Raw genomic sequence first — 1,153,433 nt, forward strand, 5'->3', positions numbered from 1 at the left:
ATGTCAGAGAGATGTAAACACCAATGGGAGAAATAAATTATGTACGTGGACACAGGGCACTATAGCTAAAGTAATGAGCTGAAACGTAAGAAAGTTCCATTAACCAGAAAAAGAAATCCTTATATTCAGAGGAATTCCACTTCAAAGAGATATCTCCTTTGTGAAGTAGATGCCCCATTACCTGAGAAATTTAAAATGCACTGGACAAAACAACACTGAGGAATGTTAAAGAACAATCCTTTGTTGTGACTACAATAGTCTTTTCCACCTCTAGTCCTGTCAACCTTCCACTTTTTCTTATCTTTTAATATGGTCATGAATATTTTATTTGATTGTTGACCTACAAAAGAAGAAGTTTGAAGAACAACATTTTAATGCAGGACTACCAGAATTGTTTTAAAATTAGTTCCCATTCTCCCCAACTTACTTATATCACTGTATCTGTTACATCTAAACACAGACCAAGTGATTTTTCAAAAACAAAAGACCAAGAAAGCAACATCGTGGGTGAAGTACTCAGTGCTCGATATTTAGGAACTTCTATGTAAAAACTGACAATCTTTAGTACTAAAGTGTCTCAGCATCCCATTGACCACGGTGGGGAAGGTCGGGGCGTGAAGGAGAACTTAGAGCCTTAGAACAAGATCCACAAAAATCTAAGCTAGGTGGTAGGAGCATGATGAGAATGGAGTTGTACACTGAATTCTCAATCACTTTGGTGATTACTCCTTTAAGAAGAGGTTTTCCTGAAGGTTTTAGGTGCTTATTTCTCTTTCAAAAGCTAAGGGAACAAGTATAGCTAGAATACTCCTATCTCTGCTCTATATTTTGGTGATTAAAGAGGTGCTCCATGATAATGAAGACACAGCAACAATTACTTTTTTGCCTTTAGGGAATCTCCTATCTGTGGACTATTCTAGGGAAACAGAAAAGAAGGGAGGTGCTCTATCCCCTTCTTCTTCTGAGCCTCTTACAGTTTTTGTAGACTGAAGGCTTGGTTTGCCTTCAGACAGATTAAGCAGGAGCCTCTGTTCTGATTAAAGGTCTATCACTGGGAGCAGCACATCCCAAGTGTTTCACTGTGTTTCTGGATTTATGGATATAAAACACATGAATGCTCCACAATATAGACACACAAAGCTGCCTTTTGTCCTTCCCAACTAAGTGTCATAACCATGAGGTTATAGACTAATTCCCTCTCTCTGATCTAATGCATTTTTAATTCTTTCAGAGTACAAAGTGGAGGAGCTTCATCAGAAGGGACAGACTGTTTTCTTCCCTTCCATGTCCCTCTGGAGTCTGGTCTGTTTACCTGACAAGAAAAGATGTGAAGTCTTCATCGCACAAAGAAAAACAAACCAGGTCCCTCAACTTGAGAATGTTTTTGTCACCAAGATTTTTATATTAAAATGAAGAATAACCAAGCCTTTGAGGTAAAACTATCAGTTATACCCGAGTTTGTGTGGAGGTTGACTTCACAAATGTGCTCCAAGATCTAGTGTGGGGTATCCCTGCCCATGGCAGGGAACTAGATGATCCTTGTGGTCCCTTCACCCTAACTGATACTATGATACTATGATCTGAGGGGTTTTGGCACAAGAGAAGCAAGTTACATGAAACCTGAGATGCCTTTTGGCAAATTAATCTTCCGGGAATCTTAAGCACAAAAACCTTAGCATCTATGGAGGTTAGTCACATCCAAGGTCAGTTGTAACTGAGTGGTGTGAGGAAGCATGGCTTCAGTTCTGGTACCTAAATTCCACATCAATCCCACCTTTGCCACCTTAGCCCTGTCTAGGGCCTTTGGGGGCTGGGTGGGCTTTCAGTACTTTGGGTGCAGAGGAACCTCTTGGAAATACCAAGTAACATATGGTAAGAAAAAACTCCTAAAGGCGTGTTTGGACGCCGGACCAGAGCCTCGCGGGGCCGGCAGCTGCCTCCCACCGGGCACAGCCCTGTCCTGTGTACAGGCAGGCTCCGATCGGATACATGGTCACCGGCCGGAACATCCTGGGGCGGGGGGCGGCCGCGGGCGGGCAGCTCTCCGCGGTGAGGCCAGCAATTACCCCAGGAGGTGCCCACTGGGAGCGTAACCGGCGTCCCAGCGCGGCTTGTCTGCTGCACCCCCTCTCCTGGGGCTGGCGGGGTGCTCAGGCAGGCAGCGAGCTCCCCTCGCACCCGCCGCCCCGCGGGCAGGGCTCTCTGCCACCGGCGACTCTGGCGGACACACCGCGGCGCCGACGGAAGAGAGAGCCCGCAAACGGAGACAGTGAGGGAGAGAGAGAGCGGCGGCGGCGGCGCCGCCCTCTGGAGAGAGTGCCAGGGAGAGGCTGGTGTGAAGAGCCGCATTTCAATGAGGGCCGGGCTAATGCAAATCACTGCAATCGGCAGCAGCAGAAGAAAGGCGAAGCAGCTGCAGCCCGGGCTCCCCAGCAGCGGGCTCCAGCCAGGGGAGGCGTAACAAAGGCAGCGGAGCCGCTTTCTGCGGCAACTACTGCGATTAAAACCGGGTGGTCGCCGGGGGGGGAGGGGGGAAGCCGTTAACTCTTTGGCCGATTCCCATTTCGAACCGCTGCCTTCCCTCTACGCTCGCAGGCAGGTCGGAGGGAGAAGGTGCTCGCCAGGCTGCGGAGAGCAGGTAAGCATCCACACCCAGAACCATCCCTCCCTGACTCTTGCGCGAGGGCTGCAGCGCTTTTGAGGCGCGGCCGTCGGGGCGCGGCCGCTGGGTGCTCGGCTCGGCTCGGCTCGGCGCGGTGCACCTGTGCCCATTGTGTGGGGCGGAGGCCTCCGCCGAGCGCCGCAACGCCTTCTCCGGGAGGCTCTGCCGTCCTCAGGCGGCGTGTGCCGGTGCCCGTGCCCGTGCCCGTGCCCGGCTGCTGCGGGGCGCCGCCGCCTGTCCCTGCTGCCCCCGAGGAGCAGCTGGCCGTTCCCGGGCAGCCCCGGGGAGCGCGGTAGGTGCTTCCGCCCTGCTGCCGGAGGCGAGCGCATCTCGCTGCCAGCCCGCAGCGGTGCTCAGGTGCTGGATGCCACTTCCAGCATGTGGTTCTATTTCAAGCACGTTTCTTCCACCTCAGCGGAATAAACCTTTTTTTCCCCTGAAGCTGCTGCTGCATGTATTCACGTTTCCCCCCAGTTAATGACTTAGTAGTCAGACTGCTGCTTAGTGGCTGAATGATCATCGCTGGGTCCCAGTCACATCACTGCGTGATGGTTTTTTAAATCAGAATACATGGTTGTTTTATGTAATTGCTCACCCACACCTGCATTATAAGTAATTCTTTCAGCAAATGTGTAGGGTATGAAGTGCTGGGCATGGTGGTTTTCCAGGGGTGTGTCCTTTCATTTTTCTGGTATCTGTGGGTATATGAGCATGTATTTATATGTGCAAAGGCGCACAGAAACATATCATCAGATCAGATTGTTTAGGATTTCTTTGTCTGCTCTGACCTTGTAGATTGAACAGGTTTTCCTGTAAACATCAGGACTGTGGTGTTCAAAGGGAGCTCTGTTCTAAGGGGCGTAATTGGGAATTACAGCCATTATCGATTAAAGCATAAGTGTGCGGAAGAAAGGGCAGTGACTCACTTCTTTCTGCCCCAACCAAAATTGCAAAAGATGAAAGTCTCTTTAAAAATGTATCTTCAGGCAAAGTTATATATATATATTTTTTTTGCATGTATTCGGGATGGTTTGAGCAGACGAAACAGCAGACTGAAAGGAAAAAAATCATTCTCTTGGCACAGGCATTGCTTTTGAGATGGTTTCTGAATTGTGAGTTCTGAGAGTGTTTAAATCTGAATAGCATGTTCTCATTGAAAGTAAAAATGAAGTGAAACCACTGACATAATTATATTCTTTTTCAGCAGGGAAACATTGGTAGTGTAATCTTGAAGCTAAACTGTGGCCATTAAGTGATATTTTGCATTTAACCAGTAGAAATTTCACAGCAAATGTTATTCTCACTGGAGTATAGGTGTGGATGTATATTGAGGAGGAAAAAAAAATGTAGATTAGCTTTTTTCTTTTATGTGTGTATACACACACACATTATATACTGCATTATATATGTATGTTAGATAGCTTTAAGGTATTTGCAAAAATAAATCTTGCACGCACACACATATAAATACATGATCCTGTGCCAATGTGACAAAATAAGTTGTAAGCTGTAAAAAATGCAAGGTAACTAATTTCCACCAAGGCCCCAGACTTGCAGTTGTTAGCCCTTAGGTGCACGTTCTACTGCATGAACCACTCTGGGAAGTTGTTGAGCGCATCCCTCTGTAGATTTGCAGCACTGGGGTCCAGCTGTGTAATCATTGGTTTAATCCAGACTTCTGTAAGCTAAAGAGCACCAGTAAGTCTTTCTGTATTTCTTGCTACTATTGTACAGTTGGTCTGAATATGGTTGGTGTTGTTTGGTTTGGATTTCCCCTTAAGGGTCACACAGTTAGGAGTAGTTGAAAAAAAAGTTTGTGCTTTTGTTTGTTTGTTTTTATTGGAAATCAGCGAAAGGGATCGCTTCTAAATTAGGTCTGTGTATAAACTTACTGTGCTTTACTCTTCCATAGACAACTGCAAATCTAGGTGGCTTCTAAATAAAAAAAAAATACCCTTTGAACCTAATGATATTTTGATTATTCTGTATTTTTGTTTCTTTGTGAAGTATGTGGCATTTTGTCTTGTGTCGAACAGCTGGGATCATTTTGATTAGAGCTGATGGATTTTTACTGCTGTCAAACACAGGAGATACAAATTGCAAATTTACTGCTGTCAAACACAGGAGATACAAATTGCAAATTTGCCCATAGATGCTGAATTTATCACTCATTCGGTGATAGTTTTGTAGGCAAAAGAAGCTGCCAGCCTTAATAATTTTGAATATTAGACCTAGGATGTTAATAATTCATCTCACAAATTTCACAGAGTGCTAAAGTAGCTTGCTCCTTGAAAAGATACTAGTTTCCTGTCTCCCTCTAATCTTTTTTTAATTTCATGACATTTGAGCACTTTGTTTAGAGTATGCAAAGGATTTGCACAGGGATGACTGAAGTAATTCAGTACAAAGCTTAGGATGTAGGAAAACCAATAAATGGAATACACAAAGAGACTTTTGAACGGTGAGGCTTGAACAACTAAGTGATAATCCTGATTCTCAATGCTAACCTGCAACATCTGTTCCTCTGAAAAGTTCTTAATTGCTTACTTGTTGATGACTAGTTGCCTTTCTGAAATGGCACCTCTTGAGATCACAGGTGGAACAAACAGTATAGTGGAACGAAGGGTCTAGAAGGTTGATTGGACTCAAATAGCACCTGAATATAACATGAGAAAAAGTAGAAAGTTGATGCATTTGTTCTTTTTTTCCAGTAGCTCAACTTTGTCACCTCATTTTCAGAGTTCTTACTGAATTTAAACAGATGCTTGTTAATGTTTGTATATGGATAGCATTTGGTTTCATGAGTGGCATTTCTGTGGTGTGTAAAAGTCTAACTCATAAACTAGGTTTTATGGCATGGCAGGAGGGTTAGCTGTGAAATAAATGAGAGAATGTTTCCAGGTTTTCTCATCCTGGAAAGCAATGCCTTTGTAAGTGGCATGTATAGAATGTGGAGACTCATGGTTAGCTCCCTTAAAATGTGTAAGTTTCTTAAACTTTTTCTTTTGTGTGTCCCATAGGTTGAACTTCAAGATGTCTTTTGGGAGAGATATGGAGCTGGAGCATTTTGACGAGCGTGATAAAGCGCAGCGATATGGCAGAGGGTCCCGGGTGAATGGTTTGCCCAGCCCTACTCACAGTGCCCACTGCAGCTTTTACCGAACCCGTACCCTACAGACCCTGAGTTCTGAGAAAAAAGCCAAGAAAGTTCGGTTTTATCGTAATGGAGACCGGTATTTCAAAGGGATTGTATATGCCATCTCTCCTGACCGGTTTAGATCCTTTGAAGCTCTCCTGGCTGATCTGACCCGAACTCTGTCTGACAATGTGAATCTGCCCCAGGGAGTGAGAACAATCTACACGATTGATGGCTCCAAGAAGATTTCCTCCTTGGACCAGCTAGTAGAAGGTCAGCAGTAAGATTTGAAGGTGTAAAGTTATGTTTGAGTCATTGTTCGTCTAATCTGTTAAGCTTTCTGCAAATTTGTAATGGTGGTGGTGTTATTGATAAAGAAAGAATCTTCAGTGTATAGCTAGAATTGTGAATGTCTTAAATTGTCTCATGAAATACTTGTACTTTGCTCCTTATTTCTCACTTGTTGAAAGTCTGACCTTTCCCTTTCTGTTCACCTAATGTTGATAGTCCTAGATCTTGAAGATCACATCTGCTGCTTCTTTTGGACTTGCATAATTAACATGCCAATGAGAGCTTAGTCATTTAAACTTGACAAGTTCCATGGTGCTGATGAAACCTACAAGAAATTCAGTTCTCCATGGATGTTTTTTGATGTTTGTTTGGTTTCTTTTAAAGTCTGTTTATATTTAGTGAGGAGCTCTAAGTCTTCCCTGCAAGTGAATGTCTTCAGTAAATACTCACCTCTCATGGACTTGTGTAAATGCAGGCAACCTGTCAAAAGAGCAATGTTGTAGCTATGGTTCAGCAGGGGCATATTGTAGAATCTTTTTCCCCAGTACATTGGCTTGTACCTGCAGTATAAAGCATTAGTCATGTTTTGGTCAGAATTGATGGGTCTTGGTCACTATCAGACATCAGAGATGCCAGTTACTAATTTGTCCATTGGCACTGAATTTATCACTCCTTCAGTAATAGTTTTGTTGGCAAAAAAACTGACACTCTTGACCAGTTTGAATATTGGGCTAGGGTATTAATAACACTCTTAACAATTTTACAAATTGCTAAAGCAGCTTTTCCAGCATAGAGTGGTTCTGGCTTGCAGTGGATTTCTTTTTATGTGTGAAAAAATAGCTCCTAGTATAAATTGTCAGAATGCATATGATATGAAAGCATTAACTAGCACATGTCCATAAATGAGGTGGGTTTTTTTTCATCTCTAAAGTCTAAATGCAGGTTCTTGACTATGTTCACGGAAAATAAAGGTGGAACAATGTCTTTTCATCATTGCTTCTGTCATGCCTCTGGCCACAATGTGCAATAGGCAAACCTGTAAAGCTTGGATCTGTAACCACTGGACAGAATTTAGAGTTCTAACAGAGCCTGTCCTTTTTTAATGATTTTCATTTTGAGCACTGAGGGAGAGAACTTGCAGTATCAGGATGTAATGAGAGGATCAGAAGGTGGCTAATGTGGGGAGAGACAAAGTAAAGGGTAATGGCAAATAAGGTTCTTGAAAGAGGAGCATATCTTTGCATAGCAGGTGTTCGGCCACCATCAAGTTGGCTACTTAGGTATCCTAGCAGAGGAAACTTTTTAAGCAGAAGTTTTGAGAATAAGATACTCTTGATAATCTCCTTTTTATGCAAGGATGATTAGGAGATAACATGAAAATGCTTAAGAAAGAAAACTGAAGTGGTGGGTTTGTCCATCTAAGTAAGGGTTTTGAGGGTTAGGACCATAGATTTAGTGAAATGGAAAGGAAGCTGATCTTAAGATCAATGTAATGAATTCCAGGACAGTGAACTGTGTTTGTCAGGACAGTATTTAATTGGTGGAGAAAATCAATTTCTGGGAGGAAATACCAATATTAATCAACATCTGTTTAGCAAAGTGTTTGTGTATTTGGTTCTCAGTAGTGGTATAAATAGTTGCGCTTATTTGACTGCTATGTTCATCACAAAGTGAGTGTCACTGATGTTAATGTTGATTTTCACAGTCTTTTGTTGCCAGTCAGAATCTGCTTTTAAAAGAAAGAAGTAAATTCAGCCACCTATACAATTGGTTTATTTTGGCATCCCATAGAAGAATAATATCAGTTATAAATCAGTCAAAATAAATGACAGTACAAGAGCATAGGTTTATTTTAAAGAAGGGCTTTGTGGTTTCTTTCAGTTCTTTGGGACTTTATTGCTTACCTTTTCAATGAACAGATCATCCTTTCCTATGTGTACTTCAAGTTGGACAGTGTTATTTTTGTGTGCCCTTAATGCTGTGGGATTTACAGAAGTCAGTCTGTGTGTGCAAGTAGAGAGCTACATCCTTGTTCCATCTGAAAGGGGGCTTCTGTCTATTTGTATAAAACTTCAAGGTGGTTATTTTTGTTCTGTTTCCCTTGTAGAGCTTCACTGTAGAGTACAGGTTCATATATTATTGGCTCAGTGGTTTTTATGTAGGCTCCTTCCACTCTTTACTGGACAAATTTATTAGACTTTGGCTGGTCTGGTACAACATTAATTAGCTTGGAGCTGTGCTTTGTGTTTAAATAGCTGGAAAATCACTTGATTTTTGCCTCTTGCCAAATGACATTTGTGCTCAAACCATTGAAATACAAAGCACTGCTTTCTTTGTGGTGAGACTGTTCCCTTACTGTATAAATTAATTTAATTAGACTCTTATGCATTTAGATATTTGGGGGGGGGGGGGGGGGGGGGGGAGGGAAGACATTGATCGTAGTGATTTTGTTGAAAGTAAATGATTGAAGCCTTGATTTGGTGTTGGGTTTTCTGCTTGTCGTTATGAGGGAGTTACTGTACTCTTAGCTTCTTATATGGTATATGAGGATGGAGAAGCAAGACAGCAGCCACTGTCTTTCATCCCAGAGCTAAATGCATAGAGCTGCATGTAAGATAGTCCCAAAAGAAAGAGATTTAGTTCTGTGCTGCATATAATTAATATCTGGTGTGGCTGTATGCTGGTGCTGTGGGTTATTTTGAGGTGCATGAATACATCTTCCCTTCATTTGAAACTAATGCCATCCCTAGTTTGGTGTTGGCTTTTTTGTCTTTGGGGTTTGGTTTTTTTTGGGGGGTTGGTTTGTTTGGGGGGTTGGTTTGTTTGGGTTTGGTTTTTTTTGTTCTGTAAGACTTATGGTATGTGAAATTTGTTGGAATTTGATAACAAAGGATATGTAATGTAAAAAGTTTCACACACTCTGTAACTTCTGTCACTTTAGATGAAGGAAATTATGCAGTAGACTCAGGTTACCGTCTTTTTGTCAAGAACTGATGTTCAGGACCTTCTTGCCTTTAGGGAACAGTTTCCAAGTGGGACATTATTCCCTAGGTATTACATGTAATCGAAGCATGTATTAAAAATAAAGGTGAAGTTGCTCTTAAGGCTAAGCTATCTGTAAACAAGGTCTCAGGAAAGGACTAAATGCTTTTTGCTTTTCCAAAAATGTACCATCTTTAAAGCTGAAGGCAGAGGTGAACTAATGATCCTTTCCCCCAAAGTCATCATTGAATGGCATAACAAGACCAGTAATAGACTGGAAGAGCAGGATAACTCTGAAACAAAGGGTATTATTTACAGTTTTTACTCTTGGGGTCCTGCTATGTAGAACAAAGACCACAGAATCAATTCATAGCTAGTTCTTCATCCCTTTCTCATTAATTTTTATTATATTATTACCTCAGAGTCCTGGGTATGAAGCAGAATCAATTGTTTTAGGTTTCCACAATACCTACCACAAAAGAAGAGCCCTGCAGCAGAGAACCAGCAATGAGAAACCCAAAATCCCAAACCACAAGACTGCTGGGAAACAATATTGTCATGTTATCAATATTGGGTGCACTACCAAACTGTTGTAAAGACCTGTATGAGTGTGTACACATTTTGTGTAGGCAGGATGGCAATAATAGTGCTAAGGAATAACCTGAAATTCAAATTAAAATTAATGCCTGTCAACTATTATCTTGGAGGTGCAATCCTCATTGAAGGAGCAGTTGGAAAGAACACAGATATACTGTCTGTTTAAAAACCTGGTAATGGATGTAACCAGCTAGTAACTTTTGGGAGCTGTGAACCTTATTGCAGTGGCAGAGGAGATGATGAGTCACGTAAGGACTGAGGGTTTTTGTATGTGGAGGCCCTCAGTTTGAGTTTGTTATAGCAGAGAAGCTGCCTGTCAGTGGTGGGTTGGAAAGGCAGTGCCTCCTGTCTTGAAGTGGTGGAGCATGACAGAGTTCCTGACTTTTTTTTGTATGTGGGTCGTCCAACTCCCACTGTCACCTCATTCCACATCTCTTCCCTCTCCTGCCAGCTTCTACTGCTGTCTCCTTATCTCACCACCTGCTCCAGTGATGCTGGTGGGAAGTTCATCTAGACTAGACTGTAGGAACAGATTGATATGGTCTTTGAAACACTTTGGATCCAGTGCTCTTCTAAGTTATGCCTAACAGAGCAGCCGGGAATTGATAGGCTAGAAAGGTTCATACGCATATGTAATATGCTATCAAAATAATAGTAAAGTATCAGTTTAAATGTTTGTAGAGCTGAATTTATGTGGACATTTGTTTATGGGATTGAATTTACACTGGATGTTTACTATGGACTTGATCCAGGGCTATCAGTTAGTGAAACTTGGACTGGATCCTGTGGCAGAAATGCCTACAATCCTTATATTGTTTAATAAACAAGCAGCTGAATAATTGTGTTGCATAAAACGGTAGAGGGTTGATCTGGCACAGTTTGATTATTTTATGAATTTGAGAGGATTTTATCCATTAGCCAGTTGATTCACATTGTGTCCTCCCTAACAACTTCTCAGAAGGTCCCATAGTTTCTTATTTTAGGTGCTTTCCAGTGGTGTGGTGGAGTGTTTTGCTTTGTTGTTGTTGGTTTTTGTTGTTGTTGTTTTTAAAGTATGTACAATTCCAGTCTTGCTTGTGGTGACGCTGGAAATTTGCAGGGAGGGAGAGGGGCAGGCAGTATGTCTTTTGATGAGGAAAGAAAGATATTTTTTTTGTCTGAGCTGAGCAGAAATAATGGTATGTAAAAAGTCCTTTAAAAGGTCTGAGAAGATCTGATTTGAAGTTTCTGAAGCATTTGATTCCTAGGTGAACCTGGGTGGGTCAGGTTATTTCCTATAGATGCTCCATCTCTTTGGCATTGTTGCATTTTTTCACACACTGCAAAAAGTCAAGGCAGCATTAATGTAGTTTAAGTAGGTTATTGCTCTATTAAAGAACACATTTGGGAACTATCAGGTAGTAACTTATCTGGTTCAGGTCATCTGTCTTTTGCAATCTGCTCTGTTTGAGGGAGTGTTAGAATTCCTTGTCCTTTGCCCTGAGAGACTGCTCTTCTGCCTTTTAATGTACAATATGAAAGGATGGAAATGAAGAAGGGCAGGTGTGCCTGCTGCACAGAGTGCTGGGGATGCCAATCCCTTCCCTATTTTTCTTATGTGTTTCTTGTCCTCTCGGGAAATGGACTACAGTGGCTACACTGAACACCCACCCCACCAAAGTGTGCAAGTACTGTGGTCTTGTACGTGCTCTGCTACAAGGAATCAACAGTATTTTTAATAGATTTGCAGTCATGCTGTCCCCACAAAGAGGGGTTGGTTGTTCCCTCTCTGCTTGCAGGAGTCAAGCAGATTCTATGTTCTCAAACATTCTCTATTCCTTCTCTAGGGTTTTCACCTAAGACCAGCTGGCTTCCTTATGAAGTCATTTTAGGCCAAGTCGCCTTTAGCACAGAAAAGCAATGCAAATAATCCTTTTTAAGAGATAATGCCTTGATCATTCTTGTAGTGGGAACATCAGCAAGCTGAAGGAAATAAACTAACTGCTAATACCAGTATGCCAAAGAAGGAATCAACGCTTGCATCAGGAGAGTGCCAGTACTTACAGGCAGTGATTGAATGTTTTCTTGGCAGGCCATTTGTACACAGATATTTTTTAAATTGCATTTTTAATACATAAAGCATGTAATGAAATTTTGTCATGACCTGTAAGAACTACCCTTCAGTGTTACATGGCTCTAGTAGTTCAACTGCAATGAACTTGAGCAGGTGTGTAACTGCAGGTAGTAGGGTGTTTGGTGGGGTTTTGTTTGTTTTTCCCCTAAAGCATAAACCCTGTTCTGTCCTACATGATTAGCTTCTCAAGGCTAAGATTTGTTTTAATTGTTCCACATGGAATTTTCTGGGCACTTGCACAACCTAAATTGTAGGATTACTGGTTTAAAACTGTCAAACAAGAATTGTGTATCTTAATCTTTCTTTTTTTTTTTTTTTTAAAAGATTAAAGTTGTGTGTGCTTCATTTGCACTGTTGCTGTGAAAAGATAGGAGGGCTGTCAGGAAAGGGATACATTCTACATTTAGTAATGAATTTTTTCCTAGATGTCAGATATTTCCAAACAGCTGAATGTCCCCCTTTTCTTTTTCTGCTGACTATTGATACTGTAATCAAGAGTCAAAGTTTCATTGTAATCAGTAGTCAAAATTTCATTGGTGACTGCTGTCTGCATGGTGAAATGCTACGTCCTCTCCCTTGGGGAGCTGCAATCAAATAAACATTTTAATTGGGCTACCTTTTCCATGCTTTTGTTTAATCCAGTATCTCCAAAGCTTCCTTCAACATCCATTCTATTGCAAATCTAGTGTATGGAAAATGTTACCTTCTTTCTTCTGCTGCCATTTAGTCACAGGTGATGTTTGTGGGCTATGTTTGTACTTAGGCCTGACTCTGAATAAGTGCTGATGGTGCTTAGTGGTTTCACCCTGTGGAGGTGTATTTTCCTGGTACTTTGGAGCTGGGAGAACAAACTTGCTGCAGGTATTGCCTGCCTACAGATCACAGCTTCTGTGTCCCTTCAGGTACAAGTCATGGATGTTAGGCTGGTGTCTGGAAGGCAGTTGTAGCCAGAGGTTACCAAACAACCAAAAGGAGATGGTGTCATTACCTAATAGTTTTGGTGAGGAAACGATAGTTAAGGCAGAAGGTGAGTCATGCCCCTATTAAAACTTCTTTGAAGTCTTTTCTCCTTAACTGTAAAAAAGAAGAGATGAAAATCTAAGGGAAGGCTTTTTGTCCTTTTCTTTGACATTTGCTCTGCGTACAAACACTGCGCATATTAAAGAGGATTAGGCTAGACATTGACATTTGTAGGTACTGTCAGGGAATCTAAGCTTCTATTTGAGTGTTTCTAGTGGTCTGAGTACTTTGCTGGATGTTATCTAATCTTAAGATCAGTAGGTCCTGTTTTATGATATAAGGTACTTTTAGGACATAGTTTTGTCCATTTAGGTTTTTTCCTTACAGACCTGCCCTTGTGAATAAGAACTGCAGTTCATGGCTAACATCCCTGAAGGTTTACAAGCCCCAGCACTTTGCTTAAAGTATAAGCAATCTTAAATAACAGTGTTATGGGAGGGGTATCTGTTTTGCTAAATAAAATAGCTCTTACTAAAGACATTTGGTCTTGGAAGGCCTCCAATGCCTTACCTCCAAGTTATTCTGCAGTTAAATATGAGCCTCTTTAAAGGACAAAAAAAATAATGGTGCAAATACTTCATTGATGTAATATAGTACTGTTGGAAATGAAGAAAGGGGAAAAAGTCTGATGTTAAAACAATAGATAATCTCAGTATGTTGGTATTTTTTTAATGGTCATTTACACAAAATTATTTTCATAATTGTGGTGGGTTGAGATTTCCCCCCCAGCATTAACTTTGCCAAACCAACTCAGTTAGAAGCAAGTGGAAGCTGTACTCACAGGCAAGAGCTACACTCTACAATGGAATGCAATGAATATCTACAAAACATACAGTATTTACAATATTATACAGATATTTACAATTAGCAAACAACATGAAAATCCCCCTGGTCAGAGACCAGGGAAGCTGTTCCACTGCCCTGCTCTATCCCTGTCCCAAGAGAGAAGAGGAGCAGAGAGAAAGCAGTGTGTTAGACTTAACTAAACAATGCAGCCAAGCCAAGGCCAGCCAAAAAAAAGCAGGTTAATCTCTCCAGAGTGAAGCAAACAGAGAAGAGATCAGAAAAGAGAAGCAATTGTTTTGGTACAGCTTGTTTTATGACAGGTATCCCTCCAACTAATTTGTTCAGAATAATCTTTAGTTTTCCTTTTTACACCCAACGGTGATTTATTTATATTTTTCTACTTCTCTGCTCAAAATCTGTACCTAAATTTTAAAGGCATAGCCTAAAACCACCCCAATAATGAAGAATTGATGTGCTGTTTAAAGATACAAGGGGCTTAGCCGACCTAGCTGATAGTGGAATGCTATCCTTCCCAGGGGAATCAGAAGAATTCTTAATAAACTAAATTGTAAATCTTCTGGATACAATGTGTGTGTGGCCATTTGTTTCTGCACCTACATTTTGAGAAGTGAGTTTTAATATGGAGACTTTAAAAATAAATATTTCATGCAATTAAACTGAACAATTTCTCTGATAGCACTGAACATGAAAATAGGATTTTTATTCCCTCGCTTTTTCTACCCATCCCCCCTTACCCCACCTGATGGGTTTTAAGTCTTACAGCAAACACAAGTGGAGAAAATAATACATTAAAAAAAAACTGTAGAAGAGACTTTTGCTAAACATTTTACAGAAAATATATTTATTGTATTGTGTGAAGTCCTATTCACAACAGGATTTTTTTCCCCCCTATAAAATGCTATAAAGGTGTTTAAAAATACATTAATTCTATGGATGTGATGTTGAGGGTGCATTCTGACCTTGTAGCAATTGAGTATCTAGTGCCAAAAATATGGGAAAGGGAATGGATAAAAGAGAGTATGTGCTTTTTGGTCACTCTTGGATCATTACTGTTGCTAAGCCTTTCTGTTCTTATGTTACCATATATATATTTCTCATATATTTACAGTGGATAAAAGGAAGAGCTTACTTTTAAGGTTGTGCAAACACTCCGTCTTAGTCTTTTCTTAATTTGCACTTTACAGTAACATCTTAATTTGAATTGGGATGATGACTAGCAAGCATTGGAATGCCTTAGTTCATTTCCCACTGTGTATTTTGTTCTGCTTTAAAAGAACACTGCCTTTCCTTTTTTTCCTCTCTCTTTTTTTTTTTTTTTTTTTTTTTTAATGGTTTTACAGCATAAGATTATGCTGTCATTGCCTTTATCTTTTCTCCTCGCTAGTTTATCGTCACATGTTGCTCTGACTTCATTGTCTTCTTTTGGAGTCTTTCCATGGCCTTTCCGATAATCACTGTACAAAGCGTTACTGTCTCATCTTTGGAGCATCATGCCGATGGATTTGAACCCCTGTTGCATCTGGGGCCTCATGTCCCAGTGAATCCTAACTGCCCTCACTTCTAAATGCAATAAGACTGTGTATCTGCTGGCATTTCATGTGTGCTGGGATTGGGTTGGATGCACTGAATCCTTAAAATTTGTGCCCAGAAATAAAATTTAAATACTTCTTTTTCTTTAAGTAATTGAACTGTGAGTCCCATTTCCTTAGGATAGGGATCATTAGGAAAATCTGATTATGTGCTTTTTGGCATAGGAGGTAGATCATTGAATTTTGTTCTTTTACTTTAATAACTTGGGCTAGACTGATAATGTGAAGCCTTGTGCGCTATTAGAATACACTGAACTGCTGAACCCAGAATTAAAATGTCTTGGATGCTTTTGTACTATTGTTCAGGATAGGACTTTGCATTGTTTCTAATGGAGTTTAACTGCATTTGCCAGAAGGTGTGGTCTTACTGGATCTAGTATTGGGTGGTTTGTTTGTTTGTTTCATCCAGAGGATGAACTGGATCAGGTTGTTGCTGCAAAATTAGTATTATCTTTGTTGTGTCCAGTCAGATGACTGAGCTGATCAAACTCACCCAGTCACTCAGTCAATCTGAAGGGAATGATTTGGAGCACCCAAGCACTTTCCTTTTTCACAGCAGCCTGTATTTGGTCTGGATTAAGATGCTTTCTGGCTATCTTCTAGCTCCCCAGAAATTGTGTGGTTGTAAAAATGTTTTATTGTAGATAGTGTTGTCATAGAAATATAAGCTACAATCCATTTTTTCCCCTTTAAAGTATGGTAAATTTTGTTGTGAGAAACCTAATTGCAACTAATTTCCTTCCTTTCCTCCCATACTATATATTACATCAGTAGAATAATACAGTAAGATTTCTTGCCTATATATATCCTGGGTTTATGCTGGTTAAAGCTTTAAATAATAAAATGTTAACAAATCTCTTATGACATTTTAATCCACTTTTAATAGAAAGTAATTTGTAACCTGTATTTTTTGATAATGCTTTATATTATCTCATCTGAAGTGTTGAAGGCCTGCTGTTTTGATAGGAGCAGGCTATGTAAGCATGAAGACTGGGGGACTACTGTGATAATGTGCTGGGTCCAAGCAGCTGATGAGATATGAACACTACTTACTGACAGCAGTCATCCCCTTGCAGATGGCATCTTCTGAAAAGAAAACAGTTGCATTCAAGGATTTTCTAACAGCCTTTTCTCAATGGTTAGCTGATGAGTGACCTTTAATAGGCATTTTATATTCTATAGCATTCTGGGAGGGAAGAGATCAGTGTGTTAAGCACTGTAGATAGAGAGTGATAAGAATAATGTTTAACAATTTGAGAAGGATTTGATTTGGTATTTTTCTGGGATTTTCCTGTTTGTGTGTGTGTGTGGTTTTATGGTTGTTTTTGTTTTTCCCCTCTCCTCTGATCTGACATGCAGGTCTGGTACTTTTGTTTCTGCAGGGGAAAGCTATGTATGTGGTTCCATAGAACCCTTCAAGAAACTGGAGTACACAAAGAATGTAAACCCAAACTGGTCAGTGAATGTCAAGACAACTTCTACTTCTCGTTCAGTACCTTCTCTTGCCACTGCTAAAGGAGGTACTCCAGACACAAAAGAGAATAAGGATTTCATTAGGCCTAAACTAGTCACTATCATCAGGAGCGGAGTGAAACCACGGAAAGCAGTCCGGATTCTGCTCAACAAGAAGACAGCACATTCATTTGAACAAGTTCTTACTGATATAACTGATGCCATCAAGCTGGATTCAGGGGTGGTTAAACGATTATACACATTAGATGGAAAACAGGTAAGAGTTTTCATGATGATTAGTCTCAGCATGAAGAAAATACAATTGTCCAAAAGGAAAATATGTTAATAAAGTATGTTTAAAAAATTATGTTAATAAAAAAAATTACTTTTTCTTTAGAACAGAGAACTAGGCTTTCCACTGTTTATAGTGTTAAGCAGTTCAGGAACACATCATGAAGCATTACTTGGCTTCAGTGATGGGCTTGTCATTTAAGATAAATAATAGCTCTAAATCTGTCAGTCGAAAGTGTGATGTGGTTTTGGCACTGTATGCCGGAAATGTAAGATGAAGGTTGTAATTTTGAAGCAGCTCATTCTGTTAACTTGTTTCAGCTTTTTCTTGCAGCAGTTCTATGACTCGTTGTCCTTGCCTTTCCGTAAACTGTAAGGACAGCAGTGAGGACACATTCCACCATGATAAGTGCAGGCCTACTGCTGTCCAGAGTGACCAAACGATGAAACTTACTGCAGGTAGAATGGACTATGAAGAAGGTGCAAGCTTAGAAAATGAGTGAGCTTTTCCCCTTTTGCAGGACAGCAGGTAGGGTTGTGTGATGACCACATTTGTTGAGGAAAATCTTGTAGGTTACGTATTCTATTAAATACCTTAACTCAGTGTCTCTTTTTTTTCCCCCCCTATGACTTACTAAATTGCAGTTGAGTGGGTTGTTTAACAGACTTCTTACTGAACTTGGGGATGGAGAGACAAGAAAAAATATATCACAGAATAACCCTACTTCTTTCTTTTTTTTTGGCTTTCATTTATTTGTAATTCATCTACGGACATGTATTAATTATAGCAAAACTGAAGAAGCTGTTAACCTGGTGAAGGACAAGACTAATTTCAGCTTGACCTGAATTGATTTAGAGCAATGGTGACTCTAGAGAAATAAAGCAGATACTTGCATTTACAGATGTAACTTATTAAACTGAAGAAATGAGCAAGCAGTATCCCTGAGAAGCTAGAAGCTACTAGAGACCAAGATACTTCTGCTATAACATAACTGTGTTTTACAGATTCTATGTTTGGTGATTCATAGATATACAGCTAACAGTGTAGCTACCAGGAGAGCTGCAAAATATTCTTGATACTGGTAAATCTAGTCAGTTAGATGGAGTGGTGATCCTAACATATCTGCCACTATTGGAGCTAATATGCAGGCATAGCTCTGGAAACGTCTTCATCAATACCTTCTGATCTCGGAGGGCTGGTTAATGGACAGTCTGCTTATTTGGAGCTCTGGTTCAAATCAAGGCCATTCTGTCTTGACCAGAAGTTGCTTCCATCTGCTACTTGTATCAACCTCTGACACCAGTTACAGGCAATAGTTCAGTTCTTGAAGGCTGCATACATGCCTGTAATGATTCTGTTACTGTGGCTTTGATGGAAACTTTGACCCAGAGCAAAAATGTGGATGTGAAATTCTTTTTGCCTGCAGCAAAGGTAAAATGTGTGTCTGGGGAAGCTCTCAACTCCTGTCCTTCTTACATTGCCTCATGCTCCAGGGAGCACTAAGGTTAGTAAATCTGAAGAACAAGTTGGGATTTTAAAGCTGCAGAGATCAGCGGTGGTCTCTGCTGTGACCTTGGCAGAAGATGTTGACTATTCCAGTTCCTGCAAACTCTCTCAATAAAAAGGGATGCATGTCTGGTTTGTATTGTATATGTAAATAAACTTGTGGTTTGGCTACGAAGAAGTGCAACCTGGAAAGATGCCAGTGTGGCTGTTTGTCTCCTGGATAATGCTCAGGTGTTTTGTTGATTTTGTTGTTTTTCTTTTAATATTCCAAACTCCTCTTTAATGGTTGTGCTTAAAATGAAAAATAGACCTTTGCAGCTGTTTTAAAGCTCTAATTACTGGAAGTAAATAGTACTACACTACTCCCGGGGGAAAAGAGAAGACCAGCTTCTCTTGGCCATGATGTTGTCAAGTCCTGGGATCTGAGATGAGCTGATATCAGTATTGTACTGAGATATTTGTTGTCTACCTTGTAGCCTGAAACCTAAAGGCTTTCCCAGGAGACTGGTATCTCCACAGTCCTTCCCTCTTTGATTATACAGTTGAAATTGTGTAGCTCACTGCCTAATCCTACTGGTAAGGGCAGGATCTGGGGGGTAGTGTGCGTGTCCTGCCAGTGTAATGGAGACTTTGCTCACTGCATGTACAAAGCAGATTTGCTGTCAGGAAGGGAAATGAATGATCCTGCACTCAGCAGGAGCAGCCTGTTGCTCACTCGTGCTGGGGGAAGTCATTGATTTCCTGTGCTGCTAGGCAATTGCTGCTCCATTTTTCTCTGCCAAAAGCCTGATCGCCCAGATGGCGTTGGGGGCACGATGATGGATTTCTTTATTGCTAATTCAAGCTGTGAATGATTACTGGGAGGAAATCCATGGTAAATCCAAAATTTTGCCAGTTGGGAACTTCTCCTGTGACTCCTGCTGGAGCTTCAAAGGTTCTGGAGAAGCCTGTGTTCAGTGGCTAAATCTAACAAATCTGTGATTAAATCTTTCATCACTAACTTAAAAAGCAATAAAATCTTAAAGCTCTGAGCCAAGAAAAGTAATTTTCTGAGAATAAAGCTCTCCTAGGATTATTTTTTGTGAATGTAGCTGTTCTCTACAGTCATCTCTTGTCTATTATTTTATGAGGCCGAGACTGCAATTGCCCATCCATGGCAAAAATTGACATGAGCCCCATAAATAGTTAGTGCAGTTGGACAATGAACTATAGATACCATTTGTTGAGTGCTATCATTAGATGCCTCAGGCTAAAAAAAAGAAAAAGATAGTAGTAGAAGTCAAGAGTCCTAACTGGGCATCTGCATTAGGTGGTTGTTCCCTGCTGACACTACGCATTGAAGAATTGAACTTTTAATGTTCTCTCTCCAACAGCTTGGTTAGTTCTGATGTCTTGATTTGTACTTCTAAAATACATGATTACATATTGTATTCAGTTAAAAGGAATTTAAATTGTGGTCTATAAAAGTTGATGGCAATGTAAAGATCTTACTTTGATGATAGAGGTTGTGATGGATGATAGAGGTAGTGCTTGGACTTAAGTACTTAAGGAAAGTTATGATTGCTAGGAAGAAAACTCTTCCATGACATCCATTTGCTTCCTCAATCCCCAGAACTCCTTCCTAGTTTTGAAAACATCAGGGTTTTTTAGGTGCACATGGTTCTTTGTGGGCCTTCCTTAGAACTCCAGGGAAAATCCCTACGAATTAAACCTGCAAAAGAACCTGGGAAAACAACCCCTGATAAAAGAGACCCTGACAAACCAGCATTTCAGGGACTGAAACTTGCTTCCTCCCCCCATCATTGGATAGGCATTTACTTTGGATTTCATGCATTTAATTCAGTTTTGTTAAAATGTGTTTCTCCTTACAGACAGAGTGACTTTGCATTTTCTTAGAACTCTTCAGAATCTCTGTTTTGACTTCAACATTTCTGCAAATTTAGAATATAATTAAAATTGCACAGTATACAATTGCAATTGTTGGCTTGCATTTAATATGCTTTACACAACTCAATTATTGATAACTTCTCAAAGCCAGACAGGTTTCTTATCATATATGGAATAGTATATGTATGTTTTTATGGATATACTCATTTATTTTTCCTCCTGGTACAAGGAAGTGGTGCTGTTTGTACTCTAGAGGAAGAGAAGCAATCACTTCCCTGTAAGATGCTGATGGATTTGAAGAAGATAGTGGGACTCTCAGAAGTGTTAAACTGTTTTATGAGCTCAGGCCAAAATGAAAATCTTTCCAGGAGGAGGTCTTGCAATGATTTCCTTGCCAACTTTGCTGTGTAAGAAAAATAAAAATAGATGAGTAGGTGTCATGGCTATGTGTAGGAATACAGATCATGAGGGCATGCTCTTACTGTGAGTATTAATAATGTTTTTCCAGATTAAAATCTTAAGTATATGAAAAGGTATTGTTAGTGTGGACCCTTAATATTGTCATGCATTTGTGCAGAGGAGGAGCACTTTCTCATAGCTTGCTTTCTCATGTCTTGCTTTATTGTAGCTGCACCATTGCAGTTTGGCTTTTAAACGTCTCTTAACCAAAGGTGTCATTTTTTAGTTTGTGTGCTACAGTCTGGTTTTGTAAAGGCAGTGTGTGGACACAATGCAAACATCAAGGATACCATCTGCTTGAGGAGATAAGGCCTGATTTGTTGTGTTGCAAGCTCAGTTCTCTGGTTTCTGTTTAATTGGTTCACTTGGCTAAAATGGAAGAAAACTAATGAAGGTCACACATAGCGGCAAAATTATGAAACGGTGCTATTTTTAGAAGTGTTGTGATGTGTGTATTTGTTCAGCATATTTACAGTTTGCATGTTTAGATAAAGACTAAATTTTGGGCAAAAGTGCTTTCTTACCTTGTAAAGTCCTCCATTTGCATTTTGTAGAGCAAATGTGGTTTATAATGGGACCTACTTATTTGAACAGGTGGTTTGTTTAGCTTAACAAGATTCAATAATGCAAATTATTTGTCAGTTTATGCATGATATCGTCCATTTGGCTCCAGACAGGTAACTTTCCAGTGGCAATGATACCAGAATAAAAGTGAATGATTTTTTTATGTTTAATATGAATATTATTAACATTAAACATAATATTAATATAATATTAACATTAATATTATAATATTTATTAATTTAAATAATATTATTAGAGTAATAATATATTAATATTATATTACTGTTAAACATAATATTAATATTATGTTTAATATTAATATTTACCTCTACAAATTTCAATAGAATAAACCAGGTTGGAAGAGACCTTCAAGATTATTGCATCCAACCCATCATCCAATACCACCTAATCAACTAAACCATGCAACCAAGCACCCTATCAAGTCTCCTCCTAAACCCCTCCAATGATGGTGACTCCACCACCTCCCCGGGCAGCACATTCCACTGGGCAATCACTCTTTCTGTGAAGAATTTCTTCCTAACATCCAGTCTGAACCTCCCCTGGTGCAGTTTGAGACTGTGTCCTCTTGTTCTGGTGCTGGTTGCCTGGTTGAAATACAGATACTCTTACTTAAAACCATAAGTAGAGGATGTCCCTCAATAACTTTGCTTTAAGCTATTAAAATAGTTATTTAAAAATTGTGCCTTCAAGGAAAGAGAACATCACAGTTCTGGAAAGTTTCAAACTTCTTCACTAAGTGCAATGTTGTTTTGTTTTGGTTTTTTTTTATTGGAAACTTGCTCTTAAGGTGGTATCCTAGGATACAAAATCAATTAAAAATTCCTGTGGACTTCTCTTTGTGAAGGCAGCTAATGTCTTAGTTTTTAATATGGAATTACTGTTGCTGTTTTAGGCAGGTAGTCTCCAAGAAAAAGAAAGCAACTGAGGAAGTGGGGTTTTTTTGGGGGTTTGTTTTTAACAAGTGGGAAACATTTCATAATGCAGTAAATTCTTGGCCAAATCTACCCTTTCACAGGATGGATTAAAAATATCAAGTGTCTTTTTTCTAGACCTGGATTGTCCTTGGTACAGAAAAGCCTACATAAAGCAAGGTAAGTATCAGTCACAAAGAAAGACATTCTCAACTTGGTATTTGTGTAACATATGTTATACTACTACCTTGACAAAGTTAATGCTAAACAAAGAAAACTGATGTGCAGCAAATGACTTTTTTTTAATTCACATCAGTGTTTGTAATTGGTTCCATTCTTAACATAGGCAGCACATTTAATTTTAAGGGTTGACTGACTTCATGTTCTATTTATTTGTTCCTCAGTTGTACTTACAATTCACTTGAGATGCACACAACTTAAAATCATTACTAGTCTGAAAAATGTGGACAATAAGTGCTATTTTATCTTCTGTAGGACCTCTCTTGAGTGCAGTAACTTTAGCTTCTGTCTCTTCTTGATGACTTTGAAGCTCCCTGCCATTCACAGGCATGCAGTTAGTGTTAATTGAGCAGAGAACCATGGTTAATTCTCTGACATGTAGCTGCACAGATACTGACCAACTGTGAGCAGGCATTAAATAAAACGGTTTCTGCAGCTCACGCAAGCATTTTAGCATGGAAGGAACAACTCAAGAAACTTGTGCTTGTGTTTTTGAGGTGGTACTTCAATATTTCACTACCACCTGGGGACCTGAAAACCATTTTGCTTACACTGTATGAGCTGGTTCTTCCTAAAGGACTTCTAAAGGCAGCCATACCTCTCAGAAAACACTTGTGCTGCTCAGGTTTAGGCATGAAGTTTAGGGCCGTAGCTGGGAAATGCTGGCAGATTACCATGTTATATAACTATGAGACACACTCTCCAAGAAAAGAGAGTGTCTCTCCAGCCTTTCATGTGCCTCACTTTCCCTCCTTCCTGCCTGCAGTATATTTTATCAAAAACTCTCTTCTTTCTCTAGAAAATGCATAATTTCTGGCAAATTTTGCAGAATTTCAAAGATGGGGATTTTTTCTCAATACTGGAGAAAAGGTCCCTTCCTGAAGACATGGCAGAATAAAAAACCACCACCCCTCCCCAAACAAACAAAACCCCTCACAAACAGACAAACAGCCCCCCCACCAAAGAATAAATAACCCCACTCCAAAAAAAACAACCAAACCCAAACAAACAAAAAGCCCCCATAAAAGTGACTTGCAGGTGGTGATGGGCTCTGGAGATTTTGGAAGGTTCTTATGATTCCTATTGAGATAAGTGGACTTCTGTTATTAAATTCTGTACTTTCAGTAAAAAGAAGGCATAAAAACCTGATTCAAAGACATGCTAGAGTAGACAGTTTGCTGGCAGTTGGCATTATTCTGGTGTTAGAGGAGAGCTGTGATAGATCCTTGAACTCTTGTGACTCTGAGTAGGCTGTTTTGATGTCATGTTATGACATTGACTAACAATTTTAATTGTTACTCAAATAAAGGCTTCTGTAAAGGAGGGAACAGAAGCCCATTCCTAATTGAAAACAGTGTGTTAATGCATTTGTCTAGGGTCGGTTCCTATTAAGCTGAGACTGACAACTGTGTAGCTCTGTCTCCATAAGCTCTCACACAATAAGAGTTTCCAGGGTTGCCAAGTGGCATCCCTTAGGAGCTGTAGGCTGACTGAAAATTACGAAGAGAAGATGCCTTCTTCTGTGACCTTTAGATTGGCATTCATGCTGTGCAAAAGAAAAGCTGTTATTAATTTAATATGGCTGAAAACCTGCAGATCTGCTTCAGTATACTTTAAATATAGTGTAGGTTCATCTTACTGTCTTATAAGAATGTTCAGCTACTCATTAAAGAGTTTATGTGCAGTCAGAGGCTTTTTATTTGTTTTTAAATTGAGGAATGATTTCCAGCTCCTCAAAGGTTTTGAGGATTGTGTGAGTCTGAGGAAGGTTGTCTTGGTGGAAAAGGAGATGGTGTGGTCATTCAGAACTATCAGTTACTAGAATAAGTGCCCTTTTCCTCTATACCTGAGCCTTGCTTCATGAGCAATAAGAAGCGTTCCTCACCATGATAAGATCTGATTTATGTATTGCTGGCTAGGGTGCAGAGGAAAAGAAAATGGAAGCAACTTCAACTGTATGGTTATGTTGGGAGTGAATGTGTGTGGTTTTTTGGCTTATTTCATCAAAAAGGACTTTGAAAAGTACTTGCAGATGCTGTGTGACTATTTGGTGGAGACAGGCATGAGGTTACTTGTAATAATTGGAAAGTTTCTTCTGCGCGATACCACACAGTTCTCAGGTTCTCTGTCAACAGAGGAATGTTTCTGTGATGCTTTCAAGTACTGGTCACCCTAAACTTCCTCTGTTCTTCTCCCCTGTTCTGTTAAGGTACTGTATTTCTTGACTTTCACTGAACAAGATGAGCTCTATAGTCTGAAGTCTTTACAGTGTGTATTGTCAAACTGTCCTGTTCACTGGGACAATATTTAGTTTTGCCCTCTGAAGTTGTTAGTTTGTAATATTTTGGACTTGATGATCTTTGAGGTCTCTTCCAACTTTGGTGATTCTGTGATTTTTTTCACTGGCATAAATAAGTGTAATATATTTCCTTACTCTGAAGTGATGTGATGTCATAAGACTGTAAAAAAGCATAATGAATCTTGGATTGCTGGATTGTTTCTGTTTCTTCTAAACCCAGTTGTTAGAAGAGGATTAAAACTTTCCAGCTATTTAGCAGAATTCTAAGCATTATTAGAAGAAAATACAAATGTTTTCCTCTTTTATTGGTAGCACATGTTCCTTTCCCAAGAAATTAAATCATACTGTTAATAGAAAAATTTCTTAATACTGTATGCAGCTCGTTGGAATTTCAATATTTGCTTTTTAAAGAAACATTTTAGTCTAATTCTCCCCATGGATCGTTGGGCCTTGAAATCTTGCACAAACACTTAGAAAATCTTGGCAATCTCTCTTTTGAAAGAGTTGAGTTAATAAACTAAAGGGTGATAGCTTTTAAATCAAACTCAAGTTTGAGCAGTTATCAAGGACATATGCTGTCTCAGGTTACTTATTCATTTGTTTCTTCCCACTTACTTTTCCCTTCAGCACCTTTTTCCAAGCTGTTGTGTAGAAGAAAATAATTCTGTGACTGATGACTATCAAGAAGGCAAACTACTAAAATATTCTGGAACTAGCCATGGTTTTCTGTGAAACCTGATCTTTCCTTTTTTTCTTTTCTGTTCATGTGAACCAAGATCTTTAAAACATCACAAAATGTATTTGATACTGGCACAATAATCCTAAAATTACTGATGGTTGGGGAAATCATAATGACAACCCAATTTTGACCTTGTTTTTTCTGATTAAGCTTTTATGAACCCAGTTTCTTTTCTGAAAATGTGGTCAACTGAGAAGCATCTTAACTTACTTTCAATGCTTTTCAGTTTCTTAAGCCAGGCACTTTGCTCTCTTTTGTAGTGAGTAGCTAAAGCCACAAATGTCTTTGGATATTCTACCTATTTGGTCTGGAATTACCTCTTGTGATTCTTTTTCTTTAGAAATTGAGCCTAGAACAATGATATACTTCTCAGGTGCTCTTAAGATTAGTCAAGATGAATCCAGGTCTCTACCTTCAGAAGGCTTTCTTCTTAAATGAACCTTGCTGTGTGTTGGAGATACAATTGTTTTACTTCATTCAACTCTGTGTGTGTGAGCATTTCAGCTGTGGATTCCAGTAGAAGTAAAACTGAGACAGAGGTTCTTCAGGGACACCAATATTAAGAACTATTAAATCTGTGATGTACAGTGCATTCTTTCCCCCCTCTATTCCACTTTAAGCTTGAAACTAGTTTGCTCAATCCTGTAGGAAGTCTTGACTTAATCTCTTCTGAATCTTTGTCCCCACTACTGTGTGCCAGTTCATAGGGGCAGAATGCCCAGACTCAATCAGATTTAGGAACTAATACAATTACCAGTAGGTTAAAATATTTCCATTATGCTGAATGAAGACAGTGGTGCTCTGAAAGCAGCTTAGATTGTTATGAAGAAATAAATTCTTTTAAGACTGTTTTCCTGATGTTCCTGGTCAATGGTATGTGACAAGACATATATCACATATGGTTTATTTTTGAAATTTCATTAAGTACTTTGTTTTTCCTCCCAACAAATTTTGGAAGTAGGTCAGACCACCTGCTACAAGGATATTTTGGCTTGAGAAGGCTGCTGAGGAGAGAATCAAGCTTCATTCTTGAGGTCAGAGACAGAAGTGCAATGAAGTCTTTGAGGACTTGAGGCATGCGGGACAGGGTATGTTACTTCACAAATAGATAAAAATGAACACAGATGGTGTTAAATTATCAGAGATAACTGAATTTTGGTTCAGAAAGCAAGACAGAAGACTGTAGTATGCTCCCACTGGAACTGGCAAAGCATTGTTGAGTTTTGAATTCAGAGTTGGGTGTTACTGAAAGTAAAACTCATGTTAAGTAGTTAAGGCTGACTGCCTCTCCCAAATCAGTTTGTTCTGGTGGATTTGGTTTTCCATTAAATGTTGGATTTCTGAAACTTCTTTTAAATAAAACGTCTCTGAGCTTTAATAGCTTAAAACGGTAGGAGATATTTATTCATCAAAGTGAACAGAGAGTGAAATCTTAGTTTGAACTGCTTTAATTATCGTTTTGGCTTGGTTTAAGCAATGTTTTTTCTCAAAGCTGCCAGGCAGTAGGGGAAGATTTGGAGCATCTTGTGGAATAGCCACCAGGGTAGAATGCCTTTGATTAAATATGAGGCAAGACAAACGTTGCCTGAAGTGCACATGCTGACTTTTTAAATAGAAGAATGTTTGCTATTTAAAATACCTTCGCCTGCCTTTCTTTACAGCCAGGTTATATGTCTATTTTGCATGAGTTTGAATTGCAGACTGCAGCTGCTGCTATATAGCATGCATCCAAAAGCTAAACCTTTGACACTTTCTTTATTCTATCTGTCCCTGAAATATCCATCCTACTGTCTAGTGTTCCCTTCCTTGACATCTTATATGTCTCTAGTCCTGGTTTAAGGCTGGAGAGATCCTCTGTTGCCCCTGAAAGGGGCAAAAGAATGACACACAAATGGATTGGAAAGTAACGGAAAGTTTAAATGGGGAAAAAAAGAAAATCGGTGTTCTACAGAAACTGCAAACAGTAGTGGCAAAGATATCCCAAAGCATATGGAGCCTCTTACAGCACATCCAAAGGCCTCCCAACACTTCCCCTCTCCCCACCTGAGGGTGTATCCAAAACCCCCAGGACTCTTTCTCCGCGCCCCCCCCACCCCCCCCCAGCTAGGCTGGTCTCAGGCTGGCCAGGTTTGAGACTGCCCCCTCCCTTCGCCTCCTGGCATTAAGGAGGCCTTGAGATACTCCCCCCACCGTTACCCCGTAGGGAGCATCTCCCATGGGAGGAGAGAGGGAAGAAAGAGGAAGAGAAAGAGGAAGAAAGATTTTGCAGATGGATTTCTAGAGTGCAGGATTTATGGGTATGAAATACGCTGTTTCCTGCGTCCACCTTACTGGGCTGGGCACTCAAGACACCCAGGGTGTAACTGATGCCATGGTTTAGTTGTTTAGATGGGTTGGATTGGTTGATGGGTTGGACGCGATGATCTTGAAGGTCTCTTCCAACCTGGTTTATTCTATGATGTGGCAGGAACAGGAGGCACCCAGCCTAAGCTGCCACACCTCTGAATTGTTTGTATGTTTCTGGAGGTTTTATAGGAGATTCCTTCATCTTTTGTAGTTTTAACTACTCATTTCAATATGGCCTCCTTTTTTGATTTCTAGTCACAACTCCTGTTCATTCCAAAATCTAGCAAATTCTGACAAACGGCACTTTCTGTGGAGTTTGTCCTGCCTGAAATGGTCTCCTAAGCACAACATCTAGATTCTGTAGTCCACTCTTTTGTTCTGTCTGTAAATCTTTGTATGCTTATAATCAAGATTTCTTTACCCTTCTGCTGTTTCTCCATCTACGGAATCTGTGTTTGCTTCTTACACCCACACAAAATCTGAGTTAAAGCTAATGCAATGTACAGAGTGTTTAAGTGGCACACTTACATGCTCCTTGGAGAGGAAATAACTTTGAGAAGGAGGTGAGTGTAACACGCATGTGTTGTGGGAAATGATCCTGGCTCAGTAGACACTGCTAATGAGAAACCCTGTACTCTCATGAGAATAAATTAATACATGCTGTAATTCTGTCTTGGCGCTGAAGATTAAGAAGGTTAAAAATGTAGAAGCTCGTGATCATTAAAACATCCATACATGATGTTGTCAGTGCTGATACAGAATAGCTTATTTTCTGTCCAATTCTTTACTATAGCTGCACAACCATGAACAGAGTCCATGTCCCTGTGTGGATACAATGGTGGTAGCAGAGTTCACACCTAACAAGTTGAGTTTAGGGCAGAAGCAATTGGAATATAGAAAGCCACTCTTGCTTTCTGTTATCTGAGTAGTCTGTGTGGCTACCTGAAATGCTATTGTACATCTATTATGTTATCCTTTCTACTTCAAAGTCCCTCCTGTGCTTCAGCAGTCAGTTTTCTAAGTGGTTGTGAAAAATAAGGCAGCTTCAAGGCCTTACAGAAACAACTTGATACCCGGATGTTTCCATTTCTAAACCAGATCACATCTCTTCTGGGGCAGAATGAAGAGCATTGCCAATACTCTGGAGGAATCTGTTTAAATAGAGTGTGATCTTGATGAATTTGGAACAAGAACTGTAATCAGTGTAAAATTTAATAAGGCAAATATGAAGCAGTTAATATGGGAAAGAATAATCAAATGGCCTTTCAAAACTAGAGGAACAGAAACCAGATGAGAGTGCAGTAAGCATGACATGAAGGCTTTTAACACAAGAACTGTAGAACACTTCTCTTATTCAGTATTTCAGTATTCCTAAGGTTGGAAGGGACCTCAGAGATCATCGAGTCCAACCTGTCACCGCAGACCTCATGACTAGAGTAGGGAGGACACTACTGCCCACTGCAGGTTACTATGAGATGGTGTAAAGACATGTATGTAGGAGACTGGGGTTATAGAAGCAAGAAGTATTTATTGTTTGTGCAGTTGATTAGGATCTTTGTGAAAGCAGATGTGGGCATCTTTTCCATCAAGGACATTAAAATTTCTTCACTTTATGTAAACACAACTGGACTAACACTAGGATTGGTCATCTTTGGTGTGGTGAGCAAAAGTTGAGAGACACATAGCATCTAAAGGGATGAACCAGGACTATCAGGGCTATTCTAACTAGGTGAGAACCAGGAACATTGGTACTTGGAATTTTGGTTAAATGTAGCAACAAATAAACTTGAGAGAAATATTTAGTGTTTGTAATATGGACATTCCAAGCAACTAGGTAAAGGCTGTCTGGGGCTCCATTTCTATCATTTGAGATTGAAACTAAATAAAACCTTTCTATTGTCTTGTGTAAGTTTCCCAGTACTTAATGTCTGACATTTTCAGTTAAAGTATTTGCTACAATAAATACACTTACCCAATGTAACAATCAAATGACAAAAAGCTATTCAGTTGAATGCCTTTTTTGTTTTCCCCCCTTGTTTTGTAACCCAGGGAATTTCATTAAGATATGAGAAGAAATAATGCCATGAAGCTAAAATGATTTTAAAGTATTTAGTGAATTTTAAATGCAGGATCAAAGGAGCAGAAGGGTAAAGATGTATAGCAGTCATTATATATTAGTAGTATTTGTTAGGAGTGCATCTTCCTGAAAAATTACATTACATGTTTATTTAACTTTTGTTTAAGTAGCTGTATTTAAATGTGAGGTCCTGGTATATGGCCTGGTGTGTTTTATACTTTGGTTGTCTGTGAGAGGAGGGAGGTGATGAGAATGAAAGGATGTGACTTTCTTTACTTTGGCAGGTCTTCAATAACACTGTAGGAGGAGTAGCTTTAAAATGTGGCATCCCTGTAAAAACTCTTCTATCTGCAGATGGAGGAGGGCTGTCCTAGAAAAGAAAATAAATCTCTGGGTTCTCTTGTGCTGAGTCCAAGTGAATGACAGTTATCTTTCACAGCATACAGTAGGAACTGCTCTCAAATGTTTCAGAAAGAGGGGGAGAGGAACAACTGAATGTCACATTGTACTTGTGTAGGAAGAGGAAAGCTTTAGCAGTGCTGCTTCTCTTATTGGCAAATAATCAGAAGGACTGATGAAATGAGGCAGATGCTCTGGAAAATGACCTATATTGTGGCTATACTGATTGAAGCTCCTCACCACTGCCTCCAGTTCAGTTCCAGTATTCCTGCAGAGGAGGGACCTTCCTTGCCTTTTGTTTCAAACTGCAGCATTTTGTCCTGCGGTACCATTGAAACAGGAACTTCATGGTATTATACAGTCAAGTTTAGCTGTTGATTTTTTTTCTTTCTCCTTTTTAAACAGCCTGTCACGACTTAACATAATTCTGAAATCCTGAAATGACAGGCAGCCTTACAGCTCCAAATTTCTCTCCTTAGAACAACCTAGGTAGAGTGTGTGGGAAGTTTTTGTACTCCAAATCAATGGTAGTCTGTCTGTACAATAAGTGTTTCCGTTCTTTGGGAACAAAGCCTCACTAAAGACGTGTACCAACTTTCCTTATAATTTTTTTCCTGTATTATTTTAGATTACTCCCTGGAAATGAGTATTTAAACTTAGTGCAAAAAACTCCAAGCAGATTAAGAAAGGTGACAAGTCATTTTCAGCTTGTCAAGTGGAGCTGGGAGAGTTTTGCAAGGTGCAGTGGGTGTGTGATGCATTAGAAAGAACAAAGAGCACTTTTGCCTGTAGTACTAGTCAAGGTTAGGCTGAAAATCCTGGATAATAGTTAAATGGGAGGCTTATGCAAAATAAGACTGAGCCTTTAAGGTGTACATAATTAATTTTTAATTTAATACTTTATCTCAGTCACTTAAAGATGTAGAGAAGGTGAGGTTAATTGTTTAATAGTGAGCATGGAAGATGAGGATGAGGCTGGATAATCTGCACTTTGTTGGAGGAGATACAGACAAAAATTGAGAGGACAATATAAACTTGTCGTGGATGATGCTAGTAGACTGGAATGGTGACAAAGGGAACAGCCAGGACAGAAGAGTTTGTGGGAAGAGTACAGAGCTACTGGGGACACAAAAAGGTCACTCGTTTTTTACATAGAAGCCTGTTACATATAGGTCAGGAAAAGGAACTGATTTGTAATCCCATGAAACTCTTGTGGGAGCACTGTGAGTAAAAGAGATGTTCTAGGTATTGCAGAAGCGGCAGGTATTTCATGGCAAATCCCAGGTAATGTGTCCTCTCTTCCTTCTTTTGGCCTTTTAGACACAGAAGGGTAGCTGCTCCTCCATTTTCAATAGTAACACCAGTAATTTAGAGCTTCTGCCATCTACATAAGCTGCAATATATCCAGGTATTTGTTAGACCTTGAGCAAGCCTGAAAAACAATTAATTGCAAACATATCTCAAGAGTTCATTTGGTGAAGCTGTGAGTGAAGCCAAGAAAGGATATTTTGAATGAAAAACTCTAGCAGACAGAAGACTTAATAGCCGTAGTAGCCTCACTTTGTTTTATCTTGTTAGTGAAAACATAATTTGGATTTTTCTTCCCTTTGGACAGCTCTTTTCTGTATATCTTTAAAATTTTCTGTAGGCTTCATGTTCTTGAGCTTCCTTTCTCAGAAGAGACTGAAGTGTCATGTGTGAATAATACCATCATGAGTCAACTGGCTAATTCTAACAGGCTTCAAGTATTGTGACACATCCCGCAATACAGTATTGAACTAAATTAACCAGGGCGTTTTGGTACTCCTCTCATTCATAAAATTTCATACCTTCTGAGAACTCTCTTCAGACATGTCATTTACTTGCTTCAAAATTGTTGTATGGAGAGGCAAGACCATCTGCAAAACAGCTGGGCAAACTGGAGTCTTCCTAGATTTTTCCTCTCGTATACGGAGATGGTGTGTAGGAAGGGGCAAGGTGGCAAAGCGGAAGGTGGGTGGGTGCTGCTTTATCATTCCCCCAATAAAGTTATTTTCTGAACAAGGATACAATTAATCTACATTTGTTGTTTGTGGATTTCCACCCCCCCACCCCCTTTCTTTTATGACCCTGTGTAATTCAGGTTCCATTTCTTCAGACACATCTGCATAAATCTCTGCTAGTCAGTCTGCCTGCCTGAGAAGGGCAGATTGGAACTCTTGTGTGCTTATGTACACATACATCCACAATCCAGTGCTCACATTCTCGTCTTAATAACAAATAAGGAGTTAAATATGTTTATTTTCTTTTTAATTCTGCCTTTTTGGGGGGGTGACTTGGTTGGTTGGGTTGTGTGTTATGTCTGTCTTTCCACCTGTCTTTCTGTCTTCCAGTCAACATTGTAAACAAAACCCTTGCAGTCCCAGTTGTGGTGTTGTGTTTTGGTGGGGTTGTTTTGATTTTTGTGTGCGTGTGTGCTTGGTTATGTTTGGTTTTGTTTTGTTTTTCTGGTGTATTTTCACCACTTCATCTTCTTCCTGACCCTTATTAGTATGGCTCAGATTTGTGAAGTTTGGTTCTGCTAAGAACAGGCAGTGAACAGAGCCTGTCTGTACTGGTCTTTAACCAGGCAGCTGTCTTTATAAGGGAAGTTTTCATTTATGGGATAGCACATACAGCTGTCTTTGCAGAGGAAAATGTTACTAGAAAGTTTGGGGTGCTTCTTCCTGATCTTGCTCTGTCATACATAAATGCAAATAAACTGCCACTTAGTTCAAAATGTTTGTTAAAATATTTTCAGGTATGAGAATAATTATCATCAATAGAGTCATTATTTTCACACTGGTACTGATTTTTAGAGTTACTGAAGTGTGTTGCTTTCATGTGAAAATGTAGAAGTTGTTACTTTCAGAGGTACTGGGCAAATGTTTGCTATTGCTTTGAGAATAGTTTAGATTGTAAAGGACCTTTAAGATTATCAAGTCCAACCATAAAGCTAACACTGCTAAACCCACCACTAAACCATGTCACCAAGCAATATGTCTGTATTTCTTTTAAATACATCTGGAGATGGTGACTCCTCCACTTCCCTGGGCAGCCTGTTCCAATGTTTGACACCTTTTTTGGTGAAACTTTTTTTTCCTAATATACAATCTAAAACTCCTTTGATACATCTTGAGGTGATGTCTTCTTGTTCACTGGTTGCTTGAGATAATAGACCAATAGTCACTCTGTAGGAGCACCATAGTGTAGAGAGCTTCACATACTTGATACACCAACCCTTCAAGCTAGATTAACTTTTAACCTCTACTTACTTTCAAAAAAACTCCAGAGAAGCTATATGCAGTAATTTTGTCAGGTTGTTTGAGTGAGCTTGTTTGTGGTGGAAAATAGGCTGTTGGTGCCTAATGTAATATACTGGAGAAACCTGTTAGGAGCACCCCGTATCTGAGAAATAATATCACTATTAGGTTAAAATTAATGTTATCTGTGCCTAATTTCTTTCTTAATTTACATAACACGCAAGGTGTTGTGATGGGGCAGCTTGGGCAAGTATTCAGCTGGGATGCCCTTCTCCTGCCCCCCAACTGATTGATGTGCAGCATTTCTCCAGAGCACACACCTGTCAATCTCAGTGACAATCACCAGTGAGAATACTGGTTTTCACAATTCATTGAATAGCTGAGAATGAGTACAGTTGTATGACTGATTTCTTTGATTTGCTGAAAGCGTCAAGAGGATGTGTTTTCTTTTAAACCTGCTGATGTCTTCAGTTCTGGTTTAGTTGTCCATGGAAATAAAGTGTATGGACTATGGACTATTTATTTCAGTACTTTCCTAATAGATTTTGAATTTATGGTCTGCCTAAATCAAACTTGAAAGGGCAATAGCAATTTTGAAGCAGTTCCAGTGACTTCATGGAATTGTATTGGGTGAGTAAACCAGGCTCTGTTCAGTGCTGCAAGCAGACTTTTCCCCTTGCGGAGGTGAGGCAGCCAGGATTCTTGTCACTGATACCATGTTTGTCAATAGCTAGATGGTCAGTAAATGGTTACTGCCTATCTAACTCTGTGTATGTGTCATGGCAAATTGCAGAGTGTTGAAGCTAAGATGGTAGGAGGAGAATGTATGCTGTGCACATAGGTAGGAATATCTCACTTTCTCTTGAATGTATCATGCTGAGATTGGTTTCCTTTCTTTGGAAATGCAGTATGTGGTGGGCTTCCCCCCCATCCTGTTCACTGGTGAAAAGGTATGCCTTAAGCATGCCCTCCACACATGTACATACGCAAAATGTAAATGGGGTTAAAGTGTATTCAGGAGATGGCTGTCTCTGGCATCTTTCTAAGTATTAAAGGCAAAGCATTTTCTGCCAATAAATATTTGTTAAGAGAAAGCTTGAATATACAGTCTTAAGCTTATGTGAGCTATGATATACACAATTGTTCTACCTTTTCACTATGTGAACCCTTGCCTTATCCAGAAGACCCCTCAACAGTTCTGTGCCTTTTTCCCTTAGCCCTTCTCTTTCTGAAAAGATAAATTGTGGGAAGTGTTCCTCTCCATCTGCAGTATACATCTTCAGATGTATTTGCCAACTTGAACCAAAGGGAAAAAGGAGCTGCTTGCTGCTGATGCAGTGAAACATTTGCTCTATGTAAACAAAATTTTGCAGAACTAATGAAGAATTATGCCTAGTAATTGAGTATTTTCATTTATTATTTTTTGAACTGTGGGAATGCTCTAGGGAGTAATACAGAATATACTCTCCCTAGTTAGGGTTGCTTTTACACTTGCCTTGTTTCAGAGTTTTTATAAATTAGTCTTTCCTGTTTCTGTGGCAACAGAATTGTCTGCATCGGTTGCCAAGGAACAGCTTCTGCTGCACAAAGGACAGGGACACTGCTACAGAGTGATTTCATTCTTGGCACTTACAGGCAGTGGAAGCAAAAGCTTGATATTTGCTGAAGTATGGACTCCATATTGACTGTTAGGTGGAACAGGCTGGGGGTTTTTAGGTGTAATTGAGATATTGGCTTCTCTGTAATTCACCCATCAGAACTGTCTTTTTATGTGCAGGTACTGGACTCCTGTGGAAGGGTGTAATAGTTGCATGGACATAAAGAACTGGGAAAATGCATGTTTTCAGAACAGTTAAACTAACCATACAATAAATTGTGTCATTCTTTGGTTAAAAAAGGAACTATTTTTATAATGCAAGATAAGTCCCAGTTCTGTGGTTTGCAGAGAGCAATCAACTATTCTCTTTCCACATATCCCAGCGACAACAGGATTAAAAATGAGCACTGCTAGGATAACTCTCGGCCACATGGTTCTCTAGGCTCCCTGGAACTCCAAAAGTATTTTCCTTTTTTGACCTCTGGTAAAACTACAATCTGGATTCCCATCTGAGTGCAAACTGGCACCTGTCATCAGTTCATCAGTTTTCTAAAATGAATGCAGATAGAAGGAGCATATTGTGAGTCATGATTCTGTTAGTGTAGAATTTTATTTCTGAGGCTGCCTTGCAGCCGTCAATTCTACAGCTGTGAATTTCGGAGTGCACGGTCTCAAAGTAGCTCAGGAATGAATTTGGACTTTGTAACAAAATAATGCACATATTTTCAAAGGAGGACATTCATTTGCTTTTTAGTTTTGTAAGTGGTAATCGGGGCAAAATACTGTACTTTGCATGTAGAGACTAATAAATAGTTCTGTGAGACTGAAAGAGTGAGAGAATTGGACTTTTCTAAGAGGCTGATGTAGACATAAATAGGGGTTTTTGACCTTATTGTAGAATCTGTAGCTCTAATTTAGTCCAATGAAGTGCTGTTACTATAGTGTTACGTGAATGCTGGTCACCAGTGGTTTTTGCAATCACTTAGTATTAGTAATAGATGCAAGGAGGGTGAAATGAGTATTGTGTAGTATGGAGTAGTTAGTTATATGCAGAAATGTAGATATTCCTGTGAAAGAGAGAAACTATTGCATAGTATTGTCTGCCCACAGGTGTGCAGGAAAAGAAGCCAGGAATAGTTCTTTTCTCCTGTAGTTAAAATTCCAGGAGGATTGTGCAATCACAATGTGTCTCACAGAGAACAAGGAGAAGCCAAGTGAGTAGAAGTTTGATAGCATCTCTAGTTCTATGGCTTAAGTGAAATGCTACATTACCTGCAGCCACTTTGCTTTTGTAGGTACTCAGCAGGACATAGCCTCCTATAGTAAGTGCAGCCAAAAAAGCACTTCTAATACTTTTTAGATTTTTGACAGTTTTTAAAGTCCTTTGTCACCCAGTACTAGCCCTGCTTATATGAACTGGCATACCTGCAGGCTGACTCTCAGCAGTTCTTTTGGGCATGATTTACCTTAGCTTAGAAAATGTTTGGCTGTGGAAAGCTGAAGTTCACTGAAGCAAGTTGGTGTCTTTATATGGTATTCCCAGCTTGATGGATTGCTGAGTGAAATGCAGTTTTATCTCTGACTATTGTTATCACCTTTGTTACTGAATTTATTATTTTTGTATTTCTAATAGAAGTGCTCAAATATTTCCTGTGATGTAATAAAAAAAATAAGGCTGTTTTTGTAGTGAGGAAAGCTATAGGGCAGTCATCACAGCTACTGGAAATCAGAGTGATAATCACTTGACTTAGATGAATGTTTGTACAGCTACACACCCAGTTTCAAATACTGTATTACACTTGGAGCAAACCATCTACATTTTGCAAGTTAGGAGTAATGTAGTGGGTATAGAGGTGATATGTCATAGTGCAGAACAGAGAAGAGCCCTCAACCCCTAAAAAGAGGTTAGCTGTAATCTGAAAGATTTGAGTAGAGAAGACAGAGTACACTGGAAAATAAAGGAGCAAGTTACAAGTTACTTATCTTTTAATGAACGCCATAAATAGCAACCTATCCTTTGTACTTGCTCTTCTTTCAGATACTGTATTCCATGACACAAGCCCTACAATGTTCTTTAAAGAAAACATTTGGGGTTATTAAATGGGGAACATTGAATTCTCTTTCTGTGTAATTCACTTCTAATAATTTGCAGTTGCCCAAATAACTTTACAAGTCACTCCAGGCATGATTTACTTAAACTTGTATGAATAAATTGGATACTAAAGCATAACATAAAAGTTACAGCACAGACTGATAAAAGCCAGCCAACTAGATTGTCTGACCTGAACTTGTCCTTTTGAACCAGGGCAGCACTTGGGCTGCTGTTTGAGTGTAGATACTCTGAACTGTACTTATGTTATAATCTCTGACCAGATAGATTGATTGGAGAGCCAGTTCACTGTTAAAATAAATGACATTATTTAATAAATATTAAAAATAAATATAATTTACAAGGGAGAAAATGACATTTCAATGCAATTGAGCATTACTTCCTGAGTTATATTTATTTAAATGAGATCAGTCATCCAGATTGTATAGAACTTGGCCAAACTAGGGATTTTTTTTTTTCCCTCCTCTTATATAACAGACTTCAAAATCCTGATTTGATACAGAAAATCCACACAAATGTTTTATGTAAAGTGCACGTCCTATATTCATCTCTCTATATTGCCTATCCTGCCAAAATTAAATAAACCAAATACACATATTCATATCAAGTTCTAAAAAAGACCTTATTTTTGGTTAGCTCTATAATGGATGAAAAGAATGTAGTTTAGAAGAGGGATTGAAAGTTGAAACTCTGTAGTCCCAGGCTGGTGCAACTTTGAGGTAGAGTTGCTTTATAACTGGCTTATTTAGCCTGGTGTGCTTACACTGGCAGGACTTGCTTCCTAGCCTGGCCATGGGTCTGTGCCTGTCAGCACAAAAGCTTCATCCAGCAGCTCTCTCCTGCATACTCCTCCCAGCTTTTGGTACTATCAAAGTTTGTTTGGGTTGTTTTTTGTGTTATCTTTTTTTTTTTTTTTCCTCTGATACTGAGAGTATTTGCTTGTGTTTAATAGTCCAGAGGCTGAGGGAGCTGGGATTGTTTAGCCTGGAGAAGAGGAGGCTCAGGGGTGACCTCATTGCCCTCTACAACTACCTGAAAGGTGGTTGTAGCCAGGAAGGGGTTGGCCTCTTCTCCCAGACAACCAGCACCAGAACAAGGGGACACAGTCTCAAGCTGCGCCAGGGGAGGTTTAGGCTCGAGGTGAGGAGGAAGTTCTTCACTGAGCGAGTCATTCATCATTGGAACGGGTTGCCCAGGGAGGTGGTTGAGTCATCGACCCTGGAGGCGTTCAAGAGGAGATGGGACATGACACTTGGTGCCATGGTCTAGTCATGGGGTCTGTGTTGATAGGTTGGACTTGATGATCCTCGAGGTCCTTTCCAACCTAAGTGATACTGTGATACTGTAATAATTCATTCTCATAGGTTGGAACCAAATGATGGGTTTAAGGTGTTTGTGCTACCTAACATAGCTTACAGTCATCCCAGTCTGAGTTCAAAAAACAGTGTCTTTTTACACTGCCTCCAATGTATCTGGAAAGAGAAAGGGACGCTAATTTTAACCATGACTATTTCACAGCATGTCTTAAAATTCACAAAACTAAAGCTTAGCTGCAGTTTGTGCCATGTGTTGTAACTGGGCTGTGAGAAAATTCTGTAAGCATGCTAATATTGCCTCAAGAAAGGAGTTCATCTGAACAAAAGATCAGCTTCCTAGAAATCTCTTTGGGTAGATTTCCTTCTAAGGCTAGTTCAGAAGAATGTTATCAGAGATTGATTTTTCCTTCTGAAATATCACTAAAAGCCATTAGGTGATGGGATTTTCCATTTATTAAGTTGTCAGTACTTGCTGGGAGTATGTTGCTCTTATACTATATTGCTGTCAGTTTAATGAAGATGTACACCAGCTGTGTGGTACAGGAGACTGTACATCAGAGATGTTGAAGAACCCTTTTTAGCCTTGAATGATTAATACCATCAAGCCTTGTCCTAGGGGATGTTAAGGACTATTTGGTTTGCGTATAAATACACAAAATGGCACCAGAAGAAGTCCTGTTTTATCTGTTCCTGAAAAGGCACTCTCAGCTTGAGGTTCTATGCCTCTTTAGTCTGTGTGTCTTCACAGCTGCTCTGTTGGTTTTTTTTTTAGCAACTGTTTTGTCTGTTTCTGTTGTTTTTTCTCACACTACCCCTCCAAAAAGCAGAGTGCATGGCTTCTGTGTTTCTGCATCAGTTGCTGGAAGTCTGATGATCCATCCTTAGATTACTTGGTTTTGAAGTATTTTTAACTTGTGAGGGTCTGTTCTGTGTACTATGTTACTTCAAGCTATGCAAAAAGCACTGAACTTCTTTAGGTGTTCTATATAGAAGGATATATATAAGGAGCTTTTATGTATATGCTATATATATATATAAGCTCCTTAAACCTAACCTGCCAAATGAATGCCTGTAGGTAAGTGTTAGTCTTGCTGTTTTTAAGTGTCACATAGTGACATTGATCTTCCTTTAAAATGGCAGGAAAATGAGTAATACATAAACAGTATCTGAATATTTGGTTGCATTAAGCTAGGTCTTTTATTCTGATTGACAGAGACAATTCATAGTAAATTGAGATACCCTCAACAAGAGAAGGGGACAACATAAATCCTTACTATAAACTTGTGCAGTTTCTGCTTTTGGGTCTTTTTTTGTTTTATATTCTGAGGCCTTAATTGCTTTGGCTTATCAGTCACACAAGCTTCAGCTAATGTTAGTAACGTTTGAAATACGCACACAAAGAGAATACACTTCCCAGGGTTCAGACATGGCTTGGGGGGATTAAGTCTTGTCTAGTTCAATTTCCAGGATTTATTAAAGCATAAGTATGGGGAAAATCTCCAGGGCAGGGTATCATACTGCTGTGCTTAATCAGCCAAGCTGGACTTTCTAAGTTGTCTACAAACCTGCTATAGCTGGTAAAGCAACAGATGTGAGAGGCCTTGAACACAAGCTCTATGAGGAGAGGCTGAGGGAGCTGGGTTTGTTTAGCCTGGAGAAGAGGAGGCTCAGGGGTGACCTCATTGCCCTCTACAACTACCTGAAAGGTGATTGTACCCGGGAAGGGGTTGGTCTCTTCTCCCAGGCAACCAGCACCAGAACAAGGAGACACAGTCTCAAGCTGCGCCAGGGGAGGTTTAGACTCGAGGTGAGGAGGAAGTTCTTCACCGAGCGAGTCATTCGTCATTGGAACGGGTTGCCCAGGGAGGTGGTTGAGTCATCGACCCTGGAGGCGTTCAAGAGGAGACTGGACGTGGCACTTGGTGCCATGGTCTAGTCATGGGGTCTGTGTTGATAGGTTGGACTCGATGATCCTCGAGGTCCTTTCCAACCTAAGTGATACTGTGATGATATTGGCAGTTTTCTTGCCCTCCTTGAAAGGGATCAGAGAAGGGTTAGAGTAATTGTGAGACTTCAGAAACGCTTTCTTTCTTCTGACCATGCACAGTCTGGGGTATATTTTCATTGCAGTAGCAGGAGCCCATTCTGTGATTTGAAAGGGACATTTTATTTATTCTTCACAATGGTTTTCAAGGGGAAGTCTTGCAAGAAATGCACATTTCAGGCAAAATGTTTCTTCTTATTATTCACTTTTTTTCTTAAATTGATGTGGTTTTTAGTAATTGTGGTTTTAAATTGTGGAGGAAACTAGCTTGATGCACTGTGGCTCATTTTGCTAAAGCTTAACAACAGCAGGATGGTTCCAGGGGCTATTTTGAGCAACCTTGATAGGTGTGGTTGCTTGCTGCATCTTAAGAAGTGCAGCTGAAAGTGCTGAAGCCAGCTGCAGGGACTTCTGGGGTGGGATGAGAATAGAATAGAATAAACCATGTTGGAAGAGACCTTCAAGATCATCGCGTCCAACCTATCATCCAACACCACCTAATCAACTAACCCATGTAACCAAGCACCCTGTCAAGTCTCCTCCTGAACACCTCCAGTGACGGCAACTCCACCACCTCCCCGGGCAGTCCATTCCAATGGGCAATCACTCTCTCTGTGTAAAACTTCCTCCTGACCTCCAGCCTGAACTTCCCCTGGCGCAGCCTGAGACTGTGTCCTCTTGTTCTGGTGCTGGCTGCCTGGGAGAAGAGACCAACCTCTGCCTGTTTACAACCCCCCTTCAGGTAGTTGTAGAGAGCAATAAGGTCACCCCTGAGTCTCCTCCTCTCCAGGCTAAGCAGCCCCAGCTTCCTCAGTCTCTCCTCATAGGGCTTGTGTTCCAAGCCCCTCACTAACTTCGTTGCCCTTCTCTGGACTCGTTCCAGCAAGTCAACATCCTTCCTAAACTGAGGGGCCCAGAACTGGACACAGTACTCGAGGTGTGGCCTAACCAGTGCAGTGTACAGGGGCAGAATGACCTCCCTGCTCCTGCTGGCCACACTGTTCCTGATGCAGGCCAGGATGCCATTGGCCCTCTTGGCTGCCTGGGCACACTGCAGGCTCATGTTCATCCTACCATCAACCAGCACCCCCAGGTCCCTCTCTGCCTGGCTGCTCTCCAGCCACTCTGACCCCAGCCTGTAGCACTGCATGGGGTTGTTGTGGCCAATGTGCAGAACCCGGCACTTGGATGTGTTAAATCTCATGCCATTGGAGTTTCTGATTCTATTCATCATGAGTAAATGGCAGCTTTGGAAGGGTGATGTTGGCTGAGGCCGAGAAGCCCAGTATCAGAATGGTGAATGGCAAGATGTTCTGAGCAAGCTGAATCTTCCTTATGACGGTGTCTGCAATGGCCTCTGGTGACCGATGTAGTCACCCTTAGGATTTGTTTTTAATATATTTTGTGTGGAGTTGACTTACATGGGTTATGTCTGTATCTTTAGAGCTGAGGTTGGATTTCTTTTATTTAGATGGTTTATAGCTTCTTGTTTGCTGATACTAGAAAGGATGAGCATTTTGATCTGTCACTTTGTTTATGGAACATTATTCACATGTTCCTGCATTAAATCAATCAGTTCAGCCTTGATTTGCCTTTGATCTATGCAGCAAACCATAATGCTTCTCTTCATTACTTTTTCATGTCTGGTTACAGTATTCTGAGAATTCTTCTGTTGTGAATCATTATTTGGCAGGTACATGGAAAACTGCAAGATATAGCTGAAAACTGACAACTGCTGATCTTGGCTACGTTGCAGAACAGTGGTGGCCTCCTGTACTTAGGACTTTTGAGTGTTCTGTTGTATCTTAGACAACAACTTCGTTTTGGGCTTATAGTCAGAAAATAAATACTTGGATTGAATAAAGTCTGTTGGACTTGATGATCTCTGAGGTCTTTTCCTGGTTGATTCTGTAATTACCTGTGAGAAGAGATCCGCACCAGCCTCTCTACAATGTCCTTTCAGGTAGTTGTAGAGAGCAATGAGGTCTCCCCTCAGTCTCCTCTTTTCCAAACTAAACTGCCCCAGCTCCTTCAGTTGCTCTTCATAAGATTTATTCTCCAGTCAGACAGTGTTTGCAAGCAGATTTGATGGCAAATACACAATACTTCAAATCTTCTAGTTAGTGGCCCATAAGCTAAAGATTAGATTTATCTGCTGAGAGGCAGTGTGGAATTTGTAAGACTCCTGCAGCTAGTTTTCAGAAACATATCTACAATCTTGGCAAGATTTTTGAAGGTATTTATATGTACCCATCTGACTGCAGCTAGCATTCATCTGGAAACCTTGTTAGATACTTAACTGTATCATTAGCCACTTAAATACCTTTTAAACTGTTAGTCCTTGCCAGAAGCAGCACAAAGTTTACTGAGCTCTAATGCTCATTTTTCTCAGTGCATGCCAAGACAAGTAATGTCAGATAGAAGGAATATATAAGTGAAAGCAGACACAGTTTTGAGAACTGGATGTTTGATTACTTTTAGGATGTACTTCACAGAGAAACTTAGGCAAGTATGGTGATGCACAAGTCCCAAAGGAAAAACAGTTGTTTCAGTGAGCCATATAAAGGCTCTCCTTCAGAGAAGCAAGTAAAAAAACCTAGTAGGAAAACAGGATGGCCTTGGAGTTCCAGTTCCTAGTTCTGATTCAAGCATTCTAATGAACAATGGTATGCCCATCTCTGTTTCTGTAGTAGGGTGAGGGGCTGTCTCTAACCCTCTGCTTTAACATTCTTACTGTAGCAAGTGATTCCTAATCTTAGCAGCAACCTAGTATAATAGAAATAAGGGGGTGGGGGGGGGGTGGGGGTGTTGTGTTGTTTGTTTTTTTGTTGTTGGTTTGTTTTTTTTTAAACAAAACAAACCCAACCCTTAGGGCTGAGCATCAGAAGCTACTTAATGCAAAGGGATGAAGTACAGAGACTTGACTTTGTGATGGCTTACTGTTGGTTTCTACCTAGCAATTCCTGAAATATCTGAAAAGTCTTCTTTCCTATAGTTCAGCTTCTTAGCTCTGCTGCTTACTTTCCCATCTTTCTTCCACAGCTTCAATTCAAGCATTGTGCATGGGCATTGCTGACTGTACTAGACAAAGTACCTCAGCATTTAAGGGAGTATGTAGGTTGACCAAAGCAATGAATTGCCTTTTCTTTTTTGGTCTTTTTTTGCCACCCTCCTCCTCCATTAAGATTCATAACCTATCCCTAACCATGACTATGTAACAAAGCAGCATTTGCAGAGAGCTTTGCTGGAGAAACTGTTCTTAATTTAGGACATGAGGGATAACAAGAAAGAATCCTACAAGTATGGTAGTTGCAAGAGAGAGTTCAGGGGAAATGGGGTGTTTTTTAAGGATGGAGGAAGGCAGCCTGGTGAAGGTAATGCACAAAAGGATGAACCACTCTTCTATTCCTCATCATTTTTTGTAGGCAAAACTTTTTTCCTAGCAAAATTATTTGGGAGGGAGAGGAGCAGGCAGTAGTTGGGGAGCAAGAGTGTAAGTAGTTGGAAGTGCCTAAACTGATGACCCTGCAGTGCTTTTCAAAGGCTACAAAAAAAGCAGTGTGAATAGAGTATCAAGGGGAATGGCTTATTTAGCAAGTTCAGATGGGCACTAGGAAAAGCATTTTCACAAGGAGGGTAGTGTAGCACTAGAGCAGTTTGCTCAAAGTTTGTGTAATATTCATCTCTAGAAATTTTTAGAGCTTGAGTAGGTGGAAGTCATCAGGAAGGAATAGGAGTCAACACTAAAAATCCAAAGAGGTAATTTCCAACTGTGGTTCTGTGAATACTTTCTAGTTGTTTGTTTTGCTGCATCTGTGTGGTGGGTTTGAGAGAAAGGCTCAGCCTTCTCCCCCCACAAAGAGAAAAAAAGAAACCACAGCTAGCCAACCGGAGGAGCAAAAGGGAAATGCTATATTTACAAGCAATTTTTAGGGAATGCAGGATATATACACAATTTACAGTATTTACAATATATACACAGAAATATACAGCAAAGCAAAAAGAAAAACAATAATACAGGAACGAAATTCCCTCCTCAGGAGGAGGGTTCCCCCCCTGTACCCCCTTCTCTTCCCTTTTTCCCCAAAGAGGGTTAGAAAGAGAGAAAAAGAGCAATTATTAATAAAGCAGAGTATGTTAGTAGGCCTTCTCTGTCCAAGGTCAGTCTGGCAGGGAGCCCAGAGGTGGACGAGCTGGAAAGGGAGAAGGGAAGGAGCGAACTGAGGAAAGTCTCAGCTGCACCTAAGCTTAAAACTGCCTTTTTACCAATCCACCAATGAAATTAGTTTACAATATCTGGTTGTTTTTGTCAACATTCCAAAACATTCAGCCATAGTGTCCCAGTACTGTCCTTTTCTTAAAGGCACAGCCTCAAACGGTCACACATCTGTTTATTTTTATTGACCTATTTGGAGAGGCCAGCATTCCAGCTTCTGGTATGAGCTGGTGGTGCATGGCAGCTGCCACTTTGTAGCCCACAATCAATATGGCAGACCATATTCCGCAGGAAGGAGGGTGCCTTAGAATATTAGATACGTGGCAACTACTAATCTTGACTCCTGTGCACTAGCCATGTAATAGCTTATTGATGTAGAGATTTGACAGTCATCAGATTTCATTCCCCTGTATGCTTTATCAATCACAACTGTTGATACTTGCTGTTAGGCTTGGGACCAGTTTTCTTACTGGGATTGGTATCCCTCAAGAGACTTCAGTGATATGCCTTATTGATCTGTTTGGTCATGGATGAACTTGAGCAAAGATTCAAGATTTGTGGAGGTGTGTGGTACAGCACTCTGTAGCACTGGTGTTCTGTGATGCATGGATGCTTAGATTATTTTGTTAGAGGTTATAATAAAAAAAAAAATCTTGCCATATTTTTGAGAACTTTTTATCTTAGAAAGAAACAACAACCCTCTGACTCAAAATCATAAAGATAACTACTTCATATTTAATGCAAATTTGACTTCCAGATACATGAATTTCTGGTATTTGTTATTTGTCAAATATGTGTAAAATTAGCCTTTCTTTTAAGACGAACTCTTGGCATAGTATGTATCTTGTATAGAACACTTCATATGTTAAGAAGTTTATTTGAAGTAGATAAATAGGCATGAGCTTCTGCACTGATACCCATTTTTGGTGTATTGTATTGTATGTGAAGGGTGGTTGTAGCCAGGAAGGGGTTGGTCTCTTCTCCCAGGCAACCAGCATCAGAACAAGAGGACACAGTCTCAACCTGTGCCAGGGGAAGTTTAGGCTTGAGGTGAGGAGAAAGTTCTTCACTGAGAAAGTCATTAGCCATTGGAATGGGCTGCCCAGGGAGGTGGTGGAGTCACCATCCCTGGAGGTGTTCAAGAGGGGATTGGACATGGCACTTGGTGCCATGGTTTAGTCATGAGGTCTGTGGTGACAGATTGGACTTGATGATCTTTGAGGTCTCTTCCAACCTTGGTGATTCTGTGATTCCATGAACATTGTTATTTTTATTTCTGTTTAAAAAGGTATATAAATATACATAATTCCTAGGAAATATCATAAACAGATGTTAGTCTACTTCCATTTCTTTTTCACATCTTTCTATAACTTTAACTACTTTCAGTCCTCTGCAAAAACTGTTTCAGACAAGACTCTTCAACTAACAGTATGTTGGTTAATACTGTGTCAGCTGCTATATCTGGAGCACAAAATGGTTATTGCATCAATCCCTTCCTGTTATCCTTGTAGCTCTTTCATATATTCTTCTTTTTGTGCCTAACATTAATTAGGTGTTTTCCTCTTTTACTCTATCTCTGGGAAACTGTGGGAGACATTACAAATGTAATACAGATTTTTGTGGTTTTGTAACTCAGGATGATGCTAATGTTCAGTGTCTTAGAGAGATGGGAGGCTTTTGTTACCAGCTCAAGCGAGCATGGTATAATTAATGTATTTCATCTAGAGGAGATGTCAGAGCTTTTCTGTTGACGCAGAGCAGCATCCTAGAGAGCTGTTTCCTGTTTGGCTGAAGTTTTGTTAGCCATTCTGCCAGAAGATGCACTTGTGTCCCCTTGGTAGTGCCAGAACTTGGACATTACTGACCTTGAGCTCCAAAGCATTAATCCCAGTACAGACTGGAGGATGAGGAGAAAGTGCTACAGCTGGCCAGAGGTGGAAGGGTAGGGTTTGACTAGCCACATGACAGCGGCATGAATGTGGGCTGGCAGCAGTTGATGGTGGTGAAACCACATGCTAGCAAATAGCTGCTGCATATGTTTGAGGTTTGTTCATTTCAGAAGCCTGTAATTTGGTGAAATCCAAGAGGGTTTTCACAAAAATGTCAAAAGTCATGAACTTGGCTGTAGCTTCTTAAGCAAATGGTGTGTCTGTATTCCAGTCTGATTCCAGTATTCCAGGACTTCTTATTGAAATGTGTGTTCAAAGATTTTTAATACGAAGAAATCTCTTCATGCCAGAGCTGTAGTTAATGAGGCTTCCCAGATCAGGGTGCCATGAGACTACCACATGGCTTGGAATTTTTTACTCCAGATACATCATACCTTGCCAAATTTTTGAGAACATAATTTACATTTTTAGAAGTGGGTCAATATCTTTCCATATAGAAAGGGGAAGCAAAGAGGCAGGAGGAAGCACAGTGGTTTGGTCAGAATATTGTATTAATTGATCTCTTAGCCTTAAGGGTGCATTACATTCTTCTATTGATCTCATCTCTTTGAATGGAGAGTAAGTAGACTTTACCTGCTGGGGAAGGGATATACCTCCAACTCCATTCCCTTCAACTGCAACTTCTGAGGAGGGAGTTCCCATGTGGCTGGTAATGCACAGCATATGCTTAAGTCATGTGAGGTTTGCCTTTTTATAACAAGCCTACTTGGTTTCTTTTCATCAGTCTTCAAAAACTGTCAGCTTATTCATCTATTTGCCACTTTGTGCCTCAGGGGAGAGGACTTTATTTTAAAGATACTGCTTACATGGCCAAGATAAAGGTTATTCAGCAACCTCTGTTTGCTATCTGAGTGCCCTTTTCAGCTTCTGAAATGAAGATGTTGTGTGAGGTTAAACGTACTGGAGTAGCCAATAACATTATTTTTAGAACATGATAAAAGGGGGTATGTAACTTCTTAGGCTGGGTAATAGCCCTGTGAGAGGAGATGCAATACTGGACCTGATGGTCCCCAATGCAAGTGAACTAATCAGAGATGTGAAGATTAGAGGCAGTCTGGGCTGCAGTGATTATGCAGTGGTGGAGTTCAGTACTAGGGGATATGGATCAGGTGAGGAGTAGTCAGAACCCTGAATTTCAGGAAAGCAAACTTCTGTCTCTTCAAGGAATTAATCAATAGGACCCCCTGGGATACTGCTGTCAGGGACAAGGGAGCAGAACAGAGCTGGCAGATCTTCATGGATGCTTACCATAGAACCTATAATGCTTTCCAATATTTTTGAAAGGGAGCCTTCAAGAAAGATAGGGAGAGTGTTTTCAGCATGGCCTGTTGTGATAGGATAAGGGGTAATGGTTTTAAACTGAAAGAAGGTAGATTTAGAATAGATGTAAGGAAGAGATCTTTTACAAGGAGAGTGGTGAAAACACTGAAACAGGTTGCCCAAAGAGGTGGTAGAAACCCCATCCCTTGAAATATCCAAGGTCAGGTTGGATGGGTCTCAGAGCAACCTGATGCAGTTGATGATGTCCATGGCCTCTGCTGACAGTTTGGATGAGATGACCTTTAAAAGTCCTTTCCAACCCCAAACATTCTATGCTTCTATGATGTTTTGCTGGCAGGAAAGTTACATGAAGCTGATCATAGCTGTGATCTCGTTTCTAGGTAAAGCAGTGTTTAACTGAAGAATGAGCAGGAAATGCCTTCTATGGCTTCACAGAAATCCCTTGTGGAAAATTCTTAGTTCATGTGCATTTAATGGTGCTTAAATCTCGGGGAGTTTGCAGCTCATTAGAATAACTTTCTGCTTAGACAGGGAGGCAAGTGCCTGCCTTGTGCCATACAGCTGACTGATGGCATGATCAGCATGGTGTGCATCAAGTCAGAGGTGTAACTATAGACATACAGTGTCAGAGAGTTTCACATGAATAGTTACTTTAATTATTTTCATCCCACTTGATCACCTCTGGCTGTTACTGCAACACTGGGATTTTAAGGACATATAAAATTCGTTTATCTGTTTCTAGGGCAAAATGCACCCCATGTGGCCTTTTTGGGTAGAGCCATCTTGATCCAATGTAATAACAAGGGTTAAATACAAAATACTTAAAAAGATGTAGCCTTTTCTTCCCTAAAGAGTAAGTTAATATCTGCTAGCATCATTTAACTCTAGATGTTTTGGCTTTTCCAGGGACCAAAAAAAATTATCTGTTTGGTTCTTTTATTTTGTTTTAAACCTTAAGATGTTCTACAGAGCTGAGTTTCCTGGCTCTGCAGGGTGTTTAGCTTTGAAGTTAGGAGCAATGGTTGTTTTTTCTGATTGTTTTAAAGATGGAGAATAATGAAAGTCACAGAGTCCTTAGTTTTCAGTTTTATGAAAACAAATGTTTAAAGTAAATTTTGCTTTATACTATTTTGGAAGTAAGAAAAGACAAAGTAAAAGGGAAAGCTAGCTTTCTGTGGTTGATAAACTGGGAGTGTAACAAAATAGCTGTTGAAGGCTTTGGTTGTCTGTAACCTGTCTTGGCATAAAGGCCTTGCTGATAAATGGCACTGAGCTCCTGTGCATCCTGCCTCTCCTAATAGTAGTTTTTGTATCTTTCTTCATAGTATCATACAATTAAGAGATATGTTAACTAGCTCAGACCTCTGATTCTCTGTCAACTTTGACTGAAGCTAATGCTTTTAAATACCTTGGAGATAAAAGTATGTGGTTTGCAGTACACAGTGTGTTTGCATAAAGCCTGTTTCCTTACAAGATTAGATTGCTAAGAATTTTTTCCTTTAATTGTTTTGTTTTATTAATTTATTCAAACCCCTCCATATTCAAGAGCATTCAGTGTAAGGTTGTACTTAGACCCAACTTTGTATTGGAAATAGTACAAATGATGTATTAGAATCTGGGGTTTGGCTGTGCTGACATGTTATAACTGGATGTATAGTTTAGTGTTCTGGCACTGCTCTCTAAAACTAAAATAGCTGTGGACATGCTGCTGTTGTTTTCAAAAAAGAATAGAGGGAATTGCATGGTGCCAAGAATGAGTTCACCACATTTCCTTTCTGTCTTCAGATTATTTCTGCTCATGACCCAAAAGTTGCTCTATCAGGTATTCTGGTGTCTTTGAAGTTCAAACCACAAAAGTAAACATTTTCCTGCATGAGTGAGTAACTGGCTAACACAGAACTGGAGAATGGAATGGCTGGAGTGCCTCTAGGAATCTCATTGGCCAGTATTAAAGTACACTACAAATGACTGCATGTGTCTACAGATACCATGTATGATAATCAGAAAATGTTCTTAAAAGACAGGACCTCTAACTACTACTTTTTTGTTCCATCCAGTTTTCAACAGTGTAAGGAGATCAATAAAAGCTACTGTGTTAGGGCCTCAGTTATAGGTCCCTAATTAGCTGTTATGTTTTTCTGCCTTTTAGAAATTTGTATCTCCCTCTAGAGTACGTTGAACTGAGAAATTGTATTTTAGGACTGTGGGTACTCCATGACTCCCTCCAAACTGGAGTGTCAATGAGGTACAGTCAAGAGAGCATGATGATGGTTTTTATTGTTGTTTGTTGGATGATGGTGTTTTCTGGACAAAGATCTCATTTGGTTTCAGGTAATAACAGTATTTGAAAAGAGAAATTAATCAAATGAGAATCATCAGTTACTTAAATGTGTAACAGAGTTGAACAAGTCTTCAGCTAATTTGGGTGAACTGCTACTTTGTTAATGTTTTGTGCTGATCTGCTGTTGTGGAAAAACTATTCTCTGGAGCAGAAACTCTGGGGTAAAGGGCAGTGGCACAGTGACAGACCAGTTCAGATAGGAGTGGCACTCTCAGGGTATCTGCTCTTCATCAGAACCAGCTGGCAGAAGGTTGCTGCATCTGCTTACCCTATTAGCAGCTGCACTTTGGGGTCAGGAGCTTTTTAGTGCAGAGCTCCAATGACTGCAGTCTTTGTGGGGAGTTACCTGAGCTGGCAAACCATACGGGTTTCTGCTTCTTGCTGTTTGTATATATGGTACTGCAACAGAAAGGGGAAGCTGGAACTGGATCCCAGTCTTCTGATTTTTAGATAGGACATGCCATTCCTACTAACACAGAGTGATTTTGCTGTTTCAGCTTAATTGGATTTCTGTATCACTGAGGCATAGCCCTTAGCAAATTGCTAGGGATGTTGTAAGGTGGCTGAACAGTAATACCACCAGTTTGTACTCCAAAACCTCAGCAGTACTACCTGAAGTGTCTGCAAAAATGTAGGAAATGTGTCTGTTGAAGGGAAGTGATCTTTATACAGCCGTAAAAGTGAAGGCATTGGGAGTGGGATACTTTGGTATTTAATGGATGTGTTTTTAGTAAAGCCTCACACCTAGCTATAGGAAATTAAAACAGAAAGGACTGTTCAGAGCAGGAATTAACCAAGGTGCTTTCATATTTCTGACTCTTGGGATAGGATTTTATTTTGATATTGAAATTTTCTAAATCAGAAAGGGGAAAATTAAAGTGGTAATGAATAGTATTTTCTGCTGTGTCAGAGGGTAGAGAGAAAGGATCTTCTGAATTAGAACAGGAAAAGAGCTTATGCATAAAGCAAATGCTACAGCGAAAGAGGGTATTTGTGATTTTGAGAAACATATGAGAGAAAAGAATCAGTTAGTGATGAAACAATGAAGGTCAGAAATAGTGAAACAATAGAGAAGTTGAGAGGAACATTCTGAAATATTGATACCAGTGCATGAAAGGAGGTTGAAAAGTTACTGCCGTGTGTGATGGTTTGGCTGAGACAAGAAAAAAGTGAAAAGGAGCAGAAGGTAGGATCTGGATAGTGTTGGTAGGTCAAGTAGGGTACAGGTGGTCAGGTAAGGGTACAGAGCTGGGTCAAGTCCAGTATCTGTTGTATGACTGTCTTTATAAGAATGCTGGAGAACACAGTGCAACTTTCTTAGAGCAGGGTTTCTTTTTTTGCTGATACTTGACAGTATCCTGCTGGCTGGAAGCACCCACCTTCACCCAGGAAAGGAGTAGTTCTATTTTGATTGAAGGTAATTTTCTCCTCTCATGCCTAGACTTATCTTTTTCTATTGCAAAGATGGCCCAAGTTTGTCATGCTATCAGGAATATGCTATCTCTGGTAAGAACTCTCTTTGAAGAGGGTTAGTTCCCACACTGTCTTGCCACGTACCTTAGCAACAATCATTGGAGCCATTTCATAGCTCTTTCAAAAGCATCCTTCATAGGAAAAGGTTGTTGAAAAGTCCTGTACTTCTTGGATTCCACTTCTTTCTTAATTCTCTTACAATGTTCTGCATATTGTCAGATTTTTACCGTGATTTAATAATTTCTAAAGTACTCAAAGGCATGAGATTTTGGCTAAATACTGTTGATGTACAAGCAGCAAAACCCCAGGTAAGATTCTGAAGTTATTCTTCTCTGTGGGATTTGACTTTGTTTGCTTATTAAGGTGAAGTTACTGAGTTGGGAGAGAACATGACAGTGATAGTAGGGGTTAGCAAGTTAATTAACTCAAATTTCTGTTTAATTTGCTTTTTCTAAACAGGAAACTATTTAGTTCTGCTGTGCATATCCCTATGTTTTCATACTTTTGCACTTGGTTCTTCAAATTGATTAAGAACTTGAAATTTTTTTTGAAGCCACATATATATTCATTCAGCAAAGAGATCATCAGAATGTAAGTTCAGCTCCCTGCATCTGTGGGCTGAGGACCAACATATGCTGGAGGCCTAAGGAGAACATAAGCAGAAGCTAAGGCAGCTGAACTGTGAATGAGAAGAAGAGGCGGCATGCACAACCAAGAGCCTGCTTCTTTACATTTGCCTCTGTTCAGATACTTGCTCCTTAGCCTCCTCTGTTGAAGCTAATTGTCTAGACTACTGTAATATCCAGAGAAAAGACATAAGCATGGCTCACGATGTTCTGTAAGATGAGATGAACTGAGCCTACAAGAGAGGATTATTTCTTTGTGAAATGGCACTTGAGGTAACCAGAGTACATGTAGATGTTTGCATCATGGGAAGCCACAGCTAGGGCAGAACATCACTGCAGTGCTGGAGAATGTGCCTGGTACTGGATACTGCTTGACACAAAATGAAGAGAAAGGGGCTGGGACTCTTTGCTACCTGGTAATCCACCCCTCAAACAATAGCATAATAGTGCTCTTTGAGGAGCATAGCCTATCTGAGAAACTGCTGGTTTCCAGTTTTGAGAGTGGTTTGGTTTTTTATTTTAATCCCACTTGGGAGCAAGGGAATTATATAACAACCATATCAGCACACCCACAGCAGCAGAGTGGTGACACACTTACAGGGTGAGAGGAGCAAGCCAAGGATATGGTTTGCCCAGGAATTTTAAACAAAATGGGCTGTTCAGAGCTGCAGTGTTAGCAGCTCTAATTTTTCTGTCCTTAATTTTGTGGTAGTCTTTGTCTGTCTTGAAAATGACAGAACTCTTCAGTTCTCTTCAGAGCTCTTGCAGTTTGGTGTGAGAAGTTGCATTGCATTTTTCTTCTAAGCTGACAGATATTATTCTAGAAATGTAATTTACAGCATTTTATCCACATGCTGTTTTTATTTAACCATTGAAGATCTTTCATTTGCTTTTTACCTTAGGAAGTGTGAGGCTGCCTTTGTGGATTTTGGGCATGTTGATTTGACAGTGTTGTAAGAACTTTTTTATTTAATTACTTAAGAAAAAGTAGTCTAAATAATTTTTTTGTTTGGTTGTGGGGCTTTTTTTGGTGTGTTTTTTGTTAGGTATGAAGTATCTTTTTTTACATGCTTTTAAGCAGGCTACTCAAAACCAGCTGTAACAGAAGAGAGTACAAACTCTGCATGGCTGGCTTTGTTTTGCTACCATTAAAAAATGCTGGAAAAGTTTCATCTTTCAGTGGAAAAACAATGGGTAGTGAAGTGAAGGTGTAGGTTGTTTCAGGTTTTTATTCACTGACTGTATGTGTCTCAAAAGAGGAACTGACAACCAGAGAATTAGATTATCTGGTAGTTTTTCTGGCCTGTGAACATCTAATTACATTTGTTAACCTGCAGTAAAAAACAATTGTCAGAAGACAGGACATGTTGATATAATTATTTTCACTGTTTATCTTGTGCTAGGAGAATGCACACAGACTGAGCAATATACCAACCCCTATGAAATGATTCTGCTGTGTAGGATTTGGGGAATAATGCTAATGCAAATGTTTTTCTGAAACTGTCTGCCTAATAGTTTCACAAGTTTCTCGCTTTATTGTATGAGCAAGCTAAATCTGCTGAGAGGTAAACTGTGCTCAGTTTTTGCATGGTGAGTATCAGAGAAAGTAGTCTGGTAACCCAGCCCTTCTGGAGAAAGTTTTTTGAAAGCTTTCCTTCAAACAATTCTGAATGTCCATCTGCTCTTGGATATTCCAGAGAGTAAAAGTGTCATGGAACTGGTAATTATTGCCTTACTGTTTATTAGGGAGTGATGTTCATAGGCCACAAAATTGTCTGTTCTTTGTCCGCCTGAAACGCTGTTGGCTGTTTATTGAAATTTCATTCCTAATGATTCCTGACACTTTATTTCTTATTTTAGCTGCTTGCTGAGCAGGGGGCTGATATTTTCATGCAACTGTACATCATGACTACCAAGTTCTCACTTCTAGCAGGGGCAGCTCAGAATTTTCTTTCTGAAGTTAAGATTCTTTCCCAGGCTCATAATTTGTGATTTAGTTACATTGAATGTAATGTGCCATTCTATTGTTTGCTCAGTCATTTTTCTTCAAGTGTTTGTTTCCTTTACTTTGCCTTTACATTTGTTACCTTGAATAGCCTTTGGTGGGTGTCATCAGTGTACTCCTCATCTCTCTATCTGGTGTGGGAAGGCTGTATGTCCTATATGTTTCAGGTGTCTCCAGAACTGCACTGGTGACAGCAATTGCAAACATGAGTAGGAGTAAGTGATCAATCTTTCAATCAAGTTTTCACCCATGCAAGAAGGACCTTTACTATTTTGCATACTTAGCATCCTTAAAAGTTTTAATTAAGGTCTTTGTGGAAAATCCTTTGAAACTTGAAGGAGAGGAAACGGATTATCATTCTCCACCAGCTTGTGGATAGAACTCCAGCAGGCTTCTAAGTCAGGACATCACATTACAAAAGCCAGCTAGATCATATTTATCTGGATATCTCTGAATTCCACTCTTCATTGCAGTCTCTATTAGTATATGCAACACAGATCTTAGTCTTAAGATCTTGCCTGCAGTTTCTTGTAAGTCTGTCACCTTTGCCACTACACAGTTCTTCACTACCAAGCTACTTTTAATTGAGAGATGACATGCTGTTGTGTTAGTAATTCACTGATTTCATGCCTGAGTTCCTTGAGGATTCCTGGCTTGAGTGCCATCTGGTCCTGGTGAGTTGTTAGCGTTTGTTTTGTTGGTTCCTGTCGTATCTGCTTGATACAGTCACTGCAATATCCAACACATCCTTGGTGTCCCCTGCAAAGAGGGGTCCTGGTAGGAGAATCTTGAGAAATAGTATTGCAATATCATAGCAATAATGTGGTGAAAATCAGTGAGACTTCATAGAAGGGAAAAGTGATTTTATTTTAATACTAAATTGATTTCATTCCTTGCTCTCACAACAATGTACTTAAAAGCAGCAATATACTTGTGTTCCTGCGATTTAGCATTCAGGCACCAAGATACATGTACCCATGTTGCTGGTCCAGGATTCTGTGCAGTCATGTGGAACACAAGGGGCTCCAGCTGTTGCCTTCTCATCACGACTTCTGGATCCCTAGTTTGGCAGGCATGTGTTTAGTCTCCATCTGGTTAGTGGCTAGTCTTTCCAGCTTTTCTCACCTCTCCATCATTATGAATTAATTACAGTCTTTCATTTCAGGTTTCTTCTCCTGATTTGAATATCCTGAAACCCTGCATGTAAATGTGCTACAGTCTTCCGGGCCTGTTAATCTAGGTGCCATTAACAAATGCCATTATTGTTTTCCTTCTTCTGCTATTTTTCCTGGCGCTCCTCTGCTCAAACAGTTATTCTCCATTCATACCAGAGTTAATATTTCTATCACAGTTCTTTACAGAGACTTCTCAATACTTTGTGCTGTTACCATCATTGCAGGGAATCTGTCTGATGTATTTTCTGCAATGCCTTTATCTTTTGAGAATAAACTTTATTAGAATAAACCAAACCAGGTTGGAAGAGACCTTCAAGATCATCGTGTCCAACCCATCAACCAATCCAACCCACCCAAACAGCTAACCCATGGCACCAAGCACCCCATCAAGTCTCCTTCTGAACACCCTCAACGATGGCGACTCCACCACCTCCCCAGGCAACCCATTCCAATGGGCAATCACTCTTTCTGTATAGAACTTCTTCCTCACATCCAACCTGAACCTCCCCTGGCGCAGCCTGAGACTGTGTCCTCTTGTTCTGGTACTGGGTGCCTGGGAGAAGAGACCATCATCAGCCTGTCTACAACCTCCCTTCAGGTAGTTGTAGAGAGTGATAAGGTCACCCCTGAGTCTCCTCTTCTCCAGGCTGAGCAACCCCAGCTCCCTCAGCCTCTACTCATAGGGCTTGTGCTCCTTTACTATTCTTGAGTTGCCACCTGGAGTTTCTGTCAGGCTTCCTGTTCCTGATGTGCTTGAAAACAGATTTATCATTAGTCTCTGCCAGTTTTTTGTTTGTTTTACCTGCCTTGCTGTACTTTTAATTTGCCAGAGTTTATGACCTATTGAGCTACTATTTTATTTGTGCTTGACTTCAGCTTTTTTGAGGATAACCTCAAAAAGGCACAAACCTTTCTTGTTTCCTTTCTTCCTTTCTAAGGTCTTTACTTAATATGAAATATATACCTGCCTTGTCTATTTGGTGTTACTACCATTCGTAATCTCCACAGTGCTTGCAAAGATTGAAGTTATTTATCTGACACTTTTGGGTTCTCTTAATGAGCTTGCTTCATTTTTGTGCTTGCTTTCTCTGAACCTGAGTGCAACTGTAGGTTTATTTTTGCCTCTATGGCTCCTGTTGGGAAACAGGATTTTTCAAATCTTGTAGCTGAAGAGTCAGTCTATATTTAGGACCAAATCAAGGGTGGCATTTTCTTTTGCGGACTTCCTATCCAGCTGCTCTGTGAAACAATCACTGATTTAATGCAAAAAAAAGTCACATCCTGATATGATGGGATGTTCGTGATCTACATTGAGAGGAAGTTACAATACTTTCATCACATTAAGTGCTGCTAGTCTGATTAGGTAGTAGCAAGGACCAGATATCTTGCTGTTCCAGCCTGGAATCTAGTCCATGAGGATACTGTTTTAATAGTGGAAATAATAGGTTTATATATTTGAAATAAGGGGAACTGAACATGCTTGTAAATCAAAGTTGTACTTTATTTCGCATAATCATAGAATGGTTTGGGTTGGAAGGGACCTTTTAAAGAACATCTGAACATTCCTCTGAATCTTGAGGAAGGGAGATTGACTAGATATTGGGAAGTAAAAATAAATTATTTGTAGTAAGGACAGTGAGATGCTGGAACAGGCTGCCCAGGGAGGTCATGGATGCCCTCTCCTTGGAGGCTTTCAAGGCCAGGATGAATGAGACCTTGAGCAACCCAGTCTAGTGGAAAGGGTGCCTGCCAATGCCAGGGGAGTTGAAACTAGATGATCTTTAAGGTGCTTTCCAACCCAAAATATCCTATGAATATAAAGCAACCTCCCTGCTATGGACAGGGATGTCTTGAACATGATCAGGTTGCTCAGAACCTTGTCCAACCTGATCTTGAATGCTTCCAGGGATGGAACACACACAACTTCCTTGAGCAGCCTGTTCGAGTGTCTTACCGTCCTCACTGGTAGGATGGAGGAAGGAGGAAGTTTTTTACAGTCTAAACTTACCCTCTTCTGGTTTAAAGATGTTGCCCCTTGCCTTGTCACTACAGACTCTAGTGAGTGCCCCCATCTTTCCTCTAGGCCCTCTTTAAGTACTGAAAGGCCCCAATAAAGTTTCCCTGGAGCTTTCTTTTCTCTAGGCTGAACAACTTCAACTCTTCCAGTCTTTTTTTCATATGAGAAGTGCTCTAACCCTCTGATCATTTTTATGGCCCTCATCTGGACCCGCTCTTAACAGAGCTTTTCTTGTGCTCAGCACCCCAGAGCTGGAGACAGTACTCCAGATAAGGTCTTGCCGGAGCAGGGTAGAAGGGCAGAATCACCTCCCTTGACCTTTTGTCCACTCAAGTTAAATAAATGGAGTAATTTTTGTGACTGAAGGGCTGAATAAGTAGTTAAGGGAAAACAAGGACTGGTAAGAGAAGAAATTCTTCCTCCTTGTGTTATAGATGCCTTTACTTAATCCACTAGACAGTGCTGAAAACCTCTAAAAGTACAATGAAGGAAAACAAAAAAGTGAGTCTTGCTCTCTTTTCATCCCTGAAGGAGGCTAATTCTTATTCATCTGTGTTCCCATATACAGGGTATACTATTCAGAGAACTCTGACAACTTCTAGAAGATAGTATTGTAACATGCAGTCTAACAAAATTTCAGCTCTTCTTTTGATGAACAGTGCTGAAAGCAACTCATAGTGAATGTCTTCTGTATTTGCTTATGACTAAGAGGAAGGTCTTAGTGGTGAAGTGGATGAAAGTGGCTATTAGGCAATGGCCTGGAAAACATACTTCAGAAAATCAAAGAATTTTTTGAAGTTTGAGGACAGAAGATTCAGTGGCTTCTTAAAGATGTGCTGTAAGGGCACAAGTACAAGCTGTTTCTCTGGGAAGAATAGATAGCCATAATTGCTGCTGCCTAATTACAATTTATTCATTAGTCTGAAACTGAAGGAGCCATGCAAAAAGGGGGTACTAGGTCAGCTTTTGAACATGTCTTGCAAAAAGAACAGTACTTGTATGTGGAGACATTAAGAGGACTTGGTACAAAACAAGACAGAGCTGGCAAAGCTTCAGCAAGAAAACATTCTGTAAATATATTAGTAGGAAGAGAAATCACTAAAGAAAGAGCTTGTCTGTTAGGCAGAAAAGCTAGATTCTAGTTACTGATGCATATTGCTGAAGAGGGTGCAAGCACCATTTTTGCTTTACTGATCGGGATTAACTGAGCTGACAAGCACAAGGGCTAAGATGTCAGAACACAGCATGGGGTCCTTTCCTAAACACTATTAGGGCAGATGGAAAGTTTAGGCAAATGGCTAAAATGGGTTGATGCTTTTAGGGACCTTATTTGAGCATGAACAGAAGACAACTGATAATCTGGAAATACAAAAAGACCAACGTGTTGCCTATGTCTAAAGGGAACGGGGAGTGGAAATATGTAAGAGAACTGCAGACCAGGCAGATTAGTTCCTGGAAAAATACTGAAACAAACAATTTGGAAGAAAGCGAGGTGGTAAGCAGCAATCAACATGGATTTGTCAAATACAAGTCATTTGGAATCAGTTTATTTTCTTTCTGTGACAGAGCAACATGCCTGCTGGATATGGGAGAAGTAGGATTAGATATATCTTGACTGTAGGAAAGCTTTCTACATAGCACTCCTATGAACAGTGTGAAAATGCTGTCTAGTTGAAGCTTTGAACAAAGCAGACATAGAACCAAGTTTAGTATATGGTTGTGCTTGTTTGATTTCAACTGCAGAGAAATTCCCAGTTTTGCAGTAACCTTTCCCAAGCATGCTACTAATTAATATTAATGCTGTGAACAACAAGAAATTGTAATTAAGATCTGTCCTGTGAATCATATCAGAGATGTAAGCTATGTAAGCAAATAGATTTGAAATTGAGGGTTTGGTTTTTTTTGACACTCTAAAAGCTTAAGTGTGAAATTGGGAAGAATAATCAAATACCACATGGGAATTATTTACTAGCTAAGAATAAAAGACTTTTGAGATTGTATTTGATTCCAGCCGAACACTAACTAGGAATGACATCTTGTTGGAAAACATTGCCATTGGCTGTGTAAACACAGTGCTTATATGCAGCACTGGTCTGGCTCAGAAGATACTAAGTAAGGGGTGAAATGAAATGTGCCCTGCATTGAGCTTCAGGCTGCAGAGAAGATATTTGACTGGTTGGAGACAGGCTAAATGCAAGAGCACCAAGTGTGAGCAAAGATCTAGAGAACTTCCGTGACATGGCCCATGGCTATGGTAGTCTGTGTCTGCAGTTCTTGTTCACGTTACTGAAAGCCCTGTGCTACTGTTGAGTCTGAGTTAGAATTAATCTTCTGTACAATCATATTTTTTAAATTTTTTTTCTAAGTGAAATGCACTGACTGAAAAGCTCAGGAGTGACATCAGTCACAACCGTGGATGTATTCTCTCCAATATTTCTCCCTAAGCTTCTGGGTGTTACACTAATGAAAGGTCCTGGCGTGTCTGCAATGCAGTCTGGAGTGTTACTGCAGCTTCCCATGCATAGTGAGCTAGTTTTAAGCCATAGTAAGATAGTGTTAAACCTGGTGGACTCTGTTCTCTAGCCACAACAGAACAGGTTTTTACTACTTTTTGTAGCAGGCTGGTTTTCTTCCTTTCCAATAAACAGCTTTTGGTGAAGGGGGCTGGAGACAGTGAACAGAAGTTTGGAGCCCCTCTTAACAATGGGAATGGAATGAGCACACAATGGTGAAACTCTCTGTTAAAAAGAATTAGAAATTGTTGTATATTAAACAGCTTCTATTCATTCCTTTGCTCGCTAAACTTGTCTCTCCAGAAACAGGCTTAGAGTTTCTAATAGTTAAATACTAAGCTTTACTGATTCATGCAGATTGTACATGAAGGCATTTTAATGAGCCTGTAAGCTGAGTGGCCTCTGAGAAAAAGGAACTGTGGCTGTTCTTGTAGCTTCATAGGTTGTCCTACAACAACCGAACAGAAGAGAATAGCATTTGAGTCAATTATGTTACTTTGTCAGCTGGCATATGGTATTTGTAGACCTTCAATTGGTTTAAAACATAGATCTCCTGCTGTGCTGATAGCTAAATCTGATTATTCAATGATCTGGCTTTTCCTGTAAGATACCAGAATTAAACAAGGTAGCATATTTATTACAACATGCATCAGGACTGCATCAGTGCATCCTTTAATGAGAATTTGTGAAACTGGCTTTGCAGGATTAGAGTACCAGAGGTGAGGTCTGACTGCTCCAGTGTGCCTGGTATTTATGAGGTGGTAATAAAAGGTACCTAATGTGCTACCCTAGATTTTATTATAGGTTCACTCTGAAGAAGTAGCAAATATTTGCTTACCAGCTATTGTAGAACAATTTAGTAACCCTCACTGAAATGTTAGACTTGAAATGTTGTGCTGCAATATTTGACTTCACTGCAGTATTTGTAAAGAAAATGATGACTGAGTTCAGTTCTGATCACAGAAAAATTTGCAGGCAGATATGGAAAACAAAGCATATTTGCAATTTAAAACTTGCTTCAGACTTTTTTCCCCTCCACATTATGTTATATTTCTCCAGTTATAAATTTATTGAAACTGTGTTAATCATTTCTGTCTTTTTCTTATGTATGGTAGATAATTAGATGGCACCCATCAGCATCCACACCTTTTTAGAGTAGAGGAACATAACAGGAATTTAGCTGCATAGATCAAAAATCTACAATGAATGGTGCAGTCTTGAGATGCTGAGCAGTCTCAACACATTCAAGAGAAATATGTGGCATTCACTGGAGTTGGCTCCCTCGGGAAGTGGTCGAATCACCATGCGTAGAGGTCTTTAAAAAACATATGGTCCATGGTTCAGCACCAGACTTGGCAGAGTTAGATAATGGTTGGACTTGATCTTAAAGGTCTTTTCTAATGAAAACTATGCTGTGATTCCTTCCACTCAGCAAACCCAGTGCATACCCACAGTGGTTTTGGAGACATTGGTCTTACAAGACTTGACAGCGCGTGTGTATTGCACTTACAGGGAAGAAAGGTTAGTTCCTGCTTGAATTGGATTAACTGCTCATTCACAGCACTGTCATTCTGTGTATGACAGCTGCCATATTGCTGGGGAGCAGTGCAGATGTAGGTACCCAGTGATGTGATAGATTTGAGGGATTTCGAGAAGGATCCAGATTAAGCTGCTGCAGCAGCTGCCAGGACAGCGAATCTAGCCTTTGCCCTGAAGACCCTTCTCTTAACTTGCAAATTGCTCTGAGGAAGTTAAGCTGTCTGTAAGCATAGCTAAATTGAATTCTCCTGAGGGCCCAGATCCAGCCTCTGTACTGCAGGCTGAAAAGAATAAAATCCATGTGATTGTTTTGGTCCATTTTTTTATAATGTCTAAAGCTTGTAGGGCTGTGAGCAGAAAGATTTGCAAATACTATTTGCACAGAATTATACAAGAGATAGAAGAAGCTGCCAGTGATGTTGGTAAAGTATCTGTGTGTGCTCCTTGTGCCTGATAACTTCTGACTGTTTTTGCTGATACATGTGAATTTTTTTCAGAGTTGGCCTTGGTTTGTGGCCATCAGCACTGGACCTGGACTGTATTAGTTATGTGGTCAGGCTGAAACATTATGGCATTTGTTCCTTGCAGTGTTTCTAGCTTGTTTAGAAATTAATCCAGGAGCATCTGCTTCTTCTGCAAGGTTTGTACTATGCTTCTGTGTGTGCTAGTACCAAGAAGTTATGACTATATCTCTTCTCGTGACTTTGTAGTTCAAAAACCAAAGTTCTATTTCTTCAGTGTACAAATAATTGCAAGCTAATTCTTAATTGTATTAAAGGGGTCTGAAAGGTGCAGCTGATGCTGATTGAAGCTATTTTTCTTATCAGATACTTCAAAACATTGATTTCCTCCTGCTAATATGAAGACAATGTTTTACACAGTTGGCCATACCAGTTAGGGAACTTGCCCACTACTGGACTTGAAGAAGAAAAGGAGGAGGAGATGGTGTCTCAAATAACTTTTATCCCAAATTTAGTTCCTCAAACCCTGAAAATACTCTGCTTGCCATATGGATGAAACTTACCCTTTTGTAGTTCTGGAGAGAAGTCAAGGAGAAAATCCAGTAATACAGTGGTTGGGACATTTGCTAGTGGTGGATGTTTTTCAAGGCTGTGGCTGACTGACACCAGTAATGGCTGTATCATGTCCCTGTTAGAGGCTCGCCCTAGGGTACTTGTTTTCTCTGTTGAAACCTTCCTGCTGTGTTGCTCAGATCCTAACTCCAAGTGCCTCACCTCAGCAAAGAACCTCTTCACTGAATAAGCAAATGCTTCACCCAGGAGGTGCAGATGTGTTGTGTCCAAGCCCAGTGGGCAGCCTGAATTAATAAGTGCTGCTGGATTGCTGCTGACTCTGCTGTGAAGCATAGTCTGCAGAGATGAATAAAACTGAAAAGCAAGACTGCAAAAATACATTGAGAGTCTTGGCAAAGGATTTTGTAGTCTAACATGGTATCTATTAACTGAAACTTCAGTTTTAAATGAACAGGAAAAATCAATGATTGCCAAGGCTCCTTTCCAGGTTGGGAGTTTGTTAGCATGCCAATTGTTACTGTAGGGAACCAAAACAAGATCCAAGTGGGTACTTCTCACTTACATCCAGCTGTGATTCCTGTACTATTTGGCCAATGAATGTAACCTTTTACTACAAAGTGCTTGATAGCTCTTAAAATAATGGGGGGGCGAGGGAGTGAGGTTACCAAAGACTGTGTGCCTTCAAAATGAATCCAAGTGAAGAGCTGTGAACTTGATGACCTCTAATTTGCAAAACTGTTCCATAACTTCCCATGGTTGTTTCTGTGTCTCTGAAAATGTTTCATTGCAGGAACTGGATATACTAGTCTGGAAATGGTCATTACAGTCTTGAAAACATATAAAGACTTTCTGGCGCTCACAAGTGAAAACAAAAGGAGAAATTTTAATGACAAAAGGAGACTTGCTCATAGAAGGAATAGCGTGTATCCTTGTGCTGTGACTACAAAGAAGAAAACAAATGTATGTTACTTTAAGTCAGCCTAGAAGCCAAACACCATCTATTCCCATTTTATAGGCTGTTTATCAGCTGCAATACATCCAAATGCCTATAGTCCCACTGCTTCTGTTTATCATTTGGTAGAAATAACATACAGTTTTCAAAGGACAAATGTTTCATGAAAATCAGCAAAAAGATACTAGTTACTGTCATCTGTTCAAGTTATCTGCAGTTTGTAACACACAAGTTTTTCACAGTGCAGTGGTACACCTTATATTGAGGATTTGTGGCTGTTCACTGGGACAGCACTCTAACAATGTAATGCATTTGTAGTTCTGAGTGCAGTGTCGTGCTCTGCAAGGCTGGCATTTGTCACACAGTGGTGATGTTACAAACAATCAACCAAGCTAAATAAAAAGGCTAAATTAGGGTTTGTTTTTTCAATTGAGATCTTGTGTAGAAGTTCTTATTGCTATAAAAATACAAATGTTTCTATGCTGAAGTTTACTTTCAATGGTTCAGACATGGACACATTTTTTCTGAGAATAGCCTGTAGTTCCATATCACTTTCTCACCCTTCTGACTGACATATTTCAGTTAAATTTTTCACATGGACTTTCCACTTGTGGGAAGGAGGGCATGATGTCCCCAGCCTGTGATTACTGTTCCCCTCTGGCCCTGATTATTGAGCATATGCAACATTTTATTGATTTAAGGAAACTGAGAACCTCAGAAGAACAAGGTCTGTGTGTCTGCCTGGGAACACTAGGGCTGACATCTGCAACAAGGCTTTTGTGGTCTGGGGAAAAAAAATCAGTTGAGGAGAAAGATGAGCAGAATTAATGGGATTCAATATGTAATCCTCTCTCAGAAGAATCTTTGCAGACTGGGGGGTTATTGGAGGAGGTTATAGACGTTCACTTTTCTTTGTGGAAAAAAGACTGATGGTCAGCCCCTGGTGCTGCAGAGTTGCTGTTTCTGCTTCATAGGCATTTCTCAACTTTTCTGAGCCTTCTGGAATTTCACAGGTGCTTACCATGTGAAACAACTCAGACCAAACCCAGCTTCTCAAAGTTGTCTTTTGAAACTCTTGATGGGTAAGTGTTGGACAAAGTTCTGCCAGAGCCCCCTGTTCCCTTATAAAATATGCCAGAAGGAGATCCTGTAGGGAGCTAGGGCTCTTGTGTGGGTGCCTAGAGTAGGGCATTTTGTGTGGCTTGCTCACATTGGGATGACAGGAGTAGGAGCGTCAGGCTTTTTTTACCAGGCACCATGATACATCCTCTCAGCAGTTGTTCATACTAATTTAGTCTTCCTCTGCAGACAGGTATTTTGCTTTGATTGCTTGAGCCTTTACAGAAACAAAACCTAAAATACCCAGGGTATCTTCATTTACTCTGCAAGACTTCTGTTGTAGTTCATCCTTTCCACATTTATCTAAACTACAGTAAACTCACACTTGAAGTATTCCAGTTGTTGAGAGGGACTTCCTGCTTTCTTTTCATAACACTGCATTGAGTACTTGTTCTTTGTGTTTGCTCTTAGGGGTGCTAACAAACTCATTTTCAGGATTGTCTGAGTTGACAGAGTTGTCCTTTTATTCCCTAGAGCAGTGTGTTAAATATTTAGATTTTCAGATTTCTTTGAATACGTTTGTGCCTCCAGTTGTATCAGTTCTGATATCATTAGGCAGGTCCAGATGCCTGAACTGATGTTAAAATTGAGAGTCCAAAGGGTGAAACCAGTTTTCAGAGTATGGATTTAGAATCATAGAATCAGCAGTGGAAACAACTTTCAAGATCAAGTCCAGCCATTATCTAACTCTAACAAGTGTGGTGTTAAACCACATCCCTTAGCACCGCATCTCTTTTTCTTTTAAATGCTTCCAGGGATAGTGATTCAACCAGCTCCATGGGGAACCTATTTCAGTGTTTGATAACCCTTTCAGTGAAAAAAGTTTCTTCTAATTTCCAGTCTAAACCTCCTATGGTGCAACTCTGAGGCCTTTTCCTCTCATCATGTTACTTGTTACTAGGGAGATGAGACCAATACCGATCTTGCTACAACCTCCTTTCATGAAGTTGTAGAGAGTGAAAAGATCTTCCCTCAGTCTCCTTTCCTCTGGATTAAACAACTCCTGTTCCCTCAGCTGCTCTCTAGACCTATTCTCCAGACCCCTCACCAACTTCACTGCCCTCTCTGGACCTGCCTCACCACCTCAATATCTTTCTTGTAGTAAGTGCCCTAAACTGAACCCAGCTATCTGTTGAGCAAAACCCCCTGGTCTTTCTCTACTTGGTGTCTTTCCAGCCACTCTTCCCCAAACCAGTAGGGTTGCATGGAGTTAGTGTGACTGAAGTGCAGGATCCAGCACTTCACCTTGTCGAGTCTCATACAGTTTGTCTCAACCCATCAATCCAGCCTGACCAGGTCCTTCTGTAGAGCCTTCCTTCCCTGAAGCAGATCAGCACTCCCTCCTAATTGCTTATTTGAATTATCCATCAGCTAAGATTTAATACTGGGAGGACCTGGCTTGTAAATTGTGGACTTGTTGTTTGACTTCAGGTACTGAGTCTAAAATGTTTACACATCATTCAGTCCTTGGTTTCCTCAGTATCTGAGTTAGTTCTGAAAATGTGCATTAGCAGACACTGGTATTATTACCTCTGGTCTTTATTTCCTAGTTACTGTTTGCACTGCTACTCATATAAAAATCAGTATAGTAATGAAAAATAAATTTGATAGTGCCTGTGTGGTTTTATCCACAAGAAGTTCACATTATGTAATAGTACCACTAATTTTGTAATACATGTTTTTACTTGCTATGTGTCTGTAATTTACTGTTGACAAACTTTTTTTTTTCTGTTTACTGATGAGGAAGAAACTTCAGGTGTGGAAAAAAAAGAGATTGTTTACAGGATTCATAAAGCTTGAGTTGCTACCCCCGTTTCATAACTTGGCTTTGTATGTGTTAGCCAGGAAGGGTGAGTTCTGCCCTGGTAGTGTAACACAACAGTATTCAGGGTTGTCAGGTTCTGCCCTCTTAGACGATCCTAATTAGCTTGAGATACAATTGAGTAACAATAGCATACTGATAGGTTTATCTTCTTTCCTTGCTGAAACAACTTCATCAGGAGTTACCAGTTTTGCCTTGGAAATCAGTGCCTTTTGTCTAGGAAAGCAGAAGCCTCGTCTAATGTCAGCTTCAGGAGCAGATTTTAGCAAACCATGTTTGGTTTTTCCAAGCTGCAAATCTGCAAGTCCTTCCCACGCCCAGATCTGCACACACAGACATGTGAAAATCAAAGGGCATAATCTGGTAGAAATTCTGCTGTCATTATAACATATACAAGACGATGACAGTTTTGGCTGAATTGTGTTTTTCTAACAGGCAGCATCTGGCTATAGGTCTTAAAAGTAAGCCTGTGAATAAAATTCAGGCTATTCACAATGTGTTACCATAAGACTGTTATTCAGCAACATTTGTCTTTTAGATACTGGCTGGAGTGTTTCATTGCTAATGATAAACATTTTGCCTTATTTGCCAAATCCATTGTTTTAACTGTAGAAATGATTCAATGAGAACAGAGCTTTCTATTTACAGTTTGCCCAGCTCAGGTTAATGAGCCAAACCAAAAATATACAGGGTGTTGTTTGGTTTGAACAGAAAGCGCTCTTCTCAGAAGCAAAATGTTGTTAAAGCTGATCAGATAATTATTTTTTTTAAATTGCTTTTTTTTAAAGACCTGTCTCCAAATGAGGTACATACTAACTGAGGAATGAAATGAAAATTAGGCATATGAGCTATGCATTTTGGAGGACAGCGTCTGCTACATAATTCTGTTCTTCTTTGCCTCAGTTGAAAAAGCAACACCCACGAGCCAAAAAAATGAAAAAAGGAAAAAAGAAAGAGTCTTCTGTAACATAAAATAAGTTACTGTTGTTCTTTTGCTTCTCAATGCTGCTGTATTTAAGAAGAAAGAGGACAACTGTATCTTTCCTTAGGTTAAAATTCTGAGCTTCTTTACCCTGACCTCCAAAACACATTGCCTAAGTTTGGGGTTTTTCTTGTGTGTGTATGTGGTATTTGAACTTGCAAGGTGCTTCACCAGTCAGTTGCGAAGTACCATGTTTCATTACTCACAACTGACTTTGGATTTTCCCACCACTGGAAGCGGTCAAGGTCAGGAAAGAGCAGCCTTATCTAATGAAAGATATCCCTGCCCATGGAAGAGGTGGTTCGACTAGATATTTTTAAAGGTCACATACAAGTAAACCCTTCTACCATTCTCTGATTTATTTGAAATATATAGCTCCTATCAATTTGTGGCAGTTTGTGTATCAGAGTATAACTAAGGTTGGAAGAGACCTCAAGGATCATCGAGTCCAACCTATCAACACAGACCTCGTGACTAGACCATGGCACCAAGTGCCATGTCCAATCTCCTCTTGAACACCTCCAGGGACGGTGATTCCACCACCTCCCTGGGCAGCCCATTCCAATGACGAACGACTCACTAGGTGAAGAACTTTCTCCTCACCTCGAGTCTAAACTTCTCCTGGCGCAGCTTGAGACTGTGTCCCCTTGTTCTGGTGCTGGTTGCCTGGGAGAAGAGACCAACCCCTTCCTGGCTACAACCACCTTTCAGGTAGTTGTAGAGGGCAATGAGGTCACCCCTGAGCCTCCTCTTTTCCAGGCTAAACAATCCCAGCACCCTCAGCCTCTCCTCCTAGGGCTTGTGTTCAAGGCCTCTCCCCAGCCTTGTTGCCCTTCTCTGGACACGTTCAAGTGTTTCAATGTCCTTCTTAAACTGAGGGGCCCAGAACTGGTGTGAACCGCGTATCTTGGTGTAATATTTAGTACTGCTGTAATGAATTTTCAAAGTGATCTTAGGTTGACCTTTTTTATGGGATGTTACAGACCACGTGATGGTTTAGCACAAGGTCTACCCTGCCTGCTCCCCCAACACAAAAGTGAGGGGAAGAGTAACACACAAAACTGAGGGTTGAAATAGAGACGTAGGAGTTTAATATAACATGAGATATCATAAGCACAATGCGTAATTACCTTAGCTAATAATCTAATTAATCTAATAATATATAATACAATGTGTGTCTAATAATCTAATAATGCATGATTACCTTAGTTTAGCCTATTTGCAGAAGAAGCAGAGTGAAATACAGAAAAGACCCAGCATGAAACAGCCAAAACCAGCAGCTACTTAACTCCCACGTGCGTTTGTCAGAACTTTCACTTGTAGGTATGGATGAAACGTTTTAACAGTAGCTGCTGTCTCAACATTGGTACCTCTGCTCAAAGGGTGTTAGCCATAGCTTTGTGCTCTCACTAGGGCTGCATTTCTCATGGGATTAGGCAGCTGAAACTGAAAGTGACTAAGAAAATGCATGTAGAATAATTTTGTGCACCACAAATAAATGCAGTATCAGCAACTGTGAGTATTTAACCTTCATCTTGATCTGAGCTAGTTTATACATATATACCTTGTTTTTCATATAGCTATTACCACAGTGATGAGCTAGTCTCTGCTGGAGACAGCACTGCGAAATTGGGGAGAGGAGGAGAAATAGAAAGAGATGTTTTTAGGGGGGTACTGTTAAATTTCTGGGTTATGTATGTTTCTATACCTAAATACCAGTGATTAGATTACATGAAAATATGGAGGAAAAAGAGTTTGTGTCAGTACCTCAAAAAAGTTCATTGGAGTTTTGCAGTAAGCTATATTACCTTTCGATTAGTAAGACTGGAAAGAGTTATTCACTTTTTCCTCATTCATCTCTTTTAGACTTCTGCCAGGAAGTGAAGTGCTAACAGGATTTTCTCTATGCCAGCAATTTTTAAAATAGCTGCCTTTTCCATCCTCTTTTGATTTTAAAATAAATCAGTCTTTGAGATGTCTTAGATACATTTTATTTTTTTTTTTCTCTTTAAATTCAGCATTATAATTAGTACTGCAGTATGAGTATGGAATCTGCCTTCTATCAGCTTACAATAAAGCAAAACTGGTCATGGATGCCAGATGTGGCAGACTTAATGCAAAGGGGTGGGCACTTCCAGGTGATTTGTTAGCAGCCCTTTATAATTACAAAAGAGTTTTTAACTGAAGGTTAATTTCAAGGACTGCTTAACAGAGTTACAGGAAAATGAAGAGATTAAGGTGTCCCATGGGGTCCTCACAAGTAAGCTTGTGGGTGTGAGCTGTGTGGTGAATCAGAGGCAGAGGACTGCAAGGGCAACGGAACTTCTGGGATAATTGTACCATGTAATTACATAACATGACCTATGGTGATGCTGCTTTTCTCTTTGTGGTTTTATGGATGAGTCATCAGTTGGCAAGTTTGGAAATCAGATACTTGCCTCAAAATCTAGGGACAGTTGAAGGGAAAAAAAAAAAAGGTATCTGACCTTCAGTCTATCATGGATGATTTTAATTTCTGTGCATGACCACAATGCTAGAGGCTTACCAAAATAAATTAATAACAAAATATGACATGGTTACAGTAACTGACATTTAGGTTTTCCTTGCTCTTGAGTACACTATTATCTGGGCTAGAAAATTGTGGTGGTTGGTGTTAGCAGCTGGCTTTCCAAGCTAATAATGATCTGTGTTGTGCTTTGCAAAGTGAACCAACTTCATTATGGGTTTAAGTGCTTTTGCTCAGAACAGTTTGACCTGTTGGTTAGAGCAATTCCCTGAGTAAAGGGAAAAGAGTTCCTTTAACTGTTAGAATATTTCTTGTCTACTGTCTTTGAAGATTAAATAGAAGCACTTTTATTTCTTTTTCCTTATGGAAAGGCTTTAGCTTATGGATAAATGTGCAGAGTGAAGCATTTAAGATTGGCAAAGGTGGTATTTGAAGTACAGCCTTCCTTCCCCCTAGTTCTTTACATTTTCTGTTAACTGACCATATCACTGAGTGTATTTCAGATCCCATTTCTGAGAGATTGCATGAAGTACTGTAAAGACATCATCCAGAAACTTCTACTTCTTCTACTCTGGAAGATAAATTCCTTATTAACCTTGGCCAAGGTTATGCTTTTCTTGAATACACTTGAGGTTACTTCTGTACTCATGGTTTTTGCCTGCCTACCAGGAGCTGCCTTCTTGCATGGAGTTTCCATTCCCTTTGCCACATCAGTTTTTTGTTGTTTTTTTCCTTTCCGCCCCCTCTCCCCTTCTTCCCCTCCCCCACCATTGTCCCCAAAAGTGTAATCACCAGAAAAATTCACTGAAGTAAAACTTGGCTGATTCTGAGATACTGGAAGCCCTGCACTGGTCTTGGTAATACTGTGAGAATAGTGTATCTGTACATTGACCATGAAGTTGTTACATGTCCAGTCATTAAGTGTTCATAGTTCTTACTTTCCAGTTCAATTTCTGGGAAAAAAAAAATTATTGCAACTTGGCAGTGTACACTTGGGAGTATATCCCTGCTCAGAAAAGTTTACAATATGTTTGCTACATTATAATTGCACTGTTACAGATCTTGATCTCCTCCATGACAATTTTCAGGAAGGATTTGTACTGGAAGTATTCGAGTTGTTATGATCATCTCTAAGTGGACAGAGATCCAATATATTGCTCTGGCTTTCCATTTAAAGAAGATGTGGCATTATGACAAATGAACACCATGGAGGTGTTAGATTTTCATTGTTCCTCTGAGTCGTGCCTAACTTTTATTTGGCGCGTACTTTTGTATACTGTGCGGCATGGAAATAATATATTTTGGGGTTTAGATTTTGTGTTAAATTATGTCACATAATAATAAAAGGAAAAAAATGAAGTTGGAGGTAATTAACTGCCATTTATATTTGTGATCTTAACACTTCTGTTCCTGCAGCGTTCAGTGGTTTATTTTCTCTTGTGGAAACTCATACCATGTGATGAAAGTAGAAGCTGGAAACCTGTTCTCAGACACTGAGTATGTCCCATGAATTCATCCAGTACCATCTATCCAACTCTATATAGGTACACAAGTGTTGGATCAATCTTTTCTTCCCCAGGAAAAAGCGTGCTGTCTATCCCCAGTTCAGTACTGCTCAGTACTTCTGCAATTTGAAGCTCTTTGAGCCTGGGGGAGCCTGCCATAAGCTCCATTCTTTCCCATCCCAGACATGCTGTGCAGAAGAATAACAGAAGATACCTATCTTCTCTTCAAGCTTGCAATCAAAAACAAAAAAGAGGGGGCACATCCACTTATATTCCAAAGTCCCTAATTATTTCCCTTTATTGCCTGTGTCTCAATTCTGCTTTTCTGCTATGGAGTTAGAAGTGGTGAAGGTGGTTTTTCAGTCAGAGGGAGGTTTTCACTGCCAAGAACATGAATCCTGGTTTTGCTCTGGAGTTTCTTGGATCACTAAGGGACTAGCTGCACCAGGACCTGAAATGACAGCACCTGTAAGAGACTGCAACACTGCTCATTGCTGTGCATTTACATGAACTCTGAAGATGTTGCCTGGAAACATACTGCTGTATTATTCTATGGTCATACTGTAAAAGGCATCTTGTTTCTCTCTTTCCATCCAAGACTATGCTGTGGAAATACAGCAGTTCTTGCAACAGTGGGTTATTTGAAACTGCTAACTACTGTTATCCCCCTGAACCTTGAGAAAGAGTGAGCACTGTGGGATCCTAGGGTATAAGCTGCTGCCTAGCCAGACTGCTCCTGCTTATGGGGTGGCATCAAGTAAAACCTTTTGAAGTGTTTCTAATGCCAGCCGCTGTCAGGAGTGGTGCAAACCCATAATACTCACCACACAGTTGTTAGTCCACTTGAATGATTGGCTAGCAATTGTGCCATAACATGTACCCTGTTGGTTGTAATATTGCATGCTGTCTACTTAAACATAGGTTGCATAGTCTGCACTTCCTAAACAAACCCCTTTGCTATTGCCTGTAAAATGTATGAGTAGATTGGACTCTCCCTGTATTTCTGTTTCTGAGCTTAAACAGTCCAACAAGCTATTTTTCCCATCCTGAATTTCTTACCAAGTGAGTGTATTTTAAAATGCATCCCCCATCTTGTAACCTTTCTTTCTGTGTCATTGGAAACACTTCTTTTTTCCAAAGCCCAGGTCCATTAGTCAGTCTGCCTAGCAGGCCATGAACAGCTATTATTACTATAAACTTCACTGGCTTTTCACTGAGAACTCAGATGACAGTGTCAGTACTGTCCTTTATTTTGGCCCAAGATTAGACAGGAATGCAAATTCACTGCGACACTTAGCAAAGGCGTAAGAAAAGGTTTCAGCGTCTATCAAAGCAAGAAGTAAAGCCCCTAGGAACTTGCTCAATGACATTGTTGTCTCCTGAACTGAAGAGCTGTAACTTCCTGTGTGTGAACTTTTTTAATACACAAAAGGCAGATGTGGCTATAAGAGAAGAGTAAGATGTTTTAAAATACTGTGGTCAAAATCTACTAGACAGACAAGTTAGGGTAACAGAGTTCTTTCTCAATTGATGTTTGACTTTTAGTCTGTGTTTATTGGTAGATACATATTAATAAAAATGCAGCAAAGAATTTATTAAATAAGCAGATCTGACTGTAGATAGGTAATTTTTTCTGTGTTTGTTGAAAATAGATGTTTTCCTAAGAAAACAATAGCATAGAATGAAGCTTTGCTTGTCTTAGTTACCTACTGTGCCTCATTTGAAAAAGCCTGTGCGTAGCATAGCATTACCAACTAACAGTCTTGGGGTTCTTTTTATTGTTTGTTTGGGGTTGTTTGTTTTGGATTGTGGGTTGTTTGCTTTTTTTTGGGTTTGTTTTTGTTTTTTTTTCTAATTTGTAATGTTTGGAGGTAGAGGAGAACACCTGTAAACTAATAGTCTGGGAATGTATGAACAACTCGTTTACCTGGGTTTTCTGTTTTGAGAGGATTGTTTTATAAAAACTAGCTATATCTGTATCCTCCTGGTTCTCTATAGGCCAGTGACTCCTAGGGATTAATACAAAGGAACTTGAGTACAAGAGTGTCAGCCCTATAGCTAAAAAGAGGGAGCATTTCCCTTATGTTCCTGCAGGCAAATGAACGTACAGAGGTAGAAGAGAATAAAGGCAGGCATGATGCATCTCACCTAGCACTAAGTGCTTAAAGTTCAGAGTCTAATCTAAGCTAATTGTTTAGAGATAAGTAGATATTTCCACAGGGCAATTCAGTTCCTCTTGAAATAAGCTGATACAGCTGATGCAATGAATTACCCTTTCAGGCCTGCTGTCCTCTGTTAATCATGCGCTATCTTCAAACAAAATGCTGAAACCTTTCTTAACTTACATGATAAATTTGTTTGTAAAGTTATAGGGTAGTCTTTTAACTTAAAATAGTTTCATTCTGTAAAAACAACCGTATTCCATCCCTCCCCCCTGGACCTCAAAATACCCTGCCCCATCTTCTGCAAGGTCTTATAAGTAGTGAAAAACAGTAGAATGTTAGAGGTTGGAAGGGACCTCCAGAGATTGAGTCCAACCCCCTTGCCAAAAGTAGGATCACTTTAGGGTAGTCCACACAGGAATGCATTCAAGCAGGTTTTGAAATTCTCCAGAGAAGGAGACTCCACAACCCCTCTGGGCAGCGTGTTCTAGTGCTCCATCAACCTCATCATAAAGAAATTTCTCCTCATGTTGAGGTGAAACCTATGTCCAAGTTTGTATCTATTGTTCTTTGTCTTATTACTGGACACCACTGAAAAGAGATTGGCCTCATCCACTTGACACCCACCCCTCAGATATTTATAGACATTGATGAGATCCTCTCTGTCTTCTCAAAACTGAACAGCCCTAGGTCTTTCTGTCTCTCTTCATAGGGGAGATGCTTAAGTCCCCTAATCATTCTTGTGGCTCTCCATTGGACTCTCTCTAGCAGATCCCTCTCTCTTGAATTGGGGAGCTCAAAACTGTGCACAGTATTCCAGGTGTGGTCTCACCAGGGCAGAGTAGAGGGGAAGAAGAACCTCCCTAGACCTGCTGGATACACTTTTCTTGATGCACCCCAGGATAGCCTTGGCCCTCTTGGCCACAAGGGCACATTGCTGTCCCATGGAGAACTTGCTGTCCACCAAGCCTCCAAGGTCTTTCTCTGTGGAGCTGCTTTCCAGCAGGGCATCCCCTAACCTGTACTTAAAATCTGTGGTTGTGTTGTTGTTTAAGCACTGTAGAAATTGGATGCTTGAAAGGGGATATCGGTACTCTAATGGTGAGTAGTGTAAGTGTCATTTCTCTCTTTCTATTTGATGGCAGGCTTGGTTCTTTGTTTAGGGGCAGTAGGAGAGATGGGGAGGGAGAGAGCAAGACATCTCCCCAGGCAGAGGTGCAAATATAGTGCTGGCTTACTGCATGTTGGGTCATTTAGTCATATTCTTTAGCTTCATTCAGAAATCTTAGTCTTATTTCTGAAGGAAAGAGATGAGTTTTCAACCTATATCATGATAAACTGGGAAACTGGCACAAAGACTTGAAGACCCTGTGCAGTTTACCTGTTGTGCCAATACTTTCCCCTTCTGTCTTATGCTACAGAGAGAAATTCCATAATTATCACCAAAGCAAGCTCATGCATTAGTTGTCTACAAAATAGTATTTGGCGTGGACAAGGGTTTTCAGAAGCCACTAAGACTATTATCTGACCATCCCATCTCCTTTGCTTTGTAGAGTGCAAGTCTTCAAGAATCTATAGCTGCCATACCAGATTGCTTGAATCTGCATCACCCTACATGAAACAATGCAGTTACTTGCTAAGATGACCTCATATAGCAATGTCTCCAATGCCAGCAACTTTTGGAAAAGGTCTCATCCGTACTGTGCATGCAGTAAAGATGGCAGATTATGGGTTGCTCAAACAAGTTTCTTGCTTGTGGCAAAAGACTGTCTGAAGGTTAATGCAAGGGTACTAGGAAATTACTCCTTAAAGCTTGTCAGCTCAGTATGAATAATTGCATGGAAAGCTTTGGGTAGAAAGATCTGGCAGCAAATTTGCTCTGATGCTGCTGTGTCCCTTGTGGTATAGCTTGCAGCTGAGCTTGAGGCCAGTAAAGATAAAAGGAATCTCATACAGACTCAATTATCATGATCTAGTCAAGTCGTATGCACATACTTTTCTCATCATTCTACGTCTTCATCACAGATCAGGCTCTTGTCACTGATAAGATCTGAAAGTACTTAAAGACAAAGAAAATAAAGGAAAAATATCCTGGAGAATTTATTATTAGTTGTGACAATAGTGTGTATTGTCTGGCTGATTTTACTGAGGTAAGGGGACTGTGTGGAACACAGTAGGAAATAAATAGTGGATTAAATTATAAAAATATTTTCAACTGAGTATTTCTAAGAGTAGTTCACGGGGAGGAATGAGGAATGGGGAGGATTAAGGCAAAGGGCCCTGCTGGATGTCAGGGACATCCTGGGTCATCTAAGCCATAAGAAAGGGGATGAGCTGGAAGCAAGCTCCAAGCATTATGTGCTTAACCTTTTTTCCTCTGCATTTGAGCGCTTTGGAGGAGAATGAACAATATTGATTTGGAAGGAAGCTGCCATTTTGAACTGCTCGATCGGTCACTGGGAGCAACTAAGCAAGTCTTGCAGTTAGGCCAGTCATAGATTCCCCCCAAGAACTGTACAAGTTCAAGGAGGAACTTAGAAAGAAGTAAAGGCAGAATAAATTGTGTTTGATTAACAAATTGGTAACACCACTCATACCAGAAGTACAGCATCTAAACTAGAGAGTTGCACACACATAATCCCTGGCAGCAATAAGCAAAAGAACGTGGGTGTGTATTTTCTGTGTACTGTGATGATGCTCACGCTGGCACTGATGGTATCACAGTGTGTGGGTTAATTTCTCTTAAGGTCAAATTTGATTCTCTCCCCTGCCCTGCCAGTAGGGCTACAAGATGTATTTGGTTTTTCAGTGAAAAAAATGTCTTCTAACAAAGATGATCTGGAACACTTTTGATTCTCTTGCGTGCTAATGTAGGATTCTGCATCCCTTATTCAAAACTTAGGTGTGTTTGATGTATTATGGGTAATTTGAAATATATAATACTGCAAGGATTTTACATCAGTCCGAGGAATGGCTCTTCCCAAGTTCGTCCTACATACCAGTGCTTGTATGTATCATGCTGTCTCCACACTGTAATAAGCCACAATAGTATTACAAATATGACTTCTTTGCCAGTATGGTACATTTTGAACAGTCACCTGAATTCATATTTAATCTTTATTGTTGAAAATTGTACAATTCCTATAGTTGAATGAGACCATGAACCTGCCAAGTAAACTTTTTTTTTAGCTTTTATCTCTTTTTTTCCTGCATGCACAAATCTGAAAGTTGTTTCCCATCAGCAGCGGTTATTCAGTTCATTTGTGTGTGTGCATCTTGAATGACAGTTGGCAACAATGAAATGTTTTAAGTGAAGACTCTGGTTGCACCTTGCATGAATGGGGAATGTGAAAACAATCATTGTATGTTTTTACTTCCTTCCAGATATCACCGTTCTGAATGACTAGCTTTAAACAGGGCTGTGGGAGTTCTCTCTTAAATCTTTCTAAACCCTCTCTACCAAAACAAAAACAAACCACAAAACCCCAAACCCCACCCTGAAACCTTATAAATGCACAAATAGTGGAAGCCACCTTACTGGGAGGAATCTTCTTGTGCATGAAGGAAACATCTCTTGATAGAATTACTTAGCAGCAGGTCCTGTAATACTGTAGGGATTGACAAGTGGTGTAGCTGTTAACGATGGGAACAATTCTGAAGCTGTTGGCTAATGCGTCTTCTGTCCTTATTACATTTTGAGCAGTTTAGTTTCCAAGGCAACTGCTCCTGTCAGCATATAGATGTGCTTAAAGCTACGGGAAGACATTTCCCAACAAATCCTTAATTTAGTGACAAAACATAAAGGACTAACTTCCATCCTTTTTTCAGTGTCTGCAGAGAAGTCATTATTTCCTGGGAGCCAGCAGCATGTCACATTAATACAGTGATTTATCACAGAGGAGTGATTGGGATTAAGTATCTAATTGAGGCACGTATTTACTGATGAAACAAAAAAATATGCTTTTGATTAGATCTCTTTACTGGGAGAACTGGAAAGTGGGTAATGAAGAGATTGTAACCATTGTTGTGTGCTTGTTGTGAAGAGGTTTTGTCTTGATTTTGGTTTTGTCTTCCTGATGGAAGACCACTGGATTATTGTGAAGCAGCACATTGTGAACACAGCACACAATGTCATGGAAGGTGCAGTACTTGCTAATGGTGCTTGTGGTGGACCTATATTTCTCAGTCAAGTAGGTCGCTTTCTGAACTAACTGGGGCTACTTTCTTGAGGGATTAGAATAAACATTCTGTGATCCTGTGAAAGCAAGGCAGCTTCCTAAAATTGTTGAGATGATGAGCCATTACCATAATGGCTTTAATTCAAAAATGCAACGAAGGAAAAATAAGTACTATTTTCAGTGCTTTGTGAACCAAGAGGAGGACTTTGTCTGTAGCAGAGCACAGTGGTTATCTATTAAAGAAAAAAATGAGGGGAAATTATCCATGGCTGCAGACATTAAAAGATCAGAACAGTCTGTTGTGGTCACCTACCCTGATCTTCCACATAAAGCAGAACAAAGGGGTTTACTATTCTACTTTTAGCTCCCAGGCTTTTATCTATATTTGAATAGCATCCACTGTATCATAAATGTTGATAGTTAAGATGTTCCCAGTGATTTAAAAATTCACCATAGCAGTTACTATAAGTGGCTTAATATTTTCCATGTTGAGAAACATGATATACATTGTCATCTGAATTTATCCAGCTCAAATTTCCAGTAATTTGTCTTGATGAGGTCTTGTCCATCTAGACAGAAATTCTTAAATAATTAAGTTTCTCTTTGTTGTGTAGTGGCTTAGTCTGTAGTCTTTTTTTATTTGCTCTTTGATAGGATGAAAGGATAGGTCTCTCTGCATGTTGTAGTTCTAATCCCCCAGTTTTCCACTGGCCCTTCTCTGAACTGTCCAGCTTAATGCCACTGTTCTACAGTGAACAATGTTCCAAGAATATCTGTTTTGTTCCTCCAGACTCACTGTTTCCTTTTTTTGGTCTTAATGTTAGAGCAGGCACTAATGTTCACCCATCAGAAGTAGCATAGCTCAATTAAAGGAATCATTTTCACATTCACAAAACACCAATTTAGTTCAACAAGACCCATTTTCCATAATTCTGTCCCAGTTGTCATTCATTATGTTTCCTTCTTTTAATTACTGGAACTCTGCATCAGCTACCACTTTATTTTCTGAGAACCCAGTGTCATAGTGACATGAGGTTTTAATTGTCCAGATAACCCTGTTTGGTTTCCTCAATTGTTAAGCTGGACCTGTTTCCAACCCTGTTTTGACTTTTATTGCCTCAGAACTCTGCATTCAGCTTCTTTAACACATCTTAAATACAGTGTATCCCAAATTTTACTGTTGCGCAGCTGTTGTTTAGCATTCTTTGATGATAATGGTAGGGGTATTATTAATCCTTTTATGATGAAATATTTCAGACTATATCCTGGGGATGCAAAGGAGTCTTAAAGAAATTAACTTTCCTCTTCTTATGTTTCCATGCTGCAGCAAGCTACTACGTAGTAAATTGACTAATTTCTTATGAATGGTGCTGCAGTGCTTCTAATTTGTAAACCTGCTTGTCAGAAAAATCTTCTGTGTTTTTTGTAATGCTATTTCTCATCCTTGCAAACATTAGTTGTCCTCTAATGTATGGCTACCACTCAGTATTTCTTTTTCATTACTGACCAGTGACACACTGAGCATAGAAGAGGAAGGAAAGCCTTCAACTCTGTCTTCAAAAAAACTGTTTTCTGCTCCCCAGTTCTGGATATCACTCCACAATATTATTAACAAAGATTTGTTGCTCTCTCCACTCCTCTGTTCAAGCTAAAAAGGATGAACAATAAGCAGCTATTCAGTTGTGGAGCATAGTGACCAGTAGTCAGGAGTACAGAATCTCAGGGATGGTTCTGTTTGTCGCATTGTGCCAAACGTATATTTGAAACAAACAACTGCTGAAGAGCTGTTGCTCAGGGATATATTTTTCCAGTTAACTAGAGGTATGGATAAACAAAATAGGAGCACTGTCCTTTTCTGAGTGGCTTAAGTTCTACAAGAATTTCTGTAGATGTGGGATGATCATACTGTTTTCTCTTTGCATTTAAGCTCTTCCTGAATGTGCATAGGAATATGGGATAAAAATCTTTCTGTATCAGTTTTTTACACAAATGTTTGCTAATGGAATGAAAAGTGAATTTCACAAGGGGCAGGAATATTAGCCTGTAATCAGCTGTACCAACAGCATCATTTTACACTTGCAAGATCTATTATTTATAGAATTATTTGTTCTATTGAGGAGCTCATTGGGAAAAACAAAGGGCATTGATTATGACTGGATGTTTGCTTCCAAGAGGGACAGTCATACTGTCTTTCCTCATAATATGTGCATATTGTGCTTGATGAAAGGTAAATTAAAACCTAATTCCTAACCTTGGAAGAATTGTATGTTGATTAAGATTAAATCCCGCAAGAAATCCCCAAAGTTTGCATAATTGAAGAGGAAGTGCTCAGAATATTAAGAGCAAGTGGATTGTGTTCAAGGCCTCTCACCAGCCTTGTTGCCCTTCTCTGGACACGTTCAAGTGTTTCAATGTCCTTCTTAAACTGAGGGGAAGAAGGACATCGAAATACTTGAACGTGTCTAGAGAAGGGCAACAAGGCTGGTGAGAGGCCTTGAACGCAAGCCCTAGGAGGAGAGGCTGAGGGAGCTGGGATTGTTTAGCCTGGAGAAGAGGAGGCTCAGGGGTGACCTCATTGCCCTCTGCAACTACCTGAGGGGTGGTTGTGGCCGGGAAGGGGTTGGTCTCTTCTCCCAGGCAACCAGCACCAGAACAAGGGGACACAGTCTCAAGCTGTGCCAGGGGAGGTTTAGACTTGAGGTGAGGAGAAAGTTCTTCACCAAGTGAGTCATTCATCATTGGAACGGGTTGCCCAGGGAGGTGGTGGAGTCACCATCCCTGGAGGCGTTCAAGAGGAGACTGGACGTGGCACTTGGTGCCATGGTCTAGTCATGAGGTCTGTGTTGATAGGTTGGACTCGATGATCCTCGAGGTCCTTTCCAACCTAAGTTATACTGTGATACTGTGATTCTTGAAGAAGGGTAATGGAACTACATACCCCACCTCTCTCCTAGTCCTACTGATACTGAAAACAGTGATAGATTCAAGCTGTAAACGAAAGTAGGGAAAAAGCTCCCTGAAATTACAGGTTGAGATTATTTGACATGATTAGAAAGTGACGAATTCCGGAGTGTTTCACTATTCTTTGCTTCTGGTGAAGACTGCATGGCTGTGTCAGTTAACCTCTTGTCCCTGATCATCCCCTCAGCTGCTGTAAGCTAGTGATTAAGGGTTGTTCAGTTGTGTCATTGGAACAATCCTGTTTACATATGTACAGAACTGTCACTTCTTTTAAAAATACATGCTTTTGTGGATTTTCTTGAAAGAAATGTTAGTTTTGCTGCAAATGTGATATGGACAATTTTAATTTCAAGGAGTAATAAAGATGCTGTTGAAGAAGCAGAGAGTTTTAAGTTATTTTAAGGTATTTTCATACGTGTGGACAATTTTTCTGCTAAAGGTACAAGTACTCTTTGAAATGGATTATGACAACGCCTTGCAGACTCAAGCTTCAAGCCTGTAACTATTCACAGGGATTTTTCATTCTGTGGGAGATTCTGAGATGTCAGTGTTTTGTGCCTAATTGGGACAAAATATCAATCTCATTTGAGGATGGAGCACTTCAAAAACATTGTTGCTGGTTTTGTTTAAAATATTGATGAAATGCCTATGTTCCCACAAAATGTTTTAATTAAACCAAATTCTCATTTCCCAATGAGAAAAAAAGACAATGTTTTTTTCAGCCTGTTTTATAAGAGAACACAAAACACTGAGTTAAAAATCTACTTGTTACAGTAGGAATTAATTTTTATATGCATGACAGGATTGGATTTTGGATACATAATGAGAATCTCTTTATCATGCATAAAAAATAAACCACTCTCTTACAAAGTGGTTTGCTTACAAAACTAATATGGCCAGGTTACTAATTTGCTGTCTGTTTTGCACCTCTATCTTCAGTCCTTTATCAATTCAAGTAAGAAAGAGCCTCTTTAGTTAGGAATCTCACACTAATATAATAAAATGAAAACAGACATCAGTGTATTTTATCAGGTCTTAAATAAGTGACACCTAAAAAGCAGATCAGCAAATCTCTGTTTGGAGCTGTTTGGTAAGCAGAGGAGTAGGACAGCTGCTATTACATTTTTGATGCAGCAGGGATAAGAAGAGAGAAATACAATCACTTGGTGCTGCTTTTGGAGTGTTTTTTGCTTGAAGGAACAGCTTCAACAGGCATCCTCAGTGGTATTCAGAGTTGTGCCTGCTATGTTGACTGACTAGAAATATAATCTTTCTTTTCTTCTGGCTGTTAAAATTCAGAACAGGACCCACCCATCCTTGTGAGCCGGGAGAATTTTGGTGAGTGTGGCACATCTACACACCTGCTGTCTGTGCTGTCCCCTGAAGCCCATGGGCTTGCCTGCTTCTGATGGGGCTCATCCAGCCTGTTGTAGGTGGGCATTTGGCTTCATGTTTGCTCCAGGATTGCTGGTTTGCATTCTAGGTGTAGGATCTCTTTGCTATCAAAGCAAGAGCCAGAAGTACTTTAGGTTGATCTATATTTACAAGGCAACAGTCACAAATGGTTTTCTGTTTTTTAAGGGGAGCTGTTCTGGAAGATTAAGGCAGCTTTAGGCTTCAGTTTTAACTATTCTGACACAAATTAAATGGAATAACTAGGATTTTCTAACACAAATCCAAACCCATACTACCATTCTACTTTGGAATGTAGCTGTTATAGCTAACCCTGTCTAGTCATTTGGTCCAGTATAACTAAATCCATGCCAGAATAGCTTCCTGAAAAGCTTTTGCCAGGGAGCGGTTTCAATTCCAGGATCATGTTATTTATCCTAGTTTGAGAGTTGCTCAAGTGGCAGAAGCCTCTGCTTCTCTTTGCAGAAGCCATCTCTGAATTTCTTATTGCTTTGTAGATGTTTTTGCTTGCATATGTTTACCACATCTGTTGGGAAAACCCTGATATCACTGAGCATCAAACAGCTACTCCTTGTGCTCTTCTCCACACCACAGAAGGAGCAAAAGTATGGAACTGGAGCTGAAAATTGCCTGTGGATAGGGACAGTCTCCAAGAGTGATTTGTCATTAAATGCAGATCAAGTGACTTTACTATAATTAAACACTGCTCTTGAAGACTTCTGGTATACTTCAAACCTCCTTTACCAGTGTAGTTGTGGTGGGTTTGAGAGGGACCATATGGTGACTTGATTCCTTTGTAATTATGAAGACTTCATGATTTGTTTTTCATGATACATCTTGACACTTCAGTTTTGTAAGATAAAAAAAAAAAATCCCCAACAAAAAAAAAAAAAAAAAAAAACCTTTAAAAATGAAGGACAGAGCACACTGAAATAATTTTTAGTTAGACTGAGTTACATAGATCCACTCAGAAACACAAATATATCTTCTGATTACAAACCAATAATTTTGTGACATATTATTATTTTTTTTTCATACCATTAAATACTTCTATTTGCATGCTGATTTTGCCATGTAATAATGAGATCCACCTCTGCTACCTGCATGTATCAAAGATTGGGCTATTCCTACACCAGCTTTGCATTGTTTCATTGGAATTTCCCACCCCCCCCCCCCCCCCGGCTATGCTCTTTGATGGGTTATTTTTTGTTATTATTTTATATAAATATATATAAATAGGGGTGGTAATCCAATATTTGTAATTTTTTAATGATGCTCCACTTAAATCTTAGAAATAGTGTATCAAATAGCAAGGTTTGGCTTTTTGGAGTGTTGGAAAGAAGACAAGACTGTTGGGCATTTTTTTAAAGGAAGGCATATAGAGTGATGGTGAAAAGTGCTATAAAAGAGTGTATTCTTTCAGACTTGTATGCCAAGTAGCTGCTACCACTGATTTATTAATGTCATTGCTGTGGTTCAGTGCTGTCTTTTTGGAAACCAAACTGTGGTTTTGGGGTGCTTTTATTGATCCTCTCAGTTTAGGTTGTCAAAGTGTATGAGGCAGTTTTCTCTCAAAACCAAAACCAGTTGCCACTTTTCTTTGAAGACTTTTGAAGGGACTAGTGTTCTGGGTTAAGACCAAAATGAAAAAGGTTTCCTCAGACAGGATTTCTGGAGATGTAAGGGACTGGAAATGGTATCCAAATTGGATATGTAGTTGTCCTTCAACCATACAAATGGCAATGCTTTGGACTGAGTCAAAATGCAGACAGGATCATGAAATCATGGAACCATTTTGGTTGAAAGAGACCTTTAAGATCCTCAAGTCCAACTGTTAACCCATCACTGCCATGTCACCACTGACTCATGTCCTTCAGCACCACATCCCCACAACTTTTAAATCCTTTCACTGATGGTGATGACACCAGTTCTCCAGGCTGCATGTTCCAGTGCTTGACAACCTTTTCAGAGCAGAAATTTTTCCTAGTGTCCAATCTAAACATTCCCTGGCACAACTTAAGGCTAGAGAATGATCATAATTAGAAGCTCTTTGGAAGATAACTGCAGCTTTGTTTTTATTCTAGCTGCTTCTGAATGTTCTTGTCAACCACAATGAAGACAATTGTAGATTAGCCCTGCTTTCTGCACTGGCAGCACCTGCTTTTCAAGCTGATGTTGAGTCTTGACTTGGTAAACCAAGTGTAAATCAATTGTGTATACAGCGCTTAGAGAGATATTAAGAAGGACCAGTTTATGAAAGTCTTACAAATCTGACCTTTGATGGTCTAGTTTAATATGTAGCCACCCAGCATAGCTCAACACCAAGGGTGAGGATTTGTGGATAACGATGTTACCTAAGATGCACAGTAGTTGTTAGTCTAATATCCTTAGTATATAAGGCCACTGCATTTAATTTTCTGGTTGTTTTGTTGCTTTGGGTTTTTTGTTTGTTTGCTTTTTTAAAAGAAACCCCCCCAAACAAACCCAACCTCAAAAAACCAAAACAACCAGACAAAACCTAACAAAACCTGTCCCCAAACAGAAGACTCCTGAACTATCACATTTTTGTCATTGTTTTAGAAACTGTGTAGATTAAGTTATTCTAGATACTATTTCTGGCATGTAGGTCTTTTCAGATGTCAGAACTGCTGCAGTTGCAGCTGTAATAGTGATGGGTATGGTGGCACCCTAAGTGACTGAGTGGGTTGCAGTAGTTGATCACAAGCTGCCCTTGTGCCTCCATTTTGAGACAGTGCTGCGCTTTAGAGCATGAGTCTTCGACGTCATCCATAGTCTCTTTTTCTAACTGTGGACAGTAGAAATAGAAAAGTCCTGGTAGATTCTTACTTGTTCATATGTGTGAAAGATGTGGGGTCTGAGAAAATGCCTTTTTATTTTTACCTTGCCACATGATATCTGTTTGTATTGAAGGCCACAGCTGGATAAAATGTAATTTGAGACCACCGGAAATAACAGTATTTTTCAAGTACCCCCAAGCTGGAGCTAACTAGTATACTTAACAGCATTTTATTTAAGACTTCTTCCTGAGAGCTAAGCATTATGAAGTTCTTTTGAAAGGTGCTGTTTAGCGGGTAATTTCTAGTGGAAGTTCCAAGTAAAATTGAAATTTTAGTTGTTCAGGCTTCTTGCAGGAAGCAAATCTGTGGAGGAGGCATGGTTATATTGGTAGCTAATACTTTTTTGAAAGACCATATGAAAACAAATAAAATGCTTTGCAAAGTTGCCTAGGGTGCATTTTGTAGCATTTGAAAAAAGCATAGACCGTATATGCCAACACTTTGTTTAAATGTAAGTTTCAATTTTAATCCTGATGATGCAGGGATTCTTACAAAATGACAGTGGAAAATAGCACAGTGTTAATTAGAGAGAACTATAAATAGGCTGTGGAACTCAGGATGGCAAATTCTAAAAGGAATCTTGCTTTAAAACATTCCCAAAATGCTGGAAATGAGTGGCTGAGAGGGTCATTCAAGTAGCATCCCGTGGATAAGAAACACATAATGAGAGATGAAAGGAAGAAGAAAGCTTGCAGGAGATAACAGAAAAGGAAGGATTCTGAACAGATATGCTGACAAGTTTTAGGTGGAAGTGAGCAGGTAACAGGGGAGTAAGGGAACTCTAAGACAACCTTTAATATGGATTTTGCTTTGAGTAATCCAAGCTGAAGACCTTCACCTCTGTGATATTTCTGTGTGCAGAGGATTTGTCTCTGAGGTGGCAAGTTCTTAAGGAATGGATGTAGGGCTAATGAAGGCTAACACAGTTTAGTTTGGATTCCAGAAGTCAAAAGTTCAGACTGGGCCAAGGTTAAATTAAAGCTAAGCCTGGGGTATGTATGGTTTCAAGATTGTAAAGATTTTTAGATTATACGAGTTGGGGTTACTAAGAGGAGGTTTTATACCAACAACTATTTTGAGAAAGTAGATTATTTTGACTGCCAGGTTTTTTCACTACCATCACAGTAAAGAATGGTAACAGGCAATGAAAAGGATAACTTTTCAAAATTAAATCACTGCCATATGCATGTCATCCTTAAGATCTTTGTGAGTCATGATGCTTTTGCATCATTGCTTTGTTTGGTTTTGTTTTTATTTTTTAATGTAGAATAAGATTCCAGGAAGGGATGACCCACACATTCTTGGTGCTGTTAGCCTAATAAAAAGAATTTTTATTTATTTTCTAAGATGTTTCAGAAGTTATGTATCTTATTGAAGCCTGTCTGCTCTGGCTACTTTCTTTATGAGACAGACCTTTATATTAATATTCCTGAGTCTATGCGTGTGAAGAGGAGGCTCAGGGGTGACCTCATTGCCCTCTACAACTACCTGAAAGGTGGTTATAGCCAGGAAGGGGTTGGTCTCTTCTCCCAGGCAACCAGCACCAGAACACGGGGACACAGTCTCAAGCTGCAGCAGGGGAAGTTTAGACTCGAGGTGAGGAGAAAGTTCTTCATTGAGCGAGTCGTTCGTCATTGGAATGGACTGCCCAGGGAGGTAGTGGAGTCACCGTCCCTGGAGGTGTTCAAGAGGAGATTGGACATGGCACTTAGTGCCATGGTTTAGTCACGAGGTCTGTGGTGATAGGTTGGACTCGATGATCCTTGAGGTCTCTTCCAACCTTAGTTATACTGTGATACTGTGTGCTTGGATTGGTTTTGAGATATGTGAAACCTTAGGTCATTTCATGTGCTCTGTGCCACATCCCGATGTTCATTCCAGAAATTTGTGAAGTATATTTACTAAGCTATTGACGATTTCATTGCACTGCTTCAGGCAGTATTTGTTTGTATTCTATGGAATATTGATGAAAAGTCCGTCCACGACAAAGTGAGAACAGCTTCCTGGTTTAATGAAAAATAGCAGTATGAGTGTGGATCTTGTTTTCAGTTTTTCTCCTGCTGTACAAGATCAAGACATTTCCTGTAGAAACTGCCTGACTCCAGAAAGTATTGTTGTAGATAAAGCACTGGATTGGGCAAAATATGGGAAACTTCTTGGCATATGTTTCCTTAGCATATCAATTCATCTGTCTTTCTGTTTCCTAAGTGACATACTATGTAGACAAAAGGTGAGCTTTACAGACCAGGGGCTGTCCTATGTATCTTTATGGGAATTTAAAATACTGTCATAATATGAAAATAACATTTCTGATTCGGTGCAGCTCAAGGTTTGGGCTTGTTTTGCCCTTTCTTCTGTATGAACTTGTTGCCCTGAACTGACCTGTGAAATAGATGTAAATTCTTCTCAAGTAATATTTAGGAATGTTGTTCCCTGACCAGATTTCATTTTTGTAAAGCATAATGTAGGTAGATTATCTAGGACTCCTTTTTATTGTGCTCCTCTTAGCTCTTTACTGAAATGCAAGAACTTTTTTCAGAGCTGTCCAGAGTGACAGAACATATTAGGGCTTCTGCCCACCACATACCTTCTTCCCTGTGCAACTTCCTGTGGAACAAACCAGGCTCTTTGTTTAGCCCAGGAGGGATCTCCATCACTGTGTCCCTCTCAGTCTGGGTCAGGGGCTGCAGTGTTGCCCATGGAAATCTTCTTTAACAAGATTTGTAAACTAAAACCGAAGTTATAATACAACAAAAACCTATTGTGAAGTGTATGTAATTCCTGACTAAAAGCCCTGGTTTTCTTTGGTTAGTTTGATGGGTTGGACGCGATGATCTTGAAGGTCTCTTCCAACCTGGTCTGGTCTGGTTGTCTGTTCTAGTCTAGTCTGTTCTAGTCTAGTCTGTTCTAGTCTAGTCTGTTCTAGTCTAGTCTAGTGCTGTTCTTGTATGTGGCTCTAAAATGTGTTGGGTATTAACAAGGCTTTCTTCATAGTTTGAATCGTAAGGAGTTGATGGCACTATTTCTGCTAAAATTCTACATTTGCAGTTTATTATCAAAGGTTGTGCAAATGTTGTGGTAAGTTTTCAAGGTCTCAGTTTTGTAGGATTTTCTTAAGGCTGTCTGTTAAAGCTACGCTTTCCTATTGTCCTAATAAGGTCCGCTAACTTAATTGCGATTTTCTTTGGTTTCAGAAAGAATGAAGGTAAACATTTTCTAAAATTTAAGAGTAGGCAGCTGATGATATGACCTCTAGAGTTAAAAAATTCTCTGAAACTTTTCCTAGTATGTAAAAATCCAGAGTAAGGCATGCACTGGGATGTCACTGCAGCAGCTGACACATGCCTTAGGTCAGTCTCTTCACTCGGGTCACTTGATGACACTAGTGCTGTCACCAGTGCCAGTGTTCATAGGCTCTTTTGCTTGAAGCTCTAATGAGATCAGCTGTCATGCTCAAATACATGGAGTATATAAATTGAAATATTAATGGAAGTATTCAGAAATTTTGTGAGCCCATCAAAAGACTGCTGTGTTCTTCTTTTGGTGTTACTGGCTCTAGCTGAGTTTATCCTGCCTCGTTCAGCTCAGTGAAGACAATCCAGATGAAATGTCATTCCTGCTTCCTATGACTTTTCTTTCCTTGGAACTAAAACAAATGCTGCAGTATAATGTTTTGCAGTTATGTAAACACTGCTCTCCATCTGATTAATTTTACCTCCTTTCCCAGCTTCCTGCTGATCTCTGTCACCAGTGCCTGTCTCCAGGTAGAAGTATTTGTGACCTCCATTTTTTAACCGTGAGGTAGTTAATTATGGCCTAGCATTGTAGAAGCAGGCCTGCAGCTAGAATAATTGCTTGTTGACATCGTTGCGGAAAGGTCTTGGAATGTGTGCCAGCCTAATTTAAATGCTTTGCAAATAGGTTCTGTGTGCGATGTTGCAGATACACAATTACTTAGCATACAGCAGCAGTGTAGTGATATCATGTTGGAGCTTGGCTTAATTTCAACTGGTGCATTATATAATCCTGGATCATGCTGATATGCCAATTGCTTTGCGTTCCAAGTGACAGCAGCTGAATGCTTTTGAAATACAAGGATGATGTTCTAATGCACAAGGATTTTTTTTTTTCTGAGTAATTCCAGCACAGAGTTATTAGTAACTTGTAGATGTCGATGAGCTGAGGAGAGATGCACATTTAATTTCAGATTGTTTTTTGTTTAAAACAAAATTAGGTCTACTTTTCATGTAAATTCCCTTAGGATCATACAGTGCTTTTCAGCAGAGGGACTTTAGGTAATTTAAGGTCAGGGTTCAGCACTGCTTCTCTGAGTTCTCATGGGGTATAAAATGGGTGTCAAGTGCCCCACTATTCATAAACATACCATTTCATACCTAGCCATGTCTTTTAGCTGAGATGCAGGTGTGACATATATCAATAGGTATTTAAGAAAAAGGAATTTACATTTCAAGAAGCAAACAGATATTATGCAGCAGAGTGACCATGCGAAGGATGGTGGCTACTTGCTCCATCTGTGAGCTTCAGAAGGGTCAGTCTGAATTTGGCATATTGTATACACTGTGGCGTCTTGCAGGATGCCACAGTGCTTGTGATGACTCAAAGGCTAATCTCACTAGCAATGAAATAATCTTTATTTATTTTATTTTAAATTTTTCTTACTGTATTTGAATTTTATTTGTAGTTGCAGAACTTTATGAATAATGTGCTATTTTATTTTTTTGATTTTAACTGGTAATGTGCTGCATTTTGAAAATCATTGTTGTAATAAAATGGCAGGTTAGAGGAAAGATAACAAAATAATAAATAGTAATTTGAAAGTTAAAGGAACTTTTTAATGATTTGTTAATCCATTGGATTGATCCATCTTAATGGCAGCAATTTCAACTAGAATTAGGATGGTGGTAATAGAATGTAGAAAAGAATTTCCATTAATAAGATGCAGGAGGCAAAGCTGCATTCCTTCCACCCTGAAAATGTAACAGTTTACAAGATCTTGCAGGTGTGTTTTACAGATAGAAAGGCTGATAGATTTTAGACACTTTAAGTTGCCATAGGAGTGAAAAAAAGCTGGGAGAATCTGTTAATCCTCTTTCTGTGTTTAGGACCACCTGCCTTTCTGAAATGACATACCTACTTCTGTTTTGGTTTTGAGATGTGAAGTGTTCCTGAGTTTGAGACACATAAGAAGATAATCAGGCACATAGCAATGAGCACATGGATCATAGACAAGGGAGATGGAAATTGCCAACAAGTGGAGACAATACCAGCAGTATCACATGGAATTTTACTGTCAGCATTGGTATAAGCCACAGGCAGAATGCTATCGATTAAAGTAGGAGAAGCATACTGTAGTATAAGTGAGTTTGTATTCTTAGAGTGTTTCCCCTGTATGAGCAGTGATGGGAAGACATAGTCATTGGATGCTGCTTGAGTAAATAATAACACCAGATTTTGATTCATACAGGAGAAAGATTTGCTTGCATTAATGGGCTGTGTTTCACCAGTTTGTTTGTTTGTTTGTTTTGGGGTTTTTTGTTTGTTTTTTTTTACCAGTAAGATTTTCATGTTAAATTTTACAGCTGAATGAAGACTTTTCAGTAGGTAGTTGCTATTTCAGGTAGGAAGAAATAGTCCTGGATGCTCAATTTCTGTCAGAGAAACAGTTAATATACTTCAGAATACACTTGGCAGAGTGTATTACTAATGACTTAATTTTGTTTACACTTATGTATCAGCTCTTGTAATGACAGTGATGCAAGTTGATAAACATGTATTTCTTTATGCAGCTTGCAGCTTTTAAAGCTGTAGATGTTGTAAAGTTCATCACAGAACTGACCCAAGCATCTCTGAAAGAAGACTGTATAGTAAGGGTGATGGTTTCCCATGAGAAGCACAGCTCATACTGAGAGGCATGTGCAAAGCAGGTTTTTCAGCAAGTAGTGGCCCGCAGAAGACATCAGTCTAGTAAGATTGGATGGCACTACCTTACCCTGTAACAGAGACTTTGAAGACTTGTGCTGTAAGAAGTACATATTAAGGCCATCAAGTATCCAAAGCCTTGGTAGGTCAGCTAGTTACTGGGAGAGAAGCTCTCCAGTGCTTCAAACTGTGGTGGTAATTGGGTACTGCAGGGACAGGCATGGCATAAGTTGGCATTAAGCTTTAGAAGTGGTGAAGCCTGGTGGGAAGCTTCCTTGTCACTCTGATGGTGATGCCTAGGACACTTAATACAACTCCCTTTTCCTCTTTTACTGTTAAATGTTCCTTTTCTGCTGCTACTATTTGAATGGTTAATGAGCTTCATTGTCATATGAGGTCTGTAGCCTTTATTTTCCAAGCAAAATGAGAACAATTCAATCCCTATTCCTGGAGAAATCATCTCCACAAAACTTCAGCTAAATGTGAAATGTGAGTTTCCTGTTGGCTGCAGATATTTTGTTTTATGCTAGGCTCATGCAACTTCTTTCCAGCCTTGCCTTGCAAGAAGACTCACTGCCTTCATTTGCACTAGCATATATACCCTTGACTAAGTTAAAATGCCATTGTGTTGTTTCCTGACAGAAAATCTGGATACCTGGTATTATTTAAATAAGCTTTATAAATAAAAATACTATCATGGTGTAGAATTTTTTTTTTTAATGAACCACTGAGGTACTTTTAAGGTTTTCTGTCTGGTTTCGTTTGTTTACAAAAAGGGTCACAAAATACTAATCCATTTTTGTGTCTTCTACAGCCTATTTTACAAACACTTTGAAATGGTGTTTACAATGATTACACTACTGCTCCTTGACGCAACAGATTGCTAAGAGGACACAGTGATGTGCAGGTAGGGACAAGGAAGAGATAATTTGAGATTTTGGCAAGAGTAGTATCAGTGGACATCACAAGACAAGTGGAATAGGCATGCAGATGGGGATCATAAATCCAAGACTCAACACAGTGAGCAAATACTTCCTCCCTGTGATCTTGGAGAAGGGCAGAAAATGGAGCAGTAGTTTCAGAGCCAAGAGAAACCAGGATATCTGATTTTATCTTCTTTCTCTTCACAATCTTTATGTTGCTTTCTGTCTGAAGCCCCGCCTTTGACAGTGCTCCTTCTGGAGGCCTTTCCATCTCAGAACCACCTGCCCTGGGAGCAGGCAGTAGTTGCTGGTCATATGCATTTTCCTGTTTCTGCCTTCTCCAATAGACCTCTTCCAGCCTCTTCACTCTTCTGTTAAACAAGCAGTTTGAGAACTTTATCTGTTTAACTTTTATCCTGGGTATTTTTCACTCAGAAAAGAGGTATTCATTTGACTTTTGTATATTGGCCAATATATCTGTGACTGTATCCATCCTTTCTGATTGTCCTGATTCAACTTTGTATCCACTATCAATCTTGATCTCTTTTGGTGTTGCTCAGCTTCTTCATACTTTGTAGTCATTCAATACTGTTGACTCTGCTGCTTTGCATTTTCCTTTCATTGATTGTCCTGTAAGGGCAATTTGTTTAATCTTTTTCCCATTTAAAACTTCCTTGTTCAGTATTAACTAAAAAGTAATGTAGCACTCCAAGTCATGTGGCAGGCCTTGTGCTGGCTCTAGATTAAATTCTGTGAATCTTTGTTATTTAGTAGGTCTGAGTTATCTTTTTAATCCAAAATAGTGGTAAAGCATACAACCATCAAAAGATACTGTTACAAATGGAAAACGAGGGATCTTGCAGAGCTGTAAACATTTATTGATAAAGCACCAGCAAAACATCTTTCCAAATGTCTTTACAAATAGACTGCAATTCTGTTTTTTGAACTTCCAAGATGAGTATAATTAAAGTGGCTATGCATAAGTGAACAGCTAGATATGAAGAACAAAAAAAGTCTTTTTTTGTGTAGGGTGAAAAAGAAGCATGGTTTTGTTTGTTTTATTTTAAGACGGGGTTTGGGGATTTCTTTTTATTTATTTTTTTGTCACATGGGAAATACAAGAAAATTATAGCTTGAAATGCTATTTCAGGAGTTGCATTTATTTTTCTGAACAGTGAATATACTCTGCCAGAATTGAATTTTTCAGTGATAGTAACTGAAATATACCGTTACTCAGGCACATGCCTTGTGCCGACTGTATTACTTGTAAGCAATAAATCAGCTTATCTTCAAGCAAATTAAATCTGACAGCTAGCCTTTCATCACTGACTATCAAGTGAACATGTAAGACTGTTCAACTCATTAACCTCACGCTTAAGTCAGAATCCAGTCTGGTTTTCATATGAAGTGAGGTCATGGTCATCTTTTATCATCTGTTCTTTAACAAAGTTCTCTAGGGTTCTCATTCTAGGAAGAAAGATTTGAAATCCTCTTCCCACTCAACTCAGATCCTTTAACCCCCTGGAGAAATTTCTGGGGTTGTCAGAATACTTTGGTGGTAGTGACAATGGGGAAAATCAAACCAGTGGCTTTGGAAGGGTATGTGTGTATCTTGTTGCCCAGACAGGTGACTGTAGTACAGTGATGAATGCTATTTAAATAAAAGTTGAAAAAAAATTATTTTGGAATGCAACCTCTAATTGCCGAATACAGAACAACTTAGGCTGAGGTGCTTCATGCTGCAGTACCTGCTACCTACACACTAGGTAATAGCATATGGATCAGTTGCGCCCTTTCTGTGGGCATATGTGGGTGGATGTTAGGGTACATGGATATAACGTCTGTAGATGTGAAGAGAAAGCAAAGAGCACAAAGAAAAGTATTTCTAAGGAATGCTCTAAAGAGTATCAGCTGAACTGTGCTGAGTATGAGTCAAGCAGTATTGACTTTACTGTGTGTTTTTGAACAATACACAGTACAGTCTTTAACTTTGTGCAGCCTTTTTTGATCGTTTTGCTTTCTCTTGGCTCAGCCTTCGTCACAGGCATGAAATCTAAAGTGTGAGAAGATGTCTGAGAGGTCTACAGGTGGATCTGGGGACTAAGTATACATAGAATTTTAGCAGGCAAAGAGTAGACGTGAATGCAATTAACCACCACTTTTACTGCTGCAGAAGCCCTGAGGTAGCACAAGTAAACAAAACTTCATTGGTCCAAAAATAGATGTAAGCATGAGTTGAAAATAAAACAGCTAACAAAACCAACAAAACTCTGCAATTATTTGACCTCTGGAAAGATTGGTTCCATATCCATTGTTTTAAAAAAGTCTTAAGTTAGTTGGAATTCATAGCTTGTAAATAATCAGGCTTAAGTTATTTCATTTTGGTTATGGCTGTGCCATTTCTTGAACATGAAATACCCAATACGAATTGCCCGTAAGTTTTCTTACCTTCTCCGAGTTCAGATTTCTTTTCAATGTTCCTTTTTGTGGAACTCTGTATGTCAGCCAGGAAACAATGATCTGAGTTACATTCAGAAGGTTGGAGTAATAGTGGGCTATGTGAGGGAGTATTATGGAAAAAAGGGAAAAAAAAAGGACTTCTTAGCCTGTAATGAATGAAAAACTGAGAACAGATGGTGGGAGTAAGATCAGATTCATAATGAAGTCCCAGAAGGTTTTGTGCTAAGACTTGTCCTGTTCATCATCCTCATACATATCCAGAAAGAGGGATTGGTGTTGGGTTAATGTTATTTGAAAATTCAGTGCTAAAACTTGTGGCAAAGTCTTACACAGATATTTTGTGATGTTAAACAACTGGCCAGGAAGAAAGCACAAATGTAACTTCTTGTCAGCAGATGAAAAGTGATGCACCTAGCTAGGAATTCAGTCATTTCTAAATCAGATGTTTCTTTTATGGAAGAAGATTCTGAAGCTGAAACTGATTCTGTTTTGAAAAGCTCAGCTTCAATATGCAGCAGTGGTCAAGGACACAAAGAAGTGGTTAGAAACATTAGAAGTGGTTTGGAGACAAAACAGCAGATGCTGATGATGCCCACAGCACTGTAGTGGCATGCCATTTCTCAAGTTGTCCATGCAGTCCTACTGAAGCATGGATTTTGTCTGTTGTACAGGGAGGAATAGAGGATATGGAAAAAAGACCAGAAGTTTCTTCCAAGACTAAAACTTTTTAGCATGGAGAGGAAAGCCAGCAAACCCTAACCTTAACCCTAAGGGGAAATGGAGTTGAGGACCATACAAGCAGGATGTGGGAAAGTTAAATAGGGAATTACTGTTTGCTGTTTCTTATCACATGAGCAATAGGAAACAGTTTTTATATTTAATTCTGAAGTCTAATGCCATTTCTCACAGAAAAATGTAAACCATTTAAAATGTTTCTAAACTCTGTACTGTTAATGCAGTGAGTTTGACTTAACGAGTAGGCAGATAACTTTAATTCTGAGCTAATACAACTGATTATGCTTTTTAGTTCCTTCATATTTCCCACCTCAACTTTAAAATAAAATGCTTATGACTGTAATTTACAGGTCTTATGTGGTGCCTTTTATTTAAGCCAGGGGAATACTCAAAAACTCCTGAAAGTTGCAGTTGTGTATGTAAGCAACTGGCAGATGTGGTGTCTGTTAAAATTACATTTTCTATTTATAGATGAAGCCAGAAATTTTGTTTGAATCTAAAGCTACTTTATCTCAGAGACTGGACTTTGGACTTAGTGCTACAAGTTTCAGAGTTAGCAAAATAAAACAGGTTTAGATTGGTTCTTCAGTGACTATACTCAGTGTCTCAGAGAGGTTTGTATCTGCTATTAGCTACACATGGCACTAGGAATGTGATTTTTAATTTAAGTTGGGTGATCTGAGGGAAAAAGAACAGTTCCTGCTCTTCTTACTTTTGTTAAACTCATGCTAGTTTAGGAGATGCTGCTTTTGTTTACATACTCTGTGTGACACACAATCCATTTTTCTTTTAAAGATGGATTGTAAAAGAGTACCATGCAGGGGTATTTGACATATCCAGGGAAGAAAATCCAATCACAGAAAAAGAATCTGGCTTTACAAATTCTTCAAATATATCATGTTTGTAGTAGTCTTTTTTAAGAGATGCAATAAATACTTTCTAAAACTTCATGTTCTAAATCTGTGTTTTACTAGGATGAAACATCTTGTTGTGTACAAGGAAGAACTTGTTGCATCCTGTCCTCTTTACACCCAAAAAGTCTGTATTGTCATGAAGAATAAGAATCTAAAACCAATTTAGTTTTGACACTCATGACATAATAATTGTTAATGTCCTTTTTATGGATGAAGTAACCAAAAAACCCACAATAGACTGATTTGGATGTAGACTTTTCTCTGCACAACAAAACTCAAACTATCTAGAGATTTTATCTAATGACTCAGAAATGTGCTGAAGTTTTCAAACTATTTGTGTCAGTACAAGAAGATGCTCAAGCAAAACTGTCAGGTTTCCACGTAGGCTTTGGTTTTCTCTAACTTTCTGGATGTTATTATCTGTGCTAATGCAAAGATATGCCATAAATACATTGGGGTTTGGCAGCAAATGGAGAAAAATATTTGTTTTCACAGAAGTGGGGAGAAAAATATTTGACAGGGCTCCAAATGGGTCAATGGTCTGTTGAGTCAACCTCCCTTTACTGAGGCAGGAACAATTCTTGGAGTATGATTGTCTAAATCTTCAACTGCCAGAGATTCTGCAACTTCTCTGTGAAATCTTTTCCAGTATTTTATTGTGCTTGCTGTCAAAAAGTTTTTTCCTAAAGATTAACCGAATCTTCCTTGCTTATAATTACATTTATTTTGTCTTAGCCAACATACCCTCTTCCAATGCAGTAGTCCTTTCTATATATAAATGCCTATGACCTGGTAATTTTTTTTCCCATCCAGATTAAAAAACTTCAGTTTGCTCCTTCCCACCCCCATATGCCAAGTTTTCTACATTTTTCTGTGTTCTTTGTCTTTCTTGGGCTCTACGACATCTCCTGTCACTGGAAATGTTGTCCATAGCAATAAATCTTTTGAAGGTTACCTGGAATGCTTTTTAGTCTGAGCTAACTAGCATGCTCTCACTTTAGGGAAATGTTTCATTTACTTCTATAAATGTCATCTGAGGGTCCATAGCAGCACTTCAGAATGATAAGAAATCTATAAAACATGTTTTGCAAAGCATTTCTTACATATTGTGCCAATTCCTGTGCCTCCTACAAATCTCATCAGTAATCAGTTGCTGACTGAAAAAAATTATTGTTAAGCATCATCATGCCCAGTGCCAACCCCAGTGGATCTCTGCTGGAAAGGCAGCCTTTTCAAGGTGATTTCCCAGTTGCAGCTACCATATGAGAACCATTATTCAGCCACATGAATAACAGCTGAACACCATTCAGCAGTATGATATTTAATACTGCTATTATTGAATCAGTGTGTCATGCAGTACCAACTCATGCGTATCATCTAAGTTTGTTGCACCTATGTAGTAACTTTCATCAACCCAATTATTTCAATGGCTGATAAACCCAGGTTTGTTTGACAAAACAAAATTTTCCACAAAATTGTACTGACCAGCACAATTTCTGGTTTTGCCTTCTAATTATTTGTTTCCCAAATGCATTGCATTTTTCAGGGCTGGTGTCAGGCTAAACAGAATAGATCTGCCAGTGCTACCTGAAGTGACATTTCAGTTTTTATTGATACCCTTCCAGGCTTTAAAAGATTCTGTAGCAGCCAAAGAATTATATATAGAATCATAGAATTGTTTGTTGGAAAAGGCCTCTCAGATCATCGAGTTCAACCATTTGACCATGGCCATTAAACCATGTCCTGAAGTGGACATATTATATCGATACAATATAAGACTATTTTTCAGCTCATCTCTTCTAGACTTCTGGATGATATTTTACCAGCTTTTCTCATTTTGAAAGTTCCTGTGTGGGTGTTTTGCAGTAGATACTTTCTCATACTCTCTTCAGCTATCAAGAGACTAGAATGCTCTCTATCATGACTTGATGCAGTAACTTTCTGCCATTTCTGAAATGCAGGATAGACAAACCTTTTGTGCATCTTTATTAACAAAATTAGTCCATAGAGAACCTATACTACTACTTTTCTTCTTCATTTGCTTGAATAGTTTCAGTATCCTCAGTGCTTGGTGATGAGAATTTTCCTTTGTCCTATTTACTATTTCTCTCTTCTTTTACAGCTTTTAACATGCTAGTATTTATTCCTCTCTTTTCTGCTTGTGTAATTTGAGAAAATTACCTTAAAGTGCTTTTGTTTAGCCATAAAACCATGAAAGGCTTTTAGCCTGTGTTGTTCTGAACACACAAGAAAAAATAGCTGCAATATTTTTTGCAGTTAGTTATGCCCATAGTCATGGAAGCCGTTGGTAGCCATTAAAACTTGAGGAGCAAGTGTGTGCTTATTCATTCACCTCAGGCTTGTTTCTGTTCACCAGTAATTTGCAGATTGTGCAAATTACTTCAGAGGTAAGATGCTTATTTTGTCATTTTGCTGTTCTTTACCCAGAAGTACAGTATGAAATTATGTATTTACTTTTTTATTTTACTGGAAAAATTAGTATATGGAATGTTTTAAACACTGACGCAGTGAAATGCTTCTTTTGGTTTCATGAAAAGTCAGACATAAGTTTCCTATCTTGAATTGCTTGAACGTGAAAGCTCGGTCACTGTGAAGTGAAGGACAACATTATTGTTCGTTCTACTGGAAGGGAAAAAGAAGCAAATGGCATTTGAGATAAAGTCTAACTGTGTACTGATCTCTGGAGAATAAGTGTTTGGGTGGCTGGCAAGGCAGACGGGCAAATGAAGCTGAGCTGCAGTGAAATGTCAGAAGTACCTGGAAAGATCTTGAATTACAGTGGCACTTTTTGGCATTTTAACTGCTCTTCTAGAAGAAATGTTGCAGAGGAGAAAAAAAGTAGGATGAGTATGCTTTGCCACAGTGCTTTGTTGCCTGCAATTATGTTTTTATCATGTTGCTCATTTTTTGGGGTCTTCCTTTCTATATTTAAAGAAATAATTTCCAAAGTGTTGATTAGAACCTAGAATTAGGAATGCAATTAGATTACTTATTTACATGGAACTTCTAGCTTCCTTCTGCTTGGAAATGGTTTTTGCTTTAGAACAGAGCATAGACCTAAGAACTGGGATGTATCACAAAGGCAGTGACGAATCACAGAAACACAGAATATAGATGCTTGTAAGAGACCTTGAAGATTATCCAGTCCAACCTTTGACCCAGCATTAAAGGGTCAACACTAAATCCTGTCCTTAAGTGCAAGGTCCACCCACTGCTTGAATGCCCCCAGGAATGGTGACTTCACTGCTGCCCTGGGCAGACCGTTCCAATGTTTGATAACCCTTTTAGTGAAGAAGTATTTTCTGATATCCAGCCTGAACCCCCATGGTGCAGCCTGTAACCATTTCCTCTAGTCCTGTCACTTGACACCAGGGAGAAGAGGGTGGCCCTTTCCTTGCTCCATTCTCCTTTCAGGTAGTTGTAGAGACACCATGTCGTCTACCCTCAGCTTTCTCTTCTCCAGACTGAACAGCTCCAGCTTCCTCACACACTCCTCATTAAGACATGTTCCAGGCCCTGCATGAGCCCTTCTAAGAAAAGTACAAAGAAAGTTGGCCAAATCTGTCATAAGGTGTAGATGACTGAGGCCTTCACAACAGACTTCAGCTTCTTAAAGTATCACAGATACATAGGAAGTTCCTGTTGTGAGTGCATAAAATAGGCTTCTTGTATGTGACAGTAATTAGGCATGTAACATGTACGTGTCTCCTTACCAAGACATTTATTGTCAGGCTGAAAGTGTGGAAACTCAGGACTCTTGTTTTCCTTGAGATGCTTGAATGAAATTGTTGCCTTGGAAAGTGAGAATTTTATGGCACTGTTTCAAAAGTCAACCACTTGAAAACTAGCAGATGAGCTCCTTAGGCCTGTGAAGCTGAAGAAGGAAGAAGTAGTCCATTTGGGAGCTGGAAGAAACAATACAGCATTCTGCTGCAGAGTCCCTGTGCCATGTGCCAATCCTGCTGCTTCTTGTCTATTTCCATGTGAACTGTAATGGAGCATGTTTGTCCTTCACAGGCACCAATTCAGGACCTTTTAGGAATTGTGGAAGGGCAGAGAATTACCACATGTAATGAGTTTAGCCAAACAATGTGTATTCTGCTGTTGCCTCACTAGAGAGGTACTGAAAATTCACAGGAGTTTTCTGCCTCTTTCAGACACATGTTAGTCATTGGAGAGACTCAAGTTAGCAAGTTTAGATGTTTTGAATTTATTGTTTCCCATGCAAATAATGATGTGTTGCAGAGCTCATCTGACTTTGGCCTCTGTATCATGCTTTATTAACAGCATTGTGGTCAATAGAGTTTAAAAGCCAGCTATCAGCAAAATACATTGAAGTGCAGCTGTTTTCACCCTCATTCACACTTTTACCAGTGCATGAAAATTAAAATTGACATAAGGATTCCATTTTACTGATGTTTCTTCTAAAGGTTACCTTTTGGAAAAGGCTATTTTGCAATTCATATGAGTGCCTCACTATTTGTCTGCACCACTGTCACAAGAGCACACAGTATAGATTTCCACACTGGTATTAAATTAGCAAAATAGTATTGGAAATGGTGTCTCTGCATCAGCAGAAGACCCAGTACAGTTCACTGTACCTTCCCAGGCAGTCACTGTTCTTGCAGGGAAGGTACATCCCCACTTGGCACTGCAGACAGACATCTGTCATTTTGTCTGCCACTGACTCTTAGCAATTCCTTTTCACCTTATTGTGGTATCATATTTTACAGAGTTGGATAAGGAAATTCTTTTAAAGCAAAAGCGTGAGCATACAGAAATCAAAACAGCCCTAAGTTCAGGGTCAATTGGTTAAGATCCAAATCTTATGCTTAACTCTGTCAAAATAATGTCACACTTCTCTATCAATATATCAGGAAGTAGCTGGAAGCCTTACTGATAATGAAGCTGAAATGCATAAGAAATACCTACTGTATGTGCTTTATTTTGTTCTGGATTGTCTCTCTAGCTATTTTAAACCTCATTATAACTGGTAAATTACCTTGCATAACAGCAGGCACTGCAAGAACTGAAAGGGTTTGTGAATAGAAAATGGCAGTCAAGTTCCATTGCAATCAGCAGTACTGTTTTTAAGGCAGCTGAGTACTACTTCTCAAAGGTTTTCTATGGGTAAAGTATGATTGCTGGCAGTGTGATGGCAGAAGCTTTGAGAAGGGAGTGAAATTTCTTCTAGTATTGCTTGAAACAGGCTTAAAAGGGTCCTGCTGAACTATGCTGGGATTCTGATCAGAATTTCATGTCAGGTGTTTAAACTCTATCCAAGTTTAACTTAGTGAAATGGTCTCTTCTTTCACCATGGCTTTTTAAGAGAAGCAAAGTCTTCACAAGAAACAGAACTGTTGCTCCTGATATCCCTGTCTTTGGGAAGCGTTGGAATTTGATAATGTTCCTAATACTCCTCTCTTTAGGAAGCACTGGGGTTTGCTAATGAACGTAGAGGCAGTATTTCTTGAATAACTATCCCTTTTGTAGGATATGAGCAACACTCTAGATGCTTCCCAGGCCTGAAGATCTTCTGAGGCACCTACACAGTCTTAGAACTGTAACATTTTCCTACAACACAGAGGAAACTGCAGCCGCTGTGCTTCTCTCTTGAAGCCTCCAGCTGCCACGCTCAGTCAAGCAGTAACTATGTTTGGAAAGGAAAACTGGGAGGCTTGTTTTATAATCCATCAATGCAGGGAAAATAGAGACACTGTCAGAAGACCAAGACCCCAGAGAGGGCTAAGTGACATTCGCTTACAGGGCTGGATTTCAGTAGATGCTTGGCAATTAATCTCTCTGGTTTCCAGTGTGGAAGGGGAACCAAGACTGGAGCTGTGTAGAAGTGATAGCATCTGTTATTAAAGCACTGTTTTTTTTCAGATGATTGCACCCCATGGTAAGGAAATATTCCTTGAAAATGAACTTCTGACACATGCAATCCTATGGTAATGATAGGTTCCTCAGCTAGCAGCTGCATTTCTCATTTCCAAAGATGGTCATTCCAGTGTGGTCATTACTACAAAACTAAACTCTCATTTATGGTATAGGAACCTTTTTGTGGGAAGGTAAATTGAACTTCAAATATGATTCCTCTATCTCTTTCTCTTTTTAAGAGACTCTATATTGATGATTTTTTGGGGTGGGGACTTGATGCATTGAGTGATTCCTGCACAGTTCTTGACAGATGCAGTGCTCTGTACATAGCAACATCTCTTCACCTCCTCTAAAAATCTTCTGGGTGAACTAGATGAAGGTTGCCCCTATCTCTCAGTGCCTATCCTCTTAATCCCATGTCCCCACCTGTAGGGAAGGAGCATTACAGCTGGTGTCTTCTGCTCTTTACAGTCAATATTACTCACATGAGACTCCTGTGTTCTCAGCTGCTTCTCTCTTTCAGCTGCTATCCAGCTTCTGTCCAAGAAAAAATGTGACCAAGCCTGTGGTATCAAATTTGCTTTTCCAGTATAGAGGGATTGTGTCCTATACTAGAGAAACTGCTTCTGCCTTTGAGACCATTTGCTAGTTTGTTTGACAGGACTTAAAACATTCACTAGTTTGGCCTCGCTAAACAAAAAGCAGACATTTACAGTTCCTTCCTATAGTTTCTACTTTGTCATGGTGGGTGCACCTATTTTACTACCAGGCCAAAAAAATATGGTGCTTTGCTTTTGATTGCTCAGGTTTCATTTCCAGCTGTGATTGTTACTGGTGGCTTGATTCCTCTCACTGTCCTGTCTTTGTGGTCTTGGAAATTTGGGATTGGTAGAATTGCATAAGGACCAATGTCCTAGCTACACTTATGCAGTGAAGAAGCTAATGTTTTTTTCCACAGGGCAAAGTGTTAAAACAGTTCAAGTTTTGAAGCCACTGAAAAGCTCTAGGCTAGGGTTTCATTTGGGCAAAACAAGATATTTTGTGCTGTGTGTATGTTTTCAGTAAATAGTGAATTATTGCCATAATAAAATATATTATTATATATTTAATAAGAGACTAAATTATATTAACATTTTATTAGGATAGTCAATTAAAAGATTAAGCAATAATGCAAACTCAACCCTTGATGAAAGTAATTGTGGTAATAGAGAGGAAATATTAAGATGCAGCTGCTGAACACACATTTATGTTATGGTTCCATCACTGTGCTTTTGTCTATGTAAACTCACCGTGGTTTACATCAGAAAAATAGTCTGCAAAACTTAATTAAGAAAGTAGGTTAGAAGTGTCCTGTTGCTTAAAATTATATGTAATATTCAAGACAAAATGATAAAACCTTTCCTTTCTTGGTCAATCACAAATCCAAAAGCCAGTCCTGACAGTAAGATCCAGGGGAGTAATCACTGGAAAAAAACACCAGATCTGAAGTCCTCATCCAGAAGATCTTTTGTTCTTTTTAATAGTGACCTTTCACCCTTTTTTCCTTTATGTGCCATTCCTTGACCTTCTTGCACCTATTCTTTACCCAGTCCCGCTTCTGCACCCCTAAGTGCTGTGCTCTAGGCAGTTGTGCAGACAAAAACAATTCCTAATATGTGCTTAGGTCAGTGATGCCATTTTAGCAAAATCCCTTTATGAATCTGGCTCAAAGTTCTGCAAAAGCTTTGACAGTGCAGGCCAGTTGCTGGAAGGCAGCAAGCAGTAGGACAACAGCTCTGTTTTGAGCTTGTAGATGGACTGTGGGTCTAGAAAGGAGCTGAGAATCAGGTGGGTGGTTGGGATAAGGACTTATTTTTGATGAAGAAAAAATGCTATCTAAAGAAAATGAAACTTTAGGAAAGGAACTGCAGATTCTGCATGTAGAGCTTAAATGTTTGATCCTGATTGCTTATCAGGACATTGCAATCCTAAGATTTAAAAAATAAAAACAATAGAAGGAAAAGCATAATTTCTCTCTCTCATGGGTATGACTATCTTCAATTCAGTGATAATGTGACTTCACTTTGAATAAAGTTAAACTGCTAATTCCCCTCTCTGCCTTTCTTCTTTCCTACCCTGCAGCAGTAGGGATCAGTCTCCTAGACAGTAACTGTTTTCATGCTGAGCTGCCCTAGTATGAGCATTAATGGGCTGCAATAAAAAAAACAAAAACCAGGCCTGATCATAGAGTAAGGAAGAGTTGGAGGGGTTTTAGTTACCCCATCTCTGCACAATTCAAGCCCTCCAGCTGACAGTGCACAGACAGCAGGGTTTTTTTATATCAGCTGGGGAAGGAGTTAATGCAAAGATTACCAGGCATTCACGGGATCACCAGATCCCAGGATGTTAGGGGGTGGCTGGAAGGGACCTCTGGAGATCATTGAGTCCAACCCCCTTGCCAGAGCAGGACCATAGAATCTAGCACAGGTTGCACAGGAATGCAGATGGGTCTTGAAAGCCTCCATAGAAGGAGACTCCGCAACCTCTCTGGGGAAGCCTGTTCCAGTGCTCTGGGAGCCTCACAGTGAAGAAGTTCCTCCTGATGTTGAGACGGAACCTCCTGTGCTGTAGTTTATATCCATTACCCCTTCTACTATCACAGGATGTGACTGAGAAGAGCCTGTTCCCTGAGCCCTCAGGTATTTCTAAACATTTATTAAATCCCCTCTCAGTCTTCTCCAGACTAAAAAAACCCAGATCTCTCAGCCTCTCCTCATAGGGCACATGCTCCAGTCCCTTAATCATCTTTGTAGCCCTCCTTTGGACCCTCTCTCAAGTAGATCCCTGTCCCTCTTGAACTGGGGAGCCCAAAACTAGACACAATACTCCAGGTGAGGTCTTGCCAGGGCAGAGTAGAGGGGGAGGAGAATCTTCCTCAATCTGCTGGTTACACTCCTCTTAATGCACCCCATTCATTGAAGCTGCAATGGAATGGGGAAAACAACTGCAAATAGCAGAAGGCTTACATGTTAAATCTAGGCTTCCAGTGTAATTGAGATATGTGTCTGAAATATTTACTGTGGGCTTTGCACTCATTCCTATTCTCTACATCCCATCTTCGTTCTTATTATCTGACCATCCATGAGATGCCATAGCCATCATTCTCCTCACATGAGACAATCAGAGCTCGTTTCATTACAGTAAGGGAGCAGTGGCCTTGGTATGCTGGTGTCCTTACAGGGGTCCTACTGGAGAGCCTCTCCTTAACCTTGGTTTCTGAATTTTCCTCTCAATGTGTCTGGAAGAAGACTGGAGTTTATTGTGCTGCTGCATTTTAGGTATGTAAACCTGTCAAAGGTCTTTAGAATATGTTAGATAGGTATCCTTCTGGAGTTTTATACAAGTATCCAGCTTTTTAAAGAAAAAATTACCTGAAATAAATAGTGGATTTTTTTTTCCTTCTCTACAGGGTGTGCAATGCTAAATCCTACAGCTAGTAATAGTTCCTGTATAAATGTTTGAGAGTGTTAGAACCATTGTTTGTTCAATACTTATAAAGTCACTTCAGAGATGTCGGCAGGCATTATGCCCATTTTTATGGAAGAAACAGAGACATGGAGAGATGAAATACAGTGCCTTGAATATTCTCTGATTCTGGATAGCTAGAATGCTGTCTGTACCCAGGCTCCCAGCTATGCAGCCCTTTTCAATGCTTTCTCTAACAGCCTCATTGTGTCCAGCAGCCTCAGCAGCAATACCCTCCTTTTCCCCTGCAATCTCATTTTGTTCAATACATACCTGCTAACTTTTCTGGCAAATAAAGAAGAGTCCTGCAGGTGACAGCTTTTGTCATTATCCTCTTCCGAAGGACACCTGCTCAGGGGATGGGGTTGTGTATGATCATGTAATTAAAAACTGTATAACGTCCATTCCCCAGCAGGGGAGTATGAGGAGCGATGCAGCCATAGCCCCGGCTCCCTTTCTAATGCCGCAGTAGCATCTGGTGGTTGCAGCAGCAATTGCACATGCAAGAATGGGGATATTCAGCTTGTTCTATAGAGCTAGGAGGGGCACATCCTCCCTAATGCTGCTTTGCACCTTCATGGGCTAGAAAGTGCCCTAGAGGGGCAGTGTTAGAAAAAGAGATGATGTGATTCTGTTACACATGTACAGGGTGTACATTTGAATAATGCATACCCACCTTAAAATCTGAGTAAACTGGAGTATTCACAGGGAGAGAAATGAGGCTTTTCTTTGACCTTGGTGCAGGATGGAAGAGCTAAATCTTCTGTATAAAGTGCTCTAGTTGTTTGAGTTTTATCCTAGCTGGTAACAGGGAAATGTCTGAATGGCTGCTGCTGAAGATTTCCCTGCTGTTTTCTGGGACTGACACTGGTATGAAAAATGTCAAATGGTTTAAGAACTCATCATGATCTCCAGAGATGATGATCTATAATAGTATCTATACATAGTGCAGCCAGCTCTACACATTGCATAAATTCTCCCTTCTGCAGAGAAGAAATTAGGAAAAAGCAGGTTTCATGAGACAAAAATAAGATCTCTTTCAGAAGAGAAGTAGCAATTTAAAATCAAAGCTAGTCTTCCTTGCAGTGGTGACACAGTGGTGCTTTTTCCTTTATGATTATAGTTCATCATCAAGCAGGTTGGAAACTGCAAAGATATATATATATGTTCTGAAAATGCCTGGTGAGCTCCTTAGCCATGAAACTTTGACTTCAAAGTTGAAAAAAAGCCATGGTCATAAAGCTGTGTGCTTGGCCCCACTTATGCTTGGTGAACAGGAACTGTGTGAGTGAGGGCTTGTGATTGCACTCACAGGAGTCTCGCAGACTCTGAGCTTCTCTCCCCTAGCTCACCATGAGATGTCAGAAGGGCTTCAAGTGTGGTCCTTTGAGGGGCTTCAGCACCAGCAGTACCATACATAGCCCCAACCTTTCCATCTTATTGCAGTTTCTTCCACAATGTTATTTGTTTGAGAGGTCCTTGAGTTCTTTATCTGCTAGCAGGTTGTGGCAGGTCACCTGGAGTGCTCAACACAGGATGGCAAGCAGGAAAGTAGGTAAACTTCGCTAATGTGGTCACTAGATAGAAATACTGGGGAAGAAATGCCGCAGTGTGACTTTTCTCCTGTTTTTGTAAGTTGGTAACCACAGTGATTTTTCTGCTGTAGGACCATGTATGCTGTCTCATGCCATCTGCCTGCAGAGTCACTTCTCCATATCTAGTTGGAGAAGGTAAAAGCAGTAGCAGGTAGGCACATGGTGACAAGTTTATGTAACTGCATGAGAGAGCAAAGAGAAGATACTGTTTAAACAAGTATTTGCAAACATAACAGTTAATATCCTCACACTGTCTTTCAGAAGATTCAATGTATTTTTCAGTGGGTTCCCAGCAGTCATTTTAGCTCCAGTAAATATCACTAAAACTCTAAGTCTTTTGCATGTTTACCTTAGAAAGTTACAAAGAAGTACTCCATAACATTGTACTTGAAACACCTTGTTCCATCCTTGGGTTTTCTTGTTTTTCTTCTCAAGGGAAAAGTGAACATGTTTTACTCTATCAGCCATCTACTTTGATGCAGGAATCCTGACTGCTGTGGTGAAAGGGTTCCATAGCTTTGTCTATTTGCCTGTTGCTCTTATTTCCTCACAAAGTTACATTTTGTGCTTTTGAGTGAGACCACACTGTCATGGTTGTTATGGATTTGTGCTCAGAGGCAAATGAAGAGCATGATGAAGAGAGAGCATTTCCCATTTCTTGCCAAATAAAAGAAGAGTTAGGTTTGAGAGAAAAATCTATTTCTTGACAGCCTGTGTCCCAAATGTCTCACTTCACACCTTAGGCAGATCCAGACTTTAACTGTTGTGAATTGCAATAATGGGCAGATTCAAATGCAGCTTCTATTTTGAGTTCAGAGTGGAAAAGCTCCCTAAACGAAATGTGGTGGGTCAAATCCTCAGAGGCTGCTAAGGCTGGACAGTGGTTTTTGCTTCCCCCCTCTGTCTCATCCCTATCTGCAACAAAAAATTGACCCTAGCAAGTTTGTGTTTCTACAGAGAAAGTCATTTAGCAGAGGAGGCAGCCTGCACAGACTGTCTGTATTTCTTGACATGAGTAGGAGTTGGCCTTTATTGCTTGCTTGATCTCATCCCAATGTTATGCTTGGATAAAGCTTCATCTGTAAGATATGGAGAGACTTTATGGAGATGGCTGTATGGTGGAGCATGTGGTAATTCCTGCTTCATGGTAATCTGAGAAAGTTGGTAAAATAATAGTAGTGTGAGAATGGCATGTAGCACTAGTGGAAAAAAGTAGCTACTGCTTACCGTCCCCTATTCATGTAACAAAGTAAATGTCTTTTCATCATTTCTTGTTACCCTTCAACCTCTTATCACACTAGTATTAAGTCTATAATGGGAATGAAATATGTTCTGTAAACTCAGGTCAGTTTTTAATGGACAATAATTCAAATGATGGGACAGGTAATTGGTTATAACATACTCTAATTGACATGCTTTTCCCAGGATAACTCAAGACAGCAGGAGCATGGATGTTATTAACCAGGGCAAGTGTGAAGGACGTCCCACTTTTATATGCCCTGTTTTGTTTCCCTGGATCAGATGCACGATAATTTTCATCCAGATGAAATGTCTTTCAGGTCATGTACATCTAAATACCTTCAACCGCAGAATCAGCCAGAGAATTTCTGCCTGCCTTAATTATATTACATTTGAATGCTGTTACAGGCAATGAGCAGGAAGTAAAAGTTACATGATACTGCAATGCTTGTCTGCTGCATCTTTCAAGCATCGGGCACAGACTCCTTCCTTCCAAGGAGGCTAGTCTTAGGTCAGCATTCAGGAAATAGTGTTATATATTCTTCAAATTACCAGAAATATGAAGCCCTCATGTGAAAGGGCAGAAGACAGAAAAAGGTGCTACATGTAGTAATAACAATGCATTGCATTTTTTCTCCTTCTAGCCCAGCACTTAGGACTAAAATAATGTTTTCAGATGATGGACTGCAGTGATATTAATACTATTAGCCATCTTAAAATTATACTGCTTTTATTTAAATATAGAAAAATACATATTTCTCTGAGTGGAGCAGACAAAAGTAGAGATTTATTCCTGCAGAGTGGAAAGCTCTCATGAGCTTTAAAGTCCCTCTTAAAAAATAACTGCAGCAACTGTAAAAGTTTTTATTAAGGAAAGACTGAAAGTATTTTCTTCTTCTATTTCTTACACTCCTTCACAGCTGCCAAAGACTACAGTCATCTGTCATCTGCCAATGAGAAAAGAAAGGCATTCTCTTAATGAGAATCAGATACTGGTTTCATACAGTCAAAAAACCACACAAAAATATATACTCCTATTAAACTATTAAATATTTATGTTTTTTTTAATAATTTGTGCCTGCTCCTGAGTTTCTGAAAGCATTTAGTATTATTCTTACAGTGTCAAAACTTTGAATGTTGTCTACTGTTTTTTTCCTCTTGACAGTCCCCTGCCTACCTGAGTATTTATGTCTTAATTCCCATGCTTTGTGTAAACATGGTGTCGTAGTTTGGGCTGGGCGCTCTCTGCTACGGGGGGTGTTTCCTGTGTCCAGAAGTCCAGCCCAGTGGGTGGACAAAGGAAATTAGATTATTTCCTACCATGATCCCTTGCACCACTATAAGTTTTAAGGCAGGGTCTGGCACTTCCTCTTTCCTTCCTCTTCGCCACCTGGTAACTGGGGGAGAGATCTCCCGGCTATGGGCATGGTTAGGCCCAAGGCCACGGGGGGATGGGCAGTCTCAGATCTGGCCATCTGAGACTAGCCTAGCAGTGGGGGGTGGAGGAGGAGCCCTGGGGGTTTTTGGGTGCACCCTCAGGTGGGGATGGGATCTTTCTAGGTCTGTTTTGGGGTTCTTCTTGTCACTGTGTTTCTAGCTCTCTGCACGCACTCATTGTTTTCTATTTAAACTCTCCATCACTTTTGCAATCTGTTTGTCTGAGTTGATATTTCTGTGCATGGTGGGGAGGGGGTCTGCCCCAACCCATTACACATGGTATTAATTGAGGGGAAAATTTTCCTGGGCCTTGAAGGCAGCTTCTAGGATCATTATTGTAATCACAGGGAGTTTGTTTGTTGTTTTGTTGTGATGGTTTTCTTTATTTATTTTAAATTTTATATGGTGACAAATGCACTTCCTTTTTGGACTGCATGCACAGATTTTAATCTGCTGTAATGCTCTGAGTTTCAGCCATTTCCTTACTGCAAATAAATAATGAATAGGCTGTGGTTTAAAACCTAATGGTTGAAGATGAAATCAGAAGCTCATTGCAACATGGATGATATTCATTTGTCATCTCCATGGAAACATGTATTTATCAAGACACTGCAGCTAAGACTGCAACAAGAAAGTGAGCAATTGTTGGAATGCAGGGCTTTTGCTGAGAAGCAGTTTTAGCAGACAAATTGTAGGATAGCCCAAGAATGCAGCATTATTTTTGGACTGAATTGCTTTTTAAGAATGCGTAAATCTTTCACCCTGAAGGATATGAACTTTGTTTTGTTATGAAACATTAAAAAATACCACAGGATCACAGAATTGCTTCAGTTGGAAAAGACATAACAACCTTTACAATCATGAGGTCAAACTGTAATCTAATCCTATCTGATGCTAAATCATGTCCCTTAGCACCACATCTGTGGGTCTTTTAAACACCTCTATGAATGGTGATTCAACCACCTCCCTGGAGAGCCTATTCCAGTATTTGATAACCCTTTTACTGATGAAGCTCCTCCTGACATCTGATCCAAACCTTCCCTGGTGCAACTTGAGGCCCTTTCTTCTTGTCCTGTCACTTGTTATTGGGGAGAAGAGACCAACCCCCACCTCACTGCAGCCTTCTTTCTGGTAGTTTTAGAGAGTGTGAAGGTCTCCCTTCACACTCCTTTTCTCCAGACTAAACAAGCCCAGCATACTCAGCTGCTCCTCATAAGACCTTTTCTCTAGAGCATTCACCAACTTCACTGCTCTTCTCTGGACCCACTCGAGCAACTCAATGTCTTTCTAGTAGTAAGGATCCCAAAAGTGAAGCCAGTACTCAAGATGTGGCCTCACCAGTGTTAGCAAGGGTATAATCATATCACTAGTCCTTGTTGTTATACTGTTCCTGATACTGACCAGAATGCTTTCAGCCTTCTTGGCCATCTGGACAGGCTGCTGGCTCATGCCCAGATGTCTGTCCATAAACACCCTCAGGTCATTCCCTACTGGGCAGCTTTTCAGTCACTCTTCCTCAAGCCTGTAGCATTGCATGGGGTTGTTGTGACTGAAGTGCAGGACCTGGCACTTGGCCTTGTCAAATCTCACACACTTTTTTTTTGTTGTTTTTTAAAGAAAATTAGCTGTTTGGGAGCTCATACCTCCTTCTAAACCTATATAACATCTGCTTACTAGCCTTTACAATTAGTTTCATAAGTGAGTTTACAAAAAATAATTAAAAATCAGAAATTGTTTTGCAAAATACTTAACCATGTATGGAAAATGTTTCAGTAGGACCGGAACAAGAGGACACAGTCTCAAGCTGTGCCAGGGGAGGTTTAGGCTGAATGTTAGGAAGAAGTTCTTCATAGAAAGAGTGATTTGCCATTGGAATGGGCTGCCCAGGGAGGGGATGGAGTCGTCATCACTGGAGGTGTTTAGGAAGAGACTGGATGGGGTGCTTGGTGCCATGGTTTAGTTGATTAGATAGTGTTGGATGATAGATTTGACTCAATGATCTCAAAGTTCTTTTCCAACCTGGTCTGGTCTATTCTATTCTATTCTATTCTATTCTATTCTATTCTATTCTATTCTATTCTATTCTATTCTATTCTATTCTATTCTATTCTATTCTATTCTATTCTATTCTATTCTATTCTATTCTATTCTATTCTATTCTATATCTTTATCTCCAGTTGTCAAACATGTAGCCTCTCCTGTTACTTCCCAAGGGCTGAGAATGAAATGCAGGAGATGAAGTAAGCAGAGAGATAACAGGCAATGGAGGCAGTGGCTACTGACTGAAAAAAGAGTGAGAGCGTAGCAGTGATGGCAGGAGAAGGTGGGCCAAAAATAAAATAAATAAATAAAAATAAAAAATAAAATCACAGAATGGCTGGGGCTAGAAGGGAGCCATCTGGAGGTCATCTGATCCAACCACCCTGCTTAAAGCAGGGTCACCTAAAGCAAGTTGCCCAGAATCATGTCCAGATGGTTTCTGAGTATCTCTGAGGGTGGAGATTCCACGGCCATCCTGGGAAACCTTGTGTCAGTGCTCAGTCACCCTCACATTAAAATCTGTTTCCGAATGCTCAGAAAGAATGGGAGAAAGTGTGAAAAAGAAATGTCACGCTATGAGCACTAGCTGGGGTGATTGCTCATAGCAAAGCATAGCTTTGAGCAAAGCTAATTTCACGCATCTGAAGTGTCGGAATGGGAGAAAATCTTTTCCTGGGTAGATTTCTCACCTTTGAAAAAAAGAAAAATAAAGGCAAAACAACAGAAGTCCTTCGTTTTGAAATTCTGCAAGTAAAGCTTCCTTGAGCATGTAGGAGAGTTCCTTTACAATCCTTTTATTTCTCCATTTATGTGCTGCATTTTTTTTTTTCCCCTCCCCTCTAACCTGTCTGGATATAAAGATGCCGAATATGAAGCTGTTAGTCTTTGCTAAATTGTCAGAAAAAAACCCTCAAGCAAAGGCTACGTGCGCTGGGCTCTGCCGGCAACGGGCGCTGGCGGTGACCACTGGCGTGGCGTGGGACAGCGCCGGCGCTGCGCGGTGCTGCAGCTCCCCCGTGTGTGCAACTGCGGGGAGGCAGCGGCGCCGGGGCCCCGCTGAAGGCTGGGGCTTCCGTTCTGAAGCGAGCCAGCCCTTCCCTGTGCAGTGCCTCTAGGCTCCTGCATTTTTTTTTGTGCTTCTACATTTTCTGTGCTCCTGCATTTTCTGAGCACGCTAACAGCAGGCAGTAAATGTCCGAACTCAGTAGCGTCAACTTGCAGTGTTAAACTTACATTGAAAGCATTATAAAGCAAGCAAGTTTGTTTTAAATTGCTATGCTTGAGTATGCAGAAGAGGGCTTGGAGTCTGCACTAGGTAATTGAAACTGAATGAAGACCTCTGGAGCCAGTTCAGATGGACAAGGAACTATTTAGCATCATTTGGAAACAGCATTCATTTCTCTGAATGTTTATGGATGGCTGTGAGGAAAGGCAAGGCTGCTGTCTGCCCTTAGGATGACGTTTGTTTTTCAAGACTGAATTTATTCTGAAGTAGCCACTAATGAACTCAGTAAGGTAGACAGTAATCTTTGCACATAAAATATTATTAAAGATGCTCTTTGTAAGGTTACTGTCCAGTGATAGTAACTTGGATCTTTGTGTTATTCTGAGCCATAAAGCTGTTTGAGTCATTGTGCCATTCCAAATGGTGGGTGAGTTTTCCCCTCACAGGGAGGGGATTTCAGAATCGCAGAATGTTGGAAAGGTGATTCAAACACTTTTAAGATTTGCTCCTGCTCTGAACCACCTTTTCTAAAACCTCTTTCCATCGAAGAACTTCCTGATTGTGTCGTTAACTTTTGTGAATATATTGCCTATGTGTATAATAGTAGGGAAAAAATAAAACCCAAAACATTTACTAAGCTTAGGGAATTCATTTAAAAGGATATTGACACCTACACTGTGCCTGGATCATATATTGTCTGTAAAACACATTTCTGAGTCCTAACACTGCCCTTAAACAGATGTGGTGCTACATGCTTTTGGTTCTGCTGAGAGCTTATTCTGGGTCCTTGTTGGTTATTACTATACTAAGTTACTGCTCTGAAGTGGGCTGAATTTTGTATGCTTTCAGGTTAATCTTTACCATAAGAAGGAAAAACTTGCTCCCAAGTCTCTTGGCTTCTGCAAAGAAGGGTTATACTAAAGGCCAGTCATCTTGAACAAAAGGCAAAGTTCCTCTATGAAATGGAAAGGAATGAAAATAAGTATCTTTGGGGACTGAAAGAGCAAATGTGATTTGAAATGATGGGGAAAGATCAAGTAAGGGTGAATGTTTGAGGTATTTTTGGCCAACTTTACTGCCTGCTACGAATTTGCTGTAAAATTGTAATTAGGTTATTAGTACAAACCAAATGCATTTCATAAACATTGCTGCCTAACATACATTGAGAAAAGTCACTATGCAGAGTGCCCTTGAACAGTCATGCACTTGGCAGCACTCTGGAAGTGTGGTTGTGAAACATTGACATCTCTGGGTTCATAATGCCCCTTTTTCAGGTTTCCATTTAAGCAACAAAATCACTTAAAGTTTGAATTCCAGTATCAGGTTGTTACTGCAGCATCTTTTAAAAATGAAAAATATCTCATTTTTGTCTGAAGCATTACGTGGCCTGGCTGAAAGTAATTAGCAACACTTCCAAACTAATGAAGCCAGTCAGAGTAATTGGAGCCTTGCCACTAGTATAAGTGAGAGTGCTTATCCCTTCTCACGTGCCTAGTGTTTGTGAATATCATTCAAGGACTCCTTGAAGAGTACCAGAACTAAGACTGGCTCATAATTACTTCCATATCCAGCAGAGTATGTCACCATCTGTGGGCTGTATAGCTGGTTCCTTTCTTGCTGCTTTTGTCTGACTTGGTAATTTTATTTTATTTTTAATCTTCACAAACTCACTAAATTCTCCTACCTTTTCTAGCCTTCTTTAGTGTTTCTTTAATACATTGTTCCCTAAAAGATGTAGGATCTCAGAAGTGAAGGATTTTTAGCTGATGGCTGTAGGAGTTCACAATAGGATGTGGAATCAGAGCATGAGGAATACAAGCTGAAAGATAGCAAAGTTGTGTAAGGAACAGCCAAAGTGCTGATTGCATCACTGGACTTCTTGCCCAGCAGTTCAAGAAGTTATTTGGAGCTGCTTTCATTTGAGTTTTGAGTCAGTTCTTCAAATGTGTATTAAATTGCATATAATTTCCAAGCGCATCTGGCAAATATTTTTAGTAGGACTATTGCATGTAAGCGATGCTGCAGTGCTAGCAGAGATGTGCATCTGCATCAGGGTGTCAGTTTGATGTATCTTGTTATGTCCAAAGGAATCAAAACACTTTGAAATTCCTTTTTACACTTACTATGTCTCCACATGTTTCTTCTAAGCTATGCTACAGCTTAAAATAAGTCACCCTAAAGGTGCACAGATGAGAATGAACTTTCTAATAATTAAGCACGAATGCAATGTTCTTTGCTTGTGGAATCTATAAATACACAGCTGTCAGGTCAGTGATGAATGCAAAAGGCTTGGTTGTATGGTAGCCATAAACTTTATACTTAGGCAAGAAGTATCTTTTAACTATATTCTAATAATTTTAATCTTAAAATTAATAAAAGTACCTCCTTTCACATTTTACAGATGAGATTAAGATTGCAGTTTAAATATTTTTTTAAATCCTAGCAAAATAGAAAGGATTTTGAAGGATTTTTTTTTTCCCTACCTCTTGCCAGCATTCTCTTTAATTCTCAAGTCTTTAGTAGTCAGTTGTGAGTCTATAACTGCTTTTAAAATCCTTTTTCCAAGTGTCAGTTGGAGGTTTTTGCTTACTTTCTTGGATGCTACTTCAAATCCTGATGATTCATCTCATATTCATGGATGTGTACCCTTCTGCTGATTTTCTACTTGCTAGATTCACTAATGTCCCAAAACTTGCTGTACCAAGAGACTCACAACTTACTGGAACACGGACATTTACATGAGAAAGCAACCTCCACATTCAACACACTTCAGAAATCCTGAAGGTTGTAACCAGCCTGCCTGAGTAATGCAGATGCTGTTCTGAACAAGGTGTCTCTACCACAGAGCCAGGCTTAAAATTCCAGATTTTTGTAATTATTCCTTGTGTCTGCTCTTACTTCATCCTTAACCTTTTGAACTCTTTCACATTATAAATTTTTATGTTAGATTCTCTCTTCACCTTTCCTACCTTTACTGCACCCTTCTAAGGAGCTAAACCCAGTGAGAGTGGCTTTCCAGTTTCAAAAATCACCAGAGTCCAGTTACAGGTTACACAAGTAGATCATATTTATTTTACTTAGTAATTTGTCTGAAGGACAGCCTTTGCTCATGAAATACTTTGAATTTATAGCAGTTACTTGCAAGACAAATTCTCTGATTAATTTTCCAAGAAAAGTTCTTGGGGAAGTCTGTAATTTGAATAGGAGCTTTGCTAGATAGATCCTTATATATTAATATTAATGTTTATTTAACATGCTCTCTATCCATCTTGTTAACATCTGTTGTAATAATGGGAACTATTGCCAAATACTTTCAAGAGTGATGGTGATGAGATTGCGTGCATCTGAATGTCTGTTTGGGTTGGAGTTTAGATTTATTGTCCATATTTTGCACTTAGAAGAGAGGGAATATCTCAATGCTCACTTTTCTTGAGCATAAAGAGCTTTAATGGTTGGATCATTTGATCTGGTTATTGAAAAGGTTACTATTACTGTGCAGGCCAACTGACTCTCTGGAATTTGAGGAAGGTGTTTAGCTGTTCAAGGTTTTGCATTTTCTGCTATTTTATTACCCTTATTGTTACATGAAATGCTACATTATCAGCATACTTGTGTTGGTTTTGTACGGGTTCCAGCTGCAGTATGCAATGACTTGTTGAAACCCTGACATCTGTTTTCCTTTTTCCTCATTTTTTTTTCGAAGTCAACCATGTCACTTTTTTCCAGTGTTGCATGCTGAGACTTAACATAGCATGTGTATCTAGCAACAGGCATCATACATCTCAGTTCCAGACAGTGTATGTCCTGCATGTCTTTTATAAATTATGATGCCTGAAAGAAGTGCAGATTACAGCTTTATCACCAGAGTCCCCCATTAGTCAGTAAACTAACATTAGACTATTCTGTTGTGGGCATTAAGATGATGCCTGCATTGTAGCCCTGGGATTTTGGAATTAAAATGTTTTCAAAGAATTAAAAATAAACCTTCCCATCTATAAATGTATTTGGGTAGCTATATGTTATTTCACAGTCCATCTGCTGTTTGAATCACTTATTGCAACTGTTCTGTTGCAGCACACGGCGTGATAGATTCAGTTCACATATTCCATGTTTTTACTTGTTTTTGCAATGTATACTCTCCCACATTTAACAAAGACATGGTGAGGTAGGTTGCTCTGAGTCTTGAGACCTGTTCAAATAGAATGGGTTGCCCAGAGAGATGGTGTATGCCCCATTCCTGAAAATATTCCAGGTCAGGTTGGATGGGGCTCTGAGCAACATGATCTAGTTGAATATGACCCTGAAATAGGTTTAGACTAGATGACTTTTAAAGGTTCCTTCCAACCCAAAGCATTCTATGATTTTGTGAAAGGAAATCTTTATTTCTAAGTGGCTTTTCAGGAACTGCCTCCTTGGATGCCAAGTCAACCTGGTGACTTGTTAGTCCCTAACTTGTATGCTTTCATAATGATGTGTAGCCTATAACTTTCAACTTTTCATGTGTCAGTCAGCAATATATAATACAATTTCTCTTATAGAGGGATTTGCATTATCTGAAGCAGAATTACAAATGGAAGATTTCCATGTGGATTTGGATCTAGACAGCTAGTAAATTTTATTCAGACCAATTCCCAGATAAGTGGGGTCTCCTGCAGTCTCCAAGGGAAGACTGTTTGATCTCCCAGAGTCTCAAAAAAGTGATTACAGCTTGCTGCCACAATTCCCAGCAGGGAAGGTAGAGAGTGGGATCTGGCCAGCCAAGCTGAGCAGAGCCCAGCCCAGCTTATAGCTTCCTGCTGAGCAGAACTCTGCTAAAATAAACAGTCCTCTAGAAAAATACATAGTGGACCATGGTGCAAAATTAATTGGGTGCTTCTGCTCTAAGTATTAATTCAAGGACTCATACTTGCCTAGTAGTATATGACTTACAGCCTATAAGACTCTGCCTTAGTCAAGGAGAACTGGGTTAGAGATCATTTAGACAAGCTGAACACCCACAAATCCATGGACCCCAATGGGATGCACTGATGAGTGCTGTTGGAGCTAGCTAAGGTTACTGATAAGCCACTCCATCATTTTTGAAAGGTGATGGAAGACAGGAGACATGCCTGAGGACTGGAAGAGCCAACGCCACTCCAGTCTTCAATAATGGCAAGCAGGACCCAGGAAGTCACAGGCTGATTAGCCTCATCTCCATCCCTGAAAAGGTGATGGGACATCTCATTCTGGCAGTCATCTCAAAGCACATGGAGGTAAAGAAGATTATCAGGAGTAGTCAGCATGAATTCATGAAGGGGAAATCATGCTTGACCAATCTGATGGTCTTCTTTGACTAGCTGGGTAGATGAAGCAAGAGCAGTGGATGTTGTCTGCCTTGACATCAGCAAGCCTTTTGACACTGTCTCCCATAACATCTTCATAGGTAATCTTAGGAAGTGTGGGTTAGGTGAGTGGATAGTGAGGTGGATTGAGAACTAGCTAAACGAGAGAGCTCAGAGAGTTGTGATCAGTGATGCAGAATCTAGTTTGAGGCCTGTACTTAAATATCTGAAGGGTGGGTGTCAAGAGGTTGGAGCTGGACTCTTTCAGTTGTACACAGTGATAGGACAAAGGGCGAACTAGAATGTAGGAAGTTCTACCTGAACATAAGGAAATCATTATGTACTTTTAGGGTACATAAGGAAATCATTATGTACTTTTAGGGTGACAGAGTACTCAGGCTGCTCAGAGAGGTTATGGAATCTCAACTTTGAAACAGCAGATTTTGAGGAAAACTGATCAAGCATACCTTATCTTCCACTTTTCTGAATTAAAAGTTTGTAAGATGTGGGAGAAAATACATTAAAACTACTTTAGAAATGGCAGACCCACTAATTGCCCTGAGGAAGTAGGCAAATATAACACATTTATTAAACATAGTCAGCATAACTGAATACAGTGTTTAATTTCATCTAGCACTAGCTCACAATGAGAAATATTTTTATCTGTACTTTAAAAAGACATTTCCTTCTTTCCCCAAACCTGTAATTATAATTTCCATAAACTGGCACCTGACTACATTTTTCTTTTGAATGAATTAATTTCATCCAGTTGGTCTCTGCTGCCTTGTTTATCTGCTCTAGGAAACTAGAAGGATAGGATTCAATCATCAGCTAAATTTGTCTTGAAATGTGAACAATGAAAATTCATGATTGATTTTTCTTGCATATTTTAGAACCTGTACACACAGATATGTGAATCTAGTGCAGAGCTCTGCTGTTGATTGCGGGTATAACAAAGCTGTGGATTTTATTTTTAAAATGTATCTGGCATGGCATTCTAAAAAGTAATATTATCCCAACCAATTAAAAACTAGCATTTTCACTTGTAACTTGATTGATGATCGAAAAGCCGTTTGGGTTTTCTACTATGTGGTCTTCAAATGGTATGTTTTCCATTCATAAGAGGTTTTGTTATGGAAAGGCCTTCTTCAGCCAATTAGCTGTCACCACTCTTTGAGGAACACACTGACAAGTGCTTAAGGTAGGTTAACGAGACTGCTCTGAAACCAGTGTCTTTTGTTCAAGTCCAGTTACAAAGGTACAATGTATTACATGGCAAGTAAGTACAATAAAGACCATTTTGAGACAGAGGATATTAGCCATGCTAGTTGAGTGGGTGGATCAGCTTCCTTAGAATTCATAGAATTGTAGAGAATCTTTTTGGTTGGGAAAGATCATCAAGTCAAACTCTTAACTCTACCAAATGTGGTGCTAAACCCATGTTCCTTACAATCTCTGGTGCTTGAACAGGGAGCCTATTCCAGTATTCAACAATTCTTTCAGTGAAGAAAGTTTATTCTAATGTCCAATCTAAATCTCCCCTGGTACAACTTCCTCTTGTCTTACCACTTGTTACTTAGAGACTCACATGTTAGATGATGAACAACATGCTCTGTGCTTAATTTTTCTATTCCAAACTATTTAATGGTAGAATTCAGTACTAATCATCAAATAAACAACTGTCAGGGGCATAGTCCTGCATTTGTCTTTTTTCAGCAAAAAGAGGAATTAAACAGCTCCATAATTTTGTTTCCCTTCTACATACACATTCTGAAATTCAGATACATTTCAACAGAAGCTCAGAGCTGTGTAAAATAGTATCATGTTGGTTTTTTTTTTCCTGGTAGCATCTTACACATATTTCCCTATATTTGAAACTGATTTAGTACCTCTGATAAGACTTTACGGAAGTGCCTAAATTCAGACTGATTGCTTAGCAATCAGAAATTAGGGTAAGATTGATTTCCTAGTTGTTAACGATTATGTGAGTACACTATTTACTCTTAAAATAGTTGTCAGTTGTTTGGACGAAAATATGGGAAGGCTGTTGAGATCTGCACTTTGTGTGTCTGGCCACTAAATGGTGGTAATGTATTGCAGCTGAAAAAGGAAAAGACATAAATATGGCAGAGAAAAAAAAAGAAAATCCAGGTGTACTTGAATTTTTCCATCGAAGTCTCAGCTGTTTTCGTTTGTCCCATTAATTACATCTTCTGCTAATTCAACCATTTGCTCAGTGTTTGATTGTTCTGAAAACCCCATCCTCAGTTTAACAATAATTTATTTTAAATTATCTGTCCCTTTATGGGCTTTGTTGTGCTGTTGAATTGCCCATCACAAGCAGATTGACCTGTTGTGCAGTTGCCATGGGATAAGCAGTATTCTATGGTGACTAGCAGGTTTCAGTTTCCTTCAATACAAAAGAAGACTCTAGTTGATGTGGCCAAGTGATTAATTATTTAGGAGAAATGTTTAGCTGGCATATGTACTTGACTTTTATGAGCAAGATTGTCTGGGCTCAGGAGCTGCAAAGTTATCTCCCTTTTAATGGTGGTGTAGGAATATGCACTGCCTATTTGACAGGGATAAAGAATGCTAGGGTATGTGCTTGTGACAGATGGACATCCTGCTTCTTCCTCCAGCTGGACTTCTGAACCTGGAGGTTCACTTTCTTGTTTCTGTGCCAAGAAATTGCTGCAGTTCTTGAGTTACTCATGTCTTCCTGCTTGCTTGCCTGAATAAGCTATCCAGTAATTCAACTTTATAGTTTGTATTTTTAATTTAAAAATAATACTGATTTAATTTAATATTAAACATAATGGTAAATAATATTGTGAATAATAATACAATTATTTTTGCAATAATACCTGTGACTGTACCTGGATGTGGGAGTAGTTCTCACTTATGCTACAACATATAGATACCCAGCCAGATGCTGCTTCAAGTAGGTGTTACTGAGCAGAGCTGCTGGGGAAGAGAGCTTCCATCTATCCTTCCTCAGTGCAAATATAAGAGACAATAGTAATGCCTGATCCCACTTTGTGTCACCCTGACCAGCAGAGGACGCACAATTGCTTTTTCCTTGCTTTATGCTTTAGCAGTTTCTTGTCTGCCAAGAAAATGCTGTGGGCCATCTGTTGGACCACAGGACAGTAGCTTCAGCTCAGAACTTGGAGCAAATGTCTCTCTTTTTGTCTGTGATTTTTTAGGCACTTCACTTTACTGTAGTTTATGGAGTAGCCAACAACACAAGGTATTTCCAGTCAAAGATATACCTGGCTGGAAATGCAGATTCTCATTGTAGAAATGCCAAATAATCAAAATCATGAAGCACCACAGGAAGCAGTAAAACTTACTATTCAGAATTTTAGACTATTTTTAGTCCTGGGGTATTGAAACCTTGAGTATCCATATAAAGAAATACCAGTGTGATGTTCTTGCAGCAATTCTTTCCTTCTATAGTTCATCTCATGTAATCTATTTGGCTAGCAAGATCTCTACAGCACATAAAACCTTGGATTCTGACTAAATAATAGCATCTGTCAATAACTTGGGAAGTGAAGTGCCAAAAAAGGAAGATGAGTCAGTTTGTGGATAAGTTAAGATCTTTGTTGAATCCATATTGGCAATCGATTAAACCCCAAATATCACAGAATCATGGAATGGACCTCAAAAGATCTAGTCCACCCCTCCTGACAGAGTAGGATCACCTATACCAGATCACACAGGAACTCATCCAGGTGGGTCTTGAATATTTCCAGAGAGGGAGACTCCACAACCCCACTGGGCAGCCTGTTCCAGTGTTATGTCACCCTCACAGTGAAAAAAATTTTCTTCATGCATAAAACACAATTATAAACTACTGCTTGCTACGTAAACTATACAGATCCATGTTTCCCTGATCTAAGTTGTGTGTGACAATTACTCTGAAATAGAGCAGAAATAAAAGTTTTGCAAGGTCAAAAGCATGCTTCATTGGTCTTCAACCATTAGAGGATTGGGTGAAGCTAGTAAAGGTGTTTGTTCACCCACACATATGATAACTGCAAGCTTTTAAATACTCTTCTGTAATGCCTACTCTTGTTTGTCTTGGATTGACTGGAATGCTACAGGGCAATAGCTGGATAGTTAAAGCAAAAAAGGTATATTGAGTTAAGGCTTCAATAATAGTAGCAAACTATTTGATATCCCTTTTATATAGGGAGTTCTAGGATCAAAGTAGGATCCTGAACCTAGGATGTAAAGAAAAGGAGGTACACACTAATGTCATGGGCTTGGGAAGCCAATAAAATTTTACAGCTTCTTGTTGTTGACTCTGAAGTTGGAAATATAGAAGGTGCAGAGATTCATGATGACTGTAATCAAGGACATAGTATAAGTAAGATGAAGGAGCCAAAGACTAAGCCTCTCAAGAAAGGAAAGAGTGGTTTGAAACTGCAAAGAAATGCACTCATTGTGGTCTTTGCAAGCAGGAGAATAGCTAAATGTGGTACCATGAAAACTAGAAGGGAGATTTCCACAGTAATTATGTGGCTCTGATAAATTTGAGTTAAATTGAGAATGAGGGAAAAGCATTTCAGAAAGAGGCTGCAGTTGAACTTGCAAATACTATCCTTAGTGGATTGATGGAAAGGTTGTAAAGAACCACAACTTAATGCCTGTGGTGCTCTTTAGAGGGTGCTGAAGAGGATGTGGGAGGAGAATTGTGTTGCCAAAGTGTTATAGCCAGAATACAGAGTGAATGGAAAGAGTGTGCTTGGAGAATTCATATGCAGGGGAGAAAATGGATTCTGCTAGAAGAAGGAGGGAATGCTGTCTTAGGCAAAGCTGTACAGTAGCGTGTGATGTGGAGAGCTGAGTTCAGAAGAGAGAACTGAAGTGAAAGGGTAACAGTCATGTAGTTGTTTGCAAGAACAGGCATCAGTGCTGGAGACATTCACAAGAGTTACATGGGAAATGAAATTTCAGTACACTGAGGGTTTTGAATTGCAGAGAGAGGGGACTAAAGAAGCAATGAGCTGGTTAGAAAATTGAAGGGCTGAAAGTTTTTATTTGGCACAGGAGATGCAAAATAGATGAACGGAGGAGATACCTACTATAGGCCTACTCTACATTTTCCCTCATTCTCATGTGAACGTTTGTCACCTGTCTCCATACTAGCTACGCAGATCACTTGTGTTGGTGCAGCTGTCAAAGTAAGGTAACGTTTGAGAAGGAGTAATTTTTGGGTATGTGTAGGAGCCATGTTCTCACTGCTCTTATCCTGCCTACCATGAAGCAATTTTCGACAGGAGGAGTTTGAACTGGCTGTGTTAGTGGTTCCCACAAGCAAACCTTTCATGAAATTGAGTATTAGTGCTTCTCAGCATTGCATTCATGCATAAGCCCATGGGTTGGGAAATATCCCCTGGTCCCCTCAAATAGTGTAACAAAGAAGCTTGTTTACTAAATTAATTTTAAATTAAATTGAATTAAATAAAATTGAAGTTGTTCAGGTCTTGCCTAACATTTCAGGCTAAGAAATGGTCGTTTCAGTGTATTAGGACTGACAAGTTTCTATTATCTTGATTTGAAATTGAAAGTACTAATGTGAAACTTTTAAAATAGATCTGTCACAAATTAAAATTCCTTTCCTTAAGAAGGTGATGGTACAATTGCAAAAGCTGGGATCTTAATTTAGATTGATTTTCTTTTAAGCATGTCATCATTTAGTACAACACAGGAAAAAAACCCACAGAGGACATTAAGAGTAGTATATAAAGCATAGTGTGAAAAGTTTCTCTTGTGCTTTTGAAAAGCCCACACTGACCATGATAGAACTAAATATAACTGATAAAAACAGATACTTCATTCCTAGTGATTTATTTGCCACGTCTTAGCTGGATAAAGGTGATAAAAACTGAGGTATGTGTAGCACAGAATGGATGTTCATGAACTAGAGAAGTAGACTGATACTGCAGCTTCAACAATATAGAGCAACCTCTGTATTAGTGACAGAGGGAACAAAATGAAAGCATTCAGTCCTCAACCAGTGCTCATTAACAAGCAGCTGAGGCAGAAGGTGTGTGTGGGGTAAAAACACAACTCCCCTTGCCCTGAGGATGGTGTTTTGCTTTCCATCCACTCCAGCAGCAGGAGAGCAAGCTATTTCTGCTGAGTTTGAGTATGAAAATTCATGTTTCTAACCATGATGATGTCTTGTGCTCTAATTTGAGGACACACACACAATTTCAGAGGCATTAATCTGCAATGTAGCCTCACGAGCCAATTGGTAAAGATTAGTTTCAGTCAGTTTGAAGCTGTACAGTACCTTCTCATGGTTTACAGGAACCCCTGCAGTAACGTCTCTTCTTCATTTACAGAGGGCACTCTTGTAATGAAAATCTCATGATAAAACGCTCTTATTCACTGAAAAGCTCTCACAGCTTGATGATGCGGTTGTCACCGTGGAGATTTCACTCCAACAGAAAGGAACAAATTTGGTGCTGTTTAACTTTGGAAATGTGTAGCAGCTTCCTCCCAATGCCTTCAGCTAAGCTACCACCTGAGGAGAGAACTTGGATCAGAAGCTGGGAGAGGAAGTACATATATGCTGATGATAAATTGTATTTTTGGTAGATGACCGGATCTCAAGAAGTGGCATGTGTATAATGACAGATAAATGTGAAAGGGTGTGAATAAAAAGCCTCAGAGCCTGAGCCAACAGGAAGGGAAATACTCTTGCCTTAAACTTGAAGGAAATAGTCAAATGTGATGTTCTGTGAATTCCTGTTGAGGTCTAATTCCTTTCCCTCCGAAAAAGGTATTTCTTGCTATTGTCCCACAGTCCACACAGGATGGGGCCAGCTGAAAATCCTAAAAAAAAAGAAAAAAAAAAAGGGGGAGAGGGAGAGAGAAAGGAAAAAAAAAATAAAAAAGGCTTGATACAATTTATTTATTTAGAAATTTATTTTGAGAAGGGCCACAAGGATGATCAGAGGGCTGGAGGGAAGGAGTTGGGGCTGTTCAGTCTGCAGAAGAGAAGGCTCCGAGGTGACCTAATTGTGGCCTTCCAGTATCTGAAAGGGGCCTACAGGAAGGCTGGGGAAGGGCTTCTCAGGATATCAGGTAGTGATAGGACTAGGGGGAATGGAATGAAGCTGGAGGTGGGGAGATTCAGGCTAGATGTGAGGAGGAGGTTCTTCACCATGAGAGTGGTGAAACCCTGGAATGTGTTGTCCAGGGAGGTGGTCGAGGCCCCGTCCCTGGGGGTGTTTAAGCCCAGGCTGGATGAGGCTCTGTCCAGCCTGATGTAGTGTGGGGTGTCCCTGCCCATGGCAGGGGGGTTGGAACTAGATGATCCTTGTGCTCCCTTCCAACCCTGAATGAAACTATGAAACTATGAAACAATGAATACTTTTCTGTCCTCTTCCTGAAAGCCTTCTTGATATGTTTGGATTTCTCATCTCACAGCAAAGACTTAAGGAGCAATTACATCATTATGAAATGATTAATTTCTTATTTTCCTGAAGCCATGAAATCCTGCTGAATGAGTAACAGTTGTTTCACTGGTCTTTCTGCTAAGGGAGGTTCTACACATTAATTAATATATTACAAAATATATTACAAAACTGAGCGAAGCAGTGGAAAAGCTAGTATGGGAAGCAGCCCAGTACTGGCTGGGAGATAAATACAGTAATGTAGGTGGTCTCTTCTGTTCTAGTAATTCTGCTAGGATTATAAAGTTGAACAAAACTATATTAATACTTCTTCAGACAACTTGTGCAGGACTTGGTGGAACTGGTGGAGAAAAAGCTGAACATGAGCCAGCAACAACTTGTGCAGGACTTGGTGGAACTGGTGGAGAAAAAGCTGAACATGAGCCAGCAATGTGTGCTCACGCTTGCAGCCCAGAAAGCATGTCGTATCCTGGGCTGCATCCAAAGAAGTGTGTCCAGCAGGTGAAGGGAAGTGATTCTGTCCCTCTTCAGCACTCTGGTGAGGTCACATCTGGAGTATCAGTTTTGGGCCCCTCAGTTGAAGAAAGATGTTGATTTGCTCAAATGTATCCAGAGAAGGGCAACAAAGCTGGTGAGGGGTTTTGAGTGCAAGCCCTGTGAGGAGTGGCTGAAGGAGCTGGGGTTGTTTAGCCTGGAGAACCACCTGAAGGGGGGTTGTAGCCAGGTGGGAGTTGGTCTCTTCTAGGCAAGCAGCAACAGAACAAGAGGAGGACACAGTCTCAAGCTGCACCAGGGGAGGTTTAGGCTGGATGTTAGGAAGAAATTCTTCACAGAAAGAGTCATTTGCCATTGGGATGTGCTGCCTAGGGAGGTGGTGGAGTCACCATCCCTGGAAGTGTTAAAAAGGAGACTGGATGAGGCACTTAGTGCCATGGTTTAGTTGATAAGATGGTGTTGGGTGATAGGTTGGACTTGATGATCTTGAAGGTCTTTTCCAACCTGGTTGATTCTGTAGTACCTGATCCAGAGTACCAGAAGGTCATGGACCTATTGGAACAGGTCCAGAGAGGGGCCACAAAAACAATCAGAGAGATGGAACACCTCTGAAGAAAATCTGAGAGAGTTGTGGCTGTTCAGCCTAGAGGAGAGAAGGCTCCAGGGAGGCCTTATTGTCGTATTTAAAAGGGGCTTACAATAAAGATGAGGAAGAACTGTTTGACAGGTCCTGTTACAACAGGACAGTGGGTAATGGTCTTACAGTAAAAGAGGGTAGATTTACATTAGATCTAAGGAAGACATTTTTTTAAATGATGGTAGCAAAACACTAGAACAGGTTGCCCAGAGAGATGGTAGAAGCCCCATCCCTGGAAACAGTCACAGTCACGTTGGACACGGCTCTGAGCAACCTGATTTGGTTGAAGAAGTCCCCGCTTGTTGCAGAGGAGATGGTGGGGTGAGTGACTAGATAAACCTGTAAAGGTCCCTTCCAATCCAAATTAATCTATGATTCTATAGCTGATTTGTAAGATCTCAGGAAAATCTGTAGCTGTCAGTGGCAGACAGCAGTGATATCAGTGTAGGATCTAAACTGAGATATTTTTCCATAAAGCAATAGATAAATAGTAGGGAAAAGGAATAAAATAAGCACTGCAGGGGTAAATCTTATTGGAAAATACAGTACAACTAAATAGGAAAATAGAGAGAAAACATCCAAAAAAATTGGATTGGAGGGGTTTTGTTTTACTGAAAATATCAGAAGAAAAAATAAGAAAGATAAAGGTAGAGTGAGCTCCCTTGACACAAGATGAATTAAAGATATCTGCATGGGAATTAAACATTGAGACTGAGTGAACCAGAAGGGAAATGACAAAGAGTTACGTAATAAGACTCATAAAACTTGATTCAAAATTGATGACTCAGAGTCCTAAAATCATGAGTCATGTCAACACTGAGGGTTTTTTTTCCAAGGATAAAGGGTTTTTTCAGTTTCTTTTTCACCATCAGGGAATTGGTAATCAAACTCAATATAAGTTTGTTTCAGGTTTGAGAAGACTAATTTAAAAGAGCTGTAAAACTTTCCAGCTGCCTGGCTGTGGGTGAGATCTGGAAGGCACCTTCCACTGTGTCTCTGCTTGCCCCTCCTTTGGACTGCTTTTCCCCCAGTAGCGTTAATTGCGTCTCTGTTGCCCTGGATGTCTACTCCTGCCTTACATCCTGTGTCTCGTCATTTCTTTATGCCCCATGTTTTCCTTTTTGCCATCATTCATTTATCTTTTTATTTTCAGAAAACCACTGTACTCGCTTGCCATGTGAGTTCTCCTTATATCCTTCCGCATCCTTTTTTGGTCTGGTACCTCATTCTTTGTCCTCACTATTCTTAGCAGCCCTCCAACAGCCCTGATGCCTGAAGGCACTCCAGCTTGACGTTTTTTTACTGGTCATCCAAAATAGCTGTCAACTTTGAGTCTAATTGAGTTGTTGTGTTTAAAAAGAAGACACACAGAATAATCTCCTTATTCTTTTCCATCCAAGTACTCAGTGTTATGAGAATTATAATAAAACCTTGCAACATAGTTGTCCTGGTAGTGGTGGTGTACTGTGTTGGTGCTATGAGCTACTCCTGAATGCAGAGGAAAATTTGAGGGTTTGTTGTTTGTTTGTTTTTTAATTTAGTTTAAAAATTCAGAGTCAGTATGAACTTGATATGAGGTTAACTTGAAAACAGTAAGAAAAGTATTTGATTTGCTGTGACTGACGTCCGCAAAGAATTTGTTCTGGGATTTTTTTGTGCATGTGTTTGTTTTAAAACATGAATTCAAAAGGGTCCCTGATGCTACTATGGAGTGACAGCAATTAAAAAAGGTGATTTCATCTGTAGCTTTCATGTCATGCTTTCAGATAAGGGATTGATTCCATCCCTCCCTCTTCTTACCTCCCTCTTCTCCCTCTCTACCTCTCGCCTTTTCCTGTCTTTTCCCTCTTTCTGCTCTCCCTCCCTCTGCACCTCTTCCACACCACTGCTGACAGCATTTTCTCACTTCTGGTGAGAGAATAAAATCAGGCAATGGCTCTGCAAGCTGCTGTTCTTATTCTATGGTCATCTGTTCTCCAAAACATAAAGCATAATTTCTTGCATCTTTTGTAGCTGTAGGAAACAGGATGTCCATAACAAAGTTACCAACTTCAAAGGGGTGACTCTTACGAACTCAGGTGATTTAGGCTAGTCAAGGAGGAGCAAAAAGCTCCACAATAGGAGATCTCCCATTGATTCCAGATACTCACCTGTTTAAAAAAAAAAAAGAGAAAGAAAAATGAGGGTGATTTGTAAGGTGCCCATAGTGTCTGTGCTATGGCACAGAGCCAGGCCTGAAGGCTGGTCTGGAAGCCAAGTTTGTTGCTCTGCTCACTGTTGCGCTTCTGGGACAGTTCATCTGACCTGCTTCATGCACCCACTGTGTCTTGTGAGTGCCTGGCACAGCTGGGTCCCTGTATATCCCCTCTTGGCTTCTAGCAAAAGCACCATGGCAACTGCTGAATTCCAGAATAATTGAGGGTTCTTCCTAAGCTGACATAGATATTTCCCACTGGAAAGGCATGTGGGATTCCTAAGTTGTTTACTAGGACAAGGATTTGTGGGGGCTTCAGCCTATATAACTTGCTTAGGTGAGCCTAGGCACAACAAATTCTTGGTTCTCTCTTCTGTTTTCCCTTGGATGCATACATGTCAGCTGGTCTTCTTTGTGACTTATGTATAGCCCAATGCCTATGACTGATATTCTTTGCTGCTGTTTGTGGTCTTTTTCACCAGTATAGAGGACTGCAATGTCTGAGACTGTCCCTGGCACTGGTACTGTTACTGTTAGTTATTCATTCACCTGCAGAGTGTAAGAGAGGCACCATTAACTTGAAATATCACCTCTTTGTCAGAAAGTGTTTTGTTTACAAGTGTCACTGTATGTTCAGTACTAGGTGCATGGTAGAAAACATACTTAAGGTGTCTGTTTGGCTGCATCTGAGTAGACTTCATTTTCCCCACTGTGAGAAATGCTCTGATGGAATATGGAAGGTAAAAATCTATGAAAAAGAAGAAGGGTTTTGTGCCTTGAAAACAACAAAATTGTTCCATGAGGCTTCTGTAATTCACTGTCTTAAAAACTATCTAATTTTAAAGCTGATCACATGCAGCAGAGCACACTGGTCTCTGAAGAACTGACACAGTCCAGTCTGAGTGATACAAATCCTTGATCTTCTAAACCATAACTTTAGAGAAGCTGTGTTCTCCAGAAGTGAAAATGGCTAATAAAAAACAGGTTCTGTTGGTTAGCTGATAACTGAGTGTGAATAGAAAGTGCTTGCAGATTTCTCTCTGTAAAAATAAGCCTGGAAAGGAGTTCTGTGTATTTGTTAGATGCCTTCTGGAAGGGCTCTTTGGTGTAACCTCTCAGGATAGTGAGCTGGAGAGAAGAGCAAGCCAGGAATGCTGAGATATAAAGCATGGAAATTGCAGACAATGAAGGGCATCTCAAAGATTTTTATAAATAATAGGGAAAAGTACTGGAAGCCTGAAGATAAATTAGTCCAAAGGTGGATGGGTTTGTCTTGCTATGAGCTTTCTAGGAGCAAGACCAAGAATTATAATTCCCAAATTAATAAAATCTCAGGAGGCCAGAAAAACTTAGAAGCATGTGTAGTTTTACAGACAGAGTAGAAAACTAAGAGCATGGAGGAAAGGCACAAGCATATGAACACTTCAAATCATAATTTTGAAGTTTAATAAAACCCAAGGACATGTAAATACTAATTATGTTTCTATTGTGCTAATCATATTTGCTTTCTTATTTGCATATAAATTGCACTGATTGAACTGTAGATGCTTTAAGTATTGGTGTAGTTGAGCCTGGTTAGATGTGGCAACTTCCATTTTAATGTCTTGTTTAGGCTTGAATGAAACCCCCTTAACTAGGCAGAGCCAAGAATTTTTGAGTTTTATTAAATCCATACAATTTTTTCATTCAGACATGAACTTAATTTTCATTCATGCTTGTTGTCAAAGTAGCTCAACTTCATGGCCAGGGCTGTTTATTATTTGTTCAATTCTAATGTTCAGTAAAGTATTAGATCTAGTATAAACACAAATGTAAAGGTTATCATTCCCCAGAAGTGTGTAAAACTTAGGAGGCAAACAGGAAATCACAGATTTTTTAATGTCATTCTGCAAATTAGTAGTTTTGTACATGCTATGGGAGAGGTAGCAATTTCAGAGGAGCTTGACTGAAGGGAAGAGATGTTTGAAGCTGGGTGGGAGTATGGGGTGGGAAGATAGGCAGGATGTGTCTTGTGGACAAAAAAAAAAATAGATGGGAAGTGAGTTTATATTAAGGTTGCTGAGTCTGATACATTGATAGAACATAAACTGAGTAGGAACATGGTAAAATGCTCCATCATATATTTTTATTTTTGATGTTAGTGTTCATGTGCTCTGTGGTGTTAAGATTACAATGATGATAGAAATAGGATTGTGGTGGACCTGAACTTAAAATTATGTGCATTGACTAAGAGGGGGATAAATCGGGGCATACTTTTGTGTCTTTTAAGGTCTATATTTCCTTTAGTTCTTCTCCTAATTTTCTATTTGCTTTTAATTTGCTATTGCTCTACATTTAAAATAGTTTTAATGACAAGTTTTACTTTGCAAGCAAGTCATGATGTGTACCATTATTTTCAGTACTTTTGGTTGTTTTTTTTTTGGTTCAAGAAAGATGTTGAGTTGCTGGAATGTGTCCAGAGAAGGGCAACAAAGTTGGTGAGGGGTCTGGAGCACAAGCCCTATGAGGAGAGGCTGAGGGAGCTGGGCTTGCTTAGCCTGGAGAAGAGGAGGCTCAGGGGAGACCTTCTTTCTGTCTACAACTACCTGAAGGGAGGTTGTAGACAGGGGGGGGCTGGTCTCTTCTCCCGGGCAACCAGCACCAGAACAAGAGGACACCGACTAAAGCTGCGCTGGGGGGGGTTTAGACTGGATGTTAGAAGAAATTATTCATAGAGAGAGTGATTGCCCATTGGACTGTGCTGCCCAGGGAGGTGGTGGAGTCACCATCATTGGAGTTGTTTAGGAAGAAACAAGATGGCGCACTCGGTGCCATGGGTTAGTTGATTACATGGGTGATGGTTTGGACACAATGATCTTGAAGGTCTCTTCCAACCTGGTTTATTCTATTCTATTCTATTCTATTCTATTCTATTCTATTCTATTCTATTCTATAGATTTTTCTAGCATGGAGGCTCATGACTGTTGCAGATACTGGAGCCTTTAGGCATGTTTGTATGAAGCATGATCCAAACTTTGTAACCCCTAGACACCAGTCACTGTGGGTTGTGGGGGTTCTTGTTTTAATGCCAAACTCTGGCAAAATCTCATTGGCTTATTCTTTTATTTGTATTTTTGTGGGCTTAAAATTCTGACTTCCCTCCTTGCTTCAGCTGCATTGTTCTAAAATATTTTGCCAATTTTTAGATATTCTTTATGTGTTACTGTCCTGTTTGTGGACCTGAAATTCTGTTTGTGAAATTATCCTGTTCAAACATTAGGGCCCTATTTATTACAAATGTTACATTAAAAAAAAAAGCGAGCATAGCCTTTTAACATCTTCTTGTGAATATGAAGCAGGAACAGAGTTTACAAATTGTCTCTGCAGGGTGTTTTTTTAAGTGGTCAGATATCTAATTTGTTTTTTACAAGTTGTAAAAATTGGGTTAGTCCAAAGTCAGGTTTTGGGAAAGCTACAGAAATAGTCATAGGAATAGAAAAATAGTAAAAATAGTTGTAGGAATAGAAACATTAAAATGAAGTAGTACCCTCTAAATAAAACTATTGTAAGGAAATCATAGGATAGTGTGGCTTGGAAAGGACCTTTAAAGGTACTGTAGTCCATCTCCCTTGCACTGAGCTGGGACCTCTTTAGGTAGGTGTCTCATCTGACCTTGAATGATTCCAGGGTTGGGGAATCTACTACCTTTCTGGGTGACCTATTCCACTGTTTCACCATCCTCACTGTAATTTTCCCCTCCTTTTATCTAGAATAGAATAGAACAAACCAGGTTGGAGGAGACCTTCAAGATCATCGTGTCCAACCCATCAACCAATCCAACCCACCTAAACAACTAAACCATGGCACCAAGCACCCCATAAAGTCTCCTCCTGAACACCTCCAATGATGGTGACTTCACCACCCCCCCGGGCAGCCCATTCCAATGGGCAATCATTCTCTCTGTATAGAACTTCTTCCTAACATCCAACCTGAACCTCCCCTGGTGCAGCCTGAGACTGTGTCCTCTTGTTCTGGTACTGGGTGCCTGGGAGAAGAGACCAAGTTCCGCCTGTCTACAACTTCCCTGCAGGTAGTTGTAGAGAGTGATAAGGTCACCCCTGAGTCTCCTCTCCAGGCTAAGCAACCCCAGCTCCCTCAGCTGAATCTAGTCTGAATCTATCCTCATTTGCTTTAAAACTATGAACTCTTGTCCTGGTGCAATTTACCTCGATAAAAAAAGATGGTCCCCATCTTTTTTATAAGCTCCCTTTACCTATTGAAAGGCTGCAATAAGATCTCTCTGGAAATCCCATGTATGGATATAACACTACACCAATGTCATTGTGTTTATTCAGATTTATGAGTAGAAAGGGATTATCCTTTTAGTTGGTACTGGAAGAATCATTCCCCAGCTCCCCTGATTGTTCAGCTTGGTGCCTTCAAAGAGACTTCACATTGACTCTGCTGGTGAAGAGGAAGAGTATGTGATAGATATTCAGTTCACCCATACACGTTTCATTCCCATTCAGGGAGTTTTTATTGAAATAACTACATTTCATTCTGCACACGGGTTACAAAGCTGTAATCCCATTTCATTGCAGCCCAAGGATAGAGATGTAGGCTCAAAAGCAAATTAATTATCCTCTAACTACTGAATGGGACCTTGTGCATAAACAAAAGGCATTTACCTCATACCCCATTGACACATCACGTAATAAATGCAGCAACTATGGATTTTTGTCTTATCTTTCTCTTCCTGCAGCCTCCATAAAAGTGTTTCTCACTTGTAACAGATGGTCAGAGCACTGCTTTGAAAAATATCTGGAGATGAAGCCTTGTTGATTCCATTAAAAGTGAGGAGTTTTCATGCAGATGGAAACGAGGGATTTATGGTTCTTACAATTTTGGTGATGAAATATTTCATACAGTGCCTTTCTTTTCCCTTTTGCTCGCAGGTGATGTGCCTTCAGGATTTCTTCGGTGATGATGACATTTTTATTGCATGTGGACCAGAAAAGTTCCGTTACCAGGATGATTTCTTACTGGATGAAAGTGGTAAGAAGATGTATTTTAAAAATGTTTGCAACCAAAGCAGAGGGCAGGTTTCCATATCATGCTAACTAAGCCAAAACTATATTGCCTAAGTTGATTTCAAAAAGAGCATAAATATTTTTGTTCTTTAAATTCTGAGCACTGAAAATAAGAGGTAACTGAAAGCCAGAGTAATGCTGGCAAGGGGAATGTTTCTGGCTGCGCAACGTAAGACTTCAGTCCAATTTTTATATACTGTACAAAGTAGTCATGTATTTGGTAGAACTCCTTTTTTTTTGCATTCTTTTAGCATTTTGTCTTTATTTTCTTTTTGACTTTAGTTTGTTTCTTTATCACAGTCTTTCAACTTCACAGTTCTTACACATAATGCTGCACCCGTAATATGATAAAGGAGGACAGATACAATTATGTACAAAAGATAAATATAATCAACAAATGCAGACAAAGTCATCTGAGAATGACAGGGAGTTCTCTGTTTTCCCAGAGACTAATACAATAATGTAATCAATGTACCTAATCCTCTAGGAAAATACGTGTTTGGTTTTCAAATACCTTTATTGTTACAGAGAATATTCCTGACTTAGGAACTACAGTAGTAAGAAAAAAATCTATAGGACTTAGGCATTTTAAAAGAAAAAGAGCTGCCACTTAAGTAGCATTTATTTTTGTGTAGAGCAGGACCCAGCAAAGGTTTTATTGCTCCTGCACTACCTTTCAGTCCAGGGTGTGTTTTTAATCCATTGGTATCAACTCTCATATGTTTTTTGAAATATTAAATCTCTCAAAGGACAGCTGACTGGAAAATCCAAGTTTTTTACAGTAACTGCTTCATAGTCATCATGTGTGTCCTTGTTTAACTTCACATTTCATCACCCTGTTTCTTTGCAAATATGCATTTAAATTAAAGATTCTGTGACTGTATTTCCCTGACTAACCTGTGAAGCTGGAAGGCTTCTTGGTTTACCTGGATCCATACAAATGCTTTATGACCTTGTGGAGGAGCAGAAGCAGCTTACATTGTGAGCTGAAGGATGAGTCTGAAAGAGGAGGGTATCGTTGCTACTGAGCAAGGAGTGACATTTTTTATAAGACAATGACAGCCACAAGCACACATTCCTTTTCTTCTAGAGGACCTTATAATATTGAAAGAAAAATAGTGCACAGTATTTGCTCTTTGGAATAATAAAATTGCTGTAATTGCCTCTAAGGTAAAATGTACTAATCGTGAAGAAGTAGTATTAGTCATGACCTGTATCAGGATTAGTGTGGCCAGGAGGAGCAGGGAGGTCATTCTGCCCCTGTACTCAGCACTGCTTAGGCCACACCTTGAGTACTGTGTCCAGTTCTGAGCCCCTCAGTTTAGGAAAGATTGGATTCTATTCTATCTTTAGGACAGGAATTAGAAAGGTAAGGGGAGCATATTTAGGCATCAGGGGAGTTTCCCAGGTGGACATGCAGCCATATGGTTTTCCTTGCTTTTAGTGAGAGGAGAGATAGGTAGTTGACTGCACAATCTCTATCCATTTGTGTCTGTTATCTGAAAGATGACACTGGTAGCTGCTTGGTGTCTCCTCACAGAATCATGCATCACTTTTTCCAATGCTGACTCAGGGAGAAGTGCTGACAACAGATTCATCTAAATCCTCTTTGAAGTGCATAGCTGTTTTTTGAAGGTCTCGTGTCAAAGTACAGACATAACCTGACTGCCTAGTCTTTGTGTGACATCATCATCTCTTTGAGTAGGCACTATCATTCTCTGAAACATTGGTGCTTAAAACCATCTAATGCTAAGCTTAAAAAAAACCCAAACAAACAAACAAAAACCCCAAACAAAACAAAATCAAGCAAACTATAACCTCCTTAACATTTAGGCTGAAAACAAAACTTTAGCAATTTGTTGTGGTGTTTTATTTTTCTGCTAGTCAAATATTCAGTGAATGTTGACTGTTTTGACTACAGGAGTGAAGAAATAGCAGAGAATCAGAGTCCAGACTATATCTAATTCCTTTGCAAAACATACTTTGCTCTCTATTTTTGAGCACGTTTGGTGTCACAAAACTTGTTTAGGTTGCTTGCTGTTAATAATTGATGTACCAACTGATATGGATCTAGTCAGCCTTCTCTGAGGTAGGAGCAAGATTTGGAGAGAAAACTAAAAAATAACTGACCTCATTTTGCTTGGCAAATGAAGTTTGTGTGATCACACCGTGTGCCTGTGTTTCTCATAGTTAATTAAAGAACATAAAAATTATTAGTAAGTGATGTCCAACTGTGCAAGGCTTGGAAAGCCTGTCTCTGTTTTCTTGAAAAGCAGCTTGAAAGCAGCTCTCTGCTAGTCTCTGCGTTACTACATCACTCCAGTGTTTCCCATTTTCAGCCAGATGATGAGAATAGCAGTTAATGTGTTGCAGTTTAAGGAGTAAAGAAAAGCAAAATTTGAAGGTGGGAAAGAAGAGTAGAGAGAATAAATACACAATCAGGGCTCTGGGCTTTTGGGAATTACTTATCAGGGAGAAAGAATGTTCTTTTTCTGTGATCTGGGTTCAGAGCTCCTGATACTAGAGATGAGTAAAAGACAGAAGTTTCTAGGACTGGAAAACCAATTAATACACAAGCATTCATTTCTCGATAATAGTAGCTATCAAGAAAGTAGGTACCTGCAACTGAGCCACTCCCAGTAAGTTTCTTTCCCAGTAAATAAAAATTAGACCTATTGACAGGGTAGATGGTAGATGTGTGGTTGACTCAGTTGAAGGTGGATGTTCAGAAGAGTTCCTGTGAATTATGCTCCAGAAATAACTGATTCACTTTTGTAAAGGGATCTGTCTCTATGTCTGATTTAGCTGTTCTTATCTACATAGTATTGCTTTAAAGTTGGTGTAAAAACTTTTAGGATGAGATTAATTCCACTCTAAAGACTCATCAGTTTGCATTATTTTTGCCATCTTTATCTATCCCACTCTCATGGCTTGCTTCTGCTACAGGATGACATCTACTAAAAGCCACAGAATCAGAAATTTAGAAAAACAAATCTAGAAGTCAGTGAATCAATCTCACTGTCTGTGTGTGGGATTAACATTCCCCATTGCATTTCTGACACGCTTGTCTAACATGACTTCTTTACCTCCTCTGATGAGGAGAAACCTGTAGCCTCCTGAGAGTTTCTGTGCCACTAGTGATCTTGCCCCACTGTTTTTCAGCTATCTTAGCCCAGATTCCGTTGATCTAGATTAAGCCCAGTGCTACTTACCTTCTGTGAACATGAGAAACAGATTATTCCTTTTTCTTTGAAAAAGTCTGTGGGTGCCCATAAACCTTATACATTTTCTGTTCTTTGGGTTGAACTAATTGTTTGGTTTTCACTTTGAACTCAAACCAGTCCTGGAAGGAGGGAGTGTGTTCTTTCTTTGTATCATCTCCCTTTTCTGATTTCTGTCTTCTTTCAGGAAGAGGCATTGCATATCCCCTTGATAATCAGTTAAGACAAGTTGGTGTCCAGTTCTGGGCCCCTCAGTTTAAGAAAGATATTGACTTGGTGGAACATGTCCAGAGAAGGGCAACAAAGTTGGTGAGGGATTTGGAGCACAAGCCCTATGAGGAGAGACTGAGGGAGCTGGGATTGCTTAGCCTGGAGAAGAGGAGACTCAGGGGTGACCTTATCACTCTCTACAACTACCTGAAGGGAGGTTGTAGACAGGTGGAGGTTGGTCTCTTCTCCCAAGCAACCAGCACCAGAACAAGAGGACACCAACTCAAGCTGCACCAGGAGAGGTTTAGGATGGAGGTTAGGAAGAAGTTCTATACAGAGAGAGTGATTGCCCATTGGAATGGTCTGCCTGGGGAGGTGGTGGAGTCACCATCATTGGAGGTGTTCAGGAGGAGACTTGATAGGCTGCTTGTTTGCATGGTTTAGTTGATTACGTGGTGTTGGATGATAGGTTGGATGCAATGATCTTGAAGGTCTCTTCCAACCTGGTTTATTCTATTCTATTAGGGATCCACTGAAGAGAGAAACAAACTGTTTTCACTATACACTGCATTTTCTTCTTTCTTCTTTGCTGTACAGATGTTTTTTATATTACACACACTGTTCATTGCATGGAATACAGAACAAATATGCTCCACTCCCATAATAATTTCTATCAATCATCTCCATATCTGACCTGATTGATAGATACAACAGCTACACACACTTCCATCATGAGAACTGCAGATGGAACATGGGAGTGACCATAAAATTAAATAAGTAAATACTTCTTGTTTGTCAAGTGTCAGTGGCAATGCTCTTTGTATTGAAAAATTTGGGGGAAATGTAAGCACAAAAGTATTATATTAATGAAACGCCTATCAGCTAGCATGTAAGAAGAAAAATCCTCATTGTACAGTATGGCAGTGTCTGCCTCAGGCATTGTTACTTGCAGTTCTGGAAACTTTCCCAGAAATCCCAGGTTTTTCTTTAACTGGTGGTGGTTCCATTTTCATAGAAGAGAAGAATTCAGAGGATGTTTTTCTATAGCTCTGCAGCTGCATGTTGGCAGAGATTAGGGTTTAAGGGCCATGCTCACAAAAAAATATTTGCAATCAGCTATAATTTAGGCACCTAAATAGAATTTGGCAACGTAAATAACTCATGGGATTCACCCTAAATGAGAACATCTCCTTGGCTTATACAGATACTTCTTTCTTAGCACTTTAAAATATGAGATACATATTTTTTTTTTTAGGCTGGCGCTATCAAACTTAAATGTTTTTAAATTAAATTATTTTTTATGTTTAGTTCATGTTGGCTGAGTACTCAACCTTAAGTATAGCAGATTTCATCACGTACTGAGATGCATCATGCAAAAAGGCTGCAGTCTTGGCTGACCAAAGCCAGTGTCTGCCTCCAAGCCGAGCGTAACCAACTAGAATGTCTGCACGTGAAAACAACTGCGTGTCGCTTGTCAAGAGCACGTATTACGGTTATGGAAACAATGAGGAGAATGACTCTCTTCTAGGGGAAAATTAAGACTGGAATCTTCGAAACCTAATTTCGCTTTGACTTTATTGGCCTGTTGTAGCCCTCAGCTCAGCATCTCTGTGCCAGCAATATTACTACTCCATCTTGCCAGCAGCAGATGACTTGTCGCCAGGAAAATCTGAGTACTGTGGTGTCCACACACATGCTTGTGCATGTGGAGGCGTGCACACACATCTGATTCAGGAACTTCAGTTAAGGTCAGGAGTATCATGTTTATCCCTGTTAATAATTGTCAGGTTTCTGTAACTTCCATTACTCTGTCCTTCCTAAAAGAGGGAGGAATGGGAAATTGGTTATAGTCCTTGTCTACCCTGATTTATAGGACAGAGAGTGATGGCTGGACTTTAGAAGTGGAGAGCATGCTGGCTGACTTACTCTGCCCTCATCAAGAACTCGTGCTTTGGCAATTGGAAAGTAATGGTGGGTTCTGGGGACTTTGAGATATAACTTTGCTTTCAACAGAGGAATAGAGTTCCAATGCAGTGTGATATTTTCAAATGTCAGCAACTCCTGGGCCTTGGAGACAGATACTCTGTGTACAAGGCAGAAACAAACAAAGGCATGAGGGACCAGTCCTCTGGCTGCACGTACTGTTTAGAATAATAGTTTAGAAAGAGCAGAAGGAAAGAAGCGGTTTTCACTGTGGATTTGCATCCTGTGCCCCTTTAATTTTTCTACTCTGAGACTTCCAGCTTCATCTCCAGCCACACATCATGCCTTAGACACTTGCACAGTATGCTTAGCTCTCTCCCATTTGGCATGCTGCTGCTTGTCCTCATTCCCTTCCTCACAGTAAGGACATTAGTGGGATCTCTTTTCTTATCCAACGGGCTTGACTCTGGCTGCATGGACATACTCAGCTGTATGGTAGCATGCAAGTGGTAGCTTGTTTCTGTTTTGTTGAACTCTTAAAATGAAATGCTGATCTGCAATTAAATACCAAGAGCAGGCTGTTAGCATGGTCATCAGGTGGCTGTTAATATCATGTGGCATTCATTAAAACCTGTAATAATGCTTGAGTTAAGTGAGCTGTTCACAGGAAAAATGCTTTCACAGAACTCTAATTTTTGCTTGCAGAAGATTTCTCTTTTAATAGTTAGGTTTTTTATAGATGTGTTCTTCATTATGTAAGCCTATTTCTTTATCTGTTGTCTGCAAGCTACTTGCTTTGGATATTCTCTACTCTGTCTCACAGGTCTACTTATTTCAAATGTTGCTTCTCACCTCTCTGCCTAAGCATCTTTAGCAGTGAAAGTTTGGTCACTCAAGTGGTGACTCTTTGCTCTCCCTGGCTGGCAGATTTATAGACTTGAATAAGGATATTAGAGCTTTTGAGAAGGTTATACCTGTTCTTTCCAGCCCAGATTTACACTGAACTGCCTCTCACTTTCCCCTTTCTCCTTCCCCCAACTCCTCACCATGCATACACGTGTACTTGCATAGTTATCACTTTTCATCAATGTTGCTATGAAGTTTCCTGTATGCATAACCAGGAATAATCATGATCACTTAAAACTGTCATTGAAACTAGCCAAATTATAAGGCTGTAGTTGATGCTAATTCACTTTGCCTATTAAACCAAATATTCATCAGTTTTTCTGCAGTTTTTGCTTTCTCTGATGTCTGTTAAAAAATATCATGAATGAAATGCCATCCAATAAATTAGAGCTGGTGCAAATTCCCATTTCATTTGCATAAGGAATTTTGAGTGGGCATATTCCTTCAATATTTTTTCATGGTAAAGCTGATTTTTGGATATGAAAATACTAGAAACTTTGGTTCAAAAAAACAAAAAAAATCAAGCTTTTTTCCATAAGATGTGCATATCAATTATTTTGCATTTTTATTGGAACTTTATAATAAAAAGTGTGAGCTTGTTTTACATAAAAGAAAAATAGGTATTAAACATCATCAGTATTATTATCTTAATGTACAGGAGGTTTTGCTCATAACAGGTAGTGCTATTATGCAGTTAATAACAGAGTAGACAGAATGTGTTTGTTTGGTTTGTATAGCTTGATATATTTACTCTTTCATTTTATTTTTGTGTTGTAATTTCTTGAACTAAATATTACCAGAGGAATATTTAGATTAATTAGATTGGTTCAGGAGAAAAGGTTTTTCTTACGACACAATTTAAGCTGATTTCCCGAACTGTGAACACCTCAGTTTTGTATCCAAACACAGAGGAGTGCAATTCCAATTTTTATGGCCAAGCTTTCATTTCTGGAGAAGTAATTTGGAAATTTGGTAGACCTAACAGGGTAGATCTCGACATTTGAGTTCTTAATTTGACTGTCTCGTATCTTCTCTTTCGTGGAAGTAGCTTTATGTTGCAAACTTTGAGTCTAGTTCACTGTTTGTATAATACTCTGTTCTAGACCACAGGTTAAGTTCTGAGCTTGTATTCAGCCTGTATCCTCACAAGATGGCAGGTTCCAAAATATTGTCTTCCTTTGAGTGCTTTTTAGGAGAGACTCTGTCTTTTAGTTTTCCAGTTCCAGTGATGATGGAAGCAGCTGTGTGTTATGAGCCCCTCCACTGAGTCTTCTATGTAGTTTGTTGAGAAGTGTAAAGGAATCTAACAAAGATGTTTAGAAATCACCTTTCTCCTGTACTTTGTACTTTTCCTCAGTATTTTTTTTAATTATCTTGATAAAAAGGAGTGTACAGATTTGTCCAGTAGATTTGTATTTTTCACTGTTTGCAAATCCTTTTCAGTGCTGGGAGCTGTTAGAATCTGATCTGTTTCTGAAAAGATGTACCCCATAGTCCTATTGCAGGAGATCCTTTTGATTGAGCAACATAGTTCCTTTTTCTCCAGTTATTATGAATTTGTGTGGGATAGCTTTGTTCTTGAAGTGTCAATGCTTCATTATTCTGTTTGAGAACCTGAACGGAATGTGCTGTCTGCTAAACTGTGTTAGGATGCGCCCTGGAGACTGCCTGTTTGTTGGGTAGTACGATACGGTAGTATTAGAGAGATTTTGTATTGAGATTAGACTCTACTCATCATCAATAAAATTGGGCTGACTTGTTAAATTGACCATAATTCTCTGCTTCTAACACTAGACACAGGCTCCATACCTGGAGTTTTGTCATGCTGCAAGGAAGTGTGCGCACACATTTTTACTGCCAGAGCCATCTATAGATTCTGTTATACTGGCAAAGTCTTTTGAAATTAAAATGATTGTTCAAAGTCCAGAGTTCATTAGCTTTTAGAAAGCAGAAACTTTCTGAAGGCATATGAGGAAAATGTATTCATCTTTTAATATTCATTAAAAGCCTTTAAAAAAATACTCTTATCAAACACAAAGTGTGGTACAGCAGCTGAGAGAGAATGAAAACCAACCTGGAAATATTTCAAAGTGGTAAAATCAGAAACTGAGTACATCAGTGATAGGTATTCATATTTATATATTCATACATATTTAGTGAGATGCTGTGCATACAGACAAAAACACATCAATTATAAAGGGGTATACTGTCCTGCAAAGACAGCCAGTAGACGATCTCTGTACAATGACTGTGTTGGACTGCACGATGGAACTGATAGCTCACAATACTTCCTGCAGTAGTGGTTCAGGGCTGTTATTTTCAAAATGCCACTGACAGAAATTTACCATTGAAAAATTCAAGTGTTACCTGACAGTTCAGGTTTCTTCTGTGAGCAGTCATCTCCAACTAAACTTTTTTCATTGCATAGCTTCCTGCAGGAGGACTGGATGCTAATATTATGCATAAAGTAATCTAAGGCTGAGTAATCATTAGGAAGTTGCCATGGAATTGAACACCCGTAGGTGGTAGGTCATGGAGCGACGATTTGAGTTCTCTTATTCTTCAGTCAGACCTTTTTAAACATTTTCTTCTATAGGAATTGCAACACTTATTTTATTTTTTTTTTTTTCTTTTGGGAGAAAATCATTTAGGGATGTAAAATTTATTGAAGGAAAAAAAGCTATCCTTGTAACTGAAGGACCCAAATAAAAGTTTTTGGAAGATTGTGAATTAATAGAGTGGAGGGTGGTTAAAAGACAAATTAAAATCACTTTGTTTTTCTTGTTATTATGGAATAGGAAAGAGAAATTTTTCCCAATTACTTAGGAATGTTAGGATTGTCTAGCAAAAATGGGGAGACAACTTACAGAGCAAGGCAGTTTCTGATGCAGACACCATATTTAGGAAGAAAAAAATATTCCACAGGAGAGCAAATTTGATGAAGCTTTATAAAAATTATTCTGTTTTTAACTTCATATGTTCTTTAAGTTTTGCAAGCATTTCTACTAAACAGGTGTCTTAAGGAAATGGAATAGGCTGCTTTTTGCATAGCAGTTGCTGTATTGTGGGGCTGGAAGATACGATATATTGTTTCCTGTTTAAAAAAAAAGTAAATTAATTGGGTGTAATGGGTTGGGGCAAACCCCCTCCCCACCACGCACAGAAGTAACAACTCAGACAAAGGGATTGCAAAAGTGATGAAAAGTTTAAATAGAACAGTGAGTGCGTGCAGAGAACTAGAAACACAGTGACAAGAGAGAGACCCAAAACAGACCCAGAGAAATCCCATTCCCACCTGAGGGTGCACCCAAACCCCCAGGGCTCCTCCTTCCCCCCCCCACTGCTAGGCTAGTCTCAGCTGGCCAGATCTGAGACTGCCCATCCCCCGTGGCCTTGGGCCTAACCAGGCCCATGGATGGCCGGGAGATCTCTCCCCCAGTTACCGGGTGTCGGGGAGGAAGGAAAGAGGAAGTGCCAGACCCCCCCATGAGACTTATAGTGGTGCAAGGGATCATGGTAGGAAATAACCTAATTTCCTGTGTCCACCCACTGGGCTGGACTTCTGGACACAGGAAACACCCCTGTAGCAGAGGACACCCAGCCCAAACTACGACATTGGGGAACCATGGGGAAATACACACCAGGGGGCCTAACTTTCAGATCAAATAAATACCCTGAAATTGTCTTTAAAAATCACAGGATCATGGGATCACAGGGTGTTAGGAGATTACCAAGCCCAAACCCCCTGCCAGAACAGGACCATAGAATCTGTCACAGGTCACACAGGAATGCATCTAGATGGGGCTTGCAAGTCTCCAGAGAAGGAGACTCCACAACCTCCCTGAGGAGCTTGTTCCAGTGCCCTGTGAAATACAGTTCTTAAATTCATCCGTAAGCATCTCATAGTAAGAACAAACCTACATAAATAAAACAGTATTGATTTTTTAAAAATCACTTCGGGGAGGACCATTCTCAAGAGATTCTGCTGGGAGTCTACTGGGATCACAGCGTCTACTGGGATCACAGCCCTTACTGCTGCAGACAAACAGCTGTGTAGTTCCAGCAGGAGAAATATTAACATATTATGAGAAGTTTTAAACTTATCAGATGCAGATTAGAGACAAAGTGATGCTAATGCTAACTAGAAATATTTATTCCAATTTAAGGCTGTTAACAATAATGATATTATAAAAGCAGTGTCTTTTAAAGAATATTAGATACTTTAATAATTTGTTGATTTTTGTGTGTGTGTGTTGAACAGAAGATTGCAGAAAACCACACCAGTTCTGCAGTTAAGTTGTTTAACTTTGGGGACCTGAACATTGGAAAATATTTGCAATTTCAAACAGAAAGCAACTGAAAAACTGTCTTAGGTTTGCATCTGTCCTAAATATATTAGTAAGAATGCAGAGTCAAGTGGTGGTAAACGCAAAACTTAAAAACAATTGGTCAGTAAACAACTCTTCACCAAAGCCTAGACATGACAATGCTCACATAGTCACATTTTCCAAAATTATGCTGATTTTGACCTTGCAAAAGAAATTAGATGAAGGTTTTAGCCAAAGAAGGACTTTAGCCAAAGTTTTAAAAGCCCAATAACAAAAACAACAGCATCAAAACCAAAATAAACCCAATCAAACAAACAAAAAACCCAACAAAACAAAAAGCCACCAAAGAAAGTAGTAATGTAGTAGTAGTAATAGCAGATCTACTATTCCAATATTTTAGCATCTGTATTCAGAAACAAAAAGAAATACATAATGGGATAAAAGCACTCTGCCTATTTAGAAATCTTTGGAGAAATGAAAATTGCCATCCTAGGGAAGAGTGCAGAAATTAAGTCAGTAGCAAAATACGTTGTGTTGTACAAGTAAGATGTATCACGGTTGAGGAAAAAACAACTTCATATATGCTATTAGATAGTAACAAAGAAAATTATATTATTAAAGGTCATCTGCCATTTCTTTACTGATCTGATTTCCTGTACTCAGTAAAAATAGGGTCCTTGAATTTTCAGATAGGACATCAGCCTTTTGAACAACCTTATCTATTGTGTCCACCCCTACGACATCTATAAATATTGAAACTGCGATACACAGGCTATTTCCAGACTAACTTGCATTTTCAATCTGCAATTAATTAAACTTTCTCAGAAGGGAAATATAAAAGTCCTTGGGACTTGACACACCTCAGTAAGTGTTGTGGTGTTAGCAGATGTTCTTAGTAAAGCCATGTTTTCCAGATACGACACTGTTAGCCTATTGCCAGGATGACTCAGGCTGTTTACTTTATCTAAATAATTGTAACAAAATTTAATTGCCTGAACCAGATAGCATTCAAGGAGAACCCATTAATATTAGAGTAAAAAGCTGCCTAGGGATTTTTAAATTAGAGCCAATCCTGGAATCTTTGGTATTTTTTAATTTAGGAAGTTAATTTCTTGATTTTCTGTTGATAGTTAAAGCAATGCTGCATGAAATCCACTGCAGCCGAAGGTAGTTCTGTTTAACATCTTTATTGATGTTCTTGATGAATACATAGAGTGTGTCATCAGTAAGTTTGCAGATGACACCAAGTTAGGAGGGAGTATTGATCTGCATGAGGGTAGCGAGGCTCTACAGAGGGATTTGGATAGATTGGATCAATGGACCAACGTTAATGGGAAGTGCTTCAACAAGGCCAAATGCCAGGTCCTGCACTTGGGTCACAACTACCCCAAGCAATGCTGCAGTCTTGGGGAAGTGTGGCTGGAAAGCTGTCTGGTAGAAACGAACCTTGGGGTTCTAATCAACAAGCAACTGAATATGAGCAAGCAGTGTGCTCAGGTGGCCAAGAAAGCCAGTGGCATCCTGGCTTTTATTAGAAATGCTATGTAGGGAAGGGATTGTCCCCTTGTTCTCAGCTCTGGTGAGGCCACATCTCGAGTATTGTGTCCAGTTTTGGGCACCTCAATACAAGAGAGATGTGGAGGTGCTGGAGCAAGTGCAGAGGAGGGCAACAAAGGGCTTGGAGAATAAATCTTGTGAAGAGTGACTGAAGGAGCTGGGGCTGTTTAGTACGGAAAAGAGGAGGCTGAGGTGAGAGGAAAACCTGTAAAATAAACATGCCAGTAGTTTCATAGTAAGCATTGTGGCTACATAGCTAGGTAGCACAGAGTTCCAAGATACCTGTTATTCTTGTCATGGGCAAGACTATAATTAGCCTAAAACCCTACAGATTTATTGTGCTATACTGGGTACTAAAACAAATTACTTCCTGGTAGACTAAAATAGTCTGGCTCTTACTGGCAGTGGTCCACATTTTCCTCCTCCAGAACAAGTGTCTTGATGTCTTGCATGCAGGAATATGAGAGTCATGAAACCAAAGAGGTAGGAAGCAAGAAGGAACATGTGTCTACAGTCTAGTAAGTTAGAACATACATCAGGAAGAAAAAGGACTTCCACTCTGCTTCTTCTTTCGCAGGGTAGTTTGTGGTATCGGTATTCACCATTGTTTATAAGCAAAAATTCATAAACATTAAACCTTAATTGTCATCTGTCTTCTAACTGCCAGGTAATGAAAGGAGGTACTGCTGTGGGTGCTTTTGGGTGTGCATGCTATCCCCATTGCCTGGCATGACCATGCCGTATATGACTTTGTCACCCAGGTGAATTCCACTTGTGAACCTGCTTTAACAGGGTGAAGGAACCTTAATTAAACTTTGAAAATGATAAGCCAGCCCCAGAAGGCCTCATCCTTTCTCCAGCCACATCCATAAACTAGAACACAATAGGCATATCTACTTAACCACCCCAGTACTTTCAATTTTGTATTTATACATAACTTTGTTCATATTCTCAATGTAATTCAACATAACCATTTCACATACATTAAGTAAGCAGTAATCTTCAGTTAGTACAATGCCTGACTAAGTGACAAACAGAATTTAGGGTTACTTTTACTTCTAAAACCAATTAAACAAACCCTTGTGGTATGGTAAACAAATGTTTTTCTTGAAGTTCTTAAATTGTGCCTAGAATTTCAAGGTCTAACTGTATTTCTTGTTTTGCTGTGTATCAGACTGTGTTGTTCACAGCCCTTTGTAAGCTTGTATCCAATTTTAAATAATTTCTATTACCAAAATTTAAAACAAAGTCAGTGAAGAACTGTCATTTATAAATTATTTAAGAGTCACCATGTTTCACATTAAATAATTGCATCTTGTCCAACAAGGACATCCCTGCAGAAGTTACTTAACTGTTCTTACAAGTCCCTGGGACATTAACATCACAAACTCAGATTTCCTTATGAAGCATCATATCATTGTACAGAGAATTAAAAAATCTGTTACAGGTAATTTGAAGAAACTTGTGCCCAAGCATTGAAAAAGGAATCTAAAAAAAGAATCCAAACCTAAAACAAATAGTGCACTCTTATTCCTTTCCTATCTCACAGTATTTAAATAGATACCTTATTCTTCATCTCCCCATTTATGCCTACAGTTCCTAGAGTCCAGGTCAGGTTGAAAAATGTAGTTGAAAGATGCAGCTTGCATTTAAATTTCAGAACCTTTGGGCTCTGCTAGTATATTGCCTTACTAAAAGATACACAAATTCTTGCTGTGTTGCACTTGTATTTGGTAACTGGTCTGAAGAATCAAGTACCTTTGGAAGGAGCAAAGTCTTTTTAAGTAAACTGGGAGGAATAACAGGGAAAGAGAGAATCCCCTAGGGCAAAATGGCACTCAACCAAGGGGAAGAGACTTAAAATCATAGAATCAGTCAGGGTTGGAAGAGACCACAAGGATCTTCTAGTTCCAACCCCCCTGCCATGGGCAGGGACACCTCACACTAGATCAGGCTGGCCAGAGCCTCATCCAGCCTGGATGACAAGAACTGTTGACAAGAACTGTTCAGCCAAGGAGGCAATAAATGGATTACTCATGGAGATTTCTACTTCAAGTAGGGGGGTGCTGTGGCTGTATTAGCCATTGAGGCTTTTTGGTCTCATGTGCCAAGCATGGCCGGTTGCTGGCAGGAAAGCCATGCAGTCTTTGATGGCTGGTCTGGCTCCGGCAGGTGGTACGACGCGTTCAACATGAAGGGCACTTTCCTGGGTTAACTGAGGCATGGCAAAAATTCTAGTTGCAAGGGGAAGTGAGACTTGGATCCTAAGGCTCATGGCTTCTCTAGCTTGCAGTGAGTAGGCTCATGGCTTCTATCCCAAGTTTTGGACCAGGCAACTCGAGGTAAGGCAAATTAAAGCAAGGCAGGTAGTAGGAACTGCTTGTAGTAGAGAGGTACAGCAGAACTTCTTTGAGTTGTTTACAAGTAACTGGAGTATATTGGAACAGTGCAAAATGGGAGTCTTTGTGAGCTCAAGTGGGATATTCTTAAACATTCTTTATTGTCTTGTCTTTTTAAAGAGCACAAATGCTTCTAACCTGAGACTGTATCAGGTTAATTCTTTCAAGAACTGATACATGAAATTGCAAGGTATGAAAGACCACAGAGTGGCTTTGCAGATTATTTTGCTTGTCACAGCCTTTTTCACACCATTCATTAAGAATGAACTCTGAGTGAATTAATTATGCTATCAATGAATAGATCTTACTGAAATGGGAGACCTGAACAAGGACATTCAATGGTTTTTATCAGGAAAAGAGAAGCCAGATATATTGTCTGGAGTGGACACTGCTTCAGGGTATGTTTAACAGCTTGTAAGCACCTCTGTTTCGGAGATGAAAGCTCCATCAATAGTTGTTCAAGTGACAAGAGGTAACAGCCACAAAATTCAGCATAGCAAGTTACATCTAAACATGAGGAGGAACTTTGAGGATGATTGAGCACCCTCCTGTGCAACCTCTTCTAGGTCAACCTGCTCTCACAGGAGGTTGGACTGGTGGTGGAGTCACCATCACTGGAGGTGTTTAGGAGGAGACTTGATGGGGTGCTCGGTGCCATTGTTTAGTTGATTAGATGGTGTTGGATGATGGGTTGGACACGATCTCGAAGGTCTCTTCCAACCTGTTCTGTTCTGTTCTGTTCTGTTCTGTTCTGTTCTATTCTATTCTATTCTATTCTATTCTATTCTATTCTATTCTATTCCAGAGGTTCCTTCCAACCCATATCACTCTGTGATTTTGTGAAGTTTCCTTTTATAAAGCACTATAGTCTCTATTAAACTACAGGTGTTTTGTTAACCTTCAGGAGTTTTTGCACTTTGGGGAGGGATTTGCCTTCATAGTGGGGGACAGCAGAGTTATTTTTTCCAGCAAAACATTCATCTGGAGGGTTTCAAAAAATGTTCATGTTCTCATAACTCACTGTGACAGTTTCAGTTTAAACTGAAACTGACAGTTTCAGTTTAAACCATCACACTCACGTTTCAAGTTATCATTTCTTTATACTGAAGGGAACGTGTATGGTTCTTGTTGTTTGTCATACCTGTGGGGTGCTTGTTTTCCTTTATCATTTGAACATATAAGTAGGATGGACCTTCTCCAAACTCTCAGATGGATGGCAGCAGGCCAGCTTTTTGTGATGTATAGTAAATTGCAATAGCTATATCTGGATTTTTTAATATTTTTTTTCCACATAAGCTGTCCATATAGTCTTTATATGTTCAAATAGAACAAAGTATCTCACTTTGCAATAGTACATCAAGTTGTTCAAGGAAGAATGGAATAGAATAGTTCAATTGGAGAGATGTTAACATTCCTACTTTCCTAAGAGACCAAGCTTCTGAAATGTGTTTTCTGCTTATATGGCAGATTTAGAAAAGTCACTTGGGGACATAATTTGATGAAGAATGCCCATGATGAATATGTTAGCTGTGTCAGAGTTTCCAGATGAGCAGTTTCTCTCCTCAACAGATAACAGGGAAAACTTCTAAACATGTTTACTTTGTAATCACAGAGTGGATGCTTTCTGAATGAGATTAGAACATAGTTCTCTCTTAAATGACCCAAAAGTCCCTGAAGAGTGCCTGCCTTTCTTCTGAACAGCTCATAATGATACCTGTTCTTCCACAAGTATTCCTAGCTTTGGTGGCCAATTCTCCCACATGTTTTCCAGAACTGTCTTCTCCTCTCCTCCTCCACACATATGAAATAGACTCCTTGGACTCTATTTCAGATCTTTCTTCACTGCTATTGCCTACCTTTCTTCTAGTGAACCTCATGAAGCATTTAGGTGGATGGACAACTAAATAAATTTGTTGCTTGATGTGAGGAGCAGATCTTTTTCTCCTCTTTTCTAAATCTACTTGAATATTTCTCAGAACTATTGAAAACTGCTTCCATGTCTTTATCTTACTTTTAGGAAATATTTAATGATACTCCATCAAGTTCACTGTGTCCTTTTTATGACAATGATACTTCAAAATAACACTATTCATCAATATTTGTAATGCACATGGCTGTTCCTATTTCAGGGCTCTCTATAAATTCAGGTGAATATGAGTATTTGAATTACATAGAGGATTTTTCATGTCTGTGAGAAGGCTGACATTGAACTGGAATCATAGAATGTTTTGAGCTGGAAGGGACCTTTAAATATCAGCTAGTCCAAACCTCCTACAGCGAGCAGAGACATCTTCAAATAGAGGTCAGGTTGCTCAGACTCCTGTCCAGCCAGATGTTAAGTGTTACACAGATGGGACATCCACCAGCACTGTGGGAAACCTGTGGCAATGTTTCTCCACCCTCATCATAAAAAAATTTCTTCCTTATATCTAGTCTGAATCTTTTATTTCAGATCATTCACCCAACAGGCTCTACTAAAAAGACTGTTCCCATCTTTCCTATAAGGTCTCTTTAACTAATGAAAAACTGCAATAAGGTTTCCTCAAAGCCCAGGATATAGTTGGCTTTCTAGGCTGTGAGCACACATTGCCGGCTCATGTCCTGCTTTTCACCCACCAGTACCCCTATGTCCTTCTCCATGGGATTGCTCTTAATTCCTTCAATCCCCAGCCTGTACTGATATTAGATATTGACCTGATCCATGTACAGGACCTTGTACTCGTCCTTGTTGAACTTGGGGCCATTTCTTGAGCTTGTCCAAGTCCCCCTGAATTGGTCTTTTCCAATGTACCCTTTAAAGCTGTGGCTCCTTTCCATTACACTTCAGCAAGAACCACAGAACAGAATTTGTCATGTGGGACACAATAAAAAATACAGGATATTAAGTTCAGTGGCTTTATGAACTTTCACAGATTACTGATGCCATTGAAAATTCACATAACAAACAGCTCTAGCTCATTTCCAGACTCACAGTTTAGATAACTGTTCCCAGAAGGACAGCAGAGATTCACTAAGTCTTGAGTAATTATTTCCTAAAATCACTTCCTGGAAGATGATTTGAGTGTTCTGTTCAAAGGTCATGCATCATATTCATCCCGTGGGCTAGTCCTTTACTTCAAGTCTGGGGAGAGGATGATTTAGGTAATACACATAGGACATCTGAACATATTTCTGTATGATTGTTAAGCCATCTTAATACTTCCCTTACTAACAAGTTCTTCAGGACAAAGATTGCATATTTTTGTGAGCATTTTGTGGGAACGACTTCAGTGGGCTTGTAAACACCTGGATATGCTTAACATTTTTCTTGGGTGTACCATGATGAGATCTGACGACAACTGTGCATGTCCTGAGAAAGGAAGGAGTGAGAGGCAAAAAGGTCTTCATCCTGAAACACAGTTTTTAAAAGTTTGAGTGCATTCTTTCTGCTGCAGCATACACTTGCTGTGTGTTTATCATTTGAAGTAGCATTGCTGTCAGGCCTCCCACTCAGAAGGGGTTTAGATGCCACATCTTGTGCATATTAGAAGTGCCTGACTAGGCAAAATGTGTGACTGCCACCATTGCTGCTGTAGTTGAAACTGGCTTAATTTTCTTTAAAGCTGCCTGTGATCTGCAAGCCCAGTGACGAGGAAGAGGAGGTGAAAAAGAAACTAAATGAAACAATAATGTGTAGCTCCCAGGCATTCAAAGATACAGAACACTAATTAATAACTCAGACTTAAATATCTGATCTGTAGGAGTGTAAAACAGTGCATAGGTTACCTAGAAACTGTAAATTCAGAGATAAGCAGTGGCAAAATAAAAACATAATTATCTGAGGCCAGTTATCTTTGGTTTTAATAGAATTTTGTTGGAATAGGTGTTGGTTTATACATCTGAAATTAGGAGTTTATTTTTCTGTCATTTGCATATATTATCTGTGGTGTTAGACACTTGAGTTGTAAAATGCAAAAAGATTGAGTACAACAATTGCAGGTGTGCTTTGTCTGCAGTGATCAAGCTGGGCTTTCTTAGAATACACAAGGAAGGCATCCCATCTTTGCTAGCTCATCACAGGGAAAAGTCTAATTCATATTGTGTACAAAGGCTAGTGAGAAGCCATTAGAGACTGATGCTCAAGAAAGTTCATGCTAATACATTTTAGCCTATCTTCTTTACCTTCAAAGAATCTCCAAATGAATCAATTAGCGCACTTGTTTTCCTCTACTCTCATGTTGTAACCAGATGAATGGTAATGTGTGGTCTGTGGTAGAGAAGGGCAGAAATAGCACTGATGTGTGGAAATAGCTAAAATTGGACTATAATACCAGCTGATACACTTTAAGGAAACAACTAAAAATACCTCTGGGCAGACGTATGTGTGTGCTTACAGAAATAGGAACAAAACCTTAATGGGCAGTATATAGATTTTGTTGCTTAGATTTTTTTTATTCCTTTATTTATTTTCACTTCCTCTTCTCAGGATTTTTTTTTTTTTTTAAGTTTGGATTTGGTTGTTGATTTCTTTTTTTAATATGAGAATTTATTTCATAGAATTATTTCAATGGGAAAAGACCTTTAAGATGCTCTTAATATATGATCATTGTCTGACCATTATCTAACTCTACCAAGTCTGCTGCTAAACTATGTCCTTTAGCACCATATCTATGTGTCTTTAAAACACCTCCAGCGACTGAGATCAAACCACAGTCCTGGGGAGCCTACTCCAGTGTTTGATAACCCTTGAAGAAGCTCCTTCTAATATCAAATGTAAATCTCCTGAGTGCATTGAGGCCATTTCTTCTTGTCCTATTATTTGTTACTAGAGAGAGGAGTCCTCAACTACAACCTGCTTTTGGTTGCTTGTTAGAGATTGGTATGGTCTCCCCTCAGCCTCCTCTTCAGGCTGAACAATCTCAGTTCCCTCCACCACTCCTCATAAGACTTGTTCTGCAGACCCTTTACCAGCTTCATTGCTTTTCTCTGGACCTCAGTGTCTTTCTTGTGGTGTGGGCCCCAAAACTGACCACAGTACTCAAGGTGTGGCCTCATTAGTGCTAAGAGGAGGGGGACAATCACATCCTTAGTTCTGCTTGTCACACTATTCCTGATACAGCCAGGGTGTTGTTGGCCTTTTTGGACACCTGAGCACATTGCTGGCTCATGTTCATCTGGCTGTCAGCCAGCACCTGCAGGTCCTGTTCTGCTGGGCAGCTTTCCAGCCTCTCTTCCCCAAGCCTGTAGAATTGTATGGGGTTGTTATGATAGAAGTACAGGATCTGACACTTGCCCTTGTTGAATCACATACATTGGCCTCTGCTCTTTTAATTCTTTACTATTTATTATTTGGTAAAAATATACTATTTTAAAAAGGTGTAATTTCTTTAAGCAAATTTAGGAGTCTAAATAAGTGCTTCAATAAAATGAAACTAGAAAATAAAAAGGTGATTAAAAAAAATGAAAAAGGAAAACCCTCTCCAAATTCAAAGCACTGTGTAATAATACTGTTCAAATATTAAGCAAATCTTGCTCACAAATGTTAGGGAATCACAAGTTATGATTGCCTAGCAAGTATGTTTTATTTCATCATTATTGGGTTCCCTCAGTGCTTCAGCATGGCTGTTTCCTTCTTCCTATGCCATCCCTTACCAGATAGCATGGGAAGTATGAAACCGAGTCTCCAACTCTGCTTTCCACATCTAGAATAGCTGTAACCTGTGGATATCAGAAAGGGAAACTGGAAAGAAAGTCCTGATTCTCCCCTGATAGCTACAAGTGGGAGATGCTCAGAGATGACTGCACAATGTGACACACCTAACTGCGTGGTCAGTGGGCAGAAGCTGTAGAGGAGACGTGTCCTCCGTTATGCAGGGAAGATCTTCAGAAAAATCTTTCTGTAAGGTCTGAAAACTTCTAAAGAACTCTTTTAGTTATATGCCAACAGTTCTGGAAGTTCTGCTTTTTTTCCAAGCCTTTGCTTTTCTGTGTAGCTGTGTAAATCTCAGAAAAACTAAGCATCATCAAAAGTTTCATGGAATCAGGTGAGTTTGTGTTTATACAGTCCTGCTTCATTTAATTTCTTTCCCCTGACAAATAATAAACTTTCTCCAAAACATCTCTAAGTTTTGGGATCAACTGAGGACTTGTAAGTGAAGTAAATCAGACTGAGGACAGGCAGCAATCATGGAAGATTTCAATCCAGAGTTAAAATTTCTGTAACATTTTATAAGCAACTGGTAAACAATGATTTATAATAGGAGGTATCAAGCAGCTTCAACTGTAACACTGAATAGAATGCTCAGCTGAAGTGAACTGTAATGTTCCACTTAATGTAATCTCAATAATGTGTTTTGCAGTAGAAAGGAGAGCTCATGATGTGGTCTAGGCAGCATTATACACGTGAGCTGTGAAGAAACAGAAATGCTTGGCACCAAATATCTTACCTTTTAAATGTGGCAATGTGCTAAATATGAGTCACAGAATGGAATAATTTAGTGTTTCATTGTGCATTTCTTGACACACACTTCAGCAGGAGTACAGTTATTTTTTTTTAATTGCTATCTCATTTTTAAAATTTAATTTAAATAGTGCTACTAATTACAGCAGCAATAAAACCATTGTGTGTTTTACATCAAGATATCTGGTGAGTACAGTGTCTGGAGAATGATGCATCTGTGCTGTCTAGGACTTTTGATACAACTATTACCCTGGAGGTGCTCGGAGAGTTCTGAGCACACAAATCATCAAATCAAAATTTTTAAATATCAGTCAAATAATTTTACAAAAATGTTCAAGATTTTTCAGTGTGTTAAGATCTAGGAGTATGAGCTGATTTGGGTAAAAATAAAAAAAATACCTATATTATTGAAATATATTATCTTTTATGACCTTACGGAGGAAAAGGTCAGTTTTAAGTAGCTTGATGTTCAAGGATAGGTCATTTTAGAAGGAAGTTACATTGAACTAAAAGTCTTTCAAAGGCATAGAAATAAAAAGGTAAGTTAGAGATATGTAGATTATGTTATTAGATCTGAGGCTTGAAAGAGAAGGCAGCCTTGATGCTTGGTTATAAGCCTATCTTTGGAGTGAAAAAATTAACATCTATCCCTCCTGCTGGACTTCTGTCACAGAATTACAGAATGTTAGGGGCTGGAAGGGACCTCTAAAGATGATCTAGTCCAACTCTCCTGTCCGAACAGGATCACCTATACCAGATCACACTGGAATGCATCCAGGCAGGTTTTGAATATCTCCAGAGAAGGAGACCACAATACCCCCAGGCAGCCTGTTCCAGTGTTCTGTCACCCTCAGAGTGAAAAAAATTTGCCCCATGTTTACACAGAACTTCCTGTGCTTCAACTTGCACCCATTGCCCCTTGTCCTGTCATTGGGCACCACTGAGAAGAGCCTTGCTCCATTCTCTGGGCACTCACCTTTTACATATTTATAAACATTAATGAGGTCACCCCTTAGTCTCTTCTTCTCCAAACTGAAGAGACCCAGCTCCCTCCATCTCTCTTCCTAAGGAAGACGTTCCATAATGCTGATGTTTATATTGCAACATGGCATGCATTTGAACAAAACCACAAAAATTAGCTCCATGATGAAACTGTTTTCTAACACAATGTGACTGCTAATCATGGACTTCAGTGAATACCTGTGGCAACCCAGCAAATTCAGAATAGCGCCAAAAAGCTGTCAAAAAATGCTGTAATAACAAGAACAGCAGCAGAAAACTTGGCACATCCAGTCGTCTTAACTTGTATTCAGAAATGTACTCTCTTACACTGCAACTCCTTTGCCAGGGTACCACTGTTCTTACAGCTGACATGGGTAGTCTGAAAGATCTTTTCCAACGAAAATGATTCTCTGATTCTTCCTCTTGCAATATTTTCAGATTCTATGTGATCATTTCCTCATTCTCCATCTGCAGCCTCAGTGTTGCTTGTGGTATTTCCAGCCCATCAGATGTGGTTTCCCAGGAGTTCCCAATTGTCCATTCCTGGCTATGTCACAAAGCCTCTGCTGCATCCTTCTATTCTTTGACCTTTTTCAGATTCCACACTGTTGATCACACTTTCTGCAGTAACATCTTCTCTGTTAACTCCTTATTTTCCTCTCCCAGTTTCTCTTCCTACTCCCTCACTGCTTCAGTATATCATAAAAACAGACAAAACCTCCACCTACTCCTATGGAAGAAGGGAGACAGGTGATAAATAGAGTAAGTTACGTGATGTGATGAGGTGCTGGTAGACAATATTTTTGTTTCTGGATGAGCAATGTAGTTAAAGATGTTCTTTAAAATTGTTACTGAGTCAAAGCTTTTCTGTCCTGAAAATTTATCAGGAATGCTATTTCTTAGATCCACTTCACGTTCCCCTACATTACACAGTTTCAAGGTCCAGGTTAATAGGGTGCTGGGCCACCTCATTTAAACTGTGTTCTTACCCTGTGTCCTGAATGGTCAAACCCCAAAACATGCCCTAGCCCAGGCAATAGGATGAGCACCTGTGAACCTGCTAACCTGGGCAGTTCTTGGGGTTCGGATGGTCAAGGCAAATGTATAGCACATGTGTGATTAACATTGTAAGCAACTGTGAATGTGCAAACCTGGACACTTCCTGGGGTCCAGATAAACATATACCACTTGTAATTAACTTTGTAACACAACTGTGAACTGTGTTTGCCCCTGGCCATGTTTGGATATGCCCCATCCTGTAGGTCCAGTTATCAGGGTTCTGTGTTACCAAAGGGCATCAATTGTCTTGGGACAGTATTTAAACCAGCCAAGAAGTCAGGCAACTTACCTTGTTCTCACCCAGCAAGCAATAAGAACCCAATGTTGCTGGAGTAGCAGCTGAAGAACCTGCTCTAGCTGACCAACAGTTTCACCCAGGCCTCGTGCCTTGACCAAGGCAAAAAGTGGAAAAGTTCCAAGAGAACTGAATCGCTGAAGAGGTTACAGCCCAGCAATGGAGCACACAAGAGAGAGGCCCTTTAGCCCTCTCTGAGCCAAGGGCAAGCTCCAGACTGTGAACTGGGCACCACAAGAGAGAGGCCACTTAGCCCTCTCTGAGCCAAGGACTGCTCAAATTATAGCCACAGCATCTGGTCAGATACCAGACAGGGGAGCAAGTTGTGAGTACCCGGCTAATCTGCCACAGAATCCCATTTGTGTGAAAACCACAGATCACAGTACCTGTATTTCCAATTTGAATTGCTATATTGGAAATGTTAGATCTGTGCTTAAATCATTTAACTGTCTTTATATGTGCAGTGTAAAACCCACAACCAAATGATTGAACCTGTGAATACATTTTGTAAATAAGTTGTGGTGGTGTTTGAAAATGCCACCACCCAAGATATTAAGTAGTAAATATATGAAAACCATACATTTTATTACACCCTGGACTTGATGATCCTTGAGGTCCCTTCCAACCTGCTGTTCTATGAATCTTAAAATACTACTGACCTTTGAAACAAAAGTATCCCATGCCTCATCATACTGACAAAACCTAATTGTTAGAAATGTGAAAATGGAACGATGGAAATAAATATTTCTGTTAATGGGAGAAACCATTATGTGAAAGTCTTTCAGTGTTTTCTTTTTATCTTCTTGTAACTCTTAAATTACATTTATTATATTTATTATGTTTTGGGCTTTGACATTGGTGGGTTTAGGTGTTTAGCATGACCACTATGATTACCTGTTTATGCTGATGGTACTGTTTGTGGTAGAAGCAAATCCACTGCCAAAAAAACCCCAGAAACTAGATTAGATGTTCAGAATATTTGATGAAGGTGGATATTTAGGCATTCATTCATAGCCTTTAAATAAGATTTATTTTCAATTTTCATTTTTCCTGTCCTGTTCAGAGTTAAAAAAAAAAAAGAAATAACCAAACCCACACAATTAAAAGCAACCCTAAAATATCATTGCAGAAATATGTCTAGGGATTTATGTAAGAAAAGATCATCAGCTCTTATATATTGTCATATTGTCACAGTCTCTTGAAGGTAACTCAGTTATAATGAAGATGTACAAGCTGAGAGTGTGCACTGAAGTGTGCATGTTAAACATCTGCTGTTTAAAGAAAAATATCTAAAAATATTTGGAGAGAAAACAGAAATCAGATTTTTTAGTTTAGACCTCTATACCATATATGTAAAGTTGAGATTATATCAAGGTCATTTAATTATGGAAACCACAAAACCATATGTGGTATTAAAATAAGGCTATCTGTTAAACCAATTCTGTCACTTTCTTTCGGGTACTCAATGTGAAGCACAGATAGAAAGTTATAGAGATACCAAAGAAATTAGGTGAATAGTTTTATAAATATAATTGAAAAAACAATTGGTGGGACTGGATTGCTTCTCAGTTTTATTTTTAGTGTGCTTTGGGCATACATTTTATTTACTAATTCATATACTGAAAGAATTTCTTGCTGCAGCCTCTCTGCATTTGCTTCCCAGAATTTGAGGATGAAATACATAGCTCTATTTTTTCATATAGACTTGTTTTAATGAAGGTGCATAGTTGCTAAGGCTTTATTTTTGCAGAAAAATGACCCAGTTTAGGGGTGCTCAAGCTTCACTGGCATGAGTTCAGGAGTTCTCTTTACTGTGTGCAGCGTGGCTCTTCCTCAGGTCATGTTGCTGATAGTTTTTGAGGTGAGTGTGAATCTGTGTCCTGTATCTTATGACAGCTTAAACCAATTGGCTAGTATTCTTTCCATGTAAGTTGAAAAAGAGGGAAGCAGATAAGACTGTCCTTTGTCATCTTTGTTGCTTAGTGGATTGTAGAATAAATCCACATAAGTGAAGCATAAGGCTTGTGCTTTATGTAGGTGTTCTCTGCTTCTATAGTATCAATACAGTAAAATCAGCACATATTTTTCCACCCCCTACGTACATAAAGAAAAAATAGCTTGTGCCTGAGATGTAAAATTAATCTTGTGCAGATCAGCAGCACGCTGCTATGTTCAAATTCTATTGCTTCCATAGAGATGCATTTTCCATTACAAATTGCTAGGGGAGCCATAAAATATTTAGATACCTACGTATGTAGAAATCTTTTGTTGGATAGAGTTGTGCCCAGATATAGAAGATCTGCAGTTAACTTTGAGGACTGGATCTATGCAGATTTTAAAAAACAAACAAATGACAAACACCAAAACAAAACCCCAAAACACAAACCCAACCACAAACCAGTGTTAACATCTGAAATCAATGCTGTAGAACTTTCCATATTCTTTAAACTGACCTTCAGATTAACATTGAATTACTTGCTTATTTGCTATAGTAATAAAATGCAATGTGTTCTGTTAAACCAAGGATCGTTACAGAGCTCTGTTGATCTAAAAAGCTTCCAGACCAAGCTGAACTGGTAAAACAATGCACATCTCTTTGTAGATCTTCTCTAGGTTTTATTAGCTCCTTTGTTCTCTCCATGGTGTAATTTAGCAAAAGAAAATGTAGAAAGCACTGTCTTGAGACACTTTAACATGTGGAAAGCTGTGCAGAGATAGACAAAGATAGCAGATCAGACCAAATTCTTTGGAGTCTTCTTTGACTTCTGCAAGACTTCTTTGATTTCTGCAAGGCACACTGCCTTGCAGAAATTCTCCCATGGCAAGGAAGTTTCTCAGGTTCATTCCTACCTGTTTAGGTGATTATTTATATTTTTTTGCCTTCTCCCTCCAGTATAAGAGGTACAGAAGAGCCCCAGATTGCTGTGACAGTTAGCTGCTACATACTTCACCAAGACTTTCACACATTCTAGTGATACATTTAAATTCCTGTCTTCAAGAATCACAGTTCTCCATTTGAATCCTTGGCTTTTTCCTGTTCTGGCTCCCATGCACTAGCCTCTCCTGTCTTAAGAGAGGTTTCCTGTGAATTTTCTTCGAACAAAGAGTCCATTATTTAATCCAGTGCACCCAGATGTTCCAGTTGGACTCTGGGAGGAGGTGGAGAGTGAAGAGGAAGCGAGAATCAGAAGCAGTAAAACTTTCATAAATGGCTATTCTCTTGTTATATCTTTTGAAAATGGAGTACGCGCCTGCCATGTTCCATAAACACGTGCATTGCATTAGGTATAAGCCAATGCATTTCACTCAAGCACAGCTAAATATTAGAGGAAAAATAACAATGAGTTATGGTTGCAGGGGAAAATTGGAGGGAAGAAGAGTTTGCCTCATTCAGTGAGCAATAACCTGATTGGTAGACACTTAGAGGATCTGAAGAAGATGTGAAGCAACTGGTATAAAAGTACGTTGAACTGCTCTTTATAATGAAGAATGGGGAGCACAGTGTCTGGTTTACACAAGGTTTCTCTCAATTTACAGTGTGAAATAGTTGTGCCAGTGTAAAGCTGGGAATTACCTTGGTGTTTGCCTTTGGTAGACTGCACAGAAGTCCTGAGCAGATGTTTGTAATAGTTTGTCATTAGTAGATGTATAACCATTTCTCATGACATTATTATATTATCCTTACCCACAAAGGATTCAAATAAAATGTATCAGTCAGTGTATGCATGCGTGCTACCATATTAATAACAATTCACAGGATGGCATCGATTGTTTCAGCTGCCTAATTCAATATGGAAAGTCAGTGAGATCGTAAATCATGGAACAAATTATCTTTTCTCTTAAAAGAGAGTGAAAACACTGCTGTTAGATTTATTTGAATGGACATATGCTCCTGTACCTAGCAGCTCTGAAAGCAAATTAGTGAAACAGTTTTCAGATCAATAGCTACAACAGCATTTATGCTTTTTAGGGGTCCTTCTTCTTTTTTTTTTTTTTGTCATTGTGTGACTCATGAGATAAATAAATTATCTAAAACCCCTTAAGATCAAAAAAAAAGGGTTCTAAATTATTTGTGTGCCTGGTAGACTTACACAAGATGTAAGTCTACACAAGATGTAATTGCACATCAGCGCAGCTGTAGCAGTTGTCTGTGTGCACATGATTTAATTTTGTTCTATTGTAGGCTCAGCTAAGCTGTGTTGTATTAACTCACTTTTACTGTGCATATATGTAGACAATTGCTGTGACTTAGCTGATGTTCAGTAACACTGTAAGCAGCAGTAAAAAACATAAAATGTACAGTTTTAAAAAGCATACCTCATGAAATTGGTCATTTCTTTTGCTTTTTAAAAACATGGATGGATCCATTTTTTTTGTGTGTGCTTGCATCAGATAGGTTCTGCATGTTAACTTGGAGCCAAAAAAGTGAAAAGGGTTACAAAGACCTGTGTCCACAGCTGCAGCTCATACTGCTGTGAAAAGAGAAGTCAAAACTCCACTCTATGAGAGACACGGGGAGCGAGAGCACTCATCAATGAGCTCAGCACAGACAAGCACTTTGGAGCCACAAAACAATCTCCTGCCCACATGGGAGTCTGCAGGAAAGGGTGGGAGTTTGACGGCTTTTTGGATCTGTCCCCATTTCATCTTAATCTGCTCTGGCTCCTGATCTTTTCAAAGTCTCCCCATTGTGCATGTGATTTCTGCTAAACACGCAGAGAAATTTTTAAGATCAAGACCATATGATATAGCAAGATTAATCTACCCTTTGGCCTTCACCTCTCCCTCCCACTGGGGGAGAGGTTTGGTTCTGCTAATTTGTCATGTTACTTTTTTATTTTTTTTCTCCTGCCATTGGGTTTTTTCCTCTTCATGGTTCACCTAAATTGGGGATTTTGGCCCAAACACTCTCAGCATATAATGAAGATAAATAGAATTCTTCGTGTCCACTGCATGAATTTTGCAGACATCATTGTTTATTTCATCCAGTTTTAATGTGAAGAATTTGTAACTCATTTGTAGAATATAAGTGCTTTTTTCATTTTTATTATATATATATATATAGTGGCTGAGTGAATCCCTGTAGGTCTGTGAAGCAGATGTGTTAGTACAGCCTGTAAAACAGCTTCATTCCTTCCCTCATCTTCTGCAATGCAGTCAAGTTTTGAATTGTTATGATATGCAGTAATTAAATATGAATAAATAAAATATCACCGGATAATGAAGCTGCAGTCCCCCCTGTCATGTTAAATCATTGATGAGGTGCCTGTGAGTAAGATCTGTTGCTGATGATGTCTAACGCCTTGAAGTCTCTGATTAGTTTTGGGAGCATTTGTGTAAATTTTTCTGTTGTCCTTGCATCAATAGCCAGAAGAAAAATAATATTTTACCTCAGTAAAATATATATGGGTCATTATATCCTCCAGCCTCATCAATCCATTCCTTCATGTTTTGCAGATAACAATGATGTAATTCAACTGTGTTACCTTGTAAGGTGCCAGTCTGTAATTTGAAAGATTGTTAGAATAAAGAATTAGAGGTTTTGTGAATAGATGCAGGGTACCTTGATTACTTATTTGTGTTTGTAAAATCATGTTTACCCCATAAAAATGTTTATCTCCGTGGAAGAATGGTAGAAACAATTAACAAGATCAAAATCTTTGTTTGCATTTGTCTGTTTCAAAGTGGCCCAGATGTTAATCCAGGTATTTTAGATCCTTCAAATCCTACTCTGTCAGAACTAAGGTATGAATTCAGTATACATGCTCTTCTGAAAAGTCCTCTGGTCCCCATAATGGCTTTCAACCCATCTAAAACAATACTTCTTGATATATATCTATTATTTTTATGCCTATAAGTATCTCAGATGTAAAACTCCAGAGACTTAATTTCAAACTCTACTGTTTGCACTCTACTTCTCTCACCCATAAGAATATCTAGTTTACAAGTTACAAGAAAGCTTTCAACTGGTTTCATCACATGTGAATATCAGGGGAGGGAGCTCCTCTTTGATCAGGGAAGCAATTTGTGCATAAGGTTGGTTACTTCAAAAGGTGCTTCTTGTTTGAAACAGTTCAGAAAGCTGGAATTCTATTGGTCTTCTGCAGCTATTTCAGTTGGACACTTAAGACGTATAGCTCAGACTATCCAGCATTCCTTGGTGCTTGCTTTTAGACCATAACTGGTGTGGAAACACCATTATTCAGTTGAAGTCTTACAGTGTTAGGTTGAGACTGGACAATCAAAGTACTTGATGGTTTTGTTTGACAAGTTCTCATGACATCATGACATTTCTTGTTGCATTTGCACTGTTTTCTTTCTTTGTAATGCTTTTATCTCTCCCCCCTACCCCCCACCCAATATTTCTTTATTGTTAGAATTATGTTACTTAATGTAGTGTGTCTGTGGTGCTCTGCTTTTATATAGTCAATGAGCTACACCTTCTGTCACATGGAATATAATAAGTAGGAAAGAAATTGGAATGGGAGTGATTATTTTTATCCAGCATCATCATAGAATTCCTAGAGATTCCCAAATGTGATTTAAATAAACCCTCTCATATAAGCAATATACTGCAGTAGCACAGAAGATAACATTGGCCAGCCCAAGCTCCATTTTCCTATAACTAGTTTGCTACCAGTACCTAAATTAAATCTAGGATGGTACCTCCAGATCTCTACATTGCAGTCAAAAAGTAAGCATACCTCGTTAAAAAACTCCCATTTGTTCATAGCATTATTCTTTCAGTGTAGGGGAACACACCTAATGCACATAACAGAGTTCTGGCATTTGGAATTGCCTTTTATCTCCACAGGTTTGCATGCAGGCACATGTAAATGTGGAGGAAGCAAACAAAGCCCAGCTTGTGGCACCTAAATAGAACCACATGCTGCAAACCTCAGCCAGCAATGCAGCTGCCAGCAAAGCTTCAGCGTCCACACATCCCAGGAGCAATGTCAGCAGCTGCAAGCCCAACAACATTTCTGGCAGTGATATTTTCCAGTTTAGGCCTGGCCATGCTTTACATCTCTTGCCCATCTGTTTGTTTTGCATTGCGTTACATCATCCCGATTGCAGTATTTAAACTATAAAGTTGTTGAGGGATCATACAGAGGGGGAAGCAGCCTTGTGCACGTTGCCTCAGGGAGAGGTTTCTGTTCAAAGAAGCTGGTGTCAGAGAAAGTGCAGGGGCTTTTCTGTGGGAGGAACAGACATATGGGAAGGTAGGACTGACGCTGACAAAACCACGGAGAGGTTAGAAACAAATTGGAAAGTTAAGCCAAGGATATTTTGTCGTCAGTATTTCTACATTGCAATTGCAAAGGGGGTTTATGATGTTCTTGAAGACCACCTTGGGGTCCAGATACTGGTAGAATAGAAATTAGGAATTCCAGGAACTATGTTTTATCATCAGAGGTGTTGCCTAATTCAGTAATTTGTGATTCTGAATAACATTGTGTTCTATGTGCTTGTGTTTGTGAGAAAGAAGTCACATTTTTTCTTAGAGCATCTGGAGGAATATAAGAAGAATATTACCCTGTTAATAAATCTGGTTCTTAAGTTAACTTTTGGGTTCATCTTTGTTTAGAATTCTTGGTATTTATCTTTTGAAAATACTCTTGTAAAAACTATTTTGGAATGACCTTTCAAAGGAAGTTGTCTTCTTGAGAATACTTACAGGGAGTAAGTTAACATTGGCTTTGCACCAAGTTGTTACTGGTAGTTGTTCCTTATCTGTTCAGAACAAGCTTCTGAGTGTTGGATTCCTTTGAAGATTAGGAATACTCTTAATCCCAAACTTCTAAGTGTATGTTTTAGACAAGTAGGGCTTGTCTGTAAAAAAAATATACTTCTCAAACATATCTGAGAAAATTGTGGGTGACTCACAAAGAATAATGTGGCAAAATTTGTTAATTATTTTTTCATCTTTCAGAGTTGCTACATCACTTAAATTCAAAAGCAGCCCAGTGTTTTGTCAAATCATGTGATAACTCTCTTCAAACACCTAGTAGAATTTCATTTTTATTTAAAGAATCAGCAAAGGATATGGTTCCACATTTGAATTTCTTTAAAATTAATGGAAGAGATACAGGGCTATGGATGTCCTGGACTGCATCAAAATGCATGGCCAGCAGGTCAAGGAAGGTAATTCTACCACTCTGCTCCACTCACCTGGAGTACTGTGAGCAACTCTGCAGTCCTTAGCACAATCACATTAATCTGGTGGAGCAGGTCCAGAAAAGGGCCACAAAAAAGACCCAAGTGGTGGAGCATCTCTCCCATGAGGACAGAGAGAGATCTGAGGTTGTCCAACTTGGAGAAGAGAAGGCTCTGGGGAAACCTTATCTGTGGCCTTTCAGTCCTGAAAGGGGTCTATATGACAGAACAGGACAATCTTTTTATCAAGGCCTCTTGTGACAGGACAGGGGGTAATGGTTTTAAAATAAAGGAGGGTAGATTTAGACTAGACATAAGGAAGAGTTATTTTTTATGCAATGAGGGTAGTGAAACACTGGAACAGGTTGCCCAGAGAGACGTTAGAAGTCCCAACCCTGGAAACATTCACAGTACAGGGCTCTGAGCAACCTGATCTAGTTAAAGATGCCACTGCATACTGAAGGAGGAGGATGGGAAGGGGGGCAGGGGTGAAACTGGATTAAATTACTTTTAAAGGTCCTTTCCAACCTATAGCATCCTGTTATTCTATGTTTCTTGGACACCACATTACAGAAAAAAATATTACATGGGTTCAAAGAATTTAAAGAAAGAGACACCCTTACAAAACATTCTTGTCTAGAGCACTGTTAGGTGTGGCATACTTTGTCAGTCATAGTAAGGGCTTTCATTTCAGCTCAGACTAATGTCGGTTAAGTTTGTGAAATAATTTTGCAAACTAGTTTCTGAAACCAGTGATCTACTGAAATGTTAGATACTATAATAAATGATACATGTAATTTTATAAGGTGGGGTGTAAAGCATTGGTTCCAACAATAAAATAACTGAATGTGTATAAATACAGAGTTATCGATGCACAGTAAGCGCTGCTTCTGTGTCCCTCTTTGCCTACCCGCTGCTTGTTGGTTACCATCAACTGCATATTAAGCTGGGATCCATCCTTCAAATGTTTACAGTGCAGACTGCTTCTTGCCCTGGTGTGGGCTAACATGTTTTCAGCATGTTGTAGTTTATGTTATTTCCTTGTGATAGCTTTTCTTGAACTGGGTAGCACGTGCATGTTACCGCTTTGGCGTGACTTTGTTGGGTTTTGGTTTGGAGGCTTTGGTTTGGTTTTGTGTGGTTGGTTTGTGTGTGTGTGTGTTTTCGGGTTTTTTTTAATATGTTCATGCCTATATATGGACTTAAGAATGAAAGATGTGTTTTTAAAGCAGCTTGAGTTGTGGAAGATATAGATAGAGCCATGCCTCCTCAAGCAACTATAGCATCACAAAATCAGTTTAGATGTGTTCAGTGGGTGTAAAAAACAACCTGATCCAGGAAATTGTTAAGAAATGTCATCTCTCAGTATTAAGTTCCATCATATAGCTAGTTTGGAATGAATGTACATACGTCTTAATGGTTATGAGAGAATATTAGCCAACAAGATTCTGAACTGTCTATGAAGTAGAAATCTACAGTTTTGGGGAAATACCAATTTTGCTAATACCCTGCTGAGAGAAATTCTTAAAGCTAATCAGTCTGACTTTTGAAGACAAATAAAAGATTTATATCTCAATATTCACCCCACTCAGGAAATTATAATGATTTAAATTTATCCATTAAGTAAGCACTTTTTCCTTGCTAAAATGTTCTTGGACTTTCAGTCAGTTTTACATTAGAATGCTTATCTTCATTTTACTATCCTTCATGACAGATGTGCTGACAATGAATAAGTTTTTGAGTACCTTCTGTGAGTCATACTAGGAGGAGTTAATCAAAAGCATCATAGAAAGGATCTAAGAGGTCCCATGGGAGGACCTGCTATATCTAAATTGACTTTACAGGTTTCTAGCTAGCATATCTATGTGAAGTGATAGTTAGGGAAGTTCAGTAAGTTCTCCACCTGATCCATGGCAGTCCTTCTTTATTGTTGCAGTTAAAAACATATTTCTTCATGTCTGAGTTAATCTATTTGTTAGAAACTTAAGATCATTTGTCCTATTTGTGATACAAGTAATAGGATTTTTTTTTCTTCTTTCTGAGAGTGTATTAAGTATTGAAACCTTCTATTTTGGCTCATCACTTCCCATTTATATTGGTTATCCTGATAATTTACATAATTTAGATATCATTTATATATATAATATATTATACTATATTATATATATTATTTATATTATATATATATATATTTATATATATCTCATTTGTATTGGTTATCCTGATCATGTTTCCCAGAGTTGTGATCATAGTTTCTCTCTCAGCTCTCTGAAGGTGAAAGCTTTGTTTCTAAATGGGGAACACAAAAGTGTATTTGTTGCTTTAGCGAATAGTGCAGTAACCCTAAGGAAACCAAAGTCGTTCAGATGTCACAGAATCATAGAATCGTTTTAATTGGAGAACACCTCTAAAGTCATCAAGTCCAGCGATAAACCTAACACCACCATGGTCATTAAACCGTATCCCAAAGTGCCATGTCTACATGTTTTTAATACTCTCAAGGATGATGATGCTGCCACCTCTCTGGGCAGCCTATTCTAATGCCTGACCACCGTTTCAGTAAAGATTTTTTTCCTAATATTCTATCTAAACAGCCCTTGGCACAATTTCAGGCCAAATCCTCCTGTTCTATCATTTGATACTAGGGAGAAGAGACCAACACTCACCTCACTACAGTCTCATTTCAGGGAGTTTGTAGAGAGTGAGGAGGTCTCCTCTCAGTGTCCTTTTCTCCACAGTAAACAATCCCAGTTTCTTCTGCTGCTTCTTATAAGACTTGTTCTTTAGACCCTTCATCAACTTCCTTGCCCTCTTCTGGACATGCTCCAGCAACTCAATGTCCTTCTTGTAGTGAGGGGCCCAAAACCGAACACAGTATTTGAGATGCTGCCTCACCAGTGCCAAGTACAGGGACACAATCACTTCCCTACTCTTCCTGATGCAGACTAGGATGCTGTTGGCCTTCTTGGCCACATGAGCACACTGCTGGCTCACGTTCAGCACTTCTCCAGTTTTCAGGATTCTTCAAAATACCTGTTATGTTCTAGAATGCTTACAGCCTTACCCTATGGTAGTGTCATCTCTGGATTAAAAATTCATATTCAGTTTATTCATAAAAATATTAACTAGTACCAGGCTCAGAAACAAAATCCTGGAGAGCTTCTCTGCTCTTTCTTTCCCAGTTTGACAGTAATTCCTTTGAGAACTACTCTGGTTTGGTTTTCCAATACCCATTTTAAAAACAGTTTCTGCAGATGTTGTTTTCCAAAGCTATGGGTTTAAATATCCCCATTAGAAAAGTTTACCATCACTACCACCCCCCGTTATTCTGTTATAAGACTACTTTGACAGTTCATTCTTGACAAAACTCTTTAGACTGTTGGCATGCAATTTTAATACCTTCTAAGCTTTTATTGTTTTATATTATTAAAGAATGGTTGAGGTTGGCAGGGACCTCTAGAGGTCATCTGGTCCAGCCTCCCTGCTCAAGCCACCAGGAGCCAAGATCATGTCTAGACAGCTTTTGAATATCCCCAAGGCTGGAAAATCCACCACATACCTGTGAACGGGTGTGACAGTGCTGTTACCCTCAGACTGAAAAAGTGTTTCCTGATATTCAGAGGGAATCTCCTATGTTTCAGCTGTGCCCACTGCCTCATTTCTTGCCACATCTAGAAGGAAAGAACCATGACTCTGTCTTCTTTATACCCTTCCTTTGGATATTTTTTTTCCCCTCATCTCAAGTTAGACTGACTGTTCTGCAACTCCTAGTTTTCTCATTTGTCCCAGTTTTAAAGACTGGCACTTGCTTTGATTTTGTTTTTTTCTTTCTCATCTCTTGGAACTTTACTTGTCCTTCATAATTCTCAAAAATAGTGTCTTGTAACTCATAGATTGTCTCTGGTATGCCTCTAAATATTCTTCACATCTGCTAATATGAAAATGTTGCATAAGGACTCTGTCTGACCCGTTCTCAGTATGTCTTGTCTTCTAGTCTTGCTGTTGCTAAAGTTACATTATCTGTTTGGGTGCAGAAAATATTTTTAATGAAAACTGAAGCAAAAAAAAAAATGAAACAGTTTGCTTCTCATATTCATGCTTTTTAAAATGGTAGTTTATATATATATATATATTCCCCTTTTGTGCAAGACTCCTTGCTAATCTAACTAATTAGCTGTGTAAGTGCTATGGGATTTTGTTTTGTGCTTAACTGTTGTGACTATTATCTTTATCCCATTATAGTGTATGGTGTTACTTTGAAGAAAAAAGAAAAAAAGAGAGAGCTTTCAATGCTTAATACTGCACAATACAGTTGTGAGACTGATGAGTGCATCATAAATATGCAGATTTGCTTGAGAAAAAGCATCAAAGCAGAAATAAATAGGACATTCGGTTTAAATACATATTTTCTGCCTCATCACAAATCAGTTACTTGGAAAAATCTGTAACTTCAGGAGACTCAGTTGAAATGTGCTAGAATTTAACTGTTTAAAATGTTTGTTTCTCAGTAATGCCTTTATTTGATACTTTCCATGTGAAGCACATTTTCTGAAAATTAGGATTTCTATTTTTCTAACTGTGGGAAGGACTTGATCTTGTAAACTTCCAAAAGGGTCATCTGAATTGGAAGATGGTTGAAAATAAGTGATACTCTTCAGATAGCAAGTAGTAGTACCAAAACCTCAGAATTTGTTGGACTGCAACGTTGTCATTTATCTTAGATTGGAATGAAAAAAAATGATGGAATGCCTGTATTCTTGATTCTTAGGATGATGTTAATATCAACCATATGGATCAGATAGGAGGTCTGTTTATTCTCAAAGTAAAGAACAAGGTGATTTTTAATAGGTAATATGACAAACATTCAACAAGTCCAAGTGCCGAGTGCTGCACTTTGGCTACGGCAATCCCATGCAGAGCTACAGGCTGGGGTTGGAGTGGCTGGAGAGCTCCCAAACAGAGAGGGACCTGGGGGTGCTGATCTACAGCCACCTGAATATGAGCCAACAGTGTGCCCAGGTGGCCAGGAGGGCCAATAGCATCCTGGCCTGCATTAGGAATAGTGTGGCCAGCAGGAGCAGGGAGGTCATAGTGCCCCTGTACTCTGCTTTGGTTAGGCTGCACCTTGAATACTGTGTCCAGTTCTGGGCCCCTCAGTTTAAAAAAGACATCGAAACACTTGAACATGCCCAGAGAAGGGCAACAAGGCTGGTGAGAGGCCTTGAGCACAAGCCCTATGAGGAGAGGCTGAGGGAGCTGGGATTATTTAGCCTGGAGAAGAGGAGGTTCAGGGGTGACCTCATTGCCCTCTACAACTACCTGAAAGGTGGTTGTAGCCAGGAAGGGGTTGGCCTCTTCTCCCAGGCAACCAGCACCAGAACAAGGGGACACAGTCTCAAGCTGTGCCAGGGGAGGTTTAGACTCGAGGTGAGGAGGAAGTTCTTCACCGAGCGAGTCATTTGGCATTGGAACGGGTTGCCCAGGGAGGTGGTTGAGTCATCGACCCTGGAGGCGTTCAAGGGGAGATTGAACGTGGCACTTGGTGCCATGGTCTAGGCATGGGGTCTGTGTTGATAGGTTGGACTCGATGATCCTTGAGGTCCTTTCCAACCTAAGCGATACTGTGATACTGTAAATGCTACCTCTTCATGCTGAACAAGAAAATAAACAATTGCTCTTGCTGAACAGAAAAGTTACAAACAGTATCGTCCTCTCATTCCTTCTCCATTCTATGAATAAAACTATGCCAAGAAAAACACCATCCAAATTGTGCACATAAAGTAAGGTACTTCAGTGATGAATTTTTTCAGGGGTAATTGAAGGATATATACTCTTAGTATATATGTCCTGTAAACAAAAGCCATAAGCAAAAGCAGGACACATCTTAACCATTTCCGGTTTAAAGTAGCATCTGGATACTTTGATCAGTGCAACTGCTGTGATAGCCTAATGAAGTAGAACATGGTTCTGAATATAGGGGCAAACTATTGAAGCATTGGAACAAATTGGGGGAATTATATTGAATGGTGATAATAAAAATCCTGGAAGTGGAAGGGAATATGTAACAGGACAAACAAGACATGCACGTTAAAGATTACATGTGTTCTAGTGGTGTGTTTTAGCCAAAATATTAACATGGAAGTTTGTATGAGATAATTCCAGCAAAAAGTATAGCACTTGGAGAAGACAGGAAGATGAAATATACTCATTCACAGTAAGTTCATGAAATACAGCTGAAATCTGACTACTGTTTGTATTATGAGCCCATCCAAAAGAGGGATTGGTGAGGCATTGGAACATGCTGCCCAGGGAGATGGTGGAGTCACCGTCCCTGGAGGTGTTAAAGAAGTGTGTAGGTAGGGTGCTTCAGGATGTAATTTAGTGGTCATGGTAGTTGGATTACAGTTGGAATCAATGATCTTAAAGGTTTTTTCCAACTTTAATGGTTTTATGAGCCTATGAAAGATAGTCTATTTAAGGTATGTTCACTAGTACTCAAAATCTGTAATTTATACCTGATCATTCATGCATAAGCTTCATCTTCTCTAACTTACATCTACTAAGATTGGTTATAGAAATGAACATGTTCTACTGACTGTAGAAAGACCTTCTATATGTATGTGTCATATTTTCTAGATATATAGTACTAGATGAGTTCAGTCCTCCCAACAGTGTCTTTAAGTTAAGCGTATTTGTAGGTAAAGTAGGCAATACTTAAAGTAATGTTTTGATTGTAAATACAATCCATTTGTCCTTTTAGAAAAACTTTGTGGGAGACTTCACTGAATTTAGAAACAGCAATGCTGAAAGTTATACATTAGAGCAGAATGAGATAGTAGAGATAATTCAGGAACCCACAAATACCTTCTTTCTAACTTACAAGGCATTTTTTGAGTAATACATACATCTGAAAGCATTCATAGGTTGGATGAAGCTATTTGCGTCCCTAAGAGCCTGCAAGATCTCTGTTTTATTGATGTGCAGCAAGACATAGATGGCTTTAGCTGTTAACATTTTATTTTCTGTAGCTTTAGCCTTGTGAGTGAATACTTAGTTTCAGAATTGTAGAACGATTTTTCACATGAAAGAAAATCTAGCTTTTTCTGTATTTCATATCCCAGTAAAAGCATGTTTCACTGTAGGTATTTACTAGCAGGGATATTCAGCACAGAGTTGAAAGAGGCAGTATTCCTAATCTTTATCATGAGCTGGTTACTGGTAAGGAGTCAAATCAGAAGATAAGATTTCTCAAAAGCACATCCATTTACAGTGACAGATAGCTTAGTGCATGGGATAAAACTTTAGGAGTTTTTTATTCTATGCTTACATCACTGTCCATCTGCATCAGGAACATACTGAACAGGAAGACATGCAGAACAAAACTGAAGTAGGCACAACCATGACGATAGAAGATTTGAAATTACTTAAAACCTCTGTGAAACAACCTATATCCCTTTCATTTCTGGAAACTGTATGATAGTTACCCTTTTGAAGATGTTGTAATTACAAGTCATAGCTGCCACTGATTCACCAGTGGGGTTGGATGAATTGCAATGTATGTCAATGCCACTAGACAGGATGGTACCGTTTCCCCTTTGCTGAAGGGAGTGAAACTTCTGCAAACAGCAGATTACTGGTTTTAACTGAAGGCATGAATGCAACTGAAAAGTAAAATCTTATTAGCTGCATTAAGAATTAGCAACATGGAACAAATTATTCTTAACATTAAAAATTAAATTCAGTACTGCATTTGGGATAATGATCTACTGATTGGCCTGAGGACACTGCTAGTGAGGCTAATGTCTTTTAAGTAGTGGTAAAAGGTACCAGCCTAAGGCTCATAGTAAAATGGCTTACCAACAGTCACAAACACCCATGATCCTCCCTCCTTGCTTATCTGTGGGATACAGCTGTTGCTGAAACCAAGTTAAATGTTTCATCTTGGAGAAACAAATTGTCAGGGATATGGAAAAATAAATATCTATCCCTTACACACAGACCTCAAATACAAAAAGGCGAAATATAGCAGAGAGCAATATTTTAGCCCAGAGAGAGCTTGTGAAGGCCATACAGTCAGCTTCTGAGTAGCTGACAAGCAAGCCTTTTTGATCTCCTGGTAATTTAGTTAGCTTTTCACAGTCTTCTCTAGAAACATATTAAATTTGTTCATTTTATGACACATTTATTGCAGATTAGTTACTCTCTGCTGTTTTCTTGGCATTGTAAAATCTAATGAACATAGAAGATAATGAAACATTTTGGAAATGAAAAATCACAGAGCTGGAGACCAGAGGTGTTATGATTCTGTGTGTTAGCATCCCTTAATTACTTCAGGCTTACATTTTACCCATTTGACAACCAGAAGAATCAAGAGTTCAGAAATAAATATATTACCGGTCCTCCTAGTTGCACCAGTTCCTACCACTCATTGGCACCACGGTGCAATCTCAGGAACCTTGTGTTCCTTATATTGTCCCAACAGCGTCTCAGTGGTGTCAGATCATAGCCTCAGCCTTATTGCTAATGTCCATTAAATATCTCAGACCTCTGTCATAATATTCCATGCTATAAAGTGACTGCAGTGTTACATTGTTAGATAATCTCTACTTCTGTCCTACTTTGTAGTTCTTTCAGTGGTTATACAACAGAACATCTTATTGCCAGATATTTCAGTTTAAAAACATTTTTATTTATCTAGTATTCTGAGTTGGAAAGCAATAAAGGCTGTGATTGGATCGTAAAGCTAACCTGCTTTTGCTTCACGTTACCATGGGTATCATAATTTTTTTTCCTTTTATTATAGTCAGTCAATGGTGAGAGGAAGAGCTGGGGCTTGCGATATATTTCTTTCCTCACTGAACAACTACAGAAACACCTGGTATTTCTTCTTGGTTGAGCTTGCCCAAATGAGTGAGAAAGCCAGTATAACTCTCTTGTGTCAGGAGTTCAGATCTATTTCTGATAAAGTTTTGGCATGAAAAGAGAATGAGGGGGGAAATGCTCTTCTGTTTCATGGCTTACCAAGGACCTGTTTTATAGTCATTGGAATACTGATGATGAGGAGATGTGTATTTATTTCCTTACCACTATAGATTCTGTGTAGCAAATGCAGTTTCAAAACCCACTTGTTTTCCCTTCCTATTTATGTACATACAGTTCTACAGCAACAAGCAGATTATGGTAATGTCTTAGAGGAGATGATCAGTGATTGTGTGGTTAATGAGTGGGATCTTTGCTTGCAGTAAAATTTCATTTTCCAAAATAAATGTGACCACAGAAATGCACACGTAAACTGTTCACAGGAGCTGAGAAGTGTTTACAACAAGCAGCATGGTTACATTATACCCCTAACTGGAATTGCTTTTAGGCACTGTAATTAGTCTTGCTACAGTCTGTGAAAACATGAGTTGCCTCACTCTGGTGTGTGCAGCACTGAAAGCTTGTCCATGTGGCTCTCTGCAGGCCATACCATAGCCCATGTCATTTACGAACAAACTTGAAAGCCCATAAGAAACAGGGCACTATTAAAGTTTACCTGAGAGTTCATAGTGGTGTTTGAGCAGAGAGAATATATCCTCACTTGGATTACAATCTTTTAAAACTTTGCTACTTGTGAGTTATTTTTGAGAGGAAAAATAAAATTCTACCAAAGAAATGAACAAGTTCAAAAGTGTTTGTACAAATAGAAAAAGTAGGGAAGGAGACAAAGTGTCTATGACAGACTAGAAAGAGAGCATTGCCCTGAGAGCAAAGAATGCTTGCAGCATCTAGGGCTGTATGAACAGGAGCAGACTCGGTAAAGACAGGGAAGTAATTGGTCTCCTCTACTCAGCACACGTGAGGTCAGCACTAAATTTGAGGCACTTAGAGAGCCATTATAATGGTGGGGAGGTAGAGCACTTGCCCCCTGGCAGAAACTGATGGAGCTGGACTTGTTCAGCCTGGAAAAGGGGGACTTGCCAGCAGTCCTCAGTGCCAATGGGACAGCATCTCTTCTTCAAGATGGTGGTGTCAGAGTCCTCATAGTGATGCATGGTAAGAGGATGAAAGATGATTGAAGCAAGAGGTGACAGCAGTCAGGCAGTGGAATGGATTTGCCCAGGGCTGTGCAGTGCCCATCCTTGGGGATTTTCCAGGAACAGCTGGACAAAGCCCTGATAATCACAGAACCTCAGAATGATTGAGGTTGGATAGGACCTCTGGACCTCAGCTGATACAACTTCCTGCTCAAGCAGTGTCACTAAGAGCTGGTTGCCCAGGACCGTGTCTCCAAAGATGGAGATTTCACACCACCACTGGGCAGCTAGTTCTAGTGTTTACCCCAACAGAAAAAAAGTTGTATACCATCCTAGACATACCATCCTATTTCACTTACGCCTTTCTGGGATGGTGACTTTACCACCTTTGGGTGGTAAAGTTTCAATGTCTTCATGGACTCTGAATTTTTTCTACTAAGCAAATGACCATATTCTAATGATTTTGATGTGATTGGGTCATTCTACTTAAGACTTGTTGTTTGCTGACTATTAGAATATTGAGTTCCCTTCCTGTGACTGATTCCTGTGAATGGGGCCCACACTGAGTTTACTTAGAGTTTTACAAGATTAAACAAGTTGGCTATTAGGTTTTTGGACATTTTAAATCTTTGTTTACAAGAAAGGTAAAGAACTTGTTTATGTTCAACATGTATAGACAGTTTCTGGAGCAGCTGTTTATGCCAGTATTACAATGTAAGGTTCCTGCTGTAATTACCTGGTGGAATCTAATTGAAAGCTTTCATCTGACTCCTTCTGTTTTCAGCTGATAATTTCCTGTTACAACAGAGGAAATGTTTTTCTCCATTTACACTCATTGTTTAGTATAAAGTAAGAGTAGTCATCAATGAATCACATAAAATGTCAACAGAAATCTAATTGCTACTATTGGTCATTAGGAAAGTGGGAGTTTGCAAGGAAAAGGTTTTTTTGGAAGGCTGGAGCATTTCTCTGGTCCTCTCAGCTGTGCTGGATATTCCCTCGGTAACACATCAGTTCTTGCTTCTATTTTCTTCAACAACTTGATGAAAGGCAAACAGTTAGGGCAGCCAAGAGAAATAGATTTCATGACATCATGCTCTGGTGGATATGTTTAAGTTAATTAGTTATGCTCAGTTTTATTTCTTTGTTCTCTAATCTGTCTAAACTGTGTTACAAGCTTTGCTGATCATCTGTGAAGACTAAATAATGTGCAGGCTTGTGCAATGTATTTTCTTACTAGAAAGAAAAAAAATCTTGGTTATTTCTCTTGACCTATGTGGAGGAACATTAACTATGGGAAGATAATGGGCAACATGTCATACTGAACTAAATATTTACTGATGTATTTTTAACAAATTAAGTATACTGACATCATCAGTGAAGACAGTATAAACATTACTGCAGACTTCTAATTGTATATTGGCTAAGAAGTTGAAATCTCTTCTTTCTCCAGCTGTATAACATGTCTGGTGATTAATTTGGTATCCATTATGAGTGCAAGACATCAGCGTTGTGCACACTAAATTCTTTCATCCTCAGGCCACAAACCATTTTGCAGGTGTAATGCAAGAATGCCTACAGAGCTGTGTGGGTGTATATAAACTCTAACCTGAACATCTTGCAGTGTTCTCAAGTGGGAGAGCAATTTCGCCTCTTCATTGATTTCACTAATGTCTCTTATGAGCAAGTAGTGCCATTTCCCTCAACCTGTGATGAATTGTGTGTGCTATACAATGTGGGCTGTTGCTCACCAGAGGATTAAGCAGGAGCAACAAACCTGCTTCTCTTTCTTCAAACCTTTCATGAGTGACAGACACCTGCATCACCTTGCACAGTCTTAACGTTTTGATGTATAAAAGCAGCCTTCTGGCTCTTCCAGAGGAGACTGCCTAAGATGACAGAAATGATTACATTGCATTTGGATTGTTTACAAAAATACTCACTACATTACTTGTGCTGAAATTTCAAAAGCAAATGCATTTTTTATATGTAGTCTCAGCATTGTTAAATTAAGCTATCCTAAATACCTGCAGTAACCATGGTATCTAAAAGTCTGGATTACTGCAGCAGTTCTTTGTCTGGGATGTGGTACATACTGTACTTGGATTTTAATGGAGCCACTTATACACGTTTTGTATTTTCCCATAAAACTTCTCAAGTTGAATGAAAACAAACGTGGGCTAAATGTTTGTGCTTTTCAGTGCTCTTTCTGTTACAGAGCCTTGCTGGCTTTCTTAATTGCTAACTTATGCAGTTTCTTTGTCTTCTAGAATGTCGGGTGGTGAAATCCACTTCCTATACCAAAATAGCTTCGACTTCACGTAGGAGCACCACCAAGAGCCCGGGCCCATCCCGACGCAGCAAGTCTCCTGCTTCTACTAGCTCAGGTAAAGCACACAAGAAGTCTTTCTTAACAACAGCAACCAATCTATTTCAACACAATTGTCAATGTGCTTAAAATTCCACATCTTTGTGGAAAAACATTGTGTGCATGAAACAGTTGTTGGTACACCTTCACTTGTTTTCTCAGTTGTATCTGAGATTGTTTGCCCAATATAAAATAATTCTTCATTGTTTTATAGATCATATTCTGGTTTTACCACAGTTCAATTTGGTTTTTATGCATGGTTTTGCTGACAATACCTAGAGCGACAAGAAAAGATATGTGTACTAGGAGCTGAATAAACACAGTGCAGAAAGTAGGTCAAGCTATTTTGTTTCCAAGGGAGTTAAGACGCAGTAGTGAGAAAAGACCAGCTTAAAGAAAATGACAGTGTTGAAGAAAGGGGGGCATGGCAGAGAAAGAATCCAACTACAGATGTGAACATGAGGTGTAGAAATAGGTGAGGGAGAAATAAGTCAGAGCAGCCAGTGGTGCAGGCTGGAGAAGGCACAGCAAAAAAGGTTTAAAGAAATTCTTTCTGAAGTGCCTTGCTTTGGCTGCCATTGCAGCTGCTCTCACTAATTAGTCTATGACTAGTTCCCCCCTGCAGCTTTTTACCAAGCAAAACAAACAAGGTTTTTTTTTTAAAGTGCACTAGCTAATTTGCCAGTATTGGTGCCTGAAAGTACAAATAATACTTGGTGTGGGCCAGTTGAGTAGACCCGGTCCAGCATTTGGAGCATTGCTTGTGAATATGGATTTCACAAGAGGCAAAACCTAGAGTGTGTGAAAGCCACTTTGCTCTTTCTTCTGCAAGTCTTCTGCCAACATCATACTAGGACTTGCACCATAAGGTCCTTATGAGGATGTGGTGAGCAGAATGGCCCAGGTTCACCTCTTCAGTTTCAATTAAGGGAGACATAGACCAGCTGGAACTATAGTTTTCACAAGAAGAGTAAGCTGAGATAAAGATCATTCTTGCTCAGGGAAGGAGGAAAGTGGGAGAGAGACAATGAGAGGCAGAGGTGTAGATGTTGGTAGCAGGGCTAGGAGGCAATGTGCCTCCTACATATCCTAAGAACAGCTGAAATAGAGAAACCTGGAAAGAGGTAATGGAAAGAAGTATCGATTCTGAGGAACAAGCTCAGAGCAGCTCTTTCTTAAACATACATTAATTAGCTTTCTTTGTAGCTAGGTAGAACAAAGTGAAATTAAACTTTAGCAAGGGAGGTATTTTTTGTATGTGAATGTTACAGGCTCTTTCTGTTTTTTTGCCTAATGAATATTCATTTGGAAGTATAGGTAATAGACACTGAACTGTACATGTTCATTTCTATGTGGAATAATTGTCCTGTTATGCATAACAAATGTTTTTGTCATGGGATTAGCAATATTTTTGCCATGTTGACTATGTGATACCTCGTTTGTTCTGGTCCTGAGAGAGTGTTGGTTTTACTTAAACACAAAGGAGATGTGTAGATGTAGATGAATAAATCGTAATTTCCTGCAGTTCAGTTTTACAAGAGTCTGACCAGGATACTATTACATGTCCAATCACTGAAAAAGATCAGGAGATTATTTTACAGGTTGTGGAAAGACAAAGAATGCTTTCAGTTTTGCCACAATAATAATTAATATACCATTAAATTTATAAGAAGAAAAGGAACAATGTAGTGGAGATAGACTTTGTCTATTCGATATAATCATATGGGCAATTGAATGTATTGAGGAAAACATTGAGCAAAGCCCTACAGGAGTGTGTAAGACATTGCCAGAACAGTCAGTCAAGCAGTAAAGAACTGAGGAAGGACTGGCCCAGAGTGTTATAGTGAATAGGGCTACATCTGGCTGGTTACTGGTCAACAGTGGTGTTCCTCAGGGCTTAATTCTGGGGGCAGTTCTGATCATAATTTTTATCAGTGATCTGGATGCAGGAGTTGAATGTACCAGTAGCAAGTGTGATGATGATACCAAACTGGGAGATGTCATTAAACTCTCTTGATGGGCAAGAAGCCTTGCAGATGGGTCTGGATAGATTGGAGCACAATGCAAAATACAAATATAAACTGAGCAAGCAGTGACTGGAACGCAGCCCTTCAGAAAGGGATCTAGGGATGTTGGTCATCGGCAGGCTCAACATGAGTTAGTAGTATGTTCTGGCAGGCAGGAGGGCAAAACACATCCTGGGGTGCATGAAGCAGCATAACTCATTAGTCAGAAGGGGTGATTATTCTGCTGTATTGAGAATTGGTGCAGCCTCCCTTTGAACACTGTGTGCCCCACAATGTAAGAAGTGTATGAAGAAGAGGGCAACAAAGCTGGTGACAGGGCTGTGAGGTATGTTCTGTGAGTGGCTAAGGACTTTGGACTTGTCTGGTTTGGAGAAAAGGAGGCTGAGAGGTGACCACATTGCTCTCCATGGCTTCCTATGGAGAGGAAGTGGAGAGGGACGTTCTGATCTCTTCTGTCTGGGATGCAGTGACAGGATGTGTGAGAATGGTTCAAAGCTACATCATGGGATGTTTAATTGGACATTAGGAAACATTTTTTTACCAGAAAGGAGGTAAAAAGCTGTGATGGGTTGACCCTGGCTGGACGCTAGGTGCCCACCAAAACCATTCTGTCATGACCCTCCTCAGCAGGACAAGGGAGAGAAAATACAACTAAAAGCTCATGGCATGGGTCAAGATTAGAATAGAATAGAATAGAATAGAATAGAATAGAATAGAATAGAATAGAATAGAATAGAATAGAATAGAATAGAATAGACCAGGTTGGAAGAGACCTTCAAGATCATCGCGTCCAACCTATCATCCAACACCACCTTATCAACTAACCCATCTAACCAAGCACTCTGTCAAGTCTCCTCCTGAACACCTCCAGTGACGGCGACTCCACCACCTCCCCGGGCAGTCCATTCCACTCTCTCTGTGTAAAACTTCCTCCTGACCTCCAGCCTGAACTTCCCCTGGTGCAGCCTGAGACTGTGTCCTCTTGTTCTGGTGCTGGCTGCCTGGGAGAAGAGACCAACCTCTGCCTGTTTACAACCCCCCTTCAGGTAGTTGTAGAGAGCAATAAGGTCACCCCTGAGTCTCCTCCTTTCCAGGCTAAGCAGCCCCAGCTCCCTCAGTCTCTCCTCATAGGGCTTGTGTTCCAAGCCCCTCACCAACTTCGTTGCCCTTCTCTGGACTCGTTCCAGCAAGTCAACATCCTTCCTAAACTGAGGGGCCCAGAACTGGACACAGTACTTGAGGTGTGGCCTAACCAGTGCAGTGTACAGGGGCAGAATGACCTCCCTGCTCCTGCTGGCCACATTGTTCTTAATGCAGGCCAGGATGCCATTGGCCCTCCTGGCCACCTGGGCACACTGCAGGCTCATGTTCAGCCTACCATCAACCAGCACCCCCAGGTCCCTCTCTGCCTGGCTGCTCTCCAGCCACTCTGACCCCAGCCTGTAGCACTGCATGGGGTTGTTGTGGCCAGTGTGCAGAACCTGGCACTTGGATGCGTTAAATCTCTTGCCGTTGGACTCTGTCCATCTGTCCAGCCTGTCGAGGTCTCTCTGCAGAGTCTTTCTACCCTCTAACTGACTAACATTTGCTCCTAACTTGGTGTCATCTGCAAACTTGCTGATGACTGACTCAACCCTCTCATCCAGATCATCAATGAAGATGTTAAAGAGGATGGGGCCCAGCACTGATCCCTGGCGGACTCCACTACTCACTGGCCGCCAGCTGGATGTGACACCATTCACCACCACTCTCTGGGTTCAGCCATCCAGCCAGTTCCTAACCCAGCTCAGAGTGCTGCTGTCCAAGCCATGGGCTGACAGCTTGGCCAGGAGGACAGGGAGATCACTCACTAATTCCCATCATGGGCAAAACAAGCTTAGCTTGGGGAAAATTAATTTCATTTATTGCAAATCAAATCACAATATTGTGATAAAGTAATAAAGTAATTGAAAACAAAAAACATGAACCAATCAAACAAACAAACAAAAAACCAAAAACAAAAACCCAAACCCCCAAACCCTTCCCCTTCCCTTCCTTCCTCCCAGGCTCAACTTTACTCTCAATTTTCTCTACCTCCCCCATCCCAGTATGGCAGGGGAATGGGGGTTTTGGTCAGTTCATCAGATGTTATTTTTGGTTGCTCCTTCTTCCTCAGGTGTAAGACTCTTCATACTCTTCCTCTGCTCCAGCATGGGGGCACTCCCATGGGAAGCAGTTCTGCACAAACTTCTCCAATCTGATTCCTTCCCACAAGCTACAGTTCTTCATGAGCTGCTTGAGTGTGGATCTGTTCCATGGGGTGCAGTCTTTCAAAAAAAGGCTGCTCCAGTGAGGATACCCCAGAGGTTCCCAAGTCCTTCTATCAAACTGGCTCCAGTGTAGGCTCCTCTCTCCATGTGTCCACATGTTGTGCAGGTTGGGTTTTATCCTCATTATTAAATAAGTTATCGCAGACATCATACCACCGTTGTTTCTGTGCCTGTCCTTGGCCAGCAGCAGGTCTGTCTTGGAGCCAGCTGGCATTGTCTCTATTGAACACAGGGGAAGTTTCCAGCAGCTTCTTGCAAACCTCTCTCCCCATAGTCCCCACCCACTACCAAAACCTTGCTACACAAATCCAATACACCCTGGAACAGGCTTCCTAGAGCGCTAATCAATGCCCCAAGCCCATCAATGTTAAATAAGCATTTAGACAATGTGCTTAAAACCAGACTTCAACTTTTAGTCAGCCCTGAATTGGTCAGGCAGCTGCACTAGATGATTATTACAGTATTCTTTCTATTCTATTCTATTCTAGTCTAGTCTAGTCTATTCTAGTCTAGTCTATTCTATTCCATTTACCAGTTACAGCTTAAAAGTTATAAACAATTCCAGATGTTTCTATAGAAATTGATTTAAATGGGAACAGTGGATCTGTACCTCTTGTGTTTGCTTTCTGCAAGTAGTGAAGTCAAATTGTGTGAATGTTACAGAAAGCCTGTTTCTAACCTAACATTCATATTTACATCAATATTACTGTCATAAAAGGAAGAAATATTGTACTAAGTGAACATTTGACTTCAAGAATTGTGTTTAGGTCATGTAAAATTACAAACAATCCATGAATAGATTTTTTTAAATGTGCAATTTGACATTATACACTGCAATGAAAAACAACACTGAAAAGAAGAAGAAATGCTAACTCTTGGATGTCGTTAGGCAAAACACAAAATTCTCCCCTGACATGCAAACAATATGTAGAGATTTCACTATTCTGCTACCCTGTATGCCTGAAAATGCTGCCTATTTGTTTGAATTATGTACCTTTGACAGTAGCAGAATAGAGAAATTACCATCTAATGCACATATAAGCAGATAATTTTTCCCCTTGTTGTCATGTTCATACTGCTAAGTGTATTTTTTTTTATTCTATGCTTTTAAACTGCTTTCAGTTTGTCTTTAAACTAATGTTAGGGATTTTTATTTCATTAGGGATCAACATAAAAAAAATCCTCCTGAAAAACAGTAGATTCTTTGTTCAGATCAAAGACAATACATGAAATGAAAAGATGCCTCATTTTGAGAAGAGTTGTATCATAAAAGAAAGCTCAGGAAAGTAGGGGTAAATGTCAGGCAGAAAGCATCACAGATAGTGTACCCTTGAGAAAAAGCTAAGCAAACTGTATGGAGAGGAGTGTGCTGCTAATTGGAAAGGCTCTGATTCTTGCTGCATTTTGAAAAGTCCACACATTCTTGCTACGCAAAAGGACCAGACTCCTGTCTTGGTCATCAGTTTGTGTCCATAGCAAGATTATATATATGGATAGCTACACAGGCCAAAAAGGAAAGTTTCAGGAAGAAAGACTGTGTGGAAAAAAAAGAAAGAAAGAAAGAAAAAAAGTAGTAAAAATCTCAGTTGTATCTTAAAAGTGATAAAATCCTAAACTGAAGGGATATCCTTTGGTTACCCTTAATTCTCTTTTGTATATTTCTATAGCATGGTGTCATCTTAAACGTAACCCTCTACAACTACCTCAGAGGAGGTTGGAGTGTGGTGGGGGGTGGTCTTTTTTCACACACAAGTGACAGGCCAAGAGGAAATGGTCTCAAGTTGTGCCAAGGGAGCTTCAGGCTGGATATTAGGAAAAAATGCTTTACAGAGGGGGTTATTAGGCATTGGAATGGGCTACCCAGGAAGGTGGTGGAGTCACCATCCCTGGAGGTATTTAAAAGACCCATAATGATAGTAGTTCAGCAGTAGTAGTTGGATTGTGAGCTCTAGATGAGCAGTTGGACTTGGTGATCTCCAAGGTTTCTTCCAACCTCAGCAGTTTTCTGATTCTATGAACTTTCTTCTCCAGCTCTACAGCGTAAGATAGCTGATCAGGATTCATCACTTTTAGGGTTATTGAAAGCACAATCCTTGGGTGATTTCCCCAGTTTGTGAGATATGGATGTGTAAATGAGTCTTGGACATGTAGACAATCTACTTTAGTTTAGGCACTTAAATACCACTCTCACGAACTGTTTCCCTTTGACACAGATTTTAAGTGGTAAGTGAACTAAGCTAAACTTTGGCTTGAACTACATGTTTATAAATGCAATGATGCCCATGAGTCCCTAGTTCTGAGCAAATAGTGTTATGAGGTGATGACCTTTCTTAAATTCATCCCAATAGCTTCTGAAATTGGTTGCATTCAAAAAGGTTATTCTGGGGGTCTTAATTGGTTTGCTGATTTTCTCTAATGTCTTTGTCTCATTTTTGCATATCTCAAGTTTCAGGCTGGTGCTTTGGAGATAAATTCATTAATGTTAACAAATTATTTTATAGAGAATACTTCTTGAAGGCCTCACCCCTAATGTGTTTTATTGTCACCTTGTTGTGGTGGCCTCTGACTGTGGGCAGGAACAGGCAAAGGGCCCTGAGTGTCCCCTCTCCTTGGCACGCCCCCAGCCACTGCTCCAGAGAAGCATTTCCGTCATCATCTCATCTGCTACTGGGGACAAAGGACTCTTAGACAAGTGCCTTCCTTACCTCTGTTACCTGTAAAGATGACATCCTTGATGACCCCGAAAGCCCCATAAAGCCCCATACAGAACCTCCCATAACTGCCAGGCTTTGCAGTTACATGGCTATGGGAGTAACAGTATGGGAACAGAATGAAAAAACACTGTCCTACGGGCTCTGGGATGCACTGTGGTGGCAATGTCAGAGAAAGGGTGGAGCTGCAAGTGGAAAGCAGGCTGCAGGGTTGCACAGAAAGACCCCGAGTGTTACCAGAGGATACTCTAGTGCTGAAGTACTATGCAGGTTCAAATCTGTCCTCATATTGACTGAGGGCAAGGAAATATATGTCAGCCTGTAAGAGAACGGGGGAGACACACTCCTCACCCTTTTTTGAGCTATACAATCTAGAGAGCAAAAGAGCTGCATCTGCTTTTACACCATTTCTTGACATATCTGAGAGGAATATATGCCTTTCCATAGGTGATGTTCATCTTTCTCCCATTCTTATTTTTCCCTTTTTCTTCTTAACAGACAAAATGCTTAATCTGCTTGTATTTCTTGATAGCCTCCCTTACTCCTGGGACCAGATGCCTCCTATTTTTATATAAAAAGACTGTTGTATTTGGTGGCATTTTTTTCCCTAAGAGTATATGCAAGCTAGGAATATCTGTGTAAGAGATGACTTCTCCATTATTATATGTTTTGTTCTGTTTTTTATTTACGTCTGACAAGGTTTCAAAACAGTAAAGCAAGACAGAAATCTCACTGTAGGAGAAACACTTTATTTTTTTTAGCAAATGCATTTGAGGTATTGTCTATTTCAAAATACTTCAGTCTAAATAGAGAAGTGAAGCAGAGAACAAGGCAATGAGAAGCAGAGGCAGGTAGTGTGACCTCCAAGGTGGGCACAAGGCTGAAGTCTGATTCCAAGTGCAATAGGTAATCCTGCCTCTATTCAATTTTCCTGATGTCTTCTTAAAGCCTGCAAAACACTTTGATGTCTTTTTGTTAGTATCAAATATTCAGGAAAGGACGTAAGAAAAGAGACATTGAATTTCAGTAAGACTGGGTATCAGCCCATTGCTGCTGACTGAAAATTAGGTGTTTGGTGGATATTCAGTACCTGTCAGCTTCTGTCCAGCTACTTATTTACACCATTGGTGGAAGCCTCAAAGCAGGTAAAGAGGTAGCAGATTCAAAGAAAGCAAGACTTACTTCTTCATGATTATTATTTCTGAACAAATCCAGAGAAGCATGAGACAGCTAGAATTGTTGTACCCTTGGTCCATTAAATTAAGGAACCATATTGCATTCAGAAACTCTGTTTTAGCCTCTGAAATCCCAACTCTAATTTTCAGGACATGCTCTCATCAAAAGGAGATGCCTTCTTTTTTTCAGTTTGAGCAGCTCCTTTAAAATAATTTCCTTCTCATTTCTCCTCCCCTCTGAGCTATCTCCTGTTCTCTTCAAACTATCACTCAAAGTATTTTGGATGCTTGAAATCTTATTTGTAACAACAGTTTAAGTTTGGTTTTACTAAGAAGAGTTATTTATGAGTTTCAGTTATTTCATGTGACAAGTATGTATTTCACAAGTTACTGGGTTGATCCACATACCTGTTCCAAATGACAGGAGGAAAACAGGTGAAGAATGGATAAATTGTATTAGCAAGGGATTGTCCTGAAGGGACAAAAGCCTCAAAAATGCTCTGAATCAGACAATGGGGCAGGAGCCAGCAGGTCTGTTTTTTCAGGAAATTGCCCACATTGCCCAGGCTTGTTTGAACATATCCTGGGGGGCAAGTGGGCCAGGTGTGTGGGCCTTTGGCCACATTTGAAGAAAACTCAGGTTTTTATCTCTTAATATTTGTTATCATTAGCTATCATTGTCTTGGGAAATCTATAAATACCAGTTTAAAGAGCCAGTGCCTTGCTTTGCAATTGTCCAAGCCCTGGGAGAAATCACAAGCCTTGCTTGGAATCTGAGCTGTGCTTCAGTTTACCCAGACAGGCTGCAAGACCCCTTGCTGTAAGCATTATAAAGCCCAAGATCAGACAGAGTGTCTTGCCGGGCTGAGAGATGAACCCCAGGCGGAGCCGAGAGTCCCTGGGACAGTTTTGTTTTACTGGAAGATGCAACAAGCACCGCTGCGAAGATTGCAGCTGAAGAACCCCTCCAAATAGGCAAAACTACAAAGCCAGCAAACCCTGCAAGCTCTTTTCTACAAAGCTTTCAGCTACAAAGCCTTCAGTTATAAACCCTGTATGTGCTACAGCAACAAGCTGCAGAAGCCAACAGAAAGTGAAACTGTATTCCTGCAGCTTTCATGTGGTTACTGCCATTTTGGTTTTGTTTAAATCTCCACATGTGCCACGTGGTACCAGGATCAGTGAGTAATTATGAAACCTGATTATTATAAGCATCTGTTAAAGGTCTGTTGCCCTAGAGAATTCTAGAGTTCCCCCACCACCTTTTGGGCAATCTCCAGCTGTGTTGCCAATGTTCCCTTTTTTCTTTACAGTTTAAATTACTGTTTGTTGTTTCTGGATTTTTGCTCATATTGTTTAAATTGTTACATGTTCCTGCTGGTGAGGTATCTGTTCCACAACTGAGTATGTCAAACCAGTAAATAGGTTTTATTAATATTTTCTGCAGGATTTATTAGATTATTAATATTTTATTAATTGTTCTGACTATTGAATATTAATAACATCCTTATATTAATAACCTACTTACACTCATAAGGATGAGTGCTGGAGTTTCCTAAATTGCAGCAGGGCGAAGAAATTGTGAAACTACTTGTCACCCTAAAGGCTGATCAAAACTGCTGTTTAGGATAGGGAAATTGGATCTTACAGGAGGCTTCTCTAGAGCAGATGCTTGTTCTTTCCTCCGAAAAAAAAAATAGGCAGATGTGTTCCTCTGCAGGATAATGCTTTCATTTAGTTTGATAATTCATCCCTAAGCCATTATTCAGAAACAGCCCTTCTTCAGCCACCTGACTGAAGAAGGTCTTTTGGATCCCAGAGGAAGGAACACAACTATCACTTTGTCTTTGGTGAGGTCACATATTTTTAGTCACACTGTTACAGGTACTCAGCTGACAGATTTTGTAATAAATGTGCTTAAGTGAAACTTTCCTGAAGCCAAGAGTACAAACCCATGGGAGTGAAGGAGTTATCCTGTAGACCCAAGGATTTCCAGATTATTTTTACTTTGATCCTGACTTCCTTTTAGATATTTTATTTATGGAGTTTGTATTTTGTACTAATCATTCCAAATTTAACTTTTATCATTTTATAGCCTGTAACAATAATTAAGAGTTAGTAAGAGAAACAGGTTAGGTTAGATTGAATAGTCTAACCCTCTTAAAGGATTAAATAGTTAAATGCCAAATGAAGAACATCCTCAGAGTTTGTACTCTGGTCACACAAATTGATGTGGGAATTCTAGTCTTTCCAATTAGGCAAAACAGTTCAAGAGAAGGATTTTCATTAAATCTTACGTACATGCAGATGCTCTCTTGATTAGGTACTACATGAAATTAACAACTGAGATCATAGATATCAGCTGTACTCCTGATGAAGTACTGAAAGAAAAACAAGAGGCACTTACCCACTTTCTGAGGCTCCACAGAAAACCCTCCTGGATTCCAGGGAACTGTATTTTCAAGGAAAGTTCCTGTCTTCCTAGATTTCAGGTGTGCGCAATGTCTGTGTGTCTGCAGCACTTCTCTGCTTGGTAGTGTAGATATAGCTGACTTCAGGTTGAGGTAGAGTTGCTATCATAATGGCCACTCCATGAAGATCAGTGTGAGACGAGCATGTGTGGGGTTTACAGTCCCTACTAAGCTCTGCACTGGTTGGGTTACCACAGGTACCAGTGACTTACAGAACTCAGGTACTGGTGGCTGCTGGGATATGAATGTAAACCTGACTTGAAGGCGATCCTTTCTGCTGATATTTCTGATGTGTTGATATGCTGATAAGGTAAAAACTCTGAATGGGTCTGTCAAGCCTTGTCTTCAGTGGCAGAGAGAAGTTCTTTCTGTATCTCCATTATTTCTTTCCATAATCTCTATAAAAGATTGAACATAAAATATTTAGCACCAGTTAAAACTGGAGTACTAGTTGTTTGGGATTTTTCTCAACCAGATGCTAGCTAAGGTTAATCTACAAAGCCTTGACTTTACTGGGGAGTGATATTGAGGGCATTGCTTAATGTGATGTTCTGGACAAACTGTCTTCTGGAATGAAAGCAAAAATTGTGAAATATATACAGGCAGAGCACAAAAGCAAAGGGAATGAATAGGCAAGCTGTAGTTTGTTCCCTAACTGCTTTGTTACTGCATAATCTCGTTGAGACAAGAATATTGTTTTGGAAAGTACAGCAACAAATTGCAGGAGTAATTGAGATGAAGGTCAAGCAATGATCTCACATCCCCATTTTCTAGCTGATATTGCAGATGATGATCTACACCTGTTGTGACTTTAAATAATTTTTCAGTTTATCCTGTTCCGGTCACGCGTAAATTGTGGCTATGAAAAAGCCTGCATGATTCCTTTTCCTGAGACTCCTCTTTCCTCTTCATACACTTCTGTTTGGCAAACCACTTCTGTAAACACACAGAGTCATCTCTACGTGTTTTATAGAGCATAAGATGCTAACATATCAACAAGCAGTTTTATAGGAGAATATGATTTCAGTACTGTGCAGTGGCATTGGCAGCTTCTCAGACTGGCATTTGATACCTTAATTCAGATGTTCACACTTTTAGGTTTTATTATGTAATAAAATGTTTATGATTATTTATGATTTATTAATTACCCAATAAAATATTCATGATAATAAAATTTCATTTATTGGAATATCATCAAAGTACTTTCTATTTACAGCATTTTTACTAGTTTATAAACATAACCATATGAAAATCTATTTTGCATTTATCTCAGTAGGTTATGGTATCCAGATTTAATGCTCAATTTTATAAGGTTTTTACCTTCATGTGGGTGCCAGGTGCTGGAAAAACAAATACGGGTTCTTGCTTTGTTATGCATCTTCAGCAAGAGAGGACAGGAAGGAAAGGTACTCATAGCTAAAGAGTTGCATAAATCTGCTCATAGCAGCCACAATAATTTTATTACTGTTTTGGCATTTTAATACATATTTCACCTGTGAAATTTTGAACAAATAAATCTTTTTCATGAGATGGTGGGAGGGCTCTGTGTGTGAAGTCTGACCTCTGCCATTTTATGGATAAAAAGTGACAAGAAACCTCTTGCCTCACTCAGTGACATGATGAATCACAACAGTGATTTACCAATTTCCTATTTCTTTATCTACATCAGGGTTCCCTGTGGAAACATGTGCTGTGTCAGTCAGTGAGAAATGCAGTGCAGATACTGGACTGGAAGGCAGTTTTCCAGCAGAATGTATTCTTCCTAGAAATGGAGTTTAAGACAGTTTAGGCTATATTCCTGTACTTACCAGGAATCTAGTAGTTGGTGAGGGGTTTGGAACGCAAGCCCTATGAGGAAAGACTGAGGGAGCTGGGATTGCTTAGCCTGGAGAAGAGGAGACTCAGGGGTGACCTTATTGCTCTCTACAACTACCTGAAGGGAGGTTGTAGACAGGCTGAAGTTGGTCTCTTCTCCCAGGCAGCCAGTACCAGAACAAGAGGACACAGTCTCAGGCTGCGCCAGGGGAGGTTTAGGTTGGATGTTAGGAAGAAGTTCTATACAGAGAGAGTGATTGCCCATTGGAATGGGCTGCCTGGGGAGGTGGTGGAGTGGCCATCATTGGAGGTTTTCAGGAGACTTGATGGAGTGCTTGGTGCCATGGTTTAGTTGTTTAGGTGGGTTGGATTGGTTGATGGGTTGGACGCGATGATCTTGAAGGTCTCTTCCAACTTGGTCTATTCTATTCTATTTCTATTCTATTCTATTTAGTACTATATATTTCATTCATGTATTTGTTGCTGTGTTATCTGGTCATGAGCAGCATAACATTGTGATTCTAAATGGAGTTCAGGAAAGGGGTCAGAATACGTCCATTCTCTTTCTGCTACACAGCACCTAATATCAGCTATTTTCAAATTCAGTATAATGACTCACAAGGAGCTAGAGTCAGAGGTGGAATGGCCAGCAGTCATTAATAAGATAAAAAAGAAGGAACCCTGAACTGAACTGAAGAATTATTCTTCCCTATCTTAATCATAATATTGATAATATCAGCCATAATGTGTATCTCCAGGTATGTAGAGCATCCAGAAGACAAACAATATAATGCGCCAGGACTTAAAGCTTAAGTGGATAGATGGTAGAGATGACATGACTTATCAGATGGTGTGCAGATGGGTGGCAAGTAATTTTTAAGGGTTTACAGTGCTTTTGGTTTTAATCTCAAATGGATACTCATTGACATGGTACATGTCACATACACCTCTGCATCTATTTGTCTGGTTCCACCTGGTAGCCTTAAGTGTTTGTCTTCAGGACAGGGTAATTGCCATAGTAATGCTACAAAAAACTGAAGAAGGAGTCAACCTATAAGGAGCAGGAACTGGTGACTAATGCTACGAAGTTTATTGTATTATCTCTTTTCTTAGATTTCTTAGAGTTATTATCTCTTTTCTTAGATTTTCTCATCATAATAAGACCTAAGAATATTTGCTTGGTCTAAAGAAAAGGCAGAGCACTAGTCAGTACTTAGCAGTCTTGAGGACTGGCCTCATGTGAGTAATAGTAGTAGTTTAGTACTTATTTCTAAATAATATAATTTTTGTTTATAAGAAGCCTGTTGAAACTGTAGAAGTTTGAGATTCCAAAAAGCTCATCTGTAATACCTTCATCTTGCCTTTTTCATAAATTGTTACAGAAGTATTGCTAATAAATTTAGTTTTAGCCATTACTGGCCACATCTACAGGGTATTTTGCTGAATACTGCATGATCTTTGGTGAATGTGTCCGTATGCGAGTACACACTTAGTTCAACACTTGAATGGGTGTTGATAAGTGTAAATTGTTGGCCTCTATACAAAGACAATTTGAAGCCTGGATGAGTGGAATGGTTTATTAGAAAAGCAGCCTATTTAAATCCAGTTACTGTATCTTCTTGTTCCAATGGTTATACAAATACACTACACTTCTACCTTAAACAGTGCCTTGCACTATTAAGGGGTTGTTATTTACCATGCAATGTTGCATGTTTTATTGATGTGTGTGGTGCAGCAGATTTACATGTTTATTCCTTATGAGGTGCGGGCCCAGTATTAGCCAGAGAGAACAATGTGTTATGTACAAAGTAAGAAAAAAAAACTATTAAAAATGCCTACTGTATTATCCAAAAGCATTACCATTTGCTAGATTGCAAGTCAGCCAAGGTTTTACAAGAGTTATTGTCATTTTGATTTTCAAATGAGTCATTTGGTATATTGCCCCCCTAAGGCACCTCATTATGATTCAGTGCACAGCATATAAAATTCCTTAGGCTTTCAGGGCTCCGTGGAAAGTGAGTGGGGGTTGCGGTGGCTCAGCGTTGTGAAGCAGCAGCATTATGCTTAATTGACACCTTTGATGTAGCCCTAAGACAGCACCTGCACCTCCCACTGCTGCTCCGAAGACGTCAGCCTTACGCAGAAAAGGCTTCTGCTTATGAATCCTGCATCGCGTTCAGCTCACTCTGTGAGCAGCCCCAGCTATCCTTAACTAATCCCATTGCTTCTCAGTTTGGCTACAGCTTGGCTTAGTACAGACAGAGCAGGAATTTTGCTGCTTGCTATTCTCAGGTTAAACAGTAAGATTTTGTCCATGTTAGAACTCATAGAAGGTAAGTCAAATCCCTCGTTGATATCCTAGTATGTAAATATTCTCCTAAGATTCAGAATCTGGGAATCTGATTGTTGATTCTGTTTTTAGCTGGTGCTGAGAAATTGCTGAGAAATATGGACTGTGATGTAGTTAGTAGCTGCTTGCTTAAGTATATTTACATATATATGTGATACACACTTTGTAGTGTTTCTTTCAGTGTTTCAATGTGAGCAGTATTGGTAGCCTCTTGTGTGATTACTTTGTAGTAGAATTCTGTCCTCTGCTGGTTTTGTCTTGTTAATTAAATGAATAATGTCATGTGCATGCAAAAGATGCCTCTAAAATGATAGGCACTGGCATATATGAAGGAACTTACTTATCTGAGAAAGTGATGCTTTGCTGTAAGTCAGACTTGAGCTGTTATGTTCAATTTATTTGCCTCTAGAAAAACCCTCTGTGTTAAGTCTGAGGTGATGTTTGGGTCAGGTAGTATTACAAAAATCTCTTCAAACGAGTGAGCAAGGAACAGCAAGCAGATGGTTTGTTCCTGCAAGCAATGCTGCCTTTTATTTTTGGTGGGTAGCATTTCAAGTCATAACTAAATGGGATGAAAAGATTTACATTTAGCAAGCGTCTGATCAGGTTAACAAAGCACCTTGCTCCCCATCACTTTCAAGCACCGGAGGAGTACACGTGATCATGTTCTCTGCCATTGACTAAGCAGTCTTTTCAGATTTCTTGATTATTTTCTTGCACTCCATGTAAAAATTGGCTTAATGAGCCAAAACTCTGAGGAAGCACTTCTTTTCTGAATTACCTTATTTAATGTTTAAAACATTATGGTAAAGCAAATTAGTCTGTTCAACAAATAATTGAAAGAAATATATTGCTGTGACTATTTCTTTGCTCTTAATAATGCCTTGTATTCTTTTTATTATTTTTTTTTTTTAATTTCTTGTCCTTTTAGTGAATGGAACCCCTGGTAGCCAGCTTTCTACTCCCCGCTCTGGGAAGTCTCCAAGCCCATCTCCCACCAGCCCAGGAAGCCTACGGAAACAGAGGGTAAGGAAATAAGGAAACTGATTTCTGAGCATGGCTGGGGAGTCTGCCGTAGCCATTATCCACTAGCCTTCTCCCCACTGATTCTTTGTCTGTAAAGGCATAGCGTGGAAGAGCCTGGCTACAGTCCTTGTTGTGTTTGTACAACACTGTGAAGTGGAATACAACTGTTCTGTGTCTGTCAAAATGCTAAGTGTGCTGGGAATGTTTTATCCTTAAGGGAAAAATCGGGCTATCTTTCTCATTTCTAACTAAACTTTTTTTGTGTTGTTTTAGTGTATTTTCCCAAAGGTTTCACAACTGGAAGGAAATGCTCATGTTGTCAAAGTGTTGGTTGGGGTTTTTTTGTCCTTAATTTGACATGGGCATTATGTTATTTGCAAAATGTACAAATAGCTTTGATTTTGAAACAAGGTGAAAGAATATGCTGTGGAATTTAGCTGTGGATTATCTGTGATATCATAGCCTTGTTCAGTCAAGATGGTATCAGTATCAAGGCTGCTTGAGATTTGTCATGTCACTTTGCTGGGCCATAGTTATTAGTAGCTGTAGGTTCACCCTAGTTATCATACACAGAGTAACCTAAAGTTTACCTAAGCATCCAGAATTAAGGTAATAGCCTATGTTACTGCTGTAACCCTCTGACAAAATACTACTTATTCAACCCCAAAAGCTCCACATGATCATTTAATTAATTGTATCTACTCAAAACCAATGGGAGAGATGTCTGTATATCTTCTCTTCTGCTATTTCCTGATCTGTGATCAGTCATCAATCAGGGCTTCCCTAAGGCAGTACTCTGTATCTGAGTCTTGTTTATAAACATAGTTTGAACACATGTTTTTCCTGCCTTTTTAGTTTTTTAAATAAAGACATAATTTGTGTCTCTCAAAGTAAGGGGATTATGTATAAAATTGGCAGTGCTTGACTTTAGAAGCTGGTGCAGACCTGATTCCCCAGATCAGGGAAAAGCTGTGGCATGGCACAACTCCCATCTAGCCTGCCTTCCCTTCTTCATGTCCAGTGTATACCAGGAAGCTGAGGAATTGTGCATTCCCAAGTCTTACCTCAGGCTGGGATATAGCCATGAGTTTCTGATGTGACTTGCTTATAGATATGAAAGCTGACTGTGATCTTGCAGAACAGAGATAGCCAGTGAGCAGGAGCTTGAAATCACAGGGTAGTGTCACAGTTTTCATCATCTGGTACACAGAGACAAAAGACTAAAGAGTTTCATTATGGTAAGCTAGTACTAAAATCTTGAATGCAGTGCCTTCCACACCTGTTTGTTCTTACTCTCAAAGCATATTAATGAATCATGATTAAGTCATTGAAGAGGGAACAAACAGTTTTCCTAATGAATGATACATTGGTGATGTAAGGATATCCATTTAGATGGATGATACCAGCATACAGTGGATTTCCATTTGCTGTAAGGCTGTCTCTTCATTGGTAACTTTCCTAATCTTCCTTCCCCACCACTGATGCTTCTCTCCCACAGTGAAGGAGTGTTTTTCTGTTAGCATTTGTGGATGGATGAGTGGGAACCGTGTGGTCAGCAGCACTAGACACAAGGAGTTTTTGACCACAAAGATTCTGACTTTCAAATGTGAAGAGGAGAGGAGATGGGCTTTTTCTTATCTGGGTTCCCTATGTGGAAGTGTAACAGGATCACAAGCATCAGTATTATGGATGCAAAGCACTGTGTAGTGGTAACATAATCACATTGCTAACTCTATAGAAAATAAATATTAAAGTAAACTACAGGAGAAGTAAGACATTGTTAAAGACATGAATTCTCCTCTGAAATACTCAAATCCAGTCCAGGTGACCTTGGTAAGGGGCCTTTAATGCTTGTCTGGATCATTTTAAACAGACTTATATTTTTTTAACCTAGCAGAACATGGAATCCATTAGTGTAAAAATAGATCACAATCATGTAAAAATGCATTGCAATAGTATTATTTAGTTTACAAAATCAAATTCTCAGAAGTTCAGGGATGGAAACTTTACACTTCAGGAATTTATTTCAGCTCTTCTCATGTTTAACTTGTGATATGAATGAGCTAGAAGTTCTGTGTAAAACACACAATTGTGTTATTAAAGGTCATAATCTGTATTCCAATGACTAAATTAGTTCTATGAACAGCCATTAAACAGTGCTTGCAAATATTAATTTTCTTGTTTGCAGTATAAATGGTGTTCTGTTTTGGTTTAGTACCATCTTTTGTGTGTTGTCATTTAAATTTTATTTAGAGGACAAGTTATTTTATGTACCACATTGTCAAAAGCCAAATTTGAACCCAAAGGATTTTGCTTTGTCTTCAGTGGCTTCACCTACAGGGCTGATAAGGCACCTGCAGGAGGATTATTCCTTAGTAGGTTAGGAAGTGTTGGTATCATGTGATAAACCTACAAGAGAGGAGGAGACTAGTTTCAGCTCTTACCTTGTCTTCAGTGTTGAGAAGTGCGATATTCCTGCCCTAAAAGAAAACTGTTGGCTGCTAGAAGTCTGGGCTTGTAGCTGATGACTTGGTTTCTGACATGTCTGAGTTCCTCTTTTTATATGGAGTTTGAGGGAGCTACTACTTTAGAACTGAACTAAAATGCTGGGTCCTGGCAATGCCAGCTCAGCCATGTTCTCTCATGCCACTAAGTGAATGGGATGCTGGTGGTATGTACTCAGTCTGGAAGGTGAAAGGGAACATTGACTCTAGTGTAGCCGGATTCCCTTTGATGTAACTAATCAATCAACTCTTCAGCATCCATGTCTGAGTGCTATGAGGAAGTTGTAGGCTTGGTACCTGAAAGTGCTGAGGGTTCTGGGCAGGCTGACAGCATTTTTCCTGGGAAGTACAGGTGAGAGTAAGTCATGCAAGGTACTTCTACAAGCTGAGAGATTGTTCCCTATGACTACTAAAGACCTGCAAAAGTAGTAAGGATGATAGAATTTTCCAAAGAAAACATTCCTTCTAATTATGGAGTGCATTAGGCAACTTCAAAGAGGGATCAAATCATCTTAATTACTGACATTCCATCACTCAACTTTTTTGAAAAATAAATCCTGGCCTATAATGGAAAGATTTCCACTGGTGTAAATAAAGCCCAAAATGCTACTTTGGTACACATTAATGAAAACAGTGCTCTTGTAATCCTACAGATAAAATTTCATACCCTCAAAAGACAGAATGTAACAAGAAAGTTTTATCCTTTTTCACTTGCATATGTATGTGGCTGAGTTGTTTCCAGAAAATCAGTGTAAGTTACATTTTTATAATCTTGGGTGAAATTCAATCTATATTGGAGGAAAGTAGGATTTGAAGGACTAATTCCATGAGTAATACAAGGACTTGAAAGTGAACTGAGAACCATTTATCAGCTGTCTGAACTAACAACCAATTATCAGCTCTGAATATATCAGCTTGCAGACTCTGTACTGTAGTTACGCTTTCTTGTAGTTTAATTATTTCTTTGTAGTTATCTTTAAATAGGAAATTAAGATTCTTTGGTTTAAATTTTTTATGCACTTAATTGTCTGTGTCCACAGAGGATTAAAACATCTGAAATTCAGGTTTATAGCAATTGAAGAAGTAGAAAGTTACTGTATTGCTCATGCACATAGAGAGTGTGGTTAATGACACAGAGTCAGAAAAGGTGACATGGCAATCATAACAAGTATACATAATAGCAACCCCCACATTGTATTTAACTAGCCTTTATAATAGTCTATGTGCTTATTTTCCCACCATCTTGTAACCAGAGTCAATACTTCAATTAAAGTGGACACATTCTATATTTTATACCATATTTTCTGTTGCCTGTCATTGTTTGAAATGTTTCTGTTACTTCCCTAGAGATTCCAATCTATAGAATAATAAAAAGCTAAATTTAAGGTACCTTTTTACTAAACAGACAAATTAGTTGAATTCTGTGTATATAAAGTTTTTTGACTTGTAGATGGCCAAGTCTTTATTCAGCAAGTTTTGTGATTTTATCAATCTATGCAAAAAAACACCCAGATTCTCTTTTGTATTTTTTTCAGAAATACAGCTCTTTGGCTAATCATAGGCAAGAAAAATTCTTTCAGAAAGGTAAAACCTTTCTAAAGTTTCAGGTAGTTAAATATATGTGAACTACACAGAGAATATGATTCTGTGCATTATTTTGATTCTAGCCTTATAGTTACTAAAATAAACAAAAATATGCTCCCTAAATATTAAATGTCAGTGTTCACAAATGTCTTCTTTTCAAGTCTTCAATGCATATTTTAAAAGCAATCACCTGGAAGACACTACTCAAAAGTTTGGAATGTTACACTCCCTAGCAGACGAAAAGATTAACTTTTTTCTCTACTATATATATCACAAATTTCCAAACTGTATATGCCCAAATAAATTTTTATAATTAATTAAGTAGTTACTATTCAGAATAAGATGGTCTTGTCTGTCTAAATTTTTTTGGTTTTACTAGATATTCATCAAAAAACAAATAGTAATGTGTTTAAGATCTAATTTTCATTCTGCTGTTCTAACAGATCTGCTACAACACGCTCTGTGGCAGCATACATGCAGAATAATCATTCTAGGGAATGAAAAATCTTTTTAAGAGACTTAAACCTCCTTTATATCATAGCAAGGAAAGCATAAACCTGTACAAATTATTGAGATCCTTGTGAACTCAGAATTTGTAAGCATTCATTTTAGGTAGTCCTTGGATTATAGTACAGATTTTATTTGGTTTGGGTTTTTTTTTTTCCCAATTATTTTTTAACTATTTTCTTTCATTAATAAAAAAACAAAGGAAAAATCCCAACACACCAAACAAGGTCAGCCCTAGAGCTGGCTCCATCGGCCATCCCATTCTCATCTGTTCTTATGTTTTGTCTTGTAGTTGTTTTGTTCTATTTCATAAATATGTCTTAAAGGATCCCCCCAAACACCTTAAAGGTGTAAGAGGTTGGCTATGAGTTGTGCCGGGTACCTGTCTACTCAATGTCCCTCTGAACCATCACTTATGTTTAAATCACCTTAAAAAAGATAGTACTGTGTCTGCTGCTGCTTCTCTCTGCTGAACTTTTGTTTGGTTCTGTTGTGTATCTTGGCAAGGGTTGTTGTGCTGTGTAGGTTGCACAGGGCAGTGTATCATCCCGTAACACCTCTGGCATTTGAGGATTATCTGATTCGTCAGAGGATGCTCCAAGTGGGTGTTGAAAAAAAACGACGTGAATCCGTACACTCAGACTCTCCCTCCCTGTCATGAGCTGGTTGCTTGGCTACCATCAGGAAGAGCCAGTGACAGGGAGATTTTACATGCTTTCTTCTTACACATATAGACAGCAGAACTGTGGTGAAGAGATACCATTGTCAGTACAATATAGATAATGGCAATATTCAGTGTCAGCATTCTGAGGCTCAAGTGTTGCTGGATCCATGCTTTATCACCAATGGGTGGCAAGTTTTGATTACCTTATGTAAGGTAAGCACTTATATACAATCTCTTGCTGTTTATGAAACAGCACAAAAGGGAAATATATTCTCTTTAAAATTAAATTCTTATTGCCAAGTTTCCAAACTATTAGGAGACTTTCCAGCCTAGATAAATACTGTTTTAATAGTGTTTAATAAGAAAGAACGAGGGGGAAAAAAATGCATCTTACAATGTTTTGCATTGAAACTCCAGCTTTATTTAGTAACCATCAATTTGTTGATTAAAAATAACTTTATGACATTAAGCAAAAAATGAGTGTATAGCATATGTGTATTTTATGTTTGAAAAGTATCTTCTGATCCGCAGTAACAAAAATATGAGAGTTGCAGTGCAACAAATCAAGCACAATAAACAAATCTATACTGCACTTCATCTTACAGGACCTGTATCGCCCACTCTCTTCGGATGATATGGATTCAGTAGGAGACTCAGTGTAAAACAGAAAATGGAACAATGTTTATGGTTTGTGATATGGTGAAGGTTTAACATTTTTAAAGAGAATAGCTGCTAATTTACAGTTATAGTGAATCGCACAAAAGAGTTTTGCATATTTCGTATTAAAAAGATGGGGCCAAATTAATTCAAGTGGTGGGGGGGGGGGTGTTTGTCTTTACCACTGCATTTTAATGCAAGAATTTTCAATGAATGAGCCATTGAATATGTCTATCAAGTACAAAACAGCATTGTGCACACTTTAAGGAACGAAGATTGGATAAGGTGACTATAACGCACAAATCCATAGTGGGCACATTTATGAATAGCACTCTTTTTACCGTCTAAGGTGCTGATTATATGTTCTATTTTTACCATAGGTATCTTTATTCATTTTGGTATGAACAGTTAATGAATACTTTGCTTTTACCAATGAATAGGTAAAATGCAGAAAGAAAAAACCTGCCATATTAAACTGCCTGCACCATGCAGTCTGATCCTGATACGCACACTCTAAGTTTAGTCATTTGGAACACTCTAAGTTTAGTCATTTTATCTAAATGAAAAGAAAGTTAAGAAATCCCATGTGGTCACAGGACAAAAAGTAAATGTTTTCAAAGTGGTGTTTGAGTTCTTTTCACTGCATTACCATCCGATGACTTTAAACAGAACAATGGTCACAGGCAGTGTGAGTGTTTTACCTGGCAAGAGCTGTTAATAGTGATCATCTGTGTGTTGCAAGTAAATATGGACAGATTTCTAATCGAGGAAATATGGGGGCCTGCTGGCTAGCAGCATCATCTGACACACATATGATGACACCTTTTGGAAAAACACATTTTGCCTGAGAAACTGGCGATTATTTTCGCTTGTTAAGGACAGGAACATCAATTTTTATTTGCTGCAGTATGACATTTCATGCATTTTTAAATCAAAGCTTACAGAAATGGTGGTACTGTAAATCATCCTCCTATTGACCTAATTTCTCTGTTTTTGCAATTTGTTGAGATCGTCATTTGTACAGCATGAATATGCAAAACTCCTTTAGTGTTAAAGTAGGTCACGCATTATAATCAGTTGCTTAACAAATATCTACTAATACTATTTGTTTTCTGCTGCTTTATTGTGAGAATCTTAGCCTACTATTTCCCATCTTATGCTGCATATTGCTTTAAACTGTATCTGTTGTATTTAAGCCCATACTGTAGCCATCATACACTTTTCCTGTCTTACACCTTTTCTTTTAATATTTCAATCCTTAATGATTTTAGAAATAGAAATCAGTGTGATCCTAATCCTCAACAAAAATCTATAGAGATTATATTTTTGAGCTACTTAGTGATGATTTAATATATTTTGAAATCAGGAAATTTACTTAAGAGCAGCAAATATTTAGCTGCTACATGCCAACTTTTAAATGTAGCTAAATAATTTCTTTACACTGATTTGTCCAGAATAAGATTCAGCATCTGGAAAATATTGGCATGTGATGTTATGGCTTCACTCTATCAATATTATTTTCTTTATGGAGGATATTTGGGGGAGGGAAAAATAAAAGAAAAAAGAAAGGGGGGAAAAAAAAAAAAGGGAAGTAAAAGGGCAGCAGAACACAAAGCTTACCTTTTCTGTTTTCAATACTTGGTTCCAGTATCACCTGAAGAGAAAGTCATTGATCTGGTGGGTTTACTGAAGCAGTTAGGTCATTCCCTTTTGAAATGCATGTTTTGTCATTCCTGCTTCAGACTTCAGATCTAAAACTGTTCCCAGCAATAAGAACAGAGGAACAGTCCCACCCCATATCCCAATCCTTAGGCTGTCCTGTTCTACTGAAAAAGTTCTCCGCTGTGAAGTTAGTTGCATTTTTGCCTGTTCTGGGGGAACATCTGTGTAAAATGTATTATTTAATCCCAAGAAATGCATATTATGCAAAGGTGCGTTGAGATCATTTTCCAAGAAAGCAGACTGCTCCAGCAGTCTGAACAAAAACTCGCATTTTAATAATTGTTTTTTTCCTGTAGAGAACATAAATTCCAGGAATGTTATTTTCCCTCCCTTCTACCATACAGGCTACTGCTGCTTAAGGCAGTTTATTAAGAATGTTTGTTCTGTGCAGGGAGCACAGATTGCCAGCAAACCTGAATCCCACAGCTTTGCTTAGCTGTGCAAAAGAAAAATGGACCTTAGATCGGTAATTGTTATCACAGCAAGTTCTCTGTCAAGACTGGTTTAGAGAATATGCTAGTCCATAACATTTAATCATTAAAACATATGACTTGTATTAAGGGGCTATTCAAGGGCAATATGTATCATTAATACTTCATTTAAGGAATGAAAGTCCCTTAGAGATTGAAAAGGTACACAGTTTATAGACTCTGAGGTCCCTTTTTGTGTGGAATGTAATTTCCATTATACAAGAGCAGAAATTAAGCGTTTCTTTTGAGCAAGACCAGAAGGTTTAAGTTTATGGGTGAAACTGAAATTGTGTTTCTTGATGCTGTAGTCCTGCTAGCAAGAGCACAGGTTTTAGTTTGTTCCTAGATTTCATCAGCTTCATTAAATAACAGAATAGCTTCAGCGCTTTATAGTGTTTGAACCTCTTAGAGTTCTCTGTATGCTGCATTATTTGTGCCTACTCTAAGGTTATTATGATGTAGCTAAAGAGTCTTATATAGATTTTGAATGCTTTGCTTTCCTTGAGCTTTATGAATACTTGTGAGTATTTCCCTAATGCTTTCTACAACTTTCTGGGTTGTTTTTTTTTTTTTCTTTAATCTCTTTTCTTCTTTTATGCAACAAACAGTTCACATGTGAAGCACAGAATGTGTATGTTTATATTTACACACATGTAACACACACGTACACGTGCACACACACACATAGATTAACAGCTTTGAAACACATGCAGTTATGTCACATTTGTGGCTTCAAACAAATATGTGGGGAGAATGTATTAATGGAAGGATATTCATCCGTGGGTTTCACTACAGCTCTGTTCAAGTCAGTGACGCTGCACCGACCTATACTTGTGAGCAGCTTCCCCAAGGAAGTCTGTACGATTTTAAGAGATCTCACATATCAACAAGGGCTATATTCCACTCAGTTTGAAATTAGTGGCAAAACCAGGTGTGAAGGAAAGGACCTTATCCACAAATACATATACATAGACAAAACATTAATCATAAACTTGAAATGGTATGATTTTGACATGTTCAGACTTGTGTCTCCTCTTGAACTGCACTGCTCTGCGATATATTAAGTCATGCAGTGCTTAAAGTTCTTTTTTTGAAATCAGTAAAGTCTTTACCATTCATTATCCTAAGGGAAAATTGCTTTTGAATTTCTAAAATAATTAAGTGGCAGCACACCATATTTAGTTATTTTTCTCTTTAAACCATTTTCACAGGGTGTATATGGCTGTAAAATGGAAAAACAAAATAGAGCATTAATATTGTAACCATAAATGCATGTTATAAGGACACATAATGTTAAACAGCCTTGAAGAACACCTGAGTTAAGATTATGTGGCCTAACAATCAAAATAAATAATAGCCTCTGCTTTTACAGTTTCATACTTCACACTGCCATGTGAACATTCTTTATTGCAGCTCATTACAAAAAAAGGTCTCTGATTCTATACGTTAAGGTGAATTAACAGTTATATAGAAAAGAACCTCAGATCAACACAAATTTACTGTTTTGTCAAAAACAGTACAGGAATGAACAAACAAATCTTTATGGTGCTAAATTACTTCATGACTTGATTACTACTTTGATTAATGTTGTCTGTGTGCTTTCTTGTATCCAGTTAATGGCATACAACCGAACACAAGAGTGTTCTTTATTTAATCTTCACTTTCAATTTATCCATTAGTGATGGGATGAGAACTTGTAACTATGAGTGATCTATAGAAAAATAACCTTGTGTCATGCAGCCAGCTGTAGTTTTATGTGCAGAGCAAAGCAAGCAAGTGGCTGTCACACTCTTTGGAGATGGGTGTGCTACCCACCAGGAAACCCCTCCATTCGGAATGCAGGGCTTGCCAAGCAGAAGAGGCTGTTCTGAGCTCCATTTGCTGTTGTAACACCTTTCAGCTGGCTCACTTTGCCTCTTTCACCTTGCACCAGATCTGAGACTGGCCGAGCACCCTAATTCCCTGTGGAACGCAATGGGTATGTAGATACATGTGTTGTGTATGCACATGTTAGCGAAGGATTAAAAACACACGGTGCACACGTACATATTCGTATACATTTTAGTGTCTGTATTTGCGCATGTTGATTATATTCAAATTTGCTTAAATTAACCCTCAGCAGTGAAGTATGAAAAAAAGCTGTATTGTATTCAGTGTGTACTTGTTGTCTGATGTTATATGAGGTAATTAGTTTGTGGTTTGCCCTGCAATACAGTGTTTTGGAATTGGGACGCTAGTGAAAGAGGAGCTAACGATGTTTGTGCTAAGGCCTCTTCATTTTGTTAGTTGCACTATGATATTGTAAATATTGGCACATTTACAGCATAAGTTTTAAGATTTTTAAAAGTTATGCATACGATTATTTTTTTTAAAGAAAAGTGCTTGGATATTTGCTTTTTAAAAGACACCATTTTTGTATTAATGTGACACAGGAAACCAAAACCAAAACTGTTGATTTATCAACAAAAAAAATGTAAAACTTGCAAAAAAAAAAAAAAAAAGCCGATGAATGTTTTGTTTCATATAATCAGCTGAAGAAAAATCACCTTCATTTTTGTGCCATTGTTTCACCATACTGTGTTGTACTTGTGTTTCATATTTGACCACGTCATCCTGGTTGTAATTTGTTGTTTTGCTAGATTTAACATTGCTGTAGATTATTGTAGGTGATGTAATAAATATATTTAAAAAATACCCGCTGTTCAGTGAGTTTATTTCAAAAACATGACTAACAGACTTAAAAAGAAGCAAAAACAAACTCTTGTGGTTGGTATTGCTCGTTCATTTTGGATCAACATTGTCCATTTAACAGTTCGCTTAGTTAAGCATATGGGATTCGTGCATCCTAGTGGGTTCCTTTTAAATAGTAGACGTGTTCAGTGCCCATTTAAATCATAAACTCTGAAACCTCATGTGTAGATGTAAAAGATCCTTCACAGAAGAGCTTGATTTCTAATGGGTCTTTTGGAGACAGTAAATATACCTGCCTTGAATTGCCTGTGTGTGAGTTTGCGTGTATACAATGACAGAGGTTTGAAGTATGAAGTGGGAAATTAATAGATTATTCAAAGGAAGGCTTGAGCTCCCTGCTGACAACTCAGAAACAGCAGCACTCCTCTTAAGACAAGTATTAAGAAAATATGCCTGTGAAAAACTAGAAGTGCTGAAACATACCCACAGTGTCTTAAAATAACTACCTTGTTTTCTTGAGATATCTTTCCACTCTAAAAATAATATGTTTCAATAGTCTCATTTTATTTTTTGTTTGGCAGGGACGGGGGAAGAGAGATGTTACAATTTCTGAGATGTCATCTGCCGGTCTGATGCTTCCGCTGATGCTCAGGCACTCTCCTCCTAGAGGCATCTTTGGGCCTGGGGCCTGATAGAAGTTCTTGTTTTGAAACCTTTTTGGTTGGTAATAAACAGGTCTTAAAGAAAAGTATAGAAACATAGTAAGGAAACAGTACAATACCAATTAGGTGGAGTAGAAACAAATTAATTGAGATTTCTATCTCTGCCAAGTAGCAGTTAAGATTAAAAATAAAAGTGGTACTCGTGCAATTCCCCTAAATAGGTAAAAGACATAAGAACTTCCTTTGATGGCCTTTCAATTTCTATTCTGTAATTCAGTGGATATTTTTGCCTGTAAATAACTTCAGAAAATGACAAAGGAAACCTTCACATTGCATCACTTGTACATGTAACTTTTTATGTTTAACCGCAGTACGGCTACAGTAATGACAGGGCAACTTCCGCTACCATGAAACTGATACTTATTTCTTTTTACATCATCAATCTTTTCTGGAGGATGTCAAAGGTTGAACGAGCCTGCAGCCTGAATTATGGCTCAGCTTTGGAGGCAGCTGTTAGGAGCTAGTGGAGTTTTAAGTTTACTGATTTAAGAGATTTACATTTACTGTTAAATGTCATAGAGGAAACTAGGTTAGTCTTTCAGGATTGCCTCGTTACACAAATCAAATGAGTGTACAAGAGTTGATGCTGCAGCTTAATAAGAGGATCCTAATTTTTTAAAAAGTGCTTCAGCTTGAAAATTTAACCTCAGTCTGTCAGCTCCATTTCCTTGCAGTCTCTCTCATTTGCCCTCCAATCACTCAATAACGAAAACCAACACAAATTTTGAGCAACAAACACAGGATTATAGCCTGTGTCATTTGAACTTATTTCTTCTTCAAAGTGTGTAAATTCTGAATTGCGTAACTGAAGCAAAACAGAATTTCCCTGTGTAGGGTCTCTGTTAAGTGTTTAATAAAACAGGACCTTTCTTTCTGGATTAAACGGTTTATAAATAAATTTGAATCTTATGTGCCAGTTTAGCGCAGTGTCCAGATTTGAAAAGAATTGCATCATTTCTCTTTCTATATTTTGAATTCCACAGCCTTCCATTCTTTCAGCATCAGGCCTATGGTTTTTTCATGAAGTAGTTTTTTTGCCAGCTCTGTACTGTTTATGTGAAAATGTTTTTTGCCATCTCAGCTGTCTGGGCCAAAAAATGTAAACAATTAAAAAAAAAGAAAATCAAAACCATTTTTCACTGAATAGAGTTGGGAGAGGGAGTTGCAGTATAACCCTTTGCTTCTTTCTAAACTAAATAATAGAAGAAACAAGTTTGTCATCTTTTGTTCTCTAGAGATGTGCCATTGTGTTTTTTTGACTCACTTATTTCATACTTAACACTAACGTATTACAGAAATTTTCTCAGCCTTTTGAAGACAGTACCTGCAGGAGGCAGTCGTCTTATTTTGCCATTAACGGTGATAATCTTTAGGCTAAGGAACTGACTGAGGAATTCATGACAGCTACCTTGCAAAGATTATTTATTATCATACTTAACACTAGTACAGGCTCCAAAAGACATGAGCATTGTTGCTTAACTGTTTAGTTTGGGGTTTGACGCTATTTATCTGTGCTGAGTTGAGCTCTTTCCTTACACATATTACTGACGTGCAGAGCTTTTTGTGTGTTGTTTTGTTGGATTTTTTACATTCTGTACAATTGTATGTATTAGGAAAGGTCTTAGGAAACATCATTTCAAGCTATAAATAATTCCCTTATCCTGAGCCTCCACCCTGAATTTACACTTTGCTAATTTTAATCTTCATTTCATTAAGCCCATTTCTGAAGGAGCAGAACTCTGCATGAGATCCAAACTTAGCATTACACCTGTGTGCATTTCTGTTGCTCACATTTCATCCAGATGCTTCCTTCGTGCTAGGAAAATACAAAGGAATCTATTGTTTAGAGACTTTGTAGACTCCATATGCACTACTAAAGGTTTGGAGAGGTTGGGAAAATACAATGCAGTGTTTAGGGTTTAAGATTCAGGAATCTGAATTGCATTAACAAACTTCCAAGTCCGACTTGTTTAAGTTTCTTTTCATAACTACTGATACTGGTAGCCCACAAGAATAATTCCTGCTGTTTAGTTGGAATGGGATTTTAAGATTAATTTAGGACAAAGCTGAGTATGAGGGGAGAAATTACAGTAATATTTTACTGCCTTTTTTTCCCACAGATTTAGCACAATTTCCACTGAGATACAAACTATTTACAAAGCAGTTGCTAAATAAATCTCCCAGTGAGACACAAACGAAACTCTATAGTGCTAATGTTTCCATTCACATCATTGAGATGTGTGGTGTGCTGGCCATCTGTTATATAAACCTGAATAGGATCTGAAATCCTTACACTAAAGACTTGGAGTTTTTAATGCCATCACTTTTTATGGAGGTGTGCCATAAAAATGGCCATGTGCTGGCAACCTGTGTAACTGGACCCCTTTAAATCTGTGTAAAAGTGATGACATTTCAAGTACCTCAGCATCTCTTAAAATTAAAACAGCTAATTGCATTAAGGTCTGTGTATTGAAGAGATTATATGCTTCCTTAGAGTTTGGGTTTCCCACTCCCCATCTGCAATGTCCCTGATGGGGTCCACAGCTGTGAGAGCAACAGCGTGCACGGCAGACTGCCTCACGATTGGCAAGCCAACTGGAAGGAACACCGAGACCCACAAGGATTGCTGGACCCAGAGGACTTTCAGCTTGTGAGAACAACGAGCTAATTAAAGTCTAAATAAATGGAATGTCCTTCTAGCTGAAGTAAAGATAAATAAATGCTTGCATTTTGTTCCAGTGAATTGAATAAAACCAAAAATATTTGTGTCATGTTTACCTAGTAACATCTCTTTAATGGTGAAAGGGAGTCTATCAGCAGACTTGGTAAATATATGCAAATGTGAAGTTCTTGACTTCTTTATAATGTTATTTTAATAGGAGAGGTTTAGCAAAGGCAATGAGAAGTTTGGGGGCCTTTCTTCCTATGTTTCAATTGATAGTAAAATCTTGGAAGATTAAAGTTTTTGAAGCCTCAGTATGCATTTTTTAGTCAATATATTCTTAGCAACTGCTTTCTTTTCACTGTTGAGTTCTGCTTCTGCTTGCACACTGGTGCTTCTCACACACATCTCATTGAAGGAGCTGTATGCTTTATTTGCAGACCTCTGGTATAGTATATACTGCTAATGCATCAATTTAGTTCTTCCAGTTCTTATGTAGTGTCAATAAGAATAGTTAGGGGCACTTAAATATCTGATGGATGTTTTCTTTCTTTTCCATTTTTTATGGACCACTTTTTTTTCAAGTTTCTTTTACTAAATCTAGGCTTAATATATATTTAGGGAGCTGTACCTAAGACATATTTAGGAATGAATTTCAGATGTGTGGAGGCCAGTAAGACTATTTGTATTTAAAGTGAAGCACTTGCTGAAGTGTTTTGCTGAAATGGCCCCTCAAAAGAGTCTAAATTTGGAAGGACTGAGCAGTCATAGTTCACAGCTAAGCCTCATCTTGAGGGTCTTTGAGAAGTTAGGTTCCCAATTAGAAATTTGAGTCTCTCTAGGCACCTATTTTGAGATGTGGCCACTGAGCTGAGTCTTGAAGTTCACATCTCACATTATCTCAAATGAGAACAATGGGTATGAGACTCCATAAAGAGACCATCAGGCTGCTAAAGGAAGCTGCAATGGTGTATAGTCAACAGTCTTGACCTAACATCTGCTGAATAGTATAAAAGGCAAAAAGCTGAATAGAATAGTTGTTTGATAATCTATTGAAAATCTAGCACTAACTTTTTTGTATTGTACTCCTTAGCATGTTGTAAAGATTCATTCCTGATTGTGTATGTAGCAAATATTAAAGATACTGTAATTACTTTAAAAAAATACTCTGGGGCACAAAAAGAAGAAATTGGATGCCTGTTAGGAAAACAAATAGATGCAGCAGAATGAGTAGAGAAAACATGTTTTTTTTCTGCTTAATTTACAAGCAGGAGTGTAATGGAAACAATTCTCTCATTACACGTTTATAAAAATAGATTTTGAGAGTGACTTCTCCAGGCATGAGAACTCCTAGCATTGTCCTGTTACCTTGGTCCTCACCTGCTCATTTATTCAAAAATGAGCCAGAGGTAAGTTTTTACTGAGACATCCCACAGAGTTTAGCACAGCAATGGCACATACATAAACACATCCTAATCACAAAATGAGGGCAGCAATATCTTAGAGAATGGCGTAAAATCAGTCAGTGCTCACTTCTGTTTGCTAAGAGGCAGCAAAAGTAGTCCAAAAACTGATGAATGCAATTTTGAATTCTGATCAAAGCTCAGAATAAATGCTGGGATGGATGAAAAGAATGAGCTGGAGTTGATTAAAAGAAAAAAAGGGACAAAAAAGTCTCTTGATAGAAGGGTTGTGCAAGCTCTCAGGATTATTTAGTGAAAAATAGGCCAAGTACAGCCTTTGTCTAAATCAGCTGACCTTAATCTAGTATGGGAGAAATTAGAAGTTAGTCTATTCAAATGAACTCAGCACACTGGCCAGCCTTTAACTCTGCTGTTTGCCTCCTCCCTGGCTCTGTACCTTGCAAGCAAAGGTCCCAACTGCTGCATCATGAGTTATTCTTGCTCCAGCTGTTGGCTGTGCTTTGTCGTGGTAGAAGAGAGAAATCATCCCAAAGAAGCTGTATTAAATATATAAAGTGGCTTGGCACCTTGGCTGTGGACATCTAGATACTTTGCAAACACAGATAAGAAACTAATAGTTTCATACAGTACAGCCTGAAATGTATGTAATATATAGTATAGATTGAAGAAAGTAATTAAATACTGCATCACTTTATAATCTCTTAGCATGTGAACTATGTGAGCCTAAGAAAGATTTTTGGAAATCCTCTGAGTACTTCTCTCTTATGGTGCAACACAGGGGCAGGAGAAAATGCTCAGTTTTGCTGTAAATTGAAAAGGCCACTGTTAAAGTTGTAGCTTTTCCTGGTTTCCCTTGAAGATGGGTAAACCTTGAAGATATATGTATACAGTTGTTGTACAGCACAGAATTAAAGTGAAATCCAGTCCATCTCATGTCTGTGTAGTTTCACCCTTCTAGATGTGTGATGGAGCAGTCTTCCTGAAGTGCATACCTAGAGCCCATACTTTACTGATAAACATTGATAGGTGCTTTGGAAGGCTTTCCTTGTGAGATCCTGCCTGCTATACTTCTGACATCCAAGCTGAGTGGCTGCAAAGCTTCTAGAGACGACAGAGTTACTGTCCTCCCCACCTTAACTGTATGGACAACCACAGACACTGTACATGAATTTAAACCCAGGGTATGCATTCATACCTCATGTGAGCTGTACCCACTCAAATGCTTTTACAAAAATGCCAGTTATTCGCTATGACATTTTGTTTTCACCATGCATTGCCATAATTCTTTCTCCCTTCTAGAACACAACTGGGGAGGATTTCCCCTGAAGGAGGTTTCTAAAAGTGAGGAATTCTGCCCATAACAAAGCCAGCTTCAGCCAATACAGACATTTGTGCTTCTAGTGCCTGCCGCGTTAATGGTGTCGGTGAGGAAGCGGTCTCCTGCCTGCAGAGGGCATACAGCTCCACGGTTTTCTCTGGCAAAATGTGTATGGAATAGGGAGAAGCTAATGGACCATATGTAAAAGTGTTGCAGCACATTGCTGCACATGATGGATCAGGGTTATCTCCATGTACACAGGGGTTACAAATGTGTAATTTCAGTGGAAAAAAACGGAATCTTCCAAAGTATCCACATATCCCTCCACCAAAGTAAATTGGTACTTTGCACCGGCAACACTGAAGCCTCTCTGGGACATATGTCCAGCAGGAACGTGCTCATTAAAAATCATCTGTTTTCATTTGTGTCTCTCCATTTCCAGAGCTCCCAACACAGTGGCTCCTCTACCTCATTAGCATCCACCAAAGTTTGCAGCTCTATGGATGAAAATGATGGACCTGCAGAAGGTAACGTTTGAAGGCTGACATTTCAAAGCAGTCAATGTGGTGATAACAGCAGCTGTGTCGGAAATGAGTCATTCTTCTTGCTGGGAGTGTTGAGGGCTGGGTGACTTTGTGTGAGAAGACTCATCAGTATTAGCAAACCAATTAGGTTCACTCAGGATCATATTTGATCTGGACATTGCTATTCAGAGGTGCTTTGGTTACTGGATGCTGGAGACACTGGTTCTGCAGGTGACTCAGTGCTGACTGGATTATTTCAGTAATTTTTGGTCTGATCTGTCAAGATAGTGAAAAGTATGCTGCAGTCCTAGGTCTTTACTCAAGAATTATTAGTCTCACCCTGTACAAGCAAGTTGGCTGAGGGATAGTGTCTGCTCAAATACTGCCTGTTCACACGCACACATACGTAAGTGTGTGTATATGTTCCTGTCTGACAGTAACTCCTCATGCTGTCTGTGAATTCAGGCAAACCCCAGCCTCCTTGTATCATAACATTCACTTCTAATACTAAACTGGAACAAAGGACAGATAAGCTATGCTTAAAAGCACTGTCTTAAAGTGCAAATTCAAGTCACATACTCAGAGGCTTTTTATTTTTTTTTTACTTTATGGTATTTATATAGCAGTTTGTATCAGCTGCAGATTACAAGTCAGCTTTTAGAGGCATGTTAGGTATTTGTAATATGCTATTTCAAATACATTTAAAAATAATGGCACATGTATGAGCACTAAAGTACATGAAACTGCTTTTCTTATGCTCAGATACTGTGTAATGCAATTTTTACCTAAACATCTGGTGCCCAGGTTGCATGCAAGGTAGTATTATTGAGAACATTTGTTTAAAAACTAAATATTTAATATTGGGGGAGGGGGAGAACTAGCACTTAGCACATGAGGAGTTTTATGGATGTCTCAGTTTACAGGATGTAATAAAATAAGAGCTTGAGTGTTGGACTTCTTTGGTACATATATTTAATCATGCTGTGTCAAGGAGTTCCAGCCCTTTTTGGAGGCTGGTCTGCGCTTGTGCAGATCACAGAGGCCTTTTCATAATTAAAAAAATACAATTTTGGTTTTGTCCTGGGGGCATATTGCAGTGGGAATGGTAAACTATGTAACACTCGAGTGGTGGTATGTTTGAGCCCCCAGAAGTCTTATTTTTCATTATTGTATCTGTGTGAAACCTGTTGAGTATATACAATGTCAGCAGCATGGTTTCACTGTACAGTAAGTGAGATACTGACTCTGAATGGTTTCCAGGCTCCTCAAACCATAGACTTAAAATGCATGTTATGTGCAACATCTGTGTTTCCTTCACTAACAATAAAAATGTACTAATGATTCTTTCAGAAGTGTTGGAGGAAGGTTTCCAGGTTCCAGCATCAATAGCAGAACGATATAAAGTTGGAAGAACTATAGGGGATGGAAATTTTGCTATTGTGAAGGAGTGTATAGAAAGGTGAGAAGGATAATGTGCTCATTACTGTAAAGATGATCATAAATGTAATGCTTTTTTCTAGAGCATGTCTTTATTTGTAGAATACAGGACATGTAATAAGGCAATGTCTCGGTGCCAGATGGAAAAAACAGACTAACGGCCTCTCATGAAGTGAAGGAGAGAGTGTCCAAGGGACAATCTATGAATTTAATTATCTATGTGTTTAATATGTGGGTTTTTTCCTGCTTCAGACCACATGATTTTACCAATTCTTTTTCTGAAATCTTTCTTGTTACACTAAAATGCCTTTTCTTGTGCTATATTCTTGCAACTCTCCTTTTACATTAGACCAATGAAACAATTCACATGTAGGAGATGTCAGGAAGTTTTGTACGAGCAGTGTAGTGGTGGTGGTCAGCAGAAAGGACTGACTTTGGATCCATCTTTTCTGCCATCTGACACTGAGAAGTAACCTCTTCCATGGTTATCTTTAATTATATAGGCATCCATTTCCTGCTTGCCTACTCTATGCCATTATAGGATCTCCATCCAACCTTAGGAGGCTGCACTGCAGACGTCAAAATCTAGCTTCTTAGGTGTCCTTTACTGAAGGGCAGTTGAGGCGAGAGCAGAAACACTGTAAGACCAGTTTTAGACATCCACTTCAGATTAGAGAAGTCACCTCAAACATTGATGTTGCTGAAAGCATCCATGTTGTCTAGCTCAGGTGCCAGTTTCCAAATCTGGTCAAGCAGGTCATGAGCCAGGTTTGAACTGAATGTACCAACACTAAGAGTGTGAAAAATAGGGAACAAATACAGAAGTGTTCTAAGCAGAACTTCAGGTGCCCTCTGGTAGTATTGTTAAAAAAAGGAGAACACAGTGTAAAAAAGACAAAAGGTACTTGTATGTGAAATGGTTATAAGGTTGCCCATGTTAGATAGTAACAGTGTAGATAACTGCGAGATATAGTGATGCTGAAAAGAAGGAACAAAAGAGATGTCAAGGTCTGATAACAAAATTCCAGAACCAAAGTTTTATGTCCCCTATTACCATGTCCTAGAGATGAGACTCTTAAAGAAGACTGCAACCTCACCTTTGGGCTCAAAGAAATTTTTTTTGCTCTTTAGCCTGTAAGAGTCTGATAAAAATCCTAGAGAGCTAGTCAAGATTAGATTCCATGGCAGCTGATGATAAATTAGCATGGCTGGTTTTAAACTAGAATCCCTCTGGAAGAAGTCAGGTCCCACTCTGCATTTGAAAGAGTCTGGCAAGGCAGAAGACAGCTGTTGGGGAAAGAAGGAAGACTGGATTTTGTATCAACTGACAGAGTGCTTGCAGGACTTGGCCAAAGCTCAGTAAGAGTGAGTTCATGGTGGAGCTGGTCATTTGGAAGGTGATAGCTGTTTAGATCGAACCCCAAGGTCTGAACACTAAACTAGGGGATATGGATACCTAGAGGAAGGAAAGCAACACAATATGAATACAAGGTGGCACTGCAAAATGGGTGTAGAAGGCATGACTGATAAAAAACACAGGCACAAACATATATGTGTTAAAAAAGAGAACAAGACAAGCAGAAAGTAAGTAGTGACTGAGAGAAACAGCTTACAAGTCAAAATTAAAAAAGGTTGAGGTTTTAATATGCTGTCGCTCAGCTGAAAATACCGATGGTGCTACAAGACAGGCAAATGTCCTAGAGTGCGCTTTACAACTCTTTCTCAAGCTGAGAGAAAGGACATGAAAAAATTAAGCATAGGTCCCACCACACCTAGAAATAATGCTGATTACAACAGTTTTGAGAGTTCAAATGAAAACCATTTCCTGTCCTCTTGTCTGTCCCACTAGTCCCAGAAAGATCCAATAATACAATGAATCCAGTGAAAATGCGCTCAAATGGCATGCTCACTCAGGTTTTCCTAGATACATACTCTTACGGCCTCTGAGCTATACCATTTCATAGATCCCATTTATATCAGAGAATTAGTGCTTTGAGAGAGTTTGAAAATTAAAATAGAATTATATCTGTTAGTTTCCACTTTTAAAGTGGTGTACCATTGCCATCACAAGTGTGGAATCAGAAATTAATGGCTCAGAGGGTAAATTTAAGCCAGTATGTGGAAAAGCCCTTCAAAAACATTCTTTATAGTCCTAAGCAACAAACACCTCACTTCAAAGTCTGATATGTCCATCATTTTCAGAGTCAGAATTAATGGGGTGATACCTGGGATGGAGGACTTTCCCACTTTCTTCTGACACACAAATCCTGTGTGCATTAGACTTCAAAGGAATAGCACCATGAGGTGTTAAGCAAGTAGGAATTGGCTCTTACACATCTTTGCTGATCACATGGATACTTTTCCATAGCTGTGAAGACCAGCGCATGTGTACTGATGCTTTAAGTGCATTCACAGGTGTTTTCCTCTGACAATGTACAGTCCAAGTAGAATACAAAAACTACCTTCAGAATTTTCATGTGAAGACTTTTAAATCCCATTCTGTGCATCTGTGATCACCCAGGGACACAGACGCATGCACACATATACATTTTAATGCACACATAAAAAATAATAAAGATAGAGGCAATGAAAATCTCCAGTGCAATGAAAATCTCAGTGAACTTTGCAGAAGGTTAAAACAGCCAGAGGACGTGTCATGGAGCCCTGGTATGAACCAGAGGTCTAGCTCTGCCCTGCAGTAGTGCCACAGGTCCAGACTTTTATCCAGTTATAACATGTTTCCTACTTTGTGTGGCACCTTTTATTGTTTGGGTTGAGTGCGAGGTGATGTGCTGGTTTCACTGTGTGTTTCTGGCATGGCTGTGTGTATTTTTTGGCGGGCATGTAAGTTGCAGTGCTGCTGACAGCCTGCGGTTCTGCAGCTTTTTAGGGAAAGGGATTTGCATTTTCTTACCTTTAATTTTCTTTTTATCAAAACAGAGAGCAGTCAGAGTTGTCATCTGCTCGTTACATATCTGCTCCATTGTATACGTAATTTGTCCTGTGGTGGTTTTATATGTGTTCATTTTTAACTTTCAGATACTTCCAATTCTGACATTTCCTCACTAGCTCAGATTTCCCAGTGTTTCAGAGTATATGTAGTCTCCCATGGCCAACAAAAACCATCAATTTCCTTTCTCATGACAGAAAGGAAGCATTCCTAGGGAAACTAAACATCTTGAAAAAGACTCCTATTGATAGAAGGCATTTTATGTCTCAGTTTGAACCCCAGATATCTTAATTTCTAGTGTTCCTTCTCCTACGTCCTCCTTCAATTTCACTAAAATAGTGTCCATATCTCTGCCTGTCCCCTCACTGATCTGGGACTGTAGGCACCAAACAGCAGTACTGAGAAGGGGCACCCCAAGTGGAGTGTGACTCATTTCTGGAGTCTGCAGTATTAAAATAGATATGAGAAGTTTTTAATTCGCTTGAAGTCTTGAACAGCTAGGCTGCACTTTTTTCCAAGTCATAAACACCATCATCCAGTCTGATTTCTTTGATGTCTCAAAGCAGCTTGGTTTTGCTCCCCGCTGACTTGGGAACTCAAACCAAACTAACTCTTTTTTTTCTTTTTTGTGAAGTCCCCATTTTCCTTTAAATTAATACCTAGTGGGACGTCATTGCCAGAGGAGTTCTCCATGCTTAAATACGCCAATGAAAATGCCCAGTCATTTTCCTGATGAAAAGCTTTCAGTTTATGACTCACTTTGCATGTTCTGTTTGACAGACTGTGCACACATTTAGGCACGTTCATTTCTCTGTTTAACTTACTCTATATCAATGTAATGTATCGGCTTAACTATGTTTTGCTAAACCAGGAATGAACAAAAGATCACCCCATATGCTGGAGAGGTTACGTTTGTCTATATTTTTTAACCAAACATATGCCTAAGGACAATGTAATAGACCTTTTTGAACTGTTTAGATACTTACTACAAAATGAAAGTATTTCAGTAAGAGCTTTTTATGTATTATCTACTCTCTGTTTAACCTTACAGTGAAAGTAGAGCTTGTGAGAAGAGCTCCTTGATGTCATCCTTAGAGCCATGTTTTTGGTTTTGTAACTTAATTAAGAAATGGAAGTTGATACTGTTACTTGGCTACATTCTTATTCTTCTGTGTTAGCGTTCTATATGATATAGATATATATGGTAGAAATAAATATTATATGGTTTAAAAAAAATACTTCAAAGGAAATGTGTGTTCATCCTGAACTTACTTTCTATAGTTTTATGCTGCATCCGCATCCTTTCATATTCTGTTCTATAAGCATCACCTCTAGCACTGATAAATATCATATATATGCTGAATGCATAAAACATTATTCCAAAGTCTGAGTTCCATTTTTTGTCATAGCAGTTGTGAGTGTAGATGTGCAAAAAAATGTCTTTTCATTTTAGTTACCCAAAAAAAGTCTTTTCCTTAACTTGTATTTTAATAACAGAAAACAAAAATTTCTTTTTGAAAAGCTTTGTGTCTGTAAATACTATATAACACTATTACAGAAAACCACAATTACCACTACAAAATTCAAGGAGGGAAAAAAGTTTATGTTGGGTTTCGTTTAAACATTGAAATGTCTTCATTTACCGAAAAAAATGCTTAATGCTTTTTTCTCAGGCACGGGTATTCAATAAATTTGACCCAAGTTCACAATTTCAGTCAAATCCAAGCTTCATTTCTTGACGAAACAAACTCTTGAATAGAATTCATGCCTAGACCTACTGTGCTCAAGTGATATATAAAAACTTGACTGACAAAAGTGGTCAATGTGATTGAAGAGACAATTTTTTCTTTTCTTTTCCTTCAGATCAACTGGTAGAGAATATGCGCTGAAAATAATCAAAAAAAGTAAATGCAGAGGGAAAGTAAGTATAAAATTCACATGAGATCAAAAGGTTGAGGTTTTTTTTTTATTTCCACACCCCCACCCCCCAAAAAAGATCAGTTTTCAAAATAGATCAGTTTTGGAAGCTATTGGTATTTATCTTCTTCTTGGCAAGTGACAGAATCTTTTGGGTGGACGCCTTTGCCTGCCTTCTGGAGGCTCTTGAAATACGAACGTAAAAGGATGCGTGTGTCTTTCTAGATGCATGTGGTGATTCTCCAGTTGGTTGGTTTTGGGTGGGCAATCCTGCAATTACGTCCTCTAATTCCAGATGTTACTGGAAATCGGAAAAATAGTGCTAGTAATTGTAACACTGATAATGACGCTACTAATGCTACTAATAGTCAGTTTTATACCAAGTGACTGTTAGCTTTTGATATCTACAATGAAAGATTCTCTGAAATGCTATCCTATTTTGAAAACTAAAGATTCTGCATTGGATTTTTTTTTTAAAAAAAAAAAAAAAAAAAGAAGAAGCTTCCATATTTAACTTTTCTATGCATCAGGAACATGTCTTTCCCTCCATTTCTTTCTTTCTGTTCTACTCTCTGTTCTTTTAGTTATCACACCAATGTTGTTTCTAGACATGTTCCTTCCATACTGGTGGAGGCAACACGTGTTGACTTTAAAAAAAAAAAAACCCTGAAAAATCCATGCAGGTTCCAATTCTGTCTGCCTTTTTATTGTCAATTTCTTTTTCCCACCAACCCATAGTCATTGAAATTTTATTTTGTGTGATAGGAACACATGATCCAGAATGAAGTATCTATTTTAAGACGAGTTAAGCACCCCAATATTGTACTTCTGATAGAGGAGATGGACATGCCAACTGAGTTGTACCTTGTCATGGAACTTGTAAAGGTGGGTATTTTGGAGACAAGCTGCTTATAAAGAATTGTTTCAACCATAGTGGGAAATCTCATTTGTACTAAATCCTACTGAAAATCATGGAACCACAGAGCAATTTAGAATGGAGGTAGTTTCTGAAGGTAATCTAGCACCCTACTGAAATATGTGTAACCCACTGTCAGATTGGGTTTTATAACTTTCAGATATTTCCATTATTTGTCTAACTTTCTGAAGGTCACAATCAGAAGTGGTCTGTGGACAGTACTCTGGAGATCACCACTTTTATTTGCTCCCCCAAGAGAAGTCTCTTTAAAAAAATATATATCTTAAGGGAAAGAATCTGCCTTGAGATGAATTGAAAATAAACTCAGTCCAAATAGCCATAAATACCAGCCTTCAAAATTCAATATTCTTTGACAGAATAGAATTTTATTGAATTGTATGAACTGATATTCAATTTAAACAATATTACCTGTCTGTTTTTTTTTTTTCCACTGATTTGTATTAACACATTGCCAGGCCTCCCTGCTCAAAAATAATTTACATTTAAGATGGAGGAAGAGGGGAGGGGAGTGGAAGGAATAAGCCTGCTATTCAAAGCATGGGTCTGCTCTGAAAAGTAACTTTGCAAATGCAGTGTTTTATATTTGGGACCCTATTTATTTCATTATAATAACTTCCAGATTGTATGTGTTTATTTCACTCACTGATGGAATTGCTTATTCAAACTGGATTATAAATTCAGACCAGTTCATCTCTTGCCCCCATACTGTCAACAGCACAGTGCAAGAAGCATGAATGTAGCTCTCGGCTCTGGTACTAAAACACAAGTATGTCACTGTGCATAAAAGGTGATAAAAGTACATTTGAGTAAATTGTACAAATTGGGACATAAAACCACTGAGGACATCATGTCATCTATGCTTACTTTAACAGAATACACCTGTTTTTCCCATTCACTAATGGGATTATCAATTCTCCTTCCTTCCTCAGTTATTCTGTGGGAAGATCTTTCCAGCAGCCATCTCCATTTCTGTATCTTCATCAGCAGGTTCTCCTGGGGTAGCCTATCATGTCTACACCTGGGAATTCCACAGTTTTGAATGTTTAAAGACAAAGATTACAATGAAGCTGTGTAGCAGCATTTGTGTGCAGGCCTGTTATATGTGCATGCTCAACACTTGTGAGTAAATCAGGAACTCGGAACCCTCGCAGTCACATCAGTTCCACTTACCTTAAGCTAAAAGCGTGGTCACCTTCAGCAGACATTCTTTGCATCAGTAATTAGAAACAGGCACCACCAGAGGTCCTGAATGAAAACAATTTTGGCAAGTAGGATTGCTATCTGCTTTGCTTTGGTTGTAGGTGGAGATTAGGGGATGCTCTTATGTAGGTGCATCATTGAGATCTTCAACAGGGTGATCCCAAGTCCAAGTGTTTCTTAAAGAACTTCTCAATATCTGAGGTGGAATATGAAAGTGAGAAGAATGACAGACTTTCTGGTTTGCTCCATTATTCCCCTGTGGTGGTGACACAAGCTGTGTTCTCGCTGCTGTGTGAAATAGCAGATGCCTTTAGCCATCTAAATCTATTTTTTAATCATAATTACTGCTCTTTTATGTGACTTTGTGTTCTATGCTATTGTAGGTTTTTCCCAGCATCCGTGAGAGTTCATTCAAAGGTACCTCAATACTCTTGCACAACATCGTAATGTAATGTAGCTACAGCTTCAGCCTGCATTGACAAATGCTTCATCTTGGCCCCATGAGGTGTGCTAAGAAGTAAAAGCTGTGCCTTGTCTAACATGCCAAGACATAAGCACATAGTTGGTTTTATGGGTGCAACCTGCTGTGTTATTCATGCTTGAAAAATGTTAAAACTGTAGTCTCTGGTGGATTTTAATCAAAGTCCTACTCAGCTGAATAAGAGAGTGGGGAACCAACAAGCCCTAACAAAATAACTAGCCTGTGAAAACCATCCATTATATTTGCCTTCTGGAAAGATCTGTTTTCTTACACTCTTTCTTAACTCTTCAGACTTGCTGCACATACTAAGATACTTATGTTTTTAGTTATGCTATAAAAGGGCTCTATAGACATCTGTGTAGTCCAGATAGCCTAGTGAGCACTGCTTTAATGTTCTTTATTGTTATGTAGAATAATAGATGACATTTAGAAGGAATATCCTGATCCTGGGAAGTCATCTTTGTTTCTTTGAGGCAAACATCTATTCTTTAATATTTAATTGGGATAAAAAGCCTTGCTATACTCTAAGGGCACCAGGGAAGGTATTTCTGGAAAGACATTAATTGTTAATTCACCAGTTGCTTGCTGACTGTTACCATTTCATAGTGTTCACTGTTAAAATTGATTAACCATCTGTTATTGACTGACTTTTGAAGACCTGACTTTCAATCAAGCTGACAGACAGGAAAGAAATTCAAGGAGAAAAGGCTTGATACCGCAGAGCACGGTTTCAGTTAATACCACCCTGAATTAATTGGCAGTAACATGTTTGACATAAGTGGCTGCAGCAAATACTGCCCTCACCTTGTGGCGGAAAGGCCATTCATTGCTTTGTAAAGTGTAAGAAAAAGCACTTCATAAATACAAATATAAACACATTGCAAGTGGTGCTTGTAAAAGGAAGCAAGGACCTGATTTCTGGCATGTTGCCTTTTTACACAGCGAAACAAAATTGTTAGTCAAACCTAACAGAGGTTTGGCCAATTTAAGAAGCAAGATTTATGGCAGAGTTTCCTTTACTGCTCCAGGATATGATTTCACTTTTGCAGAAGAAAAGAGAGTTTATATCATTTACATAACAAGGTAATAAATAAATAATTGGTTACTCTACTTCCAAGTATACTTCCTCATGTGTGCAGATGATAAAAACTGCATTCAGATGTTGCCATTTCACTCCAGAACAGGGGATTTAAGACTGAAATGTCATCCTGAACTCACCCCTTGTGCCTGAATAAATGATAGTGACCTGCTGTGTGGATCAGCTAAGCAGAACCTTGCAGGTTAAAGTGCTCTTCAGGGGAAAGGGAAGTCTGAAAACAATTCTGCCTGATACAGCTTTCAGCTCTTTTAACTCTTTCCAGGGTATCACCTCTCTTTTAAATGCAAAGAATGCCAGAGTCTAAATATATGTTCTATTTTCTTAGCTGGTAAGAAACTACCTGGTAAGAAACTTTGCTAAGTCAAGTTTAAATGGAGAAAACTATTCTGCTTCAGATTGGCTTGACCATCTGTTAATGTGCTCTGCAAGCTCTATCTTTTCCTGACTTTAGGTTTCTCTTGCACGTAACATTTGTTCTTTTCATTCTGACTTTAGGCCAAAATGTTCCCTTCTCTTTTTAAGGTTCAGCTTCTTTCCTTCTTGCTCCTCATATCTCATTTTAGACTTCTTTCTTTTTTTGGAGGCAGATCATTTGCTGATGTTATTGACACTTCTCTGGAGCATCTGGAACATATTAGATAAGACCAAAGATTTTTCTAATCTACTACCTCATGTTAAAAAAGCAGCTGGTACAGGGGCTTTGTGGGAAGGATCTTAGGGAAGATAGATTATTCATCCCACATATTTTGCTGCATGCGGATATCTAATACTTAGGGATCAGATACTGCCATGAAGTACATGGGATTGTACTTTTGCCAAATATTTGGTTTTTCTCTCTAATCCTCTCTCTGGTTTAATCTGGCCTTGTATTCTTCCTTTGCCATGACACTTGTGTATCTGGATGTATCTTGATCAGTCACCAGCCAGAGCAAGAGGTTTTCATGTGGTCCAGATTTGACAAGGCTTGTCTGCAAGCAGTTGCCAAAGCTGAGGTTTTACATCTACAGTGGAAATAAACCTGCCCTGGAAGACTTCAGCTGCACCTCAACAATTCAAAGATTTTAATAGTTTGGATTTTTAAAACAATTAATATCTGTCTTCTCATATTTGAGTGTTTGGTGCTTGTCTTCTTCTCCCTTTGGTGGTTGTCTTTTCCTACTTTTCCTGGAAAAGTTCCTTTTTTGTTTCTTGCCCCTCCTCCTTTGTCTTAGTGAAAACAATATTTACTGTGGAACATAGCCCTAAGAAGAAACCCCGACAAATAACTTGAGTCTGTTGATAAGATCATGAGAGTTGCCAAAGCAGGGACTCCTTTGTGACCTCCAGAAAATACCTACTTTTTCTTTAAAATACAATCTATTGTGCTTTTTTTCCTTAATGTTTTGACTGCAGCAGAGATATTTTGCTTTGTTTTTTGCAGAATTATCCTTTTCCTCCTCTCTTTTTTTTTTTTTTTTGTTGGTGTGTGTTTTCTTCATGGTATTTCTTTGCTAAAAGAACCAATACCTTTGAATAGTATCTTTCAGAAGATGTTTGTTTTTAATTCCACTCTGTCAAGCTTCCTCCTAAATCTGTTCTTTAAACTCTGTGTGTGTGTGTGTGTCTTTCTCCAAGCATTTGCATGTTCTTCTTCCACTTGCCAGCTCAGCTCTGGGAATACAGTCCAAATGTCATAGCTGCCTCAGATCTTAGTGAAGATCATTTCAGCTTTGAGGACTTACACTTTATTATCCTTCTTTTCTTCTTCTTGGTTTTGTTTTTTTTTTCTCTTTATCTGATTTTTCTTTCACTGAAAGTAGCTTTTAGATGAATTAGCACAATTTGCCATCTGTATTTGTAGCTGTGGTGAAATCCTAATGTTAATTCTTAAGTGTCTTCCAGTATAATTGTCTGATATATATTATGGAAAGTTCTTCAGTATTAGCTACAAGAAGCATCAAACTACCTAAAACATCATATTGGGTGTAGAGAATGCGGTTACTAAACTCCACCTTTTCAAAGTTTTATGAGATGGAAACGGACTTTTAAAAGATGCTAGCAGTGATGACAGGTAGCCAGTTTGAATTTTCCTCAAAGTTCCTTTATCTTTATGAGGCTTTGGGCAAAAATTTTATTTCAGCCTGTTTGTGGTTATAAAGAGTGACAAGGGTTAGTACATGGCATCATGACAGACAAGTATGTAGACAAGCCAGAAATTTGCAGCAGGGCCTCTGAACACACAGGTTGACAAGCGCTGGATGTGTTACAAAAGCAGCAGCAAGTGGGAACAGTTTGCAGTAGAGACTCTGGCCTCTTGGCTAGCCATATAAGCCATGACAAATGGTTCTGAGTTACTGATATGTTCAGTTGCCATTGTGGAGGATGTCATCATAATAGCCATAGTTTATAGCTGCAAGAAAACTGTGCTGCTGCTCCCTCCTTCTCCTCTGTAAATGATGCTTCTTGATCTTCCCTAAATTTTTCAGTCATTTCACAAGCAATGTTGCTCATATGCCATGGTGGTTTTTCTCCAGGGAGGAGATCTTTTTGATGCTATCACTTCCACCAACAAATACACAGAGCGGGATGCCAGTGGGATGCTTTACAATCTGGCTAGCGCCATCAAGTATCTTCACAGCCTGAACATTGTCCACAGAGATATCAAGCCAGAGAATCTACTGGTAAGTGAAGATTCAGCTTTCTCTATTGTTGAATACTTGAAAATGTATGAGAGAAGGTCTGTGCTTCTTCCTCCTTCTATACATGCTCTAAGGTGATTTCAGTCTTTTAAGTCATTAGTCTTTTAATTTTAAACTTAGCATTCTAAAGGTCTCCTAAGAATAACAGCTATTACAAGAAGAACAGTAATATAAGCTGATATGTCTAGACTGTTCCCCAGGACACAGCGTCAGAGTTGTCCCAGTGATCGCTAGAAGTGACCTTTAGTAAGCAGCAGTATAATTTCAAGCTTCTCATAAATACAAAGCTGTTCTGCCCTCAGTAGACTATTCTGAACTTCTGCAGCAACTTAAGTAATTAGCAGCAGCTCAGTTTTACAAATGTGGTGAGTGTAAATGTTTTGCCCTAATCACATAGGACATCAGAGCACACCCAGCGAGAGATTTCATTGTCCCTCCTTTCCCTGTTGCTTCTTCTATATAATTCTATAGCAGATATTTATTAAGCTGCTTTCCCAAACTCACAACCTAAATTTTCCTTTCCCTGACTGAATCTGTATGAACTCTATCCCCTGAAGACAATGAAAGACATATCCTGGCAATTAGTCCTTCCAAGAATTTCACACTCTTGAGTGCAGCAATTGTGTTCTCCAATTTTCTTCTGAGGAATTAAATTCTGAGAATTGACACATATTTTCTGATCATTTCAATGCTCCCTGAGTTTTCTCAAATTTTCTGGCATGTGCCAGTACCAGGCATCAAAAACTGTTTAAGATACCTATATCAGTTCTCTCAAGTTGTGTGCTCTCTGCCATGACTTAACGTTGAAGAGGTTTTATGGGAAAGTTGACTCAAGTAGGTCTTATTAAACTTCTGAGGAGTGGGATTTTTATGGTTGAGATTCCTCTAGTGGCAGACGGTGTGGAAGTAGCCTACCCTCATTTTCCAGAAACTGCTAAAAACAGCTTTTGCCCTGGTCAAACATGTCCCAACACTAAGAGCTCCATCAGCAGGGGAAAAAAAGAGGATGAGTAGGGCCTGACAAAAACTATAAAGTTGCTACAGGAATAATATGGAGACTGAAGGGGAGCATACTACTCTGGAGAGGGCACCCAGAAGCAGATGGTCATCTGGAGCCTCCTCATTGCATCTCTTTCCAGCTCCTAGGAGAGCTTTACTTTCCCCTCCTTTGTTTTCTTTGCTTTTTCCTTTGCCCCAAATTAATTTTCATGCATAGACCTGATGCATACCATCAGCTGTAGACCCTGCTGATGAATCTTTGCATGTACGAACCTGTCTCAACATCCCATGTGCAACATCAGTTATTTCTGGAAGTGCTTAAATATTCCTTATTACCCTCAAGGCATGCAATGCCCACCTAACCATCAGCTGTCCAGGAGTTCAGGGTATGCTGAATACTTGTGATTTTCTGCCATCTATTTGTTCTCTAGAGGTTGTCCTCCATGCTTTAATTGGAACATTTTTCATAATTGCTGCTATTTAGCACGTTTATTTTGTCAAGTCATGGGATGTCTTTATAGCCATATAATAAACCCTGGAGAACAACTTCTCTGACTGTTACCATCTGCACTGATCACAAGAGCAGCTTAGAAAATACTGACAGTCTTTATAGTAATGGGATACATATGGTGGCACACAATTATGTGTGGCTGCATTCAATTAGTGTTGTACAATTACGCAGTTTTATTGCTTAGTTAAAACAGTGAAAGCACTACATAGCGGATAATTTTCACTAATCCCCACTTCTTTAATTGCCCCATGGTATTTAAATGCAGTGGAACATATATATAGTGTTTCTTCTGAATAACATGAGTATTTTAATGGTATTTAAATGCAGTGGAACATATATATAGTGTTTCTTCTGAATAACATGAGCATTAAATTATCTTCCACATTCCTTGACTGGCAAGTAACATACCACAGCTTCATATTTGGCTCATTTTTATATGGAGTTATAACAGGGTGAGGAAAAGTTACTTTCTTACAGTTTTACAAGTCAATTGAAGTAGTTTTCTAGGGAAGGTAATTCCTGGAAACACATGGGGCAAAATACTAGAAATTGCACAGTCCCAAGCCCTCCTCGTTGGTAAACACTGCAAACAAGCTTCTTCCATAATTACATTCTAGGGCATATGAGTCACACAGGGTACAGTCTGTTCAAGGAAGGAACTTAGGAACATTTTCCAGGTTAACACAGCTCAGAGAGGGCTTTGTAAAAGATAACCGCATGAAATAGAATATGGGATGCTAATTAGGCTGGATTCAGCTCTTGGTGTCTGAATGCACACTCTACATTTTTCAGCAAGTGAATATTTAAAGCCCTAGTTTCTAGCCTTTAATTAAAACTGTTGTTGAAATTAGATTTATTACTGCCATTTCAGAGAGCACTTTCTTTAGTTTCAGGAACCAGATGTATTTAACAATCTGTGTTTTTAATAAAAGCATAATTGCTTTTTTTCCACTGCTTTTCTATAAGCTTATCTTATTTTTTTTCTGGTGTATTAGCAGAGAAATGTGAATCCATATCAAATTGCTGGTCCTCTTAAAGATCCAATTGTATTATTATAAATAACATAAGAGAAGGAGAAGAATTTTGTGTTCTGAATGTCTGCTTGAGGCTGTATCACCTGGTGGTAAGGATTCAGGGCAGAGAGGTTTCTTTCTAAACATGACTCAATTTAACAAAGGAAAAACTAGAGTGAGGCTGTATAATATAACTAATTATTATAAACTGAGGGACTTCAAGATTTCACTTTTGCACCAAGTTAACTATTCAAGTTTCCCTTGTATCACAGAATCAAAGAATAGTAGGGGTTGGAAGGGACCTCTGGAGATCATCAAGTCCAACCTCCCTGCTAGAAGAGCTGGCTGGGCTCATTGAAAGAGCCCATTGAAGGGAGAAAGGGAAAAATCTAAGTTCTCTGGAGATAAGCCTGAGGGAACTGCACCAACATTTGAGGGGTGGTGTGCTTGCAAGGCCCTTTGGTCTGTAGTCTTGATGGAGGTAGGACAGAGACCTCCATGTAGCAGCAAAGACACAGGGTTATTAATGTGTTGCAAAAACGAACATGAGCTAGTAGTGTTCTCAGGTGGCCAAGAAGGCCAGCAGCATCCTGGCCTGCATCAGGAATAATGTAACCAGCAGGACCACAGAAGTGATCGTGTTGCTGTGCTCGGCACTGGTGTGGCCACACCTCAAATACTGGGTTCTGTTTTGGGCCCCTCACTCCAAGAAGGACATTGAGGGGCTGGAGCATGTCCAGAAGAGGGCAACAAAGCCAGTGAAGGGTCTAGAGAACAGGTCTGGTGAGGAGCAGCTGGGGGAAGTGGGGCCTGGGGGAGGCTGAGGGGAGACCTCATTGCTTTCCACAGCTCTGCAAAATTTGTTGTATTCTTTTGAGGAAAAAAATAATAATCTAGGATTTTCCTGTGCAAGCAGTTGTAGATAAATGTATTTTATGATGCATGAGCAGCTGGTCACGATGGTTATTAAGGGATATTTTGGGTTTGATTGTGAAGTGCGAAATCTTCTATTTTTGTGCAGTGTTACTGCTAATCATCAGGATATCACTATCTGGTGAGCCAGACTGCAAGGAGCTTTGATTTGGGTTGCAAAATAATTAAGTGGTGCATATACTTTAAGAAGGCCTCCTGCAGACTGTTCCCATGTTTTAAGTTGGTGTTGTAGTAAACAGCATTAAATTGCAACGTAAACAATTTAAAAATGAGAAGCAAGAACCCAAAGAAGCAACTGGATTAAACAAGCACTCACAGTCTAGCATTTAGAGACCTTTTAGGTTTTGGGTGGCTTGTTGTTTTTTTTTTAACATATTTTTGGGGAAGAATTCAGGTTTGAGGTTCTTCTTTTGCACTGAGCCAGCTTTTAAAATAGTGTATTTTTTTTTATCAATGTTTCTATCTTTTTTCTTGTGACTATATCTTAATCTCCCTTTGCACCCATAAAAAAAATCTATGAAAGATCATGCTACTGCTGCAAAGACGATGTTTTAAGGCAGTATTTCCCTGTGTACTCATGAACAGCTCTACCTATATCCACTGATGATGACTGTGACATACCATTAAGACACTGGTGCTTAGTCATCCAAGAGGACAGTGTTTCTAGGTGAAATAGTCCACCCAGGTTTGCATCCTCAATACACAAAGAGTCTGTTTATGCTATCAGTGCAGTCAGTGTTATATTATCTAAAAGCTGTAATTACTGTGCAAGTCTTTGTTCTGTGCAAGCAAAATGAATAAACTCAAACTTCCTACACTGAGAACTGGCTGTCAGTAGAGTTAACAGAAGAATGTCACCACTTGAAGATCAGACCTTTACTTCTGGGGTAAAGCTAAAGCTTCTAGCAAGTAATATGTCTTTTGTTAGCCTGAAAGCAAGATAAGTCTTTCCCAAACACCTCGAATGCATTCAAAGGAAGTTGTCCAAGTTGTCTCTGAATTTATGTTGTAGGTGAGCAGAAGAAAAAAAGACTACATTAGAAGGAATGTTTCAGGCAGTTATTAAATTATAGACTAATTACCTTGTTGTTATTGTGTTAAACCCCTGATTTTTCCTCCTGATTTAGGTGTATGAACACCAAGATGGAAGCAAGTCCCTGAAGCTAGGAGACTTTGGCCTAGCAACAATTGTGGATGGACCTCTGTATACTGTCTGTGGGACCCCAACATATGTAGCTCCAGAAATCATTGCTGAAACTGGGTAAATCACTTCTAGCGATGATTCATTGATGTATACACAGTCCTCAGGAGCATGTTCTCACCAGTATACCACACAGGAATTCTTGAAATGATGATTTTATTATCCCTGTGCTTGGGTATGACACAAAATCAGGGGTCATAGAGCAATTTAGTTGAAAGGCACCTCTGGATACTATCTTGTCAAAAAAGGTCAGAGAAGGAACAACTTTGGAGTTATATCAGGCCTTAAACTTGTCAGCTTCACAGTGATTTACATTTGCAGATACAGTAAAATTCTTAAGCTATCCAGAGGCTACTGACTGCTGTTCATTTGATTTTATTTTGTTAGCACACACTGTTCTCTTCTTCTGATTTGTTCCACACTGGATTGAGCAGCCTGTGTTGCTTTTGCAGGCTTCATATTGGTGGGCATCAATATTTGAGTAAAGAATAAAGCACAATGTCTTCTGTGTATTCCTACATTCTGATCTTATGTAGTTTTAAGACATAAGTGTAGAAAAGATTGAAGTTCAAATTAGGATAGGTAGATAGGACATAGAAAGTTCTGATGAAAATATATAAGAAGTTATTAATATTTTTGAAAGTGTTTCCTCTGCTCTACAGTAGCTCATAGAAATCAGATGTCTCAAACCATGTCTCTCACACTTCTAGATATGGCTTGAAGGTGGACATCTGGGCAGCGGGTGTGATTACTTACATCCTGCTCTGTGGTTTTCCTCCGTTCCGTGGGTATGGACTGATCTAATCAACCATCCTTGTTCTGTGAATTGGTGCCTGTGCTGCTTTTTCATTAAGCGCAGATATTCCTACTGGAAAAAGTTCTCTGCTTGTGTCTATGATTTTACTGTAAAACTTCTGTCTCACATTTGTTTATTTTAGTTTAAACTTCCTTGCATTACAAAACAAGAGCTTCCATTATGGGTTCTGGGTGCGTTTGCCTGATGTTTAAAATACACAGTGAAATAATCATCTTCTATCATGGACCAAATACAACATATTTTGTGGTCAGTAAAAGGTAATTAAAATGTAAGCCCCTTGTTTAGGACATGTCAGATCTTTCCTCCCTCTCAAGGCAATTGCAAAGTTGTGGAGGGTCCCAAAGATAAGCAGGTTACCTCAGAAAGAATGTACCAAATGAATTGTGTTTTGTAATCTCACCATTCACACCCATGGTTGCATGCTTGTGGGGAATCAACAGCTTCCAAAAGCATTCTAAGGGATCACCAACTAAAAGCCGTTTCCAGAAGCCTATAGAAACCAGCTCTGGAAATAACATTTTGTGTGGTCTTTGTTTGTTTGGTTTTGTTTGGTCTTTACTTTGCAGAAGTGGAGATGATCAAGAAGTGCTTTTTGATCAGATTTTGATGGGACAGGTGGATTTTCCGTCTCCATACTGGGACAATGTCTCTGACTCCGCAAAGGTGGGTTTTATAGTTAACTATATTATCTTTTCCTGTATTATTCCAAGTACTGGTGTCTAATGCATGTTGTTCTCTCACAGAGCTTTATTTAATACATCTCATACATCTCCTGCTACACTTATAAATTATTCTGGGTCACCAAATATCTTGTTGTTTGACCACTGTCTGTCTGTTAGACTTCAGGTGTTTCTGAAACAGACCCTATCTCTCATAACAGAGATACCACCAGCCCTCACCGATGAAGAAAAAATTGAAGTAATGTTTCTTGACCGACACTTCTTATCTTGGAAGCTCTCTGGGACTGAGCTTTATGTGTGCTTATGATGTGGACCAGGTACCAACCTGGAGCATTGAAATATTATATAATAACATCATAGAGAAGCTGCTTTCTCCTGAATAGAATAGAATAGAATAGAATAGAATAGAATAGAATAGAATAGAATAGAATAGAATAGAATAGACCAGACCAAACCAGACCAGACCAGACCAGACCAGACCAGGTTGGAAGAGACCTCCAAGATCATCGCGTCCAGCCTATCATCCAACCCACCTAATCAACTAAACCATTCAACCAAGCACTTGATGATATGTCCCTTGCTTCCCTCTGCCAAAGAACCAGGCCTGGCATTGCCAGTAAGTCCTAATTGTTGTCAGTGTGGTATGAAGTACAGACTAGTTCTGGCCACCAATTCACAGGCCATAGGTTCACGGCACATGACACAAAGGAAGAAGAGCTTGAGGTGTGCTAAACCAGATACAGTCTTTTTCAGATGCAGATCCTGACAGAATTCATTATACTTGCAGGGCAGATTTAAGTTTTTAACTCTCATTAGTGCACTGGATTAACAGTTTAACTCACAGATTTTCTGGGGTTCTTGCATGTACTATAGTCATGTGTATAAGAATATATATAGAGAAATAATACATATGTGTATGTAAAACAGAACACACACACACACAAAAAGCCAAAAACATAAAATTGTTCATGTGGTCATCCTGTAGATAAGTGCTTACTTTCTACCCCTTTACTTCTGTAGCCTGTAAGGCAAATCCAGGCAATACTGTCTTCCTGTTTATTTCAGTGTGAAAGTAATATTTCATTAATAAAAAAAGAAGTACAAAATTTGGAGGTGGATGTAGGTAATGAAAGTAGCGTTCTAGATCCTAAATCTCCATTCTTTGGAGAATTACCTCCTACTTTTACAGATATGTGGAGGGTGATAAGGATTTTTAGTTTCTTAACTAATGAGGTTAACTAATAAGGTTAACAGCCACAGAGTTGGAAGAACTCCTCTAAATCATATCATTGTGTTGTGGCAGGCTTTATTTCGTAGCCTCATTAATGAGCTCTGCAAGTCCTTTGCCAGTGATGCTCACCTTTGAAACTCCTTCTAAGTAATTTTGTGTAAAATTTTGAGGTTTTAGCATAAACCTATTCATTTAACTTATTCTTGTGGTTAAGAATTATTAACTTTGTTCTTTGGTGTTACCCCTTTATTTGCTGCCATGCTACCGTCCTGTTTTCTGTGCAGTCCGCTCACTAGTGAAATTAGATATATGTTTATTTACATGCCAGTTGAACACTAGGTAAAAGCAGAGGAAATCAGATTATGAAAATGTTTTAAGTATTTTTTTTAACATCTTCTATGTTACTTATACAACAGTTAAAGTAAAATTCTGTATTTACTGGCTTTTTTCCTACAGAGGGATTGACTTTTTCTTAATGGGAAGCTAACCTAATTTCATGCAACCATCTGTTTTGTACATTATGTTTAAAAGCTTTTCTCTTAAACAGTGGCAACAGAGCCTCTGTAACTCAGAGCTGTCTACTAACTTTCCAAGGTACTGTTAGATATTGATTTAAATGTTCAGCTCAAAGCTCAACATTTCATTATTGTTCTTTTCTTTTACTAATCTTAATATATTTCTGCAATTGGTAGTTCACTGTCTCTTTGAGCACTCTTACATAATCAGTTGGCGTGCGCTTTAGCAAATTAAATTCGATCTGTTCTCTTAAAATGTTCTTTAAATTTGACCCAGTATTCCATTTCTCAGGAGCTTATCACAATGATGCTTCAAGTAGATGTAGATCTGCGATTCTCAGCATTGCAAGTTCTTGAGCATCCATGGGTTAATGTAAGTATTTTTTCAGGCTTGTAGATGCTGCTTGTAGTGTGGCACTTTGATCTCTCTTCTGTAAAGTCCTTTCTATGCCCTTTTGGAGCCAGCACATTCTTAAAATGACACAGATTTAACTGGAAATAAACTGGTTTACATGCTGGTTTAGTATATCACCCGTACGTTGGAGTATGCATGCTCAACTACTTTCTCTCTGAAATATTTTGAGCCAGGTTTTCAACAAATCTCAACCACACTTGACAAATTTTTATCTCTAAAAATCTGTGTGTGTATGTGTTTGTGTTCAGTGACACATTTTGCTCTCCTAAAATTAGATGATTCTAAAATCTGACAGTCACATTTAAGAGCTATTGAAATACATTCCACAGTTTTAATCTTAGTTGATGCAGCATGAAACAAGGAAACCTTTAGAATCATATTTAGCTTCTGACATTAAAATGTAGATATATCAATGTGCAGCCATATCCATTAAATCTGAGTTACCATAAAATAGTTATTTATGTGTCCTGGCTTCTCTCTAAGCAACTGGACATTTGTCATAAAAGTGGTAATCAGTGAGGTAGCATACAGGTAAATCTAGCAGAGAATGAAGTGATTTCTCCTTAATTAATGTTGAGACAAGGAACACCGCTTAACATATCTAAATTGTTTCAGTATATTGCATATGTCTTGAAATATTTGGATTACAAGAAAGAAAAATTGGAGAAAATTCAGATTCAAACTCAGAAGAGAAGGTCAAGAAAAGAAATACAATAAGGATGAGCAGAAAAAAAAATACTAAAAGGAGGAAGAAATAATGTTTCGTTTGTTGCAAGTTTCTCTGTGCAGTCGTTCTTGGAATAGTGTTTCATCCCTCAACTGCTGTATCCAAAATCTTTTTCTCACTAAAGCAACTATTCTAAAAATTCAAAGACACAGTAACCTCAAAAGGTGTTGGTTTGGTTTTGTTTTGTTTTGATTTGTTTTGGTTTGTTTAAAATGGAAGTGCCTTCCATATCCCAGAATAGTGGTGATCAATTGTTTTCCAAGCACAGTTTTAGTCTTGCAGGCTCCCTTATTGTTCAAACACTATTTTATTTTATTTTTTTTAATGTAAATATTATTATTGTGCAAAGTACTTCTGCAATCTTTAAGGAGTGCAAGGATACAGAAAAATGTCTGATGAAAATCTTTTCATTTTTAAGAGGACATTCAAGCAGCTGAATTACTAATTTTCTTTGGTGCCAGGTGCTGTCCTTGGACACTGTTCTGTCACAGTTTATAATGATTTTTGGTGACTGAAATGTCTCTCTATCTCCCTGGGAGGAGGACAGGTTGGGATTTCTGGCATGCTGCTGAGGAAGATGTGGAAGTGACTGATCAGAAGCCTCAGAGAGGCCAGGTCACCCACTGTGTCAGTCTGCACTGCATTTGAACTGCTGTTGAAGTTGCTGAAATGTCACTTGTTTACGCCACATAAGGATGTGGTCACTAATCTTCCTCCTGTACTGAAAAATACATTGGAATTGTTAATGATACCCCTCCACACCTTTTTGGGGTGGGTTTTTGGTTGGTTTTTTTTGGTGCATGCATGTTGGGTTTTTTCCCTTCAGTTACCATAGTGTGTTTTAGAAAACCATTTTAGCAAGATGTATTAAGAAGAGGTACAGGGTTTTTTGTTAGTAATGTGATGGTGTACAGGTGACATGAAGGCATGAGGGTCTGCTTCCTGCCCTCACTAGTGCCTGTTGATGGGGAAGGATGGGGAAAGGGGCCAAGGGCTAATGTCTTTTAACATTCCAGATCTCCATGAACCAAACTTGAGCTCTGGTTACTGAAGCGCAATGGCACATTCATGGGGCTTTACGCAATAAGTTAAAATGTGAAGGTCCTTCTTAGAGGATGCCGTAAAGGCCAAGTATAAACAAATTCAAAAGGGAGCTTGATACATTTTTGGAGGATGAGCCCATTGGCGTCTGTTAAATATAAGGGTCTGGATACAACTCTTGGCTCACTAAGTTCTTAAGTATTTGGTTGGCAGAAACTGGAGGATATACCAAGGACAGTTCAAGACCTACTTGAACTTAAATGTCTTTATTAAATATATTATTTCATAAATAGTGTCCATCACGCACTGTTGGAAACAAGACACCATGTTCAATTCGCCTTTGGTCTAGCTCTGCTGTACTTTTAGTTTTATGCTGACTATAACCCTTTGTAATCAAGGCTCGTACCAGTTCTGTCCATAGATAAGTGAAACAAATATTCTATGACAGTTCTGCAATTTCTTCTTTTGTGTTCAGTTGCTGCTTTTAGTAGCTGAGATGAATCAATATTTCATCTTCAGCAATACACTAATGATAGTTCTTTTGAATTCTCTTATGGATCCTCCAGATATTTTTTTCTGGAAGGAGAAAGGCCTGCACTGGGATTGGTTCAGGGAACTGCTTGATTGTATTCCAAACATTGCTCCTATTTCAAGGCATCACACATGGAAATACTTAATATTAGACATAAAATTAACTAAATGGCACTATAATCCTAGTTAATTTCAGGAGAAATAAGAACATGTCTGAGCTGAAGCAGGTGCTTAGATGCTTTCATGATAAAGAACACTTCCCTGCAGTGAGTCGGGAAGTATGCAGTAGACAGCCTAGCAGAGACATCTTGCTTGTGTACAGAGGCAGAATGCTACACTGGTGTCAAAGCTGACCTCACATCCCCATACCATCATTTGCTTGACCACCTGCAAATCTGTCACAAAGTCTCCCTTTACCTCTACCTCAGGACAGGGAATAAATGCACACATCGCTGTTTACAAGAGGTTGCATGATCGATGTGTTGTAATTACTCGAGCAATTATCTGCAACTTCCAGTAAAATACTGTCTTTTTGAGAAGAAATGGCACATGCAGTTTTCACCTAACACTCCATTTTCCCAAATAACCTGTTTAAATATTTGTCTGTGGCAATGAATGGTAGACTTCACTTTCCCTTTTCTTACTCTGGTTTTGAACCTATTTGTAGAGTGGTAAACTTGCAGCTGAAACTCTGGCTAGGACAGCTGGCTCGAAAGATAGGCACGTGTTTTCTTCAACAGTTTAAAAAATTTCTTCTCTCTTTGATCGAACCTTTGATAGAAGTGTTGTAACTGCTTACACTATATAAAACCATTTTGTAGATTGTAAATAACCATTCTACTTTATAGCTGCTTACTATGTGATTACTTGGTAAATTGCTGAGATTCCTGGAACGTGCTTTGACAGTTTCAGTAGGAGCCAACCCTCATTTCAGTTTCAGTTTTTGCTATAAAAATAGCTGGAATCTTCTTGGAAACTGCAAAACCTGTTATGGTCAGAGTCAGACCAGTAAAGCAGTTCCTATGTCAATAACGTCCCAGCTGTTTTCAATTCAAAAAACAGAATCTGAAAAGATGTTGGCTACATGCCACTACCACAAATGGAGTTCTTGAATTCTAAATTAAATTCAGCAGCAGTTCCTTGCCCCCTCCATTTAGTTTATTTGGATTTGTCTGTCCTATGCGGTACACTTAGACCTGGAAAAAAATCCATCAGTTTATACTTCCCCTACAGGAACCCCTATTCTTTCTTTTACCTGCCCAAATTCTTTGCAAAATCAGAGAATTTATAGAAGAGGCTGGAAAATCGAGGCTTAACATTTTAAACATTGATGTTATGGATAGCCTGAATTATACTAAGCAAGTTACAGGACAAACATGCCTTCTTTTTATTGTAAAAGTAGTAAATATTTCCTGATACACCACTGAGCAATGAATGCTGAAAGGGATGCATTGCATTCTATAAATCCTTCTCTGTTAAAATAATCAATATAAAATCTGGTGGACGAGGATTGTTGCTGGAGGAAGATGGCATAAACCAACCAGCCTAAAAAGAATCAGGGAAACTGGAGCTTTTGCATATTTTCTCAAGCATGTCTTCCTTGGAAATCTGTGTGCAAAATAAATTAATAACCAAGCAGTAAATAATAATAAACTGAGCATTGGTAAGGAAGTTAATTAAAAAGGACCATTTCTTACTTGGCAGCTGCCCTTCTTTTGGTTACATCCTAGGACACTGCCCAAAGGAAAATTTCCATGTAATCCTTAAAGGAAACAGAGTCCAAAAGCTTTTCCAGCAGTTCTATTTGCTCTAATTTCCTGCTGTTATTTATATAATGACCTATTCATCTGATTCTTTTAGACCTGGAAAGTAAAGCTTTTGTGACTGGCTTGTGAAATGGATCTGAGTACTTTAGGGCAGTAGGAGTCTGAGAATCCTGAACTTTGTTCCATGTTTTTAACACTTCTTTTGCCTTGAGCAGCAATGTCTCCTGAGAATAACGCAAACATGAAAACAATGTTTATTAATTACTCAACTGATGCTAAGACCTTCTGCCTCTTGTCCTTTATTGTTTTGGAGTTTTTTTTATTTCTTGCAAATAGACCATGAAAGATACTTTGTGGAGGTATGTTAAGATTCCAAGCAGTTTACATTATCCAGGAAAAAAATCAAATTCTGGAACAAAGTTTTCAGACTACTCAGTTTCTGAGACAGGCTCTGAAAAGCACTTGTTTCAGAGCATTAGCAGTCAATATTTTCTGAAGCTCTTGACCCTTTAAAGTTCCCAGAGTTGAACACCAAAAGCACTAGTCATCTTTAAAAGATATTCTTCTGGCTGCGAAAGCTGAGATGAAATTCTGTTGATTCTAACTTGCCTCAAAAAGTAGTTTCTATAGCAAAAAGTTACGAGAGAAAGGAACAGTTAACCTTTTTGGTGACTGACATCCTTCCCTTTGCAACAACCTGATGAAATTCTTGTCAGCGATGTTTAGCCTGTTCTACAGGTCTATAACTTCACCTGCTGATTCTGGTGAATCTGATGCATTGTTTTTTTCACTCCTTGCCTGGTTAAACTGCAGAGCAGCCTGCTTTCTAGGTAGCTAAACAGCTGTCATCTCTTACCATCACTATCGATCTATTTTATTGTTGGCTGAAGTGATTTCAGGAGCTGACTAGTATATATTAGCTTGTTAATAAAGCACATTGGACTTAAAAAAAAGAAAAAAGATAACTACTAAACACAAGAACATAGTAAGAAATTTTAATAAAGATAGAGTAATTCCCATATAGCCCTATGCTGCATCTTGAATTGAGCTGGAAGATATTTCATATGAACACTGGAGCCCAAACTATGTGTCTCTGGAGCATTGCCACTGGAATTGTGGGTGTGGTGCTTCACCAATAAAATACTACCACAGTCTTGGTAACTATTGTCCTCTCCGCAATTTAGTCTTTTGTCAAAATGACATGAACATTTGGCAGGCTTTCATGTCAAGAAAGCCAAGAGAATGATTCCCCACCACCACCCCCCTAGTGAAGAAGAGTTCATTTTACAGGCTTGCTTTCTTCTGGGAAAGGCAAGGTCAGCAGAAAGCAGGTTATTTTTAGGGGTCATATACCACCGAGCCAAGACTCCCTGGTGCTAGACAATAATCAGCTACTGGGCTGTATTGTTTTGTTTTGTGTTTTGCAGCTGTGTGCACTTGACCATATATTGCCAGCTGAGACATTTTGTTGAGGGGTGAGTGAGGGATCTCTAAACACAAACTCCCCAAGCTAAATAAATAACAAACCCCAACCAACCTCCCTAAAATTCCCATATGCTCACTGAACTCATGATTTACCGCAGCCACTGTAACTCTTTTAAGTGCACTCAGAATTGGTGCAAAGCCGGGGTGGGGGGGGAAAGGTCTGTCATCCCTCTCGGTATTCTGAGCTTGTCTCTTATTTCTTATTTGCCTGTATTCTGCTAAGACTTCACTTAAGTGGAATTTAAGAACTTTTTCAACTGTTGATAGCAATATGCAGTATGTAGTACCAGTGTGAGATGACTATTCCAGATGGCCTGCGACCTGCTATCCAGCTTGTTCTGCCTCTTCTGCAGTTTGTTGCCTATTCTGCATATTGTTGCCTGTATTCTACTAGTGGGAAAGTCCCATTGAGCAGTGGCTTTTGGCGCTTTTTGTTCAGGCACAAGGATCTTGCTTCAATTTCTAAAAATTATCCTTTCTTCCCTTGGGCTTGAATTTCACCCACTGACTTGTGCAAAACTGCAAATTCCTTTCTTTCTAATAGGTTTTTGCTTCAGCGTTGAGGGTGCCTGGGCCAAGGTGCGGATAGACAGGTTTGCTCTGCAAAGCAGAATATGTCAGCTGGAAAGAGGCAGCTCCCAGCCCAGCTGCATAGCTTCTGGTCTGGAGCTTGGGCACAGCTGGTTTGCTTGGTGTGCACGACAGCAGAACGTGTGTCTGTGTCTGCTTGGCCATGCAGTTATGTGCCTACTTTTACCTCAGGTTAGCACAAGCTGAGAACATGTGTTTTTCAGCAGAGAAGAAGAGGCCACCCACAACCAGCTCCAGCCCCTCTCTGATTTCCCAGGCAGTCTGTACCTCTGTCTGCTCTTTCCCCACAGCGTCCAAGGCTTGTGTGCCTTGGGACTGAGGGAAGAAATTGCAGTCCCTTGCTATCAGTCAGTCAGAGATTTGCTTTGCAGAAGTGGCTTTGTTTAAATATGATTTTAGCATGGTTCAGTCACAGTCTGCAAGGAACATCACAGAAAGTTGTGAGTTGGCACCTAAACTGGCCTGCAGTCACATGCAGTGATGCATCCTGGTGTTGGTGAGGTCTCGAGCTCAGCTGTCCTGAGGGTCTCAGGCAGGTCATATCTTATCTCTCTTGCCCACAGTCCCCAAGCTTGTAAACTTCACTATGAGACAAGGACCTTACTGGTGTCTCTCAGGGCTTTTGGAGAATACATCTGGTTACTGTAATCTCTTGAGTGCTTCCTACTGTTGAGGTCATTATCTTCAAGTCTATGAAATGAGTAAACAGAATCATCAACAGATCTGAGTTTATCAAGCTTTGAAATATTAATGGACCTCAAAATAACTGGGCAGTGGTAGTTAAGACATGGTAGAAAGAATAATAAATTTTTTAATAATTATCATTAATTAACATTACCTAGAGTTTGAGAGGAAGATATTGAGTAAACAAGGGAGAAGCTGCTTCATGATATGACTTTCATCTTACAAATACCTAACCCATATTGACTGGAGACAACGACTGCCCCATATTTCATTACAAACTGCTTGTAAACTTTTCCATATTGATAGGTGCTATCAGAATCACCTTATAATTCCTTTATTTCACATTTTCTCTCTGAAGTTTTATTTTGCTTTATTTCTCTGCAGGATGATGGCCTTCCAGAGAATGAGCATCAGCTGTCAGTAGCTGGGAAGATAAAGAAGCATTTCAACACAGGCCCTAAACCAAACAGCACAGCGGCTGGAGTTTCTGTCATAGCAGTAAGCATCTGAAATACACAGCTGAAACATTTTAATTTGTGTACTCACAAGACAGTGTGAATTTTGGACATGCTACCATAAGAAACCATAGAGGGCTAATCTTTAGACAATTCTAACATTTAATTAATATAAACATAGTTAGACTGGTATTCTGCACAACTTCTCCATTGATTCTCCTTGTGAGTCACATTGTTGTTTACAACCTTAGGATACATCCCTACAAATACTTCCACATTTTACCAGAAGATCAGTGGATCTAAGTCCAATGTAGTTCCAACAGTTTGAACTACAGGATCATTCCATTTCACTTGGCAGCAGAATCAGTGGATTGAGGCCACACAGAGTTTGTAGCAGAAGAACAGCAGCATTTAAAAATAGAACTTACTGTAAAGTTGTAACAGAAAAATCTATCTGGCAGCCTAAGGTTTGCTTCTCTGAAGACACTGGAGAAAGCTGTGGTGCATCACTGCTACCTTACTTGTTGATACAAGTCTAGCCACTTCACATTTAGCTGAGCAGCAGCATTTTACTGTACTATCACATGCAAGCTGCTTCCCATTAGGTAGAAGAACTTAGCTGAGCTCCTTTCTGCCTTCTGTCATGTTGCAGTTTCAGTCTCAGCATTCCAGGTTAGAATGTGTTGGATCTTCTGAAACCAAACTTTTCACCAAGTTTTACTGAGTTTTCAATGGCATACTCAGTGTAGTATACATCACATACACTTGTATTTTGCCCCAGAGATGAGCATGTGCATTAGATATACACACACAGAAAATATATTCAATGTACTATGAGATTATCCATGCTAATGCCATTGAATAGTAACATGCACATCCTTCGCATTTTGGCTACATCTGCCTGTGTTTGTAAGCTTCTCTTTATTACTCATGGTAATGTTAATGCTCCAAATAGTCACTAAAAATAATTGACACATTAAACATAACCATTCCCATATCAGATTACTCAGTGTTCATTCCTAGCTTCCATAAATTGCAGGTGGTGTGACTGCACATGTACACTTTCTTGTACTGTTTCCGCTTTCATGTTTCTCAGCTCAGCCCCTCCAGTGCTGAGTTAAATCAGCATGAAGTAAACTCAGCCCAGCACATGCAATCTGGCTCACAGGTGTGAACTGTTTGTGCAGCAAAACTGATACTCTCTCAAAGTTATTTGGTATAAGTACTTAAAATTTCAAGCTGTGCCTCTCTCATATTTTTTCTTTACTCTTTCCAACCCTGAATGTCCTCAACATGGAAGCAAGTTGTTCCTCATGCTTTTCCTAGATTTTCTCAGTCATCAGCTAACATAGTCAGCATTTATTTATTTTCATTTTTTAAGCAATAATACTGCAACAACTCTCCACAACTAAAACATCACATACCCATTGCTCATCCAAAATGCAGGTATGTTCTGTACAGACTAGCTGAAATCGTGTTCCTTTTGAATGGACTGCCAGCACGCTTGTCCATGAGAATTACTGCTTAGATCCTCCATGCTAATGAATTCAAAGCTTGAAAGCAAGAAATTACGCCTCTGTCCTCATCCATCCCTCACCTTCTTTTTAATTTCCCCACCCTCCTCTGTTTTATTTTTTGCCCCGGTTGCTCTGCCAAGGAATTCTTTACAGCAGATTGACACTTGAGTAATGAAAAAGGCACCATAGTGAATCTTTCTACTGCAAAACATTATACATTGGGGTGGGAGGAAAGTATATGTTTAATTATATCCTTAATGGCTTTTATTTAGTTTTTAGTGTTTTGACATTTAACAGATTCCTTTTAGTGATCATGTCTATGGGTGAACATCATACTCTGGCACAGTTAATCCTGCAACTTGGCCTGTAAAGTAGAAATGTTTAGAGTATTTTCAAAGAATTCAGAAAGTTATTTGATTAGCTTGTGTCAATTGTTCTCTAAAAAACTGGAAGATGTGAGGAAGTATAGACCTCTTTAGTGTTATGATAATATTCCATAAGCTAGATAATTTTGATTTTAAGAATAAATTACATTTATTTCCTACAAAGCTAATTTAATAAATAAAATAAAGCCCAAACCAAAACAATAAAACCTTTAATTGTTGTTTCTGCATTTGAAAGCATACTTAGTATACATTTGATGTGCATGTCATCAGAGTTTTATGTTTGAGAATCTTCCTCTAACTGCAGTCTCAAATATCACAGAAGTAAATCTTGTTACCAAAGAATGTTCTACATTTAGGATTTTCAAAGTATGTGCAGATGCTGTAACATATTGTTCAGCACTAAAGATGCACACTAAGTACATTTTCCTCAAAAACACTGTTTTACTGTGCCTGCTTGTATGTTTACTGTTAACTTTTTGAGAGAGTGCTTGTGTATATAATATATAGGGATGCCTTCTATATATTATATGACACATCTGTGCTTGTGTGTGTGTTTGTGAAAAGGTGTTAATATGTGTGTATAATTATATAGCTTACTTAGTAGTGTGAAAGGTTAATATTTTGAGTTTCATAACTCCTTTTTTGTACAGAGATAGCTAATCTGTAGAACTTAGTTCTTAATTTGTCTTCACACTGGTATGACATTATATGCCTGTTTTCTTCAGTTGTGAGCAGTAACACACCTCAAAGATCTCAAGCAGTATTTATCATATGCACCAATTAAAACTAATCAATATGAAAACTAAGTTCCTAAAGATACGTTTATGGTCAGCTTGACTGGAAGGAAGTGTGAAGCCACATCTATTTTACATATGTTTACTGTGGCTACTGCTTCCTTCAGAGATGTGCGATTACATTGTGTTGACTCCTTTGGTTCAGATGCACATCTGCTATGTTGATGTGATAATCCCCAGTAAAAAATTGTTTCTGACCTTTCAGGGCAGAGACATCCTAGGAGTTCTCATGCAAGTGTCCAGACTTGAAGTTTGTCCACATTTGAAGGGGTCTGTCAGTTTGGACAAACCACCATAATGAACATGTGTGTGTGCCTAGCAAAGTAGTTCCTTTGCTGATGTAGAAAAAGAAAAAAAAAAATTCCTCAAGCAAAATTAACTGTACAGGCAAAGAGACTTTTCTGCTAATACATGAATACATCATTAAAAGTTCTGCCAGCATAACTATGTCAGTTGGGAAAAAATTCCCTTAAACCAACATCTCCTTGCCAGCAAGATTTTAATTGGAGGCCTAGCTTTTGAAACAGCAAGAGAACTAACAAGTCTCTAAAAACACTGCTTCCTGATGGGAGACTAGGTAGGAAAAAGATCATTTTACTTGCCCTGTTCTTAAAATTTTAGGCACTGATTCCTGATCTCTGTAGGAGACAATAGCAGGGCTAGTGCCCCTCCACTCTGTGTCAGAATATCAGAATAGCTGCCTTACTGTTAAGCTTGTGCCAAAATATTTGCAGGATCAGGTTTCTCATTCTGTGATAGAGTTTATAAAAGATACTTCAGTAAAAACGTAAACCCAGACCCTTACTAAGTAGTCTTTTTTTTAAATTAGAGGATAGATATTTTTCTGCAATTCTTCAAGGATATTTTTTTTTCCTTCTTTTTTTCTTTTTTTTTTTCTTTTTTTCTTTTTCCCCGCCTCTGTGACCGTGCAGCAATATCCCCTGGCTGTATGCTCTGGCCTTTAGTGACAATGGCTAAAGTGATCAACAGGCATCACAAGTTTTTCAGAATTATTCTGCTACCCAGAGGTGTGCTGTAATTCCTTCTACAGACTGAGCATCACTGAATTTGTGTTCTTGTCTGAAGTCCTACGTTGTCACTTTTGTGCTTGTATTTTCGCCATTGTTAAGACAGAGGAAGAGACTAACAAGAATCTTCTCTGAAGGCTGTATGAGGTCTCTGTCTTGACAGTGGGAGTAAATTCCAGCTGGAGGCTCAGAGGAATCAAGCTGGACAGCAAAAGAGAAAAGCTGCGCAGAAAGTTGGTGCAGCTGGCTGCCTCTTGTGCTATCCTCTCTGTGCTGGGAACAGTGGTGTGAAGCAGTGGGTGGGACCTTGCCCTGCCTTCTGCCGATTTTAGAGTAGAAGTAGGAAATCCAAGTGGCGTTTTTAATGGAGGGGTTTCCCGGGTGATGAAAAAGAGAAGCCGAGTTTAGTCTGTGAGTTTTATTTGGCTTAAAGCTGAACCTGTGCCTCAGCTATCATTTCCCACCTATTATCTGGGTTGTCCTGGGTTCATCGTCCACAGCCAGATTCTCATGGCAGGATCTGCACATCAATGAAATTGTTTCAAATCGCCTCGGGAAGAGACTTTCCTGATTTTCTCCGTATTAGTTTTTAGCTATTCTGTTTTAGGGCAATATTTTTGATCGGCCTTTTAATCCAACACCTCGTTTGTGTATTTTGTGTGCAGCGCACAGGGCAGCCAGTAGATGGCAATAGCAGACCGATGTAGCGAAGACAACAGCGCGTTAACTCTTAGGCGCAAGGTTCTTCTGGTTTTAAACCGGAAACGTCCTTTAAATAATTCTAAATGAGATGAAAGCGACCTTGTTTTAACCAAATGGAATAAATTATTAAATTCTACACTTGCAGGGGAGTCATCAAGAAAAATTTAAATGTGCAGTTAGCTCCTTGCCACCCTTGAAGTGGTTGGTAACTGGAAATACGTGGAACTGCTTTACTGAATTTAGAGTAAGAAACTGTCATCATTATTGGAAATACATGCCACGTTCTTATTGAAGCACAAAATGGCCTTTTCTCTTCATAAGGCAAAATGTAAAAAATTTCACAACTAACAATTTTGAAGCAGGCAGTGTCTCCCTACACATATTTCCCCTTAAAATTTAATTTAAATCAGCTAAATGGTGTCTCCACCATCTCTTAGTGCAGCACAGAACAGTTAGAGAAAGCAACACATTTTCTTTGTTCCTGTGCACATGATTCTGCTAATGATAAACTAAACTTAAAAGGTCTGTATTCCTTAAGTAACATGATGAGCACACTTTCCTGGACACAGTGTTAACTTCATTTCCATTTTGACTTTAATTGGTGCAATTTTAAACCACGTAGTTTTGTACTGTTATCTTTTTGAGCATGAGGTGTAAGCTGAAATGATAAACAATGTTATTCATGACTCTGAGGAGTCCTACTCTCCAAGGTTAACGCATTTTTAGAAATGAATTACCATGATTGATGGGGTATCAAAACCTAATTCTTTTCATCTTTACACATTCTGTGATTATGAAGCAGTCTAATTTAAGCCTTGTGTAGCCTGTCTAGCCTGCTCCTTGTGATGGTTGCAGTGCTTTATTTTATTTTTCTTTTTCTATTATTTTTCTTTTTTAAATTAAACCTCAGTTTAATTGCAAAAGATAATTTTCCATTTCTGGTATGTGCAACTTAAAAGGGCACTTCAGCCTTTGGAAGTAACAAGATATTTATCGGACTTTTAAATGAACGCATTATGCATTAGGTAACCTATTTCACAAACTCCATTTTAGTTCAATTAAATTGACTTCTAATTTAGCAACCCCAAATCTAGAGTTAGTATCCTTCTCTTTTATTTCTTTACTTCGTTTTGTTGGGTTTGTTTTTTTTTTTTTCTTTTTAGTCTCTGATACATAGCTTTAGGATGTTAGATAAGTGCCTTCTGAAAGTGAAAACAGTAAATATGCACTAAATAAGGAACAGCTTGCTCTGGAGTCTGAATTCTGTAGCCTAATGTCGATCCACTGAGTTGCCCCGTTTCTCTCTGCTCAGCTGGACCACGGGTTTACCATCAAGAGATCAGGGTCTTTGGACTACTACCAGCAACCAGGAATGTATTGGATAAGGTATGAGATGGTGCAGCGCCAACAGTCAGTGTTTCCATGGCAACGTGCTGGCAGTCTCCATTAACCAGTTCCTTCAGTGGATAAACATGCTTTTTGATTTGTTATCCGGTCCATATGCTGCTTTATCAGTTTTGTTTTAATCTTGATTGAGATGCCACACCCCCTCATTCCCTTTCTTCACCCATCCCTCACACCCACATTACCAGCTTTCTCTTCATTGCACATGCTCAGTATCAGTTCCCCTATAGTTAAAAGGACAGTGTATACAGACAATCTACTAGATATGCTGAAGTACGCACCCTCCCCCTCCCTATTGCTTGTTAAGGCATCTGCTTCCCCCATGCTCCTGTTCTGAAACACACGGAGCAGCAACAGGCTCTCAGCATATATTTTCCTCTTTTCCCATGAGAGATGTGGAACTATATACTGTCATTTTAAACCCACTAAACACAATCCTTACCTTAGATTGCACAATGCATTTACATAACGCGGGCCATAGAAACTCTCCCAAGTTCAATGAAATACAATGCATTGTATGTGCGGGTAAGCTTGTGTTTCTAACAATGCATTCTTTCTCTTTTCTTTTAAAATCCCTTCTGATATCTATTTATTTTGATTTTTTTTTCTTTTTTAATATTGCATGAGTCTTTTTGGATATTTATTTCTTCATTGTGTAACTGTGCCAGGGTTGTCGTTAGCTGGGTTAACCTGTATGATAAAACGGGGCTCTGGGTGGGATGGGCTTTGTTCTGGAGTGGGGCCAAGGAGGGATCCAGATCTGATAGCCCACTCGAAGGCCACGTTCCTCCTCAATCAATCCAGAACCCTGAGTGTTTATTTGCTGGCTTTTTTCCTTCTTACTGCTCGTGACACTCACAAGACCTGCATTTTGATAGCTGGAGAAATTTGTCAGGAGTTTCTCACCAGACCTGCGCTTTCTAACACTGCACTGATTGAAGCCTTCAAAAACTCATCTGTGAGGTATTTGGAAAAAAATCAGCAAATTAACTGCCTTAGCCAAACAGCAGAGATGGTCACTGCAAGTGTTTCCAGTAAAGTGAAACTCCCACCCTGGATCATTTCACTGAGTGCATGGATCAGGCTAGAGCACAGTTTCCATAAAGCCCAGTAGTTCCCTGAGCACACACCGAGGGTTAAGCAAATTCTGATATGGATGTTCTGGGGAAACAATAAACAAATATAATCCTATTTTTCAAGCAAAGAAGTAGAAAAGTAGTTCCCATCCGTCAGTGTTGGAGAAACACTTTCACTCCAAGTGCTCACGTGTGCAGCAGTACCTATAATTCCACCCGTGTTGGTGGCTATAAGTCTGTCGTGACCTGAGAGGACACAGAAAAATCTGCTCGTTCTATCTTGTCACTTGGCATCATGCTTCGCAGGTTCCAGCCCTGTAACACAGATGAGAGGCGGCAGCACAACATCTGTGCTTTTTTGGTTTTGAAGAAGGGGGGAATGAATGCCCAGCTTTAGCTGAGTGTGAGTTTGCCAGTATTGGAGAACTTGTTCTTTTTTGCTTACAAAGGAAAGACGGCATTTCATGTCAAGCAGAACTTTGTCAAAATAGTTGCAAATTCAGTGCCTCCTCTGTCAAATGGGGAAAAGCTCACAGGATCTTTATTTATCTTCCTGGATTTTCAGTGCTCTGTGATCAGTTTACACTCATTTTATTTTACAAAGACAAACAAACAAAACCCACACAAACGAACAGACAAAAATTAAAATTAAGAAGGAAAAGGAAAAAAATAAAAATAGAATCTGTCTTCGCTACACATGATGTTTGGATCTTTGAATACCCCAGCTTCAGGAGGAGCAGACCACCAGAAACAGGAGCCTCTGATAAATCCGGGCATCTCTCCTTTCAGATTGGCCTTGACTCAGTTTAACTGCATAGCTCAGATTTTGAAACAAACAATATTGAGGAGATAGGTGGGGCGAAAGGTGCTAATTCTTCAATTTGGTTAGTAAATAAATAAATGCTGTTTAAAAAAAAAGAAATAATAAAAAAGAGGCTATTTGACTAAAACACTAGTAATGGCTGCCATCAGCATACAAAATGACACATCCCTGAATAATGGGCTGGAGCAGATGGGCGATAATCTCTCTTATTCATACATAAACTGCTCTGTTTTCCAGCTGGGGGCAGTAACAACAGTGTTTATAATTAGTGCTTTCTAAACAGGGCACCTAGTGCGGAAAGGCAGATTGGGAGAGCAGGGCTCCTAGGTGTAGATGCTTAATTAGGAAATGCTCTAAATAGGGGGTACCTCTGAACAAGCACTGCCGTGTGTTTGGTTCTCTTTAATCTCCGAGAAACAAGCAAGTGCTGTACTGGCCAGCATTTTTCTCTAAAGAAAATAATTTCATTGTAGCAACTGTTTGCTTTTTAGTAGAGCAAATGCAAAGAATATGAAGAGGTTTGTCAATTCCCGTGTACAAAATAGTTAATTTCTCATTGGTCCGTGAAAATTAACCTGAATTCAGATGTACAGAAAAAAAAAATGAAAGTCCCAAGGAAAATGTAATGCTCCCTTTGTTAGTGTTCCTTAGTTCGGTTCCTTTGATCGCTTTCATCCCTGTTTTCTAGCAGTCTTCTAAAATATCTTTTTTAATGGCACTATTTCCTCTTTCAGTCAACCAGAAAACCTTTTCCTTTCTCTGCCTAAAAGATTTTCCTGTTCGAAGTGCCTCAAAGTCTTAATTTTCTGAGCACTCATTCTGCATCCTGTTCTATTCCCTCTCAGTAGGATAACATGTGCTGAAGTGACATGAAGATTTGAGATACTGAAATACAACAAACTTTATGTACAATACTAGTTGTTGTGGCAGGTATGACATATAATGCCTGGGAAATCTTACATTGTTCCCTGAATACAAGGAACAGAAGAAATACAGGGGCCAAATCAGTACATTAATTTGGATTCTAGACTGATACATATTTTAAAAACAGCCCTATAATGCTGTCAGGAGTCAGCCCTGCCAGATGTGCAGCAAAGGCCAAAATCCCAGAGGTTCCAGTTAAAACCCCACAGTCTGCGCTGCCCCATGGCTGGTGAAACATTTTTGTTCTTGGTAGCCAAGGAAGCCAGACTTGGTGCAGGTGGGTAATGGCTGTGGTGCAGACACATCTCAATTCACCCAGGATTACCAGTCTCAACTCAAGTGGAAGATAGCAGAGATGACCTGTCTCTGAGTAGAGATACTGTGCTTGAGTTTTCTTTTCTTTCCCCTCCCCTCCCCCCCAAAGACAACCCATTCACTGATAGGTCTCTTTGTGAAAAAAACTAAAGCAAATGCAATCACCTTTCATAATTTCACTCTGTTGGAACTTAGCAAGAGTGATCACAATAAAAAAATTCAAGTGGCACTTGCATTGTCCTTCAGAATTAGCATAATTGATAGATTTGCTTTTTTGTGAGGAACAAGATATACTTAACTGAGGCTTTTAACTGTTTGTGTGATTCCATTTTTTGGCTTTCTTGTAACTAAGCCACACTATTAAAAGTGGGAATATTTCAAGCCTTCTTTTTAGACCCAAGCATTGCAACGTCCAGTCTTTAGCCTTCTTCAGCTGCTTTAACTGTTCTGCACAATGGCAGCACATTTTGAAGGAACTACTTTACATGACTTACCAATGTTTTCCTTGACCCTGAATTTCCTTACTGGTGCTGGTTTATATCTGAATCCTAATATTATTTTGATCTGCTGCTGACAGAATGTCCTGAATTTTCTGCCATTTCTAGGCTGATCCAGAGTATTAAGGGAGCACCAGAGTGGTTGTATCTAATGTAAACTATTAGTAGAAAATACTAGAATATGTAGTATTATATTTAAGAGTAGTATAAATTGTTATTATGTTATTTTCTATATAACCACAGACACTACATAAAGCTAAAGGAGCAACATAAAACCCAGGAAATGTATGGGAAATTCATTAATAATCTTATTTATTTAATGACAGTAGCAAGGAGATGAGTTACATTGGATACTTAACGAAATCATCCATCTAGCCAATATTGAATTAATAAAATACTGGAATTTTAAAAAAAAACAGTTCTCACTGTCAGAGTTAAACATCTGAATAGCTCATCTCAAAATCCAGAGTTCCATCCTCTGTGTTTCATTCCTAGTTCCCATTACTTTGCATCTGTTGCTTACACCTGCCGCAAGCAGACACAATACACTTTCAAGTCAAAAGTTACAGCCAGACTTCCTGACAGTGGGACAAGGAAGTAGGGAATCAGACTCGCTGTCTGTGAAGTGCCTTTTTTGTACTGTAAACCCTGCTGTGAACTGAATATTGGAAAAAATAGGAAGATATCTAAACTAATTTTAAATCTCTTCTCCTACTCTTTGACTAAGAAAACCACGACTGATTTACAAACTATAAATAAAATTCATCCATGCAAACAACTTGGCGCTCAGGCTCTTCCATGTGTAATTGAAACCAGCTGAGGAATTGTGTCTCTAAAAATGGGGGATGTCAAAGAGTAAACACAAACTTAAATATAGCAATATGAATTCAGCAGTTGTTCATGTAGAATACTCCTCTTTGTATTCATTCACCAATACAGTACGATGCATACATGAAATTGATTTGGTTTTCTTTCTTTCTTTCTGTCTTTTCCTTTCATTTTATCTAAATTTCATGTCTGAAGTTACATGGTGTGCTAAAGCACTGGCCTATTGTATTTGGAGGTCTAGGTTCAAATCCACTCGATTAATTTGTTGCCTCGATGTGGTCATTTGCACGTCTCCAAATCACCGTGTAACTTGACTTAGTTACAGCTTGTGCCTGAGGGGCTAAAAATAACATTTGTCTGTCACTCCTGTACTGAGGTGCATTGCTAAGTTTGAAGTACTCTCCAGAAAGTGTTTTGACTCATGAATCACACACACACATATATATATATATATATCTTTACATATATATATATATATATATGTATGTATATAGGTATATTTAACCTCAGATACCCATGGAAAAAAAATTTGAAAGATCAGACTGAAGGGCTGCCTGGCTCATGCCACAAGCATTATTTAATGATCATTTTTGTAGTCAGAAAACCTGCCGTTGCATATCTCAGTGTATCGAGGTCACTAGCCAGAAGCTGAAGGAAATAAGATTAAATTATCTAGGTGTGAACATTTGAATACGTGCATACACATATGTGTCCATAAAAGAATGAACTGGAAGGAAAATACCAGGGTTTCGATATATATGTGCATGTAATTTCACACACTAAGTAGTGCATCACAAAAATTCCAAACAAATTGTAAATATGCTCCTGTGGAATGAAAACGAGTGAAGGGTTTCTTAGATTAATGCGTGAACAGCTGCATCCCCAGTTCAGTCTCCTGGCTGGCATGAATAATGGATAGGCTAAGAGGCAAAATGTGCAATAATGTTCATTTATTAATGAAATGAATATATATCTATATTTGGTGGCCAGCAGTAGATTGAGACAAGTGAAAAGAGAAACAGTACTACTCGCGTTCATAAAATGTAGTTACTTCAATCCAATAATTACTGACCTGACAGAAAATATCACCACCCAGCTAAAATAAGGCACTTCCTATTGCAAATCCAATACAGGTATCAAAGCAGTTGGAGTTTTTGAGTGTCTGTTCACAAACACAGAGTTCAATGTTTTTCTAGATAATGAACAAATTTTTATGGCTCAGGAGTCCTGCAATGTCAAGAGGTAGAAACTGAGATAAAGACACACCCTGTGGTAAAATCTAGGGAAAATGCTAGCTGCACCTTAGTATATAGGTGACAGAAACAATGATTTTAAAATAATGACCCGTTACTTCAAATTAAATGCGTTTCCAAAAATGGTTTGTTAACCATTTGGTAGTGAGTGTCAGGATTACTAAATGTTGATGCAAAATACATTAGTGCTTAATGAAGTGCTTCAGACTCATCAGCACCGAACTATTAGAGGCAATCCACTTATCTGCTGCTGGATAAGAAGCTCTACATGTCCTCACATGGATTGTAGGAGGACAGCTACATATCTTAAGCAAAAATGTTTTCCTTACATTTTAGTTACCATTGCTATCATATAGTGCTCGAGACTCTTACTCTCTCACCTCAAGCTGGGAAAAAAAAATGTCAAAATGTGATAATGAAAATCTGGGATTTGCAGCCCTGTGAAGCATAAGTGCACTTCAGATCCTCTTATTATTTATTGAAAGAGTAGCTTAAAGTAGAAATGCCTGGAAATCCATAATGGACTAGTTCACGCACCAGCGAACCACCCAGCTGAATAGTACATGAAATAATACATCTATTAAACCAAGGCAATGTGTCTAAGAGGCCTTTGTTGCAAAAACAGTAATAATAATGAAAAGCTGATTTTTGGCATATGCCCACGTGCACTAGAGGATACAGCAGGTGAAAATTGTGCTTGTGAAACATATGTAGTCAACACTCTAAATGTATCTTGCCCTCTCTCCTGCCTTCCAAAGCATTAATCTATCATGTTTTGAAATTCTGTAGAGGTAAAATATAACTGTGGCCTCATTAAATGAAAAATAGCATTTGTGCAGAATGCAGAGTGGCAACACCATCCAGCTGCATATGAGACCCTTGCAGTCTGAAATGTCATTGCAACATTGGGCAGAATAAGCCCAATGGTCTTGTAAGTTCTGTAGGGCTTGTGAGTGCCCTATCTGTGGCCAGAAGTGACCCATTTTGTGGTTCTGACATGTTAAACACATTAGAGTATGACCTGTGTTTTTTGCTTTCACTATAAAAATACTCCTTTCTTTGGGTCTCTGTAACTTTATACATTTTTCTCTGATAAGCTCTTTGGGTGAGAAAGGCTCTGAATGTCTCTCAGCCCAGGACAGTAACCACGTTAATGCCCCTGGATCCACAAATGTGTCTTTACGAAGACCAATTAAATCAAATTAAGGGGAGACTTTGGATAAAAATGTAAAGAAAAACATAGCCTCAAAATATCCTAGGAAGTTTCTGAAGTGTTAAGAAGCCAGAAATATTTGGTTCTACAAACTACAGGAAAAGGTGCTGGATTAGGTGAGATCATAGGAGACTTTTTCTTATTTATTTACTTATTTTTACAGAGACAGGAAGTGCTTTCATGTATATTTAAACAAATAAATACGTTTAAATGAAAGCCCCCCAGAGCTTCTTCAACAGTAGTAGAAATATAATATCTTTGGGCTTATTTTATGAAGACATCTTTAAAGATGTCCAAGCACTTAATTATCTAGTTTTGCAATTTTAGAATTACATCTTTAAAAAATTCCAACAGTGTCCTAGGCTCAACTTTAAAATTAAGCTTTTATTCAGGTGCATTTCCTTCTGTGTAACTGATCTAATTTTAAATATCTTCCCCTTTTTTTTTTTGTTTACCTACACACTTACCATTCTCATGTAGCAGGTTTAAAATCTAATTTTTGTATTTAATATGAATATTCTTATTTACTCAACCAGGAATATTTCACTTTCTGAGTTGAGATTATCTCTTACCACAGGACAACGCGATACGGTTTAAACCTTAAATGTCTGCTTATTTCCTCTAAGCATAAAAATTCTTTTAAATGGAAATCTGTATTTTATAGAATGGTAATATGTGCCATTCTTTTCAATTTTCACACAGAATTACATACTGTATGGAGTGTATTCACTCTGTGTAAAAGATCTAGGTATTCTTCTGTTCCACATTAAAAAATAATCAAAAACTGAATTGGTTCAAGGCTAAGAAATGTAGACGGCATTGAAAATACTAATTAGATCGCTTAACCAAAAGATTAGCAGTAAACAAAGAAATTCTCACCAGATGGGAAGTGCTGTATTTTATAGCAACTATTATTTAAAATATGGGGATGAAATTATAGAACTTAATTGTTTTACTCCTTTAAAGTAGTGCTATGTGGGTTCAAAACACAAAAATAATAGCTCAGCAATTTAACCTAAGTTATTTTGCTATAGTAAGTCTGTGCTCTTGTCCATCTTTCTATCCGTTACATCCCTATTGAATGCTGATTGCATTATTTTAGAGCATGGATTGCTGTAATGGTACTCTGCATCAGTATGATGGATTTAGTTTTCATTTTGTTCTCAAAAACATGTTGACTATAAATACATCTCTGCTCTCCTTTGAGGCTCACACTGTAACTGCTAAATTTTCTAGTGAAATCAGTCATGTGTCTCTCAAGAGAAAAGAGTAAATCTTTGAAGCAGAATAACCTTTTGGCTAGTTTCTTTTAAAAGGATATTTTCGTACTAGGGACAAATTTTACAAGTGCTAGCAGTTAAACCAATTCATTTCTCAACGTTATCTTTGCCTCCAGAGCCATGATCAGATATTTGCATTTTGTATGTCATCTTACAAGCCACCTGCCTTTTCCTGTTTTGCTTTAAAAAAAAAAGAATAAAAAATATCACAGGCCATACTTTAAGAAGGCAGCCCTGCTTTAGAAGGCAGTTAACTATATGTCAAAGTGCTTTTGCTGAATCAAGGCCATCCTGTTGAACTTGCAATTTTACAGCGATTTCAGGGACTAAAGCCTAATACCCCGTAATCAAGAAAAACAGTGAAACCCAGTCTTATCCTTGGGATCATTAGTCAGTCTTGAGCTTCTTTTACCTGGATTGCAGTTTCACCTTGTACATGTGCCAGGAAAGCAGAAGAAAGGATGTGGCTAGAAATTACAGCTATTTTATTAAGACTTGTATTCTCCATAGTGGCAGAAACTGATCAGAAAATAAAGCCCGTGAAGTAAACATTTTTCTTCCCCATTCCTTTGTATTCTAGATAGACCTAGATAAAATTAGCAGCATATTTAATTCAATAGACCCTGGTTAACAGGAGGAGACAGGGTGGTCAGGCTAAACGGGTCTTTCCGTCAGAGCTCTTCAGTGTTCTCCCTAAGAACATCCATTCTGCAGCATGAGGAGGTGTCAAAGAGCTGGGCTAGCTCCCTTCAGTGTTTGTTTTTCTCCCTTGTCTGACAACTTCATCACAATCCATCTTTGTAAGCCAATTGCACTAAGTTGAACATGGGTGAGTGTGTATCAGCCTTCATTAGGTCAAATCAAAGACAAGTGTGCATCTCTGCCTTGCCTGTAGAAACAGATTTATACTTTGAGGGGGTAGGGGGTGGAGGGGAAGGTCAGTTGGTATTTGGCTTGAAATTTGAATCTATTAAGGGATGAAATTAATATCATCCAGAAGTAGAACATATGGCATCCATATATATGGTACTGTATCTGCTTGGTGATGTCATGCTGCCTCTTAAGGTTTGGGAAATGCACTTTTTAAAGCATTTAGCTGTGTTGTGGGCTCAACTTTTCAGACTTGACTGACACAGAACGGGTTTAATTTGGTCTGAACATTTATTATCCCTGGTATTTGCAGGCCACATAAAAACTCGTGGTTTTCATTAGATTGCATTTCACACACAGCCTAATTTCATTTATTCTTATTTTATGCCCCTGCCAGACCACCGCTCTTGATAAGGAGAGGCAGGTTTTCCGACGAAGACGCAACCAGGATGTGAGGGGACGTTATAAGGCACAGCAAGCTCCACCTGAACTCAACTCCGAATCGGAAGACTATTCACCAAGTTCATCCGAGACTGTTCGCTCACCTAATTCACCCTTTTAATAAAACACTTTTATTCAAAAGTCTTGGCTTTAACCCTTTGAGACCCTGAAAATCCTTCAGACCTGTGTGAAGTAATTACAGCTGATCTATCCAGCAGTAAATGCTGGGATGGTGGAACACAAAAGGGTGCTCACAGAATCTTTGTAAGAATAATTTCCTAATTGATTGAAATACTTGCTCTCTGTTTAGATTGTAACTTGCTGCTAATTTGATCCTCAAAGGGTTAAGGCTATTTTGCTTTTTTTATTTAAAGATAGAAGCAGTGAATGTTTTCATCAGTGAAGCTAGGAACTGCAGTATGTAATTTTAGCACATGTTAACCCTCTGAGTAAACGATCAGCTTAAATCTTGACAACCCACATTAGGGCTTTATTCTGGCTACGTTGCTTTTATACGCACATATCTTTTATAGTACCCTAAAGTTCCTTGCCTGTTTCTGGCCGAAACAATATGAAACGCACTATTGCTTAGGGGTTACAAATATGAGCTTTAAAAGTTAAAATAAAATTAAGCAAACAGTATGTTCTACAGCAGCTCTTTCTAAACCTGCATTATACTTCCACAGGAAGTAGCTGCTGTGGGAGGATATTATGCAGGCTAAATGGGAAATTCAGTTTAGGGCAACCTCATAGTTTACAGAAGATGACATGATGATGGCCACAAAAGGTTGCTTCCATATCATTTGCTGCTAATAACAATGCAGAGTCTTGGGAAATGGCTTGAGGACATGTTCTGTCATGTAATGGTAGTAATGATCTAGTTGAGAAGTTACTGGTTCCTTTGTCTCACGTTCAGAAATGTACAGCATCCTGTCATGTACAGGCAACCAATCATAACCTGGTTATTCCAAGAGAGTTGCTTTCAAAGATTAACATGGTTGAGAATTACCTTTACAATAACTAGAGTACTTTTAAATCGGGGAAATACGAGTCATTTAATATATATGTAAAACCTAAACTGAATTAGCAAAAGTATTGTCTTAGAGTGGAGAAACTAAAAATGATTCACCAGTTCCATTTGTAATATTTAATAAAATGGGCATTTACACAGAGTATACATATTTCTGCTTTATTAGAACTTCAACACAGCATTATAGCATTTTATTCAACCATCATCCTAAAGTTAGCTTTCACAGAAACATTACACTTTGTAGATTTCTGCTTCAGCTGTGGTAATTTGGAAGAAAACTATTATAAAACCACTCAGAATTTCCATTAAATAAAAAATGACAACTTCCAAAATCTATTCTAATATTAAAAGAAAATAAAAAATTATGAAATTTATACTTTCCTCTTATTGCTCATGTAAAATGGAAGTTTTCTTCTCTAAAGTTAAAATTTTCTCACAGTGTTTTTAAAAAGTCCTATAAACATGTTGCTCCTCTCTCCTCATCTTTTTTATTTCTCCCCTTTCCTTCCATATCATGCCACTAGAAACATCAATATACTGCCTGAAAAGATATGCAAAATCTTCTGATCTTGCTGCAAAGTACAACTGAATTTTGGAGGAACAGGGCAAGTAGCCCACAATGCCATTTCCGTTCTGTGTTGTGTTTTGTCATGGAACCATCCCTGCGAGCAGCTGTGCCAGTGAATGTGTACCTACAACTTGCTGGAGCTAGTGTAATGCTCCTTTGCAGTTCTAGTTGGAATTCTCAGTTGAAATGTACTTCAAGAAACATTGACATTCTTTTGTTCCTCCACCCTTTAAAGTATATCTTCATTGCTTCACTCATGAAAATTTATATACTAAATGCTCTGAAGATTTCCTCTACAGAACGTTAATCTCGTGAATCTTCACACAAGTGGTACAAGTATTTCCTTCAGAATGCTTTTAAATTCATCCAATGGTAATAATCTGCAAGGGCAATATTTATTTGAAACTAGGTTTCCAGACCAGATAAGCATTTCCAGGTTTGATTCATTTCACCTGTCATGGGCACATGTTTTAGGCAGGACTCATACTTTGATTCAGCTATTGCTCTCACTCTGTTGACTATAGAAAGAACTGCTGATGGAAGTTTACATCAGACACCAAACATCAAATTATAGTTTAGATCAATGAATGTCACCCCAAGTCATTAGAACATTCTGACCTCTAAATGTATGTCCAAGGGCAAAAGGTCTGTGCATGGCTTCAGTTTCTCTGTCTGAAAACCGAGTAGCAGCAGCTTGTCCTAAGTAAAGCAAATTGGTGTCTTCAAGAGCTCCAAAGGGGCAAGAGGTGAAGGGATAAAGGAGCTGCCATTGGAAAGATGTCTGCTTTTAGGTTTTGGGAAATGGTTGTGTCTGTGGGAGATCCTTGACTGTGCCTATCAAACCATACAGTTATTGTGGACAGAAGACCTTGGTAGACAGCCACTTCTGTTCTGATGTTAATGGTTGCAGTTTGAGAACATCTGGATAGGACAGGGATTGTTTTTACTACAGGATCAAAACTTCAGCCAAAGTAAAACCTCCCTTGGCACTTAGGTACATCAGTTTACAGTGGGTTAGGTTTTGGCACATTGTTCTTCCCACATTATATCACAATCTTCCATTTAGAAGAGATACAACTCATCCATGTAAATGCATGACATACATTTGGTAATAAAAAATATATCCATTCATAGCACACACTTCTCAACTATTGAGAAAATTTGTCAATGTTAAGGCAAAGAGCAATGTTCATTCTTCTTAATCAGAGAGAGAAGTCAGGAGAAAAAATAAAAATGCTTCACCTTATGCGTGATAAATATTACTGATAAAACCCCAAAGCATTCAGGACTTCCCTATCACCTTTGGTTTACCTTGATTTGGAACGTTTGGCTCCTTCATCTTGCACCATCTTGTACTACTTAAAATGTACATTAAAATAGCACTACATCCTGAAAACCTTACTCATCCTCAAAGTCTTACAAGTTTGTGATCTTTGATTCATGTTTTATGAACATAACTACAATTTAATACCTTTTTTAAGTTATTTTTAGGTCCATGAGAGATTAGGTTTCAAATTGCTGATAGCCTCTTTCAAGGCCTCTACAAAAGGTATCTGAATGTTTAAGCTGTTTTAAAAAAGTTTGCAATGACAGTTTTAAATATATCCATACATATATTTAAATATAACCATATAAATGTATGTGTGTATATATATGTATGACTTCATTTAAATAATAGTTGTTCAGGCTTGTTTGGCAGTGACTACCCTTTTTTCTTGTCTAACCTCTGAATTCCTGGGGGTAAGTGAAGACAGAATATGTGTCCCCACCAGTGAAAAAACCCAAATCAAAGATTACAGAGTATTTCTAATATCATAATCTGGGAGAGCACATAGCACACTCTGGTCATTTGTAATATGTACCAGTCCTCCTGACTTCTTCCTTCATTTTCCTTTTGAGTCACTGCATTGTACTGGTACTACACATGACAATGACAGGTTTTTAATGCTTGTTATGCATACAAGGCAAACTTCCTCCCACCAAGCCTGTATAGTTAGATGAGATGGATGGCAGTTGTGGTAGGCACAGTCTATCACCAAGGAGATGAAGAGGAGCACTTCTGAAGGGTGATCCAGGTCATCTAATATTTGGTCTCTGGAGATGCCTGTCAGTCTAATCTTAGTAATAACAGGAAAGCAGAAACAGGGTCACTTCCAGCTTAATTCCTCTCAATTAAATGTAAGTGGGAGTAATGTGGACTCCAACTTGAGTGCAATATTCTAGAAAGCTTACTTGCAGTAAGCAAACTTTGATGTGAAAATGTAGTTCTGATAGATGATAGCATAGGATTAGTTAAGTGATACTGGGCTGGGTGTAGCTTATCTAGATGTCTCCATCTAAGAGTTAAGCATATAATCAAAGGCAATTGTCTAAACCTTCCCTATAGTTGCTAGAGACTGGCTTCTCTAGTGGATAAATGAAATTCTAGGATGGCTGAAATTGCTTCCTAGAAGCGGTGCCTAGTCCAAATATATTTAGAACATGATCTATTACTTCATGACATACAAATTAATATTTCTGTATTTTACAATTTTCATAGTGTTAATGTACAAAAAATCCAGAATACTATGGTTCTACTCAGAGGGTTAACAGAAAAGCACTAGGCATGCTGATTACATTGGTGTATCCAAACTGCTTTGCTTTTTTAGCCAGTGTTTGCTGATTTTTTTTCAAAAAAAGAACAAAAAAAAAAAGAAATCTTGAAAATTTTCAAGTTTGAAATAATTTCAGTGTTGTTGTTTAAGGAATTTCTATAACCAAATTTATCTTATTTTTAGCTTAACTTATCACAGGAATATGTATCATTGATGCAGTGTAAGTCCATAGTTATCAATTTTATTAATTCCACAAGTGATTCCAGAAATCTCTCTTTTTTTTAAGTACTTACTATAGGTCATACAATGGTGGCATAGGTGACTGAGACTGTCTTTCTTATTGGTAAACAAACAATATTGTAATTTCCAGAAAGTCCTAAGAATCAGCTTTTCAGTTTGGTAGTGTACTAGTTAGGGGAAAGCTATCTCATGACATGCATTGTGTAAATCATCTTTGTAGATGAAGATTGTTCATATTAATGAACACATTCTTTTTTCCTTGACATTGTAGCAGAAACTGTTTACTTGTTAATGAACAACCAATACATTAATTTGCTTCAGACTGTTAGAGGGGAAAGTGAGATTCCAGTCATTGACAATGTTATTGCTTTACAGTAGCCCTCATCTAATTTAAATGTGGTGCATACTACAATAAGCAAAGCCAAACCTGTGAATAAACTCCTGAAAAAGCCTGGTGGGTCTTTATTCAGTTGGGTGCTTGCATACAGTAGCATGTGACAGCAGGAGTGCTTTCAAGAATTGTCAAAACAAAAGCGATATATCCACGAATAAGAGCTAAGCTGCAATCCTTTCCCTATGGGGCATATATGTTCAAAAAAAAAACAAAAAAAAAAAGGAAAAAAAAAGATAAAAGAAAAGAAAAATTGGCACAGAGGTTTGCAGTGCTACTATATTACCACAGGGCAAGTACATTAAATCATTGTTATTTGCTAGCCTGGGGTACATGTTAGAAAATGGCATCTTTTTTATTTAGTTTAGATTGTGGTCAGGGAGAGCTTTCTTAATATTATTGCAGTGCCTGCTGGTGCTGCCATGGTTAAGGCTGTGTTAGTATTTCCATTATAAACTCTTAGTCTCAAAGGTTTTTAATTTGATCGTAAAAATTTGCTTCAGGCCAGAAACTTGACATACAATTTTTCAGCTCAGAGTGATTCTTTTCCTGAAATATGAAGGAAATCAGCTTGACCTCTTTGACATGTATTTTCTAAGTGTACACAAACACTCTCACACACACAGACACAGACACAGACACAAAGGCTGTTTCTATGCAGCTCATTTCAGATGTGTTACATTTTCAAGCGTATCTTGGAGGTCTTAACTACAAAGGTGACAGCTCAGAACTTTTGGGCATTTTGAAAACCAGAGGGCAAGCTCAGTGATTAAGAGGAAAATACTCCACATATGGGAGAGTTTTATTTCAATGTGACAAGCATGTAAAGTTTGCACAGTAATGGGTATATGTATGTGCCCTGCTGAGTGTTCGTGTTAATTCCTAAAACCATTAGTTTAAGTCATTCTACATAGCACATGCTAAATGTGAATATGCTGAATTTCTGTTTAAGACTGAGAGAAGTGCTTTCATCCTGTAGTTTAGAGTAGCACCATGGACAAAGCTGATGTGACACCAGCCAGAAAGGTCTACAAAGAGAAGAATCAAAGGAACACATTTGCTCTTGAAAGGAAAAAAATGGTTTGACTGAGACAGAGTTGAAAGCTCAAACCAAATGAGAGAGGTATAAAAAGCAGTTTAAAAAAAGCATAAGTATGTAATCATTTGAAAACTATAAAAGTGCAAGGGAGCCACACAGTGTAATGAATCCATATGCAGAGCCAATCAGCTACTAATCTGGAGCAAATTTACAGCTACAAACAGGCATAATTAATATACAACTCAAACACACCCAGTGGCAGATGGAAGTGAAATCCTAGTTCTTTTAGCAAACATAATGCAGACCTCTTCCTCATATATTCACTAAATGAGACCGTGTGTAGCTGTTTGAACTAGTGTTACACACAGGCTAGTGGGGAAATTAGGTGTTTAAAAATGACTGTATTTATTATTTTTTTTTTTTAAATACCAATTCTGCAGTATGGTTCTACCTTAATAGGTCCTTTTGGGAAATGACAGCTTTTATAAAGTGTTGTCTATGCATTTTATAATTGTCTGAATATATACTTGGATAGCCCATGCCAAATAGCTTCAGTAAGAACTGAAGTGCTATGTTGAAGCTTCATATTACCTGCAGTTTTCTGCAGCAGAGGCCAGAGAAAGGAACAAAGCATCCTTCATGAATCTTCATAGGAAGAGTTCAGAGAATGACCCACCCATAATGGAGATGTCCTCCTAATCCTTCATAGTGATTTACTTCAGTGATGAGCCACAATGTCCTGTCTTTTCCCAAAGTATTCACTCCGCCTAAATGGATGAGAATGTGGCACAGGACAGAGCTCTGCTGTTTTCTTGGCATCCATCTGCAGTGCTGCACATTTTGCAAAGCCACGAGTAAACAGCGGATTAAGAAAGGACCCTTTTATGCTAAATGACAAAGGTAGAAAAAAGCATAGAGGTAAAGATTAGCCATGGCAGATGTAGAATGGTGTTTTAAAGATGGTTTCAGGCCAACTGATAAAACAGATATTTGAGAGTTTTTTTCAGCAGAACCATTGGAGCCAAGAAACTTCAACTGATTTTCAGTTGAAACTTTATCTATTGATGAGACTTCCTTCTTGAGGTGTTTCTTGTATGTCCTCATACGCATTTCCTCTTGTAGGAAGACATCTAATTTTAAGAGCCTGGAAGAGAAAAAAAAAATAACAAAAAAGAGGCCTAGCTTTACTTGTCTAAAGTTACTCTCAAAAAGAGCTGACATTACTACTATAACTTGCTGCTGCTGCTACTATACTACTACCACCATCATTGTTGCTTGGAGTTAATTCCTTTTTCAAACCGCACATCTCCATTAGGTGCCTGCAATGCTTCAACATCTCCTAATAAGACCAGATTTGTCTTATATGAATGACAGCACCTATGCATTTATTTTCTTTTCAAACAGGATGCTCATAGTTCTTGAAGCTGAGGTCTATAATATGGTGAGTTTGAAAGCTAGTAATTGGTACACTGAGAGAAGGATTAATTTTAAGGTATAAATGCAATGGGTCGTGTTCAGGGGAATTCCTGGTGCTCTGTCTTGCAAAGGAGAGTGAGAGATTGTTTGTTGTGATGGTTTGTTTTTTTTTCTTTTCAGAAAATCCAGGCACATAGGAAAAGACAAATAAGCATTTAAGATAACAAACTTCTGACAATTTGGCATTCATCATGAATCTTAACTAGGAATAGTCTTTTGTGAGATTATTTCAGTGTAATAGGGAATCAAAATTTAAAGGTGAGTAACATCAAGACCTTGACAACTTTTGCCACTGATAGTTAAGGGGTGGGGGGAATCAAATTGGCTGACCAATCCTAAAACCAGAAGTAGCTCAGGAGAGGCATTTCCAGATGTGTAAAAAGGGAGGAGGAAGAATCCTGAGTAATTTCCAGAGGCCAATTTATCGCTTGCTATTTGTGCTGATCTTCGGTGCCTTTTCTGAAAGAAGAAAAAAATTACTCAGATTGATCCAGGGTTAAAGAAATACCCACTATACCTTATTTTATTTTATTAAGGACTTAGGAATAACCTTTGTATTCTGCCTGAAAGAAAATTGTTAAAGGATTAGTTGAGTGTGAAATTAAATAGCACTTTCCTCATGCATGCTAAAAAACTAAGGAAATGGTAGCCTTTAAACAAGTTCATAAATTACTTCAGTTTAGAAAACAAAAAAAAGGTGTTTCTTTTAAAAAATAAGAAACTGATATGTGGTTTGAATGCATATATAAATCTTTACTTTTCAAGGTACTAATTAAATACTTTCTACATAATACATATTCCTGCAAAAGAAGGAGGGAAGAAAATAGCATTTTTTCAAATCCTGCCATTTATGCTAATAAACTTAAATGAACAGAAATAAAACCTGATATTATCACCTTAATTTATGAGCAAATTTTTTAAGCTGTTGCTTACTTTTATGTAAAATATTCACTCAAAAACGGTAATAAGAGTAGAAAGAGACAAATCACTTAATACTTCAGTTCTGGTCTCAACTTCCAGCAAGCTCACGCGTCTTGAGCAGAGAAGCATTACAATATATTTCAATTCAGTCATCACAAGCAAGCCACTAAGGAGTTAGATCCAGCTGCATTCCTGAGAAGCTGTGCACAGGCTTTAAAAATTAGTCATGCAGCCACATCTTAGTATTCCCACATAAACCTCTGCACCAAAGTGAGTCTTGATGAACGTAATTATGAAAAGAAAAAAAAACAACCAAAAAACAGAAGCAACTATTCAAAAAGAAATTCACCCTTCAGGAGGTGAGTTTGGATGTGCTTATGGAAATCAAATATAGTTGTGGACCAAGAGCCTTTGTGTTTGGTGCTCTTCAGCACTGCACATACCAAGTCTAGCAGGACACGTGAATACTATTTTACAGCGGAAGCCTGCTAAATCTCACTAATGACTGGAAGTCTCATTGTAAATGGCTGGATTTGGGGAATTAGCAGGTGAATGAAGAAATACAATAAAAGACCAGAGGATAATGCATTACATAGTGTAATTTTCATTTGTTCTGACAATTGATTTAATTTTAATTTCATACTTCATACATTATCAGCAAGTGTACTGGAGTATAAAAGCTACAAATAAGGAGTCTGAGTAACATGAGATCACACCAGGGCTCTCTGATTATTTTTGCTGAAAGGCAGAAAAAGTGCTTTTTTTATCTATGTTGATAAAAGCCTGTATTTTATCCTACTCTCATTTACAAGTTAATAGTTGCTATTCAACAGCTGTTTCATGGAATGATTCTCGATACAGGAGATAGCTGCAAAAATAAAGAGTCTGTCAGAAGATGTCTCTTTGTCTGTCTGTAAGATACATTTTTATGTTCATGAAGATTATAAACTGACAACAGGGTTATAGGCATGTGGTACTGTCCCTCTGGGACATTGTCTTCCCAAAGGGTTTGTCCTCCATCTTACTGTCAGCACGAGTTTTGGAATGTGAATACCGTTAAACCTTCATGAACCTTCACTGTCTTCACATAAAACAACCCCCTTCTTCTCCACTCACTTTCATAGAATCATAGAATTATTAGGGTTGGAAGGGACCTCAAGGATCATCTGGTTCCAACTCCCCTGCCATGGGCAGGGACAGCTCACACTACAGCAGGTTGCTCACAGCCACATCCAGCCTGGCTTTAAAAATCTCCAGGTATGGGGCTTCTACCACCTCCCTGGGCAACCTGTTCCAGTGTCTCACCACCCTCATGGTAAAGAACTTCTTCCTAACATCCAATCTGAATCTACCCATTTCTGGTTTTTTTTTCCATTCCCCCTAGTCCTGACACCCTAAAAAGTCCCTTGCCAGCTTTCTTCTAGGCGCCCTTCAGATACTGGAAAGCCACAATTAGGTCTCCTCAGGGTCTTCTCTTCTCCAGACTGAACAGCCCCAGCTCCCTCAGTTTGTCCTCATAGGAGAGGTGCTCCAGCCCTCTAATCATCCTCTTGGCCCTTCTCTGGACACGCTCCAGCACATCCTGATCCTCCCTGTAATAGGGGCTCCAGAACTGGACACAGTACTCCAGGTGGGGTCTCACCAGAGCAGAGTAGAGGAAGAGAATCACCTCCCTTGACCTGCTGACTATGCTTCTCTGGATGCAGCCCAGGATACACATACATCCTGCCTCACCAAGCCATTTGCTTCTTTCTCCTTATTACACACCTCTCCTCTTGCATGGTGCAAATGTTGTGCATCCATATGGTAAAACCGATTAGAGAAACTGCTCCAGAGTCATCAAAAAGTTTTGCCCTGCATTAATTACCTGGTTCTGTTCATTGCTCCAATACAGCAACATGCAAGGAAAAAGGGAACATAAAAAAAGACTGTTGCAATGGGACAATGGGACTTCTTTCAAGAGTAGTGGTGGCTTAAATTGTGAATTAAATTAAGGAGTAAGGTCTAAAAAAAACATATGTTGTCCCTGTGAGGAGCAAGATCTACACAGTTGTTCTTTATATATGGATCTTTCAAAGAATTTTTATTTTTGAATAAACTGAAAATGTGAGGTGGTTTTTAAAAATGCTACCATAACAAAAGAAGAAAGACTTGGAGGAAACTGGGACATGATCCTTCATATTTAAATGTTACATACACTCGGAAAACTGGGAGTGCATGGAGAGGATGCATCAAGTGTTACCTTCAGATGCTGTATGCTTTAGGTTTTTCCAATGCTTTCTAAAGGACAATGATGGAAGACAGACACATGCTCTGTCTTGCAGTCACTTGCCTCAAGGTGATACATTTTATACAGCTTTATTATTTCCTGCCACTTAACCTTCAAGATGGGTAAAGGCAGTTGCTGCAAAACTTAAGCCTACATGCTGTCCCACTGCAGTGAGCTGTGCTGGCTTAGAGTGCTTTCTACTTCCCATGGTGTAGGTAGAAAACTAAACCATGGCCCAGCAGGCAGGCTTTGCACTGCTGAAATCTGATAGAAAAAAGCTAGCAGTCATGCACTGTATGGGGTCCTGGGCTCATCTAAGATAGGATTAAGTTTGCAAATGAGGGTTTCTTGGTATGTTTTCCTTCACAAGAAGGTGGGAGGGGCCAGAGCCAGGATAGGCAGCTGCACCAACTAATGGAGTACTTGATACCACACCGGTGTCATGCTTGCTTTATAACAGAAGGGCTGGGCAGGCTGGGGTGCTTTCAGCAGGTAGCTGTGATGTGGATCAGACAGATGGGGCCATGCTACGCCACTCTGTTCCATTGTGGTCAGTGCTATGTTTTATATCACTTGCTCTGTATATTATTTCATTAATATTCTTGTTCTTCCTGGTTGTTGTTATCTCTTTGTGCTGTTATGTTAAGCTCTCCTTATCTCAACTCATATGATTTTGCTTTCTTCTCTGGATTTTCCCTCCCACCCCACTCTGAGGTGAGGGAAGCAGTTGTGAGCAGCTGTGTGGGGCTCAGCTGCTGTATGAGCCTGAATCACAACAGTGGTCATCAGCAGCTTCCAGCACTTAAAGACTGATAATGCCTTAAATACCATTTGGTGGTTTTTTTGAAACATTTGAACTAATGATAATGATTCCCTCTGTACTCAGTACTGGTGAGGCCACACCTGAGTATTGGGTTCAGTTTTGGGACCCTCACTACAAGAATGATGTTGATGTGCTAAAGCAGGTCCAGAGAAGGGTAACAAAACTGGTGAAGGGTGTGGAGAACAAGTCTTATGAGTACCAGCTGAGGGAACTGGGGTTGTTTAGTCTAGAGAAAAAGAGGCTGAAGGAAGACCTTCTTGCTCTTTACAAGTACTTGAAAGGAGGTAGTAGTGAGGTGGGTGTTGGTCTCTTCTTCCTAGAAACAAGTGATAGGACAACAGGAAATGGCCTCAAGTTGTACCAGAGGAGGTTTAGATTGGATATTAGAAGAAACTTCTTCTCTGAATGGGTTTTTAGACGCTGGAAGATGTTCCATGGGCAGGTGGTTGAATTGCCATCCCTGGAGGTGTTTAAAAGATGCATGGATGTGGTGCTAAGACTTGGTAAAGGCAAATAATGCTTGGACTCAATGATCTTAAAGGTCTTTTCCAGCTGAAACAAATCTATGATTCTATAATCATAAAAGATATACTTCTGAAAAGAGACCAAAAAATGCAGCCACTGCAGTGCTGGTTTATTGCCTCTGTGCTTACTGTGAGGATGTGCCAGGCATCAGGCAGCAAATGAGGAGCCTGTGGGCAGGTTGTAAATCAATAGTAAGTGGCTATAACCAAGTCTTCCCTGGAAAGCAGATGGATTTGGTTTTGGGGTTATGCTTTCATTTTTCTAAGCAGGCAACTTGTTCAAAATTCAGACTTACCTATTGCTATTTCCTTCTGCTATGTTCAGGGAAATGGGGCTCTAGAGATGTCAAAAAACCAACAACCAAAACAATTAACAGCATTACATCAAAGAACTATCCTAAGGTTACTGTGATTCTTCTATTTGCGCAACAGGCAGATAAGGAAGTTAGGACCTAGATTAAATCCAGCTGCTCATTCTGAAGTGCAGACATTGTATTCCAGGAAGAGAAATTACCTGAATGGAAACCTTGGTCCCTTCAAGTGACTTGGAGCTTGGTGGTGCTAGTTTGTATGCAGTTGCCACTTAGTCAAGTCTATCTTAGACAACATTACAGGATGTCCCTCAAATTGATATCTTTTTATACTGGTTTATGTAGGAGAAGCAAAACACAGAGGTAGCAAACTTAATGAATGACATTACAATTAGAAAGTGAAACTTTCATCACTGAGAGAGTTGCCAATTATCAGAGGTTGCTGGATTTTGGATCAAAACCATGAATTTACCTGTGTTTAAGATACTGAACTTCAAAATGTAGCAACTTTAATTATGCAATATTGGGAGGGAGGGGGTGAAACAAACAAAAAAACACCCCAACAACACACCAACTGAAAACACCTTTCTTGTCCAAGGCTTCTCAAATCACCTGCATAGAGAGAAATTAATTTTGTCTTTTCTGTTAAATGTCTGAAAAGATAAATCCACTGACCCTGAAAATAGATATTTTTATTCTTAGCCACATCTATATGCCTCCTTTCTTAATAACTGAAAAGAAATTCCTAATTAATATGCCACTAGAGAGTTTTCATCATTTCTTCAGAATTACCTCTTCATTTACTAGATTAGCCTGATTAAGTAATGAATTTGTCAGTTCCAGTTTTTCCTTAAGAATATGAAATACCTCATTTTTGACCAGGCAGTGCTGAATGAAACTGCAACAGATGAAGACATTTTGGCCTAGATTTCTTTTTAATTTTTTTTTATATGATTTTATTAATGCACATCTAATTACTGACAGCTGTAGAGCCACACGAGCCCTCTCTACCTGTAGACTTAGTAGCCACATAGCTGGAAGCAAAGCACAGCAACGCAGAAAGTGCTTCCCCCTGCACTGGAAGCCATGACACAAAGGGAAGAATGGTGTTGTAGATCACAATGCTGCTGCTATGGCACAGCAGTTTGGTTGCTTAATGAAGGGCTGAATTGAAGCGCCACTAACGATGTGCAGTCGCTCTCCTGCAGAAGTGGTCCCCTCCATTGGCTGGAGGAAGCGAAAATCCTGATATTTATTTTTTCTTTTTGCCCTAATATAGATCCACTTTTCTGGGCATTAGTGAGGAACATCATCCTCCCTTTAACATCATATAGCAGAAAAATTTTACGTCGTTTCCATATTCTTTTACAGATCTGTGGATTTTTCCTTTGTTTTTGTAATTAATTATAATATTTTCTTTGATTTTTGAGTCTACTTGTGGATCAGAAGGTATCATCCTTTGCTCTTTACATGTCAGGATAAACTTGTCCTCATTTCCTGCAGCCTTTCCCATTTCACCCAAACAGATTGGTGAAGTAGCTAATTTATTGACTGTGTATATTAATGTGCTCAGTAGCCTAATTTGTATAAAATATGCAGTGGTTGCTGTTAAAATGTCAACCTTTACCCCTTTATAGCAGCTATATTTGGAAGGGATATTTGTAGGTTTCTGCCTGAAACTCAAGGTTTATGGTGGAAATTTTCTGATGCCATTGGAAAGGTTTCATGACCAGCTGTGTGCCTGTATAGAGGAATACAGACTGGCTGAAACTGGCTTGTTCTGCCCTGAGGCCACTGGTAAAACCCTGAGAGAGGCTGAGAACTCAGTCAGTCTTAGGAGCTGGAATGGGATGGAGATTGATGTGGGTGTGGATGTATGATAGATGGAGAAATCCAAACCGCAAATAACCATGTGGTACTGAAATTCCTAGAGACCAACAGCTCACAAATCAAGAGAACGTACTCGGTGAAGAGTGATGAGCTGAAAAGGAGAGCACAAAAACCTGACACATTGTGAACCAAGCCAAAGTTTCCAGTCTGCAGGATTTCAGTGACTCACAGTCTAAAAGGTTTGGTGGCTCAGAAGCCAATGAGGGACAGCCAGCTGCTCTGGCTGCACAGCATTTCACGCTGCATGAGCATGCAAATGATGTAGTAATGTTGAAGTGCAATGCTATAAAGGGAGAAGCAGTCAGCTGGCTCATATGGAACATGCCAATACGAGGGCAGGAGCTGGCTCTCCCAGCTCTTTACTTTGAAGGAGCAGACAACGTTTTTCACTCAATTTTCAAACCTATGGATTTTTCTTTCAGGCCATACGAAGAGTTGACTGCTGCTTTTGTTTTAACTTCCTGCCTGTGGCACTGATGCTGCATTTGCTTTCTGTGGGTGACTTGGAGGAAGCTCTGAAGCACACAAAGCAAATAAATATTTCTAGAAGTAAAGGTCTAATGACCAATCCCTGGTGAGGATGTGCAGCTATTGGTGTCCAGAAACTTTTCAACTTTCCCAAATCACAGGAGGAGCATGTGGCCTTTCTTTGACCCCAGCATCAGCTTAGTGGCTAATTTTACATCATTGAATCAGAACACAGAGGTCTTCAAGAAACAAGGGAGAATGAGCTGTCAGTTTGAAAAGCCAAGGCCTTTGTGATGGCCAAGGTCTTGTTTCCTTCTCAATTTTTAGGTGTTCTTAATTTTGAGGTGCTTATTAGAGAGGTGGTGGTCTATGTGGAGAGGTGGCAGTCAGCTCCTCTGAGTAATGTGCAGACGGATTTGTTAAGCTGTGGAGCCTGCAGAAACAAAGAAACCACTGGAAAAAGTAAGCAACAGAGATGAGGTTGAGCTGAGCTTGAGGTGATGGAACAAAATGGGATTGTAACAACCAAAAAACTCTGGAGTTGGGTGAAGTGAAAGCTAAGAAAAAGGATCTGTCTTCAAGGATGCAATAAGAAAGGGTAACTGTGCTGTGGTAGTTTCAGGCTATGCCTTTAAAATTTTCCATGTATCTTGAATGGAAAGTGGTAAAATGTAAATAAACCACTATTGGGTGTAAAAAGGAAAATAATGATAGTCCTAAACAATCCCATTGGAGAGGTAAGGGACTTAAACTAGTTGTACATAAAAAATTTATCTCTCTTTTTGCTTCTTTGGCTCTGGCTGATGCTTCTCCTGGCTTCACTGACCTCAGCTGCATCACTTTTGTTGTAACTAGTATTAACAATAACAACTTCTCTGCTCTGTCTCTTGTCCTTTTTGTGTATGGGGGGGTAGGGAGAGGAGCAGAGCAGAGGGTATTTGTAAATACTGTATATTTTGTACATACTCATTGCATGTCATTATAGATTGTAGTTTTGCTTGTAAATACAGCTTTCATTTGCCTCCAACTAGGCTGGTCTGACAAATCTAATGTGGGAAGGAATTTTCTACCCACCACATGTGCTAATAAATCCTTTTTATTTCTATTCCTGTTTTGTCCAGCATAGTCACTCTGAGCTTAACACAAGTTGGCTGACCAAGCTTATGTTTGAATACAGCTTCTCTGAGAGGGTTAAGGGCTCTTTTTGGAGCCACTTCCTGAATAGAGTAAGTTTTGGTGGAGCCAGATCAACTCTGCCCTAGTGAGGCTGCACCGGGCCAGGGAACTGCTTGAAAGCGTCCAACACAGGGCCACAAAGATAATTAAAGGAGTGGAACATCTTCTTTATGAGGAAAGCTATAGAAGCTCGATCTCTTTATCTTGGGGGAGACTGAGAGGTGACCTCATTAATATTCATAAATATGTGAAGGGCAAGTGTCAGGAGGATGGTGCCAGGCTCTTCTCAGTGACATCCAATGATAGGGCAAGGGGCAGTGGGTACAAGCTGGAGCATTGGAAGTTCTGCATGAACATATGGAAAAGCGCTTTCATTGTGAGGGTGACAGAACACTGAGATAGGCTGCCTAGAGAGGTTGTTGCATCTCCTTCTCTGGAGATATTCAAAACCTGCCTGGACATATCCATTTCTAGGTGATCCTGGTCTGGTGGGGGGGTTGGACTAGATGACCTTTCGAGGTCCCTTCCAGTGCCTAAAATTCTGTGATTCTGTGCCTTGCGCCAGTGATGATCAGGGAGACCTTGGCCCTTTTTAAAAAGTTTGCTTGTTTTCAAGCCCTTGTAGACTGTCACTTCTCTGCCATCCCAGCACTGCCACTATCCAGTTCAGGGAGAGGAGCAGGAAAGTGTTTCATTGCTATCCCACTTCTGAAATTAAAATGGGCATCAGATGAAGGCAAAGCTTTCAATGCCTGTTTAGCCCAGGTGGTTTCTGCTACATCAAAGAACAAGGGTCAGAGGGGTGTTGCATGTAGGCTCCAGTGCAAAGAAGGTAAGTTCAAAGTATTTTTTCAGAAAGTAGTACAGTTCCAGAAGAGCTAATGAGGAAAAAGGTTTCAGAGACAAGTAATATGGAAAAAAAGAAAGGGAAATGTGCCCATGAGAATTTAGAGGCAAACTGGCCATACATTTCAATGTAAATGCACAAGTTCCAAGCTGCCTGCTCTGCCACACTTCATCACCCAGCAGTTTCCATTGGACACCAGGGCTGTGCACCCACCCTTTGTGATTTTAGTTACACTGGCAACAGAAATTTGGCCTAGTGAGAACATTGAATGGGATAGTCAGAAATCAAGAGTGAAGTTCACACTTTACTACTTACTTGAAGTGCAAATTTGGAAGAAAAACCTCCCATGGGCCTTTCATCCAGTTTCACATGTGCTGTCTTTCATGTGGATCTTAAATTACATTCAGATATGGTTCCAGTGCCCAGAGAACTGTCAATGCACCAACATTTGCCTGCATCCACGGAGAAATTGATTAGTTTGGTTTTCAGAATACTGTTACTTAAAATGTTACCTCTTTTCCTCTCTGCGTCCTGCTGTAATTGGTGCACTCCTTGCCCAGTCTCCCTTTCACAACTTCTCAGTCTATTGGCTGATTTCAACTAATTTGGAGAAAAGAAACAGAATTTTCAAAAACACTTAAGGATGTACAAGTATTGTGAAAATCAGCAGCTCAGTAGCTGAGAGAAGGCTAAGATAGTCATTGAGCCTTGTGTCAGAGAGAGGCAAGTGTGAGTCAGCAGTACGCCTGCTCAAAGGGGCAGCATAGTGATTTTACCTGTCTGCCTCTTTGAAAGGGATGTTGGACTATTGTGGTAGTGGCTGAAGGGACAGGCAGAGAGCTGACTTGATGCTGCTTTGCATTGCGGACAGTACAATTGACTTTCAGGACGCAGCTCTATTGTCCCCTATTCCCACTTGCAGCTGGAAGACTTGATTTCTGTGCCCTGCAACATAAATGAATGGCAGGAAAGCCCTGAGAGGAAGTAACATGTCCCTTATCTTCTTTCCCTCTTCTTCACAAATCTTTTAAGTGAGAGATGAAGCAGGAGTGCTATTATAATTCCTCTTTTTCTGCAGGAGAGCAGTGCTATTTTGGCTTCTCTCTCTTCTTTTTCTTTTTTTTTTTTTTTAAATCAGTCTTGATGCACTGAAACTAGAGGTGAAAATGGCTGCAGCTAGGCTTCCTATCCCAGGTAGAATTGTGTCATTTTGACCTTTCCAGAATAAATTATGCTTTTGTGAAATGTTGTGACCATGAATCATAGAATCATCTTGTTGGAAAATACTTCCAAGATCATTGAGTCTAGCTGTCAAATGTAGCTCTTGTCGAAACAGACCTCTTCAATATTTTAGTCCTGTGAATACTTTTTGGAAAACAGCATTGCTTTATTTAATAATTCTATTTTTCTTCTCAGAATAAGCATTGATTTTCTTGCTAGCTTTCTATAGAAGTTATTTTTCAGCCTTACCTAAAAAGTAAAAAGATTGCAGGTGAAGGGGCAGGGAAGGGAGGCAGAACTCACAAAATCAGACTCCTGAATATTTTCCCATTATTTTAACATTATTCTTCTAAAAAATCCACAGGGACTGACTATGCAAGCGGTACTGCCTTGCAAGTCTATGTGAACAGTTCCTTGGCTAATGCTCATCAATCTGAGGAAGGGAACCAGGCAGCATACTGTGAAATTGTGACCCTGCTGCTTGTCTCCATGCCATATGGCAGCAGAAGCTGGCATTGTTTTTTGGCACTTAGACCAGAAAGCTCTTTTACCCCAGCCCATGGCTGTTTACAGAAATAGTGCTTCAGCCGTGACCATTAATGATGTGCATGTTAGATGACAATGCTGTAAACTGCAATAACCTTGTAAACCTGAGGCACAGCACAAACACTCTGAGGAAAATTACAGTGCAGCTTTTAACTAAAAAAACAAAATAAGTTTGATGTGGTTTAATTTACTGGAAATGAGTAAAAGGAATTCCATCTTGTTTTTATAGGAGAAATTTGGCTGGAAAGAATCACAGCTCTGTCTAGGGGCCGCTGGCTTTATCAGGGTGAATCCATCCCACATATAAATGTTATAAGCCTCTCAGTGCTCTTTGGTCCCAGTGTTAAATTCTTTGATAATTATATCTTGAACTCTTTCCTTTGGCAGCCTGATCTTTAACCCAATAACCTTTTTAGTTGGACTCTTTTTCCTGTCATCCAGTTTAAATCTGGTCTTCCTTATATTTAAGTTTGTCTGTTTCTCTCGTCTCTGCTTTTCCTGCTGAGCCCTCAGGTCTATAGACCAAGTCACTCCTACTTGAGGTTTCTTCCCATTATTTTCTTTGTTTGTTCTGCTAACTTAATCTATACGTTTCTCTTTTGTTCATGTACAAGAACTTAATTTAAGAAACCCTTATCCTCACCATTCTTTTTCCCACTTCATCACCTGTCTGACCTGTCATGTATTTCAATCCTCCTCAGCTGGTTTTATACAGAAAAACTGTATATGGAATGTGAATGGTTCAGAGCACCAAAAGCAAGTTCTTGAATATCAATGACTCTGCTTTCTTATATCCAGGATGCTGGACTGACAATATCCACATGTCTGAAATCCTTCCTTCCACTATGGTACTGTCCACTTCAGCTTGGTATTAATTTTGTTAGTTTTATGTCTTTTAGTTTAAATGTTGTTACTTGTTTGCATAGTGGATCTTTCCTCTCTCTTCCCCTTCTTCCTTTGTATTTGCTTACCCTTTTGATCAGTGGGTGAATTAATTAGACAATTTTCCCCCTGACTTTCAGCAAATCTTTCTTTATAGAAGCATGATCCAACAGGTACATAACAAAGACTTGGGAGCATATTTTGGTCCCTAATCCAGTCTGAGCAAAGGATTTCTTTCACTCACTATTTCCTTTAACAGAAATAGGCCTGTAATCTTGCTGTGCAACAGGTCAGAGCACCCATGTTCATCTTATAATTAAATGAGTGTGTCTAAGAAACATGTCTTTGTTGCAAAGGGAAGAAAATAACTAATTCAAAGCTTTCTGCTCAAAAGCTGACTAATAACCAATGAAACAATTTTTTCTTTTGTCTAAATCCATGAGCACAGGCAAAGACTGGAATATTGAGATTCATTTCCCAATTCTCATCCTCCTTTCTCAGATCCATGCACAGTATGTGCCTCACTTATCTATAGACATTCAGCACCTCAGTCATACAAGACCCTTTGCTGCCTCAATATGATCAATTGTTGTGTTCTCTTGGCAAATACTGGTAGTGAAGTATATACAGGCAGGGGGCTACAAACACATACATTTCTAAGTAAAAGATTATATAGAATGCGTTCTCACTGAACTGCACCAACAAGTTACTGAAAGGAGGAGATAGGAAATTCATACCCAGTTTAGCCACAGTGCTTCACTTGCCAGTTAAGTATAGCAGGTGACTCCTAACCTAGTATTCTTTAAAACACTGTTAAATTCTTAATAGAACTACTAATATGCTACAGCTCATCCAGTAAATTACTAGTAAAACAAAACAGCAGGCTGAAGTTACTGCAACCTTGCTGTACTTGGGAAGCAACCTTTATTTCACTCATGAGGATGAATAACCTGTCTCCTACTTCAGGAACTACGAGATACACTTAGGGGTGAAAGATGAAGCCGGTTTTAACCCTTTAGGATGTTTCAAAGGGCCTGTGGACTATAAAAGGTGAACTACTCATTCAAAAAGGAAGTGTGGGCAAAGGCAGAAACTGTCATCTTACCAGGAGGTAAACAGCAAATCCACTGAATAATGGAATGAGGGAACTTTTTCATGTTACCTCAGTATAAACACATTAAGCATATTTTTGCTTTTATTCTTTTCTGCCTACATCTTTTATAAACATTTGTGACTGTGTTGTCTGCTTTGAATATTATGAATAAATGTGTGTTTATGTTTTTGTTTAGCCTGAGGTGACGGAAGTGTAGCTGGCTCACACCTATGTTTCAGGTTATCCACTGACAGCAGCAAGGCATTTTGTTCCTGGCCCTTAACAAATGATCCATCTCTCTGGCACTTTGTCCATTGAATTCAAGGTATTCAACAGATACCATCTGAATCCCATGGGGAGCTAATATAGGGGTCAGAAAAGGCAGAAATAACTTTTGGCTATCTTAGCAGTTAAGCAGAAACTCTCTGCTAATCTGGAAAGTGTCAACAACATCCTTCTGGTCCAGGCATCATCATGGCTGAGGGCATTGCACTGGGAAATGAGAGAAATTGAGTCTTTCTCTACCATGACAATGAACTGATTAAAAGGCAAAAATGATACCCACACTTTGATGCTATTCTCCATGTGAGCGTAGCAACCTCACTAAGAGAGAGAAAAGACCAATGGGTCTAGCAAGCTCAGCCCTAGCAGGGGAACTGGGCTAGATGATCTACAGAGGTTCCTTTTAACCTCTCGTATTTTGTGTAACAGGAGGAAGGGCACAAGAGATAAATGCACAGTCCAGGCTTGCACCAAGCTGTGCTGACTCGCCATAGGGAGGCCAGACTTGTACAGGCTGAACAGATACTGACCAGTAGCAGCTGTTGCTAAATAAATTGATGCTCCACAGATTTAACAAGGGGACTCTGCAGGCAGAAGTATGCAAAAGTCCTTGGGAAGGCTCTGACCTGGCAGTGAGGCAGGATTGCCTGCTTCATGGGACAAATTCACAGAGAAACACCGATTGGCAGCGAAAGAGGTGTCATATCTGTCTACACTGGAGCCTATCACTCCAATATGCATTTGTAGTCAATGCAGAGAAACAGAAACTTATGAGAATGACTCTTCTTGTCCTAAGGTCACATGAAATACACTAAATGAATCATTAGCATGCACATCCGTAAGGCTAGCATTACTTGAGAGCAATCCTCTCACTTTTGTGCCTTTGGTCCACTCTACTGTTTATCTCCCAAATTCCATCATGTTCTTGTGACATTTTCCTAGTGGCAGAATTCCTTGGTGTCAGTCATTGTGGGCTCATTGAACAGTCAGATGGAGCCTGGTTGAACCACAACTAGCAGAAAGCTTTATTTAAAAATGTAAACAATTTTGCACCTTCAGATGTGATATATGTGCAAATAACTAATTGTTCTGGTTTAATACAGCCCACTCTCATGAGCAAGACACACACACACAGACAGGAGGGAAAGTAGTACAAAAAGCCCTGGGCTGAGAAAAGGAGCTTAATGAGACAGTATGATGTACAATTACCTTACCTATTTCACAGAAAAGCACAGGGAAAACAGAAGCAGCAGCAGAAGCCAGTGGTAAAACTCCTCCACCCCCCAAGCCCACAGCCAGCCTGGTAGAAACACCCCAAAACCAGAAACAAGAAATAGCAGCCAGAAGCAGGAAGCCTCTCATGTTACAGTCCAAACTACAAGCCCCACGATACTTTGCTCCAGCCAGCACTTTCATTTTAAAGCTGGCGTGACACCATCATGGTGTCAAACACTCACCCGCAGGTTCAACAGAACCCATGAAACTAATATTGTTCAATGCCTGTTGCTGACAGGATTTCCTAAGCAGTTAGACAGTATTTTGACAGCATGACGTGAGAAAATTGTATGGCTCAACCAAGAACCTCCAGAGCAAAGGACATTTGCCAAAAGTGGGGGCACTCATTTGCTCAACTGCTTTCACTATGCCTTGACTCTCAGTATTGCCTTTCTAGTTTATTCTAGGAGACCTAAAAATCCCCAAAATTAAAAGCCTAAACAAGAAGATGCCTCAATTCTGAAGCATTTCATTTGAGAGTTCTACCAAGGGAGCACTGGAGGAGCAGCTAGGACTTGATGGTGGCCTTAGCTTGGGAATGCATGTTACAGTGCAATGAGGCAGGGAGATAGCTGTGGGCACCTAAATAGATTTTCATACCTTAAATCACAGTAAATTGTGTCCTCCCAGGAAAGAAGTGTGGAAAAAAGCTGCTTTGGGAACAGACACAGCACACAATGTAGAAGACTAATATGAAGAAGAATGAGGGGAAAAGCAGGTAGGACTATTGCTTTACCTAATGTCTCTGAAACATGGCAAAAACAAACCCAGAGAGAGATACAGGAAGCAGAAAAGCTGTTTTGGGATCAAGGGAAAATACAATGTCTAGAAGACAAGAAAAGCAATTGGAAAGATGTGCAATCATGATGGTTGAGTTGATAAAAATGCATTCTTCTGTAAAAAATTGCAGTTATGCCTGGCTCTCATAGCACTGCTCCTGAAGTATGGAGATATTTCCCATACCTTTATGGATATTTCCATTCTTTTTAAAACATTTTCCTGTGTAAGCTTGTTTCTCTCATAAGAGGTCATGACACATTTTATACCCTGGCAGCATAAAAAGCTATAATAGTAAAATGATAGAAGTGGCAGTTATTTCTACAATAAAATCAAGAAACAAAATTGTTAAATGAGAGCACTGAAAAGAGACATAGTTGACATTATCTAAGGTATACTTGTGGAAGTTTTATTGTGCTGCCACAAGCATATAAGGGAAAGGGAATTACTACTACAGTCATCATAGTGGCATAAATGCTACAGCTTCAGGGACAATGAGTCAGGAAAAGGCATTCAAAAAAGATCAAAGCATTTGACCAACATTGCCGCTTTCACATCTCTAAAATCTGGGCCACCCAGGGTATTGAGAACTTCAGTTTCAGCCCTAACCTTCCATTAGGGTTTGAGTTAATGGTTGTGGTCCATAGGCCAACAAAGCCTAGGACTCCAGGGACACAGTGTCTGAAAATGACATGACAAGAGCAGCATGTTAGAATGGTGAGAAGAGGGCAGTACTGCTGCAGTGCCATGCTCACCTCAGCATGGATTTTCCAGCCTCATTGTCCCTGGAACTGTAGGATTGTGGCTTCCTGAACCCTAACTCTAGCTGTACCACTTTCTCCAATGACAACTTGAGGTACAGCTCAAGGTTTCCATACCATGGATTTCCCAGTTTAGAACATTGTGGATGCATTCTCCATGGTGTTGCAGTGCTGTGCTCCCCTTGGCCTGCAGTTATAGCCCCAGTGCCCCTGATGCTGTAGGCATTGTACCACTCTGAACCCTAATTGTAAAGCTAATTCCTTCTTGAGTCTGAGGTCCCCTGCACTGTGATTCACTCAGATTAGAAAGGTAGCTATATTATTGCAGTGCCTTGCTCCTTTTTCCATTCCCAATAGGGATTCCTTTTCCATCCCCAGTGTCCTTGAAAATGTAGGCTTTGTGGATCTCTGAACCTTTACCTAAACCTGATGGCTGATATTCATTGAAGATGACATTCTTTAGCACCACAGATGACCCACATTAGGAAGGTATGAAGACAGCAACCCCTCGTATTAGGTACCTCAGCCAAAGTCCTTACCTGCCATCAGGATGAAAGTGAGTGTTAATTTTCAGAAAGCCATTATATGTGAATCTCTTTTGACATTGACTTTTCACATCTCTATCTTGAGAAGTGCCTTTTTGTGGAGGACTGTCTGAGTCTAGATCCTTGATGGACTCTTTTTTTAAACTTTCTGAATATTTTTTTGTGTACCCATTAAAAAACTTTTGCTTGAGAATTTGCATCTAGCCAATTTTAGGGATACATGTAGAAATAACTGTAATACTCTGTCTTAAAAGTCTTGATTGGTTTTATCTTCTGCTGTATTGCATAGTAAACTTGTATTGAATAGTGTTTCTTTCCAAGAAATAGTAATTAAAGCTAAGACATGGAAAGACTAATTCTTTAGGGAGGGGTGTTTATATGTCACCTACTTCTGTGGATCTGCCCAAGTTGCCAGTGATTGTACAGGGAGTTGGAAGAAATAGCATGATAACCAAGTACGGTAAAGTGCTTTACTTGCCTCACAACTCGATAACAGTGTGGAGTCATGGATAATGATTAGTTAGCTAATGATATTTTGTCAGAACTTTTTTATTAGTGAATGCCTCTGAGAGGCTGAAAAGCCTTTGAATGATGAAGAGTGGGGGTTTGTTCACTTCTGTGCTAGAGTAATTGACTGCCTTCTCAAATAATAAAACTCCCAGGGAAAGGATTGGATAAAGACAAATAGCAAAGATGCATGGGTAACTTGTCCTGAAGTATTTTCTTCACAATGTGTTTTCAGTCATCCCAGGAACTTTCTTGGTTTTTGCCAGCCCTGCCCAGTGAATTCCGATTCCTAGGAAAGCTCATCTTGTCATGTTGGAGGTCAAACTCTGTCACAGTATTTTGTCTTCATGATGAAAGACAAGCAGACTCACCTCCTGGTTGTGGCTTCCCTAGTGACACCTGAAACTTCAAGATGCCAGTCTGTAGTCGTGACAATTTCTGCCGGGTATCACCTGGCTCAGACTCCTTACAGAAGTATCAAGGAGTTGTGGACAAGAGCTCAAGTTCTGTCTGTCACACAAGGTAGCAGCACTTTTATGGTATAATTTTAACTATTTAAAGAAAAGTAAAGAAATCATATTTTGTAGTCATCCATTTCATGCTTAGTTTTTATAATATCTTATTTTTGAGGGCAGAGACTATGAATGATCTAAACTTGTGTAAAGCTGAGGATTCTGAAGGCATTTTCCTCATGACAACTTCCTTTTGTTTTTCCTGCTATATGAATTTTTTTCAGAGCGTATTTCCTTTGTATCTCCAAACATAAAGGAGAAGACTGAGTTTTCTAGTCCTTCCTAGAACTGTAAGAGATTTGGAAAAGTGTAGATAAATGGTTTTGGGGGGATCAAACCCCAGATAAATCTCAAGGAAAACAAAGTTTCAACAGCTTCTGGTGAACATGGGTTCAATTCTGTGCAAAATTCTGTTTTTTACGATGTCACAATTTACTCCTAGATCAACCATGATGGTTTTAGCCAAGTTTAATTTGGTTTCTGGTTTGTTCAGTTCTGAAGCACTATGAAAACAAAACACTGTAAGGGGCACAACCTTTGTAGAAAGGAAAACACAACAATCTCTTGCACAAATGGCTGCAAAATACTACTGCTGAGTTCAGTGTTGGTTTAACAAATTCCCTAAGCTTTCCCAGTCCTCCTTTATTAAAAACAAAAAGCAAGGGAAAAAGGATAATTCTTCTGTTCATTGCACCTGTTGCTACTTTGCAAGTAATGGATAAATGCACTTCTATGTTTATATGTATTTATACACCAACATATATGTGCACACACACAAATATGTGTATATTATTTTATATGTATGTATGTATAATATGCTTGTCTTCTTACTTGAGTAGAATGACAAAGCTCTGATTAAAATGTAAAGATTGTCCTTAGAAGTTTGTGTTAGCTATTGATGATCCAGCCCACATAGAACCAATGTCTAAGAGAAGTACCTGTAGCACAGGGGTGGGGACTGGAAAAGAAAACGGTTTGTGTGTTTAATATCTCTTAAGTGCCATGATACTTTAACTAAATTCAAGTTTGAACTACTGAGCAGTTGTCTAGTTACATTTTTCAGCCATTACTTCAGCTACTTATGGATGAATGTTGCAAACATACACAGAAAATAGAAGTGCTATTATTTGTTCAAACTTCTCAAGTTTTTTGATGGCTTCCTCTCAAATATACCTTGCACTGTTATGACTCTGGGTTGATGCTGACTTTTCATGAAAACTAGCTCTCTTGATTCTAATTGAACTCTTTCCCAGAGGAGGTTTTCAGTGGATATGTACCAAGAAGTATGTGATTTCAGACAGCTTATATTAGGTCTATTCTGCTCATGATATATATATGTACACTTCACTAAGACACTGGAGCCTACTAAAAGGTAAAATTGAGCTTAGCGGTAGCGTCCATGTATCGTATAGTAAACTGTAATGTTGCCTGTGTTGGCTCAAATATCTTCTGAAATGAGAAGCTTTTGCTATTGCACAGAGGCACCAACTGCAAAGCAGGACATCATTGTAGTAGATATAATATAAGAGAATAAAATACTCGTGCCTGAGTTCTGAAAAAGTCAAAGATAACTGTAACATTAACATTTTCTAGTATATTTAAGTAGAGGTCTTGGACCAGAAGACAGTAGCTAAGAAGGACTTGTGATACCAGCTTATTATGCAATTATTTGCTTATCACTTTTTCTTGCATACAACTTCTTCCACCCATCCTTTTCCTGCCCCATCCTTACATTTGTCAAGACAGAGTTCTAGATTTAGCAGATATGAACTTGAATCTCTTAATAGTTTCCTTTTTGTCTCATTTTGCTGATGTAGTGCTCTTTCGGGGGCAGAAAGACAAGTAATATTTAAGTTAGTCATTGATTTCATATATATGGGTAGAGATTAAGTGAGGTTGGAAAGGTAAAAATAGCAGAAAGCTTCACTGCATCAGTGTATAAGGAGTGGAAAAATATAGCAGTTCATGGAAAAAAAAAAAAACAGGAAAATCACTAGGCTGCTGGGGAAAAAAGACCTGCTGTAAATAAGGACTGGGGAAACAATTTTCAAAAGGAAAAATTATGTGTGTGCATGTCAAGTCATCCTTTTGGGATGGGTACTTGAACTTTTACTTCTGAACCTTGTTTTTGTTCCCAAAAAATTTAAAGACCTTCTTTATTATTTTTATGGGGACTGCAACATATATTATGTTGAAGTGATGCCATAGAGGAATAGAATAGAATAGACCAGGTTGGAAGAGACCTCAGAGATCATTGTGTCCAACCTATCATCCAACACTATCTAATCAACTAAACCATGGCACTAAGCACCCCATTCAGTCTCTTCCTAAAGACCACCAGTGATGGCAACTCCACCACCTCCCTGGGCAGCCCATTCCAATGGCCAATCACTCTCTCTATCAAGAGCTTCTTCCTAACATCCAGCCTAAACCCCCCCTGGCACAGCTTGAGACAGTGTCCTCTTGTTCTGGTGTTGGTAAAAGAGACTGTGCAAAGGCTGCCTCAGTTTTCCTTATATTTGCTGCTTGACTTTGCAAGTTTGCTCTGATTAATTTAATACAGCTTTTACTTTGTTTTATCTAGCTTGAATCTTTTTAAATGCATGATAAAAACAAAGTGTTATGGTGCCCAGCCTATCTCTGTATTCCGTTTCAGTCAGTAAGTTAAACAACAGTTCCAGTCTCTTCTAGGTAATATCAGAAAAGGCAGTCATGTTTTAGGAAACTTGGGAATTGAATGAAGAATTTTCTCTTGCCAAAACACCTGGCTTTGATGGAGTCCCAACAGGCTTTTGTAAAGATTTTCTCACTTGCTTTTCCATCTGATAGGGAATAAGTTCAGTAACTCTAGAGAAAGTGGCTGTTTGCCATGCAAGAATTTAGCATTTAAGCTAAATCTAATAAATGCCCAGAATGTGATGCATATTTCCTGATTTCACTAAGTAATGTAGATGTAAAGATTTTTATCAAGACTACTGGCCACTAGTCTTCAAGATAGCATCAGAAAATCAATTCGCCAAGATGAGATTGGTTATGTTCAACCCAGACATGTGTTCTGTAATGTCAGACACTTAATTAATATACCCCAGGTCTCCTGTAGATTTAATCTCCTCTCCGTCTGCATCTCATCTCCACTGATGCTGAAGAAATATTTGACAGAGAATTTCTATTTATAACTTTATACTACTTTCCACTTCCAGAGCCACATTTTGTTACCTGTAGAGTTTGTCGTCTTCTGAGTCTATAAGCAAGAATCAGGTGATTGTATCCAAGATCAGGCTGGCTTTACATAACCACATTTAATAATCTCTTTCCTGGTAAAATTTGCCTCAGCAGTTAAAATAACTAACATTAGATCATTAGACTGAGGGTTATGGCTGCTTCTTCTTCCCTCCCACCCCCCCTTTTTTAAAAAAACATTAAGAAAAAGGTTATCTATTGCTCATTCTGCATACTCAAATGTCTAAGATAGAGAAGGATATACAATTAAAACTTTTAATTGCTTATCAGACAATAGAGGCATGGAGCAGCTGACATACCCCACAGATCATTTTCCTATATGTTTAAAAATGTCACAAAGTCATTTAGGCACAGCCCTCAAGAGTATCTGGTTCTTAAATGAAGTTTTAATTAGTCATATGCCTTGTGAATTCTAAATTAACTCAGAAAAGGCACCTGGGTACTATTATAGGAATATAATTATAACTTCTACTCAATGTGCAAAGCCAGTAAAAAAACACCAAAAAACCCAAATTCAGCAGTATTTTAGAAAAAGGACAATGATAATGCTGGAGGCACTATAAATCATCTACATAAATCATTAGGTATTTCAAAACAAAAATAATATGTTTAATTCCAGTTATTTCATCAGGAAAGGATGCATTCATGACAAGCAGTCAGAAAAAGGAAAGTGGTTTAAAATCTACTGAGAAATAACTGATAAACAGAGGGTGAACAAGCCCTATTATTACACACTTAGAATGCAAAAATAAGACTATGTTCAATGAAATTGGAAGATAGTACATATCAAATGGATATGGAAAAGTATGTCCTTTTGCAGTATAAGCTGCAAGGTGAGAACTAATTAGAAAATTTGCAACAACTTTGTAAACAGAGTTTACAAATCCATTAAAAAATGTCTGAAATTCTCTAGGGAATAATTTTAATAAAGGTTTAAAGGCACAACATTTCTGTATGCTTCAAGGCATGAACCAGCTTTCAAATAGTGGTAGGTAGAAATAAATATCACCACTAAAATAGGCCATGACTGATTCCCAAAATGTTTCTCTTTTCTTTCTTGACTGGGATAGCCCTACTCTTGATAAAATCTGTAGATTATTTTCCTTATAATCTGTATAAGAACAATCTGTCATGAGAAAACAATGGAATCTCAGTGAGTTAAAGAATTTGTTACAATCCTAGTCACATAATTGATTCAAGTGATAGAGAATTTATTAGGATTCTAATGAGCTGACCATAAGGAATCTAAGTACTATACATACTGTGGAAGAATTTACTATAAATAATATCTGAGACTGTAGAAAAAAACATTCTAAATATCTTAGGTAGTGTTATCAAAAATGTTTTCATTATATATTATCTTTACACAGTTTGTTCTTTCAGAACCTCACAAAAGTACTCTGATTCTTTCCACATTGCTGTCAGACAATGACAGTTGAGTATTACTTAGTTCTGAAATATTTTGTTCAGAGGGTACCTTTTGTACACCATTTATTTGATCCTGTTTTCACTTACTTGAAAGGAAAGATTGCAAACTGATTAAGCCATTTGGTACATAATGATTAGAGAAAAGAGTTCACTGCTGTTGGATCTGCTGTAGCTATAAAACAAGTACAGAATATTGCTGCGTATTGGTTGGAATTCCTTGCAGGAAGTACTCTACACTTGTTCTCTGTAGCATTTAATCGTTCCCAAATTCTTTATAGCAGTATTATAAGGAATTGTGTTTGATGCTGTAAGCCCCTTGGAAACCAACAGTTCTAATTCTTCTGGAGAATGTTTTTCTACCTGTCTGTAGTTGTAACTCATTTTGCATGAGAAGTGACTGTTAGTGCATAAGAGTTTCTGAGAAGGATTCTTTGATCTTAGACTTTTATCCCATCTTTTAATCCCATTGTGTCTTAGTTTGTTTATTTTATTGGCCTGACAGCATAATTTGCAACCCTCTTCATATTCTCCTGAGTTGGTGAGATTTAAATAACCTCACTGGTTCTGTTTGAACAAGCAGCACCCATACATGACATTCAAACCCAGACTATTGTCTCAACGGAAGCCATTGTTTTGTCAGACACTTACTAAACTGGCAGCATAATTAGTGCATCACCACATTGTCCTTTGCAGAGTGGCAGATTAGAGCAGTTTACTGAGAGCATAAGTAACTAATCGTTTGATAACTCATTTTAGGGTCTTTGAAAAAGGAAGAGATTCGTCATGTAATTGCAGGGGTTAATTGATGTGAGGAATGTAGAAGGTTCAACTTGTTTCTAATCAATGAAAATTCTTCCAGTGAAACATGATGGCTGTGAACACAAAGGAAAATGGGTAAAAATGAGGAAAGTATTTCTTAGAATTCATAGTCATTCTTTGTCTAAAACACTCTACCCTCAGAAATGTTTGGGATAAACACTATAAAGAAACTTTGAGACTATAAAGAGACTTTGTGTCATGTAAGTATATGAAAAATTTGCCTAAAATATAAAAATATTTCCAACACAAAAAATTCAGGTGTACCTTTTTGTGTTTAGAAACCTAAGGTGACTGTACACTACTAGGACTGAGGAGTCAGCTGGGAAGAAGGCTTGGCTAAGAGCAGAGTCTAGAAATTTCCTGCATCTGTGTTCTCAGTAGAAGGTGCTATTCAGAGGGCATTTCCTATGGGGAATCAGATGCTGGCCTTAAGAGACATTTCAGTCTCTCAAGAGGAAGTTATGAAGCAACTCAAGAAAGACAAATGCAGTGGATTACCAGGAGCAGATGGTATTAATCTGAGGAGTCTGAAAGAAATAAACTGTGAAATAGCAGAGACACTAACGAGGCCCTTCCATGTACAGTCATTGTTACTGGGAGCCTCAAAGCAATTTGATGCAATTAATTTTAATTTTTAATTTTTCCTCAGCAGAGGAGGGTTTGTTCCAAGATCTACTGCATGGATGGGCTTCCTTGTGGTCTCTGGGCTGAGAGGAAGTGAGGAAGGTTAATTCACTTGGCCTAGTCCGGTATGGCTACTTCAGAGGAAAACCTTCAGTGCTTAAACTTACAGGCAGACAAAGGAAACAGCGAAAAACTGATTCCCAAGTTAAGTCATGGGAAAAGATTTTCAGCAAATGGTTGTTTGCTAGTGTCAAGATGTCAGTAGTGAGTAGGGAGTCAAATAAATCTGTAGAAGATATGTAATTGTGGGAACTAAAAATTGTAAAGAAATGGGAAATATGCTAGGCAGATTTGCATACATATATGTGGGCTGAGAAACAAGATGTCAGATAAGGTAAAATCAAATAAGTACAGCTTAAGAAATAGATCCAATAAAAATAGCATATCCTTATAGAGCAATAGATGGTGAAGTCACAAAATACTCTGAGCCGGAAAATATGGAAAATGTCAAGGAACACTAAAAAATGTATCTGTGGATAAGAAACTTGAATTGCAGCAACTTCTTGTGTGGAACACATTAGGTGAACAGCACGCTAAGTTGGGAGCGAAGGATCTGCAGAGCGTCCCAAACAGGCTGGATAGATGGGCCAAGGCCAACTATTTGAGATTCAAAAAGTGCTGGGTCCTACACTTCTGTCCCAACAATCTCATGCAATGCTCCAGGCTTGGGGAAGAGTGTCTGGAAAGATGCCCAGCAGAGAGAGACCTGGGGGTGTTGACCTATAGCTGGTTGAACATGAGCTAGCAGTGTGCTCAGGTGGCCAAGAAGGTCAAGAGCATCCTGGCATCTATCAGAAATAGTGTGACCATCAGGACTAGGGAAGTGATTGTTCCTGTGGACTCAATACTGGTGAGGTCACATCTTGAGCAATGTATTCAATTTTGGGTTACTCACTACAAAAAGGGCACTAAGATATCGGAGCAGGCCCACAGAAGGGCAGCAAAGCTGTTGAACGGTCTGGAGGATAGGCTTTATGAGGAGAGGCTGAGGGAACTGGTGTTTAGTCTGGAGACAGGAGATTGTGGTGAGATGGATGTCAGTCTCTTCTCCTTAGTAACAAGTCATAGGATGAGAAGAAAAGGTCTCCAGCTGCACCATAAGTGTGGTGCTGAGGGACATGGCTTAGCACCAGACTTGGAACGTGTTTGGATTTGATGATCATGAAGGTCTTTTCCAATCCAAATGTTTCTATGATTATGACAGCTATTCATATAGGTGTTTCCTGTAAGCAAGAAAACTGTAGAAGTGAAAAGTCTCAGAATGCTTCTTGTATTGCTGCCATTTTCTGTATTTGACTTAAGATTATATATGTTTAATGAGATACCATCCAGAAAATAGGAAATGAGATTAAGTATCTGAAAGAGTCTAAGAAATTATTTGTGGGGTTTTCTTTTCTACTTTAAGAACAGACATGCACTAAGAAGAGAAAGGGATGTGACTACTGTGACAAAAGTGGAGTGGATCTGGAGGCTGGGGGCGTGGAATCAGAAATCACATTCTTTTAAATTCGGCTCCTAATATGCATTTTCTAGGCAAAAGGTGTTCCAGATGTAAATGAAGGAGGTGCTAGGAGAGTGGACTTTCAAACAAGAAGATGTAGAAGTGTACAGAATGACAGCTGCATGTGTCAAAACATGGTTGTAAGGAGAAGACAGCTTGCTTAGCAAAGAGAAATAAAATTAACAGATGCAAATGAGAGGGACAACCAGACAAAAGAATGATGATAAAGGAAAAAGGGAAACCAATCACAGCAGAGCAGGAACTAAAGACAGCCTCTCTAGTCTGAGACTGGAGTGTAAAGAAGAATGTAGATACTGTTCAGGTAGTTGTGACACCAAGACAGATGATGAGACAGATTGATCTGAGGACAGACAAAAAAAAAATAGAGAAAGCCAGCAAGTTTGCTTGAACATAGGGAATAAAGGTTTTATTAATAAAATGACAGCTCATTACTGTGAGGTGTTAGGCCTACACAAAATATATGCAAAGAACCTAAAGGGTATGCTGTGGATGCATATGAAGCTAGTAAGTATTCTGAAAGAAAATCTGTGGGTCAGGCTTCAAATGAAGGCAGCTGGTACTCCCAAAGTCTCACTGAAATAGATGAAAGATTATTACCTGAGTTGGCAAAGTTACGCAAAGAAATGGAAACTCCATTGATCCTCTGAAGAATCCTCCTGTTTGATAGGACAGCAGAGAGAAAGTTTGACAAAGTTATGAAGACAGTATCCAGTTTGAATTTTTAGGGATGCTTTGTGACATTGACCATTCAGAACAATTCATAAAAGGAAAATATGTTATATTTCTCTGGGCCTCCCTTAAAAATAAGCAGATTTTAGACTTCTGGGACTCAGGCTAGCACAGCTGGTAGAAAGATCTCTAACCTTGGAAACAGAAAAGCAAAGTCAGCAGACACTTTTATATTCTCCATGCTTGGATTTAATAGACATATTTATGAAAATTCAGCAAGAGGGGAAAAAAAGGTCCAGTAAGATCTTCTGGCCTCACAAGTACAAGATGATTTTGGAGGGGTTAGAGAAACATGTTAGAATAGCCACATTGCCTAGGTCAGCTGTCGAGGAATGCATATTACAGATGTAAAATTGAAGTATATGACGATAGGATAGATAATAACAACACAACAAATTATCATGGACAGACTTTGAGTCAAAATTATGTCAGTTAAATATATCATCAAAAAGGGTGGGTTTTTTTTTTTTGGGGTGCTACTAAGACTTTTGTGGTCATCCCATCAGTGGTCCCACAGTCTTCACTGCTTTTGATCAAAGAAGACAAAAATGTCACAAGACCTTTTTGTTCCCTTTAGTTTGCCTTCCCATTCCTCTTTGCTCCTAGAGTACTTTTCTCCTGGCTTTATTGAGAAGTTTTTTGCTGGTTACTCCTTTGAGACCATTAGATATCCTATTGGCCATAATGGTTTTGCTTTTTGGTGGGGTCCCTTGGCTGTGCATTTGCCAGATCAGTTTCTTACTTCACTCTGTGAGCTTTTCAGAGCAGTCCTGTTTGTATGCCACCCAGTGAAGCAAAATGCTGCTCTGTGACTTTTAGGCATGAGAATCTCTGGGCTGTCCAGAAATGCTTGTGACTTACATGAGGTCATAAACAAAATCCTATACTGGGAATTTCTGGACTCTGTTCTTGTGTGCAGTCCAACAGCATACCACAAATCTGAGAGGGAAAGTCACGCAAAGTGATGATAGGTACTTCCTTGTGGCTCCAGTGATGATGTGCAACCAACAGTGTGAACAGCTTGATTTTGTGAGTTCTTAAAACCTTTATCACAAAACTAGAGATGGTAAAACATTTGAAATGCTGAATCCTGTTTCTTTTAATAAGACTTTATAAATCATTTTGGGTCATGTCCATGTTATGGAGACTTTCCTTCTTGAAATTCTATAACTGTTCACATACTTGATCTGACTGATTTATTTGTTTTGTTCTATTTTAGCTTAATTGTCCAAATAGCTATAAACTCACATTTCTATGATGTCAGCATCTTCTGCAAGAAATTAATAAATTTCATCAGATTGAGTTTTGCTATAAATTTTTGCTTGATTAGTGGATTTAAAGCATCCTTTGACCCAACAGCTGTGAGGTTAGAGAAAGGAGGAAATAGAGCTATACTTCTCTTGCTCCAAGGGGACTGTAGAGATAGCTTGCCCAATCAGGGAGCAGAATGCTCAGTACTTTACCTAATCCACTTTTCTTGTAGTCCCACCCTCAAGGTGCACCACTGTTCTCCATATATATTCTGTGTCTGCAGGAAAAGAGAGGCCTAGTTATTGCTAGGAGAAACCTCTGCAATCAGGGTATTTATTCTCCAGTGCAAACTCAGTTGCTCTTAATTTCTGTGTTTGCGCTCTGCCTGTGGGGGAGCACCAGCCCAACAGGCAATCATCTCTTGGTTCCTTGGTTAACTATAAGCTATTTTCAGATTAGTCAAGGAAGTTTCTGAACGTATTTTGTGGAAAATGGCTGATATTTTTTTAGGAATGGTAAAATTTTAATCTGATCTATAATATCTGAAACATCTAGATTTTTAGATTAATCTGTGTGTCTCTCTCCATTATCTGGACATTTTAATGAAAAAGAGGAGGCTGAGGGGGGACCTCATTGCTGTCTACTTGAAAGGATGTTGTGGAGAGGCTGGTGCTGGTCTCTTCTCACAGGTAATGAGTGATGGAACAAGAGGGAACAGCCTCAAGCTGCAACTGGATAGGTTTAGACTGGACATTAACACAAATTTTTTCATGGAAAGAGTGGTCAGGCATTGGAATGTGCTGCCCAGGGAGGTGGTTGAGTCACCAACCCTGGATGTGTTTAAAGGTCATTTGGATATGGCGCTTGGGGATATAGTTTAGGGGTGAACCTTGTAGAGAGCAGGGTTATCAGTTGGACTTGTGATGCAGGTCTTTTCCAACCTGAATGTTTCTGTGATTCTGTAAACTCTGAAAACAAATATTAGGCTGGGCTGCCTTTAGCCTGGTAATCATCAGGAAGTTAAGATAAAATGCAGTGGTCTGTTAGGGATGTGAAACACATCTCCTGCCATGAATGGGGGTATTTTCAGAAAAGAGGCTTGTTGGTTTTTTTTTTAAAGTTAAAGCTGCCTCTTTTACACCCAGCTCAGACAGAAATAATCAGTTTAATGTGAGCATATACTGTCATGTGGTCAAGCTTTAGGTGAGAGCAGATTTACAGAGAGAAATCAAAAGGAAATGGCAGGAGCTGTCGCTTGCTGGATTCTGTGACACTAAGTGGCCACACAATGGAGAGCTGCCTGCTTTAATCTCTAATCTTTTCTCCTTTCTCAGAAAGCACTTTTTTTACTTTATAGAATACTAGTTTCCAAGGTACCCTTCTACATCTGTTAAATATTTTTGCCTATATTACAAGAGACGTATGTAAAAAAAGAACCCAAATTCTGAGGAACTCAAATGCATCACAAAATTCTATTTAGTATAAAGATTCAGAACACTAAGTATTATACATTAGAATGCAATCATACATTAGACTACGTTGTTAGAAAACAAGGTATTTGGGTGGTTAAGATGAATCAATCTCTCAAAGCTGTAAATGCTTAAGATATATATGTGAGGAAAACCAGGGAGGTGTTCTTTAGGTATATCAGTAAAAGCATAAAGGGGAAAAGAACAGAGTGGAAAACTGTGCCTGCTGAAAAAAGCTGAGACAGGGTATTTGGCTGAGAAGTAATCTCCTCAGGGAATGGTCCTCTGAACAAAAAATCCCAGGCAGACAAAGGACTAGAAAAGTTCAAAATTATATGCTGAGATATAATGGCTGTAATTGCATTGGTTTTCTTGTTTATTTTTCTTTCTTGCAGCTCTTGGAGTGTGTTTTCCTAGGGAGCACAAGTTGATTCTGTCAGAGGCAAGGATTCAGCATTGTCACCTGCATGTCACTGTCAGTACTACTCAGCAGCACAAAGGCAGCATGAGGACAGGAGGCCTGTGGTAGGATTCTTCCTCCCTGCAGCCAGATAGAGCTTCACGATCCTGCCTGCAAGCAATGCAGATGAAAAAACAGCATTGAGAAGGAAGTTGTGGGAGTGGGGATACTCACAGGACCCTATGCTAGCTGCAGAGGTATGTCCTGGGAACCTGTTGGCAGCTCATTTAAATGCTTTCTGGCCAAAATTTGAGAAGCCTCTATCCTGCTCCTGATAGGAGTACCCAGAGGTTTCCTGGCAGCCACAAGGAGTGGTGGTGGGGAAAGCAAGCTGTTCCAGAGCCTTGCTTTCCTTGTGGCAGGGCTCTGTTTTCAATCTGTATCAGAGGCAGCTACAGCCCCTGCCAGCAACCCAGTACAGCATGGCTAGCAGCCATTCTCAGCAAATCAGCCCTTGCCAGCTGTTTGTTGCAGCTCGTTTTGTGTCTGCCTTCCCCAACCTGTCTCCAGCCAGTAGAGTGTGACAAAGATGGGGAGCTGGCAGAGAGTGGCTGTGAGCAGTGGGCATATCCTATGCTGGGCAGAAACGGGAGTGTGGTTGGTGGAGCACCAGGATCAACTTGTTCAGAGTCTGTGCAGAAAGAATGGCAAAATTGATAGAAAAACACAGGGCAAGAAGAGTAGTGGTAGTATTACAAAAGATATTTTTGGTTTGTCTTTTAATTGCTTGTGTGTAAAAATGTTTTAGCTGTTTGTAGGCAAGAGTTGCAGATCTATAAAATACAGCTCTCTACAGAGGAGTCTGTGGATAGGGCTAATGTGGAGAGGGAGGTGTCTTCTGCTGCAGTGTGTCATGCACAGTAGAAATGGCAATAGGTTATGTCTTCTGAAAATAATTTTGGAGAAGGAGATCTAATTTATCCATTTGGGTACTTGGATGAAATGGTGCTTGGTGTGGTATCTGAGTGCATTTTGGATGCCTTCAGCTTCTGGGACTCAGACATTCACAAATAAAGTGAGACAAGTGGAAGTTGGGGAGGGTTTCCTAGGGAAGACTCGCCAAAATTAGATTCTTTCCCGGCCTCACATCACACCCCACCCCCACACATTTTTGTAGGATTTTCGCTCTAAATCCAAACATGCACCAGAGAAAAGAAGCAATGAGATCTCAGGGTCAAGGGTGAACTCTGCTTGTAGCAACATCTGTTCTTGCTTACACAAGGAAGTTACATGGGTGTAAGGAAGAGAAATCAAAAGAAGTACTTAAAAAATGATCATGAAATGCTGGAGAAAATAATTTCTTGTTCCTGTCAACTCTCCTCTTCCCCCGGCCCTGCCATTTTGGAAATCCTTAGTCACATTTTTGACTGAAGAATAAGGAGTGGATTTGGGAAGTCTGTGACTAAACACAAATTGGCAAAGGAGGGGAAAATGGATTTTAGCAAAAGAAGAGTTCCTATTTTAAAGAGAAGCTAGTCAAGCTTTCCTCTTCAGAAGACTTTGTCAGTGCATCAAACTAAGGCAATGACATGTTGTTTATATAATGAGTTGCCCATTTATTAATATGGAAAGCATTTATTAATATGGAAAGTGTGGCCTGACGCCACACACTTTGAATTACATGATCAGTCTGTACCTTGCCACCTGACACTGCCCAGGTGCTGGACTGTCCTAACAAGGAAACCTTTGATACTAATATCACTGGCTCGTCCACTGACTACTGATTTTTCAGAGTCCTTTTTAGCATGAAATAGTGAATACTACAGCAAAGGCAGAGCTGGTATATGAGGCTGGTCTAAAAATCTGAGACCTTGTCTCTAGGAAAGCTAGGATTAACAAAGAGAGCAATTCAGCGCAGTAGCCAGTGATTAGATGGTAAAATAGAGAGTTGTCTGCAATGTAATTGCCAGGAGAAACTCCAGCAAATGACTGCCTGACCAGACAGTCACTGTCAGGTGTCTTGACATCAAATACTTGCCTCTATAGGGCTGATTAAAGGGCAGGATATAGCTCCACACTTCTTGTTTATATGAGGAGATGCAAAATAAGATGGCTTTACCTCACTTTCAGACGTTAAAAGGCTGTGTCCTTCACCCAGAACTGTTTTACCTACTTAAATTTGTATTGTGTTTTCACTTTCAGTCACAGCTTCCTATGTCACCATTGACTTCACCAGGAGCAGACCAATATGTTTAGAGGTTTGTTTGCAATACCAAGTTTCTGCTTTACCTTTCATGCATATGATCTTCACATGCAGACATGCAAGAGCCTTATCCTAAGTACTTTGTCAAATCAGCCACTCTTCACATTGACCCTGTGGTTTCTATTTTATTTTCTTTTTTACAACTTTAAGGGTTTTTTTTATTTTTCTCAGTGGATGTGATTTTTTTTTTTAAATGGTATTTTTTTCTCCATCTTAAGAAACTCTCTGTCTCTAGGTCAATGTTGTTTTCATTCCTGCACTGCCAAAGTATGCTCCATTTCAGAATAGATCACCATAAAACTTAGATTTAAAACATATTGACAAAAGTAAGAAAGAGTTGGAATATTTGAAGAGTCAAATAAACCTAACAATCTTTTATGTTTTCTTTTGGAGAAGAATAGGCTACTGCATAATCCCACAGGATAGTCTTCTCTTTGCTCGATCTGTTCATCTCTGCATCTATTGCTCTATTACAATCTCATGTGTGGAGAGAGTTTGAGATGTGAAGAGAGATAATATATTTCATGGTTCATTGCCACTCTTCAAATTATTTCTATAACTTATATTGTGGTGAGACTGTCCTCCTGTTACCTTCCCTTTTCACATCCCCTTGTGCCTGTGGTTATCCAAGTTGCACAGTGGCTGAAGTATATGACAAAGAAAAATATATGACTGTCAGTGTCTTAATTAATGCATGGTGAAATAGAATGGAGAGGTGGCTGCTTGGAATAAGGAGTTGATATTTGCAGTCTCATTCACTTAGAATGTTTCTATAATGTAAAACAGATACAGGAAATGTAAGTTTTGGTATAGTATCTTTACCGGTTTATCCCTCTTTGTGAAGTGAGCCTAGTTTACTTTTCAATTCACAAAATTAATCTTGGAGTAACATTTTAGATTGGGAAGACCAATGTTTGAAACTTCAAAGTGCTTTCCTGTGAAAGTGGCTAAAGATTGGGTTTGCTACTGCTATGTGTATTCAGTTGTTTAATATGGCTGTTCAATATTGACCAAGCGTGGGCATACAACAATGCAGGGCTGTGAGTTTCTTGGGCCTTGAGGGCTTTCTCCCAAGGAGCGCTACCAAAAAAGTGTCCTGGTCTGCTGCTAAATAGAAAATCTGGATGAGTGGGCTTTTTAATATTGATTTCATTTTGATTTTAGGAAAGTGTTAATTCAGCACAGGAATATTTCATGTGCAGAAAACAAAGTTGGAAAATTTTGTCAGCTATGCATCAGCAGGATCTTCAGTATTTTCCAGCTACTTTTTAAACTAGTGAACTTCCATCTTGTGTGACCTTTTCCTGTGACTAGCAAGGAAAGGTAAATTGGTAATGTGAAACAAAAGGACAGAAAGGTAGTTGACATGTGTTAGAGTCTAAGACACAGGATTAAAGAAGGTGTGATAGGTAAGTATTTAAACAGTGGCTTTTGTATTAAAGTAGCAGCAGAAGGTAGAATCCATGTATCACACCTTGAAGTGACACACAGAGGAGTAAATGCACAGCCTGAGCTCTGCAGGCTGCTTGCAAGCCTTGGAGCCAGAGCTGGCCTGAAGCTGACGGCTGGCACTATTGCAGTAACAGCTGAGTGAACTCCAGCTGGAATTCAGGTGACAACTGCACAGCAAGCGGCACTGAGAAATGCACTGAAACAACTGCTTTAATACCATTCTTCTAGACACAATCAGGCCTAATGCACTGATGTCACAAGAAATATCCTTCTGGTGAACTCCCTGAAGCACCTGTGGGTGCTGTAAGTAGAAGTCAAGAACCTCTTCAGGTACAGTTTGAGATCTGGGTTCCTCTGAGAACCACATGAGAAAAATGTACTGCCACAGGACTTGCATGTTGGTTTGTGTGGTCTGAAGTTCATGTGAACTGTCATTTGTTCAGCCTGTAGTTTTGTCAGTTTCCCTTTAATCCCCTTCATCACACCCTATGCGCTCCCCACTGGTTCTCCTGGGCACAGTTTTTGCTGAAGTATGTTTGTCTTCTCTCTCCAATACCGCTGCTGTAAGTCATCATTTTATTTCTATAGGAAAACCTCAACAAATTAGTTCCCACTTATTCTGTGCACCAGATTCCCTATGCCCCCCCCTACTTGTTCCTTTTAGGCATTTTAACTTACTTTAGTTCTCAGAGGATGGCATACATTAAAGTAGCCTCTATGTGTCTCCAGTTTCAAGACTTAAGTAGCACCTCAAAGATTTGTCTTTTTTTCTAGGGTGGCAACAAGAAAACAATCAGCCCCATTTTCCATGAGCTTTCTATAGCCAGTGTAATCAGACAGGAGCTGTCTCAGCTCAGGCCCAAAGGACAGCCACCTACTGCCAGCCCTCCGCAGTGTCTGCTCACAGATGCTGGTTATGGTTCTCATGTTGGCTGATCTGACAAGTATACTCTAATTTTGTCAAAACCTTGTTGATGCTGCTTGATTCCCTGCTGAACAACTGTACAGCTTTTAGTACTTGTTCTTATTAACAAAATGACATTGCCATAGATTCAGATGCTGTTTTCCAGCTTGTGCTGCAGCTGAGTGAGCCAAAGGCACAGCATCCTCTGGGACTGACAGTTGCATGTAGCTCTGATCTTCTGCTAATATATTTTGGGCTCTATGTTTTGGACTCTTGGTTCTTCAATATTACTGGTTATAAAGTATATATGCTGCATCATTGCTACACTGTTTCATCATTCCTGGTGTTGAATGGGTCAGCTAAGCAAAGTTGCTGCAATTTGAACCAAACTCATGTCTCCTGGCATTTTGGGGGTAGAGGCTTTATTCATAAGTACAGTTTCTATTAATAGCAGCTATCCTTGTTTGTGCAGGATAACACATCACTGGAGCCACTTTAGCAGTATTTGTAATGAACAATTTTGTCCTTCAAATATTAGATCCTTGAAGGCTTTATTCTGAAGTGATGCTCTTCCCTCAGTGAAAGGTATAGCTCATCTCTTTGCCTGGTCATAGCGGGGAGCAATATATGTGAGGTAGGAAAAGGGGGAACATATTCTTCAACTCTACCTGATTAGAGATGTACCTGTGATACAAGTGATCTTTTAGGAGGAAAGAGATGAACTCTTAAATCACTTGTGCCTTCAGATTTCAGAATCAGTGAACAGAAGGTCTGTGACCTATCAAATTGTTTGCACTACAGCAATGTCCCTAGCCCATGCCTGTACTACAGTCCCATCTTCTGAGAATGCTGATGGGCAAGCACTTGCACTAATTCTGTCTGGAGAAGTTCAGTCTGGATGGGATTCCTGACCAAATTCTGACATCCACAATGAAGACCTTATTTTTCTCCTCTTCCTAAATGAATGCTAAAGTAATTAAATCCAGGTGAAGCCTGCCTGGTCACTCTCATTTGCACAGTGGTTCTGCTATGATAGGGTCCTTCAGGATGAATATGAGGCAGTTATAATATGCAGAGGCATGAATACTATATGTTCTACATTGTATACAGACATACTGTGAAATTTGCTGATTACCAAATAGCATCAAGTCCTAAAATGTAGTTAAAGCTTGGAAGCTTATATGAAACCATATTTCTCTAGTAGTATATGTTCATAATGATGATTCAGAGACCAATTGTTCACTTACATAACCCTGTACTTGGGAATAACTAAATTTTCTTAAAGTAGAAACTAGCATCTCAGTGAAAGGCAGGTATTTATAGAAATCTGATTACATGTAGTCCTAACAGAGGCTGCCTGCTCTAAATATTCATCTTCTTGAAGGCATTAAGTCACAACAGAAATCCAGGTAAAGAATTCATATTTAGTCTTTGTAGAAATGGAGAAATGACTTTGCTTTAGGAAGTTACCATCTTAGGTTTTGATAACATACTTGAAGGTTTCACTGGAGGTCTGGTAGATGGCAAAGGGGGAAATAGAGATGAAAGGTCCTGATTTTCAGAAGAAATCTTGCCTGAAACTTGGTGTATCAATGTAACTCCTACTATGTTCTGAAAGATAATGCATGGAGGATCAATATACCAGTGCCTGTAGCTCACTAAGTAATCTAGTGTAAAAGAGCTTTCAGAGCTTTTTGTTCAATGGAGAACATATTTTGTTCTGTATCCATCCATATATAATATCCTTAGCAAACTGGATTGTTCATAACGCATCACAGAAACATTTAGGCTGGAAAATGATCATTGAGTCCAACCATAAACCTAAAGCTGCCAAGTCCACCTCTAAACACCTCTTTAAAGTACCTCCTGGGATAGTGATTCCACCACTTCCCTAGGCAACCTCTTCAATGTTAGACCACACTTACTGATGTAACTTGATGCCATTTACTCTCATACTATTGTCTGTTACGTGGAAGAGACTGACCCCCACCTTACTACAAGCTCTGCTTTCAGGTGGTTGCAGACAGTGATAAGGTCACTCCTTATCCTCTTTACAGAGCCTCCTTTTCTCCATGCTAAATAACCCCAAGTTCACAGAATCACAGAACCACAGGGGTTGGAAGGGACCTCTGGAGATCACCAAATCTAATCTCCCTGACAAAGCAGGTACAGCTTGATCAAGTTGCACAGGAACAAGCCCAAGTGAGTTTTGAAAGTTTCCAGAGGAGACTCCACAGTGTCTCTAGGAAGCTTGTTGCAGTGCCCTATCACTCTCGAAGTAAAGTAGTTTTTCCTTAAGTTCAAGTGAAACGTCCTGTGTTCTAGTATGTACCCATTGCCCTTTGACCTATCACTAGGCACTACTGAAAAGAGCCCAGCCCCTTTAGATATTTATTTTGGGTATTTATAAGCACTGATGAGAACCTGTCTCGGTCTTCTCTTTTACAGGTTAAAGAGCCCCAGGTCTTAGTTTGTCCTTGTAAGAGAGATGCTCCAGCCCCCTTATCATATTTGTGGCCCTCCATTGCACTCTCTCCAGTAGTTCCCTGACCCTTTTGAACTGGAGAGCCCAGAACTGGACCTCACCAGGATAGAGGGGGAGAAGAACCTCCCCTGACCTCCTGGCCACACTCTTAATGCACCCCAGAATGCTGATGGCTTTCTTGGTCGTGAGGGCACATTGCTGGTTCATGGTGAACCTGTTTACCAGCACTCCCAGGTCCTTCTCCATAGAACTACATTCTTTCATAAAACTTGTTCTTTAGACCCTTCACCAGCTTTGTGGCTCAAGAAATGTTGTTTGTTCTACTTGTCTGGCATCGTTTCTGTTTGGGGAGCTTCTAGATTCATACAGCAACTTCCCTATGTAGTCTGTGAGGTTTCCACAGCATCCTCATCACAAGGCATGGAACTGCCACCTCTCACTCTTGGTAAGTTAGAAACTTCACTTTTGCAAATCAGAAGCAGTACAGAATTTGCTTTGAGAGTTGTACTGATGGTCTTCTAACTAGGTATGTTGAAAGCATGAAGCCTCAGATGATAAAACAGTAAGTCTGAGGATTTTCCTGGGCTTCTGCTACATGTAATGGAAAGGATCCCCATTTGCTTAAGAAATTTTCCTATGCAGAAAAAGATATTTTTTATCCCTATGCAGAAAAAGATATTTTTTAGCAATCTTTAAGAAGGATATTGAAACACTTGAGCGTGTCCAGAGAACGGCAACAAGGCTGGGGAGAGGCCTTGAACACAAGCCCTGTGAGGAGAGGCTGAGGGAGCTGGGATTGTTTAGCCTGGAGAAGAGGAGGCTCAGGGGTGACCTCATTGCCCTCTACAACTACCTGAAATGTGGTTGTAGCCAGGAGGGGGTTGGTCTCTTCTCCCAGGCAACCAGCACCAGAACAAGGGGACACAGTCTCAAGCTGCGCCAGGGGAGGTTTAGACTCAAGGTGAGGAGAAAGTTCTTCACCCAGCGAGTCATTCATCATTGGAATGTGCTGCCCAGGGAGGTGGTGGAGTCATCGTCCCTGGAGGCGTTCAAGAGGAGATTGGACGTGGCACTTGGTGCCATGGTCTAGTCATGGGGTCTGTGTTTATAAGTCGGACTCGATGATCTTCGAGGTCTCTTCCAACCTTAGTTATACTGTGATACTGTGATCTTTTAATTGTATGTGTTGGAAATGGTTCACATCTATTATATTACTTCTGTCATGTAGTGATTAGGTCTGTGGCTGGGTCTATGACCAAATATTGAGATATAAAGAACAACGTAATGTGGAAAATATTTTTGACCCTTAAATAAAAGAGAGAACTAGATCTCACAGTGTTAAGTCTGGTCTCTGTGTTTGCCTAGAGCAAACAAGCTGGAAAGGGAAAGCAGTCATGTGGAATGTGGATGAAAATAATTCAACAGGGATGACTGTAAATACTGTAGAAAAACATTGGTGGAAGCAGATTAAATTCCTATTACAAGCAGTTCCCAAGTGCTAGAACACTAAGGAGTAAAATATAGAGAAGAAACAAAGTAGTTTAGTTTAATAGCCTTATGTATATACTAAGGAAAGATGTCTTTCTACTCTCATAGTACCTTAAACAGTTTTCAGAGTAAATACAGAAGCTTCTTTCAGGGATGGCAAAAATTACTTGTAAATTAATCTATGCAGGTTCTTTCCAGCACAAATGTATACATTGTTTTTCCACATAAGGCAGGTATCTGGCCTTTTTTCAAGTTCCACAAAACCATTGTACTGGATTTTAATATTTCCTTTTATAATGCATATGTATAAAGAATGATAGATATGCAATATTACCAATTATCAAGGGGAAGAAGCCAATATTAAAGAAATTATGCCTGCTTTATTCTTCACAGTTTAACAAAAACTGCATAAAGTCTCTTTTGACTGCACAGAATTGCCTTTAATTTCAATTTTTGTGGGAACCATTTAGTTCATTGCAGTACCTTAATTATTTCATGAACACAAAGGAATTAGCTTACAGTGTAATGTGTGCTTTTGGTGGGGAAGTAATAGAATTAACTATAATTACCAGATTTCTTCTTTGAAGGCTTACAGATGCTGCTTGCTATATAGGACTGGAGATATCCTTTATTTTCAAGAGAAAGGAAATTTTTATGACCAGAGTACTTCATTTTGGAAGCATCACAGCTGCATTTTGGTAGCGTTCTTTGGGTACCTGCAACTTACAGCCAACAAACTGTGAAAATCCATCTAGCTGATACAAAATGAAATACAGAATATTTTCAAAGGATATGCAACTGCTACTTAGTAAGATGTATGCTTTGTATCACAGGCCACTGGTATGAGATAGCCAGCCATAGCTGACCACAGCATCTGCTACAAGAGAGCAAAATGTGGCAGGCATCAAATCTTGTTTGTAATTTTATTTTCTTAATCTTGATAACAGTGAACTCTCCTCTGTACATTTTTTCCTCTGTGCTTCCTTTCTCTGCATTCATCTGTATGTAATTGTAAAGTGAAAACATATGACTTACAGTCTAACTCCATCCATTTACTCAGCTGTACTTATTTAATCAATTTAAATTGGAAGGAGAGTTTACCAACTTTCAAAAATAAATCCAGGGCCAGTGCAGTGTGTTGTATAAACACAGGTCTGATTTAATTTTTACTTCTCTTTAAAAAAGTGCATGAGGACAAAATTTTTTAGATTACCTTTCTCATAAAAACAAAACAAGACCAAACAAACCTCAAAATAACAAACAAAGACAGCAAATGAAAACAAACAAACAAAGTGAATAAGAAACATAGTGGTTCTTTATTCGGATTCCTCCTCTTTCAAGACCACAATAAAATCAACAAGCCCTGAAACAACACTGAGAGCTTAAATTAATGGCTTATGGCAAACTGTCAACTGATATTAACTTTATCATTCAACACTATGTCAGTTTGAAAAGCTTCAGGATAGGGCATTTGAATGTTAGAATCCTGATTAACAGATTAAATGAATTCCACTTCATCTTTCAGCCTAGTACTGTGGAGCAGGACACCTGACTTACTAATCTTCTCTGACTTTTGGGTAAGTATCACTGACTGCAGCTTGGAGTCAGACCATCATAAGACAGATGAAGACAGCATGGCAGATAGCTTAGCTGCTGTTTTCTAGCAACTATTTTGTTATGTTGACTGGCCAGTTCAGATCTCATTAATGCTAATACCGGAATGGGCTCATGACACACAATCCTGATCTATGTTTCATGTGGCCTGAATTTTCTTGGAAGCAGAAGTTGTTAAATATTTATATTATGCTGGCATTTAGTGTCACTAAGCTCTGTGGACCTGTCTTGCTACGTTCTGCAAAAATATTTAGTTCATGCAATCCTTCTCCTAAGGTGCTGCTGCACTTTATCAATGGCAGAAAGCAGTATGCTTTCCATGCCAATAACTTGCTTGTTACTATATGCTCATTCCCATTTCTAAATCTGAAAATTCTATAGTTTGCCAGCAGATACCAGCAAGCTTTGTTTATGCCATTGTTAAGCATGCATTGCTTCATACCTAGCATTTCAATGAGATTTGCAATTTTCCCAGGGATTTGGGTTTGCTTAAACAATAGCCACTTGCAAATTTGAGCTCCTGTAGGATTTCAGATGCACTTAGAATTCAGATGCACAGTTAAATTTGCATATGCAGGTGTACAAATAACAGCACAAAAGCAACCCCTAAAGGCCGCTTTCACAATCAGTTTTGGTGAGTGCTTGAAACAGGAACATGAAAATAATAACACATGGAAATGATTAAAAACATTCTGAGGCCCAAACACCTTTGTTTGCAAAACACCATTCTCAAGTTTCCTTTCTTTTGGTAGACAGCAATGTTTCCAACAGCTTGATTTCTGTAAGGAATTACCATATCGCAGAGACATGTATCATTGTGGCAGGACAATTGGAAGAGGAAATTAATCTTGGATGAACCTTGAAATGGGATTCCTCATACCTCCTTAAGCTGTCTCTGTTAGAGTTAGTCATCCTGAACCCTCTTCATAGACAAAAAATAGAAATAATTGGGTTTTGTTAAATCTCTCTTTTAAGTGTTTGCTTCAGAGTGAGAGGATTTGTATTCTTGGAACTCTTGCTTATCTCCTTTGTCATTAAAGGGCACTGTGCACAATTAGCTCTGCTGTGGGTGTCTGCAGTGCATATGAATTGTGCAAACTGAGCCACACTTGAGCACCTTCCCCTTCTTGTTCCACTGTCTATTCCCAAGTACATGCCGAGTAGGTCCCAGTACATTCTTCCCATTCACCTCCTCATTCTTGAATGATTTGTTGCCAAAAGCAACAGAAGCTTGAAGTTGTTGAACAGAGATTTCCCACTATTCAGATTTGTCTCTTGCATGTCTGGTAAATGAGATCTCCATTTGCACCAGTGACTAACTTGCTGATTTTGTGGTTTGTTGTAGAGCTTCTCTTTCAGGAATATGGGGCTGAAATGTTGTTCCTTTTTAATGCTATTTTTTCTTTCCCTTTCCAAGTACATGCTGGTGAGGCCATGACAGTTGATTATCTCCAGCTATCAGGATGCTTTTTTTATTCCAGTTAAGTCTTGCAGATGTGTGATTCCAGCTTAACACATCACTTTGAAAGGAGTTGCATTGTGCTCTTTTGACCTTTTGACCATTCTTCATTAAAAATTCATTGTTATGCTTCCCCCAAGAAATGTATATTTCTCTTCAACCATGTTTCAGCCCTGTAAAATTGTAGGATGCCTTTTAAACCCTTTTTTTTGCCTATGCAGAAAAGCATTGTGAAATAGTGCTTCTGTACCACATCCCACTTGAGAATGCCAGAATTCTTCACAGGCATAAACACTAAAGAAAGGGAAATATCACACTCAAAAAATGGGCAATGCAAGAAAAGGTTTCATGAATTGTCACAGCTCACACAGCAGCACCATGATGGTATATACCACCTTCTGCATGCTCTTTTTTGACATCCACTCCTTTACCTTATCCACCAGCAGCTCATAGGAGCACATTCTCTCTCTTTTCTAGAATTAATTTATCACCATAAGGATGGTTTATTATGCAGCCTCATGCTGTAAATTTTTCCTACCCTAATGGCTGATAGAAGTCTGGCACTGCTATGAGTTCCTGCTCATTTACTCTCTGGATATCGGGTAGGCTGCTGATGTGAGAATGAGCTTCCTGGGAAGTCTCTCTTAACATAGAAATGTGAGAATCAAAGAATTTGATTCTATTGGATTTTTTTTTCCCATTAACCAGGGATCTGAATGGTTTCACAACCCTTTGTTTCCTTCATCTTCACTTTTATTGCATCCCAAGTTTTACAGGGAAGCATTTATTTTTATATATATAAGAAAAAAGAGCCAAGCAATAGTAGTGAATTACTGCCTCAGTAGGACTGTTTGTTCAACACAGTCACACAGAGCCAGTCTGCTTTAAAAATGTGTGTAGCTTCAATTCTATTAAATATAATTTGTCTAAATGCAGACAATAATCAACAGTGCATGCACCTGTGAGGAAAGGAGGAGGGCTGAGAAGGCAAGGGATCCCCCACATCCTTTGAGATGATTTCTGTAGTCTGATTAATTTATTTAGGGGCTTGGAAAGACTATTTATTTCACTACAGGAATTGCTTGCCAGTGCAAGCAAGGCTAAATCCATAAGCACTCTGGTGGTGTAGAGTGCTTTACAGTCCTTGCATCGAAAGTGTCCCTGTAGTATTGTCAGCATGGAGAAGTGACACAGTAATGTGAAGGATGACTCTTGGAGGCTATATCTGACTGGAAGTCATAAAGCTGCAGCTCATGTAAGTATGCTTTAGCTAGCTGCAAATAGACTGTTTTGGGTAAGGCTGGCCTCATGTCCACCCCAGTCTGAAAGCTGAGTGAGCACCAAGGAAAATGGCAATGGCTTTTCCCCCTCCACACTTTGAAAGGGCATCTGTGTAAAAAAAAATAAATCAACCAACCAAAACCAAAGCACACACAAAAAAAACCCAAACCAAACAAAAAAAAAAAACCACCCCAGACCACCACAGAAACAAACAAAATGAAACAAAAGAGGAAAAGTCAATGGCTAAAGTTCAGCCATTGCTAGTATATAAAGATTATCTCTTTTTAAAGATCTGTATTATGGGACAGTTGTTCTCAGTGGATTTCTTTTAAATCATTCCAATACAACTTGTTACCAAGTAGCAGCAGTCTATGTCTGGTTTTGAGTGGCCCAGTGCTAAGCCCACACTTGGGTGCAGCGATATGTGCATTTTAATCTTTGCAATTAGGTCTATGAAGAGTGAAAGTGTCACCCTGATAAAAGATCCAAGAGGTCCAATTACAGCAGGTTTTCCACTGAGTAATGTGTTAATGTGAACATGCCACTTCTGGGCTCAGTTTTCTGTTCTCTTTTTTCCCCTCTTACCTTTCTCTCACAGCAGCTGCCTTCTCTGGCAACAATCAAACTGGCAATGAGCTTGCTGGGGTAGCCCCTGGGCAGTGAGCTGGGAGGCAGTCCTGTTCCCACTGCAACTGGGATGGGACTTTGGAAAATTTCCTGTATATTATGATGGACTCTGTTGTTCAGAAGGAAAATGTGTGGTTCTTGATGTTCCAAATGGCATCCTTTCTATTCTATTCTATTCTATTCTATTCTATTCTATTCTATTCTATTCTATTCTATTCTATTCTATTCTATTCTATTCTATTCTATTCTATCCTATCCTATCCTATCCTATCCTATCCTATCCTATCCTATCCTATCCTATCCTATCCTATTCTATTCTATTCTATTCTATTCTATTCTATTCTATTCTATTCTATTCTATTCTATTCTATTCTTTCTTCTATTCTCTGTTAGAGTTGTACTTAATCAAGTAAGGTCCATAGTAGAATGGAAGGATTTGCAATGTGTTGCTATAGAGAAGGCAGCCCCTCCTGCACCCATTCCTTTTACAAAGGGAAAAGGGAACTCCCCTTCCACTGGCAGATCTTTTACAGATGCTGAGTTGTTTTTTTCTGAACACTTATCTCAAATAGCTGCCTTTTCCCTGCTTCAGCTGAGATCAGTGTGGTTTCCACTTTGCTCCTGCCTCAGCCCAGACATACTGAACATCTTGATCACATTAGGTTGCCCTGTAAAACAGGGGAAGGACTGAGTGTTGGGGGATAGCAGCTCCGGGTTGAGAAGCGGTTAGGAAGAGGAAAATTCTAGGGAGGCAGGCTCCCAAGTGGAAAGCTGAAGCCTTGGGAATGGTCAAAGTACTCCTGGGGCAGGGTTTGAGATGGATTTTCTAATGAGGGCTGCAAAAGAAATGTATGAAACCTATGTGGAAATCTGAGATCTTCATGTGTTCATGTGGAAATCCAAGATCTTCATGTGTTCATGTAGAATTTGTCTTTATGCCTTCTGCACATACCTTCTTTTTTTTTTTTTTTTGGTGGATGTCAGTTTTGAAAACAGGAGTAACTATCTCTGGACACCTCTCTAGGGCTTTTTAATCAGGTATATCCTTGTGGGTGTGGTATAAACAGCAACACCTCTCTGTCTTCTTTTAAGTCTTTGCTTCCATTTTGTGTCAGACTCACAGCAGTTCTCTGGTATGCTTCCCAGACACAAAGCCTGCAATACCTTCCCTAATGTTGAATTTTAGCCTCCATTGCTCTAGTTTGGAGAAACTGGTAGGATTTCAGGTAGCTTAATCCCTTTACCCCAAGGCTTGCCTCTTCTGTGTCACGTTCTAGTTGAAGTAAGTAACTGCGAATTTCACTCAAGGAGCTCTGAAGCATCTCTGAGTTTCTTCAGACATCACAGCAGGTAACACAGAGAGAGAGGAAGGCAGGGCACACCTAGGTTTCCACTCCAAACTGTCAAGGGTTTGGATCATTTCCATTCAAAATTACTGGTCCACTCTAAACATTATTTCTCCTGGCAAGAGCTTTCCAAGCGCAGGAGCTGTTTTAAAAGTAATTTTAGTTTTGACAGTCACTTTGGACTGAAAAGGGACTTCAGATCCTCTACATCAGCATTTTGGGGTTTATAAAATATTTTACCAGCATCTCCAGCTCTTTTCTTCTCTCTTTGGTTTTCATGCATGAAGAAAGCCACCTCCTGGATCATTTGAGTTCATGCAATTGGCCTTATGGACGGCAAGTACGCATTGCTGACTCAGTGTCCAGCATTTTGTTCACCAGTACCCCCAAGTCCTGTTCTGCAGGGCTAGTCTCTACCACATCATCCCCCTGTCTGTATTGATAATAAGGATTGTCCTAACCCAGACGCAGGATCTTGCATTTGGTCTTGTTGAACCTCATAAAGTTTACCTGGGCCCACTTTTCCAGCATATCGACTACATCTCTCATGTGGATGTCATCTGCAAACTTGCTGATGGTGCCCTCAATCCAATTGTCTGTATCACTGATGAAGATATTAAACAGCATTGATCCCAGTATGGACCCCTGACAGATGCCACTTGTCACCCATCTCCATCTGAACATTGGTGCAGCCAATTCCTTATCCACCAAACAGTCTGCCCATCAAATTAATTTCTCCCCAACTTAGAGAGATAGATGTTGTGGGGTGCCATGTTAGAGGCCTTATGGAAGTCCAGGCAGATGACATCCATTGTCTTTCCCTTGTCCACTGATGTCACTCCATTGCAGAAAGCCACTATGTTGGTTAGGCAGGTCTTGCCCTTGGTGAAGCTATGCTGGCTGTCTTGAATCACCTCTCTGTCCTCCATGTGCCTTATCAGAGCTTCTGGCAGAATCTGTTCCATGGTCTCCCCAAACACAGAGGTGAGGCTGAAAGGTTGGTGTACACTTTTTGAAATGGGTGTAATGTTTCCCTTTTTCCAGTCACCAGGCACTTCACCTGACTGCCAGGACTTTTCAAATATCATGGGGAGTGGCTTGACAACTACATGAGCCAGTCCCCTCAGGATTCTGTGATGCATCTCATCAGGTCCCACAGACTTGTGTGTGTTCAGGTTTCTCAAGTCATGAACCTTGTCTTCACTTACAGTGGGAGGGACTTTATTCCCCTGGTCCCCATCTTCTGGTCCTTCAACTTGGGAGGTGTGAGGAAAGAGGCTGTCAGTGAACACCAAGGCAAAAATGTTGTTGAGAACTTCAGCCTTCTGCTTGTATGTTCTTACCAGTTTGTCATTTTTGCTCATCATGGGGAATATCAGAATCATCCTTTAGTTCAAAATAGTTCCTCTGTGTTTGCCATCCTGGTCTGCTTACAATCTATCAGATTTGGCAGCTCTCCTCTGTGCCTACTGTATTTTGAATTGATTTCTCCTGAGAATGGTTGACCAGGATGAAATCTCACTGCGTTATGTTTTCTAATAGCAGCAGCAGTGCCTCACTCTGCTGGAAGCAGCTCACATAGGAGGTGAACTTGCAATTGTATTTATCTCTTTTGCAGATACACAGCTTTGCATGATAACAGGAAGATTATGGCAGCTGTGACTTGTTGGAGTAAAAATTTTATGTGCCTTGGCTACCTTGCCTGGAATTCCCAATCCTATATGGTCCCTTAATCAGGCATGACAGGCTGGGACCCTGCACCAGGCATAATGTCACAGTCATATGGCTGGTAAGCAAGGGGTGTATATGAATATGTTTCATCCACTTGTCCTCGCTATTGAGATAGACCTTTTTCTGCATAGTTTGTGCATCAAATAGGATTTAGAATGAAATGAAGTGTTGTGAACCTTATCGCTGCTAGGGCAGAGGGACTCTTTCATGTGTACAACCACAGAAGTGTAAGCACCAGGAATGTTTCAAGCAGTGGAAACCCAGATACTAGGCAAGAACTGGTAGCTAGAGGTTTGAGAATGGCAGTGGTGTGTACAACTGTAAATACCCACGGTTTGCTTTAAGTGTAGTATAAGCACCACAGCATAGATCCCAAGTCTACTCATAACTGCTTTTATGCGTATTTGAAGTATGGCTTCTCATACAATGGCTTTTGAACAAGCCTTCTGATGTACAAGCCCCACTTCTTTCTACTGGAATCACTTGAGCTCCACTGCCTGTGGAAAGTAATAGCAATATGCTGTGCTTTTCCAGCTGTGAGCAACAGACTTTTTGTACTGCACAATTTGCCTGCATAACAGTTTTGGGGTTTTGTTAAGAAGTTAGGGACATTCACACATTTAAGTTTGCCTTCACATGAAACAATAACATTCAGAAATCTAAAGCCCACTGACTTTTAGAGAAGTCATCTTGCTTAAAAAAAAGGAAAATCAAGTTATTTTTGGTTCATATTTAAATGTAGAATAGTACAAGGATTTACTATGGTTTACTAATTTCCCCTTAAGTTTATCATTACTTCATGAACCATCCAGTCACAGCATGAAAGAATGAACAGCTACAGTGGAGATTACTTCCTGAAGAAAGCCACGTGTGTTTGTGTGACAGTCACAAAGTTACAGGCATTCATTTCCAGTATTTAATTTGTGTGAGCTTCATTACTTGATGTAGCTCATGGAGATGACACTTTCTTTAAAGGCATATTAGGAGCTGATTTAATTTTCTTCATCAATTTAGACAAACTTGTTTGTCACCATCACTGCTGGGAACGTGCACACTTCCTAATGTTTGGCTTTTCTATGTACAATCATATGAATAGCATGAAAATGATAAACATAAAGAACAAAACTCAGCAAGAGCAGGTAAATTTTGCCTATTTTTTAGTGTTCCATCCAATTGCTCATTCAACATTTTTGTCCTTTCTCCCTGGTCTCCCTCCCCTTCTCTGTTAGATGTGTATGTTGTATATGCTCTGAAAGTTGCTAACTCCTGACCATTTGAAGGCAGACAGAGGGGGCATCTGTTGTACATTGCAGCTTTTCTTTTACTTTGGTTTTTTTTTTTTTGTTCTTTCATGCCTGGTGATAATGTTGATACAGATACTTTGATCTTTGAGTGGTTTGACTTCATGGAAGAGATTTTGACTCTGTGGTTGTCTAAGTAACTTCCATCAGCTCATAAATCCAAAAAATTCTTAAACTCTGCTACTGGTTTTATTATCTCCTGAATTATATAGTCTCAAGTATTTTTCAACTGTTCCACATTTCTGGCCAAGTCTTTGGAGATGGTAAAAGCTGAGCCTTTAGTGTCCTGTTTCAATGACAGGAAGAGCAAAGGAAGCATTTGTAGGCCTGGGCAGATGAAGATGGTTTTCACCTGGTTTGTTCTTGAGCAGATGTTTGTCATGCTTAGCATCCATTCTCCTTTTATGTCTTTATTAAAAACCTCCCCTCCACACAGAATAAATTTTGAAAGCTACTTGAGCTCTCATTGATGTTGCAAAAGTCTTTCCATGGTAGATTTGAATAAAGGACAGGTATTTTCACATTTTTTTAGTAATAACTCCTGTGATTTGGGAGACATTTTTCATTACTGCTGAAACACAGTAAAAGCCTCTTTTGAATGCTTTTGACAAAGGGTGAACTCTTTCCATGCCTGCATGTGTGCAGGGGTGTGTGAGCAGTATCCACCAAGGAGTCAGTCTCTACTCAGTCTTCCTCACACCGGTCTTGATATTTGAAAACTACTTTGAGTTAAGGACTCCCTCACATCTCAGATCAGCACCTTACAGGCACCGCTATGGGCTTCCTTTCTTTGATAAAATCTCTATTTGAAAAGTTGCTTCCTCCAAACTTCTCAAATTCCTGGAAAAGTATGATTTTTAGAAGACATTCCACTTTGACAGTAATGTTCTGATTAAGCTGAGGAGGAAGAGGAGGAGAAAGAGAAGGAGGACCTTCACATTGACATCCTCCTCTTCAGAGCTCTGTGTCCTTCGGGTCTCATTCAGACCAAATATGAATCTTGGGCAGACCTTTTCTGAGGAATGACTCCAGGTAGGGCTGTTTCATTGTATTGTATATCAGCAGGTTAAAATTGCTGAGGCACTTCAGAGCACAGTAACTATCACTGCTGTCATCTTATCCAAATCCTGCATGGCCAGCAATGGCACTTTGCAGCCAGAGGGAAACAAAGAGCCATTACTTGCAGTGTCTGCTCCTGATCAGGATATATATTGATAGTTTGTGCTAGGAAGAAGGGTTTATGAGTGCCTCTGGCAACTGGTGGTGTGAGCTGTGGACCTATAAATTCTAAGTTGGCAATATCAAACAAAAAATATTCTCTGGCTGTAGCCTGAGGTAACAGGGAGTGGGTAAAGCCAAGCTACACTACTAATCCATAACCACAGAAATGACCTCCACTCCAAAACAAACACTATATAAATTATTTTTAGGCTGGCCAGCCCAATGTATGTAATAAAATGTCAGTAGCATAACTCAAACCAACCATAGAAATTGTGATATATTGCATTTGGTCATTTATACACTTGTGTATCAGCATTAGCTCAGAACAAAGGTTGACAACCATTCAGGAGATCATACTTCCCAATGAATATTATCACCAAACCATTCTGCGTTGATGGTAATACTTTCTAAGTAACAGCCAGCATCTACAAAATAACACAAATATACTAACTGTAGAGAATTTAGATTGCTTTAAAATATCAGTGAAAAATCTTGTCAGTTTCAATCCAGGTATTGTGGATTTTGCAATACTATAGCTGAGAGAAGACTCTAGCCTTAGAGATTTGGCAGCAGTTTCATCTGAGAAGTGATAAACCCATGATATGTTTCCCATGATATGTTTAGTAGGTATCCCCCATTTGTTAACAAAATAAAATTACAGAAAATGTTGGACTAAAATCAAATGGTTTTAATAATTAGTTTTCTCCCCCCCTCCCCCCCCCCCCCCCAATAACATAAATTCAGTATAACAAATACAAGGTGAAATACACAGAACTTTACACAAGACAGTTTTTACAGTTTCATGGAAGGTTTTGGCATTTTTTTTCTGTGGAGCTTCTCCAGGTATTTCAGGCAGGTGTTTGTGTTATATGTAAGGCCCTCTTGCTGCAATTAATTTTGCTTTGTGGGAACCTTAATTACTCATCCTGATTAGTGAAATTATTGAACTGAGTAATTCTGCTTTGTTTCTATTTGCTGCATCTGTGTTTCATAGCTGAGGAGCAGAAAATGGGCTAGTGTTAGAGCTGTATGTTGTGTTAGCCAATCAAATTTAAAATGCAAATACAAAATACAGAAACTAGATGCTATTTTCTGACTTCTCACGAGGGTATGATGTTGCAAGTTTAACTTTTGTCTTTTGATATGCCTCCCCTCTTTAGATTAGAGACCTGTTGGAGCATCTGATGTTTTTCTCCTCCTTTATATTTCCCTTCCCCTGACCAGAAGATCACAGTATCACCAAGGTTGGAAGAGACCTCAAAGATCATCGAGTCCAACCTGTCACCACAGACCTCATGACTAGACCATGGCACCAAGTGCTACATCCAATCCCCTCTTGAACACCTCGACAGATGGTGACTCCACCACCTCCCTGGGTAGCCCATTCCAATGACAAATGACTCTCTTGGTGGAGAACTTTCTCCTCACCTCGAGCCTAAACTTCCCCTGGTGCAGCTTGAGACTGTGTCCCCTTGTTCTGGTGCTGGTTGCTGAGTCTGACTGCAAAGTCCTGCTGGCAACATAGCAATTCCCAGTCTGTTGATAAAGACATTCCCTTAGATGAATGTTTTGAATTGTAGGAAATGGCACAAACTAAGGACATATCTCTCGGTGTAAGTATGTTCCTCCAATGCAACTAGAAACACTGGGGAATTTTTCTGACTGTTACTGGTATCTGGGAGACTCTTCTTCACCCAATCCCCAGGTCTTAGTCTGGCTTGTAGAGATGTGCTGAGCTATTCTTTGAATACCTTCAAGCAGGGCTTTGGTGATTTTGGCACTTACTCCTTGTGGCAGTTACACCTTGTGGTTTAGATTTGCAGTATCCTGTGTAAGTGTGGTGGTTTTAGTCTATGCCATTAAAATTTAGTTACAGATTCCAAGCAGAAAAATAGAGAAATATAAATAAATTGCTATTGGCTGTAAACAAAAGCTTATTCTAAACAAATTATTTGGGTAAATATCTAGAATAAGACAAGCTGTACCGTAACAATTCTTCCCTTCTCTCTTCTCTTCTAATTTCTGGCTGTTCTTGCTTCACTCAGGAGAGATAATGTGCTTTTGGTTGGCCTTGGCTAAGTCTAACTTCCCTGCTTCTTTCTCTTGTCCCTTTTGTACAGGGGGGTAAAGGGGTGTAAGAAGGGAGAAGCTAGTAGCTTCCCCTGGTCATTGGCCAGGGGGATGCTTGTGCTGTTTATTAATTGTAAATATCTGTAAATATTGTAAATCCTGATTATTTTGTACATATTCATTGTGTTCCATTGTAGAGTGTAGATTTTGCTTGTAAATACAGCTTCATTTGCTTCTAACTGAGTTGGTCTGGCAAAGTTAATGTTGGGGGAAAACTTCAACCCACCACAGTAAGGAACTTTTTGTTGTAAGCAGGTTGCATCAAGTCATCAAATCAGGATATAGTAAACTGCAAATCCATTTATTTACAACATGCTAACAGAAATCACAGTTACAGGCAATTATAAAGAAACACATGCTTAAAGTACTACCACCAAGATCCAGCCAGGTAAGCTCTTCTCCTTGTATTTGCCTAATTTGCAGTAGATGCTTCCATGTTATATTTCTTCACACACAAGCTATGCCTCAGGCTGTGCTCCCTAGGGACAACCTGCTCTCAGCAGAGCATGTCAGGTTTTATAGCTCATCCCTCTCCTGAGGTCTTTTATCTTCTTCCTCCCTTCCACCTCCCACCTCTCTACACATTATCTTCTTCAGCCTTATTCCAGAGATACTTGTAAGATGACTCAGAGAGGGGTGCTTGAATAGAATAGCAAAGCTTTAATCCATCCAATGAGCTGATCCAGCCAAGAATGAAGCCAGTGGGGAATAAAAAAAAAGAGAAAGAATGTATCTCCAATACAATTTGCTTCATGACCCACTTTAGCTCGCAGATGGGAGAAGAAGCCATATCTACAGAGCAGAGAGGGTCCAGGTTTGTCTGGACTGAATGGAAAGGAGGGGCTGGGTGGCCAGCACCAGTCTGAAATGCCTTAATATGTATAGATGTGAGGTATTTACATCTGAGTGAGTGACATCAAGGTGTGTTTGTTTCCAGTGGGGAGAAATATGTATTACAACAGGAAGATTTCTTTCATTAGGTATCTTAGATACCTAAACCAGGTATCCCATTAATTCAAAGGACTCTCCCTCCACAAGTGCCTATTTGCATTTTTCCACTGACAATACAGGTGTCCTGGGGTTGCATGTATGGATTTGGATACATGATCTTGGACAGCTGAAGCACTGGGTGAAACAAATCCTGAGTTTAGTGTGTGCATTTCTATGCTCAGCATGTCCCAAACAATGGACTTGAAACCCAGCTGTGTATTGGTAAATGGATAAATGACACAGACATATGTACAGGCCCCTTAGCTGACTTGCCTCTATGGAATCAGTTCATTTGGGGACATACTAGACTGGAATTGGTAAGCTTCGAGTCTCAGTCTTCAGGAGACGTTTTTACAAGATATTACATTTCAAATGCTAAATGAATCATATATTTAATTCAGGGGATCACAACAGACTTTTGTTAGAAATTTAGACTTCAGACTAGTTCTTGTCTCTACTGGAAGACACAGAGAAAACTATGATAAATTAAGTGTCAAGTGTGATATACAGATAAATGTTGCTATGCAGTGTGTTTCTCTGGAATTTAACCAGACCTGTAAGCCAGTGTATCACTGTAACTTAGGTTTAGTACTGGTAAAGCCAATTAAAAATGTTTTCCTTCTGTATCTGAATGCCTATCAGTCGTCTTTTGAGTGAGATCTCTGTGATTATGATTTTTTGAAACATGTGAAACAATTTTAAAGTTTCAAAAACCATTTCCTCACAACTTGTCTACAAGTGTAGTTTCCTACTGTAAATAGCACTCAGCTTGAGTGTCTTGTGTAGTAAGTGTCTCAAGTCCCTTTAGCCTCCACATTCTCAATTACACATTGATTTTTCTTGTAGTGGCTAGATAAGGAAAAGTGAACTTGTTAGTGAAATCAAGGAATGCATCTAGTCTTTCCTTAATTCAGATATGGACTTTCTGAGAAGCATTTAGCTTAACATTACCAAGTGTCACTTTCTACTTATCAGCTGTAACCAGCATGAAGGTGGCCTCTCCAGCTCCACTTTGCACTTACAGTGACTGGTTTCTGAAGATAGAGAGTTCACTCAGGTGAACAGCATTATGACTGTTGTATTCTTATTTTCTTCCTTGATTCCACAGCAGTCTCCCTGGATAAGGCTTTGAAAGACAGAGATAATAGGGTGTTTGTCAGCAATATGGCTTTACTGGTTAAGAAGATGGGGGCACTTGTGTAACCCAGATAATGGAGGTGCTACTCCCAGTTTCATTCATCTGGATGTTTCTACTTTAGTGAACGTCTTGAATGTTTTGTATGATTCCTACAGGACAGCTTGATTACCCTGCTTTGAAAATAGCATACTCCGGTGCTCTTAGCAAAGCTTTGGAAAGCTGTTCCAGGGAGTGTGTTGTGTGAGTTATCTCACGGGAAAATGGGGTTGTTGAAACACCTAGCTGTGTGATTCCTGTTCCCTGTGTTTGTTTTCTTTCTGATATGACTTAGAGCTGCTCACGCCCAGGTTCCCTGGACAAATCTAGCTTTCTAGGGAAATATCTTTTGGAAATCAGAGCTAAACAAACTATCTGTCTGCTGTCTGCCTGACAGTTCTTGCTGAGTAGCTTTTTGATAAAGATGCTCCTCTTTCTTGCCCAGTCCATCACTTGTGCGAAAAAGCTCTATGAAAATTTTGCAGTATTTGATCATCTTTGTGCTTTCACAATAAAACTAGTGAGATTGCATTCTCTGGACAACTGCCAATCATGAAGGTAGACTTTCTGATCTTACAACATTTGAGTGATCTTGGCTCAAAAAAATAATCATTACACCGAGTATATTAAAAGTAGAGACCATGACCTGAAATATTCTCAGTAGTATGTGTGGCTTGTCAAATCTAGACAACTTTCTGAACTAGAAATATGCTTTTAGTTGGTTATAATTTTGTTTCTGGAGTTTGAGTTACACCTCTTAGGTACAATTAGATATAATCTGTCTGGTAATAGGTATTGTAACCAATAATAACCTCAAGATGTGGTATAACTTTGTTTCTGTTTTGCTGTATTATGTAATAAGATTGCACAAAATGTGAATAGAAAGAAAGGCAGAACTTAAATAAGCTTGAGGTAAAAACTCACTTCAGCAAAAACATGGATTTGAGCTAAAATTGGCTTTTGAATTTGCTTGAACGCTATTGGGAAATACAGAACAGTGAGGATCCTCTGTTTGCCATACTTGGCACATCTAAACATAGTTTGCACAAACATACCTAGGCCTAAGCCCATGAATAAATGATAAATGGCAAAAATCAGTTGTTAATAAGCTGTGTATTTTTTCTGTTTTCACTTCAGTCCTTATTTAGCTGTTGTCTTTACATGAATAGTATTTCTCTAAAATCCCTCTTAAGTTCCATAGACTCTTCTCTGAAGAAACTTTCTATGTAAAAATATATTTTACATTTTTTATGTCATGCTAATAGGAGACCTACTTTCTTACAGAAAAAGTTTACTACATTTATTGCCACAATAAGCTGATCTCACTATTTAACATCATATTAGGTGTACTTCAAAACCCATGTTCTGTATAAAGCCTCTTGCCTCCAAACATCACAAAACACTGAGATCAAATTCAGACTGAAAAACTAAAGGTGAACTATTCTCAAATTCACTGAGAAGAAAGTGTTAGACAGGGGATATCAGAGTGCTTCCTGAACCAGTGTAAATGAGTACTTCAGGCTGCAAAGGGATCATATACATTTGCTTATTATAATAGGCTGGTTACCAATGATACGTTACTGAGGACAATCTCAAAACATATGCAAAAGATCTCCAATCAGTATGCATCATCACTAGCACTTAGGACACTTGTCAAATTGGAAGATGTCTTCTTTTTTTTGAAGCAAAGATTGTTCTGTCTGAAATGTTGCTGTATATTCATCGGCAGTGACATTTATAAAATTACCTATTATATCCTCATGGTTTTCAACCCAGTCATTTATTTTTCAGTCAGCCTCTAAGTATGTTCCTGTGAGTCCTTTATTTTTAAGACCTGCCTGTAAAGCCCTGAAAACTGCCTTTTACTGTTTATTGTCATGTGTGGTTGAAAGGCTAGCCTGTACCGTAATGTCCATAACTCCTTTAGTCCAACAAGGGAGAGAGAGCCAGCTCCAAAAATAAGAATTAAGTGGGAGTGTAGGTGTTGTTCTACACAAACCCCTGACAACCCTGATGCACAAGGAACACACCTTTTAATATGAAATTTCCTTATCATGTGCTCAAAATTACAGTTCTGTTCCTGCCTTGACTGGGCATAAGGCTCCCTTGGTCAAGGATTCTAAAGCCCCAGCTCCTCTTCCTCTACTCTCTCAGGCTGTTGAGTTGAAACAGCTTCCGGATTAATAATCACATGGAAATGAAGGAGCAGAGAAGGTGTCAGCAAAGTAATTTGCTTGAGCTCAGGTGTTTTGGCTCCAAACCTTATTGCTGCAGTCACCACACAGGAGAGCTGCTGATGCTGCACCTCATCGGGGAGCAGCTGATGCCTCTCACACGTCATCAACATAATCATGTAATGAGTTCAGGCAGCGACAGCGCCCAGCCCTATCACTGCACGGGGATTACACCCCTATCACCACCACTCTAATCTGCAGCCCTGGGGAGCACAGGTGTAACTGAGCACTTAATTTGGCCCTGCAGCACTATTGGCAGTGTGAAAGGTGGTTTGACCTGATGTATGAGTTGCAGAGCTTGAGACTGAGTCAGTAACCAGAATCCTCCTTGCTTCAGCCTGGAAACTGTGTCTGGAACACAAATGTGAAATCAGTCCTTGTAAGATGTTTGTCAATGTTTTCTCAACTTCCAGCCTGTCTGATATAAATCATTGCCTCCTTTCACCCAGTATTTGTGTACTTTTGCCTTTGGTTTAATAAAACAACCATTTGGCTCTGCAGGTAATCCAGCCCCAGATTGTTTTTAAAAATCCCCTTCATCTCACTGTCACAAATGAGGAATACCTCAGAGAGCTGGGTCGTGTTTGCTAGCAGAAGGTAACTGCTCTGGATGTCTCTACACTGTAGATTGACAGGAATTGGTGTATTCAGTCACTAACTCTGAGGAGGAGAAAGAGCTTTGGTTTGTTTTTAGCAACCCTTGTTTTCCATGTTGTATTAATAAAGCCCAGAGAAACAAAACAAATGATGTCAGAAAACAGAGAAGGCACCGTGCAGCTACATTGTCCCCCCAAAATATTAAGACATTTGGTATTGTCTTGATTGTTGTCTCCACCCCTTTTTGTAAGAACAGGTTTCTTTCCAAGATTCTTTCAACCCCTCCCTAACCCCACCTACTTTAGTTTAGGAAACATGGTGAAAAGCTTAATTGTAATGAAGTTTTCTCTAAGGAAGTGTGATGGTTTGGGCGGGGGAAGGGCTAATTTTCTTCTTGGTGACTAGAGTTTGTATTTATGTGAAAACCAGTGTTGATACTGCTTTCCTGGAGATTGCTGAACACCTGTCAGCTGATGGGAAGTGCTGAAATAATTCCTTGGTTTGCCTTGCTTGTGTGCACTTCTTTTGCTTTACCTATTAAAATGTTTATCTCAGCCCATAAGTTTTCTCACTTTTAAAATTCTTTCTCCTATTCAACCAGGGGAGGGAGAGTGATCAACTAGGCTATGTGGGTCTTAGTTGCCAGCTAGGTTTAAACCACATCGGGGAGAAAACTTTCTCAGCTATTACTCTGTTCTGATGAGAACATGTCTGGAGTATTGTGTCCAGTTCTGGGCTCTATAGTTCAAGAAGAACAGGGGTATATTAGAGAGCATCCAATGGAGGGCTATGAGCATGATTAAGGGACTAGGACACCTGTTTTATGAGAGACCTGGGGCTGTTCAGTCTGGAAAAGACTGAGAGGTATATCATTAATGTTTATAAATATCTGAAGGATGGGTGTAAAGAAGAAGAGGCCAGTATCTTTTCAGTGGTGTCCTGTGATAGGACAAGAAGCAATGGATACAAACTAGAACACAGAAAGTTGCACCTCAACATGAGGAAAAACTTTACTGCAAGGATAAGGGAGCACTGGAACAGTCTGTCCAGAGCTGTGGAATCTCCTTCTTTAGCCACTTTCAAGGCCTATCTGGATTAATTTCTGCATGACCTGCCCTAGGTGATCCTGCTTTGGCATGGAGGTTAGACTCTATTATCTTCAGGGGTGCCTTCCACATCTTACCATTCTATGATTTTATGATTCTGTTACGTGCAGGACTGTACAGCTGGCACTGAATTGTCCTCGGACTTCTTAAAAATAATACTTTTCTTTTTGACACTACAAGCAGTTACCTGTCTCTCAGTGAAAACTATGAATTAAATAATAAGGACTATTTGATTTCCACTTGCACAAGATTAAACATTACGCTAATATAAGATGTCTCAAGGTAGTGTACTCTGCAACTTACCTCGAAGAGTTTAAAGAGTCTGGATGAGGTGTCTTTTGAATTATTGAATTTTGCTTTGGGTTTTCTTTATGAACTGATTAAAAAACAAAATTCTTGCCAATGTATTAAAAAGAAAAATTAATCAAATTAAGGCAGGCCTTTCATCTTTACAGGATCTCATGGAAAACAGGAGTTAATAAGGAGTTTAGTGCTGAGTTATGAGGTAATTTGATATCAAAATAAATTGTGGAGAATAGACTTGATACAGTTTTGGTGAGATTACATATGTGTTAAAAGGAACAACAATGGTTTAATGAAAGGCATTTGACTAGTATTGCATAGTATTTTGATGAAGAAACAACAGGCACATCCACATCACTGTCTCAAAACCCAGATTCTGCTGGGATTCTGCAGAGAAAGATTTCTATTAGAAACCTCTTTCAAAAGGCTAAACCCAATGAAGAATATAGCAAAAGGACATTGATTGTCCCACATTTTCCCAAGGCAGAATCCCCAAAATGGATTTGTTTCTGAGTTCATTAATTTCTCATTGATTTGGGGTTTCAAGTGCTTTCATTTGGAAAAGCCTTGAAGCAATGGGACTTTTACACAGTTGCATTAAATGCTCACTTTGATTTTTATCTTCTGAAACATGCATAGTTTGTATTTGAGTGTTAATTTTTATGGAGAAAAATTTTATGTGTTGGGGAGAACAAACAGTACTAAGGAGGATTTTTACTGAAAATCTACTTAAAAGAAATTACTGAAAACATTAATGTCTGGAAAGGAAAACAGTCTTCAGGGACTGCAGGTTTTATGCACTTATAAGTACATTCACATTAAATGCCTAGAAATGGACATCTCCAGAAGTTGCAGTCCTGTAATTTGATTGTCTGCAGATCAGATATAGATAGATATTAGATTCTTAAAACAAGATTTGAGTGTAATTTAAGTAGTGGCAATATAAATATAAGTGTTTACCCTTCAGACCCTGGTTTGTGAATGGCTGTATTATTCCTATGCATGTCTGCAGACTATTCTAGACTGTCAGTGAAGATGCTGTATTTATTTTTGCCTTAGATATAAAAAAATCTACTTGAGTGTTGACTCCGAATTTTGCCCTGAGCCCAGGTCCTACTAGATGCCCTGACTAGAATTTTTATTGCTCCCTTTCTTCTCCTTGGTACCATATAACCTTGTGATTTAATGATTTCTTTGTTTTGCTGTGGTTTTTGCTAGAATGTTCCTTAAGTAGCAAAAAGACAGAATCACAGAATTAACCAGGTTGGAAAAGACCTTCAAAATTATCAAGTCCAACCTGTCACCCAACATCATCTAATCAACTAAACCATGGCACTGAGTGCCTCATCCAGTCTTATTTTAAATGCTTCCAGGGACAGTGACTTCACCACCTCCCTGGGCAGCCCATTGCAATGGTCAATCACTCTTTTTGTGAGGAATTTCTTCATAACATCCAGCCTAAACTGCAAAATTGTTTTAGAATCATAGAATTCTTGGGGCTGGAAGGGACCTCAAGAATCAACCAGTTCCAACCCCCCTGCCATGGGCAGGGACACCTCACACTAGATCAGGCTGCCCAGAGCCACACCCAGCCTGCCCTAAAAAACTCCCAGAGATGGGGCTTCTACCACCTCCCTGGGCAACCTGTTCCAGTGTCTCACCACCCTCATGGTGAAGAACTTCTTCCTAACATCCAATCTGAATCTACCCATTTCTACTTTTTTCCCCATTTTCTGATACCCTAAAAGACCCTCACCCACCCCCCTTTCCCCCTTTTTCTCTTCAAATCCCAGAGCACCTGGGCTCTGTTGGAATCTCCTCCCACCCCAGGTGTGGCCACTTGGTCCTCCCCACCCACTCCCCTTTTTAATCCACCCAGGAAAGGCAGAAGCTCTAAGCTAAGCCCATTGGGGCTGAGGGATCCTCCTCTCATCACTGGTGAGTGCCCGTGGTGCACACTGGGTGATGGTGGTGGTGACAACAAAGGCCGGGGGGCCTGGTGGCCCCCCGGTTAGGTAGGAAGAGAGTTGATGGCTATTCCAATATCATCCATGGGTCCTGGCTGAGCCTCCTTACTGGGGCTGAGTTTCTCTGTGTGGTGTCTTGGCTGGTGAGGGTCTTGCCCCTAGGTCTGGGATGGGTGAAAAAATGGTGGTGGTGGAGCAGGAGCTGTTTAGTCATATGATACTATGCTAATTATGCTGGTTTTATCTGGAGGCCCCTTGAGTCTGCTCTCATCATTCAATAAATCTCTGCTTTTGTGTCTCATTTACAGGCAGACCATTTCTTCCCCCTCACTGCTTCTTTTCAGAAATAAGGAAGGAAAGGAGGGGGGAAAAAGCAATAAAGTATATCTGGAAAATGCATTCACTTATCTATCAACTCTGAACTAGAAGCCTTCAGGAAGAGGGGCAGGTTGGAAAGGGAGAGTCACTTCTTAAGAATCACAAGGCAAATTTCATAAAGAACAGGCAGGAAAACAGACAAAACCGTAAGTGAGCTGCCTTGCACACATACCTGCATTCATGCATACTTGGGCTCTGATTGCATAGAATAGAATAAACCAGGTTGGAAGAGACCTTCAAGATCATTGTGTCCAACCTATCAACCAATCCAACCCACCTAATCAACTAAACCATGGCATCAAGCATCCTATCAAGTCTCCTCCTGAACACCTCCAATGATGGTGACTCCACCACCTCCCCGGGCAGCCCATTCCAATGGGCAATCACTCTCTCTGTGTAGAGCTTCCTCCTCTCCCTCTCCATGGCAAATCGATGGTAACAAAAGGTATGAAACAGAAAGAGACTTGAGAGAAAGGGGCTGAGCAGTGGGTTGAAAATATTCCTGTAGGCAACTCATCTTGAACAAAAAACTGCAGGCAAGCAATCTTTTTTTTTTTTTTTTTTTCTCACCCTCCAGATTTTTATCCTTATGTACAATTCAAAACTTATCCTTCTAGTCCTCTATGAATTTACAGATTGCACTTTGCAGAAAACTGTAAACTTTGGTCTTCATAGTTGTGTACATATAGCCTCATCACATTCATTATGGACTGGTGTGGAACTTGGAAGGTATTCCTGGCTAGTGTGCCAGCCAGATCATGCATCAATGAAGAAGGATCTGCACCCCTTGGGACACTAATCCAGCCTACACAGAATGAGGTGCACATGAGTATGCTATCTGTATGCCAGCTTCTGCACATATTAATTCATTACATGTCCAGAGTTTTATGTTCCAGGTTAATCCTTCCCACTTGACATTTCTAAATGCTGCAGTAGGTGTCTGGCTGACAGGTTTATCTCCCACAAGATAACTTCTTACTATTGAGTGACTTATCAAGTTGGGGCATAGGCCTCTGCAATGAGGCTCTGACAACAGAGGAAGCTATAGCAATGGTGATGGTAGCTTCATGGAGTAATGGCCGAGGAGGAACCCTGACCACAAGGCTCTTGAGAGCTATAGGGTGAGCAGAAGCTCTTTTCAGTCAATTTTGATTTTTCCCTCATGTAAAGATATACATAAGGCAGCATGAGCCTGAGAACATCACAAAGCACTACAGTCTTAACAAGATGAGTGCCTTTCATCTAACATTACAATAGGTGCACTCTGTGATCCAAAAGCTGTAGTCTTACCGTGTAGTGCTCAAACAGGATAGTCTTGTGCCTAAACTTGTGCTTTGGAGTTGTTATTGAGTCCTAAGACCCATCTGTCATGACTGTGCAATGTGATTGATATGCCAATGATAATGGAGCTGAAGGGACTCTATACAGGTGCCTTGGCTACATCCAGCAACTTGGACAATAAAACGTGGAGGCTTGGGCAGTGTGCTTTGCTCATCTGTATGGCGTAACTGACGTACTTGTAATTTATCACCCTCTAAACAAGTCTCTGCAGTGTGCATGGGCTAGGATAGGTTAAAGGCTGGTCCCAGGGAGTCTGGCAGCATGGCTAGAGGCTGTCATGTCGCTTGCTCTCAGGTCAGAGAAGGGCCCTGACCTGTGTTAATTGCTAGGAGAATAATACTCCCACATGACTGCTGGTTCTGCTCGAATAGACAGCTGAAAGATAAGATACCCTTTTCTTTTCAGATTTTTTCCTCCTGCAACTCATACTGGGACAGTAAGGAGCTGTTGAAGAGATTTGTGTGGGCCTTCTGGAGCTTCACATGTGTGCTTTATGCTGAATTTGCTTTAGTCCTCCTTGGCAATAAGGGGGAATGAGGGCACGTGTTAGATAACAGGAAGGACATGGTTGCAGGAGAGAGAAAACTCAACTTACAGCCTGCTCTTCATGGCATGTTAAAACAAGGGGGTTGGAAGGGTTTAGTAAAGGAAAGAGAGAGGGAAATAACACTGCAGAAATGGACCTGGGATGATCTGTTTGGGCCTATTTGGAAGAAGTGGGCTAGGTGGCTTATTGCAGAGGAAATCAGTCCTGGTAACTTTTCCCTAAGCTCCTGGCCCCTTTCCAGAGTCCTGCTGCCTTCCTACTGAAACAGTTTATTTTTTCTGTTACTAGCCACTGGTCACCAGGCACTATTTTATTTTGCATTTGATAGTTCTGTGCAGTCTAACTGAACAGCCATGGGCACTGGATTTATATGCATAGCTGTACAGCATGACCGGAAGACCACTTTCAATTATTATGCTTCATTTTCTGGCAATCACTAGTTCTGGTACACACTAAGTGCATCATTCTTAAATTTGCACAGCTGTGATACTAGGATTAGCTTTGCCACAGGGCTTGGTCACTGCAGCATCCTGCCAAGAGTAAGTCTCTTCAAAGTATAAACAGATGAAACTTTTAAGCCAAATCCACTAGTGCTGATAGCTTTTAGCTGTCTGTAATCTTTTGGCACCAGAGGAGTTGGGTTTTTTTTTTCTCCCCCTGTCTGGTTTTATACATAAAAGCATATTCTCTGCTTCATGTTAGGAATTCTAGGATGAAGGTAGTTTGGCACTATGGCACCTTTAAGCACGCATAGTCAATCCTTTCATGAATAAAAGAAGCACTCCAGGCTCCAAATTTTGCACATAGGTTGCCCTGTTCATCACCCAGGTCCTTGTTTGTGCAAATGGGGTGCAATTGAGAGAGAACTTCCAACTAATGATGCAAAGCTGTAATGCTGTTTAGGCATGATGTCACCATAAAGGGCCCCATAAACTGAGTCAGCTGTTTGGCAGATTTTGGTCTACAGAAATCCCTCTGTAAACTAATTATCTGGCCACAGCTTATAAATTTTACATGAAAGCAATCTTCAGACATTTCTTGTCAGTTGCAGATCTTGAAAGTTAACTGTAGAAGTTGCAAAGCTAATCTCTGAGGTTAGAGAGTCCACAAACTTCACTGCATTGCAAAGATACACACATTTCCAGTACCTTCTTCCTTCTTTAAGGTGCAGCAAAAGTTTTAGTGCATTCATTTTTAGTGTTTGCAAGTAACACACACATAAAAGCCTAAATAAAGCCAGTCCACAATTAAACCTTTGGAAAATGTGAGTACAAACTCCGTCTAGGAGTCTTCAAATTAAATATTTATATGTACTAGACATCTGCTAGGTGGTTCTCTTTCTGTTATCAAAAGTCAGCCTTTCACTCCCTGTGTCTGCTTCAAACACTTTTATTCCTGGCAGCACAAGGCTTGCTTCAAACATCCTGCTTTCTTGTCAGCAGGGTTGATGTACTGTATTATAACAAGCATTCACCACAACTGTTGTTCACGGGCAGCGTTTTTAGCTCTACAAGCACAACCCATGAAATTCTTTATCAACTCAATCATTTTTTTTTAAATGCAGTAAATTGAACCTAACTAGATTTTCCTTAAGGTAAGATGCTGTACTCTTTCTTTTATTGTTGCTCTTGTAGAGAAAGCAGCATCCTCCTCAACAGTGGAAATAGCTATTGCCTCATCCTCCTAATAGCTGTTGCATCATCCTCCTGATATGGCATTGTCTTATAGTACACTTCTTAACCTAGGACTCACTGGGAGGAACACAGCCAATAACTGTGCATTATTTTCCTTGTAGGCATATTTTGGTTGCACAGCTGTATCATTAGTGCTGCATATCCCTTAGTTAAGAAATTGATCACATTTAACTGGCTTGGTCAAAGCTGCTACATTTTCCACAGGCAGTTTTCAGAGACTGCTCAGATGGGTCTATAGTAATGTAAAAAACACAAACCAACAAAGCTACAACAGTGACAAAGGAATTTAAATATCCTGGCAATCATAACTCTCTTTTGGCTTTTTCCCTTAAAAAGTAGAAATCAAATACAGAGTAAAAGGCAACAGTGGTGTTTCACCACAAAAACTCCTTTAAGATGGTCTGTGTGACTGTCAATATATTCTCTTTGTCCTGTGTCATTCTGGTAACTCTGTTTTTATAACTTAAAGTGTAATGGGGATGGCATATTATCATTATTATTATTACAACTACTACTACTATTATTATTATGAGTCTGACTTGTTTGGTACCTCTTTCTATGAGTGCAATACAGAAGGATTGTTTTTTTCTTCTTGTAACTCGTGGCCCATTTTGCATTCAAAAGTTTTCCTGTGTGCAAAACCCTATATTTTGTGACTAAATTGTACTTCACATAATGCAGAGAGACTTCATGTACTCAATAGTAATTAGCATTTTGTTCTGCTGTAGAGGGAGTGTAGATATCTAACTTTTAATGCCCCAAAAAAAGATGAAATTAATTCAGTCTTATCAGATATTGAGAGATACCCAAAATGGCTCCCATCAGATCTTTTACTTTATGTGAGGTCTATTAAACAAGATTATTGCCTGTTTACAAGGATCCTAAATATCCCTTAAAGGCTTTGATTTTACAGTTTTTCTGATCAAAGCATCTTTAGCAGCTTTTCTTCATGTACTGGAATTCAAGACTTGCAAAACACAGCCTGCAACCTCTGTTTTATTTCCTGAGACCCCAGCAAATAAAACCACCCAGGCATGCATAATTTTTGGCATATACATAGGACACAAGAGAGAACTTCTTAAAATAACTGTCAGTTCCCAATGATAATGTGAATGTTTGGGTGGAAAGTTCATTGAAATTAAAAGCAATCAATGAATTCTTTGCATATTTTATTTTTCTTTTTGATTTCCAACTCACACACATCTGGCATATTTTACATCTTTGCAATAAAACATGGTTACAATAGCTTAAGGAATTTATATATCCAAAATATTTCACCATGATCTCAAGATGAAATGAACTTGTCTTCCAGATGTTCAATAGTCTCCCAATTCTAAGCTACAAACTCAAGATATTGCTTACAGACGGGTGATGAATAACTTAATCATTACACTGATCCCCGATGATTTCCAAATCTTATAAATACAAACAACAATGGAGAGGGAAATTCAGTGCTAAACTTACTAATACAAGGTGGATAACAAATAAGTAATCACATCAATAAATAATGATATGTTCCTGGTGCAAAGTGCCAATACAAAGAATCCATTATCTTTTTAAATAAATGACTGCAAGTGAGTGTAAATTCTGAGAAAAATTACATTCCTGTTACATGCCTCATAGCCCTACCGACACAATATGTACATCTATGACAATACAGTCACCAAATATACAAAGAAGAAACATGAATTAAAGTGTATATACCCCTGGGTGTGTAATTTGATCAGTACAATGTGCAGAAAATTATTCCGATAGTTATCATTACAGTATTGTAAAACATGAAGTGCCTTGGTCTGTGTGGCTTCAGGTGAGATTTTCAGGAGAACCAAAAAGAATAACCTCAGTCACCTCGATAATGAAGCTAAGGCTGTCAAATAAACCAAGCTGCTCAGAGTAAAAACAAGGGGGGAAAAAAATCGCTGGGGGCTCTTTTGCCCATGATTTGTACGCCAAATGTTGATAAATCCAGAAGTATAGCACTTTGTCTGTATTGGGAGTCATTAAGCATTGCAAAGCATTAAACTGAACTTCTCTCTTTGCTCCCTTTCTCTCTAGTCTTTGAATTCAAAAGGGAGGGACTTAATTTCTATTGTATAAAGTGTAAATATGGCAAATGATGGCTTTTAATCCAAATGCTTCATGAGCAGAACTCCACATAAGAGGGGTAAAGTTGAGATTCAAAAAAGTGAAAAACGTGTGTTGGTGGAAATGTCAAAATTACTGTTTGCGCCCAAATTCACCCCTTCGACACAAGCTGTACCCTTAGGAGATCTCCAGTTTGACTCGTGAGAATGCACCTGTTCCTTCAAGACATCAGGTTTAAAGTACATGCAAGTTGTAGCTCCACAATAAAATTAAGAAACAGTTTTGTTCTTTATACAAGGTTTTACTTTTACAAAAGTATCCCTTTAAAGTTAAGATGTGCATTTGATGTACAAAGTATCAAACGTATTTATTATTATTATTTTTTTTTCTTAAATCTCAGCTTGAAAAGAGGCTGGAGATGGGATGCATGTTAGGTTCAAAGCCTAAACATTGAAATAACTGGACACAAGGTTCCCCAGAATTTTCAAAAGTCTCTTGTGGCACATCCTACTACCTTTTCTCGATAAACAAAGATATATGAAATAATTACCAAAACATCTCCTAATTCATATAATTTACATGATACAAGCTTGCTTTTCAGCAGCTGGTGTTCAGTTGTGAAAAAACACACAAAGTAAAATGGTTGCTGACTACAATGTACAGCTATTGCTGGGTGTAATGGAATGTACAACGGAGGTCAATGCAGACGTGGTTTTCCACCAGAGACTACACCTTTCATTGCAGCACTTGTGCTCTCAGCTTTACCTGGGCTTTCAGTTCTTCATTCTGTTTCAGTATCTGTTCTGATGTTCATAATGCCACCGGTTAAAATCTATATTAAAAGCTACGATGCTGCCAGAAGCCATGCCAGTAATCAGAGTTCTGAAAAAGATAGAAAAGATGGCCAGGTTAATCCTGGTTTACCTTCTCAAGCAATGGTTTACCATAAACAGTTAAAAAAGCTCAAACAATGAGGCTCTTTTTGCAACACTTTCTAAAGATTAAGCTCATAGGGGGCAGTTTGCGATGGAGATACGCTCTTGCGTATCCTGTCTTGCCTTCAGCTGCCTCTCCAGAAGTGTGTGGGTCTCCACTAGGTCCTTTGTCATATATGCCACCCCAGACCTCTGAGGCATATCAAACAGTATTAACTGGTTATGTGTAGGCAACCAAATTAGGCCCTAATCAGTAGTGCCATTTCTGCTGCCTGAGGCCAACTCTCTACATGTCACTTGGCATGTACTTTAGGGTGAGCTTAATTGTCTTCAAGACTCCACAGGCATATAAATCACCATTATTTTTACAGAAGCTTATTCTGGCAGCTCATGTGAAGATGCCTATGCCAAAAAAACCCCTTTGACCAGGTATTTCAGAACCCAGCTGACTAATTTTAGTCACCTCATGACACTGGATGTGCATCAGGATGGTTGACATGTTTGGGACAGCTGGCTGGTAGCTGGGACACAGGGCTTATGAAGTCCACTTGGGGCTGCAGCTGGAATTAGCTAGATATCCTAGGGCCTTCTAGACAGACTAAGATGCCTCTATGAAGACAATGGACCTCATCCCTTGTGATAAGTTGATAGCACCTTGGTATTTCTAAAAAGTTTCATACTGAAATGTAGGCCCATATTTACAGTGTTTCAGCGACAATAGCTGAGGTGATTTCTGAGTTATCACATATCCTCTAACTCTTGTAGATGAGTTTTAAACTTAATTAGATATCTGCCACTACTTCTGTCAAACCATTTCAGTGTCATTGAAGGGACTGCATAAATCTAGGTCTGTACATTTCCACTGCTCAAAAAGGTCACAGGAAAGGACCACAGTCACTCTTGGTAGATAGGTTCACTGATAAAATCACACATTGTAGTCTAGATGCAGCCCCAGGAAGTTCTCAGTGTACCAGAAACTTCTGTAATTGGTTTTAAGTCATATTGGTTAATAGGAACTACCACACTCTGATCCTGGCTGACTATTCCTGTGTTAAGTTAATGCAATTTTACTCATATTTGGCTGAGGCTCTGTCTTACTAACTGCAATGGTGTAAGACCCACCATGAAGTTAAGTGCTTGCACTATGTGACTCATGGATGCAAAAAATGCTGAGTCAGATAAATCCACATGGTAACAATCACAGACATTAAGGTTGGAGAAGACCTCTAAGATCATCAAGCCCAACCACCAACCCAACACCATCATGCCCACAAAATCATGAAGTGCCATGTCTACATGTCTTTTTCAACACCTGCAGTGATGGTGACTCCATTACCTCCCTAGGCAGCCTGTTCCAGTGCTTGACCACTCTTTCAGTAAAGAATTTTTTCCTAATATCTAATCTAAACCTCCCCTGGTGCAATTTGAGGCTGTTTCTTGTCATCGTATTGCTAGTTAGCGGAAGAAATTGACCCCCACCTCATTACAACCGCCTTTCAGGTAGTTGTAGAATTACTGGGGTAAGAATTTTATAGAATAATAGAATAAACCAGGTTGGAAGAGACCTTCAAGATCACCGCATCCAACCCATCAACCAATCCAACCCACCTAAACAACTAAACCATGGTACTAAGCACTCCATCAAGTCTCCTCCTGAACACCTCCAATGGTGGTGACTCCACCACCTCCCCGGGCAGCCCATTCCAATGGGCAATCACTCTCTCTGTATAGAACTTCTTCCTGACATCCAGCCTAAACCTCCCCTGGCACAGGCTGAGACTGTGTCCTCTTGTTCTGGTACAGGCTGCCTGGGAGAAGAGACCAAGATCTGCCTGTCTACAACCTCCCTTCAGGTAGTTGTAGAGAACAATAAGGTCACCCCTGAGTCTCCTCCAGGCTAAGCAAGCCCAGCTCCCTATGCCTCTCCTCACAGGGCTTGTGTTCCAAACCCCTCACCAACTTCGTTGTCCTTCTCTGGACTCGTTCCAGCAAGTCAACATCCTTCCTAAACTGAGGGACCCAGAACTGGACACAGTACTTGAGGTGCGGCCTAACCAGTGCAGTGTACAGGGGCAGAATGACCTCCTGTTAACAACTGCATACCATGAATCCATGGTGATGCATAGTTTGTGCAGTTTTACCATTTACACACAAATATTGATGACAAATTCACCTCTGATCATGAGACAGATCCATAGCTCTTATGCCAGCGTCACAGCCAGGGTAAATATAGAGCTGCTTGAAGTCACAGGCCTGCCATACTTCCACTACACCATTGTCTCCCCCTGTCACCAGGTTCTGCCCATCACTGCTCAGGAGAATGGCCTTTGGGAGAAAAAGTACAAATCCAAGCATACAGTTAGTTTTTATGGGAATGGGTCAATTGCACAAAAAACTAATCACCAGACAAGCATTTTATTTTGCTCCACACATTTAAATTTGAAGCAAAAGGCTCCTGCTCCTCTTTCTTTCCAATCAAATGATAAACCAACAGATTTTGAATCTCCAAATTTTAAATACAACAATTGCATGATTTAAAACATGATGAATAACCAAAAAGCTCTTTAGCTGAATTTACCACAACTTGAGTTCAGCACATAACATTTCACTGTTTGTCCTACAATACTCAGTGCCATCACTAACACTTAAAGCAGAGCAGTGATCTGCATTCCTAATGCTGCTTCAAGTGCTAGTGACAGAGCAGAGCCCTGAAGGCAGGAATTCATGTCTTTGCTAATAAAAGGAGAATGGACTCTTTTCCGAGCATCTTGTTTTAAAGACATGCTTCCCACTGAAATTTAATTCCAAACAGATACTCCAGGAATCATGTGGGATCATAGACAATTCTTATTTATTGCAGAAAAGCTCAAGTGTAGTTTTGAATTTGGAGACCGAGGACCTGTGTTTGAATATGCCTTAAGCAGGAGGTGGCAATCTTACATTTGTGATTTCCTTTAAACCACGCTGCAAATACATTAAACTGATTTTCATAGATAAAGGTGAGACACAACAAATGTTTGTTTGCATTTAGATTTACCCTGGTTGAATCATTGATCTCCATCTGAGCTAAGAGTTTGCCATTAATGCTGAAATTGCTGAACCGTCCTCGTTCATAGTAGATGATGCAGTGACCCTCACTAGATACTGAAATTAAGCGAGGATACAAGCAGTTTTCTGTTCCTTCCAGGGCTCTCAGCAAATCTCCAGTAATTGTGTGTACCAGACAAGGACCTTCTGTATATGAAAACATAAGACATCATAGATTTGCTTCTTATACAAACTATATACTCTGTGCATGGAAGCAATGCATAACACACATTTATATCACATTACTTCTGCATAGCTACAAGAAGGTGCAATATTTGCTTGAACAGTTTAAAATATGCAATAGAAAAGAATATACAAGAGCTAGCATATTGAGAGAATAGATACAACATACCTTAAGGTGGTAGTTTATTATCTACTTAAACTGGTAGGAGTTTCCACTAATCTATCTTCTAAAATACTCTTTCCTCTTTCCAAGCATTCAGAACTCTGTCTTACTGCTTTCCTCCAACAACATGAACTCTCTTTGGCCTGCCCATTCACATTAAACAGATGGGGCCCTATCAGTGACTAGTAGGAACAACTCCCAGAGGGCATATAATTGTATCACTGCATATTTCTCCAATAGACAATGGCAGTTGCTGTAGGTCCTCTCCCCCTGTGATTATGTTAAATGCATAGATTTCAGTCCTGAACAGTTTTAATGATGGGAGTCATCTGACAACCTACAGTTACTATGATAGCTGGACTATAAGAGCTTTTAGGAGACCATGCTCTAACTGTGTTTGCTCCAGACAGACTTTAAAATGAGATTTTACTGTCTTTGTATAACTGCTGATGAAAGAAGAAACCAGCTATGAAGCCTGCAATGCACATTTTAAGATGCAAAGTTAGGCTATTGCCATTTCATGATCTAGAGTAAAGCTCTTTTGAAAGAGATCTGCACTCCTGCTATGAAAAAATGTCTCTTCTGTGATAAACGTAATGAGTCATAGTAAATACTAAATGTTTTCTTTTATGAATCACAGGATACTCCTGGACAGCACAGTAATCTCTTTCTTATACAACTGGCTCATGACTCTGAAAGCACATTCATATTGGCAGGCCCATCCACCTCATGTTAAGCCCTTCAAACTTCTCCAAAAGTTCACACAGCATATGGGTTTGCCCAGGCAGAATGAATCATGGCATCAATGCACTCATCTGCAAACCCTCTGCTACAGGTTTGTATCTGAGTTTGCATAAAACCTTAAGCACTGAGACCTCAGGCCTGACTGGGTCCATGGAATATGAATGCAATGGAATTAAAACCTGACTTAGGATGCTACTGTAAATGTGTATAGACCGATGGCTCTTTTTGGGTGGTTTACTAGATAAGAATGTGAAAACATTAACTTGATAAACAGGATTTTTTCCAAGAGGAGTCCTGAATATGGTGTCTCCCTGCCTCAGCAGGTTCTCAACAGTTGTGTGCCTTATTGAAGTGCCACAGTCAGTTTCAGAGGCACAAGGTCCCCACAAAGGAGCAGGGGCAGTGTGCAGCCAGGACAGCAGAGCAATAGAGTCCTGCCAACAAAATGCAGCTAAGAGACTGCAAGGGGACTGGCAAGAATAGAAACTGAGGAAGCAGCTTTAAAAGAGGCATCTGATGGAGACTAGCAATAAAAAAGTGATTTTCTCTTTGAATTTACATATGAAAGAGAAAGATTATTTATACATTGAAGAGAAAGAACATTAAAAGAGTAACTCGAGGGACAGACTGAGCTTCCATTTCTCTTGATCAATTACAAACTTCTGGATTTGATGTAAAAGTCTTTGGTCCTCCAGCAAAATTTACCTCTAAAAATATATGTTACCAAAGCATAATATAATTAACAAAGCAGAAGATAAGTGAGTATAGATTCCATGTATTTTAGTAAGAGGAAATTTACAGTAGAGATACTTGGAAAGCATACACCACTACAGCACTAAGAGTGTATAAAGCTGCCTTAAAAGCTAAGAAACAGCAGTACTGCAAGAAAAAACCTTTAGGTTCAGCATCAATGTACATTTTTTTCCTCAATGTCTTGACTTCACCTATGACTGTTATGTAGTATGTCATTACAAGAGCTAATGACCCATTAGGATTTCCTGCCTTTACCCAGAAGTTTCACACTCATCTTAAAATAAATAAATGTTGAGCTTTGGGAAGTATAAAAGACAGTAACACAGGAGGAACTGTGAGGGAAAGTGGGCAGAACAAGAATCACATCCTTTTTACCCTCCTCAGCAGCAAACTTTAAAGAGTACAAGGATATCCATGGGGATTAATAAAACAGTATTTGCCATAGACAGAAAGCAAGTAGCTGGATACGGATGTAGGAGTGGAGTGAAAATGAGATAGGAAGATATATAAGGAAGAACATTAGGGAATTACAAGGGTAATGTAAAGAAATGAGGAAGAGATAATGTAGCACAAAAGAAAGTAAGGAGGGGGAGGCAAATAGGAAAGGAAAAGAGAAAAAACATAGTTTGTCAAATTAAGAAAAGAAGCTGAATGAAAGTGCAGTGAGTGAAGAAAAGTATGCATGGAATTCAGGGAAAAGAAAGTGGACAAAAGAAGAAAAAGGGAACAAATGAAGAAACAGGATGAGGAAAGATGAAGCAAGCACTCAGTGAGGTGAGTGCTTTATTTATGTTGATTACCAATTATACTGGAGGCTGATGCAGGTTTGGAAAGGTGTTTTGAACATTTATATTAGCAGTGGTTGAAAACTCAAATCCATGGATAAGTAACAGGGAGAAACTGTGAACAGATGGTTCAAAATGTTTAACAAAAGACAGAAATCTGCAAGCTTCTCATTATTTGGAATCCACTACAAAAAACCCATACTGGATTAAATATTGTTCATGGATCCAAACCCAAGCAAAGTGAGCTTTTTTTGCTTGCCTACAAACTGCCATATAGTTAAGATTAGGGTGAAGAACTTGGGAGCTGGCCCTTCTCCCAGTACAGGTCTCTCTCAACAGTTTCCTTCAAAATCAGTGGATATTGTTTATGAATTATTGCATAAATTGTATAATCTTTATCAACTACTCTTCCAAATCTGGGAGAAATAGTAGCACAGGCTGAAGGGTGTAAGGAATGATCAACTTAATTTGTGTTTAAACCTCTTAAATCCAGGTATTATTAATGTTCAGAATAAGATGCTGCAGATTCCTTCAGAATTACAGCACATCTTACTAAAGCAGACTTTAGATAATGAAAGTATATGTGGCTTGAGGAAAGACTGAGAAGTACCACTAAAAAAGCCTCTAAAAGTGCTAAGACTTAATTAATAAAATAAGTTCTGACCTTTAGCACCACTGATAACAAGTCCCAGCTCTGCACAGACCGACACACAGACAACTTCATGGTCGTGACCAGTTAGAACAGCACGAGGAGCTGGATAATCACCTGATGAAAAAAGAACACAGGAAGAAAAATTTTTTGAAAAGGAAGTAACAGAGGAATGCCAAACCAGACCTGCTCTATCAACAAAAGAACTTTGCTGTAAATTGCCCTTAAATCAGTAGGCATCAAAGAGAGATGTAGTATGCGTAAAGATCTTACACTTAAGTTTCTGGACAAAATACATTCAGAGACAATAAAGTTTCAAAGGACAGGTTCTCGATGAATTAGTTCATACATTAACAAAATGAAAGCTTCTTTTGTTAAAAATGATGGACTACGTGCTGTTTACAATACACAAATCATAACAATATATCACTGTTTTATGACCTGATAATATATGTGTCAAATAAAGAACACAGAATGTGGTGGATTAAAAGCAGCTGTAATATCATAGAATTGTATCATAGAATCATTCAGGTTGGAAAAGACCCCCATGGATCATCAAGTCCAACCACTGACCCTGCTCTACAAAGTTCACCCCTAAACTATATCCCCAGGCGCCACAAAGCATATAAAGGTCTGTATTGGAAAGACATGCCTCTAGACTTCTGCTAAGAACCTAAAGAGCAGCATGAGTTGAGTATGTTTGTATGTTAGTAACCACAATTTGTTTCATGAAACTGGAGGTACAAAGAGAGGAACAACAGCACTGTACAAGAAAGACACTACTGTTGCACAGACATTGTTTCAGAGACACATTGAATGCTTATAGATTAAAATTATACCTAAAAATGGATATGAGTATACATCACTTTATATGTCTCTCTATGGATACACATGCCATTTATATCACATTTAATTTGTTAAAGAGTAGGATAGATTACTCCTTGAATATTTGATTTTTATATTCAGGAGTGAAATGTACTTTATTTTAGGTTCAAACAAGTGGGCATTTATGGAGTCTTAATGAAAAAATAGCAATATTTCTGCTTTTTTTTTTCCTTCTAATAATAGCAGATGTTAACATCTTACCAGTGATTGCAGTAAGCAGCCGCTCAGTATTTGATACTGCTTTGCCAGGCAAAGAAGGTTAATTGGTAACATAAAATTAGCAGCTTGCTAGATAGCACAGATTTCATCTGGTTGCATTTGCTTTGTGCATTATGAAATACAGAAAATCAGGAAATTCCAAAGGGCTAGAGTACTGCCAGTGTAGTACAAATACTTTAAAAGGATAAAAGAAATGACCTAGGGAACTACGGATGAGTTACTGTAACAATACTCCTACGCAAAATAACAAAATGGTTAATTCACAGTTCCTGTCAACAAGGAATTGGAAGGAGAAGACTCAGTAATGCCAGTCACCATGCTGTACTGGAATGGGAGCCTTGTCAAGCAAGCTTCTTATCTGTTTTTGACAGGATGACAGGTATAGCTGATAAAGACAGCTATGTTAAAATGGTCTCCATGTATTTTTTTTTCCCCCCAAATATTTGTTTTAGTAGCGTAACATTTTGATGTAAATCTCCTTTATATGGAACTGACTGTGGACAATGTGGATGGCACAGAAGCTGGTTTAGCAATGGACCTTAATATTTCTTGTCCATAGAAAAGTATTTACTATGAGCTACATACTGAGGTATTGGAAATTAGGGTGTCCAGTTAGGAGCTGGGAAATAATTCTTGACTGAATGCTAACCAGTAATGTTATCTACAGGGTGAAATAAAATCTTTGCTGGTAAGATACAGTTGTATACAAAAGTGATACAATGATTCATTGGTAACTGCATAAAGAAGAGAGGAAAAATCACTGTTATAACATTCTCCACATTGTCTAGTTAAATAAAAAGGTAGCAAAATGCATTTATTTATTTATTTTATTGATTTCTTTATTTTGAATGCAGCCAGGTAGAATACTGACTCTCCCAGACAAGCACAAGTTCTGCTCACCAGGCAGGAGATTGTGTTTCTGAAAGACAGTGAGACAGAGAAGGATTTATGCGGCCACAAAGGAAAACCCCCTCAGTATTAACTTTCACTGCAATACCCAAGAATAGCAAATAGGAGTTGAGAAGTATTTTGCCACTGTAGGCCAGAAAGATTAAAGTCTTGTACCCATATTTACAGAAATTAGCTTAAAGGAGAGCCACACAACTGATTGAAAAAAAGAAGACAGGAGGTTGTTGCACAGTGTTTAAAGTATTTTCTATCTTCAATGCATGGGCAGCAAAGCAGTGACTTGATCACTGTAGCTGGGAGTCACAGGAATAAAAGATGTCCAGTGGCCCAGAAATTTATCTTAGAGCTAATGGAACAGTGAGCTCCAATGAATGAGTGGCTACACACATTTCAATCCTGCAATAAAATGCAGTTTCCTAACTAAAAAACAGTTAAACACTAAAAGAAATTAAAAAGGGAGCTGATTGTACAGCTATGCAATATTGTATGGGTTTCTAAAAGATATGCATTAGGAATGGAGGTTTGAATAGAATTCTGTGGGTCAATCAATATAGTCTTTTTTATTGTGGACATGCACATGAAATAAATCTGTTAATACTTTAATGAATAGGTTATCTGAGCATGTGATTTGGAAGGATGTTCTAGCTTTCCTATTCTAAAGGAGTGAAGTATTCTGGTTTTTAGTCTGAAGTAGAATAGAATAGAATAGAATAGAATAGACCAGACCAGACCAGACCAGACCATGTTGGAAGAGACCTTTGAGATCACTGTGTCCAACCCATCATCCAACACCATCTAATCAACTAAACCATGGCACCAAGCACCCCATCCAGTCTCCTCCTAAACACCTCCAGTAATGGCGACTCCACCCTCTCCCCAGGCAGCCCATTCCAATGGGCAATCACTTTCTCTATGAAGAATTTCTTCCAAACATCCCATCTAAACCTCCCCTGGCACAGATTGAGACTGTGTCCTCTTGTTCTGGTGCTGGTTGCCTGGGAGAAGAGACCAAACCCCACCTGTCTACAACCTCCCTTCAGGTAGTTGTAGAGAGCAATAAGGTCTCCCCTGAGCCTCCTCTTCTCCAGGCTAAGCAACCCCATCTCCCTCAGCCTCTCCTCATAGGGCTTGTGCTCCAAACCCCTCACCAGCTTTGTTGCCCTTCTCTGGACACGTTCCACCAAGTCAATATTTTTCCTAAACTGAGGAGCCCAGAACTGGCTTAAGCTTTTCTCCTTCTCTTGTGTTTTCCTCACTTAGACAATAAATCAGCCCCCTTGGTCTTTCCTTTAGACTCTATTAAAATCAAACTCTTACAAAAGCCTTCGCAGTGATGGGCTTTCCATGTTTTAGTAACTGTAGCAACCCATTTCTGTGCCTGTGTAGATCCAAGTTCTTAAAATTAGGCTAGTCAGAACTGCATATAAGAACAAAATTAGCATGAATCTATAGTATTACTTGCCAAATTCTATCATCTCCTGACATCAGAATTTTAATAGCAATTGCATGCATTTTACTGTCTTTCTGAACCAGCTGAGATCTAACAACCATGGATTTCTGGACTTCAGTTCTGGACCCAATAATACGAGGTGAGTCAATCACAGAATCTCAGAATCACAGAATGGTAGGGGTTGGAAAAGAACTCTGCAGATCATATAGTCCAATCTGCTTAGTCTTATCATGTCATTGCCCAGACACATTAACACTTTCTTATCTGTAATGGACTCAGGTACCCCAATAAAATCCAGTTTCTTTAATCTACTTGAAAGAAAAGAATCCTTCTGGTCTGGAAAGTGAAAATGGGAAACGAAAACAGGGCTTACTATTAGGGAAGGCTTACTACTAGGGAAGGATAGATTTTGGAAGAAAGGAAAAAATAAAGATGCTTGATAGATTTTGGAAGAAACAAACAAACCAAAGATGCTTTGCATTTCTCATTCACAACTACCTATATTTTGAGATTTTGAGTTTGGTAATTTCCCCATCAATGTCGTTGCTGAGAAACCTATCTCCTTTTGTGATTTTCTTTTCTCCAAGTACATAACACAAAAGTGAAAAACAAAATACAATTCAACTAAATTCAGAATTTTCCACTTTTTTTCTTCTGTGTGTCCTTATGAAAAAAGAAAAAAAAGAGAGAAAAAAATAAAAAGAGGAATTTTGCTCATGGATCATCTTTGTTTAAGCTCTGACTGAGAGGTGTACACAGTGGCATCATCAGACTGCAAGGGTTAAAGTCTGAAATTATTAGCTGGTTAGAATTTTAAGGGAAAAGAAACAATAAATTTTTTCAGAAAGACATTTTCCTCAGTGTTTCCTAGGAAAACACCACAATATCATGAAACTATAAAATATCAGAATATGAAAAATGACTACATTTAATTGACTGTTTGATTTATGAAGGAAAATGCTTCTAAGAAACAATTGCCCCAAAACATAGATCTCTGAGTCCTGTTTTTCAGTAAATACAAATTAACAGCAGAATATCAGTATTAAAACTAAGAGTCTGAAGGTAATTGAAAATGGGATTTTTCCCATTAGGGCTCAGAGAAAAAAAAATATTTAGTAATACTTTCTACAGGACAATCTGTGGCATGGGGAAGAGAACATCAATCTTCTTACATTTTATTGCGAAGGACAGAAGTTGTGAACTCCAAGAATGATTCAAAATCTAGCAAAATATTCTGTCACTGTCGCATCACCAAGGATAGATGCAGCCAGAGGTCAAAGGCTGAAGCTCTGAGGGAATTGCAGGTGAAAATATTCTACCTGTGAACTGAGATACCATCACTGTAAACTCCCTGTAATTTCCCCAAAGGAGCACCTTTGAACTGAATTACTACAGGGCAGAAGGGGGGGAGGGGGTGGTGTGTGTGTGGAAATCAGCATTGTATTTCCAAACAAGTAAGCTTTTCTACAAAGGTTAAAATAAAATACACCTTTCCTTCTCTCTGAAAAATATAATGCTTAATACTGTTGTAAGATTCTTCTGGAACAAATGGTGTTCTTTCATGGTAAGATAAAAACAAAACAAAACATAAAATAAACCAAAACAGGCAGTGTTACTATTACTCTCATATTGCCCTTTCCCAGGAGTTATATGCAGACTGCTATGGAGTCTTCTGTATAAAGCATGAGAGCACAAAGCAAATTCCAGCTTCTATTTTACCTCTGACTTTGATGGAATCAAATCCGAGGCTATACCTGAATTATTTGTTGAAAATAACTTATTTTACCATAAACACTTTTGAGGGGATACTCATCAGAAAAAAATCTCAGAAAATACTATGTCCTCCATGGAAATGAAAATGCAACAACCTTTTTGGATTTTTATTGTCAGAAAATAACATCCTGGAGTTTGATGAAAAGATAAGGCTATGACCACTCAATGGGAATATTCCAAATCAGGAAATAGCCAGTAACAATATCCACCAACATAAGGATGCAATGGATGTTAAAGAAAGACTGCTAACAGGAAAATATTAATATATTTAAAATGTTCTCACCTCTGTCAGAACTGGTCTAATTGCTGAGGGATGTAAGCAGCATTGTAGCTACCTACAAACAACCCAGGTGGGTGGACTTTCAGGTACCTTGTACCTATCCAGTGGAGAAACAGTGGAGAAGAGTAAGGATTTGCAGCTCCTCTTTCTGTTTCTTCCATTAAATTGCTCTGGGAACTTTAGCAAGTTGCTGACTCTCTCTCCCATGGGATATTGCAACAAAGCATGGGCACAAACATTGCTTGATAAAATGCCAGTTATAATTGCATTACTGTGGATATATCATTGACTCATTCACCTTTGCATAGAAGTCTTAGAAGAGAGATCTCTGACTACCAGAGCAGAGATGCTCCAGTATATATTACACAGTAGTTTTCACAGAGCTGCCAGAACAGTGCTAAGACACCCTATTTTAAAAGTTAATATTTAATGTGTACAAACATACAAGTACCTTGATACTCTTTAAACATGCAAAACAGACTGCATGTGTGACAATGCACTTGTGCAGGACCTTTAGATGGCCATTCAGTCCACTTGATGAGGTGGCTATTTTTTAACTGCTTCCCTTTCAAGGTTAACTAGGCCATGTTATATGGCATTAAAATGTGGAGGGATACAAAAGAAGTGAGTTCAGAATACCTATTCTTTCAAGAGACAAACTCACTAAACAGTGATATTCACAATTTTAAACTGTTACAAAAATATACTATGTAAAAGGACCACATAAAGGTATACTTCATGACAGGAAAAAAAAAAGTACAGGTTAACTTGAGAAAGATCCTTTATGGTAGCACTTACACTGCCTTTCAGGTATGTACAGAATACACTCACTGGGATAGGATGAATTGGTAGCGCCTCTAAGGATTACGTTACAATGTTAAACAAACCCATCTTAGGGATGATAGACACAATATTTTCTAAGGACCAGCACAGCTCCTGTTAGAAAAAGGAGGGTTAACTCTCACACCTCTTGTGGCCTTCCTCTTGAAAGCCACAATAGGTAATGAGAAATGTCAAGTCCCAAGATCAATGAAATTTCAGGCTCTGGGGACAAAGCTGGAATAGCATTGATCCCTTTAAAGAACACCAGGCAGAGGGCGAATGTAATATATTGCACAGAGAGGCTCAAGAGGATAAGCGGCCAAGTCCAACATACTTACCTGACAAAAAATTCAATCAGCTTTTAGCACAAGCTGCCTACCCTTCCTTTCTTTCATGCAGGAGTCTGATTCCAATTAAAGTGTGCAAATTAATTTTTATCACTTCCAAATTAGTTTCTGAATTTGTGTCTGTTTCAGATGAAAGCATCTGTCCCTCACTTTTCTGCAATTCTATCATCCACTTTGGTATCTGCTCAAAGATTCAGAGAAAATTCTCATTTCCAAAGTAATTTGTTTGAAGGAGATAGTCAATAAAGCAATCATAAAATATAAAAATAAAGCAACTATAATGATACATGTTGAACTCTACTTTCTTTGCTCCTTTTTGTGGTGACTGATACAGTCACCATGTGAGAAGAAATTTGTATACAAATTAACACTCAGCTAAAACAAATCCCTACAGATCCTGAGAAAAAAAATCAAACCAGGGATTTTAAAACTCCACCACAATAGTTTTTTTATTGAATTTATTAGGATTGCAAAGATTAACATTTGCCAGATCATTTCAAAGACTTAAAATAAGCAAACTCTGTCCTTTGCATGTGTCATGTCTTTCTAAGAGAAAACAGATTCTTTTCACTGTTCTCTGAAGTACAGAGGATTATTATGATGTGGTCATCAACTTAATAAGGTGCAGATTCAGATTACCTATTTCAGATGGGCAATTTTGGCTTAGAAGGTAGGTATCTGACCCTGCAAGCTGACTAAGCTTCATTCAGTTCAGCGTTTTTCCCAAAGGTAGTACTTACGTAAGAATAAAGAAATAAGGGGAGGCTCAAACATCTGCATTCAACCACAATTCCTAAAGGAATATATGCTGCATCTCCCATCTTTCCAGAGGCATCCCCAGGCACCAGACTCTAGTCTAGGCTGGAAAAAGACATGTTCTATTACTGCTATTGGAGCTTAGCCATTGAATAGGGATGAAACTGATTTTTGTTGGACTGGAGAAAGTACAATGCAGAAGATTTGCCCTACATATTGCTGTTGATGTTGCTGATTTATTGGGTTTTTTTTTTAAATGTATTGATTTCTCTATTTCTATTTGATTGCCAAGTCACATAAGATCCACAAACAACAGCACACAGAAAGAACTTTGCTCTACACCAAAGCTGGAGGTTCACAGAGGGCCCCTTCCACATTAGTTTATAGACTGATAGTCAGCATATGCTTCTGAATATGGGACTGTGGGTTTGCCTTTGTCTGTGGAGACCAGGAGCGTCCTTTCTCACCTCCTGGACAAATTTTCTAAGCAGAAGGTTTTTTACAAGCTACTTTTGAAAGCTACTCCACGGAAAACACTGTATTTAAAATCTACTGAAACTTCAGCCTTCTCACAGCAGTTGAGAGAAGTATCAAGGAATTGTGACATGCGCAAACTGAACCAGAACCTCCTTTTTGATACTTAGTGTAGAATAGAAGTGACAACTTAGAAAATGCAGTGATGGGAAAATTTGTTTTAAAACTATAAAAGTGAGGCTGGCCATGCTCTCACAGGCAAGTTTTCATTTACTGAGCTGAAGCAGCCACCTGCAAGAGTTTTACCCAAGACACCATTTTCCTACATTCTCCTCTTCAAAACACCGCTGATTCTGTATTCCCCACAGACACAGCTGAGGTCACCCTCTGAGCACATGTTCACACAGGTATTTCTGCAGAAGTCTCAAGGTTAGGTTATTGGCATATGTGTTGTCTGGCAGATTTTATCTTACTTATGGATTAAAAAATTAAGTAATTTTAGTAGAGTTGGTAAGGAGTTTGTTCTAATGATCTGTTGCCCCAGAGTATTTCACAATAAATGACTGTGGTTGCTATGTTTTCTTTTGAAATGCTATCTACCTTTTTTCTACACAACTGTTAAATTACACAAACTGTTTAGGACTGTGGCCTTGCTTTCCCCTCCTTAACACTTTCTGAAACAACTACAGTTCCTTTTGGTAATTGGGTGCATTGAAGCTGAAATTGATAATTAACTGTCTTTCAGCTTAAAAGATCATTATAAAGTCAAGCATATAACCTAGATAATTACTGTATCTGACATTTTTCTTTGAAATTTTCACCTTCTTACACTCTGTGGCATAACATACCTTATCTGTGTCTCCAGATGACAGCTTTTGAAAAACTAACCCCCCTTTTTTCTCCTGGAAATATCATCTACATCTTTCTGGAAACTCATTCTAAAGATGTTAACTAATTGGATTTGACCTACAGTGAACATCTCACTTTCATTTTTACTACAAGGTAAACACTAATCTTCTACTAGTAAGAATAGAAGAGCAGATTGGGAAATATTTTATACTGCTTTGGTGGGCTATACCTATGTAAAACTTCACTCATATTTTCATAAGGATTGTTTAGAATGCTTCACTCCTGAAAATTACTGTATGGGGAGTCAGTCATACAATAACTGTTATGCCTGATCATGGTAGGGAACAGAATCTTGTAGCCTTTAGCTGAATGATTTTGCAATAGTAGAAGTTCCGATAGGCAGAAGGTCCTTCAGGCATTTAATCACTCATGTGTATGTTCATGAAAAGTCAGAGCAGTTGTTATTTAGGATACGTTTACATCATATGAAGTTCTGATTATGGAACAGTGCTATTACATAATTAGCAAATTCATGATAATTTTAATTCAATGAGTAGAGATAGCAATAATGAGTGATGACATCACTGTTTCTCAACATGAATCTTCAACATGTCTTCCACATGAATACTAAGAAATCTGACCAATATATTTTGAAGCTACCACAGTGGTAGCTGAGTCCTGCTACCTGTGCCTGCAAGTTACATTTTTCTGGGCATGATCTCCTCCAACACAGTCTCCTATTTATCTGATCATAATGGCTTGTCTTCAGCAAAACAATGCCTTATCCATAGAGAGGCAGAGACAGAGAGTAAATCATAGAATTATTTTTTTTTCACTGATTTCTGCCATATGATAGATGAACTTCTTTTTTTTTTTTTAATAAAAAAATAAAGATCTCTAAGTCAGACAGTTCCAAAGTAACACACCTAAGATATTAAACCTGAGATTCCAAAAAAGTACCTCTTCTTGTATTCAACTATGTTCATAATGACAAAGAAGTTATGGGAACTAAAATAAATCTATCTGTAAAAGAATTGAAGAAGATTATATCAGTCAGTAAGGACGTACTAGAAGCAATGCTGTCCAAGCCCTATATAATCAAATAAAGTAAGGGAAAAATCTTACATTTTTCTCTTTAAATGAAAGGAGCAAGCTCTTTTTGTTTTTCCTGAGTCAAAGCACAGAAATTATGAATACTTGATAGGAATCATACAGGCATTCAAAGAAGCAAAATGAGGTCAAGCTAAAGTGTCCTTTTCAAAGAGAATTTCTCCCTATCTGGGAATGTGCTTTAAAAGCCCTGTAATGCCCACAAAAATTAGATGCATTTATCATAGGAACACAATTTTACCACCACCACCCCCACCACCACCCCCCCCCCCCTTTTCTCTCCCTATTACAAAAGCAAGAGAAAGTCAGGTGAGAAAGTGAGACTTTTCCTTTGTGATACTGTGATATTTTAGGTTTCCCCTTTGCTCTGCATACAGATAAATAAATAGAAGAAAATTAGAATAAAAAGTGCTGCTGCAAAATTAACAAAATATTTACTTTGCAACAAATAAAAAACTTTTCTACCAGACAGTCCATTGATGAAATGTTTTCACTTCACATCTGCTTCACTGTACTCAATAGGTCTTACAACTGCCTCCAGTCAGTACTTGAACAGGAGATCAAGATTGATAGAGATAGATTCTTCCATGTTTATCTAAAGAAGCAATATCCTTGTGCTGAAAGTAATCATTAGAATTAAAAAACTGCTTAGAATGAAATGCATTTAGTGTTGTTGTAGCCAGGAGGGGGTTGGTCTCTTCTCCCAGGCAACCAGCACTAAAACAAGAGGACACAGTCTTAAGCTGCACCAGGGGAAGTTTAGGCTCAAGGTGAGGAGAAAGTTCTTCACTGAGAGAGTCATTTGCCATTGGAATGGACTGCCCAGGGAGGTGGTGGAGTCACCATCCCTGGAGGTGTTCAATAGGGGATTGGATGTGGCACATGGTGCCATGGTTTAGTCATGAGGTCTGTGGTGACAGGTTGGACTTGATGAGCTTTGAGGTCTCTTCCAACCTTGGTGATTCTGTGATTCTGTTGTACAAAACTAGTATATGGATAAAGTTCCTCTTGTCTTTAGCTATGGTCACATTTCTGTCTTGGGTGAGGGGACCTTGTAAATTCACAGTGTGCTTTAAGTGCCTTCTTCCATAAATTAATGTTTTTATTATTGTGTCCCCATCACTTTACACAACACTGATAGTTAGCCCTCTTGAAATGATATGTAAACTATACCTGACATTTCATCTTGTCCTATTTTTAGTCAGTCACATTGCTTCTCCAAAGGTTTGCTTGCTATAGACCCTACTCAGAGAGACTCATTTAATTCCATGGCATGTGAGACATTCCCTTTTGAAAAGGGAAGCAGCTGATATAGCATGCTGTAGCACAAAAGGAGTAAGTTTAAATGCCAAAAAATATTTCTGGGGAAAGGAAAGTCAAAATATAGTGATGTACATCCTGTCACTTAAAGGCCAGAACAATCTTGTTCTAGTTTATGATGACATGATGCTGTAAGTACAAAGAGAATTATGAATGTAAGAATTACTCCCCTACTATTATCTGCTACCACGCACAGACTGTTTAAACACTTTTTTGGCTAGCACTCAATGAACTGCTTAGCGTGTGGTGCTCTTCTTATACCAACTTTCAACCCATAATTGATATATTTGGTAGTACCTTCCAAAGCCGACAGAAGCTATGCTAAAAATTAATAGGTATGACAGAGGACCTCTCTGGAAGGTGTTTTTTAAAGGATACTTACTGCTGTTTGGATTGTCACCTATAATATGATGCCGACCACTCCAGTACCAAAGCAGCAATGTAGCATCACGAGACCCAGACACGATGTAGCAGTCGCCACCAATATAGGACTCCGATCTGGCAAGGCAAGTCACGACATCCCAGTGGCCAAACACAATCTGAGTTAATTTTCCTGATGGGAGTACAAAGTGATAGACATTTAGGAGTTTTAAACTACTTGCAGCATTTAGAAATTGTTAACTAAACCTTTAACAAATATTACTTCAAATGTAATTTCCCCCTCATGTCCCTTTATTAGAATTCACAATATGCTACAACAAAATTAAAAAGTCACAAATGTAAAACTTCTTTATTTTCCCTCGTGTTCCTGTTGAGGGCTCTGCTCTGTGTCAATCCACAGCCTAACCCTTATCACTGAAAATCAAGACAGTGCTGCAGTCACTGAATATTAAGTGGAGCTACTGCTCCATCAGTATTTAAGCAATGGTGTTAAAATATTTGTGAATTTCATGAATGATATGAGTAAGGCAGCACATGAACTTTTCCATATTGCTGCTGCATTATTATAATTAAAAAGTAGTATTTCTTCTATGTTAATGTCAAACTAAGGTTTACTTCCTGTCATTGCAATCGGGTTTTAGCAATACGGTGAATGATTTTAGGCTATACAATCAGACAGGGAAACAAAATATTTGCTCCTGGTCGCAGGCTATGCAACCAACTTCCTTATTACATGAAATAGAGCTAGAAAGAATACAGCCATGAAAATGTGGTGACAATTATTTTGATAGCATTAATTTCTTGAATACAGTTATGCTTTTCAAAAGTTGCCACTAACAAAATTGAATGTCTTTCCATTTAATTTTATATCCTTTATCTTCAAAAAAAAAAAAGCATCCTAAAGCTATTATCATCAAACAATAATGCAGGATTTTTGTCCTTTGTTATTTATTGAGGGGCAAGAACAGTCATTATACATGGTATTATTAAGACAACTGCACACTTTGTGACCTAAGAAGAAACAAGTAGCTGTATTTAGGGTCACCTGTTTCTGTAGAATAAACCCTAAAGCTCTTGTCCCAGAAACCACAGATGAGAATGTAGCGATTATCTGCTGTGACCACGAAGCAATGTGCATTGATCTGGATGCTCTGATCCACAAGGTCTGTGATCTGCCGCTTGTTCACACCAGAGTTATTGGCTGTAACGAAATGCAAAACACATTTTACAAGTAAGCCATTCCAACACCTTCCTGTCATCCCCTTACAGGAGAAAATGAATACATTTAACTTTCAATGAACTGTGAATTTGTTGTTGAGTAAGCATTTTGAATATGAACATTTAGAGCCGTCTATATGGGTGTCAGAAGTACAAAATTATCCTTAGATTTCTGTTTTCCCTTTGAATAAGACAAAAGATTTTACAGGAGATGACAATTTCTTATAAATGGTCTGATGTGCTGCATAATATGTAGTAATATTTTAACTGCTCTGCTGAAGTACTCTCCAAAACCAAACTCAGCTAGGGGAAAGTGATGGAAGTAATAAACACCAGCTCAGTGCTAACAATACTGTAGAAAGTCACCTCTTCCTGGTTGCTATCTCTCCTACAAAAGATATTCCATCTTGTATTGTGTGACCCTGACATTCCCCATACCTGTAGACACTTAACTGGACAAAATCAAAAGGACTCAACCAATGAAGTTGTTAAAATCTAATGTGCTTTTTCAACACTATTCCTCAAACACGGAGCCAGGCCACAGGCAGAGGGAGTGCCACCTGGGAACTCCCCCGGACAGAGGGAAAAGGAATGGTCCATGCAGAATTCCAGCACCTCAACTGTCAGACTTGCTAGGAGACCCCATTACTCTCTACAACTACCCAAAAGGACATTATTCAGAGGCTGGTTCTGGTCTCTTCTCATAGTGATAGAGCAAGAGGGAATGGCCTCAAGCTGCAACTGGGTAGGTTTAGACTGGACATTAGGAAACATGTTTTCAGGGCAAGAGTGGTCAGGCATTGAAATGGGCTGCCCAGGGAGGTCACAGGATGTCAGGATCACAGGACGTTAGGGGTTGGAAGGGACCTCAGGAGATCATCAAGTCCAGCCCCCACAAAGTGGTTGAGGTGGTTGGATGTGGTGATTGGGGATATGGTTTAGGGGTGAACCTAGTAAGAGTAGCAGGGTTCTTGGTTGGACTTGGTGATCCTGAGGGTCTTTTCCAACCTGAATGTTTCTGTGATTCTGTGATTCTGTGACTGAGCGTAACTAGCTTGTGTGCTCATTACTTCCCCTGACACAATAGACAGGATTTGGCAATAAGATAAAAGGTGTGATCCTTCTCAGCTAATATTAACTTTGTAAAAGCTCAGTATAATATCTAAGTTAATTATCTGTACTCCTCTATACTCCCTGGAGAGAGAGGGAGATTGCTTCACATTCAAGTCATCTCATGTTCTAATAGCTGTCCAAGTGCTAGACGACTCCAGTTTCTCTTTATACAGCAGCATTGGAGGGAATCTTGACAACTAACTTCAGCTAACAGAAGTTATGTGAGATAAAACTCACTCTGAAAGACATTTCTTCTATATGATTTAATGTAGATAATATTCTGAAAAACGTTTTTGTCCTTGTTTGTCATTATTCTACTTGAATTGTTCAAGATTGGTTGAAATAGGAGACTCAATCGAAAAAGACCAGATTTTAAATTTGCTTGTAGAAGTTAATGCTATGTTTATATACATTCCCAGTCCACATAAATTACCACACCTTCTATGTCATCCACTGAATGACAATGAATAGCAAATTATTCAAATTTCCAGAACAGGTGGACACAAGTTTTGCACCCTATCTATTGAGAAGAAATTCTGAAGAGAAAACCATTGCTGTCATATCAGCAAATGAAGCATGCAAAAGGAGAAAGCTAATTCTGCTGAGGTAGTTTTATATAAATCTTTGAACTGCAAACAGTGGCACAGACAAAAAAGGAACTTTTCATCTGGAGATGTTTAAAAATGCATTTTTTTTTCCTCACCAATACTGCAAAGTTGTCACTAAGAACCTTCCCTATCCCTATTTTTTGTCTCAGAGATATGCCTACTGCAAAAAAAAAAAAACCAAACCAGAACAATAAAACAAACCAAAATACCAAATCCCCACAAAGCAAATAGTTGCAATTAAAGAGAAACAATGAACATTAGAAATATAAGCCCTATAATCTAACAGTTCTAGTAGACACTGATTCTCAAAATACTTCACTTTCCCATTTACAAAATGCAGTCATGCACCAATCTTAAATCCAGTCTTTCCTTTATTAATTTAGTAATGCTGACTAAAGCAATCCTAATCTTAAACTGAATAAAAAGGAATGGATCTGCACCTGTACTGATGCAGTCTTGGCTGCATGAAATGAAAATATGTGAACTCTACCAGGTTCTCACATTTTATTTTACTAATGTGACCTGATCTTAGGATAGAATTATAGATATGGGCTGACAATGTAACTCACTTAACTGGTTGTTTCTTAAAAAGCAATTGCTGGTGATGTTAATAACAAATAGCACTCCTGTAATTCATTCAGCATCAATAGCTAACGCTCTTAGGCCTACAGAATAAATATTTTTCCATCTTCTGTGTTAAATGAAGCATAATATACGAATATAGCCTAATCCATAATGATTGAAAATGCCATTTTCAAATATATTGCTACATTTTCATCTTGACATACCAATCAATGGATCCATTTCGATTGGAAGATGATGGGCTTGATCCAAAGAATATCCTGGGGCTCCCCGTAAGCCTACATACGAAAGGAAGAATAATGCACATAGGAACCTCATTGTTTAATTGTTCATATTGTTCTTCCAGTTTTAAAACTGCATTATTTGATTGTTATACATATAAAAAAGTAACTTCTTACTATTACTTCCTCTGTGAATCTTTTAAGATTCCTTTGTCTATGCTACACAAAGGCACATTTGTTAATTCTTCAGTTATGCAATAGTAGTTATAAAACATGAAAGCGTTAATTTCATCACCACCTCTGCCATCACGAACATTCCTTAAATAACTCCTTTAAAATAGTGTAACAGATGAACAGAAGAAAGAAAAATAATTGGATTAAACATTGTGATGAGTTTCTTACATATGTAAACCTGTAAGTGACGGTAACTTAGACCTTCTCATGGATCTATCTAGAAATTTTACCTGGAAAATTGTAGGCTACGGTAAATTTGCCACAATTATTCCTATTAGCTCTATCCTAAGCAGTCCTTAAGCTGATGAAATGTGCAACAGTGGCTGTGTGCTTAGTGTTATCTGCTCTTGTGCACAGATAGCACTGCTTTGGCTCTTCTGAGTACCTTCCCCATTGTATAAATCACAGTGGTCACTACTGAGCTGCCACATTGCACATGAATATCCTCCATAAGAGGAGATACAGAGGTTTGGAGAATAAGTTCTATCTTCTACTACTGCAACAGACAACTGGAGGAGGTGTAAGAAAACAGTCTACAGCTGGCCTCTGTCATCTTCTGAAAAACAGGGCTCTGAGGTCTGGGAGAGACTGAGGAAACCTCTTTAGAACAGTTCAGCCACTGGCTGCTTAGGCTCACATAAGGTCCCACAGTATCTAATGGTGACCCAGGGGAAGGCTTATGACAAGCTTCTGAACAGACCTGAAATCTCTCTCAGGCAGCAGACAGTGATGTGTGCTGTCTAGCATACTAGCCAGTATGTATTCCTGAAACCTGGGACATATTAATATCCACTGTGTCAAGAACAGCAGCACTCTCCTGAAAAGCATTATATCAAAGGCTGATCCTGATGTAATCACAAATCGATTGTCTGCCGTGGTGATGTGCTGCTGTTGGGGAGAGTGTTTCTAGGAATGGCATCAGAGAAAACACAAGCTTTGATTATTTGATGTAAAGCAGGTAAAAAAGGAGATTTTTTGTGCACAGGCAAAAGTGAGTGAGATTAACCCACTTCTAGCTAAATGGCACTTGAAATTAAAGCTGTATAGTGTCAAGGTCTTAAATTTGAATGAACGGTGCCCATGAGAACATACCTACTGTGTTGTGCCACCGATTGACTGCAAACAACCTGCTGCAAGTGACTGTCACCACGGCGGGTATAGTCAGATGGGGCAGCGTGTTGGCTGCCACGTGTGTGACGGGGGAATTTGATGGGAACTTCAGCACCATGATGACATCCTGCTGCATCTGATCTTTAAACATGAGGGGGCTCTGTGGAAGGAAACACTGTTGAGTAGAAAGGAGAAGAGAGCAGAAGAAAACAGAAGGGATAACACAATTAGTGAGGAGGTCTGAGGGAAAAACGAGGTTAAAAAAGAGCAGGCAAGCATGTGCACATACAGGGAAAACAACACTACCTGTGCATCTACACTAGTAATGGAAGAAAGCAAAACCAGAAGCTGTTATCGGATCATTACATGAGGACAAGCAGAGAGTAGGTATGGTAAGGGTTATCATGGTGGGGTGCAAAATGACCAAAAATTAGCACTTATATTAATATACAGTGAAACAGAAAATTATACAGCAGTTAGTATTCATAGAGTCATATACGAGGTAATCAATTAATGCATCACAAATATAAATGCTGTAACTACAACAATTGAAAGAAGAAATTCTAGGAGGGACACGAAAACTCACAGATATTTAATTTTTCTTAATGAACTCTTTCTATGAAATGCAGCACTTCTAAACACAGACAATTTAATTCTGTTATAAGAAATAGTGTCATTTCTAGTAGTTGAAATAATCTTTTCTCCTTATGATTTTAAATTATGATTAAAAATATATTATCCATACCTTAGGAATATAAAATAAACATCATGGGTATTTGACATCCATGCATTACTTAAAGTAACATAGCTAACACTTACAAATCAATTCTCATTTTCACCTTGTACAACTAGCGAGTGATTTCCTTGTAGATAGATAAAATGATTGAAACCACTGCACATATTACTGTCTATTTACAAAGCTTAAACTGTCTAGTTCTAAACATTTAATCAAATTCACTGAAGGGCACAGAGATCTGTCTCATTCAGTCTAGCTATTTCATGTAACACTTTGCAAGAAGCACAGAGAAAAATGCATTAGGAATTAATTTTGGAGTTGAATTAAAATTCAAAATATACATTGTATTCTCCCAGGGGAACAGTCAGGAGGATTCCAACATGATTTGAACTGTAATACTTCATTTTTTTTCAAGCAGCCATTGTTCAGAAATCAGACCCTAACAATGCATCTTTTAAAACCAAACAAAACAATGTGATCACTCTAAGAAAAGTCTGTAGTCATTCCCACTACTTGCAGACATAAGAATACAAATGTCTGTTTATCCAGTGTAAATTTTATGAAGAAAGGGCCTTTTTATACAACATTAGACAGGAAAATCCAAGACTATAGGGAGCTAAAGCTATTCAAACCTCCACCTTGTTCTGCTAGAGAACTGTGAGCCACTGCTGCCAGGAGAAAGGGCGGCTGTATGGGCAGCGGAGGGCATTAAAAGTGTTGCCTAATGGATACTTTACGACCTACAAAGGATCCTCAGGTTGAAAGGGAATGCATTCCCAGCCGGCAGTTATGTCTCACCAGGTGCATGGCAGAGCTCCGAGGTGGATGGGGCTCAATGAGCAACTGCGATGGCGTCTGTCCAAAGTTCTGTATCTGCGCCTCCATGGCCTGTGGGCAAAGGAGAGGGACTGTCATGAGCAATATGCATCAAGGAGAGAGGTCAACACACTGTGTGACAATGCAGGCATATCCCAAGTCAGCCATGAAAAAAGTCCAGAAAATTCACCCGGTGCTCTCCTCCCAGGCTGCAGACTCATCCAAGTGTTAGTATTTTGTAGACAAGCTTTGCTTCTCCTTTCAAGCATGCTTCAGTTAACCAACTAACCATTCTCATTTCCAGTAACTGGCATTACATGTGAAAATGTTAACCTGCGAGGACATGCAGCTCAGATCTTGAGAGAGGTGTTTTGTTTTGTTTTTTTTCAGACTAAGAAGAACATATATACCTTAATAAAATCCTTTGTAAGAAGGAAAGAATGAGGATCTCTAATAAAATAAGCTTCTGGAATCTTAAATGAGGGAAAAGAAAAGCAAACTGAGAAACAAAATTCATATATAAAATATAATAAAACCAAAATAATTATTATTTCCACAACATTAGGAAATTAAAGCACAAAAAAAGAATCAAAAATAAATCTTGCCAGACAGAGTCTTTCCAAGCTGTGTACATTCATTTCATGTCCTGATTTCATGCTTAATTTTATTGTGGGCTTTTTTTATCATGGGCTTTCAGACATCACAGGTTTGAAATTAAAACTTAGCATTTCCAATGTATTTTTCAAGACTTAAATCTAATTTCAGACTAAATCTGGAGTCATTCAATAGGGTGTAGAATATATCAGAGTGCTGAGATGCTTCCGCTACTCAAACTAAAATATATTTAAGATAAACTCTCAAAGATTTTGGCAAAAGATTGCTGCTTGTAAAAGCAATACTGTTAAAGAACACTCCTTATTTTTCAGACTGATACTATTTTATTTGACTTCATAAAATTGAGAATAAAGTGTTCACGGAAAGCTAAACGGGCAGATTTTGAAACACATTGTGCATTATGTAGCTATATAGGTACGGTACCTTGCACTACTGACCCTGAATATTTTTCTTGCAAGCTTTAAGAATTTTTCACTCACTACCACACAAGAAACATGAAAGAACACCAAATACATGACTATCTTGGTAAATTCTGTTATTTCTTTCAGACAAAAAATGGTAAGAAGCACAACAAACACTTCATGATGCAGAAGAATCCACATACTGTGTAATGCCTGCAAGCCAATCTCTGTTTTCCTCCTCTTCACAGCATAGATGCAAGCACAGATGTTAGAGAGAGATTTACTCACAGGTCACTAATGTCTACCCCTCTTGATGCCCTAGATTGACAGGCATATAATGGAATACCAGAAACAAACAGCTGATGAAAAGGAAAGTTAAGGCAAAGTCCAGTCAAACAGCTGAAGGACTTTCAGTGGATTGCAGCCCTAGCCCATTTGATGCTGAACTACCCCAACAGAAATGATTTCTTGTTTATTGACTAATTCAGATCAAACTTCAGTCTCCAAGGCACAGGTGTGTTTTGTGGAAACTGGTGAGCATTTCAGGTTTTAGTAATATCATTTAATGATGAATTAATTTTAAATCATAGAATAAATTAATACAAAACTAATGCACTTTTGTGACCATATGCATGTATATATATAGCAGCTACCTATGTGTACCATACATCTCTTTACACACCGGGTAGCTACCTTCACTCGTAAAGACATCTTATGGACAGGAACATAAACTTCACTTCAGGTAAATCCAAGTATTATCTATCACATTTAGCATTCTAGAACTGATTTGCCTGGTGGAGTGGAGGGAAGGGAATGATACTTGTTTGTGAATTTCGTTTTCAAAATCACAACGGCTAATATTAACGCGATAAGGCACTGCGTGATAGATGCTTCTATGCAGATCTGTCAATAACCTTTTCACAAAAGCAATTTCCATTCTTGTTTCTTCAAATAATTATCAAGGTTAATTCCATTTTAATGTTTGAAAGAATTCTGCGTTGAAATAAGAGTGTGAATTGTATTTGGCAGCAACGCTGAACAAAGCCCAGATCTTCCTCTCCCACACTCATAATGATCACTTAAATAGCATTTCTGTTCTCTCACAGGCACATCAAAATGAACTATCAAATCCTTTTTCAGTGCAGCCAAATTCCAATTTATACATTTACTTTCATGGTGTTTAGTTTTGGCAAATTCTGATTGTTTAGCTGTAAATTCTGCACACATAAACTTTGTTGGCTTTGCCTCCCAGTTCAGGTAGATTTATGATAGTAACAGAAGAAAAGAGAAGCAGAATGTGATAATAAATCAGCATGATTTTTTCAGATTATGAGGAATGGATAATCTAAACATGCCCATCAAAAGCAATTGTTGTTTTACAGCTGAAGATGTCCTGGTAAATACTCTCTTATATAATTTACATTTTAAAACATTTAAGTTAATGTCAAGTCCTTCTGCAACCAGAACAAATGCATAACCAAGACCCAGATATTAAGGGGATATTGAGCATTTTTGCTAGCTTGCACTTACAAGACAACCACCTCTCCCCACACTTTGTGGATAGTAATGTTTCAAAGCACCTTTCAAAACACCTTTTGTAAACTTGCCAGTTCTTAGAACCATTAAAAAGACCTGAAAGATGTTTCTCAAAAAATAGTATTTAACTACTGCATTGAGACTATAGTCTGCATAACACCACAGCTGTGCACAGCTACAACTATTATTCCTCTCTGAAGCACACAACACTTTAAAAGGACAGAAAAACCTTGTCAAAACTTAAAGCAGAAGATAAACATAAGCATACAGAGATAAAGTGTCTGGCCCATGGGTATTTCTAATGCTGCCTCCTATCAGATCACTTGACACAAAATGAAAAGCAGGTACAGAACAGATCTGTGAATAGTAATGTATTACATTGATTTGTTTACAAAAAGAGAACTCTGGCTGTATCTGAAATTAAACTGAAAACTGGCATGTGTACACCACACTTTTCCCTGAACTGTAATTCTTCAAACTTTAGATTTATTTAATGTCCTAAAGCGTTTAATTCTAATTAATCAATTCCTTTTCTCCCTCAACAGATCTTCAGTATGGTGTGCAAAGTACTATACCACTTCCTGAGACACACATTTTGTGAATTTAATACAAATGTTAATAAAATAAAGTTTATTCTCATTTCACCTTCAAATGTCCTTCACACAGAAACAATAAAAGCTTGGAATTCAGCAGCTACTAGATTTAATGCTTTTGGAACAGCAAAATGGGAATTATATTCGTTTTCACTTTCTTAATAAGGTGTTGCAGAAAAGCTATTTAGTGAGCTGATTTGAGATTCCCTACTGTTTTTAATACACACAAAATGAGATTTGTACTCTAGACACTTCAGGGAGTATCTGTTAGGATATGATCATGTATTGCAGAAAGATAAAATGGGTCTTAGCCCATTATCTGATATTCACGGGTCAGAATGAGGAAAGAAAGAAATACCTGCAAACTTACTGGTAATTCCAAGTTTAGAATTAGCTATGCCACACTTCCCAATTTATGCAATCCCTCAAAACACAACTTCATAGCACTTAATATTGGCCATTTAATAATAAGAGAGAGAGAGTAACGTTATATGCTTTAAAAAAAATATATTTTGCTCAAAGAAAATGAATTACTGAGTGACAATTTTTATGCTTCAAGGCAGACTATACATTCACAAAGACACTGGGATGCTCTCTGCAACCTGGAGGAGTGTGATCCAGCTTCCTGTGGAATGAAGAGTTCAGTCCATTTAGTTTGCTTATTACGCAACCTACTGAAACAGTTGGTGTTTACCTCATAGTTCTAGTTGCAAGAAATACAAATTGCCATTAAATAATTTAAAAAAAAATCTCTTTATTTAGGTGTAAGATCTGCTTTTAGTGTTCAAAGGCAGTGGCTCTAACATCAAGAAGTTTAATTCATCAGAAGCAGAGCAAAAGAGTTGGTCTTGGAATAGAAAAGGGAATTTTTTTTCAATTGGAATGGATCTACAATGATCACCTAGTCCAATCACTTGACTGCTGACCAAAAGATAAAGCACGTTGTTAAGGCCACTGTCCAACTGCCTCTTAAACCTTGACAGGCTTGGGGCAAACCCCCACGTCTCTAGGATGCCTAGCTCAGTGCTTGACCAACCTATTAGTAAAGAAATGCTTCCTAATGTCAAGTCTAAACCTCCTCTGCTTCAGCTTTGAACCATTTCCATGTGTCTTGTCACTGGACACCAGGGAGAAGAGCTCAGCACCGCCTTCCTCATGAGGAACCCATGCTGAAGCCAGGCCCACTGCAGGCTTTCCCCAACACCTGGTTCCAGCATGGGCTCCAGACCCCCAACAGTGGCTGAGCTTTGCTAGCTGCAACCCCGGAACACAGAGTTCACACACTCCACAACTTCTCTGCAGTGTGAATGAAAGCATAACAAATAGGGATGATTGGCAGATTCATTTCACAAGCACAGTCCTAATCTAAAAGACGTTAGAACTGACTCTTCCACAGAAGTGAAGGCTTTGTTAACACACCTTTACAGAAATGGGTAAGCCATGAAGCAGTTTATTTTTAACGTACTTTTTGCCAAAGAAAGTTGTTTATAAATGCACCAAGGAAGGTGGTCAATCTCATTTGCAAACCCCCCTTTTCTGAGAGAGATGTCTGGTGACTATGTAACAAACTAAATATAAAAGCATGAACACTTTTGTTTTGAATCATGGAGGGAAGAAAGAAATTCCTAAAACCAGTCTGCACTGCAGATACTAAGACAATGGGTTTACTCTTATGTGGCTCTGTTTCATTCATCTTCACCAATTACTACCATAAAATGTTAAACTTTCTAAAATATGTATTATCTGAGTCCCTCTCTTTTTATTACATCTTTTTATTTTATTTTTTTTAGTTTAAACTTTAGTCAATATCCCATAATCCTGATGTGTTCTGCTCCTCCTGTGTATCCCATTCAAGTATTTCTACAATCTAGTTTCCCTTGTGCTTGGGGGCGGACTCCAGTAAAGAGAAAATATGCGTACACATTCGAGAAATCCACACCGTAGCAGTAGTCATCCAGAAAGTTTATTTCCCTTTTGCATATAAGTGAACACAGGAATCCCTATATGCTCTCCCCCCCATGCAGCCAGCATGCTCAACAGCCCCCAAGAATTGTTTTCTTCACAGCAAACATGATTGACAGCTCTTTGGTGGGTAACATAAGCAGTTTGAAATGTTATTGTTTCATAGGAGTGGTGTGAGGTACTGCATTTTTATTTGCATCTATAGCAGTTAAGCAGCATCAATGTCTTCAGGAATTTTGATAAGTTAGGTTAAGAGTATTGATTTCCATTTTATTACTGTATGTTTAGAGGAAAGAAATGCTGTGGTTTAAACACAAGCAATGACTCAACTAGTCTGGAGGCTTCAGTACAGTTGGTTATTTAATCAGGATGCTCAAGGGACTGAAAGATGGGCACAGAAATGGATTTTCTCCACAGGTCACTACTTTATTAATTTAACAATGGAGAAGGGGCAAGCTTAAGCTCCTTCCCCTCACAGGAGGTATCTCATTGGATCCAGTGTGCAATTAAATGGCTTCTCAGCAGAAGACCAATAGCTCAGTGCTGACCTTCAGCCTCCCAGAGCCAGTGCACCTCAGAACTTCTTCCTTATTCCCCTGTGAAAGGAAATAGTACTATAAAAGGAATAAGAATGTGAAAGGTAAGATCTCTCATTCTCTTCACACGCATAAGCCATATCAGTGACCTTATTTGTCTCAGGGAGTGCTGCCTCTTAGCTTTGACATTTGCCTCATTAAGCTACTAATTGTGATATCTAGTCCTTCCCTTTCTCATCTTTAGAATTCTCCCATTCTTGCTCCTGGTAGTCCAACACGCCTCTTATGACCTAAAAATATTTTAAACACTCTGCCATCTTAAGCAAAAAAATGGTTAATACACTGAGTGTGGGAAATAAATTCAATAAAGACAGCTACCCTGCAGCCAGGGCAGGTTTAGCTGAGAGTGTACCCTACTCTTTCAGGCATACTCTCATGTGCAAGGTTCCCATGTGCCTGAACACAAATACTTCCTTTTCCTCTCCAGCAGCCCATTCCCCTGAAAATCATAGAAATCTTGCTGACACTGAAAAGGGCTGATGCCAAAGGGTGAAATGCTCTCCTCCCTTCCTTACTATACCAGAGGGAACCCCCCTCTTTTCTACAGTTTTTCCTGTATCCTTCAAACTCTGCCTGGAACAAAGGAATTTACCACTGGTATAATGAAATTCTCTCATGAAATTACCCTAAAAACTGCAGCGAATTCTATTGTGCTCTAAAGCATAAGTTCTATTACGCTCTTCAACTTCCAGGTCCTCTGATATAGGCTAGAATGATGTTATAGGGGCTCCTCAGGCCCCCTCATTTTCTTTTTATAGTTGCAATAATTTTTAAAACTGTGGGTTTTGCTCCCAGGCCATGACAATTCTGCTGCCTTTTCTTCCCTGCTGTTTGTCTGTATACAAGGCAGAGAGGGAACATCCCCTTACTTGTAGAGTCAGCTCTGTGCAAAACTCTAAACATAGTCTGGAACTGAAGAAAGTCAAATGTTTATTTATAATTTTGTTTACAATGGCATTACATTTATTTTCTAGAATAGAACAGAATATTTCAGTTGGAAGGGATGTACAACAATCATCTAGCCTAACTGCCTGACCAGTTCAGGGCTGACCAAAAGTTAGATCCTGCTGTTAAAGCGATTGTCCAGATGCCTCTTAAACATTGACAGGTATGGGGCATCAACCACTTCTCTAGGAAGGCTGTTTCAATGTTTAACCACCCTCTCAGGAAACAAATGCTTCCTAATACCCAGTTTAAACCACCTCTGGGACAGCTTTGAACCATTCCCATGTGTCCTGTCACTGGATACCAGGAAGAAGAGATCAGCACCTCCCTCTCCACTTCCCATGCTCAGGAAGCTATAGAGAGCAATGAGATTGCCCTCCATACATACATACATTTTATTCTTCTTATTTCATGCCATGATTTTCTTCAGTTGAAGTATTGTATTTCTTATGCTCATGTTTGTAATAATTCCTGTCCCATACAGATTGGTAACATTTACCGAAACTCTTGCGTGTTCATTGATGTCATGCCAAATGAAATCATTGCTCTGTCATCATTCTCCCAAATCTGTATTAAGTTTATAAAACAAGATGTTGCTTTCTTTGATCACTAAGTTACTCAGTACAACACATTAAAAAAAGATTATACTGCTAAGTTAGTTTTGTGAGAAATGTAATAGCATGATACAATAATTCATTAAATATGTAACTTCGATGCCATAAATAGCAATCAGGACATTTTATTTTCAGATGATTGATGATTTCCCTGAAATAATTTCCTATTGTTACATAACGGACAGCCTCAGAAACAAGGATTCCTCTCACAGTGACGAGCAGTTCTGCCTTTTCTGAAGACATTTCCTCATTTTTTCACAGAAGACTTTTTGGGTTTGCTTTTGGATAACAAACACTTAAGGTGACTGACTGAAATACTTTCTCATCACCTGAAGTCTACCAACACAAGGAAATGCTTCCGTATCCTTTTTTTGTTATTCAGACACCGACACTTATGGTTACATTCAAAAGGCTACGTGGAGAAAACCTCTGTGTGATTTGTTGGGTGAGAGGCCAGTCTAGATGATCTTTCCCATCTGGTGCTTAGGTCTATGGAACAAGCTTGTCTTTGACATCTTGATTCTGCAATGCAAATTACTAAAATGTACACCTGCAGCATAGAATTTCCCTGCTGATATTACTCCTTTCTATTACTCCTTTACGTGATGGTAATCAAAGCATCACAACATGCAGAACTGCAGATGTGTCCTATCTAGAATTTGAAAACCAAACCAGTTCTGTTGCCTCTGCATGCCTCCTGTTGTATAACTCCTGTTACTGAGAGACCTCGGTCTTAGCAAGATCTTACTCAGAACGGCATCTTCTGTTGTGACCAAACCGTTCTTTTCTTCCTGAGTTTGTGCCGCCAGTTTCAAGAAATGTAATTGCTATTCTTAAAACTCCTCTTGAAGCTTTCTTTGCCTGCATCTTACCATTTTCTTTAAAAAATAAAAAAATTAAAATCTACTATTAAAGTTGTAGGTCTGTCATATTTCTTATTTATTGACACTCCTGCTCTGGTGTTTTTGCTTTTAAGCCAAGAGTTTCCTTTCCTCTCCCTTATGTTACCATTTAACAAATTTATTTTTATATTTTGCATGTGAAATACAATCGAGGATGGTGAATTCTTAATTTATGTTTTCAGATCTTTGAGAGGGATTTTGTTTTTAGATTATTTTTTTCTGAAACAGAGTAAAATTATGACAAAAACAGTTTTTTTCCCAAGTGTGTTATCTCCAATAATAATAATAATCTCCAATAATAATCTCCAATAGTTATCTCCAATAATAATAATAACAACCCTGCTTTTCTAAAGCAGGGATAAATTTTGTTACATTTCCTTGTGTATGACATAACAAACCCTTAGAATTTTAAAATGTAGCTTCTCTTGTGAGTGGAGGCACTACAGATTTCCAAAGTCTACAAAAAAAAAGAAGGAAGTGAAGAATAATATGAACAAAATAATATGAAAACTGTCATTATCATCCCTGAGTTGGGAGTCACTAAAATTTACAGGCATTTAAAAAAGAATTGCTGCTGTCTGGGAGGCTACAATTGTTTCCACATGTGAAAAGTAGTGAGTAACAGGCAGAAAGACTGAAATTCCAGTTGTGCTGGCAAAAAATTGCCAGTAGTATTTCTCAAAACACCACCAACTGCATTGAGAAACCTGCTAAATTTTACAAGTCAAAAGCACTTAGTCTTTTTTTTTGTTGTTGTTGTTTAGAAATGCCTAACTTGATTATATTATACAATACCTCAATGAATTCACTAATGAATAAAGAAGTCCCAAAGGTCAAGACTAAAAAAATCTCATAAACTCTGGGAATGTTGCAAACATCATTTCTCTGCACTAATAACCACACTAAGAGCTCCCTGATCTACAGTAATTCCTTCAGCTCCCAAGGACTTTGTAGCTACCCCTTTCCCTTCCTCCTCTGCATCAAGAGCTCCAAATGTCCCTTCTGTCCTTTTCCCCACTTTGTTGTTCAGCTGCCTTCTCATGCTCCCATTGCACCTTGGTTCCTCTCTCTCTCTCAAGAAGACAGGAGTTGTGTAAATGACCATTGTCCCATGCAATTCTATTTCCTCTCCTTCATCCCTCATTGTTATTTATTTGCTTCAGACATGAAGAGAAGCTTATCAGTCTAACCTGTTCAGATAAACACTACAGTACACACTGGGCTTTATCCTGGGCAAAACCTGAAAGTATTTTTGGTTTCCTCATAATTTACAAATAATTTAAAAAAATATTCAAATTCACATGTCTCTGATCCACCACCATTTATACTAACCAGAATGCTGAGCTGACAGCAGAAGCTAGCTAGTCTGTGGAAATGAAGACAGTGGCATTATGTATTCCTATAATTGTATTGTATATTTGTATTCCTATAATAATAAAAATCCAAATATTGTCCCAGTGAAAAAAATGCTACAAATCAGAGAAGGTACTTGTGAAAAAGCCTGTTACTTTTCCTCTTCATTGAGGCAGAAAAAAGAATAAACTTTTACTGTTCATGAAGTTCTATGGAAAGAGACATGGAGCAATCTCTAGTTTGGACAAAGCAGCAGACTGATCATCTCTGTCCTTATTCCGGAGCCTAGCCCGGAAAGCAGACACAGACTAATGTAGTTACTGGCAAAGTAGTTATGTTCAAGTTATGCCTATAGCTATCATCATAACAGAACACAGCAGAATAAAAGACATAGATGAAAAAATCCTTATTTTTCTGTTTGCTCATAGTGTACATCCTTCCTAACAATGCATTTTTACAGTGCTTGCCCACTCTACTTTGAAATTACCTACTTAATGATGCTTCCACAGTTTCTCCTACAAGATTTGTGTAGTCAAATTACAGTTTATAGGCTTTAGGAAACTTCTGCCATTAAGCCTGAACTTTCCTGTCTGAATTTGATCCTGTAACTGCTAGTTAATATGACATCAGACTACGTAATATCCCTATCTTAGCTGGCAAGAGCAACCATCCAAATTCCTGCCCTTTTGCTACACATCCTTTTCACTCTGTTATTTTCTGTAGAGCCCTTGAAATCCTCATATAGCATATTTGTCTATCCTCTCATCACTAAGATACACTGATCTCCTCAAATCACCCTGGTAAACCTTTATAGAGAGTAACACACCATGCTCATGAGGATTTTCAACCAAAACATTAGAGAAAAGGGAGTCTATTAGTGGTAGTTTGTACCTGATGGCAATTTGGCCAGTAGTTGACAAGAATTCAGATGATTATAAGCAGGTAGTCTTTTGAGCTATGGAGACTGACATCTTTTGATGTCAGGTCTGAAGGTATAGGATCAAGTCTAGAGAATATCAGCATCATGAAAAATAAATGTTATTAATAGCTCAAATAGTGGGTAATCTTTATTGCCAAAAGGAAAATTTGCACAGGTTTCAGAAATCCACTATGCAGAATATAGACATCTTATTTATTTCTACTTATTTTACAATTAAGAACATTCCCTGTAGGAAAATGCAGAAGAAAATGAGAAAAACAGGGAAGCAAACAAGAGAACAGGCCTTCTGAAAACGTGCATTAATAAGAGAGGAAGTGGTACTTAATCGTTAAAGAATGCATTTTAGTTGTGACTTTTTTTCTTCTTGTTTATTTTTTAAATAAAACATGATCACTGAAGACATTTTTAATGCTGGAAAAGCATAACAGACTCAGTAAACCAAAGTGTCTAGCTCGTGTGATTTGTTCTCATAAGACTACACAAAATTAAAAGTGTGACTTCGTGTTCCATTTCTGCTCTGTTAAAAAAACCAAACACCTAAGTTCATCAGTAAAACATTTCCTAGTTCATAAAATCAAATGTGGTAATATAACATGAGGGGTTTTCTTTTTTATCTGAATAGAAAGTAAATGCTTGCTGACTTCTTTGCTCTCAGCTTAATTATAAAAAATTGAAGCAGTTGAGCTAATTTTCAAATAGATGCCATGTGGAGATGGCATTCTTCAGATTATCCTCATTAGTAGAATAGAATAGAATAGAATAGAACAGAATAGCATAGAATAGCATAGAATAGAATAGAATAGAATAGAATAGAATAGAATAGAATAGAATAGAATAGACCAGACCAGACCAGACCAGACCAGGTTGGAAGAGACCTTCAAGATCATTACATCCAACCTATCATCCAACACCACCTAATCAACTAAACCATGCAACCAAGCACCCTATCAAGTCTCCTCCTGAACACCTCCAATGATGGTGACTCCACCACCTCCCCGGGCAGCCCATTCCAATGGGCAATCACTCTCTGTGTAGAACTTCTTCCTAAGCTCCAGCCTAAACCTCCCCTGGTGCAGCTTGAGACTGTGTCCTCTTGCTCTGGTGCTGGTTCATCTTTCTATCACAAATCATTTACCCTATGAAGGTGTTCTGAGATTTGCAAATCACATACTCTTGACAACAAAGTGTGGTTATGATGAAGGTCCAACCATCTGCCAGCCTTCAGTTCATCCACTGCAGGACACAGAAACTATCTCAGAGAACAGGAAGGCCTTCAAAATTAACAGCTGAAAAAGGACTGACAGGGAAAGTAGGCAAAACATGCATACTGAAAAGCATCACATAGAATATTCAAGAAGATTCAGTGTATATTAGAAGTTCAGTATGGGAAACAGGTTAAACTCTTATATTTAAAATAAATGTTCTCAGTTATTTTCAGGGTTTACCTTATAAAGACATAATTCTATCTGGATTATTTCCCAGAACACATTCTTCAAAACTTCACTTTATTCTTGACATAAATTGAAAACAATAATATAGATATACTGTACACAGTTACAAGCATTACAAGCATTAAAGAGGCACATTATCAATATGTTTAAAACATTTAGAAAGCTCAGCTTTGCATATTTCTATGTGAATGACTAGATACTTAGACTGAGTAATATCTGTTTCAATAAAGTGCTGCATGTGAAATGTTTTGAATAATAGTTAATTTATGCTGAGGTAATGGCAGCATAATATAACTGAAATCTGTGCTAATAGGAAAAAAGAAGCCCCTTCCAGCTATTTCTGTTACAATCAGCTGCAGCAATTTTCACCCTATTTCTCCCTCTGTCTCTCCCACATAAAATATTACTTTAAGTGTATGTTAAAATGCTTGTTGCTAATTTTAAAAATCAATAATTGGTGCATGTCATCCATATGCAGAAAAATAAAATAACCAGAAGAAAATTTTCATGTACCAGACCTGTATTTTGTATATTTCTGCAAAAAAAAAGGAGAGCAACTGCAGTTAAGGTTTTTTATGTTGGCAAAACATTAAACTTGGCTTGGGTAAGACTCCAGGATGTTTTGACAAAAATGCATATGAAATTTCTAATGCAGATGAGAACTGGCCAAACAATTTATTCCAAATAATACTCAAAGCAGATTGAGATCTTTTTCTGGGCTATGAGTTATTTAGAAACTCTCCCTAGTGTTACTTCAATGAATGAATGAAATATTTATCAAATATTTGAGGTCTCCTCAGCTAAGTAAGTTACCAGCAGTACTTGAGTTTGAATGCTCAATGTGTGATTGGTGATGTATATTGAATGGCAGTGCTTACCTCTGTCTGGATGCTGAGTTTTTTATCACAAGTACAATCAATAGCAACCAAATCCCGAACCTTCTTATATGCCATTATGGAAAAAACAAACAAACATCTGTATGCTACAATTTGTTTTACTTCCTGGAACTGTTTCTTGACTATGAAAAGATTCTGAATTTCCATAAACATGTAACAGCATAATCCAACATAAACATATAACAGTGTAACAACAGGTCATGAATTCTTATCAGCACACATTCACTAAAAACACTGACTACTAGATTATTGGTAACACGTTCATTAACTGGAGCTAGCTCGATCAATCATTAACCCAACTGCAGATAATTGTAGGAGAATGGCTTTAATTTGGAATCCTATGGATCAGATTACAACTTCTGACTCCTTGTCATAAATGGCTTGTGTTACTTAAAGTAGGTGCTCCCTGAAAGTTATTTCACAGTAAAACTGGATGCATAGCTAAAATGTTTCCATTATTCTGCAGTAAATACCTTCTGAAAGTCCCTTCTCTTGAATGCGAAACAAGTAACAGAGCACATACTAATTGCAAAATAAAAGTCTACACATTAGGCAATTACGGTGCAGTAACTGGCCTGATGCAATTTATGCTAATTCCTTATTACATATTCTGCGTTAAGATGTCTCCACCCACATTCATTGTCACCTGCAGGATTCTCTACCTCCAGAAATAAATATCTTACCCTCAGAAAATTGCTGTGCTTTTCTTCTTGATCTACAGAGAGTTATCATAAAAAAGGGACAGCAAGTAAAAACTCTTCCTCTAGTATTTAGAGGATATGAGATCTGAAACTCGCTAGAAAGACATAATAATTATTATATCCATAGATGCTCCCAGAGAGAAACATAAAATCCATTTAGTTCTCTGTTCATAATCTTAATGCATGCAAAACAGACACACAGGGCAAAACCACTGTAAGATAATCTAGGAAGCAAAGTATTTGAGAGTAAAGGAGATGTAGACTTCTCAACAAAAATCAACAGGATGCAACTACACATTTGTTAGGGAAGAACAGTACCCTTAGCATATAAGAAAATTAATTCTACTTTAATGATAGGTTTTATTTGAATAACTATTCTCACTATACAGAGTCCTGCAATTCTACTTTAATCACAGGATTTATTTGAATAACTACTCTTACTACACAGATTCCTTCAATCAACTTGGAAAAAAGTGGATATTGATACTATGTGCAGCTTCCTACTTTTTTCACCACTATCCATATTCATGCATAAGTAGGACTGTTCCTAGAAAGGAAGCAAAGACTATCCCTTGTATGGAGGCAATTAAGCACAACTGAACATGTAAATCGCTAATGCTGTGGGTACAGTTCAATCAAGCAGATCCATAGGGGTGGTTTTGATATTCTTGTCACATCAAAGAAATGGTAACCAGAAAAAAAAAGATCTAACAAGTTAAAAACAAAGTCAGAATGAATAGGAGTAACATCAAGCCAAAGCAAGAATAAGCACCTTGTTGCAAGGGCTGGTGCTACTTTGAAAGCATTATGTAGTGCTATTACAAGAGAGTCTTAATTTTTTCTTCATAAATTTGCCAGGTTCAGCCACCAGGGAAAGGCTAGCATTCCAGCTTCCTTTGTTAAAGATATATCTATCTTGCTGAGTCTTGACAGCCCTATCATGTCAGCCCTCTGTAGTAGCAAAGAGTGTTTCAGCAAGGAGAGAGGGGGGGTGGGGGTGGGGGCTGGGAGAAAGGAAAGAGAGAAAAAAAAGAAAAAAAAAAGAAGTGAAAACTGATGTGATCTACTCTGCTTCCTGTGGGCATATTTCACTATAGCAGATCCAGAGGGCTGCTTTGTTATTCCTGTCAGATCAAAGAAAGAGATAACAGAAGAAAATATAAGAGGAAAAATAAAATCCAGAAATGAGGATAACTGAAAGGCACCGCAAGACTACCACATCATTATGACTTTTCAAATTATTTAAATATGCTAAATATCAAGTCACCAGCAAAGAAATAAATATTGCATAGGCCATATGCTCTGTTAGCTGGCAGCAAAACTGTCCTAGTAGGATTAGTTTACAGGCACAGCAACTGCCTGTCAAACACTAGCAATTTTAATCATTTTTCAATTTGCTGTGTGAGTTGCGAGTATGCTCAGGTATTTTGACAGGTGGCTGCTCAGAAGAAGTATCTGAGCACAGTAACTTCACACTGCTGTGCTTTCCTATATGCTTGCAATTCCTGTCTGATACAGGGATGCAAGTGTTTGGTGAAGACAGAGGAGGCACAAGAAAGTCACTGTACTGTGCTGCTAAGACGTATTTGCAACTCACAGAACACAGGGATGACACAAAGTTAGCCTAAAGTCTAGCACAAACCTATAGCTGTGTAACACAACATTTCACCTGATTTTTTTCGAAACATTTGAAATCACAAAAAAGCTGAATCTCTAAAAGAAAAGAAATCAAGGTCTGGCTGTAGTTTTAAACATAAATCCCATAATAGTATTTTTCTGCATACTAGGTGTGCTTTCATTACTACATGTGATTAATTTATTATGCACTAATTGCCCACTTGATTGTTTCATGTTTAATCTACAGGGTAGTACCGAAAATAGCTTTACTTCTTATGTTGCATTTTCTAATGACCAGTGTAACTGTGCTGTTCCCTTTCAGCCTTTGTGTCACACATAAGCAAGTTCCTAACTTGAAAAAAAAAGCACAACTCTTACTAAGCTCCCAGGTCTTTGGGGAAAATAAGGCTCTTAAAATCTGTAAGCATTCTGGGAGAAATCAGGTTCGCTTCTGTATTTTCCTAAAGAAGTAAGCCAATAACATCTAAGTGCAATAAATAAACTGCACTTCAGATATTGCTCTTTATGCATTAGCATTCCCAGCACCAGCCTCCTCAAGTCAGCCAAAGCTGTCCAGTGGAAAGGATTTGAATTATGATGTAAACTAACAGTAAAGACAATTCCAAATAACATCTAATGTCCAACATAACTACTGTTTACATATTAAAAAGAGATACAGGCTTTGTACTTGGGATGTTCTGTCATGTTTCTCCACAGGAGAAGACTGTCATGGTAAAGTTCATTATCAATTACTGCTTTACAAGTACAAGATGAGTTAAGCTGTCATAATTTTCTCCACCAGAGATCCTGTGCTGTCAAAGAATGTCAATTTTTAATCTGACAAAAGGAAGAAAACTATCTGTTATTCTGACCTCTAATTTCTTGACATTTTAATGCCGTAATTGCTGTGGTTAGTGCTGCAACAATGATTTCACCTGTCAAGTAAGAATGAATCAATATCCTTAAGCTGTTCATCAAGTTTTAGCTTTCACTTCACTGCTCTCAGTTAAAAAAAAAAAAAAAAAAATTTACAAATAGCATATGAAAGGCTGCAATAAAAAAAATAATTATTTGGGGCCTCCTAATTTGGGCAAAATGTTTGGGTTTTTTTCTCCTCATTACAATATGAAAACGATCTTGCAATGTGCAGATTAAGGAAGAACAACAGACAGGATAGAACTGAAGAAATTCCACATTTTGTAATCATAAATGTTATAAAGAACAAAATTCATCATACACTCTGTGGAGTGTTTTAGCCAGTAACTTCATCTTGCCTTCATCACTACTTGAAATTAATTACAGTGATCAAATATTTTTTGTGGTATCAGAAAAATTACAAAGTTGTTTGAAAAAATCACAATCAGAATGTTTAAGTGAATTCAATATATTTTACACATCCAGTGCAGATCTAAAGCTGCCAAAGACTTATTACAGGGCCAGACACATATGATTTCATACACTTTAGCAGCATAAAACTTAATGGTACCCCAGCATTCCTGTTTCATTCCTTGTGAAATAGAAAATGAAGAAAAGAAGCCAGATGGAGAGTCCTCTACTAAACAGAGTCAAATAGAACAAAAGCCCAAGATGGCACACAGAATCACACAGTATCACACAGTATAACTAAGGTTGGAAGAGACCTCGAGGATCATCGAGTCCAACCTATCAACACAGACCCCATGACTAGACCGTGGCACCAAGTGCCACATCCAATCTCCTCTTGAACACCTCCAGGGATGATGACTCCACCACCTCCCTGGGCAGCCCACTCTAATGACAAACGACTCGCATGGTGAAGAACTTTCTCCTCACCTCCAGTCTAAACCTCCCCTGGCACAGCTTGAGACTGTATCCTCTTGTTCTGGTGCTGCTTGCCTGGGAGAAGAGACCAACCCCTTTCCTGCTACAACCACCTTTCAGGTAGTTGTAGAGGGCAATGAGGTCACCCCTGAGCCTTCTCTTCTCCAGGCTGAACAATCCCAGCTCCCTCAACCTCTCCTCATAGGGCTTGTGTTCAAGGCCTCTCACCAGCCTTGTTGCCCTTCTCTGGACACGTTCAAGTGTTTCAATGTCCTTCTTAAACTGAGGGGCCCAGAACTGGACACAGGACTCAAGGTGCAGCCTAACCAAAGCAGAGTACAGGGGCACAATGACTTCCCTGCTCCTGCTGGCCACACTATTCCTAATGCAGGCCAGGATGCCATTGGCCGTCTTGGCCACCTGGGCACACTGCTGGCTCATATTCATGGCAATTTTTCCAGTGTTAACAGAGAGTTCCTAGAGGGCTCCCCTATACATGTGAGATGTAAAGAATGGCATGGATGAGTTATCCATGAGTTTTGCTCCAGCCTGATGGCTGCTGAAGTGACTCTCTGCAGTTCTTCACAGAAAGCTAACAACATATACTGTGGTGGATAAGTGAGGTTCCATGGAATGGAATGGAATGGAATGGAATGGAATGGAATGGAATGGAATGGAGTAGAGTAGAATAGAATAGAATAGAATAGAATAGAATAGAATAGAATAGAATAGAATAGAATAGATCAGGTTGGAAAAGACCTTCAAGATCATTGCATCCAACCCATCAACCAGTCCAACCCACCTAAACAACTAAACCAGGCAAAGGGTCAAAGTGGAAAGGCCAATGTATAGCATCAACAAGTCATGGGAAACTGCATTTTTAAATTATGTCTTTCAATCAGCTCAGACCTAAATGGAAGTGTTTCTTATTTGCAGACTTATTTCACTGCACAGGTTCTGCTTGGAATCAACTCAATATGAATTTAGTTGTGGCTGCAGTTTGAGGAGGCTACTGTCATATTTGAGGCCCTTGGTCTGTTAATGGCTGCTGCCAGTAAGGTTGGCTTATTTTACAGTTGTTTATTTTATAAAATTCACCATTCTATTTATTTATTTCTATTATTTATTTATTTATTTCTATTATCTATTTATTTCTATTTATTTAGAAAATAGACATCAAGAGCATTTGGATACTGAGAGATTAATTTTCCTGGATAACTGTAAATCTCAATTAATTTTGAATTGCAGTGCTTCTAAGATTGCCAGACACTGCCACTGTAAAACATACTAAACCACTGTTATCACTATTTTAATAGGTGCTAGTGTTCCTATCCTCGTGTTTCTGTCTTTATAAGTGCTCTTCAGAGGCTTTTAAAAGATTTTGTTTTCTTTTAATTTATTTTCTGCAATATCTTGTAAAAGCCAGAATAAAGAAAAGGCAAAGAAAAAAAGAGCCAACAAAACTGTATATAGAACATATACTTGTAAGAGAAACATGACATCCAAACACCTGATCTACTGGATCATCAAGATGTCAAGTGTTTTATTATTGGCCACGTTTCGAAAGTATTGCTGGTTTCAAAAATATAGCTGAAGGAAACAGGTGAAGGCCCTAAATCTGTCTATACTTATCTATGGATTGCAATTTCTGATTAAAAATGAATAAAAAGCACTTTAAAACTTCTTATGTCAAACCACAAATCACCAACGTGTAGGAGCTCTTGGAGAAGAAAGCATGCTATTTTTAAATGCGTGCATATAACTTGATGTAGCTATATATATATATATGAAAAGGAAATTTGGACTCATTTTTTCAAGAGGTGCTGCCTTCCCTTTCTTACAAGGAATCTTATTTGTTAATCTAACTTATGGTGATGAATAAAAAGTTGTGGGTTGTAGAAGTTTACATGGTTTATATGCTATTGATTGACAGGGCCTGCGCTAGATGTACAAGCGAGTGAACAAAAAGATCTCCATGAATTTCTTGAAATTTCTGATGACAAGTTATGCATGTAAGTAGAGCCACAGGAGAGCTGAAGAGTCTCATCATGTCATAATATGTTAAATAAGGCGCACAGACAGACAGATAGACCTCGATCCTGCAAGCTGCCCTGTGGGAGTAGACCCTTAAAGCCAAGACATAGGAATCTGTCCATGCAAATCAGGACCTTAAGCCATGCAAATCCCTTGTATTCATGGTGCTTGACATACGTTTTATGCTTTAAACAGTATTGCTCCTTCATATCTCCAGGTTTGTACCCTACTGACTCTTCTTGTGCTCAAAGTTTTAAATCCAGAAAAGCATTATGCAGATGTGAACATTATATGTTTGAGGCAGTGGGTTCAAAACAGGCCTAGCCATTCTTCAAACTAAGCAAATACTGTTTACAAAATACAAGCTTTGCAATGCATGGTGTATAAATCCAGCTCTAGGAAGCTAGGGGTCTGAATCTTTCCTAGTTCTCCTCCTCAAAAACCACCAAATGTAACAAGATGCAACAATGCACTACTAAAAACCAATATGCCAAACCCCATATGTAGCTGAATGTGAATGCTTCCAGGGATCTGTTTCTTTCTGAAATTTGTGGATTTCTTTCTCCAAGATTGGAAAACAAACAAATGAACAAACAAACAGCCATTGCCTGGCAATGTATAAATTATTACTGTTTTGCATACAGCAGATGGCAGCTATCTAGGGGAATGGAAGATTGTGTGTACAGCTTCATCACAGCGGTACTCATCTAGCAGCTGTTGCTTCTTCACACTTTTCACCAAATTTCAATTGTTTTATCCAACAAATGGGTGATATTAGAAAATGATCATTCAAATTAATAGTCATTCAAACCAAATACAGTCACTGAAAGGAAATGTATCAAGATAGCCATTACAATTGCTTTTAAATTTGCTGACGTATTTAAAAAGCTTACTTGTACATATGTGCACATAAATGTATTTTTTTCACACATACATATATACAAGCATAAACATTTGCACAAGAAATAGCAAACATTTTCCATTTTGGTAATGCTTTGATTATAATTTATGTGATTAATGCAAAAGTAATTGGAATAATTGCTAGTCTCATTATAGTAAATATATTCATATACATAGTGTCACCAATATTATCTGACTGAAAAGGTTGGATTTTTTTTCCCCATGACTATGATGGATTTTTTTTTCCTTCCATCATTTCTACTAAGTGAACTTAGTAAAAAGTAAATTATAGAAAGTAGCAGAATATCTATTACACAATACATTACACATAATTTCCCATATTATAACTGACACTAAATATATTATTATAGAATCAGTTCACACACAAGAATTTCCGCCACCAGTGAAAGATGGGAAAGTGCCATTTCTTGTGAGATGACATCAAGTTTTAGAATAAAATGGCAGTAAACACCTACCTCCCTGAGGACAGGATCAGTGATACTGTCCAGGTTCACAGAGCCTTCATATGTTAAGTAGTGGAAAACATTGAGTGCACGCACTGCTTCTGGTCCTCGTTGCTTGTAGCCAAATATAAGGTCAATCCACTGATGAAGTTGACATGATACAAACTCACTTTCCAGTGCCTGCAAGTGAAATTCGGAGTTAGGAAGTAAATTCTGTCTTGCAAATTGCATGCTACTTTTTCCTATTAACTAAGGAAACATACTAAGAATCATTAGGTTTACTGTTCAGGCTTATTTGATATATTTGAAATCCTTCAAAAATTAGAAATCAGAACTAATTGTATTGAGAGCAACACTAAAAAGACATTTTTCTTTACTTCATCTTTTTACAATCCTATTTTTTTATTGGCTACCCCTAGCTGCAAGGGGTTTAATTATTAATTGGGGGAGGCTTTGTCAAATGTCCTGGTTTAACACAGCCTGCTCTCACAAGCAAGCCTCCCACCAACACAGATCAGGAGGTAAAGTACTGCAAAAAGCCCTGGGTTGAAGCAAGGAGTTTAAGGAGATGAGATGATGTACAATTACCTTAGCCAATTTCACAGGAAAGCACAACAAAATCAGAAGCAGCATCAGAAGCCAGCAATAAAATGATGCCCTCACCTCCCACACCTACAGCCAGCCCAGCAGAAAAGACCAGCAATACAAAATGGAAAACAGAAGCAGCAATCAGAAACAGAATGCCTCTCATGTTACAATCCGAGTCACAAGCCCTATGATACTTTGCTCTAGCCAGCACTTCCATTTTAAAGTTGACATGATGTCTGCATGGTGTTGAATACTCATCAGCAGACTCAACTGGCTAAACCCATGACATCAGATATGTAATTTTATATAATAATTCTGATTAAAATCAGAAAACCATTTCCAAAACACATTTTCCAACTAGTTCTAATAAGCCTTAAACCTAAAATGGAAACTTGAAGATTAAAAAGCTGTATAGGCTAAATGAGGTTTTGAACTCCATGTGTAAATTGTGAGCAGTTTCTCGTGGGAGAAAAGAAATTATTACACTCATTTTTGACATTAGTTTGGTTAACCAGGGGAAACACAGTTTAAACATGTGTTCAAGGATTGCTATTCCTTTGCTCAGCATATGGAAAAAGATAATTCTAGCTAGAGGAAATGATGATAGTATTACCACTGAGCCTGATCTAGGCAGATAAACTTTTTTTAAAAAGAAATGTGTTTTCATTCATTCACACAAAAAAAAGGAGGTTCCTTCTGAAATAATCACTGCACTCTGAAGTACCATGCCATTCACTGCCCAATGGCAGCAGCCCCCTGCCCACCTCCTCACATGCAGGAATCACTGCAGATAGGGAAAGCCACATGAGTCTAGTGAGCTCTCACAATTGTTCCTCAGATGTTTCCCTGTAATGCTCCACGTGGAAAAGAAACTCTTTGTGCTTTGGTGGAAAGTTTTCTTTGTGCTTTGGTGAACCTGTCAAAACCCATGACTGTTATTTCGCAGGAAAATGAATGGGAAGGCTCAGGTTTAATGGCTGACATATATCTCAGTCTTCAAGGGCTTCTGCAAATCATAAGAAGCTACATAGATGTGTCCCAGAGAGCCATATAAAAATCTGTTGTATTCTTTTCAGAATCAGAGGCCATCACATGCAAATTGCAATTAATACAATTTAAATAGCATTAATACTACTTAATACTAAATGCTATTAAACTAATGCTATTTGGTTCCAAAGCATGTCTCCTAATAAATAATTCTAAAATGCCAGATCCTTAATTATATTGCATTGCGTGCACGTGACATGATAATGTCAGCAACCACATCACCCCATATAATCTTTTCCATAGCAGGCTTGATGTTAGCATATAGGGATAAAAATTAAGTATGACACAGCAACCATAAATAAAACATTTCCTGACTTTTAAATGCTCAGTTTTTAATGGTACTTTGTATGTAATAAAACTTAAAATAGTATTTAACACCTATTGTCTTTCCAGCTTCTATCCCTGGTCAATGTACAGTGAGCAGCCTCTTTTCTTCCTCCTCCAAACTCTGCATATTCATAAGTTTCTTTCGCATCTGTATATTTTATTTATTTATTAGAATGCAATTAACAACAACAACAAAATAATTGCTTAGCAGTTGTCCACTATGTAGTCATTCCATTGCAGAAGCTCAGGCAGGACTAACCCTCAGTGAAACCATATTGACTTGTCTGAAATCACCTCCCTGTCCTCTGTGTACCTTAGCATAGCTTCCATGATCTTCCCAGAGGTGAGGCTGACAGGTTGGTAGTTCCTGGAGTCCTCCTTTCTACTCTTTTTAAAAATGGGTGCAATATTTCCCTTTTTCCGGTAATCACTGATAGCAAAAAGTCACTGACTGCCATGACTTTTCAGGCATCATGAACAGTGGCTCAGCAACTACATTAGCCAGTTCCTTCAGGACTCTCATCATGCATCTCCTCAGGACCCATGGATGCATGCATATCCATGTTCCTCAGGTGGTCATGAATCTGATCTCTGACAGTGGTAGAAGCTTTGCTCCTCCAGACCCTGCATTGTGGTCCATCCACTTGAGAGGTGTGAGAAGAAAGACTGACACTGAAAACTGTGACAAAACTTTGGTGAGTACCTCAGCCTTCTCCTTGCCTGTTGTTACCAGTTTGTCCGTTGTATTCATCCAGGGGTAATACACTTTCCGTGACCTTCATAGTTGGGAGAGTTAGGAGAGCTGAATGCCTAGGTTATGTTTCCCTGAGGCAGTTTCTACTTGCATGACCATCCCTTACTCAGCAGCTTGTCATTCCAGAGAAGGTCTTACTGACCCTGGCAGGTTTGGAGAACTATTTCACATGGATGAATGGTTCTTTAATAACTGTCATGGGCCGAGTTGAATCTGCTGATATTCAATACCATGCTGCCATTCATTATTAAATAAATGAGCGACTTTTTAACAGCCGCATGTCATGTCTTTGTCTCCAATGCTTTAAGTAGTTTTATTGTGCTATGTTTGCAGGTCTAGTGGTTCCTTAAAGAACCTTGAAGTCTTTAGTTCCTTGGGAAAAAAAACACAAACAACCAACAAAAAACCCCATAAAGTTTCTTGCAGAAACTTTGGGGAAATTGGTAAGGAGTAAATGTAATTATTTTGAACTATAAATTTCAGAACTCCACAATATATTGGCAGTTGGAAGAACTGCTGTCAGTGGGACTGTGAGGATGCTGGTGGTAGCAAGGGGATTATCACTGTGGCACTGTGTGATGGAAGGCCAGTGTGGTAGAGGATTTGGAATAGAGGCCAGAGTGGAAGGTGAATAAAGGTGCCAGAGATGTGAAAGAGAATGGCTCTGCATGGGCTTCAGCACAGCCTCCAGCTGTGGGCTGCAATGTGTCTGCTGTGTGATGTTTGTGTCCTCACCATCATGTGCTTTATAACATGAACTTGTTTTAGTCAGAAGAAAGTTTCTGGTGGTCTGACGTGTTTTGCTGGTGTTTCTCCCAAGTACTTCTGCAATGCTACTTGTGTGATACTTGTAGAATCCTCTCCCTGATTTGCTCTAATGCACAGGCTGCTCCTCCTCCATGCTAGTGCCTCCTGAAAATTTATGAGCTGTTCACTGTGAACAGTACATCATTTGTTTTTTACAAAACATGCAATACTCAGTAGGGAATAAGGTGACAGAATTTTCTGTGTAAAGAATAATTTGTAGGTAGAGCAGCAACAACATACAGAAAAAGGTAACAATATTATCCTTAAAGAACAGTATGCGTCAAGAAAATTTTGGCTTTAAAACATTTGAGGGAAGTTTATTTTTCCTGAGCATATTTTCAATATGAAATATGAGGCAACAATTTTACTTTAAAACCAATAATAATAAATTATATAATATTATTCATGGGGTTTAAGTTTCTTACTGTTAAGCATAAATGGTTTAATATCCACCTTGCCTCTGAGTACAATTGAAATGTACAGAAAATAGTTTTATTTGGGCACTCTTGAACTGATCTTGTTTGAACTACTGCCATTATGGATTCATTTTCAAATAGCAGCATTCCAAATAGTTGGTTTTTTTCATGTGGTTTCTTTTGAGGAGAGAGTCACTTGTGCTACTGTTTTCAATGCAGTAGCTTCTATTGCTAAGAGGTTAATCACAAGCATTATTATACATCTAGTGTACACATATTTTGTAGTAGTACTATGAGTTTTGTGTGTTTGCAGCAAGTGTGTGCACACATTCCACAAGCTGAAAATACGACCAGTAGCTGTTGTAAAATGTAAACAGTTATTAGTAAGCTTATGTTTATGTGTAAACAAAATGAAGGTATTGCTTAGTGGTATCAATCACTATAGCCCTTTTCAGACTTTCGTGCAGTAGTGAACACTGCACACTTCCTTCTCAGCTCATCTCAAAATTATCTTTTACAGAGATTCTAATAGGAAGCATTGGTTTTATTCTAATGCACACTATGTGCTGTGTAAAGTATCGGAGTTGCGGATACATAAAATATGCTATTCAAATCTCTTTCTACCTCAATGTTTTGTGTTACCTGGGTGTTTTCTGTCACAAGAGAAGAGGAAAGATCTGATGCTGCCCCTTGTCTGTACCACAGCTGTACATGCCCCTCCTGTTTCTGCAGTTTCTCCCTTGCTTCTCTCCCCTTTGCAGTTACACGTTCTGTCTCTCCAAGAACTCCTACCACAGTGTATTGCTGTTAAGTTATATTCAGTACATTTTAAAATATTTTCTTAAAACCATTCCAAGACACTTTGGTTTTGTAGATCTCCTCAGAAATTGTTTCAGCATGAGCTGGCTTTTTCTTCTCTCCCCTCACATTCATGCTCTTCTTCCATTGAATAGAGACACTCTCTCCTCAATATTTCTCTGCCTCATTTACTGTTTCCTGTGCTGATTATCAGAGTAAAATCTTTATGTCTCTTGCCAAATATAAATTGGGCAATACTAATATTCATTGTTTAAAAGTATTGTTTTAATGGAAGTGACACAGAAAGTGCATTATACATCAGATTTAGGTTATTCAGGAATGTCTGCACAAGAATGGATCCTTTATGTGAGCAGCTTCAAGGTGTAAATAAGATTCTTCAGCAATACAGACAGATTTTAGAAGAATCACTGCCACTTCCAATTAGATTGAAACCTGTTAGCTGCATGAGTTTTAATTGCATTGAGAACAAACCTTCACAATATACAAAATAAAATCAAAGTTACTACTGAGGAAGTAATATCAAATCTTATCTACAGATTATCTGGTAAAAAAGAATGTCAACTACTGGTGAATGATGAAGAGAAAAGATAAATCATCTAGATCCTTATATCACATGGATTTCATAGTAGATGTTTCTAATGACTATTCAAAACACTTTTTAATTATGAAATACTATGGATGCTTCTGAATAGCTAAGGAACTGTATAAAAATGTAATTGGCAGGCAGCAGAAGAGCACAAATGAATCATTTCACAAACAGAAAGAAAATTCAATCTTAGTAACACTGATGTAATAGAAACAAAATATGTGTAACAAAACCAGGACACCATTCAGTCTCTCAAAAATACAATTTATAGTGAATGCATTTTACTCAATGCTGTAATTTGTAATTTAATATATGCATAAGCCATAATGAAAATATCATTATAATTAACTTTGAATTACATAATCCTGCATCTTTTGTTTCAAAACTAAAGCATGCTTATTACAAAAGCTCTGCTTTGGAGTTTCACAGTGGTGTTCCCTGCCTTGATTTAACATGCTTGACTTACTGACTGAATCTGTTCTATTTCTGGCTCTCAGGACTACTCTAAGTCTGTGGGGACTGAGAGGCTGAGTAGGACTACAGATGCACATCTGTGGAAGGTTTTATGCGAGGGTTTTTTTTCCCTGGTAAACTGGGAGATTATGATTGATGAGCCCAGCATTAGGGTAATGTTATCAGGGACACTTTCTGCCTCCGTCCTTTGTGCCATCGCTGAGGTCAGACCATAATCATGTTAGCATAGAACATAGTGCTTTATTAATGTTTCATGAGTAACTCCATAGTAATCAGTCTAGCTTCGTATGGATAAATAAAACTGCTACAACAATCCCTGATGAATACGCTGAGTGCCTTAGAAGCTACTGTAATAGGTCTTGCAAGTAACTGGACTGAATGTCTTTTCTGGTCTTTATATTAGGTCTAATTTTCAAAAGTTTAAAGGAATCTCCTTTGATGGAAAATCATTTCCACTTCCATTTCTGTGTTTAGTTGAAAGTGTAAAACACTCAGCCAAATAATCAAATAAAAAACCACTAAAATCATGCCTGCCATTTATTAATCTGCACAGAATTTCAGTAAGGCTTGTTAACCAATTGGTAAAATTACATTGATTTATGTCATTGTACCACTGTGATGTTTTCTAGGATGTTCTCTACTTTGGTAAGTCTCAGGGTGCAATGCTGAAATTCTTGCTTGTTATTTAAAGAAAACGGTGACGTTCATAAATGTGCAAGTAGGTTGTATATGGGGATTTGTATTTACTCCTGTGCAAAATTACACATCACACATATGCCTGCCACAACAACAACAAAAATGAACAGAGGGAAATATTGTCATCTAGGAAAAAACAAGATCCCACTGTATGTTAGGTAGTACCACACAAGATCCTTTCCTTTCCACTGAAATGAAATTACTACTGCTGGTTTCATTAGACAAGGGATCAGGAGAAAACTTACTTGAAATAGTCATCAGTTTTCTGTGGTTTCCCTGCAAACATGTTCTCTACTTGCTTTGCTGTGTTGCTGTAGAAATTCCAGGCTCCCACAAGCTTGCTGTGTTTTACACGTCAGCACCACACCCAGGTCATTTTTTTCCTTCTCAAGATAGATTCTTGTGTAACAGCCAAAGCTTGGCCTAGAGATGACCTAACTGAACAATACATCTGCTGGCTGGTTCAAAACATGGAGTCAGACATGAGGTAGGGAATGTAAAACTTTCTGATCCCTTGACATTTTTTTTTCTTACTTTGACCAGTCTAGTTTCAGTGGCCAATGATACAGCATACTGATAGTTTACTGTGTGTGCTAATAAAACCCTACATGAGGAAGTTTATCTGAAAAACAATCATCACATATTCAAGTTGCTACACTTTCAAAATGTATTTCCATTACTTCTTACTATGCATATTATGTGCATTTTTGAGAAAGGGATTATCCTTCTTTAGCTTCCTGCTACCTTAGAATAAGCTTTATAAAAAACTACACATATAACATGCTCTTTAAACATCCCCCAGTTGTTCACTTTGTTTCTGCCTTCTGAATTCCATCCAAATGTGAATACTCCTTCTGTCATCCAGTCACCCTGAAGTGAGTCTAATATTCCAGGTGCAGTCTCAAAAGGACCACAGACAGGTATGACTGTTTACATCCCTTGTGATGCAATGATTCTCCATAGATGGCACCAAAATACATTTATTTTTGGTGTACATAGAATTGCAGAGTTTTGTCTAATCTAATTACTGCTCATTGTCACCATTCCCGTGATCCTGCTTTATTTTATTACTACTTTTGTTTCCAGACTTCAGCTTCCTATTGAATATCTTTAATTCTTTCCTCCCAAGGTGATTTTCAGTGTATTTTCTGTATCTAATTCAAATAAATCTATGCCTCTTTCTCCTGTTTCCTTCACAATTCCCAACTCTGTGAACTTTAGACTGTTCACTTGAAGACAGCACATATCTGTGTAGAAATGAATTTTAACTACTGATCATGCTCTTGCTAAAAGTAGATGCTGAGATGAATAAAGGGCATGCAGAAATTGCCTCCAGGCAAAGCTGTATAATAGCAGCATGATGCTCACATCTGTGAGGAGGGGAAGGCAGTATAGGAAGGGTATGATACCTAAGTGAAATCATTCCTGACTTCAGAAATTTGTGAAGTACTCAGTTACTTGAAGCCTGTAATACTAATACTGCTCTAAACTTAACATTGGCTGGTCTATCTCCTGGTAGCCTGAGCATACTTACACATATGGAAGCAGTTCTTAGTGCTGCTACAGCTAATACTGCAAAGGAATTTGCAGCTTTTCACCATCACCCTTTCTTGAAAGCATTTTCCTGAAGGGCTATAAATGTTATCTCTAAATTCATGCATGCAGCTGTTTTCCTGAACAGCACAAAACTTTTATGCAGAGATTTCCTATGCTATTTTCTTAAAAAAAAAAAACACAACAAAAAAAGGCAGAAATTGCATCAGAGACATTGTGCAATTTAGCAAAAAAGATACATTCTTTATGTGATTTCTTATCACACAGTGACATTTATCCTCCTAGTTATCATTCCATCTTTGTGGAAAGGTAAAATGGAGAAAACACAGTTTAAGATACAAGAAGAAACATTCTTTATAAAATTTCCTGAAGGGAATCCATATGCAACTCACAATATATTCCCCAATAGGTGGCACTTTAGCCTCTTTCTGGGTATCACGTTTCTGTTGTTACAGATGTCAAAACTAAATCTCTTGGTCAACTTCAGTGCGTTTACTCCTGGGCCCAGTTTGGGTTTAGCCACAACACAATCACAATCCAAAAAAAAAAAGTCTTTGTGCAGTGACATGGACACTCTGGAGACAGGTATCTGTGACTGCACATCTCACACTTGAGAATGTTAATGGAGTGTAATGATCCTTTGAGGCCATCTCCTTCTTTACTAGTAAAATCGCGCTTGAATTTATTGCACCCATCTGTGACAATTACTTGGTTTTAGAAAGAATGTTACAATATATGCAGCTATAAGAGGAATCAGATAAGAAAAGGAAGGAAAATGTTCTACTTCTTCCTGACAACAAAGGACTACTCTGTGGAACACATTTCTTCTGATTTGTGTAGTGCATGTTATACGTCTCAAGTGATGAGGTCCACCGCTTCCTTAGGAGACTGCTGTACATATGTCAAATCATTTACTTTTCTAAATGGAGGACACTTATAAATAATATCCATGCAGGAATAGGTTTGTTTTTACAATATTCTCCTATTCTTTTGAACTTCATTACAACTATTTTTACTATCAGCTCCCAAAGAACAATTTTCTTTAAATGGAGAGTTCTTGAAATCAAATTGCCAAACTGATCAGAAAATACCCAACAGTGCTAGACTTAAAATGCTACCACAAAGCACTACAGGCAATAATGCACAAGCTGAACAGTTCTGCAACTGTATGGAAACCCATAGGTTATTGAATGTATAGTCCTGACTTTATAAGCAAGATTCTATAGGACATTTTAAGGAAGATCAGTTTCCAGAACAGAACCATAAACTGAACTACTGCTGGCCAAAACATTAGAATATACCTTGATTCTCCTAAAAATTACTAGAACCATATATATGTATTAACTCTTATTAATAGGATCATTACCAATCAAATTAAAGTAAGAAAGATATAACATAGATCAATGTATTCTAGGCTTAAGTTCTGAAGTCTTCATGGTGATTTACACCAGAGAAGTTCTTTTGCAAAATTTCCTCAGAGACTGTAGTTTTTGGCTTATGTTCATATTTCTGTACTTCCAGTTCATCTCTGATGAACAGGAAATATATAGCTTCAGTCAAGGAAGGAATACATCTTTCAAGGTATCAGCATTTTTAATTTTTTTTTTTTTTTTAATGTAGAAAGTGGTGAGGAGGAGCAGACTTAAAAACTTTTCAGGCTATCTTTCATTGTCCACTTTCTGTCCATCTGATGCTTTATCATAAGAGAGTGAATTTAATTTCCCATAATATCAGCACATGGAAAGAAAGTCCATTGTAAAATAAAGGGTTCTGTCAAGCAGGACAGAATGCAAATTCTCCTTCACTTTCTATTTTCTTTCTCCAAACCTAGTTCTAAAGAGATGAAAACCAGCGTGTTAAAACTGGTGATAAAATTACAGTGCAGCTTACCATCCTGTTGATACGGACAAAGTCTTCAGGCTTCTTGGCCCATGGTGGCAGGTCAACATCATTCACAACAACTTCATCTTCCCTGATTCCTAGATTATAGCCATTACTGTTGACAAACATCTCTGGTAGGTAGTAAAACTCTGGAATTAATTCCTAGAAAGGAAGAAAGACACAATGAGGCATTTATACAAAGATGACAAATGGTGTTGCCAGAATCAGGCTCTGCTGTAGTACGTATTAAAGCATCCCTGCTTTTGCTTATGTTTCTGTGCATTTTAAAAAGAAATTTTACAATCTGTTTTCTTGGACTTGCAGTCAAATGTATTTTTCATAATGGAATATTCAATCTTTGTTTTTCCCATAACTGTTTGAATGAAAAGCCTTACTTGAGAAAGAAGTTCAAATCAATAAAGGAGATTTTTTCAGAATAACAGGTAACGGGTAATAACGTGTCTAGAGAAGGGCAACGAGGCTCATGAAGGGTCTGGACATGACCTACAAGGAGCAGCTGAGGGAGCTGCAGTTCAGTCTGGTGGAGACTGAGGGGCGACCTCATTGTTCTCTATAACTACCTGAAGAGAGGTTGGAGTGAGGAGGGGGCCAGTGTCTTCTCCTTGATAAGAAGCAACAAGACTAGAGGAAATGGTTTCAAGCTGTGCCAGAGGAGGTTAGGCTGGCTATTAGGAAACACTTCACTCGAAAGGGTTATCAAACATTGGAATGGCCTGCCCAGGGCAGTGGTGGAGTCACCATCCTTGGAGGAGTTCAAGTGGTGTGCGGACGTGGAGGTTAGGGACATAGTTTAGTATTGACCCTCCAGTACTGGGTTGAAGGTTGGACCACAGGATCTTTGAGGTCTCTTCCAACCAGATATATTTTATGATTTTGAGATTCTGTGATAGAAGAAAGTGTATGCCAAGCCTTTGATACTATAAATATGTTAGATTTTAATCACTATTCAAATAAACTACTTAAAGGTGGGGGGGAAGTTGGTGATATAACACTGTCCTGATTTTACTTTCTCTATTTTCTTTGATTGCACAAGAAAAGGTGGGAATTCAGTTACCTATATAGAGGGAAAGAATTCAGTGTAAACTACTTGGAGGGTAGAGAGGCTTTGCAGAGGGACCTTGACAGGCTGGACAGATGGGCAGAATCCAATGGCATGAGATTTAACACATCCAAGTGCCAGGTTCTGCACATTGGCTCTATTCTATTCTATTCTATTCTATTCTATTCTATTCTATTCTATTCTATTCTATTCTATTCTATTCTATGAAAAATGTAAAAATAAATGGAGAAAAAAATAACAGTACAACAAAAATCCTTAAAATACATGATGTTTAAACTTAAAGATCAGTAACTGAGTAGTGAAGAACATCTACAGTGTATTAATACCTTATAGAGAAGTTAGGCTGTGAAGATTTTCCATTTCCAGGATAGCTAAATAGAATTTAGCTAAATAGAATTTAGCTATAGATTTTGACATAATAAAAGTCAACATTCGGTGCTGTCCTTTATTTTAGCAGTAATTACTGAACTGCAATAACGAAAAAGCTTTAAAGCTCTCTACTTCTTTTCTAATATCTAGATATGGGTTAAATTCACTAAATTGTTAAAAGCATTATGGCATTCAGTTGTGTAACATGATCAAAACTGATGACACAGCACCTGAAACCTAAGTTTCTTTCAAGGCAGAGAAGTGAAGCATAAAAAAAAAAAATCACTGCAGACAAAAACTTATGTAATTAAATCTGATGTGCAGCTCCATAGAGAGTAGAACAGTCAAAGCATAGAAGGTGCTTTCAAATGTATTCATTGCAGAATAAAAAAAAAAAGAAGGAAAAGATAATATTTATGTTACAAAGTTAAATGTTTAAGAAGACAATTTACTTACTTCTTTACATCATATTTAATATACTATAAACAGTCTGCACTCAGATTAGACTAAACTGCAATGCCAATCAATATCTAACCAGTGCAAAACACTAACCAAGTCTGACATGCCTGAGCTTGAACAGTTCATTATGGAATGAGTTGTAATTTCATAAAAACCTACCCCCCAAAAAAAAATTTAGAACTATTACAGGCAGTAAATAATAACACAGCAGCTGGAGCAAAACCAAACTAAAAGCAATGCTGAATATCCTATAAGGTTAAAAGAAAAAATATTATTTTACTGACAGTCTTAAATTATATGATGTTAAATTATATGATGTTACCTGTAATATTTCTAAAAGCAAAATTCTGCCTGTCCCCTAAACCGGATTCACTCTCAGGTTCCCCAGGAAGTATTTTGGTTTTCTCTAACAGACCCCAAAGAAGAATGAAGGATCATCACCGTTGGAAGAAACTAGACATCAATCTTTCTAGATCTCAAGAAACTACTAGCAACTGGGGACTAAGAGCTGGACACAGCTCAGTATGTGCTACCGTACAAATCAGTGATAAACTAAGAGTATTGTCTTTAAAAACCAAAAAATTCATAAGAATATCAGAATGCTGAAATAGAACTCAGTCTAAATCAAATTAAAAGTCAACAATCAAATGAAACAATTCAAATGAAACTAAAGAAAAAATCACACAAAGTTTATTTCTGTTTTATATGGCAGTCTTGAAACACATACCACTGCTTTTAATTATCACATTTTATGCACTATGGTGGTGTACTAACCTGCAAAATCAAATAGCAAGCACATTTCTGATTCTGTCAAATATACATTAATTGTTAAATTTCCTTTTTCAACTTTAAATGTCCTAAGATTCGGTTGTGAGCCTTTACATCTGACGTGTCTGAAAGAGACGTGCTATCCAGAGACAGAAGAACAAAGAATACTACTAATCTTATGGCTTCAGGGCAACCTTGAAACAACAGGATTTAAGTCACTGAATATTTTAATGGTATTTCCATTTAGTAATTTTATCTTTGTTACTATTTGCTTTCAGTGTAATTTAACGCTCCCTTGTCTGATATAGCAGAAAGCATAAACAGATATAGAATAAATAGAAAGCATGTGATTAACTTTCTTCATAAGATTTATTGTGTTGTATATGTTTAGTTTGACCTGTCTTATTCTTGTGCTCTGGAAAATAACCAGTGCCAGACTTCTAAATCCTCTTCAAATAACACTCTCTCTAGAACCCTAATAATTTCTGTTACACATCTGGTATTTATTTAGTTTTTAGTCAAAGTAACAAAGCTATACATAATATTTAAAAGTAAATAAATAAAAATTAATAAACCCACTGTGTTACAGTCTCAGCATTATCTTTAATGCTAATTTTAGTGCAGCTTACAAATGTCTTTGCTTATTTGACATAATTATTTAGGATGAATGGAACCTCTTCTTGAGATATGAATAATGTTGCATGCTATCCATCCCAGATACTTGCATACTTCCCATAGTTTGCATTAACCATTTATTTTTCTTTGGTAGCATTTGATATTCCTTTTCCAATTTTGCTGTCTTCACCATTGACTAGACTAAGAAACCACAACACTTCAACCCAGTTTAGATAAATCCATCCCCTTCTCATTTCTAGACAATGCATACATACTAAAGCACAGACTCACTATGAAAACTTTTGTCACCCAGTGAGTATGAATTCGCTAATATTTGGAAAAAATCTTCAAAAATTAATATTTAGCCACTAAGATGCATAGAAACCATAACTAATCTGGAAAACCACAGTAGAAAGCTTTGGGTTGGTGTTCATTGTTTATTCTGTCGTGAATAAGTGAAGAAGCCATCTCTTCTACCTCATGCCATAGGCAAGCACCTGGCAAGGATGTGAAGGTGAGTACTACCTTACCCAGAGCCCCTGAGCGTACTTCACTAGGGGAAGTAACAAGCTGGGAGAAGCAGAGAGAGGAACAATTAGCAAGGACAGAGCAGGCAGCAAAGACAAGACAGAGCCTGAGAGGTTGCTGGGAAAAAGAAGCTGCAGACAGGAGCGAATCTCAGTGGAGACGGCAAGATGACAACTGGGGCCCAGAGAATTGTTTTAATTGAGAAGCCACTGAAAGCTGCAAGAATAAACACACAAATGAAAGGAAGGATAACATTAGGAAGGGCTAGAGTTACTTCCAAAACCTATTTGTAGTTTTCTTAGCCAAAGATAGAGTTTATTTTGTAAGTGGATTTGTGCCAGTCCATATTTTAATAAAGATTATGGCTAAAGGGAGATAGCTGTTTTGGTGCATTTCCTGTAAGGACAGAGAATAGATACCTCAAATACCTAACTGTTCCATTGTCACATTTGGAAAGGTGACCTTGCCCATTCTTTCATTCCAGAAGCATTTCAGCTGTACTAACTTTTCCTGCCAGATAACTGTCTTCCCGTTGTCCTAGAGTTTGCATGACAGCAACTTTACAAAATCTGACTTCAGTACTCTTCTTCTGAGGAAGTTTTATCTAACACCTGGCCTGAATTTTTCATTACACAATCTAAGCTGATTTTTCTTGTCCTAGCTATCTATCCCACATACAGAAAACAAATTATTGTTTTCTCTTTGCATATTTACATTTGGAAAGCATTATCCTACCTACAGCTTTTCAGCTCCTAAAAGCCCAAATGAAGGGCAATGGTTTTACCTTCTCCATTGTCACCTTGCTTAAGTCTTAGTTACAGATGTATGAAACAGTCTTTTAAACTCCCCAAATTAACTAGTAGAATTATTCCTAAAGAGTGCATAACGTACTTTATTCCTACATACACTTTGGCCTTCTTATAGTGTGTCACATGCTCAAAACACAGAAGCCAAAACAAATGTTTTGATCAACCTCTGTGGCCTTTAGATCAGAGATTAAGAATGCCTAATTTTCTGACATCTGCTATTTTTCATTCATTTTTATGTGATTTGCTTCATCCAAGCCATCACCAGCTTTGTGCTTTAGAAGCATCATTGTTAAATTCACCCTGAAGACAGAGACAAGGAGAACCAGAAATCAACAGGGTGAAAAGGTATCTCAGGGATGATATTTACACAAGGGGATGGGACACTACCTTCTGTCTTCCAATCTGCTTTTCACTTAACAGATAGAATAGTATTGCACCTGCACTAGTGGTAAAAGGTCAATGAAAAGCCAAGTCTATGCAAAGGAATGTTTGAAACTACCATGATATTGAGAAGTTTGTCTTTCAAGCTACAAATGTTCGTAAAAGACAAATCTCAAAATATTTTCTTCCTACTGTACAAATATTGAGTCAGTCAGTGCAAACCAAGACATGAAGGAACAAATCAAAAATAAAACACAAAAAAGCTTCCCCAGGAGTTACATCAGTTCATAGGCATAAAATAAAGGAATGAAGGGGGGAAAAAAAAGTAACTGAAGATGAATATATTTTAAAAACCTGATGCTTTAAAAATATTAACAGACAAGTTAAGCATTTTAAGTGCATATTGCTATTATATGCCATTCAGCTGATATATAATTTTGTATTAACTGATACGATTCAGTAAATTTTATTGGTTTCTTTGCTTTTGCCAAAACATTTCAAAGGTTATGAATAAATCTTTCCAACTACATATCCTGTCAGGGGTAATTTCTTACCACAATAAATACCTAGAGTTCAAAGAGTTAATAAAAATAGGTATTCTAGTGATCTAAATCTATTTGCAGTAATTTCTGTCTAGTTGTCCTTGACATTTCACACACTGGTAACCTCTTCTGCTCCCCTTTCCTACACACTTCTAATAAGACAGGTTAGCTTTCTATCATTTAATAGCCAGCTACCTTTCAAACTGCCTGCGACACTTGGCTCTTCTCAGATGACGAACAATGCACTAAAGCTACTGAGGGGTGTAAAAAACAGGTGAAATGAATATTATAACAGACATTTCTTGTCTGTAAACATGATCTCTAGTTTATTTTAATAGCTATACAAAAACCCCAAGGTATAGTTAACAGTATTATATGCCTCGTGTCCTTATATAAGAAAACATCCCCAAATGTGTTTTCTAATTTACAAGCCTGTGACAAATCCAAGCTGCTGAGAAATTAAACTTTTAAAAATATGTCTTGAGGTGATAGAGGACCACTATTAACACTATCATAGCTGTACACCACTAGCATCAAATCTGACGTTTCTGTTTAATATGTTTTGCTAAGGGTATACCATTTTACGGCCTCCCAGTGAAATCAAATCCAACCCAGACGTTTTCACTTTCCTAATATAATTCACTTCAAGGTTTTAAAGCTGCCATTTCTTTTTCTTTCTTTTCCTCCCAAAAGGTTGATCCCCTGGCATCCACTAATTCCATGAGAGCATAGTACTGGGTCAATGAGTCAGCCATGAGTACTTCCATTAAATGCGTTAATTCACACTAAGACATCTTAATGACATTTTGTCAGAGCTACCTTTCTAACTTCTAACCACACTACTCAAAAAGTAATATAACAAGTTTGAGAGGCATTAGGAAAGATTAGTTCCTGAACAGGAGGTTCTGGGTAAGTCAATGCTACCAAAAACTGGAGCAGGGAGGGGGAGGTAGAAAGTTAAAGATTGGAAAGCTGACTGGCCAAGTTATGGTCATTTCTGGGTGACTTGCTTCCTCAAAGGTCACTTTGTGAATGCTCACTCCTCCTCCAGCTTGCACTGATTATCTCAAGAAAAGGTGGATGTTGATAAAGGGAGACACAATAAAATAAACTCTGTTATCCAGGTTGTCCCTTGTGTACTACCACTCTAACATAGCACATACCATATTAATTGTGTTTCATCCACTGTAGCCAAACAGGTCTCTTTGAAAATGAACCAAATCAGCCCAAATGTAAGGAACAAAATTGTCTAAGTAGATCTTTAATCATCCATTGAACAATAAGCTATCATACACTACATTTTCCAAAGTTTCTTTACCTTTTGACACAATTCAGGATGTAGCAATTACAAACTTTTTTTTTTTTTCCCCTCATATTGATCAAACTACTGCCACAGCTCTATTTTCATTAGCTCACTATGAAACCATTTAGTTCTGGAGGAGACAGCACATACACAGAGAAAAAGAAAAGGAGGGAGGGGAATGGGAGAAGGAGAAATAGAGAGGGAAAATGCCAGAGAGGACACACGTGCCTGAAAAAAAGGGAAACTAACCCACAGAATTGCAGCTTCCTAACAAGATACACATTCTTTTGCAAATGTCAGGTATTTGGTTTTTAAAGTTTAATGCAGAAAATTTCCTAAAAGTGGTTTGGATGTTTCCTCTAAAACTACATTGAGGCTGCAAAAGAACAATCGTGGGACGTGTCCACCTTGCTTAAAATCTCAAATTACTAGTTTACACTGACCTACTTCACAAACACTTAAGAATCAAGCCCCCCCCAACACCTTCTTTGTAAACAATAACTGAAGAAAAGAAACTATAATTTTGTTATCCTTAAAGAAAACCAAACAACTTTAAAAGGATTTTTTTTCCATTGGATGTTGTTAATAGAGACCTACAGCAACTCATACTATTAGTCAATACAGTAGTTGAACGCAAAAATTGTGACCATGTTACAACATACAAGACTGAAAGGTGTCAGATTAATTCATTACACAGGCTGTTTTTAAATTATTTCACAACCTGTGCCACAGTAATTAACAAGATTAGTAAGATCAGAGATTAAATGTACTTAAAGCAGCTCAGATGAATTTCAAATGCATGATAAGCAGTACATGAATAACGAACACTTGCTATTCGTAACAGTTTTCAAAGGTTGGTTCTTTGACGTATTCCACGCACCAAATATTGATAAAAAGACTCAAAAAAAAATCTTTAGGGTGGGAAAACAATTTACAGCGTGCACATCATGTGGGAATCCACATGACTCCCATGTATTTACAGCATGCGCAGCCAGAAAAAACTATACAAATATACAGAACACTTTGACACAGAACATGCTTTAGGGTTTTGTGCTCACACACAACCTCTACACATCTCTTGAGCACAGTATTTATGTTGTTGCAGGACTGCTAGATAAATATTAGAAGTTGCCAGACAGCTGAATGTGAATTTTGGATGTTTCACAGTTGTAGAGCTGAAGGCATTTTGTAGTGCAAGATAGTGGTTGCTCTTAGGAAAGTGGACAAAATGGGAAGAGATTTTTGAGGGGATTTTTTGGTAGTTCCCTAAACCAGACAGATTTTCCAGTTTTGGCAAAATGCTTGAATTAAAATGCATAAAAAGCTTGTAAGATGTTCCAAACACTAGCACAACTAATCTGAAGAAAGAAAGGGGAAAAAAAAAAAAAAAGAGGTATTTCTAGTATTGATAATAGTTAAGTTTTCCATCCTTTTGCAGGATGAACTCCAAGGCCTCAGGGAAAAGTTGGCCTTGATGTCATGGCATTGAGAAATGCAGTTCATTAAGATCTTCAGCAACAAGCAAGAGCAACAATTAGCTACTCTACTCATTCTTGATTTATCGCTAAAAAACACAGACTCTACAAATGGAAAAGGCCTGAAGGGTCAACTAGCATATCCTCTTGCCAATTCATGATTGTCCCTGATGCTTTTCCAGTGTTTTGTCTGTCTACATTTCTAAGAAGATTGAGAAATACGGGGTTTACTACATTTCCTTTTAAGGATATTCCAATTCAGAGAATACTTAGTTTTACTTAAACTTTATTGGTTAAGTAAGCATTTTACAAATCTGATCCCTTTCCTCTACAGTTCAGCTCCTTGTTCCCTGACAATTCTCTTCCCTTTCATATGTCTGCATATTTCATAGCATTTATGTTACCTCTTTTAGACTTAATTACCTCACATATACAAACATTTTTCATCCTGTATCCAACTATTTCTGTGTATTTTCTGCTTTTCCTATGGCTCCCTCTAGTTTGGATGTATACATCTTTTTGGATATTTACTTCCACTAGTTAGGCCTAGAAAAGAAAGTACTAAGAATTTGCTTTATCCAGCATGAGTAGAAACTGAATGAGGAAAAGGCAAAAACTTGTGTTCTGAACGAAAATAAGAGCTTTGGGGAAATGACTGACTAACCAGACTGTTTCACATGGAATTTAGATGCCATAAGGTATTCTTGCTGTTTAACATAAGGACATAGCTTCAGTCTCACTATAAGCTTTCTGCCATCCTGCTGATCTTTAAGTTTCCTTGTTGCAGTGACACACAGTGCTTAGGCTACCACAATGTATTTCGGTAGACTTATTTCAGTAGTGGCTTTGTACTAATATGCAATAAATTTATGATGATGACTTTGAATGCTGGTGTTAAATACATTTTAAAATCTCTTCTCATTTCTACCTTTCTGTGACTTTGTTCATAATTGTTGCTTTTTATTTAGATAGCCTATGAAATTTTCTATTTCCTTTTACACCCTTTTAAGATTCTGTTTATTATTTAATCTGCTTCTACTTATCTAATTTTATAGATAACATATTTCTATATGTTAATATTTCTACATAAATATAATTCTATATATATTTATATTAATCACTATAATATATATTCAATATATAAATATTTATTTATAGTATGTATATTATATATAAAATATAAAAATACATATAAAATATAAAATATATTTATATATAATTTTATATATATTTAAATTGAATTTATGTATATTTGATATATTTTATATTTTAATATTTTTATATAGATAAAATAGTTTTCTATTTAGCTGTATCAATTTATAATAAATCAATTCAAGGTTAATTTCTAAACCCACCTTCTCTGCATCTTCATTAATTAACAAACCCATATTTTAAATAGCATCTTTAATCCCTAAAGTATCCCTGAACAGACAGATGAGGGATTATCTGGAGAAAACATTGGCTAACATACCTCATCTGTGTCTCCCATATTAGATTTTCTGTCATGACTTAGCTCCAAGTAGCATTTCTGTTTCTACTGGCATAACAGAAATGTGTATATATCTAAATCTGTCTTTGGAACTCTATGTGAGACTCACAAATGTATTCTAGGATACAGTATTTTACAGTGTTTCCACCAGTATAACTCTTACTATTTTATCCAAGTTATCCCAAACTCACTTTTCCAAACTGAATGACAATCAAGTACATAGCTACCCCACATCTTCATCTTTTGGCTTCCTATTCTGAAGGTGAGAATCTAATTTTGAGTATCTTTTTTTTTTTAATAGTCGCTTTATTTTATTAACTTGTGCTTTTTAAATACAAATACATTTTATAATGCATTATCCCTCCATAATTCCTGCATCCTTGCACTAGCTGGCAGCAGCACTTTAATTTATCCCACTTAGTTCACAGGATGCCTTGTATTTTCATACAAACGTTTCGGTTCTTTGTTTTAACTCATTCAGCCTCTAGTTCGGGAGCAATCCTTTCACTAATTATATAACCTAGTCGACTACCATCCCTTCCTCTGTCCACAGATATCCCTTTATCTTCTGAAATGCCTTCATGTACTTAGCTGCCCTCCTCCCGTGTACTAAAGCCAGACAAGAAGATTACAGTCACTTCCAACTGTCTTCCCTTATTCCTCACTGTAAGGCTCTTATCTTTTGTTTCAGCCCCACTCCTAGGAAGCCATTTCCCCAGATACTCTGGTGGAATTCCAGGAAAACTGTATTTCAGCAAAAGGGAAAAATCAAAATGTCAGCACTTTTAATTTGAAGAAATAGCTGCATTTCAAATGTATTAACTCAAAGTCCTTCGAAGTTCTGACATTTCCTTACAAAGGTGACAGGGACAGTATTTAAAATACTATTGACTTCCAGAGAAGCATAAATAAACATGAAATGGGTTGTAAACAGTTTTAAATTCTTTTATTTAAAAAGCATTTTCTCCCATATGTTAAGAGGGCCATGCAATTTGGGATTAGCTATTCCAACCATAATATATGATAATATATAGCCATAATAATATATAATAATATATAACTATAATCTCATGCTCTAATGGAATGTTTAAGCAAACAGGAGCTCTGGAATAAAAATAAATCAACAAATGTACATCTTTTGACAAATTAAGTAAAAAATATAATGATAATGAGATGTTGACTTTACTATTTCCTAGTATGAGTCACAGTATCAAAACAGAAGAGAGAAATATTCACTTTAAAATAAAGGTGTGTTTTTTTTAAAGTGCCATTATTGGTATACTGCAAAGATAGCCTTTGCCTACCTAATGACTAGAAAATTGGAATCAAGAAAGACCACATTATCAACCACACAGTTAGATTTTGGTTTCTTCCTGGTAAGGTCTCGTGTATATGAACAATATCCCTTTGTATTTAACAATAGGTAAGGAATAACAACAGTAAAATCACCCTGCTCTCCGGCTGTTTCTGTATATCGTGCAGAAGTTGTTTTAATCTAATGCGTATTGTTGCATAATATCCCCAGGCACACTCAAGTAAAAGCTAAAGCTGTACAGAAAAGCCAACATTTTAAATGGGTCTTGTCATTAATGCTTTATTAATTGCCCTAGGCAATGCAAAGCCAGAGCTAGGCAAGCTATAACAATATGACACTTTAAGGTCAAATCCAATTCCTGCTGTGTTTTATGGAGTGGGCCAAATATTGAGTTAACAGCAGGAAAGAACAATTTATTGGGCTTTTCTCCATCTCCTGATTATCTGATCTAAATTAGATCAGTTAGGCTGTTTTTCTCTAAAAACAAAACACCTTTTGTCTACTCAACTTCAAAGAATCTTTGATTGCTTATGTTAGAAAAATAAACTGTAGTAACATCTATCTTTTATTTAAACTATGCCTAGCATACAGAATATAAAAATATTAAATATAAATCCCTCTGTCCCCACATAAATCAAAATACCTTAAATGAAAACATACATTTATCAGTTTATTTAATGCTTATGTTACCTTCACATCTGAGGTATCTCTTTGGCTGTTCCTCCAAGATCTGGCTACTGAAGAGAAGGTTCGATCTGGGTGGTCAAACTTGCTATCATTTGCATTTAGAAAGAATGTTGTAAAGGGTTCCTGTAATCAATGAAATGAAGATGGATTAAGAAAACCACAGAAGGAATCATGCAGCAGCTCCTAACAAAATCCAAATTACTTTTGCAGATCAAAATACTTCATAAATGCAGAATTAAAGAAAAATATGGCACCTCATAATTATATCTATACCTATACAGAGTATCTCAGTACTTTATTGGCACTAACACATTTTGCACACACAAATCCCAACTTTTGGCAGCAAAGGTTATTTTGTATATTTATTCTTTCATAAAACTAATTACCCATCAGTGGCAGACCTATGTAGCTCAGCTCCAGTTCACAATGGCTGTTCACCTCATTGCAACCATCATAAACACCTTCACTGTTATTTATATTACCCTCTTTTGTTTATCCCTTGTAAGACGGTATTCCAAAGTAAAATTTTAAGTAATCCTCCTCCTGAATTTTCTTTATGTTTTCATTAAACTTAAAAAACCTCAGTAGGTTCCACTTTGCCTCATGTTAGGCAGAATGGCTCTATAGTCATTACAAGGCAGACTATGGCTACAGGATATGTAACCTTATCATTACCTTAGGGCAGAAATAGAGATGAAATATTTACAGTTTTTTAATTTTGATAATTCTATGTGAAACCACTTATAAAATGGAAACAGCTATTAACTCTTGGGCAGAAAGAGATCAAGTCTTAGTGAAGAACCTAACAGGATCAAATCCTTTATTTGACAGCAGAACCTATGCACCCAGATCTTTCCCACGCCTTGGTTATTGAACACCATTCCATTAGCTCTCTGATTCAACTAATAATTGGCAGTATGTCCACATGGATGGAAACTATTTCTTCCTCTGTGACGAGTCTGATGGGGAATGTTTTAAAAAGTGTTGTTTCAGTTAAATTCACAGCCAAATTTATTTCCTTGAATGTCCTGATCATTTGGAAATGTTAATGTAAGCATTTTGTAATCAGCAGATCATAATTCTTATTACAGTATTGCCCACACACTATTTGAAATTTATTCTACATGTCCTCTTATTTCCTTGTCTGAAACTTCTGACTGAAGCAGGGAATTCCTTTATTAATATGGAAGTTTTGAGGAAATTACATCACATTATACACACTGTGTTTTAATTACCCAAGATTAGAGAGGAATGAAGTAAATACTTTTCTATATCATTTAAGTGCAATTGGGATATATTTATATATATGGAACTCATGGATGCAATGGTAGTGAAGGAATCCAAAAAGAGGAAGATAATGGAAAAGGAAATTCAGATTTCCAGAGATTTTCCATTGTTTCTCCAGTCTTTACTCCACCTGTCTTCCCAATTAATCTTTTCTATCACACGCAACAGCCAACAGAGGCAATTTTCTTTAAAAGAAGAGAAAATCTCGAACTTTATCTCTCTAAATGAGAAGGAATGGGATTTCTCTCTTACTGTCATCAAGGTGTGACAGAACTTTTTAAGTAGCTCAAGAAGATGGCTTATATTTGAATAATTATTACATTCTTTTTGATTTTTTTTTCTCTCTAGGGACAGCATCTTAACTTTCAGTTTTCTGTCAGTGAAAATATGGAATAATTTCATGATAAGAATGCAGGATATTCTACTTTTAATAGAATGGTGGTTTTTTTTTTTTCATTTTTTCTTTCCTCTTAAAACATTGGTGATTTATTTTAAAAAGATACATTCAAAACAATAGGTAACAATCTAAGAAATATACTTTCACCACGACATTTATTCCCATCAAGGAATCCTAATACGTGTTCAATAATTAATTCAATTAAAATACAAAACCAACACAACACAGTTTCTTGTTGGAGGACCCCAACTCCCATTGCACAATAATTTTGCGCTCATTAATATTAGAAGAGTGCGTGGCAAGTGAGGAAGAGGTTTATGTTTTGAACAGAATATTAAAATTTAACATTAGCTCAATGTGATGAGCAGTATAAAAGTATCACAATGAACTGAAATATTGAAAGAAATTAAGTTTTAATGTGTCTAGATTTTACAGTGCTCCATATAGTGAAAATGTAAAATATGAATAAAGAAGTGTATGATTCAGCCTGAGAGGCTGCAAACAGAAAACAATGTACACAGGAACTGGATTATATTAATTTATCCGAAAATTATATTAATATTATATTGTTAACATTAGATTTACATAAATTCTTTTAACACTGGAATTATTTTTAACTGAATTCCTTTCCCCAAATCTCTGAATACCTTTTCAATATTAATCTTTGCAAATTATGCTGCTTTTCTGGCTTACTCAGACTGAAAAACTTTACATGTTGTTGATTTGAGCACAAAAAAAAAATCTGTCTTCTACCAATCCCTATCTATCTTTTTTTATTTTCTTTATAAGATACATGTAATTTGTTATGAATATCATTGTGGAGCAGACTGTGGGTCACTTCTGAAATAAGAAGCAGCTGATGGATTAAAAAAAGAAAGAAACCAGAAAAATGATATAATTACATTAAATTATGTAAAAATATTAATCCAAAATTCCATGACAACATTATTTTAAGCATCTGAGACAAACATACAAAAGCAATAAAATTCATAATCAAGGATTACACTTTTAATAGCTGAGCACTACAGGGTGCCCTATTATGTTCTCCTGCTATGACCTGTTGTGCCTATCTTTTTGGAGTTTTTAATCCTTAGCAGAAATTCAGAGCTTTCACTTGCTTTATCTCAGACCTCCCACATAAATTTAAGATAATTTTTATTCTCTGCAAAGTCAAGTGCTTATGTTATATAAATACAATTCATATCTGTATTCACTATACTCATTTAAATACTGTTATTCTATGATACCGATTACTGTCATTTCATGTAAAGGTTTTGTTGCTGTGAAAGCTATAAAGCTGCACAACGTTTTCATTGTAACCCCATCTCACTCATTCCTAATATTTTGAATAAAATTCATGCCTTATTCGCTGCCAACAAGATGAGAAATTTGTGCGGTACTTGATTACAATGAATACAAGCTTGAGCTGTGGGAACAAGAAATTTTTTCCATTCAACAGCAGTTCTCCCCCACCATTCCCTTCTATATCACTTAGTCCCATTTGAATCACTTACGGTGGGAGCAGGGGAGAAAGGAGGGAGTGATGTGTCATTCTAAGACACCTTATGTCAAACAAAAATGTCTTTCCAGTCATTTGTAAGAGGAGAAAAAGAGTATTTCAGGTTTTGTCAGATTGATGTAAACCTTTTGTCTGATATATCTGTGACTGTCGTGGTCAGACCAACCGAAAAAGAAGACTCAGATTCACTTCCGTTTACAAGAGGATTTTCACCTTTGAATCACACTAAAAAGTCATTTCAGCTGAATCATGCCTGACTCATAATAAATTCAGAAATTCTTCTACCTTGTACAAGCATTCAGTCATTGCAACAAAGGCTGGAAACCAATTATTCTCTACAAAGTCTTTGCGGGTGTATTAGAGAACTATGCTCCCTAATACTGGTATCTGTTTCAATGAAGATGTAACTGATTCACATAAACACAGCTTTTTCAACAGCAGCTACTGAGAGCATCCAGTTGCACCACAACTGTAGCCTCTTTCACCTAAAATCTGAATTCAAGTCAGAATTCATTATTGTTTCTCCTTTTCTGTTTTCTTCTGTCTATATTTCAAGCTGACATTCAAGTCACTGTAATATATGGCATTTTGATGTAGCATTCATGGTTTAAAATATGCTGTCCTCTGCAACTTAAATATTCACTGGTCCGGACAAAGCACGCAAAAAAAGATTACTCTTGAACCAGGTGATAAGGTCACCTAGCCATAAACTATGAATATTTAATTTAGTTTATGCAAAAATGGAACTAACTCAACAGAACAGTGAATCCCTTTCCAGAAAACCTTTCATTCTGCTTGCCGGAGCAAACCTGTTGGTAATGTTGGCTCCTATGGAGCAAGAAGAATTTCTTGGGTTCAGATTTAAAGATGTGTAATGTACAAAACTGCTTAACTGTGGTTTGATTTCAGTAACACCTCAAAAGAGGGAAAGGTAATATTATATAAATCATGATGTTCTCTGGTAGTTTTATCAGCATTACTAACCTGACTGAACAATAAATAAGGTTGACTTTCAGATATGTCTCTGTAAAGTAGTTATCTGATCTTATCTGAAGCTTTGAAAACACATTAGCATCTCAGAGCTTTTGTTACAGATTATACTCCTGTGAAGCACAATGAAAGGCAAAAGAACAAAAAAATAATATTATTATTTTTGACTTAGAAATATTATACTGCAATCAGTGTTCTGAAGAGAATGACAGGAACCAGACTGCACCTGTCAAAGTAAAAAATTCAAAAATATTTTAAGGTTTTGTGGCATATACACAGCTCAATACATACCCACTTCAGGGTGGCTGAAATTTCCTTACCTACTGCAAGTACTGTTTCCTCCAAAACAAAGGTCTAGGCATGGAGGTTCTCCCCTGGACCCCTCTTGCTCTGTACTCTTTTGTTCTGCTTCTGTGTTGGCTATCTCATTCCCAGTATGTTTTTTGTAATAGCTTTTTGTTTGTTTGCTTGCTTGTTTGTTTCCCTCTTTATTTCCCTCTTTTTTCTTTCTCTTTTCTCTTAGTCTTTGGTCACAGAATCACCAAGGTTGGAAGAGACCTCAGAGATTATCAAGTCAAACCTGTCACCACAGACCTCGTGACTAAACCATGGTCTGCACACTCTTCTCCCATGATTTTACTTTCCATTCTTCTCTTTCAGTCTCATTTTGTGATACTACCAAAAGCTCTGCTGTAATACATCCCTTCGCATGAATCTTCTCCAAACTCTTAAAATATTGCTTTTTGCCCTGAATCTCTGCATCTCAGACTGCACCTTCTCTTCCTGAACTAGGCTGCAATTTACCTTTTATAAAATGTTCTTACACAGTCTTCTTCACAAACTCACACACTAGCTCAAGAACTTCATGAGCAAGAAGTTCTACTTTAGCTTCCAGAAATCTAACTTAGCCTTATTTATTAATTTCACTGGCATAATCTTCTCCCTTAGGATTTTAACCCTTTATTTTGTAGCCAAAAATACTTCTCTAAGTCACTATGACTCTATAATCCCCATAGCTATAATCTTTTCCAGTCTCTATACACACTTATTTTCAAAGTTTTATTTTGGGTTTCCATATGCAAGCTTAGTCTCATCACCTTATCTCCTTTTTCCTTTCTCCGAGCTTTAATCTTCCCCTATGTCTGTCTCCCTCTTACTTTTGTTGTCTCCTTCTGCTAATGATTGCTTTTCTTCACTGGTGACTCTTATTTAAAGAATTTTTTTTAATGCCTATCTAGGTGTGTCCTCATGTTTTCACCTTCTAGCCATAAGCAATCTCTTCCCTGGTAAGTACTGCTCTTCCTTTTCTTCTTCTTCTTCTTCTCATATATATTTTCTGCTCCAACAAACATAATTTGTCACATCTACACTGCAAGGCCATCAAGGCAGAACCTTTGTCCTCTCACTACTTTAGGGCTGAATAGAAAAAGAGCAAGAACATCTACAGTATTACATGAACAACAGTAGTAAAAATGACACAGAATTAGCTTAATACAGGAAATGAACAGTCCTTAGTGTGTTGTACATTTAGTCTATAAGCAGACTTTCAGACCTAGGCATTCGCCAACTAGCAAGAGAGAATCTATTGTTGAAGAGCAGCCAAAATTAATAGAAAAACATGCAAATAAACCCACTGATTTTAATACACTTTAAGGCAATGAAGAAGAACATGTGAACCATAAAATGTAGTCACAGTACATGAATAATTTAGCAACTTTTAAAAGGAGAACAGTGATCACCCCATATAGGAGTGTAATCAACATTTAGTTTCCCATTGGTTAACAAGAATTATATCCTGAACTCATAGACACGTGAACTCTTCCCTTCCAAGCAGAAAAACAGGACACATCTAAGAGAAGCTGAGATGAGTGAAAACTCAGATGTCAAGCTTTTCTGCAGCTCTGCTTTGCTTCATTATGAGCAAAACATGCTTAGGATGCACCTTAAGAGACAGATTTTTGTTGGAAGGGTGTAGTTTAAGGCCAGTAATTATATAGTGACTATTTTTCATTAATCCATGTTTCTGTGTGAAACCTTAAGTCTCTTGTGATCACTGCATTTTTTTTTTAAATCATTGTGTTAACATGTAAACTAAATTCAGATTCATCTATTCTTTGAAGTTTGTCCCACTTCTCTACATCTGATTTTAAGTTTAGGATTTACGCAAGAGGTTTGCAGAACCGAAATAGCACTTTGAAATTAGAATCTATGATTTCTGAAACGTTATTAATTCATTGACAAGCCTATTTCATTTGCATAAAATATTACTCTATCCTGCTTCAACATAAAACTAGTCCTGTAATTCCCCTCTCAATCTGTCAGAGTTTCATCTGCTTTTTCTGGAAAGGTTTTTCTTTAATATTGTATATATCTGTCTCTAGCTGAAAATAACAAATGAATATATAAGTAACAGCAACTTTCTGTCTAGAGACTTTTTTTAAGATGGATTTAGTTTTAGATGGATTTTCTTTATCATATGTGTTCTCACAGCACCACAATTTTGCTTCTAAATATATCTCAGATTATTTGGGTTGAAAGGACTACTCATCACTGCAAATGTGTATATGCAGCATACCTAGAGAATTTCTGAGGTTTTACGGCAGGGATGAACAATGAGATTGTGTTAGAAAGGTATTTTCATTTTAAGAAGTGGTGGTAAGTGACAGAAGAGATTCTGTAGATAGATATACTACTGAAAACCAGGATGCAGGAATACTTACAATACGAACAAGCCAAGCCAGTGTAGAAGTAGATGTAGAGTAGTGGGTGTTGTAATGATAAGGTGGAGTCTGATCATCTTCCCATGTCTCATACCGTTCTGCATAGAAGACTGCTCTCTTTGGGTTCAAAGCACCAATAGGCTGCAAAGGCATAAGAGGTCAAATACAACATCAGCTGAAGAGCAGCATGCCGGACATGTCGTAGGTTAATTCTGCATTAAGTACATAGGAGAGCCTGCAACCAAACACATTCTGGGCTGTTAGTAATCCCTTCAGATTTTTTGCAATCTTAGAATTTCTTTTCAAAGGTTTTGTGTGCTGAAGGTCTTATGAGACTCCTTATTTTACCTGACAAATATAATTGATCCACATCTGCAAACTTTCAAGACCTTCTTGAAGTATGAGTTGTTTCCCTATTAATTCAGTAACATTGTTCTGGAAATAGACTTCTAAAACTGCATTTAAAATGCATTGAGGCCAAACTAATATTTCTGTTGCTGTCATTCACCATAATCACACAGCTAATGAAAACTGACTTTTGCTCACACAGGATACTTTATAATGCACAGTTCATGATGAAAAGATTTCACGTGGAACTGCTGATGGTGTCTGGTGATCCTAAGCAGAAATACTGGAGGACTGGATGTACTTGTGATTGAACAAAACAAACAAGCTTTGTAATTTAAACCAATAGAATTTGGAAATTATTCATGAATTCAAAGTCCATTCTAAGCATACTTAACAGACAATCTATACAGATTAGGTGGAAAACAAAAGAAACTTCAAGACAGTAGTAGGAACTGTTGGCTTTGACATATCTAATTAGGGTATACATGCTTTTCTGTGGTGTTTGGGGTTTTTTTTTGACACAGTCTATCATGGGAGTTTTTATGGTAAAATGTGTTTGTTATCATGTCATACAAAAGTCACTGGGATAACAAAAATAGAACATAAAGTAACTAAAATGTTGTAGTAAGTATACATGATCTTACATCTGCTTTTCTAGTTGAGATAGTAGAGAGTATTTATTAACTATCTGCAAAGAATCCTCAGATTTTATCTTCCATAGTAAAATTAACCAAACGCACATAGTTTAATAGTTAGAGGAGAGCACAATTTATTCCCCACACCAAATAACTGTCAAACTGACTATAATTTTAAATGATTACTTGATTTGTATTAAACAAAAATTAAGAGTTAGAATTGATGTTACTAAGAGAATTACAACAGGAAAACATATTCTTAAGGACTTTGACCCTTCTGAAAACGCTAACAGGTATTCTCGCATTTCATTCCACTGCATAGCTTTTCTACTGAGTTAAAATCCAAAGTCATCTGCTATGGAAATTCCCACACAAAGTCAAATCAGTGTATTTCACAACACTGTGTGTGTAACTGAACCATTTTTAAGCTCCAAGTATTTCATTCCTTCAGCAGTACTACGTTTTTTGAGACGGCTGTTACAAGACTGACATAGGACAATATGTTTTCCATTTTTACATATTAGAACTTGATTTACATAGCAGTCTTTGATGAACACATATTTTAAAACATTATGATTTCAGTAGTTTTTCACATGAAACACTATGGATGCTTCATACTTTGCTGTGCCTTGGTAATGTTTATAGCTTTCTCATAGGTGTAAAATGTGTGAGTAATCCCCATGGACCAGTGTTATCTGGTACAGACTGCATTGCAAGACCTCACAAGAAATTCTTGAAAATGAAGTATGAGCTTTCCAGCCTTGTTTTTCAAGTACTAAGAAAAGAAAGAAATATGCGTTTGCATTTTTGTTATACTCAGTTTCATTACACATCCTGCCACTGTAAGGAAACACGCTGGCATTATTATACCCTGTAACTTGCCAATATATAAAAATCATTGTTCAGCCACTTCTGTGAAAAAGTAATTCATTAAAAGACATTCTTTCTCTATTAGACTGATAAACTGTGCAGATGTATGCTCACTTTGCTAAACCATATCAGGACTCTGGGTTGCTTTGAGGACTGCATGGGACCTGCTGATACTGCCCTCACTAAGGTACTGTGCATCTACTTCTCTGGCAGAGTAAATTCCAGTCTTCAACTGCACATTTCAAAAGCTAAAGCAATAATTCCCTCTGAGAAGGAAACACAAAATGGCAGACAAATCAGTGAGAAAGTATTTTGTAATGGAAAAACACCCTAGGATTATCTCTTCTGTCCACTGTCAAGGTTCGTTTTACCTGATGTTACAGTGAATTCGGAGGCTATGAAAGACAGAGGTGTCATCTGTCACAATATGATTGCACATATATGTTTGAAGGCACAGTACAGAAGAGATACAGTGATTAATGCAAGACTGAAAAACAGAATTCCAGGCTCTTCAAAATATATTTGAAATTGCTCAGATGTCTTTCATCAAATAAGCTTTGTGTTTCCATTCTTCATTGTAAATTGATTATGGTAGTAACAACTGTGATGCTCAAAGATAATAACAAGGCATTTTATTTTATAGACTAGAAAATATTAATGATAGTCTAACCCATACTTTTAAATAACTTCTAAAAAACTTTCGTTTATATATATATGTATGTATTTAATAAAAAAGGTACTTTCTCTCAAGAACTTGACAAAAATTTTCTGAAGTCACATAAACCAGTAATGCAAGCACACCATCATTTTCTAGCTTCTTCAGAGAGAAGTGTTATTTCAATTTAAAAGATAAAGATATAATGTTGTAAAATGCTACATCCCCATTTTCATGTAAAAATGCCAGCACAAGTAGCTAAAATAATCTACTTTCAGAAGACACATGTTCAGTTTATTAAATGATAAACCCAAAAAGCTGGATTCTGAAGATTAACTTCATCCCCATCAATATTCTTTTCAGAGTCAGAATCCATTTTTCTTTCAATTACTTTAGGATTCATTTGAAGAAAAATGCTGAAATGCACAAAATATTTGCTGAATAAAATGGACTCTTAGTGAAATACCATGAGAGTCATCTTTCTTCTTCCATAGTATGGAAATAATCATATGAAAATCTCTGGGAAGAATCTTTGCTGGGAATTACCCTTCCTTGCCCCAGAGAAAAGGGATGACAGAAATGAAGAGGTGAGGTAGAGCTTGTCTTCAGCTAAAAAGTCTCACACTGATATCTTGGGACAGATCCTGGATTGGATGAAATAGTGATCTGGATGGTAGCCTGTAATTCAGGAGATATGGGTTCATTTCTGTCATTCCACAAAGATTTGTAGTGTTGCCAGGTAAACTGGACTGGAATGATTGAATTTGGATTTAAATGCATAAGGAGCAAGATATGCTACAGCACGTGTGCCTCTGCTATGGTGGCAGGCCTTTCAGAGGTTTTGGCACCACCGAGTCAGACCCAGCTAGCTGTTAGAATGGTAGGCCTCCAGACTAAGGAAAATTTTGTATGTGCTTCACATCTCTTACACCGCTGATGTTTCATTTTCATTGCCAGGACAATCGAATTTGATTAGTTAAGTATGGCTTGGTTGAATAAGAAGGTTATAGAAAGATAGATGTCAGTCTCTTCATCCAAGGAACAAGAGAAAACAGCCTCAAGTTGTGCCAGGGCAGGTTCAGACTGGATATTACAAAATATTTCCTCACTGAAAGGGTTGTCAAGCAATGGAAAAGGCTGCCCAGGGAGCTGGTTGAGTCATCATTCCTGGAGGTATGCAAAATGCGTAGACATGGCACTGAGCGATAAGGTTGTGGTGGACTTGGCAGTGCTAAGGTTTACAGCTGGACTCAATCTTAAATGTCTTTTCCAGCCTAAATGATTCTATGAAACTGCTTAGGTATGACTATAGCTTGCAACACAATGCTGGGCTAGAAATCCCTGAGCTAGCTCTAGAGGAGTTGGCATGCAAACATGGCACCATTTACGCAGAGATGACAACTGGAATCTCAGAAGTAGTGCAGCTGTCTCAATGCAGCACTTCACAGAGAGAAGAGCTGGGAGCTGCCCATGCTCATACAACTCTGCAGCTTCTGATTCAGTGTCAACTCAATTTTCTCTGGCCTGTGGCAAAGAAATACAAGGAATATCTGATCCCTTTTTTCTCCTCTTCTGTGCAGTAATAGAGAACCCTATGTGAACCCCTTCTCTTCACATTAATAGCTAGAACTTAAGTCTCCCCTTATGTAGGAAACCATACACATTAAATTGCACACAGGAAGTACTCTAATCTCTCTTTTTTGTTGTTGTATAATTAAAAAACTTGTTTAACTGCAAGTAGATAAGCTTTTGTGTACCAAAGAAGCAGGCATTTTCTGAAAATGAAAATTTCTGTAAATAAAACAGCAGGGAGTAAATTCAGAGAGCTCTGCCCTGAGCTCCTTGGTAGTTTTTGAATGTCTGTGTGGTAGAATGCTGTTATCCAAAGAAATGGTAACATGAATCCTTTGGTAAAGACATACATTTTCTGTAAAGCCTTTCTGTACAAGCTAGTAATGAACCTAGTTTTACTCTCATGAGGCATATGTTCTGTTAGACAGCAAGTTCTCTCGTATTTCACAAGAAGTATGAGTATATAGAGTTTTGGTCACTTTTCTATAGCGTTACAGTGCTGTTCTCAGTCCAGAAATTCAACTACTAAGCTTTTAATCTGAGACCATGTCTATAAACTGGAGATAAATTTTATTTACAGATCAGTCTCTCTATCTTCACATAATGGAAAAAAATTACTTTATTTCCACTTGAGTGAAATTCTACTGCTGTGTAAACTAGCTAAAATGACTTGAGCAAACAATAAAAAAGAAAAGCTCAATCTATGTACTATGTCTCAGTCCAGTACCTTAACCATAAGAGCAGTACAGAAATTGAATTTGAGTCAAACAAATTGTTCTGAGCATTAAATAAAAAGTTACGTTGATGGTTTATAAAATGCTTTTCCCAAACACTCAGTTTGTCTATCTATTAAAAAAGCCCTCTGTAAGGACATATATCAAATAATATTAACTTTCCTTAAAATGGTTTTATAATATATTCTTCACTCCAACCAAGCACAACAACTCACCGTATGACAATGCCTATTCAGACATTTCACTGCTGATGTACTAAAAGCTGCTGTTTAGATTTATTTTATGCTTCTTTTTCCATTGAAAAATAATGTAAGTATTTACTTTCACACTGAAAATATACTGCTATTCATGCCATTCTTCTTTATCTGGCTAATCTCTTTAGACATCTGGCCTTTGAACCTGTGTATTGTCAATACATCTCGTGTTTATATCCACTGGACATGTTATGTTAGCTCATGTAATATTTACTGGTTTGCCAGCTATCTCAATAAAACTACATTCTCTCATGAGGGCAAAACTGAATGTAACATCCTATTTATGCAGCCACTGAAATACTCTGTTTATCTTGACTCTAATTGATGCAGCAGCTACCTTATCTGTTTATTTTTTTTTTCCCCCTTTTTTTCTTTCCTTTTTTATTATTTTGGTGGGTTTTTTTTTTTACTCTGGGTGAATATAGCCTGAGATTATTCTGTCTGCTTGCTTTTTTATTTTAAATCCCACTGAACAATAACATTTAAGTAGGACATTTTAGGATGGTACTTTAAGGTTTCAACTAAACTCTGGTTTTATTCAAATTCAACAGTTTTCTGCAGTATATCATTATCAACATTATCAAATATAACAGTTCTGGCAGACTGAAAGTACCAGAGTCAAATGAACTTCTTATTTGAGGCAAGAAAATATTTAGTTGTGCAGTTTAAACCAAGCAAGAATCAAACTAATCTTTCTTCTGATGGTAGAGTTGTGCGTGGAAAACAGAGAAGTTTAAGGTATTCTCCAGTGAAACTGGTTCTTCATAAGCCCATAAACTCCATTCCACAACTCACATTTTTTGGAAGTATTAAGTGTGGTTTGCCTTGAAATATTCACACTTTGATGCATTCATTTGCATTATTACATTTAGAAGCCTTGGGGCTTTATCACTTCCTTTTCTTGAAATGGCACAGTAATAAGGAAAAGTGGTTATGCTTATCACCACCCATCAGTCAAACACCTTCTATATTAACAAAATATAATTTTTTTCACTCAATGAATGGGTGTGTGATGTCTCATACATATGTCAATATTAGTATTACTTTGCCTGGTGGAGAAATAATTTTATTTAACAGTATGCAGGACTGAAAGTAAACGAGGAGAAGTTCCCATTTACACGTTGATGAGCAGGGACAATGCAGCATGTCAAACACATGCATTTTCTGTAATTTAGGAGTAAAAGTCATATAATTTGGCACAAACAAACCATAACACATTTTAAGTGTAATGAAACCCAAAATCCCTCAGTGCACAGTACAGGCTGAATACACGTTTCCTGTACTAATGTTTAATACCATTCTTCCAAAGGAAATCTCAATAAAGAAGAAAATAAGCAGATCACCTAGTGGTTTGATAGTGAAAAGATAATCTACGTATCTATGACAGCCTCTTTCATTAGCTTTTCATCCTGTCAAACAATAAATATAACCTTTAACCTCGTATATGTAATGAATAAAACTTGAGCCTACACTGTCTAATCAAATGAGAGACCCAATATTTCCTACTGTTGCAGTACCTTCCATGCCCATAGGCCCTGGCTTTAAATCTTATGTAAAAGAAAACAAAGAAAGCCTTAACAGAGGAATTTCCAAACACTTCAAAGAAAAAAGGGCAGAAGAATTTTTAGACTAATATTTAAATATAATTGATCTGAGAGAACAACCAACAACTGAATGTAGAAGTAATACGATAGGGAACACTACATGGAGCCAGAATTAAATGGAACGTAAAGAAAGGGCAAGTTACATGTTCAAGATGGCTCTGCAGAAATGTAAGTAATTAAGTCTGAGGTAAATGCAAAAAGCATATATTTCATGCTTTGACTGACAACATAAGCAAGCCAAATATATCTAATTTCATTTACACATTGCATTTGTTGTATATGCACTTAGGACTTGTGATATTGCAAAAGTGATGTACCACTTTTGAGCATAGGAATCAAAGTTTAAAAAAAATTCATAATTATCATAACTGACTCCAGAGCTTTGTATGAACCTTGTGCAATAATGCATAAAGTAATTTAAAAAAAAAAAAAAATAGAATTTACATATAGCAGCTACATTTAACTACCAAAACTATTTAAAATCATTGATGGCTTCTCTATTCAGTTAATTGCTTTTGTGGGCTTTTACCATATATGTAAATGCCATTACAGTTCTAAGTAGTTTCAAAAGACTGAGTGGTATTAATTGCTAAATATTAAAGAGAGAGGTGTTGTGAAACCCAAGAAGGGGAAACTTGCAGGAAGATAGAGGGTCAGGAAGTGACAAGGGAGATTTTAGTCATCAAGAGCTTAGCCGGAGGTTCTGATTTGCCATCCAATCTGCAGGAACATTTCTCCATTGCAGGGTGAAATCTGACAGAAGGAAGTGGCTCCTCATGGAAAGGATACAGTGTGTGTCTGCCCCAGAGGTCTGGCTGAGGCTTGATAGCACACCCTGGTTCATTAATGTGAACAATAAATCACTAACTCCTGCTTTTAAGCACTAGGCTCAAGATTCACCTCCCTAACAAGGAAAGAAGGGGCTGGCTTACAGATACAGGACAATATAAAAAATGAAAACAGAATTGTCACGGAAATATTTCAGATACATTCTGATTTTGAAGACTTTTACTGGTAATGTAGAAATTGAAACAGGATGCAAGTAATGCATAACAGCCCAAATTCACAAAGTAATGTATTTCATATTAACTGCCTTTTACAAAAAAAAGATAAAATCATAAATCTATTTTTCATTTTAAAATAATTGTGAAATCTATCAGATGTTATTATAATAAACATTGGGAAAAAAATTTACAATTATATCCTTTTTATTCTGAGGGATCCCACAACACTTTACAGATCCCAGATGTGTTTTCCCACACATCCATTTATAAACGCATCCCAGATATTGCCAGAAAGGAAAGGCCATTTGCCTTAACTAGTTCTGTGTAGGTTTTTTTACTAGAGGTCAAAAACCTAGCTTTTCCAGAAGAAACCGCTGGTAGCTTTTGAGTAAGTTACCAAATTGGGCAAGAAAAGGTCTTCAGACAAAATACTGCTGTGCACATTGCATGGATTCTTGAAGAAACATAAATAACCAGGGACTTGATTTTACATTTCCTTTCAAGGGAGAGCACTACTAGGAGCAAAGTGCAGTGATACTTAATAAGCTCTACAAGCGCTAATTCCATAATGAGTCTTAACTAACTCATGAGGAAAACCTATCTATTCAACTATCACAGTACTTCCTGTAGCAATTACACACTTTAATAGGCTACCATAAAAATTTGGATTCAACCAAAGCTAAGTATCTAATGAAGGACTCGAGACACACTGCCTAATCTTGTTGCACTTCACCACACGCAGTGCTATTAATGCCAGAAATAAATGAGTTTAAAAGATTTTGAAAAGTGTAAGCATCTTAATGAAAGGTTTATCACTATAAACAACTCTAAAGCAGAAATATTTTTATACATGCTATGGAATGAGACAGGGCAAGATGATCATTGTTCTTTATTTAATTACTGTCTGTGGATTCTCTTGTATTGTTCCTGGCACAGATTACAGTGGTGTTACAGAACTGAAAAACACATTGTGAAACATACCTATTAGATTGTGAAAGTTTTACATGAGGTAAACAGAATCTCAACCAACTTGTTTGCTTTTGTTTTCATTTACATATTTATTTATCTAAGGAAAAAAAGGAAGAGGAAAGATAGGTGTCTCTATCTGATATTACGCAATCAAGTCCTGCTCAAATTATTTTGGAAGTCTCACAAAAGTAGGCTTCCAGGAATGATGAAAATGCATCTGGGGGTACTGCAAGCATACTTTTTCCAACAGGGTTATGAGACTGTGATATACCCAGGGTGAGATCTCTCCATTGCTACCCAGTATGTGTACTTTGAAGGAAGAGGAGGAAAGAATAACAGGCATTCAGAGATTCCAGGAATTCTCATCCCTGACCAGCAGCAGAAGGGGTGCAGAAAAGGCCTCGGGAATAATTTTCTCCTCTCCAGCCTCATTGTTTAAGCCAGCAAATTACAACCTCCTGTAATTTTGAGCCTCACACCACTAGTGCAAGTAAATTCTCTCTCCTGGCAGAAGAACTGCAGCAAAAATGCAAGAAAGTTGTCACGTCCAGACAACAGAAACCTCATGCTGCAGATGTTGCAAGGCTACCCACCTTTGCTGGTAAGAAAGTTGATGCACTTTCGTAGTTAATAGGAGCCAGGAAAGATACTTCCCATAAGTTTCAAACTCTGGTTTTTGTCTTCATTCCAGTTGGCCAAAAGTAGAGCCCCTCAATATGTTTGTGCTATGCTTGGCTGGGACACACTTGCCAGCCTGTTGACACCTTCCAAGTACCAGAGTTGGGTATAGATGGCAGTCTGATGTCATTAAGAGAAACAAATACTGGGGACTGTGTTATTACAATGCATTAACTGCCTGAGAATGGTTGGAGGATAAAAAAAAAAATCCACAAATAATGATAGGGACTAGATACTCCAGGGTATAAAATACAAAATGCTTCTTTACTGAAAAATTATTAAACCAAAATGCTGCTCATCTAGTCACTGCAAAACAGAGTGAAAAACTAGTCCAAGTTTTTTGTTTCCAAAGGATCAGCTTTCACAAACCAACTGAGATAATTAGTGAGATGAAGTGGTCTGATGCACTTGTGATTCGTAAGAAGGAACAGAAGAGGTGAAGGTTTTGAACCAGATCAGTCAGTGACATGGAAGCAGCATACTGTAAAGATTCAGTATAAAGTGATTGTAAAATAGAAAAGTCTATTTCAGACTTTTCTGACTTTACAATAAAGACCTAAGTAACTGGACTATACATATAAAACAAAATCTCTTCTTAAATGGGCTGGCTGAGTCTCTTTAACAGAATTGAAGCATACCTTTGAAAGATCTCTGAAGTTGCCTGGAAGAGTCAGGTCTAACTCCTCAGATTCATAGTTTGTTAGTACCCATGGAAATACAGGGTATTGGTTCAGATCATTGTATGTTCGTCCTATTAAGAAAGAAAATGTTATAAGAATTAGTAAATAATGTCCACTTCTCCCGCTGAAAAACAACCTGGTGGTTACTTTTTTTTGCATCATGTTCCAAATTTCTACCACTGGACAGGTATAAAACTTTCAGACAAAAGTAGTTGTTTGATGCACGTATCTTGAATCAGAAGGCAGCACAGAAATCAGCATAATATAAAGATCACAGGATCTTTCAAGATCAACTACAATGCACCATATGCTACCATACTTCCATGAAGCTATGTTCATACCATGAATGTTGAAATTTAAACCCACTACACTATTATCTTCCTTGAAGCTGTACATGGCATCATTAGCTGGCAAAGATTAAACGAAACTCCAAACAGCAAGGAGCTAAATTTGAAGTTTGCAAATCTAGGTCTATCTTTGATAAACCATATTAATCCATCATTCCCCATAGCTCTTCTTCACTAAAGAAGCACTGATATTTCACTGCAATAGTGGCATCAAAGTGGAAAAAGTAATGCTTGCTTTAATACTATTTTGTAACCACATTGAAAATTAAAAGACATTTTCTCCCCACTAAAAAACAGAACTGAGTGCTCAGGCCACTCCCTCCAAACATAATGAAAAAACATTGATTTCATCCCAGCAGCTCAAATATGCAAAAGCCATCTTTAGGTACATTTTCAGAAGAATAACTGCAGCTGAAGTGAACTGAAGATTATGAATTCATCACCAAAAAAAAAAAAAAAGTGTGTTCAGGAAAGGCTATTATTTCTGTGTCAGCTGGTATTTAGTATTATCTAACATTTCATTGATAAGACAAATGAAGTTGCCTAATACAGAACCATCCACCATATTGATTTACTGAGAACCACACAATATGCAACATAAGTCTTAAAAAACAAAATCAGGTCATAAATATATGTGTGTGTGTATTTATATAATATAATTAGCAGACTGAAATAACCCAGGTTAACAATTCCCAGTCCTGTGGCAGATTTACAGCCCTGTCTCACTAACTGCTTCCTTCCAGATTCTGGACAGATTCCTGAGGTACAAAACCCGGCACAGGAAAACACAGGCTTCCTTGTTCTGAATAGCATTTGCAGTTCTCCACAAAAATCAGTTCTGCTTTAATGAAATGTGAAACTTTCACTGCTCTACAAACACCTTATTTTTTCAACATAAATTGAGGAACAAGAAGCATGTTTCTATTTTGTACATAGTTTCACTGAAAACAGGAAAAGTGCACATTGTTAGCAACTGTGTCCTCAGTTTTACATTTTGAACACACAGATGTTCACAAGAATATAAAAAAAAAATAATTGAGGTGCAAGTACAATTTTGTTTAAAAAGCAATTCTTTGCATCACACAAAGATGGATAGAAACATAACCACTTCATTAATATTAACAAGGAACAAATGTAAAACCATTCTTGGACAGAATGAGTATGTATCAAACAATTAAACCAAGAAATTCAACAGAATTTATCCATGTGAAGGAAGCAAAGGAAAGATGCCCTCTGGCAGAACATTAACTGGTGGTGGGTTTTCTTTGAGGGGGCTCTATACATCTTGAAGTACAACAACTCTGCCACATTTTCCGCCTCCATCAAAAAAGAATACTCTTCCCCTCTTTGGCAAAGGATTACTTACATACAAATTGCAAAGTTTCTTGAGACTGCCAAATTTAAGGTTATGTAAAATAGGGCCCTTATAAAACTACACCTTTATATAACAATAGTTTTTTTTCTTACCAACAGAATCCTTAATTAAATTACCAGAAGAGTGTGCAAAAGCTTCCACAAAAGAAATTTGTATTTATATAGACAACAGACTGGGGAAAAAAAAATGAGATTCAGGAAGACAATGACTGAGATGACTGTGGACCATTATAAAGTATAAGCAAACGATGATTCATCAGAATCAGAAGTTTTCTGAAAAGAGTTCACAGTGATAAAGACCTTCAATTGAAAATTGAATTATAGAAAAATTTGGAAAGGAGAAAACATCCTTTTGCAAAATTTTGAAAGGAAATTTAGGGTCATCCCAAATTACTTTTTATTTTAAACTGTTGTTTTCCATATTCAGATCTTTATTTAACATTGATAGCAATTTTATTCATTTCACTTCAGTGTCAGTACTCAGTCAACAAGATTCTGACTTTTTGTTCTCATTCCACATAGGAAAGTCATAAATACGTAAATAGCACAAGACGAAAAAAAACATCCTGAGCCTAGCTGCTGTATGGTTTTGATACTTATAGTATGAATAGACGAACAAATTATCACACTGAATTTGCTCCATGTCAGAACACTGCAATAAGTGCATTTTTCTACCCCACAATGAGAAATAATTTGAAGGAGCTTCACTCTGAGCTTTCAAGTTACAAACAACGGAGCCTTTGTGATTATGTATTTGATAAATGTAACCATACTCTGGTGGAAAAATAAAATATTTACTTATCTATTCCAATATGTATCAAATGAATTTTATTTATTGAGGGATTAACTATTAACTATTATTTGGTAAATAAAAAAGTCAGTGATTTTTTTTCTCAATTGAATCTTTTTCTTTTTAGTATCAACACAATAAAATTACTTGAGGAGATGAACCATAATTTAAACTGTGAAGAGGCCAAACCTACACCATGAGATAAGATGCCACATCTATGCTTATCTGAGTGGATGATAGTAATCTGAGTTTATAATGGGATTATAAATCCCTATTTCTAAACATGCATAAATATTAGTTGTTTAACTTGGTTAGCAATGCTTTCTTGATCAGTTCTGGCTTCACAATGGTTAGTTTCAGAATAAAGTCAGGAGATTAATATATTTAGGTATCTCAACAATTGTCTGATCCTTCCAGCAAGTATTATTTGGTTCTTTATTTAGCTATTTATTTGCCATGGGTTAGCTGTTTGGGTGGGTTGGATTGGTTGATGGGTTGGACACGATGATCTTGAAGGTCTCTTCCAACCTGGTTTGGTTTATTCTAATAATAAAGGTTTATTCTAAATATATATAAAAATTAAAGTTGTACCACTGTTGGTAGTCCCTATACCTTTCCAGAAGCTGCAGCTTTTCCCCCAAGTAGGCTTACAGAGATTAATATTAAAGGCTGAATATTAAATATTGCAAGACTGTGACACTAATCTACTTGAACAATAAAACTGAGGCATAGTAAATGAGATCTCAGGAATACTGGATATGTTTCTTCATTAAAAAAAACTTTTTAATTAAACCATCCAATTTAATGTTTTTATATGGCACTTTAGTTTTGAAGGTAAAGTGAGCTAGAGACAGCTGACAAAGAAATTATAACTGCAATTCCTTGGTGAAAATGTTAATGACAGCAAAATATTGTTTAATTAGATGATTGCAGCATCTGGATTAACACTCTTTAAGAGCGATGTTCCTGTGCTTGTCTGCTTCTTCACACTTTACAGACATTTTGTCATCTCTAGGTCATTAGGAAAGAATTTTTAATGATTTTTCTAGAAGGAAGTAGTTCGAGTTACATCTAATTAGATGACAATAATAAGCCCAACGCATGCAGTAGCTAAATATATACATAATTAACCAGTGAGTGCTTGTACATCACAGAGTAAAAAAAGTGGAAAATGCTAAACAGGAAAAAAAAAAAAGGAGAGGGAGGGAGGTAAAGAAGTTTTACTGAATTTATTAACTGACTGAAGATGTCATTTTTTCACAAACCATTAAAAGTAATCCCTTTCCACTACAAGAAATTACTTAGAAAAATTATGGATATAATTATTCTCCACTTCTTTTAAAGGCTGTGGCAGGTAGGATTTAAAAGAATTTAAATTCCAATAAATACAAATGCAAACACTCATTTAATATACTGCAATCTGAAAAGGAAATGTCATCAGAAATCAGTTAAATAATGAGAAATAGATTTCCAAACAGTGAGTAATGCAACCACATGACAAAACAACGTCCTGTTCCCACTACTCTTGCCCCTTTGGCAGTGGTGGGAATACTTTAAAGTACTTCTTTCAATAATCTTGTAACTGAGAATAGTAAAAATTACTTGTTCCCTGTATCACCTAGAGGGTTCAGTTGACATACATGCTGTTCATATGCAATATGGCCTTTTCCTATGTGCTTGAAGAAATGACAATTAGTACAATCATGGCTACTTCCAAGCATTCAAAAATAACGGATCCCTGAGACAACAATAGTTAGGAGGAGAGGGAAGGTTTATGTCTACACAACCAGGATAAAAACCAGGGGCACAGAGACTATAACACCAAGACTGATTGATAAGCAGCAGAATGCACTGTTTACCTTTGGGAGAAAAACTCAGAGCTGTAAACATGATGGAATATACTCGTCAGAAAAGAGGGCAAGAAAGAGGTGAAGACCTTGGAAACAGAATAGGGAGGCAAAAAAAATATTGGCTAGAGGGCCAGAGAAACAGGTTGAAACAAGCCATAAGAGTTTTGAAAACAGAGAGTGATTTTGAATTGAAATTGAAGAGTCATCAGGCCAGGGCTACTGATGGCAATCATACGTCATTGGATAGGAAATTATCTAGAAAGAGAGAACTATGATAGCTGAAGTAGAAAGTTACTATGGCACGAGTACAGATCACAGCTGAAACAGCTAAACTAAAAATGAAGCCAGGCAATGTTTCTGAGGTGGTAACAGGGTGATGTAACATATTTTTTTAAAACAATCATAGAAAGATGGATTTCTTCCAAGGGGACACTTCAAGATGCTTGCCAGGACAGACATATTGGCAAACCAGGGAGAGATTTGTACATTTATTTCAGTGTTCAGTTCTACAGAAACCAACTGGTTGATGTAATTAACAGTATCAACAAGCAGGTAAAGGGAGTCTTGTGGGAAAGGACCCAGTTGCATGTCACAAATGAAATAAACATGTTGGTGCCTGAAGCCTTACTTCTGAAGGTCTCTCTTCCACAGCTGCTAATTAAGCACCATTGTAAGAAAAAAGGAAGCTAGAAAGAAATGCAAAAAGTGTACTAAACCACTTTATTAGTGGACCTCTATTTATATGGAAGAGAAAAACAAACAAAAACCAAACAAACAGACCTATGTTTGACTTATCAGAACAAAATTTACATTTCTCAAGTTCCAAACCTCCACTTATTCAGCTCAGACATGCTGTATAAGCCAGTAGGAGGTAAATGGCACAATAAATTAAAAAACTTTGGTGAATATATTTCTCAACAGCGACAACCAATAATAGTGCTAAAAAAGAACATGCTGCATAAATAAACACTTACAGTACAAAATTAGGCCATCACTGTCTACATGAACAATTACTAGCAAAGAAGTTTTATCTTTTAAGGAAGTATTTCCAAAGAAGAAAGAAAAGAAAATACACATCTTGTTTGTACTTGACAAAGGTGTTCATGAATATATTTAGTACTCTGTGTGCAAAATAGGAAAACCTGCATTTCCTTCTGACTGCTAAGGGTCTTGTCTACAGTGCATATAAAAATTTGCTTCTGTTTTAGCGCTGGTGTATCTAGACAGTTACCAGTTCGGTGTTATCAAAATGAGGGCAACATGAAGCTGAGGTACCTTGCTTCCAGCACTGTATTTCCGGTAGAGATAATAACATTTCTTCCACAGACTCAAATTCACCTCCCTGTCTTTCAGGGAATATGATCTTTACCTAAATTTGAATTTGATCATGCACTGCTGAAAGACTTCATAAGATGGTAGGTAATGCTGTGAAAATGAACAAGTGAGCTTATACAATTACCAACAATGAGATTACATGAACAAATGAGATTTACCAGTAAGAGACTTATACCAAAAAACCTGCCAGAAATTAAGTGCTTTGAGTCAGAGAGACCCTACTAGTGTACTGACCAAGCTTCTGCAAGCTTTTCCAAACAGAATACAAGCGCTCTCGCTCTCTCTCTCTCTCTCTCTCTCACACACACACACAAATAGAGCCAGTAATCCTCCAAACCTTCAATATAACAGGTAATACCTGAGATGTAAATGTCAAGTCATCCTGTTGTAGGGCATGTGAATGATGCTAGATGATGTTAAGAGAAACATGCCTAATGCAACCATGCAGGTGTCTGGTGTAAAGCCTGCCTATCAATACTAGTATAAAACAACAGTCAAAAAACATTTTTCTTGAGACCTCTGAGATACTCTGAAGGAATGTCTTCAGGCTGAAGTTTGTTTACTGATGGATATTTTAGTCTAAGTGTCTCTACAATTCCTAATTGATTTCAGACTTAATGATGTCTTCCAGGTTTGGATGCTTCCATGATGTACCTAAAAATAAATGACCTTGGAGTTTTAAACTGATTAAAAATGAAAACTAATTTCTCAAAAATGATCTCTGCTCTTGTCTACTCTCATTTAAAGAGTTTAGACACAGCTAACAGAAAAAATGAATACATAAAATGGAAATTACAAGTGAAGGACAGGTCTGTCAATAATGTATTGGACAAGGACTGAGGGGATCCAGACTACATTCCTAGCTCTCCAGTAAACACTTCACATTCAAGTGAGGTGGTCAGGGAGCCTGCAAGGCTCTGCCTGCATTTTCCTCATCACCATAAGGGCAGCGGATGTGCAAGAGACACAACAGGGCTGGAGGCAGGCCAGTGTCCAGAAGCAGGATAGAGGCATTCTTCTGGCACAGTGCCAGACATAATAAACGCTCAGCAGGGCTCTTTCCTTCAACAGAGATCTGCAAGACTGTGGCTATAATGCTCAGGAACCAAGCTGGTGAGCCTGCACTGGACTGCACCATATGGACATCCCAGCCCAGGTCTCTGGGAGCTTCAGGGACTCTGTTTTGTGCTCAAATATACAAGGTAAACATGCCCCCAGATTTCCAGCTGTTCAGTGGTAGTACTTCTGTATCACACTGGGATAATTTGATGACACATTTATTAACATCCCTAAGACTGGATGCACAGAAGATGACTAATATATAAACACAAAGGCAAAAGCCTAAAGATTTAAAGCAAGTGATTTTGACAGCTCCTGAATTCTGTCAGTGCCCTGCTGAGAAGGACACAGTGACTGTCCTCCACCTGGTCAGCATAATGGGTGCTACCTTTGAGCCTTACAATTATATTTGTCTTTTATCTGGCCAGAGAATAACCTTAAGAATAAAAGTTAGGACCAAATAAAGATCAGAGGTATAACACTAGAGTACAGAGTGATAGCTGGTGGAGTTTAATTTGGGTTTCAAATTAAAGCTCACTGGACTGAAATGTCTGGGGAGGGCTCTCCACAGGCAGATTCATAAGCAGCATGTATGCTGCAGACAGGAATCATAATAGTAGATAACTCCCTGGAAATCTTTGTATATGGCACAGAAAACTGCTGCTTTTTACACTTAAAATTACTGCAGGAGTTAACACACAGAAAAGGGAAAGGTGAAAGGAATAATGCCACTCTGAATGTTTAATTAGCAACAATTGCCAGAAAAGCTCGTCCTTTGCCAATAACGAATGGATGTCTATGGCAGTTATTTTTCATTTTAAATACCTAATCTGATATTATATTTCAGCTCAAAGAACTAAATGAGAAAAGATGCTGTAATCTAATCATACCATAATCCAGGTGACATCTGTACTAGGCAGAATACTGTTGTTATTCTGCTGTCTGGTTGCTGTTGCTGAGAATGATGAAGTAGCGAAATTACATTTTCCATTATTATTTCCAGACACTCTCTGGCAATGGTTTGTTGACTCTAATAAAGCTTCAGACAAAGCTGTCAGCAGAGGAAATGGCAGAAGGGGAGCAAGAAACAGGCTCCAAAACAATACATGAATTGAAAGTCTCAGTGATATGTTGTACATTTTCTGATAAAATTTAATGTGTGTGTTTCAAAACCTATCAAAAAGCTGCAGCTGAATTCTAGAGGGATAAATGTATTACATCAAGACATAGTGCTTAAGACTTTGACAAACCTAAACATATTATGAAGGATTAAAGAGTCAGGAACCTTACCTGCTATAGTGTTGAGGAACATCAAGTATTCAAAGTTTGATATCTCCCGTCTCTGCCAGCGCTGAGTCATGTTGGAGGATTTATAAAGCTGTCGGGGAGTGGCCAGAGAGATTCTCCTAGGAAATACATTTTAAAAATGAGGGTTTTTAAGAGCCTCATTAAATGTTAAGATGTAGGACAATGTTATTAGTGTGATTAATTTCAGATTCTCTCAGAGGCTTTTTTATTTCCTTTAATGAAGTCAAGAAGACACTATTATCTTTATTTGAGAAATTACTAAAATTAAGATCTGTATTTTATTTTGCCAGTAATACAGCATTGTAATAATTCAGAATAATATATTTTAGTTTATTCTGAATCTGGTTAAAAGACTGGAAATAAAAGGAACTGCAGACCTCCTGGTGCCTGGCTTGTCCAGCAGGAATAAAAGAGGAATATCATTTCCCTTTTTCAAAAGGATAAACTGAGATAAGTTCATTAAGATGAGTGAGTGATAAAGTGCCACACATTTCCAGCACATGGGTTTAAGATATTTATTCCATAATTTGTGCATCTCCTCCACATTTATCCTTCTTATATGCCAGTAAGCTTTGAGATTTCTATTTTAGCCTGATTTCTGCAAAAAAAAACCCCACAATGTTTATTCAGTTAGCTGCTCACACATACATCTGCCTGTCTCTCTGTAATAACTTCTGAGATGCATTTCATTTGAATTTGGAAGAGGAGTAGAAGCTTCCCAGATACTCACTTTACATACATTGTCTGAAACTTACATGACTGGGTAAGGGGAAAAGAACAAAGCTATTGTACCAGGGAAGAGAAACCCAGAAACTTTGGCTCTTCTACATTCAATTTGACAACATCACAATAACAAATACAGTGCTCAAAGTTCTAAATTATCTGTAGTATATACTGTCCCTAGTTGGTAAAACATATGAGACTAGGTTCAGTCTAGACTAATGCATTAGAGGAAAAAAATCTGCAATATACTGAAGTAGTCTCACTCTGCTCACGACTCATTTCTAAAGAAAACAGTCCTCACTGAAAAAAAGACATGGGAAATCTTTGGAAGGACAAAAAAAAATTACTTCCTCAAACACTTTAAAAAAAAACAACCCAACAAAAAACCTCCACAAATTAAAATCTTAGAAACAGGTCAAAACAGAGAAAATGTTTACACCTGTTTTAAAAAAAAAAAGAGAGAGAGAGAGAAGAAGACAGTATTTCTAATGTGCAGCTTATGAATGAAATTAAAGAATGTATTTTGTATTTATATAGCTGGACTAAATAGGGACACTTGATGCTTCAGCTTTCTGTTGTACACTCACTAAGTGAGTGTACTCTAGAGTGTACTCTATTTCTAGACTTTGAATGCTGAGTATTTTCTTAAAATAAAGTAACACACAGTGTCAAACTCAGCAGTGATTACAACAATTCAGAACATCTAAAGATGTATGTACTTACTATTGCTACACATGCACTAAACTCTGTTGCTGGAGAAAGGATGAGTAGTATGTGATTAGAGTATATAGTATCACTATTATCGGTCAAAATTGTCAATGTGTAGCCTGTCACTGTTTGCTATGCTTAGGTTTACAAATAGGGCATACAAAAAACATAGTCATAAAATGGTCCAGGCTCAAAGGGACCTCCAAAGGTCATCCAGTCCAACCACCCCACAGTCAGCAGGGACATCCCCAACTAGACCAGGCTGCCAGGGGCCTCGTTGAGCCGCACCTTGAAAATCTCCAGGGAAGGGGCCTCAACCATCTCCCTGGGCAACCTGTTCCAGTGTTCCACCTCACAGTAAAGAACTTGTTCCTGATATCCAATCTAAATCTGCCCTTCCCTAGTTTGAAGCCGTTGCCCCTTGTCCTGTCGCTGCAGGTCTTCATAAACAGTCTCTCTCTTTTCTTCCAGTAGATCTCCTTCAGGTACTGGAAGGCTGCTATTAGGTCTCCCTGGAGCCTCCTCTTCTCCAGGCTGAACAACCCCAACTCCCTCAACCTGTCCAAATATAGGTGCACCTTATTTGTGGCTGCTATTAGGTCTCCCTGAAGCCTCCTCTTCTCCAGGCTGAACAACCCCAACTCCCTCAACCTGTCCAAGTATAGGTGCACCTTATTTGTTTGGGTTTTTTTTTCTAAAGATGTTTGTATTTACTCAAAATAGCAGCACATAGGGTCATGTCAGCTTGTCAGTTTGGCTAGGTTTTCTTTTGCAGTAGACTCTAAGACACCCATAGTAACTACATTTTACTAATACATAGAAGACATTACAAAGATTTTAAAAGTTGTTTCTCTTACAATTCTGAACAATTTACCTAAAGAATTATCTGAATGTAGTCATACTTTATATTGCACTTTACAGGATAACAATTACTTTTACAGTAAACTATGACTACTGCTACAATCAAATTAGTAAAACAAAAGAAAAACACTAAAGAGATCATTACATTTACAAAGCATTTCTGTCACAGACTCTCTGTTCCTCCCCTGACAAAACAATGTTTATGAATCAGTACAGCTTAGTAGCTGCTTTTAGACTTTACTCACAGTCTCCCAGGGTGTCTCAACACATCTATAAACTGTCAAGTGCTGCACTTTGTATTTGAATGCCTGGTTTAAGAGAATTCTGCAGAAAAATGAAAATATACTAAAAAAGCTCTTTGTATCTAAGGTGTTTGAAAGATTCACAGTTATTTCAGCAACGACTGGAAAAAATTATGCACAATAAATTGGTTCCACATCTGCCTGTTTGAGTTAACACAGGAAGACCCACTGTTTTGCATTTTGCTAAATCCACCCAACTTTGATAAAATCATTTCTCCCTTTTGATATGCCACCACCAATATGAAGATGCACGAATGAATATGCTTACTTTGCTTCTGGAGAATCATGAAATACCTACTCAAAATGGAAAGTCATGAAGAATCTCCAATGTACAAGGGATAGTCCAATTTTGAAAGTTTTATATGCTTTAAATGTGACATTTTGGTGAGGGAAGGGATATCCCATACATGGAGAATGACTCAGTCCCTTCCACAATTACTTTTAACTAAGTTAGCTACAATCCATTTTCATACAAGGAATCCTTAAGTATCTTGTCCAAAATGTAGCACCTGCATAATATTTTGTGTTGTGTTGCTCCTGTTCAGAAAAACACAAAAGGCTTTGGAAAGTCACTGGCTTCCAACTTTTAATCAAAGCTCTATGTGGGGGTTTATGTTTTGATGACATCAAACCTTAGTTTTACCACCCTTCTAGTTTTCGCATGTCTGACCTCCGCAACCAGATATACTGAGATCTGGAAACTGATCATCAAGTTATTGTAGTTTGTGGCAGAGCTGAGCTGACACATGCATGTTTTCTTTCAGTAAAAACTTCATCATTTGTATTTCTTTGTTTTAACAACTGAATTTCTGCAAAAGGTGCTAGCACATGTTTAGTGTTGAGGGATGTTTCTATATCTTTTACCAATTCTTTGATCTCTATACACTTACAAAACAGGAAGCTCACAGTTGGTTTCTAAGCTATGATGTTACCCTCAATAAAAATTCATCAGTAAATTACATCTAAGGTTTTAGAACCCTAAAAAGTGATCTGCTAATAGTGTTGCAAAAACATGGGTATTACTGTACCTATGTAGAATCATACAGAGATGTTAGAAAGGAGTTAATTAAAAGGCACAGTACTGTCTGTCCAGTTGTATCATATGGCAAGCTTCAATCAATGCAACATGTTTCAGGAACAGTGAAAATGCATTTATCAAAGCCAGATGAATGTGATTACTAAATTATACTGAACTCTTCAACATTTTACTAATTTTAATGATGTAATTACTTCTTTGTAACATTAAGCAGAGACTTCAATGCTTTAAAAGCATTAGACAGGCTGTTGGGAAAAGTAGCAAAGACCTAAATGAGACATGCTCAGAACAGCAGGTCTGTAGCAGTCTAGGGACGAGGTATCAGTTTGCATGTTTCTAATCCTTTGTACTATTAGAAGACCATAAATACTGCTTTTTCTTTTATTTTCTTCCATCTCTCTTAATAAATTTCTCCATAAAACCAGAAAAGATTTCTCCATGAAAACAGAAATGCATTTAAAGTGCACATACTGTACTAAAAGTAACATACTCCTGAATGCAATTCTTCATGGTAACGTAAATAACTTTACATGAAACCTTTATCAGAGTAGCATCAGAGAGGAACTATTACTTAACAAAAATAAAACTAAGGACTTGAGCAAAACAACCAGAAATACTTGCTTTTGTTAAAATATTTTAAAGTACAGATTAATCCTGAAAATTGCTCTTTAAAAAGGGTAACATTTTACTCAGTGCAGCAGTTTCTTTTGGTTACTCAGCATAATCTCTCCTTATGTTAGTTACACAATTAAGCATGATTTTAAAAATTAGCGTTCTTGAGCCAACACATTCAGAGGAAATTCTAACATTAACAAAATATTAACTACAAAGCTAGAGAGACAGATTTTCCCTCACTCTGCTGCAAGCCTATTGAAGACAATAAGGGCATGTAGACAGGAAAACAAAAAGAAAAGCCATGACTGCAGAGTCTTTATCGTACATAAATCGTATCATGATTACTCAAGAAAAGAAAAACAACTTCACTACCATGTGCCAGATTTATTCTGAAGGCTAGCAAGCCTATTTATGATTCAAATTGAACTTTAATCAAAAAGGTATGGAAATAACTGCATATCATATTAAAGATGATTTTTTTCTAAATAATTATATATCAACAAACTTTTTCAATTATTCACTGAATAATGCACAAAGGATATGAATTTCAAACATAAAAAATGTCACTGCAGATGTGAAATTCTGATTGAGAAATTTGCATTTTGTTTGTTCTAGACCATGTGGCCATTTCTGTTTCAGAAAAGAATAATATTACTTTTCATTTAGAGACAGCAATTCCTTTAATTTGAGTATTTGGAAGAGCAATGCAAATATTAATAAGATGCACCTTCCAAAGAAATGCCCCAACTTTCCCTTGATCTCAGTGAAAACTTGAGAAATTTGGCAGTTTGCCTAAGAACTTCAGCACATTCAAGAGATCAAGCCTTAGGCATCATGAGACTCTTGAGCTCATGACAGGGAATGATGTTCAGCTGGGAACAAAATAGTTCTCCAATCCAGCAAACGCTTTGACAGTTCAGAGTATTTCCACATTCTACACTGGGATAAAACTAGAACAATCTGAAATTTTAGTTTGCATTGTATTAGTTAGAGAAAGGCACATCCAAGACATTACACTTAATTACACTGGCAAGTCAAGCCAGATGGAGATAGGAACCAAAGCACCACATTTTGTTAAGTTTCTGCTGTTTCTTCACTCCATTATATTTATTTAATTTGGACCAGAAATTATTCCTGAACCTAAACATCTTTCACCAAACTTCTGATGATAGAACCTTAAAATCAATTTTGGTTTGAATGGACCTTTCTAAATCACCAATGAAAAAACAGTGGGGACAGGAAATTTTCTCCCAACTCAGCTAACTATACATAAAGATCATCTTATTCATCACTGAACTATAAACACTATTATACTATAGGATATGACAAATCCAGCCCTATTTCTGACCATAGGCCTATCTGATACTAACATTGATGAGGTAACAAAAACTGTACTTGTTCATAGGATGGGATAGGATAGGATAGGATAGGATAGGATAGGATAGGATAGGATAGGATAGGATAGGATAGGATAGGATAGGATAGGATAGGATAGGATGGGATGGGATGGGATGGGATGGGATGGGATGGGATGGGATGGGATGGGATGGGATGGAATAGAATAGAATAGAATAGAATAGAATAGAATAGAATAGAATAGAATAGAATAGAATAGACCAGACCAGGTTGGACAAGACCTTTGAGATTATTAAGTCCAACCTATCACCCAACACTATCTAGTCAACTAAACCATGGCACCAAGCACCCCATCCAGTCTCTTCCTAAACACCTCCAGTGATGGTGACTCCACCACTTCCCTGGGCAGCCCATTCCAATGGCAAATCACTCTTTCTGTGAAGAACTTCCTAATATCCAGGTTAAACTGAACCTTAGACTTAGAACTTCTTTTTCAAAACATATATTGTCCTTAATTTTAGAGACAAAAGACAAATAATGCATTGTATTAATGAAAGTAAGAAAGCTGAAAGTTCAAAATAGCCACTCCCTGATGATCAATGAAGTTAATTAAACCCACACATGTTCATAGAAAAGGCAAGTGCGAAGGTATGTATAAAAAATTATTTCCATTCAGCAAACACATAACCTAGTTTGGTTCCATGTTCTGTGCTCTTACAATATCTGAAGGGGGCCTACAAGAAAGCTTGTGAGGGACTTTTTAGGGTGTCAGGTACTGATACAACTAGGGGAAATCTATTCAAGCTAGAGGATTAGATTTTAGGAAGAAGTTCCTCACCCTAAAAGTGGTGAGGCATTGGAACAGGTTGCCCAGGGAGGTGGTGGGAGCCCCATCCCTGAATGCCTTTACAGCCAGGCTGGATTTGTCTTCAGGCAACCTGATCTAGTGTGCCCATGGCAGGGGGGTTGGAACTAGATGATCCTTGGGATCCCTTCCAACCCTGACAATTCTGTGATTCTGCATAACAGTCATAACAAGGATGAACCTTTGTCTATACAGTTATATAACCTGAGTGAAAAGCAGACTTTGAAGATGTAAGTGATATGTGGTTCTCTGGTCCTTCACTGGAAGGTACTTATTTCCTGTAATGATTTTTTTAAAAAATAAATCTCATTTGCAATACTTTTACTTCTATTTCATAACAACAAGCCATATAATAGATAAAGCATGTTGTTTCTCAAACTAACCTTAAGAAAGAGAAAATCTAGAGTTTCATGACAGGAATGTGAATAAAACAATAAACGCAAAATATACAAAACTAATTACCTGGCTTGTGGCAACCCATAGCTGGTTCCCACTCCAACACGTGGTAAGCTGTACACAACTTTCTTCACTGTTGCTTGGTCAGGAAAATTAAACATAACAGAAGCTAAATAAAGAAGAGAAAGTGAAAACTAGTAAGCCATACGCAGACACCTGTTTCTCCACCTACACATATTTTTAAAATGCTCTTTATTTTTATTTGGGAAGAGAAATCACTTCCATTTTCATCCTAGGGATGTTACTACAGAAACTCCTGGCATATCTATGTATCATCAGCTGGTTAATATTCTGCATTAACATAATTTTGTAGAAGACTCAAGTGAAGTATACATCAAAAGAATCATTACCATTAATCCATAAAAGCTTATCAGGCTGAGGAAGCTATTCAGCAGCTGGCTTGGCATTCAGTCCTCTAACTGATGCATTAAGACACATAGGACCAGAAACTGCTTAATTCCCTCTTCATTCGAAATGAAAACTTGCATCAGAGCTCCTCAGGGCAAAAGACTACTGACACACCTCACCAACCATTCAACTCTGATTCAGAGTAACACATACTGAAAACTGAGTGGACCAATTTCTTGAACTGATCCTTTTTACTTGAACTCAGTTTGTAGCTATTAAAGGAAATATCCTTTTAGATACTTCAGTAAAACATTTACAGAAAATGGAGGAGAGAGGTAAGATCTTAGGGAAAGCGAATCTCCTATCAAACATTTGTAGAATTTACCAATTGCAGTGACTTTTTTTTTCAATAAATAAATCTGTTGCACAGAAAGCAGTGAGATTTATTTATGTGATTGATTTAAACACAAAATAAATAAATACATGCAAGAATAAGCAGTACTGAATTCAGACATAAGCACTTTGTCAGAGGAAGCACAGAGTTTAAATTCTAAGGCCAATAAATAACACACAGAACAACTACTAGCACACATCTATGCAACAAAATAAACAAAGGCATACTTCTGTTTGCCATAAACACTTCCAAAGCTGTGTTCTGGAGAAGGTAACGTCTTGAAAAAACAGCCCGAATCTCACTGAACATCCATTTTCCATGAAGGCCTTCTGTATAGGCAAGGACCTTTAAAGAAAGTCAAAGTGGCAATTGTTACCTATTAGTCACCAATTTTTCACTAAAATATTGCATGAGAATATAGTAAATTTTACCCATACAGTAAATACAGTATGCCCATATAGAAATACAGTAAATTGTATCTCTTTAAAACTTGAAACCCATGAGTTAAAACATGAAGTTGCATCATTTATTAAAAAATGCAGTGAAGTTTAGCTGTTAGAAGATCATTAAGTACTGCAACCTGAATCTCCTAAGGTCTATTTCTCATGAGTCACGTCAACTTATTTTTCTCAAAAAAAAAAACCCCAAAACTCTACAAGCAAGCACAAGGTAATGGACATAGTTGCAATTATGCTTAGCTTTATTTTCTTCCAACAGTGAGCATTACACAATTGTCAGTTATGCATCAGATCAACCGATTCACTTCTGAAGTTAAGTTGGGTAAGTACAACCAAAATGATATAACTTTCTATTCACATCCATTTCAGGGTCACCAATTGGAACTCACTCAACTCCATTAATAAAACCAGAAATTAGTTGGAACTGTATGTTAACACAGTATTTTTCCTAAGCTTAAGTACACCCAATATTCAAATCCATGAACAAAACATAATTATTTGTAATTTTAACATTGATGAAAAACTATTTTTAAATACAACCATTTAAAACAAGTACTGCTTTCCCAATTTGTCAGTTTCTCAGCTGTCAGTGTTCATCTAAAACTATACGTTAATGGCTAAATAATCTTTTTCACTCTTCTTTCACTCTTCTGGATGTTCAGGTAAACAGACAGAAAAGGACACAGTTTAATTAGGTATCTGCTTTATTAACTTATCAGTGAACTATCATTCCAACAGTATGTAGAACAAGTCTTTTCCAGTCCTTTTTTCCTGTTGGAAAGCTGCCTTCAGCCCTCTATCTCTGCTCAGGTGGGTTCTGCCCTTAGCTGAGACCCCAACAATTCATCCTATGAGAGATCAGTTGTTTGGGATGGGGAACTATCCCCATGCCATACCCAACTGCATTTCCCAGGCTCTGTAGACTGTACCTTCTCCTAGGCTGCAGTTCCTTGGAGAGTTGCAGCCTCAAAGAAACACAATGAACACCTTCACTAAAGGGAAATGCAAAAAGAAGCTTTCAGGCTACAGAGACTGAATTTCTCTGTTCTCCATTAGGTACATAGAAACTGTTGGCATATCAGCAGTTGGGGTCTTTGATTTCTGTATTCATGACCTCCCCCAACTTCTGTATAGGGCAATGTTAGGGGGACCATATGTTGCTGCTGTCAATGATCCTTCATGCTTGAGGTAATGGAAATTGTATTCCTTCTTTATTTTTCTCTGATGCAGTTAGTAACACATTCTTATATATGAAAAAGCTAATTTAAGTTTGTATATTAGGTGTTAAAAGAGCTTCTTGGATGTTTGTTTGTTTGTTTTCCATAACTTTTTTTTATAACCATGGTGAGTCTACTTCAGAGATGAAGTTACATAAGAAACAATACAAATATGCTTCAGCACACTTTGTAGCATTCAAATGCCATATTCAAATGTCCTTGCTAGAATCAGGGACACACTGATCCCTGTGTAATGTCTAGATGAGAAGTTAAATAGAAAACTTAGAGCAGCACTGCTGATGGTGCTGTTTCCTTCACCTCAGCTTTCCGCACTAACTAAATGCAGCCTTGAAGAAGGGAAGGGGTTTGATTTCTTTGGATACCTCCCAGACACACAGAAGGGTCTGTATGCTTCCTCTATTCAGTCACAGGCCAGCTGTGGAATTACTATATCATGTGCTAAATTCTTGCAATGGTTAAAAATCTGTACCTTATTTTTACTTTGAACTCTGGTGACTTCAGCTTCTAGCCACCAGATCTCATGGCACCTTTGTCTGTGAGATTAGAGTCTTCTAGTATCATATAACTTTTCCTTGTGTCAGTAATTACAGACTGTGATTCAGTTACTGCTTAGCTTTCTCTTTGATGAGCTAAATAAACCAAATTTCCCTTCAGTCTTTCATTGAGATCAGATGCTAGGATACAGCTGGTATCGCGTATGTGAAATTCAGATGGATAAGAACAATAACTGAAGATTTCAGCACCCTCCATCTTTGAATGTATTTTGCTGCTATCTGATACACAATTTTTATACATACACAAGTTCTCAAGATACAGAGAGGAAGCAGGGAGGGAAAAAACCTCTAGTTTAAAAAGCTAAATGATGAGAGCAGTCTCCCAGAGAGAGGATTTTGAAATGTATATAGTACAAGATCTACAGCAGACAGCACATTAGCCAAAGAATTAGTTTCTGGAACTCACATTTTGTTTCAGGAATTCACATTTTGTTTCAAAAATGTTCCTAGTTGTCCTATTTTTTTTTTTTCTCCAAAGAAAAATGTTTAATAGTGACTATATATGATGTATTAACATTTTAGATGATTCACAATAATACATTTATGAAGTCTTGGTACATACCACAGCTCAGTTATGAGAGAGCAACACTAAAAGCACATTGTATATCAACTATACACTGGCTGCCACTTTCTTCCTACTCTCCTGAATCAAGTATAAAGCAATTATAACTTCATAGAGGTACATTCACCCACTATGAAATGAATGACTTAAAATAGCACTCCAGTGAAATCAGAGGAAAGGAAAGAGTCTATAATTCAATTACTGTCCTCAATTACGCTCTTCTTAACTGTCTATTAGTCCTAGAAATATCCGATTATCATGTTGATATCAAATCATCTCAATTATTTCAGTATTTCTGCTGTATTGTTTTCCTGTCCAAGATGTACTACCCATGTTTGCCATCCTCCTTAACATTCATCTAACACTATTTTCAAGCAATGTATTAAACCCTCCATTATTAGGCATCTACAGCTCACACAAAAAATTACTGACATTGTTGCAGGATTCTTTCTTCTTGTTGCTACAAGAGCCAAAACAAAGCAAGTCATTTTTTCTGAATTTGAATGCTTTGAAAGATTTAATTTTTTTTTAAACTTCAAGGATTACTTTCAACATTTCACTTTCTCATATCATATAAATGAAAGACTGACTATTTTAATTTTTTTTTACAGAGTTCATGTATTATTGTCAAGGGTATGGGCTGGGCCAGCCTCTAAATGACTGATGGACACTTTCTACCAGCCTCTCTTCCTTCTCGAAAGGGAATAAGGGAGACAGGCTTATGAAGTGGAAAAGAAAACTAAAACTACTCAAATGAAAATAATAATAGTAAAATGAAATGTATATAAACATGCACAAATTAATACCAAACCCAATCCCCCGACGGTAATTAGTCATTGTCAAGACTGATGCTGTGGCAGAAGTCCCAGACTGGACTCAGCAGCACACAGGAACCAGATTTAAGAGCTGGATTCTGGAACTGAGTTCAGGAACTCAAGGATGAATGAAGAGACATCCTCTTCAGATGCTGAACACTGAAGACTAGAAAGAGAAAAGCTTGACCCTTATGTTCCCTCACCTTTATAGTGAGTATTACATATGTGAAATGGAATACCTCACTGGCCAGTTTAGGGTAACCTGACCTCTCTACTTCTCCCCGCAGCTATGGCCTTTACTCCCAATGCAGTACACAAGATTTAGCAGTGACCTTGGTCTACACACCAAGCCTTGGTAATAACTAGAAACATTGACTGTTATTGCTACCAGAAGCAGACACTGCAAAAACCTGCTGCTCATTTCAGCAAGTGCACTTAGAAGAACCTGAGCTGAAAAGCAAAATCACTGACCAGAATTAGTTCTAACTCAAACCAGGACAATTGCATATATAATTATTAAAAAGAAAACATGGAAATACCACTCCATTCACCAAAACACACTGAAATTATGTTACCTAGTCATCTGAAGCCAAAATTACCATGTACTCCATTCCATATTTTGTTGTTTTTATTTAGTCTGTGTGCATTATTTTGATAGCTTTATGAGTTTTTCTCCTACAAATACTCGTGAAGACTTCTTGTTATATGTATGTCTTAATGTTTGAAACATCATGACTAATCACAGAATACTATATATATGTCCTTAAATGGTCTTAATAAAATAAAATCCAAGCAGCCAAGCAACAATATCTAAATGTGAACTGAGCATACTTTTTTAACATCAGCTGAAATCGTTTGGTTTAAAGCTCACTTCTCCTTGTAAAACCCTTTCATTTACCCCAAAATACAGGTATGTTTTAAAGACAGCAATGTTTTAAAGACAGCAATGACAGCAAAGCCAGACAATAGAGCAAGAATAAAAATTTGCTAGGATTGCTGTAAAATGAAGATGTCACCCTAATAATGGAATAAGAAGTCTTTAAATCTCAGAGTTCTGTAATATGAAAAATCAATTAATGGTAACACTTAGATTAGATTAGTAAAGTAGCTTGGGTTGCTCAGACAGAAAGCTCTGCAGAAAAGAAACAGAGCCATTATTGAAAGGCTTTCCTGCTGGCACAAATATGAAGGCTCCACTTATTTTCTTTTTCTTTCCTTCATTGAAGAGTCAATCCATTTTAATCATAAACCTACATCAGTAATTATTCAATTATTGATAATTAATTAATCATTAATTAATGGCTGGAATTTTGAAGTATTACATTAACCAAAGGACCAGAAATACTAATTTCCATTCTCCTAGAATCCCTGATAGATTATTTCCACTGGAGAAACACTTCAGTATTGAGGTTTATGCTCACTGTTTTATACCATTATTTGTATCTCACAGCATGCACAAGACACAGCATAGGAAACAATCATAGAATTATTGAGGCTGGAAAAGACCTCTGGAGATCATCAAGTCCAGCCTATGACCTAACACCAGAGCATCAGCTAAGCCATGCCACCAAGTGCCACATCCAACCTTTTTTTAAAGACCTCCAGTGATGGCAACTCCACCACCTCTCTGGGCAGTTCATTCCAGTGCCTAATCAGCCTTTCTGTGAGGAAGTGCTTCCTAATATCTAACCTAAACCTCCCCTAGTACAGCTTCATACCATGCCCTCTTGCCTGTCACTAGTTGCCTGGGAGAAGAGCCTGACCCCCACCTGACTAAAACTTCCTTTTAGGTAGTTGTAGAGAGTGATAAGGTTCCCTCTAAGTGTCCTCTTCTCCAGGCTGAAGAACCCGAGCTCTCTCAACCTTTCTTCATATGACTTTCCCTCCAGCCCCCTCAACAATCTTGTCGCTCTCCTCTGGACCCACTCCTCAATATCCTTCCTGAAGTGAGGACCTCAGAACTGCACACATTACTTGAGGTGAGGGCTCACCAGCGCTGATTGCAGGGGCAGAATTGCACCACTAGTCCTGCTGGCCACACTATTCCTGATACAGGCCAAGATGCCATTGGCCTTCTGTGCCAGCTGGGCACACTGCTGGCTCATGTTCAGATGCTGTCAACCAGCACTCCCAGGTCCCTCTTGCACAGGCTGCTCTCCAGCCACTCATCCTCCAGTCTATAGCACCGCATGGGGTTACTGTGGTCAATGTGCAGAACCCGGCACTTGGCCTTGTTGAATCTCTTAACATTGGTCTCAGGCCACTGATTCAGCCTGTCCAGGTTCCTCTACAATAATCTGGTCCTTTTGATTATTGTTCTGGAATTGAAATAATCTCAAAATTTAGAAGAGAGGAGAGGAGAGGAGAGGAGACTCGAGGAGAGGAGACTCGAGGAGAGGAGAGGAGAGGAGAGGAGACTCGAGGAGAGGAGAGGAGACTCGAGGAGAGGAGAGGAGACTCGAGGAGACTCGAGGAGAGGAGACTCGAGGAGACTCGAGGAGACTCGAGGAGACTCGAGGAGAGGAGAGGAGAGGAGAGGAGAGGAGAGGAGAGGAGAGGAGAGGAGAGGAGAGGAGAGGAGAGGAGAGGGGAGGGGAGGGGAGGGGAGGGGAAGGGGAGGGGAGGGGAGGGGAGAGGAGAGGAGAGGAGAGGAGAGGAGAGGAGAGGAGAGGAGACTCGAGGAGAGGAGAGGAGAGGAGAGGAGAGGAGAGGAGAGGAGACTCGAGGAGACTCGAGGAGAGGAGAGGAGAGGAGAGGAGAGGAGAGGAGAGGAGAGGAGAGGAGAGGAGAGGGGAGGGGAGGGGAGGGGAGGGGAGGGGAGGGGAGGGGAAGGGGAGGGGAGGGGAGAGGAGAGGAGAGGAGAGGAGAGGAGAGGAGAGGAGAGGAGAGGAGAGGAGAGGAGAGGAGAGGAGAGGAGAGGGGAGGGGAGGGGAGGGGAGGGGAGGGGAGGGGAGGGGAAGGGGAGGGGAGGGGAGGGGAGAGGAGAGGAGAGGAGAGGAGAGGAGAGGAGAGGAGAGGAGAGGAGAGGAGAGGAGAGGAGAGGAGAGGAGAGGAGAGGGGAGGGGAGGGGAGGGGAGGGGAGGGGAGGGGAGGGGAGGGGGAGGAGAGACCTTCGAGATCATCATGTCCGACCCATCATCCAACACTATCTAATCAACCAAACCATGGCACCAAGCACCCCATCAAGTCTCCTCCTAAACACCTCCAGTGATGGCAACTCCATGACCTCCCTGGGCAGCCCATTCCAATGGGCAATCACTCTCTCTATGAAGAATTTCTTCCAAACACCCAGTCTAAACCTCCCCTGGTGCAGCTTGAGACTGTGTCCTCTTGTTCTGGTGCTGGTTGTTTGGGAGAAGAGACCAGCCTCTGCCTGTCTACAACCTCCCTTCAGGTAGTTGTAGAGAGCAACGAGGTCTCCCCTGAGCCTCTGACAAAGAAATGGCGGAAAGCAGCCTGCAGAAGTTCCATCAATTCTGTTGCTAACTTTACAGTAAGAATGGTCACTTCTTCAGCCTGTTGCAAAGAATTGTTGCTTATGTCTCAACATTTCCTTTTTTTTAAAGCAGTCCATTGGGACAATTCATTAATGTCTATGTATATGAATTTAATCTATTTTGTTTTTCAATGGGAATTCATTATTTGTCTTTTGGAATGAGATTTCTGGTTCAGGGTATTTTAATTCCAATCTGCTTTGTTTATATGTAGTGCAAAATGCATATATCCATTAACATGCAATATAAGTTTCTGTTTGGGTTTTGTGGTGGGTTTGGGGTTTTTTAAATTTTATTTTCTAAGTACTTATTCACTAATTTCCTTCATCCATCTTTATCTTTTGTACTACCAATGCCAAACAAGATCAGCAAGGGACAATGTTGCCTTGCGCTTAGGTCTAGTAGAACTGCTTTGGGTTTTGCTGCATTTCCACAGATACAATCCAAAATTCCTATACATAATTTTTTTCAAAGTCTGAAAATCATTTTCAGGGTCATGTTTTCTGAATCAAATGGGCATTTCTTGAAAGTAAATATTTGGATGCTTTTTTTTCTGCTCTTGCCAATGAACACAAGGGCTTCTGAGGATACTGTAATTTTGATACTGTAAATATTTTGCCATTCCACAAAACCATTTTCATCCACTGCTTAAGTGTAGCTTAAGCTTATGTTGAACCTGGACATCATTATTTTAGTTAGAACATTTAAGAAAGAACTCTGGTATGTCCTTACTTTAGACATCAAAATTCCATCTATCTGTTAGACAGCTCTGTTACCCAGCAACACAGGGTATTGTCTTTGCCACGTGGTACTTACTTCATTTTATTTTTCCTCTAGGGATGCAAGAAACTTCTATGAATTTACCCTTTTATCTCCTTCTAAGTTTAACCCTCTTACTTATTCAACTTTAATATTTCACATTTCAAAAGTATTGGTTTTGCATTTGAACAGGTTTGTCTTGATGAGTAAGGTCTAGTGGGATGCTGTTGTGTCCGGGTAGTCCAACCCAAAACAAACCTTTTCACTTGAATTGAGAGTTCTGGAAGCATATGATTAAAAGCACTGTATTGTGTACTCACCATCTGTCCCTCCAGCAGTTCAATAACCCTAATAATTTTGAAAAGTTTTTCTGTTTTCCAGTGTTTTAAATGTTCTGAATTGTATGTCCAGCATTTCCTTCTCCGCCCTGGCAATTATAGATGCAAGTATTTTATTTGTGCATTAACTACATGCGGTACCTTTTTCATTATTTTTCTAATTAAGTTTTCTAAGTTGTCCTTCTTCCACTACAAAATGACCATATACAGTGGTCCTTCAGTTTGAATAGAATTTTTGTTCTTCATACAACTTCACCAACTTTGGTAAGACAGATAACCAGCAAGAGCCAACCGAATCTATTTTGTGCGTGACAACCTTAAATAGAAGACAGGAAGAAGAAATCTGGGTTCATTTCAGTTACATTGCAGGCCCTACACCTACACTGGTTAGGCCACACCTCGAGTACTGTGTCCAGTTCTGGGCCCCTCAGTTTAGGAAGGATGTTGACTTGCTGGAACGAGTCCAGAGAAGAGCAACAAAGTTGGTGAGGGGTTTGGAACACAAGCCCTACGAGGAAAGACTGAGGGAGCTGGGGTTGCTCAGCCTGGAGAAGAGGAGACTCAGGGGTGACCTTATCACTCTCTACAGCTACCTGAAGGGAGGTTGTAGACAGGTGGATGATGGTCTCTTCTCCCAGGCAGCCAGTACCAGAACAAGAGGACACAGTCTCAGGATGCGCCAGGGGAGGTTCAGGTTGGATGTCAGGAAGAGGTTCTATACAGAAAGAGTGATTGCACTATGGAATGGGCTGCCCGGGGAGGTGGTGGAGTCGCCGTCATTGAAGGTGTTCAGGAGGAGACTTGATGGGGTGCTTGGTGCCATGGGTTAGCTGTTTGGGTGGGTTGGATTGGTTGATGGGTTGGACGCGATGATCTTGAAGGTCTCTTCCAACCTGGTTTGGTTTATTCTAATAAAGGTTTATTCTAATAAAGGATACTATTATCAAAATAAACAAAAGTAAAACAGCCCTGGTGTTCCAGATTTCCAGGTCAGGAGCTTCTTGTGACAGACTTTTCTGTGAAGGCAGTAGCCAAAGAGAGAAGAAAAATTCTGAAGCTCTCTTGTCCATCCTTGTCAAATGAATATTTAATATTCCCTAAGGCTGAGTGGTTTTTTTTACAATGAAATTTGGTTGTAAACTTAAAAAAAAAAAAAAAAAAGAAAAAAGTAATTTTGTTATTCTGATGCTACCCTCCTGAAAAATATTTGTGATAGCCATGGACTATCCAAAAGGGTCTTTGGCCTCCCCATTGTCTGCTGAAAACTGCATCTCTTGCTTTCTTTATAAAGTGAGATAAGAGGGCAATAATGAAAAAAAAAGATAAAATCTCAATTTGTGGTCACCTTATCTTTTTTGCACATGAATAAGCAAGGAAGCAAGAAAAAAAATAAAAGAAAAAAAACCAAAGATGCCAAGGAAGGAAAGAAAAAAGAAATTATAATTGTGGGAAAAGCTGCTACTCTCTATGGTTGTGTTTGAAATAGCAAGGTATAGCATGCTTCAGGCACAAGGCAACAGCTGATTTCATATTAACCATTTCCTAAGAACCCAGGAACCATAAAATTCATGGAACTTATCTAGTACATGCCCTATATTAGTGTCTTACAGGATGTTTCCAAGCTTACAACCTCAGCACCTAAAAGAAAATGCCTGCCAATAGAACATGAAGTACTTTCCAAAAGCAGAGAGGTGTGTAGACCCAGCTACACAAGTGTGCTTATGCACTTGTCATAGTATCATAGTGTCATAGTATCATAGTATCAGTCAGGGTTGGAAGGGACCACAAGGATCATCTAGTTCCAACAGATAAAATAGTTTAGTATCATTGTATGCTTTTAGAGGTTAAAACCATTAAAACAATTACTGAAAATCGTTCCCTCCTGTCAAGGATTTGCATGTCCTTTTTAAAAGTGTTTGCTGGTATTGCCATTTGCTTCAAGGACAATGTGAAATTCTGAATACAGATCTTCACAGATTGAAAACAAATGGCTTCTGTACACATACAGTAAACTTCCTTCTTCAGAGCCATCTAATAATACAGAGCTCACTACAAGTACATGGCAGATTGCATGATTACTTTATGTATTCTAAATATAGACTGAAATGACAGGCATTAATGGCATGGAACCGCACCCTGAGAGTTTATTAAATACTGTATTGAGTAAGCTTTACATAATTTCAAAATGTTTGATGAAGTACTGGATTCAGAACAAGAGGACACAGTCTCAAGCTGCGCCAGGGGAAGTTTAGGCTCAAGGTGAGGAGAAAGTTCTTCACCGAGAGAATCATTAGCCATTGGAATGGGCTGCCGGGGGAGGTGGTTGAGTCACCATCCCTCGAGGTGTTCAAGAGGAGATTGGACGTGGCACTTGGTGCTGTTGTCTAGCCATGAGGTCTGTGATTACAGGTTGGACTCAATGACCCTCAAGGTCTCTTCCAACCTTGGTGATACTGTGATATTGTGATATGATCAACTTGCAGATTTAGCAGGTGTATTAGGTTTGGCTGAAATGGAGTTAGTTCTTCCCATAGCATCTTTTATAGTGCTGTGTTTTGTAGTGGTAGCTGGAAGGGTGTTGATAACACATCAGTGTTTTGGCTACTGCTGATCGGTGTTTGCACAGCACCAAGGCTGTGCTTTTTCAACACTCCCCTCCTTCAACAGCAGGCTGAGGAGTGGGTAAGAACTTGGGGAGGAGACACAATTGGGCGAGCTCACCCAGACTGACCAAACAGTTATTCCACACTGTATGATGTCAACTCAGATATAAAAGCTATGGGAAAGAAGGAAGTCTAGGGGCATTCAGTGATTGTGTTTGTCTTCCGGAGCAACTGCTACCTATATTGAAGCCCTGCCTTCCCAGGGAGCAGCTGGACATCATCTGCTGATGGGAAGTAGCAAATAACATCTTTGTTTACTCTTGTATCTGCGCACAGCTTTTGCTTTTGCTTTTCCCCCATTAAACTCCTTATGTCCTGACCCATGGGCCTCTTGTTCTATTTTCTTCTCCCTTGTCCATCTAAGAAGGATAGTGATAGAGTGGCTTTGGCAAGCATGTGGCCCCCAGCCAGGGCCAAACCACTAGAACAGGAAAAGTATGTATGCAGTGTAACAAGGGATATATCACGTCAGGGTATATAAATATAACAAGAAAACATATTTATTAAGAAATTTCAAATTTGGGTAAGTTCAAGTAATTAAACACCTTGTATTTTGCATTTCTGAGATGGTAAATTGAGAATGTAAATACAAAGAAAGGACAGTTCAAATTAGTTTAATATCCCAGTGTTTCATTGATGACTTATTATTTTATTTTTATTATTTTATTTTCTTTTCTGTGCAAAATGTTTCTTTAATGTAAGGCCTAAACACTTTCCCCACAAAGCTCTTGTGATCCTAGGCTCTGCAGGTTCAGCTGAGTATTGTGTCCCATTATAACTTCTCAATTTGCATCAGTTTTAAAAAACTTTTTTAGAGCTTTTTTAAAAAATAGATATTGGCACTCCTGATTCATTTTTTCTCCTCTTCAGGGATCTAAAAAATGCAGATATTATTTTTGTGGTTTTGGACTTTACTTCCTTGCCAATTTTTCTTAGCTTATACTTCTACTTCCAATGTTTTTTTAAGCTTTCAAGAGGCCCCTTTTCTTGAAATGGAACATAAGTTTCTGTTCACCCCAACCTTTTCTCAATTTGGTTTCTCTGGTGAGCATACCCCTTCAGTATCCATTAAAACAATGCCCACTCAAGAAACTGACACTCTTATTCCCACATTCATTTTTAGTAATCTGAAAAATTATTTGAATTTGGCCCATTTTCAGGCCATTTTCCTCTTTTCCTTGGTAAAATGGTTTTGCATGTTATGATTTTCTGTTTGAGGAAAGTAATGGAAAGGGCATGGGGATTTCTTGAGGAGCAGCTGCAGTAAAGTTATTAGAAAAAAAGATATCCTGCCTCTAGATATGGAAACATTGCTGCTAAATATTAATATCCAGATTAAAAAAAAACAAACACCAAAGATAATATTTTACATATTCTAAATGCATTATTTCTAACTCTGCTTTTCTGAACTATCAGTGCATAATTTTAAATAGGATAAGTACTACTCAAATTGGAAAATAACACCTTTGTGAAAAGTGAATTCTGTGTAAGAATTATTTTTATTACCATTTTATGGGTGTTATTTATGTGCAAACAGATTCATTGTAGGCAACTCTTGAAATGAGCAATAGATTGAAATTCTTGGGAAGAATAGCATCAAAGAGAGGTAGCAGATTTAGATATTACTATCTTAGAAAAGTTTGGAAAAGCCCTTTTCTAGGCTCTACTTCCAAACTAAATTCTAACAATTGCTGTTTTAAGCAGAAGTTTCAGCTCATTTAAGGATTCTGAAAGTGAGAATAAAGCTGATGGTGTCTAGTGGGGCAAAAGTGCATGCAGAGAAGCCAAATATAAATACATTCTAGTGCCACAGAATGCCATATTAGAGCACAGTCCAACTCATAACATAGACACGAAGGAAACAAACAGTGGAGCAAAATCCAAAGTTGAGAAGCTTAATTAGTTCTAGTTAGTGACAGAATTGACACAGATTGTGTCTGTTACCTCACAAGGTCTAAAATGATCTTTTGTTGACTTTGGCACTAATGGGATGTCATATTCAAATCTAGTGAGTATCTTAACAGAACTGCAGTTTCCATTCTCACTCAACATCTCATATTTAGAGATTAATCCAAAAAGGTGCATGTGCACGGTGATCTCAGTCCTCAAACTGATCTGAGCAGCTCTGTCCCAGCACAACATTCAGTGAAATTTAATTTTATTTTTTTTTTAAATAATTTATTTAGAACTGCACAAATTAGTTTGGCTTTTTTTTCCTAGTGGATGGGCCCAAAAAGACAACAAATTGATATGATCTGAGCAAAAACATGACTTTTTTTTTTTTTTTCCCCAGGACTAAAAATTAAGAGCTTGTTTTTCTGTCAACTGGTTCATTATACTCAGTAAAGTAAAGCAATGAAAAGGATGGACATGTAATATTCAGAAATCCAGGGAGAAGACAGTGTTGATAAATGCTTGTAATGTGAAACTAAAGCTGGACATTAGTTCATTAAATTAGTTACTTGACAGAAAACTGCAGTTTTATTAAATATTGATAAATTGATAGAATTTGTGAGAGTTTTAGCTGAGAAAAACCGTGGGACTGGAGTCAAAAACCAGCATGAAAACAAACAAGTTCTCTTTTGCCTGAGGCTAGAAGTTGGAATAGATGGATGTAGTTCCCTTCTATCTCAAAGGCATGTGAAACAAAACAACACCCCTTCCCCAACAGTGGTGTCTGCTCCACCTCTCTGCTGTGTTCTCAGTGAGCAGCTCACATCTGGGTGAGTACTCCTCAACGGTACAGGATGGACAGTGCATCAGTGAGCTGCATCATCTGCCTCAGCTGTGTGCTGCCCCGAGGAAAGTCAGCAGCAAGCAGCTCCTGGCAAGCTCCTGCACACTTTCAACTGATTAAGCAATTGAAAGAAACTCCCTGACTCCTGCCACGTTTCTGAAAGCATTGCAAAGCAAGCATAATAATTTGCCAACATATAAGGCAAACTGCTCCCTTCAAATAGGAAACAAAACACCTTGGTTTCCAGATGAACATGTTGGCCACCCAGTTATCAGAAAGGACTAGATGAAATTCATGTTCTTCTACATTCTAAAATTGTGTCCTCAGGTACTAAATTTGTCCTCATATGTATAAGGTTTTCCCTTGCACTCAAGCTCTAGGACACAGCAAAAGCACATAATGTAGGGGGAAAAAAAGAACATATGGTATCCACAAGTATGCTGTGTATTCTTTCTCAAGAAGAAAGTCATCAAATCCTCAGGGTCTTTTTGGTTTTTTTTGTTTATAATATGAGAACTTGCCTACCAATATACTTATTCAAAAGAGCAGTGCAATAAAAGCTGTCTGAAGACTCAAATGTACCATAATGCAAATCCTAAATGTTACAGTAACTGAAGGCACTACAATTGGCCTGAAGAAAAGTGTATATACTGAGTTTTGTTAAACATTACCCATTCCCTATCAAATGACAGGTAGAAAGATAGGTTTATGCCTCTGCTTTTATAGACGTGAACTCAATGTCACAGAGAAGATATATGCAAGCATCTTGGATTTTAACAGTTTCATATTTGATTTATTCAGAGCAGAATGCATATGAACCAAGATCCATAAAAAGGAATTAGAATGTAACATTTTTTCTATTACATAGCATATTTTTTGTCAGTTCTGTTGCTAATATTTCTTCCTATGTAATATTGATCATAAACCAGTAATACTTTGGTGTTAACTTCACATGCAAAAACTCTTTTATACTGCCAATATTTGGCAATATAATTGGAGTAATATCTAGGGCTAAAATTTTAGCAAAAAAAACTATTTTTATAAACAAAAAATAATTATATGCATTTATGAAGTGATCAGTATTATACAACTACAAAACCCTCACCATCCCCAAACTTTCTTTATTATGGTTTGCAATTGAGCATAATCCTCAAGAAATTCAAAAACCTATAGCTGTCATACACTCAGCAGCGCCTAAAAGCGTTGGGTCTAGAGTACTAATGACTCCTGGAATTTAGAGCAGATTCAAGCCTACTCTACACTGTGTCACTTCCTAATATCCCTAAAGAACAATTATACTCCTTATGAATTGTGGTGAACACACATCAAAACATCTTCATACCAACTGACGGCCACTTAAGATGAGCTTAAGAGTTTCTTTTCAACTGCTGGAGAAGACAAGGAATTATAGCACTGGGGAAAACTTAACAGGTCCAACAGAAATCAAAATTCTGCTATACTTTTTTAGTGTTATATAACATCTCATACTACTAAGTGTGCAAGGAAAGAACAGCAAAATTTTTGTCTGAGAATTTTAACTTGGAGTTCCTGCAAACTGCCTTCTGCTAATAATTAATAATTTAATTAGTTTGCATTTCATTACAGCTATTTTGCTTCAAGATTAAACAAAATGCACCTATGCATTGTATATGTGCTTTAACATTTTTTTTTTCTTTAAATCAGATGCAGTAATGAAGCACTGAAAAATAAATCTGCAGAAAATATTAAAATTGCAGAAATCGTATCAAAGGTAAACAGCATATGGAAACTTCATAAGTTATTTTTGTATTTCTTGCAATAACAGCAGCCACATTTACATAATATTTTTAGTATGTGCATTCTGTTTATCCTAGGTGTACTTCCACCTAGTAAACTATCATCTTTTTTTTTTAATTTGAACAATGTAAAGGGTGGTCTAATCCTGTACAAACAATGCTCTTGAAAACTAGAAGGAATATTAAGTCTACTCATTTGACTATCGGAAATGGTTTCTGGCGCAGTGTCTTGTGATGTCTGTAAGAGCTAGAGGAAGAAGTGTTCTAGCAGATTTAATATACAGTTCCTTCCTCTTTGGATTCTTAGCCAGCTGGAATGCAAACCTGAACGTCTTGAATTTGGGCATACTCGCAGGCTTTCCTGTGGTGAACTCTAGGTTCCCAGTATGAAATTACTGCAACACCTGTCAGCATGTAGAGATACTTTGTGTGAAAGTGCCTGTGATTTTATCCAGTATAAACTGCTCCACCATAGAAGGTATTTAGATTTTATGGACATTTGGGTACTGTGCAACTATGAAAAACTGCCATTCCCAGTCAAAAAGGGGTTCCTCAAATAATTTATTATTAACATTTTTTCAATTAAAAAAAAAAATACCTCAAGCTTTACAAAGAGATTTGATATTTCCATTTTTCAAATATATTACAATAGCTAGCTATTAAAATTGTCCTATTAATCTAGAATCTTACCTTTCTTTTATGCAGAGTACAAGCTAATTGCTTTAGTACACAATAAACCCTATTAACTTGTATAGACAGATTATTCCCCACACTGTGATTGCTTCCATTTCTAATGCAATTAAGGTTAGATTTGATGCATACCACATTCCTTCTAAAGAAATAAAGCATCCCATGTAGTAGTGGAGCTCTGATAGACTCAATTTTGCAAGATGAAACTTTTATTTGCAGCTGAGAATCTCAACTCCTACCATTTAGAGAAGAAGCTGAGTACAGAGCATCCAGAAAGAGAGCTCAGCATCTTGCATATTTCTTTTCATTCACTGAAAGCCAAAAAAGTCAGCTATAAAGAGAGGAAATAATAAAATATGAAGGAAGAATGAAAGAATGAAATAAGGAAGGAAGGAAAGGAAGGGAGGGAAGGGAGGGAGGGAGGAAGGGAGGAAGGAATTCAGAAGAAAGGAATTCAGAAGAAAGGAATTCAGAAGGAATTCAGAAGGAAGGAAGGAATTCAGAAGGAATTTGGAAGGAATTCAGATGGAATTCAGAAGGAAGGAAGGGATTCAGAAGGAATTCAGAAGGAAGGAAGGAATTCAGAAGGAATTTGGAAGGAAGGAATTCGAAAGGAATTTGTAAGGAAGGAAGGAACTAGGAAGGAAAGAAGGTACTCAGAAGGAAGGAACTCGGAAGGAAGGAACTCAGAAGGAAGGAAGGGAGGGAAACTAAAGGCCAGGAAAATTAATCATGTCAAAATGTGTGTTAGCTCTCTAAAATGCAATGCTGCCCAATGTATATTGGAATATTAGAAGACGCACAGTGATTCTCATGTTTTATATTCATTATTATGGAAGTTTTTCATTTTAGTAGGGTTTTTTTTTTTTTTGTGAGAGAAAAATGGAATAGTACAAAAGGATCATATAGTTTAAATGAAGCAGTCATGAGAGATTTTAATTCAACAGTTCAAAAGTTTACAGTCACCTTCTGATCTTGTCACTATATAAAACCAGAGAGTCTGCTAATTGTTACCATAATTGTTATGTGACTATTTTTTGTTATCCCAGCAGCCAGCAGACAGGCAGCTATAGAAAGAACCTAGTTTTGTTAAAAGAGTCTACAATGAGATTATTTGCTGGTTTTCATTTACATAAAATAGGGAATTAATTGTGAAACCAAGGTAAATTCAGTTCCCACTCAACTTTTTAGCACAAGGACAGGCTACTTTTAGAGCAGTCTTAGAAAATCCAACACATGCCAATTAATCCTCACTTTGCTTCTATTTCTTTCTATGAACTGCAATGCAAGGTCCAATAGACAGCCTGATGTGTCTCTGGTCCAGTACATGCTTTTCAAACTTAATCAAGGCAATATAGAAATGTATATAAAAAGATGAAAGTGTCTTTGCCTTTATATGTACAGGGAGGGAAAAAAAAAAAAAAAAGCTGGGGGAAAAAAAGTGAGATGTTTCATAGGGGAAGGTTAAGTCTGATGCTAATGCTTATTTAAAATGGTGACAGTCTGGAGTAGTGAAGCCTTGCTGGGCTGCTTTAATTTCTCCCTGGAATAGCTCTCTCCCAACCTTCGGCAGCACATCAAAGTCTCTGGAGCTCAATTAAAATTGGATTATATTGAAATGCTCTATCTATGGAACTGTGTGCTCACTAACACTTTTCTTTCAGTAATACTCCAGATGACAGTTGCCCATCCCAATTTAAACAGTTGTCATAGAGACCATGAACTAAAGCAGCAGTAACTAACAATACAAAGGAAAGGTAAGTGGCAGGATTTCTGTGAATGAAGGGCTTGGTTTTCAGCTGCAGTGCTCACATTGCAAGCAGCTAAACGCTGAAAACAAGAAAATGCTGTAACACTCTCTATGCTCCTAAGCAGCAGGGCAAAGTAAGCAAAATAGTAAACATCTTCCTTTTTTCCCCTGTACCTAGAGAAGTGTTTTACACACCAGCATATTGTAGCTATGTAAAATGTGTGGAATCAAGTGACACTCCTGAGAAAAACAGCAGGTAACCTCAAACTATAGTCACCAGTCTGCACATTAAAGGAGTCAGTAGGTACCATACAACTGCAATAGAAAAATTAAAGTATTAAGTGTTTTTTGTAATAGTAAAAAATATTTTATGGACAATTCTTTAATTATAGACAATGTAAAAATTGTGTGTTTTTGTAATAAAAATAAAAATTTTACAGATTTGATACAAATCTGTAAAATACTCATAGAGTCTAAATAAATTTACTTAGTGTTGTGACACTAAATGTGCCTAATGCTTTCAAACTGTTTTATTACTGATTTGGATTGTTTTATCATCTACAACCATGCAGATTTTTGATGTATTGCACCAGAGTTTGATGATACCACCAGAAAACTGGCAGTCTCCAAAGAAAACAAAATACAGCTTACATTTCTGGCAGCATCAGACACCAGTGTATTTAACAGCATACATTGCTAGTAATGATACTATTTTCTCATGTAGATGGCATGTTTCTGGCACTATAAAACTCTTAACCTTTCTTGTAATTGGCTTCTGGAGAGTCCCAAGGTTGTTTTTTTGTGCCACTGGGCTGATCACCATGGAAATGAACACTTATTGCTGTTTCACTGTAGTGCTCTATTTTTCTTTTAAGCCCTCTGCAAGCATCCTCCTTGCTCTCTCGGGAAGACAGTGTTAGGATTTTGAAGCAGCAACAAGGCAGAGTGCAAAGAGTGCAGGCCAAAGGGGAAGAAAACAAAAATGTGTCAGAAAATGTAAAAACCACATAGATCAGAATTTGTCAAAACAAGGCTTTGGTTTAAACCAACAAGAAGGGCCCCTACAGCTTGGGCCCTGACAAAGTGTGGCTTTTTTTTTTTTCTTTTCCCTTAACTTTATTTTTTTGTTGTTGTTGTTATTATTTTTAGCCCAGCTGTAGAAAACACCATCTAATGAACCTGTCTGGGGCTGCTGTCCCCATCCTGTCAGGCATGTCAGGAGATGACAAGCACTGGGGACAGGCCGCCGCCAGTCACAGACAGGCCTGCCAGCTGGAGAGTTCAGCCCCAATCTAATCACACCACCAGAAAATAACTTCCACGCTTTCAGCCTGACAGGATGGGCTCAAGGAAAAAAGGATTTTTAAAAATATAATAATAATAATAATAATAATAATAATAATAATAATAATAATAATAATAATAATAATAATAATAATAATAATAATAATATATTAGGACAATCAAAACAATTATTTTATTTCAATTATATACTTTTTTTTTTAAAGGGGGAGGAAAACAAACACATTTTGAAAAGCTACTAGCACTTCATGCTGGTTTTCATTAGTGGAATTGTTTGTGTCTTTTCTTTAGCAAAAAGAAGACCAATAAAAACATTAATGTCAGTAGTTAGAGAAGAAGGAAAAATGAGAGAGCATTTGCAGTACCTGGCTATGATTTTCCTGTGTTTATTACTATGTATACACATTCTTTTCCAAAATATGTACAGATATAAAGATATCTGGAGAGCTATACTTACAAAAATTTACCACTAATGGTATGTGGTTTTAATCTTTCAAAGAAGCTGTGGTCACTGATTATTGTATCTCTTTGTAACTATCACATGCTAAGGTTTGTGTTATCATTTGGGGAAAATCTGCCAAAACGGGGATGGTTTTGCCTTTAAAGGGAAATTAATATTCATAGTAAGGAACAATAATTTATTTAAAAAGTATTGGAGTCCACAGCCTCAACATAGTTTATTTCTTTCCTAGTTATACACAGACTATGAATAATCGAAGAAGAAATTCTTGAGCAAGTATCTTCAAAGGAGCTTAATGAAAAGGAAGTAGTATACTGGTAGGCATACTGTCTTTCTCATTCAAAAATTGTCAACAGAGATTTTGACTCCATAAAGTCAATAATCAGAAATCGCTAACACAGATCTCTGCTGCAAAAGTCAAATATTATTAAATCCACAGAAAGGGAGGCTGAAATTTCTTATTTAAAAGAAGCCAAAGAAATGGTTCTCCCAAAAAGCATTAAACAAAATTATTTGGTCTATACACAAACAAAATTATTTAAAAATACAGATTTAGTTAAAATGAAATTGCAAAATGCTAAATAAATGTATCCTGTCATCTACTCCTAAATGTAAACCAAAGTATATTCTAGTGTATGTTTCTTAACAAGTACATCGTAGTCAGTAATTTGTGTTACTTGGAACGTAACAGGGATGAAAAATGACTGGTTGACATAGTACTTAGTAATTATTTTAGGAAGGAATTATGAATGAGAGTAGGTCCATCTAATCCTGATAAAATAATGAAAAATGAAGATTTGTTATTGCATTCTGCCATTCATTCACTCTCTGATGACATTATAGATGTCAGAAAGTCTGTTTAAAAGCTTGCCATCTCTGTTCTTCTTTATTTCTGGCATGAAATAGAGACTAAAATAATCTTGTCAAACCCACATTTAGACACTAATTCATGACCCTCTGCTACAATTTAGAGAAGATTCATACATAACTCTTTTAAAACAAACTATGACCCCAGATGGAAGGGTAATAGCTAGATTCTGCTGCCAGATATACACCGACTAAAGCCACAGCCACCCTAACGTTTCTGTATGGATGAGATGGTCCAAAGCATTATTCTTTTTATTAAACTCAAGACCAATCAGAATTATTTCCCCCATTTTTAGATACTAGGCATGCAAATAGGCACCACTTTACTTTCCTGGGAAGAGATGAGAAATCGTCTCTTTCATAATTTAAAGACTACAGCTAGAATTGTGAAAAATAAAAGGGAAGTTGAGACTGGATGCAGCCCTCACTGCCAATGCCAGTGAGAAGTGGTGACCCTTGACTTTCCAAAAAAAGCCTAAAACTCCCCAGCCTGAAAAACTCATGCAAGAAGATACATAATGGAGCTGACTATTACTCAAAACCTATTTGTAGACCTGAGAGCAAAAATTGAAATGGAAGTGGATTATTGCATGCATACAAACAGAAATCCCTTCTGTGAGCAGTCTACACACAAATGTACTTCCACAAGGAATCTAGATACACAAATATACTTCAATTTTCAACCCCCAACCATCTTTGAAATCTGAAAAATGAAAGACTAGAAGCAAGTGCTGCCACAAAATCTGTTATGTTAATATTTTGATACACCTAGATTATGAAAAACCTTTAGAGAGCAGGAAATTTTAAAAAATTGGTTGTGTTTCATTGTTGGGGTTTGTTGATTTGTGGTTGGGGTGTTTTTTTTGCTTTGTTTGGTTGTTGGGTTTTTTTTGTGGTTGGTTGGGTTTTTAGAAAATTTTAATTAATTTGACAAAGATAATGGGGAAAAATATTCATGTTATTGGGGAAACAAAAGTATGTCATAGCGTCATGATGACAGTAAACTATCTACCCAGCTCTCCCTGCCAAAGGCAAAGGTTGACATGATGAAGGGCAATGATACTAATGGATTTCTTAACTCCTGTATTTGGTATTTTTATATGACTAGTTACAGATTGATGTACTCTCTTAAATTTATTCACACGTACAAGGATTACTACACAGTGACCAAAGAGAGTCAACTCTTGTTGATTTAAGATGGGGAAATATCGGCTCACATCACACATCAGCTGGATCAAGAACTGGTACAGAATAGTGCACCCATCTGAAATGCCATAAATTTCTGCTAGACTGAATGTAATTTTTATTAAATTATTTTTTTTTCCTGAACATCAGCATTAGTGTCTTTATTAAAAAAGGTACTGCATACATTTAACAGCCTCAAACTAAAACAAAAACCCCACACATTTTTAAAACAATGATAAAAATACAATTTTTAAACCCCAAAATCACTGTTTTGAGAGAGCATTTCTACAGATTCTTTTTCTTAGAGACAGCATCTTTCTCAAAACCAGCATGTACTATTTTATCATTAGCTTATACACTGATGCTTTATGGTGGCATTATTTAATTTATTTCATTCCTCTTGAAGCAGAGAGCTCTGGCCTCCTGACCCCAATTTTCACTTAAAGAAACAAATTTCTTTTTTGCAAACTAACTCAATTTTTCTCCTGTCAACCTTTAGCCTCACTTTAAAATATTAACCTTTTTCCTATCATGATAAGCATCCAACATTCTTTTATCCAAATTTAATGGTAATCACCTTATCTTATGATAATGCTCTATTCACTTTTAGCTACCTCTGTCAAGCACACAAAATTTAAATCTATACATCCTCTTGGAATGCAGTAGCAATTGAGCATTAAAAAAAAAGGCATCATTTATTTTTGAGTATTTGCATTTATTCTTTTTTTTTGTACTCTAAAATGTTAGCTAGAAGATGTGTTTCTGTTTTGAATGTAGAACACTTCCAAAACACAGAGCAATGCAAAATTACCATAATTGCTTCCCTGCCTTCTCTGCCACAAATCATTAAGCAAAATGAAGATACAGCAAAATTAGGCAGAGTAAGCCTGAACTGGAGTAAAACTTTTCCTACATTTATTTTGATGCTATCCCAGTGAATTAATTGAATGAGATGTATCAGTGTTGCTGACTGAAGAATCATTTTTATATGAATTAGTATAAATAATTTAAATCTTTATCACCACAGTAAATAAATAAGAGAAAAATTTACATCATTGCTCTAGAAGCAGCATTTAAATAAGATACATTAGCTATTATAAATATCAATGCTGAGTTTGGACTTGTTTGGTAAAAAATGTTCAGTACCCTGAACATCTGTTACTTTTGGAAGTTTGATGTAGAAACTGGAAGTACTTTAAAGCGTCCCAGTCTGGGTTTACATACTGTTGCTCACTGTCAGAAACCTATAAAGTGACCTTACTTGCTTTTCCCATACAACAGTGTCTCACCTGTGTATAAGGAACTGATATGAAGAAAAACCTATTTGCTTCAGGAGGAAGACTAGGTATGTACATTTTCCCTTCCTGGTATTAACCACTCATTCTTAAGAGCCCATGGCATCATTCATGTAAATGATTGAATAACATAAAAAAAACAAGGCCATAATAAGTTGTGGAAAACCTCAGTGAATGAATACAGTGACCCTTTCATTGACCATTTCAATCCTCTAATGCAATGTCCGATACTGGCATGAGTTTCCTGCACCATTAAGTTGAGCATGTTTACCATGAAGAATGAGGTAGTCAGGCTATGTGTAAAAATAAATAAATAGATCCAGTGAGAGCATTATTCTTGGAAGAGATTTTTAAAAATCAGTTGGTTGCTGTTGAAGCAGCTCTCTCTCTGAGCACAAAAACTTAGGGTATTTTGAATATTTATGAAAAAAAGAAGATAAAAAGTTTGCAATGCATAAATTTCAACTAGTTCTGTAAAAAGCCCAAACAATTGAAATACTTTTTGTCATTTTATTTTGGAAGCAATCAACAAACATGACTTTTCAAACTTCTCATTAAAAAATTAGAATATGGGAGGATTCAGTCTGATTCTGCTGTGATCTAAGCCAAATATTCCTATGAACATTCCATTTTTTTATAAGCTTACACCAAATAACTCCAGGAAGCAACATTTTCCTGCCTTGGTACAGACAAACTAAATAGATCCCAACCAAAGAGTAAAACAACCCAAGACCTGTTTCACATAGAATCACCAAAAGAAGAAAACCACTTATGAGTAATTGCTGCCTCAGATGTGTTTGGGCTCTAACAATAATGAGCTTCTTCGTCCACTAGAGGGCAAGGAGGTGGAAATTAAAATATGGAACGGAGACACCACATATTTCAACAAACATTTAAAGTCCTGATAGTATTAACTAACATAACAGGAACACAAAGTTAGCTAGAACTTGCATTCATTAATGGAGTTTTCCTCCACGATAAATGATTCGGTTCAGACAAAGATGGCAGTACTTTTAAACCTCTGGAACCTACTAATGCCTAAGGATTTTCATGGACATTAAACTGCAAAAGGTTTAATCAAAATTGAAGAGCTTCTTGATTTTAGAACTGGGATTTATTCAAAACCCACTGAAATAATTCCAGTTCTTTCCAATGATTTCAGTAATTTTGGATCAAAAGGAATTCTGATTAGAGAAACATTAAAAAGTGGAGGAGGAAGCACAACAAAGCAGAGAGAAAGTGAATGCATCGCTTTGTTTAAACTATTAGGTGATAAAGACAGGGGGCATTGGATAGACAAAGCACAACAATAACATCCTGATCTTTCACAGTATCCCTGCATTCTGTAAATATGCCCTGAAACATGATGATACCATACAACGAAGTTGTCACTATGTCTTGTCAGGATGTCCCACTGGTTCCCTGGGTGAAAATTACTCTTCAGTTTAATATGAACACATCAGTTCAGATACTTGTCCAAAACTTTTTCTAAAGCCAGTTTTGCAGTCAGTGTGTTCCACCCTGCTTAATTCAGGCCATGTATGAATAGTTTGGGTGTAACAGAATGAGATTTCTTTTATAATGATGAGTCAAGAAAACTCATCTGAGAATTATATTGTCAAGCTGGATTCTTTCCTAGTTGAACATAATCACCAGTAACTATAAGCCACCTGAGGCATATGCCACATGTTGACATTGCAAAATTGAGGCACACAGAATTTTCAGTAGACTGCTAGGTCAACCAGTAGAGAGGAAAATGCAAACTTGCTTTTGTTTGCATTCTACCCACAAAAATAAATAAATTTATTGGTGCTTAGGTTAGAGAGACTCACGAAAAATTCCACTGTGCAGTTTTAAGCATTGCAAGTCATAGTCAAATAAAATCTCTCAAGATAAAATGTTTTCTTCTCTACCTTCTTCCCTTTTCACAGGCTCAATCAGGTCAAACAAACATTAGACTGAGCAGTGATGGGACAAAGGGAATAAAATTAAGATTCCCACTTTCTCCATGATTATTGGGCAGGTCTGCAGGGGTTTATTTTAAGACATTACACTACTGAACACTGGAACAGAATAGGTCAATCTAAGAGAAAAGTAGGGCGAATGGACCAAATGAATTCTCTCTCTCAGGACAAGAGAGATGGGATGTTAGAACAAAAATCTTCCCATCCTCACATAGTGACAAAAGTTTACCACGTGCTATGGGAGAAGATTTTGCTGGTATCAAGTAGCCTAATCACTCACAGCTTGGTCAAATCACCACAACACAATATAATTTTAAATTTAAAGTATATGATAGAGGACTGATATGAATCACCAGTCTGTTATCTTGTACAATCTGAATTTGCCTTAGCAACAATTGCTTTGAATATAAAAAGCAAAATCCACAAGGGTTATCCAACCACTGCCATTATCTACTGATAACTGATCGGAAGTGATTTTAGATTTCTAAGGACAACAATTGTACTACATACTATGAACAAATAAAATCCACAAAAAGGAGCATGATCTGAACTATTAAACACAGAAATGCACTCTGACAGTAGGATGACCCAGTTTCTTAGTTGCACTGTGCAAGCAGGTTACTGTGAGAAATATAAATCTAAGCATGAGATTCTGTAGATTACTAAGAAAGACCTTTGTAATGAACCTAAACAGAGTCCTCTAGTCCTGTTAAACTTCTCACATCATTTTACTCCTGGGCAGCATAGCTTTGCTGAAACAACCTTCTCCCATATTCTTGTGCTAATATATCAAAGCATAACACTGAAGAAAATTGCTCTTGATTCTTTTCACACAGTGATGGATAAACCTGATGCCCCCTCCCAACCTAACCCAGCTTCCAACTCCCTTCTGTCTTCCAGTACTCCTCTCTGTTTATCTTGATATTATGCATGAGGTGGCAACAAAAATCCTTCTCCCCCAGTGACTCGGTTTCAAACTCTGCCAGTGAGTGAGTTTGTGCTGCTGACCTTGGCTATTCTTTCTGAAATCCTGTATACGCCCTTTGTCATATGTGAGCAGTTCCATTTAAGAAATACACAACTTAGTGAAATCAACCCAAATTTTCATTACTAGAAACAACAATCAATTGAGGCATAGTCTCCATTTTTTTTTCTTACCAAACTGCAGATTTTCCTCATTCTCCCCTACAGTACTAAAATAACCAAAAAAAACAGGTTTTTATTCCCTACACAAAGCAGCTGAGAAACTAATTTCCTTCTCTCTCAATCTCAGTGTAAAAACTTTGGAATAATTTCTATCAATTAAGGCAAAAAAACCCCATCCCCTCTGTCTAGTTCATCAAAATCACTCTTCATATGAAATAAACATAGGGGGGGAGGGGGGAAAAGGAAGTTGAATACTTTTTTTCCCCCTAAATCTATAAAGGTTTACAATTCCAAATCCATTCTCTGTGTATGAATAGCAGTATGTTCTTAACTATCCAGGCCCTTAGCATTGTTTTTGAAATTGAATTGTATAAAGAGAAAATAACATTATTATCTGAAAACTCTGTATCTATGCAACATTTAATTAATTCTTAAGGACTGCCTTACATACCAAGATTTTTAAAAGAAAATGGAATGCTTTTAAAATTATATTCTGCAGTAAAATCAGCTGCTGCTTTGAGAACACAGAGAAAACAAGGATAGTAATTGAAATTATTGACCCTGTGATAACTCTCTGAGTAAGCAAAACTTGACTTTGACAGGAATTATACTTGAGTTAACACTTCAAGATTGGTCTGCACAATTGCCAAATGACTTCCTGTTTCTTCATCTTGTCTATTAAAACCTAGTAAAACCCTGATACCTTGACATAATTTTATGTTGTTACTAATGTTACAGGACACTCCAGCTTGCCTTTGTGTTCAGAAGAAGCCCTTCTGCTGACATCTATTATGTACAGTCTGCTTGCATTTGCAGCCCTCCAATGCAAACAATGCGCAGGGAGCAACCTGCTCAGTTCCACACCATCAAGAGACAAAACTACCGGGTTTGGAAGCACAATTAAAAACAGTAGCTGTGATTTAAGAAAAAATAAAAAATAAAACATCCCATAGTTTGCTGGTCTGACCACAGGAAGACTTCAGGAGTATAGCTGTTGTATGTTTATAGAAACAGGGAGGTGACTAAAAAGTGCCCTGTCAGTTTTCAGCTCTGCCTTGCCAGCTGCATTAAAATGCAGCCCTGAGCAATTTTTTATTTTATTTTTTGTGTCTGGAATTTCAGGAGCAGAGAGTACAAAAGAGCTGATGAGCAATGAATGCTTCACCCTTCCTCAATTAATCTTGTCTCTCTACCTTTGCTTTTGCTTTCCCTCTACATGAAGGTAGTAATGACACCCTCATCCATTATCCTTTTATCCCTGTTATTCTCGTGAAATTGCTTAATAATATGTTACAGATTCGTCTTCACTCACATAATTCTTCCTGTCATTTGCAGTATATCATCCTGCAAACATACAGCCCACTTTCACTGGCCGTTCTTTGAAGATTATTGTCAGTGACATCTTCAGGATGCGTTTGGAATCTGGAGCATCATTTCCGTTGTGATGGGGAATTACACTGACTTATCTGTCATTGCCAAAAGCACAACAAGCAATTCAGTGTTAATGCAAAGGTAACACAGGTTTTTATCATGCCGCCAGAACAAGAGCTCTTGTAAATTTATGCTAATATGGCCCTTTTATAGTTTAATAACCTCCTCCCCTACTGGAAAAAGGGGCACATGCACACGCACGAGCACACACATACACACACACCCACACACGCTGGTGGTTTAATAATCTGTGTCACAGTGTGGTAGGTAATTTGTAGCTGATCCTCTTGTAATTATTTATTTTAAATCTTTTTATGAATGCTAATCTTATATAGTACAGCGGATCTCCAGTTTTGTTAGGTACATAGAATTTGCAAAAGGCAAGTGAACAGCCCCTATTTCTAACAGCAGGTATCAACCATAAATAGTCCCCACAACATAAATTCTCTAATTCTCAACAAAATAATAACAGATTAAGTTTGGGTTGTTTGTTTGGGTTGTTTTGTTTTGTTCCTTTCTTTTCTTTTCTTTTCTGTAGGGCTATGGCTGCTTATTCTGTTTGCTTTCCTCATCAAGAAACCCACAGTACTACAAACGAGTCCTTCTCCCTGATCCAGGGTGGCATTCCAGAGGGACCCTGGCGATCCTGCCTGCATGCCAAATCTGACAACACATGACAAGCCGGTCGGCGTGCAGTAATTTGACTAATTATACCGGATTAGAGCATATTAATGCAAGCTGTTTTCTCCAGAGTTAATGACCTGCTGACTGGGTTCTGTAAGGCCCCACTAGGTCTACAGACAGCTAAAAAACAAAACCCTGCTTTCTAAGCCCTCGTCATTTCACATCAGCAAATGAGTATATCAAACTACTGAGCAGCAAAATTCAAGCGACATTTTGTGTGCTACAAACCCATGCAGCTTTCCCTAACTTTCCACCTCAAGGGTTTCTTTGATATAAAATTAAAATCTACTTTTTCTTTTTCTTTTTTTTTCTTTTCCTTTTTGTTATTTATTTCCTTCCTGCATTGCACAGCCCAGAAACTGAGGATGATTTTTTTTGTTTTTCTAGATTTCCCCCAACTGAAGGAGAGAAAAATAATTTATGGCCACCTCAGCTGCAGTGATTTCATCATCGTGTTAAGATCCTACACTTTTTCTCAAATAATTCAGTGCCACAAACAACTTTATGAAGTGGTGTTCTCACATTAAGGATATATTTCAGGAGACAATTGTTTTGAGATGGACTCTTTTGTCTATTTTGTCTAGATGAATAACTTTTTCATAAAGCGATTGGCTGTAGTTTTCAATGTCTTAAGTGAATCAAAAGTATTTTTTAAATTTTAACTGTATTATTTAGAAATCATTTCATTTTAACCTTTGTTTTGGTTTCAATAGAGGCTGTTAGGAACACAATCATTTTGACAAATATGAATCAATTGGGCTGAAATTAAAGGGTTTTTCTCCCAGGAGCCAAGGATAACCTTTAGCAACATGATGAGCGCTTTGCATGCAGCTGTGTGTATACACTCTAGCTCCCATATTCAGAAACACAGAAACAAGTTTTTCATGTAATGATTTTAATGTAGACATAACTGAATTATCTTACTATTCTAACACTTAAATCATCCATTAAGGATTCTAAAGTATATTAACATGGGGAGCTTTTCATATGCAGAGGCTTGTGTATTCTTATTTAGAGCATGGAATATTTCAATACTTCACTGAATACTGAAAATATGCCCATTTGGCACAAGACAACAGTTCCTTCTTCTCCTTCTTTCTTTTTAATGTCTTTTTTTTTAAACACATGTATGTGTTACTTTCTGGAATAACTAAAAATATAAAATCAAACACCTGGTACATTTTTCTTGAAATACACATGAAAGTGGGCAACTGAATTGCAGCTCAGATGCACTGAGCACATATTTCCAATATAAATATATTGCTTCTGCAAAATACCATAAATAAATCTGTTGCAGGGAATAAGTTAGAGTTTCTGTTAGGAGTATACTATTTGATCTATTATAATTCTTCTTGTACCTTTGTATTATGTTTCATAAAGGACTAATTATATACATCTAGAACATAAGTTACACACAGGGTGTCACGTACTGTGGTTATACTCACATGTGTATCTAGCCTAACTCAAATGGAATTTAAATTTATTTTACCACAAATGAGATCAGAAACCTACTCAATTAGCCCATATGGTCTCTGAATCAAATTAAACTTGGTACAATCCACTATCAAATTAGTTATGCTTTGCATTTTGTAAGCCAAAAGAAAATTGGGCTATTTGTGACTTGTGCTTGCAGAAAACATTCTTTCTTTCCAGTGAATAAAAGAGTGTCTGAGGAACGTTCATAGTGCCATAAAACTTCAAGAGGACTATCTCAATTAGGGAATTGGTAATGGACTGGAGGACATGACTCAAATTTACCAGACTATCTACAAAAATTGAACCAAATCCTGGTCTTGCCTTTAATTACCTTAAAGCCTCTGCTTTGACATTATCCCAAAGAGCTGAATAGTTATCACTCTCAAGGCTGCTATTCAATAATCTATGGAAAAATGAGATATCCACTGTGACCTGACAGGCAGTTATCAAACATTCACAGCAAAAAGGCACCACCACCCTGGCATTCTTGTTGGCACTCTCAGCAGAGGACTGAAGGAGTGAATGGGTATGAAGGCTACTGAGCTGTCACCTCTAAGGGGGATCCTTCAGGTCATGGGTGAAGCATATCAGGAAGGCAGTGTGGGAAAGGCAGAATTGTTGCTGCTCATGCATAAATAAAGGATTTTGCTCTTCAGGGCTGTCAGCCTAGCATCTTTCAAGAGAACTAAATTCACTATACACAAAAAGTGTAGATAGCCCTTCTAAAAGAAATAAAGCTGGCACCTGATCCTCCTCTGGATAACTATGCAATCAATTTTATACTGAAGTTGCTTTGACAGTAAAACTAGGTTTAGTAAATGGCTTTGCACGTTAGAAAAAAACAAACAAACAAGAAGACAAAACAAATAAGGTATATGGTAAGTTTGTTACACTAAAAATCCAAATAACTTCATATTTTAATACAGATAGAACATTATGTTTTACATCAACACACAGAGAGAAGAAAATACAAATTCTGAAATAGGGGAAACTGTACAAAATTAACAGTAGTGAAAATATATGCACTGATACAGGAAATTTCAGAGTTTAGATTAGCAACCTTTTTAGATTAGCAGCCTTTAAAGCTTCATTGCTTTGAAGAATTTATGTTGTACAGACTTACTGCAATTAAGAAGAAATGTTTAATTCTTGATGCTATGAAAGGTCTGTTTATCTAAAATTCCAACCTTGGTAGAAGACAGGATTTTCCAGGCTTTACTGGACCAGCCTGTTTACCATTCACTACTTCAGATATCTGTGACACTGGCACAAAATGGTGACTGGGTGATCTTCCAGAAACTTAAATGGATGCATAAATCATGTTGTCATAATTCCTCTTATGGCTATATAAATTCTGGTAGAGTGGGCAGAAGCTTTGTGACACTAAGATCCACTCTGATAACTTACCAAGAGCTCAATATTTTTATCTAATTTGCATACAAATGTCTACATGTATATCCGTAAAACACCCTACTGAAATAAAAAAAAATGAAAATATTTTTCTATTGCTGTATTTCATGGTAGATAAATAAGAACTAATGACTGGTAAACTTCATCAACTGCAAGCCCACTTTTCCTCCAACCTGTGAATTCTGGCATTGCAGCTGTAAAATACATTCTTTTTTTCTTGCAGACCACCTACACCCCCAAAAAAGTGAAAAAAAACCTAACAAGCCTATAATAAAAGGATCTAGCAGAAAGGCAAAAGGGACTTTTAGTCAGCACAGGAAGGTGTTCACAAGCTTCATTTTGAAGAAATACTAACGTACTTTTCAGCTTATCACACAATATCAGACTACAAAATATATCTTATGATAGGCAAGTTTTTTCATAATGACTATGATTCTTCATTTCAGTTTGTTACAGTCTTGTGAAGGGTATCTCTCCAGGGTTGCAGGTGTGAACATTCTAAAAAGAAATACCTTTTCTGAAGGTACATGGCTTAAAAAATAAATAAATAAACTGGCATTTGTTGGATATATACATGTAATGGTCGGTCAGGAAGAGAGCATACTCCAAATTAGTGGTGGAAACTTTCTTCAGTATCAAAGTATCTGTTGATACCCTGTGTTACAGAACCATGGCAAACAGTACCTGGAATAAATGCTTCTATAGTCAAGTGACTGGGTTCTCAATGGTCTAAAGAAACCCCGTAATACAGAATTAAAATGTATGGCATTTAGGATCTTGTAGTATTCTGATCCTCTTAGATATCTAGAGCTCAGAACAGACTGAATATCTTCAAACAGGCTTATATAATACACATTACTGTCATTTAATGAATTTGTGATACTCATTTATGCAAAATCCTTAAAATTGGGGTAAGTAAGGAAACAGACCAAACCAAAGCAAAATACACCCCTCCACATAATTTGTTAGTATGAGGAAGTGTTCTTGAGGAAAACAAAACAAAACAAAACCAAACCAAATACAGGAGACATATGTTATGAAAAGAACTTGATAGTAAAGACTTTTGTTTCACCAGTCACGCTGCAAACCAAACAGAAAATACATTCCCGTTTTGATAAAGAATTTGGCAGAACAACTTTTAAATTATTGCTTGTTACTGCCATCAGACACAACATATTAATATTTCACTGAGAACTGAGCATTTAAAACATGTTATTATTTATGGGAGTCCAAAGCCCTAAAGCCAGCTATTCCTGTCTAAATGTAAACAAAGATCTGACTGACTACAGACACAGACTACATTAAACTCAGCCACCATTTATTATGCACAGTTTACTGTTGAAGCTAATTCTCATCAAATGAGATTCAAGAGATAGGTCAAAACTTTTTCCCTTTTTTTTTTTTTTAACTATGGTTTAAGTGGTATTTCCTAAAATTTAAATTCAATGAACAATAATATATGTAGAGTTTTTGATATGGCTTAAGTATTATCTAATAATGATGGTACTAAATAAAACTCACTAGAAAGCTATAGCATCTGCAAGACAACAAAAAAGGCTTACAGCAGAGACTCCATGAAACATTTAGCTGGTATTTTCCACACACTGATCTAGTGAAAAAGGGTAAGCTGTAAAAATGTGCTTCTGAGAGTTTCAAACCATATTGTACAGAAGTCACATCAAATTAATACTGAGGACCATTTAGAGCTTTTATTCTGAAAAGCTTTTGAAAAGGGATTAAACTATGAAAACTCACATGATACTAAAGTACCTATTAATGGGTTTAGGGGGGGAGGAACAATGAAAGTGTTATTTTTAGATAAATCGTTACTTTGTATGTAGGAGCACAAAGCATTTGCTAAAGAGACACTGCAACAGTTCTCCAGCAATATCCCACACATCTAACCACTGATTAGCAGGAGAATTTTTCTTGTCATTAAGAACACTCTTACACAGAAAGAGGGTCTTATGGTTTTCTCTTTAATTTTCAACAATTGCCATAAATAATTCATTAGGAAAATGTAGTCATAGTCAAAAAACTGCATAAGAAAAGCCAGCATCACTTCGACGTTGCATGTTATTGTAGAAAATAAGACTGCATGCTTGTAGTTGTCCGTACACGCATCTGATTATCAAAAGCTTGCTAACAAACTACTTGTATGAAAAGAAAGTTTGCACTGTACAATACACTTAGCATGCAGAAAAATTATCTTTTCAAAAAATAACAGGAAACAGCATGAGCAGTGAGAACAAGGAACTGGGGTAGTTGTCATCTCATCAAAAATAATGAATGCTCAAGAGATTTCTAACTTCATCTCTTCCCAGTCATTTGTCCAATAACAATAGGCTACCAGGAGAGAAAAGACTAAGCGCAGAGCATGGTCTTCCTTGGCTCTAGCTAGCACCTGTAACCTCCAAACAACTATGTACCAGCTGAAATCCACATGACGACAGCCCCAAAAGACAACTAGAAATGTTGTTCCTAGCCTGCTGTGCCTCCATTGAGCGACGGGATGCACCACATGGTGGATGACAGCTTTGTGTCTGCCCATCTTGCAGTCTCCCCTCCTCCCTCGACACACAGTCGTGCACACACAAAACAGTCTTATGGCTAATGATGCAAACATGAAGTGTAAAGTCTCCTTAATTTGACCCTTGTTAAACTCCTAATTGGATTGAGGCGGTCTCAGAGTGGAAAGCAACCCTGGATTATTCAAGAAAGCTTTTACAAAATGAAGACCAAATTACAAAAGGCTTCCACTCTGGCTGCAGGACACCACAAAGAACAGGCAATGAATTGCAGCTGTCTGTTAAGTTAAAAATCTAATCAATTGCCTTTTTTTTAAACAGGTAACTTTCTGAACAGTTTCTTCATTGTGATACTCTTCAGAGTGCGCTTGACCCAAATTTAATAAGCTGCTATTAAAGCAGAAGAGCAGCTGTAGAGCAAACACTGTAGAATGATACCGTGCATTCAGGCTCTTAATGATTTTAAAATGACTACAACCATTGCTTCATTCAAGAGGAACAAAGCTCAGGGCTCTTTGCTCAACAATGTCTTAACACAAACTGTCTGAACAGACAGCATTCATTTGTCCTTCATGAACCCAAAAGGTCAGCTGCATTGCTGAGAACATCTCAACAGTTTAATTGTGTTTCTCCTGTAGGAAGACTGAGAGGAGAAATTTGGGGATTCCTTGTATATGAAAACTAGCCTTTCTATTTTTATTTTTTTTCCCCCTTTTCCTTCCAAGGAAATATACAGCTTAAGTACAGAGACAAGGGATGCATGATATGCAGACAGGTGTAAAACATGAAGTAATTATAGAAGCTCAAATTAGTTCCTAGGCCTGAGGCAAAAAAGAGAACAGTGCCTTGACAAAAGGGAATAGCAAATAAGGATAGCAAACAAAAAAATGGCTTGAATGTGTAAATTAGCAAGAAAAATGAGACAGAAAAGCAGCTTTACTCTACTATTATTCACCACATGAGAACAGAGCAGCTGAACATGATCAAGAGAGCTTTGGAGGAAGAGAGGCAGGCATCAACACCAAAACGAAGCCAAAGAGTGGCAGCTCCGCACTTTCTAGTCAGTCACTCATTATGTGGTGAAGTGCTCTTGAGAAGTGCCTCTTATACTTGACCTATCATATTACTTCTTCTGTAAACACATAATCCCTGCTTGTTAGGTGGTGTCAACACTAGCATTCATTCACTGTGGTAGTCCTTTTGTGTATAGACACTTTAGAAGTGCTGCCAAAACCAAAGAATTGACACCATAATAAAACAATTTGAATTTCAACCAGGTAAACAGATCCTATGTGTTTCTGTAAAATGTACTGTGCTGAGCATTACATCCAGTGTCCCTTATTTCACACAAAGCTGCTTCCTTATCACAAAACTGTTTTCTTTGTGTGTCCTTTTATCCAGATTAATAACCACCTAATGATTAACATTAATAAATGAACAAGGCTTAGTAACAGGATTTATGGTCCCTGCAACTTATTTGCTTCGTAAATAAAAATAAGATTATTTTAAAAAGAAAAAAAAAAAGGTTGCATATTTTGTGCTACCAGTCAACTAAGCAGAAGACCCCAAGCAAAACTGACCACTTCCTAAACACGACATATTATTACCATAACAGTGACTCAAAAGCCATAAAAGATGTCAGCTCTTATGCCAGGATTTTGTCCACCTGTACAAATATTTTATACTTGAGTTTTTGCAGGGAGTTATTTCCACTTCTTAGCACATAATCTCTGATTCTGCAGGTTGCAAGGGACCTGAAAAGGTTATCTAGGCCAACCGCCCCTGCCACAGCAGCACCACCTAGTGTAGGTCACCCAGGAATGAGTCTAGGCGGGTTTTTGAATGTCTCCATAGAAAGTGACTCCACAACCTCTCTGGGCAGCCTGTTCCAGTGTTCTGTCACCCTCACAGTGAAAAAGTTTTTCCTTATGTTCACATGGAACCGCCTTTGCTCCAGCTTGCACCTATTGCCCCTTGTCCTATCATTATCAAAGATGATACTTTTTGCTGTTAAAACCAAAAATTCATACTTAAGAACATTTTTTTTTAACTAATACAAGATGTTTAAGTAACAGAAGTATTCTAGACAGGGTATCAGCCTAGTGTTTATAAAATGCTCTGAACACTGTTGCAGACTGTGTGACTAAAAAGATGAATCATTCTTTCCTTCCTTCAATGCCCGACAAAATACAAGTGAACTTGATGGTGTATCACTAAATATCAATGAAACACAATACTAGAGTGGTGGTGTTTTGAGAAAATGGAAAGTTTTACAAATGAGTCCAGAAAGATACAGAAACAGAAGATTCAGATATGTAGCATCTCACTTCTCAAAGCTGAAGAACCGGATTAGTATTGGGTACATCAAAAGCTGCCCGAAGACTTTAGAAAAAAGAAAGTCACTCCGGTCTTCAAAAAGGACAATAAGGAGGACTCAGGAAGCTACCAGCCAGCCTCAACTCCCATGCAACCTGCTCTAGTTGAACCTGCTTTAGAGTGGGGGTGGACTAGTTGATCTCCAGACATTCCTTTCAACCCCTACCCCTGTGATTCTCTGATTACAGGCCCAATATTGCAACAAGGTGACTACAGTCTCACGTCTGAAAAATATTATCATGTTACACCAATGTCATCGTTCTGCTGACCAAGACTGCCAAGAATCTTTTGTTGGGTTTTCTTGGGAACTTGAGCTTGTGCTCCTATGCACATGTAAACTTAGCAGCTGAATGTTTTGTGTTCATGCACTGAACTGTGCATTTCTGGGAAACCCCAACAAGACTAGTGTTTGGCTCAGGCAGGAACAGGAAGCTTGCCTACCATTTGGTCTTCAACTCATCCACCTGGGAGGAGGGACAGTAAAATATTCCCACCTGCTCTAGCCATTGCATCTTGTTCAAACATCTCTGAATTAACAAACTCACATCAAAATCATCATCTGCCTTTGCCTTTCAACTGTTGTTTATCCCAGCCCTAACCCTTAAACAGGACTTCTTCTCTACATCATTGTCCTTTCGGATATTCCATTTCATACTGGCTTAAAAACAAAGATAAATACAAGATTCCTACATAATACAGAAGCAACCATTTTTAATACAATCTTTTAATCCTTACCATTACCTCTTCCTCCTTTTTTTAATTTTTTTTGGTCTCACAATTTCTTGCATCTGACAAAATTAAACTGTAAAATGAGGCCAGAGTCACACCATTTTTATTTATTCCCTAAGGCAACATGGAAATGTTTGTTACCTTAGAAAGATTAAACAAGACCAATAACAAATAACATAGGGTTGTGAATGAAGTTCTCATAAGTCCTGTTTCTAGCAACACTAATGTAAGAAAATGCAGTGCCATGCAATATAAGCAAGTTCAGCAGTTTGTGCATCCAAGAAGGTCTCATTCTGTCCTACTCATTAAGTCTTAACCTACAAGGTAAAAAAAGTACCAGCCAAGGTGTCAATATAACTATCTTGGCTTTTAAAGATGTTCCATGACCTTCATTATATGCATTCCCTCTCAACTTCTTCAACCTCTCTGTTGTTTCCCTCTTCTCAAACATATTCTGTTTCCCATTCTAATAAAGCTTTCCTTTACAGTACAGATTGCATAAGCCTGTGGACAGGTTAACCTCTAGAGCAGTGGAAGATGATGAAAAGGTGCTGTTGTCACCGTCTAGAGCTTTGGAGAACAGCTCCTGAAGAACTACTTTATTTGTATCATAGTATCATTCAGGGTTGGAAGGGACCACAAGGATCATCTAGTTCCAACCCCCCTGCCATGGGCAGGGACACCCCACACTAGATCAGGCTGGACAGAGCCTCATCCAGCCTGGTCTTAAACACCTCCAGGGATGGGGCCTCGACCACCTCCCTGGACAACCCATTCCAGGGTTTCACCACTCTCATGGTGAAGAACCTCCTCCTCACATCCAGCCTGCTTTACAAAGCAATGACTTCTTCCCAGAAAAGCAGCAACTACATTGAGTTTAGATCTGTTAAAGCACAGCCAAGAGTATGCCTGGAAATGCTGATACTTTCCATCACGATTCACATCAGACTCACCATGTGAGCCAACTGTGCTTAGGTGCACTGGTAGAGATTCCTTCAAACTGATTTCTGTTTAGTATCACACTTATCTTTATATGGAAAAAACTCTATGTGAGTCTACTTTAATTCAAACTTCTTTAAGCAAATAATTACTCTTCCTTCGTTATTTGCCCTCTGATTTCCCCTTTTGGTTCTTTTTATCTTTTTTTTTATTTTTATTTTTTTGAGTCCCATCATTTCAAATAAACAAATATTACTAGAAGTTTTCAAATTATTTTTTCCTGGAAAGTTTTCATGTCTTCCATTTCTAATTCATCCTCCTAGATCTTTTTCCTGTGATCATCAGCCTATCCAGTTTATAGTTTGTTGGGTTTTTTTTTTCCTAACCTAAACACAACATATTTTTTGGTTGTCTTCTTGTTTGTGATTTAATTCTCCCATTCTGTGAAACCATATAAACACAACTCAATGGATACAAAAATTGAATCACTATCATTTTGCCTGCATAACTGATAGTGCAAACAGGAACACAGGGTCACTGTGAGGTTGGAGTTCAAATTCCTTCTGCACTCACTAAACTCAAACATGCCAGCACTTGCTTTACAAGCAGTCCAACATATCACAGAATCACAGAATGCTAGAGGTTGGAAGGGACCTCCAGATATTGAGTCCAAACCACTTGCCAAAACCAGGATCACCTGGGGTAGTCTGCACAGGAATGCATCCAGCTGGGTCTTGAAAGTCTCCAGAGAAGGAGACTTCACAACCACCCTGGACAGTCCTGTTCCAGTGCTTCATCACCCTCACTGTAAAGTTTCTCCTCATGTTGAAGTGAAACCTTCTATGTTCAAGTTTGTACCCACTGTTCCTTGTCTTATTACTGTGCACCACCAAAAAGAGATTGCCCCCCTCCACTTGACACCCACCCCTCAGATATTTATAGACATTGATGAGATACCCTCTCAGTCTTCTCAAGACTAAACAGCCTCATGTCTCTCAGTCTCTGTTCATAGGGGAGATGCTCAAGACCCCTAATCATCCACTGTGTGACTGATCAGCACATATGAAATATGGCAAGCACTCTTCCATCAATCTTTTTTCACAATTTCTAGAAAACAGACGGTCCAAATAGGCAGCTTGGCCCCACCAATCTGGGAGGCTACCAGGAAAAATGCAAGGGCGTGGCTTACCAGCAGGGAGGAAAGTCGCCTGCTAACACCAGTGAGCTTTGCAAGTAAGAAATTACCATCCAAAAAGCAACTCTGATTCTTGGTTCAGTTTCTGCTAAATGGTAATCATTGTAAGCACTAATAAGCACTACTGTACTACCATTTTCTAAATATTAATATGAAAAATTATCTTCACCTACGCATAACTGATAAGCATATCATATGTACTACCCTTATCACCACACAGCATAAATTTCTAGGTTCAAGGTGACATAAACAGCCACTTCTGTCACCACATTCCTGTAAAGTAGCAAAGGAATGGAAATTAATAAAAATTAATACAGCTTGCAGAAGAAAAGAAAGTAGAGCAGAGGATGAAACTACAGCTGCAGTTCCCAGATTTAAGAAGGTCACATTCTACTCCGATGCAATGATGCCTCTTGTAGAAGCCAACTAAAATGAGATGTTGTTCATGCAACAAAAGTTTGGTCAGCGCAGAAGAGTGACATGTAAGCTTCACTGACCTGACTACATCTGACACAATTAGTGTCATCGTTCTGGCTAGTGCTTGATTTAGACCATTAGTCTTAAATATTTTAGGATATGTTTAAAATTATATACAACAGATGTACTCTGACTAAACATGATTACTCAGCAAAGAAAACTACACCTGACAACTACAGTATTTTAATAGCACAAGAACATAATTCCAGATAACTATGCTTCAAATGCGTGACAGTCTTTCTCCAAGGAAAACAAATTCTCGTTTTCTGGCGTTTTCCAATATACCACTTATTGCAGTTTGTCATGGTTCTTTAACACAAAACAAACAAAAACCCAGAAAAACATCACAAAATGTGCCAAATTCTGGTTTCCATCTGTGAGCTGTATGCTATCTAAGGGTTTCAGTTATGTTTTCTCAATTTAGCAAACTTCTTGCAATAATGTGGTTTGGTAAAATGGTTAATACATGAATTTTCCCAAAAGTCAAAACCTATCACAATTGCATTGTCAGTGAACCCATACCCAAGTCAGATGGCATATTGCCCTAAATCATTGTGCAAACACTGTCCTCAGAACACGTGTTTATATATGGAGGAAACACAGAACACAGCATGAAGCTAAACATCCTTACTACCCGAGTTCAAGCTCAAATTCTGTTTATTTGAAACAATTTAAGAATAACTGCTACATTGTGATAAAATTGTCCTCAGTGAACAAGTCAGTTTGCACACACACATTATACACAGGTATATTCATACTCTGTATATACACAAAAAATTGGCTCTAACACTCTTACTGATGGTTATCATCTGTGGTATGCAACACTGCAGACCCCTACTAGGAGAACATGCTCCATGCAAATACAAGAGCAAGAATGAAATCAACTGACAGACTTTCATGATTCTGAAGATAAAAATTATGTTGAGATTTTGGTTTATCTCCTTTTCTTTCCCAGTGGAAGTACTGATTTTGAAAAATGCTTTTGATACTATAAACTTCTTCACGGGGACAGGTTAGGAAACAGGTAAATTTCAAGTCTGCTGGTGACCACATTTTCTTGCTTAATGTACTAGCTAAGGAACGCCATTTTATACAATTCACTTCTGAGAACTAGTGCTATCTTCTCACTCATCATGCTGGTAATGTTGTCTTAAACCAATCCCAGGTTGTTTGCACAAAACCAGATGAAAAACAATAATTCATTCTCAGTAAAGCTGCTGTTCAACTCACACAGCTAATAGGAAGGATACTACAAAATTACAGAATTAACCAGGTTGGAAAAGACCTTTGAGCTCATCGAGTCCAACCTACCGCCCAGCACACTTGTTTCCTAGCCTTATAAAATGCTTTTTATGAAATGTGCTCAATTTCTACATGCACTATTATAATTTTTAACTTCTTTTTTTTTCCTGTGAAGGAAAATTTTGTTTAAACACTTAAAAAAAAAAAAGAAGATGCAGAAGTCATTCAAATCTGGATACAGAATTAGAGAGTGTGAAGATGGGAGAAGGTAATATAACTGAAGACAGATATAATTGAAGGCTGTTATTACTGAACACTGATGCTGAGATACTTGTAAAAACATCCAGCCAGCTTGGACATTTGAGAAACTGGTAGATGAAGAGCCAAGCCCTGCAGCTTCTGTACACCCCATTGCTTCATGACTTCAGAGGTATGTTAGCATCTTGGGGGAAAAAAAATTTTAGAAACCACCCTGACAAACAAATGCATGAGTACTTCTTGTACAAAGGATGAGTCTCACTAACATCAGTGGATTTACTTGCCTGAGAGACTGGTAAGTCAAGATAAATTAGGGTGAGAATGGTATATCTAAGGTTAAATAAAGGTTGACAACCAGGCTTCAGTAGTGGGTTGTGGTTTTTTTTTTTGTCATTGCTGCTTTCTGAAACCTGCAAAGATACAAGGTATTTCCTTCCCAACTTTTAAATCCCTTTTTCCACAATATATCATCAGTTATCAGAAATCAAACTGCATAATAAAGTCTGCTTTGCTTAAAGGTATAAAGGGAACCTAATTTCAATTTACGAGGTTCAGAGGAGCTCTGAGCCATTTAACAGCACTACATCTAAGTCAGTCAGTTACTGCAAGTCTGGGAAGAGTAAATGACTAAACAAGATCTGGATTGAAGTCAATATCCCTAAAGTTACAGATACCATTTATAATATCAGCTCATCCCTACAGTTTTAAACAAATGTACGCAGCCAATATCTTTGTAATTAGTCTGTGGTACACTGAATGGCAAATTTTCTCAGATGGACTCAATACCACATGCTCCCATACACATCCACAGTGGAAGGCACAATATAACCATTTTACAGAACTCTCAGGAATCAGACAGGAGCAGAATAAATCACTCTGCGAACAAGCTGTGTACCAGGCTTCATTAGTTATAATTACCCCCAAAATATGCTCAGCAGAATGCACACGTGTCATCTGGGAGTGACACACAATAGAGTGGGCAACTTATAAACTCCTCCAAGCACAGAAAGAGTCCATAAAACAACTGGCCTGTGCATTTGGATTCATGTGATAACACCTCCTATTGCATAAGCCACCAGATGACACAGATGGGGCAAATCCAAACAAGGAACATTTCTTTTGTATAGGCATTGGACTTCATTTGATGCCTATTCAACCAACAAGCTGAGAAAGCTGAGTATGAAACACTAGATCTTTGTCTTTTTTATTTCCCAGATTGTGCTACACTTGCTCAAAATAAAGAAACATGTATAGTTTTAAATACTTTGAACATAATGACTTAAAGAAAGAAAAACCAAACAAAACCCAAAACAAACAAGCAAAAAACTACAGAAAGCAAAATGTGATGTTAAATTAAACTTATGCACAGACAAACACAGACACTCTTCCCACTTCCCCAAACTTTAAAAGGAAACATTTCTAAAATATTATTAACTACCATCTCTCTTTTAAAAGTATTGCCAAAAGTGGCAAGTACTGACTGAAGCTTGTTGAGAATGCACGTTCCAGCAATTAGATCTATTATTTACTGGAGAAAATAATATTAATTAGCATTAAGTTCATGGATCACATTTCCTTTCCTTTAGTGATTACTACAAATCCAAGCACGTTGCAATTATTGCAACACTGATCTCATCTTAACTTTGTTCTGCAAACTTGCTCTTTTTTTTTTTTCTATCTCCTGTACTTCCTGCCAGTCATAACTATTTTCGGTTTGGGACATTCCAGTCTCATTTTTAACCCCCTCTTATTCTTGTTAATTTATTTCTTTGCACCCATGCACCATAGTAATCATAGTCTTCTCTTCAAGCACCCTTCCACATCTTTTCTGTAGTTTTCTATTATTGCCCACTGCTATGGATCATCTGAAAATATCGGAGGCAAGCACTTGTTTACTGTAATAAAACTACACCTTGCCCAGAAGGAAACTAATATTCACATACCATCCACTGTACAGGCTGATTTAATGGCAAATATAATGTTCAAGTTAAACATGCTCATATATGTCAGTATTTTAATACAAATACAGAAATGTATGTTGTTTGGATGATGCATGTGCAGGCCAAAGCATGTATACATGTACTAATATGAACATCCATGTGTCTATTTACTTCTATATTCAACTGTTTAAACACACATAAATATGCAGGTACACGTGTACATGTTTAAAAATCACCCTACACCTTTAGGTGGCACATACAATGCTTACATTGTATTGTTTCTGATGTGCTGTTAGGAAACTATGCAATATCCTCTCATCTGTTAGCTCCTTCCAAGAAAACCTAGAAAATAACTCCAAAACTCTGATTGAAAAACATATTGAAATTAGTAAGTTTACATTAACCACATGACACTGAGTTCTGTAAAGCCACTCATACCCATGAAATAACAACCCTGTTATTTTGGTACAGTGGATTCTAACTGAGTTTCTTAGACTTTGAGTGGTAACATGACCTGTCATGGAGCGAGCTGAGTATACCCACAATATGTAAGATCAATTAAGGTCTATTATAAATAGCATCAGTTAACCTGTGATCTGTCAGATCTGTGCATCAGTAACACTGCATGGATGTAAGCAAGGACAGAGTTTGGCCCACTTGGCCTCATTTCCGTGTAGTGCAATCGAGAGGTCAGCTTCAGTATTCATGCATTCAGCGCCAGCAAACTCCACACAGTGCTCACAGGCACAGTGGCAGCAATTTCCTATTTTTAAAACATCAGAAAAGCATAAACATTTTGTGAATATGAGCTGCTATGGTATTTGAAGTTGCTGGTGCCTTCTTTCTTTTATTTTCTTTTTCTTTCCTTTTTAAAGAAACAGATATTGAAAGTATTCCAGCTAATAATTTCATTCTGACACATGAGTTTAAAAGGTTAAGTTACTATCTGAAGAAAGGTAATCTGGCTGCCTTTCATAGCAGCCTGCAAGCTCTGCAATCTGCATAGAGAGGGGCATTTGTCATCATTAGCTGAGCAGTGACAGCTGGCACCTAGGGTGTCCCAGATTCAAGGAGTAGCAAAGGCACTCTTACTTTAAGTTGCCATCAAGTATAGCATGCTTCATAAGGAGCAATATTTTCTTTTTTGTTATACACTATGAAATAACAGCAGTAAATGCATCTGTATTTTCTTCAGCATAGGGAACAGGCTGATACATAATTAGCAGTCGCCTTTAGACTACAAGACACCAGGTTTATTATATGAGCAAACAGCCAAGTCGTGTCACTTGAAAATAGCTACAATTGGTTCAAAATTAGAGCAGTATATTTTCCTTCAAGGATATTTCAGATTGATTAATTTGTAAATTTTATTTATGGACATGATAAATTGTGAATAAAACACAGTTTTAAACAGAGGTATAGTACTGTCACTTCAAGCAAGGAATGCCTAATTATTTAAACCAGACAGGTTATTAGATGGGAGGAAAAAAAAAAGTTCTACAATGGCATACAAAGTAATGCAGTACATTAATATTTTGAAAGAATAGCTGATGGAACACTATTTTCATAGTAGCATTAGAAACCTAAAGAATACCCTTATATATATATATATATATATATATATACACACTTATAGTGTATTTATCAGATAAGTTTGCTGCATTATTTTTTTCAAACCAGTTCCATGAAATTTTGCAAATGTATTCATATTTAAGACTGAGTTTAATAAATGGAGTGTGTAAAAATCTATGAAGGAAGTCATACCATCAATTATTTAATCTACGAAAGACTGAAGAAAGGGTTTTACAAACATTAAAAGACCCTGATTTGATTATAGAAATAAAATACAAAGCTAAGAACGTTATAAAAATCAAATTAAAAAACACCCACCACCAAAACCCAATAACAAACAGAAAGTATTAAAACAAAACAAAACAAAACAAAACAAAAACCCGCACACGCACACCACCAACCAACCAACCCAAACCACCTCATTTATCCAGTCTCTCACTTTTGGAAATATAATCCATAATGCTATATTTTGCATTATTATGTAAACTAGTTTTTCACAAATAAAACTAATTTTTGTGTTAATGTAAAATCTATGCAAATACATGCAGTCATTTATCAGGGAAGCTGACAAGCATTCCATATTGGAGAGGGAAAATGAAACTGCCTCAAGAATAGAGGCAATTAATTATTTCTGTATTTTCTCTTCCTCTGTCTTGAGGCACAAAAGTTATCCATCCAGTTAAAACAGCAAATGAAATAAAGAGATTTTTTTTTTATTTAAACACATATGGCTTTTGCCTGCAATACTGATCACCACAAGGTCTACAGATGCCCGTGGCTAAATTGTACACTGGCAGATGCACACAAGGGAAAACCGTGTTAATGCAGCATGGTGAACAAAACAAATGAAGAACTCAGTTTTGGGGGCAGTGAGGGAGAGAGGACCATGAGTGGATTAGGTTAGTTGTAAATTCAGCCTTAAAAGTTTTTCCTCATCTTCCATGTCAAAACTCTGAAGAGCGTGTGTAGAGGAAAACACTGACACAGATCCACACAATTTTGTAAGGCACGGATTATAAATAATGGGCTTGCCAAGATAAATGGTTATATTATTTCATCTTTACAATTAAGGACTAATAATACATAATGAATGTACTCACAGATTATAATGAGAAAACTGTTGTCCAACATACTTGCTGTCATTTTTTACCTACTAAAAGAAGCAACCGCTTGAAGTATAGCTGAAAATTTCCATCCTTATGGTACAACGTAGCATATGTCATATATTCTTCTATGCTACAGAGGGCTACTAAGCTGTCTGCACTTGTTAATTGTTCCTTTTGATAAGGTTATTTTAAAAATTGAACCCAAAATCTGCCAGTTCATTCCTGGAAGCAATTTGAGGAAGAAAGCAAGAAATAGAAACGGTAGAACATTTGGTGGAAATAAGACAGAATGATGTCGATCACAGCAACCTCTCTCTCAGTAGTGAACAAAGAAAAAAGTCATAAAGAATATATTTATGGTCCAATTTTGACCAAGTAAATCCACCCCATTAAAACCAATGTTGACCAAAAAAAAAATTCTGAAGGTTTCCTTTAACTTTAGAAAATAAATGCTCAGAATTGGGGATCAACTGAAACTATAAATAAAGAAGAATAAAAAACGCAAAATAACAAATGTATCTCCTTTGCCTCATCTAAAACAAAGGATACTTAAGTGGAAACATTGTCACTACCCTAACAGATACCACCTAACCTAATTTTTTTTTCTTCTTTCTACTGTCATTAACTTACTACAAAAGTAAGATATATTTCTGCTATTAAGAAAAATCAATATGATAACCAGATATTTCTATAACAGAAAGTTAGTTAGTATTTCTCTTTCAACAGTTGTATTGGAGATTTAGGAAGTTACAAGCAAACATGTTATTTCTGTATTCTTTCTCATTTCAATGACACTGGCACTATGCTGCAAAGGAGCCAGTGCTGTATATTCTGTATAAGAAGGATAGTAGGTAATCTAGGTTGAATTTTCAAGCCTAAGTAAGAGGAGAACTAGTGATTTGCTCCTCTTAATAAGAGACTCAGCTCTCCCCTAGATAATATATTACTCTCCACAATGATAATGTTCCACCAGTCAGAAGTAAAAAAGATCAGAGTGGCGGTGGGAAAATCAATACATTTAAGAGGCCAAAAGATCTAAGTGCCAAGTTTTTCCTGAACAGATCTCTCCCCTTCTTCCTTAAATAATAAGTTGTTTGACCTATTTATATTATAGTGATAGTTAGGAAATTTTCAGGAACAATGAATAAATTATTTTAGCAAGTTGGTTGCTTATATTTAAGATTGTTAAAAGATTCTGTACCTTTCAGGACTTATAGAAATAGTCCTCAATATGTGTAAGTGCATAAAAAAGCATAATTTTAATAGGGAATTTAAAAACATAACACTTCACTCAGTCCTCTGAATAACTCCACCCTCCTTGTAAAGCTTTAAAGCAGGCTAGGGAAAGCATTTCTGTGGGAACATCTTGTTAAAATACAGACAGAACAGAACCGTCCTTTCTCAAGGAGCTAATTCAACATTAGCGCTAAACCAGTAGAATTAACAGGAAAGTTCTATATGACAGAAGAGTAAACTCTATGGCCAAAATCATATCTCCTCACCAATGCATGCATTTGATGCATTAGATATTGTAAAGGCATACCATATTTCATCCTATTCAAATGTAAACCTCCGAGAGTTTTCTCGCTTTGGTGCTGATCCTGCATATAACCACCCTTGTGCGTAAGTGTGAGCCTAAAGAAGCCTGTGACCTCACCAGAACCAGCTGAATGTTTCACTAACCAGGGCCTTCATAGGGTTCAATGAAACATATTAATCACTCACAACGAACTCACTCAACTCCTGCCTTCACCATTATTTGGAAAGAAAATATCAGAGAGCTATATACTACATTAAAAAATAGAGGTCTGCATTGAAATATGCTAGGCATGTCTTTTTATAGATAAAGTGAGTTACACAGGTAATTTACCATACCCATGCTATTGTAAGGGGAGGGGACAAGCTTCATTTTGATTGAGGGGGATTTGACATGCCTTAAGTATTGGCAGCATGAAAATAAACAATAAACACAATATGACAAAATGTAGTGAAAAGGTGGCACTTACTAAGCTTTACTTCTAGCTTACTTCTAGCTTACTTCTAGCTGGTGTTCAAAGACATTAAGCAACCTGCTTTCTGCTGATGTCAAGAGTTTTAGTTGCTACCTACAAGAGGATGTAGTTTAGTGTATTAATTGGTATGAAACCATTTTACAAAAAAGCACCAGTCATAAAAATAAGTGTGCTCAAGACATACCATCCTTCCATCTCAACTGGGCTAGTAAGATGTTGTATTACTCATAAAACACAGCATGAACAAGCTGAGTGATGTCATAATTTATATAATGATGCATTTGAAATGTTCCCATGCTTCATTTTTGACTTCCACTTTCTAATGCTCTAGACCTCTATCAGACATGGGCTAGAAGCTACCAAGGGGAAAGGTTAGTTTGGACATGGAGTCTTTGGAAGCTGTTCATCCAACTCATACAGCCTTATTTCCAAGGTCAGCGTTGAATATTTTCAGTCATTTAATCATATACAGCATGAGAGAGTAATGAGAGCTCTGCAGTGTTGGATGACCCACTACAGATGTAGCAGATTAAAAGATGCTAATCCCCACTGATTCCACACTCCTTTTTCAGTTCAGCAGAAAAGAGCATTCTCCAAGCAGGAGATCTTTTTTTTTTTTTTTCTAAAACAAAACACCAAAACCAACAAAACAAAACAGTGTTGGATTGCTTAAATAAAATGCTGTGCTTCAAGGAATGTCTGGCTGATGGAGAAGTGAACCAAATGAATAATTCAATGCATTTTTCCCTGCTTGAATGTTTCTGCAGTTCTAACTAAAGTTACAGTTGTGCAAGCTCTGTGTTGACTTTTGAAATGTAACATTTTAAAGAAAACAACTCAATTATTGTGTTTGTTGGGTTTTTTCCTTTAACAGACTGCAGATTAAAGGAATTTAAGGCATTAACAGTTCATCCCTAAGACCTAGGATGAGGAAGTCTAATGCAAACTCTTCTCAGGTTTTTATTTTGAATAGGGGGGGAATACACACATGTGATGAGTTTACCACTAAGAAATTCAAACTATGTGCTGCGAAAAGGAGCTATATCACTTTAAAAAAAAATTAAAAGGTTAAAAAAATATAGAAACCTGTAGCTAATGGAATAAAAATGTTTGCAATCCTAATAATCCAGAATCTTACATACAAAAATCTAAGCAATGAAATGTACGTCACTAAAACAAAGCTTTTGCGAATGCTATGGCAACTTACGTGTAAACTCAACTTTTTGAGTGTTCCAGAGTTTGTAAATGCAGTCCAAAGGTAAACTACAAATAACAATACAGAGATTGCAGATACCATCAACTACTATCAGGGGGAAAAAAAAAAAAAAAAAGACAAAAAAAAGAAGTCTGCCTATTTTATATGATCTGACACTTAGAGCAAACGTGGCAAAATATCTTTCTTTAGTTTTCCTACTTCGGGGGAGGAAAAGAAAGGAAGCAAATTTATTGTTGATGCAAGGATGAATTGAGGGGGGAGGGGAAAAAGAGAAGTCAGAGAAGAAGAAATCAGATACATTCAATGAGCCTTCAAACTCACTTCAGCAATAGGGATAAATAATTTAATCAACTCAGCTTCACTCTTTTCTTCCTATCTCCCCAGTGCAATAGGCAGATATTAAAAAATAAAACTTTAAAATTCATGAGCAGTTATGTGTGTGTTAGAACTATCACTATACAATAAGAGATATAAAGTAATACCAACACAAGCTCTTCTTGTGTGTATGCATCTGCATGTGCAAATGCACACTTACTCACTCACACTTTTCACCATATGAACAAGAATTCTTTGTGAAATTTATGTATAAGGAATTTATTTTTTTTTCCAAATTACCTTTTTTGGGAGTGTGGTCAAGTACCACCAGTCAAGGACTTTCAACATCATTTGGCTTTTTGGATAACATGGGCAATATGTGACAGGGCACCGTACTTTGAAAGATTTGAAATAAGTAAGAGTTCAACAAATGCTGCTATAGTACCCCCTAATTAGGGGAAAATACCTAGAAAACAGTAATTTGGTAAAAGCCACAAATACCATATGGTACCATTATCATGACAAATGATCAATCATCATTTTAATGAGGTGGTTTTAATCTCAATTTTCCAGAACAACTCAATACATATAGAAATAAAACTCAGTGATGAAAAGGTGTTCTTTTCTTTTGTAATTTATGAAGGGCATATTAATAACTACAGAGAAAACCTAACTGCAGTAAGTGCTCAGAAGCCTCAAAAATATTAATATTTTCTATAATATGTAGTCAGATAATAATTTTTGGAATCTAAATCAAACCGTTGATTTTTTTTTTCATGTTAAAGAATCCGGTCCGTTTACCAGTTACATTCCAGTAGTTGACTCATGTCAACAATGCCTAAAACCAGAAATGGTCAAACTATCAAACGTTCATTGTCTATGCATGGAACGAAATTCTGTAGTGAAGCTAATAGTAACCTTTATTGCTGAACATCACCCAGCCAAGGCTAAGGCTAGTACTTCCCACACCCATCATGAGACAATAAATACGTATAACCTGGATTACATTATATCATAGGTTAATCTCAGCATTTTATATTGAAAGCTCTGATTTAGGATGTAAGATGTGGGGTTTACTTCACTTCATTTTGCCACATTGTGAAAATTAAGACTTCTGACAGCTTCGAGGTACAACCTTTTCCATCAGCAACTGCATTTATTAAGCTAAAAGCCATGGGGCAAAAATAACCAAAGCCTCGTCCGAAACTCTTCCATCGTTAGCTCTGCTGCTGCTGCAGCGATGAGAAGTTGAGCGGGGTCGGTGTGCCCCCCACCGCAGGAAAGGGCTGTCCCTCAGGCAGAGATTGCAGAAAGGGACAACCTTTTGTCCGCCCGCCCCAACTTTCGTTTTGACACGGCGCTGGAATGTAACCTCGCGGGGAAAGAGCTCTTTCTTATTTAAATCCCAAAGAAGCCGCTCCCGACTAGGCAGGGCCGTGGGTTTCGTGCCGGCCGGCTCCAGGACTGAGCAACCGCCGGTGGGCACGTCGCGACCGCGCCGGGGCGGAGACCAGAGCCCGGGCCAGCAGGGCCGCGGGCTTTCCCCCGCCCCAGGCGGTCCCGGGACCCGCCCGCCGGAGCTGGACGCAACTTCACCGCTTTGCTTTCCTGCATACAGCCGTGCCTGCTCTGGCCAACACCGCGTCCCGTGTCTGAGGGCAGGGCGCGACCAGCATCGCCCCAGGGCCCGAGGGGCGGACAGGACGGGGGCGGTGGGGGTCGTCCCGGGTCCCATCCACGGGGGCAAAGGGGTGGGATGTACTGGGCCGGAGAAATGCCTCCCCCTCCCCGCCCGCTGACGGGGCCCGCGGCGGTGTCTCCAAGCCGGCTGCTCGGTACGCCTGCAGCCCGCGAAAAAGGGTAGAGGGACAGCCCTCGCCGCCGAAGGTTCTTCACGCACTCCGAGGAAGCCGTCGGTAATAGCAGCGGGGCACGGCGGCGTGGAGGCGCTCGCCTGCCCCCTCGGACCTAGCCAAGACCCCTGTAAGTGCCTTCTTGGGGGAAGCGGGGGCAGCCGGCCTCCAGCAGCCTACTGCCGAACAGTCGTGCACGCCACCGCCCCGGGGAACAAGGGAGGCAGCAGTCTCGGACCCTGTGTGGGGACGGCGGCAGCGGTCGGCAGCTGCTCATCGCGGGAGGCGCCGGGACCAGACGCGCTGTGCCGCTGTGGCACCCGCTGCGGCCGGGGGGAGCCAAGCGTGTCCCGCCCGGCGCCCGCCGCCTAACCGACAAATTAGCCGAAGGAAGGAAAAAAGGCTGGGAGGAAACTCGTTCCTCTTCGGTTGAAACAGCCAGAAAGCGGCCGCCCCTCCGCCGCCGGCCAGGGGGCTGCGGCCTAGAGGCGGAAAAGCTTTTTCGGGACGAGCTGTCACCTGTGTTTTTTTCAGCGAAGCGCCCCGAGACAGCCCTAGTGCTGCTGTACTAGTAGGCAGAAAATGATTCCCACATCAGCTTCCTCCGACGGGGAGCGCCCGTATAAACGCTGTGTGCAATAAAGTTGGTCGCATTAACACGCTGAATAAATGTCCTGACGTTCCTTGCGGGACGGTTTCTCCTTATCGATGGATATGCCTGTGGCAGCAACTTTTAAGAATTAGTAATCGGGCAGAAAAGATTCCAAGCGATTAAAAGATTTGCTGATGTAGGTTGGGTTTTTTTCGGGGGGGGGGAGATAAAAAATGGGTTCTCCTTAAGTGAAGCACAGTAAGTGCTACAAAGCAGAGGAGTCTGCCACTCCATCTTATTTGCAAATGAAGGTCCCGATTACTAACACTTAAAGTACTGAAGGAGAAATTTGCTAATTACATATCACACACATGAAACCCCGAACTGTCAGATGCCAGCATGTTTGCAGTCGATATCATCCCTCCAGTGCGCACATTTACTAAACACAGCTTGCTAGCAGAGCTCGCTATACGATAAATCGTCCAGGTTTGAAATTAACAGATACTTCTAGCGCATCTCAAAAAGCAGCCGAATATCCACTCTTCACGACATATTGGTGCGCTAGGCGGAATAAAAAACCGAAGCTAAGTATTGGCAGCTGAGATTTACCGTTCATGGATATGAACGACTTGATTTCTGGAGGGAACGTGTAAAAGACCTGACAGGTACGTTTAGCGATTGATTCTCCCTTCATAAGGTACAAACCCAAAAAGCAAGGCAGAGACAATGCCGAAAAGTATTAAAGCTCAAAATCGATTAGAGCCCGTCAGAGGACCTTTTAAAACAATACAAATCGCGGAGTTCTGCGTAATATTTTATTCCATAGGACAGTAAATTTGCCGTGAATGAGCTGCCTTGTTCACTGGCCGGTTCATGAGAGAAGGAAAAAAAAACAAACCAACAAAACCAAACAAAAAACCCCCAAGCAACAACTTCTTGCTTGCAGTTACAGACAACTATCGGGAGGAAAGGACAGCGGGATGTGACGCCAAGTGTGAGTTAATGAATTTACGCCTCTGCTCCTGGAGGAGCGAGCCCGGTCTGTATCTCCCTAGTTGATGGATGCCCATTAATACACCTGCATTCACGTCTCGGCCGTGGGTAGGCACGCAGGGGTTCAGTGCGGCGCAGCACAGTTTTGCCAAGTCCTTTCCAAACGTCAATACCCTTCAAGTCACACCCAAAGGAGAGCGATTTTTCTGGATTTCCGAGCGTACCGATGACCGAGGCGGTTTTTCTGCCAGGAACCTTCTACCTTTCTGTATGTGCCTGCGTGTGTGTGTGTGTGTCTGTGTATACATATCTATCTCCTAGAGAGGGATTAATTAACCGGGTTTGAGCTGAAAGAGGCTGCAGTGACGAGCCCAGTGGCGATTGGCCGCCCGCCTGCCTGGCCCTGCCTTTATAATTTCCACACGAGTGCATCTGGGCTCTTATACAAACCAACAGCCAGCTTCTTCTGACATACACACACACACACGGCACTTTTTTCCACCATCTGATTAACCACCCAGCATACACACAGTGATTACTACGGGAAAACATAAATAAATACGAAGAGGTTTTATTATTTTGACTACTGGAAGCCTCACTGTGTCTCAGTGCAACTTTTGTTTTTCTTGCTTCTGGGGAAGGTGCAGCTCTCAATGCTTTCCTCTCACTCACGGACCCTTTAAAAAAAGGGGGAGGAAAAATATCGCCCCCTCCAGTCCCCCACCCGCTCACCCCCCCCCGCCCCCCCCCCCCCCTCCTCTCGCCACACACACTTCAAGACGGCTGATCTAAAAAAGCAGGAAGAGAGCATCTGAGGAGCAGCAGCCCCAGCACATTTTGAAAAACATTTGTTACATTTCAGAGTGCGGCAGCCTGTTTCTCCTCTGAAGTTGGCTCCAGCCTTAGCAGCCGCATTGGATCCCACAGCCTATTGCGAGACTCCGGTATACAATCCGGATCTCTGCCCCAACATGATCGCGGCCCAGGCCAAGCTGGTGTATCATCTGAATAAATACTACAACGAGAAATGTCAAGCCAGGAAAGCTGCCATCGCCAAAACAATCCGAGAAGTCTGCAAAGTGGTGTCGGACGTGCTGAAGGAGGTGGAGGTGCAGGAGCCTCGCTTCATCAGTTCCTTGAATGAGATGGACAATCGCTACGAGGGGTTGGAAGTCATCTCCCCCACGGAGTTTGAAGTCGTGCTGTATCTGAACCAGATGGGGGTTTTCAACTTCGTGGACGACGGCTCCTTGCCGGGCTGTGCTGTGTTAAAGTTAAGCGACGGGCGCAAGAGGAGTATGTCCCTCTGGGTGGAGTTCATCACGGCGTCTGGCTACCTCTCCGCTCGCAAAATCCGGTCCAGATTTCAGACTCTGGTGGCTCAAGCCGTGGATAAGTGCAGTTACAGAGACGTGGTAAAGATGGTGGCGGACACTAGCGAAGTGAAGCTGAGAATCAGGGATAGATATGTCGTGCAGATCACTCCGGCGTTCAAATGCACCGGGATCTGGCCGCGGAGTGCTGCCCACTGGCCGCTTCCCCACATCCCCTGGCCAGGACCCAACAGGGTAGCGGAGGTCAAGGCGGAAGGCTTCAACCTCTTATCCAAGGAGTGCCACTCTCTGGCCGGCAAGCAGAGCTCGGCCGAGAGCGATGCCTGGGTGCTGCAGTTCGCAGAAGCCGAGAATAGACTGCAGATGGGCGGCTGCAGGAAGAAATGCCTCTCTATCCTCAAAACCTTGCGGGACCGGCACCTGGAGCTGCCGGGCCAGCCCCTGAATAATTATCACATGAAGACTCTGGTTTCATACGAATGCGAAAAGCACCCCCGCGAGTCGGACTGGGACGAGTCGTGCCTGGGGGACCGGCTCAACGGGATTTTACTCCAGCTCATCTCCTGCCTCCAGTGCAGGAGGTGCCCGCACTATTTCTTGCCCAACTTAGACCTCTTTCAGGGCAAACCTCACTCGGCTCTGGAAAACGCGGCCAAACAAACGTGGCGACTGGCTAGGGAAATACTTACCAACCCGAAAAGTTTGGAGAAACTTTAGAGGGTAACTATAACAACAGCCTGACCGAAGTCTGCTTATTTCCCGATAAAGTTTAAGAAGCCTGTTCGAAAAGTCAAATATTTCCACTCGACAATGCAAATAATATTATATCTCCCTCTCTCTCTTTTTTTTTCCCTTTTTTTTTCTTTTTTTTTTTCTTTTTCTTTTTAAAGGAATATAGCTGAGGTTCTTCACGAAAAAAAAACAAAGGCAAAGAAGAAAAAAGAATATCGTTTGCCACAGTTTTGTTCTTCCCCTTGGAAGAAAAAAAAAAAAAGAGAGAGAGAGAGAAAGAAACAAGAAGGAAAATTTGCCGTAATTTAACACGATTGTGACCATTCTGCCTAGAAATGCTACCAATGGATTATAACAAACCCGGTATTTTTACGTAAGCCCTCTGTGAGTAAAAGCTGTTTGGATATGCCACCTGAACAAATCCTAATGTACCTTTTAATTTGTATCAAATATTGTGAGCTCACATTGTCTTTGAAATTGTGGATGTTGGTGTTTTGTGATTTGGTGAACAGAAGTTGAATTTCCATTTTGGATACTTCAAGGACATTTTCTGCTAAAGAGAAGATACCATTAAAAAAAGGTAGATTTTATCACGGTACTTTTGCTAATTGTTGTTTGAAGTGTCTAAACTTAACAAGTTTACATTTTTCGTTTCATATATATTGCTTGTTCTATTTCTAACATTCCATAAATATACTTGAAATGTTATTTAAATATATTCAAAAGAAATTTGGATTCTGCTTATATAATAACGCTTGAATATTGGAATTATATATTTGAAAATGCACTTGAAATACACTGGATAATTACCTTTTGTGATTTAGATTTTAATTCCTGTTGCTGATTTATTTAATTACAAGCTAATAAATGAAGTAAAATGCATATGGGTAAGTGTTTCAATATCAGATCAAGTTTTCTACTTGAAATAACAGAGGCAGATATGGTTTGTGAATTTTGCATTTCTGTGGATAGCTGCTTGAGCCCTGTAAAGCATAAAAGTTAAGGGCAGCAGCCTGATTTTGTATTTTGAATAGTTTTGAACAACAGGGAAATATTAGTGGTACAAATCCGTTAGAATTGAGCTCCAGATGACCATCAACAACTGCCAGGAACACATTTTCAGCTATCAGAAAAGCAGTCCACTTTCAAAAGGGTTACTACATGGCACTGATGTGTTTCTGCTTGGGTTTGGACAAAGATGAGGAAACACAACACATCTCTGAAACGGTCAGTGTACTGATAAAACTATCATTTTGGTGAAAGCAGTAAAAAAAAAAAATCAACAACAACAACAACAAAAAAAAAAAACAGAAAAGAAAATTGATAGGTGAAAAGTTCATGCCAGCACCAATAAAGTGAACAACAATATTACTTCTGACCTACAAATCCGTTTTGAATGTGATAAGATTGCCAGTTGCACTCCCAGAAATCAAGCCCCTGTGCTCCCAGGGCATTCGGAGGGAATAACATGTGCGCGCCTACAAAACTGCAAGTGATCCAAAATTGTTTACTGGTGCTGCAACTCCTGGCCCATTTCAACGTGCAGTTCTTTAAAGCAGCTTTAAAATCCAAATGTGTAACAACGACGCAGATTTTGCTTAGAACCCTAACAATCAACAAGTGCTGAAAGAGGTCGATTGCCCTTGCAACACTCACTAGCAACTCTTGCCAGTGGGTGCACTTTAACGAAACCGTTATACCCAGCGATTCTGACATACGATCTTTTTATTCTTTTTCTTAATTTTTTTTTTTTTCCCAGCACTGTGAAGTTGGAGAAATTATTCATCAAAGAGAAATCACCTTACTAAAAACACATTCAAACGAGGTTGCTAGCATTTTCTTGGAAATTATTTATGATATTTTTTTCGGAATAAAAAAGAAAAAGTCCCAATGACTTAGAAAAATACCTCCCCTATTTTCCGTCTTCCAACGTTTTCCATCGCAATAACAAAATAAATAAATAAATAAAGCAACAGTGAAAAAAGCGATGCCCGGTGACATACGTCCCTTCCGTACATCCCCTCCTCCCCCCGTAGCAGCCCCCTGCTCCGTTCCTGCGGGGAGGAAGCCACGCAAAGGTTTCTGCTCGAGTCACGCACCCGTGCTCTGTTGCGGCTGGGCTGGAGGATTTAGCGGAGGGGAGGGGAGGAAGGGGGGCGGCGCTGGGGAATTGGTAGTAGTAAATGACTTCAGAAAAAACCCCAGAGCTTTCCCAGGAATCAGCTCTTGGGTGCATGCCTATTTCCCCTTTCTTTTAATTTATTATTATTATTTTCTCCAGGAAAATAAGCATTAACTTGCATTTCCGCAGTGTTTACTCAAATGCACCGTGTTTTCTTCCAAAGAAACGGACGTTTGCGAAATAACGGGATTCTCCGTTATCCTCGTAAAGGGAAACCCTCTCTGCTGTGTCTCGGGAAGGCAGCGGGCTGGGACTGCTGCTCCCCCCCTGGGATTTCAGAGCAATTGGCTTAACTACTAAATCTGACGACGTTCATACAAAGGCACTGAGCGAAAGGCTGCCGGAAAACGCTCACGCCGCCGTAAGAAAGGAGGGTTTAACATCGTTAATACATTGTGATGTGTGTGTGTGTCGGGGTTTGTTTGTTTGTTTGTTTGTTTGTTTGTTTGTTTGTTTAATAAAACGCAGCGAGAGGAGACTGACGGGCGCGGAGTTTGGAGGGAGGGGGCGGCCCCAGCGCAAGTGTGCCAGAGACGCCCGCCGCACTCACCTTGGGGTCAATCTTCTTGAAAGCCGGGTCATCTTCGTCCACTTCGAAGTAGATTTCTGTGGTGGTGATGGAGAGCGTCCCCTTGGCCACCACCACGGGGGCGATGAGCTGTGCCGGCGTGCTGAGGACCACGGGGCCTGCAAGGCAAGGGCAACGGAGTCAGGTTGGAAGCTCCAGGCCGGCCTATCCCCGGTGGCCCTTCCCCTTCCCTCAGCCGAGCGAGCGCCCGGCGAGCCCCCTAATAAACTCTGTTTGTAAACTGCCGTGTTTATTCCCCTGCTGCCCGCGGTCAGCGCTTTGAACTCCGCAGTCAGGACAGAAGCGAGTTTGTGAGCTCCGGGGTTGCGAGATAAATCAGCCATCAGCGAAATGAAGAGCGGTTAGAGTGAAAAATAGCTGCCTCTTAGAAGTAGGTCCCTTCTCTTTTCATGCCCTTTTGATCCTCGTTAACACTATCGCTGTTTATGTGCGATAGCGGCGACTCATTTACACACAGCTTCGACCTGGCAGCGGAGGGTCTCTGGGCCGGCAGAGCAGCTCGCAGCCTCCGCCCGCCACACCGACCCTGAGAAGCCTGGGGACACAATTTTTAACTCTGGGTCCAGACCTCAGCTCCAAAAGTATCGTGAAAGATTAGAGATTGTTTTCGGTTTTGGTTTTGTTGTTTTCCCACCCCCTATTCCCCCTACTTCTATATCACACGCACACAAAGGCTAGCATTGTTAAATATATTTACAGCAAGACAGTTTTTATTTCACCTTGCTATCACTTAATCCTTTTATAATTACTGTAACAATGTTTCGCTTAAGTATATTCCTTATCGAGATGCTTGCACGGGCACTGAAAAGATGGGATGGAGAAAACCTACTGTAAAAGGCAGCCTTCTCCGCACAAATCGTTAGTGTTTAATTCAAGGAGGAAAACCCCAAACTTCTGTAATGCCAAAGACAACAGGGGATCACTTTTTCACCATCTTATCTTCACTGTGAATGCAGTCTACCGCTAAAGCTGACAGTATGTGTGTGTAGGAAGCTCACTTGCTGTAATTAAATGAAAATATTAAATAAAAAAAAAATCTTATAGATTCAGCTGCTGAAGTGCATAACGTAATTTCTATACATACGTGTAAACACACACATCCACATGCGTGCACAAATACACATCTGGCATACAATAATAAAGCATCAGTACTGAGAAACCAGGTGCAGCATCCATCCAGTGCCCCTCTCTGAAACTGGCAAACTGATCATCTCAGCAAACGCTTAAAAAGGAGGTTGGTTGTTTCATATAGCTAAAATCTCCCCTGCAATAAGGAAAATCCTACTCAGATGGCAGAGCGTCTGCTTGCGCTTCCAGCTGCCGTCCCTGGGCATTCATCTCTCTGGGGACCAAGACAGCAGCACAGGGAACAGCAGGGCCTTGGAGCGGCCAGGGAGAGCCCTGGGCTGCAGTTTGCAGCAAGGCTTATACGCATGGATGCAGACTCTCCTCTCCTCTCCTCTCTCAGTACTACATACACACTTTACTACCAGATCTTGAAAGAAACACTTCAAATTATTCACTTAGCCCGAATTAGCCCTGTATCGGTGCATCTAACTGTCATGTTGTTAATGTTTTACTTCACTGTAACACCCAATTTGAGACTGTGTTGCACAATGTTTTGTCATTCGCTCTGCAAAATAAATAAAGAGGAAGGCATGGATTGCTGTGTGCACAAGGGGAAGCTAAACCGCACAGTTTCAGTGACAGCTTTCAGCAGCCCAGCGTGGCAGGCTGGATAATATTGATACAAACTCTATTTTCTTTCATTTTATTGTTTTCCATCTCCTAATAAACCGGGGTAGCCTCTTGACCCTAGTCAGCTGATCGGAATCACATGCGCTGGGTTTGCTTTGCTGCTCTCCTTGTCTCGCCTCCATCTTCCCTTCCTCTATTCGCGGTGAGAAAAGAGCCGAGCAGAGCCGAGCCGAGCCAGGGAAGCCCGGCTGCAGGCTCCAAAGGGCAGGGAGATCGATCCGAAACGCCGCTTTAAAGCCTCATCAATCTTCATCTAGGTTGCTCAAGTAATTACGCCCGATTCTCTTGTACGATTACAAGTGGATTTGGGTTTCTATTCCCCAGGCCCCCTTTCTTTGTGTTTACAGAAGGGGGGCCTGGGCAGACAGCGGCTCCCTGCCCTGCAGAACCACTTGCCCTCTCAAGCAAAGCGTCCCAGCCCTCCCTTTGCCCTTCCCGTCAGCGCGGCCGGCAGTCACCGCCTGGCCCGGCGCACGGTAATGGGCTCACGGGCCTTTGTGCGGGAAGAAAAGCGCTTTAGGAAGATACGTCCTGGAAACGACTTGATATTCTATCATTTTAAGGAGGCGTTTGTGGGCTTTGCTGAATCCCAGAAGGAAAACCATCAATTTAATCCAATTACCTCCTTTCCCTAGTGTTATGTGGCTAAAATAAAAATAAAGCCACTCCAATTTTAATGGTCAAAAGGCCAAAACCTTTAATATGACATCCAGGAGAAGACAATAGGTGCACCACGGCTAGCGGGTCTGCTGGCGAAATGCACTCCTGTACTGGAGGAGGGGGCTGAGCTGCAAAAGCAGGGGTAGATATAGAGGAAAAAGGGACATTCATTTCTTAGCTCGTTACTGAATGCAGGGGAAATACAGGATTTCTGGCTTCCTCTTTCTCCTCCTGAGAAAAAGCTCCGAGCTCCCAAACCGGTACCTTGGCATCTGCCCTGTGTTCTGCTCAAATGACACCCTCGATTTGTTGCAATGTAAACATGTCAGAGGTATTAAAGTGAGACAAGGAATAAGCGTTATTATACTCTCCAGATAAGAAAACTTTTTTTTTTTTTTTTTTTTTTTTTTTTTTAAAGTATTCTTTTGGTAGAAAAGAAGCAGAAAGCTTAATAAACAGTGCTCAAATTACAGGCTTTCGGGGGACAGGTTGTTCAAACTAAGTTAAAAAAATTCAGAGGTTGGATTCTGTTCTTTTTTTCTTTTAATTTTTTTCCTTCTGAAAGCACAGAATGATACCCCAAAAAAGAAAAAAAAAAAGGTATTAACAGTGTGTGATTTTTACACTTGTCCTTTGGAAATCTCCAATTACAACTTCCAATTCCATAGCATGTTTAAAGAGCACTGAGTCTTTTTGTTGTAGCCTTCAGGGAGCAAGCCAGCCGCTGAGAGAATACGAAATTAATCCACTACAGCTATATATATAGAGGATTATATTTTAATCCCCTTTGGGATAGTCTCTGGATTTTTAAGGATCCGATATTAAAATGTTTACATAGAGCACAATCAAAATACTGCAGATTTTCCGTATGGCACCGAGCTACCGGGAAGCTCTGGGTCCCCTTTCCAAACACAATTGATAATCCAGTGCAACAAAAGCCGGGCACACCTGAGCCAAGAGCCGCGGGACGGGCTCATTCGCATGCGGCAAAGATAACAAGCTCCGGCTACCAGCCTCACCCCGGCCCCTGCGCGGCGGTGGCGAGATGCGCTTTTGCAGGGGCTGTAAATATTCATCCTTAGCCTGGCTGCAGCCGCCGAAAAGCGAAGCGCAGTGGTCCCTGCCCGACATCGGCACCGGGTGATACTGCCGGGCGTTCCCAGCCCAGATTTAGCAGCCGCCGGCGGCAATGGGGCCCGCCCTTCCTATCTCCCAGGTAATGCCAACCTGTGGCTGCTCTACTTCGCCAAACAGCCTGTGGTTCTTGGGGAGGACACGCGCCCAGAACGCTTGTCACTTGTTGGGGCTCTAAGCCTGAGTATCTCTTTTTAAGAATCGTTTCATTGCCCCTTCCCAACCTTTCTGAAGCGGTCGGGGTGACGCACGGCAGAGAGGCAGCGACCTAACAAAGAAGTTCTGGCTTTAAAACCAGACCAGAAATCACTTCAGATCCAAGGTCGTGATCTGTTTAAATGGAGCATTTTCCCCTTTGCCTGATCCCTGTGGTTCGCACATGTGATTTACATTTCTAAAATAAACGCTACTGCAAATATACATTTAAAAATAATATTTTCTTTCCAAAAGTAAATGATTACGGGGTTGGATGGTCCCAGTGAATAAAAGCCCTCCTCCTCTCCATGAATTTTTGTTAAACTGAGGCTTCAATCCCTGCATTTAGTTGCTGTATCTCAGCTCTTGTATCTTTCAAGTTCAAGTGGAGAAACTCAATGCAAGGGAGAAGGTCTGTCAGTTGAAAGACTTTGCTATCTGCTACAGCAGTACAAGTAAAATTACATTTCTTAAGGAAAGGTATTTTGGACTTATTTAAAACATTTTCAGTTTCATAAACTGTCATTTTTCACTCTAAGAGCTAAAGGTGTGTTGCATTTATGAGCCTGAAGGTGTATTTGCTAAGATGATTTGGAGTAATTACTCCTAAGTAGGATAGCTTTTATATGCTGAATTACGAAAACAAGCAATTTACCTGCTATAGCCTTAAAAGTCAAGAGCTTCAAAATTTGATATTTTGGTGATTACTTGTAGATGAAAAAAAATATTGTCTGGAAAAAAAATACTTTGAAAACATATCCAATCAATTATACCAATTCAAATTTACAGTCTAATGGTAGCTACTCTGAAAAAAATAAAAAGGAAAAAAAACAGTAGTGAATATTGTCATGTTTAATTTTTAGCTGACATTGTTTTTTAAAGAAAAAAAATACATATTTGTTCAGATATTGTTTAACACGGGAAATACAAAATTGATTAGCTGAAAATAATAACTTTAATATGTAAAAAAATTCGCATGAGCTACAATTCGTAATTTGATATGATTCTGGAACAGGAATTTTGCACACTAAGAATAATTATTAAAAATCACTCAGAAGGCAACTGAAATTCCTTCAGCACTCTAACTGTAAAGTCCAGTGTATCTCACACCAACTTACATTCAAAATTACTACAAATCCCTATACTTGAAACAATTTATATGTAACACACACACACACACACACACAAACTTCAGTTTCTTGTAACATAAATCACATAGCATATAAGCAGAAATAAGTATAGGCACCAGAAGCCTTTGGGAAAAGCTCTGCAGCCAGAAAATATTTCATGCAATTAACATCATTAATAGAATGCATGCACTGCCATGTATTAGAACAAAAAGTAATGTAAGAATCTTTAAAAATTGTGCAGAATTTAGTCTTTTTTTTGTGTTCCTATTGTCATAAATCTGATCCAAGCCACCCTTTAGAAAGATTTCTGCAGTAAATATATTGAACTTACATGAGGATGGTTGCCCCCAATTTGTTCTCTACTACAGCTGATACAAGGAGTAACTCCTCTATGCAAGCCAAGGCTTTTATAGGAGCGGATATATACAGGTCCCTTTACATATCACTCTCAACAATTTCAATAAAGATAATGATTTGCACAACTTTTTGGTTGCAAAACCCAGAATCAAAGCCTAAACAGGGCTATTATCCTGTTTTTACTGTCCACCACGAAATAACAACCTCAGTTCCTTCCCCCTGTTGTCAGAGGTATCCAAGCTTACTTTGTCGGCTTTTTACTCTTGCACAATCATATGTTTCATATTGTGAAGGGAGGGATTGATTTTTATTGTTTTGGGTTTTCCTCTTTTTCTTTTTTTTTTTTATATATGTCAGTGCAGTGTGGATAGGCCTTACTATCCCAAATTTTCCCCACTTTTCCCCCCTTTCCTGCGTAAAGCATGTAACATTACTACTAACATCAAAGATCAACTTCAATGGTCTTTTTCCAACAACAATAACTAAACAATTACAGCAACTCGATTCCCTTAAGTGGTGCCATAACGGCAAACAAATGTGGTTGATTAAAAAGCAAATGTAAATAAAAATAATATTATATATTACATCTGTGAATAAAATAATAAGAAATAAATACATATTTTCTGGTGAGACTGAAAATAGTTAAAGGTAGCATTGCATAAGGGAAAATAAAAATGGAATTTTCTCTCAAATATATACATACTTTCTATACATTCAAATTAAGTGACATATGCACCTCCACAGGTAAATTCTTACTTGGATTTCATACCTTTCTGGTCACATTGAAAGAAAAATATAAAACAGTGCTTATTCCTGAAGGAAAATGTGTTTCAGAATACAGAATAAGAATCTCTTTATGTCATTCAAAGTGTGCTACAAAGCAACCACTCAATACAATGGTTACAGAATATGCAGAGGCAAGCTCAATACCATACCAAAGTCAATCTTATTAGGTGTCTTCTCACTGAGGACCTGATGTAACAATTAGCTGTGTGTCTAATGGCCTAAAGAAAATCAGAAAATCAACTCTTCCCCCCTTTCACAGGTAAAATCTGATTTTCTCTGTGGCATACAAGAAAACCTTGGAGCTGTGCTCAAGTTTTGAGTGGCTTATGTGAGTTTAGTGTTGTTCCAGGACGTGTTCAAGCTCCAACCTGCCAGACCAAGTATTAATAATAATCAAGACTCCCCTTAATGGTTCACAGATGGCCATAAAATTAAATGTTTGGGATAGGGACCTCACTACTGCAATGCATACATTTGCCTCTTCACAATTAGATTCATACAGTGAGCTCTGCCTGAAGCTATACCTTGGAAGGACTGCGTAATTTAAGATGGTTTAGAAACTAACAAGTTGATTATTAAGCAGTACATCCAGATGTGAGTATACTACACTAATGCACTATGACCTGCACTAGCTCCTTCCCCATTTTCAGGTAAAATTTAAGGTAGTCCTTTTCAAGCTAGGCAACCTTAAGTGATGATGAACATGCCCACATAAATGAGTTTTTGTCTCTGAAGGAGTGACTATATCTGTATTTAATCAAAAGGTAACAGAAAAACACACCTTAGAAAAGCATATTTAATACTGGAAAAAGAAAGGAGAAAGCAGAGAGAACACCCTGCTGTAGCGGTACACCACCAAAACAGGAGCTCATTGTAATGATTAGGAACGCAAGGGATCAAATCCCACTTGCCAGTCTGCATGAACCAGACTTGACAGGTATATTATACAGTCCAGCCTGTGTACCTTGTCATGCCAATAAAGCTCAGTTGATTAGAAATGAAATGAAAGATGCAAGCCCTCTGCTTTCATTTCTTTCAGTTTCTACTCTGGAAAAGCTCTTCAGGATAACTGTAAGCCTTGTACTCCTTGAGACCATAGTGATGTATTATGTTCACATAGCTTGTGATACTGAAAAGTCACTTATTTGGTTAGCTAATCCTGTATGTGTGTAGGAAGAAAGAAGTATGTTGCTGAATCAGCACATAGCTTGCTGGAAGAATCATCTAAGATGCAATAGTAGTAACTTCAAAATTTTCTGAAAATATGAGTATCTCCAAACACCACCAGAAACAGCAGATAAAGTCTTCTAGTCTAACTGTGTCTACTGGTTGATTGCATGTTTCACTTTCTCACAGTCAGGGAACTTCTGATGATTCTCACTCAAGAGATTCTCTGGTACCTGATAAAAGGAGAACCAGTGTGGCAAGCTTTGTCATCCAGGTTTAGGCTTTTTTCCTTAACAACCTGATTTCACTGCAGGAAGTTTATTGCTTCTGAAATCCTTGCTCCTGTGCTAAAGTTTGTTCAAAACAGCTTCCAGGTTCAGAAATTACAAAGATAGAGACTGACAGAGGATGCTCATGTAAACCTTGTTTCTTTAGAAACCAAGTTAAAAGCAGTTGTATACAGGCTACTGGCAAGGACTGCCCAAGCGCACTGGATGAGGCTGCCTCTTGTACAATTTCTGGCTAATGAAACCAAGACTAAACAAACTGTCTTCTTGATTGATTTTTAAACTTGCTTCTATAACACTAGGAAGGAAAAAAAAAATTCAAAACCCAAACCAAAACAAAGCCAATAACAAAAAACAACCAAAAAAAGAAAGGGGGGGGGGGGGGGGAGGGAAGGGCAGAAAAATCAGAAGTCCTATCCATAGGTCAATGAAAGTGCTTAGGTAAATGGTAAATATAGGTACTATTAATACAGTTCTGGATACACCTCTACTACTAATCTATGTGGGTCTGTCACTGGGTGTTCTTAGGAAATTACAGGGATTTTTACATTGGAACTAAATGTATAGTGATGACGAAATGAGGTACAGAATGGTGGTGTCTGGTTCCTTATGTCTAGGACTATACTTCTGCAATCTCTTTTCTATGTATCAGGTAGCTGACGTAGGACATTTTACCTCAGGGCAAGGAAGAAGCTACAAACATGCACTAAGTATGTCTGTAGTCTTTAGCTTTGCCATAGTTTAATTTTGCATCTTTAGAAATTTCAGATAAAAAACATTTTGAAAGCTATAGGAAAAATAAAATAATTAGAATGGTACGAGTGGACAATAAGAGCACATAAAGCACTCTCAGAGCATTCAGAACTACAAAACAACAAAGTTGGAATGTACTTAATTTTGAAGCTTGGAAGGTAGGAAATCTGTCTGCCATTTTAGAAGTTGAAGATGCTCAGGCTTAGAGTGGAGTTTAATAAGGTACAAACAGAAGAACTCTTCAAAGCTGTGCTTAGAAGCACTATCATATGTAACTGACAACCACCTTATTAAATATTAAGGTATTTTGGATAGTTACGTGGAATAATGATTACAATAAACACTGAGATGTCTAAAAATAGCATGTTACTGTGAAATAGTAGGAAACTGAGAGGGGGTTATTTTTCTTTCCAATGTGAAAGCCAACTATGTATCAAAAATGTAACTGCTTTCAGTTTATGCCTGGATCTATACTCCAAATTAAACTCATACAAATATGTTTTTCTTTTTTATACTTAGACTTGAGGATCAAAATCTGAATATATAATGAGCATAAACTATGGAAATGTGTCTGAATTAAATTTCCATGTTTGGAAGTATGAGACTTGTGTGGTTACATGTCTACCATAAAAAGGGAAAAAGAATCACTCTCCTTCCACATTCCTGTCCTTTCCCCAAACAAGCCACTCCCTCTGCCCTAAATGAAATTCCTATTTGTAATGCTAAGTTGCAAGAAAATGGAATTGAAGGGGAGAAAACTACTCAAGTTGTGCATGCTGAATACTTTCTATTGATAAACTTGAAAAACTAGGAGTTTTTGAAAAACTTGGGTGTTTTCTAATGAAGCTTTGTTATTTAACTGATATGTTTGCTCGTGCACATATACAAACATACTCTCTTAAAGTGAAAAACAAACAAACAAACAAAACATGAAAAAGAAAGAGAGTAACTACTACCTCTGACTCTGGAAGACTTAGAGGTGGTATCATTGTCTACTTGTTACTGTCCTTCCCAGGCTTCCCCTGTGGCTTCTGCTTTCTGCCCCCTGGGACCCCTATCTGATGTACGGATGGCAACTGCAGCAGTAGAAAGTGAGCACATGATGGGCAGTGCAGGGCTCTTCCAACCTTGAAGGACAGGACATGCCAGGGAGGAAGGAGAAGGGTTGGCGAGGGAAGATGAGAATACTTTTGGAACCACTGTCATACTTTGCTCTCCAGGATTTGAGAGGGATAATCATTCCTGTCTTCTAAAACTTCCTGGTTAGGCTGTGGTCACTGCTATTTCATCCTTTCTTTCAATTTATTACTCTGACACTACATAATGCAACAAAACTTTCCTTGGTTGGTCACAAACAAATGATGCTTTTTGTTTTTTTTGCCTGCATCATCTAATACCTTGAAAACCTGCCTTCTCAGCAAAGGCTCAAGTTATTGTTCTTTGCTTTAATTTAGGAGATCTACTGTTTCTCTTACATACCTTAAAATCATTTTCAGATGGCAACAGAAGAAAGAAACCAACCAAACAAAGAAAATATGCCCCTCTACCACTTCTTCAGAACAGGTAAGAAAAAGCGGCAAACAGCTTTGCTTACCAGAGATTGTCAACACCAGTCAACTCTTCTGAAGAAAATTTGGTGTCATATTTTGGCCATAAGAAATGTTATTAAAACTAAATATGTAGATGTAAAAATATGTAAATCTATAATCTATATTAATATATGTGTAAATCTTTTATATTGTATGTCTAAAGCTGAGTCAATCTTATGTCAGCTTTCCATCCCAAAAACTTTTGTGAGCTTTTTGTGGCTTTAGATGCAGTTCCTCGGTGTGTCAGTGTTTTCTGTTACTTCATCTACGCAAGGCTTCAAAATAATTTCATAAATGCAAATGAGTCCTTTGTTAAAACGTGGAATAGAAGATTTCATTAATGGCTACGCTATTTATTTCCTTTTTTCCCCTTTTTTTAACATACTGCTATGCAATTTTGACTGTAACTGTGTAGTAGAACTTTTGGAGCTATTCCAATTTCCTCTAATGACAGCACCAAATATTTCTTTAGTTGGAAACTGCTCAAAATCATGACGCTTTCTATTAGTGTGGCTGAAACGAGACAAAAGACTTATTTTGCATAGGCCACAAAACAGATGTTGATAATGTTTGGTTACAACCAGACTTGTCTGGACTTCAAACACATGACCTGGAAGTGAAAGGTCTTATATCTCATTAATAATAATACAAGCTGTCAAATCCTTATGACCTGGTGTGTTCCTTAGCACTGGCCAGTAAGTAAATACACAGCACACTGCCAAGAAGTCTGGACAGAGAGCTTATCACATTTAGTCCTTAAGCCAGTATAGACTCAGGCTGGCTTAGATGGAAGATCAGTTCTTGTTTAGCAGTAGTCATACGGTTTTCTATAAATATTTCTACACTGAAGCTCAGAGTTGCTAAAAGTTAGGGCAGTGCTGGGATGCTGTGTCTTACTCAAACCTTCCTGGCACATTTGCAAATGGGGTGGGGGATGGGGGTTTACTTCCACCTAGAGACAGATGTCTAAGGAGAATGGAAGATTCTGTAATGAAGGTTAAAATACATTAAGACTAAGATGCTTTAAAGGCTGTTAGTGTCTTTCCTTGGGTTTATTTGGATGAGTTGCTCAACCTCATATAATGGAACAAATAATATGTATTTATTCTCGCAAGATGACTTGTGAGGCTGTAATTCACCATGGTTCAGAGTCTGAATTGATTTAGCCCATGCAACTAACCAGACAGATGCCTGCATAAGCCTTTTGTCTTCCTAAAATAACCTAAAGCCTCATATCCTCCTATCTTTATTTCCTTTTCTTTTCCCTTTCTAGAAACTATTCTTTAGAGAGCAGCAGAAGATCTTGTCAGGGATAGTTTGGCTATTTGCTGTTGCCACTAGCCATATAACAAAACAGATGAAATATGCTCCAGTTGCAGAACTTGCATCTTTCAAGAACGCGATTAAGAATACATTCTGCTTTTGGATGCACACAAACAATTCTCAGCAAGTCAACTGCAACTTCATTACAAAGAGAAGAGAATTTATTTCTAAAAGGTAGAATTCATAAAAATCTGTGCGGTTCAACATTTATTCAAATTTTTCTTAACGACCTAACAGTGCAAGAGCAGTGCTTAAAAAAAAAATCTTTTGGGAAAGAATATTATTTATCTACTAAAACATATGCCCCTTTGAGAATGCCAGTTTACAATATCAACATATTTTTCATTTTGAAAAAAAATCAGCAACTAAGCAGAAGACAAACTGTTAGCAAATTTGCATTCTCAGTTTTAACAAAAAAAGGTATTTAAGAGTCCTATTTTCAGCATTAGACGAGGAAAAGCATTAGAAGAAGGAAAAGACAAAGAGATGAGTTAGTAATATCAACTCACTACAGTAGATTTGATTGTATTGCCCACAGATGTACAATGTATTAGAAAACTGTTAAAATTGACTGGACTATCTCAGTCATTAGTTCTAACAGAGATGTGACTTGCCTCTTGAAGTGAACAGTCTGGGAAGAAAAGGAGCTAAAACTGAAACAGAAAAATGTAAAATATTTTAATATGGAAATTCTAACACGAGAACAACTTTTTTTTATAACTCATACTGTAAGACAGTTGAAGTACTGCTTTAGTTAAAAATCTCCACACAAACTTAGAAGTCATGATTCAAAGGCCATAGTAACAGGGAATTTGATTGTTATATTTTATCAAAACGCTACTTAATATAATGAAATCTGACTAACTGCCATTGCAACATGTGGAATGCTAAGATTATATAATAAAAATATTCAGATGATAATTATTTAAAAATTCCCCATCCCATATGTAATTTATCAAAGTTAACTTTACACTGATTTGTGCCACATGGTTGATGAAAAACTATAAAGAGTCTCTGGAACAAAAGGTATGTACAGATAACTTTGTACAAACAGTCTCAATCTGTTTCAAACTTTCCTTTTTTTTTTTTTTTTCTTTTAAGTCTAACTTCACAAATCAAAATATTGTAATATTTATATTCTTTTACTTATGTTCTTTTAGTTAAAAGTTTTCTAAACCCCAAAGTCTCTTCTTTTAAAAAGGTGCTTTTGTTTAATGGAATAAGCAATGTTAAATTGTTTTAGTTAAAAGTGGACAATCTTAAATCAATTTAAACCTGGTTTATAATGATTTAGTTTAATTCCTATCCCTTACTGAGACAATCCAAATAGCTGTAAACTAGGTTTAAATAGATTTAAGCTTTAAAGTCAAATTGGAGGCGTATCTGAAGATAGAAATTCCTATGTGTCATTCCACTCTGAACAGTAACAAGGTATAAATGATGCCATGACATACTGTAACCTGATATATCTTAAAGATTTCCAGATCACATACAGCAAATCTACATAACTCTTCAGAATTAGACAGGAACAGACAGTGTGGCTTTATTGAGACCTGTTCTTTGGAGCTGTCTGCTTCTTAGGCATAAACTCCACCTTCCTTGCCTACTGCTTTTCTTGATTTCAATTGCTGGACTCAAGTCACATTGTATATACTGAGAACTGTGGAAACCACTGACATGATTAGATGCAAAGTCATGCAGTGAAACAGCGGATATGGAGGGATTCAGTGTTTTTCTCTGATGGGTAAAATTTGCAGAAGACACATATGATATCATGTGTGGCCATTAACTCTCAAAAGCATTTCAGCTCAAAAAATGAGCAAGAATTGAGTATCAAAGGTTGCAGTTAATCTAATAGGAAAAACGTGGTAATGGAATGTGGGTTCCTTTTGAGATCTTCACAGCTTTTGGTACACAAATAGCCATTATCACATTACCTCACCACATTTGGATCTGCCTTGCTTGCCCTGTTAGTGTTGAAAGGGAACAAAAAAAGACTAATTTCTGCCAGTGGTAGGACAGATGTCCTGTCAATATTTGAAAGTTAATTTGTTTCAATTTCTATTATTATTTTTTTTAATACTGACAATACCTCCCAGCTTCTACAAACTGTAAAAGCAAAGGACTAGAATTACCATGCCATATCCTGAAGGAGCAGAGAATGTAATACATGTAGTTACCTCCGGTAAAAGGGTGCTTTGCACATTAATACTTATGGACACATTGAAATGCCTTTTCTTTTTTCTTCTTTTTCTTCTTTTTCCCCAGAGGGATGTAACTAGGGATTTTATTGCATCTGTGTGTTTGAACAACATGGCAGTATTGGGGTCTATATAAGAACTTCATAGATGACTGTGAGATCTTCCAGACTGGGAAAGAATTTTTCATGTCCACTTTGCAGTTCTAATCAATATTTCAATGTAAATGCATATTAAAGCCTTTAAACGATAGGTGCTATATGCATATTTAGTTGGAATCCCTGTTCACAGATACGAGAAACTAGCATTTAGCAAAAACAGTACTGAGTTTTACTTCTAAAGGAGAAGGGGATATTGTTAAAATTATCCCACTAATGGTCCCACTAGACAGACTATTTTATTGACCCAAAATGACAGTGTCTCAATAATGGTTAGCTGCAGATTGAGAAAGCAAGCAGTTTGACATATTAACTGTGGTAATCATATACTGAATGTTGCTCCCAAATAAAAGCATTTATTTTTGCCCTCTGCTCTGTTCTAGTTTCAAAGTCTGAGACTAACTTCTATGTAGGATTTTTTTTTTCATCTTAATGTTTTTTGTTTGTTTGTTTGATCATCCATTTATGATACTGCCTTTGCTATAACTTTCCCTTATTGCATTAGGAGCAAAGATAGCTATTTTAGAAATTCAATATGCAGAGAAAATCTGGAGACATCACAAAACTTTCCCTTAGTGGAACAGTTTAATAAAGGTATTCCAAAGTGAATTAACCTAAAAAAAAAAATAAAATCACACTGCATTTCACAGTTCTCACATTTTTATCTCATCTGAGACGAGAGTGCCTTTTCAACTTTCAACATGCCCTTCTTTCCAGACTACTTCCCCAGGAAATGTAGTATTGCCTCGAGACAGAGCTGTAACAAAAAACGACTAGAGGTTGGATAAAACTGAAACCTCACTGCATACCTCCACCCAGGGAGAAAGGACCAGAAGGCTCTCTCATGTATATCTTTACAGAGGATTCATTCCCAGCTCATATGCTAACAAAGTTCACTGCTTGGTAACAGTTTCATTCCTTCTTAGTCACTGGTTACAACAGACAACTTTTTCCCTCCCTGTGACATATGGGTTGACATACTGAAGATCCCTCTTATTCCATCACTGAAAGAAGTGGGTACCAGTAGGAGTGCAGGTGTCTACTCACAAGATACACGGCACTAGGGATCAGTTCATGTATATACACAACTGCACTCTGACTTACAAAACCCTGAGTTGTGGAATTAGTCTGCATTTCCATTTTAACCAAAAAGAAAAAAATACGTTTCACAGTGATTTTACAAAATTTTCAGTAAGAAGTCGCAGGCAGCAATAAAAACATTTGAGGTATTGCTATTTCCCACATCTCTGCTGAAAGGCCCTGTGCTTTGTAATCAGTTCTCCTGGTTCATGGAAGGTGAACATCATGTATTTGTACTGTAATTGTGTGCTTAGCTGTCAATATTAAGACACTAACCATAAGGGTTAAGAATTAATACATTTAAAAGAGGCTTTTGGCTCATATCTTAGTTATAATGAAAAGTTATAATTACCTGCAAGGTTGTCAATCTCTTTCTCTTGGAGCAGGCTAACAGCATCATCATCTCCTTCCAGCATAAGCTCTGTTTCTGCATTCTGATTTACCACAGCTTGACTTCGGAAAGTTTTCTTTGACTTCACTACATCCTCTTCAGTGCCTAAAAAAGTTACAAATGTTGGGAATTTAGAAGAATAATATCTTAAATATAAAACAACCACAGTCAAGTAGTAAAAAAATACAGTCTAAATAACGTTTATTGAAAAAGGGAAGGAACCTTTTCTAAGACTTTATCGAGCAGTCTTATTTTTCCTTTCAAAATATACCTTGAACAAAATACAGACTGTTTCACAAAGACTCTCCTGCTTTTAATAATTCCTATTTACTTTATGTTTGATGGTCTCATTAGTTTTCCACCTTGAAGAAATTCAACAGGAGTTTCTCTTAGGTTCCTGGTGTCCTGACTCTGACCGGCCTTTCAGAGCTCAAATCTTTAAAGAAAGAAGTTGCTTTCATGAATTCAAAATGTATGATGACTTTCATCTTAGAATTGAGAGGGACGTTATGGTGGAGATGGGTTATCTCAATATACAGCAACCACAAGGTAAGCTATGCAGAGGGTCAGTAAACAAGACAAGCATGGTGAGAGAACTTTGGTGTGCATCTGTGTATGTGTTTTTGAGGAGCATAATAAAAATGATGGTGTATGGAAGTGTGCCAGTTGCCACAAAGAGCTTCACAAGTAAGTCTTACCCTTTCTTTTTGCCCACAGCTGAAACCCTTGCATATTCACCTTGGACCACACAAGATCTGGGCATCTCCCTTTTTGCCAACCAAGAAATAAAACTCAAACATAATCCTCCCTTTCTGTGTAATTTGGAAATTTGCTTCCTACCTAAGGTACAGAATGATGGGTGAAATCTGAGAGACACCAGGCATGTGTGGATTTTGTCTTTCACGAACTTTAACATGAAGAATACTATTAAAGCAGATGTAAAATGGAGAGACAAAGCCCAGTAAGACTCAGGGCCTCATGTTAATGAAGAGGGATATAGTAAGTAGATAGGTTAGTGAAGAAGCATGGAATGGAACAAGATGCGTGGCAGTTTTGTTATTACAAACAGTGGGGGAGGTGTTATGATTTTATCTCCTACTCCAATATGAGTCATTTAATTAGTTTGTGCACAGGAGAGTAACACCATAAAAACAGAAGATGCTGGAAGCATATTTTTCTGTGGCAGTGTTTATCCTGTTTAAAGATCACTGTTAGCACACCACTTGATATTGGACTCCACCACAGGCTGAGACAACCTCACATTTTACATTGCTTGATTTGATACTTTTCTACACTACTGCCATTATCCAGAAATCTGAAACTACAGATCAGGTAAACACAAACAAGAAGGCAAACCCCCAACTTTTTCAGCAAGCCTCAAACAAAACACAGCATCTCTAGTCTCCCTGTTTGTTGCTCTCTTTGTCAGGACCATACTGATACTGACAGCGATTTAGACAATACTGATGCCAATGTACACTAATGAACTAAGTTGTGCTGTCTTCAGCTATTAGGCAGTGATCATTACCTCACCTTCATATGTTACAACTTAGTATAACTAACTATAATGATTCACCCAATTAAAAACTGAATAAAGTAAACAATGCTTGGAAAAGTTTTCAGTCCAGTTTTATGTCCATTTTTTTCAGTATTATTGTGGTTGTTTTGGTTTGTGTTTTTGTTTGTTTGGACTTCTGTTTGATTTTGGTTTGTGTATTTGTTGTTGTTTTTTTCACAAAAAAGGAGCAAGAATTGTAGCAGCTTAGAAACACACAAAGGAGTAATGTGCTGTAACAGACCTTCAATTTACTACATCAGGATTGTTCTGAGTATTTAATTGCTGGATCAGGAACTTATTACACTTCTGTTTACTGCAAGGGAGTTTAGCATCATTTGATGCAAGTAATAGCTCCTGCTGTGAAGCATTTGATACTAAAGGAGCCCAGGCCTGAATTGAGCTAATGCAGTGGAAAAGGAAGCATGAGAATACTGTTCTCCTTTTTGTAGTTCTAGTGAATGTTACAAAAGTGAAAATCTTCAAATTAATTACTCCAAATGTACTAATCTGAAGTATTCATAGAGTCAATGAAGATAACACTATTAAAATAAAGAGGTAAATAGTTCCAAGCCCTAAATTATTACTAACACTTAAATCAGAACAACTGGAATTTTAGAGTATATTAAATCCTTTGTGATAGGAGTTCCAGTTACAAGATTACAGAAATATTGCCAGACACCAGTGTATGAAATGTGGTAGAGTAGAAGGCATTAGAGTAGTTTGGCAAATTTGGAGCTTAGCAACAAGACAAATGTTTCTAAAATCCATTCTGGTTGATAATATTAAACATACATTTATCTAATAGAATTATAGTAAATGGTGCTTCTTTGGCTTGATAGAAAAAAAATCTCTGGTTTGACTGTTGTTTAAATTTATCACTTTGTTGAGTGCACCTCAGTTTTGCTGTACTGTACCAAACATTTATCTAAATGAGAGTGTACAAGACCCAGAGCTGCCCTTCAATCACTATATCCTTTATGAATTAGAGTTCCATTTATCAAAATTACAGCAAGAAGAGTAAGGTCTCACAGGGCTGTCTCATTACAAGGCTTGTAAACACTGTCCTTACAAAGAAATGGTTTAACACCTAACAAATCAAAAACTGATTTGGAATAGAATTTATTTGAGATCATCTATCTTCAGAAGACGTGCTGTACTGAGTGCACTTCATGGCCTTTCTACCCATTCATCAAGAAATTAACAAGCGAATACCACAGACCACCAGATCTCCTTGGATCCTGAAATGTGAAATACGTTCAAAACAGATCTGTCACAGATGTTCTATTTTTATATTTCAAGATGACTTCAAAAAGGTTTTAAAATATGAGGACCTCTCCAAATAAGAGTAAAAAGCAAAACAACTTGTCTCTTTAAAATCAGACAACAAACTGAATAAAAAATTATATGACACAAAACTATGTCGAGTATTGTTAACAGTGATATAAAAAGGAGAGAGGAATAAATGAATGCTTGATATTTCAGCATGTTTGAAGAAAAAAAAATCAAACCTCAAATTCTTTTTCAAAGGCCCAGCAAAATTACTATGAAATGAATTTCCAGATATTTCCCTTAAAACTCTTATTAGGACACGAAGAGTTTGTATTTTAAAGACACAATACAGAATCGTATTAATGTAAGTTCCGAAGTCTAATTAGGAAATGTTTCAAATGCATTAAAACAGGGGAAAACATAAATCTGAAAACTAGATATCATTTCAAGAGAGCAACATTTTGCCATTGGGGTGCACAGAACTTGAACTGGCAGATGCTATCAGTCCTTGCCCTTATCAAAGCTCCCTCTTAAGGGATATTTTTATAGACTGGGATTTGGAAAGAAGCCTTGAAATAAGCATCTCAATATTTCTTTAGACTACATTTTGCATAAAAGTTCAAGGAAATAAGTCACTCAGTTCTCACTGAAGTCCATCTGAAGTTAGTGCCTTAATTTCTGAACCTTGAGGTCTCTGTCTTAAAGATATTTCAAGACAACACACATACAAGATGAGATAAGGTATAAAAAAAAATAAATAATCCATCTTTTGGGACACCTGCTATTATGCTGGCAGTTTTTCTACTGTGTATGATAAAAACTGTCTTCCTACAGTCGCTTCCGAATAACCGAAAGAGAGCTCATCTTTGAAAGAAATTAAAGAAACCAACTACTGCTCCTCCACATATCCTCAGCTTCCATGAACAAGGGAGTGTATTTTACATGTCTGAAAGGTTATGTGGGCTGCACAGTAAACTTGTACAGTATTGCCAAGAATTTACTAATCTTTCTTCCAGTAGCATTACATTTCTTTAAACAGAAATTAAGCAGACAGAAAAAGCCCACACCAAAGCCTCACAAAATCCTAGTGATTTCCTAAGAACAGAAGAATTCCATGTTATTTTGCAGCTACAGCCTCAAGAAGTACTTAAGATAGGCAATATTTAAACAATTGAGGGGGAAGGCTATTGTTGTTACAACATCTGTATTTCTGCCCCTCTCTTTTCAATTAAATCAATAAATTCCCTGTTGCGTTTTGTAGGTCACAACAGGTTCCATGGATACAATCTAAGTTTCAAAGACATTGTAGGTGTCCAGATTCAGAAAAATGGTTCCCACACAGTATTTTAAAATTAGCAGTACAAAGATAACATATTGTTGATTATATTTATGCTTACATACACTTTTACATACATTTACATACACTTTTACATACACTATTAAGACATTACACTAATTACTGTAACTGAACACAGGAAAGGAGATTTTAACAATTAATTGTATTTTAAAATGCAGTGTTTTAATTTTTTTTCTTGCTCTGCTTAGTACAAAATGGGGTTAAAAATAAGGTTAATTTAAAGAAAAGTCTGCTTGGTAATACTGTAACCAACAAAAGGAGACTACTGCTTCTTATAAAGTTGTTTCCATAGTTTACTTCAACGAATTACCGATAAGGCAATTTATGCAGTGAGTGCTCTTTGATCTTTGAAGAGAGATGGCAGAATGGAAAGTTAACCTCATTTTAATGTTACCTAAATATACTGACAGGAAATTCTAATGTTTCCAAACATCTGGAAATCTGCTTCATGGGACGGTGTTCTTCTTTTCTATAAGAACCTTTTTCATATATTGTCTTTTACAGTTTTATGTGGCTTCTAAAGGAGCTTTTGACATAAGTAAAGTCTGTTCTCTTTACAGTAAAATGCTGCATTTAATTAAAACCTCTCTTTTATAGCAGCTAAGTACAGTTTTTCTGAAGCTTAGGTCTCCTCAGAAACTTTCAAGGATAAAGCTGCTTTTTCCTCCTTCCAGATCACCGGTATGTACTGCTCTGCAGAACACTGCTTTTGTTGCCAAATTTCAGATGCGTAGGGTAGCTTTTAATATTGTATTAAATACAGGAATTCAGAATCAGTTCCTTAAAAAAGGAACTCCTTACAGGTCATGATGTGAACTATGAAATTATATCACGGGTGAAATATAATTCATTAATAAGGTTTGAAGGAACTAAGCTTTATTTTGGGAGAGATTGTTTATTTTACAAACTAAATTTTACAGGAAGAGTCAAGCTTATGCGTACACAGAACTGAAAAGCAACACTATTATCTACCTTTTCTGTCCATTCAACATTCTAAGTATTGAAAATACTTAGTAATTGAAAAGGTTTTGCTTTATATATTCTTCCTGCTTTATATATTCTAGCAGTTTAAAGCCTTGCTTTCATTGTAACCTTTGCTAACTTGATAAGGCACTGGGACCCTTGCAGCAGTCCCAGCTATGGAGAGCAGCTGCTAGGGAGTCTGCAAACTGACCTCTACAAAAGCTACTAAGATTAAATCATTGATACTGTGACCACTCCATCCCAGCGTAATATCTTTCTGTGTGGCTACAGAGCCAGCCCTCCTAGGACTGCTTTCACTCCACGAGAAATGTGCACCAGGTATCCCTGGATCTGCTCAAGAGACTGGCCTTCTGACTTTGAGTAGCAAACCAGTGCTGGCATATCATGATGAACTGTCCCCACCTGTGTCTGCTAGAGTTGTTATTTAAATTACAATGTGTTTCTGGAACTGGTGGCTTTGACTGGCATATAATTTAGTTTCCCCCCAGAAAATCAGAGAAGTGACTGTTATTAAAGGAAGGCTGGTTTTAATAGATTTAATAAACACCAGATATATCTAAATCATATTTGAATTTTAAGGATCTCTGAAAACACAAGGGAGAAAAAGTATGAATATTGCATAGAAATTAAAAATTGCATATAGTTGTATTGGAAGTTACTTCCACCAAAAGTCAAACCAAATCACATTTTTGTTTTCTGTGGAAGATAAATATATGAAAATTTAAACATAAACCTTCCATATATTTTTTTCTTCTCATTTTTATCCCTAACACCTGACCAAATTATCTTATTTGAGTCATTTGTAAATAAATATTTTACCGTTGCATATGCTTTCTTCTTTAAAATCTTCAGATGTTTTACACTGCTTAAATGAGACTGACACAAACTGGAGTGTGCCAATGTGCTAATGTGAACTCCAAGAATATAGGCAAGACCAAAATGAGTATTCTTCTCAGATGAGATTAAAGGCTTGTATAATAATAAGCACTTGTAGTTAAAGTCAGAATATTATATGTTAATATAAGAGGTCCTACATAAAAATACAGATGAAGTTACCATGTTGGGTACTTGTTAGTTTTTAGTTTACAGATAGGAAAACTAAGATTGATAGAGATTATGAAGCAAATCTTTAGAACTTATCGATATTACTAATTTATATAATAATTGAGATTTCAAGTGTTCTGAGTATACAAGAAAGGGTCGTGCACTGATTCAGCACTGACCATAAACAGCCACTGAGTGAGAGAGATTTGGATATGCCCAAGTCCAGCAAATGTTCCAAGGCATTCAGGCTCCTGAAGGGCAGTCTTCATTCTTAGTGCAACCAGAAGTCCTTCTGACAGGAACTTAAAAGAATTAAATGTTTGTATTTTGATTAAGATGTAGTTTGCCACCATAACTTGCACACACAAGAATAGGTTCATATTTCATGACTGATGACCTTTACAAAGCCCTGTCGGTTTGAAATGCAACCACTTGGTATATACTGTACTTTGATAAATTGCAGAAAGAAACCAAATTCTCTGATATGCTGTGGATCACTTAAACAGACAAAGATGATACACAAGAGAAATAATGAAGAACAATAAAATTTTCCTAACTGTGTTTCCAGCCATTTTACAGAAGTACAGTAATAGCTGAGAGGAAAATAACTACATCACACCAACAGTTATTGCTCAGTGGAAAGGACATCAAGGACACTTGCAAGTAAGAGAATTGGATCAATATTAACGTGATTTTCATTTCATGCTTCCCCAACTCCAGTAAGCTGACAATATACTCTGATTATGTGAACTGCCTCTGAGTAACACAGAAAAGGTTATTAGAGCAAGAGGTGGAAATAGAATGCACTTTTTATATTGACAGGTCTGCTAATAGAGTGTACTGATTTTCAAAGCCATGCAATGCATTTTCACAATTTGGTTTTGACAGCAAAAAGGAATTTCATTTATCCTTAATTCAAAATATTCACATGTAAGCAAAGGTTTCTCAAGACAGGCCACTGAAGAGGGTAATCAAACTATTTCAACAGAAAAATGTAATTAATAACGTAAGAAGAAAAAGCTGATTGAATTTAAATATGTAAGACATGATAATGAAGCAATAAAATGAATCTGCTAAACAAGGCATTCTATGCGTTTGAAATAGCATCTGATAAGATGTATTTAAGATAACAGGTAAGTGAAACACATCTTAACATTTATGTCTGGAAAGTTTTAGACTAGTTCTAACCCAAGTGCATATTCTGCAGGAAAAGCCATGTTCTGACTCTATCTTCTTGTGAAAGATCAAAGTATTTGGACTTCTGAAGAGGGATATTGAGGAATTGCATCCACATATGCTAGCTTCAGTTTTGCTTCCTGCTCACAAAAAAATCTAATTGAAAAGGCTAATCATGATAAAGTCTTAGGAAGAAATGAAATGCTCTTTAGAAATACAAAAACTTGATGTATGCTAGCACTAGGAGCCCCATGGTAATACAGCGGCAGGTGAGAAATGTGATCCTACTTCCTGTACTGGGGTATCATACATCAACATATTTAACCCTTAACTTAGAGCCTTCACTCCATGAGACTGGTCCAAACCCCAATACTTTTAAAAGAAAGATATATCTGTGGTATTATTGTTTGTCTTTTAATTATTGAATTCTCTCTCTCTGTGGACAACACATGGACTAGAAGGCAACTCTGCCCCTCAGCTCTTAAGCTTCTGCTATCAGGTACAAACAAGACCAGCTCTTTGGAAACAGATATAATAGGATGGCAAAAAACCCAAACAAAAATCATTCTGTAGTGCAGAGAATGAAGGTATATGAAGTAAGTTTTAAATTATTTTATAGTAGCTATCCTAATTTCAGTAGTTAACTATTTTAATTTCTACCATGATTACTCACTTGCAGAAGAAAGACTCAACAGGTCATGATCAGTGCTTCAAACAACCTATTTGTTAGTAAGTCTGAAATGTTTCTTCTTTCTGGAATGGTAATGTTTTCAAACTAAATTCTGCTCTTTTGAGACATATTCAGAAGGAACATCTCATGCAGTCTTTACACAGGGAAAACCTCTATGAGAATAGAATAGAATAGAATAGAATAGAATAGAATAGAATAGAATAGAATAGAATAGAATAGAATAGAATAGAATAGAATAGAATAGAACAGAACAGAATCAGCCAGGTTGGAAAAGACCTTTGAGATCATCGAGTCAAACCTATCATCCAACACTATCTAATCAACTAAACCATGGCACCAAGCGCCCCATCCAGTCTCTTCCTAAACACCTCCAGTGATGGTGACTCCACCACCTCCCCCCAGCCCATTCCAATGGCCAATCACTCTTTCTATGAAGAACTTCTTCCTAACATCCATCCTAAACCTCCCCTGGCACAGCTTGAGACTGTGTCCTCTTGTTCTGGTGCTGGCCACCTGGGACAAGAGACCAACCTCCACCTGGCTACAACCTCCCTTCAGGTAGTTGTAGGGAGCAATAAGGTCTCCCCTGAGCCTCCTCTTTTCCAGGCTAAGCAACCCTAGCTCCCTCAGCCTCTCCTCATAGGGCTTGTGCTCCAAACCCCTCATCAGCTTTGCTGCCCTTATACATGACAAAGTCCTGTTTCTTACAAAGATTGTCCCCGTCATATATAAATAAAATTGTCAATATAATAATGTTACAGGAACATCTTGATTTACTTTCCATTGCATTGTCTATGTGCAATTCCAAATGGTTCAGTGTGCTGCACGATGCTATTTTCTTTTTTCTGTACAGATTTCATATCATCCTCACATAGACTACCACAGCTCTAGACCTGGCATACATAATTCTCACTTCAGCAGCAACCCACCAACCTACTGGTGGGAGGAACCATTTCTGTTTCTGTATAAATCAATGCCTGTAGCAATTCCAGACAAAGGATATACAGAATACCCACAGGATATACACATTTGTGAGGCAGCAGTGTGGTACTAACATTGGAATATTTGTTTTTAACTTGAAGTGCTACTAAGAGACCAAGCTCTAGTAGCAACAGACAGCAATTCCGTTTGGTCCAGGTTGCTGTAAATATACAATTTCCTTCTAAATAGCAATTATCTATCAAATCAAAGCCTTTCAATTTGCTTCATTTGGGGTAGAATTCTACACTGTTTTTTGTGGTTTGTTGGTTTCTGGGGTTTTTGTTTGTTTGTTGTTTTGTTTTAACAAAAATAGCTGCATTTAGAAAATGTCTGTGTTTTACGCAGCGTAGCAGATGAAAAGCAAAACAGTAAGGGTACGCACAGTATCATTGAGAAAGCAGATTCGGAGAGTCAGTTATTACAACAGCTCAGTAAGATAACCAACAAGGTTTTCATTACTTTGCTTCTGAAACAGGTGAACAGGGTGGGGGGATTAAGGAGAGCTAACTCACAAAAATCTTCGCAGCAGTCAGCAGTATTTTCTTTCACTTTCCATTAAGCTGTCACATGTGGTCTGGAATGTCTTTCATTCTGCTTTGCAAGGATTGCAAGAGAGTGCAAACCTTCAACACAACTTGCACAATTTCTAGGTTTATGTTAATTTTTCAACCACTAGAACACTATTTTCCATCCAGACTGGAGCTGAGATGCTATTTAGACAGCATGATCAGCTATTTTAAGGGCTGAGGATTGTATGACTTGTGCTATATGGCAAAAGTGACACCAATAAAACACTCTTCAAGCATTATGCATAGTTCTTTCAGCTGGGAAAGTATAACTATTGCAAATAAATATGCTGTGAGATACATTCTTTAGGCATGCAATAAGGTTAAGAAAAAAGTCATCTCATGATGTAGCATACATGATATGAAAACCAAATTAAATACATCACTGGAAACATGCATAATATACTGGCTGACAGAGTTCTTAACAAGGTGTCTTCCTTGTCATGCTGGTTAGTGCATATTTGAGAATTTATCCATGAAATGTATTTGACTTTTAATACAGGGCTTTCACTAGAAGTTTCTTCATCCCTGCCTATACTTTGCACAATACTGAAACTTATAAAATCTTCCAGGTTTATCACTACACTGGTACTTTCTGTGTATATTTCAAAGCTAGCACTATGAAATGAGAAACACAAAGTAAGTGGTATTGAAGAACAAACTATACTTGTAGGGATAGGGAGTAGCCAGTGCATGTACACAATAATTCTTTGTTTCATGCGTAAAAATCTTACTATTTATGTAAAATTCTTACAAGAATTTTAATATGATACAATAGATTTTCTGTGATAAATTTAGTGTCACGTTAAGAAAAAGTAAAAATATTTATATTTAGGTATATTAAAATATATACTCTCTTTGAAAATTAATTCCTTCATTTATTTCCTTTGCACATGCTCATTCCTTTTGCTTTGTGAAAGACAATAAATCATTTATATTGAACAGATTCCTGCAATCTGCCTCTGTCCATTTAACCTATCTTTACTTTACAGTAACTCAGAAGCTTGCTTAAAGCTGAACTCCTTGCCTGAATGCCTGTCATGCCTCCTACTGACTGTGAGAAAGAGTGGGAGAGTAAAATCTTAAAATCTGCACTATAGTCTCTTAATTGTAGGTTGCAATGGTTGCAGCACTGCTGAAATAATAGCCCTCCATTCCAACCATGAGTTTGGCAGGCTGTCCTAGCCAGATCTTCAGAAAACACCTTTCTTGGTACAGGCAGAAATGGAACTTCATCTTGCACGTTTAGACCTGTTTGGTCTAGATTTGGCTTCTTTACTCAGTTATTGGTGATATTAAACAACATTTTCCTTTTACAAATGACATATGTTTCCACTTACTCATATACAAAGCGGAGAACATAATTCTGCAGTCAAAAAAAGACATCAAGAATAAGAAAGAGTAGAGAACAATTAAAACTGGAATATTTTGAGCCAAAGAAGTATAGCGATACTAAGGAGAAGACTCCTTAATATGGAGTCTAGAAGCATAGAAAATAGGAGGTAAGAAAAGCACAAGGTAAAACCTGAGTCCCAAGAGATACATTCACTCAACTGTAAAAGCTGTCCTGAAGAACTATTATTAGACTTCCACTGACAGAATGTTCTCCCAAAATATTTCTGTGAGATGCACTGCATATAAATGGGTCAACAATTTCTATTTCTTCATCAGTTAGCAATGGAAGCAATACATCCTTGACATGGTTTTAAAAACTTTTCATATCATAGTAATTTACTGTTTTGGTAAGTAAGTGACTCTCATTTTTCAGAACAGACAGTGTATTCTTTTCACACGAAGATATAATGGTTGAACAGAGAAAAATGTAGTTAGAATTCTAAGAATGGCAATGATTGCGAGGTTTAGGTCTTAGGAATGGTTTTGCAGGGCAATTTGATCACTTCGAGAACATTCCGGAGTCATAAGCTTTCAGATGAAGAAGTGAGAAACACAACTACTTATGTTAACTGCTGGTAAAAAGCCAGAAAGTTAAGAGCAGCTAAAATCCAAGTCATTAAAATCCAACTCATGCCAGATAACATGAAAATTTCAGAGTGAAGGCATTTGAAACCCAACACAGAAATTTTTGGGAGGGGAGGGATGACACCCAAAGTTTTCACATCCAAAACTTTGAGTAAGAATCCAGACAGAGATTCTGATATTCCAGGCTTGAGGAAATAATTAGGAAAAAAAAATATAAAAAAGGCTGTTTGATAAAAATATATTTAAAACATTATAAAGCTGCTACAAAAATTCCTGTGCTACAAATAGCATATAACAGAGAACAGATATTTAGAGACTGCAAAGACCTGTTAGGATGCAATTGCAACTCTCTTCTATCACCTACAGTCAGGCAGGAGAAGCTCAGTTCAAGTCTGTGTAACAGTGTGCAGCAGTCTATCTAAGCAAACTCCATTACAGTATACACCTTGAAGGCATCTTTTATTACATTGCAGTGGGTATAGGAATAAGTATCAACATAATAGTAGATATATTTAATGATAATATACGTATGATGGGAAGGGGGGAAGAAGTATCAGAAAGAAGAGAAAGGAGAGCAAGTTAAATCTAGTATTTTGGATTCAATGATTCTTACAATTAGGATTTTACTTTACAGATCTTTCCAGCAATACCTAATATAAGCTCTTATTCCGGGATTTACTTTAAACAAATTTAATTTTAATCTGTATCTGACTATTACCATGCAAAATAGTCAGTGGAAACCCTGTGAGGATTAAATATTAGGAAGTTTATTTGGAGAAGCAGTGGATGGCACTGTTGGGCTACAATTATAAGGCTGTAGATGCAAATCCTAAATCTTAAAAAAAAAATGACAGATTTTTGCAAGTCCTTCAGGCACACAAGTCAGATGTCGACTCACTCAGAGTACATGGAAAATTTCACAATGTGGAAGTTAGTTCATGTACTGAAAGCTGTGTAATAGGAGTATTATTTCAGGTGTTCCAAGTGAAGCAGAATGATTCACACGCTTGTCTCACATTTCAGCATAATCACATTTAGACTAAAGAACAAAGAGGACTTACTTGATGACACATGTAAGCATTGTTAGGGATTAATGACTTATGCTCACCAATGAACATTAAAACTGCTAAACCATATGTCTTAGCACCACTTCTACGCATCTTTTAAACACCTCCAAGGGTGGGGATACAACCGCATGCCTGAGGAACCTATTGCTGCAATGTGCCCCTGTTGCAAAAGTCAATGTTTTCCTGGGCTGTATTAGGCTAAGTACTGTCAGCAGGTGGAGAGAAGTGATCCTTCCCCTCTACTCAGCATTGGTGGGCCACACCTGGAGTGCTATGACCAGTTCTCATCTCCCCATTATTACAAGAGGGATGGACATCCTGCAGACAGTCTAATGAAGGGCCACAAAGATGATTAAGGGACTGAAGCATCTAAAGTTCTTGGGACATTTTGATGTCTTATCACCTGAAAATGTCAAAGTAAGCTTGTTTGTAAAACACTGACTTAGCTTTCTAGAACAACATTTGGCACATGACAAGTGTTTGTTTGAAGTCTCCTCCATCTATCTTGTTCTAACACTGACTGCAGAAGGCAGGGAGTCCAGCAGTTCCAAAGATGAAAGTCTGAAGGTGAGGGAATCAACTGCTCCGGACTTCTCAGCACTAATGGGTTTCTCTAGAGGTACAGTTACTGAAATTTCATCTTGGTACATTTTTCTTTAACATTAAGGACCTTCACAAATCAGTATTTCTCTTTAGGGTCCATAGAACACATAGAATCCCTGTTCTGAAGACAGTTCCTGGTTTTAGTACAAGTTCCCATGGATTTCAGACACAATTTTATAGCAAGACTCCACAGTCTTTCTTTTAAGGCAGCACTTGCTTGAAGCTAAATGTTCTGGGAATGCAGTTCCTTCAGCAGGCTGAAGGAATCCTGACCACAATTAGTTGAAAGTCTATCAAAATCCATCTGCTTTCATGAAAGCAGATTTCATATTCAAACACTTCAGATTTCAAAACCTGATGCTTTTTCAATTGTTTATATAAGGAAACCATATTTCTGATGAAGAGCACACAGAGCATTTACTGAAACTTAGAGGACTAACAAGTCCCAGAAGCAGCCATATACAGTCTGCCTCAACTACAACCACTCTTGAAAGAAGGTTGCTAATCAAATGTCCAAATGCCTAACGGAATGAGTCACTTCAAGTAGGAAAATTCAAAAGCAGTTTTCATACTGCACATATAAATCACATCTGTAGCTTTTTTTTTCAAACCCCAAAGTATTGCATAGTAATTTTTTTTTTTCATTTTAATTTTTATTCTAAGCATTCAGGATCTGTCATGACAATCACCTTAACAGGCCAAATATTCTTGAGCACAGACCCTAGAAGTATTTGACCAGCTTATATATATATGTTTAGAACATGGACACAAAATTATTCATGACAGTTTCTTCCAGTGCAGACTAGAAAGTGTGTCCTTTCTCGGCCCCCCTCTATGCAAATGGTTTGTGGACCACAATCTTGAAAGACTGAAGGAGCAAAGCTATCTGTTTTGCTCTTAACATGACCTTTGTGGACCTGCATTCTGTCTCATTCACAGGGTGGTACAGTAGTGTCTCATCTATACTAATCTCCAATGACTGTAAACTGTTAAGGTGATTAACCAGAAGAGACAGCTCTTTCACCACATGTACAGAATCACTGTGAATTGGGTCATATCTGCATATTTCATGCATTTACTGGTAGAAAAATTTGGAAAAGGGAAGAAGAGTTTATAATAGTTTATACAACCTTCTTTTTCTTTCTTACTTTCTTTTTGGTCTACAATTTAGTCGTTTAGATTGAAACTCAGTCTAAACTTAGGAACTGTTTAAAATCTGTTGACATTATAAAATTAAAACTCTACTAGAAGTTTCCAGGTACTTCAAAATTCCATTCTAGCTTGCTCTTTGATACTGCAGTAAGCGTCCCTTCAGCTTTACAAAAGGAAAAAATAAATCTTTATTTCTATTCAAGTAAGAATTTAAAACAAAAGAGCACAGCAGAGTCAATGATGAACTAATTATGCTTGAATTTTAAATCTAGGTATGAAAATAATTTTAAGAGATGACAAACAAATCCTATGCCTAATACCTAAATCTTAGAAATGGAGACTAAGCCAAAGTGAAAAATTCTCCAATCCACCTCCTGTAAATGCTGTTGTGACCCCAACATACTCAGTCTCAAAGGACAGCTAAGTGTATAGTCACAGAAATAAACTATAATTTTTCACACAGTTGTATATAGTCATAGAAATAAATTGTAATTTCTTACTGTATTTTTTTTTTAGCTTTTCGAGGTAGAATTTAACATTTGTTGTTATTTCTCTAAAAAAAATATAGATCACAGACACAGCTTTCACTTCCAAGACACTTCTACTCCTTGATGACTGCATTATATAATTACAGTATCCAACATCAACCCTGATTCAATACTAGAGTAGCTGTAGAGCACTTTTTTATTTATCAAGGTCATATCTTGATGGCTGCAAAAGCTTAGATAAATCAGCTGTTAAGCAGGCACATCTCCAAGGAATCTGGAAATTCTCTCATCTGCAATCCTCAGCGTATCTTATTATTTACTGCCAAAGAAATGACTGATTAATTTTGTCATCTTTGCTCTGCAATTTTTGCTCAGCTGAAACTGCCTGCCCTCTTCTGCAATGCCTGATCAGACCTATTTAAGTTGATGCCTTTGATCGTAGACACTGAGGAGCTTGCTGACTTAGGCTTTGACTAAACATTCCTCCGCTGCAATATTCATGAACAAAATCCTAAATGATAACTGACAGTCAATGTAGATAACAAAAACTTGTAAGATATTTCCACTATTTTATTGATGCTCAGAATAGCTTTACTTGTACTAGAGGTATCAGTCAAGATGAAAACTCTCTATTAATATGACAAAAGCCCAACAAATTTTCCTTTGATGAATAGTTTATTTCTCACAAACAAAGTATCTGAGGTCAGGGGGAAAAAAAAAATCTGTTACTGGAAAGCTATGCAATATGATTTTCTAAAAAATGCTTTGAATTCTTTCTGAAGTGTGATATCATACTTAGTTTTGGAAGCTAGGGGCATTGTAGTATCAAACTGTTTCAAACAAAATTATCCAAATAAAGCTAATTAAAAAAAAAAAACACCACACCCAAAACCTACCAAAACAACTCCAAACAACAACACAATGAAAGTTAAGCCCTATGAAAAAAAAAAATCTGACTTCAGCTCTTTATTAATCTCTATTAATCACATTCCAACACCAGAGGCTAAAAGTACATCAAACTGCACCAAATCCTTTTCACATGACAACCTCATAAATTATTCAACTCATTAGTAACACCAAAAGGCATAAAAATAGCATCAGTGTTAAGGATGTTTTCTTACAGAGAAAGGTCAGCTAAAAGTTTTAGTATTAAAATCCAAAGGCTCTGAAAAGTACATGTAGATAAGACCATGAATTATAACTTTAATGCACACTGCTTTAAAAATCCATATGTTAATTCACTATGTCTGCAAAATTAGTATAATTTATTTGAATTCTGCAAACAAGACAACTTCAGTCTGTTGTAATTTTTATGCAGCCATCAAGTTTGATGTGTACCTCCTCTAACCACACCTGAAATTATACAGAAATTATCCAGTATGAAACTATAACTATTCATGTCTTTCTGTCTCTTTTGGTTGTAGCTTTATCTTGCAGGGTAGCTTTACTACCTAGCACCTGTCACCTGCACTAAACACCGAAACTACATAAATGGAACAGTTACATATGCTGAATCAGTTTAAGTGCAACTTGTATCATATTTCTCCTTAAAAAATCCCAAACAAAACTATTTCCAGAATTCTCCCAGTACAGTCTTCTCCCAAAGATACAACATTTCTGCTATAAAGGCATGAAGCAAAGCCCAAGTAAACAGAAAGCTCCTGCTATTAAAAAACCCCCAAAACCAAAATAGGGTAACATCAAGGCTTAAAACTTTCACAGAATCACCAAGGTTGGAAGAGACCTCAAAGATCATCAAGTCCAACCCGTCACCCCAGACCTCATGACTAACCCATGGCTTTGTAATAGGTCTTCCTGTTTTAATGCTAGTTCAAGATCCCAAATGAAAACTATAAATTAGAACATTCAAAAGGGTTTTTATACCTTTATAACACATAAAGCCCATGGTTTCGAAGACCATCTCCTTTACAGATGCAATAGTTTAATCAGCATGGTTTTGCCCTGCCTTTTATCTCTATTTTGATGGTTTGGAAGAATGTGGAGAAAATAACCCTTTGTCAAATATGCAGTATTATACACTACTGGGGAAAATGTCTTCCTTAACCCAATTAGGAACAGTTTCTGACCTTAAGTCCTTCATATAATAGCTTTCATGATTAAGTAAGTATTAACATATACTAGCTGGTATAACTGCACACACAGATTTTAATTTATATGTCTAACACTTGAATCCCTTCTATCTGCCCCAACAACTTGTGAAGTTCATGAAATGCATAGGTCATGCAATGTTAGTTTTGTATTTATCATATTGAGAACTTCTGGCAACATTAGCCTTTGGCTACACATCAGCTGAAAGGTTCAACTCCCTTTGTGTATAGTTACTTCCATTTTTAACTTCTTTAGGATTTGTTTCCAATGTTGCAGGTTGCCTTTTTTTTTTTTTTTAACAACAAAAGGACAGAAAAAACATCTTAGTATTCTTTTAAAGAGTCTTGTCTAATAAATGAGAGACATACCCCACTTTAAATATGAGAAATAAATTTACTTTAGTCCTTTGGAGTGCTCAGGTTCATGTTGTATATGTTTAGTACTAGAAGTCATTAAACATATACAAATTTTAGATGATATAAGGGAATTTTTAAGCCTGTTCCTCCTTTCTCTTTTATATGCTATCTACCTCTCCAAGAAAATCATACTTCATCTAATCCTTCCGTTCCTAGACTGAAGCTCCTACATAGTCAGTTAACCACTCAAATCACAAACTTTGTAATAGTTTATAAATCAGATTTCTTCCTGCTTTAATGCTAGTTCAATATAAAAAAAGTATAAAATACTCATCAATAAGAATTTTAAAGGGTTCTTATGCTGGTATAACCCATGCTTTTGCTTAAATTACTACAAACAAGTTCTTATGCATGTAATGATTTGCAGAAAAAAAAAAAATTGGCTTAGATTATGGATGCCAGAGTTAAAGATTTTCAAAACCAGTTAATTCCTCATTCATGGCAAGTCTCCAATAGAACTATTACAACAGATTAGTTTGATGGCCTAGCAGTTTCATTCTGTCACTCTGGAAAGACAAGTTTAGTTTCTTTTACCAGTGACTCAAAATTAGTGTTTGGGAATGCTAAAGAGGTACAATGTGAATCCCTTGGGAATGAGAAAAAATAACAGCCCACAAGCTCAAATCTTCTGGTTTACTGAAGTGTGAGAATTGAAAAAGTTCCTAAAAATATATCTTGCTAGGAATTCTTAATGCTGTCCTTAGAAAAAAAGGGACACAATCCTCACGGATTCATGGACATCAAGAAAACAGCATAAGGTATATTTTAAAGTAGGAGTTAGTACTGACCATATTCCACAGCAGCTTTTAGAAGAGCATCAGAATGAGTAGACCCAAAAGCATTGCGAACAAATCGCCTCCGTCGGCGCAAGTCGTCCTCCCAGTAATCCAAGCGCCAGAAGTCATGCAGTTGGCTATGAAATAAAGAACACACACATCAGCACCTACCACAGCTTGAACTGTATTTACAAACATTATAGTATAATTTCACTGATCCTTTTTTCTTTTATTTCAGGCATGGCCTTGTAAAAACATATATTACTAAAACTCACAATATTCTAATGTTTCTTAACATGTATTTATATATTGTAAGCCTCAGCACTGCCTGTCTCAAAATGTTCTGCCTGCTGCTAAAAACATTAATCACACTGAGCCCATTAACAAATGCAGCATCAAATTACAAGTATTAATGGCACAGCTTGCTTTCTTTTACAGTGTTTTTAACAAGGCTTGTAAATCATAGAATGGACCTCAGTGCAAATAGTTTGCAATTTAATGACTATGGTCCCTTAGCAGACTGAACTTAGAAGTATAAAATATTGCCCACTTGAATTTTGTGGAACTATGATTAAACTAATGTGCTGAAATATTCATTGAAATAATTCCCCACTGCCCCTAGCAACCTGAGAAAATTGCAATTTTATTCATTATTAATAACACTGAATTAGAGCTGCAAAAAAATTCCACCATGTGGTAATTGTCTTGGTAAATTATTATTCCAGCACTAACAGAGTACTAGGATGATTTTATAGCTTCCAGCTAATACAAGCCATTAACAACCATGTCCATCTCTGCATTACATTGCCTTTTGACATTCCAAAGCAATATTAAAGTTCTGTAGAATGATACAAACCATTGTTAATCTGTTTTCAAGTCAAAACATACACACATGTAATAATCTGGTACTCAATATCAGTTCTACAAGAAATAACTAGGTCCACTTTCAGACAACTTCTTGACCTGATCAATACAAACATCTCCCACATCAATTTTACAAGTCTGCTGCAAGACATTTTGCCAAAGCTGTATTTTAAGCCAACATTTAAAAAAAATGTTTGGTTCACTATCCAAATGGAAAAATAACAAATACCCAAAATGTTTGTGGATGCCTATTATCATCCAACTCATGAACACATTATGCACTTAAAGTGATTCTGCAGATCATGACCTTGCAGACTAGAACTAGGGAATTACTGCCTTCAGCCAGTCATTTTCAATTTATCTGCAGAACCCTGGCTGTGTAGGGTCAAAAGGCAGATGAAATAAAAGAGAAAAGTTTTCCACTCACAAGTATGGACTACATCTTTGCTGGATTTTTCTAGGGGTTACTTAAGCTACTGTTTTCTATAGTGCCTTCATTTTGCCAAGCTATATGCCTGTAGCCATTTCCAGAGGAAGTGCAAGAATATGCTAACATTGAACTGACCTTTACAGTTTTTACACTTAACCACTTTTTTTTTTTTTCACTTTTTAAAGATTGCATGAGTTCTTATCCAACTTTACTACTGGCTGTCATGAGACCTGAATCAGTTCTGCAGGGTACAGCACCAAGGGCAGTGGATGCAGCGGCATACCTTCTAGCCACTTACACATTTTCAGAAGCAGCCCACCATCATTTTTAGTGTTGCATTTATTTTTTTGTTCATCCTGAATGACATTTTCACTATATGTTTCTTGAGTCTGTGTGGAGGTGCTACTTCATTGCTGTCTTGCAGTACAGGCATTTTACTTATGTACAAGTAGTGAGAAATCATCTTAGGAGTTTAGTGGGAGCTGCTTCTTCACTGGGAGCAATTCAGAGCATCTTGTGTAAAGCTGAGACAGTGACTCTGAGCTTGATGGTGGGAAAACGCAGCAGTAATGGCCTGGCCTACATGCTATGAGACAGAAGTATTTTGCTACTGTGAGTGCCAATTATCTTTTGATAAGTAAAAGAGCTTACTTTAGGTTTGTATTCTGATACAGTTTTTAGATCACAGATGTCGTGTTAGCCTGAAGTATCAGTCCGTCATTTATCCTCCTACAGTGAGCACTGAATAATTTTATTGCAACTGCTAAATCGCCTCGACCCTTATATGAAACGAATGCAAAATGGGCCGACCACTGTCCCATGGTTTAAAAGACAAAGTTTAAAGACTCCTTGTGCACTCCAAGTTTATCTTTTGAACTGAAAATATCAAAGATAATCCTAAAGGTTTTCTGTCACAGTGTTTTTTTTTGTTTTGTTTTGTTTTAAAGGCAAGAAATTTTTCCTTTTCATCTAAGAGTAGGTCATGATGGGACAGGAGCAAAGATACTCATTGAAAACTCATTTAAAGACAGGAGTTCTCTGACATGGTATTTGTCTCAATAACAACAGTAATAATAATAGTACTGTTAGATTGGTAAGAATGACACAACCATGTAAGAAATAAAAACTTCTAAGGAAATTTTTAGGTCATGATGGGACAGAAGCAAAGATACTCAATGAAAACTCATTTAAAGACAGGAGTTCTCTGAAATGGTATTTGGCTCAATAACAACAATAATAACAGTACTGTTAGATTGGTAAGAATGACACAACCATGTAAGAATTAAAAACTTTTAAGGAAATCAAGAAAAACTCAGAGACTTTAAAAATTACATTTCTAATTTATGTGTTTCATCTAGAAATTCAATAATTTCATTCCTCAGTCTGAAGAATACTGTATATTCTTAACAGAAAATAAAATGGGTTTTAAAGTCACTATTTTAATGAAGTGCTAAGTAAAGATGTGATGAAATTGTCAGAGGATAAAGTCTGTTTTGGGGATTCAAAAGAGGTCATGAGTTCACCAGGGATCAAAGTCTGAAATGCATACTAATGGTGCAAAATACAAAAATTGAAATAATAGACTGCGAACCTTATTCCTAACCACAAATTATATAGCTTTTGAAGACACAACTGAAACTTCTTCCTAGACTTTTCTACAGGAGTCTATCCCATCATGTTAGTGCATACTTCTGGATACTGGGAGATGGTATCTGAACCATAAAAAAAAGGCTTTCTAAATCTTAGTCAGTTATTCTCATATTTACCCTTGACAGTTCAAGCGACATCTTTAACAAAAAGACTAGATACTTTCTCCTACGCTACTCTTAGCAAGAAAATAGACACTTGAAAAGCTGATGGCTGTATTTAGAGTTTTGAATGGTTGAGTTTCATCACTTGCATTATAGACAGAAAAATGAGTGGGATTTTCCTAAACAGTTGTATTACTGCATCTTTGGATTAGATTAAAAATAGTAGCACATAGTAGTCTGTGGCCACAAGCTCAAGCCTGAAATTAAGTTTAACCTGCTTTAAAAGCCCAGAACTGTGGACAGAATCAGTATTAAATTGTCTAGCTCTTAGATTAGATTACTTTAGAAATACTTATATTATAATCCTGTGCATATTATTCAGTCTTTACTTTTGTCTAGGAACTCAGACAGCTGTTAGGTAGTTCCAAATGATAGCTGCATATCAAACAGAACTACACTTCCTATTGCTTCCACAAGTCAGTCCTAGAAAACAGCATGTCTGCAAATTGTCCATATCTATTTCTGCTACAGCCCACTTTTCCTAGAAGCGACTTGGTTAAATTGAGTCACACCTGTAATTTATTTCTGTGAGAAGTATATCTCAAAAAGCTCTACTTTTTGTAATCATGTAAATTATTAATAATCCTTATTTCCACAGCCAACTAGATTGTATGTAATTTCTCATTCCCCCATATGTTATACTAGTTAAGTGACATTTTTGAATCAAGGTTGTTTGAGTAAGTGCATATTAAACATGCTATAATGATTTTTTTTTTAATAACTAAAAGTTTATAGCATCATTCATGAGCTACTTCTACAGACTTAAAAAAGAGAAATACTTCTCTTTAACTGAACAGTTATTTAAAATGCACCTTAAAACACATGACCCAAAGAAGTCTGCACTGTGAGTTTAATTGTCAAGATAATTTCTATACAAACAGTAATATAATCTAATATAAACATTTCTCTTTCTTATAATAAAGGCCAGCATGAAACCAGTGATATCACAAGACTAATAATGATGAAAAACTCTCTTTGGAGTGGTGCATATGTTCCAAAATTCATCCTTGACTTCAGATGTGCTGTATTTCATATAGTTAATACTAAATGCTTAAGTCCTACTTTACTTCAATTATTAAAGGGTTACAAAATCTGTTTCACTACCACTGTCATCACTGGTGTCCACTTAGGAGCTTGCTGTGTACACCCTCCTACTTCAAACAGCATTTTATCTTCTTAAAGGCCAGCATTGGATGGAAAGGCAAAATGGTGTTATGCTACTCCAGACAGCCAGGGGAGACTTAGAGAAAACACCTTTGCAATCTCCCAAGAGCAAAAGTTTGAACTGCCCAGAATTCTGTATATGAATCTGTTACCATACCACACACCACCCTTCCATATATTTGGGGACAAATATTGTTGGGGACTAAAGGATAGTCCAAACTATTACCCTCTCAGAGGTGAAATTGTGTAGCACTCTGTCACTAAAACAATTAGATCAATATCAAGCCAGCTTGCACAGCGATGTTCTCTCTGCCTTTTCATATCAAGCCAGCTTGCACAGTGAAGTTCTCTCTGCCTTTTCACAACGCCTATAGAGCTTGGCATTTTTTAAAGACAACTTTTGATTCTAAGTGTATGGGAACATATTTTTTCTTTTATTTATGAATATTAGCTGTCCTAAACAGCAAGCCTTTGTCCATCTTGTGGGCAGTCGGCATCGGAGACAGCAGCTCCATGGCTGTGAAAACCAGTCTGTGTTCATGTACAAATGCAGTTTGTTCTGTGTCACCTACAGATACAGCAACTAGATGCAAATACAAACAGTGGCAAGTAGCAGTACACATGTCCATAAAAGATCCTCAGACTGCAGACCAAAGGATGGGCTGCCAGATGGAAGAGATTAAGTTTGAATATGTTAATGAAGAGGAACAAGCCTGCAGGCATGGGGGAAGGGGAAAAAGTTGTTTGGAAAAAAAGAGGTTGGTCAAAGGACTGGAAGGATGTCAGAGAATCCATATTTTTTTGTAATACTGGGAAACTGCATAGAAAAGACAAGGAAAATATGGTCTATAATTTCAAGAATTAGTTCTGGTCATTTTTGCATAACATATTTTAAAAAGGACAAACAATTCCACAATGTGAAATTATTACTCCGTTTTGAAGAATAAGAAAAAAAGTTTATTGGAAAAGTGTTAAGTATTTCCATAAAGTAATATGAAGAAGAAAAAAATTGTAGCACTAAAAAAAACCCAAACCACTAAGAAAACTTACAAATAATTACAAATTATTACTTTTGCAGTATTTTTTACAGTTAAAAAATACAAGCCAAGATATAAACCTATATGCTAGAAGATCTAAGTAGTAAATGCCTTCTGTAGCAACAAAGGAGCAAACATTATTCAGAAATGGTATAGCAACAGAGACAACACCTGTATTAAAGTTTTTCTGACCGTTCTTGAAACAGAAACAGCTGGTTCAGTGAAGATGATGAGACAGGTAGGTAAAAATCACTTCCCTCATAGAATCAATAAGGCTGGAAAAGACCTCAAAGATCATCAAGTCCAACCTGTCACCCAAGACCTCATGACTACTAAACCATGGCACCAAGTGCCACGTCCAATCCCCTCTTGAACACCTCCAGGGATGGTGACTCCACCACCTCCCTGGGCAGCCCATTCCAATGGCTAACAAGTTTCTCCTCACTGATGAAAAGACAACAAAGCTTTGTTGTACATGAACAGTGTGGTGGGTTAACGCCCTTTTCTGAAAACAAAAAAAACAAAGCAGGGTGGAGGGCTTGAGGATACTTTACCCTCCCTGCAGGGTGTTTCCCCCTGGGAAAGCTGAGTCTGTTCCACTCCCCACTCCCTGCCCAGCCAGGGTATAAAAAGCAGGACATCATAGCTGTTGGATCTCCTTTTGGCTCCTGCCTCTGCTGGATGAGAGCTACTGCAGCTGCCCTCCTGCTCCTCAGCCACGTGGCCAGACATGATCCTTTTCCCTGCTGCCTCCGTGCCTCCTCAGAGAAAGACTGGTTTTGTATTGTTCTTTTCTGTCCCATTCCCATCCACTCTTGTTCCTTGCCCCTGTGAACTTTTCCTGTTATTGTCATATATATATATATAGTTTAAAGAAAAAATTATTTGCCTCTCTACTTCCAAGCCGACTCCAGATTGCTGTTTAGTGGATATGCTCCTTACCCCTTTTTTTTCTTTCCCTCTCTGTTTGGAGGGAGGAGGTGGGGGGGGGAGTGGGGAAGAGATTGTCAGCCTTTTCCCATTTGGGCTTTTAACTCCCAGTTAAGGCTCAAACCACTACAAACAGAAACAAATATCAGAAGCCTTAGCTAATGTAACTGCTACAGTTATCCCACACAATAAAGAAAGGATTTTTTTTTGTGACAAAAATTGCTAATCTCCATTATATTTTTCCAAAGACAACACTAGGGAATCCCAGAAATAAAACTAGGAATATTGAAGATTAAGAAAAATGCTAAGCAAGAAATACCAATAATAATAAATACTGGAACTAGTAAGACCGAGAATAAACATGTTGATGAACCTGAGAGACATCTAATACATTGAAAATTGATAGTTAAAAAAAATCTTTAAGCATTCTTAGAGACTTTTTTATTTTCTCTTAATTATGCATAATTATTACTGTTTTAAACATCAGAGTATTTGTCAGTCTCAGCATAGAAAGAAGTCTCAGAGATTGTAATTTAAATAGATGCTAAAAGAGAAATATAGGTAATATTTCATATTTTTAAAGTTTTCTTTTTTTCTTTTTTTTATTTTAAGAATGTGATATTGAGTGATTAAATCTTTGTGTGAGAAGTTCCCTACTTTTGAAAGAAGCTGGGTGGACATGCCCTAGGGAAGTCACGGGGATGAATACAGATTACTGGAAATGGGGCTACAAGATGTAGGGTATCAGTACAACACACAGCAGTTATTATGCCCACAAACTAGTGAAGCAGGAAGACAAGAGCAGGAAGAGAAGCCATGAAGAAGACTATAAACTGGTGGATGGTGATTACACCAGAGAGCAAACAAGGGATACCTAGGCTGCTGGTTAGAGGTAGCATTTCCTAAGGCATGGCTCTACATTTATCTTGTATTTCTAACTAGTGCAGCAAACTACCATGGGCAGAAATGAGAGAGCTCCCTGTGAATTTGGTTAAGCATTTAGAGTTCTGAACACTGACAGCTGGAGGAAATGGTGTGGCAAGCACATTAGTCCAGCTAGATGACTTACATTCCAGCGGCACAGCTAGACAGCACAGTGTCACAAGAGATGAGAAGTACTTTTGTACCTGCTATGAAGGGCTGCCAAAGTGTAAAAAATTAAAGTGAGAAGAGACATGAGACAGGAATGATTGGTGAAATTTCAGGAGAAATGCAGATAAAGTCAGAGCCTTAAAAATCAAAATGGACTTGATAGAAAAGTAATAGGATCTAACCAACAGATAATATTCATTAGAATAATTTTACTGGAACAGGGGTGAAGGACTGATTAAAATACTTCTTCTAGCAATATATTCCATAATACTGTGAAATGAGAAACTACTAAGACAACAGGTAGGGAGGAAAAGAAATTGAAAAGCATAGTTGAAAGGTTTGAAATATAATTATTGATTGGTGAACAAAAAGGAACACTGAGCTGTAAAAAATGGAGAAGTGGCAAGTTTGTTAGAAAAAGATGTGAGAATAAATGAATGATTATGGAAACCAGTGGAAGAGAATTAACTGCGAAAGAGAATGGGAGGAGAACAAAATCCATGTGAAAACCCATAGATGCATAAATGGATGAATACTGGGTTATCAAGAACATATGTTAGATATCTATTACATTTTGAGGCATTAATTTGAGCTACTTTTATTTAATGCAGTGAACTCCAAAAACCTGTGAAGTTTAGGGCCAATCTTTGTGTTCTTCGATTACTGTATGAAGAGAAAAAGGGGGAGAATGGTTCACTTTAACATGACAATATATGCAGCACAAGTTAGCAGCAGACTAGTTTTCCCTGTGGAGATGGGAAAATGGTAACAGTTTTTAAAATATGAAAGGAAAAGTTTTGAGGTAATTTGCACTTGTGAAGGATGAATACAATTCATAAACTTGCAAACTTCTGCAGAGATCAGTACTTGTGTGTTGTAGCTTTGCAAGGTCTGGGTGGAAGGGAAGGGTTTTCATGTGGACTTGGAAATAAGGGTGAAATAAGAGCATGAAGGAACTCAAAATAACTGATGATACTATCACTAATCAGCAGAACTAGAGCAGAGGTGTCACCTCTGGAAAGCAAAACGAAAACTGCCAACTCAGTTTCTCCCCTATTATCATGTTACTAATGGTCTTGCATTAATAATGAAGGACAAGCTGAGAGGAACAGAGAATTGGTTACAAATGAAGAGAGAGCAAAAATCCTGTGATTAAATAGCCACCAAACTCCTGGAGAAGAATTTTCTAATACCTGTGTTAAAGTGCAGCATCCTTGTCAGAAATGGGGGAGTGATTTATGTGGCTTTTATCCTCTTCTTAAGGTACTAGATAAAGGTATATTTAATAAATCGTCTCAAGGAAACCCTCCAAGTACTGAAACTTTTATGACTTAATTTTGGTGAAAAAATTGAGGACATTGAAGTTTGAAAGATGAAAAATAGAAAAGGGAAGCTGAAAACAGAAATCTCTCCAGAGGTATTAATCTTCAGTTAGATGAGACATCAGAGAGAAGAGTAATGTCAGTAGAAGTGAAAGAGAGGCTGTGCCAATAGAGATGTTCCTTTTAGCTATAGCAGTACCTGAAATACAAAATTCTGTGGCAGTTAAGTGCCAGAATTTATTGTATAGTCTGAGAAAATTTTTATAGAAGGCAGGCAATTTGTATAAGGATTGAGGATTCTAATGTATTGCATAGGGTCTGAAGGAACAAACTGATAATGAACACACAAAGAACAACTAATTGTCCTGACCATCTAGATTTTTTAAAATGAAGCTCAGCTTTCCAGAATGAGATGTTCATTCTGGGATGGCTGCCATAGTACTAAAAAGTAGTAAACATATACCAAGAAGCAGCAGTTTGAGGGAAATAAAACTGTCTGCATAAAACTACATGAGGAAAAAGCATAAGAAAAAGGCCATGTAACTCTTGGAAAAAAAGAGAAAAAGGTAAAAAAGAAGAAAAAGATAACTCAAATGTCTATAAAGTAAAACCAAAGGTAAATGGAATTTTTAAAGTCATTTGATTGATTTAACATTAAACATAAACTAATGTAACATTGCTTTGGCAAATCTGTCCAGATACTATGACAGAATCAGAATCACCTGGCTGAAAAAGAACTTAACATCAGAGTCCAATCATAACCTGTACGCAACTGTAAAATGATGTCCCTAAGCTCCTCATCCACATGTCTTTTAAACACCTCCAGGGATGGTGATTCTATCACTTCCCTTGACAGACTGTTCCAATGTTTGACAACCCTCTCAGTGAAAAAAATATTCCTAATATCCAATCTAAATCTTCCCTGGTGCAACTTCAGGCCACTTCCTCTTGTCATATCACTTGTTACCTGGGAGAAGAGGCTGGCACCCACCTCACCCCAACCTCCTTTCAGGAATGTTGTAGAGAATAATAAGGTGTCCCCTCAGCCTCCTCTTCTCCAGGCTGAGCAACCAACACCCCTCACTAGCCTTGTTGCTGTTCTCAGGACATGGTCCAGTACCTCCATGTCCTTCCTGTAGTGAGCGGCCCAAAACTGAACACAGTACTCATGAGGTGCAGCATCATCTGTGCCAAGGTGAGGGGCACTTCCTTGGTCCTGTTGGCCACACTATCCTTGACACAAGTCAGGATGCCGCTGACCTTGTTGGCCACCTGAGCATACTCGTGGCTTGTATTCAGTTGGCTGTCAACCAGTACCGCCAGATCCCTCTCTGCCAAGCAACATTCAAGCCACTCTTCTCAAGCCTGTAGCATTGCATGGAGTTTTTGTGACCGAGGCGTGGGACCCCACACTTGGCCTTGTTGAACACAATGTTGAATGCCACCTACTATGTGTGACAGTATAACACTACATGTAGTACAGCTAAATAAAGCAACACAATTTCCTGAAGTTTCATACCCAGTTCCTTTTAGTTAATCCAACAACACTAAATGAAAAACTGAAGCAAAATAAAAAGCCATCAACGTTTGACTCATCAGAATCATAATGGGTCTATTTAGTAACAAAATATCAATAATAACAGAATGCAAGTGAACCCAATTCTAGAAATAATAAACTGTATCCCTACAAACACTAAAATGCACTAATTTTTTAAGGTTACTAAAATGAAGACATCTGTTTATCTTATACTTAAAAAAAAAGGAAAAGAAAGTGGTTGGAACACTAGTCTGTGGTTTAACTAAGATTTCTAGTTTGGAATCTCTATTTCAGAATATGTTGTCATCCCTCCAAACGAAGAAGAAACAATTCCCCCTAAGCCTCCAAAGGATTCGAACCTCCTTTTAAAAGCTTCAGATAAAAGAAACTTTAGGTAAAATTAATTTTGGAAAACATGTTGAAAGAATATACAGTAGTTTAGGACATTTTGAATGCTTTTTTACTGCCATGATGTCCCACTGTAACGAACTCCAAGACGGAATAAAAGCTGCATTGAGGTTGCCTCTCTCTTGACAGCAAAAAGAGTCAGAGAGAATGGCTTAGACAAGAAGCAGAACTGTAGATGGCTAAAGTTAAGCAAAAACTATTCCATGCTAAGTGTGCAGGTTTTCTTATTCAAAATGTAGAAATATCTCAAAGTTCAAGTGACACAAAACTGTTCTAGCATATGATCTTCCATTTTCTGAAAAAAATATTACTTATTTGACATTTTAAGTATTATATTTATTATGATATCGACTTACATAGTCCTGGTGTGAAGAAATAGAATATGAAAACAGAATAAAGTAAAATTTTGAAGTAAATTTTTTTGAAGGCTTCTATTATTTTAGAAAATGAAAGGGAAAAAAAATCAGATACTTTCATAGCAGCTTATGCCATTATATTTTTTCACCCAAAGACTTAACCAAAATACTGGTTTTTGATTAAAAAAGGTTTGAAAACAAAATTTCCATTCAACTCTTCTTCAGTTTATACAAGTATACCACCTGCTGGTAGCAATATTATTTTGCTTCTGAAGCATCTTATTTGTCAGATTAAAAGAACAAAAGTGGGTGACCTCTGAACACAACGAACAGGAGTCCTCACACAACTTTTTGTCAAAATCAGCAAGGACTGTGCCTTGTGCCACTTTACAGCTATAACCCGTAAGGAATCAGAAAAACATCTCAGAAAATAACTTGTTTGTCTTGATTTTTAAAATGTTGAATGCTGATTTAAACTAAATTGAAAATGTCCTAGGATAAGTAATTAGCTTTGCCATAAAGATTCTGGTTTTTGAGCAAGGTCAAACTTCTGTTCAGTTTTTCAGACAAGAACATTTGAGTCAGAAGCACAGTGACTCAATTCTGTCTGTGGAAGGTGAACAGGTTGTTGCAGAAACCCCAAATAAACTGGTGTTATGACCACTGGGAAGTAAGAGAACTCCCTCTTCACAGTATCACAGTATCACCAAGGTTGGAAGAGACCTCAAAGATCATCAAGTCCAACCTGTCACCACAGACCTCATGACTAGACCATGGCACCAAGTGCCACATCCAATACCCTCTTAGACACCTCCAGTGATGGTGACTCCACCACCTCCCTGGGCAGCCCATTTCAATGATGAACAACTCTCTCAGTGAAAAACTTTCTCCTCACTTCGAGCCTAAGCTTCCCCTGGTGCAGCTTGAGACTGTGTCCCCTTGTTCTGGTGCTGGTTGCTAGAGAGAAGAGACTGACCCCTTCCTGGCTACAACCACCTTTCAGGTAGTTGTAGAGAGCAATGAGGTCTCCCCTGAGCCTCCTCTTCTCCAGGCTAAACTCTTGTAGCTATTCTTTGCCTCTAGCATATCATCTTATTGTCTGACTTCCTTTTCCCACAGAAATCCACTTAAACCCCAAAACCCTTGTCCATCTAACTGTTCTGGGGTTTTCTTTCAGTATTATTTGCTTGGCTCAGATGTTGTACTGAAAAAGGAAGACAGTAAGAGCAATTTATTCAAATCTCACAGAGGCACTCTCCTCCTTTGCCTCCTGCATGAGGGTTATTTTCTCTATTTATTTAAATGATATGATATTATGCTTCTGAATAAAATGAACACAGCCAGATTCTTTAGATAGCTTTTTCTACCTTTATTGGGGAAAAAAAATCAAAACTATTTTCCCTTCAATTCTGAATAGCAATAATTCCACTGCATTAAGAAACTTCAGTAAGAAAAGCTGGAGGTTGGGGTCCCATCGCAGCTTATTGTTTCATAGTTTCATAGTTTCATTCAGGGTTGGAAGGGACCACAAGGATCATCTAGTTCCAACCCCCCTGCCATGGGCTGGGACACCCCACACTAGATCAGGCTGGACAGAGCCTCATCCAGCCTGCTCTTAAACACCCCCAGGGACAGGGCCTCGACCACCTCCCTGGACAACACATTCCAGGGTTTCACCACTCTCATGGTGAAGAACCTCCTCCTCACATCTAGCCTGAATCTCCCCACCTCCAGCTTCATTCCATTCCCCCTAGTCCTATCACTACCTGATATCCTGAGAAGTCCTTCCCCAGCCTTCCTGTAGGCCCCTTTCAGATACTGGAAGGCCACAATTAGGTCACCTCGGAGCCTTCTCTTCTGCAGACTGAACAGCCCCAACTCCTTCAGTCTGCCCTCATAGGAGAGGTGCTCCAGCCCTCTGATCATCCTTGTGGCCCTTCTCTGGACACGTTCCAGCACCTCCACATCCCTCTTGTAATAGGGGCTCCAGAACTGGACACAGTACTCCAGGTGGGGTCTCACCAGGGCTGAGTAGAGGGGGAGGATCACCTCCCTCGACCTGCTAGCCACACTTCTCCTGATGCAGCCCAGGATCTGATTGGCTTTGCGGGCTGCAAGTGCACATTGAGAGCTCATGTTGAGCTTTTTGTCCACCAGCACCCCCAAGTCTCTCTCTTCAGGGCTACTTTCCAGCCAGTCACTGCCCACATCACTCCCATACTGTCCACATCAGCACAATGCAGAAGTTACAAGGTTTTGCAGGTGTTCTGATGAAGCAGGTGCTTTTAACAGGAAAGACAATTTAGTCTATATTTCAAGAATGTTACCCATCATAATAAACATATAATTAGGGACATAGTTTCTAGGAAAAAAATGGTCTTTCGTGACTTATGTGCAATCACCGAAGAGTTAAGCACCAGCTAAAAGTTGCTATAGTTAGAGTTAATATGCTTCAACAACTGAAAAAATAGTCCCAGGTTTTCAAAGTGGGTATCCAAAGTAAGAACACTTGTGGAAGCTCTTGAAAACCTTGGTGCCTCACTGGCTTATTTAAATATCAAACTCAAACCTTTAAGTAGGGATAGTATATGCGTGATTGCTGATGAAGATGCTGCCCCAACTGTTTACTCCATTCCAGATGGATTTCTCGTGAAAGAACATTTGAAGAAGCTACTGAGCACACAAATTACAGTCCCATTTCAAGGGAAACCCACAAAGAGTCATCACCATGTTAGTGACTCCTGTTTGTCAAAGGCAGGAACAGAAAATTTTTATCTCAAAGCCTTGAATTAAAAAAAAAAAAAAAAGAAAGTTTTATCTAAATATTTTTGAAGTGTTACTCTAAAATCAAGACCCACTGCTTTTTATTATTTTTTAAAATACTGTTTCTAAAAAACCCCTAATGAATTACTGTTTCAAACCTTTATACATTATTCGAGTTGCAACTGTTGAAAGAGAGCTAGCTTATAAACCTACCATTGAGATGAAATAATTAGCTTTCTGGAGGCCTATCATAGAATCACAGAATTGTTAGGGTTGGAAGGGACCTCAAGGATCATCTAGTTCCAACCCCCCTGCCATGGGCAGGGACACCTCACACTACAGCAGGTTGCTCAGAGTCACATCCAGCCTGGCCTTAAAAACCTTCAGGGATGGGGCCTCCACCACCTCCCTGGGCAACCTGTTCCAGTGTCTCACCACCCTCATGGTAGAGAACTTCTTCCTAACATCCAATCTGAATCTACCCATTTCTAATGTTTTTCTATTCCCCCTAGATCTATCACTACCTTAAACCCTAAAAAGTCCCTCCCCTGCTTTCTCGTAGGCCTCCTTAAGATACTGGTAGGCCACAATAAGGTCTTTTCGGAGCCTTCTCTTCTCCAAACTGAATAGCCCCAAATCCCTCAGTCTGTCCTCATAGGAGAGATGCTCCAGCAACAGTAATCAAAATCCAATAAACAAATAATTAAGTTTTACCTAGGCAATTTTTTTTTATTTCTATCATGCAGAGCTGTTTATTAAAATGCAAGTCTAATAATTCACTATTTTAACAGAATGAGACTTTTGCAAAATGCTGTTTCAAGCTTGGGAATTGGAAATCTTTAAATTAAAAATTTATACAGGTCTGAAATTTTACACTTTTTTTGCAAGACTTTAGGGACAGATTTATTTTTCTCTTAAGTGTCACCTGCAAGTACAGCATAAGTTAAGACAAAACACATATCTAACTTTAAACCTAATATTGTTCTTAAGAATTGAGAAAAAGACATGCTGGCCCACTTAGTGGATATGTCTTGAGTGGTATATAAACAGTTATCCCTACCCACAAGTGCAACTTGTATTGATGAAATAAACATTTGCCAAGTGGAATAGCCAGGAGTGCTATAGAATTTTAAATAGAGACTATGTTTACAATCAAATAAATGCTGAAGTAATCTTAACTTTGATCTTTTTTGTTCCTGGGAATGTTTTTGGTAAGAGCTAAGAAATCAGCTTGGCAAGTGAATCAAAACTGTTCTATTTATAGTTTATTTCTGACAGTCAGGTTCTTTAGAAGTATAGAAACAGTCTTCTATAAAATATCCCAAAATATATCAGCATGACCTAATGATTTATTTTTGGCTCTGCAAAAGTCATGGGAGAAGAAGCAGAAATGCCATAAAAGACAGAAAGAAAGGCAGATAGGAAAAAAGGAAGAAAGAGACACAGGGTTTTTTTCTCTCTCTCAAAAAAAACCAACCCCATATTTTCTTGATTTTGAAAAGCAGTCAGGATAAGCTTTAAATAATATTTTGAATACAAAGTATTTGACAATCCATTATTCCGGATATACTTTTTAACATTTTCCTTCCTTTCAGCTGCTCAATCTGTTAGGCAATTTTGTGTGACAGTTATGGGACACAGCTGATTTTTCCCATGTTTGACCCACAAATCTGTGACATGATCACATATTTCTTCTGCACTTTCCATGTACTTTGATAGTTCAGCTAACATTGATATTGCATAGTATGATTTCCTATAGGGATGTGCTTTACTAATATATCATGTATATTTGCCTATATTTGGCTGTATGTTCTTAACTTAAATGAACAACTGGCTTGAGAGCATCACTGTGGAGAGGGACCAGGGAGCCTTGGTGGACAGAAGGCTCAACATTAGTGAACATTGTGCTGCAGTGGCAAAGAAAGCTAACAGGATGCTGAGCTGCATTAATAGTATCACAAGCAGGGATAAAGATGTCATGCTCCCACTCTACTCAGTGCTGGTCAGGCTGCACCTTGAGCACTGTGTACCGTTTTGGTCCTTGCTATACAAGAAGGATGCAGACAGGGTGGAAAGTGTCCAGAGAAGGCCCACAAGAATGATCAGAGGACTGGAAGACCTGTCATATGAAGGGAGGCTAAGAGCACTGGGTTTGCTCAGCCTATAGAAGAGAAGGCTTAGGGGAGACCTCATAACCATGTGCAAGTACACAAAGGGTGGCTCTCATGAGGAGGGAGACTCCCTTTTTACACAGTCACATGGTAAAGAAAAGGGGTAATGGGGGCAAGTTGCTACTGGGGAGATTCAGACTGGATAACAGAAATCTTTTTTTTTACCACTCAAACTACTAGACATTGGAATAAACTCCCAAGAGAGGCAGTGGATTCCCCTACCTTAGACAGTTTCAAGGCCCAGCTTGGAAGGGTGCCGGGCCATCTCATTTAAACTATATCCTGAGAGGTTGGACTAGATGATCCTTGAGGTCCTTATGGGTTAGTTGTTTAGGTGGGTTGGATTGGTTGAAGGGTTGGACATGATGATCTTGAAGGTCTCTTCCAACCTGGTTTATTCTATATTCTATGAATACTACAGTTAAAGAAAAATCAGTAGGAGCAGTTTAATAACTGTTAAAATCACCATGAAGAACCGCAATCCTCAACTTTGCCAATTAAGCTGATTTCGACCTTTACATGTTCATTGCTGATTGTTGTTTTTCTTAAGGTTTTCTTGCCACAGTCTGCATGGAAGATGAGAAATGAGGAGTTTAAACCTTCCGGCTCTTTTCTAGTGACTTTCAAGGCCTATCTGGATTTGTTCCTATGTGGCCTGCCCTAGGTGATCCTGCTTTGGCAGGAAGTTGGACTCCATGATCTCCAGATGTCCCCTCCAAGCCGTATCAGTTTATGATTATGTGAAACCCACCTATTATTACACCAGAAAGGAAAGCTTACTGACTGATCAGTACTGAGGTAGGGAACTGATGAGGGAAAGATTGGTACATCTAGGTACAGAAGCATCTGTTGTTCTCCCTTCAGACCATGGGTAGCTAAATTTCCTGATCTGAGAAAGAAAAATCAAAACTTTCAGGTCTCTGAAATACAAGCTATGAGTTTAGAAGTCATCATCATTGTAGAAGAAGTTCAAAAGAGGAAGACAGTGAGACAAAATGGAGCTGGACTCAGTCTGCACCTGAGTTTAAAGGCAATTTGGTGATGGTGTCTTTTCTGTTTACTTTAAGCTGTGAATCTGGACCATGCAGGATATTTTCTGAAGAATCTTTTTGTGGTACATGCACTGGGAAAGAATTGATCTTGAAGTGCTGAAAAACCACATGTGGCTTAGGAGCCATGGAGAAGGTCATGCCAGCCTTAGAGGTTCTCCAGTTTCTAATTATCAGCTTGGGGGAAATACAGTTTGCTCTCTCCCTTCTTCACCAACAGTAATTTACTGGAAGATTAAGGTTGTCAAATTATGCCAAATGATAGCTCAGTTGAGTTTCTTTTATCTCACTTAAGATCTCAACACTATTGACATTTACTAATCAACCCACATCCATTTCATAGGTGATGGAAAGAACTAGTTGCACCTTGGGAAAAGTTGGGCAATAGGAAACCTACTGCTCTTGTCTCAAGTAACAAAGGTCTCAACAGTAAAGAAAGTAAAAACACAGGTTTCTCACAAAAGAATCTGGCATCTAAGACTTGTGTTGAATCGTCAAGGGAAGGATCAGGTCAGAGAAATCACATAAGTAAGTGAAATCCAAGAGGCAGGATAGAGAAAATGAGAATTATAGGCTATATGGATCCCGTTAAATGAGAGAATTGGAGAAAGTGGCCGATTGACTTGTCCTGGGTTTATATTGTTATAAGTAAAAGTTACACAGAGGTGTCACCTGATTGACCTTCTAAAGCAAATGCTAAATAAATAATAGATAAGTATCACAGAAAACATCTCCTCTATTGAAATAAAAATTAAAAAGTCTAAATTCCTCTCTTAAAGAATGGGCTTATGATTTTATTGATAAAAATCAACAGAGAATCAGAGGGTCAGCATTCAAAATCCTCAGACTGTAAATGCCTTACTTGGAAACAAAACTCTTTTGAACTAATACAAAATACTGGACATAAAAATATATACATTCAGGAAGTCAAACCTATAGAAATTCAAGCAATGGGAAAAAAAAAAGCCTACACTCTCAAAAATCTGACTATGTTACTAAAGGAATCGAGAAAGCTTAATAATTAAATACTTAAAACCAGAATACTCTTTATTATGCACAATACAGTGGTAAGAAAGCAGCAGCACTATTTTGGAGAGTCTCAATCTGTGGTGTAGCATATACATAGTTTTCAAGAGAAAATATAATTTAGGCCAGATTGTTAAAATAAATATGAGTTTAAATATAAGCCTTTCAGAACTCCCATTAAGGTCAACAATGTATTTAAAATGAGACATGGTTCTGGACATATGTTAGGGGCTTAATACCACCAATATTTGAGAAAATGCCTTAAGCTACTGGTAGAATATCAATGTATTTTTCCATACTACAGATTGAATATTGGTAGGCAAAGATACCTTAGACTTTATAATGTACAGATAAGAATTCTGTTGAGGTTATTTTGTTAACATTTTCCCTGCTTTCTCAAACAGCTCTGATTTTAAGGAGCAAACAACCAAACAAAAAAGGCAAACTTGTGAAGTTTCCAACATGCCTAGTAAGAAATGGGTTAAATTGACACCAGAGTGAAAAGCTAAGTCACTCTGAAAGAGCATTAATCTTTTATATGGAAAATTTAAGTAGATTCTGTATTTATTTCATGGCTTATAGGATTTTTCACAAAATATAACTCCAATACATTTCTAAAATAGCTTTTGTCTACTATCTCATGCTTTATTTAAGCAACAAAAGCAACATGGGACTAGATTATACACAACAGGTCTGTACTCTGTATTGCTCAACAGCTGTGTTATTTTTTTCTGATGTTTTACTGAACAAGTATAAGGCTCCTTGTCCTATCACCAGTAGTTAAGTTCTTTCCTCAGTATTGCTTTACTGATGGATAAGAGAGACTAAAATGTTCCATGAGACTTTCTTTTCCCAAACTTATCTAAATCAAGTTGCTGTAGGCATATTATCATTGACCCAAAGCATCCTTATCCTTCTGCAGATGTTCTGTAATCTCTGCAGCTAGTGAGGTGGTTCTAAACTGCAGGTACAAACCAAGCACAATATATAACAATTGTACTATTTTTCAATAGCATTATCCTGCCATAGAGTAGAAAAGCTAAATTATGGACTAGTTTATCACTGAATCTTATGAAAGTTTATTGTGTGGTTTTGGGAAAAAAATTTCTCAGAAAATTTTGTTCTTGCTCAATAAATATAAATATCTGCTTCAGTTTGTCTTATCACCTAAAAAAAAATGTAATATTTCCATTATTTAGCTTCAGGAAGAACTTGGGAAAATGATACTATATCATAATACCTACACACCATGCTAAGAAAATATCTTTGCTCCACCACACTCACAATATTGTGTTAAGAACTGATTCCCAGTACCAGCAACATTATCTTCCAAACAGGCAGTATAAATCAATGGATTAATAAGAAAACCAACCAACCAAAACCCAACCCAAACCAAACACCAACACCAAACCAACCAAACAAAAACCACAACCAACCAAACCATCATTAATGACACTTGCAGTGTGTTTATGATTGTAGTGATTTGGTGACCACTGACAAGGCAGTATGGTTTGGAACTTACTCCCTAGTAGTATTTGTTCTATTTCTGTTCCCTAGGCCATTTGTGGCATACCAAAAGAACAAAATAAAATGAGCCTAATACAGAATCACAGAATATATTTGGCTGGAAGAGACTTCGAAGATCATCCAGTCCAACCCTTGACCCTGAAGGGTCAACACTAAACCACGTACCTAAGTACCAGGTCCACTTGTGTTTCAGTGAAGAAGTATTTCCTAAACCTTCCCTGGTGCAGCTTGTAACCATTTGTTCTAGTCCTGTCACTTGTCATCGAGGAGAAGAGGCTGGCCCCCTCCTCGCTCCAACCTCCCTTCAGGTTATTGCAGAGAGAAATATGATCTCACCTCAGCATCCTCTTCTCTAGACTGAACAGCCCTAGCTCCCTCAGACTCTCCTTGTAGGTCATGTGCTCCAAGCCCTTCATAAGCCTCGTTGCCCTTCTCTGGATACACTACAGCACCTCAATACTCTTCCTATAGTGAGGGGCCCAGAACTGAATATAACTCAAGGTGTGGACTCACCAGTGCCGAGTACAGGGGGATGATCATCTCCCTGTTCCTGCTGCCCACAGTGTTTCTAATACAAACCAGGATGCCAGCAGCTTTCTGGGCCACCTGGGTACACTGCTGACTCATATTCAGTAGAACATTAATCAATACCCCCAGGTCCTTCTCCAAGTTGCAGCTTTCCAACCACACATCCTCAAGTCTGTAGCTTACCATGGTGTTGTTGTGACCCAGGTGCAGGACCTGGCACTTGGCCTTGTTGGACTTCATACAACCAGTCTAATCTGTCCAGATCCCATTGTAAAGCTTCCCTATCCTCTAGCAGATTGACACACCCACTCAGCTTGTTGTCATCTGCAAATCTACTGAGAGTACACTCAATCCCCTCATACAGATCGTTAATAAAGATATTAAAGAGGACAGGCAGAACCCTGGGGGACACTAGTGACTGGGCGCCAGTCAGATTTAACTCCATTCACCACCATTTTTTGGAGCTGGCCATCCAGACAGGTTTTTATCCAGTGCAGAGTGCACTTTTCCAAGCCTTGTGCCATGAATTTCTGAAGGAGATGCTATGGGAGACAGCTTTACTACAGTCCAGGTAGACAACATCCATGGCCCTTTCCTTACACATTAGGTGGGTCGCCTTATCATAGAAGATCAGATTAGTCATTAACCCATGCTGACTGAGCCTGATCATGCAGTACTCAAGGTGTACGTACTTACTCTTGCTATCATTTTAAAGTTAAATCTGCAAGCAAAGTGGTTTACATTTGTACATTGCATATCAAACCCCAGAGAAATTGCTATCCAGAACTGTGAAATACACATATGTTCTAACTTCACCAACATCCAAAGGCAACCAGAATGCAATTCACTATATAGTATCATGCCTGCAATCTTCCAGAGATGCTCAGATAGCCTAAACTTTTCTTTTCTCCCCCCCCCCCCCCCCAATCTTTGCCAGTGAAGTAATTCTGTCACAAACATACACACCAACAAATAATTTGTGCCTAGACTTTTACAGCTGATTCTATCTGAAAGTAAATACAATTACATAAGAAATGCTATAGTGGACACAGCACGCTTCCCTCATGAATCATCAGAGTTTTGTGGAATGGAACACTGTCTCATTTTACACTAGCAGAACACTGATTGGAGTGGGGAATTAAAGCATTAGAATCATATGGATCATCTCTTACCACATTGCTCTAATTCAGAATCCAAATTGCTACTATTTTTTCCCTTTTGAAAGTACTGATTCAGGGGATCTAGTTGAGGAATCTTAAATCATTCCTAGTTAGCTTCCTAATGGCAATAAAGCTACAACCTGGCATACTGTAGATGGGGGAGGGTGGATAGGGAATGAGAGAGATGTAAGTACATATGTATGTCATTCTTCTCTCTCTGGCTATTACACAAAGTAAAATAGCTCCAGCTGGAAGGATTAACAGAGACGTGCTCCAGAATAAGCTACAGCTTGCTAAGGGAGACGCCAAAAAGGTGGACAAGACCATTTCAGACCTCCTCAGCGAAAGAACAGAGCCATAACTGAGAGGGGTGTGATAACAATCTTTCATATTCTGGATGGCATCAGGATGGTGAAATGGCAACAAGGACTCACTATTTCTCCTGAGAAAAGACCTAGGGAGAACACAGATCTCAAGGAACAAGCTCAAGACAAATGAAAGTGCACTTTGTGTGAATTTCTCACATAACAAGCTCAAGGCATGGAGCTCAATGCTCTGCCATATTGTTGACAGCACAAATTTACACAAATTCTTAAAGGGATTAGACATTTCCTTCCATAGAGGGGAAAAAACCCACCCCACAATTTATTAAACTCAAGGATATCACCTCTAGCTCAGGAAGTCCCTGAGCTACAATTTGCTGAAAGCTGGGAGGATATGCTGGGGGAGTATCATGCTAAAGTCACCTAGGGAAATACTACCCTCTTCCCTAGGCCTCCTCAGCTGGCAGCCAACAGATATTGGAGTAGCAGACTTGTAACCTGATTCTTGTAGGTCTCTGTTATATCGTTTTCCACTGTTATTTTGGTTTGATTCCCCAATGCCATCAAAATAGTCCCATGTCAACTAAGTTGCAGTCAATTAACTTTATTCCCTAGGTTAACAGCAGTACTAAGTAACTCATGCCATTGCTCAGCTAATGAGCACAGAGCAGCATGTTCCCAGCAGGAGGACTAAAGCTCTCTAAGTACTCTTTTGAAGAATGCAGATTTGGCCCAAACCTTTGAAGGTGTTCACACAAAGACTAAGACACACTTACATATGCTGTGAAATTCAGTGGTCCTGAAATACCAACTAGTTTCTAATATAAAACATGAGCTTACATTCACTTCTGGGTCACAAATAGTATTCTGCAACATCTGAATAAGATGATTAAGTTATAATCTTAACTTCCATTCTTTTGGAGTAAGAGAGCCTCACCAATATTATGGTATTTTGACAATATAAATGAGAAAGCATCCTGGTTGCACTGATGAAATAGAGCTTTCACAATTTCTTTTAGATATTTGATCAACAATGTATTTTTGTTGCCATTTTAAATTGAAGAGATTAATAAAATCAAAAAGCATCCGTGTAAGACAGTATGGTTACAGAAAGAATGTCTTTAACAACTGAATTGCATAGGGTTAGAGTGTGATGAAACTATTATAAACGAAATATTTTCAAAATGTGAAACAAAGTGACTTTTTTCAGACTTGAACTGAAAACTGTGAACCAAAAGAAACATGAAGTTAAACAAAAGAAAAAAAAACACAAATCAGTATGCTTAGAGCAGCAGTTGATCCATTTAAAAACACCACTTTATCTGTTCTCTTTTCCTTTGCAAAATCCAATAAACTGCCATTATATTCCTTTTAAATGGTTCCATTACAAGGATTCTATAACAACAGACTAATCTCTTGATAATTATAATAAATGCCTGTAATCAAAGCAGGAACCATTTAAAGTAAGGAGAAAGGCTGTTTTCCATCAAACTCATTGTAGTTCCGTGACCTTTGGGGCATTAAGCTACATCATATGCTGCCACCTCTAACTGCAACATGGCTTTCCTACCAATCTTGCTCAAATAAAAAGAAAAAGCATGAGAGATCAATGGCAATGTGGATTGGCACATGTTAAGAGTTCTTACTTTCCAGCTCTGAGCCTTGTAGAACATAAAAACCTCAATTTGCAAGATTCCAAAGACTCAAAGCTGGCAGGATTCAGCCAGCAGCTCTTTGACGGGCTTTGATACATCGCGCTTCCCTTCAGGAGGGAACGGGGGAAAGAGCAGACTGGTATTTTAAAAAGTCCTGCTATGGCAATGTGAGCTATATATCACTACTAGCATTTAGGAAAGTATTACTTTTCAGAAAGACAGGACATTTTATCACAAAATTCGATATTGTATTCACATGAACAAACAATGATTTCCAGAGATCATTTAAGAAACTGAAGGCTGATAAAATTACGGGAAATGACTATATATGATCAGAATGGCTTTCATCTGCATTTCGTTAGACCCAGCATTGATTTCACTTTTCAGCTGTGAACAGCAAGAGGCCAGCTGTGGCCAAGGGAGAGAGCAAGCAATGAACCAGGGTCACAATAGAGGCTGAGCTGTCAGAAAATTTAACACTTTTAATGACTAAATCTCGGCAAAAAATCTTCAAGTTACAACCATTTGAAAATTATATCCAGTGGGTCCCACAGACTGTCAGAGAATAGAAGATTTAATTTATGGCAAAGTAAAACCTTTGAACTCTAGTTATGTGAATAAACAGTATTATAAGGGGAAAACAAACAAAGCAAGGAAAATATAAAATACATTGCCTTCAAGGCAGAAACAACTACATTTTACTTCATATTCCCAGATGTGTTAAAGGGAAATTTATGACAGCATACTGAAAAGCAAGATTCCCATTGTGAAACCCTTCACATTTATTTAACTAAGCACAATCATTGAAAATGACCTTTATCCAAACCCTTCACAGCTGTCTTAAAATGATCTAAAACTATTGCCAGATTTTCTTTAACTAGCATTACTTAACAGAAAGTCATTACCCCGGGGCCATATTATACTACTGGCAAGTAAACACAAATCCATTTTCAACAACATGCTACGAAGTTTTAATGAAATATCAGTAACAAATTGAAAACTCGCCATTAAAAAGGTGCCAAACAATACAAATCATCATCATCATTTTCTATTCTAGCAGTAAATACAATTTCCTTATTTCTGATAACATATTTGTCACCTGTTAGACATACATGTGAACAGAAAAATGGCTAAGACTCGTAACAAAAAAAATCTTACATTTAAACCTGTTATTAAATGAGGTGTCAAAATTATTATAAATGAAGCTGTTCTAGCAGCATATTGTGAAAAGATATCCTCATCTGTTCTCAAAAGACAGCCCATCCACTGTGTGTATTGCTCTTATAAAATTAAAGGGCTGCTGACAATAAATTCCTGTGGCAGTTTTCCTTGCAGTACACTAATAATTTACCGGTGTGTTAATAACATTTGATTCCAAGATTTAAAAAGCAGCGCGTCAAAACGACAAACACCTTTATCTTTCCACTTTTTCCACATAAACATTAAACATAAACTTCCCTCCTGGTGATCTAAGTCCACTGACAGGGAATTGGGGAGAAAATAATTCTAAAAAATCATACTTTTGGACTCAGAACAGAAGCGTTTCGTTTTCAAAATAATAGTACAGAGCCACAATTAAAGTGGGTGCAGACTATGGGAAGGGGGAAAAAGGACTTTATTAAGGGGCTGGTTAGTTCAGTAAATCATGGCTTTCAGATAAAGATGATGATGGTGTTTCTTTGGCATGAGAGGGAGAAAGATACAGGAGGTTCATTTCACCACCAAGTAATTATGCTGACCCAGGGTGTTACCATTTATCATGCCTGAAAGATGACACTCACTGTTAGCCAAGGGAAACTGCTAGTCAAATGCTTCCATCTAGATCAATACACACCACATTTTTCTACAGTCAAAAGTAATTATAGAAGAGCAAACTTCACAATCAATACTCTCTCCAGCTAACTTATATTCTGCTGTACAGACATGAAGGTATGGCACTGTCAGTTGTCACTGAAAACCACATTTGACCCAGATTAAAGGGCTTCCCCCCACCTTAATAAAGGACTTTGCTATTTATTTTCTGGTACACGCATTCTCTTTTTTTTCTATCATTAAAAGCAACGAGTAACCACGCAGGTTTTTAGGACATGTTGCAACCTGCAGCTGAAACTGATGTTCTTGTTATAATTTCATAAGGTCTCACTTAACACAAAATAAAAAAGAAAATCAGTCAATTAAAGAAAAATCAATCTTCCTAACTACTGAAAGCTAAAGTAGGTTCTGGAGCATTACTTTCTAAAACCTTCAGTTGAAGACCTGACCTTTGTGAACTCCAGAGATTAGCAAAGAGAGAAACATATATACATTAAGTATTAAATCAATGTAATTTTCAGTATTGTACATATATTCCTGCTTGTTTACACAGATGTGCACACACAGAATTACCAGCAAGACAGACAAAATTAGGCTTTGAGCATTTCAGTTTTGTTTCAAAATATATCTAAATGTCAATTTTGACAACTGCTTTCAAAAAGGCAGAGCTTAGTCTTATAAACCAATCTAACACATCAAGAAAGGTTAGAGGGCAGAAAAAAATCACTACTTCAGTATAAAAAAAAAAAAAAATTGACATCCAATTTTCAAGCTGATTTATCAGTGGAAAGCTAAAATTGATAGTTTGCCATTACTGGGTAGCAGGCTGTCTAAGAAAGCTGTTACAAAGCCTTTCATTTTGATTTAGCCACATGGATCAATACAAACTTATACTGTTTCAATTTTACAAATATTGATTTTCTGATATAACCTCTGTGGGAGAACATTCATCACCTGCCATGCTAAAAAATATTGAAATTTATTTTGTAAAATTTGATTCGTAACAAAATATAGTGTTCTACTGAGTAAAGCGAAATCTGTTTTTCCAGATAACAGCTAATCAGTGTTAGAGTGACTTTGCCTTTTCATTTCTGAGTCTGACTTAGACTGTTAATCCTGTAACTGCATTCATGCCAAGGAAGATCATAAAAGTTTTCTTTGCTTTTTTTCCCATTAAGGATCTTGAGATTATTTTCTGGTTTTACTAAATAGGAGTATAAACTGGAACTTCAAGTTAAAATAGTCAGTTACGGTGAATGTTAAGTTCTCAGACTGAGAGACTTATGTTTGCTTCACAAACATTGAATCAGTTAATGCTTCAAGAAGGAGAATTTTTTGCCATGTATCAAAGGAAAAGCATATTTTTAAAGTAGAAACAGCTATTTTATGAAACAATAACCTTTGTCCTACATTTACATGACAATATTATTTAGACAAGCACATTGGGGTTTATGCACCTTAGGCTTTTCTAGCCTGATTTTGGTGACATCCAAGAGCTCTGTTGTTCCTCAACATTCAAAGCACACTACATTTTTAGAAGTTCCTTTGCTCATATATTCTTCTTTTGTAGTTATCAAACCCATTCAAATTGATATCAATACTAAGTTCATTATAAAACTGTGTGATTTTGTAAGACAACTTTAATTATGTATTTTTTCTTGTTTGGAATAATTTCATCAACCCCAAGTATCTTATTCAGCCTATATAAAACTTAAAAGTAATTTACAAGTTTGAACCAATTATTTTATTTCCTATTCCCCAAAAGCCCTTTTATGAGCTGTCTAAACAGGACCACAAACATTTCTGAGTGTCACGTTGCTGCTGGTATGTACAGACAGATTATCCAGCCAGGGCATCAATACAGATAGACACTGAACAGGTTTTAGGAGGAAATACACCCTGTATAAAAATGTAGAAGAGTTTTCTCAGCAGCTTAAGGGAAATAAATGAGTAAAATCATAATCCTATGTTGGCAGGACGTAGGCTAGAGACGAGATTCAAGCAACACCCAAGAGGGTTTAGATTAGTAAACACTCACTCAGACCATGTGCTGGTAACACAGTGCATCCAGATTAGTGATAACTGAACAGGACTGTGAAAAATCCTAAATAATTGCTAAATAAGAGAAATTCCTGAAATAAAAGCACTGGTTTCACAGTGGAGAGAATATAATAAATTCTGAACTTTCTCACACAATTTCTTTGTAGACTTAGGGCTCAATATGGACATTCTATTTATAGAACACACACAATGTTATTTCTAGCATTTGTATGCTAAGTTAATCTTCCTATGTTTACCTGATATCAAATAATCAAATCAAAGTACTTGAATTTGAAAAGTATTTAGGATATTTGTGTTGCAAACATTCTGTAAGATAGAGAGGTGGGAAAGAAAACATGGACAAGAAACACAACTGGCCTGAAGATAAGAATAAAGACTTTATAGTCAAATCAGATGTGCCTTTTTATCCTGTTACAAAAATTGCAGAAACAGACCTTAAGTGCAGTGGCAATGGCTCCATGCAGCTATATAAGCCATCACACAACTCACCCTTTTATTATTCAGATGCTGATGATTTTAACCATCAAATCACCAAACTGAGTCTGAAGCACAGCAAAACCTCATTAATGAAGTTCATAGTATCATAGTATCATTCAGGGTTGGAAGGGACCACAAGGATCATCTAGTTCCAACCCCCCTGCCATGGGCAGGGACACCCCACACTAGATCAGGCTGGCCAGAGCCATGACTAAAGCATGTTTACAACTAAAGCAAGGCAGCACTAAATATTTAAACATTTTCTCTTAAAATAAGATATTAAGATAAGATATTAATTAAACACTATTTTTAGGACTTTTTTTTACATCAGCAGATCTCAAATCACTCTGTTAACTATGTGCCATAATTCACATATTAAAGATGGGGAAAAGCAGGAGGATAGATAAAGATTGAAATGATTTATTCAGTGTTGAGGTGTCACCTCACTGGCACCATCAAGACTATAACTTCATTATTTAGGGCATGAAGTGCCTGCTTTCATAGCTGAATAAAAAAAATCTTGCTTTCCCATACAAACTGTGCTGCAAATTCTGTAGGGGAGAGCAAATGGAATGGTTGGTATGTCTTCCTTGGAATTACGATGAATTGCTGCTCTGATTTGTTAATGGCACTTATTAAATCCACTAATCCCATAAACATTCCTAAATATTTTCAAGATAGAGTCTAAAACTGCAGGAAATTTTAATAAATATCTTAAAATCTCTCTACACAATTCAGTTTAAAAAAAATTTAAAAATATATGTTTATTGCATAACATAACAAAAAAATTATCCTGGTGAACAATAATGCTAATTAATTTCTGAAAAATCTTTTCTCTCCTTTCATTTTTTTTAGTGAAAAGAACAAGTCTTTCATGGTCTCTATTTTATTGGGTTATTTTTAGCTTTGCTTTTTATTTAATGAAGAAAGAAAAACACAAAGGCAACATATCTTGTTGACACTTGAGCTGCTATGATATAAACATAGCAGTAAATAACTGAAAAAGACAGCATTTGTAGCAAATATTTTTAAGATCCTTTCTCCTATTAAGGCTTTTCTGTATCTAACTATGTTATGAACAAGAAGAGAGTGACCTTGTAAAATGTAATGATGGCCATTATCCATATAATGGTTGTAGCATGCAAATATACAGCAGCCATGTAAAGGAACAAAATCAGGCAGCAACTTCACAGTGCTTAAGGGCTTCATATTTTACAGCACCAGCATTAATGGAAAAGTTAATGTAGCATTGAATAACAGTGAGTTGCTCAGCTGCTGCTGCAGAACATTTAGATCATGGAAATAACACATAATTTTTTCACTCCTATAGCTTTCTTGACCCACAGGAAAAACAACTCTCATTCACCCCTGAACTCACATGCAAAATTATCGCTATGCTACTCTGTATCTCAAGAAATATGGCCAGGTATATAATTTGTAAAACAATTAAATAATTAAATCTCAAAACTCAAAATAATTAATCAACAGAGCTGGAGAAAATCTCAAAAACTATACTCTGTGACTTAACTCATTCTAGGGTACAAAAGCATGCATGAGCAAAATCATTTAATGCACTACACAAACAAACCAGCATTTTTATAGTACCTCTTAATTCCTGATCTCAGTACAGGAAACATCCAGATAAATTATGCATGCTAAATTCTCTTGTTTCCCATATACTAGAGAGTAAAAACCACTGAGTGCACTTCAGTATAGTGTCATTTAAAAACATTTAATTGATCTCAGTCTACAGGAAAGTTATGGAAGGTAGGTAACACCAAGATACTGTAAATGAAGGCATCTAATTGGTTTGAAATTGAATTGCAATGACAATTGTATTTAGGGAGAAATCTGAGGAAGGGGCCACAGACCCCATGACAATAAATCCTGTAAATCATGTTCCACCTTCATTATTGCTGTCTGGTTTAGAAAACAAAAAGAAAGGAAATTGTTATGAGTAAATGCTGGTATATACCAGCAATCTTTCTCTCCTTCATAAATTCAGGTAACAACCCCATGAGTCTTGCTCCTTCTTGATGCAAACTGTAAAATGGGAAGACATATCAGAATTTAGAGTTTTCATTAAGAAAAATAGTACCTCCTGGAATTCTTGAAAAATATTCCAACTCATAAAGGACTTCAAATTTTAGTCTTTCTGCACAGATGTTGGACTACTCAAACTTCTTCATTTTGTTGCTAATTGCCTTTTTTCTTTACCATCAGAAGCAGAATAAAGGGAGGAACAGTGAGCATGGTTATGGGTTATGGAAAAGGAGAAGATTCACCCTTGTTGTTTCCCTCCCCTGCTCTCAAATAATCAAAAAGGTGCTACTGATTTGAAATTCATGCTGCTCAAAAAGAAACACAAATGCTTGACTGATGCTTTGTAGTTTCACTGTTGATGCCAGACATAAGAATAAAAACTGGGTAGTAAGGATCATTGGTTCCCAATCCTTCCAGATTTGGTTGTCTGTCAAGTCTCAACTCAAAGGTTTTATAAAATGACTCTTCAGTCACACCTATAGCTCTTTCTCAGTCAGATAGTATTCGTCAGGTAGTATGACTATTTTCCTCTCTGTAAGTTAATTCATCTGCTCTTGGTATCCAACTGCAATTTCTGCAACCAAAATCATAATCATTCTGTTATATGTATGCTAATTATACCATTCACTGACCTTTATGCTTCTCTATTGTCTGTAATTATATCAGCTATGAATTTCTAATAGGGTTGAAATAGTACCAGCAGAAGCTCTGCCTTTACAACTGATAACACCAGCGGGTATGGGGAGAAAAGTATTTGAGTGATAGAATTAATGGAGACTCTGAGAAACCAGCACATAGAAACCATTTATTAACTAAAAACTACCACAGAACTTGCTTGTGATTCAACCTATCATATATGTTTTGGAAATTATGAATAACAATAGGAATTGGTAGAAGTTGTCCTGTAAGAGAATATGCATTTTGGCCTTATCATTTTAACAGCAGGGATTTTTCCTATGGAATGTATGTCTTCAGAAAACACCAGCATCACAACTTTACTGTGGGGACTGTGAAAGGAGAAATTCAACACAAGAAGGGAAAAGGTAAATGTATTTTCTAGATCCTACTACTAAAGAACAAGCATTTAGAAGTACATTCTTTATTTTTTTTGGTTTGTTTTAGCATACACAAATTGAGAATTTGTTGATTACTTTTAAAGAAGTGGAATTGTCTAAATAAATATTGCACCGAGAGAGCTGCCCTTGGCAATTTGTCACTGTGTCACTGCATAATAAAGGAGCTATTCTTGTGCTTTCAGAACAGGACATTGCCAAGAAAAGGTCTTTGTTTAAAATGTAGTGGTGTCCAGCAGAACTTTTTGAACTTCCTGTGGGGTTGGCAATAACACCCCTTCAGAGCTCAGCTAAAATTATCAATGATCCAGATATACAAGGGACAGCCTAGCCAGAACCCAACATATGTCCTGTGGATTCTGCTTCTGCAACACACATTAGAAAAATTTATGTACCTGGCCTCCACTGGAAGAGAATATATTCATCATAAAATGAAAGCAGCAACATATGCAGTATCCTCAGTCCAAAAAGAAGTTGAAGGCTAAGCCCCAGTATATCTGGTACACTAAAGGAACATTTTTCTTACGGAAAAAACATAATTTATATGTAAAAAGTTATATCCTTGTTTTTCAAGACAATTGGTAATGCTCTTCTGACACTACTGAAGTGTACATAAATTCCAATCCATCTTTTATACTAATTTTAGTACTTTGGTTTTATTCCACCTTTTTGTCAAAATTTAACCGACAATGTAATTTTCATTGAGGCCATTATGAGAAAAATTGGTGGCCATTCCCACAAGTTTCCAATCACAGTTTTTTAAGGCCAAGCCTGTTAAAAATTAAAAGGGAAAAAAATTTATAGTTTGTCTGTCTGGGTCCTCTAAAAGTATACAGAGTTTCATTAGCTCTTCATGATGATCTCAAATCTCTATTACAAAAGAACAGCATGGTGAAACTTTTTTTTTCCATATTCAACCTCGTCTGGCTTTTAGCCAAATAATGTAGGGTGTCTTTTTTATTGCCTATCATGCTTCTCAGTGATACTCAGCTGAGATTAAATCAAAAAGGACAGCAGATCCCATTTTGTTCTAGTGGAAACCTACAACACCTTTCTCATGGCTGCTCTTTTTGGCTGGCAGGTTTCACCCAATTAATTTTCATAGATTTTTAGCTCAACAGTTCAGTATGAAACTCTACCACTGAAAATACTGGTCACTAAATAAATTTCCTCTACTATTAAGCTGTCATCAACTTTGAAAACATTGCTTTTTATTCAGGAAAACACAAGAGGCTGGAGTATTAAAGAGTGTAAAAGATCATCTACCTGAAAATAATGCATTGTTAGCTAACAGGAATTGGAAACTGGGATACCTATACATTGGGAAAAAAGAATAATTTTTTAATAGTTCCAAACCAACAATTCCACTCACCATGAGGCAAATACATCATGCTTTACTTTTCCCCATGTTTTCACATAGAACAAGATATATTATGCAAAAAAATAAAATAGAGCCCTCTTATAGCAAAGTATCCCAAAGGCCCCAGTACTATTTCTAAATTGGGCCTAAGAGACATGAAATTTAGCTTCCTCTTTATGTACATTTTTATTGCTTCCTACCATAAGTGCAAATGTAACTTCTAATATATCATCAAAAGAAATTTCTTACACATGAATCTTTCCTAGATTTTGGATTGTGACTGTGAAGAAACTAAAAAACACTCCTACCCAATGAATATTTCCTATCAGGAGAGAAGGGAAAAAATAATGTGAATCTGAAAAATAAGTACACTTAAATTATAAGAAGTAATTTTAAATTGTAGTCTGTTTGCATTGTGTATACAGAATGTTATTCAAAACAACGGTTAGCATTCTCAAATTGAACAGTAGAAGTGTATGTACCTTAAACATTTTTTGGTGGCTTTTCTAATAATCTCAACAATTGGATATTTTGCTATATTATTGAGCTTCAAATGGTTCAGTGCTATTGAATGCTTCACACATACTTATGGCATAAGGCAGTATATTCCTGAAGCTGAAACAATCATTAGACTCTGATGTTCATCTATTTTATTGAACTACCCACAGGGAGCTTTATGGACATACTATCATGTCAAGGTCACAGGATTAAGTGAGCAATGATGACAGTAAACAAGCCTTTTCTGTATATTCTAAAGTGTCTTACTGAGTTACTTAAAATGCCATAAACATAAATAGTCTCCTATCTCTACAACACAGTCATGACAGATGACTTCAAAATATAACACTCTTGAGCAATGGAGTTTACAAGCAAACCAAAAGCCTGTACTATTGACAACAGATATCAATATACTGAGGAGCACAAATATTGGGAGAAGCCTGCAATCTGTTATTGTCAGATATTTTATGTCTGTAAAGGGTACAAGGAATATATCTGTGCAGTGCTTGGGAGCAGCAGTTGCACACACACTTGCCTATCACTCCCCTGTAGCAATACAGCAAGATAAGACCTCAAGAAGATTAGAAATTACTGCAGAGTGAGAGGAGATAAAGTGAAATAGGCACAAGCATGAAGTATTTCTTCTTGATGGTAAGGGTATGGATAGATGAAAGCTGAAAATAATGACAGAATAGATACTGCTGAGAGGAGATTTTTGATTTCCTCAAACATTGAACTATGAACTGAAAGAAAACCCTGTCATGCAGAGATAAAATGTTTTCTTTTTACCATCAGATGACCTGTATAATTGACAAATTGATTTAGGAAAGCTCTAAACTAGTTTGAAGCAGGATGATGTACCATAGAGTAGCAAAAATAGTGAAAAATAAAAATCAAAATCTCCAAGTTCTAACAGTTTGTTCCCCTCCCTGGGGGAAGAGGATGAAGAGTTAAAAAACCAAGAAGACAAGAAAAAAATAATCATCTTATTACATATCTTAGCTGCTTACACATTGGAATAAGGAAAATGAGCAATACAGAACTAAAAAGTCTTAATATCCTAAAGATGAAACTTAGTCTGGCATCACAAAAGCTTGCCAAGACAAATCAGTGATTGTTTCTGTGAAAAACAAGAAAGAAGTACTTTTTGTTTAGCACATAATAGTTTACTTCCTCTGAAGTTCAGAAACAGGCATGAAACATTTATTGAAAGTCTGGGCAATGTTAAACGGAAAAAAAAAGGTAGTACTGTGCTTTGATATGTAACAGAAAAATCTTTATCACACCCTCTGAAAAAGGAGGGAGCCATGAGATATTTAATTTCATATTTTTTAAACAACTAAAAGGAAAAAAGGCCAAATTCAGGTGATAGAAGGATAATTTATTAAAATAATAGATCTTAAAAAAATTAATTCTGTGCAAAGCATGTGATAGGGATGTACTAGAATATGCCTGCCTCAGTGTCTGAGGCTGATTTAACCACAGAACCACAGAATGTTGGGGTTTGGAAAGGACCTTGAAAGATCATCTAAGTCCAACCACCCTGCCAGAGAAGGATCACCTCGAATAGGTCATACGGGAACGTATCCAGGTGGGCTTTGAATGTCTCCAGAGAAGACTCCACAATTTCATTGGGCAGCCTGTTCCTTCATATGCAGTTCCTTTACAGATTTCTGAATACCTTAAATCATCTATGAACATATGACTGGGCATAAATATGTATTAAATAAAAAAAGACAAGACATATCAAGGTTTTGAGAAGAGAGGAATCAAAATGGCTGCATGGGTTTTTCACTTCTGGTTAAATTTTGCATTTATGGTATTTCCCACAAAAACATTTGAAAGGTATGTCAAAATAGTACAGACATTTCACTTAGAAAAAAAAACCAACACAACCACATAACATTTTCTCCAGCTTTGCACTGATTTCTTGTAATATACTTGAATCATCACATGGGAAAGAATCCTGGACTGTATAGGTACTACGACAGCTTACTATGACTTAAAAATACAATGTTTCGCAGCCATTTGTGTCACCAAATAGAGGAAAAATTGAAAGAAATTTAATTCTTGATTAAAAAAAGAAAAGACCTTCATAAAGAAAGAAAACTTCTAATCTGTGGCCTTTATTCCTTTTTAATTCTTTATTTTCTGTTCTTACATATGGGGAAGATGGGAAACCCACTGCTATATTGCACAGGTATTAGTAGATAGACACAGGACGAAAACTGAGAATCATGTGAGGGAAGTGTTACCTGCCTAATGAGAAATTCTTTCTTCATGGTTTCTACCTAGTGTCATACCTCTATTGAAATGGGTGGCAGGGAAAGAAAGAGCATAGGTGCTAGGAATATTGTCCAATACAGCAACTGCCAGTCCATTTTACTGATACAGACTTCAGAGGCTATTTCCACTGCAGGAACTAGGAGGAAAACATTAAGAAAGGCAGTTGGACTTTGAGCCCTGCTGAGGTGTTGAAACTTCCTAACTGATATTGTTTGAGATTCCTCAGAAAATCCTGAGCTGAAAATTCAAGGAGTCTGAATATTAGATCTATTGTGTCTACTTATCCTATCTTCCTGTTTTGTAAGTGTTCATTTACAATTGAAGATAGGTTACAGGGCTCCTCTGAACCATTATGGTTCTTGCTGTGACCAGTGTCCTGGAAGCTGAATGTCTGCATGTGCACATGCTTGCTGTATGGATCGACTTAAGGAGTAGAAGTCCCTCTCAGTTTGTTAAAATTATCCTTCCTCTAAATAAATAGCTCTTATTGTGGGGGGGAAAAAAATCCATCATGAACAACATCATCGTTTAAAACAACAGAATAATCTTGCTCAAGTAGTGAACTGAATGCACCTCACATAAGCAAACCATGCCCATCTCTGGTTACACAATGCTCCTTTCTTGGCAGGTATCTCTGTGCTGCAAATAGCATCCTAGATCTAACATCCTGTTATCAGAAAAGCATATAGAATTCTTCTACCCTCTTTTTCCCATTGTGCTCATCAAGTGCCAAGGCACCACTAGCAACAACTCCTTTGAATAGTCTCTGCCTTTCACCACAGCCGTAAGCAATCAAGCAGTAAGGAAGGAAGAGGGTACCTAATGGGCAGAGGATGTAACAGAATAGGTGCAGAGCAGCAGGTGCAGTACAAAAGCTGAAAGCAAAGCAAGACAAGTAAGCAGGTGATTGAAATAATAAACTACTATAAAAGATCAATAAGGTTAGAAAAATTGACAAACTCACATTCATGTTTAATTGCCTCTACACAAGGGTGACTAACATTGGACCTAAAAAGTGAATAATGCTGACACATTTGCTGATCTCAAGGTATCTTAAGTAGTACAGTTAAACACTGCAAATTTGGACAATAAAAGAAAAACATTTTCTTAATGTTTTGTCATAACAACATTTGGAACTTGTAATCAGGGTAGCTAATGAATTAGCTGAAAATTTCCACCAGATCCATCTGTGGGGATTTATTCAGCAAAGAAAAACTGATTCTGCCAATTCCAGAAATAGAGAAAAATCACAATTTTTGCAGAGTAGGTACAATAGACCCTCTAACAGCACACATGTCAAGCACACTTCTGAATCTAGTAGACAGGGTCTGGTCCTACTCTTTTCCACTGTTCTAAAGCTCCCTTTTTAATTTTTGACTAGCAGTTAAAATCAGTCAGAAATGAATGAATAACTAAAACAGATGAAGCTCATTTGCAGTGAGGGACAGGATAGGTTCTGTATCTCTCTGAACTTCCTAAGGCAGCAGTTAGTATAGCAATAGAGTCAGGGTATCACAAAGGCTGGTTGTAATGGAAACTCCTCCCTACTATATTCCTGCATTGTGGTCTTCCTCACTATAAACTACAGCATCCTACCATCAACTTAACTGCCTAACCCCACAGGCTAAAAATAGCGGAGTTCTCTTTCCACTCTCTTCCCCTGGCCCCCAGCAGAACTCACTCCCTGTAGAAGCACATGCTGCCATGAGAGGCAAAACTAGCTGTCTAGCAAGAAACTTTTTATTTCCAGCCTGTTTCCCAGACGAATTTGGTCTTCACCACAGAATGAGTTTGACAGCTCTGCCCTCCACCATGAATGATTAATTTGTTATGGGTGTCTAGTTTAACCTGAGATGGATTTGAACAGAAAAAGCCCTTGTATACTTGCTTTTTTGGTAAAGCTGCTTTAATGCAGGTGGAATCTCCTTCACTGAGCAAAGTCTCATTTTAAAATGCCATTTTTCTTATTATAGCAAACCTTCTGTGTATATCGAAACTGATCATGTGAAAATATCTACAACAAATATTTCATAATTAGATTTAGAAAACTGGAACTCAGAACTCTTTGTATTGTCCTAGATTAGCTTTAACCTACAGAAACTGTAAGGCAGACACATACATACAGTATTATCGAATACAAGTTTTTGAAAAGTTGAGCTATCTGATCAAACCAAGAAGCTGAAATAATAAAATACTCCAAATAAGCATGGTTGTGGATGATGGCCTAAAACACAGGCATGCAAATAGTTTATCAGGAATTCAAACAGTGGTACAGACAGGTTTTGCTAAACTTTTAAAGAAAGATATGTATGGCGAGAGAAGCAGATGGGGAGGAAGAGAAGCACCATATGAAGCTGACAGAGAAGACAGAAGGAAGCATATGCTGTGACATGAAGACTATAACCCTCAAAAAATGTTAAGGGTAAGTGTTGGCTTAAAGGAGCTTTGAATGCTAAGCTATGAAACACCCTTGATTCTTCCTGAGTTCAAGGAAATAGGATGTTGAATATTCACTATGAATAAGTGGCAGTGCATCAAAGAAAGAACCAACTACTTGACTTCTCATCTGAACGGGGAAAACATGCAGAATTCTAATTTTGGTAAATGCTGAAATTAAAAAAAAAAGGGGGAAAAGAGTATATTTAGGGTAAGATACTATGAAGATATCTGAAAGTGTCAAATTGTCTAAATGAGGAAAACAGAAGTAGTTTGCTTTAAAGGCACAAACATGACCTATCACAAAGAAACAAGATTTTGAAATCCATTATTCTTTATCTGTGATATGTAGCAGAAAATAAAATAATTTCCTTTTGTTGTAGAAAAGTTCATGCTCACATCTGCAAGAAATCACACAAAAGAACTTAGGTTTTCGCTTTAATAGGTGAAGTGGGAAAGAAGTTAACAGGGAGAAGCAACACAAAATAATGTTTTGTTTTGCTTTAAAATTGTTATTTGCCTTTTTTTAGAGAGAAGCAGATGTAAGAGTAAATAGGTTCTCAGACCGACTCAAGCTGTACTGATTGATTAATGTATAGACAGTGATAGGCTGTACAGTGCTACTGTGTTTGTAGGCATTTATTCATGTGATGAAGCACTTGCAAATAATTAATTTCTTCTTCATACATTAATAGCTACTTAAGAAGGTAATTTAAATGCAAGTCACCTACGATTTTATGTTACTTTCAATTTAACTATCTTTATGTAACTATAATCTAACTTTGAAAGTTTTATATGGTGTTTTGTTGACTCACAATATTTAACTTCATTCTTGTTTCTGCAGACATTTTGAGAAGAGTTTATGATGACATATTTAAAATTCATCATTTCCCAATAATACAGAGTTTCTACATTTGACCTTTTCTTTTAACCCCCAGGGCTAAATTTTGATATTTACTAACAGTCTCTTCGTGAGAACAAAAACTTTGTGACACTTACAGATTAAACACAGTAAATGCTGGTTGCTGCTTTCTGCAGAAGCAATACATACAGTCACACATGCTGGAGAGGCTTACATGCTCATTGTGTTGAAATAGAAGTGCAAGGGAAAATTTTCTCTACAGCTATGTTAAAGAACATAGCACCTATGTTAAAGAACTTAAAAATTGTTATTTACCTTGAAGAAAGATAAACAAAAATGCATATATATGTACTACATGCTACAATTATTAGTAAACCAGTAGCTGCAGATTGTGTATGTGGATAGAGAACTGACACTTTTAACAACTGCACTCATTCTCTCCCAAATAGTTTTTTACTTATTTTGTCCATTCTGGACAAGAAAAGGCACTGCTATTGCCCAAGTATTTATCACACAGAAGAGGTTGCTCATTTCTTCCCCTGCCCTTTCTTGGTGTCCTGAAGGGATAAAAAGCCTCAAAAATGCCCTGAATCAGACAATGGAGCAGGAGTCAGCAGGTGTGGTTTTTCAGGAAATTGCCCACGTTGCCCAGGCTTGTCTGAACACGCTCTGGAGTCCAAGCGGGCCAGCTGTGTGTGCCTTTGGCCAAGTTTGGAGAAAACTCATTCTATAGGTTAAGGTGTCAGGTTTTTATCTCTAAATCTTTGTTATCATTGGCCATGATTGTCTTAGGAAATCTATAAATAACAGCCCAAAGAGCCAGTGCCTTGCCTTGCAATTGTCCAAACTCTGGGAGAAGTCACAAGACTTGCTTGGAATCCCAGATGTGCTTCAGTTTACCCAGAGAGACTGCAAGACCCCTCGCTGTAAGCATTATAAAGCCCGGAAGCAGACAGTGTCTTGCTGGGCCGAGAGTCCCCGAGACAGTTTTGTTTTACTGGAAGAAGCAACAAGCACCGCTGTGAAGACTGCAGCTGAAGAACCTCTCCAAATAGGTAAAGCTACAAAGCCACCAAGCCCTGCAAGCCTCGGCAGCAACCTCTTTTCTGCAAAGCTTTCAGCTACAAAGCCTTCAGTGATAAACCCTGTATGTGCTACAGCAACAAGCTGCAGAAGCCAACAGAAAGTGAAACTGTGTTCCTGCAGCTTTCATGTGGTTGATGCCATCTTTTTTTTTTTTAAATCCCCACATGTGCTGCACGGTACCAGAATTAGTGACACCTATTAAATATTAATAACCTCCATACAATCATAACACTTGGTCTCACAGAATCAACCAGATTGGAAATGACCTCAGAGATTATCAAGTCCAACCTATTACCTAATACCTCATGACTAACTTGGCTCCCCATGGCTCCAAGTGCCACATCCAATTTTCTTTTGAACACCTCCAGGGACAGTGACTCCACCACCTCCCTGGGCAGCAATGGCCAATTACTCTTTCTGGGAATAACTTTCTCCTCACCTTGAGCCTAAACTTCCCCTGGCGCAGCTTGAGACTGTGTCCTCTTGTTCTGGTGCTGGTTGCCTGGGAGAAGAGACCAACTCCCACCTGTCTACAACCTCCTTTCAGGCAGTTGTAGAGAGCAATAAGGTCTTCTCTGAGCTTCCTCTTCTCCAGGCTAAAGAACCCCATCTCCCTCAGCCTCTCCTCATAGGGCTTGTGCTTGAGACTTCTCACCAGCTTTGTTGCCCGTCTTTGGACACGTTCAGGTATCTCACTGTCCTTCTTCAATTGAGTAGCCCAGAACTGGGCACAGTACTCAAGGCGTGGCCTAACCAGTGCTGAGTACAGAGGCAGAATGGTCAGAGAATGATCTCTCTAATTCACAGTTTCAATGAATGGTCTCCAGCTCATGAGGTGGACAGCAGACAAGCAATGTGCCTTCAAAACTGTGAACACTCTTTCCAACAGAAATGGTGGAGTCACTACAAAGGTCTACAGGTCTGGAGTGTCAACCTTTTAGTATTACATTTCTTTTTAAGTAACTCTGTATTCCATTCAGGCTGTATCTTCTGTAGCACAGAGAAGCATCAGTTTATAAAGAGACTGCTAAAGTGGTAACTATTTGTCAGGAATTAAAAATAGAAACTTGAGGCCTGTTGTGTGTTCTGCCAGCCAAGATCAGAGGTATATATAATTTTAGAACCCATTTTCCTTTCCATCATTTCACAAGTGTTGGAGGAGCTACCTAATTAACAACAGGTTTTGCCTTCTGCGCCTAAGCAGTTTAATTACACTACTCTCTACTTTCTATGCTTGAAGCCTTTTAAATCTGCCCACTGATAACCAGTGACCTTGCTCCTTAACAAGGCTTGGAGGCTGTCCTAGAGGGCATGTCCCCCTACCTGCTGCCACCCTAGGCTTTTCCATTGACAGTCCATTAGGTCTTATAACAGAAGGTGCACTTATATGGTGAATTACTCAGCTACATGGTGAAACCTGCAGTACAAGGCCACTTGCTACCCAATTGGCTTCAGCAAATGGAGAACTCCACTTGGACACCTGTGCTGTCATAATGTCCTTCATTCTTCAGGTTAAGTAGTAGCCTACAGCTAAAATACAACCAAGCCAACAGCTAAAATACAACCAAGCCAACAGCTGTACCTAACACAGCAAGTGCCTAAATGTGAAAGCAGTACTGCAAATAACTGAGAAGCAGACACACTGGAAAGTGGCATGACAGGAATAAAAGGAAAGTTTCTTTTGCTTGATGTAGAAAATAGGATAGGTTTGTCACAGGTGTCAAGCTGCTTCATGGCCCATCAAAAACTATCATGGACTGAAGAGCAAAAAGAGATGCAACAGAGGTCTGTTCCTATTTAGGATGCCATCAACAATCCAGTAGCAGAAAGTTATTGGGCCCAAAGAAGAGATGGTCTTCTGAAAATGTTAATGACCAAGAACAGACTTAAGCTTGCAAACTATCCACTGTCGTTCACTTGTTGCATAAGTTTACAACATTATTCAAAAATTCAAAGACAATGAAAGGACTGAAAATTGCACTTATTTTCCTTAAGTTCAAATCTCTGGATACACAGCTTTAAGCCTCAACTAGAGATAACACAAGTGTCCGTTATGGACTAAGGCTATTTCGAATTAAACACATCTCAATCTTCATTTGTCATTTTTGTAGTTTCCACCAGCACATCTGTGGAATTAGACTACAGAGGTTCTGTAACAATTTCCACAGTTACTACCATCTTAAAAAGTAAATAGACTTCTATCATCATCCAGAAAATAGTGATTTCTTTGGAAGGTATAAAGATGAGGAACACACAAAAATTTATGGTTTTAAAACACCATATAACTGTAGCAACCAACTATACAGAATTGTCAAAAAAAAAAAGGGAACAGTATATGCATAATTTATTAAACATTATTACTATTTATTAAACATTGTTGTTATGACAAATTTATTACTTGGCAACTTTTCTGACAGGTTTAAGCACTACGTATCTGTTCAAGCCAAATCACAATAGATTTTTTTGAAAGAAAATATCTAGAGCAAAGTGTTTGTGTTTGTCTTAGTCTGTCAGGCTCAATTACATTTTACTGGAAGGGTTTTTTAGAGCTAAAATGGAACTTTCTGTTCTGCTCTGTCTGTTTTAGGTAGATAATCAAACTGTAAAAATCTGGGTATTTGGAAGCAGACCTTCCTTGATTTCTTGTTTGAGCTGATCTACCCTCAAAAAATAATAAAATATTAGTGGCTAGAATGCAAAACAAGAGAGATTTGGCAGTGTCTAGGCAAGGCACTCACGTGGCATATCCAGGTTCAAGACCTTGCTCTGAATGAAGGAAGAGAGCAATTTCAGCTCACTTCTTCCACATGAGGGTCAGCACCTTAGCCACTGGCTATTTTTGTGATTCAGAAGAGCAAGAAAAATGTTTAATTTCACCTCTGTGTTTAATAGAACAAACTTTCAAAACCAGTACTCAATATAGCTTTGATTAAAACCTCAAATACTATGAAATCACTTAGATACTGTAGAGATGACATATTTTCATGATGGTTTCTTTATTAATTTTTTTTTTTGAAAAAGAGTATTGGCAGAATTGAGCTGCACTTTGGTTTGGTTCAGTTTTGCTACAGTTAAGTAAAATATAAGTTTTGCTTTAGGCATAAATAGTTTGTGCCTGGCTGGCACTGACTACTGTTTTGTTGTAGGCAAGTGAAGACTAATCTTACTAGTGAATCTTACCAGTCTGAAACTAGTTGACCTTTAAGGTCCCTTCCAACCTTCCATGAAAAGACTTAGAGAAAGTTTGTTTTATCATTACTAGCTCCTCTTAGATGTTGAAAGAAACATTTAAAAACTACACATTTTAGGTTTGCAGCTTACCTGTGTGAAACAGCTCCCCAGGCACCATGCTTATTTGTCAGTATGTTGAGTATCTTCTGTTTCAATTGATTGGCTGTAACGTGATCACGATGCTTTGCAGCACTGATAAGATGATCACACATCTTCTCCTCCTCTCTTCTGTCAGCAGCATACTGAGCACACTGTGACTAGGAATGAAAGTACATCAACTTCACAAAAGACAGGCTATCTAGAATCATCTTAGAGTGATAATTAACACCCTTTAAATATGATGATAATTAATTAAAGTACTTTAAAGAGAAAAAGGACACACCAATGAAATGGTTCTAGTACTATGTGTTATCCCTGAAAAATCACTGTCAGAACATGCAGAAATTGAAAACTTGGGATCAAAAGCCATAGAAATGTAATTAAAACCATTTAGCTATACATCTCTGTGTGCATATGTATGTCCATGGATATGCCTTAAAAGTTGCTCATTATTTATTAAGCTTCCTGTGCTGTCTGGTATAAAATACAGGTATAGCATACAGCATAATATACAGAAAAAAGATCGGGGGGGGGGGGGGGGGAAAATGGTTTGTTGGGATTTCTTTTGCGGTTTTTGTTTGTTTTTGTTTATTCTTATTTTTTAATGGCAACAAACCCTCAATTAAAAAAAACATTTGTTAATTTGGTTATTATGAATGCTGAAGAGAAACTCTTTTAACTATGAAATTAAGGATATTTTCTATTTCATATCACAACATGAAAACTTTTCATGATATGCTGCCACTTCTAAAAAACACTAATGGTTAAAAAGACATGGCTCATCCCCTAAACTTGAAAGAATTTAGTATTTTCATCAAATTTTCTCTAAAGTAATGCCATGGCTATTGACATTCATGCAAAGTAATTGCTAAAAGTGTATTTTAATTCTGATAAAGCCTTTCATTATATATAGTAAGCGGTGTACAAATTTCCATTTCCATTGATGTGAAGTTCAAATTCAGTTTTAACTCCTAGTAAATATACTTTCAAAATGTTTGAAGAAAGCACGTGTAGCCATAGTGCTTAAAATAAATCCAACTGGAGCATAATTTTCTAGGTATAAATTGAAAAGGCAAGATTATTTCCAAAATAACTAATTTTAAAATCATCTGTTTAGAGACATTTTTTCATGCACAATTATTGTGCACTATTTTGGAGCATTTAACCAACATTCAGTGCTGTGACACAATGCTGAATAGAATCCTGTTTTTTAGTATTCAAGAGTAATTAAAATACTAAATTGTACTTCATTATTCATATTTCTGCACATTGCCATTTTAGTATAGATCCCATTAGCATCCAGTAAAATTTTAACAGTGGCCTCTCCTTTGTGTTACAGCTATTTTTTCAAGTAATCCACCTAGGAAAGAACAATTGTTACACTAATTCATAAAGGGTTAATTCATCTTTCAATTTATCTTCTTGTACAGGGAAGCACCAATTAGTACAATGATCTGCCTTAGTAATGAGGTTAATACTTCACCAGCTCATTGGACAGTAAAATTAAATTTTCATTTTTCTTCCTGAACAATTGCAAAGGTTAACAAAATGGAAGTTAACTGTGAAGTACCCATTCTGGGAGGAACTTCCCTGGTCCTGACTGCAACTGGAGCCACAGGATAAAATTCAGATGCTGGTCTAGGGCCTCCTTGCTACACAGGTAACACAGTAACTTTGTGCAGCTTGGGCCAAAAAATTTCACCCATAATGATTCAATTAAAGTTTAAAAGGTAGAAATAAAATAGCCACTCACTTCTCTGGCTGAGAGCAATGATTAACATGTACTAAACTCCAGAACATATACCAATACAGCTTATTAAAACAAAATGACAGATTTACAATTATGCAACAGAGAACTACCAGAAATCTCTTTGTCCCTACTACTTTCAAGTAGGATGACAAATAATAAAATGTTCAGTTATATACCCACCATTATTAAAGACAATATATAAAACAATCTTTCAGGCTTTAACCATCACCTTATTTAAGTACACCTGAGTTTCATATTTAACACAGGCTACATTTCATAATTTTCTTTTATGACTTGCAGATTTTATCTTACTCATCTAAAATGTGTAGCTGAGGTTTTTTATATGACAAATATAATGAAAATTTTCATATATGAAAAATGTGTTGGTTTCCTTACCAGACAATAAGACTGACTTAAGGTTATTCCTTTAGGGAATTTAGTTATTATTCTAAATCCTATTTGCTAACAGAAGCTGGAAGTTAATTGAATATTCTCATTTTGTCTAGAGTTCTGACAGATCTTATACCTCAATGTATTCTTCAAAGAGCAGATAACTCAATCTTCTATTGTCATCTTAGGTTACTGCATGATGCCCTGATAAATATCAAATGTTATTTATTGTTGAGGCAATATAAAACTTCACTCTGCCACACACTTAATTGTAAATGTGATTTTATCTAAGTTCAAAATATCCAGTATATGCTTGGTAATAAAGTTGTTGCAATCCCATATGACAAGTGTCTTCTGGCTGCTCTGACAAAATGAAGTAAAGGTTACGTGTATACAAAATGACAACAGATATCTCTGTGTCACACTTCTCATCTAGGACAAGGAGCACAAGAAATAGCACATCAAAGTGCACATTTAAGAAAGCTGTTTCAAGGAGATAAAAACCTCATCAAAACTGGATCCAGTTTCTAGCCACCAGGTGCTTGTTGACATTTTCCGACAGATGAGTAACTTGATATAGCTTTTTAATTATTATCAATTCTAAGTTAATTCTAATTTTAGATCACTTGAACATTAAAATGTGGAAATGTGTGTTTGGGAATATATACTCACACATACACAAATGAATGCAAGCACAGACAGGTTTGGAAATAACAAACCATGCTGAGATGTTGTATGAAACATCATAAAAATGCAAAGCCATATCTGATAAAGTCATATCAAAAATGAAATGATGACTTTGCTCCATCCCTTTTGCATAAGACTTTTTTGAATAGGAGCAAAATAAAGCTGAAGAAATAATCAAAAACCTGTTAAACTGAACAAGTTTTTTAAAAATAGCTTTTTTGTGTATTTGTATCATTTTCAAGTAATATAATTTAAATTGTATATGCCAATGCTTCTTGATGAAAAAAGCTAATAAATGTTGACTCCTCTTAGGAGTGAGAAATACAGACATTAAAGAGACATCCTTCTTCCCATGCTTAAGGAGAATAGAGATTTCAAATGCTATCTTATTGTCAATAGTTAATGATCCCTAACTAGCAAGAAAGATATGTAATATTATATTTCAACACATACATTGTAGCAAATAAAGTTCTAAGGTGGCCCAAAATGTTCTAACAAAATTACCTTAAAATACTAACTCTAATAAACATTTCTATTTACTCTTTTTTCTTTTTTTTCATGAAGTGTCTCAGGCATATCAATTGCTTTTCCTTCTTATTGAAATCGCATATATTGCTGATAAAATCCAAGAAAGATAATTACTAATGTGATTTTCCTTACTATTTACAATAAATCAAAAAAGTTCTTTGTGAGGAAATGTTTTTAGACATTCTGATTAAGGGATCTCTTCAAGCTGTAAATGTTTTCATTAATTTCAATGAGGAGATGAGAAATTAAACCCATTTCTTGTGCTTGACATTTACCAAAGCTTTTAAAAACTAGTTTTGAAATGCCTGCAATGTAAATTTCTTTCTAGGTGACAACTGAGTGAAAACAGAGAAGCAGAAATGCAGCGACTCTCAGGCTTACCTCAAACTCGGCGTGCTTGTGCACATCTTCAGCTCTTTGTCTGTTTAAAATAAACTCTGCTTCATTTGCAACACGCACTATATGGTCTTTCATTGCATGACATAATAATCTAAAATAAGAAAAATAAAAATCAACCTTTGTGTCTGATGTACTTAAGCAGATTTAGTTAAAATGGTTAAAAAATGTAATGAAACTATTTTCATGCAATTGCCAAATGAGTTGGCACAGAAAATACAATTTTATCCAAACTTTACTGCATTCGTGAAAGTGTGAACAAATTATATGTAAAAAGCTTGCTATTTATTATTGAAGGGAAAAGTTCTTTATAGAAGTGTATTTCAGGCATGATTTTAACAGCCATCTCAATACGGACACTAGACTATCACTAAAAAGTCTAGATTTAAACTCAGATTGATCCCATTCTATCATTAAATACAGATATTTCAAAGCCTTAGAAAAATAAGGAGATTACCAAAGATTTGAAATTCTATTAAAATTCCAAAAGAATATTAATATCCTTTATATGTTTTTCAAACACTGGAATGAAAAGTGCATCATGTTTCCAAGTCTTCACGACATCAGAACTTAGACAAGTCTTACTGAATAGGAAGGAAAAATAGATTAAGACTGGACTGAGACTGAAGATGTCAATCAGATACCTAGATTAAGATCACCAAATACCATGAAATGTATAATGAAATTGCAGCTTAAATAACACGGTTTTAAATATTGCTGATATCCTATTGGGCAGGATGAATAGAAGCAACTCCTTCTTGTCCCTGCAGTCCACACTGAAGGTTGCCTGCTTCATTAAAAATCGCTTTGGTCTTTTTATCAGAATGAAGGAAATATATGTCAGGATGCAAAGACCTGACAGGTCTGTTTAGAATCAGGAAGAACTGTTTCTCTTTGTGTCAGACTGGCACACAATCTGGGATTCTCTTTCTTGCAACACCAGGGAAACAATTTCAGAGATTCTTATATTAGGAATGTGACATTTCTAGACATTTCACCCTCAGGTTAGTGTCTGGCGCCTTAAAGCACTGCAATGGAAGTCGTGACTATTAGAGGTGAAAACAGTGATTATTAAACCTTACACCTATAAGATCTGAATTCTGTTCTCACCTCCTTTGGTGTGTTCTACCATTTGTGAAAGAAGGAAATAACTTACCCTGAGCTACTGTTTAATATGGGTGTGTGGCGTGGGAAGACAAAAATACTGGGGCCTCTGTTTAGAGATAAAGACAAACAAGTTTGGATCAAGGCTTCACAGTGGGTATTCATACTTTAATAAGCTACTTTGTATTCTTGAAAGCAAAAAATGTTTTGGCAAACTATCATCTGAAAGACATTAAGTTGCCCCTATTGTACTCTTTAAAATTGATCTTTACATTAAAATCCACTCTGATGAAAGATATACTTTAGTATTTTATTACTGATAAGTGTTCAGATTTCTATTGTTTAGATGTAAGTGTAGAGCTTCCCTCAGATATGGATTAGGAGTGAACATTCATGATTTTAACAAGCTCCTTTAAAATGAGAAAATACTAGAAGTGTTTAACATCTGAAATCAAATTTGGCATCACAGGTCTTCCTGAACCTTTCTGTCTTATATTAACTACCTGGAAGAAATTAGCTAGGATTTAAAAACCGAACACAGAGATTTCAAGTGTTTACTAGCTGTAGATAGCTTTTTGAATGAATAAACTACTGAATAAATGGAGCACAGTACAAATTCAGTATCTTTGAGCCATTTGTGGGCCAGGCAGGATTTCTAATTCCAAACGGCTTGAGGTGAAATCAATAGGTTTCTCAGGCACTCCTTGCCACCAAGATTTTGGTGAGAAAAGATTGAGACTAACTTCTATCCACTGGGTTTATTATTTGGGACAGCTGGACATAGTTTTTATACCTCAAAAAAAACCCAAAGCCAAAACAAAAACTAAACTTCCTCTGTTCATGAGTGATGGTAAATGCATGCTATCTTCATCTTAGTTATATTTGTCTGTAGTAAGAAGCATTCCCATTCTCTGTGCCCATTTACACACTAAAACCACCTACAAGGGGCTTCAAATGGATTCCCAGAGAGTGCTAATTCAAGCTATAAACAAATATCTTGCAAATACACAGAGAAAAGATATTAAAGAACTCAACACAAGTCTCTGGTTGCTTTACAGAAAATGGAAACTTTGAAAGACATGCAGCAGATGATTCAAATCATCTGGCTGAAACTGCTGGTGACCCCAGATGTACTTCCCACCCCTCTAATGGACCTTTCTACTCCAAAGACTGAGAGAATTGATGCCGTTGGGAACAACATCAGACTTGCTGTATCTTTTGGATGGCACATTATGCAAAATGATCCAAATTTCAGATAACCTGGCAATGCTGCAGGTCTTCAGGGTCCAAAATCAAGATGTCAAATAAGAAGTGACCAGGGAACATGCCTGAACACTGGGGCTTGACTGTCTACAGCACTCAAATCCTTAGCTTGGCTACCAGTAATTTTTTGGCTCACTCTAACTGCCATGCAGCAAATGTACAGGCATGGTCTGAGGTACAGTTAACTGAAGGTACATCAATGAGTCTGGATCAACTTGAACTCTCTCCAATGTTACCCAAGAAATTTCTGCAGGTGCTCTCGTGCCATATGCCAGCATACATAGAACACACCATTATAGTGGGTAGTCCTCACATTATTCAGTTAGTCTGAACTAAACAGACAAAATCATAATGATCTCTTAAGATGAAACAGGAACTGCACAGGCTTCAGGGAAGACCTGGACTAAGTGCTACGTAGGATGAATGAGGACATTCTGCTCTAGGAGGTGCTAACCTTAAGCAGTATGAGCATAGGCCAGTCTGGGCTACTTGAACTACAGACGCACCTGCTCTCTTCCTTTATTGTTTGTTATGTTATCTATGGAATATCTCAATATTATTTCAACTGTGTCTAGCCTGCTGTTTCATGCACTCTCACATCTCTACCACTGCTTGTGATTTATTCAAGAAAAAGACAAAAAGTTGTTTGCATGGTGGCCAATACATTTGGATTAGGACAAAAGTGAGACCACAGCCTATCAACACTATGTAATCATTAAATAATATTGTATCAATGTGTGCTAATAATAGTTATGGTGATTCGTTTACCTTAGGTATGTCTATGCACCTAAGACAAAACTTCAAAGACTAGGTAGACTATGCTTTTGCATCTAGAAGACCATTAAGAATTACATTAGTCTTAATTTGCTAGAAAGCCAAACTTTTGAAAAAGAGTTAAAATCAAGGCCATAATTTAGAAATCTTGCATACCTCCAGAAGCCTTGGCCTGGATGTTTTGATTTGCAAGTGCAAGAAAGTAAAGCAGAAAACAGAAGTATAATAAGTAAAAGCAGTTACATGTGTCAGCTTTAAAAGAAAAGGCAAGGTCTACTACAAGGTCGTGGAAGCAATGCCTTAGAAAGGTTTTGGCAAAGGAACTTGCTTATGTTCAAGGAAATTTGTTACTTTTTGAAACATAAACCACTATTTAAAAATAATATTTTTTTTGGCATGAGATAAAATGGTTGTAACTATCATTTCAATTCTCATAGAAAAAAAATATATAAATTATTCAGAAAGGATGCCAAACTAGGTAAAATCTCACACTAAGTGGCATCAAAGGCTGCCAATGCATCAAAAAATCTCCCTTGCACTGCAAATAACTGAAAGGAACAAGGACATCTGGGTCAGCAAATTCACTCTTTCACTGCAACACACAGCTAAGTCACACAAACTCTTTTATACACTATCTTTAGATTTAGAAGTAGAGCTCAAGGAAATATTTTTCATAAACTATCTTTAGTATTTTCATGAACTCTAATTCACAAAAAGTGTCTTCAGTTAAGGGAAATGTGATTGAGTTGCTTGCCTACAGCACAACCTTAGAAGGTCCTCTGATGGTTAAAACCCTTTCACTCTCCAATCCAAATGTATTCTTCAGCAGTCTTTAGTGTTTCATTTTATGCAAATTTTGCCCTTAGGTTTACAGAATCCTATTTTCTGCTGACCTTCTGATATTCCATTTATCCTTGTCTTACTGGGCTAAGTAAAACAGTTAGCAAAAGAGATTGCCTTTTCTTTTTAGCTGTTGTTGGGTTTTGGTTGGTTGGTTGGGGTTTTGTTTGTTTGTTTTTCTAATTTCCTATACTGATTTTACCTTTTCTGCAAGTGCATGGCCAAAACTCTCAGCAGCATTCTAGACAAGTTTTGATCACTGCTTACATAAAAACATTGATGCCATCTTATTCAATGGAAATACTTTTTCTGATACAATTTTAGATTTGTGTTTTCCTTTTTCTTAGCCCCATAGCCTGTAATTTTGCTTAAAAACATGTCAGTGACAGACTGGTCTTTTACCTCCTCAGCCTTTTTGAAAAGATGCACCAACAGTCTCTAACATATACTCCTAAGAACATTAACTTCATGTACAGTTATATTATAAAGTATTTATGTAACTTATTATAATGTATAATCTTTGTATTACTGCAGATTTGAAACCCACTCAATATATCCTGACTGATATTTCAGTCATCTGCTCAAGTATGTTTCTCATCCACAGGTTTTCCCTTTGGGGGGAAAAAAATCTGTTCTGTGCATCTTTACTGAACCATCATCCTATATTGGAGTGGCCAAGTAAGAAGGAGATTGAGGTACAAAATGAGTATGTACAGAGGGAAGATTTGAAACCTGAGAAAAGTACTATTTTTATGGTCCTTTGTAAACATGTTCTTGAGTGAGATCTTATCACTGACAACTGAACATTAGCAGTGACAGAATTATACCCACTGTCTTTTTCATCCTTGTAAATCCTCATCCTGCCTCAGAAAGCACCACCCTCAAAAGACTAGTAAATGGATTGATGTTAAGACAGTGATCAATCAGACCTTCTAGTCATACTCATCAATCTCTAGACAAGTAGTCCTCCCAAAGGGCTGAAGAGTTGTATGAAAAGTGTCACCACAGGCTTGCTCTATTTTTTATACCATTTCCCCATAATTCATGATATATAAAGACAAAAAAGACACTGATCTGAAATAACGTTTGGCTTTGTCCTGCGCATCCACTTCTTCAGTTGTATCACTGAATCTCCTACCAGAATTGAAGACAAGCGTGCTGCTGTGTCTTTCCCCAGATCAGCTAATATCAACCAGGAACTGATGACCAGCAAAAATGATATCCTTTCTGAGTGGCAAGTTTTGATGCATAAGGTAGAAATTAAACACTGACTTGCTACCTTATGGTTTCTCTTTACCAAGACAAGCTTGATTTCTATTGATGGCCGCAAATTAATGAACCACAGTTGAAGGTCCCTCACTAGGAAATGGGTTTGATTTGGTTTTAGACTGAACCAAAAAATCTTTCACTAAGGAATTCACCAACAAAGTCATGACTTAAATGACTGCAGACTGGGCAAAAGTACATCACAGAACATGGCAGTTCACAAATATGAGTTATTTCAAAATGTTTAGGAGAAGATAAGAAGTCATTTTAAATCCATGTGGCTTGCTTTCCTGCATTCTGTCCTCAGCAAGGTTACTTGTGAAGTCTAAAGTGCTTACAGGTTAAAGGAAGATGTTAAAAAGTATGTAATCAGTCAGAATCCCCTGTTTTTCAGACGCTGAGGTTTAAAAGGCTGGATTGTGGAGTTCCACATTCCAGGAAGTCATTCAGGTAAAATGCCAGAACCTGGAAGAATTTAAAAGCTTTTAAAGAACATTTTTATTGTTTTGAAATAGAGGCAGTGATAAGACTATACCCAAACTGTCTTCAAGCCATGTAAAAACCATAAAATGTTTTCAATGCACTTAGATGTGGATTGGGACAGGTTATTGGTACACCTATCAGGAGGGAAGGATGAAAGTTTGCACCTCACTAACTATTCTAAACTTGCTATCCTGTAGTCAGTTCTTCCTAGTAATAACCTCACCCAGAGAGAGCTTATAGCTGTTACACTGCTAGATAAAACAATTGTGTTTATGCTACCCAATCTCTCTTTCATTTGAGATAAACTAAAAACCCCAAATCATTCCCAAACAGCACTTTTCAAAACAGACTACAGAATGAACATTTGTTATAATTTAGCTAGGGTCTTGCATCCTCTACTCACTCCTGAAGTTCTGCCAGCTCACATGTCCAGGGAAACAGATGTTTCTCTGACTTACTTTCATCAGATGCCCATAGATTACTTTTTTCCAAGAAGCAGCCTGGAAATATGCCACTTTTTCACCAACACTGTTGTTTTGACAATTATTGCTCTTAATGGCACTCAAGAGAAATTAAATATATTGTTGCACTTAGTCTCTTTAATAATGTAGATAAACTGGTCTAACTTTAAGAGTTCTACAAGATGCAGTACTGCTGTAAATACTTTGAAAGTAAATTCCTATCAACTTTAGAAGGTAATGTGTAATTTAAGCAAAAGGGTAGTGATGAAGAATTTACTAGAAAAAAGGTTGAAATTATAGCATGCAAAGACCAGCTACTGGACAAGATAAACACTTGACAAGATAAACACTGTGAAAGGTAACTCTCAATGTTTCAGAACCATCACAGAAGCTATAACAGACTTAGTGAAACTCAGAGTTGTCTAAAATGAATCTATCCCACTCCTTGTAAAGATTTTCTGCTTTGCATAACAATTTTCTAAATGAAGAGGAATATGTCTTTTTGAAATGGTGAACATCCAAGACCAGCAGCTACAACTTAGATAGTCTGCATCTCAGCTTCTCCTTTCAGATATGACTGAATCAAGAAAGGCTAGAAGGTGAGAGGATGCATTGAAACCTCTAAAGACCTAAAAACTCCAGCTATACTGACCCCAAAAGTATGCAGATGGATACTGTAACAGTGTATGCTTTGTCTAATACAAAGTGACTTAGTCTAGAGAGAGGGCAAGGACAGCTATAGTAAAGAACATGAGATTATAAAAACCCACATTTAACAGGGAGCTCAACCTCATGCCTCAGCTGGAAGCAATACAGACATTCAGTGACCAGTTTTATAGAAGTATTTATGATAGGAATCCTCTACCAATGGAATATTACATTAATGATAAATTTCCATAAAACAGCAACTTATTGTTGATAAAGGATTACTTCAAACAAAAGTTACAGCAACAGAATTTGGTTACATCTGTCAAATATAGAATAATCAAACACCTTTCACAGAATCACAGAATGTTAGGGGTTGGAAGGGACCTTGAAAGATCACCTAGTCCAACCCCCCTACCAGAGCAGGATCACCTATATGAGATCACACAGGAACGCATCCAGAGAGGTTTTGAGTATCTCCAGAGAATGAGACTCCACAACTCCCCTGGGCAGCCTGTTCCAGTGTTCCATCACCCCCACAGTGAAAAAATTTCCCTCATGTTTACATGGAATTTCCTATGCCTCAACTTCCACCCATTGCCCCTTGTCCTGTCATTGGGCATCACTGAGAAGAGCCTGGATGCATCTTCTTGGCACTCACGCTTTATGTATTTATAAACATTAATGAAGTCACCTCTCAGTCTCCTTCAAGCTAAAGATACTCAGCTCCCTCAGCCTCTCTTCATAAGGAAAATGTTCCATTCCCTTAATAACTTTTGTGGCTCTGTGCTGGACTCTTTCAAGCAGTCCTTCTTGAATTGAGTGGCCCAGAAATGGACAAAACATTCTAGATGCGACCTCACTAGGGCAGAGTAGAGGGAGAGGAGAACCTCTCTTGCCCTACTAACCACAACCCTTCTAATACACCCCAGAATGGCATTGGCCTTCTTGGCCACAAGAGCACATTGCTGGTTCATGGTCAACCTTCCATCTACTAGGACCTCTAGGTCCTTTTCCTCTTCACTGCTCTCCAACAGGTCAGTTCCCAACCTATACTGATCCATGGGGTTGTTCTTTCCCAGGTGCAAGACTCTACACTTGCCCTTGTTGAATTTCATTAAATTTCTTCCTGCCCAGCTCTCCAGCCTAAGTCTTGATGAATAGCAGCACAACCTTCCAGTGTGTCAGCCACTCCATCCAGTTTTGTGACATCAGCAAACTTGCTGACAGTGCTCTCTGTTCCCTTATCCAGGTCGTTGATAAATATATTGAATAGTACTGGTCCCACTACTGACCCCTGAGGGATTCCACTAGATACAAGCCTCCAGCCAGACTCTGTCCCATTAACCACAACTGACTTCTTTCCTTCAACCACTTCACAATCCACTTCGCTACCCAATCATCCAGACAACACTTCCTCAGTTTAGCGGCAAGGATGCTATGGGAGACAGTACCAAATGTTTTACTGAAATCAAGATAAATCACATCCACTGCTCTACTGTCATCTATCCACCTGGTTATATCTTCATTAAAGGCTATCAGGTTGGTCAGACATGACTTGCCCTGGGTAAAACCATGCTGACTGCTCCTAATGACCCCCTAGTCCCTGATATGCCTAAGCACTGAGGATAAGTTGCTCCATAACCTTTCTGGGGATGGAGGTGAAGCCGGTCACTCTGTAGTTACCTGGGTCCTCCTTCTTACCCTTATGAAGACTGGAATGATGTTTGCCTTCCTCCAGTCCCCAGGCACCTCGTCTGCCATGACTTACCAAAGATGATGAGGTCTGGTGATGACCTGCTCCAGCTCCCTCAGCACCCATGGGTGCATCCCATCAGCACCCATGGATGTCCAGATTACTTAACTGTGCCTTAAGCCAGCCCTCATCAACCCAGTCCTCACCAACCAAGGAAAACTACTCCTCTGTCATGTCTTCCTGTGGGGCCTCAGGGTTCTGGAGCTCCTGAGGACAGTCTCCAGCAGTATAGATGGAGACAAAGATGGCATTTAAGAACAAAGTCTTCTTTGTACCCTCTGACACCAGGGCACCCACCTCATTCAGCAGTGGGCCTACATTGCCTCTAGTGTTAGCTTTTCCTGCAATGTAATTAAAGAAGCCCTTTTTGTTGTCCTTGACCTCCCTTCCAAGGTTGAATTCCAAGGAGGCATTAGCTTTCCTAGTTGCCTCCCTAATCCTCTAACAGTCTTATACTCCTCCCTCTTCTTATCTACTCCTCCTTCCATGATCTGTAGACTCTCTTCTTCCACTTTGCTCAGCAGTTCCCTACTTAACCATGTGGGTCTACTGGGCCCCTTTCTCAGTTTCCTGCTTGTTGGAATGCTCTGATCTGGAGCTTGGAAGAAGTGGTCCTTGAATATTAAAAAAAATCATAGGTCCCTTTGCCTCCTAGTACCCTGTCCCATGAGATTTCCCCTATCAATTGATTGGATGCTTCTACCCCTTTCCATATCATGGCTGGGTACTAGAAGTAGGGAAGAGAAAATAACTTGTGCCCCAGACTTGTTCACCACCCATCCCAAAGCCTTGAAATCTCTTTTCATTCCACTCACACTACAGGATGTAGCTTCTTCCCCACCTGTTTGGAAGATCAGTAATGGATAACAGTCTGCTGACCACACCATGTTGGGGAGTTCTCTAGAGATACCCCTGATTTGGGCTCCAGGAAGACTGCAGGCTTCCCTATGATGAAGGTCAACCCTACATATTGGGCCCTTTGTTCCTGCCAGGGGAACTGAGGGCCCATTTATATACTGTATGTGAGTGCTACTGCTTCCCCAGACTGAAACACTTTGCTCTCAGATGCAAAATATTCATGATGTCTGAAGGCCAAGTATCTCACATTCCTAGATGATTCTGGTGAACTCCCCATTCTAACCTCAGAGTTCCTGAGATCAAGATCCTTGTCAAGATAGAAACAATGAAGAGTGTCCTTTCTCCTCCCTTCTTGGACCCAACTACTAAATGAGTTCCTCAAGCAGTGTCTGGGGACCCAACTGCAAACGGACATCATAAATCAAATATGGCAAATGGCACCACAGATATACCTTTTAACACAGGGCCTGAGCATTTAAATATTTGAGACAGTGAATAATGACTGTGAGCTCATTTAACACAAACCAAACTTATCAGATCTGCCAAACTCCAACAGAGGATGTCCAAAGGACAATTTGCTGCAGTTACCCAACAATCCTAGTTGAGGTAACATGGAAAGAATGTAAGTCTTTATTAGTCTCCTTTCAGGACTTAATCAGTAATTCATCTACATTTAAACAAACACAATTTTCCAGTCTATTTAAACATTCTACTACTCTTTCCAGAAAATTAGTGAAGCTTCTCAACAAAACAAAGTTTAAAAGGAAAAGGTCTCCTGTGAAGTTTAATTATGTTTGGAGGTCCAGGTATCTGGATATGCAGAAGTATGTTTTTCATGGCTAAAGGCAGAAAGCAGACATAAGTACAAAGATGAAATTATAGAAGCAAAGCTTGAAATTTAAAATCTGAGATGAAACATGGTCTCATGTTTCCTCAAATTTATATTATGGTTAGATTACTCTTGCTATTTGAAATGAGGAAATTCTGTTAAAAAATAAAGGAAATTATTTTAAAGTACAAGGTCATCTCTTTAATGAGGCGAGTATTGTGAAAACATTAAGAGGGGAGGAAATGGAAGGTGAGAATAATAATCAAATTCTGAAAAACTAATAGATAATGATCTGTAACATACATCTCTTAGGCAGGATAGACCCCTGAGATACTCCACTTGTCAAAGGTGTCAAAGTAGGCTATAAAAAAAATTAACCACAAGCCTTGGAAACAGTTTTCTATGTGGTCAGTTGTGCATGCATTCAGATGTAGCATTCTAACTCTGATACATGAATATTGTGGGACACAGTGTACAAAACCTGCCAGCATCCTCTTTGAACCCTTTCATTAAAGACAGAGGCTTGAGAAACTTTGGTGGAGACTGAGGCAAGTAAGTCATTGAACATCTCAGTCTTATCTGTCATTAAATCATCCAATCCATTAAGCAACAGGCCACATTTTCCTTGGTCAAACTTCTACTACCAATGATGCAGCAGAAGTTCTTGTTGCCCTTGATATCTCTTCCAATTCTCATTTCCAGCTGAGCTCTGGCCTTCCTGACAACTTTCTTTACATGTTTAAGCAATCTCCAGACATCTGAGCTGCTCCTTCCAGAAAAGGCAACATCTTCTTCTTGCTTTTGCTGCCTATCTTTCTCAAGGAACTTGTACCTGCCCATCACATAATTTCTGTCATGCAATGCAGGTGATCCCACCAAATCTTGTTCATTCCAGTGATGTTACTGTTTTGTGGCTACATGTGGAGTCATTTCTACTTCTGGTTTCCTAAACTGTACATATTAGTATACATATTTACTTGAGGGGGGATGCTCCTATCTCTGGTTCTTGTGACCCTGCACGCTTTGTTTTTGGACCTCATCCATCATAACAACTTAAACTTCCTCCCACATCATGCCTAGAGTACTCTTTTCATGTCTTCTTTTACAGCCAACATTGCAGATGCATCCAGCTTTTAAATTAAGAAGCCTACTTACATGTATAAACTAATGTAAATTTGAAATTGGAACTAAGCTGCTACCAGTGAAGCTCTTGACATGTATGTTACCTTCAACATCACAAATTCTTAGCATGAGACTGCTTAAACAGCATGAAGTTCAAGATCATAAGTGGGATGTCTCTAAATCTTTCAGGTATATTACAGAGTGGTGTTCTACATTTCCAACTTAAGTATCATAGCATATGTTTTCCTTGGAAGTATTAATTTAAATCTGTAGTCAAATACTCTTGCCATATGAAAAAAAAACCTGTTATAACAGTTCCTATATTTAGAAAACTCTACTGGAATGTTTGTAAGATGAATTCTACAAATGTGTGCTTCAGACCTTCCTAACCAAACATTATCTAAACTGAGAAAAAAAAAGAAATTAATACAGTAAATCATGTGATTGAAAAGGCAATTGATTAAAGTGACAAGAATAGATTTATAACCACAACTAAACCAAAATATTTTATTTCAGAATATTTCTAATCAAGTTAAAGATCAATAAAACACTTGAATGATTTCAATCAGAAACAAAAAAAGCTACTCAGACAGAAATCTCCTTATTGCATCCATATGTTAAAACAGACAGACATCTAATTGAAGAGCCTCCACACTACATTTAAACATTTTCCCTCATGTTCAAAACAAAAAGTTTCCTCAAAGCTGTTGATTTATTACCCAGGTCTCTCAGAATCTTACCCAGAAAGTCCTTCAAAATATTCTTAGTCTTCATTTTGCTTTTAATAATTTGAAATTCAATCATTATTGCACAGCGATTATATGCAATTTTACATCCCATTAACCCTGCTTTGTTTTAATTATAAAGATCCTTTGTTAGATTCCTTTAAATGATCCTGTTTATAATTTCAGGTTATCCTAGGGAGCACTTTAATTCAGCTGCACATTCATCAACTGTTTATGTCCTGTTAATTGTTGACAACTGCACAATTGCATTCTCTAGCTATGATTGATGAATTGCATTCACAATTTTAGCTATTAAGCAGAATAAATATTTATAACAATTTCCAGTTAAAGGATTGTTATCTTTATACCCAAAAGGGTAAATTAAAAACAAATGAGCTGATTGCAAAGGAAATTCACACACACTTGTTCTAAAACATCTTTCTGACAAAAGTGTACGTAGGAACATGCGTCAAGGGCAGTTGGATTAGACATTCCTTTGACTGGATTTAAGCAGCAGTTCTTAAGCACTACTTTGTTTCCTAAAGCTATTGTTAGAGGGGAGCGGAGGTTCAACTCATATCTTATTACCTGACTGCTAAAAATGTGTAGATGTAGCATTTGTTTGGAATGCGCATTTTACTGATAGTGAGCATGCAAGTAATATCTGGACTCAATAGCCTCAATAGCCAAGAAAATAAAGAAGGTCAAAATGGGATTGCATATTCCTATCCAAGAACATCATCTTTGTATAATTAGTCTATTACACTATGCACTATTTACTGTATAATGTGCAGTACATGACCCAGTCAGGAGAGCCCTTCTCTGGTGTAAACTCATACTGCTATTTCACAGCAAGAAGAATTTCCAATGAAAAGACTACATTTCTGACTGCTGTATTGCAGTATAACTTCAGTGTTCACAGGGAATCTAAAAGAATTTTCACCAAATAAAATGTGGATAATAAGGCACATGCTCTTGATTTCCAGATACTATATTCCTGCACTCTCATCTTTTCTAAACTTCATTTTAATTGAATACATGATTTAACTACTGATATATCAGTTAGACAAAAAATATCCTACAATAAAGAGAAAATTTGATATTTTATGTTGGTAATGACATACTGTTGAGGAAAACAAGAAACCACAAATAAAACAACAGTATCTCTCCCACAGGCATTTTGCTGGTTTTGGGATGTTTGTTGTTTGTCTGTTTATTTTTTGTAGGGAGTGTGCATTTTGTTTTGGTGTTTTTATTATTTCGTTTTTCAGCTGCAATTATCAAGATATCTCTGGATTCAAACAGATTTAATGTACTGGCCAATATGAGTCACACACAAGTGGTTCCTCTTGCCTTTGGCATTCCACTATCAGGAAGGCCAAAGAGTCTCTCTTTGCGGCTCAGCTTGCTGGCTGGAAGTGCTGACAAACACTGCACAGAGCAGAAGATAGATACAGCATTAAAATGACTTCAGGATTCATAATAAAGCATCAAATTGGACCAGAAATGCTAGATAAAATAATTCCTCATGAAATGGTAGTATAGAGAAGTGCATTTGAACAAGGAATGCTGTGCTCCTAAAACAGATGGAGCAGCAGATGGGTTTACAGATTGGGCTCCCTAGACTGAGTAAAACACCCTTGCTGCTCTGGAAAATGGTGGTTCAATTCTCAAATAAACTCAAAGCTATACACAGTTCATGGGAGTTCTATTTCCTTCTGTCAATAAACAAAATCTTCAGAATTTACACATTTCCACATTAAATATTTACTGTATAAGGTATCTATACAATAAATCTCTTAATTAAAATGGCCTTTTCACAATCTTTCTGGAACAGATGGTGAGAAAGTATTATCACCCAATGGAATAAATGCAAAATGACTACTTGTTCAAAAGCTTTAAAATTAATTACCTTCCTTCATTGATGAGCTCAATAAATGCAAGTCCTGCATTCTTCTGAATAGAATTTTGCCATTCCTAAGAAGACAAAATATAACATGATCAAAAACCAAGGATTTCAAACCACATCTCTGAAGTTGACCCTGATGAATTCCTAAGGAGCTTGAATCTATGCTGAAGGCTGAACTTCTTGATGTAATGCCTCTTTTTAATTTATGTTTTATTTTTTGTTAAAAGAAGAATGACTTGGTCCTTTTGAAACTGCAATTAATTCTGTAATTCATTTCAGGTGGTCATGATTTTTATTTCACCTTTAAGCAAGCTTTAGTTTCCTTATATAAAGAATATGCAAATACATCTTGTTTCTCCCATTTATACAGTTGCCCAAACTTATTTAGTGCAACAAACTATGGCAGCAATAATTTCTTCACATTCAATCCTTGTTTCTTCCCCATTATAACTGAAAACAAAAACAGTCACTGATAACAAACTGAGCTTCATAATTCCTTTGCTATTAACATGGTTAACAAATTTTCAACAGAGAATTAAAACACCTAATAGAGATTAAAAGATAACAACTTTTACCTCATATATCACCAAGTCACAGAGAAAATTCTCAACACACAATAAACTGGCTTGCTGCCACCATCACACTTCTGATACACAACATGAAACAAAAAGTTGAATTATCTCTTTGTCAAGTAAAGATTATTTTCTTTTGGGATAGCTCATTAAACCTTTGCATTAAAAGCAATAAGCATTTCTTTTTCATCACACAGGAAAAAAAAAATCAAAATACCTTAGCTGGATTATGGTTCAGAGATATATTTCTAGTCTAAAACTCCATGTTATAAACAAAAAAAGGTAGAAAGAGTTACAGCTACAGAACTATTCTGGTTTACGTTTCATTTTTTCCAGTACTAAAAGTTCAAGCAGAAAATCCCAATGCTTCTGTCCTGATATGGGGGTGGGGGAAGATAGCTTTCCACAGATAAAGTTTCTCAAAGAATACTTATGAAAACTTTTTACTAATCAACAAGGCTCTTCATACTGATTCTGTGAAAATTCACAGATTTAACCAAGTCAGACATCTTAAAACCCCTAACAACAATAATCTTGCACTCATTATTGGTTTTATATGAAACAAGCTATTAAAATAGCCAATGGACAAACACACCCTTAAGTCATTACCGAGCCAGGTGTGTCCTGATTAGGGAAGATGTAGTATCAACACTCAAGCTTCTAGTTTGTAGACTACAAAACCACTCTAACAAGTCTTTTCTTCAGTGCTGCCTATTTTGATATTTTTCAAATCTAGTAACTGAAGCAAGCCTAATTATCTAATTTTTGGAAGCAATTAAATCACCTTGGTAGTGTACTAAGTCACTTTCAAAAACTAAGAAGGAAAAGGATCCAATTACCTAAACACAGACACCTAGTGACATTTCAAGAAACAATAGTCTGGGTTAGAGATAGTATTTCAGGCAGAGCATTATTATAATTTCTAATTAGAGCCTTTTACTGTATATTGTAAAAACCTCCATTAGCACTTTCTTTTGAGATAGTTTTATGCACCACTGCTGTAGGCAAGAAAGCAGTACAGCTGTGGCTACGTTTCAGGAAAGAAGTCAAAAAGAGAAAAGAAGAAATTAAAAAAAAATATATGAAAGAAGGCTCCCTACAAAAAAGCATGCTAATTAATTTTTTTAAAGAGAGACAGAATTTCTACCTCTGTCTGTAAGAGAAAGTCTTTTGTCAGATCTTCCTGCTCAATGCAAATGTCTCAGATACTGCAGGACATCCAAAATGGCTAACTGGATTTTAGGTGAGATATACTAAAGTACCTGATGAATTATTAGATAGCTATGTGGAACCAAACGAATCTCATCTTATGCCTCCATGAATGGAAAATCTCATCAATTTATCCAAAGTAATTATTAATGATAAAATTGTGTGAAATCTGCCAAAATCCAGTGGAAAATGTAATGATGCAGGACTATAAAGAAACCAGGACCAATGATTCATGCATTGCTTCACTACAAACATGACACTACAAATCTCACAACAAACTCCTAACCCTTCATTAATCCACAAATAAGGAAACAATTATTATTACTACAATTTCCTCTCAGTTTTGTAGTTTTAAAGTAACACATTTAGGATGGTGAGAAGTGAACTCTACTTGTGAAGAGGCAGTTTCATTTTAAAAGACCAAACAATAAACCAAAATACTTAGAAATGCCAGCATGACAACTGCCTTTGCAATAGCTGTCCAGATCACTGCATGTAGTTTAAGAACTAGATTAAGATGCTCAAAGAATGGACATTTTCTCTCAACCTCAAGAAGCATGAAGCAGAAAGATAAACACCAAATATAATGGATGCAGTGATGGTGATTGGAAATTTTATGCTATCATCAAACAGAAACATATTGCAGACACTTGGCTATTAGCAGGTAAGCGAGCACACTGCATCTTAGTCAGCTTTGGTGTAGTTCATATTCTGAATCTTCCGAGACTTAAAACCACAGCTGAGGAGACTTTTCTGTGCCTCAAAAATGCTGATGGCATGCTGAAGTAATGGAAGACTTGAACAAAATCATATCCCAGAGAATTTCTTCTGCAGAAGAGGAACGTATTGATGTTTCCTCCCTTGGCACTCCTGCTTGAAAGGGCAGGGGAGATGACTACTGCTGCAAGTAGCGCACCCCTCAGAACAAGGCAGGTCATGGAACACTTGGAGAGAGAGGCACATTTAGAGACTAACACAGTGTTCAAGAATGGTGGCATAGCACTTCTTTGTACTAAAACCAGAATGAAGATATCAAATTTCACTTTTAGCTTTATTCTTGTCAAAACAAATTAAATATAGTAACTTCAGACATTCCGTTCAATTCCTGTCAGTAGGGCCACGTGCTAAATGTATTATGCAAACTTCAATCAAAAGACATCAAAAATGTCTAAATCATTAGGATATTGGCAATTGCTGTCTGCTGCCCCCACCTTATTTGTCATCCTCCTCTATTCTGTCACTGACTGAAAAGCATCACTGCATCCAAAACCCATCAGTGCACGTTCCCTGACAGAAGGTTCAGACTGAATCTGGTTATGAAACTGTCCATAAAGAGGAGGACAGGAGATGAATGAAACAGGAATAAAAGATTAAAAATTCTAAATAATGAACCATAACACACCACAGATATTACTTGCAATTTTGGGGGGTGTTTTTATTGTCTTTTATTTATTTTTCCTTTCAAATCACGGGGGACATCATCTTAATCTCTGATATTCTTAGATTTAGAGTGTAGTTCTCTAGTTATATTTCTTCAAATCATTTAAAACAATAATTTCTTTAAATAATTTAAAATAATAGCAGCTAAGGAACAAACAGGAACAATTAGGCTTGGCATGCTAGGAATATTATATTTTCAAAATCAATTCTTGTTTACTCTCTCTCTCTATATATATATATTAATGCATGATGCTTCAAAAATTTCTTTAAGAAGATGTGATAATACCCTGGGATAATATTAACAATCAAATAACAAATTTGACAAAATACTAAAAAAAAAAAGAAAGGAATAGTGATTCTCAGAGTTTTCATAATTTACAGGACAGCTTTTATCCTTTCCACTTCGTGCAAGGAAGTCTGAAATTGTGTCACAAATTGCAAGTTTCTCAGCCAACTACAGTTACTGAACGGACAGATACCAGGTGTAGCTATTGCCCCACTATTCCCTTTCCAATACAGGTGCCACTGTCGTGGTCAATTGTATCTTTGGACTTCTCTGCTCTCCATGTTTTAAACTAATCTCAGGGTTTTTTCTTTGTTTGTTTGTTTCTGTCATATTGAACATTTATTGAATTTTTTAGTCTAAGATACTAACACCTCAGTTGATACCTTAGTTCTTCAATCAGGGTATTTTCATAATAAGAACTGAGCCAGATGAAATTCTATTATATGGAATCTCTTCTTTCCAGACCCTTGAATACGTATGGAGAGAAGTCTTGGACTGAGATGAACAGGTGCTACCTTCTATCAGGGGAAGGAATAGGAAATGTTGTAAAAATGCCCTTGCAAATCACAACATGCATGCAATTAGCTTGGGTTTGAACTCCATAGTGTGAAGTTAATTACCTTCTAAAATCACCAACAACTTGCTTCACTTAAGAGGAAAAAAAAAACAAAACACAGGAAGTGTTTTGTAATGGCAGAAAACCATGTCCATTATAAGTAGGAAAAAACAGAAAAACTAAGATGTGGCCTTATAAATTCTTGAGCAGAATCTTGAGAAGATTACACAGTTTTTAAGATCATAGGACTGCCCTTAACATTTGTAGAAGAACTGATCAAAAGATATTGAAATCTTAAAATCTTCCATTAGTGTTTGAAATGAGAACCAGATTTAAGAAGTCCAGTTTTACTACCTTTACCCTTCCCCCACATTCACATACATACTGCTGTTGGTTGATAAACAAAATGTAATTTTTGGCTGTATTTGGTTTGGCTGAGCTGGAGTTAATTGTCCCCAGACCATCGTTCATAGTGCTGTGCTTTTCAGTGAGGTAGGTGGGTGTTGATAGCGTACCAGTGTTTTTGCTACTGCTGAGCAATGCTTGCACAGCACCAAGGCTGTGCCTTTTCAACATTTCCACCTCAACAGCACAGTGAGGGATAGGCAAGATCTTGGCAGTGGACACAGCCAGGCCAGTTGACCCAAACTGACCAAAGGGGTATTCCATGCCACATGTTGTCAGCTCAGATGCAAAAGCTAAGTGAAAGAACGAAGTGTGGGGATGTTTGCTGATGGCATCTGTCCTCTGGAACAAGCCCTGCTTCCTAGGAGTGACAGAATATCATCTTCTGAATGGAAGTAGAGAAAACATATTTGTTTGCTTTTGCTTCTGTGCATGGCCTTTGCTTTTGCTTTTCACCCTACTCAATTGCTTCTATCTTGACTCATGGGCCTTTGGTTATATTTTCCCTCTGTCCTGTCCATCTAAAAAGGGGACTGATAGAGCAGCTTTGGTGAGCATCGGGCCACCAGCCAGGGCCAAACCATCACACTGACCTAATTTTTCAAGTAACTTTCATATTAGTTTTAAGATTTTATGACTGATCATTCATTTTAAAAGCAACTATTTCCCACAATAAGGAAGTTGGAGAATGACTGATGACATCTTCCTGGATGGCAAATCTGCAAGCATTTGAATACACCAGGCTTCTTGCCAAATCACAGAAAGGAAAGGAATGTGAAACTTCTATTACGCTATGTGAATATGACTTTAACAATGCAGCAAATTTAGTCTGAAGCGTTAGATTACACTTTCACATGACTAAAGCCTATTTTTCCTCCTCTATTTTGTTGACTTGGTATAGTATGTTAATTTTCACTTTCTTGGTAATACACAAACCCACTGCCCTTCATATCACTTGTGGCAATTGCCCAATTTATGTTGCAAATTAAGGCAAATATTCCCAGAGGAACATTTCATTGGTATCTTAGAAGAAGAGACACCCCACAAATAACATTGACATTATCTAAGCAACAACAACTATCTTCCAATATAGACTGAAGATAGAAGATGCATGCACCACCACAGTTTTTCATTTAAGAGACACAACAATTATTGTAAACAACATGTGTTGCCATGTATGGCTATTAATCCTGAAAGCCAATCCACTTATTACTCAACTTCGATGTTAGAGGTGGATACCTGATTTGAAGTCTTCCAAAAAGCAGCACTAAAGAGAAGACTTCTGATGTACGGAAAACTACTCCTCACATTGTCACCACTATATATATATAGTGAAAACCCTCAAAACTGTGTTTATTAATAGCTAGAGCAAAAATATCAATTCAAAAGTTTTCTTCTTCCCCTGTAGCTGGTACTGCAGTTCAACTGTTGCTGGCAATTGTATGTAACAACCTACTTGAGTACAGAACATGTTCTGGATTGTGAAGGAATCCATATGAACATCAGAACACAAATACACATTTAAGTTGTACCACATTTGCTAAAGGAAAAAGTAGAACTGTTGTTTCTTTCTTGCTAGACCTTTATATAGTAAAACTAGGGTGACAATATTAGAGAAAGCACTTCAGCTACAAAGATTTTATTTGCTGAACTTAAACTTGACCCTGTGGTCAATGTGAAGTTACAAAGCCTCAGTTTGGAGCTACATGACTGACATTTTCATACACCTTTCTAATGCTTTGTGCTGTGTACGACCACCTGTGGGAATTTGTTTTGGTTTTAATTTATTTTTGTCCCATCAAATGTAAAAATTTCCTTTTTCTTGACTGCCACAGAGGTAACCCTTCTTCCTTAGAGCCCCAGCCATCCTTCCTGCCACCTGCTATGACCTCTTGCTTTCATTGCCACTCTGAAAATACAATTAATAAAAAAAAATATTATTTTGTCCACAGTTACTTTTAGTTATGATGTTACTGTTTCCATCATTATATGTATTGGTGGAAGGGAGCAAGCAGGAATATGGAACTAGGCATGGAGATGTTACAATACATCGGTCAGTCTGATTTGGGACAGAGAGAAGCTTAAGCTGCTAGATGAAACTGCTGCTTAAGACTATGATTTCATTAGATGCAGAGATCTGGATTTCAGCTTGCTGCCAGGAAAGCAGGAGTGGCATTTTCTCACTTCTCTGTGCTCCCAGATCTGCAGTTTTGAATCCCTCTCTGAGGGATTCAAAAAGCTCTGTGGCTTTTGAACTAGGGTCTCAGCTAGCTTAATGCACTAAACCAGGAAACAAACATTTAAACAGTTTTCAGATGTGTTTGTGAATCAGCCTTTCCAATATCAGCACTGGTACAAAAGTGGGTTTAGTAGAGAAGAAGTTGCGGGAAAAAAGCATATCAGATCCACAACTTTGTTAGAATAAATGTTTTCATGATATGCTGGAAAAACACATTATTGAAACAGTAAGTTTCTGTATGTGTGTTTCTGTGAGTCCTTACATTCTACATCAAATTTTAATTCAGTTCAGACTTTTGCAGTGATATGATACGCAGCATTGTCTCCTAGTTGCACTGATACACATACAGAGATAGTGGATAATCCCACAGGACAAATGGGAAAACACAGCGAGATGCAAAACATCCAAACTGTTTCATGATTAGGAGAAAGGAAGATTAAAAAAATGGTATCTCCACAGGATTTTGCATAACCCACCTTAATTTTACCACCAAAGTTTTAACAGACTTAATTTCATAAAGAGACTAGGTCTCAGGTTGATTTTTCTCTAGATTTGAGAAGCAGTCATTATTTAACTTGTCTTCAGCCTTCATAATGCAGTTGGTGTCAAAAAGACAAATAGCAAACACTTCTGCTAGTGTGCTGCTCTCACAGTTGCTCAGAAAGAGCTATCACTTATGAAACAAAAATTGAAGACTATGAGAGCTCTAGGAGTACCTTTGGAGGGAATAAATAAGGACCAACAAGCACAGTGCAAGCTGAATCTGATGCTGGCAACAAGATTAAACAGATACAGAATTATTATAAATAAAGCTATAATGAAAACAAAAATGTTTATAATAATGTCTAAAATGAAAATGTAAAATAGACATACAAATAGAATAGTAAAGGAATAAAGCTGTCTTAAGATGGAGCCTGGTCAGATATCTGTGAGGATGGTAATCATTAGGAAGCTACTGTAACAGCAGAGCTGGAGAATTCCTACTTAAAGTTTTCTAGAAAGCCTTGAATAGAGTATGTTTAGTATCAAGAAGCATGCTTTGTGTTTCCATTATATGAATCCCATATTTGTGGGCTTCTTTAGGTTAGCTGTAGGGACCAGAAAAAACCCAAAAACTTATTTTGCACATCTTCTATGTTGGGCAGGAGCTCAAGAGTTATCCCATACTTTGAGGCAGAAATTAACTTTAGATGTGCTAGTGGGTACTAGAAATCTCTCCAGTCCCTGGTTGATGGATCTTCCTATATACTGAAAGGAAAACTTATTACAAAATTTGCTCCATGAGAATTTCCTTCAAATTTGCACTGACAAGGCACATCTTTTGAGGTGGACTGCTATCGTATATATAGCAGTATATAACCAGTATGTTCTACATGTGTCAAACTGCTGGAAAGTGTTTTCTGGGCTGTGCTGCATAGGGGAAGATCCTTCACAGACCTTTATTCATTTAGTATATAGTGAGTGGCTGCCTGTGACATGGAAAGACAGACTGGATTCAGCCCATAATGTTTCAAAGTTTCCAAGTTAATAGGTAAGACAATAGGGACAGACACAATGCATTATGAGGCTCACACTGTCAACCAACATTTAAAAGGCTTAGTTGAAGTTCAGTTTACATATCAATTACATACTGGACTTTAATTATGAAAGTTATAGATATACTCTTCATATAGCTTGTGGTGTTTACAGCTCAATTATAAAAGGAACTCTGTGATATCATTTATTTGAGAACCCCCCTAGAAAATTTTATTTGTAGTTTGTTTCTTGTTTCTGCTTATGTATACCCTTTTCTTCACTCCTCATACAGTTTTTCTAGTAAGACTACTTAAGGGCTAGCACGTAAAAGAAATCTTTTCTGTCAGCACAATGATTCAGAAGAGGATTGTTTTCACTATAGTTTTGATACTTCCTTTGGAATCTCCTCAATTACAACTTTGGTCAAACTTTGTTCACGGGGCAGGGAAGAAAAGAATGAATGAGCTACTGAAAACTACAAAATCCTGAAACATGTCAGAGATTCTACAATCACAAATGACATGGATGTTTTTTACTAAAGAAACTGTTTATCTATTACAACACTCCTATTTTTAAACAGGCCAGTAGCCTGTTTAAAATACTGTCTTAAATACTAAGGCAGTATTTTCTGTTTAAGAACATCACCCCTGTTAATAGGTAATATACAGAAAAATACAAGTGGCAGGAGATAAGACTCCTTTGGGATAACATCATTCAGTTTCTGTAGAAGCTGTATCCCAAAGAGAAAAATTTGAAAAATATATGCAATTGATTAGAAACCATTGTAGTGTTTTGGCTAAAAGAAAAAGGACAGAGAAGAAATAAGTAATTGAAATCTCTATCTGATGTAAGGAACTACACTGTAAAAATTAATGCATTAGAAAACGCATTCTGTAGTTTATTGAAGAAATTTACCACTCCAACAGCAACAGAGCTGTGACATACTCAACTACACTAAGGGAACAAAGACTAGCTAATCAAGCACAGATCTTGTCAAACATAACACATCTTCATTCATTTCATGTTAAAATAGACTAAGACCAAATGAAAATGCCTATTCCACGGAAAGTGAAAAGCATTGCATGTTTATCACTTATTTAGCAAAATAAATAATATTAAATATCCAAAGTACACAGACATATGCTTTTGTTTTATATAATACAGAAAATAAAGTCTTCAAATTAACTTAGATTTCAGTCTAGTTAAGTAGGTCATGCTAGGAAAAAATAAAATGAGTACAGGGAAGCAAGTTATAGTACAAGAGAGGTTTTGAAAATACAAAGAGTAAAACTTCTTTCTTCTTCCCCAATCGACAAATGATGCACTATCTCTACAGGAGTTCCTTTAAAACTTAAAATATATTTTTCACAGAAACTCAGAATTCCACTGGGGGAAAAGCTTGATTGCATATCCTTCAGAGTCTAAAAGGCTGCCCATATGAACTGAATTATCCATGACATGTACCTTCAGACATTTGTAATGTGATATTTCATGTAAATTTAGACCATACCTTGGATGTGAGCCACTGGCAATGTTGATTTTATTCAGGAGCTCAGATAAGAAAAAAAATTCTGACATCCTTGCTAATCTGTAGTTGTTAACATGGAATTTCCAACATAAAGAGCATAAAAGCATCTAATTTGCTGTAGCAAATGAAAGGAAAACAAACTTTGCATTTCCTTTTCCTACTCAACCTCTAAAGTTACTCTGTTCTGTGCAAAATTGTACTTTTCAAAGGCTTTTGAGATCATCATCTATCTTTTGAGTGATATATTTCAAACTTCTCCACATATATTTCAAACTCCCCCACATAATCTGCAAAATGTCATTAAATTTGAGTATGGAGGATTTACCCAAGTTAGGAAGAAAAGCCCAAGTTACAACAGGATTACTGAAAAACTGCAGTACTTTGAATAGTCTTTCTAGCTCATATGTCTCAATTTATCACATGGAAAAGCTCAGGGAGCACTACCTTTTTTTCCCTTTTTTCTTCTTTTTTTTTTCTATAGAGATGTGTTAACCTAATTTGTGGCAGAAAACATCCCCTAGAACCCTAATTCCATCTTCTGTTAGCTATAAGCAGCATGATGGTATTTTATTTATTAGTACTTTTACAGACTTTACTTTGTGTTTTCTTTAAGGAAAAAAAGAATAAGTCTTTTCCTCTCCCCCCCCGCAGATGATTACAACTACAGACCTGTTTAGTACACCTGTAAGATTAAGCACAGTGCTCTGTAGAGTTGCAGTTTACAAAAGCAGTACTTTTGGAGTTAGGAAGGTGAAGGGAGAATGCAATTTGCATCACTACAGCCCCCTGTTGACCAATTCCTGTAGAAACATTTAACATCACTATCAACAATTCCAGCACCAGATTCTGAAGTACTTAGTAATAAATGGCCACCAAGAAACAAAATCTTCCATATTTCGATGTTGAAGAAACAACCTTGAAGTATCAGACGGGGTATGAACACTAAAAACTTGGAATTTCTCAAGCAAACACAGAAAAAATTAATAACTGTTCAAAATTTTTAAAGAGTTAGGTTCTACACAGTATTTAATGTATAAACTGGCTCTTGTTTTCAAAATAGACAAATATTTTTGAAATAATGAATAATATGTACAACAGTACTAAAAATAACAAATTGATTTTAGCTGCATTTGTTACATTACTTTACTTGGATGTCTAAGGAAAAAGCATTGCAGAAAGAGCTTAAATTTCTCTCTCTTCCTTTCAATCAATATTTGAGGCAAAGTTTCATCTCTAGGGCCCTTAATGGCAGGAATTCCTGGAGCCAGCAAATGAGTAATGTTAAACCTATGATTAGATGATGAGGCCATCAAAGACGCTAGACCCTAATGCTACATTCCACTTTATTCCTGAGAACTGCAGTAAAACCAAAGGCTAGTGAAGAAAGGAGTGTAAGTAATTCTTTCCCTCAAGAAAATGTTTCAAAAGCTGCTAAAAAGGGGGGAAAAAAAAAAAAAGTTGCATGGCATGAATGCAGAGCTCAACCACCTTAATGGATCTTTTGGAATTTTCTTGGAACTCAGGACTTCACCATTAAGTAACAAATTTTTCAAGTGCCCTGTTGGAGAAGGTTTGAAGTTCAAACCCCACTGAGGATTCCTGCCAGGGATATATTTTTCTTTTCTTTTCCCTAACCAATATCCACCCTGGCTAAAAGAGGAAGGGGAAAAAAAAAAAGAAGAATATGGGAAGAGTTGGCGAAAAAAAGGGAAAACAAGATTTAATGATTTCCTTATGACACAAGGTTGAAGAAGAGCAACTTACAGACTAGCAAACAGCAGGTAAGTTGGAACCCTCTCCTCCCAAATCAGTTGTGAATCTTGATTATTTTCAGATAGATTCCTCAAATGTAGATTTTATTTTCAATTACCTCTAGAAACTAATTTGCTTTCAGTACATTCTTGGTGCATGCTCTCAATGTGCAGCAGTGAATGTTCAAGTAAAGCTCCAAAAGAGTAATTTTCCTTGGTAATAATGTAACAAGTTAATATGGGCATTTTATGTACTAACTTGGTTTAACAGGTACTAAAATATCTGTGGGGGTACTTGGTAAATGAAACACTGCTAATAAGTCTTTATACAAGTGTAAAAACTTCTGAAATTATTTGGATCTGTAAGGTCATCGCATTTTCATTGCACAAAATGAGCAAAATTCTGAAGTGTTTGTTGATAATTTATTACTCTCAGCCTGAAGCAAAAGGCTGTCTCTCTGAAATTAGCCAATAACACCTCTGTCAAAAACATAAAACTAAAACTGAGACATAAACAACAGAAACAGTATGAAGAATTATTTTACTTTTGAATAATTTTAGTTTTGAGTATTTCACTCGTGAAAGCTATTCAAAATGTTAATTGATTCAGACTTCTGAGAAAACTATTACTGCTATGCTAGCCCCCTCCCTGTAATTAGCTGCATTTTTCAATCAGAAATACCTCTGCCAGTCCTTGAGGACTAAGCCACTCTGCTTTTTATATATTGACAGCTACATAAAGTGTCCAATAAGTTATGCCATGTATATCGAAAGTAATAAAGCCACCACAAAGTAGGTTTTAAACAAAATTACTAATTCATAGACTGATTTCAGCATAAAACTTCGACAACAGTCTCTTTCTGAATAAGTTCTGGTTGAAAAACAGGTCATATAAAAAAATGTGCATAATGTGCATCCATGCACTTTAACAAAACAAACATTAAGTTGCATAGTCTTGTGAATAGGGAGAAGCTGTGGACCATATATATAAAAAATGCACTCTACAATTAACAGGCTACCAGAAGAGATTAATTCATATTGTCTTATACTGAAATGGAAGAATGCAACAAACACCAAGCTATAATTCTTAGCCTGGCAGTAATCCAGCTCTTTGCAAATAAACTAATACAATTAAAACCAGAGAATGTCTTACCTGTGAACAAAGCAGCATGACAAGTTCAACCACCGAGGTACTTGACTTCATACAAACCAGACCTGCAATTGAGAGTCAAAGAGTAAATTGAAAAGGTTGGTGATATGCAGCTATTATAGCTCGATGGTTTCTGAAATTCTATAAAATATCTGAGTGGTATTAATCACTCAAATTCACTGAAAAAAATTTCAAGCACAAACATCTGAGAGCTTCATTCAAACATATTAAAATGTTCAGAAAGCATCAGAGAATCATCTGGAATAATATATACCAGCTTCAGGAAAGAATGTTCTAAAATTGGTCGCTATTTAGGTAAATAAATAAATAAATAGATAGACAGACATAGAGACAGACATAGATACATAGGTAGATAGAGATGTACTTAGATAAATACCTATCTATATAATCCAAAGCGATTCAATATATAATAAACACGAGAAAACAACCTTTGAATCTTAAATAATGCAAATTCTCAACAATAAACTGACCACACATTAATAAGTAGAAGTTATTTTCATCTGGTAATGAATTAATGAAATAGGCATTACTATGAAATCCTATTTTTGTTAAAATTATAAACCATCATTTGTAGGCCATGTTGCTTAGAACAAATATTGAATTATGCAGTGTTACTGTTACACTTTTTTTCCCCCCCACTTAATTTAATTAATCAATACCAAATACAATTTCCAGTATTGTAAATACCTAAGTATTTAAAAAATGCATTGTAAAGAGATCAGAAGGAAATTACACTTGTGTTAATTTTGTATATGGTTGCTTCTGTTACCTAAAACCATACAGACAATGATATGATGACTTAGGGCATCTTCTAACACACTTTGGTTGTGTTATAAGAACAATAAATTCACAAATACAAGCCTTATAAGTAAGAACTAAATAGGAAGCTGAACAGCAAACTGATGTGCTTTAAGTAGGTTTCTACAAACAGCGATTAGAGACAAAAGCACTCCTACACAATAGCACATATATTTATTGCGGGTAGTGGATAAATACCCTTTTGTGCCTATTTTGCTAACAACCCCATCCGTATTGTATAGTAACACAGAACAAGCTGTAAGAAGCCACCAGGATTCCATTCTATCAGATATATAGGCAGACAGTTAACTAATGAAATAAGAGGCAGATGTGCAAAGCTCATTTAGGGAGACAATTGCTGTAATTGATCAGCTATTCTCATGCTCAAGTACTAGAGGATCAGAAAGATTAATGGGATACTTATCACCTGCAAGCTACCTCCACTGTTTGAAAGCTGACAAAGAAAAATCTAAACAGGAGACTGAACTCTATAGTTAAGCCAATGCAGGTAGCACAGATATATCAAATATTTTATCATTGAACGTTCTCTGGTTTACTATCAATTCACCTCATGTTCTGTAAAACTAAAGAGATATCTTTCTGGTTACACATTCACTTATTTTTCAAAATCATTGAAACGTAAAATACTTTGGATCACTGTGGGTACCTCAGGTGTCTTAAACCAGGATCAAACTAAAATAATACTCCCAGAAACATATTCCCATATTACAGGCTTCAATATTTGTAAACGTCTTCATCTTCTGATTTTACACCAAAAGAACAAATATATTCATAATGAGCATCAGACACAGTTCTGAAAACTAGAACAAGTGTTTATGCATCAGCAGTAATTTCTTTGTATCTTCACCAGGTTTACAAAAAGAAAACTTGGTGTAAGATAAACACTTTGAAGAGAAACACATTGTGAGTATTTCCTGATTTAATTCATTAAGTTAGAAATTCTTAATTTCCAAAGAGTTGGTGACACTTATGGCACTTGTGTGGCTTCAAATAATATGAACAAATATAATGTTTGGAGCATGAATGAAAAAAAAAACAAACATGCCTAAAACTGCACAAAGTTAGGGTAAGTACTCATTATTATGAACGTAATATTTTCTATATAAGTTCTTTATATACTAAGTCTAACTTTTTATATAGCCTGATGGTTCAATGGGCTTGAGTAAAGTGGTTGTCTGACATAGAATTGATGCCTTTTCTTCATACATCACTTGATCGTTTTTGCATATCACGTTTAATCAACTGCAAGCTTGGATGTTGCATTCTAGCACCAGAAAAGAGAACCAAACTGATTTTGGTGAACTTCAGAAACAGAAAGAGAAGGATACATCAGCACACCTTTTAGTTGTACCCAGCTCTGTTACTGCCTGTTGATCACGAAACCCATTGATAATAGCCATTAAGACCTCCTATAACCAACAGTATTCAAATCCTGACATTCTCAGAGGTTGTTTTTCATGTAAAAAATAAACAAATAACTACCTTAGAGATGATAGTTTATGGTGTCAAAGATGAAGGGGAGATCTTATTGCTCTTATAACTACCTGAAAGGAGGCTGTAGTGAGCCACTGTTGGTCTCTCCTCCCAAGTAATTAGTGGTAGCATAATTGGAAACGGGCTAAGTTGTGCTAGGGGAGGTTTAAACTGGATATTAGGAAAAATTTCTTCACTAAATGAGTGGTGAAGTGTTGGAATAGGCTGCCTATGCAGCTGGTGGAATCACCATCCCTGGAGGTGTTTAAGAAGTGTGTAGATATAGTAGTTGGGTTACAGTTGGACTTGATGATCTTAAAGGTATTTTCCAATCTTAATGGTTCTACAATTCTACGATGGATGCAAGGAGCAACCTTTGACAGAAAGCTCAGTCTACAGCAGAAATTAAGTGTGCAGCACTGAAATTGTAAATAAAAAAAAATAGGAGTAGCTATGACAGCAGATAGCGAATCCCATGCATATTCATGGGTCGGAAAAAGGAAATAGAAACATATGACACTTTCTATTCACCTTTAACTATTCATACCATGTATTCCTTGAAGTAAAAATATAATAAATACAGAAATGTGAAAGATTCATAGCAGGGCCATCATTTCACATTATAAGTTTCATGCTTATCAGCCTCTTACTCCCACTTCAGGGACTCTTTCCACTCAAATCATAGGAGGGAAAGTGTGTGCCTTCCATTATATGCTCCGTTTCCTTCTTAACTGCAAAGTGCTCTGGTTTTGTGTCCTTTGTGCTTCTTCCCACTTTTGCTCATTCCTGATTTGAAATAAATAAAGATTTTTTTTTCCTATTATGCAAAACAGAGCTCATCTTCAGAGTTTACTGTCAGAGCTGTTGTGCAGGCAATACTAGAGAATGATTAGATCTAATAAAGGACACATCCATTTCTGCTTGTTAGGAAAAACTGTCAGAATGCAATCTCTGCTTGATGAAGATTCCACATAATCAAAAGCTGAAGGAGTAAGTCAAGGAAGAATCCCTGTCCTGTTCAACTTAGCCTACACAGACCAGGAAAAAAAAGATAATTTTAACGCAGTTCTGGGTTTTAAGTCTGCATGATCCTCTCTTCTACAAAGTCCAACTTGTATGAACTGCTTTTGGCTTGGTACAGACACTAAAATAATTTCCTGCAGCAGATGGTATATATTCTAACAGAAATTATAGGGGAAAAAAAAAGAAAGAAAGAAAAAGAAAGAAAAGGGGAAAAAAGGGGTGAAACAAGGAAAAAAAGGGGAAAAGGAAAATAAAAAAGCAGAAGAAAATGTTCTACTCCCATTTTACAGACAGAAGAGATGGCACAAACTGGCTGAGGTATCTTCATAAAAATCCAAAATAGAATTTGCAGCACAAATCAGAATAAAGATCGATTTCTTCAGTCCAAAAGGCACGAGCAACTGCCTTTATTCTTCCTCTTCACCATTTTTCAGGATTTGACAGAGATTTTTAGCATTCAAAATGCTATGTTTTAACTTAGAAACAAAAATGATAACAAGGTTTGAGAAATAATGGCTTCTCTGACTGAGAACACACAAATCTATTTTCAGTTATATTCCACCCTCCCCACCCCCTCTTTACTCCAATGAGAAAATGTATTTGCAATTCCAGCTAAAACTGTTGCATGCATTCTTTAGCTGCAGATAAGTTCTTCTTATACCATCTGTATCAAATGCCATTAAGGAAGCTAATGTAATTACTAAAATACAAGTGGATATTTCCTGCATACAGGAAGGTTAAAAAGGTCACTGTTTAACTGAATGGAGTACGTGCTCTTTATGTGTGCTGTTCTTAGTACTTTTCTTCATGGTCTATTCTCAGTCCATTAAACATAGCCAACGAAATTCAGCAATTTGATGGCAACAATGACCACATATATATAGATGCAAAAACTGGGAGCATCAAGTGCGTGACCTTAGCTAATCTGGAATAAATGATGTATGCCTGGCAATTATCATGAAGTGCTCTGGTTTACTTGACTTCTTTTTTCAGCGTTCTTCTGTTGGCCCAAAGATATGCTAATTATTCCTTTTCACTATGACTTATTAATGTCTAAAAAAAGATTAATTTCAACTGTACTATTTTAGTCATGCCTGTGGCATTAGTGAAGTCATGGGTTCAAAACCTCTAAGTCACCATGCTGAACTAGTCAGTGTGAATTTCTATTTTGAAGAAATAGGATGTAGGCTGATAAAATCAATTGCAAGAAAAAATCCTTATGAAATAAGATCATGGTTTTGAACTTCTTTTTATTATTATTAATACAATGTGTGTATGAGTCTAACTGAATACCACCACAATTTCATCTGGTCTTTATCAAGGTTTGCCTGCATTTTCTTTCAATGATTTTACTTTGTGTCAACGTAAACCCTTATTGGAACTGGAATCAATTGTAATATCAGTAAAACCAAAAGTTAAATGTTTTTATATCTTATGCTCAACTCAGGAAAAAAAAGATGCAATTAATTACATTTTAGACCCTGCAGAAATCTTTCACTCAATTATAGCTCCTACTTAGCTGAAAGTCTCAGGTATGGCCAAATATAAATCTTGAGAAAGTTTAATCTGTATAAATCAGCTTGCAGAGAAAACTTGGCTCTTTATTACTCCTGTACAGCATGCCATTTAAACTGGAGCATATTGTACAGAAAAATATTGCTTATGACATGCTATTATAAGCATTATTTTATTGACATATGAGAAATGCATAAAACGTAGTTAGAAAAGAGTATAAGGTCCTATAACTGGACATGGAAAAAAAAAAGAGAAATACTAGAATTTTTCTTTTTAATTTGTATTTTTGTGAAATCAGCTATTTTTTTTCCTCCTACTTTTCCTCTTCCATGTACTTTAAACAGAACTGTATTATTTCAAAATTCTCACTGTACTTACTCACACCACAGTATCTCTTCCCATAACTCTCACTGACTTCTGCAACAAGAGACAGAGTAGGAATTTTCTGCTGGGAACTACTGCTCACAAATTGTGTCTTCATCTTGGATAGACTCTTCCCTTACACTCTGTTCAACATTTGTTAGGAATGGTATAACAAAGCTTTGAGGACAGTTCATGCCAGTGACAGAAAGTAAAGCCTGTTTTGGCTGTGACAGTACTACGGAAAAAAAAGTGACGGTGACATTTTGGTTGGAAATGCAGCTGTTCCTTCCGGTGTATTTGTTCTGGCAAAATGTATTTCTTCTGCCAGAAAAATCTTATGGCAAATATTTTCTTGAAATATTCTTGAAATATTCCAATTTAGAATCAAAGAAATACATTTAGGATTTCTTTTTTGACCGTTAACTAAAATTGTGTGGGTAGTTTAAATCTGTATTATTTCCTCTCTACCGTGTGTTGTCATTCAGAGAAACCGTTGTGAAACTGTGTGAAGCCTAGATTCAAACGGATATTTTCAATCAATTATCACATTGCTGGTGAGTTCACTACAGATCTGAAAACAAACAGTATAAAGGGAAAATATAAAGATAGGTGATATGTTTGAAAGTATAACCTAAGTATGTAAAACTACTAACTGAAATGCTAGATGCTCTTATTCCAGAGTAATCATTATGGGAAAACAAAACCAAACGCCCCGTCCACCACCACCCCCAAAAAAAAGCAACAAACAAAAAAATTGCATTAAATGATGCAATGTTTTGCAAAATCACACTCAAAATTGCGTTTAGAAACATACATGTGTCGCATACTTTGTAGACATTTAAATTACACTAATGATCTTAACACATGAAAAGTGAAGGCTGGCAAATATTCACGAATTGCAGAAAGTCTGCAGATGGAAATCATAGCCGTGTTGCAAAATAATTACAACTTCACTTTTACTAGATGAAAGGGAAACACTACTCCAATGAACATAACTCACTAAAATAACAAAGTCAAGGTCATGAATTTAACAATTCCATTCAGCAACCTTGTCTGGCAGAACACAACATTACCATCCACTCTAGGGACCATGAAGGATGGCTGTATTACTACTCCAGAAGATCCTTTTCACGGTTAGATCTCCTTTACAGAGCTGAGAAGTGACATAGAAAAATGAGATGAACACAAATTTGACTCGGTGCTTTTTTCAGTTGTTCAAGAAATTTATACTTTTTGCAGGACTTTTTGTAACAGTGAAAGGCACTGCACAATACACATAATGTTCTTTATATCCGGTACCTGAAAATTTAGGAAAGGTATCATCCAGGTTATGAAATACCTTTAAAATATTACCAGAAATCTTTAAAACTCGTAAGATTACACTTCAAATAAACACTGACAGATAAACATAAAAAGCAGGTTTTAGTCTGTTCAAATCCAACGCAAACAGTTCAGCCTTTTTTGCCACCTTTGTAAAACAAAGTACATCATAATACTAGGACACTATTTAAAATAAGATGAACGTTATGTAACAATTTCTTAAGTGATTTTATTGAAGTGAGAAAGCCTATACTTCTCCACTGCAGTTATTCAAAGGGAATCTAAATGAGGAATATGAAATATCCAGATGGAACCACAGAATGGCAAAAACCCTTGAGAGCATACCCACAGAGAGGGGATTTACTACAATGTGGACGTGATTAACTTTTTTAAAATTACTGATTTTCCGACTATGATCCCATGAGCTGTAATGATATTGACAAAACTGATGCTGGTGCCACATTACTCTGTAGAGTCTAGCCTTATACCAGTGCATGAAATTTCTGTCAGTTTTCCATTAGTGTTAATGGGATGCACAAATTCACATTCTTTGGTTGAAAGGGAGATCACTTAATCTATTAAATAAAACCCACTACTGAAAAAAAAAAACTGAACCCACTGTTCAGTTTAGTATCTCACTGAACATTGTCAAAACTGATCCAGTTTTCCATGTAGCACCTGTAATAATTTTTCCCTTGGGCAATGGTCCTTTGGGATTTACTGAATATACACATTTGTGTTTCTCTTTCTCTTAATACAGTATCTCTTTGGATGGATCTCTGTTCCAAAGTCTGTTGTGACATAGTGAACTAATATGCTTATCTAATTGCTATACAGATCTAAAATTCATAGCAATCTATCATGTATCAATAGAGAAATTGTTCTAATTAGCACTGATAACACAAAAATTATCCTTTTAATAGAAAATGATATACAACAAATGTTAATTATTATAAAATAATACTCTGATAAATTTAAATAAGGCAGAATATTTCAGAATAATATGATACTCATTATATACTAGAATTGCATTTGGAAAATAAATGTTGCCTGTTCCTCTGAAGTCCCTTTAGAGACAATAAGTCAAAAAAATCAAACCAGTGACCACACTGCATTGCAGCTGATGAAATTAAAACAGCTCTAATCTTGAATATATCTATAAAATTGAATGATTACTTCTCTGTTGAATTCTATTTCAGTTTCAGGTACTTGAGTAAATTATAATTGTTTTATCATAGTATCAGTCAGGGTTGGAAGGGACCACAAGGATCGTGTGGTTCCAATCCCCCTGCCATGGGCAGGGACACCCCGCACTACATCAGGCTGGCCAGAGCCTCATCCAGCCTGGGCTTAAACACCTCCAGGGACAGGGCCTCAACCACTTTCCTGGACAACCCATTCCAGGGCTTTTACTTCAGTGGAAGCCTGGAATAACTGAAAAGTAAAGAATGCTTACACAGAGGCTCTGGAAAGTCCAAATCATGTATTTATCTAGAAAGAATCTTCATGAATAACATTCTCATTTTATTTTTTTTTCCCAAACACTTAATAGTCCACTGTGAAAAGTAAAATACGATCCTGAAAGTCTCCTGATTTCCTCTTTTATTCTATGATATAACTCAAATAAGCAGCTCAGAGTTGTGGCTTAAATTTCTGCCACGGCTGCTTCCCTGGAAATTTTATTTCAATGAATGGACTAAGAAAAGAAAAAAAGTAATTTAGAATTTAATTTAACATGTGCAAAGTTGTAAGAATTTTCAAGTTTTGTCATGTGATAATTTCTCAGGATGCTATTCCTCTCCTGACCAAGCTGCCATTTTTGTGATTGCATTTGTAGAAAAACTGTCAAATATAAACAGCCAATACCAAAGAAGTTGCAGCATATTCTGGGAAAAAAACACCAATGGATATTCTGAGATTTTTTATGTTCCACTGGTCCCTCCCAATTTTCTTATTTAAATGAAGAAATATCTACCCCTCTTTTCTCTTTGTTCCTCAGTCCTTCACCTCCTCTCAAATCAGGAAACACAGCTTGGAAAAATTACCTGAACAGTGAACTATTTTCTAAGTATGCAAACAGAAATCAGAGCACCACTTTCACTCAATAACCATAAATAAGGGTTTACACCTTAACTACAACTATGATGCTTTCTCTCAATCTCAAGAAACTTCTGCAAGTTTTTCTAAAGCTGTCAAAAGTGACATTCTGGACAAGATGAATCATAAGTATGATGCCAAACGACAGGTTCTAGAATATCATACTTTCCTTGAAAATGCACTACTCAATGCTATGTTTTACTTAGGAATGAGGTTTTATTTTTCTCCTGAAATTTATCAACTTTTCCTTAGCTTCCTTGTGTAACTTACTCCTATTTGATGCTCTGTTTTATATGTTTTTGGTTTTTAGTTTTATTTTTGTCTTTTTTTCCCCCCACATAGGAATTGTCTTTTGTTTCTTTCTTTCTACTACTACCTTCTAGTTCTTTGTTAGATTCTTTACTATTGTTACAGGAAATATTATTGTCATGGCATGACACAATTGAATGAAAAAAACAACCAAACAAACAAAAAAAAAAACCCAAACACAAAAACAGGCAAGCAAAGGATAAGCTGCACAGCAGTAAAAACACTCTGTACTCCTTACTTCCTTATATTTATTCTCTTTGACAACCTTGGGGCCACGCTGAAAGATCCGTGAGCGAAGCAGTGCGGCTTTACATAGGAAGTATAACAAAACCTTCTAAAACTCATGCAGCTTCCTAAATTTCTAAGGCCAAGATGACCATCATTTACAGGTCCAAACATCTAGGTGGGATCTCCTGAGCAGCATAAGCCATCAGGTAATTTTTGTATCTATCTGAGCAAACTGCTGGTGAACGGTCACTTTTTTCAGAAGGTAATTTTTTTCTGAGATTTTCACAGCAAGGCAGAAGAATAAATCTACACTTCCATGCTGAACTTTGTTGACCTTAGTTGGCAGCCATCAGATATTGCTTCCATCCTGAAGCCCTCCTGACAAATGGTAATCATTCTAAAACAGTGTCTCTCAAAGCACAGAACCATGTCATACAGTCACAGCTCTCTTGAAATAACTTGTATTTCTTGTGTTTCAGTTTTCTTTATTTACTTGACAGTAACACTGTTATGAGCTCTCCCTAGACCTGCTTTGACATCACTTTGCCATCTTAATTTGACATATCACAACTGTCTCTGTTGTCTGACAAGTTCTTTCAGCATGAAGGTTTTGCAGTGCAAGAAAATCTCCACAGACAATGTCATTATTAGTATAAAAAGATTGGATCATAAAATTCCATATACCAACAGACAAAAATAAGACATGATACAAGACTATATATATTTAGCAGGTTCTTTTTCTTTTTTGTGGGGAGTTTAATTTTAACATAAAGTTGCATTAAACACAGCAAAGATATATTCTCTTAGTCCTTGCAAAATTAATCCCAGGTCTGTAGGGAGTCTAAGATTTACATAAATCAGGCCTGACAGTTTGTTAATGTTTATGCTATCTTTCATTTTTTTCCCCTATCAAAACCAAAGGACTCTATTAATAGGTGTGGGTTTAAGGCTCAAATGTAGTAGTGTCTCAATTAATTGATCCAATAGTTTTTGTGGAATATTCTTTGTTTATTCTTTGAAGGCAAGAAACAGGCATATGCACATCCAATAAGATGAATTGTAGAAGTAAAGGAGTTTTGTAAACTTTGTCCGTGATTAAAAGGTTTCAGTCTGGGTCATAAGAGCAGGTGGTAAGTAGACACAAAGTTAAGGAACACAGAGGGAGAATCTGTGACCAGCTCTAGTATGACTAGTTGTGTAAAGAACCTGGACATAGAGCTCAGGCTATATGGAAAGGGATTATTAGACTGTGCCTCATGAGAAACACATCTTTCAGGGCAAAAATCTGATACAGAGATGTTATTCGCACCCCATAGTATACCAAAGTTAGATAGTTCTCTGGAAAATACTGCAAGGATAATAAAGTAGATTGATTAAATTTTTGAAAAGCCTTTAGAGGACAAAGGGTGGGGCAAATACCAGCCTAACAGTTTCAAGTCCAAAATCAGGCAGAGTCCCCTGCTGAGTTCTGAATGATGAATTAAGTGGAATAAGAACCAGAGAACCTCTGCCTGTGGGGAGCTTCACTCACAGCATGAACATCCTGTAGATACTAAATACCTTTTTGGCATACCACCTCGTTTTTCTTTGGACCTGGACAGTAGTGGAGAAAATACTATGGGGGGAAAAGGTGGCTGTTTTAAAAAATAAATTGTACAACTTGGTCCAGGGTTACCATGCAGTAGTACTGCTGTATAACTGATATGATGAGTCCACCTACAGGCTATGCTACAGTAGTGCCTGTATGTGTTCAGAACTTTCTCAAGAATCCTTAAAATACTAATTTCCTTGAAATAACATTAAATCAATCTCTTGCTACTCTTTTTGCAGTAGAGGGTAAACTTACTTCAAACAAACAAAAAAAATCCCCAAGCAAACAAATGAAAAAACCCACAGCCATCTGACCTGGGTGATATTAGGAAAAAGGAGTATGAAGTCATCAGGGAGGGAATTTCTTCTAGAGTTTTAAGGCAAAAATAAAAAGCCAGCCTGGAATACAGGCTACTAACTTCAAAAACAAACTTGTGAGGAACTGCCCAACACTGATGGACCACAAAAAAACTCCTTTAGTCACTCTTTTAAAAGCTCCACTCTTCTGTGTATGTCTTTGCATGCTTTAAAAGAACAGCAATAGATATTGGGTTTCTAGAAGCATAATGTTTATAGTAGCATTTTCTCAGTAATTTAGTAGCTTTAAACTTTTGGTGGCTTCTGCCTTTTCAAGGATAACTTTCAGAGTTTCTCCTCAACTCCACTATTTTACATTTTACTGAGGGCATGTATTTATTTCTTTTAATGCATTTTCACTGCACTCTTTTAACCCCTTCTTTTGAATACATATTGTTGATTCTAAACTTTGTAATTACTCTCACATTTTCAGTCTTTTTTCCTCCATTGGCAAAGCAACAGAACCACCTCAATCCAGGACATATAACCCAAGTGCCAACAACAATTTCTACCCTTAAGTTACAGTGGGACCACACAAGCCAAAAACAAAGGAGAGGGCATGAGCAGTTAACCTCTGCTACATAGCCTAATACATCTTAGTAAGTGTCCAATTCATTAGACAGGGATATGTGTAATTAATTATTAGCAGGTTTACTTTCAAAAAGGTGCCAGATGCTATGCATTTCATAGTTGCTATCTGATCTCTGATCTATAATGTTTCCTGCTATGTTAAACATCTGTTCAGAACACACTTCTGCACACAGGAACTTCAGTAGTTCAAGAGTTAAACCTTGAAAATCAAATTAATGTGCATTCTGTTTACTTTCTGGGGTTTGTAATGATATCCCTTTAAAGGAATCATAAAGCAATATTATATGAAAGGAGAAAAAAGTTATGTAATTGGTGGTGGTGTCATTCTAGTTTGAAGATAAGAGACTACTTCTGTGGCACCTGCTCTTCTGCTCCTCCTCTGAGCCAGTATTGGAATCTGTCTTGCCACTAGGAGTGTATTCCACAAAACTGTGTAGAAGTTGAGCAGCTTTGAGCCTTGACTCTGATGGAGTACATATACATAAATAGACAGATTTGAACAACTATGTCATCACTTCTTTGTTCCTACCATACAGACTTGGGGAAAATAGGTGTTATTTTCTGCCTCCATGTGTATCTGACTCATAAAGGTTTTACAGAAAGAAACACTTTCAGTCCAGAAGTGTTTGCAGAACTATGAACGTACTGTGCAGTCATTCAGTAGGACACCAAGACCTAATCATAGGTAGATAATTTCTTACAAGCCTAAAATTAGAAGTTCTAAATTCATTACCTTTTTTTTTTTTTCCCCCCTGCTTATGAAGGCATTACAACATGTGCAGGCAGGATTTCTAACATCAGCAACATTTTACATTTTATCCACTGGAGGATTTCAAGGATTTCCATGCCCTGTTTCAAAATTGCCTATTGTTTTCTTCAGGGTAAATTGCAAATTACTTGCAGAAATTAATATAGTGAAAAAAGGAAAACACTTTAAAAACCATCTTCACAGTGCAAATCAACACTGAAAGATTATAGCAACACAAAGTTTTTCAGTGTATTGTTTTTAAACATACTGAAGAAAAGCATTATCTGCAACTCATTATTTTTCCAAACTCATTTATACAGGGCTTGTTTCTGGATAGCAGTGTGATTTCACTGGGATCTTTTTGCAGGTGTTTACAGTGAAAGATAGAAAAGAAATCCATGAAGAGGAATTCTACAACCACAAATCAAGGAAAGTGATCTTCCAGATCACTGGCTTGAACTTCACTGAGCTAAGCCTGAAGCATCAACTCTTACTAGACATTGAGGAATGCATACTGAGGCACCTAGGGCATACAGAAAGAAAGGAGCGGGAAATGGCACAGCAGAGAAGAAATATATTATGAACTCCTCAACCTTTAAATCAGTTCAGAGTTCCTGCCCCAATACAAACCAAACAATCCATAAGATTCCTGACCCTAACTGACCAGAGTGATCAAGTTCAGTGAGACACACACAGAGCAAATGACACTACCCTGATCTCCCCACAGAAGCATTTTTAACATTCACCTTGATTTCTAACATGAATTCTGTGATATCTAATAGGGTTGAGTTCCTACTACTCTCTCTTCTCTGTTTTATCAAATTGCTTTTGTGTTCCTTATGCTGCAATATGCACAGTATTGTACCAACACAGTATATCTATATCTACATGCAGTATACAGCACAGCTGCAAAAGAACCAGGTTAAATTTTCTTTGAGTTACTTTTAAGTTTTCCTTTTTTTCACTACACAATGATGGCATAGCCTAAATGACAATGAAGAACAAATAATTGAAGTTGATTAAGAAACTAGTGCCTCAGTCAAGATATTGTAGGGTATCTTTTCTTTACAGGGATACCTATACTTATGAATGCTGTATAAAAATAGTATATTTTACACATCCTCTGTTAAACTGGCCAATGCATTGAAAAGCTATCAAGGGAGTAAAATGCTGAACCTCCTCACCCAATGTGAACACATAAGTCCCATACCCTCATGAAATCACATTTAAGTATATGTATAGTTATGCATTCACACACTTGCAAGAGCTCTCTGAAATCTGGGACCAAATTACATTTATTATGAGCCTTTTATGAGGCGTGTCTGAATCAACAAACTTCATTATGTAGAAAGAGCAAAAAAAGTCTCATACTAAATGAGCTTTGAGCTGGTGACTAAAGAACTTATTTTCTTAAAAAAATAAATAAATTTTATATATCCACACACAAACACATTAAAAAAAATCAGAAAAATAAAAGGAGTTTATTTCATGCAGTGACTTGAAAACTGGCCATATTTCATGCCTCAGGGGAAGATGATATATTCTCAACTGCATCTGCAGTTGAGGTGCAGTCAGCTGCAGAACAAAAAAAAAACAACATGCTTTTTCACTGATCCCTGCAAGTGGCTAGCTGACACTGAAGTACATCCATCTATGACCATGAGATCAAATGCAGCCACGGCAATGTTAGAGCAATTTAAGGTTAACGCATAGTATCATTCCTTGCAAGATATGGCACCGAGGAAATGGGGATTGATGGGCTCCAAAGACACAAAGAAAGCTCCCAAACCATTCAGTAAATATGTTATTGTTTTTTCCTCCTGAGAAGCTGGATTGAAGACTATATTTAGAAAGAACATTTAAAACAGTCACAAAGACTCCAAGTACCGTGTTCTCAAATGTTATTTACCCTGATTAGGCATTCTCTTGGTAGAAAGGTTAAGACATCCGGTAGTATCCAACTTCTTTTTATCTATTCTCTTCGGTACATCAAACAAATCAATTTCCTTGCATTCTACTTCATGGAGTTTATCTTCCATTCACCAATCACTCTTGTGCCCTGGTCTTTTGTTCCCTCTGCAGTGTGTGTGTATCATTCTTGAAGTGCTGACTATAGAACCAGATGACAGGAGTTTTACTGAAATTGTGCACAGAAAGGAAATCACCTCCTTGTATATTCTTCTTAGGCACCTAGGTACAGAACAAGTCTTTGTGCCTCAGCACTGAGCTAAGAGAACCCAGAATATGAAAATTATTATTATAGTCCCTAGATTTTTTGAGTGGCTTCATCCCTCACCTCCTACACCTTAGGTATAGTTTATATTATTGCTTCCTAGAGCCTGGACTCAGCACTCGGCTGTGTCGAAATCCAGTTTTTTCTTGAGTTTCAGTTATTCCATAAAATGATTTAATGTACCCCTCCAGCAGAATGTTTTTTGCTTTCCTAGTTTGTGTATCTCTGTCTATGCAGTAAGCTTTCTCCAGAACAATTCTGCACCGTAATCAAGACTGTTAATAAAAATACCAAAGTAGGATCAAAAAGTGGCGTATTGGAATTTCGGCACTATGAACAGCTTCAGGTTTTACTTATGTAATGCTAATTTCAGGTAATTTGCTTTGAAAATCATAACATTATAAATTTTTTTAATTTTCTTTCTCTCTTACTTGCTTATACTTAGTAATTAATCTATTTTGTTCAACATGTTGGCTACATGCTGAAAAGGTTCTGCAAGATTTCTAAGAGCAAGCCAAGGGTCACGTTAAGCACCAAAAAGTATTTTTATTTTTCCAAAAGGTCTAAGGGATTTCTACCATATCCCAGCAAAATAGTTACAATGTTCTTCCTCATTATCACAGTATAACTAAGGTTGGAAGAGACCTCGAGGATCATCGAGTCCAACTTATCAACACAGACCCCATCACTAGACCATGGCACCAAGTGCCATGTCCAATCTCCTCTTGAATGCCTCCAGGGACAGTGACTCCACCACCTCCCTGGGCAGCCCATTCCAATGATGAACGACTCACTCGGTGAAGAACTTTCTCCTCACCTCAAGTCTAAACCTCCCCTGGCGCAGCTTGAGACCGTGTCCCCTTGTTCTGGTGCTGGTTGCCTGGGAGAAGAGACCAACCCCTTCCCGGCTACAACCACCTTTCAGGTAGTTGTAGAGGGCATTGCTCAGAAATACATTGTGCCAGCATTGGTAGATATGATGCCACCATTGTGATGCCACACTTGTGGTCCTTGAGAGCTTTTAAGCAGTGTCATTTAGCACTCAAGTTCTATCTGTGGTTACCAAATGAATGTTTTCAGCAATTTTTGAATTGGTTCAAGAAGCTTCCTGTCAAACACCATACAAAACTAGTCCATCACCACTTCTCCTGAATATTTTCATAGGGCCATGTGGTGAGTTAACGAGGAGAAACAGATTCTGCTCATATTGGCATGAAAATGTTTTCTTTTTAATCTGATTTGAATTGTGCATGTATCAAATGTATGCCAAAAATATTCCTAAGAGCTCTTATGGAGAAAGGCTACTTGGCTGACCTTCTACCCAGGTAACTGACACTGAAAGACGAAAAGCATTGGTAATGTTTGTTTGGTATCCCCCTAAAAAGAAGGGAAAGCATTTTTTCTCGCTATGTTTCTATCTTGGACCTATTGTGACAGCTCAGGACACTCCAAGAAGAGCTGTAGTGAAAATACTTTTATCCATCTGTGCTTAGCAAAAAGAGGATATAGCTGTTCTTTCAGATAGCGATCAGATTACACTTGCCTGTAACATTTTCACCTAAAAGCTAGAATGTTGTAATGCTCTTCTCATGTGAGGGAATTTGCAGACCATATGGAAACTAGAGTTAGTGAAAACATATCTGTGCAAGTGTTAAATGGAACTCCACAATGAGCGCTGCCAAGCTTAAATATGTGACCTACACATATTGCATGTTTGTTTCCAATTAGATTCTATATGGACAATTTTAACCTTTGCAACTTCTGTTCTCTGTGGCATTGAAAGAATCTCACTTGATGAACCACAGTAGTGATGGGCTGGTTTTGGTATACACTGAAATTACTTCCATTAGATTGCAAATCAGTCCTTTTCACCCTATCAGAGGACACTAATTCTGGGAAGTCGTAATATCCCGACTGTAGTAAGATACCTTTGAAGAAAGAACTGGTGGTGGAAAAGGGGGCAAAAATGAGCACTACTGCAGAAAGTAAACAGACTAAGAGTTTTACCAAGAGCTATGCTCTGCATTGTCAGGTTTCCACACCACAGAGCTCCTCTGCTACTAGGCACACTTGGAATTTTCAAGAACAAATGTGGAAAATAAACAATTTTGAGTAGACCAAGTGTTTGGTCTAGGCTGACAAGATGATTGCAGCAGGTTCAACACCATTCCAGAATTAAGAAGTCACTGCTGAGTTGTTAAATTCAATTTCCTCAAAGAATAAATCAGCCAGTCCTCCATGGGACAGACTGATGGTACAAGCTAAAGCCATTAAATTAAGTAGCATGGCATGATGGCAAGATTTTTCACCATAAGTTCAAGACAGCTCAACTACTAGAAAAAGCTGAAATCCTAAGTTGTATATGCATTTTCAGGCATCACAGAATCACTGAATGGTTTGGGTTGGAAGGGACCTTAAAGATATCTAGTTCCAATCCCCCTTCTACCAGACCATGCTGCTCATGGCCCCACACAACCTGGGTTTGAACACTTCCAGGCTTGGAGCCTCCACAATTTCTCTGGGCAACCTGTGTCAGTGCCTCACCACTTTCATAGTGAGGAATTTCTTCCTAATGTCTAATAGAAAACTAGCTTCTTCCAGTTTGAAAGCATTACCCCTAGTCCTATCATTATATGCCTTTGTAATAAAAGTCCCTCTCCAACTATCCTGTAGGCCCTCTTCAAACGCTGGAAGGGTCTACCTGGAGCCTTCTCTTGTCTATGCTGAAAAACCTCAACTCTCTCACCCTATCTTCATAGGAGAGCTGTTCCATCCCTCTTATCATCTTTGAGGTCCTCCTCTGAATCTGCTCTAGCAGACACTGCTAGAGTCCCCAGTCTTGACCTGGGGACTCTAAAGCTGGACACAGTACTCCAGGTGAAGTCTCACCAGAGTGAGGAGCATAGAGGGGGAGATTTGCCTTTGCACAAGTGCAGGTGGACAACATTCATTGCTCTTCCCTTGTCCATCAACACTGTTACCCCTTCATAAAAGGCCACCATGCTTGTCAAGCACAATTTGCCTCTGGTGACACCATGCTGGCTACGAGCACTCACCTTCTCATTTTTCATGTCTTAGCAGAGTTCCCAGGAGGATCTGCTCCATGATCTTGCTGAGCACATAGGTGAGATTCTCTGGCCTATAATTCCCTGGATCTTCCTTTTTTCTCTGTCTGAAAATGGTGTTACATTTCATCTTTTCCAGTCAGTGAGAACTCCACCAGACTACCATGACTTCTCAAATATGATGGATAATGGCTCAGCAACTTTATCTGCCAGCTCCCTCAGGACCCGCAGATGGATCCTATCAGGTCCCATGACTTGTGATTCCCCAGGTGGTCCTGAGTTTGATCTTCACTTATAGTGTTTCTTCACTTTTCCAGTTCTTGCTTTTACCTTCTGTAACTTGGATGGTATGATTAGAGCCCTTTCTGGTGAAGACTGAAGCAATAAAGTCATTGAGTACTTCTGCTACTACTTCTACCCAGTGACCAGATCTTCTGTTTCCTTGCAGAAAGGATCCATTTCTTCTCTAGTCTTTCTTTTGTCATTGACACAAATAGCTTTTCTTGTTGCCCTTGAAGCCCCTGGCCAGGTTTTTTTCTTTATGTGCTACTCGGACAACTTCTCTGTACTCCTCCTAGGATATCTGTCCTTGCTTTCACTCTCTGTAGGGCTCCTTCTTATGTCAAAGAGTGTCCAGCAGTGCCTTGTTCATCTGTGTAGGCCACCTGGCATCTTTGTCTACCCTCCTCTTTGCTGGGACACATTGCTCTTGGGCTTGGAAGAGGTAATCCTTGAATTACTGACCAGCTTTCTTGGGCCCTTCACAGTATCACAGTATCACAGTATCACTTAGGTTGGAAAGGACCTCGAGGATCATCGAGTCCAACCTATCAACACAGACCCCATGACTAGACCACGGCACCAAGTGCCACGTCCAATCTCCCCTTGAACGCCTCCAGGGTCGATGACTCAACCACCTCCCTGGGCAACTGGTTCCAATGCCGAATGACTCGCTCGGTGAAGAATTTCCTCCTCACCTCGAGTCTCACCTTCTTCCCTCCAGGGCTTCATCCCATGGTACTCTCCCCAGCAGATCTCTGAATGTATCAAAATCTGCTGTTTTGAAGTCAAGGGTAGTGAGCTTGCTGCTGCATTGCTTGTGCACTGCTGTGCTTTCCCTCCAATAGATATTGGGGTGGCTGAAGACTCCCATGAAGACCAAGGCATGTGAACATGAGGTACTCCTATCTGTTTATAGAGGGCCTCATTCTCTGTTCTTGGTAAGGTGGCAGTGGGAGCAGACTCCCACTATAGCATCACCTGTCCTTGCCTTAAATTCTGACCCACAAGCTCTCAGTCATCCGCCCCAGGGCAACACCCTCTCCTCATCAGAGGAGCTGTCAGAGACTGTTTACTTCCTTAATAGGAATTAACAACACGTATCCCAAAACATCAGATCCTATGGAAATTTTGCAGAAATAACATGTTTTACATGTATTAAACTTATTCTTTTTCTGTTCCTTTTTCCTGTGTGCTCTCTCTTCAGCACACAAAACCTCAGCTACAGTGGATAATCTTTACCAAATCTGAAATTATTTAGTAATTTGTACACACGTACATACACAAGAGCACTAGAGAGAGCTTCAGAAAAAGAGGGACAGGCCATCAAGGCTGACCTGAAGGAAAGTATTCAGATTTTAACAAAATATGATAGGGGAAACACTTCATATCATATGGAGGTTTTGAAAGAGGAGGGAAGGTATTTTTGTTTCAAACTTGAGTAATCAGAAAACAGAGGACATGCTTTAGAGCATGCAACTGGTACTGCTGTGGTAATCAATTTCAAAAACAGACAGCACCTTCAGGTTTGATTACATAAAGTTTATTTGCTCCTTTTAAATTGTTTTAATGAAAACCTTTACACATAAAGCAACAGATTATACTATTTCCTATAAAACTGTCAAGATAATTACTGCTTGCCAGTAAAAATAAAATTTAAATTATCCAAGCCCTACAGGAATTCTGTGTACTCATATAACTTGAATCATGCCACTAAACCCTCTGCTTGGCAAAGTCACTACATGAAGAGTCCTTTCAAGAACTTCGAGGTCCAGTAAACTATGACAAGAAATTTATCAAAGTAAATCAGGTATTGGTCTATAAGAGAAGTTAGAATTCCCTTTTAAAGGCAACAGAAGCAGGCAACAATTCAGTTAAGTTGAGATCAAGGGTCTCATACAGTCAATGAAGAAAGAAAAGTAGTACACAATGACTATAAAAGCTGCTGAGTTTTCTGCAAAAACAAAACAAAAGAAAACAACCACATAAAAAAACACCAGCTATTTTAGAGGGAACAGACATTCAGGTCTTCAGGCATGTAGTGTAAAAAATCTAAACCATGTTTGGATTTGTTCTTTACAGATTGCCATTCTAGTATATTGGGCAGCAAGGACTAGTTTTTAGAAATCAGGAAAGAAACAGCTGTTGAAGAGAAAGGAAAAGTGATGGGAAGGACAGTACTTGTTTTGGTTAGTAAACAGTGACTCCTGAGTCACAGATGGGACAAAATTTGGAACAGCATTTGCAGTGGGTATCAGCAGAACGCTACAGCAAACAAAACCATGTCTCTGTCTGGTCAGACATTGAGATACACACATATTGCCAGGTAGTTGTGAGGTTCCTGTGGCCTCTAGATTTTTCAATCTTTATGATATAGTGGGAACTGTTGGAGCATTGTTCACACCATGAATCTGACCCAAAGAACAAAGTCAGAACAGTATCGGTGAACAATTATTGTATGTATAAAAGAGCTCTGGTGAAACAAATACAATTTTATTGGTATTCCATAAACGCTACAGTGCAATTAATACATTTTCAAATGGAAAATGATAACACCACTACAAATTTTGCAGTCAGCCTCACTGAAAGAAGAATGGAATCCACTAAATATCTTACAGCCATCTCAATGAGAATGTAGGACCACTGAGAACTGCAATTTACTCACAGCTCTAAAATAAGCAGTATAAAACCCTTAAGGCTTCTGAGAATTACTAAACTACTATAGCATTCCTTGGTATTATTAAATACTAACATAATTAAACAATAATTAGACAAAAAAAAAGAAAGGACTAGAAGATTTCAGTTACAAGGTGCAACTATTTCTAGCATGAATAATAAAAGAGGGCTAGTGTTGTCAGGAATAGTAACTGAAAACACAGAAAAACTGTACACAAATACTTGGATAAAACATATGTATAAATAAAGTAGTAAAGGCAACACATGAACCCCCTAAAAATCCTTGAAAGTATTCAAGGATGCTTAAAAAAAAAAAAAAGAATATATCACTTTTTATTCCTATCTAGGGGCAACTCCTTATCTGCCTGTCTGAACCCAGCTGACCCACCTGAGCAAATAGTCTCCTACCAAATGTAGATGCATGTATCAATAATGATGGAATACAGACTTCAATTTACAATTTTCCATAGGAATCAATTACCTTATTAATTATGCTTTTCATTTCTTTTTCAAAGTCAGGCTAAAAGATTTATATAATTATTCTGAGGAGGACAAAGCAAATTATAGAGAAGTTTTTGCATTCCAGGATGGCAAAACATTATCACAGGATGTTAGGGGTTGGAAGGGACCACTGGATATCATCGAGTCTGACCCCTCTGTCAGAGTAGGACCATAGAATCTAACACACAGGTTATACAGAAACACATACAGATGGGTTCTGAAAGTCTCCAGAGAAGGAGAATCCACAGCCTTTCTGGGAAGCCTGTTCCAGTGTTCCGTGACCCTCACAGTGAAGAAGTTCCTCCTCATGTTGAGGTGGAACCTCCTGTGTTGTAGTTTATATCCATTTCCCCTTGTCCTATCACAGGGTGTAATCGAGAAGAGGCTGTCCCTTCCCACTTGACACCCAGCCCTCAGGTATTTATAAACATTTATTAAATCCCCTCTCAGTCTTCTCCAGACTAAAAAGCCCCAGGTCTCTCAGCCTCTCCTCACAGGGCGTGTGCTCCAGTCCCTTAATCATCCTGGTAGCTCTCTGTTGGACTCTGCTGAGTTGATCCCTGTCCCTCTTATCCCTGTACTTCTTATATTGACACAACATCTCACATATGGAAAAAAAGAAGTACAAAAACTGTATTTTTTTCAATTCTTTAAATGATGTTAAATGTCAGGAAGTAATATCACAACACATTAACAACTGATTCAGTCATTTATCAAAACCAATTATATAAAGTCTTCTGAAAATGAAAGATTATTCATACCACAACTAATAGCTAAAATAGCACAACTTTATAACAGACACAGTACCTTCAATCAACAGCTCTTGTCCATGACTGCCCAACAATGTTCGGGATAGGAAAGGGGCAAAGTCGACAAAAATTTCTCGTAAGAGAGGGGCCACCTTTTCTAAAGCTCTTTCAAGCTTTGCAGTGATACTGAGGAAAAAAAAGAGACCGTGTTTAGAAGGATATTGAACAGTAAAAGCTAAATGATGTCAAATCATTCCTGTTTTTTGAAGTTGCTGTTAGCTTCTTTAGACAAGAGGATGATCATAATTTGATTAAACTTTACAGTGTTTAAATGGCGTTAAGTAAATGCAAATGTCATGTCAGAGTCAGCAGCACATCAGCCTCAAATTCTACAGCATTTACAGAGTACACAAGAACAAGCAAAACTTTTGTTCCCATTTTCAAACATGGCAAGAGTGTCAAATATTTAAGCATAAGTCTATTTCAGCTGTCTCAGTTTATAGGCATCTCATTGTTTTATACACATTTGAAAGCCTGACAAGAGAAGTTTTTATTCTCTCAAAGCAATCATAAGTAAGTTCCTTTTTCATTCAAGCATTCAAATAACATCTGGCATTGCAATGCTAGATGAGGGAGTATAGGAGGAAGTGGACTAGCACAGTTATCCAAAAAATCAGTTGTGAGGTTTGTTTTTTTCTTTTTCTTTTTTTTTCAACTTTGAGGGAACATAACTAGTTAAATTAGTATTAGTCATAATCATAGAATGGTCCAGGCAAGAAGGGACCTCCAAAGGTCATCTAGTCCGACATCCCTGCAGCCAGCGGGGACATCCCCAACTAGACCAGGCTGCCCATAGCCTTGTTGAGCCTCATCTTGAATATCTTCAGAGAAGGGGACTCAACCACCTCCCTGGGCAGCTTGTTCCAGTGTTCCACTACCATCATTGTTCCTGATATCCAGCCTACATCTGCTCTTCTCTAGTTTGAAGTCCTGTCACTGCAGGCCTTTGTAAACAGACTCTCCCCATCCTTCTTGTAGGCCCCCTTCAGGTACTGGAAGGCTGCTATTAGGTCTCCCTGGAGCCTCCTCTTCTCCAGGCTGAAGCCCAGCTCCCTCAGCCTGCCCTCGTAGCAGAGGTGCTCCAACCCCTTGATCACTCTCGTGGCCCTGCTCTGAACCTGCTCCATCAGGTTCATGTCATTCCTATATTGAGGAGGGCAAACGTGCCCCCCCCCTACCCAGTTTGCCTTTGCATTATTACCTCACTCCAGGTAAGGTCTCACCAGAGAAAAGTGTCAGAATCACCTTTCTGGATCTGTTGGCCACACATCTTTTGATGCAGCACAGGATGTGATTTGCCTTCTGGGCTGCAAGTGCACACTGCCTGCTCATATCCAGATTCTCATCTGTCATCACCTCCAAGTCCTCAGTGTTGCTTTCTATCACCTCATCCCCCAGTCTGTATTGATAGCAAGGGTTGTTCCAGCCCAGGTGCAGAACCCTGCACTTGCTCTTATTGAACCTCATGAGGTTCACCTGGCCCACCTATCCAGTTTGCCTTTGCATTATTACCTCTCTGCCTACTGAGGTTCCTGGAAGCTTGGAGTGTTCCTTAATTTTCACTTCTACAATGAAAAGAAGTGTGATTTCTGTTTGGTTCTTAAACATCAGAAATAATATTTCTGATACAAACTTAGCAATAGTATGCAAACATCAGCAATGTGCCAAGGATTGTACTCCTTGGAGCATAACTCCTGTGCCCTCTGAAACTCTTACGCCAACATTAAAAAAAACCTGCCACGTTATCTCAGACAAATGAACTATTACTTAAAAACAAAACTGAAATTACATACATATTTTGGTCTACCAAGAATTTTTGCTGTTCCTTTTCAGACTGCTGATGGCTGAAGAGGTTTTTGTTGTGTTTGAATTACGTCACCAAAATATTGGCAATTAAAGGTGTGGTTATAGGACAAAGTTACGTTTGCTGACAGAATCTAAGAGAGTGAACGCTGGCATTTAAATTTTATACTGAATCTATTATCTATAAACAATACATGAATGTGGTCTTTTAAATTCATAGTACACAAAGATCCCTTTTATTATTTATTTATTTATTTATTATAAATAAATTGGAAGCTTTCCTTCATCAGCTTAAAATTACTGAATTCCTATAGCTTATTTTCTTTCAGGGTCCTGCTTTCCCATTTCAAATTCAGATACTGATTTTCTGATATCCTAAAGGATGGATTCATATCACTAGCCTTTCTCTTAGATGATTAATTGAAGTGAATTTCACTATGGTAAGGCCTCTATTGACTATATACTTGAAATGCAGGCAGTCACCCACATTTCTTAGAATTTCACCTGCATAGCTTAGAGTTTTAAATTTGCAATATGCATCTAGCCCAAGCTTTTGGTGCTAGAGATAAAAGGACTACTTGATTAACCTAGACTTCTCTGAACCACGTTTTTAAAAATGCTTTCACCATAAATTTGTTCAGAAAGCCTGATTATAGAGTGCCATTTACATCTGAAACTTTATGTATAATAGAAAAAAAAAGCAAGTTTTGAAACTTTTTAGATTAAAATAAATTTTGATTTAAGAAACAAGTGAAATGGATAGCTGATGGATGGATAGTCTGTGAAAATGTGAGAAAACAGTTTAGCACTGTTTAAAAAGGCAGATCAAAGGGCAGAAATTAATATTTCTATCAAAAAGAAAGAACAAAAAGGTTCCTCCTTTCTTCATGCAAATCCCTGGTGCATTAACATTTTGAAAACTGACTGAAGTTCTGGTCCTCAAAAAGAACAAACAGAATTGAGAAAAAAACCATACGTACAGAACCCCCCAAAAATGCCTGTAGGGAAGCAGGTAGCACATCTGCAGCCTTTCCTGTCCACACACATGCACACAGAGCAGCAAATGAGAGACTGATCTGATTCTACAGCTGTTTCTAACATCTATTATACCTTGTAATGCATCTTGCAATCATTAGGGGACTCCCTGTGGAGATTAATGTAAGCAGTTTCCATGACTGAACTAAGGGGGTTTTTTGTTTGGTTGGTTTGGTTTTTTGCTGTTTGTTGTTTTTTTTCTTAATGAAAACACAGTAATTTATAATCTCATAAAGGCTGAAGCACAACGAATTCAAAGTGAGAAGACAGAAAGTCATCTTTTATAAAGTTTTAATTATTTCTTGGGAGGGGGCAGAAAAAGGTAAAAAGACCAAAAGACATTTCTTAAGATAACTATCTACCTTTCTGCGCTCAACATAGGGTTTTTCAGTTGCTAATTTCAGGTGCTATTCAGATTACAACTACTTCTGAGTTCAAATTCTGAATTCAAAATTTGTAACTGAAGTTTTTATTTGACTCCAGGACAGAAAAAAAATCTCAAAATATTTGGGAAAAAATAGGAATATTGCATTGGTTAAAATAGCTGAAAAACACTGATTTGTGATTCAGTTTCATTTTAGCATGCTTTAATACCTGAATTTCAAAAAAATATTTCATCCTTATCAAAGCACTATCCCAACACATGAAAAAGACAAGAAGCAAAAGAAGTGGTTTAATTGCATCACACGTTCTCTCTTTGACCACTTGCACCTTTTAGGAGTGCAGCCAGCAGCCCTCACACTCTCAGCCTAGGCTTGCAGAGTATTAAATCACTGAAGCACCAATACTTTATTATTTTTTTTTACAGGTTATATAGGGCCCTTGATTTAAGTTTATTTACCACCTAGTTCATTTCAGGGAATGAAATTCTCTTGTTCATGAGCTTGGTTGCTATTTCCACTCCCATTTTCTTAAAACCATACCTTGATGTGTTATGCCAACTACAGGATACTTCAAAACTGCTTAGTATACAGCGTGTCCCCATTTTAGGGCAGACAGGTATGACCTTGAAAAGGTCAAAAAATTGTCTCTGAAGTGTGCTGTGGCACAGCTGTATGCTTTTATAAAATAATAACCTATTACACAAAGATATTTAACTGCAGTTTCAGAGGGCACTTTCCCGGTTGTCAGTCAGTATGAGGGCAGTATAGGTATCCCATGGCATGAGACTCCTGCGACACCAACTCAGGTCTGGTGCACAAATACACGTCTGGCTTTGTTCTCTCCAGCTGAAATAGGGTTTGTTTGCTCAAAAGAGGTTGTGCCTCTCTTTCAACTTGCTATTGCTCCATTGCTAAGTTTTGCTTACATTCCAATTCTTATTGTCATTATTAAATGATGCAAAAGGTTGATCAACTCAAAAATTACTTTTAATTAAGTTTTAGTATTTGATACAGTTTGAATACTTTTCAGTGAAGTGTTATTTTAGTATATACATTCTTAGTACTAAAAAATTAACAAACATACACAGTATTATAAGAGTAACTACAACAATGCTCATTAAAGGAAGTAAAATACGTTTTAAAAAGTATTTTTTCACTACTTTGAATGTATGAAGTTGTCACATGAGGAAATATATCATAATTAGTATTAAAACCCAGAACTTGTGTACCTCATGTTTTCAGCTGAATCCTCTGGCATTGGAGCAACAGTTTGGACAGCTGGGAGATTTTTGCTGGTAGCACCATTCACAAAGCTGGATGACGAAGAGGAAGAAGAAGATCCTGAGTCTACTGCACCTGTCCCCCAAAAAATACAGGTCTAAATTCAGTCTGAAGAAACATAACTTTTAGAGACTTTTAATACAATCCTTGTCTTGTTCTTCTAATTTTAAATAAGGAAATAATGTTATTACAAAACAATTAAAACCATTCCATATGATTATCACAGAAATTAGGACTTTATTTTGCTAGTATAACAATAAAAAGTTTAAAAAGCTATTGAAAGTCAGGCAAAACAAATCCTTACCTCGTTTTCATCATTCTCAAACTACATTCCAAAGCTGAAAACATTTTTACATCATCCTTTAAAGCAAGATCTTTCTAAAACAAAGGTGTATTTAAGATGAGCTTGAGTTGAAACCAGAAGTTTAAGTTATATTTTAAAACATACCTATATACTCGGCTGCCCAGTTAGAACTATGGGCAGAAAATAAAATATGAACTAAAAAATGTCATGAGAAGATAAAAAAGGCATATTCTTTCATGAAGCAGTAAGGGAAACAAGTATGTGAGGAGTATAAAGACTCAAATTATAGTTTTTCTGTTTTCTTCCTTGAGTCAAGAAGAATTTTAAGGTCTTGAACCAGGGAGGGCAGTGGGGGTATCATTTCAATAGGTTGTGAACAGCTACCCAGAAAACAGATGCAGACAGAACATACATTTATACTTTAAGTGGTCTGGGTCAAAGCTAAGGGCTAAACTTAGACTCTAAATGCCAATCTATCATGTTTGCTGAAACGACACTGGGAGTTCAGCCTCGCTGATGCAAACCAGCAAAGGCTCAGAATGGCCATGATCAGTTGTGAGAGCACCTTGATAAATGCCCTCCCTGTTCCACTGCACAGTCCTTGTGCAATGCATCACTGCATGAGAGGTAGAAACAAATGGCCTGGTAGTCAGGAGTTCAAAGCCTGAGGGACTGCAATGCTACCAGAGGTGAAGACAATAGGCAAGGGTTATCCAAGTTAGAAAGGAGGGTTGGAGAACCTCCTTTTAGAGATCAATGACATTACTCTAGTAATTGTTTTTAAAATGATAACTGGAAAGTCCTTATTGCTGGCCAGTTTTAGCACTTGATATATCACTGCCCTTTACATTGCATAATTAAAGATTATTTTTCAGTTTCCTGAGAAGCTGTACAAAGCATTGATAGTTTCATAACTGTTTAAGCAGAGGGCTGACAGTGAAGGCTAAATGCTGGTTAAGGGGAGAAATTCTCTGGCATCAGTGATGATTATTATTTATTTATTATGATTTTTTAAAAAATAATTTTTACTGATTATAAAAAAAATCAGGTAAAGATCAGAAATCTGACTCTCTCTCCTTAAAGCCAGTATATCTACATGCAGAAGGATTTGCTGAACTTGTTGGCACTAGAGTAACTATTGAGGTTCTGGATTTAGACTACAAACTGACTTAACCTCCTGTTTTAATAACATGAGTGGGAGGTGGCTTACACTGTGGGTTCTGACTGGGACTAAATGCAAATTGCAAATGTACCCAAACATGCTGAGAAGAAAACACAAAAATATCAGGTGGGCTATCTCTCCTAGCCTAGGAATCACAATAACTGGCTGGGAATAAGGTAGTTTAAAAAATATTAAGGCCTTATACATATGTGTATACATGTGTGTGCATGTATTAATATTATTTACATATTTATAGTCACGTATACATAGATAATAATTTTTTATTGCTTCTTCCCTTTTCCTTCCAAAGTCAAATTTTCTTAATTAGAGTTGTCTAAAAATGCTGTTGCAAAGTTGTTTAACCATCTAGGCTCCCAGAAGAGAAGGTGAAACAGACCTAAAACTACTGGATTAACATAGAAGTGAGAATCAGGATAAGAATGACAGAAATCCAATCTAAAACCTATAAAACCAGTTTCTTACAAAAAAAAGATGAAGGAAGAAAACCTATCTCCCAAAAGATACATTCAAAGCACTGAAAGGACTTCAGTAACATACATCTCATTACACTGTGACAGTGACATTAACTACGACAACAATGGCAGATGGAATGTAAACATTGACAGCAATCCACAAATAACTGAAAAAAAAAAACATCCTCTCACAAAAGCTGAGCACAGAATATATCTCAATGATAAAGCTGTATTTCTAGAGTATCTGTAAAAACAATGTAAATAGGTTTGGGGAGACATCTAGTGTTCCTAAAAAAATGTAGACTGTATACTGTTTCTGTTTTATCATATTAAAAAAAAAAACAATGCTGTTCAATCAAATTCCATACACTACTCTAAAATGAATATGAAGATCAATAATTTCACAGACTACAAGCATATAAACCAGAAAGTATCTGGATACTTTCTGCTATATCTCAAAATCTGAGATAGATCATCAGTGTTTTAACTAGGATAGCTTAATTAAAAATGGCAAAATGATCATTTTAATTAAAAATTTACATGTTTTCAGTGCGCTATTACTTCTTTTTTTTCCTGTCAGGAATGTGTTTAGCATTTCTAAAATGTTGATATAAAATTCAAATATTAAAAAAGGTTGGAGGGGAAGGCATTTTCAAACGATTTCTTCTGAGAATTCCTCACTAAAGCTCATTCAGATGAATTCAAGCATAAAAGGCTTTACTTAAGAAGTTCAGTAGATCACTAGCTCTAATTAAATCTGATATTTGCTGAAATCCAATTGAATGAATATTCTTCTTTTAATCAAGCTGATCCATAAACTAGGAGACAAAAACAGCTCTATTGAAGGGGAAACAAAAAATGGAGTTATAAGATCCACCACCAAAAAACAGCCTTTAAACCGCAGTGAATGGACCATGGCATGTTGCAATAGTGTCCTGTACTAAGAACAGTATCTGGAATTTACTGATTTTTAAATGCAATTACTTACAAAGAAGGCCTAATATATTCCAGACAAAACAGTTCAGATCTTTAATCAGTGAGAAAACTGAAAAGCTTACATTATTCAGTATCTCTTGGAAAACAAGGTTTCCAATGAAGGATATTTTTTGTATGACATAAGAGTACCTAAAATGAAATCCATTCAGGATTAACAGAAGTGGCTAGGCAAATGGAACTGTTCATAGGAGTGGTAGCATTATTCAAAGCATTCATTCCTCCAATCTGCCTCAGGAGAATTGGAATTTAAGATTTTTATTTTTTTTTTTAATCCTTAGAAAAAATCAAAATTCAATTACCAGGTATTAATTGTAATCTGCAAAAGGAAAGAAAAAACAGTGAGTGTGCCTTCACATTATTCCATGAAGTAGAATGATGCCAAAAGTTTCCCCCTCCATTTTATGCAATCCCAGGGATATTTTAACTTTCTCAACCCTTGACTGAAGTTGTGATATCCTTGAAAAGAGCTCTTCTCTCAAGTGCTTTTGCTTGTTTTACAAAGAAAAGCCTGTAGCCAGACATTTCAAAGGAGTTTAAGTAAACATCAGTTGCTCTTGGTAGGGATTCATTTCTGAATGAAAAACCACAGTCTCCATGGTCAACTGGCTCCTTCATGATAGATCATCTCATCACTATATGATAAAAAACCTCCACAAAGGTCTTGTGCTCCTTCTAGAGGTAGTCCTGTTAAGACAGGACTACAGTTAAATTATGTAGGTTCTTTGGGAAAAAAATCTTACAAAAAAGGCACAGCATAATTTTTATTGACAAATAGTAATTGCCCAAAATATTAATTCTCCACAATCTACAGTATATTTATTAAGTAGTTTGTTGTCTTTACTTTCTCTGATACATAATTGGTATATATCATAAAAACATCCTCTACTGCAGAGCACTGGAGAAGTTTGCTCATTTCAATCTAAACTACACTTAGAAAACAATATTAAGGATATTTATTCACTTACTTAAGGCTTTGCAAGTCCAATGTGCACTATCAATGATTATAAAATTACACCAAGAGAGAACATTGGCTCTGACAAAGGCCATGATTTAATCTTTCCAGATTTTTACTTTAGAAGTACAAAAAAACATAACAAAAAAAAGATGATTAAAAACCAAAATGCCACTAAAAGTGACAAAACAAAAAACAAACAAGAAATAATGAGTGCCACAAAAATATTTAAGGACAATACCTGTTGTATTAATCATACTTTTTGGTGTTGCTCCTGTTGCTGCAAATATATTAGGCGTACTACCCGGCGGCAGTCCGCTCCCAGCTGTCGCAGCTCCCACTGTGGTAACAGCCAGACTACCTGGAGGGGGCTTCTTTACTGGTACAACCACACTCCTGTGGAAAAAGAAACAGCAGTTTACTGGAACTGCACAATGGAGTCAGTGAGAATTTTTGTTTATGATGAGATTATGTTGTGTTACAACAGCACTGCTGAGGAACACATAGAGGCGTCGGTTTTCTTAGTCGCTCTGAAATAGGGTATATGAATGGATGCAATACTACTATCTTTTGACTGTAGCCTCACATGACTCTCAGATATTTAATTTGTCTTTCAGTGCCCACATAGTGAAAGGCCCTATCACTTCAGTGATATTTTGTGAACACCACTCCCACCTGTGCTTTAGATTTGCAAATAAAATGCTGTGTTGGAAATGACAGCAGCATACTGGCAGTCTATATGCATGCAGTCTTACTGAGTATGTTAACCTGTTGATTTTACTGGTTATCCAAGATGACAATTATTTTGCCAGTCATCTGAATATAGTAGTTGATTCTTCAGCACCATGCACATACTAGTCTTCCAGCCATAGCTGACTAGCAAACATAATTTTGCACTCAGGCTTCTAGAAGACTTTCATACACATTTAAATAAACAACACGTCATTTAAATTGAAGACCTAAAATGCAACACAGTATTGCTTTCACAATACTGCTATAACATCCATTTAAAAACAAGGTTTAAATAGCAGTCTTGAGAATTTGAAGCTTCTAAGAAGAGAACAGGCCTTTCATACAAAGAAAATCTGACATACCATTGTCTACATATAGATAACACTGTCTTCAAACAAACCTATTTCTATCTAAACTTAAAACACTTAAAAAACCCTTGAAACTAAAAGACTTGCTCTGCATGTGAAGAAGAAGAGAAAATATTATACAGACATTTCATTAAAACTTTTTTCAACACTGGACAGCTCTCATAGTGTGGACTATTCACATTTTTCCACTTAATATTTCCATTTTTCTGTAAAAATCTGCTCCTAACAAGTCTATTTCAGTAGAAAACTTCTGTGGAAAAATAAGAAAAACAAACTTGAAAAAAATGTTTTTAATGTTGAGATACAGATTTTCATCACCCTACATATATTTCCCCATTAAGCAGATGCATTTTTCTTTAAAATTAATTGTTGTGATCAAATAAAAACCATGAAAATGCAACTCTTTAGGGGCATAAGGCCACATTTTGCTCTAGAAGTTCCTTTATCAATTATTTTGTTATATTTCTGTGTAAGTAAGAAGGAGCAAAAGATGCAGAACTTTTTTTTTACAGTAATGTAGTTTCTTCATCTATGTCTAAATCCCCAGTCTCCCTAGACTGTATAGACTGGTGATGCAAATTGTATTGGTGAAACCACTGTGAGAATGATACAAAGTGTTAGCTTTTGTGATGTCCTCTTATATGATGAAACTGCTCAAAAGAATCTGTAAGCAATTATTTTTCTCACTCTTTTAAGAGGGTTACCAGTGCCAGATCATGTCTCTGCATTCTGAACAATAGTTTTGCCACCACCCTGAAGCATGTACTGTTAGAAAGGTAATTTGAGGCATATTGACGGTTTTCTGTCTCCTTCCATTTACATTAGGAGAAGATGAGTTTGCACAATGCAATAGCAATTGATTAAGATTTGTGACCCTAAAATAACTGCTTTTGTCTGTAGTTAATATCTTACAATTGTTGCTGATATGAAGTGTTTACATAGGAGCAGCTACAGGTGAATAAAGCCAGGTCTACATGGGTTAGATTAATCTGCTCCATTGCAACATGTAATTTCCTAAAATTAGCTCTTACCCACACACGAAGACCTCTAGGGTCTATTAATACTTCAATCAAACACTTGAGATATGTTTTTACAGGATCACTGAATAAGTACACAAGAGTGATGTCCCTCTAGTGCCATAGAAACACAAGAAGAAATTAGGACTTGTACCTAAAGTGGAAACATCTCCCAATTACATTACTATCATTACCTACAGCATCTTTGCAGAGAACTGCAATAGGAGGGCATTATGATCAGGTTATAAAGGCTACAGATATGGTGCAGCTTCACAAGATAACCACACCTTGGAGGCAAAAGCAGCGAACTCTCAGAGATTCACAGAAGTGGGAAAGGACAGAAAGACTATTGGCAGCTCCATAAGAATAAAAAAAAGGCATATGCAAAACCTAAAAACCCTTGCCAGCCCATGAAGAACCTAGGAAATGTGAGGAAGGCTTGACAGGTGGCATCCCATGCTCTCCATGCAATTGCAGCAGATCCTAGTTTTAGTTTGGGTTTTAAGTAAAATATTTTCTTCCTTCCTATAAAGTGTGGTACTGGTATCTGCTGAATTGCTGATAAAGCTGCTGCAGAAGTATCTGCTATCTTCCTGATACTTTTCCAAAGATGATGCTAAATTCAAGGTTTCCTTCCTTACTTTCAGACACTCAGTATTCTTTCAGAGTATTCAAAAGATTACTACTTAATTTACCATAACAAAGACTACATATGTCAATCATAGAACAGTTTGGTTTGAAAGGGATCTTTAAAGGTCTTTTAATCCAACACCTAAATGTACTACCGCCCTATAAAAGCAAAGAGTCTTTTCTTAAGAGTGTAGTTTAAGACTGAAATTCAGCTCCTGTAGCAAGAAAGGACAATCCTGCCTAGATCCCACAAGTATATACGTGGGATATTCTACATATGATTGATATTCTTCTGCAGGTCTAAATAAGGATATTATTTATCCTTCTAAATAAATTGTTGCTGAATTACAAATTATAAAGAAACATCATGAGTGTCACAGGTTGAGTTTTAATCCGCTGCTATTCATACCATCCTCCCTCTTTCTACCATAAGAATAGGCAAAATCGGCGAGACATTATCATCCCAGACTGAGAGAAATGGCAGTTTTATGACATGTCATACATGGTGACCTTGTCAAAATGTCTCATTCCTACTGATAAAACAAAATACAGCAAGTGAATAGAGAATGACACCCAGATGAAGGAGACTGAAAAACTGTAAGAACACCGCAATAGAATGGTCAAAAATGTGCAAAACAATCAGAGGAACAGCAGAACAAGAAAGGTGAAAGAAAATGCCTGACTGCTTTCAAGTGAAAAAAACCCTCAACCAATCAAACCACTCTAACAGCACACACATTGAAAATAAGGAAATCAAACCAAATCAGATTCATGAAAGAAATCTATTTACCTGAGCACAATATGAATGGAGGACATGTACCTGCCAGGAATCACGTATTTCTTTCTAAGAATCAGGTATTTCTTTCCATCATTTCAGTTTAGGCCTCATTTTATACAGTGTATTTCAAAATGTTCCAAACTGGTCCACATCTTTCTGAATCACATCGTATTGGTCTGACATGATTCCTGATGATAGAGTCAGCAAAAGCTTAGCAGCAATTTGCCGCAGCAACTGATTTTATTTCTCTGTTCATTGGGTAGCTTACAATTCTAAAGAGAATTGTGACTACCAATTACTATTCTGTTACTCCAAGTGTCCTTTCCAAATTATAAACCTAGGACTTAAGTGCTAGGAATTCCTATCATGCTTAAGATGAATGTTGTTGGTTGAGCCCCCATACTATTTATATATTGTTGGTTCATTAATTACCTTCAGCAAATAGCTACAGGATTCTGCTGGGCTTTAAAAATTAGCATTAAGTAACTAGATAGAAAATAATACCATCAGCATGTTGAACCACAAAAAGAGAATGATGGTGAGGGAAAAAAGAAAAAAAAAAAAAGAAAAAAAGAAGAAAAAAAAAAAGAAGTTTCTCAACTTAAGTTTCCTTAAAATTTAGCTACCTAGAGCTGGTGACAGGCAAATCAGGTTAAGCAGCACAGAATCATTGTGGTTGGAAAAGACTGTTAAGATCATGGAGTCTAACCACATTGTGTATCTCTTATCTGTTTTAAAATTTAAAGGCCTTCCAACCTCATCAGTCTGATCAATCAAGAGGTCAGAGTTACATCTCCAATACTGGATGTCTTTTCCTACCTATCTGAGCAGCGGCAATTAAATTAGAATCACTTTACCCTCTTCTAGGATATGTGACACCTCTTAAGGCTCTTGCTCCTCCTTTCCTCACCACATAGCAGCAGAAAGCTTGAGGATTTTCAAGAAGTGCTCTTCCAAAAAGCAGTACGGACTTCAGGCAAATTTTTCACAGAAGCACTCTGTATCAAGCAGCAATATCTGCCAGACATTTCTGAAGAAATCACAGTAGAAAATTGGGAGCAATCGATCTGCTGTGTTGGATGTTGCATTATTCCCATAATTAGATTAATTTAACCTCTGAAAAGAAAGCCTATAATTTCTTCTCTGAAAGTTATTAATATGTACGTGTCCAGTCCTTTGTAAAACATGTCTGTTGCTGATTATCCAGTGCCCATTCACAAGTCCACAAACTACTGATACTCAGAGTAATGGGGGACGAAATGACGAAGTACAGACAGCACCTGTTAACTGTCTCTTCTTGGTTCATGAGAAAGGTGCTGTTTTCTTTATCTCCAAATACTTTCCATTAAGAACTTTACAAAGTAGTATTTTCCGTTGGGAGAAGACTAAAACATTTATTCATAAGTCAGTTTTATGAAGTTTTCAGGAAAATCAAATCTATTTTTCAGCAATTATATTTTGGAGAATTTAATGCTTCTGACAGGAACATAATCTCCTAATTTAACTATTTTATTTCAATGACTATTTCAATGCATAAACTAGTGCATAAAAATGATCTCCCAAATGGTGGGCAATAATACAATAGATTGATATTAAGTCTCTCAAGTCTTCTCTCACAATTAGTTTCTTTTTCCCATTCTGTCAGTCAGTATTAAAAAAAAAAAGGTAATAGTTAATTCTATTAAAACTCTAAGTAGTCCTCCTAAATAGAGACTATATAGAGAAAAGATACTAAGCTTACTTTCTGAAGAACTTCTTTCACTGTACTGACATGTAGCATTTCTGAATTTCACAAGATATCCAACTTTTCTAGCACATGAATACCTTTAAACTTGGCTCCAAGAACCTTCTATGGGAGAAAATCCCAGTACAAAACCAAGACTACGGTACTTCGGAAGTGTATACTTCAAAACATTGAAAACATGACTGTAAAGATTTCAGTGAGCATGCAAACTATGCAAGCCCATAGTGTTCCAATTCATGAAGTGCTAATGGATAAAAAGGGAGTAAGATATTTAATAGCAGAAAAAAATAACTGATCTCACTTCCAAGAGCTCTAGATTTTCTGCTTGTGCAAGAATGCACATTGAAATAATTCTGCTATGTAATGAAAACGAATGTAAATAGCTTCACTTTGAAAAAAAAGATAAATGAGAGACAAACCCACAAGCACTCTCAATTTTTATAATTGCAACCCTCTAAATATTCTGTACTAGAAAAAAAGTAGACTGGAACAAATGTAAGCTTCACAATGCAGTACCTGGTAGAATCACAAATAAATTCACAACCGTTAATGGTCTGGGTTGCATTTAGTGGGACAAATGCAAATTGACAAAACAAAAACAAAAACAGAGAGAAGAAATCCCCAAACCCTAAAAATCAATAGCAGGGACTGATTTTTGTCAGACAAAAGACGAGAAGGCAAAAAGGAATTACTGGAGAGTTATGCTCCATTAGTTGCATATCTAGGTGAAATAACCCTTAGTGTTTTCTTCTAAAAATGTCATCCTGGATGCCATTTTCAAAGAATTCAGTCTGATGTTAAAAGACATGTCATAACTTTGAGGATCCAGGCTCCAGTGTCCCAGAAATCTGTTTATATAGCTCATAATGTAATTACAGCTACCTTAAGACAGATGAGGCAGAAGGCAGCAATATATTGAAAACTAATTGAAAAATGCAGTTGTCCAGAAGCACTTGTGGGGAAGAGGTCTCTGAAAAGCTGCTCAAAGCTTCAGAGTTTGAAGTGAAATTTTTGATGTTGTCACTCTCAATCTATTGAAGAGCTGACAGACAATCAAACCCGTCTGGCTGGCTGGCAGCTCATTTTGCTGGCAGGTGGCAAACAATTAGACACACCAATTTGTGCCTCCTGATGACATTAAAGCATGAAACTAAGTTGTATGCAGGGCCTAGTGATTTGTGTGAAAGCATTTCAAAAATAATACTCTTTGCCGTGGCAACTCATTTCAGACTGCCACCTCCCATTACGGCTTTGAGCGGTGAAGACGACAGACTTGAGTTACGTGCGGTGCAAGGCCGCTTCTGTTCAATCCGTCATCAGCGCCCCTCGAGACCTCAATCCCCTCCTTTCATCAATATCACCTCATCATTTACATTCGATAGTACTTGAACTGCTGCATACATTAACTACACACAAGTCCTGTTTGATAAAACATGTTGGACACGTTTTCTGCTTTTATATTTCATTTATAACTGCACAAATTCTATGGAGGAACACACTGTAGCTTATCGCACAATAACTCTTATGATTGTATTAGCAATGTACAATAAAAAGAACGTGCAGAGCAAAACACATCATGTTAAATGATAAAACAGAATTCTTAACATCAGCAGAAGCTTTGCTGTATATGGTGTTTACCTGCATCCTGCATCCAAGATCAATGATTATAGTTCAAGAAATAGCCTTGAAACAACAAAGACACTGTTGTTTTTCTACTAATTACTTATTAGGTCAACTCTTCATTTACAAGGCATTCAGCCATCCAAAAGCAAAAACAAAATAAAAAAGTCCAGCCTTACAAAGACTAAGTATCTTTTGAGTGAAGTGAAAAATACATTTCCTTGACCTTGATTTGCTTATAAATATGTGATCACTGTGTATATTGTATAAAAAAATGAAACAAACAAAACCTGACAAAACATTACACTCCATTGCTCATGAATCTCCCTAGAGAATAAATATGACCAACAGCCACATTGCTCAGTGCAGTACCAAAAGCTGAATACACTATATCAACAGAAGATCCTAAAGGTATAGTGGTAGCTTTTTAAAAAGATGCAATGTATACTATTTAACTCTTATTTTATATTTTTAAATGCAATTATATTTATATGAGCAAGTATGGAAAAACAATCCGGCTCTCATTTTTTTCCCCCCAGTTTTTCAGTGGTGATAACTGGGATACACAAAATGTTCATAAACTCCCATAAACTAAAATTGCTGCTGCTGTATCAATTATTATTTTAATTAATTCTAGAACTATTTCAATATATTATTCAAGGTCCTTTCCCCCTAACACTTGTTTCATCTGCTATTAGAAGTTATAGCGTCAGGTTCTCAATCTGCTCCTTCTCTGTAATTGGAAAAAGAAAAGTGACAATACCACCCATTTTCGGCCTCCAAGGATTGCCACAATAGTCAGTTAAGTGCTTTGAAAATATGTAGCCATCTGGGCTAAGAATAGTAATATTTTTATGAAGATGCCCACTGTTTAATAACATACATTTTGTTGGAGGGAAGAATAGAATACTTCTTGACCTGCTGGGGTCTGCCTGAACCTGTTAACTCATAGTTGTCAGTTACATTGAAAAGCATGACCTACCTCACATCAAAATCAGATAGCAAAATCATCTATGTAAGAGAAACAAAATATCCCAATAAAATTGATGTAGATGGACCTTTTGTTGCCCAATATTATCCATTACCACTTTTTTAGCTGAAGTAGTAAATACTGCCAAGAGTTGACATGGTACAACATATACTATCAAGATACAAATGCAGCTGTACACTTTGTACTGGAAATCACGGCATGACCACCTGGTCAGCAGGGTTAACAGAACAGAAAAAAAGCAAACCACTAAACTCTCTAGCTCTTAACCAAACTTGTTATTAACTGAACATATTAACTAACCTCTACACATGAAACATCTCTCAAATAATTACAAAATTCTGTCTTAGCAACTACTAACAATGATGTTTGAAATGCACAAGCAGTCACACTGCTGCAAGAATAATCTAGTGGAGGTGCTCACACTAAATACAGGTTATGGCCAACTTACTGCAGCCCTTTCGTTTCAGTGCTTTTTTAAAGCTATAGTTTAGAAATACAGGATAAAATGGATGTCTTTTATCACCTCGATGCTAATTTCCCTCTAACAATGACTAACACATCTCATGAGGTGATAATTTAATTGTCTAGCATTTTGTAAATTAACAACAATGAATGAAGTATTTTTCTTGACTGATCCAGGCAGAAATTTAGCTGAACAGATTTAAGCAGCCTTTCTGTGACTACATCTAGGGTGCTATTAATTCCACACCTAACACAAATTTTTGTACTGCTTGTACAAGAATGCATTCCCAAATATGATGCTTCCTTACAAGAGGGTAAGGAAAAGATGTACAGAAAACAAAGTATTTTTCACTTCACATTGAAATCACTCCAACATAAAAACATGCAAACTAATGAACCAAAAAACCCAAAGCCTCTCTTAATGAAATATGTGCTAAAGAAGATTTCTCTGGAACAGCCCTGTGACTTAAAATATTATTAGAAAGAGATAGATTCACGGCAGCTAAAGCACATTTCACTGTTCCTATCTTGATCCAATCTTCATTGTTACAACAGATGCTGTCTGATTGTTTATATTAATTATTTCAGAAAAGCAGAGACAAAAAGGAATTAATTTTCTAATGATTTCATAATGATGAAGTGTTTCTTCAATTGTAAAATTCTCTGTATCTTTATGCTGAAAATTATGCTGGAAACACTGATTATCTATTGCTTATGATGTCAAGGAAGACATTTCTGACATTTCTGCATGTTTTCCATAAATGCAGATGAATTTTTCTCAGAAATCACAACACAGCCATTTTCTTGTTATATTTTCCACTTCCTCCAGAGTTTTGATTCTTGTGCCTGCATTTCTCAAGCAAATGTTTGCTTAAAATTTTGAGATGTTTTATAGTATCTTTGAATTATGTCTTGATTCCAATTTTTGCACTTAAAAATAGTTTTATGAAGAAACTGCAGAGATCTTGGCATATGGGAAAACATAACCATATCAGCACTCATAAGAATTAGCTCCTTGCACAGGTTAAGACTGAACCCACAATTGATCAGGTTACTCTTCTGGAAAGATGTTGTCAACTGCACATCTTATCATAACTTCTGTGTTCAAGATAACTCAGATGGACTGGACATACAAAGAAAAGTATATCTATCAGAAGCTGGGAAATTACAGTCTGAGAAGAGAAACAAAGGACTCTCTGTGGAAATGTTCAGCGGTTTATTTTTAAACATCAACTTTTAGGTGCAGTTGCTGTTTAAAGAACTAAAAAGAAACTGGTTTCCACCATGACCACACAAACAATTTGCCATGGTTGAAGCATTTCAGTACCAGAAAACAGCTCAATGATGGATCCAATTAAGATTTAAGCCTTTGAAAGAATATTTGACTCAATTTCTGCAGTCTGTTCTGTATCAGCAGGTATTACCCCTCCTCCTCACTAAAATGCTGTTTTAAAAGAAAAAGGATTTTATTGCAAAAATATTTCCTTACAACAGGCTTGGAAAACAAGTACCTCCTAGAGTTTTATTCAGTGTTGGCAGAGAAAAACAAGGTGAATAACCTTTATCTGTACTATATGGTTTGTTTTGGTAACACAGTAAAGGAGAAGAAGTAACAGCTGTGTTTTAACATAGTCTAACAGAAAGCAATAGAAGAAGAACCATGTTTAAAAGCATTTTAAAAAAAAAAAATCAAACTTCTGTATTACATCAATATAAAATAATGAATCCAGCCATATACCTGTCAAATGAGTGAAACTGCATGGGAAGAATAGCCTGAGCTTCTCTCTTCAGTGCAGGATCTGGGTAAGGGATTGGATCCGGACCACACTCTGCAATTTCAACAGGGGCTGCGACAAGACTTTTCAGTATTTCCTTAACATTGATGCCTTTACTTTGGCTGATACTGGATATGGACGATGCAGGTTTCAGGATTTCACTGGGGCTTTCTGTTAAGCTCTCCTGAGATTTCTTCACTTCTGAAGACAAAGTAGACAACAGCTCACTCATAGCATCAGGGCCTGTGCTGGTCTCCAAGTCTGTCCCATTCAAAATACTGGGCATCTGTTCATCTCCAATTCCAGAATCTGTATGAGGAATGGAGCTTTCCAGCTGAATATCTTCAACTGGTGTTGGTGTTTCTTTATCTTTGATATTTTCTGGAAATACAGTGGGCGTCTCTGCAGTGAAATAGAGATTATGAACAATAGTTCTAACTCAGATTATTTTTCTTCAAAATATGATCATAATGTTTAACAAGACAAGAAAGTGTTATACAGACCACAAATCCTAGTATTGCAAACCTTAAAAACTCATTTCGTATACAAAACATTTTGCTTTCAACAGCTGTTTGGCATACATAAGGGCTTGGAAGAGGGAGCCCAAGGTTGCATTATGCAAACTCAGTGACATTTAGAAATTAGAGCCTACTACCCACACAGTAATCAAACAGGAAAATACTGCCAGGAAAAATAAGGTTAAACATTGTAACCTATCAAATGTATATCTGTATGACCTGTGAGACTACTGGTAGAGAAAAATACAACCATATATACTTTAGAATTACTACAAAATTTAACCTTTATTGCTGTCAGCAAATCTTAAGCTTGCATTCAAAAGAAAACTGCTAGACCTCCTGTTTGCACCTTTTGTTTAAAGTGTGTATTGTAGAAAATTTTACACGTTACATTACATGCAAATTTATCTATACATGAACGAAAGAAAAAGAAAAAAGAAGTGTTATTGTTGATTCTTTGGATAACTCCTTCCTCACGAAAGGTCAAATTCTGTAATTCTTTCAGGTAAATGTTTAGAACAAAATAAACACAACTTTTTAGCCACAAGCAAATGAAATCTGTTGAGTTTGGAACATTTCCAGATTGAAACGGACTCTACAACATCTTGTAACCGAGAAAAGCATACCTCTAATAATTACTTCAGTGAAACAGACAAAACAACTTCATTAAATAAGACTAATTTGCTATGCTTAGCGGAAAGTTAGCTGGAGTTGTAAGTAACTTCCATATACATCTTCTTGGTTTTACTTTTTTTAAGCAACAGACTAGGGTTATTTTTAATAACAAAAAGCTTGCACTCACTTTTATTTTCAAACTATGTTATTTTCATTGGATCACTTGATTATAAAATTCAGCTGGTCTAAGTATGAAATAGGATTTTCTTTCCTAATGGTTCTGGTATAGGACTTCAGATATTATGGAAAATATTTTACAACATACTTAGATAAAGCTCTGCCCTTCTGACTATCCCAACAAAAATCTCCTTCAACAACATCATTTAATGGTGGTCCTATAAATCTTCTCACCAATTGCTTGATACAGTCAGCTGTAAAATATGTATTTACCGCACGTGTTTGTGTGTGTCTATACATGAGTGCAGAAAAAATTCAATATGAAATTATTTGTTTGAACAAGGTACACTCTCCAACTGTATAGCCATTAACAAATGGATATAGATAAAACAGAAGAGGCTTTTAACAATACAAACCAGAATAATCCATTATAAAGAGTATTGTTTTCTTCTTTTAATAACCATAAATGCTGAAGCCACTTCCTTCTCTTTCTCCTAAGTGCCTGAAACACATCTTATCAAATAGATATGAGCTCTGCTTTGTGAAGCAGGAAGTGGAAACTGGATTTATGAGCTGTATAAAATGCACTTAGCATCTGCCAGGTCAGGAAGTAAAAAAATCCGTATCGACTTAGCACTGCCTATATTTGGCACAAATGGATATCTGATCCACAGAATGATGCTAATGAATTTTCTACTCATTTGTCTTTTTAAGCTTCATCCATACAAAAACATTGCTTAACTGAGGGAAGAATAGGATTGGACTACTGGTCAAGCAGATTGTTGTCCTTGTAATATATGGTAAGTAAAATTGATTAAGATTCCATTATTACATAAAGGAAAAGAAGACACTAAAAGGACAGTCTGCTACACGGTGAAGCTACAGTACATGTAACCTCAATTTTCAATGCTGAATACAAAACTAAAGACAATAAAGTTAATGGAAATGTGGTTGTTGAAATTCAAATATGCTAAATAAACCAGAAGAGACATTTTAATGTATTAAAATAATGGGAATGAACTGACTCCTAGCCAATTTTGAAAGAAGCTGTTTTCAAAATTAGCAGTAAGTATTTTTACCAAACAGAAAAATGGAGACAGCAAGATATAACTGAAGAATTTAAAATATTGTTTTTCTTTTTAAGAAGAAAATATGATCTCATGAAGTACACGACTTTAAGCAAGATTTCAGGATTTATTTTGGAGTTAAAATGGAATGGAATGGATAAAGACAGATTACAGAATAGCTTGGCAATGAGCTTTTAAAATATTTGTTGCTCCAAGAAAACAAGGACAAATGTAGCAAAACTCAGTAGAGCCACAGATAGTAGCTTGGTCACAACAGAAAGTATTTTAGTCAGAAGAACCTGGAAATTGGTAGAATGTAGGGGGAAAAATGGCTAAGAAGTAGCCATCAAGTAGTTTCAAGGAAAAAAAAATAAAGACAGATTGAGAGAAACTACCATGGGAGTCCTTTGGAGGTCCCTTCCAACCCAGACCATTCTATGAGTCTATGATTATCTCATTTAATTTTTTAATGAAGATTTCAGGTGAAAAAGTAACAATGTTCTGGTGAAATTTTGCTGACAACAGTTACGAGGTACAATTGATGACCACAGAAGGAGGATTGTGAGAAGACATTATGACAGAGCTGCAAATCACATTTAACAGTGAAAAGGTCTGAATCCAGGGACTAACAGAAATGCCCATTATAACTGGAATTCATCAACTGGAAATGACTGAAGAGAAGAACATGGATAGATCAGTTACTGGGTAGCTATTTAGTTACCAGTACTGCTATAGAAAAGGCAAACGTCATGACAAACTTTTCTGAAGAAATAGATCCCGCACCAGGAAAACAAAAATCAAGAGAAGTTATTCTAGCTATATCTACTTGTATGGCTATTTGATTTACACAGTAACCAAACTTGTATCTTTAATTTTCTTACTGTATCTCCAGTACCTAATACAAATATACTGTACTAAGTCAAGTAAGCTTAGCCTGATTTATCACTGTGAATAACAACCTCTAAAAACTATTTAAACCCAGTGCATTGACTCCCATTTTTAAAACACCAAGCAAGCTAAATGAATAAATATTTGAAAGGTCCAATATATATAAGTCACAGGAAGAAAAATCAGAACAGATAAAACTGCTTAATAACTGCCTCTCAAGTAAGAATACTAGAACATCAGCATTTGTGACATTCAGATAAATGTCTTACAAGCTGTATTACAAAATCTTGTGGATCAGCATTATTAGCAGTACTGTTGTAGGTAAATTATAAACTCCTTAGCATGGGTAACAAAATCCAATCAATTTTAGTTGCAATACTGCATATCCACAAGTTTAATTCTATGGCCTTTTATACTGTGTCATAGCACTTCTGTTGCCTTCAGAATTCAGGAATAAAGAATACTGCTTCATAAAGTTATTTAGAAATACCTTAAATCAGTAACTTGTATGCTTTCATAAAGATCCTAAACACTCAAAGCAACTCAGCAAAATGATAAACATGAACAGAAGCAAAAATATAACTGATTGCATCTGTCTATGTTATAACATTGTGACAGTAAGCCTGTAAATTTTCAGCAAACCTCATCAGTTTTCTGCAGCACAAGGCCACGTCAGTAGACAAAGCAGAAACATTACTAGATCTTGTGATCTTAACCCTGTCAAAAATCGGCAGTTGGAAGCCAGATGCCTCCTCCTTACTGTTTTTCATTGTAACTAATGAGTTCATCTACTACATTATGGGAAAAATATGGGCTTAAGTTAACTAAATGACATATTGCCTATCTGGTGACCTCATCCGTCACGCTCTTTCCCTAAAATATCTTGTTTGCTTGTGATTTATGAAGTGTATTGCAATTGTTTTAACCTACTGAGTTACCTAAATAGCTCTTGCACTGCCTCCATATGCCTAAAAAAAGAATATAAATCCATGTTTATTAACTTAACAATGAGAAATTTCATATCCTCAGTAATTAGACAGAATTTTGCCATTATAAAAAAAAATGACACCACCAAATATTGTTCTTATAATCTCAATCTGCTTTTTAAAATGGAAAAATTATGCACATATCCCTGGGATGTTTTTTCTTTCTCATTAAACCACCCTACTAGATAAAATTCATCCTAAAATTTTGAAAAAATAACAATGTATGATTTTTTTTTTAAACTCTTTACAATATGGCTGAAAATCCATTTGAAACCCATACTGTCCCAAATCATTGCCAAATTTCTGCTGCAGACAATATAGCAGCATGTGGCAATGGAAGGTCTGAGGCAATCTTGATATAGGAGTTGCTACCACCTCTCAGTCTGCATGTGCAGTAGAAAATTTGTGAGCTGTTTTCGGTGTAACTATCTTAAGACATTGATAATAATCTTGCTATCTGCCTTTTATATACCCCTTTGTAGTATCCTATGAACTTTCAGAGACAGTACACTACAAGCTGAAAATGTTTTCAATTCAAGCAGGCAGCGATACCGCTGCCTCCACAGGTGGCAGACAACTAATCAATTCCTGGGCTATAAAGGGAGACTGAAAAAATTATTCCCAGCAACATTAATCTACTCATTGTCATATATGAGAAGCAGCACAATTAAACTGAGATGCAAAACTAAGTAGGGGGACAGAAAGAAAGAGGAACAAGGGTAAAAGTACAATGAAAGTAGTAACCAGGAGTGAAGTTGCAATGAAAATGAACTCAGCCTGAGGTGCATCTTTGAGAAGAATCACCCTATGAGAAACATTAATATGCCAAGCTGCTCAGGACCATTTTTCTTACTGTTTGTACTTCTTCTGCATGGAAGTTATAAAGAGGCCAGAGTACAAATTCCTCATATAATGATTGTGATCATGGCTCAACCATTTAGAACCATAGACTCACGGAATTGTTTTGTTTGGAAGAGGTATTTAAGATCATGATGTCCAACTGTTAACCCAACACTGCCAGGTCACCACTAAACCATGTCCCTCGACACCACATCTACATATCTTTTAAATACCTCTGGGGATGGTGACTCCACCACTTCCCTTGGCAGCCTGTTCCAGTGCTTTGCAACCTTTTCTGTGAAGAAATATCTCGTAATATCAGGCACATGGAGAGTTGGAAGTAGAGCACATGCCACAGAAACATCTGGCTGGGAAAATCAGAAGCCACAAACAAGGATACCCTAGGGCTTTGACGTGAATGGCTGAAGGCAAGAGGAACACAAACTAGGGAACTGGGGAAGGTCATGTATGGAAGACTCAGGAATGGGTTGGCAAATGGAAGGGTGCAGATCTTGAGCTAGGAGATTTGAGACAGGGAGTTGGGACTTTCCTTTTAATCAGAACAGATTTGTGTGGAGAAAGTATACAGCTCTGAACTAGGCAAAATAAAGGCTCTTAAATAGGAGAGAAATTGAGCAGGAGAAAGGTAAGGTGGGGAAATTGGGGCTGTGAAGTGATTGAAGAGAACAGAATTATTAGCCCTTTTCCACAGCTGGATGCCTGTTTTTTGCTCACTGGAAATTGCTTCTATTTATTTAAATCCCTCAAAAGTCATATAATTTGTTTCTTTTTCCCCAATCACTCCTGGACTCGGGCAGACACAAAGGGCAAATCCTTCTACCTTGACAAAAGAAAGAGATTAAAAGAGCCACTTATGACAGACATAACTCTTGATCTGTTGAGGCAATGTCTTTAATCAATGTCTTAATTCTTCCTTACTAATCAAACCTCTTCCACTCAGCGCTTGATAGATAAGACAGCTGTACATCAGTATGATTGATGACCTGGTTGCCAAACAAAATGCTAGCAGTCCTAAACCAAAGCATTACCTAGGTATTAACTAAAAAAGACACGAGAAAATAAATGTATGAAAGTTAAAAGCTGTATTAATAGAATGTTATCTTTAGAGTACAAAAAGAGTTGCTTACATTTGAAATTGAAAAACAGTAACAAATTAGGAACAATATGGTATTATGTATTTGTTGTAAATGAATTTACCTAGCTTTTGTCACCTTTTAGTTTGGGATTTTATTTTTGTCTTGCAAAAACTCAAAACCACACAATGAAAAAAACAGATTAGTTGTATTTCGACCAATGCTACTACAGCTGTTACCTTTGTGACTAAACTTTTACTGCAAAAGAAACACAAAAATTTCCATTACCCAGGTAGGTTAGAGCACCCAGCAACACCATTGAACAGGGAAGCACAGGGTATGTTCCATACATATGATGAAATTTATACTAAAAGTCTTTTATGTTAAACACTACTTTGAAAAAAAAAAATCAAAAAACTTTGAAAACATCTACTGTAATTTGATGTGATTTGTAATGCTATGCAATTTGTACAAGTGAAAATTAATGATGTTACTTGAAAAAAAAATCCCTATTACAACTGCTTCATGCAAAATGACTGACCAATTAATTATGAAACATGTGCAAACCTCTCTTCTGAGGCTTAAGTAGTTCATGAAGGGCAATAAATATTACATCAAGATGTATTTATTACTATCTCAAGATCTTCAAATGCATGTCTTCAGAGATAGTTGGAATAAGCAGCATATATTTAACCAGTAAAGTAGTATGGTAATTTTGAGCAATAGCCAGCAGAATTTGAATTTTATGATTCTAATTGTTATCATCCATGTCCTTTATAAGATTTTCCTCAGTTTCTTCAAAACATATATACAAGTAGATTTTGAGGTAGAGGGAGACATGAATTTTGCCATGACTTTATGGAGGGAACAGAACTGGAGTTGTTTAGTTTGGGGAAAGAGAGTACAGCTACCTGAAAGGAGATTGTAGTGAGGAGAGTAGTGGTCTCTTCTCCCAAGTAGCAAGTGACAAGATGAGAATAAACAACTTCAAATTGTGTGAGGGGAGGTTTAGGTTGCACATTAGGAAAACATTCTTCACTGAAAGGGTTGTCAGGCACTGAAATGGGCTGCCCAGGGAAGTGGTTGAATCATCATCCCTATAGGTATTTAGAAGACATGTAGACATAGTGCTGAGGGACATGGTTTAGCCCCAGATTTGGTAGTGTTAGGTTAATGATTGGACTTGATGATCTTAAATATCTTTTCCAACTTGCATGATTTGATGATTCTATGATACTTTGGGAAGCAATGGAAATTAGTCCTTTAGGCCATTTTGCATGGTTAGTTACCATTATGCAAAAAAACCCCCAACAACTTAGAAATAAGCTGGAAATCTCTATGCTGCTACATTAGGAATACAAAGGATGGCATAGCAAAATACAATACCCAGAGTACTACATAACAATGAGACTAGAAAACCTTGATGCTGTACATGTCTTCAATGAAGACTTTGCAACTTTTTAATATAGTTCATTCTGTCAAGAAGAAAAAATTAATAGCTTGCTTTCCATCCACAGAACATGCCTTTTAAGAAATATGTTTATTTATAGTGCTTTGGGAAAAAAGCAGACAGTGACATCATGGGAGTTGAAAAGACAATTAAACGTTCTGATAAGCTACACAGCGATTTTCTTTGCACCATATGTTATAAGGTGAATTGCACTGTTGCAATGCTTTAATTTCTGAAATGCTCCTGAATAATGCTAAGTAAAAAGATCAGTTTTCAACTGAAAATGCCTTTGCACGATGTGGTTAACATTAACTCTGTTCTCAGTAATTAACAGGGCACTAGGTGAAGTGTGTGTGTAGTAATACTAGAAATAAACCTTTAAGTTAAGCAAGGATAGCTCCAATAATGATCATAATGGAGAAAAATAATCTGAAGTGATCCTGACCACCATAGCTAAAACTACTTGAAACCTGTAGCTGTAAGCCAAAGAGGTTATGTGGTTTTATGTGATGTCTGATTAGCTGCTATTAACAGCAGATACCATGTACCTCTATTTCTCCTGTCTCCTATGGCAAGTTTCACTGCTGAGGTGAACTTTGAGAATGTGTCATGATGCCAGAAGCCTTGTGAGGGTCTTGATAACCCTCCTGTACAAAGACCTGATCTCCTGTGATGTTAATTTAATATGTTTGAACTATAGAATCATAGAATACTAGGTTGGGAGGGACCTCAAGGATCATCTAGGCTCATCCTTCCTGGCAAAAGCATGGTCTTGACAAGACGGCCTGTCCAGTCTAATCATAGAAGTGTCCAGTGTTGGGGAATTCACCACTTCCCTGGGGAGATTATTCCAATGGCTAATTGCTCTTGTGAAAAATTGTCCTCGTTTCTGATCAGAATCTTCCCAGGTGTAACTTGTGTTCATTTCCCCCCACTTTTCCTTTGTGAAAAGGAGTCTGCAAAAGTAGTATTTGCTTGAAAAATAAACCGGAAGATAATCTGCCTTCCACAAGTAACATTGCTTACGGAGACTATTTTCTGTCTTCTCAGTTTGAAATTAATCTTTTCAAAGAACTTGAAATTACCTTCCATCACCAGGAGCAGACATTAATCTTTAGCACTGCTTCCCTAAATACAATGCAGCTAAGATCTCTCATACATGATCTTTATTGAAGATGCTGCTAAAGATGAAAGGTAAGGATTTTTATAGAAGAGTTTGCTAGTACATCAGACTGCAAGGATGCTAGTAGATCAGACTGTAAGATCCTTCTTTTGACGATCTCAAACACTCAGCAGGTAAAAAAAGACACTGGAATACTTAAAAAAAAAATAAAACCAAACAAAACTGGACATCCCAACCATATAACAACAACAAAAAAATCAGTATTTTAAAATAATTTACAGCAGAGAAAAGTGCAAATTAGTTGCACTGCACATGAGAGAGAGGCAGCAAAGAAATAAGGTGCTTATCAGAGGGACAATGACATGCATTGCTCAGATTTATTAGATGCCGGGTACAACGGGCACATGCCTGACAAACATTAGGTTGAAGATACTATGTAATGGGTTTTGGATGGATATGTAGTTCCTACATTCTAACCATATACATGTGGTACTCAAAGAATAATATGCATCTGTGAACATATATTTAATAGCTATCTGTGGAATGGAGACATTACTACAGCTATCTATGGGATGGGGACATTAATAAGGCATGTAAAGTCATTACACTGGATTAAGGAGTTGAGTTTAAAGAATGTCATGCCAGATTTTGTCATTAAAGAAGTTTTGTGTCTGAAGTTCAGTTAAACCCAGTCAAAGGAATCAGGACTAATCTGACCAAGGCAGAGGTCTACAATGGCATCTATAGAGACTGGAAAAAGATAGAGATTTTCAGTGCCAAATTTATATCTTCTTTTAGGCTCATCTCTAAAGCAAGCCAGATGAACTGTACCCTAAATGTGCATTAACTTCTCTTCACCTATTACAAAGGATGACTAGGTCAGACATTGATTCACTACTGATATGTTCCAGAAAGTACAACTCATATAGGGCTGCTGATTTTGAGATAAAAGCCTGAAATCCTCACAGATGCCAGTACCCACAGGGACAGTGAGAATGACAAACAATGTTTCTATAATTTTTTTACTATCAGGTGAAAACAATTCTCCCCTTCTGGAAAAGACATTTTCCATGCTATTCTCATCTTTACTGCCTCTCTGTACTTTAATTAAGTTGAAGAAATTTTCTTCATCACAGTCAGTTGAAGAATCTGATGAACCATAAGGTCTGTAAGCCAGACACGTGACAGGCTCTAGCATTTAAATAATTCTTGGTTTAAGTCTTCATTTACAATTTGCCATGAATGTAGAGGAACTGAGGTATCTGACATCCCAAAAGTCTAAATCACTCTAATTCTTTGTTACTGTGAACAGAAAGAAGCAAGTCCGACAACATTTAATTTTGCAAGACTGTGTTCCTAAAACATCATTGAGATGCAGGAGTTATGTTCTGGTCTGTAATTTTACTTGAGACTGTGATAATAAATTACTCTAAAGAGTAATATTATATGTGGCCTATATTGAAAAGAGAGGGAGCTTTATTTTAATGTTGTAGGTTCTGCTTTGTTTGTCTAAGCACAGACTATTTTATAAGTGCTGCAGAACCTCTGAATTTATCAGAAATTAGCAGAAGAAACCCAAGCACTTGAAACAAACTTAGGACAAGGAGTAAATTTGCAGAGAGAGACATATTTTTTTTTCCTCCTCATGGATCAGCTTAGAAAGAAAAATAAATACAGAAGTATAAGGTATTGTAAAGAAATACACATTTTTATTGTTAAATGGCAGTCATGGACATCAGTAATTTATTTTTTTGTCTTCCTGGGTGTGTCCTTTCTTCTTTAAGCACCGTAAGACAACATAGCTTGTGAACAAAAAAAGAAACATTAAATCTTTATTTTACCACCTACAAACACTTGTAAGTAAAGGTAGAATATATTTCCCTGCAAAGCATATAAAAAAAAATCTTTTATTTCAGTGTTACATTTTGTTCATATATAATATCATCAACAAGCTAGGCATGTGACGTGAACCAACATGTTTAAAGTTCGTGTAACCTGCACTTGACAGCAGCTGTGGTTACCCCTAAGAAGCATATACCAAGGACATACTGTAATGTGCCTGAGAAAACTAGGTTTCCACACTGCCTTAAATTTATTTCAATTAAAGGCATTGCTCCATATAAAATAGAATAATAGTAATTAAACTAAAAAAATAATTAAATCTGAATTTTTGTAATCATAAATATTATTTCTAAGCTGCCTGCTTAAATGAGCATGCTCTAAGTTTCTCCCAGGCAACCAGCACCAAAACAAGAGGACAGTCTCAAGATGCACCAGGGGAAGTTTAGGCTTGAGATGAGGAGAAAGTGCTTCACAGAAAGAGTTGTTGGCCACTGGAATGTTCTGCCCAGGGAAGTGGTGGAGTCAACATCCCTGGAGGTGTTCAAAAGGGGATTGGACATGGCACTTGAAGCCATGGCTTAGTTAGTCATGAGGTTTTGGGTGACAGGTTGGACTCGATCTTTGAGGTCTTTTCTAGCCTTATTGATTCTATGATTCTAAAAAAAGCATCACTAAGAACAAAATTGACATCTTACTTGAATACCAGTAACACCCAGTCCTATCTTAGCCTTCCCCCAACAAATTTCCTGGACAGACAATTAAGGTTCCATCTCCTAAAAACAGATTTCTTTCAAATATCCAGTTCCTGTCCCTTAATTCATAGAGATATGTTCCAAAACAGTCACGTGCACTTCTGACACCATATGCTGTATTGAATTGCACTGACGAAGAACAAATCCTTTACATCCATTTTGTGGTCATATGGAATGAATAAAATATAGACTTTATTACCAGGTAACAACTGAATTTGTATCCATTTTTGAAAAAAAATAGGATTTGCCTTTTAAAGTATGCATTTACTTTTAAATGCTATATTAAACCATCCTTCAAAATATTAAAATAACTTAAAGATCAAAATAATATTCAAATACTATACACTCACTGCCAACATCTGCATGCATGTCGGATCACTAAAATGAAACCAATTGGATTAGCCACTGGAATGAAAGATTCTTGAAATGATAAAATAGGTTTTGCCTTTTAGCCTTTTCTGACAGTGGTGGCTTTTTCTGGTGTTTTTAAATTTCACTTCCTGCTAATGTTAAAAAACAGGAACTGGGTTCAGAAGATTAAAAAGCAGAAACAATTCTCTTCCCTAATAGGTGAAGCAGGCAGGTAAAAGAGGCTGAGACCTCACAGAGTTAAAACCCTTAAGGATGTGATGATATCAACAAAATAACTATCCATAGATAACATTTCCTTTATTAAACCACTTTTTTTGTTCGGTATTCTGCTCACTCTTACTGTAGCTCTGTTGAACTATTTTGAAAACAAAACCTGAACTCCAGCTAAAACAAATACTATGAACAATAGTATGGAAGACACCATTCTTAAAAAATGCTTTATCTGAAATATTTTGTGAGTTTCTATGGCTGCTTCCACTTTGTCACAAACTTTTTTCCCAGCTTTTTGACATATATTTTATTCATATACTATACCAAATATCAAGCTCTGTACAAAGGGTAATATAATCTCATTTATGTGGCATATTTTATTTCATTGCATCATTCCTTTAAAAAAAAAAATTTCTTTATTAGAATAAACCTTTATTAGAATAAACCAAACCAGGTTGGAAGAGACCTTCAAGATCATCGTGTCCAACCCATCAACCAATCCAACCCACCCAAACAGCTAACCCATGGCACCAAGTACCCCATCAAGTCTCCTCCTGAACACCTTCGATTACAGTGACTCCACCACCTCCCCGGGCAGCCCATTCCAATGGGCAATCACTCTTTCTGTATAGAACTTCTTCTTAACATCCAACCTGAACCTCCCCTGGTGCAGCTTGAGACTGTGTCCTCTTGTTCTGGTACTGGCTGCCTGGGAGAAGAGACCAACATCCGCCTGTCTACAACCACCCTTCAGGTAGCTGTAGAGAGTGATAAGGTCACCCCTGAGTCTCTTCTTCTCCAGGCTGAGCAACCCCAGCTCCCTCATAGGGCTTGTGTTCCAAACCCCTCACCAACTTTGTTGCTCTTCTCTGGGCTCGTTAATGTTAATTCTTAAATGACTATGTCTTGAGGCAGTCTAACCAATTAAGTTTTAAGAAAATGTAGTTAAGAATAACATATCCTATGTGTGATATACAGAAATATGTTCTAGATCCAAAATGAAAAAGCAATAGTGAAATTTTAGGGGCTTACAATGTATTGCTGCATAGTACTGTGGTGCTCTTCTAAACTAAGAGCAAATGATTCCCTTTTCTTAATCAACAACTGATTAAATCATACAAATGCAACTACATCACAACAAATGCTTTATCAGCAAACTGACTGATCCAAAATATTTTTGTTCTTTGTATGGTAGACAATAGTCTTACTAATCAAAATCACAAACCCTTGCTTGCTAGTTAATAGAAATGCAAAGAATTTATAATATACACACATGGGTGCACAGAAAAGAAATGCTAGATTAGCCTAGTGATACTTTAAATTGATGTAATGAGTATTTTAACATAATGGTCCCACAGCAGTCTACGACAAACATAAGTTGCGTTATTACTGAAGTAGGAAGATAACTATTTCTGGTTTTCATCAACAGGATGCAATTTTAAATCTCTCAGTCTTCTTTATGTACTGAGATTTTTCAAAATCATATTAAGAGTGTTCGCATCAGATTAAACGTTTTCACCTATTTTGCACGTCCATATTCACAGCATAGTGCATGCAAATAAATGGGGAAATGTACATGCAAACTTGGTTATAGTTCCATTCAGATAATCCTCTCTCTCAAGTAATGATCTCTGAAAAACATATTCCCTGCATCTATTCAAACAAACGAACAAACAAACAAACAAAACAAATTAGGCCCAAAACATGTAATAGTTGCTCTGATCACAAAAGTGCTTCCCTTCAAAAAAGCACAGCACAGCACATTAAATAACAGGCATAAAATAATTCACAGTACATACAATATTGGAGGTTTACATACCATCAAAAAGGCAAGAAAAAAGCGAGAAAGGAAGGCAAAAGAACAGGAAAGGATACGGGGAAGTACTACATACTTTGTGGTACGCAAACATAGGCCTGGATTTTCTTGTTATGGACCTAGTATTTGTAGCAGAATAAGCACAAACCAAAACCATTTAAAATTTTCTACATCCATTCCCTCCTCCTGACTTTTTTTTTTTTTTAATTATTATTATTTTTTTCATAAGTTAATAAATGGTAGTAAAAGAGGGAAAGAGATTTCCTAGAGAAAGTTAGGCAGGAAGTCCAAGTTTTAAAGGTATCATCAGGTCTGATCTCCATGTAACCTGAGGCGTATGCTTATTTATCAACTATTACATCACAGTTAGTTCTTGAGTTACATTACATTAAATAAGAACACCCAAACAGGTTAGGAGATGATGTTAATATTACCTTTGTAAAATGAGTGGGCAAAGCTCTGCTCAGGAATTAACTTGGCAAGGAATCCATGGTTCAAACTTGGGTGAGGGATAGATGGTATGACCACAACTGTGGAGAAAATCATGGAATCAGATGTGAGCCAGCTAGTATTCATGTGTGGCCTGGTCCACTGTGGATCCATGACAGATATCCTATCTCATTGAAACATGCAACTATGGTATTATCAACGAAAAAATGCATTTCTAAAGGAAGAAAACAAGTTCTGTATCAAGAGATAGGAAACAGCATACCTATTGTTTGGGCACTTCAAGAGCAACATTCACGGGGAAAAAGAGACACAGAAAGAGCTATATATACACATACACATGCACACAGCCAAGACAATCATGGAAGAAATAGTTCACAAAATAGCAGTTTTCTTAGTGCAGAACCATAATATATAACCAGGAAGGCAAACAAAATCATGATTTCTCATAATGATGTTAATGTAATATGTTTAAAATGAAAAGCATACAAACACATAGACTTAAAATTTTATGTTTAAATAGTAAACTAAAACATCACAGTGAATAAGAAAATAATGACTAAATGCAAATAAGACACAAACTGGAAGATAAATTCTATGAAGATGAAAATTAGCAACTCCATAAATGAAGAAAGTAATTAAAAATCAGTACAAGAAAAAAAACCATACATAAAGACCTTCATGGACAAAATCAGTTACTGTCTTCAGCTCTAACACAGAAGGTATAGTTAAAATCGGTCCAGTCAGACTTGATAAAACCTACTGCCCTAACAGTGTAAAATATTTGAAACAAAGCAGGGTAAAGTCTGGATCCCTAATTTCTGACAGCTTCTGACAGCTAACAGACTCCCTCTCAAGCTGAAGAACACACGCTAGTAAACCACTACTACTAATAAAAATCACAAACAGTTCAGTCAAGGAACACAATAGAAATGTTTCCTCTCTATCATACTGTTTCTGTAGGCTTTTAAACACAGGCACTAACACAGCAGGACTTCAAGACAGAACTCAGTCCTCCACCACTACTCACAAATCTCCTCACTCAAACAAAAGGAGTTCGCATGAGCAAACAGCTGTGTTTGCTGTTTATAATTTTCATGGGTTTAGAGTTAAAGATATCTGTTCTTTCTAACAAACAGCAGATTCAGGAAGTTGTGCTGATCAACTGTCTTGTATTTTACAGCTCTAATTCCATCAGGCACCCTGATTATTTTTAATTATTTTCAGATTAAAGAAAGGAAGGCATAAAAAAGCAATATACAAATGGAAATGATTTATACTCTATAAGCAAATATAAAGAATAGCTGAAATCTGCCATTGTGTGTTAAAGAACCAACTGAGGAAGAAAGTAACAAGTAATTTCCTAATAAGATCTTAATCTACTCAGTAAAAATACTTTGTAATAAAATAATTACAGTTCTAAAAAAAAAATCCAAACAAAAAATCTAATACATTTGAAGAAAACAAGTGTACCTGTACTTGTTGGTGAATTTATTTCTTGTCTGATATTTCTACCTGCCTGGCTCCCAGACCTTGCAGTTTCTCTCTGTGGTTCTAGTATATCACGGTATTTGGAGACCATCAGAACGGAAATAAAGTAGACTACAGCCAAAGCTAAGAACTGAGCCTGTTTGCTGTCATCCTGCGTTGGAAAAAAAAGAACAGATCTAAGATATCAGACATTTCCATAGAATTTTCACACAAGATCATTACCAGGCTTAATAAATAATACCTTTCTGAAATGTTTTATCTGTTAGCATAGTAGAAAACGGATTATGTAGAAGATTAGTGGATTTTCAGCGGAGTACTATACACACATTATGTATTAAGTACTGAATTTTACAGTTAATTTGGCAACTACACAAATCTCTGGGACTGTAGGGGCAACGTGTTTCAGAACAGAGGCCAGATTATGTTCTGAGAGTGTTTTCAAGGCTTCCCAAGAGCAAGGACTTCTGCTGCCCCAAGTGTGAGACTCCAAAAGTATCTGTCACATGAAGGTAAGGGGTACTAGTGATGAGAGGGGTAACTAAGCTTGCTGATGCTTTTGTAGCTAACGATGGATACACAGGCATGTGTAACAGCTTCTGGTTACATGTAAAACCAGGACTGATACGACCATTGGTTTTCTTCCACCAATAAACCCCAGCTTGTACATTCAGGCTTCTCCTTTAACAGGGCTGTCAGCAGCAATGCCAGTTTTCCAGGGCCCTAATTTAAGCAAATGCCCAGTCCACAACTTCATTTCCTCTTCCCACCCCACACAGCCTGCTGTTCTACAGCAACTACCATTTATGGCTTAGATATTATGTTGAATGAACACTGTAGTTCAACTGAAATACCTGTGTTTTACACATTTTCACTGTAAAACCCAACATGGTAGAATTGAGACGTCAGCCTCTATCTACTGCTATAGCGGTTTCAGCTTGTCTTGCTTCTGTAAGTATGCATTTTCTATCACAAATCCAGTGCCTGTTTTCCGTATTTTCAGGGTGCCATTTATTTTGGCTACAGGTCTTTGCAATATATCAAGAAATAGTCTCATTAATTTCTTTCATAGATACGCCAGGAACAGTATTTCCCCCTTTCCTTTCTCCTCTTGTTAAGAAAAGAGTAGCAGACAGAAGACCTCCACCCAATTTCAACCTCGCCCTTTCAAGATGATCAGGTCATCCTGACATAATTATTTAACTTGTGTCAAGTTCTAGCTTCTTTTCAAAGCTATTTCTACCATCAGTCTTCACCTCAATCCACTCAAATTTAAACATAGAGAAATTTAAACATAATGTAGCTATTCGCACATAAGCCATAATAATTCCTATTGTACTATTAAAAAAACCACCCCGCATTGTGAGGCATCTTTATGTTAAAAACAATTGCAGACAAATCTGGAAAAAACCCTATTTTTATGTATAATTATATAGACTGTATTCACATACATGTTTGATAGCTAATGCTGTTAGTAATACAGTTTTAATCCACACAGGTCACAACCGATTTATCTGGCTGTGATTATTTGCCTAATATTAGATGAAGTCTGAGTGTTAAACACACTTAGCTACTAACTCAAATAGCTTCCCAGTATGATTTTAAAGTGCAGAAAGTGGCTGGTAGCTACAAAGCCACAAGCAGATGGTATGCAGATAATATACAGTGTAACACATGAAGGATAATTTTAATTCTGGTACAATCAAAATATAAGCAATGATTTTGCAGAAGAAAGAATTACAGCATATATTACTCACCACATCACGAAAAACAACTGCTCGTAGACGATTAATGTCAACATCCTGAAGAAGTCTATCAGGATCTTTTATAGGAGAAAGATTGCCAGGGACATTTTCAAGGGGAGCCTAAAAATAAAAAGGAGTGAGTTTTTTCCATCCCTGCCAAATATCGAAGCATTTCTGTTAGAATCTTGACATCTTTTTTAGTTATTGCATCAACCTTAGATGCTTTTTTACTACCAATATGCTTCCAACATAATGCCCAGACAAGGAGTTTGAATTATTGCCTTAATAGTCACTATTTCAGATATAAATTGTTAGATCTTCCCCGTGTCTCAGAAAAACTGTAGCTCTTCTCATAGTTAAGATAATAATTTCCACACAAAAGGTTATTTCAGATGAGTTCTTTCATAGTAGTACAGTATATTATTTCTAATATGTATCTTAAAATGGATGAGCAAAAATGTTTTTTTTTAAACTCAGTTTGTGTTCATTTTACAGACTGCTTACTGAATAACTGCCATTATTACAAAAGCACAAAGTAGTATACCTCCTTTAAAATATTTTCTAATATATTACAAATCACGGAATCAGAATCACTGTGGTTGCAAGAGATCTTTAAGAACATCAAATCCAACCACTACCTAACTGAATCAGGGCCACTACTGCACCATACCCGTGAGCATCATATCTAGATGCCTTTTAAATACATCCAGGGATGGTGATTGAACCACTTTCTTGAATGGCCTATTCCACTCTTTGATGACCCTTCCAGTATTGAAGTCTTGCATAATGTGTAAGCTCAACCTCCCCTGGTGTAACTTGATACAGTTCCTCTTGCCCTAATTTCTCCTTCTACCGATTTGCTTTGTACTGAATGTAAAATGTAGAGAAATGTAATGTTTATGGGAGATTTAATGAAATAATACTGTGAAAGGAGCTATTTAATAATGAAAATATAGTAACAAAATAAGGAATCCATTACATCATACAAAGCGTTGTATTTTTTTTACTCATGGGCTGCAATAAATTCCCGGAGATTTTAGTGTCAAGGCTCCCAAAGCCTTAAAGCTTTAAACAAGTTTAAAAAACCAAAGAAAACACAAATGCATTAATGAAACTGGAAAAAAATTGAGATGCAATAGAATATTAAACAAGTTTCACTCCTGAAATTAGATAGAAAATACTGATGTCCAATATACGCACAAAGTTCTGTTGAAGTTACTGGGACTCAGATGTTCCACCAACAAAGATGTGATTGCAGGTTTCCATCAAAACTGCAAGTGCCCTAACAGATTAATAAAGCTATGCAAGTAGCTATGCATGACAGATGTTAAGTTTGGGGACTTGGCCTTTGAAATAGACCAAGCAAGAGTGAAAAAGCTGTTTAAAACTACACTAATCATACTACCGCAGTAACATTTTCTTGTTTCACAAAGTCCCTCACATATTTTTACTTTAAAACAGTTAATAGCAAAAAAAAAATAAATCTAAGCTTTTGCCATATAATTAAGAAGGTAATCACAATTATTTTCTGATCCTATAAAGCAGTGGTACAGACTTGTCATTGCTGTTTGTAACCGAAGGCTGGGTTACCTTGGTTGCTGCTGATGCAGTCACACCCTGAAGAGCGTCTTGAGTTTTACTGCCGATTAATGAAATTTTGTTCACTCTCTCCCTTTGCCTTTGCCGACATTCTAAGCAGTTTCTCACAGCCACACAACAAACTAAAAAAAGTTATGAAAATGCTGCAAGTTAAAAGCATTTTCTCATTATCATGTTCAGAAAACCAATTAGCAGTTTGGTATGCCAGCAAACATTTCCAAATACTAACTTCAACATACTTCTCGCATTAGAGGCAGTCAGTGCTAAGAAAGCATTACAGTGACTTATTTTATTCTTTACTTGAACAGCTGTTTTATATAAATATTAAAATATCAGAATTTGAAAATTATAAATCCTTGATCTAGACCTCTCATATGTTATTGATTATCAAAATCTAAAAGTACTTCACAGCATACGATAACAGTAGGCGGCAATTTGGAATTTCATTAGAACTGATCATTGAGAATAAACCTTAAGTGCTATATCAGGAGCAGTACAATTAACAATGACCTCATGAGCGGTGTGGATAATAACAGAACAAAATCTGACTACAAAATTTAGCTATGATTTGAGACAAGAAAAAGTATATGGGACATAATATTAGTAAGACAGCATCATGCCAGATGACAATCAAAATGTAATGTTCACAACGATAAAGTAATATCATTTGCATAGAGTAGATGGAATTATTTATAAACTTTTTAATTTCCTAATTTAAACAGTGAATAGAGGTGCCAGACTGTTACAACAAGGTCTACAGAGTCTGCACATTCATCCCATGCTTTAATCTTATATGGCCTATAAGTGGTCTTCCAAATGCGTGGAGATTCAGATGAGGAAACCTGCAACATGGTACATGCAGGTAGCAAACCAGTTTTATTAAAAACCCAGAAATTTCCTTTTACTTATATTTCATATTTTAACTCTCCAACTTGAAATACGTAGGAAAGAACAATTTCAGATGTGTCATTTTAATGTATTCTTGTGGCTAAACTGAATCAAACTTAAAACTAACAAATCAATAATAAGCAGGATTGTATCACACCATAGTCAATACAGGTCCTTTCCTACACATGCCACCGTTTGATCCATCTGTAGCTCATTGATCTGTAACTAATTATTTAATACATACTGTCTGCCGACTTACCAAGCCTTAGGCACTGTCGCATTAGACCTCCAGAAGACATGTTTTTTTCAGCTTCGATCTCGCTAAAATTTAGAGAGCTGGCAAATACCAGTACATCAACCATTGCCATCAGACGGCTGAGAAAAGTTACTGCTGTCTCTGCTGACATTCCTTGTGTCACTTCAATATTTTCCAATTCAGTCTTAAAAGGAGACAATCAAATTAAAGAGTTTGAACACAACTGGAATATAAAGAGAGCACACACAGATGCATATCTAAACCGTTATGCTTAATGACAAATACATTGAGAAATTATTTAAAATACTCTCCATTAACATGAACTGTGAGTGAAATTCAAAGCAAGACAGCATGGAGAGTGAAAAAACTATTTACATGTACATGCTGTAAAAGATGAGAAAAAGTTTAATATAAATGGGAGAGTGATTAGTGTGGCCACACAGTAAAACAATGGACGGTATTTAAGGGTGCAATGTGTTCCTGCATTCTTCCACAGCCTAGGCAAACTGACAGGTAACAAGAAGTAATTACTGTCTATGTAGCTTTTATGTTCTTTTAGCTAAACAAGCAGATGTGAGGAACAGAGTGTGAAAAGCCCTATTTCCATGAATTGATTCTCCCTGGGAATGCCTATACAATATAGGAAACTGAGAAAGTCTTAATTCTCGTGGACATCAGGAGAGAGCCTACCTACTCCCTCACAAAGGCAAGAGGAGGAATGTAAAAACGTGAGCAGTTGCATAGCGTGTAGCTCATGTTTCTTAAGAGAATGGCCAGTTCTTTCTTAATGTAGACTTGGACTCTCCTCAATGGCAATCCACAGAAAAGTGCTGAATGGGGACAGTATTTCTAAAATCTAAAAGGGGCTCATGTTTTTCTTTAATAAGATGCTCAGATATCCAAAGTCGTGGTTACATGCATTCAGGTACAGATTAACAGCACAGATAAGTCAAGAAACAGTAAGTGAAATAGCAATAAAAAACAAAAGTATGTCTTCAAAAATTTTTACTCTGGGGCTAAAAGACATTGAAAATGGGATTTAGTACATGATTGTGTCCACATTTCTATGCCTAAATACTATTTTTAAAACTGGCAACAGATGGCTGAGTCTTATTGATTGTCAACAAGATTGCAGATTGCAGGGTTTTTCTGAACAGGGAGTTCCACCCTTTTGAAAAGCATTCCTTTAGCTGTTTGTTTATTCTTAGTCATTTGCTTAGAAGTAGCTGTAATAAAAATTCAAAATATATTCTGTGCTGTTAAGGCTCTTTCCTTCCAAAGGAAAAAAAAAAAAAAACAGGGGAAAAAAATAATGAAAAAAAAAGCTTAATTTCCTTCCTTCTAAAAAATTAGTACCCTCACTTATGAGTCACTTTTGAGAATATTTTGCATCCAAAATTATAAAAGTGTGAACTCTGCCAAACAGCATTAAGGAAAAAATTGTTTTGAGAAATGAAGGATGTAATGTGGCATCTGTCACCACAATGATAGATACCGCTTCATTTAATTTCTCTTAAGGATGTTACATGTCAGTTACATGACTGCTTTGGGAAGCGTTGTCATCTCTCTGATCTGCCCAGCAATATCAGAAAATGGCAAGATGACGACTCTCAGAAGACTGCTTTCCAGCCTTATCTTTAGCTGGGTCTCCCCTGTTTAAGTGTGTGTGCTCTGTTCCTACTCCTCGGGAAAACAAGTTACTGCTTTTTCATAACAGATTGGAACATCATTTTTTTGAAAGCCCTCACAGAAAGAAAATATATTTGCACAAATCTATAGGCTTAACAGTCTGCTAGAAAAACTCATAGGTGGTTATAGAAGCTTGAACTTTGAACTCATGTTTGAAATAACATCATAGTATCATTAAGGGTTGGAAGGGACCACAAGGATCATCTAGTTCCAACCCCCCTGCCATGGGCAGGGACACCCCACACTAGATCAGGCTGGACAGAGCCTCATCCAGCCTGCTCTTAAACACCTCCAGGGACGGGGCCTCAACCACCTCCCTGGACAACACATTCCAGGGTTTCACCACTCTCATGGTGAAGAACCTCCTCCTCACATCTAGCCTGAATCTCCCCACCTCCAGCTTCATTCCATTCCCCCTAGTCCTATCACTACCTGAGATCCTGAGAAGTCCTTCCCCAGCCTTCCTGTAGGCCCCCTTCAGATACTGGAAGGCCACAATTAGGTCACCTCGGAGCCTTCTCTTCTGCAGACTGAACAGCCCCAACTCCAAGCCCAATCAGGCTTCCTAGCAGCCCTTTCACTGCCTGCTGTTGAGTTTTCTCAAGCTGCATCAATCACAGTCTTAAACCTTGTGAAAATAGCTACCAACTTATGTTTTTAAGTAATGTATGCAATTGTTTTATATAACACTTCAATGTATTTTAACTAGCTTTTCTCAAACTTTACATTGAAAAAGAAACCCCACCAGCCCTCTTTCTTTACAAATCTCCCTAAAATTCTGCTGGATGAGGAAAAAACCTACAAAAAAACACCAACAGTTTTGACAACCAAACTTACCATCAACTATACCTGTTAAAAACAGCACATTGATATCCTAATAACAGTTAAAATAAGCTCCATTGCTGATCAAGCTGCCTTCAGGTATTAGCAATATTAGATATCTGTAGCTCAAAAACTCTTAAAAAAATAAACTGATAACCATTTCATGACTACTTAGCATATTTTAAGAGCAGTAAAAAGTCTCCCCTACAGGTAACATGTTCAGGGCTAAAAGAGAGGCAGCCAGCATCGCTTTGCTAAGGGCAAGTCTTCCCTGACCAATCTGGTGGGGTTTTTTAATTGTGGAGTTACTACATCAGTGGACAAGTGAGGGACAATGGAATTTGCAAGGACTTTAGCACAGAAAGAAGGATGTTGCGGGGAGCTAAGATGGAGAGGTATGGATTTGATGGGTGGACTGTTAGGTGGATAAGGAATTGGCTGGATGGTTGCATCCAGAGGGCAGTGGTCAATGGCTTGCCGTACAGACAGAGATGAGTGACAGGAAATGGTGGAGGCCCCATCCATGAAGATACTCAAGGTCAGGCTTGGTGGGGCTTTGATCAACCTGATCTAGATGAGGATGTTCCTGCTTATTGCAGGGGGGTTGGAGCTCTAGCGGTCACTTCCAACTCAGTGCATTCTATGATTCTATATACATAACTTAAACTAGCTCACAGACCTTCCTGCATTCATTCCGATAGCTAAAACTAAGTGCTATACTTGATAACGCTTGAAGTTACTCAGGTTTAAGAGTACACCAAATATATTCCTATTTGCATCCTACTAAATGATACAGGAAAATAACAGTAATAAAAAAGCAAAATATTAAATTATAAAAAAATAAGTTATTTTTGGAAATGAAAAAAAAAAAACAAAACGGAAACTTACAGCAGCAGTACTAACCTTAGAACCCTGGACATGCAACAGACAAAACAGACAACAGATCACAACAACAAAAGAAAAAGAAAATTATTTAAGTTCACTAAAAATACAATGTAAAATTGAAACAAGTTAGTATCTCGGAACTTTACATTTGTTTGATTTATAATCAGAACAGCAAAACATTTCAGTTCAGCATGAGCATTTGAAAATAAAGACTTCTATGATAGCTACACACAAGGACAATTGTAAATCTTGTATTATTATGAACTTCATGTAAACTCTGATTCTTCCAAACCAATGTACATCTTAGATAGAGCACAACAGCCATTTTATGAAGCAATGTAAACCAAAGTAACGTTTTCACTGATTATACAGGAATAAAATGAGGGTTTTACAGCAAGCCATTCAACTGAAATGTAATAAAGCAGTTAATCCTTGTATGAGGAAGCAAATAAGTTCAAAATGCTTTTACAAAACAAATATAAATCACACAAAGCAAACTGGCTCTTCATGCATGTTGCTTCCCTTGAAGCTACACATTGTAAGTATAATATTTCGGTGTGATTTCTTCAGCTTAAACCAGTACCATAACGGATATTTGAACACTTTTTGAACCACAGGAAAAAAACCAAACCCAACCAACCCAAACCAACAAACTAAAGATCCACTAAACCCTTGGACTGAGTTAGTCATCAAATTCAAATGTTCACAATTAAAAAAGGTGTGTTAAATTTTCATTTTTTAGTTTTAGATAGGAGCATTTTTTCTCTTATCACAAAGGGCTATGAACTAATGCCTAAATTTTCAATGGTTATGTTTGACAAAGAGAAATAAACTGAATTTTCAAGACTACGTTGCCATTTTTATCTTTAAAATAGTGGAAAACCATAACCTAACAGAAAGTAAAATAAGCTGAAATTACCCTTCCGTTTGGAACAGAAAATACCAAGTTCAACCACTTTTCAATTGCATTTTTCCCTTTTGTAGCTAGATGCACCTTGAGAATGAAACTGCATCTATTATCTGTCCATTACAGAGCTGAAAATTTTTACATCAGTGTGTCACTTTTGATTCTCAGGATTGTTATCGATCACATAGGACCTGTGCTATCACATGCACCATGGCAGGATAATGCTAATGCTATATACAGGCCATACAGAAAAAAAACCTCCTCTTGGCCTTTAATTCATATATTAAGATTGCTTAAAATATATAATTAAGTTTTGCAGACAGACATTAATGTAACACCAGCAGCCCTCTGATCACAGTTTGCAAGTGGTTGTTTTAAATGCTTCAAGCAAGAATTAGAGACTTCATGGAGCAAGTGGAAAAGCAAACTAATTGCAATGGGTCTGGAAAGTTACTCTTAATTGTCACATATATTCCAGCTTGTCAAATTTCTTTCGCCTTACTTAATGTCCTCAAGTCCTTGTCACAGCTGCTATCCGTGTAGTAAGCAACTCCGAATTCCTAGCATGTACACCAACTATTTTATCTGGCAAACAGCTGCTATTAACAGAAAGCATCTTTTGCAAACCTTTTTTCCTTAGATCTCCCCATATGTGCTTTTGTCATACTTGCACAGCATCATCAGTACTTAATATTTTACAACATCCCTATAATACTGGTAGAGTTCTCTAATATTCCCAATAAATAAGACATCAGAATCATCAGTGGAACACACTCCTGCTAAAAAGTGGTCATACTTTTTTTTAGTATCTGCTTAAATTTCAAATTATTTCACATGTACAATTGATAAACCTTCAAAATTAGATGGTATAGAATTGAAATCAAAAGGAAATACTAAAAACAAGTGGGAATAGACTACTGTGGATTACAGTAAACTTTCCCCTGTATTCTATACAAATGTGTAACCTTCACTGTACTCAAGTCACTCTGAAATTTGTGAGTAGTTAGTTTTGATGGATAATGCAATTCTTCTTTTCTTTTCCTGCTCCTATTTAAAGGCTTCTGTTCACAGCACTATTCAAATCACTCTATCCTGGATCAGAAAAGGCAAAACAAATGGCAGATTCCTATTACAAGACTTCAATACTGAAGAAATTTCATAATTAAGGTTGCCTGTTCTACACCAGACAAGGATCGTGGAGCGATATTGTAGCCAGCCCCAAAGAGCTGCCATTTCATTCCAAACCCTAACTATACAAAGGAAAAAAGTATTTTCTTTTTGCAGAAACTGTGACAGTACTACTCTATCAGCATGGGAGTGAGCACAACACAGAATTTGTCACACACACACACACACACAAAATCCTACAATACCTCCAATATTCTGAGTAGTTTTCCTAAATTTAACTCTTGGTTCTTTCTATTTATCATCTTAATTAACTCAAGCATGGATTCTAATAATGAGAAATAGGTAAAATACCTTTAAAAAATGAGAGACATTGAGAGATGTAATAACAACTAACTCTATAGCAGATTGTTGAGAAGCAAGATTTGTAACAGACAGCCCAGGATGAGGACTTGCTTGAACTCAGACTGAGACACTCTAAGTCAGGCAAGTGTGAATATGTAGGAGTGCGAGATTGATAAAGGAGCTGTGTGTTTTTGTCTGTCATCCTCCCCATTAGAAAACAGGTAAACTACTCTTGGGTTCAGCTCCAGGTTAACAGTCAATGGATCCTACAGGGATCTGACTGAGCGGCCACTAAATGTATAAATCAAAGAGAGCTGAATTACTTGCTTCTACTGAGCAGATCTCTACTGGAAATCTAGCCCACATGTAAATACTTCAGATGGATACCTAAATTTACCTTAATCTCTTCCTGAATTACATCCTGTTTCATAATTCCAAAAGTAAAAGGATGAAATGTCTTTTATTGTCTGTTCAATTGCCTTTTTGCTCTCTTATTTCATTATTCCAGACCAAAAAGCATATTAATTTTTAGAGGTAGATGTAAATACATACCTTATGCCAGTGAGTAAGTGAGAACTACTATGTTAAAATTTCAGTATGGGCATGAGAGGCCTTCAGTGGGAATATCTGAGTCATCATTTATGAAAGTGATAAAGGAAGAAATTAAGTAAAATGAGCTCATACTTGTTGATGAACTGAACATATGTATTTCACAGGACCTATAAAATGTGAGGGTTTTGACGCCTCAGAAAAGCTTCAGAAAATATAGAGAAGAAGGATCAGAAGCTTTCAGTGACAGACAAACAAGATGAAGATTCTTTGGATTCAAGCAGACACACCAGGAGATACAACTGAAGCCTACAAAGCCATGAATTACATGGAGATGAATAAAGATGTGATTAACCACTTATTTCATAGCATAAACAGCAAGGCACATAGTGACTTTATACATTTAAGTAGGCTTAAAAAACTCAAAGACAAGAAGTGTTTCAATAGTTATATAATTACTTTGTCAGACTCAGCGCCACAGGGTTATTATGGAAGCTAAAAGCTTAAGTAGCATTAAAAAAATATTAAAGTCTAGAATAATTTCATCTGTGGTGATTAAATGTGACAGCCTGGGCACCTACTCCAGCTGTTAAAACCCTAAATCCTGAAACAAAGTATCATTACAGCAATCAATACGCTTCCTCAGACTTCTGTTTTAATGTAAGCTGTAAGCAGACACTGTTTGGAGGCAGGATGGTAAACCAGCCCCACCCTTGGGCTGACCCAGTAGGGCAGCTCACGTCCCATGTTAACTGCTTACTTTTGTAACAGTAGCGCAGAATTGTTTGACTGGACTTCTAATACTATGCCTTGTTTATAGTAAAAAAAAATCACCAGACACTTTCTCCACAGCAGTTCAAGGATGTAAAAGTACTAGAAGTCTGAATCAGCATGAAAGTTCTTTACATTCACCATATAAGGGATATTCAGAAGCGGTCTGATACCCCATGGGCATCTGGTCCCACCATAACTGAGACCTAGAAAAATACAGAGGGAAAGCACATTCTCTAAGGAGAAAAGATGTGCTGGGCTCATTGCATCTGTCACACTGATGAATAAATCCAGCTTTCTGCTTACATTTATGGACAGGCAACGACAGAACAAGAATGGAGTTGAATAGGAGGAATCACCTCGACAGTAATGATTATTTCCAGGCGAAGGGAATTTGTGATTTTTATCATTTACTTCTTTCCAGCCTCCCTGGACATCTGGAGCAAAAGTAATCCTTTTATTTTTATGTTTTTAATTTTACTTTTTAATTTCACAAGGTAGGATTAATTCAATTTGAAACCAAAACCTGATCTTTTAGTGAATTAGCTTATTATTTATTTTTATTTTATTACCCTAAACAGATGGCAAAATTGAGCATTTAAGTAATTCACACAGCCCCTATGCAGTGCAGAAATGGATGCATAACACATGCATATGAAAAGGTAGTTTCTTCTACCAATGCAATAAAATCACTGCTACTGTAGCAAGGCAGAATCAACACTCAATGCTTTAACTAATGGATGTGTAATTTATAAAGCTGTATCAGCTATCTACCTACACATACACACACACATATTTATTACCCATAATAAATAAAGGGAAATGGTGAACTACAAAATTATTATTCCTTAAAATAGCTCTGCAATGTCATAAACCAGGATAAGAGCTAAACCCCGCGATGATCATTCAGTGGAACAGCAGCCTAATTAATGCTGTCCCTGGTTTGTATTTTTATGTAAAAGGCAGTAAAGAAAACACATTAATTTTCAAGTGATGTCTAAAAGGTTTGTGTTAAAAAATATTGCCCAGTGTCCTTTTACCCAAAGACTGCATTTCAAGATGGTTTGGGCTGCACTCTATCGTATTTGTCAATATTTACAATAAAGCACTCGCAAAATTCAGCAACCTTGATGCCATTCTTGTGATTGCGGACAACTGCAGCCTTTCATCTGAGTCTTGTACTTTTGCTAATAGCAAATATTTTCCCAGTTAACAGAGTGGAAATAGTAAAGATAGAGCATTTTATCATTAATTGCCTGACTGAAAATCATATTAATATTTACTGAAGTGTTAGTCCATACATTCATATGTTTCAAACAGAATTGTGCCAACCAGGCTAGCTAATCAAAAATAATAGTAGAGGCATAATACAGTAATCTCAGTTGCTGAATTGGATCTTTTTCTGACAAACTACATTTGTAGCCTTCAATGCCTATTAGCCATATTATTATACATATACTATACTATACATATTACTCTTTGTTACTTTTGGGCTTCATTTGCTCCAGTTTCATAGACTAATATGAACTGCTTATGGGATCCTCAAGATAAAACATTTACTATGAAAGTAATAAAACAAATATACAAAGTATCCCATTCAAATACTGTAATAATTATTGGCAATAATGCATTATTTACATAATATTTCTTCCTTTTTCAAGAAAGCATGCTATTAGCCTGCTTTGCCTGCCTGAGATTTGATCACCTAAGAACACTGAAGTGGATAAAAATAGAAGCCTATTTCAATATAAGATTAAAACAAAAAAGGAAACAAAGGTCAGGACCTAGTGAAGAAAGAAGTAAACTGAGTACTGAGAGGATGACTTTTGGTATCTTGCATGCAAACAACTAGTAGCCAAGCAAAATGCACTTATTAATATCAACGGCTAGACATCATAAAGCATGTAATTTTCTTACAGCAATCATGATTCATAACCATGATTCTAATGGTCTTCTCGTTCAGAGTATTATGTAACTAGAAAATATTATTCTTACTTAGTACTACCTCTTCAATAAAATTAGCATTCCAAATGCAAACCACTATAAACACTTTCTCTATGAAAGCTTAACAGTTTTGTATATGAAGTTTTGTTTTGTTTTAAGGAACTATCAGAGGTGGAATAGGAATCCCTAAAGAAGAAAAGTCAGCTGCAAATAGTGGTTTGTATTACTAACAATTTCTAACATGACCACTAGGTGGAAATATTGTACTTACAGTTGGGGATGTGGCTGCTGACAGCAAGGGTAAAATTCCTCCACAAGCAATAATAATATTGTCTACCATCTGGGAAATGAGGTGTATTGTGTTGTGTACAAAAATAATATTTTCATTGCTATTGACAAAGTCCATCACAGATTTTGTGGAGTGACTGCAAGAACAGAAGAAATCATGGATTAAAAAGAAACGGTTAAAATAACCGGTTTAGATAGATGTATTCTTTGCAAATAGACTATCAATTTGTCTTGGACATAAAGGCAAAACTTTGCAAGTAAATTGTCTAAAAATATGAACAGGACTAGTCTAACGAACAAATTGATTGCTATCTATTTTCAGTTTCAGATAACCAGTTTAGAACAGTGGCTTCTAACCATTTATTTTTACTTTATTAACAGTTCTGTTGAAAGCACTTAAGGTTGTTTTTTTCAGCATGAAAGTTATGAGTTAAGAGTTCACCATGTTAATACAGTGCCATTTGAAGCACCCTAGGTAACACCTGATGATAACACGACAATATGGTGATACCTTGATCTAATAGTAACTTGCAAGGGATAGTTTCATAGTTTCATTCAGGGTTGGAAGCGACCACAAGGATCATCTAGTTCCAACCCCCCTGCCATGGGCAGGGACACCCCACACTAGATCAGGCTGGACAGAGCCTCATCCAGCCTGCTCTTAAACACCTCCAGGGATGGGGCCTAGACCACCTCCCTGGACAACACATTCCAGGGTTTCACTAAAATTAGCTGAAATCTCTGCAACTCATATTTGGTGAAAAGTTGTCCCCAAAATAGTCCTTCCCTCAAAATACAAAACAATGAAAATATTGAGGAAAATTCAGTCTATATGTATGTGGGTTGAAAGCCAGCAAACAAAAATTAAAGGCTTCAACTGAAAATGCACAGACTGAACTTCAATCTCTAACCAAAACCTAAACACAAAGTACAAACTCTTCCCACATAATTGGCCATAAAAGAATTATCAAAATTGTCTGTTTCCTAGTGACTATCACAGAAGAGTTCACTAAACTGAAAATTAAAGGCAATATAATTTGGTCCTTGGATATAACTATGCTCAAATTTCCTGGACATGAACTATTCTGCCCTGGATATTAGATTAAATATTGTCTTTTATACCTAAGGGCTACAACAACAAGTTATAGGGGATGTCTGTTAAAAAGTGCACAAAAAAATCAACCTAGGAAATCACAGTGCTGTCATAAAATTAACATAACTACCAAGACTAACCACAACCAGGAGGTGACATGCAAAAACAAAAAACAGAAAAGACTGTCAACTAGAAAAAACAGTTCCTTAGAAAATGTTATAGGAAAGAGGCTTCCTTTATATGCTTTGCAGGTAGAGTACGTCTCTTTTGATGGATCAGTTGAAAAAAATGGCCATTAGCAGACATAGAAGTCTTCCTCATGTCAGAAACAGAAGCAGCAGATTCTAACAGTAAACACAGGCTGAAAAAGCAGCTCACTTTAGTTAGGCATGTATGAGTTGTACAAGCCCTCAAGAGACCAAAAACTGTTAACTGTGAAACAGTGCCATTACAGTCTGAGAAGAGGTGAAAAGAGAAGATATAAGGTACACAAGGACAGATGACAGCAACTCTTTCCCTCTCCTTTATCCCAGTAACATCCCCTCTACAGCCATTTAATTTTCCCTTGTTGATGGAAACACAACACAGGAGTTAAAGAAGAAACAACCACCTACCTCCTCCAAACATGTACATCTGTTTCTAGTGCAAAAAGCAAGTCTGTCAGGAGCCGCTGGTGCATGGGAGACCATTTAAACTCTGGAATACGAAACATAGTTGTGCGTGGACCTGGACTAAACTGTCGTCGCTGCTCTTCTGTCATTGGCATTCCTCGAAATCCCAAGTCAACACGTAAATCCCGGTCTTGCTGGGTGACGGATCGACCCTGCACTGCCTACAGCAACAAGAAGTTCAAAAATCATATTAACCTTTTGTAATGTGTTCTTGAGTGGACCACAGAATTTGAGAAAGAGTAACACTAACACTAGCACTAGACCCGAGTGCAAACTATGGAAGATACTGCTTTTCCAAGGCAGGCACTAGCCTTCAATGAAGAAGCTGTTCTACTTTAAATTAATCAGCACTGTGGGCCTACAGCCAGGCTTCATTTCAGCTGTTCACCAAGGTTCTACTCACAGGCTCTTCACTTGAGGTATCACAGAAAACACCAAATGCAGCATGTACAAGGTCAGCAGTGACAAGACTTTGTTTATAGGAAATTACTGTTCTTTTGCATTGATAAACACAGTCGTCTTTGACTATTTGACGCAAAACACAGATAAACTACACAATGATGGCTCCATGGAATCAGTGTGCTTTCAAACAGCTCCTCATTTTCCAAAACTCTTTAATTTATCTGGTCTTTTTAGCAGGATGATTACAGAGTCAGGTCTAGTCTCCCAAATCTCATTTTGCCAATTTTACTTCATAATTGGTTAACATTTTTATGGATCCTCAGGACATTCTTTAGATTCTCCCAACAGGTGGCAAATGTGAATTTCATGTGAATTTCATTTCCTTTCAATATCTACATAGTCACAACTGCTACCACTTGGCAATTAAAGGCAAAAGTAAAAGATACACATAAAGGATATGATGAAGAATACTGTGAAGGAAGAAGTAGTAAGGAACAAACATATTGACTGACTTGGACAAAAGTATTCCTAACAACGAAATTACTTATAACGTGCAATGTTTCTGAAAGGAATGAATATAAAGTCTGCCCCTTGAGATTCGCACTTGAGCTTAAAACTGGCAAAAACCAGAAAATCCACTTGCTTTGCACATATTCACATGCTGATCCAAGCAGGCTGTTTTAAATCTGGACATTTAAAACAGACATTTATGAAATATTTGTGCTTGCAATGTGAAAGTGGTCACAGCATTGGAGTTGAGCTGGAAAGCTTCTTAGATCTTTAGTCTAATTTTGATCTTCTGTAGCCAGCATTCTGAGAACAAGGTAGGTTTCCCTCACGCCATTTGACTTACTGGGACCACCATTGTTACTGTTCATTTCCTATGTCTTTCTTGAAGTTATTTTTAAATTATTCTTTCCTTTTTTCTCTTAGACATACCTAAGATTTTAATTTTTTTTTCCATTAATATTTTGCATAATGCTTTTAATTCTGTATTCAGTCTTTCCTAGTTGGGAGAGACTTCAGTTTTATATTCTTCAGTATCTGATCTACTATTGATAAAGGCACCAACTCTTGTTAGAAGCAAAAAGGAGCTCCCATCTTTACTTTGTTGTGTTGCTTTCTTTCAATCCATTTGAATAAAAGACACTATTTATTGCTCATAAGGTGGAGATCTGATTGTAGAGAATTAGAAGTTAGCAACTCTGTTCACATACCACTTGTTCTCTTTTGAGTATGACAGGTAGTCATGTCAGCAGCAGTAATGGTATCATAACTGTACCAAAAGCAAGGAAATTTTCTTCTAGCCAATAATACTGCATTTACAAGAATGGGCTTTATATGTGTATTACATAGCCCACCATGAAACCCAGCTGTCCATATTTGGGTGGCCAGCCTTAAGCCTTTTTCAGTATAATCAGAGATCCCATCTAATGTGGCAGTCCCCACACATGCTGCAATCAAAACATCACTCTTTACTCATGAAAACAATCATGCTTGATTTATGCTTTGTTTAATATATATTCCCCTCTCTCTTTTTTTGTTGTTTGGTTGGGTTTTGATTTTATTTAGGTTAACTTCATTTAAACAGAAAAGATTTAACCATGGACAGCTTTCAGTTCACCGCGTACTTTGAAACACCTAAAGGAAAGATTAGACAGTAATAACTATTCTGGTGGTTACACAGTTGATAATTACATTTTAAAAACATATTAATTGCTACAGACTTACTTTATTGTAGTTTCAAATTTATTTTAGAGGCAAAAAATGTAATTTAAGTAGTACATGGCAGTTAAATAACTCTAGTGGAGCCAGGCTTTTGAAGAGTTCACAGTTTGTAGATAATTTGCAGAAGAAAATACAGGAATTTTGTAACTAAAACACCTGGAAAACATTTTGTTTCTCCTATCTTATAATATCTGATAACATTTAACTAAGATTTATATATAATTTTAATCCTAACAAATACAAAAGTTCTGAAGTCACACTGACAGGATTTTCTGCAGTAGATAGCACAAAGTCAGAAAATCTTTTTCATTAAAGGTGTATCTAACAAATTCAGTGTTTATGCATGTATGTATGTGCACAGAAAATGAATACTAGTATTTCACTTGTGCTTTACTTTTTTAAACAAAAGTCCACATTTTGGGATATAAGATGACTGTTCCTTTTCCCTGCTATCCTCCATTTATGCCATTTATAAGTTTCTATGGTATTAACAGTGACAAAATTAAGACTTAAGGTGTTTGGGAACTGAAAGTTTTTTTTCTGAAAGCATTCTCTCCTTGAAGAACACAGCAGGCAAACGCACCTCTGTCCTTTCATCAGACGACACATACTTTGAGTGTACATAAGTATGTCTCTGAAACTCCCTTTCCTAACAATGAACTACACACTACACAATTCCAGGCAGAGTAATTTTTGCAACTTTTGTTTGGCTCTTCTTCCAGAGTTTCAGGAAGTCCGGTCTGGAAGCTGAGTCACAGTTTCTCTTCTAATATCACTAAACTACTCATTTTTCTTGTGTTAGGATCAAATAAGGAGCTTGCTTACGTCAGCAGGGAGAAAGAGAGTGTACTAAAGTGTTGTAAGATTGCATTCTGAGAAAGGTACAGCAAGAGTAAAAACACTTCAACATATTGTTTCCAGGAGGAGATTTGATGGGGTGCTTGGTGCCATGATTTAGTTGTTTAGGTGGGTTGGATTGGTTGATGGGTTGGATGCAATGATCTTGAAGGTCTCTTCCAACCTGGTCTGGTCTGGTCTGGTCTGGTCTGGTCTATTCTATTCTATTCTATTCTATTCTATTCTATTTTATTCTATTCTATTCTATTCTATTCTATTCTCCACAATGAAATACAGATATTGCCTATCTTAAGACTTACTAACAAAAAAGTCTAAAGCAGAATTCTAATAGTCTTAGTGAATCTATCCAGAAGAACTAAGGCAAATGGATGAGAGATTGTTTTAGCTCTTTTAAACCAAAGCATCCACAACTGCAATACACATATTCTACACAAACATGAAAGGCTTGACAATTGTCACATGTTATACAGTTTGCAAAGTAAATAGACTTGAAAACTGGGCACTTTTCATAGAATTAAAGAAATACACTTCAAATATCTCCCAGATATTAGAGTATTAATTTATCCGTCAGCAACAAAAAAGTGATTGCATCAGACATACAGCAGTACAGCACTTGAAACTTACCTGGGTTGTGGTAGTTGTCTGGATCTTCCGTATCTCCTTTCCTGCCTCCTTACCATCATCAGATCTTTCTGTATCTGATATTATACTTCCTGCATCAACGCTAGGTACAGTTTTGCTACCAGAAGACTCTGTCTCGAGAGTTGTGGCAGTCATTTCAGCATATTCTAATCCTTTAGATGAGGAAGCCAACTCCCTCTCAGAAATGCTACTCATTCCATCTGAAGTTGTGTGAATCTTGAACTCCTTGTCCTCTATTATACTTGAAGCACATGTAATATCTACACTACCTGCCATATGTGCAAGCAATCCCAAATCATCATTTACACCAAGATGCATCTGTGTCTCTTGCACATTTGGAATAGAAATGTGATTACTTGAAAGTTCAGGTAGAAGTTTCTCCTCTTGACTAGGTATTTTATCAAAGAGAAATGAGGTACTGTTAGTAGAAGGTTCATCTTTCTCATCAGCCAGAGTTATTAATGGACCATTATCCTTTTCCTCATTCTTCTTAATAATACCCACACTTCCATGAACATTGTTTTGGAGCTTTTCAACAGCAGCACTATATACATTATCTAGAAGAGACTCAACTTCTACAAGTGCACCATTTTCTCCAGATACCAGTGTCTCTGGTGATAAATCCATATCGTCAAGTTTTACTTCAGTAGCTTCTACCTTTTCAGCTTTTATATCAACTAAAAGGTCATGAACTTCCACATGCACTCCTCCTCCTGGTCTCTCAGAATTTCCAAGAACATCATCTGACACCTTTGTAGCCATGAGCAAGTCCCTCGTATCTGTACTAACAGGGTAATCTGTTTCACTTTCTGGACTTTGACTTTGAGAAAGGTCTTCTATCTCTCGAATTTCCATTCCACCTTTTGCTCCTGTTGTTTGAGAGGAAAGACCTGAGATGGTGCTGACGTTCCCTTTCTTCCCTTTTTTTATGTTTTCTTCCTCTTGCCTTTGATACTCTTCATACATTTTTGCTAGATACTCCTTATGAGCCTCATATGTGACCTAAATAAGAAGTGAACAGATTAGATGGATGAATATATGCTATGTGAACTTGGACCCAAAAAAAACCCCAAAAATCTTGACAACATATTGCATACTGCTTACAAATTGTTTCACAGCAAAGTACCTCCAACTGTGACAAAAAAAAAGGCCGCCTTGAAATGTATGGAAATAGCCACCAGATGGCACTAAATAACTTTACATTTATTCTTGCTACATTGCTCGTTTGTTTGGGGAGTTAGCGGTACTGAAAAATAACAATCCACGAACCATTTCTTACCTTGGAATGAGCTATAGACAGAGTGTCCACCCACACTCTCCAGCCTCCCCATTCATATTTTATTGCATGATACAAAAGAATGCGGAAAATGTTGTAAACCATCTCTGTGATCTTCTGCTCTTCAGAGTTCTTAGGGTTAATGTATCCCAGAGAAAACATCCAGTCCTGCCACACTGAACACTGAAGTAAACATCTAAAGTGAAATAATTAGGTCAAAATATATCCAAACAAAGCTGCTTTAATTTAATGTGATGATGGTTAATATGAGAGGAACATCTCCTCTGAAACTTCCTGCTTCCAATGGTAGGAAGAAACTTGCAAATCCTTCAGGATGAATACAGATTAAAAATACATTCTAAACCAAGGAACACAGTATTAGTTGCTGAACTAAGAAAAGTTACCACAAATTTATTCAATGTATTTTTATTCTGTTTCACTTAAAATATAATCTAGAGCTCTACATAGGGTAGAGTTTGCCGCCATTGTCTAGAGGAAAGATAAGATGGTGCTCATGTAACAAATTACTATTACCTACAAACTGAGGATGAGAAAAGAAACTATTTGCAGCAACATACCTTCTGTTTTCACGGCTATTACTAAAGAGCTTTATCATATCAGACAAGAACAAACGTCGAACTTCCATCAGCTCGGCACTTGGCGTGGAGTTTTTTAACAGTGTAGCCACCACCTTAAGAATCACTTTGAAAGAATAAATTAGTTAACGTAACACATTTTAATAACATTCAAAAAAACAAGAGAAAAAGTTGCTGACAGTTCCTAATATAAGTAGCAACTGAAACCCATATGTATTTCAGATACACTAATTAATTGTTCTCACTTCTTGAATTCCATTCTTTCAAAACACCCACCGCCCTGAGGCAACACATTTATCATACAAACATATAGTCCTTACTTGGATTCTGAATTTTCACTGTAGAATCTGGCTCTGGATGTGGTTTATGAACAACTTGAGTGCATACTTGTTCTGTCAAAATCTAAAAGAGAATATCATGTTACTTTTACCATTTTTATTAAATGTTACAGCATTTCCTTGTTCATTGTTAAATGTAAGAACACTTACCACGGCCACACTGTCACTCCTCATAAAACATTTATATAAAATACTTTCATTCTTGAAGAATGGGAACAAGCAATTCCTCTACGGAAGGATCAAGATTTTCATGGTTATACAGTGGCTGGTTAACCACATTTTGAGTTATTTGACTATACAGTAGTGGTGTTTTTTTAAAGACATTTCATTTACATTCCTCATAGTGCTATGCATTCGCAGATCAAAAACACTTTCATGAGCACCGTACATCAAAATTTAATAAGACATTCTGTTCCATCCATAACCAAATCAACTAATTCTTAATGGGTTTGTTTTTCTGCAGCTAAGAAAGAGAGCAGAGCTTCACATGTCTCATGAATTGTATCTGACAATCTATATAATCTGTAATGAGACAACACCAGAGACTGCTCATATTGAGATATTTTTAAGAACAAGCTAAAAATGTAATGATATTAACATGGGATTCTCCATAAGAGTATTCAAGCAAATAGAATAATTTCATTATTAATTCTTATTTATTTTAAAGCAGAACATTAGCTCATTCATTAATCAATAATCAAACTAATGCCAGTTGTAATCACAATATCATTGAATGGGTCTTTACATATTGTTATTTAAAATGGAATGCAAATACCTTTGCTTTTTATGAGAGAACGTGAAAAATACCTGCTTGAGTTCCTTGGCAAATCTTTTGTTCTTATGGCACTTAACTCTTTTTTTCCCCTCCTCTGACTACTATTTCAAATGTGAATGTCTGTGAAGGCTGGAGGCCTGTAATTTTTTCACTAAGTCATGTAATTTCCAAGAATACCAATACAGAAGCCCTCAGAAATCTGAGTGCAGGGACATCTAGATCCAAGTGGTCAAACTACACAGTGGAAGTTTAGATATGCATGACAGAATACATTAAACAAAAAAAAACCCAACTTGATGTTTGTCAAATAAATGACATGTAGGATTTTTACAACCAAAGGAGAATGCTTTCTACATCATTCTAACTTCAAACTCTAAATGCCAAGCACTCCTTTAGTACTCTGTGTTTTTGCTTGAGACTAACCTAACCTGAGTACCCAGCTGTTATGCCTACTTGTGACAAAAAAAAACCCAAGCAAACAAAAACCCAACCAGCCAAAAACAAAATAAAAATAACCTTCCTAGAGCATAAGGGGGATTGTAAACAGGCAGAGGTTGGTCTCTTCTCCCAGGCAGCCAGCACCAGAACAAGAGGACACAGTCTCAGGGTGCACCAGGGGAAGTTCAGGCTGGAGGTCAGGAGGAAGTTTTACACAGAGAGAGTGATTGCCCATTGGAATGGACTGCCCGGGGAGGTGGTGGAGTCGCTGTCACTGGAGGTGTTCAGAAGGAGACTTGACAGGGTGCTTGGTTACATGGGTTAGTTGATTAGGCGGTGTTGGGTGATAGGTTGGACGCAATGATCTTGAAGGTCTCTTCCAACCTGGTTTATTCTATTCTATTCTATTCTAATCTATTCTATTCTATTCTATTCTATTCTATTTGACCCTCAGAAATTGGAAAAGAGCCAATTCTAAGTCATCATTTTAAAGAATATGCTCTTTATGCATTTGCAGGCATGAGGATGTGGGTTTTGACTAATTTGATGATTACAATACTTATCTTACAAAAATTGCTCATCATGAGAAATTAAGTTTCTACAAGAGCCTGGTAGAACAGGAGAATGTTTCAAGGTCATATTTACTCATCTCAAATAGTATCTGTTACATAACAGTGGCTGCATTTTGTTATCATTATGGCAAACTGCCAGCATTTTTATTTACAAAAGAAAAAAAGCCTTTTTTGAAATTGTGTAAACTTGAAAAGAATGGCACAAAAAGGGAAAGGAGGCATCTCTCTGCTTCCAGCACTTTCCATTGCAATGGAAACAAACTCCTCCAAACAATGGAGGAGAAAGAGCAATTGGAGGTCTGAAGTAAATTGGTTTTGTGTGCGTGTGGAAAGTGATAAGTATTTTAAACAGCAAGGTAATGCTATAAATTGAAAGCTTAGACATTGTGTAAAAATTATGCAACTGTTAATAAAAATATCCAAAAGCATGGAAGGATACATCTGAATCAACAAACCCTTTCTGAAAAATTTCTAACTATAAATTTCTCTGTTGAAAATCAGGATATTGTAAAGCACAGAGTCACAATGATACAATTAATTCACATTCATAGTATCATAGTATCATTCAGGGTTGGAAGGGACCACAAGGATCATCTAGTTCCAACTCCCCTGCCATGGGCAGGGACACCCCATACTAGATCAGGCTGGACAGAGCCTCATCCAGTCCGGGCTTAAACACCTCCAGGGACGGGGCCTCGACCACCTCCCTGGACAACCCATTCCAGGGTTTCACCACTCTCATGGTGAAGAACCTCCTCCTCACATCTAGCCTGAATCTCCCCACCTCCAGCTTCATTCCATTCCCCCTAGTCCTATCACTACCTGAGATCCTGAGAAGTCCTTCCCCAGCCTTCCTGTAGGCCCCCTTCACAGCAGAGATGCCAATCACCATGATTAATAATTTGTACCTCATAAAGTGTGTTGTATGTTGTAACGGTCACAGTATTTGTATGCAGCATCAACCTTTCTCCAAGCAGTGTGAAAAGACTATGGGTATGCATGATTTCAACCTTTCGCCTGCAAGAGAAAGTGAAGGCATTAGGAAAATGTGAAGTGTGTTGAACACTTTAATGCAAAAAGTCTGGAAGTCAAATATTTTGGTGTTGTGCTAAGAAGTTCTTAAATTTGTTAGTCTGCAAATCCTATGAAATAATCCTCATCTAAGATTTTTTTTTCCAATGAATTCAACTGTAGAAATTCACAAAGGTTCTCTGAAAGCAACGCTGTATTTGGGGGGCTTTTGTATAAAGCAAATCACAAACCACTCTCACCCTCTGCAATTTTCACAGTTGAATAACATAAATTTCTGTCTTACTCAGAATGAGTTCAAGATATTTACAAGTTGGCTAAAATGTGATTGCTGAAGAACATATCCTGCTCTCTCAAGGATTTGGGACACTCCAAGCTCAGATCCTCCAATATAAATACTAACATACAGATTTATCAGTATTGCCTTTCTCTTTATGTAGCACTCTCTTATGGAACCAGAATAATGAAATGCTCCAAGGAAAATAAAATCCTGAAAAGCTGTGAAATTCCAAGTACTTGAAGAGATTTTTATAGGTAGGTTGAAAAATACTCCTATCTTAAAAAGCAGAGAAGAAAGCTGCTCACATCAGTGAATTCCACCTGTTCCAAAAATTGGATACATCATCATAAATGGAGTACTTCTTGTAAATTGCATCATTAAATTTATCTACCACTGTAATGACTTTGAAATAAAAACTGTTATTCAAAATAATTAATAATCTATATTGAAGTACTAGAACGATGTAAGTGAAAAAACAGGAAAGTGTCTGTAAAATTTTATACATTCAAAAGCCCAGAAACTGACTACTGATGATAATAACACAGGTTTAAACTACACAGATTCATTCTAGAGCATTTAAAATTAACACATTATTATAATTTTTAAATAGCCCCAAAAGAGAGTAGCAGCAAGTTGTAACTGGGTTACAGAGTTCATGAGGTACTTATGAGAAAACCTACATGTACTCAACCTTGTGAGCTGCATAAAATGTATTTACAGATGTTCAGGGGGTTGAAAATATAGAGAAAAAACCAACCCTTGAGAGTTACACCGAATATTCAAAAGGATTTAAATTACCTCAATTACATGAAAAATCAAATTAATTTTGTGCTAAGTACTTGATTTCTCTCAACAATGGAAACAACGGTGTTACAACCATAATTACAAGTAAATGCCAGGGACTGGGAAAGGAACTTTCAGCTTCTGAAAAATGTCTTCTCTTTTTCTCTAATGCTTTACTAATGGAATTTGATTTAATGAATAAATGATAAATATTTTAAACAAATGTACTTTTTCTAACACAACAAGGCTTCTGCAGAAGTAAAACCTTTATCTTGTGTATCTTACTTAATCCAACTCCCATCAATGTGAATGTTTTTTAGTAAGTAATGTTTGAAAAGCCTTTGGAGATTCCTGAGTGGACTATCAATTTGCTTGACTAATTCCCAGAACGCTACTTGGCTTGCAGGATTCCAAAAGAAAAATCCCATTTGGGAGCATATTCTCAGCTAACTGTTTCTCAATTATCTATCTAGTCATACTTTATTGATCTTACTGAGAAAAGCACAACTAGCAGTATCACACTCTGGCTGGACTCCTAGCTCCTTTTCCTTCTAAGGAGGTTTTACATAATAAAGCCCCTTGAGAAGCACATGGCTATTTTTCATACTGCACAGTCTCCCACTGGAACATTGTTTTGGGTTAAGCCCAGCAGGAAGCTAAACACCACAAGCAGAAGGGGAAATGGAAGCAGCATCTGGTTTCACAGCACTGCATAATTTTAAGTCTTTCTTCCCAACAAACTACAGAAGATGAGACTAAATACATCTATTTCATGACACCACTTCTTTTTGTATGTGACTATTTCTTGCATAGAGGCATGTCCTTAACTCCTTTATATGACCATTTACGTGGTCTGTTTGCTTTTCCTTCTGAAACTTTCCCATGTGAATAACATCTATTTCATCTTCCCATCATTTAAAAGCTATTTTTAAAAGTACTGCTGTGAAACTTTTATTGCAATGAAAATTCCAGCAACAAAGTTTTGGTGACATACATATGTTTTCTGTTATCCCTAGCTGAATATACAATACACATTTATAAATAGATATTTGAAAAATGCCTTTCAGTAGTTGTAAGGCTTGAATTTCAGCATATCCATATATTTGGCAGATAATCATTGTATCTTTTTAAGTACCACAGTAGTAACAAGCTAACTGGAAAATTAATTTTATCCTGATGTAAAAAGGTAACAGAGCATGCAAATTATTAACGAGAAAACCTAGTAATAGCAATTTCTGAAGACCATATGGTGATCATTTCTGAAGAATATACAGTGATCATGATAAAAAAAGACAGGAAGAATTGTGAACTTAAACACATCACTATAAAAAAAAACCAACACTTACTTATGACCCAAGTGTTTAAGAAAATATCCAAGGACCTTCAAAGCTTGTACCCATATACTCTCACTTTTGGAAGCCAATAACTTATAAATTACTCTGAAAAACAAATCCAACAAGTTTTTTCACTTTATTACTAAATATCATGTATTTCACTGAACAGGGATGATATCTTTTAATAAATAAAACTATAAAGAAGGCAATTTACACAAAATAGAAGGATACACTGAAAGCACCAAGCACAGCAAAAAAGTCTAAACATGAATTCTTTATATTAGGGACATGGTGTCTTTTGGTTCAGTTCAATATCTTGTAACTGAAGGTAGGAGCCTTATACTAATAACTCAGGAAAACAACTCAAAAAAAATCTGACCAGCTTAAGACAAGGGAAGCAAACTGGAACACACAAGATGATATCCTGAAGTTCCCTGGAGTATCTGGAACTGAAGTGTTCCTTGTGTTCTTTAAAATTCCACTCAATGTCCATTCTACACAGGTTAATGTACCAGTATTTAATCACAGGATGTTGATAACGAAAACTCATTTGCCAAATGTAACATATGCAGCGTGCCACACAAAATCCCACATACATCTATGAAGCTCCATCCTTGGTATCTATCCACAGTAGAAAAACAAAACTTCTTAAAAAAAAAATCTTTGAATCCTCTGTTTTTAAGTCCTGGATTTAACTAATTGAACTTATTACTTTTTTGATAAATATGATTGGTTTAAACATAAATTCTGCAGTCTTTCAGAAAATAAATCAGGCTGGATTTGAAGGCACCAAGAGACAGATAATATTACTCTTCCCCCTAGACTCTTCTTCAAAGAATTCTTAAATTTTTATTTTAGTTTCCCCATTTGAATTAGCTGACTTTCAGGTTTCAGTCATTCTTTTTCATCATTCTCCACTAAATAGTGCTTTAGCAGACAATATCTTTGTATTTTCAAAGGATGGAAGCCATTATCAAATGACCTCAGAGTCTTCTGTCCTCTGACAACCTAAGCAGACGAACTCCTAATTGTATGCCAGGCATCTTTTTCAGAGTACTTAGACATTGCATTTCAGTGCATGCTTTCCACTTTTTCAAAACAGACTTTCACTAAAACTACACCATCAAAGAACTTTAATATTGGTACCACAAATGCTACATAACCCTCCCCCTGGAGAGAGGGTGAACTAGATGACCTTTAAAGGTCCCTTTCAACTCAAATCATTCTGAGATTCTAAAATGATGTCTTAAATTATCCAGATCAGTCCTGCCCCTCTTTGAAAGGTATCAGTAATAGAATTCTGTCTGAATACAGACAACTACAGGCAGGAAAGTGCTAACTGTGAGTACAGAGTCTTCTTTTCAACTAGCATTGTAATTCAAACAGTTTTAAGTAAATTATTTGCATGAAGTTCACAGATTCACAGACTGCATTGGGTTGGAAAGGACCCTCAAAGGTCATCTTGTTTCCCCCTCTGCAGTGAGCAGGGACACCTCCAACTAGATCAGGCTGTCTAAGGCAGTGTCAAGTCTGATCTTGAATGTCTCCAGGAACAGGGCCTGAAGCATAAGTTTTTAGTATGTTGGCAAAACAGAGCTTGAATTTATCAGATAGTAGGTGAGTTTCGTGTTGGTTTTTTTCCCCCCTCCATTTATCTTTTCAGAGAAAATTCCAGAGGCAAGGGCACAATTTTTCTTGCTTTCCTCTTTTTCCCTTCCAACTATGTCAAACATCTGAAGACATGAATATTAAAAATTATTCTGAGCTAGATGTTTTTTTGATGCATCTTCTTAGTAACATAATCTATTTGAGATGAAGAAGCAAGCACAACAGGTCATTTACCTTCAAATATCATAATGACAACCTCAAGCAACCTCCAAGCTAACAAATAAACTGTTGTTAACAAAAAAATATAGTAGAAGTAAAAGACAAATTGTAGTAGGGGAAAAGAAAAAAGTAATCTGGAGAATAATGCTACTGGAACTTCACTGCCTTACCGTATCCCATTTCTCTGATCAAAGGCTGGTATCATAGATGCTGGATGTTCAGACATTAGTGCCACTAGCAGCTGCAGGACATCATGAATATTTTCATCCTGTATGACAAGCATCAGTGTTATTCTACAAACTAGCCTCAACAGCAGGCTTCCCATAGATGTGATAGAATTGCTTATAGTAAAATATAGGTAACTACTGAAATGTACCTCATGCATTGTTAGTAAGTAATTTAATATGCTCTGCAGTTCATCTTCTTTCACTCCTCGATCCTAAAAAGAAAAACATGGAGGCAAGGTATTCAGAGAAAACAATTTTTTTAAGTTTGGCTCAAGAAAAGCTTGGGCCAGGTCAAATAATTCTACAATTTTGTTCTATTTAAACTCAAAAGGCTAAATTATCTCCTTTATAACATTGTTTTTCCTTATCAAATTAACAATTCAACCCAGTATGAAGTCAGCCCCTTCTTCCTGCTAGAGAGGACTGTTAAAGTGTGGGTCCTCAGATACCACACACTATTACTGCCCACCTTCCAATCCCTGAAACAGAACAGAAAAAGCAGGTGGAATGAACCAGGTGAGAAAATACTGATTTTCAGTCTATTCTCAAACAGCAGATTACACCTCAAAACCTAGGCTTCAGCCGTAACAGAGAAAGAGTTCTAGACCATTTCAGCCAGTCTTAGAATCAAGAAAAGGCTAAAGCAGTAACTAATTTAACAACTGCCGCTACCCTTTTGCCATTTGATCAACCAAGCAACTACTTACTCACACATAAAAAAGTGCCCAAATACCTGAAAGGTTTTGCATGTACATTTAATAGAATACATATGGCATAGATTGGTGAGGTTAATAAAAAATATTCTCTGGATTTCCCACCTCTATATTGATTAGCATGTGCATGAACACAAAAATTAACCAGAAACAGCTACAATACCTGATGAGCATTTAATATTTATTACTGTGAAAGATCCAATTACATGTACATAACAGACCTCAACTGGTTTACCTTCAGTATAAGTTGTTTCAAAAATAGAAGCATAAATGCTCTTAGTGATATGATTTCTTTCTGTGAGGGTCGAGGACCATCTGAAAGAAGCAAAACATACCATTTTAAAATATAAACTAATTCCTTTAGTGACTGGCTTCTTAAAGAGATCACAGTTACTACAACAGATTTAGTATTCTATTCACTTATAGATGTTTATATTTGCAAATGATATCATTCACAACCTTTCAGCATGACATTTTACAGCACCAATATATACATACACACACACACATGAATATGTGTAAGTATATACGTATAGTTGTATGTATATGTGATGTTTCATTTAGAAGATAAATAAATAAATGCACACTTCTTTTAAAAATAAAATACATTATAATTTACTTGGAATAAGTAGGCCACTATGCTGAACACCATCTGAATGGAAACCAACATAGTAACGATTAAAGAAACATTAGGGGTGGTCATTACAGCCAACAGAAACTGATGCTATTTAACTACCATCTGGAAAAAAATATTAAACTTATACCAGCCAAAAAAACACAAACCAGCTGTAATCCACAATACTTGAAACTATTCTGTTTGAGGAAGTACATCAAGGAAACAGAAGTATCTAAACAAATAAGAAACATAAGCCTGAACAACTATATTCACTTGAAACTTGCTGTATTGTATTTTCTGTTTTCCCCTTTCATAGTTATGACTGAACTGGAAATTCTTTTGTAAAGTTCCTACTTTTCAAATGATGTGTGTCTTATGCAACAACACATGACTATGGGCAGTCTTAAATTTTGCACAGTGGAAGGAAATGCAGTCTAATTTATTTTTTCACCAACCATTTAATCTTAAGCTGATAAACACATAACAAAGCTCAATAACACTCTTTGTCCCAGTATTATTTCCAATCCAGATGAATGGAGCTTTCTAATGGAGATTATTTAACAGCCTCCCTTGCTAGTCCTTTAAGTGAAACCACTGCTGTACACACAGTAATTCAAGTTTGCAACAACAGCAATCTGAAGGTAAGTTATAGCTGTTTGACAAGCAGGAACAAAAAAAGAGTTGTTACCCCTCTCAAGTTTTCATCCTTGCTTAAGAATGGAGAGGGGCAAACGGGGCACTTTCATGAATAAGCAAATAAGCCTCAACCTTTTCCCACCAGCGTGTGTGAAAACAGCAAGGATAATTTTTATTAAAAAAGTATCATACACACCTTAAAAATGTAGGAACAGTTTTACATCTGTATGTTCTACTGGCATCACAAAACATCTATTTCCTACTGTAAAAACATAAGTAAGGTTGATTTTTTTTGGTGCTACCTGCAACTACTTTAAATACTGCATATGTTTTCATGGCAATGGTGTGCTCCTAGACAACAGCTATTTTTTTCCTAATTCAAATGTGGATTTAATTCCTCTATCTGCATCACAGAAATCTGTTTCTTCACACACCCTCTTCCCTCCTACACCTTATAGGGATTTAGTATTAGCCAATACCTGAAAAGCAGGCCTAAAACCCAGGTATTTTCTCTTTTCTGCAAGTGTGTAATTATATAAAGAGCAAATAGAACACTAAAGCAATGGGGAGCTCTGCAGCAGAAATCTTAAGGAGGGATTAAAAGAAGATATTCCAAAATAACTGGGAACCTGAGTTTCACACTTCTTATTCACATACCCACTAGTTTCTCTGGAGAAGTGCGAGAACCCTGAAGAGAACCCTACATGCATCAGATACCAAAGGAATTGCTGTTTACAGGTTATATATGCCAAGCAGCCAGAACAGTGCTTTTTGTTCAATCTTCTAGTAATATTTATTCCTTGTATTTTCAGTTGTGTCTGGGAAGCTTCACTGCATTAGAATCAGAAAAAGGAGACAGCCTCTACTCCAAAGACTTCATCAGTTTGAAATAATAAAAAGGGGTAAAAAAGGTAGAGAAAAACAAGGGAGTCTTAGAAAAACTGCAAACTATGTAACCAGAAGTCAGCTACGAAGACTGGAAGAAAAGGACTCCAGTGATAGCAATGCACTGTGCCCAGTTCTGGGCCCCTCAGTTTAAGAAGGACATCGAGACACTTGAACGTGTCCGGAGAAGGGCAATGAGGCTGGGGAGAGGCCTCGAGCACAAGCCCTATGAGGAGAGGCTGAGGGAGCTGGGATTGTTTAGCCTGGAGAAGAGGAGGCTCAGGTGTGACCTTATTGCTGTTTACAACAACTTGAAGGGTGGTTGTAGCCAGGAGGGGACTGGTCTCGTCTCTCAAGCAACCAGCACCAGAACAATAGGACACAGTCTCAAGCTGTGCCAGGGGAAGTTTAGGCTCGAGGTGAGGAGAAAGTTCTTCACTGAGAGAGTACTTCATCATTGGAATGTGCTGCCCAGGGAGGTGGTGGAGTCACCATCCCTGAAGGTGTTCAAGAGGGGATTGGATGTGGCACTTGGTGCCATGGTTTAGCCATGAGGTCTGTGGTGACAGGTTGGACATGATGATCTTTGTGGTCTCTTCCAACCTTGGTGATTCTGTGAACAGTCATCTGACACAGACTGAATGGCATCAATTAATCTAGGAAACAGTAAAGCTACATAAAATGAATTTGCCACTGTAATTGTTATGTCACCACACTTTTTGTTTTCAACTAGAGGTTGAAGAAAGTCATTGCTAGTTGAAGATTCATTTAAAAAAAATGCATTATTGACCAAACAAGGGCATAATTTATGCTATAATATATATATATATATATATACACACACATACACACACACACACACACATTATATACATGTATATGGAGGTAAGGAGAGACAAGGAGATCTTATTTTTTCAAATCAAACATTGAAAAGTAAGGGTTTTTTAAGACCATCAATGGACACAGACAAGTCAGTATCATCATCAATCACAAAATGGCAAACAGTACTGCTAAACATTCAAACCAAACCCAAAACACCCATCAACAAAGAGCCAGTACAGCAACCATAAATCCCTAATACAAAATAGCACCATGCTTGTTAACTGGCAGAGTAAAGATGCCTCCCTTATGCCACACCAGCATGAGTCACTAAATAATTTCCTGCTTTTAGATTCTTCGTGTATGTATTTATTGCAGTTAGCACATGATTTGCATCAGGTATTTTTTTTTTTAAATATATACTCATAACAAGAGTTAGTCAGCTTTATCCAGACAGAATAAATGAAAAAAAAAATATTATCCAATTCATCCTTGCAGTACAGAGCAGCACAGAGCAATTATAGGGGCATAAACCAGAACTAATTATGAGGGAATAAATAAATACATTCAGAGAGGGAAGTACAATCAGTACTGGTATAAAAAAAAACTGATTGGAAGCTTTAAATTAAAAAAAAAAAAAGAAAAAGATTTCTAATCCTGTCTTTGGAAATAATACACTCTGTTATCAGTTCTACAAGCAAGCAAATACAACTGGCTTTTTTTACATGTAAAATGCAGGATTTTTGACTACTTATAGTTTCATAGTTTCATAGTTTCATTCAGGGTTGGAAGGGACCACAAGGATCATCTAGTTCCAACCCCCCTGCCATGGGCAGGGACACCTCACACTAGATCAGGCTGGACAGAGCCTCATCCAGCCTGCTCTTAAACACCCCCAGGGACGGGGCCTCAACCACCTCCTTGGACAACACATTCCACGGTTTCACCACTCTCATGATGAAGAACCTCCTCCTCACATCTAGCCTGAATCTCCCCACCTCCAGCTTCATTCCATTCCCCCTAGTCCTATCACTACCTGAGATCCTGAGAAATCCTTCCCCAGCCTTCCTGTAGGCCCCCTTCAGATACTGGAAGGCCACAATTAGGTCACCTCGGAGCCTTCTCTTCTGCAGACTGAACAGCCCCAACTCCCTCAGTCTGTCCTCACAGGAGAGGTGCTCCAGCCCTCTGATCATCCTTGTGGCCCTGCTCTGGACACGTTCCAGCACCTCTACATCCCTCTTGTAATAGGGGCTCCAGAACTGGACACAGTACTCCAGGTGGGGTCTCACCAGGGCTGGAGTACTTAAATCCATAAAACATGAACTACAGCAGAATTTTATTTCCACACATGCATAAATAACATCACATGTTATGTGGATCACTTTTGTTGAAATACTAAAATTGGTGAAGTTCTGAGTTGCTGAAAACAAAGGTAGCAAGTAAAAAAGCATTAAGCATATTAAGCACTGCTACTTCTAGCATTCTAAGAGTATATTCCTGAGTCAGCCAGACCGGCCTATCACATTGGCAGACTGCACTTAATGTTAAAAGAAACAGCATCTGGTGAAGAAAAGTGATGTAATATCTGGGTGATTAAACATTTTTGAAAAGTTTTCAAGAATTTTATCAACTGAAAGCAATTAATATGAATTTGATAAAAAACTAATATGAAATTAAATTAATATGAATTAAGTTTAGTTACCCATCACCTCAGCAATTACTACATTTTCACAGTCGTTTGCCTGAAAATCACCACAGTTATTACATCTGCATTATCCAAAAGTAGAATTAATAGGAAATAAAGCCCTAGTGCTGATTTGCATGGAGAAAACTTTATAGCTATGCTGGATTTGTACATACATTGCTATCACCTTCCTCCCTGTTAAGCCAACGTTCTTCAACTCAATACAAGGAAAGCTATTTTTAAAGACAGGAAAGTAAGTATTACAAAATACTTTCTTATAGCTCTATTCATTACATAGGACTTCAGCAGTCTGAGCAACACAGAGGAAGGATGGAAGAAGGTAAGGAATAAGGATGAAAGTTGAGATCAACCTTAAAAAAAGTCAGGTTTCTCTACAGAAAGGGGTAAAAAAAGGAGAAAATTCAGATGTACTAGATAATAATATGTAATTTGAAAATGTGCACGGCCTCATAGTTCACCAGATGCCCTCCCAATGGCTGTATGAAAGCCTCAGTAATTGCAATTTTGATGTCATGCTGCTATACCAACCCACCAGTAATTTACACTATGTGGTTACCTTTCTGGTAGCCTACCAGGCAACCTACCTGGTTGCCTTCCTGAGAAAAATACAGTATTATCTGGAATTAACATAAATGAGGAGCAAATGTACTATGTTCTTAAAATAAGAATGAAAGAAAAGGTAGGAAAGTAAACCAGCCATATGTACGCTAATTTAAGAGTTAACAGATTCATTCCTCATTCTTAATTTTGTGTCCTGGTGTACACCATGCCTTCTGTTCAGATGTTGATGAATACATTACATATATTTTTCGTAGCTATTCAACTGGCATTACACATACAAATTATCCAAAAATACAGCTAACTGCAGAGGCACAGATCTGGGCAGTATAAAAACAAGCGGTACCTCCTACAGAAAGAAACATCACACTGTTTCCACAGAAGGGCAAGCCTACCCAGCAGGAAGTCTGTAACATGCAGTACCTCTTCAAAGTGGTGTTACATACTATCATGACACATAAGTACAGAAATATTTTAATTAAAAACAAGCAAACCAAAACCCCCAATCCCCTAAAATAATTACATCAATAACAAGTAGACAATATTATCAAACTTACAGTCTGAAATTAGTTATCAGTTTTCCAGGTCTCTGTTTAGGTGTAAAAATGGCTGATATCTGGAAACTTTACTTAGAATAGAATAGAATAAACCAGGTTGGAAGAGACCTTCAAGATCATCGCGTCCAACCTATCACCCAACACTGCCTAACCAACTAACCCATGTAACTAAGCACCCTGTCAAGTCTCCTCCTGAACACCTCCAGTGACGGCGATTCCACCACCTCCCCGGGCAGTCCATTCCAATGGGCAATCACTCTCTCTGTGTAAAACTTCCTCCTGACCTCCAGCCTGAACTTCCCCTGGTGCACCCTGAGACTGTGTCCTCTTGTTCTGGTGCTGGCTGCCTGGGAGAAGAGACCAACCTCTGCCTGTTTACAACCTCCCTTCAGGTAGTTGTAGAGAGCAATAAGGTCACCCCTGAGACTCCTCCTCTCCAGGCTAAGCAGCCCCAGCTCCCTCAGTCTCTCCTCATAGGGCTTGTGTTCCAAACTCCTCACCAACTTCGTTGCCCTTCTCTGGACTCGTTCCAGTAAGTCAACATCCTTCCTAAACTGAGGGGCCCAGAACTGGACACAGTACTCGAGGTGTGGCCTAACCAGTGCATTGTACAGGGGCAGAATGACCTCCCTGCTCCTTCTGGCCACACTGTTCTTAATGCAGGACAGGAGGCCATTGGCCCTTCTGGCCGCCTGGGCACACTGCAGGCTCATGTTCATCCTACCATCAACCAGCACCCCCAGGTCCCTCTCTGCCTGGCTGCTCTCCAGCCACTCTGACCCCAGCCTGTAGCACTGCATGGGGTTGTTGTGGCCAATGTGCAGAACCCGGCACTTGGATGTGTTAAATCTCATGCCGTTGGACTCTGCCCATCTGTCCAGGTCTCTCTGCAAAGGCTCTCCTACCCTCTAGCAGATCAACTCCTGCCCCCAGCTTGGTGTCATCAGCAAATTTACTTCCCAACAGCTGGTCATTCCAATCACAAATACAATGTGCTTATAAGCTCATCAGCTGAGCTTTTAACATTCTGATTTCTCACAGAGCTCAGAAAGTGGTTAACCTGTCTCATGGTAACTATACCTATGCAAAACAACACTGTAACCCTCAATAAAGTAGATCTCTGAAGCATGAAGGATAAATCAGTCCCAAGGTAGGATTCAGCTCACTCTAATTTCACACATGTACCATGTAGTTGCCAGCATGTGAGACCAGCTTCTAACTGTCCACTGAAATCAGTGGAGATCCAATCAATATAGCTAATGGAGTCTAGAAAGTAACTACTTCTCAAACTAAGTAGTTCTCAGGGTTCTGTCAACTAGAGATAGGACACAGCTTCCAAAACATACTAATCAGTGTGACCTGAAATGATGTAAGGTATCCAAAACACCTACAAAGAACAAGCAGATTTGAAGGCAGGTGGGATACCCCATCATCTAAAATGATACTAGAAACCCATATTCGGGCAACTCATTCCTGCATTCCACTGTCTATAAGCAGTAGATGCCTATCTCGTATGGAGACATCTTCATTGCAGGTACCAATAATGAATTCAATTCTCTTCAGACAGAGGGGACCCAGAATCAGTATAAGTGGAAATTATACATTATCACTGACAAAAATCGTCAGCTAAGTAACCACCATGGTTAATTTTCATAATCTGATATTGCAAATTTTTCATTCAAATAAAGAACTGTGTCTTTTTGTTGTAAAGCAAATCGTAGTAGTTTAATGAAGAATATGTTTAATATTATGCTATGGAGAACCACAATGAGGCCTCAGATCCAACAGCAGCTATTTCTGTGATCCTCAACGAGTTACAACTTCACTGCCTACTATGATAATCTAGTTAGAAGAATTGTGCCTTCCATTTTTATTTATTTAAAAATAAATAAAGAAAAACCTTGTACATTTAGCTCACTTACAAATGAAGAACTATCCAATAACTTACATGCTTTATATGTCACATTCCTAAATATTTGGATATGTGACAGCACTAAAACATTCCCAAATTATTCAATTTCTCAGCATGACAATAATAGTTACAGAATAAAGATAATTAGTAAGTTCTCCTATATAATTTAATTTTTTAAGTGACTTTCAGCCAAATCCTCCCTGCTTTGCACAAAAAGTCATCTAAATGTAATGACATTACATCTGGAGTGTATAGGATTAGAATGATATCTGTTCCATGCAGTGTTTAGCCGGTAGGCATTATTGTATTTAGTCATCGTTGCTGTCATTCAGCACTTCCTGAGCTAAGCTAAGCACATGACTATAAGCACAGTGAAATCAACCTCTATTTTATAAGAAAAAAATAAAATTAAAATAGAAATATAGATTCAGAAATCTCAGCAGTGAGAACTAGAGGTTTCCACATTATTTTCAAGGTCTCTTAACACAAACAAGTATTCAAATCCCACAAAGCTTACTTTGGCATATGACACACACTTAACATTTTCTCTTTGTTACAGAAATAAAATAAGTGATGTTCATGTTTACTAAACTGTGCCTACTGTGTGAGTGAAGAACTGAGAGGGATTCTTCTGGGAATACATACAAATACAAGGAATTAACATCAGAGGTACTTTCACAGTCCTTGTACTACTGAACACTAGTACCAATTATTGCCATTTAATTACCTCCTTGTCTACAGATGCAAGGAGCTTTCACACATTCATATCATAAATCTTCTTATACAAGAAATGTTTATACTTTCTTTCTCATGCAATGCACTTACCTAATCCTTTAGGAGTGATGCCACTGCTGTCAGCAGGATTAACCACCCAGTAGTAGTATTTCAGCGTGTGCATTAACTGCAGTACTGTCCCTACTCTGCGTATAGTGTTGTAGATAGTAGCAGTTCCAATGAATTCAGCTGACAAGTAGGTATACAAAGACAGCTGCACCTGAGGAATGTAATAAGTTATCCACATAAATGTAAGTTCTGTATTAGCAACCCTACCTTGTGGGGGTTTTAGGATTCACTTAGAATAGGATTTAAAAATGTGAAAAATAATTACAGCTTTAGTTTAGGGCAGGGACTGGACTGACAACCTGGAATGACCTCCAGAGGTCCCCTCCAAACCAAATTTTCTATGATTCTATGATTCAAGTTGTAAGAATATACAGTTTTGTTTCTCTTCTGGCTTTTTATAATGGAAATAGATATTTTCAAATTTTAGGATCATGTCACATTTCACTTTGGTGCACATTCCTCAACTGTGTATTTATGAAAACAACTAATTCATAGCATCATAGAATCACTAAGGTTGGAAAAGACCTTGAAGATCATCAAGTCCAACACTAACCCAACTACCATGACCACTAAACCACATTTTGAAACACCGCATTTATATACTTCTTGAACACCTCCAGGGATGGTGATTCCACCACCTCCCTGGGCAGCCTCTTCCCATGTCTCACTACTCTCCCAGTAAAGAAGTTTTCTCAATGCCCAATCTAAACCTCCCTTGGCACAATTTCAACCCATTTCCTCTCGTCCTATCACTAGTTACTTGAGAGAAAAGACCAACACCAGCCTCACTACAACCTCCTTCCAGGTAGTTGTTAAAGAGCCTTCTCTTCCCCAGACTCCTCAGATGCTCTTTGTCCAACACATTTTCCAAACCCCACACCAGTCTTGTTGCTCTTCCCTGGACCATGTTCCAGGACCTTACAGTCTTTCCTATAGTGTATGCACACAATTACCAGAGATGAATGGTAACTTTACATAGATTTTATCAAACTAAAATACATGATTTAAATTAAAATGAAAGCTCATGTGAATGTGTAACAAAAGATATCTCATCTTCATTTTTATCTTTACAAGAAGTATGCTTAATCTTTAGGAAAATTAATGCAACCACTGATCTTTGGACTGGGTTTCTAGAAACAGACTTGTCACAGAATTAGCCAGAACCTTAGGGAAGAATATAACTGCTTTTAGGAACTTATAAGTGACATTGGAGAACATAGTTAAACAGATGTCATGATCTATAAAATCTTTGCTAGAAGAAACCTAAGTGCCATGGTATAAGAGAATACCAGTATTTATTTTCCTTAATTGTAGGAAAGCCATAATAACATCATTCAAGTGTACAGTTACCTTTGCAGGGGTATGTATCCAGATAGCAGGATTAAAAAGGATGTGATCACATAACTGCTTCAGTAGAGGTGCTCCATGAGACAATCCATCCAAATATTTTGCAAATGACAAAAATTGCTCCAGAACTGCTCTGGTTATATGAACTCTAGATGACTGGGTAAAAATAATCAGAAAGAGCAAAGGAATAAAAACTTATTTCTTAATTTACTTAGAGGAGAAATAGGAAGTGACATTTTCAACAGGTTCATCTTTACTAAATACGTGCCATCTAGTGCATTTTTAGGTCAGTGAATTTGAAAGGAAAGACAGAAAAAAATATCAGCAACTAATACTTTCTAATAATATCAATGGTCTACCTAATGGTTACATTTAACAGGTTAAAAATATCCATCAATAGCTGAGGTTAAATACTTTTTAAATGTGATATTATTGTTATTTAATTTCACCACTGGACATCATAAAGCCCTGGTCATTATTATACTGGCGATTATTATACTGACTGCATTCTAATGAATACTACAGCAGCAGACAGTCAAGAATGTTGGAGCCATGAGATTCAATTGTAGGAGTATTACTATCTTGGTACACTGACAGTAATTATGTCTCCAGATTATTGAATCACAGTAAGGGGGTTTCATGAGGATTGTGGGCCAGGAGGCAGGTAATAGTCCTCAGACAGGCGTCTGAACTGAACCTCAGTTTTGTGATAACTACTCACCATGTCTGAAAACAAGCAAGTAAAGTGAATGCCTCTTGCATTTCCTTATAAATGATTTTTTTTTTACAGTTGCTATTTTACATTTTTTCTTCAAAACACAGAGCAACTATATCAATGATTTCAAAACTGAGCCACAGAGGATTATCTTGATTATTTATTATCTCTCTCACACACACACACATATGCAAGTTTAAACCTAAATTATGGAGTTTCCCTGATACATGTGTGCAAACTGGGAGCAAGAGAACTTTCCTAAAAGAGAGTTTGGAGATCATAGAGTGGAGAAACACAACTGAAAATGACAACTGAAAAACACAACTGAAGCAATTTACAAGGAGATCTAAAGTAAAAGCATGAATTAGACAAATACTATCAACTACAGAAACCTAATTCTTTGAATATTGCCATATGAGAGAACATAAAAGACGAAAATACTCTTGTAAACAACTTTTAAGTATTACAAATCAAATACACCTTATATCACAAATATATTCTATCAGTTTTTTGAGCTAAGTAACTGAATATATCACAATAACAGTAGAAATACTAAAAAAGCCCCCAACACAACAGACACAAACCCCTCAAAACATACCTTTTCAAGGAGATAGCCAATGACTAGAAAACCTTTTCCACCAAGCATTTGTTCTTGCATGGCTACTGAACTTTTAAGAAGCTCAACCAAGAAAGCCAACAGGGTAGCACTGCATGTAAAGAACAAGCATCTTTTCAGATCACAAATTTAGAAAAATCCATCTTTCACACTCTCAATAATCATCAGCTATGAAGTGACAGAAACAGGCTTAAAGTGATGAATAGTTCTTTGAAAGAGTACACTTTTACTTTTCTGTAGAAAAATTTCTCCAATGATTGTTCACATATTAAAATGGCAAGGAGTGGGAGTTTATATTCAAACATAAATGCAAAATCACTTTGTCAGCTCTCCTGATTTTACCAGGACTATTTCATATTTTAACTATCCAGTCCTGCATCTTGCAGGTCTAGCCAAAGGTTTTGCAGTTGGAAGAGGCAGGGGATGATGAGTGGGATCCAGCTGACAGTGATACAATGATGCAGGCAGCAACCATTTCAACCATTTTCCCATCCAAGACTATGCTAAATAGCCAAATTTGCAGACAGTAGGTATATCATCATTCCACACTTTCATTCCCTTGAGTCATTACTACTACAGAAAAGAGGCACAAAATAGCATAACTTGTATGTAGGCAACAATGACCTCCAAAAAGCACAGCAGAACAACAGCAGGGTGGAGAACTTCCACCATACTTTCTCCAGACCAAACAGAAGAATAACACCTAGGCCTGACCAAATAAAAGTTGAAAGTCACTTTCATCCATTAAGAAAAGCAGAGAGAGATTCCAGAAGTCAGAAGGAAATCACCCAGCATCACATCCTATGTTATCCCAATCAGTAAGAGAAGGATCGGGTTGGAAAAGAAGGGTTCAGACAAGTTTATGGTTTAGAAACAGAAGATATATGAAAGACTTCAGGGGACAGAATTAGCAAGAAGTGAAAGCATGTTATAAAAACGAATCGTATGACAGATCAATGCACCCTGGGGGGAAAAAAAAATAAATTAAAATCACAGTTGACTCTGGAGTGTTGATGAGGAAACAAAAATATAGTCGCATCTGTTGCTGAAAAATCCAGAAGAAAAAAACAACAAGAAAACAAACCCCAACATTTCTGACAGAAAGGAAATATTTAAAATGATTTCTCAAGTATCTTGAAAAGGTGGGTGACAGAAGGCATTGTACTACGTATACAATGCATACATAAAGTCATAATTCCTTTTCTTAAAATAGTTACAGTAGTTGCTAGCTGCACAAATGTCTCCAATCATGAAAGTTCACACATAGGTGGTGGGCACAGGCAAGCGTGAAAACTGTGGCTTTTGCAGATAGGAAAAAGTGTATTAAAGGAAACATCCAACTTGCATTTCATAAATTTCAACTTCAGTTCCAGTAGCTAGTCAGCTGAAGGTTCACTTGCTCTCCAAATAAAACTTTTACTTTGAAATACATGTTGAGATTGGTTAATCCATGCCAGCACCAAAAAATAATGAAGTTGCTGAGGAAAACAAGTTTTATTCTATTTGGTGAGCAAGGCTGCCAAGCGAAAAGTACACAGTGTAGGCAAAGTACATGCTGTGAACATGAAATAGTGCTTTGTCTCGCTTCATTGTTGAATGGTCACAATAATCAGTCTAAAATCACATACAGAACGCTCCACAGTGTCAGCAGTAAAAGAACACAGATAATATCCATTTACAGTACTACAAATCTTTTATCAAAACAGCCTGTCAAGCTGTCACATCAATTTCAAACCAGGTTATATGCATCATTTTTTTTTCTAGCCCGACCAAAAGTTTCTATTTTATTTGTCATCTAAAATAAAGATATTCATCATTTATACCACATGATAGTTCATAATAAAATAATGCAAAGGGATGAAGATGTATGTTTAGAAATTAAAAAAAAATAATAATTGGATAGGTCAAAGATAATTCCATATAAATGGTGCTCACTATCCCTGTTAATGAGTAACCTTATGACTTAGGAAGACAACCTATTATATATAAAGAATGGCACATATTTTTGCCAGATTAGGCCCTAAACTACAACAATAAATAACATTAATATTATATTGAAAAGCCAAAAATACTCTGTACATGATTTACCAAAAGCCCTGTTCTTTGTATTGCGGTTTATCAGTCTGAACTATGAACTTAGATGCAAACTCATGGGCTGGAGTTATTCTTATCTCATAGTAATACAAGATCTACAAGCAATTGTTCAGAAATTGTGCTAAGACTCTTAATACATATTGCAAGGCGCACTAACATCCTAACAAGAGAGATTTTTCTCTCTTTTCATCTTTGTAAGTACACATAAAATACACCAGTAAACACAGGAGTAATTGGTAGCCAATATGTAACCATGCTACAGACACAGAAACATATGAGCTGGTTCTATGGGAAAAAACCTGATTTAATGAAGTTTATTACTTCAAATAGAGCCCAAATACCACTTTTTAAGCTATTAACTATCTTTATGGGGAGTACAGCTAAACTAATTAATCCTGCTACCCGCATTAGCTCTGTACAGAGCTATCTTAGCTATCATCACAAAGTGATGCCAATGTTTCTAGTTCCCGGAAAACATTAATTCAGCCAGTATCTTGTGAATGAGCTATGCCTTTCCTAAGTCCAAAACAGCTTTTAACATCTATTGAACCTGACACAAAAAGACATCACAAGCCAGCTCTGCAGAGTCAGCTCAGGACTGCAAGCAGTAACTCTAGCTTCTAATCCTTCCGCATTACCCAAGATTGCTGCCATAAATAATAGATCTGACAGCAGTATATATTAATCTAAATCTTGGGATAGTACACATGAATGCATCAATACATCTTACACCTTCAAGCACATAAAAATATTCCAAATACCAGAAAAAGAAGCAGATAAGGAGAAACACTTTGCAGTTACAGAAAAGTTTCAGGTAAATACTATTCAGGACCATAGTACTGATAAAAACTAGCATCCTAATTCTCCACATCAGTATGCCAACAGTATTCTGGGATGCATTAAGAAGACTGTGGCCGACAGGCTGAGGGAGGTTCTCCTTCACTCTGCTCTCATGGGGCTGCACATGGAGCACTGTGTCCAGTTCTAGGATCCCCAATTCAAGAGAGACAGGGAATTATGGGAGGAGTCCAGTGAAGTGCCACAACAATAAGGGGAGCGGAGCGTTTCTTTTGATAGGAGAGGCTGAAAGACCTGGACCTTTTTAGCTGGGAAAAGAGAAGACTGAGAGGGGATCTGTTAAATTAATACAAATATCTGAAAGGTGGAGGTCATGAGGATCAGGCTGGGCTCCTTTTAGTGGTGGCCAGTGATAGGACAAGGGGCAAAAGGTACAAACTAGAACACAGGAGGTTTCATTCGATCTTAAGGAAAAACTACTTTGCTTTGAGGGTGACAGAGCACTAGAGCAGGCTGCCCAGAAAGTGTGTAGAGTCTCCTCCGGAGACTTTCAAAACCCGCCTGCTCATATTTCTGTTGAACCTGATCTGTGTGAACTTGCTGTGGGGGTTGAAGTAGATGATCTCCAAAGGTCACTTCCAACTCATACCATTCTGTGTTTCTGTAATATTTTAGTGATAGAAGATTCTCACTTTAAGTACAGTACTGAAGTCATGACTACCTGAAGACGACTATCAGAGACAGGCAGAAAACTGATTACATGCTTGCTCTGATATTTGTTTCAGAAATCTTGCTTACATGTGTATCAGGTGAAGTACCTTTTTCGGAGGAGGATGGAGGGAATGAAACTGCACTGAAAAACAGCTGTTGAACAAAATAGTGGTTTTACATGTTATGCTCTCTGTCTTATGTACATCATCATAGATGTACAAGCTATGTATATAGATGTACAAGACAAGCTAATAAATTGTTGAGGGAGGTAGTGGATTCCCCTACATTAGACAATTTCAAGGCCCAGCTTGACAAGGCACCAGGCCATCTTATTTAAACTCTCTTCTTACCCTGAAAGGTTGAACTAGATGAACCTTGAGGTCCCTTCCAACCTGGTATTCCATGAATCTATGAAGCTTCACCAGTCTCTTCAAAACTCCTCTTTCCATATACATTCAGACTGACCTCAACTAAACACTTAAGAGTGTGTGCAATTTATAGAAATTCACACTGACATAATATTCTCAATATTGCATTTTAAGACTTTAGTCTTCTAGAGAAGTGACTGCCTCATTCAGAGGACTGTATCCAGAATGTGGAACATATTTCTAATGATAGTCAATTTATGTAGTCATCTTGGCAGCTGAAAACAAACTAAACCCGAGGATTTTAAATATAAAAATTTTCATCTGCAGAACCAGGTTGCCAAAATGATGCTTTTAAAAAGATTTTGTTGGCACAGGGGAAATAATACTGATTAGAAGGCTGTCTCCTAAGATGAACAGTTTTTCAAACATCATTTAACAAACTTACCAGGAACTAAAATGCATTGGATTGCAGCAGGGCTCACATTAAACTTGCAAAATTCTGCGCAATGCCATACAAAATTTCTCTCCACTCTTGCCTATTTTCAACTCCCCTAGATACAAAGGTAAATATAAACACCCTGCCTAGAACAGTTCAGTTTGTCTCCAGTGCAGCCAAGACAACAGATACACAATGAAAGTATGTATGTCAACCAGCACAAAATCAGACAGAATTGTGATTTTTACTGCAAATATAATTATATTTCAGAACAAAATTTGTCCAGCAGTTTGCCATTATTAAGAAGCAGGAACGAACAAACAAACCAAATCAAAACAAAAAAGGCAAACATGAAGATGCTGTATTTGCAAAGGTTATGATACTATTTCCTCTATAATTTGTGCATTGCAGAGACAGTAAGTCTCTGGATTACCGTTAGGGAGAAAACTGAAGACTAATTACACTATTACTGCATTGCCTGACTTCTCCCTCAAACACACGTGTCCCTTGTGAAGACGTTTTTTTAATAAATAAAACAGAAGCACAAAATTGGTGTTTGCAGCATACTCTGACAGGAAGATGTTCATAGTGTTTTCACATCTGTACACATTTATTACATTTGTGAAGTCCCTAACCTTATAATTCAGAAATTTTTTCCCATATGAAGTACACTGTACTCTCTACAACTACCTGAAGGGAGGTTGTAGACAGGTGGAGGTTGGTCTCTTCTCCCAGGCAACCAGCACCAGAACAAGAGGACACAGTCTCAAACTGCACCAGGGGAGGTTTAGGCGGGAGGTTAGGAGAAAGTTCTACACAGAGAGTGATTGCCCATTGGAATGGACTGCCCAGGGAGGTGATGGAGTCACCATCATTGGAGGTGTTCAGGAGAAGACTTGATAGGGTGCTTGGTTGCATGGTTTAGTTGATCAGGTGGTGTTGGATGATAGGTTGGATGCGATGATCTTGAAGGTCTCTTCCAACCTGGTTTATCCTATTCTATTATATTCTGTAAAGTTATAAAAAAATCACCTGGCTTGTTTGTTGTATATTATAGCTAATATAGTGCTTGTCATATATTATCTAAAGATTTAGCAATAATATAAATACTATGCTTCAACAGTTCATCATTATGTTTCAACATTAGAAAGTTTCAGCATTGTAATCTTCAGGCAGTCATGCCATATTTCTCCTTAAATACACTGCAGATATTCACAAAGCCAACAGTCTTCAAAATACAAAGCTAGGACACTTCCTTCTTCATTAAGAATAATTACACACATAAATATTTCATTGTCACTGTCCATTTACATCTATGGGAATTTTAAAGAATTTTACACATTACACATAAAACAAGCTCACAGTGGTAATCTGAGAGCTACAAAATCCATATGCTATGCAAATCATTGAACAAAATGGAACCACCTTTGTCGAATTCTAAATTGACCAGTAGTTTCCACCAAGAAAACAATTATTACTGTTTTGTGGAGCTAAAATAGAGGATATTTTAAATAAACCATTCTCATGAAATGAGTTTCTATGACTTCAACTTAAAAATGAAGCATCTTATTAGGAACATCAGTCATACATTCAAATAAACTCAAGTGACAAATGCTTTGGAGGAATAAAGAAAACCCTAAAAGTCAGGAATTTGCACCACTAGGACAGAAACAAAACCAACCCACAACAAAAGAAAACACAATATAACCCCCCAAAAAACCAAAAACCAACCAAAAAGAAAAGACAAATTTCACTGTTAATTATGTTTTAAATTGCTACATAGATCAAACACACTATTCTACTCAAAATCACAGAACCACTCTTTCTCGTGATAATTTGCTCAGAAAAAAATTTACCTCAATTATATTAAGTTTCATCTTGGGTTGTGTTTTATACAGTTATCTGGATTGCATGTTACAAAAGGCACTTTTAATCAAAGCAGGCATGTAGCTATAATGATCCAAGTATGCTGATTAATAACAGATGATTTAACTTGAAGATGCTATGTAAAAGAGAATGATTTAGGTATTTGTTCTATCTGATCATCTCTGGGAAGGATTCTTAATAAACGAATGCCATTTGCATATTCAGCTTCTCCAAAATAAGACAAAAGGATGGTATGATCAACTCCATCACAGGCTGTTTATATGGTAAGTTCTGTAAACAAATCTTAGCAAAACCAGATAAAATTATACTAAGGAAAATCACACACCAACAATTAATGCTTTATTTTTAAACAAAAGAAAATCCTAAGTGTCTTGCCCCTTGACTTCAAGTCAAAATGCAATACTGGCCATATTGAGATAAATTATTACTAACACTGATACTCTATCTGCTGGCTACCCATTACATCTCACTGTGAGCCAACAACTTAAAATTAGTTTAGCTGATTCATTAAATAATTTCTTACTTCATCAGAATACTTGCTAAACGTTTCATAGTAGACTTAAGAAATCCTCAAGGAGAAGCTTTAGCAATGTTTTTTGAAGAAGATGTTATCCACTTCTTTATTTCATTCTTTCAGGAAGAAAATCAAAGCACAAAGGGTAAGCATGGATTTCAGAAACTGTTTGGATTGTACTTATTAATATAGGTTGGGAATACAAAAAGGGATTTTCATCAAATCAAACACTTGTGCAAGTTTTAATGCAGCCAATTGCTCTGCTTACTAATTACCATATTCATTCACTCATTCCTGTTTTGCAGTCATGACCATTAAAGTCTGCATGCTGCAAAGCCAAGAAGGGTTCCCCTTAATCAGGTCAAATGCTAGACAAACTCAGAGCTAAGAGATACAGATGGTGGGGATGGAGAGGAAGCTCCCATGAGCTACAGTTATGGCACTTCTCTAGAGTGTTTCCTTAGCTTCCAGTTTAACTACCTTTCTTCTCTCTGCAAGGTTGTTGGGAAGAAAGTGGAGATTACTTCTTTTTTTTGCTTTTTTCCACATCTTTTTCTCATAACATATGATGAGGACAATAAAAGAAGACTAATAAATATGTTTCATCCAAACTGATGACACTAAACATGAGTCAGTTGAATAAGTGTTGCGTGGGAGAACTAGAGAGAGATGCTGTTACGGACCTCTGCTTACAGGCAAAGCATTTTGTGATACAGACTAAAGCCATAAATTAGCCACTCTTAATAGTTCCTGTACCTTCTGAACTTTGTGGAGGAATCACATTTTGGGAGTTTACAAAGGATTTCTACCGCAATAAAGTGACTGTATTTAGAGTATAAACTATCACCCAAGCTGTGTGATTTGGCAGGTCATGTTCCTTCCTGTTTGTGATGATTCCAGTACAATTGATTTTACCTGAGCTTAGCTAGGTTATACTAGAGATATGGAATTCCAGGTGCAACACGCAGTCTTCTTTCTTTTGAAATGCAGAAGAGTGATACCATCACCCAACTCTGCAGCCTGAATTGCAGACTGCAATTGCAAATGCAACAACCTTGAAAATGATCACATTCGTACCTATTCTCAAGTCTAAATACCTAGGCCAGCTGACAAACAAGAAAATTCTTGAAAGACAGTATGAGAGGGCAGGTTGGGTAGGATACTATTTGGTATTCATCTTATTTTTTACCATAATCTTAAAGATATCTTAAAGAATGAAGCTAGTGACATTATTAAGGATTATTGGAAACTCAGAGAATTTTCATATTAAGGTAATAAAAAAATCAAGACATCAAATCGTACTTCCTATAAGCTGCGCTATTTCCTATTTGTGGGAACAGACAGAAAGTCTACCGGCTTCCTATCAAACAATGCATCCGTTAAAAAGTAGATGTAGCAACATCACTAGTTACAGACAGGAACCCCAAAAGTAATTATCACAGTATAGCAGAGAGCAAGGGGCCAGACTCAACGGAGTCTATCACAGTATAACTTAGGTTGGAAAGGACCTCGAGGATCATCGAGTCCAACCTATCAACACAGACCCCATGACTAGACCATGGCACCAAGTGCCACGTCCAATCCCCTCTTGAATGCCTGCAGGGATGGTGACTCAACCACCTCCCTGGGCAACCAGTTCCAATGACGAATGACTCGCTCGGTGAAGAACTTCCTCCTCACCTCGAGTCTAAACCTCCCCTGGTGCAGCTTGAGACTGTGTCCCCTTGTTCTGGTGCTGGTTGCCTGGGAGAAGAGACCAACCCATTCCCGGCCACAACCACCCCTCAGGTAGTTGTAGAGGGCAATGAGGTCACCCCTGAGCCTCCTCTTCTCCAGGATTATTTAATTAATACAAGGATATTAATTGATTAAAGCAAAACACACAAAATGTTTACAGGAAAAGATTAAGAACAGCAGTTGCAATATCACTGCTGCTCCCTCACCAATGTTACCATTTCAATGACTTAAAATAAGTGGGCAATGTACTCTGCACTATGGTTACCTACATTAAAAAGAGAGAAAATAATGTAGGTAATAAAACTGACTGGAAAGATACCTACATTTACTTTGCTACAAATTTTTGGTGGGTGTATACATCATCTTTAAGGAAGTTAAGGTGGGCTTAGGCACTGCATTTATTTAGTATGCTAAGCTGCAAAAGTAGTTTTAATTTTTACTGTATTGTGCATGCAATTTAACATATCCAGTCAGTAACTTCTAAGATAAGTATATTAAAAAAAAATCTTGGAATTGCTTCTATGTAAGCAAACAGCTCAGGCTCATTTTGCTTTCAAATATTTTCCCTGTATGGTACAGCCCAAAGCAACAAGTTCATCTGAATTAACACTTGTTTTTATTCTGGGATGGAATTGGGACAGTGCCAAAGACTGCACACCAAATACCTTGTCAGAATCAGTCTGTATGTCTGTGCTCAGCAGACCCAAAAGGATTAAAAACCATACAGAGATACCACAAGTGAATAAAACAAGTCCTTTCTATCATATTAGCCATCTTCCTATTGTATTACCGAACTTCCTATTGTATTACCCTTCTAGGATAATCAAAAGACAGCAACAATAGTGTCTTAACAGAAAAAAAAACATTGTATTAGGCTTGCATGGCCAAGTTTGGGTAGCAGGGGTGACTTCAGCACACTTACACTGGGGTATCAAGCTATTTATACTTCCCACCTCCCAGGAATGTATTAAGGCAGCAACAATCAAGGAACAACTTCCAAGTCTCCCCTAGTTAGCCACCATAAAGAAATAAATTCTACAAACATGGTAAGCCTTTACAAACACAATCACCTGCTCTTATTAGGCATCACCTAGGTTTTATTTTATTGGTAAAGTGGCATAAAGATTACCTGCTTATAAAAATGCATACATAGATTGTAATGGCTGAATGCTCCCTATTGCTGCTGTAGATACATTTTCATAGCTAAGAAGGGTGTAAAAAAGCATCAGATCAACAGCTACATTTTGGAAAGGCACATGTAGAGACAGAGTAGTCTAAAAAACACGGGTAAAGAAGGAAAGCACTCAGTAAACAAACTTCTTCCCTAAACAAACTTCTTCCCTATTTCCACTTCACAAATTATTCTGAATTATAGCCCTAGTTTTCATGCTGAGCCTCCTTTCCCTATTGTCTCCTTTCTTTGCCTCTAGAAAGCTTTCAATCCTTTATTTGGCTACTTCCTTGTTCACTTCAAATATTATTTTTCTCAAAATCTCCAGCCTATTAAATTTAATGTAAGGAAATAATACACATACACCAAAACCACGCTAATTCAACACTTAAGTTACATCTTTTCAAGCAGTCATTTGCTTAAAAATCTTCTGAATATGTCCTCGAGTTTGAATCCCATCTTATAACATTATGCATTCGTACAATCACAAAGCATAATGAATTACAGATCACTTTTTAGAATATAATCTAATTATAGAAGAAATGCATTGATTTATTCAAGAACAATAACTTACAGTTCAACTAACTGCAGAAACGTTCTGTACATTTAAACTCGTACTTCACATTTTCATTCACTGGAAAGACTACAGACTTGGGAAGAATTTTTTAAGTCATCTATCTCAACTTACAGAAGTTACATTATATTAGCTCTCCATTTTTAAACAGACCTAGCTGCTGCTCTGATATTTATTTCGGACTCAGCTCATCAATGAATTTAAAGAGTATTTTATTCGTGTGTACAGGCACAAACACACATAATCTTCCTTATATTGGAATAAAGCTCTTTTGCCTACTGTCATACCAGTAAATAAAACCATACAGGGACTTTTTTTTTTCCTTCCAAAATTTATTTCAAATCAAGTGTTGTTTCTTCTATTCCCCTCACATCACAATACTTCAGTGTGAAGTATATAACGGAAAACAGACTCACAAAAAAGTAAATATCCCCCAAGAGCAAATACAGAAATAGCTTTTCTGTGTTTAACACTGAAATGAAATAATTCATACCACTATACTGCTTGAAAATAGAATATATTATTTTAAGACTGTGCTATTTCTTCTAACATTGTGCCAAAATATTCTTATGAATTACAATAACTTTTCACACTACAGGAAGAAATGGAAAACAGCAACCATCTTAGCAACGTATATTTGAGTTACCAAAGGGGAAAACAGATGACTGACAAAATCTCACCAAATGGATAAATTTCTTAAATTAGATTGAGGTAAGTTATTTCACTTTAATTTTTCAAAATTAAGGAATTATATACTAAGGTATTATATATTAAGGTATTATATATTTATTTTTCAGTTAGCTAATTTATGACTGAATATCTAACATCATAGGAAATGTTCAGAATAATTAACAGCGGAGTATTCTAAGCAGGAAAATAAGCCAGGTACACTGGCTCAGGTGCTCTGAATTACATACCTATTTTAGAACTTATTCAAATACTGGAGTCAGTTTCTGCTGCCCCTAAACATCCTTTTCTAGTAGGTTTTGGTTACATTCCATCCTACAGGGAATCACAGAATCATGGAATTGTTAGGGTTGGAAGGCACCTCAAGGATCATCTAGTTCCAACCCCCCTGCCATGGGCAGGGACCCCTCACACTAGATAAGTTGCTTAGCGCCACAACCACCACAGCAATTCTTCAGCATGACCTTTTCACTTGTGTTACCTCCAAAGTATTAGGCCACACACCTTGTTCTGACAAGTTTAGACATCTTGTGTCACCACTAGAATAACAGTTTGCCCTGACAAGCAGGTAGCAAGAAACCTCCTTTGCAAAAACAACCACAGCTGAGCATGGGTGTTGACACATTCCTATAGAGTCCTTTGTAGGCTACACTTGGAAGAATTCATCTAACTTCTGTGCAGACTGTGGAGCTAGGGGCTACTTCCAGAGTATCAGAGTGGAGACTTCATGCATCCCTGCATAGAACTCTCCGTCCCAAGTTGCTATTTTAATTGTAATAGGGCCAAAAAATAACTGATTGCAGCTCTGTGACTTTCTGGATGTGTACTGAAATGAAATGAAATCTCTTTCATTAATCTTGAATATTATTAAATATGAAGTCAAACTGCACAGACTTTGAGAAAGTAAACAACATTGCACTCTCAAGTAAAAGCACGCTGGTTTCCATTAGAAGTTGGAACTGTCACAAACCTACCCTTAGAGACTGCGATTTTAATCCATTAGCTAATCCAATCAGCCTTATGCCAGTTCCACTTGGAATCTCATCAGATTCATACAATTTACAGACCTCTACTTTTTAAAAAACAGTATTATTTTCAAAGAAACCAGGGTAAGAAGTTAAGTCACAGCATTTACAAAGAATAAAAACCAAACATTCCCACGACAAAAACAGAAATATTCTTAGCTTAATTAATTTGTTATCTTGCTTGAAAGAAGCTTACCAAACTGTTGTTTCCACCTGACTGTCGTGCAGCTGTCTATTGTCTAACTGGGCAAAAAGAGGAAACAGAACTTGAATTCCTCCAATGGAATGAATTGCACTGTGAATGGAGTGGGTTACGATAGCTTTCACGTCCTAAATTAGTAAAACAAATAAATGGAAAAAAGCCAATTAAATTTCCATATGAAAAGGCAGTTGCAAACATAAATTGTGTACATCTTAACACTGAACTGGGTGCAATAGAAATCAGACTCATTTTAGCTTCGTTTCATTAAGTATGTTGAAATTCTAATCACTACACTTAAAGACAAACATTAAAAAATCCAGCTTCAGTATCATGCAAAACTTTGACTTATGCTATGAAGTATATATTTTTAGATTAAGAAACAGTAGTTTTTTGCTCTAGGACTGAGCAAAGAAAGGACAGTTTGAGTGATAGGTATGTTAAGAGATGAAGTAATACAAAAGAATGTTATCTTTGTACGCTAGCACACAAATTATCTGGTTGTCCAAATAATGTTAAGTAATAACAGAACATCAATTTAATAGCACAAACCTGAAGCATAAGAGCATGGGGGGAGTGTACAAAAATTGAAGGATTTTCCTTTGGTGAGGATTCAAGGCATAGCTGAGCATCAGTAGCCTTTGCATTGTAAGTAAAAGCAATGCTACTTGCAAGTTTCCCATCATAGAGCACTTGTTTATGGTGCTCAGCCAGGTGAATATCACTTTCAGATTTAAATTTGAATGTGCTCTGAAAAAAATGAAAACAACAACCAAAAACATAAGTTTCACAAAGTATTTTAGACAAAACCCTTGCCACAAATTGTGGATAAAATAAAGTGGACTTTAGAGAAACTGCTAAACTGTGTTTTCATTTTCCCATAGTTTAATGCTACTGAACAATGAGACAATGTTTTTACTTACTCTACTTCACATTAACATGTGAATAGACTATTTGGTAGTATTATTACTCTCTTCATTCAGTATCAGTGTTAACAATATTCAGAAGCAATCACCTCAAAGAAATGTGTCACATTAAACAGCTATACATATGCGAAAATAATAAAAAGAAGAGGAGATAGTGCACTAAAAATAAAGAGCAAATTGTATGCCTTGTATTTTAGTTTATATAAGATCACCTGAAATAGAATATTGAATCTTATCCCATTTTGATTAAAATAATAGTTGTTTTTAAACAGCATTAAGACCCATGTTTCACTAGCAGTCAGGACTATGTATAAACAAGCTGCTTACACCATAAAACAAAACCCCAAATAAATCATAAACACTGCATTTTGAATTAATGAGTCTTACATTCAAAGCTTCTGCAAATGAAAATTGAAAATTTCTACTGTTCTTAAGCACAATGCTGTTCATATCTAGTCTAAAACCAGGTTTTCTGGCAACAGTGACAAATCAATCAAGCACAAGATGACAGATTTCTGACTTCCTGCAATGCACTGTCATATTTACTTAAAGCACTACTTTTGCATCTAACAATCATTTGACAGTGGTAACGAGACAGGGTGCTGTACTGACACAAATAAAGCAAATTTGTTAGAAATTACCACCGTTTAATTAGTGCTGCATATATATTTCTAAAATCTTTACTCAGTTTAAAGTAATTTACTGCTGAGTTTAATCATCATGCACTTCACTTGTTTCCACTGCACGTAGTTATCACAACTCCCTTTATCTCTGGTCTTACCAAACCTTTCCCTTCCTGCGCCTACACAGTAAGAAATTCATGAAACTATCGAAAGTGCTATCACTGGGGTTTTGGTTATCCAGGTTAGATTTAAAATAGGCAGTTTACAGGCTACCAGCTTCCCCTTCCAAACAAATTATAGGTTCCTACCAATTATGTAAACCCTAAAACCCATCCAGCTTTCACAGAGCTCTCAAGGCTGCTGGACAGCCTAACAAAATTCTCCTTCCTGCAGCCAAGTGATGGAAAAGTGAATTTGCTGAAGTGACTGACACATGGTAATTTAAGGTCTTGTGACAAGCATCCATTTGTATATGGATTGTAAGATTGATGCAGACTGAACAGACTGCAGCTGCTGAAGAACCCTTGGAGCAGATTTGTCAGTCAGCCCTGTCCCATGCTTGGTGATGTCAAGCAGAGGGGAGGCAGCTATTCTGTGCTGAAAATGTATGAGATGCAGATATCGCAACAGACAATGCAAGTAGGAATGGGAAGTCGGTGGCTCAATCTACATTTGGCAAAGAATGGTATTGTTAACTTCATCTGTATTAGGAGGAGACTTGTCAGCAAGCTGAGGAAGGTGATTCTCTCTGCTTAGCACTGGTTAGTCCACACCTGCAGTTCTGGGCTTCTTAATACAAGAGATTGATTGACTTACTGAAGAGTTCAATGAAGAGCCACTGAAATTATGAAGTAGCTGGGCATCTCTCCCATGAGGAAAGGCTGAGAGAGCTGACTGCTTTAGCTAGACTGTAGTAAAGAAGCCTGAGTGGGATCTCATAAATGTGTACACCTATCTGAGGGAAATGTGCAAAGTCCAGCTCTTCTAGATGGTGCCTAATGACAGGACCAGAAGCAACGGGCACAAACTGAAACACAGGAAGTTCCCTTTAGTCAGGAAGCACTTTCACTGCAGGAGTACTTAGCAAGCTGGTAGTCTTCATCTTTGCAGATACTCAGAAGCTGTTTGGATGTAGACCTGGGCAACTGGCTTTAGGTGGCCATGCGTTTACAGGAGGCTTGGACCAGATGATATCCAGAGGTCCCTTGCGACAGCCTCAATCATTCTGTGAGACTGTGATTTGCATTTGGGTTAAGAGTCCATTTTGTAGGGAAATTCCCCATTTCTGAACCCAGGACAATCCCCACTTACTGCTCTGCTCATACTGTAAAGCTGTTCTGAACCAGACTTCATTTTGACTGACGTGCAACTGGTGATAGTCATTCAGCCCAAAGGACGAGACTACCACCATTCTGATGTAAAAATCCCCAAATATGCACACTGTGGGTATTCAGCCCTCAGCACCAAAAATTGAATCTAGAAATGTGTTCATATTGTGCCACATTACTTACTGAAGTAGAAAGCTCTAAAGTTTGAACATTATGTTTAGAACTTGAGAGTTATCTCTCTGTTGATATGGCTGGCTACATTTCACTTATCAGGAAATGACTGCTACAGATTACATATTTGTTCTGAGGAAGGTGTTGATTTATTTCTCCCCAAAGAGCATTTTTAACTATACAGATAAATCTTTATGCACTTTCTGCAGAGACAGAAATAATTCAGTGAGTTCCTTGATTCCCAAAGATATCTGCTTTCTGCCCATACTATATTTTGATGTTTTACCACATGAAAAGATCTCTTAGAAAAATTTTCATGGCTTTAAGCCTTGTCAGATTTCAAAGCTCAAAATGTCTTACCTCTATGTAGTTTTTCATAACTTTGGTGTTTTAAATATGTCAAAGTATTTTGATACAAAATTTGTACCGTTTCATAACCATAAAATCTTGCAGCTTTCTAAACCACTAAGTTAAAATAGTTTTTATAAACAAACTTTGGCACTAATCTATCTCCCAGTCTTCAACATTTACTATTCCTCAAGAATTTATCTGAGATTACTACTTTAAAGTGAGGTACAAGTAAGTTTTGAATCAACATAAAACTCTGTCCCATTTTTTCTTGAGAGAAAAAAAACAAAACAAGAATCAAAGGGACATTTTGCCCAAAGAAAGTGATCATAAGTTGGAAATACTAGTCTCCTGCTCAAAAGATTATTAGTATACAAAAAGAGAGACTACAAATTCTGATATATGAACATAGAATCATAGATTCAATAAGGTTGGAAAAGACCTCAAATACTCCTTTATGACTAACAGCAATCAACAGGAAGAGAAAAGAAATTCAGTATACGCATACTCTACTGGGGGCTTGAGAGAAGACAGCCACAGGAGGACAGAAGTTGTCAAGCATGCAAACTCAAATTGCAAATGGCACTTCTCATTGAAAGAATGCAGCTCTGAGATGTAGTACAAGCCAAGGCATAAAGACAGATAAAAAGAGCCTTTAAGATATTCAAAAATATATATGGGATCCATAACAAAGGTATAAATGGTAATTGTCACTCCTACAGGAATGGGAGAGGTAACAAAGTGAGCTGAGAATTACTCCAGCATTGTCTCCTCCAGTAAGAGAAGCTGTGCTTGATCGGGACCACTACTTAAAATATCAGCAGCTTTCTTCTTTCCTTCAGAAGCCAGAGTGCTGCTTTCTGACTTATCATTCACCCCATTTTGCTACTGTAGGTTCCACGATCATACATAAAATATTATTTTGCATTATAATGTCTGTGTTGCATTTGTGTCCCCCCCTACCCTCAAACCCCTCCAGGTTCCAAGGGCAAGCCGATCAGTACCTCTGCAGTAACCTAGCTCTTTTGTTTTGGGAGCTCTTTTGTGTTGGAGAGGAGTGGGACTTGAAAGTGACACCCAGGTCAGCGAAGGAGTGAAGAAGGTATGCAGAAGCAGCCATTCCTCTTCAGGAGCAACCATTCAGTGGGGAATAAGCCCTTGCAGTTCACAGAAGACTCCCCACTAGAATTGGTAACAGAATCATGGACTTCTTTGGAATCAGAGGGAAGACTGCACCAGAGTGATCTGTCCTTAGGAAGAATGTTGCCTATGGAAGAGGCCTATAGTCACACATGTTTGTGGCACACTGTCTCCTTTGGGCGGGATGCCATACTGCCACAAGGGAGAACTATTTTCCCCATAAGGTGAAAGGAGCAGCAGAAACAACATGAAATAGGCAGGACTGACTGCAGCTCCCATTCCCTGCCTGTCTGTGTCACTGCTGGGGAAGAGACAGCAGAGCTGTGCCTAGGAAGAAAGGAATTGTGTGGGGAGTGACTGAACAGTTCTAGTTTCAAGGCAGGTTCTAACCATAATGATGTGGAATAGACTTCCTCTTCTCCAAGCAATCTTGATATATATTTGGCTTTTCATGCCACAAACATGTCACAAAAGATATTTTCAATTGTCACTACCACTTAAAGTGTTAGCTGTCATCAAATGATTTAGAGCAATAATTTTCAGCACATCAACTTAATATTTTTAGAACCTAAATGTTAGTATTTTACTTGCTATTTTGAAAAGTTTTTTATTTTCAGAGTATATGTTTACTAAGAACCTGAAAGTGTACTTCAGATGATACCAGAAATTTCAGAAATAAAAAAAAAAACTCCACAAAATTTGGCAATAATTGATAATAGAAATTCAACAGTGTTTAGCTGGGCTTGGATTAATTTTCAAGCCTTCTAGGCAGTTTCTGCAGACTTCTGCAATGTATCTGCATTATTTCTCCTGATGAAATGATACTATACACATCCATTTCAAAATGTGATTATTCATACTAGAGATCCATGTTTGTGCACACATCATTTTCTCCAAGCCATCCTCTAAATGTCACAGTCAAAGCATGAGTATAAAGCTCACCTTTTACTTCAGCAGAACTATTTGAAACTGTGCATTTAAACAGAATTGGGTTATTATGACTTGCTGAATTTTAATGTGCCTTAACTCAGGTTTAAAACAGAAACAGTAGAGAAGAAAGTTTTTCCTCCGATACTGAGTACACCAATACAAAATTGCTCTAATCTGATCATGACCCAAAGTCATAAATTGACTTACAAACATGTCTCAGCTATCCTTTAAAGAAGAAACTTACATCTTTCAAAAAGCCATTGGAAATTGATAAATTAGGATACTTGAAGAAATATTCTTCCATTGCTGCAATCAATTCACATAACACTGTATGATCCTAAGATGAATTCCTACATGCATACTTAACTACCAATTATTTCTATTAATTACTTTCTTTTTTGGTGTTACATCTTTTACTGTTACCTTATATCCAGGTCCTAACTGATGTATTGCAAATATCTGTGCTGGGTTGAGTGCTTCAGTGAATACATACACTGCTCCAAGCTGGCCACAGAACACTCTATTAGCATCTGCTGTCTCCGAAGAGCCAAGAAAACATTTATCATAGCTCTGTATGAGAAAGAAGCAATATTGATGAAATTTAGTCATACAAAATATACAATGAAATAATATTCATATACAGCTGCTGAAGCCAAAAAATAATTAAGAGATAATTAAGAAAAACTTCATTTTGAATATTGTAGCATTAATTGTTTTACAAGTCAGTATTCCAATGCTGTTATGACTTGCTGCTAGGATTTGGCTTTTATTACTTGTTCAACATATAATAAAATTAGAACAGAACCTTCTCTATTGCCTTCTAGGAAATATGAAAACCTTGAAGTTCCTTGTAATTATAATCAGAACTCCCACTGCTAACACATGAGTACACATGCTGAAATGCACTCTTCTTTCATTGCTGTGCTATTAGAGCTAAACATCTCTAGCAGAAAAAAACCCAAATATAACTTTTCACTGGTGCACTGTCTTCCACTATGACCACAGCTTATATAACGACATGGTTTGACCTTAATCTCCTCTTTGGTCTTCTTCCACAGTCACAAGAGTTCTTATGTTCCATTTTTCCATCCAATGACTACCTCTCTGCACAAGAACCTTCTGCAGTTTCTCAACTGTCCATTTCCTATTATTGCAGGTTTGAACTGGGGTTCTATGTTGCCCTTTTTTGTTTTGTTTTGTTGTTCCCCAATTTAAATTTATTTCACAAGAATCAGGCTAAGTTGTTGTGGTGCTTTCAGATGAAACAAATTTTAGAACTCAGCAGTCTAGAATAAAGATCTGGGGAACTGAAAAACAAGATGCAGTACAAGAAGAGAGCAGCAGGAAGCACAAGCATCTCAAGGCTATTCCCTCAGGTTCCTTGAGTCACATGTTCTTCATTTAATGGAAACAAGGATTTGGTGTCACTTTTTGAACTGAATCAGCAAAACAGTAGAATTTGTGTTAGAAAGTCTGCTTTTTCATGTTGCTTGGCTGTTCTGTTTTACCCTAAGAAAAGCTTTCATTGGTCTGGAGAATACCATCAAATATAACAAAATGCTACAGCAACTATCTAGATGGATAAGCTACTAACAAGAAAAAGGGGATTCTGGAGTTCAATTTTGCAATGAGGTAAAGTGAAAAGTATCCAGGATTACACCTCTGATTTATCCTCTGTTTTGATCAAATACTCCCTCCAAGTTTTTCCATGGAATTTCTAATGTTTTATTTTTAATATAATTTTAAAATAAAAACAAACCAAACAAACCACACCAAACCACTCTGAAAACAAATACAGCAAAACTGATTTGCAAAGTCATATCCAGGATGCACTCTCTAAAAGATGGGCTATGAAACCACTCTGACAACCGGTTTCTGACACTATTCCTGCCTATTACAAGGGCATTTTCCTGGACTCTTCTAGTTAGCATTAATTGTACAACCACCACTGTAACTCTCAATGATTCTCAGTTTCAAATTCTAGGCCTGTTAACCTGTAGTAGTTTCCAGTTCTGTCTTTTTTCATCCTGATCAGGCTCAACTTCACCATTTTCTGATTCTTAATTTGTGATTAGGTGTTCCCACTATTTCTAACTCCTGAGCTTCTAGAAAGTATTATTCCCTTCTGTTCCAAACAATCTGTAAAATTAATTTATGTAAAAGTCAGCACCCAATACTCATAGCTCATCAGTTCTTCCTCCCACTATCTCACATTTCCACAGTTTAAAACCTGATGGACACCAACTGGTTCAAGTTTGTCTGTTTCTGTATATCCCTTGTAATATCATAGTATCATAGTATCAGTCAGGGTTGCAAGGGACCACAAGGATCATCTAGTTCCAACCCCCCTGCCATGGGCAAGGGACACCCCACACTAGATCAGGCTGGACAGAGCCTCATCCAGCCTGCTCTTAAACACCCCCAGGGACGGGGCCTCAACCACCTCCCTGGACAACCCATTCCAGGGCTTCACCACTCTCATGGTGAAGAACCTCCTCCTCACATCTAGCCTGAATCTCCCCACCTCCAGCTTCATTCCATTCCCCCTAGTCCTATCACTACCTGACATCCTGAGAAGTCCTTCCCCAGCCTTCCTGTAGGCCCCCTTCAGATACTGGAAGGCCACAATTAGGTCACCTTGGAGCCTTCTCTTCTGCAGACTGAACAGCCCCAACTCCTTCAGTCTGTCCTCATAGGAGAGGTGCTCCAGCCCTCTGATCATCCTTGTGGCCCTTCTCTGGACATGCTCCAGCACCTCCACATCCCTCTTGTAATAGGGGCTCCAGAACTGGACACAGTTCTCCAGGTGGGGTCTCACCAGGTGACTGACAACTCTGCTTCATTTATTCCTTAGTCCAAATCCTCCTATTTTATTTACATAAAAAAATTAAACTGTTTGGACTTCTGAACTTCATTACTTAAAGAAATAACTTTATCCTCAATAGTCTTGATGTTTATAAATCCTTCTTTCAAGTGCAGCCAAAGTGCTACTTGTGAGCTAAATCTGTGGGCCTTTACTACTTATGTCAACTTTTGAAGTTCTTCTACAGTTTTCTTATGCTACAACAGAAACACAAAATTCTGTAAAAGACATCAGCACATCATGAAGCTTATTTTCATCCAGTTATCTGATCAAAATATCTCCTACTATGCCTCAGTATCCTCATATTCTACTTCTTGAACAGAAGTTTACCACTTTTTCTCATGTTACTTCCCATAACTGGGGAAAATTCCTAATCTAAGAGATCTCTTATAAATGATTATTTCCTAAAGGCACACAGAGGTGACCATGACTACTGACCCGGTAGCAATTTCACACATTTGATTGTCTTCTACCCTGCTAGGTATTTCACTTCACCTTTTGGTCATAATCTCTAGCTATGTTTACACCTTGGAGTATAAAGTCAATGAGTTATTTTCCACTTGCTGCTGTATCTTGTGTAGCAACTTAACACAATGAATCTCAGCATTGCCACTTTTTTTTCTATTTCATTAAATACTAATAACAAAGACAGAGCCAAAACCGCCTCTACTGAAAAAGTGTGTATCAGCAACATTTATGGTAGAAACACCTATTCAGAGTTTGCAGTATCTTCCCAGTTTTCATCCACACTCACATCTTCCCTCTAACATCCAGGCTGAACACTGTACAATGTTTTTAGCACGTAGAAATTCCCACAACAAAATGAGAAATCTTGAAGAAGGTTTAAGCGATTTAGAAGCTTGCACAGATGACATATTTTGCAAATTCCTAGAAGAAACATGTCTACCAAGACAACACAACTTTGTGAAGAATACAGATGTGAAGCTTTAATGACTACTTTATGTAATATCCTATATCTTGCTGCCCTTATTAGAGAAACAGTTGGACCCAGTGAATTCATAGCTGTGTAAAAATAAGCAGGGATTTCAAGAAATGAAACACACCCACCAACCTCCAAATACCTTTCCTCCCACCCTCCCCACCCTTATATTTTTAAACCTTAACCATTTTTGTCACTGCATCTGTACTTCAGTATCTTTCAGGGTACCTATGAAAACTGCAGACTTTGGTAATTGTTTGGATGTAGCTGTCAGCTATTGAAAATAACGTCATAAAAATATGAGGGAATTTAATGCAAGATCAGTCTGGGAAAAAATAAAATAAAATCATAGTCTCTAGACAGACAAAAGCTTATGCTTTAAAATTAATAAAAATAATTCAACTCAGTTCATAATCTTGAACTTAAGAATACAAATCTAATGAACACTTTATTAATCTAAAAGCTATAGATTTAATCATAATGCATTTTGTTCAGTGGTAGCTTTGACACAGTGACCAACTGAAAAAATCTTGTCTTTGTAACAGTGTCTTAAACACTAGTCTATTACTACTTTATTACATTAAACACTACTGCCTTATATTGTCCTTGTATAAGACTGAAGAGAGTAAGATGCACTTAGCCAACAACATGTAACTCCTTTTCCATTCTCAGTTTTCACTGGTTTTGCAACCTGTACTGATAAATCTACCAGTAATCTACATAAATATTTATGCACAATGTATGATATAAAGAAAGAATAATGATGGGGTCATTTGCATAGGTTTTTTTTTTTACCCTCCAAAGCTACTATGCCAAGGTATTTTCTTGTCATCTTGTTAAATCCAAGTGCAAGAATATGAAGGCAGAAATTAACTCCTGGATTTTAAAGGGTAGACAAGTGCTCAAGATTTTCCAAGACACACTTCTAACACCTCAACATTTACATGTGTCCTGGTTTGAGGCCAGGCAGATCCTCTCTTGCCCCTGAAAGGAGCAAAAGAACAACACTGACATGAATGGATTGCAGAAGTGATGGAAAATTTAAATGGAAAAGCACTAAGTGTTTTACAGAAACTACAAGCATAGTGTAAAAAGAAACACAAAGCACACAGAGTCCCCTGCAGCATACCCAAAAGCCTCTCAACATGTCCCCTCTCCCCACCTGAGGGTGTGCCCAAAACCTCCAGGGCTCTTTCTTCACCCCCACCGTTACCCGTCAGGGAGCATTTCTCTCACGGGAGCAGAGAGGGAAGAAAGAGGAAGAGAATGATTTTGCAGATAAATTTATAGGGTGCAGGATATTATGGGTGTTAAATGTGTTGTTTCCTGCGTCCACCCACTGGGCTGGACACTTGGGACACCAGAGGTGTATCCTGTGTGGCAGCAACAGGAGGCACCCAGCCTAAACTGCCACAACATGAAGCAAGAAAATTCTACAGTTAAAACAAAAGCTCCTTTCTCTTTCTAGCTAATGTATAATAATGCTCAGAAGTGTATATACACATTCCCCTATTTTCCTTTCTATGTCTTTAGCAGAGTGACATTAATACATCTTTCCCAAATTTCTCCTGCTATCTGATACAACAGATTTCCTTTTAAAAAACAGAGAGAGGAGAGGGAGAGGGAGAGGGAGAGGGAGAGGGAGAGGGAGAGGGAGAGGGAGAGGGAGAGGGAGAGGGAGAGGGAGAGGGAGAGGGAGAGGGAGAGGGAGAGGGAGAGGGAGAGGGAGAGGGAGAGGGAGAGGGAGAGGGAGAGGGAGAGGGAGAGGGAGAGGGAGAGGGAGAGGGAGAGGGAGAGGGAGAGGGAGAGGGAGAGGGAGAGGGAGAGGGAGAGGGAGAGGGAGAGGGAGAGGAGAGAGGAGAGGAGAAGAAGAGAAGAGAAAAGAGAGAAGAGAGAAAAGAGAGAAGAGAGAAAAGAGAGAAGAGAGAAAAGAGAGAAGAGAGAAAAGAGAGAAGAGAGAAAAGAGAGAAGAGAGAGAAGAGAGAAAAGAGAGAAGAGAGAAAAGAGAGAAGAGAGAAGAGAGAAAAGAGAGAAGAGAGAAAAGAGAGAAGAGAGAAAAGAGAGAAGAGAGAAAAGAGAGAAAGAGAGAGAAGAGAGAAAAGAGAGAAGAGAGAAGAGAATTAACCAGGTTGCAAGACGCCTTTGAGATCACTGAGTCCAACCTAGCATCCAACACTATCAAATCAACTAAACCATGGCACCAAGCACCTGACTAAGTTTCTTCCTAAACACCACCAATGATGGTGACTCCGCCACCTCCCTGGGCAGCCCATTCCAAAGGCCAATCACTCTTTCTGTGAAGAAATTCTTCTTAACATCCAGCCTAAACCTCCCCTGGCGCAGTTTGATATCGTGTCCTCTTGTTCTGGTGCTGGTTGCCAGGGAGAAGAGACCAACCCCCATCTGGCTACAACCTCCCTAGTGTCTTTCACAACAAAATAAAACCTTAGCAGAAACTTAAAAGACATCTCTAAAGCTTGATAAACCAATCCCACCTTAAGAAAAGATTGAAGTTTTGAGAAAGTAGAAAGGAATACTGTAAAGATAATATGAATAGGAGTAGTAGCGTTTATCATTAAGGATTGCAGATCCCCACAACCTATAACTCAGCCCAGATCTCTGACACCTCAGCTAGTTTTTCAGTCACCACATTCTCACCTATCACAAACCTGTTTATATTACCAAGGAGAAACCATGTTCTGTAAAAATGTAAAGGCTTGCCTTTTCTTGCAAGTAGAAGTGCTACCAAGAAAAGAACGAATGATCATCAGAAGCTTTGGCACAGTCCTCCTACTTAAATTGCCATGTAATATTTAAGCTTTTCCTTTCAAATCCAACTTTGCCTCTAGAATTTAGCAAAAGCCAGTTAATTTCCTTAAGTACAAAAGAGTTTCCTTATCCTACACAGGCAGTCAGAAGCAACTGAGAATTGTATTATAAATAAGAAATAACAGAAGTGTAGCAAGCTGATGCATAAAGCACCTCTGAAAGTCTAGCACAGCTTTACCCAAAGGCAAAGCATAGGAGAACCATTTTGTGTGCCTTCCCTAACCAAAGCTTTGGGCCAAAAAGAGGGTCTGTTTTCTGCATCATTAGATGTAGACTCTCAAACCTTCCAAATTAGAAGGTGAAAGACTCCAGAACACACACACACGCACACAAAATGTGCAACTTGTATAGATTTCATTAAAAGAATTTAAATGTAAAATATATGAAAACAGAAACATTTCCTATAAGAATACAGCATTAATTTGAATTCAGCCCAATTAATACATACTGGTATATTTACAGGTATATATGCATCTTCCCAGGACTGTGTTTTGCCTGTGGGACAAGCAGATACAAGATCACTGTGTCTGCTCCAAGCTGGTTTGGATAGACAAGGGAGGATCTCTCTGTAAGTTTACTATCCAAGAAAATTTCTCAGCAGTTAACTTGTATTACTATCAATATTTATTAAATTATCAATACCTAAACACTTACCACAGAATTTTTAATAATGGTCAACCATCTATTAATGTCAAGTCAAACAATAAAAGCAAAATATATTAGTTAATGGGAGATAGATTTAAGACTTCAGACTTCACTTAATGCTACAGATCTCTTGACACCTTTTCCATGCTTCTGTTTTCTGGTTTTTACCATCTGTCTCTCTATCTTGTTGGTTTAAAACTGCAAAATCTACTTAAAAGTAATTACCTCTTCCTACACTCACATAGTGCTTAAAACAGTTTGGCAGTTTTTCTTAAGGACTTTTCTCTAGCTCCAACTGTAATATTAGGAACTCTACCACATTTTCCTGTGGAAAAAGCTGAGTATTATTCCATCAGTATTCTCTACACAATATCACATATATACAATAAAAAAGAAAAGATGTAAATCACAGCCCCACTAAATCCCCAATACTCTAAAATATTATTATAGAAAATCAATAATACATTTAAAATGTATACTTAGGACAGATCAAAGAATAATGTAAAAAAAAAAAAGTAAATGCAAAAATCTAAAGAAAACAAATACAGTACTTTTCCAATTTACTTTAAAATGGAAGGCTTTGAGAAAGGTGAAAAATGAAATCTTACATCATTGGTGTTAACATGCCAGGCCATGTCGCCATAGGATACCAGCTGACCGTTCACATAACATCGTATTTCACTGTTTCTCCACCGATTATAGATGTGTACGATGCTTATCATGTACCACTGGAAAGACATGGAAAATCAGTATGTAGTGGCAGTTTTGGTGCTGTCAAACAAAGTTAATAAGTGCCATTAAAAATAAATGACCAGTCTTGTGAAGTTATACGAACGGTGAATCCTTTCCAACTCATAAAATGAAAAGACAAATCCATAGAAGGGTAAGTTCAGTCAGCAGAATCATGCCTAAATGTAATGATGATACCTACCTGCATCCCTTTATGGGATTAAAGCCAGAACTGGAATACATGGAATTTAAAAAGTTGAATTTATTTCCCATTCCTGAAAGTGTACCTTAATTTTGATACTATGCACTGTCAGCCAAAACACAACTGAGTTCTGATAGGAAACTGTGTTCTACGTGCACTTACCTTAACAAATTCATATCATATATCTCTGCCTATTCATCACAGCTCTCTGACAGATATTATCAAATAAAAGGGGAAAAAAAAAATCACAATAGCATATTTTAAAGCCTATTTTATTGTATTATCCTGATCACTTAATACAATTTTCTCCCCCTGTTCTTTACCATTCCACTAAATTTTGGTCAACTCTCATATCATTAGAAATGCATTACATAAAGAAAGCACCACAGTAAAATGGTTCCAAGTACAGCTATGTTGATCTTTGAAATAATATCTTCATCAGGAATCATTATGCCCATGATGAGTTAAATTCAAGAAGAAAACCTTGTTTCCATTAAAACAGAACCTTTACACTCATCTAAGACTAGGAATAGAAATTCAACCTTTTAAGATCTGAAAATCAACTTATTATGGGCATCTGTAATATATCAATATGCAGACCAGATGAAAATGGACATACTGGATAAAGTCCAGAAAGGGCCACAAAGATAATTAAGTGATTGAAGCCTCTGACACATAAGGAGAGGCTGAGATATGTGTCTGTTTAGCCAGGAGACAAGAAGGCTTAAGGGGATCTTATCAGTGTGTATATATATAATTGGTAGGCAAAGAATAAAGAAGACAGAGCCAGAAACTTCCTACTAATACCCAGTGACAGGTCAAAAATCAATGGGCACAAATTTAAATTAAAAAACCCAAACATTTAAATATATGAATGAAAAGGATAATAAGCAGCAATGATTGTTCAAACGCTAGCACACGTTGCTTAGAGAAACTGTGGAATGGATTTGTTTGAACATACTCAAAACCTATCCAGGCAACACCCAGAGCAACTTGATCTAAGCATCCCTTCTTTGAACAGTGGGTGAGACCAGACTGCCTCAACACATCCCTTTCCAACCTTACTGATTCTGTGAAAAATCTCAGCTCATCTGCCTTGAGAACACCATTTCATACTTTAATAATTTGGAAGAGCAATTTAGAGTTTGTTTTCCCTGACTACTTGGTATCTGTTTTAATTACTGTCTTGATTTCTCCATTCTGCTAGTTTGTTTTTTTGCTTTAAGCAGAGAACTTCTGCATCCCTTGGGCATTATTTTAGTAACTGACATGGTGACTCTGTAAGCTGGGATGAGGACATACAGAGGCTACTAACTGCATTTATCAGTATCACTAAGGTTGGAAGAGACCTCAAAGATCATCTAGTCCAACCTGTCACCACAGACCTCATGACTAGAGTAGGGAGGACACTACTGCCCACTGCAGGCTTGAACTCATGACCTTCCACATTAAGGGTCTTATGCACTACCAACTGAACCACATGAAATTTATGTATCAGAGAAAGTAAAAGCAAACATTTTCCACATGTTGATTTTGAGATCAATCAGAATGTAAAATACAAATTTTTAAAAGCATATGGCACAACACATTTTGACAAGAACAATTGTAGTAGTCCTCGAATTAAGCTGAATTGTGTTACATATATATATATATATATATATTAGAATATACTTATTTTTCCACATCTATTTCCAGGCCTTAAAAAAATAATCAAGTTTTAATTTCTCTCTCCTGAAAACCTACAGTTAGAAGAAGGGAGAATAACCACTATTAATCATATAACAGTATGTAGGAGTATCTCACTTCTTGCATATCCAGGTAAACCAAATTCTCAGGTGATATTAGATTAAGGACATGCTCATACAGCTTTGGCTTCTGAAGTCAAATTTACATTTTGCAAGCAACTATTAACCAAGCATTTTGTGTAGGCTACTGTCCCCTCCCCCCAAAAAATTCAAAAAGCAAACCCACAACTCAATAAGACAGTTGTTCCCCATTTTGTAAGCAGATTCTATTTTAGAAAGGAACACACACAAGTCTAGAGACTTAACTTGTGACTATGCTAATCAGAAATTAAGTGCAAACCACATGACTAGAGCTCTGCTTTCATCAGCATTTCTTTTCCAAAGCTTCCACACCACCTTAAATATATCTCTTAGAAGGAAAAAAAAAAATAAATCCATAATCCTCTTTTCTTCAAAGGTTAATTTATCAATAATTTCTACTAAGTGACAAAAATACTTTCATCCCAACAGCAAGTCGCACCTTTTATAACGATCCACTCATGTCAGAATTTACTCAAAGTAAACATGCGGAGGAACGTTACTGTGAGAGCACTGAAACAGGCTGCCCAGAGAGTTGATGGAGTCTCCATCACTGAAGTCATTCAGAACCTGCTTGGACACCATCCTGTGCAACCTGATATTGATGAAAGTACTTTGGCAGGGGGGTTGGATCCCCAGAGGTCTCTTCCAAGCACTATCATTCTGTGATTCTGTGGTATTTCCATTGATGCTTTTGTAACACAAATCAACTGACAATCCTAAGCCCCAAGTTTTACCCATTTTCTTCCAGCTGTGATTTTTGTTTAGCAGCACTTCAAGAGCATTTCTGACAACACATCAGTTTGTAAGACCATTTCTGTGTGTAGCTTAAGCTTAATAGATGAGTCATTCATTTGGAAGTATATAGTTCCTTACTTTTGTTGAAACATTGTCCACAGAGACTATAAGGAACTAAAATGAGCAATGCCACCTTGGGAGAGCTTTGGTGTCTATGTAAAACTTTAGGAAAATTATATAAACTACTTTTTATAATATTTTTATTCTCCATGTTAAGCTCCATTCATGCACATGCAGTTTCTTTAAGTTTAAGCCTCACTTCGATGCAACCTTTTTGAACCTTTAGCAGTGTTGCTATGTCAGAGCACTACCTATGCTTGCCACTCTAACCCACAAAGCAAGCACTACACAAACTTTGAGCTTTTCTGTACTGAAATATATGTGCACAAACACAAGTGCATTCACACAGAGTTCATCCCAGCTCATTATTGTAACTAACCCAGTAAAATGCTCTTTTGCCTCTTGCACTTGAATTAACTAAATTTACACTTCATTCTGTAATTTCTTTACAGCCATTCAAGTATTAACACCCCCCCCATGTATTCTTTGTATCATATTTGTCACTAGAACCAATCTAGATAAAATAAGTTAGTTGGGTTTTCAAAGCTAGTTCCTAAAACAAAGGATGACAAACTCCACTGAGTTAAACCCAATATTGACAGGAAAATAAAAGGTCTTTCCGAGATTCCTGCTTGCTCACTCAATTTATGTTCTTCCAACCATATATTTTAACAAATATAAATTCTCTTACTGTATCATACCCTAACTTCTTTAAGACTTTTAAAGAAATATTATGTCCAGTGTTCTTGGGGAATCCACATGGCATGCATTAACTGGCTCACAAACCCATTCTTATGCACAGCAAGAATGCTTCAAATAACTCAACAGAAGTGGGAAACAAGATTTCCAGCGCAATACAGCATTGCTTTGGCTGTGGTATATTTATCTATGTGTTTTATAATCCTTGCTTTCTATTTTTTCTAGATTTTAGCTCCTTTCTGATTGTTAAGAAAATGTGCACGTGAATAGGCCATTCTATATATGTGCAAAGACTTTTTCTAAAAAGCTGTGTAATTCTACTTCATCTCTTTGTTTGAGGAACTAGATTATATTCCACAATTATACATTTGGCAAATTCCACATTCAAGTTTCTTCGAAACTTATAGGTGCCTACTGTAAGGTCTGGGCAATTAATTACTATCTTGTATATCGATTTCTACGCCTCTTCTACTGACATTTCAATTTGAGACACTTCCTGTGACTCATCCCCAATGACTTGTCTTGTAGTAAACAATGATGCAATTAATTAATTTAGCTGGTTTTGTTATGATACCATATTCATCAAGGGCTCCTATAAAGCCTTAGTCATTTAATTGCCTCTGTGTGCTGGAAAACAGAAATTGTCTTATGACACATAAAAATCCCTGTAACTTATACTTTTCTAAGTATTTTCCACTTTGATACAACTCCACTTTCTGAACAACTTCTTTACACTTACAATGGTCTCTAGTTTGCCATTTATCTATGCTCAGCTACATTGTGAGGAATTTTTAAACTTTTTATTGGAATTGTTTTTTACTAATGGAATGTTTGCTCTTAATCTTTCATATATTTCTCCAGTACAAACAAAGATCTCCACTTTTTAACTGCTCCTCTTTGTTTCTGTTTTGTTTTTTTAGGTGAATATCCAAGCGTATTCTGCATTTTTCAAAACGAAGCAAGAGTCAGCATCTGGGCTCTCTAGGAATTCCAAAGAGAAATAAATCCAAATGCTTCTTGTATTTAAAAGTTTGAACTCTCATCCATGTAAGATGCCACCCAGCTTACAGCCAAGTAGTGTAAACTTTACATTAGTACGCTTGATGATCTTCCCCAGTTCATCGCAGAATAGAATAAACCAGGTTGGAAGAGACCTTCAAGATCATTGTGTCCAACCTATCACCCAACACCACTAGAAGTTATATTTGCTTGAGCAGATCAGTAGATTATTGTTTGAAACTGATACTCATATGAAATATAGATATACTAGTATTTAAGAATTAACTATTTCAAGTAAAATAGTAAGTGGAAAAATTTTCCAGGGGTGGTATGAAGGAAACTAGTCATTCATAATAAAAATCATCAAAATAATATTGTCTTAAAATATGAAAGACTATTTCTTAACAAGTAACAAAGTGACCATCTAGATTTGATGAGCTAGTTATCAATAACACGATCCAAAAGTGAAGAGTTTCATTTGTTCCTAGGTTGAGTGCTTCCCAGTAGTCTCAGATGTGCTACTTTAAAAGAAAACTGAACTGGCATCAAAAGTCCACTCTAGCTATAACATTACACAAAATTTGTAAAACAGAATTGGTTCATTTCAATACATTCAGCAGCTGTGTGTTTACAAGACTTTATATACGCCAAATAATACACTGGTAAAAGACATTACTATGACTTAAAAACAAACAAACCTAAACAAACAAACAAAAACCCAAACAAACAACAAAACCCCACAAATTACCTCAAAGCTAGGAAACAGAATTAGAAGCAGTGATTTTGAATCACAACTACCTACTAAGAAAATAATAGAACATAAAGCTGACAAGTGAACAATGGCATCCCCTCCCTAAGAGATTGGTTCTCAAAACAAAACAAGCACTGAAATTCAATATACAAATTCCAAAGCCATAAAAAATGAGCTTCACCGTCAAATACATTCAAGGCTGCTATCAATGACAGACATAATTTTTGCTGTATGAATAAGTCAACACTTCAGTCAGCTAACTGAAATATTGAAGCCAGCAGAATCATTGTTCTCCTAGGACCACTAGGCATACAATAGAAATGAACACTAATATGATCTAGAGAAATAATCAAGATTTATGATGAAAATGAGAAATCCCAAAACACCACTGACACAGATGAAAGTTCAGAGACTTATATGCCCCAGAAACAGACAACAAAAGCAAAGCATTGCCAGCAAGATTGTTCCAGACACTGGCACCAAAGCCACAAAGTACAAAATGCTCAGAAATAGAATGACAGCCTTTCAAAAAATCCAATCTTTTTTACAAATACTCCAAATTATTCTCTATCTGAAGGTAATAAAGTAGTTTGGTTTTCTTTTTTAAGTTGACATGTTATTTATGAAGGGCTACATTTTTTCCTTAATTGATTCTGGTCTATAACTGACACTAACTTTCATAACCATCAGAAAAGCTACTTATTTATAAGACATTATTAGTAACACTATGTCACTAAAAAGATTTTAGCCCTTCTCAGGAGCACTTTATCACATTTTCAACACGAATCTTTATTGTAAATACCACTTTGCTTACCTTGCGTGGCTGAAAGTCATACTTTACACAGTGCTGGAAACCTTTGCCTTTTGACTTCAGTGACGTAACTATTAAGCAGTTGCCAACAAAATGAGCAGAATATCCAACACCTTTGCTTGTGCGGAAACTGGAAAGAAAGAATTATTAATTAAATTGGGAAAAAAGGCAATTACTGTAAAATAAAAAGGTCCAAATATTACTTTACATTTCCAAGACACAAAACATAAATAAGTACCTGCAATGGTGAAGTTAATTTCCTCTTTATTTTCTCTACTCAAAATTTCTTTCAAGAGAGCTACTAACCTGCATCACCTACTTGATTCCAGGCTACATTCTAAAAAGCAATACATTTTTCTGAGTTTTCTTTATTTACAAATTCCTAGATAGCAAATACTGTATCTATCAGATTTTTTTCCTCAGCTTCCAAATCCATTATTATGCCAGGTAGTTGTTATGCACAAGAATTATTTCTTTTTCAAGACTCATGATTTGGCTAAGCAAATGATCTATGAAGTTTTAATCATCTGAGTTGGGGATTTATTTTCATTTGTCAAATTGATAAAGGACTACAATTCTAACAGAGCGAGTGTAGTAAGGTTTGCCCGCTTTCTTGTAACAAATATCATAAAGACATATAAAGAATAGAATAGAATAGAATAGAATAGAATAGAATAGAATAGAATAGAATAGAATAGAATAGAATAGAATAGAATAGAATAGACCAGACCAGACCAGACCAGGTTGGAAGAGACCTTCAAGATCATCGCGGCCAACCTATCATCCAACACCACCTAATCAACTAACCCATGTAACCAAGCACCCTGTCAAGTCTCCTCCTGAACACCTCCAGTGATGGCGACTCCACCACCTCCCCGGGCAGTCCATTCCAATGGGCAATCACTCTCTCTGTGTAAAACTTCCTCCTGACCTCCAGCCTGAACCTCCCCTGGCGCAGCCTGAGACTGTGTCCTCTTGTTCTGGTGCTGGCTGCCTGGGAGAAGAGACCAAGCTCTGCCTGTTTACAACCCCCCTTCAGGTAGTTGTAGAGAGTGATAAGGTCATCCATCCCTGATACTCCTCCTCTCCAGGCTAAGCAGCCCCAGCTCCCTCAGCCTCTCCTCATAGGGCTTGTGTTCCAAGCCCCTCACCAACTTTGTTGCTCTTCTCTGGACTCATTCCAGCAAGTCAACATCCTTCCTAAACTGAGGGGCCCAGAACTGGACACAGGACTCGAGGTGTGGCCTAACCAGTGCAGTGTACAGGGGCAGAATGACCTCCCTGCTCCTGCTGGCCACACTGTTCTTAATGCAGGACAGGATGCCATTGGCCCTCCTGGGCACACTGCAGGCTCATGTTCAGCCTACCATCAACCAGCACCCCCAGGTCCCTCTCTGCCTGGCTGCTCTCCAGCCACTCTGACCCCAGCCTGTAGCTTGCATGGGGTTGTTGTGGCCAATGTGCTGAACCCGGCACTTGGATGTGTTCAATCTCATGCCGTTGGACTCTGCCCATCTGTCCCGCCTGTCGAGGTCTCTCTGCAAAGCCTCTCTACCCTCTAGCAGATCAACTCCTGTCCCCAGCTTGGTGTCATCAGCAAATTTACTGATGATAGACTCAATGATTGATAGATCATCAATAAAGATGTTAAAGAGGATGGGGCCCAGCACTGATCCCTGGGGGACTCCACTACTGACTGGAAGAAACCTCAAACATCTCTCTACTTCTATTTGAAATCAAAAGTACTGTAAAGAGAAATTAATAATAAACATTTGGCAAAGCTAGCTGCTAGGAACTCAGAAAATTACATAGAGAATTTTTTAAAAGTCCATATCTACAGCTGTGTTACTTATTCCCTTCTGAAAAAAAATACAATACCGAGAAGTCTGCTACCATTCACATGGAACACTTTTAGTACTTCTAAAAAAAGTAATTACTGATCAAGACATAAAAATAATGAAAGGCTAAAATACAAGGTCTAAATTCTGAAATATATAAAAAAAAAGATTTGTAAGAAAAAAAGACACTAATTTTGAACATTTTTATATACACTTGCAACATACTAATTAACACTTTGTCATTTCCTTAATGAAGGAGGCTTATAAAATAATGTCATATTTTTATAATAATGATGTTTTTAATGGCTTCATTGTTGTGAGATTTTAATCAAAAGGTTTTACTAGGATTTTCATTGCAACATTAAAAGGTGAGAAAACACACGCAAAAAACTGTTAAGATTTCATCTTAAGTAGCTGCTCACATTTTACATCCTTTATCTACCCTACTACACAAATCCAATCTTGATTTTAATATGCAGAAAAACTGCAGAATTACAGACCTAACTCCCATCTTCAGAAACTTACAGTTAAATCTGTGTATGCACATTAGTGAACAAGAGAAGCAGATTTTCTTTCTTCCTCTCAAAAATATAATTGAGAAACCATAATCTTCTGAAAAAAAAATTAAACACCTTACAAGATAGGGGGTGTAATTAGACCCTGAGATGGCCAGAGCTCTGATCTTCCTCACCCTTAAGGGAATTCTTCAAGGAGACACTAAAAAGAGACTTTCAAATTCTAGAAAGCCACTTTTGTTAGAGTTAATTAGAATACTTCCATTAAATGTGAAAAGCAGAGAGATCAGGCTAAACAGGAGTCAAAACATGATACATTCTCCACCCTAATTTGTCCTTGCACATACAGCTTCCCAGTCTTGATTTCAGTTATGAGTTGAGGCACACTATACCTCATGACCTCTGATGATCAAGATGGGTCTGTTGGCCTAGAGGCATGCCTTGGTTTGGTCTTTTCCTTTACCAATTTTTTAAGGTGCTACAGAAGCTCTATTTCCCCCAAATCCAAGATGTGGTTTCCTCATTCTTCTGTCTATCTCTATATGTCATAGACAATTCTCCCACCACTCAAGCTGCTGCAATGGAAAGGAGCATTATCCCCTGTCACAGCCCTTTGTATAGGTTTCTACATAACCCTCCTTGCAAAAAAAGGCACTTCTTAAAATAAGCTTTTTAAATCCTCTCTAAATAAATTTAACACATAAGAGCAAAGAGAAAAAATACATACTATCACCATTGACTTCAACAGTGAAGACAATTTATACCGCTGTCATTACCCCATGTCTTTTGAAGACTATACCTAAGATGAACAATTTCAATGATCTGGTTTCCACAATGACCCCACAGGCAGCTGTACCCCACAATAAAAGGCACAGTGAAGAGCCTCAGGGGAGAATATTGCTCATATACATAATATAACCTATATTACTCATATACATAAATAACCTGCATGACCACAATACTGAATTTTGTACAGTAACATGAAGGTTAAGAACCTTAAAATACATCTTATACAATAAGAACAACTGAATGTGTTGTGGGCTAATTTGAAACTTTGATTTACCTCCTTGGGGCTTTATGTCATTCAAAGAACTTTTCACCAGGCTGTTGCATCTCTCACAATGCCAAATTTGTTTCTCAGTAACATACATCAACTTTACAAGCTAAAATGGTTTTGGCTAAGAGAATGCTGCTGAAGGATATTAAAAAAAAAAAAAAAGGTAGATGAATTCACTATTTAGAATAAACTTTTATTTAGAATAAACCAAACCAGGTTGGAAGAGACCTTCAAGATCATCGCGTCCAACCCATCAACCAATCCAACCCACCCAAACAGCTAACCCATGGCACCAAGCACCCCATCAAGTCTCCTCCTGAACACCTCCAATGATGGCGACTCCACCACCTCCCTGGGCAGCCCATTCCAATGGGCAATCACTCTTTCTGTATAGAACTTCTTCCTAACATCCAATCTGAACCTCCCCTGGCGCAGCCTGAGACTGTGTCCTCTTGTTCTGGTACTGGCTACCTGGGACAAGAGACCATCATCTGCCTGTCTACAACCTCCCTTCAGGTAGTTGTAGAGAGTGATAAGGTCACCCCTGAGTCTCCTCTTCTCCAGGCTGAGCAACCCCAGTTCCCTCAGTCTCTCCTCATAGGGCTTGTGTTCCAAACCCCTCACCAACTTTGTTGCTCTTCTCTGGACTCGTTCCAGCAAGTCATGTTCTGACACATGGTATAGTATAATTTCATTAGAGGCACCAAATAAAATGTTTTTCTCTAAATTATCAACAGACAATCATTGTAAATATCAGCATTTTTTAACTGGATAAAACATTAAAGTTGCGTAAAATGTATCCTAGCTACTACTTTGAACAGGGGTAAAAAACAAAACCAAAAAACCCAAACAAACCAAACCAACAAAAAAAACCCAAAGCAACCCAAAAAACTGAAAAAAAACCACACCAAAATCAGAGATTGGCTCTTGAAGAAATGTCTGCATGTTTAAACTGTTTCCCTTTTCTAACCACTCCACATAGTGGGCCGATTTTGTCACACTGTGGTCAAACTGGGCTGTTCCTGCAATTTTAAACTGTGAATTGTCCTTCCACATGTAACTTCTTGGAGTTCAGCATACAAAGACAAGAAAGCAATGAAATAATAGCTCATTTCTTACACAGCTCTTCCTCTTGGAATAGAATGAATGGTTTTCTAGACAGCTTAGCCAAGATTTTACTTTTTTTTTCCCCCCATATTAATTACCATTTCAATGAAACAGTTTAGAAACTGAAAACTCATATATGTTCTCTGTTTACCTCAAAGTTATAATATACAGATTATGCTAATCTTCACACTTTATTTCTTGCCAATAGTAAAGTAGGCTAGGGATTGGTCTCAGGATACTGCACAGAAATTCTCCTACCAATTATCTACACATGCAAAACTTGCCACATTCAAAGATGAAATATACAGAGACAAGAGCAGTACTATCAATAGCCATATGGTTTTATACGCCTTTAAGTACCTCCTATAGCAGCTGGTCATTCCCCTTATAGCTATGTTTTATTTCATCCAGTTTCCCAAAGTAGCTACTGGATGCTATTACACTTCAATAGCACATATGCATTCTTCCATCCACTGATGAAACTGTTTAGCAGTTGCATTTCCTTTAGTTTAGGATTTTACAAGCAATTTTACAATTGATTATAGTACTAAGATTGAGAAGATATTAATTCTTTCCCTCCTGAAAAAAAAAAAGAAAGTTTCTTTGCTACTAGCTTTGGAATTCCAATATGTGCTTTTGCAACTGGTCTGAATTATCCCTGTTATTATTAGCTCCAGAGAAAGATTGAAAAGACTAGATGGCTTATGTTTTGGCTTTTCTGGTTTTGTTTTTCTTGTCTTTAAATCAGTTTTAGCTAGACTTCTATTAAATGGTTGTGGAAGTGCTTGGATGTTTCAAGGACAAAAAGCAACACATACGACAATCCAGCCCCAGTTCATCCTCTAATTCTTTTACAGGGCCAAATACACAGTCTGAAAGAAAGCAATTCTTAAAAAATGAAACAAGCAAAACAAAAACAAACAAACCAAAAAATCAAGGACACACTGGCAATTCTCCCACACCCACACAAAGCTTAATATCGGAATTGATTTTATCTAATTTCAGACCTTACTTAGAAGTAGTATTCACCCATCTCCTTTTTACAGCAGAAATTAGAGGATGGAGACTTCCCTGTCAAGTGTGCTTAAGGCTGGCCTTAAATTCCTAAATTTTCACTGTCTTTATGGCAAAGAATCTCCTCATTTTTAAGGAAACATTTCCAACAACCAATTATTATACTGTGTCATAATATAACTGTGACAGTTAAAGCAACCACATGTGAAAGGCTACTAATTTTCTTCTAGGATTCTCATGCTCATTCCATAATTGGTAAGAAAGCTATAATACTGTTCCAATACACAAGTATTAATAGACTATCACTTAGCAGCTGCCCAACATCATCCTCAGAGATAATTAAAATTATTGGAAAAAACAAACCCCAAAAGCAAACAAATCAAAACCAACAAATTGGCTTACAGTTCTTGAAACATCACTTAGCATTTCACTAATTTCAAAACAGTAGAGCATTTCTTTGCTTCCTTTCTTGATTTTTAAACATTGGTTTTCATGTTATGGTCAAGCCAATGTACTGGCTTTCTCCCAGAAGAAAAGTTTCTGGATTTACAGCAGGGGGTTACAAATGGGAAATCATCCTCGATACTAGCCTTCTGCAATTACATGACTGGACTGGAAGACCGAGAGGAAAGCTGTGGATATTTATCCTGACTTTTTAGCAGGACCTTTCAATACAAAACTAATGAAGAATGAGCTACATAAGTGGACAGTGAGGTGGTTGGAAAACTAACTGAACTACTGCACTAAAAGCATTGTTTCCAGTGGTATGAGTTCAGCTGGAGGCCAGAAACCACTGAAGTACTGAAGAGGTGAATACCGGGTCTGATCTTTTTCACCTTCTTCCTTAATAACTTGAATGGTGAAACAGAGTGCACCTTCAGGAAACTTAAAGATTACAAAAAAAAATTGGAAGGAGTGTCTGACAACACCAGATAAATGTGTAGTCATTCAGAGGGACCAGAGCAGGTTGGGGAAACAAGACCAAGAAGAATTTAATGAAGAAATGGGTAATCTAGTTTGAATATTTTTCCTGCTTTTAATTATCAATTATGGCTTGGCTTAGGCCACTATATAAAAATTATAAGTATTTCCATTGCTCCTAATTTCCTTCTGAGGATGACATACTCACTTCCTCTTATGCATATTACATGGCATTCTACACAGTCTCAATTTTGACATTTGACACTTGTAAAACTGACTTCTTTCTATGACTCACATGAAAGATTTTGAAAATTCAACCTTGTAAGTCACAGATGTTTTATTTCTTACTTTTGATAAATATTCCTAGTTTTACACATATTCCACAACAGAAGTTAATGCAAGAAAGTGAGAACTGAACTGTAAAGATACATGTGTGCAACTTTGTGTGAGACAGAGAGAATCACCCAGCACAAATATGCCCAAAGCTTACTTGAAGAGTCTGTGCATGCAGCAAAATAGCTATGCCTACTAAAGAGATTATCATTTATTCACTACAATAAATGAGCTGAAACTCCATATGTTTTGGGGGTATACTTTTCTCCAGGTTTCAAGTTGCAACAACAAAATACAGAGGAGGTTATCTTGGTAGGAAAACAAAAAAAAACACAACATGAAAACAAAGAAAAGCACACATCAACCATGGGGGAAAGATAAGCTCAAAAATGTTTAAAATGTTTTCTTACTCTGTTTTATTCTAATAAATAGGTATTATATTAAGCTTCTTACTACAAGTAAATCAGTAGATATTTTTAAAGAAAACATGGAAATGCTATGGTTGTCACTAATAAAAAATATGTTAAAAATATATTCTTGAGACTGCAACATCCAGGTGAGACACAGAATTCTTTTGAAAGAAGAAATTTGGGTTTCTTTAATAACTCAAAAGGCAGCTCTGCGGGGTTTATTGCTTGATATGTTCCAGGAAACAAACAACCTAATCAAGAAAAATATCTGTTTATTAAGTACAGATGTCTGAGGACACATGACAGTTATTCATTCTAAGTTATACCACTTTGTAGCAAAATGAATATAGGCTAGAGAAAATGTCTATATCAATACACTTTAAAATGAAACCAGAATCCCCACTGACACAGACAAATATCACATCACAACAAACATCAGAACTACATCAAGGCAAAAAAATATGTATAAAAAAGTAAATAATCAATCTGAAGCGATTTTAACCTAATGCATTGCTGTTTCTGAATTACATTGTAATGGAAGGAATTATATTCATCACTCAAGCTAAAGGTCTTCTGTACTACTAACCGTAACAAAAGCAGCATATGTCATGGGCTGTGAAATTTCAGAGTATGTTTTTCCTGTTCCAAGCCAAAAACAAATTATCAAATAAAATATACCACCTAATGCTGCCCATTCTCAAACAAATGATCATATTAAATTTCTCTATGCATGCTTGATCATATAATTACTGAAAGAATAAATAAAATATAGATCACACTAATAAATAGATATAAGCAACAGCTTGAAAAAAAATCTCCATGGTAAAATAACTATAGTTCTTAGCAGAAAACAAGCACCTGGTATAACATTATCCCAGATGCCAATTTAGATTTTTAACGAGATATTTATTCCATAAAAATATTAATTAGTTTGGTTTTCCAAGCAAATGCACATTAAGATTTTTATGTATTGATAGCACAAGTACTTTCCTGAGACCACATCACCTGGTCCTCTTCTCAGCTGACTACTAAGAACTTCTGCTCTTTGGACCAGAGTGGCTACAAAGCAAGAAACATTACTTTTGGTGACTTCCCTCCTTGTGCTATCCTGTTTTTCTGAGCTGACGAAACTTCATAGATCATGCTTATGTCCAATTCTTTAAGGACAGGAGAAAAGGTAAGCATACTAAATAGCAAATACATAAAGAATGAAGAAGTGCTGAAGAAAGTAACAGCATGTTCTGTCATCACATCTTTACTTTCCTCATTCCTCTCTTTCTTCAGCTAAGATAACCATATGGAGACAGATACATAATTAAATTTCTGAAGTGAAAAAAACCCAAACGTTTTTCATGACTGATGAAAAGAATAAACAGTTTTAGTATTACAGCATAATTTCTAAATATAAGAGGACTTTGTTAGGGATTTAACAATTACTTCTACTTTTACCACAACTGCAAACCTAGTTAAACTAAAACTGTCCTGCAATTAGTGTATTATGAAATATTGCTTCCATTTTTGGGATCAGTGGGCCTCTTTTATATTCATAGATCTACTTTCTACTACTTATAAATAATGTGTAACCAGTGTGCTTTGAGTGTATCAGATTTGGTTTTGAAGTATCTGCATCAGGTGAATATCTTAAACACCAAAGAGGAAAAATATGACAGCATTCTCCATTTACAGCTCTAAGAAATCATCTATTTAAAAATTCCTTTAAAAACTAGCACAATACATTTTATGGTTATCTACAAGCACACCTACTGTCCATGAATTAAAAAATTACAATGCAAAAATGAGAGATGACTTTGTAAGTGTGTACATACAGTAACAATTAAAGTCTGCAGATATTTTAGGGGGAAAAAAGCATGTCAGAAATGCAAACCAAAGAAAAATATTAACTATTATTAGGAAGCCATAACAAACTGTAACTGAAGCATTATAAGTTACTTACCAATAGAGATAGGGTTTATCCTTGTCTACATTGATATTGTTTAGCGGATCCATACGAAACCAGGTGTTAAGAGTAAACCCATTTTGATAAGGCCACTTAGCAATAGGAGGCAATGCAATTGCCTGGAAGAATGAGAGAAGAAAAAGAAATAGCAAGTCAAATATAAAAGAAAAACATAAAAAACATTCCCTTCAAAAAGTGCTTCTGAATTAATAAATTCCTTTTCTATCTATAAAACACTTCTGTGTTTAAATACATAATTACTGCAAACAGAGGACATGAAACTAAATTTATGAACAGGCAGTATTAAGGCGAAAAAAAATAGAAAAATTACTTCTGCAGAAATTAAGCTATAAATTCAGCTTTCAGGAAGCATTCATGTCATCCATAGACTTAAACACTAAATTAATCTCAACAGAGTTCAACAGATTCAGTGTTAAAACTACAGTATAAAAAAGGTTGTTCTGTGAGATTTAAGTGCACTATGGGTTTGGGTTTTTTTCTTATGAGCACTTAGTAAAGTAAGAACTTGAAAATTTTATCCCTATTTTCAGTTAAATACATTAATAGTAAGGCATAGCCTAAGAAGAAATCTGACTTTTCAGTATTTTATTTTTATAGACTGACTGATGAAGAGGTTTCAGAGAACAAGAGAACAAGGCCCTGAGTATTTGATCTGTCTTTGAAGGGAGGCACTTTTAGTGAGGAGATCAGACAAGAGGAACTTCAGAGGTCACTTACAAAGTGTTTTCTGTGCTACCCCTAAAGGATAAAATATTCCTTTTTCTCCTCACTATAAGTACTATAGGAAAAATGAAGTCATTTAAAAAAATTAAGAAATTAAATGTTTGCAGTAACTTAGAGATTACTGTAGTAGGCACTACTTATTAATAAATTCTTTCTCCCTTCATCAGATGTAGTATGGTATATTTTAAAGAAAAGTAGTTAAGGAGTAAGAGTTTTTAATACTACTTCTTGACATAAGTTGTATACAAATGCAAAGTAAAATAAAATCAATTTATAAACAACAGTAACATGTTATTTCTAAGGGTATTTAATGGATGTTTTTCAGTTTTAGTAAGATACTTTAAACTCTTACTACAATTTAAAATAACAAATATTAGCTAAGGAATCCTTGCCCTGACAGTATTGTATTCTTACCAAAGCAATCAGTGATACTGACTGAGCACTGGCACAGGTTGTCCAGAGAGGTTATGAAGTGTCCATCCTTAGCAATGCTTAACAGCCATCTGGACACAGTTCTGGGCAGCCTGCTCCAGATAGACCTACTTCTGCATAGAGGAGCTGGCTGAGATGACCTTCAGAGATCCCTTCTAACCTCAACCACTCTGTGATTCTGTGTGGTACTTATAAGACATGGTTGGAAATGCTTTTTCAGGAGTGGTAAGTCTTGTACTGCCCAATTCAAATTGAAGATTACAAAGAACTGCAGCAAACTTACACATTTCTTAAAATGAGAAGGGACGTGAGTCTCTGGCAGTAAAGTCCAAATGACCACATTAGGATTCTTTATCAATATAGTAAAGTACATAAAGGGTACAGAGTGGGACTGATTTTTTGTTAGTTTTATATGCAAGGGTATTTTATAAGAGGGAACTCTCAGTGAATTTTAAAATTAGATACAGAAATGTGCTCAGATTATAAGTATTTGAGTAGATAAAAACCCTAAATCCACACATTCTAACTGCTCAGTATAAAACATTTTAAGGAACTCCTTTGGGATATCACTCTTGCCTCCTGAGAGGGAGTTCCCTGCCTGAAAGAGGGAAAAACCTTCTTGATAACAAAGAGGAACAACACCTGGGAAAAGTCCTCTTAATGGAGTGCCTAATGTGATACTTATACAGACTAGTACAGATGTAACACAGTACTGGGAAGAGCACTTCAGCTGGGATACTGAAGTAGCTTTCACAAGCAGATCTGCACAGTAGTTCAGGAGACTCCTGGCTCTTTCATACTACCACTGTAATCTTGCTTATACAGGGAAAATGCATCCAAAGAGGGCTTTAAAGATCGCTAATCTGATACTTATCATGCTAAGTAAACATGTCAGGTTGGACTCGATGATCCTCGAGGTCCTTTCCAACCTAAGTGATACTGTGATACTGTGAAGCAACCTGCTTTCTTTCTGTCTGAATGTCAGCACTGTACATCACTCCTGAAAACACACTCAGTGTTAGTAAACCAGGTCCTATCCTGCCTCAATCACTGAGTATTAGCGACTGGAAGGGACCTCTAGAGGCCATCGAGTACAACCCCACTGCCAAAGCAGGATCACCTAAGGCAGGCCACACAGGAACACACTCAGGAGGGTTTTGAAAGTCTCCAGAGAAGGAGACACCACACCTGTCTGGGCAGCCTGTTCCAGTGCTCTGTTACCCTCACCATAAAGAAGTGTCTCCTTATGTTGAGCTGGAACCTCCTGTGATCTAGCTTGTATTCACCCCGATCCACTTCAGAAGATGTGTCCTTTCCAGATCTTCATAGTGTAATCCAACATGTGCTTACTCAAGAAGTGTAAATTGGAAGTTCGTACTTGGTGTACAGGTACACAGTCAGTGGTGAGTGGTATGTGAAACAATATCCCAACACAGAAAAAAAGCACCTGTTGTGCCGTTCAATCAAGAAACTTTATGTTCCTGTAATTGATGCACCTCTCCAGACAGGGAGGAGTATTTGAAATTTTTCCCCTGCAGAACTCTTCTTTTTGTTTCCTAAGCTCTGACACAAAATTAAATTTAAGAGAGACATTTCATCAGGGTTTGCCTCTGAAGCCCAGAAATGTCAAAGCAGTATGTGTCATTATAGACATTCATATTCTGCATCAGCTGTCTTGATGCTGCATGTACTTTTAGGAGAGGTTAACTGTGGTTTTAATTTAGCAGTAGCAAATGAAACCCTCTCTTTTAAAACTCGGTAATTAATTCCTTACATGAACTGCCCTGTGCATTTTACTGACACATCTGCAGCTGAGTATCAAAAAAGATCACGGAAGTGATCAAGCCAAAAATAGCCCAGGTGAAAAGCAGTGATTTTTTCAGTCAGCTTATTTCCCTGATGCAATCTGCACAGCAGTAGCTGTATTCACAAAGAACAGGAGGTGGTGGTTTATGCCTGAAGAAAACTAAGGTACTAAGGAAATACAACCACAACTGCCCAAGGGAAGACCCTACTGCCCCTCCCTTAAAAGATTCCAGGTTCTACTGTGAGCATATACATTCCATCCAAGCATGGAAATGAACCTCAAATCTGGATTTCACATTTTTAAGCATTTGTATTGACTGCCTTAATAATGATACTTATACATTTGTCCACAATATTTGAATTTATTTTTATTTTTTTCTGAATGCTCATGCAACGAATGGAAGACAAAATATCTGAGAAAGTTTAGAGAGGAATACAATTTTGTTGTCCAAAGTTATCTCAAAAAGAAAAGCCAAAGGAAGACTGCATTGAAATCACTGCCTTAGGGAAACAGTCAATGGAGTTCAGACAAAAAGTAAAGGTATAATACAATTTATGACTGTGCTATCACTGTAAATTGTGGTAACGTTGACAAGCTCATCCCTCACTTTCCTCAAGCCTCTGCCTTTTATAATACCAATTACATTAGTCAAGTAAAATAACACTGTTCTTTGAAATTTTCAGTTGTTGCTTCTGCAATAACTTCCCCAGACAAAAATCTGCTGTTGGACATTTCATCCTCACAGGTGAAACTTCTCACTATAACTACCTTGCAAACCAATGGAAGACCAGGTCTATCCTAATCAAGCATGTATTTCCCCTCTTGTTTCCTTTTCAAGAATTTCCAAAATCAAATGATAGAAAATGCAATCGAGGAATCATTTCTTTGTTCCTCAAGTTGTGGCATTTTGTTTGAAAACTTACTGCAGCACTACAGCCAGGGAAGTTGAAAAAGGTATCAGGCCCATGTCTCTGTGGCATCTGATTAAGAACTGATAATAGTTTAACTGCATGTCTTGGCTGTGAAAACAAGAAGAGTGCACAAAAGTCAATATAACCATTTTGGTACTCTCTAGGCTACAATGGAAACTGGACAGTTTTCGAACAACACAGCGAATTAACTCTAAAGTAGTTAGCAAAAATACTTCATAAGCATATGTTCAATCAACATGAAAAGAAATAATATTAAAAATTCAAATTTCTATGTCCCAGGAGACAATTTATGTTAACTTCAGGGTCTAATGGAATGACACTTAATGCTTTATCTGATCACAGCTTACCCAGATTCCATTTTCGCCTCGAAGCATGCTGAACAAAAGCTTCAACTCTTTGACAGTGATGCTGTAGCTGGCAAGAACCCCCAACATATCAACTAGAAGATCTTCAAAGGAAAATAAAGTTATTCTGAACTCTGAATTTCATTGTTTTGACAAAAAAAAAATAAATCTGAAAAAGTTAGTACCTTAAATCTAAGTGTATTCATAAATTCTAAAAATCAAGCTTAGTCGCCCTAAATATTTCACAAAACTCTTTACGTTCTGTTGTAGTTTTACAAATAAATTTACATATGCAGTTTTAGATTTTGCATCACACTTTGAACAAAATAGCTATTAAAAATCTATTAAGAATTAGTTCTTCCCACTTCACAACATTCATCATACATTATGAACTTCTTGTTTGCTCCTTTCTGCTACATTCTTTTGAAATAAGAGCTTCTTCATTCCTCTGAAGACAGTATTTTTCAAACATTTCGGACCCAAAAAGATGCTTGATGCTTTTCTTTAACCGAAGCACAGAAAATTATACCTAGAATTTCTATGGTTCCCAAATTTTTGCTGCAGTGATAATGCTTAATTGTTTTACCAGAATGAAAGACAAGGGAGGGGAAAAAAAAAAAAAACCCACAAAACGCACACAAAAAAATTCCTTTAAAAAAAAAATCAGGGAGAAAGAATAAAAGACAATAATAAAAGGAAGTGAACAAATCTACGTAATACAGCTTTCATTTAGCCATCTCAAGACCCATACATTTTTAAAGTAATATCAGGTTTAAAATTACTGCTAGTGCTTGAATCATTCTTTTAAAACACAGAATTTCATTTTAATAATGTGAGCTTGTGGGATGCTGGACCTTGCCTTATAATCTATATTTTCTTGTAGGATAAGAAGTACTACTAAGAATTACTACTTCCTCTGGCAGGAGGAAAAACAATTTAGCTATCTTCAAGATGCTAGATGTAACACGAAGGAATTTGATTCAGAGATCCAGCAGTAAAGTACAAAATTCCCAACACACACATAAAAAAAGTTATGACACAATAGAATAAGCTTTAATAAACTTTTTCAATTTGCTCAACAGTCAGAAAGTTCACCCCATAAAATGTATAGCAGACATGAATAAGTTCATCTTATTTGCAGGACTATATATTCTCTTTGTTCATTAGTGAGATGATGACTCTCAGAGGTGCTGACAGAGTAGTTTTAAAAAGCATCCATACTTTTCAAGGACATCTTGCACTGATTTATTTATTTTTAAACATTTTTTTCTCTCTGAAAATCCCTATATATCAGTTTTTGAGTGAGAACATCAATATCAATTTAACTTGTTCTACTATGGAACCAATCTCTATTCCTCAGTAAGCAAAAAGCGCGTGTAAGGAATGAAATGTCATTTAATTTACAGAAGACATGGTAAGCTGTTTGGTGAATGAAACTGCATGTCAGGCAAGGCAAAAGGAAAACACTGTAACTTGCAGACATTTTCACCATAAGATCTGAATGTATTTCTGATATCCAACTATAGGCTTTTATTTCCTCTTTCTTTAAAGGCACAGTTTATTTAATCTTGCCTTTGTAAGAGTCACGTTGTATTTGTGACAGGAATTGCTAAGGGAGAGTGAAATAAAGCTAAGAAAACTAAACCCCCTTCTCTTTTATGATGGTGAATTGTATGACTCAGCTCCTCCTCTGGTACCGACAAGCATCTTCCCTGCTCACTGTACAGTCTCCAGCCTGCAATGTGGAGCTGGCAGTGATTACACATACTGTACGTGAGCAGAAACTGAGAACAGTAACACAGTGCAAACGCAGAAAGGGAAATCAGCACAAGTGAATACCAATCTCTGGCTGAGAATTTCACCATTCTTGTTTTGTAGTCTTAGCTTGCTTTTTACACCAAGCCACTTCAAATGTTTTTTTCTTTTAGAGAAAACCTGTTGCACAGAAGCCAAGTTGTTCAGTGAAAATTAGAATAGCATAAAAAAGAAATCCCAACTTCTAAAATAGATGCCAAATGTGTAAATTAATACAAACACAAAAGTGATTGACAGGTTTTTAAAACTGCTGACTGTGTTTCATTGTTATGGCTCTACACTACCTTATGGAACAGAAAAATTCTTACTTCTACTGAGTATTTTTATAGCCCATAGGCATTACAAATACTTATTTATAAACAGTGAATAAAACATTGATGGAGAAAAATAAATGTAAGCTCCCTAACAATGTAACTCTGGGTAAAACAAAGACCTGAAAGACTGAATCCTGGTAGGCAACAAGTAAACATAAAGGAAAAACCAGCTGTGGAAGTCAAAGCACTTAATACTACATAAAAACCTCTACAGTAGGTTTGTTTCTGTTTCAATATACTGACTTAAAAATATTTGTACTCTATTACATAACTTTATTCATATGTATCAGAAATCTCATGTAAAAGAGTCCAGTCTGAATCTGGTTTATAAATTCTAATCATCCACTCATCTACAAATGGACAAAGGTCAGAAAACATACTGCAACTGCATTTTATGTTCACTTCATTTTTTAGTGTTAAATAAAATCACATCCTTAACCGGTATTCATACTAAGCAGCTTATAAAGGAGCTACAAATTAACCAGAAACCTTGCAGGAATGCTTAATTCGCTCATTTAATATGAAAACGCAATTGTAAAAGAACCAGGCTGTCTTTCAAGTAACCAAGCACATACATCAAACTGAATGGTGCAGCGTTAACTTTAGAAGACATATTAAACAGCACTGGAATCATAGCTTCAGGAAAACTACCCTCATGCCTCCCTAAGCTTTTAATAGCAGACAGTGATGGAGCTGTGAATTTTAACTCTGTTGGTGAAGTAAATTAATTTCTGCACAATGGCAACAGAGAATGTGATCATTTTGCAGGTTTTCTTATGGAACCAGTTGCAAGAGAAATGCTTGTTAAAAGCCTATTAATGACAAGAGTAATCAAAACCATTTTTGTTTAAAAACCAGGAGCTGTTTCCATGATTAAGAATGCTTCAGTTCCAGCAATTTTAGAACAATTTAACTACAGCATCACAACAGAATCACTAGAAATAAAATGGGGCTCAAGGGAGACATATCCACTGTGTACAAGTTCAGGCTACTTTCTCATACAACATTCAGGCTTCTCTGAAAGTATTAGAGACACTATCCCAAAGAGTCTCCCAAAGCAGATGATTTGCTTTGCTACCCAGCACCTGGAAATAGAGAACTGCAAAAGTAAACTTCTCAAGGAAGATCCTGTGCAGCTGTTAAAAAAAAAGTGCCAATTGTGTATGCAAATATTTTAGACATCTTTTCCACTTAACCACTGATAAAACAACTGAACATCCCGAATTCTAGTATTACAGATTATCAGAGTATGAAGATAACTTCTGACAGGTGATGCTTCTGGAAAGCAAATTGGAATACAAATGGCAATGATCTCATTTGGATTGCAACTGAGAACTGCAAGGTGATTAAGCTTTTATTCTTGAGCATAGAAACTGTAAAATCTCAGGAAGTGAGATATTTGAACTGCTGAGAAGTCTCATGAATCTGAAAGTCTTCGTCTAAACAGACAAGCTCTTCTCACTGCAAAAGACTTGGGTACATGTTTATTTGCTGTTGTGTTACTTCTCTAAAACCATAGAAGAGTGGCTTCAGACAGACTGGTCCTGAAAGTGTGCTGTCAGAACATAAAAAATAGATTATGCCTGTGTTGTCTATTTAAATCTTATCTAGGTCTAATCACACTATTTCACAAAGCAACAAGTGAGATGACCTAAAAACAAACAAATAACTCCTCCTCTTTTGCTGGTAAATACAGCTTTTATTTGCTTCCAACTGAGCTAGTCGTGCTAAATTAATGTGATGGGAAACTTCAACCCACCACACCCCCAAAAATAAAACCCCATAAAACTGCACCCTTGACACATCTAAAAAGCCAGCTGCAAAACACTAGGCTGACAGAGCATTAGAAACTGCTTCAGGAAGTGGTAAAGATTATTCTGCCACAAAATTTATCCCTTCATTCTCTGGGTTTAGAAAGTTCACAGAAATAATAGGACAATGCAATTCTACAGTCATCTGGTGTCAATTATGACCTCAACATCTGCATAGCACTTTAGGGAACATAGATACAGCGTTAGCTGTTACTGCTATTGTCATCGAGTGCCTACCATTGAACTTCTTATTACATGAGCATATTCGTTATTTCTGACTTATTACCAACACTGTTGCTATTTATAAAAAGGTGGTGAAGTGATTGCAGAGATCAAGAGATAAAAGTGACGTATTTGGTTGCTTCCATCTCTATCAGAAAAATTCTCCCCAAATCCACCTTCTTATCTATTTATACGAGAAAGACCCTACAACATGTGATTCTGTTAAATCCCTGCTCATGATATGTAAGACACCATTTAGACAATTTGACATGCACTGCAGAGCTCAAATGCCATCAGAATTCCAATTTTCTGTTAAGTACAGTAAAAAGGCAGTCTACTGATGTTTTTTCTGAAGGTCTCTTTCTAAACTGTTTGTAACCACTCCTAGGAAAAGACTAATGGGTTAGATGCTTCATTAATTTTTTTGATTAATGCACTGCCCCTGGCTTACTCTAATTGTTGAAAATTTAGTGCAGTTTTTATATTACCAAATGTTCCTGCATCCAATACTCTTGATTTCTGACTTCTACTTCCTGTAGAAATATGCTAGGATGCCTCCAGCATAGAATCTTCTTATCTAGAATGCTTCCAGGTAAGCATTTAAGAAAATTTTCTTTCTAATGGGTATATCACTACAGCTACATATGCCTCATATGGAAATACTATTTAGGTGAGCTTGAATTGGACAAATTGTATTGGTAGGATTACTGTTGTAAGTACATTATTTCCATGAATGAAACCCTGAAAAAAAATCAAGATATAAATGTCTGTTTTCATCAACTAATGTCCTATACTTAGGACGAAATAAAACCGTGTCTTCATCATTATACCATTCTGACATACTTACAAGTCCTGAAAAACAAAACATACTTGGTGAAAAACATTGCTTTGTGAATTTATTGATCTGTTACACTTCAGTCTGAAACTCACAGTAAAATATTTAGAGTGACACTTCTGGCCTTAGAATTTAAACGTACAATTCTAGTAAACAAGATTGATTAGATGATTTGATTTGAAGAACGTAATGTACCTTTTTCAAATACATAATATTACAGACAACTTTATACTGAGAAAAAGCCAAGATCAGGCTTCTGTTTATGCTCCTTGTTTCTGGTCTGAAACTATCAAGGATTTACTGTGTCAGAAACCAGGTAATTTTACAATGATGGAAGACAACCTCTTCAATCTTTCAAAAAATGCCTCACAGTTTAAAGTTTCCTACTGTCAGTCTCAAACTCTATAACAATTAAGAACTACTTTCATATTGAGTTGGAAAAAAGTGATTGGCTTCTGTTTCTCCCCAAGAAGAATAAGGAGTAGATAAATGCTTATCAAAAGTAATTCTCAGCTACCATATTTAAACAGGGCAACCAAATCTTCTCTAACCCAGTAAATTCAGGATTACAGCCTGTACCATACTAATTAGAGGACATAGTATGGACTAACAAACTCCTTCAGAAGCACTCTGAAAATCTTCACTGTGCCACATCTTCATCACTTATTTTCAGAAGGCCATTTTTTTAATGCTGTGAAAAATTAGCCCCCCAAAAATTACCCCCAAAATACCAAAGAGATATTATAGGGAACACAGCTATATATTATGAAATGATTGTGTAATAAGAGTCCAAATGTCCAGCATTTAACAATATGAATATTCTCTGATATGCTGTCAAATGTAGGTTACGCTTAAAGTGGCTCATAGTAAGAATTCTAACATCTGAATAACTCAAAATGATCAATGCTTTTAAAAACTGTTACCTTGACAATTAAGAAGCTTAACATGCACTGGTCATAATCATGTTCAGAATACCTTTTTTTATCACTAAGAGAACATCTTCTCAGATGAATTATCAGGCAGTTATTTTAAGCAATGTATCTACATATCTTTTAAACTAAGAATAGATTTTTATCTTTTTGTTGTTTTAATTTTATTTTAAATTGATTAAAAAATACTTCTGACTCAATGGCAGTAGAAACCAAAGTATCCCTTTAAGGCAAAGAATCCCAAACCCTTCCACAATCACAACATGCTGACAGTTCTAGAATGCAAATAATTATTTTATCAGTTGGCAATTTATACCTGCAATCATGTCGTCCACAGTACTCATCTTCAGCAGTACCTGTTCAATTAAGCCAACTTCTGTGCTAGTCTGTAAATTACGGACACTTTTACGGAGAATTGCTGTGAACATACTCCAAATTTCTGCTTGGCACGTTACATCACAGTGCTCCAGAAGCTCTGACATACATGTAATGCTCTCTGCATCCTGGATTATAAAGTTCATCTCTAGATCAAATTCACCACCAACCAGCTACAAAAGAAAACAAGGAAATACATAGTTTAGTGTCTTTCATACCTTCAGTGCAACCAACACTGAAAATTCTCTGCATGATGAGGGAAGTTACCTTGATAAAATCACAGCTATGACAAGCAAGATAGCAAACTAACACTCGTGCCATGCAAAACATAATTGCACAAAATACACATTATTATCATAAAATACTACTTTATTTTTTGTCATAGTATTGACTAAAACACTTGCATAAAATAAAAATCAAGATGCATTTGAAATATTACTTATAAAATAGTTGAAAGTAGCTTGGACCAGAACGATGCAGTGCAAAAGTTGCAGAACCTGAAAAGCTCAAAAGCTACCGAGGCTTTCTAACAGTTCTCTCAACAGAAATTGATCAATTTGGAAATAAAGAGACACTGAAATATCTACATTTTCTCCTCATATAAGCTAACAGATGCCCTTAGTTACATGTTTGCAAGGCCTTAATGCCCCTTCCACTGTATCACCCAGAAGTTATGCAATCATGCTCAGAAAAAGAATCAGTGACCTGCTCTGGACCAAAGTAGACGTATCGGTTCATCCTGTGGTAAAGGAAACCTAATGCTGATAAAGAAAGACACAGCACTGGGAGAGGAGCCAGAACTCAGATGAGAAGTGATTTAGCAGCAGTACCGATGACATTACAGTATGACTCCATTCTACCCAAACATTTGCAAAAGGCTGTCCAAAGTCCTGAGCTCCACCACAACTACCAGGCATGATATGTCACGAACAAGTATATCTTAAAGAATGGAATTCTGATCAGTCACTTGCTTGACTTGAAAAAAGAGAGCAGGACATTATGGGTATGAAATATGCTATTTCTTGTGTCCACCCATTGGGCTGGACACCTGGGTCACAAGAGGTGCACCCCGTACGGCAGCGGCAGGAAGCACCAGGCCCAAACTGCCACAATTTCCTAATTCAGAAATTAATAAATTAATTATAAAATAACTTACATAAATTCTTTCCTATTTGTTTCACAAAGTTACATAATTGAATTCACAATAGTATGTTTTAAATTAAAGATAATCAAAGAATTAATCTCTTATAAGTGTATAATTTCAACAGTCATTTTTAATGGAAAGCTATTTCATAGCCTATTTAAAAGGAGTTGATTACTGCCTTCAAATTAAACTCCAAACAAGGAGCAAGCTGAGTTACAATGTAAACTCTTTTTTTGGTGGTTAAACTTATGCAAATATTCAAAGTCTTCCTCCAGACTCAGCCTGCAGACAAAAGTAATATAACTAAGCAAGGTCTAGTTTTGCCTTATACCCTAATTCACACTTTTACATACACTTACATATTTCCTCTTCTCTATCAATTAATTGCTAATAACCAATTTATAATTTTCTAACATAAAAGCTTCTAGTATACTAAATACATAAAAAAAGTACCTCCTTAGTGAGGACTAAGGACATTTAATTACTTCAAATAAAAGTATTATCCTAGCTATGATTAGAATTTTAGTTTAGAACTTGTGCCTGCATATCATACATTACTATATTTGGTAAACACATGTGTTCCAAAGAGTGGCAAGACTATAAACACATTATTTCTATGGCAATTCTTTGATATCATCAAACAGTTTTACAGATGGAAACACCACACTTCTGTGAAACACAGGTGGAGTCTCTGTTTCTGAAAACAGCAGTAAATGGTGCACAATTCACCAGCAATCTGTGATGGGTGGGGCTTTTTTTCAGTATTTCTCTACCTGGAGGAGCTTCTCTGTGGTCATGTAGGAAATACTCAGTTAAACTCTTTTAGATGCTTATATGAAGACAGCATGAAGCACCTGCTGTGTATCTACTTCTTTCCAGGCAGGAAATCTAGAAATCATATTTGTGGGGTCTCAACCCTTGGATACATTCAAAAGCCATCTGCACATAGACAACAGGTCCTAGCTGACCCGCCTTGTACTTGAGGGTTAGGTCAGAGAACCTCCAGAGTTGTGTTCCAATCCTGGCAATACTGCAATAGCTTTTCAATTTAAAATTTTCAGACACCTAATTTATGTGAGATGAATTCCACCATTTGCTTTTGGTAACAGATGGACCTGAAAATAAGGAAAAAACTAGTACAACCTCAGTTGGAATGCAGAGATGCATTGGAGGCTAATCACCACTTCCTCAAACACTATTCATTGAAAAATTCTGGCTAATGTAAATTAATAAACACAGAATAGCTAGACTACAATGATTCACTGCAGACTAAAATATTTCAAAGACTGTATTTACCTGCTAGTGTTTTAGTACTATTAAAATCAAGCTGTTTGTATTCTTGCATTTGCATTAAAAAGATGTACTGAATTCTAATAAAAGCTTCCATGAGGGTATGGACTATCCAGTAGGTAGTATAATTATTTTGCTTGTTCATTTGTCAGCAAAATATTTATAGTCCACCTGTGACTGCCTATATGAAAGAAAACTTTGAAGTGCACCTGATTTGCCCTTAACTGCAGCTTAAGCATATTTCAGGCACTAACAATCATAATTATTATTAAAATCAATTTCCTGAATAAAGAAAGAAAAGGAATTAATTAACAGTGAAGGCAAAAAAATACGCAGGTGGGGAGCATTACTTTTAAAAAGTCATCATCCTAAAAATCAACATAAAATAAAAATGCTAGGAGTCATGAAAAAAGAAAAATCTAAACACAAAATTAATTGAGTATACAGAAATAAATGGCTTTGGTTAAATTGTATTCAAGAAGTAAGGCAAAACAACCATCTCTGCTTTAAAATGTAAAAAATAAAATACAATGCAGCCCAGAAAAGAAGAAACATTCACTGCAGAAAATACAGCATTCTCTAATAAGGCTCTGCATCTGTATTTTCCAAGGAAAAGAGAGTAGGTAAAGAGGAATAACCAGTCAATCTTCACAACAGAGGGAGGTTATCAGCGGAGAACCACTGTGATAATGAGATGGTAGCAGGTGGGGAGACTAATGAAACAACTGAGGTTTGTTGAAGAGCCAAAAATCGTTAAATGCAGTAAAAAACACCAACTACTGAGAGCTGCAAAGATTTTTCTGATATTAAGTAGCTGGGTCACAACAAATAAGAATTCAAAGTCAATAAATGGAAAAGTAATATCACATTATTATAGCTTTATTCATATGTGCAGAATGACAGCTCTCAGATCTGCCATTATCGGCCAGAAAAGAGACTATTTTAAATAACTATGCCACATTAAAAAACTGTCAGTTGGCAACTGTAAAAACTAACAATGAATTTACAGCTTCCTAACTTGGGTACAATTCTGGATGCAATATTACACACCAAAAAAAAAGTTAAATTGTACTGCCATAAAGCAACTTACTTTTACTATAACATATGGAAGACTATGTTGTAAGATGAATTTCAGCTAAAGCACACTCCAAGAACTTCCAGAAGTCAGCATACCACACCATAAATCAGCACTTCTTCCATATCACAGATCTCGAGTACAATCTTTGCATCCTTAAAGCAACCATTTAATATTCAGTGAAGACCACGCTTTCACTGTGATTAAGTATCCTGAATTACTGCTCGTACTTTGTCAAGCTCATCTATCAATTTTGAACTATTTTGCATCTTTCACAGCACAGCTGTAGGAAATGAAACAGCAAACTGATGTTCAGATTATGATTCCAAGTCAGATGAATATACCCAACAAACATAACTCCTATGAAGATGTACTGAACTGGCAACTATAAACAAATCAGACTATCTTCCCTAAACTGAGGTTGTTTACAGTGGCAGGTTGACACTCCTTGTAAATTGCTCCAATAATCTACCTTAACCTATACCACCATCCTCCAAAGCAGCTGCACTACTCAGAATATCTGTTTTTCTGAAAACTGTGGCCATTCCTCAGTAAGCTTTTGCCATTCATTATGCTATGCAACAAAAGTTCTGCTGCACCTATGCAGAACTTAGGCTGGTCTTTTACGCTCTTTTAATATAGAACAGAGGTGAAATAACAGGCATGGTGCCTTGACTCCCTCTCTGAAGCCTGATCAAATGTTTGACCACCCCCTTGGTAAAGAAATGTTTCCTAATATCCAGTCTAAACCACCCCTGGTGCAGCTCCAAATCATTTCAGAGAGATAGCAAGAGGAAGAGATCAGCAACAACCTGTCCACTTCCCCTGCTCATGAAGCTGTAGAGAGCAGTAAGGCCACCTCTCCAGCCTCCAATAATAGATGACTTGAAAATTCTTCAAATTAACACAGAAGGAAAAGACAGATGGCAGCCAATCTTAGCAGAAATAAGTAAATGGAACATCAGGATGATAATGAGAGTGAAGGGCGAAAAATTCAAAGAAAGCAGAGGTCAGAACCTTGGGAGGGTTTTATAGAAAAAAACATGAAGTTTCACAAAACAATTTCATCTGAGATTTAAAAAATACACCCCAAAACCCAAAACCAACCAAACAAAAAAACCCAAACAATCAACACACAACTGCCAGGCATAGTTATTTTATGAGCTGTGTGAGACACAAGAAAGTATTTTGGAAACATTTGGTATTTTTTTGGTTAAATGCACAATGTAAGTACATTCTGCTACAGAACGAATTACATAGTACAAATACACAGTAATAATGAAGTGTAAAAACCTTAATTACAGAGATATTAAATTAAACATTTTTCTGTGCAATTAGTTTCATGGTAAATAGATGAAATATGAAAACTTTCTCAGAATAGTCTGTTTTGCCATATTCTGCACTTTGGAAGCTCCATGGTATCTAAACTAGACATTTCTCTTTGTTTTTAAATTGTACATTTATTTCACTGTACTCCTGCTCTGGATCACAGTCTTATGAACTACTAGCTTGTACAATTCAAATTTACTTTTAATTGTTAAGAATATATTTTTCAGCAAAGTTTTTTTTTCTTCAAATATAATTTTAATTACAAGAATGCACACAAAGGGGAAAAGGTGTTATCTATAACTATCTACCACTTCCTGGTTTGTATTTAATCTCCACACTTTTGGGTAGGCAAAGGTCTTCTTCCAGTTTCAATTTTATCCACCATAAAGTGAAATGTGGTTGTACTTATCTACAACAAAACCAAAGCTCTTTACTGTAACCTTCCCCCCACCCTCATCTACATTATCAGACTTGTATTTTGTCTTGATCAAAGAATGCATATTAGAACTATATAAATCAAAGTCTTCAAACATTCATATTGCTAAATTTGCTGTTCATTGTTGTCAGAGGCACTTTTAATATCCTTCAAATTTGACCTGTATCTGCATCTTAAAAAAAATTAAGAGCAAGAATTCCAGAATACTAGACAGTACCACTGTAAATGCAAATTGATCACAATGGTACAATTACTACAACACAAAACCACACCCAGGTCAGATCTGCACCAAAGCACTGCTTCCACCCCTCATTAGCCACTGTCACATTTGCTAAACCTCTCCTAAGACTAAGAATAAATGATGACATATCACAGTCAACATGACAACCTTTGTCATCTATCTATTTTGGGTGAGTTTGTGAGAACCAAACTGTTGGCTAAAAATACCACCAACACTAGAAACAACAACAAAAAAATAAATTAGAATGAGTGATCATCTTCTAAGTATAGGAGGTAAGCAGTTTTGAAACAAAATTAATCATTTTCTTCCCCTTCCTGTTCTTCATATATCTTTCTAGGCACTGCAAAACAACTGACTTGGCATTTGGCACAAAGTTCCACAGGGAAAAGCTGGATATAGCCAGCTTAACCTAAATATATTACTATGATTATAGAGAAAAAGCGGGGTAACAATAATGTAAAGTAGATATTTTTCATAACTGATACATATTCCTCCTTTTTTTCCCCTTCTTTTCTTTTTTTAAATAAAAGGAAAAGGAAGTTTTAAAATATGTAATTGTTGAATGGAGTTCAGAGATCTGAACTCCTGGTATGTGTATCTGTGGTAATTTTCAAAGCTCTTTTTTGCCACCACTGGAAAGTAAAAGGTGCTTCTGGGAAATTATTTGTCCCACTGGTTTTAGATCCAACATCAGGATGAAATAAATCTTTCCCAGGAAATGCAGTACCTTTCACTGACTATAAAAGGACAACTAGTTCAGACAGACGCATCTAAAGCTCTGTCAGATTAATCTTACCCAGTGTGCTCACAGTATGTTTTATAACCAAATGACAGCACTAAAGATTGATTCTCACGTGAATCACTATAACAACACGTCCTTCTCCAGATTACCGTAAACCTTTATTCATTTCAGCTTCAAAAACACTTTAATCCCGCATAATGTATGGTATGCACACTGCGGTGTGCCACTAAGGGAATTGCATTGAAAATTTTGAAGTATTCAGAAAAAAAAAAAAAAGCAAGAATATAAATGTTCTTTACACCTACTGAGAATATATGAAATACCATGTTCTGCTTCACTTTTGGTACTTTGGAGCGTGAGCTGCTCATTTTGTAAGTAAAAAAATCTACCTTTAATTTCTTGTATATTCTTTCTAGGTTTGTGTATTGCCTCTGGATGGGATGGAGTTAACTTTCTTCATGCCAGCCCATATAGTGCTGTGGTTTATGTTTGTGACTAAGACAGTACTGATAATGCACCTAGTGCTGAGCACTGCTGTAATGGGTTGAGGCAAACCCCCTCCCCACCACACGCAGAAAATAACGACTCAGACAAACAGATTGCAAAAGTGATGGAAAGTTTAAATAGAACAGTGAGTGCGTGCAGAGAACTAGAAATACAGTGACAAGAAAGACCCCAAAACAGACCCAGAGAAATCCCATCCCCACCTGAGGGTACACCGAAACCCCCAGGGCTCCTCCTTCCCCCCCACCCCCCACTGCTAGGCTAGTTTCAGCTGGCCAGGTCTGAGACTGCCCATCCCCCCGTGGCCTTGGGCTTAGCCAGACCCATGGCCGGGAGATCTCTCCCCCAATTACCAGGCAGCGGAGAGGAAGGAAAGAGGAAGTGCCAGACCCCGCCGTAAAACTTGTAGTGGTGCAAGGGATCATGGTAGGAAATAACCTAATTTCCTGTGTCCACCCACTGGGCTGGACTTCTGGACACAGGAAACACCCCTGTAGCAGAGGGCACCCAGCCCAAACTACGACAACTGCATAGTGCCAGGGCTGCCTGTTTCTCACCTTGCCCTCCTAGCGAGTGGGCTAGGGGTAGGCAACAGGTTGCGGGAGGGCTGCAGCCAGGACAATTGACCTTGCCTGACCAAAAGGATACTCCACACCATCATTCTCAGCAAGGAGTCTTGCTTCCAATTCTCTCCTCCACTGCACTGGGGAGTGCGCGTGAGCATTTAAGGTAGTGGGTGCTTATTAGGTGGCTGGGATTAACCCACCATGGTTTGAAACTTTTGGCTTCTGTCCTCAAATTTATTTCAGACAGTTTTGCCCACTGAGCAGCACTAATCAATTCAGTAAATTCTAACAAATCGTAACACGTAGTGTTAAAGTGCTGAAAGGAAAAACTGTAAATTGCACAGCGTCATACTATAACCCAACACAGCAAACTTTGCCTAAGAGTCCAAATAACCTTGAGCATGGCCTGCTGAGTTCTTCCAGAAACACCACACTTCAGTGTCTGTCTCAGAACAACAAATGCCCACATTTTCTTAATATACTATAAAGCATGTTTATTCCCCATTTCAAGCAAGCCTGCATGTTACACCATCATTACACAGGGAAAGCACTTCACCATGCCTTTCCCCACCCTAGAGTAATTTTCTATGTGTCAACAGTTGTGATAATACCTACATTTTTTAGTCTTTTGTTACAATTCAGATCTTTTTTCCAAGCATGAAGGGGAACAATAAAAAATATTTTAAATGCTTGGAAGATAATGTCTGTTGTGAAAGAACGAATGGTCTACAAGCAATGAAGATTAACTTTGTATTTACCAATGTCCTCCTGTCATCATTGTTACCTGCTTTAGGACATTAAGTTCTTTGGAACATAAACCAGGAAGAGAAAGTAAAATTTACTACAAGAACTGTCTACTTTCCTTTTATTTCTAGGAGGACTGTTCTAAATAACATTGCTGGCACCAGAAAGGACAAAACTAGCAACTATCCAACTGAAACCGTCTTTGTTGTAAAACAATTACACAAAGGTTTATTAAGAACCACTGATGACTACTTTTAAAAAAATGCTAGTTACCTAAGCAACCATCCTGCTGTTTCACATTGGCACAACTGGCACAATGCAGCTCTGGTACATTGCTTAAAGAGGGTGTCAACTTTCATCACTGGAGGGTTTTCCAAAGCAAATCAGTAACAGAAACGAGGTATGTCCCTGTCAAGTCCCATTCAGTCCAGTCCTGTGATTCCAGTATTCCCCAACTCTCTTAAGAAACGTTTGCTCATTTGATAATGTCTGCAGAATAGCAGTTGTCAATACTTATATAATGGTAACAGTAATACTTAAGTAATGACAAGGGTAACATTTAAGTCACTTCAGCAAGCTGTGCCAAAAAAACACTCTTAAAGGAACTGTACCTAAGAAACAAAGGAAGAAAAATTAACTCAATCTCAGCTGATACCAGGGCACTGGTTAAGACATCTGTCATGAGATATTGTTCCAGACTCTCTTCAATGATTCTTAGTACCCAAATTACTTTAGAATGCAACAGGAGAGTTTTAAAGTATGACTTCCACTTAGGAAGTTACTGACTTAGGAGAGCTAGAAGAGCAGTCCAGCCACTTCTGACAGACATTAAAAGCAATAAATGCATTTCACATACAAACACCTAACTCAAAACAAAACATGAGTTCAACCTCCCTGTCTACTATTCCCATGTCACTGGGAGAGTCTCTTCCCGTTTATCATACTAACTTCTAATGGATGGATTTGGGTTACAGCAAAGTGTGAGCAAAGTGTTCAGGATGTTAAACCTGCAGGTTTATTTACAGTGAAATAAAATCACAACTCTTCCAAAGCTTGGAAATAACCTGCTTTCACTTTTTCTAGTTTAGTAGTTCTTATATATTCCTTCTGATCTAGACTTAAAACAGAGCTCAGCCTAGATAATGGGACCTCTTTGCCTCAAAAAAAGGGAAGAGTTAATGAGCATTTAACACACAAAACCGAGTAGCTTAGGTTTGCCACATCTGTGAAAGCAAAAATTCAGAACTGATTTTTATGAAATATAAACAAGTTAAATGAGCACAGCTTAAGAAACATGGAGCATGGCATTTCTAAAGAGATATTCCTAGTTCATTTTGCTTACAATATTTGATAATCCTTTCTTTGCTCTGTCCTCTCAATTTGACAAACTTTACTCTAAACTCAAGATACAGATGCAAGGACAGTATAAGCTCATGACAGGTACAACAAGCCTCCCATTTTCAGGATTCAAGAAATTAGTTTTTTGGTCCTGCTTCGGGGCTGTTTTTGTTTGTCTGTCTGCTTTTGCTTTAATCCATCTCCTGTTTTCAAGAAAGAAAAGAACAGAAATTGAAATAACTGAGTCACCAAAATGATAAAACAGAATGCACCTTGAGAAAATAAATGGCTTTTGCAACCACTCTTGCAACCTCTTCTATCCTCTTCTGCTAATAAGACTATGCACTTGTACCACTCTATCTTGTACAGACAAATCTAATACGTCACCAGCATCTCTGAGTTATTTTTCCCCCATTAACCAAGTTCTTTATGGTGATGTAAAAACCCAAATTTTTTTAAGACTCACAAGGGGATTTGTTTGTTTGTTTTGGGTTTTTAACTACATTGAATAATATATTATTCAAATACATAAAGCAAACCATGCAGAGGTTTAACATAAGTATCAAAGAACACTATCAAAAAAGTTGAAAGCCTAAAAACCATTAAACTTTCAGTAACTGCCTAATGGTTTTAGTCTCATTTGTACTGCACAACGAACAATGTTTGTATAAATGGCAGTCTGAAAAATCCTGTAACACACACACACACACACTTCTGCTTCCCCAGCTTCGTGTGGAGAAGTGAGCAAAAATTTTCTATAAATACTAACAAAGTCTGCAATAAATAAAAATATTTGGGGGGTTTGGGGATTTTGTTTGGGGATTTTTAAAATTATTTTGTTTTCACGGATCACAACATTTATTATTATTCAAATAATAATAAATTATTTGGTGGGGTTTTTTTGTTTATTTGCAAATGTATTCTGTGACTAGAATAAATTGCAACAATACAGTTAATGGAATCTTAGTCTTGGAAAATGGTGGATTTTATTTCAGAATAGTGTATGGGGTAGCTCCCAGGCACATCAAGGACACTCAGATCTAGAGATTACAGAAGAGAACTGCTAAGGTATGTTCTACCTACACACTTAGGCTAAGATAATAAAAACAGCTACATGCCATCAGGAAAAATATCTCCCTAGCCTACTATCTTCTTCTAAACAGCCATCTGTTTTGGGTTGAACTGAGCTGGAGTTAATTCTCCTCACAGCATCTTTCTAGTGCTGTGTTTTGCAGCAGTAGTTCATAACACAGCAGTGTTTTGGCTACTGTTGAGTGAGTATCCAGACTGTGTCCTTTCAACATTTCCCTGCCCCAAGAGTACATTGAGGGGTGGGCAAGATCTTGGGAGGGGACATGGCTGAGCCAGCTGACCCAGACTGGACAAAGAGGTATTCCTCACCATATGATGTCAGCTCAGATATAAGAATGAAGTAGTAAAAAAGGAATGTGGGAGGATCCATGGTGTCTAACTTCCCAAGTAACCACCAAGTTTAGAGAAACCTGCTTCCCAAGACCAACTGTCATCCTGCTGATGGGAAGTAGAGACTAACATCCCCCTCTCTCTGCTTTTTGTTTCTGTGCAGTCTATTGCTGTCTGCTTATTATTGTTATTAAAATTGCTCCTATCCTATCACTACCTTTTGTTATATTTTTTCCCCTCTCCCACTGTTGACTTCAGAGGGGGAGTGATAGAGCAGCTTTGGTGGGCATCTGGCCTCCAGGCCAGGGCCAAACCACCACACCATCATATATTGACCCCTGGCCTGTAAATCCCAAGCCAATAACATGCAAATTGTCTTACTGTCTCCTTTTCCATGAGGCAGTCATAGAGAGGCAAAGCAATTGCTGCCTGCTGGCATCTGTTTGTTTGTTGTTGTTGTTGGTTGGGGTTTTCTCCCCTATGAAGGAGCCCTGTTGTACACCCCTCCCCATTAGCAACTCTTTTGCAAGCTCCTATTGGACATAATGAGGAGAGTTCACCCCACTCAGGTTCTCACTTTTCTGCTCTGCATCCCCTGAAAACTTACACAGTATAATCTGTCAGTCTAACAGAACTGAGAGAGTATAACACCCTGCAACTCTCCTGAGAACCTATGATGAAAAGTATTTCCCTAATACTTTTAGTTTACCTGAGATATTCAGCATCTTGCCAAGAAATAACTTACATTTTATTCTAAAGGATATCACTATTTGAACATAAAACAAAGGAAGTTTAATGTAAGTAGCTTTCATATCATAATTGGGGTTCTATAAAATAATACATGCAATTCATTTACCTTGCTAAATACTAGTTTTACCATTAACTCACCCTGCATTGCTTTTATAGCACTGCTAGTTTGGTAAGAAAATAAATTACTTACATTTCTCTAATGAAAATTAAACTGTTACTTATTTTAAAATAAAATCATTTAAAAATGTCCAGTTCTCATATCTACTTTTCTCTTTGTACTTTCTTTACGGTCTTCTCTTTCTCTTGTCACAAAACACTCTACGGCTGAAAAGCCTGAACACTATAAATCATGGCTATGCAATATTTAAAAGCAGAACAATGTACAGGTACATATAGGTGTCAATGGTATCCTGTTCCAGTTAATGATTAATGATATAGTGACAGCCCAGAAGAACCACAATGTTGGGGATACATGATCTCAACAATACTAAAGTTAGAGGTGAACAACAGTGCTCTTACTCTCCTCTATTCCATATTTCTGAAAAGCAGGAGCTTAACTGGAAGAATGAAGTGTCTCTAATTCTCAGCATCCTGCTGCTCACTTACATCAGCAATTTTGGGATGTCAAGCAACATTTTTGGTATGGATATTCTGAGACTTTCCAAAGGCAATGCTCATCACCAGTTTGTGAAGCCCTACATTCAATACCAACATACTCACTTTCTGCAATCCTCCACTTTTAATAAAATGCCAAAAGCATTAGCAACTTACCATACAGCCTCTTTATTCCAGCAGTTATCACAGGATAAAACTACACAGTGCTCGGGCACAATGAAAAGCCATAGCTCATTTCTGTATAATGACTCTTTTTTGATTATAAAACTAATGTTGGACATGTGATATAGTTCCATGTAATCAGCTACATGGTGAAAGTGTATGTGTCTAGAGAAGGGCAACAAGGCTGGTTAGAGGCCTTGAGTACAAGCCCTATGAGGAGAGGCTGAGGGAGCGGGGATTGTCTAGCCTGGGGAAGAGGAGGCTCAGGGGTGACCTCATTGCTCCCTACAACTACCTGAAAGGTGGTTGGAGCCAGGAAGGGGTTGGTCTCTTCTCCCAGGCAACCAGCACCAGAACAAGGGGACACAGTCTGAAGCTGCGACAGAGGAAGTTTAGGCTTGAGGCGAGGAGAAAGCTCTTCACCAAGAGAGTCATTCGTCATTGGAATGGGCTGCCCAGGGAGGTGGTGGAGTCACCGTCCCTGGAGGTGTTCAAGAGGGGATTGGATATGGCACTTGGTGTCATGGTCTAGTCATGAGATCTGTGGTGACATGTTGGACTGTATGACCTTTGAGGTCTCTTCCAACTTTAGTGATACTGTGATACTGTAACAGTAAGTGGGGTCTGTGTTGATAGGTTGGACTCGATGATCCTCGAGGTCCTTTCCAACCTAAGTTATACTGTGATACTGTGAAAGTGAGGAAGTTGCAGTCAGCACTCTGATTAAAAAGAGATGTAAATTTCATCAAATAATAACAAGAAATATGGTCTATGAGTGAATTAAACTTTTCAACTGAGCTTGAACAAAGGCATCCTGTAGAACCTACATAATCCTTGTTAATGACCAAAATGCCTTTGACCACATTTTCTAAATGAGCACACTCAAATGTATAAACAAACACGCTTTTACCACAAAACTTACTTTGCTCCCTAACTACATTTTGTCACATAAATGTTAATTTATAGCTTGCAATACACTTCTAAATCCAATTAGTTAGTACCAAAAGCATTAGCAATTTCTCAACAAATACAATAATTTGTAACAGCATAATGTTGTTTAGTATGTGATAAAATTCTGAAGAATACCGTCCCACTACACAAACCAATTAATTTTATAGTGAATTACAAACAAGGTGGGAAAATTATCAGCAACATTCCTTATCAATGGCCATATAATTCCTGCGGCTTCTCAGCTTTAGTAGCCTGACATTTGTTAGATAATCATCATAATTTAATTTTATATCAGTCCATACATTGTTTTTTTAAATAAAAGCAAGAGAAGTTCTACTATTTCCAACATTTTTGTTGTCCTCAGAAGGGAGCAAGATAATGATACAAGCCCTATGAGGAGAGGCTGAGGGAGCTGGGATTGTTTAGCCTGGAGAAGAGGAGGCTCAGGGGTGACCTCATTGCCCTCTACAACTACCTGAAAGGTGGTTGTGGCCGGGAAGGGGTTGGTCTCTTCTCCCAGGCAACCAGCACCAGAACAAGGGGACACAGTCTCAAGCTGCGCCAGGGGAGGTTTAGGCTCGAGGTGAGGAGGAAGTTCTTCACCGAACGAGTCATTCGTCATTGGAACTGGTTGCCCAGGGAGGTGGTTGAGTCACCATCCCTGGAGGCGTTCAAGAGGGGATTGGATGTGGCACTTGGTGCCATGGTCTAGTCATGAGGTCTGTGTTGATAGGTTGGACTCGATGATCCTCGAGGTCCTTTCCAACCTAAGTTATACTGTGATAGACTCTGTTGAGTCTGGCCCCTCGCTCTCTACTATACTGTGATAATTACTTTTGGGGTTCTTGTCTGTAACTAGTGATGTTGCTACATCTACTTTTTAATGGATGCATTGTTTGATGGGAAGCCGGCAGATTTTCTATCTGTTCCCGCAAATAGGAAATAGCGCAGCTTATAGGAAGTACGATTTGATGTCTTGATTTTTTTATTACCTTAATATGAAAATTCTCTGAGTTTCCAATAATCCTTAATAATGTCACTAGCTTAATTCTTTAAGATATCTTTAAGATTATGGTAACAAATAAGATGAATACCTAGGTTATACTGTGATACTGTGATGAATGATAGGGATTGTGCTTCAAGAACTCTTTTAAAACTTCTCTATGCATTTTTTTCCTTTTTTTTTTTTTTAGCCTTAAAAGAAGCTCCCTTTGGTTATAAAGGTAACTACCAACAGATTTGTAAAAGATTAGAAGATTTTTATTTTTTTTAAACCAGATTTGTCAATATTTGTCATCTTTCCTTCCTTAAATACATCTCAGGATACTCCAGGATATTTTTTCTGGTTTATAACTGGCCTCCCACAGGGTTTTAGCTGTCATGAATGATTTAAGACTTTTTTTTTTTGCGTAAGGATAAAACCTAAAACCTCAAACACTAAAGGAAGCACCACAGAGACCACAATGACAGTTGTTTTACAAAGCCAGAAGTGTATCCTAACTGCCTTTTTTCCCCACCCTTTAAAATTTATTAGGCAGTTTTTCATCCAATGAAATGTTTTCTTTAACCTGTAAAAGAGAACACAGTCAAGAACAAAGCCCAGAATTGTATAGCAAAATAGGAGAGGATAATAATGCAACTCTAATCACAGCAGATAATTTTCAAGAAGGAAATTGAAAGGCAGATAAATAAACATAAGAAAAAAAAACTAAATCAGTTTGCCTCATGGAAGAAGCTGGTTGGACCTTTTAATTGTTCAGCTTTCCCAGACTGAGCACCACTTTATGCACAACTGCTTGCATTTTTCATCTTTTCACATGATCCTGAGATAAGGGCAAGAGAATTAAGTTTAGGTACAATTATGCAACTACAGGCAAGAGTGAAAATGCTGGTTTATTGTAACACTGTGTGTATGTTTCTTCTCTATTTCTGTTACTTAAAATTATGACTTCAGTTACACAAAATACCTCAGAAAAATACACAGCCACCTTTCTAAAGATGAAGCCCATAATGAAATGAAAATAAATGACCATGGAAGGAAATCCCTGTACAGACAACAAGGTTATCTCTATATTGCCCTATACCTAGTGTTACTGCTGGACCTGCTGTTCTATAAAACCAGAAGAATGTTTTAACCACTCCCTGTGACAAAATGCCAAATGTCTATGAAAAGGGGAGATCTTACTAAGATCTATAAATATCTGAGGAGTGGGTGTCAAGCTGAAGGTGCCAGTCTCCCTTCAATTGTCCCTGTGATAGGACAAGGATCAATGAGTTAGAACACAGGAGGTTCCATCTCAACATGAGGAGACACTTCTTCATGGTGAGGGTGATGGAGCACTCTAATAGGCTGCCCAGAGAGGTTGTGGAGTCTCCTTCTCTGGAGACTTTAAAAACCCATTTGAATGCTTTCCTGTGAGGCCTGCCTTAGCTACTTTGACTGAGGATTTTGGACTTTACCACTCCAGGTCCCTTCCAACCCCTAACATTCTGTGATTCTGAAAAAAGTATACAAACAGGATAAGCATATAATAGATTTTCTCCATTACCACTAGTACTGACACAGGAATTTCTAAACCAGAAACAATGTCTTTCAAAAAGCCAATAAGTTTACTTTCATTAATTTCTCTGATCTCTCATCTTTTTTGGAAGCTTAACATCCTATAAGTCCTACAGTTTCCTCATGTTCTGAGTAAAATTATCTTGTAATACTCCTGATATTTGATAATTTAATTTCAGCCCTCTAGGTCTTGCATTTTGAAATGCAAAGAAGAAGTGTTTTTCATCACATTCTCCCCTTTATTCATCTCTATCTCAAATATACTTGATCATCTTTTCCAAGCTCAGTACTTAAACTCACTCATCATCTGAAAGCAATATGTAATCAACTTTCATATCCTTCATGCTTTCCTTCACTTCTAATATATTATTTCAAGGCTGTAAATTACCAGAACCTCATGCAACATTCAAAATACAAACATATTGTTTTATACAATTCCATGAAAATGTTTTGGGTTTGTTTTTTTTTTGCTTTGCTTTTCCTTATTAATGATTCCTAATATTTAACTTGCATTTGTAATCGCTAATAAGAACCAAAATGTGTTTTCTCAGAACTAACATAACTGAGGCTATTTATAAGAGCATTTGTGAGACAGCATAGTTAATACAGAGTATGAGCTATGAAACAAAGTTAGACCTTCTATTGCTTTTTAAAAGGAGGAAAGAGACTTATGAAAAACCTCCATAAATGTTAATTTCATCACATACTCAATTCTTGTAAATATGTACAGAAATGCAGCACCTGAGTGCCATACTTCTCTGTAAATAACATCATTTCCATTTATGATTCCTATCATAAACTAAACTTATACATAATTGATAAATAAAGTTTTAAATGAAAGGGTAATTCCACTAATAAATAATCAGGATACTAAGCCCTCTCCTATCCTAAATGACATTATTAAAAAAAACAAAACAAAACCAAGCCACAAACTCAAACCAAACCAAACTCTCACATAGCAACACATTATCCCTTACTGGCTTTACTTAAAAAACACAGGATAAGTAGTTAAAAAAAAAAAAAAATAGATTAATAGGCAACACATCCATTCAGCAAGATATCCCATAATGTCTTGACATTCCTTTCATATGTTATACTATACTTATTCATTATTCTCTCAAGTAATGCAGGGTGAAGCTTGGAGGAAATACTAAGGATGCACTTTTAGAGTCATTCCAAGCCTCAGGCCTAGATTTTGAAAACATTCCTGTGGTGAGTCTCAAACACTTTGTTTGCATAACTAATTACACAAATCCACGTGTAATTCTTTTTAAGGCATCATGTATCCAGATAAAACTGGTATCACATATCATGTGATTTGGTTACTAAGACAACGACAACTGAAGTATCGGTAATTACAAGGGTAGATGTTACACAATGGAGGAAAACCAAGTGATCTTCACAGTATTAGAAGAGAAATATCCTAGAGATACATATGATTACTCCTTTAGTATTATGTTTCACTGATATTTACATAAATGTCATCTAAATTCACATAACATACTCTATGGATCATGATACTCTTCTTGGATAAAAAAAATCTGCCAAAGTACAAAATATTTTATGACAATTTATTTTTTCCTATACTTAAATAATGTTTATCTCTACTTGGCAGAAGCACATTCTTAAACATTTTAGTTTAAAAAAAAAAAAAGTGGTTATAATTCACAAGAAGAAAAAAATAAAGAAAAAGGAGGGAGGAGTGGACTGTAAGAAAACAGGGTTTTAATAGAATTAGAAACCATTTTAAATTACACTTCTAAATGCAGCCATGTCTTATTAATGAAGACTTTGGTTCTAAAATAATCACAATTTTCATTTAAAGTTATTACGTTTGGAGACGACTAACATATTCCTCAATCATATTTTAGAAAAGAAAATTACAATACAAAGGAGTTTAATACATCTTCTTTATTAAAAAGACAAACCTCCCACAATTCTATTCATCTAATTGAAATGAGGAAGTAAAAAACCCCAAATTAATATTAATTCGCACAAGGCAGCAGTGAAACCCGATCTCTGGCTTGTTTTGCATCATCTTCAAAATGCTTACACACTTTTTGGTTTTGAAGGAAAAGTACAAGTTACTAAGCAGTAATAAATGTAAACATAAGGACTTCTAAACAAGACCTCCTCAAATGGTTGGATTCAGTTACTTTTCCTCCATTTACACAATTTGAAAAGGTGAATGAAATAAAAATAGAAACTGTAGCTACAGTTGACTCTAAAAATACTTTTTTTTCATACCAGAAATCTGGTAGAACCTACTAAAACAACTTTTCAGATCTTATTTTAAACATCCTAAATTAAATCTTCAGTATGTGAAATGTTAGAGCAACAAAGATCACAGAATCACAGAACATAGCTGGTTGGAAGAGACTTCAAAGATCATCCAGTCCAACCCTTGCCCCAGCACTGAAGGGTCAACACTAAACCATGTTCCCTAAGCCCCAGGTCCGTATGTCACTTGAATACCTCCATGAATGGTGACACCACCACTGCCCTGGGCAGACCATTCCAATGTTTGACAATCCTTTCGGTGAAGTACCTCTCCCAGCACAGCTTGTAACCATCTCTTCTTGTCCCGTCACTTGACACTAAGGAGAAGAGGCTGGCCCCCTCCTCGCTCTACTCTCCTTTTAGGTAGTTGTAGAGAGCAATGAAGTCTCCTCTCTGCCTCCTCTTCTCAAGACTGAACAACCCCAGCTCCCTCAGACACTCCTCGTAGGTCATGTGCTGCAGGCTCTTCACAAGCCTTTAAGAAAAGCAATCTGAAAGCATTAATATTTTTTATTCAGTGTGTTTTACCTTATAAAAATAATTGTTTTATATTATTGCATATTTAATATTAATTTATATTAATTATGATTATACCATATAGTAATTTGAAGTTATATTTAAAAGTTCACAAATATTTTCAGAGACCTCCATCTTAGGTTATAATGACTAACACTGATTTTTCCCTTTTGGCTGGCATAACACAGAATTGGAGATTGATTTACATTAAAAAAAAAAGAAAAAAAATAAAAAGTTACTCCAGAGGAAATGGCTCAAAGGAAAAAAACACAGATCTTAATCCATAAAAGCTCTTTCAAATTTGAGGTCTTCAGAAACCATTATCAACTGACAGAACAGAGAATTTATTCAGTTGTTCTTTAATTGCCTGGATTATAATCAGAAGTGAGTATGCCAAGTAAAATAATAATTCACACCATCTGTAAACAGATGAGAACAACTTTGCTAGAACAAATTCATTAAAATAACTGTACAATCTTGATCAAAATTTTGAAGTGTTTCCCTTCCCACTACTCCTCCCAATTTTATCCCAGAACAAGTCTTATTATGCTCTTGTCTTACTGAATACATATAATAAGGTGCTCATAGGAGCACCTCTCCTATGAGGACAGACTGAAGGAGTTGGGGCTGTTCAGTCTGCAGAAGAGAAGGCTCCCAGGTGACCTAATGGTGGCCTTCCAGTATCTGAAGGGGGCCTACAGGAAGGCTGGGGAAGGACTTCTCAGGATCTCAGGTAGTGATAGGACTAGGGGGAATGGAATGAAGCTGGAGGAGGGGAGATTCAGGCTAGATGTGAGGAGGAGGTTCTTCACCATGAGAGTGGTGAAACCCTGGAATGGGTTGTCCAGGGAGGTGGTCGAGGCCCCGTCCCTGGAGGTGTTTAAGAGCAGGCTGGATGAGGCTCTGTCCAGCCTGATCTAGTGTGGGGTGTCCCTGCCCATGGCAGGGGGGTTGGAACTAGATGATCCGTGTGGTCCCTTCCAACCCTGAATGAAACTATGAAACTATGAAATAATTACAACCCTATTCTGCAAATAAACTATTTCAATTTCAGCTGTTTCAGCCATGGAACAACTTATTATTCCATTAGATCTTTTTGGGGTATCTGAATTTAAGTCAGGGGCTTATCTCCTCAAGAATTTCACACATAAATCCTCTCCATAATGGAAATTACAGAAGTACACGGAGAAGGAAAAAACTCTTCTTCCAACTATGTTTATAATAATACCAGAACTCTGTACTCCAGTAGCTAAATTAAGCTGGCTACTTTGTATGATTTAAAAACAATGGATTGTTTTATTCTGATGGTCTGATTTTTCTATGTTTCTGTATTTTCAGTACATTACTCATTTGTCTAGGCAGCAAAACAATACACAAAACAAAATATACTTACTCTTAACTAGCTAAACAGAATTAAAGCAGAACAGAAATTGCAAACCTAAATTCTGACTGCTCAAGCAATTAGAAGAAAATTAGCTAACTGACCTCCTTCCCCCCTCCCCCCCCCCCAAAAAAAAAAAAGGGCATGCTCTGGAAAGCAACAGAATTTTTTAGCAGTGCTATTATGCCTACTCAGAACCATAATGATTGCAAATTAATTATGCTAGTTCCAGAAATTTTTGTTTCTTGAAAGCATCCAAATCTGTATCAATTTGCCCTCTAAGAAGTACCAGTGAAACTTCTGGAATCAACTTTAATTTAGCATTAAGCAGCAAGTTCTGGTTCTGGTGGACAAAAAGCTCAACATGAGCTCTCAATGTGCACTTGCAGCCCGCAAAGCCAATCAGATCCTGGGCTGCATCAGGAGAAGTGTGGCTAGCAGGTCAAGGGAGGTGATCCTCCCCCTCTACTCAGCTCTGGTGAGACCCCACCTGGAGTACTGTGTCCAGTTCTGGAGCCCCTATTACAAGAGGGATGTGGAGGTGCTGGAACGTGTCCAGAGAAGGGCCACAAGGATGATCAGAGGGCTGGAGCACCTCTCCTATGGGGACAGACTGAAGGAGTTGGGGCTGTTCAGTCTGCAGAAGAGAAGGCTCCAAGGTGACCTAATTGTGGCCTTCCAGTATCTGAAGGGGGCCTACAGGAAGGCTGGGGAAGGACTTCTCAAGATCTCAGGTAGTGATAGGACTAGGGGGAATGGAATGAAGCTGGAGGTGGGGAGATTCAGGCTAGATGTGAGGAGGAGGTTCTTCACCATGAGAGTGGTGAAACCCTGGAATGTGTTGTCCAGGGAGGTGGTCGAGGCCCCATCCCTGGGGGTGTTTAAGAGCAGGCTGGATGAGGCTCTGGGCAGCCTGATCTAGTGTGGGGTGTCCCTGCCTGTGGCAGGAGGGTTGGAACTAGATGATCCTTGTGGTCCCTTCCAACCCTGAATGAAACTATGAAACTATAAGCATCACTGCCTCTTCAGTCCCACACAAGACATAAGGGTTTATTGGTAAATGCTTCCCCTATGGAGTTCTGTGTGGAAAGAAACATCCATTGACATACTGTCACACAACTTTCAAATGTCTCCTCTGTGTTGAAAAGTAATCTCTAGTACTGTAAACAATACTACTTTCAATACCAGTGACAATACTGATGCAAATTTTATCTAGCTTAGACACTTTCTCCTCTCTCTGCTGATGACTCAGATCAGCCTTTTACTAACACACTCCAAGTCTGATTGATATTGAGAATTTTAAATATGATTTGTACCTTATTAATAAAGATGCTTTATTTTACCAGCCTCTCTCCTATCCTGAAGTCAACTAAAGCTAAGTAGTTACTGCAATACAACAGCAGCATAACACTGGCAAAATTCCCCTCATAGAGGTTTTGGTACTGGGGACCACTCCAAAGTATCCCATGAAAACCAACAATCTGACTACAAAAAGTCCCATGAGACAACATAAGAAGTCCCAGAAGTCAGAAGGTGGAAGAGAGGATAATCATTCCCTGGTCCATGTTTCACTTGATTTAAGGGCCATGTCAACCACTCTACACTGGCAATACAAGAGCACATTTAATTAATTATAAGTCAGTAAGGATTTTGATTTAAGATTATATTACCTTGAGTGAAGGTTTCTTTTCCAGAAGAGAGAGACTGCTGTTTGTTTAGTCTTCCTTTGTGTATTTTCTTTTAAAGAAGCACTAAACTCTCACTTTTACGGAGACTATTTTCTTCTCCTTTTTTACATCAATTTGGGGGGGGGAAAGCATCTTCTTTGAGGAGGAGTGGCTGGAAAGCTTCCTGGCAGAAAAGGATCTGGGACTGACAACCAGCTGTAGCCAGTGGTGTGTCCCGGTAGCCAAGACGACCAACAGCATCCTGGCTTGTATCAGAAATAGCACGGCCAACAGGACTAGGGAACTGATTTTCACGCTGCATTCACCACTGGTGAGGTCACATCTCTAACACTGTGTTAGGCCCCTTATTACAAGAAAGATATCAAGGTGCTTCAGCATGTCCAAAGAAGAGGAATGAAGCTGATAAAGGGTTTAGAGCACAAGTCTTATGAGGAGTGGATGAGAGAACTGTGGCTGCTTACCCTGGAGTAAAGAATGCTCAAGGAAGTGCATGTTGGACTCTTTTCTCAATTAACAAGTCATAGATCAACACAAAATGGCCTCAAATTGCACCAGAGGAGGTTTAAATGGGATATTAGGAAAAATATCTTCATTTGAAACACTTGTCAAGCAGTGGGAACAGCCTGCAAGCAGTGGGAACACAGGGAAGTGGCTCAGTCATCATCCCTGGAGGTATTTAACGGACTTGGTGGCACTTGATGACATGGTTTAGGGGTGGGCTCAGTTGTGTTAGGTTTACAGTTGGACTCAATCATCTTAAGGGCCTTTTCTAACTTAAATGATTCTACGATTTTTCACTGAGACACCCTAAACAGCCATACAGAGTTACAAAAGAACAGCTTAATCACACCAAATTTTAAATAAACAAACTTCACCTCACTTCCCACCACATACATAGACTCCAATTCCACAACTCAATGAACCCAAAACTTTCTAAAGACTTCAAGTACGCCTCTTAATGAACAGAGAAATGCACTCCCCCAAACTCAAGCAATTGGGTGACAGTGCATACCTCCTGTAGGTGACAGAATGGGGGTGAAGTTACTACTGCATTATTTATACACACAGTGAAAAAGTTCCTGTTGTGGCTGGGAAGGCTTCATAGGATGGCGGAGCTTCAACAAAACAAACACTATCCTAAATTTTACTTATAATAAGCTAAATTATTTAATTGAAATTGCCTTGACCAGATCAAGTGGAAAGATCCCCAAAGTAGCCTTAACATCATGTTCTTAATACGATTTTACTCCTTCTGAGCTATTTTTGTGCTAGCTCCATGGAAACAAAGACATAACCATCCATTCAAAAGGTTGCTAAAATTTCCATTACAAAATACACTTATAAAAATCCTTTACTTTGTGTTTTTATTATGACAGGGAGAAGAGTAACTAGGTTATTTTCTGTACTTTACTGTAAGCTACACAGACTGGTGTACAGACTCAACCAACACTATCACTGTAGTAAAAAAAAGTAATTCTGATGAAGCTTAGCAAACTGAATTAAGAAGTCCAGTGGTTCATAACTGCTTTAAAGTTCCAGGGTTATTTGCTGTATCAGTCACCACACTGAAGGAAACACAAATGAAAACATACACCTGAAAAATATGCATTTACTTTTTTTGATCATAAATTTGGTAACTAAATTATTAAGCTATAAGCTAGTTTTACAGAAATGGTAGTATTTTTATTGATGTTTGATGTAATGTTTATAAAAAAATATACTAAAGCTTTCTTGCTGCCAAAACTTCATTTAAATTTAACGGATGCCCCTTCATATCGAAAGCACTGATAAGAATGTTACTTATAACTCGAGTCCTCTACATTGCAAGATGAAAATAACATTCTTTTCCCCCTTTATTTTAATTTATGTCCCTTTTCTCAAATAAGAGGTTTCTGACAAAAAGGACAGATGATTATAAAGATTATCCATTGTGAAAATGGTTTCCTCTGGTTCCTGCATACAAAGAAGGTAATGCCATCACACTTATCATACAGAACTGCTCCCCACAGCCATGGTTTTACCAGGTGGGAGGACACCAAGAAAAAATACCTTGTGTCACAATATGAATAATAAATATCTCAAATCAAAGGAAATGCAAGACCTAACTTCTACTACTCCACAAAAAAAAGGCATTAAGAACAAAATTAGGGGCAGCAAGCTTCAAATGCACAAACCCAACAAAAATAATTAGTGGCATGTGAGCTTTATTTCCACATAAGAGTTTTATCGCAACCAAATTCAGACCTCCACTTACACAACGGTTGCACTGCAACACTCAGAAAATCCCTATTGAAATCGGTATTTAGGTTAAGGATCTCATGCTGAAATTAAATACACTTATTTCACCAATTGTCTGAATACTTTTAATACTGCCAAAACAGCAGTAGGCACAGATTTTTGCATTCCCTAAGTAACTTCTTTCAAAAGCTCCAGTTTGTCCTTCCCTGGTAAGTATCTTAAAATTCACCAGTTGTCAAAATGCCTTTCTGCATTTGTATTCTACACAAATTATAAAGTACTTCCAAAAGAAACAGGAGTTCAACTGTGCTTAGATTTACTAAAAACCATATAAAGGCACCCAAAAATCTTGATTTAAAAATGCGTAGCAAGAAGACATAGACACATTACTAGTACTTCTGGGTACATTCTTACAACAGCTTTTCATTCTTTTAAAAATGCACATCTCATTTTAATATGCCTGGTTGCAGCTTGTGGCCATTTGTTCTTATGATGTTTCTTGTCACTAGATTAACAAGACTTTTATAACAGAAACTCTTACTGCATAGAAGTCCCTACACGCTTCAAATCAAGTCACATCTCATCTTTTTTGATCAATTCATTTCACTGAGCTTTATGTCCTTTCCTCTAAGATATTCTCCCACAGACATAAAACAAATTACTTTTGAAGGCTAGTAGACAGCAGGGAAAAATATATATATATTAAAAAAAAAAATCAACTGGAGATACTCTAGGCATAACAGAGAAGGGAAGGAGAAGAAGAAAATAAAAGAAAAAAATAATTCATGCACAAAAATTAACCAACAGAGAGGTGAAAGTGAAAAAGAAAGAGGATGTGGTAGTGTAGAGGACTTGGGAGAAACCTAACAGCCATTTACTTTCAGCACTTTAAAATTCTGTTAACAGTCAACAAACCAAACAAATGCAGATAGAATAGAATAATAGAATAAACCAGGTTGGAAGAGACCTTCAAGATCATCACGTCTAACCCATCAACCAATCCAACCCACCTGAACAACTATACCATGCAACCAAGCACCACATCAAGTCTCCTGAACACCTCCAATGATGGTGACTCCACCACCTCCCCAGGCAGCCCATTCCAATGGGCAATCACTCTCTCTGTATAGAACTTCTTCCTGACATCCAGCCTAAACCTCCCCTGGCACAGCCTGAGACTGTGTCCTCTTGTTCTGGTACTGGCTGCCTGGGAGAAGAGACCAAGATCCGCCCATCTACAACCTCCTTTCAGGTAGTTGTAGAGAGCAATAAGGTCACCCGTGAGTCTCCTCTTCTCCAAGCTAAGCAACCCCAGCTCCCTCAGTCTCTCCTCAGGGCTTGTGTTCCAAGCCCCTCACCAACTTCATTGCCCTTCTCTGGACTTGTTCCAGCAAGTCAACATCCTTCCTAAACTGAGGGGCCCAGAACTGGACACAATACTGGAAGTGTGGCCTAACCAGTGCAGTGTACAGGGGCAGAATGACCTCCCTGCTCCTGCTGGCCACACTGTTTTTGATGCAGGGCAGGATGCCATTGGCCCTCTTGGCTGCCTGGGCACACTGCAGGCTCATGTTCAGCCTACCATCGACCAGCACCCCCAGGTCCCTCTCTACCTGGACGCTCTCCAGCCACTCTGACCCCAGCCTGTAGCACTGCATGGGGGTGTTGTGGCCAATGTGCAGAATACGGCACTTGGATGTGTTCTCTTAAGTGACATACGAGTTATCTTCCAAGAAAATAAACAAAGAAAGAAAGAAACAAACATCTCAATCACACTTAGTTTTGTTCTTACAAAGAACAACTGCATCCCAGAGTTCCCCATTCATCTTAGCACAACAAATACAAGGACTTAATTCCATTTAATTTTGCCAAGTTAATGTTAAATGACTCAAGTACTTTTTGTCCATGTAATCTTGAAGATATAAAGGAGATCCTCTCTTCGGTCCCTTCTCCCCTTGCTCCTACTTAAAAAAGTCCCAATCTTCTTCTGTCCTAATTCACTGTCATTCTTTGTCATACTACCCTCCCACTTTTCATTTGTTACACAAGTTCTTTTTGTTCTGTGAATAGAGCTAAATCATAGTATTTGGGATTTGTTTATAAAACTAACTTGAATGTTTTAACTTTAAGTTCTATTATGTTCTTAATACTGAAATAGCTTTCTTTTTGTATTCACTTGTGGAACTGGGAAGAAATTTTCTGGAGATGTACCAGAGGAAGAATCATGGAAATTACTGTAATTACTGAACACATGTAATTTATGTAACAGCAACGTATAAAATATGCATGGAAATACAAATAAGAAATAGGGAGTCTTATGTGGACTTTCCAATGTCTTAAGGCTAAATTTAACCCATGTATTAGTTTCTAAATGCTCCTTCATTAGCTATTCCCTGTGCATAAACTTAATTTTCATTCTCTATACACAGGGAATTCCTTAGGCTCTAATTTGAACAATTGTTATGTGTATGCATGTAATGGTTTTGTCTCTTTTTCAAAACACTGCAAGAAATTTTTAGAAATCCTGAAGACAATTTAAGAAAATCCCAGTATGGCTTTGTAGGCTGTTCATTCAGCACATAAGGGTTTTCCAGATATTTTATTTTACATTTTTGCATGTCCTTTAGTCCATTGTTATGCAGCCCAGTGATTTAGGACCTAAAGGAAATGCTGCTGCCTTACAGGAATCTATTTTTCCTACACAATCACTACAGATTCTCTGAGTTATCTCTGTGATGCGAATGCTCCACTGTGGAAGTGGATAATTTCCTATGTGATCAGAAGTAAAAAAATATGCACTATACTCATAGATTTGTCACTGAGTTACAAAATAATTGCAACCTTCTTGGGTTTACAGGCTGTTCATGCTTTTCCATTGGAAAAGGATCTATAAATATACACACTATCTCATCCTGCAGAGCTCAGATCTTATTTGGAACATATAAAAAGGATTTTTATCTTGAACAGCAATCTGAAAGCAGATTTTTCCTTGTAAAAGTAAATAGATATACAGCAATTAAGAATGCTCCAAGATTCAGTTTTATTCCCCAGTGGTTAAGGGAAACTTCTTTAAGAAAATGGGACTGATTCTTCCCCATAAAATTTGCACCTAAATGCAACACTGTTAATGAATTGGTATGTCACAGTCTGAGTATTCTAATAAACACCTAATTAGGAAGCTTAAAATGTATAGTGCTTTCTGGATTAACACCCTTATCATCCAAGCAGTAAACCAGTACGTACAGCAGGCTTTTTTGTACCTCTTAGCTTTGAACACCAGTACACTCAGCTTAAAAGGTTGAAGTCTAAACCCCCACAATCTGGCAACAGACAAAATACGCACAGACAAACACAACACAATGAAGTATAAAAACCTTATGCTATACACTCAACACAGAGACACTGCTAGTCCCAGGGATGCTACTATTAATGAACATCGCTTCTGGTTCACTTCCTATTCTGCAATGATGCCTGGTTTGGGGTTTGCTTGTTAAAGTACTCCCACAAATAGGAATATTTTTACACCACTGTAATGCTATAATAATTACAGGACAATGGTACACCTTGAAACAAAAATACAGAGGCCACATTCAATAATAGGACCAAAAACAACCCAACATCCTACAAAAAAAAGTAGTAAAGAAAAACTTCCCCTGCTCTGACTGAAGCCAAAATTCCTACTGCATAACCAGCTATTCTTACCTGGTATTAAACAAGAGAACTGGACCTCCAGTAATTACGCCTTTTAGGATGACACAAGCTGCAATGGCTGGAGAAGTAAAGTAGCTTAATCTAGAAAAAGGGTGTCTTACTTCAGTCAATAAGAGTACTCTAGGAATTATACATTTCCCAGAAATAAGAGTGGCTGAGAAGAATTATGGTGGCATTGAATAGCACTTGATGGAGTAAAGTTGGACTGGTGTTTACATGTGCATTAGGCAAAAAGGCAAATTTGTGCAGGGGATGCTGGAAGAAAGCAACTCTCTAAAAAGTCACGAGCAGAAGATTTATGATTTCTCATAATGCACGTAGAGTTTCTCTGAAGCACAGCAAAAGGGAAGTGTGCTTAAGTCTGAATTCAAGTTGACACAAAATTCTTGGAGCCACACATTGAAACTTCAGTGAATACACACTTAGTATTTGCATAAATAACAGGCCTCAGGGCTCTTCATTGGCCCCTATGCCTCCTCCTTACCTTCCAAAACAAACTGCAAAATTCCTATGGACAAACACTGTATGTACAGGGCATGGCTGGGAGGGGTTTTGTATCAGGAAGCTACAGCCAGCCTTGTGTGGGAGTGGCTGTGAACTGCCCTGGGCCACTTCCAGGTGGCTGTAAAAATGCTCTAACCTGTCTTACCACAAAACCAGCATGTGCCCTGAGTAGCATGCTGATCCTCTTCTCAGGTGTCTGTGAGCCTGAAGTGGCAACCACAAGGGCAGGTGACAACAACATGCTTTTTGGGGTGAGGTACAGCAGTCCTATGTACCCTCAAAGGATAGAAGCCCAGCAACACCTCAAGGGATGGCCACTGAAGAAAAAGCATGTCAGAGGAGAAGGCAGCGTGGCAGGAAAAACTATTAACGAGTATATTAAAAAGCAAGGAGTCACAGGAAAAAAACATAAGTGAGCAAAGTGGAGCAGAGGAGATTGCTAAGAAACAAGTGTTGCATGGAAACTGTAATACAAATTAACCCAACTTGGTGCTCATGGCCTGTTGGAGAAGCTGGGATAAATCCAACATGGTGACAAGAGGAGAAGCTGGGACTCTGGGGAGCATAGGTGTTGAGCCCACTTCCAGACTTAGGCATATGGAAAAAACTGTTTAAGTGAGTGTGTGATTATTTAGTTCTCCTCAATGTCCAAATCAGTGATCAAAGTTTAAGTCAACTGGCAATAAATTAAGCAAAAAAATCCCTGATTTGAGGCTGATTTGCCCATGAAAACCTATTACATAAGCATAGCAGTGACATTTACCCAGACTGTAGGAAAACACTGCATATGCAAGATCCAAGGGCACAGAATGCATTTCCCTTTGTAACTGTAGGGAAAACTACATTAGTAATGGAGATAATATCCTTTATAAAAGCTCAGCAGTCCATAACACGCTCTCATACCAACTGCAAATCTGTACACAGTTACAGATTTGAAGGTGTAATTGATTAATGGGACAATGACAGGAGGCAATCCCTCTACCCAAGCTAGTTAGCTGACTTCAAATACTTCTCTGAATTAGGGATACAGCACTTCAGGGAGAAAGGAAATCAAATAATGGCTCAAACTCAAAGCACTGACTGATGCTGTCATACAAAATAAGGAAAAAAGATAGAAAAAGTACTATGACAATTTGTAGATATATATCCTGAGAACCAGACCTCAGAGAAATGGTTACTTCTTGCCTTTATTATCTTAATATAGATAATTCCATAATCCTGCCTAAAACTATTTATAGCCACCATCACACAGCCATTCTATCTTTTATAGAGAAATGCCATATCAAAGTAAATTATTTGAGCACTGAAAGGCATTCTAGAATGTTGACTGAGGAAACTGTTGGCAAAGTGACTTAACTATTGAGCCTCATTTCCTGGTTTTAAACAATTCATGATTTAGTTTTCAGAGATAAAAACAGTCTGTGCCACTAAAATAATGAAATTTATAAATTACAGTATAGTCAATTTGCATGCATTCCATACAGTAGTGCAAAGCACAACTCAACACTGCATATACAGATCCTAGATAAAAAGTGAATGTAGTTGCAGGGCATACAGATTTGTTGGTTTATATTTTCCTCTATTTTCACTATAATAAATTAACTTTAAAATCCTCATGGTAAAACATATAAAGTGTAATATTCATATCCTTAATTTATTCACTACCTTGTACCATGGCAACTCTCAAATCTGTGTTTGTAATTACTTCCAGCATTTCCACCTGCTTCCACTGTCAGCTGCCCTTACATTACGCTTATTAAGCATTAACAAAAGAGCCTCTAGTATCCCACAGGCTTTTGTGTCTCACTCCTCTGAGCCTGTTCCAAACGACCTTGCTGTAATGCAACCAGAGATACACAATGGTGCCTTTTGCCCAGGCCCAGCTGGCTTCCTTTTGACTCCCTTCTCCATGCACACACAGTGCTGAAAGAATGAAAAATGTTATGCATAAACTTGAATTTTTATAGGTAACAAAACTGTTTACACAGAAACTGTCAGGCATTACTAAACATACAAACATATACTTTGTAATAATTTTTAAGAGATCTGGAAAGAGAAATATTTCAAGGATGAAAATTTTTTTAATGTCAAATCATCAATCATTTCAATTCCACACTGAAAATATATTACTGCAGCTTTGTATCAGAAATGTTATTTACTAAATGTTTGCATTAAACAGATTTTGGAGTCAACTGTAAGAATTTCATTCTATACATTGAAAAAAAAAAAAGTAATATTGTGCATTTCAAGATTACAAATATACTGGGAAAAGCTTTTGCTTATCCAACACTGTCAGTGAGGAATGACTCGAAACAAGAAATCAGGTGTTTATCCACATATATTATTTAAAGCAAGAAAAGAATACACTTTTCATAAGATACTTGAGGATTTACCCTTTTCTTTTGTAAAAACTATTCCTTTGGCAACCATGCACATGAAAAGTTTTTGAACCTATATTCTTATAGTAGCACTTCACTTCAGAAGTCCGTGAATGAATAAAATGATTGCTATTCCACACAAACCATGGAATAGAACTGTAACTTTCACCAATCAGGACTGATTACTCTGAGTCTTGAAAAGTCTACACCTCAGCTGATAAACAATTGGCTTGTCAAATACAGGAGATTTGAGCAAAACATATGCAGATTATATTTAATTTTGAATATAACAAAAAAAATAATAATTGGAAAAGTCAAACTAAACTCGATTTCATCAACAAACTCTACAGGTAACTCAGTGAGTGGGCAAGACCATTCAACCAAAGCATGGCAGTGGTGAGCAGTCCGGGCATCAGTAGCCAGTCCACTTAGTTTTTATGTTCTACCACGCATGAGCAACCTCCTTCTCATATTTCCTGCATACCAGGCAGCAGCAAAGCAATTTAGGCCTAAAGCTCTTTTGCTAGATTTAGTGACAAATACTTGGAAGCTGTGAACTGTGTGAGAGAGGAGTGGGAAAAACAAAACAAAACAAAAGTAACGTGATCCCTCACTCTATTTTTCCTTCTTTTTGTGTTTCCTTCCCTTTAGCAATAGAAGAAAAGTTTAGTAATATTCAGTTGTGCCTAATGCAACAAGTGAAAAATAAGGACCTGAAAGATCTGGAAGCAATGAGGTTTACACCACTCTAAGGTAAGTAAGAGTGAAATCCCCTAGCATTCTGATGCAATTCCCTTAAGAGGTCTGATCTCAGTTAGCATTAGCAAAACCACACAGGACAACTGCCACATGTTTAAAAAGACTTGAAAAACAAAACACTACACGTATCTCACACATTTATAAATCACATACATTCACAAACTATGTTCCAGAAACAAGTATCTTTAAAATTATGAATAAAATTAAGGAATTTACATAAGTTTTACAGTTCTAGTTATGGGGTTTACAGGACAGGTAAATTAAGTTATAACACCTAGAAATTCACTGGAGAGTAAATGGAAGTAACTTAGAAAACCTACTGCATTGCAATCACTTCCACCCATTGCAAGACAGTAAAATAGCACTATGGTCCCAGACTCCCTTAGCAACAACAAGGAATTTGTATCTGAAAATGAAGAACAGAGAATGGCAAAGCTGAAAATGAAGGCAGAGATACTAGAGCAACACACCAAAGCAAATAGCAAACAATTACCACTGCTTGAAAGCACTACGAAAAGAAAGCCTTCGTCTACCCCTCCAAAATAGTGACAAGCCTTAGTCTTTCGATTCTGCTTACCAAACAGCATGTACTGGGGCCAGAATCCAGCACATCTTTGTTTACAAAAGCCTGAGCTTACTGCTGTTGAAAGTAAGACAAAAAGTCCAAAACCAAATCTGTTATTAAAATTTCCATTAGACTGCCACTTCAGATAGGTACTAGTAAAGAAATGCAAGTTTCTGTATTATTTCCTACAGCAATTGCAACAAGCCTTCATCTGAAAGCCAAGGGCTTTATCACAAAACCTCTATGTAACCCAAATATATTGTTGAGGTAATGGGTTTTTGGTTGGGGCTTTAGTGTTTTTTTGTGGTTTTGGGCAGGGGGTGTTGTGTGTGTCAGTTGATGAGTAAGTAGATTCATCATTTACTGATGAAAGCAAGGAGTTTACATTCAAAAACAAACATTAAACTAAGTTAATAAAATAAAATGATGTAAAATATGACCAGAAGAACTGGAATACATTTGGACTGAATAGCAAAGTTTGAAGAATGTACTTTAACATATCAGAGATGAGGTTATAATGGTGTCTTGGCACTTCAGTTAAGACAAAATATACCAAAACAAGTGGCAATTAATAAAACCCATATTAACAACAACAGAGAGTAAAGAGGAAAACAAATAATTTAAAAGAGGAAAAAAATGAATGAAATACATGAGCATAAACAAGACAGAACAACAAAGTACAGGGAGACAAGTTTTACCCTCTTAAAAAAAGGTACAAAATGTACTGTTCACCAGAAATACAAAATAAGAATTTAAGCACACACACAAAAATTGTTTTTTAAATAGGACTCTTAAGTGAAGTCAAACTCAGTCCTCTAATTCACTGACTCAGACACTTGAGGGACCTTCTAGAACAGAAGCTATACTACAAAGAACTTTGACACTTTGTAGCAATGCCAGGTGGAACTTCATAGAATCACAAAATTGTTTTGGTTGGGAAAGAACTTTAATATCACTGAGTCCAACTCTTGACCCAACATCACCATGAGCATTAAACCATGTCCCAAAGTGCCATATCTACAATTTTTTCAAACACCTCTAGGGATGGTGACTCCACCACCAACCTGGGCTGACTACTCCAGTGCCCGACCACTCTTTCAGTAGAGAGTTTTTTCCTAACATCCAACCTAAACCGGGTGCAACTTGAGGCCATCTCCTCTCATTCTATCACTTGATACTAGAAGAGAAGGGACCAACCCCACCTCACTACAACCCTCTTTCAGGCAGCTGTAGAAAGCTATGAGGCCTCCCCTCATCCTCCTCCAGACTAAAAAATCATAGGTCCCTCAGCCACTCCTCATATGACTTGTTCTACAGGCCTCTTCGTTGCCCTTTTAAGTACAGTTTAAATATGCCCTTAATTTAAATATCTACATAACAGTTCTCTATGCAATCACTCATTCTTGACAGCAAAAAATCTAGGCAATCAGTGAAACCCAGAGAAATAGTCCAGTGTATCACACACAGATTTCTATTTTATGCTGACACACACACAAATGATGGCAGGGGCAGCTGACAGCCACACAGCCAGTCTACATTGCAATTTTGCAGGAAGGATACTGCATAGGGAGTTAAGTGAGAAAGTAAACTGTTCATCTTCAAACCACCTGTTCAGTTTGCTGAGAAAGTTGGGTTTGTAGGTGTGTTTTGGGGGTGTTCAGGTTGTTTTCATATTTGTTTTAAAGCAACATCATCCCAAACATTCTACTATAATGTCAGAAGCTTTAAAAAAAAACCTTCTTCAATGACTTGGTTAAACCAAATTGAATTAAGAAGCTAAGTAATCTAGTTTGAATTTTGGTGGTTTTTTTTTTCTGCTAAATATTTACAAATTACCAGGTTGTTAGTAAAAATTCAAAGGCATATCACAAAATCACAAAATATTTAAGACTGGAACTTGGAGGTCATCTCAGATAGACCTCCAGTCAAGCAAGGTTACCTGAAACTATTTGCCCAGGACCATATCCAGATAGCTATTGAATATCCTCAAGGTAAGAGCTTCTACCATCTCTCTGGATAACCTGTGCCAGTACTCAGTCACCTTCAGAATAATAAAACAAAAAAAAGCGGTTCCCACTATTCAGAACGAATATGTCTCAGTTTGCGCCCATTGCCTCTGGGCACCACTGAAAAGAGCCTGGCTTTGCTCTCTTTGCATGTCCCCTTCAGGTACCTATTATATACCATCAACAAAACTTCCCCAAACCTCCTCTTCTGCATGCTGAACTGTCATGGCTGTCTCACCCATTTCTCACAGGAGAGATGCCCTATTCTCTTTGTGATTTTAGCGGCCCTTCACTGGACTCTCTCCACTATGTCAATTTACCTCTTGTACTGGCGAGCCCAGAATTGGCCTCAGTCTCCAGATTTGGCCTGACAGGTAGTGAATAAAGGAGAAAGATCACTTAGCTCAATCTCCTGGCAACTATTTAGCTAATGTAGCTCAGGATACCATTCACTTTCTCTGCTGCAGGGGCACATTATTGGCTCATATCCAACTTAGTGTCCACCAGAACATCCAAGCCTATTTCTGCGAAGCTGCTTTCCAGTTGACTGGATCCCAACATATACTTGTGTATGGTGCTGTTCTTCCCCAGGTGTAGAACTTTGCAGTTCCCTTTGTTGAATGTCATGAGGTTCATGTCAAATCATTTATTTACCCTGTCAATGGCAGCATGAGTTTCTGGCATATCAGACACTCTTCCCAGTTTTACGTCATGTGTAAACTTGCCAAGGGTACACTCTGTTCCACCATTCAGATCATTAATGAAAATCTTGAACAGCACTGGACCCAGTATTGACCCTTGAGGTACTCCACTAGACACTGGCCTCCAGCAAGACGTTGTGCCACTTATCACCATCCTATGGCCTCAGGCATTCACCTAGTTTTCATTGCACCTCACTGTCTGCTCCTCCAGCCTGTATATTAACAGCCTTTATATGAGGATCTCAGAGGATAAAGTGTCAAAAGCCTCACTGAAATTCAGGTAGACAATACCTACTACTCACCTCTTACCTACCAAGCTAGCCATTTCATCATAGAAAGTTACCAAGATGGCCAAGTATTACTTCCCCCTTGTGGAACACTGCTAGGGCACAAGAAAATCAAGGTAACTGGTGGCAGCCAGCAGGGCTTCACCAAAGTCAAATCCCACCTGACAAATTTGGTGGTCTTCTCCAGCTTATTCGTCAACTCAACCCAAGTGGTAAATACACTTCCATATAGATGTTAGTGAGAGGAGCTTTACATTAATTTCCTCTAGGAATAGCCACAAGACAATTTAGTAGAAAACTTCTCAGGATAATGACTAACAGAGCAAATACAACGAAAAAAATGTTTACCACAATTCAAAAGAAGTCTCTTAAAGACAGCCTTGTAAGACAGTCCAAGAAAACACTGCCACTGAAACAAGCAGTTTTATCAGCCACTGCTCTCTAACCATATATTTGTATGCCTTCAAATAGATGGAAAACTGTTAATGCTGACCGCAAGCACAAAGTCAGGAACACTTTTCAACAGACGGGAATCACAGAATGATTAAGGTTGGATTCAGTTTGACATTATTGACTGTGAAATTTCATCATTTGTCAACAAACATGCTAAAAAATTGCCAAGAAAATTCTTAGCCACTCCTTATGATCAACATCTATTTCTATTTGGGTTTAGTTTTCATTAGTATAAGCTCCAAGTGTATTAACTTCTTTTACCAGATTTGACTCATTTCTCAAGTGATGAAGTTCTCCTTTTCTCTACACTGACTTCTCCAGTGCCCATGCATACAACTGAGTTATGACAGGAGTCAGCAGATGGCACTATTACACATTTTTTAATACTATCTTTTTACTGGTAAATCTTTATTTAACGGAAACCTTTCCTCATTTGCTGTGTGTGCATGTGCAAGTGTGCACACAAAAGAGATCAGTTTCAGAAGAACAACTCCAGCATTGTACTGATGTTCATTCAGGCTACAGTTTATGAAAACAATTCTGCCTATACAACATCTAGTAATTATCTCTGTTTCAAGGTTACTATGTGTTAAACACAAATTATGCCTGACATACACCTAAACTCATATAATGTATTCTCTCTAATAAGAAACAGCTATGAAAACCACAATAACTATTACAGCAATTAAAAAAGCAGTTACATAAATCGCACTCAGGCATGGGATTTCCTCTTTCCTGTATAAAATGGAGTATCACTTGTCTGACAAAACACAAAAAGATTAATACCACTTACATTCTCTTGCAGTCACCTAATCCACCCTTTCTAGGACAGCAATTATCACATCATAGCATTATTTATAGTGGGATGATTCCCTTATGTTAATTTCAGGAAAGCCATTCTGACTGAAAACTACAAATTTAGCCTGGGAAAGGTTTCTCATCTCAAAGTAAAGAAGATAAAAAGCTGAAGAGATGCACAATCAAAGTACTTAGGCTACCTTTTGCATATGCATCACTTTCTAGACATTTAATCAGTTAAAACCTATCATTCAAAGTGTGAATTGACAGCATTTTTCTCTTTAGCTATATATTTCATCCTTGTTTCCTATGTGCATTCTGATTTCAGCATTTCTGTCTATGCAATTATTCTGAATTAATTTAGCCCTTCCAAACTGCTAGTTTACTGCAAAATACAGGTAATCTGGAGAAAACATGCCATTTCTATTTTAATAAAAAGCCACTGACATCATAAACCGTTTTAATACTATGGTAAAGAGAGATACATATGAGTGCATTTTTTTGCTACTAATGTAGCACCTTTTCCAGCAACTAAGTCATAAATCACAGAGAAGTTCACATAAATAAGAGCACTGCAAACATCACCAGGGTAGGATTTTCTTCACACTTGCTCATACAGCCCTCCTCTCCTGCAAGTGGCTTCATACCTCCTCAGCCTTCTGTAATCCCCATGATGTTATCTGGAGTAATCATCTCTCTCCTGCAACTAAGTGACACCAATACTCAAAGGAAATTCAGAGTGGCAAAAGAGATTAAGTTACTGCTTCAGAACTTGCTGCAATTCCAGAAAGTCAGAGTCCCACTATCAGTGTTTTGGTAGAGGACAGCACAGATTTCAGAATGCTACTAGTGTTGAACTGATGGTAATGGCTATAACATAACCAGGATGAAGTGCTGCAATAATATGGAGGTACTCCTTCTGTGGGCTAACTGTGCTGCTCTTCTTTCCCTATCCTCTCAAGCCTCCATTCCTGCACCAGTCACTGAAGAGGAACTTGCAGAAGCAGTGAAGGAACTCATTCAGAGAGTGCATCTTGCCAGGTTTAGTAATGCACTCTGCTTTCTTTCCTCTGCCTTGTGTTTAGTACTAGAATGAGGCAGAAGTACCTGGAAGTGAAAGAACTGAGCCACAGAGTCCAAAGGGGAATTTCCGTTCATACTTCACTCAAATACCTCACTAATTAAACCTGTCTAGTATGGCAGTCATAGTACAGAATTAAAGCATCAACTTACAATTGGGATTCCTTCACTGAACTATTATTTTTACTGAGCAGACCAAAGCTAGAGTACAGTTGGTCAATTCAGATAACACACTGAAGCACTTTGTACAATCAATACATTCCATAATGCATTACATTAAAACATAATTAACATTCAATATAAATAAATAATGGTTTTAAGTTCTCACCAAAGGCAAAGTTAATATTCAAAACTATACGATAACAAAATAGCTTGGACTTTAAAACCCCTGCATAAGGACCTCTTTTAGTTCAACACAGTGTATAATCATTGCCTTCAAAATCTCAAAAAGGGAAAGTGACTTAATAAGGACAACATCCAAAAAAGTGTTTACAAGACTTAGATAGACACACGGTTAAGTCTCTCTGGATGCCAGTAACTGAAAGTAAAATGATCAAATGTATTATGTGGGTTTGGAACCAAAACCACGTACTCCAGAATGTACTCTGAGTAAATAATTTGTTTCAGTATAGCAAACACAATTTTATGTAAATGGCAATAAATCCCTCTGTAATTTAAAAGGCAAGGACATTTCAGACATTTTTCTGAACATTACATGTATTTCTGACTTCTATATTAATATAATGTTTAAAATTTCTTATTCCTTATAATTAGAAAGACTCCACCTATCTTCAGCTACTGAAAATTTTGGATCAGACTTCGATCACTTAAACATTTTTAACTTTTAATTTTATTCTAGTACCCAACAAATACAGGAACTGTGTGGGTCAGTTGTTCTTCTAGTTATTGGATATTTCTTTTTCTAACAGTCTAAGGAATTCCAAGAGAGAATAAAAATCAGAGATTAAAACTCAGTTATACCAACATAGAAGCGTTTACTGAATTTCAGTTATACCAACATAGAAGTGTTTACTGAATTTCAGGAGCAAACCCAAAGTGATAGATTTACTTCAGTTTAAGTCTTTAACCAACTGTGATAGCTGAACTTCAAAGTGAAGTGACAGCAAGGACAGCCTAGTTTAGAAAGTTTAGTCAAATTGCCAAGCATAACTGCCTAACATGCCTATTTTGGATAATGTGAGCAGATACCATGATTTTCAGGAAGATGCATCTAGAGTCAATATTTCACCACACATCATTCATAAAATTTTGCATGCTCTCAAAGACTTTGTGCCTTGATGAAAACTAGCTAATAACTATAATTTCTAGTCACTTAAATAATACATTTGAAATGTAAATTCAAGAACTTTTTCAAAGGAGGTGAAAAATTCCATCTCAGAACACCAGAAAGGATGGAAATCTATTTATTATATGTGTTTGTGGTTTTTTTCCATGTCACCATGAATTTTTCATAGCCAGATGCAGTGTAAACTCTGAAGCAAGATGCTTATTGGGCACAAAAAGTAAAGTTAAGGCCATCTCATGACAATCTAAAGAAACAAAAAGCTCACAGCAACTTCACCAATAGCTGTTTTCACCTGCTAGACCAAATGTTGAAACAATGATTCAGTCATTAATTTTAAACCATGCTTTGATTTTCACATTGCATTTTTCTATTTTGTCTTCTTTATTTTCAATTTTGCAATACAGAATAAAACTTTTACTTTTTCTAAAAGGAACTTCTCATGCTTTTATTATTACTTTCTGTACTGTTTATGATCAGGAAGTTTAACAGGTGTAGCCCATATTGCTGCTCAGGAAGTTACACTTTCAAATGCTGCAGCGTTTGCTCTCTAAGCAAACAATATTTGCTAATGCAGATTCATTTCAGGACAGGATATGGATGTTCTTTCACATTTGTATTAGGACTTTTAAGTTTTCTTCAGCAAGCAGGAGATGGTGGAAAGACACACAACAAAATTCCTTATTAATAAAGACTCCAGGCACTGAACTTCCCTTTATTACCTAGTTAGTTTAAAAAAAAAAAAAAAAAAACCCTAAAACTCTAAAATAGCAAAGCAAAAGTAATTGTTGAGTCATTTCTCTAAAGAAAACACTACAAAAATTCTATCTCTAATGTGCTGTGTATGAAGATAATTAGCACAATTTACCTTCTCCTCCACAAGCTGCAGATTGTGCTTGATTAAAATGAGTGTACTTTATATAGAGAGTTGGCTCTCCTTGTATTTCTGGTCAAAATTAAAAACATTGTTGGACTACATTAAAGCTTCTGTCCTGGACTTAGTATAAATGTCTCAGCACCTTGCTAGGTCTTCCTCCTTTTTCCTCTCTCCCCAGACAACTATTGTTTGTCCTTGCAGTACGAAAAGAGGACAGCAGACAAAGCAACAGCTTGCGACAACACAGGTCTGTTTCTGAGAAGACCTACAGATGCTGTGCCCTGAAGGATTATTATCAAGACTTCCAGCAGAGTATGATTCCCTGTATATAAAACAGCAAATAGCACAGTAATTGCTCAAGTGATGGAGGAACAAAAAATAATAATAATAAAAAAAAAAAAAAATCAACCAGCAAATACTAACAGAATTTTCTATTGTTCTTTTTGAATATTTGCTGCAATGAAGAGCTCCTTGCTATTGCTCTAAAATAACTGTATTTACCTGTTTAACAAACATTTTGCTTTATCAAATTACTTACAGAATGAACTCAAGCCACCAAAACTGTGAATGCATTAGAAAAATTAGTCCTTCTTTTTGAGAGCCTGGTCTATATTTCAGCAAAAACAAAGACAAAAGAAGAGAAAGTCACATATCTGTAAGTCATTCCAGACTAAAACAAAGAAAACATGTACCTAAGTCAGTTTAGTTCCCTGATTAAATACTTGAGAAACTCATTATTTAAAAAAAAAAAAAAAACAAAACAGTGAAGAATTACTAAACCTAAATTTAAAATTAATTTCTGATTATCACATAAGCTGGGATCTTAATTAAATACATAGTAGTAATGCTCTAATTTAGTAGCACATGTGAAGATTTAGAGATAAATGTCAGTAAACAGACATAAGCTGCTGTTTAACTGTCAAAGTCTGCTTGCTGAAGGGCAACCAATCTACACAGAAAGCTCTTTTGAGAAGAGAAAGAATGTGGAAAATACATAATTTTATTGTGTTTATTTTTAAAGTATAACAATATCTTCATCCATATCAGTATCATTTCATTCAAAATGGGCTAAGTTAAAAAAAAAAGGCACAACTTTCCTCCCTTTTTATTCAATGAATAGAAGCGAATAGGTAGTTCTAATGTCATGAAGGATGAGGAACTCAGTCAACTGAGTCCCCAATCTCCTGCACTATTTTTGAGACTGTTCTAAATGCAAAGTTGATTTTGAGGAACTGTAATCAGAACACCTAAAATTATACATATTTACCAACAAAAGCATTTCTAAAATACTAGGCTTTGATGCTCATTGACAGAAAGGTAACATCACGCTCAGCAACAAGGCTTAATTTGGAAGTGTATCAGAATATCTTAATGGTTAGCAAGTATGGAGCTTTCCTTTTTTGCAACACAACTGAAAAAAGCTCAAAGTGCCTAAACACCAATTAATATAATTCAGATACTCTGAAAATATAAATTTATTCCTCTAAGTACCTGCTTTGGTTTAAAAAAAATACTCTGACCCAACTTTAGGGAAGAAGTCCTTAACAAACTCACAAAGGCTTGAATACATGCAGTGCTTTTGTGTTTATCCCCCAAATGTCTCCAGAAATAAGCACTATCAGCAAAGTATACCTAATCACTAAACTGTTATATTCAAATAGGCTCTGATTTCTGAAGTCACAAAAAGAAGAAATCAGGGTTTTCTTTCAAGGTCATCAATATTCTGGGAAAAACAAACAAACAAACAAACAACCCAACAACAACAACAAAACCCAAACAACAACACAAAACAAAACTTCTGTCCAGGCCTGCAGTCAGTCCTAGTTCTGATCTGAGCCAGCAGTGTGCCCAGGTAGCCAAGAAAGCCAAAGGCATCATGGCCTGTATTCAGAACAGAATGGTCAGCAGCAGGGAAGGGATCGTGCCTCTTTACTCAGCGCTGATGAAGCAGCATCTCAAGTAGTGTGACCAGTTTTGGGCCCTCACTACCAGAAGCACATTGAGGTACTGGAGCATGTTCAGGGAAGGGCAATAAACCTGAGTGAAGCCTGGAGAACAAGTCTCAGTGGAGAACTGGGTTATTTAGTGTAGAGAAAAGGAAACTGAGGGAAGACCTTATTATTTTCTGAAACTACCTGAAAGTAGGTTGTAGAGAGGTGGGGTTTGGTTGGTTCAACCAAGTAACAGATAATAGGACAAGAGGAAAGGGCCTCAAGTTGTGCCAAAAGATATTTAGATTTGATATTAGGAAGTATTTCTCCACTGAAAGGGTTATCTGCCATTGGAAAATCTTGCCTGGGGTAATGCTGGTGTCCCCATGCCTGGAAGTATTTAAGTGATGTAGATGTAGTGCTTAGGAATATGGTTTAGTTAAAGACTTGTCAGTGTTAATGACTGGACTTGATGACCTTAGAGGTCTTTTCCAACCTAGGAAATTCTGTGATCCTGTGAACTAATTGTCCATTTGGTTTTATATGGAAGAGAAACTGCTGCATGGCTTTTTACAACTCAGGGGAAGGGGAAGGGGAAGTCTGAAAACTAGGCTCTGGTAACAGTCATGGATTTTTGTACAAGTCCAACATAGAGGCTTTACCTGTAGCAATACCAGAGAACAGCATATTATGCCATTCATTACATCTCTCCTTGTACACAAAAGAAAAAATTATCTTTCCTCTACAGCCTCTTCTTTCTGCACTCAATAGTCAAAAAGGCTGAAGACAAACAAGTCATTTAAGGAGGGAATCTATATTTTAGAATAATTAAAACAAAAATTATTTTGTTAGATGTGATATTCCAGTTTTGGAAAACTGCTATAATGATCATTCAAACTACACCTTCATTTGACCTAGAAACATTTGCTGTCTGTATTCTTTAAATTAAAAAGTTAATTTGAAACATTTCATAGTATGTTTAAATAGCCAAGCTGTTGACTGAAAGAAGAAGGCAGGGGGGAATGCAGAAAAGAGTGAACTCTAACAATTATGGATGGAGAGGCCGTTCTGGATACTTGCAACAAGCAATAACTACTCTTACATTTTGCAGCATGCAGACATGAAAACTTTGACAAACCAAAGCCTTAGCACTATCAATTTAACATGATAGGACTTGTCTTAAAAGGTCTGAAACTTATTTCTTACCTTATTTTTTCCCCTGATGAAGCTGATTTTCCTATCTACGGAAAAGGAGTTCAACTAACATGGACATTTTTCACTCTTCTGAAAGAATTTCAGCTACCTCATGAGATTATTCCAGATCTGTTTCTGAACTATATACCACCATTACTCTGGGAAAAGGCTGGTCAGAAGTCCCTTCCATTTTTGAGGTCTTTCTGGCAACATCTCTTCAGTATGAGTGATTCACAAACTGAAGAGTAGTCACTTCGCCCTGCCTAACTGTAAGCCACTGCAGATATCCTTTATGTGGACTGCTTTCTCTGGAGTACACAATATAGCCTGTAGAAAGAACTGTTGAATGTACACAAATACACATTTCCAAAGCAAAGTCTAAAACCACTGCTACATCAAAGAGACATAAATATTTAAGAGAACAGCACAGAGCTTCCAAGCAAGATTATCTTCAAACTTCCTTTTCTCTTTCTACCACAAGTGAAGGATTCTGTCTTTTCCCATAGTGTTACCAGTGAAGCAGACCACTCTTTTTAATAGTTCTCAACAGAACATCCATGACAGAATGAACAATATTCAAAACATCCTTTAATATTGTGTTTCTTATAAAGGATTTAATTAAGAAAAGATTGATCATAGCACTGAAGAACTCTAGGATCACAGGGATCTAGATGTTATGCAAGATCCTTATAAAAACAAATTACTGGAACAACAATGGAACACTTTTACTGTAAGCAGACTGAAATTTCCATGGAGAAGAAATCTGCTAATAAGTATGTACTAGTTTCGTATACAAAATAGGGATTAACCTATTTTCCTCTATGTACCATCTGGATTGTAGGAAATGGAAAAGTCTCTTTTTACCTGCTACAAAATTTAGACACCCAATCATATTGTGCTAAAACCTGCATTAGAATAGAATAGAATAAACCAGGTTGGAAAAGACCTCAAGATCATCACGTCCAACCTATCATCCAACACCACCTAATCAACTAAACCATGCAACCAAGCACCCTATCAAGTCTCCTCCTAAACACCTCCAATGATGGTGACTCCACCACCTCCCCAGGTAGCACATTCCAATAGGCACTCTCTCTGTGAAGAATTTCTTCCTAACATCCAGTCTGAACATCCCCTGGTGCAGTTTGAGACTGTGTCCTCTTGTTCTGGCGCTGGTTGCCTGGGAGAAGAGACCAACCCCCACCTGGCTGCAACCTCCCTTCAGGTAGTTGTAGAGAGCAATAAGGTCTCCCCTGAGCCTTCTCTTCTCCAGGTTAAGCAACCCCAGCTCCCTCAGCCTCTCTTCATAGGCCTTGTGTTCCAAACCCCTCACCAACTTAGTTGCCCTTCTCTGGACACGTTCCAGCAAGTCAACATCTTTCCTAAACTGAGTGGCTCAGAACTGGACACAGTACTCAAGGTGTAGGTATGCTGAACTTTATACCCCATTAAAACTCAAGGTATTCCTGCACATTTCATATTCCGGGATACTAAACTGAACTGCCTGCTTTGCTCAAGAGGGCAACACTACAAGCGTTAAAAATCTTATAAAATATATTTATTGGGTTTATTGCAGAAACAAATAGAGAAAATAAAGGATGCTAGCTTACAGTTCTTTTTTTTTCAATATGTTTTAGCTAACATGAAACTTCAAAGGCAAATGGTCAAAATCAAGATGTGCCATGCAAGACACTAAGAAGTCCTATGATGATTTAAAAATAATCACTAAAGAGTTCTGCTAGTTTCATAGAACAATTTCTGTTGATCAGCAGGGAATTTAAAAGCAGCACTCTATTTTAGCACACACACTGCCACAAAAATATTTGTTCTTTGAGGCTGTTTGATAGTATTTCTTTTTCACCTCTCCTCCACATAAGACACACCCACCACTAAACTGTCTTTCTTTCAAAAGGAAAAGTTACCATGGATAAGCCTCATTGTCAATGAGGAAGAGCTTATATCCATAAAAGACATCACACTTACCTCTGCTAAAATATTTGAGGCACACTGTAAGCCCATGTGAGCAATCTTTTGTGTTGAATCTGAAATTCAAGAATCTTCCCAGCAGGATTTAGGCTTCATCTACTGTTCATTTTACACAAGAAAAGGAAAAATGCAACTAGTACAGCGAAGTGGAGCCTCTCCACTGGCCATGATTGAAAGATCCTGTTTCAGAATCCTCTGAACTTTAAATATGTTATTCAGGTGATAAACATCTTGCACGATCTTGCCAGTATTTGTGCAGAAGTAATCTCTTACAGCCAAAAGCATATCACAGTTGTCATGTTTATGAAGCACTAAGTTACTATCAGTTAAAGGCTTTCCACTAGATTAAAACTATTGTAAGCTGTTGTGTTTACCACACCGCTGTTTTGCTTATTACCCATGTTATGGCCTAGGTAGATCCTACATGTGTCTCTTGAGCAGTGTTCATTAAAAGAAATTATGCCCCATCTTCATATTGAGTAACTCAGGTGGTATAACAAGTTTGAAATGATGAAATTCTTTAGTAAGCTAGCTAGACATCTATTAAGGTACTGACAAAAGCCCAGCTATAATGAATCAGGCACATGATCTGGATGGAAGATAAACATCCATGTAGCTTATATGCAGGAAACTACAGTCCAGCAGAATATGAACATCTGTCAAAAAATAAAGGGAAAACAAAGAAAAACAACAAAATCCAACTAACTAGCAACAACAAACTAACCAAGAGGCCTAAACAGTGGTGGGGAGAAAAAACAAATTTAAAAAAGTATGATTGAGTACAACTTAATTCAATACCTCTCTGGAAACAGGCAGCAATAATTGAGCTTTCAGATTACAGAAAATATAGCCTTCCTTGACCAGAAGCACTATATTCTTATAGAGGAAATGTCTTCATACAAAGGAGATAGAGGCAAAATAGTTAATCCAGTGAATGACACAGTGACCTGCGTTAAACAGTGCTTATCCCCTTCTTCACCCATAAAGGAAAACTCATATTCAACCTGGAAAAAGACTCGCATAGTAACAACTTTATTACTCATAGCGTTTATCAGTGTTTCCTGGGAGTAGTTTGAAGATAATGCTGGTACATTAATGGATGCCTAGAATGAAACTGTGGAAATTGTGGAAGTCTGATTCCATGTTTTCCCATATTTTTAGTAAAGGAGAAGGGAAGTAAGGAAGAAATCATAGATTTAGCTGAGTAACAGGACCCATGTGAAAAAATGAGGGGGTGGTTTTAAGTGCAAAAAGGGATGACTGCAATGATACAGAATGTCTTTATAAAGGAGATATGAACACACCTTTCATTTCACTGCATTCATGCAGTTTTACCCAACAATACTGCAAACATGCATAGTGCCTCCATCATTAGGTATGCCCTTAGCTATACTGAACAATGCTCTTCCATTTTACATTGTGGGCTCCACAGCCTGCCTAGTATTAAAATCAGAATTTAAAACTCATACTGATAAGTCCTTAACTAATTACAAAAATAGAATTAATCCCTATCTACTGATTCATTTGAAAGAAAAGTAAAGGCCAGGGCTTAAAAGACATGGAAACTCTTAGTGGCTGCAGGACTGCTTCTGATGTTAAGATGCTTGCAAGAACAGTCAAGCAAGTAAAATTCAGACTTACTATTTGTATTGCACACACGTTCTACCAGATTACATCAAAAATAGCACATACATGTACTGAACACAACCAAGGTACTGATTCATAAACATAACATTCAACTGCTTAACACTGATGCAGTTATACAGTTCTATGCTGTAATACATGATGAAAGCCACAGCTAGTAAGATATAAATTCCAGTTGCTAAGCAATTAAGATTTAGTGATATTACACCATGAGTTATGCTCTGCTGCTCAGCATTGTATTCACAGAGCCACTGTAGTGACTGTTCAGGTATCTATAATACGAAATGCGAGCCCTGGAACAGGATTGGGGCACTTAATAGAAATATTAGGAGTTGATGCAAATTTTTCATCAATGGCACTCTTGGTCTGAGCTCTGTAAATAAAGTGTATTATCTGCCTTTATTAAATCAGCATAATGAGTTTCCTGTAAAAATATCTGCAGAAATGAGCATACAAACATCGCCTGTGTTTGCATCACCCTACAAAATAATAAGATGATAAAATGATCCTTTGCTGAATTGAAAATTTAATTTAGACTTCTTACTTGAAGGGGGGGGAAAAAAAGGAAAAAACCAGTCCCATATAGCATCCAGACTTTGTAAATTGACTTAACTTTTATAGATGACAGAACCAAAAATAATCCACGATTTTGTAACATTGAGATATTTAATCGAACATAAGATACTTACAGAGAATAGACAACTTTGTAATTCTAAAAATAAATGGTCTTTTACAACTAAACAGTGCATTTCTGCTCATTTTAAATACACATTATTTTGGGTGTATTGTGCTTAATTATTGTATTGTTGGAGGGGGTAGTGTGAGGACAGGGAGGGTATTAATATTTACATTGCCAGTTAACTGGGTTTTGACTCTCATTTTGTGAAAGCCAGATGTTCTAGGTTTGGCTATGATAGAGTTTGGGCTTGGGTTGTGTGTTTTTCGGGGGGGTTTGTGTAGGTTTTTGGGAGGGTGGTGGTGGTTTGGTTTTGGTTGTTTTTTTGTTTGGGTTGGGGCGGGGGGGGGGGGGGCAGTTTGGTTGGTTGGGTTTTGTTTGTTTGTTTTAATAGTAGCCAGTATAAGGCTATGCTTTGGATTTTTGACCAAAGCAGTGCTGGTAACACAGGGGTCTTTTAGCTATTGCTGAGTTCTGCTTACATAGCCCCAAATCCTTTTCTTCTTCTCATAGTACCCCCCAGGGTGAGCAGGCTAGGGGGTGCACAAGAACTTGGGAGGAGACACAGCCAGGACAGCTGACCCCAACTGATCATATAACATCACAATCAGCAATAAAAGTTGGTGGAAAGGGAGTAGGAAGGGGAACACACATTCAGAGTTATAGCATTTATCTTCCCAAGTAATTGTTAGGCATTATGAAGCCCTGCTTTCCTTGAGATGTCTAAACATCTGCCCACCAACAGGAAGCAGGCAATTAAGTCTTCATTTTGTTTTGCAAGTGACTGTGGCTTTTACTTTATCTATTAAATTGTCTTCATGGCAATCCATGAGCTTTTTCACTTTTACCCTTACTATTCTCTATCCCACCTCCCCAAGGGGAGTGAGCAAGCAGCACTACAGTGCTTAACTGCTATCAGAGAAAACCCACAACAGATATTCATGTTTTCAGTACCAAATTCCCCAATGCAAACATGTTTTCTCTTCATTAGGAGGTTCTCATTGCTCAGGTTTAATATTTGTGAACCTTATGTTTTTGTGAACAAAGTGTGGTTTAGGTAAACCAAAGGGCACCTTTCAACCAACTAGTCAAAACATACAAGTAGGGAGAGCCACCCTCCAGGAAGATCTTGACAGACTAGTTGAGTGGGCAAGAAGGAACTGCATGAAGTTTAATGAGGACAAGGGTAGGGTCTTGCACTTGGGAACATATAACCCAGGAATGCAGCTCATGTTGGGAACCACCTGGCTTGAGAGCAGCACCATGGAGAGGGACCTGTGAGTCTGGGTGGACAACAGGCTCAATATAAGTGAACAGAGCGCTGCAGTGGCAAAGAAAGCCAACAGGATGCTGAGCTGCATTAATAACAGTATCACAAGCAGGGATAAAGATGTCATGCTCCCACTCTACTCTATGCTGGTCAGGCTGCACCTTGAGTACTGTGTACAGTTTTGGTCCCTTCTATACAAGAAGGATGCAGACATGCTGGAAAGGGTCCAGAGAAAGGCCACAAAAATGATCAGAGGACTAAAAGACCTGTCATGTGAAGGATGGCTGAGAGCACTAGGTTAGTTCAGCATATAGAAGAGAAGGCTTAGGGGAGACCTCGTAACCATGTACAAGTACATAAAGGGCAGCTACCATGAGGAGGGAGACTCCATTTATACAAAGAGTCACATGGTAAAGACCAAAGTAATGAGTGCAAGTTGTTACTGGGGAGGTTTGGACTGGATGTCAGAAGTTTTATTTTTCCACCATTCAAACTACTGGACATTGGAATAAACTCCCAGAGGAGGTGGTGGATTTCCCTACATTAGACAGTTTCAAGGCCCAGCTTGAGAAGGTTGTGGGCCATGTCATTTAAACTGCATTCTTATCCTGAAAGGTCAGGCTAGACAATCCTTGAGGTCCCTTTCAATCTGGTATTTTATGAATCTATGAAATTAATGATTTACAAATATGAAATTATTTTCAAGTATTCTCAGCACTTCCTTGCATGACAAAAGTGATCTTAGAAACCTAACATCTTTTAACAATGACTTACTTGCAAATTTCACAAATGTTTTTTTGGCAAGATCCAAAGTTAACATTGAAGTTTGTCCCACAGGAGGAGGTAAGGATTACCAAGGGTTTTCAATCTGTGGCAAAATCCCAAATGGTTGAAAACAGAAAAATTCCCTGAATATCTTAGCATTGCTCCTAGCATCCCTTTGTGACACTAAACATATTTACCTATCCAGTGCTATCTCAAACCCACGTAATTAATGAAGTCTAATATAAGTATATGTATACACATACAACTACCTGAAGGGAGGTTGTAGAGAGGCGAATGATGGTCTCTTCTCCCAGGCAGCCAGTACCAGAACAAGAGGACACAGTCTCAGGCTGCGCCAGGGGAGGTTCAGGTTGGATGTTAGGAAGAAGTTCTATACAGAAAGAGTGATTGCCCATTGGAATGGGCTGCCCAGGGAGGTGGTGGAGTCACCGTCATTGGAGGTGTTCAGAAGGAGACTTGATGGGGTACTTGGTGCCATGGGTTAGCTGTTTAGGTGGGTTGGATTGGTTGATGGGTTGGATGCGATGATCTTGAAGGTCTCTTCCAACCTGGTTTGGTTTATTCTAAATAAAGGTTTATTCTAAATATATATATATATGTATATATTAGTATATATTATATAAGTATATGTTATCTTGCCCCTGTCTGGCTAAACAACAGAAGAGCATGTCAAGGCATAGTGTTCAGCACCTAAAAAACAAAGGCTATAATCACACTATATCTCACCTTCCACTTTCTGCACTGCTTTCTCATAGTATTACAATCAAAATTAAATATTTAGTATTTATCTTAATGATGATCTATGTGGTTTATTTTTGGTTTTTAAAAGACTTCCTACAATTTTGTGTTTAAAATATATCCCATGACAATTCACTTTGAAGCACAAAAGCAATGTATTACCCTTATTATATTGCAGACAGGTCTCTACAGGAGTTAGCTCAAGACCAAAGAATGTCATCAAGAACCAAAGAACATCAAACATTTCCCCAGTTTTCACAGCAATGCATGTTTTTTTTACTTAACCTTATTTTACAGTTAAGCTGTTTCATAGCGAGCCCCAAGCAACCCTATCATCACTTATGCTGCCTTCTTGGAAAGCCAACAAGCCATGGCACAGAGCAGCTTCCCTCAATTCAGGGACAGCTACAGCTAAGTTTTTCCAGTTCAGGTTCCCATTCAGGTCAATGTTTCAATAACCAGTCTAGTTATCCTGCATTAATTTGAAACAGTTCAGAGAGAGGAGTGGGAGTAATATTTAGGCTGCTTTATATAACTACATAGGCCTTTAAGTAAGTATACCTTCACATCTTATCTCCTGGTCCAACACAAGGCTGGAAGCCAACCTGTACCTCAGGCAGCTCATTGTAGCTTCCTTTCAGTTTCTTAGATCCAATACAAGGAGCAGAAGGAAAACAGCACTAAGCATGCTGGAAATGTAGCACAGCAGCAGGAGGACAGGGTTAGTGCGCTAACATGAAGGCAAACAGAAGTACTTCACATCAACATATAGCTGTATGACAAAAGGAATATTGAAAGTAAGGTCATATCACTAGTGTCAGCAGGACTAGAGGAGAACAGAACATTAATATTACCATCATAGGAAAAGAGGCACCAGAAATATTACTTCTCCCTTCCCTCACCTCTCCCTCATGAGAGGAATTTAATTAGAGTTTTAATTAGCGCCTGAGGCCAGAATAAGAATCTTCATACTGAAAAAGTATGAAGACCTGCCATACTAGGTCAGACAAAAAATAAGAAATGTAGAAAACTAGCTGTTTATTAACAGGTCAAAGTAAAAAAAAAAGTAAGGTTAGGGTAAGCATATATACCACAACCTAATTCTCTCCTCTACAACCACCAAATTTTTTTTTGACTTCTTGAGCTAGCGAGTATATACTTTCTTGTGGTAGCTTCTAACTCCTAGTTAGAAGCAACAGCAAACCTGCTCAACTGTCATTATTTCATTAGAACTGTCAATTGTGTTTGTAATGATACATTAAATTTCCCTTCCTGTGCCTCAGAATTGACCTAACATTTTCATTAATCTATTTCAATTACAAGGTTATATTCTCTGAGAAGTAACAATAAAGTTAAGGACTGTAGGTCAATATGCAAAACTAGGATTATTCTCTCCCTCCAAATACATACTTACTTACATTGAACTGCCTTAGAATCATAGAATCAATAAGTTTGGAAAAGACCTCAAAGATCATCAAGTCCAACCTGTCATCCAAGACATCCCCTCTTGAACACTTCCAGGGACGGTGACTCCACTACCTCCCTGAGCAGCCCATTCCAATGGCTAACTCTCTCTGTGAAGAGCTTTATCCTCACCTCGAGCCTAAACCTCCCCTGGTGCAGTTTGAGACTGTGTCCTCTTGTTCTGGTGCTGATTGCCTGGGAGAAGAGACCAACCCCCTCCTGGCTACAACCTCCCTTCAGGTATTTGTAGACAACAATAAGGTCTCCCCTGAGCCTCCTCTTCTCCAGGCTAAACAATCCCAGCTCCCTCAGCCTCTCCTCATAGGGCTTGTGCTCGAGGCCTCTCACCAGCCTCGCTGCCCTTCTCTGGACATGTTCAAGAGTCTCAATCATATCAGTTGGATATTTACTTTACCCTGTAGTGGTTTCAAACTCTGATACCTCATTCTTCATACCTTTTCTAGATGATTTATGAATATATTAAGAGCACAGGCCTCAGTTCATATCCTTATGGGACTGCATTGGTGACCTTCCTTCAGAACAGGACATTTATTTTCGTCCTCTTCACTGTACGTTTTAACCAGTTTTTACACGTTAAGAATTTGCCATTATATCATGGCAGCTCAATTTTTTTGAAGAGCCTTTGGTGAAAAACCTAGCCAAATACTTTGGATGATATCGACTGTTCATATGCATAGTTTCCTTCAGAAAATGCTGATGCTTAAAACATGTTGAATCCTTTTTAGTGTTCACCCATATGCTCTCTAATTCTATTTTGAAATATGATTTCTACCTGCTTATCAGTACACTTATCAGATGTACTGACCTCAGAACCATTTTCATTATTATATACTATAATTCAATTTCTTCATGCTTGAATTCCTTAAAAATGCTGGCTGCAGATGAGTTGAGCTTATTAGTTGCTTCTCCACATAACATGTGCAGTTCCTGCTAGGGTCAGCAGAGTGGGATCAAGCAGCTCAGCAGCCAAATACAGAATAAAGAAAGATCATGTGCTACTAAACACACTGCTGACTCATGCAGCAAGGAACGGTTGCTTTGCAAATCCCAGTAGATCCACGCAGTCCCACTGCTGACAGGTCCTTGGTAACCCATACTCACCTTTAATGGAATCATCCTGAAATTGTAATAATACTCCAAATCTCCAATCCTCAAGGTAGCAGTTCAGGGTTGAGCAGGTTTTATTTACTTGTTTTAAAGGTAATGGTTCAAATGAAGTGTTCTGCTCTGACTCAGGTAGCCAAGCCCAGAAGAAAACACGTGCCTTACACTTGTCATGCTAGAGGGGCGCTAAACACTGCTCCGCAAGAGAGGAGGGCAACTCAAGAAACAGGCCCCTCACAAGTTAGAAGTGATCTACAGAATCAAATACAGAATCAACTCCAAGATATTATGTCAGCACATTCCCTTCCTAACAATTCAGTCTCCTTATACTGAAAAAAGTTGTAGGACATGCCCTCCTTTATTTAGCAAAAGGCATGAATGGGCACAAATTTCCCCAGTTGAAACTAGACATTCTTTTGATAAAAGTTAAATATAGTATACTAGGTTAATATACAGATTAAAAAAAAAAAAAAAAGAAGAAAAAACAAAACAACAACCCAAAAACAAACAAACAAAAAACAAACAAAAACTTTCACTTGGTCTTTCTCTCCTTTCCTGGAGATACTCATTAAGTAACAGATGTTGCACTCATTTATCAGCGAGTGGAAACAACCGACAGCGACAATTGTGTCTGTCACTGGTTACGGTAGAGGAGAACATTACAGGCACTGTTTGGCATACTTCCAATCTGATTTTCTGACATCATGCTGCATCAAGCAGACTGCAGGCAATGCTGAAAAAACAGAGTTGCTGAAGAATTACCAAGTCCTAGTATCACAGTCTTCTGTTCTGCGTTAAGTTTATGAGGCTTTTTTGACTCAAAAAAACCAACTCATTAAACCTCTTTAGAGCAAGGGGTTTATGTTCATCTGATCAGAAAGGTGGTATTTAAAAATTATTATTTAAAAATTACATATTCTAACACTAAAGCAATGAAAAAAGTATCAAATAGCAACAGATACTTTTCAGGCCAGGTCAAGGGATGTGATTCTCCCCCTCTACTCAGCCCTGGTGAGACCCCACCTGGAGTACTGTGTCCAGTTCTGGAGCCCCTGTTACAAGAGGGGTATGGACGTGCTGGAAAGTGTCTAGAGAAGGGCCACAAGGATGATCAGAGGGCTGGAGCACCTCTCCTATGAGGACAGACTGAAGGAGTTGGGGCTGTTCAGTCTGCAGAAGAGAAGGCTCCAAGGTGACCTAATTGTGGCCTTCCAGTATCTGAAGGGGGCCTAGAAGAAGGCTGGTCAGGGACTGCTCAGGATGTCAGGTAGTGATAGGACTAGGGGGAATGGAATGAAGCTGGAGGTGGGGAGATTCAGACTGGATGTGAGGAGGAAGTTCTTCACCATGAGATTGGTGAAGCCCTGGAATGGGTTGTCAAGGGAGGTGGTTGGGGCACCGTCCCTGGAGGTGTTTAAGACCAGGCTGGATGAGGCTCTGGCCAGCCTGATCTAGTGTGGCGTGTCCCTTCCAACACCTACTTTCAAGGTGCTCAACATTTCACGCAAACTAGATTCATTCAGTCAAACAAACCCATTCATCTGTGGCCAGATCTAGTTCTTCTTCATCTGGGTAATTTTAGAAGTTACCAAATAGATGCATACAAGACCTAGCAGTAGAGGGTTTTTTATTTATTTATTTATTTATTTTTGAAGTTAAAAAACATTTCTTTGGCTACCACTATGTAATGAAAGCCCTGGACCTCAGCAGGCTGCAGTGGACACATACTGTACAATGACAAACGGTTGTAGAAAGATGCAAAAAATATGATGGACACAATAGGACAGAAAGCTGATGCTGTAATAGAAATACAATGTTACAAACTCCTAATGCTCCATCATGGTAACTGTGGTTGGACTTTGATCCTGTCCAACTGCTCCTAAGAATCATAGAATGGTTTGGATTGGAAGCAACCTTAAAAATCATCGTTTCAAGCCATATGCCATGGGAAGGGACACCTTCCACTAGACCAGGTTGCTCAAGGCCCCATCCAACCTGGCTTTGAACACGTCCAGGGAGAAGGCATCCACAACTTTCCTAGGCAACCTGTTGCAGTGTCTCACCACCCTCATTGTAAAGAATTTCTTCTAATATCTAGTCTAAATCTATCCTCTTTGAGCATAAAGCCGTTACCTCTTGTCTTATTACTACAAGTAAACACTACCTGTAAAAAGTCCCTTCCCAGGTTTCTTGTGGGACCCCTTCAGGTGCTGGAAGGATACTATAAGGTCTACACAGAGCCTTCTCTTCTCCAGGCTGAACTCTCACAGCCTGTGAGGGGAGGTGCTCCAGCCCCAAAGGCAATGCTTCTTCCACCTTTGCAGAGATAAGGTACAAGCCCTGAGGGTGGCACAGGAACTTTTTCCTGGAATTATCACAGAAACAGCAAAAGAAAAGCAATCCCATCTCCGAATGTAAGGCAAGCTTACTACACCCCAAGAAGCTAGAAAGAACCAAAGAGACTGTCTTCCTCCCTTCTCCTAAACTCTGTGTGAGGAAGTGCATTGACTTGATCAGTGAATACAGTTCTCAAGTTCCAGAAGTTAATTCCACAACGCTTCTTTATCCTATACAAGTGGGAATGCATAAAAACACTTCAAGAATATCCTAGTTTCATTCTTCTTGAAAGTGGTTTAGACTGCGGTCAAAAGACTGAAGCATTCTCTCACAAAAGCCTCAAGAAACCTTTCTAAAACAGTCCAAAAAGCATGGACAAATAAGAAATTTTAAAATACCTGGCAACTAATTGAATCTCTATAAATTATGCAGGACTGTGGATCACATAAGCTTTTGCTATCATGCTGAACATACCTTCCTAAAATGCCTGCAATTGAAGATAAGTATTTTCATTACAATTTGAAGTAAAAACACTATTTGGGTTTCCACACACATACTTATAGGAAATAAAATCCCTGGAGAACAAGGTTTACTTGTTGAAAACGGTGGATTAGAAAAAATCAACGATAAGTTTGTGGCCTTTACAAATTTATCAGTCTTTAATTTTGTGGGGTTTGAAGGTATGCAGTTTCAGAATGTGTGTAATTTAAATGACTTCTCTGTAAAACAACCACTCAAAACTATTTTAGTCTTGCTGAATATGCAGAAGTAAACTCCAGTTAATCCCTAAAAAAGGGCCATTGTTTGCAGGTGTTGAAGAAGGAAAGATTAATAAAAGTAGTGAGTAGATAAGTATTAAAAGAACGAGCTGCATCTTTCACATTTACACAAACAGCCAAAACCACACAGTGCATCAGTTAAATCAATCTAGTCTCCTGAGGATCTCTCCATATTTTACTTTGTCTAAATAAATCTAGCTACCATAAATTACACGTGCTGCTTGAAGAATAAAGAAATTTGGATCTCAAATATTCAGTTGTGCAAACATATACACAAAAATGTAAAATATATGTTGCAGGAATATGTATTTAGATCCAATACATTAAATATCTTGCTATTATACTATACTTACAGATGTATTGCATCTCACAAGGCACATTATAAGCTATTTTATAAAATGAAAACACCAAGTAAAAGCTTAATGCATACAAGCTTTCAATTACAAGCATTGTAATTGTGCTTAAATACTGTATTTCCTTGATCTGGGTCAATTTTACTTTTTGTCATAGTATTACAGCAGTGGGTCTGACACAAACAGCAGACCCAACCAAGCAAATGTTCTCAGACAGGTTGCAAAGGGTAAGCCCATGCAGGGCTTCAGGGAAAAAACAAAAAAGGTGACTCCAGAACTGTAAAGAGCATTTGACACAGTGGAGGAAAATACATAGACTAGAAGATCATTAGAAGTGAGTGTTTCAGAGCCAAGGCATTCCTTGGTTGCTACAGTAGATTATACACCTATGGAAGAATTCACAGCATGATTCTGGTTTAAATGGCTCACTGACCTAAAGAAAGAAAATGCAAGTAGCCTAGAAAATACCTTTGACAATTAACTACATTCACTCCAGGTTCCTCTCTCATTTGTCAGCAGCACATCACATAAAATTGCAAATTGATAATTGAATGTAAAGACCAAATCTTTAGACTAAACGGTTAAAGACAGCATTTCTCCAGTCCAAAAAAAATAATCAAAATTGATGTTTAACTATCCCTTCCCCGTTTATATACATCCCTCCTCTTCCTCTCCCCTTTCCATCTCCCAAATTTTAGGATTATCCTTATTTTTATTCTTTTTTATTCTCATGGTTTATACTACTTCCCACACATCTTCCATATTACCAGGAATATCAATCTTTCCTTTTGATGAGATGCTGTCTCTTGAATCTTCTGCATTTCAAATCTTCTCTTTACACTGTCACTCAAATGCCACCTTATTTCTCTTTACTGTCTTTTTCCCCTCTACTACCCATTTCTACCAATATTACTACATGTTCTTACATATTAGTTGCTCATTCATTAATTCACACTTCCCCTAATGCTTTTTTCTCCCCAAACTTTCAGAATCAGTATCAGTATTATCATATATTCTTGAATCAGTTTCATGACTGAAATTCACAGACACCTGCTTATACAACTAAATAAAATCTTTAATGCAAACCCCTCAACTAATGATCCAAATAACTACAAATAAGTTAATATGCCATAAATCATGAGGTATGTAAACTTCCTTTCAGAACAAATCAGTGTTGTAAATATTGAGACATCCCATGCTACTTCAAGTAAAGAAAAAAATATCTCTACTGGTAAAACCAAAATTTTGGTATTGCTGAAGTAGGTCTGCAAAGAGTTACCCTTAAAGAGATGTCAGTAAGGAAATGCTCTTTGCAAGTACCTTTGCAAAAACAGTTTTGGAATTAGGAATAAGGAATTAGAATTCAGGAATTAAAAGGCAAGTCCCACATCAAAGCAGGCAGAGACCAAAGTTTTACAACACAAGAGAAGCATGGTGTTTTTAAAGAAGGCAAGGTAAATAATTGCTTTTTGCAGGAGAACATTTTATATCAGTCACCTAATACATTTATATTTTTGGCATGCATTTTGAAAATACTTGTTGAATCAATGTCAAAGAACCACTAGGTTATACAGAACGGAAGATAACTTTTTGATTACCCGGCAGTGGTAAATGGACTTCATTAAAGTACACACTCCTGGACACTCATTTTAAAGCTTGATTAAAATTGGGTACTTGAATAATTTCATTAAACCACTACAGAAAACAGCAAAGGCCACATTAGCAGTCAGCTTTAACAGCTGCATTCATTGCAACTTATATGTGAAGAACCTTAAAGCAGGGCAAGTACCAGAAAAGGTAGCAGGCATAAAGCATGGAGCTGAGCACAGGTTCTCCAACACATAGAGACCAACATGTCGCCTGTAAATGGTAATGTTGCCCTCCAGTGTTCAACACCATTTCTTTAAGGAATCACTCCTAATTAGTATCTCCATCAGTCTCCTCAGACATACTTCATTATAACATCACTGAAGCTGAGAACAAGATATGAGCCTCAGGCTAGGTATTCAATGCAGAGACAAGGATTTTAAACTTTTTGTTAGTATTAAGAAAAGTGTGTTTCTTTCATAAAACTGACATGAGAATACCTTGCTTAGCTGCCTTCTTTTTGGGACTTCATGTCCAAAAGATATTTTGTAAAGCTTTACAAGTTTCATAGTTTCATAGTTTCATTCAGGGTTGGAAGGGACCACAAGGATCATCTAGTTCCAACCCCCCTGCCATGGGCAGGGACACCCCACACTAGATCAGGCTGGACAGAGCCTCATCCAGCCTGCTCTTAAACACCCCCAGGGACGGGGCCTCGACCACCTCCCTGGACAACCCATTCCAGGGTTTCACCACTCTCATGGTGAAGAACCTCCTCCTCACATCCAGCCTGAATCTCCCCACCTCCAGCTTCATTCCATTCCCCCTAGTCCTATCACTACCTGAGATCCTGAGAAGTCCTTCCCCAGCCTTCCTGTAGGCCCCCTTCAGATACTGGAAGGCGACAATTAGGTCACCTCGGAGCCTTCTCTTCTGCAGACTGTACAGCCCCAACTCCTTCAGTCTGTCCTCATAGGAGAGGTGCTCCAGCCCTCTGATCATCCTCGTGGCCCTTCTCTGGACACGTTCCAGCACCTCCACATCCCTCTTGTAATAGGGGCTCCAGAACTGGACACAGTACTCCAGGTGGGGTCTCACCAGGGCTGAGTAGAGGGGGAGGATCACCTCCCTCGACCTGCTAGCCACACTTCTCCTGATGCAGCCCAGGATCTGATTGGCTTTGCGGGCTGCAAGTGCACACTGAGAGCTCATGTTGAGCTTTTTGTCCACCAGCACCCCCAAGTCTCTCTCCTCAGGGCTATCCTCCAGCCAGTAAGTTTACAGCTTTGGATAATAAGTAAGTTACAGCTTTGACAATAATTACTATACAAATCAATTACTCACAATTTGGACATAGCAAATAGCAGTTTTCTAAAAGATGCAAGAACAGATTACTACTGACATAATTTAGTGTTAGAACTTCTAAGAATAATGTCATAAATAAAACTGAGTTCCAATTGATAAAGTCTTCAGTCCAGTCTGTAGGGAAGACTATCATAGCTACTGGCTCTGGGCTTGAAATCTCACAGAAATAAATGGACGAGACTACTCTTTGCCAAAAGACAATGAAGTTTGCAATAAAAGCTTTATTATTTAAGAAAGCTAAAATCATAAAATCTACTGCATCTGGGTCAGAAAATATACTTTATCTAGGCAACTGGCCTGTGACCAAGAAAAAAGTACCCATGAGAGAGATGCACAATATGAAATAGGCAAAATAACAAATTTGACATTTCAGTGACTTTATTCTAAATGTTACTTGAAATCATACATATTCTTTTCCATCAGAAACAAAGATATATTTTATATAAAGTATAACAAAATTGCTCAATAAAAATATTTATAGATAGTAATGTAATAGTTTCCATAGCAAACAGAACAAAAGACTACAACATAAGAGTCTAGGTTAAAAACAAAACAAACTGTTATAAAGCTCCGAGAAGAAAATATCAAAGTTCAAATCTCTGATTTGAACACGTCAGTACCATTATCTATAGCACATGAACAGAGCTTATATTGACTGTGCAATAATGGATCTCAAATTAACTAAACATTAATCACTAAATGATTAGGAAAACATCTGTACCACCAAATCTGAGAGATCTAAGTTTGTTCCTAAATAAAGGGCTAATCTCTTGAGAGAAAGGGAAAAAAATCATCTCTTCTCAAGTCAACTAAAATTCTAATTCAGGCATTTTTCCACCTCTGTAAAAAGTCTTTCTCCATCTCTTCCCATCCTTGGATGGCTATAAAGAACATCTACAGAGACGACAGCCTCAAACTTTCTATCTAATAGACACTGTAATCACCCCTAGATCTCCATTCTCATTTTATCCTCCCCTGCCAACACATTCACAGTCATCAGAGTCTCAGTAGACCTGTCAAAGAATCCACAGTGTAGTGCAGGCTATGCTTCCAAATACACAAACCTCACAATCTTGTAACAGGTGTATGACTCAACTCCAGGAAAAACAAAGCTACTCTAGAGTATCACAGTATCTTTAATTACTCACTCCACAGCCCTGCAGCAGAGCACTTCAATCATGAGACAAGACATACTGCCTCCTTCACAGGATGGTAGTAAGTGGAGGTATATTATTTGTTTGTTTTTACTTGCTAAAACTGTGGTATTTCACCATTCTGTCACATGGTAAGTGGCATCCAAATACATCTTCATAATGCCTTTGGTCTCATTCTTGTAAACATTAATACACCTATGTTAACACACTGATTAGTAGCAGGATTACTCTCAAAAGTGTGAAATAACACACTGAATTTTGACACCAACTCATAAATCAACAACTAAAAGGATTGAAAAAGTGCCCATGATTATGATAACTAAATCAGAGAGTTATACAATAATCTGAGTAAATCTATATGCAGATCTACATGGCCACAATTTTTCTACATTCAAAACTGAGCCACTTAGGCTGCAAAAGCAGCATCTCTGCTTCACGAATGTAATTTACTTTACACTAAATTATGGGTGCTGGTTATGCGAAATACTAAAGATTTAGCAAAAGCCAATCTCCTTTTGAATTCTCCTGCCAGAAATCAAGATAATATGGAAAAATTAGCAGCACCTTGACTTGCTGTTTAAAAAGACCAGAAACAACACACCAGTACCTCTGTTCTCCCAAGCGTCTTTACTGCAGAATCACAGAAAAGGACAATCTGACACTTAATGTATCTTAATAAAAAAAACAACCAAACAAACAAAAAACCAAGCACATTGTGAAGTACTATTAAATGTACTTAAATACTCATCCTCATGCCTTGCATAAAGTAAGAAAGGCGTTTTAGCCTACTTTTTAACAATGATAGCTATATAGACATCATGAAAAAAAAAATCCACTTAAACAAAAGCTTTTGATAAATTACCAAAGTGCAGTATGTCATCTGATGAACAATGTCATGGTAACAAATTTACAGGTAGCTAAATCCAGTCAAGAACCAAGGTAGCTTCACTACTAGATTCTGTGGATGTCATTGTACGAACAATCTCAACTACCTGTAAGCAATCACTTTAATCTAAGTAAGTCTTGTGTAAATCTTCCAGCCAAATTTCAGGAACAGCCTTCACAAATTTCCCCAGTATTCTATTTTCACTGAAGTCTGCAGTCAGAAAATTTAGTTCTAGCAAAACAATCTTATCCTTACATTGTTATTGTACCTACTTGTGACAGAAAGATCTGAGAGGTATCAGCAAGGATACAAGACCTACTAAGACAGGAGGAGAAAGTAAATAAAGCAGATAAGGATTTGTTCCATGTATCACATACTTAAGCAGTGGAAGGGGGTGGAGGATCCAAACAGTATGTTTTCAAAACTAGGGGATTTAAAATGAAGGGATTATGACTTCAATCTGTTCTAGCAAGCTCATGAACAAGAATCCCAAAGAACAAACAGTAGTCAAGACTGAGAGTTAAGAATGGAAATGCTGGTTTAAAAACATTTTTAATTCACAGGTTTTGGGGTTTTTTTCCTGTTTAGACACACAGTACTTTCCTACCAGAAATAATTAGGACACCCCAAAAAAATTATGGATGATAATCAAAAATCAACAGCTCTTTTAATATAAGAGCTAAGGGGTATTGCAATAAAATTGAAGAAGGATGGGTTTAAAAATAAACACTATAAAAACAGTTTTGTAATTCCTTCACATAGGAATATATGCTAAAAACACATTTTACATATGTTCAACAGCAGCAGAGAATTTGATAATTTCTTCCTGGAGCTTTATAAATTTGTATTTCATTGGAGGTGGGGTGGGACAAGAAATACATTGACCTATGCTGAGTTCCAAGTTGGCACATAAGAAGTCTCAGAAGTAAAGGCAGCACCAATCTCCTACCCTTACTTTAGACAGTTGTTTAACGCAAGAAAGAATGCAGAAGGCCATGCAGATGAAGTTACATTTAAAAGGATATGGTGGGTCTGGCTGAGATGGAGTGCATTCTCCCCACAGCAGTCCTCCTAGTGTTGTGTTTTGTATCTATAATTAGAAAGATGTTGACAATACACAAGTGTTTTGGCTCCCGTACTCTTGCAGCACCCACACAGCATCAAGGTTGCCTCTCCATTATCCTCTCTGTCGAAGGCCAGTAGGCTGAGGTTGGGCAAGATCTTGTGAAGGGACATAGCAAGACGGCTGACCCAAATTGGCCAAAAGGATTCCATACCTTATGACATCTACTCAGCAGTAAAAGCTAAGAGAAAGGAGAAGGTGTATGGGGAGGAAGAAGGGGAAAGGGGAAGAGCAAGGGGGCATCCTTATAATGACATTTGTCTTCCACAGAAACCATAATGAAGCCCTGCTTCCCACAAACTGACTGGACATGGCCTGCTGATGGGAAGTAGAGAATAAATCTTTCATTTTCCTTCGCTTCCCCTTTATTAAACTACCTTTATCCTGACTCACAAGTTATTTTCCATCTTATTTTCTCCCCCACCATCCTGATGAGGAGGGGAGTGACAGAGCGGCTTAGTTGGCACCTGGCATCCAGCCAAGATCAACCCACCAGAAAGGAATAACAGGGGGGATAAGAAAAGGAAATCACTTGTTTTCTCTTCCAAAAATACAGCATCTAATCAAGAACATATTTCTACTTTAAAAAAAATCAAATCACAATGGAATTAAGACTTGTTTAAACAGGTTATCAAGCTTATTCGAACATACGATTCTAGATTTTTCTCATCTTGGCTATAAACAAGGTGTAATCACTCCGAAGGTTCTGAAAAATGTATCATTTTTAAACAATGGAATGAAGACTGGAATGTACAGTTAGCATCACTCTAAATATAACCTTCAGCTTCTCCCTTTTATAATCCCCATAAGACTGATTAAATTACTCCTTTATGTTTCCTTGTTTAACAGTAGGATCCCTGCAGCAGAGGACAGCTTACAGTTTTCCCAGACAAACACACTTTGAATACTTACAGTACACAACTCCTCATAAATAAATAAACAGCTTAGCATTTTGTAGGGAATTAATTTCATAATAGGAAAACACAGATTGAGCAGACTAAAATTTAGAGTAAGAGCTAATTAAAGTTATCATCTTTACTTTTGACTAATAAAAAGTATAGTCAGTTTCACATCTACCTCAACAGTGCTAAATGGACCGAAAGGCTCCTCCTAGGTATCACCTCTGCTTAACCATCAGGTTGGAAATGAGGATTGGTAAAATTAGTGAACCTAAATGAAGAAAAAAAAAATCTATAAAAGTAGATAAAGGAAAATTCAGAGTATGTCTACATTAGCATCATAGTTCTTAAGATCAGATGTGTGCTTTTGAAGCAGATCATCTACATTTTTTACATAGTGAATGTGGATGCCTCAGTTCACATGACAACATGATCCTGGTGCACACAAATGACATTTCAGGTTACTAAAATTAAAGATGTACTCTAGAAGTACACATAAAAAAACCATATGGGGAAACCTAAATCTTCAAAAATAAATTTTCTTTCAGATGCTTGCAAATGGGATCAGACTGAAGTTAGTCTGAAGTAATTTCCCCTAAAATGAGTATGTCAACATTGGGTTCTCTGTACTTCTTGTGTCGCTCTTCCCTAGTACTAGCGCTGATATCTAATGTGAGATCTTTTCACATTCTGATAGAGGCTATCCAAAAAGCAAAGCTACTAAGTTTCAAAGGAGCAATCAAGGTCTACTATAGCTAAGTATCAACAAAGCTTTGTAGGATCTGGCCTTCTTCCACTAACTCTATTACATCTCTGGGTTACCGACAGTTGATCTACACTGGCCAACAGATTAAGTTAATTTTCAAACGACAACAATCTCAGTAAAACATCTTGGTTCTTGCCATGCCAGAATTTTCATAGGAGGAAAGATGATGCTCCCCATTTGGCACCCATAAGCTAACTGTAATAACATATAGCAAAAATAAATTACTTTTTATGATTTTTATTTATATGTTTTTACATCTGTAAGGCACAAACACATTGGGTGGTTCCAAGAAATAACAAACCTTGTGCACTATCTTGTGAAACTACAAGCTAATGCAATTCTTTTCCAGAATCCATACACAAAGTTACTGCAAAACTGCTGTCAAAATAAAAAAAAAAAAAGTAATCATTCTTACTGGATATTTTTTGATTGCACAAAGATTGATGAGAAAAAAACAAGCTTTGAACTGAATCTATTTCCATGACTTTGTATAAAAATTTGACACAACAGCATTTGATATCTTCTAGACAAAGATGGCTGCATTTTTAAAAACAGATGGTAATTTAAACATCTTGTTTTATCATGGTAAGAAGGTAACTTTCCTGGATCCAGAATATAGAGGAAGCCATTAAAGGTAAGAGCTCTTCCAAAGAAGACTGAAGATTTCTGAAAAGGGGAACAATGCACAGATTGCAAAGGGCAAAAGGCATGCCAAGAATCCACAGAGCCAGCAGTGTGCCCAGGTGGCGAAGAAGGCCAATGGCATCCCGGCATGCATCAAGAATAGTGTGGCCAGCAGGAGCAGGGAAGTCATAGTGCCCCTGTACTCAGCACTGGTTAGGCCGCACCTTGAGTACTGTGTCCAGTTCTGGGCCCTGCAATTTAAGAAAGACATTGAGACACTTGAATGTGTCCAGAGAAAGGCAATGAGGCTGGTGAGAGGCCTCAAGCACAAGCCCTGTGAGGAGACGCTGAGGGACCTGGGATTGTTTAGCCTGGAGAAGAGGAGGCTCAGGGGACACCTTACTGATGTCTACAATTACCTGAAGGGTGGTTGTAGCCAGGATGGGATTGGTCTCTTCTCCCAGGCAGCCAGCACCACAGTGAGAGGACACAGTCTCAAGCTGCACCAGGGGAAATGTAGACTTGAGGTGAGGAGAAAGTTCTTCACAGAGAGAGTTGTTAGCCATTGGAATGGGCTGCCCAGGGATGTGGTGAAGTTGCCATCCCTGGAGGTGTTCAAGAGGGGACTGGATGTGGCACTTGGTGTCACGGTCTACTAGGCATGAGGTCTTGGGTGACAGGTTGGACTTGATGATCTTTGAGGTCTTTTCCAACCTTGTTGATTCTATGATTCACAGTTCATGGTGGTACAAAGTACACGAAAAAAATAAGCAACTTGCTATCCCTACATGGAAGGGCTTTGGAAAGAACAAATAGGTGCAGGAAGAGCTGAAGCTGAACAGCTTCAACACAGCAGACCTTAACACAGCTCACAGCTTGAGAATCCTAATCTGATAATGACCCTCCATTGCTCATTCACAATCCATGGAGGCCTTACCAGGTTTTAAACAAGCTTAGGAAAGAAGGACTCCTAGCATACAAAATGCCTTTCACAAGAGGCATGCCTACCCTAGGTGATCCTGCTTTGGCAGGGAGGTTGGACTAGATGATCTCTAGAAGTCCCTTTTAACCCCTAACATACTTGGTGATTCTGTGATGAGATTCAGCTAAAAGATACCCTATTTGTCCTATTTATAATCTGACCAGGCAAGTCTTACAAATATGCAACAGATTTGCAAATCCTACCCAGCAGGCTTACCTGGGTGAATCAATGGCATTTAAGCTTCCACTGAGTCACAAGCACTTTGTCTCATTCTTCCTCTTTCCTCTCCCCAAATTGACTACAGTCAAATCTTAGTAACCAAGGAACTAGGAGAATTAAAACAACCATTTTGTTGCCTGTCTGCACACTCCATTTGAGCAGTCAATGAAAAACTGCTCCCACAGAAACATAACCTTAAGGACAGACGATAGCTCCTATTTATATAATTTCTTATTTGGCAGAGACTGCTCACAGAATCATGAAATCATTTGGGTTGGAAGGGACCTTTAAAGATGATCAACTTAATTCCCCCTCCTATGATAGGGATATCTTTCACTTTCAGGTTGCCCAGAGCCCTGTTCAACCTTGAACACTGAACAATGACGGAGCACAGAGTCATAGAATCAACAAGGTTGGAAAAGACCTCAAGGATCGTCAAGTCCAACCTGTCACCCAAGACCTCATGCTTATTAGACCATGGCACCATCCACAACTTATCTAAGCAACTTGTCCTCACTGTCCTCATGGTAAAAAATTTCTTCCTCATATTCTATCTGAATCTACCCTCTTTCAGTTTAAAGCCATTGCCCTTTGTCCTGCCACTACAAGCCCTGGTAAAAAGACTTCCATTGTTCTTATAATCTCTTAAAAGCTTTCTTATAAACTTATCACTTTGGTAAAGGTAGTATCCAATAGGCAAACTAATATTCACATACTATTCACAAGGACCGATCTATTCCATGACACAAACTCAGACTTCTGTTTTATGGAAGTAAAGCAACACAGTCATGTCATTCATGTGTGCATCATAATCCTGAACACAAATGCCTGGCACATGACCTTGACCAAAGTTACATTATATTAGTGAGCAACCTGTTTCTATAGTGTTGATAGGCCCACGTTGCTGTATCTATGAATAAGCTTTCCAAATCAACTGATAAATGACAACAAGCTTGGAGGGAAAGGCTTGTTAACTCAGATGATCTGACAGTACTACCATTATTTTGAAAAAGACAAAAAAAAAAAGGGAATCTCAGTAGAACTGTGCCAGCAGCACTCAGAAGGGATGTGACTTCAAGAACATGTAAGGCTGAAATTTATTTGGGCAAAAAGGGATCAGAAATGATGCCTGCTATAAGTGGCCCTGCATACACAGGCTGCAATTTGAGCACTGACCCAAGATGACCTCAGGATAGCAGTCAGTGGTAAGATGAGTATATGTACAGCTAACAATCAGTCCCAAGCAATGAAGGTGCTGATCAACAGCAGTTCAAAGTATGTCCATGGTAGCATGTTTACACTGCACTGGCCATAGCTGAGGTTTCAGGAAATTCATGCTGACATATTTAAAAGATCTTGTGAGACCTGAAGGAAGTGCAATACTGACTTCACAGAAGTCTGTCTTAGAAACTGAGGTTCCTGTTAAGAGTATAATGAAGTCTGATCATTAGCTTTTCTTCAGATACTGAGAGAGTCTTTGGGAAAGGGGGAAGAATCTCATCCTGAGGTACTTAAAAATAAATAAATCTGGGTTTAGGTGGCTTATAAAATCATATTAAAAAAGGAATTTTAGAAACTACACTAATACTGTAATCTGTGAGAATGGGATGACAACTAAACAAGCTGTAGAAAGGAATCAGTTAACCCCACAGAGTGGGGTTCTACAACGCATGGCTGGCTATACCAAGCACAGGCTTTCTGCCTGTGCTTTAGGATTAATGATGGTTTATTTTGAAAAATTATAAATATGGAAACAATTCTCAGACTGAGCAGCCTTTTCTTTTTTCAAGTTGTAGAATGAGAGATTATAGCAGGGAGTTAAAAAATATAAATTAGCTTCTTGCTCCACAGTTCTTTTTAAAAGAATTTCTTGATGTCTCACTACAAAGGACTGAAGCATTAGAGCATATCTTTCATAGTGATAATGTATTTTAAATTTGGAATGGCATCACTCAGTTACATGGATCTATCAGTATATCCTGTTTCAGCAAAACCTGATCCAAATATCTGAGCTTCTGAATGGCCTCCCACTCTCTATTAGGAGTCTGAGGTGCAGTCACAAATTTTCACTTTTAAGGACAGCATTATGTACATGCAATTTCAACAACCAACTTAATACCAATTATTGTAGTTTCTGCAACAGTCAAACACTGACTAGATTGTGTCTGCCAAGTTGGAAAAAACCCTCTGATGCAAGAACCTTATTCGACTCGGGAATCAGTGACTGCCATACTATTTAGTTGCTATTAAAATAAATAAGCTATTCATAAAATTAACAAAAAAAAAAAATCACAATAAAGACAGGAAGGCACTTCTTTCCTGCATCCACAAACCAAGGACACACAAAACAGTGTGCTGCTGGTGCAAAGCAAGCCAACAGGAGGCTGGTTTGCATCAACACAGGCACCACCAGTAGAGCGAAAGTTATCGTTATTTCAATTTACTCAGCACCTGTCAGGCTACACCTGGAATGCACTGTTCAGTTTTGTTTCCTACTATCCATAAAAGATGTGGTCAGACTGGAGAGGACCCACAGAGGGCTGCAAAGGTGATCAATGGACTGGGAAGCCTGTCTTATGAAAAAGGCTGAGAGAACTGGGTTTGCTCAGTCTTGAGAAAAGAAGGCTTACAGAAAACCCTATCACAATACTCTAGTGTTTAAAGGGTGGCTACAAAGAAGATGAGGAATTCCTTTTTACAAGGAGTCACATGCAAAAGATGAGGGGTAATGGGTACAAATTACTCCAGGGAAGATTTTGATTGGACACAAAAATAGTATTCCCCTGGGAAAGTGGTGGATTCCTCAGCATTGAATAAATAGATTTAAGATTCAAATGGATAGGGTGCAGGACCATCTTATCTAAACCACACTTTTCACATGAAAGGTCAGCCCAGATGATCCTTGGAGTCCCTTCCAAATAGGTATTCTAGGATTCTGAGACATACACAAAATCAGATTCAGGCATGAAAATATGCCAAGAACCTCATATCAAACCAGTATTTTTACTTAAATAAATAAATCATAGAATGGTTTGGAAGGGATCTTAAAGATTACCTAGGTCCAAGACCCCTACCATGGGCAAGGACACCTCTCACTTGACCAGGTTACTCAAGGCCCCATCAACCTGGGTCTAAATACTTCTAGGATTGGATCCTCCACAACTCCTCTGGGCAACAATGTTCCAGTTCCACACCATCCTCATGGAGAATTTCTTCCTAATGTCTATTCTAAATCTAACTTCTTCTGGTTTGTAGCCATTGTCCCTTCTCATGTCACTAGATACCTATGTAGAAAGTCCTTCTCCAGCTATCGTGTAGTATCTTTCAAATACTAGAAGGCTGATATAAGGTCTCTCTGAGCCTTCTCTCTTCCAGGCTGAACAATCCATACTCTCTTCACCCGTCTTCACAAGAGAGGTGCATCAGCCCTCCAGTTATCTTTGTGGCATTCCTCTGAATTCACTCCAACAGTTCCATGTCCTTCTTGTGTTGGAGGCTCCAGAACTGGACACAAGTCCCAGGAGAGCAGAGAGGCAGAATACCCTCCCTCAACCTTCTTTAATCACTTCTTTAATCAAACCTTAGCATAATGCACATTGCTACAGAAAGAATGTCTAACAGCCAGAAAATAGTAATTTTGGAACACAGCTTTATGAGAAATACCTGAATGCAAAGGATTTTCTTTTTCTCCTCCATCTCTTTCTTTCCATAAACCATTCATGTTAAAGGAAGAGCCTTCATAGCTCCCTTTTAGATCTTACAGTAAATTAGAACTTGCTGATGGATGTAAGAGTTGCACAAGATGCTTAGTGCTGTATTTGAACACTTAAATCAATATGAAATCCAGTTAGTAATCTGAGTGTGCAAGATATATGTCAACCATACAAGAACATACCCATATAGCACTGGTTCTCTGGCTAAGGAAATGCTTTAAAGGATTTAAAGGATGTGTTTTGCATTGATGGTAAGAAATTTGGAAGAAATTTTTCAGGACTATAAATCTCATAACTCAAAGTTGCTCTGGTTCCTAAATCTGCTCTCCTCAATAAAACTAATCTGCTGGAGTAACATTAAATAAATGGCACTTGGAATACTTCCACCAGGTAATTACTTCCTCCACCAATTACATAAGAGAAGATGATGGCCTATCTGCCATATCAGATTTCATGAAAGATAAGGGGGAAAAAGGTAATTCTTAAATATAGAAGAAAACAACTAAAGCTTCAGGAAAAACTCATATTCATTAGCTTTTCCTGTAAAAACAACAAAAGTTGTATTGGCATCTATGCTGATGAATCAAAATGTGTATTTACTTGATTTGTATAAACCTGCAAGCAAAACATTTCCCCCTTATTATATCAGGTACTAATTACACACAGTTTAAAATGTTCATTGAAAACATGCCCTTAAATGAAATGTACTATGGCCATTAAACTTCATGACCACAAAGTGTTTTCTTCATTAAAACTTTTGTTTAGTTTTTCGTGCCATTTTAAAAGTCCTAGGATCCAATAAAGGACATTTTTGATGTTCAGAAGTCACCAAAAAATACATAAAAATCTATGAAGAATTAAAATCCATCAGGACAAGGCGCAAATTAATTGATTTTTCATGTTTACTGATGCTGCCTAAAATCCAGCAGTCTCTCAAAGCAAAAATTGTATTATAGCAATCTAATTCTAGCCCTTCATAGATCTATCATAAAGCAGCCTGGAAGGAAAACTTTTACAGACCACACCCAGAGTTAAGACTTCTTGATATCCCTTTACTATGCCATTCTGCAAATAACTAGCTTTAATTTTTAGTTCGAATAATGTTATTTAAAAGATTTGGTATTCTATGCAGTTTAATAAAGAATGGCTTGACTTCCAGAGTGTTGTTTGTTTGTTTGTTTTTAAATAGAAATTAAAAATTCTTTATGAAAAGCAGTTTAGTAAACACATCCAGGACTGTCACAGAAGGTGAAATACCCCACTAAAATACCCTAGCCAGAAGAAATACTTCACATTTCAAATACTATTAATATTATTTGAAAATTATGTTTTTATCTTAAGGAATGAAGAGCTAAAAATATTTATTTTTCAGGTGAAAAACTTTTGAGGGGAAAAAAAAAAAATAATAGCCCCAGATCCTGTAAGATTAGGCATGGCTTTGATGTTTGTGAAAGCTGAAGTACAGGACAAAGGGATTTTTCTTCCCCTGTTTACATAGTATAGAAGACAACGCCAGCCTTACTTTCATTCAATAGGTTGGATACTCACTTTGAAGAGTGACTTTGGGGGGAAAAAAATATTGCAATAATTTTAGATACAGATAAGCTTTATTAGAATAAAAATAAAACCTTTATTAGAATAAACCAAACCAGGTTGGAAGAGACCTTCAAGATCATCGTGTCCAACCCATCAACCAATCCAACCCACCCAAACAGCTAACCCACGGCACCAAGTACCCCATCAAGTCTCCTCCTGAACACCTTCAATGACAGTGACTCCACCACCTCCCTGGGCAGCCCATTCCAATGGGCAATCACTCTCTCTGTATAGAACTTCTTCCTAATATCCAACCTGAACCTCCCCTGGCGCAGCCTGAGACTGTGTCCTCTTGTTCTGGTACTGGCTGCCTGGGAGAAGAGACCATCATCCGCCTCTCTACAACCTCCCTTCAGGTAGTTGTAGAGAGTGATAAGGTCATCCCGAGTCTCATTTTCTCCAGGCTGAGCAACCCCAGCTCCCTCAGTCTTTCCTCATAGGGCTTGTGTTCCAAACCCCTCACCAACTTTGTTGCTCTTCTCTGGACTCATTCCAGCAAGTCAACATCCTTCCTAAACTGAGGGGCCCAGAACTGGACACAGTGCTCGAGCTGCAATAGTGAAGCTATGGAAGCTGAAGGGAGAATATAATGTAAATCGAGTCTAATGGGTATATGGATGAGATTAAAAAACAAAAACAAAATTAGACTGAAAGCTTGCACCAGATACTTGGTTTCTGTTTCCTTCAACAACAGTATCTATCCAGTACTCCACAAATAGAGTCATTGAAATGTTTCTTCAATACTTGTTCTCCATGACAATTCAATTTTTACTTAATTCAAAAGTAAAGCCACAACCTGTTGTTTGATGTCACTTATGACAAGGAGAACAGTGAACTTGCTAATGCAGATCAAAAGGAGACTTTAAAAATGCAATTGTGCTAAAACAGTGGAGAGGATAAACTACTAAAAAAAAAAAATCTGAAAAAATTAAAGCCCAACCAGTTGAACAATGACAAAGAAATCATCAGCCCGTAAATGCCTAAAGCTTCATAGTTTCATAGTTTCATTCAGGGTTGGAAGGGACCACAAGGATCACCTAGTTCCAACCCCCCTGCCATGGGCAGGGACACCCCACACTAGATCAGGCTGCACAGAGCCTCATCCAGCCTGCTCTTAAACACCCCTAGGGACGGGGCCTCGACCACCTCCCTGGACAACACATTCCAGGGTCTCACCACTCTCATGGTGAAGAACCTCCTCCTCACATCCAGCCTGAATCTCCCCACCTCCAGCTTCATTCCATTCCCCCTAGTCCTATCACTACCTGAGATCCTGAGAAGTCCTTCCCCAGCCTTCCTGTAGGCCCCCTTCAGATACTGGAAGGCCACAATTAGGTCACCTCGGAGCCTTCTCTTCTGCAGACTGAACAGCCCCAACTCCTTCAGTCAACTAATATTGCCTCAGTAAACAGATACATCCCTTTTTTAATCCAGTTTTATCTGCTGACTTACATCAGGCATAGCTTTTTAATTTTTTGTTTGTTTGCTTTTGCTGTAACTAGCTCTGTAGAGTCCCTTCATCTCAAAGCAAATTTTATTCGCTCATAAGTAAGGAGGCACCAACGCAACCATAAGGCTACTCTCTAGGCTACTCTCTGTTGAGGACAAAGAGCAGTACAGGTCATATAAAGCCATGATTTTTTAAACAAGGAACTTTTAAAAAATTTGAAAAGAAGGTAAAGCCATTTCTTTTTTAAGTGTATCTGAGCAACAATCACCACAAAAACCCACAGTACATGGAAGGTATCAGAGTTTTAGATCTGCGTGTGTTCCACCATGCCCTCCCCCAAAACCTAGACTCAGATACATGCCTTCTCAGTTTTGTACTGCTAGGAAAAAGCCTTCCATTGTAAATTGTCCTGTGAGTCATGGTTTAATATTTTGTAAGTGATCCAAGGTGCCTTTTTTTTTTTCCCTTCTCCTAATTTCTACCAGCCTTCATAGATCTTTAAGGATTCAGAATTCTGTGATTCAAAGCTGGATAACAACATCTACATTAACATTTTTTTCATACTGCAGCAAGTGCCTCCAAATGCTTATATTTACATTTATAATTGACTGATGCTCACCAGGCATTGCATTTTCTTTCATTTTTCCCATGAATTTTTAAACAAGAAAAGATGATCCAACTGAACAATGCATGTGCAGTTCAATGGGACTTTGCAATTAAATGTGCCAGACATCTGTGAAAGCCTTAACTGGCCCTGTGCAAGGCAAAAAGGAAGGATTCTGCAATTTCAAAAGCACACAAAATTAAACAATGTTAATCTCACCTACACAAAGAAAATTGAATGTAAGCATCCAGAGCATAGCTATCAAAGGCAGATAAAAACAAACAAATGCTTCCATGTAGAACACACACACATATACTGGTCTCTGGCAGTCAACCAAATCAGAAAATACTAAATGATAGTGATAGCAAGGAAGGAGTTCAAACATAGTGTAATCCTTTCTTCTACAAAATGTTAGAAAAACCTTCCAGCCTTCCAGGTAACCCCACGGTAACCATGACAGTGTTTAACTGAAAACTAGGTGAGTGTATTTTGAAAATATCCAGAACCAATAGAAAGTTACAAAGTTTCTGTTGCTTTGTTACATTTCAATTGCAACCTCCCAATCAACCCATGTAACAAATAAATTACCATTTTATCCTATACAAGAGTTTTAAATAGCAGTAGCTGTCTGATAAGAGTTGAAAACATTTAATTTCATCTTTAATACATACTTAATATTCCAAGCCAGGACGAAACAACTACTACTACGAACTCTCCAGAAAAAAAAAAAAAGAACAGTTACAGCCTTTTCTCTGTTCAGCTAGGGGCTTGAAAAGTACAATGCAGATATATGAATCCTACCAGACTCAAGTTCTGAACCTTCTGTGTGAAAACTGGGCATTTCCAGCAGATGCATCACACAAGGAGTGCTAGTTAGTAGGAAATAATCCCTAGATGTGTAAGTAAAAGCTATAGAGTGTGAAACGTTAAGCACTTTCCTCCACATCGCACCGAAGTAGAATGTGTGATTAGTGACACAGAAACTTTAATACAAGCTGTTTACTGGTAGCACTGTCCTCCAAGAAGTCTCTAAATAGCTTCATGTGTATGAAAAGAGACATTAGCAGTCTGCATGAGAGAACAAGTAGATGCCTCTCTGTTAAACAAGACCTTCCAGAGGCAGCAGTGGAGCTGCTGAATAGCTGTGCACCACTGCCACTTCCTTTAACTAGTCAGAACATATTGGGTGTTATCAGAAAAAGCAATACATCCAGGACAGCCAGTATGCATAACTAAACCTTTTTCATACCTCAAAAGGCTCAATCACATTTTTGTTTTAATTATACCTTACCCATGCAAATGTCAACACAATGAGGAAAGTCTACAGATTTCAAAAGCTGAAACCTAGCTGTTTGTTGAAATACAGAGAAATGAATAGTAGTGACTATCGATCAATCTCTGCATAAAACTGTAATTCTGTCTAAAACTATGAATGGAAATATTTAACCCACCCACAGGTTCTCTGTACTTTCTTAATAACTGTATTTCAAAATGTTCCCATAATTTAAACAAAACCTGTCTCCCTGTAGTGGGTTGAACTTGTCTGGATGCCAGAAGCCCACCAAGTCACTCTGTCACTCCTCCTTCTCAACTGGACAAGAGGAGAAAGATATGACAAAATGCTCATGGGTCAAGGACAGGAATCATACTAAGGAATTACCATCATGGGCAAAACAGATTCAACTTGGGGAAATTAATTTATCATCAATCAAATCAGAGTAGGATAATGAGAGAAAAAGGCCAAATCTTAAAAACACCTTTTCCCTACCCCTCTCTTCTTCCCAGGCTCAACTTCATTCCCCATTTTCTGTCTCCTCCCCCCAAGCAATGCATGAGGACAGGGAATGGGTGTTGCTGTCAGTTCATCACACATTGTATCTGCTGCTCCTTGCTCTCCTCCCAGGCTCCAGCATGGCATCTCTCCAGTGGTAGACAGTACTCCATCCACTTCTGCAGTATGGTTAATTTCTGGAGGATGTAGTCCCTTAGCACCCCAGCACTTGGTCACCTATGGGTTCACAAATCTTGACAGCAAACTTGTTCCAGTGCAAGCTTCTCTCCACAGGGTAACAGTCTCCTTCAGGCATCCACCTGCTCCACTGTAGGATCCTCCACAAGGCTGGGGTGGATATTTACTTCACTATTAACCTTCATGGGCTGCAGAGGGACAGCCTGCCTCACCATAGTCTTCATCACAGACTGCAGGAGAATCTCTGCTCTGGCATCTTCTCCGCCTCCTTCTTCAATGACCTTGGTGTCTACAGAGTTGTTTCTCTCATTTTCACTCCTCTCCTCAGCTTCTGTTCTGTAGCATGTTTTTTTTTTCTCCCCTTCTTAAATATGTTAAGTTGAAGGGGAAGCTTCTAGCAGCTTTTTGCAGAAGTCACCCCTGCAGCCTCCCTCACCAGTATCAAAATCTTGCCACACAAACCCAATGCCTTCCCTGACATCAGGACTGTATCACTCCAATCCCCTCAAAACAAACATCTTCAAAATCTGAGCATTGTCCCAGATACTGTCCCCATAAAGCATAACAGTATTTTTTTATATGACATTTGACTCCCTAAAGATCAGTCTTGTTAAAGTATTTTTCCTCTACATCTCATTTTGATGCTTACAAGACTTCACAAAGTCTCTGGTTTTGGTTACAGTACAAACCTATTGACACAGAACAGTTAAGACTAACTTGCAAATATCTGAGAATACTGAAAATCAAAACCATTACTAGGGACACTGAATACAGATTAAGAAGCTGGCAGATACATACCATATAACAGTACCAAAACACATTAACAGTTACTGCTAAATGCTACTTTTCTCAATAACTCTCTTGGCTCTATTAATTTTTAATAATGCCTCAGTAGCCTTTCATTATAGTGTTTTAAAGACCTCATTTTGCTGCACTAAGCGTAGACTATTTAGCTAGATTTCAATTTTCTAAATAAATAGAAATGCCAAGGAGTTTTTCTTAAGCCAGGATTTGTTTTTTAGACCACAAACAATTCCTTCCTATCTCCCAGGAAATCTGTAGGGCTTCTTGAAGGAATTTTAAAATCAAAATTCACCTTGGCTGCACTGCTGGCTGCAGCTTGTACCACATCCTACTTGTACTATGAAGTATGTGGCCTCCTCATAAACTCAAAACTCTACAGAATTTTTAAACTCAAGATTTTTCGAAAGTTAATGCAGCAAGAACATACACAGTGAGTTCAGATGTACTGCTTAAGCAAAAACAGAATAAATAAAAAAAAAATCAACCCTCATCCTCAAAAATGTCACAAATCCCCAAATGCTTGAGTATCTCTAATAGGCTGGGAGAGATACAATACTTTAAGAGGCAGTAACATATAAAGATATAACATGACCATGGAGACAGTGCAGAAAACTGAACCCCTATGTTTGTCTGGCACCAGGTTGCTTAACCAGCTTCCCTATGGAGAAAACCCTAAAATCTACTGTAATTCCAAGGAGCATATGAGAACAATTTTGAAATAATAATTGAAACCAGGTGCTCCTCAAATTATTCTGACCTCCAGAAAGGATTTAGATTGTATCAACAATTCAAGCTTCTTACTTCTTTTTCTGCGCATCTGGGTAACATCAAGTTTTGGTACAAGACAGATTCAGGATTGCTCTCAGCCTGAAGGAAATATATTATATGTGCTGCTCTCTTTTCAGGAGGAAGTAAGTTTTGGCTAAAACAGAGCTTGATTAAATTAAAGTAAGTTGAAAAGCCGGTTATGTCATAAGTAGGGCAGGAAAAGAGCTCAATTACAACTATATGTAGCGAGTCAGAGGACAGGCTAGAACCACAAGACAACACTGTGGTAAACAATCCAAGGGCTTAAAGCTGGACTATGAAAAGAAAAGAAATAAAAAAAAAGTATATTCTATTTACACTTTGAAACCTTTTAACTGCTTGAAGTTAGGCTAATAGTTTGAGCAGTTTGGTTCCTGTAAAAGTGAAAGCTTGCTTAATAAACTACACCCTCCCCTGAGAAAAAAGGATTACAGACCTGAAAATGTTTTTCGGTTTTTCAAATGAACCAGGACACGCAGCAAAGCAAACAGACCCCAAATTGTTCTTAAATACAATTTAACCACTTTTTATTAGGAAAAAGTCACATCAACTATTTACTACAATTAATTTTCTTTTGTTGTAAAAATCATTTATATCGGTAATAAGGGAAATCATCACAACTGTAAGATAGGGAACAATCCACTCCTAGGTTTTAGGAAATACATATTGCATCATAGAATCATTGAATGGTCTGGGCTTGGAAGGTTCAAAGGTCATCCAGTCCAAGTCCCTCTGCAGTAAGCCCTGCATCCTCAACTAGATCAGGCTGCCCAGACTCCTGTCAAGCCTCACTTTGAATATCTCCAGGGATGGGGCCCCAACCGCCTCCCTGGGCAACCTGTTCTAGTGTTCCACCACCCACATGGTAAAGAACTTCTTCCTAACATCCAATCTAAATCTGCTCCTCTCTAGTTTGAAGCGATTATCCCTCATCCTATCACTACAGACCTTTGTAAACAGTCTCACTCCTTCCTTCTTGTAGGCCCCTTCAAATACTGGAAGGCTGCTATTGGGTCTCCCAGGGGCCTCCAGTTTCCCAGGCTGAACAACCCCATCTCCCTTAGCATGTCTTCATAGCAGAGGTGCTCCAACCCCCTGATCATTTTCATGGTCCTCCTCTGGACCTGCTCCATCAGGTCCACATCCTTCCTATATTGAGGGCTCCAGACCTGGATGCAGTACTCCAGGTGAGGTCTCACCAGAACAAAGTGGCAGAATCACCTTTCTGGATCTGCTGGCAACACATCTTTTGATGCAGCCCAGGATGTGATTTGCCTTCTGGGCTGCAAGCTCATGCTGTTGTGTTTCTCATCCATCATCACCCCCAAGTCGTTCTTCACAGGGCTGCTTTCTATCACCTCATCCCCCAGACTGCAGTGATAGTGAGGATTGTTCTGGACCAGGTAGAGAACCCTGCACTTGCTCTTGTTAAACTTCATGAGGTTCACCTGGGCCCACCTCTCAAGCCTGTCCAGGTCCCTCTGAATGACATCCTGTTCCTCTGGCATATCGACAACACCATTCAGCTTGGTGTCATCTGCAAACTTCCTAAAGAACAGACTATTTTGAAGACAGTACCAATTCCTACTCAGTGATCCCTATCCTTAGAATATCAAATACTGTATTGTCTAAACTGTCAACGACTGACTCCTATGTGGACAAGCCTACACGTTGTTCCAGTCACAGTGTGTTTATTATTGTACATCCTAGGTTACTTTGAACAAATAACTTTCTTTGCATAAAACATGAGCTATAAAATTTTGTTACACCAGTATCTTTGCTTAACATACTAGTTTGTACGTTACATATAAACACATAAAATGCTATGGAACATTTACTCTATAAACATTAGACTATATATGAAGTCACAAATCTCTTTTTTGAACTCAGTGCAGAATTTAAACAGCTGTGGCTCCATACTGAATATTACCTTTTTTTCTTTCTGATATCAAGCATCTGTAACTTTGAAGACTATAATAACTCTTCCAGTTTAATTTCTATTCATGCTAATTCACTGAGGAAGGTAGTATTTCTAACATACATTAAGAGCCACAAAGTTTGATTAACACAGTATTAAGTCATTAACTTAATATATTTTCTGCAGAATATTGTATGTAGCCACATTTTATATTTCTGAAATCCAAGAAATAAAGCTTACCTACAACTACAACTGGGATTTGCAGAACTGACAGACACTCTCAGGTGTGTGTGTTTCATTCAAGGCTATGCATTAACAAGGAGGCACAATAGATGAAAAGCAAACACTTGCTGCTGTGGCTCACAGAGGTCTGTTTTCTCTCTTGGCTGCATGTGGTGCAAATTGTCCTTTGCTGGGTTAGGCATAGCAATATTGGCTGGATTATTTCTAGTTGATATTACAACTCATACTGCAAGATGAGGAAAAGGGTTGCTATAATTAAAAGGCTTCCAGACTCCACCTCCCATTTTTTTGGAAAAGAAGTATTAGTATCTGCACAAAGAGAACAAAGATCTAAGTGTGCAAATGATTAAGGATTTGAATATCCAACATATGAAGAAAGGCTGAAGATAACTAGGATTGTTTAGCCTTAAGAAGAGAAGATTTGAAGAGAATTTGTGTGTGTGTGTATTCCAGGGCTTCGTGAGGAAGAAGGTGGGGAAAGGGTGAGCAGGAAATAGAGATAACAGACCCAGACTCTTCTCAGTGTCACCCAGTTAAAGGCCAAGTAGCAGCGGACATAAATATCACCGCTTAAGCCTAACTAAAAACTTGCCATGGGAGTCTCCATCCTTAGAAATACCAAAAACCTAGTCAGACAAGATCCTGAGCAACTTGCTCTAGGTGACCATAGTTTGAGCACAGATTCAGTCTAAGGGACCTCCAGAGGTCCTTCCCATCCTCAGCTATTCTACAATTGTTTGAAGTTTCTGTGATTCTGCTAGTTGATGAAAGCGCTCTAACAACAAAGTTCCAAGAGAATCTTGTAATTAGTGTTAAAGAGAAGAATGGAGAGGCATAAATATTAACATGATTTTGATGAGAGTAGAAAAAAAATTTAGAAGTGTTGCATACAAGGCTAGGACAGTATATTGAAATTTCCTTTCAGTTGGACTCAATTCAACTCGGCCTCAAATAGCAGATACAACTCTAACAGGCACTTCTTCCAAGTCTATTTCTGCAGTCACGTAATTCTATCTAAGACATTGAAAGATACAAGGGGGGATGCAGTATTTCCATGAGGAACAGAGTGGATGAGAAAGTCTTTCCAAACACCTAAAAGGTGCACAGAACAAAAAAACCCAAACAAACAAAACCACACCAAACTAAAACAAACAAAACAAAAAACCCCACCAAACAACAAAACAGCTGACTTCTGTAGGCCATACATGCCATTGCCAAAGACACAGAAGAAGCAGCAGCAGCAAAGATGGGTTTTTGGAACCCTGGGGCCCCAGGCAAATGCCCCACAAGTCTCTTTAGGGAAAAAGAATTAGAACAAAGCAGCTCCAACCATCTGAGCATCTTGCTTGGAAGACCTTATTCAGTCAAAGGCAGTCTTACACAAATTAGAATAAACCTTTATTAGAATAAACCAAACCAGGTTGGAAGAGACCTTCAAGATCATCGTGTCCAACCCATCAACCAATCCAACCCACCCAAACAGCTAACCCATGGCACCAAGCACCCCATCAAGTCTCCTCCTGAACACCTTCAATGACGGCGACTCCACCACCTCCCCGGGCAACCCATTCCATAGCGCAATCACTCTTTCTGTATAGAACTTCTTCCTAACATCCAACCTGAACCTCCCCTGGCGCAGCCTGAGACTGTGTCCTCTTGTTCTGGTACTGGCTGCCTGGGAGAAGAGACCATCATCCGCCTGTCTACAACCTCCCTTCAGGTAGTTGTAGAGAGTGATAAGGTCACCCCTGAGTCTCCTCTTCTCCAGGCTGAGCAACCCCAGCTCCCTCAGCCTCTCCTCATAGGGCTTGTGTACCAAACCCCTCACCAACTTTGTTGCTCTTCTCTGGACTCGTTCCAGCAAGTCAACATCCTTCCTAAACTGAGGGGCCCAGAACTGGACACAGTACTCGAGGTGTGGCCTAACCAGTGCAGTATACAGGGGCAGAATGACCTCCCTGGTCCTGCTGGCCACACTGTTCTTTCAGCTATGCTATCGATGAATATTAACAGTCAAGTAGCCATCAGTCACAGACATGACTCACAAATACCTACCAATTTAGCAAAATAGATAATGAATTTCACTGTAGTAACAGAAGGAAAAGAGGATATTAACTTTTGACAATTGTATGTCAGTGAACTTCTCACTCATGGAGGAGTATGTTACAGCAAACTACCCCATTGGACACGTAAACACTGAGTTTACAATGAAGTCTCAATCTCAAAAAAATCCCCAACAAAAGTTCCCAGCCATCAAGTATAACTTAGCCTCAATGCAGCTTTCAGAGGCTGCCTAATAAGTTTCATTTATTAAGACAAAACACAAAATTGGATTTACTTCTCATTTCATGCAACAGCTCTTGCCCCATTCTCGCAACATTCCAATTCCTGCAATTGAACAGCTGCAGCTAGTGCCTTTCTGCATAGATGGTGAACTTCCAAGTACACTCTCCAGACCACTAGGAAGCTCATTCTCTGTGTGTAACATACTCAGATGTATTAGATCATATTTGCTCAGATTAGGGAGATGCTACACAATTGGAACTGACAAAACTCTAGCTACTTTCTGATATACATAGGTCCTATTGGGGATCGGACGTGGCACTTGAAGCCATGGTTTAGTTAGTCATGAGGTGCGGGGTGACAGGATGGACTTGATCTCTGAGGTCTTTTCCAACCTTATTGATTGTATGAAAGGGAAGACAGCTTCACCATTTTGCCAGATAGAAAACATAAATTCCACTAAGTAAGAATGGTCCCCTGATTTCAAATTTGTTGCCTTTTGGTTTTGCTTCTGTTTAACTGAAGGTTCTTAACACTATATATATATATAACATAGTTAAGATTTTTATCTCACGTGTATATGATGAAATATTTTTTGGATGTTGCAAGCTACACAAAGTATTGCTGAAGAGCAATACTGAATTCTGATCTGTCAGGCATCAGCAATCCAAGACACAGCTTGGCTTCAGTCAGTTCATTACTAGTTTGAATGTGCATTTCATGGTTACTATTCTATATTTCATGAAAGCACCTCTTATTGTTTTCTATCTCTTTCTGTAGCACAAGAGAACCTTTGTTTCAACAGGATTGTACAGGTTCTTTTGTGAATCAATGGATGTATTTTTTCCAGATTCATATTTGTGTTTACAAATACTCAACACATCTTTCTACAAATCAAAAGAGAAAAATAAGAAAAAAACCCTGTAATAGTGGTTCTTAAAGCAGGCAGTCAAAGTCAAAATTTCATGTAATTGAGTAGTTGTCACAGAGTATGAACAGTTAAAAAGAAAAAAACAAAGTATGATCACATAAAACTGATTAGAGTGTCATATTGCTGGTACTGGATTACTGAATGCTCTATTCAAAGAACAATTCTTTTCATCCTTCTGTCTACACCATCCCAGTACTAAAAAGCATTACCAAAAAGCAGGATATGAATAACAATTTCACTTGTAAGTGAAAAACTTGCCCTATCTCACTTTCAGGTAATTCCTAAACCTAATACCTATTATGCATAGTTTAGAAAGGCTTCCAATTGTAAATAGAAGGGCAGTGAAAAAAACGTATCTTTCCATTTTGTAGGGTGTGGAAGAGGATAAGCACTGTTCATATTTACGCAGGCTTTCAATGAATTACTATGTTGGAACAATTTCACTGATGGAATCCAATTTTAAATCAGGGTAATCACATTACAGAGTTGCATTGATATAAAAGAATTGATATCACTGGCGTAAATCTCAGTAACACCAACACCTAAACTACTTAAGACTTACTTACTGAAGATTATCATACTCCACAGCAGAACAAACTCTAAACTACAAAAATTACCAGAACACAAATTTGAGCATAATCAGTAGGCTGATCAGAAGTTGAAGTGCTTCTCTACTGGAAATAACAGATAATCTTTATCTTGGAGATTAACGTCATTAATAATCTTTATAAACTGGAAGTTATGAAACTATAGTTCAAATAGCTGAAATCCATCATAATCCTATAGCTAAAACAGATATTTCTATCATTAAGGAAGTAATATGTGACTCTCCACAAATAATCATTTTTTCTTTCTAAGTGATCATGTTTATGCTGAATATCACATATTGAGTACTGTGCGGATTCATAGTGAATCCAAGCCAAACCTTTGCAAGACAGAATTGGGAAGCAGATCATCAGATTCGAAACAGATGTTTCAGATGATGCTACCTCCAATTATAAAAGCAAGTTCTAAATTTCACTTAAAAGAAAGTTTAAGGGGTTCTGTGTACACAAGGATTAATAAAACTCCAGAAGTTGGCATTTCCAAACACATGAATAGTAATTAAAGATCAGTCCACCTCTTCATCAACATAAACACACAATACTACACTGACCCTTTGGCCATGAGGTACATACAAGGTATCAACTCAGGAAGTAGTTGCACTGATACTGTTTTGTATAGAGTACTACAAAATTGTCTAGTTACAGGACAGCAACACAAGTTGATTTGAAATGGCAGATTTAGCATGACAGGCTAAGCTAGAAAAAATAAAACAAAACCAAAACGCAGTGACAAGTAATGAATGAGACTGATTTAAAATAGCTTAGATAGCTTATTAAGTTAACACAGCTGTGTTAATACTGTGCACAGTATTTATCAGGATATAAGAGTCTCAATTTGGTACTAACCAAATCACAGATTTCATTCCACTGACTAAATTCAGTATGCCATGGAAAGGAAACAAACACTTCAGCTGAAACGCAAAGATCGTGATGCAGTTTTGGCATGTTGGGTTTTGGTGGCGTTTTAAGGACACAATATAGACAGTGATTTATACATTTGAGAAGTATGAATGAAGGCACTGAAAAGCATTAAAACGCAAAGAAACAACTGCACCACAGACTCCTAGACAACAACCTTGTGAATGTAACGAGCCATACCCCTTCACCTCTACCTCTTTGAGTGCTTATCTGAAAGCAAAAGTGTGTGGGGGTGACAGTGAGGGAACATATGGAGGAAAGAGAAAGATTAGGATACGTCATGGGTTTAGCCAGTTGGATCTGCTGCTGAGTATTCAATATGATGCTGACATCATGTCATCTTTAAAATGAAAGTGCTGGCTGGAGCATAGTATCATGGGGCTTGTGGTTTAGATTGCAACATGAGAGACTTCCCATTTCTGGTTTCTGCTTCCACCTCCCGTTTTGGGAGTGTTGCTCTTTTCCACTGAGGTGGCTGTGTACCTGCAGAATGAGGGGGTCATTTTAGCACTGGCTTCTGCTGCTGCTTCTGCTTTTGCTGTGCTTTCCCACAAATCAAGCTAAGGTAACTGTATATCGTATCATCTTATTAAACTTATCTCAGCCCAGAGCTTTTTGTGTTACTTTCCTTCCTGATCTGGAGGAAACCCAGGTGCATGTGAAACCAGGCGAGTCTGTTTTGACAAGAAGATTCAATTAAAGCTTGTTGAAAGAATTTTGTATTCCCCCCAACCCCGTAGTATCTTTGCCATGTTGATGTATCTGCTTTTCAGGGGCGGCTGGGGCTGATGTGCTGGGGCCTAGCCCTGGTTTCATTACAATTACATAAAACCTTATGCATTTGTAGTTGATGTGCACTTCCTCAGGGATGTGCTTATTGCCTCAGGGAAATGGATTAGTGTTATGGTGTTGATGTGCTGGTTACTGGCATGTTATGATATGGCTACTCGACTAGCCACATGGTTTAGATGTCATCTCACCCAATTGTGGGGCCAGGTCTTCCCAGAATGATGCAAGTCTTTGCTAAGAACACCACTTGGAGATCTACCCAAAGGCTGGATAGGATGTTAGTCACCTCCAATTTCTTGAAATTTCACCCCTGAACAAGTACAAAATCTTGGCAATCTGGTAAAATTTTTGGCAGAAGTATGCTGTCAGCCTGGAAGTCTTTGAGAGAGAAATCATTATGGTGTGTTGGAGCCTGGTCCATGCCTATCAAGTCTTTCTCATTACCATTCAGAACACTCAGGGGCAAGAGGTCTCTCAACCTACAGGCAGACACTGTGGCTACTCAGACCCCAGCTGCAGGCATGGCAGCTGTACCAAAGAACCAGCCTGTCAGTATCAGTCACCCCTGTACAGAAAAAGAAACACACAATGAAAGCAGTTCATCTTGCAAAAGGATGAGGATGAATCAGGGTCATCACAGGAACAAGAGGAAGAGCCAGAGGTGCTCACTCAGTCTTTATCCCTGGCCTTGAAAGACAGCCAAGGACAAATAATGACAGGTCCTGACAATACGAGGAAGGTCTCTCCTCCTCTGTACAGGCCTGTTTCAGCTGTGAAGAAACTGTGCCAGAAGGTCCATAAACTCAAAAAGAACATGTCCTATTCCCCACCCCTATGGTCCTGTGTTTCAGCTATAAGGGCAGGCACTTCCCTGTCTAAAGGAGAGAATCTGGGAGGTACACACCATGCTGTACCCTGTGGTTTTGCTTACATGACCATGGGGACAACATGAGGAACGGAGATGGAAAACCTTTAGTCCTAGCTACATGGGTCTGTGAATTACAAGAGAATTCACCCCAGAAGAATGCCGCCCCAGTTTCTAGTGGAAAATAGCCCAAAAAGAGCAGAAGAATTGATACTGCTTCTGATCCTCCTGAAGGGACTTCCAAAGCATCTTCACAAGATGCAAATGATTCCACTCAGAATTAGAGGTGCCCTGCCTGCAACCAGGTGGAGGAAAGGGACAATTGGATTTATTGGACTGTATGGATCCAGTGACTTGGCATGTGGAATCTGCAAAAGTATAAAGCCTTAGCAGACACAGATGCACAGTGTACTCCAATGCCATCAAATTATAAGGGGTGGAACCCATCTATGTTACTGGTGTGACAGAGGGATCCCAACCACTGGATGTGTTGGAAGCTGAGCATCAGAATTCGAGCCACACTTTGCTTTCACTTAAAAGGGTAGAAGGGGTCACTGGAATCAACTGCCCCAGAGGTGGAAACAGCCCCATCATTTGGACTGATTGAAACTGTACTGCAACAGGGTAGAGCTTCAGAGCATCTGCAGTAAGAAGCCTGCTTTGTACTGCAAGGTGATCTATTTTGAGTGAGAACGAACAGAGAATGATGTATGATGTATGTTTGTATGATGTTAATTGCTGCTGGGCATGACACAGATGGTATAGAACAAGAGGTGGAGTATATCATGGGTTTAGCAAATTGAATCTGCTGGTGAGTATTTCATACCATGCTGATGTCATGCCAGGCTTAAAATCAAAATGCTGGCCAGAGCAAAGAAAGTGTGGTGGGGCTTCCAGTTTGGATTGTAATATGTTTCCAGTTGCTGCTTCCATTTTCAAGTTTGGGGTGTTGGTCTTTTCCACTAATCTGGCTGTGGTTTGGGGGAAGTAATTTTATCACTGTTGTTTTGCTGCTGCAGCTTCTTTTACCATGGTTTTTGTGTGAAACAGGCCCAAGGTAATTGTACATCCTATTATCTCAACCCAGGGTGCTTTTTTTGTATGTTACTTTCCCTCCCAAGCTGGGGGTAGGGAACTTGAGAGCAGACTGTGCCAAAGCAGTACAGTATATAACTACATATGCAGCCAAATGCTTAGTCTTGTAAAACACATGGTTTAAATGGGGAATCAGGTCATGCTTTTGTAAAAATAGTATCTTGAAAGAGAAAGGTGCTAACCCTTTGCTTGATGCAAAGAGATAAAACATAGGTAGAGTTTCAGGTGAGAGTAGGGGGAAAGGCCCTAGATTGGAGGTGTTTTATTAATACCAGCCTCAGAATTTTATTACTTCAGTGTGACAAAAACAATAAAAAATCCTTTAAGTATTCCTCTCCCTTCTAATCCATGAACTGAATCCTGTAGCGACAAGTCAGATATAAAGCTAAGAAGAAAATAGGTATCCAGAGTTAAGCAGAAAGGAATACTCAGTGCTAGGCTCACCTTGGCAGATTTTAAAAAGTTACCTATAGAAATGTATCAATCCTTTATAACAGAACCACAGCAGATTCCATGACACTTGCTGAGATACCACTAGTGCTTCATGACTGATACAAGGACTGAACAAACTTCCCACCCATAAACACCTCGTGTCAAAGATTAGTTTAGAAGGCCAAAACAATCAGTTATACTGAAACAAATTAAGTGAACACACAGTCAAAGATTTTCTGTAAATTTTCCATAGCTTAAATAGAGGCCCATGAAATACTATTACAAACTCTTGTATTGGATACTGCTCTTTCCATATGGCTCTGGTAGTTTCTAGGGTAACATCCAGAAATAGGTTAGTATGGAGCTAATATGAGCACAATAAAAGGGACCTGCTGGGATAGGGACCTGCTGGGATAGGGACCTGCTGGGATAGGGACCAACTTGGACAAGGACTGCCACCTCCAGTTAAGTATTAGCTAAAAGCAAAACAAAACAACTTTAAAATTCCCAAGAATGCTAGGTTTTTCAAATAATACTATCATCAAAGAATTGTATTACAAAAATTGAAAGGTTTACACCAAGAAAATGGAGTTTCTCAAGCCTGCAAGGCTATTTCTACACTCACATGGCACATGTCTTCTCAGAATCAAACAGCAGACAAAAACCAAAAGTGATTCTTCCCCCAAGACAACAACAGAACTGTGCCACAAAGACGTTGCAGCAACCAAAACTGTATGTAAATGGATTCAAAGAATCCAACTAACAAAAGCCAACATTAGCTGAAGATGACCCTGAACCAACATTTAAAGTAAAGAAGTAAAAATGGAAAAAATATTTCTTATCTATGCTTCGCTTTACATTTTTGCTCATGACCACTACTATGGAAAGCCTGTAGGGCAAGAAGGATCTCTCACACAATCTAACCCATTTCTTTTGAAGCTGCAAATGCCACTCCTACACGTACACAATGTGACAGAGCACTAAAAAATGGCTTACCTCTTGTGATGGGTGACTAACAGGGAAGTAGGATGGAACAGCCAAGAAAATGAGAAGAGCTAGGCAGAAGCGTGGGCTGCAGTCAACAAGAACTGCAAGAGACTTTCTGAACTATGCCTGGTGTTTGACCTAGTTCTTATAAGCACTCTCTACCCTGACCAAACATACATGAAAGCTTTCAAGATTGTACAAGGAGAATGCTGGTCAGCCACACCTGTATAAGATTGAAATTTGTTCAAATCTGCATCACATCATCTGTTCAAGATGCACAGGAAAAATGAGCAGCAGGTGTCAACACCAGCCACAATTTTTTTAGTATCAGTTGGCTTCCTGTTCACCTTTCTTATTTTGTACTGCCATAGAATCACCACTACAAAACTAAAAGCTTGCCATAAAAAGACAGTTCAAAATATAGACTGAAGGAAAAATACCCAAACTATTAAAATATTGGAAAACCAGAGAATTAAAGAAGCAGGTCAATGAAAACAATGAAAGGCCATTCAGGATATATTATATAAAAATTAATTAAAGCCACATGTGGAAATTTTGTGCAACATGTGAAACAAATCCACTTGAAGTAGAAGAATACAAGTGGATAGAATGGCCCATTTCCGCCATGATATCGTACTCACTGAAATTCTATTTTTAAAATGAAATTTTAAATGTCTGTCTAACACATATCAGATGCACAAGTGTGTCAAGATGCAAAGCAAGTATGTGGAAAGTCAAGCAGTACATCTATCATAATAATAACAACAACATCTTTGACAGGACCCTAAGAAAACTATTAAAGCTGTTGAAAGGGGAAAGGTCTCTTCATCAATAGTAGAGCAGACATGGTGTCAATTACCCCCAAAGAGAAATCACTATGAGCAACTAGAGGATTATGTTGTTTCCAAGGAAAGCCCCTTCCAGTTTGGTGGTTTGCAGTACACAAGGGTCAGTGCACACACACCTCAGAAAGCACATGGTGAACCTGGAAATTCATATTAAGCCTCAAGATCAAAACGAACACCATCACAGAAGAATAAATGAGGTACAATGAGAAATTCCTTCCTACTTTTCTAGAAAAGCAAAAATAATACAATATTCTAAAAAATCATTCCAGGAAAGCTTTCAGCTCAGACTCTTAACACCTTCTGACCTCCACAGTATTAACAATAGCATGTTTTTTTTTCAAGGATAACTGCAAGTAGTTCATATTGAGGGCTGAACTCTCACTCTATTGAGTCTTCTAGTCTAATGCTAAAAAATGAAAAATAACACAAACAATACTAGAAACTCTACCAAGTGAAACTCTATTAAATACATTCACAAGTATAACAGAAGTTTAAACACACAAGTTTGAAGGAAAAGAAGTGTGACAAAAAACACGCATCAAAGGAAACAACTAATCCCATAAGCAGTATAGGCATGCCAAAGAACAAAATACTATCTGAGCTGAAAGGTGACTGTTAAAATTTGGCAAAACTGAAAATCCAACAAAACATTAGACACGGAAAAAAGATTTTTCAGCACTGCATAAAAAGCACTTCATCGCCTCACAGATAAAATAAATTACTGTGTCCATCAAGACCAGAAGGTGCTACGTAAAGTATGTCTGAAAGAGAGCACAGTGTGGGGCTGCCAAAAGAATTATTTAAAGGTAAAAACTTTTCAAGGGAAACCCTAAGAAAAAAACTTAACAGGAAAGAAGAGTGACCATCTCTATGACAAGGGCAAGACAAACCAAAGTTTTGTCTCAGCCATTTGCTATTGCTTCCACACAGATGCAGAAATACTGAACTGACTTAAGCTTTAAAGAGAAGAGAGTAGTAACCTCAGAGGAAAAAAAACCAACAACAACAACAAAAACCCTCACCAACCCAACAACAAACCACCAACCATCACCTCAATCTTCGACTATGAGATAATGAAAGAAGTCTCAGCTATTAGCAAATGGCTTATAGATACCAAATATGTTGTAGGATAGGCAATATTTCTCTTGAAGACTGACATATCAAACTAAAATCAGCTCTTTAAGCGCTGTCAACTCATTATCATGCTTGCATTAAAAGTTATTCAGAAATAGTAAATGCTGAAGGAAAATACAACACACAGAGCAAATGAGAAAAAAAAAATAAATCAAGTTCTCCCCACTCCTAAACATCCTCCTAAAAAATGCTTCTAAACTACAAATCTGTATTTTATTTAAAGTTACTATTGAAGTCCTTAATAGAGAAACAGATAATGTTTTAGTAGTTTAGGTATAGCCATCAGCTTTACTTTGTATCTGTCAAATTCACTACATTTGTTTCACAGGCAAGTAATGTCAGTTTCACAAATACAAGCAGAAGTTTCAGCCATTCACTGCCCTCAGAAAAAAAAAAAAAAAGACCAGCAGACACAATATAACCTCTCTCTGCTGTGGGAATACTGACTATTGTATATTACAGTCCATCTGTTAAGTAATGACTGATCCAGAATGCATTGCTACTGCAGCAGACTCCCAAGCAGTTTCACATTCATATACGTCTCCCAATGCTGAGAGAACTGTTAAACACTCTTGCGTTTATTTTTAAATATGAGCATAGTTTCCAACAATAGGAACTAATTAGCAGGTAAATTTTATATGCAGGCACTGTCACAAGCACTACATGTCCTCAACACAAATACCAAAACATATTTGAACCTCCTCCCTCAAAGACAAGCCAATGTGAGTCCAGTTGCTGATGAATTAACAGCCAGATTTAAAACAAGCTTAAATATCAGTAACAAGAATGAAAGAAAGAAAATGAGAAAAAGACTAAATATCTTTGTATCTGTCACAATCTACACAAAGCCAGTTAATAAAATAACTGCACGTCATCCCCTTCTTTTGAGTGCTACTGTTAAAGGAATGGGAATAATCCAATAAAGTTATGATGACTTGTACCACACTCATAAAAAAAAATAAATTACAATTCAGGTTTCAGTTGTGTCAAACAGCTTGAAGAAAGGAGGGTGAAATATACCAGATTACTGTTTTGATATATTCACAAAACTATTAGGGCTTTAACCCTGTGTGCTCAGACAAGTCATAAATATTAAAATAATCTGACCAAACCACGTCTTTCCCTGCATGCTGCAGCTTTTCAATTCAGTCTCTGCTAGGTCAAATGCAAATAACTGTCAAACAGCTGAACACATCCTTTTAAAGTGTTTGAAACAAAATACATTCTTCACATGACTTCGTGTATATTGAGTGATGGTTAGAAGCATTAAACTCATCTGAAACAAAGGCAGTTTCAATTAATTGCCATTCAGTTTTGGGCAGTCATTTTTCTGTCCTATTTTACATGCAAAAAATTTGGATGTTTCATTGACTGAACTGCTTCAAAAGATTTGCTGCAGTAAATCTTGCATTCAGGAGCAGCAGCAAATTGCACATAATTGAAAGTGATTCATTTTTTTGATCCACTCGTTTGGCTTCTGTAGGTTCCTCAGGCTTTGGTGTAGGTAGCGCAAAAACATTAAGTCATACAGTCCTGCAGTAACTCTTTCACTCCACGAAGTGAGCAGATGACTAAGGAGCTACATTTTAGCATCTTCTTATTTCAAGCTATTTACCAGCATATGACAATATCTTGCAATGCACAGACCTTAAACAAAATTAGCAGCAGCACTTACTTTGCAGACAAGAACGTGTTTTGGAAAGCATGGCAGATTAGTAAGGCATAAGCAACCCAACACAATACTGCAATACAAGTAACTCTTTATTCCAGATATAAAAGCATATTATTAAATCCTTGAAAAAAAATCTCCCTCCTCCCCTTTCCTCCACATTACATATACTCAGCTAGCTCAGAGCAAACAGGGTTAAACCTTTCACATGTTTCAGCCACTAAGATACCAGCTCAGGCTGCTTTTTTTAATGCATTTCAATTAAAAACAGATACTACATTCATGCCACTCTTCTTCCCATGAGGAAACCACTAGGTTACAGGGCAGCGTCCAGTTTCCGAAATTACAAATTACTTAATCTCTTTAATTTTTACATTGTGAACTGCACAGAAGGCGACTGGGGGAAGGCACTGGCAAGGGGAAGTGGCTTGTCTATACTAGGTAGGGTCCTGTTTGGAGTTTAGGGAGTGCTGAAGGGGTTTCTGTCACATGTACGACGAGGAGACACGCAGGTCGCAGCATTAACATGAGAGGGACAAGAGGAGTTTGGGAAGGAAAGATGGTTGGGGAAGGGCCATGCGTGTAGGAGGGACACGGGGGCAGGGAAAATGAAGGTCCCTTTCGGGTTGCACAGAGGCGGAGGGGGGTTGTAAGGAGCATCTCCGGGAGGAGGTAGGCTACGCCGGCCGGTGCCCAGGGGCCCTATGCCCGCCGGGGCGTCACCGGGGCGGGGTGCACGGCCGCTTACCAGGTTCAGCACCGTCTCCACGATGTCCCGGTTGCTGACCTCCCCGACCTGGATGAGTCCGATGAGGACGGCGAATTTCATCCGGATATTGCGGATCGGCACCGATGGGTTAATCATCCCCGCGGGGAGCACCACGGACCCAGAGCCCGACGCCCTCAGCTCCCCCATCACCGCAACGCTGCTGCCGCCGCCTCCGCCTCCACTGCCGGCCCCGACGGAGATGAGTCCCGCGGGCTGCGGGTCCGGCCCCGACACTGGCTTCTCGCTCGCCATTTACCCCCCGCCGTTACCGGCACCTGCCGCCTCTGCCTCCCCGCCCGGCCGGGCCGAGCCGCGCATCCACCGCAGTCTCACTCGGCGGGGCCGCAGGGAGCCGGCCCGAGGCGCAGGCACCGTCCCAGGAGCCGCTCCCCCGCTCCGCTATAATGAGGGATTATTATGGGCGCTGATGCCCCGTTAGCCGAAGGCTGCCGAGCCGGGGCCACCTCCCCGCCGCGGGGCAGGCAGAGCGGGCGCCGCGAACGTGACGCGGCGCGGCCCGGCGGAGGCGAGCGGCGCGTGGAGCTGACGGCGGCGCGAGCGATCGCCGCTGCCGCTGTTGTTGTGGAGCCGAAACCGCCGCCGCTCACGCCGCCATGTTGCCGCCCCCTGCCTGCGGTAGCCGCTAGAGCGCCTGCGCCGAGCCCGTCTAGGGGAGTGGCCGAGCCAAGCCCCCCCAGCCGGCCGGCAGACAGGTGAGCAGGTGCACAGGAGCTGCGCTGCCACCGTGGCGGCGTGAGGGGCCGCGCTGAGGCACGGAACCACCGCCTCTCGCCGGGGAACCGCAAGCCTCCTCAGACCGGCGCCCACCCGCTCCAGAGAGACCGTGCACCGCCGCCTAAAGGGACAGGGAGGCGCCCACCAGCCCGCCTCGACGTAGGATCACCCCTCTGTCGAGGGCTCGGCCTTTCCCCTCCGCCCCAGGGCGCCTCCTGCGGGAGGAGCGAGCCGCTGAGCCGCCTCTAGAGGCTGCGGTCGCTGCCGGGGTAGTTAGCGCCTTCCGCAAGCTGGAGGCCCCCATCTTCGGGAGTGTCCCCTCCTCGTCTTCCCCAGGACCTCGCTGGTGAGGGGCCCTGGGCTGCTGGGAGGTCTGCTAGGCTTTTCAGCCAGCTCCCACACTTTCGAGCTTCTGTGATTTCCTGCTGTGCCTTCCACACACCAGTCCCGCGCTTCTGCGTGAGGGGTGGACGTGCAGGGACCTTTTCGGGTGAAGGGGGTTTAACAGCTTCGGCCTTTACAAGCGGTCAGATTTCAGTGAGGGTGTCAAGGGTTGTGCAAGGTCTCCGTAGCTGAGGTCTCCTTAGCCATGGGACAACTGAAAACCTGGGGTCTGACAGCCTGAGAGCTCTTGTGGTGCTTGTGCAAAGCAGAGGGGGATTTGTCCAAAGTTAGTACATACACTCCTGTCTCTTGGTGATGGTGTTACATACACAGATGTCCAGCAGTTTTACCAAGCCTCTTACTTGCAGTGATGCCTCATGGCAAAGAGTATTTTTTTCAAGCTCTTCCATTATCATCAGAGAAACAAAAGTACCTCTCATATTTTGGAGAGACTGAAATTATTCAAATAGTTTGAATAAAGTTGTATATGTTTGCTCTGCATGTGCTGGAGATCATCCATCCCCCTTATATCTTGGCTTCACAGTGGCTGTCAGCAGAAAGTTGACTTCTACAATAAATCTTGTTCCCTGGTCTCATAATACCATTTGTCCTGTCTCTTCTGTAACCCCAAATTTAAGAATTTGGCTGAATTGCTGGTCTTCTTTATACCCACCTTTTAACTGTATAAACACAGTAAATTAGCAGGACCTTGTCATTACATCAACCAGGATGACAGCAGATGCTCTAAGCTCCACCAAGAAGAGAAAGATTTCAGCTCTGTACTATGCAATGCATTAACTCTACATACTTGTCTACACAGTATGTTACATTTGCTTGTTTGCAAGGTCAATGGATACTTAACTATGCATAGCCCAGTGATTAGCTGGAAGTCACAGAATCAACTTTATTTCAGAAAGCTGCAAAAGATGGGGAGAAAACCCAAAAGATTGATTATTGGAGATAAGAAAGCACAAAGTGTTCCTGGAGGGAAATTCATATACAATTTGCCACCATTCGTGAGCAGCTTTGTATGACTTGGAATAAAGCAATACTTTAATTTCATAGACTTTTTGAGGAGCCAAAGGTTCCATATCCCCCCAGCCTCATAGCAGAACTAGCAAAACTGAATACACAGGCAGTCAACTGCTTTGCTATAAAAAGTCAGCCCATATTAGTTTAAACACCCAAAGAGGGGAGTGCTTGAGTGAAGTAGCTAGGCAGAGTTTCAACTGTAGCGGATGAGAAGCACTTGTGTATCACAGTGTGAGCTCTAGGCACGGTAACTTCCAGCTAGTAGATAATGATGAGCTGATCAAGTAGTGTGTTTCAAATTGCACTTGCTGTTTCTGTCCTTGGTTAAAGTAAGTCCTGTTCTAGAAGCTTTTAAAAAGATTCTCCAGAAAAAACATAGACAACAATTCTTAACTTGGGAGCATCAGTGAAAGCTTCCATGACTTGTTTTACTTTATCCCATTTTCCATTAAACAAGCAAATAACCCACAAACAAAACCCCTGAACAAGCAAACAAACAACCCCTCCCCCAAAAAACAACCAACCAACTACACATAAAAGCAAACAAACAAACAAAAAAAGGAATCAGGGAAGGCTGCCCAAAAGTGTTCATCTTGATTTCAGAAAGGAATGATTCATGTTTTTAATAATAATTTCTGGAAGCCAAGTATCCTTCTAGAGTTTGAGAGTCCTTAAGTTTGTGTAAACTTAATTAATTTTACATGTAAATATTTTCAAAAATTCAAGTTGCAAATCTGAAACCTAACCCTGAAACCAAAAATTGTTGTGTGTTAACTTGGATCTCTGTGCACTTACCAACTTTTACTGATCCCAAAATAACTTTGTAACATTGAGATCCGTTGTTACATTTGCCTAAAATTTGTCAGTGACTTTTTCATATTTGGAATGGAACAGATGGATCAATAGCACAACCACATAAACTTGCTTTCTCTAGAAAAGTGGGATAATGGAATATGGTTTGATGTTTTATTATGTGTTCTGTAACTCATACTACTATTAATGGAAGACTCCTTGATTTACACATGTAGCCAAATGCTGGGGTAGTTCTTGACTACAGCCGCTCCATATACATCTATCAATACATTCCTCCACACTGAATTTCTGATAAAGCTGAAGTCATAAGTTTGTTTAGAAGTTTTGTTTATGAAATCCTTCATTATATAATTTCCCATTTAGGACTCTAACTGTCTGAGTATCATTTCCTCTACCAAAATCTCATAATATCCTACATGTATTAAAGGAAAAAAACCCTCTTATTAAAAGAATGTGAATTCCCAAGATTGTGTTTAACAGGAGAGACTTCCTTTAGTTCTTAACCTTATATATGGCTTTACAAACACATTTTTACAAAATCATATTCTCTTTTTTTTTATAAGCCAAAACAACATTAAGTAGCTGTCTTCTCTAATTAACAGTGTTTGGTTTTGATAAGAAAACTTTCATTCAGGCCATTCATCAACTCATGTGAATGTTATTGTAGCACTGGCTCTGAAAGAACAACAAATGTGTAATACTAATCTCAGCCCAGTAGTAATTGCAGCCCTTGTGTTCGTTTGCTTCCATTTTAACACTTCATCAGACTGAAAATTAAGTGTACATACACTAGAAATGCCACAAAACATGATTCATTCCTTTAAAAATAATGTTTGTCTCATCTACTGTATATTGACAGGTACAGTAAAGAGCCTGTATATTCCTTAGTGACCATTTTAGTGGGGTCCCATTCCAGCAAGGTGCCCTGCATTAGCAAATCCTAGTGTTTATGTAATTATAACCATTTTCAGTTCAGCTTGCAAGATCAGTCACTGACACAGGCCCAAACTAGGTGGGACAGGAGACAGTATGTGTGGAAGGATGTTATGCACTCATTTACCCTTCACAAAAACCAGATCACTGCCAGGATCTGATCTCATACATTTCTGTTATTTTCTCAACATTTGCTCCCCACTGAAATGAGAGAAAGAAAGAATATGCCTTTGCTCCCAAGGCATATTCTTTACATTTTCTCAGCATACATTCTCCATAAATGCCAGAAGGTAGTCTCAAATACAACCTCAAAAACGAAAAATAAAACCATGTATCCATGTTCTTATGCTTGCAATAAGCAAACAAACAGATGGGGAAAAAATAAAGCTAGCAAATAATTGTTTCAACTTTTATCTGAATTTTCATGTCAATTATAAAATAAATGCTAGCAATACTACCTTAAAAGTAAAAGTATTATGTAGTCATTCAACTGAGAAAGCATGAAAAAACATGTTTTAAAAAGCAGACTTGGCTACAAATAATGAAACTACCGAAGTGAATAGGAAGTGCTTTGTACAGGAATATATATCTGCTAAATCCTAGAAAACATTTTCTTTTTAAATAGTGAAATTATGTAGATCAGAACTGAACCATGTTTGAAAAAGAGAATTTTCATTGATCTGCTACAGTGGCATCAAAATACTGCTTGCTTTACCATGTCCATATGAGGACTCCTGTTGTGTTTAATTAGACTATTCTCATGAGTAAAGATAATGTGATCTGTTCCTGTGCCAGGCTGGGGAAGTGCTATTAGCCCCTTTCCTTGAAAACCAGCATTTCTTATAAGCTTAAAATAAAAAGCTAGGAAATACAAACTGAAAGGCCATGACAGCATCTAAACTTACCCAGCGGTGCATACCTATTGCACCAAATAGTTCCATTCACTGGTTTTCAACTTCCACATGACAGGGTGAATTAAAGCATAAGTAAAAAAACCTGAAGTTAGAATATTCTTTCTTCTCTAACTGTGAATGTGTAATTCTTTTTATTTAGACATGAGGAAAAAAAAATAAAAATGAAAAATACCTTGTATGTGTTTCCAGAGGCAAGTTTTGTTATATCCTGTGCAATTACAAAAACACTTTAACAGGCCTTCCAAGTGAGGTTATAAACATTTCAATCACAGTGAAGCAGATTAAGCCGGTGTGACTTCACTAAATTAATTTACTTTTTATTGCAATAGGTTATTCAAATAATTTTGTTGTAACTTAAAGAAGATGTAGTAAACATCTACACGGAATTTATGTTATTCAGGTTTCTCTATGTATTTTGCAGTCAGAGCAGTAAAAATAAAATAGACATTATGTTTATTCTCATGGTTGTAAATACTGCTAGGAAAAATTCATTGTATGTAAGCTTTCAGTGAAAAAAAGAGCTAATAGTCTCAGAAGTAGTGAAATAGTAAACAGGAATACTTATAATTAAATTATTTTTATATATATTTATATGCTTATATGTTTTTATTATATATTAAAGATATTCAATTGTGTACATTAAAGTACATATTCAATTTGGTGGGTTTTTTTTTGTTTGTTGTTTGGTTTATTTTCTTTTCTTAATTGCTTTGATCATGGTATAATCATAGATGTAAATAGCAGGATTTGTGATATTACAGAAAACGTGCACAATTTGTTATGGTAATGCACAGGTCTTACGGTTCTGGTTTTGAAAGGGTTTATTCTGCGATTGATTCATAAATCTGGCTTTAAAACCATGAGTTTGAGCTGCTTAATCAATGCAGACGTTTTATTCTCATTTATTTTTTTACAAACAACCATGAGAACCTTTCCCCTACTGAAATGAACACAGTAATTTCTGTTACTGAAGTTATTAATAGGTCAAATATTATGGAGGTCAGTCACTAATATTGACCTCTCTGTTGGTTTTTCTCCATAACTGATTTTTTTTCATTTCATTGTTATTGATATCTCTTTTCACAGACATGTAGATGTTTCAGTCTATATTGTTGGCTCTTTCAGAAGAGGAATTTTGTAACATATGGACACCTTAAGATCTATTTTCTAGGCAACAGTAGGGATAGTAAGAAAAATCATGTTAGTTTCTCCTCTCCCTGTATTCCTTAATCTGTGTTAAACACTCCATTTGCATGCAGAATGCCAAGCTGCCAGCTAACTTGAAAAATTATCTCCTGACATTTATCACAGTGTGGCAAACTCACAAAGAAATCAGTACAGGCTGCCATTGGTAGGCCAAGACACTTTTTACAACTAGATTTCCGTGTGCTGTTTTTAGTAAAAAATATGTTTTCTTATAAATTCCAAACTCTAATTAGGGTTGAAAATATGTAGCTCTTAGAAAATTAATTCAGGTGTCTTAAAAATGATACAAGCAGCAAGCATTGTTTTAAGTTCCATATGTATGAACTAAATTATCGCTGCCTTTGACATTTTTCTTTTAATGTGTTTCTTAACCACAACTTATGATGGAAATTAACTTTTCATGGAAACATTCTCTGCAATAATACAACATACTAATTGTTGGTGTTATACATGTCTATTTGCTGAAGAAAAAAACTAATTCATTGGCAAATTATGTTTATTTTTAATGTTTCTGCATATTTTTTTCCTTCAACTACTCAGAAACAAATAAATGCTTAGACAGAAAGGATGCTAATTATACACATTCTATCTATACTGCAGTATGGCTGCCATGAAGGGACAAGCCCCAAAACATGCCCTGACCCTGGCAACGGGCTAAGCAACTGTAAATGTCCAAAACTGGACATTTCCTGGAGTATAGATGGTCCAGGTAAATGTGTAGCATGTGTAATTAACCTTGTAACATACCTGTGAACTCTGTGTGCCCCTGGACATGTTTGGATATGCCCCATTCTTACAGGTTCAGCTATCAGGTTTCTCTGTTACCAACAGGCATTAAATTGTCTTCGGACAGTAATCAAACCAGCCAAGAGGATATGCAATTTGCCTTGCTCTCAACCACAAATCAACAAGAGCCAAATGCTGCCAGAGTTGCAGCTCAAGAGGTTGCCCTAGCAGGCAAACTACACCTGAGCTTCACACCTGGACCAAGGCAACTAACACTCTGAGAGCCCTGTGCCAGAGGCAGAAAGCGAAAAGGCCCTGAGAGAACTTAATCCCAAAAGAGCCATGGAAAGGCTACAGCCTGGCAACAGAGAACATGAGAGAGGCCCTTAGCCCTCTCCTAGCCAAGGAAAAGCTCCAGGCTGTGAACTGGGCATGAGAGGAGAAAGGTCTCTTAGCTCTTTCTGAGCCTAGAGCCTCTTGAGTTATAGTTACAGCATCTGGGATGGTGCCAGACAGAGGAAAAAGCTATGAGTCCCTGGCTAATTTGCTATAATCCCCCTTGAGGGAAAACTGCAGATCATAGCACCTTTATTTCCAATTTGAATTGCTGTATTGGAAATTCTCAGATTTATGCTTAAATCATTGAACTGTCTTCATATGTGGAATATGTTACTCACAACCGAATAACAGAAGCTGTACATACGTTCTGTGAGTATGTTGCAGTGGTGTCTGAAGATACCACCACCTAGAATATAAAATATATAAATATATATTTTATTGCAATGACCAACAATAGGAGATAAAGAATTGGCAGCTCTCATATCTCATGAGAAGCATTTTCCCAAACAGATACAATTAAATTATAATTTCAAGGACTTAACATTTATAATACACCAAGAAACAAAGATCAATGAAAGGTTTATAATTGATAGGCTAGTTTATAGCAAGAAAATAGTGTTTAATGGCCTAATTTTATTATCAGGGGATGCTCAACAGCTTACTGAAATATCATTGATATTATCAGCAGGAGTCCACAGTAACTATGAGTATTATTTCATATTATTTCCTAGTCCACTCAGTGCTTGTCAAGCTACACTCAGAGTACTGTGTCCAATTTTGGCCTGCAAAATTGAAGAGAAATGTGCACAGAGCGGAGAGGGTCCAAAGGGATGGAAAACTCACTCTATAAGAAAAAAATGAAGGAGCTAGTTCTTCTTTCCATGAAGAAGAAAAGGCTCAAGGATGACCTCATTACAGTATTCCAGTACTTAGAGGGCAGCTACAAGAGGAGTGACTCTCTCTTCACAAGGAGCCACATGGAAAAGACAAGTGGCTGCACTGGAAAAGTCAACAAAATAAGAAATTTTTTACAGTGAAAATAAAAAATGTCTGCAGGAACATGCCAGAGTTCCCATAATTGGAAGTTTTCAAGGTCTGATTGGAACAGAATGGAATGGAGTGGAATGGAATGGAATAGAATTAACCAGGTTGGAAAAGACCTTTGAGATCATCAATTCCAACTTATTACCCAACACCATCTTATCAACTAAGCCATGGCACCAAGTGCCTCATCCAGTCTCTTAAACACCTCCAGTGATGGTGACTCCACCACCTCCCTGGGCAGCCTATTCCAGTGGGCGCTCACTCTTTCTGTGAAGAACTTCTTCCTAACATCCAGCCTAAACCTCCCCTGGCACAGCTTGAGACTGTGTGCTCTTGTTCTGAAGTTGGTTGCCTGAGAGAAGAAACCAACCCCTACCTGTCTACAACCTCCCCACAGGTAGTTATAGACAGCAATAAGGTCTCCTCTGAGCCTCCTCTTCTCCAGGCTAAGCAACCCCAGTTCCCTCAGCCTCTCCTCATAGGGCTTGTGCTCCAAACCCCTCACCAGCTTTGTTGCCCTTCTCTGGACACGTTCCAGCAAGTCAACATTTTTCCTAAACTGAGAGGCCCAGAACTGGACACAGTATTCAATGTGTGGCCTAAGCAGTGCTGAGCAGAGGGGCAGAATGACCTCCCTGCTCCTGCTGGCCACACTATTCCTGATACAGGCTAGGATGCCATTGGCCTTTTTGGCCACCTGGGCACACTGCAGGCTCATGTTCAGCCTACTATCAACCTGCACCCCAGGTTCCTCTGCCTGGGTGCTCTCAAGCCACTCTGACCCCAGCCTGTAGCACTGCATGGAGCTGTTGTGGCCAATGTGTAGAACCTGGCACTTAGATGTTTTAAATCTCATGCCATTGGACTCTGCCCATCTGTCCAACCTGTCATGGTCCCTCTGCAGAGGTCTTCCACCGTCCAACAGATCAACATGTGTAAACTAATCTCTTCTAGGCTCTCTTTCCCTTGAAAGGTTGGGAAAGGTTGGGCTGTTCTATAGTTCAATGATTCTATGATTATCTTCCTAAAATATATGCTTAGCTATTACACCTATAACATTAGAAGTAGTTTAAAAGAACATCCCTAAGCACTCAGTAAACAGATTCATTATATTCCTGCTTAACACCTGACTTCAGAGCAGTTTCGTGAGTTAAATTAAGTACAGGATTTTCAAAGAGATTTAGTTAGTTATTTATTTGCTTGCACTAAAAGGAAACGAACATGCTATTGAGATCAGTTCTTTTGTTTTCTGACATAACTGCAAAAAAACAAACCAAATAACAAAAGGAAACAAAAAGGCCATCTATCATCTAGAAAAGAAAGAGCTACTATACACTCTTCCTCAAGCTCCAAGTATTATTTATTTTTCCTTGCTTCAGGATTTCCCTTCAGGATATTTTATTGATATTGGTGTAATCATTTCAATCTCCAACTGTAAAAGAAAAAAGGAGTGTGGCACACAGGAGGGAAAATAATGTATTTCTGGATGCTTACAATTTGCCCAGGAAAGTATGTAAGATTTATCCTCTCATCAGAATTCCAATAGGTCATGATCTTGGGCTAATTGTTCTGCATCTTTCCTGAAGTAGTGCTTAGAACTGGCTTGGCCACTATGGTTGAGAGTTTACAGTACTGTGCAGAGTAGAAAGATTATTTCACATGTCTTGCAGGCTACACCTTTTGAAGTAAAAATGCCAATGTTGTTTGCTTTTATTGCTGCAACATGACATTGTTGACTCTTACTCAGCTTGTGATCCTCTGTTGCCCCTGGATCTTGTTCTGCAGAAGTACAAACAAGCTGGATGAGCCACATCCTGTATTTGTGCTGCTTAGTATGCCTTCTAAAAGGATTGCCTCAGACTTGTGTCTGTTCAATAACATCCTGTTTTTCTCACACCATTCCTACAGTTTGTCAGGATAATTTTGAATTCTAATCTTGTCCTCCAGTGTACACACAGTTGCTTCCAGCCTAGTGTTGTTTGCAGATTTAATAAGCATACACTCTATTCCATCATCCAGATCATTAATGACATTATTATATAGTATCAAACCTTGGGCACCCCTGCAGAAGCACACTTGGCACCATTTGCCATGTGGACAGTGAACCATTGATATCTATTCTTCATTAAAATGGACAGCATATATAGGTTTATTATACCCTTATGATAAAGGGTATATAGAGAACATATTTCCAAGTCTTACTTTCATAATATACTCTAAGGCATTTCTAAAAGCTGAGGTGACAATGATGTGCATGACAGAGACTAATTTAGGCTAGCAGGGTCCTTGAGATGTGACCTGGTCTAATTCTCCCTGCTCAGACCCTCAACACTTTGATGCCTTAAGCAGGGTCAGCTTTGAAGTTGGATCAAACATTGAACTTAGGTTGCTGAGGAACCTTGTCCAGTCAGGTTTTGAATATCTCCAAAGCTGAAGATTTTGAAGCCTGCCTGGGAGTCTCCTTCCAATACTTAGTCAAACTCATAGCGACTTTTCCCCCCCTGGTAATTATAACAAATTTGTCCTCCTGCAACTTTTGTTCTTTGTCTCTCTTATTTTTACTGTGCATATCCAAGAACTCTGGCTCCAGCTACCCTGTTTCCACCCACTGCATGGTTTAAGAGAGCAGTTAGCTGACACCTAGACTTCTTTTATTCAAAATGAACGTGTCCTGTGCTCTTAGCCTTTCCTTGTATGTAATGGCCTCTTGTTCTCTAACCATCTTGATTGCCTCTGCTGGGCTCAGTCTGCCAGTTTATAAATGTCTTTCTTATCTGGGGAGCCTCAGTCTTGACACAATTCTCCAAATGCAGTCCCAAAAGTGCCAGTAAGAAGAGAATATCACTTCAACTAACCTTCTGTCTATATGCTTATTAATTCAACCTGATTTGTCTAAAGTCTAAAGCCCTCCTTATGTATTAAGCCTGTATACAAAAATGCTACACTTTGCCTAACACATGCTACCTCCCTGTAACTGTCTTCATTCTTCAAAGAAAGTGATGTGGTCATAAAAGCCAAAACACTGATTACAAAAGCAGCTGCTCAGACAGCTGCTGATCCATCAGCATATTTCCATTCCTATCCTAGTCTGTCTGGGCTCCAGTGCCCTTCCACCTATGTCACAGAGCCTTAGACGCTTCTTTGACAATGTTGGTGTTCACAAGTATGATAGAAATAATGGCCTGAGGACTGGACAAGCCTAGGAAATCTCTTTTCAACATCTTCAGTACAAGACTCTGGAAACAAACTTCCAATATATGTCAAGCCTGATCAGCTGCTTTGTACCTCTGTCACCTGCAGAAAGCAGTCTCTAAGCACTGTAGCCTTTCAGTGCCTTTTAATATCACCTTTCAGCATACAGATCAGTTACATCCCCTGATGGAACTTGGTTCTTAGCCCCTGTTGCAAATGTCCTCCAATTCCACATATTCAATAACAAAAAGAGACGTTTTTTCTGTTGGTGGAAGTCACAAGTATTTCTAGACACTACCTACTGAAATGTAGTTTCTGGCTGACCTCTGACAAGTCATGAAAAAATTACAGATTTCCTCCCATTCACTCACTCCAGCAGTATGCAGTCTGTTCATCTTCTTTGGCACCTTCCTCTGGTGGATCAATGATCTGAGCAGAGAACACCTCACAGAAGTGGGGACACACAGGTACTTTCTGCAGCCTGGGACTTGCATGGTTAAGTCCTCTTTCTGAACCTTCATCTCAGTCAGGACTTCTGTGCCAGAAGCAGTCAGTCTGGCTGCAGCTGGAGAGCATGCGGTGTAGTATGCCAGGATCCTCATTGTGCTGACTCTTGTAGTCCTGTGCAGTATCAAAAAGAGACCACAAGCTCCTTTGGTTTTCCCCTTGGCATGAACTACTTCATCACTGCAGAGTTCCTGGTTTTATGTGATTTTTTGGCACTCCTGGTCAGTTACACTTTCTAAGAGGTGGTTTGAAAAGAAGCTCAGGCACAACCCTACTTCCATCCCATGCACATTAGATTACATGCCAGGTAGACAAGTAGTTTTGGCTATTGGTCATGATACATTCACTGTGAATGCTAAGTCAGTTTTTTGTAAATTGATCTTACAAATAAATGAAGGAAAAAACAAACAAGCAAACGAGCCCACAGGTTTTGGGTGTTTTACATTTGTCCATAAGACAGATGCATTAGAGGAAGAAGTCTTGAAAAATTCTTCAGAAGATACATCCTCATTCAGAAGAAACATCAGTTCACATTCCTGAAGGGATTTGGTCAGTACTCTTCAGTCTTTAGTTGATCTTTCTAGGACTGCAATAAAGAGGACAGTTAGATTGAGAAAGGGGGTGGTAGATTGACCGTTTTAGCCTGTGCCTTTAAGAAAGGGACAGTGCTGGAACACTCTGGCTGAATATTTTGAAAACATTCAGATATTCTAAACGAATTTCATTGGTAGATTGGTAGAATGCAACTTTAAGTTTTAGTTCAGTTTGAGTCTGTCTCTGTTCCAGTCTGTTCTGCCTTTCCAGCCTGTCTGCCTCTGAGCAACTAGCTGGAGCTGACCTTGAGATAAGAAAAACGAATCCCTGCATGCACTTTTGAAGCCTAACAATATTTCATCCTTATTAATTACCTTTTCTCTCTCTCTAGCCCTTTTTGGGAAAAAGGGAGGTATAGGGAGAGAGGGAACCCCTCCTCTGTCCGGAGGAGGGAGTTTTGTTCTGTATTACTTTCTTTGCTGTATATTTCTGTATATATTGTAAATACTCTATATATATTGTGTGTACATTCACTGCATTTCATCTTGCTTGTAAATATAGCTTTGCTTCTCTGACTGAGCTAGCTGTGGTTTCTTTCTTTGTGGGGGAGGGAGAACTGAACCTTCTCTCACCACCACAGTAGGGTAGAATGAGCTTCACTGAAACTGTTTACACACTTCTGTACCATAACAAATTTGCTTTCACTTTCACAGTTATATGTAATTTTCTTGTTAAAAATATAAACTTTTCAGCATATATATATATATATATATATATGTATACACATAACTTATTTGTATGTGAAAGTCCATGAATAACATTTACCAAGATAGCCAGTGACCTAGGGAAAATTCCCCAGGAAAACCATACTTTCCAAAACGTGTCTCATAAGGGCTATAAAAGGTATTGCAATATATTTTAATGTATCATTTGGAAATTAGTGGATGATCAAGCAATTATGTTGACATACTATGTAGGCACAAGAGAGCAATTATAATTCATGGAATGGTTTTGGTTGGAAGGGACGTTAAAGACCATTTAGTTGTGGCCCCTGCCACAGGCAGGGATACCTTCCACTAGCCCAGCTCCCTCAAAGCCCCATCCAAGCAGGCCTTGATTACTTCCAGGGAGTAATCATCCACAACGTTTCTGGCCAGCCTGTTCCAGTGCCTCACCACATTCACAATGAGTAACTTCTTCCTTACATCTTATCTAAGTCTACCTTCTTTCAGTTTGAAGCCACTACCACTTGTCCTATCACTACATGCCCTTGTGAAAAGTGCCTCTCTAGCTTTCTTATGGGCTCCCTGTAAGTACTGGAAGGCCACAACAAGGTCTCACCAGAATCTGTTCTTCTCCAGGCTGAACAACTCTAACTCTGTCAGCCTGTCTTCACTGGGTAGGTGTGGCAGCCCATTGATCATCTTCATGGCTCTCCTCTTTTTTTATGCTGGAAGCCCCAGAGATGATGCAGTACTCCAGGTGGGGTCTCATGAATGTGGGGACAAGGGGTAGAATCACCTCCCTTGACTTGCTGGTTACAGTTCTTTTGATGAATCCCAGGTAGCTTTTAAGAATGTGTTAAAACAATTTCTTCTACATAGAAATTAATCAACTTCTTAATATTTTTTCCTTATATTTAAACAACAATTTCTGTTTATACTAACATGGTGCAGTATAGCATGAAGCTATTTTGCCTAGAGGTTACACAGACCTGGCAATTAATGACTAAGTTGCAACTTTTGAATCATGCTAATGTTATATTTTATCAGAACTGTCAGTCTCACTGTATTTTGTACACATTGCATCTTACAGAATCACAGAATCAGAGAATAGTAGGGGTTCTAAGTGATCTCTGGAGATCATCTAGTCCAACCACCCTACATAGGAACATGTCCAGGTGGGGTTTGAAAGTCTCTAGAGAAGGAGACTCCACAACATCTCTGGGAAGCCTGTTCCACTGCTCCATCATGCTGAACATAAAGATACTTTTCCATTAAGTTCAAGTAAAACCTGCATTCTAAATTGCACCCATTGAACCTTGTTTTATCACTGGCCACCTCTGAAAAGAGCCCAGCCCAATCCTCTTGACCTCCACCTTTCAGATATTTAAATGCATAAGATCCCCTCTCAATCTTTTCTCCAGACTAGACAGCTTAGGTTTTTCAGCGTCTGCTCATGAGAGAGATACTCTAGTTCCCTAATCATCCTCATGGCCCTCTCTTGGACTCTCTCCTGCTCTGTCTTTCTCAAATTGGGGAGCCCACAACTGGACACAATACACCAGTTGCAGCCTCACCAGGGCAGAGTAGAATGGGAGGAGAACGTCCCACAACCTGCTGGCCACACTTCTTAATGCACCCCAGGGTACCATTGTCCTTCTTTACCACAAAGGTACATTGCTGGCTTATGGTGAACTTGTGTCCACCAGGACTCACAAGTTCTAACCTGTACTGTCTTCATAAACAGTTTGCAAGGTATTTGGTTTTGATGTAGGTGTGAGTGAAACAAGATCTTCTTTAGCTTTTAACTCTAGTGTTGAGTATGGATAAAGGTTACATAAATAATTTCTCCTTTCATGGAGATTTCCTCCAATTTAGCAGAAGGATCCAAAAGATCTTATTACAGTTACCATATTTCCACTTCTATTTTTTTCTTAATCTTTAATGATTCCTCATAGTTTCCATGACAGTTTTCTTTGCATATAGTGCTGTGATAGCTCTTATCACCACAACCAGGCTGTCTACCTGTATCTTTATATTTTTTTTCAAGAGTGAGGAAAATTATAAGTAACGTAACTTATATCCTACCTCTTTGATCCTGCCCCCCTTCCCCCCCCCCCCCCCCCCCCATTCTGTCATTGTTTGGTTTTAAAATGCCTTAAAAGTTTAGATTGTCTCTGCTCACTACTTATATGAGTATCACCCTTGCTTATATTCTAGATAGGCTCATTTGGAATTATTCTTAAGTTCCTGAAATCAAGTTTTAGCAAGTTCAGCCTGAGAAGCCTTTCTTTTAAAACAGTTCTGTTTGCCAATAGTTTACACCATTGTTCGTATATTCATTCTTGCATTTAAAAGCAAAAATAGAGTCATTACCTTATGAGCCTCTAGATAAATGTTTCTTTAGCAGAACTGATAAAATCCCATTTTGACCTGCAGGTGATCCAGCACACTAATAAAAAATTCACATTTACTGTCTGTTTACTCTACCTTCTGCTCTACCTTCTGCTCTCAAACCAGTTCCCTCCCAGAATACGATTTTGTTTTGACATTCATTGTCATTCTCAGCACAAGTATTGTGTGGTGGGACCGACACCTTTATCAAGTCTTCCCTTTTTTTTAGTGATGTAATCACAGAAATGAGCTGATTGACCAGTTCCACTGATAGACTTGTTGTTGTTCACCATCCGCTATTAAGTCTAGTAATTGTAGCATTGTGGTTTGGATTATCTTTGGGCTCTGTCTCTCTGAAAAGAAATAAAATTGCCTAACAAAGCCTGTCTTGGAAGACTTAAATGAAATACCTGTCTTTCTGGGGCGTTGGATATTATTATTATTATCATCATTATTATTATTATTATTATCATCATTATTATTATGCTCCTGTATATACCTGCCTGCAGAGATGGCAAATGTTCTCATATACTGTGTGAAGAACAGCCTTGAGCTGACCAATATGAAATGGTAAGTAAGAGATTGTGTTTGAATAAGAACTTAGATCAGGCCTGCACAGTAAGGCGTTCTGTTCACCATGAAGTTCTCTTCAGCAGCTCTGGAGCTCTACCTTCCTTGAGAGCATCCTTCTCTTTGAACTGGAAAGCATCTTCTTCTTTTAATAAACCAAACCAGGTTGGAAGAGACCTTCAAGATCATCGCATCCAACCCATCAACCAATCCAACCCACCCAAACAGCTAACCCATGGCACCAAGCACCCCATCAAGTCTCCTCCTGAACACCTTCAATGACGGCGACTCCACCACCTCCCCGGGCAACCCATTCCATAGCGCAATCACTCTTTCTGTATAGAACTTCTTCCTAACATCCAACCTGAACCTCCCCTGGTGCAGCCTGAGACTGTGTCCTCTTGTTCTGGTACTGGGTGCCTGGGAGAAGAGACCATCATCAGCCTGTCTACAACCTCCCTTCAGGTAGTTGTAGAGAGTGATAAGGTCACCCCTGAGTCTCCTCTTCTCCAGGCTGAGCAACCCCAGCTCCCTCAGCCTCTCCTCATAGGGCTTGTGTTCCAAACCCCTCACCAACTTTGTTGCTCTTCTCTGGACTCGTTCCAGCAAGTCAACATCCTTCCTAAACTGAGGGGCCCAGAACTGGACACAGTACTCGAAGTACTCGAAGCAAAGTACTCAAAGCAAAGGGGGTTTTAGCTTTTTCATTTTTTTTTTCTCCTTTTTCCCCCTTTCATCCTATAAATTTTACACTTCTTTCTGCATAAAGATCCAGCAGAAAGGATAAACATTGTCCTAATACCCCATTATTCCACCATGGTGACTAGGGCAGTATCTGTGCAAGTAGGAATCAAGTGGTCTAAAATGATCTAGGGAGAAAACAGACTAGTGCCAGTACAACAGTCTGTGTGGGGCATGAAAATCAATTTCCACTGCATCCTCTCTGGCCTTTGTGCCTGTTTGTAATGGACATAGTCTTCACTGGATTGTGACTGGATTCATTCAGGTGTTTAGATGGTGTAAACTTGTGTGCTATAAGCTTCAATATGAGCTTTGGATGTGCAGTATCTGAAGCTGAAGACCCCAGAGACAGAAAACGGTCTCTGTCTCATTTTATGTAACTGTATGTAAAAGAGATACACTTGATATATAGCAACCTGTACAAATAAACCTTGTTCCCTAGGAAAATGACATCACAGTTGAAAGTATTTGTCAGTTTCACAGTGTAGGAACTTGACAAGTTCAAAAGTCCCAGCTACTGTCAGACAGCCCAAACACTGAAGCTTTTGGAAAAACTACTTTTCAGAAATAATTTTCAAGATGTGATTCTACAACATGAAATCGGGTGTTCTATGTTATCTTTTAATTCTTCGGACTGATTTTCCGCTCTCCATCTCTCCCATCCTTGTGCTGTAGCATAAAAAACAACATATGCAGCCTGTGGTGTGGATGCTCTATACCAATAGACAGAGCACTACCTTTCATTCAGTAGTTGGTCAAGATCTATCTAGTTGGTTAAGGCTATTTAAAGAACTGAAATTTTCACTTGTATTTCTCATGCTGCATGAGTTCATGGATTAGCAGATCCTCAGTACCTATTTTGTTTGTCACTTTTCCTTGAAGATTGCTTTCCTTGTGGCTTAGTCACTGGAGAATAAATTCCTAACTTCATACTGGCTGCTATTAGGTTTTAATGAAAACATTGATCTTAGGTTATCTATCGCAGCTAATTTACCCTTAAATTACTGTATCTCTTCCTCAGTTTCCTTTCCTAGTCCTCCTTCTCAACCCAAAACACAGCTTTGCATCCTGGATATATTTAGAGTGCTTCGCTTCTTTCTGGAGAGGTCTGGGTTAGACTCACAACTACATTTCCACCAAAACTGGTTTTGACATTTTCAGAATAGCAGGTACATTCAAAGAGTTGAAGTGAGTTTCAAATAGCAGATAAACATGCCACATTTTAATGATGAAGAATATCTTCAAATGTATGACAATTTATAGACTGAACTCACATAATCTCTGATGCAATCTTTTAAAAGACCTATTGAAATTTGTAACTACAATATAGTGTCCAATCTGTAGTTTGATAGCACATTCTGCAATACTTTACTTAGGTACCTAAGATTTGATAGGTACAGTAGACTCCTTATTCATCTCCACAAATAAGGCACTGCTTGCAGCTCACTGAGTTTCTACTGTGTTAAAAATAAAGAATCCTATTCATATTGTTGTAACTAAGCTTCTCAAGCTAGTGTTCTGCCCTGACAAATTTGGATTTCTGACAATGAAGTGTCTTTATTACTGAGTAAAATGGGAAGCTCATGAAGCTGTCGTGCCTCTTATTAGATCAGAAAGGAATTACATTTCTCACACCTGGCATACAGATGCACAAGAGTGGAATCTTTGTAAATTCTGCATCCCACAGAACCAGTTACTTCAAGGTGAGCAGTTATTTTAAAGCATTACTAGGTTTATCTAAAAAGATATTATTCTCTACACAGCTATCAGAAATAAATGTAATGATAGTTTTTCATGCATTGCCTGTGTTTGAGTCACAATTATACATGATAGTGCGTTAGGTGATTTACTTGTCTAGTCACAACGTGGATGAGGAAAGAACTTAAAGAAAAAAAAAAGAGTAAAAATCCCTTAAATGTAAAAATTCCAACCAGAATTCTCAGAATTCTTCATTGCCACCAAGGTGCTGAAAATTCTTCCTGTAATAAAAAGTACTGCATTCATTTTCAAATTCTGTTCTGCTTGTGCATATTTTTTCCTGTGATTTTTTTTTCCCAGATTTATGACTCTGACTTACCACATAATCCAAATGTTAATGTGTTTTGCACAAGTGAATACCATCATATGGCTTTTATGTACATTGCAACAAAGAAGTTTCATATTCTTTGGTGATGCTTGCTTTATTTATGCAAAGAATCACAGTACAAATATGATTCTGAAGCACTGAAATTCTGTATGTGGATATATAATGTTTTACTCTCAGTGTTACTGTTAAATTCACCCTGCTTATAGTTTTTTTCACCCCGTCTGATTATAGTTTTTGTTCTTTAATCAGATTTTAGGATAGCCAGGAAAACTTGGTTTTCCCTTGTCCAAATAAAGTACTTGCAATGGGATTTTATTCTAACTAAGTTTCTCAGTACTAATAGTAGTTCTAAAATACACATTTTTATTCAAACAGTGAAACATGTGATTCACTGATTCAATAGGACAAGTAATTCTGTGTGAAAACAGAATTTCTCATCTTATTTCTGAAGCCTGCTGTGGGAATGCCACCTTTACTGAATCCATAAGGATTTGACCAAGAATTTCTGCTATATTATCACTCTTGTTTTCTTACATTAAAATTGAAAGTATGGAGAAAAATTTAAATAGATGAATCTTTATGTTTAGATATTAAGTTGGTGATTGTGGTATAAAACCACATAGGCAGCCTGGTCTAAATAGAAACTAAGTGGTGATGCTGTGCAACTTGCCACCTAAATATTCTCACTTACTGCTAATAGTGACTCTCTGTAATATGAAAGGCTAACACATTTAGGTTAATACAAACCTTGACAGGTTTTGTTGTCTGTTACCAATCTTTAAAAAGCAAACAAGTCTGATAAAAATGGTGAAAAGGCATCCTTATGCTCTTACCTCTCCCCAGACTTTAACTTCTGTTCCATTAAGAGTGAGATTCTTAATTCCTCTAAGTCCTCATTTCAAAGGAACACCACTGAAATCAGCGGCATAATATGTATTGCTGTGCATAAGAACCTGGTCCAAGAGTTTCTCTACGGTAATCTGATAATACAAATGTAATTAAATGTTAGAGAATCTTGAGGTATCAGCAGTGTAAACATTAAACATTGATCACCTGCTGATTTAATTTATGATCATAAATATATTCCAAGACAGTGTCTTGAACTTAGGTAGCGTACTGACATAAAATAAAGAAAGCTGGCATAGAAAAGTCATTAACATTTCTAGAGTGGGAATTCTCGGGCCAGATAATTTATAACAGGAAGAAAATTCCTTCATCGACAGCTGCAGGACTAGATGCAGCACAACATTGTACCTTTTCACCTCTTCACTTCGTGAACCTCAGTAATATGTATTGCTTCTCTTGCAGTGTCAATACTAGCACTAAAATTTTGAACAAAGTAGAAAATCTGTGAGTGACACTGCCTGCTTTCTTTTCATCTGGTACTGTATTAAATAAGTAATGAATGTATTTATTTATTGAATTATTAAGCTACTTGACCATGTCTAGCAGAGCATAAATGTTTCAGAGACAAAAATGACAAGCTCAACTTGGACAGGAATTGCTTTTACAGTAAAAGCCAACCTACTGAAAATATTTATTTATGAATGCAGGTTTTTTAAAACTCTCTTTTATTTCTTCCACCAAGAACAAACATTAATTTCTTCCAAACTAAGCCTCCAAAAGATTGGATTTAGAATCAAATTTACTGAAGTGAATTATTAATTTCCCTCAAAGTGAAACTAGACAAGTAAAGAAATACTTAAGCCAATGTTCTCATCCCAAAACCCCAGGAATCTCAACTGCTAGCCCATAACTATGTACTTGATCCACACCTGGACATGCTATTATTTTTCAGTCAAACTTGCTAAATCTATATTTGAAAAGCTATTTACTGTTAGCTATGATAAGCCCGCCACAATTTTACTGGTTAGGCCACACCTTGAGTATTGTGTCCAGTTCTGGGCCCCTCAGTTTAGGAAAGATGTTGAGTTGCTAGAACATTTCCAGAGAAGGGCAACAAAGCTGGTGAGGGGTTTGGAGCACAAGCCCTATGAGGAGAGGCTGAGGGAACTGGGGTTGTTTACCCTGGAGAAGAAGAGGCTGAGAGGAGACCTTATTGCTGTCTACAACTACCTGAAGGGAGGTTGTAGCCAGATGGGAGTTGGTCTCTTCTCCCAGGCAACCTGTGACAGAACAAGAGGACACAGTATAAAGCTGCACCAGGGGAGATTTAGGCTAGATGTTAGGAAGAAGTTCTTCACAGAAAGAGTGATTGGCCATTGGAATGGGTTGCTGGAGGTGTTTAGGAAGAGTCTGGATGGGGCACTTGGTGCCATGGTTTAGTTGATTAGATAGTGTTGGATGATAGGTTTGACTCAATGATCTCAAAGGTCTTTTCCAACCTGGTCTGGTCTGGTCTGGTCTGGTCTATTCTATTCTATTCTATTCTATTCTATTCTATTCTATTCTATTCTATTCCATTCCATTCCATTCCATTCCATTCCATTCCATTCCATTCCATTCCATTCTATTCTCTATACATAACATAAAAAGAACTAACAGAAAATACTATTGATATATCATCTTTTTAAAGATAGAGCTTGAAATATTTCACACATACAAACTCACAGGTTTACCTTGTATACACAGAAGAAATGTGATTTGTCTAGTCAGACAACACATATCTAAGATGTTATTCAGCCAACGATGTAGTATCATAAGCATTTGTTTGGCTGACAGCATTGGCTGAAACAGGTCCTAGCTTCTCTTTATGCTTTTCCCTCCTAACTGCCCACTGAATTAGCACTGACATCTGTTTGTGACTAGGGTCAAGATTTAAGGAGAGGAAATAACAATAGAGGAAAATATTTCAACTGGGATTCTTCAGAGAAATCTTGAGCCATACAAGTTCATAGGACAAAATGGGATGGCTCTGAGGGTGCAGAGGGTGGTAGCTTTATAATCTCTTCATAGTCATAAATACTGAAGCAGGGAGGTTCCAGATGAGTGAAGAAATGAAAGTGTACTGTCCTCAAAAATGGCGAGAAACAGAAGCCAGACAACTTCAGGCCATTCCTTGAGAAAGTTGTGAGCCAAATCTGATTGAAAACCACTTCTTGATGCATGGAGAAAAATGAGGTAATTCAGAATATTCAGCATGGATTAGCTGTGGGTAAGTCCCTGAGCAACTTGTTCTTAATTCAATGTTGACCACTTTGAGCAGAAGGTTGGACACAATATGTCCTAGGGTCTCTTCCAGCCTGAATGATTCTTTGTCTCAGTGACAGTGATTGCATTTTACCTGAAAAGGATGATGAATGGGAATAGTAACTTTCAGCTGAAGTATTATGATTTTTAACACTCTTTACACTACATCCTATTTACATGAACTAAATGAGGAAGCACTTTAAAAACTGAGGTGACTTACATGGACAATAATTTTGTCTTAGTTTGATATTTACAAATCTTTAAGTAATATCAGTGTAGTGAGTGGTTTCCAACAAATACTTTCTTACATTCATACCTTAGCAAGAGAATCCAGTGTAACCACTTCCTACAGCTTTATCAGGTACTTTGAGTACCATTTGGAATTACTCACAATGAAACCCACATCACACTTTTCCATGAGCTATTCGTGATTTGTTCATCGTCACTGTTTGGTCTTGTTCCTTTTATACAGCTTTCCTGTTTCACCCAGTTACAATCTTCAGGAGCACCTTCAGCTATTCTCTGTATTTACACTTTCCTATAATTTTTGAATCCTGTTACCTTTTCTGCTTCTTCACTACTTGCAGAAAAAGCCACATGTCAACAAAATGCTATCACACCATCTTCTTAATAATTTGTTTTTCACTTCTGAGGTCTTGTTAAAATCTTTATAGTGTTAAGATTAGAATTAATTATTCTAGATGATATCATGGCTGTGTCAAATGAAAAGAACACTCATCCTTCTTTTCATACATGTTTTGTATTTTTGGTGTCAAGAATCACTGATAATGCCAAGTTAAAGCTTTTTGGTCTCATGGTCTTCTGGAGTGTAGCAAGATCAAAACCTTAGATAACCAGAAAAATATAGAATTAAGATGCAGGTGAATGCAAATCCATTCAATGACAAAACATACCTACAGTACTTGAATATTTGTTTGTTTTCCACCAGAAAACTGGCATGTGCCTCTACTGCTCAGTCAAGGACCAGTTCCAATTAACTGTAGGGATTCAGTTATCCAGGCTAGAATCTGGCTCTCCACACATGCCTCTATAATCCACACAATAAATTGCCTACACAAGTTCTGAGTCACCCTTTGCAAGCACTTTTTTATTGAATAAAGAGGCATTTTAGGGTCACGATAGACCACCACGCACTTAGAATTCCAGATAGAAATCCAAGGATAGATGAATCCAGGTCTTCCTGCTGAAAGCTGATAGATTGGCTCATAGAAGAATAAGAAGAGCAGCTGTGTTAGGACTCTTGGCATTGATTTTTCAGGAACAGAAAAATATTAATTTTTTAAAAAGAAATAAGATTAATTAAAGTGGTTGTATTTATTACACACATTTGATGCACTATTGCAGACAGGCAAACATTCTGTAAAATATTTTCATAGGCTTTATCTACACAATCTCTCTGTGGTTTCTTACAATAGTCATACAAGTCATAGTGTAAAATATATGGACGGTGGACTTTCTAAGAGGACATGGAGAGAAATTACAGGTTCTAATTCTCAAAATGTTAATAGTTAAATGCTATGTTGGTCAAACTAACTTTAATAGTATGACATTCATCCTTCCTACTATGTGCAACATGTTATCATACTGAAAGGAAGGGTGCACCAACTTCATATGAAGTAGCATCATCCTTACCCATGACAGATAGTGTATGCTCTTTCCACTGATTCATATTGACTGTTCTGTTATTTTAAGAAGAAATTGAGTGGGTCAGGTAGGATGCTTTGGAGGGAGATTAAGCCTTTACTGAAGAGCAGGAAACCTTTCCTGAAAATCACCATGAAATAAATGCTGGATGCTGCTGAATGTTGCAAAGGAAGGAGGAAAAGAAAAGAGTCATGGGAAGGAGGTACACATTGTTAAGTTCAGTGACAAAGAATGAAGTGATGAGCAGCACAATAGCTTCACTTCTTGCTTTGTATCACCAGTAACATAGGTTTAAGGGTGACTCCTTTCCTATGATAATTAGTTGTCTGCAGTCTTTGTTATATGCCTTGCCATGCCCATGATGTTCCATCTTTTTGATAAATATCTGTTTCTTGTCAGAGCTAAATAGTCAATCTAGATCGCTGATCTTTTAAGAATAATTTTCTTTTAACTTCTGTGAATTATAGTTGAGATTAAATGCAGATATGTAGATTTTATCCACCTGTCATTTGGGAATTATCGTCAGTTAAGCTGGCAGACTCTCTATTTGCATTATACTACTGCCAAAAAGGATGTAGGTGCCCTGAATGAGATATCAGCTAGGGACAGTCTTTGCTCACTTGTTCCTGATAATCAAGAAAAACTGGTTTCTGTGGGAGTAGAATGCTGAAACTGAAAAACAGTTGGATATTATTTCATTTTCTTACCATTATTTACAGTCATAAATACAACACACAAGATTTCCCCCACCTCAAAAAAAATTGAATTAAAAAAACCCCTCATCAACATACCCTGCTTGTAGCTTCTTGAGATATCCAGTAGGATCCACATATCACAAATTCTGTCACATGTGCAAACCTGATGAACTGAAGCATGCAGTGTATAGGGTTGTCTTTGTTGATGAGTCCCCAGCAAGGAATATCCTTGAAGAGACCAGCACTCCCTGAGGGCTTCAGAGGGACAGATCATCCTCATCTACCACAATTCACTGAGGAGCTGGAAGAGCTGACAAAAAGTATTTAGCTAAAGTAGGCCTTATCTGCATACCTGATTTTTCTTTCCCCTTAAAAAAAAAATAACAAAGCCATTTAAGTTCAATTTAAGATGCGGTGATGTTATCTGAACAAATGTAGCCTGGCAAATTATGACAATTATGTCATGAGTAGGAACTACATTCACATGGCATGGCAAGGATGCCCTTAGGAGAGCTCAGAAGTTTTATTTACCTGACAAGAGTAGGACTGTCCAAGGTTTCCTTGTTTCAAAGTGTGACAGCAGAGATGTCAGCAAAACAAATATGAGTAGTAAAAAATGACAATTCAAAGTATAAAAAAATTAAATAAAGCACACAGTATGTATTTATATGTGAGAATTCATTTATGATGAAAACAGAGTTGATAATACAAAATCACAGAGTGATTGGATTTGGAAGGGACCTCTGGTGGTCATCTAGTCCAATCCATGTGACAGAGCAAGGTCATCTACAGCAGGCTGCACAAGACTGCATCCAGGCAGGTTTTGGAATGATTCCAGAGATGGAGACTCCACCAGCTCTTTGGGCAGCCCATTCCAGTGCTCCAATACATCAATGTTATAGCTATTGTTGAGCAGTGCTTACACAGTGGCAAAACATTTTCTGCTCCTCAAGCTACTAGTGAGCAGGCTGGGTTTGCAGAGTTGGGAGAGGACACAGCTGGATCAGCTGACATCAACTGACCAAAGGGATATTCTGTATTGTATGGCATAGTGCTCAGCAATAAAAGGTGGAGGAAGGAAAACAAAAGGTGGGACATTCAAAGTTACAATATTTGTCTTCCCAACCATTACACATGATGGATATATCTGTCTGAGGATAAGAAGCAGTGAATGAAATCCTTATTTTGTTTTTCTTGCATGTGGAGCTTTTACTGTAACTATTACACTCTCTTTATCCCAACCCACGAGTTTTCTCACTTTAACCTTTCCAGTTCTCTCCCCCATCTCAGTGAGTGAGGGTGGGGGAGGGAGTGAGTGGCTGTGTGGTGCTTAGCTTCTGGGTGGGGCTAAAACATGGCTAATACTCATATATGGGGTTTTCAGTTGTAGCAGAACTCCCAAACCATGCAAACCTTCTTGCCTTACTACATCATATTGCAAAATTCATGGAAGGCAGTGGAAGGCAATGCTTGGATCTGGGTACTGCATTATTTTGAAGAATTTAAATCTGGATTTCAATTTCACATGATTATGTTCAACTCAATATTCTTGATTGCTGTCCACTATTATTCTATAGTTTATGTAAAATATGTAAAATGTAATTGATTGGGTTCAGTGAGTTATAAAATAGGGATAAAAAGCACTATTGCTTCATTTTGTGTTTATTTGGTATTGAATTGGGTAAACTCAGTATTGTTCTGTGCAGACTAATTGTGTTCGTGTTTTAAATGTTGCCAGAGACACCAATATATCCTGTCATAATGGGCACTGTGCAAATATTAATTCTGAGAATAAATGTGGTTTTTTTTATTTGCAAGAAAAAAAATCAAGTATTCTTTATAGCTGTAGTCTTGAACATAAATGATGGATGTAGGCACATTGGGAGTTTTGGGTGACATCAGGACTGAATCTGGCTCTTGAGACCTGGGAATGTAAAATGAAACTTGGAACTATCTGTGCTTTGTTTGTAGTATAAACCACCTTTTAAAATGTAGAACACCTTTTCAGATATACAGCAGGCATTGTTTCCTAACTTTAGATAACTCTCCATTTTCTCTTTTAGAAGACAGAAAATGTTGAGCTAACAAACACTAGGTACCAGAAAAGCAGCAACCACAAAAAATCCTTTTATAGATTTTTAACCGCAGAATTATATCTGCGATGGGCTGTCATTTCTTTATGAATTGTGTCTGTAAATTACACAATTCAGTTTAGGCTGAATGCTCTATGTAGCTTTTCTAGAAATCCTTAGATAACCATTGTGCTTCTTAGACTGCTGTCACAGCAGTCTTAGGAGAAGAAAATCAGGCCTCAGTCAATACCTTCTTTACAAAGCAATATGCTGGTGGATATAGCCATCATGCACTCCAGCATGTACTTACCTCTATTTTATAAACAGCTGTATTTAGAGAAGCTTCATTACTTCCTAATTACACTTACTTCTCTCCCTTTTTCCCCTCATTAAAAACTGGATTGTCAGCACCTCAGCGATTATATCATCATCACTAATTTTTTTTTTTGCTCTTCATTTATTAATTAGATTCCTTTATTTTTTTTTTTCCCTCTCTGCATATGAAAGTCACAGAATCACAGAATAGTAGTGGTTGGAAGGGACTTCTGGAGGTCATCTAGTCCAACCCTCTTGCTAACACTGCAGGTTAGATCAGGTTGTACATGAACATGTCCAAGCAGGTTTTAAAAGTCTCCAGAGGAGGAGACTTCACAACCTCTCTGGGCAGCTCAATATTTATCTGATTTTGACAGATTTACTAAGTGTTGTGGCTATGAGGGAGGCACAGGACTTCCATGCCTCTGTTACAATGACTGGAAAAATATCTGTCAGCAGGTTTGCTTGCCTCTCATGCAGCCCTTGTGGGAAGGTGCCCAAAGCATCCTAGGTATATTTTCTAGATCCAAATGAATTAAGTCTAGGTATGTGTCTGAAATGATCTTACATGCATAAACATAAAGAATACACCCTAGTATTTCCATGCTAGTTGTACAGAAGTAATAAAATTACTGTCATATAATATTGGTATAATATAGTGTGTATAGTGTAGTAATCTTTAGAGGCTTCAGTCAAGATGAGGATCTCAAAGCAGCAGAAACTCTACAAAACACAAATCATCACGTAATTCCTATTCCTTAAAACAATATGCATTCAGAAAACCACAAAGCCTCAAATATTTTTCACATAAGATTTTTATGTAACATTTTATGTGGAAATGTACTCCATGTGTCCCTTGATAATTTTCTTCCTCGTACTTTTGAGATCTTTCCATCATGTTTTTTTCCAGACCTTCCCACTGTTGCATTCTGTCAAACAGCTTTCTTGCTGATCACAAGGTTTTTTCCTACTCTCATTCACTCTCCACTCACATACTTTCAGTGTATTTCTTCATTCTTCTTCAGTCTATTCTGCTATTGTCTAACAGTTTCCACAGACCTTATCACTGTTTCTTCAATTTCTTTTTCTGACAAATGCTGCTCTGCATATCTCTCCATACCTCTGAAATATTATCCTAACTCCTCCCTCTGATTATGGTATGCAGTTATGGAGGGTTCCTCCAGGCCATTCCTGCTCTTTAAAATTAAGTGGTTCTCTATATCAATATGCTGCTCCCTTCAAAGATCTTTTTTTCTTTCTGTGGCTACCATCCCAGCAGATCATCCATTTAGTCTGCTCCCATTCACTGTCATTACACTAGATCCTCTCAGTGATGTAATGTTCCCTCATCAGTTCATGGGTTTCCCGTGTCTCCCAAGTGCCTTCTAAATAAGAATTGGGTATGTGCTTTAAAGTTCATGCAAAGTTCAATTTTGGTATTAGCAGTAGCAAGCCTGCTTTCTTTTCCAAAATCTCCAATGAGCAATATTTTTCCCTTTCAGTCTTTTCTTGTCCTTTCCTATTTGGAAACTCAGTGTTCATCATAGCAGCTCTTATTAATTGTCTTTGCCACTGCAAAGAGACTAGAGCTCAGTGTTTCAGTTGGACTCCTCCTTCTGATGATATGTAGCTCTTTTTGTTGAACTCATAGTCGTTTCTTGCATCAACAGCTAATCTCGAAAGCCTTCTAGGTAAAAAGGAGAAAGACTGCAACAGGGAACAGTATTTTCTGGGCTTAGATTTATTTTCTAATCTGCCAAATCACATGCATTTCACGTCTCTAGCAACCCTGCTGGAATGCTGGACATTCATCAGGGCTGCTGCCATTACTCAATAGCCCTTCCTTTCCTTTAGCATTCTCTTTTCATGCAGTCATGTGTTTTTTCTGCCGTGTCTTTCAACAATTTTACAATCAGCAACTATGCGGAAGTGTTGCACAGATGAAGAGCAAAGACAAAGAGAGAGAGAGAATACTATTATCTCTAATACCAGAACTCTGTCTTTCACTCCTACTACAGAGACAACCCAGATCTTAAAAGCAAATACTACCTAATGTCATATACTTGCATATACTCGTTGCAGGACCTTAGAGCAGTTGCAGATGTCCTATTGAAATTCTTGCTGCTCTGTTGTTGTTCGAGGATGCCTGAAGCACAGGGTCTTCCCTAAACCAGTCACTATTCTCCTGTCATATACCACTGTTTACTGCAACTACACCAGTTTTTGTCATGCTTCCTTCCCCAATTATTTTGTCATTCCTGCATGATCGAGGCTTGTCCTTCTACATTCCTCTTTTCCTGAAAGAAGGGCTGAAAGTGAGGGTCACAGCAGCATTTTTTTTCTAGACTGTGAGATTCAATGGGCTAGTATCTCCACTCTTATCATTTGCCCTGGCTGTGGAATTAATTCTTTATTTCTGAGGAAGAGGAGACATGGAACTGCAAAGCTCAACAATTCTGTGCATCCTCCTTTTTTACTCATATATTTCATTTTTCCTTTCTCCCCTCCACTGCCTCCCATGTTTCCCCCCACAGAATCTGGTAGTGCCTACTGTGGAAAGACTTACAGCAAAGGCATCACTTCTCTGCTTCTATAATTTATGTGGAGGATGAGTCACTGTACAAACACGATAAGATCAGCATCCTGTCCTCTTGTGAATACACTGTGAAAGTCAATATGGTGGCCATTATCCAGGTTGTGTGAGTTATACCAGGAAAGAAACAATCAGCCTCCTGCCAGCACATTATGTGTTGCAGGTTTATTACGCTAATGATTTCTTTTGGATAAATATGATATGTTTAATAGTTTTTTAAAGAAATTGAAAGATGAATAGCATGATGCTATTGTTCTGTACTACTGCACCTGTATTCTTAAGTTTGTTGTGTTTAAAAGAAAACATAAATAAATAATCATAAAATATTAATTGAAATTCAAATGGACAACACTACGAAACTAAGCACTGCAAGATTGTACACAAGTTGCTGTTATTCACCAAAGTGGATCTTCATTGACACTATTTCTTGTGTCAGCAAATCTGGAAAAAACAGCCCTTGCCTGGACATAGGCAGCCCTTAGATGATTTCCTTTTTTAGATCTAGAAGGACACCATATTGTTTATCATAATAATATATTTTTGTGATATATTGATGATACAGTTTGAGGTTAAATTCAGTCTGAATTCCTGGAGGCTTTCATTAATGAAATACTGGAAAATTCTGAGGTGGGGTGGGTTTTTTGGTAACAAAAATGTTGCTCATGTAGTTGGAGATAAGAAGATGGGATTTGAAGGAATGACATAGACTTTTATTTGATCACTCTTTTCTGGAAAATGAAGTATTTTTTCTATGTTTTTGTTTCATGCATATACAGATGTTTCATAGTCACTCATTTCTTCTCCCAGGCACACACTCTCTTCTCCCAGGCAACCAGCACCAGAACAAGGGGACACAGTCTCAAGCTGCGCCAGGGGAGGTTTAGACTTGAGGTGAGGAGAAAGTTCTTCACTGAGAGAGTCATTCGTCACTGGAATGGGCTGCCCAGGGAGGTGGTGGAGTCACCATCCCTGGAAGCGTTCAAGAGGAGATTGGACGTGGCACTTGGTGCCATGGTCTAGTCATGGGGTCTGTGTTGATAGGTTGGACTCGATGATCCTCGAGGTCTCTTCCAACCTTAGTTATACTGTGATACTGTGATCTCCAAAAAAATTCATAAAATTACACTTTTTAAAAAAGAGAGAGAGGGAGAAGAGAAAGAAAAAATGTATCCAGTTTCAAAATATAATAAACCTGATACATGTTTCTTATATTTATGGACCTAGATTTACATTTCATGCAAAGAATTCATATTAGGTAAGACAAACTATTTTCAGGAGGCAATGTTATTAGAAGCTGACCCATCTGAGCAAGCTATGGAAATGGATACTTAAGTCTTTTTCCAAATAGAACCCTTTCATGTAGAAGTTTACATGTACAATAATTATTTACACTTCCTTTTGATAATTTGAACACCTTCAATCTACACCTAAAATGTATTTGGTCTCTTCCTCCAGGTAACTAGCAATAGGATGAGAGGAAATGGGCTTAAGTTGTGGCAGGAGGGGTTTAGTTTGGATATTAGGAAAAATTTCTTTACTGAAAGAGTGGTGAGGTATTGGAACAGGCTGCCCAGGGAGGTGGTGGAGTCACCATCCCTGGAGGTGCTCAAGAAGCATGCAAATGTGGCGTTCTGGGATATAGTTTAATGGTCGTAATACTTGGGTTACAGGTGGACTTGATGATCTTAAAGGTCTTTTCCAACCTTAATGATTCTATGATTTTCCTAGATATGAATAATCTTAGTCATATTTCTTATTCCTACTGTGTTTTTTTCTACAGTTTTAGCAGTATAAGAACCACATGCAATATTCTATCCCAGCAATGTTGTATAATGAGGGGAAAGATCATCTCTTAACTCTTTCTAAATACTTCCCTGTTTTTACATTGAGTGTGTAAAGCCAACATTCTGAGCTTCTTGTCCACTTTGATTCTTTCTTTGCTCAGTTGTGCAGGCTTTGTCAAACATGTTTTTCCTTATATGGCTATTCTGTATTAATTGGTATTAGTATGCCTTTTCACCATTTATCAATCTTAATTGTAAATCATAACTTGAAAATTGTATCTCTGATACTATACTATTTATTCCCATTTATTTATGAGAGGACAGAATTGACACCTTACATTTTAGGCTGAAGCCTGTTCTGAGTTTGGTGGAATTTCTTTTTTCTTTTTTCTTTTTTCATTTTAAGGCATTAAGTAGCAATATTTGCTTAATGAATTTTTACATCCTCCATGCATATTTGTTCCCACCCTCATGCAGGACCATGCTGCTATTTTAATTTTGTCAACAGTATCAATGAATTAATATGGGGTTAACATTACCCAACCCAATTTTTAAAGTCAGAACCATGAACATGGAGCAAGACCTTCTTAAGCTGACCTTCCTGCCAAACTGACTGTATTAGGGATTTGTGGCTGCAATTAATTCCTACTTCATTTAACATACGAATGATTGATATTTTACAAGAAATACATCACTATTTTATATGAAAGATGCTATACATATTTAAATTGCCTTCCAGAAGAAGTGGTAGCCCCACATAAACTGTATGTGTGGATAACAAATGGCAATCCTTTTACATTCACAGAAGTGCCAGAGGAATCCTTTATGCCTAAAAGGCTTATTTTGGTTTGAGAGACATAGTAGCAAACTGTGTACATTTAGACTGGCAATGCATTAAGAGCCATATGAATATGTAAAAGTTTTTAACCTTAAATGTAGTATTTTCATGTGTGCTAGAAAATATTTCATTTTGTTGTTATATAGCACAGGAAAATGCCTGTTTTGAAGGGTTAACAGGGAAAATGGAAGGCTAAATAACAAATTAATGCATTACTATGGTATTTTATGCTTTCTAAAATATACTAATAAAATACTGTTACTGTAGTATTTTATATTCCTATAAGTGTGTCCAGTTCTGGGGTCCCCAGCTAAAGGACAGGGATATACCAGAGTTCAATGGAGGGCTACAAGGATATGATGAAGGGACTGGAACATCTGTCTTATGAGGAAAGGATGAGGGACTTGGCGCTATTTGGTCTGGAGAAGAGAAGACTGAGAGGTGATCTTATTAACGTTTACAAATATCTGAAGGGTGGGTGTCAAGACGAAGGGGCCAGTCTCTTTTAAGTGGTGCCTTGTGATAGGATGAGAGGCAACTGACACAAGCTGGAACACAGGAAGTTCGGAGCACTGGAATAGGCTGCCCAGAAAGGTTGAGGATTCTACCTTTCTGAAGACTCAAAAACCAATCTGGAGGCATTCTGGTACAAGGCATTCCTGTTCTAGGCATAGCTGTGTTAGCAGCGGGGTGGGACTAGATGATCCCCAAAGGTCCCTTCTAACCCTTACCATTCTATGATTCTATGTGTCCATGGTTTCCTAGTAACAATGATAAAGTATTAGGCATTTTAAATGGAATAGAATGTTGTTTACTGTAATTAGCAGCTATTCAGCTTCTGAGAAAACTGAGACCACAAACGCCTACTTCATTTGACTGCACTTGATTACTGAAGTACATAACATAATTTAGAGCTATCTTTTATTATATTTGCATCTCATATCTTAAATAAGATACTTTGATGATCTGAAAAGCAAAGCTTCTTCAGATAACCTCAGTAAGTGGAATGTAAGTGGCCTTTCTTCCTTAAATTATGTAATACATATAAGGCATAATATAGATGAAGTATTATATCAGGCTTAAAGTATGCTAACCTAGTTAAAATGTCTCAAATGAAACATGTTGAGTTCTGGGATTGTTTAGACTGGAGAAGAGGAGGCTCAGGGGAGACCTCATTGCTGTCTACGACTACCTGAAGGGTAGTTGTAGCCAGGAGGGGACTGGTCTCTTCTCCCAGGCAACCTGTGACAGAACAAGAGGACACAGTCTCAAGCTGTGTCAGGGGAAGTTTAGGCTCAAGGTGAGGAGAAAGTTCTTCACTGAGGGAGTTATTAGACATTGGAATATGCTGCCCAGGGAGGTGGAGGAGTCACCATCCCTGGAGGTGCTCAAGAGGGGATTGGACACGGCACTTGGTGCCATGGTCTAGTCATGAGATCTGTGGTGACAGGTTGGACTTGATGATCTTTGAGGTCTTTTCCAACCTTGGTGATTCTGCGATTCTGAGATTCTGAGATTCTTATATTTGGGAGCAAGCTAGCTCATTCTGGGCTTCGTATGTCAGTTTAATCTATATGTCTTTTAATGCTACAGATTCTGGAGGGCAGAAATTCTACTAAGTTTCTTCTGGTGGAATGGTGTGAATAGGAGTATTTTACACCTTACAGATTTATAGTACTTAATTTTTGAAAATAATTCTTTTTACATGTAAAAAACACATTGGTAATTCTGCCTTTGAAGTTTTAACAGTACTATCCTCCCTTCCCACTGAAAAAAAGGTCTTATAGAATGTGATCTGTTCCCACAAACAGCTTACTACAAAATGCATCTGCATTTTCATCAATTTTGCTTTTGTGTCGATAACAAACAGAGCACGGTGATCTCTTCATACTGTGGCTTCTCCTTAATATGCCCTGCCACTGTGAAAGGCTTTTAGTGATGTCAGAGACCATTAATTTATCTTTATCATTCACACTTTCTGCCATGTTGTGCAGATTTTTGACGCAGTGATTACAATAAAGGAAATGCCCAGAATTCAAGACAATATTGCATTGTTCTTTACTTCCTTGGATATGCTTTTTTTTTTCTGCTAGTGTTTACACAGATTGTGTGGCACATTCATTTATATTACCAAGTACATCTGTAAGGAAGAGGTAGAAACTTGTTTTGGAAGTCTCATAAATTCTCAATACAGGCACTGTATCAAAGGCTAGTCAGTTTGAAAATTCATAATAAACTAAAGGATCAGGGTAGATGATACACACACACACTGACGTATGAATGATGAGGACATCTGAGACAGCAAAAGGCATTGTCAGCTGATGCCTTGCTTTCATGCTTTGTCTAGATTCAAAGTCCCATGCAGTAGAGTCAGAGTAATACTGACTGTAGCTGAATGATAAACCCCCATGACATTATAATTACATTTTTGGTGATATCCATGAGAGGTATTTGCCAATGATGTGCCATATAAGGAAAGCTTGGAATCAAGGTTTTTTAAGCCTACTGTTTCTTCTTTTGCTATGTGACTGAGTAAAGAGTGACAGACTATTTTACCATGCTGAACCTTGTGTAAATAGAGGGGAAAAAAGCTGCAAACTATGCTTTTTAATGCACCAAGTTTTCAGTGAAATGTGAGACTGAAGGGAAAGTAATTATCTGTGGAGGAGTTCAATTCAGTTAATGAAACCAAATGGCTTTTGCCCTGTGCATATTTGTGATCTTGCTGTTCAGAAAGGTAAAATTTTCACATAGAATAATTTGATTACTCTGCTGCAGAGGTGTGGGTGGGTTGTTTTTTTTCCTAATAGATGCATTGCTTTTGTTTACATATGCAGCATAGTCTCCTGTTTATACTCAAGTGGACTTACTTCTTCCCTCCTAAAAATTTCTCTGTTAATTTTTCAGTACTATAGCAAAACACTATCCTCCTATGGTGGATTGTTTTGACACAGGAGGATGCGTTCCATTTTCTTATGTGAGCACTATTTTAATTTGTAAGATTGCAGTGCCTGAATACTTGCATTTTGTCTTCTGTCTTGTTTTGAATCTCCAAATCAGGCTGTACAAAACAGTAGGATAAGAGCTATCTCAATAATCAAATGATCATTAATTTAGAGGATTTGAATTATTCAAATACTCACACCTTTTGACAAGATGTGCCTTAAGTCCTGGAAGGAAGCCACCTGAGGGAGGGAGGCTGCATTTCCACTGAAGGAGCATCTCAGCTGATTGGGCTGAATAGCAGATGAATACTGCAGTATCATTGCAGATGGATCCACTGAATGTTGAGTCAGAGAACTTCTCAGAATGCACAATAACTACTACATGGCTTTCATGCTCCAACTATACAGTATGTACCTGAGTTGTATCATGCTGTCAGACTAGTACCCAGCAGGAGATCAATCTGAGCCTGAGAACTTCAGAAATGATTTTAAATCCTTCAGTTCAGAGGTTGGTCCTGGTTATTTTAAAGAAGCAAGCAATCTCACTTTCCACACAACACCTGGGAATTTCTGTAAGATTGTTGCATAACAGTTTAGAGAGTGTAGGACAAGGTAGGATTGGGGAACTTGGTAGGACCTGTCTAGGTTCACTTTTTCCTTTGTATAGCACACGGTAGAGAAAACACGATTCTTAAAGAACAGGTAAGAGAATAAACACCAAAATCTGGACATTCATTTGACAACATTTAGCCTTAAGAGAGTTATATAAGCCCTTGAAGACAATAAAGTATATCTCATGAATGTATTGGAAAGAGATGTGAAAAAGAGGGGACAATTGAGCCTGTCCTAAGAAAAACATCAAAGAAAAGAAAGAGTTATATCCCCAAATGTCTGCCTCTTTCCAATGAGACGGAGGGAGCCAAGGTGACTAATTTAGCTGGCCTAAAAGGAGAGAATAATCTGTTTAGGACTATTTGTACAACAGTTTTGCCCTCCACTCAAGGAAGGTTTACAAGTGTATATCCTTCTTGATGGGCCAGAGAAAATAATTTGCTGATGGGAAACATTCAAGCATATGGTGGAACATTATGAGGGGTTTATTTTCATATTGAAATGGAAAGGTTTCGGAGTTAACTAGAGAATGCAAGCCACTAGATTGACCCTTTAGCAGTGTAAAAAGTTTATGTGAGGAATCCCTACAAAAAATCACTATGATCTTTTCAGGAGTCATGATTTCATAACGATGCAGTTTCTTTAGATGGGATTTACTTCATGTAGTGGCAAGAGAGTAATCTGCCATTTGGTCAAAGTCCTGCAGCAGGCTACAGTAAAAATATGCACTACAATTTTGAAAAGAATCTTACTTTTATTATTTCATGCTTTTCTCTTTAATGGTATAAAGTTATTTATGTAAAATTAGAGGTTTTATTTTTGTGCCTAAATAGCAGAGCATGAGTGCTTGTGGTCTAGTAGCAGGGTCCAGTTGGAGGCCTGTAGTGTTCCCCAGGGGTCAGTGCTGGATCCAGTCTTTATCGGTATCTTCATCAACAACCTGGATGATGAAGCAGAATGCTCTCTCAGCAAACATTCTGATGACAAAAAACTTGGAGGAGTGGCTGACACACCAGAAGGCTGTTCTGCCATTAAGCAAAATCTGGACTAGTTGGAGATGGGGGCAGTGGGGAATCTCGTTAAATTAAAACTCATTAAATTCAACAAGGGCAAGTGTAGAGTCCTGAACCTCGGGAATAGTAATCCCATACACCAGTACAGGTTACGGGCGGGCCTTCTGGAAAGCAGCTCTGCAGAACTGGGCCTGGGAGTCTTGGTGGACAACAAGTTCACAATGAGCCAGCAATGTGCCTTCATGGCCATGAGGTTGACCTCCCATTCTACTCTGTCCTTATGAAGCCACACCTGGAGTATTGTGTCCAGTTCTGCTCTCCCCAGTTCAAGAAAGACAGGGAACTACTGGAAAAAGTCCAGCTGAGTGCCATAAAGATTAGGGGACTGGAGCATCACTTTGATGTGGAGAGGCTGAGAGACCTGGGGCTGGTTAGCCTGGAGAAGAGAAGACTGAGCGAGGATCTTACCAATGCGTATAAATACCTAGAGGGTATGGGTCAAGAGGATGGGGATGGGCTCTTTTATTGCTGGCCAGTGATAGGACAACAGTTAAAAGCTAGAACACAGAAGGCTTCACTTGAACTTAAGGGTGATGGAGCACTGAAACAGGCTGCCTAGAGATGTTATGGAGTCTACTTATCTGGAGACTTTCAAAACCCTCCTGGATGTGTTGCTCTGTGACCTACTTTAGCAGGGTTTGGGACTGCATGATCTCCAGAGTTCTCTTCCAACCCCTACCATTCTGTGATTCTATGATAGCATTTGAATGTAAATGAGAGCAGCTCAAGAAAGATGTAATGAGATCCACCTAAGAAGCAAAAACAAATCAGAAGTAATTTATGGAGTTAGGAAAGATATTAATTTTATTTGAAGGGTGGAATAATTTTGGAAGATGTCTTCAAGACACTGACAGTCTATTTATGTGACTGCTACAGAAAAAAAGTACAAATAAAACCCACAGGCATTCTGTGCTCTCTGGAAAAGTGATATTTCTGCAGGATGTTTTCTATAGACTGAGCAGGAATGAAGATTAAGGCCTAGTAAATTTGCAGTATGTAGCAAATGAGTTCATATTACAATGATGAACTGGTATCTGAACAGGTTTTTGAACATTGAAATACTCTAAATTGTAATTGATGGATATTATTATTTATTTAGATTTTTTACTGCTTGTTGTTAATAGATATTTGTCTCCATTCCATCAGCTGGTACATGTTTTTAAAGACAAATAATAGTTACAAGGCCAGACACCTCTTTCTCAGCAACAATTGAGAAGACTGTGAAAGACTTAGCATGCCTGTAGATTGCTTCCATTTTTCAGAATGTTCCAACACAGAAACTTCTCTTCCTTTAGGAAATCTCTGGCATGAAAATATGGCTGGATATAGTACTTATCTCCTGAGTCTGTCAGTCCTTTATAGTGCTGAACAGTATCTATTAATTAAATGTTTTTGATTGACTACACTGAATCTCCCATCTCCTAAGGGTAAGTTTGATATACTGAGATTAAGCTTTTCCTGGTGATTGTCTGAAGAGCAAAGAGAAAGAATCTTGAGAAGATTTATTTTGTCTGTACATCCAAAGACTTAGAGGAACTTAGTGAAGAAATCATTCAGAAGTCTACTTCAAGTTTTATGTACAGTCTGATGCATGAAAATGCTCAGAAAGAACTCAGTAGTAGTATGAGTATTCATGTCTACACAGTGTGACAACTTAGGGTTGAGTCATTCAATGGACAGAAAAACATTCTACCAAAGGTAAGTACAAAACATTTTCCATAAGCTGAAATCCTGGGGGAAGAAAATTGTTCTTTTAATCATTTAGTAGCTCATCCTAATTTAAAAATATAATCTCAAGTAAGGCAGATGAACTTCTAAAGATTTAAAATTGTTTCTTGCGAGAAAAAAAAGAAAGTGTGTGGGGGGGTTCACTTGGATATCAACATTTTGTGGTTTTTTTAATGATCAAATTGGCGGTCATTTTTGTGTGTAAGGTAATAGTGAGAGTTATTAGTAAAATATCCATTTGTATGGCCAAAAGGAGTCCTCAGTGTTTGAAAAAGACTCCTGGAATCTCCATCTTCTAAAAGGCTGTTGTGTTTAATATGGTGAAAGTTTGGCAAAGCAGTCCTTAGCATCTTTTCATTTGGGAGAGGCCATTCTGAGCATTTTCCCAAATCTATGCATTTGAGTCATTCCTCTCTCATGGTAAACAAGGCTCCTATTTCCACCTTTTTCCAGGACAAGAAAGGAAAGGTGCCACACTCTTCATGATAGTATTAAGTTTCTTTCCCCCTCCCTTTCCAGTCAGCTTTTATAATTGCTCCTTAAACTAACCAGGCTTCACAGATCTGGTGCCTCTTCTCAGTGTGTGGCCCTTTTATCCCTTTGTAGTCCTGGTGGGGAGTCTATGCAATCACAGCAGGCATTAGATACAATTCTACTACTGAAGTGGCAGCAATATGGGGAAGCTGTATATAAATGTGCACACCATGTTTTTTATTTTTTAATTAAAAATTTTTAATTCCTTACAGGAAATTCTAAAGCTTTATCTGATATTAAGATCGCTCTTTACTTTGTACCGAGTGAGGAGGAGCAAAGATCCTAAAGTTGGAAAATCAAACTCTGAATGAGATCTCAGTAGTCTCTTTTAACATGGCCCAGCTATACAGAAAACCTTAAGTTGCAGAAATTTTTCAGACTTACACTTTAAAGACAAACAATGATGAATATTTATGTTAAGATTACTTTTTTTCCTCTAAGCATTTACATCCAGATTTGTAATCAAATTAGCTTAGGATATTAAACTTACCTACATTCAAATTTATCTACATTCTGCATTCCTTTCGTAAGTGTGGTACTTCTTTCTTCCCCTCAGGATGACGGTGAGGGAAAGAAATCTGAGTTGGGCTGACATCAAGACTAGATGTTTGACCTTGATTGTGTTTCTACTAGCACAGATACCCAAGTATGCTCTTGAGAGCTAGTATTTGTTATAAGGCAGGTTTCTGTAGAGCACACAAGTATCCACTTCTATTTCAGATGTGATGACTGTATTCCCCGGTATATTAAGTTGTGGTTTTAACCTAGAGGACACAAAGCTATACACCTGATACTGGTCACACACTTTTCATGTCAGTATCTATGTTCTGCACAAATACAATAAATATTATCTGTTCTGTATGACAGTGTCTCTCTATTACTTCATCATTTCACATCCTTCTAAATGACCGTTTTCTTTACTTCTTTTCCAAATTTCTTCTTTTCCTACTCCTGTCCCTCCAATACTAAGAGAAAATGTCATTGCAAGGAAAAGACAAAATTTGCTGTGAAGTTGGATATTGAATCTTAAACAAACCACATCAACTTAAGACCCAGTATAAATGCCTCGTAGAAGGAGGACTCTACATCCCATAACTTGAATTCAAGGCAGCTCTGCATCTAGCATCTGAGCTTGAATTTCCCTGTTGTCAATATAGGAAAGACATCTGGCATACCATTTTGTGCCTAACATAAGCTGAAGCTGACTGATATCTTTAAACTAATCTAACTCATTCTATGTTTGATACAAGAAGATGACATTTTGTTTGTCTCTCTTTGATATAAGGTAAGAGGTGAACTTTTTATTCATGCCTTTATTCATCAAGTTTATTCATTAGGTATTTTATGCCCAAGCAAAAGACTCTAAATGATGTTATTAAAACTCAGAGTACACAGATAATTGCAGTACAAAAAAAAAATACCATCTTGAGACACAGTCATTTTTGTCTTTTAAATGTACAGGATTTTTATTTTTTTTTCATAGTTATCCATTACTTGTACTTCAATTTTTCCAAAATACTGTTTGTTAAATTCATGTCACTGAAGAAAGATTATTGCAATGCAAGAAAGAAAGTTTTGATGGATTTAGTAAATCCACACATATATTTACCATATAGGACTCCTGTAGACAGATTTCTTCATTATGCATTGCATCTTTGAGCAACAACAAGGATTTACATATATTATTTGCATGTACTTGCAGTTTCCATCCATACTAATGGTTGATTAAACTGCTTTAACACAAATATTTCCTAGGCATATATATCTGGCATGAATCCAGGTTTTAGCCTGTTGCAGATAATGACAATGTTTTCTGAAAGCCCTGTGGGCCTTTCATGACTTTGTGGAGAAAAAAAAATAAATCAGATTCTTGTAAATTCCTTTATGTATTTAATTAGGGCCTTCCAAAGGGTAGAAAAACTAATGAGCATTAATTCTGCTTTGACTACAGAGACCACTAATTTCTTATAGATAAATAATTTACAATATTCATTGGCGTAGATTCTTCAATGTTACATCTAAACCAGCTTTTTCTGACTAGTAGAGAAGTGTATCACAAGTTGTTCAAATTAGTTGCAGCACCATGAAATATCCATTACTCTGATATGTCCTAACTCCATGAAAGGTGGTGGAGGAATGTAGCTCACAAGTGGTACATGGAAGAGTGGCTGAATGTCTTCCCGGTAAATTAAATGGCAAGATCCACACAAACAGTGCAGTGAGACAGCACTGTGCTCTCAGTCTGGGATCAGCAGTGTCTACACAGCTTTCTGCTGCGGACATTGCATTCCCAAACTGCTGCCAGATCTGGTGTTGATTGTGCAGCAGAATAACTGGCCCAATATTTGCATAAAAATTTAGCAGGTGACAATCAGAGTGACCCTTCACATTATTACCAGTGGGCTGGGAAGCATTTCAAGATTAGTTAATCCTTTGTGTATAGTGGTGGCTAAAGTTGTGACATCACAATGCTGCATTTTGAGGTCGTGTTGAATGTGCCTGTTTCAGAAAAAGCTGATATCTCTTGTTATTGACAGATTCTGTCATTTCTCCTAGAAAGCACATAGAAGAAAGCATCACTGCTATATCTTGAAGCATGGCCTTGATGAGTGACTGTGGATGTTCGTGCACATACGTACTGCAGGCATATCATAGGTGGAAACTGAACTGAGTAAAAACACTAACAGTATGGCACAGTATTGCCTGCTCTGACAAACCACTGGCTCCAAACTTCAGGCAGCAGTACAGGATGCTGTCCATCTGCTACCTCTCTGCATCATTCCCATTCTATCCCCCAGAAGGTTTAAGGGGATATGCTGGTGTGACAGACTTACCTAGGACAGTCTGTTGAGTAGGCATCTAAATTCACTTTGATTTGCTATATGCCTCATCCTCTCCTTTGAAGTTAATATGCCACTATTGGTCTAGCTTTGCTTTCATGGCTCTTGTTATCTTCCACACTTAATTTACAATAAAATAATTGGTTTTGTTTATAGAGGACTACGATGATGAAACAAGGCTGGCCTGTCTAAGGGGGAGCACTGACTGTTTTAGTTGGTGCAAAAGACACTGAGGTTATAGTATAATTTCAGTTTGCTTTCTTCTAAATCAGTCTCCAGTTGTTTGTTCTGTTTCTTCTAGTGATGGTGATAACATCCCTATGAAACTTCTTACTGGAGTGCCAGTACACACAAATTCATGGATCAAACCATAACTTTATTGCTAACTGGCATAACATAACTGTGAAAGGCAAAGATATGAATTTAGAAAGAAAACCAGCTGGTTTTCAAGTATCTCATCTGAACACCTTTGTTACCGAGGAATTGGCTCATACTGCTGGCAGAAAGAATGTATCAAATCAGATTTTTGTACATTTTATTAAAAGGACAAACTAATCCAGTTCTAAACATATGCATCATGCATTATAGCTATTATTACTGTCTGAGATTATTTAATAATAGACTAATTTGAGGATTAAACCAAGATTGTAATTTAAATTGAATCAATAAGCCAATGACATCTTATAAAGTCACCAAATTATCATAACCACTTAAATTTTACCGTGAAGTTGGCAGAAGAAAGAAGCAAGTCTTTTTCTTTAGTTCTGCCTTGGTAGCTGAAGGAAAAGGTCTTTCATTTGAGTCAGCTACATACATTCCAGCTTGAAAATGAGCACTGATTAATTGGTGAACTTCTATGAAAGAAAATTAGCCACAACAGGCAGAGACTAAAGTAACTCTTCTACCACTCACCATTTCTAGTTAAAGCTCATAGTTACTATAGCAGCTGTTTTATTTCTTCAGCTCTATTTCTTCTATACACAAAAATAGAAAATTTAGGAAATTTAAAATTCAGGGGATGCTTCTGATTGCAAAAGTTTCTTGGGTTTGGTTTTTTTTTTTTCTTTTGAGAAGACAGTCAGTAATGACAGCTTCACAGCTTGAGCTGTTAGGATTCTGCAGGTATTCTTTTCTGTTCATACATTTGAGCTATCACTTAAAAGCTTTGTCCACACAAAGAGAGCAGAATAACACCTTTCTCAAAATAAAGCAAGCAACTTACACGTATTCCTGGTCTCTCTGCTTTATGTGTTTATTACAATCAATCTTTCATGTAGTGATGGACTAAAAACAGTTCACTACTGTATCTTTCACTCCTTCTTGTCAGGTAAGAAAGGAATATCTCTGTACTATGAGGTCTTAGTTGTTATAGAAAGCATGTGCTACATTATCTGAGGTATCTTCCATGTGACTTTGCGGCTAAGTAGATGGTTCATGAATTTTGGTTATGGTCTGGCCTGAGTCCCACCTAGGGAGCAATCTTTAGGCTTTAAGTTAATTTGTTATATTTCACTCTAAAATTACTAGTAATGTTAAAAAATCCATCATCAGAACATTGTAATAAAATGTATGACATCTGTACTAGAAAAAAACTGGTACCAGCCTTTTATATGGTCTGTGAATCATGGTCCAGTTCTTTGTAGCTGCAGGAATTACTGATAATTACTGGTTAAATTAGGAATTACTGGTTAAAAGAATCAATGACCTTGTTACTTCTTGCATCAGGCAATAAATTCATGAAAGTTATGTGGCTTCACTCAAGAGAAAAAATGTATGGATTGCTCCAATAACTTTTAAACTAACTATGCACAGTTATGTTTATATCTCTGTATGGCGGTCTTCCATTTACCATAGGGCAAACTTTCCCTGAGCTGTGTTCAAACACATACTTCACTGCTTGACATAGTAATGCAGCCAGTTCACAGGTGAACAGTATAATAGAGCTTTGTATTCTAAGAAATCATAAAATTAAAATGTGAAAAACCTGTGAGTAAAACATAACAATACAACAATAATATTTTGTAGTAGCATGCAAGTTTCCTCAGCTCTCTACTGTCAGTTCAGGTCTCCATGGCTTAATGACTGCATAAACTTTACAAACAGGAAGGAGACATTGATTTGAACAAATTTAGGCATGCACTGTGGGGGTAGAATTGTATCCCTGCAGGGTACTCATTCTTTTTTTTCTTTTTGTTGTCTCTGAATTGTGATGATGTGCACAGAATAAGATTGGCCTCTCACAAGGCCCACCTCAACTGGCAAAATTCTGCACATTTCACAGTACTAAGTGGTGCAAGGCAGAATGTGCAGATGGGGTTGGGTAGCAGGCTGAGGAATGTTGTGCAGTTACTCCATTTATTTTTCTAGAAACTTGTGTCCTCCTTGCCTGTACACACTGGGCATGGCTCCCTGCCCAAGACCATTTAATCACACGGGCTAGGATATGAACTGCCAACTGCCACGTCTGGCACATGAAAACTACAGTTTTGAGCTTACTGCAAGAGAATCGAAATCGTACGTGGTTGCTTTCTGAGATAATACAGCTTGGGTTAAAATGTAGCTGACATTCTCTGTATACTGTGCAAACATAGAAACAGATTTTAAACATTTAATACTGACAGCTATGGGGGGAAAAAAAGAAAGTGTTCTAGATGTGCCCTTCAGCACAAAGGGAAAGTGCTGAAGAAAAAAAAAAAAGCCATACAAATATGTAAATATTTTCATCCCTGCAGGAAATAGCAGAATTAGCAACAACAGTTTTCCAGGAATTCTTGCAGAATTTTTTTTTTTTCTGAAGACTGATGTAGTGGTCCAGATACTCATGCTGTAAATGGTACTGGTTAAGTCTGGGAAATCAAGGAATGAAAGTAAGATGTCTACCCAAGAACACAGTGGCTTACTCTGACACTTATGCATACCTACACAGAGACAGAGTATTACAAATACACAGGCACTTAAAATAATTAAATTTTTTACTTCTTTCATCACATAGAAGTGTGTGGAATTGAGAGTTAGACAAAATAATGAGACATTTAACATTTTTCTTTGGGAAAGTCAAGCCAAAACCAGCTGCACAATCTTAAAATTACAGATCTGTGCAGTACTGTCTGGAGCTGCTGATCGTTAAGTGGAGTTCCTTCAATTCTATTGAACTATCTTCTCTCTGAGAAATTACTTCACCAACTCTCAGATTTCTGTGGTTTGCTTGTAGAAAACAAATTGTCAATAAATATTGGCAGGACAGGATTTTACACTAAGATGGCTTATGCTAATGAGATTTTGAGCATTTTTGACAGAATAGAAAGAGCGTGACATAATAAACATCATACATAAGTTTTGCATCTTAGCTACACTATGGGTCTTCCTCCCTTAGTGATCAGGAACAAGAGGCATTTTAAAGGGCACTGCAGCTTCTTCTCTTCCCATCAAATTAGCTTCTTTCCCAGGCTGCCAATATTTCATTTCTTTTTCTCTAAATGAATGAAGCTGCTGAGTATTTTATCTCTTTACTTCAACATGCTGTATTGACTTTTTATGCTGTCATTTTGAACACTAAATGAAATGCACTGTAGTTGCCAAATTTCTAATGGTGGCTTTCCTTTCATGAGGAAGTGACATATGTTTAAATCGTTCTACTGGTGCTTAGAGAGTATAGTGAGCTTGACTAAGAGTTCAAAACCAAGCCACAAAACAGGCTATAATTCACTCTGAATACCCCCTACTTCTCAGTTTTGAGTTTGGGTAGGAATTGTGTACTTCAGGCATTTTCTCTTCATACCAACACAGCTGTAATAGTTTGTTTCCACTGAAGATATAATGGTTTGCTTCTGACTTGCATTTCCACTTGCTACAGTCAGTTTTTGAAACACTTCATGCTATGTGTATTTATTTTGATTTTATGAAGTGCTTCCAGTGAGCACTTTTTACAAAAAAAAAACAAAAACAGTTTTTATTGCCTACAACTATTCCAATGACTGCCCAAAGAAATTGTTTCTAAGCAACATAAACTTGAAATAAAATTTAGAAATAAGGGCACAGAGCAGAGCAAGGGATTACAGCCTACATTATGTGGAAAGACACTCAGGTGAAAAGGAATATTGTAGATTACTTTCATCATAAAAGGCTCAGTGAGGAAGTTGTTCATGACTTTGGTTAAAAACATATCCCGTTTTTCACTGGTCTGGAGATCTGTTCTGCACATGTGGATCTGTAGACTGGAAAATCCCTGCTGCTCTTTTACAAGAAAGAACGGCTATGCCGTCACTGTCGCACAGCAGACCCAAGCCCAGATTAATTAATATTATCTAGGTAGTGATTAATCATACTACTGGTTATAGTGTAGTTATTATTAGTGTTAAATTAATTATATTAGTAGAAGGAGGTGATAGAGCTGGCATTCTTGGAGGAAACCCTGTAGTGAAGCTATCAGGTGGAACAAATGTTTGGGGTCCTTTCTCAAAGGGACACCAAGACCTTTTCTAGGAGTGCTTTCATGTGCCAAGCTACGAGGGCATGTCCTGACCTTGGACTGAAAATAACCTATGTGAAAGAACAGTTGGGACACTTGATCCCAGGATTTGAATAGAGTATGTTGCTGAGGTAAAATTCCTCCCACACCTCCTCTGGAAATACAATCAAACATTCCAGTCAGAGTTTCAGAAGATTTGGCTGCTGTGACAAAATCCAATCCCAATATTAAAAGGCAGGTATTTTGGAGCTGTGTCATACTTCTCTTCACTTTTCTTTTGAATTTCTACTTCTGTCAAAACTGCACACCTTTTGCTATTTTGGAATTGGTTCTTTTGTTCACTTGCATTTGTAAACTACAGTTTGAGTCCAAGGGATAAACCCCTTGGAAGAAGATGTTGTCCCCTGTCGATAGAGCAGCTCCTTAAAATGCCACAAATTGATCCACAGTAGGATGCATAGATGCATGACCATCTGGAAATTACTGTTGCTTATTAGCTTACAGCTAATTCCAACACAGTTCTGAAAATTGTTTGCCCAAGTGAAATACACTGCTATCCATAATGGACATGCTGAGAGGTTCATCAACAGCTGATTCCCTACCAAATACTTTTCTTACTTCATATTTCTCCATTACTCTAAAGCGAGGGACACAGTTGTAAATTCTATAAATTACTGAAAATTATTAATATTATAGGAACTATTGAAAAACTGAAAATCAATCCCTGTGTTCTCTGGCTGCTGTTCCCACTTGACTAATCACAGTATTAAAAATTAAGAGTTTGAGCTGCGTGTCTTGACACATCCCTGTTTCTTCATCTACAGTGTAATGAAGTTGTTTACTGTGAAGAAGAAAAGAAAAATATTGCATGTAGGAAGATCAGCAATGCAGGCATGGGAGGTCTAACCATTATCTTCTTTCTTCAGCAAATTCTCACAGAGCGGATTCTGGTGACACTGTAAAAGATGACAGAGATTAAAGCAAAACAAATGTGTTCATAGAAGCAAAATTAAAAATGTCTGTAGTATGCAATTACTGAATACCTCAGAGAGCCATATGTCTCCAGTTCTTTGGGGATTAAAAAATGAAGAGAAAAATTAAACCATTGAAGACATTCTCACTTGCATCATGTCTGGTGTGTGTTTTATCAGCAGCAATGTAGTAGATGGATCCCTATTTCTCTGATAAAAGGAGCAACACCAAATTAGTCTGTTAAAGATTTCCAAGGTAGTGTTGCTGAATCATTTGTGATAAGTCAATCCTGACAGAAACATATTTGTTGTCAGAACTTAAGGACTTTGTTTATAGAGAATCAGAATAGTTTTGACTGGAAAAGACCTTTAAGATCATGGAATCATAGAATTGTTAGGGTTGGAAGGGACCTCAATGATCATCTAGTTGCAACCCCCTTGCCATGGACAGGGACACCTCACACTAGATCAGGTTGCTCAGAGCCACATCAGCCTGGCCTTAAAAACCTTCAGGTATGGTACTTCTACCACCTCCCTGGGCAACCTGTTTCAGTGTCTCACCACCCTCATAGTAAAGAATTTCTTCCTTACATCCAATTTGAATCTACCCATTTCTAATTTTGTTCCATTCCCCTTAGTCCTATCATTACCTGACACCCTAAGAAGTCCCTCCCCAGATTTCTTGCAGGCCCCCTTAAGATACCGGAAGGCCACAATAAAGTCTCCATACTAAATAGCCCCAACTCTCTCAGTCTGTTCTCATAGGAGAGGTGGTCCAACCTTCTTACCATCCTTGTGGCCCTTCTCTGGACAATCTCCAGCACATACAGATCCTTCCTATAATAGGGGCTCCAGAACTGCATGCAGTACTCCAGGTGGGGTCTCACCAGAGTGGAATAGGGGGGGAGAATAACCTCCCTTGACCTGCTGGCTATGCTCTTCTTGATGCAGCCCAGAATCTGACTTGCTTTCTGGGCTACAAGTGCATACTGGCAGCTCATGTTGAGTTTCTCATCCACCAGCACCCCCAGGTCCTTTTCTTTGGGGCTGCTCTCAAGCCAGTCGCTGCCCAGACTGTATCAGTGCTTGGGATTGCCCCAGCCCAGATGCAGGATGTTGCATTTGGTCTTGTTGAACCTCATGAGGCTGTCATGGGCCCACCTCTCCAGCCTGTCAAGGTCCCTCTGGATGGCATCCCTTCCCTCCAGCATGTCTGCTGCACCACACAGCTTGGTGTCATCAGCACACCTGCTGAGGGTGCACTCAATGCCACTGTCCATGTCGCCAACAAAGACATTAACAAGACCGGTCCCAGTACTGATCCCTGAGGGACCACAGAGTCCAATCATTACCTAACTCTTCCAAGTCTGGTGCTAAACCATGTCTCTTAGCGAAACATCTGTTGGTAAAAGCCTAAGTGGCTGGTACTGAAGATCACAACATTTTCATATTGAAATTACTTCAGGCTTGACGCATTTGCTTCGTTCTCCAATTGTATCTCTAATATCAACAGGAAGGTTATTCCTTGGAAATGATTATTGTAGACATGGATGTGATTGTAAAGTAAGGAAGTGGGACATCTTTGCCTGGGAACCTTGTATATGGACTACCTCACACAGCAGCGCGTAAATGGCATTTCTGCATCTTTATTCTTTAGGGGTATTAATCAGTCATGCTTTTGGAAGAACAGCAGGGGCACTAGTTGTCAGTTGATCCCAAGGCACATATAAAATGAATACAAGTATTTGGATAATAATTTTTTTTGCACAAATTAATAGTGTTTAATGCATTTTCCCATAGAGCTTCTGGATATAGAATCTCTATAATTTATCTACAGGAAAGAGATTGCATCTACACTTGGCAGCCAGAGCTCAAGCACCAACATATCAATGAAAAGCTGTGGTCAGGGTGCAGCAACGTATCTATCATACAGAAAACAAACCAACCCAGACAAACAAACAAAAAAACCCAAACCAACCCAAAAGAAAACAAAAAAAACACAAACACCACCAAACCCAACAAAACCCCAAACCCAAACCAACATAGCCAGAGCTTTGCCTGTGATTCAAGCTGAAAACAATTTTATGATGTTCAGTCTGTTTTAGGTATTAATGAAACAGTGTCCTCTTCAGCTCATAGAATTTCTTGTACCTAAATTGTGGAATACATTGAAAAGAAAGTGTGTTTCACAGGAAACAAGGGGGGTGAATCAGCCTTAGATTGAACATCTGAAAATTAGAAAACCAGTTAAACTTATGCTGCTTTTATTATATTATTATTATTATTATTATTTATTAATTAAAAAAAAATATGTCCTGTGATGACAGTCCAACAAAGGACACATTAATCCTTGCTTGATGGAACCTGTTTTCCTCTCTTGATCATGAAGTATCCTACAGGGATTAGGTCAAGCTTGACGCCTCATTTTCAGACCTCTGAAGTCAGAGAATACGACTGCTACTGAACAAGTCCTTCTTGTAGAATATGGTTAGTGGAAGGAAAACATGATTTTGTGCTTTAATTAAACTGTTACACTTTCTTTTTTTTTTTTTTTTTTACATGGATATATAATTTTACTCTTTTTGATGCTTTTGTTTCCTTAATATTATTTTAAGTTGCATTACAAATTCACATTTAAAACTGATTTAAGCCCTTATATATTAGTCATTTTCCTACATTACTGTAAAATTAACTTTACACTCATTATCTATAAACATCAAACACAAGTCAATGAAATACTAAAAACAACCATTATGACTTCACTCTCTGAAACATTGTGAAAAGTACATATTTAATAAAAATTGTATATTTTGAACACTTTGAATTTCCCACTAACACTACTAATGATAACCTGACTGTGTCATCTTGAAAGTGTCTGTCTGATGTGCTAGAGATATACACTGTAATATTCTGCTAGTCAATTACCAAATCCATCAAAGAGAATAATATTTCAAATATTTTGCTTGCTGTTCAGTAGGTCTGTAAGAAACGATGGGCATATGTCAAGTTCTTCATTGTCTGCACGGCCATAGAAATAATACACCATCAGTCGGCCTTGGAAATTGAGTTAAAGTTGGCAATTTTAGTTTTTACACAGTTGTTAAATATTTAATATTGCCTCTTGTCCTGTAGGGAATAAATTCAAGAAAAATTACTTCCCCTCTAATGTTCTCATTTCTAACATGTGCCCCAAGTAAGCCTTTGTTATGATAGATTATGTTTGGTTCCATGCAGCTACTACATTCTCCATTTGGAAACTGTAATCAGGCTCGTCCAGACATTTTACCTCCTTGCTTGCTAGATAAGGACTCTCTGTGAGACTTTTTAAAATAGCTAATTTTCAGCCAAGGTCTTAGGTGTATGACAAAATGCTGAGTGTTATATTATTTTAATTTTTTATTTTTTTTTCATGCACTGGAAATCACAATGAATGAGACATGAAAAAAAAAAACCAAACCAAACCAAGTTCTCAAGTGGTGACAGCACAGCTTCAGGCTGGATATTAGGAAGAAATTCTTTGCAGCGAGAATGATTTGCCATTGGAATGGGCTGCCCAGGGAAGTGGTGGAGTCACCATCCCTGGAGATCTTCAAGAAAAGACTGGATGAGGCACTTAGTGCCATGGCCTAGTAGATTGGATAGGGCTGGGTGATAGGTTGGACTGGATGACCTTTGAGGTCTCTTCCAACCTGGCTGATTCTATGATTCTACAAACAACAACAACAAACCCCCCAGAAACAACAAAGCAACAACAAAACAAAAGAAAACACCAACCAAAAAACACATGAAAAATACCTTCAGTATTATGATGTGTTTCCCACCTGTTTGGATATATGATCAATGTACATCTCAATACTTATTTAATCCAATGAAAAGACAATGACTGTCCTTTGAAATATTCCTACTATATGCACTCTCCAATTCATTTATAGGCTTGATTTTAAGAGTGATCACTCTATTTTTTACTGAACACCAGTATTATGAAACAGTGAATGATGACAAAATACTCAATAACACTTGTGAATATAATTTAGTTTTTCATTATTATTATTGTGTACTTATATTAGCTTTTCAGTGACTGAAGAAGCAAAATTGTATTGTGCTCATCTGAAAATTCACATAAAAAACCCTGTCGTCAAAGTAAACTTAATTGTAAATCAGAAGAGGTTTTTGAACTGTTCCTTCAAGTAAAAAAATACACCGTCCAATGATTTGAATGGAATATTACAGAGAAATGTTAAGCTAGGCTATTAAATCTCAGACTTAGCATTATACTCTCAATCTCTAAATCTTACAGGAGACAAATGCCTTTTTGTAAAAATGAGAACAACTATAAATGGTAATGGCTACCCTTCAGCTTGTGGAAACTTGTAGGTGTCCTTTCAGCAAAGGATGGTGAGCTCTGAGTCAATCGTCTGTTCAAAACATGGTCTGGAGAAGAGGGGATTGGTGCTTGAGAACATACTTCATACTTTCAGTGATACTGAAAAAGCTTTTTCCTTAGAACACTCATCAAAAGGAGGCCTTTTTTGAACTAAGTATTTATACCTGACAAAAAAACCCAACACAAACCGAACCAAACCAAATAGCCCCTGACCAACTGTGGTGGTTTAGGCTGGGTGCTGGCCCAGATGCCACTGCACAGACCGCACCTGGGAGGTCCCAAAAGGGTCCAGCCCACTGGGTGGTCACAGCAAACCAGGTATTTCACCCATAATTCTCTGCTCCTCTATAAAACATCCATGCGGGGTCCCTACTCTCTATTTTCTCCCCTGCTGCTGCCTAGGTAAAATGGCGTGAGTTGCCTCCTGTGGCCTGCCCAGGCCCGAGGCTGGGATGGGGGGGGAGAAAGACAACTGGGAAGGGTTTGGGTGTACCCCCAGGTGGGGATGGGACGTCCTTGGGTATGTTCTGGGATCTCTCACTTTTGTCACAGTGCTTGTTGTTCTCTGTAAAACTTCCATTCTTTTTCCATTTAAACTTTCCACCATTTTTAGCAATCCATGTGTCTGAGTTGTTATTTTTGTCCGTGGTGGGAGAATTTGTGTCCAGTTCTGGGCCCCTCAGTTTAGGAAGGATGTTGACATGCTGGAACGAGTCCACAGAAGGGCATCGAAATTGGTGAGGGATTTGGAACACAAGCCCTATGAGGAAAGACTGAGGGAGCTGGGATTGCTTAGCCTGGAGAAGAGAAGACTCAGGGGTGACCTTATTACTCTCTACAACTACCTGAAGGGAGGTTGTAGACAGACAGATGTTGGTCTCTTCTCCCAGGCAGCCAGTACCAGAACAAGTGGACACAGTCTCAGGCTGCACCAGGGGAGGTTTAGGTTGGATGTCAGGAAGAAGTTCTATACAGAGAGAGTGATTGCCCATCAGAATGGGCTGCCCAAGGAGGTGGTGGAGTCACCGTCACTGTAGGTTTTCAGGAGGAGACTTGCTGGGGTGCTTGGTGCCATGGTTTAATTGATTAGGTGGGTTGGATTGGTTGATGGGTTGGACGCGATGATCTTGAAGGTCTCTTCCAACCTGGTCTATTCTATTCTATTCTATTCTATTCTATTCTATTCTATTCTATTCTATTCTATTCTATTCTATTCTATTCTAATTTGTCTCCCAAACCATGACACCATCCAGCCAGGGGAAAAACTGCTCCTCTTCACACCTTTTCTCCTAGTCCTGGAGAGCTAGATGCTCTGCCAAGAATGAAATATGAAGAGCTCCAGAAAGAGTCTTCCCTCTGTCCTGTGAAGGCCTTACTGCCAGGTTAGGCACTATAGTATGAGACCTAAAGCAATTTAGGGAATTTAGGGTCTAAAGCATTGGAAATCTCAGGAGTATCAGATCCACAGAAAATTTGTCCTGTGAGGTGGTTATCTCAAGCTAGGCAGGGCTGCTGCCATGCCAGAATTGCTATTTCCACATATATATTTTATGGAGAGAACAGAGAACTCTTACCAGATGACCACTAGACAACAGGAGGAGAACCACTAATGCACACAACAAATAAAAAAGAGAAAGAATAAATAAAGGTTTCATGTGGTTGTTTTGTTGTGGTTTTTTTTTTTCAGAGCACTCACTGCCTTTGAAAATTTCTCACTAAATATGTTCTTTCTAAAAGGTGGTTTTGAACCAAAATAGAATGCATTATCCAGTCAGTCTCCATGGTAACTTTGTTTCTTATTAAATGGAAGAGGAAAAAAAGTCTAATTAACTCATATGACCTTTTATTTGTTAAAATGTTCTACTATACCTTTAGTGGTTCTGTCTGTTGCCTGTTGGACACCATTTCCCTTGAGCCACTTTTGAAAAAAAGAATTGCAGGTTTTTCCTATTAAATTTAGATCATCGTGTGCAAACAGCAAATGGTATATCAAGGGGGAGAATAACACCTCCCTACCTCTTGAAGCTTCTCTTAACTTTCAGATGGAAAGCTACTTTACCTTGAAACTAAAGGAATACTCACTACATTCCTCATTCTCTTCATAGAATCCTAAATGGTAGGCTTCCAGTAACAATGTCTGGTGGTGGTCAAGTGCAATCCCTTAGACAATTAGTTTAACCACTTTATCCAGGGAAATCAAATAAAAGAAATCATTTTATCCAATACTTCACAAAGCATACTAAATAAATAATAATTTTAAAAAACACCAAAAACATAACATAAAAAGGAAAGATAAAATAATATACGAAAACTTCTGAAAGATAATGGTCAAGAAAATCCACAGACCTGATGGTAATTCCTATTGTGGCTTCTTTTGTAATGTTGTTAAGAGAGGTATCCACTGTAATGTATGTTAACACAGTGTTGTAGAAGCTTGGGCATCTCTGGCTGTGTGGCTAAGGAATGGATTGCACCATGCTCTGGTCCTGTCCCTGAAATATTATGTATTCAGAATTCTGAAATCAAAGAATGTTTATTTCTTCAGATTTTGGTGTATAATTGAAAGATGAAAATAATTTGGAAATTGAATCATGAGTTTAATTTTCTGAATTTTCTATAGATACATGAATAGGTTTGAGTCTGTCCCCAGATCTTCCTGTGGCAAACGGCATCTGGGGTGGGCTATCATGCCTCAGTTAAAAGGTTTTACAGAAAACCTTCAGCAGCAAAGCTGCTGTATGGTTCTTGGCAATGCTTAGACCAGCCTTGACTGAGGAAAGCATCATTGTCAGTGAGGAGGAGCTGAAGGAAGAGTAAAACCTCCAGGCTTTCAGACTAAGGGTACACCAAGGGAGTTCCTTTAACTACAGGCTTGTATGTGAATATCTCCTCTTGCCACAGGCATCCAGAATACTGCCTGCTATTTGTAGATATCCATTGTTAAAACTGCAAGGATTGACAGCAGAATAATGTTAATCTGGGGCATGATGCCACATCTCACCCTGTTGGGATGCAAACCTGGCCTGTAGTTGCATCATCTGGAGCAGGGCTCCCACAGTTCCTCTGTGCTTACCATAGTCTGAGGCATAGCCTCTCTGTGCACCTGAGATACATCACACCAGCACTGTTGCATAACTGGGTCTTGAACACTCAAAGATTTATTTATTTTTTTTTGTCAGAGAATAATGTGTTTGTGTTCCTTGCCTTTCTTTAAATAACGTGATTCAGCTGGCATTTAGACTGAAGGGGCACTGAGGGATTCCTGGCGCATCTAGTAAATAAAGATACTTGAAATGTCACTGCTCCGTTACAGTGCTTGGCCTAATTGAAGCTGGCTCCAGTAAACAATGGGTCTAGGAAAAATCTGGTTTAGAGGCATTGATTCTAAGTGATGCGCCACGTTCTCAATGCAATTGTAAGCCTCCCCTTAGGTGTTACAGGAGGGATTTTTCTTATTAGATCTGCTGGTTCCAGAATGCAGCTCTTTGTCGATATGTGCTTTGCACATTCATTTATGCTTCCAAATGGCACTGTGGTCTTAGATGAGGGCTGGTTTTTAGGGTTTGTTCTTTCCATTTGTTCGTTTATCTGCAGCCTTAGAATTTATTTGTGATGAATAGACAAAACCCACAGGTTTTCAAGTTAATACATGTTGGTTCTCTTTATACAATGACATCTTAGATTAGATAGACCATGCCCTACGTCAGACACTATCCCTGATAAAAAGGAGCCAGTTGCATGGGGTAAGGCAGGCTGGCAGCTTTTCACAGGAAAGAGATAATTCCCAAGCCATACATTAGAAAGGAAATGGAGTGAAAATATAGTGCATGGCACTGGGATCTGTCAGCTTGGTAGAAGAAGCCAGGGAGGAATGGAAAATGTTTGGAAAATGGTTAGAATATGTATGTGGTTGAAGGTAATCCTTGAGATATGCAAGTGGAAGGATGAATTTCCTGCATTACATTTGCAGTGGGTTCTGGTCAAAGTCCAAGATGGCAAAAAGAAATATATTTTTGAATAATGAAGTCTGACTGATGAGATGAGACTGAGAAATTTGGCTCAGTCAAGCTGTTACAGCATTCTTATGGCAGCAGAGAAATGATGGAACACAGAGGAACATGCAAGTGTAGCTCCTTTGAAGACTAGAGCGGACAGTCAATAATGATTTGAGATGCCTCTGGTAAAGGACAGGTAGAGGCTGGTTGTGCATTTATTAAAGGCTGTGATGGTTTGTAAATGCAAATTATATGAACATAGTCTAAGACTGCAGAAATGAAAGTGTCTGCTGCTAAGTACAGTATTTATCCCCTGGCATAGGGCGGCTGTAACAGGGCAACAGGATTGTAGCGTCCGCTATGTTAAACTGACAGCCTTCATCCTGCAGAGTCTGGGCCTTCTTGGTTTTTCATACATGTTCTTTGGCCATACAACAGAATAATTTATTTTTTTCTTTGTGAATTCTTTATTTTCAGGTATCCTTAATAGTGTAAAGGCTGCATGTCAGGCTATCATATATAGTGGTTGTTTTTTATAATGAAACTAAGGTTGTCTTCCACGACGTAACAATAGGAAGAGATGTGTGGAGGTTTTTGGAGATGCACAAGAGAGTTTGGAGAGTCTCTTGGAATGCTGGCAGACAAATCTGGTACATTCTTGTCATTGCTGCTTTTTGATAGCTGTCACTCACCAGAGCCATGCCAAAGTTTTGTTTTAGAGGAAACTAGTAGCAGGAATAAACCAACATCTGTGCAATCAAGGGACAAAGCTGGCAACTTCCATACTCATGAACCTATCAGTCTCCCAGGTGCAAAAATAAATGCCTTAAAATCCATTAAGAGGGAGAATAGAAATATAAATGCTATTGGTAGAAAGCACAACCTAGAGCATGGCAGAACATGATACCAGCTTCACCCTGACACAGGTTTCAGTGATGGATTTGAGTGGCACTTGACAGACACTCAACAGAGACAGAATATTCTCAGTGTATTTGAGTCCATCACAAACTGCACTATCACAGCCAGGGAAAATAGTTTGATTTTGATCATCCCATTTCTGAAGAAGGGCATGGCCTCACCTGAGTATAATGTGATGTAGTGACACTGTAATGTTGCAGCAGATCTGCTGTTTCTGTTAGACTCCTAAACTTGTGAGTCCTAGCTTTTGCCAGCATGCTGCAGAGCAGGAAGCTGAGACACCATGGGAGGCAGTTCCATTGTAAAGGAAGGCATGTGGGATTAATAAATAATATGAACTAAAGACAAACTAGGGTATGATCTGGGATCTGAATGGCTTTGCCAAAGGTACCACAAGATCCTGCAGGGTAAGTAGCATTCCCAAACGCTCCCATATAGCTTGCAGTGTGAAAATGACTGTGAAGGCCAGAAGGTACTACGGGAGCCTGAAATGAATGAGGAAGATCAGGCTAGGCCTTCCTTATGTGGCATGTGCTTTGGGAACAATCTAACAGAAGGTAGCACAGATAAAGGATTAGAAAGCTCTTTCCCATGGGATGCCATGGTCTGCTATTCATATTCATGCTGGGGACACACCTGGAACCAAACTGAACAGGAACAAAGAATTAGAGTTGCTGGCCTTTTAAGTATGCATGACATGTTGTATCCATGTGCTAGACAGCAGTAGCTCAGAGAAATGTGTGGAGAATCACTGGCATGCTGCTTGAGCTATGTGATGTGTTTATGGGATACTGAGTGAGTTTAGACCAGCAGCTTGGAGCAAAATTATGACCAGAGCTTTAGCAGTGCAGGATGCACAGCAAGGCACCGAACACTTATCTGTTTTTCAGAGCAGTTCTCCTGTCCGCTGCAGAGGACCTGAATAGGAAAGCATCTTCTTTAAATAGAAAACACAGAAAATCTGTAACTGCAGCTGCCACATCACCTGGTTTCATACTGCTCCGTGAGTTCTGCTTGAGCTCCAGCTTTCTGACAGCATTGCATTTTCAGAGTTTCTTTATTTTAAAGACAAATGAAATGTCACATCAGACACTGAAGAAGTACACGTAACATGAGCATTATAAAAGTCTGCTTTTCTAAGGCTCAATGCAATTTCTGCTACTGGCAATCTAGCCTGAAAGAGCTACACATAAGGAAACATTTATTTACCATTGCGGTGGTGAGAGCTGGCTTCAGTTTTGATTGGTCAAAGAAGGGGCTGGAAGGTTAGCGAGACACTGAATTAACATCCCAAATATGTTATATGACAGAGGCCAAACATTGGGGAAAAAAAGGCTTGTGTTCACTAAGCTCCAACAATTTGGGAAACACTTTCAGTATTAGAGCATTCACCTCCTATAGCTCTTGGAAAACTGGACAATTCTTTTTCCTTTCTGCAGTAATCCATTCTGTATACATTTAAAACAGTAAATACAGAATAGTATTCAGATCAGGTATGGCTCTGTGAAAGGTTGATGTTACAATAAACATTCCTGTAATAGCATTTTGTAACATTACAAATGTGTGTGTATGTATATATATATATATATACATACATATATTTAACAATAGAAATGCATATATATTGCCTGTGCAAGAGAGAAAATAAATATGTCAACAGTAACAGCTCCAGCGTTTCAGCCCAACGTAGTGTAAAAGAGATAAGGAAGACAATTTGAATCTACTGTCCAACAACCTCTTCCTAGTATAACTCAGGTCTTTTGCTAATCTAATGTGGTACAATGACACACCAGCTACCACAAGATTGGAGGGGAACTCCTGAGGAATCAGCTACTGCAGGGTCATCTCCTGTTAACGCATCAACTAACCTTTATAAGAATGGAGATGTTGAAAAAACTTGAAGGTGCTCTCCCTGAAGTCTCCATACCACCCATTCAGCACTTCACAGTGCTGCTTGTAAGGAATCTAATCTGCAGTAAATGTAGTCATGGTCCTTTCATAGCTATGCCAAAGCAGTCTTTAGCATAAATAGATCTGTGTCTCTCTTGTTCTTTCTCTGCTTGAGATATTTATAGACAGCAATGACACCCCCACTGAGCTTTCTTCCTGCTTGTCTAAGCAAGCCACGTTTCTCAGTCTCATCTAATGTGGTTTCCATTCCCTACAATGGTCTGATTAATCATCCTTGAGTTTGGCTTATCTGAATTCATCTTGATGGACACAGGTAAACAGAAGTGTACAGTCTACCTGATGAGACCTCCAGAGGACTATACTATTCATGCTTCTCTCTCTGTCTCTGTAGAAAGGGGATACACTCTAGATTTAAAATTCTATTTTTCATAGTCTCACCAAAAGAGGTGATTCTGCTACTTTGCTTTGGTAAGGTCTCACCTGGAGTACTGTGTCCAGCTCTGGTGCACTCAACACAAGACGTGGACATGAGGGAGCGGATCCAGAGAACACCTATGAAAATGATTGGGGGCTGGAACAGGTTGGATTTTAGAAGGAAGTTCTTTACCATGAGGGTTGGGGAACAGTGGAACAGGTTCCTCAGGGAGGTAGCTGAGGCCCCGTCCTTGGGTATTCAAGGTCAGGCACGACAGGACTTGAGGCAACCTCATCTAATGGAGGATGTCCCTGCTTACTGCATGAGCATTGGACTAGATGACCTTTGGAGGTCCTTTCCAATGCAAATGATTCTATGATTTTGTATTAATGGACACATTTCCAGTATGTCATACTCTTCTCTGAAATTCATCTGCAGTTTCCAACTATAAATTTCCAGTTTACAAATTCTCAGAGCTGTCTTGGTCTGCATGTGCTGTTAAACTGTTGTTTATTAGTTCCAATTTAGTCTTCAAGTCCATTCAGTTTTCCTTCATTATATTCTGATCTTGGTCTGTAGAGCTAATGTTAAACTTCAGTTCACCAGCAAATTAGCATTTTATTATTTTTTGTTTTGGCATCATTATCTTTCTTTCTTGAAGGTGTTCTTGAGAGCTAACAGTACATTTTATCTTCAACCTTGACTTTTTATGCAATGATGATCAGGTTACCTTTCACCACAAATGTCACTTTATTTTGTGAATATTCTTACTGATTTCATCTATATAATTTGCAAAGTGTCTTGGTTTGAATTAGAATAGAACTAATTCTGTTCAGGGATTTTCCTTCTCAGTCTCTTCACGGTATCTGCACTTCCTGAAGTTAACAGCTTGTCTTTGAACAGTATTTGATTCTAGCAGTGGTGGTTCTAGTTAGTACCAAGGCTTAGTATGCAGACCAATGTCACTGCTAAATCCTGTGTACTGTGCTGGCATGCAGAGTAGAAGTCTGAACCTGTAGGGAGGAGAGGACACATAGATGACCTTAAACTGAACAACAATGTGTTCCATTCCACATACTCAGAATAAAGCTGAGGGATAACAAGGGTCAAGCTCTCTTCCTCTTCAATGGTTATCATCTGAGGAGGACTCTGTCCATTCTGCCTTCGATCCCAATCCATGTATTCCTGAATCCAGCTCCTGAGTCTAGTTTCCATCTGCTGCTGAGTCTAGCCTGGGACTTCCGCTACAGAATCAGTGGTAACAGTGACTAAATGTCATCACAGGGGTTTGGTTTGATATTGATATTATTTTAATTAAAGTAATTCTAGTTTTCTTTTCAGGTTTATAAGTTTCCCTTACTCCCTTTCTTTTCCCATTTGGGATGGGAATGGATTTAATAGAGAGCATCTGCTACTCATTTAGTGGCTGGCCCAGCCTTAACCCTTGACAATAAGATATCTCTTACTAAGATCCACATTTTACTTGGGATGTGTAAAAATACAATGTACATCTAGTTTACAGACTGAGTAAGAATTTACCAAGTACTTGCACAATTATTCCTTCTTTTCTGCATTCCTGTTTGTAAACCACTCTGATCAGAAATAACAGATTCTTCTCTATAAATAGGCAGAAAAAAACAAAGTGACTGAGATTGTGTTTCCCCATAAGCTGAAGCTTTCAAGCAACATTATTTGAACAAGGCACAGCCACTTTTTCTTTTCTTTTCCTTTTTCTTTTCCTTTTTCTTTTTCTTTTTCTTTTTCTTTTTCTTTTTCTTTTTCTTTTTCTTTTTCTTTTTCTTTTTCTTTTTCTTTTTCTTTTTCTTTTTCTTTTTCTTTTTCTTTTTCTTTTTCTTTTTCTTGAAAAAAAGACAGATTTATGATGTGTGCAACTGTGTTAGAAGCTGATCTGAATTCATTTAACCTGGGGCCTCTAATGATAATGTAGTTGAAATAATTTTAATTATTACCATTCTTATTTGAGATAGTAGAACATATTTTTCATTAAAATCTGTAGCTTGTTAAATGAGCTAAGGCAGGCATCTTAAATAAAATGGCATTAAAAATGAATGTGCCATCTATTATAAGGAGATACAACATAGACTATATTTACTTATTTATGACAATGTTCTATAAATCAGGGGTGAATCCCAATATACATCATCTGATCATGTGCTTCATGATTGGCAAAGCTTGCAGAGCCTTACTTGGGAGGAAGAGAGGTAGTCCCTTTCAGTAGGCTTGGGGGAAAAAATGGTTTACTTACCATACTTTACCATCATAGCACTCATTTGTTCTGGCTGCTGTTTTAACTTGTGCTTTCCTGTACAATGCAGGTGTCTGCAGTCTGCTTATTTCCCTTGATGGTGGTTGTTGACTTTTGCTGAGTCTTCAGTGCAGGCTACCTGCTTCATAGGGTCCAGGAATGAAGGGCATCCCAGAGGCACCAGGGCATCACCCCATGTGAACAGAGAAGGATGGTGGTGATAACCAGATCAGTCAACTATTCAGTGAAAGCCAGGCAAATCACTAGCATGAGACAAATCTAGAGTCAAGCCAGAGGTCAATCTATGGTTAGGGTCCAGGTCTGGATCACAGGTAGGCAGCAATGCACAGTCATGGTCGTAAAACCATTGCAGTGTGGTTCTGGCAGCACCTTGGAGTGTGTTCTTTTTTGAGTTAAAACAGCTGCATTTTGTGTTGCATGTTGCAGGGGGCAGAGTAAAGGGCCACACCTGCAGGGAGGAGAGGACAGTTCATGTGACACTAAACTGGATGCATTCCTGTCTGACCTACCCTAGGTTGTCTTGCTATAGCAGTGGGATTGGTCTAGATGATCTTCTGAGGTCCCTTCTAACTCCTAACATTCTCTGATTCTGTGATATACATCATATTCAGAAAAAAGCTGAAGGATCACTAGAATCACTCTTCTTCAATGGCTGCCATCTAAAGAATCTTTCTGTTCTGTCTTATATCACAGACCATAAGCTTTTGAATCCACTTCCTAAATCCAAATCCTGAATCTGATCCTCATCTGCTGCTGACTCCAGTCTGGGACCTCTGCCACATCATCAATGGTGATGGTGACAAGTTGCCATCAGGGGTTCTGAATCAGATATTGAGTTTGTATTTATGTGTATATTTTTATTGTTAGTGTTTTCATTAAAGCTGTTTTAGTTTTCCAATTCATAAGTTCCTCTCCCTTATTCTGTTTCTCTTCTGCTTTGGGAAAGCAGAAGGGTTAATCGAATGTCTGTGACTCATTTAGTGGCCTGCCCAGCCCTAACCCTTGATGGGGGGGCAAGCCTCAGCTTAAAGTCAGCTCCTGGGAAGAAGGCAGATTCCTTGCTGAGGCATCTTAGCAGACTTTCTTAGGGGGAGGCTCTGCTGAGGCTTTTTAGCAGAGCATTCACCAACAACACTCTTCAAGGCCAGGCACCTGCATCATTATCTAAATTGGCCCTGAGCCTAGCAGACAAATCCCCACAAGCGGGACTATGTACTCAGGGGTCTGACATTCAGCATCATTGTATATATTGACTATCACAGAGGAAATTATATTGTTCAGTGTGAAAAAGTGCTCCCAGATGGCAAATGAACAAGTGCTGTGGTTATGTTATTCACTGAAATTAGTCGAATGTGATTGCTGTCTGTCACTGGGGCTAAGTAGATTAATTGGTTCCTGACCAGCTATTCAAATCCTTGAGATCAGCCCAAAGAAAAAGCTGCTAATAGAAGTGTTGCAATTTTGCTACCAGCAAACTTTGGATGTTTAATTATCTCCCTTCCTTAATTTTTTGAGAAAGAATTTCCTAGGCTTCCGATAATTTGAGAATCTTAATGCCAACTTAGGTTTTGTGTTTCCAGGGTTTCCCCAAATGTCAGGTAAGAGCAATGCAGGTGAAGGAAGACTGATGTGATAAATTGAAGAAGATTAACTGTAAGTGCTACTGTTCACCAAAATAAAAAAAGGATTTTTTACAAAGGCATATTTATGATAGAATGAGGGGTAGCCACTTCAAACTGCAAGAAGCTAGATTTAGATTAGACATTAGGAAGAAATTCTTCACCATGAGGGTGGGGAGGCACTGGAACGGGTTGCTCATAGAAGTTGTGGAGGCTCCAAACCTGGAAGTGTTCAAAAGCAAGTTGGACAGGACCTTGAGCAACAGGGGGTGGGAAATAGATGATCTAAAGGTTGCTTCCAACTCAAACCATTCTATGACTCAATGGAAAAAAAAAAAAAAGAGGTCAAGACAGAGAAGTACTTTTACTTTTTCACAGTTTTCAGCCATGAAAGGAAGCTATTTATTAAACAGTGATGAGATGAGAAGGAGGTTGGAACTGCAAGCAAGGAAAACTGCCTCTGGCTTTTTAAGTCCAGCTGTTTTGAGAGAAAAAGGGCTTAGTCTCTACTGTTTCTAAATAAATAGAATGGCTCCACCCATTCTTTCTTCTAACAAAACTAAGCTGTAGGACACTGAATGCTGGGTAAATGCTAGGGTCAACAGGGGCAGCAACTTTTATATCTCCTGCTTTGGCATTTGCGTGCATTACTCATTACTTTTTCCGTGTACTGTGCTTGAAAGAAACATAACCAGTTTAAACCAGAGAACATTTGATCATTCAAATTTCTCCACCTCACTGCTGGTTGTATTTAGGCTTGGATTATTTTGTATGAGAAAAAAACAATTCTTTTAAACCACTCCTCCAGCCTTCTTTAAATATTTGTGTTCCCAGGAAGATGTAATGTCTTGGCATGGGCTCCTATCAAAAGCATATGTATAAGCTAAAGTCTGGTTTGCTTTTACAAATTAAGAGTCCTCACAAACATTCAGGAAGCAATATGGCTGTAGAAATAGTTAAGCGATAGAATCACAAATTAACATACTATTGTATAATTAGAACCGGTAAAGAGAAAGATTTCCCCAGTGCTAGGAAGAAAAAGAACAAAACAGTTTTAAACGAATCACTCTACTGAAAGCATAAAAGGGACTGACATAAACCTTGTGAAAAAGCATGACAATTTTGATAAAAAGTAATGAAAGATTCCTGAAAGAACTTTTAGATGATTCCTATCACACTGATTTTAATATTGCTATGGATATTCCTACTGACAGATAATGAAATGAATGAAATTTGAATGGAATATACTGGATTCCAATGAGAAGTGTTTTTCGATCATGCCATATTTTTACTATATCATCTTGCTTGGCCACATCTAACTTAACTTCATGTCATGGTAGGCTGAACATGAGCCTGCAGTGTGCCCAGGCAGCCAAGAGGGCCAATGGCATCCTGGCCTGCATCAAGAACAGTGTGGCCAGCAGGAGCAGGGAGGTCATTCTGCCCCTGTACACTGCCCTGGTTAGGCCACACCTCGAGTACTGTGTCCAATTCTGGGCCCCTCAGTTTAGGAAGGAAGTTGACTTGCTGGAACATGTCCAGAGAAGGGCAACAAAGTTGGTGAGGGGTTTGGAACACAAGCCCTATGAGGAAAGACTGAGGGAGCTGGGATTGCTTAGCCTGGAGAGGAGGAGACTCAGGGGTGACCTTATTACTCTCTACAACTGCCTGAAGGGGGGTTGTAGACAGGCGGATGTTGGTCTCTTCTCCCAGGCAGCCTGTACCAGAACAAGAGGACACAGTCTCAGGCTGTGCCATGGGAGGTTTAGATTGGATGTTAGGAAGAAGTTCTATACAGAGAGAGTGATTGCTCACTGGAATGGGCTGCCTGGGGAGGTGGTGGAGTCACCATCATTACAGGTGTTCAGGAGGAGACTTGATGGGGTGCTTGGTGCCATGGTTTAGTTGTTTAGGTGGGTTGGATTGGTTGATGGGTTGGACGCAATGATCTTGAAGGTCTCTTCCAACTTGGTTTATTCTATGTAATTCTATGTAATTCATTTGAAACTTCAGTAGCTACCCTCAACAAGTTGCTAAATTTCTCTGGTTAGTTTTCTGGAAAGGGCTCAGCATCTCTGGAGGAGCATTTCTGTTGACCATCTTCCCTTTATTATTCTTTAGTTTAATTTAGTTGGTGTATGGGCTGGCCACTTGGGTGATATTGACTAAGATTTTGAGTCATTAGCAGGACATGAGCTAAGCAAATAAATTATCAGGAATTATGCCAAATGAATAGGTTTGGTGGAATCAATCTTATTGTGGGTATTAGGATATATGTTGCTTTCCATGTATTTGGTAAGATCTTTTTCTTCATATTCACTAAGCATTAATCTGCTGTACATGCATTAAGAGGAAAAAACACCCTTATCTCTCTCAAGCAAACTCACAGTGTAACTGAAAAGTGCTTAGTCTGTAAATGTAACATTTCTCTTTCTACAGGACTGTTAATCTTGTTTAGAGGAAGAAACGGAATGTAGAATGTGCTTGTTCTGTAACTGGACCTTTTTCTTAGTGTTTATTTCTTTGAGCCACTTTTGTTTCCCTTTACTTCTTGTTCTGTTCTCAAACATGTATGATAATCTCACTTTGCCCTCCTACTGCTACTGTTTTCAAGTGGCTGTAGTTATAAGTAGCTACCCTGCTGAGACATAGTTCATTTAATACCTGAAGCTGTCTTAGGGACCTGATGTTCATGCAGAATACAAGCAATTGTCAATGGGCAAACAGCCCCCTCTGGACTTGCTTGAGCAGGTCCATGCCTTTCCAAGTAGGGTCTCATGAGAACAGAGAGTAGAGAAGGAGAATCAACTCCCTTGACCTGCTGGTCATTCTTCTCTTGGTGAAACCCAGGATACAATTAGCTTACTGACCCATGAGGACACTTTGATGGCTCATTTTCAGTTTTTCGTCTACCAACATTCCCAAATCTTTCTCTGCAGGACTACTCTCTATGTACCCTTAGCCCAGCCAGTATTTGTGCTTGGGATTACTTCAACCCAAGGATCTTGCAGTTAGCCTTACTGAACTTTGTGTCGTTCACTTGGGCCCACCTCTCAAGCCTGTCAAGTTTTCTCTGTTTTGCATCCATTCCCTTCAGCTTTCTGATTGTAGCACTCAGCTTGGTGTGATCACAAAACCAAGTGCTAAAGGTGCACTAAATTCCACTGTTCATGTGCCCAGCAAAGATGTTAAACAGCACCAGTCCCAGTACTGAGTCCTGAGGAATGCTGCTAGTCTCTGGTCTCCACTTGAACATCATGCTGTTGACTTCACCTCTTTGATTGCAATCATCCAGTCAATTCATTACCCACTGACTGGTCTGTCAAATCCATGTGTCTTCAATTTAGGGACAAGTGTATGGTGTGGAATAGTGTCAAATGCTTTATACAAGTCCCAGTGGATTGTGTAAGTAGATCAGAATGTTGAGAGGTTTTTATATGTAGCAAATAGTAGTCCTTGAAATACATTTAGGCTCTTCATTAACTTAAGAATTTTTTAAAGAGATTCTTTTGATTTCTTGATAATTTTGTTGATCTGGTTCTTCATAAGCAGGGGGAAAAGCATAAGCAAATTTTGAACACTTACATTCTTTGGCAGTAGGCTTCTTCATAACATGAAAAGGGAAAAAAATAAAGAGGGAATAAGCACCCCATACATGAAATGTCCAACTTTTCCATTTCACCTGGCTGCCCAGATCTTGGAATATTTTAGAAGTTTTATTTCCACCTTCTTGCTTGTTTTGAATGCCAGAACCTACCCCGTTCTCAGGGCCCCCTTGCTTGGGGCCAGTCTTGCTTAAAATCTCTATTCAATGATCTGGATGAGGGGGTTGAGTGCTCTCTCAGAAAGTTTGCAGGTGACGCTAAACTGAGTGGTAGTGCTGATCTGCTTGAAAGTAGGAGGGCTCTGCAGAGGGATCTGGACTGGCTGGATCGATGGGCCAAGGTCAGTTGTATGATGTTTAACAAGGCCAAGTGCTGAGTTGAGCATTTAGATCACAAGAACCCCAGGCAATGTTACAGACTTGGGTAGGAGTGTCTGGAAAACTGCCAGGGAAAAAAGTACCTATGGGTGTTGGTTGACAGTCATATCAGCATGAGTGTGCCCAGGTGGCCAAGAAGGCCAACAGCATACTGACTTGTATTAGGAATAGGGAGGTGGGCCACCAGGAGTAGGAAACTGATCATGCCTCTGTACTTGGCATTGGTGAGGCTGAGCTTTGAATACTGTGCTCAGTTTTGGGCCCCTCACTTCAAAAAGGGCATTGAGTTGCTTGAGATTGTCCAGATAAAGGCAACAAAGCTGAGGAAGAGTCTAAAGAATAAGTCTTACGAGAAGTGGCTGAGGATGCTGGGATTGTTTAGTTTGGAGAAGATGAGGCTGAGGTGAGACAATATTCCTCTCTACAGCTACCTGAAAGGAGACTGTAGGGAGGTGAGTGTTTGTGTCTTGCTTTATCAAGTGATAAAGCAAGAGGAAATGGCCTTAAGTTACACCAGGGAAGGTTTAGGCTGGATATTAGGCTGGATATATTTACTGGAAAAGTGGTCAGGCATTGGAATAGGTTGCTTGTGAAGTCATTGCCCTTGGAGGTGTTCAAAAGCATGTAGACACGACACTTCAGGACATAGTTTAATGGCCATGGTGGTGTTAGGTTGATGGTTGAACTCAATGATCTTAGAGATCTTTTCCAACTAAAACCATTTTATGATCTTATAATTCATTAGAGCTCTCTGACATTCACTTCAACTAAAGGAGGGAGATGGGGAGAGCTCAAATAGTCTAGCTTCCTGGGCCAAATCAGGTTTCCAAGTCAGGTCAGAAATGTTTGTACTTGAGCTCATGCAATTAAACTGAACGTCTGCTAATAAGGTATTTTTTACTGTGTTTGATTCTAGCGAACATTTTGCCTCATTGCATTACTGAGATCAGAATTGCCTATTTTAACATTTCAAAACCTGTAAATGAAGCTCCAATTATCATCAGATCAATTGAAAAGTAATGATGCTTTAAAGATTTTCATTGTGCCCTTTTTTTTTAATGCCTGATTGCTAAAGTGTCAAGATAAATTCAAGCAGGTATTCAAACTTTTCTGCATAGCTATGAAGCTTTCCATTTTTTTTAACTGAAAGCCTGGATTTGAGTGTTCAGGTGACTTCAGGAGACATGGGTATAAGAAAATAATTACAAATACAGAGACACAGAGAATAGTGACCCTCTTATATTCTACTTCCAGAAAAACTATGCTCCCTAGAGAGGTCCCAGACTGAATGAAAAGAGTGAAAGAAAGAAAAAGAGTCATTTTTCTTTCTAAATGAGAAACTGAGATACAGAGAGGGAAAAGCTCCCATCTGTTAAGATATTTAAGCATATTTAATTTGAGAATTTCAACTCCATTAAACAAAACACATACAAGCTTGATTTGATTTTAGTAATGTTCTTAAAACTCATTATCTTAACTAATACTCTTCAGGAACTTTTATTTATGCCCACTGCAGCTTTTCTCTGAACTGGAATCTGTCTCAGATTCAGGTTGCCTAAATTTAGGCACCTGATTAAAGTCCTGCCATGGACTCTTTTCAGCCTTCCAGTTGAGCAACATGGTCTAGTGGAAGGTGTCCTTGCTCACAGGGCTGGTAGTATATGGTATTTAAGGCTGCTTTCCAACTCAAACCATTCTGTGATTCTGTGATTGCTTAGTAGGAAGGGATAACAGAGATGTGTCTGCAAAATACTTGCTGGTATATATGATGCATGCAGTCCATGGTCACAGATGGATTTTGTTATAGTTTGGAGATATCATTTCAACAGTTAACCACAGGACTGCCTTTTTCTTCATTATTTCTAGACATGACTGATTCACCAAAATGATGAGACAAAAGCTTTTTACACTGTAGAATAACAGGAGGGGGACAGCAGTGAAAGAATTTGATAAAGGGAACACAACAGTCTCAGGCAGTGCAACCACAGGACAGAACTAATTTAAAGAGCAGGCCCTAGGAGGTACTTTAATGACTCCTTCCAAATTAAAACAGGTTCTTCATTCTGATTTGAATTATGCAAATCAATATGGGGCACTGTCATAGTACAGGAAATAAATGTTTCTGAATATCTAGCCATGCATTCAGGAACACAGTCTTTGCGTCTCAGAATGATGGCATTTGTCAAAGCAGCAATCATTTACTGCTGTATGTGCATTAGATACCCTGAAAGTGAACCAGTTTAGGAATGCACTAAGAATTTTTGGGTGTATCTGAAACTGCTAGCAGGCTCTCATCCTCCAAAATATACCAAGCTCCTATTTATATCTCTTCGGTCTTAGTAACCAGTAGAGTCAGAATCTACAGAAAACCCTGAATTGTGATCAATTATTCTCTGAATATTATTTTGCTTTTTATTTTTGATATACACATCATGCAAACACATATTTTAAATTAAAAAATCATTTCATATTTTCCTCTTTCTTTTATATCAGTAAATATTCAAAGACAAATCTGCCTATTGAACTGTCTGCAAATGGCTGTGTTTATAAGACTGCACATAACGCATGAAAAAAAAATGCAGAAGAATAATCTATAACCTGACATTAACTTTCAGAATAATATATTAAAGAATTCATGTCTTTCTAAAAAAGGGAATTTAACAAGCATTTAAGACTGTATGGGATTTTCAAATCACAGAATGTTAGGCACTCACCCTTTACATATTTATAAACATTAATGAGGTCACCCCTTAGTCTCCTCTTCTCCAAGCTGAAGAGCCTCAGTTCCTACAGTCTCTCCCTGTAAGGAAGATGTTCAACTCCCTTAATCATTTTCATGGCTCTGCGCTGGACTTATCAAGCAGTTCCCTGTCCTTCTTGGGCTGAGTGGCCCAGAAATAGACACAATATTCTAGATGTGGCCTCACCAGGGCAGAGTAGCAGGGGAGGAGAACCTCTCCTGATCTACTGACCACACCCCTCCTAATACACTCCAGAATGGCACTGGTATTCTTGGCCACAAGAGCACATTGCTGGCTCATGGTCCACCTTCCATCCACTAGGACCCCCAGGTCCTTGTCCCCTTCACTGCTCTCCAGCAGCTCAGTCCCCAACCTATACTGATAAATGGGGTTGTTCTTTCTTAGGTGCAAGACTCCACACTTGCCCATGTTGAATTTCGTTAAATTTGAGTTTTAAAACCTTATGACTTCGCATTACTACCAGGGGTTCTTAGATCATACTTCTGTCAGAAAAATGTGTGAGATCTAGACACATCACTTTTATATTTGAGGGGTGAGCTCAGATTTTGTGGGCGTGTATTAAGGGGCAGGCTGGCATGGGTGACACTGTTATGGGTGTTTATTACAGACTGCCTGATCAGGATGATGAAGTCTATGAGGCCTTCTATAGACAGCTGACAGCAGCCTCACAGGCTCTGGTTGTCATGGGGGACTTTAACAACTCAGATATGAAGCAGTTAATCATAGTATCATAGTATCAGTCAGGGTTGGAAGGGACAACAAGGATCATCTAGTTGCAACCCCTCTGCCATGGGCAGGGACACCCCACACTAGATCAGGCTGGCCAGAGCGTCATCCAGCCTGGTCTTAAACACCTCCAGGGACGGGGCCTCGACCACCTCCCTGGACAACACATTCCAGGGTTTTCACCACTCTCATGGTGAAGAACCTCCTCACATCTAGCCTGAATCTCCCCACCTCCAGCTTCATTCCATTCCCCCTAGTCCTATCACTACTCAGGGCAATCAGGAGGACGTATTCTAATCTTACGACCCTAGACTTTAGGCATGCAGACTTTGATTGCTTCAGGGATCTGCTAGCCAAAGTGCCATGGGACGAAGCCCTGGAGGGAAGAGGGACCCAGGACAGCTGGTCAGTATTCAAGGACCACCTCCTCTGTGTCCAGGAGCTATGTATACCTACAAAGAGAAAAACAGGAAAGAATGTTAGGAGGCCTGCCTGGATGAGCAAGGAGCTATTGGACACACTGTTACTTAAAAAGAAACTCTACAGGAAGTGGAGGGAAGGGCAGCTAGAACAGGGGGAATATAAGGAAGCCACCTGAGCAGCAAGACTTGGTTTCTAAGAAGGGAAATCCCATAAAGTAAGCGTGGTATTGAGCTTAAATAAGACTTAGTTATTCCTTCCTGTTTTCTTCCTGACATCTTCCCCAGATGCTTCAGTTAAAATAAATACTTGATATAGAGTGACGAAGTGAAGTCAGAGTGAACTATGGACAACTGTTTAAAATAAAAAAGAAATTACCTCAAGCAAAGCAGAAGTCTCATTCATGAAATATGATATGTTCCCATCAGAAAACCACCATTCTGCACTCTGGAAAAAAATTGCCATATGAAATCACAGATTTTGATACCAAGTTTAAAATTGGGTCTGTCAGTGCTGAGTGGTGCTTCATGACTGGAAAATTGTTTATTTCAAGATAGAAAAATACAACACAACATCAGCCACAATACATCGATTTCAGTGGTAAGCTAATCTTTAGAATAAACTTGGAAGTAATATTATTTAATGGCATTGAAATAATTGCTACAAGAATATAACATTTTTTTTTTTTGCCAATGCTAGAGAAATCTATCTAGATAATTCTCTTTTAGGAATAAAATAAAATAAAAGGTTTTCTAGACAAGGAACTAATGTATCTGCTATTCACTAGAGTATGCTCTATGACACCATTTGAGACAGTAAACTCAGAGGAGAGAGGTTTGAATGTCTAAGGAAGGCAAAGAGGAAAAGACTGCTTGTGCCAAAAGAAGGAGCATGAATCTAAGGAATGACTACCACCACCAACCCTAAAGAATGATTTATGGTCTTTTTTTTGATGTGGGCAGAAACTATAGGAGTGGACTACTTAAACATTGAGATGACACAGTTTTGACATTAAAAAATAGGTAATCATACATTTCCCATTAGTACATTCAGTCTAGAAAGTAGAGAAAACCTTGTAAGTATGAGTATAGTGAGGTTCAGCGCAGCTGTTTAGTAGGAGCAAAGATGACTGGTTTGTAAGACAGAGATAGATGAGTTTTGAAAGACCAATTACATAAAGGGATTGTCTGCAGTAACAAGATGTTGTCCTTGACAATTGAGGAGCTCCCTCCCAGACTCATGTTTCTAGGCTAAACAATAAAAATCAGTACAGGTCTTAGGAGATTCATGATAGTCAGATGTGCATTCGAGGAATCTCTTTCAAACTAGCTGAAGTTTCAGAATGTGGGGGAAAACAACAGGAAACCCTTTCTAGGATTGTGAAAGGCCTTGCTAATTTGTTGTAGTTAATTGCAAGGAGCTTCCATTCCTCTTAGTGAAATTCCCCTGAGAGCCCCTTACTGCAGACTGCTCTCCTGCCTTTCACTCTAACACACAGACCAGAATCATAGCCAAAATAAAGCACCACAAAGTATCTTCAAAGTCAATATATTAACCAATACTCTGGTAGAGTAGCCTGTGTAGAATTATTTATCTAAAATGAAGTTTCTCTGGAATCATTGCAACTTATTTTTTTTTCCTAAACTAGCCATCTAAGCTCCTTCCATGTCTGATAAATGATATGTGCCTTATCCTGAAACAGGTGTCAAAGACTGGTGGGGATAATTGTATTCTATAAATGCTTGTTTTGGACTGTCAGGTATTTAAAGAGTTTTGATGTCCAAGATGCCTAACTTACATATCATTAATTCTAGGTGGAATGGAAAACACATTCTGAGGGTTATTTACAATGATTTACTGTAAGTGAGGTGGGCTAAGCTTTACACTTGCCTTCCAGAGTCAGGGCACCAGCTCCTGTAGAGGATGATAGAGTGCAGGAGTCAAACTTTAGCCAGTTAGTTGCTCATTAGTGACATTAATCTGCAGCTACTTGTCAGGCTGGGTAGGATGTATAGGATGTGGTCCTGACAGTCATGAGTGGAAAGCAGCAGGTAGAATAGCCAGCCTTTTTTTTTTTTTCCCCTCTCTTTTTTCAGAATGCTTTTGCTCCCTCCACACACCCCCTCCCCCCTATATTTTTTGGCAGGGTGCCAAATAGAATTGGACGTGGTACTTTGAAGGGGAAGGGGAGCTGTGAGCTAAGACTCATAGTAATGTGGAAGGACAGAACCTCACCAGCTGCTGCCGTCCTGCTGCAGCCAGCCAGGCATCAGGGGTCAAAAGCTGGATCCATGGGACTCATGGCCAAAAAGACAGCTGTGATGCAGTGCAATTCTGGTAGCGATGAAGGGCAAGAGTCTCCGGATAAAGTAGTTCAAAGAGCTTCAAGGTTGGGGAGTACAGGCTGGTGGAGGTATCTCACAAAGCTCTCTTTATGAAGAAGATGGTCTTGATGTGATCTTAAATATGATCTTCAATTCCTTGCTCAAGATGGAATTGTCTAATTTGAAGTTCCTAAGAATTTTTAAAATGCTTGGTAAATTGCTAAATACTGTGAGTTCCATTTTCACTTTATGAGTAGATAGGAGCCCCTTTGTACCCCTTGGGTAAAGGTGCACAAAATGCACAGCATTCCCCTAGAACATTTTGACTCTCCCCTGCTCTACAAGAAAAGGAGCTGTGTTTCTCCACATGTAAATGAGGGAGATCATTCATGGTCTGATAGCAATGTTGACATTAGAGCTTTACAAAATTAGGAATGGTTATCATTATTTGTCATGGGGATAATATTCCTCTACTTTTCCAGTTCTCGGAAGTAATTGGATTATTTAGCTTTAAACTTTAAAAAGCCATATTAATGTGGAACAGTAAAGTTACCTGTAAAACCTGATGGATGGTAGTTCCTGAAACTTGCTAATTACTGAAATTAGGCAGTTTGGATTGAAACTTACACAGCAGCAACTAGGATTTTCAGTCCCACTTATTCTCTAATTACAATACCATTCTCCAAATGATTCAGCAGTGCACTCACACACCTACATTATCATATTCTTTTTTTCCCAATCAATTCACTGTTTTCCTGCTGTCTGCAATGTTTGTCCCCCATCAGTGGTGTCAGGAGATAGCTCCCTTTCCCAGAACATGCTAACTGTTCTGTAGGATGAAATAAGGATGAAGAATGTCTCCCTGGAAACTGTCCTAGTTTTGAGGAGAACCCAAATAGCTTGCTAAGCTGCTTTCCATATTATACCTAAATATTTGTCCAAGTACAATTAACCCCTCTACAAACACTATCCTTTGGGGTTTTTGTTTGTTTGTTTTGTAACAAGAAACATTACAGCTTTCTCTACTTGTCATAAAAGAGCAGAAGTAGCACATTTCCAGTACCTTTCTTTAGCAGATCTCCTTGAAGATTACCACATGCTGCCTTAGAGCAGTTTAATTGCACCGAACGCCATAATCCATACTTTCCTATGTGCATTATGGGTTCTTTGATTAGCTGTAGATTAGGCTCACAGCACTTAGTGCTGAAGAACTATATTTGGAGTACTGTATGCTGGACTGGGCTTTAGAATTTTGAAGCATTAAAATGGTGAGCAGTGGATTAAACTTTCTTTGCTCAGGTAGGGCCTCATGGGGTAATTGAACAGGTAACAATGTCAAGGTCCTGAGATGCTGGTGTACTTGTCTGAAAAACAGTAATGTAGCTATACATAGGGAGCCTTCTTTGAAGGCTTTCATTAATATCCCACAAAGCTTCTTCATCTTTTTAACCTTTGTGATAGTTCTTTAATAGGCAGAGACTTGGTCTAAGTTTTCCTAGGGTATTTTGTATGTTTGTTTGTTCATTTGTTTAATGATAAAAATAAATATCACAGCTAAGTTATATATTTGATAAAGGAACAGAGATTTTGAGTAAAATACATTTTCCAAATATTCCAATTTGCTATATGATGTCAGCTATTAAAACAAGAGAATATTTTCATATCCTGTTTTGAGGGCAGAGGAAATTGAGCAGCTGATGAATGGAAATTAAATAGGTCGACTCATGGTTTTTCTTTCTTAATATAACTATTTAATTAGTGTGTCCCTCATTAGAATTATTTTTTACCAGCTGCTATTTTATACTTGTGTGAGCTGATACAGAGTTATTTTATTAAAGAAAAAATACCTCTCCTGTCATACTGATCAACACTGCTTTTCATTTTCTTCATATGTTTCTTTAGATTTGGATTTTCCTCTTGATAAAGAAATGAGGTTTGGAGCTAAAGACATCTGGCAAGGCTTCATTATCGATCTAAAACAATGAAGTGAATTTCTAGTTCTGGCTAACTCTGTTTTGCAGGGGTTTGCAGGTACCTAGCATCATCACATGACAATAAAATGACCATAATTTCAAAGAGAAGCCTGGTTTCTCAGGCTGTCACCAAAAAGTGTCAGATAAAAAACATGAGAAGCAACACATTTCTCCTAGCCTTTTCCACAGCTGAATCTCTCTTCCATTTCTATTTATTGATATTTTGTTCTGACTCAATTATTACAATTTCATAAATCAAGGGAGGTTTTACTCCTGCTAACTAGTTGAGGGTTCCAGGTTCCAGGGAGTGAATAAAATAATTAAGAATTTTTACATAGATGATCAAAAAGAGTTATGTTAAAAAGAGTTTAAAAATAATGAAGACACTTAAATTTGTAATTATTATAGAGCCCAAATGGTTAGTTAGTGAGGTGCAACTAATGAACATGACATAAAAGCTATGCATAATCTGTAGCATTGTGCAATCAAGAAAACAAATCCAGATTCCTGACCAGAAATTGTTTCAAGCCTCATTGGTGTTCATTTCAAAATGCAGCACTACACTGGAACTAATCCAATAAAAACTCAGAGAGTTCACCTTCATCCTCGTTTTTCCTCAAGGATTTTTCTTTTGGCAGAATCTACTGTGTTCACACTCTGTTTTGCCACAGTTGTTCCTTTCATTCAGATCCTTTGCTAAATTGGAAAATGTTCCTCCTGCAGAACTGCAAAAATATTTCTAGTTAAAATTCCACCTTAACCTCCTGTTTGAAAACACCTTATTTCACTGGTCTTCACCATGCCATGCTCAACCTTTAGTTTTTCACTTATATTCTGGATTTATTCTACCTTCTAATTGTACGCACTTTGGGGAGACTCACTTTGCAGAAGCCATCTGTCTTGGTAGCACATTCAGCTCTCTGAATGTATCACAGAAAAGTCCCTCTGCATGCTTGGCATGGGCTTACTTAAAGGACTGAGAAAATTGCTCTTCTCCCCAGGATAATTTTGTGTCATCAAACTTTCATGGTCTAAGGCTATATTAGCTTTTTCTGGTTTTCTCCTGCCACATTACAGAAATACCCTGCTGAGAAAATCCCCTGGGGTTGTGGGGATTCCGAGCTGGGGCCTCCAATGGAGACAGATTTTTTCCTACAGTGTCTTTAGAGACACTGCTGAGCAATCCCAACTCCAGGGTAGCAGCCCTCACAGAGTTGGAAGGAAGGAAGGAAGTGAAAAGGACAGCCTCAGGATAAACATTGGAGAAGGGAAGGGGCTTTCAGATTCCCTAGGAATTGTGAAACACTTCTGGAAGAAAAATAGTTTTTCTAGTATAAGTAGGTTCTTTTCACCGTCTCTCTCTTTCTTTCTCTACAGAAGGACAATTACAATTCAAAATGATTAATTGTATATTCCCACATAAAGGAGAGGACAGAAAGTGGCAAAATGACAATGGCAAATTATGAAGAACAATCTCAGTAAATGAATTCTCTGTTAAATAGGGCACCAAACAAACCATAATTTAAAAAATGTAGAAATTAGAAAAAGATAAGAAATAAGAAGAGGAAAACTGGAATGTCTTATTTTGAACTAGCACAGAAAAAAATCACTGAAGGAAGATTAGAGTGACACAGCAATAGAAAAAAAATAAACTGTGTGGGAAATAAAGCATAGAATATAATGGGATTTGCTCTATATATTAAGGAAAGAGTCAAATCAGATAAATAAGCTCAGTGTCTCAGGTAACATTCAAACCCTGATGGCTGTTTGAAATTTCCATTCTAAATAGGAAACAGCTGGTAATATCCAAATAGCACAACAATGATTTTTGTTACCTGCCAAAAGGCAACAAAATGCCAGGAAACACAAGAATAGCAAAAGGTTTGGCTATGATCCTGTTGAAAGAATATGTCACAACAGGGGACAATACAGAGACTAAGTTTTTAGACAACACAACTGGCTGTGCTGTTGAGCAATTAGTCAGGGATCATGTAGGAAGGGAAGAAATTTGTTGTTTACTTTGGAGCAGCACTCATTTTTTCACAGAATTGCAGAATTCCAGGGGCTGGAAGAGACCTTGAAAGATCACCTAGTCCAACCCCCGCCTGCCAGAGCAGGATCCCCTACACCAGATTACACCAGAATGCATCCAGGTGAGTTTTGAATATCTCCAGAGCGGGAGACTCCACAAACTTCCTGGGCAGCCTGTTCCAGTGCTCTGTCATTGTCACAGTGAAAAAGAGTTTCCTCATATTTACGGGAAACTTCCTATGCCTCAACTTCCACCCATTGCCCCTTGTCCTGTCATTGGGCACCACCAAGAAGAGCCTGGATCCATCCTCCCGGGACTCACCCTTTACATATTTATAGACATTGATGAGGTCACCTCTCAGTCTCCTCCTCTCTAAGATAGAGGGCCCCAGCTCTTTAGAGACCCAGCTCCCTCGGTCTCTCCTCATATGGGAGATGTTCCATTCCCTTAATCATCCCTTTTTGTAGTAAAAAGATCTTCATAAAGTACATAGATCCAGCATTTTTGCAGTTATATAATACTATCTATTATCATTCTGTTTAGTGTCAAGAAAAAACCCAACATAAGTGTGACAAAACATTGTTTCTTGTTAAAAAGAATATGCAGGGGAGAACCACAGGGTAAAATATTTTGACATGACACGTAAAATGTGTTAAAAAGTCAGACAATATATAGTTTGCTCAAAGAAAATGCATATTACTTATGAAAATATGTTAGAAAGACCAAGAAAGCCCTTAAGCCAGAACTGAGATGACTTCCTATTAGAGTTCCATTAACAAAAAGGATCACATACTGTGTGAATCTCCTTTGTCAGGTACTCACTAAGCACTGTTACAGAAATAACTCACATGAATTAAAAGGGAAAATTTTAACAAAGTTAAATATAGGAAACCAGAGCAGTAATAAATGGTCAGTTTTTCCAGTATATAGAACTCCTGGGCTATCATTCCCCACTGGAAATAGAGGTCCTCACTGCAACTGTTTAATACATTAAGAGATAATCTGGAAACAAGACAAAAATAGTGAAATGATAGATTACTGATATTAGTAAGTTTTAAAGAGACATATCAGGCGGAGAACTGATTAATGAAAGTTACACAAAAAGCTGAAGATAGTGAATGTCAGTGCAATGAAATCCAACATAAACAACCAAAATGTGATATTCCTCAATTAAGATCCCAGATGTTGATATCTTGACCAGCTACTACTTTGGAAAGATGAGTGTGGCTTATGGTAGCTGTATAAAAACACTAGGTTCAATGCTTGTGAGCATTCAAAAATAGAATGGTATTAGGAAAATTCTGTGGGAAGGAATAGAAAATAAAAGCTCCTAGTGATCCTACTGTATAGCCTTATTACATTACATATTTTCCATTCTATTTGCAGTTCTTCTATTCAAAGCTCTGAGAATATTTGATAGAATAGAAAAATACACCAATGATAAGTGTTGTTCCTTAAGGGTGCATACTGGGGACTTGTTGTAACATCTGTGCTGGGGACACTGATTGTAAATACCCTCATCAAGTTTGCTGATGACATCAGGCTGCGTAGTGCAATCGGAATGCTGGAGGGTAGGGATGCCATACGAAGGAACCTTAACAGGCTTGAGAGGTGGGCCCATGTGAACCAGGTGAAGTTCAATATGGACAAGTTCAATATGGGTCAAGGCAATCCCAAGTACAAATACAGACTGAGCAATGGATGGATTGAGAACAGCCCTATAAAGAAGGACTTGGGGATACTGGTGGATGCAAAACTGAAAATGAACCACCGAAGTGTCCTCACAGCCCAGAATGCTAATTGCATCCTGGGCTGGATCATGAGAAGAGTGACCAGTAGGTCAAGGGAGTGATTCTCCTACTACTACTGTTGTGAGACCCTACCTGGAGTAGTCCGTTCAGCTCTGAGGTCCCCAGCATAAGAAATACATGGACCTGCTCAAGCAAGTCCAGAGGAGAACTATGACTGCAGCACCTCTTCTAGGACAGGCTGAGTTGTCATTGTTCAGCCTAGAGAAGGGAAGCCTTCGAGGAGACCGGATAAGGCTTTCAGCAACATTCTCTAGTGGAAGGTGTCCTTGCCCATGGCAGAGGGGTTGGGCTTAGATGATCTTTAAGGTGCCTTCCAACACTAACCATTCTATGATTTCGCAACACTGATTCTGTGATTCCATGGTACATGCTAACTGAATAACTGTTTTAAGAACGGGAATCCATGGGTTGACCTATTAGATTTCTATTAATATTAAATATGAATAGAAATATGAAAATATTATCTTATTTTTACAGCTTACTTCATGTCAGACCCAGAGAACAAACCTTGTACATAGACTACTACAGATGCATCCTAGATTTGCTCTGGGAGGTATTGGGCTGCCTGAACTTAGTATTATTGAAAATGTAAAAGATCCAATGCCAAATAACTATTTTCTTCCACTGAATTTTTATTTTGGCTACATCATAAAAAATATTGATTTACATTATCCTACTTTTCCTAAAAGATTTTATTTAGAATAAACCAGGTTGGAAGAGACCTTCAAGATCATCAAGTCCAACCCTTCAACCAATCCAACCCACCTAAACAACTAACCCATGGCACCAAGCACCCCATCAAGTCTCCTCCTGAAAACCTCCAATGACAGTGACTCCACCCCCTCCCCAGGCAGCCCATTCCAATGGGCAATCACTCTCTCTGTATACAACTTCTTCCTAACATCCAACCTAAACCTCTCCTGGTGCAGCTGAGACTGTGTCCTCTTGTTCTAGTACTGCCTGCCTGGGAGAAGAGACCATCATCCGCCTGTCTACAACCTTCCTTCAGGTAGTTGTAGAGAGTGATAAGGTCACCCCGAGTCTCCTCCAGGCTAATCAATCCCAGCTCCCTCAGTCTTTCCTCATAGGGCTTGTGTTCCAAACCCCTCACCAACTTCGTTGCCCTTCTCTGGACTCGTTCCAGCAAGTTAACATCCTTCCTAAACTGAGGGGCCCAGAACTGGACACAGTGAAAGGGATGGCAGGGGTAAGGAAAAGGGAACAAACACTCTAAGGTTTCTGTCCTGATGGAAAACTGGGAAAGAACTCCAAGAGCTGAACAGAGATGCATTATTGCCACACAAAAGAAGAAGAAATCTGTTCAGCTGTGAGCATGCTCTTGTTCTAAGTTCCAGTCCTTGTAGAAGGAATTTAGCTAAATATGAAACTCAGGATTTACCTATAAGTCTTTAAGTAAATTAAACCAAACCAAACCAAACAAAAAAACCCAAACCAACACATCAATAGGGTTTATAGTATGCTTAAATTTTCAAGCTATATGCTCAAAATGTCTTCACTATTTTTGAAAATAAAAATTGTACACTTAGAGTTTGATATTTATAAGTCTTTATACTGGTTTAGTTGCAAATATGAAGTAACTAAGCACATACCTAAAATGGAAGCACATCAACTGCTTGCACAAAATAACACAGAAAATAAATTCATCAGATATATTCCTGAATTAGTTTTGGAAATATTTTCTCTATATACTGTTTTAAATAGTTTCCTACAGCACTTATATAATTGAATCAAGATAGCAGAACACTGACATATAGCTCCCCACAGAAAAATAAGTAGTGCAGACACATAAGGTGAACTATTTACTGAAAGTGCATAATGCATTTTACCTCAGAAGCTGTTCTAGATCTACAGAAAGTAGCAAAATAAATCACAGTTATCAGAAGGATAATAATAAGCAGTGCCTTAACTAAAGTCTTAGATTTCTATGTAGCACACTTTTCTTTGTTTGACACCAGTACAAGAGGACAGTGAATTGGTGTAAGTTGGTGGCAGCTAAATTTTTCTTCCAGTTGTTCCAAAACCATTTCAGTTCTGGCCTGCAAGGACTAAAGTAAATAAAACTAGAAAAAAGCATTCAAAAACTTGAGCCCTTCATGCACACTGGCAAGACTTCAATGGAACTGTAGCTATGTAACTGCCACTAGACACTGGTTTGCAGTGCTCTTGTTCTGTCTGCCCTTTCAGCTGACTGAACATGCACAAACTTCAAAAGAAATAAAAATCAGGTCACTTTTAATGGTGATTATGTAGTCTCATACCTTGTACATCGCACAGCATAAAGTACCTCTCATTATTTACCTTTCTAAGAAGAATATTCTTTCCCATTTAAAATCTGCATTTAAAGAGAACATGGCCATACCCAGTGTGTCATGTCTGTGATGGAAGTTCACGTATGCCACACTTAATCCTGATCCCAGCAAACACCCGCATCTGAACAGTAAAACCCAAGGTAAATCCCTAGCCCTACCCATACCCATGAGCTATACCAGATAAGAGCAATGATTCATGATTCCTGTCTCATGTGTCCATGTCACTCTGCTGAGGCAGTTGGAAGACTTAGCAGAGCAAGCTTTTAAATCCTGACTAAAAATATGAAGTCCTGGTATTTGTTTAGAAGCTTACACGCCTTTGATATCTGTTTGGGCATCTTACATACCGCAATTCCTTTCACAAAAAATAAATCAGCCTTTAACATTGTGGGGAATGCCTCTTGCCTAAGTAGAGACTAGTAGCAAAAGCCCTCCTATCTGGTCAGGTTTCAGGATCTCCATCTTAGGATATCCCATCCCAAATTCATCCAATACTACTGAATCTGGATGTCATTGTTCAGTTTGCCGGCAAGAAGTGACACTGTGAAAACATATAATGGAAACACTGGTATATATATGTAGTATAAACCCAATACAGTTTAGTTTGAGCAGTTACTAAGGGGCACAGTTTATGATCCAATTTCCACTGAAGACATTGGAAATCTTCAGTAGGAGAAAAATCCGATAAAAATGAAGACCAGTAATAGACTAGGACAATATTCCATTCTTGATTTAACATTCTTCAGTTACGTGTGCTATTTGTCTATATCTTTCCTCTCACCTGTAGACTGCTACCTTCTGCTACAAGATCAAGGTTCCAAAATATCATTTAATAGATGTGGTGCTGTTTGTGGTGATTTGAAGATATTTTATCACAGAATCACAGAAACATTCAGATTGGAAAAGACCCTCAGGATCACCAAGTCCAACCAACAACCCTACTCTACAAGGTTCACCACTAAACCATATCCCCAAGCGCCGCATCTGAACAACTTTTAAACACATCCAGGGCTGGTGACTGAACTACCTCCCTGGGCAGCACATTCCAATGCCTGATCACTCTTTCTGTGAAAAAATGTTTCCTAATGTCCAGTCTAAACTTAACCAGTTGCAGCTTGAGGCCATTCCCTCTTGTTATGTCACTAATTGCTTGTGAGAAGAGACCGGCACCAACCTCTCTACAACGTCTTTTCAAGTAGTTGCAGACAGCAATGAGGTCTCCCTTCAGCCTCCTCTTTTTCAAACTAAACAGTATCACAGTATCACAGTATCACTTAGGTTGGAAAGGACCTCAAGGATCATCGAGTCCAACCTATGAACACAGACCCCATGACTAGACCATGGCACCAAGTGCCACGTCCAATCTCCTCTTGAACGCCTCCAGGGACGATGACTCAACTGCCTCCCTGGGCAACCCGTTCCAATGACGAACGACTCGCTCGGTGAAGAACTTCCTCCTCACCTCGAGTCTAAACCTCCCCTGGCGCACTTTGAGACTGTGTCCCCTTGTTCTGGTGCTGGTTGCCTGGGAGAAGAGACCAACCCCTTCCTGGCTACAACCACCTTTCAGGTAGTTGTAGAGGGCAATGAGGTCTCCCCTGAGCCTCCTCTTCTCCAGGCTAAACAATCCCAGCTCCCTCAGCCTCTCCTCATAGGGCTTGTGTTCAAGGCCTCTCCCCAGCCTTGTTGCCCTTCTCTGGACACGTTCAAGTGTTTCGATGTCCTTCTTAAACTGAGGGGCCCAGAACTGGACACAGTACTCAAGGTGCAGCCTAACCAAAGCAGAGTACAGGGGCACAATGACTTCCCTGCTCCTGCTGGCCACACTATTCCTAATGCAGGCCAGGATGCCGTTGGCCCTCCTGGCTACCTGGGCACACTGCTGGCTCATATTCAGGTGGCTGTCGATCAGCACACCCAGAGCAGCAGCTCTTTCAGTCGCTATTCATAAGATTTATTTTCCAGGCCCTTCACCAGCTTTGTTGCCCTCCTTTGCCCTCAATCCAGCACCTCCACGTCTCTCCTGTATTGAGGTGCCAAAAAACTGGACACAATACTCCAGGTGTGGCCTCACCATAGCTGAGTACAAGGGAACAATCACCTCCCTACTCCTGCTGGACACAGCATTTCTAATCCAAGCCAGAATGCCATTGACATTCTTGCCCACCTGGCCACCACACTGCTTGCTCATACTCAGTTGCTTTTCAGTTAGAACCCCCAGGTCCCTTTCTGCCAGACAGCTTTCCAGCCACACTTCTCCAGGCCTATAGCATTGCTTGGGGTTGTTGCGACCCACGTGCAGGACCTGGCATTTGGCCTTGTTGAAGCTCATCTCTTTATTGTTGGCCCATAGATCCAATCTATCCAAGTGCCTCTGTAGAGCCTCCCTGTCCTGGTGCAGATCAACACTCCCACCTAACTTGGTGTCATCTGCAAACTTACTGATGACACACTCTATGTCTTCATCAAGTCATCAATAAAGATGTTAAACAGAAGTGGTCCCAACACTGAGCCCTGAGGATCACCACTTGTGGCCGGCTGCCAGCTGGATTTAACTCCACTGACCAGACCACCACTCTTTTGGCCTGTTTGCCCAGCCAGTGCTTTATCCAGCAGACTGTGTGCTAATCCAAACCATAAGCAGCCAGTTTGTCCACGAGAATCCTGTGGGAAACAGCATCAAAGGCTTTTAAAACTCAAAATGTTTGAACTTTTATTTTTCATTATTCATATGCTAATTCCTGTAATGAAGCATGACATCTTTGTAGTTCATACACCTTGCACAATGGAACAAATATTACACAATGTCTGCTATTAAAGAAGAATGTTCTTTTAAAAAGTGATCAGCTATGTATTTTTTGAATTTCTCTGCCTCATTTCTTTAAGATGTTTACTGTAGAGCAGCATTAATTTGTTTCTTAAGACATTTGACAGTACTAATGAGTTGGCTCAGTTGTGCTGCACAAAATTCAACAAACTATTTCTGCGTAAATGTGCATGCCACGTATGTTGCTATCAAATATCAGTTTTAGCAGGATTGATTTTGTTGCAATAAATACATGAACCCCCTGGATCGTCTTTTCAATGAATCTCTTAAAATTTTGTGAGTTAGCACTTCCTAATTTTGGTTCTAAAATACGTTTTTCTGACTAGGTCAATATCACATCCTGTGGTAATTAATCATGTGCAGACTGTGTCCCTTAAAGGAGAAATATAATCCTTTTATATACACCAGAAAACACACTCTCTGGGACAGGATTTGGAGTCTGGCCAAGCTGCACATGGTGCAGGGGGAATTGTTTGAAAGGAATGATAAGACACTCTTCTTAGAGCTTCTTAATACATACATATAGGTTAGAGCTTAGAATGCTTGGATTTCTTAGTGTAAATTTCTGTTTGCTCAAATGTTCATCTTAAGAAGTTAATCTTAAACTGTAAAAGCAACTAAAATATTCTTGTTTATTTTAAGTTTAAAGCAGATAGATACATATTTGTTTAACCTTGGCTTTAGCCCACAGCTTTAAAAAGATTTATTTTTTTCTACCAGCACCACACTGAGTTTGAAAATGTCCATAGGGTAATAGAAAATGTATAGTGGTGGTAAGCAGTAATTTCACAGTTAACTGATCATGATGGTACAAGATGCAGTGCACCTTCCTAATCTTCTTTTTTCTCTCATTTTTGCTTTTTTTAATATTTTTTTTTTTAGCAGTCTAATTAGTATTGCCTGGTAGTTTTATGCAAACTAATGAACCAAAGAAATAAAAGATGTGGCAGTGAAAGTGCCTGACATGGATTTCCAGCTGTGGTCAGGTGCTTGGTATATTCAGGAGGGTAAGAGGATATACCTTTCTGAACTTGATCTAACACATCTCCAATACCTTACATGTCAGCTCCTGAGATGCAGGGTGTCTTCCATAATCTCAGGGAAGTTTAAGGTATAATGCTTTATTTCACTGTCGCAATTGCCTAGAACTATACATGTTGACAATTTTCACAGCTCAGCTGATGAGAAATTATTTGTTGCACTGCTGTAACATTGCATTCATCTGTATGCATCTCGAGTCTCAGGAAAAGCTGAACTGAATCTTCATATGTCTGGATTCCTTGACAGAAAAAAAAAAGAAAGGAAAGAAAGAAAGGAAAGAAAGAAAGGAAGAAAGAAAGAAAGGAAGAAAGAAAGAAAGAAAGGAAGAAAGAAAGAAAGGAAGAAAGAAAGGAAGAAAGAAAGGAAGAAAGGAAGGAAGGAAGGAAGGAAGGAAGGAAGGAAGGAAGGAAGGAAGGAAGGAAGGAAGGAAGGAAGGAAGAAAGAAAGAAAGAAAGAAAGAAAGAAAGAAAGAAAGAAAGAAAGAAAGAAAGAAAGAAAGAAAGAAAGAAAGAAAGAAAGAAAGAAAGAAAGAAAGAAAGAAAGAAAGAAAGAAAGAAAGAATACATAAAGAAAAAAAATTGTGTGTTTTCATTACAGAGAGAAAATTCTTCAGTGCTTGGTGAAAATCGGAGTCTACTGGTTTCTTTTTGGCTCTTGAACCAGCAAGATATCATCTTAGAAAGTAAGACAGAGGGAAGGTTGCTCAGGAAAAGCCAGGTAAAGACTGACTCAAACCAACTGAACTGAGCACGAGTTTTGCAAATTGATTTATTAAGCTTTAGATCACACTCTGATTCAAAAGGCTGGGGAAACATTACATGTCTTTCCTACAATGAAGGAAAATGGGGCCAAGAAGGCATAGAGAAGGTGAAAGCCTATTAACCTTTTTTCTATACCATGTATAACTGAACTTTATACAACCTGTCCAACAGTTCCTGAACTTTAAAATTAGCTTTGCTCAGACCTTCATATGACAGTGCTCTCAGTTTATCACAAAACTGCAACCCCAAACCTCTACCTTAGTTTTATAACACTGAGGATTTCCTTGATAGACCTGATTCTTGCTACTTTGATTCAAACCAACAGCATTTTTACTTCTGGGTGGATTTTGGTTAGTTTCATTATTCTTAATTTCAAAACTAAGCAAATTCTTTCAATATCTGCTTTAGGAACACAAGCCATTTATAAAGATATAATCCCACTGTGACAAACACCTTTCATTTTTACATAAGCCCATCATAATCTAAATTATACATTCCCATTAATATTTTCTCTCTGCTTATAATATGATGAATGAAATGGAACTAATTGATTATAGCAAAGTGGATGACTTTTAAAGCTCAATAGGAAGTAAGACAGAAATACCAACACTGTCTCAAATGAGCTTTACCTGATTTGTGGTGGTCTTGGATGGAAAGCCCCTTCTCTGACTCTGAGCATAGCCTGGGCCTGAGTTTTTCCCTGATGAGCTCAGTGAAGTGGCTACCAAGATTCTTATACCCTCCATACTTTAAACAAAGAAAAAAACCTCCTGTTTTCAGTCCCCAAAGGGATTTTAAAAGCAATTTTATTCTTTAGTAAAATATTGCAAACTGTTTAATTTCACTCCCATTCAGTAAGAAGCCATTAAACAGTTGGACTGTTCTGCAATTACCTCTCTGTATTCCATTGTGCGGGGTGCATTTAGTCAGGAATGCAAACATTTCAGGGGATTTAAGATGTTCTCATTGATTCTATTTCTATTTCAAACAGTGCATGTATGCACAGAATCAGTCTAGATTTTGCAGGATAAAGTGCATCCTCCAGTTCTCAGTGAGATAACCCAGATATTATTTCTGTTTTAACTAAAATATGAATGGGACTGACCTAAGATTTGAGATAGGATTCATTTGCCATAAGATAGACATCTAGAAGTTATACAGAAGGCGTAACCTGTCTACCTTAGGTTCCCTTTAAAATCAGTGGAAACAGGCACCGACAGTGTGGGCCATTTTCCCTTAGATCAGTGTCCATCTGCCTCTCCAACCTGATCACCTTCTATGATCAGGTGACCCGCCTGGTGGATGTGGGAAAGGCTGTTGATGTAGTCTACCTGGACTTCAGGAAGGCCTTTGACACCGTTCCCCACAGCAAACTCCTGGCCAAGCTGTCAGCTTGTAGCTTGGACAGCAGAACTCTGTGCTGGGTTAAGAACTGGCTGGAGGGCCGTGCCCAGAGAGTGGTGGTGAATGGTGCCACATCCAACTGGAGGCCAGTCACTAGTGGTGTCCCCCAGGGATCACTTCTGGGTCCCATCCTGTTTAATATCTTCATTGATGATCTGGATGAGGGGATTAATGGACTGCCCAGGGAGGTGATGGAGTCACCATCCCTGGAGGTGTTCAAGAGAGGATTGGACGTGGCACTTGGTGCCATGGTTTAGTCATGAGGTCTGTGGTGACAGGTTGGACTTGATGATCTTTGAGGTCTCTTCCAACCTTGGTGATTCTGTGTGATTCTGTGATTGAGTCCACCGTCAGTAAATTTGCAGATGACACCTAGTTGGGAGAAGATGTTGATCTCTTAGAGCTCTCCAGAGGGACCTTGACAGGCTGGACAGATGGGCAGAGTCCAACATGATGACATTCAACAAGTCCAAGTGCTGGGTGCTGCGCTTTGGCCACAACAACCCCATGCAGAGCTACAGGCTGGGGTCGGAGTGGCTGGAGAACTGCCAAACAGAAAGGGACCTGGGGGAACAGGTTGACAGCCAGTGGCACATGAGCCAGCAGTGTGCCTAGGTGGCCAAGAAGGCCAAAAACATCCTGGTCTGCATCAAGAATAGTGTGGCCAGCAGGAGCAGGGAAGTCATTGTGCCCCTGTGTCGAGGGTTGAGGCACAACCTCAAATGGTCACACCCTGTACTCAGCACTGGTTAGGCCACACCTTGAGTACTGTGTCTAGTTCTGGGCCCCTCAATTTAAGAAGGATATTGAGACTCTTGAACATGTCCAGAGAAGGGCAACAAAGCTGGTGAGAGGCCTTGAGCACAAGCCTTACAAGGAGAGGCTGAAGGAGCTGGAATTAGTTTATCCTGAAGAAGAGAAGGCTCAGGGGAGACCTTATTGCTGTCTACAACTACCTGAAGGGTGGTTGTAGCCTAGAGGGGATTGGTCTCTTCTCCCAGGCAACCAGCACCAGAACAAGGGGACACAGTCTCAAGCTGCACCAGGGGAGTTTAGGCTCGAGGTGAGGAGAAAGTTCTTCACAGAGAGAGTTGTTAGCCTTTGGAATGTGCTGCCCAGGGAGGTGGTGGAGTCACCGTCCCTGTAGGTGTTTAAGAGGGGATTGGACGTGGCACTTGGTGCCATGGTTTAGTAGTCATGAGGTGTTGGTTGACAGGTTGCACTTGATAATCTTTGAGGTCTTTTCCAACCTTATTGATTCTATGATTCTAAAGCAGAGAGAATGACTGTGAGTGCCTATTCACTTCTACTTTTTATGAAGGGTAACTATCTCAGACATCTTGGGCATGGGTTGAGCAATCATAACTCAACATACATGTCTCATCACATTTTCAGGTGATGTAGAAGAGCCAAGATATCCATATGGATATCACTGATCTAGCACAGAATTTTGGCATATTGGTCTTTAAGTTCCTTTAATTTGAAAGATATACTTTGATATCACAGTAAGCTTTGAAGAGAGTCTGAAATAAGGGAAGAGGTAAAACTGATAAACAGATTTTGGAGGTCTGTTCAAAGTTACACATCATGTGATCTATTCTGAAGCTATGACCTTCTCAAAACCAAAATAACTAAATGTAGGGACTAGAAGTAACAATAACTGCTTTTCAGGTATCTTTGAGAAATGTTTATTTTTCTGCTCATACCGTTAGCCATAGCACTTAGTCTGGTCACAGTTCCACGGGCTTATTCCTGGACCTCACACAGAATGGAAAAAGTTCTATTTCCTGGGAAGCTAATCCTAACTATCACAAACCAATCTAGTTAAGCAAATGATGTTATCCAGGGGTAGCTAAAACCAGAGTGAGGCTCAATGACCAGTGGCCTGAACCTTTGTCTCCTCTGCATATCAGAATAAAACTAATGCAAAAGGTCATCAAATAAGAAGAGGAATTTACATTCATGCTGCACAGCTATTAATAGAAACAGAAGGTAAAGAATATCACTATATAGCAGGGACAGTGGGGACCATATCTATGAGAAGACTCAACTGTATGCAGTTACATAGCACAATGTCCTACATGGTTAAGCTTGCTCCTGAAACAGTCAGGACTGCATTAGACAACCACTTGCTGCATGAGGAGACTTTGGTAGCTTGAGGTAGGCAGCCAAAGTAATGTCTTACAGTGTATTCTCACTTGGAGTTGTATCTGTGTACAGAGCATGTGTGACATGTTGGAAGTGCTCAGTAAGTTAAGTTTTTCCAGTGAGCCTCATGTTTATTGCACATGCCCAGAATACCTATGATGTATGAGCTGTAACCCTCCCAAACCTCATGTATTGCATCTAATGTGTTGTGCACCATCCCCAAGTGCACTACAACATTTTCAGCTATTTTAAAGGTCCAGCACTCCCCACTGAGCACATGTGCTGTCATTGCTGGAGGGTTGTACTGTTCTTGGAGACACTGCTGGACATCTGGAACAAACACTAGTTTCTTGAACCACTCTGATGAGATTTCTGGTTTACAAAAGAGGTCTTGTCTAAGAAAATACGTGTATTTTCGTCCTTTTTCTAGAATTAGTTAGGGCATACTGGGCTAAGAGGTAATTCCAGAAATTCAAGATGTAGAATAAAAAGGCAGAAAACTTTTGATTATTTATCTAGTAATCAGGATAGTCACTCAGTGAGTGTATGAGATAGGTACAAGTGGTTTCAAGATGTTTTCTTCTCCCCCTCTGCAAAACAGACCTGCAGTTCCTAGGCAGATAACTGTCCTTCACCTGACTATATTTGTTCTATTTCTAGTTATAGAAACCTTGTTTGTTTGTTTGTTTGTTTGTTTCTCTCCATTGTTGTAACTTCAACAGGAAGGCAGAAGTATTCCTGCAGTCTTAGCTATAAGTGCCTCTAGGGCAGCAGGGGTGAGGTACAAAGGTTTGAGCTCGTCAAGGTGACAAGCAAGCAGAAACAAGCTCCCTGCCTCTGCTCATCAACAGTTCTGGACCTGCTGGAACTGAAAGCAACCAGGGGCCCAGATGCTTTGGTGACTCTTTGACACACCTTAAAAGGGATCAATGTTAGCTACACAACCAGTAGAGAATCTTTTTTGGATGAAGTCCCAAAGGCAGGCATGCAGTCTTCATTGTCAGTCCCCCTCCATGTCAACCAGAGAGCTGAAATGCAGGTGGTTTGGGCAAGAAAATCACAGGGTTGTCTTCCCCTTCCAAGTCTACTTCTATGCTTTCTTCCAGGGTTCTTAGCAGCAAATGTCTCAAGGCAAACATTTTGCTTTTCCCTGTGTCATATTTCTGTCCTCTTTAACCATTACCCTGTCCAATCACATTCTTTCCTGTTCCAACCCACATCCTTTCCTAGTGGTTAAAGTTGACTCCTTACCAAAATTTTTTGACACCTTCTTAAGCTCACACATCCGACTGTTCCCCAGACTGGTGTCTAGAGGCTTGAAAGTTAGTCATTAGAACACCTGTATAGTAAGTGGTCAGACAACTTCATAGCATCTATTTATATATATTTATTAGTAATGAATGATGCACCTGATACTTCAGATGGGAATAATTCTGTAGAGTACTACCTGCAGATCAGACTGTTAGAAATCAAAGAGAAATCAAAGAGAGTTTACAACTGGGTAGAGGTTTAAAGATTATAAAAATAAGATTGTGATCAAAAACCTTATTTAGAAGGTTCAGATTTTATATGGTTATAGCCCACAACCGAGGATTTACCAGTCCCATGGAATACACCCATCATGGATTAAACAGTGATAATATAAATGCTTATGACTGCATATAAAGTGCTTCTAGTTCATAACAGCTAGTTCATTTTCTTTACATGGGCAATAGGTACTTCAAAACCTTTACATTAATTTGATTAAAAATGAGTGGAACTAAAGAAAAAATAATGTTACTCCACAAAAAAGCCCTTCAGACCTTTTATACCTCAGAGTTCAATAAAGCACCTAAGAAATCAGCAGATCTGACCAACTTATGTTTGGTTTCTTTAAGATATTAGTATGCACTGCTCCATAGCTGATTTGTTTTATTTCAAATGAAGGTATTTATCTCCCAGATAAGGTTTCTCTAGCATTCCTTAGGCTCCCTTTAAACCCACTGCAGAGACACAGATGACTTGAACGGCGATTCATTCCTTCCTAAAATCATTTTCCAAGATTTGTAAAATCAATCTGTGGAGATGTGTCACATTCTCTTCATGACCATGGAGAAAATCTGGACAATTAACACAGCTTTTGGGTGACCACAGTTAAGCTAAACTATATTTGCCCTATTCTCTCTTCCATTTTTAAATCCTTTTTCATTTTAGCTCCAATGTTCTTCCTTGATCTATTCTGCCTTCATCTCAAATCCCATCAGTTTCCTGTATTCCATATGCTTTAAACCTTTTAAAAAACAATAAGGCCTGAGGGCACTCAACACCCTGAAAAATTAGGTTAATTCAATGAAATGGACTATATGGGTCAATCTGACTGGTCCATACTGGTGAAATTTACATGTCTCTTTTGTATTGTAAAAATGCCTTCTTGTACAAGATCGTTCCTTGAATGCGGAATAAAAACATGTGAGCAGGAACAAAACCCCAAAACTATAAAATGGTTGCAGAATTCAGACCAAACATGTTATCCAAAAGCCAATGCACCTCTTCTGTTAATCAGTGTTTTTCTCCTTCAGAGGATGGGAAGATAAAGGGCAGAACAATTTCCTGTGTTTAGTCCACCTCTATCTATAGAAAAGCTCCTTTTCCCCTTGTTCTCAGTAAGACATTCCTATGATGTTAGACTGTTAAGTCTGTGCATCTCAAAGGGACATTTACGCTGTTGGTTATGGTTAGTACTGTTGTGGTAGGGCCAAATGGGCCCAGCACAAATCCAAACAGGCCCTGATGTGCCTAGGCATGGTCCCTCTCTCCCCTGTCCCACTTGCGGGAGTCGGGGTAACGCAGGAAAAAGGACAAAGGGACAGGACCAAACATGTCTGGAAAACAAGCCTCCTCCTGGGGTAAGAGCATGTGTACTGGCCACTGCTTCTCTCCAACCAGGCCTAAGTTTCTGCCTTTTATGGCCACAGCCTGGCAGAACCCCTTTTTTTTTTTGCTTGCTTCAGTTGCCCTATTGGCCCAATTGAATCTTGGGCAAGATAAATATACATGCTGATTTCTAGTTAATTTGCCTTGCCTGCTTGGACCTGCCTTGCTTTAATTTGCCTTGCCTTGTGTTGTCCTGCCTCAAGTTGCCTGGTACAAAACCTAGGATAGAAGCCATGAGCCCTACTCACTACAAGCTACAGAAGCCATGAGCCATAAGATCCAAGCCTTGCTTCCCCTTGCAACTAGACATTGAGCTTACCAAGCAAGAGCCCTTTGCGTTGAACACATCGTATCACCTGCCATCCTGCTGGAGCCAGACCAGCCATTGAAGACTGTGTGGCATCCCTGCTGGCAACCAGCCATGCTTGGTGCACGAGAGTGTCCCCAAAAGCCTCGACAGCTAATATAACAGCTGCACTTCCCTACTTGAGGTAGAACCTTTCATGAGGTTCACTTGCCTTCTGCATATCTTGTCAAGACTCCTCCCCCGGCATGGTCGAGTACCATTTTGTACTGGGGAATTCTCTCTTCCTGTTATTCCTTAAAATTGTTAAAATGGTTATATCTGCCTAAATATTGTACATTCCCACAGTAAATACATATTTCAACTGTACAGTGAACCTGTTTAATAGGGTTTAGCAATTTGTTATATTAATAAAAAGTTATTAATCTTTTTATGAATATTCATATTTGCCATACATTAATTTTATACATTCAGAAAATCGTAGCAAGTACAGCAAAAGGTTTCTCGCCACGGCCAGTTCAGTACAGATTGCTATCTCCTACCTCTTTTCTTTACGTCTACTTATATACCTCATCAAGTTACTAAAGATGAAAATGTCTTCCTGTCTTGCAGGATATCACAGCAGGTCATTGCTTGTTGCACCTGATAAATATTCTTTTTGTTATATCACATACACATGGTTGGTATTTTGCCAGTGTGAGATGTAAGGGGACGCTTGTTAATCTCCACCTGGCCATTAAACACCCTGACAGAAAATTGACAGCAGTATCTGTTGGATTCCCTGGAGTGGCTGACTAGCAAGGAAATGCTGTAATCTTGCATGTTAGTTTTACTGAGAAGACACTGTCATTTTTCATGTTCACCCTAAACATTATGTCAGTCCTCAAGGCCTGGGTAATGTCAGATGTTGAATGAAGAACAGCTGTCATACACATAGTCAGGAAATTATGAGTAGTACTCAGCTTTTGAAGAGTCAATTAACACCTTTCCATTAGCCTTAGAAAGTCAATTATTCCAGTTATCAAAGCTGCTCTGCTTGTTACCTAATATGTCTTTAACACAAAAATACATAGCAAGTGAAAAAAAAAACAACAACAAAGACCAACAAATGGTTCTTTATCTTTTCTCCATCTGGAAAAGAAGGGTTATATTGTGGAACAGTCCAATAACCCATCCTTTCATGAATTGTCTACCCTCATTGTAATAAACTTCACACTGATTATGGATGCAGGAGAAACTTCAGGTGGTGTTGAGGGAAATATACTCTTTGCTAACAAAAATGTAATAAGAAAAATATTCTACAGTACTGGCTCCTAACTGAACGCCAAACTGACACTCAATTTTTGTCTTTCAATCCCATTGAGAGGATCAGGACAGAGAATCTCATGTGATGTTTTCCCATGGCCTCAATTCTTGAAAAGCATCTGTAAAGTACAAGAACAATTCATCAACAGAGGTTTGTAAAAAAGCTTCCCATGTAACATAAAAAGGCCTTTAAAATTCTGTAATAAATAGACATAGTATAAAAACCTCACAGATGCATGGCTGTGATAAAATTTCTTAAGCCTTCAGTTTTTGCAGCATGTCTTTCAATACAAGGAGTTGTATCAACAGGAAAAATAAATCTCCTTTTTAATAGTTATTCATGCTACATTACATAGAACACAACAGAGTTTGGCCTTACGTGTGAAAACAATCAAGGCAGATAGTGAAAAGCTTAATCAAAAATTGGGGGGAACTCTACAACAGTGCAAACAGTCACAGGAAAAGAAGAGAGACTGCCTTTAACAGCTGTCACAGGGAAACATTGATTGATGTTTTGTGTAATGGAGCACAAGACTCATACTAAGTAATAAGTACTTAGTCATCATCCCACTAATTACTCAAACTTCATTATAAGGAACACCAAGGCCACAATTAAATATTGTACATTACCCCTCGTTCTAATTACATAGCCTTTTTAGATGCTTTGTAAAAGCAATACATTATTTAATTATTTCCATTTAATGCTTTTTAAAACAATATTTAAAACCTCATCCAATGCCCTAGGGACTTTAGCGAATCATTAAAACCACTATTCATGTGTACAGTAGCACTGCTGTAGCCACATAAAGCTGGCATCCATTTCAACTTCATTTATAAAAAGGCAACTTGGAAACCCACTGGCTTGAGAGGTCCTGACTCTGGCTGCCAGAGCTTTAATGGGGTTTCACAGTCGTAATTATATCCTTAATGTGTAAAAATATACCAGGAATAAGTCCTGGCCTTTTCTCCTGAGTGTTTTCAGAAAAAGCAACTTCCTCAGAAAGCTCCACCAAGACACCTTACAGATACTATTCTGGCCACTAAGACTTCCTCGGGAGGAAAGAGCACTCTGGTCTGTACCTACATTTAATCCATATCTGGGGCTAAACTATAGCAGTTACTTTACCACCCAATGACAGCTTCCCAGTGGAAAAGAGGAGTCAGGAAAAAGAGAGAGAAGACCCACATGTTGAAATGAAAACAGATTTAATGAAACAGCCAAATAAATACCAAAGTCAATAAAAATAATACTTGGCCCAGCAAAAAAGCAGCAGTTATAACAGACAGGAAGGCAGTTCTCAGAAGCAGGAGAGAAAAGAGCAGCAGTGTGAGAAGGAGCCCAGGCAGCAGTCTATAGCAGGAGGCTCTCCTCTCTTCCTCAAACTTCCTCCTTCATACCAAGTGTGACGCACATGGAACGGGATACACCTGTAGTCAGCTGTCCTGGTTGACACAGAACTGCTAGTGGCCTGCAGACCATGGCAGGTCTGGGATTCTGTCCCAGCAAAACCAGGATGGTCTGAAAGGCCTTGTTGCTACAGGCCTAAGAACATTTTCTTTACTAAATGCAAAGGATGCTGATGGGACAGGCAAGTGAGAGGAAGAGGCAGCTGATTTAAATGTTGCTCATTCCTCTAAAGTACCCAGAAACACAAAGATCTTTGTAGTGCCTGAGAGCACAGCAGGGGACTCTTGTGCTGCTCATCCCACCAAGGTGTGTGGGTTAATAAACATGATCACAGAATAGGAGGCAAACTCTGTGGATTGAGGGGTCCTAGAGTCTAAGGCTAAAGATGAAAAATATGATGGTCTATCAGCTTCCTGTTTGTTTCTGAAGAAGCTGGAGACTGGGGAAAACTGCTAATATGAACTTATCTAACCAAAATAAGATACAGCAGAATTTTAACTTTGGAGAGTTTTTTGTAAATTTTGCTAGAGTTATAACTTGACAGCCAATACTTTTTTTTTAGCTATCCCAAACCCTGTGGTCTTCAGATAATGCAATAAGACTATCTAGCTTGACATTTAGTGATGGCAATGATAGTCTAAAAGAAGTAGACTGTGTATTTAATCAAACAAAGGTTATTTAATGGTGTCATCTTTTTTAGACTACTTACTTTCATTAGCTGTGACCATATGGAGCTCACAGATGGCAAATAAAACACTGACGTCCTGTTCAAATAAGAAGGGAGTAAGAACAGCAAATAAATTGCTGGCAAAATCAAGATGAATGATGCATGTGATACATATTATATATGTCAGAGAGGACTCAAAATGTCATGTAATACTTGAGTCTGGAATAGTTTTCAGTCTGAACATCAGAAGCTGTTCAACTGACATGGGAGAATAATCCTAGAGATTAATCCTAGGGAAGGCAGAATAACCCAGCTCCTTGAAAATGTAAGAATGAAGACTTCCTGCCACTCATCAGCTCTATTTCCATTTTGATTCTTCCATGGTGTGTTTCTTCTTTTCTTCCTTTCCTGAAGGTACTGTTAGGGTCACTTTTTCTTTCTCTGACCCTTTCTGGTTCATCTCTTTTGAGGAAAGATTTAGCTCTGCACTCAGTATTGTATTTTTCTGGACAGGAGGTGATGGAGTCACTACCACTGGAGGTGTTTAGGAAGAGACTTGATGGGGTGCTTGGTGCCATGGTTTAGTTGATTAGATAGTGTTGGATGATAGGTTGGACTTGATGATCTCAAAGGTCTCTTCCAACCTGGTTAATTCTATTCTATTCTAATTCTACTCTATTTTGGGAGCAGCATGTTCTATCTAAACCCAGAAATTATTATCTGTCAATGATTATCTGTACACTATCTGTAGTACCAGTTCTCCATGGGTCAATCAGGAATAGGATTTCAGGATCATGAAGATGATAATTCTTGAGGACTGCTCCTGGGTAGATATTTACCCTTATCTCCAAAGTTTTACCAAAACCTTCTTATTAGTGTGTATCACCTGATGCATATGAAGTTGCTGAACAGTGTTGCAGCAAACACATGCATTATGCTGTAGTGATGTAATGAAATGCCCCAGGCAAAGACAATGGTTTCAGCACCAACTGAAAGGTAGTTTTGCTGTTCACCACTTCCACATTTAGACTACTGATCCGCAGTTCTTCTAACACAAAGTCAATCAGGAAAGCTTAAGGCACAATTATCTGTAGACACAGGTGTTTTAAATTCAGCCATTTATTTGGACAGGAGCAGGGACAAATGGTTCCACAGCACAGAGAAGGTCAATTGCATCTATTTTCCTCTTTAAACTCAACCATCTTCAACTTAGCCTATCATCCTACAGACTAGGTCTGTCTAAGTAGGAGAGTGTGTTTGTTCCTTTACTTTTCACTGGTATTTGTATCAGCTCATCTTGGTTTATATCCTTAATTTCAACATTTTGAAAAAAAAAGTCTGGAAATGCTGTTCTTGATTTACCAATTTCATGGTAATGATACTTGACAATTGTTTGGATGTGTGGGGTTCTTATTATCATTTTTTTGGGGGGGGCGGTTTGCTAATTCTGGAGTAAGAATAGAGGATGCTCATTATAGACAGGTAAGGATACTGATGCCTAGCACTTTAAAGAATTCACTTAGACAAAAAGTAGGGAACAATTTTGGATCTGTGGAATCAAGGAAAAATTTTGCTAACTGATTTTATGCTGGCTTCCTTCTATTAATCCACTATAGGATTTTCTGTTTACCTAGATGCCAGTCTTCTTGAAACTAAGATTGCATTCCTGTTTTCTCTTTCTGCAGCACTGTCCACTCTAAAAGTACTAGGCTGGTGTTCCTATAGGCACTCTAATATTATATGTAATAGCAGAAATCATGCTTTCAGCTTTAGAATTCAACTTGATGTGAATGGTGGGTGGACAACATTAGTAAGACTAAGTATGAAAATTGTAAGGAGGCAAATATGTTATGTTTAACTAAAGGACACTAATAATTTCTGCTTATTTTGTCAGATAAGTGAAATATTTATTTTTCCTAAGAAATGGTTAAAAGCAAAGAGGGCTCAGCTGAGGGGATCAAAACAGTGTGATGCCAAAAATGTTTCTTCTCACCATATCCCACTAATTCTCTTCAATCAGGCATTATGCAAGACTTCTTTGGCATTCTTTAAGATATTCAGTGTTCAAATTAATTCTCTATTCAAAAGCATGAGCATGCACAATGTTGGGATACATTAGCACTGTGCAATTTGGTACAAAAACTGGATATGGTCTGAATTAAGAACGATCAGCTAGAGAAAGAACACGCAGAAAGAGACGTGGCGTTGAGCAATTACAGGCCAAATCTACAATAGGATTTAGGTGGACTGTAGGTCCAAAGTCCAAAATTCAATCTGAAACTGTCCCAGTATTTAACTGCTTTACACCAAAGGTCTCTAAATGCCAGTATTTCTTCACTTGAAATCTTTCCTCACATGTGGACAGATCTACCTGGTGCTAATAGTGAAATTCCTCATTACATGTAATCCATCTTGGGATTTAGAAACTCGTCAGAGATATATTGTGTAGGTGTACCAGTGGATGTGCTGGCATCCTGACAAAAATATAATAACAACTCATTTCTGGTAATTTTATGAGTTTTATAGTACCCCAATGGTACTAGAAGCTTCCCACCACATTTGAAACATCAGTTCTATTCTGTTTTATGCTGACAAATCCACCTCCAAACTCCTTTCCTTTGAAGAACATGTCCAAACAAGCAAAAGCCTATGTCATGACGTCTTCTACTTAACCTCCTATTGCTGCATCAAAGCACAGGAAAGAATGTAGCATTCAAAGAGGCAGAGAAATCAAGTGGCAAATAGAGTGTAGCTGAATGATTAGGATGTTTTGATAGCAGCTGTGAGTTCCAGGAAGATTTTAACTGATGGTATTAAAGTGTTGACTACCGCATACCATCACGGCCACACTGACTACCATCAGCTCTGTTTCACCAAAAAATTTTGTAGGGAAGTTAATACATCAAAACAATAGTTTTAAAAGGTCATGATGCTACTTAATTGTGAAAGCAGTGCCAGTTTAATTCTGATACATTCAAACACATTGCACATGGATTGTCTGTGACACCAAAGAGCTACCGGTACAGCCTTTCTTTTCTAGTAATAGCTCTATCAATATAGGTATCAATAAGCAGAGTTGTTTTATGGTTCCTCCAAAATTCTTAAAATATTTCTTAAAATTAACTATTTACCAAATGTTCATACAAGAGTTAACAAGACTTATGGGGAAATTTAGCGTGATAGTTCTATAGTGATACTTCATGTCAGCAGCACTTGTGGAAAAAAACAAAACAAAACCCCCACAAAACCCAAACCACAACCAGTTAAAACCCTTTGTAGTCCTTCAGAGCTCTGCTCCTATTTATTAGCCCACATTATTAATTCAAAGATACTCTCAAATAAATATAAAACCCAGCCTTCTGGTTATTCTGTGGATGCTGTCATGGTTTAGGCCCAGTCAGCAGATGCTTCTGTGTACCCCTGTACATCATGGTTAAGTACACTGACCTAAATAAATGAATCTCATGCAGAAATTATTAGAAATAACTCCTGCACTCTGCTTCTTTGCAAATTTCAGTCTGTATCTTACCTCAGGCTCCCCCCTCTCCTATTTGAACTGGTAATTTACCTCAAGAAAACCTGAATGATCTAGGAACACTTTGGTATATGAAAGAGCACCCTCTTTACAGGCTTAATCAACAACTATTGAAGTTGATGGAGAAAGCTCCCACTGATTTGAGCAGGAAATGGTTTGAAAGCTTTGACCAGGTATATGTCTTAATCAGAACAAAAAACTTCTGTGAGATCTCTTGATTGACCAGATATTAGTGTACTTAAATGAATAACCCTTGGCTAGTTTATTCCAATACTGCTTCTTATTCCTCAATTAAGCAAAACACAATGAGATAGAAATCTATCCTGATCAAGAGAGTTCACTGATGTCTGAGTTTTAATGAGATGCTTTTAGTGTCAAAGACCACTATGTCTTTCCTAATGAGGCACAAAACATAGCTTCCAACAGTCCCCAAGAAAAACTTATCATCCTGGGATTAATTTTAGAAAGATTTATGCCTCTTACTTTTTCATCAGTCTTACATTAGTGCTATCAAATTCAACTTCTAGAAAATATTTGGAGTCACAATCAGGTATGAAGAGTAGTTAGAAATCAAAAAACTGAATCAAAAGCAGTAACTGAGTAGACACATTGGAAAAATAACAATAATGTACTCTGAAGTTAATGCATGACTATAACAAGACCGTGGTGGTAAGAGTTCATCTCAGGCTCCTTAACCAAAGTATGTGATTTCAGCTTCTGAATCTGTTCTAGCCTGTAACATGATCACAGATTTTACATCCTGCCTGGGGAAAAAGAATAAATAGCTTATTCTGGAAAGGTAGCTATATTTTATGTTAACTTTGGAAAGATCTTCCCTAGGTGTGCTACATGTTAGCTTGTGTGCCAGTGTTAATGTAATCTGTTAACAGATACTCTCTGTTGGTGGCTACAGCTTTTTCCCAGCAGGCAGAGGATGTGGCTCTCAGAGTTCCTGAATCTGATATCTATCCTTTGCTGATGTGAGAGATCTAACACTAGGGTATCGTATAGCAAAGTGGGCATCAGTGACAGCACCCTTTTTCTCATGTATGGTGTATTTGTCTTTGTGGTTTTATTAATGAGACACCAGCACTCACAAGGTAAACACAGGTGCATAAGCTGAGGTGGTTTTGGACAGTGAGTACTACATGCCACACATCATCCATGTACCTATGTCAGTACAGGGAGCAACACACCAGATTCCCAGCCTAACATGCCTGCTGGTTTCTGAGATGCAAAGAAATGTTGGTCCAGTTTCCTCAGAATGAGTGAAAAAAGAAATGGGGAAGCATGGATAAGAAAGTAATACACTCACAGAATAGAAGGTCTCGTAATTAGGCGCGTCTTGATAGATGTCTTGAGAGTAAGTTTTCCTTTTAATCTCCCAAGGTCTGTGGCCCTAGTTGTAGCAAGAATTTATGCTCCACAGAAATTAGCTAAAGAAAACATCATTAAGGGTGGTTTGTTTTTTTTTTTTCCAGTGATGCATGGGATTCTTGATGAAGAGCTGACCTATTAAAAGAATCTGGAAAAAACAGGGAGGCTAAGAAAAGTCACTTGGGAAAGTGTTGTCAGGCTTGAGGGAGGGCTTGCAGGTAGATAGTACAGTCAGCTGCACTGGGGAAAGTACATGCTACTTGGAAAGACTTTATCAGAAATGGATCAGAAGTCAATGGAACAGAAATCTTACCCTCTGATGTGGCTCGATTCACCTTTCTCAGGAGACCTTAGTGCCTGCAAACCAAGCCTGTCTCCAAGAAAACCCATGGGCATTGAGAGACTCCTACTGTCTTATTTTCTGCCAGGTTCCATTGCCATACTTGGAGTTAAGTGTTTTAAATCACTGTTATTTTACTATTAGTTCTTTACAACAGTGCTTCTCTTTCTTGTCAGTTTTGTCCTATGCTTTAATTGAGGCATTTTATTGATTTATCAGGTTGTATGTATGCATTGTATATGTGCAGTTCTTTGTGGGTTATTATGTACACCTATCTACTCTATGGGTTAAAGAATAAATTTAACACCTAGAATCCTAGTGCTCCAGTGCTTTGCCTAGACAAGGTTATATTCCAGCAGTTACACACAGGCTTTGCTCAGGGTAGGTATCAACAGATGTTGTGCATTGCACAACCAGTTGCACTTGCATCAAATCTGCAAATGAGACTACACTGCACTAAAAGCCATTCTCCTCATCTCCAGAGTTAGGGAGATGATGGTGAGCATCCATCTGAACACACACGGCAATGTAAACGCTGTTGGTAGCTGCCAAGTTTGAAATGAAAAATGGGTTTAGTGCTGTGGATACATCCTGTATTTCCCTGTAGAGTTTGTCTGGGCTGCAGGACTGAAGCTGATAGGGAATATGCATTTGTTTTCTCCATCCAGAGGATCCATGGCCTCACTGTGCTGGAAAGCCCCTGTAAGACAAGTGCATGTTTCTCACTGAAGGCCAGCCCCTGTCTTTGCCTGGGGCCATCATTTGGAGGTGGAAGGTATTATAGTATATGAGTTAATAGGGAGGAAAAAAGGCAAATTAATAATGAAGTAGACTGAACTTTAATAGCACTTATGCTCTGTTCCTCTCTCAGAGGATTAAAAAGATGGTACTGAGACGGTTTGTTAAACAAATCTGTCCAGCTCCTGACCTTCACTGATGCTGAACAATTTTCTTCTGCCATAACCATCTCTCTCATTTGCAGAGATATAAATAAAAAATGTGTGTAGCAAGTTACGAAACAGGGTGCATTGTCTGAAGGAGACACACACACTTTGTGACACTGAGCTGACCTTGGAGCATGCAATACAGGACATATGTAGCTGCAAGGAAGCTTACAGCTAGTCCTGCTTTAGTCACTGTCAGTGTGAGTTGCATGGAATGCCTTCCAAGGCACTGTTTGGCTTGAAATAGCTTCACATTTTAGAATTGCTTTGAACTTTCTCCTTTATTTATTTTCAGCTTTAGACTTAGGCTGATTTTCCAAAGCGTAGCGCTATATTAAAAAGATTTTCTGCCTTCCTTCTCCTCTTTTGTCTCTCCACTCCCTGTTCTGCCAGCTATTCTCTTTTCCATTCTCAGCTCTGGACTGTTGCAGTACTAGGATATACTATTTTAAAAAAAAAAGCTAACAGCTGGCTCAGGCAGGCTCTGATCTTTTCCATTATTAGAAAGTTTAAAGTCACTATCAGACATAGCAGAATGGTAGGGGAGGAGGTTATCTTATGGCCCTTTTGTGCAGCCTAAGATAATAAATTTAAACCCTGTAGATAGCAGCTTCCATACAGGATTACACAAATAATAGAAGGCTTGGGAATTCTAAATGAATAGTCAAACAGGTCAAAATGTGGATTTGAAGGAAAAAATCTGACCAAACCCCAGCCTTTTCTGTAGAAATAACAGGGCAGTTTTTTTCTGAACTAATTTTAAAACAAACTTGCTATAAACTTTGGGAGTAAATACATAGGTTTTTCAGGAGCCCCAAATCAGAATGATGTTAATGTAAACTTTGCAATTCTTTTCAATTCAAATAACTAAGTATAAATGTTATATTTGAGGTGAAAAATGATGTATCCGCCCCTGCACCTCCGTTAGCACAACCTGTTAGTCTGCCTCTATTCCCAGCCACAGGAGGAAGAAATATCCCTGAGTCCTGTCTTGGGATGACAGTGCCTGGTTCTCTGATCTCCTTCTGTTACAATGAATGCATGTGTGGCTCCAGCAAATGATAATTCATTACACTAATAAAACCACCTATGTATATTTTGGCTAGATTCACAATACTGCATTTTTATCACTTGCATCTTTCACAGTAGTGTTTTTCTCTCACCCTTCACAATGTCCGCATCACTTCCTAGTGTACCGCAGAGGTCCTACTCCTGTAAATTGTTGCTTATATGCTTAATGTCACATCTGGACCTCATGTGGACCTGTCTACAAATGAGAAGTCTCAGATGTGTTGCTATGGTGCAGGGACTTTCACGGACCTCTACACAATATCAGCATGCATTGCACAACAGCATACAAAAGATGCCCAAGGCATATCAGTACAAACCAATCCTTTCCTTTTCTAGGATGAGCTTAATTTGGGATGTTCTCAGTGCTGTGTTTTATACAGGTGTAAAACAACTGGATTTTTCACAACATCTGGACTGTTTCAGTGATCACAGTATCACCAAGGTTGGAAGAGATTTCAAAGATCATTGAGTCCAACCTGTCACCACAGACCTCATGACTAAACCATGGCACCAAGTGCCACATCCACTCCCCTATTGAACATCTCCAGGGACGGCGACTCCACCACCTCCCCGGGCAGCCTGTTCCAATGACGACTGACTCTCTCAGTGCAGAATTCTCTCCTCACCTTGAGCCTAAACTTCCCCTGGCACAGCTTGAGACCGTGTCTTCCTGTTCAGATGCTGGTTGCTAGAGAGAAGAGACCAACCCTTTCCTGGCTACAACCACCTTTCAGGTAGTTGTAGAGAGCAATTTGGTCACCCCTGAGCCTCCTCTTCTCCAGGCTAAACAATCCCAGCTCCCTCAGCCTCTCCTTGTAGAGCTTGTGCTCAAGGCCTCTCATCAGCCTTGTTGCCCTTCTCTGGACACGTTCAAGTGTCTCGATGTGATCATTAAGGATGTGGTTTATTAGTGCTAATTCAATTTTAGGGTTTAAAGGTCTGAGATGCTGCCTTCACATGATGCCCAATGCTGAATTAGTACAAGTTCACTCTGCCAGTTTGAGCTCTTATTAAAATTCTGAGGGGGTAACTTTGTCCCATAATATGTTCTGCTAGATCAGGTGTCGGTCTTCATGCAGCTGACACAGAGCCAGCTGGACACTGCACAGTATGTTCTGACCAAACAAAAGGAAATGTAGTTGTGTCGTCTCACCTAACAATTGTATTCATACCGTGAGCTGTATAAAGCAAGCTGATCTGTTTTGAACAGACAAGAAACCAAGAATGTAGTTTAAAGTGATGTTTTAAAATAGGGTATTCTTCGAGAAGCCTGGAGATGGAACCAAAAACTGAGTTTGTTTTACAAGCTGAGAAAAATAGGCCCTTTTTCTCATCCAGAGAACTGGGATATTTAAACACTAGTGGAGTTCCCAGCCATTGTCCCAGCCTGCTGCTGAAGCCAGCTCTTGCCACTCCCCTGGGAGTGCTACAGGAGGATGGGGAGCCTCCAAACCTGGGCTACAAAGAAGCTTTCCAGTGAATAAAATAAAATGGCAACAGGATAAAGCTAAGAAAATCCTTGCACAATTGAAAACTATTGTAAAAATAAAGATTACCAGGAGTGTTAAAATCCAGTTGCATTATTGCACTTTAGAGGGTTAAATGTTATAGTCTAAAGAGTGCAATAAACAGTCAAAGAGCATAATAAACAAAGTGAATACTTTTACCATCATGGTAGAAATGTTGAAATTAGTTCTTTTTTTATATCTCTATGCACTTTTCCAACAAGTCATTCCTGACTGTGGTATTCTCCATGATCTAAATAATATGGACACCTGATCAAATCCTAAAGTGGTATCTCTGATGGTTCACTCGTTAGCTTGCAAACACTTATGTTACTTGTCCCTCCTATGGAGACAGCGTGGGGAGGATGCCAGCAAGGGAAGATATTGATATTGACCCAAATTTGAGCAGTTGTGTTGCTAGCTAAAGGCTGAATCCAAGCAGTCTCCAAGGGAATCAAATGTACCAGAATAAATCAGTGAAATTCTGATGTCTGAGGTACATTTGAAATGGAAGCAAATTGATTCACTGTAGCATAAGCACACATTTTACTTTCTAAATATATGGATGATTTTTTTAATCTACCCTATTTTATTTTTTTTAATATGGGAGTTGGACTCAATTCTTATAGCTCCCTTCCAACTTGAGATATTTTATGATGATATCATAATATATTTTTAGTTATATGCTGCTCAGTATTAGTGTCTTCAATAAAACAAGGTGTTCTATTGTATGGTTGTCTGGCATGCTCTTCTAGAGTTTTAGCTGAAATTTCTTTTGCACTCAAATAGCAGCATGGCTTATTAGGATTTTGCAGTGAATTCAGTTTCTGTGAGTCAATTAATATTGTTACAATGGAACACCAATAATGGTTTTGACGTATAATTTGCTTAAATGGTTCAAATGGTTTCGTGGCAGGTTTTGCACTGTATGAATTATATTCATGGTGTTTCAGGAAAGGCAGTTTTAATGGACTTTCACTTTACTGACTTTTTGAATAAAACCCAAGAACACATGGGCTTATTCCCTCTTTCTTTGCACTGAAAAATCTGTAAAACTCTAATTATGGAAGATGTTACAACCACGGCAAAGTGTCACCATTTCTTTTGTTCATCACCATTGTCTGACCGTCCTATCAAGAGCAAAGCACCATTCCTTTTGCTTCCTTCTGCTTGCCCCGTATCAGTGTTACTTCTATATTTAAAGTATTTGTGGAAATAAAAAACATCCCTACAGGAAAGCTTCTCCTCTTTCTGTCCCACACTTTTCTGCTCTTCATGCATAGGAATTTCTTTTTTGGGTAGAAATTAGTGAATATGTATATGTAAATGGGAGAGAGAATAAGAACAGTGGAGGTGGGGAGATTCAGGCTGGATGTGAGGAGGAGGTTCTTCACCATGAGAGTGGTGAAGCACTGGAATGGGTTGTCCAGGGAGGTGGTTGAGGCCCCGTCCCTGGAGGTGTTTAAGAGCAGGCTAGACGAGGCTCTGGCCAGCCTGATCTAGTGTGGGGTGTCCCTGCCCATGGCAGAGGGGTTGGAACTAGATGATCCTTGTGGTCCCTTCCAACCCTGACTGATACTATGATACTATGATACCATCTGATCAACATAAGAACCTAAAGTACTTAAATTTGTTTCAGTGACATCATGCATTATGGAAAGAGTGAATACAGAGATGTGTTGCTGACAGAAACAGCTTTGGCATCAATTAATTCACTTCCGCTTGCATTGGCCCAGGTACTTGCTGAGTGGTATCAGATTGATACACTATTTTTAAAATTAAAAATAAATACTATGCCTCTTTGGGGCTTGTTTCAAAGTCCTTTGAAGACTGGAAAACCAGCTTTTGCTTCCATGGACTTTGGACTGTCTTAGTGCTCAGCTTTTTATACCAAATCCCACCAGGAATGTCAGTATAATTCTACCACAGATTTGCCAGCGCCCTTGATCTGTATAAAAGACTGTCAAATGAGAGAAGCTGACATTAAGAACTGGAACAAAATGATGCACTAATAGTAAAAAAGATAACTGAAATACACTTTCTTCAGGCAGCTTCAATATTGTAATATTATTTGTTTTTTTTTTGCAAGACAACTTCTATGAGGATACGCTTTTTTTTTTAATGGAACTTAAGATAAAACAAAAATACGAGGGACCTGCAGTCTCAAATACAACAATATTCACTAACATTGAATCCTACATAAAAAAGCTGTTACTGACTTTTATTAAAGCAATGTTTTTGTTATCAGAGTTGCACATTAAAGATTTTACAGAAAAAGCAAAAGCCCATAGCAGGTAGCTATTTCCAGACTGATTTCTGAAGTAAGGTCTCTGAGGCATATTCTAAGGTTTGTAACATCCTTTTTTTAGATATTAGCCTCAGTTTCTCTGGATTGTGAAAAAACAGTAGTTACTTGCCAAAGGATATATTAAAGGTTAATTATTAAAGCCCTATGTCCAGTACCCAATATTATACACTAGCAAAATCTTGATGCTTCTCCATGAGAAATGAAGATTGATCTAAAGTTTTAGAGGTAACACTCTTTTACTCACAATACAATTCTTTTATCTGAGTTATCCGTGAGAGTAGTCATGGAGACGTTAATATCAGGCAACTTGTTTCCTATAAGTCATTTAGTGCAGATGAGGAAAACACAAAACAAATCAAACTCAAAATCTCCAAACCCACAGCAAAAAGCAATCCCCAATTCTCTTTCAAGGTCTTTAAAGGATTTTGAAGTCATTACAGGTGAAGAAATAGCCTGACTGTGAAAATATCCATTTCATACTGCATTTATTTTGTTTCCCATAAACAAAGTTCTGCAAGGAGCATGTTAAATATTTCATGATAGCAGATTCAAGATGTGGTATTCAGCTAAGTTTTATCCTCTGTAATCCGAGAGGAAAAAGGTCTACCCTGTGTTTTTACCTAGGGCACTGACAGAATACGCAATGTTTATAATGCTTACAGAGCTTCCACACCTTGAATTACAATCCAACTTAAATGGAATTGCCCTGTTTTTATCTTGAAAACTTGAAAGTCGTTTAACTGTGACATCATGAGTTTAAAAAGGGGGGGAAAAAAAAAGCATGAAAAAGCCCCTGCTTTGAGATATTCTCATGCATTTTGAGAGCTTTGAGTAAAATCTGATTCTACTGAAGTTGGTGATTTTATTGATTGTGAAGCAGGACAGACTTTACCTTCAGTGTCTTCACCTCTGTAAAATAAGACTCATCCTACCTGCCAGTGAAGGATGAAAAATATATCCAAATCAGTTATAGTGAAGAAGCTTGATCTTTTCCCTCCTGCTGACAATGCTGTACTAGTATCTCCTCTTTTAACTGAAATGTGAGCTTTCTCTCCATAGCAGCTTCTTTACATATGTTGGCATACATATGGTAATTTCTAGCAATTGCCAATTCCCCTTCTACTTGATTTAACTCAACAAACTCCCTTTTTTTTTGTCCTGCAGTTTTAGTTACAGGTACTGACATTTCTGTTGTCTATATCACTTACTACCCACTGCTCCCTCAAAACCTCATTTCTGTGGTTAGAAGAAGAGATGGGGATTATTTCCATAGTGATTGTTTTACATTGCTCTGCTCTAACTACGGTAATATATATACACCTCTAACAAAATATAATACATGGTTGATGAGGCCGTTACTTCATTAAGCCTTCTAGCAGCAAGATGCAAAGTTCTATCAGTGTAATGCAGTTGGAATACTTCAATTAGCTTGAGCTGTTACAGATTTTTCATAGACATCAAGAATCTTGGCAGCTTTATTTTGAGAGCTATTCAAAATCCCTAAAGTGTAAAAGACATTATTTTACTGTATACTTTGATATAATTTCCTTATTATATACTCTTTGAAATTACTTTTTTGTTATGACACATGGAAGAGTGCTAGGAATGTAAATATAATTTTTATATTGCACTTCTCTGACCATTTTAGTATAACCAATACATGCTGCCATAAATACCAGATTAATAATAATGAGGATATGACATTTCACAATGTTATATTGTCCTGTGTATAAAAAGACCCAATACTATCCCAGTTCAAAACAATACAGGTTCTCTGGCCTTTGTTGCCAACGATTTTCCAGAGATTTATCAGATAATATCATTTTTTTTCCTTCAATCTCCCCCACTTTCCACTTCCATTAACTTTTACAAGTTGGTGAGGCTCAAGCCCTCTGTGACAGAGGCTCATAGTTTCCCACATCAGCTGGGCATTCAGCAAGCTGAATGGAGCATAGTGAGCAGATCAAAAGGCTTCTTTCCCTATTGCATGTGCCTTTAAAGCAGCCACTGCAAAGCTTTTCTCTGTGCCAGAGTAGGACTTCTTCAACTGTTTATCTAGATGTTACCAATATTGTGTAACGAAGTAGTTATTCAGGGAATGATGACTTTGCTCACGTGACTAGCAGCACATGCAGAAGGGAAAATACTTATTCTCTGAAAATGAAGATACTTCCTGTAAAATAATGGTGAAAAATGCCTTGCCTGGTTTGCATACCATGTCTTGCAAATGACAACAGAGTTGTCTCATGTGTTCCTTTTCCACGTCATTTTCAGCTGCCCATTCCTGTGACAATATGTAGCTGTTGAGGCTGATTCTTTTGTGCATCGTCTCTCACTCAATTTTGAATGTCAACAAAGGCAGATTAGACTGTAGTAAAACTGAAGAGCTTAATTTCTCTGTCTTGTTTTCAACTTGTTACCTGACAGCTTCATTTGGTGTTGAATGGTTCTTTTGTTTTGAGAAAGAGTGAACAATCATTCCTTATTCAACATGCCCCCCGTAATTTAAAAACTCTGTACTAAGCACTATTCTTTTGTACTGATAGTTTCATGCTATGTTTCTTTAACATTTTTCATCTCATGTCCTGCCTCAGTCTTCTCTTTTCTGCTTTGACTGATCCTAGTGTATTTTGTTAGCCATCCATTTCTGTCATGTAGTCATCCAAGTATCTGTCATTTGAATTTTTTCTAGTTCTCCTATGTTACAGTAGGGGTTGACACCTGCAGAATCCTGGAATCATAGGATGGTGGATGTTGGAATTAACCTCTGGACATCATCTAATCTAACTCCCCTGCTAACACAGGTATGCCTAGGTCAAGTTGCACAGGAATGCATTCAGGCAGGTTTTGAAAGTCACCACAGAAGGAGAGTCCACAACCTCTCTGGGCAGCCTGTTTCAGTGTTTCATCACCCTCAAAGCAAAGAAGTTTCTCCTTAAGTTCAAGTGAAACCTCCCATGTTCTAGTTTGCTCTCCCATATCTGTTTCAAAGAGAAATTCTCAGTGACTCTAAGTCATAGAATAATTGGTGTTGGAAAAGACAAAGACTATCAAGTCCAGATTTTAACCTAGCACTGCCAAGTCCACTACTAAACCATAGCCCTGAGTGCTACATCTACACATCTTTTAAATATCTCCTGGGATGGTGACACCACCAGTTCCATGGGCAGCCTGTTCCAGTGCTTGACAACATTTTTAGTGAAGAAAGTTTTCCTAATGTCCAGTCTAAACCTCCCATGGTGCAACTTGAGACTGTTTTCTCTTGTCCTGTCTCTACTAGGGAGAAGAGATCTACCTGTATCTCACTACAACCTTCTTTCAGGTAGTTGCAGTGAGTGATAATTCTCCCATCAGCCTCCTTTTCTCCTGGCTAAACAGCCCCAGCTGCCTCAGCTGCCCCCATAAGACTTGTGCTTCAGACCCTTCACTAGCTTCATGGCTCTTTGGACACATTTCAGGACCTCGGTGTCTTTCTGGCAATAAGGGGCCCAAAATGTAACACATCATTCAAGGTGTGACCTCACCAGTGCTGAGTACAGGAGAAAAATCACTTCCCTATCATTAGTATCTGAGTTACTGATGATAACTGGCACCTGTCAGTCTTAAAATGGCTGAAGAGAGCTACATTTCCCCTGTGTTTGTTGCTTTACATTAATGCCTCAGTATCAAGACACTAGTGTGGCAGGACAGCAGATGTGAGTATGGGGAGCAACTCCAGACTTTTCCAAGTTTGGTCATCTGAAGCACAGGTAAGGGTTCAGAGACTGGAAGGTTAAACACACAGAAGACTACACCTCCTTAGGTATCTTGTCTCTTTCAGCAGACTCCACCATCTGTGTTCTGCAGAGTTCTCAGCAGGACTGCAGAAATACCACGGTGCAAAAATAAGTTTGGCTGCATTTTGCATAGAGGACATCTTAAGAAGAAAATAAAGAGAATAAAATTAGATTTTAAAAAACACATCCACAACCAAATAAGGTAAGGCAGGTATAAAGCAGAGGGGTGAGTGGGAGTGGGTTTGGAGGTTCTACTAAGCAGACACAAAAAGTCTGTGCCTGTTATTGTTATAGAGAGAAATCCAAACAAGTTAGACACAATAAGGTCCACTTGTTAGATTAGCCCCTGGGTTCCTGTGGCAAAAAAATCTGTAGATCGAAACTCACATTAGATATAGAGCATGAGCTAGCCCTCCATCCTCTGGTGTTATGTGCACGCAGGCTAACTTCCTCATGGGTCTCTAGAAAGCATTTAAGTTACCCAGTGGGTCTCAGCTATGTAGGTGCTATTGACAGTGGCACTGATGACTTTGTTGTGGGGACACAAACAACTCTCATTCAGCCATCTGAAAAACAGACATGGAAAGCACAGCAGAAATGAATGGTCAAAATGATTTTGTGTCCCTTGCACACCACCTCACAGAGAAGAATGTATGTGGTCCCTGTTTCATGTAGGCTATATTGTTTTATCTAAACTTTGGCTACTAAGTCTAACATTTTTGTAGGAACACCTTGATTCCCTGGAAAGAGGAATGATACTCTTTCTAATTTCAATGGTCATGTGAGCCCATAGGCACAAGAAGCTGCACATCTTGTCTGTGGACATTTGGGGAAGATATGATATCTACATCCAGCAATGGCATCTGGAATTATGCATCATGCATCATTTGCTGAGCATATATGACACTGGGTTGGGTTATCTTCATGACAGTGCTAGATGGTCTTGCTCTTCCAAAGTGACAGTTCGCGATTCTCACTTTGCCTGTTTCCACAGTGTCTTACCACCCATTTCTTGACCAGGCAATCCAATGTGCTCCCTCAATCCTGTATCTTCCTCTGACAGTAATCTCCATTGTCAGAAGGAACCATGCTATAGAAGCAGAAACAAAATCATCACTTTACAGCTCATGATGGTGGTCCTATGCACAGAAGGGTTTTCAGCCCATTGCAGTTAATCTCCTGTTTCTAGCCTGCTATAGCCCCACCACAGCGTGCTTCTAACCTAGAGGTGTTGGAGGGTAGATGTGTCTGTCCAGCGTCCCTATAAAGAAGTCTAGCCATGAGGTCTGTGGTGACAGGGTGGACTTGATGATCCTCGAGGTCTCTTCCAACCTTAGTTATACTGTGATACTGTGAAATGATGACCAGCTGGATTGTGTCAGATACTTCAGAGTATCAAAATGCTGCAAGAGAAGAATATTCTGGGTTGCCGATCAGGTAGAAGAATGCAAACTATTTCCATCTGAAAACTGCTGAGCTGCAAGGAGGAGGAACTAAAGTTCTCCTTTAGGTACCCTACGTAACCCTTTCCTTTGTGCCCAACCCCCACTCCTCCCCACACACTTACCACTCTGCTTCCACTGCATTTCATGGTTAGAAGATAAGCCATATGAAGACCCAGGCCCTGCACTGCTGATAGAGAACAGCATGCCATATGTGGGCAGCGAAGACAGTAAATAAGCTGCAGGGTGGGTGTGACAGTACTGGCATAAAGATGTCATTAGGGCTGCAGAGTATGCTGACCCTCAACCTTGTGTGAATCCAACTGGTAAAATCTCAGTACTTGTCTACATTAGCAATGGTAATGAGGATGTAATGACTTTTGAGAGAACTGGATCAGAGCCGTGTTTTGTGGAAGCATAAACTGGAGCTTTTAAAAACAATAACAGATAATATTTTCAGAGCATAAATAAGTAATGGAGAGGGTCAGCTAGCAGAAATTCTGTCAGTACAAATAGTGGGAGGACAAATTAAGGCACTTAGTTTTGGTCCAAATTAAACTATGGCTTTGCTTATATGTGTAAAATTAAATATGTCCAAAAGCTGTTTCTGAAATACTGGATGTTGACACTTAAATCTGTTCACACATTGTATCTTCAGGTGCATTTTGGTACACCTGAACCACTGCACAGGACTTCATGGACTCTGTTAGCCTGTCAGCAAGAGATCAGAGAGTCATCTGTGTAAATTTCCATAAGTCATTGGCAGTAAGATCTTTAGAACATGAGATTTAAATACTTTCTGTGATAATAGCGTGCATGGTTTTGTGCAGGCTCTCTGCAGGGGAGGAGAAGTTCAAGCTAACAGGAGATTTTTAAAAAATCTTTGCCTGAACAACATACTCATTCTTCCAGTCTCATGTCTATTGAAATGCAGGTCAAAATGAAGCAAATATTTTAAAAGCACAAAATATGACTCATTAGGGTGAGAAAGAAACAGACACATGCTTTTGTCAAAAACTCTTGAAAAACAAAAGCAAAAGCTAAGAACTCAGAGTATCATTAAGTAATGACTGAGATAATGCTATACAGCATCCTCCCAGCTCCTGCTTTTTTGTACAAGTCTGCTGTGTGCTTCAGGCTATAGGCAGAAGAAGCAGCTTTCATTCACCCCTCCTACACTGTGTGGGACTATCAAATGACAGCCCTTGAAAGTAATCATTATTATGACATGACAAAAAGATTTTGCTTAATAAAAGGAAACCAGCCATTAACAACTTATTCACATTAATATTTCTGCTGTTTTCATATAGGTGTTGCCTCCTCTATGGCAAATATACAAATTCTTGAATTAAAAAACGTTTCAAAGAGCAAGATTTGCACCAAGCAACAAATTTTTGCCTGAAGTTCCCCCCCACTTGCTGGAAAACTGAAATCAGTTGGTAAAAATGTCTAGGATGAAAAAGCACAGCTTGTACCCGGTTCTACAACTCTGATTGTCTCACACCCACATTTAATAAATACACCCTTCATTTAATAGCACACTCAGGTTTTTAAAAATGTTTAAGTCTAGTTTGAAATCAGGCAGTGGGAAACTGCCTTGCTTTATTAGAATAACTGTGAGGAATTTTCGCTTGGAAGAAGTTTTGCAGCAATTAGGTTGTGTTAAAAATGTAAGAGCTTTCCATATTTTCTGTGCAACTAAGGAATGACAGCTGCAGGTCTAAGATCTCTTCTAAGGTGTTCATCTTCTTATATTAAAATTTTGCTTTATGTCTTGAGATTATGGGTCTTATAAAACTTTTCCTGGAAAATCCTGCTTTGGAGTACAGGTATGTTAGGCCGTCTGGACCAGGTTTTGATGCTCACTTGAATTAGTCAGTGAGCAGAATAAATTGCTGTTTAACATGAGAAGGCGGATAAGAATTTGTCCCCCACTAGAGGTTTGTCACATATCCCAATTCATAGTTGGAATTCTCAAGGATTTTACTGTAACTAAAAGCTTAATTTTGCAGTTCATACTCAGTAGAGATCTTGACTATTTAAAGGCTTGCTTAACAGCTACTGACACCAACAGAACCTAAACTTATGAGTACTATCCTGGACAGGGTTGTACTTCATCACTGGTTTTGAAACTGTGCAGAACAAAGACTCAAGTCACAGCAACTGACATAACCTTTGCTTATACTGTTCTTGGCAGCTTCATCTGATTTCCTTTCCTTCATCTCACTTTAAGTGTACACACATATATATTCACCAAAAAATATTAGATTACATCTATTATGGAGAATGACAATATACCTCTCAAATTCTCATGACCCCAACAACATTCTTCTGAATTGTATCACTCTGGGAAGCTTCTTTATTCCCAGGCAAGTCCTTCTGAACTAGATATGGGACTCTATAGGTGCCTGTTATCACACTCGGATCTGTCTAATGTAGCTCTGCAGGTCCATTTTTCTTGAAGACTGTTTCAGGACAATGCCGATCATACCTCCAGAAGGAGGTCAATGCCTCACATATGCTCTGTCTTCCCTGTCTGCCTAAGGGTGTGCAGAGGCAGCACCAATACCCTTGGGATATGCCCTGCTGAGTACCAGAAGGGGCTGCTCAGAGTCTCCACTACCTAAGGAATTCTTTCCTCCATGGTAACTCTGATTTAGTTCAACAGCGGCAAAAGTATCCTGGTCAAATTTCTACACTTCAGAGTTCCTCTAATTTTACCCTTTCTCTATATCCCTCACTATGTAGGTAAGGTTTTGGCTCATATATAAGATGTATAGTGTAATGAAACACTGGAGCTAAGCTGGAACACTGCACAGTTTCTAAAATTCGTAATTATCTGGATGGTTCTCTGAGGAGATCACAATCCATAGGAAATCTAACAAAAATTGTGATCCTGGTATACTGATGTGGTTTATATACCTAATGTTCTTGTATTCACATTTCATTGCTTCAGAAAAATTACCAATAAGGGGCAGAATTTTGTGGAAAGTCTCACCTTGGCTATTTACTTGCACCATAAGTACTGGATTAATTTCTAAACATGCTTATCTTCCTCTTTTTTTGCCATAAAGATATTTCAATTGACCTATATTTCTTTCTTATGGTTAACTTAGGATTTACAGGAAAAGACTCCCTGTATCAAAAGGGAATTTTTGAAACAAAATTTAGTACTCTGCACCTGTTGTGGGGGTGGATAGCGATTTAATTTTGGATGGGTGAAGAGGGAGTTGTGTTAATATTATATTTAATTTACAAGACAATGCTATAGGACCTCAGATAACCCAGTGCTTGAAAAAGACAGAGCAAAATGAGTGTCATCTGCTTCAAAGTCCTTATAGCTTAAGCTAAGTGTGTCCACAGCTATCTCCTGTCCTGCCCAACAGATGACTAAAGACTGGGGCAGTTCTTTAATTTCCTATCCTGGGAGAAAGGTATTCACAGGAAATAATTTTAAGTTCCACAAGGAATAAAAAAAAATGCAAGGTCATTAGACAATAAAGTCAGTTCTACAGATATTTATATTTTCCAACCTAAGGTTAGACTTAAATTTGTATTTAGAGAATATAGTGGAATTTCCCATAAAAGAGCATATGGCTATCAGCACCTACATTCCTGAAAATCCTTAGCTGTTGTGCTGTGTAGAACATTAATTTTATCTCCATCTTAACTTTGTGGACTGGAGTCCTCCTTTTGCCCTGGTGAGAGGCCTGATGCAATGAGTAGATCAGTTTCCACTGTTGAGCCTTGTGCCTTATGTCAGATCTATGAAGTTAAGTACTTGAGGTCAGAGAGTATTTTTCCATGTTGGCAGATGAAATTCCATCGATTTCATATCATCAACCACATTTGCTAACTCTGATTAGCTGAGATGTCAGTTGAGATGTGGACAGCCATCTTCAGGAAGCTGACTCAATATTATTTGTTTTATGAAGGTAATTGAACTCAAATAAGGAGTTCGAGGCATTTTGAGGTAGGGAGGGGCCAAGACCACCTGCTCTGCATGGGAAAGGAAGCTGGAAGTTGAGAAGAGTGAGCAGAGGTAATACTGTGAGAATCCAGAGACATCATGCTACACCTGAGCAAGAAGTGCCAAGCAGGCCTGCGATAGCAACAAGCATCAGACACAGAACAGCATTAACCCAGCAAATCCACAGCAAAATCCAAGGTGAAGCTAGAAAGTCAACACGGAGGTTCAGGACCTCACTTGTAGTCTGTCCTTGAGTGTAGCCATCTAAACTCCAAGAAGAGGGAGGCTGTTCTCTAGACCCTGAATGCTCCCAACATCTTGCAGCCCAGAGTTGTAGGATAACAGATAAATGGACTGGGAGAGTTTCTGAGCTCCTAGATACAAATTCACATCCTAGCTCTGTACTTACTCCATGATGGAGCCAGACGTGGGTATGCTTCAGCCCCTTCCCTTATGCGTGGGCTCTTGCAAAATGAGTTGGAAAACTGATCTTGAGATGACTAAATATCAGCCAGATTTGTGGTGGTTTTTAAAAAAATGAATCTTAAGAAACCAAAACATAACAAAAACCCCAAACAAAATCAGCCACAACAACAAAAACCAGAACCAAGCAACCAAAAAACCAACCAAACAAAACAACACACAAAGCCAAACCAAAACAACAACAACAAAATGGGGGTGCAGGGGGAAGGGGGGAATGACAGTACTGGAACATTTACAACCATGATAAATTCACCCTGGCTTTGCTAAGTTCAGGCCACAGTGAAAATGGAAAGAATGCTACAAATGTCAAAATAATTAATTCTTACATTTTCTGAAATATCTCCATGCACGTCTGAAACATCTTCATTTCAGGCACTAGAAGCAAAGACACAGTAGGCTGGCTTGGCAGCACTGTCAAGGTAAAAACGATCCCTTCCTATTCATTGACAAGAGAATTCACACTGCCTGAGGAGACTGGATGAAAGTCACTTCTTTTTTTCACAGTTGCAATATCTTAGCTATCCTGTTTTAAGGTATTCTGAGTTACTCTCAGGCATGTTTAAATATGTGCTGAGCCAACAACCACTTGCAGCCTTTCAACGGAGATGTTGACAGTATGGGGTATGTGGATTATGTCCATCTATGCCAAGAATTTGAGCTCAGGCAGTTGTGTTCTGTTCATCTGCACACTCACTGGCTCTGTTTTGCAATGCTTCATCCAGGTCTCCCGCTTAATTTTCAGCGGGGAAACATAATGTAGGCAATACAGAAGAGGGCTGGCTGCTGCCACCTGCCCGTGTATCTACACAGTGGTCTGGTAGTCTCTACGCTCTTCTGAGTATGGATGTTGTCAGGAGAGACAGTGAAATTTTCTGTCCTTCCCATGTTTCCAGACTTATTCTGGCTGTCCTGGGTCCCTGGTCACCTCACATGGGTGGCTTTCTCCCTTTAAACAGCACTGCTTAGCCATGTGCACCATTTGACTGTCCCTTAAAGAGTGTCTGTGAAGGCAGAGGATCTTTTCATTTATTTTAAAGCTTCTCCAGGGAAGCTTTATTCTCCCATTTAGGTTCAGTAAATATCTAAGTTATTCCTAGCTAAGGACAGCTCTGATGGGATGGCTTTCAGACACCACAAAGCAGGATACATTGAGCAGTCTAGTAGGAGCTGTCAGAGATCAGGCTTGTTCATATCAGAAATGAACTACACAGTCACCTACTTCTCTTCCCCCACCTCATTTTGGTTTACTCTAGTCCCTCCATGTAACCTGTCAAATACTTGAGAATACTTCAGGCTTTCTTGGCTTTGTTTTGATGAGGAGATTTTTTTTTTCCCCAATGTTTTAGTTAAATATTTAAATGGAAAATGTAATTATTCTTGTATCCTTAATTCATATGGCTTTGTTGCACATATAGGATAGTGAATGAACATTGTAGTCAGGAGACCAAAAAAGAATAGTGTAAAGTATCCAGGACTAATGTACTATTCTTTTGGAAGTAAAATCTGCCAGTGGATTAAATTCAGGTCAATTTAATGAACTTGTTTTACTTTGGATAAAGGAATTCCATGTTAGAGGGAAGAAGAAAAAAAGAAATTCAGAACACTAAATTTGAAATAGGAGAAGGAAGAAGTGAAATATTTTGTAGAATATACACTCAATGACTAGAAGGCTGAGAAGGAGCCATTAAGAACTTGTATTCTGACCTTTCATGTACCTTGGGCAAAATTGTCCCTTGGATTATTGTGCAGTTGAGTGAAAAGCCACAAAAATATCTCTTGTACCAAAAATAGACCCAGTTTATCTTTAAATGCTTGCAACTATATGGACTTCAGCACAGGCTTTCAGAGTTAAAAATTTGGAGCTTCTCTGTGTCAGAGACTTTTGTTCTTGTTTTCTTCACCACATAAATTCCTATAAGCTGATTTATCCATCTTTGAAACTTCTCATAAGTAAAATAGAGTAGGTTATAAAGTAGAACTTCTAGCCCTTCAATCCTTGTCATAGCTCCTCCCCAATTTGTCAACAATCTTCTGGACACCTAGAGGAGGAAGAATATTCTGACCACATATGAAAACACAATTTTCTATCCTCATACTGGAATTTTCCTCTTTATGTGCATTTTTAGACCTTGGACAGTATCAGATTTTGATATTCAGATTATCCACTTTTGCCCTCAAACTCTTTTCAGTCTACTATCTAGGTTACACTCCCCTCACCTGCATGTATAATATGCATTTTGTATTATTGGATATGAGTTTGTATTTATCCCTCTTGCACTAAACTTTGCCTGTCTGAGCACTGCTTAACACCATTCTCTTTAGCAGTGATAGAGTCTTAACATTCTTCCCCATCCTTAACACTGTGTTACACAAATCTTACCTGCATTGGTGTTATGTTTACTTCCAGGTTGCTGAGAATAGTGTTAGACATCTCAGAATGAAGTCTTGCTCTCTGGAGTGCTCCCAAGAAGCCCACAAACTCAAACCCTTAATTTAAAGTTTAGAGATCTATAAGTTTGCTTGTTTTTAACTCATTTACTATGTGAATTTTTTTGCTTTTTAATTTCTTAATCAAAATATTGTCATTTTTTTCTCTGCTGATGTTGTTATTTTTACTGGCCAGTCCTTCCTATCACAAATAAATACTAATTTAAGCATTAACAAAATTAATTTCTCTTAGTAGTGTCATGAGAACACTTCACAGCAGAGGGAACATCTTAGTCTCTCCATACATTTTCACCCACATGAAGGAGCAGTTGGTGCACCTGAACTTCCCTTATGAGGGAGGGTGTGGAAGAGCCTTACATTTCCAATTGGAAGAAGACAGAGGGGATGCCTCACGTCAGTGAGAGCAGACTCCCACATCCTTGAATCCCTTCTCTCTGATGGGCAACAGACCCCACATTAGATGAGCCCTGTCTGTAGGAGGCGACACTCCTCCTATAAGGACTAAACTTCTCAAACTTTGTGTAGTGATAACACTGTGACCCTAGGTGTAGAGCTAGAAAGACCCCTCTGGAGGGGGATGGTGTGAAATATAGCCTGGCCTGAGGCAAGACCTGTTCTTTAAGGAAGTTAATATGAGAAAGAGATAAGTTCTGGGAAGGTAGGCTGGTGTCTTTCCTGAGTTAATTTCTTCACTGTATGACCATGCCCACTCCATCCATATTCCAAGTGCATAAAAAAGATAATGGTATATTGGTTGGTGTGCATTCACCACAAAAGACCTCACTGGATTCTCACCTACCACCAAAGAACTACCTCAGAATCTGCCCTGGTCCTGAGGGACATAACCGGAATGAAGGGTAGTGATATCTGACTCTTCTTTTTCCTCTTTTCCCTTCTTCTTTCTTCTACTCTTATGAACTATTTCATCTTTAAGGCATAAGAAACCAAAAGTTTTCATAGTGTGCTTATGGTGCCCCTTGATTCAAATAAATTTAACTAGTAGATTAGCCATTTGGTGTTGGTTCACCTTAATTCACTTCAAGGGAATTTTCAAATCTAGCATGACCCTCCATGCTGTTCAGGGTAGCTTTGAAATCAAATCATGACACTGTCATAACTTTTCTGACTTATTTCTGCCTTCACTGTCTTTAAAGAAGGCAGCACAGTGGGAGTCTCTGAAATGTAAACTAGGTATAAAATGGAGATATAAACTCTATGCCTGAGCACTTCAGGTTCCTCCTGTCCTCCCTTACTCACCCAAAGCACATGGATGCTGCTACATCTGATGACAGCAGCAAACCCACACTGCTTTGGTGGTGATACAAATCATCAGCCTAAGACTTGAGGTACAGAGGGTGGCTAACAAGTAAAGAAAGAGGATTAAGCTATTATCAAGAGCCCAGAATCTGATTTGCAGAATTAATACACCTACTTAATAGGCTGACCAAAGGATGTTTTACCTGTGTAGAGACTGAGATAATAATAATTTAAATATGTGACCCAGGTGCATTAAGCAGCATGACTTATAGACTTTTAACAAGCAGAATTTTGTTTGACCTTGATTGAGAATTGCAGAATTTGGTTCTGGACTATTAATCAGACTGTATTAAAAGCTCATTCTTCTATCTTGCTATGTACCCTGCTTCAAAACCTCAAGCGTTTAAGGACCTGTTTAAGTGTAAGCATGTGAGTAGTGCCAGCGTTGTCCGTGGGACTTTATTTGTCATCCACACATGAATGCTCAGCTGCAGCAGGGGAAAATGTTCATCTTCTTGTAAGATCAAGTGCTATGACAGTGCTGGCTTCCAGCAAATTGTAAGTTTAATCACTCTGCAAAATATTTCTCTTCTGGTACCAATTTCAGGACAGCTGTTGATTTCGCATCTTTCAAAAGCTTTTCCTACTGTGATCATGACTGTTTTTTCCTGTTCATCTGAAAATAACATGAAATAACTATCTACCAGAACAAGTAGAAGTATACATAAGAGATCCTCATTACTTTCTCAATTAATTCCCATATATTATTTGTGTGGAATTGTATTTGTTTATAAATATCTTAAAATGCAATGGCTTGCTATTGTTTTATTAGTCACACAATATTATTTTGGTTAAAAACTTGATTGTATGTGAGGGCACGCTATATGGTGTTTGTTACTGGCCTACAAATGATGGTTCCTCAGGAAGTGAACACACTGTGCTCTTTTTTTTTTCCTTCTTCAATAATCTTTTCTTTTTGAGATCTCCAGCACTGTAATCCCTTCCTTTCTACATTCTATGGATTAAGTCTTCTTTTCCAGCATGACAGGCTTTAAATAACTTAATGACTAGGTGTCTGCAAAATCCCTTGCCTATATTATAAATAACAATACATAGTCCTCAGTGAACATTGAGAGCATTCAGCATTATTCTTGCTGTTTATAATATCAGAAAAAAAACCAACCCAAATTTAATTACAGCCTTATGCTCAACCATGGACCATGAAATTAGTGGGTAATAGCAATGTACAAGAATTCATACCCTTTTAAAAGGAATCAGACCTAGAAGTTTTCAAAAATGTGGTTTTCTAACAATTCTCTTCATGTGCAGCCTGAGCCTTTGCTGCATCACGTAGAAGAGGAACAGATGAAAAGTCAACATTTTATGTTGGCTGGTTATTAGTAAATGCAAAGACTCTATGTTTGGTCTTCAAACAGTGAATAACAACTTAAAACCCCTACTGGGTAATCTTCTACTAAACTTCTTCATTTTTTTTTATAGTGAATTTTATGTGTTTTTTTATGGGAATTTTATGTATTGACTGTTACTTCTGGGTGACACAGAATCACAGGATGGCAGATATTTTGCTAGAAAGTGCCTGCTGAGAGGCGTGAGCACTAAATCAAATTAGTTTAGAGCGTGTAAATCTGATTTAACAAGTGAGCTCCAGGGCAGTCCTCCAGATTTACATAAGGACAACCCCACACATCACAGCCCTCCTCATTGTGTCTTGCCCTCACAGGGTCATCCATGGCACCACTTCACTGCAAAGAAACCAAACTGCTGGGATGGAACTATTTGGCACCAATGCAAAAGCAGAAGGCCAGAGGGGTGGGAAACCAAGGCCAACACCTGTGCTAAGCCAGGCTGGCCAGCAGTCATATGTGAGGCATATGCAGCCCATGGGCTGGTGTACCCTCATGAAACACTGTGTGAATTTTGTATTTCGTTCTGGTCTACAGTCCTCTATTCTGATTTCAACAGCACAGCACTCCACTAATGAAGAGAACCCTTCACTGATGGTAATAAGAAGTTCAAGTGGCTCCTTGCTGGAGCTAGGTTCCAGCCTATTAGATACTAAGAAATGTCTAAACTGAGACAGCTAACTGCAGCTCTAGTCCTACCTTACTCTTAGCATTCTCTAGTGTTGCTCTACTAGTCATAGGAATAAGAAACCAACTGGGGTCTATATGCAGCTTGCTTGTCTTGTATTAGCACATCCCACTAGAATCCAGCACTCATCCTTTTGAACTTGCTTCATTTTCCTAATTTTTCACTGGCCTAATTTTTAGTGTCTGAGGCCATTGTCATGCTTTCTGTACACATAGTAGTCAACATCTAATGAGATGCTATGAAATCCTTTTCTCTTTTATCTCTAGAAGCTCTGTTAGTTACTTTAAACAAGTACTATTCATCCCTAGAGCAGGTCTGATCTCTCTCTGTTGTGTTTTGTTTATTTTTTTTTTTGTAGGTCACTTTTACTCCAAAGCTTAATTTTGTAGCTATTATCTCTCATACAAATTCATACCTTTAAAAAAAAAGTGTAGTCAAGGCTTTACTTTAACCTGCTACCATGAAAAAAACAAACAACATCTGTCCTAAACATTAATGGGAATAAAATAATTAATTGCTTTAAAAATATCTCCACAGTCTGCTGGCTGTGTGGTTTCACCAAAGCTGAGGTATGCAGAAAATGTAAAATGAAAGGACTAGCGAGGCAAGGCTAAATCTGATAAAACCATAAGCCAAAGTCCTCAATGCATCTAAGAGGACAGACCTGAAATTCAAAGGTTACAAATAATGCTGTGGTATTTGATGTTTGTATTGCTCTTTTTATTTGTGGGTCCAAAAGCACTTAGTGAATAGTGATTCTTGATGTCTTGAAGGATGATTTTTCCTCCTATGTTAAGCCCAAGTAAACCAAGGCACTGAAAGTGACTTATCTAGTTTCAAACACGGAGTGACATATAGCAAAAGAAACAACTCTACAAGCTGAAACATTCCACTGAGCCAGGCTGGAATGGAGTTAATTTGCTTCTCTGGAGCCCATATGATGCTTTGGTTTGGATTTTGATTTAAAGTATTAACACACCAGTATTTTTGGCTGTTGTTGAGCAGTGCCTGCATAGCATCAAGGCGTCCCCTTTTTCCCACTCTGTCACTGTGAGCAGGCTGGAGGCAGGCTAGAAACTGAAAGGAGACACATAAAGTGACCAAAGGGATATTCCATAATACATGATGCTCTCTCAGCAATAAAATCTCGGTGAAAGGAGGAGGAAGGAAGATGTTCATGATTATGATCTTTGTCCTCCCAAGGACTTATTACACATGATGAAGCCCTGCTTTTTGTGGAAGGGACTGGATATCTGCCTTCTGATGGGAAACAATGAATAAATTATTTTGTTACTTTGCCTTTCTAGGCAATTTTTTTCCCCCTATAAGGCTTTTATCTCAACCCAAAAGTCTTCTTACCTTACTTCTATTTTCTCTGCATTCTGCAGGAAAGAGAATTGAGTGAGTGGCTGTGTGGGTGTTTGGCTGCTGAACAGGGACAACCCACCACAACTTCTGAGGACTTTCATGTATATTTAGTGCTTGAATAAAGTCTTCTGCTCCCAGAAGTAGTTAGCTAGTCAGCATCTGGGATTTCAGGCTTAAAATCCCCCATATTTTTAAAGAATTTCAGGTGAAGAGGAAGCCAATGTTTTTTCTAAATAAACCATGAAATGCAGTCTTAAACTTAGATGAAATAATTTTATTGGTGTCAGCTGTCTAAGTGGAGTAGTCAACCCAACAAACCACAGCATGCTCTAAACAGTAGTTTTATGACCTACTGGTAGAAAAGTTCCACAGAGAAACTGGAGTGCAGCACAGTGTTCCCTGGACCACCAATTAGACAGTGTCACAGAGGTATGATTCATGCACTTGGAATAAAGTGGTATTTTCTCTATTCTTTCAAAGTACAGACAAAACCAAGAAAAAAATCTGTACTGCAGTGTTATCTAGTTTTACACATAGACTCACACTAGCACTGAAGTAAAAAACAAAGCACCCTGTCAGCCCTACTAATTTTTCAAAGGAAAGGCAGAATAAGTGTGTTTGACATGAACTGCTTCCTTAAAATTCAGCTCATTCTTCCAAGACATGAGAGAGTGTGCATAATTCAGTATTACATTAGAATGTTAAAGGGATATTTCCAGCCTAATAAAAGCCAGCATGCCAAAACAGTCCTCTTTGAAAGTGTTCTATTTTTATCACTACAATTTGCTGTAACTAAAGGAGACACAAAATATATTCATTTATATTCTTCATGTTATTAACACATTTTTTTGTTTAATTATTTCCCCTGTCTGAATATGTCTTTCAAATGCCAGTGTAGAGTTAATAGATGGGAGAAAGAAAATCAAGCAATTTCCCTCCCCCCTCCCTGAAACTTTGTTTCAACAATAAAATCCACAAATATGGCAAAAGAAATGTAAGCTAGAGGCAAATTTTCATTTTAGCTATTTTTCATTCCCTGTAATTCAGGTTGAGAGTGCTTGTACCTAGTTATTTTTGGACAGATTTTTTTTTTTCCATTTTAAGACAATTTTTGTGTAAACAAGTTTATTTGAAGTGCTGTAGCATCTTTTAAACAAATGAGTTAATTGCAAAGTATTAGATTACAGACATTTGAATGTATAAAAAATGGCTAAGAAGTTACACAGATAGTAAAAGGAACTAAAAAGCTAACTATTAAAGGTAACCTATGCCATTTATGAACAGAACAGCAAAATGATGTGATAGATGGGGGGTCAATTAAGAGTTTGTTTCTGTGTCAAGATCTGCATACCTGTCTACCCATACACACAATTAAAGGAAATGTTAAAAGAAGAAAAAGTAAAGCAAGCTAAATAACTGCTCCCTTCCTCTGTATGTCTTTTAGAATAGAATACAATAGAATAGAATAGACCAGGTTGGAAGAGACCTTCAAGATCACCGCATCCAACCCATCAACCAATCCAACCCACCTAAACAACTAAACCATGGCACCAAGCACCCCATCAAATCTCCTCCTGAACACCTCCAACTTACTGAAACAATTGAGTTTTACTCAGATTTTCAGAAGCACCTTTGATAATCATTTCTTTTGCCATTCCATTGTGTCTGATACACACTGTGTCACAGTGACTTGAAAATGGCTTGGATAGAGGTTTCTGCTGCCCCTTTTATACCATAATTTCTGGCCTCATCAAAGCAGAATAAATATTTTTCCTAATTCCTTCAGTAGGGAAGACTTTCCAAATCTCAGTAACCACTGTGGGTGCATCCAGAAATGGCAGCAAGGTGGAAGAGTTTCCACTAAAGAGAAAGAGCCATGAACATTACCATAAGGACTTAGACATAGGAACAGCTGTAAACTAAGAGGAAGATGCAGAAAGCAGAGCTGGAGACTAAGCCCTTCTTGACACAGTTGCTCAGGTGCTTTATGGTGCACCTCTGGGAAAGCCTCCTCTCTGCTTGGGATCTATAGTCATGTAGTCCCAGCCTTGTTTGACATATGAGTTAATCTGATCCTTCTGGAAGGAGCATTTTTTCAGAAAATGGAGGAGGATAAGGATTTGGTTTTTTAATCTGAATTTTGAAATGGAGAACCCTAAGTCCTTTTGTAGTTGAAGGATCAGGAGGAGGCCAACAGACTTAGAATGAGAAATACCCTTGCCAAACTTATAACTGACTGTAGAAAAGCAATATGTTATACTGCAATTGAAGCTTCGGAAGTAGAAACAGTTTTAGAGGAGCTAAGGAAGAACTTCTCTGTTCTAGTGACAGAATATCAAAGGGCAGCATTTTTGTAGTCATGTGATGATGAAAGGAATGAAAATGTGTAAGGTGGAGCAACTCATGTGCATGCAGTGAACTTTCTTGGGTACCTGCATCATAATTTGAGTTTCTTTGGGGACACAGAGTAAGGCAAGTCTGATTCCTCACCTACTTTTGCAACCTTACTGTTAGTGAAACTCCAATGACTTTGACTGAAGGAAATAAGATAATTGAGTTCAGAGTCCCTGCTTTGAAGACTTAACAATCTAATTTTGGACTGGGGCAAAACAAAAAACCCACAAAACGTAACCCAATTCAGGAGGAAAGGAAGACTAAGTCCCTCAGGTTATGCTCATGCCTTTACTGGATCTGCAACATGTCTTTAAATAGAAGCTCTAAATCAACAGTTTATGAACATCATGAAAAATAGGAAGAGATTTGCTTTTGTCATATGCCACTGGAGCACAAATACCTAATTTTCACATGAATACCATAGCTAATTTTCTGCCCATGTGTGATAAAATTGCCAAGCTGTCATTACTGGAGACATCTGCAAAAATATATGTGATTTATGCTCTTTTGTTTTTACCAAACTAAAGGGCTTATTTTCTCTTTGAGCCCAGATCACTCCTCCAGACCTCACAGAAAGGTACATGTGAAATCTCATGTACCTCACATTTTAGCAACTGCCATTGATGATTATGTCTAATTGTATCATGGCTTGCCACTATTTGCACTGCTCTACTGAGCTGCACTTGGAAATGGGTATTTAGGTAAAACCTCTTCATTAATGCATATCTTCCCTTTAATCTTACTGTATGTATTGGCTAAAGTTAAAACCTCCCGCATTGCACAGGCAGTATAGAAACTGCAAGGAGAAAATTAATTCAGTTTCTGCCTTTTAGAGCTTGCTGTCTTGCTTGTAATCACAGACAAATTTTTTCCTTTTAAGATTCAATTCTCCCACTTCAGCTCAATGCTTTTACAATTTCATTCTTGGGTGTGATATTAAAGTTTAATCCTTAAGGATGCTGAAATGTGTTTCCTGAAAAATGTTACAGGCGTAATGCAGAAAACAGATCCTGAAACAACAGATAGCTGCTGGAGTTTTGTGATTTCAATTGTGCTTGCTTTTATTGTCAATAGAGTAAGCTTGCTTTGCTTTGCTTCGCTTTCTTCTATTCTTCAATAGCAAAATCGCAGCACTTCAGAGGCAACAGATTTCTTGCTGTAGACTTTACCATGTATCAGGTTCAACTCCTGGAACACAAGCAAGTGAGGGCCTTTCCCTTCACCCAGTGTATTCATATTCATATTAATGATTTTTGTTGTTGTTATTGTTGTGGTGGTGGTTTTTTTTTTTCAGGTGGTGCTGTTAGTGTACTTTTATCAAGAGTCTTGCACATTCTACAGTATCTGTTATAACAATCTAAAAGAAATCTGCTGAATCAAATTAAAAATTAAATCCTACCAAAAGATAGGCATGCCACTACCAGATCTCTCAGCTAGCTGAAAACTAATACTCTGGTATATGCACATTGATACTCATTTCTATTTGCATTTGCTATTTTTTCCCATAGTATATACTTCACAGTATTAATTCTTTCTTTGTCCCTCTATCTCTGCAAACCAGAGGCTTCAAATTTCTGTTAGAGTATGGATGAGTGCAGGGAAGGAAGTAGAGTTAACATTTATTTCAAATTTTGTGCTTAAACCTAGATTTTAGTATTCAATTATACTCAGAGCCAAAATATTTTGGTGTTCAATTATTTACCTATGAGATTAAGACAGCTCTGAATTTGTTCTATATACTTTTTATAGTATGATGCTGACAGCTTCCAGAGACAGGAATTTATTTATCCCAGGACGCACAGAGGCTTCAGACTGATCATTGTATTTCCATTAATATTAGATAAGTGCTAGGTTCTTTCTTAGTTCAAATGGAACACACAATATTTTTTTTTCCCCCAACTCAGTATGTTGAAGAAATAGGGAAGTATTCACTAAGAGCAGATCTGCCTATGCTAGATTTGAATTGCTCTTTTGAGGTGCCTCTCTATCATCACAAATTATTGAGGTTGCTGGGGGTAGCTACCCCCTATTTTATGCACCTCAGTTAAGTCCTGAGCCCCTGACATATTTTTTCTGTGTAGTATATGCATTCAGGAGAACTACAGTATCAGTCCAACATATAAGTGCACAAAATACCTCACACAACGTTTATTTTATATTTACTCAGAGGACCAAATAAGTCATAGGTATTGCTACAAGGAGAGATGTTTCACACTCAGTAGCAGCTAAGGAAGGCAAAGAAGATGACTAAACATGGATGATCACTCTTTGAAGATATGGAAGCATGTATGGCAGTAATAATGAATGCTTAACATTCTCAACACCAAAAAGGTCATGAATGACATATGCAGTCAACCAGCACCAGAACAAGAAGACCCAGTCTCAAACTGCGGCAGGGGAAGTTTAGGCTTGAGGTGAGGAGAAAGTTCTTCACAGAAAGAGTTGTTTGCCATTGGAATGGGGTGCCCAGGAAGGTGGTGAAGTCACCATCCCTGGAGGTGTTCGATGTGGCACTTGAAACCATGGTTTAGTAGTCATGAGGTGTTGAGTGACAGGTTGGACTTGATGATCTCTGAGGTCTTTTATTGATTCTATGATTCCATGACTCTATGATTCTATGTTGCATGGGACATATTACAGATTTTGGAATGGAAATGAACTGGTTAGGTAAGCTTTTTCAGAGGCTTAGGTTACATTTCTAGTTACAGGATCAGCCATGGCTTGCCATGCCTTAAAGATATAGACATACTGCTAAAGAACAAACAGGAACTACACCGTTGCCAAAGGCTTTTCTCCCTGTCCTTTGGCTATGCAACCAAATAAAGTGAAAGAAGAAGATCCAGGTAATCCTTAGGTACTTGAAATGAAAACTGTGTGAACATGAGGCACTTAAATTCTGGAAAGCAATCCAAAAATACCTACCTAGCCCCATTAGGCATTTAATACACTATTAGTACTGGAATGTTCCATCAAGCAAAACATGGTATTTATAAGACCAAATTTTGATTTATCCCTATGAGATGAATAAGCACCTTCAGAAACTGTTTCTTTTCTTTCTTATCTACATTCATAAATGGGTGAGATTAATCAAGTCACTGATTAAAAAGACAATGTAGGGGGGCCCAGCCTAGATATCTTGATTTACATTGGCAACATCCAAAATGTGAGGTGAGATAAACTCTGAGGTGTCTATGAACCAGTCTAGTACATGTCTAACAGTCAATATTTTCCTAGAAGATTTAAGCCAAGTATGAGTTTCCTATTGACACCAACTAAATGCTGGATTCTGCACCCATGACAAAGTAAAAGCAGACACAAGTATAAACTGGGAGAGAAGTGGCTAGAGAGTAATCCTGCAGAAAGGGATCTTAGAGTGGTGGTTGGTAGCAGGCTCAGTATGAGTCAGCAGTGTGTCCTGCCCAGCCAAAAGGGCAAACTGCATCCTGGGGTGCCTCAAATGAATGGATGTGTGTCTCTGTCTCTACGATGTGATTGAGTGGTAGAACTGGGGCAGTTTTAGGGCAAATTTACTTTACTGTTGAATTTAATGATCTTAACTGTCTTTTCCAATCTGAAAGATTCTATGGTTCTAAATGCAGCATAATCAGTCAGCCAGGTGATTGTCCCAACTCAAGTGCTATGTGTAGCTCTGGAACCTACAGTTTAAGAAGGATGTTAAAGTACTCTAATGTCTTCTCTTCAGAGAAAGGCAACAAAGATGGTGAAAGGAAGGGAAGTCATGTCCTGTAAGAAGCTAAGGACTCTGGGTTTGTCTAGTTTAGAGTAAAGGAGATTGCAGGGTGACCTCGATCTCTCTACAGCTTCCTGAGAAGGGGAAATGGAAAGGGAGGCACTGATTTCTCCTTGCTGGTATTCAGTGTAGGATATATGGAAATAGGCCAAAGCTGCACCAGGGGAAGATTAAACTGGATGTTAGGAAGCATTTCTTTACTGAGAGGCTGGTGAAACACTGAAACAGGCTTCCTAGAGAAGTGGTTATTGTTCCAAGCCTGTCAGTGTTTAAGGAGCAGTTGGGCAATGCCCTTAATAAAGTGCTACACTGTTTAGTTGAAGAGACTGCATATAATTGGATGAAGAATTATTCAAAAGACATTAAAATTGTTACTGTAGAACTATAGCAGAAGGCTTATTTTCAATGTATTCAAAACCCCAAAGGAAAATAAGACCAAAGTGAAAACCAGAAATGACAGCTGTTGTTCTGATTTTTTCTGATTTACAGCATTCAGGAGTTTGAGCTAATTAAAACCAACCTACCAGAGTTCTGAATGAACTGATGAGGTCTGAAATTCTCCTGGGTTTCACATCACAAAATCACAGTAATGATTCCTCCATATCTGAAGACTCTGAATGGAAGTACTTTACTGATGACAATCTGAAAGAGATTGAAACCCTCTGCTTCTGCTTTAGATTCTTAAATCTGGGCATTAATTGATAAGATGAAATCTTAGATAAAGAAAATGTTTCAAATAGAAGACTAACAGCACTTAAAAAAATTTCCCTTGGAGAGCACTGCTGTAATGACTTCTGCATCTGTTGTTTCAAGAGGGTTGTACATTTCTTAGCATCCCAGAAGCTCAAGGTGACCTGAAATGAGCAATGACAATGTCAGAAACATCCATTTCTGGACTCCTTCTGAAGTGGCACGCGTATCATCTAGATTTTGCTTAAACCTGTAAGTTTTGTAAAAGCCTAATTATTTCCCAGCAGCAGGTTGAACTGTCTTATGTATCAAAGCAGACAGGAAACCCCCCCCCAGCAAATCCAAAACAAACAACCAGCATATGCTGTTGACCCAGACATGTATGAAAGAAGACATCAGCCTCTTCACGCTTGGGCTGCCCTTTGCTCAGTCAGAAAGACTGCACCCTCAAGTAGGTCCAAGACCAACAGCAACATCAGACTCAACTACAGCACACTTGATATGCTACCCAGCTCATGTCAACAGAAGCCTTGTCACGGGCTAAGGTCTCATCTATACAGGGGACCTGTATGCAATCATAGGCTGGGCCAAATCCACTATGGTCCAGTATTCTGGAAAATATCCACAGGTTTGTTCTTTTTGGACTGCATTTGTTCATCCTGTACCAGAGGATTCCTTAGTGATGTTTGAAGCTGAAGCTGCCAGAAGCACAGCACAGTGCATGCATAGTGTCTTTGCCAGGAGCCTGAATTCAGCTCAGTTTGAATTCTGCCTACAACCTTTCACTTCCCCGTGCTAGGTCACTTCCAGAAGACAGCAGGAGATTTTCTTGTCACTCTGACATTGTCACTGCAGATAGGCAGAAAGACTTGATAGAGATTACAGGGGGCTGGATGCAGTAAATTGGCTCAGGATTAAACTTTAACCACAGAGCTCACGTGAAATTGTCTCCAGAAATGCCAATTGGACAATGCCACAGCCTGAGCTAAGAAACCTCTGAAAGGTGAGTGGTGTCAGTACACACTTAATATGGCTTTGAGTTCACTCAATGGAGCTAAAAATCATGGAGCAAAGTGTGCTTAATCCTACTCTGAGCCAGTCTGCTATGTTACACAAACACTGCAGTCTGCTTCAGGGTCTCTTGAAAACAAGCATGCTGACATTTGTGAGGATCAGAACATTTTCTAAATGGAGAGCCTTTATATATCACAAGGTGAATCCTACTTCCACTGAAGCTCACTAAAACCTTGATTTCAATGAAGCTAAAGTTAACCCTTTGTAGTCCATAAGATGAATGTGCTTTTCAGAATTATTTCTGACTAATTCTGCACCTGAACTTCTGAAGTATAATAATGAAGTATCAACTGCTCTGCAAAGTTAGTGCTTGGCAGTTGCTTCAGCACGATCAGGCTTTGCAGGAGAGCTGAGTCCTTCTCTTCCAAATTGTCCTAAGTGGTAACTGTTTTGTTACATTCAGGGTGAACTGATATGAGTTTCAGAAACAGAAGTACTGGGAAGTGGGGTACAACATCCTAATTTTGTAGTTGTGGGACAGATAGGGTCAGGTTGTGGCATCAGTCTTCCCAAGAGGTAAAGACTGTCTCTCTAAGAGGTAAAGACTGTCTCTCTAATAATGCCCTGTGTGGATTTCCTGCAAATGTTTCTAGTAGCTCAGGGAGCTCTGTACTGTGCTTCATCAGGTAATAGAGCTGTGCTTCTATAGTGGCAATTCATAATAAATCCATTGCCTTCTTGTACATGATCAAAACCTCCAGTCTGCTATTCTGAGATGTAGTTACATCTTCTTTAGAGCTCAGAATTGAATACCTTTCCTGCAGTGGATTGTTGCAATGTTTTTGTTCAGCTTCTTTTCTCAACACTTAATGCTCTTCTGCTGCTATTCCTGTGTTAGTGTCCACCTTCAGTGCAGAATTTTAATCAAGATGAAGGTCAGAAGACAGTAGGGGAGCAAAAATCGTCCCTGCAAGAAAAATAGTTTTCAGCTGGAGGCAGGCACGTTAAGAGTGTCCTTGGTTTCAAACATCACTCACAAAGTGTAGGTGGATGCCCCTGGATTCCTTTCCGGTAAGCTGCTGCAGCTCCTCATGCTAAAGAGACCACCTGGGACAGTAAGGAGCTGCTGGCTGGCGATGTAATGTGCCACTCTGCAACACCCAACTGGTGGGAGAATGGCTCACTCTTTAAAATCTTTGCTGAAATTTAACCCTCAGATTTAACTACCTTTTCAGTTTTATCTGTGATAACGTCCTATAAGCAGCTGAAGAGATGTCTGTGCTTCCCTGTTTCTCTTACTAGCATTTTTGTTTTGTTTTGTTTTGTTTTTTGTTGTTGTTTTTTGAGTGTGGGGTTTTTGGTTTTTTTGTGTCTGTTTGGTTGGTTGGATTTTTTTTTGTTTGTTTACTTGTCCTGATAACAGAGATTCATTGAAGTGGTAACTTGCTACTCCATCTTCTCATTAACCACTCCTACAAAACACCACAGCACCTAAGAGTTCCCTGCTGAACTGCAAATTACTGGCACTCCTGTCTTCCAGCAATTATAGGCTCTTTTCACAAATCATTAAAACTGGTCACAGCTACTGTGAGGGATTCCTACACTCTTTATAAAGGGCTGTTACACCTTTCCACCTCTAGCTCCTGGGACAGGCAGTCCATATCTCTGCATTTGTGTGTCTCAAATTCTTGTTGTCTTTTTATCTCAGAAACATTTCTTAGGTTCTGAACTGCTTTTTCAAGCATACTTTGTGTCAAATTCACATACAGTTTACACTGACAAAAGCACTTGTACAGAGGTTATTATGAAAGATAGGGTCTGCCAGGGGAAAAATCTGTAACCAAGGTTTACCAAGGAGCAGTGAGAGGAGTCATCAGCTGGGAGCAAATAAACACCTACTCCTCCTGCTGCTGCCCCAGGGACCAGCTGCAAAGGCCACAATTGCACTTTTCCCTTCCCTCCCATGGAACTTGCAGTGAAATCCGTGAGAGAAAGGTTTGCAAATACAGATGCATGCGTGCCAGAAAGCAGGGATGGTAGGTGCCAAAGTTGCCAAGTTTATGCATTACAGCTATGGCCTCCCCTTGTTCTTCTCACTTGTACATAATCAGCATTTCTTGTGCGTAACTAGTACTTCCATCACTTCTGAAATGCTTATACTCTACTGATAATCACAGTATTTTACTTATATCCACGTTTACTTTAATAATGTCTTCTAGTTCTGTTCCTATTTCTTCAGATGGGTTCCTGTCAGCAGCTTTTACTGCAGTATTATGTGTATAGTAAACAGGTATATTTGACTCTAGAAGCCTTTCCATCAGTAGCTGAAATGCTGGTATCTTCATTTTATTAAAGGAAATTAACTTAGTCTTTGCTTTTAAAGAATTTTGTGTTTGTTTGCTTAGTTTTGCAACAGACTGCCTCCCAGCAGAGGACAGAGCAGTGGAGCTTAAGAAAGCTCTTGGAGAACAGAGAATTTTTAGAAGGGTAATATCAAAACTACCACTGAAAGGAAAGATTCTTTTCTTACTTGTGAAAATCTGTAAATCAAACAAAATCATAATTAGACTGCCTGGATGCAGTCCAGGAACTGGATTCTTCTGGAAACGATTTCAAGTCATTATTTCTTACAAAATGTTTATGTTGTTTCTGTGTTTGTGTCTACAAGAAAGAAAACTTGATAAGTAGGAAAGTTGCAAACTAGATTAAAGACAATCCCAGTGACATTATAAATAGTATAACCCCCTTGCACCTTCCCACTTGAGAACATGTAGTTTGAATGACACTTTCACAGATATGAGATACACAGATTTAAATGGCTTAGCTGACAGCATTTGTGACAATAAAACAAGCCCATAGCTTTCTCAGCAGCAAGGACCTCTGGCAACATTGTGCACAAGGAATGTACTTTCAGAACCACAGAAGAGAGAAAAATGTAGAAGGTTCCATGGGTAGGTAGCAATGAGTGAATCTGAGGGGCTCAAATTGTTAATGTATTTCAACACTTCACACTATTTTTATGTGTTTTCAAATTGACACTGGAATTCTGTTAAGCATCAGTCCAGAGCTCTCCAAGTTGCTGCCCACATCAGCCTGAGATTTGCAGATAGTTTCAGATGAAACTCTAAAATGAAATTCTGGTAGTTTTTTGGCAGCTCCCATATGTTGGAGCCACAACCCAAAATATGGCCTCAGAAGGAGCAATGTCCTTACCATCCTCAGTAAAACCTGCATCTGGTTTATAATCTTTGTCATGGCTGCGCTGGGAGAAAGGAGCACGTTCTTTCCACTGCTCCCCTCTTCCCATGCTAGGTCAGGGAAGCATGAAGAAGGAAAACACCTGTTTCATATGAGTAGCTGGGAGTGATGAATACCAACTGGGCAGGCATTGAAGCATAATACTTACCATCCTTAGGAGGGGAAGGCCATCAATCTGTGAGTAAGTCTACCTGGCTAGTATGAAGACTGGGTTTGGTATTTGCAGAAAACTCAGGTTGTCTGGTCAGGTTCACTGAGACAGAAAAATCTGACCAATTGAGAACAGGACTAATTTAGTGAGGTGATTAGAAGTCCTGAAAAATGCATAGGCTAAAAATGTTCAGAATTGAGAAAAAAAATGGGGCACTACATGCATTCCTATGAGAATATCAGTATCTTTGATGTCTAAAGGGTAATCCCAGATACCAGAGGGACATCATTTCTCTCTTTATTAGCTGCCTGTATTGCCCAAACAGTCATGCTTCAGGATGGTATAAAAGAAAACTTACTACTGCTAGTTGTCACTCCTCAAATAAAGTGTGACACTGCCACCTGTGAAGAGTAGCATTTCCTCACTTGTGAATGAGAGGTGTGTAGTGGTGGCTGCTGGACTCATAAATTTGTGAATTCTTATATTTGTGAGCTGAGATGACAGAGCAGGGCCCAGACCAGAGGGTGGGAGGAGGAAGAAAAGCAACTTGTTTTTACGAAGTCCCTGAGAAACATAAGGCTATTGTTGGATTTCCCCCTTCTTTTTAGAATGTAAAATATCAGAAGCAAACTCAGCATTGCAGATGAGTAGAGGCCCACTTCTTCTTAGGCCTTTATTCCCTTCTGTGTCATAAGCAAGCAGAATATCATTGGCTCAAGAAGCCTGTCATCTACAAGCTTCAGAGTGTTTGATCAGTATCACAGCACACTTGCCCTATTCATGTCTATTAGCATCTGCTATTTCTCACTGCTGGAGACTGGATACTAGGTTAGATCATAGGCTGAGTTTGTCTGGCCCTGCTAGCATGATTAAACTCTAAGTTTTTAAATTTAAAAAAAAATATTATTGTGTCATTTGTTCATTTTTAGTTATTAAAGAAGGTAATTAAAAGGGATTATCAGGGCATGTTAAAAAACATAAGACAGCACTAACTACGCAGGGACACAGGAAAGACAGATCGTCCAAGGCGGTACAGCAGTTTATTTTTCTACTTGCAGCACTAGTTAAAAGGCAAGAAGGCAAGATAACTATCATACATTTTGCATTATAATTGGAACTTTACCTCTTGAAAGCACAGATTATACTGTGTTTCTATAGTGCCAAACCCTTGGTTAGCTGGAATGCTAGCAGCATTGTTCCCTGCAGCGGTACTTCTTTTGTGGTGTTATCTTCTAGGAAATAGAGCTTCTTGCTTAATTTTACCCATGTTAATAGGTGTGGGTTAATTTTGAGAAAAGCAGACTGAGGTAACAAATTAGAAAAACAAAAGCTCACCTCATTTTGGAGACACTAATGAACTCAATGCAAATCATTGCCTTAGTATAATCAGCTTTTATCTAACCAGCAATTTTACCCGGTGTAGTACTTGAAGACCAATGCTGGGCTCAAGCTCTCTGTTTTTTCCACATTGCAGACCTACATGTTCTTATATACTCATATATGCCCAGCTTAAACAAGAAGAAGAGGAGTTCCCGAAGTATTAATTATGGTTTTCTTCCAGGAGAAAATTACTCTGGATTTAGTGTTGCCTCCTCCATGTGTGTAATAAAAATGTATATTTTATAATTAATATTTCCTGGTGGTGGTATCTTCAAACACTGCTGTAACTTATTTACAAAATGTATTCACGGGTTCAATTATTCGGTTGTGGGGTTTTACACTGCACATAAAAAGACAGTTAAATGATTTATGCACAGATCTAACCTTTCCAATAGAGGAATTCAAATCGGAAATACAGGTGCTGTGACCTGTGGTTTTCCCACAAATGGGATTCCATGGTAGATTAGCTGGGTATTCATGACTTGCTCCTCTGTCTGGTATCATTCCAGATGCTGTGGCTATGATTTGAGCAGTCCTTGTCTCAGAGAGGGCTATGTGGCCTCTCTCTTGTCATGCCCAGTCATGTTCTGGAGCTTGCCCTTGGCTCAGAGAGGGCTAGGGGGCTTCTCTTTTGTGTGCTCCATTACTGGGCTGCAGCCTATTTTAGGATTCAGTTCCCTTGGAGCTTTCCCCTTTCTGCTTTGGTCCAGGTGCAAGGCCTGGGTGAAGCTGTTGTTCTGCTAGAGCAGGTTCTTCAGCTGCTTCTTGGGCAGCATTTGGCTCTTGTTGTCTGTCTGTCAAGTTGCCTGACTTCTTGGCTGGTTTAGATACTGTCCCAAGACAATTAATGCCCTTTGGTAACACAGAACCCTGATAACTGGACCTATGGGATGGGACATGCTCAAACGTGGCCAGGGGCACACATAGTTCACAGCTGTGTTACAAAGTTAATTACACATGGTACATGCTTATCTGGACCCCATGAAGTGTCCAGGTTAACACATTAGCAGGTGCTTAGCCTATTGCCTGGCCTAAGGCATGTTTGGGAGTTTGACCCTTCAGGACAATATGAAACACACTTAAAAGTCAAATGTTTCATCTCTTAAGTAACTTTATTACTCATTAAGCTCTAATATAGAAGAAATCTGAATAAGGTAAGAATGACATAAGGCTTACATAGCGCACACTGGCTCAAATGGCAAGGGATCACACTCATCATGGCACTGACAAGGTGGAGGACTAGGGACCCTTCTGCCAAATCTGTTGCTGTTTGTGTATGGAATGGTCACAATGTATTCCAATTCTGAGTGACTGAAAAAGAAAACTTGAGGTCAGGAGGGAGTTAAAACTGTAAATCCTAGGGTGAAATTCATCTGGTGAAGTACAGGTGCCTACCTACACCTGAATGTCTCTGTTAACTGCTTTATTAAAGTGATAAAGGAAACAGACACTAAGGCATGACATTTCTCAAAGGCAGGTGTCTACAAGAAATCATGTGAATTGTGTCTGGAATTTCTGGATTTTCTCATCTTGTTGTAAAAGCTCAAGTGTAGGCTAAGGTGGGATGAATACATTTTGCTGTCACAGTGGCAGTTCTGCTCCCCTGAAAATGGTGTCACAGCAATGGAGGAGAGAAAACTACCAACATGCATTTTCCCTGGCATTTTCTACTGACTGCTTAAGGTATTCCAATCCTTATGTACCATAGTCCACTTTTTCCTACTTCTAAAAAAATCTCATCTCTTGGGTATGGATCATGAGAACACTCATGAAAATGATCACAGTGATCTGCTTTTTAATGCATTCAAGCAATGTACAGTGCAAGTCCTGGTACTCCCTGAGGTCTGACATCAGTTCCATGTGCAGCATGATTGCTTCCAGATAACCCAGCTCATCGCCTGGGACTCTAGTGTAATTTAAATGATGTAAATCTTTTACTCTCATGATGAGTTAGCCACATTGATCTTCCCAAAGGAGACACTTCAGCAAGCATGTATCATGAGTTGTGGTGTATCTGGTAACTTTTCTAATTGTACAGCCTGAACTAGGTTGATAAAATACTAGATTTATAGATATTATTATTTTGTATCCAGCTCTCACATCTATAATTTCCATCTGGTGTGCAGAAAGGAAATTTGTTTTCCTCTAAATATGTCAGACCTTTAAATGGATGTTGCTTATGATCTTGTAGATAAAAGGCACATTTAACATCACTGAAATGAGCAATGTACCACCAATCCTTTTGTGTGAGAGCAATCTAGCTAAGAGCTTTTGTTCTACTGAAATTGATCTAGGTTCTTTTGGGAGAGAGACTTTTCCATTTAGTTTAGCAAGTTTGCCCTGGTTTGCCTATTATATTTGTAGTCTCATATTGAGCATGGCTATCACCACATGAAAGGTGCCAGGTTTAAGTGTTTCAGGATGCTAATTATGAGAACTACTGTGGTTCATGCATTAGAAATTAGGCTGCAGGATGGAATTCATATCTACTGGAGATTTTACATCTTGTTTCCTTTGAAGTCACTGGAGAAAGTCACTGGAGAAAGTCACTGGCTTCTGTAGAGCCAGAACTGGGAGCAGAAATTTGCACTTGGTACTTTACTGAGAGAACACAAGTGGGAGCAGAAGCAGAGTTATAAGCACTGCTATGGGCTCCTGGGATGATTCAAGCACAGTGTACTGGAAGGGGACTTCCTCTAGGAGTCCTGCCTTCAAATGGAAAGTGGTGCTTTGAAGATTGTTCTGACCATGCAAATCTCATTTTGCCTAGCAGTCAGGAAACAGTAATGCCAAATACTCCCAACAAAAACAGCAAAACACTCTCATACATGCCTTGCAGTTATTATTTTTTCATCTACCTCTTGGAATTATAAAAAAAAAAAAAAAAATTAATGTTTAAAATCGTATTTCATATTCTTTGGCTTACAGTAGAGCATCTCTGATATGGGAAAAAACTATTATAGGTGTATTACCTACAATTAGGTACTGGAAATTCACAGAAATATAGGTTAAAGACATAAAGAGACCACACAGAAAGTAAGAAGCAGAGAATACACATTTGTATTTTTCATTATCAGAGTAGTTCAAAAGTCCTGGGGCTACAGTAGGGGCATATACTTTCTTCCTTGCTCTGGGGAGCTGGGTTGAATACAAGAGAGGTCAATGCTCTGCTTTTACTCCTTCAGGACAGACCTGGATCAGACTACACATCCCAATCTGCCTGAACTAGAACCAAAGGGGTCATTTCATAGTACTGAATTAGATTTTCAGCAGTCCTGCTTTGTAAGACTGACTCCTGGCTCAGATCTGCCCCTTGCTCAGAGGGTACCTGAGTTTCTATTGTATCCAATATACAATTGCTATGGTATGCCCGGGACAGGTTTCATTCCTTTCTGATCACCCTCTCGTTTTATTGCTATAACTGCAGCTCTGCCTTGTAGGTAGGTTACCTGAGCTGGGATATGTCACAGTACAGACACATAGCAGTTAGGGATTAAGGAAAAAAAATAACAGAAGGAAGATAGCAGATGGCATCAACATCTGGTATTAGTAGTGTTAGTAAAATGGCACCTTCAGCCTTCTTCCCTACCTGAAATAGGTTGCTAAAGCTGCAGATTAACTCCAGCAAAATATAAGCTAGAACAATATGTCTGCAGTTGAGAATATGAGGAAAACAAGACTGTGTATTTCTTGGCCACTGACTCCAGCCTGGTGTCACAAGCAATTCAGGTGCAGCAAAGGAATCCATCCTTTGGGCACTTGGGAGCCCTTTGATGTTATATGCTTCCCACTCCTACCCATTAGCCTTGCTGGAAACTCTTACAGGACTTCACTGGAACAGCAAATAGAATTTTTTTTCTGAAATCCAATTTTAATTCATTTCTTGGGCAGTCTGTGTCTTTTTGTGCTTGTAAGAGCACTTCCTTCAGATTAAATGACTCTACTTTCTCCATATAAAAATCAATTTTGTTACTTCTGTCACCTTTGTTTTGTTAAACTGGACATTAAATTTTCATACAAAAATATGCTTTCTATTCCTCTGATCACCATAATAGCTCTTCTCTGCACCTGCTTCAGTCTGAGTTCATCATTCTTGAACCTATCTAATGATTAGACCAACACAGGGACCAGGGGACTTTTCAGGTACTTTTTCCAGGAATAGAATTCACAGTGCTGAATTTCACATCAAAACTCCTTTTGTGCTGGATAGTACAGGTTGAATAGGTAAGGATGAGCACAAGAAATAATGGGAAACATGAGTGTACCAAGAGGAAGTGTCAAAAAGGGGAAAATATGATATATTATCTATAGTATAATAGTTACTTGTAATCTCAATAAGCACACTTTTTTGCTGCCTTTTTTTTCTAGTTTATTAAACCTCTGTGTTAATCTTGTTCTAAAAGAAGTTGAGGAACAGGTTTGCTTTCAATTTAAGATCCTAAAGCACTGATTGAAAGCAATGGCCTGTTGGTGAAGAGCATTGCTGGCTATAGGTGTCATATAACCTTACACCTTTTCCAATCATCTGGCTTGTTTTCATTGGCATCACAAGAAAAATGGATACTTTTGTGACACACTTCAATAGATGACAGAGTGTCTGTTTACCTTTGTTAGCTGCAGGAGACTAATACAGACACCATCATTTCAGCAGTCAAAGGGTGCATGACATGAAATCCACCCAGCAGAAGTCTTTGGACAGGAGAACCCTACCAAAGAAGACACCCAGCACTGCTGAGGAAGTCTCCCAGTTTATCAGAAGAAACTTTGCTGTCTGACACTTGCAGATGTTTTACTTTAATAGTCCTGATGTATATCTCACTGTTGTAAGTTATCAACGGCATTTAATTCCACCCTCCTTTATCACAAGTTGAAGACAGACATAATGCTGAACTATGCACAGTAAAAAAAATCAGAATAGTCTACTGACTGGTTTAATGATGGGTTAATGTTTACTTCTAGGAAGCTCTTAAAGGCACTTTACCCATATGTAACTTATTGAAAAGAACCACATGAAAGCTGACTGGGACACTAAACTATATGTTTGATCTTTTCCAGTTCTGTTTCTTAGGGAGTTTGAGCCACGTGATTGGTTGGTGTCCCTAGGAACTAGAAGTCATTATCTTCTTGAGATTTGTTTTGCTAGGCAGCAGTGGAGTCAGTGCCTACCCCCAAACTCTCTGGGGAATTTTTGCTCTCTGTCTCAGGGACCATGTTTATGTCTACAGATCAGGTAGATGAGTGTGGGCAGTGACAGCAAGCTCTTTAGTATGCTTTCCAGCAGGTCAACCTCTAATCTGTACTGGTGCATGGTGCTGTTTCTAGGCTCAACACAAATATGTCTCCATGTTCTTCTTGTGGACAAATATTTCTGTATAACGTATACCAGATGAGATCTTACAAGAGCTCTTGTAATGATGTCAATGCATGTCTGGATTGGTTTGTAGGCCTGTGGAAAATTTGACTAAACTTACAGATTTCATTTAATTATAAAGGGCTACCCACAAAAAAGATCTTAAAAACCTATCAGAGCTCAACTGCCTCTCCAAACTGGGCAAAGTACTCAATGTTCCACATACAGAAAGTATAAGAAACTGATGTTTTCTCTCTCCTTTTTCTAAGGCAGCAATCCAAGTCATGACCTGGAGCACTGCAACATGTGCCACTATCAACCAAGACTTCCATGTTTTAAATGACATGTCAGTTTACTCAGTTTTGAGTGACTGCACCACACGGGAAAAGAAAGCAAAATCTCCCACCTTTCCACTCCTGCACAGGCTGCTCAGTTCATATTTGCACATCCAACATAGATTAAAACTCAAGTTTATTGCTCCTCCCTGCGAACTAATACACAAGCACAGTGTATGAGGGCTAACCCTTTCAAGGCTTTCTCACATGTCCAGAGCAAGAGAAGAATTGTGCAATGAAATTCAGGGGTTTCTTGATAAACCTCCAATAGCAGTGCAAGAACCATAGTTTAACTAAAACCATTATAACTATTTATCTCAGTTATTTTTTAAGGAGTGTCTGGGGACTAATATTTTCTGTTGAAAACCAAACTCTCCATTCATATGTAAGCAATTTTCTGCCGTAAAAACAAACAGGGTTTTTGTTTGATTGGTTGGTTTTAATTGTTAGCAGCAGTATGACTTAGAGGTTCTGTATCTGTTTCAGCGTGAGATTGGCTGCATTTAACCATAACTTTTGCAAGCAGAGAATGGCCAGCAAGTGTACTGCCACTGGAGACCACTGCAGAAATGTAAACTCAGAGCATGATTTGTTTTGGGGAACAGAAAGGCCTATTATTCTACAGAAGCAACATGCTCTCTCTCTCTGTTGGGTAGAAATTACACCCCACCCCCCCACCCCCCCACCCAAAATAAAATTCCCAGACTAGCTCAGTGGACGTAAATGAAGCTATATTTACAAGCAAAACTACAATCTAGAAATATGGAATGTAATGAATATGTACAAAATACACAATATTTTCTTGTATTTACAATTTATATGCAACACAAGAAACCCCCTGGACAAAACCAGGGGGTTACCAACAACTTTCCCCTCCCTGCTCCCTTCTCCCACCCTATACAAGGAAAAAGAGAGAGAGCAGAGAGCAACTTGCTAGTACTTAGCCACTACAAAGAAACACAGCCAGGGGCAGCAAGCAACCATGTAGTATCTGCAAGAGCAAAGAAGCTGAAAAGAGCAAGAGTTAGTTTATACAACCAACTTTATATTAGTAATTGGACCAATGGGATTATTTAGACCTTATCATTATTTTCCCTTTTACAGCCCATAGTAATTTACTTACATTCTACCACTTTCCTACTCAATATGTGGAAAATTTTCCTAGGCACAGCCTAGAACTTCTACACTCACTCACATCAGTTGTTGTAGGTTGAGGGCTACATCCTAACCATAGAGATGGTTCACTCAGAGTACCAGAGGGTACAAGAAGCTGAAGTCCATCCCAGTGGGTAGACACAGGAAATTATGTTATTCCATCCCATAATATTATATCTTCTGTATAAACTGGCTGCATGGCCAATTCTCCCCTTTCCTCCCTCTCTGTGCTCCCAGCATGGGTTGTTATTTCTTGTTTGGTATTTCGGGAGAGGTTTTTTGCCTTCAGCAGCCTGGCTAATTTTTGCTTCACAATTTTGACCTAGGCTGGGGGCAGGGAGGCAACAGAGGCATGGGAGGAGGCATTGAGACCTGGTTTTTGGCTTGGTTGGGGGGAAGGTTTTGGAAAGCTTTGGTCTAGTGAGGTGTTGGGAAAAGCCCAGTTAGAGAACTGGGTCAAGGCTGAATATGAATTTGTGTACTTTGCATTTTTGTCTATATTTGTGAATAGTATTTCCATTTAAATTTCTAATTCTGTGAGAGCATTTTTATTTTGCTCCTTTCTTAGGAGGGAGGGGATAGAATATCTTTCTGTCCACCCAGACAAAGACATCAATTTAGAGGGCTGGAGCATGTCTCCTATGAAGACAGACTGAGGGAGTTGGGGCTATTCAGTCTGGAGAAGAGAAGGCTCCGAGGAGACCACATTGTGGCCTTCCAGTATCTGAAGGGGGATACAAGAAAGCTGGGGAGGGACTTTTTAGGGTGTCAGGTAGTGATAGGACTAGGGGGAATGGAAAAAAAATAGAAATTGGTAGATTCAGATTGGATGTTAGGAAGAAGTTCTTCACCATGAGGGTGGTGAGGCATTGGAACAGATTGCTCAGGGAGGGGGTAGAAGCCCCATCCCTGGAGGTTTTTAAGGCCAGGCTGGATGTGGATCTGAGCAACCTGAGTGTGAGATGTCCCTGCCCATGGCAGGGGGTTGGAGCTAGATGATCCTTAAGGTCCCTTCCAACCCTAACAATTCTATGTTTCTATGATTCAATGTTTTTCCTTTTAGGAATAACTTTAGGAGCCTATAATTCATTAAAATCCTGAAGGAATGGAAAATAGTTAATAGAAAACCACACTACCATCTTTATGAAGTGGCAAAAAGGGATGTTAAAAATTGCCTAACAACACAGCATTTTAAGTATATTCATAGAACACATGAAGCAAGAATATTCAGCACAAAAGCAGACTCTTTGTTCTTAGTAAGTGCATTGCTATGGTTTTTCTTCTGCACATTATCACTTCTGTTAGTGGTGTAGCTATATAAAGTACCAGCTGCACATGAGGCTGTACATAATGGTCTCAGGAATTCTGGAGTTGAGCAGCATTTTAGGAAAGGAAAGCAGCCCCAGAACATTATTTCTCATAGAGTCATAAATTGCCTCATTCCCATATGTTCAAAATAATTCTTTAATTTCATTCAACTGAAGATTTTAACCCCTTTGGCAGTGGTAGTATTCTGCTTTAACAGGATGGAAGTAAAGAAGAAAACTGGTAGGGAAAGGAAACAGCTGATATAAGACCAATAGACATCACTGGATAAAAAAACCTGCACACAGGGTTTTGGCCACACAGCCTTTCTTCAAGTCTGAAATCTGGAAGAATTTCTGCTCTTCAAGCTGAAAAAGAAATAAAACAGATTAAAAGAGATGGGGAAAGAGAAAACACAGGTCCCACATTCTGATGGTATACTACTTCCTGTAGTGTAATATAGTATACTTACTGTAGTATTACTGCAGTAAAGTATATTTGCTGTTTAAGTAGCATATTTGTGAGTATCTAAGTATACTACTTAGATATATACATGGGCATTTGTACATTAAATTTGGTTATTAACTCACTCAATATTTAGGTTTTTAATTAATAAGTAATTTTAGGCTACTAAATATTTGTTACTGATTTATTTTTCCTTTTCCAATACAGTCTGGCCCAAAGCCTGTAAAATAACTTACTCTACTGAAACTGTATTTCTCCAGAAGCAAACTGGAAGCAAATATTATCTTCAAATTCATACAAGCAACACAAAACTCTTAATTCAGTAGAGTACTGTGTCCAATTCTGGGCCCCTCAGTTTAGGAAGGATGTTGACTTGCTGGAGCGTGTCCAGAGAAGGGCAACAAAGTTGGTGAAGGGCTTGGAATACAAGTCCCATGAGGAGAGGTTGAGGGAGCTTAGCCTGGAGAAGACGAGACTCTGGGGTGACCTTATTGCTCTCTACAACTAGCTTAAGGGAGGTTGTAGACAGGCAGAGGTTGGTCTCTTGTCCCAGGCAACCAGCACCAGAGCAAGAGGACACAGTTTCAGGCTGCACCAGGGGAGGTTTAGGCTGGAGGTGAGGAGGAAGTTTTACACAGAGAGAGTGATTGCCCATTGGAATGGGCTACCCGAGGAGGTGTTGGAGTCACCATCACTGGAGGTGTTCAGGAGGAAACTTCATAGGGTGTTTGGTTGCATAGTTTAGTTGATTAGGTGGTGTTGGATGATAGATTGGACACGAAGGTCTCTTCCAACCTGGTTTTGTCTATACTATTTCAGATTGTTAACAAATTCAATACCACAAGTTTAATTTGAAAATGTTATTTTTGTAGAAAGCTTCCAAGGCAAATTATAGCACTACATAGACACAAATGAGAAAAGATGGAAAATCTGGGGGAGGAATAAAAAAAGAGAGAGAGAAAAATGTAGTCATATTTGTCATTACAGCTGTTTTTCAGGAATCAAGCTGGTTGACTTGCAAGGATCACCACCTCCAAGCTCCAAAGTGGTCATTCCCACATGCAGAATTCCAGCAGATATTTCAAAAGGTCTGAATGGATAAGGAAGGAGTTCCTGGCAATACATAACAAGGAAAAACACAAAAGGTAGACATTCAGGAGAAATACAGAGACACCGTCCAAGTGTGCAGTAATGGAGTCAGGAAAGCCAAAGCCCATCTGGAGCTGAATCTAGCAAGAGACATGCAGGCCAACAAGAGCCTGTTCAGAGGAAGGCTAGGGAAAATGTATGCCTCCTGCTGAATGGAAGAATGGATCTGGTGATAATGGACATGGAACATATTGAGAAATTCTTCAAAGCACTCTTTATTGGCAAGACCTTTCAGAAGTCCCAGTCTCCTGAGACTAGGAAAAAAGCCTGAAGCAAGAAATTAACCTTTGTGGAGGAGGCTGAGGTTGGGGAATTTTTAAACACACTGGCTATACCCATGGTCTTTTGGACACAAAGGGAAGCAACCATAAGATCTGAGCAAGGTAGCAGACAGCAGTGAAAGGCTGCTGATCACCTTTGAAAGACCATGGTGATTGGCAGAGTTTCAGATGCTTTGAAGAAAGTAAACACCACTGTTCTCTTCAAGAACTGCAAGAAGGATTTGGAGACTTCCAACCTGGCCAGTGTCAACTCAATCCCTAGAAAGTTAATGGCAGAAATCATTCTCAAAGCTACTTCCAAACACATGAAGGACAAGAAGATCACTGGGAGATGTCATCACGGATTTGCAAAACAGTAACAATGTTTGATCAATTTTATAGCTTCTGTGATCAGGAAACTGGCTTGGTGGACATGGAGAAAGCTGTGGATGTTGTTCACCTTGAGTTTAGTAAGGCTTTTTATGCCATTTCCCATAACATCTTCATAGAAAAGCTAATGAAGTAGAAGTATGTGGACTAAAATCTAGATGAATTGTGGGACTCAGAGGGTTATGATAAGCTGCACAAAGTCCAGCTGGACGCCAGTCATCTGAGGGTTGCTGCTTGGTCCAGTACAGTTTGACCAATTCATTTAATGACCTTGAATGATGGAACAAAGGACATGTTTTTGAATGATGGAACAAAGGGCATGATTTTGAAGGATGCAAAAGTGAGACAAGTGGCTGATACACCAAAGGAGTGTGCTGCCCTTCAGAGAGACCTTGATAGTTTGAAGAAATGGACTCAGAGGAATCTTATCAAGTTCAGCAAAGAGAAAGACCAAGTTCTGTCCCTACATAGGGAGGAATAACCAAGTGCACCAGCACACACTTGCTATTGAACAACTGGAGAAATGGATCTGGGGGCACTGCTGGATGAAAATGAAATGCTCCATTGTAGAAAAGGTCAACATCTCCCCCTTCCCAGACTGCATTGCCAGCAGGTCAGTGGAGGTGATCCTTCCCCACTACTCAGCACTGATTAAGCCATATCTGTAGTCCTGTGTCCAGTTCTAGGCTCCACAAAGCAAAAAAGATTTGGGGTTACTGGAGGGAGTCCAGTAAAGGGCCACTAATATAAGTAAGGTACTAGAGCATCTGACATGCAAGGAAAGGCTGAGACTTCTGGCACAGTTAAGCCTGGAGAAAAGAAGGTAAAAGAAGATTTTATCAATATGTATGAATGCCTGAACAGAGAGAATTAAGAAGATGCAACCAGACAATTCCCAGTGGTGCCAGTAAAAGAACAAGACATAATGGGCACAAATTAAAATACAGCAAATTCATTTTAAACTTAAAGAAAACTAGGGCATTGTGAGAGTGATTGAACACTGAAACAAGTTGTGGAGTCTCCATCCATGGAGATATTCAAAAGCCAGCTGGCCATGGTCCTGGACAACCTGCTGTATCTGACCCCACTTTGAGCAGCAGAGTGGGACTAGATGATCTTCAAAGGTCTTTGGCAAAATCTGTGATTCTGTGAAATACAAGAATATATATAATTAAACATTTATACCTTTTGTAGCTCAAAATAATCTTTATTAATATAAAAAAATATTCAGAGGACTTTGACACCCCTTTCATGATAATAATCTTTCAATTTATTCTACTCCTAGTAGAGAGCAAAATAATAAGTGCACAAAATCAACTTTACACAAAAATAGTTTAAGCATTTTATATTTATAGTTCATGCTTTGTTTGCAGAGAGCCTAAGATATATTTTGTCTGTAATTATTGCTATTAACTGTAAAGAAAAGGGATTAGAAAAGAGTATAGACATTCTTACAACCCCTGGGTGAAGGGAACATTTCATTTTAGGTATGACGTCTTTTTCAAGCTGTTGAGTGGAGGTTTCATTTTTTCCTGCATATGTTACCTTCTGACCAGGTTGCAGCTGATATTCCTGCATAAAAGAAACATCCAAATCAAGCGTGTAATAGTAATTGTCCATATCAAGAAATGCCACGTAGACTTTGTTGAATCACGACAGTTTAGGCTTTATATCTGAAACTTGGAGACACATATTATTTTTAAACTTCTGAAAAGGTCACTGTCAAAAACTGTGGTCTAGAAATCATTACAACTATCTGCCTTCTTGTTGAAGAATTGGATAGTGGGCTTGGAGAGCTCAGGGGAGGTATATATGAATCAAGGGAGAGGTATATGAGAATCAAGTGAGACATGTGAATGACAACCAGCAACAGAACAAGAGGACACAGTCTCAAGCTGCATCAGGGGAAGTTTAGGCTCTAGGTGAGGAGAAAGTTCTTCACAGAAAGAGTAATTTGCCATTGGAAGGGGCTGCCCAGGGAGGTGGTGGAATCACCATCTCTGGAGGTGTTCAGAAAAGGACTGGATGTGGCACTTGAAGCCATGGTTTAGTTGTCATGAGGTGTTAGATATTGGGTAATAGGTTGGACTTGATCTCTGAGGTCTTTTCCAACCTTGTTGATTCTGTGTTCTGTGATTCTATGTGTGAATCAAGTCTTCTGGTGGTGACAGACAGGATGGAGTAGTGTTTTGAACCCATCAGCTACAACTCTACAGATGGGAATACTGACTATGTGAAGTGCTGGATATCCCTTACATACCATACAGTCTACCTAATGCTTCTGTCTCTTCCCTGTTCTTCTTTTGCTTCACATTGCAATTACTTGCCTGCTATCATTCTGTAATTCCATTAACATTATGCAGCATAATGCAGTTGCAGAATATTGATGGCTCTCTAAGTCGACTCAGCAATTACAGTGGAAATGCCCAGAAAGGTTACTGTATATTATAAAAACATTAAAGTGTGAGCACTGTGCGATAATGATGGAATTATCCTTATTCACTTCCTGCTGCTTTCTGAATGCCATACACAAACTGAATAGTAGATAATCATATTCCTACCTGGTCATTTTCCACCTTTCGTCTCTATATCGTGTCAGAAACAATTGCATCCTTTTACTGCAGCAGTTGGGTAGGTTTGACTAACAACATCTTGCATAAAGAATTAAGCATGTTAATACAGCAGACTACTCCTGGGTTCTTTTTTTTTCCCCTTCACTTTTTGATGAACTATTTTTTTTATTCAACCTCTGGTTCATGAATTGAAAGAGAATTCACATTTCCACACAGTATAATCATTGTTAGACAAGGCTCTTCTTTTTTTTTGATCATTTGTAATGATCATTTGTAGTTGAAGTCAACAGAATAAGAACTACCCAGCACATAGATGTATTCACAGTGAAGATAAAGATATCAGAACAGAGTTGGAGGAGACTCTCAAAGGTCATCTTGTCCAACCCACCTGCAGTGAGCAAGGACACCAACTAGACCAGGCTGTCCAGGGCTACATCAAGACTGATCTTGAATGTCTCCAGGGATGGGGCCTCAACCACATCCTTGAGCAACTTATTCCAGTATTTTACTGCACTCATCATTAAAAAATTCCTCCTTTTGTCTAACCCAAATCTACCCTGCTCCAGTTTAAAACCATTGCCCCTCATCCTATCATCACTACAAGCTCTTTAAATAGTCCTTTCCCAGCCTTACTGTATGTCACCTTCAGCTATTGAAAGGCATTTATGAAGTTTCCCAGGCTTCTTCTCTTCTCCAGGCTGAACAGTCCCAGTTCTTTCAGCTTCTCTTCATAGGAGAGGTGCTTCAGGCTCTGATCATCTTTGTGGTTCTCCTCTGGACCTGCTCCAGCAGGTCCATGTCCTTCATGTTGGGGGTCCCATAGCTGGACCCAGTACTCCAGGTGAGGTCTCATCAGAGCAGAGTGGCTGAATCACCACTCTTAATCTGCTGGCTACCCTTTTTTTTTTTTTTTCATGCAGCTCAGGATGCTATTTGCCTTCTGGGCTGCAAGTGTGAATAGTCAACTCATGTCCAGCTTCTCATCCACCAGTAACCCCAAGTCCTTTTCTTCAGGGTGCTGTATTTATATCAAGGTTTGCCCTGTCCTAGGTGCAGGACCTTGCAGTTTGTCTTACTGAACCTCATGAGCTTCTCCTCAGCCCATATCTTCATCCTGTCCAGGTTCCTCTGGATGGCATCCCACAGTTCAGTCTTATCAACTGCACCACTCAGCTTGGTATCATCTGCAAACTTGCTGAGGGTGCACTCAATCATAGAATCATAAAGTCATAAAATCATAAAATGTCTTAGTTTGGAAGGGACCTTAGAGATCATAAACTCCAACCTCTCTGCCATAGGCAGGGACACCTCTCAACTAGACTTGGCTGCTCAAGACCTCATCCAACCTGACCTTGAACACCCCCAGGGAGGAGGCATATACAACTTCCCTGGGCAACCTATTGCAGAGACTCACCACCTTTGTAATGAGGAATTTCTTCCTGAGATCCAGTCTAAACCAACTCTCAAACAGGAACTCTTGAAGGCACAGGAACAGGCTGTGCCCATGTGCTGAAAGATGAACTGCTGGGGAAGGTGACTGGCCTGGATGGGCAAGCAGCTCATGAAGGAACTAAGGGAAAAAATTAGGGCATATCACCTTTGGAAGGAAGGAGAGGCAATTTGTGATACATTTAAGGATGTAGTTAGATCATGTAGGAGAAAAATCAGAGAAGCTGCACCAGGGGAAGTTCAGGCTTGAGGTGAGGAGAAAGTTCTTCACAGAGAGAGTTGTTAGCCATTGGAATCTGCTGCCCAGGGAGGTGGTGGAGTCATCATCCCTGGAGGTGTTCAAGAGGGGATTGCATGTGGCACTAAGTGCCATGGTTTAGTAGTCGTGAGGGTGACAGGTTGGACTTGATGATCTTTGAGGTCTTTTCCAACCTTATTGATTCTATGATTCTATGACTTCAAAAACAACGCAAGAGAGGTATTGACCAGAGAAATGTAAATCCTGGATTCTTGAGATTAAAAAAAAAAAAAAAAAAAGTTATCTTTTCATTTTGTGTATCTCTGCAAGAACTTTTGAAACTGGATCAATCCCCTTGCCAGTCTCTACCCTTCAGAAAGGAGGACACTTGGGTCAATATGCCCATGTGCTGTTAATACCTTGTACCGCAAGACCTGAGCGTCAATGGCTTCATTTGGTGTGTTTATCAACTGCTTGTATTTACCTCCATTACTTGTGTTTGAATAGGCTGTCTGAGTATCTTGGCAGTGATTTATCATTTCAGGCAGCTGTTCCTTTTGTGTTGGGGTATTTAGGGATGTTTTTCTCCCTGGTTATAGAATTGTGGGTTGGATGCATATTTGCCAACCTTGTACCATCCCCACTAAAAGAAAAACAACTGATGCCTTGAGGGAGAAATAGAGGTAATTTCAACAAAACTCAAGTACATTATTATTTCTGCATTTTATAGCTGTTACAGTTTCCTTTAGCCTACTTGTTATTCCAGGTGCTGATGTTTGTCCTGCCTCTTTATTATTCCTTGTAATTCTCAATCATCTTCCAAGGATAGCAGGAACATAGTTCCTTATAATTTCTCACTCTTTAATAATTAATTAATTAGTTCTGAAGGATTTTTTACAAATCTGCCTGATCTGTAAACAGAGAGTTGTTCTTTGAACATGTTACTGGGATATGTTTCCTGTCTTTTATTGTTTATTATTTATGTATAGTTTGTCTGGTAAAAACCTCTTGATTATAATTAATGCCAAGAACTAAGAGGAGAGAGGGATGTGACTTCACAGTATCACAGTATCACAGTATAACTTAGGTTGGAAAGGACCTCGAGGATCATCGAGTCCAACCTATCAACGCAGACCCCATGACTAGACCATGGCACCAAGTGCCACGTCCAATCTCCTCTTTAACGCCTCCAGGGTCGATGACTCAACCACCTCCCTGGGCAACCCGTTCCAATGACGAATGACTCGCTCGGTGAAGAACTTCCTCCTCACCTCGAGTCTAAACCTCCCCTGGCACAGCTTGAGACTGTGTCCCCTTGTTCTGGTGCTGGTTGCCTGGGAGAAGAGGCCAACACCTTTCAGGTAGTTGCAGAGGGCAATGAGGTCACCCCTGAGCCTCCTCAGGTTAAGAAACCCGAACGAAGATTTCCTCCTCAGATGTAACAAACAAAGTATCTGTTGTGGCCTTGAATCAATTAGAAGGTGAAGAGCAGATATGGGTGGCAGTTAAGCGTAGAAAGTGATAATTTCTGTAGTAAAGGAGAAATAAAAACAAGATAAACATATGTCAGCCAGGAAGTTCTACTAAGAAAATTCCTTAAAAATGAAAAAAAGTAAAACTCACTGTACTGGTAGCTGTTGCCACAGTATTGCATATCCAGCATTGACAGAGAAGGGACCTTATTTTCTATGATTTGCAAAACAAAGTATTGAATGTTTAGAGAAGAGGACTAAACTGCAGTTCTGTAAAACCTTTCTGCCTAAAATCAAATGCTCTCAATTTTCCAACAGAACCTAGCCTTTTCCTCCTAAAAGCTTCAAGAGTCAAACAACAGCTCACTGTGTGGAGGAGATTTGCTCTTTCCCTGGAATACAAAATTATTATTAAAGCCTATTCACAATGCCATGTAATCCTGGAGATTTTCTAATTCAGTCTGAATTCTGAATGTGCAGGAAATATTTATCACCCAGACACGACAGTAATGTTCAGGTGATAGCTCAGTGTGTTCTTCTAAGACAAATCCAATCATGAGCCTAAAGGAACTGGTTCATTTGCAGACACTGCAAACGGAACTGCATCATTCAGTCTGCATATAAAACCCCCTGGAATTTGTATAATTTGTAAAGCCACTGTTTTGAGGAAGTGAAACAAAAAAATGAGTGTACAGAGTGGATAAATTCCATGGGACCACAACAACCCCATGCAGTGCTACAGGCTGGGGTCAGAGTGGCTGGAGAGCGGCCAGGCAGAAAGGGACCTGGGGATGTTGGCTGATAGCAGGTGGAACATGAGCCTGCAGTGTGCCCAGGTGGCCAAGAAGGCCAATGGCATCCTGGCCTGTATCAGGAATAGTGTGGCCAGCAGGAGCAGGGAGGTCATTCTGCCCCTGTACTCAGCACTGGTTAGGCCACACCTTTAGTACTGTGTCCAGTTCTGGGCCCCTTGGTTTAGGAAAGATGTTGACTTGCTGGAACGTGTCCAGAGGAGGGCAACAAAGTTGGGCAGGGGTTTGGAGCACAAACCCGATGAGGAGAGGCTGAGGGCACTGGGGTTGCTTAGCCTGGAGGAGAGGAGGCTCAGGGGAGACCTTACTGCTGTCTACAACTACCTTAAGGGAGGTTGTAGCCAGGTGGGGGTTGGTCTCTTCTCCCAGGCAACCACCACCAGAGCAAGAGGACACAGTCTCAAGCTGTGCCAGGGGAGGTTTAGACTGGATGTTAGGAAGAAATTCTTCATAGAAAGAGTGATGCCCATTGGAATGGGCTGCCTGGGGAGGTGGTGGAGTCGCCATCACTGGAGGTGTTTAGGAAGAGACTTGATGGGGTGCTTGGTGCCATGGTTTAGTTGATTAGATGGTGTTGGGTGATGGGTTGGACGCAATGATCTTGAAGGTCTCTTCCAACTTGGTCTGGTCTATTCTATTCTATTCTATTCTATTCTATTCTATTCTATTCTATTCTATTCTATTGCAGTAAACTATAGAGTCTGCAATCTACATGCCAAGATATGCCATATAACCAGGGCTCAGGCAATGGTAGTTAGATTAGACACATCCCCAGTGCTAATAAATCCCACTCTCTTAAACTCATATTTACTCTTGCATCATATAATATCTGATCCTTTTTAAAAAAGCTGAGAAGCAATTTGTCCATCAGGGAGCAGATATGTGACGGGACCACAAGGGCAGATGTTTGTCTGTAATTGAATCAGAGTTGGTGTGTCCAGCCATTGAAATGAAGACATGAGTATGTCATCATATGATATATTTCCTTCATATTCTGTAAGTGTATTATGATTTAGGACTTGAGAGTATGCTTGCAGCCTGGGCTTTTCATTGAATATGGATGCATCAAGTATTGTACCTTCTTTATTAGTCAATACTAGGTGATGAATGAAAGGACTTATTTTGTCCTATCAAATCTTAAATGGCTTCTAAATCTATTCTCATCAACTGTAGCTGTCAAAGCACTCATTCAAAGTCTCATAGTGTCACAAGTGTAATAAATATTAACAAGTTTTTCGGAGCAATTTTAATATGTTGCACTCTTCAGCAGAGAACCTTTCTTAATATAGTAAATAATGCATGGGCATTATGGGTAGAAATGTTGTGGTGCTTGATAAGGATTAATGTGTTTGTTTATTATGTTGGAAATTATCTCCTCCTAAGGCCCTTTAACACTCTTGTCCTGACAAATCACTTTTCAAGGCTCATCTGTACTGATTTAAAAGTTAGAACTTTGAATCTAAACATATCACTCTAAATTCCCCTTATATAGAATGCTTGATTAGGTACTCAAGAGGGTGTTCCTTAGGATGCTTTGCACCACCACTGTTGTCATGGTAGGGAGAGAACTCCAAAAAAAATGTGGCTGATGGTGTGATGTCCACATCACTGTCACCCTCCCATGAAAAATGCCCATATCTAGGTTTGGCCAGATTTTCTGTAGACCTATTGTAGTTCCCTGTAAAACAAAGTTCTGAGGGCTTGGATTCAGTTTGAAGTGGCCAAAATAATTAGCTTGTTTCATCATGTAAATCTTGTTGAATATGCTGTGTGCAAAGCAGTATGCTGTAGGAAAACTGAGCCATGTAAGTGTGCAAGGCCTGCTAGAGTATTGATACGGGAGTACTTCAGACGCAGCATGCCATACAGCCTGTCTAGGGAGGATCATCCTGCCAAATTCTATGTATTCTATGTATTCTATGTAAAATCACCCAGTACTCACCTCTGAGGCAGCTGGCTGGTCCTCAAAGAAAACTATGTAATCTGGATAGTCAAGATTGGAGGATCTGGGCGCAAAACAGGAGCTGACAGTGTAGATACCAATCCTGGCATGAATTGTGTCATCCCTAGAGGAATTTATTTCTCTACTAACTGTAAAGACAGCCTATGAAAAGTATGCAGACTTTTACTTGTGGCTTCCTAAGCTACAGCTAATCAATTTCTCCATAGACATAGTGGGCTTGTGTCCCCTTAGGCTCATTGTGTAATGTAGAATAGGAGGGAGCCAGGTGGAGAGGCCTATGTTGTATCCATGCTGCTGAAGACAAGATATTTTACAACAAACTTCTCATGGAGAACTTGATGCAGAAATTAAAGACAGAGACAGGAATTCAGCCAGGCAGATGGTCAATGTTTCAGCACATTCTTTCACAGAATCACGGAATGACAGAAACATTCAGGCTGGAAAAGACCCTCAGGATCACCAAGTCAATCAATAACCCTACTCTACAAGGTTCACCCCTAAACCATATCCCCAAGAACCACATCCAAACGATCTTCAAATACATCCAGGGTTGGTGATCCAACCACCTCCCTGGGCAGCCCATTCCAATGCCTGACCACTCCTTCCATGAAAAAATGTTTCCTAATGCCCAGTTGAAACCTACCCAGTCACAGCTTGAGGCCATTCCCTTTTGTTCTAATTACCTGTGAGAAGAGACCAGCAGCAAACTCTCCACAACGTCCTTTCAGGTAGTTGTAGACAGCAATGAGATCTCCCCTCAGCCTCCTCTTTTTCAAACTAAACAGCCCCAGGTCCTTCAGTTGCCCTTCACAAGATTTATTCTCCAGACCTTCACCAGCTTTGTTGGTCTCTTCTACACTTGCTCCAGGCCCTTGACATCTCTCTTATACTGAGGTGCCCAAAACTGAGCACAATACTCAAGGTGTGGCCCTCTATTATGCAAGAGTGTAAAACAGGCAGAATGTTGGAGCGCTTCACATACAGTAGAGGATACATCTGAAAAGCATCAAAGTTCACATCTGCCACTCTAACCATCAGTCTACAGACACCACACAAGAAACTTGTGTGGAGTACTTTTCAATCTATTCTTGTAGGCTAAATCTTTACTGGGGCAAAATAGGCAAATTAACTCAGTCTTGCTTACTGTCAAGGTATTTTACAAAAGTGTTCTCTCCAGCTCTTGTTGGCTGTGGTTAGTAGATGTGCAGTGTTGTCAGTGTAATCTTCATGGCAGTTTACCAGCTGTCTGGAAGGTCCAACACTATGTCTCATAAAACAAAGCTGTGTGTTCAGTTTGCTGGCAAAGTCATATCCTGGATTTCTGAGGCACAGCCAAACCAAAAATACTTCGTCCATCAAAGTGGTGTTATCACATCTATTCCAATGACAAAACTTTAGCATGTCTCCTTGTTCAAAACCTAAGTTGCACTGTTTCTGGTCAAAGCAACATTTCACACTGCTTTTACTTCCCATTATGGATGTTCTCATTTCACCTTGATTCACCCTCTGTTCAGTGCATACACTTCTTTTCAGACAGACCATGCATGTTGTTCCACCCTTCCAATTGAGTTAGCACAATCTTCAATAGACAACTTGTCTATCAATCACAGCTGTCTCTGAGGACTACTTTGAGTGGTGTTTCAGTGCAGTTGTTAGATGAGTATGCATACTGATCACTCCTCCAGTAAGGCCTGCCCATTATCTCCTGTGCTTGAACAGTGATCTATATTTCATTTTTAAAGAAAGAAAAGGCAAGGATATGTGTTTTCAAGAAAAACTCTTGGGTTGTTAAACCTGAGTAGAATAAATCACATTCTCAGGGTGCTGAGTGAGATTCACCCTTTTTTCTCTGCCCTTCTCCCCATGATCTTAAGCAATTTAGCGCGATTGATTTTGAAAGTCCCAGTCTGAGTCACTAACTCCTTTCTGAGGAATCCATTTACCTAAAGCAGGGTTTTAGACTTCACAGTGGGGAGAAAAAAAAAAAAAAGTGCTTGCAAGTTAGGTCTTACAGTGTCCCATACTGTACAAATAAAATTCTTTCCTTTTGCTCAGGGCTGGAGTCATATTTTTTCCTAGCAATTTTATTCATATTGTGACCATTTTTTAATCCACTGGTGTCAAAAAACCAAAAACAGGAAAAAAAAGCAAGAAACATTCTGTATGAACCCTGTGTAATATAAGCAGCTATCAAATACCACTGCTGACTGTTGCTTTCTTATATGAGATACTTAAGGGTCCTGGCTCTCCAGCACCCAAATAATTTGCTTAGTTGGCTTGTCTGATGCCTCAAGAAGTACACTACTGTGCATCAATCTCATCTTGCTATGGAGATGGAAGGGAGCTGCGATGTACATGCAGGTTTAGAACTGGGAAGTACCTCTGAAGTGTGGGTGAATTGGCACACAATGTTTCCCTCAAATATTTCAAGTGAAATGTAAATACATGATCTGAATATTTTATTGTCCCAAACAGCTGAGTCTATGCTATGTCTTGAGGAGATGAGAACTCTTGCTAAATATAATTGCAACAAAAGTTTTTCTGAGCATTTAGTGATTTGCAAGTTTAGAAATATAGTAATATAGTATATTCTAACTCAAGAATAGAATAGAATAGAATAGAATAGAATAGAATAGAATAGAATAGAATAGAATAGAATAGAATAGAATAGAATAGAACAGAACAGAACCAGACCAGGTTGGAAGAGACCGTCAAGATCATTGTGTCCAACCTATCATCCAACACCACCTAATCAACTAAACCATGCAACCAAGCACCCTAACAAGTCTCCTACTGAACACCTCCAGTGATGGTGACTCCACCACCTCCTCGGGCAGCCCATTTGTGACCGTTTGAGGCTGTACCCTTAAGAAAGGGAATATGGTGGACGGAAGTTGGTAAACGGAAAGAATAATCTAAACTATTTCATTGGTGAAGTGGGAGGAAGCACCTTCTGAACTGGGAGTGAACTGAGCATTTCCAGGACTTTTCTATCAGTCTTGCTTCCGCCTCTCCACGGTGCAGCAGCTCTCTCTCTCTGCTCGGCTTTCTGCCAAGGCCTCGGCCTTGAAGACCAGATAACGGCCGGTATTAACTCCCTTCCAATTAACACGAACTGCTTCTAACATTTTTTTTTTCCTCTCTTTTCTTTCTCTTTCTATCCCATTCTGGGGAAAGGGGGGGGAAAGAGGGGAGAGCGGAGGTGGGGAACCCCCTCTGCCGAGGGGGGTTACTCTCATTTCTGTGTTACTCTGTTATATATCTTTGTATATATTGTAGATATTGTAAATTTGTAAATATCCCCCTGCAAATCCTACACTGCTTTGTAAATATAGCTCCACTGCCTTGCTAATTCAGCTTGTGAGTTTTTTTTCCTTTCCCTTCAATTTTTTTTCCCTTTTACCTTACAAGGGGGAAGGGAGGAGGCTTCTTGGCCTTACCCTTCCACCCCACCACACCATTCTAATGGGCAATCACTCTCCCTGTATAGAACTTCTTCCTAACATCCAGCCTAAACCTCCCCTGGTGCAGCCTGAGACTGTGTCCTCTTGTTCTGGTGCTGGTTGCCTGGGAGAAGAGAAACGTAGATGAACATAGAAACATCACCAAAGAATAATTTAGGAAATAGTCCACAGTACCTACACCTTTTTAAGCACAACTTTCAAACAATGAAACTGACAACTGAATAAGGACCAGAACCTCCCTGCAGTGATGGATATGTTCAAATAGCATACATCAAAATCTTCTCACATATATCTAACTGTATCTATCATATATATGTAACCTGCTTAACCATATAACTAGTTCTGTGAAGACTTTATATCTGTAATCAAGAATACACTATATAACGGTCCAAGAAAGCAATCAGTAAGTATTCCAGAAGTCAGTTATTGGCCAACACATTGTCTGTCATATGAAGACACTTAACCTAGTAACCTCTAGATGCCTGACTTTTTAAAGCATGCCTCACTGGTCTGTCTCAAAAGATCCTGGAAAAATTGATTGCTCACTTTTTCCTTCACACAACATGAATGCTCAATATTTGGGATTTCTAAACAGTTTAACAAAGCTGTGAAATTGTAGTTGCAGATATTGATAATGTATGCATCTCAGTGAATAAACTCAGGAAGAGTTTATTCACTGTAGTCTGGATAGGCCAGCTCCTGTAACTCTGGTGAGCAGGATGCATATATAGAAGAAAACCCAACCAACCAACCAACCAAAAACCAGAAAACCAACCAATAACAAATAAAAATGCAAACTGTGACCGTTTGAGGCTGTCCCCTTTAAGAAAGGGAATATTGTAGTCAGATATTTGTAAACGAAAGACGGATCTAAACTAATTTCATTGGTAGATTGGGAGGAAGCACCTTCTGAACTGGGAGTGCAGCAGAGTATCCTGGGCATTCCTGCACTTTTCTGGTCAGTCTGTCTTCCCCCTCCTTCAGTGGCTTGCAGTTCACAGCTCCTGGGCTTTCAGCCAAGCCTGACCTTGAAACTGATAAACTGCAAGGCCTGTATTAACTGCTTTCCAATTAACACATAACTGCTTTTAACTTTTTTCTCTTTTCTCTCTTTCTAACCCTCTCTGGGGAAAGGGGGAGAGAAGGGGGAGAAGAGGTGGGGAACCCCCTCAGCAGAGGGGGGAACTCTCATTTCTGTGCTACTTTATTGTATATTTTTGTATATATTGTAAATATTGTAAATTCTGTATATTCCCCTGAATATCCTATATTGCTTTGTAAATATACAGCATCCACTGCCTTGCTAATTCAGCTGTGAGTTTTTTTTTCCTTTCACTTCTTCCGGGGGGAGGAGACCTTTCCCTTCCAACCCTTGACACAAACAAACAAACCAAACAAACCAGCAAAACCAGAAAAAAATTATAAAAGGAAAGGAAAAAAAAATCTTTGTTGTTTTATTCATCCTGGACAAAAAATCCTGTTAGACCATCTTGAAGTCAGCATAAATTAAAACAGTTTTTAAGTTTATCTCTAATTTCCTGGGACAATGGGAGGTTTTAAGACCCTGCCCATACTATGCTGCACAAAGACATGGAACAAATGCAATTGTCATTTGTGCTGGTCAGAGCCAATATCTACTTTAAGACATTTAAAGCTCAAATCCTTTACACTTCTTTTCCTGAGGCTGCATGCCCAGTGAAGCTGTATCTGGTGCCATTTTCTCCTAGATAAATTAACTTGTATTTCTTCCAAGCTGGCTGCTATTTTGCTGGTTTCAGCTTTGGTTTTGAATCTTAAGTCTCTGTCTTACATCACTATCCTCACTGGTATTAAGATTCAATCAAAATAACCACTTTGAACATGACATCAACAGCAAAAAGAAATGTTGGATATCTTTATGGTCTCCTGTGATGTAAAGGAATCATATAACATGCAAGAAAAAGGCAAAAACTCAAAGAAGATTGTCAGAAGAACTTATTTCCTCCTCTTCTGCATAATGTTCTTCTTTTCAAAACCATGGAGACTGTGATTCAGGAATGATTTTTAACATAGCTTTCTGTCATAAAAAGGGCTTTATTCTACTCTCTTACCAAAGATTACAGATGGAGAACCAGAAGCAGCATCCCCAAATGGGAATCAGTTAGGTGGTGTGATTCAGGGCTGCCTAATGAAGACAATAAGGTCTTTGCTCATACGTGTTTATATATGGGAGGTTTAAGCACCAGAAACTGGAGAACAATGCTGTCCTGTGTGTGTATGTGAGTATAAGTACGCACAAATCACATGAAATTGAAGAGAAAACAAATTTGCTTTAATTTTTATGCAATACTGTAACTGCATTTTCAGTTAAATCTACATTTTAAAATATAGCTTTATGACTCAAAATCAGGCAACATGGCAGATGCCAATGCGTTTCTGTACAGCAAGACATGATATAACATCCTTTCTGGACTTAGCTGCCCTTCCATTTGTCATTCACTGTTCTTGTTGCCATTGAAATCAAGGGAAGTTTTACCATCTAATTCATTTGAGACATTTGGAAACTGTCCAACGATGAAGTGTCTAGAAACCTCTTTCTTACTAGGAAGGCATTGTTTGTTCTTTGTTCCTTGCCTGAGAACTGTTTCTCTTGCTCTTCTCTCAGAATGGATGGGACAGGGCTTCAGCATTTGTGAGAGTGGAAATTATGCCTTTCTTTGATTAGCTTCTTCTAAAAGGTGTTTTCTCTCTAGCAGGAGGAGGATTCCATGTGATCTGGACTGTTTCAGTGTCATCATACCATACAATTAAGAGCTGAAATACTATTTCCTATCTTCTTAAGTTCCAATTATTTTGCTTTATTCAATAGAGTCCCCACTTTCTCACCATCTCCTAGTGGCTCTGTCTTGGAGATGCACAAAACAAGGAGAAGAACTCCCTGAGTTCTATGTTGGATGCTATTCTAATTAGTGAGTAGGAGGTAACCATGTAAATTACCAGCCTCAGCCATGTCAACGGGTTGTTTAGAAAGGAAAGATCAAAGTAACAATGCAGATAGTAGCTGGAGTTTTGTATTACACCTTTCAGAAGCACTGTACTGGGAAGTGAAAGAGGCTCAGAAAATGATCTTGAATGCTGAAACCCACCAACATCCACCTTGTTTAATTATCATGGTCATTGCTGTTTTCTGGACTATTGAGATAAGCTCTCACCAATTCCACTGCCACCAAAATAAGCAGCCTTATTTTTCTTCTACCTGAACTGGTATAAATGAAAACTCATTCTTTGTAAAAGCACAGCAAATACAATTACATATTTTTTTTCTTCATCAGGTATCCACATTAAGATCTTGTTTTCCCTGGGTCAGAGTTAGCTGAAATTAGACAACTAACAGAGAATTATTGAGTTTTGGTGACAAAGTCATGATTTTTCTGAAACTGATCTCATCTTTCATTAGAGAAACTTCTGCCTCCAGACTTCTTGTTGTTGGCATATGATGATGCAGATTGCGTTCATTGACTTGCCTCACATTCTATGCAATATAGATTGTTGGGTAACAGGGAGCTCTCCTGCCTTCTGAGCATAATTGCATGACAATCAATCCTTAGAAGAATACATTGTTCTTCGCAAAATATTCCCTGATGTTTATAAATTATAATCTTTGTAATCATCTATGTTCATCTACATCTGGAAAGATTAAACAAAGAACGTTCTTTTAAAATCCTGGTGGGAATTTTATTTGCCAAAATGTCCATTAGGAATACTTGTGACAATTCTGTTGAAGAAATACCATTGTCTGCAACAAAATGCCCTAGTTTGAGCTAGAACATAACTAATTCTGTTCATAACTAAGTCTCTTCTAAGTGACTGCACTTCCTGAAGTTAGTGATGTATTTTTATAGTATCTGCTTCTAGAAAGCATAGTGTGTGATGCTTGCAGTTATTACTAAGGAATGGTATGCAGAAAGGCACTTGCTTATACTTGCTGCTATGGAGATCAAGGTCACTGTTTAATCTTGTTGGGATGACATAAATGAAAGGATCATAAGGAAATTAAAACATTGCCCTTGCAGAGAGGAACAGATGGGACAGATCACCCAAACCCAACATCCATTCCATGTATGTCATACTCAGCATCAGATCACAAGGATTAAGCCTTCTTCTTCAATGGCCAGCATCTGTAGGACACTGGAGGACATGGAGGACACTGTTCATTCTTTTGCCTTCAGTCTCAATCCATGCATTGCTGAATCCAGTTCCTGAATTCAATTCCTGTCTGCCACTGGGTCCAGTCTGGGACTTCCCTAGTGCCTGCCCTGCAGTATCAGTGTTGAGTGACATAGTTGCCTTCAAGAGATTGAATTACATATTAGTTTTGCACATGTTTGTGCATGTTTTATTTTACTGTTTCATTAAAGCTGTTGTAGTTTTCTTTTCCAATCCATAAGTCTCTCTCCTTTAAGTCCTTTCTATTCCCCTTCAGGAAGGGAGAGGTGTAAATAAAGAGCATCTGTTGTTTGTTTAGTGGCAAGTTCAGCCTCAACCCATGCATTCTGCGATATTTAGATGGATTTATATAGCTGAAATATTCTAATTATGTATTTACTACAAATTTTTAAATTGCATTTAAGCTGATCAATATAAATCAGCAATACAGAGTAATAGAGCCTTGTCTGTACAAATACAGCGGCATTCATAATACTTCTTTCCTGCTGTCTTTATTCAGCTAGTTTGCATTGATTAGAATTGCCTATGGTAATGTGGAATTCTTCATGATGTTTTAAGTGCTGAAACCCTTTCTGATATGTAAGGAAACCTAAAGTGATGCAACTAACTGCGCCAAGTCTGCAAGAATGTGTGGGATAGACACATGAAGGCAGACTGTCTTTGAGCAAGCATGGGTTGTCTTAAGATAATAAAATTGAATTTAAGTCTTAGGGAAGGAGGATCTAGATTAATGTAAAGAGAAAATGTTCATGCTCTTCCCTGCTAAAGATGGTCCCTCCGTATTTAATGTAACCAAGTCTGACATTAACAGGATACATAGATGGCCAGTGGGAAGAATGGGAACTTTTATGGTATCATTCATTTGATATTTTTGAGATATTCACATTGAGTTTGAAATGGATTTTACACTAGGTGTCAGAAGGTTTCTCTGCCTGAACACAAAGGAACACACAGGAATGGTGTCAGGCAGAACAGTCCAAAAGCCTAATCAGAGAAAATGAAGCACTCTGACCTGGCTCATGTCAGGGTTGTGACAAGGAAGCTGTCAGCCCAGTGGTCCAGATGACACTGGTCAGTCAGCAGGAGGTGCATTCTCAATCACTTTATAGACTGAGAGGGATTAGTCCCTATATGGGTCTGGGATGCATCATAGAGTGCAAATGAAAAACATCTTGGAATTGTACAAGACTTAGTATGGGATATTTAGAGGAAGAACAAAAGGTGAGGAAACAAGGATCAAAGGGGAGATACCAGAATAAAATGTGTGAGTCACATGTAAACAGATTGTCCAGCTGATCTTGTCTGATCACCGCTATGTATCCTGTTTTCCAATTTTTAACTCTTTTTCTAACTAGTTTTTCTGGTCAAAGGGGGTATGTGTTTGTGTATGGAGGTCTGAGTGACAGCAACTGGAGAGGAAAAGAAGTCATATGTGGGGGTCTACATGCCTGTATTGTAAACACCTGGGGAGAACAGAGTGAATGCACATCATGTGTGTCAGTGTGCATAGGCACTAGTGAACACCAAGGCAGACTTGCTTTAGAGCAGAAAAGGAGGCTTGAAAGCCAGATACTGAGGCAGTCATAAGTGAATAGGAGAGTCAAACACGACTGGAGGAACCAGAGATGGGCCTGGCTTCTGGAGACACTAGGGTCTGAGTGTTGGCTGAGGGAAGTGAGTTGTTGGTACTGTTTGTGTTATGTGGGGGCTGAATTATGTGACTTCCCATGAATGTAAGCCCACGTATTGTCTGCAAATGTGTGCACATAGCTATTGGTGCATGGCAGTTTGGCCCTGGCTGCGGTTCAAATGCCCACCAAAGTTGCTCTATCACTCCCCTTCTTAGATGGACAGGGTGTGGGAAAAATACAGCAAAAGTCAGTCCAGTAGTAAGGTAGAAGCAATATTAATAATGCAAAGTAAAAGCAAAGGCTGTACATGGAAGTAAAAGCAAACACTTCCATCAAGCCAGAGGATGTTTTCGTCACTCTTGGGAAGCAGGGCTCTAATATGTGTAGCTCTTGCTTCAGAGGACAGATGCAATCAATGAATGTCCTCCCACTTCCTTCTTTCACTCAGTTTATACACCTGGGTGGATGTCATATGGCATGGAATACCCCTTTGGTCAATTTGAGTCAGCTGGCCTGCCTAAGATCTTGCCCACCCCTCAATGTACTCTTGGGGTGGGAAAATGATGGAAATGTACTGTCTGTGCACTCAGTTCAGCAGTAGCCAAAACACTGCTGTGTTATCAACACCCAGATACAGCACTGCAAATCATGGCATTAGAAAGATGCCCTGGGGTGAATTAACTCCAGCTCAGCCAAATCCAATACATAATAACACATGCTCAGCCTTGCTACTAGCTGAACCTGGGGACATGGAGCAGCAACAACATCACTTCTGTCAGGCTGCTGGGTTTGGCACCCTAACATCCTAGAAGTTCTGGTTCTGTACCGTGACCAGAGAGGATCTAACTGAAGTTCATGTCAGGTCCTAAATGTAATAAATGTCTCCATGTGGTCATAGAAGTCTCTTTCTGGAAACCTGGATGAGTGAGCAGCAAATGCTGCAAATGCTGTCAATGTATCTGAAATAGTGCCCTTTGCTACCTCTCAAGGTAAAGGACCAATTGCCTGAACAGTTTAAAAGCATCTCTCAGCATCCAAGCACTCATTTTCCAAAAACTGCAGTCTACCTGCAATGGCAGAGAGTGACTGGGGAGAGATCTCTTCATCAGTAACACACACAGACTGGCCACAGAGATTGTGTAATAGGTTGTTCTCAACTCCAATGAATAGAGCTTTTGAATTTAAAGAAAAGTGAAGGCTTACAAAGGCTTCCAGGCTGAAGTGCCATTTCGATGTGCACAAAAAATTCTCACACAGCAAGATGCATGTGTAGCATAGATTAGAATAGAATAGAATTAACCAGGTTGGAAAAGACCTTTGAGATCATCAAGTCCAACTTATCAGCCAACACCATCTAAAGAAACCATGGCACCAAGTCCCTCATCCTCACTTATCACCTCACCTCCAGTGATGGTGACCCTACAAATTTACTAATGATGGACTCAATCCCCTCATCCAGATCATCAATAAAGATGTTGAACAGGATGGGGCTCAACACTGATCCCTGGGGGACACCACTAGTGACTGGCTGCCAGCTGGATGTGGCACCATTCACCACCACAAAGTACTGTGAAAAATTAACAGGGGCAGAGCATGTTCAGTCCCTGGGATCCCTTCCAGCATGTGTGCTTTTGTTATTTCCATGAGTCAAAACACATTACCTTTCTGATCTATGCCTTACTGACTTTGCTCTAGGCTGTTAACTCTCAAGTCCCTGAATATCAGAAACTTCTGTTTATCATATCACGAGGATAGAACCCATATATTTATAAAAGCTTCAGGCTGGATGCTGAGCTACACAACAATGAATTTGTAATACTACTCTGAAGTTAGAGGAATAAGTCTGGTTTAAATTAATGTAAATGGGATTAAAAACTATTGCATAGGTTCCTGTTTACAGAATGTGTTATCTTCACATCAGTTTTCTATTTACTCCTTTTTTTCCAGGCACATGATAAATCAATAATTAGAGTACACAGTGACTGTGTAAAGATTACAACTGATCACCCAGAGACTTTCCTATTACAGTCACCAAGAAAAAAAATATTCTATTCTTTAACTCATAAACACTATCCTATCCATCAGGGGAACAGAAAGTATCTTGAAATGGGAATTCTTTGGAAGATCTTCAAGAAATGTTCTATATTTCAAGTAAACAATTTCTTTTCCTTTTTGAATAGTATCTGTCATATCATGGAAAAGCTTGTGGCAAAATTAACTTGTATCCTGACCTTTTGTTTTTACTTTTTTCTCTTCAGCTTGACCTACTCACAGCCTCAGCATCAGTGTATGAACAGACACAATTCTTAAAATCCTTTGACATTACAGGCCTACTCTCTAAATAATAGGTTTTTGTATGAACAGCTCACAGACATATAGACCTGTCTAGACCTTTTCCTTACAAACAAAAGAAAAAAAATCAATTAAAAGCATACACTGTAAGAAAAAAGGAAAAAAAAAAAAGTGGCATTTCAAATATTATCTAGTTACAGAATAGTGACAGGAAAAGATATGAGGTTTGATGAGAATTTTGGCAACACTGAGCAAAAAAAGAAGGGAATTACTAGAAAGGACATATTATTATAGCATTCTGTTGCATGAATCCGAAACACTGGATAGGCACCAGGTATGTACATTTAAAAACCATCTCTGCTGTGGATCTTTGTATTGTTGTGTTTCATCATTTTCTGCTTTAGACAAGTCATAACCAACTCTTTGTCTCACTCAGAAAAATGCCTCATCCATAACAGGCCCAGGATACTCTTCAAGGCATCAGGATCTCAGGTAGTGACAGGATCTCAGGTAGTGATAGGACTAGGGGGAATGGAATGAAGCTGGAGGTGGGGAGATTCAGGCTGGATGTGAGGAGGAGGTTCTTCACCATGAGAGTGGTGAAACCCTGGAATGTGTTGTCCAGGGAGGTGGTCGAGGCCCCATCCCTGGGGGTGTTTAAGAGCAGGCTGGATGAGGCTCTGTCCAGCCTGATCTAGTGTGGGGTGTCCCTGCCCATGGCAGGGGGGTTGGAACTAGATAATCCTTGTGGTCCCTTCCAACCCTGAATGAAACTATGAAACTATGAAATATGAAGAATAGCCCATGCTCAAATGCTTTACAAATTCCTGGAAATTATCATACCATAGCTAGCATTCCACATTTGGTTAAAAAGAAACTGTACCCTTCTTGCTAGCTTAATTCCTTCCCTCCACCCTGTTCTTTGTCTGGCTTTCAAACACAAAGGTCATGCCAAATGAATATTATTAAACTGTCTTTATTTTTTTTTTTTTTTCATTTTTTTTTTCCCCTGCTGACAGAGGCTGTGGCCATTTCTTGCCTAAACCAATGTGTAGTAGAAATATTACTTGTGGTGCTCTATGTCCATCGATCCATACATAGGTTCATAGAATGGTTGGGGTTGGAAGAGACCTTAAAGACCATCTTGTTCCAACCCCTTTGTCATGGGCAGGGACAGCTTCCACTAGACCACATTGCTGAAGGCCTCATCCAATGTGGCCTTGAACATCTCCAGGAAGGGGGCATTCAAGAGCTCCCTGGGCCTGTTCCAATGTCTTACCACCTTTACAGTAAAGAATTCCTAATATCCAGTCTAAATCCACCCTCCTCAAGCTTCAAGCCATTCCCTCTTGTCCTATTGCAACAAGGCCTTGACAAATGTCCCTTCCTAGATTTCTTGAAGGCCTCTTTCAGGTACTGTGAGGCTGCTATAAGGTGTCCGCAGAGCATTCTCCAGGCTGAACAGCCCAAGCTCTTGTAGCCTATCCTCATAGGGGAGGTGCTCATCTCTCTGATCATATTCGTAGCCCTCCTCTAGGCCCATTCTAACAGTTCAATGTCCTTCTTATGCTGGAGGCACCAGCATAAGAAATACAGAATTACAGTTTCTTCAAGGCAGCAGAAAATGAAGCCCATTTTCTGTCTTTTCTGACATTCTCTGAGTGGTACTGCATTAGTGAAAATGCAGAGAAGAAAAGAAACAAAAAGCTGTGTGAATATGCAGATAGCTAAGGATGCTACAAATCATATGTTGACCAGATATTTTGACACCTCAAAGCTCTACTACTTAACTTTTTTTGGACATAAGCAGGTACTGTTTGAAAGCTAATTGGTACACAAATGCACGTTGTCCATATGATTTAATTAAGGTTGTCACAAGTAAATTCAGATAGAAAATATCTATTTAGGCAAATACATTTTGATTTAAACCTTATTTGCTGATGTCAATGGGAATTATGAAAGTGAAGGGCAACAAAGACATAATGAAATGCAAGAAGTAATTGGTGTCATCAAAGGAAAACCTTCTGGAATATTCGATTTGGTTTCAGATGCATGCCCAGCTCAGTGAGTGTTTTATAACTCATTTTCAAGAGAGAATGTCAAGCTCTTGGACTCAGATAAGTAATGGAATGTAACCTCTGCTTCTGAAATATTCTGCCCCTTCATTAAAAGGAAACTCCTGAAGGTGGAGCAGAGTACAGGAAGAGAGATAAATGGGAGGTGAAGGAACATGCCATACAAAGAAAAAGAAGAATCAAATTTCTTTATTAGAGTTCAGGATGTATCATGCTCCATAGTTTTGATTACTCAGTGTTCAAACAGCTTACTGTCATTTTGTACTGATGGAAACATTTTTCTTTTAGTAACAAAATTTAAAGCAGGAGAAAGCAAAAAAGGTAGATGACCTTATTTTCCTGACTCCTTTCTTTTCTTACTCTTCTTTCTAGTTCATTAAAGTTCAAGGACTACAGGAAAAATAAGTTGGTCAGTAATTGTGGCTTACTTAATATCTTGCTTGAGCAAGGTGGGATTGGGAGTTCAATTACAGAGCTTTCTGTTCTCATCTGCTCTGAAATTGGAGTCTCATCCAAGAAGAAAAAGAAGGGAAACTAGTGTCATGCCAGGAGCAGTTCAGATGGCTATCAAAGGATATTTGTAGCTGTTGTGGGTTTTCCTTATTTAGCACACTGAATAAAATGACTGTCTACAACAGAGCTCACAAGATATGAGTGTTTCTTTTCTCAAATGTGTAATACATTACAACTCTTGTGAGATACCTGCATTTCTAAAAGCAGAGGGAGATGTGTGAATGTGATTGAACACACTAGACAGTAAGACACAATCAGCAGTGAGGAAGAACAAGGAAATAACAAAGGTTGCTGATGAAGTCTATACTTACCTGTGAGGGTTTAATCTCTTAAGGCTCCTTCTGTAACCATGGGAGAAGTTTCTCCAAGGGACAATTCAGAGGGGGATACCAACTCAAGATGCTCTGAGCAGTATCCTGGAGCAACCCCAGGCTACTTACCAAGGGGTAAGTCAGTGAAGAGCTTCCTCTTGTGGCTGTTTTTCCTTCCAGAACACAGCTCATTCGTGTGTGGGCAGGTTCCCATCCCTCTGCTGCATTAAAAGGGACTAGTAAAGAGCAAACATGTTGCATGATATAATTTTCTCTGTCAGTAGAACTGTAATCTGTTTATCACTTCTTAAAAAATAACTTACTCTCTTAACTTAAAACACAGCCTTTGAACAAGATTGCCTGTTAATTTTACTATATAATCCATGAAGATTAGATAATTAACTGTACATTTAAACCTCCCTCCATGCCTTATTTTGAATGATGACTATGATTTAATCCTAGTTCCTTCACTAGGTCTAATCCTCTTGTGCTTTGAATTATCAGTCTCCTCAAATCTTGTTTCTATTTGCTTAATGAGCAAGTTCAAATTAATGTAGTTCTCTTTCCTTTTTCATTTGAAACATGAAATTCTCAAATTTCCTTTGTTCATTTCCAAACTGTTCAGTTTTGGGGTTTTTGGTTGGTTGGGGTTTTTTTGGTGTGCTGTTTCCCCTCTCCCCCCCCCCCCCCCCGTATTTTAATAAATCAGAACGAAGGCTGCATTAAACTAGACTACTTCAATGGCAATGGTGATAGTGACAAAATGTGAGATGCATTTTGGCTGCATGCCTTAAGTCTCCAAAGGTGTATTTATTGAACTGTGCTCCTGAGGGCTGCCTTGTCCTGGAGAGGTAAGCAACCACGAATTTGGTAACAGGACACTTCAGATTTATAGCATCATAGAATCATAGAAGTCTTATGGTTGGAAGGGACCTCAAGGATCATTTAGTTCCAACCCCCCTGCCATGGGCAGGGAGACTTCACACTAGATGAGGTTGCTCACAGCCACATCCAGCCTGGCCTTAAAGATCTCCAGAGATGGGGTGATAGTACTTAATTATGCCCATTTCTGGCTGACTGAGATAAATAAATAAATAATCATTTTTCTTCATCTGCACTGTCTCAGATATTTGTTGGTGGCCCCTGCTGTCAGCTACCGTTTATTCAGTGCCATTCATTAGATCTTTCACATCAAATTGCAGACACTTAGCAAAGATCAGCTGTTTGAACTGCCCACCTCATTCAAATAGAAATGATTCAGAGTGAGCTCATGCACAAGGTACCACTAAACCTGAGCGAGCAGCAGTCTCCAGAAGGAAGGTGATGGTAGTTTCTTCATCAAAGGGGAAACATGATTCTTATTTGATTCTATAGCTGTCTAAAAGCAAGCCTGTCCAGATAGTCATGAGAGCCCTAGAAGAAGATCAAACTTTATAAAACTGTGGTGTTTCAGTTTCTAGGCTGACTATGTTCTGTCTATGCCAGGCAAAGGCTTGGATCTTCATAGTGTGCCTTCAGGTTGAGATCCTACGCTAGGTCTAAAAGTATTTAGATCCAAATGGTGTGTGCATGTAGGCATGAGTGGGCAGACATGTGACACTGAACAAAGCACCTGTAGGATCCAGAAATGAAGGTTGATGCTGCCATGCTCTATGAGAAATCAAGTGCTGTCTATGCTCTGTGCAGGCCAAGCATGCAGCAGAAATTGCAGCTAGGATCATTGCTCATTTTTGTTAGATAAAAAGCACAAAACCAGCCCCAGGAGCAAGGAAACTAAACTGGTATTTAAACATCAAAAATTAGTGCCATAACAAGCTGATTATAAAGTCTCAAATGGCCTCTGCTGTCCCTTTCTGGTTTATAAACACTGTGGGTTTAGCTGTATAATCAACCCTAACAGGAGAAGCAAGAGTATCTCTACAAAGCTTGCCTTCAGCTGGGTCAAGTTAGATGTTGGACTTCTTTGGAACTGTACTAATGAGAAGAGTATGACAGGAAGAGTAAAAGCCATCAGCCCAGGCATAGTGTCTTCTCTGATTGCATTTTGAAAAGAAACAAGTGAGACACAAAAAGAATTGTCATTCCAGGGTGGAGCTACATAAACATTCACAACCAATTAATAAAATGAATCACTGAATAGGCACTGTGGAACTGACACTGCTGTAAATTTGACAGTCTTGTTAATTTTTATAGAAGTTTTTTTAGGAGAGAAGGCTTAGGTAGTTTTGATTCATGTGAAGATCAAGGATTGTGATAAGACAAGAAACAATGTAACTTGTTTCTTTTTCACATAAATCAGGCTGCCTATAGCTTTATCGCCTGTATTCACTTTGCAAGTCAAGGTTATACTCCCGAGCTTAGATATTCTGATAATCTAGGAGGACTGGTGTAGCCACATAGTGGATCAGGAGAGTTTTACAGCTGATGTATAGTAAGAGGCAGATCAGTCAGACCAGGTGATCTAATTATTTACTTTTATCCTAAAAACTTATGAAAATTAGTCTTCAACTGTCTCAGATGTGCAAAAACTCAACCATGATTCATTCAAACCAGGCACAACTATGCAAGCTCATTAAAAGCAAGAAGTATAGCTCCTAAAGGTTTGAACTTCACTGTTCACCTCAGCAAGGTTTTACTCAGCTGCCTCTTGATCATTTAAATTTTGCTGGTGGATAACTATTCCATTCCTCAGGCTAACAAACAATAAAAGATGAGAACAATGAATACGTGGAGTGTGTGCAGGGGAAGATACTGTTTCTTACAGCCAAGACCAAGAGAATAATAGTTGTCATGGATGAGAGAAGTGAGATTTAAGCAGAGTAGGTCCAAAGAGTACATACACCTCTAAGTTAAACAAATACTCAGCTCATATACCATGAATTATCCCCAATCTGATTCTCATCCTTCCAGGGGAATTTGTTTTCCATGTTTCTAAGTCGAGACATGCACTTGCAAAAAGATAGAATGAAGTTCAAAATCTGAAGCAGCATGCTGGTCTGCTGCATCATTGCCTTAAAAACTTCACATCGTTCCTTCAGTCACTAATGGTCACATTTTCCTGGACTTGCTGCATGCTCTGATCTCACACAGTGGAAAGTTCAGGGATGATCTCTGACCCTGCCTTGGCCTTCAAATGTGTCATATTCAACAAACCACTTGTATAATTCCTTTATGAAAAATTTCCCTTCTGAAAAAATGAAGATAACATTATTTTCACTATTTGCAAGCCATGTTGAGGCTCAATGAAAGAATGGTAGCACATACAGTAATAAAATATGAAGGACATTGCTTAGTTTAAGGATACTGGGACTAATATAACTTAGATTAAGGGAGAACATACAGCAAAACCACATATACAATTTTACCTCTAAGAATTAATGAATTTCTTGCTTCAAACAAGGCTTAATGGATTTCTATGAGATAAAGCATCACTAATCCCAATTAAATGTTCACAATTGGCACTGATTCTAGACAAGTACAGTAAAACCTTAGTTTTATAAAATGCATTTATCTCAAAAGCCATTATTTTGTCAAAAGCATCTCAAAACCCTGCTTTGTTTCCAGCAGAAAAACACATTACTAATATCTCCTTTTGCATAAACTGCATGCTTAGCATGTTAGACGAGCAGCAGTTCTGGTGTGTGAAGTGTTTTCTGACAAAGAATGATTCCAGTACATCTCAATAAATTTGTGGGGTATAATGCCCTGTGGTAGTGAGAGAAAGTTCAGTCCTCACACACACACAAAGAAACCATGGCTAACTCAGTTGGAGAAGCAGAAATGAAATAAGCTATGTTTAGAAGCAGGATGAAATGCAGTGAATATATACACAATATACAGTATTTACAATATGTACGGAAACATACAGCAAAGAACATAATACAGAACAAAACTCCCTCCCCCAGCCAGGAGGGTCCCCCCTGTACCCCTTCTCTCCCCCTACCTCCTTTTTTTCCCCAAAAGGTTTAGAGAGAGAGAAAAGGTAATTATTAAGGAGGAAATTCTGTTAGCTTAAAGCGTATGCAAGAATTAGTTTCTTATCTGTTAGTTCAAGGTTAACTCTGTCCCGCACAGCTGTTCTCAGAGAGAGACTGAAACAGACAGGCTGAAAAAGACAGACAGAACTGACTGAGATTCAAACTGAACTAAAACTTAAAGTTGCATTCTACCAATCTACCAATGAAATTCATTTAGAATATCTTTGTTTGCAAAACATTCAGCCAGAGTGTTCCAGCAACTGTCCCTTTCTTAAAGGCACAGCCTAAAACTGTCACATGCATACACATTATACAATCACATATAATGAATACCTAAACATAAATTTAACCCAGAGATGTAGTGATCAGCATTTTTTTTTTGTTAGGTAGTTCTAATATTTCTTCAATTATTAGGCAGTAACCATCTATGAATTAGATAAGTTCAAGACATATTGTCCAGAATGATCAGAACTAACAGGCATAGAATGGAATACCAAATCATATCAGCCTTTATTCTCATATTTTCTACCTCTCAGTGAGCAGGGATTTTATATTAAAATTTAGAAACTAATTAATACCATACTTTCCTCTCCAAAAAGTCTATTCAACCTCCACTACTTAATGTTAGCTGGATCTCTTGTCCTTTCTCAAATTGTCTTCAGTGCAAGACAGTGCTCTTCATCCTGTGGTGGTTTGAGCCTTAACTGGAATTTAAGAGCTCAGATGGGGAGCAAGACTGATAATCCCTCCTCCACTCCCTCTTCCTCTTTCCTGATCGAGAGAAAAAAGGGAAGGGGAAAGAATAGGGAGAGATAAGGGAAGGAAAAATAAAGGAAAGAAAGGGGATAAGGAAAAAAAAGGGAGCAGGTAAATCTACCAAGAAATAATTTGGAGCTGGTAGAGAGCTAAAATTTTCTTTAAACTATATATATGTGTGTGTGTATATATATAGATATATATATATAACAGGACAGGTTCACAAGGGTAAGGAACAAGGATGGGTAGGGAGATATAGAAAACCAACAGTCCTTTGAAGATGCACAGGGAGAAAGACCAGGCCCAACCATGTGGCAGAGAACCAGGAAGCCAGCCAGCAGTGACTCTCTTAGTCCTTTCATCCCAGCAAGACAGAAGCAAAAGAGGGCCAAATGGTCACCATACCCTTCCCTTTATAGTTTTGCTGGACAGGGAGGGGGAGTGGAACAGACTAACTTGGTTTCCTGGGGGCAAAACTCTCCTCCAGGCAGTGCAGGGCTCTCATAACCCCTCCCCGACCTCCATCTTTCAGGGTGAGCGTAACACATCACACACCCCTTCCCAAAAGAGTAAAGAAAAATGCTCCACACTAGATTGGAAAGAATTAGAAGTTTAAATGGAAGTACTCTTCATATCTACATACAGCAGTACAAAAGCATATAAAATACACAATGCTTCATAGTCCACCTCCGCCACGGTTCTCCAAAAAACCTCCATCACTGGACCTTCCTAGTCCTCCTGGAGGTCCTCAACTCTGTGGTTCTTAAAGGCATCCAGACTCAAACCATAACACAAATATAGCACATAACACATAGTATAGCATTTCTAGATCAGGTTGAGTTGCCATCTGTCGAGGGACTACATGTGTAGACTTAGGTTCATGATTTAGAGGTGGACTTGGTAGTGCTGTTACTTGGTAGTGCTAGTCTAACAGCTGGACTCCATGATCTAGAAAGTCTTTTAAAACCTAAATGATTCTATGAATATATTATGTTCTGGTAAATCATTCTCTTTTTTTATTAAATTCATATTAGTTTAATTGTTCCACTTAGCTTCTTTATAAGGCTTTATTTCTACAAAGTTCTCTCTCATAACTTTGCAAGGCTTGACAACCTATACACTGTGTTGTTCTTGATAGCCCTTCAATATCCAGATTCCAGCTAACACCTCATAATGTGGTTCTATTTATCAAGGTCATTTGTTATGTACTTCTTTAGACACAATTATGTCACAGTAGGCATTGTTGTCTTAGTCTTCTACAGCTTTTAGTATAAATTAATACTTCATTTGCTGGCGATTCAGATAAATGTGTAGTATTTGCTCTGCAAATTGGCAATAGGTTGGCTAAATTTAGAATAACCTGGGGCCCTGGGTTGAGGCAAATGAAAGCAAACATCCTCTCTATGTCCAGGAATAAAAAATTAAGCCCAAAGTCCTAACTGTGTCTCCCGAGAGTTTCTACATTTCACTCAGCCTAAAACCTGGGGAGGAAAGCTTTGCTAATGCATATAGTTGTGGGGTTTTTCTTCCTTTATTTTGCTTGACATAATTTACAGCAATTCAATTTATTCACACTCCCTCCTGTCTGGTGTCTCTTGTGATCTCAGTGTGTGAGCACCTGTGCTGCGTATTTCATTCAAGGAGAGCATTAACTCTTTTGTTCTGGCCTATCATGTGGATTGAGAGGACAGACATCCTGGTGTGCTCACTCAGAGACGCAGCTTGGGGCATACAGGAGTGAGGGTCCTTCATCTGTACACAGGTGTACACACCAAACTATGGCACTGCTGTCAGACACCCTTGTATTAACCCTCTCCTAATTTGTGAAGTAGCATCATTTCTCATTCCTGTGTTTGTTTTGTAGCTCCAAGTACAGCTGCTGTCTATTGCCTGAATTATTTGTCCCCTACTTGCAATGACAAGACTGAGTACCTTTGGAAGCCATCCCTGCAGACCAGATCTGCATTGCTCAGCACCTCTTACACAGCTTTTTTGGTTTCTGTTCAGATTGTTGACCTTGCTGTCATTATAGACAAGAGAAATTTGGGGCTCTATTCAGATGCCTAAATGAACATCTAGTGCCTGTCTCTTTCTTGCTTGCCCATTGGCCTCTATCTGTCCTCTTTGTGTCCTGTTTTCTCACACTGCTCCCACATCTCTTTATATTTGTTTTTCACATGCATACTCCCTCTATATACTTCAACAGTATAATTATGCTTGGCACCCTCCAGACAATTTAGTTCTCTACATGCTCCAGCTAGCCTAGTTTGGATTTGGTATACATTTTATTTGAGGAGAAACAATTCCCTCCCCTTTGGCTCAGTACTGACACTCACATAATTATTTTTATATTTTTTCAGTGTAGAATGTCTTTAGTATCAGGCTCTTTTTTATAAAACATGGCATAAATATAATCAGAAAGCATATAGCTCTCTATAGTAAGTTATTTAGGGATAATCTCTGTAAGAAAGGGAGTTCCAGTCCTTTTAATTTACATAGGGAGAGTGGAGAGAAGAATGGAACTATTCAGACACTTGCAGATAGTCAGTTTGCAGGACTGTGAAAAGTGACTCACAAGAAATTTGGGAGTACCTGGCTTCTGAATATGACCTACTTCTCTGCCAAAGGAGTGATCTCATCATACCTCTTGTAGATCTCTTGCTCTATTTCACTTGGGGTCAACAAGTTATTAGCTTTCTCTCTAGCCTCTGCCTGTAGAAATTCTTCATACTGCTAGCACAACCAGCTGTAAATATTAATAGATATATAAATATAGCGCCTGGAATGCTAACGTTAATCGAGACTACTTCTATTTTTCTGTGCCAACATGGAACAAGTAAATACTATTTGCAATGACTGTCAGCACAGGAAAGCAATAGCATGACTGTAATATTACTATACTTCCTCCATCCAAAACTCTAAGTTTTGTCAGAAATCCAAATGATAGCATTGCCATTCTTTTTTGGAGCTAAACCCAGAGGTGTGACTCACTATGGTTGTAAAAGACATTTAAGATCATCTAGTCCAACCATTATCTAACTGCCAGGGACACTACTACACTATATCCTTGAGCACCATATCCAACCATTATCTAACTGCCAGGGACACTACTACACTATATCCTTGAGCACCATATCCAACCATTATCTAACTGCCAGGGACACTACTACACTATATCCTTGAGCACCATATCTAAACATCTTTTGAATACATCCAGGGATGGAAATTCAACCACTTCCCTGGGTAGCCTGTCCCAGTCTTTGATTACCCTTTTGGTATAGAAATTTTTCCTGCTGTCTTGCCTAAAGATCACCTGACATAAGTTGACATCATTTCCTCTTGTCCTATCAGTTGTGACTTGTGAGAAGAGACCAGCACTCATCTCTCCACAATCTCCTTTCAGGTAGTTGTAGAAAGTGGTAAGGTTTTCTCTCAGTCTACTTTTCTTTGGAGTAAACAACCCCAGCTCTCTCAGTCACTCCTCATGAGACTCATTCTCAAGACCATTCACCATCTTTGTTGCCCTTCTCTGGACCTGCTCCAGCATCTCAATGTCTTAATTATACTGTGGCATGCAAAAATGAACACAGTATTCAAGATGCAGCCTCACCAGTGTTGAGTACAGTGAGACAATCACTTGCTGGCCACAATATCCTTGATGCAAGCCAGGATGCTGTTTGCCTTCTTGGCCACCTGGGTACACTGCTGATGCATGTTCAGCCAGCTGTCAATCAACATCCCATCTCCACCCCCAGAGCCAGCCACTCAACCCTAAGCCTGTAGCATTGCACAGGATCATTGCAGTCCAAGTGCAGGACATAGCACCTGTCCTTGTTGAAGCCAATACGACTGGCCTCAGACCATCGATACAGCCTGTCCAGGCCACTCTGAAAAGTCCAGCTTGGTGTCATCTGCACCAACTTTCCCTACTTTTCTCACCAGACGACCAAATCCAAACAGGTCATCAACCTTTGCGAAAGGCATCTGTGAGCTAGCTAGCCTAAGCTTGTTACCTGGAAAGCTACAGGAACAAATTCCTAAACCTCTCAGATTGTAAATGTTTGAAGGATAATACAGTAACAAATGGAGATCAATATGGATTCATCAATACCAGTCATATCACTATAGCTCCCTCTTTCAGTGAGATAGCAAGATCCAGTGGGTAGGTTAGAAATAGCAAATATGGTACACCCTGAAGTCAGTAAAGCTGGTGGCACAGTCTCTGCAACTTTTTCATGTGCAAATCTAGAAATCATTATTGAAATGTTTTTATTAAGAATTTGCTTTCAAAACAGAAGGCCCAGACAAACTAGGAGATCCTACAAGAAGTGTTTTCCCACTGAGAGTCAAAAGAAACTTTGAATATGATGATGATGGAATAGGAAGGTAGTCCCACAAAAATGTGCATATGACAGAAAGATGGGGAGTACAACATGCATTTCAATGGTCAGAAGCAGAATTAAGAAAGGAGTCAATAAATTAGAGGACTAATCTGAGATCAACATAATGAAATTGACTGAAGCCAGGTGAAAATCAGCATGGAGTTAACTCCAGAAAGTACAGTTATTTAGAAGAGTCTGAGCTGAAAAGTAAAATCACTGAACAAAATCAATTCTATTCTGACTCAAACCGGGACACATCTCCAGATGATGTCAGTTGATATCTTGTTGTCAAGACACTGCACAATCAACAGTGAGTATGCAAGCTGAGCAGCCTTTGTTAGAGAGAACATGTATTTGAGTAGATACCACAGGCAGATACGGGTAGATGTAAAGACATACAATGTGTAAACAGGATGACAGTTTGTAGCTATCCAAATTATATCTGTGGTGTTTTGCTGCATTTTTACTAAACCTGGTATCTTGAAACCCCAAAGGAAAAGGGTATAGCAGGAAGGCTGCAGACAGGCAATGAGCAACAGCAAAGGACTCATTTTTCTCTTCTGTTATACAAGATTTTGAAGCATTTTTGTTAAACTGCAGTCACGGTTAGAGTTAGGGAGTTATCAATTACTATCATCCCTGATATAATTTCTTTTCAATCATTATTCAGCAAACATGACTGGAATAATGAGTACATTATTGTCAGTGAAATTGAGCAGACACAGATCTTTAAGCAGAACAAGTCTTCCAGTTCATTCTCAACATTTCTTACTGTCTTCAATGTTTTTTACCTCAGTTTGCTCCCACACCTTGAATAACCACTCCTTCTTACTATTCATCCAGAAAAAACAGACGTACCCACATATCTTGTTATACTTTTTGGCATTGGTTTAAACTCTTCTTCTCTTGGTGACTGTGGGAAACAGGCTGGGAAAGTTTATCTGCTTTTCCAGTGTTTATAAAGCAGAGAAATATTGAATTATAGCTATGTCACTGGGAATTTTGGGCAGAAGTTCAAAAGCTCTTAGCGCTCCTTTACTGATAAAACTTCATAGACATTGTTTTACATTTTTATTGCAGTGATTTGGGTATTGATACTGCATCAAGATATTCACGTTCACACGTCTTACAATTCATTTTACATTCAATAAAATGAAGTTTTAAAACTTGTCTGAAAATAAAGACATTTGTCTTTACATAAACACCTGTGACTTCCTATATTGAGTCTGTAGATATGTGGATTTCTCTCCCCTTTTCCAAATTAAAATAATATGATTTTCAATGTAAATTAAGCCCATGCTTAAATACGGTGTTGGATTAAGGAATTATTATTTGCTCGCTAAAAAAAACCCCAATTGCTTTCTTTTTTGCTTTGGTTTCAAAGGAACTGTCCAGATCTGCTGGCAAGTATTTGCACAACAGCAAAATCATTTGGCCATCATTCTTATTCAATAGTTCCTTTATGTTTTTCATAATTTGTATAAACTATGATTTAAGCAACTGTGAACACATGCAAGGAAGTATAAATTACACACCACATTTCACATCATTCTAGATATGTGTTTCCATCTAATATGATGCCTAGCAACCCAATGTTGGCCCAGCTTCTGCTAGCCAGGTCAGATGAAGGTCAATCCTCTTTAAAGAAGGAATTCTCAAAGTTTTGCAAGTCATTAACTGCAAGATGTAAGACAATACAAATTATTTGTTGTGGAGAAGATACAAAATGGTATAGCAGAAAGATACCTCTAGAATATGCAGGTAAGCAACAGTAGCCCTGCTTTGCCTGAGACTGCATATCTCATCCATATAGGTATAAAACAAATTACAGAAGCAGAGCTATGTTGTGTTGGACATTCATCCTGAGGTGAAGTGCAGTGCTCTGCAGAGCACTGGGAATGTTGCTTATTGACTGAAGAGAAGCAAGGGATAAAAATGTTGAAGGTTACCTCCTGATATGACAGTAAAATTTCATACATTCATTCATATTCCAATGATCATTTAAGGGGTTCTGAGATAAAGATTTAGGAGCATAGCAGATTTCTGTAAAATAATGGATTTTTAAGGAAATGCAAAAGAAAATTTGAATAACCTATAATCCCTAGCCCCCTGGAATAATCTGTCACAACAGAATTAGTATTACCTCATGCCTATCATAGAGCATATCTGTTAAAATGTCCATAATCAGCAAGGTACTTATTCATGTCAAAAGACTGTAGCCTGATTTTTCTAGTTATTCGAAGTAGAGCACTCTTTAATGCTCCATTCCCAAAGTACTTATCTTCAACACTCACTCTGCATCAACTTCAGAAGTACTTCTTTTACAAACGAGAGCAGTCAATGTTCTTCCGTCACTGATCCTCTACTATTGTTTCTCCTTCAAGATTTTTCTTTTATGTTTTTTTCTAAATGAGAGTCTTCTAAATCTTGGGGTTTTTTCTGCTGTAGCTGGGCTGCTACTTAAGTAGCTTCAGAGAATACTCTCACCATCAATATAATTCAAAACACCTGAAAACAGGGTTCTGCCCTACACAAAAAAAAACCATCAAGGGTGAATAAAAATGTATTGTTCATTCCTCAGTAGTCAGCTAAGTATAAGCTCACCTGAAAATTGAGAGTTCAGAAATTCAACATGAGTTCTGATGTTATTAAATTCACATTTCTTTAGAGAGAGCAAATGAATGATAAATGTATACACTAGGGTACTGGATATAAAAATATATGCTATGGGTCCTATATCCTTTCTAAAATATATCTGAATAAATTGTACTTCTGCAACTGGACAAACAATTAAAGGCAGTGACCAGTTAAACATGGAAACAGGCTTAAATCAATTAACCAGTGGTCCTTAAAAGCTGCAGGTGACTATGTATCGAGGACTTGGAATCAGGATGTGCAGCTGGAAAAACACTGCAAAAGAATCCAGAGTAAAAACCAGTCATATTAGTGACACAGAACACAGATACACAGCAGTGGGTGCTGCATATTCCACCTGGCTGTATGTGATCTTTTAAAAATTTTGGTGACTTGATGAAATGACAGGTATGTATCTGACAGTACTTGCAGATTTCTCATTTCCTTAAGCCCTGAAATAAATCATGGACTCCATTGAAACAAAAAGCTAGACAGAGGACTCAAAATGTCCTTGACTTCATTCTCTAGCTCTGCTACAAGGTCGAAGATACTTTGTGGGCTACTTTTGACATATACTTCTCTAACATGATCTGTTCTTCATAATCTCCAGTGCCAGGAATTCCATAACCTACAGAGATAACCAAATCCAATGTTCAAGTATCTTGACAGCTGAGAAGGTTTTGTAATATCTAATTTAAATATCTCTGTTATAAATCAGGTGAATTTCCTCTTGCCCTGTTGACCACTGACATTGAGAACAGCTGATTACTGTTCTAACAGTCTCAAATCTCTTAACACAATTATACTATCCTGCCTCAGTCTTCTCTTTCCTGGACTGAACATTTTCTTCAGCTTTTTCTGTACACTTTTTAGATTACTTACCACTTCTGTTCATCACTTGGCATTTCCCTCCAGTTTATCCACAACCTTTTTTTAATGATGTTGTGATTGAGTTTCTACCATTTGCTCCAAGAAGTGCAATAGCTATGTAGCATATTAATAATTAATCAATTACCTGTTAGTATTTAACTACCAATAAGTCTTGTACGTAATGAACTTTCAAAATGAGACTTATTTCTGTTGTGACAGCATCTCAAGCTCCAACTCATTTCATGGGGCCCTACCCCTGAGCCTTGCTCACAGAACTGATCAGTTTTATTCTCATTTTATAGTTATGAATTTACTTTTGCACTCTTTCTGTTTATTTCTAGTAGTGATACTGCTCAACGTTTGTAATTAGTACCAAGACCTGGGCATAACCAAGGTCACTGCTAAATCTTGGGTACTATAATGGAGGTGCAGAAAGTAGAAGGCTGGAGGTGCAGAAAGTAGGAGGCTGCAGCTGCAGGGAGAAGACGACTGTTTATGTGACCCTAAAGTGATCAGTGAGATATCCCATTCTGTATACAACATATTCAGTATAAAGCTGAGGGATCATGAGGGTCAAGCTTTTCTTCTCTTCCTCTTCTTCCATTTGTTCTGCCTTTTGATCCACGAGCTCCTGAATCCAGTTCCTGGTTACCCTTGCATAGATACACACCTATAGATGTTACTAGGCTTCTCTCAGAGCAAACACCCTAAAAGGGAAAGAGATAAAAGAGCTTCATTTTCTGAGACCCTAACACCTGTTAAATTATCACCCTAGTCCCTGACACAGCCACCAAGGTGACTGCAACACTGCATGAAAAGGATCCCCACCATGTCACTTCTGAACATGGTGGTCTTAGGTTGACAGTTGGACTCATTGATCTTGCAGGTCTTTTCCTGTGCTGGGTTGAGGCAGCCCCCTTCCCCACCCCTGGCAACAATAAACACTCAGACAAACGGATTGCAAAAGTGATGGAAAGTTTAAATAGAAAGCAGTGAACTTTTACAGAAAAGCAAAAGCATAGTGACAAAGAAAGATCCCAAAACAGACCCAGAGAGATCCCATCCCTACCTGAGGGTACACCCGAGACCCCCAGGGCTCTTTTCTTCCTCCTCCGTCAGACGGTAACTGGGGGAGATGTCTCCTGGCTTTGGGCCTGGCTAGGCCCAAGGCCACGGGGGGATGGGCAGTCTCAGATCTGGCCAGCTGAGACTAGCCTAGCAGTGAATGAAAAAATTGTGTGATTCTATGTTTCTATGTCCTCCTTCACCTTTTCCCAAAGAAATGGACTACAGGAGTGATTTTTAAGGAGAGTGTTCAAGCCTGGGCATACCTGTTGTGATCCAAAATCCCCAGTCACTCCAGCTTCCCAGAATGTGGGGATATCACATAAGACAAGTCCAGATGGTTTACGGATCCCTGATGGGGGTCCATCACCTCTGCTGGCAGAAAGCTGTAACCATGTGTACCTGTCACCCAGCAAGTGAGGTATGGAACCACTGCACTGCCCAGGCAGGGGTTATGGGTCCTCACTCTGGATTTCAGTACATAAAATGGAAATTGCAACATCTGGCATCCAGGCCAATACCCTGTCTGGAATCTCACTACTGAGCTTCTGCTGTTAGTTGGTATCCCTAAATATATTCCCAATACTGATTAGTTGGCCTTTGTTCGATATTGCTGAACAACAGAATACAAAACTGGGATTCTTGGTTTGTCAACTGAAAACAACACAAAGTCTTACTCTCATGCAGCGGATGAAGAACGAAACCCCGACTTCAAAGAACGTCAATAATACCAAACACCCAATGTGATTGACATGTAGAGATATTCCCTTGGTATTTATCAAACATTTGAATAAATGACAGCATATCAGATTTCCTTATTCTATTTCGCTGAAGTTATCACCTCAGCTAACTGGATTTCTCTGTATAATATGCCTGACTGTGGAAAAAAAAAAGTGTGAAAATTGATTAGGTTAGAAACATTTGCATGAAATAAATAATTGACAGAATAAACTGAGTAAGAAATGCAACAGCTTAGACACTGTTGGGTAGGGAAAAAGAAAAAAGAGGAATATTTGGTATCATTTCATAAAAGGAATTGTCTTTACCAACAAATAAAATTATTATTTTCTGAAGAGAAAAAGGCCTTTAAAAACCACATTGCAGACTGGTATAAGCAACTGTAAAATCTGTAACTAAAGCAGAGGATGTTTTAGAAAAATCAGAGATTCTTTTAAAGTCCAATTAATGGCTGACACTAAGTACTTGCCTCTTTGTTATTGTACATAATTTATTAAGATGCATTTAATAATTTATTAATGATAATTAGTGATGATGCTAATTTCTACCCAAACATAGTAAATTTTTTTTCTTGCTGAGGTGGAGAGACAGATTCTATTTTTCAGGATTTTATTTAAGTTAAAATATTATCTCATTAAAATAAAAGAATCTGATTGACTAAATGGGAATTAGGGCAGACATATTGAAGCAGAGGCCCAGATAATGAGGAATCAAGCTGCTGTTGAAATCAGATTAAGTGAAGTGTGGATATAAAGTTGGGAAGGTATAAGTCACTTTGTGGAAGTTAAGAAATCTAAGTTATGCTAACAGCCCAGCTGAAGTGCTAAAAAAATCAAGCCAATTTTAAGAAGACATAAAACCAGACAATAACTCATTTGAGTACTGTCAGCTCCAACTCATTTAATTGGAAAACCTCCCAGACACTAACAGAAATTGTATCCATTCCTAACATAGGTGCTATGGCAAAGTGACATTTGGGAGCTGATGAATAAGACAACTACTATTCCTGCCCTTGAAAAATGCCTGAGACCCTGTGTGTACAAAGGCTCTTGTTTATTTGTGGGAAAACAGTGCCACTGCTTAACTAATTGGTTACTCTTAGCAATAGTGTTTTGCAAAGAAAATAATTATGAAGAAATATCATTTTTATATAAATGTGTCCTGGTTTGAGGCCAGGCAGATCCTCTCTTGCCCCTGAAAGAGGCAAAAGAATGACATTCACGTAAATGGATTGAGAAAGTGATGGAAAGTTTAAATGGAAAAGCAATTAATGTTTTGCAGAAACTACAAGCACAGTGACAAAGATCCCCCAAAGCATACAGAGTCCCTTGCAGCACACCCAAAGGTCCCCAACATTTCCCATCTCCCCACCTGAGGGTACATCCAAAACCCCCTGTGCTAGGCTGGTCTCAGGTTGGGCAGGTTTGAGACTGCCCCTCCCCCCTTCTCCTCCTGGCATTAAGCCTAGCCAGACCTAAGAGGCCTTGAGATACTCTCCCACTGTTACCCGATAGGGAGCATCTCCCATGAGAGCAGAGAGGGCAGAAAGGAAGAGAATGACTTTGCAGGTGGGTTTATAGGGAGCAGAATTTATGGGTAGAAATACACTTTTTCCTGTGTTCACCTACTGGGCGCTGGACACTTGGGACACCGGAGGTGTGACTGATGTGGCAGGAACAGGAGGCACCCAGCCTAAACTGCCACAAAACAGCATTAAGCAAGCTGGCTATCTGACCAGTATGTGTATAAAAAGACTACTGTCTTCTAACTAAATTCTATCTCAAAGTCTACAATTTGTTGTTTGTTACAAAGAATACATGGCATGCCTTTACTTCTTGTTCCAAACTTCTTTCAGATAAGTTCACTTTTTTGGTACTTTGTGAAATTGATGTGTCTCACTCCAAACTTTTATTTACATAAGAAAAACATTCAGTTCCTTCATATCACCAGCTGTAGGTACATATTGCAGGTATAATATTTACTTGATGTCACAAGAATCTAAGATCTAGCAGCAGTGCAAAGCTGCCAGTTTTGATGGAGTCACTGTAACTGTTCCTAGTGCAGACAGATGTAGAAGGCTGCCTCTTAGAATCCTCAGTGTCTGTCTTGTAGGAAAGGCAAGGTGAGGTGGATTAATATAGACCTTATTGCCCTCTACAACTACCTGAAAGGAAGTTGTAGACAGGTGGGGGTTGGTCTCTTCTCCAAGGCAACCAGCGGCAGAACAAGAGGACACAGTCTCAAGCTGCACCAGGAGAAGTTTAGGCTTGAGGTGAGGAGAAAGTTCTTCTCAAAAAGAGTAATTGGCCATTGGAATGTGCTGCCCAGGGAGGTGGTGGAGTCCATGTCTCTAGAGGTGTTCAAAAAAAGCTTGGACATGGCCCTTAAAGCCATGGTTTACTTGGCCTGAGGTGTTAGGTAATAGGTTGGACGTGATGATCTCTGAGGTCTTTTCCAAACTGGTTGATTCTATGAATATCTGCTAAATGTAGTGGGAGTTCTGTCTTCACCTTCATGGAAGCAGCAGGGAGGCCAGAGTGTTCTCCATAAGAAGACCTCTGCTTTGAAAGCAGTAAAAATTCTCATTAAGGACTTGCTCTAGTAAATGTATAATTACTGGTGAGAATTTGTTAATACCATGATGACAAGTCATGTCATATAGACAGTATAATTTACTAATGAAATATCACATCTTTGCAACTATACTACCCTCTTCTAATTATTAATCATTGAAATAGTTTTACAAAGTGGCAGACTTTAATATTAATGTACTATTTAGATGCTTATCAGCCACATTTATAAATACTGTTATAAGGTTATAGCACAAATCCTTAATATTCACTTCCACCAAATGTATCTCCCTGTTGCACTTTAGTCATAATTTGCTGTATGCATGTGATTACATAGCAGTTTTAGTTATTGTCACACCCTGCCAAATTTATTAAGCTGGAGAAATCCAATCACACATAACCAATTACATGTAAAAGCACCTCACTTCTTTGCAGTTTGATGCACAAATATCAGTTTATATTTTTTAAACCTCTGGAAGGAGGGTAAGGAAGGACATGGGCCCATGGACAATTCAGGTGTTGCCATATCAGACCTCACTGAGCAAATGAGAAACCTGTTCTTCAAGGAACAAACCCAAAAAGAAATCAGTCATTGCAATTTTGAGGGCATTCAGGCCTTGGCCAGTGAATGGCTCTAACACCAGCTTGAATTCTGATGACTTTTCTGATGCCAAATCTGGAGAGAGTCCAGGACAGTAGTGGGAAAATTGTCTCAGAATTTGTGTAGGAAATGGTCACAATGCCAGATGCTGAGAAAAGTTCGTTATAGGCAAGGTAATCTGATAATCAAATATTCCTTGTGTCATTGTCACTGGGCCCTCACAAGAAACACTAACTTTTACCCTAATGCAGCCCCAGAAGTGATGAATGAATACACTGATATCAAGGCAAATCTGGGTTGCCTGCAAACCTCAGTGTCGATATTTAGCCAGAAGATTACAAAAGGAGCTCGCTACAGGTGAAAGTCAGGTCACTGATACAACTGCTGTAACCACACATCCACCAATATAGCCCTTTCCTGGTGCATACCACATCTCTGAGCTGACAGGTGTCAGAGCAGAAGAAATGCTGAAGTGTTCCATGGCTCCTGACAGAGGTGTGCAGTGGAAATCAACCTTTGCGTGTGCACAGAGCAACTGATGCACAGAGCAACTGCTGCATCACCACTCCTTCATCTTGGAAGAGGCAGGAAAAAGTCTGCAGGATCCACCTCGACACAGAACCTGGAATCCTTTCCAGAAACCCCAGCAGAGACACAGCCTGCTTGTACTGGGATGTGAGAGCTGGGTCAGGGTGCCAGTGCTGCATACAGGTGTAATGTTTCTCAAAAAAACCCAGAAAGCTCTGCAGCACCCCTGCATAGGTATGGTTCACACATTCTTGCTGAGACAAGCATGCACCCATGTCGTAGGGTTGGAAGGGTAAGGCCAAGAAGCCTCCTCCCTCCCCCCTTGTAAAGTAAAGGGAAAGAAAATTTGAAGGGAAAGGAAAAAAAAAACTCACAGCTGAATTAGCAAAGCAGTGGAGCTGTATATTTACAAAGCAATACAGGATATGCAGGGAAATATATACAAATTTACAATATTTACAATATATACAAAGATATACAACAGAGTAGCACAGAAATGAGAGTCCCCCCCTCTGCTGAGGGGGTTCCCCACCTCCGCTCTCCCCTCTCTCCCCTTTTCCCCAGAGTGGGTTAGAAAGAGAGAGAAAAGGGAAAAAAAAAATTAGAAACAGTTATGTGTTAATTGGAAAGCAGTTAATACAGGCCTTTGCAGGTTTATCAGTTTCAAGGCCAAAGCCTTGGCCAAAAGCCCAGAACAGAGAGCTGCTGCTCGGCGGAGGAGCGGAAGCAAGACTGAAATAAAAGTGCTGGAATGTCCAGGATACCCTCCTGCACTCCCAGTTCAGAAGGTGCTTCCTCCCACTCTACCAATGAAATTAGTTTAGATCCTTCTTTTAATTTACCAACTTCCGACCACCATATTGCCTTTCTTAAGGGGACACCCTCAACCAGTCACACTCCCATCATTGGATTATGAACGTTGCCAGAAGGGTTTCTTGGAAGATATTCCCAGAGCTGGGTGCTGCCCAGGTCTTCCTGTTGTATTAACTGCTGCATTCTCATAGCTCCTAATTACATCAGAAATACTATCAAGTGGAATCACAAGACAATCCTGAGTAAATGATGCCTTCTGAGTACTGAATCAGACACTTTGTAGTGTGACTTAAATGCCTGTTGTATTCTTTTACAAAAATTACTGGACTTTGCACCACTTAGTGTAGCCTTTCAGAGGTTCATGAGACTCTCTTAGGGTCATTGGAAAATCTGAGGTAAAAGACAGGATTGTTATTGTCAATTAGATGGTTTAATTTACATGTTTACACCAAAATATGAGCCTTACCCTCTCTTGTACTCAAATACAAGCTTTGTGACCATGCAGAAAAAGTACGAGGTATATTGCAAAGGGTATGTAGAGAAAACAGTCTTATTAGACTGCATAATGGCTGAAGCATTCCTAGAGGATAAAAAAAGAGAAAAGGATCCTTTAGTTTCAAAAAGTCATTCTGTATTTTATTTTCATGTCTCTTAATATCAAATGTAGATACATTCTTGGTAGAAAAGTTGAGAATCAAACCCAGTGGTCCAAGCAGTGGGTTACACAGGCTAGGTTTAGCATCACATCCCTACCCAGTGAAATCTTATTTTGAGTCCCTTCCAACCCAAACCATTCTATGAATCACTTTGCTGAAGTGATAAAACATGCATATCTGAGCGCTTCAATCTGAAAATGGAGCTCAGTTTACTCCCTAGATGAAGGCGCTACAAAACAGGCTGTTATATAAAATTTGAGGAAGGAGGAAAGGCAATGCTTCTTTCTCATGCTAGCTTTTAAAAGAAAAGCTGGAAGATGGTAGGGGAGTTTGATCTTCATGGAGTAGTAGGCAGCCTTTGAAAACCTGTCACAAGCTGTAAGAGAATTGGTGATGTAAGAAATTGCTTCAGTAGTCACAGCAGAGTGAAGACAAGGAATCTGTGTGAAATGGATAACTAGAAGTGGAGAAAAGAGGCTGACAAAAATAAAGATAGGGAAGGGTCATGGAGTATGGTTAAATAGACTGAAGGAAAGAAGCTAGAGGACTGAAAATAGCCTTGCAGGAAAACTACACTTAGGGTGTGAAGCCCAGGCAAATAAACTTAGATTTAGATGAACACAGAGACTATGACTGGGGCAGGGTATGAAGAAGTCAGGACTGGGGAGTTCTCACATTAGGTGTGAGAAAGGCAGGTATGGTTATGCACACTCCTCCCCAGAGGTGGGAGTGAATCCCAAAGCTCCCAGTGTTAACCACTCCTCCACTGCTAGCTGGAGACTCAGTGGGAAACTGCTCCTAGATTCTGCTTACCCCTATATAAGTGATCTCCTGCTACTGATGTCAGCAGCTCCCTGAGCTTGAGTGGTGGAGCTCTTTGCAATTATTCCTAAAGTTTTACCCTGCAGACTGCTTGTTCTCTGAAAAACAAGATTCTGATAAACAATGCTCATACCAGTGTTTGTGTGTTGAATACTGAACGGTAGAATTTTAGGGTTTTTTCTTTGTTTTTTTTTTTTCCTTTTGGTATGCAATAAATATTATATGGGTGTAATTACTGCCTACGGAGTTAATAATTGCCTTGCACAGCCAAGCAAGTCAATTTGCTCAAGAAAAGGTCAGGAAACAGGCTTTAGCGTTGCTTCTTCTGCCTTCTAGCTTTGAATAGAAAACACTGTAAAACTTCTGCAGATCTCATTAAGCTTTCAAATCCAAATCTATGTTTCTAAAATGGTGGATTTTCACAGGCAAGGCTATGAATTTTCTAATTAACCTGCACACACATGCACACAGAGAAGAGCATGGCAGTGTTTACCAAAATCAATGGGATTACAGTCCAATATGTGTTTCTATTATAAAACAATTTCCCTAATCCAGCCATAAAAAAAATTTCTGCTGACCAATTTTACCATCTAAATTCCACATGAGGCAAAAACCTTTTTTTTTTTTCTATCAACAAATAAGAACAGTTTTAAGAGGGCTCCAACATGTCAAGTGTCAGGTAAAGACAATCCTTATTTTCTCATATTGGGCGCTTTGATTCTGATAATGAATAATAATAATAATGGGGGGGAAGATAAAGTTATATTTTAATAGCTTTACAGGGTGAATGCTGTGTGGAGAGACTTCTCTGGGACTTGAGGATGCTCAGCATTTCATAGGACTACTAGAATTATCCAAGTATTTTAGCATGGAGAAACTGCTTTATTTCTACCTCCTGCCTAACTCCTGCTTCGCTATGGCTTCACTTCCCAAGCTTTCAGTGATCAGATCCACAGACCAAGCTGTCAGGCACCCCATCTACTTCTAAGTGCTGCAGGGAGCCATCTGGCCAGGAGCAAAATGCCAAGGAGAGGGTAAGAGAAAGGAGCAGCCTAGGTGAGAAAAATTGTAGAGTCAGTTGATTGATAGGGGTCCTTGCCTCACAGCCCTCAGCCAAAATCCCTTAACTTCAGGTACACATGAAATCATCTGCTTAGACAGCTCAAGCCCTGACAGCCAAACCACATGTGACATTTCGGTGGTCATTGTGATGATATTACTCTGCTTTCTCTGCCAACCAGGACTGTGTTGGAAACACAAAACAGTGGAAAAGCACAAAAATAATATTATAAGCACACAGTGACTGAAGCAGGCAGAGGGGCTGTGTGGAGATCCAGTGGTCTACACTGCCATGTTATTGGGAAGGAATGTGAAACAGGCAGAGACTGGTTCCCCTGAGTGGGCCTGGATGCTCATTCTTTCACTGATCACCCACAAAATGGCTTAAGTACTTGTTGAACTGATAATGAAATAATGGCTTAACCACAATTCCACTATTTGCGTTCTACACAATACTAAATATGATGTACAAATCTATCTAAAGTAGGGACTATAATTTTGACACCAACCAGCAGAGATAGACAGTTTTGCCCTCCTCATCCCCTGCCCCATTTGACATCCTGGCTTGTATCAGGAATAATGTGGCCAGCAAGTCTAGGAATGTCATTGTACCACTGCACTTGGCACTGGTAAGTCCACACCTCGAGTACTGTGTTCAGTTCTGGGCCCTTCACTACAAGAAGGATGTTGAGGTGTTGGAGTGTCCAAAGAACAGAAACTAAGCTGGCCTTGAAATTCAAGTCTTATGAGGAATGGCTGAGGAAACTGGGGATGTTTAGTCTTCATAAGAGGAGGCTGAGTGGAGACCTCATTACCTTCTACAACTACCTCAAAGGTGAGGGTCATTGTCTTCTTACATGCAAAGTGACAGGACAAGAGGAAATGGATAGTGGGATTGAGTGCACCAGCAAGCCTGCAGATGACACCAAGATGTGTAGTCCAGCTGACATGCTGTAGGGAAGGGATGTCATCCAGAGGGACTTGGATAGACTCGAGAGGTATGTCCAAGTGTGCCTCAGTAAGCTCAAATAGGCCAAGTGCAAGTCTTACACCTGGGTCAGTGCAATTCCAAGTACAAATACAGGTTGGCAAGGAGTGGCTCAAGAGCAGTCTCAAGGAGAAGGACTTGGGTGTGTGAGTGGATGAAAAACTCAGCACAAGTCAGCAATGTGCAGTTCACAGCCCAGATGGCCAAGCCTATCCTGGGCTGCATCAAAATAAATGTGACCAGTCGCAGGAGGGAGGTGATTCTCCCACTCTGCTCTCATAAGATGCCACCTGGAGTACTGCATCCAGCTCTGGTGCCAGCAGGATAAGAAGGTCATCAAAATGCTGGAGTGGGTCCAGAGGAGGACCATGAAGACAATCAGAGGGCTGAGCACCTCCCCTGTGAGGATAGACTACAAGAGTTGGGGCTGTTGAGCCTGAAGACAAGAAGGGTCCATAGAGACCTTATAGTGGCCTTCCCATACCTGAAGGGGGCCCATAAGAAAGCCTGAAAGGGACTGTTTATAAGGGACTGTTGCAATAGGACAAGAGGGAATGGATTGAAGCTTGAGTAGACTATATATTAGAAATAAATTCTTTACAGTAAAGGTGGTGAGACACTGAAACAAGTTGCCCATAGGTGTCATAGATACCCCCTCCCTGGAGGCATTCAGAGCCAAGCTGGACCAAGCCTTGAGCAACCTGCTCAAGTGGAAAGGGCAGGAGAGTTGGAATTAGTTGTTCTTTAAGGTCCCTTTCAACCCAAACCGTTCTATGATTCTATGACATTAGGAGAAATTTCTTCACAGAAAGTCTTATCAAGCTGGAACAGGCTGCCAGGGAAGTATGGGGATGTTTTAGAGACATATGGATATGGTGCTTAGGGGCATCGTTTAGTGGTATTGGCTTAGCAGTGGTGGGATTGTGTGCTCTAGGCAAGCAGCTGGACTTGATGATCTCAAAAGTCTCTTCCAACCTCAACAGTTTAAAGGTTCTATGATACTCATGGAATGGACTGCTTTTTTTTTGAGTGCAGCCAGGCAAACATCATAGCAGTAATATGGCACATATATTAAGAGATAGGTCCTGCCACCTCTAGTCCCTCTAATCTCTGGGGAACAGCTAGAACCCAAGGGGATTCATCTCTTACTAAACTTATCCTTAACTAAATGCACAGACTGTCTACTCCATGTCCATACAAAAGCTCCTCCAGGTTTAGAGGGTACCAACACAGCTCAGTAGGCAGGCAAAATAAGCAAGAACAAGTGGACATAGCCAGCATATGATGCTGTAGAATGGCATCCTGCCCCTCTTCTTCAAACCCTAGAGATATCACTAGAGTGGAGTGAGACATGATGAGCACAGTGTTATCAGGCTAGCCCCAGCTATGAGACTGCTAGCACCACAGACTTGGCCTCCCTGATATGCATTGTAACCAGTTCTGTCACTCCTACCAGACCCCACACAGAAGACATTGCCTGACCTGTCAACCGTACCCAAGGGTAGGGTATCATTGGCCTTCCCTCCACCTGGACAAGTGCAACAATGTTCCTAGCACATGCAAGGGAAAATAGAATTTCAAAAGGACAAGAAAGGAAGGTAACAAACCCCTAGATATTTTTCTCATTATAGAAAATTTACATTTTCTTGATAGCTTCATTTGGAAATCTTCTGGGCCTCAGTTTGACCTTGGTCTCTGAGCATTTAGTCAGCAATGAAACAGCTTTGCTGTTTTAGTCAGCTTTACAGACACTGAAGGGGGAAATTTGATCACCTTCAGAAAAAGCAGAAACAGAGCTGCAAACTTGGAAATGCCAGCATTAGCCTTAGGCATCTAAAGAGCCATGGGGATCTGATCCTCAATAGCAGTTCTTTTATCATAATAATAAATACTGATGTAGCTTTACCCTGAGGTCGCACAGAGTGGCTGTCACTGCCATGAGCACATAAGCTCCAAGAGAGTTGTGGTTTACCAGATTCCTTTAAAAAAGACATTTATAATAACCATATCCCTGTTTTCTAGATTCAGAGTTAGAGGGTAGCAAACATCCATTCCATGGTAGCATGCGCTTGTTCATGAATCATAGAATCAATAAGGTTGGAAAAGACCTCAGAGATCGAGTCCAATCTATTACCTAATACCTAACAGATCATCTTTTCTCATTTGTGAACTGTATCATGGAAGTCACAACATATACTTTTCTTGAAGGAATGTCATACCATGAAAACTCAGTCTAGTTTCTTGTGGAGGATCAGATTGAAGACCTAAAATCTATGGCATTTAAGGTAAAATCATGGAACAGATCATTCTGGTAGCTCTACCACATGAAAAATAATGAGGTGATTGGGGACAACCAACATGGCTTTACTAAGGGCAAATCTTGCCTGACTAATTTGGTGGCTTTCTGCAACAGGGTACAGCACTGGTTGACATGGGAAAAACACCTGACATCATTCACCTGGACTTGTGCAAGGCATTTGACACCATCCCACATGACATCTTTGTCTCTGTGATGGAGAGAGATGAATTTGATGGATGGACCACTCACTGGATAAGGAACTGGCTAGAAGATCGCACTCAAAGAGCTGTGGTTAACAGCTCAGTGTCCATGTGGAGACCAGTAACAAGTGGAGTAGGGGTCTGTTCTGGGTGCAGTGCTGTTCAACATCTTTTTCAGTGACATGGACAGTAGCATCAAGTGCACCCTCAGCAGGTTTGCCGATGACACCAAGCTGTATGGTGTGGTGGACGCACTTGAGGCTTGAGAAATGGGCCAGCACAAATTGCATAAGGTTCAACAAGTCAAAGTGCAAGGTCCTGCATCTGGGTTGGGCCAATCCCGGGCACAAATATAAACTGAATTCAGAATGGGTTGAGAGGAGCTCTAAAGAGAAGGACTTAGGGGTATTGATAGAGGAGAAGATCAATATGAGTCCGCAGTGTGTTCATGCAGCCCAGAAGGCCAACCGTATCCTGGGATGCATCAGGACTACTGCGGCTAGCAGATCAAGAGAGGCAATTCTCCCCCCTCTTGTGAGAACCCACCTCAAATACAGTTCTGGTGTCCCTACTGTAAGAGGAACATATATGTGCTCAAACAACCAGAGGAGGGCTGCAAATATGATCTAGGAGCTGGAACACCTCTGCTATGAGGATGGGCTAAGGGAACTGGGATTGTTCACCCTGGAGAGGACTCTTTGAGGACCTTATAACTGCCTTCCAATACCTGAAGGGAACCTACAGGAAGGCTGGAAAGGGACTTTTTACAAAAGTGTCCACCAGTAGGACAAGGGGAAATGGATTTAAATTGAGGAAGAATAGGTTTAGATTGGATCTTAGAAATTATTCATTACAAGGGTAGCAACACTCTGGAATGGATTGTCCAGAGAGGCTGTGGATGCCCCCTCCCTGGAGAAGTTCAAACCCAGGTAGGATGGAGCTTTGAGTAACCTAGCCTAGTTGGGAAGCATCCCTACCCATGGCAGGGAGGTTGGAGCAAATCATCTCTAAGTTCTCTTGCAGCCTAGGCTGTTCTATGATTCTATGATTCTATGACTATGTTACATTTGATAACAAAGCAGATACAAAATTAAACAGCAGGGTTTACAATAGAAAACAAATCAGGATTAATTACATTACAATTCATCAGTGTTAGAACAGCAAAGTAATAATGCATTCACATTTCACATTAAAACAGCAGCGTTATCTCCTGTTATTCCTGCTTCTTCAGAGTTCAAATCACATTGCTACCGAACTTGAATATAGCTTTGAATCTTCAATCGTATTTTAAGTAAATAAGCTATGTGTCAGTCAAGAAATAACTGTGGAATGTTGCAGAGAGCAATCAAAACTCTGTATTTCTTCATGGAAATGAAACTTGGTATGGAAGTGTTAACATACTTCAAAACAGATTTCAAGTACCTTAGGAAACCATGCCATAAGGATTCATTTTTGCATATCAGTTGAATATTGTTGAATTTAAATGTCCACTCTGCTTCCCTTTTGATTGTTCCAGCACTATATGCTATTCATCAAGACCTAGTTGTAAAATCAACTCTGTATCTATAATTTATCAGAGAACTGAGTGAACTAGATTTCCCCATCCCAGGAAAGGCAGAGTGCCTTCAGTCCATTGTCTCAGTGGGAGTTGTGGAAGTTCAGTACACCACTGTATCTTGTTCATAATGCAATTTGAGTTTTTGTTGTTGTTTGCTTTACAAGAATAAGATAAGGTTCTAAATTCCTGTTCAAACACAGGAGGATAATAATTTTGAGTAATATTCTTGCTAATAGGGGTGTCAAAATAGCAGAAGCTAACGCAAAGTCAGTCACACTTTAATAAATCATTCATGTAGTAAGCAGCTGGTGGTGCAAAAGTAATAGCACCCTCACTGCTACCCAGCAGATAAAACCCTTTTGTCTTCAGCACTGAATTTCACTCAGCTTTTCACAGTCACAGAAGATGCCTTCTACCCACAGCAAAAAAGACAAAGACAACCCTAAACATACATGGTTAAAAAGTCAATAATTAATTTATCCTTATTCCCTGCTATCTTTTATTGCAGTACAAAGCCTGAGTTGCTGCATTATGTGAAAACACACAGTAGGAGATGGGGTGGGGGTGGAATGAGAAGTTCCTGCAATCCATGTTGTTCATGTAAACACAAGTCTCAGGCAGCAGTTGCTCACTGACTCTTCTGCTACCCTGGAGAATCTGCACCAGTTAGGCTTTATGAGCATCAAATGGCCAATGCATGTACACTTACAGGATGAATGTGAAACCCAGTGGGCTCTAGAACCAGCTGCAAGAATTAAAGCACAAATTTCTGTGCCCTGTGTGCTGTAGAGCATGAAGGATGTATTCAGCAACTTGCGCAGGAAGATGGAGTTAGCAGGGGTGGGCCTCACCTCTCCTTCAGTACTTTTTTCCTGACAGCAGAGTCTTACAAAACCGTATGTTTGCAAAAAAAAGGGGAGAGGGAATGAGCCAGGTCATTCAACAGTCGGGAAAAAAGAAAAGAACATGTAAGAATATACAATTACCAGAAACAGCAATTTGTTAAATAAACAAGAGAGAAGCAAATCTTTGGACTTCTACTTTCTTGCACGTCTTCACTTCCCAGCTTGAGTTAGAAGAGAATGAATTCTGTTCAGTGCTTTTACTTTTCAGCTCAGTTTGTTCTAAGTCACTGCACTTTCTGAAGTTAATGGCATATTTTCATAGACAGTGTCTGCTTCTAGAATTGATAACATGTCATGTTTACAGTCAGTACCAAATATTGGTTCTTGTTTATACCGCCTCCTGTGGAGACCAAGGTCACCTCCAAATCTTGTGTATCACATTGGGGGTGCAGAAAGGAAAAGGTCACACCCGCAAGGAGGAGCAGACAGCACAAGTGACTCTAATCTGACCAATAAGGTATTCATAGAATCATAGAATGGTCTGGGCCAGAAGGGACCTCCAAAGGTCATCTAGTCCAGCCTCCCCATAGTCAGCAGTGACATCCCCAACTAGAATAGGCTACCCAGGGCCTCGTAGAGCCTCACCTTGAATATCTTCAGGGAAGAGGCCTCAACCACCTCCCTGGGCAACCTGTTCCAGTGTTCCACCACCCTCATAATAAAGAACTTGTTCCTAACATCCAGTCTAAATGTGCTCTTCTCCAGCTTAAAGCCTGCAGGTCTTTGTAAACAGACTCTCCCCATCCGTCTTGTAGACCCCCTTCAGGTACTGGAAGGACGCAATTAGGTCTCCTTTCCATGAACATCATACTCTGTATAAAGAAGAGGGATCACAAGAGTCAGGATCTCTTCTTGAATGGCCAGAGTCCAAGGCCATTCTGTATTTTACCCCAATTCATGTTTTCGTGAATCAAGTTCTAGAATCCAGATTCTGAATCTTGTTCTCTGAGTCCAGTTTGGAGTGAAGAAGTGCCCAGGAAAGCTGGTCAGTGTTCAAGGACCATCTCCTTCAAGCCCAGGAGCAGGAGGAAGAGTACCAGGAGGCTGGCATGGATGAGTAAGGTTCTTCTGGACTTACCTGGGCAAAAAAAAGGAGAGTCTATAGGGAATGGAAGCAAGAACAGACCATGTGGGAGGACTACAAAGTTGTCCAAGAAGCCAGTGATCATGTTAGGAAATAAAAAGTGCAGATAGAATTCAGTTTGACTAGGGACATAAAAGGAACTAGAAAAAATTCTTCAGGTACGTCAGTGACAAAAAGAAGGCTAGGGAAGATGTGGGGTGTCTCCAGATGGAAAATGGAGACCTGGTCACAAGGGATACAGAGAAGGCTGAGGTAATCAATGACTACTTTGCCTCAGACTTCACCAGCAAGGGCTCTGGCTGCACTGCCCAAGCTCTAGACGTCAAGGGTAGGAAGTGGGAAAAGAAAGATCTACTCACTATAAGCAAAGATCAGGTTCAAGACAACCTAAAGAACCTGAAGATGCACAAGTTCATGCAGCCCAGTGAGAATCACCCACAGGTCCTGAGGAAACTAGAGGATGAAGTTGCCAAACCACTGTCCATCATACTTGAAAGGTCATGGCAGTCTGGTGAAGTTCCTGCTGTCCGGAAAAGCAGAAACATAACCCCCATCTCCAAAAAGGGGAAAAAAGGAAAACCCCAGAAACTATATGCTAGCCAGTCTCACCTCTGTACCTGGCAAGATCATGGAGCATGGCCTCCTGAAGGCTTTGATAAGGCATGTGGAAAATGAAGACGACGTGATTGGTGGTAACCAACTTGGCTTCACCAAGGGCAAATTGCACCTGATGAATTTGGTGCCTTTTATGATGGAGTTACAGCATCAGTGGATAAGGTAGAGCAACTGATGTCATATACCTGAAATGTGTCCTCTGTGACATCCTGATTACCAAGCTGGAAAAACTTGACAGGTAGACCACTTGCTGGATAAGGAATTGGCTGGATGGCTGCACTCAGTTGCAGTTAACAGCTCATGTCTAAATGGAGACTGGTGATGAGGAACATTCCTCAGGGGCTGATACTGGGACCAGCACTGTTTAACATCTTTGTCAGTGATAAGAACAGTCATACTGTTTCTCTCAGTTTTTCTCCTTTTCTTCATCTTTGGGAACAGAGAGAAGATTAAAAAAAGAGTGTCTGTCACTCATTTAGCAGCTGACCCAGCCTTGACTCTTGACAGTTTCAAATGGTCCTTAATTTCATTTAAACATAAATGTGCGAAAAAAATATTCTATTTTCAGGGTATGAGAGCCCCAGACACAAGCAGTGGCCAGCAGGAACTGTGTAAGGAAACTTCTGGGTCGTATTGAAGCAAATACTGCTGATTCAGAAGTCTTTTACACTTTCTCTGGGACCTGACCCTTTTATGAAAATTAAAAGGTTCCTGTCTGTGTGGCAAACACTGTCATGCAGAACAGGAGTGAATAGATGACCTGAAGTAGTAGTCAGTCACCATCCCTCTTAATTGTGGCAATGTATTGAATGCAAGGAAATTGCACACAAATTGACAGTGCTGCAGTCAAACAAAATTCACTCTAAATCTGCAGGCAACAATAGCAACCCCCTCTCTTCCCTTCCCAGGCTATGCTTGCTTTCCTCCTGCAGTTTCACTTTCAGAAAGTGAAAGATCAAGAAAGCCCCTAAAAAATCATGACCCAAATAAGAGGGGCAGGACAGGGAGGGAAATGAGCAGATTATATGTCTGATTAAGAATTTCAATCACTCTAGCACAAATGATGAACTTAAGAACATTGGCAATAGAAATAGTTGACTTAACAGATGGCAGGCAGCTCCTGTCAGAGGAAATCGTTCTGAGCGTGAGCTTAATTGAATGGTTCAGATCTGTATAAATTAACATGTTTTCAAACTGTGCATCTTCTCAGGTGGATTTTCTGAATAATTTTTAGAGGTTTTCAGGTCCTTTCAGTGCAATACTTATCATCAGAGGTCAGTTCCAAATTTTCAGATGCTTAGATGTAAGAACAACGAATGTACTGTCACCTGTCATCAGAAAGCAAATGCTTGCTAATGTCAAGCTGTACCCTTCTTCTGGTGCTCATCATATTAAGTGCATTCCTTACAGAAAATCTTTTGTTTGAGCAGTGCCTAGAGGCAAACATCTGCCTAGATGAAATTTTATTAGGTAAATAACATGAATTTTCAATAATGCTCTGCTTCAAGATATTGCAGTTAAAATAAAAATAAAATTAAATTAAAATAAAATTTTAAAAATTAAATTAAAATAAAATAAAATAAAATAAAATAAAATAAAATAAAATAAAATAAAATAAAATAAAATAAAATAAAATAAAATAATAAAATAAAGCAAGGAAGTTACTCTAAGCCGTTTCTTTAAATTCACAGCCTATTGTGGATTGCTGTCACTGTGTGACAGGACATTAGTTCAGCCAAAGAAACTGTTAACTGTTATTAACACCCAAATAATCCCTAGCACCAGACTGAGGCTGTGTCTCAGCATATTTGCTCATGAGAGCTGTAAACAGATGCCACGCATTACACTGACATTTACAATAGAAGTGTGAGCAGTGAGTTTCCACATTCTATGGTGCAAATGGTGTGCTATTCACTGAATCAGGGAATCACAGAATCAGTCAGGTTGGAAAAGACCTCAGGGATCATCAAGTCCAACCTATTACCTGATACCTAACACCTCCTGACAACTAAACCATGGTTTCAAGCACCACATCTAATCCTTTTTTTAACACCTTCAGGGATGGTGACTCCACCACCTCCCTGGGCAGCACATTCCAACGGTCAATTACTCTTTCTGGGAAGAACTTTCTCCTAACCTCGAGCCTAAACTTCCCCTGGTGCAGCTTGAGACTGTGTCCTCTTGTTCTGGTGCTGGTTGCCTGGGAGAAGAGACCAACCCCCACCTGTCTACAACCTCCTTTCAGGAGAGAAAGTGAAGATAATTCAGTATAAGTAGAGGAGCATGAATGAGATTTCTTTCTTAGAAAATTTGAAGTAGAGAATGGTGCACATCTAATCAATTAATCTAGCTTATAAGACCCTGGGAGGATGGGATGATGCAATGGTCAGTCCTATTCTCTGTCACTTTACACTGTGTGCAAACAATCCCTAGGATGAAAAATTCCACTGAAACAGATATAAAATGCAAAAGCAGAGTCGAAATATCTGGCAAAATCCCTGAACTTCAAAGAGTTGTCTCACTTCAGCACACAATTATCATTCCATTTCAGATCACACGTATCTTCAAAACACTAGGTTTGTGCCTTTGACTATCCCTCTGCATATCTGTGAGCCTTTTCATGAACTACATTCCCAGCTGCTCTGATGTCTATTTCCATCATTACTATATCCCCAATACTATGTTTTCTATAATTTTTTTCCCCAGGTCAAAATTACTTGAGCTAGGTGTGATGGAACAGGAAATCTGGTAGTCTGCCTGTAAATTTGACATCAAGCAAAAAAACCTTTAAATTATGAAACTGCTCTCATTTAAGGATCATTCATATTAACAGCATGTGATGGGCCAAATTCCCAGCTAGCATTCCATGAATTTCAAGGCACTTGTTTGAACATCTACCAGTCATACATTTCTGAAGAAGTTATTGTGAGTTAGAGTATACATTTGCGACAAACACTTCACTCTGCAATAACTGCCTCCATAGTTTATTCAGCTCTGTAGCTGCCTTAGTTCACAGAATCACAGTATCATGGAATGATAAGGGCTGGAAGGGACCTTGAAAGATCACCCAGTCCAACCTTGCCAGAGCAGCGTGACCTATATCAGATCATACAGGAACACATCCAGGCAGGTTTTGATTATCTCCAGAGAGGGAGATACAACTTTGTTTAATTTCAACACCACTTTGTTTAATTTCAAACATAACTTCACATTTGGAAAATCAACTTGTAAATAAATTAGCTAAACAAATTGCAAATTCACATTAGAAGTCCAGACAAACATGCAGTGCAAAGGCTTAAGTACTGATTTAATGTGAGTCTTCACTAAAATCAAATCAGTTTCTATACCCAGCTGTCATAAAGATCCACATGTATCAGTGTGGACAGCGTGAAAGGAGATGGATGTGACATGATTCCATGTGAGCCCGAGGTGAAATTACCTTGCTTTCTTCTTAAAGTGTGCACACTGAAAGACATCTAAAGATTGCCATGGTCAAAAGTAAGATTTATTTGCGTGCGAAAACAATAAATAAGAATAAAATCTCTTTATGGCATACTCTCAGCATTGCTGAGTGAAACACATTAAATTAAAAGGTTGGAAAATAGATCTCTCTCTCCCCACCATGCCTTTCCAAGGGACATTTTCTTTTCCAGCTTTGCTTTTTATCCCACTAAATTTCAGCATACTTCTGGGATACTGTAGTTGTCACACAGTTTCTTCTGACTCCTCAGGAAAGCCAAGGATATTACTTTTGGTCTGTGTCCTGCTCTATAAATCAGTCCTCTGCTCCTGTAGGGAGCTCATGCATTGTCCTGCTTCAGCCATCCCTTGCTGGCAGTGTCTCTAGCTCATCTATAAGCCCCCAACACTCCCTGGGAGCTGCTCCCAGCCAAACCTGCCCAGCTGCTCATGAAGAATACCAGACCAGTTTCCTTGCATCTCCAGCTACTGGCCACCCTGTGCTGTAATTAAGGCAGTATAAGCAGTCATCCTACTTCCCTGCTGCCTAGTTACATCTCCAAGCAAAACATAATATATGGAATATTTACAGTAAACTGTGTCTCAAACCAGTTCTGCCATCTGTTGTAGTTGTGAATAATGAGCTCTTCATGCTTCCACAGAGTTATACATTCAAAGATCTCCCCATAATCACAGATATTAATAAATGTGGGCACCTGGCATTCCACTGATGATTGTATTAGTCCCATCTAACAGATGGGGAAAACAGGGTGTGGAGATATTAAAGGTAGATTTTATCTTACCTAGTGAGAGCTATCTAAATATAAGACTCTTTCACTACTCTACCTATATTCTGTCTTCAGCCTATAGAAAGAGGTATAGGCACCTTCAGAAGGCTAATTATCATGCATTTTCTGGACTCCAGCCTTTAGGATGAACTCTCTTTTTGAAATGTCTGTGTTCATTGACTGCACAAGGAGACTTGATACCAAATGTTCAACCAGACAACTACGATTTAAGTGTTTAATATTAGGTGAGCTGATTTCATATGTGAGTTACTACTGGAGAGTAAATTAGCAAGCTGAACAGGGGAGCCCACTCCACAACTTTTGGCTCAAAGCACCTCAGATGGAAAGCACACAGGAATGGAGTGGGTACCAGCCGCCAACATGCTGAGCAACAGGTAAGGATGAAGCAACAATTATTGTGAGATATTTATGCTTTATAGTATCTCTGCTGACAGCTGACCATAAAATGGAGTCTTTGAAACTGGTACCTTCTTGACAAGGAGTGGGAAGAAAACTGACGAGAGCAAACTGAAGAAATAGAATTAAAAGGAAACAGGACTGAAAGAAGCAGAGCAAAAGGTTCCTCAGAGCACCAAATGGACAATCACTGAAAGTCACTGAAAGCTTTCCTTCTTCTGTATTAGATCGGTTTTGTAGGGAGGACAGGTGGTAAGTAGGGTTGTTCAAGTCAGTCCTTACATCTGCTTACTTGGAGAGAGGCATGGCCCAGCTGAGCTGGCACCAGGCTGAAACTCAGATTTGATTTCCAGCTCTATCAATTGACCTGAAAAATCATTGCCACAGCCATATCCTTTCCCCGTTTTCTGCTTTGCTTTCTGGATTTATCAAGTGAGGGTAGTCATTCTGTCAGATTCCTTTATAAAATATTTCCAATGTGAAATTGTACTTCCTGAGCTAAATGTTATTAATTAGCTCTCTAATGCAGACTGTTGTACTCAAACAAAAAAAAAAAAAAAGAGAGAAAGAAAATAAAATTGTTGGGTTTTTGAATTTTGAATTTTATATTTTTAGAAGTGACAGAAACCTGTAAGTGTAGAGAAGGTGAACGACTAAATACATATATCTATGTGAATACATATGTACAGGTAGATCTTACTACCACAGAGAAACATCATTACAAGCTAAAGCAGAGTTCAGGTACTGTCCAGGAGCGCTGAACAGCAAATTGCCACCTGTCTAGTGCCAGAATTGAGCCAACTGTCACCTGTGTGGTTTGCTTTCAGGGTGATCATTGTCACAGCAATATTTTTCCTTGTGATTTTCAGCAGAATTAGATGAATTTGATGGCTAGGTAGCAAGAAAATTTACTGCATTTGGCCTTAGCTTCTTCCACCTTCTCTCTCCAACAATGTACAAGCATCCTTTGGCTGTTCTGTGCACAGATCTATCAAGCAGAGATTGAATGATGGGAGCATACCACTGAGGCGGTTTCAGTCATGTAGTGGGTGTGTTTAGGCAGTTGCTACAGATCTTAATTTGTTTACCAAGTGCATATTTCTCATCCTTCCAAGGAGTCTGTTTCAATAGAGATTTAACAGCAACAATTTCACTTAGGTGTTAGAGTGTCTAAGAACATGTGACTCCCTGGATCAAAATCTTTTCCCCATTAAGATCAGTGGGGTGGTTGCTGTCAAGGGAAAAGTCTTCACCCTTTGTCTTCAGTCCTGATTTCATCTAGTTGTTTATCAGCCCACCGTATTTTTAGAGCCTGTTGCAAAACTGAGGACAAAGGACATGCTTATTTTTACCAAGTCCTGTGACAAGTCTTGAAGTTGAACTATGATATGATTCATCAGCTGCCATAAAGGAAAGTAAAATATGTATAAGTGACTGACTTGCATCTCCCCATGTTGTAGTTATTTTCCAGAAGACTGTATTGTTGTTTTTGCCTTTTCCTGTCTATAGTGACCTGGATTAACAAGGAAATAAAAGGGACTTCTATATGGCCGCTCACATACAATGTTATAAGCACTATACAAAGCATCATAAAGTATTTTCATAGAGTAAGGTCTGCAAAGAATGGAAAGCCAGATGTTCCAGCGACAGTCTAGTGAGAAACTGCTATCCTTAATAAGGGATATCACTATTTTTGCAATAACCTATTACACTGTCAGTAGGTAAGTCACAAAAGAGACTGAAACATAGTTAACAACATATTTTAATTAAGAATAAACAGTAGAAACTTACAGCTTTTAACATGATGAATCAAAAGGCATTCTTAGAAGAAGCATCTTTTCTTAGGTCCCAGATATGCACCCACATGCACATTTGCTGGAGCATAGTATTATGACTGCTCCAAAGCTACAGGGTATGTATCCATTCATATGTGCAAGAGCTACAAGCTTAAGGCAGGGAGAACTCCATTTCAACAGGCATGTATGGGAATTTTCTTCATTTCATCTCTGACAATACCAATTGTTTTAGTGAGGATACTCTGCAAAATTACTGTTATGTTTAAAAGAAATTATTTGCATTATGAGTCAATGAAATCTGAAAAGTTATTCAGCAGAACAACTGAATATGACTATCTTACAGTGGAAGCCAATAGCTCTTAGGCCACAACAGGAGCTTGTACATATAACTGTGTCCTTTGTGATATGAAACAACCTAGTGCATCAAAGATGCAATCAGGGCTGGAAGATATGGCAGAGAATCTGGAGAAGACATATGCCCTCTGGAAATGCAGATGAAGGCCAGGTGCTACATCTCAGAGCATCCCAAATGACTGCAGAAGTCTGTGAATGGTCATTGAACCAGACTCTAAGGTTAAGAGTCTGGAGCCGAATCCTGTTACTAGTGTGTGGCATTTTTATGGGACAATATCATAGAATCACAATCTGACTACCATAAAATTGTTGGAGTGCCAGGAAGAATGCCAGTACTTCCCTCATAAACTGAAATAAAAATGCAACATGCACAGACAATCACTGGAGTTTTAAAGATTTCTGAACATCTTCCAAGAACTCACCAGGAGACAGAGGGAGTTGGATGAAATTTCTCTTGGAAGCATATCTATTTCTAACTTTATCTAAAAAGGGTAAAATTTGCCTCATGCTTCAAAAACAGTTTAAGCAAAGTTTTTGATGTCAATATGTACTGTGTGTATCCATTGCTGTGATGAGGTAGACAGCTATAGTATAGTTACAGTAAGCTATGATAGTTATAGTAATCTGTGATTCTATGATCTTATTTGCTCAAGTCAAGCATGACACTGACATTATTGGTACTAAGCAGCATATAACTTTATTAAATAGGGATTCTTTGCAGTTTCTCTTTTATTTATGTTACTTTAGACAAATGAAACATACAAAATCAGTGCAGATTCTAAGATTAAGCTTAATTGCTGTAATACATCCAGAATCTTTAAAAAACATGATGAAATCCCTTTGAAGTCATGGCAATCAAAGGTTGAAGCCTGACTGGTGAGGAATTTAGTATATTCTAAAATATTTCGTATTAAAATTTGGTCTGAAATTCATTTGCTCAGAGTTGCCATCAGACAATTATCATCTATTGACTTCCAGGAAAACATGGTGGGATCCACTTCAGCACTAAAGTTCCTCGGTCCCTCTGCACCTGGCAGAGTGTTTTCTGGAGGTGGTGGGAGAATGTATGTGAGGAAAAAAATGTGCAAGATTATGTGATTTGAATATTCCACTTTTTAGAGAAGATATCAAAACCATAGGTTTAGTTTCTTTCCCCTGCTTGCCAAAGGGTGGCCCAGACAACTTTGTCTGGGTTATACTTATATTAGTTATATAGTTATAGCTATATATAACTTATATTAGTTATACTGTGATACTGTCTAGATGTCTAGATCATCTAGAGGTTTGTAGAGAGAGCTACTGCTCCTGAAAACTGATACTGAAGAGGATAACAGGGATAGACAGAAAACCTGCAGAGTTCAGAATCCTGGTGGAATCAGCTCCTGCCTTTTGAAAGTCACCACTTTTTTGTGCTTGTCACTTTTTTTATGGCAGACCAAAGGTATTGAACTACAAGTTCAAGAAGAGGATGATGCAGGTTTGAAACATCCTTCAAATGGAGAGGACTCAGATTTGCATTCGTGGAGGTTTCCTGTAAATCACATTATACATCCTTCCTGCAGGGTAGGGTTGAGTGGGATGGAAGAAAAACACAGAGTATTTACCTGGCTGTAGCTTAGCCTGGCATGCAAGATCCACATGGTTAAAAGGAAAACAGATGAGAAAGAGTATGAGTGTAAGATTTCTGTTCAAACAACACACCCTGTGTGTTTCTGGTCCTTTGCTTCTGGATGATTGCTTCAACAATGAGTCTGTTGTACATTAAGTTATGCATTGATAATAGCTTCTCTAAGATGTCAAGTTAGCACATAGAACATCTAACTTCAGCTGCTGGGAAGATTTTTGTTTTGCTGCAAGGTGCCTATGGATTTTTGAGCAGACAAGCAAGGCAGAGATGCTTAAATTGCATTTAAATAGCTGGGATTTTATTTTAAGGGTGTATGGAATTTTTTGTAATCAAAACTTTGTGTCAGAAATGTTTTAACACCGATGTTTACACTTTAAAAAAAAAATAAAGGAAAAAAGTTTAAAAAGAAAAAGCCATTGAAAAACAGCCCTTGCTAGCTCTAGGGCAGGTGCCCAGGGAGGTGGTGGAATCACCATCCCTGGAGGTGTTCAAGAGGGGATTGGATGTGGCACTTGGTGCTATGGTCTAGTCATGAGGTCTGTGGTGACAGGTTGGACTCGGTGATCTTTGAGGTCTCTTCCAACCTTAGTGATACTGTGATACTGTGATACTGTAAACCAAGAGGCAAGAGGCCATGCAGCTCATTGCCTAGTAGGAAGAGAGCGCACTGCAAGTGTTGCTTGCAAATATTGAATGGAGTACAAAGGAACATATTAATGACGACAAAGCAACATCACTGAATGCTGTATTAATTAATCACTTGCAGTGTTAATTACTCCTATTGAAAAACAAAAGATCAAACTTTTGAAGAGCACTGTGAGAAAACAACCAACATGACAAATACCACACTCACACAGGGGCATTATATACATTAGATAAGGTGATCCAGGTATTATCAGTCTCGCAGAGGTGCCACAGTCACACTGATCTACTGATGAGTAAAAGCTGACTAAGTAGGGTCCAATTTCAGGTAGTATCTTTCACTCAAGCCAGTTATAATGCAAATCTGCCACAAAGCTAGTTTAATATACATAGTAAGGATGCTATAGTCTGTTAGAAATATGACAACAGGATGCTTCCATTTTTTTAACAAAGTGTCAGCAAACCTTGCAACATACATACAGCATGTACTGCATCTTTTAGGAAAAAAACCCAGCACACAGCACTGTTCTGCAGTGCATAGCAGCTGCCTTGCTCTCATGTGGGGAAGTGTTACTACATTCATCATTGGCTCCATTTCTTTCCCTGTTGTTGGCAGCAGCTACATCTGTCTTAGCAACTCAGGATATTATTAGGTAAACTATGAACATCCTCAGAGGCTGCAGGCTCTCAGGGCATCAATATATATATGTCACATTTTGAAATCATCAATTACATGTGCAGAACTGAGTCTTCTCAGTGTCACAGCAGGGACCTTGACATCAACTGTTCAGTGTCGGCAGCACAGTCCCAAATGCACAAGTCACTCCAGGTCACCTTTCCAGCATGGCAGAACAGCTCATCCACCTTTCCTAGCCACCAATGCTGTTCCTTCAAGGGCTTTCCCTAACTACATCTTCCCTGTAATCTTAATGAGAACAAGTTGTTGCCCAGGGTCTCATATTTGCTCTGAGGGATAAAATACAGCAGTCATACAGATGCAGGTGGGCAAGACTGGAGCTCAACAGAAATCAGAAGCTGGAGAGCTCGGGGACAGCTACTTCACAAGTGGAAGCCTCACAGCAAGAACCCTATACCTTGATATTGTAAATGCCTAAGGACGTTTGCCATAGTGCCTTCAGCACCCAAAGAATCTAAAGGGGCCATCTGCAGCCTATGCCTGGGAGCCTGCTCAGGGCGGTGAACTACATACAGTGGGGATCCAGCTTTGCAGCCTGCCAGTTCCATATCCAGTTCTCAGCACCTGGTAAAGGCAACACAGCCTCAGGACGGAGGATGCAGGGGCTCTCAGCAAGCTTAGTCTCACACTCATGGTTATGATATGCTTGAACAAACCACTGCTATAGTCTGAGTGTGATGGCAGGGCTCCCTTTCTTCTGGAAGTCTGCAGTTGTAGAAAATGTTTTGTAGAAGTACGTAATTTGCAAAGGCTGACTTAGCTGTTGGTTGTCAGAAGACTGGGGCTTTCTCTGCAGGCAGATACACAGCCATAGTGGCAAACAGCGCACATATCCACCCCCCCCACCCCCCTCCCCCTTTAGGCAGTTTTCTTACCAGTGAAGTTCATTACAGCATTTACCACTCTTAATAAGCCCAGAAAATTACATAAATTAAAAAAAAATTAGATTTTCAAAGGAGTACTGGGAGACTAAATTATTTCTGTAAACATCTCTCACACTGTTGGTGAAGGAGTGTACAGTGTTTTCCAAACCTGGAAGAGGCTCTGAGTACCCACACACTTAATAAGCAAATCTTTGTCTAGTCAGTCGAACTGACTCCTTAACGCTTATTGGATATTATAGTGAGAACATTACAGTGGAATAAGATACAACTTGAATGACTCAATTGGTTTTTGTATGTATGCATAATAACATTCTCTTAAAACCTATTCCAGCTCCTCACACATGACTAGTAGGAGCAATGTTGCTGAAGACATTATGACCTTTACCGTTGAGTATGATGATATTAAGTAAGCAATAAAGACCAAAAATAAAAGAAAAGGCAGGCAAATAGAGGCTTGGCCTTACCCCACTGATTTCTTTGTTTTCATAAGAAAACATAAATTTGTACTCACATGCAAACAGTGGTAATGAGGTGAAAGCTTCAATGGTTCTCCATTGTACAGTAAAGAGGCTATCATGGACAAGATGATATTCTCTAAAAGGCTGGACTGTCTATTATGATGTCTGCAGAAATTAAATTTAGTTCTTTATGTGTTTTTTTTTTTTTTTTCCTTTGGACCTTATTCTGTTCTCAGCAACACTGGTATAAGCCAGCAACATTGAAGCTATTTCAAGCATTAAAGTAACCCAGAGAGTGGTGGTGAATGGTGCCACATCCAGCTGGCGGTCAGTCACTAGTGGTGTGCCCCCAGGGATCAGTGCTGGGCCCCATCCTCTTTAACATCTTTATTGATGATCTGGATGAGGGCATTGAGTCCATCATCAGTAAATTTGCTGATGACACCAAGCTGGGGGCAGGAGTTGATCTGCTGGAGGGTAGGAGAGGCTCTGCAGAGGGACCTCGACAGGCTGGACAGATGGGCAGAATCCAACGGCATGAGATTGAACACATCCAAGTGCCAGGTTCTGCACATTGGCCACAACAACCCCATGCAGAGCTACAGGCTGGGGTCAGAGTGGCTGGAGAACAGCCAGGCAGAAAGGGACCTGGGGGTACTGATCGATGGTAGGCTGAACATGAGCCTGCAGTGTGCCCAGGCAGCCAAGAGGGCCAATGGCATCCTGGCCTGTATCAGGAACAGTGTGGCCAGCAGGAGCAGGGAGGTCATTCTGCCCCTGTACACTGCACTGGTTAGGCCACACCTCGAGTACTGTGTCCAGTTCTGGGCCCCTCAGTTTAGGAAGGATGTTGACTTGCTGGAACGAGTCCAGAGAAGGGCAACAAAGTTGGTGAGGGGTTTGGAACACAAGCCCTATGAGGAAAGACTGAGGGAGCTGGGTCTGCTCAGCCTGGAGAAGAGGAGACTCAGGGGTGACCTTATCACTCTCTACAACTACCTGAAGGGAGGTTATAGACAAGCGGATGATGGTCTCTTCTCCCAGGCAGCCAGTACCAGAACAAGAGGACACAGTCACAGGCTGCACCAGGGGAGGTTCAGGTTGGATGTTAGGAATAAGTTCTATACAGAAAGAGTGATTGCCCATTGGAATGGGCTGCCCAGGGAGGGGGTGGAGTCACTGTCATTGGAGGTGTTCAGGAGGAGACTTGATGGGGTGCTTGGTGCCATGGGTTAGTTGTTTGGGTGGGTTGGATTGGTTCATGTGTTGGACGCGATGATTTTGAAGGTCTCTTCCAACCTGGTTTGGTTTATTCTAAATAAAGGTTTATTCTAAATAAAGGTTTATTCTAAATAAAAGAATAAGGCCTGTTGCTTGCAAAAAGCCCATATGACCAATATGTACTGGATTTAAGGGAAATGATATGCACAAGCAGATAAATCTGAAAGTCAGTTACCTTTTTGAAAATTATAGACTTCATTCAGCATAAAGCATTGGAAATATTATTCTCTTTCCTGAACTGCACTAAGATGGTAATATATTTCAGCTTTCTATGATCACCAGGACACAAAGCCCACTTATGAAAATTACTTCACTGACACCTTTTTCATAGCAAGACACTTATATTGTTGAAATACACACAGCAGGCACACATTAATTAGTCTGCAGATAGTTATTAATACTGATAGACTGGTTGCTGAGCTAGATTAGTGCACATCCTTATCAGCAGGAGCTACTCTAAAAAAATCATAAAATAGGAACTGTAAACTAACATCTGATTTAATCCTGGATGAGTTGCTTGAAATTAGGCACATCACAGATATCTCTCTTTATCAAGGTGAACATTGTACAACGTCCTTCAAATACTTTCCTTGTATTAAACTACAGTTCTGAAATCAAACCATGTGCACTCTAGCCAAAATGCTGTAATTTTATTCTTAAAAGAGAACTCAATTTAATTACATTTTGAAATTCAAGAAATCACACAGAAGATGGATTGAATTTTAAAGTACCTTCTTTATTTTCCATTTTTGAACGTGCTGGTCCCTGATTTTGTCCCATAAATTAGTTCAAAAGGTTTTGCAGAATCATCTTCCAAGAATTGCATTGGTACAGATGAAGTAAAGCTTTTGTTAGACCATCATTGTCCTGAAACCTTGATTCATGTCAACAAAATATTCTCCCCAGGTGAACACATGCACAGATTGTCTTAACTTTATTCCTTCATGGCATTGAGGGTTTTGTAAATTCATTTAGGTAGTAATAAGAAGTACAGGGATGTCATGGGAGTAACAGCATATTCTGTCTTGGTTTCCAGAAGTGTAGGTATAGAATATGTTGAGGGTGAGAAATCAGACTTCACTGAATTATTTCATTTGGGTGCATTTTCAAATTCAGAAGCTGATGGAAACTGCCTACTAAAAATCTCCTTCATATTTGACTTTTTGGACTTACATGGCCATATATGCCTCAGGCTGAAACGTGTGGTTGATCGCACTGCAGGTTACATCCACCAGAGTATAAACCTAAGTAACATGGTCCTGGACAGATCCATGTTCATAACTTTTGGAGGCAAATAATTGTATGACATTTCCCAGGTGAATAGTGGTATATAAATAGAATCTTTCTCAATCTCTTGGATTAAAATCAACCTTAAATGTTGCAATGTCTTTAGAAAAAGGCATAGTATTTCACTGAGATGGTTCCTCACCAGAGACTGTCAGCATTCAAAACTTCCCTGTTTTCAATGACTACTTACAAACACCATGAAGGACTGCTGGTATGACCATGTATTCAAGAATAAAACCTCTTCTTCATCTCAGCAGAATTTACTAATGTCCAAGGACTGTATTGAATTGGTTTATGTTTGGTAATAAGATCAGTGTTGCTAATTGGTATGGGTGATTTACTTAACGATGATTTTGAATGTTCTCTTCTCTGCTGCAAAGCATTATAGAGTATATTTTTGCATTTACAGTAATGACTTCCTTGCTGGACTCAGCTCTTTTTTATATGCTACCTAGATTCACTGACAATGTCTACACAATTAAATAGAAGAAGAATGGGAGCCTATTGAGCTCTTACATTGTCATCATGTGGGACTAATTTTCTTGCATCAGCAATGTTCTGTGTAGGACTTCCCTACAGTAAACCTGTCTTGGACAGAAAGAATTGCTGTGAGCAAAAACTGAGGGGAAGTGAACTAATAAACCAATGGTGAATTGTCAAGGTGGTCCTCTTTCATGCAGACTTGCAAACTGGTGACATTCATAATCCTTCATAGGCTGTTATGCTACATTTGTATTGATATTAATATACTATGGTTTGCAACCCATCTAAAAAGACCGTAATGGTCCTGACCTAAGTGCTGCATATACCTTAATTTTCAGGTTCTCTTATGCTGGATATGGGTGAATTTCAGAGTGACTTGTGCATATATACTAAAACATGTCAGATATACATAGCACCTCCCTGGGGTCGTTAAAAGAACTTGTAGACGTGGCATTTTGGGGCATGGTTGAACAGCCATATTGGTGTTAGGTAAACAGTTGGACTTGATCTTAGACATTCCAGTTAGTGCAATTCCATGATTCCATGACTCTATATCAACATACAGCCAGGCACTACAAGAGAGAAGTGGGAGACATCTGCATTGTTTTTCAATGGCTATCTTGGCTTATATGCTTGATGCTGTTTTTTGTTTGCGTGCATGAGTTTAAATCTGCAGCATCTGTTAGGAGGACTGTTTGCTTTAGTGGAACAGAAGTTATTGAACTCACTACAAGGATAAATGGGTGAAATTAAAGGGCCTTTCATATATATGAAATGAGAATAGCTCTTCTAATGGACCCTTCTGGGCTTAAACTTTATGAATCTATGTTTCATTTCCTGCTTGCTCAGTGATCGAGATAAGATATTGCCAAGGGAGATACCAAGAGTCTTTCAGAGAACAATGGGTAGGCTATTAATCTCAAAATGCCTACCTGTCTGGTTTGGGCTAAGGTTAACAAGTTTATTATCCCACTTATATAGCCTGAGATCAAAGGACACCTATCTATTTAAAAATCTTTCTAAAAGGAGAAGTGTAGAGCAAAGAAATTTGGAGGAAAACAATATGGGGAGTCAACAATGTTGTGAAAGTATCAGATCCTGTCCAACTCAGTCAAAACATCATAGATACCTAAAATAAACAGAATGTAACAAAACCTAGGAAATAAGCTGAGATGTGGGTAAACCTGGGTGCTATTTTAACTGTCAAACTTAGTTAAACTCACAGAAAGAGCTACTAAACTCTGCTTTAGAAGGTTGTTTTGGATCACTCTTAGCAACTGTGCTGGCAGTTTTGAAAGGATAATCTCCAGAGACCAAGACAACTTGGATCAGCTAGAAATCAGAGGACAGCACTAGCAAAACAGTTTGAAACACAGTCAGTACAAGGGTGATTGAACTGCAGTGTTTCATTGAGGTCTTACAGAGCCAGTGTGACCCAAGCATTGTTAACCTGTAGTTGGGACCCTCAAAGGCTGCAAAGAGACACAAGTTTTAGCAATGCCTTCCCAAGTTACAGTTAATGGCTGACTGATGTATTCTTAGCCCTCCTAACCTGTTCTCTGTCATCATAACTCACAATATTTTTCAACCCACTTGATCTTATTGCTTAGCAACGTATTTTTTTTTCTTGTTCTGATAGTTGTGTCTATTTTAAATTACTAAGATGTTTGCTACCACGGCTAAAACATAAATCTGGAAATCAGTAGGGAAGGTTCAGTCTGCACATTTACTGAAAAGGGTCTGTGGCACAGTATAATTTTAGGTACCAGACTCTGGCTCCTCATATATAGAAAAATATTTGTAATAATCAGATTAAATATTTAAAATACATAAGTTACCAAAACCGTGGGATAGTACATTGCTAGCATACATGTTGAAAATAATTAACTGCAGTAATACAGCATTCAGTACAATCTTGCCCTGGATATCACATTGTTGTAATTGCTGATCAAGTCTACTCTTCTGAGGATATGAGTTAGATAATTTGTAGCTAACTTGTGTATGCTTAGATTACCTACCATCATCTTTTCATTACAGAACCAACATACTCTAACAGAAACCATCCCTTATTTCTCCTTTGATTTCACATGTGGACCTCATAGCCACCTGGGCAATCTTTCTGCGCAATATCCTCCCTTTCTGATTTGCCTTTGTTTTTTATATGATTGTGTCATTCCCCAAGGAGGAACTGCACAGACCTCATGCCATCTTCTTTAACACTGCCAGTGACCCATCCTGCTCATAGTTTGCTTAAGCATCTCACCATTTCTCTCTTATTTTACCTTGAGCCATTCTGCATGCCCTCCTGCTTCTCTGGTTTCTTATGCCATGGAGGCACCCACAAAACAGACAGCAAAAGCTACCCATAATGCAGGTCTGTTATAACCAAAATAACTTGGCACTCATTCTGACAAAATTGAATTACAAATTCAGATTTCAGCCAGGAATATACTATTACACAACTAATTTCTAAGCTTTAAGGAATACACTTTCTAGAAAGATCAACCAAAACGTGCACATATTTACTCATAAATGAAAAACTTCTCACTTAAAAGTACCTAATAAAGATCACTCACTGAAAAGGGCAAGGGCTTCCTCAAGGAAGCTTCCTCAAGAAGCCCAGCTCCTCTTGTTTGTTACCCATACTGCGTGCATTAGCTGGGCTGCTGGTTTCACCCCTGACTCCAGCTTACCACCCTCAGACTCCTGTCTGAGTGGGACTGGTTTCAGCCCCTTCTCCCTTCAAATCTAGTTAAAAGTCCTGTCAATGAGACCAGCCAACTCCCTTCCTAGAACCCTTTTCCCTCTGTGGGATAGGCAGTTCTCATGTCCTAGGATTTTTCTCCCCCTCTGGGACAGATGTACTCCATCTGTTGCTATCGGATCTGGTGCCATAGAAAGTTCCCCAAGATCAAAAAATCCAAAATTCTGTTGGTGGTACCAGCCTCTGAGCCACTTGTTAATTACACCTGCTCTTCCTTTCAGTATTCCTTCCTGCAACTAAGGGTATTGATGAAAAAATTACCTGTGCCCTTGACCCTTCAACTCATTTTCCCAGATCCTTGAAGTCCTTTTTGATTGCCTTTGGACCTCTGGTTTCAACATCATTGCTCCCCACCTGTGTAACTATCAAGGGATAGTAATCAGAGGACTGTACAAGGATGACTCAGGCAGTTTCTTGCTTCTGTCCTGCTCCACAGCTTCATCCTTGGGGTTCCAGTTACATCCCTAGATAAGGTGGATGCTAATCAACCACATAAATGACAGCACTAAAAAAAGGACAGCAGACGCTTACTCTGTGTCATACCCTAGATTAAGAGCTTCCCTGCTGTTGCCTAGAACATACTGATGGCCTCAAATGTGGCAGTGGGAAGTTTAGGAATCTCATCACCGGGGCCCATATTAGATCTGTTGAATCTTCCAGAGCCAAAGAAGAAATGTTTTTACCAGCATGCCGAGCATTTCCATAGATGATTCATGTGTATGAGTAGTGTGAACCAAAATTAAGTTCAAATAAAGAGTGTAGGAGGTTGTGGATTTTTTTAGGATCCTGCCTAAATTATGTTTTATGTATATTGAAAAAAAGATGAATTTGCAAGTGTTTCAAGTAGCTCTTATCTCTAACTACAACCTATCCCTAAAACTCCTCTTCTCCCTGGGATGTTTAGCCCTGCAATGGCTTCCTCAATTCCAAATGTCAACAGATGCACTCAGCCAGTTAGGAAAAAGAGAGAGAACATGAGTTGTATTATAAACCTCCCAATAAACCCATAATCCCACACATGTGTACACTGATAAAATTGGGTATATTTTAGATCATTACAGTATGGAAAAAAAATTTCTTGAGATTTCAAATAAATAATTAGGAAAAGGCTGATTTAAGCCATTAAAATATCCACTTCCAATTGTCAGCTTAGTTCTAAATGTGGATATCTTCTAGACAACTGATGCTGCTGGTGCAGGATTAGTCACTACGTTGGGATGTGTTTCTGTACATGCCTTATGGACAAATTTCTGTGGGTTGAGATAAACTGCATGTTGCTGACACTCTTCAGTATGAATATGTGTGAGTGAGTGAATATATTTGGGTCTTCTTGTGTGTTTACGCAAAGCGCTTAGGAGTAATCTTTAAAACTGGTTCTGTCGTGGTGTGATGCCATTATCTGCATTGGAATGGCCTAATGTGTGAACCTTAATTTGCTTATGCCTGTTTTGGCCCATAGCCAATGACTTTCAGATAATAGAACACCTGATGTGGAAGGCAGTCTCTGCAAATGGAGCTCTGGAGTTCACAATCTAAGACATGTCTCTGCCTTTACCTAGGGAACCTGATCTCCTTGAATTACCTGATGACTTCCAAGAATTAATGCAAGAACTGTCTTTTGAGTGAAAGAAGCATGACACAAGATTGGCTAGGTTATCCTTTTTCACAGTAAAATCTGTCATGGCTGTTTTGTCAGCTTTCCTGTGACTCGTCCATTCAGGGCAAAGAATGTTCCTATTGGTAATAGTGAAGGGGGTACACTGTGCCCCCCAAGGTCTCTAGCACTTCTACCTCAGCAAGAGGTCCCTACTTTGGCTCATGTGTGGGAACTGGATAGTGTGGCAATCATCTAGACAGGTGGCTTTTTCACTGCCAAATATGCCCACTTTCCTCTCAAACACAGCCCTGTTCCTACATCATGGCTTCTGTGCAATGCTTATTACATCTTTCCAACAGGAGACAGAGCTCAGCAGCAGTATTGTTTGAACTTGGAATGTCTGTTGCACCCTTTTGCTTTAGCCAATAAAGCATATCATAGTCTCTACAGAGCTCAGCTCACCCACAATCACAATGCAGGTTTACTCTGAACTCTAAGTCCATAACAATACTTCCATATTGTCTTTCTTTCTTTTTATTGATGACTCCCAGCACAAATGGGATAGATAAGAGTATCAGTTTTGTGTTCCCTAAATGCCACCTTTTCAAATTCAGTCTGTATCCCTGCAGTGAATATGACTCTTTCCGTTTCATGCATCAGAAGGAGTGGCTCAATTCCTTTAGGACAGCTCTAGGACCTGTGTTACCCTGCCTGATTTACTGACTTTACCTAGAGTGTCAGTAGTGCTTTTTTCTTGTTGTTTTTACAGCACTGATGGGTCCTTAGAAGTGCTGTATGACTTGCACTGGCACTTCCTAAGAAAGAATGGATTCCAGCTTACATTTATTTATCTGTGTTGCCTCAGAGGAATTAATATCAGAAGCATGTTTTTCCCTCTAACACAAGCAGATGTAGTTATGAATATATACAAGAAAATGATGTTAAGTAAGGCTGGGCTGGTATTATTTTTCAGGGTTAAGTGACCACAAATTATCCCAGTATCACAGTATAACTTAGGTTGGAAAGGACCTCGAGGATCATCGAGTCCAACCTATCAACACCGACCCCATGACTAGACCATGGCACCAAGTGCCACGTCCAATCTCCTCTTGAACGCCTCCAGGGACGATGACTCAACCACCTCCCTGGACTTACTCAGTCACATGTAACCTGTGGGAATGAATCCCGAATTTCCAGCATACCAGTATGGTGGTTTTATCACATGATAACCCTGTTAGGCTAATAAGAGATTATGGCTACTGTTCTTGTGTTACTATAGGTTATTAATAAAGTTGTCTTGACATCTCAGTTACATTTAAAATGCCAGAATAAATATGCAAAACAAAACCCCAGTTTGATCAGATTAACATGGAGTTGAAGAGTAGATTCATGTGCTCAGCCCATTATTTTGGAAAGGAAAAAATAACCTCAAAAAATTAATTTCTACTGAATTATCATTTTCTGTAATTTCATAGATACCAACCATAATCTTTACTTTTTTCTGCTTTTGAAACAAAATGCAGGTTTGTGGGTTTTTTCTTGTAGTTTTCACTGTTTCAGTACATTAAGAGTAAATCCTTTTAAAGGAAATTTAATGCCTAATATTTATTGGTTCAATTGATTTAATATGAAAACCCCAACACTTTGCTCCTCAAGTGCTTTCCAAAATTGTCTTGATGGAAATGCTGTATGGCTACATCCATCATAAGACAGTTGAATGTGGAGTAGGAGCTGGGGTCATTGATCTCCCAGACTAAGCCACATAATTGAGATGAAGGGATTTTACATTGTTTGTGCTGCTATTGATAATTTAGCCTGAAGTTCTCAGTGAAACTGATGATCTTCACACAGTCCTGCAGGACTTCAGTCTATCATTATGTCATTACACACTACCATGTTCTGTCTCTGTAGAGTTCAAAAAAGCCTGTTCTTCAGATCATAGTACATCAGAATACAGTGCAATGTTGTCATAAGTGCTATTTCAATGTCCTGAGGGCATTGTGACTCAAATTTCCTTTTCACTGGACCTGCTAATATTTTTCAGGCACAAAACAGCTGTTCTAGCACTCCTTTAGATTGGATATCACCAGCCTACCTCCAAGCTATTGACAGTGAACTCTAGTATTCCTGCTAGGGAAAAAAAAAAGTAGAGGCTACTGATATCAAAAGCAGTGCACAGGATTGATTCAGGCCCTGGGTATTTTATAATTTAGGTTTGCAAGTTTGCAAAAGGAGGTCTGAGGCTTCCAGAATGAAGACCAATCTATGGAAACTTTCTTTTGTAACATGCAAAATAAACTACATGTGCATGGATGTATAGTTTGGTGCTAAGAAAACTTTTTTTTGACTGTGAATACTGCCCCTCTCAGTTATGTCACAGACAAACTGCATAGAGGCAGTCCCACTCATGCACACACTAGCAGTGTATCTTTGAGGATGATGTATGTGAACAAACACGGTGCTACTGTACCTACAAGATTGAAAATGTCTCTGTTTTTTGCTATTGTTATTGCAAGTTAATACCAAAAGAAACACAGTTACCTCAAGAGTAACTAACCAGATAATAGATAATTGTTGTTAGTGTGCTCATCATTTGTCCTGTGCAACATGTCTTGATCTAGCCACACATTCCTCTAGTTGTGCTTTGAATCACAGAATCACAGAATTACAGAATGTTAGGGGTTGGAAGGGACCTTTAGAGATCATGTAGTCCAACACCCCTGCCAGAGCAGGATCACCTATATGAGATTGCTGGTCTCTAACACATTTCTGTTACTGTCAGATTATTTCAGATCTTCACTTGGTATGAAAAGTTATTCTTTAATGCATTCAGTCTACTTTTTCAAGTAGATCACAATTGGTGTGAACACTGAAGTAACAAGCAGGAAAAGAAGGGCAGACATCCTGAAAATGCTGAAGGGGAAGAGAAAAAGGTCCTGAGAGAATGTATTTAAATGTTGTAATATGGGTGCACATCATGGTCACCATTTGTTGTAATACGGTTTTGGTGTTCGATCACCCCAAAAGTACTACAAGCACAGCTTCCAGGCCAAGACGTTACCAGGCAGAGACATTTACTACGTTACACAGCAAAGTTATCTACTCTTTTAGAAAGCATATGTGTCACATCTTAATTGGTTATTTTCTACTGGCATGCATGTAATTAAGACATACAATAGGGTTAAATTAACAAAACAATATTCCAACACATCCAACCAAATTCTGCCAAGTTTCTCTGCTCAGTTACAAGATGTTTACATTCTTTTCTAAGTCAGAGATTAAACACGACCTTCTCTAATTCGAGCAAAGACAAATCTTCCCCTACATTTAAAACAGTCTGTTAGCCTACATATTGCTTCCCTCAAACTCTCTAGTGGCTGGTTCACATAGGAATTTCATTTTCTATCATAGGAGAGCAACTGAAAAGAACTTCTTAATAGAAAGCAGGTGTTTTATATTTGCACTCTGCCAGAGAATTGCACTATTAAAAGTAACCTGTGTGGTGGCCTAGATGAGAAAAAAATAAAATAAAATAAAATAAAATAAAATAAAATAAAATAAAATAAAATAAAATAAAATAAAATAAAATTAAATTAAATTAAATTAAATTAAATTAAATTAAATTAAATTAAATTAAATTAAAAAAATAAAACAACAGTGAATGGGATCAGACCTTTTTTGAAAAAGTAGACAACCTCAGCCTGCTCAAAAATACTGATTTCTACTGCCCCAAACCCCTGAGTGTTTGTCACATGTTTCTTGCTACCAGTTTTCCTACCTTTCTGGAGTTTTTGCTAGCGTATTTTCTTCCTTCCACATCTGTAAATTATGTTCACAAATTAGAATCTTACCACCCCCAAAAAAACAAAACAGTTCCACTGAAGGAGTTGTCTGTGATGCAGGAAAGATTAATTGCTTGAGTGCTGGGTTTAAAGTTGATGCGAGCATATTGTTCATGTCAGCAGTAAGGTCTCCTTATACTCCTGTTTGGAATATGAGGTGCTTGTTTCAGGTAAAGAGGCTGAGGGAGCTGGGGTTGCTTAGCCTGGTGAAGAGGAGGTTCAGGGGTGACCTCATTGCCCTCTACAACTACCTGAAGGGAGGTTGTAGCTGGGAAGGGGTTGGTCTCTTCTCCCAGGCAACCAGCACCAGAACAAGAGGACACAGTCTCAAGCTGCACCAGGGGAGGTTTAGGCTGGAGGTGAGGAGAAAGTTCTTCACTGAGAGAGTCATTAGCCATTGGAATGTGCTGCCCAGGGAGATGGTGGAGTCACCATCCCTGGAGGTGTTCAAGAGGGCATTGGACATGTCACTTGGTGCCATGGTCTAGTCATGGGTCTGTGGTGACAGGTTGGACTCGATGATCCTTGAGGTCTCTTCCAACCTTGGCAATACTGTGATACTGTGATACAAGGGCCACATCCATACTATTAAATATATCCACTCTGGGAACTGGTTCATCACTCTGTTGTCAGCTGGTGAAGAGAGTAGAGAAGGTCTGTACACCATTCAGAACTACCCTGACCTAAAGCAGACTAGACACATTGATGCTGCATAGCAGTAGATCTTAGATAAGACTTATACTACAGTACATAAGAATGCAACATTCTCATGAGTATCATAACAACTGGTCCAGGATTTAGGATACAATTATAGCTGTCTGTGGTTTTTTCTCAGGTCTAAGTTAAGAAGTAATACAAATGCTGTGTTGCAGCCCATCAATTACAAACTGAGGCTTTCGTTACCTGCACTGAGATGCAAACATATGGGTATTTGTGAAAATGAAGAGGCTTCTGGGATCCCTAGGACTATACAGGCTCATCAATATTGGCTTTTGGGATTTGTCCCTGCACTGAAGTATTTGCCTACTTGTACATGATCTTTGTTTTTGAGGAAATTGGTTGGAGGGAGCAAAACAGCAATTTTTCAGGTGTGGACAATTTGCCTTGTCCTCTCACTATTTATGAGAGTAGCTGTATCAAAGATGGCTGGTTTGCAGAACCAGGTGCCTGATTTTTATGTAAGTGCGTGAAATACTTTGCTCCTTTCCAGCACTGGAATAGATGGTACCCTCGTGCCCCTCCAGAGCCAATGCAAATCTGTACCATCTCAGGCTGACATGAATAGAAGAGAAGGCAGCAATAGCTTGCCAAATTTATTGGGAAATCTTCTCTAGAAATGGACTTGCCATGATTAAAAAAGAGTGCAGTGACTCATACTTCTGTTTCTTCATCCAAAAAGCTCTTCAATTGCAGGTAACTGATGAGATTAAAATAGTCATTGATGATACAGGTCTAAGACATCTTACACTTCTAAAGGTACATGAGGCAAAAACGTGCCTATAGATATAGCTAATGAAGAAGAAGGAATACACAGCAAATGAGGAAGCAAAAGGGAAGATCATATTAATACAATGTTTTCATCTAATTGCACAGATCATGGATTGTGTTGATAAGGGAAGACTCTTAAACCCAAATAAAGATGAAAATTATGACATGTAAAGCATCCACTCTGGTCCACAGCTATGCCTTTTTAACCACTTGCTTAAAAAGAAAGAAAAAAGATAACTACATTTAAAGCTTTTAAAAATTATTATTACTTGTGTTGATGTTATCTTTCTCTTTGACAGTGGAGTGCTTCATGATGGGGAAACATCAGCCTTTCCTGAGCAATCATCTGAACTATTCTAAGATAAATATTATTCAATTTATTTACTTGATTTCCTGATCTTTCACAGAACAAAAACTGAACGTAGGAAAAAATAATCCTTGTGTTTACAGTGGACTTCCAGAACTGTTAATATGACATTATAGGTTAACATACAGAAAGCCATGCCACCCTTAAAACAGCAGTTCACAATGTGTCATGTTGTTTACATGTAGTCACCAAAGACTTTATGAGCAGCTGCCATATGATAACTTATTATAACACAATCATATTTTGACTGTGACTGTCAAAATTACCACCACTGGGAATTTGGCAGCCACAGCAAAAATATGTTTCAGAACTATGAGGATACGTCTAAATGAGAATGTGCAGGGAGATCTGAGTTAATTTTTCCCCTGCTTAGATCTGACCCTGAAGTGTTGTGCCTGAGCTCATACCTCCTGTTGAAAAGACAAGTTACAGTCTTGTAGGCTAGAGCTGGGGCTATGCAAACAACCTTTCTGAGCATTTTGGCTGGTACATCCCTGTACAAACTGTGCTTAGGTTGTGTGATCATCCACCCAGACGCACCTGTGGGTGCTGAACCTGGAATTCCACTACACTGGCAAACTCAGGTGATGGCTTCTGTGCATGGGGAATCCCCACTTTAGCATTCAGATGAATTTTTATATCACCATATGGCTTAGAGATTTCCAAAACTTCTCCCTTATTGCTTCCCTTTTATTTGTTTGTCTTCAAGACAGCTTGTAACTTTTTTTCAGGTTCATTATAGCAGTGATTCTCTGATTAATCATAACAAAGCTTCTATATGCTTTGGTCCTATTTGTTACTGGCAATTTAATATTCCTACTGGACAACAATATGCTAAGAATTAGCCCTTTGTGAAATGTACTTAATATACTTACTATATATACATTGACATGAAAAAAAAATACAGACACTTCATCATGTAACCTCTTATGAAGTCATCCAAGCTGTTTTGATTTTCTGTTTTCACAGTGCACTTATTTAAAACTTTGGACATCTGCTGTCACACAAAATAAGAGACTTATAAAAAGGCAATGAGATTTGTCCTGCTATGAGTTATGTTACAGACAGTGCATAGAGCATGTGGGTGTAACTGGAATTGTCAGCAATGGATGCCCAGTGGGGTGTGGTAATTATCCATGAAATCATACATCCTTCTAACACTGCCAAAGAAAGGCACACAGCAAAGCTATTGTTCATAGCAAGAGTGATCATCACAGTGTGCTTGCAAGCAAATTGTTTGCAATACAGAATAATCCCTCCGAATGTACATTACCTGAAGAGAAATGTTCAAAGCTATTTATCCTTGCTAGACATGACCATTGTCATTCCCCCAGGTATTCTTCCTGCTAAGTGATACTGCCAGCAAAGAAACCTAGGCTAAAGTAGAGGACAAAATAGATTTGACATTGTCGTTCGTGTGATCTCTTCTTACAACAGCCAAATTATACTGGAGTGTATATGTATCTATAGCAGAGTCTTGATTGCAATCACCAAACACCCACCCCCCCAAAAAAAATAAATAAAAAGGAAAGGACCCAGGTCAAAATTATAATTGGCCTCATAGAGAAGCCAATTATAGCCATAGAGAAGTTCTCCACCATAACAATGAGTCTTTCATACATGCCGACAAATGATGCCATGCCACCAGCCCAAATGTCAGCAACCTGCTTCTGGAGGGAGGGTTTTCTACTCCAGGGCAAACTGTGTTGTGATGAAAAGCTGCTAATAATGGACTCATGGTCAACATATTTCTGACAAGGAGTGCCTGGACTAAGAAATGAAAACTCTTCCATTGTAACCCTACCTCTCCCATCATAATATCACATTTCTATAGTTCTGTTTCTCACTCTGCATTAGTCAACCTGTGGCAGATAATTGAAGTTGGCGCTGGATTTCAGTAAGGAAGGAAAACAGAAAACTTTCTGAAGTCTAAAAATCTGATTTTATACTGGAAAAAAAAAATTAAAAGAAAGAATGAAAGAAAAAGAAAGAAGAAGAAGAACGAAAACAGAAAAAATAAGTCCACAAGCAAAAAAGGAATTGTGGAAAAGTAAAAGAGGGGTATTCAATAACAACCCATAGTCTGGAGTCACAGCACCCAAGTGACATGGGAAAGATACCTTTCTACTCTCACTTCTTAGAGCAATCCTAAAGCTAGTGAATCTGTTGATTAGGGGCTCTTGGCTGTGATGGGAGTACATTTTTCTCTGAATCCTAATACAACTGTCTGCATGCATCACCCTATATTCCCTAAACAGCAAATTAACAGCACAACCAAGGTCATTTTATTGCATTAATGTTCTAAAGTTCTTCTTTTTCTTAATTTAATTTTCATTGCTCTCCTATTACCAAACTGTTTTGCACCAAGCAAGGCTCTCTCAGCCATATGGCTTGTTGTCTTGCTGTAGAACATCTCTTTTTCTGTTGTTAAGCTGCACCAACTCATTGTACTGACAATATTTTTTTTCCTTTAAGCCCTATTTGTTTGGGGGGTTGTGGATGTTTTGGGGTGGGTTCTTTTTGATCTACCTAGATTTGAACTTCTTTAGATTCAAATCCTAACTACAGCCCTTCTTAACTACCTAATCAGAGAGTTATTGTTAGTCTTGATCTAATAATTACATTAAAAATTAGGGAATGATATACTACAATAAAATGGATTTTCATAATGACAGTTTGAATTGCTTCACACTCTCTTCCTAATACCTGCCCTTTTTTCCACCGCTATGCTCCCCTTGTGTACAAATGTTTTGTGCTTCAGCGTCACAGGTCATCAGCATCCCAGATCCTTTGCCAAGAGGACCATGATGCTGGGCATTTCTTTTCCTTGCTCATGACATGGGGCTATTGTTACATACCTTCTATAGCACTGTAGTAGTTTTTCTTTTTTCCATTGCATATACAAGATTTCATAAACGTGGGATTTTCTGTCTGTTGGATACTTCTTCCTTGTTCTCTTTGTTAACCTTAAAACCAGTTTTCCCAATTCTCAGAACTGCATTTTTTTAACTGTCTGTAGATGATCACTGGTGGCCTATTTACAGTAATTTACTTCATTTACCATCCCATGTCTGTACTACTTAAGACTGTACTCTTCATATTCTCAGTAAAGGCTTCAGCTATGATACCTGCACCATTTTGCTAGAGTAAAAAATGTTTAGTTCAACACAAAATAGCAGCCTCTTAAATGTTATCTATAAAAAAAATTACAGTTATCCCAGATGACTATATAAAGCTCAGCAAAAATAAAAGAAATTAAGAATATCTACCTGGTCATCAGAACAGTGCAGTTAACAAGTAAAACAAGTTGAAGTAAAGCTGTGGGCAGCTCAAGACAAACCTAGTCAAAGTCTGACAAGTTTGAAGTCCTCACAGATTCATTTTGAAGCTTCTGGCATATTACTAGTGATGACAATTTGTCATCAATCTCTGGCTTACAGAGATATTCTTAGTAGCTCTGGACACTGACTTTTGGTCTTCTTTCTGGAAACCCTTCCAAACTTCACCAGGGTGCAAAAGGCAGATTCAAAACTTTCAGTGATATTCGGGATCAGGAATAGTGACTTGACAGCACCTTGGCAGTCCCAGTGCCCCAGGTTCCCATCAGCTCTTCAGTGGAGAGAGGTGGGTGTCACATTTGTTATGCACTGGCTGAACTCCACTGTGGGAAAAGCCTACTCTTTTCCTACCATGGCATAGTGATGGTGTCCAGTTTTGTGGTTAGCTTTCACTCAAGTACTTGGTTTCTGCTTGACACTTACTTAACTTTTGTAGTCCTCCTTTTTGGGATCCTTTGTACCTACTCAGCAGTACTATTAAAGGGCTTATAAGCAAGCCATCTAACTTGGGATAATGTTCTCTGGGTGATTAAAGTCAGCTGGTACCTGAGAATTTTATCTTAAAGAGTCTCTTAACAAATGATGGCCCTGTCTCACTTCTCACAGAATCTGGATGCAAATTTCTAATGAGGATGCTTTGTAGACTAATCCCAGTGACATTGTTCAGAGTTAGCACTAATTTGTGGCTTTTTTTTTTTCCCAGCAACTGTCAATGGTAGAGGGATTAAGTAGATTTTTACTTTCAAATATCATTCTGGTTTTCTCTCACATACCCACGAAAATCATATTTCCTTTTTCTTCTGTGTGCACACTTCTACTTTATTTATGTATTTATTTATTTATTTATTTTGCAGGAGTATGTGCAACTGACATATGCTTTTTCCTCTGTAGAAGTGAGATAATTTTTATTGGTCTTCTTTAATGAGAAAATGCAAAATCAAATTGAAACAGCAGGGAAAATAGTGTATAGGTATAGATATAGATATAGGCACAAAGCAACATGCAGTCATGCCTCCTCCAAGCTGGAGCTGTCATCAGTTACAGTAAAGCCAACAGTCAGCCTGTGCAAAATATGCCAGTAACCCATCACTCTTCAGTTCATGCAGAGCTTTGCATGAGGTGTGATCCAAGGGAAGTACTGGTTTTGGGAGAAAGCCAATATCTGGGAATATTTTCCCCTCCATCTGATGTGAAAGAATCCCAGTATGTTGCTGCAATTGCTAAAGGTTCTAGCCGACAGCTATCCAGATGTCTGAGGTCACACGTACCACCACACCACCAACTGTATCTCAAAGAGACACGTGGAATCTGAAAGCCAGTGCTTCATACACATCAGAAGCCTGTAAGGCTGAAAAAAATATTCTCTGAGTGGCATGAGGTGATATGGTGCCAAGTAGTTTAAAAGCCTTCCCAAACATATGTGTTTATTTTGCTCTGAAGCACCAAGTCCACTTCGATCATCACAGAAATCAGAGATATAAAGGCAAGTGATTCAGGGAGATGGAAATAAATTGGGTTTTTTATATGTCTTTGAAATGGCTAGTTGTCATCTGGTAGATTAATTTGGCATCCTGTAAGCTTGGGGGCTGCTAAGAAAGGCAATGGAGTTTTAGAGCGGGAAGCTGATAATAGTGGAGAAATTGAACAACGGCAGAGGTACATCTATGACCACTTTTTTTTACCCAAATTCTCCCACTTACATATATTGGTTAGTGTTGTTTCATGTGATTAGAGCTGTGGAAAAGCAAATCCTTAATCTAAAGGAGTGCTCTGCAAACATGTTTGTCATAATGCATTTTCATCATGTATATGGGGAAAAAAGATAACATAGAAGGTGTTGCTCTTGAGCTATATCACCAGTTGCAGATAAGGTGAATGCCTGCTAGCAGATTCCTGTTTACTTTGGTGAGATTCTGTTTTTATTGATACCAAAGCAGAATTCTGTCTGTCAAAAGCATCACTTGCTGTAGTGACAGTTAAACCTCTGAAGCCCATGTGGAATATAGCGCTGAGACCTTGTTGTACTATCAGAGAGATTTTGGGGACACAAGGACACAAGAAAATCAGTCACGTTAGGAAGTAGGATGAAGAGAGGCAAAGAGTATTGAGGCTGATCCAGGCATAAAAACATGGTGTTGTCAGGGACCTTCCTCCTACACAGTACCACAGGTGAAGATTTACGAGCCTGATCTGGAGGAGGAATGGAGAAGAATTATCCACTGGGCTATGCAGCTCCTTGAACATCCTCAAGGAGAGGAAGTGGCCAGGGACTGCTTTAAAGGCTTTTGGGAAAACATGCATGGTTTCAGAACCAGACTTTACCACATGAGTCCAAGCCCTCCTTGGCATCCTATGACTGCCCTTCAGAAACCTGACGTCCCTGAGTCATGTGCAGCTACGTATCAGGTGTTACTCCCTCACTGCCCTGCTCTCACCTCTGACCCTGTGTAGCATCTCACAGCATGCATGAGGGTCCTTCTCTGGTTGCCCATTTTGATTCTGTAGAAAACATTTTTAATACTCTAGAGGTTTCCATAGTTAAACCTACTCCTTGTCCCTCACCCACTCACTACACATTTGGCATTGTTAGTTACACTGGTGCTAACCATACTGAGGATCTGGAGGAGCTGGACAGCTGTGAGCACTTGCATAATGCATGCTATGCCTCCAGCAGCGCCTTTCTTCTTTGCTCTCACACATCAATAGAAAGGATGCCCAAGTTTATTTTTTTCCCTTTGCTGCTCTTCACCTGGTCTCATTAGCCTCTCTGGGGTTTACCATTACTAGGTATGACTTCCTTAAAGCACATACACCTACACACCTCAACCATTGCTATTTATCTGTACTGTCAGTGCCCAAGGCTATCCTGAGGACTGTTTCTCTGACAGTGTCTAATGCAATTTTGTGTATTTCATTCTCATTTTAAAAGAGAAACCCTGCCAACTGCTTCCTTTTTGCAGGTGTACGATGACCTCTTTCTGCTATTTTCATGTTAAAGTAACCCTTTTAAGAATCTGCTCTTTAAGTAAGAACTTAAACAAAAACTGTTTTAATACGTTATTTTAGCACCATTAGTAACACCACTGCCTTTGGCCACCTCTGAGGCTGCCCTCTTTCCAAGCCCAGGACTGAAGCAGCCTGCTGCAACGGTCACTGCAGCTATCTTTAGCTTTCAAAAAGACTACTATTGCTGCTCTGAGGCACCAGCAGTGATGGTTTTCTGTGTTGTTACAACTGTTCAGCCTTTCAAATGCTATTTTTAGGATGATAACCTTTGAGATGAACCTTCCCACTTAATCTCACCAGATCTCCCAGGTATATAAATGACTTGCAAATAATCAGGTCCATGAAAGTTTAAAGTGAATCATATTCATCTCTCATTTTCATTTCTCCATTTTATCTCTCCTGCACATGTGTATATACACATGAATGCAGGAAGGTGTTGATGGGGCAAGAAATATGTCCTTGAACATCTGAAGGTCTATTACTTTATTGTATTAAAGCAATCACATACAAGCAGTCACCTTAAAAGCTTTCCTGTGAAGCCAAGGAAAATCACTGAAAGCAAATAAATGAAATTAAGAAATAAGGGTTAAAATGGGTTAATGACAAAGCTCAAGCTGCTCTCACACTGGGATAGCTCTGCTGGCTTCACACACTCTGAAGTTTATATTACTATGAATTCAAAACAGATGAAAAACAAAATTAAAATATTAATAAAAATTTATTCCATCTTGTGCCATTGGGAGATATTTTAAAACTTCCTTTGTTGTTCAAAGAGGTAGGCTCTGCTTCTCATTGGTACAGAGGAACACTTTATTGCCCTATCTGATACTATATTTACATTTAGGAAGGGCATAGCATTCCATACCAGATACCTCCAAATATGTTTTTTTTTTAAACTAGTGGCTCTTTGAATGCCATTGAGAATTTGAAGCACTCAACAGACCCTGTGTGTGATCTACAATGTGACCTTGTGCAATCAGTTTTGAAAGAATGACCCCAAGTGTAGATAATATTCTATCCTATACCTATTGTCATAGGTATCCATTTCCCACTTCAGTAAATCTCTCTGATGCACTGCACTAAGTACACTTTTGAACCTCTAACTTGACAGATTTGGACAACATGTTCACTTCTTAATTTAATTTTAGTTTAGAATTGTCTTCTCATGTGTGGGACAGGAAGACGAGTTCATTTAGTATGCTTTGGGACCAAGGTCATTTACAACCAAGAGGTGTTTATGTTAAATGAAGATGTATAAAGCTGGCCTGTCAAATGGCTGAAAAAGAGAAGATGGACCTTGTGAGAGACTAATAAGTTTGTCTCTCTCTATGTGAGTCAACAAAGATAAAAGTGATAGCAGAGCCACTGCAAAGAAGGTGGAAAGAATCCTGTCCACCAATCCTGGATGCAAATCAGCTTGTGATTGCATCGTGATAACACGGGACTACAACAATGGACCCAAGGACCCAGCCATCACACCTGTTTCCTGAGCTTTGTCTGGATGGAGACAGGGTAGACGGAGATTCCCCCCTCCTCCAGCCAGGGTCTTGCCCAAACACACAGATTTCCTGCCACTGGAATTCCTGAGGGACAATATTTGACTACATACCTAAGGACTAAAAAACTGTATAAAAGACTTGAGCAACTACTGGTTTGTAGAGAGAAACACAGGAGAGAAACAGAGGAGAGAAACAGCGGAGAAAAACGGGGAGAAAAACGGAGATGAAGGAAAACACAGGAGACGGGCCAGGCCGCTGAGAAGCCGGGACAATGCTGCTCCGGAGAACAGAAGCTGCCCGGAGGACCACAGCTCCAGCCAAATCCTCAGCACCGTTCCTGTATCAACCCAACATCTCCCCAGAGGACCACAGCTGTTCTCCAGCAAAAGCCTCACCACGGTGTCTCTACAAACCCAACATCTCCTGCAGCACCTTTCCTCCACAGACTTTATCTTGGGGGGGATGAGGGGTGTGGTAATATAATTCCTTTCCTCTTCTATCTCTCGTCTCTCTCTCTCTCTCTCTTTATTTTCTCCCTCTCCCTTTCTTATGTCCACTTTCTCTATTTTCTCCCTCTTATGTAATAAATAGTCTAGCTGTTGATACTTTGGCCTCGTTTGTGCCATTAATTTCACAACACGGGAATATTTAAAAGAACTGTGTCTCCGGACCGAGGCAGTTAATGTCTCCGGACCGTGACATTTAAATGGCGTAGTCGGCAGGATTCCCGTGCAGTGAAAAGTATCACAGCAAAATTATTGCATTTCTGAGAACCCCGAAATGTGTGTGTGTGCCTGAGACGTACTTTTAGTACGAAGCGAGAGTGGAGTCCAGATTCGCGTTTCCACTCGCCCGCGAGGGAAGTGGCCGGAGAAGGACGAAGCGAAATTTTCAGAGAGACTGTGTGGGAGTTCTCAAAAGCTTTAAATGTGTGTGCTTTCTCGGGGAAGATTATCCGGGGTACAACTGTTGGTTTTATAGTGTGACCTCCTCGAGAATCCTCTGTACCCTGCTTTAAATTTGTGTGTGCATTCCCGGGGAAGATTATCTGCGGTACAAATGTTGACTTTATAGTGTGACCTCCCCGAGAATTCTCAGTACCTTCTTTTAGGAAACCCAGTGTTGGTGATATTTGTAAAGTGTGGCTTTCCCGAGAAGCCCAGTATTGAAGCAAAAGTTGAGAAACTTCTGCCGGTGTGTGTTCGCTCAGGGAAACAGAGTAACTCTTCCCTAAGAATCACAAGGTTGTTGTCCTAGTGTAACAAAAAAATTTGAGGTACAAAAGCTGAGAAGCTTTTGCAAGTGTGGGTTCTCTCGGGGAAATAGTGTGACTTCCTTGAGAAGCCCGGGTTGCTGTTGTTTTTTCTTGTGTGTGACCTCTCCTGAGAAATCTATTGTGCATTTTTCCTGGAGAAGATTATTTTGGAGTAAGCCTTTTAAAAGTGTACGTTTTTCCAGGGAAGATTTTGCTGGTACAAACAGTGTTTTGATCTGACTTCCCCGTGAAACTTAGTGCCCTATTAAGAAATGCTTTCTGAAACAAAAGAGATGGCCGGGAGTGAGAAGCTTTTTAACCTTTTAGAAGTTCACGGTGCCCGCCCATCTGTACAGGTACTTGACTGGGCCCGTGAAAATTGGCATAATTTCCAGAGTGTGGCTGATAGAATTGTGGCCCTGCAGAAAGATGCACGAGCAAAAGCCGGGAAAGGCAAAGGTTTTATTTGTGCGGTTTTAGGTGCCTGTTTAGCCGCCTCAGTGAAGGAGAAAGATGAATGGCATGAACAGGAAAATATAACTATTTCCTCTTTGCAGGACTTAGTTTCGTCACTACAAAGCCATGTTGCCACTTTGAAAGACGTAGTGGCAGATCTTAAAATTCAATTGGAAAAGGAGAGGAGGCAAAATTCGTATTTGGACTCAAAAGAGGGTGTGAATTACTTGGAGTCTGCCCCTATGTGCCCTCGGGCAGAATTGACAGCAGCTAAGGAAGCTGCTGTGCATATCAGACCTCTCATTAAAACTGAAGTTTTATATGAGGATGGGGAGGTTACCCCCACTATCACAACCAAAGAAACGCCTTTCTCCTACACTGAATTGGCCAAAATTCGTGCAGAATTTGCACGCTCTGCTGAGGAATCTGAGGTGGAATATGTCTGGAGAGTTTCAAAAGCTGGAGGTGATCAGATTCTGTTAACAGAAGCTGAAGCCATGGGCTATTGGGGTGATAATGTTTTTCTAACTACAAAAAACAGAAGTGGACCCTGGAGTCTTACGCAAAGAGCTGCCTATTGGGCAGGGGGGTTTGATCCAAAGGAGAGGGGTGAACCCCTAATTCTGCGGGGAGGGATGAATCAGATAATGGAGAATGTGCAAAAAGCTGCATGCCTGCAGATGATATATGAAAGGGAACTAAAACATCATTTTGAATCCCCTCTTTCTGTCCTGGTGGATGCAAACAGAATGACTCCTTTGATCAGGGGTCTCAATGACTTGCTTAAAATAAGAGGTATCCAGCTTCAAAAAGAAATAGCTAATACCCCACTTTCTTCCAGGACATGGCAAGATGTGGGGAGGGAGTTACTAGATTATGCTAGGCAGTATAGTGTACCTGAGGAAATGAAAAAACCTCAAACTAGAGGCTTGAGACATGTGAAAATGACTCACCCACCAAGCCCCCAGGGCCAGATGCGCCGTATTCCTAGTAGGCACCTGGCTAAAGGCAGGGAACACTTGAATACCCGGCAATTTTGGTGGGGGGTGGGTCAGAAGAAACGTATTCCAAAAGAAGTGGTTGATGGGGTAGCCACGAGGCAATTAGAAATCATTGTGAAATGCTGGCCCGAGCCTAAAAAGAGGGCTGAGGTCACTGCTCCCCTCTTGGTGGGACCATTTGATGAGGGGAGGGATATGGCCCCCAGGGCAACTAAGGGCTTCACTTCCCAGCGGTGAATTGGGGGGTGAAGCATGAGTCAGGAGATCACCAAAAAATTGTACTTGGTTTGGAAAAAGGCCTTTGTTTGTGTTTAGCTTGGCTTTGAGAGAACCTGAAACAATCAACGATACTTACAGGCCCATTCAAAGTAATTATCACCTGAGAGGGTGGCTCTGAATGGTAACCTGGAAATACCAGTTTTGTATGTTTCAAGGTTGTGTTTCTTATTTGTGTTTCTTATTTAAGTTCTAATGCTAAATTTAAGTTCTAATGCTGAAGACTACCTGATGTATTGTCAGAAGGACTTGTCTTGCTACAATATGGAAGACTTCTCAAGTTTTGCATCACAGAAGACATCTCTTCAAGGACTGTACTTTCCATAACCCCGCAGACATTCAGATCTGGACTGAAGCTCTCACTTCAATGCCAAACTGAAGGACTGACGGGGTGGGGGGGGGTATGGGTTTGTTTGTTCTCCTGCCTTCCAGGAGGAACAAGGATGCTTTCACCTTGTGTAATTACCTGGTTTAATTTTGTTATAATTGTCAATCTTGTATAAATCCCTGTTGCATACAGTGATTCAACATGTAGTGTCCAATATGCAGTTTGTGTCTAATGATGGTGTACAACAGATTTGTGCTGTTAGCCAATCAAAACTTATGTCTATTGCAAAAATTGTTTAAAACTTCTTTCCTTTCTTTTCCACTTCTTTCCTTTCTTTTCTTTCTTTCTTCCTTTTATCTTTGATTGACGGGGTGGTGTGAGAGACTAATAAGTTTGTCTCTCTCTATGTGAGTCAACAAAGATAAAAGTGATAGCAGAGCCACTGCAAAGAAGGTGGAAAGAATCCTGTCCACCAATCCTGGATGCAAATCAGCTTGTGATTGCATCGTGATAACACGGGACTACAACAATGGACCCAAGGACCCAGCCATCACACCTGTTTCCTGAGCTTTGTCTGGATGGAGACAGGGTAGACGGAGATTCCCCCCTCCTCCAGCCAGGGTCTTGCCCAAACACACAGATTTCCTGCCACTGGAATTCCTGAGGGACAATATTTGACTACATACCTAAGGACTAAAAAACTGTATAAAAGACTTGAGCAACTACTGGTTTGTAGAGAGAAACACAGGAGAGAAACAGAGGAGAGAAACAGCGGAGAAAAACGGGGAGAAAAACGGAGATGAAGGAAAACACAGGAGACGGGCCAGGCCGCTGAGAAGCCGGGACAATGCTGCTCCGGAGAACAGAAGCTGCCCGGAGGACCACAGCTCCAGCCAAATCCTCAGCACCGTTCCTGTATCAACCCAACATCTCCCCAGAGGACCACAGCTGTTCTCCAGCAAAAGCCTCACCACGGTGTCTCTACAAACCCAACATCTCCTGCAGCACCTTTCCTCCACAGACTTTATCTTGGGGGGGATGAGGGGTGTGGTAATATAATTCCTTTCCTCTTCTATCTCTCGTCTCTCTCTCTCTCTCTCTTTATTTTCTCCCTCTCCCTTTCTTATGTCCACTTTCTCTATTTTCTCCCTCTTATGTAATAAATAGTCTAGCTGTTGATACTTTGGCCTCGTTTGTGCCATTAATTTCACAACACGGGAATATTTAAAAGAACTGTGTCTCCGGACCGAGGCAGTTAATGTCTCCGGACCGTGACAGACCTGTTTTGGCTAAAACTGGTAAAGCAATATTAAAATGATGTAAACACCCAACTTCCAAACAGATTTTAATGTCAGAGTGCCTGAGTGAAGATCTTTGCCTAATTAACTGCAATTTCGATATTAAAGTTTACACCCTTTTGTTATGCTAATAAATGGGTACATGATAAACGTGTACGACTGTATTACTCAACTCTTATGCCAAACATAACCCAGAAGGCAGAAACAGCCCAGGCTAGGGTGTAAAACCCAGAAGTGAAACATCTCATTGGACACTGCCACCTGCACCAGCATCAGAACCAGCAGCAAAAGGTGCAACAGCAAGCAGCAGCGGCAACTGATAGAAGGGAAAGACAGAGGCAAGGATGGTTGACAGGCTGTGCTTCTTTACCTCCACCCAAGACAGGGACACCTTTCTTGGTGAGAATTGCACCTTCAATATATAGCTTAACTTCTGCTGCATTTCAATTTTACATTAGAGCTACTGCAAAGGTTTGCATCTCTGACTGTGTCGAATGTTATCCAGGATTTATTAGCCTGAGATCAGTCTTGCAGTTAGTGCTTTTATCACTGGCAATCCCAAATCTGTTGTTTCTGTCACCTTAATAAATTAAACCATTTGATTGTTTTAAGTTTCAGAACCTGTGTCATTGCAAGTCCTTAGTGGGGCACTGGGGAAAAAAAAAAAAAAAACCAACCCAAACTAGAAAAAGAAAAAGAATGAAAAGACAAAGGTTAATTGTGTCAAATAGTTCCAGTAATAGTCCTGGACACTGAGACAGGCAGACGTTGGGATCTTACCTGTAACGCAACACTATGCTTATTTTTCATTGTTCGTGCAGCTTGCGGCTGATGTAGAACTTTGTCCCTGTATCACCACTAATTATTTATAGTAGTCATTTCATATGTCTGCAGAGCATGTTTGTGCAACATAAACAGTAAGGACAATGCAAACCAAAGAAGAATAAGGGAGAAATAAATGATCAAAAATTGAACAATGGTATTCATTCTGATCTGTCATAATACTGTTAATTCACCCACATTTAAACATTCACCCTCTTTAAATGAAGCTTTCTAAAACCTAAAAAATGCAGACATTTAATATAAAATGCTCTTTATAAGTTTTTTTTTATTCAGTCTGAAAAGAGAAATAGTACTCAGTAACTCTCCAGCCAATGAGTTACCAACTGGAGTGAAAGAAAAGCAATCAAACCCAGCACAATTTTAACAATCAGAATGTGGAAGGTCTCTGTGCTGATGCAGCATGCAACTGTTGATGATAAATTAGTTCTGAAATAATGTATAGTTTGACAGTTTGAGACCATATTCCCGCTCAAGAGGTTGTGTATTCCCATGTTCTCCCTTTAGGATCCACATCAGCAATCACAAAACTGCTCAGTGTATCAGATTGATAGTAGACCCATGAGACAAAGTGGGGCTTTGTAGGACTGGTTGTGAGCAGGATTAAGAAACTGAGTGGAACTGATTGACGTCTGACAACACAATATAGTGTGGGTATGATTGGGTATGGGGATCATGAAAAGAAGCATCCACCTTTCAGTAGCAGCATAACATTCAGTAGTTTTACATAAGGTAATTGCAAAACCTCACCATGAACTAAATCAGTATTGCACTCTGAATAGTACTTTAATTCATTTCTAAGCAACGTGAGAGAGGTTATAGTGTTGATGCCATTCTTTTGTCTTTTTTTTCTGAAGTCAGAAGTCTACCTACGTCTCTTCTAACTGAGTTTACCACTTTGCCCATCACATATAGTTTACAAGGCTGACTGTGTCACACAGCTTTGCCTCCACTCTGTTATGTGACAGCAAAACTGGACATGAGGTTATTCAGTATCACCGCTTCTTTGCAAATTCCTTTGATCCTTCCTCTAAAACCTTTTGTCTTGTTTAGATATTCCAGTTCAAGGATCATGCAGCTATTTTATCAAAATGCATTATTTGTCTGGGGTGTTTTGTTGACAGGAAGTTTAAGCTTCAGCATCTCCTCATACAAAGATTTTGCTAAGCTTTGAAATTGTTATTCAGTGAAGTGAAGTGGTAAATCTGTCCTCATCCATGGTGTTCAGACCACTGACTGGAACATTTTCGACTGACATTATTAAAAAGAAATACAACCCCAATCTCTTTTATTTTCAGTTTTATTTGTCTTCAGTGATGTATGAAATTTCTTTTAGGTTATTACAAATCTTCATCAGTTTTTTTCCTTCACTTGTCATAGTAATGCAGACCTTTGTTGTATTGCTGTTTTCACTAGTGAAAGAACATGACTTGAAGTTCAAATGGGCAGAAATCTTTTCTTGCAGTTGGAAGAAATATTTAGTGTGTGCAGTGAGACTTTACCATTTTGATCATACCAAAGCCAGTGAAGTGGGTTACAGTGGGGATTTAGCTTCTGAGGCCTTTGAGAACACATGCCAGCTACTGTAGTCCAACTTCTGTGGAATTATGTTTGCCAGAAGTTTCTCAATGTTTACTGAACACAGGGTCTCTATTCATGTTTAGGATGGCAAAGTAGCACATTAACCTGAGAAAAATCCTAAAACAGCTGTTCTCATCTGTGTGAGAGTAATGGCTTCCTTGCTCTAACACAAGGAGATATTCCAACAACTGGGAAGAATGGAATAGGGACTTGTAACTACTTTCAGGAAAGGAAATTGGAGGTCTATATGAGCTGTGTGGAGAAGCAATGTTTTAAGCAATCATCTTTTTCATTTTCACTCATCCACTTCTACTAAGCACCACATGACAGACATTGGGCCATGATCCATGTGTTTTTGAAACTACCAAAGTTTCTTCTAAGTTTAAACATTGCACATAGCATGGCAGATAACTAGTGGATGAGTAGATTACCAAATCTTTTTGTGATTGCCAAATGATTATGTTGGTGTGAAAGGCAAATGTGGTTCATTCATGACTATAAGAAAAGTAAGGATATAGTCAAAGGGTGTTTTTCTTTCTCAGTACAAATGAACACTATTATCCATGACTGAATTACTTGAATACTCTTTGGTGGAGTATTTAGCTAGCCTTTTTCCCTTCCTTTTATTTTCAGTAGATAAATGTACAATTAATTGTGCACTGTTGAAGGTTCTTGTTTTTCCTCTATCCACTCCATTATTTTATGCCTGTCAAGATTTGTATGAACTTCCTAATTTTTTCCTAAGTATGTTAACTTAAAGATTTAATAAGGATGAAATATGTATGAGCATGTTAACATTGTCAAACATAACTATGCACAATAAGTTCAGAGACGTTACGAAAATAGATGACAATACCTGTAAGGGGGTCTAGAGCACTTAAAATGATGGAAATAAAGAGTATTGCAGGATGTTGACTTGCTGGAACGAGTCCAGAGAAGAGCAACAAAGTTGGTGAGGGGTTTGGAACACAAGCCCTATGAGGAGAGGCTGAGGGAGCTGGGGTTGCTCAGCCTGGAGAAGAGGAGACTCAGGGGTGACCTTATCACTCTCTACAACTACCTGAAGGGAGGTTGTAGACAGGCGGATGATGGTCTCTTCTCCCAGGCAGCCAGTACCAGAACAAGAGGACACAGTCTCAGGCTGCACCAGGGGAGGTTCAGGTTGGATGTTAGGAAGAAGTTCTATACAGAAAGAGTGATTACGCTATGGAATGGGTTGCCCGGGGAGGTGGTGGAGTCGCCGTCATTGAAGGTGTTCAGAAGGAGACTTGACAGGGTGCTTGGTGCCATGGGTTAGCTGTTTGGGTGGGTTGGATTGGTTGATGGGTTGGACACGATGATCTTGAAGGTCTCTTCCAACCTGGTTTGGTTTATTCTAATAAAGGTTTATTCTAATAAAGGTACATCTCCCAGAAGGAATAGTGACGTTGAATGCAGCTGCGTTCTGAACTGCACGCAGGGAAACCATCCCCAAAGCAAACCCCAAAACTGTATAGTGTTCAGTAGACCAAAAAAGTTTAAAGAAAGTGTATGATAGTTTTTTTTATGAATGTATTTTTTTATGTTCTGTATTATTTTTATGCTAATTTTTCACAAAAATATTTATGCTCTAATTAGGAACAAGAAAATGAAATGTCCATATTCTCCAGACAGAAATATTTCAGATGTCACCTTTGCCCTTCAGAACTGTAGTCCTTGTGGGTGTAACTAAGACCATTCTACCATTTTAAGCACAGTACTAGTTTGACATATATAAGACATCCTTTGAGGTATTAGAAACATTGTGGTTTCTCCCAGACTTTTTGGAGAAGATGGTTTGATTCAGTGGCTTACACTGAAGTATCCACTGCCATTTGAGACACACTAACAATAAAATCATAGAATCAACAAGGTTGGAAAAGACCTCAGACATCGTGAAGTCCAATCTATTACCTAACACCTCCTGACAACTAAACCATGGCTTCAAGTGCCACATCCAATCCTTTTTTGAACACCTTCAGCAACAGTGACTCTACCACCTCCCTGGGCAGCACATTCCAATGGCCAATTACTCTTCCTGTGAGGAACTTTTTCCTCACCTCAAGCCTAAACTTCCCCTGGCACAGCTTGAGACTATGCCCTCTTGTTCACTTGTTGCCTGGGAGAAAACACCAACCCCCACCTGGGTCCAACCTCCTTTCAGGTAGTTATAGAAAGCAATAAGGTCTCCCCTGAGCCTCCTCTTCTCCAGGCTAAACAACCCAAACTCCCTCAGCCTCTCCTCACAGGGCTTGTGCTCAAGGCTTCTCAGCAGCCTCATTGCCATTTTCTGGACATGTTCAAGTATCTCAATGTCCTTCTTAAATTGAGGAGCCCAGATGTGGGCACAGTATTCAATGTGTGGCCTAACCAGTGCTGAGTACAAAGTGTCTGTAAAACATCCACCACAACACAAGACACATGAGAAACTAGAGGCAAGTGTGGATACCTGGAGGAATATCAAAGAACCAGATGTTGCAGCATATTAAATGACTAGCTTGTTTTCCTCAATCCCCACAAGATGTATGACATTGACATAAAAGTTACCTCTGGGCAACAGAATTGAATTCATGGGATTCCTACTTCCTAGTTTGTGACACCCATCAGAGATGCCAGTAGTAAGAGACTAGTCTCATTAGACTCTCCAGGGCAAGCATCCAATTGACTATATAAGTTTCTAATGACTTTTCAGACAGCTTGTGGAAGGTGACACATCTTCCTGAGATGTGCAGACTTGACAGAGGTTCTATGGGACACCAATATTCCTTGCAAGGAACTAGAGGCTAGGAAGTCTGCTTTAGGGCAGACAAAATGGCAAAACCAGATACATTAGGTAGTTGGATCCCACCTCTTGTGCAGCAGATAAAAGTCATGGCTTGATTCTAGATGTGGAAATTGAGAAACTAGTTGAGATATCTTCAGGGAACTCAGCTGGCCTCCACCTGCCCATCATGATGACTTATTTTTCCTGTAAGTGTAACATCAGGTCTACTTGTACAGTCTCTAGATATCCTGGCTATACTATGGTATTTGAAACTCCATATCTATGTAAGGGCAATTAAGACAAGTCCTTCACCTCCAAGGATGGCATTCAATTGCCTAAATAGGCAAACCGTATCTCACTCTGAATGATTCTCAGAATAAAACCTCTGGTGAGATTATGTGAAAGCAATAAGGAATGTAAACTGGCAGGAGAGGTAAATTAATTGGGTCATCATATAATTTTCCCTATTTTCTTTAACTTCTTTCCTCTGTTGTTATGTGACAGAGAAGAAAAAATGTCTGGCTAGTCCTCCATTTTCTATCCAGGCCACTGACGATGATAAGATATGGATCAAACAAATAAAATGAGGACAAATCATAACAAGTAATGAATAAAAAGAAGGATCAAGGAGGTGGGGCATAATTACAGCTTAAATTCCAGTATTTATGAAACAAGTTGTATAATGGAATTTAAGTCCTTCACATTGTGTGAATCAATTTCTTCTCTAAGTGGATGTGTCTTGCGGTCACTGAAAACTTGTAGCTGTTTAAATTGGACACAGTATGTCTCCAGGTGATCATTCATATTCTACGTAGCCTTGGTGACATGCATGACACCCAGTTTGCACAGATTCAAACACAACTGGCAAATTGGAAGTCTAGAAGTCCTGAAGCCTATTAATATTGCAGCCATGCCTGGAAAACTTCGATACATACCTTTGATGTTTGAAGATGTGTTGTTATAACATACAGTCTGTATGACATATCAGCCCATTTTGACTGCTGCACAAACACAAGGTGTAAAATAGTGTAAGATCAAGTCTTCTATTTCTGTAACCCTGGCACAGCCAAATTAACCTGAAGACGTTGTGGGAAAAGGAAAAATTGCGTAGAATCTCAGCTTTCATTATCCTAACTGCCATAAGTGTGCCATGAAACACAGTCTCAAGCTGCGCCAGGGGAGGTTTAGACTCGAGGTGAGGAGGAAGTTCTTCACCGAGCGAGTCATTCGTCATTGGAACGGGTTGCCCAGGGAGGTGGTTGGGTCATCGACCCTGGAGGCATTCAAGAGGAGATTGGACATGGCACTGGGTGCCATGGTCTAGTCATGGGGTCTGTGTTGATAGGTTGGACTCGATGATCCTCGAGGTCCTTTCCAACCTAAGTGATACTGTGAAATACTGTGAAATACTGTGTGAAACATTCTATCTCCTGACTAGTAAATGTCCTCAGGAAATATTATTTATTTATGTGGTTTTGCAAGGAAAAACATTCTGAAAGTTTGTGTACGCTAATTCTGAATACAAGGAAATGCATCAATAAACTCCTAATTAGGGTACTGACATTTTCCCCTTGGGCTGATAGAAACCTATCCACTAGAATTTCAAAACTCATAACTGCGCCATAAAGATCCCATACAAATTGGGAAAGAGAAAACAGATAATTAAATGGATGAGAAAATAGAAGATAGAAGCCTTTTCTTTTTCCTAGTGTTAAATGCCCTTTTGCATTGTAACATGAGGCTCCAGAACAACAGCAGCAAGAAGTGGAGAGGTATATCAGCACACATGAGATCATAACGACAAATTTCTGCCACCATGTCTTGTCTTCAAAGTAAGCAGTTTAAAACAGGTGGAGCGTGAAAATCACGTAAAGTACAACAGGTGATACAAGAATATCATGAGCAAAAAAATCTTTGCAGAATATATTTAGGTAGCTAATGAGGCAAAAATCATTTGAAGCCTACCTCTGAGCATAGCCAAGGGAGGATTTAAAAAGTTTTCTAAGGACATCTCAGATTCTGTTTCTTGCTTCTGATAAGCTATGACTATGAAGTGGGAAGATGCTTATGTTAGGAGACACTTCCACAAGATCTTCAAAAGTGCAGCATGTGAAAATGACCATTAATGGGCTAAATAAATGCAAAAGGGAAAAGAGCAAGTAGTGCAGCCCCCAGATTTTAGTAGTGCCACCCCTAGACCAAATTGGATTGCAGTGAAAAAATTTTAGTGTTAGAAATTATCTCCCCCCACCATCTACACTCAATGAATTGCAAGGATCAGAAACCAAGACAAAATGCTGCAAAGTATTTTCCTGTTACTTAACATGCTTCAATTTAACATTAGGGTGAGGACTTTGTAGGAGATGCTACTGAACTTCACAATTATGATATAGGTAGTGACCTTTGTCCCCTTTTCAATAAAGTTCTGATTTGTTGTCAGAATAATCACGAGAAAAAAAGAAGTTGTATCATGAAGTCCAGTTCAAGCTTTAGAAGGTCTCTTTCTTTTGTCTGCTTGGGTTCATTCAAGTATCAGAGGGAACATTCTTCCAACTTACCTTTTTTTTTTACAAGTGAACCTATAATTCATTACTTGAAATTTATTTTTCCATTAATTTAAAAATGAATAAGCCTGAAGGCCCACATCACACTGTCCTTTGTCCCCACAAAAATGATTCTCAAGAATTAAAGATTAGCATGAATAGTCATGACAGTTTAATCATTTTTCATCCCTGCTTGAAGATATACAGTATATCGAGTCTTCCTCAGAGTGGGAAGGCAGAACTAATTACTGTTCTCTGCTTTCTGTTTCAGCCATTACCTCTGTTGTTGACTGCTTCTTCCATAGTGCCTTGGCACAGAATATTAGAGATTGGAAGGGACTTTTAGAGATTGAGCCCAACCGCCCTGCCAAAAGCAGGATCACCTAGAGTAGTCCACACAGGAATGCATCCAGGTGGGTTTTGAAAGTCTTCAGAGGAGACACCCCAACCTCTCTGAGCAGCCTGTTCCAGGGCTCTGTCACACTCACCCTCATGTTGATGTGAAATCTTCCATGTACAAGTTTGTATCCATTGTTCCTTGTCTTATTACTGCACATAATCAAAAAGAGATTGGCCTCATCCACTTGACACACACCCCTCAGACATTTATAGACATTGATCATATCCCCTCTCAGTTTTCTCAAGACTAAACACTCCCAGGTCTCTCATTCTCTCTTTATAGGGGAGATGGTCATGACCACTAATTATCCTCATGGCTCTCCATTGGATTCTTTCCAGCAGACCCCTGTCTCTCTTGAACTGGGGAGTCCAAAACTTGACAGAGTTTTCCCAGGTACGGTCTCACCAGGGTGGAGTAGAGGGGGAGAATCAACTCCCTCAACCTGCTGGCCACATTTCTTTTGATGCATCCCAGGATGTGATTGGCTTTCTGGGCTGCAAGTGCACACTGCCAGCTCATATTGATCTTCTCATCCACCAGCAGCCCCAAGTCCTTTTCTTCAGGGCTGCTATCAAGCCAGTCACTGCCCAGCCTATATCGGTGCCTGGGATTACCCCAACCCAGATGCAGGACCCTATTGATTCTGTGCCACTCATCACAACCCTCTGAACTCTGTTGTCAAGCCAGTTTTCAATCCACCTCATGGATCAATCATCTATTCCATGTTTCCTGGGATTTTCTGTGAGGATGTTATGTGAGACAGTATGAAAAGCCTTACTGAAGTCAAAGTGTATGACATCCACTGCTCTTCCTTCATCTACCCATTTGGTCATGACTTGGTTGTTGCTGTAACTCCTTCAAGATAAAGACCTTTTGAGTCCTGACCAGGCTGTGCCTCACTCAAGCAATCTTTTGAAACAAATGTTTCATCTCAGATAGCAAATCAAGATCTTTCCCCTGTGTGAATTTCATTATCCCTTAATATTTCGTTGATAGTTTTTGCAACCTTCACTGCACTGCTTTGAACATGCCTGTGGTTCCTACCAATCATTTTCCTCCTTCATGAGTCAGTGGAATGCAGGTTTCTAGTTAATGTCAATCCATTTGTCCAGACTGTCCAGGTCCCTGCGGATGGCAGAATGACTCTGCCTCATTATCCAGGTCATTAATGAAGATGTTAAATAGGACTGGACTCTGTAGTGACCCCTGGGTTACACTGCTAGTTACTGGCTTGCAACTAGACTTTCTGACATTGATCACCCCATTTAGACAAGCATTTCAGGGTGAAATGAAGTGTCCCCTGAAGTGGCTAGTCTCTATCCACAGACCCTGGAAGAAAAGTAGAGTAGTAGTAACTGTTTTGTGGTGCCTTAAGTATAGCTAACAGGTCAAGGGAGGTTCCCCTCCCATTCTGCTCTGCCCTGGCAAACTCACACCTGGAGTATTGTGTCCAGTTCTGGGCTTCTCATTTCAAGAGAGACAGGGAACTACAGGATAGATACCAACAGAAGGCCACAAAAGTTATTAGAGTACAGAAGCATCTGTTACAGGGAAAGACTGGGAGACCTGGTGCTGTTTAGCCTGGAAAAGACTGAGAGGGGAATCCTATAAATGCATATAAATATCTAAAAGGTGGAGGTCATGAGGATGGGGCTGGGCTCTTTTCATTGGTGGCCAGTGATAGAACAAGGGGCAATGAGTACAACCTATAACACAAGAGATTTCAGTTGAACTTAAAGAAAAAAATTCTTTACTTTGAGCATGATGGAGCACTGGAATAGGCTGCCCAGAGAAGCTGTGGAATTTCCTTCCCTGGAAACTTTCGAAACCTGCCTGGACATATACCTATGCAATCTGATCTAGGTAAAACTGCTTTAGCAGGGCATTGTACTAGATGATCTTAGAAGGTCCCTTCCAACTCCTACCATTCTGTGCTTCTGTAATCCCATGATTAGAATAAATAGCTACAACATGGCTCAGGGCAGATGATCAACTCACATATCTGTGTATCCACAAGTATGTTTCCAGGTGAGTGTACATGTCTTCAAGAACATCAGTGATTGACTGAAAGCACTGGTTTAGTACAATGATGAATATATTGTTGGAGTCCAGCAAATAAATAGATAACAATAACTCATTCCTATGTTTATTTTACCACCACTATTTTCCAGTTTTCTCTCCATCTCAGGTGGTTTTTTACCCCATTTTTCTGAAGTGGATCCTATGTTAGTATATTCTGCATTCATTCTGAAGTCTTCAAGAAATGATTTTTCCATTCACCCAAGTGTGCTGAAGTTCTTACATAGTATCATCTTTTGGTTTCACCACTGCAATTTATTTTCTCTTCCAGCTCTTACCTCACCAAGTAATTAGCCCTCAAGATAATGTGCTGTTTAACACTCTTTATCAAATAGTGTTTAGTTAGCTTTCTTTCTACGTGATAGCACAATCACGCGAATAGCACAATCACACAAATTGTGAGCCCTGAGAGTGTGAATATATTTTAAAGGATTAAGTTTAATTAAATGCAGTAGGAAATGTACATGACTCAGATCCACCTATCTGCTGCTTTTTTCTACATATGTTTTTCGATTTGCTCACAAAACCAAGTCTGCCTAGTAAAAGTGCTTATAGACTCATGCTCTGCGCTGTAGCATGCTTTGAGGACCTCATTCACCTTCATATGAGTGCACACTGGCTGTCTGGAGCAACATAGGGAGAAATCAGGCCAGCTAGTCCTCATTTAGTTTCTGTAATTTGTTAGATGTTGGTTTTATTTCAAATATCAATTTGATACTTGGGAGAGTGAGAATCTCTCAGGAGGAGAGACTGAGGGGGCTGAGTGTCTTCAGTTCGGAGGAGACTGACCTCATTAATATTTATAAATATGTAAAGGGTGAGTGCCAAGAGGATGAAGCCAGGCTCCTCTTGGTAATGCCCAATGACAGGACAAGGGGCAATGGGTGGAAATTGGGGCATAGGAAGGTCCATGGAAACATAAGGAAAAAAGTTTTCACTGTGAGGGTGACAGAACACTGGAACAGGCTGCCCAGGGGGGTTGTGGAGTCTCCTTCTCTGGAGATATTCAAGACCCACATGGATTCATTCCAGTGTGGTCTGGTAGAAGTGATTCTGCTCTGGCAGGGGGGTAGGACTAGATGATCTTTCAAGGTCTCTTCCAGCCTTTAACATTCTGTGATTCTGTGATTCTGTGAATCTGTCACTCCAGCATCGTGCAATAGTTCTGAAGATTGCATCCAGCAATATCCTTGACTGGTATAAATTGATCTTGTCCCGGTAGAGTTCATAAAGCTGAAGTGATTTGTTTCAAATGAAGTTTGGTCTATGAAATACATTTCTGATTGGATAATGAACAGCTATGATACCCAAGAGCGGATGACAGCAGATCTCTTTCTCCTGAATATCTATCAGTTATGCAGGAAGCAGTTTCTAAGAAAAACACATTACTTGCCGTATGTTGATTTACAACCCCTATCATAGAATCACAGAATGTTAGGGGTTGAACAGGACCTCAAAAGATCATCTAGTCCAACCCTCCTGCCAGAGCAGGATCAACTATACCAGGATATCAACAGGATTATATTCATGAAGACAGTAAATTGGATTTGTTCCTGTAAGTATGTACTGGATTGAACATCCTTAGCTACCTTTATGACCACCACACATAAACTGTGCTCAGCTTTTCCTCTCCTGATTTTTTGCAGATGTTCCATGTGAAATAGTACAATCAATTTTATTCTTATTTCTATTCAACTTCTCTGGACAAGAAGTCCAAGGACAGAGAAGAGAGACTTCAGGGCCTTTGGACAACTGATTCAGGGATCTATGAATTTATGAATTGGGAGCACAAGCAGTGTTCTCCTCTATGCCCCAAGTGGTGGGGAATGATGAGGAAATAAACAGGAAGAACCACCAGATCAATGCCTGGCTACAAGCCTGGTACTTCCAGCAAGACTTTGGGATTTTTAATCATGAGTTGATTTACAGGACCCCAGGCCTTCTGGCAACAGATGGGATATACCTGTCTCAGAGTGAGAAAAGCATGCCAGCCCAGGAACTAGCAGGGCTCATTGAGAGAGTTTTAAACTAGATTGGAAGGGGGTATGGCACAAAATCAGCCTTGTTAGAAATAAACCTGATGGCAGAACACCAGGGATGCTAGGGTTACCGATGAATTAGCAACCACAGCAGCACCTGAGAACAGTCAGGTAGGTATTAGGACTTCTCCCTACAAAAACGAGGCATGACTTTTAGAACAGCTGAAATGCACCTACCCTAATGCACACAGCCTGGGAAATAAACAGGAGGAGCTGGAAGCCATTGTGCATCAGGAAAACTATGATGTAGTGGCCACTTCAGAAACATGGTGGGATGTCTCACATGGCTGGAATGCATACAAACTTTTCAGAAGGGATAGGCAAGGAAGGAGAGGTGGTTAGGTGGCCCTCTCTGTCATGGAGTGTTTTGGCTGTATTGAGGCTAATGATGGTGACAACAGGGTTAAGCTTTTAAGAGCAAGAATCAACAACAAAACAGATATCCTGATAGGATTCTGTAATAGACCACCCAAGAAAGATGCAAAACCAGACAAAATACTCTTTCAGCATCTGGGAGAAATGTCACAAATGCTAACTCATGTTCTCATGGGGGATTTCAATTTCCCTGATGTCTGCTGGAAATAGAGCAGAGATGGAGCAGTCCCAGAGGTTCCTAGAGTATGTGTCCTCCTGAAGCAACTGATGATGGAGCCAACTAGGAAAGTCACCCTCCTGGACCTGCTGGTTGTGAGTAGAGAAAGACCTGCGGGTGACATAACAACTGGGAACCTTCTCGGGCACAGCACTTGTGGAATAAGTTGTTGGACAAGAGAGGAGCCAGCAGAACTGCCACCTTGGACTTCCAGCAGGCAGACCTTGACCTGTTTCAGAGACTAGTCAACAAAGTCCCTTGGGAAGCAGTCCTGAGAGACCAAGGAGTCCAGCCCACTTGGGTCACAACAACCCTATACAACACTACCTAGCAGAAAAGTATCTGTGGGTGCTGGTTGACAGGCATATGAACTTGAGTTAGCAGTGTGTCCAGGTGGTCAAGAAGGTCAGCAACACCCTGGACTGTATCAGGAATAGTGAGACCAATAGGAGTAGGGAAGTGATCATATCCCTGTAGTTGGCATTGGTGAGGACCCACCTTGAATACTGTGTTCAGTTTTGGGCTAGTCACTAGATCAAATTGCCCAAGCATGACCAGAGAAGGACAAAAAACTGGTGAGGGGCTTGGACAACGAGTCTTGAGAGGAGTGGCTGAGAGAACTGGGATTGTTTAGTGTGAGGAGGCGGCCAGGGGGCGATGCTATTGCTCTTTAAAACTACTTGAAAGAAGGTTGCAGGGATGTGGGTGTTGGTTTCTTCTCTTTAGTATCCAGTGACAGAAGGAGAAGAAGTGGCCTCAAGTTGTGCCAGGGAAAGTTTAGATTAGATACTAAGAAAAGTTTATTTAGTGAAAGAGCAGTCAGGCATTAGAAGAGGCTGCCCAGGGAAGTGGCAGAGTTCCTGAAGATGTTAAAAAAACATGGTATTTTGGGACATGGTTTAACAGTCATGGTGGTGTTGGGTTGATGGTTGAACTTGATGGTCTTACAGGTATTTGCAAACAAACCATTTCATTGATTCTATCATTTTAAGGTGTGAGAGGCTGTGTCATCAGTTCATTCAAGGGGAGGGATGTTTTAGCTGCTGAAAGCACTTAACATTTCCAGTCATCGTCTCCAAAATGCAGTTTAAAGTATTCATATGATTTCAAAGCATTATTTAAATGACTTTCATTGTGACCTTCAATTCTTGACTCCATTTGTGTGCTAAGTGGAGACACATGTAAATTCTCCTGTGGGAAAACAATTTTAACAGATGGGAAGTCTGTTCGAAAATTAGGAGACCAGAGGGTTAGCTGAAGCTCAATATGTGGCATAGCAAGGGAGCATCTCTCTTCAGCATTGCCCTGAATGTACCTTAGGCTCAGGATGAAACAAGGGAATGGGACTGGGCTACAATACAACTCCAGACATCCACACACAGGCATGGTTTTACAGCATAACACACAATCGCCCAATTCATAGCACTAAGATTGCTCCCTTCTGCATCATGAAAAAAAAAAAAAGTCACCCATCAATCACATGAAAATCATTATGCCTTAATACTTCTGGGTATTACTGGGTTTTCTGCCTGGTATGATACTGCCCAAAAAAAGGGAAGAGAAAATGTCACTGTCAGGGATGTTTTTAGCAAGAACCAAACCAGGGAAGGATTTTTATTATTCAAGGAACTGAGAACAGCGAATGCAATGAACAATGACCTCGGTAAGCCAAAACCAGATAGCCTAGTAGCATGCTTAGCAGGCTGCCAGTGCCACACAAATCCAGAAGAGACCATCTGAGTGGCAAGCAGTGACCTTAGGTCAAGTTACATCTTTAGCAGAGACTGGTAATGCCCAGGCCCATGTCTACTGCATCAGGCAGTCTTGAATCTCACTGTGTTCAAATCTGTGGATAGCTGTCCTTCCAAGACAACTTACAGTGAGCAGTGAAAAGCTGTTCAGATGAAAGGCTTTGCAGACCCAAAGGCCATCATCTCAATGACAGTGCCTGGCTCCCAATACCCCTTTGCACTGTGATTATGGCTCCGTCTTGTACTTAGGTGGAATATGTTCCAAATCAGCACAAGCAACCTTCCCTGTTAACATCAGGTTTTAAAGTGTGGCTCCATTCTGAGAAGTAACTATGTTAAAAATGGCACCTTCTAACTCAATAGGATTTGTCACTTTAATTTGTTCAGAAGCAGAACAGTTCACTGTAATGAACTTTTTGCCAGTGTTAACTCTATGGAGCAGCCAAAACATTGAGCTAGATTTTATTTCTTCTCAGCTGCACAAAACCTATTTATTAATATTCAGTCACGAAGCCAATTGCCAATTCTAATTTGCAGTTTCTAATTACAATCTCAGATCCAAAATGCCACCGGAGGCAGTAGATGAACAAATCTCAGTGTAAGATTTATTTTACAGACAATGAAGTTCTCGATGTCATTATTTGAACACTGTAAGTTATGATAAAGTCATAAATGGGAGACTAGCTTTCCAGATTTACAAGGTTGGTAATTGTCATAAATTTTTATCAGTAGGACATTGGGAAGACCTTAAGACATGGGATGAACCACAATCATAGCACTTCACATTTTTAGCAATCTTCAGAAAAATTGAAACAGTTTTATATTTTAAGTGACACTCTGAAAAAATCATGTGGAATAGGGAATATTTCCTCTGGGGACTGAAATTTCAGATTTGAAAACTGGGTTGAGTCTTACTTTCCCTGTGCAGCATGGCATCTCTTTTTATGAGGGGCTTTCCAAACCTCTCTTTCTTCCCCGTTCCTTTCAGTGAGCTTGCAAAGATATACACACAGACATGGAGCAGCTGGAAATCAGTGACCTCTCTGACACTGATTTTGTTGCTCTTTCCACTGTCCTGGTAACTTTCCTTCAATTAATGCTTTAGGAAAATCTGAGTGGCTCAGGGTAGGTGAATTTTGATGCAAGTTTGCAAGGCATAAATGCAGGGAAAGAAAGGGACAGGAAACTGAAAACAGGAGATTGCAAGAAATAATGGGTGAGAGATGGCTGGGTGAACATAATAAACCCCAGGCTGGCGTAGCCTAATCTCCCTTAAATCTCCCTTGAACCTTTTGCCTAGTATCCACTGACCAGCTTTAGGCTGCAAGAGGCCTTTGGGTTCTGAAACAAAGCCCACAAAATGCCATATTTATACTGCTTACTTTCAATGCCTGTGGACATTCATAATAAAAAGTACTATAAACATTTCACAGCATTGAGATACTTCAGTCCTTATCATAAAGATATATAAAAAAAAACCCACCTCTTTGGGAGAATCAGGATTGTGAGCAGTAAACAAATTCTTTAATTGACAACTTTGGGCCCACTGATACTCTCGTAATGCTGGAGTGGTTGTATTTTGCTGTAAAGCAGAAGTCTGGGCAAATCTGTATTTACACTGAGGAGGAATCTTTCTTCTCACATGCAATATGACTTGCCTTTCTCCATTCAACATTTTTCTTGGCACTAAGCCGTGATCACCCTTTGAATTTTATTAGCAGATAAAGGTACAAACATTGCAAAGCAACTCAATGTTATTAAAAAATAAATCTTGGGGTTTGAATGTCCCATTTATTTTGATATTGCATTTTTATATCAAATATTATTTTATTGCTACTTTTATTAAAGTGTCAAGCAAGTGATGCTGTAATCAAGTGATTATCAAATCCTTTTTTATGATGCATTCTGTTTGTCATTTCAACAGTAGGAAAACTATTCTGAATAAAATTAAGGAAGGTCTTAATTTTGTAGAGGGTGTTCTTTCCCCCCAGTTTAAAAAGGGACACTGTTCCATGGTTTTGGAGCTATAAACAACCCCAAAGTTGTCACAATTACAATGATCTTCTGCACCTGTAGCATGTAAAAGCAATTTGATTCATAAAGCCTTCACTTTGATGAAACCACCAGGAAGTGCTGTTCAGTGTGAGTTGTAAGTCAGAGAGTTAATGAAAAAGGCAGAGAATGTGGGAGACTGGACTAACACAAAGAAAAGAAGAGAGGCCATAAAAGTCTCATACAGAATGAGAAAGGGCCCTTCCCTGAATCTGATTCTCACCGTAACTTGGGGTTGAGCACCTGTTTAGTCATGTGGTGGGATGGCTTGAAGCAGAGTCCAGGAGACCATGTGTACCTTTCCATATAATTCTAAGAATGTAATGGATTACATTCTTATTGAGCACAGGGTATGACTTATTAGGGGCTACAGAATTTTTACAACCCCAGGTTTGTACATTTGTTATTTGAAACTGCATGAACAAGGAAAATAATTCTGCTCTGTTTACAACTGTTACAAAGTGGAAATGGGCAAACCTTGAAAAACTGTCTCGTATCTTCCTCCTTGTCCACATAAAGCAAATTTTGTCTTGTTTTCTAGATAGAACTTTCCTTTCTGTGTATTATAGCTGACTGGAAAGACTTTTTAGGACAAACAAATGAAGCCCTTCATTCCTAAAGCACTTTCTGCTACTTATGTGATTTTGGTGTTAATGGTTTCTCTCAGCTTAAATGTAACAGTAATTTATAACCAATCTGTGAAACACTTTTATTTTAATAAACAAAAGACAAATATCAGGCAATTGTACAGAAATACTGAGAATGTCAGTTACCGTGGAAGTCAGGTTCTTTGCTTTTGCTTTCTGGGCACAATCACAACCAGGCTGCAAAATGAATTTTCATTTCTATCTTCTTCTGGCCCAGAGCTCTTGTGCTTGTTACTAAAAACAGCCAGTCTTTACCAGTGAAGAGGGCTGGTGCTTCACTCTATATAGTCCTGGGAATTGTGAATTTCTTTGAGGTGCTTAGCTTTCACAAGTTGTAAGAGCTATGTCTGAGCTGTCTTGATTACTTTTCTAGAACACTGCCAAGTCCATGATGCAGCTCTTCAGAACTGCCGGAAGGAACAATGAGCAACAGCAGTAAAAAAGAAATGCCTAAACCCTTGCACTATTTCTTATCCCTGTCCCCTTGGCAGAATCGTCATTTCTTGCAATATCTTTGACACTGCTATAAGGCCTGTGAGAGTATTTATAGAAGCACAAGGGAGCCAGTTTTCAAAACTAGTTATCAAAAGTCCAATTAAATTTCTTGACAGCTGCTAAACCAGCTCGGAAGAATTTTGAATACTCTTCTCACTTATTTGGGAATCATGAAGAAAATGTAACAATGCACTTGTGTTCCAAGCCATATTTTTAACAGCAAATGGTAAAGTTGTGCAACAGGAACACTGTTAATTGATAAGAATCAGGTGTTTATAACAGGTGACAGAGCAGAAATAGCACAAGCCTCCTTTCCAACAGACTTGGCTCGGCCTGAAATGCTAAATAGCACATTGTTTTCATTCAATCAACAACCAGCAGCAGTTAGAAATTGCATCCTAAAAAATCCCACAACTATTTGGTGTCCATCAGCTTTAGGCATTCAACAAGTCCAAGTGCCGAGTGCTGCACTTTGGCTACAGCAATCCCATGCAGAGCTACAGGCTGGGGTCGGAGTGGCTGGAGAGCTCCCAGACAGACAGGGACCTGGGGGTGCTGATCGACAGCCACCTGAATATGAGCCAACAGTGTGCCCAGGTGGCCAGGAGGGCCAATGGCATCCTGGCCTGCATTAGGAATAGTGTGGCCAGCAGGAGCAGGGAGATCATAGTGCCCCTGTACTCTGCTTTGGTTAGGCCACACCTTGAGTACTGTGTCCAGTTCTGGGCCCCTCAGTTTAAGAAGGACATCGAAACACTTGAACGTGTCCAGAGAAGGGCAACAAGGATGGGGAGAGGCCTTGAGCACAAGCCCTGTGAGGAGAGGCTGAGGGAGCTGGGATTGTTTAGCCTGGAGAAGAGGAGGCTCAGGGGTGACCTCATTGCCCTCTACAACTACTTGAAAGGTGGTTGTAGCCAGGAAGGAGTTGGCCTCTTCTCCCAGGCAACCAGCACCAGAACAAGGGGACACAGTCTCAAACTGCGCCAGGGGAGGTTTAGACTCGAGGTGAGGAGGAAGTTCTTCACTGAGCGAGTCATTCGTCATTGGAACAGGTTGCCCAGGGAGGTGGTGGAGTCATCTACCCTGGAGGCATTCAAGGGGAGATTGGACGTGGCACTTGGTGCCATGGTCTAGTCATGGGGTCTGAGTTGATAGGTTGGACTCGATTATCCTCGAGGTCCTTTCCAACCTAAGTGATACTGTGATACTGTGATACTGTAATTGCACATTTAGAAGGTAACCACAGCAAGTAAGTCTGTAAAAAGAAAAAAATAAAATAAAAAGTGATAAAAGTCACCTCCTTGGTCTGGAGATCTTTACTTTTATTGATTTAATTGAATACACCATTATTGCAGCAGTTATTGTATAATCAGTAAGAAGTTCTGTCAATTTGAATGGAATCTTTACACCTTTGGCAAAAAAAGAAAGCACCACAAGAAACCCATTTTTGCATACATAATGCTACATGTCCCACCTTGGCTGATTACTTCTCTCCACTGAGAGCTATGTCCTTAATAGCATCATACCACATAAACGATCTTTTATGATCACAATTGAAAGACCTCAGGGTGACAAGTGGTTTGAGTAGGTGAGATGGAGATGAGAAGACCAAAGGAAATACTTCTATTTCTGGTATGGGCCACATGGCAAAATGTTTGGCTGCATCGTTTCCCAAAAATTACTCTAATTCTTCATTTAGAAGTAAAGGAAGAAATCTATCCTTTTAACTCTCTTTACCATAGGACTTTCTTGTCCTTCTCATAACTTCCTGTCTGTTCATCTACTTGAGGCTGAGAGGCCAGATAAGACTTCATCTGAGGATGAGGAATGCAAAGATCTGGCTTCAGGAGTCAGGTATGTACCTGTAGTTTCAGATACAGAAAGGCTGTCAAAGCCTGAAATTAATCCAATAACCAGGTCTCTGCTAAATTACTTTCTTCTGAAACACCCTCTTAATGCAAAGCAGCAGCCAATTGATAGGGGAAGCCATGAGCATTAATGCAACTCTCAATATGCCACCTTCTGTGACTGCATGAAAATGAATAAAGAAGTGAGGATGCAGATCTCTGCTTTGACTTTGCTTTGGAAAAGCTGCTGTCTAAGAAAATAGTTTGGGAATAACCTTTGGTAAAGCAAACTTTGCAATAAAGTGAAATTTATACAGGTAGTTTGATTGGAAGCTAAACTTTAGTTGGCCTTTTCTTCAATGTGAATTTTTGGAGAACAGGAAAATATAGAGGATTGGAAACAGTGTTTCCCTCAGTGAGTTATAAGTAGATTTTCTATATATATAAATACAGGCCACAAGTATTTTCCACTGAGGCCTCCATCTTATTCTAGTACTCCATTTCTGTCTCTGAGAAAGTTCTTCAGGAATTGTGTACATTGGAATATCTGACTTCTTACTTAGATTCTCCATAAAGATATAATTCACTGTCAATGGCAATGACATTTTATTCATAGTATAGATTCCTATCTGCTAGAAACTGGACTGAAACCAGCAGATAGCAGTCAAGATTTCCAGCTACTTCTGTACTGGGCAGTGTTCAAGTCAGTGATAGAATGAAAAGCTCAGTTACCCACTACCAATCACCCCAAACGTACAGTCTCCCTGAACGTATTTAATTCTTCAACACTGATTAAAATAGATTCATTTAAAAAAAACATATTCAAGGGCCCTGAAGTTTCAGCTTCTGATGCTTTTTATGTAGGCCAAAGAGTACTTGTTCGACAGGATTGAAGGAGGATTAATCAGCAAATTGGCTGCAACTTCCTTCAGAAACAGAATGCTGATTTTTAACTACGGTATTTTAATGGTAAGCCTGAGAGTAGATTTTGTGGTATTCAGCATGTGACTCATGTCCTCTTACGACTTTGAATTATGCATTTTATCTTTTCTTCTTATTTTAGTTTTTACCCCCAAAGAGCTCAAACACTTCCAAATAAAAGCAATCAATGTGTTTCTAAAGCTCTTTGGTTGGTTTCTTATTATCCATCCAATAAGACTCAAGATACCCAGAGTCCAGCCCTGGACTGAGTACTTGTGCCCGCCTGAACACTTCTCATAGTCTCATCAGCTGCCCTGCCAAGCCAACTGTATCAGAATATCACTTTCTCTCTCCTATTTTTCTTCACTTTGGAGACTTCAGAAGCCTTGCTTTCCTTGTGGAGTGGAACAGCAGTATTTTTTGAATGCTTATCTTCCAGGAAATCTATCTGGTGATCTACTATGCTGCTTCTTTGTGCTGCCACACTAGTGCACAGAAAGCAATTGTGACTCAGATTTAGTTAAGACCTTTCTGAATGAGAATCTCTGGCAGACAAATTGCTCCAATAATTTAGTTGCTTGACTTATTCCCCTGTCTTGCTATTTATAGGACCATAAGATTACTCAGTTTGCAAGGAACTTTCATATTTCTAGTGCTAGTTTCTACCCCTAGCAGGGCCAGCTTCAAGCTCAGCATTCTTCCACTACACACCATCTTCACTGTAGGTGCTGGGGAGCTGCTACTAGGTGTCTGCAAAGCTATGCCCCATCCAGCTGTACAAGCCCAGGTCAGCTTCTCACAGGGCAACTGCTCTTCTTCCTCCCATTGCAATGGCCTCTACTAACCCCTCCAATTTATTGATATCTTTCTTGAACTGAGCCCAGAACCAGATATGGTAGCTCAGATGCAGTACAGTAAATTTTGCAGAGGGAGTAGTCACTTTCCTTGGTCTGCTGGCTCTGCTTCTATTCATGCAGTCCAGGATATTTTTGCCCCTCATTGTTGCCAGGTCCACTGCTGGCTCATGACCAGCTCACTGTCTACCAGACCCAAAGGGCATCTATGGCAGAGCTGCCCCCCAGCAGAGCCAGCCCATTCTCAGCCTGTGTTGCTGCTATTGGTTCTCCCTGCCTAGGGGTAAGATTTCACATTTTTCCTTATTGAATTTCATGAAGTTGCTGTTGGCAACTTCCTCCAGGCTTCCCAGGTAACACTGAACACAGCCTTTCCCTTGAGCTTGCTGTCTGCACTCACTATTTGGTGTCACCTGTTAAACTACCCCCAGTTTCTCTACACATTAACTTCTCTTTTCTTCACCACCTCCTTCTTCCTAGATCTCATTTATTTTTATCTTAATTGCTTACTAAGCACAATGTAAATTACACCATGATCTGCTTTAGACCTATCAAACAGAAGTCTCCCTGTTCTAATCTTGACATCGTCCTTCTTACACAATGCTCTCTCATAGCTTCCAACCACATGGACATGGAAAATGTACATTTCCTCAATGCTGCAGCAAGGTGTTTTTCTAATAGCAGTGTAAAACCTTAATCAAAGCTTAAAGGAGCAGGGACTGCAACAGTGTACAACTGCAACAGTGTACTTTTGTAATGCATCAGTAAAACCAAATGCCAGCTCTTTCAGTGCCAGCTGATTAGTCTAATCTCAGACAAACCAGTTGGTAAACTGTGCTGTAAGAGTATTTCCAAACTGAATTCCTTTCTCTGATATGGAAATAGTTCTTAAAGTCTTCAAAAACTCTATTGTAATTTTAATGAGCAGACTAGAGGGGGCTTTAGTAAGAAGTAGGCTGTGTAATCTTCATTAATACATTTCTTAAACAGTGATATTTCTCAGATCAGCGTAGTTCATAGATTCTGACAGTCTTAAAGGAAGAGCTGGTCATCCTATATTTGCTTTAGTTTTCTGGTTTATCATAATAATTAAAGGATCACTAATCTTCAACCCTGTCTGATTTTTTTCAAACCATGATTAACATTAAAGAGAAAATCATGCTTTCTATGTGCTTGTAAATAGTCACATATCCCATTGCTTTCAGCAGTTCTTTTGTCCCCTGACTGAGATATATGGATGTGCACCTGAAAAGCAAATACCTGACTGTCATTACTCAGGTCTGAATGTCAGCTCCAGAGCAAGGAGAAGCCAAGGCTCTTGAAATAAGCAACAGCCAGGGAAAGCATCCCGGCATTGTACCTCTGTCTGTGACCTCTTGATGATAAAGTTGCTCCCTTCCAGAAGGCACCAACTGAAGAGGGAGATCACTGTCAAACTCAGGATCTAGCCGTGTCCTTTCCCTAGACACCACTTATTTGTTGCATTAGCAACATCCAAAACAAAACTAAAAAGGTATTATCAAAAACATAATAAATAACAGCACCGAAAGCATTATTCAGAAACAGATTCCTATTTATTTGTCAGTCTCATCTGGAACCAGGTCTACTGCCTTCTTTTTCTAAGCATCACTCAAAGTCATAAATGTTTGGAGATTCCCTGAAGTCATCACATTGTTGGATTCTCTCTACCTGTGTTCTCCAGGGGATAAGAACTTGTAGACTGACAATTTTTCAGCTGAGTGCATCTTATTTGATTGTATTTATACTTGTGAGACTTCATTCAGCACCTCAGATTGGAATAAATTAGAATTATCAGCCCTAGGTGTCTATAGGACTCCCAGGCAGTTCCACCAGCTATAGACAGGTTGGGATATGGGATTACAGTGGCCATCATCTTTTTCTTTGAACTTTGTCTTCACCATAGTTATGTAGTGTTGTGTAAAGGCTCTGCCACTTACCTAGCAGTTGCCTTTGACAGTAATAATTCTCTGTACTTTACCTTTTTTTTTTTCAGAACAAATGTTGAAATCCATCAAGTAGCTTTGATTCAATATGTCAGGGTCTATCTCATTTGTGCATTGCTAAAGCACACATCTAGAGTAGTGAAAACACAGTTTACAGTAAAGGCAAGAGCACATAAATTAAGGTGAAAGTCCTCAGATGCTATCCTGATTGATATTACATCAGTACATGTACAAATGACTAGATGACAGCCCTACAGAAAGGAAAAACAGCTGCTCAGAACAAACCTATTTCAAATGCTGACTGGATTTGCTCTTGCTATGAGTAGTTCACTCTAGAGTAAAACAGTCTGATTAGCGTAAGAAAACATACTTTGAATGGTGTAAGAGTGGTGTAAGAGACAGCCCAATCAAGCACAAAGGCACTGCACTCCAGAACCCTGTTTTTCAGCTCCCTAGGTTTTCAGATAGAAAATGCACTACACTTATCAGATCCTTTTTTCGTTTGCAACATCAGTTGCTTCCCTCAGCTTATAGTTTTATATATGTTTTTGATTTTTCAAAAGCATTTCATGGCAAGGTCTCCTTCTGTTTCAAGAGAAGATGGAGAGGAAAGGACAGGCTGAGGATGACACACTGCTCTTTGCACTAGGACATTCTCTTACCATGCTAGTAAGCAGTTTAATAAGTAATGGCTTTTGTAATCAAGATGCCCCATGTTGCACAGTAGTCTGGCCTCTCTATAATACAGTTATTTAATGCCCTGGGAGTCTCTTAACCCTTTTGCAAAGTCAAGCCAAAGACATAGATATCATTTTTTTTCAGTACCTCACAGAAAAGCTGTTAGTTGTAATTTATATTTGCCAGATTTTTTAAGACATTTACAAGAACATACCTGAGTCATTATTTCCAATGAATTATGAAAATGTTTTGAGTGTAGGGTCATTTTCAATTATAGAATTCATAATGAAAATTTTCACAGACTTCTGCCTGCAATACCAAAGAACCTCATCACCAAAAATATTTGTTGATGTTAACTGTAAAAAGGATTCTCTGAGCTAGAGAAGGTATTTTATCTCAGTTTTATAAATCAGAGTCTGTCTCTCAGATAAATGGACATGAATCTTGCCGTGGCACACTGGTGAGAAGACAGAGCAGGGAGTGGAAATTTGTGGTGGAAGTCATTTTAGCACTTCAGACATTAAATATCCAATCTAAAATTGTCTCAAGAGAGCAAGAGAGACATCTCCTGAGCACAGTATCTCACACACCAAGATAGATGACTGGCACATGCTGCCCTCTGAAGATGTGTCTCCTCACTGGTCCTGACAGGCACTCAGCCAGCCTGATTTGTCACTGACAGCTGAAGTATGATGTCCTACCTTTAGTACTGCTGTTTCCAAGGTAAGCATGAGAGTATCCACCTATTGGGCAACCTAGGTCATTTCTCCAGGCAGTTTATTTCCAGAAAAAGAAGCACCAACTACATCACAACTGGACATTGTGTTCCACTTTTAAACCCAAACTACTTTACTACTCAGGATACAATATATGGTTTCACAGAAGAAACGAATATTCTTGAACTTAACCAAAATGCCCTGGCAGGAAAGCTAGCTGGTTAGAACATTCTGGCCTGTAGTCTCTTCAGAGGAAACCTGGAGTGTTCACTCGGCATATATTTTTAGAGGACAGGCTGTGCTACCCAGAAGAGAAGACCAGCCCTGAAACTGCAAACCACATACATCACAGATCTCTGTTCCCATACAAGTGAGTACTTCAGTAAAGTCAAAATATTGTTGGTTTAGTTCCATCAGCTCATGCCGTGAGTCCTGAAGGGAGGCAAGGAGTCATGCTGCTGTGCTTACTCATGCAAAGGAGACTAAAATCTGTTATGAAATAATAAATGTAGTATGAAAGACCTAATGCCAGCCTAATCGCTCTGCAAATCTTGATCTTAAGAGGCAAAAATGCCTGTGCTGTTCAGTGACAAAACACAACACTGAGGCCAAGTGGGAATGAGAAATATAAACACTTTAATATGCCTTATTTTTCCCTTCTGTTCCAAAGTCTTGGTTCCAAAACCCATTTCATGCCTGTGTTAGTAGGAAATGACATGTAATGGGCATGAACCTGCAGAGTGGGACAGATGTGCATGTTCCACTGTTCCTATTTCAATCAGCAGTACTTCAAGTGGCTCTAGTCTTATCCCATGTACTGAATGCCCACAACTGGCTGGAGGATGCTAAAGAGTCTCCTGAAGCCCATCATTTTATTTAGTTCGATCAAGAGGAGTCCATCTTGCAAGCTCAGAGACTGCTCCATGACCCAGAGCAAGTGACACAGCGAAAAATAGATTTTCTTTGAAATGTGTCTTCAGTCTGCACTAAAGCACTGAACTAGATTCATTAGGAATCGTTTCTAGTGACTTTTTGGCAAACAAAAACTGCATTCCTGGGCAGCTTACTCTCTGTGGCTTAGTCTATACTACTGAAATTAGATTGTCAAAACCACCTAACAAACATGCAGCCCATATCTGAAAAAGGAACTACTTTAGAGGTAGCATTACACCATATTTTTAAACACCAGCCTTTATATTGGCATATTTTACTAGAACAAATAGCCTATAAGGCTGCATTTTCCACACTCTGCACTTATACAGCTACTTTAGCAAGAACTTTTCATTTAGACATTTCATAAACTCTGTGATGTCTACACCATTCTGAATCAAGCAAAAATTCCAGAAAGGAATCAAAGTACCTAAACCTTCCCCTGGTGGACCAGAATGCTTTTCATAAGCACATTTGATTCCATCAAAACCAATCTGACCTCACACACTGAATGCCTGCTCTATGCCAGTTTTAGCTGCGCTAATCGGATATTTGTGTGAGCTAGAATCTGCTTCGAGTAATGCTTAAATAATCACGGAAAGAATGTGGCCCAACTGTGAGAAACCTTTAATCCCCTTTCCCCTCACCAAACACAGGTGCACATAATGACACTCTGCAAAACACATCTTTCTTTTGACCTTTTACACTCTTCAGCTCCTTTTGGGTATAGAACTGCTTCCCTCTGTCACCTTATACATTAATTGACTTATGTTCTTCACAGTCTGAGGTTGCCAGAGAAGCAGACAAGTCTGTTTTGATATCTGAGTTCTGGATCTACAAAAATTATGTATGTACTTGAAAATAAAGCTCTGCCAAGGCTCCTGGCTGTTGGGGTGAAACGCAGAGCTGAGACTTGGCTTCAAGAGGGCAGTTATAAAAAGAGACTTGATACTGTCAGTAGCAGCTGTCTAAATCTTGTCGTTTGTGAATACTATGCACAATGGAAGATCTTAAACCTTGTCCCTCAAGCGAGTTTCACCAAGGCAAGCATGAAGGAATGTACCTTCAATATGCATTTTCATATATATACATGTGTATAGAGGAACTCCTTTACTTTCAAGTTAGTAGAGCACAGTAGTAGGATGCTCAGAGAGGTGGTGAAATCTACCTGTGGAGTCACTCAAAACCTACCTAGACACCATCTTGTGAAGCCTGCTCTAGGTGAATCTGCTCAGACAGGGAGGTTGATGATCTCCAGAGGACACTTCCAAACCCTATCATTCTGTGATTCACACACACACAGACACAGACACACATATGTATGTACAAATACAACTTGGATCCACAGCACAGTGTCTTGCCCACTGGACAGAAAGATACAGTCAGTCTTTGAAAGGATGGAGACAGTCCCTTCTTTACAGTAAGCAGAGATGAAAGTGCCACAGTGGTGAGTAGAAAGTAGGAAACCAAGGCTCCTTTGCTCTTCAGCTTGACTGGCTGCAAAAAAACACCTTCTAGTAGCATGTGCATTTCAGAGAATGTGGTAATCAGGGAAGCCTGCATTTTTGTCCCTACAAAATGGTGTGGGGGACAATGTCCTTGCCCACCACCTGCAGAGACACACAGTCCTGTTTGAGTTAAGGTAGAGACAAAATTGCTTAATAGTAGGGGAGTGTTGATCTTCTAAGAGACTGTGCTAGCTGTCACTGCAATGAAGGACCTCCATAATCTGCTGTAAGTTGGAAGTGAATTGTCAAGTTTTCTGGGAGAAATAAACAGCTGGATGCTCAGTTCAGACTAAGTGGTGACGTTTTCAGCCTTGCACTGGAGCATGACTTTGGACACCTGAGAATCTTTTGTGACCAAAACTTGGTCAAGTGCTTCAGCAAGCGAGGCATTTTTCAGAGGGAAAGGAGAAGTGCTCTTTTGTACCAAATTACGCATAGCCTGCATCCAAAGTTCTTAAATACAGTTCCATTCCCAAATTCTTGGAAGTAAAACTGGGCAGAAAGCAGCACAACAGTTTCATAATCACCACTCAGAAACTTCTCAGCTGTGTCATAAGCTTGTTTTACACAATGATGTTCCAGACTCAGCCTAAATTCTGAGGAGACAAATCCCCAGCAAGAAGAACAGAAAAAAACTTGATCCCTGGCTGTGGTCATCAGTCATCAGCTTCTGGAATACATGGATTCAGCTAACACAGCTTCCAGGCATTTTCAGTCTAATGATACATGAACTTATCTGGATATGGAGACAACAGCCCTCTAGTTACTGCATGAAATCTGCTGGATGATTACTTGTACAGAATAGAAGTATGAGGTTGGTAATACAATAAAATGCTTTAAATCTGGAGCTGTACACAGAGCTGTAGAAGTGACTCTTTGCTTGCTGCTCTACCTTCACCACACTTTTATTTTGTCCAGATGGCTCTAATTTTGGCCCTGAGTCTATTTCCGCTTTTGGCTGTCACTGCAATAGTTGAACTACACTCAGGAGGCCTGGCTGGACTGCCAGACTGTCTGGCAGTGATGCTCCTTGGAGAATTGGATCTGGCCCTTTCTCCACTGGAGGGACTAGAATGCTCTTCAAAATGCTGTAGTACTGCATTTTCAGAGAGGGAATCTCTACATGGCTTCTGAGCAATTCCACTTAATGATGCACCACAGGACAACTCAATGACAAGCTTAATAAATTGCTCCTGGGCCAAAAGTCCATTGGTGCTGAGCAAATACAGAAGTTGAAATCTTGCATTGTTGTACGATGCAGATAGTAAACACATGGGCAGTTACCCAAATTTGTCATCTCATTGATGTCAGAGCTGTACTTGAGTCTGGTAGAGATATCACTTGGAATGGCTTCACTTGGGGTTTCACTTGGCGTTTCTGCACTAGTCTGGTACTTACTGACTGGCTTGGAGAATGAGCCTTCATATTTAGAAAGTTGAAGACCTGAACTGCCAGCACACATGCAGCTTCAGCTCCAGGCACTGCTTGAAGCTAATCAAATTTCTACCTATTTTATGAGGAAAAAAACCCATTCACCTTGCATTTTGTAGGAGTCCTTTTAAAAGGGGAGGAAAATAAAGAGGAATGCTTCAGACCATGACATTGTCCTTTTGCTTAACTTCAAATCAAGGACATGGTAGAATCACTGCTTCTTCTATAGAAAGAATTACTTCTGAGGCCACTTGCACCTGGAATTTCCATAGTTCTCCACAAGTAAAGGACAAGATCACTAGACCTGCCTTCTGCAAAGCCCTCTGCAAAAATTGTGGAAGAGTCACAGATTAATATGAAGATATCCTCAAACAATGCTCTCCTATGGCCAGTGGAAGAAAATCTTGTCTGTGTACCTCACATAGACACATTGTCAAAAAAAAAGAGTGAGTGAAATGCATTTAAGCAAGTAGTCGGCATAAACTACTTTTAAAATACCTGATATTGTTCATGTTACTCATTTAATAGGTAAAGTAAAATGATATTAAATGAGCTTCTGATAAAAGTATAAAGCTTTAAATGAAGCTTAGAACCAAACAATGAATTACAATGATGTGCTGAATGAAGACATCTGCTTAACAGTTTGTTAATCAAGCAGTTGGAGAATAAAACATTTAACCTGAGGTCTGTGAAAGTGAAGTGGTCTTCACCAGAGTACTAAAGTTCCTGAAGCAGTTTTTACTGAGAAAGCAAAGAGACAAAAGAGGCACAAATAAAACCTGCTTTCTCTCTCCACACCTTTTTCTGGAGAGGATAAGAAGTTACCATTTCCCTGAATATGACATTGGTCATTAACATACCCAGAAATTTTCAACTGAAACTGAGTTTATTTGTGTTGGGTTTTTAAATGACTTTTCTCAGAAAATTAGTTCCATCACTGTTGAAACCAGGACACATATCTCTCCCTCCCAGTCAAAGAAGGAATTTGCATTACCAGAGGACAGGAACTTCAGTCTAATATCTTTACTTTTTGGGGAATACAAACTAACGTCTCCTAACGTTAGACATCTATGTGATATACACCAGCATCTGACCTAACTGAGAGCTCCTTTGGTAAGATGGGAAATAGCTGCTGTTAGAGTATGAATTTGTAGCTATTTCAGGACAAGGTGAGGAGCAGCTTAGGAGCTTGTTTCATTCCATTAGCCACAAAGAAGTTCTAGATGGCAAACTCAGATACAGATGTTTACCCTGCAGATGTCCATAACTAGTCACTGAGGTCTGCAGTAGAGGAATTTTGGCTGACTTTAAAAACCAACAATTTGTAAGCCCAGAAATGGACAGAGTTATTAAGCATCTCCTTCTGCCACTTCTTGATTTGAACTTCAAGGTCCATATTATGTGAACATTAATACAGGTGACTGACTATCATACTTAAAGCAATACAATGATCTTGAAGGTTAAAATGTGTATGTGCATGGTTTGACATGATTAGGACCTACATCCAAGTTATTTCAATATTCCTGTGACAGTTTAATTACTGAAAACAGTCACTGACTCTGTTTCCATTAAAAGGCTAAAATAAGGCTTGGGGAACAAGAAAAAAAATTGCATACACTGAAGAGCTTTTCTATAGTCTTTATTTACCTTGTCCCATGTAATTTCTATCATTGTTATCAGTAAAGTTAATCTAAACAGATGTAAAACCAGATAAAACTTCTTACACAGACACTGTTATTCAGAAAGAAATGGGGTTAAAGTCATCTCTTTTCATTTACATCACTTCTAAAGTCCAAGGGGAAGTAAATTACAGTGACTGAAAGTAAGTTTCATTTTGCATTATGGTTTCCACTGGCATGGAGGGTTCATGTAATGTCAAGAATCAATTTCAAAATCACTATATTTAATTCAGACAATTTTCCCTCAGCGTTAAAACATAGATAGGCTCTAAATGGTAGTTTTTTGCTATGGTGCATAAGCCCTCAAGAATGGATTAAGACTTTTACAGAGAAAAAAAAGAAGAAGAAGAAGAAGAGTTAATTTCAGTTACTGGAGAACCACAAGATGAAATGTATCAGTTCTCAATCAGCCATTAATGACAGTAAGTATCATTATGTATACTGTGCTCCACCAGAAGTCTGCTGATATAAGGCACTGTCATGAAGTAAGGAGTGGTGGAAAACACAATTTTTAAAGCAGCATAATCACACTGAATTTGAATGACCTGATTCTGCAGGACTTAAAAAGGACAGTTTGCTGAATTCCCCTCCAAATACATCTTATCTCATAGGTCACAGATTAGACTTTGATACAAGCTTAGATTTTAGAACAGCTTTCATGTTCAAAAAATGTTGTTGCAGACATGGGACTGAAGTGTTAATTTGGCAAGATATCTTTCTCTTCACTATCACTGTGACATATGGGGGTGGAGGAGGAGGAGAGGTGGGAGGGAAAGGTGGTTGTTTTGCATCCCTACTCAGCTGTCTCTCCCTCTTTTTCTGACACAGTCATCCATTGCAATCCCTCACTGAATAAACTTGGCAACCACAGGGGCCAGATGTCAAAGCTCAGCTTTGACTGTAACTCTCCAGTGCTTGCATTTGGCTGTGTCAGTGGCTTATTCACAGGCAGTCCATTATTTATTTTAAAATGGTAAAGTTGTTGACTAGACTTCATTGTCTCTTCGCATTCAACTCTATTATATGCAAAATAGCCATTTTCTATCCACAGAAAATACCAAGAAGTAGCCAAGAATCTGTAACACCATCCTTTTTCTTTTTCTTAATACTAGAGCAGATCAAATATATGGTTAATTAGCTAATCCTTTAGTAATCTAAAATTGCTAATCCTGTTATTGAATCCAAATACTTCAATCTGTAAGGAATTTGGAGAGCTCACCCTAGTCTGCTTTAGTGTTTACAAATCTACTGTGGATGTCAGTAAACAGTAAAGAAATACCACAGTAAGTATGTCACAGTAACTTACATGAGTTCAGACTCAGAGATGGCTACATATCAAAGCTAATTAGAAAAAAATAGTGTTGGAGGATGTTAAAACATTTCTCTGAAGTGCTACTCTACTCAACAGCTGTGGACATGTACCAGAGATTGTCACCTTCTGCAGGGAGTCTCAGTTTTCTTCTACAAACTCTTCAGCATGAGCAGGGGACAGCTGAGCTGGGCCCACAATAAAAGGGCATGAAGTTGGATTCCTTTTGTGGAAAGAGTAATCTGCTACTCAATAGGTTTGAGATGTATCTATGGAGCTACATATTTCTGCCCAGTGGTGGGGGAGGGATGTGGGAGATGTGTTATAATTTCAGCTCTTATAAAAGAAGATTGAAATGTGTTAGATGGAGGAAAAAAAATGTCATCATTACCAAGAACAATGAAGATTGCAAGGGAGAAACAAAGCAATTGAAAGAAAATGCATTGCAGTATTTTTATGCATTATAGCATTTTTAAATATTCATTTATATGAAGTGAAGCTACTTTTCCTTTTTATTGACTAAAGGTGTTACACATTAATTTTGGAAACCTCTATATGGAATCCACTACATTTTAATAATTTCATGCCCTGCCTGGGATATTAATGTCATGATTTACCCTTGGAAGTGTATTACCATTAGTGATTCATGCAAAACTCAGCCAGTTCTATGACTCTATCAGTTTGGATTAAAACAAACAATGGAGGAACTATCACAGTTACAGAGGTGGCTTCTATGAGAAGTTGGTAGAAACTTCCTCTTTGTCCAAGAGAGCTAATGCCAGCTGGCTCCAAGACAGTCCCACTTCTTGTCAAGGGTGAGCCCATCAGGAATGGCAGTAGTGCCTCTGGGATAACATATTCAATAAGAGGGGGAAAAACACTGCACAATACAAAGTGCATCCAGAGATAGGGGGGATGTTACGTGAAAGAAACAGCTCTGCTGACACCAAGGTCAGTAAAGAAGGGAGAAGGTGCTGGAGCAGAGATTTTCCTGCAACATATGGTGAAGACCATAGTGAGGTAGGCCATCCATCTGCAGCTCATGGATGTCCGTGGTGGAGCAGATATCCACCTGCAGTCCATGGAAGACCCCAAGCCACAGCAGGATGCCTGAAGGATGCTTTGACTCTGTGGGAAAGTCATCCAAGCTCATGGCAGAACCTATGGTCCTGTGGAGAGAGAAGCTCACGCTGGAGCAGGTTTGCTGGTGGGACTTGTGACTCTGTGGGGCACTCAGACTGGAGCAGTCTGTTCCTGAAGGGCTATATCCTGTAGAAAGGAAACACTCTGGCTCAGATCGTGAATAAATGTAGCCTTTGGAAAGGATTCATGTTGGAGACGCTTCCCAAGGGGGGGACCCCATGCTAGAGCCTCTAGAAGAAGAGTATGAGGAGTACTCTTTTTGAGGAAGAAGGACTGGCAGAGACCACAATCCCTGCTCCTTGTCCTCCTGTACCTCTGGGGAGAGACAATTGGAATAAAGATAAGCGCAGGAAGAAGGGGGTTGGGGGGAGTGGGGAGAAAAAATTTAAAGTTAGGTTTTACTTCTTATTATCTTGCTCTGCCAGGTAAAAAGAAAAAAAAAATAATTTCTATGAGTCAAGTCTGGTTTGCCCATGGCAGTAATTTGTAAATGATCTCTCTCTGCCCTTATCGCGACCCTCAAGCCTTTTGTTATGTTTTCTCTTCCATCTCCAGTTGAGAAGAGGGAGGGATAAAGCAGCTTTGGTGGACACATGTCATCCAGCCAGGGTCAATTCACCACACTGACTTATTGCAGATGCCCAACAGACTCCATGATTTAAGATATCTGGAGGTCAGAGTGTGTCATTGTGAATCCCAGGGATCCTGTTTCTCTAATTACTAATTTGGCTAGAGTAATTTTAAACATCCCCTAGAGTTGGCAGCTCTTTCCTAAACTTATTCCAGAGCCTGTCAGACATTGTTTGAGAAGGGGCTGTTCTACCTTCCTGGACAATGAGAGGCCAAACTGTGACACCTGATCTTATTGGCAGCTCTCCTTTAATTTATCCAAAACATCAGCTACTTCATTGCCTGAAACCACAAGCTATGAATCTTTGTTCTGATCTAGCTTGCTAGGCAGCCTACCACACAATAGTTATTATTTGATGCCCAGAACTAGAACATTTTTGGGAGACAGGACCAGGCTGTGTAGGCAGAAGTTGGTATAAAGTGAAGCTTTCACATGGCAAACTTGCTGACAGCATTAAGCAGATATGTTTCTTTTGTAAGAATAATAGTTTTCTGTTCTCCCTCTGCCCGTGGTCAGTCCCACTGGCACTCACACAGAAGCTGCAGTATAAAGACAATATCAGAGCAGCAATACCAAGGGACAAAGTGAGAAGTTTGTTTTATTCTGGGTCGTTTGGATTTGTTTTGTTTTGCTTTTTTCTTACTGTCCCTGAAATATTTCACAGCAAATCCCACTCTAGGCTTTCTCCACAAGAAATGTAGTAAGAAAATGAAGATATGAGACACATTTGTCACAGTGATGACCCACCCCTCTACCAAGGAGTCACGCTTTCCCCTGAGTTGTATTTTCACTCCACAATAGAGCTACTGAGGCATTCAGATGTGACAATGCTGATTACAAATGTGAGTTAATAATCCAAGTTCCTGTATCATATCGAGGAGAACTAATCAGCTTAGAAAAGGAGTCACAGAAATCAGTACAGCATGTGAAGAATGTCTCTTCCAACCAGAAGGACATGCAGAAGAGTGCCTGAAATCTTGTTCTCTCTCATCTTTAAAGTAGATACTTTCATTTTTCACTCACTTGCCTGAGAATTTGTTTTAGCTCAAAATCATTGTGAAAACTGTGCTTTCTCACTGAGTGTGGTGGGTTGAAGTTTCCCATTCACATTAACTAAACATGACTAACTCATTTGGAAGCAAATGGAAGCTGTATTTACAAAGCAAAAGCTACACTCTACAATGGAATGCAATGAATATGCACAAAATATGCAGTATTTACAATAGAATACAATAGGTATTTACAATCAGCAAATAGAATGGAAAAGCCCCTGTACCCCCCTCTGGGTTCCCAGAGAAGCAGGGAAGCTGCTCGTCTCCCCCCCAAACTTCCTCTCCCTTCCTACAATAGAAGAAAAGAGGAGCTGAGAAGAAGGAATGTTAGTTCAAAGAAGCCATGTTAGTGCTCTAATCTTTTCTCAAGGCCATCCAGAAGCGGATATTTATCTCCCCAAGCAAAGCAGAACAGCCAAGACCACAGGAGAAAATGAAAGGAATGGGAATGGAAGTGAAATGTGAAAGATGTTGTGGAACAACTTGCCCAATTAATCTGTTTAGAATAATCTTTTGTTTTCCTTTTTACACCCAATAGTCATTTACTTATATTTTTCTACTTTTCTGCTCAAAATCTGCAGCTAAATTTTAAAGGCATAGCCTAAAACTGCCACACTGGGTTATATAAGCCACATGACTGCCTTGTCATATTTCTTGCACAGAAATGAATGAAATAGAGGCTCTGTTCAGCAAGGGAATGGCCTAGGTCCCTTGTACTCTGGGTGGTTTCAAACTCACCATCTCAGGAAAGCCTACAAATCCTGGGATAGCAGCACTTTCTGAATTGCCTTCCAAAACCAAGGAAATGACAAGGAGCAATACAAAATTCATTCATCCAGCCTCCTGGAGCATCAGGTAGGGTAAAGATCCCTCACTGTGAGACAAGATATAACAGAGTTCCCTCAGGGCAAAGAATGGCTTGGGGCCAGGTCTCCAGCTCCGTAAGGGAGTACCAGCATCCAAGCAGTTGTGAAAAAGGCATTGGGTTGCACTTCTTATCTAGCTCAGTATCTTTTGGTTCTTAGAAGAATACTCACAGTAACATGTTCAGTAATATGTTTTGCAACCAGAGGGAATAAAGGTGCTTCCCTGCAATTCTCACGTCAGTTTTTGTCATCTGGTGATTCACAGATGGACAAGAGTTTTGACTCAGCCCTACCCATTTTTATTGGTTAGCACTAGACAGTATCCTGTTTAGTGTGAAGTTTTGAGTCCCCAGACAGTGCCAGAAGTGTGCACAGGGTGTGCTAAACATGCCTTTCCGCTTCCAGTTTGTGAACAAATCATCCACTTCATACCTCTTCTGTCCTACACCTTCTCTTTTCACTGGAGACAAAGTCAAATGCTTTCTTGTATTACACATGATTTATAAAAGCTGTTCCTCACTTTCTATACTGGCAGGGACCACAATTTATTATCTCACCATTAGGCAGATTATGGTTAACCAGAGACCACTCTGCAAGCACTGTGACCAGACCCAGAGAGTATACTCACACCACCTGGGAATGTGTAGGTTTGCACCCTCTCCTCATCACTGGAAAAAAAAATCCAAACATCTTTTAGCATCTGCACTGTAGGTGATAGTTCCTATCTCCTGCTATCTGAAATCGCAGTTTGCCATAACAATTTGAATAATGTAATCAGCACCAACTGTTTAATGAAGGAACATATGTACTATTGAGTGGCTGCCATCAAGATAGGTACCCTCAGTTTTGACACTGAGAGCATCCTAAGTGCTGTTAGAATAGCTTGCACTTTGAATCACAGCTTCTGTAAACCTTTTTTTTTGGCACAGCAAGAGAGGAGCCTCTGGGTCCCTCTCCACTGAAGGCAGTAGGCGCTTACAAGGTCAGGGAATGTTCTTAATGCAGTTTCTGGTTGACTGCACAAAGGAAAGCTGCACTATGTTCTGAAAGGCAAGTGGTCAATCCTTGAACCCTTCCCCACAGTACTGCCTCTGTCTTAGCCCAACCCAACTCATGGGTGGACTAGTGACCTCTTGTGGTGGTTTGGCCCTGGTCTAGGGACCAAATGCCCACCAAAGCCACTCTAATGCTCTCCTTTTTAAATGGGGGAGGGGGGGGGGGGGGGAAATAACAAAAGCCATTAATAAGATGGAAGAAATTTAATAACAATAATATGCAAAGGCAATAGACCATGTGGAAACAAAAGCAGAGAGAGAGATATGTTAGGCTCGATTTCCCATCAGCAGGCTAATGGTCGGTCTTGGGAATCAGGGTTCTCTAAGCTTGGTGGTTCCTTAGGAGGATAGACACCATGGATGAATTCCCCACTTCCTCCTTTCACTTCATTCATGTATCTGAGCTGACCTCATATGGCATGGAATACCTCTTTGGCCACTCTGGGTCAGCTGGCTCAGACATGTCCCCTCCCAAGATTTTGCCCACCCCTCAGGATACTCCCAAGATTTTGCCCACCCCTCAGGATACTCTTGGGGTGGGAAAATGTTAGAAAGACACAGCCTGGATACTTATTCAACAGTAGCCAAAACACTGTCATGTTATCAACTACTGCTGCAGAACACAGCACTAGAAGGATGGTTTAAGGAGAATTAACTTCAGCTCAGCCAATCCCAGCACACCTCTACCAACCAAGACCATCAGTGTGACCATGTCATATTACTTCTGTGGGCCATGACTATAGTCTGCCTGTTCTGACTTACACACATGCAAAAAAAACATGTCAGTGAAGGAAAGCATGTACAGAGTATGAACAGCTTCCACAGTTTAATAGAACATACCAATTCCCATTAAGATATTTGTTTATATTCAAAAAGGCCTCTTTTTATTTAAGTAGTTTTCCATTTAAAAGCCAGAAGAATAGCTCCTGACAAAGAAAGGGGGGTGACAAAGATCTTCTTGGGCCTAAAAACTCCTCAAGCAAGATTAAATATGAATGAATACTCATCAGTATACAACCTATTATTTAACCAGCAATTGAGATGATTCCTTTAACATGTCATTCAATTCTAATAATGCATAAAGCATACCATGAATTTTTGCTTAAGAAATATGTAAACCCACCTTTCAAATATAGAGTAACACTTTTGTTTTCTTGATTCAAATGATGACAGCAGTTCAAATACCCTAATTTAGCCTACCTTACTACTTTAACCTACCCTATTACATGGGGCAAAAATACAACCTTAGAGATGAAACACATCTTCAAACTCCCCACATCTCTGTAGTAGAGATGTGTGGTGGGCAAGCTGGTTCCCCTGCAATTTGAACACTAAAAATGTGAATAAGTCTCTCAGTACAAATATAGTAGTTTCTTTGCACAAAATGGAAGAAAATTCAGTTGATCCTAACATGAATTCAGAATAAGGATCATTGGTTAAGAAAGCTGAAATTGCATTTCAAACTACCTTTTCTCTTCCAAGCTTGCACATGTTAAGGCTCTATTTTCAGCACTTTACAATAAGCATTATGCATTTTATCTTTCTCTTAAGAAAAAAAAAATGTTTGTTGGAATAAGAAACAATGGGATTCATTAACATTCCTAAGAGATTCAGTGCTTCAATGCTTACAGCCTGTGTGCAGTACCTCTGTACATGATAGCTTACTACAGTTATGTCAACATGTCAATGAGAAACATAAGACTATAGCAGAAAGAGTGGTGGAAGGATAATCCAAGAAGATGGAAACAATTCCAGGAAGAAAAGGCCTCCTGAGAAGATTGCTTTAACCCTGAATGAGTATGCTTTTCACTGAGGGTATGTTTTCCAAATGGCAGTACAGGAGGAAGCCTTTAGGTCTGATCAGCTTCATCATAAGACACTGAGACTCAAGCATTCCCAGAGACTTTTTAACAACCTTTCAGCAGAGGCACAGGACTCATTTCTTTACTACAATGCCCTAAGGAATGTAAGGTGTATACACATCTCCTCAAGATTACAGCCATACAAATGGTATTGTCCTTTTTTTTCATGGGCCTATGAATTTCTCAGAAATGCATGTGCAGCTAGTAGGCTTCTGAGGCAACACTGCTTTACTGTACCACACTACAGCTTTACTAGCTTTCCCTCTGTCATCTCTGATCTGTAGTTCAGATGAGTGTGAGAATCAGGAAGGGTCTTTACTAAGAAACATCATGTGTCACATGAGCCACCCAATAAGTCATACAAATATGAAATAACCAATAAGGAAGCAGGGATCACAGTCCACAGCTAGTAAAGAGGCAAGCAAGCAAGACAAAGGCTGAATTATGTTTGTTATCTGTAGACCTTGATAACTGGAAACAAAATAACCAGTCAAAGAGAATGCAACTTTTTGGCCAACTCAGCAAAGCCTTCTTTCTCAGTGTTCTGCGTGTCATTCTAGTCTCTTCCCCAGACACAAATCCCTTTTCTGGGAGTATACATCTTAGTGTTCACATCTCCTGGGGACCCTCTGCATTTCATAGAGATCAGCACTCCAGCCAAACTGCTCAGACAAACCTTTTTCTGGCAGGTACATGCATAAGCAAGACAAACAAAATACATTTTGAGCCATTGTTTGATTAGAGAATGCTTTCCAAGGGTCACCTCATGTTAAAATCCTTATTCAGGTACAACTTTCAAAAGCTAAGTGGTCTACTTGCCTAACCGGACTTCCTAGACTGGTGCATTTGAAAAGAAGTACAATAACCTTCCACACAATTGTCTAAAACAACAAAATATCTAGGGGTACATTACTAGCTCTACAGATGAATATGAGGAGGGAAACTCATTCACAGGCATTTTCCCAAGTTTTGGGTAACTCAACATCTTCCAAAGGAGTCATCTAGTTCCCATGCCTAGGTTCTCTCTTTTAGAAAGATACTTCCCTCCAGCAACCATCACCAGGTCACCTAAATCAAATGGAAGTCTAAATCCATTTACCAACTTAGTCATAAGTAACCAAGAACACCATAGGGATAACAGCCAAATGTAAATCATTCCTTGACAGAGCAAGTCAGATGCTGGAGACATTCTAGGAATTTCTTTCCAACAGCTGAAATATACAATGCCCCAAACTGCGCCCCGCTGCCCTGTAAACGCCAGGGTAGCTTAAAGTCGAGACTACCTCCGAGAGAGGGAGTCTCGCCGGCTCCTTTGAGCCAAGGGGAAGCAGCAGCCGCTCTGCACAGCCGCGGCTCACCTTGCGAGGGCTAAGCCCGGCCCCACCTGCCTCAGCGCAGGATCGGAGATGTCCGACCCGGCTCACAGAGAATCGTAGCCCCGCCCCACCGGCCCGACCCTACCAGGGCCGCTCCCCGGGGAGCCAGTACCGGCCCTACAAGGGAATCCTTCCAACTGACAGAAGACTACCCCCCGCTCCGCCATGGAAGGAAAAGGCTGCCCCCATCGTCACCGTCCCGAGGGAAGCCCTCTGCCGTGGGCCTACCAGCAGCTTTCAGCTGCAGCCTCAGCCCGGGAGAGCTCCCCCCTGAACGGACCAGCCCAGGCCAGCTCCAGGCAGGTAGCAGCCAGCTCGCTGTAACTCAGCAACTTGCTCCGCTACAAGCAAAAGACACAGCGTATCTTCCACGTGTGCAGCACCCACTAACATTGAGTTCGAAGCCTCCCGCGCCCAGCAGCGTGACATTCCTAGCTGAAGCCTCTGACACATTGTAACTCTTCTCTGTATATAGTTAAAGCAGCGGCAAGCTTCTTGTCGAGTCGCCATCTGGTGGACAAATGGCGGAATTGCAACTTCGTTCTTTAATCGAAATTAATTCTGTAAATATTCTAATAGGGTTCAAAATTGTACACACTAAACCAGTTATGGGATACATCTCACAATCGTGCACTAGAATCTGTATATAAAATAGTGATTAATATGTTATTAATATTTTTTAAACAATTGATTAAAATTAATTTTCACACTTCAAATTTCATAATCACAACTAATAACCTCTTCATCACACCTCTACAGCCCCTACTAAAATAAAGTTTCACTCCATGGCTGAGATTCTCCTTGACAGATGATAGTTCAGAATGGCATTTTTTTTATGGTTCAATATGCAGGCATCTCTGAAAACTATGAGTTTAGTACCACAAATAGATTAACTTTTAATGAGAATGGCATTTACCAATGTCCCAACAACTCACGTATCACATACCATCATTAATGTACCAGTAATTGTAAAATGATGCAGACTACAGAAGATTGCTCACACAGACCTCTGAAGTCAGCATCTTTGTCTTTATGTTGACTGTAGCATCTTGCTTGACTACTGAATCTAATGTGTCGTATATTTTCACTGCCTCATTTGCACTTTGTTCCTATTTCTTTCAGAGGCTATATTCTGCTTTCCATGACCAAGCTATCCATCTTTATAAAGGAATAAGAATTTTTGTTTAAGATTAGTGCCAAATGCTATACTTTATTGAGGTTGAAATAGAGGCTGCTACTGTATTCTGGAAAGCAAACAAAAGACCAAATTGAAAAGCTGTAAGATTTCAAAAGAGCTGTTCACCAGATAAAACATCTCTCTGTAGCAGAACCACTGGGATTATTAAAGAAACTGCATATGGCTTCATCCTCCCCAGCACAATTAGGAACTCTTTTTTATGAACTCTATATAGAGTAAAATGTACACAAGCTCCCCAGGGTCTCAGGGCAGTACTTAGGTGCTATAATAACTAATCAAAAAAAAACAGAAGAGGAAAAATTATTACTACATAGTTCATGAGAAGACTGTGCAAATACAATTTCATTGTTTAATGTCAGGAAAATGAAGGATGTAGTCTTCTGACTAGCCACAGATAAATGTACTTGCCATGACTCTGTATTTCATCAATCAGAAATGAAGCCAGGTGTTTTATTAGAAACGAGGCTCAGACACAAAGCTCTGGGAAGAAGAGGAAAATACAGTATTCTACAGTTTCTACTAATCTTTCAATGGCTGTTAGAGATTATATTCAGAAATTATTTCAACAATTAACTTTATTAACTAATTAGCAACACTAGTAATACAGCCATGACTAATCACAGATGAAATTCTATAAACATGTCAGTGATAACTGCATAAGCAAACAGTTGATTACCTCTGTCCTTTCTCCCCAAGAAGGAATAACACAAAATCTAAACAATCACAGTGTGGTTTTGTCATGATATTTGCTCATAGAAGCAAGCAGGAGATAAAGTTAAATTATGATGTATTGTAAAATAGTCTTACTTGGCCTCAGTCAAGGCTTGGAGGGCAAAACCTGGAGGGGAAAACACAACCTTTACAGAGGAATTACAGTAATTTTCGAGCAGAATGGTGGGTCAAATCTGCTGCATAAATTATTCAAAATGAATTGTTCATTCAGATTTATATTGGATAGATTTGAAAACACACTGAAATTGAGATCATAACTGCTGTAAAGGTAAAATTACTGTAGCATATTACAGAGAACAGCTATAGCATCTCACTTTGTGAAACACCAAATTGACATATATTTATTTATTCATCAGGGTTACCCGCATTACAGAACAATCCATCCATTGAGGAAATTTGAAGCACAAAATGTCACAAAGGGAATGTGCATTGCATTAATGGTTAGCATTTAAGGAGAGTGAACGTGAGAGAAAACTTGACTAAAAATATCCACTAGTACTAGATAATCACACTACAGGCTTGAGCCTCTCAAGTAATAAGGTGTAGGGCAGTTTGGCAGGCACAGGAACTGAATGCAGGATGCATCTGTCTTTAGGACTGATTCATCCTTTCTGGCACAGTCTGTTTTCCCTAGCATAGAAACATTTAATCCAGCCCCCCGGGGATGTTTATGCTGATAAATAAAACAGGCTCTATTTCAGCCTTGCTAAATAGCGGTCTCCCATTCACATTCAGCCTAAGCACCACTAGCCATAGGCAGTGTGGGCAGAAAATTGCTATCAGACCCAGATGTGTGCTCCTGCTTTATTTGGGGGTACACCTGAGAAGAGATAAGGAGGTCTCCAACAGATGCCTCCTGCACTTACTTGTCCCCATCCCATGATGGAGATCTGTCAGGGAGGAGATCCAGGTCAAGAATTTTGGGTACTTCATCAGACCAGCCCTTTCAACCCAACCACTCAGAGAATATGGCAGTAATACTCTGCCATAGCAACTCATCCTCCAACAGCACCTTTTTGGATTTCAGCAGGAAAGCATGGGTTTGGATAAGATGTGCTTTTTCTGAGAGAACTGCTTTATTTTTCCTAATTTATTTTTGGCAACTGCTTTGGTTTCACAGTCACGTCATGAGGAATTCTCCTTCTCTGGAGACAAATTTGTCCTTGACAGAACTTTGCTGATTGGAACAGTTACATCAGGGATGAATCTGGCCAATTATCTTTTCAATTTGGGTAAACATCACTTAGCTGCTTTAGCATCATTTGCTCAGATAATCAATATACATAGCAGACATATGGAAATTAAGGCAAATCCATTGCGTAGCTCCACTGGATACAGCCGAGAGATATTTAGGCTCTAACACTTGAGTGTACAGCAGCTAGAAAATGTATAGTATGGCTCTCTCAGCAATGGATTCTTCCTGATTTGATCACATATATGCCCAACAGAACACTTTTTATATACTCATGACTTTCACTTGTTTTTTCAGTACAATTGGTACAAAAAGAGAAGTACCTTTGGTACTTAACAGTGTGCAGGATTACGCAGCATAAGAAAGATGACCTTTTCATTCCTCTCCACAAGTTACATAAAGTGGTTGTAAAACATGCTGAGCATTGCTCTCTTGGCTGCTGAGTGGCAGAGAAATTATAGCAGCTGAAAGGAAAAGGTACAGGTTAGAAAACTATTTTAAGATAACTTTTTCCAACCTTTTCTAGATGTAGCTGGCATTTATTTATTGTTCACTTGGAAAAAGTGGTACATCAAATCTTCCTCACTTCATGCACCAGTTGTGGGGAGAGAAAGAGATTCTGCCTGAGGAACTTGCTCTGTTTTGTACATGCTAAAAACTTGCACAGATTTTTACATATCCTCACTCAGTACTATAGCTACCAGGCTGAGCACTTCTTTGGAAATGCTACCTGCCCTTATATCCCCTGGTGACACATGCCTCAGGTCACAGTGGCTGCCCTCCCTGGCTTCAGGTGGTGTCTGATCCCCCCAGGGATCAGTGCTGTGCCCCATCCTCTTTAACATCTTTATTGATGATCTGGATCAGGGCATTGAGTCAATCATCAGTAAATTTGCTGATGACACCAAGCTGGGGGCAGGAGTTGATCTGCTGGAGGGTAGAGAGGCTCTGCAGAGAGACTTCGACAGTCTGGACAGATGGGCAGAGTCCAATGGCATGAGATTGAACACATCCAAGTGATGGGTTCTGCACATTGGCCACAACAACCCCATGCAGAGCTACAGGCTAGGGTCAGAGTGGCTGGAGAGCGGCCAGGCAGAGAGGGACCTGGGGGTACTGGTCGATGGCAGTCTGAACATGAGCCTGCAGTGTGCCCAGGCAGACAAGAGGGCCAATGGCATCCTGGCCTGTATCTGGAATAGTGTGGCCAGCAGGAGCAGGGAGGTCATTCTGCCCCTGTACACTGCACTGGTTAGGCCACACCTTGAGTACTGTGTCTAGTTCTGGGCCCCTCAGTTTAGGAAGGATGTTGACTTGCTGGAGCGTGTCCAGGGAAGAGCAAGAAAGTTGGTGAGGGGCTTGGAACACAAGCCCTATGAGGAGAGGCTGAGGGAGCTGGGGCTGCTTAGCCTGGAGAAGAGGAGACTCAGGGGTGACCTTATTGCTCTCTACAACTACCTGAAGGGAGGTTGTGGACAGGCAGAGGTTGGTCTCTTCTCCCAGGCAGCCAGCACCAGAACAAGAGGACACAGTCTCAGGCTGCACCAGGGGAGGTTCAGGCTGGAGGTCAGGAGGAAGTTTTACACAGAGAGAGTGATTGCCCATTGGAATGGGCTGCCCGGGGAGGTGGTGGAGTCGCCGTCACTGGAGGTGTTCAGGAGGAGACTTGACAGGGTGCTTGGTTGCATGGGTTAGTTGATTAGGTGGCGTTGGATGATAGGTTGGACATGATGATCTTGAAGGTCTCTTCCAACCTGGTCTGGTCTATTCTATTCTATTCTATTCTATTCTATTCTATTCTAGGACAGCACCCCAGTGCCCAGCTGTTCTGGGATCAGTGCTGAAGATCTTCTTCTCTCCCCCCTCTGTTGTTTTTTTTGTAATAAAAAAAAAAAAAAAAAAAAGGCAAAATAAATAAAAAAAAAAAAAAACCAGCCCCCGCTGTTAGTACTGACATCTGCAGAAACACATGAGGGTAGATGTAAGTTACCTGCTGATATGTCTGGAACACACAATCCCGCAAACACATAGCTAGATCACCAGAGAGAGGCAAACCTGCAGCTAAAAGGGCTGAAACCAGCACAGAAAAGTCCTGCCTATGATCCCTATCAGAAAGGGACCTTGGGCTCCAGCAGTTTGCAGGATCTCCTCATGAAGGCCCAGGACATAGCGGTTCTCAAAGTCTTCATCTGGAGATGAGTGGCTTTGGTATTACTCCCTTACCGCTTTAATTGGAGTTCAAGTGACAGAAAATGAGCTTCTTAGCTGATTTGGCAACACAAGAACATGTCACTGGTTGGTAACAGCTCCTCTTTGCTTAGTCATATGCTTCTCCTTTGAAATTTTTACCACAACGGAGGTTAAAAAAACAAACAAACAAGCCACCTAACAAACAAAACCAAAACAAACAAAAAGCAAAACCAAACCAAAACAAAACCCCAGAAGTCAAAAGGCAGACTTACAAACAACTAAATGGCCTTTTACCCAGGGGAACAGTCAGGGAAACAGCATACTGTTGTGGATGTGGGCAGATATGCACTGACTAGTCACAACTAGGTTATCTTCTCAGCAGAAAGAAAATGTCACTATCAGCATCTTACTTTCCTTGAGTCTTCATCTGGTAGTGTATTCCTGGCCTCTTAATACTGACTGATAGAGCTTCCCTGGCCATGTGAGCCCCACCCCCCCCCCCCCCCCCCCCGACATTCAGCATTATGCAACCAAAGAGCATTTTGCATAAATGTTGCATTTTACCTGAGTCTCACCTCATGGAGTGTTCCCATCCTTGCAGATAAGAAATAGGTGAGAGGGAAGGTAGCAATGATTCTTCCTGGGAGTTTTTCTTTCCCATCTCATCCCTTCCTGCTTAAAATTTCATGTGAATTGTCTTAAGATAACTGTATCTCTCAAAGAATATAGTCCTTGAAAAAATTAGCACCACTTGTTAGAGTCATCCTGGGCTGAAATGAAAATGTAAACCCTTCACATTCTGACCCCATAACAACCTTCAGGAATACCCTCTTCTACCTGTCTTCTCATTATCTATTGTCTTTCATTAACAACTTCTTGTAGACAGCTGCTTCTCCAGCATCCCAGAGAAGACAGGACACCAGCATTTTTGACAGAAAAGGTAGACTGGTGAGAGGATCAGCGACAAGGCCTAGCAGACAGTCATGGGTGATAGGCTGCTTTAGCAAGGTGGTCTGTACTACAATCTAACTTGTGGAGTGCATCCTTCGGGGGCATATAAGTGGGGCAACAGTATCACAGTATCACAGTATCACAGTATCACTTAGGTTGGAAAGGACCTCGAGGATCATCGAGTCCAACCTGACACCGCAGACCCCATGACTAGACCATGGCACCAAGTGCCACGTCCAATCTCCCCTTGAACGCCTCCAGGGTCGATGACTCAACCACCTCCCTGGGCAACCCATTCCAATGCCGAATGACTCGCTCGGTGAAGAACTTCCTCCTCACCTCGAGTCTGAACCTCCCCTGGCGCAGCTTGAGACTGTGTCCCCTTGTTCTGGTGCTGGTTGCCTGGGAGAAGAGGCCAACTCCCTCCTGGCTACAACCACCCTTCAGGTAGTTGTAGAGGGCAATAAGGTCACCCCTGAGCCTCCTCTTCTCCAGGCTAAACAATCCCAGCTCCCTCAGCCTCTCCTCATAGGGCTTGTGTTCAAGGCCTCTCACCAGCCTTGTTGCCCTTCTCTGGACACTCTCAAGTGTCTCAATGTCCTTCTTAAACTGAGGAGCCCAGAACTGGACACAGTACTCAAGGTGCGGCCTAACCAGAGCAGAGTACAGGGGCACTATGACCTCCCTGCTCCTGCTGGCCACACTATTCCTAATGCAGGCCAGAATGCTATTGGCCCTCCTGGCCACCTGAGCACACTGCTGGCTCATATTCAGGTGGCTGTCGATCAGCACACCCAGGTCCCTCTCTGTCTGGGAGCTCTCCAGCCACTCCGACCCCAGCCTATAGCTCTGCATGGGATTGCCGTAGCCAAAGTGCAGCACTCGGCACTTGGACTTGTAACAGGTCACAAGGCTGGTGATGGGTACAGCTTTCCACAATCCCTCCTACTCCAGCACTAACACTGTAATTGCACAGAATGGGATCCTACATACTGTGTTTCATATTCTTACTTACATGGGAAAGTTTCAATTGTCAACACTTTCATGATCAAGTGTCTCAATTACTAAGGCTTTCAAAGTCTGTACTTCAGGAACCAAAAGTCTTAATTTCATGCGCAGTTCACAACTTCTCTGTTTCCACAAGAAAATGTTAGAAACCACAAACAGATACATGCTCTCTTTTCAGCTCCTGCAAGTTTGCTGCAGTGCACTTGCCTCACTGCAGTACAGAAGTAGCAGCCAGAAGAGCAGAGCAAGGGAGGCTGATGCCTGAGCCAGCTCTATCTAGCCCAGGATCTTACAAGGGAATGACTTTTTATTCCATCACTAAATAGGATGAGTAAAACACAGGGGGGGGAATTAAAAATAGGATTTTATTCTTGTCAGATTTGGTTGGCACCATAATTTTATTTGTGATTGACAGACACAGTAAAGAGGAAGATATAACACCAGACAGAGGCAAGTGTTATGTGCCAGGAGTATTAATTTCATAAAACAATCACCCGCATCAAGTGACTGGGGCAAGAAATAACAGTCTCTTAGTAGTACTTTGGTGTGTGACACACCTATCACAAATTCAATGAAGAGCTGTAAGTATTTATTCAAACTGTCAACCTTTATTTTTGCAAGATAAATACAATCTAAGTTGATGTCAAAGGTTATTTCCTTTTAAAAGGGAATCTACGAGAATGTTGGGGACAGATTGTTGTAGCAACAAGATAAGGGGCAATGGTTTTAAAGTGGAGCACGGTAGATTTTAAGTTGGACATTATGAGAAAGTTCTTTACAATGAGAGTGGTAAAATACTGGAATAGGTTGCCCAGAGATGTGGTGAAGGCCCCATCCCTGGAGACATTCAAGATCAAACTTAATGGGGCCCTAAGCAACCTGATCTAGGTGGAAGTGTTCCTGCTGACTGCAAGGAGGTTGGATGAGCCAACCTTTCAAGTCCCTTCCAACCTGATGCAGTCTGTGATTTCCTAATATTTCTCCTTCTGGATTGGATCTACTTGTCATAGTGTTGGAAGGGTAAGGCCAAAAAGCTTCCTCCCTGCCCCCTGTAAAGTAAAGGGCAAAAGTGGAAAAGGGAAAAGAAAAACTTCACAGCTGAATTAGCAAAGGAGGATTGCTATATATTTACAAAGCAGTTTAGGGAATGCAGGTTTATGTACAGAATTTACAATATTTACAATATATACAAAGATATACAATAAAGTAGCACAGAAATGAGAGTTGCCCACTCTGCTGAGGGGGTTCCCCACCTCAGCTCCCCCTTCTCTCCCCCTTTTCCCGGAGAAGGTCAGAAAGAGAGAAAGGAGAAAAAAAATTAGAAGCAGTTATGTATTAATTGGAAAGCAGTTAATACAGGCCTGGCAGTTTATCAGTTTCAAGGCCAAGCCTTGGCCAAAAGCCCAGAAACAGCTGCTGCTGCCACTGAAGGAGGGGGAAGACAGACTGACCAGAAAAGTGCAGGAATGCCCAGGATACTTTACTGCACTCCCAGTTCAGAAGGTGCTTCCTCCCAATCTACCAATGAAATTAGTTTAGATCCGTCTTTTTGTTTACAAATATACGACTACCATATTCCCTTTCTTAAGGGGACAGCCTCAAACGGTCACACTGCTATTCTTAATAAAAATCTCAGTCACATGAGGTGTTTGTGTGTTAATAATGTTAATTATTACAGCTGAATGTGTGTTAATTATCTATAAGCTGTATTTGAAACTCAGATGTTTTCCTTCTCCAAACTGCATTCTGCTGGTCACAATTGTGTGCAAGTGTGGTTTGATTTGATTTACTAACCATGGAAGAATCCAGAATTTCATTAAGAAACAGCTAAGGAAGGGAAGCTTTCTTCATTAATAAAAACAATTAACAAGTTGCCCAGATGTGTTAAATAGCAGGCTGCTGCTTCTAGACTGGAACTCTGGCAGACTAATAATCCAGTGCTAATTGGTATATATGAGGCAAGGCATTCAGCCTTCATTTCTTATTTATACTGATCTCTATTCACAAGCAGATTTGTTTCAAATTTCTACTGAATAAATCAAGATTTTATTTCAATTTTAAGAAGTATCAAACAGTCAAGCCTTTGTAATAATAGAAGTTTCTGAGGACACCGAGGATAGTTTGCCAAGGAAGAGTGCAGCTTTGTACTGCTAGCAGGGCTGTTGCAAAAGCACATACCAGCAGGCGAAGTGGGCTGTAATTTCTGCTTCTCCATCCCTGCTCTCTGAACAAACGTGGTAAGAAAACAAAAGCATTGCTCAGAGCAAGGAACAGTAAGTAGAGCTAAGGGATCTGATCCCACAGTAGCTGTGGAGCCAGATCATTTGCAGAATCTTCAGGGAAGCATTAGGACTTCCTAAGCACCTGTGCCTCTTTCTTCCCACCTTGGTGGTACACTACCTACAAAAAAAGAAATGTATTGATGTTGAATGCTTTTCCACAAGTTAAATCCTCGTCTCAGTAGCTGCTGATACTTGATGAGTGAATGTCTTCTAAAAACAAATGCACAAACAAAACCCTCTAACACTCCCCCCCCCCCCCAAAAAAAAAACACCCCACTAAAATCCCCCTACCCAGAACCATAAAAAAAATCCCCCCAAAACAAAAGAAAACAATAGCAAATTAAAAGCAAAATGTAAACTACAGACAAACAATTCCAAATCCAAGGTTATATGCTTAGTTCTACTTAGTAAGATTTGCCACAGCTCCTTTGCCATGTATGTGGCACTGCTACTTCATTTCATACCCAGAAAGCTCCTCCACACAAGGCACTTGGATTTGAGTCAGCTGCTACTGCAAAGCAATCAGATTCCCTAGTATTCTCTGTGCATAGTGCCCAAATTGGTTTGGTAACTTCTGTCTGACTCCAGCTACTTGCTCCAGTCTGTATCCTCAGAGCATGTCCATCAGACACCAAGAAGATCCAAAAATGCCACCAAACAGCTTGAAACTGTTACATTACCTAACTTGCAGCAAACTTACCTATTTCTTTGACTCTAGATTTCAACCCCAGGTTATTAACTAAGCCTTTCACTATCTTTGGGAAATCAAACTATGAAGTTTTAGATTCCTACAAGTTCTTAGGTGATTAATGGATCAGACAATTTCTAGTGCAGGATTCAGAAATACGTCCTTTCCTGACTTACCTCCTACCTACAGAGGCATCTGTGTTCTCCTCTGATGTTCCAATCAGCAAACAAGATCACACAGCAAGTCAGGAAAAGTGATGTTACAGGTCAGTGTGTCCCCTTGAAGTGGTGCAGACGTAGAATAACACACTCTAAGTCAATTAACTCAAACTGGGTGTAAGAGTAAAATGAAGCCAGTAGGTCAGCTCTGACACAATTTTTCACTTCTGAACCAGAAATTATTTGCCATAGTCCATCACACAGCACCCATCCTTCCACCTGAGGCATTCTTTCAATTGGCAAATGAACGGCCTGGGGCAAACAAACAAGATTACCCATCGCTTAGTGAAATTCTATTTGCCAAGCCACACAACTGAGTAAACATCCTGAAGGAAAACCATTTGTCATATCCAAATGTATCACAATGTAAATATTATATAAAGAATGTAAATATCCTTCAAAGGTGCCCCATAAATAAAATGATAGCAAAATTAGTTTATTTGCTCAGGTACTACGTGTACAGTATGGTAGTCATCAATCTGCACAGGTAAAATTCAAGGAAAAAAAAGCAGTGTAATCGATCAAATCTGAAGCTTTCCTCCAAAAGAAGGGAAAATTGCCTTGCAGATGATATACAGTACAGCACAACTGCATGACCATTGACTTTTAATCAGCTGGGACACAGGCAAAGCCCACCAATCATAAAGAATTTCCCTCTTACTGGTAGGATTGTATTTTTTTTTAAGATTTATTATTTTGCCTATGTCTGACCACAGTGTTGCAGTGCATGATTTCTTTTTGAGATATTTTATGCTTAATGGGTATGGTTTTTCACAATCTGCCCATGCAGCTGTGTAACTGAACTCAACACTTGTGAATTACTTTCAAGGTCACTCTTAACTAGCAAAAAATATTTTATTCATTGTGTTGTGTTTTTTTTTTTCCCCTAGCAGAATGAAGCATTTTATACCACAGCTGGTGAAATGCACAGATTAAAATGGAAACTCTAAAGGGTTATCTCTGACCTTCATAGACTTAGGTCAAACCTAGCCATGGAAGTTAGCAACTGCATCTCCAACAACAAAAAATTTAGATCTATCGAAGACTGAACTGAAGGTATCAAGTTTTCATATTTCACATCCCTCCTATGGCAAAATGGATTGCAATGGCAGAAATACTCCTTCAAATAGCAAATACGGTGGGGAAAAGCTAATGCAGTTTGGCACAGTGAAGAAGCCTTTATGAGAAAGTCACATTGTTATACAGTTTCCTCAATGTAATTACTCAAGCACAACCTCTGCGTATAATGAAAGACAGCACTCTTCATATTTGTCCTTGTCGCAGATGCCAGAAAACATTACCAAACAGCCCTGGTGGGTACACAATCAATTGATTTGTAGTAGAAGTCATGATAACTTGGGGCTACAGTTGATAAAGCCCAATTCCTTCTCCCACTCAAAGGACAGGTATGAAGGAGGCACTTGAGACAATGTCCTCTTCACTCTTTGATCTTAGTTCTTGTGTTCAGAAACATAATTCCTTTGCTCACCAAATATTCCCAGCCTTTGTCATTACTTGCTACACAGGCCAGATAGTACCATTTCATGGTTCCTTTTGCCTTCACTTCTGTGCCAGGAAAAGCCTCTCAAAAGGTTGTTATGGCATGTGGATGTGAAACTCTCTTTAGTGCCTAATGAAGCTGTATCCCATGATGACAGCAGCAAGTGGCTCTGCCCGGTGGCTCTGGTCACACGACGACACCTCCTGGTGCCCAGAGCTGTGCTAAGAGAAATCCAGCTTCATTTAAGAGACTTTGCTGATAAAATTAGAGCCAAACCTCAAGTCATCTGTAAATCTCACCTGCCTGAAATACAGAAGGTGCAGCTGTGCAGCTCAGGATGCATCCTGTATCCTGTACTGCATATATCCTACATGATGTTCTTCACCATGACATCTCAGTGGCCTCAGAACAGGAAGGGGATCACAGAATGGTAGGTTTGGAAGAGACCTCTGGAGATCACTGATTCCAACCCCCCTACCAGGATCACCTAGGACAGGCCACACAGGAACATGTTCAGGTAGGTTTGAAAAGTCTCCAGAGAAAGAGACTTCACAACCTCTCTGGGCAGCTTGCTCCAGGGATCCAGCACTGTCACAGTAAAGTTTTTCCTCACATTGAGGCTGAGCTTCCTGTGGCCAATTTGTGTCCATTGTCACTGAACACTGTTGAAAAGAGACTAACCCCTTCTTCTTGACACCCACATTAATAAGATCCCCTCTAAGCCTTCTCCAGGATAAACAGCACCAGGTCTGTCAGCCTTTCCTCATCAAACAGACATTCCTGTCCCTTAATCATCCTGGTAGGCTATATTGGACTCTAGTAGTTCTCTGCCCTTCTTACCAAGGTGCCTCAGAAATGGTCATAATACTCTTCCTGATGCCTCACTAGAGTAGAGGGAAAGGAGAACTTCCCTCCATCTGCTCTTCTTAAACGGGGACACAAAAAGGGGTTGTGTGCATCTAGACAGATACAGCTCACTGGCAATGCTGTGATGGCCAGGCAACTAGGGGAAGAAGCCACAGGGTTGGTTCTTATCTCCAGTACAAGCCTTTAAAATGCTATCACAAAGTCATAGAATTGTTTCATTTGGAAGAGACCTCCAAGATTATTGAGTACAGCTGTCAGCCTAAGACCACCATGGCCATTAAATAATGTCCTGAAGTGCCATGCCCAGTCTCTTGCCCTTATCAATAACCCAGGTGGGAGTAAAATGATTACCTCATTTTTTTAAACAGGCTCATATTACCTCTGCCAAAAAAATCTCTTCCTGAAAACTCCCCACCCAGAAAGCATACATAAAGGATAGTCCATTTATCATAACATCTAGATCAGCTTTGAACATATCAATCTGGATATGGACACAGAAGCTGTCAGGGTAGGAAGTGATTTAACTCACACTTTCCCCTCATGTAGAGATAGAAAAGGGCACTTAACAACATTTCATTAAACAATGGTATATCTGCTCAAGTTAACTCAGTAGGAATGGAAATTACATTAACATCTTGATGCTAGAAGTCAACAGTTCCTGTGTCAGCAGGAAACTGCAAAGGATCAAATGTTCTTGATGTGCCTGCAACAAAATGTTGCATTCCAAAGCAGGTGGTGACTACATTTCAATATATTACAACTACATTTTCTGAAGGGGACCCACAGGAAGGCTTGGGAGGGACTGTTTAGAAGGCTTTGTGGTGATAGGATGAGGGGAAAGGTATGAAACTGGAGCAGGGTAGATTTAGAGTGGACATTAAGATGAAATTCTTTACAGTAAGACACTGGACAGACTGCCCAGAGAAATTGTGGACACCTCACCCCTGGAAGTGCTGAGGACCAGGCTGGATGAGGCCCTGAGCAACATACTCTAGTGGGAGGTATTCCTGCCCATGGCAGGGAGGTTGGAACTAAACAATCTTTAAGGTGCTTTAAAACTCAAGCCATTCTATGATTCTACAATTCTGACATCCTGATGTAAGCCCCCACAAATCCAGGATTTTAACAGCCAGCCCACTGAAATGACTTTATTACTGAAGAGAAGTTGGCTGTGTTGTAACACAGCTGCTTACTGTTCCAAGGGGATAAGATAAAGTAACTAAAAGCAAAGATGCCTGATATTTAACTAGAGCTGTGTTTAAATAACTCATTATTTCTATTTTACATTAAGACAGTTCTCTACTGAACTAAAAGCAGTAATTTCAAATAAAAATTATTCTTCTACATTAAAACACCATCTTTCTTTCTTTCACTACACTTTTATAACACTACCTTTTGTTTGGCAGAGTTAGGTAATGTTGGGTTTGATGATGTTTCAAAGTCTTTTCCAACCATAGTGATTCTGTGATTCAGAAGGATTCCAAATTGCTCTTAAAAACTATTTTGTTGCAGAACATGTCCATCTAACTTCACTCAACCACAAGGCTAGACTGAAAAAGGCCTTGAGCAACCCAGCCCAGTGGCAGGTGTCCCTGCCCATGGTGGGGACTAGATGATATTTCAGGTCTCTTCCAACCCAAACTGTTCCATGATTCTACAAGAGAGCTGATCCCATACCACGTAGAGGAGCTCAGCCCCATAGGCCTAGCCAGCACCTGTGGATGATACTGGAGGAGTCATCAATCATTGCCCTAACAACCGGGGGGCCACCAGGCCCCCCAGCCTTTGTTGTCACCACCACCATCACCCAGTGTGCACCATGGGCACTCACCAGTGATGAGAGGAGGATCCTCAGCCCAGATGGGCTCAGCTTGCGGCTTCTGCCTTTCCTGGGGGGGATTAAAAAGGGGAGTGCATGAGGAGGGCAAAGTAGCCACACCTGAGGTGGGAGGAGACTCCAATAGAGCCCAGGTGTCCTGAGATTTGAGGGGAAAAAAGGGGGAAAATGGGGCAGGTGAGGGACTTTTTAGGGTGTCAGGTAATGATAGGACTGGGGGGAATGGGAAAAAAATATAAATGGGTATATTGAATGTTAGGAAGAAGTTCTTCCCCATGAGGGCTGTTGAGAGTTTTTGCTTAATGAATTCTTTATGTCAAAGAAAATCCATGCATTATATTTTCTTTCTTCCATTCCCTCACTTCTTATCCAATGGTTCTTTAAAAAATGTGAGACTCCTGTAAACAGAGCAGGAAAACCATATTCTGTATTAATGCTACTGAGGAATGAGATTTCTTCTAACATTTGCACACTCCCTGAATGAAATGAACCAAATATGCAGAGAATTGTAGGTCAAGCCCAGAGACAGCTAATTGAACATGAGTTAGCAAGTGCTGTTCCACAGATGGAGAAGTCTCCCTGCTAGTGGCACAAAGAGGGTCAACATGTTCTGCTTTCTAATTTCTGAAATGCCACAGAATATGTATGGAAGAGGAAAAGCTTGATATCTGTCTTTGGGAGAGACATGTAAGCTGTCACAACAAAGCATGAAGTCACCAAAGATCACAGAATCGTAGAATTGTTTCAGTTGTAAAGGACCTCTAAGACCATTGAGCCCAACCATCAACCTAAGACAACCAAGGCCTTTAAACAATGTCCAAAGTGCCATGTCCACAAGTTTCTTGAATGCCTCCAGGGACAGTGACTCCATTGCATCCCTGGGCACCCTCCCCTGGTACAGTTTCAAGCCATTTCCTCTTGTTCTATCACCTGATAGTGGGGACAAGAGACCTCTATGTCACTCCAACATCTTTTCAGGTTGTAGAGAGCTATGAGGTCTCCCTTTACCCTCCTCTTTATCAGGCTAAACAACCCCAGTTCCCTCAGCCATTCCCCACAAGAGTTGTTCTCCAGAACCTGTTGTCTAAACTGTCAAAGGGTTCACCATGATGAAGTAAGTACAATACAATTCCTTGGGAATCAAATGCCATTTTACTAACAATTTTTTGGCACTAAATACAGAGTTTTTAATACATCATGCTGACTTAAGGAGAACAAACTGCACCACCTAATTAAAAAGCATACAGAATAAAAAAGGACAGAGGCAGGGTTAAAGCTGACAAAGGAGAGCTGCATTTTTCCACAAAACCAATGTGGAAATCAAAAGCCTGCTGGCAAGGAAGGCAGTGAAGTGAATGAGGTGAGAAATGCATGTGCTGAGAGGGTGCCTGTGTATCAGCTGGTGTTACACTCACTATTTCACTGAAACAGGTTTGTGGGGTTAGGAACAAGTCAGGGAGTTCAACAGTGGGCTAGGGGCCCCAATCTTAATCACAGTTCAAATATCATAAATTATTCAAGAGCACGATTTGTGGGTTTCTGACAGCTCGTTATTTGGAAAACAAGGCTGGGAAATGCCTATGCTACTCAGAAAGTGAGTGAGGGTTCTGTTTCCTCAGTTAAGTACAACAAAAGCAAACTCAATTACATTATTTCATGGTCTCTGGAATGTGGAAAGTGCTAGCACACAGGACAACATAGTAACATGCCAGTAACATTAAAGCACAGATCACAGCTGGACAAAGTAGGCATTTGTTCACATTTTGGAGGCACTTTCTATAATGCCAGAAAGATGATAGTTTTGTGGTCTTTTTAGTAATAGCTTAGCTAGTGTATTTCACCTTGTATTTCAAATAAGTTTAATAGGGAAAGAGGAGAATCATAACTCTCTACCTATTTTGCAGTTGATGGGCATCAATCATATGCAATTTTGAAACGTTTCTTTTCAATTAAATGAATTGAAGCTTAAACCACAGCAATAAGAAGTTGGCTTCTTTTCACTGAGGTGCTGTTATAATTTTGTTATATAGCAATGTGAGTCAAAAAATGAAATTGTGAAATTACACAGACCAGTAGATAAAGCATTTACCAAATATCTCTCTGGTGAAGATGGTATGATTTGTTTAAAACAGGGCCTGAACAGATAGAACAAACACAAAATTACGTATCCTCTGCCCACCTTCAATGCTCTGCTTCCATTTGATTACTCGTCTTCCCTTCTTTATGTAAAACCTAGTGTCCATGAAAATACTGGCAGCCTTACAGATTGAAATTACAGGATCTCAGGATCACAGGATGTTAGAAAGGACCTCCAGAGATCATTGAGTCCAACACCCTTGCCAGAACGGGATCATAGAATCTATCACAGGTCACACAGAAATGCATCCAGGCGAGTCTTGAAAGTCTCCAGAGAAGAAGACTCCACAACCTTTCTGGGGAGCCTGTTCCAGTGCTCTGTGATCCTCACTAGAAGATCACCTCCTAACCTGTACTGCTGCAGTTTATTATTCTTTTCCAGATAAGGACTCTGCACTTATCCTTGTTGAACCTCATTAGGTTCCTCTTTGCCCAGCTCTCCAGTCTGTCCAAGTCCAATTGTCTAACTACTGCATACAGGTCTTTGTCTTCTTGATACAAGGCTCAAATTGTGTAGCACAAAATTTACTACATGGCCAAGGCCACAGAAAGTCCCAAAACCTCCCCCAGAATAGCAAACAAGATGACAGCAGACACGCCAGGAGCAGAGAGGAAGAGAAAAGGTGAAGAACAGACTGTCATGTCCATTTATATAGGGGGGTGCAGGATGGTGGGAATGAAATAATAAAGATTATACTTTCCTGTGTCCACCTCCTTGTGCTCAGTGAATCATAGAATCATAGAATCAACTGGGTTGGAAAAGACCTCAGAGATCATCAAGTGCAACCTGTTACCTAATACCTAACACCTCCTGACTACTAAACCATGGCTCCAAGTGCCATGTCCAATCCCTTTTTAAAAACACCTCCAGGGATGGTGATTCCACCACCTCCCTGGGCAGCACATTCCAATGGCCAATTACTCTTTCTGTGAAGAGCTTTCTCCTCACCTCCAGCCTAAACTTCTCCCGGCACAGCTTGAGACTGTGTCCTTTTGTTCTGGTGCTGGTTGCCTGGGAGAAGAGACCAGCTCCCACCTGGCTACAACCTCCCTTCAAGTAGTTGTAGAGAGCAATAAGGTCTCCCCTGAGCCTCTTCTTCTCCAGGCTTAACAATCCCAGATCCCTCAGCCTCTCCTCATAGGGCTTGTGCTCAAGACCTCTCACCAGCCTCTTTGCCCTTCTCTGGACGTGTTCAAGTGTCTCAGTCCTTCTTAAATTGAGCCCAGGACTGGACACAGTACTCAGAATGTGGCCTAACAAGTGCTGAGTACAGGGGCACAATGATCTCCCTGCTCCTGCTGGCCACACTATTCCTGATGCAGGTTAGGACGCCAATGGCCTTCTTGGCCACCTGGGCACACTGCTGGCTCATGTTCAGCCATCTGTCAACCAGTACCCCCAGGTCCCTCTCTGCCTGGCTGCTCTCCAGCCACTCTGACCCCAGCCTGTAGCACTGCATGGGGTTGCTGTGGCCAAAGTGCAGCACCCGGCACTTGGACTTGTTAAATGCCATCAAGTTGGATTCCGCCCATCTGTCCAGCCTGTCAAGGTCCCTCTACAGTGCCCTTCTTCCTTCCAACAGATAGACTCCTGCTCCCAGCTTAGTGTCATCTGCAAACTTACTGATGATGGACTCAATCCCCTTGTCCAGATCATCATGTACTCTCTGGTACTTCTGGAGGACTTTTTTCTCCATACTTCTTATCTCCATAACAAGTTGATACAGTATCACAGTATCACAGTATAACTAAGGTTGGAAGAGACCTCGAGGATCATCGAGTCCAACCTATCAACACAGACTCCATGACTAGACCATGGCACCAAGTGCCACGTCCAATCTCCTCTTGAATGCCTCCAGGTATGATGACTCCACCACCTCCCTGGGCAGCCCATTCCAATGACGAATGACTCGCTCGGTGAAGAACTTTCTCCTTACCTCGAGTCTAAACCTCCCCTGGCACAGCTTGAGACTGTGTCCCCTTGTTCTGGTGCTGGTTGTCTGGGAGAAGAGACCAACCCCTTCCTGGCTACAACCACCTTTCAGGTGGTTGTAGAGGGCAATGAGGTCTTCCCTGAGCCTTCTCTTCTCCAGGCTAAACAATCCCAGCTCCCTCAGCCTCTCCTCATAGGGCTTGTGCTCAAGGCCTCTCCCCAGCCTTGTTGCCCTTCTCTGGACACGTTCAAGTGTTTTGATGTCCTTCTTAAACTGAGGGGCCCAGAACTGGACACAGTAATGATACCAGCCTGGGCTTGCAGGCATCTACACTTAAATAATGAGTTATACTGTCAAAAATTAAGAAACTAAGCCTTAGCTTAAGTTCCATAGCAACTGCAGGCCCGGTACCCTGGGATGATGTCTCAGTGGGCATACCATGACTATGCAGCATCACTCTCATGTATGAGTTACAATAAAATGTATCTTTCTGCCCTTTGTTCCCTGCTTGAATAATTCCAATAATCTGGAGCTTGACAAGCATGAGCAGCAATGCCTGGTGAAGAAGAAGCTGTATGCCAACTGCTGATTTATTTTTATTTTATTTATCTTGGCACAGCAGTGCCAGGTCTAGCACTGCATAAGTCTTTCTGCAGAGGGTTTTGGATAAAATGAGACCTGATACTTGGAGCTGCCTCAAGCCTTCTCTGGAGAGCTGTCATCCTTACAATAGACAAGACAGATTCACCACCGGTAACAACAATGTCTATTAACAGTACTTTTACTGTTTTTACAATGCCTGATCTGATATCTCCTTTCTCCAAACTCCCCAGTTTTACAAATAAGCCTTGAACTTATGCATCAGATGGAAAAAAATGCAGCAGCTCTCTGAAGGAAGAGGCTCAGATCACAGCCTGAGTAACTTCATATTTTTATGAAGAGCTTCATTGGAAAAGTGCACAGCATTTATCTTACTTATCTTTAAGGTCTGCCAACCACTTCACTGCCTCATACTGCTGGATTTATCAGGGCCATGGCAGAATGGAATTGAGATGCACTGCCCCTACACATGCTAATAGCCTGACTTTCACAGGGAAGAAGAAGAAATAGATAAGAGAGAGCACTTCATCTTCTCAAGAGTTCAAATCTAGATCTGGAAAAGAAAGGAGTCTGGGAACACATGCTAGATAACAAGCAGAGGGTCTGACAGGTGCACAGCTTCTGAAACAGCAAACATAGGCAATGTAATCCTTACAGAGATAAAAAATATTTTAGGAAATTGCATAGGCTCAGACAAAAGGTACATGGAAAACATACACTTTTAAAAATCCCCCCACCCACAGTACACCTCAGGCTGTCCACAGAGTTGTGGCTTGCTCAGCATAAGCACAGCTTTCTTTCCCTTCTCCAACATTACAGTATTTTGCTTCTTTGCTTCAAGTGATATACATTGACACATGACTGATACTGCTGCTAGGGCCAGCCTGTGCACTTGGGAATCACTTTTAGCTCAGGTTTAGCCATCAGAACTGATTAGAGCTGCAACCCCCTGCCACATCGCAGTCCTGACAGTGCTAGCCAAGGGGTCCCAGATTAGCATCTTTTCTTAATCCCTTTATGACTTCTGCTGAATCATGAAGTACCTACTTCATTATTATTTATGGCCCTCTTTCCTCCTTGCCTATTAAGACAAAAATGATAGCAAAGTACAAACCACTGCCTCACATCACTTTAATACACCTCAAGGTACTAATTCCTAGCAGAGGAGAATTTCACTGCTATGATATACAGTCAACAGTCATATGCAAAGCCCAAGTGCTCTTCTCACTCACATGTTCAGGAAAGTATCCAAGATCATTTTGCTCTAAATTTCTGCATTCAAAAGGTTTTTCTTCCCTCTTTTGACAGTTGTCTGTACAATATTGTTTTCCATATTTCTATTAGCAATAAACACCTAGCAAATGTAGAGAATTATGGAATCTAAGAACTTGGCTTTCTTTCAGTTTCTTTCTTAAAAATACAAAGATAATCCAATTTCAAATGTCAGGAACATACAGACAGATTTATCTCATGGATAAGGTCTCATACATACTATGTGAGGTTCTAGTTCAAAATGTGGAGTGTCAGGAGCATTAAACTGGCTGCACATAAACACCTTTTTAAAGTATATATATTATGCTTTACACAACATTAGGGATCCAGCTTATGTTTCCTGTAACTGTTAATTAAGAATGAGCCACAGATGTGTTTTCAGAGAGGAATTTCTCTGAGATAAGGCTACTGAAATCTAATATGCAAGGTATAGTCTTCTGTCTGCCAAAAACATGCTCAGTCAAAATTAGCTGTGTTAAGAAAATCTAAGACTCTAGATCTAAATCTAGCTTTATTGTTATTCATTATTCTGCAGTTTCATTCTTAATTCTTAGGCCTGTACTTAGTAACACAACTGTGCAATGGCATGCAAATTTTGTCCATGCACTTTTGCCTTTTTATTCTGTAAACAGATCATTTGCAGGAGCTACCACTTAGGAAGAGAAGAGACCTACATTCCTGTGAGCTACCTAGTGCATGTTGTCTCGGTAGCAGAAACCACACATTTTTGAATCCATGCATGTCTTCTCTGGTGCATGGGCAACTATGCTACAGGGTTGCCTAAAATATGACTGATACTGTTATGCTTCCAGGATCAGCTAAAGAGATAATTTTTTTTGTAAATAGCAGAAATGGAGAGATACACATCTAACCTGTAGTTAGACAGGGGTTTTAAAGGTACAGCTTAAACCACGGTTCAATCCTCATTATTTCAAATTCATTTGGTGACCTGTAGTTGGCAGTGAGAGCTGCATCACAACATTTCAGAACAAGAGGACACAGTCTCAAGATGCACCAGGGGAAGTTTAGGCTCGAGGTGAGGAGAAAATTCTTCACTGAGAGAGCCATTCGTCATTGGAATGGGCTGCCCAGGGAGGTGGTGGAGTCACCGTCCCTGGAGGTGTTCAAGAGGGGATTGGACGTGGCACTTGGTGCCATGGTCTAGTCATGAGGTCGGTGGTGACAGGTTGGACTCGATGATCTTTGAGGTCTCTTCCAACCTTGGTAATACTGTGATACAGTGATAGTGATCACTGGTGAAACCCAGCCAGGCCCATTTCTGAACATGTATAAGTGGTACATGTATCAAACATATCTTGACACTCCTTTAAGGAGCAAGTGGGAGCAATCTGAGAACCAAGAGAGAACTTTCCATTGACATTAAACTGCCAAGGATGTGAGAAGACATATTTTTCCTCAGGTCCCGCAGAGCTTTCCTGGAAATATTTCCGGGAATTAAGGACTTGAAGTCCTGTCTCCTCTGGACTAGATTAGAGCAGCGTAGAATGCCATGAGAGCAAAATAAAATTAAAAGGCAAAATAAAAGAAAAAGAGAGAAGACTAAAGGGGTGAAAGTGCATATGATAGCATAGAAAAGAAAAGCTAATTTAATTACAGTGTACATACTACAAAAAGCACAGCTGTACTATCAGTGTGCAGAGAATCCAATTTCTCCAAAGGAGTGTAAAAAAAAGTCTTTGAGACCAAATAAGAGCAAAATGCAAACATAAGGTTTGCCTGTAAAACAGAATCCAAATATCTCACAAGTAGACTCATATATAGCATTCAAAACTGTAGTTTTCATTGATTTTGGTGGACTTTGCCTCAAATCCTGTTGGTCGCTTCATCATTGAAAACAAAAAGACTTCTGATGTTCAGCAACAACTAAAGATCCTCTGCTGTTGGTATGCTCCACTGAAGCAATCATCAGGAGAAAAATGTGCCATCCCTTCCTTCCCTCTGGCAATCCCTGGGGAAAACAATATCTATTTCCCACCACTAGTCCCAACATATTTACAATTTACTTTCCTTATATATACACATGGTTAGACCTTTGTGTCAATATCTTGTATTTTTTGTTTACCTAATATTATTACTGTAGCTATTTATGCCCTAAAGAATTGCTAATTAATCAAATTGTCCATCTAGTCTGATTACTAGTGGTAACTGACCCTGAAGGTTGATTAATACATTCTCAAATTATTCAGGAAAGCTCTTGAAAGAGCCTACAAACTTCACCCTTTTTGCAACCACAAAGTGTATTATGAGGCCTGCAGCTGCCTGAAGGTTGAATATAATCAATAATCCATAAAGATAATTGTTCCCACATGATTGGTGAACAACCTCAAGCTGAGTGCATAAGGGCTAACACAGTAATTGACGTTTTTGTTGGGTTTCTACACTTAATGCAATTTGCCTTCAACAAGCCAGCTCATCCCTTCTGTTGGACAGCAAATATAGATTTAAGCTTTCCTCTAGGGTATTTTACATAGGGGAAAAACCATGCTTTATGCTCTGTTGTTATTTAAAAGCCTGAGTGTAGCAAAATTTATATTTTAATTGCCCAAGAGATTGTAACTAATAACCATAACACTTTACAGGCAAAGAGCAGCTTCCGTCTCGCATGTTCTTCCAAGTGATTAACTTCCTTGCATTGCTTTGAGGCAATTAATTATTATTTATCCCAATTTCATCGATGAGGAAAGCATTACAGCCAATGCCATGTGTCCAAAGGCATTGAGTCAGGATTAAAAATCAGGGAATTGCTAAACCACTATTTTTTAATTATCTTTTTAAAGCTTTTTTGGTGTTTTCAGCTTTCAGTGGGCTCAGCATTTGTGCCTTTTTTCCTGTTTCATGGCACCAGAGTGCAGCTTATCCTCTATTTTTGTCCCATGGTCTCTCCTGTGCTGTATAGGAATTTCAGCAGCAATATTTCTGGATCTATGCTTAACTTTGCAAGAGTAGCATTCATGAAACACAAGTATGACCATCACTGAATGACACAGAGATGTCCTCTCTGTGTTCATGCACTGGCCAATTTCAGACCCCATTTAGGTTTCACAGAGTGGCCTCTCCACATCAGGAGGGATGCCCCAGGCAATCTATACCACAAGCCCTGGTGCTGCTGCTAAAGGTAATATTGCAGGGTTTCTTGGCTTGCCAAGCCACCAAACACTACTGGGATGTGGGCACATCAGCAAGGAAAATGAGCACAATTATTTAGAACAATGAATATACAGCCATTCAAGCTCTCACTAATCATGGTAGAGTGCAATACTTCCAGCTACCTTAGCTAAAATGGTGCTTCCTTATATCACTTCTGACTGCACTATACGAAGATAATTCCTGAACTACTTTTCTTCAGAGAAATCTTAAAAGGCTCAGAGAGGTGGAGAGGGACAGTGAAACCAAACTGTAGGTATTTCCTCTTTCTGAAAGAAATGAAGCTCACAGACAACCATAGAAAAGCCTATTAATCCAAGATTCTATTGTTGCCAATACACAGGAAGTGTTACCACTTTCATTAGTATATGTTTTTGAAATCTAAAAAGAAGAAAACAAACTCATGAGATACCAGCAAATTACTAAAGCTTGTCTGTGTCTTCTGGAAGAAAATGTCTGATTCTTCCTCTGGTTCCTCTAGCACCTTTCTTATCCCACACTTTTTTCTCTTTTGGCCTTCTTGAGATCTGCAGATATGTTTTGCCCAGACAATGTCTCATTGTCTTTGGTAGAGAAAAATATGCTTTATGCTTGATTTTACAAATCTTAGGTAATACAACAATCCCAGAACTTTCTAATATAGTTTTTTTTCCCTCCTCTTTATTCCTCCTACAGGTCAGCAAAACTTTTCTCTCAGGAGTACTTTGTTGCTGCATTTTGCAATGCTAATGGTCATATTTCTATAAAAAAAGCAGCATCCAGGTGCTTCCCTTGCAGGTCTCAACACTCACTTATCAGAAAAATCAAGTAATTATGAACCCAGTGCATGGTTCAATAATATTTCACAACCAAAAATGCTCTATTTTAACCAGTAATGAAGGTATCTGCCAGGGAAACAGTGTTGTCCTTCAGGCCCTTGAAACACTCAATTATCCTTAAAGACCAAAGGTGAACAATTGCATCACCTTCCACCAGCAATGGCAGAGCTGTGCCCATTTTTGAACAGTGAATCACTGAACTAACATGGAGAAAAACCCTATTTGTCCTCTTAATTATTATCCTTGAAGTTGCCCTGAAGAATTCTCTGTTGTTTTACTTAATCCTTTTATTCCAAACAAACAATGGAGGGTGTTTTGTTAATCTGTAGGTGTCTTTTTTTTGGCAAGAACAAAAAAGAAATATTTGTTAAGACATTTTACCCATGGTGTCAACAATTTTCCTAGGGTTGGAATACTTGCTGCTGCCTGACTTTATGTTGCCTCCTAGACATGGTAGAGATTTTAGCCTTTATAATTATAGGGGAGGGGAGAAAATCCACATTAAAAAAAGATACAAGATTTGAACTAATTAAGGCAAAAAATATGACTTGCCATATTCCCTAGTGCTGTCACCTTTCAGCTTTTCAGCACATAAGCCTATTTAATTGTATGTCATATAACAGGGAAGCCTCCTGACTATTGTATTCCAAATATCTACTGTAACCTCTCTGATATTTTAATAATAGATTCTTTTTTCACATGCTAGTATCTCTGACAACCTGAACCAGTTGAAATGTTTCTCACCCACCATAAAAAAAATTTCCTGTATGGCCTTTAGGGAAACCATAATAACACCAAGTTCATGGGGCACAAAGGTAAAGATCTTAAGTAAATGTGAATGATGAATTGGTTTTTTTTTCTTGTTTAGGAAAATTAGCACTTTTAAAGTAGATTGAGATTGGGGTTTTTTTTCTTGTTTAGGAAAATTAGCACTTTTAAAGTAGGTTGAGTATACTAAAGTTGCCTAGCAATTCTCTGTCACATTATGGAGCAAATTTTACTCAGTTCATCAGCATACGTAGTCCTACTGATGTCCTTAGATCTCCAGATTCCAGTTTAACTCGTTATTGTGGAAGAGAAGTATTTACTTTTGCCCCGTATACCAGCATATAATGTTGAGCTATTTCCTTATCCCAAAGTAAAAGATATTTGGAGTAATATAGAAGTCACACTATTTGGAAATTCTGTTCTTTGCTTCTGGCCTTGTCATGTGTATTTTAGGCACAGCAGACAGGGCCAGTTGATCTTTATTGGTCTGCTTTAGCAAGAAAAGAAAAATGTGAATTAAATCTCTTTAATCTGTTGAAGAAAAGGAAATTAAAAACTTCCTAGAAGATGAAGACAGGAAAATTCAAAGGGAACAATGGAGTATCTTTCCCTGATTAAAAGTAGCTCTAAAAACAGTCTTCACATCAGCTCTGCATTTAACAGTCCTCTTCAAATCACAAATCAGTCCTGTCTGCCCACGCACTCCCACAGTTCTTACTTCTGTCCCACACCCCATCATCTCAGCTTGCAAATAATGTATTTCTTCCTCAACAACCTAACAGGTCTGTGTTTTTTCCCCTGTATTTCTTGCTCTCTCAGTGTTTCCTTCAAAGATCTGTTTTGCTTTATTTCTTGCACTGTTGCACCTGTACACCTTCAACATGGTATTACCTCTGCTGGGACTTAATCTTTTTCCCACTTCCTGCATCTATTCAAAATGAGACTTGTTTCCTTTATTCAAGATTGTTTTAACTGATGGAAGCAGGGTCTTTGTCATAAAGTGCCTTTGTTTAATACAATCTGAGCCTTCACTTATTTACACCTCAGATGCTCCCTGAATGTGGTAGGTGTTTAGGAGCTGTCAATGTGTATATTTTCCATGGACTGGTTGAGTCTTCCCTTTAAGCTTTAGCATCCACAGTAGCCACAGGCACTTTTTTCACAGGTTAACTATCCCCAGGGTGAAATACATCTCATTTTGTTTATTTCTAATCTGCCTCATACAATATCTGTTAAACTCCTCTATACTTGTGCTGGAATAAATGGTGAATATATCAACCCCTATCTTCCTCTTCACACTGCTCATAATGTTTCTTGCCTTTGTCCTATCCCTTCCTGTACTTGCTTCTTTCTCACTACTGAAGCATCCTGGTTTACTTAAGTCAGCACATGGAAGTTAGTCAATACCTGTGGTGGGTTGCCTGAGGGGGGTTGGGAGGGGTTGGGAGGGCCCTGCTCTCCCCAGGGATTAAGGAAACCTGATACAGGTGGACATGTTTCCTTCCTTCCCTCCAGAGAAACCTAGTTAGTCTGTTCCACTCCCCCTTCCTGTCTAGCAAAAGTGTAAAGGGGAGGGTACAGCAACCATTTTCCCCCTCTTTTGCTCCTGCCTCACCTGGGTGAGAGGACCAAGAGTCGCTGCTGGCTTCCTGGTTCTCTGCCACATGGTCAGGCTTGGTCTTCTTCCTACCACATCCACATTTCTCCAAAGCACTGTTGGTTTTGTATATTTTCCCACCCATCCTTGTTCCTTACCTTTGTGGACCCCTTCCTGTTATTGAGATATATATATATATAGTTTAAAGAAGAAAATGTTCACCTCTCTACTTCCAAGCTGAAACCAAATTATTTCTTGGTGGATTTACCTTCTCCTTTTTTCTTACCCCCCTTTCTTTCCCCTTTTTTCCTCCCTTCCCTTATTTTTCCCTATTCTTTCCCCTTTCCTTTTTCTTTCTATGAGGAAAGGGGAGGGGTTTTCAGTCTTGTCCCCCATCTGAGCTCTTAAATTCCAGTTAAGGCTCAAACCACAACAATACCCATAATCATTGTCCTTCAGTGTACCTTTGCAGCTCTAAAATCTCCTTTGGAAGATGAGGGGAGATGTGCTTTCTGCATTACTTATAATGTGAGCAAACCATTAATTCTTACAATGGCATTATGACATTTTATGGTTTGTTCCTATTTTCTTCTAAAAATTCTTAACATTTGCATCCACTTCTTTGCCACTGAGTACTGAGACTGCCATTTTCAGGGAAATATTTATTATAACCTCAAGATCTTGCTCTTGAGACACAATGTTTAGCTAAAATGCCATCATTTTAGCATCATAAAATGCAAAGTTAGATATTTTTCCTCTGTGCATCACTTTCATGTTTCTACACTAAATTTCACCTGTCATTCCACTCTCCATTCATTTAGTTTCATAAGATCTTTCTGCCAGCTTTCACATTCAGCCCTTGCCCTTGTTCTTAGTCCTGCTATGAATAATTTTGCATCATCAGCAACCTTTGTCATGCCATTGTTCATCCCTTCCTCCAGATTGCACCAGTGACCTCCCTCCACTGCCCCCTCTCCCTCCAACCATTTACCCAGACTTTCACAGAATCATCTAGAATCACAGACTGGTAGGGATTGGAAAGGACTTTTGGACACCACCTAGTAGTCCACACTTCCCCGCTAAAGCAGGTTTCACAGGGCCACATCCAGACAAGTTTTGAGCATCTCCAGAGAAGGTGATTCCACCATCTCTGTTCCAGTGCTTTTTTACCCTCACAGCAAAGAACTTTCCCCCTACATTCCAGTTTCAGTTCCTTGTGTTTCAATTTCAAGGACTGTGTTTTCTGTTCCATGACTTAGTTTCCCTACATATATTTTGTGAAAGGTTGAAAACCTTTCAGAACTACAAATGGAGACCAGGCCTTCACATCCACATTCTTGTTGCATGTCCTATGGAACGTCAATAGGCAAAACCTCTCCTTACTAAGGCAAAACCTCTTCTTACTAAGGCAAAACCTCTTCTTACTAAGGTCACATCAATGATGTGGAACTTATCTAAAATGTCTGCTAATTCTGATCCTTAAGTATTTTGTGTTAATTTCCCCTCTTAGAGGTTGGATATCATCCTCATTGCTCCTCGAGACTCTTCTTAAAAACTGGGTGTCAGTAGATCCTTATGGTGAAGTTAAGTACAATTTAGTAATCCTCCATTACTCTATCTGAATGCCACAACTGCTTTTAGACTATGATTTGGAAGTACACACTTATGTTAAACATCCCTACTGTTGAGTCCAAAACCAGGCTGTTATCTTTTGCAGTTTTTCTCATTGAAAGCTGAACATCACTATTAGTCAAGCTCAAACCCCTCATCTATTAAAAAAAATCCCCAACAATTTAATCCTGAAATTTGGATATTTTCAACAAAAGTTCTCATTATTCTGCATACAACTGCTCTATCATAAGTTCAATAATTACTGGCAGATGTGACAGAAATCTCTTTGAGTAGGTTTCAGAACTTGTTAAGAACAATAGCTAAGGGAAACATGTCAGTGTACCAAGCAGCTGTGTCCTGAATTTGGTCTTAATTTTAAGTAACCAACAAGGCATTTATAGCATCCTTTAAAGCATGCACCTGTGTTTGCATAGTTCTGCTCACCTATTCATACTTTATCCTTAAAGATGAAACTGCTAATCAGTAGGAAAGAGGCATACAGATGTACAAACTACAGCTTGCTAGGACCCCTGGCTAGGACAACAGCCTCAGAAAGAGAAAGCTGAATATTGTAATGTTAGTTGTTAGGGCTGGTTGACAGAAAGGACTTTAATCCACACAAAATTCTGTCATCTAGAATTTGACATTCTTCCTCAAAACTAAAGGCTCATTAGAATTTCACAGAAACCACAGTCTTCTGGAAAAAAAAATAATAACATAAAAACCCCACCACTCTGGGGCCTTCAGAAAGCTCTGAGATATTCAGAATGGTATATTTCAATTGTGCTATGATGGAACACTGAAACAGGTTGCCCAGGGAGGTGGTTGAGGCCCTTTCCCTGGAGATACTCAAGGTGAGGCTCGAGGAGGCCCTGGGCAACCTGGTCTAGTTGGGGATGTCCCTACTGACTGCAGGTAGGTCGGACTAGATGACCTTTGGAGGTCCATTCCAGCTTGCACCATTCTATGATTCTATGACTCTATGATTCTATGATTCTATGATTCTATTCAGATATTGGTTTACCTCAATATTTGAACAATAGCAAAATAAATATAAATGCCATTATGTATACATGTACAAAATGTAATGTGAGCATGTTATTGTCACAAAAAGAAACATTAAAAAAATCTTTTAAGTAAAATGTTTTACCTTTTCCAGTTAAAAGTTTGCAAAAATCAGCACTTTCTATTAAACATTCTTATATTAGCAGAATTATTTTTTTTTCTTCTATAAAGACCATTCTGTTAAAAAAAAAAACAAACAACAAACAACAACAGATGAATTTACTTGCTGGTTGCTTAACTTGACTATAATCACCTCAGTATGTGAGCACCTCACAAACATTTTCTTTCTGTGTCATTTTTTCCTATTTATGACAAGCATTTTCCTTCCTTGACTCTAATTACTAGCATTTTCCATGGGGAAGGACAGGGAATACTTGACCTCCCAAAAAGGCAGACCATAAACTTCCTGCTAGGAGTCTAGCTGCAGAAAATTTTGGCTAGAAAGACAGAGAGGCAGGATTAATATAATCCAAGTTAATCCTTTAGAGTCATTCTCTGTTGAATGGAGGAAAACAGAGATTTAAAAGCCAGTTTACACCCCATACAACAATAAAGGTTCAGACCTACCAATGTCCCCTAATTAGAGAAGAAACCTACACACTTATCCCAGGTGGTGTGCTCTGATGTTAAGTACTGAAGGGCTGTAACAAGAAAGGATGAATTCCAGATGTGCTGACAAGTTCATTTACAGAAGAGCTGCAACTTAAGGCACAACTGAACATAGAGCCCAGTGCTCTGGGCATAGAGTGGTGTAGATGATAAGACTGAAGGATGGGATGCCACCCAGAGGGACCTGGGCAGGCTGGAGAATTAGTCTGAGGAGAATCTCATGAGGTTTAATAAGGCAAAGTGCAAGGTCTTGCCCCTAGTTCAGGGCAATCCTTGATATCAATACAGGTTGGGAGATGATAAAATTGAGAGCACCCTGAAGGAAAGGACAGAGGGGTACTGGTGGATGAGAAGCTGGACATGAGCCAACAATGTGCACTTCACAGAATCACAGAATCACCAAGGTTGGAAGAGACCTCAAAGATCATCAAGTCCAACCTGCCACCACAGACCTCATGACTAAACCATGGCACCAAGTGCCACATCCAATCCCCTCTTGAACACCTCCAGGGATGGTGACCACCACCTCCCTGGGCAGCCCATTCCTTACACTTGCAACCCAGAAGGCAAATCACATCTTGGGCTGCATCAAAAGTGTGCACAGCACATCAAGAGAGGTAGTTCTGCCACTCTCATCTGCTCTGGTGAGACCTTACTTGGTGTGCTGTGGTGGATATGGTCCTCTGATGCATTCTCCTGAGTACTGTGTCCAGCCATGGGACCCCCAAAACAAGAAGGACATGGACCTGCTGGAGCAAGATGATCAGAAGGCTGGAGCACCTCTCCTACGAGGACTAATTGAAAGAAATGGTTGTGTTCAACCTGGAGAAGTGAAAGCTCCAGGGAGACCTTATAACTACACTTCAGTATCTGACGGGGTCATACAGAAAGGCTGGGGAGAAGCTGTTTAGAAGGGCTTGTAATGATAAAAGGAGGGTAAGGGTAGATTTAGATTGGACAAAAAAAGCAAGTTCTTTACATTGAGTGTGGTAAAGTGTGGAACGGGTTGCCGAGAGATGTGGTTGAGGCTCCATCCATGGAGACACTGACGATCAGACTTGATGTGGCCCTGGGCAGCCAGATCTAGTTTGGAGCTGTCCCTGCAGGGGTTTTGGACAAGATGACCTTCCAATCCAATGCAATCTGTGAATCTGCTCTCCCTCCACTCCAATAAAGTGGCTGCATATGACTAGTGAAGAAGTATTGACACTGCTCTTGAATTAGAAGGCAGATAATCCATGAAAAGTGTTGAATCAAGTCTAAACTCACAAATTAACCTTTAGGAAAGGAATTACTTCTGTTGTACAGAAGAGAAGCCCTGTGTGAAATAGGGAAAAAACTGAGCTGTGAACCTCTTAAGTTTCTAACTAACATGGTGACCTTTTGGGTTCTAATAATTTGAGCAGATTTTAATATGATATGTGGCATTTTTTAACCTTTGAGGTTTTATACTTATCAAATTCTTGCAGTGCGTTAAAGATGCAGGATTTTACAGGTTGAATGACTTTGCCAGCAAATAACATCTAGATTTAGTGTTCTTTGAGCACCACAGTACAGAGTACATGATTACTTTGTAATAATTAACAACATAAATTGCTACACCTGGTTGATATGACATATTTTAAGAGCTGGAATTTATGCTCATTGTGATATTCTTCACACCTTTATAGTCAAAGCTCTCTTGATGGTTTTACTTTAAATCATGTTGTTTAAGGCTATATTGTTTTATTTGGTGGTACTTCTACGTCTCAACACACAACCAAGAAACACAGTGACTCCATACTGTGCAGAATGCATTTAAACTTCGAAAAAGTGACCAAGGAGTCACTCTGGGCTTTGCTCTGCATCTAGGAAGGCTCAGGAGCCATCCCAGGCGGTGACTTTTCCTACTGACCACCTCGCTGGCCCCAAACCTTGTTTTCATAAGCCAGTTCTCATAATGTCATTGAGTGATCTCTAAGGGAGCAATTTTTACACCCAAATTAGGAGGAACAACTCTCCTACCATTGTGTTCCACAGATGGAGAACAGGTATTGAGAAGGTATGGACACAGAGAAAGCTTTAGTCTTTCCAGAACATGCTGCTATGCAGAATGTTAGAGGCCTGGCTTTTCAAAATGTCACAGCTCCTTAAGAAAGCTATTAATTTTTCCAACACCACAACTGAAAGTGTTTCTATCTCCCCACCAATAATGTATTCATTGAAAAGCAGGGGGGGAAGGAATGTTCCTGGAAAGGCTTCCAAATTATGTAGCTTAGTACATTTTCTCACAGCTGTCACTTAACAGCTTTCTTAACAGACAGGTTGTGGGTTTTTTCCTGTATAGCCATGCACAATATTCCTGAGAGAGCACAAGACTGATCTTCAGGAGACAAGAAATGACGTTAATAAATCCAGCCATAAGACAGGCACTCTGTGTGGTTTAGTAATCCACTAATGATAGTTCTCCGGGGAGTGGAGAGGCACTGGGCCCACTGTGCTAGAAAGGTCCTCTAGTGAGTCGACTGAGAAAAGCAGTAGCAGATACCTTGGATTGCTTACTGTCCGTCCTCTCTCAATTGTCCTGCCTTCCCCAGGGAAAAGCATGTAACTGGGAAAGCACAGAGCCTTGCTCAGCTCACTGCTCTCTCTTCCCTATCCTAGGGCAGGCCTGAGAGCACCTGGCAAAAATGCTAAATGATGCTGACTCCCCTGATACTGCCAGGGAAGACAGCCTGAAGCACACACAATAAAGCAGCCTCCAGAGGGGGGAAAACAGTGGGAGACAAGTCATTATCTCCCCCAAAATATTCTAATATGCAGTAACCTGTGTTTAATTAGTGAAATAATCAGATAGCTACTATACCTAATATTAGCTCTAGGACATTCTTGCACGAGCAGAAGTTTAGAAGTAAAATGGTTGCATGCAATTAGTACAATTTGCTCTGACTTAGCTGTCTGAAACAGTCAGTCACAATGTGTCTGAGCTGCCAAGGAGCAGTGGAAATAGAAACACCAAATGATCAACAGACAGATTTAATATGCATTTAGATTTTACCAGGGGAAAAAAAATTCTATATCTATGTATCTATATATCATATAGATATATAGATATAAATATAGATATAGATATATTGGATGTAGTAAATCATCTGGGCATCAGGTCTCATTTCAAATCCTCCCTTGCCTGTGGCTTTGAGTCTCATGGAAAGATGGATTTTCAGATTGGTATGTCCCCTGCAGAAGGTCAATGCTAAGAAAGTGCTGACAACAAAAGTGTTGAGTGCGCCTTGCAGCCATGCTCCTGCACAAGCATCCAGAGCCATCCATACACAAACAATGTCAAGCAGAAGGGAGCAGGATAGAAGCTTTCACAACACTTGGCCAACACTCTTGAGACCTGTAATGAGGACAGAACTTTTGTCATTTCCATCTTCTCATGTAGAGGAATGCCTTCACACTCAACAAATGCAAAAACTGGTACCATAAATGTTACTATAATGGAAAGGCACGAAGCTGAGGCTGAGCATGCTGTTAGGTCTTCTGTGGATAGTTATATAAATACCATTATAAAAACATTATAGATGCAACTAGTAAATGTGGACTTTAGTTTTAACATCTCTTCTGCAACCTCCTCAAACTCATTATTTTAGGCATTAAAACATTCTGCCTCCCTTAAAGCTGAAGACAAATTTCTCATTGTTTTCAGCTTCTTGGATCAGAATCCTTTTCCCTTCCCTTCCCTTCCCTTCCCTTCCCTTCCCTTCCCTTCCCCTACTACTGAGTGCCATCACCTCCAATGGTGTGTATAGAAGTTATAATGGCTCAATATATTAAGATGCTACCTTTAGTTTCTGATTTCTCCCTTGGAATGTGCCCAAAATGTGCTCTATCATGTATGGCCCACAGGTCACACAGGACTTCTGCTTCCTGAACATGCGCTGATGAAAACAGTCTGGAGCTGTCTCCCTTAGCAGCCTGTGTTCTGGAGTTATTCTGCCCTTTGCCTGCTGTACCCACATACTAGTACCAATAGCTCTTTATAATAAATAAATTGATAATAATGTGGGAGAATGACATTCCTTAGGGATGAATGCCAGTATGATTTATGTATGAAAAAGATGCATATCTATCCTGTTTATTCAGTCTGATGATTTGTATATTATGCTCATATTTAACAGATCTTTCATTCCAATCACAGAATCATAGAATCAATAATGTTGGAAAAGACCTCAAAGATCATCAAGTCCAACCTATCACCCAAGACCTCTTCACTACTAAACCATGGCACCAAGTGCCATGTCCAATCCCCTCTTGAACACCTCCAGGGACAGTGACTCCACCACCTCCCTGGGCAGCACATTCCAATGGCTAACAACTCTCTCTGTGAAGAACTTTCTCCTCACCTCCAGCCTAAACCTCCCCTGGCACAATTTGAGACTCTGTCCTCCTGTTCTGGTTCTGATTGCCTGGGAGAAGAGACCAGCCCCCTCCTGGCTACAACCTCCCTTCAGGTAGTTGTAGACAGCATATATATGATGCATACCTGTGTGATCATAGTCTCTTCTCGTCAGTTTTTGTTTGTACATCTTTCCTCTTGATTGAAGCAAATATTAAACACTATTTAATAAAAAAATTAAATAAGAGCATTCATCTGATTTGCAGAACATTCAGCAACTGTACACAGGCTGCATAATAGCATCTGAAACTAAATAGCTGGGTGGGTTTGGTATACAGTGAGAACGATTTGTTACTGGAATAGTCTCCATAGGGACACAATGAAGTCCACATTGCTGAAGATTCTCAAGATGTGATCAGACAGTATACTAGATAATCTCACTGAGGCTCCCTTTCAACATGAAAGGTTGAACCAGATGATCTTTGGCAGTCCCTTTTAACCCAGGCTCTTCTATGATTCTATTCTATTCTGTAATGCTGGAAATAGCATAGCAAGGATCCCAAACCCAAACACTGCTACAGTACCAGAGGTAGAATGGGGGCAGTGGGGGAACCAGAATTTCCATTCTTTTTCAGCTTCAGTAAACAAAAATAAACCAGCAAAACTGAGTAAAGGCTTCACAGCAGAAACCTCCAGCAAAGGAAAGGAAAAGAAGGAAAGCAGGTGAACTTGGAAGAATTATGAGCTTCTTTCTCCAGCTATAACCCTGCCATGTCAATTTACCAGTCTGGCTCTGCCCAAATCTGTCAGTGTGATAGAACCTTTCTACCAATTAAAGGTACACAATTATGAATATTCTGCAATTGGCATTGATGTAAATAAGACACCTGAAACAAATTATGGAAGTCAGTTGTGAGGGATTCATCAAGTAGTTTGAATTCATTTATCTGAGCATCTAACTGGACTATAAATTATTTGAAATAATAGATATCTTCTGGAAAACAATGGGTGTTCTTTGTATAGTTGTTTGGTTTGTTCCTGAAAAACACATGATATTTTAAAATTCACATTGTAAAGCTGATTAAAACCTTGAAGAATCAGTAATGAAAGAATAGAAAGCAGCAAAGCAATTTTGTTTCATTAGTCATTTATAAGCCTCAGCTGAAAACAGATGCCATTATAATAGTTATTACCCCAATGGGTAGGAAGCACTACTTCCCTCAAGAAGAATTTATTCTCTGAGACTGCAATTGGGATTTATCCCATGTAAATTTTGTCATGTAAAAATGATGATTAAAATCTAAGATAGTTGTCTGGACTTCTCCAAATAGCAGTGGAAAGACAGAAACTCTTCCACAGACAAATAGTTTATTTCACCCACTGTGCAGCTTCCTTTATTCTCTTGCTATCTTTCTCTAGTGAGTACAGGGAGATATCTCTCTCTAGATGCTCAGCTCAAGGATGACCAAGTAAGATCCAGAATTACTTGTCCCATGGTTATGAAGTGGGCTAGCAGCAGCAGCAGGGCAAAGTCCTCTGCATGTGTGTAGGAAAGCCTGGGCACACAGTAAGTGGTCAGTGAACAGCTGAATGAAGACAAGGTGAAACTGAGAGCAGAATTTGGGAGTCTTTTCAGGACTGGATGGATACAGTTACCCAAGGTGCCAAAGAAGGCATCCACGATATCTGACTTCCCAAAGTCATTGTGCTCATGGGGTGAAGGTATCCTGGTGTTTGTTCATATATTTTCCTGATGTATTTGAGCTGTCACATTTTGATTCAGATCTTTCAGTGCTCCTAGAGTAAATCACATAATATACATTGATAATTCCAAGATCCAATACCTATATACTGTGATACTGTACTTGGTGCCATGGTCTAGTCATGGGGTCTGTGTTGATAGGTTGGACTCGGTGATCCTCGAGGTCCTTTCCAACCTATGTTATACTGTGATACTGTGGTAACTAGAAGTTTTCTAGAGTTTCACAGGCAAATCCAAACCAGGATGTTCTCAAAAGCAAAAAGGTCTTTAAATCCCCTTTAGCATTAGTCTAAATATGTTTAAACGACAGTAAAATTTTGATAAATTTGTCATAATAAGCTTAGATTTTATGTCCTAGGGTTGAGGTAGCAATAGTAGCATTTTTGCTTTCTTTTATGCTAATTTGCTTGCAAGGAGCTTCCACCTGACTCTGCTTTCCACAGTCTACTGCTATTGTTTCATTCTGGGATGAGATGCATGCAAAATATCTACAATCAAAACTGCAGAAAATAATTTACACAACGAACAGAAGAACAGCCAAACTGACAAAGCACAAGCTTAATGGCTGCGACCCTGCAGTTTCACTATATACCATTCAGTACATTTCCTCACATCACCTTATTGCCTTTTTTAAGGGCTGGCCTTGCAATTTACAATCCATGAGACTGCTGAGCTCTGTGGAAAAGTTAATTCACAAGCTCTTCAAGGCACGAGCTTTATTTCTGTGAGGCACACAGGACACTATCGACATTTACAAACATTCACCGAGGTAATGTAATAACAACTCCTCTACAGCAAAAGTGGATTTAGGGTTCTCCAAATGCCTTCCATTAGAGCAGACAAACAAGTAGCACATTAAGCAGCCCATTCTCACCCCACACAGACCCAGCCTTAAGGGATTACCCAGTACCATCACATTTCTCTCTAACACCAAACACAAACAACATCCCCAGCACACATGCACTTTTGATTCAACAGTGTTATCATCACCCTCAGTGCACACATCAAACGGCTGAAAAGGACCTGCTAGTCATTGATACATAAATGTCCTCTGCAACATCGACTAGGGTAATGGAGTGCCTGATTCTGGCACTGTTTCTAAGGTGATGAAAATCTAAGCAGTGGAACAGATGTATGAAGTAAAATAAAGCTCATGGTCAAGATATTTGTTGAATCAAATTAATTCCATTGAGCTACAAAAATCAAGGAGCTCATCTAGTTCCATCCATGCCTGGGGCCAAGTAGGAGAAACTCATACTGAGACCAAATCAATTTATTTGCAGTCAGTCAGGTGTAAATTTTTGAGACACCCGAACCATTGTTGCTGTTCTGGGTGTACAGTTGCTATCACTATAATGAACACTATTAATCCAAAGGCATAGAGTGGGACAAGGTGGAAAGAAAACATCCTTATATATAGATCTCACAAAAGTCTTTCTCTTTTACCCTCACTTTAAGAACTTTTTATGGTGCCTTGATGGTGTAATGTAGGTGAAGGAAAATCAGTGTCACTCTCTAAATTAGGCAAGGGCAGCAGCATAAAACTAAGCATGAATGAGGTCAGACTGGTACAGCTCTCAGCTAATGTGCAAAATGAACTCTTGATTTCATAGCATTGATTTGATCCACAATTTTGCAATTACCAATCAAACATTCTTTGAGGAGGCTGATATCCAGAACCAATATTTTAAATCAGGAAATAAAATATCACATCCAATCACATTAAGGAAATGGAGAACATAAACTGAAACTTAATATATAATTTCATTATTAATATACCCAGTATACATTCAGATTATATAATTCTTGAATGGTTAAAATAGAGTTAGCAAGAAAAGAATTCTGTGGGGTTCTTTTTCTTACTCACAAGCTGGGGAATGTAGGTCCAGTTTCATTCCTGGTACTAAAACTGTAGACTGCAATACTAAAATTGGGACTCTGACTCTCAGCAGGGGCACCCATATTACAACTTGCTTTGCAGGCAGTGGATGGGAGAAAACTGATTCAGGAAACATCCTTGTCTTAGAGGCAGTTGATAGGAAATGCACACTAAAATACTCCCACCCTTTTGGGGGCCTTTAGTAGAAAATACCTCTGCTTAGAGTGCAGATGTCCTGGCTAGGGAGAGGCATTTGTACACCAAGGGCTTGCTTACTTTAAAAGACTGCCACCAAAAGAGCAAAGAGGGACATCAGCACTTCACATGATGACACTGGCAGGCAGAGCTTGCATCAGCCAGCAGGGCTGACCCCATGCTCTCCTGCCTAGTGGTTTTGATGACCTGAATATAATGGAGTGCTCAAAAGCACCAGAAGTTCGAGGTATTTGGAGAGAGGGAAGAGGAGAAAGATTCTTACCCTGATAAAATCACACCTGGAATATTATGCCTAGTTTTGAAGGATCTCCTGAAAAGAGTCCAATGGAGAGCTTCAAGGGCGATTGCAGGACTGGAACATCTCTCCTGTGAAGAAAGACTGAGAGAACTAGGGCTGTTTAGTGTTGAGAGGAGAAGGCTGAGAGGGAATCTTACCAACATCTATAAACGTGTGAGGCATGGTTATCAAAATGAAGGTGACAGTCTCTTTTCAGTGGTGCTCAGTGATAGGACATGAAATAATGGGTGCACAGAGACTGTGGCCTCAGCCTAAAGTTAGGCAGCTCAGGTGGGAGAAAGCAGTTCTACTTCCCAGCTATGGCTTTTATCCAATAAAGGTTTGATGTGACATGCATAAGCAGTCCAAGGACTTTTGCTGATCATTGTCTTAATTGACTACAGTGAGAGGATACTGTTCTACACATTGATTTTCTAATCAAATTAGCGCCTGGTATTTCCCCTCCATATGTTTATTCCACTGTTGTGCAAGGCCCTCTAATGTCCCACAGGGTTAGTATCTAACTTGTAAGTTTGTTGTCCAGTGCCTTCTCTGTATATGAACAGAATGCATCAGGCTCTCACTGTCTCACAACCATTAATAACCAGCTAAAGTGGAGCTTTTCTTAAGTTTTATATATTAATCAACAAAGCTGCCTAGAGAGAATTAGCCTTGCATTCGGGAAATCAGTTCCATTACTGATTACACTGCTTCATATTTCTTTTTGCTTCATCTTCATAGAAGATTTCGTCTCAACGTGAGGAGAAACTTCTTTACAATGTGGGTTATGGAGCACTGGAATAGGCTGCCCAGAGAGGTTATGGAGTCTCCTTCTCTGGAGACAGTGAAAACCCACGTGGATGCATTCCTGTGTGGACTACCCTAGGTGATCCTGCTTTGGCAGGGGGGTTGGACTTAGTGATCTTTGGAGGCTACTTCCAGCCTCTTATGCTCCATGATTCTGCGATATTTCTTCCCTGCCCATGAGTAAAGGGCTGTGTCTCATTTTGCCTCAGTCTCACACTAAAAAACCTGAGTTTGATGACAACATCGGAAGTTTTAATCCAGAAAGGGTGGCAATGAGACCATTGAAATCTCTCCCGTACAAAGAAGTCAGTCCAGAGAAGCTGAGTTCTGCTTTCCTGAATTCTAGTGGCTTCTTCACCAGTTACTCCATTTACATAACCTAAGAAGCAAGTCTTGGATTTGGTCCTAATGAAGCAGGGGAAGAAACCATCATATACACTTTGGAAGTATCTCATAATATGAAAAAGAAAAATCTTGTTATAGTGCACTCTCAGTAGCCTATTCAAGGCAAACACATTAATGATTATTAAATGAGACAGCAATTCACAAAATGTCAGCATTGCAGCCAAGACATCAACATTACCCAAGACATAGTCCAGAAGCAACAAAATAGTTTATGACGCTTCCTGTTCTCAGAGTCCTCCTTTCTCATTACTAATGATGTCTAATAAAAGGGATGTGCCAACATGTGTGTGGCTATCTCCAGGCTAGCTGCCTCGCACAAATGCTTTTTTTTTTTTAAATGAAAGAAAAAACATGCAAGGTGGCATATTAAATATCAACACCTAACTTCTTTCCCTGTAATTTAGTTAATTACACTCTGAAATAGCATCTCCAGTAAGCTTTTAAATGTTTGTTTTTTTCTGATTAATGTAACTTTTGTAAAATAGACATAAATTTGCTTCCTTTACTTGTCCAATGATTTGTGTATTTTATCAAAAGCAAGAGAAAGCAGGTAAAAAATAAAATGGGTCTGAGTCAGTTAGAGGTTTCAAATAAACAGCTGCAGCAGTTTTCTTTACAGAGCTGGAGAGCTTTCAGCAAAGAAAACAACCTAAATTGAGGGAGCAGTTTCTATCACTGCTGTTTCAAGGGACAAGACACTCTGAGAAAAGAATTTGGCTTATTTTCATTTGAAAAACAGTGAAATAGAGTGTCTGGCAATACGGTCCTTGTTTCATAATTACAACCTCTAGTATTTCAGGATCACTAAATACAATCATAAGTCAATACATTATTTTAACCATGAAAATACATGTCTCAGCAAAGTACTTAAACCAGGCTTCTATGCTTTGTTGAATAAAGATAACAGTTCTGAACTTCATTCTGTAAAATGCTTTGAGGCAAAGGTTTGAAAATGCATCTGAAAGTGTTGAGGTATCAGCATCACGCTTCAATGAATTTGTAGAGAGAGAAGTGATGAAGAATTGATTCCAGATTTTGAGACACATCATTGCTGAGGACAAAAATTACTAAAATTTAAGACCAACAATTTATGTGGGGATAGAAACCCTCTTATAATCAAAACTGAAAGAAAATCAGCGTTGCATTTGTATAGTAACAGTGATCAGTGCACAAGAAAGCAGATACTCACCGAGGAAGCAGCATAATGTCACTGACATTATACTTACAAATCATAAATCAATACCTACCCACCCTCTCCCCCCTATCCCCAAAATAAAAACCAAGAAAACCCACAAAAAACAAACAAACAAGCAAGCAAGCAAAAAACCAAACCAACCAACCACAACAAAAACCCCCATAATTGAAAGACTCTTAAGATTGTACAGAAATGTCTAGGATATCAGATAGCTTGGTCAAGATGCCTACCTATTTTCTGTAGTATTGTATCTATCAAAACACTTTCCTTTCTAGGCTTCAGGCACTCATTTGTCATTTTTATTTTGATGTGGCTTCCAAGGAAGACAGGGCATTGTAGTCAGAGTTGCAGTATCAGCTCTGTAATATGCTCTGATGGGCAAAGCATTTCTGCTGTCTTCATCTCACAGACATTTATTAATGAATGAGTTGATAATGCTTATTATATGCCTGAGATAACCTCTAAAGAGCCAACAAATACAGCTAGAGGTGAACAATGTCTGTTCTTGTGAGGGTTTCTTAGCAATAAATTGGATTTTCAATGCAAAATATATCACATTTTTGAAGAAAAAGAAATTAGACCTTTGAGAGTCTACTAGCTGTAGAAAGTTCTTGGGAAATAAGAGAAGACATATTGCTTGTCTTCAAAATCATTTAACTCAAAGAGCAAAGAATTCAGCATCTCATTGAAACTCAGCCTTCTGTATCTTTCAGATCTGATTCACAGGAAGGTAGAGAATATGAGTTTTCTAGTATTACATTCTCTGGTAAGTGGGACTGACAGAAATAGTCACATCATTTAGACAATAAAGATGAGGTGATCCTCTTCTTTTTTCCTCATTAGTATTTAATTAAGTGCTTCAAAAGAATTTCTGAAAACACAGGTTTTCCAAGTACCATAGCACCATAAGATTCACAGCCATAGTTCATGTTGAAGTGTGTTTATTTGTATCTAAATGTATGCTTTTAAATTAAATTAGTCTTTGAGGCTTACTCCTCTGCCAACTGCTCTTTGTCCTGCAGGAAAACAACTCCCTGAAGAAATGCAAATAATTCATGGCTCTTGAGGGCTCTGGAACAATTACTATGTTATCTGAGTTCTCAAAATTGCAGTAAGTAGGTTATATAGCCTTGGCATCTTCCTTCCATATGGCTGCATCTGAAATAAGATGCTTATGTGGGTTGTAAAGGGGCATAAGTGGATACACGTAATTGTATCTTAAGCTCAACTACAAGCCCTAGGCCACCAGCAGTTCAGTAAAGGATCAGGCATGGGTCAACTAAATTCTGTGAGCATTTTTATTATCTGGGAGCTGAAAGTCTTTAGCTGAGATTAGACAAATATGGATCTTCACAGATTACAAGCACCACACTGAACACTGTTACTGAGTTGTTTGAATTAATATCATCTCACATCACAGATAAAGCTAAAAGGAAATAATGTAAACAGGCAATTTGAGGAGACACTGAAAGAACAGCCTTGCTTCTGTGTCCTTTACACATGAGAGCCATTGTATAGGGCTATCTTTACAGAAGCTACTAATATAGGGCTATCTTTATAAAAGCTACACAAGCAATTAAGTAAAAAGGAAATAAAGATAAAGCCAGCAGATATTCTAGACATGAAAATGTAAAATATTTCTGTGTGGTTAGACTTCATTCTTCACTGAAAAGGTTTTCTCCACAAGCCTTGCCTTGCTTTTGTTAACTGTTCCCACTCTGAGATCACCAAGATGACAGAATTAATGTAAGAAAGATATGATATTTTTTTCTTTGTGTTATTGCAGTCTTGTCTTAAACTGACTGAATTAGTAGTTTACAAAATCTCATCACACTGTTTGTAGGAAGGCACGGTGGGGGCCAGCAGTCACACTGTTTTTCTGGTATCCTTCTCTTCTTTCATCTTTTGAACCCATTATGTTATTCCCATGGGATAGACTACCACATAGAGTCCCAGATCACAGGGGGTTTTCTGCTTTCACACTCTACTTTCCCTTCCTAATAATCTTAGAATACTTAATTATGAATTTACTCTTATTTTAAAATACTCCTAATTTGATTATTCTCATTATTCTTGAAATTCTTATGATTTTTCCTTCCCCCTTTTAAGTATTTTTAGAGCAGATTTTTCACTGCAAAACAACTATGCAAATGCAAATTTTAATGACATTAATGCAAATTAATCATTAATATTCAAAAAACATTAGGAGTGTGTTCATTTTTAACAAACAAGTGTGCTATATCTACTCCACAAAAATGAACAAAAAAATCTTGGATCCCAGACTCAGTTCTGAGGCACTTGCAATTCAATTTCAACTTAAGATACAAGAACCATAAATCAGTAAAGAAGGTGGTGGGGAAACATATTACTGTTCCCCCAAGCAACAGCAATTTCACTGTGTTGCACCAGGGTTGCCATTGATTATGCTGAATATACAAACAGATTGTCTTTATTAACAAATGCAATTCAGAAAAGGAAACCAACTGCATTTTCTGGAGCACACAATATCTGGTATTTTGTATTATGATACCTTATCACTCACAGAGCCTTTCTTCTCAGTTTCCTGAGGAACAGTACTTTGTTTAAGCTATGATTTTAACCACACTGAATGACAGGGGACAGTATGTAAGGGATTTCTAAAATAAAATAAAAGTGAGATTTTTAAAAGATAAACTCATTGAAGTCATTAAGAGCTCTAAGGAAAACATGTCTTTGAAAGCAGGTTAAGGTTTTTGTCAGGTCAATCACAGATACACCTTTGTCCACCACTGCATTGTGCTGAGCTACCATCTCATTTTGTACAATTTTTTTTTACAGGATTTTTTTATACTAATGGCATTGGGTAGCACACATATAGCAATGATAAGAGCTTATTGTTTCAGGGGAAAAAAATAAGGCCTGAGATGTTTCAAAATCCAAACCACTTTGGGTATTTCCCAACCTTGAATTTCAAATGTAAACATTCAGATTCATGTTGGTCTCTTCTCCCAGGCAATCAGTACCAGAACAAGAGGACACAGTTGCAAGCTGCACCAGGGGAAGTTTAGGCTCAAGGTGAGGAGAAAGTTCTTCACAGAGAGAGTTGTTAGCTGTTGGAATGGGCTGCCCATGGAGGTGGTGGAGTCACCATCCCTGGAGGTGTTCAAGTTGGTGTTTTCCCCTGAAACAATAAGCTCTTATCATTGCTATATGTGTGCTACCCAATGCCATTAGCGTAAAAAAATCCTGTAAAAAAAAATTGTACAAAATGAGACGTGGTACTTAGTGCCATGGTTTAGTAGTCTTGAGGTCTTAGTTGACAGGTTGGACTTGATGATCTTTGAGGTCTTTTCCAACCTTATTAATTCTATGATTCTATGTGAGAGCACACAAACCAGAATGGCCTGGTTTCCATAGCACCAAACATCCCAAATAACACAGGGGTGGCATGTGTTCATACCTGTTTAAACTGGACTTCATCCTTTGCCCTGAGGATAGAGATTTACTTTGGGTAGCCACTTAAGGAGAATTTGCTTAGTTCAAGGTAGTTGACATAATGAATACAAAACTTTAAACCACCAAATAGATTTTCCAGGCTCACATTTCGTTATTTCATTTCCTAAAAAAAACCCCACAAAAACACAAACACCTGCAGGCAGTGGAAGTAATCAGGAAGCTGGAAAGTCACTGAAAAAATAAATCACTCTTCATGATTTCTAATCCAGTAATGCCTAGAAGTCAGATACTTGCATTTGCTGGACACAGCAGAGAGGTATTTTCTGCCCAAATCATTTTGCAGCCTAAAATCCCAACAGCTGTTTTTCATTGCAAGGAAATGTTAAAGGTGTGTAGACCAACAAACAGTATAAGTAGAGATTACGTGCACTGCTTTATCTTCTTTCATTAGACAAGACAAAGAAGGTTCAATGAAATCAACGAGCACCCAGCTGCTACCAGGATATGTTTTGTTCTTGTGAAACACAACTGACTTTGGAATTCACTGCTGCAAGATGTGCCTGAGATTCTCTACAACGCTCAGCAGAAAGAGGACCAGGGAGTTTGCTTATACACTGAACCTCCAGGTATTTCCATTGCTTAAGCATTGCTTTACATCTTTGCTCTCTTAGCAGGTCCAACTTGCTTTCTTGCAAAGCAGTATTTGGGAGTATTTCCCTTTGGACAATACAGTTGTTTTTGTATGGACATCACTACATCAATTTGTCTCTTTCCGCCCTCCAATGGTATCCTTAAAGGATCAGATACTCCCAGATGCGCTCCAAGGATGAAATATATGTCCTTAGTTTCATGCTGTTAAAATGCCACTCTCACAGACTCTGACATTTTGCTGACATTATATCAGAAACTTTGAGTAGGAAAAGCATTAGAAAGAAAACCAAAAAACACAGAAAACAATTATTCTTGTGTTCTAGGACCACCATTTGGGCCCTAAGGAAATACTGGGCCAAGTCACCATATGGCAGACACACTGCACTGCAGAGTATCAGTGTGAATGCAAACCAGTTGGTGCCATCAGGCTTGGGGATGGAGATAATTTCCTGGCCTTCCTACAGTGTGTGAAGTGCCACATCACTCACCCTCAGGCAGTCAACGTGTCTGCATCTGTTTTATTTACTAGCATAGATGTAATCAGAGAGACCAACAGCTTAGGAGGACCAAGAAAGTATCTGATGGTTGCCAAGTGAGGATGAGAACCTACACAGCTAAATTAAATGCAAAATAAACATTGCCTTAGATGAGAATTCTCATGTTTCAGGACATCAGTTAGTAAAATTCCCGTGACTGGACAGAAACTGCCACCTCAGACAAGTTTATCCAGTATGTAATTACCTGAAATGGTTTCCCATTTCTGCAGCACAAATCTTCACACACCACTGGTTTGATTCAGTCTGGCAACTTTTGTGACACTAAAATTGGCATCCAGTCATGTCACTGTTCAGCTAATATATCCCTCAACAGATAATGGTCAAATAATTTGTCTGTCACTACCAGTCTATTTGAAGTTTACAAATTTAAAGCATTAACCTGTTTCCAGCATGAGGTACTATTTTATCACACTAAGCTATGTAAATTGTTTACAAGAGCTTCCTAAGGAGCATGAATTTGGTGATAACAAGCACTTCCTGAACAGAATGCATATTCTTAACTCCCCTTAGTGAGAGCAGGAGCTGCCTAGCATTTGGGAATTAGACTTGAGCCCCTCAATCCTCATTCCTGGCAAAATCTGTTGCCTGGCCTATATACCACACAAGTTCATCTTGCTGACCACCACAGGTGTCCAGTTCTGGGCCCCTCAATTGAAGAAGGACATTGAAGCTCTTGAACGTGTCCGGAGAAGGGCAACAAGGCTCGTGAGAGGCCTTGAGCACAAGCCCTATGAGGATAGGCTGAGGGAGCTGGGATTGTTTAGCCTGGAGAAGAGGAGGCTCAGGGCAGACCTTATTGCCCTCTACAACTACCTGAAAGGAGGTTGTAACCAGGTGGAGGTTGGTCTCTTCTCCCAGGCAACCAGCACCAGAACAAGAGGACATAGTCTCAGTCTCATGCTGAACCAGGGGAGGTTTAGGCTGGATGTTAGGAAGAAATTCTTCACAGAAAGAGTGATTGGCCATTGGAATGTGCTGCCCAGGGAGGTGATGAAGTCACCATCACTGGAAGTGTTTAAAAAGAGACTGGATGAGGTACTTCGTGCCATGGTTTAGCAGACTAGATGGTGCTGGGTGTTAGGTTGGACTTGATGATCTCGAAGGTCTTTTCCAACCTGGTTAACTCTGTATTATGTTCTGTATTATATTCTGTATTATTGGACTACAGTTGAGATACATAACTGAGAACATCAACCTTCTTGTTCCTACACCCCAGATGTTTGTCTCCCATTGTGACATAACTGTGGGATC

At 38.7% G+C, this 1,153,433-nt stretch overlaps 3 protein-coding genes and 1 long non-coding RNA gene across 19 annotated transcripts; 3 read left to right on the forward strand and 1 right to left on the reverse strand.

The window, feature by feature from the left end:
• Positions 1–2,302: 2,302 nt before the first annotated feature.
• Positions 2,303–264,435, forward strand: DCLK1 (doublecortin like kinase 1). 5 transcript variants are annotated; one of them, XM_068142850.1, is made up of 18 exons: positions 2,303–2,638; positions 5,683–6,071; positions 16,580–16,926; positions 134,298–134,397; positions 178,215–178,331; positions 194,102–194,196; positions 211,564–211,648; positions 212,996–213,104; positions 217,896–217,953; positions 218,715–218,834; positions 224,180–224,326; positions 228,928–229,061; positions 229,712–229,789; positions 230,385–230,481; positions 232,537–232,617; positions 239,869–239,982; positions 245,679–245,752; positions 255,247–255,395. In XM_068142850.1, the coding sequence occupies exons 2-18, from the start codon at positions 5,696–5,698 to the stop codon at positions 255,302–255,304; spliced, it is 2,190 nt and encodes a 729-aa protein (XP_067998951.1). In that variant the 5' UTR covers positions 2,303–2,638; positions 5,683–5,695; the 3' UTR covers positions 255,305–255,395. The 5 variants fall into 5 exon arrangements, with proteins under 5 accessions (XP_067998951.1, XP_067998959.1, XP_067998941.1 ...); XM_068142858.1 differs by lacking the exon at positions 245,679–245,752 and having other exon boundaries at positions 255,236–255,395; XM_068142840.1 differs by lacking the exon at positions 245,679–245,752 and having other exon boundaries at positions 2,304–2,638; positions 255,247–264,435.
• Positions 264,436–326,600: 62,165 nt separating this feature from the next.
• On the reverse strand, positions 326,601–831,674 carry NBEA (neurobeachin). 12 transcript variants are annotated; one of them, XM_068142891.1, is made up of 59 exons: positions 831,126–831,674; positions 739,377–739,608; positions 733,138–733,238; positions 732,782–732,877; positions 728,873–728,994; positions 719,727–719,853; positions 713,460–713,579; positions 705,998–706,144; positions 700,661–700,858; positions 700,106–700,239; positions 687,890–687,998; positions 686,580–686,732; positions 685,212–685,380; positions 676,931–677,010; positions 676,132–676,194; positions 675,926–676,023; positions 673,941–674,033; positions 671,411–671,519; positions 668,700–668,781; positions 668,362–668,485; positions 667,787–667,979; positions 666,490–667,509; positions 662,821–663,038; positions 661,097–661,250; positions 655,188–655,211; positions 651,792–651,972; positions 650,636–650,766; positions 649,058–649,165; positions 647,286–647,454; positions 645,800–645,895; positions 631,579–632,017; positions 621,759–621,895; positions 617,561–617,687; positions 613,109–613,236; positions 591,097–591,158; positions 578,446–578,510; positions 564,393–564,501; positions 560,648–560,814; positions 518,192–518,316; positions 499,924–500,067; positions 496,750–496,788; positions 484,958–485,094; positions 427,991–428,108; positions 427,028–427,130; positions 420,082–420,197; positions 411,995–412,107; positions 402,034–402,174; positions 395,124–395,243; positions 383,309–383,461; positions 373,363–373,530; positions 353,013–353,102; positions 351,461–351,653; positions 350,120–350,191; positions 347,438–347,593; positions 346,394–346,564; positions 334,833–334,934; positions 331,491–331,687; positions 330,627–330,778; positions 326,601–328,400 (listed from the first exon to the last, which is right to left on the reverse strand). In XM_068142891.1, the coding sequence occupies exons 1-59, from the start codon at positions 831,396–831,398 to the stop codon at positions 328,310–328,312; spliced, it is 8,859 nt and encodes a 2,952-aa protein (XP_067998992.1). In that variant the 5' UTR covers positions 831,399–831,674; the 3' UTR covers positions 326,601–328,309. The 12 variants fall into 12 exon arrangements, with proteins under 12 accessions (XP_067998992.1, XP_067998991.1, XP_067998987.1 ...); XM_068142890.1 differs by having other exon boundaries at positions 351,461–351,638; positions 621,741–621,895; XM_068142886.1 differs by having other exon boundaries at positions 621,741–621,895.
• Positions 480,592–484,257, forward strand: MAB21L1 (mab-21 like 1). The gene has a single exon (XM_068142953.1). It carries the CDS (start codon positions 481,131–481,133, stop codon positions 482,208–482,210), a length of 1,080 nt encoding a protein of 359 aa, XP_067999054.1. The 5' UTR covers positions 480,592–481,130; the 3' UTR covers positions 482,211–484,257.
• On the forward strand, positions 488,491–500,918 carry LOC137443360 (uncharacterized). The gene is made up of 3 exons (XR_010987864.1): positions 488,491–488,630; positions 494,720–494,786; positions 500,680–500,918. It is a non-coding gene; the product is annotated as an uncharacterized lncRNA (long non-coding RNA).
• Positions 831,675–1,153,433: the final 321,759 nt, after the last annotated feature.

This window comes from Melanerpes formicivorus, unplaced genomic scaffold, assembly GCF_026170545.1.
Source record: "Melanerpes formicivorus ecotype bairdi unplaced genomic scaffold, bMelFor1.0.p_v2 SCAF_1, whole genome shotgun sequence".
Classification (NCBI taxonomy): Eukaryota; Metazoa; Chordata; class Aves; order Piciformes; family Picidae; genus Melanerpes; species Melanerpes formicivorus.

Coding starts and splice junctions, on each gene's coding strand:
- DCLK1 (XM_068142840.1), top strand. CDS start 5,696: ATGTCTTTTGGGAGAGATATGGAGCTGGAGCATTTTGACGAGCGTGAT. Junction 194,197..211,563: donor GAAGCCTACGGAAACAGAGG/GTAAGGAAATAA, acceptor CTCCATTTCCAG/AGCTCCCAACACAGTGGCTC. Junction 229,062..229,711: donor GAAATCATTGCTGAAACTGG/GTAAATCACTTC, acceptor TCACACTTCTAG/ATATGGCTTGAAGGTGGACA.
- MAB21L1 (XM_068142953.1), top strand. CDS start 481,131: ATGATCGCGGCCCAGGCCAAGCTGGTGTATCATCTGAATAAATACTAC.
- NBEA (XM_068142931.1), bottom strand. CDS start 831,398: ATGGCGAGCGAGAAGCCAGTGTCGGGGCCGGACCCGCAGCCCGCGGGA. Junction 671,520..673,940: donor CTTAAACACTTGGGTCATAA/GTAAGTGTTGGT, acceptor TTTCTCTTGCAG/GCGAAAGGTTGAAATCATGC. Junction 350,192..351,460: donor TCGGTGGCACAACACAGTAG/GTATGTTCTCAT, acceptor TTTCGTATGTAG/GCTTACGGGGAGCCCCAGGA.